Source organism: Pseudorca crassidens, chromosome 1, assembly GCF_039906515.1.
Source record: "Pseudorca crassidens isolate mPseCra1 chromosome 1, mPseCra1.hap1, whole genome shotgun sequence".
Classification (NCBI taxonomy): Eukaryota; Metazoa; Chordata; class Mammalia; order Artiodactyla; family Delphinidae; genus Pseudorca; species Pseudorca crassidens.
Window position 1 is genome coordinate 30,084,342 of NC_090296.1, and position 1,037,492 is coordinate 31,121,833.

The following is a 1,037,492-nucleotide window of genomic DNA, read 5'->3' on the forward strand; positions in this document are numbered from 1 at the left end:
AAGAAGCTGCTCGCGCGGTACTGCCCCTTTAAGACCTGCTTGCTCTCGGGCTCTACAAAAGGGAGTGACCTCTGGGCTTTGACAGCTCCCCTAATAACTACCACCGTGCAGGCCCCGCCCACCTGGCGACCAGCCGCGCCGATTGGCCGGCGGGCCGGTATCCCGTGCTCTGATTGGCTCTCCGCTTCCCCTGAGCAAACCTTTAGAACTCCGAGACAGACAATATTCTGTTACATTGTAGCAAAATGGCGACTGTCATTCACAACCCCCTGAAAGCGTAAGTAAGACTAAAAAATGTACATATTCCGCGTGGTTTCAATTTGAAAAAAAAAAAGGCGCCTTCTGCGGGCCGAGCGCTGCCTATGCACTGCGCTTGCAGGCGCCTACAGCCGCGGCGGGGCTTCTCTCTTTTCTTTCAGCTCTTACTTCTTCATCTTTTTTTTTTTTTTTCCCCCCAACGCGCAGAAATGTCAGGAGATGCAATTAACAAGAAGAAAATTGTCACATCTGTGTTCTTCTAAATTGGCGGACAGAGAGAGAGGGGTTATCGGCAGGGAAGCCAGGCGCTCGAGCGCTCTACAGCTAGGGGATCGTGGGCAGCTCGGGGACAGCACGGTCCCCTGAGTCCCCGGCTTCGCGGGGAGGTGAGCGCGGCGCGGGGGGCGGCCCTGCTGGGGGCGAGCGCCGGGCTGGGGTGGCCTGGGTGCACTTGGCTGAGCCCCGCGCCTCCGGAGCCCGCGGCCCCCGCCCCGCAGCTAGGTCCGCCGGGGTGAGCGGACCGCTGCAGCTCCGGAGTTTGCAAGACGCTCTCCGCCTTCCGATCGCTTGCGGGGAGTTTGTGCAAACCTTCCAGAGTTGGGAGGATCGCAGGGGGAGCAGCGGGTCCCGGGAGCCCTGGGGCCCAGGTGGTTGCCCGGGGCTTTCCTGCCGGGGCAGCCCCCGGAGCGTGACGGCGCTTCGGGCGGTCGCCGGTGTGTCTCCGGGTGTGTTTGTGGGGGAGCTGGCTGTAGTAAATTAACGACTCGGGTTAACTTGGGGTTGATTTGGAGACCGGGAAGCTGCAGGTCTTATGAATGGTGTTCTCGCCTCCCCCGGGTGAAAAGCCGAGGCAGGCGAGAGGCAGCTTGGGGCTCCCTGCCTGAGCGGGCTGCGTCTGCTCCCGGCCAGACGAGGGGCAGGTGCCTCTGGCCGCCGCCGGGAGACTTTGAGCGGACGCCCAGATCCGGGACGGAGGGGGCGGGCTGGGAGAGGACACGCGGGGGCCAGTCCCCGGGTCCGACAGCCAATTCCTGCTCGTCTTCCTTCCCCCTCCTTTTTATCCTGGCTTCCTTCCTTCCTTCCTTCCAGTCGGTGGAACTGTTAAGCCGCCAAGTCCGCTCGCGATCGCGGAGCCGGGGGTGGCTTCGGAAAACTAGCGTCTCTCTAAAAGGGGTGCTATTGGCAGTAATGTTGGCAGAGGGGCGCTCCCTCTCTCGGCGCGGCGTGGGTGGGTGGGTCTGCGCGCCTGGGATTAGGACTTCCCAGCTGGAAGTCGCGGGAGAGGGGAGGGAGAGGTGCGCGTGGGGGCCGTTTCGTGCCGAATTCTCGCGGGTGCGTGGCGGATGCCCACCCAGGTTCTTTCAACTTAGCGCATCCGCGTCAGCACCCGGGGCTCCCCTAGGAGTTGAAAGCCAGGTTCGCACGCGGGGAGGCGGGAGGGCGGCAGGGGGTTCTTAACGCGAAGGAACGCGCGGGGAGAACGGGAGGTGTTTGCACCAGCTTATCTCCTATCGGTAATAAGGGAAAGGGGTAGGAATGTCCCAGATCTCGGAGTTTTAAATGTCTGTATATGTATTAACGCTGCTAAGAGGACATTGGAAGCTGAGGCTGATTACAGAGCAGCCCTCGGCTTCAGTTCTCGCTCGGAAGCTCGGATAGGATACGCTGCACTTGAACGCCACAGCGTTTCACCCAAGAAAGAAGATGTTTTGTGGCAGAATAAACGGGCGTAACTTCGCCGCATCCCCTCTCCTCGTCGCTAGCGCTGCCACGCAGCTGATGCTGTGAGTTTTTACCGAACCCACAGCCGATTTGGAGTTTTCACATTTCCAGACGAAAACGCGTAGCGGGGCTGATGCCTCCTGGTAAACTCAAGTTAGAGAAATCTATTTTCACATGTGCGCCGGGTTTGTTGCCTACTGGGAAAGCGGTACCCTGATTATTACCCGGGAGCCCGCTTACGCGCGGGCGGGCGCAAGGTCTCTACACTGATTCCTGCCGCTCCAGTTTTTTATTTTTGCTTTTTGGACCGCAGAAGGGTGCGTATTTGGGGAGAGTGGCTGTGTGGGGTGGGGTTAGAAGTGGGGAAAGGGACAGAGAAGCGGGCTGATTATTGGAATTAGTTCTGAATTATTACACTTGTACTTTGTATAATTAGAAACAGGTGCAATGTGATGTATTTGTAATTCTGTGTCGCCATACACACAACACCCCAGCCTGCTTTTTCTAGGTGGCAGTTGAATGGTCATTTATAATTAGCCGCTCATTTTTTTGCATCCCGACCCCTTTCCCTGGTGGTAAGGGTGTGTAAACAATACCCCCGACCAGCCGAGCCTCCTGCGCCCTAGGTTTTTAAACTGCTAACGTAGGAGCACGCATGTTGTTACAGCGAGACCTACAACATCTGCCTTTATTTTTAAAAACAACTTGTTTAATAGATCACCTTTATATGTTTCATTTGTTTTTAAAAGTTGCTGATCAGGAAACAATACACACGTGAATAAATTATGCATGGGCTAAATTAGAACAAAGCGCAGAGACACATCCAGCGGAAGGGATGGATGGGGGTGCTGGGAAGAGGGGAGCAGGGAGAAAGGTTTGGAGAGCTATGTTTTTATCTTCCTGTGTCCCTCTTGACAATGAAACGGAGCTGAACAACATCAGCATTTTCTCTGTGTGCGTTCTGAGTCTTTCTCTCCCTTCCCTTAAAAAAAAAAAAAAAAGGCCAACACCAAGGACGCCCCCTATAGAAACTGGTCACACAAAGGTTTCCTCTAGGATTGGGGATAAAGTGGTGGTAGGTAATGTTCTGGGAAGAAACAAGCCCAGGTTTCATGCAACATCTCTGTAGGGCTCTGCCTATGCTGAGTGTAGACCATTTTTCATCATACTAGCTTTTTCCACGTGGGACATTCAATAATTCAATAGCTTGAGTAACTGGATGGCACAATTTGAATCTCATTGCTTTGGGGTCTTCTGTAGGGCCCCAAGCTCCTGGAGCCACATCTCCTCTCTCAGCAGTTTAGCTTTCTTCCTGCCTGTCTTTGATCTCCCCTCAACTCCCTTTCTTATTCCTCCTCCTTGTACCCTTCACCCCCGTCCTCTCTGAAGCTGACAGCCTGGCTTTTCTGTCTGTTGTCGCCTTTAACATCTTATTACTGCCCAATAGGGTGTTAGAGGCAGAAACAGGAGCCGCCTGGACTGATCAGATCACAAAGGGGACACGGCAGGTGGCTCCACAACCAAGCAGTCACATCTGGGCTGATAGAATTTAAAAGCATCGATAGACATGTATGATGTGTAAATAGGTATTGCACATTATTTAATTTAGCAGCTACATTGTCTGAGCCTAGATGTGTGAGTCACCCTTATTTCTTACATGTACATGCAAGATAAGGGCCATGTAGTGAAGTAAAAGGCCATGTTATATAGGTAACATAAATATGGATTTGATAAAGGTCTATGTGTAAGTCCGCCACATTACCTATCGTATTCTGGTTGATTTCTACATACCTAGGAAACATAAAGCTTTTTTTTTTTTTTGCCCTGCTATATTCTTTTTTTGTTTTTGCTTTTAATATAGATTCTAATCTTATTTGATATTCTACTTCAGGTTAGCCAGCCTCCCCCAAATCTGCTATCAACAGTTTAAACAACTTACTCTTTTATTAAATTATCAAAACCCTGGTTTGTATGCACTTAACTGGGAATGTCTGCCACCTTCTGCCAGACTGGATTATGCACGTATATATCTATTATACTAATTGCCTGCTTAGAAAAGAGTAACAGTTATTATTATTTAATTATTCCATATAAACCAATAGGGATTTACCCCAAGAAACTATTTGTTTATAAATAATGAGAGCAGAAAACTATTTGGTCATGCTTGTAACATGTGAACATACATACACGTAATTGTATTGAAACTTTTTTGTAAGGAGTTTCCCTTGCTTGTAGGCATGGTTTTACATCTCTGTTTTGTTATTAAGGACACAGCTCTGGGAGAAGCAAATATGCTTACTCAGCCAAGGTCAAGCAGCTGGTCATGGGCATAGATGGACCTCAGATCTTCATCTTTTTATACAGTCTATGATCTGGAGACAGCATATTCTAATCTAAAGTGGTTTTGTGCCTGTGAAAGTTGTGTAATTGTTGCCACTTAGAAGACAGACCTCACCCTTGCTGTGGCACTCAGTTTAGATATCAGAGAGGATGGTGTTCGGGGGACACATTCCTGGTTCTAATCTCCTTCTGGCTCTTTCTGTTGGGGTGGGGGGGCGTGGGTAGGTACTAAATGGGGAACATTGCAGTTAGGAATTTGTGAACTTGCAGCTTTTTTTTTTTTTTTTTTTTTGTGGTACGTGGGCCTCTCACTGTTGCGGCCTCTCCCCTTGCGGAGCACAGGCTCCGGACGCGCAGGCTCAGCGGCCATGGCCCACGGGCGCAGCCGCTCCGCGGCATGTGGAATCTTCCCAGACCGGGGCACGAACCCATGTCCCCTGCATCGGCAGGTGGACTCCCAACCACTGAGCCACCAGGGAAGCCCAAACTTGCAGCTTTTTATGGGCATTATTTTAGCCCCTTATGAAAAAGGACCCTCAGACATTTTAAGCCGACAGATGCCTAAGAACCACCTTCTGCATCTGCTTATGGTTGCCACCGGAAAAAAAAAAATCCTTAAAATTTCCAAACTTTGTTAGCACACATTATTTTTCAGTGGGAAGAATGTCTGGTTTGGATGAGATACCCATAAAGGATATTAATTTCTGCCAGAACCCAAATGAAGGCATTGTCACAGGTTAAACCTCTGAAAATTGCCGGACCTGCAGACCACCTGGGAGACATCCAGAGGTCCCCAGTTGAATGGGAGCTGCTCAGTTCCGTAAAGTGGGCAGGAATTCATAGGCAACTTAATTGGAGACTCCTTATCCTCCTTTGTCTTTTTGGAATCATGCAGGTAGCTGAAATTTAGGTACATCTGAGAAACACCGTAATGTCTAAAGCTGTTCCAGAGCCATCTGCTCAGATCAAGGCAAAAAATAAAATGCCACCGTCAACAGGCTTTGTTTTGAGCCTGTGCCGGGAAAAGAAAGGAAACTGAGGCTGATGTTTCAGTTTTGAAAGTGCAGCCATGCTGATTGTAGTGGTGCTGGGGGTGGGTCATAAAAAGGCACCAGAATCCAGTCCTGTTTATTATCCCAACCTCTTCAAAGTAACTTTTGTGGTTTCTGAGTGTTCTGAAAGTCACTAGAAGACAAATGTAGCCCAATGTGGCAAGCTCCTGGCCAAAGAAGTGCCACAACCACTGAAATAGTTTTTGCCCAGCCAGGGTTTTCCAGCAGGGGCCTATGTAAGCATGACCCTAGCTTTAAATAATCTTTAAACATGTAGGTATTTAACAAGAAAAGATAAAAGAGTGGCCTGGGGTGGGGGTGGGGAGAGGATAGGTAAGTGGATAAAACCACTGTGTGGTCTGGAACTTTGAAAAGATGATTGTTTAATAGCAACAGAGACTGATATTATGATCTACTGCAAGTTCCAAAGTTTTCTTTTTTTTTAAAAATTTATTTATTTATATTTATTTTTGGCTGTGCTGGGTCTTCGTTTCTGTGCGAGGGCTTTCTCTAGTTGTGGCGAGCGGGGGCCGCTCTTCATCACCGTGCACAGGCCTCTCACTGTCGCAGCCTCTCTTGTTGCGGAGCACAGGCTCCAGATGCGCAGGCTCTGTAGTTGTGGCTCACGGGCCCAGTCGCTCCGCGGCATGTGGAATCTTCCCAGACCAGGGCTCGAACCCATGTCCCCTGCATTAGCAGGCAGATTCTCAACCACTGCACCACCAGGGAAGCCCCCAAAGTTTTCTTTAGTTGTGTGAGCAACTGTGGAGAGATGAGGTGTTGTGGTGTTTTTTTTTTTTTTTTGCAGTACGCGAGCCTCTCACTATTGTGGCCTCTCCCGTTGTGGAGCACAGGCTCTGGACGCGCAGGCTCAGCGGCCATGGCTCATGGGCCCAGCTGCTCCGCGGCATGTGGGATCTTCCCGGACCGGGGCACGAACCTGTGTCCCCTGCATCGGCAGGCGGACTCTCAACCACTGCGCCGCCAGGGAAGCCCCTGAAAGAAGGTTTTTGAAGCCTGTGATTTGCATCAGATTTTTTTTTTTTTTTTTTTTTTTGCGGTACGCGGGCCTCTCACTGTTGTGGCCTCTCCTGCTGCGGAGCACAGGCTCTGGATGTGCAGGCTCAGCGACCATGGCTCACGTGCCCAGCTGCTCCGCGGCATGTGGAATCCTCCTGGACCGGGGCACGAACCCGTGTCCCCTGCATCGGCAGGCGGACTCTCAACCGCTGCGCCACCAGGGAAGCCCTCAGAGTTTTAAAAGTAGTGGTTAGGAGGTGTTTTGGCGGGGGGTGGGAAAAGAGGAGCAGCCTGTGCTGGGAATTTCTAGGTTGTGTGTTTGTGAATAGTAGTAGTGGGTGGGAGTGGCAAGGGAAGAGAGAAGCCTTGAGGAGACTAAGATTTAGGGGGTTGTGTTTGGAAGCAAGGAGGGGCAAGGGGATTAAGCTCAGAGCTCTTAATAATGGGGTTCGAATAGCCCACATTGAGTCCTGCACTATCCAGGCCTTAGTTAAGAGCCCAAGGAACAATGATGGCACATGTCTAATCTGCCTTGTGGTCATCTCATGTTGCTATGAAATGAGTGAGTTTTTTTCATTGTTATTCACTTTGAAAATCTGCTGTTTGTATTAACTTCAGTTGGAAGCTCCACCAGAGAAGGTTTTTCAGTCCCCAGACTTTCACCTGCCATCAGCGTGGCCCTGTCTCAAACTCTGTCCCTCTTCCACATTGGTTTCTCACCAGTGGCTTTTCTTTTGTAGCTTCAGAGTAATGGAAGAGAAAAAGCTCTGGGAGAGAATCCCAGAGATCTGAGCTCTGTTTTCAGCCCTACCACCCACTAACTATTCGATCTTAGACACAGAACTTCTCTGAGCTGCACATGCCTTGTCTTTAAGATGAGGGTGATGCACCTTGATTGCCAAAATTCCTTTCAAGTCAAAAACTTGTGGCTCTTACTATGGTTAATTAAGATGAGAAGGATAGTTAGGGTCCAGTGTTCAAATTCTTCCTTGTTTTTATTTTATTTATTTAAAAAATAAATTTATTTATGGCTGCGTTGGGTCTTCCTTGCTGCACGCAGGCTTTCTCTAGTTGCGGCAAGCAGGGGCTACTCTTCGTTACGGTGCACGGGCTTCTCATTGCAGTGGCTTCTCTTTGTTGTGGAACACGGGCTCTAGGTGAGCGGGCTTCAGTAGTTGTGGTACATGGGCTCAGTATTTGTGGCTCATGGGCTCTAGAGCACAGGCTTAGTGGTTGTGGTGCACAGGCTCAGTTGCTCCCCGGCATGTGGGATTTCCCTGAGCAGGGCTCGAACCCATGTCCCCTGCATTAGCAGGCAGATTCTTAACCACTGCGCCACCAGGGAAGTTCCCTTCCTTGTTTTTAAAGTGTGGCTCTAAAGGGGAGTTAAGACTGGTAGACTCTTCCGTAGTTTCATCTTCTCTGATCCAGTCTTGCCACATTATGCTACCATTTGGGGTTCTAATCTCTCCCTTCTCAGGGCCCAAGCCTGAGGACCAGGTGGTGGCCCGTTTAAAATGTGGACTTTTCTTCTGATTATCCCTTTTGAACACTTTTCTTCTCATTAGCACTCCAACTTGAGGATGGAAAGAGAAGTGGGAAAACTAATTAGCCTATTTTGTTGTTTACAAGCACTCAGATAAAGTTTTTGGTTGTGCAAAAGACTGGAATTATTGAGAACATCTATCTTTTTCTTCCTCTTTTCTTTAAATGTATGGAGGGAGACAGGGAACCAAGCAAAAGATTTTTCTTCTCTGGATTTCATTTATCTACAGTCTCCTTGGAACAGCTCTCCCCTCTACCACGGCACCCATCCCAATTAACATGTAAATAAAGTGCTTATTTCACTTCCATCTGGGCAGCTGCAGTTACCTGACTGTTCAGTGAGCCGAAGCATGTGGGCCTGTACTGATGTCTCAGTGAGCTTCCTCTGTTGTATCCCGTGATAACTGCTGAGGAAATGGAGGTGTCTAGCAGACACACAGAGTCTGGCCATACCCAAGTGGGTATTTAGCAGTGTCTAAACTGGAATTCACTGCCTCTCATTCAGTGACATGCCTCCAGAACATCCCAGATTCTTCTGGGGGTGTTATTATCAGGCTTTCCTTTGTTTGGAAGCTCCCTTGGCAATTTGCTACAAGTCTAAAGGAGGAAGAGGGGTTGTAAAACCTACCAGAATTCATAAAAGCCTAAATTGTGAGAGATAAAATGAAAGAAAAACAAAACAAAATGGTCACCCTGACCTCCAGCATACAGAGGCAGCCCCTTAAATTTTTTTACTACTAGTGGTAAAATGCACATAACATGTATATTTAGCATATATGACATGTAGATGTGCCATTTTAACCATTTTAAGTGTCAGTTCACTGGCATTAAGTACATTTATAATGTCTTGCAACCATCCATACTATCCGTTTCCAGAATTTAAAAAATCGTCCTAAACAAACTCTGTACCCATTAAACAATAACCCCTCATCCTCCTCCCGCCCCCATTCCAGTCCCTGCTAACCACCGTTCTACTTTATGTCTCTATAAATTTGCCTCTTCTAAGCACCTCATATAAATGGAATTATACAATATTTGTCCTTTTGTGACTGGCTTATTTAGCTTAGCATAATGTTCTTAAGGTTCAGCTTTGTTATAGCATGTGTCAGAATTTCCTTCCTTTTTACGGCTGAATAATATTCTATTGTATGTATATGCCTTATTTTGTTTATCTGTTCATCCAATGATGGGCACTTGGGTTGTTTCCACCTTTTGACTATTGTGAATAATACTGCTATGAACATGGGTGTGTAAGTAGCTATTTGAGTCCCTGCTTTCAGTTCTTTTGGGTATGTGCTTACGTCCCCCTTCATTTTTAGACTTACTAAAACCCAGGGAGTACATTTCTAGATAGTACAGGCAACTCCCTCCTTGTAAACTTAAAAAAAAAAATACTGATAGTATCATAGAATTCAACCTTTTTACCCCCCTCCTCCGTGGAACAACCACTGTTTTGGGGAGGAGGGGTAAATGCCCTGGGAACCCAGAGACTCACTTCTCTCATCCCCAGCCACAAGGATTGCCTTCACTTTGTCCCCCTAACCCCAACCCTTTGAGGGCAGTGGCTCCCTGTGGGGGCCAGGGTTTGGGTTTGGGGGGGCTCCAGAAGCTGCAGCAGTAGTAGTTACCTGGTGAGACTTGGAGTGAAGGTTTCCTAGGCAGAGTGGAGGTTTCATCTGGCAACAGGGGTTCAGGTGGAAGGAGCACCTGGGATGACAGGACAGCTTGAAAGTCAAGAGGTAGCAAATCTGGCCTATTTTTTCATAAGGTGAGAAGGGCTTGTATCTCCTTTCGCTTCCTTTCCCTGTACCCAGCCCTGCTTACCCCCTGCAAGGGGCCCAGATGAAATAATGGTTGTGAAAACATTTCAGAAGGTGTAAAGTACAAATGTGAGGTGTTACTAGAACTGCAGAGTTTCTCGTAGCTAACTGAGGCCTTCTCAGAGAGTCAGCAATGTCTCATAAACATTACTATATTAAAACTAAAATAAACGAAAAGATCCTGGCATTACATATCATATCTAATCATTGTTTCTCAGTAAATGCAAAGCCTCACTCGTCCAGCTGTGTGTAAATAGCCCTGGGATCTCAGTGGGCTTTTTTACATTGTCTGGGTTTGAAATAGGTGAGAATATGAGCTCAAGGGAAGTCCTCATTTCATTTCCCACTGTCAGCCCTGTACTGAGTCCACCCGTGATCAGAGGAATCAGACGCTGGCGGGCAGAGGGAGTGCTCTCCTGGAACTTGGGCTCCTGTCATCAGCCAGTCTCTGGCTCCTCCTTCTATCAAGAAGACTCCAGGGAGGGAGAGGGGGTGACAGGGGGGCTGGGGTTTAAATCTGCTTGTGAGCAAGGAGGGTGTGCTGTTGACATAGGGGGTCAGCGGCAAGAATTGATTCTTTATACAAGAGTAGACTATGGACAGCATCGTGGCGAGGGTCAAATATCAGAATGACAGAGTTATTTGCCAGCCTTGGAAATGCTTCAGATCCAAGCTTGCTGCAAACCCACAGCATTCCTGTACTTTATAAAAGCAAATTAAATGAGAAATGTCATCCCTACTCCCATTATCCTCAACCAAGGACTCTTTACATATCTCTGTTTGCTGCTAGTTGAGCTCAGGGAGAACTGTCTCACCCTCTTTGGAGCTTTTTTCATCCTGTCCTGGCCAATTCTGATTGCGAGCCTGCCCCTCGCAGCTAAGCGGCATAGAGCCTCCCTCCCTGTATCTAGGGGCTTCCACTCCAATGAAGGCCTCCAGTCCGTTTCTCCTTCCAGACCCTTGTTCTTTGGCAGGGCAAAGTAAGTGCTTGTAAACCAGGAGGCGGACTGCTCCCTTAGGCTTCTAGTGAAACCACTGTCAGTTGTGGGGTTGGGGGGAGGGCGGAGGCAATGTGGTGCTGGAGGTGGGGGAGGGCAGGGTGGTTGGGGTAGTTGAAGTGGAGAGAATATATTCTCTCCTGCTAATTATTTTCCCTGAGGACTTAGCCAATGCAGAACCATCTATTATCGTGGGAGTGCTCTATGGTGGTTTTGCCTGTGATGAATGCTAAGTGGAAACAAGCAAGAAAAATTAACAGGCGGCTGCTTCTGTCCACCTAATTAAAATGCATATCCAAATGCATAATTCCTTATGTTTCCCCATGCACACACCCCCTTCCAATCCCAATTCTGTGGAGGAAAAAAACCCCACTTTCTCCTAATCATTTCTCTTGATTGTATTTCCATCAAGGAAGAACTGGAGGGTTCCCTTAGAATAGAGAAGGGCCATTTTTGTAATACATAAAATTGCTGTTTTTTTTTTTTTTAACTTAGATTGGCCCCCAAAGTTCTGAGCTCTTTTTTGTTTAAAATGAAGAACAGAAACTTTATCTGACTGCAGAGAAAAGGGGGAAGGAAGGAGGTAGAGAAAGAAAGGAGGAAAAAGAAAGAGAAAGCAAGAAAGAAAAAAAAAAGAAAGTTCCCACAATTTCCACTGACCTTTTAGTTTTGCGCTAAAAGTCTGGCTTGGATCAACAATGAGAATTTTGAAGGTCTTTTTTATCTCCTCTTCCTCTTCATTTCTTTCCCTGACTTTGCACTGCTTCCCCCAACCCCCAAAACAAACATAGCCCAGGGTTTTGCAGAGAGAATTTAGAAGAGGCATCTACCTGTGCAGATCAGGTAGAGAGAAGAAACAAAAGCCTCTGCATCTGAGGCAAGATCAGAGATGCTGACATCATGGTCCCAAGTATGTCTTGAAGCAAACAAAAAATATCTCTTCACCCTTATCTTCCTCACTTTTTGTTCACCCGAATGATCATTTTCTCCCCGCTTGGAAGAACAGCTTTATTCAGTGGTCATAAAATATTTAATAAGACACGAAACTTAAGTCACTGTGTTCAACTGGACGTCACTGCCATCTCTGCAGCAGCCCCCCTCCCCCGGCCGGCAGCCCCCCCCCCCGCACCCCACTCCTGAAGCCCCCTGACTGCCCTCCACAGAAGCCCCAGCTGTTGATTTATCAGGGCCGGCTGGCTCAGCAGTGCATGGAGATTGCTTTTAATTAACTCTCTTCATTTTTCCCAATCTTCAGGGAGCAGCAGCCCTTTAATGATTTTAATATTTTATCTGGATTTATATCCGCCTTATTTGTTGTTGTTTGACTTCCGCATTTGTTCTTCCTGAGTCGCTTCCTGACTGATATATATTTGTTTGCCCCTTCCCCCTGGCCCCCAAGACCTTCCAGGAGAACGGGTTCTGAAGGAGGCCCAAGCTTTCTTCCCAAGCTTTCTACCATTGCGCAGGGAGAGGTGCCTAGTGTTGGCCTATGCCATGATTTGGATTAGAACTTTTGTCTTAGGAATCCCAGTCTCACCTGCCTCAGCAGAAGGAGTTTCTGAGCTTTTCATTAAAGAAAAAACAAAAAAATCGGAATTTTAGAAAGTGAGGTCTCTTTGCCTCTTTGGTGCTTGCTGCCTCTGTAAGGGAGCGAGCTGCCCTGGAGAGCTGGATAAAAACTGCTTCCTGGGTCTGGAGGTCTGTCATCTTGCTCACCCCAAACTGACGTAGTTCAGTGGAACTGCTAGAGGATGATGACTTCAGGGCAGGGCTGGATGTAGGTGCAGTCAAGTCTTCTGCCACTTTCTGCATCTTTAGATATGGCTGGGATTTGCTCAGCAACTGCTCAGAAGAGTAATTGTAGGTACGGTCTGAAAGAGGACCTGCAGAGGCACCAATTGCCTTCTCTATTTGAGGCTGCCTGGTCCCTCAGCCCTCGGTTCCCTGTTTCTGTGCCCGCTTGTTACACACCACCATCTGAACACCTTCCACCCCCTCTTCCAGCTTCCTTTTGGCTGCAAAGTCTGCTTCTTCCCCCAACAGTCCCAGAGAGGCCTGGAAGACAAACTTGCGCGGGGGCTAGTTTTCAGAACCAGCTTGTCCACAGAATGCCCTTTTGGCATCTCTATTTGGTGATGTGTCTTCAGGGTTATTCGTTGCTAGGCAACTGCCAACTAAAGTTTGAGCCTGATCTGGGATTGCAGTGATTTGCCCTGGGTGACTTGTATCCACATTTAGGGACTTGGCTTTGCAATCCTGTGAACAGGAAATTGAGAAGATATTTTTCCATGTGCCTTTATGTTGAGAGGTATTGGTTTGTAAAATCTAGCCCACTGACTGGCACACGAATGTCTGTGCACACAATGTTTGTTTTGATGATGAAAATGGCGATTTCTTCCCATCTCCTTGTATTCATCCCTTGAGCTCTGCTAATTCTGAAAACCTATGATATGTCAGGTACTAAGCTATCTTCAGGGTACAGAGACAGAAAACCATGGCTTCTAACATCACAGTTTGGTGTTCAGGCAACTCAATGTCCTATTGAGTGTTTCTTTTTCACTTTTCCTTGGCAATTACAGGCCCTTTTGAGAATCCTATGGAAGTTCTGGATCATCTCCCCAGAAAAAATGCAGATAGGTGTGAACATATGCCTATGGTTTTATGGGCTTCACAGACTTGGAGGAGCCCATCAGCAGATGGGCTAGAGGTACATGGGCTCCAGGTTAAGAACCTTAGAATGAGCGATGTGGGTGAACTTGTTACCGTGAAAGGATGCTTCTGTATCCCTGCTCAGACAGGTGGCACCATTCCCACTTCCCCTACAGTCTTACCAAACTGCTTGTGGCTCCTCAGCCCTATCCTGCCCCAGAGGCACATGACGAACATCTACTTGCTCATCTTCCAGACACTTCAAAGTCCCCTCTTCCCTGGCAAAGCCCTTGCTGGCCCTCAGGTAGAATTGGCCACCCCTGTCCTTGGCCCCATAGTCCCAAGCATACTCTTCTCTCCCCGCCACTGAAATACTTAACGCTGGTTGGTTAGACTGTAAGGCCTTGGAAGACTGGGAGGGTGGCTGCCTGTGCTTTTCTATCCCTATAGGATCTAGCATAGCAGGCACTTAATAAATGTGTGTGGAGTAACTGAGCAAATGAAGCCAGCAGGCTCTTCCTACCTAATTTGCTTCTAGCTCTTTAGAGTCCACTTGTTTCTCATTCTCTCCCTGGCAGGAGTTTGGAAAAGGCAGCAGAATTCCTTTCCCCCAATTCTACAGTTTCTGTAGTCGGAAAATAGGCACAAGCTTGCCCTGCTTGCATGTAGCGTGTGAGGCTGTGATGATTGTCATCGTCATTTATTCTAGCCCGTTGTCTCTTTACCACTTCATCCTTGTGGATCTGAAAAACTTGGCTTTCCTTCCCTTTGGTCTTGGGAATTAAAGGCAAGTCTTTTTGCTCTGTCCTCTTTCGGGGACTAAGTAACCCAGGGCTTGTGACTAGCCACTGATAAATCAACCACACTTTTACTAAGTGCCTACTATATGCTCAGCTGTGTATGGGATTTCCTTTAGCCTTCGGTATACCTGAGGACTTTTATGGGTTTTTAAGGTAGAAGAGACCAGAAGGTACAGGTACTATAATGGTTTAACCCAAAGTTGGGATCTGGTGAGAGTCTGTTGCCTGTCCTACTGAGCTTTGGAGGTAACTGTGGCCCAGTCACTGTTTTCAGATAGATATTCTTTGAGAGAATTTCCTATACTTTCATAATGCCTACATAGATATAACTTTCCCTATGACTCTCTCCCAACCATGTTCAGTGCAGGTAAATTCATGTGACAATGAAACAAAAAATGATGTCCTGGGGATCATGTGAGGGCCTTTATTCTTCATATTGAGAGAGAGAGAAATCTCTATCCTCATAACTTTTGCATGTCCTCTTGCTGCTTTTCGACCCTCCAGAACATTCAGTGTTGGGACCATGTGGAGGAAGGTGCCACACTGGAGAGGCCTTTCTGTGTCAGAAGGAAGGTGGAGACAGGCTATTCAAGTCAAGTTTTAACTCAGATTCTCGTCCACTAGACATCCTTCAACGTGGAGAGCTAGAAAAAGTGCTGATGGTGCACGAAGTATAGGCTGGAGGAGCAGGGTTGTACCAAAGTGTTTGTGAATTCAGAGAGGTTCATACTGCACCAGCACCTACTCTGGAAGTTAACTCTCCTTCAGTCCCGGGTATAGCCCTTCAGTACAGAGGGTGCACATGGGGCCATCCGGTTCCTGGTGCTCATTTCCTTTCTGGGCAGCCATCCCAGTATAACGGATACTTATACATATTCTGTCCTCATTTTATCTAATTACACACATCTCTGGGGGATGGGAAACAGGTTTGGATCATTCGATTTTAGGTCAGTTATGCACAGGGTAGCTGAGATGAACACTGATCTACGGAGTTCTATGAAATTCAGAAATTTCCCATAGTTCCCTGGTCCATAGCACACCAGGGGGCATTGTTTGCTATCTCAGGGGCTGGAGATCCCAGTCAGCATGGGGGAGGGATAGAGCCTGACTGGTTCGTGGGTCTGAATGTAGGAACCTTTCTGAGACGGAGCTAGCTCTTGCTATCCTTGGAGCAATAGGATTCTTTTATTATTTGGTGATCTGCCTAACTGAGAGACCCAATTATATAGGTCCCTCTTCTGGTGATCATTTATGTTCACCCATTATCTGCCTACAGTGTGTTCAGCTTCCTGAGAAATACAGGACAAAAGAAGCTCTGATGGATGCAACCATCTCTATCATTGCCCAGTGTTGCCAGGAGTTCCTGTCTCCTTTGTGACGCAGATGAACTGGTCTGGACAATATAAAAGCTCTGAAATGTCCCCACCTTTCTCCAAGACCCAGAGCTGGCAGCCTTGGGCAGTCCAACCTCCTGGCATCTCTGCTTCAGGCTCTATTGTAGCTTTTCAAATCCCCAGGAAGGAAAAGCCCACTGGTTACTCTTTTCTTTTACTTTCTGCTTCTTATTTCATTCCTTGACTCAGATCTAAACCTCCCCAATGCTCTGTGAGCCCTAGATAGAGGAATAATCCACTTAATGCTTCATATCAAGGTTTGCACCTCCAGCCTTGGTTTCGTTCTGACCTTGTCCCCTTCATCTGTGCCCTGTTGACATCTTTCTCCTTTCCTCATGCATCGCACCTTGATCAAAAAGCATTGAAGAGGGCTTCCCTGGTGGCGCAGTGGTTGAGAGTCTGCCTGATGATGCAGGGGACATGGGTTCGTGCCCCGGTCCAGGAAGATCCCACGTGCCGCGGAGCGGCTGGGCCCGTGAGCCATGGCCGCTGAGCCTGCGCGTCCAGAGCCTGTGCTCCGCAACGGGAGAGGCCACAACAGTGAGAGGTCCGCGTACTGCAAAAAAAAAAAAAAAAAAAAAAAAGCATTGAAGAGGCACAAAAGGAAGGGAAGAGTATTCTGCCTAGTCCCCAGGAGGGCACACTCTATCTTATCAATGTGGGAGCAGGGAGAGAGAAGGAGGAAAAGGCAAAGCTTGCACACAGCAAACAGGTGAGAAGAAGCCATGGAGAAGAAACAGAGTGCGTGAGGTTACATGGTGGGATTAACTGCGCTCTGTGAGCGGTCCAGCCCCCGAGGGGTCTGTGAAATTGGAAGAGAGAAAGCGGTCCCACGGTGGGTATGTCAGAGATTTCAGGGAGGAGGCGGCTTGGAGCTGAGTTTGGAAGGAAAGTGGGATCTGGTCAGGCTCAGGAGTGGTGGAGGCTGAGGATGGAGAAGTTCAGGCATGAAAGGGATGTGAACAAGGATTTGGGAAGCATTTGAGTAATTCCTTAGAGAACCCTCTTCCTTTCGGGTGGTGGTGGGAGGGCCAGGTAGGAAGGGATGTGTGGGTGATAGCAAATGGATCCATGTGGCTGGACGGGAGTGGGAGGGGTCTATGAACAGAAGGTAAAAAATGAAATAGCCTGGGGCCAGGTAGCTCTGAGTGGAGCCCCAGTTTGGCAGCCAATTCTCAGGAAGAACTTGAACACCTCAGAGGCCAAAAGAGAGACTCCAGGGGGAGGTAGGGGTTGTCATCCTGTGTCCCTCAGCAGGGAAGATGTCCACCTCCAGAGACTCCCTCTCACTGATTCTTGGTTTCCTTGGTTATGTGTTCTGGGTCTTTCCCAGGGCACCTCCCAGAGGGGGTGAGGGTGAGGGGAACCCTTGGGGGCTTGCCCTGGATGAGCCATCCATCCATCCCATCGGGTACAGGACAGCCCTGGCCAGCTGCTTGGGCACATTTGCCAAGTGGTGCAGGACTGTAGGATAAAGCCTGTCCTAGTGCTGGATCTAAAGGTCTTTCCCCCTTTCTATACTTTAATCACCACCCCCTTTCTTCAACAAAAGCAACAATGATAACGACCCATACATGGTTATAAATAAAATACACAAATCCAGTCCAGGGAAGAAAACATAAATGCTGACCCTCGTAGTGCAGTCAAAGGCTGGTGCCCCGAGGATTGGTTTCATGGTTCACATGGGAGTGGGGTTTGCGGGGAGTGAGGTGGGAGTGTGGGACGGGGCGCAGGCAGTGAGGCTACAGGTCTCTAAGACTGTGTTTCTTCCTGGGAGGATGGAAGTGGTTTACTCTGAAGGTAATGCCTCTCCACTCCCACCCAGGCACCCAGGCACCCCGTTACCCATCCAAGCTGCTCACCTAATGTTTATTTCCTCCTGCCGGAAGGCCTGGGCTCCAGGGAGCTAGCTTTCAGGGGGAGGCTGGTGTTACCTGAGTCCTCAGGTTCTTTGGAGCCTCAAACTCTTTGAGAGCTCAGATGCCCATCCTAGGGAGTGAGAGGGTGGCGAGCAGTGCCATGTGGCTTACAGCTTGGCTATGGGCTCTAGAGCTGGAGAGAGTGGGTTCACATCCAAGCCCCATGACCATGGGCAGGATTCCTAACCCCTCTGTGCCTCAAATTTCTCCTCTGCGAAGTGCGAGAGATGGTTTCTGCCTTTAGAGGGTTGTTGGAAGAATTAAACAAGTTAATATACGTACAGTGCTTAGAAGAGTTGGTGCTTCTTATCCTCGTAATAGACGTTGGCAGTGACCCCGTTTTTCTATCTGTAAAATGCAGTCACACTAGCTGATTTTTCCCACAGTGGCCTCTTAAGGAGTATAAGATAATAAGTAGAGAAGCTCTGATTTTCTTAGAGGAAAGACACTCTAGAACTCAATGGCATTATTATTAGTAACTCTTAGAACAAATGTGCTAGAAAATGTGAGAGAGATTTAGCTACGGGATGCTTTGTCCGGGAGTCAGGTTGCTGCATGCCGCTGAATCGGTGCTGACATTGGGTCCTTCTGAGAAAGAACGAGAATGTCACAGCTGCAGAAACACAACACATTGAGGTGAACCGCCATGTGATTGAACGCCTGGCTCCTGCTTCCATTCACCGACGCTTCTTCCAAGGGGGAGGCAAGTGTTTTCTGCCCGAATGAGCTCTGCCCTTTCCACAGCTAGAAAAGGGCTTGAACATCCTTCAGGCCAGAGTGTGTAGGGGTGAGAGCTGGTCTGTGCACTTTTCTCCCACGTGGCCCGCCAACCCGTTGTTGGACACCTTGCTGATCGCAGCCCTCCTGTCCCGGTGGGTGTGTGTATACATGTTCCCAGCACACGCTTTTTGTAGGCAGCGATCTGTGCTTGACAAGCTGGCATTCCAAACTCCAGATCTTCCAAACACCAGACCCCTATGTTATTTTTAACTGTCCAAAGTTTTTTCCACGTCGTGTAATTGATGGGACTCCATAGCCTCGTCAGAGAATCTAAACTTCAGCTTGTTTTGCCTCCCTTGAATGGGCATATGTCTGATGACCAAGCAGAAAAACACCCTGTTTTCAGAGCTGACTGGTCTAAATCTTCATGTCCACCCCACACCCTGCGCATCTCTGGGGAACAGAAGTGAACACAAAGATAACCTGAGCTCGCCTGTTTCTGTGGCTCCAGATAGGAGGGGGGCAGATCCCTTCTGTCTGTGACCTTCTTGTCCCCGCTCTCTCTCGGCGTCCTGATAGTGAGGGACAAAGCTATGTTTTCAGAGAGATAACAGGCAGGGCATTGAGGAGTTGGGCGTGCAATCTCTCCTGGCCCTCTTTTTCAGCCCCCACATTCCCCGAGGGGCAAGTCACATTCTCATCATCCTCTGGGGACAGTCCTGGACAGACACTTTTATTTCAGAGAACCCGAGATCTTGTGGCGTCAGTGACCACCATCCTTGTGACACTGGAGAAGATTCTCAGCCCTCCAAGTCCAGGAGAAAGTGCGCCATCTCACACTGGCCTGTCATTTGCATTGTGAATTTCTCCAGCTTTGTGTGCCATTTCTCTTTTTCCTTCACACATCTCTCTAGACCATGGTGCACTTAGCACCTATGTTAGTCGAGCATGTACGGGTTACCAGCTACTGTGGCAATGAGTATACAGTGGTAAGCAAAACCGATGTGGACTTTTATCTTTGTGGAGCTTGTGGTCCAGTTGGGGAGATAGACATTAATCACATAAATACATAAATAAAAGTTGAATCTGTGTTATGTTGGAAGGTCCAGGAAGATAGAAGAGAGTAGGCTGAGGGAATTGCTCTAGTCTAGTATGTTGAGGAAAAGTTTCCTTGAAGAGGCAATGTTTCATCCCAGGCAGAGGGAACAGCACGTGCAAAGGTCCTGTGGCATGTTGGAAGAACCAAGGGAGGCTGCTGTGGCTGGAGTGCAAGAAAGAAAGGGAAAGTGTGGCTCATGATAGGGTAAGAGAGGTCAGGAGGGACCAGAACATGCAGGGCCCTGACGGATATTTTAAGGGTGTGCACTTTCTCCTAAGAGCAGTGAGCAGTCCAGGGTTTAAGTCGGGAAGTGACTTAATCCCATTTATGTTCTAAAAATTTCCCCCTGGCTGAAGGGAGATTTAGCAATAGAGCCTGGAAAGGATGGGCTGAATGAGTTCTGAGGAGGCTTTTCTGGGTAAAATTTAGAAAATAAAAATGAGACATGTGCGTGTCATGAAGGACAGGCATTAGCTGGACAAGGTTGTGACGATAGAGTTTTCCCTTGAACTGCTTCCCTCCTTCCGCTCATTCTCAGTTCCATTTGGTAGTTTTTATTTTTTATTTTTCCATTTGGTAGTTTAAAGAAGCTGATAGGCCGCCCCCATCCTCGGAAGTTCTTGATACTGTGGAGAGATCTGTTTTCCTCCTAAGCAGAGTCTGGAGCAGTCCTCCTGCTGTCCCTGCTGCTCCCTCCAGCTACCCTTTGAGCATCTCAAGGTGTGGCCCGAGGATTACGTCCACAAGGAGCATGGGTGTGACTGGTGAAAGGTGGATTCTGGGCCGCCTCCTGGACCCACTGAATCAGGGCTGCGACCATGCACTCTGGTTCTTAGTTCTTCTAAAGCTTGGGAACCGCTGTTCTTTCAGCCCTGCACATGCATCAGTAAGTGTAATGACGCTTTAAATGGGAGGTGGGGGGTAGATGGGTACCAAGTGCTTTCGAGGCAAAGAAGGAAAGAAGGTCTTCTTTAGGCCTCACAATAATTTGCTTGAGGAGACAAGGCTCTGGTAACTTCATTTACCAGATGGAGTTGGTGGGAGGAGGGAGCTCCAATTGATGTCTGACTCCAAGCACTTTCCTTTGCTTTTCTTTCTTCCCACTCTATTCTCCAGTGGGCAAAGGTTAAAAAGTACTGACTTATAATTTCCAGATGTAGTTCCTTTTTAGAAAAAGATCCAGTACCTTTTTGGGGGCTCATGAGATCCATCTAGAAAGTGAGTATCCAATTAGTACATGAAAGGATGGAATTAGGTGAGTTAATCGTAATTATTATTATAACATTCTAATATGGAAGATATCAAACCTGTACAAAAATACACAGAATAACACAAAGAACCTCCATGTATCCAGCACCCAACCCAGCTTTAACAGTCACAAGGGGGGTGGGCATCTTTTCAGTTGTTCAGACTTTGCTCTGTGATGCTCTCATTTCTATGTCCATTGGATGAAATACCTGATAGGTGAGTGGGCAGCAGGAACAGAGAAGCTTTCAAAGTACCCCACCAACTAATGACCAAAGAGGGACAAAGCTCTTTTGATTCAATTTGTCTGTCAATTGTACAGCTCATAGGCAGAGCTAGTGCTTGGAACTGTAGATCTAAGAAATACCTTAGAGACCATTGATGGTCTCCCTCACTGTAGGACATGGCAGCAGAGGCCAGAGCAAGGTCTGGGGACAGTCCTCAGGCTCTGCACAGCTAATAAGAGGCAGGTCCTCCAGCCCTGCCTTCCTTACACAGCACAGAGGGTCTCTTGGCATTTTTGTTCTAGTATTTTCTAGCATGAAATTGTGGGACAGAAACCCCACCAGAGCCCTCATGGTTGAAATTCCAGTATTCGACCACCTCAGCTTTTGCTTCCCCTTTGTGAAAAAGATCCTTGGTGTAGCCCAGCGGTCTCCTGGTCTGGCTAGGATAGATACATCTATGAGTACTGGTGAAAGCAAAGTGGGCCACATGCTCGATTCTCCCTTAGCTCTGCCTGCCCTAAAATTTTAGAAGCCCTGAAGCAAAATATGACAAGTTAGTGAGTGCCATAGACTTTCAAGAAAGGAAGAAACCAGTTTCACTGACCAGTTTCCTGGAGGAGGTGGGGGTGGGTGGTAGATATTGATGGGTGGGTAGAAGTTAGGGAGTTGAGGATAGAGAAGGCTTCCCTTTAAGAGGGGAACCAATCTCTCAGCACCGCACATCGATCAGGAATTATTTAGCCCCTCCTGAAGCGGAAGGTTCTGTACTTCACAGTGAGGGCGATACCGAGAAGCAGAGGATACAATTTCTATTCTCCAGGAACTTTCTGTCTAGTTGAGGGACAAGACATATGTTGAATATTAATATAAGTGGCAGACTCTAAGACGGTAAGATGCAAGTTGACTTTTAAGATCAGCCTGAAGAAGAGTGCAGTGGAAACTAGGAGGTGAATCACAAAGCAGCACGTAGTAGCAATATTAATGGCATGGACCCAATGTCTTCTGCATGTGTGGCTGTGTGCTGGATGCGGCGATAACTGCATCGTTACACGGCAGCTTTTAAAGTAAGAGTCACGCTCGTTCCAGCTACCATCTCTTGAACACCTATGTCTGCTCGGCAGCCCTGTGCTGTGTGCTTACACACATGAACTCATTTAATCCTCCTAGGAAGCAGGCAGTATTAACTATTTTATAGATGAGAACACTCCAAAGAGTTTAAGCAACTTGCCCAAGACCTGAAGCATGGACCTGGGTCTGTCCATCCAAATGAACTTGGGTTCAAAAAGGAAGTGTGAATACCAGCCAGGCTGAGTAGTTGGGAGAGAGAAGGCTGAACAGGTAACAAAGGACCTATTATAGACACCTGTGTTAAAAGTTTGGCACTGATCCTGTAGATGTTGGGGCGTTATTTAAGGTATGTCAGGATGGACGTTGAGGGTGATTAATTTGCAGGATGGTTTGAGTGGGAAAGCTGTGGCAGGAAGCGACTGGGGTCTACGAGGGGGTGGTGGTGGAAATGCGCCTGGTCAGACCAAGTAATGAAAACCCTCACAGCCCATCAAACTTAATTAAAATCAAATAAACACTCTGGCAAACCCGTCTCATACCAAGTAGAGGTAGAGATTCCGGATCTTACTAGGGCATTATTTCTGGTTTCAGTATAGCTGCAGGGACATAGAGCTTCATCATTATATAATATTTTTAAAATATGAATATGCTTTGCATTGATAGGCGTCCTTACACATTCACAGTGTCAGCCCTCAGCTTGGTCCTTGGTGCCCCACCATAATCTCTTTTCTCACCCCTTTTTATTTCTCCCCGACAGCAGTTGTTTCAGTATTTTGCCATTTGCATGAAATTCCTCTCCATCCTCTTACTCTTAGCAGATGATTTCACCCCAGACTTGTTCAAGAAAATCAAAGTCGTGAAGCAAGGAACTTCCTTGTCATTCTTGCCCTCTGCCTCATCATGGCAAAAGCCACTTCTTCAGAGGGGCCTCCCCTGCCCAACCCATGTAATACTGTCCCTGCATAACCCTCCCATTACCCTGGTGTATTTTTTTTCACAGTGTGTACAACCATCAGAAATTATCTTTATGCATTTGTTCACCTGTCTTATGTTTGCCTTTCCTCTTGGAATTTACGTGACTGTGCCTGTCTTGGGTACTGTGGCATCCGAAGTCTTAGCACATAGTAAGTGCCTGGAGCAATGGAAGGTGCTCAGACGTGGAAATGAATGAGTGGATTCCCGTGACTTCAGCCAGCGCTCATGATTTGATCTTCCTCTCTCCTCCTGACTGTCCCACTGCCTACTCGACTCTGTCGGGTTGTCCCTTCTCAAACTTATATTCTAAATAAAACTTTCTTCTTCCCCTAAAGCTGCTTATTCCTCTTGGAGTTCACTATCATTTAAGCAAAAATCTCAGGGTCATCTTTGGCTCTTCTCTCTCCTCACTCCTACATATACTTAGTCCCCAAGTCCTGTTGACTTAACCTTGGCAATGTCTCTGGACTCTGTCCCTTCCTCCATTCACCTCTCATTCAGGCAACATAAGTCCTCACAGGGACACTGGCAGGAGCTTCCTAATTGACTTCCTAACTTGTAATGTCTCCTCATGTCAGGCTATCCCTACCCACAGGGAGAGCTTTGCACTGTTCAGTTTCTTTATACTTTCAGTGGTGCCTACTGATTGTAGAATCCATCCATCTGCCCAGCTACCCATCCATCCATCCATCCATCCATCCATCCATCCATCCATCCATCCATCCATCCAACCATCCACCCATCCACCCACCCATCCACCCATCTACCCATCAATCCATCCACCCACCCACCCAACCATCTAGCCTTTCCATCCATCCATCCATCCACCCACCCATCAACTATTTACTGAGAACTGATCATGTGCGCTATGGGAGGTGCTGGGTAGAGAACTGAGAGCACAGTCTTTGCTTTCATATCAATTTTCAACCTTGTAGGGGGGGACAGATATAAACAACCCTGATCTTCAAGTGTTACAGGTGCTTTTTATTCATTCATCAACTATTTATTGAGTTTCCGCTACGTGCCAGGCACTGCAGGTGCTGGGGATACAGCCAGTCAATAAAACAAAGTCCCTGCCTTCACGGAACATACATGCTAGTGAAGGAGACCGACAGTGGACAAAGGCACAGGTATAAATGCTATGGGGAAATACAGTGAGGGTAAGGGGCACGTGTTTGTGTGTTGCCCCCTGGAGAGGGAATTCAGAGATGGCTTCACAGAGAGGGTGATGTCTGAGCAGATACCTGGAGGGCGGGAGGGAGCGGCACTTGCAGACAGCTTGGGAGGAAAGCATTCCAAGCAGAAGGAACAGCCAATGAATGGCCTGTGCCAAGGCCCTGCTGGGCTGGGAATGTGCTTTGGGGAGTGTGTACAGGGCATGGTGGGATACAAAGGAGGGGAGGAATCTACTCTACCTGGAGGGACCAGGGGGCACTCCTCAGAGGAGGATGCCAAACTCCCTAGCATGACGATTCAGCCTCCCATTCCACCGCCTGTCCATGGACTCTGAGCTTGAATCATGCCAGATTGTGGACTTTCCACCTCCAGGCCTTTGCTTCTCTGACCATCTCTGCCAGGTCTTCTTCCTCTGACCCCCACGCCTCTCCCTGATGATCTCTTCCAGCTTCCACTCACCCTTCAATAACTGAGCCACCTCCAGGCAGAACCAGTTGCCCCTCTGTGGGTCCCATAGCACTTTGTTCATGCCAGGGGAGCACTTAGCACAGTGACATCCGGTGAGCTGTGTCTGCGCCGGTCACCTCTGCCTGCCAGAGCTCCCTGTAAGAAGGAACCATATCTTAGACCTTCCTGGGTCTCCAGCACCTTGCACTGTGTTGGGCACACTGTAGGTGGTTCGGTGCATGTCGTGTTGGAAAACATCTTGTTTTGTTATCAGACCTCTCTATATAGACATATGGGCAGACATGCATGCCCCTTTTCTTCACATCAGTTGCTTAAAAAAAGTTCTGCAGTTCTTAGTGAAAGCAAGAAGGTCATGAAATTAATTTGTCACCCTGATGCCAGCTTCACTCAGCCGACTCATGGGCTGGGAAGGGGTTTTTAAACATGTGTTTCTAATCGCTGCGCTAATTTTTCTTCCCTTTCTCAGTCATCTTCTCTTCCCCTCAAACTTGTGGGTGGTAACGCCTTCAGGTCTGGTGGCACCTGCACCTCCTCCTCCATCCCTTGAGCAGATGTTTTCCAGCTTTGGGCCTGATAGAAGGGGAGGCGGTCTCTGATTTAGGAAGGGTGAGAGGGAGTAAAAATGAAATGAGATTTCCTCCCCTCTCGAGATTCATTAGAACTTGCTTGTTTGCTTGAGAAAGGCCTGAAATATGTATGTTTTGCTATGAACTGGATCATATGTCTTTAAGGGGATTCTGTGATTTATTTTTTCCTCCATGATGGGGAGTTAAGACTATTTCTAGGTGTCCTGGGATTAATTTATTAATTCAGCAAATATTTACTGAGTACCTAGCATTATTCTGGGTGCTGGATACCAGCGGTGAAAAAAATGGGCAAAATCCTGGCCTTCTTTAAGCTTTCATTCTAGCGGAGGCAGACAGATGGTAATCTAAGTAAGTGAATAACTGGGATGGTGCTAAATCTATCAGGGAGTTGTGGTAGGGGGTGTTGGGGGAGGACAGTTAAGGTGGCCAGGGGAGACCTCACTGAAGAGTGACATTTGAGGGTCATCTGGGGGAATAAGATTCAAGGCAGACAGAGGAGCAAGTGCAAAGGTTCTGAGGTGAAGCTATGCCTGATGTTTTGCAGAACAGCAAGAAGGCCAGTGTGATTGGAGCAGAATTGGGGGAGAGTAATAGGAAAACTTTGGCTTATCTTTGGAGTTGGGAACCTACTGGAGGATTTTTACAGCATCACCCTGGCTGCTCAGTTGGGAGTAAACAGAAAGACCAGTAACGAGGCAGTGGCTGGGGCCAGGGTGGTGATTGCAAAGGTTGTAAGAAGCGGCTGGATTTGGAATACAAATTGTAGATAGGGAAGACAGCTTTTGCAAAAAAATTGGAAGTGGGCTGTGACAACAAGAGAGGCATCGTGGATGACTCCAAGGCTTTTGACCTGAGCAAGTAGAAAAATGGGATTGCTGAGCTGGTGAGGATCGCGGGGGAGCAGGCGTGTGTGGGCCCAGCTTTGCCCTTGTTAGGCTTGAGATGCTGATTCAACATTTGGATGGAAATGTCCAATAGGCAGGGGCGTTGTTGCATCTGCCCTTGTTGGACCTCCACCCGGGGAGGAGATTAGGATGTGGTCCAGTGAGTCTTGTTGGGACCTGGATTCAGATTGGTTGTGCTGGGCATGTGCCATTGCACTTTTTTTTTTTTAATATGTATTTCTTTTCTTATTTTATTTTATTTATTTTTGGCTGCATTGGGTCTTCGTTGCTGTGAGCGGGCTTTCTCTAGTTGCCGCGAGCGGGGGCTACTCTTCATTGCGGTGCACGGGCTTCTCATTGCAGTGGCTTCTCTTGTTGCGGAGCATGGGCTCTAGGCACGTGGGCTCAGTAACTGTGGCTCACGGGCTCTAGAGCGCAGGCTCAGTAGTTGTGGTGCACGGGCTTAGTTGCTCCACATGTGGGATCTTCCTGGACCAGGGCTCGAACCCGTGTCCCCTGCATTGGCAGGTGGGTTCTTAACCACTGCACCACCAGGGAAGTCCTGTGCCATTGCACTTTAATTAAAAAAATATTTTTAAAGCATATTTGGATTCAATTCAAGAAATATCTACCAGTACCAACTATATGCCAGGCATTGTGTTAGGTGCTGAGGGTAAACACAAAAGTAGGGCTGAAAGGTTTTTTTCCTCTTTGAGTTTGTAGTCAATGGGGGAAAATGTGCAAAACATGCATTTTTAGTAGAACAATGGTGAATCCACAATTAATACGAGATTAGACCCTATATCTTTTTTTTTTTTCTTTTTTTTTACGGTACGCGGGCCTCTCACTGCTGTGGCCTCTCCCGTTGCGGAGCACAGGCTCCGGACACGCAGGCTCAGTGGCCATGGCTCACGGGCCCAGACACTCCGCGGCATGTGGGATCCTCCCGGACCGGGGCACGAACCCGTGTCCCCTGCATCGGCAGGCGGCCTCTCAACCACTGTGCCACCAGGGAAGCCCAGACCCTATATCTTGATGAATAAATTAAAACCTTCACTCATAACACTCTATTGCCATTATTGTGATAGAGCAAGAAAATTGGAAAATGTTTGTGGTTTTTCCAAATTGAATTTTTTTTTGGCCAAGAAATTTGATTTGGAAGTCCTTGTGCCCTGATTGCAGGCATAAGTGATTCACTGAATAATGCTAAACATTTTCCCATGACCACACATTCACAGAGGAGGCCCCTGGTTGTATTATTGAGGTCGTATAAGTCATTCCTGTAAGGGAAGTTTTGTTTTTAAAAACTGCTACAGTCATGCATCCTAGTAAAACTTTACCTAGTTCACCGTCAAATGTGGATGCAAATCCTTTGTCAAAGTGGCAGCAAAGGTTATAAACACTCTGATACGAATGTGGCAAGTGGTGGGCCCGGCGTGGTGAGGCCTGGCTGCCCTTTCCTCTGCCATCATTTACTTACCCAGTGGTTGCCTTGGTTTGGTCTTTGTGTCCCATGAAATGGGGAACCGGGTTGGGGTGGGTTGTTGGGTGTAATTCGATCTCTTGGCATCAGATAATGTTTGTCTTTATTTTGGACAAGATCCCACGTGATTCAGGGATGTCTTAGAGAATACACCCCCGACCCTAAATCTTGGAGCTACATCTACAGTAGCCCCTCCTCCAGTGTGAAAACTCTGCGAAGGTGGCACTTTTGTCTTGTTCACCATCCCTGGCTCAGTTTCTGGCACAAAGTAGGTGATCGGTAAGTATTTGTTGAATGGGTCAGTGAAACGTGCCCCCCACCATCTACAGTCAAGCTGTTCTGCTTCTAAATAAACAGAGCCTGATAGTAGCTGACTTTGAACAGGGGTGTGTGGGAGTATTGCTCAGGCCCATACCTTCTGTCCCCTGGGCAAGGGTAAGGTCAGACAGAGTGGCCTGGGCACAGAATGTACCAACAGACCTGATGGATGATTCTAGAAAGTTTGGGGGAATGGTGTGGGAGTGGAAGAAAGCCACAGAAAAAAATGAAGTTAAACTGTAACAGTGAAAGAGAAGAGTTAGCCTAGGATGATGAAGAGCTCAGGTAGAAAGATTGCTGGCTGGGGACTTAGCTTAGCTTTTGGGAAATATTGCTTCCCTGTTGGCCTTCAAAGAGGCGTCTCTTTTGCTGTATATTATGAAAAATTTCAAACATACATAGTATAATGAATATCATATACCCATCACGCAGCTTCAACAATTAGCAACTCATAGCCAGTCTCACCAAAAGCCTACCCCGACCCTCCCATACTAGGGATATTTTGAAATAAATTCCAGACATCATTTTATCTATAAATATTTCAGTATGTCTCTACAAAACAAAAGGATTCTGTTTAAAACCAAAGTCACAATCTCACTGGAGTTAACAGTAATTTCTTAATAATATAAAATATCCAGTTAGTGTTGAAATATATATATCTGTGTATATATGTATGTGTGTGCATATAAACATGCATATATATATTGTTTTAGTGGTGTTTCAAAATGAATTTATTATTTTTGTAAAAATGATGTATATTTGTTACTAAAAATTCAAGCAACACAAAAATGTAAAAAGATGAGAGCAAAAATATTACCCCAAATCCATTAGATGAACGTCATTTTAGACACTTCTCCATGCCTATGTTTACAAAGAAGAATAAATAGAAGATGGGTATAAATGCTGTCAGAAATACTTTTTTATATTAAAAAGGAATCGCTGAGTAGTATTTTAGAGCTGAAAGGGCACCCAAGGCTCTTTAGCTTTCTCATAAGGCAGGGCTAGTCTGCAGAGCCCTTGAGAGCAGGGCCGTGCCTCAGTTATGTTTATACACCCATTCCCCCATCAGTCAGGTGGCACTCAGGTGGTCAGTGACTGTAGTTTGAATTGAGGGGGCCCTTAAGAAATCACTCAGCCATCTTATGAGATAGAATGGCCCATGAGCTGAAATCACTTGCCGAGATCCCACAGCTACTTAGGGCATGTGTGGGGCTGGAGCCTGTGCTCCCAAGTCCCCTTTCAATGCTCTCTCTCCGGACCATGGGATTGAGCTGTAGCAAAGCAGTTCAGTGCACAAGCTTGGAGTCAGACACACCTGGGCTTAATTCTGCGCTGAATCTTTCTCCTGACTTAGTGGCTGTGAGACATCTCTTACCCATACAGTTTGCCTACCTGAAAGGGCTGTTGCAGAGAGTAAAGGAGATAATGCCTAAAAAGCTTGTAGCATGGTTCCTAGCTCATACCAGGTGCCAAATAAATGTTAACTGTAATTATTATTATTTGTAGTAAGAGCAACAGCCGTAGTAATAGTATCATTATTTTCTCATTCTACTAGAATTGTCAACTGGAACTCAAAGAGAGCTCAGCCCTCTCCCAGCCTCCACTCCCCTCAGGTTCCTGGTTGCAGATGGAACACAGTCTATGACTTTGACTTTTACTTTCTTCCTGCCATTGGGAAGAAAAGCTTCTCTCATGTGGGAATCCTTTTCCTGTATTGCATCAGCTTCTTGTTGGCAGTTTGGTGGTCAAGGTTCGTGTGTCTTCTCACTGTATGTAGTTTAGTGGTGCTGCCTTAACAAGAGCTTCGCAAATAAGTATTCTAAGCTCTTCAAATAGAAACAGCGGGCAAAGGGCTGGGTGCAAGACATTTGGCCTTCCCCGTCGCCCCTCCAGTCTGCTGACTCAGCAGCTCTTCCAAGGCCCTCCTCCAGGTCCTGGGTCTGTCAGGTCACTAATGGAATCTGCTGGAAGCAAATTAACTCATGAAAACAGGGCTAACAAATTGCTCCAGCTGTTGGTGTCCGCCCCAGGGTGGCTGGCATTTCCCCAGTCACTCAGAAGAGCTCACCTCACATTTCATACCTCTCTGGGGGAGCCCCGCTTTCTTTTGCATGGTAACTGAGGAGCATAGGGGTTGTGCTGGGATCTCAGCCCTCACAGAAGACCTATGGCCTGTACACGTGAGGCTGCCATCTGTGCAGCCTGACACGCCTTCCTGTGCGGGAGGCCTGAGAGCTGGCTGCATGCATTATTCACACTTCTGGGTTTGGGTTGGTTAACCATTTGCTTCAAGTTGAGGCTGGGAAGGGTTGGGGGTGTGGGGGGCAGGTCTTAAGCATGGTCCTTCCTTCTTCCCTCATCAAATGTGTGCTCTTTTCAAAATATCATCTCCTGTGGGGTGGAATCCATGCTCCACCTGGGTCTGTTCAGTCCCCTGCAACTCCTGGAATGCAGTGTCCCTCCCTAGACCAGTGCAGGGTTTGGGGGGCCTTCATGAAGCAGGCTGGGGAATGCTTGCATTCTTCCAGAAGTGGAAGGCTGCCACTGTGACATTCTTCCTCTTCTCTCTCCTCACCCCTCTCGCCTCTCCCAAAGTTGCCTCATGGATTCCTGAGTAACTTGAGGGCGTTCTGGTGGGGGTCCTGCTGGCTACAATAGGGGTGATAAGAGAAGAGGGAAAGGTGTTCTCCTTCTGCCTCGGAGAGAGTGTTCGGGGGGAGGATTTTTGGGGTCAGAGAAGCCCTAGCAGCATCCCGTGGTGTCTGTGGAAGAGAATTTGAGTAATGAAGTGGGGATGGGACAGTAACTGATAATATGTCTGGGCTGGAAGGAACCAGAGACATCCTCTTTCTCATTCTGTCAGTGGAGAAAGTCCATGTCATGCCTTGCCTGAAGCCATTGCATGAGACGAACTCTGTGAGGGCCCCAAAAATAGGCCAGGCCTTAGAGAAGATGCTCATTATACACTTGTTTCTGTCTTTCCTTCCAATTCACCCAGGTCTTTGATAGCAGTGGTTGATCCTAGATTCTAGAACATAAGTTTCCTGACGTTTCATAAGAATAGAAACTACACCTGAGTGCAGGAATCATTATCTGGGGCTACTGCTGATTACTCATGCCTTGAGCTGTTAAACCCCCCTGAGACAGGGGTTCCCAGCTAACAGCACCCAGGTGTTCACTCCTGACCTCTCCATCTTCTCTCCTGGCCTCATGACCCAGGGATGTCCATGTCTGCTTTGTATCAAACTGACACATGGGATAAAGAGTCAGTAGAAGCCTTTGCTTTCCCTACTACCCCCTTGGCCAGTGGGACTCTGAGACTGTCTTAGTTAAAAGACTCTCTGTGCAGAAGCAGGGTGAGTTCAAGGAGAGAGCTCTAGGCTGGTACAGAGGAAGCCTGAGTTCTGTATCTCCAGGTGGCTGAGTCTTCCAGACTCAAACCAAGACCAATATCACTGGAATGCATATCAATGTTCTGAACTGACCAGTGCTGCTTCTACAAACCACACTGCCCAGGTCAGTTCACCACTCTGTGCCTCAGTTGCTTTTTCTGTAAAATGGGGCTAATAATAATGGTCTACTATCTCACCAGGGATAATGATGAGATAGTATATATGAAATCTCTTTGAAAAGAAGGCAAAGGGTGGGCTCAATTCCTAGTTCCCTTATTTGTATTGTACTGTGTATTTTTTTTCCCCTGTCATGACAAATAAGCCATTTGAGAGGTAATTGCATTCATCTCACAGATAAAAAGGTAGCGAGGTAAGTGTACATCATCCTTGCTTAATAAATCAGAGCGATCATCATTGGTGAGTCAGTACTGGAGCTAGCAGAAGCTGGGCCCTGGGCCTCCCAGTTTGGTCTCCCCACCCCTCCTGCCTGTTACTTTTTCATATTCCATATCAAAGTCTCAATCGTTCTTTCAAGTCCCGTATAGTCTGGGCTCTGATCATCCGGGGACTGCACAATTCTTATTAATATTAAAGGTGAGATTTTTCTTAGCCTACTTCCCTTCGTTTCTAAATCAGTCTCTGGAAGGAGAGGGCAAAAGTAGAATTGGAAGGACATCTATGGCCCTCAAGGAATGCATTCTGGACTGTTGCAAATTCGGACTCCCTCTGGTGACTTTAAGGCTTGTGATGAGTGAAGTGTGAACACTACCTGATTAGCTGCAGAACTTCTGTGACTATTAGAGTTTTGATTTCAGTCTTAGGCTGAAATCGACAATTTGATCCTGCTGCCCAGCTCTGCCAAATACTAGGAGTTGAGAGACCCAGAGTGTACATTTTCCTTCATTTCAGACTCCTAGTCACTGATTTGCTGATAATAACTGTATCTAGCTGTATTCGTGAGGAAAACAGATGTAAGTGAAAATTTTGTAAATGAATTGGATTTTCCTGTTGGCCTCATCACTTAAACCCTGCTGGTTTTTTTTTTTTTTTTTTAAACCTCATTTCTAATTCCTTTGCAAATGGTTAAGAGCCCTTTGAGATTAGATCTGCATATCTCAAGCTTCCAACAGACGTATTCTCTAAATAAACACTTAAATGATGGAAGAGGTTGGTGTCACTTGAAAAGTCCATTCTTTAAGAGAAGAAAAAGATGATTTTTTTTTTTTTTTTCCCCCGGTGAGCGGGCCTCTCACGGCTGTGGCCTCTCCCGTTGCGGAGCACAGGTTCCAGACGCGCAGGCTCAGCAGCCATGGCTCACGGGCCCAGCCGCTCCGCGGCATGTGGGATTTTCCCGGACCGAGGCACGAACCTGTGTCCCCTGTATCAGCAGGCAGACTCTCAACCACTGCGCCACCAGGGAAGCCCGAAAAAGATGATTTTAATAATTGGAGGGATTCCAGCCTATCGGCTGTTTTTGTGAATTTGTGTGTTCTGGCCATTCATAGGGACCAAGAATTGGGAGTGGGAGTCGTGTCTGATTTGTGTAGAACGATGGCTTTTCAGTTGTGTTTCTCAGATAATCCCTAAGGAAGTCGAGTCCAGAAGCCTCAGTTGTTTCCTAGGTGTTAGAGGTACATTTCTGCCTCTGACTGATGCAGCTTCACCCTCCTTTGTGAAGTAGGTTTCAAGATATTGTCCTTTCTTAGCTTGGTGCATTTTAGGTGAAGCAGCCCGAGTGTTGGCAATATTGTGATGAAAGTTTATAATATTTTTTGTGTACAAGACAGCAAGCTATTTCCAAAACCTACTTGCTTACTTTGCACTGGCATGGGGACAAAATGCAACACTTGGGGAAAAAATGATCTTAGAGTGACTTTTCATTTTATAATTTTAAGCATTTAAGATGTGATGCACTGATTGTAAAAAAAAAAAAAAAAAGCAGAGTACAGAAGGGCATAAAAAGAGAAAAAAAAGAACAGGAAAAAAAAAAAGACTTCTTCCCCTCTTGCCCATTCTGCCCCCCGCAGTTAAGGAGAGTTTTTTTGTATATCCTTCCAGATGTTTTCTACGCCTCTGAAAGCATACACATGTATACAGAAGGCTATGTCAGAATGGCTGTTGGTAGTTGAATGAAAAAAAAAAGTCCATTTTAGGATGATTTCTTTTATTTCTTTGACTAAATGGTAAATTGAGAGCAAACTCATTCAGACCCTTTAGGAAAATCCTTTCTATAAAAACTTAAGTATCTCCAATAAGCCTATAATTTGCCCATGGCATGGGCTCTGTTTAGGGGTGCAAACAGCACATAGTGTGCGACAAAGAAAGTTTTTTGAAATTTTTGACAAAACACAGACTAAAAACATACAGTGTAGAAATCAGTGTGTAAGGTTACTGCCTGTGTGTGGAGGAGAGATTGTGGGGTGTTTTATAACATTTTTAACAGTGGCATACAACTTTTCCAGGTGTCTCAGAGCAAAATATTAAAGGTCAAATAAACGTTTAATGTGAGAATGTGTGACATTTATTGCCAAACACAGTGACAGACTGTGATCCTTGTGAGCTGTGGGAAGCTCTGGATTGGTTCTCCTGAGATGGAAAGACCAGCCTGGCAGGGGATGGCCTCTGTGTACACACACATATCCTCCCCCTCCCCCTTTCAAGAAACGGGCTGGGAGTACCGAAACAGACTCAGTGTGGCAAATTGGGTCCAGATTTCCGTCTTTCCTCCCATGTTCAGTGGCGAGTAGGCTCTAAAGAAGGGGTTTTGAGCCCAAATCCAGTCATTTGAACTCTTTCTCTGGTTCCGGGCTTGGTGCGCACAGAGCCGTGCTCAGGGCTCTCACCCTGTTTCACTTTGCAGCCTCCTCTGGGATGGGGCAGTAGGAGCCTTGAGGGGCACCCTCAAAAGCAGTGGCTTCTCAGACGCCTCCTCCTTTGCCCCAATTCTGTTGGTTCATTCTTCTCCCGCAACTTGACTCTCTCCGGAGAACAGATCTGGGGCCCAGGGCCCAGTGCTCTGTTTTCTCTTCTGCCCTCCCTTCAACTACCTGCGGTACCTCTTAGCTTCCACATCCTCAAAAGGGATAATGTTCTCCCTGAAAGCATCTTTTGAGAATTAATTGATGTTTGCTCTATGCTTTGAAGAGAGAATCCTATCAAGTCGCTCTGCTGTCCTCAAAGCTGGCCCTGGTTCCAGCTGGTGCCAGGCCTGGCCAATAGGGACGCTGGGCAAACGTGCCTCTCTCATTGGCTGCCTTTCTGGGCATATCGTTTGCCTGCTCAGTACCCACAGTAGAAGGGCGATTACCCAAATAGGAGGCACAGATCCTCAAGTGGACATTTTGTACATTGTATGTTTTTCACTTGGAGAAAGAGTATTTGCATCAAAATGATCATCCCACGGGAAGCCTGTTTGTGGCAATCTGTGACATTTTCTCGTTTGGAGATTGTTCTTTTCTCTCTCTTTTTTAAAAAAAGCCTTAGAAGTGAAGGAGCCAGAGTAGTTATAATCTGCCACCTCCCCAAGAAGTCCCTTTGCCTGCCATTTCTATGTTTATTGCGTGTGGTCGGGGAGGAAAAAAGGGCGTTACCTGGTTCATGATAAGCACTTTCATCTCAATGAACTCTTTGTTAGAGTTGCTTAATCAAAGGAATGGAAGCTGCAACCTACTTATTGGACAGATCCACATAATGCAGTGTGAGTTAAGAACTTGAGGGTTCTAAGGAGAAGATGAATAAGAAAAATAAGGTTTGTTTCAAGGACAGCCCAAACAGGGAGTTAGAAAAAAAAGGAAACGAGTCAAAGACACCTTAGCTGTCTTGTCATCATGGAGGACAAAGCTGGAGGGCCAAGCCAGCCAAGCAGGCTAGGGTCCTCTTCCAAGTCCTAGGATGGGTGTCAGGACACCCGGGATGAGGGATTGAGCACCTGCTGCTGACTGTTCCAATGGGGCATTTCAAGGGGAGCCTGCATTGCCTGCATTACCTATCAGCCCTCCAGCACCTGTTCCTTGTAGAGTCTCTCAAGCACCGGGGCTAGGGGTGAGTGTGCCGGTGGTTTGTTTCTCAGCACAGGTTTTATTAATAGCAATCATTGTTTCCCTTTTCTAAGTTATATTCCTGGATTCTTGAAAAATCAGAGACGTGGCAACCCTGAACCTTCATTCCACCAAGGGACCACCATCAGCTGCTGCCCCTTTTATGGGGCAGGGGGACAGATACTGGTTCACCACTTGGGGCAAATGTTGACTTCTCACCTGTGTGGGAAGTTCATGAGGAGATAGTGTTAATCCAGAAGCACATGTGTGAGCACACTTGTGTACACACACACACACACACACACACACACACACACACACATCATCCAGGATTTCGGCCCCGAGGGGATTACCTTATAGAAAGGTCACATCTCAGCAGGTTCAGAGTGTATAATCTGAATGAGAGGTTTGAGAAAAGTTAATCTGGGGTGAGATGAGGAGAATCAGATTATCATGGTACACGATAAAAGAGGTGTTTGTGATCTGAGTGTTGAAAAATGCAGTGCCGGGAACTTCCCTGGTGGTGCAGTGGTTAAGAATCCGCCTGCCAATTCAGGGGACATGAGTTCAAGCCCTGGTCCGGGAAGATCCCACATGCCTCAGAGCAGCTAAGCCTGTGTGCCACAACTACTGAGCCTGTGCTCTAGAGCCCGTGAGCCGGAGCTACTGAAGCCCACGTGCCTAGATCCCGTGCTCCGCAACGAGAAGCCACCGGAATGAGAAGCCTGCGCACCACAACGAAGAGTAGCCCCCGCTCGCTGCAACTAGAGAAAAACCCGCGTGCAGCAATGAAGACCCAACACAGCCATAAATAAATAAATAGACCAAAAAAAAAAAGGAAGACATTCACATAATCAATGAACAAGTGAAAAAAAAAAAAAGAAAAATACAGTGCCTTTCTTTGGCCTGTCCTTGCGTTTGGAGCAGCAGTGTGGAGGCGGGTAGTGACTAGAGAGAGGCAGGGGCAAGGCACCTGTATTTAAACCTCTGTGATGCTCTGGACAGTGCCTGGGACACCCAGGAGCTTGATAAATAGTATCTAACGATAGGCAGCCTTGGCTTTGCTGATGAATTCAAATTTGAGACTTGGAAGAATAAGCGGTCTCCCTGCTTTCTCAGTTTGCTCATCAGCAAAACAGAGACACCACAGCAGGTACTGCAAACATAAATGCCCGTAGGGGCCAGGCAGGCCGTGTAAATGAGTGAAGAGATGTCTGGATGGGAAAAGTAGAACAGGGAATAGAGAGGACTGTGGTAAAATGGAAGTTCCTGTCCACCCATCGGGATGTCCAAATTCAACTCCAGCCATTTGCCACATGGGAAGGAGGGCCCACTGTTGCCAGGACTCCTGATTTTTCAAGAGAGGCTTGAAATCTGAATGTGTATATAAGCTCTAACAACTTTTTTTTTCACATCTGTATAATTGCTTTATAATGTTGTGTTCGTTTCTGCTGTACAACAAAGTGAATCAGCTATATGTGTACATACATCCCCATATCACCTCCCTCTTGCGTCTCCCTCCCACCCTCCCTATCACAGCCCTCTAGGTCATCACAGAGCATCAAGCTGATCTCGAAGTGCTATGCAGCAGCTTCCCACTAGCCATCCATTTTACATTTGGTAGTGTATATATATCAATGCTACTCTCTCACTTTGTCCCAGCTTCCCTTTCCCCCTACTGTGTCCTCAAGTCCATGCTCTACATCTGCGTCTTTATTCCTGCCCTGCCCCTAGGTTCATCAGTACCGTTTTTTTAGATTCCATATATATATATATGTTAGCATACGGCATTTGTTTTTCTCTTTCTGACTTACTTTGCTCTGTATGACAGACTCTAGGTCCATCTACCTCACTACAAATAACTCAATTTCATTCCTTTTCATGGCTGAGTAATATTCCATTGTATATATGTGCCACATCTTCTTTATCCATTCATCTGTTGATGGACATTTAGGTTGCTTCCATGACCTGGCTATTGTAAATAGTGCTTCAATGAACATTGGGGTGCATGTGTCTTTTTGAATTATGGTTTTCTCAGGGTATATGTCCAGTAGTGGGATTGCTGGGTCATATGGTAGTTCTGTTTTTAGTTTTTTAATGAACCTCCATAATGTTCTCCATAGTGGCTGTATCATTTTACATTCCCACCAACAGTGCAGGAGGGTTCCCTTTTCTCCACACCTTCTCCAGCATTTATGGTAAGCTCTAACAACTTTTGATATAACTAATTCAATTTTCAAAAAGCATAGTACAACCAAACAAAACATACTTGGGGGCCATAGACTCTAGGTTTACAGCCTCTTTCGATAAAGCCTGCTTGGTGCCTCCCTCCCTGGCTGCTGACTCTACTTTGCTGAGTGTAGGGCATGAGGAGGAAGGAGCTGGTGGAGGTGAAGAATGGCTGTGAGGACAAAGTTGGGGTGAAGGTGGGATGTGAAACTTGGACCACACCATTACCAAGCTAGATGGGCAGATCTGGACTGTGCGGCTTCAAGGAGGAGAGTTTCAGGGCCTGGCAAGAATTGTGCATGGAGGCAGGCCAGAGAGCAAATCCAGGGGAGGCAGCTGAGGGGAAAGGATGCAGTCTGTGGGTGGCAGTGGTGTGGGCAGCAGGGTGCAGAGGTCCGGAGACAGCAAGGGCAGCCCAGGGAGCAGGAGAAAGCAAGAGGGAGCTAGGTGGGTCCTGGGGCCTCGGCTGTTTGCCCTCTGCCCTGCTGAAGCCTGGTGGGTGTGTGTAGCCTCTCACCAACTATGCACAGAGGAAAAGTGTCATGTCCACACTGTAAGCTCGGTGCATTAGGCATCTTTTCAGATAAGCATAAAACTTGGCCCAACCCTCCCAATATAGTAGGGAACAGAAGCCTGCCATACATGGAGAGAGGCAGAGTAGCATAGTGGGTAAGAAGAGTAAGTATAGGGCTCAAGCAACTTGGGTTTGACTCTGACCTTTGCCACTTACTAGCCATGTGGCCGGGGCACGTTACTTAACTTCTTTCTGAGCCTGGTGTGCTCATTTGGGGATAATAAATGTTCCTACCTTTTAGGGTTGTTGTGAGGATTAAATGAAAACGAATGCCATAATGTGTGTGAAGTGCTTAGTACAGTACCTGGGCTGCCGTAAGTGCTCAAACTGAACTCATCATTATTGTGAGACAAGCGGTAACCTCAGCTAACTTGTGGTTAAGCGCAAAATCCATCGTCTCAGCAGAGAGCTGACACAGATACAGTACAAATTTACTCCTCCCCTGTTACAAATGCTTCCCTAAACATAGGCTCTCTGGCCAGAGCTCCTGTTTGCCAGGAAAGCGGGAGACATTGTACCCACCTGGATAAGGGTCATCTACTGAGCTTGGGTAAGTCTGTTTGGCCCCAGTATCACCTGGTTTACATAATGTCCCCAGTATCATCTGGTTTACATAATGGTGTTTTCATTTATCTTAACAAATATTTGATGAGCAACCTACTATGTTCCAAGCGCTAAGAGAGGGTTTTGGGGATGCTGAGTAGAATAAGACAAGGTTTGGGACTTCAGATGCTGAATCTAGCATATAAGGGTAAGCTGCTATAAATTTCCCCAAACAGAATGGCTAAAGAAGACAGGTCCTTATTTAATATAAGTCCTAGGGGGATCATACCAGGCTGGCAAGGTAACTCTATGAAGTCATTCTTGGGCCCAGGTATTTTATTTTGTTTTTTTTTTACCATTTTTCATCTCTTAGTCTTTCAAAATGTGGGAAGCAGGAGGTGAGGAAATCCAAGGCAAGCAGTTTGTCATTAAGGGGCTTCCACTCACATCTCATTGGCTTGAACTTAGTCACATGGCCACATCTAGCTGCAAGGGATGCTGGGAAATGTAGTCTGGAGCTGATGACCATGTGTCAATACTTAGGTAAAGCTTGGGGGTGGAGATTATTATAAAAAGGGAGAAGGAATGAATACTGAGGGGCAGTTAGCAGTTTATGAGTCAGGGAGATAGAGAAGTAAATGAACTCTCACAACACATTTAGGTAAATGCTCCTCATCAGAGTACCAGCTGTAATCCTTGAGTAGAGAAATATGTTGTGGTCTTCATGGGAGCCTGGGCTTGGGAATCAGACTTCTGGGTTCAAATCCCAGCCCTCTCTTTCACCTCTGACACCTGCCCCATAGGGTTGGTGTGAGGATTAAATGAGTTAACCCACACGAAACTCTTAGAAGATGGTCTGAACCAGTGTCAGGGCTCAGGAAGTATAAACCATTCCCGCTGGGGAGTGAGGGTGGGCGTGTTTGAGAAAGTCAGTTGACTCAAGGGTATCTGGGGCATTGCTCATGGATTCACCACCTCTCTCAGGCTTATTTCTTCCCGTGGGCCTTGTCTCTCTGGATGCAACATTGGGTATTGAACCCTTGGTCACTGAGAAATGGTAATGAAGATGAACAAAGCCATCTGAAGGGGCTGGTGTTTTGAGAAAATAGAATCAATTAGTGATTGCCTGGACTGGACATAGTGGAGGAATTTAGAGAGGATGTTTCAAGGTCACACTTAGCCTTCTATAGCTTGAGTAGGAGCCAGTGCCTTTAGTTCATGGTCCACGGGCCTCTTCTTGGGTGTGTCTCCAAGTAAAGAGCTCCAGGAATTATTTTAAGACTCTACTACTCAGCTAAATAAAAGGGATAGTAAGCAGTGAGGCCTCACTGGGGGCCAGGGAGAACTTTGCCCTTGGGGAAGGCCCTGGTGGCCTTTCTAGGGCCCCTTCAGCAAGAGGAGAAAAATGAAAAAGCTGCCGCCACTGGGTGCTGCACTGGCAGGAATTGGGGTGTCCGCTTACCGGGAGCTGGTGTCCTGTGATATGCAGAGGGTATCACATTTTCCATCTTCTACAGGTGTTGTGTGGAAAAAGAACCTTCCTCGTTTTAGAACAAGAGCCTTAACTTTCCTTGGCAACTCACACAGTGGATAGATTTTAGCAGAAAAATAAATAGACATTGGAAAATTGTTTTCAACCAGCTTTCTGCACTCTCATCTTTGGGTCTGAGGAGCTTTCATACCTTTTTACCCCAGGTCTTAGAATTGGACCTCGCACTATTCTGGAAAGGAGCATAAGATGCCATGTCACAGTGGGCACCGTTTTTGACTCTCTAAAAATATCTAATTGACTCCCAGGAAATGGGATGGACTTGGGAGAAGGGAGCACATATTGGAAGATTCATATGCATTTAGGACCCTCTGTGCCTGTAGAGAGGCCAGCAAAGGTGGGCCAGTGGCGTGGGTGTAGCATCTGGAGGCCTGGGTCAGAGCTAGTTCATGGGCAAGTAGGCAGTGGTTGCGTTCCTGCCTGCCTCTTGTAACCTTAGTTGACCTCCTGGATTTGACTTCTAGGTATCATGAAGAGCCTACATCTGGCTGGCCTGGGTCTTTAGTGGCCATGTCCTCAAGTTTTCAACCACATTTTCTCCAGCTCTGTGAACCTCATTTCTTCTCTGTCACTGCTTCCCAGCTAGGCTTTCATTGTTCCTTACCACTGGGATGAATCACTTTATTCTTCTTCCCTTAAGAAAGGCTTATTAAGAGGGTGGGGGCGGTAGTGGGAGCTGATTAAACTTGGGTCTCCCATTCATTGAGGACTCAAACGAAACTTTGTTACCTCTGCATGAGATTATATTGTGTAGTTACCAAGATGTTCATCACAAGACATCCAATGTATAGTCTGTGGCTAGACCACACTGTCCATGGGGTACTCTCTGAATTAATATTTTAAAAAAAGATCCTGTTATTCTCTTGAGATCATAATTATTTTACATTGTATTTAAGTTTGTGTGTGTGTATATGTAAAAGGTGTGAATTTGTTAAGTGGAGCATTTAAAATGTGCCATAAGTGTAGAAATCCTGCTTTGCATTTCTTCCATTTTTTAATAACCTGGGCACCTTTTGAGAGGCCCTGTATTGGAGCCTGCTAGATCAGTGGTGAGCAATCCATTTTACACAAGAGGGCAATTCAGGAAAAGTAAACAAACATATTTACAAGTTTTTTTCCCCCCCATCAAAATGAAGAGAGCTTTATTGAGTCTCATGAGCCAGGAGTGGGTGGGGCGTCAAGGAATATTTATCCATATAATTTACTGAGAAGAATAGTATCAAGGAATTTTTTTTTTTAAGTATTAAGGAATTTTATTCTTTTAATTTACTGAGAAAGTGGGCAGTGCTTTTTAGTCATTGAAAACTTACATGCAGGCGTTTGGAGAGAGTTTTCTAACTTTTCATTCTGGAATTAGACCTCTGGATGCCTGTGTGAACTTCATCACTGCATGGACTAACCCTGTAACCCACGGATCGGTGTTTTCTGTATATCAGTACCTCTCTTGCCCAGTATAGTGCCCAGCATGTAATAAGGGCTTAGTAAACGCTTATTAGAAAGCAATATGATATAATGGTTAAGAAGGCAGATTCTAGCCAGACTGCCTAGTTCTGTCACTTACTAGCTGTGTGACTTTGGGCAAGTTTCTTAACCTCTCTGAGCCTCAGTCTCAGTCTGCAAAGTGGGGGTTATACAATCTTTACCTCACAGATGGAGATTGAATAAGTTAATGTATCTGAGCACTCAGAGCCATGCCTAGCATATGTAAACCCTGCATATGTGTTAGCTGTTACTGTAAATATTGTTATTGAAGTGAATGGAAACCAAGTTTGTCTGTGGTATTAGAGCGTTATAGAGAATTTCTTTTCTTCTCTGGCTTCAACTTTGATATCGTTGATCAGTTTTTCTTTCCAGTCTCTATCTGTAAAAATGGATTTGATTTCCATATAAAATAATGATGCCTTTTCCCCTCATTCCAAACATTTTTTTAAGAGAAGAAAAGCAAAAACGAAAATCCCAAATGTTTTTGAAGGAAACCTGGGTCCATCTGTAATGGATAGTGCATTGGATTAACTACCCGGCTGGAGGCTGCACATCTAGATTTTGTGAAACCGCTCTTTTCCAAAGAAAGTGCCAGTTTCTGTTCCCACTTTCATCTCTTCTCACAGAAGCCTCTTCTGCCACATTCAGCTAAGCAGTCTTTGCATGGACAGGAGAGTCCTCGGGAATGACACATGCCAGATAAAACCTGGCTCCAAGAGCCCTGTCCACCTGATTATTTTCCTCTTAATCACTTTTATTTTTGTTCAATGTCTTATTTTTTTAAAAAATATTTATTTATTTATTTAGGCTGCGCCAGGTCTTAGTTGCAGTGCGCGGGATCTTCGTTGCAGCATGCAGGACCTTTTAGTTGCGGTGTGTGAACTCTTAGCTGAGGCATGTGGGGTCTAGTTCCCTGTCCAGGGATCAAACCTGGGCCCCCTGCGTTGGGAGTGTGAAGACTTACCCACTGGACCACCGGGGAAGTCCCTCAATGTCTTATTTGTTAAAGTTTTAAAACTTGAAGTATAGCATATATACAGAAAAGTACACACTTACTCAGCTCAAGAAATTCTGACTAGTTAAATTTACTTGTGTCATCAATGTCCAGATTAAGAAACAAGAGGACAGAAGCCCACCTGTGCCCCTTTCAGTTACCACCACACCTCCTACCCCTGCCCCCCACCACCAAGGGTGACCATTCTGATTGCAGCCCCCCATGGAGTGGAATCCTCTAGTATGTCCACTTTAGTGTCTGGATTTCCCCCATCAACATTGAGAGATTCATCCATAGTGTCGGCTGTAGTTACAGGTCTTGTAGGTTGTGCATTCTGGGTGCTGTGTAGTATTCCGTCATGTGAGTCTACTATGGTTTCTTTGCCTGTTTCTATTCTTGACGGGCTCGTGGCAATTGCCGGTTTGGGACTTCTCTGAGTTGTGCTGTGAGGAACATGCTGGCACATTTGGAGATCTGAAGTGTGCATACCTGCCAGTGGGGCGGCTAGGTCCCAGGGTAAGCTATGTTCAATAGATGCTGCCAAGAGCTCGTCTGGAGGTGGGGTGTCCATCATCTGCTCGAATTTGATGAAGACAATTGTTACGTGTTCAGATTTGATTTGAGTTTTAAAGCAGAATAACATTACACTAATTCTGTTGATTTTTATCATTCCTATTGCTCCGCTCTCATGTGCTATGAGCCATATGGTAACCAGGCAAATTCACTTGAGTTGCCGTAACAGCTTCTTTACAGGGAGGTTCTTGAAAGACTTAAAACTGCTACCTGAAATGGAAGGTTTAGGAGTCCACCCCTCCCCAGAGTGTCTCCTTTTTTTCAAGAACAGAAAATGCTATTACCACACCCCCTGCAAAAGAAGTACACCCCCTCCCCCCAACCTTATACCTTTTATTGAATGAAATTTGGAGCTTAGAGAACGTTTGAGTGAAAATCAGACGTCACTGAGATCACTGATTTTCCAAAATCTGGTCACTGGATCATTCCTCTCATAACTTCAATTACAGCTGCTCCTCTTTGGAATGTGACAAAGCCCGGCAGGTGGAGAGTCAAAAGTCCCTCTGTCTAGTCCTGACTTTGGGTTGTAAACAATCTCAGTGCAAAACGTGCTTCAGGAAGGCGGAGAGACAGAGGCCTTCCTCTCCAGCCCCAGCAACTTTCTAAAGCGGGACCTCTGAGTCTTTTATAAATTTATTTATTTTTGGCTGCATTGGGTCTTCTTTGCTGTGCGCAGGCTTTCTCTAGTTGCCGCGAGCAAGGGCTACTCTTCGTTGCGGTGCTTGAGCTTCTCACTGCGGTGGCTTCTCTTGTTGTGGAGCATGGGCTCTAGGCACACAGGCTTCAGTAGTTGCAGCACGCGGGTTCAGTAGTTGTGGCATGAGGGCTCTAGAGCGCAGGCTCAGTAGTTGTGGCACACGGGCTTAGTTGCTCCGTGGCATGTGGGATCTTCCCGGACCAGGGCTCGAACCCTTGTCCCCTGCATTGGCAGGCAGATTCTTAACCAATGCACCACCAGGGAAGCCCAAGACCTCTGAGTCTTAAAGGGAGTTTAATTGAAACTCTTAGTTTTGGCTTACCCTCCCTTTCTTGACCCCCCAAACAACAAGCTAGAAGCAACATCCTATGGAATAACAGCAAAAATAGCACTTCACACACTGCTTCCTCATAAACTCCCCTCACAAGAGCACTCTTGAATCCTACCCCGATGAGCAGTTATTATTTTACTTTACAGATGGGAAAATTAAGACCTATAGAGTTGACACAGTAAGACCCTGGAAGAACTAGGGGTTGGAGGTCAGACCAATGCTTGGGATTTCTACTTCTAAGACCAGAGGAGTCCTTTTCTAAGGGGACTTTTTTTTTTGGGGGGGGGGTACGCGGGCCTCTCACTGTTGTGGCCTCTCCCGTTGTGGAGCACAGGCTCCGGACGCACAGGCTCAGCGGCCATGGCTCACGGACACAGCCGCTTCGCGGCATGTGGGATCCTCCCGGACTGGGGCACAAGCCCGCGTCCCCTGCATCGGCAGGCAGACTCTCAACCACTGCGCCACCAGGGAAGCCCTCTAAGGGGACTTTTAAGGATGATGTGACCATATTGGGAGCTCATCATCATGTCCTTTTGATGGATGACTTACACATCCAGACTTGGGCATTTTGTCTGGTAAGGAAATGGTCTTTGGTAAGAACATATACACAGGATTTTATAGCTGTTTTGTTTGTTAGTGGCCAAGAATTAAAACTCAGTGAATACCCATCAGTAGGAAAATGGTCTGATAGAAATGGTAACTTCATACCATGGGTCATTACAGAACCATTAAAGGGATTTTAGCAATGTATGGCAGAATAAACAAGAGGGAGAAGAGTGTATACCTCTCCCCAGACCCCTATTTATGTATGTTTGTGTGCGTGTAAAATTACATGGGTATGGGGACAAATGTGGAAGGACACAGACTAAAATGTTAACATGGGCCACCTGGGGAAAGCAGGGTCAGGGGTGGGATGCTAATGTGGGAAAATAGAGTATAGGAAAATAGCATAAGTGATAAAATGCATTTGAATAAATTATATATATACATATATGCATAAAGAAACTCATAAAAAGAATATGCCTAAATAAAAAATTCAAATAAACAAACAAATGGTCCCAATAAGAACAAGGCTGTGAACCGTATATGGGTCAGTTAGCTTGGCAAGGATGAGAGCTTAGTCTTGTGAGCGAAGGCTTTACCCTCCAGGTCAGTTATGTTGCAAGTGAAGGACACGGGCAGAAGGGGATCAGGGAAAATGTGTGAGTGGCTGAGCACAGACACACTGCTGCATCTGGCAAACCGATAATCATAGGTACCATCTTTGAAGAGTTGGCATTTTCATAATTTCTCAAAGTTACTTATTTTTTTTATAATTAAAATTTTTTTAAAAAAATTTATTTATCTTTGGCTGCATTGGGTCTTTGTTGCTGCTTGCGGGCTTTCTCTAGTTGTGGCGAGCGGGGGCTTCTCTTGCTGCAGAGCACGGGCTTTAGGTGCACGGGCTTCAGTAGCTGTGGCTCGCGGGCTCTAGAGCGCAGGTTCAGTAGTTGTGGCACATGGGCTAAGTTGCTCCGCGTCATGTGGGATCTTCCCGGACCAGGGCTCGAACCCGTGTCCCCTGCATTGGCAGGTGGATTCTTAACCACTGAGCCACCAGGGAAGCCCTCAAAGTTAGCTATTTTTGTTTTTGTTTTTGTTTTTGTGGTACGCGGGCCTCTCACTGCTGTGGCCTCTCCCGTTGCGGAGCACAGGCTCCGGACGCGCAGGCTCAGTGGCCATGGCTCACGGGCCCAGCCGCTCCACGGCATGTGGGATCTTCCTGGACCAGGGCACGAACCGGTGCCCCCTGCATCGGCAGGCAGACACTCAACCACTGCGCCACCAGGGAAGCCCAAAGTTAGTTATTTTTATCCCCATTTTATGGATGAGGAAAACTGAGAGCAAACACTCAAGGCCACATAGTGAGTGAGTGGTGCTGAGATTCAAGCCCAGGTCTGTCAGATTCCAGAACTCCTGCTTTTTAGGCCTCATCATGCTCGGAGTTCACATCCTGCCACTCTTGGTGGGGTGAACAGGGCCAGCTTGCTTTGATCCAAATGGAGATTTCTGCAGGGCTCTCTCTCACAGGTATGGGTCCTAAAGGACAGGTTTTGCTATTGAAACCAGCCAAGCCATCATCTGGTGAATGTTCCTGTGTGTACTCACTGGCCTGGTTTTGGATGGTAAAGCTTCTTACCTGTGTGGGGGCAAAGCAGTCTGTTTGGGCCTCTGGTCCCAGGGGAGCAGGGCTACATGGAAAAGTAGGGCATCTGGACACCTACCTCAGGACAGGTGAAAGGCAGTCTGGCTTGTTAAAAAGGAGGACAGTGTTACCAAGTCTGACATCTGGCCCCCGAACCATATCAGCAGCCTCTTTGGGAGTAAATGGCTGGGCTTTCATGGGGCTCTGTCTCCCACCTCTTCTCACCACTCGCCCCCTAGCCCCACTAAACACAAAAGAACTAACAGTAGTGGCTTGTTTGGTGGCTGGTAATGGGGCTTTCATCCAAATCACTGAGTGCCTGTGCTGTCACCAAGGGTCCCCCAAAGTGAGTACATAAGATAAAAATCTCCGTTCTTCATATCAGTGTCACCTGGGATGACCTTTCTCTTTTCTTTGCCCTGGTTTCCTCATTCATAAAATGGGGATTGGATTTTTTTCCTGCTTAAGAATAAAAGAATATATTTATGATGTATGATTTTTTTTTAACACAAGAGACATGTTATAGATTTAGCAAGGTAAAGCCAGTTCTGTGTGTTAGGTTTTGGCTGAAAACAACAGTGCTGCTGACACCAGTAGCAATCGCCATTTTTATTTCGTAAGTCTGGACGCTGCCAGTGCTGCAGGACCACTGTTTTCTAGCTGGTACTGTGTCCTAACAATGGCATCGATGACTTCCAGGAGCAGTCCCGCTGCATGAAGTTTAGCTTGACCGCAGAGGGCGAGCTGGCTGCAGGGATGACCTTCCCTGGGCCCTCCTGCCTTTCTGCATGGCCGATGGTCGCCGTTTCCCTGCTGGGGCTGCAGCAGCTGGAGCTGGAGCCTCCGCCTGCTGCCTTCCGTCATTGCCCGGGAGAAGGATCCTCTGCAGATCCCAGAGCAGAGGACAGAAGGAGGAGAAAGCGTGCAGCAGGCTGTCGTCTTCACTTGAGGCTTTGGGGAGAGGCCTGCCCATGCCTGAGCTTTTGCTCCCTGCCCACAGGTTGTAGACGGAGGCTCCTGGCCATGGGCAAACTGCCTGGTCTTTCAGAGCCTCAGTTTCTCTATCTTTTTAGTGGAGCAAAATCTTTTTGGACAAACCTGTGTAGCTGTCATGATTGTGAACAGTCATCTTGTTATTAGTTCCTTGAAGACTGGGACTCCAGTACCTGGTGCAGTGCCTGGCACACAGTAGGGACCCAAAGAAATGCTTTTCATTGACATGGAACCCCTAGAACTTCATGGCTAGACAGCGTGGAAAGTAATCATTTAGGAAATATTTTTCTTTCTTCTTTTGCATTCTTCTGTGCATGATAATGATAAGTATGGGGTTTGTAAACCTTTCCCTCTAGCCTTATTTTTCTTTGCCTTTATTTTACTTAAAAAGTGATTTCTTTCTGCCCAGTTAAGTAAAGCTGACAGGACCTTATCACACATCCCTGTCCTGTTTGCATTTCTGAGAGCTGGTGAAATCTGTACTCTGCTTAAATGCAGGGAGAGATTGACCAGATGGGAGGAGAGCTTCTCTGTGTCCTGAGAGCTGCTCCTAACTCTTCTCTGCTTCCATTAGGGCTGTAGAGTCTTCTCAGGTCCCCAGACAGTGTAGTTTACCTGGGTCTAGATTAAGACAAGGGCTAGAGCTCCCACTGGGCTCCCAGGTATTGGATAGGAGGATGTCCTTTAGAGAAAAGGAAAAAAAATCCACCCAGATGGAATGATAAGAGGAATGACATCACAGTAGGCATGGCAACCACAGGGTAATCATAATCTCCCCACGAGGTGGTCAGAACCCCAAGGGAAGACCTGGTTTCATTGTGCTCCGTTTCCCTTTGGGGCGGGCAGGAGCAGGGAGGCATGGAGGAGGGGTTGCTTACCCAATGGCTAGAACAGGCCAGAGGTTTTGCTTTTCACTCCAGATCTGCCTCCCTGCTCTGATGGTCTCTCCGGGGTGGTGGGGTGCCACCTCGAAGCATTTTCATTCTGTCACTTTACTATCCAGGGTTACCCTGGGAGTTTGGCGGGAGAGGGGGAGCAAAAAGAGAGGGAAGCACGTCATTGGAGAGGGAAGTAGAGATGAAATCATCATCAGGAAGTTCTGCGGAACCCCAGAGCTCCGTCCTCAGGTTCTGCTCCCCAGAGACTCTGAGCTCCTCTGATAAACTCACGGTCCGTCTCCTGTCCCACACTCGGCTTCTTGGGGCCTTGACTTTTGCAGCTGACGGTGTTGAGCTGGGTGTCAACCACGTAAGTTGTGCTAATTTCAAAGTCACTTGTGTCCAAAGCCCAATGAGATTCGGAGCAACTGCCTGAGGCACCGTGTGGACAGAGAGCTGCTATATATATGTGGTGAATGCTGATGCTCTGGACAGCTTGGAATGCTGTCTCACGAGGTTGTCTTGAACATAGTGCAGGGGTTTTAGGTGTTGAATAAGGGGCAGGAACTGGGAGGTTGCCATTCTGGGGCTTCTGGGGCTTACCCTGGACCTGGAAATTTTTTCTCTTTTCTGTCTTTGTGGAGTTACTATGGCCAGGTCATGCCTGGTTGCTGTCTCTCTGTAGGTCCAATCAGAGGCTGCTTGTTTGGCATTTTGGGGTCGTAGAAGTGAGGCAGCCTGGCCAAGGCATGAGTAGCTATCATGAGGCTCCTGCTGCATCTCTACTCATCAGCAGGGTCCCTCACCCCCACCCTATGGACATTTGAAGACATTTAAGTGTCTTTTGAGAAGCATGCTCTTTGGCTTCTTTAATTAGAATATCTGGAGTTTGGGCTTCTTTAGTCAGAATATCTGGGCAAGCTGGAGAAATTGCTTACCCAGCTCCTCTTGCCTATGGGTAACTTTGTAAAGTGAGTTTATTGTCTAAAATGTGTTTTTATTGAGATAAAATTCCCGTAACATAAAGTTCACCATTTTAACCGTGTACAATTAATTGGGTTTTTTTTTCAGTATTTTATTTTAAAAGTTATTTATTTATTTAAATGGAAAGGATTAAAAAAGAATAAAAACAGAACCATGCCATTCTTCCGCCTGAAAACAGCATAAAATAATTCCTTACGACATTTATATCCAGTCAACGTTCAAATATTGATTTTTAGTATTTTAAAGTATACAATTGAGTGGTTTTAGTATATTCACAATGTTGTACAAACATCACCACTCTCTAATTCCAAAGCATTTCATCACCCCAGAAAGAAATCTTTTACCCAATAAGCAGTCATTCTCATTCTCCCCTCTCCCAGGCCCTGGCAACTACAAATCTGCTTTCTGTATCTATGGATTGCCCTGTTTTGAATATGTCATACAAATGGAATCAGACAATACATGGGGTCTTTTGTGTCTGGGGTCTTTAACTTACCATGTTTTCAGTGTCTGACCATATTGTACCGTATATCAGTCCTTTGTTCCTTTTTATGGTAGAATAATATTCCGTTGTGTGGATATTTTATTTATCCATTCATCAGGTGATGGACATTTTGTCTGTTTCTACTTTTTGGCTATTATGAGTAATGCTAATATGAGCATTCAAGTACAAGTCTTCGTGTGGACACATGTTTTCAGTTCTCTTGGGTATATGCCTAGGAGTGGAATTGCTGGGTCGTATGATAACTCTATACTGAATTTTTTGAGGAACTGCCAAACTGTTTTTAGAGTGGCGCCACCATTTTACATTCCTACCAGTGGTGTATGAGGGTCCAACTTCTCCACATCCTTACTGACACATGCAATGATCTTTGTGACTATAGCCATCCTAGTGGATATGAAGTGACATCTCTTTGTGGTTTTGATTTGCATTTCTCTAATGATTAATGGTGCTGGGTATCTTTTCATGTGCTTATTGACTATTTGTATATTTTCTTTGGAGTAATGTCCATTCAAATTCTTTGCCCATGTTGTAATTGGGTTGTTTCTCTTCTTGCTGTTAAGAAGTGAGTTTATTTTAGTACATTATTGTTCCTTCCTCTACTCCAGCATGGTGTGACCAGCTTGGGGAGATGGAGGAGTTTAGTGGGCCACTTAAAATCAGGCTGAGGTCTCTGCTTCTTAGACCAGTCCTCAGTGTTCTTGGGGGGTGGGGGGTCTCCTCTTCCTTGCCTACCCTTAAAACACTTCTGTTCCCCAGAGTTTCTGTCCTTGATTCAATTCTTGTTTTGCTCTCAGTTTCTCTCCAGTTGACCACCTCCACACCCATGACATCCATGACCATATGTATGCTGATTACTCTCAAATGTGTATATCTGACCCGCACTTCTCTCTGGGGCTCCATATTTACATATGCAGGTGAAACCTCAGCATGTTCAAAACTTACTACAGTCCTCTGCCAAACCTTCTCCTGGATTCCCCATCTGAATGACCAGCAGCATCATTTACCAAGTCAGCCGAGCTGGAAGTCACCTTGGACTCCTTCTCTCTCTCAGGCACATCTGCCCTCTTCCTGTCAAGGACTATCCATTTGCTGTCTTTAATAGCCCTCTCTAATTTGTCCTCACTCCCACTCTGTTCAGATTTTTGTCATTCCAATTAGACTCCCTAGTTTTGAGTTACTGCCATCCATCCATCCTCTGCCAGAATGATCCAATTATATCCATCCCATCTTAAAACCCAGTGCTTCCTTGTTGCCCTCAAAATAAACTTCTTATTCCTTTGTCCAGCATACAGGCCCTCCTGGATCTGACCTCTACCTATCTTTCCAACCTCATATCCTTCTGCCCATTCTCCTTTCAACCCTTACTTTGGCCATAAGGAATTCCTTCGAGTTTCTTGAATGGGTTGTATTCTCTCAAACTTCCATGCCTTGAATGCTATGTTATTGGCATGAGTTTTATATATATGGTCAAGGGTAGATTTTCAGGGCTGGATTATGGATTCCATCTGACCCAAATTAAATACTACTATGAATAGAGAACATGGTGACTGTGGGTCAGGTGTGAATTTTGATTCAATAATTCATTTATGTGAAAGAATTTCCATGCTGAATAGGAATTAAACTGCATTCTGTTGTATTTATGAACCACCTGTATTGAAAAGGTGATGAACTGTTTTGGGAAAATTCTGACTTTGCCCCATCCATAACCTGTTGTGACTTTATTTTCTGAACCAAAACCACCATGATACATGATGTGACAAGCATATGTGTATTTGGGGAGCTAATGGGACAAAATATTTGAACTCAGATATGGATCCCAAGGTTACCGTAGCTGCTGCCTACTATGAGCACATACTTGTCTGGAGCCCTACGCCTCTTAACCTCTGGGATGTCTTGCAACTCTTTCTGAGGATGTTAGTCCTTAGATAGAGAAGCTGTGAGAAACTGAAGGAGTGAGTCCTGATTCCTTCCAAATAAATAAAACAAGTTAATTTAGATTATGATCTAGTGCTTTCTCTCCCTGAAATTTTTACATAGAAAAATTTCACACCTTCTGAAAAGTTGCAAGAGTGGTACAATGAACTCTTTGCTTAGATTCACCATTTACTAATATTTGGCCACAGTAGTTTCCTCTCTCTCCTCCCATCTTATGCACATGTGTGCCCTGCACCCCCAACACCCCCCATCCCCCAAACGGTCTTTACAGTTCTCTTTGTATTTTGGTTATAGTATTTTGTATTTTGGTTATAGTATCAAATGGTCTGGAGAAGACAGATGACACATGATGGGGCAGAGAAAGGAGTTTCTGGATTCTTGTGTGGAAGGTGACTTCTTCTCTTAACAGTTTCTGAATGGAAGGAGAAGCCATAGGACTAGATCGGTGGCCCCTTCCGAGAACTTGTTAAGCCTCTCCTCTTCTGAGGCTGCAAATGTGAGCAACTGTATTTTCAGGAAGGGTGAGGTTCAGTTCATAACACGCCTCGCTCTTCTCTGGGTATGTCTTGGAGCCCCCAGCAAAGCTGTGTGCCAAAACTGTAGCCTTGAGCTCTCAGCTCAGTGCTGCCGCTACCTGGAGCACACTGAGATGATCCTGAGCAAGTTCCTTTCTCTCTCCGAGCCTCAGTTTCCCCGTCTGTAAAACGACAGCTTGGGTCACCTGCTCTTTAAGTCTCCTCCCTGTGATTATGTCCTATGACCCTGTGATGGCGAGAAAATCTCCGTCCTTTGGGAAATTGTCAGAAGATGCTTAATGTACGTGTGAGGTGAACCCCAGAAATGTATGCTGGCTGGACTTCGGCTAGCACCATGTCTGGTTTATAATGAGGAGTGTTTTTTCCCCTTGTACGAGCTACCAGTGCTCTGTCTGCTGGGGCAGGAGGTGGGCTTGGTGGGGACAGAGGGAGCTGCGGGAACTCTGACCCCTTTGTTGGAGCCTCCCCCCCTCCCCTTCCCTTGAGGTTGCCTGCTTGTTTCATTTGTTGTTCGCCTTGTTTCCCATGCCCTTTTATAGATACTTTTGCTCAAGGATATTGCCACCTCCTTTTTCTGTCCCTGGCCTACCTCCAGTTTAAATATCTAAGGAGGATGAGAGCAACCTGACGATGTTGATGGAATGGGTGACTTAAATGGTGGACCTGAGCAAGGCTGCACTCTCATATGTGGGGTGAGAGTTACTCAAAGTCCAGGTAGTGGGTGGGTAGTGTGTTGATACAGATTGTTAGAGGGTTCCCCAGAGTTCTCACCCACAGAGCAGGGGTCCTGGAGTGGCCAGACTTCTTTTATGGGTTTAATTCCCATGAGTAGGTTTTGAGAAAGTTCTGGTAACAGAGGAATGAACTTAGATGTGCTGGGATTGAGGAAAGAACTGGTGAGAGCAGGGTGATTGGGGGTTCATTTATTCGTTCAATAAATGTTTATTAGATGCCTACATTATGGGCAAGGTCCCTTTACCCAGAACATCCTAAATCTGGATAGCCATCATTATGTGCCAGACACTGTGCTATGTGGTATAGAAGAGGTAGAAATAATATTAGTAATTGTCATACCCCCTCTGCCAACAATCACGTGCCAGGCATGTTGCTAAGTGGGTTACATCGATTCCATTTAATCCTCCCAACTCCGATGGAAGGTGCTGTCCTCATCCTTCAGGAGAGGAAAGGGAGGCTTAGAGCAGGCACTCATTCAAAGTCAGGCAATGAGTAAGAGGCAGATTTGGGACTTGAGGTCAAGTCTGATTTCAAATCCCATCTTCTTAACCTCTGTGCCTCTCCTTCCTCAAAGCTGTTTTATGGACTGATGCCAGTTCGTGATGAAGTTTTCATTGCTCTAAAATATAAGGATGATATAACTAGATTTTTCATAAGGCTTACTTTATTTAATTCAGTCGTTCTCAACTGAGATGATCTTGGCCCCAGGGGCTGTTTGGCAATGCCTGGAGACATTTTTTGGTTGTTACCAAAAAACTTGAGAGTGCTCCTGGCATATACTGAGTAGTTACCAGGAATGCTGCAGAACATCGTACAGTGCACAGGATCGCTCCCCATTCCCTTCCCCCATCCCCACAGCAAAGCCTTATCTGGCCTAAAGTGTCTGTCAATCGTGCTAAGATTGAGGAACTCTGATTTTATTTGAAGGATTATCCCTAATCTTAAAACTATATTATTCTGACTTGTGGGACATGTATTGTGTCCTTTCTTTTAAGAAACAGTGAAGTAGATGGCAGTTGGGTTTTAGAATGTCCTTATTGGGCAAAATAAACAAGTTGGCAAGACTGTGGTGATCTCTCTAATTTTTTTTTTTTTTTTCTGTTGTTGTGAAAAGTTCCCTGAACTTTGAAATCCAAACATCAAAGAATTACTCCATCTAGGTATTATTTTAAAAACCCTGTTTGTTAAGGATTAAAGAAGGAAACAGTCTCACATTGCAGTTAAGGCAGGCAATGCCTAAGGTGCCCTTGGGGCTCCTGGATTTGATTTAATAACTAACGTTCATTGACCACTTAGTGCCTAGTACTGTGCCAGGCCCTATGGGAGGTCAAAGGAATTTTGCCTTGATGGGCTCGTGATCTCTGTAGGATAAAAAGTGAACATGCGTAAAACAAGTAGGGAACAAGGAAATAACCTGGCAGATGATGGCTAAGTCACTGGTTGATGCTAACGTGGCAAACCAAGGGGTTTCTACCGGAAAGAATTTTAGATTCCTGGTTTGGGTCTGCCATCAGGTAGTTTATGTGACCTTAGGCAAAGCACTTCATTTCTCTGCCTCTTGCTTTCTTATTGGTTTCCTGTCTTGGACGAGGGCCCCTCAAGCCCCCGCGATAAAGCCGTCTCTGACACCTCCTTTCCCTCCTACCGCCAAGGGGACACCCAGTCCTGTTGATTCTATTTTGGAAAGGTCTCCAGGGCCTGCTCAGTCTCTTCCTATTCCAGTACATTCTCCACCCAGCGGCCAGAATAAACTTGCTAAAACATAAATCTGATCACGTCACCTGCCTCTGCTTAAAACCCTTGGTGGTTTCCTCGTTACCCACGGGACAAAGTCCAAGCTCCTTGGCAAGACTTTCCTGGCTCCCCAGCCCACCCCTCCAGTCTCGTTTCTCACGCTGTGCCCTTCACCACCGCTCACCCCGTGATCTGGACGCAGCATCACTCTTCTCTGAGCACAGATGGCAGGCCCACCTCCTCGGAATTTCCTTTCCTCTCGGCAAAATCATACATATCTTTTAAGGTCTGTCTCAGTCATCTCCTCTGGAAGCTGCCGCAGATCCTGGAGACTGAGTGCGTGTCCTGTCTCTCTCCCCCACCGGACTGTGAAGCTGTTGAAGGTGGGGCCCGCATTTGTCTTGCTCTGTCTTGTAAACGTCATACCCTGTGTGGTACACAGTAGGTGCTCAACCGTTGCTGAGTAGAAAGCAAATGGAGAAAGGAGGAAAAATTTAGAGTGGAGATAACAGTGTTTATTCTTTGTTACCATCCAAGGTTACTCGTGGCATGAATGTGAGATAATATTTTTTGAAGAACTGAAGAATGAGAGGCTATACAAATGCAAAACAAGGTATTCATCATTGTTTTCAAAAGGAGACATTGTTAACTTTGGAACCATGGATGAAAAACCTTAGAATTGCCTCCATCACATCATCATTCATGTGTGTGCACATGTGTTTATGCCTAAACACACACACACACACACACACACACACACACACACACAGAGCAGGTCTAAGAGTAAAGGTTGTCGGGTGCTGGGAGTGAGTGTATCAATTAGAAAAATTCAGATAGCCAGAGCTTTGCACAGTTCAGCGAAAATATGCCTCGTTGGTGCAGGAACAAACGTGGCATGAATTGTGACTCGGTGGCCTGGACCTGCTCAGGGCCTCTAGTGACAATAGGTCCTCTTCTTTCCCAGAACTGGGGCTGAGTGTAGAGAGGACAGTGGCAGGAGGGGGAGGGGCTTGGCTTCCTTTTTCTTTTGTGTCCCCTTTCTTTCCCCTCTTTCTGATTCCTCTGTTTCCTGAATATTATCTGCCCTAGTCACCCACACTGAACATGGTACATCAAAGAAAGGAGAAGCAAAGAAATGGAAATAGAGGTCTGGACATGGGTAGCACTTTGCAAATACTATTGTACTCACCTTTATTATTAATACCTGCATAGGTACCTTATTCCCAGCACCAGCCCCCAGACTGTAATTCCATCCCAAGCAGGTATGTTCTTTGTATACTTTGGCACCCTCTGCAGGTGCCTCACACCGTAGTAGGTGTACACGAGTGTTTGCTGAATGAATGAGTGAACTCATAGAGTAGAGACAAAGTTTACCCCCTGTGCCAGTTCCCTGGTGTGTCGCGTCTCTCTCTTGTTTTTGGTATTTTCTGAAAGGAGGGATTCTTCTTCCTTTTACCCAGATGGAGGACAAGGCAATTGTCTTTGACACTCCCTGTGGGCACCCCTGCTGCTGCCCCACAGGTTTGATATTTCTCTGGACACCACCAGAGGACTCAGAGGCACTGAGCCTTGGGCCTGGATCCCTCCTCTTCTCAGACTCCTGAAGGTTGCCCTGTCCCAGAGCTGGGGGGAGCGGGGCCCTACAGGGTGCAGGGAGGGAGCCTAAAGAATGAATTGGTTAAACTTTATTACAAAGGCTGGTCCTAATGTTTACAGGCCATTAAAAACCATTATTGTCTTCCCAGGCTGGGCAGACAGCAGCTAGCTGCTTTGATGCATGTCTTAGAGCGATAAGGAAAATTTATCCCTTGTTTTGACTTCAGAATTTCTTCTTGGTTTATTATTTGACGCACTAGTCAACTTTCTCTCCCAAAGTCCCTGGTCTCAGACAAGTTTTTCGAGTTGTTGGCAGGGGAGGTTCAGATTAGGATCCCATAACTTTGGAACTGGAAGAGACCTGAGATAAATGACTCTCCCTAACCTACCCCCTCCCTCTCCCACCTCTACCCCTATTTTTCCCCCAGAGCAGAGCAGTTCCTGGACATACCAGCTTCTCAAGGAATTTGCACCTATTGAGCTCTGAGCAGGGTGACTTTTCCCATGACCTTCAGCGAATCCTCCCGCCTCCATGATCATGTCTACTCTGCTGAGGCTTCCTAGAGCCCTCCCCACACTCCACATTGCCAGCCCCTTACCTAGCATTCCCAGAGTACCGTGCCCTTAGATGGGGGGGTTGTCTTTACTCTGCCCTCTTCTGTGATAGGCTTATCTAGGCTTCCCCTGAGTGGGCTGGGCAGAGCCCTTGAGGGCCCTCACCCACCTCCCAGACAATCGATCTCCCCCAGGGATCCCTCTTGAGGGGTGTGACTTTCCATCTGGACAGATATGGGCATCAGGATGTAGGCTGCACCCACCTTGCAGTGGTCAGGTTTTTGTCCTGTGATTCTGTGGAATGTTCTATGTCCTGGAGCTGAGAAGAAGCCCTCATACTGAAGCCTGGATACTGAAACTCACTTTTCAGCTGATTGATTGAAGAGTTCCAGTGTGCTCTGTTAGAGATGAGCCAGCTTGCCAGATCTTGGGCACTCACATGCTTTTTGAACAAATGGATGGATATAGGAATAAGGAATGTCAGCCAGTACCAGGTCAATCCTTATGGGTCTGTGTAGTCAACTCATTAAGTATTTACTGAGAGTATGCCGCGGAAGAGTTGGTGCTGGGGGTCAAAAGATGTGTGAGACCTTGTTCTTGACATTCAAGCATTTATATCTAGAGGGAAGTGAGACTCTTATAAGACAAGGCAGGTAAGCACACATGGAACTAGAGATACAGCGACTTGTTGAAGGAGTATAAAGGGTGGTAGGTTAATTCTGAATGAAGGGATCGGGAGAGCTTGGGGAAGGATATGGTTTGTAAGGATTTCAGTGAACAAGAGAAGAGAAAGGAAAGCAGACGCAGACTGGTAAACAGCAAGGGCAAAAGTTTTGATACGTGACAGTACCCTCAGCTTGCCGCAGACCAGGCCTGGCAGCGCCACCCAAAGCCACTTCTGTCTTCAGCCAGCGTGGCTCCAAATCCATCTCAGACAGCACCAGTAATCCCCGGAATTCTTCCAGGCGCCTGGCCCTGGGCAAGGCCTGGGGCGGACACTTCTCTCCTCCGGACCACGAGGGCCCCACGTGGCTGGATTTGCTCTTTGCAGGGTGCATAGGACAAACTCAGGGGTGCCCTGGAGTTGGTGAAGGGTGTGGATAAGCTTCCAGCACTAGATCGCTCGGTCTCCATAAGTTTCTTGCCCCTCCCCGCAGCCGTTCTCGTTGCCAGGACTGGCGTCACCCTCTTCCCTGGCTTTTCTCATGCTGTTCCCTCTCTAGGAAGGCCTTCCTCTCATTTCTGTTTGTCCAGCTTCATCCACCCTTCCCCAAAGGCCCAGGCTCCTTTTGATAGGAAATGCACTTTTTTTTTTTAACATCTTTATTGGAGTATAATTGCTTTACGACGGTGTGTTAGTTTCTACCTTGTAACAAAGTGAATCAGCCATACATATATGTATATCCCCATATCCCCTCCCTCTTGCTTCTCCCTCCCACCCTCCTTATCCCACTTCTCTAAGTGGTCACAAAGCACCGAGCTGATCTCCCTGTGCTATGCGGCTGCTTCCCACTAGCTATCTATTTTACATTTGGTAGTGTATATATGTCCATGCCACTCTCTCACTTTGTCCCAGCTTACCTTTCCCCCTCCCCGTGTCCTCAAGTCTAGCCTCTACGTCTGTGTCTTTACTCCTGTCCTGGCCCTAGGTTCTTCAGAACCTTTTTTTTTTCTTTTTTAAGATTCCATATATATGTGTTAGCATACGGTATTTATTTTTCTCTTTCTGACTTACTTCACTCTGTATGACAGAATCTAGGTCCATTTACCTCACTACAAATAACTCAATTTAGTTCCTTTTTATGGCTGAGTAATATTCCATTGTATATATGTGCCACATCTTCTTTATCCATTCATCTGTCGATGGACACTTAGGTTGCTTCCATGTCCCGGCTATTGTAAATAGAGCTGCAGCGAACATTGGGGTGCATGTGTCTTTTTGAATTATGTTTTTCTCAGGGCATATGCCCAGTACTGGGATTGCTGGGTCTTTTGGTAGTTGTATTTTTAGTTTTTTAAGGAACCTCCATACTGTGCTCCATAGTGGCTGTATCAATTTACATTCCCAAGGAAATGCACCTTTTTTTTTTCTGAGCTCCCAAAGCAGATCTCCTGCGGAGGGCGAGGTTGGAGATTGGGCCCTCCCTGTCTGTTGGGGCATGCCACAGGGTGGCCATCCCAGAGACGGAAGGAAAGAATGGAGCTTCCTACTGTCCCAGTTTTATTAAAAACAAGTATCCAGGGTCAACATGTTTTTAACACATTAAAAAAAACGTTGCAAACCCTCCTGATTTTTCATGTTCTCAAGGTAACTGCTTAGTTACCGTCCAGAGAGTGGGAGGAAACCGAGAAAGAGAATTCTTAATCTTGAGGAGCAGGATTGAGCGCAGAAATGTCTTGGAAATGGAAGATTCCCTTGGCTCCTTTTTCCAGCAGCACTGCAGCCGTATATAACTATGGGCGAGCGCTCCCTCTCTGAGTTGCTTATCTCTGCCTCACATTCACAGACTTACCAGCCTGGAGTCTCCCTGGATTTTGGCCAAGCCGGTTGGGAATGCATAATAGCTGAGATATGGGATGGGGCGAGCCCACCACGTCCTTGCACGCTGCCGTGAAGTTCTCCCTTCTCCCCTTTCCCCACCTCCAGCCTTTCTCTGGCATTGGGAACTCGTCTTTGTGGTCCCACCTCTCTAATCTTTGAAAGAAGGGAGATTCAGAGTCTATGTTTGCAGGTGGCTGTGCTAGTAATTATGGACACCCCTTGGAGCCTGGGAGGGAGGTCTGGGTGAGCAGATTTAGGCCAAATGGCATTTAGCTAGTTGCCATTTTGAAATCTCAGTTAAAGGGCCTTGTGAGCTTAAACCTTCTCTATCAAACCCCACCCAGCTCACTTGCTTTTTATGACCAGTATTTTGGTTTTGCTTTAGTGTCTTTCTGTTTTGCTTTTTGACCTGGCAGAAATAGGGACGAGAAAAGGAAAGGCCACTGGAAAGAAGAACCTATCTAGCCTGATGGGAGCAAGGGCTGCTGGGAAATTTGGGGAGGTCTGGTTGGGGGTCTGGAGCCTGCACTGGAGGTGTGGGAGAGGCACACGGTGGGGGAACCTGCTGAGCGTGCTCTTGCTGTGGCAGCAGCTCTGTTTTGGGTGTATACTGGGCACAGTGGCTGATAGAGCTACAGTACAGTTGTGGAAGCTAAAGCTTCCTTGTTGAAGATGTCTTGGGCGCTGTTAGAAAGGGTAGTTTCCATTTCACAGACAAAAGCTGAGTCACTAGCTAGAGTTACCAGGGGTCTCCTGGTGTGTCCTTTTCTTCCAGTGCCTTTACTGCAACACCATGGGATTCTGGACAATGGCTCAGTTCTCTTTAGGTGAGTGGGACAGTACTGACACACGCACAGGATTGTAATAAAGTCAAATGGCTTTGTTTGTTGTTTTACGTTTTTAAATTAAGTGTTTGTGTGTGTGTGTGTGTGTGTGTGTGTGTGTGTGTGTGTGTGAGTGAGGGGTTGGGGGAGGGAGGGAGAGAGAATGTGAAGAATTTACCCCATAGCTACAGGCATGGGGGTGGAGTAAGCTGATGGGTTGATTGGTTATGGGACAAGGTGCTGGGGATGTTTGTTTCTAGGATAGCTGGTTTGATCTTTGTGAACCTTATCATTTTTTTTGTCTGTTTGATTTCATGTTAATATTCCTCCCTGTATTAGTCTGCTTGGGCTGTTGTAATAAAGTACCACAAACTGAGACACTTAAACAACAGAAATGTATTGCTTCACGGTTCTGGAGGCCAGAAGTCCAAGATCAAATTGTCAGCGGGGTGGAATCCTGAGAGCTGTGAGGGAGAGCTGTTCAGGACTCTTGTAGCTTCTGGAGGTTTGCTCGCAGTCTTCCGTGCTCCTTGTCTTGTAGAAGCATCACCACGATCTCTCCCTTCATCTTCACATAGTGTTCTCCCTGTGTGCATGTCTCTGTGTGCAAATTTCCCCCTTTTATAAGGACAACAGTCATATTGGATTAGGGCCCACTCTAATTACCTCGTTTTAACTCATTAGGTCTGCAATGACCCTGTTTCCAAATAAGATCATATTCTGAGATAGTGGGGGTTAGGACTTTAACATATGCATTTTGAGAGGACACACACAATTCAATAACACTCCCCTTTCTTCTTCTGAAAAAGGTGTTGTTTTTTTGTTTTTTTAGGGGTTTTTACTTTTTGAAAAAGAAAGACCTCTATGTGGTAAAAAATTAAAACACTACAGAGCGTAAACGGGAGAGGAAAGTAAGTCTCCCTCCCATCCTCAGTCCCTAGTTCTTCAGTTTACTTTTTTTTTTGGCGGTGCTGCACAGCTTGCAGGATCTTGGTTCCCCGACCAGGGATTGAACCCCGGCCAGGGCAGTGAAGATGCCGAGTCCTAACCACTGAACCACCAGAGAACTCCCCCTAGTTCTTCAATACAGAGCCAAACACTGTCACCCATCCTGTTTCTTCCCTATGTCTTTCTGGAGATGTTCTATGAGCATAAATGTCTATCTATCCTTTTTTTTCCCCCTTAAAATAGTTGCATTCTACGTGCCTTGTTTTTCTGCACCTTGCTTTTTCAATTTAACAATATATTTCAGAGATCCATGTCAATAGGTTTACGTCTGTCCTATTTTTAACAGATGCACAGTATTTCATTGTGTGGATATACCACGATTTATTTAACTTCACCTCTCTGAACAGACATTTAGGTGATTTCCAATCTTTGCTGTAATGAAAAAATTTATATATACATTTCTGTGCCCACTAGTGGAAGTCATCGATATATTTCCTTCTTAAAATTCTTATGTAGTATATAAAGAAGTACATTTAAGCGATATTTGTTAAGTTCCTACTATGAACAAATATTTGTTATTTCATCATATTGATATTCGTATTTACTTAGCCCAGTGGCTTGTCCTAAGTCAGTAATGAAAATTCTTGCATATTGATCTCTAGTTTTGATTATTCTTTAGCATAGGTTCCTAGAAGTAGGTCAAATAATCTGGAAATTGTTAATTGGATCCTTATTGCCAAATTATATTCCAGAAATGTACCAATTTATGTTTTGCCAGCAGAGTGCTTATCTTACCCTACAAGACTAGCCTTATTATTAAAACAAACAAAAAAACTTTGCAAATTTGGTATGTGAAATACGGCATTTCATTGTTTTAACTTTTTCTTGTTTATTAGCTATTATTTTTTAAATAAATTTATTTATTAATTATTTTTGGCTGTGTTGGGTCTTCGTTGCTGCACATGGGCTTTCTCTAGTTGTAGTGAGTGGGGGCTCTTTGTGGCGGTGCATGGGCTTCTCATTGCGGTGGCTTCTCTTGTTGCGGAGCACAAGCTCTAGGCATGTGGGCTTCAGTAGTTGTGGCTCGTGGGCTCAGTAGTTGTGCCTCGCGGGCTCTAGAGTGCAGGTTCGGTAGTTGTAGCTCACGGGCGTAGTTGCTCTGCGACATGTGGGATCTTCCTGGACCAGGGCTTGCACCCGTGTCCCCTGCATTGGCAGGTGGATTCTTAACCACTGTGCCACCAGGGAAGCCCTCATTAGCTATTCTTATTTCCTCTTTTGTGGCTTGTCTGTGTCCTTTGGCCTTTTATCTGTTAAGGTCTTAATGCTTCTTATATCAATTTGTATGGGTACTTATTGATATTGATTTGTCATATCTGTCATATATGTGGCAAATGTTTTTCTTAGTTTGTGGTTTGACTTTTAAAAAATTATTTTAAACCAACTTTATTATGGTATAATTTACGTACAATAAAATGTACTAATTTAAGTATGGAGTTCTATGAGTTTTGGCAAATGTATATATCCATGTAACCACAACAGAATATTTCTATCATCCCCCAAAATTCCCTTGTGTCTCTTTGCAGTCCACCCCATCTCTTGCCCCAGGTGACCATTGATCTGCTTTCTGTCACTATAGATTAATTTGGCGGTTCTACAATTTCACATAAATAGAATCACAGAGTATGTATTCTTTTAGATCTAGCTTATTTTACTCAGCCTTTTTTTTTAAGATTTATCCATGTTATTGGGTATGTTTGTTTGTTTCTTTTTATTCCACTCTATGAATATACCACAATTTTTTGTCCATTCACCACTTGATGGACATTTGGGTTGTTTCCGATTTTTGGCTACTATGACAGAAGCTGCTATGAGCATCTGTGTATAAGTCTTTTTGTAGACAAATTTTTTCCTGCCTTTTTGGGTAAATGCTTAGAAATGAATCTGCTCAGTCATATAGCAAGCATGGTTCTATATAGGCAACTGCCATACTCTTCCAAAGTGGCTGAGCCATTTTATATTCCCATCAGCAATGTATGAGCATTTTGGTTGCTGCACCTCTTCACCGGCACTTAATATTATCAATTTTAAAAATTTTAGCCATTTTAGGATAAAAAAGATGTGGTACATATATACAATGGAATATTACTCAGCCATTAAAGAGAATGAAATAGTGCCATTTGCAGCAACATGGATGGACCTAGAGATTGTCATACTGAGTGAAGTAAGTCAGACAGAGATAGAGAAATACCTATCACTTATATGTGGAATCTAAAAAGAAATGATACAAATCAACTTATTCACAAAACAGAAACAGACTCACAGACTTAGAGAATGAACTTACAGTCACCGGGGGGAAGGGTGGAGAGGGGAGGGATAGGTAGGGAGTTTGGGATTGACATGTACACACTGCTATATTTAAAATGGATAACCAACAAGGACCTACTGTATAGCACAAGGACCTACTGTATAGAACTCTGCTCAATATTGTGTAACAACCTAAATGGGAAAAGAATTTGAAAAAGAATTGATACATGTAAATGTATAACTGAATCACTTTGCTGTACACCTAAAACTATCACAACATTGTTAATCAACTATACTCCAATATAAAATAAAAAGTTAAAAAGAATTTTTTAGCCATTTTAGTGGGTGTAATATAGTTTAAGTTTGCATTTCCCTGATGACTAACGATACTAAGCATATTTTCACGTGCTTATTGGCTGTCTGTGTTTTTTTGTGAAGAGTCTGTTCAAATCTTTGCGCATTTAAAAAAATTGGATTCTTTGACTTCTTAATACTGAGATGCTAGCGTTCTTTATATGTACTGGATATAGGTCCTTTGTCACATATATGTATGACGAACACTTTCAGTCTGTGTTTTGCCTATTCATCTTCTTAACAGTGTCAATAAAATTATATATAACACACAAGATGCCATCTTAACCATGTTAAGTGTACAATTCAGTGAAATCAATTACACTTACATAGTTGGGCAACCGTTATTCCTGTTTTTAAGAGTCTTTTGAAGAATAGAAAATTTTGACAAAGTTCAAATTATTCTTTTCCTTTTGTGGTTCTTGCTTTTTGTGTCCTAAGAAATTTTTGTCTACACTAAGGTCATGAAGATTTCCCCCTATGTTTTCTTTTGGAAGTTTTATAATTTTAGTGCTTACTTTAATTTTATGATCCATTTGGAGTTATTCTTTTGTGTATTACATGAGGTCAAGTTTGATTTTATTTATTTTTAATACTGATATCCACTTAAATTAAGTAGAACTTAGTAGATGTTAACTCTTATTCCTTTTTGTTAGCTACTGATTTATTTCATTGCTGTTTAGCTTAGAAATTCCTCACCCCCATTCAGCCATCAGATAGATGATAATTACCTATATAATTGTTTCTGTTTTTTTTTTTAAACCTCAGTTCTTTGATTCACTTGGAATGTGTTGAGCTTTATGTTAAGAGTTGAGGGACTGATTTGATTCCCCCTCAACAGTTAATTGAATAGTGGGAGAGGGAGTTCTAATGGGGACATAAGGTGGGCAGAGGGTAGAGCTTTTATGAAATGCGGGCCGCTTGGGCTCGCCTGGGAAGACGTAGTTGTCGGAGACAAGCCAGAGAGGCTGGCTGGGGTAGCGGCAGCCCATGGAGGACCCCTGGACTCTGTCGCCTCGGGGGTCATGAGCCACTGAGAGATACGATGGGAGTGTTGCTTTAACAATGTGTAGGTTGGCTCTGACCAGGGAGAGACCAGAGGGATGAGAACAGAAGGTGGGAGCTGGCAACTTCTAGCATTAAAGGGGGACTGACTGAGACAGAGAGGATGGGATGGGGGTGGGGGTGAGGAATTGCCCCCAGAAAGGGTGAAACTGGAACGAGGAATTAAACATTGACTTTGAGATTCAAGTTGAGCTGTTGGGTAGAACTTCTCTGCTCTGACCAGAAATAAAGAAAGCAGGAGGAGAAACTGGCTTTCCGAAGGAATAAAAGAAACTTTATATTTAAAAAAATTTAAGTCTTTAATCCATTTGGAGTTAATTTTTGTGTATGGTGTGATATAGGGGTCCAGTTTCATTCTTTTGCATGTGGCTGTCCAGTTTTCCCAGCACTATTTATTTATTTGTTCTTTGGCCACGCTGCGAGGCATGTGGGATCTTAGTTCCCTGATCAGGGATCAAACCCGCGCCCCCTGCAGTGGAAGCGCAGAGTCTCAACCATTGGACCACCAGGGAAGTCCCCAAAGAAACTTTAAAAAGATACTTCTGGAGAGAATTTATGACATTCCTTCAGAGTATAATCAGAACAGTGCCTTACCTTTTGTACATTTTAAAGTTTTCAAAATGCTTTTATACATACTTTCTTCCACCTTTTGAAATTCTTTCACTTATGCATTGTTTGATAGGCAGGGCAGCTATTACCCCATTATCCGTCCTACAGAGGAGGAATGTGAGGCTCAGCGAGGTTAGCAGGCTTGGCCCAGTTCTGTTCTCTGAGTTACAGGCACTGCGGCGTGGGGAGCAGGAAGCCTGCAGTAAATTCTGATTTGGCTTCTGTCTACTTGCTGGGAGAGTGTGGCCAGCCTCCCACCCTCAGTACCTCAGCTTTCTGATCTATTAAGTGGGGTTGATAATATCTGCACCCTTAGCCTCACACAATGGGGAAGTCCAAGCAAAATAACCTGTGTGAAAGAGTGCTGACAAATATACAGCAGGATGCAAACATCAATCTTATTAAGGTTGTAATTTCATCAAACTGGGGCTGGGAATCGGTTGGTCCCAGGGCAGGGAGAGCCGGAGACCCAGGGTCATGCTGACTCCACAGGCTGAGTTGCTGCTGAGGTGTCCAGAGGCAGGTACCATCTCTCATGGAGCAGGGAGGGGATGCAGGGCTCTGAGACGTGGTGAAGATGCCCATTCAGCCTCCAAGGTTAACATGCGGACATCTGAGAGCTCACATGTACTGGGAAAAACTCTGGATTTGGATTCTGAGGCCTTGGGCTTGCACAGGATTCTCACCATGCCCTAGACCTGGGGTGGGATACTTGATCTCTCCGACTCTCAGTTTCCTTATCTCTGAAACGTCTCATTATAATACTCTGGAAATACGGAACTGCTTATAAGTTCCCCAAACTTGCTATGCCTTTGTGCCTTTGGTCAAAGTCCTGCTCCTTCAAAGCAGAGGTGAGAGAGAGAGAGAAAGAGAGAAAGAGAGAGGGAGAGGAAGAGAGAGAGAGGTGCCGTACTGCTGGCCCCGAGGGAGGGACATGAGCCCAGGAATGCAGGTGGTCTCTAGAAGCTGAAAAAGGTAAGGAAACAGGTTTTCTCCTCAGAGCCTCCAGAAGGATCTAGTCCTGTTGACACCTTGATATCACCCCAGTGAAACTGAATTTGGACTTATGATCTCTAGAACGATAGGATAGTAAATGTGTAGTTTTTTTTTTTTTTTTGCGGTACGCGGGCCTCTCACTGTTGTGGCCTCTCCCGTTGCGGAGCACAGGCTCCGGACGGGCAGGCTCAGCGGCCATGGCTCACGGGCCCAGCCGCTCCGCGGCATGTGGGATCCTCCCAGACCGGGGCACGAATCCGCGTCCCCTGCATCGGCAGGCGGACTCTCAACCACTGCGCCACCAGGGAAGCCCTAAATGTGTAGTGTTTTAAGCCACTAAGCTTGTGATAATTCATTATAGTAGGAATATGAAACTAGTACAGTGCACTTAAGATTCATCCAAGTTATTGCATGTATGGATGCGTTCCATTGTATGGACGTATCAGCACTTGCATATTCATTTATCAATTGACAAACACTTGGGTTGTTTCCATTATGAATAAAGCTGCTATGAACATTCATATATGTAGGTCTTTGTGTGGACATATGTTTTCATTTCTCTTGAGCAAATGCCTAGGAGTGGGATTGCTGGGTCATAAGTGTATATTTAATTTTATAAGAACTGCTAAAGTGCTTTCCAAAGTGGTGCATTCCCACCAGCAGTACATGAGAGTTCCAGTTATTCTATATCCTTGCCAGTGCGTGGCATTGTCAGTCTTTTTAGTTTTAGCCATTATAATAGATGTTTAGTGATAGCTCATTGTGATTTTAATTGCATTTTCCTGATGACTAATGATGTTGAACATTTTTTCACAGGCTTTTTGGCTATCTATATTACTTCTTTTGTGAAATGTCTATTCAGTTCTTTCGGCCATTAAAAAAAATTGGGTCATTTGTCTTCTTATTATTAAGCTTTAAGAGTTCTTTATATATTCTGACTACATAACCTTTATCAGATTTATGTTTTGCAAATATCTGCTCCAAGTCTGTGTTTTTATTTTCATATTAGTGCCTTTTTAAAGAGCAGGCATTTAAAATTTTGATCAAGTCCAGTATATCAATTTTTTTTCTTTAATGGCTTATGCTCTCTGTGTCCTAAGAAATCTTTGCTTAACCCAAAGTCACAAAGATTTTCTTCCACATTTTCTTCTAGAAGTTTGATAGTTTTAGCTCTTATATTTAGCTGTATGATTCATATTGAGTTGATCTTTATACATGGTGTGAGGTAAGGGTTATGGTTTTTAAAATTAAAAAAAAATTGATAATGCCTTTGACTAGTTAGGGTACCAGGTTAATGCTGGCCTCACAAAATGAATTAGTATTATACTAGGTGCTGCGGGGAATGTAAAGGTCAGATCCAACTCTTGCTGGAGTCACACACGTAAACACACCCCAAGAATTATAAAGGCAGAGTTTAACGAGCTCCATAAGGGAAGTACAGATGCACTGCTTTTGGCATTGCAAGAAGGAAGAGGCTGTGGGAAGCCTTAGGAAAGGCTTCCTGAAGGTGGTGACACTAAGAAAGCACTTTAGTAGGGCTGCAACTTTGCCCGCCCTTGGGGTCACTGTTCAAACGCTAGTCTATTGAATGGTGCTCCCTTCAGGGCTCATAGAATAGACCATGGATGGCACCCCCCTAGAGTTGTAAGCAGTGGCCCTGCTAAAATACATCTACCAGCTGAGACACTATGGGGAAGGTGGGTGGGGTGGGCAGGGGTACCGTTTTAGAGGGGATTCTATTAAACTCATGACTGGTTGTTTTATATAAGAATGCTTTTGTCTCCCCAACTTTTTAATTAAACTCCCACTGATCTGCATCCTCCCCCGCATTGAATATGGTGCTGGAGGCTCTGCAGAGGAAGGGGCCCAGCCCTTATGGAGCACCCTGGCTCTGTGCTTGATCTCAGTTCTCCCACCCACTCTACAATCGCAGTTTCTTTATCTCCACTTTTGCAGATTAAAAAATGAGACGTGTAAAGGCTAAATGCCTCGCCCAGGGTCAGCGGCTAGTGAGTAGCAGAGCTGAGATTGCAGTCTGCCCCCCTAGCTCCCCTCGGCCTCTGCAGCACTCTCCCCCTGGGCTCTGAGACAACTTCACTTCCGAGGAAGGCAGGCACATAGACAGGAAAGGAATGGGTGCCAGGGGGAGGTCAGGACGAGATATTTATGAGTGGGTTTGTTCTGATTTAGCAAAAACACTCAGCGCTCTGGGCCAGGCTGCGGCTGACTGGCTGTGTGGTCAGGGTTTGCAAAGCTTCCAAAGATCCTTTTGCTAGCAGGGCTTTAAAAGCTGCAAGCTCTCAGCAGTTTCTATCAGTCCGGATTTTTTCCCCCCAGATTGAATCCTGTCAGGGTTTTACTGGCTTCTGTGTTCCCAGATTGACTCATGTCTCCCTCACCTGAGCAGCCCTGCTTTGTCCTCATACTGCTTCCTGTCACCAATGCCTCCTCAAGAAAGAATTCTTTACCATTCTTTACCAGGTCCCCAACACCTGCCTCTTCACTCTGTCAGAACCCTCTGGTTTCTCCAAGAAATGTGGACTCAAGCACATCAGGGACAAAGGAACGCCAGGACCTAGTTTTGATCCAGCTTTGGGGGTTTACTCCTTTTCCTGGTCTCATGTTTTTAAAAGAGCACTCAAAAACAAGGGCACCATGAGAAGCAAATGCTTGAGGGGCTCAGATGCGCCTGGGAAATCAGAGGGCCCCACGTATGAAAGTTCCTGTTGCCCCCGACTCTGTTTCAATGCCCTGACCACGCGGAATGCCCTTATCCTCAGACCCCTCTCAGGGAGTCTTGCCGGCTTGCCCTGGGCATTGGCTTCTTGTCCTTTGTTTGGTCACCATGGGCCCTGCCCCTGCCAACTCAGAGGCAAACAGAGATAGGGCCAGGCCCAGGCTGCCCGGCATTGCGGACAGCATCACACACTGCTCTGTGTCAGCAGAAAAAGCATCCACCGTCACCTGCATCCTAGAGCCCTCCCCCCACCGCCTTGTGAGGGCTCTGCGCCCGGCTGGCCCTGCCCACCAGGCCAAGCAACCTCTCTGCCCGCCAGCAGCGCTCCAGGAATTCTGAAGTGCAGCCCCGGTGGCCCTCGGTGACTTCATGGGAAGTGTTCCGGGTTGGTTCTCCTTGCCTCCACCTCCTTCCAGGACTTGCCGAGGATGATGCCTCCAAGCCCCTCCCAGCTCCCAAAATACCAGCCCTGCCTCCTGGCCCTGCCAGAAAATGCTTAGCACATTAGCGGGTTTAGCTGCCACAGTTGCAGCCATTTAGGAAGCTGCAGAGGCACATAGATTTCATTCTGGAATTCTTTCCAGCTGCTCGCTATTTTGACAACACTGGGTGGCACCGTTACCAGGAACCTGCGGGGCCTGTGAGCTGGAAGTGGCTGGGGGCCTGGGGGTGGGTGGTGGGCGCAGCAGCCTCTTCTCCCTGGCTGGCCTCCCTCTTGCCTTCTGGAGCTAGCTTGGAACAGATCTTGGATACCAGTTGCCACTGTGCTGTGGCTTCTGCTTGTGGGAGAGACAAGAGGCAGAAAGACAGAGTAAAATGAAACAGCCCCACCAAACATCTTCTTGGACTCGCTGCAGTTGCTTTCCTGCCACTTAGTAGCTGAGTGCTAGTAAGAGAGTCACCAACTCTCCAGAACTCAGCTGTTGCCATCTGTGGAAGGGCTCACGTGACCCTCCCCTCCATCTCAGTATAATGTCTGGGGTCTACAAGAGATGATGTATGTGAAAGTGTTTTGTAAACTGTAAAGTGGCAAACATTTGTATTTCTGTGAGCTGCTGGAGGGCAGGGACTCTGTTTTGTTCATCTTTTTTTTTTCTTTTCTTTTTTTTTTTTTGCGGTATGCGGGCCTCTCACTGCTGTGGCCTCTCCCGCCGCGGAGCACAGGCTCAGTGCGCGGATGCGCAGGCTCAGTGGCCATGGTCCATGGGCCCAGCCGCTCCGCGGCATGTGGGATCCTCCCGGACCGCGGCACAAACCCGTGTCGCCTGCATCGGCAGGCGGGCTCCCAACCACTGCGCCACCAGGGAAGCCCCTGTTTTGTTCATCTTTGAATTTCTTCTACCATGTTGGTTTGTTGGATAGAAAAGTAAATATAGTGACTTTCTGGAAGTATCTCATTTGCCCATTGATGGTCACTGTGGTGAAGAAAAGTAAGGCTATGGGGGTATTAGTTTGGTAGGACTTTTGTAGCAAAATACCACGGACTAGGTGGCTTAAACAACAGAAATTTATTGCTTCATAGTTCCGGAGGCCAGAAGTCTGAGATCAAGGTGTCCGCAAGGTTGGTTCCTTCTGAGGGCCGTGAGGGATAATCTGTTCTAGGCCTCTCGTAGCTTCTGGTGCTTTGCTGGCAACCTTCAGTGTTCCTTGGTTTGTTGAAGCGTCACCCTGATCTCTGCCTTCATCTTCACACAGTGTCCTCCCTGTACGCATGTCTCTGTACCCAACTCTCCCCTTTTTAAAAGGACACCAGACATGTTGGATTAGGGTCCACCCTCATGACCTCATTCTAACTAATTACTTCTCAGCCCTATGTCCTGACATGTTGGACAGGGGTCTTCTGAGCCCAGGGGCCAGTGGAGGATAGGGAAGACCAAGGCAGTGTGCCAGGCCTGACTAGGAAAAGAGTTCTGATGCAGATGCAGGTGGTTGTGGGTGAGGGACCCCATTTTCTACTACCATTCTTGGATTTGGGGTGTGGGGGTTTGTTCCTAGACTGAGTTTTGGGTTTTTTTCCTTCTGAGCAGTTCCTGTTAACTAAAATCTCTCCATTTGTGTTTAGACCCAAATGCAGTACCTGTTCTTGCTCTTCATCCCCCTTTCTTTTTCGTGCCCCTCTTTCCCTTCAAGACACCAACCCCATACACGCAGGATTCACCTTTCTTCCAACTCTGAAAAGTGGGTACTCAGTTGCCAATGCAGGACATTGCGGGGTGAATATGGGTCCCATTCTCTGCCCTTCCCCTCCTCCTTTTGAAACTGCACAACTCAGGTGGGACTCGAACCTAGCCAAGACTTTCAGATTGGGTCTTGAACTTGAAACAGGAGGGAAGGAGGCGGGGCACAACCTTTGAAAGAATGCCATAGCTCGAGGACATGACATAAACCGATTAAAACCAAATGGGTCCAAGATGGTGGACAAGTCGACTTCCACTAGACCTTGAGCCTCAGTACTTGCTCATTGTAACACATCAGCAAGCTAAATGACACACCCGCAGGCGCCATGACAGTCCTAAGGCGACCATAAGGATCAAAAAATGGGCAGTGGCCCAATTCCTGGAAATCCCCGCCCCTTCCTGAAATAGATGGAATACTCCACCCACTCATTAGCCTATGAAATTACCCACCACTATAAAAACTGACAACCCCATATCCTGGTGCCTTTCTCACCTTCTGAGATGGCCCACACTCTGTGGAGTGTGTTTCTCTCTAAGTAAATCCACTTCTCACCTATCACTTTGTCTCTCACTGAATTCCTTCTACGATGAGACATCAAGAACCTGAGTTTCATTAAGTCCTGAAACCAGGGGTGTGAGCTCAGTTGGAAGATTGTGGGGTTTGGCCAGGTTCGAGTCCTGGCCACGTGGATTCAAGTCCTAATCTGAGGTACACGGTTTCAAACCCACTGGCTGGGACTCGAACCCACTGTCTTTTAATTGAGTCTCAGGACTTAATGAAGCTCAGGTTCTTTATGTGTCAGAGCAGAAGGAATTCAGCAAGAGGCAAAGCGATAGGTAGGAAGTGGATTTATTTAGAGAGAGATACATTCCACAGACAGAATGCGGTCTGTGTCAAAAGGCAAGAGCAGCTGAAATATGGGGCGGTTAGTTTTTATGGGCTGAGTACTATCATAGGCTAACGAGTGGGAGGATTATTCCAACTCTTTTGGGGAAGGGGTGGGGATTTTCAGGAATTGGGCCTCTGCCTACTTTTTGACCTTTTATGATCAGCCTCAGAACTGTCATGGCACCTGTGGGTGTGTCATTTAGCATATGCTAATATACGGAGGCTGAAAGTCCACTGGAAGTCAAATCTTTGGCCAATTTGGGCCTAGCTGGTTCTAAGCAGTTTATGTCGTACTCACAATTCATTCGTTAAGGGTTGTGCCTTGCCCCCTTCCCTACTGTTTCCCTTGTCACCCTTTTTGTCCCCCACCACAGTCTCTTTTCAGGGCATATCTCTGATGGGATCCCCCTCATTCCATGAGCACCCCCCTCTGCTCTGGGTGCTTGCACATCAAAGCATGTTCTGGGTGGTGTTCCTGGACCATGGTGTTCGTGCTAGTTGTGAGGGTACAGGGACGCCTTGGTGCCCTGCCTTTTGTGTTTGAGGCTTCACTGCGGGCCATCTCCATCTTTCCCAAGACATGCTCCAATTTAGGAAGGGGCTGGCAAGGAAGAAGGCGTTTATAAAAACCACCCCCTGGGGCTTCCCTGGTGGCGCAGTGGTTGAGAGTCCGCCTGCCGATGCAGGGGACACGGGTTCGTGCCCCGGTTCGGGAAGATCCCACATGCCGCGGAGCGGCTGGGCCCATGAGCCATGGCCGCTGAGCCTGCGTGTCCGGCGCCTGTGCTCCGCAACGGGAGAGGCCACAACGGTGAGAGGCCCGCATACCGCAAAAAAAAAAAAAAACAAAAAAACAAAAAACACCCCCTGAATAATAAGAGGGAATCTACTGAATTCTTACCACGTACGAGGCACAGTGCTAGGTGCTTTCCATCCTTTTTCTTATTTATTCCTCTCAGTAATCCCAAGAAGCAGGTACTTTCCTTATCCTCATTTTGCAGGTGGGCAGTTGAAGTTTGGAAAGAAAATAAAGGAAATATGAACTTCCCAAACTGTCAGCTAAAGAGGGATGCATACAGTTCTCAAGTGGAACCTCAGGTTCTACTCTTCTTATCCACAGGGGGCCTCGAAGGGCGGGCAATGGCCCACTTGCATCAGAATTAGCTGGGGAGCAGAGTGAAAAGTCAGGCTCCTGGTCTCCACCCTAATCTACTAAATCAGGAGAGAGTGGGGCGGGGCGCCGGGAATCTACATTGCATAGTTGTTCCTCAGGGACTCTGGTACACCCCATGGGCTGTGAACCCTTCCCAGGGGTCTGCTTCTTCCCCAGCGCCTTCTTCCCTTCCTGTTCCACCGTGGCTGCCCAGAACCTGCCCTTCCCCACAGATCGCGTCTGAAATGTAGGGCACGTGTGCTCTGCAGCCCCACGTCCTCCTTCCCTGGTGTTGAGCTGTCCGGAAGTTCTGGTGGAGGGAGGGCAATCGGGTATAGGGGAGCAGAATATGCCACCCCCAAATATGTCTCTTTGGCATATTAATTATTTTAAGCTGGTTATTTTCTAAGAAACAGACGACAGGGAAAAAACTCTGAACACCAGGTAGGAGTTACAGCTTTGTAAGCAACATTTACATTGGTAAGGGAAATCTCCATTTGTAAGGGCATCTCCCTCACTGTACCAAAGAGTTGACCAAATCTCTGGAAACACTATCCATGGAGAAGGCAATGACTTTAAGCTGCCTAACGACCTTACCCTTTTTGGCTCTGCTTTTGCTGGTCACCCCCCAGAGCTGACCCCCCCTCCCCCAGTCCCAGCAGCCTCTCTGGTCTTCAGCTGAGAATGGTAATTAGGATGAGGACTTGGGCCGTTTGGGGGGAATTACTCAGTTTTCCTGGATTTCTCCCATGCATACATGTTATTAAATTTTTGTTTGCTTTTTTTCCTATTAATCTGTCTCAAGTCCAGGTAATTCTTAGACCAGCCAGAAGAACCTAGAAGGGTAGAGGAAAAATTTTTCCTCCCTGACACGGGCTTGCACACAGGTTGGGAGAAAGGGTGGCTTGTGTGACCTGTGCTGACCTGCGGGCTTCTTACCCTTTCTCCATGTCCCCGTGTCCTTCCCCGGCTCCACTCTGCCCCAAGGCCCTGGTGGAGGGACCAGGTCTTGGGTCATCAGGCAGTAGCCGGGCAGGGCTGGGCAGGCCTGAACCGTGTTTGGTGATGATATTAAAGTTTCCTGTGACTGAAAAGGAAGTGGATATTCTGGAGTGAAGTCTTTGACCCTGGCAGAAGCGTGGGGTTCTGCTGGGGCCTCCATTAGAGTCACACATCTGTTCTCTGCTCTGTCTTCCTCTGCACACATTCTGCCTTCCTCAAGGCTCTTCCTGTACCCACAGTCCCATTTTGCAGCCCCTCATCAGAAAAAACACACCACTACCAAAAAATAATGCCCCCCCCCCAAAAAAAACCGCCACAAAAACCCAGTATATTTCAGCAACTTAAAACTTTTTTGAAGGAAGAAGTTACCGTTGTCCTACTTACTAACTGGGTGACAGTTACTTAATCACCCATAAACTTTACGTTCTATCCTATGGAGCCTCTGCCCCATCTCTTTTTCTGAGATGTACAAGCACACCATACAGGGTGTATTCTTCATAGGCTCTTAGGAGTTCATAGGACGTTGGAGCTAGAATGTAAGCCCCATAAGGGCAGGAACCTGCTGTATCCCCAGAGTCTAGAAAGTGTCCGACATGTAGTAGGTGCTCAGTGAACACTTTCTTTTTTGACCGAATGAGTATTAGAGCTGAAAGGCACTGCCAATAAGCTTGTCCAGAAGGGCCAGATGAGCAAACAGAGGCTCAGAGAGGTGAAATCACTTGCCTGAGTTTGCACAGCAAGTAGGTGGTCTGGCTGAGGCTGGAACTCAGATCAACAGGACTGTTCCTGAACTCCCAAGAATATCAAAATCCAAGCCATGGCTTCTGAATTACATTCTATGAGGGCTGGCCAAAAAAGTTCGTTCGGGTTTTCCTGTAACATCTTACAGAAAAACCCGAATGAACCTTTTTGGCCTACCCATTATGAGCCCAGAGACATCTGGCTGGTTCCCTGGTGGAAGAAGCTGTTGAGACCCCTCTCTCTTTCTGGGTCCAAGATCTCAGAGGTCTGGATAGAAGCAACAAGCTTTTGGGAGGGTTTTTTTTCCCCCTCCCAGAATAGACAGCATCTCTGAAAATGCTAGCTTGGATTTCTAGGCTGGTATTCTAAACACTACCTCATCCTAAAAGTAAATGGTGAACTATTTTCACACACTAGTAAAATTTTAATTTGGAAAACTCTTGTCCTCGGAATGCAAAATTCACCAGTCATTTTATATCCTGTGGGCGGACCTAGTTACTAGAACCTTCTTGCCAATCCCACTTGTGAGCCCCACTTGTGGAGAAGGACCAGTGGGATTGGACCAGCTTAGTGGCTTTTACTGTTTGAGTTCAAAATGTCTTGTTTGTTTAAAAATGTTCATTCAGTTCAGGGTTCTCCCCTCTGCCCCCCCAGCACATGCACTCCTCTTTACAAAGCAGGACATTTTGATTCTATAATGGGGGGTGATGGTGGTGGAAAGTTAAAATTGTTAATGTGAGCATCCGTCAGATATTCCTAATTTCACCTACTTTCTGCCACCCTCCAAAGCTGACCCTTACTCCATTTCTGATCTCCCCTCTTCCAGACCTTCCATCCATCCTTGACCCTCTTCTTTTCCTTCTTCTTTTCCTAATTATCACTCGATCCCAGATCTTTACCCCAGTTCTAACCCTCACCACATCCCTCACCCCATCTCTGAGCTTATCTTTTCCAATCCCTGAGGTCAGGGTAGGGTGACCTTAGGAAGGGAGGGAGGTTATCTGTTTCTCACACTACCTGGTATTTTCTAAAAGCTGAAAGTTTAGTGGTTTGTTTTTTAGGCATTGTCAAAAGGCCCTTCTGTCAAAACTAGCCAAGTCAAAGGGCAGTATGAAAGTTATGCTGGAGTCACTATCATGCCCCCTTTCTAACCTGTTAATAATAATAATAATAAAGTATTTTTTGAGCCTTTATTACGTATTAAGCATATAGCACTAGGCACTTTCTCTAGTACTTGTTTGCCAAATCCTCACAGCAAACCCTAGGAGTCAGGTGTGTTAATCCTTATTTGATTGATGGGAAACAGGAACAAACCTCTTAAGGAGTTTGGTCAAAGGCATACAGTAAATAAGAAAGGCAATTACAGAATTACAGAGCCTTGTGTCCTGAAAGGCAATTACAGAATTACGGAAACACCTTGTGAGGTGTTTCTTTCAAGGTCCTCCTTGTGGATGTCCAACTGGTGGGCCTGCTTGGATATCTTGGTGCAGTGTGATGGTGGCCTCTGAAATGCCCAAGATCAGAGAAAGCTCTCCTTCTTAAACCCTGTAGGTAGGTAGGCAAGCACTCCCTTAGGCCATGCTAGAAATAAACCTGGGAATAGTTTTCCAAAGGGACGAATCGTATAGAGATGAGATTTGGTATTGAACTTCTCCCTGATCTTGCTGCATTGTGACTAATATTTAAGCACTGGGCAGTATGGGGACTAAAAAGAGACCAGCCTGCCCTCCAGGATCTCATGGTGCAGGGGAGACTGACACAGTTAATCTGTGGTAAGGCACACGGCACCGTGCTAAGGGAGAGCGGCTCAGTGAGCGGAGGATTTGGGGAGAGCGTGTCACATTTCAGGAGTCATTTGGTTGCACTTCCACTACAGGTTTTCCGTGCTTCCAAAACAGTGTTCCTTGCAAGAGTAGCCTCTCTCTAAGTGAAAGAGATTATTGCAAATGTAAAATGATTTCCCAGAGTTTGCAGGACTGAACTTTGTTATTGTAAGAGGCGATGAATAGGGGCTGGTCAGAGTGCAGTGGTGTTTACACTTAATTGATCATAGCCAGTTACAGATTTCTGGGACTTCCCTGGTGGTCCAGTGGTTAAGACTTCGCCTCCCAATGTGAGGGGTGCAGATTCGATCCCTGGTGGGGGAGCTAAGATCCCATATGCCTGGCGGCCAAAAAACCCAAACATAAAAACAGAAGAAATATTGTAACAAATTCAATAGAGACTTAAAAAAAATAAAAGAGGTGATGAGTATGGAGGTGCTTTTCGTTCTTTACAGCCCTTGGCTGATGTGAGGTGAGAGTTGGAGCCAAGGTAGTAGATATGGAGAGATGGGTAGAGGGGTGAGGACTGGGTCCTACGATTGCCCTATAGCCCCACCACCTGGCCCCGGATGCAGGGAACTTTCATTGAGGGAACTAAATGAAAGATGAGAATCAAGGTTCTGTGGGTTTCAAGGAGTACATGGCTAATACTGTCAAATGTTGGTAAAGCAGCATTATGACTAGGAAGTGGTAAAAAAAAAAAAAGGAGGAAATTAATGACTATGAAAAAGTAGTTCTGAGGAAGGATGGTGAAGAGCTCAGCAGAATGGACAGATGAGAATATTGTATATTTGAGGAGCTTCTCAGTAAATGTAGGAATGAGGTTGGATCATTGCTAGAAGGGCCTTTGACGATTTAAAAGAATGATTGTGCAGCCCCTGTGTTAGTGTGTGGCGCAGGTGAGAGGAAAGGAGGCTGAGAAGTGTGGAGGCCTGAGCGGGAGGGTGCCCGGCCTGGAGTCCAGGAGAGGCAGAACACAGAGGCCACCCTTCAGGAGGATGGGCCCCTTTGGAGAGAAGAGACACCTTTTCCTTAGAAACTAGAGACAGCCCTCTTTCCCACATGCTTGCTGTTATCAGGACACACCAAGATGACCCTGCGTGTCCATGGCATGCTGTTCCTACTCCTTTGCTCAGAGTTCAGGCTTCATCTCAGCTTTAGAAGCAGCAGACTTTCTCCTTCCTCCGTGACGGCCTATGGAGGCCGGTCCCATGCGGGGCTGGGGCTGCACCAGGAACTTAAAAGCATGCATGTGTGTGTGTGTGTGGCCAGGGCTGGTAGGGACTCTCATTTGGCAATAGTAGGAAACTAAGGCTCAAGAGAGGAGAGTGATTACTTCTTTGTTGTTTCCCTCAGTTGCTAGCTCGATGCCTTGCATGGGGCAGAAATGGAACACCTGTTTCTTGAATAAACCAAGGAAAGAACTAGTTATTGCAGAGAGGTGAGAATTCAGTATTCTGATTTTGTTTTGGTCGCTGTCTTTTCCATGACACCATCCAGGGTTCTGTGTATTTTATACCAAACTCCCTGGAAACTAGTTTCATTGGAGTAGTGAAATGGCATCTCTTTATTAAAGTGGAATGGGTTCACTGAGTAGAGGCAGGTTCAACTACCTTTGTGTCATCCCCTGTCCCACATTCCTGTGTGTCATCCCCTATCCTTGGTGTTTTCTCATGCCCCACCCACTGACTGCTTCCTCTACATTCTGCCTCCTTATTGAAAAAAAAAAAAAAAAAAAACCAACCTCCCCACTCCTTCCCCCAATACTCTTTATCAATTCCAATGAAAGAAGTCCTTGTACTTAGATAATTACGTGGAAAAAAAAATCCTGCCCTCAGATAAATGTGAAAGGGTACCGGCGTGGGCAGTTTTCAGTCTTTATTTAAATTAGGGATTTTGTGGATTGTTGTTGTTTTGTTGTTGTTCTTGTGGGATGGTCTCCAGTATCCCAGTGTTCACGCAATGTCTTGACTTTACTATCGCTTCTCCTAGGATAATTATAGGTTGGCATAATGTAGCTATTGTTCTGTTTCACAAAGAAGCAGTGTCATAGAGTGATAGGATGGGGCTGGGGGGGCATGCAGTGTGGATCTAGAAGGAGGATCTTTGTGCTTGTGTGAGTGTGTATGTCCTGGACAGCCATGCTGCATCTTGAATTATTTTTCTTATGCCATTCTTTGGATCCCTAGCCACCTGTGCCCTATTCCCCCAGTTGTTCATCCCTTATTTTCTTCACCAAGTTCCCATTTTTGGCTTCTTTATACTCTTCCCTCCTGGGGTTATCACTGGGCCTAGTTTGAGGACTTCAGCTAGAGACGCTGAGCTGGGGTGTTGAAGGAAGTGTTTAAAATTGTTTCAGTGCCATCTCCAAATACAGTTGTATTCTGAGGCACTAGGGGTTAGGACATCAGCATATGAATTTGGACCTAATTCAGCTCATAGCACCCTTAGAATCAAGTATTGAAATAAACTGAATTTAGAACTGATCTTTGAATTGTTTCAAGGAAAAAAACATCATGTTTAATCACATTGCTTTTACTTAAAATATTTGTAATTAATCATATTTTAGTTAGGGTGAAATGGTTATTTTACCTTCCTCTTACATATTTAATTTTTGAGAAAAGTAATAAAATGATTTTTGAAATAAAAAAAAATTGTTTCAGTGAAGTTATTTGCCTGAGTCTGATGGCTCAAGGGCTCGTGGTATTGCAGATGACCTCAGGCATCATCCAGGCCAACCCCTTTCACTGGACATCTGAGTTGTTCAGAGCCCTTGCGCTACAAAGCTCATGTTACTTTCTGGGACATATTGGATAACTGGGCATTCATCCACTCATTCAACATAAGCTTACCGAGTGTTTGCCATGAGGCTAGGTCCTGGACTAGACGGTGGGTATATAGTGATGAGAAGAAAAGGGCACCAATCCTGCCCTCATGGAGCTTCCACTCCAGGTGCTCATGTAGGCAGGTGAAAGATTTGCAGGTGTTGTTAGGCCCACTCAACCCTTATGGAATCCAGGGTTGGGGGACATGCTGGCCTTGTCTCTTGAAGCTAGAAATTAGGACCAGATCTTCATGGTCCATGTGTCAGCTATTGCCAGGCAACACCTTTCTTTCCTTCTTTTTTTATTAAGGGTAGTGAGATCTCTTAGACTGAGATCTCCCTTGGAGATTTTTAGGGTAATACCTGTCTCACATTTCTCCTTCTCTCCCACCTCCCCCTCTCACCAGACTCTTCTGCACTGAGGCTGGTAGTTATGTGTAGAAATGTTTTGGATTCTAGCCATAAGCAGTTTTTTTTTTTGACCAACCACCACTGGCATCTGAATGGGATGACTACCTATGTTACCGTGAACCTCAGAGGCCATGGCCTTCACAGTTCACCCTTAAAGAAGCAAAGGCAGGCTTCACTGAAGCCAGGCGACGTGAGGGTCACTGGGCTGAGATTCTGTAAACACGCTTAGAAGGAGAGAAGATCTTTTCTATCCTCGGAAGGAACCTGCCTCAGTCTTGCCACCTGGAAAGGCAAATGTTATACTAAAAATTTATGTTCTTTATCTAACACTCAAATTTAACTGGGAATCCTTATTTTATCTGGTGGCCTTACAGGGCAGCGTAGGTCGAAAGGTGGGCAGTGGGCAGGTACCCTGCTTCCCCACAAGGCAGATGGTGGCAGGATGTAGTTATTGGAGTGCCGAGGTCCCGAAGGATGATGTGACAGTTCCCCATGAGCAGGGTAGCGAACGAGACAGATCAGAAGACAGGAGACTGAAAATCTCTGCCATTTGGAGAAATCGCCATGGAGGAATTGTACTCTCGTGAGCCAAGAGAAAAGAGTGGTCTTTAGCCTTGCTTCTCACCCGGTTGTATCTGAAAATACATTCCATAAAATAAACAAATGTATTCCCTTTGTGTATATTTTAAAAAGAATCCAAATTCTTTCCTCCTGATGAATTAAAACAAACACCCAGGGCTGAAAGTCCATGTGCTCAGCGACAATCAAAAGTGTGTCTCAGGCCTGGGGCTGCTTGGGGGCCTGTGCCTTGAGGTGTGTGCTGATGCGAGGGGTTGGGGGCTCAGCACCTTTGCGCCCAATCCCGGAAGTTAACTCTGAACTTTGATTTCTACATGACTCTCAAAAGCATAATGTATGAACACTGGGCAAGTCCTTGGAGATCAGCCAATCTGAGAACCAGAAACACTCAGAACTGACCAGCTGTGAGGGGTCTCGCTTTACAGATGAGGAAACTGAAGCCCAGAAAACTTAGTGACAAACTTCAAACACCCAAAGCAACAGAGCGGGGTGAGATCCAGGTCTCCTGACTCCCAGGTTGTATGTGTTTTACTGTGACTGTATACTCACTGGTCTTGTAGCCTCTCTCAAATACAAGCATATTGAGGGCAGAGACCGTGGGCCTCGTCTGTTTCATAGTGTCCCAGGGGGCCAATGACAGTCCTGCACACCAGCTGTTCCTGTTAGCCACAGGCAATGGCACATTTGCTGACTGGTACCCACATGCTGCCATTTGTTGGTGCCATTCCCTTTGCTCCTCTGTGGCAATTTATTTTACATGGCTCATTCGATGCTTGTGATTCCTGGGCTCTGGGACTGAGTCATCCTGAAGGTGGATGCCTGACAGGGATGGTATACACCATTGAGGGTTATTCCCAAGGAAACTAGTACTTCTTACCCCCCAGCAGCTACCCTTCTTTTATGTCCTTGGACCAGTTATGTGTGTAGCTCTATTTTCTCCCACTCTTGTAAGCAGTCATTTCCTGGCTGTAAGGAGAGATGAAATGCAGAGCCTCACACTTTGTGTTTGTGTCTCACCTTTGTGGTGGCTTACCCAGCACGACTGTGCCTTGTCCAGGTGCGTTGAGTATGGGTGCTGCTTTCCTGGTCTGTCCATATCCCAAGCAAAGAGACAGCTGAACCTACCTGGTTATGGGATCAGCCCGCAGTAATCCCCGGAAAGATTCTTTTGCTCAGAACTTTGTGATGACTTCACAAAGACAATGAAAGGGGGACTGTGGTTCATAGTGGAGTGAATGGTATATGGTTTCCTAAGTGATTGCCTGTGAGCATACACAACCACAATGAATGGTTCACAGTGTGGTTCTGTGTGAATCACCAGTTACCTCCCTGAGGTCATGGTGACGCCTTCAGCCAGGGGGCAGAGGAACAGGCCTTGTCCTTGCTCTGAGCTTTATCTCTCTAGCTGCTATCTCTCTGTTTTTTTGTTTTTTTTTTCTCAGTTCTTTGAGCCACTTAGTGTCCCTCCATAGCCACCCTGGACTCCTCATATCTTTGCTTCAAGGCCCGAGCCTCACAGATACATTTGTGGACATCTGCCTGCGATGACTCCAAGTCCAGCCACCAAAGCACAGGGCCCGCATCCTTAGTAATTCTTTCTGTTTGTGCGGCTGCTGCCCATATCTGAGTAGATGCTGAGGATTGACGCGAGGCCACTGCCTTGGGCCAGTTTTTCATGTGATGTAGCTGCCTGTGAATGCCAGGAATGGTTCCTTCTTGTGCTGCAGTATTGGTGGGATTATGTTAACCACCCTGGCTTGGGAGGGAGGAGAATGACTGTGGGGTGAACGCTACCCAGAGAGTCTTGTCCCCTAGTGTTCCAAAGACGAAAGCCACATGGAATTAAGCATGTGGTTATTTCCTGTCCCATATTATCAAGTGATCCCTGAATGCAGTGGCCTGAAGTTATTATTCTTTGTTTCATGCCTATTTGTAGGTAGGCTCAGTTTGCAAATACACAACCACTTGCTTGTCTGCCCATCTGCCATCCATCCATCAATTCATCCATTGGTTGATTAACTGATCTATACATTCATCCATCCATCCATCCATCCATTTAAGGAGACAAGGCAGGTAAAGTAAATGAGGAAAATGGGCTTGTTAAATACAATAGGGAGTGGTGGGGACTGTGGTGAGCTGGAGAGTGCAGTTTACTGAGCTGCCGTATATAACATTCTCTGGCTCTGACCCCTCAGGTTTGATGTGTGGCACCTGATGGCCATAGTGAACCATCTTTATCTCAAAAGCATTTGGGTTGGAGTGGCCTAGAGCTGTTTGGATGGGGCCCCTGGCCTCTTCTTCAGCCTTGTCTAGAGTGTCTTAGTAAAACCAGGCTCTGGAATGTGCATCCGTCACGGCTTTTAAAGGTTGCAAATGGCAAGAAACTCAACTCCAACTGCTTAAGCACGAAGAGAAATGTAGGGGCTCATGCAACTAAAAGTTCGGTAGCACATCTGCTTCATTTGGGCCTGGATCTAGGGGCTCACCTAGGTCACCTGGATTCCCTCCACCTCCCCTCTCGGTTCTTCTTTTCTCTACATCTCCTCTGCAGAGAGGTCTGCTTCATGGGGGTCTCCCAGCAGCTTCGGATATACAGTGTGTTAGCCTTTCCATACCAAGAGAAAGTAAGTGCCTCTTTCTCACAGCGATTCCAAGTCTGGCCCAAATTTGCCTGCCCTGGACCACGTGTTCATTCATCTTTGAAGCAAGCACTAAGGCCTGGGGAGGTGGTTTTCTCACTGGCCAGGGCTGGGTCACAAGCCTCTCTCTAAAGTTGCGGGATGAAGTGGGGTTGATTTTACTCACCTGATGGTGGGGAAAGCTGGTTCCCTAGAGGAAATCGGAAGTGTTGTTACTGGAAGGAGGTGGAATGGCAGCTTGGCAGACAGATAACCCATGCCCAGCACAGGGGGGATGGGTTGATGCACGGTCTCTGTGAGCGAGACCCAGGACACTGAGCAGGACCAGAGCTGCCTACTCTTTCAGCCCTACCCGCCTGGTTTGAGTAGCGACCACTCCTGACCTCTGTCCAGCCCTCATCAGGCACAGGATGAGTGTAGCACAGGGCTTAGTGGGCACAGACTATCTGTCCTCTATGCTCCGAGATGCTTGGGTCTAAGGAAACCTGATGCTCACCCCAGAACTATGACTTTCAAAGGTTTTGCAGTTTGGGAGAGGGCAGTAAACCAAGAGGGTCACAAAGTGCTCAGAGAACTCTGTGAACTTCCAACCTGGTCCTGCCATTGTAGGAGGAGTCGCCAAGACTCGTTTCAACAGTGCCTGACTTGGGCTTGGAACTCGGCTACACTGATCCCATGACTGGGCCCAAGGCAGAAACTGAGGCTGTTGGAAGAGCCCTACTTGGAATTTGGAGACTTTGACTTTCCACCCTGGGCAGAAGCTGCTGGAAGAGGAGTGGGACCAGGCTGTATCCTCAGCAGCTGGCAGCCCCTGGTGTGGCCTAGTGGGGACCCAGAGTTCTCTATTGGGACTTTGGTCCCGGAGAGTAAATCAGGCAGGTGTCAGGTTTGACCTTAGTCACATGGAATCCTCAGTGCCAGAAATACCACCTCTCGGATTGAGCAACAGTTTTCCCCTCACCATCAAGGATAATTTTAACTGTTTCCTACCTTGTTTTTGTTGTTGTTGAAAAGATGGCTACCAGAGAGCAAAATGTGGGAAGAAAGATAGAGAAAGGGTGAATGGAGCTTATAAGGATATATTTATAAAAGCACTTGAAACTGTCAATAAGTAAAACTCTGCTTAGTAAGAAGTAGAATTATTGATGGCGAAAAGCACCCAAGAGCCTTCACACTCCATCTCATTTGCTACAACAACTCAGTGAGGGGATGACAGGGGAGGGTCATTTTCCTTTTAATATCTATTTTACAGAGGTAGAAATGGTAATTAAGAGAATTAGTAAAGTCTTGCAGTTATTGGAAAAGTTGAGTCTAGAACTCAAATCTCTAAACAACTAGTCTGGTTTTTTAATCACCGTACCCTACATTATAACTTCAGGTGAAACTTTCTTTTTCACTTGACTAAACTTGGTGAAAAAGAATGTTGACTGAGAAGAAGAAAGGAAGTGGGTCTTCTTATTAGGTATCTCATAACCCAATTTGAGAACATTCCTTAAACCAAGGTATCTCAATAGAATTATGCGATCTGACATAGTTTCAGCTTTCCAGCATGTCATTCATTAGTTCACAGTTTTATTCAATACTTTATTCATGAAGCAGTTACTGTGTAACTGTTATATGCCAGGCCTTGTATTGGCTATTGAGGACATAAAGATGAAAGAGACACTGGTTCCTATTAGTTTTGCTTCTTACCAAAACGCCCCAAGGCTTAGTGTCTTCGAAGAGCAACCATTTATTTTGCTTACTATTCTGTGGGTCCACAGCTTGATCTGGGCTCAGCTGGGTGGTTCTTCTGATCTTGGCTGGACTCACTTATGTGTGTGTTTCTGGTCAGCTGCTGAGTAGGTTATGGGCTGGCTGGACTAGAAGAGCCTCAGCCAGGATGGCTTCTCTCTGCTCCACATCTATATTCACCCTCCCACAGGCTAGCCCACTCTTCCTCACATGCCAAGCAACTAGGCAGGCTTCCAGGAGAGCAGGGTGGAAGCTTGCAAGGCCTCCTGAGGCCCGGGCTTGGAACTGGCACAGCCTAGCTTCCATTGTATTCTACTGGCCAAGGCAAGTCAATGAGTGTATCCTAGCAGACGCTGCAGCTGCAGGAAGGCAGTTTTACTTAGTGTCCGATCCAGGTGCTGTGCTTAGTCCTATCCCCTACATGCCTTGCTTCTCACCCTGTTGGGAAGACCTACCCTCTCTCCTTTTTGCTTTTCTCTAATTCTACCTACCTTTCAGATTCTACCTTCACAAAACCTTCTGGGGATGATTCTAGACTCAACTGACCTCTCAGTTCTTTTTTATCAGCAACAGTATTTATAGATTACATTTAGCACTCACAGCGTATTTGAATTAGGGGCTGAAGATGTAAAGAATATCCTTGCCCCAAAGAGGTCTACTTTCTAGGAAAACAGAAATAATAATAATAATAAGCAAAACCTACCTCATAGAGTTGTTGTAAGGATTAAATGAATTAATATGCACAATGCCTCTCAAGGTGTCTAAAACATGGTAAGGACTCTATAGATCCGACATGCTGAGGGTTTTTTGTGATATTTAACCATTCAACCATGTAAAAGGCAAATTTTCCTATCTCCTTTACAGATGAAGAAAGGGATGCTCAGATAAGTTATACAGTTTTCCTGAAGTCACACAGCTCATTTAGCAGGAGAGCTGAGATTCAAATTCTAAAACTCTTTTTAACCTCACTTGAGATACTTCAGTGAAGGAATCAAGTGACTCACGGTGATGTTGTAAGATAAAGTTCTTTTTCTTTGGGTCCCGGCCTCAGTTTGCCCATCTACAAAATGGGAAGGTAGAAAGATTCATAATGGGAACTGTTGACTGTAACCTGCAGCCCAAATTGATCACAATACAAACTAAAATAATACGCCATTATCTGTAAGAGAAAAAGACACATAGGGGAATGGAGTATGAGTTTGTGGAAGAGAAGAGTACTTGGGCCTCACACTCATCTTCTTTCTGCAGAAAGTAAACTGAGATCCCTGTTTCTGGACTATGTCCCGACTAGGAAATTCTGAGCATGAATTTAGGTCTTTGGGTGTCTCTGCTGAGGCCCCTCTGGCCTCATAGGGTCAGTCTGCATTGGGCTGAGTGGCCCTTCTGCTTCCTAGGGCCTGACAGGGCCTGCTGGTATTTGCTGACAGTCAAGTAGTTCATGTCAAACTGGTTTATTTAGTGACTGGGCTGATAAGAGCAGAGTAACTGACCAATGGGACCAGTGGGTAGCTCATTGATTGCCATTCACTAAACATTTATTGTGAACGCAGCATAGAGAGAAGGGTGTGTTTCATTCTTTATTCCTTATGATATAAGTGGTAAGTTAGTACATACTTCTAGTTGGAGAAATAGAAGCTGACACAGACACTAAGTAATGGAGCCAGGGCTGGGTGTCCAAAGCCTGTGCCCTTAGGCACCATGTGCCTTCCACTTTAATTAGATTTTTTCCTCAAAGTAGGACATCTTCAATATTCTTTTAATTTTTATTATTTATTAATTTATTTAAAAATTAAACTATAGTTGATGTACAATAGTGTATAAGCTTCAGGTGTACACCTTCAGTATTCTTGAGTTTAGGGAGGAACCTTACTCGTCACAGTCTCACTGTTGCTGTAACAGTTCTCCAGTGCCCTTTGCAGCAGAACCCACCTTTGGCAGACAGACTAGGGGCCCCTCAAAGATGTTCACACCCTAACCCCTGGGACCTGTGAATATGGGGAAAGGGACTTTGTGGATGTGATTAAATTAAGGACTTCGAGATGGGGAGGTTATCCTGGATTATGTGGGTGGCCCCGACGCAGTCACAGGGGTCCTTGTAGAGGGAAGCAGGAGGATCAGAGTCAGAGATGGTGATGTGACAGGGGAAGCAGAAATCGAAGTGGTGCAGTGGAGGGAGGGGCCGCAGACCAAGGAATGCGGGCGGCCTCTAGAAGGGGCAAAGGGCAAGGAAACAGATTCTCCCCCAGAGCCTCCAGAGGGAGCACAGCCCTGACGACACCTCGATTTTAACCCTCTAGGACTTATTTCAGACTTCTGACCTCCAGAACTGTCAGATATAAATTTCTGTTTTCTTATGGCACTAAGTTGTCATCATTTGTTACATCCAGCAGCAATAGGAAACCACTGTACCACCTTTTCACATGTCCTGTTGAATATTCCAAAGTTCCAACCTGCGAAGGCCTTTTCCTCTTTTGTGACCAAGTGCCCTTTAAGCAAAGGGGATAGAAGCCCTTGACCCACCACTGGGAAGATCTGTGCTATGAGTTAGGTTCCTGCTGGTGCGGATGGTTTGTACTGAATCAACCACACACTCACGGTTGAGCTTCTGAGCACTGATCCTATTGGCTAGACAGCTGACTGGTGGTGGAGGTGCTATCTGAGCCAGTGGCATTGAGCTGTTTTAGTTTTTAATACATTCTGCTGCTCTTCATCCTGGTGGACAGAGAGCCTAGTGGAACAGACAGTCCTGCCTGAGAGTGACGCCAGCTGTCTTTTCTACCACTGGTGGTAGCAGCGAGTGGAGGTGAGACCCCAACTCATAGTAACAACAGCTAATATTTACTCATTGCTCGCAGTGAGGTTATGTCATCTGTTCTCAGTGATCTACGAAGACGGTCCTATTATCCCCATTTTACAGATGACGAAAGTGAAGCTCAGGTCAACAAGTCAAACAACAGATACATGAGGAACCAGGAATCAAACCTGGCCTCCTAAGGCCAGCGCCCAGCCCTTCACTGAAATGCTTTGCTGCCTCTCAGTGGTGTGGCATGCATGGAGTCGGCACTCCTGACACTCTTACTGGCTCGATGAATGAATGGCTGTCACTCAGATAGGCCAGGAGCAGCTTTGTGAACCCCCATCCAGGCGTGGCAGGGTAGACTGAGGGGCTGCTAGGAAACCCAGCTGGACAGAGAGGAATTTACTCCTGCTGGTGCAAAAATAACATGGAGCTGGCTATCTCACTTAGCATCTTGTGCCTGGACTTGTGGGCGGGCCCAACTAAATTCTTGTTGAGTTTGCTGGTGTCTTCTCTCCAACAGAGCTCCAGGCACCAAGCAGGAGGTGGGGATGGTGATCTCTCAAGGTCTCCCTTTTCCTGGGGCTTCTCTCACCCCATCTTTGGATGCTCCAAAGGGCCCAACTAGGGTGGGAGTTGGGTGTGGGCTTATTAATTTCCTTTCTTCCTCCCGGAATATGGAAGAGAGAAGGGAGGAGAGCGTTGATGGATTTAAACTTAGTGTGAAGCTGTCAGGGGAGCCCACATGGCCTTTGCCTGCTTAGAAATTACCACGTCCCTAATAGATTGCCAGCTTGTGTGGATACGTCTTCCCTTTTGCTTTCTTTTATGTCTTGCTTTTGTGAGAGAGAGTTTACCACTGATGAACCTCATGGCAGATAATGAATAGAAGGCAAGTGACCCCAGCTGCCTCTGCCCCTCCTACCATCCCCAGGAATGCCTTGTCAGCCATAGTGGTCTTCTTTGCCCAGCCAGTTCATATGGGACGATGCTCCTTCATTAAATTGCCTCATGACTGCTGTCTGACAGTTTTGGTTTCCTTCCTCTCCAAATCTCCCTCAACTTATGACTTCATTTGCAGCACTGGTCAGAGCAAGGCAATTCTATTGATTTTCCTTCTTTTGTTCTCAGTTTCTCTGTATATTAATTGGGTCTAATCATGTTTGCCATTCTCCTATCTTTAGGGGAGATTAAATTGTTGGTGTTTAAAGGGAAGGGCAAGGAGTGTTTCTGATTAGAGTGAGAGTATTCAAATTACAGTAGTACACAGATTTAGAACGAGTTTTGTGTGTTTCAATACATATATATATTTTTAAAGGACATTTTCTGTCTGGCTGTTTTCCAAACAGTCTATAAAATGCTGTGGGAGCCATTCACCTAGAGATGTCACGTCAGTGATTTCAGATTTGGAGGGACTGGGGGAGAGGAGATGGGAGCCATTCACCTAGAGATGTCACGTCAGTGGTTTCAGATTTGGAGGGACTGGGGGAGACGAGATTCAGGACGGCTCTGGAGGTTTGGGCCCCATCTCACGCTGGGTCACTGGAAATGGCTTCTGCTAATTGGACCTTGTCCTGTCAGGACACATCAGACAGGGCCATGGCGACACCCGAGCTTGTGGGGGTGGAATGGTCTGCAGGAGCAGGTGTCACTGCTGCCGGGCCCTGGGAGTGCTTTGTTACTCTGGGGAACGAGCAGGCCAGTAGTCATGTGGACCGAGGTCAGGAGGCTGTGCCGAGCTGGGTTCTCCAGGAGCCCAGGAGCCAGGACCAAAGCGTGGACTATTTTGGGCTGTGTGGTGACAGAGCTGGTGTGTGTGTGTGTGTGTGCATCCTCATGAGTGCGTGTCCTCCAAAAAATCACTCCCAAGACCAAAAATGTGTTTTTTTGCCATTGCCTTCCAAAAAAGAAACAAGGTCTTTAGTCCCTGAATTGGGGGAATGGAGAATATTAGGTCCCACAGCAGGGAGACTTCCTCCCTTTTTGTTTCCACCTGGTCCCTCCACCTTCCCCTTCACGGTTGCTTCATGACTGTCCAGGGCAGGGGTGTGGAAGGTCCGAGCCTGCGGCGGGTTTTGTTGAAATGCTGGTGTGTGCCCCAGGACGAGCACACAGCTTCCTGCTTGCTCTGCAGGTTCCCTACCCCCGGCTGGTCAGTGCTCGCTGTGGCCAAGCGATGCTGTGCCCCTTGGACAAAGTGATTCCAGGCAGCACGGGGCCCTCCACACCCTTCCCTAGCCCATACCCCACTCCACCCGACTCCCGTCTGGCCGTGGGCGGCCAGTGACTCTGAGCTGCCTGCCTGGACTGGGTTCGCGTCTGTGGCGCTCCTGCAGAGTGAAGCGCTGGGCTGTGAGAACGCGTGGACTGGTGGGAAGTTAAAGCCTGTGGCCTTGGACTGGCCTGTATTCTAATCCCAGCTCTACCACTTAGTAGCTTTGGTTAAATGCTCTGTCCTCTTTGAGCTGCAGTTTCCTCATCTGTTGATTTTAGGGCGAACGTCTGCACATGGCAGTTGAGTTCTGTACCTGCCGCACTGTGGTGGTCCGACAAGTGGTACTGTGATCACTGAAGTTGGGAGGTTGGCTTTGTTTGAGTCACTGGTGCCTATCTGCAGGATCCCCAGCAGCCTGCCCAGGAGAAGCCTGAGCCCAGCAAAGGAGACCCCTACCCTGGACCCGATAACCTCTGCTTTCGTTCTTGTCCCAGGCAACAGCTTGTTGTGGCCCTTGCAGGGCTGCCCTGGAGCGGCCCTTTCCCCCCAGTATTGCCTCAGTGGTTGGCAAAGAGCAGAGGCTGACAGGAAAACCTTCCAGCCAGCAAGTCAACGTTTATTTATAGGTCTTGGAGGGAGACAGCCCCCAGGCCATGAGGAAGGGCCTGGCGGAGGCCGCCGCAGTGAACAGGGGCAGTAGAGGGGGCAGTGACCATGGTGGGGGGACCGGAGGAGGAGGCGTTTCTGTGTTTCAGGGTTCCAGCAGAAAGCCGCGGAGGAAACGAGGAGTGTTTAATAAGATGACTATTTATGAAAAGGCGGACAGGGAAACATACAAGGGGATGGCAGCACCCCAGGACGAGGTCAAGGGGAGAGGGGAAGGTCACTGGGATGGCAAGGGGTAGCTGTGTGGAGAGGGCTGCCCGACAGGAGCTGGGACCTTCAGTAGATGTTGCAGCCACCCCACAGTGACCCAGTGAGGAGGCGACTGGGGGAATTAAGTACCCCATCTCACTCTTTTTCTTCTCTCTGATCTGCCGCTGGCCCAGGCCACCAGAAGCAGAGGGGAGGGAGCAAGTGGCTGATCATACAGGACTCCTGGGGGCACTCAGCCCGAAGAAGTATGGCAGAGAGAACCTAGAAGGGCCAGCGCAAGACACTCAGGAGGCAGACAGAATGGGGACTGAACTCACCCTGCTTCTGTGTGGTCTTGGGTGAATGTGTGACCTTGCTAAGCCTCAGTTTCCTCATCTGTAAGATGGGATGGTAAAGACATTCTCTCTCTCATAGTGGGGTACAATGAAATACTAAGTACTCAGCAAGATTCCTGGTACGCTGTAAAGGCTCAATAAATGAAAATTGAACAGATCAGAGGGTTTACGTGAAAGTGTCCAGCTGAGCAGCCGCCATGTGTTCCATAAGGCCCAGCGGTATGTCATTTATACAGTGCCCACGGGATATTTATTGAGTGCCTCCTCTATGCCAGGTACCCAGTCTTAGGCACTGGGAATGCTGGGGTGAGCAAACCAGACCAGTCTTTCTCCCAGGGAGCTGACGTATCTAGTGGGGGGAAGACAGGTAGTAAGTAAATATAAGTAAAATAAGTTTTGATAGTTGGCAAGGTGCTGAAAAGGCCCTAAACCAGAGAGATGGGTTAAGAATGGGCGCTGTGGGTCAGGAATTCGGGGAGGGCCTTTCTGAGGGGGCGGGCTGAGCGGAGCGGAAGCAGCAGAAACAGCCTGCCCTGTGACGATGAAGAGAGGGCGCCTGTAGAGGGAGCTGCAGGTGCAAAGGCCCTGAGCCAGGAGGAAGTTGGTGTCTCTGGGGCAGACAGGAGGCTGGAGCCGAGCATGGGGCCAATAATGGCGTCTCCCTGCAGGGTGGACGGGAGGACTGGCACCTACACATGTGCAACTACACACACGCAATGACTGTTAGCTGATGGCTGTTCTTATTATCACTTTAATAAAAATTATTATTTTAGAAAAGAGTACTGTAAATAAGTGGGTAGGTACAATATAAAATGTTCCGATGGATCAGCAAACTTTTACTGTCAAGGCAGCGTGAGTGGAATGCTGAAGAGTGGAGATTCTGAGACAGATGGCCTGCTCACATCCTGACTCGGCCACTCCCTAGGTTATCTTGGGCTCATGACTTAAGCTGTCTGAGCCCCAGTGTCCTCACCTGTGATGGGGGATAGGAGGAGCATCTCTCTCACGGGGCCATTGTGCAGATGAAATGCATCTCTATTTCTTTCTTTTTTCTTTTTTTTGTGGTATGCGGGCCTCTTACTGCTGTGGCTTCTCCCGTTGCGGAGCACAGGCTCCGGACGTGCAGGCTCAGCGGCCATGGCTCACAGGCGCAGCCGCTCCGCGGCATGTGGGATCCTCCCGGACCGGGGCACGAACCCGTGTCCCCTGCATCGGCAGGCGGACTCTCAACCACTGCGCCACAAGGGAAGCCCTCTTTTTTTTTTTTAATATTTTTTATTAAATTTGATTTCATCTGTGTTTTTCACTTATTATTATTTTAAAATTAATTAATTACTTAATTTTAATTTTTGGCTGCGTTGGGTCTTCGTTGCTGCGCGCAGGCTTTCTCTAGTTGCGGCGAGCGGGGGCTACTCTTCTTTGCGGTGCGCGGGCTTCTCATTGCCGTGGCTTCTCTTGTTGCAGACCATGGGCTCTAGGTGCGCGGGCTTCAGGAGTTGTGGCGCACGGGCTTAGTTGCTCCGCGGCATGTGGGATCTTCCCGGACCAGGGCTCGAACCTGTGTCCCCTGCCTTGGGTGGATTTTTAACCACTGCGTCACCAGGGAAGTCCGTATCGCTATTTCTAAAGCGCTTAGAAGAGTGCCTGGCCCGGTCCGTGGTACTGCTGAGACTCAGGAGCAGATGCTGGCACAAGGGGACTTGAACCAAGACCTGCTCTCAGGACCTCCCAGTTGGGGCTGGGACATGTGTTTATAGAGACCCCGGCCCCCCAAGGCAGCATATGATGGTTACTGCATAAATGGCCAGACCATTACTGGAGGGAGCCATCATTGGAGCGCTGCGGGTGGGGACAGAAGGCTTTGAGGAGGGATGTGAAGACAAAAAAAATTAACGCTAACCAGATCTGCTGGCATCAGTCAGCTGAAGACAAAAATAGTTAGATCAGTCTGCCCCAAAACATTGCTTCTGCTTTGCCTGTGTAGCCTTTTGCTGCAACCCCTTGCCCGGCCTCAACTTATCTCTCATGTCTATCAACACGGGACAGCCCCCCAACCTCCTCGGTCAGCTCCAGTGAGCCTTTAAATCTGCTGGAAGTTATTGAGACTCTTCTACCCTCAACTTCCCTCAGGCCAGAGAGGCGAGGAAAGGTTAGAGGTCAGAGGACTGGAGCTGGGGAGCTGGGAGGGCTGGGTAGAGGTGGAGGGCAGGGTGGGTGGAATTAACCAGAACCCTGTGTTGTCTGGCAACTGGCAGATTCTTCTGGTAAGATAAGTGTAACCCTCTGCAAGGTAATTATTAGAGAGCATAAATTCCCCAGATAACCTGTCCTCAGAAGAGATATTGATGACTGTGGGGCAGGCAGGTGCTCCAGGCTGCTCCCTCTCTGCTATATTGACTCCTGTCCCCGGCCTCCTCCTCCCCTTCCTCTTCCTCCTCTGTTACCTTTTCTCTAATCAGCTGCCCTGCCCATCCCTCTTCCCCCACAGACGTCAGCCTCTGGCTCAAGTTGGCTCTTCTGTTCCTTTCTTTCTTTTTGCTTGCCTCTCAGCTCGCTTAATGACGGAGTTCCCACAACACAACCACGGCCCTGTGGTTGAGCAGAATTGGTAGATGAGGTGCAGCCCCCGTGGGAAGGAGTTTCTAAGAAGAAAAGGAGGCTCTGAGCTTCACTTGGGTCCAGGTCCCCAGAACGAGTCAGAATTGGGCTCAGTGAAGGGCCTGGACTGGACCTGGTCCTGGGGATTGTAGATCAGGTACTTAGCAGTGCAGGCAGGTGGTAAGTACCTGTTGGTACATCGCTGGTCTTACAGTACTTTCTGAAGCCCCCTCTTCTCTCCAGGGCTGATATTCTCTAAATATTTATTTAACAAATATAAGAAGAGGCAAAGGGCTGGCTGAGGGGCCACCAGAGAAGCCGGGTCACTGGAGGCAACCTCTCCTTTCTCGTCCCAAACAATTCAGTTCTGGCCCGTGACCTGCACCCCAATTCTTGACCGAACTGGACATGTCTTCCTTAGAAGCCCATTTACTGCCATCACTGACCATGTTCTGGGTGGGGGGAATCTCACTGTTCTCTGACTCTAAACAGCTTATCAGTAGGGTGACCTGATCATTTATCAGCCAAGCAGAGGCACTTCTGAGAGGGAAAGCAGGAGTTATTAGCAGTTATGCCAGGACCTCGATGTGAACCGAGACTGTTCCACAAAGACTGGGTCCTACTTCTTGAAGTTCTCTGCCTGAGATAGTGCTGGTAAATATAAGCCTCTGCAACTTTCCACATTCCTGGTGGGGTTTTACTATGACTTAGAGATTGGACCCAGGGTGCTGCCTGGCTGACCTGCCTTGTCCCTTAATTGGGCTCTGTCCATATTCCATCATTTGGAATATGTGAGGATGATTCTCTCCATTTGAGAGGTGGGAGCCCAGGGCCCAGAGAGGCTGAGAGACTTGCCTACCCCCAGTGATTAAGTTCCAACTCTGACCTAGAACGGAGGTCCAGCCTCGATTCCCACCTCAGCCCAGCAGGGGCCAAGCACCATCCCTCTGTTCCATGGGCTGGACCATCCTCATCAAAACAGCCAAGGGCTGGGATGCTTCTCTCAGCCTTATGCTGATTCTGATCACTTTCTGGGGAAGAGAGAGATGGATGAGAGAGGCAGGGAAGCACCAGGGGCAGAGGAAGCATAAATGAGAGTCTCTGCTGTGCCTGGTTGTTCCTGACGGTTTTATTCAGAGTAAGGGGGACAAGTGGGTTTTAACACCTCCTCTTTGACAGAGGGCACTTCAGGGAGGGGCACTGCTCTCAATTCCCCCACTGCCTCAGCAACAGTCTTTAACTCATCAGGAGGAAATGAGGTCTGTGCAATTGTATGAAGTATCATTTTGCCCATTGGCCGAGAGTATTTCCTAAGTGCAAAAGGGCTTTCAAGGGAGGCTAGAAAAAGATTTTCAGTGATGAGTTTTACTTGCTGTGGTTAATGATAATTATTAAATAGGTAGGGTGAGCTAGTGCTTGTTTTCCTTATTATTAACTGTATTTATGGGTTTTTATTAAGTTGTACCCAGCTGGGATAATTGTAAAACTATCTGCTTAAGACTCTTTGGCCTCCCATTCTATTTTCTTTCATTCCAAAGGTGGAGTCTTTTCATTATTCAAGGCTTATACTGTAAACCAGGAGTTGGCAAACTTTGTCTGTAAAGATTCAGAAGGTAAATATTTCAGGCTTTGCAGGCCGTGCGATCTCCACTGGAACCACTCAGTTCTACCACAATAGCATGAAAGTGACCACAGTCAGTACATAAATGAATGGGTGTGACTGTCTTCCAATTACACTTTATTTATAGAAATTCACGGTGGGCTAGATTTGGCCCGGGGACTGCAGTTTGTGGACCCCTACTGTAAACAGTGGAGAAGTCCCTGAACTGGCAGCCTGGAGGCTGAGGACTGACTCTCAGCCCTGCCCCTGTGTGACTGGAGGAAGTCACCTCATCTTTCTGGTTGTTGGTTTTCCTTGCAGTACAACAAAGGCATCAGACCAGACGGTCTCTAACGCTCTGGGGTTCTTAACTCTGACCCTAGTTTATGATAACCTGGCATCTTTCTTTTCCTCCCTTCAGTAGATGTTCAGACCCACAGGGCCTCTCAGAGTCCATCACCACTTGTCCACCTTCCAGATGGCTGTGGTTTCTAAACTACACCATGACATTTTGTATTTCTCTGATGGTATCTTCTCAGGCAGCCCCATAACCAACCTACTTGAGTTACTGAGGGACTCTGTGATTGGAAAGTTTACCTCTGGACTGTTTGGCAGTTTGGGAAACTGAGGCCCAAAAAGAGAAGTAGCTAAGATTACCCAGCAAATTGGTGATGCTCTTAGAGAAACCAGGTGCCTCCAAAAAAAGACGTATTGTCCAAGTCATTCCAGTTCTGGAGGCTCAACTCACGGTGAAAGGGCGGTGGTGTCCCTGTGGGAGGTTGATAGTGTAGCAGCCGAGAGCAAGACTGAAATTGCCTGGGCTTCTGTCTTCACAATGCCACTTAAAACCCTAGGCACATCGCTTAAAACTCTGAGTCTCAGTTTCCTAATCTGTGAAATAGGGGGAAATAGAAGGATGGGGTTGTTGTGAGGATGAAATGAGATTATACATATAAAGTGCTGAGAACAGTGCCTGGCACACATAGTAAGTGCCCAACAAATGGAAACCTTGCCACTGTTATTTTTATGATCATTATCATCTTGTCATCCTTCTATAAATATGTTGAGGGTGTCTCGTCCTCATTTTTATGCCAGACTCATCTTCACCTTTTGGGTTGGAGATGTGGGCTGAATGCTTTTCTCCTGTTCTGTATGTTAACTGACTCTTGATGAGGTGGAAAGACTGGGGGAAGAAGATGAGGAAAGGCATGGGAGGGGAGGAAGGAAGGAAGGAAGGAAGGAAGGGAGGTAGGAAGGAAGGAAGGAAGGGAGGGAGGGAGGGAGGTAGGAAGGAAAGATGGAAGGAAGGAAGGGGACTTGGGAAAATAGGTCCATGAGGAAAGGAGAATCAGGTTCTAAATCCAGTCATGTTTCCTAATAGTTGTTGGGATGGGAAGAAAAATAGACTTCCTTTAAGCAGTGTGGAGGTTTTGGTATCCTTTGTCATTGTCCTGGGATGCAGAGGTTATGAGGGCAGATTTAGGTATTTCTAGAGTGCACTCACCTTTCAGTTTTGGTCTTGAGTTTTCAAGACAGTTCTACCTTTTCCACCAGAGAATTTAAATTTGGAGACATGACCAGCCTCTCGGTTAGCCTGGCTTTGTTCTGTCTTTATTAAAAGGTTTACAAGTATGTGCCTCTAAAAGCAGCAGGCCTGGGACAGTTTTCCCAGGGGGCTGCCAAGAGAAATTGGGGTGACTTTCAACCTTGTGGCAGGTTAAATGAGACTCAGTGCTTCTTTGTTTGGCTTGATGTCCCTTCGAAGGACGGCCCAGAGATCATTTGGTCTGCAGGGTGTTTGCTTCGGCAGGCTGATTTTAACCAACTCTGACAGGAGGGCAGAGGTCTCCAAGCGAGGTCAGGACCACAAATCCCATCCCAGCAGGTGCATGATGGGGAGACAGCACCCTCCAGATGACCTTCAAGTTCCCATTGATTTCCCATCAAGCAGTGCTTCCCCACCCGCACGCTGCTCCTGCCTCTGCCACTACCGGTGGGCTTGGGGCTCTGGAAGAGGACATGTGGGTCAGCTCTCTGAGAACGTACACACAGAGGAGGTTAATTCAGAGAGAGGCCCTTTCAGGGAACTGGAGTAAGTTACTCTGGGGACCACTTCTGGCCACCACTAGTTTATGGTGCCAATATCAGTCCTGGAAAGTCCTTTTTGGGCATAGAAAGGAGTGGCTGATACCATGAATGGCAGCATTTATCCACTTGGTCCCACTTCTCTCCAGGCTTTGGGTTGTATAGGTGGCGTTGTGGGGTCATGAGCAGGATTTGGGTATGGACAGTAGACTTGGTCCCTCACCCACTGTCACGGGTGTGTGAGAGGATCGGAAGTGAGAAGGTGGCGGTGTGATTCTCACTGCCTGTGCTGGGGGCACAGTCCGCTGACCTTCTTGCCCTCTGGAAGGCTGGGCTTCCATACCCTCCAAACTCTGTGCTGCAGGTTGGCCTGGATCTTTCATTTATTTTTTCAGCGTTATCTGACAAGCATTTCCTATGTGCCAAATCCTGTGTTAGGTGTAGGGGATGCAGTTATCAGGGAGATAAAGGTCCTTCTCGCCCAGAGTTCACAATTTTGTTATGTAGAGGTGATCAGCAGGCCAAGAGAAAGCAGAGACTTTTTTATATTTTTATTTTTTTTAAAGTTATTTATTTTGGCCGCACTGGGTCTTCCCTGCTGCGTGCATGCCCTCTCTAGTTGCGGCGAGCAGGGGCCACCCCTCGCCGCAGCACATGGGCCTCTCATCATGGTGGCCTCTCTTGTGTGGAGCACAGGCTCCAGGCACGCGGGCTTCAGTAGTTGTGGCTTGCGGGCTCCAGAGCGCAGGCTCAGCAGTTGTGGAGCACGGGCTTCATTGCTCTGCGGCATGTGGGATCCTCCCGGACCAGGGCTCGAACCTGCATCCGCCGCATCGGCAGGAGGATTCCCAACCACTGAGCCACCAGGGAAGCCCCAGAGACTTTTTTAGAGCGGTAAATAGTATGGAAAAAACAAAATAGGGTATGAGATAGTAAAGGCTAGAGCAGGAGTGGAATAGGTTGGGCTACCCTAGATTCAGTGAGTGAAAAAAGACTTCTTTGAATAGAAGCCAGCCATGAGAAGATCTGGGAGAAATGTATACCAGGAACAGGGAATAGCATGTGTAAAAGCCTGAGATGAGATGATTTTAGTTTATTAGAGAGACAGAAAGAAGTGCAGTGAGGATGGAGTCCAGTAGGGAAGGGGGGTAGGAGACAAGATGCAGCAGGAAAAGTGGGCACAGCCAGATAGTCTGGGGGCCTGTAGCCACGGGAAGGAGTTCAAATTATATTCTAAGTGCAGTGAAAGCCATTGGAGGGATTTAAGGAGGAGAATGTCATGATCTGATTTCCATTTTAAAAAGATCCCTTGGACTGCTGCATCGAGAATTGACTACAGAGGATGTGTTCTTTGTGGCTGTGTTTTAAATGCCAGACCAATATTCCCTTTACTGGGGAGGGCAGCACTGAGGCTCTTATTTTCCAGCAGCAAAGATGGGGTCTAAGGATGTGTTTGTCCGAGAATTGTCTCTAATCCATGGGCTGCTTCTCCTGGCCATCACCCTCAGGGGACAGCATACTGGTGTCCAGCACATAGCTGGGATTTCAGAAAGGACTTAGTCTATGAACCAGGGAAACTAAAACTACTTAATCAATGAAGTTTCTGTGGTGGGTGTGTGTTTTCTTTCTAGGTCTGCTTCACCCTAGATAAAGCACCCCCCCCCCCACTTTTGAAAGTTGGTTGCGTTCTACACATTCTTTAGCTTCTGGAGGAGAGATTTATTTTGTCAAGTCTGGATGCATTTGAAAGGCAAACCTTGGATACAAGAAAAGCTACAGTCTTCCTCCCCGCCCAGAGCATCCCCCTTTTCTCACTCCCCTTGCCCCAGTCTCCCATTATTTACTGGAAGGAATCACACTGCTTTTCTCCTACCTCTAGTCTCCTGTCCTTGGCTGCCCCTTGACTTCAACCCCAAGTTGCGTATGTCATCAGAACACCCAGTGGCAGCTCAGAAATCATGGCCAGGTTCTCAATATAAATTCTGTCTTGCTTAGGCAGCTTTGCATAATAAGTCCCTGAAAAATCTTCACCAGAGCAGATGCCGGAAAAGGGATTTATTGGGTCTAGCGGGCCTGAACGTCAGACTGAGCGGCATTTCAAGTCACGATGGGAGTTTTAGGGTTCAAATTCTTCGTTTGACTTGGCTTTTGCAAGGCGATACCCTCGTTCCCCAGGTGCCTTTCCTGTGATGTTAGGAAGGTCAGAGTCGCCTCCAGAGTGACCGCCCTAAGGAAGTCAGGATCTCCGTACGGTTGTCTTGACCAGGCCTTGTGGATGTTTTGTGAGAGATGCGGACTTCTGTGGGACGCGTCTGCTGCAGGTGAGTGCTGCCAGGTTAATCCATGTCTGCTGCCTGAAAAACATTTCCCACAGAAACAAAACAAGCTGAGTTAAAGTCAGTTAACCAGGCTTTCCTGCTCTGCTGTTACAACATGGCTGAAGAGCATCACAGGGTTCTCTTGTTCTTGCCCTTGCTTTGGAGTTTGGGGGAACTGTCCTTCAATTAGTGAGTCTCATATTTCTCAGAATCACTGGGGGAATCTGTCAAAAATCCAGATGTCTGGATCACAGGCACACCTCCAGCATCAGAATTGCACAATGCCACCCCACCCTCCTGCCCGCATTGATGCTGATACAAACCAAAGTTTGAGAACCTCTGCCCTAGATCCTTCTTCTGGAAGGTGGAGTGACGGCATTCTTGATAAGCACAGAAGGGGTGTTTCCTGCATCAGCAGAAGAGGAGCAAGTTTTCCTGGGGTGATCTGATGACAGCACAGCACAATATTCAGTGAGCTTCTTATAGAGTTCACAGAAGAGGAATGTTTTGCATCTTGGCGTGAGTACTGTAGATGGAGAAATACAATCTCAAGAGCTGAAGTGACCCTTTTTAAGATGATGAAGAGAATTCAGTAGAATTTGAACTTACAGGAAATCTGTTTTCAGATGCCTAATCCTGTGCTCTGGAGAAGTCACGTAACTTCAGGCTCACTTCATTATCATCTGGAGAAAGAAGGTCCTCAGCATCCCCCAACTGTGAAGCTCCCATGAGTTTGCTAAGGATGGCGTGACATTTCAAACAAGCAATCTGTATTTATCACATGCTTCTCCATTCTCAGCACTGTGCTTGGTGGGGTAGCACAGAAGTATATAACTCTTAGTCCCTGTCTTCAAGATGTTTATAATCCAGTTGGGTGGGGAGAGAGAAGGACGGTGGTAGAGACTGGCCAAACATGAGTGAGACAATTAGGGAGCTCAGAGAGGCAGAGAGCAAGAACCATTGGCAGGAATAACTGGGGAAGCTTCCTGGAAGAGGTGGGACTTCAGCCAGCCCTTGAACAGGGTAAGGTCAACCAGGCCAAGGACAGGAGGCAAGAATTCCAGACTCGGGGTGGGGGGTTCTGAGTAAAGTATTTTGTTGGGGTCCAGGGAAGGCCTGTCTGCTTCATATACGCAGGAAGGTCAGATAAGGATTCATTCATTCATCCACTCAGTCCTTCATCATCAACCCAACACAGCAAGCTCTGCTGGGCTTGGAGATAGAGCAGCAAACAAGCCAGATGTGGTTTCTGCACCTGGGGCAGGCTTTAGACTCCTGAGGTCATCGTGCAGCATCTACTCTGCTCTCCTTGATGCTCTCCTTGGTGCCTCACCACCCTGCTGCCTAATGTCTTGGGTTGGAGGTTTGTGTGGGTACCTGACAACCTCAAAGATACTGTTGTGTGTATGTGTGTCACATGGAGGGCATTAGCCTGCTCAGGCAGAGGGTCAAGTCATAAAGTGGCAGAAAACACTGCTCTTTGAAGGAAGGAGAGAGGAATCAGCACTGATGACAGGCATTTACCTCTGTGAGTCAGAGGTTCTCATTTAATTATCTTGGAGCTGAAGTAGGAGCTATGTACCCATATTGTGGGAAGGAGAATTTAGGCTCAAGGAGAGTAAGTAACTTGCCCCAGGTTCGTGTAGCCAGGAAGCAGTGGAGCTGGACTCATCTGCCTGATTCCAAGTCTCTTTTCTACCTCAATACCAAGACTCTCCAAGGGCCTTAACAGCTCAGTAGAAGAATTTGGCACTCTTGGGAGCCATCTTGGCTTCTGTACTGAGGAATGCAAGATTGAAAACTGGGTTCGAGGGAGACTTCTTTTTGTCAGCTGGGTAGGAGAAGAGCTGTAGCGATTGCAGTCAGGAGACTGCTGCAGGAACAGGGGCCGGGTGCTGAGGACTAAGTGGAAGTGCCTGCAAACATTCTTTTAATATTTTTTTTAAAGTTGCAAGTAGACAGTCATGTAATCTAAATCCCCAACCTGTATGTGCAAAAAACTCAGAAGACCATGCATGCACCATATGCTTTACTGCTCTGACTGAAACTCCTGCCATAAGTTAGTGGTATATGAGTTGTTGAAAGCAATTCAACAAAGAATTATTGGACACTTACTGTGTGCTGGGCTCTGTGCTAGATGCTGGAGGTGAACCACTAAAAAAGCCAGGTATGCAGGGCTGCTGGGTTACACTGCTCCAGTACGATTCACACTGGAGTTTGTATGAAAGGTGCGCCTGGCGTGGTTTAGTGTAAAATCTGAATGGCTGTATGCAGTGGCCCTGCAGATGTGGTCCCTGCCCTCGTGGAGTTTGTAGTCTAGTAGGGAAGACAAATATTAAATATTGAGTTGAGTTAAAATTGCCATTGTTAATAGTATTATTATTGTTGTTTTTGTTGGAAGAGAACAGAATGAGGAGGAAGGGGATTGAATCTCTCTCTTAAAATCCTCTATATCCCTTCCTATTTTATATAAGAAACCCTGTCTTAGCTGGGGCTGCTATAACAAAATAACCATAGACTGGGTGGCTTAAACAACGGACATTTATTTCTCACAATTCTGGTGGCTGGGGTGTCTGAGATCAGTGTGGCAGCATGGTCTAGGTGAGGTCTGGTAAGGGCCCTCTTCTTGGGTCACAGGTAATTGCCTTCTTGCTATGTCCTCACATGGCAGAGAGAGAGAGAGAGAGAGAAAGAGAGAGACAGAGACAGAGAGGGAGGGAGAGGGAGAGAGAAAGCCATAATCCCATCTTGGGTGCTCTACTCTCATGACCTAATTACCTCCCAAAGGTCCCATCTCCAAATACCATCCATTGTGGGGTCAGGGCTTCAACACGTGAATTTCACGGGTGTGGGGGGGATGCAATTCAGTCCATAACAAACACTAAACTTGGTTTTCTTTCAAGGGCAGCTTGAGGAACAGTGTAACCGTGAGGAAAATGAAAAGGTTCCCCCACCTTGGCAAATATTGCCCCCTGCTTGCTAATTATTACAAAACACGACACAAATGGGAGATGGCTTTCCCTGCCACAGTTAGAGTTAAACGTGTTTAAATGCAAACAGGAGGAAGTTAGCAAATTGGTGTAGATGAGTTTTAATGTGTGTGTGTGGGCCGTTGTGGAAGTTGGGCAGCTGAGTGAGACAGCAGGAAAGCCAGGTGCCCACAAAGAAGAGGGGCCGATGGGGGAAGGCAGGGCCAGCAATCTGCCACAGGCCTGAGCTCCTCTTTATCTCTGCTTATCTCTGTTTATGAGCACAAATAGCTGTGATGGGCCAAGGTCCTGTTTTTACAGCTGGAAGGGACCTGTGGCCACGGGGTGGGAAAGGAGAGAATGGGAGAGCTCCCCGAGACATGAAAGAATTCAGTGCCAGCTGGGCTGAAGGATAGGGGAGGGTCAAGGACACGGTGCTGGGGAGAGACAGAGCAGGGTTCCCCCAGGTCCCCGCTCCCACCCCTGTGGAGACTGGGGAGGGAGCAGTCTTTGGCAGGGCATGAAGAATTCACTCTTGGACACATGTTTGAGGCAGGGCAGGACACTTGTCCTTGGGTCAGAACATGGGACCACAGGGACAATGAAGAGGGAGGGGCCCTAGGTGTCTGGGTTGGGGGTCGGAGTTGGGAGTCTGTTCGGCACAGTGGACATGGAATCTAAGAGAACAGGCAAGGTCTCGAGAGAGGGAGGTGGAAGTGTGAGGAAGGGGAGCAGGGCGTCTTGGAGAGGGTATGACAGGCTCTGAAGATCACATGTGGAGCCTAGCTGGCAGTCATTTTGGAGAAGTCTTATTTTTCTCCACTCTGAATCCTCTTTGGAGCCTAGAATCCATTTCTCCACAGATACGCTCAAGGAGGGCCACTGGAAAGCTCTCAGAGCTAGGATGGCTCTCTCACTCCAGAAGGGATGGCTAAGGATCCCACAAAACCCCTCACAAAAGCTCCGGCGCGGGGCAGCCAGCACTGCTCCAAGCAGCAGGCCGTGAGGGGCTCCTGCTCTGGCGGAGAGCCCAGCACTTTGTTCCCCCTGCCTTTCCTGCTTCTGATTTCAGCCTTGAGTAGCCTGAAGTCAGTTGTTGATGAGACCATCATTCAGCTCTGCCTCGTGCCAGCTTCTTTGAGCCCAAGACATCTATCACCCTGTGGAAAATCTAGCCCCCTTGGTTTGATGCAGACAGGTGATGGCTGAGGCTGGGCCGTGCCTGTCCCAGCCTGGGGCACACTGGTCACCACTGCACGAAATGATTCATTTGCTGCCAGCCTTTCCCAGCTTCCTCTGCCCCTTCCTCTGCCCCTTGCAACTTTCTTTTCTTTTTTTTTTTTAAATATTTATTTATTTTTTATTTTGGCTGTGCTGGGTCTTAGCTGTGGCATGCAGACTCTTAGTTGTGGCATGCATGCGGGATCTAGTTCCCTGATTCGGGCCCCCTGCACTGGGAGCGAGGAGTCTTAACCGCTGGACCACTAGGGAAGTCCCTGCCCTTTGCAACTTTAATGCAAATGTCACCCCTGGGATCCTATCAATGTGGGATTTTTTTTTTTTTTTATGTGGTACGCGGGCCTCTCACTGTTGTGGCCTCTCCCATTGCGGAGCACAGGCTCCGGACACGCAGGCTCAGCGGCCATGGCTCATGGGCCCAGCCGCTCTGCGGCACGTGGGATCCTCCCGGACCGGGCACGAACCCGTGTCCCCTGCATCGGCAGGCAGACTTGCAACCACTGCGCCACCAAGGAAGCCCCCAATGTGGGATTTTTTAAAAAGAAATACCACATGGGGAGAGGAGAGATAAATTAGGGGTTTGGGGTTAACATATACATACTACTATGTATAAAATAGGTAAACAACAAGGACCTACTGTATAGCACAGGAACTATACTCAATATCTTATAATAACCTATAATGGAAAAGAATCTGAAAAAGTATATGTATATATGTATGTATAACTGAATCACTTTGCTGTACGCTTGAAATTAACACAACATTGTAAATCAAGTATACTTCAATTTTAAAAAAAAAGAAATACCACATTGAAAAGGACATTTGTCCCCTCTCCTGTTTAAATTGCTTTCCATGGGTTAGGGAGACCTGGCCATTGATTTTCTTCTAGAGAACAGAGCAAGCCCTGTGAAGCTTTTGGCTAATTAACTTTTGGAGAAGTGCAGCTTGAATTTATCAGAGGATGAAGTCTCTTTTCTCCTCACATATCTTAAAAAAGGCTTTAAACTTTTGTTTCCAAATCGCTGCCAATGCCTGGCCTGTTTAAAAGTGACTTCCCTGGAGGCGATGGCAGAGGGTGACGGCTGTCACGTTTTTGTAGCTTCAGTCTTTAATACGGTTGTTCCAGTCCTCAGAAAATCTCTCCTGTTTACATGAGGGAGGTATCATTCACACAAAGATTACATTTAAAAATACACATTTCCCCGCAGCATGCCTGTTACTAATAACATTGCATGTTATGAAAGTGGAAAGTATTTAAGATGAAATTAATTTTCACCCAGTGAGCCACTTTGTTTGACTTTTTCGTTCCATTCAGTATGGGGCATGGACTTGGCCAAATGCACTTCTCATTTTCAGCAAGTTCACTTTCTTGTTTCTCTTTTTGGGATTGAAGCTGTTGGAAGCGAGTTCCAGGCATATCGAGAAAAGTCTGATTTGAGATCCTATTGTAGATTTCTTTTGTACTGGCTTCCAGAAGTTTGTTTTGAAAATGGAAACCCTCTTCTCTCCAGTTGATGAGTTTTTTTTTCTTTATTTTTTATTCTTTTGAAGGCATCTTTATTTTATTTATTTTTTTAACATCTTTATTGGAGTATAATTGCTTTACAATGGTGTGTTAGTTTCTGCTTTATAACGAAGTGAATCAGTTATACATATACATATGTCCCCATATCTCTTCCTTCTTGCGTCTCCCTGCCTCCCACCCTCCCTATCCCACCCCTCTAGGTGGTCACAAAGCACCGAGCTGATCTCCCTGTGCTATGCGGCTGCTTCCCACTAGCTATCCAGTTGATGAGTTTTAGTGTACAATTTTCTTCCTTCCTTCCCCTCCCTCCCTCCTTCCCTCCCTCCCTCCCTCCCTCTCTTCCTTCCTTCCCCTCCCTCCGTCCCTCCCTCCTTTCCTTCCATGGTTTCTCTTTAAGCAGAAGTTTTGGAGTTGGAATAGTTAACATCTTTCTTGGCAGTCTGTCAAAATATCCTGGGAGACCAGATAACGGCTTCTCACATCAGAGGCTTCTCTGTCGTGTGTTCTTGTCAGTTCTCGTCCATGTGATGTGACTGGTCTCTGTTATGTGGAGGGAAGCTGGAGCCCCCAGGACACCCTGGACAGGCTGTGTGTCACCTTGCCTGGGCTGAGCTGCCCTCGACAGTTCTGTTACACTGAGCTGCATCGCCTTAGCAGAAGGAGGTATTTAAACTGGTGGGACACAGATGCGAACGCTTTGCAGGAAATGGTTCTTTATTTTTGATCAATCTCATGATCCTTGTTACTAACTTTGATTACATCAGCTTATGTGCAGTTCCATTTTATAGCATTTTGATGGGCTTTCATTCCCCCTCCCCAATTCATTTCCAGCTGTGTGACTATTATAATTTGATTACAGCTAGGTTTTGCAACTGCTAGACACTTTCTGAGCTGTTATGCCATCCTTGCGAGAGGGAAGATGCCCAGAGGTAAAAAAGGAGCAAAGGGCTTTTTTTTAGGAGGCACGTCCACAAGTAGTTTCCAAAAGATGCCTCAGAAGCTTCAATGATTGTATCCTCCCAGAGTAAGGAATTTGCTTTAAAATTTTTGGTACAGTCTGACCCATTGACTTTTAAAAAAGGGTAAGAAGACAAATACTGTATGATAACACTTATATGTGTAATCTAAAAAATACAACAAACTAGTGAATATAACAAAAAAGAAGCAGACTCACAGATAAAGAGAACAAACTAGTGGTTAACAGTGGGGAGAGGGAAGGGGGAGGGACAAGATAGGGGTAGGGTATTAAGAGGTACAAACTATTACATATAAAATAAGCTACAAGGGTATACTGTACAATACAGGGAATATAGCCAATATTTTATGATAACTATAAATGGAATATAACCTTTAAAAATTGTGACTCACTATATATTGTACACCTGTAGCTTACAAAATATTGTACATCAACTACACTTCAATAAAAAAGTGAAAAAGAGTACAGAAGAATCCATTTAAATTTTTCTTTCTTTACTGCTCTAAATATTTTGGTTAAGAAATATATTATTTTAAACTTAGACCCCTCCCCCCCACCCCCCCCATTTTGGCATTCTTGGATCTACATAGACCAAAAAATAGCGACATTCATAATGTCCCTTCAAAATGAGCTGCTTGAGTCTCCCTTTTGGCTCTGTAATCCCTGAGGCTCCTCCTCTTCCTGCCTTTTCCTCACTCTCCTCACTAAGAATCTCTGCTTTACCTGGTAGACATCATGTGATTACATCTGTAATTCCTTGGGCCATTATTTTTTTTCAATTTATTTTATTTATTTTTGGCTGCATTGAGTCTTTGTTGCCTCGCGGGCTTTCTCTAGTTGCAGCGAGCGGGGTCTACTCTTCGTTGCAGTGCACGGGCTTCTCACTGCAGTGGCTTCTCTTGTTGCCGAGCGCAGGCTTCAGTAGTTGCGGCATGTGGGCTCAGTAGTTGTGGCTCGCGGACTCTAGAGCGCAGGCTCAGTAGTTGTGGCACACGGGCTTAGTTGCTCTGCGGCATGTGGGATCTTCCCGGACCAGGGCTCAAACCCGTGTCCCCTGCATTGGCAGGCGGATTCTTAACCACTGCGCCACCAGGGAAGGCCCCTTGGGTCATTATTAACCTCTGCCATATGCCTATCTTTTACTTGTTAGGTATTTGATCTCATTGATTATGTTTTAAGATTGATCAATTATAGAATGTTGTATTTTTGGTTTTTGAAAAGGACATTGTCTTAAAATTAGTAGCATCACCACATGTCCAAGGATACCAAAGATTCAGACACTAAAATTTACTGTGCTTAATCAGACCACCACTCCAGCAAACCAGAAAGGTCTTTCTATTTGTGTATTAAACTCTGGGAATTGAATTATTTTGAGGTCAAAAATCAACTATTATTATTTCAAATGTTTCTTTTGTTTGTTTTCCATCAGAAAGTTATTTTTCTTTAAGTGTGTGGTTTTAAAAGATTGGTGCATGCCCTTCTTCACCTCCTTCCTCCATAATAGCTCTACTTTTACAGGATGTTTCCTCTGACCTTCTAGTCTTTTCTATGGCGTGTTTCTCTTCTATTGTAATGGAAATCTTTGTATCTGTGCTGGTGGTTTGGGTTCAATCTAGAGTGCCTTTGTTGGTTACCACTGAGAAAAAAGTGTGGCTCATGGGGGATTTTAAGGGGCAGGGGGCTCTAGAAGCCTGGTGTCCTAGTAGATCCCATGCAGGAGGTTGTTCTAGAGCTACCTCCATTCTGGAGTGGGACCTCATGCTTCCTAGAACAGGGACGTGTCACTTTTACTGGTGGTTTATTCCTGGGGTCCTCATTTCTTTGTTAAAGGGGTTTCTAAGTTTCCTGGTGGATGTAGTACAGGAAATAGAACCTATTGGAGACCTGACACTGAGTTGGATTCCGCTGCTTGGCAAAGCTCTTGGTACACATTGCCTTGGTCTTCATAACAGCAAAATCTTCCCTGGGAGGTGGGTGGGTGACTTCAGTTTCCTTCTGCGTGTGTTCTGGTTTTCCCTGCCTCATTCCTCTTCTCTCTGTCTCCCGGCAGGCTCGGGGACCAGTTCTACAAGGAGGCCATTGAGCACTGCCGGAGTTATAACTCGCGCCTTTGCGCAGAGCGCAGCGTGCGTCTCCCATTCCTGGACTCGCAGACCGGGGTGGCCCAGAACAACTGCTACATCTGGATGGAGAAGAGGCACCGAGGCCCAGGTGAGCCATGCCACCCCTGGGACTTGCACATGTTCAGGATCCCAGCCTGGATGCAGGCCGACTAGAGATTGTCTGGCAATCCCCGCAGCTTGGGTGTGCATGGGGGTGGCACAAGCTGTACAGGGAGCCTAGGATGCTTTCAAGAAACTCAACTGCTTCTATAACTCCAAGGTGCTCCAAGGGTGCTCCAATGATGGTGTGGGATATTGAAGCCACATTGGCAGGGAGGGGCAGAGTGAAAGAAGTCAGGATGCTTAACCCAAAAAAGGGAAGACTGAGGCCATGACAGCCCTCTTCACCTTTATAGCTTAGTGGTTATAAGCTGGAAATCCGCAGTCAGATTTTGGTTTGAGGCTGAGCTTTGTCATCAAACCTATTGCCCTCAGGTTCCTCATCTGTAAAATGGGATAATAATTGTACCTACTTCAGGACTTTGTCAGGATTATGAAAATCTTCATAAAAAGCTCATAACCTGAATTTAGCACTTAGTAAGTATGTGCTCCAAAAATGTTGGCTGTTATTGTTGATATTATTATTATTACTATTACTGTGATACTAGTCTTCTAGGCTCCAGAGAACAGAAGAAAGACCAATAGGTGGAGATCAGGGAGGTAATTATAAGAATTCAGTTTTCTGGCTCTATAAGGGTATATTACAAAAATTTGTTTTTAATTTTTTAATTTTTGGCTGTGTTTTGGGTCTTTGTTGCTGTGCGCGGGCTCTCTCTATTTGCGGCAAGTCAGGGCTACTCTTAGCTGCGGTGCGCGGGCTTCTCATTGCAGTGGCCTCTCCTGCTGTGGATCAGGGGCTCCAGGTGCATGGGCTTTAGTAGTTGTGACCCATACGCTCAGTAGTTGTGGTTCGTGGGCTCTAGAGTGCAGGCGCAGTTGTTGTGGCACACAGGTTTAGTTGCTCTGAGGCATGTGGGATCTTCCCAGACCAGGACTCAAACCCATGTCCCCTGCATTGGCAGGTGGATTCTTAACCACTGTGCCACCAGGGAAGCCCTAAAATTTTTATTCTGAAAAGTTTCAAAGCCATACAAAAGTGGAGAGAATAGTAAAATGAATTTCTATGTACTTATCACACAGCCTTAACACCCAGTGATCAACTCATAGTCAATCATTTCATTTATGCTCACCTCCCACTTTCCTCCTTGAACCCTGGTTATTTTGAAGCAAATCAAGACAGCATATTATTTCATCTGTAAATTTTTCAGTGTGTATCTCTAAATGCTAAGAACATAAATAAACATACCAACCATAGCTATCAAAGCTCAAAGTTAAAAACAAGACATTAATAGCATCAAATATTTGTTCAACATTTATTTCCCCCTATAGTTGAAATCAGGATCCAAATAGGACTCCTGCATTACAATTGGCTGATGTGTCTCTTAAGTCTCTTTAAATCTGTAGGTTTCTTTCTCTCTCTCTCTTTTTCTCTCGTTATTTGTGGAAGAAACTGGGTTGTTTGCACTGTAGGGTTTCCCAGAGTCTGGGTTTTCTCACTGCATCCCCATGGTGTTATTCCTGTGAATTGGTAAGAGCAGATTCACGTTCAATTTTTGGGGCTGGAACAGTTCCTAAGTGGTGATGTGTACGTTCATCAGGAGGTTCATGGGGTCTAGATATCACTCTTTTACTGATGTTAGCAGCCCTTGATGAAAATTGCCTAGATCCTTTATTCTATACAGGGTTGCAGAATGGTGCATTCAATTTGAGGATATCATTATTTCTTCATTTATTAGCTCTACGGCATTTATAAAGAGAAATATCTCCTCAGTAAAGTTTTAGTTATTGTGTGGTATAGTTCACATATGAAAGGATGGATAAATGATTTTTTCCCCTTTATTTATCAGTTTTCAAAATAATGAGTTGGTTCCCTAGTATTCTCCAAAGGTGATCAATAAAGTTATTTTTATTATCTTGAGTACCATCATGAATTCACAGATTTATACATTTTGGCTACATTTTAATCCATTGCAAGTATTATTCTTGATGCTTAAATTGTCCCATCTTTGGACAGTAGGGGTTTTGTCCGGTGCTAGTGTTTTGAAACTGCCTAGTAGTTTCTCTAGCATCCTTGATATCCTAATATTGGGACAAATGTTTCAGGCTCATCTTGTACATGTCCTGGCCCAGACCTAGAATCAGCTATTTCTTTAAGAAACCCTGTTTCCTCTTTTTTTTTTTTTTTTTTGTGATAAGCGGGCCTCTCACTGTTGTGGCCTCTCCCGTTGCGGAGCACAGGCTCTGGATGCGCAGGCTCAGCGGCCATGGCTCACGGGCCCAGCCGCTCCGCGGCATGTGGGATCCTCCCAGACCAGGGCACGAACCCGTGTCCCCTGCATCGGCAGGCGGACTCTCAACCACTGCGCCACCAGGGAAAACCCCTATTTCCTCTTTGTAGGAATATTATTTAGAGAGCACAATCTGGTGGTGCTCATTGCTTCTGGGTTGGTTGTTGATTCTAGGACTTTGCAGTGAGCAGAACTAAGAAATATGATTTCTTGTTTCATTATTTCTCTTTTTAAGGGAAAATACATTATGAAATTTACTGGTATTTCCCATTCAATTCAGTTTTCGACAGTTTTAACTATCTTAATTCTCTATCTCCTTTCTCCCACACCAAAAAAGGATACTGGCTCTTAATGAGGCCAGCATAATTACTTATCTGTTTTATTCTGTGATAAACACACAGCAATATCAGAATAAAATGAGACTACCATCAGTAAGGTTACTTAAATGGTTTAAGTTTTTATTTCTTTCTTTGCAATTGTTTTTTTGTCCTTAGCGTATTTCCTATTAAGGATGTAGAGTCAAATTGCTGTGTTTAAGGTCACTTAAAATAATTCCTCTGTGTGGTTGTACTACTAACTCAATACACAGTTGGATTTATTTGTTTCATTTTTGCTTTCACTTATTAGGTATTGCTGGGTTTTTTTTTTGTATTTTATGTAATTACATTTTTAAATTAACTTTTTATTTTGAAATAATTATAGATCCACAGGAAGTTGTAACTATAGTACAGAGAGATCGCCTGTACCCTTCATGCAATTTCCCCCAATGGATATATCTTGTGTAACTATAGTGTAATATCAAAACCAGAAAATTGACATGGATGAAATGTGTGTGCATAGCTCTATGCCATGTTATCACACGTATAGATTTGTGGAACCACCACCACAATCAAGATACAAAACTATTCCATCACCACAAAGATCTCCCTCATCCTACCCCTTTATAGTCACACCCACCTCTTCCTCTCTTCATTTAAATCCTTTATCCTCTCGCATTTATAACAACAGTATCTTAAATATTTCCTCTACATACATTGGAAACCACATCAGACAGATGTCTAATTCTTGCTTCAATTGTCAAATATAATTTAGAAAACTTAAGTGTCTGTTGTATTTACTCATATTTTTACTCTTTTGCTGTTGTTTCTTCCTTTCTGATGTTCCAAGATGCCTGCTTTTATAATTCCTTTCTGATTAAGTACTTTCTTTAGCCATTCTTTTTAAGTAGGTCTGATAGTAACAATTCTTAGTTTTCCTTCTTCTGAGAATGTCTTGATTTTTCCCCTCATTCCTTTTTTTTTTGGCCACACTGCACAGTATGCAGGATCTTATTTCCCTGACCAGGAATTGAACCTGTGCCCCCTGCAGTGGAAGCGCAGAGTCCTAACCTGGGCCTAACCTGGACCACCAGGGAATTCCGCCCCTCATTCCTGAAAGATATTCTTATTTTATTTTATTTTATTTTATTAATTTATTTTTTTATTGGGGTATAGTTGTTTTACAATGTTGTGTTAGTTTCTACTGTACAGAGAAGTGAAGCAGGGTTCTCTGTGCTATACAGCAGGTTCTCATTTCAAGAGTTGATCTATTTTATATATATTAGTTTATATATGTTAATTCCAATCTCCCAATTCATCCCACCCCACCATTCCCCCCTTGGTGCCCATACATTTTTTCTCTACATCTATGTCTGTATTTCTGCCTTGCAAACTGGTTCATCTGTACCATTTTTCTAGATTCCACAAATATGCGTTAATATACGATATTTGTTTCTCTCTTTCTGACTGACTTCACTCTATATGTCAGTCTCTAGGTCCATCCACATCTCTACAAATGACCCAATTTAGTTCCTTTTTATGGCTGAGTAATATTCCATTGTATATAGGTGCCCCATCTGAAGGATATTTTTTTTGTTGGATATAAAATTCTGGGATGACCGTCCTTTTATTTTAACACTTGAAAAATGTCTTGCCACTGCCTTTTGGCCTCAGTAGTTTGTGATGAGAAATCTCCTGTCATTCAGATTGTTTTCTCTTATAAGTGAGGTATCATTTTTCTCTCACTGCTTTTGAGATTTTTTTGTTATTAGTTTTCAGAAATTTGATTTTGATGCCTTGGTATAGATTTCTTTGAGTTTATCCTTGTCAGAATTCACTCAGCTTCTTGAATCTTATGTTTTTTGCCAAATTTGGAAAATTTTCAGCCGTTATTTCTTTGAATATATTTTCAGCCTCACTTTCTTTCCCTTCTCCTTCTGGGACTCCACTGGGAAAGAAAATTCTGGAACTCCAAAATGTTAGATCTTTTGTTATAGTCCCATAAGTCCCCCAGGCTCCCTTCTTTTCTCCTCCTCCTCCTCCTCCTTCTTCTTTTTTCCAATCTATTTTCTCTCAGTTGCTCAGATTGGAGGATTTCTATTATACACTCTCCAGATTCATTACTTCTTTCATCTATCCTCTACATTCTGCTGTTGAGCCCATTCATTGTGGGTTAGTTTGGTTTTTGTCATTAGTTCTTCTTTATATCTTCTATTTCTTTGTGGGACTTTATATTTTTTCATTTGTTTCAAGTGTTGATGATTGTTTGTTTGAAATATTTTTATGATGGCTACTTTAAAATCCTTGTCAGATAATTCTAACATTTGTGTCATTTCAGTGTTGGTACCTGTTGTATTTTCTCATTCAAGTTGAGATTTTCCTGGTTCTTCATATGACTGATTTTGATTGAATCCTGGACATTTTGGCTATAATGTTATGAGACTCTAGATGTTATCTAAATCTTCTATTTTCACAGACCTCCTCTGACACTGTGCTGACAGGGGAAGAGAGGTGCCCCTTGTTACTGTCGGATGAATGTGGAAGTCCATGTTCCCCTCTCGGTCTCTGTTGCCACCCTGGTGGGGGAGGAGTACCTTATTATTGCTGGGTGGGGGTGGGAATTCAGATTCCCCACTAAGCCTTCACCAATACCACCCTAGTTGGGAGGAGGAAGAGTGCCTCATTACTCTTCCTTGTGCGGGCTCCACTGACACGACGGGGGGTCAGTTTGTCACTTGACCTTCTCTGAAACTAACCCAGCAAGGGTATGCCCTGCTAGGCTGCCCCTTTCCTGGTCCTTTAGCTAGAGAGAGCAGGATTTCCTTTCTTTCTTTTTTTTTTTCAATTTATTTATTTATTTTTGGGTGTGTTGGGTCTTTGTTGCTGCACATGGGCTTTCTCTAGTTGCAGTGAGCAGGGGCTACTCTTTGTTGTGGTGCACAGGCTTCTCATTGCAGTGGCTTCTCTTGTTGCAGAGCATAGGCTCTAGGGCTCTTGGGCTTCAGTAGTTGTGGCACACAGGGTTAGTTGCTCCATGGCATGTGGGATCTTCCTGGACTAGGGCTCAAACCCGTGTCTCCTGCATTGGCAGATGGATTCTTAACCACTGCACCACCAGGGAAGCCCTGAGAGCAGGATTTTCTTGGGGCTTTTTTTGTCTACATTTGTAGGTGTTTCTGGATTATCAGCTTTTCCAGAACTCAGTCTGGGATATATAAAGCAAAAGGAATGCCCAGGGAACTCACCACCCTGTTGTTTCTTGGGTCTGAAAGTCTCTAGCTGGTCAGCCTCTTTACCTTTCAGTATCTTATTTTTGTTGTGTAAACAAAGTCTAAGAGTTTTAGTTGTACTTAGTGGGAGGAATATGGAAGAGTATATCTACTCTATCTTTCCAGAAGCAGAAGTCCCTGGGTTGCTTTTTCATTAAAATGTTAACAGCTTGGGCTTCCCTGGTGGCGCAGTGGTTGAGAGTCCGCCTGCCGATGCAGGGGACACGGGTTCATGCCCTGGTCCGGGAAGATCCCACATGCCGTGGAGCGGCTAGGCCTGTGAGCCATGGCCTCTGAGCCTGTGTGTCTGGAACCTGTGCTCTGCAACGGGAGAGACCACAGCAGTGAGAGGCCTGCGTACAGCAAAAAAAAAAAAAAAAAAAAAAAAAAGTTAACATCTTTATTGAAGTATAACTGACATACAGTACTCTGCACATATTTAACATGTACAATTTGATAAGTTTTGACATCTGTATACCTGTGAAACTATCATCACAATCAATATAATGAATATATCCATGACTCCCAAAAGTTTCCTTGTGTCTCTTGTAATTCCTCCTTCCTGTTCTTCCTCCTACCTCTACCTTATATGTCTCCCAATCCCCAGGCATGCTTTCTATACTGGAATCATATAATATCTACTTCGTTTTTTGGTGGCTGGTGGCTGGGGTCTTGACTTCTTTCACTCAGAGTAATTATTTTGAGATCATCCATGTTCTAGCATGTATCAATGATTCATTTTTTTTTATGCTGAGTAGTATTCCATTGTACGGCTATATCACAGTTTATTCATTCATCTGTTGATGGACATTTGGATTTGTTTCCAGTTTTTGGCTATTTTAAATAAAGCTGCTATGAACATTTGTGTATAAGTCTTCATATGGACTTATAATTTCATTTCTCCTTGGTAAAGTACCTAGGAGTATAACGGCTATATCATAAGGAAGGTATATATTTAACATTTTAAGAAACTGTCAGGCTGTTTTTCAAAGTGGTTGTACCATTTTATATCCATTCCAGCAAAGTATGAGAGTTCCAGTTCCTCTATATTCTCACTAACATTTGGTATGGTCAACTTTTTAAAGTTTTAGCCATTCCTATTGTTATATAGTGGTATCTCATTGTGGTTTTACTTTGCATTTCCCTAATTAATGATGTTGGGCATATTTACATGTGCTTATTTACTATCCATGTATATCCTTTGGTAAAATATTCAAATCTTTGGACCATTTTAAAATTGGGTTGTTTGCTGGTTTTCTTGTTAATGAAAATAGATACAAGACCTCTCCAAATTTGTCCTTCTTTTTTGAAGTTATTTCAGCTATTCTAGGTTCTTCGAACTTCCATAAGAATTTTATAATCAATTTGTAAATTTCTACAAAAAGTCTGCTGGGATTTTGGTTGACATTGTGTGGAGGGTTTTTTTTGATTTTTTTAAAAAATATTTATTTATTTTTGGCTGCACTGGGTCTTCGTTGTTGCGCACAGGCTTTCTCTAGTTGTGGGAATGGGGGCTACTCTTCACTGTGGTGCGCAGGCCTCCCATCACAGTGGCTTCTCTTGTTGCGGAGCACGGGCTCTAGGCACGCTGGCCTGAGTAGCTGTGGCACTCAGGCTCGGTATTTGTGGCTCACAGGCTGTAGAGTGCAGGCTCAGCAGCTGTGGCGCACGGGTCCAGCTTCTCCACGGCATGTGGGATCCTCCCGGACCAGGGCTCAAACCCATGTCCCCTGCATTGGCAGGCGGACTCCCAACCACTGCACCACCAGGGAAGCCCTTGTGTGGAGTTTATAGATCAACTTGGGGAAAACTGACAGTTCTCAATATTGAGTCATCCAACCCATGGATATTATATATCTTCCCATTTATTATTATCCCTTTTAATTTTTCTCATCAATAATTTTTAGTTTTCAATGTACAGTTCTTTCACATTTTTGTCAAATTTATCTCTAAGTGCTTAATATTTTTGATAATATTGTAAATGGATTAAAAAAATTAAATTTCTGAGTTTTCTTTGCTAGTATACAGAAATACGATTATTTTTTGTGTATTCACTTGAATCCTACAATCTTGCTGTACTCATTTATTAGTTCTAGAAGCTTTCTATAGATTCCACAGCATTTTCTACATAGTTGATTATTTTAGTGAATAAAGAAAACTTTTCAATATCTATGTGTTTTATTTATTTTACTTCTCTATTGCACTGGCTGGAATGTCCAGTACAATATTAAGTAAACATGGAAAGAGTGGACATCCTTATGTTGTTCCTGATCTTAAGGTGAAAGCATTCATTCTTTCATTATTAAGTATGATGTTAGGTGTAGGTTTTTTTTGTTTTTTATTTGTTGCCATACTGCATGGCATGCAGGATCTTAGTTCCCCAACCAGGGATCAAACCCCTGCCCCCTGCAGTGGAAGTGCGGAGTCTTAACCAGTGGACTGCCAGGGAAGTCCCAGCTGTAGGTTTTTTGTAGTTGCTCTTTATCAGATTGAGGATGCTCCTGTTTCTAGTTTGACAGTTTTAAATCAGGATTGGATGTTGGTTTTTGTCAACTGATTTTGCTGAGTCTATTGAGATGATTATGTGGTTTTGCTTTTGTAGTTTGTTAATATGATGAGTTACATTGATTGTTTTTTTTTAAAATTTATTTATTTTATTTATTTTTATTTTTGGCTGTGTTGGGTCATCATTGCTGCATGCGGGCTTTCTCTAGTTGTGGCAAGTGGGGACTACTCTTTGTTGTGGTGCGCAGGCTTCTCATTGAGGTGGCTTCTTGTTGCGGAGCACGGGCTCTAGGTGGGCGGGCTTCAGTAGTTGACGGCATGCAAGCTCAGTTGTTGTGGCTCACGGGCTCTAGAGTGCAGGCTCAGTAGTTGTTGCGCATGGGCTTAGTTGCTCCGTGGCATGTGGGATCTTCCCGGACCAGGGCTCAAACCCATGTCTCCGGCATTGGCAGGTGGATTCTTAACCACTGCACCAACAGGGAAGCCCATATTGCTATGTTTTTAAGTGTTCTAATATTTTCTTCTCCAGTGTCTAATCTGACATTAATTCCATCCAGTATGTTTTTAATCTCACACGTTGTAGTTTTCATTTTTAGAAGTCAAATTGGAGTCTTTTAAAACAAACTGTTTTTAACTTTTAAACATATGGAATACAAATAATAACTTTTAGTATTCTTGCTGCTAATTCTAACATCAGTGTCAATTCTGGCTTGGTTTCAATTGATTTTTTTCCCCCTCTCATTGTAGGTCATATTTTCTAGCTTCTTTACATGCCTTGTAATTTTTGATTGGATGTCCAACTTTGTGAATTTTACCTTGCTGGGTACGGTATATATTTTTTATTCCTGTAAATATTCTGGAACTTTGTTTTGGTTCACTGTCAAGTGACTTGGAAACAATTTGATCTTTTCTTATCTTGCTTTTAAGATTTGTTAGGTGGAACTGGAGCAGTGCTTAGCCTAGGGCTAATTATTCCTCATTAGTGAGGCAAGACCATTCTGTGTACCCTACCCAGTACTCCATGAATCATGAGACTTTCCCAGCATGCTTGTGGGAACAGACTATTCTCAGCCCCTTGTGCAAACCAGGCACACCTCTGTTCTTACAGGTGGTCCTTTCCTCTGCATTGAGTAGATTCCTTACAAGCATGCTCTCATCAGTACTGAGCTGAATACTTGAAGGGGACCCTTTGTGTATCTCCACAGTTCCTTCTCTGTGCCGCTTTCTTCTTTTTACTATTCTTTTCCTTGAATTCTAGTTACCTTGGTCTTCCCAGACTCTCAGCTCTTTCTCTTCAGTTCAGACTCAGGAAGTTGGCTGGGTTCTACCCATGTTCCTCCTCCTTGTGCTGCACTCTGGAAACTCTCTCAAGGAAGTAAGCCCAGGCAGTCATAGGACTCATCTTGTTCATTTCCAGTATCTCAGGGATCATGGTCCTTCATTGCCTGATGGCCAGTGTCTTGAAAACTCTTGTTTCATTTTTTTCTCTGTCTTGGCTTCAGGTGGGAAGGTAAATCTGGTCCTTGGTAAACCATTTTAGCTAGAAGCAGATGTTTGTTTTTATATTTTAATTTAATTTAATAATATAAAATATTTACATGGTTCTAAAGTCAAATCTACAAAGCATGGTATATTCAGAGAGAGTCTAGCTCTATTCTATCTCTGTTCTTTTACCCTGTTCCTTTCTTCTTTCTAAAGGCAACTTTCTCTTCTTCTTGTTACTATTATTCTGTTTTTATTTTCCCTGTAACTTCTTTAAAAAATTAATTTTTGGTTTATCTTTCCATTAAAAAACTCTATGCAAGCACACAACATATATGTATGTATATATATATGTGTATATCCCCATTTGTTAAAGAAATGATAGCTAGGCTACGCTTATGAGCTGTATGACCCTGCACCAGTTACTTAATCACTGCTTTCCTCACTATCCTCATCCTTTAAATGTCTCGTAGGCTTTTTGTCACAATGAGATAGCATTGAGTATAAGGTGCTAGCCTAGAGCAGAGTAAGAGCTCAGTAAATGTTAGCTACTGTTACTCTGTCAGCTTTTGAGTGTGATGGGACCAGTGAGGGTCTTGGGAACCTCTGGACCAGAAGAAGCAGGCAGCATTATGGATTTGAGGTCTACCTTGCCTGGGCAGTCCTGGCACAGGGGACACTGAAATTGAATCTTAGAGAGAAGCTTACAGGGAAGAATGGGAGGGGAGGCAGGAAAGGGATGGTCGGGGAGCCAGACAGAGAGCCACGCCGAGTGCTGTCACGTGGTGCCAAGTGCCCAGGACTCCAGACTTTCAGGGAAGAGAAGAGGCACTGTGGCCTGGGGTGGTTCAGGAATGCTCCACTGAAGAGGCGGTCCATGAGATCAGGGCAGCTCTTATATAAGCCAGGAGAAGAGAGGATGACAGAGCACTAGGAAATGACATGGCTATAAGTGCTTGGGAAATACATCTTCCCCACTCCTGAAGCCCTACCCGGGGCTTATCACTCATCTCTCCAACTCTGAAGTTGGTCCAAATTGGCATCCTCAGCCACAAACATTAATGGAGCACCTATTATGTGCTGGGCCCTGGGGAAATAAATATGAGTAAGATTTGATCTTGTTCGAAGTTCCTTATGTGGGAGTTTTTCAAACTACAGTTGTCTTGGTGAATCTCTATTATTCTGGTTCGGTAGGATTGGACTGGAACCAAGCTGCCATCTGCCCTTTTCGATAACTACTTCTGTAATTCTGATGCCCAGTCTTGGTGAAGAATCCCAGGCTCACGAGCAGGTGTAGTCACTGCCTCTTTCTTCCAACTCCCATTGCCCTCCATTTCTCCGTCCTCTCCGTAGGCTCTCCTTCAAACCCAAGCAGGTGGATGGGGTGGGTGGCTGGGATGCAGATGACACCTATTCACTCTTGGGACCGAGGGTGGACAAATTGGCATAAGTATATAACAGGAAGGTAGATTTTGATTCAAAATAAGGGCAAGGTGAGGCTCTTTATCACAGTAAGAGTTGGCCAACAGTCTGTCCTGTGAAGTAATGAGCTTTCTGTTGTGGGGAGCCTCGGGCCACCTCCCTGGGCTGCTGCAGGCAAAGCCCTTCTCTGGGTGGGCTTGAATGCCACCACTCAGCTCTGGTCCGGGGAAGAGGAAGCCATTCTGTTTCTTCTTTTCACATCTGTTCCCATCCCATTTCATCTTCTGAATTCTTAATGGCTCATGCTGTGTCTGTCAGAGATGCTCATACACTCAGGACCCACCTGCTGAACGTAGGCCACGCATATAACAAGTGATTTGCCTGGAGTCTGCCGACTGCACAGGCACCGAGCTCATCCTGCTGAATTTTCCTCTGAAGCCAGTTCTCCCACCATCCAGTGTATGAGTTCCCATGTGGATGTGCGTGTGTGCATGTGCGTCCGTCATGCTTGTGCTTGCACCTAAGTGTACCTGGAGTTGCAGATCAAAGTAATAGCAAAGCAGTTTGCTCAGTGGGGTGTGTGAATGGAGAAGTTGCTGTGGCCTTGGTTAAGGGGAGGATTGGTCCCCCCTCTTGTCTACCGCCTCCCCCTTCCCCTCTTCCATATCCCCCCTAGCCCCAGGCTCCCTCCTCCAGGTTAATTTCCCGGGCCCAGCTGTGCCTCTATCCTCCCCCTCCCCCCTCCTCTTCCTCCCTCCTCATCCACCACACACATGGGCTTGAGTTATGTGCCTCCTGTTCTAATGAGATAAACAATATAACTCTCACGGGGCTCTGCTCATCCCTCTATAAGTGGAACTCCAGGGCTGAACGTGTTGGCCCTGTAAAGGCACCCTGGTGCCTGCCAGCCCAGGGAGGAGGGCAAGGAAGGGGGCGGGAGCCCTGAGAGAGTTCTTGGGGCCATTTGCTTGTTGATATGAGTTGAAGCAGACATCAAAGGGAGGCCTGTTTCCACCCTTGTGGCTAAAGGAGCAAAGAGCAGCCTTGTCATGTCACGTGGGCAGAGAGTCCAGGCTCGTCTAAGTCAGCTAATTCATGATAATTAATAACTGACATTTGTACAATGCTTCATGGTTATAAAGAGCTTCTTCTTGAATATGAGCTAATCCCCACGACAGTCCTTGTAAGGTAGGTATTATTACCGCCCTTATCTTACAGGCAAAGAGACAGGCTCAGATAGGTGTGGTGAGATTTCCAAGGTAGCAGGGAATGGGGGTATGAGGACTCGCCCTTGTCCTCTGCACTGTGGAGCTTCTCCAATCTACTAGAGAAAGTTAAAGAATGAAATAAAGACAATCCCTTCTTCTGGACATTCAAACTACTTACTAAAATGGACTCTCCTGGGAGAGTGGACCTGCAGCTACAAGCTGAGTGGCCCCAGGCAGCTGACCAACAAGTGTGGTGACCGCAGTCTCAGGGAGGGTGGAGGACTTGGACGAGCACTGACAGTTTTGACCTCTTGTCACTTAGACCTTTTGCGTATGCTGGTCTGGACCAGTTCCTTCTCACTAACCTGCTTTTGGTCAGGCTGGAAATACCATGAAGCAGCGTGTGGGGCAAGAAAGAGCCTAAGGCACAGAGGCTCCCGTCTTGGCGTGGGTGGGGTGGGTTCTGTGCTCCGTTCAAGGGGTCCTTCCTGGACGGTTTGGATGTGGATGGAGGAGTCTCCTGGAGCCAGGAACAGCAGGGGCTAAGGGTCATTCACTTCCCGCGTTTCTGAGGCTGGTTCAGTTCTGGTTGAATTTATTTGATAAGTATTTCTTGATCTGCCCGCCAGGCGCTGTGCTAAGCACTGGGGATACTTGAGGTGGACATGGTTCCTGCCACCCTGGATCCTATAAAACCAGTGGAGAGGATAGTCTAGGAAGCAGGCAGTTAATGACAGTGGCTTGGGAAAAATACAGGGAACCTTGGGAATCTACTGGAAAAACCATTAGACTAGTCTTGTTACATCAGAGAGGACATCCAGGCAGTAACTAGATGATGCTTAGACATCCAGAGGTTCTTTGTCAGCTATTGTAACAAGCTATAGAGTTCTTAAAAAGAAAAGAGTTGCTCAATTCCCCCACCCACCTACGTTTGGATTGGGTAGCTCTGGCATGGATTTGGGGCATTGGTGTTAATAAGAAGTTCTCCAGGTGATTTTGGCTTCAGCCTGGATTAAGAATTGCTAATCCAAGATAAGTGGGATTATGGGACCCGTTCTGGGATATGGAGCAGCAGGCCAGCCCTTGTACTTGGCCTTCTCTGGGATCTTGGGGAACACCAGCCCCAGAAGTGGCCAAAACATCTGGAAGGGACTCTGACTCAATGTACCCATTCAGGAATTATGGGGTGAGAGGTGACATGGCCCTGGAGTGAAACACACCAGAAACATCAAACTATTCCCAGTGATGCCTTCCCTCAAACAGAGGTCAAAAGTGGACCTCATATGGGAGCGAGACCAAGCTTATTTTTTGGATTCATTGTGTCTTCTATGAATCGGTCACAAGTCTGGTCCTCAGAGCTCAAGGCACTCAGAGCTTCAGGATCCTCCTACTGTGCAGAAGACCTTACAGTTATCAACAAAGTCAAGTGTTAGAAGGACTCTAGGACATGATGAGCCCTTAGCTCCTAACATCAGAAGTATCTCTGGAGCCTGTAGGCTCTATCACCCTTGATGGTTTCTAAGAATCACAGGGGGAAGGGTCAGAACCTCCAGCTTCTTCACAGCCTAGCAACCTGTGGGAGCAGCTGTGTGATTAAAAACGAAACTTAGCACATAGAAAGAATTGGAAAATTTTGTTTCCTTTAACGCTGGTCCTCTGCTTTGGACCCAAATCTATGCATGGGTAGAGATGAGAAGTACAAATGAAAAATGAATGAATGGATGTGTAGCAATGAAACTTTTGTAGGTTTTTCTCTGAAAAATGCAAAAATGAAGCCGTTTTTTTCTCTTAACTTTTAAACCCCCCAAAATGGAAGACAGCAGATGGGAATAGGGTCCTGATGTTTTCTACTCATGGTCCTAGGTCTAGGAAGTGCCCCTCTCATAGGAGGCTGCCTGTCTCTAACAGCCGTCACATGCCATGTTTACTACAGAAGACCGAGTTGTGACTTCCATGAAAGTGAACTGGAACATATTCTTCCATTCACTCACTCACTCACTCACTCACTCACTCATTCATTCATTCATTCTGCAAATGTTTAGTCTGATTCTTCTCTGTGTCAGCCACAGTTCTGGTTCTGGGGATTGTGACCTGAACAAGACAAAGTTCCTGTCCTCACCAGGCTTTCACTCTAGCAGGGGTGGGTCAGTGGGCTTGCTGGTTCATTTTGGGGTGCATTGAGCAGTCTTTTTAATCTGCTAACCGCCTAACCAGTCTTCAGCCCTCTTCCTCTCCCCTCAGCCTCCACCCGCTGCCCTTTTCTCTGGGAACAAACCAGGGTCTAGAGCAGGGAGTCCACATTCCTCCAAGGCCTCTGGCTGCCCACGAGAGTGTTGTCTGTTGAGCAGGAAGGCTCCTCATGGGGCGCTCGGCATGACAGATGCTGCTGCTGTGGAGCTTTCGTGTCAAAAGCCAAATCTCAATGGTGATTCTTGTTGGGAGACCATGTGACACATGAGGCCAGCCGCTGAACTCCTGCCCATTTTTTTTTTGTAACGCCCAGGCTGGTGGGCAGGGCTGTACAGGGCTGCTGGCTATGCAGGCTTACATTCTGATGGAGGTGGCACAGGGATCCCTTTGGCTTCAGCGAGCTGCCAGCAGCTATCAGTGGGTGGAAGAAGCCCACTTCTTCAGTGGGTAGGAGATCTAGCGCCTTGATCCTGTTTCCTTGAAATGTTTCCCAATCCAGGCTGTCCGTAGGTAGACAGAATGACTTCTGCTGCTCCCCCTTGAAGGGAACCTGCTTGGCCTGGACAGAGGGGCAGTTGATGCGCAGTAGCTGGATATGCACTGCCTTGGAAACACTGTGATGAGGGTAAATCTGGAAAAGTCCTTCTTGTGGTTTGGAGGTCCCTCTGATTTTCTTCCTAGGCCAAGAGAGCAGAACTGATTTTGGTCACAGTGATGGCTCATTTTGGCCTGTGTCTACTGAGGCAGCATGGTAGAGCAGACAGAGCAAGGGTCCTGGGGTCAGATGACCTAGATTCTGCCTGGGCCCTACCATCTACCAGCTGTGTGACCTTGACAAGTCACTTCACGTCTCTGGGCTTTACTTTCCTCACTGTGAATGAGAAGGTTAGATCCAGCCTGGAGCCTTTAATCTTTACACTGTCTCTGTCCACAGGCCTCGCCCCGGGCCAGCTATACACGTACCCTGCCCGCTGCTGGCGTAAGAAGAGACGATTGCACCCACCTGAGGATCCGAAGCTGCGGCTGCTGGAAATAAAACCTGGTCAGTGCCCTGTGGAGCTTGGCTGGGCCAGCGATGGGAGAGGTCGGGGGTGCTGGGCTGGCTGAGGACAAGGTTGCTCTGCCGCTTTGTCCATAGAGCTGAGTTTTCCAGGAGAGTGAACGTGCCTACATGGCGCTCTCAGGAATAAACACATCCACGTGCCCCCAGCCTCACCAAGCTTCTCTCCCTCTAGGTGTTTCGGGCCTTCCCCTTCCTCTTGTCTTTCTCTTGCCACCCCAGGAGAGGAGAGCAAGCAGGCACAGTGTGGGAACAGGCCCAGGATGAATGACTTTCCCAACAGAGCTGAAGGAGCTGCAGCTCTTTTGGGCCAGGTGATACCTTCCCATGGCTTCAAGTAAGGAAAACTTGTCCGAGGCTGTTTCAAAGGAGGACAGTGCACCATGTACCCTCTCCCACCCTTACTGGAAATGAGCTAATGGAGCATCTTACACGAGTGGGGCCAGTCACTAAAAATAGAACCCATCTTGGACATGGAAATGAGAGAGTTTGAGTTCAAAATTTGCCTCTAGGTGATGTTGATTGCTTTGTGGCCGTGCAGAAGGAATTGGTTAGTTTTCTTGACTACTGATCTGTTATTACACTTCTGAGCGGGTGGCAGTCTTCAGACCTTGCTGCAGCAAGGCCAAGTGATTGCCCTGGGTCCTTAGCTTTAAGGGAATGTCTGGTTTGGGGGATGCCAGAGCTGCGACATGACTCAGAGTGGTGGCAACAGTGCTGTTAAGTGGGGCAAAGGCAGAGCTGACATGCCCCCTCCCACTGTCACCAAACAACACAGGCCTGTCAAGGCCAGCTGCCTGGCAATGTTACCTCACTCCTGCCTTTTCACACTGGCTCCTTAGGCTGTGTTTTTTCTGCAAAATCTCTACTTAACGGTTCTTCGGGATGCTTTCTCACAGGTCCCTTGTTAAGCACTCTTCAAGTTTTCACCCTAACTCACATTTCACTTGTGCAAAAGTTTTATTTATTAGGGGCGGATGCTCCACCCAAGTTCTCAAATGGCCTTGGACAATTTACAGACCCTTGCAGACACTCCAGGGTGATGACTGGGGCTGTCCCAAACTCCCTGAGATGCAGGCTGTAGGAGAGCCAAGTCTCCTGGATCACGATTGTGAGCCACATGTGTCATTTTACATTTTCTAGTAGCCACATTTAAAAAAGGAAAAAGAAACAGGTGAAATTAATCTTAACGATAGATTCTATTTAACTTAACATATGACTAATATCATTTCAGCGTGTAATCAGTATAAAAATTATGAACGAGGTATTGTACTTTTTTTGGTATTGTTTTTTAATTCCATTGTGTATCTTTTAACACATTTCATTGCAAACTAGCCACATTTTAAGTGCTTGATTGCCACACATGGCTAGTGGTCCCCATATTAGCCAGAGTGGTTCTAGAATTACACTCAAAGTATAATCCAGGGCTTCCCTGGTGGCGCAGTGGTTGACAGTCCACCTGCTGATGCAGGGGACACAGGTTTGTGCCCCGGTCCAGGAAGATCCCACGTGCCGTGGAGCGGCTGGGCCCGTGAGCCATGGCTGCTGAGCCTGCGTGTCCAGAGCCTGTGCTCCACAATGGGAGAGGCCACAACAGTGAGAGGCCCGTGTACCGCAAAGAAAAAAAAAAAGGATAATCCAGTTAAGGATTACCTCATCACTCATCCGTGCCACTTCCAAGAGACCAGGACTCAGACCACTTCCAGATCTGGGACAACAAAGGAGGAAGCCCATACCTGCAAAATAATACCTACGAAGCTCCTAGGTGATAATACCAAAATACTGCCAAGCTCCCAGGTGATGCCTGTGCTGCTGAGCTCCCCTTGACAGGCTCTAGGAATGCAGTTATGTCTATGATTCTTGGAGCCTCCCTTGGGCTCTACCATCAGTAGAGTTCTCAGAGGAGAGAGTTCCCCTGACTTGTGAGAGACTGGACACCGGCCTGGAGAGGAATTGTCTCAAGGCATGAGTTTCCTTCCACGTCAGACCTTTCTATGCATAATAAGGAGATGCCACAAGCAATTTGTCATGCCAGCACCCGGTTTGTCCCTCCTGTCTTCCTTTGCGTCCCTGCCTGAGCCCAGCCAGTGGCGGGCAGCTTTCAGCAACAAAGGCCAGGGTTAAACATGGCTTAGACTTGTCCTTGACCCCAGGTCTTCAGAGCTGAGAGCTTTGTCAGGAAACCAGGTCAGGGCAAGGGGAGGGGGTGTCCACTCAGGAATCTGAGGGACCTCGGAGCAGGTCTGAGGGCAGGGCTGCAGAGCCCCCGCCCAGCACAGAGCTCATCTATGGCATCACAGGGTGGCGAGTGGGGAGCCCATCATGGCTGCTGTGAAGTCGTTTGTTCCTGGGCTAAACTTACACTGATGGAGTCCTCCCTAGGCCTGCAGTCCTCATCCCATCTCCCTCACTGTGAATATGCCATCCTGCCTATGTTTCTTTACTACTTGCTGAAAATAAAAATGTGTCTGTGTGTGGGTGGGATGAGGATGACAGCTGGGGCGAGCTCTTTGGAATTTGAAAGCATTCTCAACGTCCCTGGACCTATGTGTTTCTCACGCCTGACATCACCCCTCCGATCAGTCCTGAATAAACATCTTGCAAACCTCCCACTTGCCTGGGCATCTGAAGGACAACACACGCAACATCATTTCTCTCCGCTGACTGACAGCGGAGTTCAGTGTTCTCTGCAGCTTGCACCTGGCTGCAGAGGTGCACGCAGGGTGTTTCAGGGCACAGCCATCACAACTCAGGCAACGCGAAGAGGGGCAGGAGCCTGGTGCCAGAGAGGGGCCTCCCCTGGACCGTTCCCCCAGGAATGGAGCTCTGCCCTTGCAAAGGGGAAGCTGAGCTGGCAGGAGACAAAGGTGGGTAGTGAATATCCACCAGAAGGCCCTGAAGCTGGGCAGATGTTGGGCAAAAGCCAGCTGATTAAAAAAGAGCCTTTAACTTCACTTTTTTTTTATGAATGAGGAAAAAGGGCTGGGAACAAACTTTTAACTTGTGTCTTTCTGGGTTAAATCCTCAGATAGTCTGCTTCGATCAGTTTAGCATCTTCTGACCCCAGACCTTTTGGTCCCTGTGGTCTGGAGCAGATTTTATCTTTGTTTTAGAGGTTGGGAAACTGTGGCACTGAATTAGGAAGTTAATTTCCCAAGGGGCTATCAGTGGTGAAGCCAAGGAAAAGAACCCTATGGGGGAACCTGTTGGAACTGGCGCCATGTTGCTCCAGGACTCAACACGCACATTCATCCTGGTGTCTCAGACCTGTAGGGCTCCCGGAATGTACCTGAGGCCTTGTAATGCCCTTCCGCTCCGGGACACTTAGGGAGCAGCCTGGCTCTTTGCCACCCTTGCCAAATTCCAAGGGTGATGGGAAGGAAGGCAGCCAGGAACAGGGTTCTGGTTCTTTCTCTTCGTTTTTTTTTGGCAGCCACCCAGTGACTGGGCATGAATGACCGGGACAATCACCACCCTACCACATGTTGGGGGAACGTGAACAGTCAGGCAGGGCCCCTCAGGGGATGGTAGGCTAGGGTACGGCCCCAAAGCAGAGGGTGCCATAGCTGGCCAACAAGCAAGTCTCAGGGGCCCTCGGAGGGGTGCCCCCCAAGGGGGCGGTCCAGGCAGAGGCCTGAGTCCCACCTGTGAGGGCAGCGGTGGAGAGGCCTGCTTTGCCTGCCTAGGGTGCTGTCCCTGCCGCACTGAACTGCCAGGACTCTACAGATGGGAGCAGGCTGTGGCCAACTTCCCCAGCTTTTGAAAATCCTGCATCTTAATTAGTTCCCTACTGCTTTTGTACATGGCCCACATTTTAATAATCTCCGGGCTTCTTCCACCGTTTTCTCTCTGATGTTCGGCGCGATTTCTCTTCTCCTCGAGGCAGTCCCCCCGACTCCTCCAGCACCCTCCCAGCCCGGGAACAACTTACGGAACGCTGCCGATGTGCCAAGCATGTGGCCTGAGATCGATGAGCCTGTCAGCTGGCTCCCTCTGCCCCGCCTCCCCGTCTCCCGTGTGCGCCTCACAGGGATGAGCCAGGTGGGGTGGGCAAGACTGGGGGAGGCGGGGGCAGGGACCCGTGGAGCCCCCAGCCAGGTGTGAGCCAACGGACAGCGTGACCTTCCCCTGGCCCACAGAGGAGTCTGGCTGTGTCCTTCCAAGGGGGAAGGACGCTGAGCTCCCACCCCACATGTCAGTGCTTATCTGTCTCTGCGAGGGGGTTCCTTGAGCGTGGTATGGCGGGGAGAATGGATGCCTTCAAGTGCATCAGGGGGAAATGACCAGTCATTTATCTCTTTCCTGCAGTGTCAGAGCTGCAGCCATCCATCCTGGAGGCCGGCAACAGCAGCTTTTTCACAGCTCTTGTTGGCCTCGTGAGCTGGAGAGAGGTGGGCAGGCCACTCCGGCCCCTGCTTTGTGCCCTCCTGGCAGTCTGGGGGAAGGCGCTGGGTCCGGGGGACTGGGCCTGGGCCTATGACACTGCTCGAGTCTCGCAGGGCTCTGGGAGCCTGGGCTGGCCCAGGAAATGGGCGGCAGCTGGGAGTCGGCTGGGTGGCGGCGTGCACAGCTGCTGCAGAGTTTCCATGGCTGGGTTTTTCAGTTGGACCTGGGGGAACCATGTTTAGAGTGTAGGTTGTAAGGCTGTCGCCCTGTTACGCCAGGGCCTTTTCACTTGTATCTCTCCCTGCTGGAAGGCGCACCCAATCCTTCATCTGTGTCCCCAACACCCAGCACCGGACTTGGCACATGATAGGTGGACAGCAAAGATTTATTAAAGGGATGAAGGAAAGAAAAGTGCCTGGTGTCTGTTCCCAAGCTTGAAGAACATGGCTTAGCTCTCATCATGCCCATTGCACGGATGAGGGAGATTGAGTGGGAGAGGCGGAGCCTTCGGCCGCTGACCTGGCCTCCCCAACTAGCACCCAGCCTGGCCCGTGGGGCCTGTCCCAGCTTTGCCATCTTGCCTCTCTTTGGTTTTAGCCCATAGGGGCCTTCATTATGTCGAACAGCTGTGCTCTGCAGGAGACAAGCCCTCAAATAGGAATCACAAGGCCTGGGTTCAAGTCCAGACCTCTCCACCCACTGGCTGTGTGATTTTGGGCAGTCACCTAACCACTCTGGCCTTGATTCTTCATCTGAAATGCAGATCATGGCAGCTGCTCTGCTTGTTTCCCGGGGTTGTTCTGAGGGTCCAGTGGGAGGGTGGAGCTGGAGGACTTGGCACTATGATGCCACCTCCACGCAGTGCTGCTAGGTGGGCCAAGGGGGCCTCAGCCGACCCTGTTCTGTCCCCAGCATGTGCTCATTGCAGGCAGCTCACTGCCCAGCTGGAAGAGTGTGTGCTGTCTGGCCAGAATGGGAACACAGTCTGCGTTAGAGTCTTTTTTTTTTTTCTTTTTTTTTTTGCAGTACGCGGGCCTCTCACTGTTGTGGCCTCTCCCGTTGAGGAGCACAGGCTCTGGACACGCAGGCTCAGCGGCCATGGCTCACGGGCCCAGCCGCTCCGCAGCATGTGGGATCTTCCCGGACCGGGGCACGAACCCGTGTCCCCTGCATCGGCAGGCGGACTCTCAAACACTGTGCCACCAGGGAAGCCCTGCCTTAGAGTCTCTTAAAAGCCCGAGTCTAGTATCTTCTATCCTGAGGAGAAAAGACCTGGCGTCTGGCTGTGGGATCTACCTTTCCCAGAACCACAGCTTGCCCAAGCTCACCCCTTGTGTCCCAGAACTGAGTCCTCTCGCATACATTGTCCAGAGCACAGAGGTAAACTTGGAAGGCTTCCTCTCTGTTTTACTAACGCCTGTTATCCCGTGGCGCTGGGCCAGGCCTGTCTGGCTGGGTCTTTTCTCCTGCCCTTGGCCTAGGCTGATCTGCCTTCTTCTCTGAGAACCGTTCCTCTGTGGACTTGCTCCGGTATGGCTCTGTACCTGTGCCCCTTGGCACTGGCCACCCAGCCTCCTTCACTGTGTGGGGATGCCCCCTGCTCAGGGGCTAGGGGCCTGCCCTCTGGCTGTATCTAGCAACCAGGACATAGGCACCATGAGGACAGGGCCCTCTCCTAAGCGCCGGCTCGTTGGCGGGGCTCCACACCTACTGCAGTCACTCCTAACTAGTCTCCTCACTCTGCCCTCACCTTCCTTCAGTTGACTTCACAGTGATCCTGTTAAAATATAGCCATCATCAACCTAAATGCCCACCAACAGACGGATGGCTAGAGAAGATGTGGTGCATATATATAATGGAATATTACTCAGCCATAAAAAGGAACAAAACTGGGTCATTTGTAGAGACGTGGATGGACCTAGAGACTGTCATACAGAGTGAAGGAAGTCAGAAAGAGAAAAACAAATATTGTATATTAACGCACATATGTGGAACCTAGGAAAATGTTACAGATGAACCAGTTTGCAAGGCAGAAATAGAGACACAGACATAGAGAGCAAACATACGGACACCAAGTGGGGAAAGCGGGCGGGGGGAGTAGTGGTGGTGGTGGGATGAATTGGGAGATTGGCTTGACATATATACACTAATATGTATAAAATAGATAACTAAGAAGAACCTGATGTATAAAAAAATAATAAAATAAAATTAAAAAAATATACATAGGCATCATAATGTCACCCTTTGCTTGAAACTACCAATGGCTTCAGAATTAGAAGTCAGCATTCTCGCAATGGCCTACACAGCTGTTCAGGCCCCAGAACTCTCTGAACTGGGCTCCTACCCTTTCCCTGGCTCACTGTGCTCTGGGCAGACAGGCCTCAGTTTCAGGGCCTTTGCGCGATGGCGCCTTTGCTTAGGACGTCCTTTCCTATTAGCCGCGTGGCCTCCTTCCTGCTCCTTCAGGCTCGTGCCTTCCTGGCCACATCTAAAAGTGGAACCGCCCTCCCATAACCCCCGATGCTCCAGCTTCCCCTCCTCTGCTCTGTCTCCAGAACATTGATTACCATCTGCCATACTGTGGGTCTTGCTTGTTTATGTCTTGTTTCTCCCCCACTAGAATGTAACTTCTATGAGGGCAAGAATTTCTGTCTCTTGTTCACAGCTGTGTCCTTAGCACCTAGAACAGAGCCTGGTACATAGTAAGTGCTCAATAATTATTTGTAAAATGAATGAGTAGAGCAAGGCCTCTTCCACATGGTGCTGCTGTGATTTCCAAATCTGCAGCATGGGCCCCCCTGGGATCGGAGCAGCATCTCGGCCTGTGAGCTGAGTCCCGTCCTCAGCCTCCTCTGTCCTCTTAACTGCTCCAGACTTGGCTTCCTCGCTTCCATTCCCCCTGGGCCCATGCCCAGTTGCAGGGAGCTGCGTCTCACCATGTCTGATGGTCTGAGAGCGTCAGAAGGTGAGGAGTTTTGCTGAGAAGTGCAAGGAGAAGGAGACTTTAGAAGGGGAAAAGGGGGGCTCACATGAATTGAGCATCGTCCCTGTGCAGACGCTGTATATCCGTTATCTCATCTGGCCCTGTAAAAACACCGGGAAGTGGGCTTTGTTGTACCGGTGAGGAGATCAAGGCCAAGTGTGCAGTGTAGGGTACAAGAGCTGAGATTTCACCCCAGACAGCTTCTTGCACTTTCCAGCAATCTGTATTCCCTTGAATCATTTCACCACTCAGTCCATTCCCACCGTCCTTCCGCTCCCTCACCTTCCTGCTAAGTTGTATTGACGTGGTCTGCTGACCAGCCCAGTGGTGAGCTTCCTTTGATAGTGTGGGTGTTTTTCTGTGTCTCGGGGTGAGGGAATGCTTATCTATGCTGCCAACCTCTGGGTGCTGCTTCCAGGGGCCCATCATTGCGTGTTGGCTTAGGGGTGAGTGGGTAGGCACAGCAGAGAGTGGGGACCACAGGGCTCTTGGGGCCATGATCAGTCCTCCTGTTGTGTGCATATCTTGGGCTTCTAAAAGAAGCAGTAACGAGGGCCTGCAGGGTGCAGCCTGGGCGATGGGTCCTCATTGTGAACCTCATCTATTTTGAGCTTTATGAATCACAAAGCAGGGAGTCAAACGTAGCCAAGAAAATGGCACCCCTGAGGAATGCACAGATGGATTCCTGGGCCTGCCACCATCTCAGGAAATCAGGGCTTTGGTCCCCTCCAATCTCTTCCTCCGTAGGGTGAGAGATAACAATACCCCTCTCCTTCCCCGTGAGCCCGAGAGTCTGTTGGGCATAAATGAAAAAATGATTCCTAAGCTTCTTGCTCCTTGGTGTAAGTTGATGTATAAACCCACGGAAATGTGATGAGATTAACTCCTCAAAATAATAAGTGGCCAGAAGAGAAAACTGCACATTTGTATTTTTAAAGAAAAACTAGCGTCAGGTGGAAAAAAAAATCTGAGCACTCATGATGTAGCAGGAGGATTGTCTGCCATTGTCTGTGGGGTTTCTACCTCCTTTGCACCATAACTCTATCTCCAGGCTCCTGCGTCAGAGAGCGCCCATGATGGATGGACGGATGGATGTGCCTTGTCAGGGTGTTTCACCACGATTTCCCCGGGGGCAGTCTGTCTGTTGGCAGAGCACAGCCTCCCCAAAGATGGTATCTCTTGCAAACTCGACAGTTAACAGACAGCTCCTCTCTTTGTATATGTCCCCAAAGAAGAACTGTCTTAATTTGTTTTTTATATGGCATATTTTATTGTAATCCATATATGACTTGCAGGTTCCCAGTCCTCCATCCTGAGGCAAAAAATGCACGAGGAGTCAGAGGCTCCGTGAGCCTGTGACATCCAAGCGTTTGCATTTTTAAATGACCTGGGATTTAATTACTCACCGTGCTCCCATGTTGCACTTTCAGCCTCGTCTTGCCTGCATCCTGTTAATGAGCTCAGTGGTTCCAACAACCCAGTGGAAGCCTTGCATTTGGTGCATTGGGTGGCAGACTTGGAGCACCTGTGTCAAAAGCCTGTGGCTTTGATCTCCACCCGAGAGGATGGCTGCCCTGTCCACAGCCCTGGGGAGAAGCCATTGCTCTTCACTGGTGACTTTTTCTTTTTTTGTTTTGCTTTTATTTGTGCTTTCCTTTCCTCCCTCCCTCCCTCCCTCCCTCCCTCCCTTCCTTCCTTCCTTCCTTCCTTCCTTCCTCCCTCCCTCCCTTCCTCCCTCCCTCCCTTCCTTCCTTCCTCCCTTCCTCCCTTCCTCCCTTCCTTCCTCCCTCCCTTCCTTCCTTCCTCCCTCCCTCCCTTCCTTCCTTCCTCCCTTCCTCCCTTCCTTCCTCCCTCCCTCCCTTCCTCCCTTCCTCCCTTCCTCCCTCCCTCCCTTCCTTCCTTCCTCCCTCCCTCCCTTCCTTCCTTCCTCCCTTCCTTCCTCCCTCCCTTCCTCCCTTCCTCCCTTCCTCCCTCCCTCCCTTCCTTCCTTCCTCCCTCCCTCCCTTCCTTCCTTCCTCCCTTCCTCCCTTCCTCCCTTCCTTCCTTCCTTCCTCCCTCCCTCCCTCCCTCCCTCCCTTCCTCCCTTCCTCCCTTCCTCCCTTCCTCCCTTCCTTCCTCCCTCCCTCCCTCCCTCCCCCCCTCCCTTCCTTCCTTCCTTCCTTCCTTCCAAGACTTTCTATGCTTCAATCCTTGTTTGTCTGAGAGGTTTTTTCTTATTTGGAAACTGATTTGCTTCAGCTTGCACAGAAGCTGTCTCTGGTGTGATGGATCGTGCTGGAAGTCACCCAAGGAGTATCTCTGTTCCCAATTAGAAGTGCAGGCAGTGCTGCATACGGGGGCCTGGGGAGGTGGCTGGCTTGGGTGACAGCTGCTGCCGCTCCGGAGAGAGTACCGATCCGTGGGTTTGTATCCATGTGTATAAAATCAGGCTAATTTAAAGATGAATTAGGTGTTTGTGTTTTAGACCATTTTCTTTTAATATTAAGTGTTTGATGGCTCCTGTCAGGTTATGCAGTCCCCAAATTTGTGCAAGGGTCAAAATGAATACGCTTTTAAAGAATTATTAAATCTTATATCCAGATGAGCTGTATTAGAATAAAAACGAATCAATGAAATCCCTAAGGGCTCCATAGGGAGCGTGTCTAGGACATGCATTGTGCAAGAGCTTGGACCTGTTACCTTATTTTTCCTTCCCTCTGGGACCTCCTGTGGTCTGGAGCCAGAGAATGTACCCTCTGCTGCTTTGTTGGGAGGGCACTGGTTAGCCTGTCACTCTGACCTTGCAGGCTTTACCCATAGTGCTTTGAAACCAGGGTTTGCCAGGGGTCGGCTAGAATGTTGTTCTGGAATGGTGCTCAGCCGGGTATCAAGTAGACAAAACTAAGAGCATATTTAACGTCCTTCCATTTTTTAGAAGCAAAATCATAGCAAATGTTCCTTTTAATTCTGTAAACCTGTGGTGTTTAATATGGTAGCCACCAGCCACATGTGGCCATGGAATACTTGAAATGCAGCTCATCTGAATTGAGATGCACTGTAAGCATAAAATACTCACTAGATTTCAAAGACTTGATGTGAATAAAATAATGTAAAATATCGCAATCATTTAAAAAGATTGATTACACATTGAAGTGATCATGTTTTGGGTATGTTGGGTTAGATAAAACATATATTAAGATTAATTGTGCCTGTTGCTCTTTCCTTTTATTAATGTGGCTACTAAAAAGTTTAAAATTACATGAATGGCTTGCATTATATTTCTATTGGACAGCATTGCTGTGCCATTAAATCAGAATCATTCAAACTTCGATAATAATAGCATGTAACATTTTTAGGACACTTAGAACATCCCGGGCTCTTTACTATATGATCTAATTTTGAATCTTGTTTTGAATTGAAAAAAAGCAAAGCCAAAATTGGTAAGCCTCCTTTTCCACTCTGTTTCTCACGCTAGTTTTTGTGGGAATCTTTTCAGAGTTTCTTTATGCAGTGTAGTACCATGTTTAATTCTCACACCAACACTATGAAATAGATACGACGATCATCCCCATTTAACATATAAGGAAACAGACTTAGAGGTTTAGGTAACCAGCCCGTGGTCCCTTGGCTAATACGTAGCAAGGCCAGGGTTTGACTCCAGGAGTTTCTGAAAGCAGAACTTCTATGAGCCAATTAAATATTTTGGTAATTAGGCAAGGATAATGCCACTAAATTTCTCTGTGACCCTGGGAAAGTCTCTGTGTCTTTCTGTGCTCTACTTTCCTCGTTAAGTGATTGGACTCCAGATGCTGTTGGGGGTCCCTTCTAGCTCTTCGAGTGTAGGAGAGCCCATTTCACTCTTCCCATTTTGCTTCTCTTCCCCCTCGTGCTTCTGACCCTGTGCCCATCTCAGAGGATCAGAGGACCAGAGGACCAACAGGGTAGACTGAATGATGGGAAAGCAGGATGGAGGAATGGTTAGCAGGGGAGGAAGAAGAAGCAGTAGGGCGAACAGCATGAGGGAGTTTACCAGCGATGGACAGCTCAGTACCGTTGTGCGGAGTGAACACCCCATGGGGATGCTGGCATAGAACAGAGCCCAGGACCTTGACACAGACCTGCCCTCAGCCTCAGCAAAGGTCTGCCTTTTATCTCGAAATATGAAAACTGTGGAGGTGGTCTAGGAGGGCAGTGAACATGCACAAAGGTTTGGGAAACGACTTTTCAGGGAAGGACCAGATCGAGGCAAGGTGAAGTCCGTATAGCGTAGAGATTAGGTGAATGGGTTCTGAGGCAGGTTGGGATCAAGGCTGGACTTTGCCCCTTACCAGGTGTCTGATACTGAGCAAGTTTAAGCCTCCCTAAGCTGCAGCATCCTCATCTGTGAAATGGGATGATAACTGTGCTCAGCACTTGGGCGGCGGTGGGGATTAAGTGATACGTAGCAATAACAGCTGACACATTTTGAATGTTTCCTATGTGCCAGGCACTCCGCGTGTACACAAACGTATCAGTGCTTGTTGGGACTCAGCCTGAGCCTGCAAACTTCTAATAAGAATACAATGAGTGGGGCTCTTGTCACGATCTTAACCGTGTCTAGGAAAGAAGATCCTTTGGCTGCATTCTTGTCCTGCTGTGTGGCTTTCAGTGAAGTTACTTAACTTTTCTGAGCCTCAGGTGACTCATTTATAAAATGAGATGATAGGACTTCCCTGGTGGTCCAGTGGTTAAGACTCCATGTTCCCAATGCAGGGGGCAAGGGTTCGATCCCTGGTTGGGGAACTAAGATTCCACATGCTGCAGGGTGAGGCCAAAATAAAAAAATAAAAAAATAAGAAAAAGAAAGTGAGATGATTAAAGCAGATGATTTGTAAGGCCTTTTCAGCTCTAAAATACTGTGCAATTCTGGAAATAGGATTTATTTAGTGTTGAGAAGGCTAAGGGGGATACTAAAATATGAACTTCATAAATAAAAATATATATATGATGATTATAAATCTGAGGGATGGTGAACAGCTGTTCTCTTTTGGCTGAGGACAGGACATGAGGCAACATATTTTAATTGTTTTAGATTAATCATTTGGAAGCCTTTTGTGACTTGGGAGAAAGACTAATATGTCATTGGAGCAGGCTCTGGAGCTGCACACTCTGAACTCACCAAAGCAGACAGTTGGCTATTTTTCTGTGTGATGTAACTTCACCACACAGCCCTTCCTTGACCCCCGATCTAAAGTAGACACCCCCCCCCCACACACACTGTATTCTTTCTTCACATTTCACCCTGTTGCTTTTCTCTGTAGCACTTATGACATTTTGTAAGTGCATATTTATTTTTACTTAGCATTTAATGTCTATTGTTTTAAAATTTTATTTAATTTATTTTTTATACAGCAGGTTCTTATTAGCTATCCATTTTATACATATTAGTGTATATATGTCCATCCCAATCTCCCAATTCTGTCTCTTTAGATTGTCAACCATCTAAAGCCGGGTTGGTCGCTATTTGGTTCACCTACTATGTACCTAGTTCTAACATGGTGGTCATCACATAGCAGGTGCTCAGTAAATATTTGTTGAATGAATAAGTGGGTGAATGAGTTTCAGAGGTGGTTGATTTGGGGGTAGTACTTCTTGATGGAGGTGGATCCTCTGCTTGCCTTTTTTGGTAAGAAAATCCCAAAGACCTTGTCTTTCAAGGGACTTTAGATACTGTTTCTCCTTCCCACCATCATCTCCTGGGGGCTGGTCATGCATGGGTGTGAGTTTCTTCAGTTTTAATGGGCTGCCTGAGCACCCTTTCTTATGGGCTGGCCAGCCTGCATCTGGCTCTGGTGGAGGAGATAGAAGGGGAATGTGGAGCTCCATTTGAATAAAGGCCAGTGGAACGTGGGTTGGTTGTGCTTGTTATTTCTGTCTGTTCCCCCAGAACAGCCTTTTGCCCTTCTTTATGCTGCCCTGTGCCCCAGGAAGCTGACCTCAATGGCTGTATCAGTGAGGCTCCCTTACCCTCTGGCTTCTGGTTGAGCTTGGCCAGTGGAAGGGCAAAGCAGGAAGACAGGGCAAGGAGAGAGAGGTTGGGTGTGTTGTACCTGGGTTCTCTGGCCCGAGAGCTCTCCATGGCTCTCTCCAGGTCTTGCAAACACACTCTTTCTATCCCCCAGGGATAGCAGGGCTCATGACCCCCCACTGTTAACTGCCCTGGTGCTTCCCCATTCCTTGTCCCCTAATTCCTGTCCACACCTCTGTAAACTCCATGCAGATGGGCCATTCGTTCCCCTGACCGTTTGCTCCGGCACCACCCCCTCATGGTCTTGCACCCATCTTACCTGATACACGGTAGGGACTACGCATCTAATCGCAGGGGGTATGAAGTGCAGGGTCCGGGGAGAGGTTGGAGGAATATTTTGTAGTAAATCTGAGTATGATCGCCTGTACGTGAGGTTTCTGTTTTTAATGAAAAAAACAGAAAAAAAAAATACCCCAAAACAAACCAAGAAACCCTCAGCCACCCTCCTTTGGGTTAGGAGTTGAAGAATTCTTGAGAAAGGGGTTCAGTTTCTCTCTCCGATTTCTCTCATGGGCAGGGCCGGCACTGGCTGCCACTGCTCAGGTGGCCCCATGATCTCAAGCCCCACGAAGCCAATCAGACTCTGATGTCTTCAGAACAGACGCCCCAGTGTGCGGGCACTGCAGCTCCCAGCTGCTGATCAGGGGCCTGTTAGGCATCTGCTCTCGTTCTTTTTCTTCACTGGGCTTCAGAGGCCTTTACTTCCCTGGTGAGTTGATAAGAACAGCCTCTCTGAGGTTGAAATAGCTTTTCATGGAGCAGACTGGAGCTGGGCAGCCAGCATGGCCGGGGGGAGGTCACGGAGTTGGCAGACAAGAGTTGGCATAGAGGGAGAAGATAATAAAACTTGAGGCCGACATTGGTGCACCGCTTTAGAGTTTTCAAAGCGCTTGAATGCAAAGGGACACATTTATGCTCCACAAAATGGCCTGGTGGGGTGCTGGGCATTGTCGCCCTCACTTTGTAGACGTGCAAAAGGGCTCGGGGATCCTTGAGCGCCTCGCCCAAAGTCACGGAGCCGGAGGGTGGCAGAAGCAGGACAGAGACGCAGGCCGTCTGACCCCGTGTGCTTCTGGCGCCCCTTCTGCCCTGTCTCCGCCGTCTCTGAGGGAGCAGGCAGGGCTGGGCTCTGGCTCTGGGACTGTGAACTGGAGATGGAAACGCTGAACTCCAGTGTTCCTGTTCGTCCCGGAGGAGAGATCGCAGGCATCTTGAATCCTTGCCGGGGGCTGCGGTTCCCGCATGCCCCCAAGGGCCACCCTTCCTTTCCCTCCTGTCTCTCCTGTTTCCAGTGGCCTGACACTGCTTTTCTGTCCTTGTTTTTCAGAAGTGGAGCTGCCTCTGAAGAAAGATGGGTTCACCTCAGAAAGCACCACCCTGGAAGCCTTGCTCCGTGGCGAGGGGATCGAGAAGAAGGTGGACACCAGGGAGGAGGAAAACATCCAGGAAATACAGGTATTTCTGTGCTTGCGGGACGGGTTGGGGGTGGCCCCCAAGCATCACCGTCGTGCTTCCGGAACTCCAGCCCCAGCTCTGGTCATTCTCTCAAGGGCCAGGGCTGCGTCTCAACTTCCCACCACAACTGGGAAGCTGGCCTTGGTCTCCCTGTTAGTCCACTCAAAACGTAGTTTTGGAGCCTACTGTGCGCCAGGCACCGTGCGAGGTCCTGGGGACACAGTGGTGAGTGAAACTGACCACATCCTCTTTCCCGCCCCCCGGGAGCCAGCAGCCACAGCCCAGGCTTGGAAAGCTCGGTTGTCTGGGGCCGCCAGCCCCGCAGGGATCCCCACCGCACCCCTGCCTCACACACACCCTCATCAGCTCTAGTTCACCGGCTGTCTTGTCCTTCCCCAGCACCACCCACCTGTCCTTCAAGGCCAGTTTAGAAGTCATCCCCCAGGCAGGTTGGTGGCTTCCATCCCCATGTGTTCACCACCCTCTGTGCACAGCATGGCTAAGGCTGCCACCACGCAGGGTCACCACGCAGGATTACAATGGTGTGCTCTGATGGTGTCTTATTTATGTGTCTTGAGCCCCCATTGTTGAATCCAATGGTTGGCACAGAAGCTCGTAATATTAATGAATACAAATATGAAATCATAGTTTTTAATAATTAAACATAATGAAATTATTAAAATTAAATTACATTAATACTTTATATTAAAATTATATATTTTATGTTATACATATGTTATACGATTACATATTTATTAATTTTATATCCAATCTAATATTTGCATATTAATTTATTAACATTGTAATTAAATGACTACCAGTAAAATGTTTGGTTTGCTTCGTCAGTACCACAGTGTGTGGGTTCCGTCGAGTCAGAGACCGTGCCTTCGTGTTCACTGTTGTACCCTCAGGGCCTTGCACGTGCTCAGCAGAGTCTGGTCTCAATAAAGGTGTTGAATGAGTCAGTGAACGTGGCCTCCTTCTCTGCCATTCCTGCGTTCAGATGAATGGTCCAGTCTTTTCCGTTTGGTTGTCACAACATGGCTTATATTTGTTCCCTCCTCTACTTGTCAGACCTACAGCCCTAGTAAAGATCCTTATTGACTGAAACCTTTATATGTCTGACACACCTTGGAGTTGTCTTCGACCCCTGTCTTTCTCTCACACCCAATATCCATTCATCAGGAATCCTGTCCACTGTGCCTCAACACAAATCCAGAGCGTGGCCCCTTCTCACCACATCCACCGCTGCTGCCCTGGTCCGAGGCACTCACATCTCCTGTCTGAATGGTTGCAGTTGCTTTCTAAGTAGTCCCCTGCTCATGGCTGAGAGGGAGCTCAGACCCTGCACTGGCCCCTGTTCTCCCGAGAAGAAGCCGCGGCCCTCTCCCCTCTCTCTGACTCGCTGCTTCCTCTCTTCCTGGCTGACTCAGCTCCAGGCGCACCGACCCTCGGCTACTCACGTACACACCAGGTGCGCTCCACCTCCGGCTGTGCTCTGGCTGCTTCCTCTGCCTCACGGCCCTCTCCCCATATGCTGGGCTCTCACCCTCACCTTCTTCCAAGTTTTGGTTCCTGTCTCTTCTTCTCTGTGAAGTTTACCCTGACCACTGAATGTAATACCACATCCTGTGCCCTCTCTGCCCCGCAGCACTCCCGATTCTCTTACTCTGCTTTCCTTTTCTTTTTCTTTTTCCCCATAGGTTTTACCAGCATCTAACATACTTTATAATTTACTGATTTATGATGCTATTGTTTATTTTCTGTTTTCTTCTAGTAGGATGTAAACTCCTCAAGGGCAGGAATCTTTGTCTCTCTTGCTTGCACCCCTTTGTATCTCAAGACCTAAACAGTGCCTGCACATAGTAGGTGCACAGTAAACATTTATTGCGTGGATGCACGAGTGAACAGATTCCTGTGAGTTGCCCGTCTCCAGTCTGTCCCCTCTCCATCATGTCCGACTTTGATAGCTGACCTTTCATCCCAAAACACAATGCTGCTTGTGCCATGCCCTTGTTTAAAAAACTTGGCTAAAACACTTTTGTTTCTCGCTAAATGAATCTAAAGTGATGAGTGTGATCTTCTTGGGCCTCCTCTCTCCGCTCCTAACCTAGTTTTCAGGCTTATTTCCCACGATTCCTTTACTCCCTCTGTTCTCCAGCCTCCTTCCCTCCGTGCCTCTGGTCATGCTGTGCCCTTTATCTGGCATGCCTTTTCTTCCATCACCACGTGTACAAATTCCACCCACCTATTAGGCTCAGCCCTGATACCACCTTCCCCATGAAGCCTTTCTTGATCACCCCCCACCCCCTAGTTCTCTTTTTACCGCTGGCATTTAGGGCACCTAGTACTTTCTTTTTCTTCTTCTTCTTTTTTTTTTTTTTTTTTGCTATTCATGTATTATCCCCCATTTTTGGACTTTTAGATCTTTGAAGTCACCGTCTGTCCCATCTGTATTGCCTGTTAAGAGTATTTTTGCTCAGTTGGGGTAATTTGACCGAGTCAATGAGTGGGACAGAACCATTGCCCAGAAGCCTTGATGCTCTAGAGAGAGGCAGCCCTTTCCTTTTCGAGCGGGCAGTGGGTTCGAGTCCTTCTCAGGCAGCATTGGGCCAGTATACGGGTCGTCATTGTCGAATCATCATCATCACCATCCTCCCCGATGTAACCAGAATGTCTACTATATGCAAAGCATGGGCCTACGACCTGCTGTGCTAAGAACTGAAACCAGGACCAAAAGCCAGAAGAGTTTACATGTTTTTATTGGCTTTGATTATTAAAATAAAGTGCACATGTAACAAATGGACTGTTTTGTTCATTTTTCCATTCATTCCATCAAAGTTTATTGAGTGCCTCCTCTGAGCAGGCATTGTGCTGGGCTCTGGGGTAACAGGGAAACCAAGAGAGACCTGTCCCCTCTGCTCATACTTATTTTGTAGCATGACATACAGACAGAAAGCAAGTAAACAAACAAGTAAAGTAACTGCATTTCAGGATAAATGCCATGAAAAGAACAGAGTGTGAAGGCTCAGCATAAGAGGAGGGACGGATTCTAGGTAGCATCCTAGGGGAGACAAGGGCTATACCCCGGTCCTGTGAGATGAGAAGGAGCCAGTAAAGTGAGGAACCTGGGAAGGGCTTTCTGGGCAGAGGAGCAGTGCTCTTGAAGGCATCGCGATAGTTCTGAGCTCGTTGTGTGCAAAGAACAGAGGCTGGTGTGGCTGGAGCAGGGTGCCAGGGAGAGAAGGGCCGGGGAGGCACTTGGAGAGGTGGGCAGGGCCAGACCTGCAGGAGGCTCTTGGATTCATGGGACGTGAAAAAGGAAGCCATCTGGAGGATTTTAACCAGGGCAGTGAATTTGTGTTTCCTTAAGACCCCTGTGGATGCTGCATGGAAAGGAGACTGGATGCAGGGCCAGCAGTGCAAGGAGGGAAATAGCAGAATTTTGCACTCTTCCAGCTGGAGATAATGGTATCTTTAAAGAGGAATTCCTCTGATACACACACAATTAAAAAAAAAAAAAAAAAAGAGGAATTCCTTCTTTTTTAAAAAAGCACAACCACAAATGATCATTATCATCACCGTAAAGACTGGTTAGAGTAACAGGGAGCAAAGTTGTTTTAAAATGTGTTTATTTTCCAGATAATGTCCTTGGACAGGGAATGCAAGTGTGTCACGGGGGATGAGCTGCATCTCTAGTTGGACACCCCTGCCCTTCATTCCTAATACAGGATGCTCCCTCTGCTTCCTGAGCCCTGAATACGGGCTTTGTTTGTTAGGAACTCCTGGCTTCTCCCAAGTTGTGTAGAGAGGCTTCTGGTGTCAGGGCCACGTCGCAGGAAATGCAGAAACACAGGAAATGCAGAAACACAGGAAATGCTGCTGTCACATGTGAGGCCTGGGGCTCGGACCAGAGGTTCTAGAGACACAGGGAAGCCAGTGAGAAGAGGGAGGGAGAAGTCAGTTTTCTCCAGGATGTTGAAGCTGTGCGGCACATCTAGGGACTAGTGCCTGCACAGTTTTCACCTTTACCAGCTTTCACCTTCCAACCCAGCTTTCACCTTCCAACCCAGAGTCCATACTGTGGGTACTAAATACCTTCATAATAAAAAATGAGAGTGGCATCAGAACTGCACTGAGATGCCAGAGGCAATGATCTTTAAATTCGAGGCACTTGGAACTTACCATGATTAAATGACTTCAACACCCAGAGAGTTTGCAAGATGGCTACACAAACAGCAACAGTTGTTGTAAGAACGACACCTTGTATTTATGCTACATCTTTTCACCAAAGGCTGCAGAGCATCTGACTTGTCATTGTCTCACTAGTGTTCCCCCCTACGGTTCAGGAAGCCAAGGCGCAGGAAGGCTAGGACACTTGCTGTGGACCCGGGCCAGCGTTTCCTAGCTGTGGGCCAGAGGTTGTGTCTGGCAGATGCCGTTGCTTCTCTGTTAGGTGGCGAAGGTTGACCCAGAGAGCCTAAGCGCTATCAGCTGATGGCTTCCCATATAAACCTGGTAGAGAAGCCAGAGAAGAATTTACTAGACCTATTTTGAGTTCTTTGGGAGGATTTGGCGATTAGCAATATCCTGATCCCTGCGATGGGAATGGAACTCTCTGACAAGAAGGCAATGGGAGAAGGTCACTGGAAACTCACCCCTGGGCTTCCTGCTTTGAGGACAGGCCCAGGGCATTGTCCAGGAGGCCACTGGAACCGTGATGGTGATACCAGAAGTCACTACCATGCATGCTGCTTTCTAAGTCTTTTTAAAAAAAATTATTTAGCAGCATGAATGGTTTTTCTTTTTCAATTTTATTAATTTTTATTTTTTGTCTGTGTTGGGTCTTCATTGTTGTGCATGGGCTTTCTCTAGTTGCTGTGAGCAGGGGCTACTCTTTGTTGCAGGGTGCGGGCTTATCATTGCAGTGGCTTTTCTTTTTGCAGAGCACAGGCTGTAGGCGCATGGGCTTCAGTAGCTGTGGCACGTGGGCTCAGTAGTTGTGGCTCGTGGGCTCTAGAGCGCAGGCTTAGTAGTTGTGGCGCACAGGCTTAGTTGCTCTGTGGCATGTGGGATCTTCCCGGACCAGGGCTCATGTTCCCTGCATTGGCAGGCGGATTCTTAACTACTGCGCCACGAGGGAAGTCCCACTTTCTAAGTCTTTTCATAGCTCGTGTGATTGTCACACTATTACCGCAAGGATAGGTGGATGCTGTTGTCCTGTATAACTTGGTGCCCACCCACCTTTCTAGCTTCATCTTAGGCCAGTCTCTTCCTGAGCCACTGAGCTCTGGTCACATTGGCCTCTTCATGCTCTCTAGACAAGCCATATTCCCCTCCCTGCTTCAGGGAGTTTGCTCATGCTGTTGCCTTTGAGTAGAATACTTTCCCTCCTCTCGTCCCTTGCGTCCCTGTTCCCAAGGTTAGTCTCTGTCCATCCTTTACATCTAAACTTCCTTAGTTCACTTCCACAGGTAAGCCTTACCTGACCTCAGATTAGGAAAGTTCCCTTCTAACAACCTCTCATAGCACCTTGAACTTGACTGTCACTGTTTTCATAGCAGTTGTAATTATATGGTTATGTATGTTGATTGAATCTGTCCTTCCTTCATTAGACTGTAGAGTCCACTTGGGGCCAGGACTGTAGCCATTTTTTGGCTTATCTAGCACAGTACCTGCCATGTAGTCAGCCTTAGACAAATGTTTGTTGATTGAATGAATGAGTTCCTATTTTATAATTGGGGAAACTGAGGCACAAAGCGATGATGACTCACCCAAGGTCACACAGTGAGCTTATAAAGAAGCCCCCAGGGCTCCTGACATGGAATCCATGGGCTCCCCTTCCCCTTATCCCACTTCTACTCTGGGGGGCTGGGTCCTCTGCCACAGTCTCTCATCCCTCCCTTAAACCTAGAGATACGCACCTTACCTCCCCTTTCCTCCCCTACGCCAAAGCAAGTGAGGTGCTCAGGTCCTATAGGAAATACTGCAATATGCCGTGGAATTCTCAGACACAAGGGCTGAGAGAGAAATGGGAAACTCTGAGCTGATGAACCTGACCTTGCTTTGGTCATGGATTCTGCTATCTGATCTTGAGCAGTCAAAACTATTTTCAGCCTCAGTTTATTTACCTGTAAAATGGAAATTGGATTCTCTGCTGCAGTGTGACTCACGGGGCTGTTGGAGAGAGAGAATTAAAGTTATGATCTTTAAGCTCCATTACAAGTAATGTGCTGTAACGAAAATCCATTACTCTTAAAAAAATAACAATGGAAGATTATGAATAACACATTCATGTCAAATTCTGTTCAGATGGACAGGAAGTTACTTGCTTTCATCAAACAGGGCAAGATTCCAGAATGCCAGGGAAAGGAGAAACATATTTTCATATATTTGAGGTGGCCCTTTAGGAACAAAAGGAAAATTACATGAAAGTAAGTTTTGACCAGACATCTTGGGCCCACATAGAAGGGTACCCCTACCAGAGTATTCTCTTTTTAGAAAACATTTCTTGGGCAAAAAGAGTTGAAAAAGTCGGTGTTCTAGGAGGAGTTGGCTGGACGGGTCCCAGGAGAGAGAGTTGGTACCGCCAAGAGCTCCAGTTCCTGGCCAGCATTTTGGAGGCCTAGCTTCCCAAGCCATGGAAGCATCTTCACTGTGTTAAAAAAAAACACACCAAAACAGAACACCCTCCGAATTACCCTCTGATGGTTTTCTCCTTTGCATTTTATTTCTCAACGCTTCTATTTTCTTGTCATTTCAGAGGGTTTTGGAAAATGATGAAAATGTAGAAGAAGGAAATGAAGAAGAGGATTTAGAAGAAGATATTCCCAAGCGGAAGAATCGGACCAGAGGACGGGTAAGCCGTGAAGGGAGGAAAGAGATCAGGGAGGCCGGGGCCTGGCAAACAACTGGTCCCTAGATTCAAAATCCCACTGCAGCTAGATAGAGGGTGTATCCATGGTCTTCCTTGCAGGACACCCAGAGAGGAAACCTCCAGAAGAATTCTGGTTCTCAGGTGATAGCCTGCAAGAGTTTAGAGCTGGCAAGAGGGAGAGAAGAGGCAGACGGTGCCCCGAGGGGATGGTGAGGGTCTGGGGAAGGTGGAGGTTGAGGTGTGGGTGAAGGTGGAGGATGAGGGGAATGTGACCGCTGTCCCCATTCCTCAGTCATAGAATAAGGCGGAAAGTGTCCTGTCCCTGGGGCTGCCCCAGAATGACAGGGTCAGGACACCTGCTTTGGGGTACGTTTCACTAGGCAGAGAGTGGGAGCAAACTGGGAAAGCATGGGGGCCGCAGCTGATGGTTCCCAAGCCAGTGTGGCGGGGGCTTTGGAGGCGTGTGGGCCTGGAATGTGACAAGAAAAGGCCAGAAGCCTGGGGAATGGCAGAGGGGAAATCCGTGGTGGAAGGAATAAAAGTATGAGGGTGACTCTTAAGGGGAGGGAGCGAAACCTGAGCGGTGCTCTCTGGCATTCGGGGTGGTCCTCCAGAGTCCTCATGTTCAAGCCCAGAGGGGTTTTCTGGGATTACCTTCAGGGCTCTGCAGGAGTATCTGACAATAGCCAGATGCAGCGGGACCTGCGGGGATGAACTGCTGCTTCCCATCTGGAGAATTAACTCTCTGAGGCCTGTCTGGCTCCTTCAGGCTCTAGGCGGGATGCTTACCCCTCCTGTGGATTAGGGGCTAGTCCTGGATGCCCTCTGAGCTTGGGTCCAGTGAGAATTATGGCAAGCCTCTCTTCCCGTGGTTCTTGCGTCTGAGTACACATCAGAAACACCACAAGAGCCTATCGAAATGCAAATTTGCAGGACCCACTCCCGGGAGTTCTGATTTAGGAAGTCTGGGGTAGGGCCTGGAGAGCTGTATTATAAGCAAGTTCCTAGGTGACTGGTGCAAGGGGCCTAGCAGTGCCCATGCTGAGCTGAGATGCTCCGACTTGGACAGGAGCTGGAATTTCTCAGTCCGGACAGGGTGGTCCTCTGATGCTGCACACCTTATAGAGTCACAACTCAGCTTCAGCCACGATCAATGTTTTGACACTCTTGTTTAATCTTTTCTTTACTCTCACTTTTGGTTGGTTTGTATGTTTGTGGGGTTTGTGTGTGTGTGTGGAATATTTGAATGCAAGCCCCTAGACATTTTTTCATTTAACCCGTACATACCTCAATGTATATCTCTAACAGGTATCATTATCATACCCAATAAAAATAATGATTCTAACATCTACTATCCAGTCCCTGATCCTTTCCCCCTGATTTTCTCAAAAATGCCTTTTTATAGTTGGTTTGTTTGAAACTTAGGTCTCTTGTATTCTATAACATTCTTCTTCCTTGCTACTCCCTACCACATACATATTTTTTTTTTCTCCATGCCATTTATTTGTTGAAGAACTTGGCTGGTTGGTCTTGTGGAATTTCTCATATTCTAGATGTGGCAGACTGGTGGTGTTTAACGTGTCCCTCAGTCCTCTTTATCTCCTGAAAACTGGTGGTCTGATGAGAGACTGATTAGATTTGGGATAGTTGTGCGTGTGTGTAAGTATTTTTTGGTCAGGCTAGACTCTCTCTTAGGTGTGAGGTGTGCTTCTTATTGCTTCACATCTGGAGGTGTATGCTGTCCACTCGTTCTGCTTTCAGTGGTGGTAAAAATGATCAGTGGATTTGGGTGTTGTCAGCCAGATCTCTCCTTAGAAAGTGCCCCATCACCTTTTCACCTAATCATCTTAGTGGCCCCTGATGAACTTGCCTGGACCCATGCCTTCTTGGGAGGTTACAAAATAATGGATATCTTACTCCATTCTAAAGGAGGCTTTAGAATGTGGAGTTCCTGGGCCTTTTGTGAACTCCAGTTGCTGTGTACCTCCAGGCCTGCTTCCAACCCTTGTCTCAGCCCAAACCAAACTTACTCGAGTAGGTGATGGAGAATGGTCGTCTTTACATCTTCTCCACTCCCAACTGAAATCTAGGCGTTGAACTTGTAGTTGGCAAATACGAATTGGGTGTCTTCTCTGTAAGAACACCGGCAGAAGCAGCAGCAACAGCCATTTGTACTTACTGTATACTTCCTATACATCAGGCAGTGTGATGAGCTCTTCACAATAGGAGCTACGTTACTGGACTACACCACAGTGCATCATAAACACAACAGGTCGATAGCGATATCATAAACACGACATCGATAGTGACGATAGGTCCTTTATACTGCATTCTCTATTTCTGCACTGTTCTTTACAGCAGCCACTGGCCACATGTGGGTGGCTGCCAAGCACTTGACATGTTGCTAATTCAAATTGAAATGTGGTGTAGGTGTAAAATATTCACCGTATTTCAAAGATGTAGTAGGAAAAGAACGGTGAGCACTTCATTAATATTTTTATACTGACGACATATTGAAATGGTAATACTTTGGGTAGATTGGATTAAATAAAATGTATTCCTAAAATTAATTGCATCTGTTTCTGTTTTTACTCTTTTTTAAAAACGTGGCTACTGGAAAATTTAAAATGACACGTGACCCCCATTATATTTCTCTTGGACAGCACTGCTTCTTTCATTCCCATACGTGGGTATTATTACTCCTAGAGAGGTTAAGGAACTTGTTCAAGGACATCCAACCTAGTAAGGAAGAAGCTAGGACTTGAACACAGGTCTGTGCTTTTTCTACTGGGTCACATGTGGCCCAGTGCCCAGCATGTGACCACTGACTATTTTGTTGAATGAATGATTGAATGATGGAAAAAGAACAGAAAGTCATATTTCAGATTTATGGGAGTTGAGCAAAGGCCTGAACACAGCGAGGGGGCTGGATGGGGCCTAGACTAGCTCTGGGCCCGCCCGAGGCTGGCTAAGGGGCAGTCAAACGGCTCTCCATTGTGCAGTGACATTGTAGACATCCATGGTGGGAGCCGTGGGAGGACCTGGAAAGTGCAGGTGAGCCTACCTGTGCTGGAATAAGGTATGGAGCTGCTTAACCCACAGGCTCAAGGAAGCTACCCTTTAAGGTGTATTCAAGCTGCCACTGGCTCCTGGAGGACAGTCACTCCGTTTCTGTTGTCGGGACTGAGGTCTGAGGCTGAGACTATACATCTCAGTATGCGGCCCTTAGGCCGCAGCATCAGTGTCACCTGGGAGCTTGTTAGAAATGCAGATCCCCCCCAGACTCCACCCTAGGTGGGCTGAATTAGAGTCTGCAGTTTAACAGGACTCCCAGGTGCTCTGTGTGCTCATTGAGGAAGTCAGGGCTAAGGTAGTGATGACAAGAACAGTCTCTGCTTTGTTTGAACCGTGAGTTCAAATCCCAGCTCTACCACTTACTAGACTTTGGGTGGTTCAGGTAACCTCTGTGACCCTGACCAAATTGAATAAGTAGGCTGGGTCTCAGTTTCCTCATCATTAAAATTGGGGTAATAGTACACAGCCAATTTTGAGTGCTTAATAAAGGCTAGATATTATTAGGAGGGTGCAAGCAAAGGGAACAAATCTCAGAACCTTGACAGTGGAGATTCCCTGAGGGGTGAGAGAAACTGAGGCCCAACAATGAATAATTGTATCTGTGGTCACTTTAGCCCAACAAATCAAAGCTCTTTAAAGTTCATGGAATTCCTGTGAATCATCCATGTGAGTATTACCCATCAGTAAGTGTTTATGATGCACTGTGGTGTAGTCCAGTACTTTCAAACTTTAATGTGCATACAAAGCACCTGGTGATCTTGTTCAACTGCAAATTCTGATGCAGTAGGTTTGGTGGGTGGGGACTGAGATCTTGCTTGGTTAACAAGATCCCAGGAGATGGCAGTGCTGCTGGTCTGAGCACCTCACTTTAGATGGCAAGAGTGTAGAGCAGTGGTTCTCAATTTTTTTTGGTCTCAGGGATTCTTTACTTACAAATTACTGAGAGCCCCAAAAGGTATTGTTCTGGTGGGTTATAACTAGTGATACTTCCCATATTAGAAATCAAAACAGGAAAAATGTTAAATTTAAGAATACACGTGCACACAGAGTGATGACATCATTGTGTCGTGTAGCCGCTAGAAAACTCCACTGTGCACTTGTGAGAGTGAAAACTTTCAAATGACATTTTAGTACTATTACAAAAATAGTTTTGACACTGGAGACTCCCTGAAAGGGTCTCAGGGACCTCCAAGGATCCCTTGACCACTATTTGAGAACAACAGATATAGAGCGACTAGCTCTCTGCTCGGGACTGAGCCTGTCCGAGTTGAGAGTCTTCTAGTTGTAGGAAACTCAACTTAAGCTTAAGCAAAAGTGGGAAGTATTTGAAAAGCTGCTGAGCCATTGTCCCATATTTGAGCAATTTTTGAAGATTCAGGAAGCACAAGAAGGTGGCGGGGATTTAGGATTGGGAAAGAGTAAGGAACCCAGGCAGCTCTGGCCTCTACTTCTCCTTCCTTTATTCTTCTCTTGCAGGATTGCCTCTCCTGCTTCTCTGTGCACGTGGCCCCATAGTTCCTGAATTTATGGGTCCCCCAAGTGACCTGTACTAACTAGAGTCACTGTTTCCCAATTCTGAGTACCTTGGGGGTAGAATCTGGTTGGCCCAGCTTGGGTCACATGTCTATTCCTGAGCCAGCCAATCAACGGCGGCCAGTAGGGCAGGGCTGTGTGGTGCAGTCATGGCAGCCATGGCCCACCAGTGTGTGAATGGGGAGGTGGAATGGGGAGGAGTGGAGTCGGGTGAGTAGTTCTCAGAGAGGGAGGATGGTTTCTTTTGGACATCAGCTTCAAAGTTTTCTGTAACAGATTCTGGAAACCTGGGCCTCTGCCTTCTAGTGGCTCTGTGACTATGGGCAAATCATGAACCCTCTCAGAACCTGTTTCATCAAGTGCCAAATGGGAATAATATTACTTGGTTAAACTCAGATGGTGTTGTAGGAATTAACTGAGCTAATATATGTGAAAGAGCTTTGGATGCCGTGTGCCCAGCGTAGTGCTAAATGTCACGGGTTCATAATAAAGTACGAAGTGCCATCTTTGCCCTCGAGGACCTTGGAATTAAATTGAGGAGAAAATGCTAATAGTCATGATACAATCAGAAAGCAGCAGGCTTCTGACCGTGCACTTATCAAATGCAATAACAGTTCAGAGGAAAGAGCAATCAACTGGGCAAGGAGGGGAAATAATTTATTGAGTACTTCCTGTAGACCTAGTTCTGTCCCCTGTGGTTTCACACCCCCTTATTAGCACTACAACTCTGCAATAAAGATGTTGCTATGCCCATTTTACAGCTGAGAAAACTAATGCTTAGAGAAGTAACTTGTCTGAAAACACATGCTAGTGTTTAAACCTATGTCTGTCTGACTTTAAAGCTGATGCTTTACTCCTCAGTGTGGCAAGAGGAAGATTCTTGGAGGTGTGGCATGTTAGCAAGGCTAAAGCATGGAGCAGATGTGGATGGGCAGAGTAGAGGCTGATCCGTGACTGGGATCAATCAAAACAAAGACTTGGACGTAGCATCAGCATGAGGTGATCCTAGTAGGACTGGCACTAGGTCGTCAGTGGATATGTCAGTGGGCTTTGGATGGCAGTGAACGAATGGATGACCATGGGCTCCCGTCCTTCACTCCTTTTGTCTAATTGGTCTGAGACTCATGCAGGATGGATCGGGTAGGGCAACGCAGAGGTAGAACCCCAGCTGGCGGGTTCTTTGAGCAGTTCAGGGGTTAATTGATGAGCTCCTGGATTAAGATGTGGAATAGAAGGGAAATGCAAAGCCTAAGATGGCTTTTGAAGGAAGACACAATAGCACTTGGATACAGAGAATGAAGAAGAAGAACCAAAGATGATTAACTCACTGACCAGCCGACTGGTGGATTGATTCATTTATGCAGCAAACATTTATTAAGTGCTGCTTGGGTGACTGGCCCTGTGCCAGGTTCCAAGTATAATGGTCACCCAAATAGACGTTTTCCACCCTTATGTGGGGGAGATGGAAAACCAACAAGTACACCAACACACATATAATGTCAGACGATGCTATGTGCTATGACATGAAGCAGGGTAGGGGTAAGAGACCGATGGAGGGGATGAGTGAACATGCATTGGTCAGGAGGGCTTCTCTGAGGAGGTGACATTTGAGCAAGACAAGTAGGATTCCGAGTTTCCAAGCTTGAAACATTCCAGGAGACTAGAAGTGTGCTCCAACCACAGGAGGCGTCCCTTGCCTGTCCCCTCAATGCCCTATAGCCACAATCCCCATTTTGCAGTTGGGGAAACTGAGGTGCAGGGAGAAAGCGGGAGCAGCAGCCACCCTGCCAGCAGCCCTGCAGAGCGCAATTAAACCCTGGCTCTCAGCAGGGCCCCCGCTTCCTGCTGGCTGCTCCCAGCTCCAGCTCTCCTCCTCTTCTCCTGGGTGGTATTTTTAGTCTCCCAGAACCTCCTCCCTGAGTCTGCTGTTGCCTCTGTCATTCTGCTTGACTTGCTTTCACCTGCTCCCAGGCGCCTGTGACAGGGCTGTGGGCGGCACACGTCAAGCTGTCCCCGGCTTCTCCAAGGGGGGCTGGGGGGGGGGGCGCGGGCAGCTGAGGGTGACCACCCTCAACGTGGGCAGGCGGGGAGGCCTGTCAGTGCCTCGGGGTGACTGCCAGTGCCGCCCAGCTCCCTCTTGGGGTCAACTCTGAGTAATGAGGGCGAGGGGAGGGGACTGCGGGCTGGTGCGTGTGCAGGGGTGGGGGGCGGGGAGGCTAGGAGGGGAAGTGCCCTGGAGGGGAGGGAAGGAGGGAGGTGGAACTTTGTAATTTGTTTTGGAAAGAGACAGCCGAGGAGGTGGTGGCCTTGGTAGCTTGGCAGGTGGTGTTGATTGTGAAGGGTGTGTGTTTGGGGAGAGTGTGAGCCCCGTAGGGCTGGGGTACAGGCCTTTCCACTGTGACATCCCCAGGGAAACTGTGTGTGTGTGTGTGTGTGTGTGTGTGTGTGTGTGTGTGTGTGAGCAACTCAAGGCCTTTTGACCATGAAGTCCCCTCGGGGGTCACTTTTCCAGACCAGGCCCCTGGGACTGCCCCATTTTCCCTGCACACCAGGTGTTGCCATGTTTTATTTCTCATCTGCTGCACCTTCTTCTCTGTCCCCAAAGACCCCAGCAGGCCCTTTCCTTGGTTGGGAGTTTACTGCTACTCATTACCAGAGAATGACCTGGAGGAGGCTAGGGTGCTACCCATGTGACCGGTGTGGGACTTACAAAGGTCTAAAAATAAACCTTGCCATGTTCTTGTAGCCACTGTCCTGGGGCTGCCCAGCCGCCAGCTCCCTCTCTGGCTGCTCTTGTCTATCCTTGGAGGTAGAGCCCATCCCACCCTCACCCCGGATGATGCTGGTGGAGATGCACACAGGGTGGGGGTCTCAAGAGTCCAGCCCCAGGAGAGTGTGAGGTGTCAAGGGCTCTTGCCACTGGCTGGAGCCCCGAGGCAGACCACACAGGGGGGCCTCAGCAGAAGCTTGCCCTATGGAGTAGGCTGAGCAGGGGGGAGGGGAGCTCACGCCCCGATGCTAGGCCTGGCTGCCTCTTTTTTTTTTTTTAAAGCATTTTCTGGTCTATCTCATCTTTTTAAAAAATTTATTTTATTTTTGGCTGTGTTGGGTCTTTGTTGCTGCACGCAGGCTTTCTCTAGTTGCGGCGAGTGGGGGCTACTCTTCGTTGCGGTGCCTGGACTTCTCACTGCGGTGGCTTCTCTTGTTGCGGAGCATGGGCTCTAGGCATGCGGGCTCAGTAGTTGTGGCTCACGGGCTTAGCTGCTCCGAGGCACGTGGGATCTTCCCGGACCAGTGCTCGAACCGTGTCCCCCGCGTTGGCAGGTGGAATCTTAACCACTGCGCCACCAGGGAAGCCCTGGCTGCCTCTTGAGAGACTTGAGCTGGAGGGGAGTGTGAACACAGGAGTCTGGGGTGATAGCTGCATGTACGCTACTTGCTCTAATTCGCCCATTATCTGGGCAGCTGAGGGGAGCTGGGTTGGCACCCACATGTGGTTTCAGCGAAGCTGGCTAAGGAGTTGGAGGAAGAGATCCTAGGGGCAACAGTAGAGGATGGGAATTCTGACTGCTCAAGGCTTTGCAGTCAGACTGTCCTGAGTTTGCCTCCTGGCTCTGCACTTAGTGAGCAAGTGACCTTGGGGAAGCTACTAATCCCTCTGTTGCCTCAGTCTCCTAAATCTGCAAAATGGAGATAATAGTAGCACCTGCTTCTTGGAGTTGTGAGGATTCAATGAAGTGATACGGCTGAGTAGCTGAGTGATTTGGGTAGGTTACCTAGCGTCTCTGGGCCTCAGTTTCCTGGCCTGTAAAGTGGGGTTGGTATATGAGAGACTACAAATGTAGTATAAAGTTGAATGAGGAGATATGGGTGAAGCGCTCAGGGCCTCACAGAAAACGTGCTCAGGAACCGTAGTGATTGTCAGCATAACAAGCATCCCAATATTCCCATGTCTCCCCAGGCCCGCGGCTCTACAGGTGGCAGAAGGAGGCACGACGCCGCCTCTCAGGAAGACCACGACAAACCTTACGTCTGTGATAGTGAGTATGGCAGACGCCGCCTTCCTGCCCCAGCCCCATGCTTCCTGTGCCGCCCCAGCCTCAGGCTCGCTGGCTTCTGCTCTCGGGCCTGCCTGCTGCTGCCTCACCGCAGTCACGCCCTGACCTCCCCTCGTTGCTGCACCAGGCCCTGGTGTTGCTTGCAGGAAGGAGAAGCAAGCCCGGAGGCCTCCCCGCCCTGTGCTCCTCTCCCTGTAGCGCCCTCCTTCGTGGCTTTCCTCCGGCTCTCTCTCTTTCACTCTCTGCCTCCTTAAGGTTCATCCTCTATTTCTTTCTCTGTTTCAGAGAATTCAAACAAAAGCATAACTCAAAATCCTCCAACAAAGGTACTTGGCTCCTGTGGCTTTTCATTTGTTTCCCTTTAACTTCTTTTCTCTTTCTCGCTCTCCTGTCCTAGGTGGGGCAGGTTATGAATCTTTCTCTGACCACGACTTAGTTTAATAAATGGCCCTCGATCCATCTCCAGCTTCTCTTGCTTGCTTCTGAAACATCTTTGGACAAGCGACTGCCTGGCTCCTGGGTTTAGGGTCTGCAGACAGAGATGGGGAGGGGCCAAGGGGCAGAGCAGCGGGGGCGGTGGCAGCGGGTGGACCTCCAGGGACCTGCAGCTTTCCGAGGGATTGCTGTCAGCTTGAGAGAGCTTTTGGCTTTCTCACCTATCAGAGCACTGGGGGATGGATTTTTTTTTTTTTTTTTTTTGCGGTACGTGGGCCTCTCACTGTTGTGGCCTCTCCCGTTGCGGAGCACAGGCTCCGGACGCGCAGACTCAGCATCCATGGCTCACGGGCCCAGCCGCTCCGCGGCATGTGGGATCTTCCCGGACCGCGGCACGAGCCCGTGTCCCCTGCCTCGGCAGGCGGACTTTCAACCACTGCGCCACCAGGGAAGACCCGGGGGCGGGGGGTGGATTTAAAAGCCTTGCCTTAGGGACTTCCCTGGTGGTCCAGTGGTTAAGACTCCACGCTTCCACGGCAGGGGTCCTGGGTTCAATCCCTGGTCGGGGAACTAAGATCCCGCATGCCGTGTGGTGCAGCCAAAAAAAAAAAAAAAAATCCTTTCCCTAGTTATCTTCTCACCATATCGGGTGCCATCTGCTCGCTCCATGGCAAGGGCAGCCCTCGAAACCCCTCTCCCTGACCATCTTCCCTTCCCACCTTCTTCTCTCTGAGGAAGCAGAGCTCCACCGTGGGCGAGAAGGGGCTGCAGTGAGGATGGCAGCGGGACCGCTGAGGCAGGGCCCCGGGTACAGTGGTTCCTCGGGCGTCCTGCCCGTCTTGCCAGTGTCTGCAGTCTCTGTGAAAGTGGGAGAGACCCAGGGGAAGATGGGGCACAGGGAGTACATCGGGGGTGGTGCCCTTTTCCTCCCTCTTCACTGGCCTCTTTTGATTTCAAAAAGTTGTTCTGTGCCCGGTGGGGTGACAGCTGGTTGGAGAACCTTTTGCTAGAAGAACTCAAACTCCATGACCCCCACTTGGCTGCTTAATACACCGTGCAGATGACATTCCTGAGACGACTCCTGCAGGTAACATCTCCATCCCAAGCCGAGGCCGGTTCAGCATGAGGAGGGAGCAGGGCATGGGTCTGATGTCTCTCAGCAATACCAGGAGGTGCCTGCTTCCGCCTGGGTCTTGCTTCCTGGATGGGGTTCAGTTTTGTTCTGATGTATAAAAGCCCAAGCATGCTAGCCCTCGGAAGACTGATTCTGGGCTGGGAAGGGTCCTTCAGACCCCCAGGGGGCAGGCTTTCCAGCTGTGTCTGGCCAGAGCAGTCCAGCTATCAAGAAGGCCAAGAGCTGCTTTGGAACTGGGGCATTGCCACTGCATTCCTCTTTCAAAAAGCTGTATTTTCTTAGGTGATTTTCTGCTACCGCAGATAGTGGGATTACCTTTCACGCTCTCTCTCCAGCTTTCATTGGGTTCTCAGCCGGAAATAATCCCAGACACACCCATGCGCCCTTCTCCACCCTCCCCTCAGTTCCTGTCTTCCCTGCCTTTGCCTCCTTAGTATTAAATCCACGCAGCGCCCTTGTGGGTGTCCCTGTCTGGCCTGGCTCACCCCCTCGCCCCCGGGCTCCTGCGGCTTTGTTTAGGGCTCTCAGTGCCATGTGCTGTTTCCTGTTCCCCTCCCCACGGGCTCTGTGTCTCCTCCTGTTTACCCTGTGGAGCTTGGGAGGCCTGATTGCAGGCCTGGTGGCAGCTTTCTGGAAGTCTCAGGGGCTGATGTTTTGGCTCTGCCTGCACAGGCGCTGCCTGCTTTTTCCTCCCTCGGAGGGACAAGGTCCACCGTGGAACGCCCGTCTCTATCCTGGCTCTCTTAGGAAATTGTGTGGCAGCTCAGTGATTAATAGACTTTATTTTTATCTGGTGCCCTTCAGACATGTGATCCTTTGGGATACGAATGACCTTTGGAGAGGTCACAAGGCCCACCTCCCACCCCCACCCCCCAGCTGAGCAAGGAATGCTTTTAATAATCTCTAATGCATCCTAAGTAGAGAGGTGTCTCGTCAACTCCTTGAATGTCCCCAGGGATGGTGTTACCATAAGCTGCCCTTTCTTCCATGATTCCAACTGTGCTTTGAATGATTGTTTTTTCCTTAATGGGAGCTGAAATTTTTCTCTCCTACAGGCCTGCTTAGCTTTTGTGCATCTTTTCCCAACAAATAGGCACCTTCAGGATTTCGTCTATGCTGGAGGCCCTCATAACATCCCCTTGTATTCTTGGTTTACCTAGGGACGCATCCCATAATTTCTGCAATGGCCAGCTCAGAATTCTCTTCCAGGTTTAATTTAAGCTCAGCACTTTCATTGGAAGTAGCACCCAGGCCAAGTGGTTCAAAGAGTAACAGACACATTTCCTTGTTTATTTTACACGTCGGCTTTTAACACCACCCACGTCTGTAGAGAATAGAAGTAATTGGCCACGCCACTGCACTGTGTACCATCTCAAACACTTCCCACCCGGTGCCTGTCCTGACCCCCGGGCCAATGCCTCTCCAGGTGTGTGCTCTTTTCTACTTCTACATTTGATTATTCCTGCTTCCATAAATCACTCTGTATTTGGCCCTATTGAGTCTCCATAAAGAGATACAATAATATGTGACTTCAATATGCAAGATTCAATAAAGGCAAATTTAAAGACATTGCCCAGTAGTTAAATTTCATTCACCACAGATTCACAATCCCTGCCATTTTTGTATTGTCTATGGATTGATTTGCATAATCTCCACTCCATCTTTCGAGTTATTTATGAAAATATGAGGCCACCTTGGACCCCACCACCTCTTTCCAGGTTTCTGTGGAGTAGGTGTAGCTATTTTTCAGATGTGATTGTATTTAACCATTCCTGGTATATATTCCTATATAGTTGTCCTGCTCTGTTCTCGGTCCAAGCTTCCCTTTCAAGGTGGGTGGTTGAAATATTATCTTAGCTGCTAACTTCAGGTGATAGATAGTTTGCTTGTTACCTTTCACTCAGCCCTTGAATTTATTCCATCTCAGAGAAATATTAAAATCATCTGAACATAATTTATTTTTTACCCAATCCATGGTGTGTGTGTAGATGAATACTTCATTTTCCAGCAAGTAACCAATCTCTATTAATTATCCTGAAAGTTTACCCAGCTTCAGGATTAAAGTTCTGTTTCTTCCCTTTCAATCTCTTGCCAAAGGGAAAGTGTTCATTCCCTACAGCAAAGCACCTACATGTGACTTTGTAGGAAAGGCTGTTGGTGCTGGTCAAAGTGTGGACCTGGACCACCTGTGCAGAGACAACCGAGATGTTTATTAAAATGTGGATTCTTGGGCCTCACACCAGAGCTCCTACGTCAGAATCACTGGGAGTAGGCCTAGGAGTCTGCATTTTTGAGAGCTTCTCAGGCGATAATTATGAATACTGATTTTTGAGAATGACTGGTCTACCGCATTCAAATTCGAAAACTTCTGGCCTCTGACTGATCAGCCCTTTTATTATTCCCTGTTTTTTGCATCTGGAAGTTCTGGAATCTCCAGGAATTCTCCAGGCAGAGTGCCACCAGCTTGCATTGCTGTTTTAGTTGGTCTCTTTAGAATCTTTCCTTTCCTGTTCTTTCAACATTGATATAAAACTCAGTAGTCCGAAATAAAATTCAGCAACCCAGTACTTGACTTTAGTTTACTTAATGGCTTTAAATCCCAATAATGTAATTAACTCCCTTTTATAGGTGAGATGATAACTGGGGATAGACATATGAAAGAAATCCTTGGGTTTGGGCTACTGAGATATTTTGAAAATAATTTCAAGAGTTTGCCATTTCTCTTCCTAACTGTTCCCAGCTCTGGATTTTCTGTTAGCATCACTGGGGAAGACTCTTGATGAGAGACTCACTTTTCTATTTTCTTTGTTCAAGGAGCATCATAGGAAAGAAGATGGTGGTGATGGGGTGATGTTCAGGGAGAAGGAGAACATTTTGTCTCTAAGCTTCAGCCATTTAGGGAGGAACAAAGCACCCATTTGCCCTTCTGCGGGGCACAATGGAAGTGATTTGTGAAGTTTTTTTTTTCCTTTCCCAATTTTTTCTTTAAAAAAAATTAAATTTAATTACATTGTAGAAAGAACACTTAACCTGAGACCTACCCTCTTAAATTTTTAAGTGCACAATATATGTTGTTCAGTAGGGGTACATTGTTGTACAGAAGATATCTAGAGGTTGCTCATCTTGCTTGATGGAAACTTTATGCTTGTTGGTTAGCGATTTCCTATCACCCCCTCCCCACCAGCCCCTGACAACCACCATTCCAGTCTTCGATGCTTTGAATTTGTCTACTTTAGAGACCATATAGGTGGACTCACGCAGTATTTGTCTTTCTAGGACTGGCTTCTTTCACTTAGCATAATATTCTTGAGGTTCATCCGTGTGATTGCGTATTGAATAATGCAGTATTCCTTTTAAAGGATGACTAATATTCCGTTGTATGTGTATACCACATTTTCTTTATCCATTCATTCATTGATGGGCATTTAGATTGTTTCCACGTCTTGGCTAGTGGGAATACCGCTGCAATGAATATAGGAGTGTTAATATCTCTTTGAGATCTTGATTTCAACTCTTTTGGATAAATACCCAGATGTGGGATTGCTGGATCAGATGGTAGCTCTATTCTTAATTCTTTGAGGCGCCTCCATACTGCTCTCCATAGCGGCTGCATCATTTAGCATTCCCACCAGCAGCGCACGAGGGCTCCAACTTCCCCACATCCTTGCCAACACTTGTCTTTTGCTCCCAGCTTTTTCTGATTACGGTGATAACCCCTGCTAATGGGTACTTACGTGTGCAGAGCACTGTGCTAAGTATTTTATGTGCATTATTTCTGTAAATCCCCACACTAACCTTGAGAGGCAGGGACAATTGACCTCACTTTAGGCAGAAGAAACAGGCTCAGAGGGGTGAGGGGACTTGTCCAAGATCACACAGCCGGTTAATGCTAAAGCAGGGATATGAATCCTCATTTCTCCAACTCCAGAGCTGATACACCCCAGCACATCTCTGCACAAACATCTGGCTACATGTGCCCTCCTCCAAACCAGTATGGAGTTTGGCTGTCCTAAGAGCTGAGGAAAAACATGCTTTAACTGTGAATGAATGAGCGCTTGCTCATTATTTTTATTTTTTATTTATGAGGTGAAGCCCTGGCTACTGTTGACAGACGGCTTCCAGGTGTCAGGTTGGTAAGCTGGAGTCAGGCAGTAATTATAGCTGAAGTGGAATGGAATAGTTTACATAATTTTGAGCCTTTTAAATTTAAATCTATTAAAATCACTCTGCCTCCCACCCCTAACTGGGTCATTAGGGTAGCTTAGTGACAAAAGGCAAACAGACGTGATTGAAGCCCTCCTGGGAACTTGACTCACCTCTGAGTCATGTCAGGTATTCACACATCAGGAGTGATCCCTTTCAACTCAGCCTCCACATCAGCAAGAATTTTGTCCTCTACCACCCTCATCCCACAGACGTGTATTTTCGATCGTGTGGCCTGTGACTTCACAGTGTTTCCTCCCTTCTAGAAATCTGGTGGGGTGTAACTCTGTCCAGTTGGGGCAGTGTCAGGACAGGGTCTGGGTTCCTCCCTGCTCTTCTGGGTGGTGTATACCCCAGGGAGAATGTATGGGGCAAGAAGCAGGGTCTGGGGGTGTCGTCTTGGTTCCACCCCTCAGTGGCTATGGCACTTCTCAATGATGGGGAGCTCCTTCCTTGAGTCTCTAGAGCTCCTCAGTCAGCCGTCTCCCCCACGCCATGGGCTCCGTTCTTCTCAGCTTAACAATGAGGCTCTTTTCCTGAGAGATAGGATGCTGGGCCGTGGGATATCAGGAGACCACCCCGCGGGGCCGAGAGCAGCCTGGATTGGCGCATGGGGCAGGCACAGTTGCTCCCAAGGCATTCTAGAAACTCCGCTTGACCTCAGCCTCCTTAAAATCACTCCGGTTTCCCCCATACCTGAGTGCCCAGGAAGAATCAGATGACTACTGCAGTCTTATTTAAAAAAAATTTTGAGGGCATTAAGGTCCCCCATTCTCTAAGGCTCACGTGCTTTTCGCTTCAAGCTGCAGTGGTAAAAGCCAATAACGCGGCCTTCAGGCTGGCCGCCCTTGCCGCTGAAGGGAAGCCGGCCTCATCCCTCAGTTGTTGCCGCTATTATCTTGCAGGTTCTTGCGTGGGGTGCGGTGGGGGAGGGGTGGGAAAGGCTCCGTGCCCCAGAAACTTGATTTGTGGAGCAGGGCCTGTGGCATGGGATTGATCCCTGGAGACTGAGTGCATTTGTTCCTGCAAAGCTGGGTCTGTTTAAATATTTAAATGTCCTCGCTTCATGGACACAGGTTGCAGGTTGCCGCAGCAGGGCTGGTAGGAGACAGGGCTGGGGAGAGGCTGAAATTTCTCATTCATGCCCTCATACCCTCTAGCTCTCTCAAGAACCTTGCCCATTGACCACCAAACCTAGGTTTGCCTTTTCTGGGCTGTAACTCACACCCTCTTTTATTTATTTATTGAATTGAAGTATAGTTAATTTACAGTATTGTGTTAGTTTCAGAGGTACAGCAAAGTGACTCAGTTATATATATATTGTTCTTTTTTTCAACTGTTTTCCATTATACGTTATTACAACATACTGAATATAGTTCCCTGTGCCATACAGTAAATCCTTGTTGTTTATCTATTTTATATATGCTAGTATGTATCTGTTAATCCCATACTCCTAATTTATCCCTCCCCCCTTCCCCTTTGGTAATCGTAAGTTTGTTTTATACCTATGTGTACACCCTCTTGAATTACTTTCTTATCCAGTCAGAAACAGTATACATTCATTGCAGAAAAATCAGAAATTACAGATAAGCATAAAGGGAAAAATAAAAATCACCCATAATCTTACTCTTCAGAGGTAATTTCCACTTTGTTTTGTTGTATCCTAGTTTAGGGTTCTCGCTGTCTCTGTCTACTATACCTCCCCCCAATAAATGATACATACCACTTTAACCCCCCCCCCCCCCACTCAACAACACATGAGGACCATCCTTCCATGTCAATAAGGACATTTTTATGACAACATTTTAAGGCTATATGGTGTTCCATGATATGGCCATGCCCCAGTTTGCTCAACCATTGTTCCACTTGTTGGATGTTTAGACAGTTTAAAATTTGTTCACTATTAAAAACAATATTGCAGCTATATGTTTGCATAATGCTTTTATTTCCTAGAAGCAGAACTGTGAGGTCAAAGTGCCTGGTGCACAGCCTTTGATTTCTCTTATTTCAAGTCCTGGTGGGGGGTCAGGGAAGTGGGTTAGCAAGAGCTGCACAAAGAAGGTGCACTGACTTTGGAGTGAGAAGCCTGAGGTCAGATTGTGGCCCTGCCACTTGTTAGCTTGTTATCCAGAATTTTTCGAGAAAATTGTCTTGCTGCTGGGAGTGTCCATTGTCCCGAGGTGTGGAGTGGGGATGTACATGGTTAGGAAAGCTACATGTGATAATATATATTAAAATGTTTGCACATGGTATGTGCTTAATGACTGTTTCTTCAACCTTTGCTTTTTCCTTATTTCCTCTGTCACCAATGTAGTTGGCAAGATAAGGCTGATATCCCAGGAGGAGATAACAGAAGCAGTTTTCATTGAGTAGGCAGTGAGCACTGCAGGAATCCAGGGGAGGGAGTGGTCTGGGGCTGGGGACCGGTATGTCAGAGGGTGCTTCCCTAGGATGCCAAGCAGGTCCTCAGTGAGGGTGTATTGAATTGACGGACGTCTCCAGGGAAGGAGGGGTATGTGGGAATCAGCCGGAGGTAATAATAGTAATGGCAAAAGTTTGTTGATTTATAATATGGGCCTGGAATGTTAGGTTTCGTCTATATTAATTCTTTTATCCTTGAAAAATACCAGGAGATAGATGGCATGATCATCTCCATCCTACAGATAAGGATTCTGTGGAGAAAAGGGGTTAATTAACTTTCCTGAGGTCACCCAGTGAATAAGTGGCAGATCCAGGACTTGATCCCAGTTAGCAATCTCTCTCTGTCTCCCCTGCAATCTCCCTATCCCCCCACCCGTCACTCATCTCTTCCTGGAATCTACCTTACCTTGTACATAACTCTGCATAGGCTACCTCTCACACAGTATGATGACAGTTTGTCTATTTGTCCATTCTTCAAGCTAGACTGTGAGCCTTCTGAGGGCAAAGACTGTGTCATATTCAACTTGCATCCCAGACCCAGCACAGTGGCTGCTCCCAAAATGTTGAATGTGGGATGCACATACCAGGACAGAAGATAGACCAGCGTGGCTGAAGCAGAGTGTTTGGGTAGGGAGATTGAGGGGCACAGAGCTGGACATTAGACTGAGCTGCTTAGAGTTTGGCCCGTATAGTCAATGGTGAATCATGGATGATCCTGGAGACGTCTCTGGAATGGTTAATCTCGAGGATTAGGTGTTCAGGGGAGAGAGCCTGAAGCCTGTGGCTAAGAGGAGCCTTTTCCAGTCAGGAAGGAGAAGACATGAAGTCTGGACAGTTGTGAGAGCAGGAACACAATGGAGGGGGCAAACAAGCAAGACTTTATGAAAGAAAAATCCACAGAAGCTGGCAGAGGACAGACAGGATGTGGGGTACAAGAGAGAGGGAGGTGGCAACAGTGACTCTTCAAGTCTTGAGCTTGAGTAATGGAGACATGAGGGAGGCTTAACTGGAATATTCTAGAGGAGGAGGAGGTAATTTGGGGAAGTGATGAAACTTTGACATATGGGTTTGTGGACATGGCAGGACATCCAGGCAGAAATGTCTAAAATATGCTAGTATACGTTTGTTTCCCCAAAGTTCGTGAGGATCTTATACCGATGTCGCAGGTGGATGGGGGCCTGCTTCAGGTAAGGGTCATTGAGACGCACTTGGTAGGTCAGGACTCACAAATCAAGGATCTGAAGGAGCGCTTATGTCAGATATTCACCCCGAGATCCCCAAAGAGAGCACGCTGGCCAGATTCCCAAATGTTTGGAGGCTACTATACTTTATGATATTGCATCTGATTTTTTTGCCTTTCTCTGTTTACCTTCTCCAGAAATGTTGACAGTAATATTTATTATTTAAATTATTTTCCATGAAGATTAAAAAAAGAATGATATTTGACTCTTTAAGTGAATTAAGGACATGCTAATGTATGATTTCACTAGAATAAGGAATCAAAGACACCATGTCTATAAGGGATGGTGGCCCGAAGAAGATGGCTCTCGAATCAGAAGCCCAGGATTTGAGTCTTTGCTACAACACTCCCTAGCCACAACCTAGGACAAATCACAAAAACCTCTCTGAGCCTCAGTTTCTTTTTCTGTCAAGTGAGGGCAATAAGATTGACCTTAGAGGGTTTTCAAGAGGGTGAAATGAGACCGTGTGTAAAAATAATTAGTTCACTGCCTGGTTCATAAATATGCTGAATAAATATTTTTTTTTCCTACTAATTCAAGAAAGGGTATTTATTTCACATGTGAGTCCCCAGTGGTGTTTTGTGCCCTGGCTGCTGGCATTGTCAGAGATCAGGGAAGCATTCTGAGAGTGAACTGAACGATCAGAAAGAGCTACTGTTTGTTGAACATTTGTTGCGTGCCAGGCAATGTGCTAAGTACTTTACAAGGATGGACTCATTCAGTTCTCACAATACCCACATGAGGTATAAAACTATTATTATCCCCATTTTACAGACAAGGAAACTGAGGTTTGGAGTAACTTGCCCAAGGTCACACAACCAATTAGCTGACGTAGGACAACTGACCCCAGAGTTCACCAGAATCATGTTACCCTGCTTCTCAACAGAGCAGGAAAGAGTTCTGCTAACACATTTAATGCTTTGGTTTTGGAAGTTTCTGCATTTCTCTGCGGGGGATCCAGAATCAGGTTATAGAGTATTTTGAAATGAAACCTTGTTGCCTATCTCCGTTCTTCCTGTTTTTTTTTTTTAAAAAAACATGTAGCCACGTTCACATACAGTAAATTCCTACAATATGCAGAATGCCCTCCCTTGATGAAGACACAGGACTTGTGGATCACAGGCATTTGATAGATCCTGGCTCTGGGTTCACTCCTAGTATATGGGTCAGTGCCAGACCCTGAGGAATGTGGCTTTGAAAAATCAGGATATTACACCCCACCCCTACTCCAGCCCCTGTGTTTCTGTCCAGAAGAACTCAGCTTAAAATAAGCATCAAGGGTGGCCTGGAAGAAGGCATGAAGCCACAGAAGGGCATCTGCCTACCTGGCTTGGCGGGGTGGGGAGAAGGGTGTAGGCAGCCCCTGGGTGGATTCTGTGGCTGGGAATCTACAGCATTTTTCTGTCACAGTTGAGGGAATAATTGCTTCAGGAGACACACAGTCCTCAGAGGACCCAGAGAAACAAAGCGTTGTGCAGTGTTAGAATGGAAAGACTTAGAGATGGTCTGATGCAACTGCCATATGTTACAAATAGGGAAACCAAGTCCAGAAAGCTGTGGGATTTGTCTAAGGATGCACGGTGGGTTAGTATCAGAGCCAGGGCCAGACGCCAGGTCTGCAGAAGGCCACCCGCGCTGCTGGCCTCTGGCTCGGGAAGGGGTGGGGAGGGAAGCCCACCTGTGCTTGTCCAAGAGGAGCTTTTGGTGCCTAAATGTTGCAGGACCTGGGCCATCTGTGAAGCCACCACTTTTATCGCTTGAGCTTTGTGGAGCCATCACTGGCTCTTCTAGGCATTTAACATAGTCGTAGGGATAACACCCTACCCTGAGTACACAGGTCTGAGCTAGTGGCCTTTTGCAGTGTTCCCTGGGTTTTGTCCCAAGCTCATTCACAGCAGGACTTTTCTCACTTGGGGCTTCCTCCCACCCGGGGAATTGGTGTAGACGGTCCTCCACCCACCTTGATGGTTCTGCAGAGAGAAGACCGAGGGTTTTCAGGAAGGTGTGGAGGTCCCCAAACATCTGAACCGGTCTGGTAGGATATGATTCTCTTGTCAAAATGGCCCTTGTTTGTATTTGTCTTGGCTCCAGCAGGACATAAGTTTCAACCTTAGATGGGCTGAATGGCAGAGAATTTGATGTCAGAGTGATTGTGGAGGTGTGGGCAGGATAAAGGTAGCAACAAGGGAGAGGGGGAGCCCTCCCCATCCTGAGTTCCAAGGAGCAGGGAGGACATTGGCTCCCAGGGGTAGCTGGATCTGGGAGGGAGGGTAGCCCGAGTGGGGTGGGCAGGGCACAGATCCCCACCTCCTCTCTTCTCACCCTCCGTCCTCCTTCCAGTGCCTCCCGATGGCCAAACTCCACCGGAAGCAGAGGGCAAGAGGCCATCGAGGTCAGCTCCAGGCACTGGGAGGGGTTGTGAATGGAGAATGACTAGCACGTCTTTGATTCTGTGTGTTTCAAAGTCAGACAGACCTGAGTTCAAATTCCGACTCTGCCATTTAGTGAATTGTTTCAATGCCCCCCAGACTCAGTTTCCTTCTCTGTAAAATGGGATGATAATCCCTACCTCCTGAGCTGTTGTGAGATTCAGTGTGAGAATGTGTGCCTGCCTGATAGTCTGTAAGTATGATGCCTTGGAGGCATCAGCAGGTGACAGGCACTGCTGGGTCGATTTTACAGAAGAGGAAGTCAAGCTGCAGAGAAAGGGAAGTGGTGTCCTCAGGGCTGTGTGTAAGTGCCACAGGGCAGAGCTGGGAAAGAGATGTGGCCCGGTGACTCCCAAGGTCCAGGCTTTGTCTCTTGGACGCTCATCCTGTAATTGCTTTCAGTCGCTGCTTTCAGGCTCTCGGAAACCACTGGCTCAGATACCCACTGCGTGCTCCAAGTTGGGCTGATGAAAATGTGCCAGAGTCATTAAGTTATCAGTGGGGAAGGCAGCCGCTTCTCCCTGGCAGGAAGGATTCTGCTGTCTGCTGCAGCCGGCTTTGTTCACACAAACTGCCCCTGATTGTTCCTCCCTCCTCCCCCTTCTCCGCTTCCTCCCCCATCCTCATAAGGGGTGAGTGGTGTAGGGTTGGAGTGGGGTGGCAGAGGTGTGTTGTAAATATTCTGGGGTGGCACTGAAGGTATTCATAACTCCAGACAGGAGGTCCTGCCTGGCGAATGCAGCTCTGGATTGGGAAGTGGGCAAGCACTAATTCTGCAGCTTGACAGATGGATCTGCCCCAGGGGGAAGGAGAGAGGGGAAGGCAAGCTGGACCTTCCTCATTGTCACAGCCGTTCCTCTCCACGTGCGTGGCGCCTGGAACACACAATCCAGGTGCGTGCTGCCAAGGTGAAAAGAAGGACCTGAGGCTGTGCACAGGCTTGTGCCTGGTCCCAGGGGTGATGGCTTCAGGGGCGCATGACGCCAAGGAGCTTGCCCTGGGGAGGGAGCCTGGAGTGGGAGGATGGGGGAGCAGCCCTCTCTGAATGCTTCAGCTGTCTTGGAGCTCAGTCTGATTCTGCACAAGAGTGGGGAGTGAGATTGCTGACGTGATAAAGGGATAGCAGATGGTTCTAATACTTTATTTCCAGAATGTATCTTTCCCAACATTCTTTTCCTTGCAACTCCATCACCCCAGACTTCAGAGGACAAACTACTAGTCCTCCCCACCCCCTTCCCTTTAGGGTTTATTCCCTTTGCGGATCCGCAGTGTTGACAATAGCAGCTGACGATGGCTGACGCTTACTGTGAGCCCTGTACTATTTTCAATGTATTCTCTCTCTTCTTTTTTTTTTTTAACATCTTTATTGGGGTATAATTGCTTTACAATGGTGTGTTAGTTTCTGCTTTATAACAAAGTGAATCAGCTATACATATACATATGTTCCCATATCTCTTCCCTCTTGCGTCTCCCTCCCTCCCACCCTCCCTATCCCACCCCTCCAGGTGGTCACAAAGCACCGAGCTGATCTCCCTGTGCTATGCGGCTGCTTCCCACTAGCTGTCTACCTTACGTTTGGTAGTGTATATATGTCCATGCCCCTCTCTCACTTTGTCACAGCTTACTCTTCCCCCTCCCCATGTCCTCAAGTCCATGCTCTAGTAGGTCTGTGTCTTTATTCCCATCTTACCCCTAGGTTCTTCATGACCTTTTTTTTTTTTTTTAGATTCCATATATATGTGTTAGCATATGGTATTTGTCTTTTTCTTTCTGACTTACTTCACTCTGTATGACCGACTCTAGGTCCATCCACCTCACTACATATAACTCAATTTTGTTTCTTTTTATGCCTGAGTAATATTCCATTGTATATATGTGCCACATCTTCTTTATCCATTCATCTGTTGAGGGACACTTAGGTTGCTTCCATGTCCTGGCTATTGTAAATAGAGCTGCAATGAACATATTGGTACATGACTCTTTTTGAATTATGGTTTGCTCAGGGTATATGCCCAGTAGTGGGATTGCGGGGTCATATGGTAGTTCTATTTGTAGTTTCTTAAGGAGCCTCCATACTGTTCTCCATAGTGGCTGTATCAATTTACATTCCCACCAACAGTGCAAGAGGGTTCCCTTTTCTCCACACCCTCTCCAGCATTTATTGTTTCTAGATTTTTGATGATGGCCATTCTGACTGGTGTGAGGTGATATCGCATTGTAGTTTTGATTTGCATTTCTCTAATGATTAGTGATGTTGAGCATTCTTTCATGTGTTTGTTGGCAATCTGTATATCTTCTTTGGAGAAATGTCATTTTAGGTCTTCTGCCCATTTGTGGATTGGGTTGTTTGTTTTTTTGTTATTAAGTTGCATGAGCTGCTTGTAAAATTTGGAGATTAATCCTTTGTCAGTTGCTTTATTTGCAAATATTTTCTCCCATTCTGAGGGTTGTCTTTTGGTCTTGTTTATGGTTTCCTTTGCTGTGCAGAAGCTTTTAAGTTTCATTAGGTCCCACTTGTTTATTTTTATTTCCATTTCTCTAGGAGGTGGGTCGAAAAGGACCTTGCTGTGATTTATGTCGTAGCGTGTTCTGCCTATGTTTTCCTCTAAGAGTTTGATAGTGTCTGGCCTCACATTTAGGTCTTTAATCCATTTGAGCTAGGGAGTGTTCTAATCTCATACTTCTGCACGTACCTGTCCAGTTTTCCCAGCACCACTTATGTGCATTCTCTCACACAGCCTCACAGCTGTGCAGTAGGTGTGCTGCCATGGTCAGCCCCGTTCTCCAGAGAGGATGCTGAGGCACAGAGAGATTTAGCTACTCACCCAAGGCCACAGTCAGTCGGCAACGGAGCTGGGATTTGAACCCAGGCTGTTCGGATCTAGCCTACCCACGCATCAATACAGAGCCTGCCTCTCTGAAGGGAGGGTCGACCCAGACGAAGGGCCAGAGCTGTTGGTGGCACTAAAATGACCACTGCTGAGTGGCTAACCCCTCTGGCCAGGCTTCCTAGTTACCTCAGAGGGAAATTTTGCCCTCGACTAGAGCTGGCTGGGTCCTGCATTCACTGTGGCAGCTCTTACACGATCAATGTGGCTGTTTGGAATAACTTAGTCCCAGATCTCCACCCCCTGCCCCAAATGGTTTCCAAGGCCAGATGCATAATGCACAGGGCCCAGTGCAAAATGCAAATGAGGGCCCCTTTGTTTAATAGTATTAAAAATTTCAAGATGGCAAGAGCAAGGCGTTAAACTAAGTGTGGGACCCTTCCGAACCCAGGACCCTGTCTGAATGTACAGGTCACACGTCTACGAAGCTGGCTCACAAGTGTTCAGAGTGGCAGCGAGATGTGATGAAATACATATAGAAGGTGAGACAGTGCTAGATTTTCCTTCTCTTCCAAACCAGTCAAAGCAGGATTTCCAAGGCGTTTGTCTTCATCACAATGTAGCAGTCTGACCCAGATGCTCTTCAACCAAAATAAATCTTAGCAATCTCTCGTCCCTAGGATGAAGTCATCTGAGGGACTGGGACTTGGGTCAGCAGCTTTGTTTTGGGGTCAGGCATCTTGCTCCATGAACTCCAATCTCTCCTAACCCTGCCTCTCAAACTCCCCTCCCTCCTGCCTCCTTCCCTTTAGCCTACGGGCCTGATCAAGACCTGTTCTGTTAAAGGACAATCCCCACTCAGCCTCCCTGGACTCTTCAGTCCCATCTGCCCACCAGCTGACTCCTTCCCCTTCCACAGTCATGCTGGAAGGAATGGTCCTTCGGCCCCATCACCACTTCCTCATTCCCCAAAGCATCCTAGCTTCCTGTAGCCTTGCGTCATCCTACTTGAGGCTGTGGATTCCCTGCTCACTCAGGTGACCTGCTAATTGCCAAGCCCAGTGCTGTCTTCTGAGTCCCCAGCCTTCTCGGCCCTTCTGGGGCATCTGACGTTATCCTGCCTCTGCCTCTGTAAAATGGGGATGCGCGTGGCTGTGAGCTGATTTACTTGAAGCACCAGAACAGGCCTGGCACATGGTACATGCTCAGTAGCTGTTAACAGGGGCCGTGACTGGTGGTGTCATCGTTTCTGTCACCTGGAAGCCCTGCTCCTCTGGCCTATGTTGCTCAGTCCTTTGTGAGTGTTTCTTAAAAATTTTAAATCGGTTTCTCTTTCTTCACCAGACTCTTTAAGATACCGGTGTTTTCTGAGTTGTCCTGTGTCCACCTTTCTTCTTTCTCTCCTCCTTCTCTCCTGGCACTTTTCTCTCCATATCCATCACTTCCACTGCCACCTGGCAACTCCAACATCCACATCTCTTTCCCAAGCACCAGGTGTATAAGCCAACCCCAGACTGAGCTCATTCCCTTCCTTCTTTAAATCTGATTTTCCTCCTACGTGCTTCCACCCAGTTGCCCAAGTCAGAAACCTAGGTATTTTTATTGCTTCCCTTAGCTGACATTGAGTGCAGGCCCCGAGCTCACCACTGGGGCTGCAGCAGTGTGCAGACACACAGGGCCTGCCATGCTTGCTGCTGGTGGGAGAGACACATACTGATACACGACTAGTCCTGGGAAGGTAACACACCAGTGTCCTAATTGTGATTGGAAAGACTGGAGAACTGAAGGATTGTGAAGCGTTCATCAGGCAAAGTGGGGCTGCGGGACATTCTGGGCAGAGGGAAGAGCTTGTGCAAAGGCTCTGTTGTGGAAGGAAAAATGTTTAAGAAACGAAAGGGCCAGTGGGCAGGAGGGCTGGGAAGGAGGCTTCGGGTGAGGCTGGGGGGCTGGATGGGGGCTGGATGGCGCGTGGCCAGGAAGGCCCAGTTCGTGGAAGTCATTTTGCGCTCCTCCTTTCTGCTGACTCCCACCCGCTCCCCCTTCTACGAGATTCTCTCTAACCTCTCTCCTACCCCAAAGTCCTCATTGTTCACACACGGAAAATTAAAGGAGCCTATTGCCACCTCCGAATCCATCTTCGCACTATAACCTTAAGCAGTATTTCTAAAATGTAAATCTGATTAAGTTGGTCCTCAGGATGCATACAGTCCTCCTCCCACTTCCCACTGTCAGGATAAAGTCCTGCCCACCTTCCTCTCCTTAGTCCCCCTCACACCCACCCCGATGCCCCCTTCCCAGTGGCTTTACTGAATATCCTGCAGTTCCCCAAAGGTGCTGGCGGGACGTGCTTTGGTGCCCGCATGCCCTCCTCCTTTGTCTGCCTGGTGATGTCCTGCTCTCTCACAAGCTGCAGCTCATCCACCTGCTCTGGGAAGCCATCCTCGCACCCCACTTAAGCCCGTGAGCTGGCCCCTCCTCTTTGCGGGGCACAGGCTCGCATTGGTGCATTTATCCCACCTCCCTCCTTGCTAGTTGACGTGTATATCTCCTCTGCTAGACTTCGGACTCCTGGAGGGAGGGGACTGGGGCTCATTTGTCTTTGTCCTCTGGTGCTTCAAGGCTGGGTACACATTAGGTGTTTAATAAATGTTTCCTTGAAGACCTGGTGGTGAAGGAATGACATGATATAAGCAGGTGGAGAAAAATGAAGCTCCACCTGGAAAGCTCTGCATACAGGGATTGTGGTTAAGGGGTCTGGCTTCCAGGGCCACTGTGGGCTGTCCGCTTCTGTTTCCTCTAATAACTGAACACAGGTCTCAGGGCTGCCTCCTGCTGCCCCCTCCTGCCACCTCCATCCATCCAGAAGGGCAGGCGCATGCAGGGCGGGCAGAGTTAAGCCTCAATATATTCAATCTTCTAGCAGAGTGGTTCTCAAACTGTAGTGTGTATTGGAATCACCTGCAGGCCCTGTTAAAACACAGATTGCCTGGCCCTACCCTGAGACTTTCCGCTTCGGTAGGTCCGGGGTGGAGCCCAAGAAACTGCATCTCTACCAACTTCCCAGGTGATGCAGATGGGGCTGGTCTGGTGACTACTCTTTGAGAATCTCTCTTTTAGCAAAAGGATCTGCTCTAAAACTTTCTATGGTATTGGGGAAGGAGATATGGGAAGCTTTTTGCTTGGGTTTGGTTTTGTAGGTTTTAAGAACTATTAGTGTGAGATTAATGTGGATAGATGGAGCCAATTCTACACACTTACCTCCTCTCCCATCTCCTCGCTTTCCTACAAAACGTTTCTGTGCTCACTCATCACCTGTTCAATGGGTATGTTTTGAAGGTGTAAAATGTGCATGGCAGCACGGCAGGTGGAGTTGTTGACATCAAGATGAAATCGATATGACACTGTCCTTAAGAGAGGTCCTCCAGTGCAGTCATAACTATGATTCAAGGAGGTCAAAGAAGAAATGCCTACTCGGGTGGGTAGTGAGTTCCCCATCAGTGGAGTTGTTCCAGGAAGGCATCTAGAGTGTTCGTGGGAATAAAACAATTTGATAGTCAGTTAGACCAGGATCTTAAAATCCTGGAATTCTGTGATTAAGGAAGACGGTGGTAATTGACACAAGAAAATGAAACAAATAAACAAATAAAATACTGTGGAGTGTGCAGTAGGGAGATCTGCAGAGGCAGCTGAGGCTTCCCCATATAAATACTGACATTATTGGCCTTATTTTTAATAAACATTTATTCCTCACCAGCAATATTCCTTGTAATGAAATGAATTTATATCCAGTGACCCCATAATTTGCTGTTTATTGACCTTAGATCATTTAAAAGTTAAATAGAAAAAGTCACAAGCAGGCCCACGGTGTGCCTCAGGGGTCTCCTTAGGTCCCACTTCCTGAGCCAAATGGAATTGAGTTGTGTAGTGACATGTTATTATTACTATTTTTTGCAATATTTATGAGAGAGAGAGAGAGAGAGAGAGGGAGAGAGAGGGAGAGAGGAGCCAATTGTAGGACTTGAATTTATAGTCACTAGGTCACCAGCTTGGTCACCAACTTGATCACCAACTTGAATTTCAGACTCTCACCTTCTTAAGAAAGTCCAGCCAATTCCCAGATTCCATAGGAGAGGTAAGGGTCAAAGTCCCTCTTTCAAGGGGGGTATAGCACTTAAGATGTGGAAGACCACACTGAAGCCCCTTGCCCCTCACTACTGTTTATTGAGCATCTATTAGGTGTTGGGTACTGAGTGAGATACTTTACAAATATTATTTATAATCCCTCAAGGTAAGTAATACCATCATCATTTTCAGATTTAAAAAAAGGTACAGGGCTTCCCTGGTGGCACAGTGGTTGAGAATCTGCCTGCCAATGCAGGGGACACGGGTTCGAGCCCTGGTCTGGGAAGATCCCACATGCCGCGGAGCAACTAGACCTGTGAGCCACAACTACTGAGCCTGCATGTCTGGAGACTGCTCCGCAGCAAGAGAGGCCGCGACAGTGAGAGGCCCGCGTACTGCGATGAAGAGTGGCCCCCGCTTGCCGCAACTAGAGAAAGCCCTTGCACAGAAACGAAGACTCAACACAGCCAAAATTAAATAAATAAATATATTTTTTAAAAAAAAGGCACAAAGAGATTATGTATCTTGTCCAATTTCACACAGAACTCCTTAATTTATTTTTGGAAGTCAGCACAATTATGCAATTGAAAATCATGGTAAAAGGCCCAAAATTATTTATCTATCTCAAGTCTGAGTATAGACGCAAAATGCAAAATTAGAAAGTAGAATGCAGCAGTATATCAAATAGATAATACACCCTGACCAAATGGAGTACATTCTAGGAATGCAAGAATGGCTCAATAGTAGGAAGCATTAGGAAATCAACATAATTCACCGTATCAGCAAACTAAAAGAGAGTCATATATTAGTAGATGCTGAAAGGACAGCTGGTAAAATTCTCCTGTAATAAAACTCTAACTCAGGAATAAGAAGAACTACTTAAACTTGATAAAGACTAAAAACTAGCTACATATATCTTTCTAAACAGTGAACCACTAAATCCAATTTCACTACAATTGGAAAAGCTTGCTTTTGCTATTTTAAAATATTGTCTTGGTGATTCTTACAAATGAATTAAGCTAAGAAGATACAATAGTTTACATATATATGAGAAAGAAGAGATGACAATATCCATTTTTGCCAATGGTTATAATACCTGAAAAACCTAAGAGAATCTAGTAAGAAAGGAAACCCCACCAGAAATAATAAGGGTAGGGGGTAAGAGGGGTGGGTAACAGCTCTTCTCTATACTGTGGAGGTCATGCAGCTGGTCAACTTTGGCACCTGGAAGTGGGATTTGAACCTGTGTCTGATGAGGAACTCTGTACTCTTTCCACCTTGTGAAGTGTTTACACTCACTGCTAAAACCCAGTCATGTGAAGCGAGAGTCTCTTAAAGCTGGCAACCTCCGCTACTCCAGCAGATCCGGTGGGGTTTGCTCTGCTGGGGAGAGGTGGGGACAAGATGAGAGGGTTGGCATGAGATTTTTACTGGAAGACCCTTGTGGCTTCTGCTACCAGCAGTGCCATCCCTCCACGGGCTGAGATATTGGGCTTTGTGACAGGGAGGGTGGTGGCAGTGGTCTAGTCTCAGCCATTTAGGTACTGAGCAGCCGACCAAGGGAGCTGCCCCTTTCTTCTTCTTGGGTCCAAGAAATCATATTTGTGTTACTTGTTGCCTTTGTCTCCTACTGTCCACCTGAGAGGTGGTGCCTGCTAGGACACGTGTTTAGAGATTCGGGATATCAGAGGCTTCCCGGGCCATCAAGGGCACAAGCTCTTGGTTGCGACGTCTACCAAGGATGCCTCAGATTCATAGTTTTAATGGTGGAGGTGGAATGTGTTTTTCTGGCACAGAATCACTGGGTGATAGATCAAAAATATGATCCGTATAAAGCTTTTGTACTTCGTACAGTGTCAACCACAGGGTGGTGGAAGGAGTACTGCACAGGAATCCAGGAGACCTGGGTTCCAGTGGCTCTGCCACAGCCAGCTGTGTGTTCCCAGGCAAATCACTTAAGCTTGCTGGGCCTCACTTGCTTCATCTGTGCCATGGGGTGTTGGCCTAAATAGACTCCCAGTGCCTTTTAACTTCAAAGTTATAATAAGTGTCACCCTTACCAAAGTTATAATACTTATCACCCTTACCACTGTTCTCAGTGCTTTGCATAGAGATTAACTCATCATAACAACCGAAGAGCTAAGTACTACTGTTATGCTTATTTTCCCTCTGAAGAAACTGAGGCACATAGAGTGCAAGTGACTTTCCCAGGGTCTCACAGCTAGGAAATGATGGTACACAGTTCAACTTCCGTCTTCTCTGGTTTTTCTTTACCTGGGTTCTTTTCTTTACTTGTCGCAGCGGTGCTGGTGCTGGGGTGAGGGTCGGGGGCTGTTGGGAGTGGGAGACACTTTTTCGGGGAAACCCAGCTCTGGGGTGGATGGATGGGAGTCACTGCCTGGGAGAATGATGGCCGTAGCTGCAGAGATTGCTAACATTTGCGTTTTCCCTTCCTTTCCTCTTTTCCTCTCTAGTCTGCGGCAAACGCTATAAAAACCGGCCGGGACTCAGCTACCACTACGCTCACACCCACCTGGCCAGCGAGGAGGGGGATGAGGCCCAAGACCAGGAGACCCGGTCCCCACCCAACCACAGAAACGAGAACCACAGACGTGAGTTCCCAGTTGTTGGGTTGGGGGAGTCATGAGGTAGCTGGGCAGGGCGATGGAGCATTCCTTTTTGTTCACCTCGGGCATCTTCTGGTGGCACCTGTTGATTGGTCTCAAGGACCTGTGGTGAGTTGGCTATTTCAGCGCAGCCACAGTTGCCCCTGTGGGTCAGCTGAGCCTGAAGCTTAGAGTGAGCTGGGCAGGGGTGGCACACCCAGCTCTGTTCCTAGAGGATGGGAGGTAAGTGTTAAGGCGGAAGAGAAACATCCTTACCTGGCCATTGTCAAATGCCAGACCTGCTACTCCTTTCCCTCAGCTCCAGAAGATCCATTCACAGCTGCTAACCTGAGGTGGGCAAAGCTGTGGGGTGCGTCAGTTCAGGCAGCCATTCCAAATGTCTCCTTGGCCACCAAGGGACATAGAATATTCTTGCTTCATTGTCTCAGCTCTTAGAGGGTCACACTTTTGGTAAGGGCTCTCCTGCCTTAGAAATATGGCCCTGGAGCCTCCATGCTCTTCACTTGAGCACTCAGTCAGCAAACATGACCTGGGTATACTGGTCACTTGGGATGTTGGGCTCTGAAGACCCAAAATAATCCTGAAGATTTGTGTTTCCATTTCTATTCTTTCTTTCCTTCCTCAACTTCTAGTTATGACTTAGGGAGTCACAAAGGGCTTAGCATTCACCATGTGACTTCCCTCTACAACATTCCGTATGGCTTCTGGTCCACCCCCAAATCAGGATGGGATGGGATAATGGGACCTTTAGGGCTTGCTTCAAGATGTGGGTCATTCTAGGATCATGGGGTGAAGAAGAACTGTGGACATGGCACGTGTTTGTTGTTTTTTTTTAACATCTTTATTGGAGTATAATTGCTTTACAATGGTGTGTTAGTTTCTGCTGTATAACAAAGTGAATCAGCTACACGTATACATATATTCCCATATACCCTCCCTCTTGCATCTGCCTCTCACCCTCCCTATCCCACGCCTCTAGGTGGTCACAAAGCACTAAGCTGATCTCCCTGTGCTATATGGCTGCTTCCCACTAGCTATCTATTTTACGTTTGGTAGTGTATATATGTCCATGCCACTCTCACTTCAACCCAGCTTACCCTGCCCCCTCCCCATGTCCTCAAGTCCATACTCTATATCTGTGTCTTTATTTCTGTCCTGCCCCTAGGTTCTTCAGAACCTTTTTTTTTTTTAGATTCCATATATATGTGTTAGCATATGGTATTTGTTTTTCCCTTTCTGACTTACTTCACTCTGTACGACTGACTCTAGGTCTATCCACCACACTACAAATAACTCAATTTAGTTCCTTTTTATGGCAGAGTAATATTCCACTGTATATATGTGCCACATCTTCTTTATCCATTCATCTGTTGAGGGACACTTAGGTTGCTTCCATGTCCTGGCTATTGTAAATAGTGCTGCAATGAACATATTGGTACATGACTCTTTTTGAATTATGGTTTGCTCAGGGTATATGCCCAGTAGTGGGATTGCGGGGTCATATGGTAGTTCTAGTTTTAGTTTTTTGAGGAACCTCCATACTGTTCTCCATAGTGGCTGTATCAATTTACATTCCCACCAACAGTGTAAGAGGGTTCCCTTTTCTCCACACCCTTTCCAGCATTTATTGTTTGTAGATTTTTTGATGATGGCCATTCTGACAGGTGTGAGGTGATACCTCATTGTAGTTTTGATTTGCATTTCTCTAATGATTAGTGATGTTGAGCATCCTTTCATGTGTTTGTTGGCAATCTGTATATCTTTGCAGAAATGTCTGTTTAGGTCTTCTGCCCATTTTTGGATTGGGTTATTTGTTTTTTGGATATTGAGCTGCATGAGCTGCTTGTATATTTTGGACATTAATCCTTTGTCAGTTGCTTTGTTTGCAAATATTTTCTTCCATTCTGAGGGTTGTCTTTTCGTCTTGTTTATGGTTTCATTTGCTGTGCAAGAGCTTTTAAGTTTCATTAGATCCCATTTGTTTATTTTCATTTTTATTTCCATTTCTCTAGGAGGTGGGTCCAAAATGATCTTGCTGTGGTTTATGTCATAGAGTGTTCTGCCTATGTTTTCCTCTAAGAGTTCTATAGTGTCTGGCCTTACATTTAGGTCTTTAATCCATTTGTTTTTGTGTGTGGTGTTAGGGAGTGTTCTAATTTCATTCTTGTACATGTAGCTGTCCAGTTTTCCCAGCACTGCTTATTGAAGAGGCTGTCTTTTCTCCATTGTATATTCTTGCCTCCTTTATCAAAGATAAGGTGACCATATGTGGGTTTATCTCTGGGCTTTCTATCCTGTTCCATTGATTTATAATTCTGTTTTTGTGCCAGTACCATACTGTCTTGATTACTGTAGCTTTGTAGTATAGTCTGAAGTCAGGGAGCCTGCTTCCTCCAGCTCCGTTTTTCTTTCTCAAGATTGCTTTGGCTATTTGGGATCTTTTGTGTTTCCATACAAATTGTGAAATTTTTTGTTCTATTTCTGTGAAAAATGCCATTGGTAGTTTGATAGGGATTGCATTGAATCTGTAGATTGCTTTGGGTAGTATAGTCATTTTCACAATGTTGGTTCTTCCCATCCAAGAACATGGTATATCTCTCCATCTGTTTGTATCATCTTTAATTTCTTTCATCAGTGTCTTATAGTTTTCTGCATACAGGTCTTTTGTCTCCTTACTAGGTTTATTCCTAGGTATTTTATTCTTTTTTTTGCAATGGTAAGTGGGAGTGTTTCCTTAATTTCTCTTTCACATTTTTCATCATTAGTGTATAGGAATGCAAGAGAATTTCTGTGCATTAATTTTGTATCCTGCTACTTTACCAAATGAATTGATTAGCTCTAGTAGTTTTCTGGTAGCCTCTTTAGGATTCTCTATGTATAGTATCATGTCATCTGCAAACAGTGACAGCTTTACTTCTTCTTTTCCGATTTGGATTCCTTTTATTTCTTTTCCTTCTCTGATTGCTATGGCTAAAACTTCCAAAACTATGTTGAATAATAGTGGTGAGAGTGGGCAGCCTTGTCTTGTTCCTGATCTTAGAGGAAATGGTTTCAGTTTTTCACCATTGAGAACAATGTTGGCTGTGGGTTTGTCATATATAACCTTTATTATGTTGAGGTAAATTCCCTCTATGCCTACTTTCTGCAGGGTTTTTATCATAAATAGGTGTTGAATTTTGTCAAAAGCTTTTTCTGCATCTGTTGAGATGATCACATGGTTTTTATTCTTCAATTTGTTAATATGGTTTATCACATTGATTGATTTGCATATATTGCATTCCTGGGATAAACCCCACTTGATCATGGTGTATGATCCTTTTAATGTGCTGTTGGATTCTGTTTGCTAGTATTTTGTTGAGGATTTTTGCATCTATGTTCATCAGAGATATTGGCCTGTAGTTTTCTTTCTTTGTGACATCTTTGTCTGTTTTGGTATCAGGGTGATGGTGGCCTCATAGAATGAGTTTGGGAGTGTCCCTCCCTCTGCTATATTTTGGAAGAGTTTGAGAAGGATAGGTGTTAGCTCTTCTCTAAATGTTTGATAGAATTTGCCCGTGAAGCCATCTGGTCCTGGGCTTTTGTTTGTTGGAAGATTTTTAATCACAGTCTCAATTTCAGTGCTTGTGATTGGTCTGTTCATATATGCTATTTCTTCCTTGTTCAGCCTTGGAAGGTTGTGCTTTTCTAAGAATTTGTCTATTTCTTCCAGGTTGTCCATTTTATTGGCATATAGTTGCTTGTAATAATCCCTCATGATCCTTTGTATTTCTGCAGTGTCAGTTGTTACTTCTCCTTTTTCATTTCTAATTATTTTGATTTGAGTCTTCTCCCTTTTTTTCTGATGAGACTGGCTAATGGTTTATCAATTTTGCTTATCTTCTCAAAGAACTAGCTTTTTGTTTTATTGATCTTTGCTATCGTTTCCTTCATTTCTTTTTCACTTATTTCTGATCTGATCTTTATGATTTTTTTCCTTCTGCTAACTTTTGGGTTTTTTTGTTCTTCTTTCTCTAATTGCTTTAGGTGTAAGATTAGGTTGTTTAGTTGAGATGTTTCTTGAGGTAGGATTGTATTGCTATAAACTTCCCTTTTAGAACTGCTTTTGCTGCATCCCATAGGTATTGGGTCATCGTGTTTTCATTGTCATTTGTTTCTAGGTATTTTTGATTTCCTCTTTGATTTCTTCAGTGATCTCTTGGTTATTAGTAGTGTATTATTTAGCCTCCATGTGTTTGTATTTTTTACAAGTTTTTTCCTGTAATTGATATCTAGGCTTATAGTGTTGTGGTTGGAAAAGATACTTGACATGATTTCAATTTTCTTAAATTTACCAAGCCTTGATTTGTGGCCCAAGGTGTGATTTATCCTGGAGAATGTTCCTTCAGCACTTGAGAAGAAAGTGTATTCTATTGTTTTTGGATGGAATGTCCTATAAATATCAGTTAAGTCCATCTTGTTTAATGTGTCATTTAAAGCTTGTGTTTCCTTATTTATTTTCATTTTGGATGATCTGTCCATTGGTGAAAGTGGGGTGTTAAAGTCCCCTACTATGATTGTGTTACTGTTGATTTCCCCTTTTATGGCTGTTAGTATTTGCCTTATGTATTGAGTTGCTCCTGTGTTGGGTGCATAAATATTTACAAGTGTTATATCTTCTTCTTGGATTGATCCCTTGATCATTATGTAGTGTCCTTCTTTGTCTCTTGTAATAGTCTTTATTTTAAAGTCTATTCTCTCTGATATGAAAATTGCTACTCCAGGTTTCTTTTGATTTTCATTTGCATGGAATATCTTTTTCCATCCCCTCACTTTCAGTTTGTATGTGTCCCTAGGTCTGAAGTGGGTCTCTTGTAGGCAGCATATATATGAGTCTTGTTTTTGTATCCATTCAGCCAGTCTGTGTCTTTTGGTTGGAGCATTTAATCCATTTACATTTAAGGTAATTATCGATATGTATGTTCCTATTACCATTTTCTTAATTGTTTTGGATTTGTCATTGTAGGTCTTTTCCTTCTCTTGTATTTCCTGCCTAGAGAAGTTCCTGTAGCATTTGTGGTAAAGCTGGTTTGGTGGTGCTGAATTCTCTTAGCTTTTGCTTGTCTGTAAAGTTTTTAATTTCTCCATCAAATCTGAATGAGATCCTTGCTGGGTAGAGTAATCTTGTTTGTAGTTTTTCCCCTTTCATCACTTTAAGTATGTCCTGCCACACCCTTCTGGCTTGCAGAGTTTCTGCTGAAAGATCAGCTGTTAAGCTCATGGGATTCCCTTGTATATTATTTGTTGCTTTTCCCTTGCTGCTTTTAATATTTTTTCTTTGTATTTAATTTTTGATAGTTTGATTAATATGTGTCTTGGCGTGTTTCTCCTTGTATTTATCCTGTATGGGACTCTCTGCGCTTCCTGGGCTTGATTGACTATTTCCTTTCCCATATTAGGGAAGTTTTCAACGATAATCTCTGCAATATTTTCTCAGTGCCCTTTTTCTTTCTCTTCTTCTTCTTCTGGGATCCCAATAATTCGAATGTTGGTGCATTTAATGTTGTCCCAGAGGTCTCTGCGACTGTCCTCAATTATTTTCATCCTTTTATCTTTATTCTGCTCTGCGGTAGTTATTTCCACTATTTCATCTTCCAGGTCACTTATCCGTTCTTCTGGCTCAGTTATTCTGCTATTGATTCCTTCTAGAGAATTTTTAATTTCATTTTTTGTGTTGTTCATCATTGTTTGTTTGCTCTTTAGTTCTTTTAGGTCCTTGTTAAACGTTTCTTGTGTTTTCTCCATTGTATTTCCAAGATTTTGGATCATCTTTACTATCATTACTCTGAATTCTTTTTCAGGTAGACTGCCTATTTCCTCTTCATTTGTTTGGTCTGGTGGGTTTTTACCTTGCTCCTTCATCTGCTGTGTATTTCTCTGTCCTCTCATTTTCCTTAACTTACTGTGTTTGAGGTCTCCTTTTCACAGGCTGCAGGTTCGTAGTTCCCATTGTTTTTGGTGTCTGCCCCCAGTGGGTAATGTTGGTTCAGTGGGTTGTGTAGGCTTCCTGGTGGAGGGGACTGGTGCCTGTGTTCTGATGGATGAGGCTGGATCTTGCCTTTCTACCGCATCCAGTAGTGTGTTTTGGGGTGTCTGTGAACCTATTATGATTTTAGGCAGCCTCTCTGCTAATGGGTGGGGTTGTGTTCCTGTCTTGCTAGTTGCTTGGCATGGGGTGTCCAGCAGTGGATCTTGCTGGTCATTGAGTGGAGGTGGGTCTTAGCATTGAGCTGGAGTTCTCCGAGAGTGCTCTCGCTGACTGATATTACGAGGGGCTGGGAGGTCTCTGGTGGACCAATGTCCTAAACTCGACTCTGCCACCTCAGAGGCTCAGGCCTGACACCTGGCTGGAGTACCAAGACCCTGTCAGCCACATGCTGGGTCATCCTGGAGAAGATGGACTGAAGCCAGGAGAAAGCTAGAGGATGGGAGACCTGTCAGAAGGCTTGTTTGATGAAATCAGGCCCAGGGTGGTGACATTCTTTACCCAGGCTCTACTCGTGAAGGGGAAAGCCGAAGCCGAGCACATGCTTTCACAGCCGAGGCATGTGTGAGTGCGGATTCATGCCATGTGTTTTTAATTTTGCTCAAAGGATTTTGTGGTAGATGCTCTTAAATTGAACAATTCAGTGTAATTAAAGGGATCAGACTTTTAATAATGTTTAGACTCTAGGGTTTGAGGGTGATTCCTGTGCATTTCAGTCAATCAGCTCAATTAGCTGATGTCAATTGGCTGCCTTCACCAAATATTTGAAACAATGAACACACCTTGGCCAAAACCTTTCTTTGGATTAGTGTGGGTTTTCCCCTAATCCCCACCCCCATTGCCTCCTGTCTTAGTTTCCTTGGCTGCTATAACAAAATACCAAAGACTGGCTGGCTTAAAGAATAGAAATTTGGGGGCTTCCCTGGTGGCGCAGTGGTTGAGAGTCTGCGTGCCGATGCAGGGGACATGGGTTCGTGCCCCGATACAGGAAGATCTCACATGCCGCGGAGCGGCTGGGCCTGTGAGCCATGGCCGCTGAGCCTGCGCGTCTGGAGCCTGTGCGTCCGGAGCCTATGCTCCGCAATGGGAGAGGCCACAATGGTGAGAGGCCCATGTACGGCAAAAAAAAAAAAAAAAAAAAAGAATAGTAATTTGTTTTCTCACAGTTCGGGAGGCTGGAAGTCCCAGATCAATGTGCCATCAGGGTTAGTTCCTCAGGGGCCTCTCTCCTTGGCTTGCAGGCGGCTGCCCTCTTGCTGCCTCTTCACATGGTCATCCCTCTGTGCACGTGTACTTCCAAAGTCTCTTTGTGTCCAAATTTCCTCTTCCTTTTTTTTAAAAAATAAATTTATTTATTTTATTTTTGGCTGCATTGGGTCTTCATTGCTGCATGCGGGCTTTCTCTAGTTGTGGCGAGCGGGGGCTACTCTTCATTGCAGTGCACTGGCTTCTCAATGCGGTGGCTTCTCTTGTTGCAGAGCACAGACTCTAGGCACGTGGGCTTCAGTAGTGTGGCATGCAGTCTCAGTAGTTGTGGCACACGGGCTTAGTTGCTCTGAGGCATGTGGGATCTTCCCGGACCAGGGCTTGAACCCATGTCCCCTGCATTAGCAGGTGGAGTCTTAACCACTGCACCACCAGGGAAGTCCCCAGATTTCCTCTTTTTATAAGGACACCAGTCAGAGTGGATTAAGGCCCATTCTAACAGTCTCATTTTAACTTTTGCTCTTTCATCACCTCTTTAAAGGCCGTAGATCCAAATATAGTCATGTCCTGAAGTACTGGGCGTTAGGGCTTCAACATATGAATTTGGGGGGGCACAGTTCAGGCCATAACACCTTCTTTAATTCTTGCTCTCTTTCAGGGTTCAAGCCTCTCATGTGACAGACCCTTTGTTTTCTTACCAACTACTGTCATCTGGACAGAACCTGAAAAGCAGGCAGGAGGTGCCCACCTCCCTGTGCCAGCTTCTGAATAGCTATGATGCTGAGGTCTCTACCTGCCCCCTGGGGAGAGGTTCCCTTGGTCCAGTCACCCTTGTCTTCCAGAAGGGAAAATGTATTGACCTGTACTGGTCAGCTGGTTTTTGCATTTCCCTGTCTCTCCTCTTATCCCTTCTCTGATTTAAGTGGCGAAGGCATAGCTATTGTCTCATGCTGTGAGGAGTCCGAGAATGATCTCCTTTGATTTGGGTTGCTGTCTGGAAAGTGTTTACTAGTGGTGGTTGCTCTCTCTAAAGTATTTATTAGCTTGGTATTATTTCTCACTTCCCCCAGTGCTGGCTTATCTCCTTTACATCTCTTCTCAAATGTCAGTCCGTTTTGTCCCTGTGTATAGGTGCTTTCCTTGAGCCGTGGGGTTTGGAGTGCTTCTCTTTGGTCTGGGTCTCTTTCATGTGTGTGCACGGTGATAGCAGCCACAGAGGAAGGTTCCTTGTGACCCCCAAGTACACCGCGGACCCCCAGTGGGTCCAGGGGGTCTCCTCCTTAGCCATTCCTGTGGGCCCCTCCTGCCTGTCTGTTGACTTCCAAGATGGGCACTGGCCCCTATTTTTCTTTCTCCACCAGGATCTCCTCACGCAGCTTGTGGGTCCGTGTCTTCTGTCTCTTCATGTCTTCACCGTGAGGCCAGGCAGCCTTGCTTAGGGAGGAAGCTGCATCTCTTCTCCTGGTTGGAGACGCATCCCTAAGTATCCGGCCGTGTGTTCTCCTCTCTCTGTGGGTTTGCCAGTGAGCACTCCCACCCCAGCCCCCCTCGACTCCCCTTCCCCTCTCCCTGATGATGAGAAATTGGGTTCTTCATAAAGGATCATCCAACTACCCAAGGGATTTAAACTGCATAGAGGACTTCCCTGGTGGTTCAGTGGTTAAGACTCCCCACTTGTACTGCAGGGGACACGGGTTCGATCCCTGGTTGGGGAAGTAAGATCCCGCATGCTGCGCGGTGAGGCCACACACACACAGACGCACACAGACACACACACATACAAAAAACTGCATAGAAAAGAATAGCTGTACCTGATCTCATCTGGGGTCTTCTCACACGAGGAAGGTTCCAGAACCCTCACAAACACCTTTTTTTTTTTTTTTTTTGCGGTACGCGGGCCTCTCACTGCTGTGGCCTCTCCCGTTGCGGAGCATAGGCTCCAGACGCACAGGCTCAGCAGCCATGGCTCATGGGCCCAGCTGCTCCGCGGCATGTGGGATCTTCCCAGACCGGGGCACGAACCCGTGTCCCCTGCATCGGCAGACGGACTCTCAACCACTGCGCCACCAGGGAAGCCCTACAAACACCATTTTAATGACATCTCCTCACGAGGCCTCTGAGAAGTCTGTGATTAGCTCTAATTTTACTAGCGGGGAGGGTACGGCAGAAAGGCCCTCAATGTCCATAGAAGCCCTCCCTTTCCTCTTCCCCAATTTCTCTGGATAAATCCAAGAGACAGCGGCTTTTCCCAGGTTCCCTGCACCACAAACACCAGCAATCTGTTTGCTTCTCTGAATGTGTGCTCTGTTCCCTCCCACATTCCCCTGGTGAGCGGCCCCCCAACCATTTTCTCGCGAGTGCTAATTGCCAGCATCATTAATAGCAGTCATTAGCTGCTCCCACTGTTTGGGGAGGGGGTGGGCCCCCACCCGTCCTGCCCTAAATGCCACTGGCGCTCTGTGGTGAATTGAATGCGACAGCTCTGCAGCACCCTAAGGTCTCCGCTTTGTGATCCTCCCTTGGCAAGGTTTCTGGAGTGGGGGAGGGAGGCAAGAGAGCTTGACCCAAGAGGCTAATCTGCAGGTCCCCCAGGAAAAGTTCTGGATGCCAGTGAGGTGGGAATGCTGACTTTTCCCTCTTGAGCAGAGCTGCAGCGGGAACCCCGCTGCTGGTGAGCACAGGCCTATGGGAAAAATAGCCCTACAGACTCAGGAGTTGTCAATGTCACGGGCATCTGCATTTGCACCACCTGCAGCAGTAGAGACCTTTTGACTTTGGTCCTCCTGCTGTCCCTTGCTGCATCCCCCCGGCTGTGTCTCCAGCAAAGCCCATTGCTCATCCTTGCTCCCGCTGCTGCTGAAAGGGCAGAGCGGAGTGCTGGAGCCAGCACTGACTGCCCCCCGCCCTCCACCCCCCGCCATGCTGCCCTGTGCTACCAGCTCAGCACTCGACTGCCATTCCTCCCACCCTCCGCCCCCTCCCAGCTGACGTTCTCCCGCCTTTGTTCCTCTCCTAGTCTCTCATTTTCTCCTGAATATACACTGTTTGTCTCCTTGGTAGGTTTGTCCCCTTTCCTTTGTGTCCTGACCTCTCTGTCTCAACTCCAGGCAGCCCGGGGATGCTTGGAGCTCAGACACTCCCGCTTGGGAGATAGGATTTTCTGATGGGGTCTTCCCTGCCTGAGCTGCTGCCCTTCTCCTCCCTGTGGGAGGCTAGATTCTTCTTCCTTCTTCTGTTTCTCTGACCACCTTCATCTGCTTTCTACAAATGAAATCACTGTGTGTGTGCACATGCGTGTATACGTGCATACATATAGATACACACACACATAGGCTACATATATATGAATAAAAGGAGGGAGGGTTTGGGCAGGTTAGGACTCTGAGAGGTGCCACTCAGAGGCATCCTGTGTGACTCCTTAAATGTCACCTTGGTAAACAGGGTAGCAGAAAGAGCACTGGGTTAGAATTCAAAACTCCTTTGACACGGGCTCACAATGTCAAAGCTCTTCTTGAATTTCTTTTTACCTTCTCTGCACAGTGGGAATCTATTATAGACGATGTTTTTAAGGTACCTTTTTTGGGGGGTGGGTATGGGGATGTCTGAGGTCATGGACCTGTATGAAAAAGCTGTGTGAATAAATTCAGTCTGATACATTCATCTGTCCATCCATCGATGTATCCATCTATCCACCACCGTCTATTGGTTTAGTAACCTTGTATCGAATACTGCCTTGGTCCCTTTCCTTGAGGAGCTCTCAGTTGTGAGCAGGAATGTGTAATAGGGTGTGTATAGAATATGGTGTAGGAAGCCAAGGGCTCAAAGGCACAGCACACTTTCTACTCCTTAGGGCAGTAGTGTTGTAAGTGTGACATCAGCATCACCTGGGAACTTCCTGGAAATGCAGATTCTTGGCTCCATGTGGTAACAGGTGCTCTGAGGGTGCGGGCCAGCAATCTGTGTTTTAAAAAGCCCTGCAGGGCATTGAAAGCTTCAGAACGTTAGAAACATTAGAACATTTAAAAAGCATTAGGGAGTTTGTAAAGGCTTCCCTGAGGAGGTGACCTTCAAGTTAGCCCTTGAAGAATGAGGAGACATTTACTGGGTGGGAGAGGGCTTCCCAGATAGAGGGAACTGCGTGTACAAAGGCAGGGAGGTGTGAAATAGCATGGTGCGTTCAGACAATTGGTAGTAGTTGTGTCTGACAGTGGTACTGGAGAAATGATGGAATGTGGGCAGGGGCCACAGCTGGAAGCGTCTTCTCTGCCAGGCTGTGTAGTTGTCATCTTGTAGGAAAAGGAGAACCATGATAGCAATTACTAGAAGTAAGAACAAATGATTTATAAAGAAATATGTGTGGCATATTATAAATTATCATATGGGGCTTCCCTGGTGGCGCAGTGGTTGAGAGTCCGCCCGCCGGTGCAGGGGACGCGGGTTCGGGCCCTGGTCCGGGAGGATCCCACATGCCGCGGACTGGCTGGGCCCGTGAGCCATGGCCGCTGAGCCTGCGCATCCGGAGCCTGTGCTCCGCAACGGGAGAGGCCACAACAGTGCGAGGCCCGCGTACCGCAAAAAAAAAAAACGAAAACCAAACCAAAACAAAACAAAAAAATTATCGTATGGTGTATCTCTTATTTAATAGCATAAATGAATGTAAACTGCTCTCTGCAGCATACTTGGAGCTCTTATGAGGGAAATGTGTTTTAAAGTTTAGATCTATAAAATTCATTCCAAGGCTATTTCTCCGGTCCCTGGAATGGAAGTTGGGTTGTCCTCAGTCCCGGGAGGTCTCAGTCTTCTGTCTAGTAGCGGTGGCCTGGCATGTAGCTAGGCTTTCAATATCTGTCAAGAGAAGAAAAGTCCCCACACCAGTGTGCCTTTGGAGGGCACGTTGTACTCTACAGAACTGAAAGAGGAGAGCCGAGTTGATTAAGGGTAATGTTGGCTGATTAGATAATCTGAAAATTAGTCTGATAATGTGCAAATTATCTAAAAGAAGCACATGATGTCATTGCCACACTGATGGGAAAGATCTAACAGATGTTAGTCTTCTGACATCTCTGTCCTCTAACATACAGCCCAGGGGCGATGGATACAGCTTTAAGAGAGAGAGTGAAAATCACGTTTGACACAAGCTTAAGAATTTTGGATCAGTCTGAAAGGTGCCTGAAAACCTATAAAACCCACACAACTCACTACTTACCCAAGCTTGACGCAGGAAGTTCAGGCTTTGTTACTGGGGAGAGAGAGGGCAATTCAGATCCAGGGCTCTGTCTGGAAAAGTGAGCTGCTTCTCGCTCCCCAAAGAGCAAATCTGGAAACTAACAACCGGTGTTCCTTAGGTGAATTATGATTTCACTAAACAGTTTACAGATTACAAAGCAAAGAAGAATCTGAGGTTGCTCTGTCCTTGAAGGTATACTTGGAGTTAACTCTCCAGACCTGTGGGTCATCCACACTCTTGACCCAGAGACTGAGAAAATGCCACTGGAATTGGCTGGGCCAGTGTGTGAATCACAACTCGGCCACCCTGCCATCTTCTGTCTGTGTAGATGTGGGTCAGTACTTACATTTCTCTGCTCCTTTGTTGCCTCATCCGTAAAACAGAGAGAACCATCGTTCTGCCCTCACGGGGTTGCCGTGAGCCTTCCTGAGGTGACGTGGGTGTCTGGCACCAGGCCCACACTCTGAGGGTGCCGACATCCCATCTCCGTGCCATTCAGGCCAGCAGAGCATGTCCAGGACCACAAATGGCTAACCTGCGTCGGGGCCCGTGTGTGGCCATGTTGATGCTGAGAAGCTAACTGCCTATGGGAGTCTCACTGGCATCAGGAGGAACTATCAGAGCCTGGCACATCCTTTGCTAAATCTTAGATAAGGGACCCCAATCCTTCCACATAAGCTAAACATGAGTGTTTACTGAGTACTTACTGTGCATGCACCCACTCGTGGGGCCAAGTGTAACTGGGGCTCCAAAAAGATATAACATGTGGTCTCGGTCCCAGGACAACTTCTGGTCTAATTGGGGAAATAAGATGGATATGTGAAACCCGGTGGAAGGAAACTGTGGAGCAGAATCTAGCCGGGTGTGCATCCCTGTATTTACCATCCCGTTTCCCCAGGATCTGGCATCTACCTGCCACTTGCCTTTCTGTGAGCCTCTTTTTTTTTTTTTTTTTTTTTGCGATACGCGGGCCTCTCACTGTTGTGGCCTCTCCCATTGCGGAGCACAGGCTCCGGACGCGCAAGCTCAGCGGCCATGGCTCACGGGCCCAGCCGCTCCGCGGCATGTGGGATCCTCCCGGACCGGGGCACGAACCCGTGTCCCCCACATCGGCAGGCAGACTCTCAACCACTGTGCCACCAGGGAAGCCCTGTGAGCCTCTTTTATTTCTCTCACCTTTTTGGCCTATTACCTAGAAAGTTCGGGATTGAAGAGTTTCGTGTCCTGATCAATGACAAGGGCAATAATACTTGCTGACATTCCTTGAATGTGTCAGACACTGTGCTAGGCACGCCACATTTATCTCATTCATTCCTCACAGTAACCTTATAAGGTAGGTGCCATGTCCCCTAGAGAACACCAAGGCACACAGAGACTGAGGGATGTGCCCTTGGACACAGAGCATGAATGTGAATTCTCCAGTCATGTGTCACTTCTTGGGAAAGCCTACTTATTTACACCTTTGATCCTTTTTCCTGCCTTTTCAGAAATAAAATTATTTTACAGAGGAAAAGAAAGAGGGAAAGACATGGTGGAATAGCTACTTGTGCCAGGCACTTTGCACATGTCATCTCGTGTAATGTTTGCAAGTCTGTGAGGCATGTGCCATTACTCTCATTTTACAGATGAGGAAACAGAGGCTCAGAAAGGTTGAGGAACTCTCCCCAGGTCACACAGTTAGCAAGATGAGAAGCTGAGATGTGAATGTGCTTGAGTTGGACACCATTCAGTTATGTCAGGACATTGGAACCCCAAGTGATGGATCCCAATCTCAACCTGGGATGTTTATCATAGTCCTACTGATGTCCCTTAATTTCCCCCTGTAGGCCAATTGTCAAGTGCATCATATTGCATAGTGGCTTTTCAAAAGAAATGAATGTATTAATGGGCAGTATCGAGGTCAGCCTGGGCTGTGTAACAAAATACCATAGGCTGGGTGGCTTAAACAATAGGAATTTATTTCTCACAGTTCTAGAGGCTGAAAGTCCAAGGTAAAAGTGATGGCAGGGATGGTGTCTGGTGGGGACTCTCTCCTTGGGTTGGAGATGACCATCTTTTTGCTGTATCCTCACATGGTCTTTGCTTGGTACATGTCGGTAGAGAGAAGCAAGCTCTCTGGTGTCTTTTCTTATAAGGGCACTAATCCCACCATAAGTGTCTCATCTCTCAATACCATCACATTGAGGGTTAGGGCTTTAACATATGCATTTTAGGGGAGAAACAATTCAGTCCATAGCAGGCAAATTTAATCTTCAGAATGAACTTTAGCTGTTTATGATGTTATATGGAACCCCCCTTTACAAATTCTGCTTGAGACTTTAATTCATAAATGAGTTTTGCTCTAGAAAAAAATCACACATCACTCAGTTCAATAATTTTCCTGCATCTTTCTCTCTCATTCTATGTCTCAGTCTTTCCAAGCTCTTATATCTCTTTCTGACCTTGTTCTTAAAAAAAAAAAAAATAATGCTGTACCTGAAGTGAAAATCCTAGGATTAATCCTTGGCTCTGTTTTCCTTCACCACCCTTTTGGCTACCCCTCCAAAATATACCCCGAATCAGTTTCCGTTTCTCCATCCCTATCACCACTGGCTCTTGTCTGGATCATTGCAACTTCTTTATTAGTCTCTCTGCCTTCGTTCTTACCTCTTATAGTCTTTTCTCCAAGGAGTAGCCAAAGTGGTCTTTCAAAAGTATAAAATAGATTATGCCATGCCATGCTGTCAAAACTTTCATCACACTTGAATACAATCCAAAGTCCTCACCTTGCGGGCCTGCATTTTTGCTTCTCAGAGCGAGGTCAGCAGTATCCACATCACCCAGGGCTCAGGTGATCAACCTGTCCAGGTTGGCCCAGGGTATTCCCAGTTTTAGACTGAAAGTTCTGTGCCCTGGAAACACCTCAGTGCTAGGCAAACCTGGATGTTTGGCTACCCCACGGGGAAGCGTGTAAGAAATGTGGGCTCTCAGGCCCTACCTGGACCTATGAATCCTAATCTGAATTTTAATGAGATCCCTAAGTGATTTATCTGCACAACACTCAAATTTGAGAAGCCCTTGCCTCTAGGGCCTGCTGACCACTCTGACTTGAGTTTCCTCGGGTGTGTTGTTGTATGTACCCGTGGCAGGATAGTATCAGGTGGGCCAGCTAAGAGCCACACTGCCTGGGTTCAGGACCAGCGTAGCGTGACTTTAGACAAGCTTCCTCGTGCCTTAAGTATCATCTGTGTAAAATCAGAACACTAATGCCTCTGTATCATAGGGTTATGCAACGCTGAAATAAATCAATTCATATACAGCACAGCACTAACAGATGTGTATGACACAATGTGATATGACCGTCATGTGTCTCAGAGCCGTGGTCCTCCAGCTTGAGCACATCAGAATCACCTGTTCCTTAAAACGCAGACTTCCGGATCTCCCACCCCAGAATTTTGGATTCAGTAGATCGGTGGTGGAGGCCTAGAGTTTGCATTTTTAAGAAGTCATGTGAACTATGTGGACCACTGCCTTAGAGAAATCCAGCTTTCAAAGACCAATGGCCAAGCTGTGTTTCCCTTTAATTCTTTTTACTTTTGGATGCACCGAGTCAGGTAACCAGGAAACAGGTTGCATTGCTCAATCTGGGGGGAGAAACTTGGTTTTCATTCTTTTCCTAAGGCCCTGTCCTACCACGGGCGAATGTCTCTGTGGCTCCCAGCACCCTCTTCCCAGTTTGCTTTCTGGGTGTGTTCCTGGTCTGGGCCCTCATCTCTAGGCTGGGCTGCCTGTCAGCTCTGTGGTCCCTTGACTCTCTCCTCACCCTCAGGTCTGATGCTTGAGACTCATCCTTTTCTTTTCCCTGAGTACTGCTTTTTAGTCTGAAGGACACAGAAAATGCTGGTCCCTTGTGGACTGTTGGGGTTGACATACCCGAGTCCTGTGGAGGTGGTGGTGACGAGGGGTGGAGAGGGGCAAGGCTGAGCAAGAGAGGAAGGGAGCTTGCTGAATTCTGCCATCACAATAATAATATCCTGACAACTGAAGCAGACGAGGCTTATCCTGCCCTACAGCACTGGGATGTCCTGCATTTCTCTCAGGGGAATGACACCACTTCATTCACAGCCCTTTTGACATAGTTCCTCTCAAGTGAAACGTTTTCCCCCTCAACTGACTCATTTGGTGGCAATAACAAGTTGCTACACCAGGGCATGAACTGACCCACATGACCTGCCACTGGAAAATGGAAACATCTTGTGCTTTCCTTAATCAGCACTGAGAAAAGTAATCAACTTTGCTTAAGTCTTCTTCTCACTCTTCAGAAGCGTCAGTAACAGACCTGGGGTTGCTGGCCTAAGGCTGGAGCACAAAGGACATTACCAAAGGGTCATGTGACCATCTAGTCCCAGAAGTAGTGACATGGTGTCCAAACTCCTGGCAAGTGGCAACTCTAACCAGATACATCCATTAAGATGGAGACATCAGTGTGAGCAGACACGTGATTTCTGATTTTACAGCACAGTGTCTGGGAGTAAATATTTACAAGGTGTGTGTCTAACAGTATGAGTTTTGTGTTCCATAAAGACAGAGGAAAAGGAGATAGGTACAAGGAAGGGTGGGATGACTGACACACATTTAAAATTTTTAGAAAGATTCTACAGCTACCAAAGCACATAGTAAGACAGGGCCTATATTCTCACTGGACGGTTCAGGGCTCCTGGCAAGAGACCAAACAGGAGGTTCAAGGGGCCCTGGGGGCCAAATGAGCCTGGGAGTTCTTAACTCCTTCCATCCTGGTTTTCCAAGAAATGCCTAAGGGAGAGGATTCCCGTGGGAGGGCAGACCCACTGGCTTTCTCCACCACCACTTTATTCTCTCCAGTGGGCTCTCCCACTCTTTATGTTGCTTCTGCCCCTCACTCTTTTTTTTTTTTTTAAATAAATTATTTATTTATTTTTGGCTGCATTGGGTCTTTGTTGCTGCACGCGGGCTTTCTCTAGTTGCGGCGAGCGGGGGCTACTCTTTGTTGCTGTGCGCGGGCTTCTCATTGCATTGGCTTCTCTTGTTGCGGAGCACGGGCTCTAGGCGCGCGGGCTCAGCAGTTGTGCCTCGTGGGCTCTAGAGCGCAGGCTCAGTAGTTGTGGCACACGGGCTTAGTTGCTCCGTGGCATGTGGGATCTTCCCGGACCAGGGCTCGAACCCATGTCCCCGGCATTGACAGGCGGATTCTTAACCACTGCGCCACCAGGGAAGCCTTGCCCCTCACTCTTTATGTCCCCTGTTATGGGCAGGACTGATGCTGGCAGTGCCTTAGGATGGTCACTGAGTACTCGGGACACTTTACATCCACTGAATTCCTGGTCTTTCACTTCCCTTTGCCTGGCAGTTGTGTTTTTTTCCCCCTCCCAAAAGCCTCTGTGAAGATCTGCCATCCTTTCATTAAGTATTTATTGTCAGCTCTGTGTCAATCACTGTGCCAGGTGTTGGGGATTCAGAGATTAAAGACACCGCTCCTGCCCTCAGGGAGCTCACGGCTAATAGGGAGAGAGATGTGTACACAAATATGAAGCAAGGATGAAAGGCTGAGTTCCTCTGGGTTTGAAAAACTTCGCTCTTCTTTCGCCCTATTATAATCCTCAAATAATAGGCCTAAAAGGGGCCTTAAGACATCTAGCATATTCTCTTGCCTCTAGATGGGCCTGCACTCAAAGAAACCTGGGCCAGGGACACCTTCCCAGGTGCAGACCCTCTCCAGAGAAGCCTGCTTCCGCGACCGTGCCTTTAACTGCTGAATCGCGCTCGTGTCCAGCTTTCTGGTAGCGTGCACTGCCATTTCAGCTCCTTCTGTCTCCTGTTGTCTTTGACAATACGGTGACTTAGGCCCATCCATAAACCCAAGGGCTTATTAAATCAGCCCTCGGCCTTTTCGTCTCCAGGGGGACTAATCTCGGGGCCTGGAATCATTCTGCATTAGCAGTACCCCCTCCTAAATCCCTATCATACACTCACCCTGTGCGCAATGCCAGGTGGCAAAATGGTGCGTGAGGTCTGACGGTCATGTGCTGAGTGGACCCCGGTGTTCGTTTCCCCCACCGGGCTCCCCAGCTGCCCCGCCTTCCACATTCAGGGAGGAAGGCATCATTTGTCTTCCCTCTGGAGCCCCAGGGTGGGACCAGAGTTGCTATTAGGTGGCCAAGAAGAACCAGCCTGAATGGAAGCCCAACATTTTTATTCCTTGGATCCGTGGGATTTATTTTTTCATCAGTTCTAGGGAAGCAATGAAAAAAGGTGTCAGGCCTTGGGGATAATTTATATGAGTAAACACGTAAGGGGTGGGGTGAGCGAGAGCATGAGAATTAAGGCCATTTATCCAGGCTTGGAGGCTCTGTGTGCCCTCTGGTCCAGCCTTCCCCACAGTCTTTATCTTGCCACTTTAACCCTCTCCTGACTCTACTCCACTTGGGCCCAGCACGGATCTCTTCACAGCCTCAGCCTTCCGCTGCCTCCCCCGCCCCTCCCGGGTCCCTCATTAAAGGCTGGGTGGAAGGGAGCAGGCTGCGGCGGTGGCCTCCAGCTGAGGCCTGCTCGCTGATTCTGAAGGGAAGGCACGTCGGCTCACCCCCTCCCTCCCCTCCCGCCCCGTCTCCGCAGCTTCCTCCTCCAGCCTGGCCTGTCCAGTGTGCCCTGTGTGGCCAGCCTGAGGCTGCCTTCCGCTCTCCGTCTTTTCCTTTCCCCTTCTCTTTACTCCGTCCTCCGAAGATGCGCTCTGCACCGCCAAATGGCACCAGGCTAGGATGCTTTACACTTGAGAGATGAAGTAATAACAGGTGGCAAGACCAGAGGCTGCCGGAGCCCAGGATTCTGGTTGCCATGGCAACATGTCAGACCCGTGGAGGGACGGAACTGTCAGCCGTGGAGGGTGGTGGGGGAATGAGTGAGGGGAGCGAGGAGAGGCACAGCGCCTCCTGGAGGGCTCTTCTCTGTGCCCCTGGGGTCCCAGAGCGCTGCACACCCCTGCTAGCGGCCCCTGGGGAGACAGCTGCTGGCCTGGGGCGGGGGTCAGGCTGGGTGGAGGGCACGGGACATGGCCCCGCGTCTGTGCACACCAGGCCCTGGCAGGCAGTCGGAGCGTCTGCCCAGGATGTGAAGTCACGCTTTCGTGGATGTGCCATGGAGGAGCCTAAACTTCTGGCTTGCTTCCTCTTTCCCTAGGACACTAGGGCTGCAGCTCTGGTCTCGGCAGAAGCAGGTGAGGGGCTGCTGCTTGTGGCCAGCCTGTGCCCATCGCTCATGTTCCTCTTGAGCGGCAGGCAGGCGTATTGCGGCAGAAATCAGGCTGAAAGGGGAAAAGACAGCCCTGTCTAGGGGCCTTGTTTGCCCTCGACACGTGGCCTGAATGAAGTAGAGAACCCTGTAGTATGGTCATGCGCCACACTGCCGTTCCAGAATGACTGCTCAGCCTTTCCCGAGTGCGCTGGTGGGACTCTGGGGCTTGGCTTTTCCTTTCTCTTGGGTTGATTTATTTGAATGTTCCCTCCCACCTTCTGTTATTATTATTATTTGGGGGGATTTCCTCATGAACTTTGTTCTGATTTCCGTTTGTTTTCCTTTGAGCTTTTTAAACTTATTCCCCTCCCGCCCCCCAGGTAAACCCCTGAACTCTCAAGGTTCACTTTCTTTTCCCAGCAGCTTCCTTGCATTGCTTATATGATCTCAGCCCATGAACATTCATCAACAGAAAACCAAAGCCATCGTCGCGGACGCTGCCATCGAGATACCACTTGGGTCTTTGGCCTCCCCGTCCTCTTGCTCTATAAAGTGGGACTCAATTTCCCATAAGCGGAAGCAGAATCTCTAGTTAAATGCACTTGCAAGGTCTGGGCGAGCTTCCTATTTATAGCAAAATCCTTTTAATAATGACCTCATAGACGGTGCCAGGAAATTGCTCACGGATGGGTCAGGCCAAAGGCCAATAAAGCCACGGTGTGAGCTTTACTTAAAAAAATTCCTTCATGAGCCTCTGGAATTCTTTGGAGAAGTGTTTTCACGGGTTATATGACAATAACTGGGGCCACCGGGATGGATTACAGTGGTAGAGACATTAAACTTAAGTTCAAAGGGAATTTCCGCTTCATCAGGCCAATCTCAATACTTTTTATCACTTTGGGCTTCCCAAAGAAAGTACTGGGTGAATCACGTTTATGAAATATTATATATGCAACGTTGGCTCTGGACTTCCCAGAGGCAGAGAAGTGTGATTAGAGACAAGAGTCTCTGAGGACACAGGCAACCCGGGGGTGAATCCCGCTTCCTCCACTTCTTAACTGGGGCTTGAAGCCAGCCCCTTAATCTCTTTGGGCTTCCGTTACCTCATCTGTCAAATGCTCCCTACTTCACAAAATGCTTGTGAGAATCAATGAAATAGTGTGTGTAAAGCATCAGCGTAAGATCTGTCACCATTTTGTAGTGTCATATGTGTCTGCTTCATCTTCTCAACAAACAGTTGAATGGGGGGCGCTGGGTGGGTAGGCACAAACTGGTGTCGCCTTCTCAAGAGACAGCGAGTCCTAGTCTTATACTTTTCCTGTATGTCTGTGTACAGGACGATGTCTCACCTACCAGAGTAGGGAATAGTACAGTGTTATTCTTCCAGCAACCCAGGGCTCTCGGCCACCCACTTTGTGTACTCGGGGAGCTAGACATGACCCAGGCCAGATGACCGACCGTTCATTTGGACGTGGACCAGCTCTTCGTTTTGGAGACTGGGGAAATAAACCAGGCAGTGAGTGATATTCAGAGTGACAGATAACTCTGCCTCAGTCCCCCTAGGAGGAGCTCCCGAGGCATCACTGGGCTGCCTACCTACCTCTCTGTCATCCTTTTCTAAGCCATTCATCTCACACATCATTGTTAACCATTTCCTGTGTGCAGGACACATAGGTTTTCCAACAATGTGTTGGATGTGGTCCCTGATCTGAAGGAGTAAACCACTGAATATGGGGTGATGAGGCAGGTGTATACATGTATAGACAAGCGAAGGGTCATAGAAGCAATGTCAACAGCGTGCTCTCCCTAAGGCCTGACTGGTCATTTCTGGCTGGGGACTTGGGAGAGCTCCATGGGAGAACCCTCACTAATCCTAAATACCCCAAAATGTACGAGAACCAGAGGTGAAAGCTATTGATTAGTCCATCCCATGCCATTTTACCAAGATGGAAGGAAGCTTGAGCTCACTGTTGTGAGGGGAGAGTAGGAACTGAAGTGGAAAGGATTTCACTGGAAAATGAGGTCTAACTGCTCACTATCACTTTCTACACTGGGCCCTCGCTGGACTAAAATGGTACCCGCTCACCTGGCATGTCACAACTGTACACACCAGGGCCTGCAGCTGGAAGTTTATCACCATTTTCATCCCTTTGGCCAGGAGCTTTGTATACCAACAAATGTATGCGGGGACCCTGCTCTGCTTCAGTCTCCTCGGAAGCTTCTCTTCATCAGGTGAATTAAATCCTCTTCCATTGGTCTTTCTCCATAGGATTGATTTCTCCATCACTGTCTGCTTTGCTCTACTAGATTGTTTCTGAATTTTTTATTTCTTGCCATATTAGAGTCCCTGATTCGGTAGGGTGTTCTGCCAATGGTCTGTTGGTGGTGAAAACTGTAGAATTATCTGGGCATTCTTATACTCTATATTCTACTTCTCCATCCTCATAAATCACAGGAATAGTGTGTTGGAGAAAAACCAGATTCTTTGTTGCTTAAAGATTTTGTGAAAGGGGAGAAAATCTGGCCTAAAAAAGAGAACAGGAGGCAGGTGATGAGCCTGGGCTTCGTGAGAGGTTTAGTGTGATGATATACATGGGATTCTTTGATCACTCTTCATGCAGGAAGCTACCTAAGTTGTGACTGGCATCTCCACATTTTATATCTAGTTCATAGCAATCATGAAACTTAGCTCTGTTTTACACTCAGCCCGTACATTTAATATAACCCACTTCTTCTTACTGTTCATCTTTTGATTGATTTCCATGATAGTCGCTTAATCAGGAAACCCCGAGTTTATTTGCTTCATAGACATACTTGGATTTTCTTGAGAGAGTTCTTTTTTTTTTTCTGATGCGGACCATTTAAAAAGTCTTTATTGAATTTGTTACAATATTACTTCTGTTTTATGGTTTGGTTTTTTGGCTGCGAGGCATGTGGGATCTTAGCTCCCAGACCAGGGATTGAACCTGCACTCCCTGCATTGGAAGGCAAAGTCCCAACCACTGGACCACCAGGGAAGTCCTGAGAGAGTTCTAAAAGTGGTTAAGATGGCAACTGAGAAAGAAAGAAGAAAGGGACTTCTTTCTGGATTTGGGCAATGAAAATTTTATAGGCAGAATAAAATTTTTGCGGACGTCCTGCTTTTTGGAGATTATTTGCAAAACCATTCCGTATGACACACATCTGTCTTTGAGATGCAGTGACTGATGAAGAAAAACCCACACTCCGCAGGCCACAGGGTGTGGCCCCCTCCTCTGTCTGCCACAAACAGCCCACATTTTTCTTGCAGAGAATTGTCTGCCTCCCTGAAGATGAAAATCAATGACTTAGAAACTGATTAAACAATCCAAATAGCAACTGATAAATGGATTAACCCTCTATAATGCAATTCTGTGAGCTTTTGTCTTCCGCCTTCCCCAGGTAAGTTCTTCTATTCCTAGAGGCAAAGCAGAAGCATGGAGGAAGCGGAGGCCAGGGGGAATCATATTAAAGTCGGTGAATCCGTTTATCACTTACTGTCTGGATGGTATTGCTGCTCACATATCTGCTTCCTTTTACAGATTTGTACCCTGATGAATGTTAGGCAGTGAATAATGAACGATAGGGGCAGACATTGGGGATAGGCGAGAGGAAGATACCCCGGTGGTTTAGGCTGATCCCATAAACAGAGAGACTTTTCTTCTTAGTCACAAACAGGGAGCGTTAACATGACAAAGAAATGTCCACAATAGGGATCAAAGAACAAGTAAAATGGAAGGATTTCTTCTCATGCAAAGAACCTGTCCAAGGCTTTTTAACCAGCCCCTAGACACTGAGATTTCAGTGCTTGAGGACATGTGCTGTTTTCACGAGGCTTTGTTTTTAAAATCATGTCCCAAGATATTCCTTTGTCTTTGTGTAGGGCCTTTCCGTAAGGGTGGCTTAGGAAAGTCTAAGCCTCCGATATGCTCACTAACTCACCGTTCAACCCATCTCCGGTATGAGGCTGAGCTAAGTGTTCAGTTCTGATTCTAGGCACTTGGGGTCTGCTGATTAACTAGTCCTGGGTGCTTTCCATGACCAACAAGTCTGGACTTCAGGGAGATGGGGCTGAACAAGAGTGGACACCTGTGTACCTGCCCACAGGTGCATCAGAGTCCCCCAGAGCATCTTCAGGGTCCTTCCTGCAAATGATCCCCCATCAGTGCTTCTTTGTTTTCCTTTTCAGAGACAGAAGGAATATCTCCTAAACGAGAGCATCTTTCCCAAGGGCAAGGCCTAGGTAGTGACCTTTCTCTCTTCCTCTAGTCGCACCACCGTTGATGGTTACCATCTGATGTTTGGGTCCCAAGGGCTCATTGTTCAGGGATGAGAGAAGTTCATTTGGTTGGTAAGGCCTTCTGGATGCTTCACTGATCCAGGGATCCAATCAGAAGAGCAGAGTAGTTTCTATAAAAACACAGAGCTGACAAACATTACAATCAAACTCAGCTCTGGATGGCTTGCAAGACATTGGTATGGTTGAACCGAGGAGAATCATAAAGAAAACTTTGCCCAAGTTAACAACTTGGTTGTAACAAAACCTCAGATTCTAAACTTCATATTCTTTCTGGAGCAGATTCTGCCATACCATGGGAGAAGAGGGGCCGGTGGAGACTCACCAGAGCCTAATATTGGATTTTTAAAAAAATGTTTCCACAGCCCAGAAAGGACCGGATGGGACAGTCATTCCCAATAACTACTGTGACTTCTGCTTGGGGGGTTCTAACATGAACAAGAAGAGTGGGAGGCCGGAAGAGCTGGTGTCCTGTGCAGACTGTGGACGCTCTGGTGAGTGTGGCCCCTTCTCGCATCATGTGCCCGTAGACCAGGAACTCTTCCACTCGCACTTCTCTGCCATCTTGTGGGGGTCAGGGGCTGAAGGGTGGGTGCAGAAGTGACGGTGATGATACTTCGAGTGGAGATGGGTTTTCAGGTTATTTTGATTTGTTCCTTCTTGAGGCTTACGAACTAGAAGTTATGCCCTGGGATCTGGGGAAAAGGGAAAGAAGAAGGTTTGGGCTTTTGTCTGTCCGGCCTTTCTGTGAGGTGTATATTTCTTTGTGTGTGTTGTTGTGGACGACAGTGAGACAGTGTGGAAACAGCCGGAGACACAGGCAACGTGCTTCCTTGTATCGGGTGACATGCCCGTAACAAAGAGGTGCGTTGGTTCTGCAGAAGTGCCCGGGGCAAACCGGAAGAATGTGGAAACGTGAATACTGGGAGAGCAGCCACATCTGGAGCTGTGGGGGGCACAGACCCCTGCGCTTCTGGGTAGCTGCATAGATGCCACCCCATTGGCCACTTATCCCATTTTCTCATGTGGAAAGCAAAAGAGAGCCCGGTCGATCAAGGAGGCAAAGGGCAGGTGTTCTTAGGACTCCTCTGCAGTTGACTTGGCATGTTTTGAATTTTCATCTTCAGTCTATTCAGAGACTAAAATTGGTCTTGTTCTTCCATTCTTAGAATGAGCACAGGTCTTCAAGTTTTGTGCAAGCTGTTTTGCTTTCAAATTCCATTATTTTGCGCTGGATCGTGGTTGGCTTTTCATATTGTTTTATGTTATAACGAGGCCAAAGTGCAAGGCAGGGAGGAGAGAAGGTTTCAGACTCATCTTTAGTCTCATCAACTGCTGACTGGTAGGTGAAATACAGTTTGGTTGGGTGGTTCGTTCCACCAGCCAGGAGTCATGGCTCCTTCCCACCTCTCTACCCAGCATCTGTTCTACTCCTAGTCCTGAGAGAAGGCCTGAGATGACCACACCCGGCTTTACTATAGCAGCTCAGTTCTTCCCTCGCTCCGTCCGCAGACATTAGCTTTAGTCCTTTTGTATTTGGTCTTGGGTTGTTTAAGCTTTAAGACTGACTTGAACAGCAAATCAGTAATTGGAAAAGCACTGTGGTTTTTACTGCATACAACCCTCCGCATTTAACCCTTAAGGACCCTGACAGGGTGGCCCATCTGTGCAATTCTGTCAATCCCTTCACTTGCCAAACGTGATACCTAACGTTGAACTCTTTATCCTACTGGTGCCAGCTTAGAAGAGAGGGCCCATGGGACAGTGGAGGGGTTTAGATACTCAGAAAGAAAATGAAACAAATGAAATTCACTTCAGCATTTTTAAAAAGCAAGCGATCAGACAAAATCTTTACCACCAGAAACCAAGTTACTTGGTGGCATGATACTCTAGGCAGAATTTTATGGACTGCTATGGGTTTGGGAGGAGTTAGAGAAGGCAGCTTCAGAATTCTCAGTGAAAACTTCTGAAATTTCTCCTCTCCCTTTCCTACAAAAGACGGCTACTTGGATCTGATCCACGGGGGACCAGAAGTGGGCAGTTGTTTTTTTCTGTACAAAGCTTCTCTCTTCACAGCCTTTACTCAGCTTCTTCTTCCAAGGATCTGTCTGCTGTGTGACTCAGGGGGCCATTTTATACCAGCCTAGGTGTTCTCGTTGCATTCGCCAGGGATTAATTTTGGTGGATAATTTAGTCAAGGTCTGACTCTGATGTTCCTGAAATAGTCAACATCTTGGGAATAAGCAGGTGGCATTAGCCCATGGGATATGCTCGTTAAGGCAGGTGGGCCAATACTTCTTCTCTAGGACCTCCCTGGAGTCCTTCCAAGGAAGAATGTGGAGCTCAGAAGAGCTGTCTTTTCCTTCCCATCTACCCCACTACCTACTTTTCCTGGGAGAAAAAGTGAGATTCCAGAAATTGGCACCCTAAATGGTACCTTATGACCTCATCGGGGGCAGTCCTGGGGCCCATTTGGAACGTGAAAAAGTCTCTACCGGAGTTTTATAGACTTCAGGATACAGTCTTTTATTCGGCTTTTCCACCCCTACTTCCCACTTTCTCAGTGCTCTGAGTTAGATTTGACAACCCTGGACTTTCTGGAGTAACTCAGACCTGGGTGTGTTTAGGGCCTGGCGTGTGTGCGTGCATGCCTGTGTGCACACACACGTGTATGTGTATGTGCACGTGTGTGGGTGCAGATCACAGAAATGTCCTCCAGTGGTTAAAGAAAACGGGAGACTCTTTTATTACCTACCACTTATCAGACTTTCCAACTTCTTTTTGCTTTCAGTGCAAATGAACTACATGATGTAAGGGCAGAATTGAAAGGGTATGGAAAGAATGGGATTAGAAACGGGTAAAAATAAAAATAAAACGGATGGAGGCTTAACCACCTTGACTGGGTTATCTGACAGTAATACCTTTGTAAAGCTGACTGTCAAAGTGAAGGACAAACATTGTGCAAAGAAACGCCAACTGAAAACACCAAAGAAATACCAACCAGGCTTAAAAACCACCAAGGAAACGCATTGTCTGGGGTGGGTTGAGCGAGCGTGCATGCGAATGTGTGCCTTCGGAAGAGAAGAAAGAAAGATTGTGGTTGAATCTTGCACTGTCAGAGCTGTGGACAAATATATTATGGTAGAGATGATGCCTTTTCAGGGAGGGGAGAATCCTTTTCCCTGGAAATGTTGGCTTTGTCCCGTTACCCCAAACCCCTGTCACCAGGTGACACACCCAGTTAATCCCTTTTGGTGTGAAATGGTTTATGATTTTGCTATTAAGAATAACACTGTAATAATGTAATAAGAATATTAATAATGCTGTCTGTTGCTTAACCCATGTGCTGATATATTCATCATACATGTCAGCTCATTTGGGAGGAGAAGGCAGGAAGGAGAAGGAGGCAGCGGCCGCAGCACGCACCACGGAGGACTTATTCGGTTCCACGTCAGAAAGTGACACCTCAACTTTCCACGGCTTTGATGAGGACGATTTGGAAGAGCCTCGCTCCTGCCGAGGACGCCGCAGTGGCCGGGGTTCGCCCACAGCAGATAAAAAGGGCAGTTGCTAAACGCACGGAATGGACTTTCTGGGCAATTAGCCATCACCCTGTGACTTTGGTCATTGCTCTGGTTCTGATATATATATTTTTTTAATGAAAGACAATTTAGGTTTTCCCTTCATCCTTGCTTTTTCCTCTCACTTTCCACTTGTCCCTCCCCCTTCCTTCCCTTTATTTAGGGTACATACAGCAGAAGCACAGACTACTGAAACAAAACAGAACAAAAGAAAGAATAACAGTCCTTCAGAGAGATGGCATCGTGATGTACTATTTATTTTCCATAGAAATGGGAAGTTAGGCGGATTATCTCGTTTTTTGGGGGGAGGGGATCTTTTTGACATGAGCAGAGTTGATTTCCTCAGTTTTCCCATTTATTGGCAAAACGAAGAGAGGAGGAACATTGGGTTTGGAAACAAAGAACCAATAACGTTAAAAAATGATATTTTATATCTTCTAGCTATGATTAGAAGCAGGCCTTTTTTTTTTTTTTTGAGACAGAGAGAGAGAGAAGGGAAATCAAAGAAACTGAAGTAATATCCTGTTTGAAGAAAGCCTGTATGGGGGAGGATTTCCTTGACGGGAGAGGATGGTACTTGGTACCCCACGGAGCTGGTGGCTCCCCACGGCAGACCCCCTCCCCATTTCTCCTCCCCCGACCTTTCCATCTTCCTCTCTGCTTGCGAGAACATGCCAGCAGTTCCTGAGAAGCCGGGCAGCCTGTGTGTGGCCCCCGTCCAGCCCCTGGGCCCTGACCTGCAGCGCCTGTGGGATCCTCCTTCTCCGTCAGCAGAGCTGCTGTTTTCTTGTTGCTGGTTTTTTCCTCACTTTCCTCCTGGTGGAGAGCAATTTCCAAACACAGGAATGGAGTATAAGCAGAAAGTCGTGGACTCAACAGTGACCAAACCACCCGAGGCCGCGCTCATGGAAGAAAGGACGTTACTTCACAGTAGATTTCCCTCTCCCCTCACCCCTGTTTAAAAACGTATAAATACCCATTGGATGATCAAGTCTCCCATATTTCTTCTATTTTTTATAGTGCCCTCCAGGCACTTTGTTTTATGTTTCCAGTAGCACCTCCTGAAATAAACCAAAGCAACACTTGCTCAAGGCCCCTGGGGTGATGAAGACCATCTACCTTGTTGGTCAGCCAGTCCCAAGGATGAACAGCTGTGCGGTCCTAGTCAAAAGGTATGTCCTGGCTGACGTGTCTTACAATAAGGGAAAACCATCATAGTTGTTTTAAGTTTATTCCTTCTTTCTTTTTTTCCTTTCCCCCGCTCCTAACTTGTCTTTTGTTTTTCTGGGTTCGGACCCCCTTATTCGTGTGGGAGTGGCCACTGGAACATCTTCTACCCAGCCATCTGCTGTCTGTGTGTGCATGCATACCTATGTGGGCCCAGGCCTAGGTGTGGGATCTGAGGCTTGCTTGGGCTCTGGGAGGCTCTGTGTGGAGAATGGTGGACTTCTGGCTTCAACTGCAAGAGAAAACGGCTGGGGAGTGCTTGGCTAACTCTGCCTTCCTTGGCCATACCTGGAAGCAGAGTCCAGGGAACTGAGGTTCGAGTTGGCTGCTGTCCTTGGGTAGGAATTGAGGGGGCTGCATGTCTAGGGTGGAGCTCCTTGCTCCAGTTACCAATTCAACAGCCAGGGGGATGCATCCAAGTTAAAGAAGATCTCTGATTAGGCACAACATTCAACCTAGTTGATTTGAAGATTCTAAGCTCCCACTAAGTGTGGTCAGGGTCTCCGGCCTTCATGAGAGCGTAGGTCCAGAGATGTAGGCACTGCCCTTTGGCTTGGGTTGGGAGATCCAAGAGGCTGCCCAGGCAACAGGCTTAAGTGTCTGGGAAGATCTGCTTTGACAATCCAGCCTTTGCAGAACTCACGAATTAGACCTCTCATTAAAATAACAAACCAACCCAACAGAAGAAAGGTCCAAGCAAAGAAACCAACAAAAGGACTCCTTGTGCTTCCCTGGTAGCCTGAGACAGACAGGGCTTCCACTTTCCTCCTGCTTGAAATGTGTAAGTGCTCTCCTGGGCGTTTGTGCTCAGTTGTGAGAGAATGAAAGGAACCACGTCACCCACTTTGGGGATGTTCTACCTAATCTGTATGTGGCCCTGTTCCTAGGAAATATGGCATAAACCTCCAACATTGTAATATTCCTACATGCTCACGTGTGTGAAAAAGCCAGCGTAGTTGGTTCCAGTTGGTTTCTGCTTAGGGGATACAATCTGCTCTTGCTGTCATCCTCCACCTCTTTACTTCATCTGTTCTGTTACTTTGACTCAGACATTGGATTCACAGCATTACGACTTGCTCTCACTGGTAAAATGTGAGCTTCTACATTAATAAAAATATGTCCAACCAATCTATACTGTCATTTGTAATCTTGTATTGGGTTCGCCAAAAAGTTCGTTCGGGTTTTTCTGTAAGAGCGTATGGAAAAACCTGAACGAACTTTTTGGCCAACCCAACAGTTGTTTGTAGTCCTGAAATTCTCAATGACAGCTTGACTTTGAACTTGAAATTTTTAAAAACCCACATAATCAAAACAAATTATAAAAAGTCACCTAATTTCAGAGTCTAGCTTGGGGTTCTGAGGGAGAACCAATAATGAACTGTCTAAACACACTCCCATGGAAAGATTTATCTGAGGATGACTACTGCTTATCTATTTTAGTTTTACTAGTATAGCTTGATCTTCAGTGTCTCTTGCTAGAGGTGGCAGATATCCTCATCTTTCTCAGTTGGTGTAGCCAAGATGAGCATAGTCACGCATCTTAGCATTGCCTGAGTACCTTGTCTCACCTTGCGAACAGTATCTTTCAACAGACTCAAAATTTACATCCTTTAAAAAAACAGGAGAAGAACTGGAAGGGACTTTGAAGATAATCAAGTTCAAATCTTTCACTTTTCATTGAGAAAGGTCAACCCGGAGAGACTGAGTTACATTTGAAAGGGTAAAATGGACATTGCTTTGGAGGAAAATGTCTTAAGGGGAAGGAAGAAAACTCTGAAAGGAGGCATAGGAGGAGGAAGCTGGCTTTCCTGGATTTCCAAATGCCTTGATGGTCATTGTTATATCTTTATCTTCCTTTCTTTATATGGCCAAACATTTATATGCCAGGTCTTGTTCTGTTTCCCCTGGAATAGTTCATTTAATCCTCTTGACTACCCGTGAGGTAGGTGCTTGTATTATCCACAATTTACAGATGAGGAAACTGAGGCTTAGTAATTGAATGTACCTGAAGCCCTGCAGCTAATAAGGAGCCAGATTTTGGTCCTTGGCAACCTGACCCCAGGACTCATACTATTTACTTTTGTTATTGTTCTGTGCTGCCCCTTGCATATACATGGAAAAAAAATATATACATATATATCTCCCTTCCCTTTTCTCAGGCCTTTAAAAGGTGACTTTATTAAAAGCGATTTCAAAACTGAAGAGTAAGCAATTAGATCCCCAAAAGATAATTCCAATTAAAATTCTGTGCAGAATTTTATAGAGAGCTCATCTTCTAAATCATCATTTCCATACGTTCCCTCCTGATGCCTATTAGGGACAAAGATCTACTTTTTTGCGACCTCAGAAATTGCAAGAGTTGTGTGAGCAGTCAGCGCATCTATCGTTTTGTTGTTGCTTTTGTTAAGAAAAGTATTGATACTCAAATATTAATATAAAATAAATTAGAATCATCAGGATGAAAATGGTCTGACTAGTTTCTTTTATCATCATGTCAGTAAAGCACCACCCCAAATCCTTCAGAAATGTCACCTAATTTTCTGAGACCTAGCCCAAAGATAGGAGAATCAAAGATAATAGAACTTTCTAAATTTGTTGCAACATTCAAATCCCCTGGGGGGAACTGCTGATGTAAAGGTGATTATTGTTGTTGTTTACCTGTTGTTTTTTCCTACCTAGGACAATCTAATCCTTTACATCTGTTACTGAGACTATGTAGAGAGTAGAACCTCTAATCACCATTAACACTGGGAGTGAGTGTTAATTTAATTTTTTATAGGTACTTTAAAGTCACCAATGCAATTTGCTGCTGGTATTTTAGAGAGAAGGATTTAATAAAAAAATATGATGTTCACATCAATAGTGTCCCTTTAAGTCTTCCTGCTTACTTTGCATCTCTCTTTGCACCTAATGGGTATTGCCCCACTGCCTTTATATAGCACTTGAAGGAACACAAGATCATTACTTGGGGAGAGAACTAAAGACTGTTCGGAGGTTCTCACTTCATGGTGGAATAAAGTTAATTAATATTATCCCAATATGCCTCCTGTTACATATGATGAACATGATCTTGAACTTAAAGTTTGAGCAGACTCATGTATTAGGAATTTTTCTGTGGGGGATCTTGTTCAGCCATTGGAAGTGACGTTACTTGTGTTGTGTATTTTCTGAGTGAGGCATTTTTGATCCAGGGAGTAGAAGACTAGAGTAGAAAAGTTCTGGGTTCTGGACTCAATTCCTGTGTGAGTTTGTTTCTGTGTATCTCTGCCATGGTTTCTCTATCCCTAGGATATGGATGTTCCTTACCCTATCATAATATATAACCAACATTACCTCACCATGATTCTTAAAACAACCGCGTGAGGTAGAGTGGAGGTTATTTATTTCCATTTTGCTTATGAGGAAACTGAGGTTCGTTCAGGTTAAATGACTGGTCTGAGGTTCCAGGGTCAGTAGGTGTTATCTGGGTCTTCTAATACTCTTTCCTCAGGCTGTAGTGATGTCTCCACAGATCTCACTTTGAAGATTTCTTGAGTAAAATTAGTCAAGGGCTTTGAGGTCTTTCATTCAAGACCTTACTGGATTGAGAAGAGGCATCTGATGCTGTAAAACCAAAAAACCCCCAAGCTATTATCATCTTAGAATCCTGTTGAGAGGTTAGGTCTAAGTCTTCATGAACCTTCCCAAAGAACTGAGGTTGAGCTTTCTAAATGGTCAATGTGCTGATGGTGACATCAGGGTGGGGGTGAGGGTGGGAGGAGTGAGGTGGCAGGGAGTGAACACTTCAGGCTGTGTTTTGTTCACATACCCAAGTACTTCTAACACTGAAACATTGAATTATATGATACTGTTGCACTTAATAAAAGTGATTTCTGACCATTTACTCAAAATAACAGTTTAGGAAAAAACGTTCAGCTTGATTGATTTACAAAACAGCTGAGAGTGATGGAAGATCCCTGTCAGAACTAAACTTTACCAACTTTTTATTGGCTAAAAAGCATTGGCAATTAGGTTTCCAGAGTATTTCAACACTGGTCCTTAACCAATGACTAAGACTTAAATTTTTTTTAAGTTTTGAAATAAGTTCATACTTACAAAAAACTTGCACAAATAATAAAGAGAATTCCCACATACTCTTTACCCAGATTCTTCAAATAACCACAGTACAATGATCACAACCAAGAAATTCACGTTGAGGCAATACTACAATCTACAGACTCTATTCAAATTTTGCCAACTGTCTCACTCATGTCCTTTTTCTAGTTCAGGGTCCAATCCAGGATCACATGTTATGTTTAGTTGTCATGTTTTCTTAAAGTTCTTTAATCTGGGGTAGTTAGTTCCACAGTCTTTCTCTGACCTTCATAACCTTGACACCTTTGAAGAATACTGGCTATCATTTCATAGGAAGTCCTTCACTTTAGGATTGTGTGCTGTTTCCTAATGATTGAAAGCAGGTTATGCATTTTCGGTAAGAATACCACAGAAATGAGGTTGTATCCTTCTTAGTGCATAGTGTCAGGGGGTTCATGATTGATTTACTGCATTACGAGTGACTTAGAAATTTGGCCCTTAAGCTGAGGTTCAGGCTAGTATGTTTGTAGACCTTGGAGGAAAATATTTTCACTCATTTTGTGGCTAGGGACTGAGTAATAGCAGCTCAGCCCTGTGAAGGATAGGATGAAATTAAACATGGGGCCAGTGGATTTATTTGCAATCTAGTTGGGCAGACTAGATATTCATAAGTAGTTAAAAATGTGTAAGAGTGTCATGGGGTGGTATGTGATTATTTTTGCTGGGAATCACAGTAGTCAGGGAGATTTTCTTAGGGGAAGCCATCCAGATCAACAAAGAGCTCTAGCTTGACGGTTTAATCTGTAGGCAAAAGTGTCTATTGTCAGAGAGAATGGAGATAGAGCTCAACAAAAAGCAAAGCTGGGAATCACAACCTGAAACATGTAAAATGGCAAAAATCACATTATTTTTTTTAAAGTGCTTAAGTATTGTTCTGTAGCATTTTGTTCATGTCACTAGGATTAGTGCTTATTACAACATACTAGGATTTTTTTGTAGTCTTTCTCATCAAACAGATGATAAGTTCCTCGAGGGCAAAGATGATGTCATTCGTGTCCCTTGGACAGTACCCGACACCATTGTGCCATAATTATTTGTTGAAACAAACAGAACTGAGCAATGTTTCTGAGCTAATTAGTGGAAGGATTTAGTGTCTCATTCTATGCATAGTGGATGTTCAAGAAATTTTGTTGGCAGAAAGGTTGAAGTTGTAGCTGGACACAGCAGCCATTGGTCAAGTGAGGAGGTAGATGAGAGCCAGGAGGCAGTGATGTGGGGTGGGGGGAAGTGAATGAGGACATGAGGATGGGGTGAGGGGGAAGTTGAAGATGTGTGGAGGGATGGAAAGTAAGCCTCCTGAAGGGGACTGAGAGGAGGAGACCAAGACATAGCAGGACATTCCCAGTGGCCTGCAGTTGGCCCAGAAAGAGAAAATGGATTTAGGAGCAGAAAGTTGGGAACCAACCAGCTATTTTCGAGATGGCTTAAGTAGGGCAGAAGAAGACTCGTGTGTGTGTGTGTGTGTGTGTGTGTGTGTGTGTGTGTGTGTGTGTTGGGGGGTCAAAGGTAGAAATTTGAGGAAATGGAAAGGGCATGGGGTATGGTTATGAGACAGACTCACCAAATGAGCGGCAGAGGGGCCAGGGCGTCTGGGCCATTGGAATAGGGACAGGAAGACTCCTCGCAGGGGGTGAAAGTCTGACTGAAAGCCCAACTTGGCAGGTGCTCTCTGGGAGGTCTGGAGAAAGGCCAGCTGTTCTGTCACTGGAGTGAAGGGGCTGGAGGAGGTGGAACAGTGAAGAGATGAGCATGAGGGAAGAGGAGGGGAACCTGGGAAGGGGCAGCAGAGAAGCATATCTGAGAGGGAGACAGAGGGATGGGATGGGATGGAGAGGAAAGAAACAGGAACAGGTGTGGAGGGAGGGCTCGGTGGTGGGTGGAAATGAGGCCTTTCTCAGTCTCCCTTTGAAAGCATAGGTGGATGGGTAGAGTCTTAGCTTTGGAAATCCATCTAATCCAGTCCTATACACCTGACCAGTGAGTCATACCTTGGGTACTAGGAGAGATAGGGGATGGGAAGGGGAGTTTCAACTTGGAAGAGGCTGATTGGCTCATTTGATTTTGAACTTTGTTCCCTGCTGGCTTGGCCGCTTTCCAGTTGGACCCCACTCCACCCCGGCCCCTGCTTTCCTCCTTCCCTCGCCACTCAGAGTGAGCTGGACACTCTAGGGGGCACCCACCTCTGCCCTCAAGAACTGCTTCTGGGGTGAAATGTGATAGTACTTGGTTTTCTTGCTTACTCCTTTGTGCCGACTACTCCATTCCAAAGACCAAGATAACGTGGCAGATTTCGTTTCGGCTAGAAGCAAAATCCATGCCTGGTTGGTAACCATCCAGGCTAAAGGACCCACCGGGTTTGAACTGCCACCACGTTCCAAGGCTGACACTTGGGATCACGGGGCTAGTTGAGGACTGGAACAGATATCTTGGCTTGATTCTCTGTCTGAGTAATTCTGACACCCTTGGAATCACTTGGGGCAGGATTAGGGGTGAGAGTGTAGGCATCAAAGCAGTGTCCTTTTGTCCTTTAGACCAAATGGGGCGTCCGTTGGGGTTTTCTATGACTGCACCTGGTCCTGTACCATAGAAACTACTCATTTCCACTTAGGTGACAGGCGACAGATTATATCGTAATGGTCTTTCTGGAGTATTTTAACAGGGAGAAGATTGTTTGTTTCATTTCCAAGTAGAGGAGAAAAAAAAGATTTTGCCAACACCCAGTTTTGCCTACTACGCCACCTAGGAATTGAAAAATCCAGCTGCATCCTGTTTCTTGTGTCATTCTGTTGCCCAGGAGCAACTGACCTGCCCCATTCCTGATTGATTTCGAGCTGCTGTTGTTAAAGGCACAAGAAACACTAGTTTGGTTCTCGTTGTACACAGCCGTGGCCTCATTCATGTGGCAATTAGTTAGTTGTTTCCGTTCTTTCTTTCTTTTTTTTTTCCAATTCATTTCATTTCCACCACTTCCTTAATTTAAATCTTTCTTTTTTAGGCAGTTGTCCTGTGCCGTTGTTTTTTGTTTTATCTTTCATTGCCTTTCCCTCTGCAGTCCACACTATGGCCCGGGGACTCTGGCGTCCTTCAAGCAAGCCATTTCCGAAGAAGGTGGAAAGAAGCCACGAGGATTTGCGCCTCTTCCTCCTCCTCTTCCTCCTCCTTCTCTTCCTCTTCCCTTGCCTGGCCCCCTCCTGCGCATGTGTTTCCGCCAACACAGGAGCCTGGATTGTGGAAAAGCCTCCAGCACAACTCAGCTCAGCTCAGAGAAGTCTCTGGAATGGCCTCACTTTGTGCAATAAGAAGATTTTTTTTTTTTTAAATCCTCCATTACATTTTCTGTAAGTGTCTGTGAGAAAGTATCCAGGTCAGACTGGAATTGCTCTACAATAGAAATAACTGAACACAAACAGACTGACAAAAGAAAAAAGAGTTAACTATTTTATTTATTTCAATATTTAAAAGAAAAGGTGCTGTTGTGGCACGGTATTTTTGTTTAAAGTACCTTCAACTTCAAAAGTTAAAAGCAATTTTGTGAAGACATGAAAATCAAAAGAGGACTTAATGTAAAATAAAGACTGCATATTAACTCTAAGGAAAAGTAGCCCACATTTTTAATAAGAGAATAAAGATCAACTCTGCTCTCTCAGGCTTTTGAAAAAGCCATTCATGTATGTTCTTTAGGTATTTTTATTTCTGCAAGTTGGATGTGGTAAGTGAGGAGTGATCAGTTTTTTTTTTCCTTCTTCTTCAAAAGTCTATTGAAAGTGTTTGATTATGTGTTAAGACTTGACTGAAATAAATTAGCCACAAGGGCTATCAGCAGTCTCTCTGCTCCCCCCAAAACAAACAGACAAACAAACAAACTCTCCCCTCACCCAAGGCAAGCCCCATTTATGTGAGGTCAAGAAGCAGCCTGCCTCCTGGTTATCATGTTTGACAAGGCCTAGCTCTGAAAGGAATTCCATCTAGCGATTAAATGTATCTCTACGAGTTCAATAGATTTGAACAAAGACAGCTTTGTTTAAAATAGTACAGTGAAGGCAGAGAGAAAGAGAGAGGGGAAAAAGAACAAAAAATAAACATCAGCTGGGATGATATTAATTCTGTTCCCTAACAGCTCCTAGAGGAGACTTGCAAAGGGAGCCGGCTTTGGGGGCCTGAGATGCTGGGTGTCCCCAAGGCAAGGAAGGCCAGCCTGAAAGACTGGAAGCCTCAAATTCAGTTGCTGGTGGGGGTAAAAAGGAGAAAGGCGAGTGGTCTGACCTGTCCTTCTATGGCCATGTTGGTGGAAGTGAAGGTGGATTATGAAATGCATTCAGCATTGTGTCTGAGGCCTAGTGAAGGAGCTGGGGTGACCGGCCGGGCCACCGGGTTCTACTCCCAGTCTTACACGTTCATGCTCTTGAGTTTCCCTCACTGGCGAGCAGAGTCATAATGATCAACGCACAGTCTAACGCTGGATATTTCTCTCCGCAAAAGTCTTGAGCGGCAGTGTTAGTGAAAGGGTTCTGAGCCCGAGAGTCTCTCTTTCGCCTTTGCAAGGGCAGATTAGATGGGCACGGACTTCTTGCCAGCCCTTTCAAGGCCAGTCCCTGGAGGAGATCACCAGGAAGGTCTCTGTATCATTTTGTAGTCCTTCCTTTGACATTTTCTGAGAGAAAATGTCCTTTTTCAAGATGCTAATAATTATAATAATAATCCACTCTCCAACCAACTCCCACAAGTTATAACATGTGTAGAATCATGGTAAAGCTTTGCATAATGTAGGGTTTGTATCAAGTTTGTGTACGTTTCTGTTAAATAAAAGTCTGTTTCCAATGCTCCTATAGCATCTCTGTAAATTTTGCTTTTCCAACCTCATCCTGCATGAGTTCAACTTTCATACCGTCCTGTAGAAGGGACTCCTGAGAGGATTCTGCCCCTCTGCATGCCCGGGATTTGTTGAACCCTGTTGTTTTATTTAGAAGCGCAGTCTAGAACAGAGGTTGCCACTGGCTCAGCTGACAGGCGGTGGCTTGGAAAGTGAACAATGTCCAGGGTTGGTACCAGCGTCTGAGCTTTGAGTCCAGAGTTGCTGTCACCTACCCACCATCACCACGGCCACTGTCAACCTCTCCATGGCCTAAATGGATTTATGGAGAGCCTAGTTATGGATACTGACTTAATATACCCGTCCAATGTTGCCGTCGCACCTGTGCTAAGGTAGTCTTGCACGAGAATGCAAGATTTAGCGTGTGCTTGGAAAAAGCTGAGAGGTTACTGTTCCACTGCCTGAAAGGTAGTGATGTAGCCTCCCCAGCTGCCAGTTGGTGCAGCTGTAAACCGACCACCCCCCTGCCTGAGAGAGGTTTCTCCCATCTTCTCTGTGGGGCCCTCTAGGTCAGAGAGAATAGGACCAGCCTCTCGGGCCAGGTCTTGCCCTCTGAGCATTGCCAGCTCACGCTGAGGCCAGGTGGAGAGGGAACATGACATCATGTTGCTCCTGCTAGCATGTTCTATCTTACTTTAAAATGAACGTCACCTCGTGACATTCATTATGGACTTTATACATTTCTCTAGCAGTAAAAAGGATTCTTTCCCCCCAATCTACCCTCCTTAGGCTTTTTTCTTTTTTTTACTGTGGCAAAATATACATGACATACAATTTAAAATTGTAACTGTTTTTAAGTGTATGGTCAGCGGCATTATTTACATTCACATTGTTGTGCAGCCATCGCCACCATCCAACTCCAGAACTTTTTCATCTTCTTCAATTGAAACTCTATACCCATTAAACGCCAACTCTCCATTTCTCCCTCACCCCAGCCCCTGGCAATCACCATTCTACTTTCTGACTCTGTGAATTTGACTATTCTAGGTACATCATGTAAGTAGAATCATGCAATATTTGTCCTTTTGTGACAGACTTGTTTCTCTTAGCGTAGTATCTTCAAGGTTCATTCATGTTGTAACATGTCGGAATTCCATTCCTTTTTAAGGTTGAACAATATTCCATTGCGTGTATATGTCACCTGTTCTTTTCCCATTCATCTGCCTGTAGATACTTGGCGTAGAAAGGAAGTTTTGCACATTTATGACACACCCACTTCCTACAGCGACTCATTTGAGACATTAGATCCAATTCAGAGGTTACCTAGAGGATTCAGTATCTTCTGAGGAGGGAAGTGATTACACCCGAAATCTTCCTTCTACTTCATACCTTGGAAAAGGGTACTTTGATGGGCGAACACTTTCTACCCAAAGTGTGTTTTACCTCACGACTAAGTCTTTCTTTGTAGAGACTGTCTTTGGGCTGCTTGTAGGGATGAGATGTCTAGCATGGAGCTATAGTATCAGCGTAAATAAGGATAGAGGAGACCCAGGAGAATCTAATGTCTCTAATGGCAGGTCCTGAGGGCAGGGACTGCCTTTTCCAAATAACTGATGGTGAGTTGTTGGCAAAGCCTGTGTGTGCTTTCTGTCTGTAGGTGATCACTGACCAAGTGGGAGGGGGAAAGTATACATGTGAGCCAGAGAATGAGAAAGATGAAAAGAAGTCATTTTTCCTCATCCATTTGGAAATATATTAGTTTGTATAAAGCGTTAGCTCTGGGTTTGACATTCAGATGCCTACAGAGCAGGTATCTTTAGTGAGTAAAGCAGGCCAGGGATGAGAAAATGAACAGTGCCAGGGAGACAGGGAGTAGCCGTTATGCTGAGCTTCAGGGCACAGGGGAGCAACAGAGAGTTAGGGGGTGTGTAGAGCCAGAGAGCACCTGTGCTCTGAATGGGGCAGCTGCCACCAGCTCAAGGGATGCTGCCTGAAAGAACACGGGCCCAGGCTTCCCAGGTCTTCTGGGTTTTTAAGAGGGGCCAAAAATTCAAAAATTTTGGTGAGATCTCCCTATTTTAAAATGTTGGTTGTAAATTAAAAACACTGAAGATCCACTTTGTGTGGGTGAAACCAAAGGTGAGCATGTGGCAGACACCCTCTGAAGGCTGTGGGGCAGCTCCCCAAGGCTGGAAGTCTGGTTAAAGTTGAAGTCGAGGTTAGGATGCCTTGACCAAACTCTTTCATGACAGCAGAACCTTGACTTAACCTATGGAGGTGTCTAGTGTATCCTGCCTTAGAACTGTTATGTGCTGGGAATGGGTCCCTGGGTTGCTCTCTGGATGGAGCTAGATCATTATTCACCATGTGCTAGGGATTCAGGATGGGGTTCCAGTAAAAACATTCCCCCCATCCAGTCCTTTTCCCTCTGAAAGAGCTCCCCTTTAAAACTCTGGGCACAGCTGTATAGTTTAGAGATATGTTTTTTATTTCACTTTATTATTGATGATGAGTTATCTCTTATATCACATTTCTTTTACCCTTCTTTTCTAAGACCTTCAAATTATTCCATGAGACTAGAACGGAATTCAAGTTTTATTGTATCCCCAAACCAGCAAATTCACAACTGCTTTTGATTTAAAGAAAAACATATATGATATCTCACGAAGTGTCTTCTGAAATAAGATACATATAAGATGTAAAATACTTATAAATTTAAATAAAAATTCTGGAGGGATATATATATTTATATTATTTATAATATATATTTATATATACCATAATATATTATATATAACATATGTTTATCTATTATTATTATTACTCTAGAATTTTAATTTGGATTTGTCTTGTGATTTACATCTTCTATGCATCTTATTTCAGAGGACACTTTGTAAGAGAGCCAGGCCAGATTTCATGCAAAGTAGTATGCAAAAACTACTCACTTGGCTCAGGGTTTTTTTTTGTTTTGTTTTCTTTTGTCAGGGTGGAGAGAAGGTTATTCTGAATAAGCAATTTGTTTTCCTTGTGATTTATAATGAGGGGTTTGCAAACTTTTCCTATAATGACCCAGATAATAAATATTTCAGGCTTTGCAGGCCAGAAGTCTGTTGCAACTACTCAGCTCTGGAGTTGTAGCATGAAAACAGCCCAAGACAGTGTGTAAATGAATGGACATGGCTGTGTTCCTATAAAACTTTATTTACAAAAATAGGCAGCTGGCCAGATTGGCCCAAGGGCCACAGTTTGCTGATCCTTGATTTAGAAAGCAACTATTATACTGTTAAATTGGATGGTGATAATATTTAGGGCATTTTCTAGGTCTCAGGACTAAGGAAAGAGAATTTCACATCATGAGGTGAAAGGCTAGGGGTGCATTTCAGGGTCAGCAATGTCAACTGTATTGAGGCCTATTTGCAAAAATGTTTCAGAGCCAAAATATTCCATCAAAAGATTTTAGAAAGCTGTCTACTAGATTTTCCAGTTTGAGTGCCGAGTCCAAACTACAATAGTGCAATGCTTATCTAAAGAGTCTGTCAATAATCTAGCTAGTCTATGTGCTGGCCATACAGAATAGTGACTCTGGGGATGCAATGACTAATGTTCATCTCTGGCAACTTAAGTATGAAAAAAGGCCAACTTTAAAATGGACGGATTTGTGCAAATGCATGTCATCTTATGAGATAAATGATAATGGAAATTTAGTGGAACCTGACACAGGAGGCATGGAATTGCTGTAGTTAGAGAAATGGTCTCTTTCTGGTGACTACCGATTCTTCGATGACTGTGGCTCTGTGAAATTGTTAATCACGGGGTGTTTAACAATTGCTGTGATGCCTTTGAGGATGTTGCTGTGATGCCTTTCTTTCTAAGAACTCAGATTCTTTGGTCATATTCAGAATTAGGAGACTTCCCCCACCTCCTCAACCTCACATCCCAAAAGAACTGTTAAGAAATAATTTTCCTCCCTGAATGGTGGGGAAGATTCCTGATACCAGACATCCTATTGAATTAAAACCTTCTTACAGGGACTTCCCTGGTGCGCAGTGGTTAAGAATCCGCCTGCCAATGCAGGAGACATGGGTTCAATCCCTGGTCCGGGAAGATCCCACATGCTGCGGAGCAGCTAAGCCTGTGTGCCACAACTACTGAGCCTGCACTCTAGAGCCCACGAGCCACAGCTACTGAGCCCGTGTGCCACAACTACTGAAGCCCATGCGCCTAGAGCTTGTACTCTGCAACAAGAGAAGCCACCGCAATGAGAAGCCCGCGCACCGCAACGAAGAGTAGCCCCCACTCGCCACAACTAGAGAAAGTCTGCACGCAGCAACGAAGACCCAACACAGCCAAAAATAAATAAATAATTAAAATAAATAAATTAAAAAAAAAAACCTTCTTTCAAATTGAATAGGAGGTGATCCTGAAGGGTGGCCTCTGAGCTAGTCATGCCAGGTGGCAGCAGCTATGCCAAATGGACCCAAGATCCCTCTTTAGCCCTTATTAGAGGATGCTCAGTTGTTTGGAAGGATCTGTAACTTTTCAGATCTCAGGATACCTTTTAGTGGTGCTTTTTGCTAGGTTCCCCTGGTTATTTCCAAGTTTCCTTAAAAGGGGCAGGAGTTGGGATGGACATGTTATATGTCAGCTCCATTTGCTGCAAGCTCTATCCTGTGATCACATCTGAGGTCACCCAGATGTCAGCTTTTAGGCATAGACTAAAAAAAGGAGAAAGATTCTTCAGACCAAAAGTTAGAAACTCCTGTTATGTATTTTACATAAACATGGTATAAGCGGCACAATCCCTTGGTTACCTGATCTTTCCTTACACCAGAATAGGAAATACTTTGTTGAGAGGTGGTAACAGTGGCCATCAATGGTTTAGCACCAATCTGACTGATACAATTACATTGACTGTGCTGTTAGTGATCGCCCGGCAAGGCAAAATCATAGCTGAGATGGATCTGGAAGTCCTAGTGGAGCACTAGTTGAAGGAGTGTTGTGTTGTTTATTTTTAAGTGAGCATGTTACCAGGCCGTGTTATATTGGAATAACGTGCAAGGGTTGGAAAGTACTTCGCCACCCTATTTAATATTTGACACCGCCATGTTCGAATTAGCTGAAAATAACTGTGGAAAAACCAAAAGGTACAAAAAAGATTAACAACATGTTTAAAGGGATGGACAGTAAGCCCCTTGAGAAAAGGTGAAAGGATTTGGGCTTGTTTAACTTGGGGAAGAGAATTAGGGGTCACTTAGTAACCATCATTATTTGTATCATTGAGAAAAATAAACTGACCAGTTGCCTTTGGTCTCTAGAGAGGACAGGAGGAGCACCTTGGGGCTTAGAACAAGTTGACAAACTTCTTTTGATATCAAAGATTTTTGACTATTGAGGTTCAAATGGAACTTGCTGATAGTCAAGGATTTCTCCTGTGTGGAGCTAGGGACGTGGGCTAGATGACCTTTTGGGGACCTGTCTACCTCTTCAATGCTTTGAATTGCAGCTGGGCAACCTGAAAGAGTGAGTGCCTGACTCACCACCAGGGTGTGGGAGGCATGGGGAAAATTAGTCTCACGAATGCTTATTACGATCGTTAACTAAAATTACATTTCTAGGCTTGCTCCTATTCACCCTGGAGCAATGTCCCAAGCCCGTATGGGGACTCTTCTTGTTTTGATAGTGTGAGACACCAGCTGGAGAGTGAATGAGGTGGCAAGAGACATTTTCCTCCAGAGAAACACCAAACATGTGAAAAAGGAACAGTGAGAAGCAGCAGAAAAAACCACTAAGGCCAAGAGGCCACGAAGTGAAAATTGTTCTGTTGAAACTCCACCTGAATTCCCCTCCAGTTCTCAGGTCATCGGACCCCACCATGTCCAGTGTCATCCTTGGTGCGTGGACCTCGTAGTTGCTCATATGGCCTGGATATTATTCCCAGCTGGATTTTGGTTGAAGACCTCACTAATATACATGGTTGTCTACTCTCTTCTCCTCTACTTGGTGGGGAAGAAAGGTCTTATTACAAAACAAAGTTAATTTTGTATTTGTGTATATTAGACAAAAATTCTGTTTGGGAAAGGCAGTGATCAGGATGCTTTCTAAATAACTTAGAAAAGAACTCCTATAGAATGGTTTTGCTTGGTATTTGATTTAAAGAAGTAGCAAGGATTGTGCTGTATGTAGGGTGTGAAGTCAACTTTCTGGGGGCCAGAAATATGTAAAAGAGGTTGGGAATGGAGGTAACTTGTGTAAGGGGGGTGGAGGAGGGGCGTGATGAATTGCTAGCATGAACACTTACGCTGAAACTGCTACTTGGCTGAGTTATGGGTTCAGAGAGATTGGCAGTTGGTAATTTTGAAAACGTCTTTAGTTAAAATAGATTGTTTTCCCTCCGTAGACATCAACCTTTTGTCCACAACTGAAGAATAGATGAATACATTTTGACCATATACTGTTACCTTGCATAATGACCCCCTAGTTATTGGTTTGCTTTATGATACTGATCAATTAATCAAACATTTATTGAAGGCCTTCTATGTTGCAATACTGTGCTAGGTTTTGCAGGACATAAAAGAGGAGCAAAGGAGAACTGAAACAAACTTTTGGGGGTACTTTCTATGTGCTAGTCACCGATAGGCTTCTTATAGGTGTTAGCGTGTGAAAGCCATATTTAGTCCTTTCAGGTTAAGATTATTATTCCTGTTTCACAGAAGTGGAAATTGAAGCTCAGGGAGATGGAATTGACAAAGATAGTAGTCACAGCTGGTAAAGTCTGATATTTCTAATCAAGGGTTTTCTGGCCCTAAGACTCTCTCCACTGTATAAGAAAGCTTTTCTGTTCATGAGGAGGAGAGACAGGCAATTAGTATATTATTTAAGACAAGACCATCTAATTAAGTGTCAAGTTGGTGCAAAATGGGCCCAGCAAAGGGAGCTCAGCAAAGTGTCAGATGGGCTCAGCAAAGGGAGTTAGGATTAGGAGTGCAGGCTGAAGTATGTCTTCATGGAAAGATGAGCAGGGCTTCCCTGGTGGCGCAGTGGTTGAGAGTCCGCCTGCCGATGCAGGGGTCACGGGTTCGTGCCCCGGTCCGGGAAGACCCCACATGCCACGGAGTGGCTGGGCCCGTGAGCCATGGCCGCTGAGCCTGCGCATCCGGAGCCTGTGCTCCGCAACGGGAGAGGCCACAACAGTGAGAGGCCCGCGTACCGCAAAAAAAAAAAAAAAAGATGAGTAGAGCTGGGTGGGTAAAGAGAAGACAGGCCACTGACAGCAGCAGGGGGGAATGTCTGAACAAAAGCTCAGAGGTGCGAGTGACATTGTAGGTTTGAAGCCGTCACAGAGATGAGCCTGAAGGGAGTTGGGGGAGATCCTGGGCTGTAGTGAGGAGTCATAGGAATGTAAGTAGCATCCTCATTGTGGTGGGGCCTGATCCATAGCAAAGGAAACAGGAATGGTAGGAAGTCAGGGGCGTCATGAGTTCTCGAGCAGGAGAATGTGATGTTTAGGATGGTTACGCGAGGACAGCCCCAACACACATGTCAAGAAGTTTGGGTTTCGTACGTGCTTCCCACCAGGCTGCCTCTGACCCTGTTGTGGTTATAGGATCCTAGCCCTTGTGGGGAAAAGAAGTGATCAGATTCCTTCTAAATGCCTTTTAACAGAACCCCACTGTATCCTGTCTTCTCTGTGACACTTGTCCAGCTGATGAAAGGTTCATCTTTCTCGGTATCAAACGATTCCGTGGGCATCGTCCATGAAGTATACTCTGAAACCAGAGAATCTTCTATTATACTACCGATTGGTTTGCAGTGCATTTGGGGAGGAGTATGGGATATCCCAAGAGGCTGGTTGGCCCCAGAGAGCTTTATATCTGACAGACCAGTTGAAATTTGGGGTCAAAATCTATGATTGTCCTCCTAGTCAAGTTGGAGAAAGGGTTGATTTGGAAAAGCACCCTTTGGACTGAAAGGTCAGTGAATGTCACTGAGGAAAATCAAGGCAACCAGGCTTAGATTCTGGCCATGGCCTTTGTTTGGGGGTAGCAGCTCCTTTTGGTACCACTGTCTGGACACCCGTAGCTGATTTACCTGTTGGAGGATGAAGAAGCTGTGAGATTGCAACCCCCTGTCCTCATTTCCATTTCTATCTCATACTCCCCACTTCATCTTGTTGATGGATTCCTCACTGGCCCCTGAGGCTGGAAGAGGTGTAGCCGTGTGTGCAGACTACGGACAGTGAGTCCAAAGTTCATGGGCCATCTTCTCCATGGCAGCCAAGCATGGTTGGCTCTTCCTGACGTGCTACATCATAGCCACCACACTCTCCATGGAATCTTCCTGGCGGCCTTGACAGGGGTTACTGTCCCACTTAGCAGACGAGAGACCAAAACTCAGAAGGGTTAAGTGACTTGGCCAAAGATACACAGAAGTGGTAGGGCCCAGACTAGGCTCCAGATCTTCTTTCTGATATTAACACGAGTGCATTTGCATTGCTTGTTACTCGCCTGTAATGTTCAGTGACAATTGCCTTGACTTAGGCCTGGCTAAAAGTGAGAGCCCTGGACGGAAAAGGTCATCTGACAGCACAGAATTGAAACGGTAGAATAATAACCACCTTCCCTGGAAAAATGATTGGATCCACCCCTTCCCCTTCCACCCACCCGCCCAACATTTATGCAGCACCTGGGCCTCATACAGCACTATCTCACCAAACTCTTTCAAAATCGCTCTCTCCTTCATCTGCCTTTAGACTTTAACATTGCCATAGATCTGGAACAGCCAACGTTCTGGGGCTGAGTTTTAACTGCCTCTAGCGCAGTGTTCTGTGTGTTTCATGCATCTACATACTGGCTTGAAATTTCCCTGCGTGTCCCATAGAGAACACCTCAGGCCTGCCTCAAATGGTGCATGAAGTCTATCATAGGCAACCCTCAGAGTGGGTTTTGCCCTGCTGAGGCTGAGAAAGTTGGCTTTAAACGAAGTCTCTGCCTGGTGATTGGCGCAGGGAGACAGAGCTTCAGAGACAGCAGCTTGCCCTCCCTGCTCCCTCTCCATTAATTCCAGGAAACTCTGCAGCTGCTGTCCCTGCTCTCCTGTCCTCCTGGTCTCTCCCCTGCGCTAATCACAGCTCATTTCCGCTGCATGCCTCATTTGGGAGAAGAGCGCTCCAGGGCTCCCAAAATGTGAAGAGGGAAATTAAGGATGGTTGGCCAAATGGGTCAGTCCATCGTCACTGGGACCGCCATCCTCCTCCCTGGAAGGCCCCTGTGCTTTGTCCAGGGCTCACTGGGTGAGAGTTTCCCCGTGGGTTTTTCCCAGGACCAGGTGGGGCTGGCTTTGGATGCTAAGGAGAGAAGGGGGACCAGGCTCTCTGAGCGCCAACTACACGTCATCATAGGTTCTCTAATCTCCTCACTTCCTTTAATGACCTGTGATGTTGGGCCTATATTACAGCTGAGGGAACTGAGGTGGAGAAAGGTTAAATAGTAATTTGCCCGAAACCTGGTAAATGCATATGTCTATTTCACTTCAAAGGCTGGGTTCTTTCTTTCCTTTTTTTTTTCCTTTCTCTTCCTTTTAACCATTGCCCAAGGAGGTGGACCCTCCTGCGTCCTCCCCCTCCTTCCTTAAACCATGGGCTCTGGGCTTCTGTTCATTCTTGTTTCCTGTCCTCCAGCCTCCTCTGGGAACCTGGCTTTTTCCTATAGTAACAAGAATCCTACTGGCTACTGGGCAAATCCATCTTCGCTGGGAGTCCTGTTACCCATTGGCTGGCCAGCATTGTGGGTTTAGCCATATGCTAATGAATCCATGTTTCCCAACAAAGGACAGACTGGGCAGTTGCAAAGAGCCAGCTGCCCTGGCCAGGCCTGTCTGTGCCGGGCAGCTCCGTAGGACCATTTTAGGTAGCTGCGCGCTTGTCAGGTGGGGAGCGAAGGGCTCTCTCTGACTCCCAGGTAGGGCACAAAGGGACTTCTTTCCCTTTCATTACTTCTTTTTAAGTCCCCTGGGCATCATTTGGTTGACCTGCTTCAAAAGAAACTCAGTCTCCATCTTTGTAACTAAGGAGTCCAACCTGGTATTGGTCAGATGATCTTGAAAGTTCCAGGGCGCCATTTTAGCGAGAATGTGACGTTATAAAAAATTAACCTTTTTCTTCCATCCCCCCCATCTTCCTGCCTTACCCCCATTGTCCAAGCGAAGGAATGTTTCTAAGGAGAGTCCTGCTTCTGTGAGAGCCTTTAGATCTATCCCTTCTGGAAATTTCTCCCTCCCAGTAGGCTGTGGAAAAGGGAGCTGGGCGCCAAGCGGACGGTACCCAGGAATAGCTTAGCCTCAGGGTTTGATGTGCATTCACCCTTCCGGAAGGCAGGGTCAGGAGGGGTCAGCTGGCAAGGCCCCAGGGGCTCGTTTGCTGTCGTGGCTGAACAGGAGCAGAGGCAGCCCTGGGAGCAGGATGCCAAGATGCCAGACCCCCCAGGGGACGCTCCCAGGGGACAGTCCGCGCTGTGGAAAGATTTAGGAGGCCTGGGTGAGAGTCCCAGCCCTGCTGCCACCATGCCCTGTTACCCTGGGCATGTCACTTTACCATTTGGGGGCTCTGTTTCCTTGGTTTTTGGGGGGGTTTTTTTGGTTTTTTTTTTTGCGGTACGCGGGCCTCTCACTGTTGTGTCCTCTCCTGTTGTGGAGCACAGGCTCCGGACGCGCAGGCTCAGCGGCCGTGGCTCACGGGCCCAGCCGCTCTGCGGCATGTGGGATCCTCCCGGACAAGGGCACGAACCCGTGTCCCCTGCATCGGCAGGTGGACTCTCAACCACTGCGCCACCAGGGAAGCCCCTCCTTGTATTTTTTAAAGGAGGGTTTGGACCAGGTTGTCCAAGGTTCACCCTGGTGCTGACAGTCAGAGGCTCGGGTGGATCACGTCAGGAATGTGACACTGCGCTATCCTGTCAGAGAAACTGGTTTGCATTTTTCAAGCCCCTGGGGTCGCTCTGGTGGTGGAAGGTTTAGGCACTGTTGCGGGGGTCGTGGAGGGGAGGTGGTGGTTTATATGTTTATATTCTCCCTGCAACCCCCTGCAGCATGACCACTGATCATGTCTGGGAGGTAGCTGCCCTCTCCGCCTGCTCTCTCTGTCCACCCACACGTGTGACCCCCCTGGCCCCCCAGCTCCATCCACTTCTTCTCCTGATTGAAAAGGCAGATGGAGACCCGGCTGGGTTAGGGTTGGGCAGGGCATCTTCCCTGTGGGTCCGGGGTGCCTGCGGAGGGCACACCTGCCGAGAATCACTGCTGTCTCCCAGCTCTGACTTCCAGAGTCAGGCCCCACTGTCCCGCCCGCTGGGCCCGTTTCAGATGAGGCTGCGTTGGCCCCATATGCTGCCCTGTCCTAGGCTGTCGGGTGCAGAGAAGGGGCCTCAGACCTGGTCCGATAGAGGAGGAAACAGAGACACAGGAGAGGCATGGCCCAGACCTCAGAGCTCCCTGGAGGCCCTGAGGGTGTGAGGCTTTGGACTCCCAGCTGAGCGCCCTCTCCCTCGCCTCCAGCTACCCCTTTATCCAGGCTCTGTTCCTCCCCTTTTGGTTTCAGGGAGCTAATTAACTTCTTTGCCTTTTAAGCCCGTCCGGTTCCTCACCTTTACCTCTGTGAGGGCTGGGTTTGGAGGTGAGCTTGACCTGGTTTTGCCCTAGGATAATTTGGGAGTGCTTTTCATCCCGCATCCTACATTAGCTGCCAGGGCTGGGACAAGCCGTTCGCCCAAATCCTCACGCCACCCTGCCGATCGTCAGGTTCCCCTCCAGGCAGCGGGCAGCGTGGACAGGGGACAGCGGGTTGTGGAGAGGAAAGCAGCGCCTCGGCGCAGGTGGGCAGCCCTCTGACTTGGGAAGCTGCCGGGTGGTCAGTGCTCTCCGCAGGGCTGCTCGTCGCACCCCGTCCCCCCGCCTCAGCCTCCGTGTGTCAGGAGAAGGTCTCTCTCCACTGCCTCTTTCCTGTGGCCCAGGGGTGTGGTGGTCACCTGTGGGGAGGTTGGGATAAGATGTAGGTTTTCATCTTGCCTCTGCCACCCCCTTACTAGGTGGTCTTGAGTAAATTACTTCACTGCTCTGAGTTTTAGCTTCCATCAGATGCGGACAGTGACACCCGAGTCACAGGCTGTTTTAAGAATTAAATGAGGAAGTGTGTTCAAAGCGCCTAGCACCTAGGAAACACAGTGACAAATGGTAGCCATTAATAGTACTAATACTACTGCCCCTCTGGGGAAGACTCAGAGAATTGAGTTTCTGCCTCTTGTTGAGAATTCAGCCAGTATGCTGGTTGTATCTCCTGAGTGAGCTTTCCTGGGTTCTTATTTTCATTCTCTTACCCATGCCTTCTCGCTTCCTTCTTCTTTGTCTCCCACCTTTTTCTTTGTCTCCTTTCTTCCTTCAGCAGTCCTTCCCCCAAGATTTACTAATTCTTCCGCTCCTCACTTTCTCTCTCCTCTCTGTTCTCATGATTCTGGAACCGTGATGACCTCTTTTCTTTACTTATTCATGGTCCGAAATGCATCCTGGCCGTTCCGAAAGCTGGTACCATCAGCTTTTCTGCTCACTGTGAGTTCCGCCTCCCAACCCCAGGAAGACCCTGCAGTCCCCCCCGACTGCAGCCTCCCTTCCTGGCTGCAGGGTCAGCACCACCTCTTGAGATGGGAATTTTCCCACAAGGATCCTTTGCCATCTCGGATCTTTCTTACTTTCTATTCTTCGGGTTCCCAACCACCGTGGCAGTGAATATACGAGTCTGAAACTCAGCAGAGAGGTCTGTGCTGCAGATGTCACTTTGGGAGTGACAAGTGTGTAGGTGATATTTAGGGGAAGTGAGTCTAACTAGATAAAGTTAAGAGACTGGAGTAAGGAAGAGTATCCAGTAAAGGAGGCTGAAAAAGGGCAGCGGAGAGGTGGGAGGAGGGCAGGTGAGTATGCTGAGGAGAGAGTGTGCAGAAAGGGGGATGGAGAGTACTGGCCCTTTCAAGGAGCTGTGCTAAAAAGAGGAGCAGGAATGTGTTTCTCGATGGAGGGGGGGGTTGCTCGGTCAGGGTCTCCTTGAGAGATGGGTGCTCTTCTGTCAAGAGCATATTTGTACGCTGGTCGACTAGAGAGAGAGAAACTGATGATGCAAGAGGGAATTATAGCAGGAACAAAGTTCTCAGGGAGGTGTGAGAGGTCAGGATCCAGGCACAAGCAGCAGCTGGAAGAGTTGTTCCTGGTAACAGGAGGGAGACAGGCGTAGGGGCACAGGTGCGGGGAGATGGGTGGAAGCCCGTGGAGAAGATGAGAACGTTTTATGCTTATTGCTTATGTATTTTTTCAGCTAAATGAGAAGAGTGCGAGAAAGGCATACGAGGTATGGGAGATTTGAGAAGATGGAGAGATGAGGGAGAATGATTTGTGGTCCCCATTCAGTGGAGACTGGTTAGCACAGGGGTGTGATTTGCTCTGCTTGGGTTCAGCATGGAACAGGTGGAGGGCTGGGCTGAAGTGGAGTTGAGGTGAGTAGGAAAGAGGGGTGAGTAGATAGAGGCAAGGGTGTGATTTTAGGGGTGGATAAGGAGGCTATGGCTATGGGCGTATGAGAGGTGATGACTGAGGGGGTGGTAAGTGGTAAGAAGCGGTGAGGTCAGTGTGTTGGAGCCCCTGACCCCACGAACTGATGGCATCGTCAGTAAGTTAGGACCACGCTGGCTGTTACTAGCTGTGCTCTTTTGATTTTTTGGCTCAGGTATGTCCTTCTTAAAATAGTTGAACAGACGCTAAAATAGAAAATGGTGAAAAGCAATGCTTGTTCTGGGGCTGTTGAATTCACTCATCATTCAGTGAGTGCAGTTTAATTAGGTTGCAAAGATTTTCAATGGTTCATGACGACACAATGGAAATGATATCTTACATCTCTCCTACCCCTGTCAGATCAGTCCCACAAACACTGGGGTGGGCTCCTGTGTTTGTTCTCAGTAGCACAAAGGAAATATTCTGAGTGCTTTGCTGTCTGAAAGGCCTTATCTTGGGGAGAGAGTGTGTGTTGCCGGTCTCAAGCTGCTGAGAGGAAGCAAAGGCCCCCTGCTTATGCACAAGACCCCCCAGGTCTCTGGCAAACAGAACTGCTATCGGGAAGATAGCTTATGTGTGTCTGGACACTGGCCAGTATGAATTGCTGTCCTTTGCATCCAACAATCCAGGACTGTCTGAAACACTTAAGAGTATGTTGACAGTAGGCTCTGAGGTTGAGAGAAATTCAGAATTTCTGGGAATGGGAATAGAGGGTTACTTGTTAGTGCCAAAACCAAGCAGAAGAGTGGTAAAACCTTGCCTTCAAAAAGAGCGTCTTCCATTTTAACAAAGCCATAGCGCACACCCTATTGCTGTGATCCTCACAATAAAAGGATGAGGCGGGCAGGAAAGATTTTGGAGCCCTCTTTTGACCACGGTGGACTCAGGGTAGCGGGTGGGCTTGCCTGTGGTCCTACACACCTGCGCCATGGCACAGTTTGTCGATATGCAGGAGCCTCGAGGAGAGTCTAGGAAGCAGAGTGTCACCAAGCGCAGCCCACGGACCCTGCATCAGGACCTGCATGTTTAAAACCTCTCCCCCGTACCCTAAAGCTGGAAAGCCACTGGGTCACCAGAATGACGTTGCTGTGGGCTGGGGACGTGGAAAGACCAGCAACTGATATTTCCTCCCTGAGGTCTTTGTTCTCCAAAGAAAAAGGAAAAATTCCCCCTTGAGGCCAGGAGGGTGAAAGAGGTGTGTTCTTTGGATGTGTGTTGAAGGAAGAGAGCATACAAGAGTCTTCAAGGGGATTGAGAGACTGGGTAGAGGGCGCCCCAGTGGTTAAGATCCTGAACAAGGAAACCTGGTTTTGATCAGCCCACACGGGGGCCTCGTCCACAAAGCAACTTGCGACTTGCCATACCCGTTTCAGCCATGGAGTTTTGCCCTTGACAGTGGCCACGAGGGGCTTCTGGGGAGGTCAAGGGAATCCTTCCTGATGTCATTCTTAAAGATGGCACACCGTGGGTGCACTGGGTGTGCTCGGGCAGTTTGTCCAGCCTCTCAGCACTTTGGTTTCCTTGTCTGCATTGGAGAGCAGAAATGTCTTCACAGAAGTGGGCTATTTGGACTGGACTTGAAGGCTGAATAGAAGTTCCTAGGGTGGGCACAAGTGGAAGTGATATTTCATGGATCCTTTTATTCATATATGAATTGACGGATTCACTCACTCAATGAGAGTCTTTTTGATGGAGAGGTGGGGAAGGAAGTCAGATTAGAGAGAAGGAAGACTGGGTGGGGTTTCCCAGAAAGAGAGGGAGCGAATTTAGGGCAGTGCATCTTGCTAAAATGCAGATTTAGGTTCATAGGTCTGGTGTGGGTGTTTCTAACAAGCCCCTAGGTGATACTCATGCCACTGGTTCATGGACCACACTTCATGTAACCAGAGCGTAGACTATCTGCTTGACAGGTTTGGCTGTGAATGGGAGTTGAGAGACGGCTCAGAGAGACCTTTGTGTGCAGAAGTGTGAAGTGCACAAAGAACAGGAGGTTTTTGGGGGTGGGGGTGGGGAGAGGGAGGATATCATGGCAAGTACTTTTCCTTGAGGCTGTTGCATAGGGTGTAGAAGTGGCTGGGTCAGTGGTCAGAAAGAAGATGAATCTAAGACAAGCAGCTGTGGCCAGGCAGCAAAGAGGCTTGCAACACGGAGGAGCTTACTTCCCGCCGTGGGCAATGAGAGACGTAGGAATCGCTTAAGGAGGGGTGGGTTAGTACCTCATAACTAATGAAGTAGAAAAAAACACTAACCACTATTAATTTTTTTCTTTTCAGAAAGGGTCTTTCAGATGATTTTCTGTGTACACAGAAGTATGTGACTCCAGGAATACTGTCTGTTAGTCCAACCACAAAACAAGGCCACCATCTGTTTTGTGGTCCTAGTTGTTTCGATAGGGTCTCTGACTCACAGAAAGGCAAACAGGAGTTAAATGTCTGTTTGGTGACCTCCTTAAGGTTCGAATCCTTAGTGCTCACATGAGACTTTTAACCTATTAAGCTTAACAGTTTCCAGCTCAGAGGTAGCAACTAGGTTTCTTCTTGTATGCAAACTCACGGAATGGTCATGGTGGATTGGAGTGCTGTGTGGACAAGGATCCAAGGTCTCAGCATGAGGAGCGAAGAGAACGTTGAATTGATTAATGATGTCTGCCGTGAGTATGGGATGGAACAGGGCACATATGCCACGTATTTAGCTCTCTCTGAAGGGGGGTCAGATTTCTGGTGATGAATATCCTCTCATACCTATTCCTCAGGTGAACCAGAGTCATTTCAGAGACACTCAGTGCCTTAATTTCCCTGGTTATGGAACGGTGTTGATGACCACCTATCAGAAGGGCTCTGTGAATCTTCATACAGTTGTGAGGCTCTTGTCTACAGTTACAAAGTACCAGGAAAGGCTTTCCTTTTGCATTACTCTACTATCGATGGGTATTTTCGTACTGAATAAACTATGTGTCTTAGGGCATCATTTCTATTAAATCTGAAGACAATGCTGGTAACTGGAAATAGCCATTGATTTGCTTTCTCTTGTTCTATCTCAACTCCCTAATTTATCCAGAGGAAAAAAAGTAAAGCCCATGTAAAATCAACTCCTCCAGCTTTCTAAATAAACAGCGAGATCAATTCTCATTCATGAATTTGTTGGATAAATATTTGATTGTAAGGAAAAGTCAGATTAATCTTAGATTAGAATTTGACTGCTGGAAAATGATCTGTGAGTTGGACTGAGTGCCCGAAGATGCAGGACGAGTGCAAAGCTGGTGCTGCCTTTGTGTTGGGGGTTGGAAGCAAATTCTGAGTTAATACAAGGCCAGACAGATGGTGCTGGGTTTGGAGCCCAAGGATGTTTCTCCTCTAAGTAGGGTTGGTTCAGCTTGATTTTAGTTTTCTTCTCATGGAGGGTGTTGAAGGATATCAAGGACCTCAGGCGCTCAAGGAGCCTGGGAGAGAGGCTTCAGGGGAAGCTGGTTGTCATCACCGTCATCCTCATTTTCCATTCTTCTGCCATCACAACTTGGAAAGTGGATTAGTGATGTGGGGGAATTGGGGGGTGAAGAGGGAGAGGATTAAAAGGAGTTGGTGAACCATTTTTGGGGCTTCAGGGTGGGTGGTAGGGTTGTAGGTGTCTTGATTGTGGTGCAGTCTGGTGAATGCAAAAGGGGGGCCCTGTCTGCTCTTTTCTTCTTCTCCTAAATAAGGTGAGTAAGAAACATTCCTATCCTTTCTTAACTGACAGTGTACTCGAGGTGTCTGGGGCTGATGCGAACTTGGCTTTGGATGCTATATGTCTTTGTGTGCTCCTCTCAGAGGCTCTACTGGGGGAGCTGGTGATGGGACGTCCATCCTGGTAGCTCCATGTGGGATAACTGGCCCAGCAAAGCTGCATGGGATAGTGAGGTGGGGAGAGGGGAAGGACACCTCCCCACCCCAGCCTCTGGCAGAGAAGCTGTGGCCAATGGGGGTCAGGGGACCTCTGTTGAGATTCTCAGGAGCTGAAGCCCAATAATGTCACCACAGGCCGCTACCCTACTTCCTGCAGCCTCTAGGGCCCCTTTGCGTGGGCTGGACTGTCTCACTGCGGGGTGAGTCTTCCCCCGGGTTTTCCAGGATTAGCCACTGCCAGATGGTGAGGGCTTGACGTCCTGCCTCGTGTGAGCAAGCCCGGCTTCCTGAAGGATTTCGCTAGAGGCATGGAACACTGAGGCCCAAAAAGGCTTTAGGGGACAACTAGTCACCTGTGTGTGGTACAAACTGAGGAACTGAGGAAATTGAGGCACAGAGAAACTCAGTGACCTACATTACTGTGTCTTAGCGAACCTCTTGTGAATAAAAGGGGAAAATGCTATTATATTTAACAGCTTCAAGTAAGGAGCTGAACTCAAGCTGGGCCACCACGTTTAGGTTGGCCATCTTGGGTCATGATGTAGTGAGAGACCATGATGCAGAAAGAGTCCAAATGATGAGGGTGTGAAGACATGGCTACTGGCTCTGGTTCCACGACTTGCTGTCCACCTAAGCCATTCTGAGCCTCAGTTTCCTCACCTGTAAATTAGGAATACTTATGTCTGTCCTGCCTACCTCAGAGGATTTTTGTGGGGAATCAAAGGAAAGCAGGGAATAGAAAGGTGTTTACTTAAAAATGTTATGAGAATTATCATTAAGATGGCCAAGCATTGCTTTCTTTAGCTAACATACTGGCTGTAGGTTGCTGCTCTGCTCATATCAGTCTGTGGAACTTCCAGGAAGTCCCTGACTTTCTAATATGGGGGGACTTGTTCCAGAAAACCTACATAGAAAGCTTGCTGGAGGCAAGAGAGGGGCTCAGGAAGGTGCAAGGAGGGTGGAGCAGGGTGAGGGTGAGATGGGAATAGAGGTCAAGACCAGAGGCCAAAGATGGCATCTTCTGTGGTGAAGAGGTTCCCTCTGGCCCACACCGTGCAGACAGGTTGGGACCAGGAAGCCACAGACGTGCTGTTGTTGCATGGTGAGGTTTCACACCTATTCACTTCTTTTTTTAGTCATCCCCATATTGTTGCATAAATTGTCTTAGTACCCACTATTGTTCTTTTTTTTTTTTTTTTTTTGCGGTACGCGGGCCTCTCACTGCTGTGGCCTCTCCCATTGCGGAGCACAGGCTCGGGATGCACAGGCTCGGGATGCGCAGGCTCAGCGGCCCGGGCCCAGCCGCTCCGTGGCATGTGGGATCTTCCTGGACAGGGGCACGAGCCAGTGTCCCCTGCATCGGCAGGCGGACTCTCAACCGCTGCGCAACCAGGGAAGCCCTCCACTATTTGTTCTTTTAAAAAATTAACAGCCCTGTATGGAGCAGAGGAAATGAGATAAAATCCCAAACCCCACTTCTGCCCTTCATTGTTCAGCCCAGTGCTGGTCCTTCTGTGTCTGGGACTCGCCTAAGCAGGAGTCCTGTCAAGTGCCTGGTTTTTCTAGAGCCTTCACACCAGACCCCTTACTTTTTCTCCTTTGCTACTGTTTCAGTTATCTGTGGCTACGTAATAAATTACCCCCAGATGCAGCAAACATTTATTATGTCATAGTTTCTGAGGACCAGGAATCTGGGAATGGCTCAGCTGGGTGGTTTTGGTGCGTGTTCTCTCAGGAGGTGGTAGTCAAGATGTTGGATGGGGCTGCGGTCATCTCCAGGCTTGACTGGGGTTGAAGGAGTCACTTCCAAGCTTGCTCATGTGGTGTTGGTAGGGCTGAGCTCATCTTGGGCTGTTGGACTGAGGGCCTCAGTTCCTTACTGGCTGATGACCAGAGGCCCCTCTCAGTTCCTTGCTATGTGGGCCTTTCCATAGGGCTGCTCATAACATAGCAGCTGACCTTTTTAGGAGGAGGGAGAAAGAGGGAGAGAGAGAGAGAGAGAGAGAGAGAGAGAGAGATCAAAATGGAAACCCGAGTGCCTTTTTACAATTTAGCCTCCATAGTTTCATACTGTCACTTCCTTTTTTACTGTATCTGTTAAAGCAAGTCATTAAGTTCAACCCACACTCAACAGTTGAGGAATAGCCTCTCCACCTCTTGAAAAGAGGAGAATCAAAGAATTCGATGGCATTTTAAAAAAACACCACAGCCACCAACATTACTAGCTGGTGATTATTTCCATCCTCTCCACTGTTCAGTCTGTCTTGCACTGCTGCTCTCCTGCCTGGGCACCAGCATCTCTCCTGGATCTGGCCATTCTTGGAGAATATGCAGGGCCACTTGACCAAACTCTGGAACTGTGGGAAAAGCCTCCACTAGGACCTGCCCCAGCCTTGCAGGCAGGGCTCTGACACCTGGGACTGAAGAGCTTCAATCCAAGGTCAGAAGGAACGAACTGGCTTCCAGAGACTTGATGCATCTCCTAGGGCAAGGATGGAAAGTGATGCTGGCAGGGCCTAGCTTTGGCCATGGAACCTACATCCAAAAAAATGACCCCTGCTATCAACGAATGGAATCAGATAAAGGCAATATTCTTAAGACTATTTTATATGGTATTTCCAAACCTGAGCCTGATGGACAAAGCCTGTGGAAGGAGAAGCATGTTGTGAGATAATCTACTGGTGAATTCTTCCCTCTACAATGCTGAAACCACCCAGTCATTCAGAGAGTGATGAGGGTCCGCTACTCTTGGGGATCACTTTACCCAGTTCTAATCAGCAATGGTTCACAGGGTAATACGTTCTCTTCAGTTCTTATCTTACTTCATCTCTCCCTTGATGGTGGTGGCCATGGACGCCAGGAAGGGCTCTCTCCAGGTTCTCCTCCTTTTGTGACCGTTGTCTCTTTCTCACTGAATTCTCTTCTTGATGCCCTTTCATGCCTTTAGTTCTGGTGGTTACCCTCCCCCCTCCTCCCAACGAGGTCCTTTTTATTTTTCAATCTGTGGTCTCTCACTGAGTATCTCACCAAGTGCCAAGGTTTCATCTACCACCCACACCTGATGATTTCTAAGTCTATATCTCCAGCCTGGTCCTCTCTCCTGAGTATAGACCTGTATTTTCTCAGCGACCCAAGGACAACTCCACTGAAAGTCTCATCACACTAAGTGCAATGTACCAACACGAATCTATTGTTACTCTCTGCAAGCCTGCTGTCTCCATCTCAGCTAACAGTGTTATCATCTACTCTGTGTCCCAACCTAAGAATCTTGGTGTTATTTTTAATTTTTTTCTCTTGCTCACACCAATGTCCAGGCAAGAATCATGTCCCATTGACTAATTCTACCTCTCAAATGTTTCCTACATTAATCACCACTGCTTCTAGGCTGGTCCTATGCTAGTGCCCCCACTAGAACATAAGCTGCATAGGAGTAGGAACTTTTATCTGTTTTGTTCACTGCTTAGCACCTCACACAGTGCCTGGCACATTGTAAGTGCTCAATAAAAATTTTCTGAATAAATGGATATTGTAACTGGTTATCCTGCCCTAGCCGTCTCCACCATACCGTCTGTCCTAACCACCAGAGTCATCTCTCTAAAGCATGGGTACAAGAAACTCAGCTCCCTGCTTAAAAAACTCTGAGGATTCCTCACTGCTTACAGAGTCAAATTCCAATGTGTATGCCTGTATAAGGGGCCCTTCACAATCTTTCCTCTTACCTCTTCAGCGTCATCGTTTGCCACTTCCCTTTTCTCCTGCTCTTCTTGAGCTACTCTACTTTGCCTGAATAAACCATGCACCTTAAATTTCTTGCAATTTCCTCTCCCTGTAATTCTCTTTACCCTTCTTTTCCCTTAGGAAATTCGTCCTTCAAGGCCCAGCTCAAATGCTACCTCCTCTCAGTGGCTTTCCCCAAGCTTCCCATCATTGATTGCTTCTCCATCTGTAAGCACTCTATTCATTCCCCTATTATAGCACTTATTACACTGTATTATAGTTTTTTCAAAAAATATAACCTATAATAGTTATCTGTTGCTGTATAACAGATTACTCCAAAACGTAACAGCTTAAAATATAAATATTATCTCATAGTTTGTATTGGTCAGGAATCTAGGTGTGGTTTTGCTGAGTGTCTTTGGATCAAGGTTTCCATGAAGTTGCAGTCAGATTGTCATCCAGAGCTATGGTCTCATCTGAAGGCTCGACTGAGAGAGGACCCTGTTCCAAGCTCACTCGCATGGTTTTTAGCAGGATTCATTTCCTCCCAGGAAGTTGGACTGAGACCTTTCCAAGGACATCTCACAACACAGCAACTGACCTCCCTTAGAGCAAATGAGTGAGAAAGCATAAGACAGAGTGCCAAAGATGAAAGCCAAAGTCTTTTTAAAACTTAATATTAGGAGTGACATCCTATCACTTCTGTCATATTCTACTTGCTAGAGGTGAGTCAGTTAAGTCCAGCCCACCCTCAAGGGGAGAGAATTACACAAGCTTATGAATACCAAGAGACGGGGATCGTTGGTGGTCATCTCAGAAGCTGCCTATCACACCTCCTAAACCTGAGCTCCTCAAGGCAGGATCCACGCCTCATTCATCTTCGAAACTTCAGCACCTAGTATAGTTCCTGGCAGTTGTAGGTGCTCATTGAATTTGGTCAAATTCAATAGAATTATTTTTCTGTAAGAACCTGATCACGATAAAGTAAATTGCAAAGTCAGAAGAACCCTCAAATTAGAATTAAAAATGATTTAAAAGATAAAATGAAAGACAAAGTGTTTAAGTGTCATGGACACACTGTCAGTCCTCTATTTCTAGGCACTTCTATGATTGCTTCCCAGCAGCACATAGAAAAGGCCAGCAAAGCAAGAAAGCATCATTTTCCTTTTGACTTGGCACAACTCTGAAATATTTTTGAAAGAAAAAATTGGAATACCATTGCAAAGCTCCTCAGACAACTCGAGAACTTATACCACCCGTGAGTCCATCTTCCAGTTCATGGAAGATCAGCAGTTGGAGGATCACAGGCAATCAAGTGTTGACCAATCACTGCTCTTTTCTACCAGCTCTCCATCAATTATACCATAAAATCCTCCCAGACAGAAGATCGCAGGCTCTCCAATCTGAGCAACAATTTCTTCTTCGGGCTCACTTTTCCAAAGAAAACCCAAAGCCTTTAGCCAGCGCCCATGGCTAGATGCTCATGATGTCCAGAGAGGCCTAACATGCACAGCCAATGTCAGGGATTCACGTACAATATTGATGTTGGGCTCTGGACAACGATTCAGTCTGGGCTCCATGCACTGCTGTGGGACAAGCATCACTTTGGCAGATGGCTGCCTCCAATCTACAGTTCCAAGTGAAGATTTAGAAGGAGACTTAACCTGAGTTGCTCATGTAGGGGACCCTCTTCTTCCATTCCTGCCTGGTAATATCTGCCCACTGTCACACAAACAGCTCAATATCGCTCATGATGAAACCTTACCCAAGGCCTCTGCTGCCTGCAGACTCATTGACCCCCCATCTGTACAGACCCAACGTTTTGCATGGGGGTGGGTGGTGTGGTTGATGAAAAGTGCTTTTAGTTTCTAGATTTCTTGTGCTTTCTGTCGTGGTATTGGACTAGGAATGGGCTAGTTCAGTGGAACATTTGCCTGAAATTCTAGCAGAACTAACTTACTTTAATTTCCTTCTTAGTTTCTTTCACATTGAGTGTCAGCTGGCAAACTTTAGAAGGCTTGTTTATTTCACCAACCAGATGGGCAATTTGGGATCACAAATACCTCTAAAAATAGTGTTTATAGGTGGCATAGACAGAGCCACAGCTTTATGGATAACAGATTCCTATCATTTCATTTAATATATTGGAAAACTAAGGCCTGTGAGGCAAAGTGACTTTTCTCAGGGACTCAGATGTTGCATCATATATCAAATTGTGGTACTTGCTCCATGAGGGCAGATTTTGGTTTTCCCCACTACTGTATCCCCAGTGCCTAGAACACTGCCGGCCACATTTATTTATTCAAAAAATACTGTTGAGGGAATGAGTAAATGAATAAATGATCCTTGGTACTCAGCTGCAGTGACTAATTAGGGGCACTGGGATCATTACCGTGGTTCTTGACATCTTTCTCGTACCTTGGCCCCAACCTGGGACAGTCAGGTAAGTTATATAAAAGCAGGTCAAGGCTGTCCCATGCCCTTATTTCACTTTAAGAGGACTAGCTGAAGTGCCCTCAGGCTTATATGTGAGACCACACTTGACCATGAAAACTTGGGGAATTTCTAGGGCCATTTGAGAATGGAGCCATGAGCCCTTAGTGATTGAGCCCATTAAAAGTGCTCCTAATGTCCTTGCTTGAATGGCTTTCTATGATTATTAATGATAATGATTGAAGCAACAATCCCTGTGGCTTGTCTCCTGTGTGACATCTGGGTGCCCTAGAGTTTGACAGCTTTGAGGGAGGATAAACAGACCCCTAAGATGGGTCAGACTTGCTGATGGTAAAGTGTTTTAGCCAAGCAAAAGGCAGCCATGGCATCCACCATCATTTATTTTGAATGCGTTTTTGTTTGTATGGTCTTTATCCTTTCTACTCTTTCTCTTCTTTGTCCTCTTTGAAGTACATTAAAATGGTGAGAAAAAAGGGAGGCATGCAGGTGCCTCTGGAGTGCCATTGTGGTCCTTGATTTGTAGATGTCTTAGTATTAGAAGAACATCTGGGGCAGATGGGAGGTAAGCCTGTAGACCATTGTAGAAGGTTTGTAAAGCAGGGCTGGAGAAGCAATCTATGTGGGGAAGCAGTGCCCGGATAACACGCTTGTCACAATGTATGTGCACAGAGTTCAAATTCTTGATGGCTCAGAATTGGTTCCTCCCTTTACAGATTAAGTATAATAACTCAGAGCTTCATTCCTTCGATAAGGAGAGAAAGAGAGAAAGGGAGGGAGGGAGAGACAGAGACAGAGAGAGACAGAGAAGGAGAGAGAGAGAGAGAGGATAAGTGAAAATGAATGGATCTGATGGAGTGAGATGGCTTCCCAAAGTGAGCTAGTAATATTTTTTTCTCCGCAAATTACTCTTTAACGTGGGTGATTCAGATTTGACTGCACTGTGCATAAATTCTTTAGCTAAAGCTTCTTATATATTTTTGCAATATGTAAATATTAGAAATTGTATGTGTGTATGAATATAGAGAACTGCTAGAAATTTGAGCCAAATTAGTTTCTAATGAATGCCTATGGAGACTTGTTTTTGGTGCTTTTTCAGATTGGAATCGATCCTACATATTTTATATGATATGATTTCTATAAACCAGGCATCAGACCAAGGAGTGCAATTTGAATTTTGCAGTTACTTGCCTGAGAACTGTGGTATTTAGGTTTTCCTTTCCTGAGAAATTAGTTTTTAAGAGATCAACATTGATGAATAAGGTAATAAAATATAATTGGGTGTTTATCATTTCACAATGAATAAATAATAGACCATGCTAGTTCCACAGTTATTTGTATCTATTTTATTTATGTTTTCAGCACATACCTAGCAAGATAATTTTTTTTCTGGAGCTCTAATTTAATCAGTGATGTGGCTTAGCCTAGTCCAAATTAAATATTGGCAATAATGTAATGAAAAACTCTTTTAATAAGGATCATAATGTAAGAGACACATGTCATAGCCATTTGTAGATTTCTTTTTGCCCAGGGTTTGTTGAAAATGAACTGTGTTTCTCTCACTGTGCTATCTATAGCCTGACACTGACTGGTTAATGGCTCTGTTAGCTTCTAAGTCACAGTTGTAATGTGAACTCAATCAACAAGGTATATTTAGATATTTTTGTCCCTAAAAGGTTGGAAATATCCATGTGTGTGGGCAGTTGTGTATGAGCATGTGTGGAAGTAGGCAGCTGTAAATATAAAACTAACGCTGGTTTTGCCTGGATATTCATCTGTGTGCCTTCTCACTCAAATACCGCGAACTCCTGTTCGCTGTCCCTGAACATTGTCAGTGTCTATGCACATGGGTTCTGGAAAGCCATGACGTGTATCCTTCAGGTGGCAAGGGGGCAATCCCTGCTTTCAGACGCCTGCCTTCTCTTTTTCACTGAGTTCAGTAGAGTGCAATTTCATACATACCAACCTCATGAACAATCTTCTTTCTGAGAAGCGTCTCACATCCTGCTGGTTTCCCTTTTCTACCCAGCTGCTGAAATAGCACCCCAAAGCCAAATCTCCGTTGTCTGAAAGCCCTGTCCAGAAGTTAGGTCTCCGCACATGGTGGTCATGGGTTACATTTCCTGTTTCAACTTGTAGGGAAGATTGAGGTCCGTTTTGGAAGGGATTAGGGCTGGATTAAGAATGTCTCTTTACACCAAGTTCACCACTGGACCAACTGAACAAACGGGCAGAAGATTTATTGAACCCTCCTAATAGAACAAGTTTGGAGGAACACTCAGGAAGGACTTGGTTTTTAATGATCTAGCTGGGATGAATCATGCACACCACGCCACTTTCTAAATCCATTTTGGTAATTGAAATCTTATAAATGTCCTGTTGAATCATCTCACCCAGGGGACCCGGGAAGTGTTGTTTCCCCTTCACTCCATTGGGCTATTTAAATAGCAATGCAGGTATTCCTCGCTTTAAGAAAACTGGATATATGGAAAATCTAGATTTCCAAGCAAGCACTTTAGAGAATGATGGTTAATTTTACAAAACAGATTAAGACAGGAATCTTTAAGTAGTGGGTGGCCATAAGTAAATTGCTTTACTGCCAAGGTGCCTCTTTATTTTCTACCACCCTTGAGTTGGAAAGACTATTATCCACTTACTTCCAAGGATTTTAGAAATTAGTTCTGGGCAAAAATAAGGACTTCTAGCAGTAAAACTTAGATATGGGCTTCTAGCACTTTCCTTAGCAACTTTTCCTTTTGTCCAACAGTATGCTTTATTCAGTCATTTCCATGGTAGATAAGAAGTCTTATCCCTATAGTTTTATCTGGGAAATGACTTTTCCAGTTTGTAGAGAAAGGCAGCAGACAGGCAACCTGTTCTGGTGGCACAGAAATGAGGACTTAGTTCTGGGCATAGTTTTTGCACCTGCTAATGGCAGCTTGGGTGACTTAACTCTTCGTGTCTCACCCTCCGCAGCTGAGAAGTTGCATCACCTCCTTTCCTCTCCCACTTGAGTCTGAATTCTGAACTGAAGGAGCTCTGTAGCCAGAGCTGAGGCTAATCTTAGTCCTACATTTTACCTGGGGTGGAGGCTGTGTGAGCTTCGTTCCCTTCCTTTGGGTGTGAAGGTCTTTGGGGGGAGGCTGGTGACTTTCTCAAAACCGGAACACAGAGAAAGTCCATGGGATTTTTTGAGACACTTCCAACAGGATTTTCTCAAGCCCACTTGCTACTGTTCACTGGTCCAAAGCTATCCCAGAAAATGTCTTCAGTGGTCGAGAGGTCTTGAAAAGAGAGTTGGCTCTCAGTAAATATTTGGGGAGTGTTGTTGGCTTCATGAAGCATGCACCCCCACCACCCTCACCCCCGGAGGCATCCAGAGGCCAGCTGTGGAGCTACATGTCACGCTCTGGAATGTGCTGACCTTCCTTCCCGGGGAAGGTGACACTGCTGAGGGTATTATTATTAGTAGGGCAACTTCTGCTCAGCTCTGTCAGCAGGCCCTCATTCAGGGTCCTTATCGAGCAATGACAAACTCATGAACCTTTGGCAGTCAACACCGCTGACCACCCTCTCCTTCTTGAAAGCTCTTCTCTGGGCCGCTGAGACCCATACTTGAACGGTTTGCATCTTACCTCTCTCCAGCCATCCTTCCAGTTTCCTCTGTTGGTCCTTTCTTTTGATCTTCAAATGGTTGAGTTACTCAAAGCTCAGTCCTAGACTTTTTTCTTTCTTCTTTCCTCTTCCTTTCTCTTTTTTCCCTTTTCCTAGATAATTTCATTAACTCTCATGGTTTCTATGACCACCTATTTAGCAAAACCTCCTAAATTTATGTCTAGTTCATATTTCTTTTGAGCGCTAAACCCCTATATTCGACCATCCGCTTGACATTTCCACCCAAAGTCTCACAGACTTCCCAAATTCAACATGCTCAAAACAGAGTTCTCCTCCCCCTCCCCCATTTGGTCCCTATATGCTTTCTGTAGTTCCTCATTTGAGTAAGTTTCACTGCAACCCACCTTGTTTCTTAGGTCGGAATCTTGAGACTATTTCTCATCATCTCTTTCCCACACTCCCAATGCTCAAATAATGGTCACGTCCTGTCAATGATTTCTTTAATATTTCTCCAAGCTCCACCTCCACCATCCTTGTCTCTCTCCTAACAGCAACATCCACCTCCAAACTAGTTTCCTGGCAACAATTCTTACATCTCTACATTCCCTCTGCCCCCCGCCCCCAGTTCTTTCCTTAGACAGCAGCTCCTTCCTTCCTCCTTTCCTTTCCTTTCCTTTCCTTTCCCTTCTTCCCTCCCTCCCTTCCTCCCTTTCCTTCCCTCCTTTTTGATGACTTAAATTTTTCTTTGTGTTTTCCTTATTTAAAAAGACCTTTTCAACTTTTTATATTGAAATAATTAGAGCTTCATAGAAAGTTACAAAATATATTACTGAGAGGTGCCATGCACTCTTCACCCAGTTTCCCCCAATGTAACATCTTCCGTAACCATAGTACACTATCAGAACCAGGCACCTGACACGATGCAATCACAGACCTTATCCATACGTTATTGGTTTTACATTCACACACATGTGTGTTTATGCATGTATGTGTACACTTCTATGCAATCTTATCAATACGTAACTCACTGCAATCAAGGTTCAGAACTGCTTCACCACCCAAAGATCCCTCGTGCTGAAGGAATGCTCCTTTAAAAACACAAGGCAATTCAGTCACTGCCTTGCTTAAAATGCTTTAATGATTTTAGAGCCCCAGATCCTTAAATGAGGGCCACAAGTGCCCATGTAACTTGGCTGTAGCTACCTCTCTGGGCACTTCTTGCCCTCCTCCTTTTGCTCGGCAAGCCTCTGCCTACTGGCCTTTCCCTTCCGTTGAATTTGCCAAGCTCCTCCACTGCTCAGAGCCTCTCCACGTGCTGTTCTCCTCACGTGGAATCCTCTCCCTCGCCCACTCAGCTAACTCCCCCTCATCTGCCAGGTATCAGCTTAAAGATCTTTCTCAGGGAAGGTTTCCTTGACATCTCAGACTAGATTTGATTCTCCTGTGATTTTTTTCATTGCCAATTGTGTTTTTTCTTTACAGTACTTACACAATTATAGGTAAATAGGTATGTGTGTAGTTTATTAATTTGAGTTCTCTCTGACCAGACTAGAAGGGTTTGGGGGTGGGGGTCTTGCCCACCACTGTATCTTTTCTGTCTAGTGCCATGGCTGGCCTAGCAGATGTTCAATAAACCCTAGTTCATGAACAATTACTGTAAGCTGGCTGGTTGTGGCTGGGTGTGCCCTAAGGCCGCAGAACAGGGCAACATCAACCTGCTGTTCTAGGTATATACTCCATGAATTCATCTTCAACCTTACCAGATGCCCTATCTGAGAACCTGGGCATCTATGGCCCAGACCACCCAGAATCTCAAACTGGTATTTTCTCTCCTATTCCCATCCCAGTGTTCTGTGTGAGAGATCAGAATAGGGAACAACCCTGGCTAGTGTTCTTCTTAGACAGATCTTTGAGATGCTGTCAGGAATATCAGCTGGATGTTCATCCAGGCTTTTAATGTAAGCCTTTGCTCTCCCCAGAGTCGCTGGCATGGTGTCACTTTGAGAGGGTTATTCAGAGCTGTGAGGGTCTAAGTTGCATGGCTCCTGAGAAGTCCTAGAAATGCTTTTAGATCAGTCCTCTCCTCAATGCTCCCACCTGCTATTTGCTAGGTGTCCCCAACTCCCCTCACCATGAGTCATTCTGTCCCCACTCTCACTCTCAGAGATAACTCAGTGTGGTTTGCATTGGTGGCGGCCCTGATCTGAAGGGTCCTTATAGTGACTGAATAGACAGTATTTCCCCCAAAGGACCATGATAGAACTCTGTGAGGGTTTGGAAAAGAAGAAATGGGGGCCTCCTGCTGAGATGTGGCTTTGCCAAGGAGTGGTGGTACCGCGTGGGATCTTGACTGTGGGGGACACTGGGTTGGACACTGTGTTGGTTGCCCCTAATTGGTGCCCCATCTATACTATCCTTCTTTAGAAGCTCACAATCCCTCATGTGAAAGAGGCGACACATGCACTATATGGTGGATTTGGCAGAATTGGGAGAAGGGTGAACCCCTAGCAATAGGCAAAACTATCAATTCTTTTGTGACAGAGTCAGTAAAGGGCTTTGCCCGGGGTGTCTGGGCAGATCCCTGTCTGATTACAGCCCTGGGAAACCGGGGGTCATCATCCAAGTTTCCCTTCCCTGCCAAATAGGAGGTCAAGGTCTTCACGTTCTGTGGCTCACAGCTGTCCTCCTGCTGCTGGTGTCTCTCTTTTGAGTGGGCGGTGGCTGAGAGCAGAGCCCAGCTCCAGTGTAGGTCTGCTGGGGCTGGGTCCTCTTAGGTCACATTAATGTCCCTCCCTGCTCTTATTATTGGCTTGGCTAACGTGATACATAGGATGGAGAGAAGAGTTAGAGCCAGTGACGAGTCCTTTCAGGATAGACCTGGCTGTCGTGCTCCCTTGCAGTGGTGCTCCACTTCTTCACCCTCCCTGCCAGGCTGCTTCCCTCCATAGGGCCTGTTACTGTGCAGGGCGTGGACTTCTGCTTGTCCCCTGGGCGTGGGCATGGACACCTTAGGTGGCAGTGTAGTGCCTCCCAGTGCCCCCTGAGCTCTGTTCCCGGGAGCCTCACATGTTCCCTCTGATCTCCTCCCCGGTACCCTAAGGCAGTGTGCACAGCTTTGCAGGTCAGAAGGCTCAGCTGCAAATAGCCCATATGTGTTACCTCCCACCACAATCGATGCCGGGGAGGTAATGCTGCTGACTCTCACGGTGTCGCCTTGTGCTGTGCGATTTCCTTTCTCTTTCTCTCTGATCACCACTTTCTGTCCTCATCAACTGGTTACGTCTCTGGGGGAACATGGCTCTTAGGGCAAGAGGACTTGGATGACATCTCTCCTCAGCAAAAGGCTTAATACCTATTTCTCTCTCTGAGCGTTGATCTGATATAACTGTGGGTGGTGGTGAGGATGGTGGGTAGGGCTCCAGCCAGGCTCCCACTTTACTCCAAAACCCGTGCTACCCCACCCTCCCTCCAAGTTGGCCATGATGTTGTGGCATTGAGGGGTGACAGGTCAGACCCTCTGGCCCTAATGCTGCCATTTCTGCTTCCTCCAGGTCACCCCACCTGCCTGCAGTTCACCCTGAACATGACCGAGGCTGTCAAGACCTACAAGTGGCAGTGCATAGAGTGCAAATCCTGTATCCTCTGTGGGACCTCGGAGAATGATGTGAGTGTGGGGCTTCCCGCATGGGAGGGAGAAATACAAGGAGCTGGGAGTCCTTCGAGGATTGGAGAGGAAGGCAGGATTCTCATCACTGGACTCCTGGGGAAAATATCCATCAGGACCTCCTTCTTGACTTTTGCCCCGAGGACCCTTGGGACCCTTGTGCTCCAGGGACCTTGGGTACTCTTCGTGCCTGTGGAGAGAGGTGCAGGAAGTGATGGCCAGAGGCTGCCTTGCGGGCCGTTAGCCCTCAAGGGTTCATTGATAGACAATGGTGCCCACTGCTTACGGTCGGGATGTGCTTGGCTCTTTACACCACGTTCTGGAGTGTGTCATCTCACTTGGTCTAAATGTTAAGTATAGTAGATGCAGAATTTAAAAAACCCACATTTTGTTATGGACAATTTCAAATATATACAAAGATAGAGAAAATAGTGAAACTGAGGTACCCCCATGACTAGCTTCAACAATGATCAATACATGTCCAATCCTGTTTTTGTAAATATTGCCACCTCTTTCTCCACGATATTATAGTCCTAGTCATAATATCATTTCACCTGTAAATACCATATGTGTCTAAAAATATAAGGATTTATGTTTTACAGCTTGTGAATATATTTATTTTCAAGTTAAAAAAAGAGATAAGGACTTACTTATTAACAAATATAACTAAAATATTAACAATAATATTTTAAAAAATCAATGATTCCTTAATATAATGAAACATCCAGTCAACATTCCTATTGCCTCAATTGTCTTAAACATTGTGTTAATAATCATAAATTGTTTTAAAACGTTTTTATTTACAATTTATTTGAATTGGGATTCAAATAAGACTCATACATTGCAATTAGTTGATATGTCTTTAAAGTTTCTTAATATATAGGGTTTCCTTCTATTTTGATCTTTTTTCCCTTGATTTTTTTTTGTGTTACGCGGGCCTCTCACTGTTGTGGTCTCTCCCATTGTGGAGCACAGCCTCTGGACGCGCAGGCTTAGCGGCCATGGCTCACGGGCCCAGCCGCTCCGCGGCATGTGGGATCTTCCCGGACCGGGGCACGAACCCGTGTCCCCTGCATCGGCAGGCGGACTCTCAACCACTGCGCCACCAGGGAAGCCCTCCCTTGATGTTTTTGGTTGAAGAAATCAATTTATTTGTTCAATAGAGTTTCCCATGACTGTATTTTACTAACTGCATCCCTGTGGTGGTGTTTGACATCTTCCTCTGTCTCTTGTATTTCTTGTACATTGGTGCTTAGAGCTAGAGGCTTGATCACATCCAGGTTCTCTTTCTTTTTCTCTGTCTCTTTCTTTCTCTGTCTCTAAAATATATAAATAGCAAGACTACTTCATAAATAGTGAGGTATACTTTCATCAGGAGGTATGTAATACCTGGTGTCTCTCTTTTCATGATGGCAGCATCTTTGACTACACTATTTCATTAGGGGTCGCAAATAGTGATATTCTTATTCCATAATTTCTTCTTTGTTTATTAGCTGGAATAATTCTATAAAGAGAAACTTTTCCAACCTCATATTTGGTTACCTTCATGTATAGATTATATAGAAGAGGCAGGATAAATACTAGATTCTTTCCCTTTATTTATCAGTTTTCAAAATAAGGGGTGGATTCAACACGTATTCATGATCAAACCCTCAAGAAAATAGAAATTGTGGGATATTTTCTTAACATGATAAACTTTTTATACCTTAGAACTAAAGCCATTGTCTTATTTAATGGAGAAATAGTAGAGGCATTTCTGCTAAGATCAGGAACCAGGTAAGGATGCCCACTATCTCTATTACTATTCATAATTTTTCTAGAGATATTAGCTAATGCAATTAGACAAGAGAAAACAATAAGTATAAGAATGGCAACAAAGTAGAAAGTTTTTCTCTATTTCATAACTTTAATAGTATATCTGGGCAAGTCTAGAGAATGAATAGTAAAGCTAACTCAAACATTAAAGGTAGCAGGATATAAAATTACCATACAAAAATTAATAGCTTTCATATGCACAAATAATAACCAGTTAGAAGACATTATGATAGAGAAACTCCACTTACAGTAGCAACAAATAAGAAATATTTAGAAATAAACTTAACAGTAAGTATGTAAAACCTAAATAAAGAAAAATTTTAAATGCTTTTGAAAGGCATAGAAATAGATTTGAACAAATGAAAAGACATTGTGTGACCTTGGATAGAATGACTCAACATTGTAAAGATCTCAGTTCTTCCTAAGTTAATTTACAAATTTGATTCAAACCCAATAAAAGCACCAACATGCTTTTTAATGGAACAAGACAAGTGATACTAAAGTTCATATGGAAAAACAAACATGCAAGAATAGCCAAGGAAACACTGAAAGACAACAAATTATGGAGGGAGTCTAGCCCTGCTAGATATTAAAACATACTGTAATGCCTCTGAAACTAAAACAGTATGGACAAAAAGACCAGTGGAATGGAATAGAAAACCCACAAATTGACCCAACTACATATGGACATTTAGTATAAAATAAAGGTTGTATCCAAAATTACTGGATCAAAGATGGACATTTTCATGAACAGTGCTGGGACAACAGGGTAACCATTTGGGAAAAGATAAAATTAGGTCCATATCTCATGTAATATGTAAGAACAGCCTTCAAGTGGACTGGGAATATAAATATAAAAAATAAAACCATACTAGTAATAGAAGAAAACATGGATGAATTTCTCTTTAAATATAAGGAAAGATTTTCTGTGACTCAAAATTCGGAAGGAATAAAAGAAAATGTTGACAAATCTGACCACATAAACATTTGCATAGTAAAAAACACAATAAAGTAAAAAGACAACTGATAAAATGGGAGAAAATATTTGCATCATATACCACAGATAAAGGTGGCAATATATAAAGAACTCTTAAAATTTGAGGAACAAGGGACCATAAACCTGATAGAAAATGTGAAAAAGGTATCAAAAACAGTTCACAAAAGATATAAAAATGACCCTTACATATTTGCAAAAAAAAAGTTTGAATGCACTCATAATTAAAGAAATTAAAATGTAAACAAAACTGAGATATCATTTCTTACCCATAAGAATGGGAAAGAAAAGTATGGCAGTACATTCTGTTAATGAAGCTGTGGGAAAGGTGGCACCGTTATATATTGTCAGTGGGAATACAAAGTGGTACAACCCTTCTGGAGGGAAATTTAGCAATACCTAACACAGCTACTGTGCACTTGACTTTTGACTCAGCTATCTCACCTATAGGAATCTACCCTAAAGATATACCCACAACTCTATGAAAATACATATGCGTAAGGTTATTCATAGTCACACTGTTTATAATTGGAAAATATTGGAAATGACCTAAATGCTTATACACAAAATGGTTGAATAAAGGATGGCACAATGAAGTACTAGGCAGTTGTAAAACAACAACAACACGATGTAGATCTTTATGAATTAATATGGAGCGATTTCCAGAATTTGTTAAATAAAAAAGCACAGTAAAAATGATATCTACAGTAAGCTGCCATTCTTGCAAGAAAGGCATAAGAAAATATACATATATCTATTTACTTGTGTGAAAGAAATACAGGAAGGATAAGCAAAAAACTAAAGAGATTGGTCATCTACAGGGTAGGTGGGAATGGGGTAGAAAGAATGGGGAAATGGGGGTGGGATAGTAGGGATGGGGGGTAACACTTCTCTGAAAATACCTTTTGTATAGCTCTGACTCTTTGAACCAAGGTATTGTTTCACATACCCTCAAGATAAATACTGAAATTCAGCCAGGAGTTGGGGGAAGCGAAAATGGAATATGAACAGTAACAAATGAACTTAACTATAATATAAATAGTAACATGGCCATACTGAAGGGTAGGGAAGGAAAAAATTAACCTAGATAACTTTGGAAAGTAGTATTTGACTGTGTATTTTAAGGCTAAAGACAGAAATGACTATACACATATTATATGCTAGTTAGTAAATTTGTTTCTCACAGGCATGTGAGTTAGTCATTCTGAAACTACTTGATGTGTCTGCAGGTCTGAACTGATACATATATATTGTGAATAATGAGAGCCAGGTTTCCCAATGTCCGAGAAAGAAAAATCAAATAAAGGGGGAAGGCTAGACTGAACCCTGTGGTCCTGGGTTGGAATAGGGGGGTATCAGTATGAATTTATGCTTTTAAATATAATATATTTTGTTTATATATCTATAACTATTTATATGTACACACACATGTGGATAAATACAGAAATAAATATAGATGTGCACCTACACGTACATTTATTTCCTAACTCTGTCGTAAGGGCCTAGAAGCAATGACAACCCAGAAGCAATGAGGACCTATAGCACCCAGATATTGGTTTCTAAATACCATTCTCCAGTAAAAGGAGCCAGGGATTCTTGGAGAAATAGCTGGAGCTGGGAAAATGTAAGAGGAGGCCGGAGCCTCCTGTGGTACTAGAAAGTAAGGAGGTGCTAAAAAATTGGTAAAGGACACAGGAACCAACTTGAAGGAATTCCTAATGGCCCAATCTGGAACAATTTGAGCAACAAAGTAAATAATGATAGTATTGGATTATAACCCAAAGACAAAATAAATATTCATATTAACATTTTAAAAATTGAATAAGTGAATGAATTAATGAATGAATGGGGAAGAGGTAAACTCTTCCTTAGAGCAGGATTACAATTAATAAATGTAGAGGGCAGAGGGAAATCACCAGTAGACAAACATCATGGTATGGTTGTTGTAAGCAAGAGTCATCAATTGATGCTAAAATTAGCAGGCAAAAGTATGATGAGAAGCAGAATATTTGCTTGATCTCAAAGTATCTCCCCTACCCGATTACTTATTAATATGTTACAAAGGGAAAAACCATAACTTTACCGTGGAAAAACTACACTACAGATACTATACTACCTTAACTATAGGATCAGAGTAACATTACTAGTAATAAGATACATTGGTGTCCGTGCCCCCGATAAGGTGCACTGAGAAGATCTCCTCTTATGGAAGAAAGATCAGACAAACTCAGACTGAGTAACATTCTACAAAATCACTGGCCTGGACTCTTCGAAAGTGTCAAAGTCATGAAAGACAAAGAAATCAAGGAACTGTCACAGATTCAGGGCACTAAGAATACCTAACAACTAAATGGAATGTAGGATCCTGAATTGAATCCTGGAGAAAAGGACTTAAGTGGGAAAAAAAGCTGGTGAAATTCAAATGAGGTGAGGTCTGCAGATTAGTCAATAGTGTCATGCTAATGGCAATGGTGATTCCCTGCTTTTCATGATTGTGCTGTGGTAATGTAAGATGTTAACTTTAGGGGAAGCTCAGTAAAGTGTGCGCAGAAACTCTGTATCATTTTTGCAACTTTTCTCTAAGACTAAAATTATTTCAATATAATAAATTAAAAAATGATGGGATGTTTCCCTAGCATCTAACAAAAGTGACAAAGTTTTTAGAAAATAGTATCTATGGACTCGAGGATTTATACATACTTGATTTATTTCAATCCATTACAGTTAAAATTGTCCCATATTTGGGACAGTGTTCCCACTTTTGTTCCAGTGGGAACACAGTTTGGATCCTGAGTCCTTCTGACATGACCTCAGTAGTATTTGTTTTTTTAATATTTATTTATTTTTTGGCTGCGTCAGGTCTGCACACGGGATCTTTTGTTGCAGCGCGCAGGCTCTTTGTTGAGGTACAGGGGCTCCAGAGAGAGCGGGCTCAGTAATTGTGGCATGCAGGCTCAGTTGCCCCGCGGCACGTGGGATCTTAATTCCCCGACCAGGGATCGAACAGGCGTCCTCAGCATTGCAAGATGGATTCTTAACCGCTGGACCACCAGGGAAGTCCCTATCTCAGTAGTATTTGTTTCCTTGCTTTCCAATATGTAACGATACTTACACATTTCATGCTCCAGACCTGGAATCAGCCATTTATCCAATGACTCCTGGTTCCTTTTAGTGGGCAATGGTTTTTAGAAGATATAATATGGGTGATGGGGTGCTAATTTTTACTGCATTAGTCATTGTTTGGGAGCATTTTCAATGGACAGAGCTAGAAAATAGGTTTTGCTTGTTTTAAAGATAAAATACACTGTGAATTTACACTGATACTTCCAATTCATTGCCAGAACTAATTATAGGGTTTTCACTTAACCTTATCACTCTTACATCTGTATTTTCTTTTAACCATGTCAAAATTTTTGCTACTCATTACCAACATAACCACTCATTTGATACACACATAGAATATCAATTCCACTGTTAGCAACACTAATGTGATTGCTGAAAAGAAATATATATATGTATGTATATGTATATGCATATTTGCACTTGTTTTTGTCCTTAAGATATATTTGACTGAGGAGGTACAGTCCAACTACTTGTTTCCAAGTCACTTGGAATAGTTTCTTTCTGTGTGGTTATGCCACCAACTAGTACGTGATTAGATTCATTTGTTTCATTTTTTTTTTTTTTTTTTTAGTGACAGTTACCCTGTGAATTTTGCTTTATGACCATGTAAAATATTTACTGGCTCCAGAGTCAAATTTTTAAAATAAACAGTATGTTCAAAGAAATCTAACTTCTATCCCTACCTCTTTTACACTCTGCTTATAGGACCATTTTAAAAAATTATGGTTTATCTTTCTATTGTGTTAAATGGAAACGTGCGTATGTGCACATGAATCCATAAGAAAGTGGATGCGTTTTCTTAGAAAATGGTAGAAAGATATACCTGTTTTCTTTACTTTGCGTTTTCACTGAATATCCCGGAGGTTACTCCACAGCAATGTATAGACATGATCTTAACTCCTTCCTACAGCTGCATAGCTCTTCATCAGTTTATTCAACCAGTCCTTTATTGATGGACATTTGGGTTGATCCTGGTCTCTGGCTTTACAAATAGTGTTAATGTAGAGGTTTTTTGTTGACTTGGCAGAACCTTAGGGGAGGAATCAAGGAGTGAGGCTGCTCGGGCAATGGGGGGTGCCTCTCACATAGCCAGGGATTTACCCTGCACGTCCCAGAAAGGGATTCCCAGTCTCCTGGAACTGTAGCCATAGGTGAATTCTGGTTCTTGACTACTTGGGAGTAAGATGTCCTGAAATTGTGTTTCTCATGGGGGTCCGCATGGGCTGGGGTTTTTTTGGTGGGTTTGGCTGGCAATTATCTGAGAAGCAAATGGAAAAGAAGAGAATATGGTGCTAGACAATGGTCAACCCATGAAAGAGACATTTAAACCCACAGATGCCTTGGTTTCCCTTTGGGAAAGTCCAATCCAGTATATTCTACCTCCTTGTATTTCTCGTGTCAGCACTAGAGTAGGAGTTATCAGTGTATTTCAGATATTAATAATACTGTTTCTCACAAGTCTCTCCCTGTTTTCTGTCCCTATCCTAACTGGTTTCTCCTTGTATTATCCCTAAATCATATTGTCATTTAGCTTATTTCAGCTCCAACAATAATGGTGTAACTCTTTTGGAATAAACCACACTGTTCTGGTTTTCATCCTCCCTTTCTGACTGCTGTTTCTTAGTCTCTTTCTTCTCTGCCTGGGCCTTAGCTTTGGTGTTCCCCAAGGATCTATTCTTGGCCTTCTCCTCAGTAACTTTTTTGAGTCCTTGATTTTTCAGAAAATTCAACGAAAGCTATGGATTTACCCTTTGCTCAGAAAAATGTACCTCTGTACCTATACACAGAGTTGTGCATATAATTTCTAGGAGTTCACGAACACCCCTCCATGAGCACAAGTTCAAAGACATCTGCTCTCACGTACTCTGGACTTCCCTTCCCAGGACCTCCAGTGCCATCTCATCACCAGTGACTCCCCAGTCCATATCTTACGCCCAGGCCTCTCTCCCGACCTCTAGCTGCCTCCAGGCACCCTCACCAGGTGATCTGTAGACCTACAGATCATGTTCATAGCTGAGGTTGCCTTCTGCCTCCCACAGGTCTGCTCCTCTCCCCACGCCTTAGTGGATGGCTACATCGTTTGGCTTGCCGACCAAGCCACCACCTAGAAGACATCCTTGATTTCTTCCTTATCACTCTCTACATCTAATCAATGACACTCAGATGGAAGCAAGCCCCTTTTCTCTCCCCCAAGCCACAACCCTAGTTCAGGCCACCATCATAAGTTATCTCTTACCTGGACGACTGTAGTAGCCTCCTAAGTGGCCTTCCAGCCTCAAGAACCAATCTCTCTCCACCTGGATATCTTTTCTTATACAGCAGCTAGTGAGATCTTTCTATACTGCAAGGCTGACCATGTTATTCCTCTATTGCTAACTCTTCGGAAGCTTCCCATTGTCCTATTGAAAGGTCTTAGCATGATATAAAAAAAAGATCATTCATGATCTCTCCTGCCCCATTGGCTTGCTCACAGGGGTTTTCAACTTCTATATCTACTTTTTCTAGGATCTCTACACTGGTGAGAGCCAAGGTGAGATTTGATACAGAACTTAACTTTGCAGACATCTTATGAGCCATCAAAGCAGGCCCAAAGGTCACTGAATAGAACAGGGCTGAACCTGGAGAATGGGGACCAGATCACAAACGCTTACTGAGTAGCTACTATGTGCAAGGAAGTTCTGAAGGAGATGCGGAGATGAGTAAGACAAGGTTCTGCCCCAAGGGCCTTGCAGTCTATAAAGGAGTGGACAAAAGAGGCATGTTCCAAATGGACTGGGTGTACATGTCTACCACATGCCAGGCTTTGTAGCATAAAGAAAAGTACAATTAAGTGTCCTAAGGAAGAGAAAGTACTATGAGGATGCAAGAGGGGTCAGAGAAATTCCATTTGACGAAGATTAGTGAAGCTTTGTGGAAGAGAAGTGTTTGAAGACTTGAAGGGTGGGTAGGGAATGGTCCAAAACAGAAGGGGTCAGGCACTGGGAGAGTCTCCAGGCAGAGGGAACTGCAGGAGCCAAGGTGCCTACTGTGTCCTTGGAAGTTAACCACAGCACTGGAGGGGACAGTTCTCACCTGGCTCCAGCCTCCAGCCCCCGAAGAGGCTTTTGAGAGCTGAAAGGTGGCATTGCATTTCTCTAAACTTGCATAATGAAACCCTGAAAAAGTTCTGACGTGTTATGGATGTTACCAGCAAGTATGGTTGCTGCCCGTTGCACAAATGGGAAGAGTGAGGTTGAGAGGAATTCAATTAAAATTTGCAAACATTGAAAGTACTTTCTAGGCACTAGGCAATCATCCTGGAGAACACAGAAATGCATGAAATTAGTTTTCCGCCCTTATGGAGGCAGAATTATTGGCTATGTGAGTTCAGAAGGATAAAGAATCCCTTTCAGCTTGGGTGTGAGGTGGTGGTCTAGGAGGGCTTCTTGGAGGAGCTATGATTTGAGCGGAACTCTTAAGTGGGAGTAGGATGCGCATAGTTTGGGAGACAGAGGGGGAAATTCCAGGTGTGGGCAAAGCACAAGGCATGTTCAAGGGACAGTGAGGACACTAAATGGGGCCTGGAAAGGGGCGTCCAGGGAAGTTGATCAATGGAAATAAGGCAGGCGGAGTAGGTGGGGGCCAGATGTTGGTTCTAAATAATTCAAACTTTCCTCCTCTCCTCCTACTCTGCATTCCACCAGGACCAGCTCCTCTTCTGTGATGACTGTGACCGCGGCTACCACATGTACTGTTTAAATCCCCCAGTGGCTGAGCCCCCAGAAGGTAATGGTGATGAAGTCAACAATAACAACAACAGCTACTTCTACCACTTACTGAGCCCTCACTAATGTGCAGGCCTTGTGCTAAGGGCTTTACGTGTCTTGTCTCATTTAGTTGTCACAACCCTACGGAGCAGGTATGACCACTCCCATTTTACAGATGATGAAACTGAGGCACAGCTCAACCAGCTGACATTTCAACTTGAGGGCCAAGGAGGTGTTTCCCAGACATATGGCTGAGAGGGCGGGGGAGGTGTGAGCTTCTAGAGGAAGTGGTCCAGACCCGGTGATGCTGGTTAAGAGGCACAGCCAAGGAGGGAGGGTCTTCACTGCAGTTCAACCAATCATCTCTGAGCACTTTCTGTTTCCCGAGCAGCTGAGCGACAGACTCAGAACTGGGACTCGGTCTCTGAATCGGGAAAGTCAAACTAAAACAGGGCTTACGAAAAGGTTAGGGTCGAGGGGTGGGGCTTGAGGGTCGGGGGCGGGGCTGCTAGTAATGCCATCTCATTTCTTGTAGGGAGCTGGAGCTGCCACTTATGCTGGGAACTGCTCAAAGAAAAAGCCTCAGCCTTCGGCTGCCAGGCCTAGGGCCCCAGGTCACAGAATGGGGCTTGCCGCCGGAGAGGCTGAAGCAGAGCCCAGTTCAGATCAGATCGAGCCCCTACTCCTGTACTTCCAGACAGACCAACTGTAAGGAACATCAGTAACCACAGAGGGCGTGGACACGTGGAACCGAGGGGGCGAGACATCTGCTTAACTCCTACACACAGGTTTCCGTTCTTCAGCCAGCCCCTCCTGTTTCTGCCAGAAAGATGGTAAACTTTTGAAGAAGGACCCCAGCCACAGCCCTGTGGACCCCCCTCACATTTACCCTAGCACTGCGGCCCTCTCACTGGTTCCCATGTAAGGAGCCACTGGTCCCATTTTGTGACCACCCATCAGTCACTCATGCGTGGTTTGGTGTTTCCTATCTATTGTGTTCCAAGAAATCTTCGCACAGCCTCCCTGCCCCCAGCTTAGCCTCTTCATCCTGAACCCAGCAGAGGAGCAAAGAGCTGTGGAGAAGTTTTTATTTATTACAAGTCCCGCTGGAAACTTCTAGACTCGGAACCTAGAGGCTGTCTAGACGATGGAGCCCTGAAATCCCTCCTTGTTCCTTGGTCCCCGTGAAGAGGAAGAGCTGCTTCCCCAGCAGATATCCAGTGGCATCCACAGCCAGGGCGATCTCTTGATGGGGCTGGGGGTGGGGGGAGGCCCTGAGGGGTGGATGGAAATGTTGTGAAGATAATTCTGAGGCCCCGCCATAGCCAGTCAGTATTTGCTGTCCATCAGGAATGGCCTGGCAAGGCACCGGACCTTCAGAGCCGGGGCATCCTTGAGGAGAGACAGGCCACAGCCTGTGGCAGAGGAAGAGACCTAGACGCTGCCTTCCACTCAGCCTGGGTCTGGAGCTTTCCCTGGTGGGACTCAAGAACCAGGAAGGTGAGTGAAGGCTGCCAGGTCAAGAATCTGAAGGTTGGTCCCAAGGACTGCAGCTCTGAGAAACCCTTCAGTATTGATGTGACACTACGAATTCCTTTTCCCAAGTAATTCCTTCCTTCCACATAGTGTATGTTTGCCATTGTCTACTGAGACCTGACTCTTGAAATTTCAGGATGGGGGAGAAATGATTGTTCCCTAAACAAATAATTGGGGTGATGTGATTATTTATGACCAGGGCGACAATCACACAGAAGCTTCAGCTCGAGGGCTGCTCCTGTCTCCTAAGCTCCCCAGTACATGCTGGACTCTCCTTTTGAGAAGCCAGAGTTGGGGAGGCTCAGTTCCCAGAAGTCTGTGTTGGAAGTCAGCCCTGTGGGCTGGAGCGGACCGGGCTGCCTTTGACTCTCCGCAGCAGTGGCAACAGCAGCAACACACAAAAACTGACACATTTCTGGAAAAATCATTTGCCTAAAGGACAGGTCTCGGTGAGCAGGACCCTGGCGCACGCTCAGCTTCCTTGACATCAGCTCCATCTCTGTGGTCTGGCTGCTTACAACAAAGGCCCAAGTTATTTTTAGTCCTTCAGCTCCTGAAGAAGCCCCTGGAGCCCCAGAGGCTCTGGCCGCTTGGGCTACCTCTGCCGGGCTGCGGCCTTCTCGCCGAGACTTGGCAAGAGCCCTTCTTCCTGGCTAATTGCTCTTGGCCGGCAGACTCGGGGCAGCCTGGCACACAGCCGAACTGTGCTGGTCTCCCCCAGGTCCTCTACGGGGTGACCTGTGGCCAATGACGGGAGTCAGTCTCCTGCAGGAGCCTGTGGCCTTGGAAGGGGTTCCATGCATACATAAGGACCTCGTTTAAAGGGCCTGACCAGATGAGATTTTCATCTTCCTCATGAGATATTTCCTTCCCCCTGCTGGTTGGTGAACCCGTTTTGGATTCCGGAGGCCCAGGGAGGGTCTGGGAAGTTGCTATGTGGTCGCATCGTCCATTTACCCCGGGTGGGTCATATCAGAGGGCCAGATTTCCTCTCCTGACCACTCCGGCTCTCTGTCCTCCCACAAAACCCAAAGTAAGCGTCCTCAAAGCCTGGTTATTGGTTTTGAAAAATCACCTTGATTTAATTTTAGGAAAAAAGTCATCAAAATGTTCTCAAAAGCCACAAATGGCTTAAAAGTTAAAAAAAAAAAAGCAAATCTGAAACCAAAATAGTGACCCTACAAGTGACAGACCCTCTTTGGAGTGTGTGCAAATCTGTTCCCCACCTCAACGCAGATGATGGGGTGGCTCTGTTCTCTCTCCAGCCACACTTGCTGCCACAGAAGCTGAGAGGGTAGGATTGGGTCTCGCAGACCAAGGACGGTGCTGTAACCTTCCACAGGGATGAGGGTGGCCAGGAGTCTGGACCAGACATCAGGAAGGCCCATAGTTCCCTTCCCAGTTTCACTCCCTGAAGGATGGGCCCAACCCCTTCTTCTTTGGAGACCTCAGTTTCCCCGTCTGGAAAATGGGGACAGCAAAGCCAGCTTGTGAGGTGGCACTTGCAGGACACTGCAAGCAAACAGAAGTCATGGTCACATTTATCACCTTCTGTGTTGAGAAAAGGAAAGTGTTGGTCAACAATTGCTCTTTCTTTGAGCCCCAGAGAATGAACTAGAATCACAGGGTGCACATGGATGGTCAGGGTTTTTGTTTTGCCCCTGCCATTGAGTAGCTGTGTGACCTTGGGCAAATCACTTAACATCTCTGAACCTCAGTTTGCCCAGCTGTGAAATGGAGAAAATACTTGTCCTGCCTGTCCCACAGTGACATCAGGAGTCTTAAAAAGCATAATGTTATATAAATCATAAGAGCTGGGCTTGTCAAGTAGGGACCCCAAATGATTTCTACACCCCCTTTCTTGTGTGAGTTAGCCAAGGTTAGACGCCTTCTTGGAATCTCCATTTTGACCAAAGGGGGTTTATGTTTTAAGGAAGAGGCTGCCTGTGGTCAGGGCCACTAGGTCAAGCTGTGACAAGAAAACTGTGACTGAGCATGGATCTGTGGTGGAAGGTGAGAGATCTATCCTGGGGCTGGGGATTTCAGAATGAAGATGCTCCCTTCTATAAGGGCAACACAGCCTAGAATGGGGTGCTAACTTCTGGAGACGGCTATAATTCAGCTCAGTGTAACAGTCACTTAAAAACTTTGGTTTAAAGCCCAGCTCTGTTAGTTTCTAGCTGGTTGACCTCAGGCAAATGACTTAACCTCTCTGAGCCTCATTTCCCACATCTGTGAGGCAGGGAGATATGGCTTCTCTGGCAGGGTTTTTGCGGGGACGAGAGGTAATGCTGCTGAAGGTCCGGGCATGGGCTCTGGCATGGGGAGGGACCCACACCTTGGTAGTTCTGGTCACTGGGTCCAGAGGCCACCACGTGGAGATAATGGTGCTGTTGCCTCACAGCTCAAACCCTGGGAACAGCCAGGGTGCCTTTCTTCTGCTTCACCCCGATGTTGTGGCTCCCGCCGACCAGAGAGGAGGTGAGGCTGCGGGATCCCAACCGGAAGTTGAAACCCTCTGTTTCCTGTGGGTATTTTTGAAACTGCTTTTCGGGCCTGTAGCAAATCCAGTTGGAGGCACTGGCGTGAGGAATTAGAGACAAGGCCCCTGCCAGGAGATTTACCTTCCGGTGGCTTTCCTTCTAAACCCCCCACTGGCTCAGAGCCCCTAAGGCAGGAGCCAGCAGGTCCCAATGAGCCCCTGCTCCTGTCATTGCCCCAGGGTCAGGTAGGGAGCCAGGCAGGCCTAGGAGAGCAGCTGCTTCCCCAGGCTCAGCGCAGGCCGTCTGGGACCACGTAGCCAGCCCGCGGGGGTGGGGAGGGAGGGAGGCCAGAGTCCTTCAGAGCTGGGGAAGATAACAGGTTTTAAGGTTGGGGGAGGGTTTGGGTTTCACGGTGATGGTTGCATGCTACCTGGAGAGTTACACTCATGGTGCATCTTATTTAGTCTTTGTGCTTTGAACACAGCATGATTCCTTTTGGCCCTTCCCTTTAAAAGTTCAGATATTTTAAGGAAGAAAAATTAGAGGATTATTATTACTTTTCCTATGGGGGCAAGTTTAGGAGAGAGATCTATGCTCTCGAAGAAAGATTATGGGCACACTTAGGCTTCCAGACTCAGAGAAGAGGGGCCCCTAGTATCCTCTTTTGAGTCGTGTGTAGGGGGTTGGTGGGGAGCGCTGAGGACCACCCACCTTCCCTGCCCCTCAGGTGGTTCTCAGACTGAATGCAGGTGCTGGGACGGCAGCCTCCCTTCCTCTCTCGCTCCCCGACCCCCCAGCCTCTCCCCTGCTGCCCACCGTGGGCCCCTCCTTAGGGTGTGCCCGTGCCCAACCCAAGGGAGATGTGGCTCCCGGGGGACCAGAGCCGCGCTCACACTCCCAGTGAGGATGCCCTGACCACCACGCCTGCCTCCTTTTCAGAGCTGGGCACCGCTGTCACCTGTGGTACGTTCCCATCCCTGGAGATGGGGGAGGAAGGGGCGGCCCTGAGGGAGGAGTGGGGAAGGTCAAAGATCTTTCAAGTAAGGTAAAGAGAAGTGAAGAGAAGTAAAAGGAGGGGGACCTGAGGAGGGGGCCAGAGACCCGGTTTCCACTCACAAAGAAGTCCTGCACCTAAATAACTAGAGGGCATGGAAAGGAAGAGTTATTATAACCCCACCCCTCTCCCCGCCCTTTTCTTTCCTCAGGCCTGAGATCCTGGCAACGTGCTTTTCTTTTTTTCCCCCAAAGGCCCAGCCTTTGTCAGTTCTGGACACCAGGACAGCTCTTCCTTTTTCAAGGCCCCCTGGCCTCTGGCTCCCCGTTGGTTGGGGGGCTTCAGAGGGCAAAGCAGGCAGGAGTGGTGCCCCTCACCCAGCTGGAGGTGGGAGGTACAGAGGGTCTTCCGGTCGATGTGGATTTTCCCAACCCCACAGAAAAAGTGTCCTTCGAACTTAGTGAGATAAGCTGTTGAGGTCCTCCTGGTCTGCATGGAAGGACGGGGCTTGGTGGGCAAAGAGGTGGCAGCAAAGGACGGGCTAGATCACGGCCTGCAACCCTGGGAACAGAGGATTTCTAGGCGCTGCTTCCAGAGGGGTCGGGCCTGGGAGGCCCTCCCCATCCAGTCCCCGAGTCCAGGATGCCAGCATCTGGGACACCAAGAGAGGGGGCACCTGGCCGGTCCTCCCCACCGCCCGGCAAAGTGGATGGGGTTCCTCCTACCCCTGCTGTGTGCTCCCCTTTTTGCGATCTTACCCCACCCCCACCCCCAAAGGATGCGGTTGGATTCCTCTGGATGTCAGGTGAGGAATGGGGAAGTGGTGGGAAGCACAGATACTTTCATTTGCCTCAGGCCTACAAGCCTCCCCACCTGGGCCCACAGCCCTGCTGGCTTCCTTGGGTCTCACTGGTCAGTGGTCAGAGGTGGGCTCTGCAGCTGTCAGGGGGTTGAGTTCCTGAACATTCCAGGGCTTGGGGGTCTGGTTATGATTCTCTGCAGCCACCAGCCCTGGGCGGGGCAGTGGGGGGGAGAAACAGCAGAACAGATGGGTTAGTTCAGGGCCTTTGAGGCAGCTAGAGCGGGGCTTTGACCCTGGGGAGCTGGGTCCCTTTCTAAGGAGGTGGGACAGCTGAGGTAATTGTTCTGAGAGGGAGGCCAGAGGGAGAGGAAGATGTCCCTGGGTGCTGCCTGCCCGGGTGCCCTGGCTGTGAGAGCAGGGACGCCCCCTGAGCCTCTCAGCAGCGGCTCCTGGGAAGCGTTGGCTGCATGGCGCCTTCCCCAGGCTGCTGGGAAGAGAGGCCCAGGGAGCGCCTGCAGGGGACTGGGACTGGAAGGGTCTGGGCCTGCCCAGAAGGAACAGGGGCTCCCTGTGTGAGCGGAAAGCTTCGGAAGGGGCCGGGCTCCCGGAGGAGGCGCTCTGGGCTCTGAGTGAGCCCTGGTCGTGTCCCCTCAGATGGCTGAGGGGGCAGGACAGGGGTCAGAGGGCGCAGGGACGCCCCTGCTCACGGCCTGTGTTCCCAGCCCCCTCCCTGTCTTCGCTCCAGTGTTTTGAAAGAGGGTCATTGCAGGCTTTCCCCCTCTTTGGCCCCGCCAAGAGAAGGAAGTATTTGTGCTGATGGTGACATTTCCCAGGCAGGCCAGAGGAAGGCAGGGACCGGGACTGGCGGGCAGCCAGAACCCTCTTTGACAGGAGATACAATGACTAATCCTGACCTCTAGCCCAGGCAGCGAGCAGAGTGGCCATTCAGGATGGTACCAACCCAGTCTGGCAAAAAAGGCTGCTGTGGTGGGGAAATGAAGGGGTAAGTGGTCGCTGTAGGAAATGGGGGGGGAGGTGGGCCCCCAGGACCTCTCTTCTCCCTCAGCAACACGACCCCTCAAGTCTCCAGGTTATCTTCACACTCACTGCATCCCGTTTGCTTGCCTCTCTGCACCCCTGTCATTCCTATCAATGTTATTAATATGGATGATGAGAACAGAGACGTGCACACACACACACACACACACACACACACACACACACACACGCACCCCTCGCATAACGAACTAAAGCGAAACTTATGTGTTGCTCCAGGACAAGAGGGACAACTGCCAGTAACCAGGAGCTGCCAGACAAGATGCTTTCTTTCCCCCGGGTTCTCCCAGGCTGGCTCCCCCAGCTTCTAGCCCCTGCACAACCACAGGGAGTTGAAAAGGGAGCCTCGTGCTTGGAAAACCACTGGCTGCAAGGACTCTCTCATCTCTCCCCTTCACTCTCCCCTGCTTCTTTGGGGAAGATGTTTGGCAGCAGTTGGGAACCTGGAAAAAAAGTCTCGATTCTGCTTTGTCTAAGGGATTGCAAAGATTTTATAGGTAGAACTGGGGCTGTGGGTTTTACTGACGTTGCCCTTTCATGATCATTCCCCACCGAGACCTTGGTTCTCCTCTTTCTTATCCAGCTTTCTCCCTTCCTGCACCTTCCCCCCCCCACCACCACCCCCGTCCCTCCTGCCATGCCGGATGTTGCAGGACTGGGTGGTGGTGGAAAGAAACAGTAGCACAAAAGAAAAAGAAAATAACCCCCCTGCACATTTTCACCACGTAGTTGAAGAGGCCCAAATTAGGTACTAGTAAAAAAGGAAAGGAACACAAATATGTGAGTGAGAGCATGAAAACAGAACAATCCCAGAGCAGAGGAGGTGGGGGCAGGTGGCTGGAGAGAGGCGGGGTAGGGAGGCAGAGTCCTGGCTCACCGATGCATCTGGTCCATGTGGCATTTGGGAAAGCAGAGTCACGCTTTGGCAAGAAATGCTCAGATGCTTAGGGAGCCTTTGTGCCTTGGACCAGGAAAGGGAGTGTGTCCATCCTCGTTGTCCACCCCTCATGTGCCATGCTGGCCCACCCTGGGCATCTTTCCTCCAGAGGAAAATGAACACACTTCTTGCCTGCCATGATTGGTTGCTGGGCAGGCTGGTGCTGGCTAAAACACTTGGCCGGGTATTTCCCCAGATGTGCTGGGGAAATAAAGCACACCTCGGCCCAAAGTTGCTGCTTTTCAGCCCCCAAAATTACACTCCCCCAAGGGACCCTGGTCACCCTGGTGTGCCGTCAGGGGAGGTGTATGTGTATCTGGGTCTCTCTGTTTGGGACCCATGTTCATCAGTAGAGGATGAGGCTTAGGTGTCCAGTTATTCTCACCCTCTGGGGGTTGGGGAGAAGAGAGCAGTTGACCTCAGCCTGGTTGCTTTTAAGTTTCCCAAGCACTGGCTGCCCTTGGAAGACGAGCATCCTTAACATGAACGCGAGTGAGATGATGAAGCCACCTGGGCTGGAGTATGTCACCAGCCAGAGGGACTCTGAGCCTGTGCCTCCAGATGCTGCCTTTCCACTCCTGGGACGGCGGGCAGGCAGGTGCGACTGGCAGGGCCTGATCAGAGGTGGAAAGTGACCCACGCAATGGTCTAGTCCAGTCCCCACTGGAGGAAGCAGAGATGAATAGTGGTGGGACGGGGGCCTCATGCATGGGTTGGGTGGACTCCCATGGAGACCCCAGCCAGGCTGTCTCAGCTGTGCAGCGTTTCTGGCTTGGTGCAGGTGGGTGACACGAAGGCATTTTCAGTAAATCTCCTATGCCCTCCTTTGGCCAGGTGTCCGTCAGATCCGAGTTTCACGCTCCGTTAGACTCCCGTTGTCTGTATTGACAGCACCAGAAATTGGCCATTTGCTCCAGCTCCCGCTTCCTCTGCACATGTCACAGCCAGATTCCAGCTGAAGAAGCCGCACCAAGTTGGCTCTCAGGCTGAGCGCCTGGGCTGGGGGAAGGCACATGTCTGCCCCTGGGTAGGTGTCAGCTCAGAGATGGCCTAAAGCAGCCTGCGCTTTCTCTTGGGGGCAGGCTCTTCCCTGGACGGCACGTGGCTCCTGGCAGGCGGTTTTGGTGATTTCTGTGGAGAGTCCAGGGACACGAGGCTTTCATGATGCTTGGCCGGGAGTCAGAGAACCCGCAATGCATTCTGGAGCTTGATCCATCCATCCATTTGAGAGCCTGTGGGCGAGGCTCTTCCGACTGACCCAGCTCCACCAGTCTCTTTTGCTGGCGGGAGGAGGGAGGGGAAGCCCATCTGACTTGGATCCCAACCAGGCCAGACTGGCAGCACGGCCCCCAGGCAGCTGGCCTTGGACCCTGAGCTCACAGCGCCCGCCCCCCCGCCCCCCCCACCGGCCAAGGCTCCATGAAGGGTGGACATCGCTGGCCCAGTGGGCTGAGCCCTAAGTCGGTCTCCCCTCCACCTCCACTCAAGGTTACTCTCAGGCTGCGAATCCAGTCTGCTCAGACCCCTTCCCAGCCTGATGCTGACCCACTGGACCAATTAGGAAATGGAGGCCTGGGGGAGAGGCTGTCCCATCCACGTCACACAGTCCACCAGCGCGAGAGCCAGAACAAGTCCTCAGACAGGTCTGTGCCTCCCTTCCCAAATGTGTTTAGACTGAGGGCAATTTTAAAACCCGGTTTCGATAACATTCCCCTCTGAGAGCCAAAAAGTGGAACATCTCTGCCAGGAAGCCTAGAGAAATTGATTTTCTTCTCGTAGTTGCCTAAAGCCCCACTGCGTTTCTCCTCAGAGAGAGGCTGGTTCTGGTGGCTTTGGTGGGCTTCCTGGGGTTCCTCTGGGTGGGCTGTGGCCCCTGGGGTAGGAAGGCTGAAGGGGTCCCTCAGGAGGGGATGGCAGGAAGCTGAAGCCTCTGCAGGCTCCGGTTGAGTCAGAGCGTGAGGAACCTGGGAATGGGTCCGTTTAGCTTCCACACTGCCTGTCCCAGCCGGTGAATAGACCGTGGGTGCCTCGCAGACTCAGGAATTTACTGTCCCCAGATTGCTTTGGGCTGTGGTTGGAAAGGGGACCCCTGGAGGAGATGTTCCAATGATCTCCAGTTGCCGAGGATGCATTTATATCTCTAGACCTGCAGATAAGATGCAAATTCGGGGTCATTTCTTGCAGGTGTGGGCACAAGAGAGGAGGCCATTTTCACAGTGTATCCCCGTCATTCCGAAATGCTTTCTTGTCTCTTTCACCGTGCCCATCCCCGCCCCCCCGCCGCCTCAACCCTTTCTAAAACTCTTAGTCATAAAAGAATGGCCAAGAGAGTTGACCTCCAGCAATAGAAATGCCTGCTAACAAGGGTCTTCCTTGTTTGCTCCCTCGAACTCCCTCCCCACTGGACCTTGGGATCCAATACCCCATTTCCTCCCACTGATGAGACAGCTTAGAGTCGTCCAGCCCTGAGCTGCTCGGGTGCTCTGACAGTGTCCAGGGCTGAGGCAGACACAGCTTTCACAAGGTTAGAGAGACGGGCTCCAGACTTAGGGAGCTGTGTGTAATGGTCTGAAGGAGAGATCTCCGTTGGCTCCTGTAAAAAGCCACCACAGTGGGGCTTCCCTGTTGGCGCAGTGGTTGGGAGTCCGCCTGCCGATGTAGGGGGCGCGGGTTCGTGCCCTGGTCCGGGAGGATCCCACATGCTGCGGAGCGGCTGGGCCCGTGAGCCGTGGCCGCTGGGCCTGCGCGTCCGGAGCCTGTGCTCCGTGGCGGGAGAGGCCGCAGCGGTGAGAGGCCCGCGTACCGCCAAAAAAAAAAAAAAAAAAAAGCCACCACAGCAACAGACAAACAAAAGCCCCCATCCCCTGACGATTTCAGGTGATTGTCACCCCCGTAGGTGCGTGTGCTCCACTCTTCTCCTCTGCCTTCCGGGGCTGCTCCTTTCTCCTGTGTGTTAAGTTTCCACTCTTTTGTGGCTCCTGGTGTGAAAAGTGCTGTGACATTTCTGCCCTGTCTGAGGGATGTTTTGAGTCTCTCAGTGTTTCAGTATCGGAGATGAGGCTGTGCCCCGTCTCCCAGTGTCCTGAGAGGACGCGACGGTCCTGTGACTGCCCAGAGAGCGGGTGTACTGTGAGTCTCCGGGAGGATCTGCAGGTTGGAAACAGCCCACATCTGGATTTGGATCCATTGAGGAGGACTTGCCCAGAAGTGGAGTCCACTGCTTCCTTCAGAAGAGGGCTGGCTGGGAGGACTGCCCGTGAACCAGGACCCCTCCCTCTGCCCCCGCCTTCCTCCTGTCCTGACCGGCTTCTGGGAGGGGCGCCTGGGAGATGTCAAGTCCTGTAGCCAAGTTGAAGTGGGCATCGAGCAGCCTTTATCTTGGGGACCCCTGGACCTCCCAGCCCCTCCGTGGAGCCCTTGCACGTCCGCAAAGACTGAGTCGCAGGCCCTGCCCCTTCCTTGCTGTGGTCGTATCCTCGTTCTGTGGTTGGTTAGCCGTGTTGATGACCTACGTAGCGAATCTTTTTGTCTGCAATTTAGAGAATGTGGAAACAAATAAAAGCCTTCAAAACTCCTGGCAACTTTTGGTTATTCTCTCCCCCCCACCCCCCGCCACCCCCATCTTTAAAAATCCATTGCAAATGTACAGAGCCTGTGTGAGTAGAGCCCTTTCATTCTGTGGTGTCCAGTGGGACTACACGTGTGAGCGCATGTGTGCATGTGCGTGTGTGTGAGCACACGTGCGCCTGTGTGTCAGGCTCCAGAGAAACACTGGAGCTTACATGTTTGCAAGGAGACCCGGAAAGCAACACATTCCAGGTCCCAGTGGCTCCTGCGGATGCAATTCTGACCCCGTCAGACACAGGCTCCAGGGAGGCCACGCTCACGGCGGCTTTCGCGGTCACAGCAGGCAGCAGCGCCACGAGCTTCATCTGAGGAGCCCTCTGAGACCAGGGCAGGGCATCCTGAAGAGAAGCCCCCGGAGCTTCTGGGGGAGGTGAGGCCGATGACTCAGAGATGACTCACAGCTGAGGTGGGGACGCGGTGGGGGAAGGAGGGACCTCAGGACCCATCTAGAAGCCCGCTGAGTCATTGCCCCTCCTTCCATTAAAGGCAGTGAGGTGGCTGCCCAGGGTAAGGAGCAAGAGGCTTTGCAGGAGGCATATCCGCCCTGAGAGTCCCCAAGCCTGCTTAGCGACCTCCACAAAGGAACAGCCTCTGGGGGCAGGACTTCTGAACCATGTGGAAGTGGTTTCCGGAGGATGCAAGTTGGGAGTCAGTTTCCCCCACACACATTTAAGGTAAATAAGTAAATAAAGCCTCTACCATGTGCTGGGCACTCAGGATACAGCAGAGAAGCAAGACCCCACTCCCATGGGGCTTACGAACCACACAGGTAATAATAATACGACATCTGATGGACACAGCCCAGGGGGACATCCGGGGAGCCAGGCCACGATCAGGGACTTCTGGTCTCAGTCAGTGCGCTGTTAGTCAGAGTCTGCTCGTGCCTTTTTGAAGACACAGGTGGACATGGCAGCAGGGAAAGACGAGGTCTCTTTCAGTCGCTTTGCTGATTAAATGCTCCATTGTCCTTGAATAAGTCATCGTGTGCCTCCAGGCTTTCCCTTCGAAGCAGAGTGTAGGGCGGTTCTTTCTAGCAGAGGAGCTGTTGATTGTGGCTGCAGACATGGGCTGTCGAGCGGGTCGGTGGGCCTTCTCTGCGGAGGGAGTGATGTGCCCGCCCAGGGGCCAGAGCAGAAAGGCCAGGCCTTCATGCGGTGTGGTGTCAGGTGGGAGCTGGGCTGGCAATGCTGAGTTGCTCATTCCAGCAGCGGGGGGACTCAGGCTTGTGACCAAGTTCAGGCAGGAAAAGGTGGTACAAACACCCACGCACAGGCCTTTCATCCGCATGGGGGGCTGTGATGTTTCTGCTTTGACCCCAGGGAACCAGCTTCGCATCCCAGTCTCAATCCACAGTTGCTGAGAGAGGGCTTCAGGGGAGGCAATGGGTCTTGGGGCCTGGGAAAGTGATCTCACACAGACCAGACACTGATGTGGCTCTAGGGGGTCGCAGGGATGGAGGAGTGAGGGGGAAACCGGAGGGACCCAGATTGTGTTCAAGCAAATTCAGAGCAGAATGGATTTCCTTTGTTCTTTCCTTGGGGAGAGGAAAAAGCATGGGGCGGGGGGACTAAGGACTGACCAGTGGGATAACCCCTCATGTTAGAGAGTCTGAGGGGGTGGCATTGTGACAGAGGTAGTGTGAGCTCCCCCCCTGGGGGAGCAGAAAGGAGTCGGAAGGTCTCAGTCTTGCGTTGTCTCCCTGGGTGACCTTTTGTAGTTACAGGCGCGAGTGCCTATAAAGCCATTCCCAGACTCAGGCAGGCTTGGGTAAGGAGCCAACAGATCAGGTAGGTACCCGTGCAAGCATCCGTGCGTTCTCCTGGCCTGGGTCAGAGGCCCCGGGACGCCCAACAATGCCTGACTCCAAGCAGCCCCTGGGAAGGACATGATTTCATGCCAGACACAATGAAGCTGGAAGTCTAGGTCATTGTACAACACTCTTTCTCCAAGTGCAGAGGCCTAGGCTTCTGGAAGGGGCCTTAGAGATGTCCAGGGGCCTCAGGGGGCAGGGGTGGATAAAAGGGTCCTAAGCCCCAGACCTGAACTCAGACGTTGACCAGCTCTGATTTCATCCATTTCATATACTTCTGTTCAGCTGCTTTGAACACACACACACACAACAATGGGAAAACGCCTTTGGGCTTCATGGCAGGAGGGGCACGAGGGGTGTCCCCTGAGGCTGCGGGAGGCTGTGGTGGGCCCACCACCCTCTGCCTGGACACAAATGGACACAGTCTCTGCTCCCAGCTTTCCCCAAAGTGGGCCTGACAGGCAGGGGCGCTTCTCCCTTGGGTTTCTCTTAAGCAGCGCGGAGGAACATCCTTCACGACCAGGAGGTTTCACTTCCTCCTCTGCTGGGGGTCCCTGCAGCCTGCAGCTCACACTACCCTCCCTTCCCCCGGCGCCCCGCGCCTCCCTCCCACCCTGGCCCTCACTGGCACTCTGTTGTCAGCTCCTCCGTCACATGCCTCAGCCCATCCATGCTCCAGCAGGGCCGGAACAACAGTGTGTTCCCAAGACGGGTGGGTTGAGAACGTTCCCGGGCTAAACTTTAGGTAATTAGCATTGTTAATGCTCGTTCTGTGATATTACAGCTTTGAGCCTCATTAAAGTGTTCTCCAGGGGGAGGCAAGCGGAGATCCAGGTGTCAGCTCTGCCGCTCACGCCATCGCCCGCCCATCTCCGAGCCTCTGCTCAGAAGCCCGGTTCAGCCCCGTCCCTCCCGCAGCGCCCCATCCCTGTCTGCTGGCATCTGGGCCGGGCCTGCCGCTCTCAGCTGGGACTCGCGCCTCCAGCCCCCTCTCCAGCGCAGCAAGTGCCGTGCCTGCTCTCTCTCCCTTCCACCAGAAGAGAAACGTGCCCCCAGGAGGGAGCAGAATGGCTGCTCTTGGTCCCTGTGGTCCCAACCCTGCTCTGAAAGAACGGGGTCTGGCAGGAGCAGGCAACCGGAGCCTGCCCTCAGCGCCCCGGGGCTTTTTATTCAGAGCTGTTCCTTCCTTCACTTCCCACCCCCGCAGAGAAAACCCAAGGCGCTGTGCCCCCCACCTGCACCACCACCTCCTGGCTCGACTGGCATCTGCTGTGGCAGCCCCTCCTCAGAAAGAAACCCGAATCCCTCTGGCTTTAATTTCTGAGATTCCTGATTCCTGGGAGGGGAGGCAGGGGATGAACTATTTGCCAAACAGAGAAACATGAAACGCTTCTCAACCCCCTTGAAACCTTGAGGAGAATAATGCCGGGCCCTCCAGGGACTAAACACAGGCTCAACCCCAAACAGAGGGAAAACACAATTCCACAGAGCCTCCCTGGGGGCTGGGGGGGCTGAGGAGGGCCTGACACAGGGCCAGTCTCTCAGTCACCTCCCCTTTCTGATCCCCTCACACCTCTGCGTGCTCTGTGTCCATGGAGATGCTCAGAGGGGTCATCTAAGCCAGTTTGATTAATGCAACTTGAACGTCTACTGTGGGCTGCAGCCTTGAGGGTCACGTAGAGCTCTGTATCAACAATAGAACCTTCCCATGGGAACAGCATGCCAGCAGAGGGGGCTGGCATGTGCACAGGCGGCTGTAATTCAGGATGGAATGAAGGATGTATAGTCCTGAGTGTACGCAGTGGGGGAGAACAGATGCAGAAAGCCTGGGTGCATTGGAGGAGAACAGAGAGGGATGTGCAGGACTTCGACAGCAGTGATCTGGAATTTGGGAGTGGGCCTTCCAAATGGAGAGGACGATGGGGGCAAAGACCCCCTGCCACTTTATTCTAGGGACACTGGGCTGGTCCAGGACCTGTGTCTTAGGCCCTGGGACCCAGGCTGCCTCCCAGATCTAGGGCAAACTCTTCCATGGAGCCCTAGTTGCCATCAAGACTGCACAGGGGGCCTTCTTCTGCAGATGAGAGCTGATGTTGGAGGCTCTGAGTCCTTAACCTGCGAGAGATGAGTCTGAGGTCTTCCAGCAGCTCTCCTGTCATTATGTTTGGAATGTGGGCTTGGATCCTTGCAACCTTTACGCCTTCTCCCCACCCTCCATGCACCCTCCTGAAGGACAGCTCCTTATCCTACTCTCAGCTCTTTACATCTTAGTCTCTATCCTCTCTAGGTGGTTTCTTACAATCTTCCTTTCCCACAGCTACTCAGAGCTTCTCCATCCTTCCATTCTGTCTTTGGTCAGCGTATCTGAATTGTGTTCTATCTAGAATGTCACTGTCCTCCACTCCCCACCCTCTTGCACTCATACTCTCTCCACCTGCAAACACTTTTAAGGCTCAACTCAGCCCTCTCCTTGTGGAACCTTTTCTGACTTGCCCGGGGAGCAGCCATCCTCAGAGGCTCCACCATGTTAGGTACACACCCCTCTATAGCGCCTGGCACTCCTTGCCTCATTGGCGAGCTTTCTCATTAGCACAGACTGTGTCTTATTCACGGTGGAATCCCAACTGCCCTGGTCTATATTCAATGAATGACTGGATAGATGGGTGGATATGTGAGTGAGTGAATGAATGAGCAAATCAGAGGAAATAAAATAGAGTGGGGTATGGAGCACAGTCTGCCTCTCAGACATAGGTCTTTTTCCTTCTGGGGAAAGGCCCTGGCAAAATTAGCAGCAGATCTGCCCTGGGCCTTGGGCCCTGTCGGGAGAAGGCGGCTCTGTTGGATGGGAAGGATTGGGTGGCTGGGCCTTTACTCATCTCTCTCGGCTGGGTGACTACAGCCCACTTAAAACCTGAATCCTTCAAGTCCCACTGCATTATTCACAGGATCTGTATTAAGTGGGCCACGCTGTGCTCCTCTTAAGGGAAATCCACTCTGCACTTAAAGAAATAATAAATTATGAAAATGATCTCTATGCTTCTCTGGGGTAAAAAGACCAGGTTTTTCCTTAAAGAGCTCATGAAGGACCGTGAAAAAATACGTTATTACATTAGTCCCTAAACAGACAACCACACGCTAAAGCCATTGATAAAGAGCACCGAAAAGTACAAGGTTTAAAACTGGTGATTTGTAACTACTCTTTGATTTTAAAGGACTAGATAAGAATTAAGGCCCATCTTCCTCCAACTAGAACTGACTTTGGAGAGGAGTGGATGCAGCTTCTGGGGAGATCTTCCAGTTGTGCCTTTGTTGTTCAGTGGGTTGTGTAGGCTTCCTGGTGGAGGGGACTAGTGCCTGTGTTCTGGTGGATGAGGCTGGATCTTGTCTCTCTAGTGGGCAGGTCCACGTCTGGTGGTGTGTTTTTGGGTGTCTGTGGATTTATTATGATTTTAGGCAGCCTCTCTGCTAATGGGTGGGGTTGTGTTCCTGTTTTGCTAGTTGTTTGGCATAGGATGTCCTGCACTGTAGCTTGCTGGTCGTTGAGTGAAGCTGGGTGCTTGTGTTGGGTTGGAGATCTCTGGGAGATTTTTGTCGTTTGATATTATGTGGAGCTGGGAGGTCTCTTGTGGACCAGTGTCCTGAAGTTGGCTCTCCCATCTCAGAGGCACAGCACTGACTCCTGGCTGCAGCACCAAGAGCCTTTCTTCCACACGGAAAAAGAGGAAAAGGGGAAAAAATCATAAATCTTGCTCTCGAAGTCCACCTCCTCAATTTGGGATGATTCGTTGTCTATTCAGTTATTCCACAGATGCAGGTACATCAAGTTGATTGTGGAACTTTAATCCGCTGCTTCTGAGGCTGCTGGGAGAGATTTCCCTTTCTCTTCCTTGTGTGCCTTTGTTGTGCCATAAAATCATCAGCTTTCCTCTAGTTATGCCATTTAAAAATATACACTGTCCTGTATGCTTTCAGTTATGTCTTGAGGCCAAAATTATTATCCCTGGGAATACAGTTCCAATTACCTAATGGAAGTCAGGAAGAAAATACATTTCAATTACAAAAGTCACTGGACTCGGGACTTCGGGGTGGCACAGTGGTTAAGAATCTGCCTGCCGATGCAGGGGACACAGGTTCAAGCCCTGGTCCGGGAAGATCCCACATGCTGCAGAGCCACTATGCCCATGCACCACAACTACTGAGCCTGCGCGCTAGAGCCCACGTGCCACAATTACTGAAGCCTACGTGCTCTAGGGCCTACGTGCTGCAACTACTGAGACTGTGTGCTGCAACTACTGAGCCCATGCTCCACAACAGGAGAAGCCACCACAGTGAGAAGCCTATGCATTGCAACAAAGAGTAGCCCCTCGCTTGCCACAACTAGGGAAAGCCTGCGTGCAGCAATGAAGACCCAACACAGCCAAAAGAAAAAAAAGTCATTGGACGCTAACACTTGGGGGCCCATTTGTGGACTGGAGGGAGGCACCAGGAAAGCTCATTGCTGCCTCAGTGAACACTGTGAAACTTGAAATATTTGGTGGAGGGGTTTTGGAGCCTGAGAATGCTTGGAGGGAAGACTAGCACTGTCACTCACAGTCACTGTTGGCAAGCATGTTACATTACCTCTGGGAGCCTCAGTTCTCTCATCTGTAAAATGGGTATAATGACACCCACTTTGTAGAGTTGCTGTGAAGATTGAAGACAGTGGCATGTGTGTAGTGCCTGACACATAGGGTCCTTCTCCTTTCTCCTCCTACCACCCTCTCTCCCACCATTTAATGACAGCTGTGACAAAAGCTTCCATCTAGGAGAAAAGGTGAATAAGATCTTGTCCCTTAAGAAACTTAGTCGGCACAATAGGGCCAAGGAAAGTACATGGCTGGGGAGTCAGAGAGATGTGGCTTTGCCTCTTTGTCTCTTAATGGAGATAATTACCTCTACGTTTTATCTTCCATTTGTAGGAAGGTGAAATGAAATGACTCAGGTAAAGCACTTGGCCTGTACCTGGCACTCAATAGATGCCCACTAAATAGTTGTATGGTCGCATACGGTCAAGGTTACTCACAGAAATGAGGGGAATGTGGCAGAGGCCACAGAGGCATCAGACAATGTGCCACGAGAGTTCAGGGGGAGAGGACTTCCAACTGGAGAGAAAGCTAGGAAGGCTTCAGAGAGGAGGTGGCATTTCAACTAATTGGGACATTAGGTGATGGGAGAGAGATTATTCCAGGCATGTGTGGAGACAAGAAAATGTGGCTGGCCGTCCATGCTGACCAGTGTGGACAGGAGTTTTAGGAGCTGAGGCAGGAAAGCCTGGGGCTGCAGTCTGTCCTAGAAAGCCTTCAGTGAGAGAACGGAGCTGGGAGCTTCGATGGAGAGCTTCTAAAGGGTCATGAGCAGGGGGTGCTGTGAACTGCGCTGAGCGGGCTGGATTTGAGGAGGGGCGAGGGAGGTCCCTGGCTCTCCAACCAGGGCCCTGTCAGTTAGAGCCTGCCGTTGACTTCAAGAGGACAGACCTCCTGGGCCAAGGCCAGATGCCAAGGGTGTGTGAGCGGGTGTGCCCAAGCCAGGGGGTTGGGGTTGAAAAGGAGGAGCGGGAGGCTGCAGCCCTTTGCCCCCCGCCCTGTCTACTGAGGGGCCCCCTCCCCCTTCCTCTTTCGTGGGGATTTTGCAGGCTGCGGGAGGGCTACAGATGAGTGCTTGGGAAACTGTGCCGGGAGCACAGCAGCAGACCTCCTGCCACGGGTGGGGATAGGAGAGGCTAGGGAGCTGGAACAGCCAGCGTGGGTGCAGTTGGCCTGGCCCCGTCCTCCTGTGAATCCTTCGGGGTCTGCAGCCCAGGGCAGGAGAGGTGTAGCTAGCGTGGTATCAGGCAGCTGGGCCCAGCCTCCGAGACTCAGAACTTGAGTGTGGTCAGGACCCTTGGATAACCTTTCTCTAGTCCGTGGATGGGCTTCCGACTTGGCTATAAAATTGCGTGTGTGCGTCTGTCTGCCTCAGGTTCTCAAAGGGATGGGTAGCATCCCCAGAGCTTAAACACCTCTTGTCCATGCAGCGCCTTCATTTCCCAGATGAGGAAACTGAGGCCTGGCGAGCGACAGTGACTCATTGGGTCCCACAGCCGGTTAACTCATCCAGGGCTAATTGCCTTTTCTTCTGAAAAGGATGTCTGTCAGGAGAACAGTGATGCTGGGAGCTGGCCCAGAAGTGGAAATAGAGAGGAGAGAGGGAGGGGGAAGGAAAGAAAGGAAAGCCCAGAATTGCCCAGGGATTAACCATCTGTGTGTTTTGTAGGGGCCAGTCCCCCCAGGATACCTGATCCCCTTCTCCAGGTATTGTTCAAGCTTTTTCCCAGGGAGGGACTGGGCTGGGCTGGGCGAGTGGGGAGGGAGAGAGATTGAAGGCAGCAGTGAGTGAGAGTGTCTGTGTGTGTGTGGGCGGCAGCCAGGGAAAGAGAAGAGGACCCTGAGAGCACAGGAGGCGGACAGGCCCTCCTCTGCCGCCATCTCGGGCTCAGAAGTCCTCCCAGGGCCTTGGGGCCTGGCTGATGTGGATGGAGGCTGAGGGCCTCCACCAGGATTTTCCTGAGGGCAGTTCCACAAACACGAACTTGAGGGCTGGCTGGCTGGTCTTGGGTGTTGCCGTTAGTTCAAATCCTCTTCGCCCCCTCAGTCCCACTGTCTCTTCTTCCCCACACTTGCTGGGCAGCCTTTACTGGCTTTGAAATCACAGACTTGGGCAGCAGGGAGGGACCTTAGGGACCAGCCAGCCCAGTGGTTTTCTTTCTTTTTTTTTTTTTTTGGCTGCGTTGGGTCTTTGTTGCTGCACGCGGGCTTTCTCTAGTTGCGGCGAGCAGGGGCTACTCTTCGTTGCGGTGTGCGGGCTTCTCTTGTTGCGGAGCACGGGCTCTAGGCGTGCGGGTTTCAGTAGTTGCTGCATGCAGGCTCGGTAGTTGTGGCTTGCGGGCTCTAGAGCGCAGGCTCAGTAGTTGTGGCACACGGGCTTAGTTGCTCTGTAGCATGTGGGATCTTCCCGGACCAGGGCTTGAACCCGCGTCCCCTGCACTGGCAGGTGGATTCTCAACCACTGCGCCACCAGGGAAGCCCCCAGTGGTTTTCAAAATGTGCTCTGACAGACCTGGGGGCTCTGTGAGATGAACAGGTCGGGGAGAGGCTGACGGACCCCCCATCTCCCCCAATGCTGTGGCAGTCGTAGCAGCACAGCTGTGACTGATTGGCAGTCCATCTACATTTTTGTTGGGGAAGGAGCTCCTTGGCTAGGAACACAGATTCTAAGCTCCTTGCCCCCCTCCCCCACCTTATAGAAGGGGAAACCGAAGCTGAACTTTGCTCCAGGTGACAGGGAGTCCAATGGCCAAGCTGGGGCTCAGGTCAGGCCTCCCAACCTCAGGCCAATTGTCTGGTCTCTTCCTTCTCCCTGCGTTCCCAAGGGAAGGGAAGGCCTTGCAGAGGAGAAGCGATGAGCCTCGGTGGTTTTAGAGGCCAGAGAAAGGGCGATGTCTGAGCCCCAGAAGGAGTGCGGCTCTCCCGCCAGCAAAGACTGGGCCCTGCGGCTCCTGCCCAACAGAGAAATGGGGGTGGGGGGATGAGGGCCAGGGCCCGAAGGGAGGCCCCAGTTTCACACTGTGGAGGTTTAGACGCTATGCTCCTCCAGCCCAGGGGTGTTGGGATGATTCTGTGTCCTCGTCAGCTTGGTGGGAAGCTCTGACAAGCTTGTCTCTCTACCTTCCAAGTCTGAGTAGACAGATGAAAGCAGCCCCAGCCGCTGAGCTGGGTGCTCCAAGCAGAGGTGGCTTCTGGGCAGCTGTGGAAGGCCTCATTTGCATATATGCAAACGATGCCCGGCTCCTCTGTTTTCCAGCATCATCCAGGCAGACCCAGGTGCTGTTGGAAGAGGCTCAGATCCTGCATCAAAATTAGCTTCTTGAATAGGTTTTTTGGTCTCCCAATGTGAAATTTCCTTTGACCTCCTTCTGAAACCCTGGGACCCTTCCCAGTCTCTAGGTTTACGCTGCTTCCAGTCATGTTAGCTTCTCAAACCCTAGGCATTAGAGCTGAAGAAAAAAAAAGGATTTGGAGGCAGCCAGATGTGGAAGGCAGAGTTCAACCCGGGGCAGCCAGGAGGTTCTAGGTGCTGATCCTGGCTCTGCCTCTGGTTCGGTGTTACCTGGGGTCAGCCTCCTACCCTCTCTGCACCGCGATGCCTGGATGCGTAAACAAAGAAAGGGGCTGAAGGTCCCTTTCAGCTCCAACAGTCTGCAAATGTTTGTGAACATCTGTGTGTTAAGGCTCTTTGGTTGTAAATAACACACATACCAACTCAAGGTCACTACATTGAAATAGAGCAACATGTTAGGAAGACACATGGGTATCTCAGGAACACAGCAGTGGCAAGGGGGCAGGTTCAGAAGGGGAGGGGAAGAGAGGTGTGGGGAGCTGTCTGGTCCCTCCATCTCTTAGCTCCTTTCCGGGCAACGGCTTTAATCCTGTTTCTTGAGACCGATTATTCTCTCTTCCTCAGTGAGAATGAATGTCCCACAACACCAAGTCCAGGGAGAGTAACTCACAGAGACTGAGTCAAATATCTGTCAGGCATCAGATTCCAGATTGCTGCGAGAGAGCATCTTTTGGTCGGGCTTGAGTCAGGTGATCCCTGCTGGTCCGATCAGCCATGACAACGAGGCCCGGGACATGGAGGAGAAACATGGCTGCCTGAGGCCCATAGTCTGACTCTGGGGGAAGGTTTCCAGGTGCTGGGCAGACACCCAAGGAGTCCACCACATCCTACTAAGTGTAAGGTGCTGAATTATAGTGAGAACTACTGAGCCTTTACAATGAGACAGGCACTGGGCTAAACATATTTGCTACAAGATTTAACAAACCAATGAATTAGATGCTATTATTATCACATTTAATCCTCATGACTATCCCTCCAAGTGGGTTCCATTATTCTACCCATTTTACAGATGGGGAGTCTGACGATCGGTGAGGTTAAGTAACTTGCCTAAGGTCATGTAGTTAACACCAGGCAGAGCTGGGTGTCTCATCTGAGTCTCTCTGAGCATAAATTTATCTTCTCTAAAACAGTAACTTCTATACAGTAGGACTATTGTGAAGACTGGTGATGTAAGGTATGACAAGTGCTTAGCGCAGGTGCTTGGCAGGTAGTAACCACTCATTTAGGATGAAGTGGCTCATTGACCAATGCTTGAAGCCCTGTAGGGACTGGGGATTCAGTATCTTCAATAACAGGCAATTCTGCCTCTAGGCAGTCCTGACTATTAAAAAGTTCTTTATTTCCTGAACTTTTGGACTGGCCTGAAATTGCACTCTCAGTAACTTCTACCTGCTGGCCCTAACCCTACCAGTTAGGGGCTGCAGTAGGCAGAATCATGGCAACTCAAAGATGTCCATGTCCTGGTTCTCAGAATCTGTTATGTTACATGACAAAGAGAAATTGCAGAGGGAATTAAGGTTGCTAATCAGCTGACCTTAAAATAGAGATGGGCTTAATATAATCGCAAAGGTCCTTAAAAGATAGAAAAAGGAGGTAGAAGAGTCAGTTTCAAAGTGATGTGATATGAGAAAGACTCAACCAGCCATTCTTGGCTTTGAGGATAGAGGAAGGGGCCAAGAGTCATGGAAGGTGGGCGTCTCTAGAAACTGGAAAAGGCAAGGGAGTGGATTCTCTCATACAGCCTCCAGAAAGGAATGCAGCCCTGCTGACACCTTGATGTTAGGACTTCTGACCCTCAGAACCCAAAGATAATCATCCTGTGTGGTTGTAAGTTACTATGTTTGTCACAGCTATAGAAAAACGAATGGAAATAGAATAGAAAATAGAACTATTGAACAGAAAAACGAATACAGGGGCATTCCAAGGAACTCAGATCCTTGAAGCCAGCATTCTGTTCACTTGAGTGTCTTCTCCTCTAGGTTATATAATCCTGGTTCCTTCAAGTTCTCCCCACATGAATGTTTTAGAGTTCAAGCCATATCAAAACCAAGGAGAGATCATTAAGTTTAGCAATTATTGCTTCAGTGGTTTCCACAGAGGCAAACAAACTAAGCAGCACAGGATGGATGGATGGAGTCTCGACTGCAAGGGTTTGGGACTGTATGATGGCAGTGATGATGGAGGAGAGTAAATGCAGGTATAATTGATCACTTCTCAGCCACTCCCAACACCCTGCTAAATACCAGGGTAACCTTTAAAGAAGGCAAGAGGCCATCAATTAAATAAACAGATGCCTTGGTGGAGAATGAAAGTGTAAACACAGGCACCATCTCATAATTTACTGATGGTAAATCAGCCTATTCTTCAGTGGGCTGCTCTCCGTCTGCACTAAAGACAAAGGAAGAAATCCATCACAATGGTGTGAGGACCTTCATGAGACCTGCTAAGCAACAAAACAGATTACAGGAAAAGGTTGGACATCTTCCTGGGGTTAAAAATTATTTTAAACAAGTGGTTGCATATGGCTTTGTCTGGAATGACTTAGGCAATGCCTTTGGAGACGCAGGGGGATGCATTAGATGACCTTTGGACAGTGTATGTCATCTTTTAATTCTAGGATCAAAGGTTGTGATTTCGGCCTGCACATTTACACTCATGATTAAACTATATACACAGGTTGTTTGATACAGATGGAAAAACACACTGAACCATAGTTCCAGTGACCTGAGGATATGTATGACATATTCAGCAAAATCGGGCCAGGGATTAATATTGCTAAGGTCAGTGTGGTCATTTTGGGCATGCAGGGGGTAATCTTTCATAAGGGTTCACTACTCTTCCGTAGAGTTCACCTATAATGGACTGGCAGAGAGAGGTGGTTATTAGAAAATAAAATGCACTTAGAGTTGCTCCATGAATCATTTATGAAAGACACCAGGCTTAGCAAAGACTACGAAAATATGGCTAGTAAGGGCAACTCAGTCACTATTTCTGGATGGCTTTCAAGCATGACTACTGACCACAGAAATGTGCCTGGATGCACTGGAAGGATTTAGGGTGGAAGGGAAAATGTGTGGGTGGAGAATAAGCCCAAGGGGCCGGCCTTCAGGAGTCACCCTGTGGTGGTACCCACACTGTGAGTGTCCCTCACGTGAGAAGGTGTCCCTCGCCTTACAGTCCTTCATATTCCCACTCTAGGCCAGAGGAGGAGAGGCCAGCTGGAGAGGCAATTAATTCAACAAAACTGAGGTTTGGACAATTAACTCCTACATATGCAAGCAGCTCAGCAGAGGGAGGAAAGTGGTTTCTCCTTAACGCAGCCAGCGAAAGACGGTGTGATGTTATCAAGGCTTTTGGGTAACCAGCAAAAAGTTTTTCAGTCCCCACTCTGCCCACACTCAGAGTATCAGAGCCATGATACTCTTAACAATATGGGCCTCAGGAGCCCAAAGAAGGAGAGAATCAGCTCTCTGGGTCAACTATAAATAGAACTTGTTAAGATCTTTCTAGAAGGCTGGGGGAAGCAATCAGCTAACTGAAGAACTGTCAGGAGTGTGCCCAGGGGCACAGTTGGACCTAGGTTTTTTGTTTCCTTAACAGTCCATAACTAAGGGGAATTGCATTTGCTTCTTGCAGGTGTGTCTGAATCGCAGCGGGCCTCCTGCTGGGGAGGGGGTGTGGAGGGAGAAGAAGAGGACGGCTACACCTGGGGGCAGGAGGACCCTGCTTTGAATCTTTGCTCCACTGTACTGGAGTCGTTCACCTTACTTGCTCTGGGCGCCTCTATAAATTAAGGCGCAGATGCTGTCCTCACAAAAATCCTACCCTGTTTTGAGAATTGATAGATGGTTAATAAACACACACTATTTGGGGGACTTGTAGGGAGACAAACTACTGTCTCGGGAAAGTTAGATCTTGGTCCCATCTCCAGTATTAACATGTTCCTTGATTATAGATCAAGTCCCTGGGTGACTCAGCTTCCCAGGGCCCTCTCCTGGAAGTTCTCCTTCAGAAGAGGTAGGGTGGGCTGGGGAATTTGTTTCTTATCACCAGACGTATTTGGGAAACACTGGATTAACTGACTGTCTCCTGAATGTATCAGATCATAACAGTTATAGGGTGGATGTAAAAATACAGACTTCTAGCACCTCTAGCAATGAAGCTTAGAAAGTTGCTTTTTTTTTTTTTTTTTTTTTTTTGCGGTACGCGGGCCTGTCACTGTTGTGGCCTCTCCCGTTGTGGAGCACAAGCTCCGGAGGCGCAGGCTCAGCGGCCATGGCTCATGGGCCCAGCCGCTCCGCGGCATGTGGGATCTTCCCGGACCAGGGCACAAACCCGTGTCCCCTGCATCGGCAGGTGGACTCTCAACCACTGCGCCACCAGGGAAGCCCGAAACTTGCATTTTTAACCAGCACATGAGGTGATTCATATGATCAGGAATGTTTGGCAAATACTAATTAAATTGATCTCTAGGGTCAAAATCTAGGACTATTTCCACTCCAAGCTGACGTTCAGCTAAGGTGTACAGGTCAGGCCATATTGTGGGTCAAAATTGTAAACGCTTCCAACCGGGTGGTAATGGCTGCTGCCCCCGCCCCTGCCTAGTGTCCCAACCCAGTGTCCTTTCTTCCTCTCTCAGGGCCCTTGCCCACCTCTGCACAACCCAGTCACTAAAGGGTAACATCCGACACACAGGGGGTCTCCAGGAGCCTGTCTCATTGCCATGGCCCAGCATCTCTTCTGACTGATGGGTGCGTAACTGCTGTAAAATATTTTTACATCCCTGCTTACCCTCCTTAAAGCAATAGTAAGTCCTAGACTGTTAAATTTTGTGAGGAGAAGCAGAAACCAAGAACAGCTCATGAGTTGCTTAATTTTTCCCTGCTTCGATCAGGTCTTGGTGGCTAGCTCTTTCTCTGCTGGTCGTGGTGCTGGCGGGGCATCTCATACCTTCCCAGATGTCTGTGTTACACTCTTGAGTGTGAGTAGTGGCCCCTTGGCTAATCTCGACACAGTAGAAGATCATTCCTACTGGTGACCACAGCCTCTGAGGTGTCCCCATGACTATCCACTACACTCTGCACAGGTCTGTCCAGATCACGGGGACCAGTGTCAGCAAGTCACTCACCGCAGTCACAGCTGAGCCTGGCTCTGCCCATCAGCCTACACTGGACGCCACTGCACTGGGTAAAAATGTAAAAAAAGAAATCCTTTCAGAACCATCTTTTTTAAAAAATGTTTCTGGCATAAAAATGCTTGTCTTCTAAGAAGGAACTCACTGTGAAGATACATGGAATAGACAGTGGCAGGATGGCAGTGTAGCTTCAGTGGTTAAAAGAACAGACTCCAGAATCAGGTTGTCGGGTTCGAATTCTCCATCACTACGTCTGACCTGGAGCAAACTGTTACTTAACCTTTGGAAGCCTTTGTTTCCTCATCTGTAAAATTCCGTTAGTGGGTGGACTGGATTAATCTCTCAGGGGCTTTGTGGGAGCTAAGTGAGATTTTTCAAGTAAAGCACTGAGAAGAGCATCTGGCATATAGGAAGAGCTCAATGATGTGTCACCTGAAGGCAAACTTTTTATGGAAAGCACCAGGGGGTAAATATTTCAGGCTTTATGGGTTATATGATCTCTGTCGCAACCACTCAGATTTGTCGTTGTGGTGTGAAAGCAGCCATAGAAAATATTGTAATCGAATGGGTGTGGCTGTGTTGCAATAAAACTTTATTTACTGCTACAGGTGGTAGGCTGGATTTGACCCACGGACCATAATTTGCTGATGCTTCCTCTGAAGGAAGACAGGTATCTCATAGGAAGGCAAGAACAGCTAAGTCGCTAGGCTTCCTGGGTATTGGAATATAGCTCAGGAACAGGCAGGCTCTGCTGGGCCTTTAGAACTGGATAGCGTAGGCTCTCCTCAGCAGCAAGAATTCTTGTCCTTTTGCCATTTTGGGGATCCAACTTCTGTTTCCACTTCCTGCAGCCGCCCCTGCCACTGCTAATCAACCAACTCACCCCCTGTTCACAGCCCTTTTCTCCTGTTATAACTTCTCCTTTCTCTGGTTTCTGCTTACTCTGCACCTGCATGGAAGCTTTTCTGGGTGTACCTTTTGGCTTCTACTCCCACACCTCGGTCTTGACTCTTGCCCTGTATTGGAGAGAATCCAGTTGAGCTGGTTAATCCCCATTGTCCCTGTTTGGATAGAAATTTTGTTTCAGACGTATGATGGTTGATTTTCTGTGTCAACTTGACTGAGCCAAGGGTGTCCAGACTTTGGTAGAACGTTCTGAGTGGGCCTGTGTTGGTGTCTTTGGATGAGATTAACATTTGAATGGGTAGACGGAGTAAAGCAGATTGCCCTCCCTAATGTGGGTGGGCCTCATCTAATCAGTTGAAGACCTGAATAGAACAAAAAGGCTGACTCAGTAAGAAACTTTGCCTGCCGGACTCCTTAAGCTGGGACACTGGTCTTTTCCTGCCCTTGGACTGGAACTTATACCACTGGATCTCCTGGGTCTCAAGCCTTTGGACTCAGACTGGAACTATACCACCAACCCTCCTGGGTGTCCAGCTTGCTGACTGCAGATCTTGGGCCTTCTCAGCCTCCATAATTGCAATTTATTTGCAATTTCTTATAATAAATCTCTCTAAATAAATATATCTATATCTATGTCTAATCTCATATTTGTTCTGTCTCTCTGGAGAACCCTAACTAATACAAGATCCCTTCATAGGCCTCTGACCCTTGGGTCAATCAACATAGTGGTTGGGGATGAGGGTCAGGGAGTCCAGGATCTGCTTCTCTCAGCAAAGGGCTGTGGGAAGGAGTGCTTTAGCAGGGACCCGGATTCTGGGGCTTGGCCTACCTTGTCGTGGTAGAAAATTGGTTTTCTGGCATCACTCATAGAGCCATCAGCCAAGCATCCCATAGCCCCTTGCATTACATTGCCCATTAGAGTCACTGTCTAAGTATTTAACAATATGAGAGGCAGCCTGTTATGGTGGAAGGTAGATGGGCTCCACAGACAGACAATGACCAAGAGCAAGTCACTTAACTTCTGGATTCCCAGTGTCTCCTCTGCAGAATGGAGATGATGGTATTACTTTGCATGACAGTGGCAAAAATTAAATGAGAGGATGTGTGTAAAAGTTACTGGTGTGTGTAAAGTGCTCACCAAAATACTAGTTTCATTCTTATCTTCTTCCCCCTTACCCCCAAATTGTAATTCTATCCATGGTTCTTTCCTTTTGGTGCTGCTGGTAGAGCTGGTAGAACTTTCTGGACCTCCTGTCTTAGTACTACAGAATATCCAGGTCCTCAGAACAGTAATGGCTGCTCCAACGGCCTTACACCCTCCTTTGCAGGGTTCCCCACATTCACAATCCTCCTTACTTTCTCTGGGATCTCCTCTTCTCTCCCTTTGAATATTTCCATTAGCCAGCCCTTGCTCTATATAAAGGACCAGAACTGAGTTTAGCTATAAGGAGGGGCGATCTTTGGTTTTGGAGAAGCCATGGATTTCATGGCAGAGAGAGTGATAGGCTTTGAACAATCGAGATCCCTGAGATGTAAGTATAAAACAACGTTATTTTCATTTTCATTGTCCTTTTCAAATGTACTCATGGAGGAAAGTTCTTCCCTTACCCCGGAGGAGAACTCATGCCAGTTCCATGACTTTCCTGCTCCCTCTTAGATAATAAAAAGTCCTGCAGTCATGCTAAGTCACCAGACACTGTCTCAACTCAGAAATTAGAATGCCCAGGCCCATGTAATAACCCAAACTCCACACAACCCAATAGCTAGGGCTACTACAGGTGGGAAGCCTGTGGGTGGTGAAGGGGTGGGGACAGAGGGTCTCTTCTTTCTTTCTCAGTTCCTCCTCTTCTAACTCCCCAGTTGGACTTAAGGTCCTGAATTAGAGCAGGCAGGGGAAAAGAGAGGAGGGGGGCTTGGGCGCTCTTGCTTGACTAGCAGTAGGGAAGGTTGACATTCTTTCTTGGGTGTGGTTGGTACATAGGAAGCTCTCCATCACTGGGACTGTTCCCTGCAGCTCTCTTGTCCAGGGTGGTCACTCTCCTCCAGCTCATCACAAAACTCTTCTCACAGGTCATAGGACCTGGAGATCATTTCAACTTCTCCCTGCTGAGGACTGTTCACCCCCGAGGAAGCCCCTCTTGGACAGGGTCCAAGGTGACCACACCTACTCTCTCTTGCACCACTGGCTCACATCTGGTCCAATGGAAGCATTCAGGTGCCCCTGCCCAGACACACTCTGGGAGTTCGTAGGTGAGTCCCAAAGCTGCAGCAGTATCTCCTTCCATCCACGGTGGGAGCAGCCAGCCAGCCCATGTCTCTCTGCCTTTTAGATTTCTGGGCAGGAATCCAACATGGGTCCACTCTGTCCCCCCCAATCACAGGGCACACTTACCAAGCTTTCTCAACGGTCTCCCTGAAGCCCCTTTCACTAGATTTGAGATGAGGAACAGGCCCCTCTCACCCTCCCTCTTGGAAGGGGTGAGGTTCACAGCACATCAATAATTTTTTTTCTAAATTAGTCTTCTCTACAAATCCTCTCCCTTGATCTCTAAAAGCCAGAGCATTTTATGCCTTCAGTGTGAGTGTAGGTGAGAAATTTGAGTTCCATAACAAATTTTTGGACCTTCCCTTAAAAATGTGCGTCTTATTTTGGCACCAAATTGGAATGTCATGTCCATTGTGTCATGGTGCCTTCAGCAAAACTTGCCGTTTAACATCTTTTTATATTTACTTTGGTCTTAATGCAATTGCAGGTGGAGACAGAGACAGCCAAGGAACTTCTGAGGCTTGGAATACAGATACTAGGTATCCCTGTCCAGGCCATGCATTTCTTTTTGTTGACAGTCACTTGGGAGCCAATAACTGTGACTTACATCATCAGAAAGTCTTGTGGACACACTTGGCCAGAGAACACTGTTAACCTCTCAGCCTGCCCTTGGAGAGCATTTTCAGAGAGAGCTCTGGGTCCTCTTGATTTTCCTTCTTTCTGGCTTCTTGGTTTCTCCATGGGAAGACTGAGTAAGCCTAGCTCGCCTGGAGTCAAGTGTGGTTGGATGGTGAAGAATTCCAGGTGTTTGTTGCTATTCATCCTTATCTTGGATATTTGCAGGATGCTCACCTCCTGGGGCTGGGGAGGAGGGGGGACCTGGCTTCTGCAGAGTCTCTGTTGGAGGAGGGGAGAGGAAACCTGCCATCTAGGATTCCACCAAGGATACCCATCCCTCAGGCTAGATTGCTGTTTGTTGTAGCTCTAGGCACATTTTCCATCTGTTTTCACCTGTGGGTGTTTATTCTTTTCTGCAAACTGGTCTGCCACACAAGATCAGGCACCCCCTCCATTTGCAATACCCACTCAGCCCCTCCTGCAGGTCACAGGACACAGTAAGCACTGGATGAATGCTGGGTGGGTGACTGAAGCCAGTCGGCTCAATTAGAAGCAGTCACCAGAGAAACTCATTTGCATTTAGTTCTGTTAATGCCACAAGTATGAGGGCCTTCAAAGTGTCAGCACCACCCCAGAGGCATTACATAGTTATTTTGGTCTGAAGCCAATGGAAGAGATCAAATTTACTTCTCCAGCCAAACCTGGATTAATATGCTTATTATGAAAAAAATATGTTGGGAAAAAAAGGAAAGATAAGACGAAAAAAAATCACCCGTATTCTACCATTAAGATAATTACTTTAATATTTTCCTAAATCTTTCCACTTTCATGCATATTGTTTTAAATAATCAAATTCATTTTTATGTGCAAATTTGTTTCTTTCACTTCATTTCCAATATCATTGAAAAGTTGTCCCTAAATGTCATTTTGATTCTTTATATAACATTTTTTTCTATTTATAAAAATAATGGATGCCTGTTATAGAAAAATTGGAAATGGAAAAGTATAAAGACTAGGCTAAATAACATCATAAAACTTCCACCCAGATTTAGCTACTATATTTCCTTCAAGTCTTTTTTTCTATGAATTTATTTGTATATATTTTACAATATTGGCAACCATATGCTGTGTATAGTTTAGTTAAATGTTTCTTTTTTTAATTTTGGTGAAGTAATATGTGAACATAGTTAAATAAAAATGGCAAGTGTAGAAGAGCTCAGGAGGAAAATCTGTCCCCAGTCCTGATCCACAGAGGCAGCTGCTTTTAGCCCTTCTGGTATTTTCTTCTGGTGGTTATGTCAGCCTGTATCTCCAGTTGACATGGGTCTACCGCTATTTCCTGCTTATCAGTGTTAGAAATTATCTGCTAGACTTCCTGCTCTTATGGTGTGGCCTCTCTGGCCTCGTCTCCTGCATGGTGGGAATTCCTCTGTGGGTTACTTTTTACTGTAAGCAACAAACATATCTTTTTATTCTTGTTCTATCAACTATATACAGTTATTTTGACCCTTCACTTTCTACAGGGAGGATATTAACCCCACACCCCGCCCCCTACCAAACACACAATACACACACACACACACACACACACACACACACACACCCCTTTTTCAGCTCTCCTCCACATATTCCATAGATCAACTTCTGTCTACAGTACTTTGGCTTTTCCCATGTCAACATGTACATGGTGGTCCACAACCATTAAGTTTTCCATCTTTCCTATAAATTCATCTGGAAAAGTAAGAATCAGTAAACAGTGGGTAAGGCATGGAGGCTATGTCACTGCGGTTCTCTGCAGAGCCAAGCAGTGCTCCAAGGGTACATTTGCTGCTTGGACAGCTCTCTGTTTTGCATACGTTTTTGTTGTCAATTTCTTTACCAAGTTCTCTATCTCACCCCCACTTTTCCATCCAATCAGGTAATCTAAAGTTTGCTGTTTTGGAAGCTCTCTCTCATCCAGGGGCCTCTATCCTGCTCCAGTCTAGACTGACTGCCCCTGAGCCTGCTCCACGGCCCCAGCTGAGGCTTCCTGACACTCATTTCCTGGCGTGGTTCCTCTTTTTCATGGATCGCATTCTTTCCTTTATTTAGGCTTCTGTTTGGGTACCATACATCAAGTAACTTCCAAAAACTTGGTGTGAAGGTGGTACATTTTTTGAGTCCTTGACTACTCTACCGTAACGCCAGATTGATTATTGTGTCAGGTATAGAATTCTAGGTTCAGGTAGTTTACTCTCAGAACATTGAAATCATTACCTACAGTGCTGGTGAGAAGTCAGAGGCCAGCCTGATTCTGATTCCTTTGCAGATGACTTTTTTTTTTTTACTCCCTGGAAGCTTTTAGCATTTTCTCTTCAAGCATAGTATTCTGAAAATTTACAATAATGTTCCAAGTAAAGGTCATTTTTCAGTCATTGTGCTAGGCATTTTGGGTCCTTTTATTCTATAGGTTCATGTCCTTCAGTTCTGGAAATTTTTCTTGTATTATTTCTTTGATCATTTCTTCTCTTTATTTTCTCCATTCTCTCTGGAACTCCTAATATTTGGATATGGAGTTTCTCAACTGAACCTTGATTTCCTTATCTTTTCTGTTTTTTAAAATTTTGATTTACTTTCTTAGAGGGTTCCTATAATTTTTTTGGGGTTTTTTATATCGATCTCTCTCTCTCTCTCTCTTTCTCTCTCTCTCTCTCTCTGTGTGTGTGTGTGTGTGTGTGTGTGTGTGTGTGTGTGTGTGTGTTTAAGAGTCGAACATACTGATGTTTTATTGGGGGTGGCATAGGGGGCACTTGATTGCTTTCTGTGCCACAGCATGGTGGGGTATGAGAACAGACTGTTCCACCTACAGATATTCAGTTACTTCTTCTGCAGTCACCCCCTTGCTTCATTCTTGCCCTTATTCACACCTGGAGTTTCTGAGTCCCCATCCTTCTTCCTTTGGCCAAATCAACCAGTGAATGTGCTGTAGGTTGAGGGACACATCACCCTGCTGGGTCAGTTACCACTCCTCCATCAGATTTCCAACTTGACCACATCTTTTCAAAATTGGGTCCCCTACTTGCTCTTTTTTCTTTACTGTCATTTAGTGGGGACTTGGAAAGAATGCATGTAGTTAATGTGCCATTTTTTTTTTTTTACTGGAAGTCTCTACTTACATTTTTTTAAACAAAAAAACTTCATTGAGATACAGTTAAATGAAATAAAATGCACGTCTTTTAAGCATATAGTTCATTGAGTTTTAACAAATGCTTCACAGTCAAGATATAGAACATTTCCATCTCCAAAAAATTCCTTTGTGTCCCTTCTCAGTCAATCCTTACATCCTCTTCCTTACCCAGCCCCAAGTAATTATGATTTTTGCTTGTCCTACAGTTTTATATAAAAGGAACGTACAGTAGTACACTTTTGTGTCTGGCTTCTTTTTCTTGGTGTAATGTTTGTGAGATTTTTGCAGGTTGTTGTACATATCAATACTGTATTCTTTTTATTTTATTTTATTATTTTTTCTTTTTTCATTACACAGGCCTCTCACTGTTGTGGCCTCTCCCATTGCAGAGCACAGGCTCCGGACGTGCAGGCTCAGCGGCCATGGCTCACGGGCCCAGCTGCTCCGCGGCATGTGGGATCTTCCTGGACCAGGGCACGAACCCGTGTCCCCTGCATTGGCAGGCGGACTCTCAACCACTGCGCCACCAGGGAAGCCCTGTATTCTTTTTATTGCTGAGTAATATTCCTTTATATGTAAATGCCACAACTTGGTTATCCATTCACCTATTGGTGAACATTTGGGTTTTTGTCAGTTCTGATGAAGTGATGATGAGTGTTCCTGTTCAAGTGTTTTTTGTGGACATATACTTTAATTCTCTTGGTTAAATACCTAGTAGTGGGATTGCTAGGTTATGTGGTAAGAGTATGTTTAACTTTATGAGAATCTGACAAACTGCTCTCCAAAGCTGGACTATTTTTAACTCCTACCAGTAATAAATGAGATTTCCAGTTGCTCCACATCTTTACAGTGTACTTAGTATTATGCATATTTTTAATGTTAGACATCCTAGTGGGTGTGTAGTAGTAACTCACTGGTTTAATTTGCATTTCTCTGATGATTACTGATGTTGAGCATCTTTTCATATGCTTATTGGCCATTTGCATAACTTCCTTTGTGAAGTATCTTCAAACCTTTTGCCCACTTTTTAATTGGATTATCGTCTTATTTAGTTCTAAGATTTTATTTTTGGAGACAAGTCTTTTGTGAGATAGTCCCATGTGGTTTTGAACCCTGTGTTTTCCCAACTTAATATTGTAAGCAATTTTTCATGCAGCTACTTTGTTGGAAAACATACTTATTATTTGTTAATATTCTGCCATACAAATGTATCATTATTTATTAAATGGTTCTCTTTTTATTGGACATTTCTGTTTCAGCTTTTCTTTTGTGATTACTCTAATACATATCCTTTTACAGAAATCTGGTTTCTCCTTAGGATAGATTCCTAGAAGCAGAGTAACAAGGTCAAAAGTTAAAGCACATTAACGGCTTTTGATATCAAGTGCCAAACTGCTTCCCAAAAGTTTGCACCAATTTAAAGCGCCACCAGTGGCAGGTGGAAACCACGCTTTATACCGCTGTTGCCAGCTCTCGATATCCTTATTTGATTTTTTTTTTTTTTTTGCTAATTTAATGAGTGGTAATGGTGGCTAGTTTTAAGCTGCATTTCTTAAATTTTTCGTGTAGTTGGATATCTTTCCAAGTGTTTAGTAGTCATTTGGTTTTCCTCCAGTGTGAATTGTTTATTCATCTCTTTTGTTCTCAGATGTGTTTCTGAGTCACGTTTCCCAGCTCTGCAAAGAACTTGCAGGGGATGAGCGCTCGGCATTGGAGTCAGGGGAGGAGAGAATTGCCCTGGCAGCTGACCAGAGAGCAGGGCGCTGGCTCCATGGGGCACCCGGGACGCCCAGGGACCCTGCACACTCCTTCTTTCACACAGGGCAACTAGTTTGTGAAAGCTTGCATTTATTTCTGTAAATAGTAAGAGGGCAACATAGTCCCCAAAAAATGCAGCACAAAAGCTTGCCTTCTGAGAGTTAAATTGTAACTTTTTGCCTAATGGAGCACAACAGTGATATGCAAGGTCACCAGACAGGGTCAAAATGGCTCCCAGGCCAGCAAGTTTTGATAGCAACCTCAACAAAAGAATTGTCAGACCTAAATAATAAGTTTGTCCCCCAGGAAGAGAGGGAAGGGGTTCTGTTCTCAGTAATCAAAATGAATGTCAAAATGCTCCCAGGCCTGTGGGTAAAAAGGTCACATGGGTCAAAATTCTCAAATTTCCCTGAATCCTGCCTCAAACTGACCATGCAGAGTGTCTAACCCCTGGGAAGGGCCCCCTGAACTTTTGGAGCCCAGGAGTGCCTCACATATTCTTACACTAGTTCCCCCACGTAGAGGTGGGAGTCCCCAGGGATGTGTCCCATGAGCTCATGAATGAAAGGCCCTCCCAGGTCTTTCTGGGAATCCCTAGGGCACGTCCCACATGTGCTTACAGTTGAGAGACCACTTGATGACATTTATGAGAGCCCCTGGGAAACCCCCATACATCAGTTCACAAACAAGTCTTCCCCAAGTATCTCTCGGAACTCCCAGGGGGGATCTCACAGGGTCTCACAGATAAGAGTTCCCCCAATATTATGGGGGTCCCCAGGTAGTGTCTCACCTCTGCACCCCAGCATGTTCCCCTGCCCAAATACCCCTGGGAGTCCCCAGGGAGCATTGCATCTGAGCTCACAAATGAACCTCCTACTGCCAGCGCGGCCACTGCTCCAGCTCTGTGCCCCGTGAGCTCTAGAGCGTCCCACTGGCCATCGGATGGGGCACTGCCATCTCTTGGTGGGGGATGACACTCCCCTCTAGTGGAAGCCTTTGGAGCCTTTGGGATGGCAGAGCTGCAGAATAATTTGAAGCCAAGTGGGGTAGCATCCATCTTTCTTCTCTGCTGGAGGGTAGTCAAGCTGGGCTGACTATGCCTCAGTGGTTTACATGGTTTTAGTCGACAGTTCTTTCTATTTTTACCGACAGTTTTGTTCTTAATGGGATTCAGATAGGAGTCTTGGTTTTGATGACAGAGGTTTTCTTGCTGGGTTAAGCTTATCACATGGCTGCTTCTCCCCCCAGGATGAACGCTTGCCAAGGAAAATCCACAGGCTTCCTTGTAACTGAGTGTATTGTTCAGTTGCTAGTTTAAGGATAAAGGGATGTATTACAAGGTGTGGCGTCAGTTTTACCAAAGAGTCAGGAAACCACCCAGGAGAAACACCCAATGACCGTTGGAGCAGAAACTCACTGCTGGGCCTACTTGGACACACTTTTTTTTTTTAATCACCGAGGCAGGGACCAGGGAGTAGGACTTCCACCACGGCTTTTCCAAAAATCCCAGCACCTCTGTCACCTAGTTCTGACCTCCCAGCACATGGCTGCCACCTCACATGCTCACTTCCATTTTCCGAATGTCTGGTGGAAAGTAGGTCACATGAGATCTAGAAATGGATGTGGTTTTCAGTTCTCAGTCTCTGCAGTGCAGGAAGGCATGGGAGAAGGGGTTTGGCATGAGTGTTAGGTGAGCCACAGTGGGTCTCTCATGAACACAGCCCACCAGCTTACCAGAAACACAGACACTGCTGACCCTCAGTTTATGTTAAACCCATGCTCAGGGATAACGGGCCATCATGGTTGCACACAGTCCCAACACTCTCTGGGAGCTGTTGCCCTGGAACGAGGATTCAATCTGTCCATTCCTTGTGGCTATCATATCCCTGTTGGGTGGATAAACCCCTTAAAGCATCTTGTTTTGGTGTAAAATAGACAACATTACTAACTTATTCTCTTAGTCTCATTGGTTGACCACTTGATTCATTCATCAGATATTTACTGAGTGCCTATTATGTGCCACATACTGTGGCAGTAGTGGGGGACAGTATAAAGAATATGATACAGTCTTTATTCTTAAGGGTCTCAGTTTGTCACAGGGAAGGGGAGCAAGGCATCAGGTCATTATGAGAGATCTGTGAATGCTGGGGTAAAGGGAAGACCAAGATGACCTGGGGGTGGGGTGGGGGACTGTGGATGGATGGCGATGGGCCTATTATTTCAGGACAGAGTGAGCCCTGCAATGAGTTGTAAAGGTCAAAGAGGTAGAGATTGGAAAGGCTTTCCTGACCAAAGAGTCAGGTGTCCAAAGGGACACTTAGGAACCCTAAGTCATGAAGAAAGGCTGAAGATAATGTCCAGGTGTCGGGGGTGGGGAAAGAGGAGGACAGAGGCGTCAACAGGGGCCAGGTCCTGAAGGCTCTTGTGTTCTATGATCTGAAATTCAAATTTCATCCTGTAGAGAACTCAGATTGTATTCTGAAGATAGCTGCTGAAGGGTTTTAAACTGTAGAGTAACAGGCTCAGATCTGTCTCAGAAACATAGGACAGTCATGTGGCAGCCATGTGGAGAGGACCAGGGAAAGCAGATTGAAGACCTAGTCCAGGTGAGAAATTTTGAGACTTGGATTAGTGGCAAGGTGGAAGGAGAGAAGAGGATGGGTGGGAGAGATGTAGAGAAGGTAGACCCCCAGGACACGTCTCACCTTTAATGGGATGGTGGGATGAGGCAAAAGAGAGAAGAAGTAGATGCTTTGATGTATCACCCTGACCCCTTCAGGACTGAAGGACTTATTCCTCCAGCTGTTGGGAGAACTGCCCTCGGCTGAAGACAGTTTGCCTTGTCCAAGTTCACTTTGCTTTCCTAGATAGCCTGCATCCAATGACAGGTCAACGTTAGGGTACAGAAGCGGCAACTCAGACCCACCTTGAGACAACTCTAAGGGCCTTCCCAGCGTCAGAGCTCCCTGAGGGGTTGGCTGAAACCTTGGTTGAGACTTCACTGCAGCTCAACGTCTTCTTTTACCTAATCCTGCTTTTCTCCTTTCCCTTACACAGGTGGAGATCACAAGAGCTCTTTCTAGTACATCTCCTTATGCTAACCTTCATCTAAGAGTCTGCTTCATGGAAAATGCAAAACCTGCAGTGGATGATGTCCAGGCTCCCCGGTTGTGAGCAGTGTAGATGCGGACGTCATTCACTGGGATGTGGGCTTCAAAAAGAGGAGGTGATTTGAAGGGGATAGGAGGGACCTCATGAGTTTAACTTTGGAAAAGTTGAGCTTGAACTTCCTGAGACTTTCAGGAAGTTGGGACTACATTTCAAAAGAAATGTGTACATTGCCAAGTATAGATTTGAGAGTCAGTAGTGTTCTGGGGTTAGTTAAGTCTTGGATTGATGCCTCCCAACAGGAGGCTTATACCAAATTTCCTGGAAGTGGAAGTGTCACGATCTTTGGATTTCTGCCTATTTGGCTTCACATCTGACTCATGACTGCACGCTGAATTCCTGATCCATTGAATTATTCTGCCTTTCAGCCCTGCTTCCCTAGATTCTGACCCTGGGCTTGGTTCAACCCCGTCCTTCAGACATACCTCAGCTCTAGTCTCTCCTGTACTTGCCTACTTCCTTTGTAGCCTCGACCCAATGCCCCAAGACCTGGCTTTTCTCCCTGTCTCCACGATCCAATGCCAAGCCTACTCCCGATGTGAATCCCTCTAGAATTCTGAGTATCTCAATGGTGAATATTGTTGAGCTAGTCACTGTCAACCCCTGCCTTCTCCAGACTCTCTTGGCTGCACATGGTGATGTTTTCGACACAGGCCTATATCGGTTTCTGGACCCTTCCACTGTCAGCCAGAGGTTTACTTTCTGTAGGATCACCCATTGTCAGGATACTGTTATTCCAGCTGTCTTTGGGCATCAACCTGTCTCACCTTGAGCCTTCGCACTAGCTATTTCCTTGATGCCAATGCGGTTAGTTGGTTCCTCCTTCTCATTCAGACTATAGTTTCAAATGTCAGCTTTTCAGAGAGGACTCCCTTAGTCATCCAACCTAAAGTAGCCACCACTTACCCTCTATCACATCGCCCTTATTACTTATCTAACATTTTCTCATTTGTTTGTCTTTCTGTCTTCCCCTGACTGGAATGTAAGTCTCTAAAAAGCATAGCCCTTCTAGAAACAATAAATGGTGGAGAGGGTGTGGAGAAAAGGGAACCCTCTTGCATTGCTGGTGGGAATGTGAATTGGTACAGCCACTATGGAGAACAGTATGGAAGTTCCTTAAAAAACTACAAATTGAACTACCATATGACCCAGCAATCCCACTACTGGGCATATATAAGAGAAAACCATAATTCAAAAAGAGTCATGTACCAAAATGTTCATTGAAGCTCTATTTACAATAGCCCAGAGATGGAAACAACCTAAGTGTCCATCATCGGATGAATGGATAAAGAAGATGTGGCACACATATACAATGGAATATTACTCAGCCATAAAAAGAAACGAAATTGAGCTATTTGTAATGACGTGGATAGACCTAGAGTCTGTCATACAGAGTGAAGTAAGTCAGAAAGAGAAAGACAAATACCGTAACACATATATATGGAATCTAAGGGAAAAAAATGTCATGAAGAACCTAGGGGTAGACAGGAATAAAGACACAGACCTACTGGAGAACGGACTTGAGGATATGGGGAGGGGGAAGGGTAAGCTGTGACAAAGCAAGAGAGAGGCATGGACATATATACACTACCAAACGTAAGGTAGACAGCTAGTGGGAAGCAGCCGCATAGCACAGGGAGATCAGCTCGGTGCTTTGTGACCGCCTGGAGGGGTGGGATAGGGAGGGTGGGAGGGAGGGAGACGCAAGAGGGAAGAGATATGGGAACATATGTGTATGTGTAACTGATTCACTTTGTTATGAAGCAGAAACTAACACACCATTGTAAAGCAATTATACTCCAATAAAGATGTAAAAAAATAAATAAAAAATAAAAAGTATGGCCCTTATGGTAATTATTTACCATACTGTCCCCAGACTCAGAATAGTGCCTGGCCCGTGGTAGGCGTTCAGTAAATGTCTGGCACGTATTGGATAGTCAATAAACATTGAATGATTGGCTGATTGAGTCTGCTTTTGGCAGTTGTGGACGCTGATTAGCTTGAACGTCATACACTGAACACCCCTAGATACTGCCTCAACTGGAATTAAATCTAAAGATCCCCACACTGTGTCTCCAAGTTTCTGGCCTGCTCTGAAGCAAAGCCTGCCTGACATATGACCATTTATGTTATGGGAATCCAGACTCATCCCCTGCCTCCTTGGCTACCAGTTCATTTCACCTCTTGGATGATGATTCTGTCTCATTTTGTTTTCTCCTGCACCACTGGCTTGATTGGTGGTGATTAGCAGAGGGTAGTCCATTTATGTGAAGCACCTGTTTCCCACCTGTGTCCCCATGAGCAGTCAGCTTTGGACCCAGTGCAGGAAGCTGGTGGGTGTCCTTCATAGCTGAGTGGGCTTCCAGAATTTTCTCCAGGAGTCAGATCCAAACTGGCACCATATGGGTGACCATCTGTAAGTCATTTTGCCAGCATTGTGTTGAAAACATCTGCCAGCTTGTGAAAGAGACCTGGGGAGGCCTGGGGGCACCAAGGAGGATTGACAGAAAAACTGGCTCAAGAAAAAGCCTGAGCTAGACAGAGTAGCTTCTACTTTGTGAGTCAGGGTTTAACTCATTTGCCTTCACTTGTTCGTGAAACCAGCGAATACCAGCTCAGAAGACTGTATTCTTGCATCCCTCCCATCAGCCCAATTGGATTAGAGTGGACAACTACGTCAAAGATTATTTTACCCAACCCAGGGTTGAAAAGCACATGGCGGCACATCAGAGTCCCCATGGAAAGGGGACTATGTTGGGTGGAGGCTATGGTTATGCTCCTAGTCTTGGCATCACGGCTGAGTCATTCATGCCACACTAGTCAGCCTACACTACGTGCTAATTACCAAGTGTTATTCCTTGGTCAATGATAAGGCTCACAGAACCAAGAGTCAACACATTTGATTGGATGGGTCTAGGGGGAATGCACCCATCAAAAGGGAGGGGAGACTTTGAGCTGAAGCTGAAGGTACCTCCTGTGAAAACATTTCTTAGTTCTGCACGTGTGATTTGCATGTGTGATTCTCCCATCTTAATCTCCAACTACACTCACCCCAAGCTATTGGCCCTTGGGATCACTGAATGATTTTCAACCTCTTCCATTATTTTATTTTACGAATGTCACCATTTGATGCTTTTGAAATGCTTTTTAAGTGTTACATGCTGTAATAGGCATAAGGGGTACAAAATTGACTACAACAGCATCCTTGCCCGGAAGGAGCCCATAGACAGGCAGGGGAGGGAGATGTGCATATCATATACTGTAACAAGTCCATATAAGAGGGACCTCTATCCCAAACTTGGGGGAAAAAGGGATCAGAGAAGACTCCTGGAGAGGGGGGAAACCTGAGCCTTCCCCTGAGCCAAGCTCTGAAGGAAGAATAGGATTTAGCCGAGTAGGGAGGAGAAGAGAAAGCACTCGAGGCAGAGGCGGCAGCATGTGCAAAGGCTGCTAGTGAGAGAAAGCAGACCTATTAGGTGAGCACTTTCAATACGGCTGCAGCATAGGCCGCGGAGGTAGAAAGAGTCAGATAAGGCGTTTGGACAACATCCTAAGGACGAGAGCTATGGAACATTGATCAGAGGTGCTGGAGGGTCAGACCTGAAATTTCTGGGAGATGATTCTGGCTGCAGTGTGGACAATGGCTTGGAGAGAGACAGAACTGCACGCAGAGGACCCGGGTAGGCTGCTGTGGTGGGAACCAGAAGCAACTGGAGTGGAAGTGGGGAGGAGGAGAGTGGTTGGGCTGAGAGATGTAAGGATAGAGTTGGTAACTGATTGTCTGTGGAGGAGGACGGTGGAGGGAATGAGCCTCAGACTTTAGGCTTGGAGAAATGGATGGCTGAGGGCACTGTGAACGAAGAGAAGGACTCACGGAGGAGCAGGTGGGGACACGCTGTCCTCTTTCTTCAGCCTGAGAAGTAGTGGGCCTGGGCAGGAGGCTTCATCTACAGGGGACGCTGAGGACCCCTCTCTCATCAGGAGACCGTCCCTCGAAATGAGGCCGCTGTTGAGTCCCGTCGGGAAGCCTGAAGGGGCTGGGCTGGCCATCCTGGGCACAGGACGTTGCCCACAGAATGAGACCACCTGCCTGTGAACTGAAAAGAAGTACTTGTGAGCCCACAGGGTCTCTGGGCCCGGACTGGGCATGTGAGAAGGGCCGCGTGGCTTGGACTTACTCTCACAGAGCGGTGGAAGATGTAGAGGGCAGGGCTCTGGCTGGCAGGCCCTGATCCCTTTTGAAGGTCAGAGAAGTGTGAAGTTCTGACTGTGGTTAGCAGGGGACCCGAGTCCTAGCTTCTTGGACGTGTAAGAAGCTGAAGAGCTACTTGAAAGAGATCGTATGCATAGATTATACCAACACAGGCTCTGCTTTCTCTAGAAAGCCATATCAAAACGGCTTCATTCTCCACCTGCATTTGGCCAACAGCCTGATTATAGCCACACTAATAACCTTCAAACACTCTCGGGAGGGCCTTTCGCTCTGAAAGGTGCTGCCCCCCCCGCCCCCTCCTTGCTCCCTCCCTACTTCATGCTTCTCTGGGACTGCAGGGACAACAGCTGTTTATTTCTCCCAGGGCCCGAGTTACTTGGAGGAGAGGCAGATGGCTGTGGGCTCATTCCTGAAGTGCACTTCTGGGGATCGTTAGCCCCAGCTCCCCGGCTGACAGCCCACACAGGGCTACAGGTCAGAGCATGAACAATTCCCATGAATATGGAAGCTGAGGATGGAGGCCGATCGCTTCCGTCCTGCAGGGCAAAGCTTTCGCCCTGGGTGGGGATGGTATTTTTGCTGAGATACAGGGTCGGGGGGAAGGGTTGTCCCCTAAGCCCCAAAGCAAGACATTTTAAGGCTTAGGATTATGGCTCCTTGGAGAAAGATGTCGCTATCAGGAGAGGCAGCACAGAGAGAGATCTGGGTCTGCTGCAGAGTCTCTCCATTCGGTGCCTTTCTGTCGTGCCCTGACAGCACCCGCTTAGGAGCCTAGGTGGTCGTGGTACTGCAGGAGGGTTTTGTGATGGCTGAGAATTTGGATGGGCGAGCATCAGGATGTCTTCCCGTTCTGAGGGGCTACGTGTCCAGGCTCATGCATTAGCCGATGGCGTTCCCCCAGGTTTGCTCTTTGTCTTTCTTTCTTACTGTCCCACTCCCACCCAACCTCCGTGGTTCAGCCCGTATCCCGCTCATCTACTCCTTGAACCCACCCCGATGACTCCAGCCCACACCGGTGACTTGACCGTCTGAAGAGCTCATTCCGCTATGACCCGCAGTTGTCATATACTCACTTCGTTACGCTGCCATCTCACTTGGTTCTCTGCATGGGTCTCATCTATGCATTGAGATTGTGAGGACTTTGTGCTCAGGGACAATGTCCTATGACGTCTGTCTCTGGTCTCCTGTGGCACTTGGTTAGTGCTGAGCAGACAGCATTCTAAGGGATGGGTCTCCAGAGCTTCAGTGGTCATTGTCACTGGATAGCATTATCCTAGGGTTGTGGGAATGCCTCATCCCAAGAGAGATGCCACTGAAGACTGGCCCATGGGCTTCCTTTTAGTGTCTCTGGGCATCAGGGCTGGACATTTCCTCCTCTTCCTGCCCTTCCATAGCAGGAAGCTCTGTAGGAAGCGGGATGCGTCCTGAACTGGGTTTGTTATTTGGATGACGGGCTTCCCACCTGGTGGGACGTGCCGCACTCTGCCCTAATCTTGATGGTCTTCTGCTAAAGATGGTACATGTGGCACGTGACAGTGATGGCCAGGGACAATGATTGACCATTTGGAGGCCTTGAATCATTCAGGGGCTTCCATATTTTTTTTGTGTGTGTGTGGTACGCGGGCCTCTCACTGTTGTGGCCTCTCCCATTGTGGAGCACAGGCTCCGGACGCGCAGGCTCAGCGGCCATGGCTCACGGGCCCAGCCGCTCCGCGGCACGTGGGATCTTCCCGGACCGGGGCACGAACCCGCATCCCCTGTATCGGCAGGCGGACTCTAAACCCCTGCACCACCAGGGAAGCCCTGGCTTCCATAATTTGATGCCTTTGCCCGTCATTTCTTTTTCCTGAACGATCCCTCAGTGTCCCTTTCAGCAGTGTCCACTTGACAAATGCCTATTTACCCTCTACGCCTCAGCTCAAATGTCACCAGTCTTCTGTAGTTTCTTCTAACCCCTGGCTCCCAGAATTCCAAAATGTTTTATAATTGCTTTCACTTGAGTGCTTTTCCCATGAAGCCACATTCATTTCAGTGCCCATCCCACTGGCAGACCCTGCAAATCCTTCCAGGCACAGACTCCACCTAGTTCACCTTTACATCCTCAGCACTAGGTTGACACACCGTGAGTGCAAGGTACACATGTGCAGAATTGAACTGAGTGAATTCTGACGCCCATAGGGAGCCATCGAGGTGTTTGAGGCAGGAAGTGAATATACTGGGATGGCGCTGGAGGCCTTCGGTCGCAGACAGGGATGTGACTGCAAACAGCCACGTGCTGGACCTCAGCCCAGGCAGAGGCAGGGAGAGCACAGCGAAGCAGAAGTTACAGGATTCAATGTCAGGTGGGGCGTGGAGGCTGGAGGAGGGAGGGGGCATCAGAGGCTGACGGCCAGACGTTAGGAGGTGGGGTCCTTGGGTGTCGTCAAGAGAGGCATTTCACAGGGGAGGAAGAGGATGCGGGTGTGTCGCAGAAGATAGCGGAGGTCCTCCCAAGCCAAAGAAACATTCGAAAAGCTCTTCGCTTTCCAAATCAGTAAAATGTCTTTCAAATGAGGGAAGTTAAGTTCTAATGGTCAGAATGGTAGGTTGGCCGTTTGTGTTCTGGGCTGGAGAGAGGTGTGGACAAGCTCTGAGTCAGAACCCCGGTGTGAGGGGAGGGTAGCTAATTTCAGCCGCTTGCTGTAAGGGTCCGGTGGTTGAAAGTCAAGAGTTCTGAGCCCTAGAGGGAGAGGAGAGGGCTTTACCCCGTGCCAATTCCCAGGCCACTCATCCCGCCTCTGTGCTTCATTTGACGATGACACACTTCAGCTTCTTCGATTTCAAGCAAGATATGATTGGGGGTTTGAAAGTAACGTTTCTCTGTTACCAGGGCTGATGGCCTGCCTTAGATCGCCACTAATCTGAGCTGTTTCTGTGTCCCTCAGACCTGGCAATAGCAGGTCGGTGACATGAGGAAGTGGCTTTCTCCTCTGGGGGCTGCCCTGGACTCCTTCCAAGGACACGGGGACACGTAAGTCACCTTTCAGCCTTGGGTGGTAGGTGGTGCTTCGGATGGCAAGGGTGCCTGCAGCTCCAGGGTCACAGTCTAGACAGGTGTGTGGTGCGAAATCACTTCTCCCACGGTGTGTTTTTATTATACACATGGGCAACCTAACCCAGCTTTCTTCAAATTATGCTGGCCTAGATGTTTCCTGGTGACATTTCAGCTACTGCCCTCTCACCGTAGGAACTGGAGCTGCACTAAATGTATGTGCTCCTCGGAGGTGGGGCTAAAAGGGGCCAGCTGTCGAGGGAGGCTGGGAGGGAGGGACAGAGGTAAGAGGTAGGTGCTAAGAGCTGGCGAATGCTACAGGAAGGTATAACCCTGGCCGTGTTTACATGCAGAGAACTTGGTTATCTCTTTAGGAGATTTTGTTCAGATGTCTGGAATTTAGTCACTGTAGACCACCCTTTCAAACTTGCCATGTATTTGCTCAGGAAATTTTCATATAGATATGAATTTCATATGCATATGAATATAGGATTCTGGGCAAGAGAAAATTACTGTTAGCCTTGGCATCGCTCTTGAGTTAGAGGCAGTTTAGGGCTCTGCTGTGAGTGTCAAATAATACCTCTGCCTGTTACAGCCCCATGTTGGGAACTTCAGTGCAGATATGCATGAAGGTGACCTTCACAGACAAAACAGGGGTCAGCCTCGTGACCCTGGAGGCCCTCTACCAGCAGCCTCACTCTTCAGATCACACCAATGGTTCCAGAAATAAAGGGAGGCGCTCTCTAAACCGAGGTCAGCGCTGTCACAAAGCCCATGTATTTATCTCACCTGAAAGGTATAAGGCATTTCAGAGCCTTAGGCTCTCAGATTAATATCACTAAGACATTTGCTTGATTTCAGATCTCCTCTGAAAATCATTCATTCTTCCCAAGGCATAGAGGACAGCAGGTTGGGGGCTGTTGGATCCACACTGCTGAGAAGCCCCGATTGACAGGAAGAGGAGAGGCGGGTTCCCGGTCTCCCAGCCTGCCTGCATAATGGGACTGCAGGATGCTCTAAGGACAGCCCTGCAGCACAAAGCTGTATGGTTACGGATACTCATTCTGATGACATTTCTGCAAATGAAACGAAATTTCTGGTCCAGATGGTTGAAACAAACAGACAAAAGCGTTTATGCTTCAAGGTGCCGAAAGCATCCTATGAAATGAAAGGCGTGTCCTAATCTGCTGCTTTGGGGCGCATTAAAGGAATGGCATTATTGTGCTGGAGACCCGGGTCCTTTTGCTATAAATTATCATCACTTTAGAAAAATGTTTATTGGAGTCTAGTTGATTTACAATGTTGTGTTAGTTTCAGGTGCACAGCAAAGTGAATCAGTTATACATATACATATATCCACTCTTTTTTGGATTCTCTTCCCATATAGGTCATCACAGAGTATTGAGTGAAGTTCCCTGTGCTATACAGTAGGTCCTTATTACTTATCTATTTTATATATAGAAGGGTGTAGATGCCAATCTCCCAATTTATCCCCCCGCCGCCCACCCCCCCCATCATCACTTCTTTTCTTTCTGTTACAGATTACAGGGTGATGTTATTCAGTGAAAACTCTGTATGCACTCTTTGGGGAGGAGAACATTACGATCTTTTAGCTGTTGTTGTTGCCGGGAACCCCACATGTGGTGGGCCGTGTGCATAGATACCCACCTTTACGTGGCCAGAGGCCTGGAACAGAAAAACTGGAAGAATAAAATGTGTGCTGCCTGCGTGGAAGAGAAAGCAAAAGGTGACAGGAGAGCCTCAAACCAAGGGGACTCTTTCCTCAACTGTGTTCACAAGACTGAAACTGGGTATGAGGCAGTTCACCTTGAACCCTATGGAGGGGTCTAATGACTGAAAAGTCAAACGGGTATCGTCACCAGACCGTCCCCCTGAGAGGCCGTCCCACCAGATGGCCCTTAAAGACCCAGATGGAGAGCCTTGAGCTGTCCGAGGACGCCTTCTCAGGGAGGAGCCGGGCAGATGGGAACGAAGTCCAGAGCAGAAGTCAGCCAGCCCAAGGACTGCTGTGTGCAGAGCATCACACGCGGCACTGGCTTCCCAAGGGGACCGGCTTTTATTTCCAGAAGTGATGGAGGTTGGGGAGGAAGGCTCAGCCCAGATGCACTTCTGAGGGCAATCCGGATGAAGCTGGAGGCTGGCATGCCCTTGCCCCCTTCACCGCTGCCTCCCAGCCACCCACCTGTGAACTCCGTCCCGGACCCTTCTCCTGCTGAAGGGACAGCAGGTGGCTATTCCATCATCGCCCCTCCTTAGTGCCCTCATCTGTGGACCTGCGGGTCACGTCTCCAGATTCCCTGAGGATGAGGACTCCAGTTCTCGACGCCCAGGCTCGTCCTCTACTGCACCTCCTGCGGTCATTCCAAGTGACCTCAACATCCCCTGGGATGACCCTTACCTCCACCCTGCTGTCCTTCCTGCTTCTCTCCAGTTCAGCTGCCTGACACCCCACGGCCACACCCTGGCTGCCTCAAAACTGCTCCACCTCTGATAGAATAAACTCGGAAAGGCCCTTTCTAAACACCACCTATTATCATTTCACCTCCCTCACGGCTTTTATTCCCAGGAAACCTGCTCCTAGCCTGGCCGCTCTGTCCTCATGCCCTTTTGGATCATTCTTAGGTCTACTGACCCCACGCCATTCTTCCATGCTGACTCGAGCCCTCTGAAATACTCAATACTCCCTCTTGCTTTCCGACCCCCATATTCACTGAGTCACCAAGGGCTCTACATTCTACCACAGCATCGTGTGAATCCGTCCCCTCCCTCCATCCTCACTGCCAGGCCCTACCCTGGTTTGAGGCATCATGATGTCTTTCTTTGGTGTCTAGCTCTGACCTTTCCTTTTCCTTCACACCCGCTCCAGTCCTCCATACTCTGTATGCTCCAGTCATGGGGTCCACTCACTGCTCCCTGAACAGGTCAGCAATTTTCCAGCTACCCGCTTCCTCATTTCCGCTCAGGTAGAATTAGTTGCTCCTTACAATGTGCATTTTATTTGTACCTGTGCCCCTCTGCCTTGTGTCACACTTGGTTAGTTACAAGTCTGTCTCTTCTACTAGAAGGTGTGGTCTTGGAGGACAGAACCCCCGTTTTTGTTTGTTTTTTTTTTTTTTGCTGTACGCGGGCCTCTCACTGCCGTGGCCTCTCCCGTTGCGGAGCACAGGCTCCGGACGCGCAGGCTCAGCGGCCATGGTTCACGGGCCCAGCCGCTCCGTGGCATGTGGGATCCTCCCGGACCGGGGCACGAACCCGCGTCCCCTGCATCAGCAGGCAGACTCTCAACCACTGCGCCACCAGGGAAGCCCCAGAACCCCTTTTACTCAACTCTGTAAGCGTGGCAGCCAGCACCACACCTGTCACATGGCCAATCTCAGTAAATATTTATAGATGTAAATTTCCCAGGACATGCCTTCCATCAGAACTGGCTCCCTGGGTCCTTTATCAGGTCAGCCACCAAATCCTGTCTTAGGGCCACCTAACTTCTTTGGGGGAGACGCACTCCTGCCTTCCTTCTGCCAGATCCCCCCTTCCTCTGTGGTCATTCTGACTCTGCCAAACAAGAGGCTGGGCTGTGGAGGGGGCAGCAGGGACTGGGGATGGCACAGAACCCTGTGTGAGTGAACTGGCAGAAGTTCTGTGGGCTCGCCAGCTGGTACCATGGGGGAGAGCCAAAAGGAAAGTTCGTTTTTTCCTGCCCAAAGCTCAGAATCCTGAGTGCAGTCGCGAGTCTTAGTGCTAAAGGCTTAGGAGTGAGAAGTGTCAAGGTCACCTCTGCTTCGTGCCTGACCGGGGAGGGGGCTTGTGGATGCTCTGTGTGTGTTGGTGTGTGTGTGGGTGTTGCCAGCCACTGGGCATGTCCAGAGAGCTAATAACATGCCTCCACAGCGCCGCGAGAATGAAAGCCACTGATCCAATTTGTAATTTATCTTTTGGTTTGATCCCAGTGTTTTCCCTTTGTTTCTGACTCGATGCATTCATCTTCAGGCTCAGTGAGTTCCCTCTGGCAAAGTCTTGCATGAATAGAAGCATTTAACTACTCAGTAGATTAGTTCGTGGTCACGTGCATGGATACGTGTGCGTGTGCATGTCTGTGTGTGTGTGTACATACATGGAGCATCCTTAATCCCTAAATGAGGGACTTTCCTTCCAGAAGGGGAACCCAGGATTGGTTGCTTCTGTGAGGTTGGCAAGCAGAGAGCCAGTAGAGGGGGGTTGGAGTCGGTTTAGGAAAATTCTAGGCGCAGCCAGACTGCAGTGTATAGACCTTCAACCTGGGGAAGATGGAGGTAAGCATCTTTGGTTAGAGAAGAGGTGGAGAGGAGTTAGACGTCTTTTCTGGACTTCAGTCAGCTCTTCTTCCCTTACAGTTCTCAGGCTGAAAGAAAACATAGGAAGCATCTAGTCCGGTGGTTCCCATCTGAATATGTATCAGGATCACCTGGGATTACTTTTGTCCCTATTTTTATTGAGATTTAATTGACATATACCATTGTATTAGTTTAAGGTGTGCAGCAGAATGATTTTATATATGTATATCTTGTGAAACAATCACCACAGTAAGTTTAGTTAACATCCATCACCTCAAATAGTTACAAATTTTTTCTTATGAGAACTTGTAAGATCTACTCTCCTAGAACTTTCAAATATGTAATACAGTGCTGTTAACGACAGTCTCCATGCTGTACATTAGATCCTCAGAACTTATTTATCTTATAATGGGAAGTTTGTACCTTTTGACCCCCTTCACCCCATTCCCCCCACTCCCTACCCCCACCTCTGGCAACCACCAATCTCTTCTCTGTATCTATGAGCTTGGGGGGTTTTTTTGTTTGTTTTTTTTTAGATTCCACATATAAGTGAGATTATACAGTATCTGTCGTTGCCTGACTTATTTCACTTAGCATAATGTTCTCAAGGTCCATCCATGTTGTCTAAAATAGTAGGATTTCTTTTTTTATGGCTGAATAATATTCCATTATGTATATATACCACATTTTCTTTATTCATTCATTTATTGATGGACACTTAGGTTGTTCCCATGTCTTGGCTATTGTAAGTAATTTTGCGATGAACACGGGGGTGCATATACCTCTTTGAGATAGTGATTTCATTTCCTTTTGTTATATACCCTGAAGTGGAATTGCTGGATCATATGGTAGTTCTTTTAATTTTTCAAGGAAATGTCATACTGTTTTCTGTAGTGGCTGGACCAATTTACATTCCCACCAACAGTGCACAAGTGTTCCCTTTTCTCCACATCCTCACTAGCACTTGTTGTCTCTTATCTTCTTGATATTAGCCATTCTAACAGGTGTGAGGTGACATCTCACTGTGGTCTTGATTTGCATTTCCCTGATGATTAGTGATGTTGAGCGTCTTTTCATGTACCTGTTAGTCATTTGTGTGTCTTCTTTGGAAAAATGACCACTCCTCTGACTACTTTTTAATTGGATTATTTGTTTTCTGTTATTGAGCTGTATGAGCTCTTTACATATTTTGGATATTAATCCATTATCAGATATATGATGTGCAAATGGGTCCTTCCATTCCATAGTTTGCCTTTTCATTTTGTTGATAGTTTCCTTTGCTGTGCAGATAGGATTACCTATGAAAAATGGAGATTCCTGGGGTTCTCAAAACTCCCCATTTGGAACCTCTGGAGGTGTGGCGTGGCAGTCTTTAACATTTGCCCTAAGGGGTGCTGGGCTACCATGAGCTGCCTAGGGCCACACAGCTAATGGTGGCAAATCCAAGGCTAGAACCCAAGTCTTCTGACTCCATCCAGGACGTTGCCTCTTACAGCCCGAATGTGTCAGGGGCTTAAAGCTTTGGGAAACAAGGCTCATATGGGATGCAGGGGAGTGTGTTGAGTGGATCGCTTATCCTGCAGACTGCTAATCTGCCTAATTTAATTAGTTCCCTACAAGGGGGCTTGAATTCTCAGAGCAGGCAGAGATGGCTGAAATGGACCACTCGCTCTGGGATAACCAGGCATCTGCTGACCTTGTCTTTGATACTAGGCAGGATTTCAAAGTCCTCTGTGGCTCCCTTCACATGCTCTCTCTAGGGACCAGCTCTGTTCTCTTGGCTACTTAGAAAAACAGGCTTCGATTTCTTCGTGGTCTACAGCTATTGCACCTCCCTCCCTTCCTCCTTCCCTTCCTCTCCTCCCCACCAACTCCCCATCCCCCCACGTAGCTTTACTGGAATAGGACTCATATACCAAACAATTCACTCATTTAAAGTATACAGGTCAATCATTTTTAGTATAGTCACAGAGTTGTGCAAACATGACCACAATCAATTTTAGAACATTTCATTACCCCTAATAGAAGCCCATACCCATTAGCAGTGACCGGCCGTCTAACCCTAAGCAAACACGAATCTACTTCCTGTCTCTATAGATCGGCCTGTTCTGTGCATTCCATCTAAGTGAAATTATACAATATACGGTCTTTGGCGACTGGCTTCTTTCACTCAGCATGTTTTCAAGGCTCATGCACGTTATATTAGGTATCAGTACTTCATTCCCTTTTAGAGCCAAATAATATTCCATTGTATGGATATATCATATTTTGTTTATGCATTTATCAGCTGACAGACATTTGTACTATTTCCATTTTTTGGTCATTACAAATAATGCTGCTGTGAACATGAGTCTCCAAATTTTTGTACAGCCATATGTTTTCACGTGGGTACATGCCTGGGCGTAGAATTGCTGGGTCATATGGTAACTCTGCGTTTATCTCTTTGAGGAACTGCCAACGCCAGACTTTTCTAAAGCGGCGGCAGCATTTTACGTCCCACCAGCAGTGCGCGAGGGCTTCAATTCCTGCGCATCCTCACCAACACTTGTTGTTATCTGTCTCTTTAATTATAACCATCTTAGTGTGTGCAAAGTGGCTTCTCATTGTTTTTGATCTGCATTTCTCTGATGGCTAATGAGGTTGAGTTTTTCTTTTCATGTATCTGTCGACCGTTTGTCTATCGTCTTCGGAGCAACGTCTATATAGATCCTTTGCCTATTGGTGGGGGGTCTATAAAGCACTACTTGATAACTGAATAAATGATGCCTTGCTCCAATATGTACTATTGCTTCCCTTTGTTTCCAAGTAAGTTGCTTCTGTTAGATAAGGAATCATGCATGGTCTTCAGTGTGCAGGTTCTGTGATCATGTGCTTCCTCAAATAGGGGCTCATGGACTTTGGGGGATTCAAATGATAACTTTTTACTGAAGAGGTTGTGGCCAAGGGGCCTGAGGAGTGGGTGGCAGTGAGGACCTGGCCTCCAGGCCTTGATATTCCACCTCCCCTCGGCCTTCCCCCTCTGGGCCTTAGTTTCTTTATGTATAAAAACAAAACACTGAGGAATGTACCACTGATCTAGGCAACAATGTGCACTGGGCTGAGAAGCCAGACTCTAGAGACCAATACTGTATGATCCCCTTTATGTGCCCTTCGGAAAAAGGCAGAACTACAGGATCAGACAACAGACCAATAACTGCCAGGAATGTGGATGGGGGGAGGGGATTCACCATGAAAGGGCACGAGGGAAATTTGGGGGGTGATAAAATTACTCTCTTGAGTTTTGGTTGGTGGTTACATCATTGTATAAGTTGGTCAAAATTCATATCTATATCGAAAAAGGGTGAATTTTACTGTATGTAAATTATACCTCAAAAAACAAAATGTAAAACACACACACACACACACACACACTCACAATTGGACTAGAAAATCTCTAAGGTCCTCCAGGGCTGATACTCACTGATTCTGTACTGCGGGTATGGGCATGGGCAGGGCGGCAGCAAGAGATACCCAGGGCCTCCTCTAGTTCCTAATTTTTCCTTCCCTGATCCCTCCTCCTCTCCAACTCAACAGTCTTGGTGATGTAATGGGAGAAAGAGGGAAAACAGGCTTCCTTGGCTTGCTTGGTCATTTTAGGAATGAGGCCCTCCCTCCAAGAGGTAGCTGTGTCCATGTGGCTGACAGATGTTCTCTGAGGACGGTGGCCTTGCCCAGCTGCTCATCCTGGGCCCAAGGTCTGAGCAACTGGCCCCAAGTGGAATATTTCTGAACAAGAGCTCTGAATCCAGATCCTATGGAAGCAGCCACAGAGGCCTGTCAGACAAATGGGAATGTGGACGGAGAGCTCACACTTCCTCCAGTTTCCGTCCAGGGTCCGCAGGAGGAACGCCACACGCACCGCCCCCGACTCTGCCCAGTTATTTACTGAGGCCTAACGTGGGATTATTGATCGAGTCCATCCAGGTTACACACAGTGAGGGAACCAGGCCCTTGCTGGGAAGATGAGAGCAAAGGCTTGTCACAGGCAAGAGAGAGACTGCTACCTGCGCAGGCAAACAAAACCCACACCTCCCGGCTGGCAGGAAGGGCTGGGAAAGCTGCCCAGCAGCGATCTGCAAACGTGCTGCACCTTCACCATCTGAGGGCCCCTCTCAGATGCAGCAACTGCTAACATCGGCACTTGTTTCGTGAGCGCTTACTAGGTACCAGGCACAGGCTAAGGCCCCTCTATATGAATTCACAACCACCATACGATTCTGAAATTCCCACCCTTATTTTACAACGAAGGAAACGAGCACTCAGACCGAGGTGTGCGGCCGAGCCACCGCCATCAGGGGCTGTCACTGGATTTGTCTGCTGAGAAAAGCCAGATCCGGCTGGGCCAGTGCCCAGGCTCTGAGAGGAATGAGCCCGTGCCTTAAGGGCAGTAGCATCACAGAGAGCTCCGCGCCAGACGGAGCTCATGCCGGTGTACATGCCCTACCCCAAGGCCTCTTTAAAACAAACCAGAGCCTGCAGCCTCTCAATGGCCAGGGAGGCGGGCCCCTCGATGTGCAGGGTCTGGGACAGATCCTGTAACCACCACTGTGGGTGCTGACGGGCTGGGGGCAGGGAGGGGGCCCAGGCCCAGGCGTCAGAAACCCCAGTAAGGGGAGCCAGGAGTTCATGGGCAGAAGCACCCTTGGGAAAGCAGGCTGGGGGCAGGCACGCTCTGTGGCCCAGGAGGGGACACGCCCTTCAGAGGGCCTCCAGGATGTTTCTCCAAGCCGCAGAGTCTGGAAGCTGTCACATCCTAGGAAGAGTCCGAGACATCCATCTGAGGCCCTGAGCGATTGGGCGCTGCCACCAAGGTAAGGGCCAGGCTCGTGCCCTTTCGGCCACAAGTCCCCAAGAGGACGTGGGGAGAGAGGAAGCACTCGGGGGGTTGTCAGACAATCGTGGGTGGGCAGAGCTCTTACTGTTTTAATGGGCAGCCCCAAATCTCCACCTCGGACCTGAAGCAGATCTCTGTCCTTGGTGGTCAGTGGGACCTTGTGCACAGTGACAACTTGCTAAACACAGATCTGGAAATAAGCCAGAGAAGGAGCTCCAGACTCTCTGGAGGAGGTGGCCATGATCAAGGAGGACAAGGAAGTGCAGCTCTTTTGTGGTGGGGCCACAACCTGACAGTGGGCTATGCTACAGACCGGACACTTCAGCCGCTACTGCAGGTGTGATCTTGGTCTTGACCTTGTGAGGCAGGAGTTCTCGCTCTGCGAGATGGTCCAGGGGTTCGGAGGCAAGTTGGGTCCCATGCAAATGTGGCCGAAGACCCATTCCCACACTTCGGAGCTCACTCTTGCTTCCAGGAGCAGAATTTCTGCACTGAAGCAAACTGCTAGGGGCCGGCCTCATCGTTAACATGATTGCGGTACCGTGGTGCCTTTTTACCTTGTTCTCTTTCTCCTCTTGTCAGCCTGACTTCCAGGCTCTCAGAGTCCCGCTGCTTTGGCGTGATTGGAAGATGAGATTGTCTGTCGCTCAGGAAACCAAGGCTCCCCATAAAGATCCCCGTCTGTGTGTAGCAGACTTCCATCTTGGGACTTTATTTAAGTGTCAGAGTGGTGTCTGGCCACTGCTGATACCAGGCCACTGTGCTTTGTGGTGCAGCACAGAAAATGGGGCACAGACACCACCCGGCCAAGGACACCCTGGTAGTCAGGGGCAGCAGCCTTCTGCTGCCACTGTTGTCCCAACCAACCAGGATGTATACCCCACCCCAGAGCTTTCCCAAGCTGCTCAGCATCCTGCTTAGGAGCGAGGGGGAAACAGGCTGTGTGTGTGTGTGTGTGTGTGTGTGTGTGTGTGTGTAATGGTGTGTGTGTGTGGTGTGTGTGTGTATATGCAATGGGGCAGGGTAGGGAGTGGGGAGCGGGGATGGGTGATAGATTTTTTTTCTAGTGGTAAATCCTACCCAACAAACCCCCAAACCAAGGAGCCACACAGAGTGAGCTGGATTATAGTGGGTTCAAGTCATTTATTTTTAGATGGTACCAGCATGTTTGGTTCTGGAGTCCAATCCCCAAATTCCAGAAAAATAAACTAACGAGAACCACATGCACTATGTGAAGGCCATTCCGACGTGTCTGTGATCATGCGTCGAGTGGGCACAGAATACAGACCCGGAGCCCTTGGCGCGGCGCAGGGCCTCCCTCCTCGGACAGCTGACAGCCTCTGGCTCTGAGCCCTCATCTGGGACGGGGGAGAGGGCTGAGGCCCGGCCATGAGGACCCTGTCCCTTTACGGCCCTGGGCCCCTTATTGCTACATTTGCTACTTTGCTACTTTATGGCCCCTGGGCGCAGCCCAGGGGATGCCTTATCAGCGGGTGGTGCTAAGGAGTAGGCTGCTGGCATCTGCCATTGCCATGGTTACACGAACACAGACCTCTCTTCAGAGGGTCCTGAGGTGAGTTTTCAGGATCCATTTGGCCACTTTTTGACTGTGCCACACACGGTCCTTGCCACGTACTCAGCTCAGACGGCCCTTTTGGAGGCTGGTGGCATGTCATCTTCCCCCTCAGGACCTTCCAGCTCCTGGACTTTGCTGGAACACCTCCCTTCACTATGTTCTGCAAGGCCCAAAGACCAACAGCCCTCAACTCTTTCCAGCTGCTGGGAAAGCTTGCTAGTGGCGGTTTTTGAAGCCCATGCACTTGGAGCATAATGCGAGGGGTGCATTTTTAGAAAAACATCAACTTCTACAACTAGCCAAGGAGCTGGATGGGTGGCAGGCTGCTGCTTCATGCCCTGCTGGTGAGGTAGTTTGAACACAACAGGGACCCTACTACAGGGAAAGCCCCTGGAGCACGTCTCCATGTGTTCACTGGTCTAAGAAGCGACTCAGGGTGGTGAGAGGTCCCTCCTGGGTGCTGGCCTGTACCTGACCCCTGGGCAGGGGCTGGTCTGGAGCACGACGCAGCTGACTGCACCGGTGGGCTAGACCCTGCTGCATTCCTGGGGCACAGCAACCCAGAGTGTTCCTTCCTGGAGGGGCAGGAGCCCTCTCTCCAGCCCAGAGAGCCCCTGCTGCTCTGGCCAGGCTCTCTGGCTGCTGCTGGGCACTCACACGTGCCAACCTACAAGCCTCACTCTCCCAGGTAGGCGAAGTCTATGGCGGTCAGATGCCCAATGCCTGGTGCCTGTGTCTGCCCTGACGGGTGGGTGGTCGCTTCTGCCCTGATGCTTTGGCTGGGGGGCTGCCAACATGGTATTTGCCCTGTGCATCCTTATTGGGAAGAATCCCAGACCCAGAGACCATGCCCAGTCAGGGGAGCTAAGGCAGGACAGGGCAAAAAAGCAGTTTATTTCGCTACAGAATTGCCTTCGAAAGTCTAATCTGGTCTGAATTTTTGGCTGTGTCCACCAGGCCAATGGGGAACTGGCCGAGACCAGATTTTCCAAATGTACTTGCATTCTAAGGTCTGCATGGTAGACTGACCTTGGACTAGCCCGCTTGGGTGGAGCAATCCTGTTCTACCCCCCATTTCTGGGTGTGATCTGCTGGGGGGTACGTGGTGGCAGTCACAAGACCGAACACGCCTTAGTTGGGAGGCGGGACAAGGCGGGTTATTGCTCTGGGTTTGAATCCATTTGAAGCGCCCTTATGTCTGTCGAGCCGGCTGGATGTCCCCAGAGGTGTCTGGAAGCCTTCATCCTGCTCCATCTCAGGGCTGCAGTCCATCTGGCTCTGAGTGGGCCTTCTGGGGACCTCCAAGGTGGGTCAAGCCTCAGGAGCTGCAGCCAGGGGGACACAGAAGTCCTGGCCAGGGAGACTACCCCTGCCCCGGCTGCAGTCACAAGGAAGGACAGGAGGCAGCCAGCCCCTTGCTCTCGATAACTGAGGGCACAGAGGCACCTGCTGTTCTAGAACTGCCTTTGCCCACCTACCCTGTGTGTCAGTGTCAGCATAGCCTGGGCACCTCGGCAGGGAATAGCTTCCTCTGGGCAATGCTGGGTGCAGAGGAACACGATCGGGAATTTTGTTCTGAAACAAGATGTCTGTGTGAAAAGCAAGGGGACAAAAAAAGGATGGGACGAGAAGAGGAGGGGTCAGAAGACCCCACACTATGGGAGCGGGCTTCACCAAACTCATTTACTCATCAAGCAGTGGCCGTCTGCCAGGTGCCAGGTTCTGAGCCCAGGTTGTGTGGCATGAGGGGGAGGGAGTGTCTGCCCAGAATCTGGGTCTACAGCCCCCCCTTTGGAGGCACTCCGAGGACTCAGCATAATGTCTCTAATTTCCACTGTACCGAGAAGGGAGAGCAAACACTGCCATGGGGGAAACTGAGGCGCAGGGGTCAGGAACCCACCACGGTGCAACTGTAATCACGACTCCTCATGCCCTCGGTGGCCCCGCTGGGAGGGATGGAAGCTGGTGCCCCGGGGACAGGGCACGAAGGTGGGCTTGGAAAGATGGTCCTGGGGGAGCGCCCAGGAATCAGCGTCTGCAAACAAGCTTGTGAGCCTCACCAGCGGGTGAAGTTGCCCACACAAGTAAAGAAATACTGATTGCTGCTTTGCTTCTGTGTTTGCTGTTTATACACTCCCAGGGGAGACTTTTCACCTCCGGCCAGAATAGATCAAAGGAGGATGGTCATAGCAGGTGTGGAGGCGGGGGTGAGAGTCTGAATTCAAAAGCACGTTGCTTATACCGCCTCTCGGAGGGCTCGTGGGAGTCACAACGATGACAGCGATAACAATGAGCCTAACAGCTACCATTTGCAAAACACCTACTACGCGCCAGGCACCCGACTCGGTGTCCCGTATCACTCCCTCACAGCCAGGTGGGGGGATGGTCATTTGCAGGTTGAGCTCTGTGCTGGCGTTGCCCTGTGATGATTGGCATTGTGGAGGGCAAAGCCTTTGCTGGGCCGTCAGAGGACCACTGGGCCCTGGCCTCGCTCTGGGCACAGATTCCGCCCCAGCTTCAGACACAACTGAGACCTGGCCGCAGGGGCCCAGCCACGCCTGGGACTGCCAGCCTGGGGCCCAGCCCCTCCATCTGGGACCCTCCCAGCTCCCACCTGGAGCTGCCGGAGGGGAGGATCCCAATGGCCCCCGAGTTCACCGCTGCGTTTATTTTGAGTAAGACACGCGGGGACACACCAAGGAGCAAGGGGCCACAGCAGAATAAATTACGAAATAATAAAAAATGTAAAAGATGGTCAGAACCTTCACGGTGTTAAACCACAAGCTCTTTCATCAACACCGGTGCCTCCTCTGGTGTTGGACCCTCGAGACGTGTGGAAGGATTAGAGGGCAGCCGCCAACGCCTGTGGAGACCTCCTTGAAAGGTGGCCTCCGAGGGGGTTGGAAGAACTTGAGGTGCTGCAGTGCAGGAGATGGCTCAGTGCTGATGATGTGATTGGGGCGCGTGGCGTGAGGGCAGCCTGGCCCCGGGTCCTTGCACGCAGCGGCCGCAGAGACGGGGGAGGCGGGAGGCGGGAGGTGGTCGGGACACAGTGGTGTAACAAGGGGGGTGCCGTGGGTGCACCAGAGAGGCGGTGGGGTGTAATACTGGATGTGCTCAGGGCCAGGGGTCCTCTTGAGTTTGCTGGAAGGCGTGATCCCCGGACGGCGGGAGGAGTGATGACAGCCAGAGTCTAACCTCAGCTGACAGTCACAACGGGAGTCCCACCGGGTGCTCTGCCCTGAACGTGTTAGGGGCCAGGACCCCCTAGAGAGCGGGGTGTCGGCACACGACTATACAAGGAAGAGAGGGTTGTAAACAGGGGCCTCTACCTGGCTGACCCCAGGCTCCGTGGACTCGCCTTCTGGCCTCCCTCTGGATCACCCACCGCGTCTCCCCACCGTCGCCCATCACGGCCCTCACTCTTTCTCTTTCACAGTGACCAAATCTCCCCGCAGGGAAGCTCTGTCTGCAGATGTGGAGCGCGGCCGGCTGCCCGCGTGGTCCTCGGGCCCGGGCCCTGCGGGGGGCACTGTCAGGAGGACTGCATCAGGCCGGTGAGGCGCTTGCCCGCCAGCGACTTTCCCTGCAGAGACAGCGACACAGGGGCACCACAGGCGCACACACACAGAGGACAGACACAGAGAGCCAGACAGGTGGATTAATTGTTGGCATGAGCCACGAGGCCAAACGACTTAGCTCACCAACCCCTTTCATCTCTCGGTTTGGGCGCCTTAACCACAGACAACTGAACAACCGGGTCTTTGGGGCAGGTTAGGGGTGAGGGTGTGTCGCTGGTACACTTTTGGGGGCGTGGGGATTTCACTTACTCCAAACCAGGCATTTTAACCTTTAGGTAGAGTGTCTCTTAATGCCTGTGGGCTGCCCCTGAACTTGATTTTATCCAAGTGAGGAAGGAAAGGTGGCCTGGGGACTAGTAAGATCACGGGGGGTGGGTTGACCCAAATAGATGATGGCTAAGAATCTGGGTGACTGGGAACTAAGGAATTAACTAGTCTGAAGAAGGCAGAAGACCTAGGAATCCTGTTTAAAATGCAGGATTGAGCTCTCCTTGGGTCTTCCCGACAACCTGTTCTGGGACTGGGAAGGTCTGGGGGCGCTGCCGAGGCTCGGAGCCTGGGCTGCAGGACACAGGGCAACGCACTCCTGTGTTCTTGGTCCCCATCTCTGGTACCCGGATGATTCCACATCAGGAAGTCTTACAAGCCCTTCGCTTACAAACTATGAAGCCGTTCTTGTCCTTTCAAAAACAAAAAGGATGAACTCTATCATGAGGCCTGGTACATGGGGCATAGAGGTCCTGAGAGAGGCCAGTTGCCCACATGCCCAGGAGGAGCCTCTGATGTGGGACTGGGCACCAACAGGAGGATGGGGAAGGCTCAGTCCTTTGCTTATTTCCCTATAGCCAGAGTCTGCGCCCATTCCCTGCTCACCCTCTTCAGAAATCCATAGCATTGGACAGGCGTCTAGAGGAGAGTATGGCTGGACCCAAGCAGATTGATCACTGTGCCTGAGAAAACACTCAGAACCCATCTTAATATTGACAGTGGGTCAGCGCCATCTGCCTAGGGTAGCACGCGGTCGCTCATCAGCACGGGCTGCAGCGTTTGGTAGCGTGAGGTTTCAAGGGCCAGCAATTCCTCATGTTCATTTCCAAGTGGGGTGTGAGGGCTCATCCTGTTTACTGGGCTTGGCTGCGTGTACGCTGGATGTAATTAAAGAAAATTGATCAGGTTTGTGACGCCTGGTAGCGTACTCAATAAACCTGCTGATTGATGAATTGATGGATAATGGGCATTTCCAACAAACGAACAACATGGGCTGTGAGTTTGCTGGATGCAGGACAATATGTCATCTGGCTTAGCTCTCCACGGAGGGACGTGCCAGCTTGACTTTGAGAATTCCGATGGCAGGGATGGGAGCTTGTCCAGAAATGCAAATGCTCTCGGGGCAGTTGGGAAGTCTGCATCTACCTCCCCTTTGCTCTGTTTTTCCCCTTTCATGCCTCATGCTAGTGAGATGAAACTTTTCATTTCTTTCTTCCCTACAGACACACACACACACACACACACAATCTCCCCATCAGCAACCTTATCTGAATCTTCAGATACACTAAACTTCGCCTGCAGCCGGATACATTTATACTGGGCTACGAATTTTTTAATCAGATTTTTTTTTTAATCCTAGAGGGTTTCAAGTGCCAGTCTTTGCAAGTCACTAAAAGCAGGATGGCTACTCCTCTGTGTGGAGTGAGTTAGGTACAACAGTAGCTCACAGATGGCAGAGGCTGACGGCCGAGGACTCCCTCCAGCCCTGGTTTTAAGCACACATGGAGCCGGGACTTTTCCTTGACTGCCCTTTCTTACACGGAGCTGTAGGCATTTGTCATCCAGGGGGTGGACCTGGGAACGGGCCTTCTCCATGCAGTCTTGAAGGCAGGAAGCATGGGGAAATGTGGAGCTGATGAGTCTAGGGGCCTCCTGGTATGCGGGCTCTACCAAACCTCCCCCAGCTCCTTTCACCCTTTTCCATCCCTGCTCATGTGAAAGGCACCAAGGCAGGCTGCTTTCCTCCTGGGTACCGCTGTGGAAACCACGCACCAAGTACCAGCTCCTCCCCCCTCCTTCCATCGCTCCTCCACCAGGGCCACAAATTACACATGGTTTGCCCTACAATGGCATTTGGGGCTCTGATTTAGCTGGCGGGTGTGAAAGAAAAGGAATCACTAACGCTTCTAAATAACAGTCCGTTGCCAGCGCAGATGTTAAAAGCCCGGAGACAAAGAGGGTGAGGTTTACCAGGCATCCAAACCCTCATTACAGCTTCATTCTCATTAGTGAGGTCATTTTGGCTGGAGAAGGGGCTGTGGTTGAGGGAGGTTAGAGGTTCTGTTTCTGAGTGATTGTGTGTCTGTCTGTTTTAGGTGGATTTGGCCCTGAGGATCCCTGCCCTCCACACCTCCCAGTTCTGTAGAGCGGGCTGGGCTGGGAGGCGTTAATTAATCTCTTCCTGCCTAAGTCCCGGAGCTCAGCCTCACAGCTCTGACTGCAAAGACCTGTGGCCAGCCCATCAATCCTTCCCCTCCCCTCCCCCAGCTGCTTGCCGCGCTTCACAGTTGGGGGCGGGGCTGCAGCTGACAGCCCTGGGGGAGAACACACCCTGAGACTGTTCCCAACCTCGAAGCCATCCAGGTGGTACTCCTTGGCATTTCTGTCTCCCTCTCCCGCTCCTGCCCTCACACATTTACCAAATGCCAGTTCTGCTGCTAAAGGAGGTCATGATGGCTCAGGTCGGCTCAGGGGGCAGCTCAGCCCAGCTGCAATCTGTTCACTAGGCAGTGACTTCGTGGGTGAGGCTGGAAGGTGGTTACTCATGCAGGGTGCAGGCAAGGCTAGATGCTGGCCTCGGGCTTTGGGGAAGAAATCCTGCAAACACACTGGCTCAGCAGCTGCCTCTCTTCTGAAGAGCTGAGGCTCTTATAATTTTCAGGGATCAAAGTGAAACCTGACAGCAGAGGCTACCGGTGTTCAGAGATGAGCTGCCCCAAGGTGTGTGCTGCTAGGGGCTTGCTGGGAGCTCCTAGCTACTGCTCTGCGCACAGAGAGGGGAGCTCCCACCCTGCACCTTCTAGGGCTCTTTCCTTCCTCCTCTTCACCCCCATCCTCGCCTCCAGTTGGGACGGTTCTGCAGGAGACACTTAGGAAGGGGAGTGGTAATTCTGCCTTTGCCTGGCATCTTGCTTAGTTACAGGGAAAGGAATTTTTTCAGGGTGTGAATGTGTGCTGTTCCTCAATGCTGGTCAGTTGGGAACAGATCATGGTGCCAGGAAACTGTAGCCAGCTCAGCCTGAGGCCTTGGCGTAGCTGAGCGAAGCAGCTGAAGGTGGTTGAAAATGCTATTAGCAGGCAGCCTTTGTCCAAGTGAAAAAATATACAGTGATTAAGAACTGAGCTGCAGAAGGTACATTCCAGAGACAGCAAAGCTTTGCATTCAGACAAAGTACTTTTCACCTTCAAGACATTTGGCCAAGTTTAATCCAATAGAATTTGTGATCCTTCAATTTCATGGACCGCAGGCTCAGTGCTGGGTTCACAAACACCCACACGTTCAATTCCCACCCTCCACCCTGACTAATCATTTCAGCTCTGCAGCCATCCTGATGGCTAGAAGCCTGGAAGAAGGTGGTCACGGAATCCTTTGTTTCTAAAAGGAATGGCTCCCTTTTGTGAGGTGCTTCAGGAAAAATCGACATGCTGCTTGACATGCTGTGGCTCTGTGCATCGCACTTCCAGATATTAATCAACAAAGCATGCACCATCCGGGTTACCAAGAGCTTTCGCCACTCACTTACCTGAGAGACTGACGCTAACCTCTTTGGCTGAGAGAAGGGCTGTGGCTCAGAGAGTAGCCCTCGGGGTCACATGGCATACTGGGGGCAGCGAAGCCAAGCACTAGTGGCTCAGGCAGGACCTTTTTCAACTCTAAGAAAGTAGAGACATCTGAGCTGCTGATGAGATTTTCTTGCTAATTTGCTCAGATGACCTAAGACCAAAGTTACAGATCTCAAGTCCACTAAGTCTAAACACATGCTATGAGGGGGATGGAAATCAACCGTGGTTGTCTCTAGGGGAGAGAGATGGAATTGACTGGGAAGGGGCATAAGGGAACTTTATAGGGTGATGGGTGTAGGTTACACTGGTGCATACATTCGTCGAACCATACATTTCAGATCTATTCATTTTTCCATGGGTAATTATGTTTCAGAAGAAAAAAAAAGATTAGAAAAAAATCCAGCTATCACATCTCTGCTTTGAAATGTCCCACCCCTTGCTCTTTTTCAGTTGCTGTCCCAGCAACTTTGCCTTTTGGCTAACTTCAAAGCTTCCCCCTCCAGTATAGGAGAAACCCAGATTCCTCTGCTAGGGGAACTAGAACTTGCAACAGAACTAATTTGGAACATGATTTCTAGTCTCCATATATCCAAACGGATCACCTTGTGGTGACACACAGGCATTTTTCATCCCTGCTAATGAAAATCGGTGTCTTGCTGAATAGGGCTCACCAGGTGACCGCAGCAGGCAAGAAGTGGGAGGTCCCAGAGAGAAGCTGTCCTTTCAAGGAGGCTGAAAGTTACCTATGAGTAGACGATGCTCAGGTTCATAGATGATGAGTGTGTGTGAACTCACAGGCCTGTAGGAGACTTGCTGGAGAGAGCCGTCAGCCCTAAGAGCCAGGGAGAAAGGAAAGGTCCCAGCTTGGGTTTGTTGGGAGGGGGAGGAGCCAGGGATTCCAGCCAAGTCAGGACTGCCTGACATCATCGCGTGACTTCCCTGGAGGTTGGTCCCCCTGGTGCCGCCTTCTCCACTGAGCAAAGCGAAAGGGATGATTTCAAAAGGAAGTGTAAGGTATTCTGTGGCATCTCCTTTCTCAACGATGTTTAAAATTGGAGAGAGAGTGCCATTTGCTTGGGATAGTTTAGAGGGCTAGAAGCTCTGACAGGGGATGGTAGGAAAACCCATACTTGATAGAGAATAATTTGAAAACACTGCAACTCTCCTCTTTCATCATCAGCAAGATGGGTGGATGAGATGGGAACTAGGCAATGGTTACACATGGCTGATCCATGGCAGAGCTAGGCTGGAGTAGCAGCCAGGAAGCAGAGGCTGCTTCCGGCTTTGTCACGCTTCAGGGAAGGGGGAGGGGGTGGGGGGTGCCCTGTGACAAGATCCATTCCTGAGGTCTGTATTACTCCTGGGTCCTTGCCAAGCTTTCTGATCTCTCTCAGGAGCTGAAGGGCATTTTATTTGGTATTGAAATATTCTCTTTATTTGACTTTTTAAAAATAGGATACCCCAGACATCCGAGACGCAGCCGGGCCGGTGACTCGGCTGTGGGTGGCGCCCCAGAATCCGGGTAGGCAGCAAGGGATGCAGGACGCTCTCCGAGGTCACCCCCGGGGAGAGCTGAGAGGCTGACATGGTCTTGGTGCTCCAGCCGGGTGTCAGGCCTGAGCCTCTGAGGTGGGAGAGCCGAGTTCAGGACATTGGTCCACCAGACACCTCCCGGTCCCACATAATATCAATCGGCAAGAGCTCTCCCAGAGATCTCTGTCTCAAAGCTAAGACCCAGCTCCACTCAATGACCAGCAAGCTACAGTGCTGGACACCCCATGCCAAACAACTAGCAAGACAGGAAAACAACCCCACCCATTAGCAGAGAGGCTGCCTAAAATCACACTAAGTTCACAGACACCCCAAAAACACACCACCGGACACAGTCCTGCCCACCAGAGAGACAAGATCCAGCCTCATCCATCAGAACACAGGTACCAGTCCCCTCCACCAGGAAGCCTACACAACCCACTGAACCAACCTTATCCACTGGGGGCAGGCACCAAAAACAACGGGAAGTATGAACCTGCAGCCTGTGAAAAGGAGACCCCAAACACAGTAAGTTAAGGAAAATGAGAAGACAGAGAAATACACAGCAGATGAAGGAGCAAGGTAAAAACCCTCTAGACCAAACAAATGAAGAGGAAATAGGCAGTCTACCTGAAAAAGAATTCAGAATAACGATAGTAAAGATGATCCAAAATCTTGGAAGTAGAATGGAAAAAATACAAGAAACGTTTAGCAAGGACCTAGAAGAACTAAAGAGCAAACAAATAACGATGAGCAACACAATAAATGAAATTAAAAATTCTCTAGAAGGAATCAAGAGCAGAATAACTGAGCCAGAAGAACAGATAAGTGACCTGGAAGATAAAATAGTGGAAATAAATACCGCAGAGCAGAATAAAGATAAAAGAATGAAAAGAATTTAGGACAGTCTCAGAGACCTCTGGGACAACATTAAACACACCAACATTCAAATTATAGGGGTCCCAGAAGAAGAAGAGAAAAAGAAAGGGACTGAGAAAATATTTGAAGAGATTATAGTTGAAAACTTCCTTAATATGGGAAAGGAAATAATCAAGTCCAGGAAGCGCAGAGAGTCCCATACAGGATAAATCCAAGCAGAAACACGCCAAGACACATATTAATCAAACTATCAAAATTAAATACAAGGAAAAAATATTAAAAGCAGCAAGGGAAAAGCAACAAATAACACAAAAGGGAATCCCCATAAGGTTAACAGCTGATCTTTCAGCAGAAACTCTGCAAGCCAGAAAGGAGTGGCAAGACATATTTGAAGTGATGAAAGGGAAAAAACGACACCAAGATTACTCTACCCAGGGCTTCCCTGGTGACGCAGTGGTTAAGAATCTGCCTGCCAGTGCAGGGGTTTTGGGTCTGAGCCCTGGTCCAGGAAGATCCCACATGACACAGAGCAGCTACGTCCATGTGCCACAACTACTGAGCCTGTGAACCACAACTACTAAAACCCGCATGCCTAGAGCCCATGCTCCACAACAAGAGAAGTCACTGCAACGAGAAGCCCGTGCACTGCAACGCAGAGTAGCCCCCGCTTGCTACAACTAAAGAAAACCCGCTCACAGCAACGAAGACACAACACAGCCAAAAATAAATAAATAAATAATTAATTAAAAAAAAAAAGATTACTCTACCCAGCAGGGATCTTATTCAGATTCGATGGAGAAATTAAAACCTTTACAGATAAGCAAAAGCACGACCAACCAGCTTTACAACAAATGCTAAAGGAACTTCTCTAGGCCAGAAACACAAGAGAAGGAAAAGACCTACAATAACAAACCCAAAACAATTAAGAAAATGGTAATAGGAACATACATATCAATAACTACCTTAAATGTAAATGGATCAAATCCTCCAACCAAAGACATAGACTGGCTGAATGGATAAAAACACAAGACCCGTATATATGCTGTCTACAAGAGACCTACCTCAGACCTAGGGGCACATACAGACTGAAAGTGAGGGGATGGAAAAAGATATTCCATGCAAATGGAGATCAAAAGAAAGCTGGAGTAGCAATTCTCATATCAGACAAAATGGACTTTAAAATAAAGACTATTACAGGAGACAAAGAAGGACACTGCATAATGATCAAGGGATCAATCCAAGAAGAAGATATAACAATTGTAAATATTTATGCACCCAACATAGGAGCATCTCAATACATAAGGCAAATGCTAACAGCCATAAAAGGGGAAATCGACGGTAACACAATCATAGTAGGGGACTTTAACACCTCATTTTCACCAATGGATGGATCATGCAAAATGAAAATAAATAAGGAAACACAAGCTTTAAATGACACATTAAACAAGATGGACTTAATTGATATTTATAGGACATTCCATCCAAAAACAACAGAATACAGTTTTTTCTCAAGTGCTCATGGAACATTCTCCAAGATAGATCATATCTTGGGTCACAAATCAAGCCTTGGTAAATTTAAGAAAATTGAAATCACATCAAGTATCTTTTCCAACCACAACACTAAGAGACTACATGTCTATTACAGGAAAAAATCTGTAAAAAATACAAACACATGGAGGCTAAACAATACATTACTAAATAACCAAGAGATCACTGAAGAAATCAAAGAGGAAATCAAAAAATACCTAGAAACAAATGACAATGAAAACACGATGACCCAAAACCTATGGGATGCAGCAAAAGCAGTTCTAAGAGGGAAGTTTATAGCAATACAATCCTACCTCAAGAAACATCTCAACTAAACAACCTAACTTTACACCTAAAGCAGTTAGAGAAAGAAGAACAAAAAAACCCAAAGTTAGCAGAAGGAAAGAACTCATAAAGATCAGATCAGAAATAAATGAAAAAGAAATGAAGGAAACGATAGCAAAGATCAATAAAACTAAAAGCTGGTTCTTTGAGAAGATAAACAAAATTGATAAACCACCAGCCAGACTCATCAAGAAAGAAAGGGAGAAGACTCAGATCAATAGAATTAGAAACGAAAAAGAAGTCACAACCGACACTGCAGAAATACAAACATCATGAGCGATTACTACAAGAAATGATATGCCAATAAAATGGAAACCTGGAAGAAATGGACTAATTCTTAGAAAAGCACAACCTTCCGAGACTGAACCAGGAAGAAATAGAAAATACAAACAGACCAATCACAAGCACTGAAATTGAGACTGTGATTTAAAATCTTCCAACGAACAAAAGCCCAGGACCAGATGGCTTCACAGGCGAATTCTATCAAACATTTAGAGAAGAGCTAACACCTATCCTTCTCAAATCCTTCCAAAATATAGCAGAGGGAGGGACACTCCCAAACTCATTCTATGAGGCCACCATCACCCTGATACCAAAACCAGACAAGGATGTCACAAAGGAAGAAAACTACAGGCCAATACCACTGATGAACATAGATGCAAAAATCCTCAACAAAATGCTAGCAAACAGAATCCAACAGCACATTAAAAGGATCATACACCATGATCAAGTGGGGTTTATCCCAGGAATGCAAGGATTCTTCAATATATGCAAATCAATGTGATACACCATAGTAACAAATTGAAGGATAAAAGCCATATGATAATCTCAATAGATGCAGAAGAAACTTCTGACAAAATTCAACACCCATTTATGATAAAAACCCTCCAGAAAGTAGGCATAGAGGGAACTTACCTCAACATAGTAAAGGCCATCATTCTCAATGGTGAGAAACTGAAACCATTTCCACTAAGATCAGGAACAGGACAAGGTTGCCTACTCCCACCATTATTATTCAACATAGTTTTGGACGTTTTAGCCACAGCAATCAGAGAAGAAAATGAAATAAGAGGAAGCCAAATCGGAAAAGAGGAAGTAAAACTGTCACTGTTTGCAGATGACATGATACTATACATAGAGAATCCTAAAGATGCTACCAGAAAACTATTACAGCTAATCAATGAATTTGGTAAAGTAGCAGGATACAAAATTAATGCACAGAAATCTCTTGCATTCCTATACACTAATGAAAAAATCTGAAAGAGAAATTAAGGAAACACTCCCATTTACCATTGCAACAAAAAGAATAAATTACCTAGGAATAAACCTACCTAAGGAGACAAAAACCTGTATGCAGAAAACTATAAGACACTGATGAAAGAAATTAAAGATGATACAAAGAGATGGAGAGATATACCATGTTCTTGGATTGGAAGAATCAACATGGTGAAAATGACTATACTACCCAAAGCAATCTACAGATTCAATGCAATCCCTATCAAACTACCAATGGCATTTTTCACAGAACTAGACCAAAAACTTCGCAATTTGTATGGAAACACAAAAGACCCCAAATAGCAAAAGCAATCTTGAGAAAGAAAAACGGAGCTGGAAGAATCAGGCTCCCTGACTTCAGACTATACTACAAAGCTACAGTAATCAAGACAATATGGTATATAGCTGATTCACTTTGTTATAAAACAGAAAGTAACACAGTATTGTAAAGCAATTATACTCCAATAAAGATGTTAAAAAAAAAAAGACAGTATGGCACTGGCACAAAGACAGAAATATAGATCAGTGGAACAGGATAGAAAGCCCAGAGATAGAAACCCATGCACATATGGTCACTTTGTCTTTGATAAAGGAGGCAAGAATATACAATGGAGTAAAGACAGCCTCTTCAATAAGTGGTGCTGGGAAAACTGGACAGCTACATGTAAAAGAATGAAATTAGAACACTCCCTAACACCATACACAAAAATTAACTCAAAATGGATTAAAGATCTAAGTGTAAGGCCAGACACTATCAAACTCTTAGAGGAAAACATAGGCAGAACACTCTATGACATAAATCACAGCAAGATCTTTTTGGACCCACCTCCTAGAGAAATGGAAATAAAAACAAAAATAAACAATGAACCCTAATAAACAATGGGACCTATTGAAACTTAAAAGCTTTTGCACAGCAAAGGAAACCATAAACAAGACGAAAAGACAACCCTCAGAATGGGAGAAAATATTTGCAAGTGAAGCAACTGACAAAGGATGAATCTCCAAAATATATAAGGAGCTCATGCAGCTCAATATCAAAAAAACAAACAACCCAATCCAAAAATGGGCAGAAGACCTAAATAGACATTTCTCCAAAGAAGATATACAGATTGCCAACAAACACATGAAAGGATGCTCAACATCACTAATCATTAGAGAAATGCAAATCAAAACTACAATGAGATATCATCTCACACTGGTCAGGATGGCCAGCATCAAAAAAATCTAGAAACAATAAATGCTGGAGAGGGTGTGGAGTAAAGGGAACCCTCTTGCACTTTTGGTGGGAATATAAATTTATACAGCCGCTATGGAGAAGAGTATGGAGGTTCCTTAAAAAACTAAAAATAGAACTACCATATGACCCAGTAATCCCAATACTGGGCAAATACCCTGAGAAAACCATAATTCAAAAAGAGTCATGTACCACAATGTTCATTGTAGCACTATTTACAATAGCCAGGACATGGAAGCAACCTAAGTGTCCATCAACAGATGAATGGATAAAGAAGATGTGGTACATATATACAATGGAATATTACTCAGCCATAAAAAGAAATGAAATTGAGTTATCTGTAGTGAGTTGGATGGACCTAAAGACTGTCATACACAGTGAAGTAAGTCAGAAAGAGAAAAACAAATACCGTATGCTAACACATATATATGGAATCTAAAAAAAAAAAAAAAAAAAAAGGTCATGAAGAACCTAGGGGCAGGACAGGAATAAAGACACAGACGTAGAGAATGGACTTGAGGACACAGTAGGGGGAAAGGTAAGCTGGGACGAAGTGAGAGAGTGGCATGGACATATATACACTACAAAATGTAAAATAGATAGCTAGTGGGAAGCAGCCGCATAGCACAGGGAGGTCAGCTCGGTGCTTTGTGACCACCTAGAGGGGTGGGATAGGGAGGGTGGGAGGGAGGGAGATGCAAGAGGGAAGAGATATGGGGATATATGTATATGTATAGCTGATTCACTTCATTATACAGCAGAAACTAACACACCATTCTAAAGCAATTATACTCCAATAAAGATGTTAAAAAAAAATAGAGTACCACAAATATAAAACAAAGCTTCCCCCCCCTCCAAATCAAGAGATAGGTGAAAATTGAATTATATTTTAAAAAAGCTCTCTGGATGACGACTTAACATACATTAAACCTATGTAAAAAGTAAGGAATATGGTCAAAATATAAACAGTGGATTCTTTTGCAATAGCCCACAATCTTATGTACAGTAATAGAAACAATCAGGTTTTTCCACGTCAATCGTGGGTCTATGGAATCTGCCTGCAGTCGTGTCTGCTGAGAGCAATTCCCACAAAATGTTACTGGGATCATTAGCAGGTCCAGACACCTTACTCTAGCCTGGCAACTAGCAGTGCTTTTTTTTTTTTTTTTTTAATTTTTAATTTTTTTTTTTTAAATTTATAAACGTTGAGTTTATCTGAACTAAATGTGAGAGGACCAACCTATATCCCCTATCTCCAGGGAATTTTCTCTTTGAATTTCTTGTTCCTGCCCAACGGGGTGGCATCGTTATCTCATGCACCCTCCCTTCTCAAGTGCCCTCCTCTTCGACTCAACCAGACCTTGATGGTGGCAGTGTGGGAACGGTCCCCTTACCAGGGACACAGGCTAGCTGCCGAGGAAAGTTACTAACGGCCACCCATTGATTGAACATAGAACAGCTGTTGTGTGTCAAGCGCACTAGACATTTGAGAGACACCTGTGCTAATGTCCACAGCATCCTTGCCAGTTAGGTATTCCTTTAACCCTCACTGGACACATGAGGTTGAACCACTAGCCTGAGTGCACACAGCTGGTCAGTGGCCTTCATGGCCCATCCACCTTCTCCCTTGTACATGACTGTCACTCTCAAGGAAGGAGGCAGGTGGAAAAGCTCGGGACTAAGGATTCCTCCACATCTACCCACACCAGACTATCTCTCTGGGCGGTGCAGGGTGATTTTCTCAACCTCACTGAGAAAGATGCTTCAGCTCTTGGGCACACTTGAGACCATCCCAGGCATTTCTGTTCTGCCTAAGCTGCTTCCCTTCCTCACACTGGGGACTCCTGAGAGGAAAAGCTGCTACCTTCTGGCTGGCAAGCCTGGCAAAGTGGGACTTTGGCTGTTGTGCTGAGCTAAGGTGCATGTCACCGCTGCTTGGCACTCATGGGTTTAAAACAGTGGCTACTGGACCGGCCAGTGAAGCTGCCACTTCTGTTTGTGGCCCTGTGTTATTGGTGTCGATGCCTCTGGGATCTCCATAGCAACAGTCCCAGGGAGGAGAGAAGCAGGTGTGATGTTTACCTTCCTGAGGAAGGGCGGGCGGATGCTTTACTCCAATTAGAACCAACCCCAATTAGAACCACGTGCCCAAATCGAGCTGGCTGGGGAAGCCCTCCCCGGCTGCCCTTCCTCAAACTTCTGACTCCCGCCCCCTCATCGTGCTCGTCACTTATGGGGCTCTGTGCAAAGTCCGACCTCTACCTGTTAGTTTTGGTGGGTGATGGGAGACCTTCCTCCATGGTCCCCAGCTGTGCAGGGACAAATCTGGAACCGGGAAGGCATGCCGGATGCCGGGAGTGACAAGCGCTCAGCAGCTGTGCCCGACACTGGTGGCACAATGCCCAGTCCCCGACTCCCCAGCCTCCTGTCCAAGTTGTGCATTTCCATTTTCCCTGCTGCTTTTTTCACCTCATGCAGGAGAAATGCCCCCCTTTTATTACCGGATCTCTTATCTCCTTCCTCTCGTTCTGACTGAAAAACCCTGGTGCTCTTTCTGCACTCAGCCTGCAGCAAGTTCTTGGTGGACACAGGGGTGGAGCGGAGGTGGGCATCCTGTTCACAAGGCCCCCCGATGGCACGCCTTCCTTAGCCCACGCTGTGCTTGCCTCCTCTTCCTTAAATGTACTCTGGCATCTCTGCGCTGGTTCACCCCAAACTAGGCAAGGGACCAAAGACTCAAGGAAACAGGGACGTGGCTGAGTTGCTATCGGCAACAACTCGATGCTGCTTTTTTTCCAACTAGGAAGTTCGAGTGACCCTTGACTAGGGCGACAGGGGAGAGCGCTGCTGAAGTCTAGTGGATGAGACAGCAGGAGGGATCACTTGCTCGGCAGTGTGAGATCCTTCTCAGGACCCAGGAGGACTCTAACCCCACCCTCCCAAGGGCACTTCTCATCTCCCGCGAACACGTTCACCCAGAACACATCCATGGCTTGGGGTCCTTGGTTAAGCCGGCTGCCAAGGCAGAGTTTCGAGGGCACAGGCTGCCAATATGCTGACTGTCCCCACCGCCCCAAAGCATAATCTTTCCGTGAATGTCCAAGTCCATTCGGATACACATTCAAAGGGGGCTGTGGCTCATTTCTCTCTCCTCCCTACTCTCAGGAATGCAGTTTGGCGGGCATTTATCAGACATGTATTTCTAACCTGAAAAAGTGCAGCAGGGGACAGGTCAAGCAGCAATTTTCAAGACATCGCTGGACAGAAACGTGGGCTGATGGAATTCTTAGCCACAGAGAACCTTCTCACTTCCCTACAAACCCTTTTCACATGTCGCTGCAATGCTCTCCATCCCTGTGACACAGGGGATGGGCGGTTCCCTAGCCCTCTTCTCCCCTGGTGGTCTAGCAGGTAGAAAGGTGAGATTTCCAAGTTTCCCACAGGACTTGGCCCTGGACCACAGAGGAAGAGCAATGGAAGCTGTAAGTGGGAGACTAAGCCTCAGGATGCTGCTGTTGGGTCTAAAAGCATCTTCAAAGATAGAGGGCATTTCTGCTAGGGGTCCAGGAGAAGCGAGTTACAGGATCAATACCTGAAGACATTATCTGTACATTGCCTCTGGGACAAGGCACTCATCTCCGTGTCATTTCTAGACCCCTCAGCTTCTTGTTTCTTAGGAAGAAAAAACTATGGGTGTAAAAAAAGAGGCAGGAGAAATGGGCACACTAAAAAATGGGTGCCACTGTCCATGGAACTAGGGTGTGAGAACAGGAGGGGTGGGCAGAGATGAGGCCACGGACAAACAGATCATCTCTTCCGGATTTGGAGCACCTTCTGGGCAGAAGGATCCCAAAGAAGGTTAGAGAGTTCGGACGCCGGGATCACTCACCCACTGCTGGAAGGAAGCCACCTCGGGGGTGAAATGCAGCGGCCATTCTGACTCTGCGCCAACAGCACTAGGCAATTGTGTTTTTAGGAAGGGAAGTGAAGAATAACTTATCCAGCTGAAACCGTGAAGACCTGTGGCTTTAGGGGAGCCCCTGCCCAGACACGCACACAGCAGCAGCGGGCAGGCGGTCCATGCGCAGAGGCACATGCAGGTCTGCAGCGTATGTTACACACGTACCATACACTGAACACGGAGGCGTGTTATCAGGCAGGTAGCACATGCACCTGTGTATGCAGCTGTGCACACGCTCATGTGAGTGTTTACACCACAGGCACTTGCAGAAGCATCTCATGCAAGGTTCACGAGCAACCACACGATTGGCTGTAGAGCTTCACGTCAGGCTCCTAAGATGCCAGTCTTTGACAGACACTGCAAACTTCAAGCATTTACCTTAAGATACATATATAAACCTGACTTTCCCCAGGAAAAAGCCATTCGTGTCAGTGGAAATGGCCTCTCTGCTTCTGTTTCTGTCAATACTGCAAGCAGTGGGAGCGTGCCGCCCAGGGGGCTGGCTTCCAAGGGATTTCAAAGCATCCCCTGCCACTTGGTTCTGACTCCTCCAACCACCCCACTTTGTAGCACGCAGTTAAAAACTAGGAGCCTCTGTTTATCTGGCAGATGGAGCAACCAGACTTGGTGAGGTTGTACTGCTCAGGGTGGCTCCAGGCAGGCAGACAGCTGACAGGTGAGGGTTTCTGGGAACGAGGCTTCTGCGGTGCAGAGCGCTACGTCTGCAGGACTGGATTTCATGCTCTTATAGGGGAGAACCATCTCCGATCTGTGTCTGGAAGCAGGAGGCATCTTAGGGTCCCGTACCTCAGGAGTCGGGGCAAATGTCAGATCCTGACAACGTAGGCAGTGTTTCCTTGGTGGCCCTCCCCACATCCTGGCACCACACTGCTACAAGCCCCTAGCTCCTACAGCTTCCTGGGAAGTGCACAGGGGCCCTGAGAAATAGACCACAGGGCAGAAGCTGGTGTGCTGGGTACCACAGTCCCTCCATTCCTAGGGAAAGCAGAGAAACTGGCTCTCTGAGTTGACTTTCAAAATAAGACAGTAATAATAGCTACCATTTACCGAGTAGAGTCATGAGCCGGTTGCTGTAATAAACGAATGTGCTTTGCGCACAATTGTCGTATTTGAGATACGCGTGTCACCATCCTCAACTGCAAAATAAATACAATAATACCTACCTTGCAGGGCGTGGCTGGAAATCAGATAAGGTAATAAGAGCTAATGGGCTGCAGGTAACGTCATAATAATGAAAATAATAATACAAAGAGTTATACTTAAGCATATATACTGCAAACACTACGCTAAGCACTTTATGTATTCTTTCCCTCTTAAGCATTTACTCTTATCTTTTTTACAGATGAGGAAACTGAGGCTTGGAGTCTGAAACGCACAGTTAAGTGGTGGAGCTGGGGGAGAACCGAAGTCCCTCTCAGGCCAAGTTCTGCATGACACGGATGCCCACAGTGCGACAACGTGAGCGCCCAAGACATGGCAGCTGTTCTTGTTATGCCCTCATTTAGTGCCAACATCCACCCAGGGCAGCAGGCATCATTGTACCCATCGGGCAAGTGAGCGGCTTGCCCAGGGTCTTATACCAACTTCAGGTGGAGAAATAGGATTCAACGGGGGGCTGCCCATCCCTGACCCTGAGCCCATTCTCTACATTCTGGTGGCCCCTAAAGGGATGTTGTTCTCAGGGGGCGGAGCCAGCAGGTCATCTTCAGTAGGGGATGAGGATGCAGTTGGGGGAAATATCACTGCCAGGTTTTTGACATTTAACCTCTCATAGGTAGTGCTGTTCAGTCACACCCAGATAGCTGGCTGAGGAGCAGTGAGGACAGCTCAGGGCAGGACGAGGGGCCAGCTGGAGCCTCTCAAAACAAACTCCTGCCAGGGCAAGATGCACGTCGCTGTGCAGTCCTCCGTGCAGTCCTGGGGAGAATGGAAAGAAAGGGGACCCTGACATCAAACCTACACAAAGCTGCTGAAGGGCAAGCTGGGGGCCCTAGTGGCCACCACCCCAGCCGCACGCCTTCCTGGTGGTCCTCATAACGTCCTACACATCTAGAAAAAATTCAGCAACGCTCTGACTGAGGGCTAGCAAATGAGGGGCTCTGAAGCTGTGTCGTTACCAAGGAAACCGCCCTTGAGGACATGACCACAGGGCGGTGACCGCTCACAAATACTCATGGTTGAATCCTTCACATAGTTAGAATGATGGAAGCCCTGGAACCTGCCAGGATCATTCAGGACAGAGGATCCATCAGAACTTCCCCTCTACTTTTGCCACAGCTCACAAGGTTGGCTGAGTTTTGTACTGGCGGCTCCATCTCCATTTCCCAACTTAGTGTGCTATGAGGGAAAGGGCAGGCCCTCTACCCTTACTTGATGGTCTGTCCTCTCCCATCAGCTGTGGGGATTTGGACGCATGTGCTCTTGGTACAAATGAGAAAGGCCAGGGGCATGGCGTAAATCAGTTCTCCAACCCTGGGAAAGAGCATGGGCACCCCCCGGATCCCCATATCTCTCTCCCCTACCTCTTGTATCCAGGCATCAGTCACGCCCAGCAGAGTTTTAAAGGCCTGTATGAGGGAACACAGTAACAATCAACTCTGACTGGGCTTTCTTTAGCTTCAAAAAATGTCCTATTAAAACTTTGCTGACTTTATCGGGATCACCATGTTTAATGAGAGGCCTCAAAGAATTTGAAAGCAAAAGATGAGGAGAGGAAAAAAGCCATAAGCTGTAATCACCATAATTATACAATCCCATGATGAGTTGAAGGCAGCCCTGGCAATGCCCGAGAGAGGAGGGAGTGTCATTTGCAATCAGGTTGGTCCTCGGGACAGCTGGCAAGAATGTGACACGAGAGCCCTTCCCTTCCCCTGAGTTGGGCTGAAGATGAGTCCTCACGGAAGGGCCCAGGAGGAGGGAGCCCACGAGCGCAGTTTCCCCGTGGTCTAAGGTATCAGGGGGCGTGTTCTGTTCCTGGCCAGGCTGAGACAGTTTGGGGGCCAGCTTGTCTGCCTGGAACCTGCACTGGCATCAGGTAACAGGCAACCGGCTTGATCATCTTTTCTTTCAACAAAACACCCTTTCTGGATGGAAATGATGTCAGGCCAAGCCTTCTCCAGCATATGGCCAGGGCACCCCGCACACGCCAACCCTGGCTGTGCTCAGCCTCCCTAAGCCAACGGGCACCGGTGTCCTCCGTGCACTGATTTCCTCCTGGGCATTCAGGCGAGAGAGGCCTGTTGCCCAGGGCTCAGCTGCAGCAGCAGCAGCGATTGGCTTAAAAAACCGAAAACAAAAGGCCAGGATGACGAGTGCAGGGCAGCAATTCCACTTCTTGACAGTGGCCTGGCCTTGCCTTCATCGTCATCTGGCTTTTCTCCCTCAAGGTAAAATCTAATCTTCTCCGGATCCCTCTCCTCCAGTCTCAGAAAACTCCCTCCATGTGATCTGTCCTCCTCTTCCGTACCTTATTTATAAGCCATATGATAAAATGCAGTAGTTCACAAGTATTTAATGCAGCCGAGGATTCCATTTGGAAGAGGTGATGGAATGTAGAGCAGAAAGCTGCTCTACCATATCCTTGGCCACTCAGCTTCTGAACGTTTCCAGGGAGCTCCTTTTTTCCTTGGGGTGACATATTCCATCGTTGGGAAGCTGCTACTGTTAGAATATTCTTAGAATGAGTGACCGTCCCCATGTCTTCTACGCATGTGTTCTAGCTTTGTCTGGAACAATCCAGAAATGTCCACTCACTCTGGGAGACGAACACACATATAGCTCTAGATGGTTATTGAATCTCTTTAGGGGCAGGACGCCTTTATCTCCTTCAGTCTCATCTGACATGGCTTCCAGAGTCCCCAGCTATTCTCTTCTGAATTTTCTCTAGTTTGTTGAAGTTCCCGATAAAGCGCAGGGGCTTAGAACCAAGATCAACACAGTCTAGAGCAACACAGAGAGCAGTGGAGCACTTCTTTTCTGACTGTTCCACTTTTGTTATTACAACCTAAAGTTGCTTAAAAAAAAAAAGTGATCGCATCCTGCTTTTGCTTCTATCAGGCTTGTAATCAATTGCAACCCTAGAATTTTTTAAACTTGAATTACAGTGAAGGCTAGGAATGCCACCCTGTAGTTGTGAGACTGAATTTTTTTTAACATAAATTTTATCTGGTTAAATTATACCTGGTTGTTTGGACCCATCATTCTACCTGAAGGAGATGGTTTTATGGTAATTCCATTACCTATCCAATGAGCAGTACCTTCCAGGTTTGCAACTTTGAGTGTGACTGACATGTTTGTCTCTCCATCTGAGTCATCAAAAAGGATGTGGATAGGACAGGGCTATGGCTGGACCCTTGTGGCCACAACTAGAAACTGCATTTCCCATGGACATAGATCTGTTAATTCACCATCTTATCAGCCATTAAGATGCGATGAATATACTTGCTTTCCCTAATGATGGGCAAACATAGAGGCAGCGGAGGTGGAGGGGGTACAGGGGACAGGAACCGATAGTATTTTCAACCTTATTGCACTGGTATCTGGTCACAAATAAGTATTTTCTGGAGCAAGGGATGTAGTTATGACGGTCATCCATCTACAGTAAGCCAGGCTTGCAAGGAGGGTGTGGAAAGTTCCTGCACATATTACACCAATGAGGCCCATTCTTGTCTGGGGCTGTGGTACCATTGCTCAGGCCAAAATGAATCGACCGTGACCGGCGGGTGTGGCAGAACTCTTGCCATTTGGACGCTGCCACTGCCCGGGCAGCTATACACTCCCAACCCCGTCCCACCTTCCCGTCTGTCAGGGAGCCAGCAAACAAACACTCAAGGGTCTTTCTCTCATTGGCCTTCAGGTAACATCACTAAACTGAAGATCCCACTGCTCCAAGCTCTTTTCAGCTCCTCTGCGGTGTCCCAGTTAGCATTCTGCTTCATAGCAACATTTTAGAGCTTGTTCCTTCCTACAGATTTGTATCCTGCCCTCCTTCCAGAATACCATGGTTCCCAAACTCGATTTGAACCAAAGATACTCATTTGCTGCTCAGAAACAGGGGAGACTCCCGCGTTGCTTTCACCAGGAGCTCATTCTGGGGGAATGCCGCGGCTGGCTTACTTCTCAGCCTTTGACCTTGAGCTCTCTGACTTCTAACCGTCCTTTGACCTTGAGCTCTCTGACTTCTAACCGTCCAGTCTGGACACAGGCAGAGTTGGTCTCTTCTCCCTGACCTTGACATTGGCAGCTTTGTCTCCTTCCTAGGTTCCTGCTATTCCAAAGCCTGCCTAATGCCTGGAGGTTTGTCTCCTGCCCCTTGCGTGGTACCGCTGCTCCCCTGGCAGGTCCGAGGCGGATTCTGTCCTCTGGAGAAGCGGGCGTCCTGTCCCCTGCGTGGCCTGCACTCCCCGCCGTTCATCCCGCTGAGGGCCCTGTGGTCGGTCACCTTCACCCTCTGCCTTCTCCCTGGACAGATGGGAGCCCATGGCCGTTCTCACGTGGCTGCCTGGGGACATGAGCCAGAAATCTGACGGTACAAGCAACAGGGAACGGGCTGAAATCCCACAGCCCCATCAGCCACTTCTAAAGAGAGAGATCCTTCTAGAAGGACGTCTTTCCTGAGTGGGGGGTAGGAGGAAGGCTCTGTTACGGCAAAGGGCTGCAGGTCAGCTCCCGAAATAGCTTCCCACCTGGCACATCCATCCACAGTGTGCCCCCAGCCTGCCTCGCGGGAGACTGGCAGGGATGCGATCTGGATCGGAATCACTGGCTGTAAACACACAGCTGTGCCTTTCTGCCTCATGGGAGTTTTTCACTTGACTGCTCGGCACACTGGGGTCTGGGGAAGGCAGGAGAAGCCCGGGGCGGGGGAGAGGGAGGGCCGGCCAGAGGAGGAGGGAGTAGTTTTGCAGAGCCTAGCTGTCCCCTGGGTCAGGAGGCTGAGTCACTGCCGCATTTCTTCTCGAGTGGGCACTCCGTGGGGAGGGCGTTTTGGGCTGCTTTTGGTTGACAGGTTGAACCATCAGCTGGGGGTTCCTCCTTCCAAGAGGACTGGCAGTGTCAAAAATGACAACCTCTGACCCTTTTTGATAAATAAAAATCTCACCCTTTCCCAGAGTTTCAGAAAGAACCCCTCCCAACACCCCCTTGGAGAGCCGCTTTATCTCTTTGTCTTCTCTGTATCCTGCCAGCTAAGCTGATTCAGCTGTCTTACATTTGATCGTTGGTTTATAAAAAAAATAAACTTTTACATTTTCATTTTCCAGCTACAAAACTATAATATTAAACATGCTTTTTCAAACTTCACTTGGACCCTAGATGGAGAGAGAAGGATCGAGACCAGAGGAGACTTAACCTACCACTGACTATAACCAGGTTAACACGCCCTCTGTGCCCTCTTTTTGGGCATTAAGAGAGGACAGTGGAAAGCCGGCCCGGAGTTCTCCAGGGAACTAGAAAGTGTGGTAGCAGGAGAACAGCAGAGTGATGCTGAGGTCACCAGATACTCAGAGTCTATTTTTCCCACCCTCCCACAATGCACGGGGTGATGTGGCAGCAGCCACGCAGAGCCCATCCCTCTGCCCGACTGACCTCACCCCCACCTCCCGACACACACCCAGCTGGGCATCCGTCCTGGAATGGGGGGGACTGCGGCACTGGCAAGACTGACAGGGTGCGTGGTGCCTACCCTGCTCTTTGCGACCTCTCCCTCCCTGCCCTCCAGGGGTCACAGTGTACAGTGAGGGATGGGCTGTGTGTCAGGTGCCAGTCGCACTCAGTTCTGACAGTGCTTTATTGTCAAATCCCTGTCAAAGGATTTTAAATACATACCCAACTCAATTCCAAATATGGTTTCCTTCCCAGTGTCAAGGGTGGGCAGCCACTTCCCAGGCAGGAAGGCAGCTCCTCTCTCACTCTGAGGGACGATTAGCACAACTCGCAAATCTCAGGATAGAGAGAAGCACAGACCTATAGAACATTCCAGCTGAAAAGGTCCACAGAGATGATCTAGTCCACACCATTGCTCACAGGAGAAAACCAGGGCTCAGAGAAGCACAGACCTATAGAACATTCCAGCTGAAGAGGTCCACAGAGATGATCTAGTCCACACCACTGCTCACAGGAGAAAACCAGGGCTCAGAGAGGGCTAGTGATGGGCCTGAGGCCACACTGTTAGCAAGCTGAGCCTGGAAGCAGGAGCCACCCTGCATGGAGCTGCTGAGGAGTTTCCCAGAGTCCCAGGGGAAGTCCTTGCTGCTCAAGACGGGCAGGTTTTCATGTTTTCCCTCCCCAGCACTGCTATGGAATCCGCCCCCATCTCTAGGCAGGCCCGGGTCTCACTGCTGCTGGATCTCAGGGTTCTGAGATGGGAGAGGCTGGCACTACAGTCTGCGACCCAGACGTCCCCATGGGGCCCAAGGACTGTTTGCAATCAGAATCAACTCTAAAGAATTTTTAGCCAATCGTTCCTTGCTGGAGGCCCCGAAAGGATTTTTTCAACTGAGGTCAAGGCCCTCTGGGGGTTCTGCTGAGTCTAGGTGTTTGAGAACTCATTGCAGCAGAGTGCATGGCTCTGCCCCTGACACGCTGAGGGGGAGGAGGAGACAGCCTCCCTGGGGAAGGAGCTGCTGTGGGGGGGGGAGGGGGGTGGGCGGAGCACCCTGGCTGCCGGCCCTCTGCCTCGCCTGCCAAGGGTCTCAGCCTTCCACTTCTGGTTCAGCACCTGGGCCTGGGGCCGGAGCTGCCTGGAAGGTGGTGGGAGGTGAGTTGCAGACTTTTTAGCCCTCATTAGCTTTTCCTTGGCTTTTGGTTGGGGCGGGAGGAAAGGGAGAGGGCGGGAGGGTGACAGCTGGCTCCCAGAACTTCCTGGTCTCCATCTGACTTTCCCGCTGCATTCCTTGGCAGGCAGGACAGAAACGCTTGGAGATGCTGCTTGGCGCACGCCAAGGCTCCCTCAGCTCCCGGCCCTTGCTGCTTCAGTTCCAAGGAGCACCTCGACAAAGCCCAACTGTGATGCTCTCTTACGAGAGTGATGAACACCTGGCTCTCATCTCTGCTCTCCTCCGAGGCCTCCAGCGTAGCTCAGGCACCAGCGACCCCATTGCCCATCTCGGGAGCCTGAGGCTACAGCTGATGAGGCTCTCAAGAGGACACCTGGGGCTTCGGCTGAGCGCCCAGGCAAAGGTGTCCAGGGAGGCTGATGCCACCGTCACCCAGGGCTGCCACTTCTGCTAACTCAAGGGCTATCCCTCGCAGATACCATGCAGAGGACTTCTTCTAGCGTTTCCTCCCGGAGCTCCTCCTGTGGAGTTCTCACCAGATGGCTTTGGCCACCATGTGAAAAGGGCAATCAAATTGCTGCTGTTGAGCCTTGGCTAATGGCCCTCCTCCCATGCATCCTTGCTGTCCTCTATGTCAGAGTCGCCCCTTGTGGGGCCCTCCCTGCTTTGCGGTAGACCCTGAAGGAATGAGCACGCCTAAGAGAGAGCAGGGGGATGGACAGCCTTTCCGCTCTGGCCACCCTCATTGTCATCTGTCAGCCACAAAACCAGGAAGATGGTGGAGAATGGCAGACTGGTGGGCACTGAGCAGTAGCAAGCAGTCTCTAGTTAGAGAAGACCCTCCTCCCCGCCGTCAGCAGTGCCTGGGACCTCCCACCAGAGAGTCTGCAGAGGAGACGGAGGGTGATGCAAAGGCAACCCGCAGAAGTTTCCTACTGTGGCTTTCATATTCTGCAGCCACTGTGAAAGGAAGCTTCCCAGTGGACAGGACTAGGGAGAGAGAGGCTCCATTCATTTGACCCGAGGCCACGTCTTCGGCCCCCTTTGAGAAGCCGCTATGGGTTACAGCTCTTCCTGGGCCTGGAGCTCTTGGGACCGGGGCCACCACGTTCAGTGATGTGAGTCATCCACTGCACAAGGGCAGCTGAGGGTCAAGGAGGGGCTGAAATCCAGCTGCACGTTGCGTGGCCAGCTGGGCATCCGTGGGGCTGGGCTCATCAGAGAGAGTCCTGTTTTCTGCTCTGAATAAAAATGCGATGTGGGCTGGCTGTGCCACGCCATGGACTTTGAGTGACGTCTGCTTCTGAACCTGGGCCTGCCCTGTCAAAAGCAGGCCATTATGCAAGCTCCGTGGCTCTAGGTGGCCCAGCTACACAATGCCTCGGCACAGCGTACCCCGCACTGGCTCTGATGTTCAAGCTCTGCGTGACTCAGAATGACGCTTCCATTGGAAGGAGCAGCTCACCCAGCAATGCCTCTGATGGGGATCGCAAGGCTCCTTCTGCACCCAGACCAGGGTGGCCCCAGCAGCTTCCGTGAACCACAGTGAACTACTCCCTAGGATCGCACGTCAAAGGGGGCATCTGGGGCCTTCAACAGATAATCCCTCCATATCATGATACACCTGAGTCTGGGAAAGCACGACCTGGTTTCTCCACATGTTCCTCCTTTACCAAGAAAAGAAAGGACACTGGCGTGGGAGAAATTCTGGACCCAGATTCAGTTTTGATAAGAAGTGAGCTGACTGAGATAACTAACCACCTGGGTCAACACTTCTTGCCACTAGTTAGTCCTAAATGGCAGCGGCCTCACATCCTTGGCGCACGGACTGCCCAGCTTCACCCCCTCATTTTCCCATTATTGGTTCCACGACATGGATGGTCTTTTTACACATATTTCCCAGCACCATGAGAATGCTATTGAACAAGTCTTTCATTGAGTTTTATAGTTTGCAGTATGTAGCAGATGAAATATTCACGTAGACCTTCTTTTAAAGAAATCAAGCACTTTGTGTATATTATATCCAGAAGATGGCCATTAAAGTGCAAGGCATTTTCGTTGGCCGGTTAATTCCGTTTGATTAGAACACTGGGCTGTGGAGACCACGTTCTCGGGTTCCAGCCTCAAGTACTCTGAGAGTTGCTACGGCCATGGGCAGTTTCCTCAAACTCAGCCTCATCTTGTTACCCCAAGTGGTGTTACCCCAAGAGCACAAGGAACAAGGATGGATCAATACAAATCCATCTCCACCTCCACCACTGGAAACAAAAACTCAGAACGCCCCACGCCTTAGAGTCTTCATAGAAAACATAGCGTGGAATTCAGGAAGTTTTTGGTTTTGAAGTTCGGGCCTTCTCTCATAGAGATGCTAAAAATCTCAGGAACGTGGCAGAGTTTTCTCTTTCAGCCGGCCCTGAAACATCTCTGTAAGTTCTCCCATGTGCACACTTCAGACGCTTGGAAGGTGGTGTCTGATGCTTTCTCGTTCCAAACGCTTTGTTAACAGACCTTGGAGAACCACTGAACCAACACCACTTCTGGGATGAAGGAACATCAATAAATGCTCTTCACAGAGCTTCACTGAGATCATGCTTGCTTTCCCAATACCCACTTCTCATGAAGAGCAGCCTGGAGATGTTTGGATGCCTCATCCAAGTACCAGGCTTCCTCTCACACCCTCAGCCCACGCAGTCAACCTGAAGGGCCTCCGTGGGGCTGCAGGAGTTCTGCTTTCTCCACAGTATGCTCTGGGTTTGTCAACAAAACCCCTAAACATCTTCCACCTACAGCCTCCAGGCCTCAAAAGAGAGGGAGGGGTGGGTTCCCACCACTCTCTATCAGCCATCGGGGGTGAAGGAATTCCTGTTGGCCTTGCCTCTGACAGCCCGTGGCAGCTTCTTGGTGTATGATGTTACGTGTCCATGGCAAACCAGCCATGAAGACAGACAGGGGAACCACAGGTCTTACACTGTGCAAGTTCTGATTTCTCATGAGGAAAGGCCATGGGGAGAAAAGACCAAAGAAGAGATGGGATGAGCACGCCTATTTTAATTGCCACCTCCTAGAGTTCCTGTGATGTTTACATCTAGCAAATTCAAAATGATGTTTAAATTCAGTTAAGATGCACCTAGCTATGACAGGCAAATGACCAGGTTGTTTTCAACCCAGAATTCTTAGACTTTTCATTAAAGGGATAAAATAACGATACTAATCACACAGTAGTCAGGTTTACAAGGACTCTCCTCTTCAATAGAGGGAGGAAAAAGGCAAGTTAGCATCAGCGGGTTTCCACCCTTGGGGAAGGGAAATTTGGCCAGTTCCACACGTGGGATCCCTGCTCCCTGGCTGCCATGTTGGTTCTCTCTGGTTTGACGTGAAGAGTGCAGGCTGGGCCCCATGAACTCAGCAGCTTGTTTTTACGAGTGAGCGAATGAGCGGGACTGACTGCTTCCTGTGCATCAAGCCCTATGCCCCTGCCTTACAGAGAACATCATGGAAAGGGGAGATGGGTCTGTGCCGTTCTACAGATCATAGCCCAGAATCTCCACCAGGCACCGTGGGGAAGACCCTCCCACGGCCGCTCCACCCCATGGCTACTGCCCTCCTCTCCCTGTCACGCTGTGCAAAGAAGGCTGACAAGGGGCTGTCAGGGATGTGGGAACTCATGCAGAGGCCACTAACACACACACACACACGCGCCAGCTGTAGACCGCATCGCCACAACCCATGCAGCACGGCCGCCTTAGGCACACGCAAAAGCCGCCGACACAGCAGCAGCGGCAGCCGGCCTCGGGCACCCGCACGGTTGTCAGAGTCCACAGGGGGAAATTCGGATGTTGTTTTAGATGAGCTATGGTTCTGAGCCAATTTATTTTATGGTCCGGTTGGACGGCCTTCTCCCTGGGCTGCTGCAGAGGGTGCACCAACCGCGCAGCCCCGAGGGCAGCGGGGAGCTCCTCCCTCCTCAAGGCCACAGACAGAAGATCAAACGCCAGGCCGGAGGCTGGGCGGTTGCCCCGTGCACCGTCTGCAGAGGGAGCCGCCGGGCCTTTTGTCTTTTGCAGATCCATCCCTAGGAGAGAAGCCTCCGACCCTCGACCCTTGCAAGAGAAAACGGGTGGGTGTGTTGAGGGGAAAGCACTGGGCTCCCTCCCATCCCAAAGGAAACGACAATAATCACCACCGTACACACAGAAAACAAAACAGAGAAAAACAACCACCAAAGAAAACCAGCTGAACTTACCACACTGCGAGTGAACTTTTCTAAGGAAGTTCTACGACCTTGCTCACTTTCTGGCTTTAGGGGGGGAAAAAAAAAAAAGGGAGAAAAATACAGAAAAAAAAAAAAAATCTTCAGCTTACACATTGTTCCCCAAGAGCAGCAGTGGCAGCTAACGAACCAAAACAAAAGCAAGACAGGGCGGGGGGGAAAAAAAAAAACGGGACAAGAGAAGCAGCCAGAGCTGTGTGCAACAGTCAGTGGGAGAGACGGAAAGCAGAGCCTCCCTGGAGCTGTGAGGAGAGAGGGGTGTTTGCTTCTAGAAGAGCCATTAATCGTGCTTCGGGGCTGAAGTAGGAGCCACCGGGCTGGGAGTCGAGCCCTCGGTCAGCAGTTTGCAACTGCCTGCTCACTGCTTTTGAGTGGCCGAGCCCACGCGCAGGAGCCAACTGGGGGCCCCAACGGGGGCCCCAAACCAGACGAGCTTCCAGGGCCAGCGGGGCCTGTGGGGGAATCCTGCTGAGACGGCCAAAGCGGCCGTGGGCGAGGTGAAGTCATCGAGTCCTCCATGAGTCTGGGTTAGGACTTTTTCTGAGATTTTTCTGCTCAGATGCAGCCAGGAAGTTTGTTCACTTCCTCAACATCCTCATGGCCCCAAGTGACTCTCGTTCTGTGTCCTTAGACCAAGGAGGCTCTACCCGGGTCTTTTGCAACCACAAAGATCTTGGGCCTCAGAAGGAGCGTTCTGGACAGAAAATGCTCTCTCGGTACTCGGGCAGGTGACCCCTTCCAAGGTTTACTCACGGCAGGTGACAGCAGGCGCAGGAACCTCCCAGGGACTCCAGGCTGAGCGTCTCCCCACACAGGGGGAAGAGGAGGCAAAGCCCCTGGACGCTCCCCCCAGGCCTGGCCGTTCTCCTCTAGCGGAGGAGGAGGGGGTGTGGTGTGACCTGACCCTCTCCTCAACTTTCCTGCTTTTCCAAGGGGGGAGAATTACATCCCAAATACCTGCTAGTTTATCCCAGAGCCCAGTTCCAAGGTCCTGAATCCATGCCTGGGAAATCTGGAGAGCACACACACTCACGTGGACACACACACAGCAAATAATGGAAATTAGAGAGCTGAAGAAGCAGCCAGGTGTCTGTGGGTCTGCAGGATGTGCTGGAAGCAGAGGGGGCCAAAGGTAGCCACTGTGGGTGTGGACAAGGTCAGAGGGCTTCCTCGGCTGTCATGCCCCATCCCCTCAGCTGGCTGCTGGGAGACAGAGAGGACGCTGCAGAAGGAAGACACAGCACAGAGGACACACCGCCGCAGAGCCAGGCTGGTCTTTCTCCTTCAGGCACAGGGAACTGAAGGATCCGTGCTTGGCCTGGCACCATACTGAGTCTCCCCACTGGGGACGGCAGGACTCAGCTTCAACCCAGTGGGCAACCCGGGGGCTGTCTGTGCAGCTCAAGTCAGGCCAGTCCTAGGCCCCGCAGCTGGCATTCTGCGCCTGGCATTCTTTTCCCTTGGCTCCTGAGCTGTTGCCCACAGAGAGTGGCCACTGGCCTGACTTATTCAGGTTCCTCTGCCTTGCACAGGTCCTCCAAGCTGCCCTGGAAAACTGTACTTAAGTACTGGTACTTAAGTGTTCTGGAGGGGCCCCTCAAAACCCAGCACACCTGTCCTTGAGACCCGGCTCATCAGAGCAACTAACCTGATCTCTGAAAGTACTAGGATAGACGAGGAATTAGGGAGGAAGGACTGGAAGGCTATGCCTCCAGACTCCATCAGGAGCCTTCCTGAGCAGAAAAGTGAGGCCGATTTACATCCCTCCTCTTAGCTGGACCTCGTGGCTCACCTCCCTTCATGACCTGGACATGTAGATCGTATGGTAAGCCCATCCCTGACATCAGAAGACACTCTAGGCCTACCTGGAAGTGCCGAGTTACAAATCCAGTCCATGCCTGGAGACTCAGGGAGAAATGGAAGAAGAGGTAGGCTTGTCGCTGACTTTGGAAACAATTAACCCCTGGATATTGAAAGGGCTTTGGCATCTGCAAGAGCTTTCTGCCCCAAGGACACTCCTTGGTGTAGGGGCTGGAAGGATAATTCTAATGAACTTCATCTGGGACATTTTACGGGCAGGTCGTCCGTTCCTTCCTCGTTCAAGTGACCTCCTCCGAGAAGCTTTCCTCGTATGGGAGGATCTGTGGAATCTCAGCCCCACTCCCTGTGCTGGGGTGCGTTTTCCCTTTGTGCTCAGACCCACAGGGAGACTGAATGGCCTCTGGCTTCTTCTGGGTGTGTGGACAGGCCCAGCTGGGTCAGACTGCTAGAGGCTCACAATTTCCCCACACCGGAATCAGTTCAGGGTCTTGAGCCGCAAGAAATAAGGAACAATTACTTTGCCTTCTCCCCTGAGATCTGGGCTGGAGGCACCAAAGGTCTCCACAACTTTTCTTGAGAAACTGGGTATCAGAGCCATTACTGGTGGGGATGTCCGCCAGCTGCATCAGGGCCTCTCCACCTCCACCCTCTGGCAAGGGAGCGGGCTGGAGGTCAGGCTTCACATTTCCCATCGTAGTAGTGACACCTGATGGAAGGGATGCAGGCCAACAAGAAAGCTGGGTTCCTCACACTCTGGGAGTCCCCAAAGTCTCCTTCTCTTTCTCAGGCTCTTGGGGATGTCCTCAGGGCTACCTAAGGGCAGGCAAGCAGGACATAAATGCTCTTCTAGACTCGGGAGTGCTGTGGGACCAGCCAGATATGGAGACAAGGATGCTGGCACGTGAGGTCACAGTACACAGAAAGAGGGGCTGTGTGGCTGAGAGAGGAAGCCCGACAGACAGCGTGTTGCTGGACAACCACAGGCTCAGGGACTGCTGCCGGGAGGCTGAGAGGGAGAAGAAAGGGATGCGCACAGTCCTAAGCGGCATGGCACGGGAGTCCCGGGACTTGGTGCAAGGAGAGCCCCATTAACCACACGTGGGCCTCAGATGAGAACCAAGACGAGCAGAGCGTTTGCAGGCATACTGGAACCTTGAGCCGTCCCTCCTGCCTCCCCTTTTCCAGACCCCATGTCCCTCCTGGCTCTTCCTTCCCTCCTCCCATAAATCCAGCTGAGTTCATCCCTGCCTCAGTCACTCCCCACCACCCTGCATGCTGAGGGTCCCTGCACCCCCAAGTCCAGACACTGAGGGCCACAGGGAACGAGGACTTCATTCAGAGTGGAGGAGGAGGAAGGAGCTAGGATGCCGTTACTTCTTGGTTAAAAGAAAAAGCAAATGCTGTGGGGCAGGTGAGGGAGAGGGAGGGGCAACCACCCCAGGAAGGACTTCAGGTGCCAGATCGCCCCCTGGAAACCTATAAGCGTTTCTATCCAGAGGGGGGCGCCCCGATCCTTGCCTCATACTCATCTCTGAGCCGGTTGGGGACAGAAAATCTGTGGGGAGGGGGCTGGACTCTTCAGTGGTTTCCTAAGGGATTGGCTGATGTCACTGCCAGCCCTGTACACCTGGGCTGAGCCACTGCGGCCTCAGAATTTGGTCACACTCTCCGCTGTGGGCAGGACACGCAGATGGAGATGATGGGTCCAGGGAGACAGGATGCCACACCCTGGACCTTGTGGGGGGGCTGATGTGGTGACAATCCTAATTATATTCTATTGGAGTGGGACCAGGTACAGAAGGGAAAGAAGAAAAGAGAAAAGAAATAAAACCCAAGGGATGACATTCTCATTTCACACCGGCAGAAAGCAGCAGGCAGAGGTCAACAGTGCTAAGAAAGGCAAGGCTGCCCCTCGCAGGTACCTTCTTCCTGGCGAGCAGCAAGTCCTGGTAAGCATTTGACCGGAGGAAGCGGGCGTAGCTGTCGCTCTTCATCAGCTTGTAGATGTGCTCCTGGAAAGGCGGGAGGTGGGAAGACACAAGAAAGAACTGTCAACCAGTGCTAAAGGGAACTGCGACCCAACTGGCCACTGTGTTAGGAAAGAAACAAACAAACCGAAATATGCTTGTCTGTACCTGGAAAAACATGTAACATGTTGGCTTTGTTTCGTTTTTTTTCCCACTCAGAAAACACCAACCAAAACCTATTTTCTCTCACAGAGTGAAAGATTCCTGAGGATCATGTCGCAGAGGCTATGTAATTGGGCCTTGGGGCCACGTTGGGATGCAGTACTGCTTAATGATTAAAACCACGGGCACAGCAATAAGAAGGAAGAAGTTACTGATGCACCCAACCACTTGGATGAATCTCAAAGGAATTATGATGAATGAAAAAAAGCCCCAGAAGGTTACATACTGTATGATTCCACTGGTATGACATTCTTGAAATGACAAATTATAGGAACAGACAACAGGTTAGTGGTTACCAGAGGTTAGGGACAGGAGAGGGGCAGGGAGGGGAGGGAGGTGTGGTTATAAAAGACAACAGGAAGGGTTCTTGTGGGGGTGGACTAGCTCTGTATCTCGACACATCTTCCACATGTGATAGAGTTGTATAGAACTAAACACATACACACACATACGAGTGCAAGTAAAATTGGGAAATCTGATAAACTCGGGGGATGTAGCAATGTCAACGTCATGGCCGTGATATTGTAGTATAGCTTTTGCAGATGTTACTGTTAGGAGAAACTGGTACATGGGATGTCTCTATATTATTTATTATAACTGCTTGTGAAGCTAAAAGTATCTCAAAATAAAAAGTTTAATTAAAAAAAAAGTCTACAGGCAACGATGCAATTGGGTCAGTTTGTGCATGTCAGGGCCACCATCCCATCCTGGAAGGGGACCCTTAGAACCAGATCGTGGGGGCATCTGGGTAAATATGCCAGGCCCGAGTCTTCCATCCAGGAGGGGCAGATGCTGGGGCATAGTGCCTTCCTGGGCTCCTAGAGGCATTACATTCTGGCCACGGCAACGGATTCTGCCCTTCACTTCCGGCTAATTCCTATAGCCTTGTGATCCCTTCCTAATAGATCTGTCCTCATTAAGGGCAGGGAAAGCCTGTTTCATTAAAAGACGGAGCTTGTCCGTTGAAAAAGGTTATTTATTAGTTGAAATGGATGGTAGCTCAGCTGCACAGGAAAGCCTGGCTGTCCCAAGAGAGGGCCTGTTAGGAGGAGGGCGGGCTTTCCCTAGGGAGGGTGGAATCATCAGGCAGGCAAGCATCTTGCCTGATGCACACTCATTGTTCAACCCACGACGCTGGACAAGGGCCCCAGTGCTCAGGGGAATGGAGAGCTGGTCAGTGAAGAGGATGGTCAGCAAAGAGGCTGGACTGGTCATTAAGGACCTCTTCCTCGGGTACTCTTCCCAGGGGAGGAGGAAGGGGAGGCAGAGACTTCTCCTCAGCTGGGGGCACATTTAAGAAATACCTGGCCAGACTGCTGGTGCATCCCAGAGGAAGCTGGGTGATGACGGTGGCTTGCCAAGACCCTCTTCCTACCCACCTCAAAAGAAAGTGAAGACAGAAAGCAAGAATCACCTTGCTGACATGTGGACCCCTCTCAGGCCATCTTCAGATGGACCATATGCAGACCTATTTGGGCACCAGCTTCATTCTTGCCCAGATGCCCCCATATTTATAAAAGCGGGTGCAGCCCTACTCGTGGGAATGGGGCCACTGAAAGGAACCCAGTGAAACAAAACACTGGCTTCAATCTGAATCTACTTTGATGATCCAGATGTGTTCTGAGTTAATAAACTTAGTGGGAACACATGTCACTGAGTGTTTTTCTGCAAATTTCAGACAAAAACCCAGCCCACTCTAGTTTAAGCTCCTTGAGGGAACAATGTGCTTTTAATCTCTTATATGTGCATAGCGTCCAGCACAGGGTTAAATGTTAGCGGAATTTATGTTGCTTTTTGGTTCACTGAAATGCTGGTCTGAGTTTGCAAGTACTGAGCAAGTTTGCAGGCTCCATACTTGTTTTAGTTTATGATCAGATCCTGCTCTCTGTATGGAAGGAGAGTGGGGATCACACTCAACTCAAAGGAAGTCCCGATGTGGGCCTCGCGGCTCAGCCCTAATGGCCTCAGGGCCTAGACCGAGGGACATCATGGTCTTTGCATTTGCTGTCCCTTTAAAGTTGTCTAACATTTACATCTTACGTACAAATGTTAACCCAGAGAGAAACTATCTCGCTGTCTCCTTCTTCTTGTCTCAGGCATGGCTTCTGTCTGGCCCACGGAGCCAGGTTGCTCCTGAGTCATCTGGAAAGGCCTGGCCCTCAGGCCTGGCCCCTCTCCAAACCCCTCTCCAAGGCAACAGGCCCATGCTTCTTGTTCTGACTTCTCAGAGGAATCTAAATCCCCAAGTATATCTCACAAAATACCCCCTGCTCCCCCAAGAAGAGGAAGGAAACCTTGCCCAGCCCAGCCCTTCTGGCCTTGGCAACAAATTTCACCCCTGATCTAGCTAATTCCTCCAGCTCATCGTGGGCAGGAAAAGCCACTGAAAGAAAGAACTTGTCAATTGAGAAAGAATATAGGATAAAGCAGATGCCTCAACATTTGATCCCCAGAGTATTTGTTGAGCATCTCCTAGGTGCCAGGCACTGTGTCAGGCACTGAGATTCCAGCATCGCCAAGACAGAAGAGGTCCCCGCTGTCATAAAGCTTAGAGTTCACTGCATAAGGGCGTGAGGGATACAAGGAAGAAGAGCAGGTTCAGGGTGCTGTGAACGGGTATAACTGAGGATGACCTACCCTGTCCGAGATGGGGAATGGCTGTCCCTCAACCAGAAAGAGCCTCATCAAGGTAGGAAGAGCTGAGTAGGCAGGAATGTGTCTCCCAGTTCCTAGTCTGGTCAACCAGAGCAAGAAGGACAACCCAGGGCTGAGGATTAGCAGGCAGTGGTGGTCCCCTCTCGGGGGTGGGGAGGGGCAGTTGATGTGGGTCAGGGGGCAGTTTGGGCACTGCTCTTGTCCTCTCTATGTCACATGCCAACTTGGCAATTTGTTGCCAAGGCCAGAGCCAAGGTGAGGACCTTGTGGGGAGAGAGTATGGCCTGTTGGATGTGGGCTGCATAAGGCAGTCTCACTCTGCCAACCTCGTTGCTAGCCCTTGGCCATCATTATGACCGTCTCAGATTACCCTGTAAGGAAACAACCACCAAAACAACACTAGCATGTGCAAGGCATGGTCTGAGCAAAACAGAATCCAAGAACCTCTGCAGATCGCTCATGCCCCCCACAGGGCCCGAGGCTCCAGGCCCCTCTGGGGCCTCCTCTCCCACAGCCTATGGATCCAGGACTCTCCTCTACCCTCCTCTCCTCCCCCAAGCAGAGAAGTGCAGCCTCTGATGTACCCAGTTATGGAACTCTGTGCCTTCTTCCTTGCCAGCTTTGTCTAAGAAACACAAAGACAGTAAACAGTGGGTGGGGGAATGGAGTGCTGAGGTTTTTCTGGGAATGAGAATTAAGATAGGACTCAGGGTCTTTGGCCAGTTCCCAAATGCAATGAGTTTATCACTGCCAGGGACAGCAAGTGTACAAAGCTCTTGGCAGTGACCCCTACTGATTTATGAGGGGTTCTGGTTTGTTTCCACTGCTTTGCAGACAATCAGTCTTAAGGAAAATGTATATCCAGAATCTGCAAGAAGCAGGAGAGCCACTGGCAAAGCCAGCGAGCGCTCACCGACAGAATGAGGGAAAGGGCCAGAGAGAAAGAAGTTTGCATTTCTCTTCTTTGCTTTTTCTTGTCTTTTCTTGTTTTATTTCCTTCCCTCCCTCCCTCCCTCGTTCCCTCTCTCGTTCCCTCCCTCCCTTCCTTCCTCCCTCCCTCCCTTCCTTCCTTCCTTCACTTCCTTCCTCCCTTCCTTCCTTCCTTCCCCAGACCCCTCCCTCCCCTACTCCCTCTCTCTCTTTCTAAAAAACGGATAATTGACTGTGAACAAGCAGAACTACCAGAGTCCACATCTGCCTTCCTGACACGTAGGGAGGCACCTGCTCCAGGGAGGGTGAGGATGGTTCTCCATAGGTAGAGAAACTGATGCCCTAAGGCCCTAAGTCATACTGGACATCTTAGCTACATTCTCAGTGGGAGGAGGGAATCACACCCCATGGCGGTTGACAGTTACAGTACATGGATCTCACCCTGATGAGACACTCCACCCTCATCCAGGGCCAAGCCCAAGGTGGGAGCTTTGCTTACCTGGGACGCTAAGGCAGAAGCAAAACCAACTGGAACCATGGGCAAGATTTTGTAATAACTTTAAATGGAATGTAATCTATAAAAATATCGAATGATATGTTGTACACCTGAAACTCATATAATATTGTAAATCAACCATACTTCAATAAAAAAGATTCAGAAAAAAAAAAAAAAAAGCAATGGAGTGAAAGAAAAAAAACCCTAAACCCAAAATGACTGGAATCAGTGGAGTCCGAGACATGCGGGAGGAGGAGGGAGCGAGCAGCGCAAGCTGTCTCAAAACCACACCTGCTACAAAACAATGTTTTGCAGTGAGGGTCCTCATTTGGAAATCTCCTTTGTTTTTAGATAAGACACGGTGGGCCTCACAGCGCTGGGGAAGGTAATCAGACAAATGCCTGGGCCTTGGGCCCCAAGCATGCTGGGGCAGTTAGACTGCTTCAGAACACCCTTACGTCCTCCTCTTTGCTGTGGGTTCCTGAAACAGCTACAATCTCATCCCCCGGCTTTAGAGCATCCTCCTGGAGTGGGAGGCCGCTCAGCTGGAGCATTGCACAGCTGCCAGGAGCTTTTCTTGGGATTTTCAAGTGTCCTGTTTTTCTTTTGCAGATGTATGTGTCTCTGTCCTCTGTCCTCTTGGGAACACCCAAGCTTCCTGGAACAACATCCAGCCTTTGGGAACTGTTGGGTCCCTTGTGGTCCCTTGAAGGAAGATGACGCTGTGGGGCAGGATGTGACATTGCCGTGTGAGACGCTGGAAGGGGGGCTGGGCTGGGGGCCAAAGGTTTGGATTCAGGTCCTGAGTCTGCCTTTTCCAGCCCCGCCGAGCACACAATTAACCGAGGAAATACAAGGGAACACATGACGAAAACTATACACATGTAAAGTAATGATGATAACTGGCCTTCATGTTGGGACTGTCCTTGCCAGGGATGACATGGGAAGGAGACCAAAGACCAGAAGGTTTCCGGGGAGGAGGAAAGGTGAGTGGAGTCCAGCTGTATTATTTCCATTGCTGTTGTTGTTTGCTCTGAATCAGTGCTTAGGTTTAAACAACCCCATTTTACAGACGAGGACACTAAAGCTCTACAAAGTTGAGTGACTTGCCCAAGCACAGAGCAAGGATTTGAGCCCAGGGTTCTGTGACCCCAAAGCTCACACTCTTCCCTTGGTACACGGTGCTGTTCATGGTCCTTGAGTTGGGGTTTTGAGGGAGTCAGGTTCTGTGGCTGAGACAAAGTCCTCAGCGTGTGGTTAGCAGAAGCGTCAGGGGCCTCCTTTCAATCTTTAATCTGAGTCATCACAGGGGTAGATGCAACTGCCATTCACCATTCCCTTTCGGGAACTGTTCACCACCACGTTGTCAGTGACAGCAACGGCCAAGTCTCCCAGGGTGACACAGGCTCTCACCTCACAGGTCATGTACGACTTGCCTTCCGCACCAGAAGGAAGGGCCGAACTGGCAAAGCTCTGAGGGCTGACCGGGCCTCTGGGAAGTCACAGGCAGCGAGTCTGTGTCACAGAAAGTCACCCAGAAGATGTATGAGTCTCACCTTTCAAGAGACTCTTGAATATCTTAAACCAAAGGTCTTCAGACCTTAGGCATGGTTAGCTGAAGCCTAAAGAAAATGAACACTTTTCTCATCATGGGTCCTTCAGGAGGACAGAGGGTGGGACTGCCCAGTGGTAGGGAATTGATGGGGATCCTAAGTCAGTATCTGCTTAATAAACGTAGAAAAGACTCACTTGAGTGCGTACAGACGCTCCTCGGAGTGAAGGACAGTAGCTTGTCCTCGTGGATGCGGCTTCGGGTGACCATCCTGGGAGCCTGTGGATCTTTTCTTCCAGGTTTTTTCCTTCTTTTTTAAAATTGAAATATAGCTGATTTACAATGTTGTGTTAATTTATGCTGTATAGCGAAGCGATTTAGTTTTATATATATATACATTTTAAAAAATATTCTAGGATCCCGTGGACCTTAAATGAGAAGCTCCCATTTGGATTTCTTTGTCCTTCTAAGTGGGACGTGGCAGACACTGTTTCCATGGAATGCAACATTCAAGTCATAAGAGAGTGTAAGAGTGAATTATCTTTTGCCTTTACATTGCAAAGCATCTGTATAAACATGTTCAATTTAACTGGCCAAAGGGCACAGTATTTTGATGCTGTTCAATCCCTATTCTTAGATAAGAGTAGCTTCAAAGACAGCTTTGCGTATTTCCTTTCACCTACCCGAATACCATGGGTATTAACTTAGACAAATGTTTCCTTCTCCTCTTCAAGGTCATGGGGCTTGGTGCAAGAAATCTCTGCTCTGAAGCATCAACAAAGAAAGTTTGGAATTTAGTTCTCTGACGCCTTCTCTTCAAGAGCTACTCGTCTGTGTGGTAACAAACAGAAACCGCTCACAAACAACTGATTTGTTCTTTTCAAAATGCATCCCTCCCTCTGCCGTTCATTTCCCTAAAATAAAACCACCCACAGGATAAAATGAGTAATTCCTGGAGTAAGCAGTGCCACGGCATTTTTTATTACGATATGTCTGGCATGGGAAGCCTACTAGGAAATGCCTCCAAATGAGGATTAATATCAGGAAACTTGGTGTAGTCTTGTGATACTGGCCCACAACGCCACCACCTCCACCACTGGGGCAAAGATTAACAGCCTTCACCAAGCTAGGAAGACATCTGCTTCTGAGTAATCTGGGGCAAATGTAAACGTGGGCTCCACTGGACTCTGGCTTTTGAACAAAGCAAATGTTAGAGGCCTTGCATTCCTTAATCAAGTTGCTTTTAAACATCTAAGTTTAGGTAAGAATAGAGACTGTTGACTAGAGGCTTCTTGTCTGCTCACTGTGGGTGTAACTCGATGGTGTATTTCTCAGCTCTTGTATCACCCTGGCCTCATTTTGACCTCGAGGTTGCTCTTTGATCACTCCATGCATAGATGATGGCCAAGCGGAGGTTTGGTAACTTAGACTGGGGTCTGCTTAAGAGGAGAGCTTATGTATCTGTATATTCCCAGAGCCTAGAACATCTGGCCCTTAGTGGATATTCCAAGTTTTGCTGAATTGGCATGTTATAGAAATTGGATTTAACCAGTATTTATTGAGCACCTACTATATGTGCTCCTCAAGGTTGTGTGGCAAGATTTTTCAAAGTGGAAAACCAAGGGACAAATGGCCTTTTATTTATTTATTTTAAATGACAGGTACAGCTGAGAGTATTATCATTCTGGACTGAGTTGTCAAGGAAATTTTTTTATTTAAAACAAAACTCTGTGCAGAGCATTATTTTAATATTGTAGGGATTTACAGAAGGTAAGGAAGGCCAGATGTCTGCTCCCAGCAAAGAACTTAAAATCCAGAGGCACTGGAGGCCAGACACTGCAGGTACAGGTCTGGATGGGGCATCTCAGCAGCTACTGCAGGTCAGGAAAGCAGGGTGGCTTGGACATGTAGGAAACCTACATGGGAACCTGCAGGGACCAAAGTCAACAGGCTGGATTGGTCCATCAGATTCAACTGTCAATCCCTTTGATGGACAGATTTCCAATCCAGTCCAATCTCAGTGAAGTGGTTTCTTAGGTCTGTTTTGTTTTATTTGTAAAGAATGATGTGCTCGGGCTTCCCTGGTGGCACAGTGGTTGAGAGTCCGCCTGCCGATGCAGGGCACTCGGGTTCGTGCCCCGGTCTGGGAAGATCCCACATGCCGTGGAGCAGCTGGGCCCGTGAGCCATGGCTGCTGAGCCTGCGCGTCCGGAGTCTGCTCCGCAACAGGAGAGGCCACAACAGTGAGAGGCCTGTGTACCGCAAAAAAAAAAAAAAAAAAAAAAAAAAAAGAATGATGTGCTCTTGGATAAGCTGTGCCCAATGGCAAAAAGCCATCTGGGTCCCTAATATCCTTTGCAATTTCCCTCAGTGTAGAACTTCACAGCCCACAGGTCAAGGTCTCCCAACTCGAATGGGAGAATGAATGTTCATGAAATGGATGGATGGGGAGATGGACGAATGACTGAATGGATCCAGTGACACAGTCCTCGGAACATCCTAGGATACTCTGAGACTTTAAAAATTGAAGCCAGGCAGCCACTGCACCAGCCTGCTGACTCCAGTCTCCCTCCTGCAGCCTGTGGAGGCTCTGGAAAGAGATGAACGCCCTGAGAGGAGGTCTTAGGCTCGCGATACTTCCTGTGGTTTCATTCTCTCCTCCAAAAACCACCGGCAGAGCTTCGGACTCCATGCCCCGAGATTCAGATCTCCCTCAGCTTCAGCTTGCTCTGCTCATCACCATTTCACTCCTCTTTCAGCTCTAAGCCTTCAATGTTTTCCTACTGTCTTCAGACTGAGAAAGTTCAAATTCCTTAGGAAGACACTCAAGGCCCCCCAGATTTGGCTCCTACATACTTTTTATTTTTGAATTTCCACCCCCCCCCAAGAACCCCTTCTAAGAGCAGACCCTTCTTGGGAGAACTCGTTTTAGATCTAGCTTGGAATTTTGAGATCTCAGGGAATACTAAAGCCATTAATTTTTGTGAGTTCACACATATAAGTATATAGCACTTTACTTATTCAAAGAATTTTCAGTGCTATTAGCTCATCTGATTTCTAAAAAACCCTTAGACGACTGTAGAGAAGACATCATCCCCATTTTACAGAGGAGAAAACTAGGGCACAAAAGGTCAAGGTCCTTGCCTAAGACCACATAGCAAGTAGGTGGCAATGCAGCTCCTGCAGATGCCCCAAGATGGAGAACAGAGAATTCAGTCTCTAGCATAAAGAACTGAGTCCTTAAAAAAAAAAATCATGCCTCATTTTTCTTTTTTTTTCTCCCCTCACGAGGCTAAATCTGTGAAACTGGAACAACACAGCAAACAGCTGAGGGCTATGGTCACAGCCCACAGATCTTTATGGAAGATTTGGTCTTGGCCCAAATTTTCAAAAAAGCCAAATGGATCGGCAAAACACAAGTGCAAATGCTGGGCCCATGCTGACGGGGCATCTTGTGAGACATTTCCACAGGAAGCAAACACAGGCAATTAACTTTGCTGTAACAATGCATGTGGTCAGATAAAAGACAAAACCGTCAGAGGGAGCCTGCACCCCACCCCCAGGCCCCATTTCAAATGAATGCATAAAGCTGGCTGAGCCTTCACTCCGGCTGCTGACCCCTAATAGCAGGACATATACTCAACATGTCTATTGGCATTTTGACCACTGTTGGTTGGCTTCTGAGAACCATGTGACCAGCTGAGGAAGCCACCCCAGAGCTCCTGATCCCAATAGGGGGATGGAGGGGGGCATTCCAAAGGGCTTGGGTGTTACCATTCCCACTTCTCAGATGGGCAGACTGAGGAGAGCAAGCTTAAAGGACTTACAATCTTACAATCCTAGACAAAGCATATGGCTGAAACAGGATCAGAGCCTGCTCCCCAGCTTGGGGACCTTCTCTAGGGACCTGGAGTTTCTCCAGGTCTCTGCATGACAACCAAGCCCTCAGCTCTAATAACCTAGGGGCAGTGTGATCTGAGCTGCAGACTTGACCAGCAAGTTGGGAGATCGGAGAGCAAGTCCTGGCTGGGTCTTAGCCTCCTCTCCTTACCTGGAAACTTCTAAGTCACACCCGTGCAGCGGGTGCGGGCAGCATTGCTGGCCAGGAAGGGTAAGGCAGTGTGAAGATCATGGTACTGGCTGACTTCCCCTTGGTCGGTTGGCTCCGTAACACTCAACCTTGATGCAGAAACATTCGTGGAGGTTGGTGGGCTGCTGTTACTGCACCAACATGGTCTACTCTAACCTACTCTCCCATATAAATGAAAGATTAACCACTCCCAAGTCTCTCTATCTTCTATCTTTCTGATTTGTTGAAGTGTTTCAATGATTTTCATGATATATTGTTCAGCACAGTGGTCTCAAACTCTGTCTATTTCTTTGTTATGTGAACTAAGAATGGTTTTTCTATTTTTAAGTGGCTGAAAAAAAATCAAAAGAAGAATAATATTTCATGAACAATGATAAGAAATTGAGCTTTCAGGGTCCATAAATAAAGTTTTCAACACAACCATGCCCACTTATTTATGTATTTTACATTGTTACACTGTTACGGTGTAGCTGTTTTTTTTTTTTTTTTGTGGTACGCGGGCCTCTCACTGTTGCGGCCTCTCCCGTCGCGGAGCACAGGCTCCGGACGCGCAGGCTCAGCGGCCACGGCTCACGGGCCCAGCCGCCTCACGGCATGTGGGATCTTCCCGGACCGGGGCACGAACCTGTGTCCCCTGCATCGGCAGGCGGACTCTCAACCACTGCGCCACCAGGGAAGCCCGGTGTAGCTGTTTTTATATGGCAGAATTGAGTAGTAGTGACGTAGATCACATGACCCACAAACGTCAAAATTTAAACTATCTGGCCCTTTACAGAAGAAATTTAGCCTTTTAAATTAACTCTTAGTTTAGGGTAAAAGGCAGGCTACAGAATCACCCTATTTGCATAAACACTCTTTACACATAAGTTGAGAGAAACAAAACACTAGAATAGGCGTTATCTCTGGGTACTAAGGTTATATGCAATTATTTGAATTCTTTCACCAAACTTCCTAAACATAAAAGTATAAGAAAAGAGTATTGATGACATTAAGGAAATAATATCATAAATATCTTATCTTACTGTGAGCCAGACACTGTTAGTTGTTGACATGCTTCATTTCACTTAATTCCCTTTCTACAGTATAGGTACCATTGTATCTGTGTTCTACAGATGAGGAAAAGAAGACTCAGGGAGTTGAAGTAACTTGCCCAAGGTCAGAGGGCTAGTGAGAAGCACTCTGTATATTTATGATGAAAACACACTTAAGAAACAAAAGGGGACAAGCTGAAAAGAAACTGGTTTAGGAAGAGTACTTTATTAGAATTCAGAGAATCCCAGTCCTAACAGACACTGAGGAGGTTAGAAATGCTTTGGGTATCCTCAGTAAGGTGATACAATATATTTGGAAGTATGTACCTGAAAAATGGCAGAGAACTGTGCTAATGAAGGCTGTGTATCCAGAAACATGTCACGGCACAATGTGCTGACTTCCCAAGTTTTCCCATCAAATATTCCTTGACTTAGTAATAACATAAATGTCAGGAAGAGAGGACTGGTTGACTAAACCATAGTACTTCCACAAAATGGAGTACTATGCAGCTATTAAAGAACCAGGCAATAACCACATCACTGCTGTTAGGTGGCACTGCGATTTTGAGACTGCTCTGTGGTGATGCAGGATAAAGCAAATAACGTGAAGTACTAATGCTATCATCTACGGCGTCCTTGAGAACCAGGATTCTCAGCATAGAGAAAGGTGACACAGACATAAGAAAGAAGTTAAATAGAATCCCCTGTAGTTTTGAGTTTGAATGGAAAGTATCAGTATGTACTCGTGATGTATTTTTATCAGAAATAACAACTACCTATTTCCTAGCTCTGGCCACTGGAAAGGCCTAAAAACGACGACCAACCCAGGAACAATGAGTGCCTCTAAGTGCCCAAATTATGGTCTCTAAAAACCATTTCCCCCTAAGAGGAACCAGCGATTCTTAGAGAACTAGCTGATGCCAGGTCTGGGGACTGGCCTGGATCATCTTAGTTTCCTTGGTGTTTGAATGACATAAAAGACTAGTAGGGTCATGTCAGAAGGAGCCAACAGGGCAGAGATGGCACGATCCAAACACTGATAAAAATAATAAACAAAATGGATAAAACACATCAAATATGTTTAAACCCACAGGTTTACAAGGATACTAAAAGACAGACACACAAAAAACCCCTCATTGGTCACCACTGGATGATGACAGTAAACCATTCATTATTTTTTAAATTGGCAAATAAAGGGACTGCATCCAACACATATTCCATCTTTCCTATGTGAACTGTATGACTAGATAATCAAATGGTAGATGCATTTGATTATTTGTATTTCAGTTAATAAATGAAGAAAGAATGATAGAATTAGAACAGCATTTTGTAACCCCTAATTAACTAATGGATTTAAGCAATAAGCATCAATAGCTGCTAAAACCACAAAGAGAGACAATTAGACATCATGTGCCTTCTGACAAGACAGCACAGCACAGTCTAGGAAGTAATTTTGCCCACAAAAATCAAACTTAAATCTGATTAAACACCTAAGTCAAATGACCAGTTTATAGGAAATGCAGATGGTAGAAGGACACGTTAAATAGTACCACAGCGTTGCAGTCAGAAAAATCCAGACAATGGAATCTCTCCAGCACAAAGGATCCAATTTCTTCATTAAGTAAATGGCAAGGGGTTGGGGTGGGTGGGTGGGGAGGATGTAAAAGGAAACCGTAGATTACGAGGCGCTTAAAAGACAAGGTGATCTACTGTGATGTGTGGGCCCTGTTTGGATTCTGATTTTGAATAACGATTTTAAAAAGGCATTTATGGAACTACCATAAATTTGAACACTTGCACGACATTTGATGATATTAAGAGATAACTGCTAATTTGTTAAGGCATTGTGGTAATGTTAAGACCAAAGGGTCAGTTTCTCTTAGAGAGATACACACCTAACTATTTACAGTGAAATGATACAGTCTTGGATTTGCTTTAAAACAAACGGTGAAAGAATAGGTGGGGACACAGATAAAAATGAGATCAGTCTTGTATAGACGATTGCTGAGTCTGGATGAGGGTCCACAAAGGTTTGTTGTTCCATTCCTTCTACTTTTCCACATGTTTACAAGTTTCCATAATAAAACATGAAAATAAATCCTTCCTGATATCATGATCAGAGCAATAATACTGGGCGGGGAGCATCATCGTTCTGACCAGTCTCCCTTTTCTCATGTTTCATGAATAATGGAGAGTTGAGCTTTGTGCTTCAGATTGTTCATCTGGGGAGCTTCTCCATCACCCATGGGGGTTCTCCATCACCCATGGAGCTTCTCCATCATCCATGGAGCTTCTCTATCACCCATGGAGCTTCTCCACTACCCATGGAGCTTCTCCATCACCCATGGGGGTTCTCCATCACCCATGGAGCTTCTCTGTCACCCATGGAGCTTCTCCATCACCCATGGAGCTTCTCCACTACCCATGGAGCTTCTCCATCACCCATGGAGATTATCTACTACCCATGGAGCTTCTCCATCACCCATGGAGCTTCTCCACTACCCATGGAGCTTCTCTATCACCCATGGAGATTATCTACGACCCATGGAGCTTCTCCATCATCCATGGAGCTTCTCTATCACCCATGGAGATTATCTACGACCCATGGAGCTTCTCCATCACCCATGGAGATTATCTACGACCCATGGAGCTTCTCCATCACCCATGGAGCTTCTCCACTACCCATGGAGCTTCTCTACACCCATGGGGATTCTCCATCACCCATGGAGCTTCTCTATCACCCATGGAGATCTCTCCACCACCCACTGAGATTCTCTATCACCTGTGGAGATTCTCTACTACCCATGGAGCCTCTCCATTACCCACGGAGTTTTGCCATCACTCTCCTCACCACGATATGTCGCTATGTGCTTGGGACACATACACACACGTACAAAAATCTATTGGGAAAAAAAAAAAGATTTCTCATGACTTAAATATTTTGCTTTGAAGGTGCAAAGGGTGCGAGGGACCTCATAAAGCAAAGTCACTGAACTCTACAGAACCAAATCTACCTGGCACAGGTGTTCAGTGGAGCTCATGACCAGGGGGAGAGAAATGATAGTCGTGGTATTGAGGTTGGTAGGTATTTCCATTCTGAAGTTCTGAGCAAATCTGGATGATGAGACACTGGCTGTGTTCTCATGCCATTACCTGCATCGGTGACTGTTTCCTAAATTAGGTAATGTCCGTGGGAGGGCAATCTCGCTAAATTCTCACCTGGGGACCTTACAAGTGAGAGAAATGAAGAGGGTCGAGGGGACAAGAGCAAAACCTTAAGCCCTGTCATGGAGTGTAGGATGGCGGAAGAAAATAAACGTTAGGACCCAGGAAGTGAGAAATGGGTCTGATGCTCATCTCTAGAAATGGCCCCTCCCAGCCCTCAAGTTAAGCTTGCTGCTTAGGAGGCTTCTGGTTCTTCCGTCAGCCTCACCAGCAGCTGTGTGGTAACGGTGCTTAGCAGGGGTGTGAGTTTCCCTCCCCCAACCACCAACCATGGGTCCCTTAAACCCTAGAGCTCATCCTGTTGAAGCACTTCATTTACTGGTGACACTGCCCATTTCCTTGTCTGTCTCTCCCACTAGGCTTTAACTCCCTTGAGGGCAGGGGCTTTGGCCCCTGGTATCTGGTATCTCATCACATGGCACAAAGCTCCCCAGTCACCACAGGGTTGGGAGTCACTGTGGAAGCAGGGCAGGGTGGTAGTTATGAGAGTGGGCTTGACCCCCGGCCCCGCCAGCTACTGTTCCCAGTTTGCCAATGTTGTGCTATGGTGTCCAGATTCTACTATGACTTATTACAGGACTTCAGGTTTTGTAAAACACTCCGAGGTTTTCCTGGAAAAGATACCACGTGTAATGGTAAATTTCTATTTCTATTGAACAACGTAACTCATCTAGGAAAACAATCCTCCTGGAAATTTTTTGTGCACCTACCTGGAATGGTCTCCACTGATGGCCTTATAAATAACAAAACCTGAAATTGTGACTACATACAACGCCTTGGATGTGTGTTAAAGGGTGGGGTGGTGGAGTGGAAAAGTGAACATCTTGGGACAGAACTATTCGACTAGATAAGCAAACCTGGGCATCTTCGAATGTGTATCTCCCTCCATCTTTGACGTTTTGACTGGTTATCTCGTAGCTGTGAGAATCCAGATTGATTGCACTTGGGGCTCCGGGGGCCAGAAACTCTTGCCAGATTTCTTCCACCCTCTTGGCCACATCTTGTAGGGGTTGTTTCTTGAGATCTTGGACAGCCAACCAGAACCTGAAATGGAAGCACAAAGACAGTCTGTTCCATGGGCTTAGTCAATAGCTGCTCTGCTGGACATGGTCCCAGAACTGACCTCCCATGGCATTCACTCTGCTGCATCCCCAAGCCTTCCCAGTGGCCACTCCACACATCACGAAGGCCGCAGGGCCTGCTGAGAATACAAAGGCGTTCCATTATTGCACTAAATGCATGTTAGAAGGTCACTGTGCTCTTGATTACCAAAAAGAGATTTCTCTCCCTCTACATCAAGGTTTCTCAGCCTCGGCACTATTGCCATTTCGGGCTGGATAATTCTTTGTTGTGAGCGTTGCCTTGTTCATTGAAAGAGATTTAACAGCAATCTTGGCTTCGACCCATAAGATGCCAGTGGCATCCCCTCCCCAGTTGTGACAACCAGAAAATTCCTGGACATTACCAAATGTCTTCTGGGAGATAAAATCACCCCGGCTGAGAACTACCGCTTGACATAGAGGCCACGCCACAGACAATGTGAGTCCCTTTGCCATATCTGGTTGGGATGTGGCGGCATCCAAATGAGGGAGAGGCCAAAGAAGCAGATAGAATCTGGGCGTCATTAAGAATATTCGAGCTGGAAGGACCCAGTCATTCATATTATAGATGGAGAAACCGAGCCTGTTTGCAACACCAGTATCAGGCATGGTGCTTGGCATATAGTAGGTGCTCAATAAATGTCTGTTGGAATGCAGATGGGCTCATCTGGAACAAAGCTGAAGGGACATACGTGGGGAACCTCTCTACTAAAAGAGTCTCCAGGGATCACTGGAGAGAAAAACCTCGTGCTCACATCCATATTTGCCTCCCACAAATCCCTCAGCAGCAGCATGGTGTTAGAGAGGTGGGCGCGAGCTGTGAGCTCTTTTCTGCTGAGAGCAACAGTAGCCAGGGCCAAAGCTTGGACAACAGCTCCCTAGGTCATGAGGATGGTTCCCGAGGCATCCCTGGAGAGGGCTTTCAGCAGGACTCAGGTCTGGGTGGCACATTTCATGCCCTGTGAACAACAGAGTCCAGTTTCCCCATCAATGAGACATGAGGACAGGCTCCTGGCTATGTGGTTCCCACAGCCACGGGTATCACACCTACTCAAGCCAACAAAAGGGCAGGGACAAGAGAGGCTGAACCACGACATGGAAGAAGGTGCATTCAATCTGTCATCGAATTTCACCCACAGTAAGATGTACTCTGTTTTTTAAAGGGTAAGCATATTTTTCTGTTGCTCTTCAGAGAAACGTCTGTGTAGTCAAGTGCATGGCCTAAAGGTGCCACCCAGTGGCCAACTCAGGTAATGCAGCTCCATTTACACAAGGACAGAAGACTGGAGAGAGTGTGTGTGTATCCGTGTGTGACACAAGCTCTGTGAGCTCCAACTCTCCCCCTGATTTGCCATTAGTGATTCTAACGATCTCCCTGAAGAAAACTCTCATGGTTCCCTCGCTGGTCCTGAAGAGCGAGAGGCGGGGAAGGAGACAATCACTTCACTCGACCAGAAGATAAGGAAGTTCTCATCCGCGCTGTGCTGCTGTCTCGGAACTGCTGTATCTTTCTGGGCATCTCTCTCCTCATGGCACAGTGGGTACAAAGCAGGTGGAGGGGTACGTGAGACAGGTCTGGTCTGAGCACTTCCTATCTGGTGTAACTCTGAAATGCTTTCAGGCCCTGTGGGTGGGAGCCGTGGAGGGAACTGCAGGGCGGCCACAGGCTCAATCCTGGGCCACTCTGATCCCTCAGAGCTCACCTCTTCCTCGGGTGGCCTGGGTGGGAGGTGCCTGGGGTTCCTGCCACTGCCATCTGCCATCACCTGCCCTTCAACACCAGCCCTCTATCTTTCTGCCCCAGGTCTTTGGTGCTCACGTCCTCTGGCTATGCAGGGAGAGGGAAACTAGTGGCTCTTTAACCGGAGTCTGGTGGGCAGGGGGTAGAGTTTGAAGGGGGCTGTTAACTGTCCAATTGTTCAGATGGGTCTTTGAAACTCAGCTGGGAGTGGGTCTCCTCCATCCCCCTGGACGTTCCCTAGGCTCCTCGGGTCTCTCTGTCCCCCCACTAGGTCTGCCATGAAATGAAGGAGGTGGCCAAGTATTTAAAGGTGAAAATGGTCATCTGGCGATGACAGTACCTGTAAGGTTTTCTTCTCCTGGAGGACCGTGTTTGATGGGCAGGTGAAATTTAGGAAACCAGTCCTAAAGAAAGGAACTGGCGTTGGTTTTTCAGAGGACTGGAAGGAGGGCTAACGGCAGCTCGCTGAGTCCTCTGCAGCCCCAGGGAGCCACCTCGGGCTGAGGGCCGGGCTGGGAGCAACTTCTCCGGGCCAGTGTCCTTCCCAAGACCACCAGACCCGGCAATTTCTCACACAGATGACACCTGAGCGATTTCCTGCCCCCCTCGGTCACTGTCATGTGGGCGTCCCCTTCTGTCCCCTTCTGTCCCTTGTTCCAGTCTGCTCTGAGGAGCAGCTCTGGGGAGGCCCTGAGGCCCCGGCAGCTTCTGAGCGCTGCAGGCTCCCCGTGGCCCCTGAGGCCTCAGCGTCCCTTTGGCAGAATGACTTGGGAGCCACATTAATGCACATCGCTCAGCTTGGTATACAGAGGGTCTGGAAATTTCAGAATCAAATTTAATAAACTTTTACATAAAAAATTAAAAGGTTCCCTTTACCAGATAAAACCAAGAATAAAAAAAGCATAAAAAGAAACAACAGGCATGCTGGAGGACAGGAAAGAACAGGAAGGGGAGGGGCGGGGATGACATTCCCCAGACAGCAGCTTCCTCTCCCTGCGCGCACGGGGAACCCGCTCAGCCCTCTGTCTGCCTTGGAGATGACCTGTCTCATCCCTCTCAGGCGACAGCAAAAATGCTATCACAGGGGCTTCCCTGGTGGTGCAGTGGTTGGGAGTCCGCCTGCCGATGCAGGGGACACGGGTTCGTGCCCCGGTCCGGGAGGATCCCACGTGCTGCGGAGCAGCTGGGCCCGTGAGCCATGGCTGCTGAGCCTGCGTGTCCGGAGCCTGTGCTCCGCAATGGGAGAGGCCACGACAGTGAGAGGCCCGCATACCGCAAAAAAAAAAAAAAAAAAAAAAAAATGCTATCACAACAGCATCCTGACATCCCATATGTGTTTACCATCACTGGCTTCAAGGAACCTTTGTGTCAATTAGAAATTCAGAACAGGCTTGCTTTGTATTTGTCATCTCTGAGCCCACGGGCCTGAGCTGGGGGCTCTGATCCCCGGATGCCCGGTCCCCCACCCCTTGAAAGAGGCCCTGAAGCTCCCCTCCCCCATCTACTGAGGATGGGAGGCCCACCGAGGCCTGCGCAGCTTCTGCTCTTATCAAAAGCCTGCAGGTACCGCTGCTCCTCCAGGACACCAGCAGGGAGGAGGGTGCCAGTGGCGGCGGATTAGTGCCCACCCTGCACTAAGCCTCCGTGGCTTCTTGCGGCAGAAGGGCTGTCATGACTGGTAGGCCACGAGGACACGTGGGTATCAGGGAGACCACCTGTCCTGCTTTGCGGGAGTCGGCAAGGTGGGGAAGCCAGCCCTATGCCAGCATGTGATCCGTGTCATTGGCTTAGGAATGCAGGTGGCAACTGGCCTTCGCGGGGAGGCAGCCTGGGCTCAGACACCCCCGGCGCCAAGCAGCAGGGGATGGGACTTGAGGGCGGTCAGGGGCTGCCTCAGGGGGCCTCCTATCTCCTGCAGGGCTGGGGTGCTGACAGGGAATGGGGTTTCCTCGCCAAGGCTGGCTGCAACAAGGGGAACCACGCAGCAGCTGGACACTCTCCATCCTATCAGGAGGCCTGGGCAGCCCTTAGTTCCTCGTTTAGCTATCTTCTCATCAACTAAGATTTTCATGGATTAGAAAAATTCAGCTTTTAGTTCGTTCCCAGGGAAAAGCCAACTCCATGCAGAAGGAAGGGTTTCTGTGCCCTCTGCTGGTCAACAGACTCGGACACAACGGACGCCACTTGACTTGGTCTCTGGTTGGGCTGGAACCCCACCACCAGCAGCACCACGGAAGCCGAGTGATATTCGCCAGGCAGTGGCTGAAATGCCACAGATTGTCCCAGTGTTGTGTGAGCACCTCTGTTCCCATTAACCATGTGTTTGCTTCGTGGGGAACGCTGCCAGGCCTGGCCAACCTTCCGAGGTCTTCCTATGACTCGGGGCAACTGTGGGAGATGGCAGCGCTCCAGGCCAACCTGGCGACTCTCCTGCGCGCTCTTTAATTGCTTCTCCCTTCAGCTGACACTGTGTGGAACAGGGGTAATCAATCTGCAGGTTAGAAGAACAACCACATTCTCTCAGGAGAGCTACAGCTCGTAAAAAATGTACGGGGGACGGATGCTCTTTGCGGCAGGTTTTGATTTTTAACTCGTGCCCTGCTGAGCGGCAGTGGGTGTCAAGCCAGGTAGGACAGAGATCTGTGCAGGGGAGATGGAGGGGGGCAAAGGTGGCAAGGGGCTCCTGTCACCCTTCTAGGAAAACACACAGAGAAAAGAGAGGGACCAGGTCACTCTCTGGGACTCCCTGCTTCAGCACTGGGAGGCCCCACCTCGGAGGCATTCTAGAGGCCCTGAGCAAACAGTTGTCTCCAGGGGGGCCCACCGAACGGAGCCCCCAGCTCGGCCCAGGGTGCTGCAGAGAGCATACAATCACATGCTGTGCTGTCTGCAGCAAAATTCCCTGGTCGTGCCCCCTCAAGTGCCTGGAGATGCCGCCCCTCCCTCATCTCACAGGCTCACCCCAAAGAAAAATGATGAAAAGGGACGTCAACTTACACTGTATGATCACATATGTAAGGCATCTTTCCTTAAAGGATCCAGGGTGACCTTTCACTGTGGTGAGAGCAATACCTATGTCTCTTTGGAGCTCCTCTGCTCTGTATTCTGAAGCTCTGGTATAGTTTGAACCACTTGGTTATTTAACTGACAAAATTTTTCTAGGTGTCCTGCAGAAATGTCTTGCTCTAAATACCCCTTTCACTGGAGAGATGCAAGGGAGTGCGGGAGGACAGATGTGGAGAGGTCTTTGCAGTGTATCCAGTTGAGTTCTGGTCAGTCTCTCTCTTTTCCTCCCCTGCTCCAGTGCCAGATGCCTGGGCTTGGCCAGTCCTGGGGAGAAAGGACAACCCCGGGGTGGCCAACACCACAGATGAGCAGGGTCCTCATGTTGTGCCGCATGGCACGGCTCTAGGGACCGCCCTTCACAGGGACCAACAGCAGAGATGCACCTGCAGGGCTGCTCGTGGCCGCCCTGGACAAGGGGTGAAACGCATTCAGCTCTGTGCCCTCAGGACCTGAGTCACGGTGGGCGCCAGGCCAATATCTGTGGCCACAGGAACGACTGCAAAGGGAAGGGAGGGAGGTCCTGGTTCTGATGACCGAAGAGTCCTAACGTTGTGTGATTTCAAACCAAGCTTCCCCCCATATATCCAATTACGCTGAATCTCATAAAAGTAGAGTCTGGGCTTGCAGAGAGGATTTTAGAAGCTCTTGGGCTATACTTTTTATCTCCAGCTGTTCTATTTCCTTTATCCGCTCTCCTGTCACGGATCAGAGGGGACCCTCTTTAAGTCTGGATTTATGCATCCACGCTGGGGGTGGAGATTAGTCCCTGGCACGCTCACGTGCGCTCACACGCATTCTCTCAGCCAGGACTGAACAGAGCCCTCCTGGCGCAGGAGCAAAAGGCGCTGGTGCAGGAGGTAAAGCAGGATGAGGTGCTGCACACCTGCCAGGGACACGCTCCTCCGTGCACTCCCGGCCTGAAATGCACAGCGGATTTCGTGGCCCTGGATATGCTCGGACTGGGCGAGGCAGTGCTGAGTCAGCAGGTGCTCCCACCCTGGGGCCCCTCACGAGGACCAGCACACCCTGTGGCCATCCCTCAAAGTCTCTGCAGTGGTGCAGGTGGCTGAGAAATAGTCAGGTAAAGGGGGCCTCTATACCGCTCCATCTTGGGGACCTGGGGGACAGGGATGAGAAGGCGACGTGGAAAGGGCTCCCAGGGGTTGCTCATGGGACCAAGCTGGGGGTAGGACCTGGGGCTGAACTGGCCTTACAGAGTCTGCCTGGGTGCATGATGGTGGCCACAGGGGGCGTGGCTTCCCACGCAGGACCCACCCGCAGGCACAGCCTGGGAGGCTGGTCTGAGCACCGTCCCGATAAAGAGTTTTAGAGTCAAGTCCACTGTCATGAATACTCAATAAGGAACTGAAGCGCAACTCTGAGATGTGTTTAGTACAATGCCTCAGCACAAAGAGAGAACTCTTTCGTGTCATAACCTGAAATCAGATATTCAACCTTATCTGGTTTACAGCAGGCACATGGCTGCCTGGAAAGTCATCGCTATTAGTTAATCGGCATCTACACGTCCTCCCAGGACTTCGTGGTGTGGGAGGGTCCCCCTGCCACATCTTTGGTCTCAGGGTCTTCCAGCGTAGAACACTCCCCCTCCCTCTTTCTCGTCTATGTCAATATCTTGTACACTCTTCAAAGTCCAGCTTATGATTTGCCTACCCTGGTTTACACTCATCTGTCCCTTTTTAAAACACTTCCAGAATGGTTCTTAGAGGGCTTCCCTGGTGGCGCAGTGGTTGAGAATCTGCCTGCCAATGCAGGGGACACGGGTTCGAGCCCTGGTCTGGGAAGATCCCACATGCTGCGGAGCAACTAGGCCCGTGTGCCACAACTACTGAGCCTGCGCGTCTGGAGCCTGTGCTCTGCAACGAGAGGCTGCGACAGTGAGAGGCCCGCGCACCGCGATGACGAGTGGCCCCCGCTTGCCACAACTAGAGAAAACCCTTGCACAGAAACGAAGACCCAACACAGCCAAAAATAAAAAAAAGAATACATTAAAAGAAGGCTCAACATTTAAAAAAAAAAAGGTTCTTAGAGTTTACACTCATTTATATTCATTTAATGACTTAAGAGTTTCTTGTGTCTTTTCCTCAAGGACCTACAAAGTCGTTGCAGGCAAAGATCATGCATCTTGACTTTCTCGCATCCCTTAGCAGACTCTTGGGGGCTGGGTACAGGATAGGTGTGTAATAAACATCATTTGGTGGACGTATGGGACCGACATGGTCTCTAACTCTAAATAAATAACATGGAGTTTGCACATTGACACTGGAGCAGACAGTCCTTTGCCCACAGCATATGCTCTTTTTAAAGTAAAAAAATAAAAAATTTATAAAGCCACTCTTTGGAAAAATGCCATTGGAAGATGGGAATTAAACTTGTATATAAAAGGGAGCTTGGGGCCAAGAAAACACTGAGATTTCCATCTAATCCACTGAGAAGCCCCCACTTGGCTAAGATCAGTAAGGGTCTTAGATAAGTCACATTTTCTATGTGTCTCTGTTTCGACATCTAATACAGTGAAAGCCTGTAAACCACATTACCAGATTTTTCATGACCATGATATCTGCCCCTTTTAATGTGCTCCCTTTCCTTTCACTTACAATGGGCCCCATGTTTTGAAAGTTTTCATTTTTTCTACTAAACAGTAACTGTAAGCACATTAGACGTTTCCCCTCATCTTGATTAGTCGTAGCCCAATAGAAACAATCAGATGTTCTCAAGGGCATCAAGTGACAAAAGTAACCACTACACGAAGTTGCTAGAATTCCTCCCAAAAGGAAAAGCATGTTTTAATTAGCTTTTACAGTTGTGTCTCCAGGTCTTGAATGATATTTACTTTGGCTTTCTGAAATGAGCCCGCTGACCATTCTTTCTTCTGGTTAGCCTGTCCAGTATTCAGGACCCTGGACTGGGAAGTTTTGAAGGGGATGGTCTCTGAACTGCCTTTCCACTGTGGATTTCCATGGTTTTATGGTTTTAGTTAATGGACAGCGTCATTAAATCCATTTGACCATTGACTTATCATTGGAGACATGTTTCCAATAACTTGAAAACATGACATCTGGACTTAAAGCACAACAAATGCTGGTATTGGTCACTGCTAATCTGCACATAAAGTTTGTTCTCTGTGTCAACCTCAGCCAGATTAACTGGAATTGGAATCTGAACCATAACATCTGATTGACAAAGGGAGGTGGAAAGAGGGATGCAAATTTCTTCATACACACTCTGCACACAACTCAAACCTTGGAGAGATTTACCTGAGGTTTTCGGAACTGAATTCCGACTCCAGAAATCGTAGAAACTGGTCCCGCCCCACCTGGTCCTTCAATATCTCGTCGAAAGAGAAGCCCCATCTCTTTACTCGGTGCTGGCTGGGCTCTTTGCTTTGGGAGGGGGAACAAAGGTTTAAAAGGTGATCAATACCAGGCAAAAACCTGTGTCATATTCTCTTCAGCAACTCAAATTTATTTTGCTGCCACGGGCCAAAGGGAAATGTCTCATATTTAAGGGACAGATTCCATAAAACCTGCACAAATCCCAAATGCAGACTTTTGTGCACCAGCACTAGCCAACAGTAAGAAGTCTCTTTAAAGAAGGTATTTGAAGGGGGCCACATTTAACTGACGGTCACCAGGACGCCCGCCAAGTGGCTGCTCTACAGCAACTACAACAACCCCACTGACTCGGCTTCCCTGGGCCACTCCTGTCAGTTCTAAGTCCAACTCTTAAGGCCATCATTTTTTTCACTTAAAAAAAAAATAAAGAGGATGCCTTGTGAATCTGACCTTTCATCAAAGGTGTAGCCGCCCCGTCCTGCCCCTTCCTCAACCCACAGGGGAAAAACAGAGTCCAGTTTAGATCCAGTCGGTCAGAAATGCATCCACTCATCCAGGATAAACCTTATTCAGTTGTTTAGAAGCAGATGCTAATGACGGCCTAGGTGTTGTTCCCAGCACTTCACATCTGTTAGTTCACTGAGTCCTTGAAACTACTCTGAAAAATGTACTAGTATTGGCCCCATTTTGCAGATAGGGAAACTGAGGCCTAGTGACAATTTGCCCAAAGACACACTAGGAAGGGATGGAGTGGAGACTCTAGGTCAGACGGTGTGGCTCCGGAGTGCAGCTCTTAGCTCTGCTGTGCTGCCTCACATCCACGGGACCCTCTCCAAACCAAAGCATGGGGGAGAGGGGGATGGGGAATTGGTCTTATTCATTTTGTGTTGGAAGATGAGAATATTTCCTTCAGCTTCTGTCCTTTCCGTTTACAGTTCACTTGCTGTATTTATTCCTCTGACTCCTTCTAGCAGCAATAGGGTGCTAGTTCACAAGCTACACACTGCCATCTCCCTCTCACACGGTGGTCTGTGGACCAGCAGTGGAATCTCAGGCCCCACCTCAGACACGTGGAATTGGAATCCACAGCTTAACAAGATCCCTGGGTGATTTAAGTGCACATTAAACTCTGAGAAGCACTGGCCTAGCAATATTTATTTCCCCTCTTTTTTTGATATTCATTGATAAATTGATGTTTAATTTATGTCCAAAAAGAAGAGGAGGTTTGCAAGAATACAATTACTAAAACAAAACAATAACAAAAACCCAAAACTCTTAAATATAATAATAAGAACAAGTGATGACAAGTCATGGTAGGGGATGATTATTATACCAGAAAATCTAGGCTAGGGAAACTGCTGCAAGTGAACAAAAAAGTTTTGAGAGCTTCCTTGGAGCCAGGACAAAAAAGAGATTTGAATGGATTACATAACTCTCAACATTTGAAAGAGCTAGCTTATGTTCGCCAGTAAAGACAACTTTTGCTCTGGTATTGAATTATAAGAGGAATTATCTCACAAGTCTTTAACATAAGAGGCACTGAAACACAATAAATGATGTTTCTGATACTTTTCTTACAACAAAAAGTGCAGGAAACTTTTACATACAGCTACTTTCAACAAAAGCCAGAAGCATAATTTTAAATTCTAGGGTGTGGTGAAGTTATTTTTATGGAGAGCCAAATAATGAAGTACATAGTTTCATTGTCATCCGGCTTGATACAAGAAAATTATAGAAACTGGAGGAGAAAATAGCATAATATTCCATTCATTTTCAATGGTCGCACTCAGGCTTTTTGCAGGAGCTCAACAGTAGCTGTCTCTCCGCTCTCCACAACCAAATTTGGGTTATTCTCCCAATGCAGCTCTGTTGCCAAGGACAGAAGGTGGAGATAGAAAGTGTGTAGGTGTGGAATGAAAGCTAGCCACATTGGTTCGCAAAGGCTCCTGCCCACAGGGCTCAGAATCACTGCACAGTAGCGTCAACAAATGATGCAAGGAAGGTACATTTCATCTGCAAACACTAGTGCTGTGAGCGCTGCTCTGTAGTGTAGGGTACAGTGATCACATCCAAGTATTCCCCCTCTTTTTAAAAATGGACACAAACTTTTTATTATCTCTAACAGACATTAAGTGAATAAAATGATGTTTCTTTTTGTTATGGAGGTGACATATTCTCAATATTTATCTCAGGAAACTACACTTAGTAAAAAAGGGGAAGAGAGCACATGTGTGGAAAGGTTTGGAAAACAAATAGCTCTAGACCAGTGCTACCTGATAGAACTTTCTGCGATGATGGAAGGATTCCGTATCTGTGCTCCAATATGGTAGCCACCAGCCACATGTGGCTACTGAGTCCTTGAAATGTGGCTAGTGTGACTGAGGAACTGAATTTTAAATTTTACTTAATTTTAAATAATTACAGCTTAAATTTCAGGGGCTACCTGTGGCTAGTGGCTACTGTATTGGAAATCATAGTTCTGGAATGAAGTGATTCAAACCCATCTCTTCTATTGCTGCACCGCTAGGTGTAATCATTACCTGCAGGATCTTCTAATTCTGGGGCTTGTCCTCAGGGCTTGGGGAGGCTCTTGCGAATCTCTAGGGATAGCTCAATAGGGTGACAGTGGAACACTAAGCCTACCAGGTCAAACAATGGGGAATTCCATGAAAGATCTCTTCCAAAGGGCCAGGCTGGGCCTTCTGCAACGAGCCAAGAAGACAGATCCTGAATTCTCTCAAACTCAAGCCACAGAACCAATCAAATTCAATAGCTTTCCAGGGCACAAAAAAATGCTGTTAATAGAGAAATCCCCCCTGGGGTTGAGGCTAGCAGCAAATATAGGACCCAGAGAGTTGCAGGAAAGCATCTCTTTCTGCCAGTGTCATGCTGTGACCTGGAATGGGCTCAGCTATCTGCTCTTTGCCACCAAAGTTGCAGGGCTCTGCAGGGATGGTGCTGGTGGCAGCTGCACCCCAATCGAAGGCTGTGCCCAGAGAGCCAGGTGTGGAAAGTTGCTTGGTCACTGCAGTGACTGCCTTATGGACACACACCTACCACTAGCGTCACCACTTTCTGGTACCCAAGCAGCGAGACCGCATTCATCCTGCCAGGTTCCTTGGTGGTGGCAGGAGTGGGATAAGGGCCATTTTGAGGGTAAGCCAGAAAGCTTGGGGTGTCACAGTAGAGGCAGAATCGGAGGCCTAGGACAGAGGTCGAGACATCCAGAAAGCTGCAAGCTCAGCCTTCAGCAGAAACAAGGAGGTCTGGAGAAATAGGATACCCTGGTGTGGTAGTTTCCTAGGGTGGCCACAACAAAGTACCAACAAACTGGGTGGCTTAAAATAGAAATTTATTCTCTCACAGTTCTGGAGGCTAGAAATCTGAAATCAAGGTGTTAACTGGGCCGCTCTCTCTCTGAAGGCTCTAGGGGAGAATATGTTCCATGCCTTCCTCTTAGCTTCTGATGTTGCCAGCAATCCTTGGCATTCCTTGGCTTGCTCATACATTACTCCAGTCTCTGCCTCCATTATCACATGGTGTTCTCCCTCTGTATCTGGTTTTTCATTAGACATTTACTCTGTGTGTGCCTGTGTCTCTGTTTTCTCTTTTTATAAAGACACCAGTCATATGGATTAAGAGCTTACTCTACCCGAGGATGACCTTGTCATCTTAACTAATTGCATCTTTAATGGTCCTGTTTCAAATAAAGTCACATTCTGGGATTCTGAATTTTTAGGTGACATTATTCAAACTAGTACATCTGGGTTCTTTCAATTATCCGTTATTCACAATCCTATTTCTGTATCTGGACACTTCACATCTGCTCCTTTTCTTCTAGAACATCTGGTCATTGGGATCTATTCTATTAAAAGCTTCGTGGATACAACTTTTCTATATTTGTCTTTCTTGTATCGGTTATTTCCAAGCAACATCCCTTTAAGGTTTAAGATCAGATTTGAACATATTGCTACCACGGAATGGTCTCTGCGGTTATAAAATAATTCTGAAAAGTAAAATATCTCTGAACATCCATCCCCAGGTGACCAGGTCAATAATTTTCCCTTGGCCCAACTCAAACAAATAATCCATGGAACTCACAGCTCCTTTATTTCTATCCATTGTGTAGGAAGGCTTCCTTATGACATACTTCTAATTATGGTTTTATACCATCATTTAGCTTCCTAAGGGTTTATGTCCTTGTCTCTCCAGGCTATCTTGTGAGCTCTCTGAGGGAAGAGATCACATATCACGTGTCTTTGTATTCATCATAGTGCTTTTCACACAGCAAGTATTTAACGCTAAGAGGAAATCAATAGGATGTGTATAGTGATGTGGATGATGTGACCTTATACTGACAGTATTTTCTAATCGCTAGCTGGATGCTTTTTTCTAACTCTAATTTCTCTTCTGTGTCCACTGATCCTCATCAAATTCTGCCTCCCAGTGAGCGGCCCAAACCAACATATAGCAAAGACAGGTGGCTCTCCAAGGGAGTCTGTCATTCCAGTTGATCTCCCAACTAAAGAGCATGGAGGAAATCTCCCAAACTGAGAACAAGAAAGCCAGATTCACAAGAAGCAGCTATCTATAAAAACACTCAGCTATCTTCAAAAGATATTTGAGTTATCAGAAAAACTATGATACAAGGGATTGTTCCTTGACCCCATCTCAGGACGAGGGTGGTTGAAGGAACAATCGCAATTTTATTTAATGCCCCAAGAAAACCTGAGGGTCCTAAATACTTCAATGGGGAGTGGTCCTATTATTTGTTGCTGTGCAACAAACCATCTTCAAACTCAGTGGCTTAAAACAACAATTTATTCTTCTCTCTCAGTATCCCATGGGTTGACTGGGCTCAGCTGGGTGGTTCTCACTTGGGGTCTCTCAAGAGGTTGTAGTTGGATAGCAGCTGGGTTGGTGTCATCTGAAGGCTGGACTGGGTTGGACATCCACAATGGCTCATCACATGGCAGATGATGCTGGGTGTTGGCCAGGAGCTCAGCTGAGGCTATCAACCTCACGGTCTCCCTAATGGTTTGGGTTTCTCACGGCTTGGCCAACAGGTTCTAAGAAGGAGTGTCTTAAATGACCAAGGGCTGCTTTATGACCATTTTCTCAGAATGTTTCTTCTGTCATACTCTGTTGGTTAAATAAGGCACCAAGGCCAGCCCAGATAAAAAGAGCAGGAGGTGTCCCATCCTGATGTAAGCAGCAGCCCAGGCATACCAAGAGAGAAGGCACCGACGGGGCCATATTCGGAGACTGACTGCCACAGTGAAGGAACTTGACTAATATCCTGGATGAACAGTTCTATTAAACTTGCTGGGCACGGGCAGCTCAGGGACGGTCTCTGCCTCTCAGCAGGTCAGGCTAGTTGGGAGTGGATGCCATTGGCCAAGCAGGATGAGCCGGCTTCCTTGTAGCTCTTTGCTCATGCACCTTTGCCCAGCATAGAGAGAAAGCCAAACGTATATCATGTGGTGAGAGCAAATCATGAACCACAATCCTGCAGGCAATGCCAGGTTCTTGTTAGATCCACTATCTGGCTGATGGCATATTCAGGAATACTTCCCAGAGATACTCTCCTGGTGGTGTTTAGACTACAGAGCTCTCTCCAACTGAGATCTGGCAATCTGGGGCTTTTTTTCCCTCAATGACGAGCCCTGGCAATCACTACTTTCTTTATCAAACCTTGATTTCTCAGAATTTCCATGAGATAGACTTGAGGCGCATCCTTTAAAAGGGCAGCCTTGTATTGCCCTCTGAACATGCCCTTTCTCATTCTTGGATTTCTAGATCTAAACGTTTGTCTGAGAAGGAGACAGGATTAAAGCACAATTTTCTATTATTTATGGTACAAGGTGCATATTCCTGCCAATTATTCTGTTAAACCCTGTCACCATCTTCCACTGGGTTGTCTGAAACCTCCACAAGGCAGAGACAGCATGTTCATCTCTGTGGAATCCAGACGTTCTCTGCGATGCCCTCCGCCCTGGACATCGTAAAGAGTCTGTACCCATTTGCTCATGCCCAGTAGAAATCACAGCCCACCTCAGATGAACACGAAGTCCCAAGGGACTCCTGCTCTCTCCCATGCTGCCTTGACTCTTCCACACACCTTCACCCATCTTCACCAAAAACCTCCTTCACACAGTGTTTGGGAGGGTAGAGCCTTTACTGAAATTGGAGGGTCTTGAGAAGGGGGTACACATTGCCCCATCCAGCCGAAGGCAATTTAAAAAAATCACTGAGTCTATGCCCCAAGCGACATTAATGTCCTTTGCCAAATGAGGAGGAATCCTGAGGCCGGGAGGTAAGATACCACGTTTATTCACCTCGCTACATGAGTATCTTGAGAGACCTTCTTGCTCAGAAGGCAGCACATAGTAGGTTCACAATACTATTTGTTGAATTAAACTGAAACTGAGAAAAAATAACCTTTGATTATTTTACTGGTCATGTTCAGCCTTTCTTTCACGGACAAAGGCTGTTTCATCTTTAGACTGAACCAGGATGTTGGCACTGATCCCCGACTCCGTGTCACCAAAGGCAGGTACCCAACCACTGCCAGCATCTGACTGGGTGGGAATGTCCTACTGGGAGAAGAAATTGGGCCTCACAGCTTCTCTTCATTTTCACTTGTGTCTAAATAACTTGACTCTGCTTGAAGGTAGACAGAACACTGCAGGTGTTAGGTCAGGTGTTATGATTAGAGTAGAAGCCTGAGCAGTAAGAACAGAGCCAGAGCCTAGTTGTGGGGGCAGCTCATCCCTTGGGGACCAAGCTGACAGGTTGGGATAAACCAACAGGCCAGATGACTGCCATTTTCCCAAGCTATCACATGTTTTATTGCTGACTTTCAAGAAAGAAGGAAGAAATCCTGGTGTCATCATGGTGAATTCAATTCATGCACTTACCTCTCCTCCTTTCCCAAATACCAACGAAATGTCCAACAGAATGGTCACTTCTCCACCTATCCTCCATCCAACCTATACCTTTTGAGTACCTACTATGTGCCAGACAGGGGTCAAGGCACTAAAATAATTTTAAGTCTTATCTAGAAAGAGAACCAGGGGGAGGATGGGATATAGAGTGACTGGATGGATGGGGTGACCACTACAGATTGAGTGGTCATAGAAGACCTTTCTTCTTTTTTTACATATACATGCATCTATTCTTCTTCAAATTCTTTTTCCATTTAGGAGAAGACCTTTCTGAGGAAGGGACACCAATGCTGAGTGAGACTTGAATGAGAAGGGAAGTCAGCTGTGTGAGGGTCTGCGGAAGTGGTCCAGGAAGAGGGAACAGGCAAGAGCCTGGAGTTCCATGAAATACTAAAAAACAAGACAAAACATAGTGTGTAGAGGCAAAGAAATTTCCTACCAGCAGATGACAAACGCTGAGGAATTTCGTGAAGGTATGAAGCAGTTGGACTCACGGAACTGGTGACAAAGCTGATTGAGGGCCGCCTATGCTTCTAGTGGGGCCATCTGGAAATAAAGTAACTTAGTGTCCCCAGCATAAGTCTGGGAAAACCCCAAGCCTTGGGCAGCAGGACTGGACGTAGAGGCAGTTGGTGGGCACTGAACAGGGGACACAGGGAATAAACTCAGAAATATGGGACACAGGCTCCCTGGGGCAGAGAGGGTCTCCTAAGTAAAGGGGGGTGTTTTCTGGCCAGCTTCTCATGTGGGCAGTAAAGCCAGAGGGTGATGCCTCTGTAACCTAGGGGTGGTACCTCTGTAACCTAGGGGTGGTACCTCTGTAACCTAGGGGTGGTACAGCAAATATGGATGGGAAAAACATCTCAGCAAGGCAGGGAGACTTCGAAAGATGCTGAGGTTTTCCCCTACTTCTCATAGGTTTCTGCAGATCTATCTGGGTGTCCCTAAGATCCCTCAGCAGAAGGGAGAAAGGGTGGCCTTCTTGGGAAGCACCACGGAGAGGAAACTGAAGAACTTCAGAAAACCAATCAGGGCCTGAAACACAGTAGCACGCTTGGCTGCAGGGACGTTGGGCTAAGGAAAGTTGGGGCTCAACCACCCACGGACCCCCGCAGCCACCCATCCCACTTCCAGGGAGGACCCAGTCTTTCAGTCTGTTCTTGGACCATATGTCCAGAACCCAGAGGAGAACCCCGCTGATTTACCTGTGCCCTCCTCCCATTAATACACTCAGGTGAGGCCGTACAGCCACGTGACCAGAGGAGAGCCTGCCCCAGGTCAGGGGAACTCAGGAGCCACACCAGGATTTCTCAACCTGTGCTGTGCCTCAGAATCACTCAGAAGGCTTGCTAAAAATATAGGCACCCAGAACCACCCTGGGGCATCTGTATTTGAATGAACACCTGCAGGTGATTCTGATGTACCCCGTGGTTTGAGAACCAGCCTCCCAAACAATTATTGAGGGAACCTCATCAGCTACTGGTATAGTCCATCTGGACCAGGGCTGTACATTAGCATAAAAGTAAGAAAAAAACGCCCCACTGCCAGAAATTCTGACTTAATTGACCTCGGGACGGGACTGGACATTGGTATTTTTTAAAATAAGCTCTCCAGGTGGTTCTAATGTATGGCAAAAGTTGAAAGTCAAGACCTTCATTTATGAAAACCAGCAGTACCCCAAATTTCTGGGTCTCTGAAAGGACTGATCTGCTCTGAACAGTGATTGGAGTAATGAGACAATGAACAGAAACAATGATTCTCTGATCGATGATACCCTGTGAAATAGACTAAGTGGTAGAAATAGAGGGAAGATATGAAAAAACATCTGTATCCCATCCTCAGGGCGATTCAAGAGGATAAACATCACTAGAACAGAGCAGGCTACTAAGAACAAGTAGTCCAAGAAATATTACAGATCCTTGGAAATAAAAAGCACGGTTGTCAACCACTCTTCTCAACACTTCGTAGGAAAAGAAAAACTCATTAAAGTATAAAATCACAGAATGGACACCATTGAAACTGGTGACTCTGAAGAGTAATTCAAGGAATTCTATCCTTGAATATAGAATAAAAAGACGAAGAGATGGAAAAATAGTAGAGAAAAGAGATAGGGCTGCTACACCCCACATGACCAGAATTCCTACAAAAGGATTTCCTGAAAAGAGAGGGGAGAATGGAGAAAAGTGTAGCAATAATTGAAAGAAAGGAAGGAAGGAAGAAGGAAGAAGGAAGAAGGAAGGAAGCAAGGAAGGAAGCAAGGAAGGGAGGAAGGAAGGAAGGAAGCAAGGAAGGAAGCAAGGAAGGGAGGAAGAAAGGAAGGAAGGAAGGAAGGGGACCCAAGTTAAAGAAAGATTTAAGTTCTTGGATCCGATCAAAGGGACTACCGAGGGCATGTCAGAAATATTAGAAAGAAGATACCCATCTACATACTATATTCTTTTAATGTTGATTGAGAAATATGTCTCAAAGTGTTAGTTTCAAATATATCAGGTTGGGACTTCCCTGGTGGCGTAGTGGTTAAGAATCCGCCTGCCAATGCAGGCGACATGGGTTTGATTCCTGGTCCGGGAAGATCCCACATGCTGCAGAGCAACTAAGCCCATGCGCCACAACTACTGAGCCTGTGCTCTAGAGTCCGTGTGCCACAACTACTGAAGCCTGTGTACCTAGAGCCCGTGCTCTGTCACAAGAGAAGCCACCGCAACGAGAAGCCCATGCACCGCAGTGAAGAGTAGCCCCCGCTTGCCACAACTAGAGAAAACCCACACGCAGCAACGAACACCCAACGCAGACAAAAATAATGATTTTAAAAAAGAAGTATCTATATCTATATCTATATCTATATATATCTATATATCTATATATCAGGTTAACAAAGCTCTGGGGAAGAACGGGATTTGGAGGAGGTAAAGAAAAACTTCTAGTTTTCATTTTTTATACTTCATTATTATTTGCTTGAAGCAATGACATTTTAAAATAAACCCCTTAAAAGTATGACTAGACTAGAAACTAGAGTAACAAAAACTAATACAAAACTTGATTAATAAAGCAAAAGTCAAGGAAGAGAAACAGAAACAAGAAGAAAAATTAGATTCAGAAAACATAAACTATCAGGAAAAAGATTAACTATATGATCCGAGTAAATGTGACTGTTTTCTATCCCAAAGTCTAAGGCAAAACATACTAGAAAAATGGGCAAAAAACACAAAAACAGGCAAGCCACGAAAGAAAAGTGAGTATCTAGTAATCACGAGAAAAGATTCTCAAGTATGTTAACAAAGAAATAAAAGTAAAATATTTTTATTTTCATCTGTCAGATTTGCAGAGATAAAAAAACTTGATAATGCTTGGGTTGGTAAGGATGTGGGGAAATGGGCACTTTTAAGCTGAGGGCATGAAAAAAGTTGTTATTGTTTTGCTCCAGGGGAATCTAGCCATATGAACTAAAATTAAAATATGCATACCATTCTTAGCAATTCCAACACTGGACATTTATCCTGAAGAAATAATTGGACTTGTGCATAGGATGTTCCTTGTATCACTGTTTATGTTAACAACAACAACAAAAGGTTATAACCTAAATACTTTTTTTCCCAAACAGTGACAAACTTTATCGTGGGGGGTTCCCACATGGGATCCCACCCTCTTAAATAAAAAGGTGCATAGAAAAGAAGGGATTTAGAAACCTTTGTACGATACCTACATCCTGGGCCCCAGGGCGAGAAGGGGGCAATTGCTGGGTGGGCTGCGGGGGCGGAGGCAGGGCCCTTGCCACCTGCATGCCCACATCCGCCCTGAGCATGAGGGTGAGGGAGAGATGCTCTGGGAGGGACGAGGGCGCTCCCAAGTTTGGGGCAAGATGGCTGCGGGCGAAGTGTTATGACCTGGGCATTAGTTAAATAAATTACACTACAATTATGTAAGTGGACATGATGTAACTATTAAAAAGCATAGGCGGATCTATACGTGTTTACCTGGAAAGATTGCCATGATATATTGTTAATTAAAAAATTATGGGACAATGTATATGTAAAGGACCTATTTATCCAAAAGAATATGATATTGTATATACAAACAGATCTAAAGGGATAGACAGTAAGTCAAAGGTTTTCACTCTTCCTTAGTTCATGGTGCTCTTAATGTCTCACTAAGTTTTTCATGGAGCCCCTGGGCCAAAACAACAACAAAAACCTTAACAGTTTTTTTTTCCTTAAAAAGTCAAAGAGCGTAATATGTACCTATGTCCTAACAATAGCTATTTGAAATACATATAAATTGAAAGAAAAAATAATATGTTTACTTCATTCCTAATGACCGTGTGTGTGCTGTGGAGTACTGCACATCTTCTCAAACTTTGGAATCAGACTGGACCTGCCCCCTCATTTCCTAGTCCATGTTGATTTTTGTCCAGTACTTGCTTTTTATCACAACAACTGCCCCGAAAACCCAGATTTGCAAAGATATGACATCACTGGAAGGAATGTAATGTGATCTAATGTTGAGAATGGTGAACGACCATAAGCTAATCGTCTACACAGTATCTGACATGGGTTGAACATCACTGTGTTTCCCTCAAAGATTTAGAATGTCCCGTGGGAACCCTGTGAGTTCCCTGCAGCAGCCTAGAGTGCCCTGGTGCAGTTTGGGAATCATGGCATTAGACTATTAACAAAGGCTCCTTCTGGAAAATGAGATTGGGCTGGAGGGAGAAAGAGTTTGCTTTGTTATGCCCATCTGGACAGTTTGAACTTTTTATAAGAAGCGTCTATGACTTCTATTACTCCTTATAAGGTTTTCCATTTTAAGAAAAGAAGCCAGAAAAAGAGCAAGAATGAAAGTGAATGAGAGAGAGAGATAAAGAAATGAAGAACAAATAAAGAGTTGTCTCACCGAGGGGCAGAGGGTACAAAGGCACACCACACTGGGTTTCCTTTTGTAATCGTGAACGTGGTCTAAGTCTCCCTGGGCTTCGGTTCCTCAGCTACTAAGCAAACACACTAGCTTCTCTCATCGATAAGGAGCTATGGGATGGAACCATTGCTGCCCGCTATTCCAGAAGAGCAGAGTGATGAAAACCACAGCTCTGGAGCCCTCTGCCGGGGTTCTAATCCTAACTCTGCCACCTACTTGCTGTGTGACCTTGAGCAAGTTCACTAACTCCTCTGTGCTTCAGTTCCCCATCTGTTCAATTGTGAGAATAATAATGTTTACCTCTTGTGGGGATTCAGGGGAAGACACTTACTGTGTGGCCAGCACAGAGTAAGGGCTAGCTATTATTGTTGCTGCTGCTAATGTATAAAAGCTAAACTGACCCACAGATTCTTGCCCTCTAGCAATCAGAACTAGGAAATGTGAAGGACTGTCCCAGTTATCATGACATCTACAGGGTCATAGAGAGGTCAGAGGGAAGCCACAAAGGATCCATGTACAAAGCTATTAGGAGGCAGAAACCATGGGTAAGGAATCCAGTTGGGTGGTTACTTGAGGGGTTTCTGTTCTATTGATAAAAAGAGTCAAATTAAGATAGGGTGTAACATAATTTCATGATCTCATGCATTGCCCCCCGCACTCCCAAACATTAAAACATTTTTTTTTTTTACCTCATCTCTATGTCCCATAAAGCAATATCGTCACTGATCCAGGGATTGGACGGCTCAGCTGGCGTGACCAAAGGGTCATATTCCACATACTGTTCTGTGTAAGCAATTAAGCTGCAGGAGGGAAGCAGAGCCAAGAATGCCACTGATTTCCTATAAAAGCGTGTATTCTGCTTTACACAAACATTGTATCAGTCTTCATATAATTTCAAGTTAAAGGGAAAAAATTTACCTTCACTGCCACTTCCAACAAATCCAACTGTTTTCATTTGTCCCTGCTCCCTTCTCATGATGAACATACTGTTTTCGCATTATTGCAGTCACAGTACACACGTGCATTTTATATCTTTTTCCCACTTAACTCTTTCGCTGAACCTTGGTGCATCCTCCCCCGGTTATGCTAGCTTTACTGATACACTGGTCCAAGCCTGCCTATGTCTCGTCCTCCCACATGGACTACAGATCTCAAGGCATCTGGGGCACACAAAGGATGCTACAGTTTTTCTAGGCTGCCAGTGCATCATTCTCAACTGGAGGACTTCTTTATTGTAAAGACTTTAAAATCCTGGCAGACCGAAAGGAGTTAACATATTATAAACATTTTTCCAAAAAGTAACTTAGTTTTTCTAGTTAAACAGCCACAGAATTTAAATAGCCACATAATCTTTTTAAACAAAGTTTCAATTTTATCAAAATGCATGTCGATAGTTAAAACAATAAAATAGTACTAAATGATTTCTTTTACAAAAAAGCAATAGCAATGTTTTCTCCTATCCCTTCTCACAGAGGCACTTACTTTCAGTCCTTATTTCTTTTAGCATTTACCTGTATATTTCTAAATTATACGTTTTTATAGCTGCTCTTGATTATCAATTTTAGACAAGGATTAACTTTCTACTTACCAGTCCCCCCGACTCACTCCACATTTCCTCCCATGATCCTCCAAATATAACACTTTTTGTTAAATCAACAGTCAGTGTCCACATTATTAAACCGGGTAAAGACTGTCTGCTGCTGAGCTAAGTAGCATATTACCTTTTCCAAGTGTTCTAACAAATCTGTAAAACATCTAGCAATAATGTTTCACATCTTAAACACATCAGATAATCAAGCAGGGTTGTCTCCCTGTCTCCTGGAGGCCCTCTCCCCAAAGTCTGGAGTCCTCTTGCTCGAATCTGGACTGTTTGCTCTATAGGCTTGATGCAGAACCATCATCCTGGGCCTTCCTTCACATCTATGTTACAGCCCCAGTTTCCTGGATTCCACGTCTGTCTATTGGCTTTACCTCCTGGTTGTGTTGAAGCACATCCTTTAGTAGTTCCTAAGAAAGGATGCATAAGAGCTAAATATTTTGAGTCCTTGCAGGTCTAAAAATGTTTTCTTTTTATCTTTACACTTGACTGACAGTGCTGGACATAGAACCCTAGGTTAAAAATCATTTTCTTTCACAATTTTGAAGGCATTGCTTTACTTTTTTTGATATCCAGTGCTATGCTGCTGTTGAGAAGTCTGAATCCATTTTAATTTTTGTTCTTTTGTTTAGTTTCTCTTCCCTCTGGAAGCTTAAAGTCTTCTCTTTATTGCTGTAATGCTCTCAAATTTCACCATGACCCTTGCCGGTAGTTTTTATTCACCGTGCCAGGCACAACGGACAATCCATAGGTAAAAAGACAAAATTCCCAGAAATCTTATGGTAGTTCTTTGCTAATTTCATAACCTTCATTTCCTCTGTTTTCTCTTTTCATAATTCTTTTAAATTAAATATTGGAATTGATAATCCAATATTCCTAAATTTTCCCTCCTAAATTTTCATCCTCTTGTCTTTTTGTCTCATGGTTCTTCTGAACTTTGTCTTTATTTTTTTCAGTTTGGACTATCACTTTCTTACGTTTCCAGAGTTCACTCTTTTTTTTTTTTAAAGGGCTTCAAATGCTTGGCTTTTATTTATTTATTTATTTATTTATTTATTTATTTATTTTTGGGTGTGTTGGATCTTTGTTTCTGTGCGAGGGCTTTCTCTAGTTTTGGCAAGCAGGGGTCACTCTTCATCGCGATGCGCGAGCCTCTCACTGTCGCAGCCTCTCTTGTTGCGGAGCACAGGCTCAAGACGCGCAGGCTCAGTAGTTGTGGCTCACAGGTCCAGCTGCTTCGCAGCACATGGGATCTTCCCAGACCAGGGCTCGAACCTGTGTCCCCTGCATTAGCAGGCAGATTCTCAACCACTGCGCCACCAGGGAAACCCCAGAGTTCACTCTTGTTTATCATAGTATCTAGTTCTTGTTTTATGGATGAAATACCTTCTCATATCTCTGAGGATGTTAAATCTATATTTTTATTGTCAGTTTCTTTTGTTTCTTGAATAGTTTTTGGTTCCTCCAAGTCCCTTTTCCTGTTTGTTTGTTCTGATCACACTCCTTTGTGTTGGGGCTCCCTCCGAGAGTCTGGAACATCACTGGACATCCATTTGTGCTTAAAAGTGAGGGACTAAAACCTGCTTGGAGGCTTAGTGTGTGTGTGGACAGGATCTGCCAACTGATGGGCTTCGTTGTCGGGTCAGGGCAGCTTGCCTGTCATTTCACTAAAGCTCCACGTGAGAGATCTGGAGTCCTTCCTCGGGGGATATCTACTTTGCTCTAGAGCAGTGGTAGGCAAATATTTTTCTGCAAGACCCAGATAGTAAATATTTTAGGCTTGGCAGACCAGATGGTGTCTGTTGCAACTGTTCTGCTCTTCTGTTGTAGAACAAGAATAGCCATAGACAATCCATGAATAAATGCATGTGACTGTGTTTCAGTAAAACTTTATTTGCAAACATAGGGAGTGGATGTGGCCCATTGGTTGTAGTTTGCCAGTCTCTTACCCATGGGCATCTACATCTGGCTCCTGGAGGGCTGAGAGCAGGACAGGGGAGTGGTAGAGGGTCCCACAGCTCAGTACACAGCTCGCTCAGGAATTCTCTTGCTTTCAGCTGGCCCTTCATAATATGATGTGCCTGAGTTCTGAGCTGATGTGACTCAGTTTCTCTGGAGAATAAAGTGCCCATCTCCCATGGTGGTGGTAAGAGGGGAGAGAGGGTCTCCTCATGCGGCACGGATCGAGGGATTCCAAAAGCTCCGGAGACAGACTACCCATTCCCCTGGGGTTATCCCCATGCCTCCTTCTTGCCTTCCATTGTCCCTGGTGCCTTCAAGAGCCAAAGCCAGATTTTGTTGGGCAAATTGGTTTTGTTATAATTCTCCCACCCCTAACATGGAGGTCATAATGTTTTTCACATGTCCCCATTCACTTTCTTTTTTATTAAATTTTGAAATATTTCTTGCATTCAGAAAGGCATAAAAACTGTAAGAGTATCACCCTTGTACTCACCACCCAATAAAAAGAAACAACATTACAAACAGAGACAGAGGTCTGCAGTCATGCTCCCCAATTCTTTATACTTTTGACCTTGGAAAAATGTGTGGAAACTGTTAATCCATTCATTTGTTGACCTTGTGAGTTCATACCATTTTCATTCCTTTAGTGACATGTTACTTTTGGGAAGGGAGAGAAGACTAACGTACATCCACAATATTACCTTGAATGAATTTATTATAATTTATATAATAATTTGCTTTATATTGGACATAGACTTCTAATTTCTTTTTTTTAGTATATGTAGTGCTGGCTAGAGTAGAACACGATTGTTCAGAAAGGTTTTTCCATCTTTTGGGTTATTTATTTAGAATTAACATCCATAAGTGGAATTATTGGGCCCAAAGATATGAATATTTTTACGGTTATCGATCTACAATAAAACTTTTCCCTAAGCATCACCAGCTTGAGTGTCACCAGTTTCCTCTGCAATGGCAGATTCAGAGCCACAATGCCTGCTACTGAATGGCAAAGGGCAAGCATGGCCAAGTAGCTTACTTCTGAGAATGTGAAGAAATTCACTGGCAGCTCCATCTCATTGCTACTCAAAATGTGGTCCACAAACCAGCAGCAGGGGCATCACCTGGGAGCTTGTAAGAAATGCAGAAGCTCAGGCCCCATCCAGACCTACAAGTCAGAATCTGCATTGGTAGTAAAATTGGCCAGGTAATTCATATGCACATTAATGTCTGCAAAGCACCGCATCCCGTTCTTCAATTTTCTGAGAGGCTCAGGACACAGGATATTTAATTCATCAAATGAAGATGAAGGAGCCTGTGATACTCTTGGTTTTAAATTCGGTCGCAGGCTTCCTAACATCTCACAACGTTCTCACTGTCCCAGGCGTGGACCGTCGCCCTGCGGGGTGGGAGGAGCATTGGTCTAAGTTGAAAAACCTTGCTTCTAGCTGTGGGCTGAGCCATTGAACTGAACTTTGTCAAGTTCACCATATGTTACATAATGGCCTTGATGAGTACTCAGGACCATTTGACAAAAAATAATAGGAAAGCATTTCAAGAGTCTTCCAAGTACCCAAGAACTGGGAGATAGATGACTGCAACCACCACATGCAGCGCAGGCCCACCGTCCTGTAAACCTCCTGCTGGATGTGCATCTAGTGTGAGCGAGGCTTCATCCGTATGAGCCATGCAGCATCTCAGGTAAGAAGGAAAGGGAAGGGAGCTCTAAGTGAGCACCGTGGCAGGAGGGATCAGGCAATAATTTGGTGCTGTGACAGCTCCAAGGGGAGTTACCCCTTTGCCACTTGGGCTAATTTCATTCTTCCTGAAAGAAATGGGTTTGCACATTCAGGAATATATCAGTTTCTTAGCGTTACTAGGAAACAAATTACCACAAAATTGGTGGTTTAAAACAACAGAAGTGTATTCTCTCACTTCTGGAGGCTAGAATTTTGAAATTGAGGCCATGTTTCCCTCTGAAGTCTCTAGGGGAGTATCTTCCTCGCCTCTTCCAGCTTCTGGCGGCTTTAGGTGACTGACCACTGGCTTGTGGCTGGATCACTCCAATCTCTGCCTCTGTCTCCACACGGCCTTCTGTGAAGACATGTCTGTGTCTTCTCCCCTTCTCTCTCTTATCAGCACACTTGTCATTAGATTTAGGATCTACCTGGATAATCCAGAATGATCTCATCTCAAGATCTTCTGCAAAGACTCTTTTCCTAAATAAGGTCACATTCATTCCCGGGTTCCGTGGGTTAGGGTTGCACATATCTTTTCTCTATTCAACCCACTGCAAGGAATGTGAAAGCACCTGGATGTGAGGATGGGGAAGGCACAGTTGACACCTGACTCCTCTGTTCAGATGGACACAGTAACAAACCAGCAGCAGGTAACCTAAATCCTATTCAAGGGATGACAGGCTACACTGAGATGCTCCAGAGTGTCTGAGGCATGATGGGGTGTTGGGGGCTTTCCTGATTATGAAGCATTCGGGCACCCACAGTGTTCTCAAAATCTGAGAGGGAGTGTGTAGTCCATGGGGCTCTGCTCAGCTGTGACCCCTTTGTCCTCCCGGATGTCTGCCTCTGGCTGTTCCAGCGACCTCAGCCTCGGGTGACACTGTGTCTCTAATAAAGGACTTCTACTTGAGCAGCCCAAGGCAAAGGCTGGGCCTTCATCTAACTAGTTAGTTACAAGTTATGAGGAAAAAACATTTCTTAACCAGAAGTGGATTTCCCAGAAGTAAAACGTAGGGATGGGAAAAAATTTTCCTCCCCATCTTCCCCCGCCCTGCCTCAGATTTCTGTGAGACAGGCTGGAGGTTTTCCCAGTAGACACCCCTGCACCCGCCAGCCTATGTATTATTAGACCTTGCACGTGGCCACGCCTCCTACCTGGGAAGCCAGGTCCAACCAGCCAGGTCAGGTCCCGGACCCAGGAATGAGCGCCTGGGGCAAGGGGACAGCGGGGAGGCTCAGGAGGGGCTGGGTGAGTACAGTTGACCCCTGAACGACATGGGTTTGCACCACACTGGTCCACCTGTAGGCGGATTTTTTCAATAGTAGATACCACAGTACTACACGATTGGTTGAATTCACAGATGCAGAAATGGATGGCAAGAACAATGGATGTGGAGGGCCAATTATACTTTATATAATTTTCAAGTGCATGATGGTCATATCCCTAACTCCCGAGTTACTCAGGAGTCAGCTGTACTCGGGCACTCGAGGAGACTGCACGCGGCTGCCTTCTGCTGCAGGAAAGGCAATGAAGGCAGCGGTCCACTGCCCAGCCCACGGCAGCAGAGGCTGAAATGGCCAGAGAGCAGCTGTGCATCACAAGCCAGGTCTCTTTTAGAGAAATTTGGGGCTATTCAGAGGAGCGGCTGGAGGAGAGGTGGTGAGATTTAATGGAGATGTTAGTTCAAGAGAAGTGGTCGAGAGCCCGAGGTGGGATTTTGTAAGCACACAGGGGCACAAGATATGACTAGGTAATAGGCATTAAGCGTGAATGAAGATGTTCCTATGACCTAGCCCTACGTCCTGCCTTCTCAGAGCAGGGTCCAGGCAGGTATCCAGGATATAAGTGGAGGACCACATGAAGAAAGAGCTAAGAACTTCCTGCAGAAACGCCCGACAGTCTGCACCAAGGCAGCAGCTCGTCAGTAGGATCACCAATCAGTCAGCCAGTGCCAGTGGTAGCCAGCATTGGTCAGCAGGGAAATTTACTGTAGGAAGAGGAAAAGCTATTTTGTTAAGGTACAGTTACATAAATAAAGTTGGTTAGAGGCTTGGTAAAGGAAACAGTAAAATTATATGGGCATATGTATTTTCAATGTTCTGTCTTATTGGTAGAATTAGGATGTATTGAATCATCAGAATTACTTATATACCTCTCAGGGGTATAACAGGAATTTTTGATCAGCAAGGGACTCGGAAATGCACACGCTTTAGAAAGGAGGATGTGCAGTTCGATCTTCTTGAGATTCTAAGACAAAGGGAGAGATTCGGTACTGTATTAGTTTCTAATGGCTGCTGTAACAAATTGGCACATACTTAGTGGCTTAAAATGACACAAATGTATTACCTTCCAGTTCGAAGGGTCAGAAGCCTGAAGTGGGTTTTGCTGGGCTGAAATCAAGGTGTCAGCAGGACTGTGTTCCTTCTGGAGGCTTTAGGGGAGAATCCATTTCTTTGCCTTTTCTACCTTTTAGAAGCAGGCTGCATTCCTTGGCTCATGGCCCCCTCCCATCTCTAAACCCTGCAAACCCCGTTCAATGTTTGGGTTTTGACCCCGGTCCCTGACACAGAGCTCCTGAAACCCTTGTAATCTCCTGAGTGATAGAGGAGTCTTTTGTTCTAATAAGGTGACTCTGGGTGGGCTTATGGATGGCTCCTGGATGGGGCTGGTCACCAGAAAGATCAAGCCATGATTAGAAGCTTGGAGCTTTTAGGCCCACGCCCCATTCTCTTGAGAAGGGAGAAAGTCTGGACATGGAATTAATAATTGATCATGCCTACATGAGGAAGCCTCCAAACAATCCCCATAGTACGGGATCCAGAGAGCTTCCAGTTGGTGAACATATCTACACGGGGAGGGTGACGCACCCCAACTCCACAGGGACAGAAGCTCCTGTGCTTGGGACCCTCCCAGACCTCACCCTGTGTATCTCTTTGTCTGGCTGTTCGTCTGTATCCTTTATCATATCCTTTAATAAACTGGTAAGTGTAAGTAAGTGTTTCCCTGAGTTCTGTGAGACACTCTACAGATTAATCAAACCCAAGGAACGGGTTGTGGGAACCTCTGATTTGTAGCCAAGTTGGACAGAAGTTGTGGGTAACCCAGGAACCTACTATGACTGGCATCTGAACTGAGTTGGGAGCTGTCTTACGGGATTGAGATCTTAACTTGTGGGATCTTACACTATTTCCAGGTAGAGTGTCAGAATTGAGTTAAATTGTAGGACACCCAGCTGGTGTCAGAGAATTGCCTGGCGTGAGGAGAAAAATCCCCACACATCTGGTGTCAGAAGTACTGTGACACACTGCTATATATAAGATAGATAACTAATAAGGACCTACTGTAGAGCACAGGGAACTCTACTCAATACTTCGTAATGGCCTATATGGGAAAAGAATCTAAAAAAGAGTGGATATATACACATGCTTAACTGATTCACTTTGCTGTACACCTGAAACTAACACAACACTGTAAATCAACTAGACTCCAATAAAAATTTTTCAAAAGTACTGTGAGTGTGGCAGTTTCAGAGTAAAGGAAAAACACAGGAAAAGGAAGACTGGAGTTTTCCCTACACAGCATCCCAAGAGTGAAGTATGTACGTGGGATCTGGTTTACAAGGCAGGTGAGGGGAAGATGGAAAGATACAGTTAGGCTCCAGGGAAAATGGGCAGTGAGGGACGGCTTGCAGCTGTGGGAAATGATTAGTCAAGGAAAACAAAGGCATGGGATACAAAACCTTATGGGATAGCGACCATCATTCTTACTTTAGAAATACAGCACAAATGTGCTACTGGATTCCTTAGGAAACTGGGGGCCTCTCAGCGGGAAGCAAACCTTGAGACTGAATGTGAGAAGGGGTGAAAAGGAGAGTGTATTTGCACACCCTTTGATATATGCACTTTCTAAATGATGATGCACAAAAGGGAACCAGGTAGGAAGAGCATCTGATTAGGAAGGAATGAAAAGCAGAGCAGCACTTCAGACACAGAAGAAGAAAGTTTGGTTCTCATTAATTCATTCATCTATTTTTTTTCACGTTGGAGAAGATGGGGAGGAGAGACAATATGAAGAAATAATTCCTTAATTATGGGTCACCCAGAGAAAAGATATACAATAGAGAAACTCAGGATGAGGGAAGGGACACGGAGGTGAATTTAGCCCCTCAGAAAGAAGAGCATATACCAGGCCAGGTATTGCGACCCTTCTAGATCTTGGTCTGGATACAGTCACCCTGGCTACAGTGTTACCTCTGATGGTTTCTCTTCTATCACCTAACGTGAGAAGCAAGGACCCTGCGGTGTCTGGAATCACATAAAAGCAATGTCATAATGACCTCTTGGGTCCCTTTTATTCCTCCCTGAAACTATCATTAGACATTAAGTTCACGGACCTCTATCACCCTAGCATGTTTTTAATAGACCCTTAGGGTATGCAGTCCCTTGCTGTCTTATCTCATTTCATTAATTACATTTCATGATCACAGAGGGTCAGGAAGCAGAGGAGGAACCAGCTCCAATTTCAGGGTGCAGCAGTGATCTCAGACATGCTCAAGCAAGGTGATGGTAAAATTCAATTCAGCAGTCAGCTGTGATGCACAAATGGCTCCCAGGGATGGGGTAAGGATGAGCCGAGTACAGGAGCAGCTATAAAATGACACAAAGCCATCTTTCCATGTGGGGCAGCACGATGTGATCCAGGCAGTGACCGGCTGGAGCTCAGTGCCACTAAGGGTGGGGAAACATAGCAAAATATAGAGACTTTTCGGACAATTTTGAACTAAAACATATAGATTTTTGCATTCTCAAAGTTGGTTTGTCCAGTGCTGTAAGGCTGGGGTGAATAAAAAGTGGACCCCTTGAGGACTCTTGCAAAGAAGACTAAGACCTCATCTATTTGGCAACTTCAACTACTGAGGAAACACAGGTAAGATAAGTGACCAAAAGGGGCTCTGAGCAGAGTCTACAATGAAATAAACTCTATGCCCCAAGGCTCACTGTCTGTTATTTGGAAGAGCACACCTCACGAAGACTCTTTCCTCTTGCTTTAGGATGGAGAGTAAAGAACTTGATTATTTGATTTCCTGGTGTGCGTAGATCAGTTTTAAAAATGAAGTCTATTTCCCCAGCTCTTGAATCTGATCTGAGATTGTGACTTGCTTTAGTCAATAAAATGCAGCACAAGTGTCAGAGTGCCACTTCCAAGCCTCAAGAAGCTTTGCATGCTTCTGCTCTCTCTCTTGGATTCCTACTATCCCCAGGTGAACAAGGTCAAACTAGCCTGCTGGAGGATGGGAGACCATGAGAAGGACTGCCCAATGGTCCCAGCTGAGGTCATCCTAAACCAGCTGAACCAAGCATGTGAGAGACCCCAGGCAAGATCAGTAGAGCAGCCAACCCAATCCATGGAGGCACGCAGACAAGAGGGTGGCCCAGTGGACACAGACATGTGCACATAGACGTGTGAGCACACAGACTGGGACATAAACATGTGACCAGTAGTAAATGCATATTGTTTGAAGACACTCAGTTTTCAGGCTTTTTTTTAGGCGGTTTGTTACTCAGCAATAGCTAACTGATACACCTGGCCTGGTACAGGTTGGAAACGGGAGTTGTTTAGCGAGGAAGAAGGGCTACTGGAGATAAGCCATGTTGACGGGAACAAGAAGACAAAGCAGCAACTAAAAAGCATAAACAGAGACTCAAAGAACATAATGGTCTGGGGCCGTTTAGGGGAAGGGAAGCATTTTGTGGCACTTGATTCTGATCACTGACTGAGTTTTAAAGCACAAAATAAGAACACTGACCCTGAGTTATCCAGAAAACTTAACTGAAATGCAGTGTCCTTTCTTTAAGAAGGCAAGGGCATGTTTAAGAAATATTTTCATTCAACACAGTTAAAATGAAAAGCTTAAGGTGTTAAGCATTATTCATCTGGAAAATTCATCTGTGTGTGCAGGGACCATACTTTCTGAAGCAAAAATTGGGTGACATTTCAGACAGACTTTTGTGCTGCTTCCAGGAAATGTAGTTTGGTTGCCATGATGTTGCAATTTTGGGGACATTTGACCACTCATAGGGACAATGAGACAAAATAGGTGAAATCAGGATGACCCAAGCAAGTCTGTGCAGAAGAGCCAACCTCTTCACATACGGCCCCTCCTTCCTCAAAGGTGCCGGGTTAATGGTGCCATAGGAGGCACCCAGGGGAGACACACAGATTGCAGGCTGCAGGGCCAGCCTTCGGCAGCCTGCGGGGCTCTCTGTGCTGGAGACTGCAAAGAGAGAGGGTGGGAAGAATTGCACTAACACAGAGCTGCCATCTGCGGGGCCAGCCTCATTCCTTGGCCTGCCCTCTGCTCCTCTGGACACCACACACCTAGTTCATGCAATTCCGCTCCTTGCCAAAGCACCACACTGGAAAATAATAACAATCGTTCACATTCATTGAATGCGCTGTGTCAAGCACTGGATCAAGCTCTTGCCGTGGATTCCCCCGTGAACCCTATTAGTTAAGTACTACTGCTCTCTCCCCTTTCAAGAGGTGGAACAGAGGCAGAGAGAGGTGAAGCAAATTGCCCAAGGTCGCACAGTTAGAAAATGGCAGAGGCAGAATCCACACCCAGATGACTGGCTCCGCACCCACCCCCTAAATTGTTCTGTTCTGCTCCTTCCGTTTGCAAAGTTTCCTTTTTCTCTTCCCAGCTGGGTCTGGCTGCACCCTTTGGCCCAGCCTTGACTCTTGCCTTTTTTAGAACTGGACCTTTATGATCACCAGCCCTCCTGCCCTCTCCCCAATTTCAGTTCTCAGGGAACTAAGTGAAAAACGATGTGCACCTGTTCTCAAGGGGTTGCGGTCCTTTGCCTGATGGCCTCTGGCTAATTACCACCATCACCTGGAGCGGGCCCAGGGAACCCAGATCCGTCAAGGGGAAGTGGCGCCCACCTGAGATAGCTCAGTTGTCACCTCTGGCGAGCAGAGCAGTCGCACCCAAGGCCAGCTGCCAGTGCCACCTCCCTGTCTCCACCCCTGCAGAGCTGCTGACAGAGAGCAAGGCTCCAGGCTGCTTTATCTCCTGCTAACACCCGTCTCCTCTCCCTCCTCCTCTATCTGGGGGTTTCCTTGTGGCTCTAATGAAAAACCCTTGTGTCACATTGAAAAGTTGCCAGTTATTGCTGCTGGGAATAAAGTGCAGTCTCTGCTGGGTGGGGACTCGTGAAAGCTTCAAGCTGCGGAGAGAGGAGCGCAGGGCTGGCATGAATAATCTCTTCAGTGTGAGCAGCCCCTCAAGCATAATTAGATGGTACCCCGTGGTAAACAAACCAACAATAGGCGCGTCCAGCTCCCCTCCCCCACCGTGGCTGTCTCCTTTCCCGCCTTGCACACCTGCACAGCTGGCCTCCCTCGTGCTGACTGGTTTGGGATCTTTCCTTATACCCCAAAGATAAGACCAAGCTGGGTGTCCCCTGTGAGGTGAGCTCTCAGGTCACTGTGGGTGGTGGGCAGTGGCTTCCCCAAATCCTCGGAGACCTGGTCAGTCCACCGCAGAGAATTCAAACTGCAGGTTCCTCGAGCTACTCGGAATCACTGAATCCAATTCCCTAGCACTACGGCTTGGGAATCTCCATTCTTAACCCCCTCGTTCACCTGGATGATCACGCTCAAAACCACTGGCCCCAGCAGCCAGACCCAGGGAAAGACGCTCCCGCGTGCATGCTCTCCTAGGACTGCAAACTTTAAAGTGCCCTGGCAAGGCTAGTAGCTCTGACCCTCACAGTACCCCAGGACAGCCATTTCTGGCTATCCCTTTTTCACAGAGAAAGAAGCTTGTAGTTCCTCACAGGCTATGACACCAATGGAATCAAGGTCCTCCCAGCTACCTCACTAACAAGCACTCTTCTGGGACAAAGGCAACCACAGTGAGATCTAAAAAGCAACCTGAGAGCCTGTACTCAGGAAGCCCCACATTACGATAATGGGGTGCGGTGGCTCCCCAGCCGCCAGGCTAAAACTTGTGACCCCAGAACACTCGCCTAGTTGTGAGCTGCAGCCATGGCAACGTTCTCAAGCACGTGCATTGGGGAAAATGGGAATATCAGTGATTCTCAACGGGGTCGATTGTGTCCCCTCCTGGGGACATTTGGCAACGTCTGGAGACATTTTTGGTTGTCATAAACTGTGAGGTGGGGTTCTGGCACCTAGTGGGTAGAAGTCAGGGATGCTGCAAAACATCTTATCATGTACAGGGCAGCCTTCTGCAACAAACAAGTATTCGGCCCAGAAGGTCCTGGAAGAGATACAAGATGCCATTAAAGAGATGAGCCCATATCCAGGGATGTCCTTGGCCACCTGAGGGCAAAGTGTGAATTCCGGTTTGGCGTTGGGTGTGGAGTTTTCTTTGCCTCAATCTGCTGTTATTTATCTAGAAAGAAGATGTGATGAACCTAGGGGCCAGCAGAGAAAGGCTTACAGGTTGAACACACAGCCAGCCCTCTGTGTGAGGTGGGCTTAAAGGACCCACTTTACTGTTATAGCCAATAAATACTAAGACCCGGCTCAAGCCCTTGAGCTTTCAGATGTTGGTCATTGCTTTACCGGTAGCATCTGGATGAATAAACCTTCAGCTTGGGGCCGCCTGCTCAGATCTATTCCATACAGACTCCCCAGGTGGTCCCCCCTCTTCACGGAGAGTCCAAACACAGACCGTTTCATTGACAAAATTGAGTTTCCCACGAGTGAAAAAGGTGGAACGAGCTCCTGGTGCAGATTGTAGCACAAATGCCCTGGCGGAAGCCAGGCTGGAGGTCCCAAATATTTTCTTTACAGTTGATTCCATGCAGTTGGCTGGTTGATGGTGTGTGGAGGTGGAACGCCTCCTGATGGACCGGTCCCCTCCTGTTTGCGCCGCCAGCACCTCAAAGGGCATACGTAATTTCTTTCCCCTTATAAAGTGAATCTGGGCATTTTATAGCCGAAAAGGGAGCAATTCCATTTGAATTAACCAAGAGGCTGAAGGCAAAAGTGCATTAGGTAGCTTTTAAGGACGTTCTTCCTTGATTGACGAGGTCCCTCGGCCACCCCCCTCAAAAGCTTCAGCAACAGAACATTTCTTGACAGGGGAGGTCTGCTATCTTAGCTGTACTCACACAGGGTCTGTGGTTTTTTCACCCATTAGTTTAAGAAATGACTGTGGTCTGCCTCTTGGTACACACTTGTTAGCCATAACACTGTAACATTTCTCCTTTGTTAAATTAGAAGAAAGTAGTAATATTATTAAGGGGAAACATACCTTTCAGCCACTTTGGACATTTTTAAACGATGTCTGTCAATCTGTGCATTCAAAAATGATATCTGGGGAAAGGCAGAACAGAAGTGTTAAGACCAAACTGGAATTTTTTCCCCCCTTCACCCCAGGAACCCAAAACCCGTATTTCTACCAAGATCCAAACACCTCCTCTGGACTTCTCCAGCCCTCCAACTTGACACTCCAGCAACCATTTTGCCCTTTTGGAAATTCCTACCCCACTAAGAAACACACTCTACAATTTAGCCTACATCACATATTCTCCTGTGTTGTGTTACAGCTTAAGTTTTTTGTTTTTCTTCAATAGATCTTTATTGGAGTATAATTACTTCACAATACTGTGTTTCTGTTCTACGATAAAGTGAATCAGCCATATGCATACATAGATCCCCGTATCTCTTCCCTCTTGTGTCTCCCTCCCTCCCACCCTCCCTATCCCACCCCTCTAGGTGGTCACAAAGCACCGAGTTGATCTCCCTGTGCTATGCTGCTGCTTCCCACTAGCTATCTATTTTACATTTGGTAGTGTATATATGTCCATGCCACTCTCTCACTTTGCCCCAGCTTCCCCCTCCCCCCACCCCGTGTCCTCAAGTCCATTCTCTATGTCTACGACTTTATTCCTGCCCTGCCACTAGGTTCATCAGTACCATTTTTTTTTTTAGATTCCATATCTATGTGTTAGCATACAGCATTTGTTTCTTTCTTTCTGACTTACTTCACTCTGTATGACAGACTCTAGGTCCATCCACCTCATTACAAATAACTCAATTTCGTTTCTTTTTATGGCTGAGTAATATTCCATTGCATATATGTGCCACATCTTCTTTACCCAGAAGTGAATGAAAACTTAAATATAGTATATATTCTACAAAGCTTAGCAACAGCATGGAGGTAACACATACACCATAAGGATCTGGTTTGGCTAATCTCCAGTGATCTCCTACCCAGCTTTCACACCTACCTCATGCCCATGTGCTTGGTGTACTTAACTGGCACTGAGTAGCTATTTTCCATACATCTGTTTCCTTTTCCCCACTCAATAATAAAGTTGTCAAGGGAAGGCACCTCACAGTTTATGCCTTTGGGTACCCCCTAGAAGTCAGTAAAGCATAATGTAAAGTCAAGTCACTTCATTACCAGTGAACCCCTGGAAAGCAGTAATGTAATTAGGCATTGTCTGTGACCTGGGTTGACCAGTTAACTCCTCATCATGAAGGAAGATAACATGGAACCAAATAATGCTGAAATGGCATTGTGGGTAGGGTTTGCTTTATCTGTCAACCTTTGTTTTGAATCAGAGCAATAAAGCTGGTGGTCCTGAGCTGGCTCACTCTGGAAGTGCAATACAATTTTAAGGACGCTGTGACACGAGTCCCTCCTGCCTCCAGCTCCCACAGCATCTTGGGGGAAACCCGACTACGGCAGTCAGCCCATGGTGTTGGGGTAACTCATTTATGTCCTTTTCTAGTAACTGCTGGAGTAACTTCGTGGAGAATTTGTCTTCTCGAGGCTCCGTGAATTATTCACACACAGTGCCCAAAGGTTCAAGTCACCCACAGCTGGGTTCCACTGTGCTCTCCAGGAACTCAAAGCTCACTCAGCCTCCAGAGGTGGACATTCAAAAGGTTTTCAAGCTGGCCACATCTCCTCCTTAGAGTGCAGTAGCACATTCATTCACCTGTTTCCGGATGTCCTCTTTTGTAGTTTTCCTGATTGGCTGACTGGGGACGTGCACTGGGCTTTGCGACTGGGATTCTTCAGTCACGCCGTACACTGACTAGAGAAGAAACAAGAATATTGAATCATGCACCCTCAGAGTTGAAGGGGGTCCGAAGGGTCAGCTAGCTCAAGCGCTCATCTGATGCTTCCAATCCCCTCCATGACATCCTGACAATAAGTGAGTGGCCTCTGCTTGAAATTCTCCAATAATGGGAACTCTGCCTCTTGAGGCAGCTGGTCCATCTTTGAGTTACCACTATTAGAAAATCCTTCCTTTCATTGAGCTTAAATGGTCTCCTTGTGTATCAGTGTTTCTCCAGATACAGTCCATAGACCATCTGCAAAGAGTTATCTTGGGTACTCGGTAAACAGGTACATTGCCGAGTTCTACCCAAGACCTCCTGAATCGGAATCTTCATGGGTGGGGTTCGGGAACCTGCGCTTTCATCAAATGCCCCAGGTGATTCTGAGACACAGGAAAGTTCAGGAACAATTCCTGAAGATTATGCAGGAAGATAAAGATCCCCTCTAGATTTTCTGTTTGTCAGCAGATGACATGCCTGTCTGGTACAAACTTGAGATGGCAGGGTTTCCAATTTTTTCCTTTTAAACTGACCAGTTTTCTGGACACAGATTTTCCACTTGCCCACAGCTATAGCTACTTTTTAATCTGTTCCTTTTGTTAGAGACAGATTAAAGACAATCTTTGTTCTGGGAAAGAAATAAAACACTGAAGGGTGTGCAATTTATAGCTGAAATCTATAAAATCAAGAAAGGCTCAGGGTGCATGTGGGCTCCATGAAATTCTGGAATATTAGAATTAGGGGGCCTTTAAAGACTAAATGGGGACATTTTAAGACTAACATTAAAGTATAATACAGTGGGAATCAATATCTCAATGAAGAACAAAATATATAAGTAAATTCAAGAAGTTGATATATATGTCATGTCACATATATATTGATAGAGGAGAGAGAGCCACTGCCCCTTCCAGTATAGTGAAACACAAATGATCACTGGCTCATTCACAGTTGGGTGAGATGGTGATTTGACTTTGGGAGATCTAGCTATACTAAAAGACTTGCACTTGTGTCAAAGTACCAAGCTGGCCTTCGCCTGTGGTGTTGCCCTACTTTTTGTTCCTTATGTTTCCCTTCCTCTCTGCTGTCTCCCCAGAGCCAACTGCTACTTACCCTTTAGACCTCTGCACCCTCGAGCCTGCTATGGAAACCCTTGGGAAGCCCCCGGTCTGGGGCACCCTCCTGGTCTTCCTGAACCATCCTGTACTTCCCACCGTTGCCTGCTGGCTTGCTTCATGCCTACCAGGCTGTGGGCTTTGTTAAGACTTGCCACTATATTTCCACAGCCAGAACGGTGCCAAGCACACGGCAGCCACTCCATAGATATTTGTAGAATGAATGATATGGTTTCAAAGGATGAAACGGGGAAGAACTACAAATAGTAAATTATTATTTGAACAGTACCGGAAATGGAAGGGTGATCCCAAGAATTTTTAATTCAGCTAAACTAGCGAACCTTTTTAACCTTTTGCGGGTTCTTCAAACGTCGACATTTTCTGATATCCATTTCTGTTGTGTTCACACAGCCTGGCTGAGAGAAAAAAATCATCATATAAATTACTAAGTGAACATCATACTTTCCAAGTTGGCTCAAGTGACACTATCAGAACCAATCTTTATCTTTTCCATTACAGATAATACATGACTACCCCCATTTTGCCATTTACAGTCTTTTTTTTTTACAAAGGTGCTTCACCTTCAGTATGTGTTCCTCCACAGAGTTCTCATATGAATTAAAACAGCTTACCTCATATTACCTAAGGATGATAAGTAGAGAGTACAGTGTACAGTTTATAAGCGTAAACTTATTATTTAAATTGGTGGATGGCTTCAGTCAGAGCCTTTGTTCTTTCATATACCTAACCATCTAAAACCACTCCACTATCAGGATAGGGAATTTTTTTTTTTTTTTTTTTTTTTGGTTTTGCTTTTAATCAGACTTGAGGAAGGCTGACATAGCTTATTCGTTTTAGTTCCATTTCATGAGGAAAATGTAAGACCTATTTTAGTAATACGAGATTAGAAATGCGTGAAACCTCATTATTCGTGGATTTTGTATTTGTGATTTTGCCTACGTGCTAAAATTTATTTATGACCCCCAAGTCAGGGCTTGTGGTGGCTTCATGGTCACTTGGGACGTGCACAGAGCAGGAAACATGTTGAGTTGCCAGACCCGCGTGTTCCCGGTGAGGTGCCTTATTTCATCTCATGCTGCAAACAAGTGTCCTTTGCAGTCTATTCAGCACCAGTTTTACACATTTTTGTGTTTTTGTTGGTGATTTTGCCCAAGCCCAGTGCTGATGTGCTGTCGAGCATTCCTAAGTGCAGGAAGGCTGGGACGTGCTTTATGGAGAAAATAGGTATGTTAGATAAGCTCCATCTAGGCGTGAGCTATAGCGCTCCTGGCTGCGAGTTCAATGCCAGTGGTCAACAATACACATTAAATAAGGTGTCTTTAAACCGAAACACACTTCAAACAAGGTTATGTATTGATCAGTTGATGAAAATGTGACTGGAGGCTTGCAAGAACCTAACCCTGTATCTCTCCCAGGATAATGGTTCAGCATCCGCTAATTCAGTGCTCTCGGCGACTTCATAGAACATAACCACCGTAACAACAACGGTTGCATTTGAAAGAGAATATTCTAGAAGTTGGAACTGAATGACAGTAGAAATGGAAATTGCTTAACTTAGGACTGGAAACTTCAGGGCCCAAAGTTCCCCAGATGGAATTCCCACAGCTCCCCATTTCCAATTCCATATTTTCATGGATGTATAATTTTTAAAAGGTGGAACTGACATCTATTCCAGAAAATCTACTGAGATGATATGAATGAATGGCAAAACCAATTTCACAAAGCTTAACAATTTTCTTAAAAGTGAGACGCCTGGTGGCTAAAGACAGTCTTTTCTTTTAAGCGAAGGAAGAGGGAAAACATAAAACTTAGAGAACTAAGCAGAGCTTCCTCACCACTGGCCTGTGGACGTCCCAAAAGGCTCGTTCTTGACTATCCAAAATTTTCCTCTCCGTCTTGTCCTTTTTCCGATCAATCCTGAAAGAGTGAAAAAGGGGAAATCAGAGGCTTTTAATTCTGTTTTTCCTCCATGACCCACGTGTCAGCTCTGTTCTCCCTTTTTTAGGAGCTTCGTGTGCACAGGGCTCTTGGCACCTGTGTGGCCCCTGCTTTCTGCAGAGCTGTACAATATGGGTGTATGGTTCCCTCAAGGAAGCCTCAAGAAGTCCACACAGGGTAAGAGAGCTTGTTTTCAGCTAGGTTGCAAATGACCAATTATGTGTAATGAACAGGGTGAGCCTAATGAGGGTTCAGGAATGCAGCTGTCCGTTTGAATTACTAAGATGTGGATTACTAAGAGCTGCCTAAGTTGTTGACATGCCCCGCATCACAGTGGCTACTATTGCATATTCAGATTATGGGAAGGAATATAACCATAGGCTTGTAGTGTTTCATCCTCAAACTTGAAACTTTGCTTTAGATTCAGAATCAGTAGAAATGTCTTCAAAATGCTGCAATTATGTGTTTTAAAAGTCACTTAAACCATCTGGCTTCCTAAAAGCAAAGTAATAACCCTGGTGTGTGACAAGATCCAGAAGGCAAACACCTCTGGCCTCAGCTGGGGGACGGACAAATTGCAAGACAGACAGACAGACAGATTCTTTATGTTGTGATCGCATAGATAAGAGTGTTTTAAAAAAAAAGCCTGTATTACTTCATATTATCTCTCTAAGTAAAAAGTAACTCGGATTAATTGCTTTGTAACTGCTGGTTCTTGGCTCTCTTGGGAGTACTTTCGTTTATTGGACTGACTGAAAGTCATACTGTGATTTTTGTGAGAGTTACTGTGTACTTAAATGGCCCACAATTATAATGTAATCACAGAGTTCATCAAAAAAGTGAATCGAGAAATACCGTATAGGTACAAAGTGGCACTTTTCCCTCCTTTTATAACATTGGATGCTGCATGATCCCCAAAGTGTAGATCAGCCCTCCTCTTCACTTCCTGGAGGCGTCTGAGCGCACTGGCTCAATCCTGCCTCCTTCTCACCTAGTCACCCACCCTCCTGCTTTCTCCTTCCTCAGGGGCCAAGGCTCTTCCTGACGCAGCTCAGCATCCAGTGTCTGGTGTCCACCTCCCTCGGGGGTTTCTGGGAGAACCGGGGTGGTGGGCAGGCCTGTGGATTCATGGGTGGGGGGTAGAGACTGCAGAGGGAGAGGGAGAGCGATGACACCATGAGGCCCACTGGACCCAGTGGCTGTACCTGTGATCAATTTCACCCACACTGCCCAGAGAGGGCACAGGGGGTCCTCTGAAGACCCACGGGGGCTGCTCAGGTGCAAGTGGTGCCCAGAGAAAAGGTATTCACCTCCTCCCAGCTCAGCATCCCTTTCCCACCCCTCCTCTGTCCCATTTCTTCCATTATCACTTGAAGCTAAATAAGAGCCCATTGCTAGAAAGGACAAGAGAGAACTGCACCTGAGCAAGTCCATTTCCCAGAATCCAAAGGATCTGGTTGATGACCATGTTTGTGGGGTGGGGGACATTTACAACCCACTTCTCCTGTTTCCTTAGAGAGGAAGAAATTTCCACTACACTCGCTGGGAAGGAAGAATATGGGAAAAACACTCCAACTTTCTCCTCCTTTCATCTCTTGTAGACTTTAACTTATTGGCAGATTTGAAAGAAGAAATTTAGAAAGCTGGGGCTTCCCTGGTAGCGCAGTGGTTAAGAATCCACCTGCCAACGCAGGGGACGAGGGTTCGAGCCCTAGACCAGGAAGATCCCACATGCCGCGAAGCAAGGAAGCCCATGCGCCACAACTACTGAGCCTGCGCTCTACAGCCCATGCTCCGCAACAAGAGAAGCCACCGCAATGAGAAGCCCGCACACCGCAATGAAGAGTAGCCCCCGCTCGCCGCAACTACAGAAAGCCTGCGTGCAGCAGCGAAGACCCGACGCAGCCAAAATTAAATAAATTAAAAAAAAAAAGAAATTTAGAAAAAGCTGAGGTCGGTCCTTCTGGGCCCTGTGTGGGTCAGCCTGTTCTCAGGACACCTGTTCTCTGCGTGCAGTAAACTCACAGGGCTGGACTCTTCCCTGAGGTGGGGACAGCCCTGCAGATGCCCAGCTCTGCCCAGGATGTTTCATTCCAGGGTAAAGATCTGTGGTCACAGATCCAAAATCATGTCCTATAAGTAGTTCATCAGTAACGATCTGACATTTCAGACTCCAGATGTCTGACTTCTCTGCCTTAGTTTTGATTAGTTCTGAACCCCTCCCCCCGGGAGATACGGTGGAGGGGCCACTTGTTGGCCTGCCTAGGAACTCCAGTATGTTTTCCTATGAAGACGAAATCTCCAGACCAACAAGTAAAGTGGGTCTGATGGTTTCTAGTCTCTGAGCACAGAAGAAGGTTTGGAAATCTCCTTGGGAATTAGGTACATCTTCTTAGGACCAGAGTTCTACGTTTGGGAGGAACCCCATTGCCTGCTGAAACACACGCTTTGGGAATTGCTTTAGAGTGCCATGGGTGACAGAGATGCAACTTATCCATCCTGAACTTGATTTCTACTCAGTTGCTGTCATGAGAGAGACAGTGACTAACCATAGCTGGCTGGCCATGGAAGGAACCCCCACTCTCACACCACCTCTGATTTCCAGAGAGTGTTTCTCTCTTTGCAAAGGGTCTCTATTAAGTTCACCTACTTTACTTGTGCTTCTGCTTGCATAAAGATGAATTCCCACTTCCTTGCAAAGGCCCTCTGGAGTCTTGCTAAGTTTTCCTAATGAGAAATGAAAATCAACAAGAAGGCATTAATCATCGTAAGTTTGCGCATCGACAGCTATGCTTATTACAAGGCAGCCATCTATTTCGGTTACTCCCAACAAAACAGTAGGGCCCCACTTTAAATCCACTGGATGTGAACCCCATCTGACTTTGCACCAGACCCTGCTGTACGGAGCAGAACTATTAATATTCATTTACACACCCATTAAGTCTGACGTCTCTGTGGTTCCCGATTCCTCTTTTCTTGTGTGTTTTACAAGAACACGACTCACACAGCACTTATAAAGGCCACTGAAGATAGGGAGAATTGGTTGTGGTTGTTCACTCAGGATTTAGGGAAGGCATGAGGGGTGTTTTTGCAACTGATTGCAAAACCAAGAATGGATGTCTCAAGACTTGTCTTCCAGCAAGCAGAGGGCTAGGAAGGTGGCAGGAAAGGAGAACCCAGAGGACCTGGCATTAACAACTTGGGAAGTCCAGACTCAAAAGTGGGAAAGAAGGGAGTGTCTAGGTTTGTGATGGTCATGAAAGGAAAACCCCAAAACAAAAAGAAAGAAAAGGCATCCAGGGTCACATTTAGAGGAAGAGGGAAGAAGTCTTTTCTCAAAGCCTGTAGAGTAGCCTAGCAGCACAACAGGACGGTGGGGAGGGGCGTTTGACAGGTTCCCTAATGACCCGCCTAATCCTGATGGAATGCGAGGCGAGAGCCCACATTATGCTGTGTATTTTCATAGAGCTCAGGCCAACACTAACTGATTACCTTCATTAGCAGATTATTAACATGAAAGGAGCTTCGGGTGAAGACCAACACACGTGAACTCAGTTATTACCAAGGCTTGCTGTACGAGTACCTCAAAAAAACTGTCCCTTAGATTTTCCCACTGTTCACAGGAAGCAAAGCTGGTAAAGCCTGAATGTCAGTCAACTGGGGAGCAGTCACATAAATGATGACACAGTCATACCATGGAATACTAGGCAGCCATGAAAAGTGAGAATGTAGATGATTATTCCCGATACGGAAAGATTCTCAACATCCTTACAGTATATGACTGGAAAAAGAAGCAGCTTACACTATAATGTTTGTGGTGTGATTCAAGTTTTCTTGTTAGAAAAAAAAATGTATGTACAGAAAAAAGCTTAGGAGAGAAGGATTGCAGGCTATTTTCTCTCCTTTCTTTGCTGTTTGAATTGTTTTTACAAAGGGACGATGTCATCAGAAAAAATTAATAAAATTACTGAATTTTGAAAACAAAATGTCTTTTTAGTTTCTAACCACTTTTAGACAGAACTTCAACCTGAAAGAACATCTTAACACCATATTCTCTACAGATACCAAAGCAGAATATTGTCGGGTAAGAGAAAAGAAAACAGAATAAAATATGTCAGGAGCTGGTGCTGTCTTGTTTCCGTTTAGGCGCTTTTTTAAACAAGGGAACTACAGGGAAGGGAGACACGGGATGGAGGGGCCACATGCTTCTGCCGTCTGGGTTCTTTCTGTAGGTCATATTCAGGAAGTGATGTAGTCATGCCAAAGTTAAAGCACTTTGCACTGTGTGCACAAAGAGTCCGACAGCAGTCTTCTAGAAGAGGGGTGACTGCTGGTGCACGAGGGCAGATAGGGCAGGGACTGGGTGCCTAAGATGCTCAGAGCCACAGAACCGCCATGCTAGGGATGCTGGGGAAAATTATAACGTTCCAACAGATTTATGTTTCACGGCTCCCTTGGATAAGCAAACTTTAGCCAGGTCCTAACACTCCCAGTAAACTCTTGCACTGCAACCTGCACTGCCCATTCACAGGTCCTGTGATGCCAGTAGGATCAAAGAGGGTGGAGCGCCATGCACCGGTCCTGCTCTCTGATAGCATGCACATTCCCCTTGGGCTGCAGAGAGGGGAACGGTGGCTCAGTGCATTGGTGGGCTTGGGTGTAGGTAACCAAGGGTGACAAGGTTTGGTAGAGTGGGGCCTCACGCTTGGTTTGGAAGACTGAGACAGCAAAAGTGGGAGGGACATTGGGGAGGTGGGTGGATCTGAGGTGCTGTTCATGCTGGATTATCCAGGGGAGGATTCTTCACTGCCCCTAACGTTGCCCCTCCTCCTAGCTGCCAGCTCTTCAGTCATTCCATGGCTCAGCAACACCTCCTCTGGAGGGTATAAGAAAAGTTGGCCAGTATCCTAGGTTTTCTGTGACCCATACAAAGTGTGGTTTCGGGGGAAGAGTCTGCAACCCCAAATTTTAAATATTTAAAACATTATCTGTGAATCTTCAAGTTCTCTGTGCCTTGGCTCTGTGAAATGGGAATGGATATGAGTGTGGCTGGGTCTCCAATTTCTGTAAGAAATCACACCTTGTAGAGAAGGTGGAGGTGGAGGAAAGCTGGGAGGGTACATTGCCATCCGGCATACATCTTATCTTCTGGATTGGATTTGGTCCTTAGATTTTGCATTTACTGCCAAGCACAGGTGAATCGGGTATGAAGATGCAATTAAAAAAACGATCGTATATTAAACTAAAAAATTATCATACAATAAATGTGTTCTTTCCTTTTCGTGTATAGTACTAAACATTTTAACACATGTATATATTCACGTAACCACCACCACAATCGGAATACAGAATGGTTCCACCCCCCCCAAAACTCCCTCCTGGAATCTCTTTATAGCTGCATCCTGGAAGCCACTGATCTGTTTTCCCTCGTGATAGTTTTGTATTTACAAAAGTGTCACATAAATGGAATCACACAGTTTGAAATCTTTTGAGATTGGCTTCTTTCCCTCAACATAATGTCTCTGATACTCATCCAAGTGGTTAGATTAATAGTTTATTCCTTTTCACTGAAGAGCAGTATTCCATTACATGCCTGTAGCATCGTCCATTTAGTCATTCACCTGTTAAAGTGCATTTGAGCTGTTTTCAGCTTCGGGTTATCACACATAAATCTGCTATGGACATTAGTGTACAGGTTTTTGTGTGAATGTAAGTTCTGATTTCTCTAGGGTGTGTATGTAGGTATGTAAAAGTGGGATTACTTGGCTGTACAGTGTGTGTGTGTTGAACTTTATGAGGAACTGCCAAACCATTTTCCCGAGTGGCTGCACCATTTTGCACTCCCGCCAGCAATATAGGAGCGCTCCCGTTGTTCACCGCATCCTCACCAGCACTTGGCATTACCAGTACTTTTAACTTCAGCCATTTTAATAGGTGTGTAACAGTATCTCACCATGGACTTAATCTGCATTTCTCTAATTGGCTAATGATGTTGAACACCTTTGTCACCCTTATGTCCTCTTTGGTGAAGTGCCTGTTCTAGTCCTTTGTCAACTTTTAATTGAGTTGTGTTTTTTATTGCTGAGTTTTGAGATTCCTTTATTTAAAGAAGCAATTTATTGTGATGGTAAGAGGAGCTGAGAACAAAAGAGGGAAAATAGAAGAGACTGTCTTTCCACTGTCTGAAGGGGTTAGGGAGGGAAAAAGGGAAAAATACAAGCTGAGAAAGAACTGAAGGTATTTTATACTCTCCTCCCATACCTTTCCTGGAAAATAATCGTACTTACTGCTTCATAATCCGCCAGTTCCAGCCTTGCTTTATTCTGCATTGTCCTCTTACAGAGGTAGATGGCTGAAGGAAGAAGAGAAATTACAACATATACAAAACCAGCAGGGTGGTGGAATCGTAAATTCATCCACCCAGTTGTTCATCCACTCATCCATCCATCCATCCACTCATCCATCCATCCAGCCAGCCAGCCAGCCAGCCAGCCAGCCATTCCCCTCTATGTGCCCAACCCTGTGCAGTCAAGAATACGTTTCTGGGCTTCCCTGGTGGCGCAGTGGTTGAGAGTCCGCCTGCCGATGCAGGGGACGCGGGTTCGTGCCCCGGTCCGGGAAGATCCCACATGCCGCGGAGCGGCTGGGCCCGTGAGCCATGGCCGCTGAGCCTGCGCATCCGGAGCCTGTGCTCCGTGACGGGAGAGGCCACAACAAGTGAGAGGCCCGCGTACCGCAAAAAAAAAAAAAAAAAAAAAGAATACGTTTCTATGTGGAAGCCATGACACCTGACCTCTGGGAATCTGTCAGATGAGGGCCCCCATCTTCCAATCCTGACAACCCCCTTCATCCTCCTCCCTCTGTTTCACCCCAAGCAGGGCAGAGGCTGTGTCCTGCTCAGCACGAACCCCTGCACCTAGCACCAGGGCCTGGCCTGCCAGGTGGAATGAGTGGACAGTGGAAAGGGAGGACAATTTAGGTGTCTCTTCCCAGGCTCAGGAAGGGCTCTTAGCCCTCAGTTGCCAGGATATTCTTCCTCAAACATGGCCTTCATCACTTCCTCTCCTACCGCTGCTTCTTCGGTATCTCCTTCCTTCTCTAGTGCCAAGTAGAACGAGCCAGGGGAGATAACAGGTGAATGGTATGAATGAACAATAGAATGACCAGGAGGCAAGGTCGGAGAGGACCAGGGCTGACCTGCTGTTTGACAACTTAATTATACCAGGAACTCTAATCAACTCCTTGCTGGGTGAACCGACCTCCTCCATGTGGTCTGAAAAATTTCCTGATGCAGCCTACGATATGCTGGAGCCTTCTGGTAGCAGCCTACTCTGTATGCCCACACCTCTGCTCACACAGTCGAGTCTGTGGGTGAGAGTCAATTGTGTTTATTCTCAAACCTGCTTACGTTAGGCATACTTGTTATTTTAATAATGTACATTCACTTAGTATTACACGCACTGGTGAAATTAATGTGAAAAGAGAGAGCGTTGTTGTTTCTATGACGATCCAGTTGAATGACTTTTGAATAACCTGAGAAAGGAGAGTCAGCTAAGACAATTGCTGATGAATTTGGTATAAGTGAGAGAACTGAAAAAAACGTGAAAAAATAGTAGAAATCTGAGCGGGGCCAACATACAGTTGCTTTAAAAATATTTTCAAAATTCTTGATGCACTTTAAAGATGTCAAAACTGGGTGGTTTAAGTGTGGCTTATTTAAGAAAGAAACTCAAATTATGGGCAACAATAATCAAAGAGAATCTTTCATCCTACCTCAAAAGGCTGTTGAATGAATGTTTCTTTGTACATTTGACATTAATTTGAGGTCATTAAAGTATGTATGTATCACTTTTTCATACCAACTCACCAACTTTTCCAATGAACCAAACAGCTACAGCTCTGCACTGTGTCAGATAAAGGGGTATCTTCTCTATTACGAGGTACCTCCTTTGTCACCAACTAGGCAGCCTGTGGAATCGGGGCAACCTGCAGCAGAAAGCCTGGCATGTCACCAGCCCCAGCAGACCTGGTCCCAATGACCCAGGAGAGGTGGAGGTCAGCGTGGGTCGCAGCTGCTTTGACGACACTGCCTCAGACAGTATTTTGTATTGGCCAAATGTGAAACTCAGGAAAGTGTAACCCAGATTTGGTTTTTATTTAAGCAGAATCATCCCAAGAAATTTCCAACCCATCTGGGTCAAAATGGGCCAGCTAAGTTGAGAAGTAGAGTACCATGCGTGGAAGGCAAAGCCGGTACCTCTACTGATGACCACGAGCTACGTGATCAAATGCTGGTGGCCCCCTTCTTGTACAGCTAATGTCACACGTTGGGCAGTTGGTTCACCATAACCGGGAAGGCAGCAAGTAGCTATTGAGGGAAGCTTTCTCTTGGCACAGACCTTCCCTGGGGCTTGTCTGTCTGCACTTCCTTAGTGCCTCAACAGCGCTCCCTCTGACACCCAACTAATCACGTGACCACTGGCAAAAAAGCCAAGTCCTCGAACAGGGCATCCAGGGGACTTGCTTTAAGCTCAGATGTTGGTTTTTCCTGGATGTGTAATTTCTCACTGAAAAATCTTTGTCTTCTTGCCCTCATGCTGGCATCTCATTGCCATCTCAATCTCACCAGCATCCTACCACGACAGAAACGGAACACAATTAAAAACTCTACAAAGTCAATAGATTCATGGGCTACATGTGCAATTAAACATTTACAAAGTATTGAACCTATCCTATGTCAATGACCTTAAAAAACTCACTCCCTTTCCAAGCTTTCTGTCTTTACTAGTGACATCGTAATTAACCTCAATCTCCTAAACTAGGGAACATATAAATCACTTATTTCTCCGTTGTCCTCATACCCTCTAACTCCTCCTTAGAACAATGGATTCTTAGCATTGGAAGTAACCTCGGCGACCATCAAGTACAGACACCTCATTAACAGATGGAAAAATTAAAGGCTCAGAGAAGGGAAGTGATTTACCCATGGACTAGTTAGTGGTAGAGGTGGAACTAGAATTGAGGTCTAGTTCAGAGGAATGTCTCCACTATGACATTCACTGCCCCATTTACTCATTCATTGATTCATTCATTCACCCATTTAAAAATCTGAGTGCCTCTTATGTGCCAAGTAGTATTTTAGGTCTGGGGAAGTCACCACAATAGCAGAGCAGCTACCACATGTAGAGACGTCAGGCAGTGTTCTAGGGACTTTCCAAACGTCCACTTATTTATCCTCGTAATAACCTATGAAGTGAGTTCTGTTATTAGCCTCATTTCATAGATGAGGGAATTTTGCAGGTTATTCCCCATTGCTGGGGACCCACAATGGCTCTCTAAAGTGCTGAATCTACTGTAAACGTCTCTCCTTGACTACGAAGACCTTTTAATAAACTTGCCCATTCCAAATTATCCAACCTTCGTAATCACTCTTCATCAACATAAAATCTCTGAGTACTCAGATCAGACTCCTCACCATCCTCTTCTTGCCCCCATCACGCTGCCTCTCCCAGCCCGGGATGCTTGGAGGGTAAGCCTATAACTCACTCAAATCTGTGACAGAGCAACTGACACAGAGTGGGTGACCAGTACATGTTTGCTGAATGAGTGAAAGTTTCCTGGTTCTTCATCAATCCAAGCCATACCTATTCTGAACTCTTAGCTCTGGTGTCACATCCTTTCTGGCAGGAAGGCCACCACAGAACAAGTAAGATAGAACATCACGCTGGAGGTAATAATACCAACCACCACCATGGTTTTTATTGACTCCTTACTACATGCCATACACCTAAACTTATACCCATTTCTAATTAACAAAACAACACTGAGAGACACGTACCATTATTATTCTGGTTTTAATATGAAATTTCCAAGGCACAGAGAGGTTAAGTAACTTGCCAAGATCACACAGCTAGTGGAGCCAGTCAACAATGGGCCCATTGTGCTGACATCTCTCTTGGTAAATTCTGATTTGCTGGCTAAACTGGAAATGGCGATGAGTAATTTGCATCCTGCACTCTAAGTTCTCCATCCGATTTGCCAAAATGGAGGTACAGGAATTCAAAATAATTTTGCTTTAGGGAGAGCCTGACGTTAATTGTTATTTTCATCCCTGTTCCTGCTGCACGACTAAAATTACAAAAATCTGTAGAGAAAGGGAAATTGTGCCCTGCTGTATGCAGGGTAAGACGGCTGATGGTTGTGGGTTTATATTCAAGTAAATATTTGAATCTTACTTGGCCTCAGTTTTCTGGTCCCACTATCCTCCCACGCTCTCCATTGCCTGAAAAAATACTGGTTTTCACATTCACAAGGGCACACGGCTGCTGCATGGAACTGAGCTACAATTATTCAAATTCCAAGTTGGGCTTTTGTGAGCAGTATTTCAGCCCCAGAAGCACTTATTTTATGAGCAGCCAAGTGCTGCTCCCGTTCTGAGCCAGAAACCTGGCTGGACCCATTTATCACATCATTTAGGGCACAGCACAGTTCCAGAGGGACCCGCACTGGTGCCTGCACACAGCTGATGAGACAGTCACAGGGACCTGTCCTCTGCATCAGGGCTGTGCTCCAGACTTGAAAACAGAACAACTGTAGCCTTGTAGGGCAATGACTTGCCAGGATTCTATCCTCAGGACTGTTCCCAATTGCCGGTTTCCCATCCCTCAGAAGTATAACCCGGAGGGTATAGCTTATCACAGGGTCTCAGGGACAGGCTCCCCAGAATACCACCCAGCTGCAGCTGGCTCTGCCTTCCTGTGAAAAGCATCCTGCAAAGAACCCACGGAGAAGGTGCAGGTCTCATCACACGCACCAGTCCCAAGGAGAGCTGCTGTGGGCTGCCCCCAGCAGCTGAGTCGGTGATGAGGGCACTGTGCAGAGGGACAGAAGGAAACGAGCATCTGAGTTCAAATTCTGCTGTGTCTACTGAGTGTCTGTTAATCACCTTTAATAAAGAACCAGAACGCTCAGCAAATATTTACCGAGTGCCAACTATGCCTCAGGCATGCACTGGGCACTGGATGATAAGAGAAGGAATGAGGTGGACCAGCCTGCCCTCATGCAGCTTACAATTGACCAGGCATCCAGACGAGTAGCATACAGTGTGAGAGGTATGAGGACGGGGCCTCTCTGGACCTCAGCTTTATCTGAAGTATCGGGATAATGTAACTTCAGAAGACTGACACGTAGATGTGTTAAACAGTCTTCACGGAGAGAATATGGCAAGAGACTAATAGATCCCTGCCTGGACAGAGGTAATTCCCTGCTTACACAGCTCCCAGCTTCACCCACTCTGTTTTCTTAGTAGGGTAACTTTTGTATACCCCTTCCACGGTCTGTTACACTTTCCCTCTAACGTCCGACTATCAAAAACACCAATGAATTATTAAAAAGTCTTAACAAGTCTGTGAGAAAGGAAATGGACAGGGGGAGGTGGCACCTTGATCCAGCCCTCCCTGAAACCCTGTCCCAGGAAGGAGTGGTCAATAGCCACCAGCACAGTTCTCCATGGCCCCACAGAATGAGCATTAGCCACACTTGATAGAACTTTTCTTCCCTTCCCCTATTCCCTTCCAATGCCTGCACCTTTCAGCGTGCACCGTCTTTCATCATTATGTGGAACAGGAACCTTAGTACATGTCAACAATATGAGAAAGGGTTAAGCAGGGCAGAGACCCTCCTCCTCACGCACCATGGTTGCCCAGACAGCAAGGATTTGCCTTCTGCATTCCCAGGAGTAACACTAAGTGTGGGCCGTGGCTCCACTGCTTACCGTAGTCAGTGTTTTCAGGCTCCCAGCAGTTCGAAGGCCAGAAGTATGGGGCCTGCAAAAGAGCACAGGTGTCAGGACTCAGAACGCTAGCACTTGCCCTCCCCTGCCTGGGGCCCAGGGGCAGCCCTCCCCTGCACCCAGTGAGGACCCCTCCCTATGACAGGCTCTGTCCACGTGCTGACACCGCACCCTAACTCTCTCCTGTTCTTAAGGCAGCGGAGGCCAGTCAACATGTTAATCTAGGTGTTGAGAAATGAAACCTGAGGTAAGCCAAATAAATGCAAAAACGAGAAACAGTTTATCGGGCAAAAACTTCTTATCCTGAGGTAATAGAAGTCTAATACAGAAGTCAGACAAGCACTGTTCGCTGAGGCACAAGCCCCAAGTTCCTTTGTCCCTTTGCCAAGGACTGAATGGTGTCCTCCTAAATTTCTATGATGAAGCCTTAACCCCCAGTGTGACTGTATGTGAAGTAAGGAAGTAATTAAGGTTAAATGAGATCATAAGGGTGGGGCCCTGATCAGATAGGATTAGTGTCCCTATAAGAGGAAACACCAGAGAGCTAACAACCTCTCTCTCTCTCTCTCCACCCTGTGAGGACACAGTAAGAATCAACCATCTGAAAGCCAGGATGAAAGCTCTCCTCACAAACTGAACCCTACTTGGAAATCTTAGACTTCCAGCCGCCAGAACCGTGAGAAATACATTTCTGCTGTTTAAGCCACCCAGTCTGTGGTATTTTGTTATGGCAGCTGAGCAGACTTAGACATCCTTTGACCCTGTCTGAAGAACTCCACTCCTAAACCCTTAGGTTAGATCTTGACACAACCCCTTATCCTCTGCTCCAATTCACTGTGGGACAGGATCTGAGGAGTGGGAATGGCTGGGAAGTGTTAATAGGTAGTGAATGGAAACTTCACACCATGAAGGCAGCATGATATAGTAGAAACATCAAGGACTCTGCTACCAGGCTGACCTAGGTTCAAATCAAGGCTGTCCCCTGGATTTACTCAATGCCCTGTTAATTCTCCAAGTACCTCACTTTTACCAACTGTAAAATGGGAGACACTAATCCCCCCAAAGTTTGTTCTTCAGAATAAATGAGATAATGTGTAAAGCACACAGTGAATAGTAGGTTCTCCATGAGGGATTTTTACTACTATGCGGGTAGGGCAACAAATGGCCCAGACAAAAGTTCGCTTGGTTGTCCCAGTGCTGGTGGGAGGTAAGGGTTGCTCCCTTAAATACTGTCAGTTTTTTAGGTAGTTCTAATCTGAGATCAGATGATGATGAGGAGAAAAGTTTCTTCAGGAGGACAAGCTGCATCCCTACCTGGAAACGATAAAAGGTGCCATCGTCCTTCATGGTGAGAACGTGGTCCGAGATTGGGAAGACGTAGCCCTGGGCAGCCACGAGGCTTCCCAAGTGTATTGCTTCAACTTCAGGGACAGGGCAGAAGACAGAGACGTAATTAGGAAGCTGTCAGAATGCAGGGCTACTTAGCTGAAATGTAAGTGGGGCGGGGTGGGGGGAGCAGAAAGGCAACCGGAAGTCAACTATCATCACCCCCAGATCACTGCATGATTGGCTGATTGATAGCTTCCGATAGGGCTGCACTGGGCCGGGGGGGAGATGTCAATGGTTGGGGAGGGCCACATGCGTCTGGATCCCCTGGGTCCTAGCTCTGACATTGTTAATGCCCCTAAAGCTTCCAGAAGAAAGTCCACCTTCCCAGCTAAGACCATGGGCTTTGGTGTGGATAAGCCTGTATTTAATTAAATGAGATGCTTCACATAAAGTGCTTAGCAGTCTGGTGCAGGGTAAGTGCTCAGTAAGTGCTGGCAGCCCTGATTCATATTTTTAGTTTCATCCTTTCTTTTTTTTTAAAGTCACCACCAGCAATGAGCACGCAGCCCATAGAGTCTTCGGACTCACACTGCATTTCCGGACATGACAGTCCCGCCAGCGATGAGGAGTGTGTTACCCTTCTTTTACGGACGTAGAGGGAAAGCTCAGTATCTTAGAGAATTGGAGGATGGGCAGGCAGTGCGGTGGGCAGTAGCCCAGGGAGGCCAACCTAATAGAAATACTTATATTTTTGCCACAATCAACCTGTTGTTTTGTTACTTTAGCACCAGCCATAAATAGATTCACATAAATGGTTACAAATTTCTATTTACTCTGAGCAGAGCTAAGAAAAAAGAAATCTAAATGGTTCTATCATACATGATAATCTTGCACAAATATAAAAGTACTCTAACTGATAAAAACTAATTTTTGGCTGTAGAAATTATTTGACACACTCAGGGAGTCTCTAGGAATTATTAATTTCATAAGCTCTGAATTTTTCAAAGTGACTTGTATTGGTTTTATTTGCAAACTCTTCAAGAGTCTTAGCAAATAATTAAACCTCAGTTGTGGATCAGGCAATGTAATTTTAAGAGCTGGCTCCAGAAGGCTGTTCCGTGACAATGCTACAACTTTCAAGAGGTTGTATATAATCCAGCCATTTTGCATAGTTAGAACCTGTTCTTCTCCTCTGGAAGGAGTGTACACTTGTAACTGGGAGAATCAGAATGAATGGAATTGTATTTTACTTGCTTAGTGGTGACCAGCTGGCTTTTGAAGTCTATATGCTTCAAGAACCATGGGTCCAGCAGAAAAGGGAAGTTTCATCACCTGCAACTGCTCCTTCTCCAGGGAAGGAAGAGTACAATCCAGTAAGAAGGGGACTTTCATGTCACCAATCTAGGAGCTAGAAGTCTCACTTCATTCTTCAAAAGGCTTTCGCTTGGAGATGTGGCAGATGGGAAGGAAGAAGAGATGTTGGATACCCACCTTCCCAGGGCTTTTGTTTGCCTCATTTCTGCTGGTGAATTGTTCTTAACTTCTCCTGCTCATCTACTTCTCAGAAGCCCAGACAGGTCCCAACACCTTCATGTCCTCCCAAGGGCATCAAAGTATAATAGACCGTCATAGATAAGACTCTTATCATTCGGGACCTTTCACAGAAGCTTCTCGTACCAGCACCAGTGGATTCCTGAAGCCTGTTCTACCACTAGGGGGTTCAGGGTTCTCTGAATGTACCATTACTGCTGCTACTATCACCACTGATGATAACGATAAAATACTTGTCAGAAATAGGATGACTGTTTTAGAAGGGCAAAGAAAACAGTGCTCTTGGAAGAGAAGAGACCACCACGAAGAAGGGTGACTCTACATACATGTAAATGAACTGGTAGAGACTTATTCAGTCCAGTTTTCACAAGTGGACCATCAGAAGTCCAGGCTGTGTAAGGCAAACACGTAGGGTAGTTGATTTGTGTTTTTTTTCCTTAAAAGGATTAGCATTCATAGTTTCCCCCTGAGGATTAAGAACTTGACTAGAGTTAAGAATTTCCACTACTCACGAAAGTGGCCATTAATCATGATGGGGAAAAAGGCTAGTGTTCCGTTCATGACCTGCTTTTCTGGCACTCAGATTTCTGGCGCCTATGTTTAATTGAACTCTATGTAAGTTGTATTGTTTCATAGTCAATAGTCTATTAGGAGCATCAGATTAAAATATAGGAATGACCGAGCTGACATACTGACCCCGGCAAGGAATCACAGCTGAAGGTCAGACACCTAGAATGGGCACTTGAAAAAAATCTTTAAAAAGCATAGCAATTGAAGGGCATTCAATTTGAGGCAAATAGGTCTAATCCCCAAGAACATCGGAATACATTAGTGGATGTCTGTAAATATGACCTTCAGGCAGCAAGAATACTTAGTTAAGATGGGGAGTATATAATAAATTCAGAAAAGTTTTCTCATCTAGAATTTTCATTTTACTCTGGAACCCTGCATTTTCTAATTCTGCTATGAAAATAAATTTTACTGCTTATTTGCTGGTGGGAGGACAGATTTGGAAACCGTTTTACTGGCCAGGGTTTGCTGTTGCTTTCCTGGTGAGGTAACTGCATCGCACAATTAAAGCTGAAAAAAAAATCATTCCTTCACTTCTTGCAGAAGCAGAGAAGAGAAGGAGTCTTAGCGAATAATTAAACCTCTTAATTGTGGATCAGGCAATCTAATTTTAAGAGCTGGCTCTAGAAGGCTGTTCCGTGACGACTGTGCTACAACTTATCTTTAATTGCTGTGGCTAACCAGAGTCCATCTCATTTCCCATGTTATTGTATTGGGCTCTCTGGCATTCTAAATAGTTGCTCATTTCCTCCAAGGGTGATTTAAATTTAAAGATAGGAATTCAGTGGAGAAAATAAATTAATTCTATTTGTAAATAGAGGGATTCTACATCTTGGAATTCACATGTATAAGCCCAGTTCTCAGGAGGGCAGGAGAATCTGGTTTGGAATTTGGTTGTGGGTTGGTCACTAATATCATGGGGGTAAAGTCAGGGTCAAGGGTCAGGTACCTGGGTCCTCAATGGAGAGGTTCTTCATAAGCCACTGCACAATGTCAGTACCTGCAAGGATAAAGCAATGTCAACTGAAGACCTCATGGATGTTTAACTCTGTGCCAGAAGAAACATGGTTACCCAAGAGACTCCTAATTCCAATTAGCACACACCTGGAGAGCTAGGTAATAGTGACACTTTTCCATCCTAACCAACCCATTCCATCCATTAGTATGCTTCTGTAGTCACAGTCCCATTATTTCCCCCCCAAAGTCCACTTCTGATGACTCAGGATGGTCTTGTATCCACATTTCCCTAGGGCGCTTCTGGAGGGGCCTTCCTGAGAATACATATTTTGATGACAGGCTAGAGGAAGTCTTATCACGCCTGGCCCCAGACCATTTCCTGAGGGAGGAGACTCCTTTTATCTCACTATCCTCAACTGACGAGGCCTGCCCAACACAGATGACCTCACAGGTTCCTGAAAAAAATCTCTAATTTCCTCTGGCCTGGGCTCATCCGGAATGAATAAGCCCCTGTGTCTGTGGGAGAAACTTCTATGTGTTCGCCAAAACCTCTCTCCTCTATCCCCTGGGCCACAGCTAGATTACATTTCTAGACTCTCCTGCAGCTGGGTATGCACTGAGTTCTGACAATGGAATGTGGGTGGAAATGCCATAAGCAATTTCCAGACTCAGACCATAAAACTCCTGTGTGACCCTCCACACTCCACACCATTCATCTCCATCTGCTGGCTGAATGGAGAGAACTCCAGGGGCCATGGGGAGGGCAGAGCCATGTGTGGAAGGAGCCTGGGATCCTGAACAGACATGAAGATTGAGGCCCATTTGGGTGACCTGATTGAAAAATAAACTTGGTCATGTTGAGCCCCGGATATTTGAGGGTTATCTGTTTTGGCATCTAGTAATGCCATAACTAACATAAAATCTTAAGAATCAGAAGGGACTTTTAAAGCTTATTTACTCCAACCCTAGCCAATACACAAGCCCCATCCACAACACCCTGGACAAGAGGTGCTGTAATTTCCATTTGGAAAAACCCTAGTGCCTGGAAACTCACAAATTTCCTGTTGGCCAACCTGTCCCAGTTAAATCATCTTCGATTTCTCTCCACAGAAATTTGCCCTTCTCTGAATTCCTCTCTTTGGTCTTAGTTTTGCCCTCTGATGACAGAAAAACGAACTCAGACCTCTCACTCTGAGACAATCCTTCAACTATTTGGACAGTCAGTCCAATGTATTATCAATGTTCTCCTTGAGTTTCCTCCCCTCCAGGTGAAACATGCCTGGATTCCTCAGCTGTTTCTTCTGATGACATGATCTGGGGTCCCTCCTCATTTTGTTCACAATTCTCAGAATATATTTGCTTTTGTTTGCCTCCCTTTAAATGTGGCACCTAGAACCAGTGTTCTTAGGCCAGTGCAGTTCATGTGTGGGTAGAGGAGTCCAATTTTCTGGGAGGTTCTGAACTTCTGTGCAATCTACCTTTGTCACCCCAAAATCTCACTTTAAACCAGTTCAGATCTTCAAAGGTGGCTTTGTCACCTCAGGATGAAACGTTTGATGGAAAACAGCCTGAAAAGGGCAGCATTTCTAGATATCCGAGTCTTGTCATGGGTCTGAGGCATGGCGTGAGGGAGAGGGAGTGCCAGAAGCTCTCCTGGGATGGACTCCCAGCGAAAACACTGGAAACCCCAGCAGAGGGGTTGAACGAGTATTGCCCTTTTTCCAGGATTAAAATTGCTCAGAAATTTGACTGGGGTTCAGAAGTGAGACCAGTACAGGCCTGAGTACCTAGATATTTTGTTTCTCTCTGGCTCTCTGGAAGGTGAATGAACCCTGCACAGTAGACTGTCCTGCCCTTTCTGTGCTGTCCCCCAATCCCAGGACTAGCCTCCACTGACATGGCCCTGCAAGTTCCCTGCATTTCAACCTCAAAAGCAAGACTTCTAAGCATTTCCCCACTCCTTCTCCCAGATGGCATCTATGAACTAAACTTTGGATCAAAAACACTCCTTTTCATTCACATTCTTAGAGAGAAAAGGAGAGTATGTTTCCGTGTGTGTGTGTGTGTGTGTGTGTGTGTGTGTGTGTGTCCACTTCCTCCAAATTATACAAGTTCAACATTTGTCCTAGGAAATGAAGAACAAAGCAGAAATCAAATACAAACTGTAATCCCGAGTTGGGGGTTGGGGGGAGAGACTCTAACCTGTTTTTCCCTCAAAAGAAAAACAGTCCTTTTTTTTGTGGGTTGCCTAGAAACGGAGAGGTTTCCAGCATCAGCAACAGCTCTCCCCCGGGCAAGAGGATTATCTTTCTGCTGAGCTTGCTGCACCATTATTTATCACCTGCCAAGATTGATTAGTCACCCTGGGACAATGACAGCCCTTCCTTTCCCCTGTTAATTACTGTCATCATTAATATCCATGTCACTAATTAGTATTCATTCACATTGAAACTCCTTCCTTGCTATCATATCCGCTCCCCCCTCCACCTCACCCCAGCCTTCGGTACCATTGTCTGGGTTTCTACCCCCTTTGGCTTTCTGCACTCATGTCCGGCCTAATTGTTCTTCCCAGTCCCCCAGGCTCCAGTTTGCATTCACAGAGCCGAAGGATCACATGTAAGCATTTTTTTTGGTAAAGAAGTGAAAGTCACAAAAGCTCCGGGCCTTCTCGCCTAGCACTGCGGGAACCACAGACCTGGGTTTCCTGTCGCTGGTGTAGCCACCATGACAGTCACTGTCTCATCTGGGGACGCGTGTAACCATCCTCAGGCCCTAGTGGGGCTGGGCTGCTGCCCTTGGCTGTCCAGGCCACTGTCTTCAGTCTGTAGCAGCACCCACGCCACCGCCATCCCTGACAGGCATGGGCACTGCTTGGGGGACCTGAGCACACACAACGATGTCTGGGGCTGTGGACAGTCTCATTCTCGTGGGCGTGGGGTATTTTAGGCTTCATTGGACTAATCCAGGAAGGGCCAGCCTCAGCCTTGTGAGCAGGCAGTAAACCGTTGCAGGTTCAGCCTCAGGAACAAGTAAGGAAGGGAAATCTGTCATAATATTATGTCCTTTATAAGACCTACAATTATTACACTGTAGAACCAGGCAAGAATAGTCCAAATAACCATCAGGAGAAAACTTTTTTTTTTTTTTTTTTTTGTGGCACACGGGCCTCTCACTGTTGTGGCCTCTCCCGCTGTGGAGCACAGGCTCTGGACGCGCAGGCTCGGCGGCCATGGCTCATGGGCCCAGTCGCTCCGCGGCATCTGGGATCTTCCCGGACCTGAGCACGAACCCGTGTCCCCTGCATCGGCAGGCGGACTCTCAACCACTGCACCACCAGGGAAGCCCAGGAGAAAACATTTTTATTCTTCTCTTTTCTCTTTCGTTTCTTCCTTCTTTCCTCCTTCTCCCAATCATTCTTTCCTTCTTATTCTAATGAGAATTTGCAGCAGACTTTTTTATTCTGTTCTATCTAAAACTGATTGTTGCCTTTTGTTACTACTATTGGATTCTGGTTCTTACCTTTGCCAAGCTGTCCTGCCTGCCAAGGACTTAAAGCCAGTATAAAAACATTAAGAACAAGTGCATGATAGCTGCTCTTTATTCCCAAAGATCCCACAACATTTGGCTGAAAGTTTTCTTTTTGAGGCTAATTTATCAACATTTATACTAGGAATATCCATGAAATACACCAGAGGGCACCTGAAACACTTCTTCACAACCTGCATGGATGGTTAATATAGTTCAGTACACATTTATTATATGCAGGCATGCTTTATGTTTCTGTATGTGTTGTAAGCCCGTATTTCAATGATGTCTTATATGTGTTTATAATTATGTTTATTGGCAGGGCCTTTGGACACAACTTGGGGATTCAATACATAAATTATGGCTCATCCATACAACAAATATTTATTGAACACCTACTGCATTAAATGAAAAAGCATACTGAGAACAGTGTATATCGTAAAATGACATTTTTACAATAGAAAATATATATATTTGTATTCTATTACTTACATATGTATAGATATATACAAATGTGGAGGAGAAAAGTTCTGGAAGTATATTTATTTATTTGTTTTATTTATTTATTTCTGGCTGCATTGGGTCTTTGTTGCTGTGTGTGGGCTTTCTCTAGTTGTGGTGAACGGGGGCTACTCTTCGTTGCAGTCTGCGGGCTTCTCGTTACGGTAGCTTCTCTTGTTGTGGAGCACAGGCTCTAGGTGCGCGGGCTTCAGTAATTGTGGCTCATGGGTCCTAGAGCCCAGGATCAGTAATTGTGGCGCATGGGCTTAGTTGCTCCGCGCCGTGTGGGATCTTCCCGGACCAGGGCTCGAACCCATGTCCCTTGCATGGGCAGGTGGATTCTTAACCACTGTGCCACGAGGGAAGCCCTGGAAGTATATTTAAACTGTTAAATTTAGGTTATCTTGGGGAGAGGCGAGGGTCAAATTATGGGAAATTTCTGTTCTTTACATTTCCTTATTATTTGGAGTTCATAGAACATTCATATATTACTTTTGCACTGAGAAAAATCCTTTTGTGTTAAGGAGAAGAGAGGGAAGAATTGGCCTCTGAGCCTGAAGTGGTGCGAACGTGGAGAGCCAGGGCTACAGACCCAAGTAGAGAGGGTATATGGAGCACAGCCTTCTGCTGCCCCAGGCCCTGTGCTCTCGCTCCACTCTGGGGAAAGGGCAGAGGGATGAAGGCAGGACTCGCAAAGCTGTCTTCCCTCCTGAGGAGTACAGAGCAGGCGGCTTGGTCATGGGCCTCAAACTGGTCGCCATCTGGCCATCTGGCTGGCTCTGAGCCTCGGAGTGGCCTTCTGTAGACTCTAATAGGGCTGTTCACCACAGTCCTGGACAAAGGGTGACCCCCAGCACCGCTCCCTGGGGTTTGCTTACTTGTTTACTTGGGTAGCGTGAGACTCAGTGACCTCTTCCCAAGTTGTATTAACTCTAGATCAATATAAACTGGATTTGAGTAAGCTGGTAAGATCTTCCGAGATTTCAGAAAGTTCTTTCTGGCTTGGGGGAGACCCTTACTATAAAAGTGTTCTATTCTGGGCTTGGCTTCTGGCGTTTTAAGCTCCCCTAAAGAATGAGGGATACCTGGATCTTCTTTTGAAATAAGTCAAAACCCAAGCAGATCCTACTATGAAACCCTTCCTTCATTTTCCCCAAAGTTTTGTATCAATCTGAGCCCAAATTAGATTATGCAAACTTGACAAAAGACGGCTTCCAGTCACCTGCAAATTTCAAGTTACCTGCAACTTCGTAGCTTATATATCATGGTTCTGGTAACTGAAGCAATTGATAACTTACTCATCAGTCCTCCCCACTGGAGAAAGCCACTTCCACTTGAGTAAACTATTTTTCTGGAGCTCAACCAAGGATAAGACAGTTCCTGGGCTTCCCTGGTGGCGCAGTGGTTGGGAGTCCGCCTGCCGATGCGGGGGACACGGGTTCGTGCCCCGGTCTGGGAGGGTCCTGTGTGCCGTGGAGCGGCTGGGCCCGTGAGCCGTGGCTGCTGGGCCTGTGCGTCCGGAGCCTGTGCTCCGCGGCGGGGGAGGCCACGGCAGTGAGAGGCCTGCGTACCTCAAAAAAAAAAAAAAAGACAGTTCCTGCCGTGAGCGAGCTCACAGTACTCCTTAGGCAAGGTTATGACTCTGTCTTCCATTGGATGTTCACGTATCTGCCAAGGTCTCTGCTGCACCTGTGAGTAGAGCGGGTAGCTTTGTGCCACCTCACCACGCATGCAGGTGCCACGTGCAGGCCAAAGCCCGCCAAGAAGGATGACATTCCCCAGTGCCCACTGTGCACCAGGCCACAGCTGGACACTTAACCCTGTTGTCACACAGCATCTTGACAATAACTATGTAAAATATAATAACTCTTATACCTGTTTTAAAGATTAGGCCCAGAGAGGCCCCAGGTCACATGCTAGTACCTAATAGAGCCAATCTTGGAATACGGGCAATCTCATGTGAAATATTATTTCCACTACACCATTCTGCCCCCCGTATCTCTGAATAACTTTCCTAGTACATAGAAGAATAATTGGAAAAGTTATCTTCTGTACTCTATTTCTTCCTTGAAGTACAGACACTAATTCAGTGATAATAATAATTATTACTGTCAGCTATTGAGCTAATAATTTATTGAGCACTTTCTATATTCCAGCCTTGGAATGATTCTACTACAATAATTATATGGTGTAAATAGATTATTATCTCCATTTTGCAGATGAATTGAAGGACACCCTAAGTAGGGAAGTTTTTAACAACTTTAGACCATTCTTTTATGACTTTGTTAAAAAACAATAAAAGATGCACAATTAGCTAGCAGAGAAAGCTTGTGAGCAAATGTTCAACTGGGTTTTGGAGGGGGCGGACACAACGAATAGCGGGCAGTAGATAGAAGGAAATACAGGTGGCAGAACTAGCGTGATAAAAAGTCTAGTGGCATTTTTTGAGAGGTATTGTTTGGCAATGGGCTTGAGTTTTTCCAAGGAAAATGGTGACAAATTTAACAGATATACACTTGCTTCCCAAGCATATGAAGCAATAAAGCACATTGTTTATAAAGTCAGGCGGATAGGAGCTCAACTCATGGTATGCCATTTCCAAGTTGTGTGATCCTGGGCAGGTCCTTTAATTACCACCCACCCCAATCTCCATTTTCATGGGTCACCTGGGGGAAATCCCACCTACTTCCAGGATAAAACAAGGTCACGTATACAAAACTCTCTCCAAAAGCCTGGCCCATGGTTTTGCTGAAATGGCCTGTTTATTAGTAGATAACCTACCTGCTCTGTGCCCTCATTTCCTCATATGAAAATGAGGACAGTAATAAAAGGACCTGCTGCTTAGGCTCTGGGGTTAAAGGAGATGCTATATGTGCAATGCCAGCACAGCTCCTGGAACATAGTAAGCAAAACACACATGAGCTACGGAGAGAGTCTGTGTTTTACATTCGTATTGGAGCCAAGTGTCTCACCAAGTCATCGGCGTGGCTCAGAGAAGCAGCAGCAACTTGAACTTCTTGTCATTTGCCTGCTTCTTCATTTTAGGCCTTAGAGAATCTCAAATGTCTTCTGATGCTTTCAGGAAGGGATCTGCTGATGGACAGCTTGTTGGACAGAAGGAGAAACAAAGGAGGGAGTTGCAGCAGGCAAACTTCAGGAGGCTGACAGGGCCTCGTGGAGGGGGTGGGACCCCCGCCTGGCAGCTTTTGCGGCTTTGCTCCTCTGGAGGACATTTTCCAGGAAGTGAGCACCTTCTCTTGGAGCACTTATCTGGGTTTGGAACTAGACATCTACAGCGTGATGATTTGGTCAGTGTCTGCTTCCCTCTCTGTATCAGCTTCCTGGGACTGCCTGACAAAGTACCACAAACTGAGCAGCTTAAACCACAGAAATGTATTGTCTCACAGTTCTGGAGACAGGAAGACCAAGATCCAGGTGTGGGCAGAGCTGGTTCCCCTGAGGGCTGTGAGGGAGTTGTCTCAGCCTCTCCCCTCACTTCTGATGCTTTGCTGACAGTCTTTGGTGTGCCTTGTCTTGTAGAAGCATTACCCCCATCTCTGCCTTCACCTTCACGTGGCGTTATCCCTGTATGTATGCCTCTGTGTCTAATTTCCCCTTTTTATAAGGGCATAGTGGATCATGGCCCACCCTAAACTAGTTTATCGTAACTAATTACACATGCAACAACCTTGTATCCAAATAAGGTCACATTCTGAGGTTATCAGAGGTTAGGACCACAACATATAAATTTTGGGGATGACACAATTCAACCCATAACTATAGTTCTGAGAGAGCAGGACCCTGTTATACTGTTTATCTCTGGCACCAAGCAAAGAGCTGGCATGAAGCTGGGGTTTATAAACGCTCATTGATCAATAGTTATATTCAAATGGGCATCACATAATACATATCCATTCATATGCACATATTCATTACATTTAAAATTTTTTTCTCCGTTTTTATGGCCCATGGAGACTTCATCACAGACCAGCACCAACCTTGGTTGGGCCTTTTGCAACTACTGCTTTAGAGGAGAGGTTCAGGGTTTTCCACCCATTGACACTTTCTTTCAAAAGCCACACCTCTCCTTGTTAAATCTTAAGTCTCAACAAATGAATGCCTTAAAAAATATAAGGCAGGGCTTCCCTGGTGGCGCCGTGGTTGAGAGTCCGCCTGCCGATGCAGGGGACGCGGGTTCGTGCCCCGGTCCGGGAGGATCCCACATGCCGTGGAGCGGCTGGGCCCGTGAGCCGTGGCCGCTGAGCCTGCGCGTCCGGAGCCTGTGCTCCGCAACGGGAGAGGCCACAACAGTGAGAGGCCCGCGTACCGCAAAAATATATATATATATATATGTATATATATATAAGGCAAATATATAAACAACAAGGATTCACTGCATAGTACAGGGAATTATATTCAATATCTTGTAATAAACTTTAATGGAAAAGAATTTTAAAAGAATATATATATATATCTGAATCACTTTGCTGTATACCTGAAATTAACACAATATTGTAAATCAACTATACCTCCAAAAAAAAAAAAAAAACAAAACCCATTAGGCAGCAATCTGAACTGCCTCCTCCTCGTTCAACCCTGGCCGGCACCTAGAGAGGACAACGAGTAGAAGGAGAGGTGAAGTCTTCAACTCTCTTCTCGAGGCAGAAAGACCTGGTGCCCCTTCCTCCTCTCACCTGTCCTTGCTGTTGGCCTCACTGGCTCCCAGGCTGCAGAGTTCAAACTGCCTGCGACTGGCTTTGATCCAGCCTGCGATTCTCCCTTCTAAACCGGAGGCTTTTGTGTCAGTCTGACTCAAACAGTTTGGAACAATTAAATCCAGACACACAAGACTGTCATTTTGAACCCAGTGATACCCAAGCATCACTGCCTTATCCCGTCCTAAAGCAGGGCAGGCCGGGCCCACCTCCCTGGGGTCTTCTTCCAGGCCAGGCACATCGGCTTGCCGGCCTCCGCGGGCACGTGGCAACTGCGCCCCTCAGAGACTCACAGCGTACACAGCAGGAAAGACAGCCAGCCCGGCCGACGGGAACCCCCTGGTGGACTTTCTCCCGCCAGCACCCACCCCAACACCCCCCCCCCCCCCCCCCCCCGGCTCAGACGGCACTTTCCCGCTTCCCCGCACATTATAAAAAATAATAGGGGGCAGGAGACTGGGCGAGGTTATTACCAACTCATAAATCAACTGGGAGGCTCTGAGTGTTGCGGCAAGGTGTCTGGGACGGGCTCCCCCGGTTTGTTATCTCACTCGGGCTCCCACGATTGATTCATAACCTCATAACCCTCCCGCGTCCGAATCCCAAGTCTTCTATCTAATTGTCAGCAGCCAAGTACATGATTTGCAAGAGGATGCAGGCAGCGGCAGACGTGAGGGTGGAGGAGAGATTAGTTTTGTCAATCAAAAGCGTCCAGCGCCGGGAGGAGCACACCCGGGATTTAGCTTATTAAAGGGGAGGTCGGATACGGCTACGCAGATGGGCCTCACGCAGGGAGATGGCGAGTCTCGGCCACTGTGGGTGTAGCCTCTGCTCCCGGCGGGTGGCTGCTCCCATGACCGCCTCGCGCTCAATCCAAAGGCAGAAATGAAAACCAAATAAGCAGATTTGCAGCTTCTGGGGAGAAGTGAGCGAATGCCAGGTGTCCTGAGCCTTTCCAGGAGGGCTGGAAGGTGTCAGGGGCTTTACTGCCTTCCAGTGTTGTCTAATGGCCATCTCATTTGTGCACATTTGAACCTGAAATGTGGTTTGTGAACATTTGTATTTAAATTCATCTGAGGGGTTAAGGCTTTCTTGAGGGGAGTAGGAGAGGGAGCCTTTGTGACGCCCAGGTCTGCAGGCTGCAGTCACTTTACCTGGAATCTGACCCATCTAACCGCACTGTTAGGGAATAATGCTGACACACTTCCCCAGCGTGCTTTAAGGCTTAAGTCTGCAGAGCGTGCTGGACACCTGCCACCACCTTGGGACGGGCAAGGTGTGCATAGCAGGCAGTGCGAGCAGGCCAGGTTTCAAGCGGAGTCTGGGACACACAGGTGCTTGGACAAAGACTTGATTGGTGTTGCACTAATGCCAGCTCCGGTACCCTGGAGCTCTGGCTTCATGGAACACACTCGGCTTTTGTAAACAGACCTGGGTTCAAATCCCGCCCGGCTCTGCAATTTGCTAGTTCATCACCTTGGACGAGTTACTCAACCACCCTGAGCCCCAGTTTACCCACTTGCAAAATGGGTCGATCACAGAATCTACCTCAGACTGTGTTATGAGTATTTATAAATAAGGAAATGGAGGTGGGCACTTAGCGTAGTCCTGGGTACCGACTGGGCACACTGCTCAATGGCCATTTTGGTTCCTTTCCACTTATAGGTGATACACACCTCTATCAGCCCAGAGTGGAATGTGGCCTGGGACTGATCTCCTGATCAGAGAGCCTCAAGTAGGAATCAAGCCTTTCTCCCGGCTCTTCCCTGGGCCTGTGCTGCAGGCCTAGACTAGACAGTTCAGAGCTGGCTCTAGTTTCCATCTCTCAAGCTTCTCTGTTTCATTGAGATGAATGAACCCATCCTTTTAAAAATTGGTCTGGGACCTTCTCTATCAGTAGGGGATCTACTCGCAGTTCAATTTCCAGTTCCTGAGGCAAAACGTCAGAAGAACCCCAAGGAACCCCAACATCTCTCCTTCTCCATCCCAGCTACAGCCAAGCCCTTAGCCTGGCATCTCCCACAGGAGTGGCCACGAGGCAAGCAGCCTGTGTCTGAATCCAGGTTTCCCCTCCCGCCAGCTCTGTGACCTTGGGGATGTGCCTTACTCTTGCTAAGCTTCAGTTTCTCTAAGATATGATAAAAGCACAGTCTGAGAGTGTGGGCATGGGATGATTCCTGTAAAAAGTTCAGCCCTATGTCCTTCAGTGCAGAGCACATGACCAGCATGTGCTGGCTTTATCATCATCATTATTATTACTGCCATTACTACTGACTGGACCACTTTCATTCATTTATCTGCAGTGATGATTAAGACGGCTCTGTCCTTAAACAAAAAAGGGCACTGGCAGGCTGCAAGGGCTAGACTGGAGTGTTTGTGGGATGCTTTGGGCCACAGAAAGAGCATGTAATTCCAGCCCACCCAGTGTCGGGAGAAGGTTCACAGAGAAGGAGGTGCTTAGGATCAGTGAGAAACAGAAGATTGAGGAGGAAAGCACTGGATGTATGGCCAAGAACAAAGCCATCCAAAGCAACCACACCAATGGCATCACGTGACAGCTAACATTTATATGCAGACTGGAACAGCAAGTCGCTGTGAAAGGGAAAAGAGTCCTAGAAGGGCAAAAGTCACAGCACACAGTGACGCTCTGGCGTCACTTAGGTGCAAAGCACTGAGCCAGTCACCAGGGGCTGAGAGTCAAGCATGAATCAGAAAAAGAATCAGGCTTAAAAGCTACAGGGAGATGATGTCAGAGCTGCCAGGGAATGAGCTCATGCCTTCCTGGCGTCAGGATGCTGGCCTTTCCCCCCATCCCTCCCTCAACCCGGGCCTCATGGCCACTGCCAGCAGTGCTGTGGTCCCTTCCTGCAGTTGGCCTTGGGAGGTGATGTAACTGTTTGGTCAGCCTGCATCCCCTACACCTCTGCTGCTGGCTACCGTCCCAGATCCCTGCTCAGCTGCCTTCAGCGAGGCGCCCCAAACCCAGAGGGGCTCATGCACAGGACACCACCACTGTTTCCCCTCCCTGTCGTCCTTCAGGGGAGGGTGCGGCCTTGGGCTTCTCTGGGGCCTGCTGCCATCTTGCCTCCAAGGACACCTCCCCCTTGACCCCACTCCCAGCAACGGCCTTGAGTCCTTGGGACTTGGCTGTCTGAAGGGGTGGGCGTTGAGGACCACAAAACAGAAGCAGTGGCAGGAGTGACAGGAGCCGGTCAGAGGCCTGTGTGTCCTGACCTTGCTGAGGGCGGGGGCGGGATCCGGATAACACTTCATCAGTAGGAAACGGGGGCACAGCCCACGGGGGAGCAGGTGGCAGCCAAGCCACACCGCCCGCCTTCCCTGCCGCACTCTTTCCTCCTGAAATCCCTAACTCCTTTTCTGTCTCCGGCATTTAGGTAAGAAAAAACAGTGCAATAGTGAAGACAAAATGGGGTGACGGGGAGAGGGGACTGGGGGCTGTGAAGACAGGGAGGTGAGTGAGGTGACATTTACACGGAGGCCTGAGCAGCAGGAAGGATGCAGTGGTGCATCTGGAGGAACAGCAGTGACGTGGGAACCTGCAGAAGGAAGGCACGGGCGCCTGGAGGGGAGATGGGAGAGGGAGGGGTCGCACCCTCTGGAAGCCTCTGGAGGGCTGGAGTAGGGGAGGGTTTTGTGTGTTTTTAAATGATCTCTTTGGCTGCTGGGTGGAAAAGGGATTGCAGAGGGCCAAGAGAAGCAGGAGACCAGCCAGCACCTGTTTTCAGTGGGTGAGAAATCTAATGCTGGCTGGGCTCTGTGGTGGCAGCGAGATGGAGAGGAGCAAATGGGTCCCGGGTCTGTCTCAGAGGCAGGGCTCCTGGTCCCCTCTAATGCACGGGATACGGAGCGTGAGAACAAGAGGAGTCTGGCTTGACTTCTGGCTTCTAGCTTGACTAATTGGATGCAGGGGGAGCTTAGCCTACCTGAGATGGGGAAGCAGGTTGGGGAGAAAACCTGTGTTCATTATTGGCCGTGTTCTGAGACAGACATATACTGTAGCCATCCAAGTGGAGATGTCAAGTCTGCCAGTGGACATAGGAGGCTGGGTTTTCAGGGAGAGAGCAGGCTGGAGATAGTATTTGGGTGTCACTGGTGTGTAGGAACATCCCTTAAGCAGCGAGGCTGGGTGAGGTCACCCAAGGAGAACATGTTGACTGAGAAAAGAGAGCAGCATTGGAGCCAAGCCCTGGGCCTGGCAATGGCACAGCTGGCAGGGGACCCAAGCCTGCCCTCCCTCACTCTGGAATGCCTTCCATTACCCTGAACGCCTGGGCTTCTCTCTTCTGTGACTTATCCTGCGATCCATTCCCCTTCCTTGGGATACAGCAAGAAAAATGAGCTCAAACTCTGGACCTTCCGCCAGGCCCTCTCGGAACCTGCCCTTCGAGCAACCTCCCTTTCTTGCTCACGTCAGGGAAAAATTGACACTTACCACCATGTACAGCACCTGACAGCTCTGCCCAGCGCCCAAGCCAAAGAGACAGCTAAGGGTTTCTGTGCTCTCTTCTGATTTATAACAAGTTTAAACTCGTTTTCTGGCTTTTCTGTCACTAAGTTCCCTGAAAGCACCTTGTGGGACTGTGGAGCTGGCCCGTGGCCGAGCACTGCTGGGTGAACACAGCCTGGGAGTGACTTCAAGCTCCAGATCCCACCCGGGTTAGAGGCTCTGGGGTGGAATGTCGTCTTTCTAACGTGCAAGCCTCATTTCATTCGCATCAACTCCAGACCAAGAGAATCTGGCTTTTGTTCAGAGAACGTGTTGAGAACGTTTCAAATGGAGAAACCCTGTAACTAGGAAAAGGACAGACTAAATATAAAACCCATCATGAGTTTATGCTTTCTAGACCCATTTCTTCATCATCGCCCCCGCCCCAAGTGCTGGCTTCTTCCAAAATGGATTAGACTTGAGGCAGTGAATACTTAATGATATTGCTAGAATTAATAAAGAGAATACAAGATTCACACAATGAATGGGAGAGAGCCATATGAAGAATGCCAGGGAAGGACGGCTGCTCTAAGTGATCAGAGAATTTAGTTTATGGTTCCTGGAAATAATAAAACAGTAAAGGATAGTGCTCTCATTTCTTGGCCTGTCTCTCCATTAGCACATACAGGGTCCTTAAAGAGAGAGACCCCGTCCCCTCAGCTGTGCCTCCCTGACTCACTGCAGATTTTCAAGGAAGACCTGATGACTAGAGTTAAGAATGGGGGCCAAAATCAGTGATTTTCATTTTGGTGTCGTCACTGTGCTGCTTTTTCTTCCAGACGTTGGTTTGGCTGGAGCTGGTTACTCCTCAGGGTGGCTTCTGAATCTTGAGAGTAAAACAGGCCAGATCTTTGGGATGGAAAGTTAGCTTGCTGCTTGCTATTGCAGATCATTTACACGTATGTTGAAGAAGAGGGGGTCAACACATGCCCCATTTTAAGTTATTCAGGACTAGAACTTGGTATGTCAGTAGCCCATTCCTGCCCACCCTGATTCTCCAGGTGGTATGACAGTCAAATACGGTCAAACGTTTGAAAGAATGTTAAAAGCCCAGATCAATGTTGAGGTTTGCACGGCTCAGCATGCAGGCAGAACTAAAGGCTGGTGTCTGATCAGATAACACGATAAACACACTGTCCGTTTTACTAAAATATTTTCTCAGCAAAGGTCATATTCATGCCATTGGGAGGGTAGTAGATTGAGAGACTCAGACGTGGAGTTTATTTATTTATTTATTTTTTGACTTGGAGTTTATTAAGGAGAGAGTTGGGGATAGTTTTGAGGGATTGGGATTAGGTTCAGATGCACATTTCAGTAAAAAAAATAACAGCAGGGGCTTCCCTGGTGGCGCAGTGGTTGAGAGTCCGCCTGCCGATGCAGGGGACACGGGTTCGTGCCCTGGTCCGGGAGGATCCCACATGCCGCGGAGCGGCTGGGCCCGTGAGCCATGGCCGCTGAGCCTGTGCGTCCGGAGCCTGTGCTCCGCAATGGGAGAGGCCACAACAGTGAGAGGCCCACGTACCGCAAAAAAAAAAAAAAATAACAGTGGCTTAAACAAGATAGAAGTATATTTGGTAAAAGAAGTCTGGAGGTGGCTCCATGGGGTCCTCAGGAATCCATACTTTAATGTTTCTCTTCCATTTTCCAAGTGCTTGACTTTCACCCCGAAGGTCACCTTATGGTTCAAAATGTCTGCTGAAGCACCAGCCATCATGTCCCAGCTTCAGGCAGGAGGAAGAAGGAGAAGCAGAAGAGCTAAAGAATGCCTTTCCCAGGTGAGAAGCATATGAAGCGTATTTTCCGGAAGTTCCATATTCTATTCACATACTGTGACACACACAGTAACGGCTCCCCAAAGATGTCCATGTCCTCATACCCGGAACTGTGAGTATCTACGTTACATGGCACAAAGGACTTTGCAGGTAAGATTAAATTAAGGTCCTCAAGATGGAGAGATTAGCCTGGATTATCCAGGTGGGACCAATGTAATCACAAGGCTGTTTATGAGAGAGAGATAGGAGTGTCAGGGAGAGAAGGAGTAGTGAGGACAGAAGCAGAGGTGTGTGTGGGCTCCCACACGTGTGTGTATTCGAAGGAGCTCATGGGGAGGGGTGGAGGAAGAGAGAGGGGATGGGGTGGGGAGAGCGCTAGTTAGCTGCTGGCTTTGAAAACAGAGGAAAGGACCACATGTCAAGGAATGCAGGCAACCTCTAGAAGCCAGAAAGGACAAGGAAACGGATTCTTCCCTAGAGGCTCAGAAGGAACATAGTTCTTCCAGGACCTTTACTCCTCTAAGGCCCGTTTCAGACTTTGGACCTCCAGCTCTGCAAGATAATACATTTGTATTGTACTGTTTTAAGCTGCTAAATTTGGAATTTGTTGTAGCTGCAACAGGACACGTATACTCACATGACTCAGACACCAGAATTCAGTCACTTGACCACACCTGGCTACAAGGAACTCTGGGAAATAATCTTATTGTGAGTCACAGGGTGCTTAGCCAAAAGTGGGGCAGTGTTACTGATGCGGAAAGGAAAAGTAGATGCTGGGGTCGGCACGGCAGACTGCCAGGCGGGGCTGTTACGCAAACGCAAGGCTCTCCAGTTAGCATAGCAGAAAAGTATTCTCCTCAAAACAGAACTGAACCCATAGTGAGGAAACATACCTAAGACGGTAGCATAAACAGCTTTAAAAGTATCGTGGCAACTGATTTAAAAGAGGATTCAAGTAATTCTTTAGGTAGAACATTCTCTCTAACGCCTATTTCAGCTGCAAGTTCCTAATCAGATATGCCTGAGTCCCGCTGTGAAGTCTGTAGTCTAAAACAGGGGTTTGAATTTGAGAGAAGCAACTCAGTTATCAGTAAGACTCTTGGTCTCCAAAATTTCTCTTGATAAAGTCAGACTGTAAGCAATTATAGCTTGAAATCTACCTTCTCTCTTTGTCCTAGCTAAATGCAAGGGCTGACACAGAAATTATAGATAGAACAACAAAAAAGTACTTATAAAACATACCTGGTACGTCACAGATGTTCAGCGGATTTTAATGACCAAAGGAGTAAATGAGCAAGTGAATAAACCTAGGAATTCGACGGATTTCAGTACGGTTTCGTCCATTCATTCTATGTCCTAGGATTAAGTTAACTGCTGGGTGCAAAGCCCAGTAAGATCTTCCTATGATCAAGGAGCTCACAGCATCAGGGGAAGATGGACCAGTAAACCAACAACCGTACTTCAGTGCACTGAGTGCTATGACAGATACATTTGCAGGAACTGGGAACGTGGATGAGGGAAACTACATCAGACCTGGCTGCCAGGAGCATTTTGCTGGAGGAGATGTTGCTTGAGCTGAATCTTGGAGGACAAGTTGGAATTAGCTAGTAAGTGGGGGGACTGCATTCCAGGATGAGAGAACAACATAATCAAAGCCACAGAATCATGGCGAACAATATCAGCAAACATTTATATAGTGTTTACTCTGTGCCAGGCATGGTTCCAAGCACTGTATATATGTTAACTCATTTATATGCACAGCAGCCTGATGAAGCAGGTACTGTCATTATCCCATTTTACAGATGAAGAAAGTGAGGCAGAGAGAGGGTAGGTACTTGCCTGAGGTCACGTGGTCTGTAAAGTTAGGATTTGAACCCAGGCACTTTGGCTCCAGAGACATTGCTTAGAGTCAATCATTTGGCGTGGTTCCGGCTTTTCAAGCCAGAACTTAAAAGTTATAGGAGACCATTTAAGGATGAGCTTCCTCTAAATCCTACTTAAGATTCTCTCTTGCCGAAAAGACATTTATAGTTAGGCTTTTCTCGGTTCCCTGCACTACCCTTACCAAACTATAAGAAATATAGTGGCTAGTCCCCAAGCTGCCTAGGAGAGGGAAGTAATTTCTAGTTTCAACCTATGATCTGTTCACAGGCAAGGCAATTAGGACAGGTCACACAGAAAACAGGCAGAATGTGGCAAATTATTGGCATTACAGGAAACCTCTTTATCATATCTGACTTAATCTCAACCTTATAAACACCTCTTGCCAGTCTAGCTATGTGTGGTGAATTGGCAGGTACAAAGTTAAAGAAAAGAACGAGACAATCACTTATTATTATTACTGGCTGCACCGCATAGCTTACGGGATCTTAGTTCACCGACTGGAGATCGAACGTGGCCCCCGGCAGTGAAAGCACTGCCCTAACCACTGGACCGCCAGGGGATTCTGAAGACAATCACTTGTATTTCTAAGACTTCCATTCCCCAGATGCAGATGAGCTGGAGTGGAATGATGATCATTCTGACTGGGATGGGGAATGACACTACCTTTCCAGAGTAACCCACTGGCTGCCATTAGTTGCAATTGTAGAATATGGCTAAATATTTCTTCCTTTTCAAGTGGTTACGCCTGGAAGCATGGTTCTGAGGTCACAGAAATTTTGTTAAAATAAACAACAACCCAAAACCCAGCAAAGGGAGCACATAGCTTATTTACCAGGATTACAGCTCTCACTCACCCACCCTCTCTGGAAGCAGAGATGCTTTAACCAGAGTGAGATGGATACCTTTCTCCTGTTTTGCCCACCTGGAGAAGCTGGGAGGGACAGGAACAAAGACAATGTGGGATCCTCAGGGATGTATTATGAGTTACTATACAAAGGAAAGAATAGTGTTTTCTGACGTGGACTAAAAATTATAAATAGATCTGGTTAAGGCAAATGATGCCAGGCCTTCCTTACCCTTGGATGTCTTATTTTCTCCACTATTTTTTCTCTTATGTACCATGGCCATGATCCCAGATCATAGCTGCCTATTCCTTGAGATACGTCTTCCCTCAGAAAGGTGAGAGGTCAGGGACGAGGCTGTCTCCCTCTCATTAAATGACAACTCTCATGTCCTTGGACCATGTAGAGTTCTACAGAGCCTGCCACGGATGAAGACTGGAAAACAAGACCTGAGACAAGGCAACTGGAAAAGGTCCATCAACATGGCCCAGAAGAGGCTCTGGGGAGGAAATTCCTCTGTCCCTTATATCCCTGGCTCCTGAGTCAAAGTCTGCCAGGGGCACATCTGGTTGGCAGAGCCTGGAACACATCATATGTCCTGGCTGTACCGAGAGCTGGGCAAGAGAATGTCTAATATTTCCCGCTTCTGTAGTTGGGAGTGGTCTTTGCCCCCAATGACACTCATTATTTGGGAATTTCCTAATCAAAGCAAGACATTAAGATGTTGGATAGACAAAACGAATGACAAACATCCTTTATTCTTCCTCCTCTTAAACACAGAATGGGAAAATCCCAAGGCCAAGACCAGGGTGAGGTCTTAAGGGGAGGAAAGCAGAGATTTCCTGGACCACCACCAGCATAAAAGGAGAAAAGGTGGCCCAACTGGGATCACCACTGGAGAACAAGGCAGGCATTTGACTAGAGAGCCCCGCCCTGCCCACTGCCTCACCGTGCGAATCACTCAGGGACCTAGAAGTGGTGGCAGGAAGCTTGGAAAGCAGTTGGATGGATTCAAAGAGCTAACATCTGGTAGGGAGAAAGATAAATACAAAGATCTTTACAATACCATGAGAAATGTCATAGTAGGAGCACTAGACTGCAGAGAGATTAATCTGGATCAAAGAGAAGTAAACTTTCGGACCCCAAAATAATTTGGGGCAAGAGATTCTTAATAAGTAGGGTCAAATATTTTTTTTTCTTTTGCAGTACGCGGGCCTCTCACTGTTGTGGCCTCTCCTGTTGCGGAGCACAGGCTCTGGACACGCAGGCTCAGCGGCCATGGCTCATGGGCCCAGCCGCTCCGCGGCATGTGGCATCTTCCCAGACCGGGGCGCGAACCTGCGTCCCCTGCATCGGCAGGCAGACTCTCAACCACTGTGCCACCAGGGAAGCCCAGGGTCAAATATTTTAATCCAAGTAGCTTGACCCTCTTAAGAGCCAAATGAATTACAAAGGCTACGGGTGCCAATAGCTGGGCCAGTCCTCCACAACATGACCTCAGCTACCTCTGTAGCTTTGTCTACTTCAGCCCATGACTAGACAAGCTGCTCAACACATCTGGGGTTTCCCGCCTCCAGGCCTTTGTTCCCGTGGCTCTCTCCACTTGGAATGCCCAGTGCCCACCTCCGAGAGAGGACATCAAGGGAGATTTATCCAATGACCATCATTTCCACGAAAGACCCTACCCCACAGAACCTTCTCCAGATTTGGGGTTGTCCCGCAGGACATACGAACACTGTCACATGTGAGTCTCTCTTGTAATGATTACATCTGAAAGGTTTGGTCATGGCTCAACGCAGAACAGGACGTTCACCTAGGATGCAAAGTCAGAAGAGAGCCCCAGGATTGCTAAGGCCAATTTCAAGAACAAACCAGGCCCCAGGGAGAGCTGAGAATGTTCAGTGGGGGGGCCCCCCTTGATCATCCACTGCTTACAACATGCTATGAGGGCCTGGGAGAGACAAAACCCTGCCAGAGTTCTCATAGAAACACCATCGTTCCAGGGTGAGGTGGAGCCTTCCAGAGATAAGTTCCCCCAGCTGTCCATCCATCCATCCATCCATCCATCCTTCCATACAACAAACCCACAAATATGTACTAGATTACCTCTAGCTTGCGCTGTCAGAAATGTTGATACCAGCTAATTCCCCCTCATCCTTAGTCAGTGGGTAAAACCCAAGCGCCACTGGAGCCCCATTATTTCTCAGTTCATCTCCATGTTGCTTTGAGCTACCTCTTCCCTTAATTTGTCCCTGACCCATTCCCCATGCCCACATCTGGAACCTCTGTTCTCTGGCTCCATTGGTGAAAAAAGTTCCCGCGGGGCCTTCACCAATGCGCAGAAGGATCCGTCTACCTCCTGGTCTACACTGACCCTCCCCCTGCTGTTGTTTCCAGTGCCCTTTGTTCTTGTGCCACACACCATCCCCCTGCACCACCACCGAATTTGGGCCTAGGAGGGAAAGTAGGCATCATCTTGCCCTTCATGATATTTCTTTTTCCATGTAAAAATTCCTGATTATTTGAGGTTTATATATTCTACCAGTTTCCTCTCTACTCCTCCAGCCTATCATCTCTTTATTTTTGTTAACTTCTCATTCATGGAAGGCTTTGGCACCTGGATCACAATCTTGTTTTCCACCCTAAATCCTGCCACTCTCCTTGGTGACATCATTATCTATGTGTGGGACCCACTGACTATATGTCAGCTTCTCACTTCCCCGTCCTCTACTCCAGTGATCTTCAAGTTCAAATCATCTTACTCTTCCCGTTTGTAAGTTGCACAGAGATTCCATGTGGAGCCACAACTGAGTATGGTGACCAGGATTCTGTTCCAGAGCCCTAGAATTTAGAAAGTACTTTATCATGATTTTTAAAGGTTGTGCAAATACTTAAACATCTTTTTTCTCTTAGGAAATAGCATCTTCCTCAAACACATTCCAACCTCCAGCCAAGTGGGAGAAGTCCTATTTTTAACAGGTAATGTTCAGGACTCTTAGCAGGACCTACAGAAGGCCAAGCCTACACCCCCAACCTCTCCCTGCCCACCCCTGGGCCTTTGCCCATGCTGGTCCATTGCTTATGGCACTTGGCCTCTGTATCTCCAACACTGCCTTCCGGGCCCAGCTCAGATGTTACTGCCCATCCCTGACTCCATGTGGTCCCACAGCCCATACACGTGCATCCCTATCAAACTGCTTGTCACACAGCATTGCTGTTGCCTGTCCAGCTATCTGTTCCTCTCACTATACATAAGCCATCTTCAGAAATGCACTGTTTTATCCATTTCTAAATCATCAGTGCCAAGCTCAGTGCCCACCACACGGTAGCCACTCGATAAACATTTGTGGAACAAATGAGCCTTTAAAACCCATAAAGTCCAAATGCTGGCGAACACAGATCTGACGCCCCTCCTCAGCGTCTTCCCCTGGTACTAACACAGTAGAACGGACTCGCGACCTTCCCCACCTCTCACTCCTACAGTCCTCGCATGTCTCAGCTGAGGGCTGCTCCATCCTTAGAGCTGCTTAGGCCCCAAATTTCAGAGTGATCCTTGAATTCTCTCTTCCTCTCACATTCCACATCCGATCAGTCAGGAAATCCATTCAGGCCGACCTTCCAAACTTAGAATATGGCCTGAAATCTAGCGTTTCTCAGCACCTCCACTGTTGCCACCTAGGACTGAGCCTCTGTTTCCTGCCTGATTCCTAACTGGTCTCCCCGCTTCCATCCTTGATTTCCCATGGTGGCTCTCCACATGGCGAAAAAGTGAAGCTTTAAAAATGTCAGTCGGGGGCTTCCCTGGTGGCGCAGTGGTTGAGAGTCCGCCTGCCGATGCAGGGGACACGCGTTCGTGCCCCGGTCCGGGAAGATCCCACATGCCGCGGAGCGGCTGGGCCCGTGAGCCATGGCTGCTGAGCCTGTGCGTCCGGAGCCTGTGCTCCGCAACGGGAGGGGCCGCAACAGTAAGAGGCCCGCGTGCCGCAAAAAAAAAAAAAAAAGTCAGTCAGGACAGATCTGCTCAAAACCCTAAAATGGCCAAAGTCCTCACAATGGCCGACAAGACAACATGATCTGACACCCCTACTCAGCGTCCTCCCCCAGGTACCAACAGGGCAGACTTACATCTTTGCTCAGATGGCACCTTCTCCTTGAGGCTTCTCTGACCACGCTGGTAATACAGCAAACTGCCCTAACCCTGCTCTCCTGATTCCCTTTCCCTGTTTTACCTTTTAAACTTTCAGAAGCATGTGTCCCCTTTTGCATACTAGATGCTACTTATTCATTATGCTTATTATCTAGTCTGCTCCCACCGTGAAATACGAACTCCACAGGGGCAAGGAGCCTCGTGGATTTTGTTTGCTGATACTCCCGAGCACCTGGGAAAAAATATCTGGCACATCGTAGGTGCTTAATAAATATGAATATATTTTTCACACAAAATTAATTTTAAAAGTGTGATTCAGTTCTTTGATGTATCAGTCTTTTATTGCTGTCTAACAAAATGCCCCCAAAATGGATGGCTCAAAATAATCATTTATTTTGCTCAGGGATCTGAAATTTGGGCAGAGCTTGGTGGGTTCAACTCACTTTGCACATTGCAGCATCAGCTGAGGTGGCTTGACTAGGGGCAGCTTTCAAGCTGAAAGTGAACTATGGCTGCAAGTTAGCTCTTGCTGATGGCTGGGAGTTCAGCCAAGGGTGTGAGTTGGGGGAATTCAGTTCCTTTCCAGGTGGGCCTCTCCATGGGCTCCTTGGGCTTCCTTACAGCATGGTGGCTGCATTCCAAGAGCAAACATCCCATGACAACAGGGCAGAAAGGCATGCAATTTTTATGACTTCGCCTTGGCTAACATGAAGTACCATGTTCTGAAACGTTACCTCAGCCATACTCTATTGGCTCCACCTTTTGGGATGGAGAGGTGACAAAGTTCTAGAAGAGCATGTGGGATAGGACATATTATTCCAGACATCTTTGGAAATACAATCTGGCACACAGGGTTAGTCCCGAAGCCTTGTTAATTTGTGACAACTATATTGAAAGGGCACTTAAGAGGGACTTAAGCCAATCACAAGCCTTCAGGAACACAATAGGACAGACTGAGAGATGTTAAGGAAATTAGAGCTTATTATGCCAAACTCAAGTGGACAGAGCAAGGGACTTGGACTAAAAGCATGTTTAAATCCCAACTTCCCCATTACTGTGTACAACCTTGGGAAAATCATGGAACATCTCTGAGCCTCAGCTTCCCCATCTGTAAAATGGGAATATTAAATTTATCTTGCCTGCTTGACACTAATAATTGAATAGGCTCATGCTTGGGTAAGTGTTCCCAAAACTACAAAACAGTTTGCTCTATACCTTCATGTAGACCAACAATGGTCTAATGGTCATTTGGATTTTTGTTCTGAAGCAACAGACCACAGAGGAGGGAGCACTTACTGAGCTGTGGGTGTGGCACCCTGGACTTCACTCATCAACTGTGCGATATTAAACAGCCATTTACCTATTCTGAGTCTCAGTTTTGTCATGTGGAGGGATAAGGCCACCTGCCCTGCTTAACCCTGAGAATTATGGTAAGGACTTGATAGAGGTTAACTCAGGGGCTTACGGTAAGGTCTCAATAACATGGGTTATATCACTTGGTAGTAATCATATTATTATCTAAGCAGCCATAATTTTTTATTTTAGAAAAAAATACATTTTTGTGAATACAAAAGTAAAAGATTTTAATTCAATAAAAACTTTAGAAAAAACAACTAAGCATAAAGAAGAAAATAAAAATCACACAGAATCTCCCTCTTAGATTCTATCATCTCTTTCTCCTCTTTTTAAAAATAAATTTTTATAGTTTTATATTATATCTAGTTCCCTTCAAAGAAGTAGTTTCCCACTTTTGGGGGGGGGCAATGATAAGCAATAAAGCAATAAACAGTTGCGACTTTTCATACCTCCTCTGACTGCCTTAAGACAAATCTCTACAATTGAAATTTCTGCTGGGATGAAATGAGATAGTGACATGGACATATATGCACTACCAAATGTAAAATAGCTAGCTAGTGGGAAGCAGCCGCATAGCACAGGGAGGTCAGCTCGGTGCTCTGTGACCACCTAGAGGGGTGGGATAGGGAGGGTGGGAGGGAGACGCAAGAGGGAGGGATATGGGGATATATGTATATGTATAGCTGATTCACTTTGTTATAAAGCAGAAACTAACACACCATTGTAAAGCAATTACACACCAATAAAGATGTTAAAAAAAAAAGAAAAAGAAATTTCTGGATCACTTTCAAGGCTTCAGAATCTATGGCATAATTGGCCTTCAGAATATGCTGAACCAAATTCTCCTCCCTCTGTAAGAGCACACTTATTCCTCTTTCCCTATAACCTAACCAGCATTCTTGTTTATCATTGCCAATCTGATTGGGAGAAATGATAGCCCATTTAAGAAAATCACTTTTTTTAAGTTTAAATGTTTCTAATACATTTATTCACCATACATATTTCTTCTGTTGGGGTACCCAACTTTTTATATTGATTAATAAGAACTCATTAAGTATTAAGGATATAACATTGTATCTGAAATTTGTGCTGCACAATTTTCCCTCCTCCAATTTGTCATTTACATTTAAGGTGCCCCTAGAGGTAGTGTTTTAAAATATTTTATGTTCACATCTATCAACTCTTTTCTTTATGGTTTCTGCCTTTGCTGTCATGCTTGCAATATTGTCTAGATTTTAAAGAGATGAGTTTTTATAAGTTTTTGTTGAATTCGTTTACTCATTCCTTCAACATATACTTACTGGATGCTTCCTACATGCCAGGCACTGTTTTAAGCACTGAAGCATCATCTAAAGCATAGATCTGAACTCAAAATGAAAACATTTATCACGGAAGGGTTTATAAACTGAAATAAGCAAAACCCCAAACACATTCCACTCTATTCAAAGACCAATTGCACAGAAGGCTTTGGCCCTGAGCAGAGATTATAGCGATGCCACCCGGAACTCCAATTCCTGGCTCTCAGAGCGTTTTACAGTGAGTAGTGTCTATATAAGCATGATAATTGCTAAGGAGACAGCTATAAGAACATCTGTGAATGAGAAGGCTTGAAATGACACTAAAGAAAGGATTAATAGCATTTGTTCCACATCAAGGAATAATCATCAATGATATAATTTTTCATTTCCTTAGTGGGTTAAAGGCAGATATTATCTCTGCCCTAAGACCCTTTTTCGAATCTCTCTGAATCACAGAATCTTAGCGGGGGGAAGAACTACCCTTCTTTCAAGGGTTTTCACTGCAAGAGGCTTATAATAGCATTTCAGGTTTACTGCCCTTGGCTGGACCTCATCAACTCCAGAAAAGTCACCGTGTCCTTATTTGCCACCCCTAAACTGAACAAGCCTTGGATTATTTATTTGTTACAGTTCACTTCTTTCTATTCCATATTTTTCTTTTGAAGTGAAACTTCATAAATCCGTAGAAAACTCACCCCAAAATTAGTGCCCTGCAAGAAGTGTGAAGGACTTGAGCCCACAGTACTTGGGACATTCTAGCAAAGACAGTCCAGGACAGGGAGACACAGGCTTGTCTAGGTACAGACAAAGCACTGGGAAAAGCCCCAAGCAGCCGGCCACCCAAGGAGACCTCAAGCAGCCGGCCACCCAAGGAGACGAGGAAAAGCCCCAAGGAGAAAGCCCCAAGCAGCCGGCCACCAGGAAAAGCCCCAAGCAGCCGGCCACCCAAGGAGACCTCACACCTTTGTTTACTGAAACCAACTCATGCCTGAAATGCCACCTGTGTGGCTTCACTGCCTGAGTAAATGTCGCCAGGAGACTGGAAACCACCTGCGGAGAGGGACAGGCTCCACTTTTGTTCACCATAACCCCAGTCCAGCGTGGAGTGAATGAATGGACGGGAATGAAGCTTTCAGCTAGTCTGAATTCCTGGGGGGAGGGAGGCAGGGACCTTCACTCCTGACTTGTATGTGATAACGGATCTTGCAATGACTAAATTGATGTTATTTCTATTTCATATTATATCTTAGAATTAGGGGCCAGACGTTTACTTTCGAGAGGAGAAAGCCAGCCTGAGGCCGTTCAGCATATTCATGAGAGACAGGCAAATCTTACATGGAGGAAACATGGGTGGAAGAGAAAAGGCCCTATAAATGGGACAGATTTCTGCCTATTTCACAATCTGGTCTATAGCCAGCCCCGACAATGGTTCCTGAAAGAATCCTTCCGAAGTTGTCTTTCTCACTCAAAACATTGCTGAAGGATTGCCTTCTGGAAGCCAGAAGCTTGAAACCAACCTTTTGGCAGAGTTGGTTCTTTCTGGAGGCGGGGAGGGAAAGTCCGTTCCATGCCTCTCTCCTAGCTTCTGGTGGTTTCTGGCAATCCTCGGCATTCCTTGGCGTGTAGATGCATCTCTCCAACACTTATCCTCACGTGGCCTTTCTCTCAAGCCTCTTCATATTCTTAATAAGTGACTCCACTTGTATTTGACCTCCCACACCGATTGAATGGCAAATTCCTCCATGTATGACCCCAGTTTACCTGTCCCTTTGATACTCCTCAGTGTGACAATCCCACACCCTTATACGGGTACCCACTCCTGAGTACACAGGGCATTCCCATCCTCCTGGACTGGCCTACTGACCTGGAACTGAGTTCTCCTGAGAAAAATGAGATTTCTTTCTCTTACCCAACTCTAACCCGAGGGCCATCTTTCCACAGCAAACGGTGACTCCTCATTTCTCTAGATTTGGTTTTTCCAAGGAGGTAGACACTAACAAGAAATTACTAAGTTATTTCACTCCTTTATTATAATAAATAACAAAGATATGTATCTTTTATCTTTTATATTTATTTATATAGTATATCAGATATGAAGTTGCATATTACAATAACAATGATATAAGAATTTCATTCTCACACCCATTTAACTCTTGAAACGATTCTGTAAGGTCAACAGGGAGCGTTTTTCTCACTTTTCAGATGAGGAAACTGGAGCCCCGTGGCACGTGACGAGTAGTACTGTGTGCTCCAAGGGAGGAAACAGTGGGAGCTGTAGGCGTGGGCAGGCAGTTGGGGCGCATTGTCCACAGAGAATTTAAGAACAATAAAGACTATCAGTGATAAATATCGTCTCCCCTCTGATGCTGGGAATAGAACCCAGCCCTGGGGTTTCAGGTCCAGTGCTTCTCCTTTTCCACCACAGCCCCTCAGAGGTCAGGGCAAGGTGATTTCAGATGCAGCAAGAGGGGCGGCATCCACACACTGAGCTCACAGTCAGGAGAAACTAAATCCTTTCTCAAGTGGGTGTGGAGAGTCAGCTTGGGGTGGCGAGGCAGCCGCCAAAGGCATCAAACTATAGCAGGCAATTCTGGATTCTGGCGACAGCACTTCTCCATTCTGGGTTGCAAGATATTTCTGTGCAGCCTTTGATTTAGTTTAAAATACAAACGATTGCATGTTCCATAATTCTTACTACCAGGTAAACCTCACTCCATCCTCCCTGTACTCCCCGTCTCCCAGCCCATCCTGCCACTCCTCATCTCTGCACTGATCTTCCCTCCCACCTACCAGCTCACCTCTCTTTCCAATCGCATCCCTTCCACTCGCCCCACACTTTCAAATCATGGAAATGATTCCAACCCATCCATGTGGCTCTGTTTTTGTTCCTGGTTTCACAGGAATAAAAAAAGAAATCCTCTTCAAATTTTAAGACAGAATATCAGCTCAATAAAATCTAACTGAACTCATCTTTTTTGGGTACAAACACCCTGTTGATTTAAAGCAGAAGTTATTTGCTGGTGAATTGGGGTCCTCGCTTGAGGCCAGCATTTCTTCCCGCCTTGAGTTTTTCGATTGCTCTGGGTTGCAATACACAGATTGGCCACACTGGGGCGCTGTTGCTCTTGAAAGCCACAATGCTTCCCAGGCTGCATCTCCGATTAGAAAAAAACGCCAGGATCCGGGATTATGAAATTGATTTTTAATTTCTTTTAAATTAATAACCATCGGTGTCCTGAATAACTGCTTAATTTCTTGCTTCCAGAGGTAAAGATCTGAAATCTGTTTGATGTCATTTATAGCACCTTCCAGAGGCAAATAATGAAGGCCAAGGGAAGGAAACCGATGGTTATAGCGAAAAGACACTTGTAAAGGCTTTTCACGAGTTTAAAAGTGTTCCTGGAGCTTCTGGTTATACGGATTACATCAACATGCTAATTGTGGCGGTCCAAAAGATAAAAGGGAAAAAATGAGGAGGCAGGAAAGAAAAGTTGTAGATTTACTAAAGGACAGTGGGAGGGGGCAGCAGAGTGAGCTGAGGCTCGCAGGAAGCCTTTTGCACCAGGCCTCGTAAATTATGCAGCAATGATGACCGGTTATTAAAGAAGTGTAACTGAGCCAGCGGTCTCAGTGGATCGGAGGCCCAGCTCCTTCAAAGTGTCTGCAGCAAACCCTGAGTCCTCAAATACTCAGCTTCTCCCAATATATGTGGGTGCTGATCCTCGTCTGCAATACTGGGTAGTATTTGGCTAAGACTAACTCCAAACACAGGCCATGTACTTGGAGACCCTCACAGAGAACGTGTAATTAAAAAGTGAAGCTTTTCTGGCCTTGTGAGATCCTTGTTACCCACATGTTTGCACTGGGTGGAGAGTACAAAGAAAATCTGGGGCAAGCCCTAGATTTGAGACTTAATTCTGCCACTAACTAATCCCTGCATTGTTCCAGGCACTTGGCCAAGTCTTGGGTCCATCACCTGTAAATTGAGGGGTCTGGCTAAGCTGACTTCTGAGTCCATTCTGATTCCGACCAATACCCCTCCTCCTTCCACCTGGCCCACTGCTGACAGCCTTCCTGGTCATCCGGTCCATCTCTCTGTCTCACAGCCACAGGCAGCCAAATTGGATCATTTACTGCACCCTGAACCAACCTCTTTGGCTCAACTTGCCCTGCCTGGAGGCTCCTTCCTTCCCTCCACTCCATTTCCAAGTTTTACTCCTATTTCAAGTCCTACCACAAAGGCCATCTCCTCCGAGAAGCCTTCCCTGATACCATGGGTGCAAAGAGTCTCCCCGCCCTTACTGAATTTGCAGCACTTTATCTATACTTCTCTTTAAGTATCTACCATTTTCTCTCTTGTGTTATAATGATTTGTGGAGACTGTTTGTACCAACTGGGTCTTTAGGGCCATACTTTGCATCTGATTCTTCCACCTCACAGAGTCCAGCCAAGTGCAGCACACAGCAGGAACCCAGGAGACAGGTGATTGAATTAACAGTCACATGTGCCCATACACACTGTATTTTGTGTAAAGGATCTGGACTTGACTTAAACACTCTGATGTCCAGCTGACAGGACTTGGTCTCTGGTGTCCTCATGCTGTCTCTCGCCTACAGCACAAGTGGGCTTACAGCATGGTTAGTGCCCAGTCTCTGGAGCCAGACTGCCCAAGTTCATAGCCTGGCTCTGCTACTAACAAGCTGTGTAAACTTGGGCAAGTTACAGGACTTCTCTGTGCACCTCCATTGCCTCACTCAGGTATTGAAGATAATGATAGCAGAGACTTTCTATGGATGCTGTGTGGATAAAACCAGCTAGTACTTGTAATGTACTTGAAAAAGTATGCCATGGAAAGCAAGCTGCTAATAAATGCTAGCTTTGAATAGTATTTGTATTATCACTAATTACAATACAAACACCCTATGACTTCTTGCCAATTAGCAGTGTCTTTCTTTCATGGTAAGAAAAAGAGCCCTTGTGTTTATTCCTATGCCTGCTCATCTGTCCAGCTAGCTTCACTGGTGTCCACTGCAGCGGGCTGGGAAATGCCATCTGAGCAGCCTGCTCCCTGGGTTGGCTCCAGCTTTGCGTCTTCAGAGAGAACCTCTGTTTGGCAAAAGCCTTGAGTGCATGGAAAACAGATTAACTCACTATCATTCCAGCCTGCCACCGGACATCTGCTAAATCGCACAATTTGATAATGGCAAGTGTTCCCCCCACCCCCTCCCAGGCCAGCCTAGGCGCCAGCCTGGGTCTTATCTATATGGAGTTGTGGCTGTCATTCATCTGACCACTTGTGACATGCATCTTCTCAGCAGATTTGTGCTTTTATCTGTTGGGATTCATGGACAGAAGAAGACAGTGAAAGGGATGAAGAGAGGTGAGAAAGAATGGCAACCTGGCAGGATAAATAAGCTTCCAGTTGCCTTCTGAGAAGGGAGGTCTGGGACATTCTCTCTCAGCTGTGGGTGTGCCTCCTATCCTTGGGCCCGCTCAGTCTGCATCCTGGCTGCACTATTATTACAGAAAAACAAACAAACAATTTCCCTATCTTTCTGACCCTGCTCTAGTTTCCTTCTACCCCCCTTCCCAATTCTATTTCCTGGCAAAGAAGTTTCAGTTTAGACACTGGCATTAAAAGAGGAGGTTATATGTGCCCCATGGACGACTCCCACACTGCCTGGATCTATAAAAGGGCTTCTGCAGGGAGGTCCGGGCTGGGGGTGGGGGACAGAGGGAAGGAGGGATAACAGTGAAGCCCGGGCAGCCTCCAAGCTCCTGTACCTCCTCCTGGCTACCCTATAACCACCACCACGTTAAACTGAAAGCACAGCCTTAGATCTGCTGATCAGAAACCTGAGTACGAAAGGATGTGAAAGTATGCGGTCCATTTGCTTCTCATTACAGATGTGGAGACTGAGGCCCAAACAGGTGAAGGATAACAGTTAGCACCAACACAGCTCTGTGATGTGCCAGGCACCATGTGTGCTTTACACAGGTAACTCCCTAAGCCTCATAACAGCCGTTAGGTACTATCGTATGTGTATTTCATGTATATTTCGGTGGCGAGGAAACTGCAGTACAGATTTGCTAAGTCATTTGTCCAAGATCACCCAGCAAATGAGTGGCGGAACTGGAATCTGAACCCAGAACCAGCTCCATAGTCCATACTTCCCACGGAGTTATCCTGCCACCCCAGGGGTGATTTCTTTGTAGGAGCAGTGTTAATAGAGTGCCAGAGGGTCTAGAAATCTCCAAATCCAGGCTCCCTACGGTCTGGAAAAAATAAATAAACCCAAAATCTTCAGCCTGATTTTCTGCCCCTTCCCAGCCTAATGCCAAATCGCCTTCCCAGGCTCAGCTGCTGCCTTCACCCAAATGCACTGAACCCTGGTCAGCTGTTGGCTGAGTGAGGGACTGGATATGAATGAATACATGGAGGAGTTGAAGGGCTGAACCTTTCCAGGCTTACCGGCCTGCAGGTCTTTCCGTGGACCAGGAAAAATGTGTGACAATGTCATAATCCATATCTCAATAAATCTTTCCAGAGTCTGGTGCCTGTCATACAGTTCAGCTGGCAGGGAGCATTCCTGAACACTGGCTGTTGCAATCATTTCTTCCCTTGATGCAGATGTCAAAATCAGGATGCAGTGCTGATCCGTGCCTGAAGGGTTAAGTGCCTTTGTCCGTGCAGGCAGCAGCAGCAGCAGTAGTAATAGTGAAAGAAATTACCATGCTAGCAGCTAACATTTACTGAATGCTTATGTGCCAGGCACTGTTCTAAGCATTTTACACGTACCCATTAACCTGTCTAATCCTTACACTGTTATGGGGATATTCACATTATCATCGGACCCACTTTGTGGTTGAGGCACTGAGGAATTAAGAGGGTCACATAGCTAATGTCAGAGGCAGGATTCGAACCCAGGAAGCCTGTTGTCAAAGCCCTTACTCTTACCCACACCCTCTAGTTGCCTTGGAGTGTTCAAAGAGAGAGGTGCTTACATCTTCCCGAGCCTGGATCTGGGGATGAGTTCCCTATTTGCAGTGGGCAGCTCCTGACTCATGTGGTATTAGCACCAGAGCCTGAGGTCAGGGTCTACTACTATTTCCTTACAGCATCGTGGAGTCCACTAACAGGTCTAAGACTCTAAACAGAATGATTTAGGTTTAATCTTGGGCGGGGGGGGGGGGGGGGTCCCTTTATACTTTGGGGTTAACTTTATGAACTGAAAACACTTTGAGGAATTAAAATTAAGAGAATCAAATTCACTTACAAATCTGATGCCTTATGAGTTTGAGGCTTAATACGCAGTGCTGGCATATTTGCAAAACCCCCATTCAGAGCTGAGAACAGGTGACAAGAAGAAAAGGACACCAGCCTTAAAGCCTGTTGCTTGGGGTCTGCAGAGGATAGAAATATTCAGCTCAAGGTTTCTCAAAATTGAGTCATGTATCTAGAGCTCTCCTGGCGCTCCAGCACTGATTTACATGATTTTCATTTCAATGTTACAAACACTGAACTAGGCTTAAACTTTTTATGCTTTTAGTTCTTATACAAGTATACAACAAGTGAATGCACAACTAAGTACAGAGATACAGATGGGTAAAATTCAAATTAAGAATTTATTCTTGTGATGGAGGCTGTTGTGCTCTGAAGCCCAACCACACACAGCTGCCATTTCTGTAGGGCATAAATAACAGTGGCAAAGGATGAATTCATGTGTCTTATTTTTGCTGACTTCAGTCCTTGGACTCTGAACAACACAGACCCCCCTCACTGGAGTCTGTATTATTATTCCTGCTATTATTTTAAAATAATGTACTAGTTTTTACAGAACCAATCCAAGTGTACCCTGAAATACATGTTTAAAAACTTTGTTTCACAATCTCGTGGTTACCAAGGGGGATTAACAGATACACATTACTATATATAAAAAAATGAACATCGAGGACCTCCTGTAGAGCACAGGGAACTATACTATATTTGATATCTAATGGAAAAGAATCTGAAAAAGCATATTTATATATGTTATATATATGTATGTATCTGGGTCACTTTGCTGTACACCTGTAACTAACAATACATTGTAACTTAACTATACTTCAATTGAAAAAAACCCAACTTTGTTTCATCAAAGTAAGAGTCTTTCTGTATTTGCTGCTAAAATGGCTATGTATCCAGATGGAACCCAGAAAAGATACCTGCTAGCAAGGTAAACCAGGGACGATGCCACAGGGCCGACTCCCTGTGATGACTCAATTCCCCCATCATTTTATCCTTCCAAATTACTGTGAAACTTCTGTTTGTTCAGCCTGCCATGACTTCATTTAGCAGAAATGTACCAATTACCTAATATGCCCTTTTCTGTCCCTTATCATTAGACTGTGACACTTCAAGTCGCATGTGACTGTGAGGGACTATGTCATTTCCATGATGCCAAATCGATCTATTAACTGCCCTAAGAAACTAAACTCCCGGTCTATAAAAATGTCATTTAACTGTACCTATCATGGCAAAAGGGAAGTTTCACCCGGTGATAGATTCCAACACGGTACAAAATGAGTACAAGACAGATGCTGTTAACCAAATGACAGCCAGATATGCCTTGCAAATATTTAAAGTTAAATGATGTTATTTTAGATGAAGTCTAGGTTACCTGCAGGACTGAGAACAGAGACATGGAAAACTCTCGGTAGTACTTAGTTGTTTAGGTGGTATTAGGTTATGTGTATATATATATATATATATATATAACATTAGGTTAGGGAATCATTTAGGTTATATATATATATATATACACACATATATAGTTATAAAATTGAAAAGATCAGAAAAACTGAAAACAATTATCATAAAAAATAAAACCACAAAAATTTAAAAAACTTAATAGAATCTGCAAATCCTCAAGTCACCTGAGAGCCACTGGGGGTGGGGGCGGGTCTGTAGATCTTAGTATATAAATAGCCTGGATCCAGTCTAAAAATGCTTAGTGCAAGTCTGTCTTCATGATGGAATGACAAAAAAGGACTCTCAACATTTCCTTTAAAAAGGTTATTAGTGGCTTAACCAGCATGAATTGGTTTATTAAAACTTGATTTAAATACAACACTTTCGGAAGCATATCTTTTGCATAAAGCTTCTTCTCTCCGGTGGTGTAGAGGGGAAGACTGGCTGCTATCAGTAAGCAGAGCAATTCCTGTGGTTTAATTAGTTGGCTGTAACATTTCAAGTCTAGGGTCCCTGTTCCTACACTGGTCACCTCCTGGTGAACATAGACTGCAACAAATATTATGGTAACAGTGGAGCATAAGTTAAGAAAATGCCAATGGTAATGGTGTTTTTGATCTCTTGAGAGGCTGTGAGATGGTCCCTTCTCTTGAGCCTCAACTGCTGGGGGAACTTTAATGTCATCGTATTAGAAAGGTCACAGCATCTGTGTTTCCATACAAAGTCAGCTTCTAAAAGGAAGTAGTGTTTCTTGACACAGGGGGCTTTAAAAGGAGGCTATTCTAGATCACTGCCTGGAAGAGCACTGACTGTGCTGGGGTGAAAGTGGCAGCTAAGGAATACAGCAGTCAGTGGAGGGACAGGGAATAGCAATACCGGATGTCCTGGAGGCTTTCCACAGACAGTAACCAGTACAGACTCACTGCTGCAAGATGGTACCCTGCACAACTGCATAAGCAAAGACTAAGAGGGTCACACACACACACACACACACACACACACACACACACACACACAGGCACCCTAGCACAGGTGGCATGGGGTAATGCTGCATGGGACATATAGGAGAGGACCAAGATCATTCCAGAACTATCAGTGCTACGCCATATAAGTTAAAGGTGGTCACCAGTCTTTAAGAGAGCAAGACCTTGGGACTTGGTATTAGAATCTACAACACAATATGACACGATACAATACAAATCAATATAATTGATTATGAATAGTATATAACAACGTCAATGTAACAAAAGAAAATTGCATATAGTTTACATTACCAAATGTGACCTTAGTCATCTTCATGAGTTATTTTCGTAAGTCTGAGTTCATGTTACCTGTAGATATCTGAACAGCATGGACCAGCCTATCTATGAAATCAAGACTGGATGCCTGTGCTGGGCAAATCCCAGGCGGCAGCTGCTGCCAGCCCGCCACCCTCCTTACCGAGGCTGATTTTCCTGAGGCTATTACCTGTAACCAACAGACACCTTCTTGTGTCGTTGGTTTGTGAGTCTTGGCCCTGAAATACTCAGGTAAAAATACCTCTATAGCTGCATCTCAACTACAAGGAAAGAACAGACATGTCAAACACAAAGAAAACACAAAATTGGAACTTGTCACTATAGGTGGGGCTCTTTACATCTTTGGGATAAATCTGACAGCTGGTGATAGAAAAGAGCCCCAGCCTATACTCCACTCACAAACAATCACCAGCCTCTGTGCCGTTCCAGTCCCCGGTCACCTACACCCACATACAACTTCCTCTGTGTCAGTTTTCACAGCAAGAAAAACTCAGATGGCCACGATAAAGTGCCTGGCTGATGTTTTGCTGAGTAGCATTTTCTTTTGCAGTCAAAAGTCTTTTCCCCAGGCCTCTGCATACCTTTAAACCCTAACCCGTTCCCCCCTCCCATTTACTGGCTATAGTAACATTAAGACCTGGCATACATCCTCAGCAATCCAAGGACACCTGGAAAAGAGAGGGCCCTGCTGTACCAAGAAGACAGTAGCCCTGAGAAACTGAACAACATTCTGATTTTGGAAAGAAGCTACAAGGCAGAGACCACAACTGGAAGTGAAAGCTGATGACATGTCAGTAAGTAGAAAATTAAACCCCATCACCAAAGGACATCCCTGGCAGTGAATTCCTTCAGCTGGGGTTGAGGGGACGCAAGGAGATCCAGTGTCAATGGTGAGGTCGTGCCTCCCCAAAACTCTGGTCACTGGGAGCTTCAGTGAGTTTACATGTGGTGACATGAGGCTGCAGGGGTTAGAGGCGGCCACCATTTCTACATATTCACGTCTGAATATATACATATACAAATATTGTCTATGTCATCGTGTGTAAGCTCTCAACAACCAACCTAAGTGGATGGCATAACTTTACCAAGAGGGAAGTTAAGACTTGGGTGACTGCCCAAGGTGACACAGTTAGTCATTGGTGGAGCCAGACACTGAACCCAGTTCTCCTGAAAGCGAGTTCTTTTGTCTTTGCTTTGTTAAAGTCCTTTCAGAAGTTTAAATAGCTAAACAAATGTAAATGATGATGATGATTGTTATTTAGTAGTCATTTTGGGTCAGTTTGCCACCCATCCTTCTAAGAGTAGACTGACTAGTCACTTTTTCAGAAAAAAGGAAAGGTGAAAATAACATGAGAAGGTCCTCTTCCCTCTCTTTTCCATGTTACCTTCCTACCGCCCCTCACTATTCAGAGGCTCATGAACAAGTGGATTGAAGGCAGTCAAGACCTTGCAGGGATAAATTCCAGCCTCTCTGACAGGTGTCATCCAGCTCTCTTCCCATATTCTCACTGTAGTGACCCCATCCCAAAGAGCTGCTGATTCCATTTTGAAACATGTCACATTGTCAAGGATTTTTTTCCTTACACTGATCTTAAAATCGGTTTCCCTGCAACCTCATCTCACTGAAGTTCAACTTCTTGTGAACCCCTTTCAGTTTTTCTCTTCTCTGGGGTCCCCATTTCCTTTCACTGGTCTTCATGTTGACAGATTTTTCTAGCCTCATCACTGCTGGTCACTCTCCCAGTGAGACGCCGAGATGCGTCATTGTTTTCTGAAAATGGATGCCTCGCCATATAGACAGCACTTCGGGTGTGCTTGCCCTGTCAGAATACAAGGAGACTGTCACTTCTCTTAACTTAGGCACTGTATTTCCACCTGTGGCAGCAATAGCAGGGGCAGCCCTGCCACTCTTTCAGCCTTCATTCTGGCTCATCTTCAGCATATGATAGACAAACTAGCTCTATAAACCATAAAATTCCATTCCATAACATTTCATTTAATTTGGTCCATCAGTTGAGATCTCTAAAAATTTTTTCATTTGGCCTATTTGTCATGCTTGCCCTATGGGACCACAAAGACAGAGTCCTGAGGCATGCAAGGCTGCTAGCAGCATCTCTGCATTCATGGGGACAGCTCTCACAGCATCCTGATTGGAGGCAGAGCGATGGGCGACAGGGGTTTCCCTGAGGGATGAAGAGCCATTCTTAGGAGCCGGAATCTGGAGCTCAGAAGCAGTGCTCGTCCAACAGAGAAGGAACATTCTGGCTGTGATTCCATCCAATGCATATCAGACAAACTTCATCAAACACCTTCCCTCAAGCTTCAGGCAGTATTTTCCCATCTATCCAGAACTCCCACCCCTCCCATACCCTGAGGCATCTTAACTGAGTCGCTCAGAATTGCTTTTCATTTCTTGCTTTGAATCAGTCATAACTCTGATATGAGTATACATCTTCTACAAAAATGTGTGGGCCAGAGAGAGGATCCTGTGCCCTCTCTCCTCTATGCTATGTACACTTCACTGCTAGTTAACATTCACTGTGTGTTACTGTTCACCCAGGGTAGGCCCATCTTTACTGTACGCCACCACTTCCCCAGCAATATTCCCGGCCAGACTGTGCAAGGTGCCATTGAATATTCTCTGGAAGTCAGATACTTGAGATCTTAAACATTCCTTCTAACTTCAGTAATATTATCATAAATGCAACAATACACTATTTTGACCCTCTCTGGAAACTGAACGTAAGTTTTTTCAGCACTCCTAGATAAAAATTCATATAGGCCCACAGACTGAGCAGGTTTGAAACAGGTAGGTGTTGGTTGACCGTCTTGATCATTTTGGCTTCATTTTGCCTTCAATCCTGTTCTTTTCTTACCAGTGAGATCATTGTCTCTGATAGAAAAGATAAACATGAAGTAGACACTGAATTCATCTGCTTTCTTATTGTCAAGTACTGTAACAACTCAACCTCTTTAGGTAGTAAGTAATTCTGTCCCCTCTTTGTCGTTTTTGCTGGATGTCTTCAACTTGTCTCTCAGAATCACCACCTTTCTCCACCCTGCTCTGAGCCTGGAGAGGTTCCTGGATGGAGAGGATTCATGGGTCCTCTTGCCCTCTGGTTTCTGGTTTGGTTCAGCCAAAGGGAGGTAGCACCAGAGGGAGGTAGGGGAATGGAAAGGCAGTGGGATTAGCTCACTCCCTGCCTGATTCCATAGGTTGGCTGGGGTCCACCACTGACAGCCACTGCTTCTGTCTTGAGTCCTCTCCCAAACAATTACTCTCAACAGGTTCCAACTTGCTCCATCCCTTGTTACTTTCTCTATACTCTTCCCATACCTTTAAAAAAACCCTTTCATTAAAATAGTCAGCCACTATGGAGAACAGTATCGAGATTCCTTAAAAAACTAAAAATAGAACTACCATATGACCCAGCAGTCTCACTACTGGGCATATACCCTGAGAAAACCATAATTCAAAAAGAGTCATGTGCCACAATGTTCATTGCAGCTCTATTTACAATAGCCAGGGCATGGAACCAACCTAAGTGTCCATCGACAGATGAACGGATAAAGAAGATGTGGCACATATATACAATGGAATATTACTCAGCCATGAAAAGAAACGAAATTGAGTAATTTGTAGTGAGGTGGATGGACCTAGAGTCTGTCATACAGAGTGAAGTAAGTCAGAAAGAGAAAAACAAATACCGTATGCTACCACATATATATGGAATCTTAAAAAAAATTGTACTAATGAACCTAGTGGCAAGGCAGGAATAAAGGGGTAGACATAGGGAATGGACTTGAAGACACGGGGGGCGGAGTGGGAAGCTGGGGCGAGGAGAGAGTAGCGTCGACATATATACACTACCAAATGTAAAATAGATAGCTAGTGGGAAGCAGCCGCAGAGCACAGGGAGATCAGCTTGGTGCTTTGTGATGACCTAGAGGGGTGGGATGGGGAGGGTGGGAGCGAGGCTTAAGAGGGAGGGGATACGGGATTTATGTATACATATAGCTGATTCACTTTGTATACAGCAGAAACTAACACAACATTGTAAAGCAATTATACTCCAATAAAGATGTTAAGAAAAGAAAAGAAAATAGCCTCAAATATCATCAGTGAGCCATCAGCTTCCTCTGAGACCCTCATTCACCCTTCTTGTCACTCCAAATATGTCTCTTTTTGTTCTTGTTTTTGACCTCAGTATAGGTCACAAGACTCTAACCCTTCTCAGCATTAACCTAATGTCATTCTTTCAGCTTTGGATACTCTACGTTTATTTCTCCTTACCTTCCTTGCTTTGTTACATTCATCCTTCTAATATTTGGGCCCTTCAGAAGGTTTCCTATGTAGCTTTCTGATTTATTTAGATATTTTTCCTTTTCTTTCTCATTCGAATCATTTGGAAATCCCAAACTGCCACGGAATCTCCAGGTTGGAAGTGTCCTGGGAGGTGACCTAGTCAATCTCTTCTCATCATCCTCTCATGTGGCAACATCTCACATATATAAAATCATTTGTGAAATTGGCTCTTCATTTCTAGTAACAACATAGTTGTGATACCCTCACAAATGAAGGAGTGGGTTGCAATAATGAGTCTTGTGAACCTTGCCAATTATCAAAGATTCTCCCATCTGCTCTGGAGCTCTTCAGAAGAACAAACCAGGGCTGGAAAAGCTTACAAGAGACGGAGTAGAAATGATTCTTCAGGAGTTGATCCAACATGACGCGGACAAGGAAAATTTAGTTAACATATCTTTCTATCCCTACTCCAGGAAACACATTATGGTTTGATTTTATATCAGGGGTTTGTGTTCATAATGGTATTTTAAAGAGTTAGACTGTTGGTAAAAATAAGATAGCAAAGACTCATCATAATGTTTCTCTAATTTAATGATACTTAATAAGCTGAACAATAATAACATCAAAATAGTGGAAACCAATCAAAATTTTTATCACCAGCAACCAAAAAGGGAAAGGGACATAATGCAATGTCACATGCTTCCAAGCTGGCAGCCAAGGCAGTTCTGCAGAGAAGCAGGAGAGGAAGCCTCAGCCTACAGCTGCTGCCCCAGCCCCGCCTTCTGCCTTAAAATCAAACCTGGGAGTTAGCATGATAGGGAAACTTTCCCTATGAATCTGGAAAGGAGAGAACTTTCCCTTCTCACGAGGCAGAATTGGAGAGGTATGTGGTGAGAGATGAATGTAAGAAGGTATGTAAAGGATGGGGCTGACTTTCCATGACGAAAGTTAATTTATAGTATCACCTCATTTTCATAAACGTGTTTTTGGCTATCTGTCTAGTATGCCAGACTTCTACCTATACATAAGCATCAAATGAGTTTGAATATAGAAACGATACTGAGCAATTATGAGACTTACGGCTAGTGAACAGAATCCGCACAATATCAAAACTGTAATTTAGGGCTTCCCTGGTGGTGCAGTGGTTGAGAGTCCGCCTGCCGATGCAAGGGACACGGGTTCGGGCCCCGGTCCGGGAGGATCCCACATGCCACGGAGTGGCTGGGCCCGTGAGCCATGGCCGCTGAGCCTGCGCGTCCGGAGCCTGTGCTCCGCAACGGGAGAGGCCACAACAGTAAGAGGCCCGTGTACCGCAAAAAAAAAAAAAAAAAAAAAAAAATTGTAATTTACTTTTTCCTCTCTATTAAAATGCAAGGATGATGATGGGTGAGAATTTTGTCTGTTTTGTCTACTGCTTATAGCTATTGGCCCAGCACCTTGAGAGCACCTTGCACAAAGGAGACCCTCAGTGAACATATATTAAATGAAGAAATGAGAATAAACTACAAAAATTGGGAGGAGGGAGCTAGAGAAATGGGAAGAAGTTAATATCCTTCCATAGCAGGGGGTCGATTGATACTATATAAAACTGAACCATGTAGTTAATAAAAATTTTATGACTACAATGACTTTTATAATCATTTTTGTTAAGGCATCTTTAGGGAAACCATATGTTGGGTAGTAAAGAAACATATGAGTTTCAGAATTCTTCCAGAGTTAGTTCAGTTTCCTTTACTTCTGTACATAAGTAAAATCAATCTGAATATATATATATATTTAAATTTAAAAAGGGCCTGAGAGTATGATCCCAATTTTATACTTCGTCTATGTAACCAGCCAGCCAGCTTCTCTCTTTCTCTGTGTATCTGTGTATGTGTACACACACACACACACACATGCACATACACACACACACTCTTTGAAAGAGTGTAAACTGATGTCTACCTAATGTTCAATGTTGCTATGTTTGGATGGTGAGATTTGGAAGAGTCTTTCTTTTCTTTGTACTTTTCTGCAACTGTTGAATTCTTTAGAAGGAGCACGTATGGTTTTTATAGAAACAAGACTGCAATTTTTCTTTAAGCTAAAAAAATGAGATAGTAAAAGTAGATACTGGTATAACATGTTATTGCCATAGATTGAAAATGTCCAATAATTTGATTTTGTGTGTTTTAAAAGAAATAATGATACTTATGAGGACAGAGTGTAGGTTGAATGTTGCTTTGTTAATTTACAAAAGTTTTCTAAATCTGATTCACCATTCCTACAGTCCTTCTTTTTGAAGCAGGCTGTCACAGAGGCTCTGGGCTCCATTTTTAGGAGACCTAATTATTGGCTATTAAGGCTCTCCTGTAATTTATAGAATCATTGCAGAATGCATTCCACTGAACAATATATTCCTAGACTTGTCTCTTTTTCTTTTCTCTTCTCGTGCTATGGACATGGTAAATGAATCCGCTGGGTCTGCCAGCATTAGGATCACAGGGCCGTATGTGTTTGTCTATGTGCTTTAGGAGTTTGAATGAATGACTGAGCACTAATCTCACCACCTGTCTTCATAAATAACATATTTTCAAAATCATCACATTCTTAGGTCACAGGAGAGAACGTAGTTTTACTTTATGTTTGACCTCTAGAATATGGAAGGATACCCAATGGAAAGTGATGAGTTTCAGAGTTAGGAGACTTGGGTTCTATTCCTTGTGGCCCTGTTGGTCAACACACCTAACTTCTCTACAACTCAGCTTCATTATCTGGAAACAAGAGGACTGGAACCCTGGTTCTTGACCCTGATTGCATGTTAGAATCACCTGAGGAGATTTGCCAACTTGTGATGCCTTGCCCCACCCCAAGCTCTGGGGAGCTTGGACATTGGAAAGGCTGTAAAGCTATACAGGTGATTCTAAGATACAGTCAGATTCAAGGACCACTGAGCTACTGATAACCAAAAATACCCATCTTACATCACAGAATATCCTGCTGCAGGCTCCGTCCTGGCTCCCTAACACTCTGAGAAAAGAGGTGGCCAAACTGTGTCAGATCCTCTCGTGGTGTGTAGCTTGGAGAGCCTCAGGCAGGAGAAGGTACAAAAACACCCTAGCTATCTGAGCAGACAAACCAAAGGTGGAATGATGTCAGACTCTTTGTTCCCAGGACACGTCACGTAGGGTTCGGTATTATCTTCAGAAGCCAGCCACTCTTTACTTGATTTGGCCATTAAGAGAGTCTCCCCGCTCCACTTGCTCTAGTTGTGATGGTGGGAGCTTGCACTGCTGCCAAACGGACTTGTAATGTTATTAGCTGCTGCTTCCCTATCTCTGCCTGTTGGCAGCTCACCTGGGAATTCCAAATTTTCCCCCCTACAACTGGCATGCAGAGTGGAGAGGTTACGAACCCTGAAAGTGCATACCTGACCCAGGAGACTAGGGTAGGAGCTGCCAGAGAGGAATGTGGAAGGCTTTGCGCACTCTCTCCACACTGTAGCCAGGCTGCCTGAGTAGCTTTGTAAAGCATCATCTTGGCAAGGTTGAACCACCTTCCCCAGGCTGCCTTTCCCCAGAGTTTCCAGTTAGGGTGGGGCCACAAGGGACATTCCTGTGCCGAGAGCAGCCGTGAAGCAGCAGATAAGGACACGCATGTTGTCCATTATATGGGGGCTCATCTCATTGGGGGGTGGGCAGCATCCAGGCTTGCAACTGTCCCACATTCCCCTGGATTTTCCTTTGGATCTTCTGACTCCTGGACTGGGTGTGTGTTTATCTCTATGATGACGGGAGCATCGTCCAGCAGGACCACTGGATCATCAGGGAGGCAACAAGAACTGACATGGTTTCAGTCTTATAGGGTCCAGTGTGTGCATGTGGGTCCCAGCTATTCCTCACTCTCCCTACTTTACATCCATCTTCCCTTGCTGACTGCCCATCCTGTGGAGTACGAGCTCCATCAGGTGATCAGATGTGAAGGCAATACTCTTACAGAGACCGCTTATCCAGCAATCACAGTTGGGTAATGTCAACTCCCTGTAACAAACACATATATTCATATTTATACTTACAATGATATTCATAAACGTACACACAGTGCTATATCCTAGTGCTTCTGCTTCTCTGACTGAACCCTGAGCAACCTTTTCAAAATTCATATCTGATCACGTCATCCCTATATAAAACCTCCAGTGCTTTCCCACTGCTCTCAAGACCAAAGTCCCTATGCGCCCCTCCAGCCTCCCACCAGGCCACGCTCCTCTGCCTTCTTCTGTTCCCACCACGATCATCCTTTAGTCCCATGAGCTCGCTGTGCTCTCGCCCACAATAGGCATTTTGCACATGCGGTCCCCTCTGCCTGGCTCTCTATAGCCATCTTTACCTGGCTAACGCCAACTTATCTTTCATATCTCAGCTCGAATGTCAGCCTAGTGGAATTCTCCTGTGGTCATCTCTTACATCACTGTGTCCCCCTCCTCTGAGCATCATCACATGCCCAATAGTTCATTTATTTGTGGGATTTCTTGCCTCATGTTCCTGCCACCTGGATTATAAGCTCTGGGAGGGCAGGGTGGACTATTTTGCTTTCCATTGTGTGTTCCTTACACCTAATACCTTGCCTGGCACGCAATTAACTTTTCTTCCTGGCACAAGAAGTATCAGTGGAATAAATGAATAAATAAAAGATGCTAGACAGATGAAGAAGGTGGCAGAGGGGGCTTCCCTGGTGGCGCAATGGTTGAGACTGCGCCTGCTGATGCAGGGGACACGGGTTCGTGCCCCGGTCCGGGAAGATCCCACATGCCGCGCAGCGGCTGGGCGCGTGAGCCATGGCCGCTGAGCCTGCGCGTCCGGAGCCTGTGCTCCGCAGCGGGAGGGGCCACAACAGTGAGGGGCCCGCGTACCGCAAAAAAAAAAAGAAGGTGTCAGAGGAGCAGGAGGAAATGACTAAGGGAACAAGAGGTAAAGGAAGGCAAGGAGTCCGGCCAGCCCTGGGGGTTCTTCAGGGTCAGCCACTGTGGCGAAGCCAGTCCTGATGGCACACGGTTAGGTGCTGTGCTTTTCTCCAACGCGAGGTAAGGAATTATTAACTCGTGTCAGATGGATGGTTGTTGGGAACTAAACGGATTTCCCTTTTTCACGGCCAATTTTTGCTAATGATTTTTCAAAGTCATGAGCACTGATATCCTTAACTACTGAAGCAATCACAATACCAATACAGTGCTGAACTTTTTTTTCTCTTGAAGTCTGAATTTCTTTAAAGTAAAAGCAGAATATGGAAATGAAACGTATCATTCCCTTCAGAATAAATTAGTGAGTTTCCGTGGAAGAAAAAAACAATTATCACATTCATGAATTATGGTTAAGTGTTCACCTTTCTTTCCAATGGCAATTTAAATAAGAAAAGCTTTCTGCCCTGATTTCAGCTGATTTTTCCATGTGCTTGCATTTGCCAAAATGTTTGAATTTCACAGTCTCTCCCTTCAGCAAGGACAGCACCCTCCTCAGCTCTGGATACAACCCTGGCATATGAAGCCTGATAGGAAGGTTCTAGAAGATCGGTGCTTATCTGTGGCCCCAGAAAGAAGTCGCTACCAATCTGTGAGGGTCGGGGCTACATCTCAGCCCTGGACTGAGAGCCAGACGCCTGGTTTTAGTCCTTGATTACACCACTAACTCGTCACGAGACCTTGGAGAGTCCAGTTAGCCAACTTCTCTGCGTCCCGAGTTCCTTGCCTGTAAAATGAATCAATTGGGCCAGAAGATCACAAAGCACCTTTAAACTCTAGTATATTATGATTCTACACTTACACTTTCTGGCAGCTATCATGGTAAATGGCTTTTATTAGACAAATACGATGACTTTTGGGAAGACTGGTGTAATAGCTAAATTTATGAAATTAGTACTTATCTCTACCTTTCCCGTGACAATGAGGCTTATAATTGAAACGTTTCACAACCGTCCCAACGTTCTCTTTCTTTTCCCCATTAAACCTCTTCCTCACATCCATACTTGGGACTTTTCCAGGCACTGATATAGCTGATGTGAAAGGCTTCACCCTCCACTGAGAACCACGGCTCCTTAAAATCTTCTGCTTTATTTGGCAATAGAGGTTTGGCATTCATCTCTTTTGAGGACCCATTTATTTTTTAAGAAAAACCTTTTGCAGTTTTCCTGCACTTTGCTGTTCCTACCATCTGTTATTGAGTCTTTAACTACGCAAGTATGTTTATTCAGCGTGTGCTCTCCTTGGACCCAAACTTTAAATTCTAGTTTGACTTTTACTGTTAATTTGAGGATGCGCGAGTGACTCAGAAGAATTTATGAAAATTAATTCATTAGGCTCATTTCATTAACGTGACTCCAAGATTTTAATTCACATGAGATAGGCTTCAACTTCATTAATTTACACAGAGCATTCAAACTTGACTGTAAGCTATCCAAACAGTTCTGTTGTGGGATTTTTTTGCCCCCTGAGTCTCAAAAAACAGTTTGTGTCTAAATGACTAAAAAAACCAAATTAACCAGCCATAATTATTGGTGGACCTTGGGAAGTAAACAATTATACCACCGAGGAGGTTACAGCTCTCACAATCAGTTTCCAAATATTCCCTGGACCGTGTGTCAGGCTCTGGGGATCTGGTGGTGGGACACAGGTAACAGAGTCTCACGTTCGGATGTTGCAGGGACCTTTACAAAGTTTCCCTGGTGTTGTCTGGGAATATTTTGGTGCGTCAATTTAAAGGATTTTTGCCCCACCACACTTTCGTCACCCAGCGTGTGTCCTGCCCTTTGCCCCAGGGAGCAGTCAGAGAAATCTCACTTATTGCCTTGGGAGGGAGTGACTCAGCAAAACCAGTCGACCAAGAGTCATATCTCTGAGTCTGAGTCTCAACAGCCCATTCATTCTTTGAGGACCTCCCAGGAAAAGCAGTCTGTGTGTGGACTGCTGGCAAAGGAGAGAAGGGAAGGAAGCAGAGGGGCCGGGGTACCTAGCCGCACAGTTGCTACAACAAAGATTTGGGCATCTGGGACATAAATAATTTGCATCCCTCCACCTCCCAAGGGAAATACAGAGAGTCTGGGAAGTCCCACATCCCTCTGCACCCTAGTCTGCACAAGCTGTGTTCCCAGCATGATGTAGGGGCAGAAATAATGTGTCTGGCAGATGGGCCCAAGACTCCCAGTAGAGTTTTCACAGCTAACGGGTAAATCCAGTATTTTGTGTGCTTCCAAATAAAGGACCAATGAAGCACATGAAAGGTAACAAGAACAATACTACTGCTGATACTAATAATTGGAAACATTTTACAGAATATAGCTCTTACCATGGGGCAGACACTATTTTAAACACTGCTACACATTAACTCATTTAATTCTCCCCACAATCTTACAAAGTAGGTACTTTTATTATAAATACGTCTAATTTATACATGAGAAACTGAGGCACAGAGAGATATAGTAAAGTGGCCAGGACACACAGCCAGTAATAAGTAGAGCTGGGATTCAAATCCAGGGAGTCTAGCTCCAGAGTCAAAACCAAAGAGGTCTTAGAGTTGGGACAAAGAGGATGCAGCAGTGACACGTGTGGACAGGAGGACAAGTAGGCAGGAGGCTATGTACAGGATACCGTCCTGGAGGAATGACCACAGACTGGCAAAGGTCCAGAAGAGTTGCCCACCTTCCCTGCCGGAAACCACACCCCACGCCTGCCCCCACAAACTCACATGCAACTGAGAAAAGGAGTGTCACAGAGAAATCAAGTTCAGTCACAGAAGAATAAAGTTATAATTTTTGCACAGCCATGTGCAAGGACTGTACGAGTTATGGCATCCGTGTGGAGCATAACGGATACAGTTTACAAGTTACAAATCATGGAGACCAATAAGGAGCACAGTCTACTGAGCTCGTCGGCACATATTTGGGTCTATAGATTACCTCTGCTGTATTTGAAAAAAAAATATGTATGTTTCTCCAACATATATTCTTTTTTTTTTTTTTTTTTTTTTTTTTTTGCGGCACGCGGGCCTCTCACTGCTGTGGCCTCTCCCGTTGCGGAGCACAGGCTCCGGACGCGCAGGCCCAGCGGCCATGGCTCACGGACCCAGCCGCTCCACGGCATGTGGGATCCTCCCAGATCGGGGCATGAACCCGTGTCCCCTGCATCGGCAGGCGGACTCTCAACCACTGTGCCACCAAGGAAGCCCCAACATATATTCTTTAAGTTATAAATACATGCTCCTGGTAAAGAAATTCAAATATCACCAAGGTAAATTAGTAAATAAAGGACCTCAGACACCGTTCCTCATCTATCGTGGGGCTGAACTGTGTCCTCTTCCTGCCAAATTCATATGTTGACGTCCTACCCCCAGAACCTTAGAATGTGACTGTATTTGGAGATAGGATCTTTAAAAAGGTAATTAACTTAAAATGAGGTAATTAGGGTGGGCTGTAATCCAATATGACTGATGTCCTTATAAGAAGAGATTGGAACACAGACACATACAGAAGGAGATGATGTGAAGACACAGGGAGAGGATGACCATCTACAAGGCAAGGAGAGAAGCCTCCTGAGCTGGGACTTCCAGCCTCCAAACTGTGAGAAAATACATTTCTGTTGTTTAAACACCCAGTGTGTGGTACTCAGTTACGGCAGCCCGAGCAAACGAATATGCCATATCTAACTGTTCTTACGCCCTATAGGTTTCCATGGACTAGACTTCTTTCTTCATTTCTGTATTTGGGGGGAGGGTAGAAAGAGATGTTGTGTATATTATATATATTTCTATTTAAAAAAATTATTTTAAAATTTATAAAATTTTTTATGCATAAAAATTATATGTGCAGTTGTATTGTAAATTCACTCCTGTAAGCGTACTATTTGATGAACATTGGTAACTGTATACAACTGTATAACCACCATCACACTCAAGATAAAACAGTTCTCAAAACTAAAAGAGTTTCCCGGTGCCCCTTCATCGTGGATTCTCTTCCCAACCCCACCTGCAGCTCCAGGCAACCATTGATCTGCTTTCTGTCACGATAGTTTTGCTTTTTAGAGAATTTCAGATAAATGGAATGTTTGCTGTATCTCTGCGATTATCTTAAGTAAAAAGGCAATGCCACACCTTAGATTATTCAATTATACTTCTTATTTATAGGGAGCTAAAGATAAAATGTAAAAGGAAGCATGAGTTAGGGATCCGACAAACCTGTGCTCGAATCCCGGTGTTGCCCTTGTGACCTGCTGGGCAAAGACCTCTCGTCCATAAGATGCTGCTGCCACGGCCTCCTCTTCGGGAGGATTGTGAGAGGACGGTCTTGATGTATATCCACAGTCTTCTCCATAAACGGTCGGTCTGTTCTCTTTATAATCATGGTGTGCCGAGGACTTAAAACCAGTTCCCTTCCTCTGAGTTTATCGGTGATCAGAAATAGGGCAAGTTCCCTGGTATTTGCTGTTCACAAAGACATTGCCTCAAGAGGGCCACCCACGAGAACTCTTTGGAATTCAAAACCCGTGTCAAAAATGAAGACTCGGGCTTCCCTCGTGGCACAGTGGTTGGGAGTCTGCCTGCCGATGCAGGGGACGCGGGTTCGTGCCCTGGTCTGGGAGGATCCCACATGCCGCGGAGCGGCGCCTGCGCGTCCGGAGCCTGTGCTCCGCAACGGGAGAGGCCACAACAGTGAGAGGCCCGCGTACCGCAAAAAAAAAAAAAAAAAAAAAAAAAAAAAAAGACTCACCCTATAGTTTAGGCTATGTAGTTTAGGATTATATGTATATTTATAGTTTTAGGCCAATTTTGAGACAACAATCAAGTTCCTTTCTTTTCTCATTATACAGGTGTGGGGGGAGGAGGACAGACCATAGGGGTGGGCGAAATGTTTTACTTGGGTCAGGAGTGACCCAGATGTTGCATTCCGGAGTGGTAAGAGAGGCTTCCAATGATTCTGCGTTAGAGGTGGGCCCCAGTGGCAGTCATTTCATTTCCTGTAAAGAGAGATAGATGGCTCGGCTCCTTTCATAATGTCGGTGGAGATGGTGATAATGACCCCGGAGGCAGCTGTTGGTAAACACACTGTGCCAGGCTTGAAGGACACTTTCACAGTTACTCTTCATGACAACTCTATGCATAGGTTCCATCGGCCTCCCCTTCCAAAAGTGGAAACAGGGCCACAGTCAGATACCCAATGAGAGGCAGTGGTGAGGATCAGAGCCCCATCAGTATCACTGAATCCGGGCTCCTGCCCTCGTTGATATTATGTTGGCCCTTTGTTCATTGCCTTAGCTCATGTACAAGAGCTTCCCGATGCTCTGGGAAAATCCTCCCAATACTACTCACTACAAAAGTTGGCTGCCATCAGATATGCCTCTGCAAAGACTTTCAGATGGGAGGAAGTGAGACAAAAAGATGAGGGATGCCATCAGTGCCGGGACTGGAAATAGAAGGCAGGCAACCCCTGCTGCCCAAGATGCCAGTCAGCTTCCTTCGATCGCTTCCTGCTCGTGTGTGACCTAGTAAGAAAACCCCATGACTACTCTCGTAGGAGGGGAAACGCTTATCTGACAGCACCAAGTTCCGCAGCTTTGCCAAGCCCCTGGCACAAACGAGTTCTCTTTCAGCACATCCACGAGGAGCGTCTCTGTGGCAAAATGAAAGGTCAGCTTGTGACAGAAGCTTTCTCCACCCTCATTCGTGACTGAAAGAGTACAGGTTGAGAAGAGATTTTGGCCGTGTTTACAAATTAAAAGGCAGCTCAGGAAATGTGTCGCCTTCCCTACTTGTCCCGTTGGAATCCTTTGTCCAGCATCACGCTGAAGGTCAAAGCCAGCTCTAAATGCAGGACAGAGGAGGTGGCGGGGATGCCCGTGGCCGACTGCGTGAAGATCTCAGCCCACTGCCAGCCAGCCTGGGGTCCCCCGGCAGAGCGAGTCAGCCCCGACCCCCAGCCTCACCTTCATCAAAAAGGGCTCCACACAGCGATGCATCACTTCATTGTTTGAAGTATTAAATAAGAAGACATATATCAAGGGCTGGTTCACCAGGAGCAAAGTCCCAACAGCAAGACTCTCCACTATGCGATCTAAGGAATACATCCCAATTGCCTGAAATTTCTTTCTCAACAGTTCTTTGGTAAGAAACACTGAGGAGACTTGGCTACTGGCTGTTGAAATCCCTCCAAATGTGCACACTGTCTGCTAACATCATCTTACAGCAGCAGTCTTCAGAAACTTTTCTTCCTCAAGTCATCATTTTGCAAAGCGAGCACCCCCTTACATATTTTTAGCATCTAAACATTTAGAAGGATGCTGAAATGGCTGTAAGGATGTAACTGCAGGTGCAATGCATATGCCACCCAAGCTTGACATACATTGTTCACAAGGCCTTGGAGATCTGAATTAGTTTACAGAAAAGGACTACCGTATAAGCAAAACGGCGAGCAAGGTGTGTTCTCAGGTGGGCCACGTTTAGGAAAAGATGTGCAAGTTGAATATTCCCTTAAAAACACCAACCAAGTCCCCTCCAGTTAAAGCACCCCTCTTCCTCCTGCCCGAAACACTAGATTTCCCACTGACCTCCTGGGGAGCTGAAAGGAAAAGAGGATTCCAGAGTATACCTGTGTATCTGATACCCAGGACAGATCATTTTTAACACCCTCTCCTTACTGACAATGACCAATAAGTGAACGTTAAGAAAATGGAAACATTCACAAAAGGCACAATTGTGGCCAAATCGCCCCACTCAGTCACATAATGTGTCACTTCTTGATTTGTGTGTGTGTGTTTTACTTTTAAAACCAAAAAATGACCCAAAAGAGAATAAATTTAATCATGAAAGCTATTTCTGAAGTTCAGTGACTGTTTCATGCATGAACTGAAACTTACATTTACCAAAGAAAAATATTACACTTTGCAGTTTTCACGGTTCTCACTGTTTTCAATTCCAGATACAAAATTTAAACTCCAAGTGGCCACATGGAATGGCATAACTGACACAACTTAAGTTCTGTTTCTTCATCTTTACAATTACTTTGCTATCAGTGTTTATTTTCACCTGTTGTTTAAATAGTGCCATAGAGTTTTGAGACACAGACTGCACCTAATACCAAATGGTCATGCATTAACTCTCCCAGTGAATGCTTGCCACTAAGTATGCTGGGAGGCCCCTGAAACTCTTGGTCCTCTGAGTTGATGTCCGTGTAGAATATGAAGTGTTTTTTGTTTGTTTGTTTTTTATTTTGTTTTTGTTTGTTTTTTTGGCTATGCCACACGGCTTGTGGGATCTTAGTTCCCCGACCAGGGATGGAACCCAGGCCACAGCAGTGAAAGCGTCGAGTTCTAACTACTGGACTGCCAGGGAACTTGAATATGAGGTTTTTGAGGATAGGTAATGAAAATGTGCTAATTTGAAGCTTACATAGATATTAATATGTATATTTATATATATATATATAATTTTATTCATTAGTAACTGTAGCAATTAAGAACTCAGACCAAAAGAATAATTTTGGGGGGAGGCATATGATAACACCAACATTATTTAGAATTGCGGATGATAACACAAAGAAGAATGATTTTTATTCAGTTTTATTATTATTTTAAAATTCTCTACAGACCGTGTCCCCCCCTTCCCCACACCCCCATCCTCAAGGCCTGCCTTTGGAGTGGATGGCTCCCACAGCCCTGCCCTTGGTTCTCCACTGGAGGATACATGACCTTCCTTGGGAAGCAATGAAACAGAAGGAATACGTTGAATTAATCTCATAGAATGAGGTGAGGAGTGATCTGTCTTTTTTCTATTGTTTCTAAGAGTTTATATAAGATTGAAGTTACTTGTTTCTTGAATGTTTGCCAGCCTATATGCAAAAACCTGGGACTGGTATTTTATTTGTGGGGATATCTTTCAACAGTCATTAAAAGTTAAAGGAATATTCATAAAAGTTTTTTCTTCAGTCCTTTTTGGTAATTTAGGATAGTTTTCTAGAAATTTGACCATTTCACATAAATTCTCAGTTTTTGGCATTAAGTTGTGTGAATCTCGTTTACACCTCTGGTTACATCTCTTTTTCATTCTGATATTTATGTGGTCTGATAGACAATCCCTTTTTTCTATCTCTCTTGACTGATCTTGCCTGAGGTTTGTCAATTTGGTCAGTCTTTCCAAAGGTGATTTGGGCCCTTTTGATCTATTTTTTCTGTCTTATTAATTTATCCTATCTTTAATTTCTGTCTCCTTTCTATGGGTTTATTGTTATTGCTTTTTATATTTCTCAAATTAGAATCATAGCCCATTTGTTTTCAGCTATTAGTTTCCAAGTACCATTTTATCCAGATCCAATAAGTTTCGATACCTAGTGTTTTCATTATTGTTTAGTTTTAAGTATTTACTAATTTCTATTATAATTTTCTCTGGTCTGAGGTATTTAGAAGTATGCTTTAAATTTCTAATCTTATTTGTTACTTATCTTTTTATTATTAGTATTACCAGATTAATTACATTCCTGTAACAGAATATGGACCGTATAATATCAAATTTTTGAAATTTATTGAGACTTGTTTTATGGTCTGTTATTTGCTTAGTTTTTAATAAGTGTTCTGTGTGAATTCTGAGTTACTGGCTGTTTTTAATATATATCCATTTAATTGAGCCTGTAATTTTGCTGTTCAAATCTTCTGTATAGTACTTTTTCATTTACTCTTTGCTTATCTGTCAATTACAGAAACATGTATATTAAAATTTTCCATCATAATTAGGGATATGTTAATTTCTCTGTAGGTCTATCATTTTTGGTGTTTTATACATTGAGGCTATGTTATTAGGTATACACAAATTTAGAATTTTTATATCTTTTTGGTAAGTAAAACTTTATATTTACTCACCTTTGTTTTCTCTGGTCATTTTTTTTTGTCCTAAATCCTATTTTTTTCTGATATTAATATACCCATGCCAGCTTTCTTTTATTAGTGTTTGGTCTATTTTTCTGTATTTTAGGAAAATCTCTTATAAATAGCGTATAGTTTGATTTATAAAAAATGCAGTCTCACAATTTTGCTCTTTTAAATGCAGAGTTTACTATTTATATATATTGTAATTATCCATGTATTTAGACCAATTCTCACTAGCATATATTTTTCTTTGAGTTGCTTTTTCTGTTTGTTTATATATATGTACTTTCCTTTTTCGTGCTTGTTGGATTGAGGTTTTTCTTCTCTCTCTGAGGAAAAAATGTTTACATTTTATTCCTGTTCTTCTAGAAGTTCCCTAGAAAATTTAAGACACAATGTGGTAGCTAGTATAATAATGGTTCCCTCCCCTCCGAAAAAAAGATGTCAACATACTTTTCTCGGAATCTGTGAATATATTACCTTATATGACAAAAGAGACTTGGCATATGTAATTGGGGATCTTGAGATGGGGGAGATTTTCCTGAATTATCTGGGGGGCCCAATGTAGTTACAAGGGTTCTTTAATGTGGAAAAGGGAGGCAGAAGACTCAGTGGCTGAGTCATGCAGCCTAAGAAGGGCTCAGCTAGGTGTTGCTGGATTGGAAGATGGAGGGGGGGGATCATAAGTCAAGGAACATCGGCACCCTCTAGGAGGTGGAAAAGGCGAGAAACACATTCTTCCATAGAGCTTCCAGAAGGAACACAGCCCTGCCAATACCTTAATTTTAGCCTCATAAGACCCATTTTGAACTTCTGACCCTAGAACTGTAAGATAGTAAGTATGTGTTGATTTGGCAACTCTGCAGTAATTTGTTACAGCAGCAATAGGAAACTAATACATATATAAAGCTCAAAGTCCAGAGCAGTGCTATCCAAGAAACATTTCTGCAGTTATGGGAATGTTATATTTCTGTCCTGACCACAAATGGCTATTGAGTCCTTAGAATGAAACTAGTACAACTAGAGAACTGAATTGCTATATTTTATTTAACTTTAATTCTGATTTAAAAAGCTATATGCGGCTAGTAGCTACCATATTGGACAGTATCAGTCTAGAAATACTAAATGTCTTCATCCTGTTTCTAAACAATTACAGAAACTTTATACATGATAACTCATCAACCCCCTCTCAATTTGCATGCTTTTATTTTCCGGTATTTAAAAGTGATTTTGCCTTTCTATCAATTCCTTCACACGAGAGATTACTGGTTTTGGAGAGATTACTGGTTTTGCTTTATATAGCCCATGTTTGTTTAGATTAATCACCGTGTTCCTTACTTACAGTTCCCTTTTGCACCTTAGACTTTCCCTGGGATAATTTTCCTTCTTCCTGAAATATATTCATAGAAATTCCTTTGGTAAATGTATGTTAATAATACATTCCCTTCATTCTTTGTGTAATTCTGCTCTCATTGAAAGATAGTTTCATTACATGTAGAACTTTAAGTGATTGTTACTTTCTCTAAACACTTGGAAGATTTTCTTACATTGCCCTGTAGCTTCCATTTTTACATATGAGAGGTCACCTGTCAGTCATTTTTTGGATAAGCAATCTGTCTTTTCTCTCGTTGTTTTGAAAATCTTCTTTTGGTGCTTCTCCAATTTGATGTCAATGTAGCTAGATATAAATTTGTTTTCATTTATCCTGTTTGGAATTTGTTTGAGTTTTGGAAGCTGAGGACTGATGTTTTTAATCAACTCTGGAAGTGTCAACTATTATATCTTTAAATCAAGAAGGAAGTAATAGAGCAAATGGGGATGAACTGCCCTTCCCATTTTTCTATTATTTCCTTCTCAACATTTGATTAGGTGTTACAATTTCTCACTTTTTTCTACAACCTTTCTTTCATATTATTTCTGTTTTTGCCCTTCCATACTATATTCTGTGAACTTTCATCTGCTCTATCTTCTAGTTATTTCTCTTTTTAGCTAAACCAAATCTTCTGTTGAACATTTCTGTTAAGTTTTTAATTTCAGTTATTATATTTTTCATTTCTAGAATTTTTGTTTGACTCCTTATCAAAGCTCTTAGTCCTTTTTGAGAGTATACAATGCTTACTCCTTCAAGATACTTCCAATACCCGCTCATTTCTTTAAAAATATTAGGTAAAATATATGAAATTGCAGATATTGACCAGTTTTGACTTGCAAAAATGACAATTTCATATACTCTGACCTAACAATTCATCTATATCTGTATGTGATAATTCCAACATCTGCAATCTTTATGGGTTGGATTCTTCCAGTTGTGCTTTCTGCTGACTTTCACTCATGCTGGTTTGTTCTCTTATATTTCTAGTGATTTGGGGGGTTTTTTTCTGGGAATTTTTGAGGTCCATATTTAAAATGTGTTCCTCCAGAGAGGCGATGTGTTTGCTTCTGCCAGGTACCTAGGGGTAGTACTGAAATGCAGAAACTTTATATTTTTTTGCTTGGCTTTTTTGGGCCACATGGAGTTTGGTGAGACACATTAGCTAGAGGAGATTTAGGATTTGAAATTAGAAATTATCTAGGGAGATATTTTTTCTCCTTTCTTTCACTCTAATAATAACCAAGGCTGAAATGATTATTCCTATCATCTCCTTTTCAGAGGCTCTTTATCCCTAGTTCACCCAATAATGGCATTGCCCCTCAGGGGTCTCTGAAGTGACTGTCTCCCTACTCAGTTTTGTTTCTTGACACCCACATGCATAGGCTCTTAAAATCCAGGTCCTGGACTACGTGGGATTGATAGATGTCCTCTGAGAAAAGGCTAATCCTATAATAGTTGACTTTTCTGGATTCTCACTTTCTACCTTATAGCCTCAAAAGATTTCTCTTACTTTCTTATCAGTTCAGTGTTCTGACCAAAGCGTGTTCTTCTGAAATCTAGTTGGCTATGTAACCAGAAATAGAAGGCCTGATTCTTTTTGTCACTAAGTATTATATCCAGTTTATGGCACAATCTGAACTTAATGAGGTACAAACATGAAATGATTTTACTTTTCTCTAATCACTGCCCTCAAACATGAAAAGTCAGATCTCCTTTGCCACTGTTTAATGGCATCTTGGGTAGACCCTTTAGCTTTCTGGTTACTTGCATTTACAATTTAATCCCAATTTAACTCATTTCTTTTCCTTCTTATTACTTTTATTATCTCTTATCACTTTTCAGGGGGACGTGTGGAATAGGGTGAGCTCTGATCCTTTATTTCTCCTCTTTCTACCTCTTTTTCAGTCTTCACAGAGATACTTCCTTGAGCCTCCAAGGGTCACAGGTATCCTGGGGGCCAGGTTCCTTATCTTTCTCCTTGCATATCATACCACACTATGGTCCCTATTTGCCTGTTGGTGTGGGCTGCCCCATCCAGCCTCTTAGCTTCAAGAAGCAGACATCACTCTTGGTTCACATACATCCACAAACTCAAAGAGATACCTGCCAAGCTTCCCATGAATTTTTCCACGTTTTCCTTCCTGCTGGCAGAAATAAGAAAGAACTATGGCTTAAAGAGCTCAGTAAGAATCTAGTTAGGGAGAGGATCCACTGTGCCCCTTCTGTGGCACTCCTAACCATCACTAGTGATTTTCCTGGAGCCCTCCTCACCTGGTTTAGAGGGAGAAATGCTCGGATTTAGGAAGTGTTGTTTAGAAAAACCTACAACAGTGACTCTGAAGAGGGGCCTCGTTGGACTCCCCAACCCACTCTCCATCTCAGCAGTTTGCCTACATACCTCAGGATAAAGGTGGGAGTGTTTCAGCCAATATAGATAGTCCACAAGTGCTAGCTATGATGAGCTCAACCAATATTGGGTGTCATCATTAGTGTTCAGGAAAATAATACTCTATGGGCATCATATCTGAAGAATCTATAGGGTAGAACCCTGTAGAAGATTCTGAGCCAATGATATGGTTCTTGGATCTAGAAAATGATGTCTTAGAGCCCAAAACTATTAGGTTAAGTGTCATAATCCAAGTTGGGCCTCTCACTGTTGTGGCCTCTCCCGATGCGGAGCACAGGCTCCGGACGTGCAAGCTCAGAGGCCATGGCTCACGGGCCCAGCCGCTCCGCGGCATGTGGGATCTTCCCGGACCGGGGCACGAACCCGTGTCCCCTGCATCGGCAGGCAGACTCTCAACCACTGCGCCACCAGGGAAGCCCTATAATCCAAGTTTTATATAAAAATAACTCCAAATTTCCTCTGGCCGCAACTGAAGGTAGAAGTAGGCTTTATCTGTGTAGAGAATGCCTTATTAATGTCAATGTGCTAAGGAAAAAAAAAACCCTTTATGGATGATACAATGACAACTTCTAAATTCGGCTTAGATTTTTCTGAATACATAATACATGCCATAATTATTTTAATATGCCAGTACAAATGTTTTGTGTTTCCATAAATTAAAGTTTTATCTGGTACAACTGTCCTCAGTAGAACAGAATGACAAAATCAACTGCGAAAGCAGCTAAGCTGAAAGTTAATGGTCTACATGTTCACAATCTTTACATAGACTTCCTGCCAGCAATATGATTTGCTAGAGTCTTCCTACCAGCAACACATCCAGCCAATTTAGAGTATAGAATTCTGTGCTACAACAGTTGATTCCATGAATTCAATAGTCATTGTTGCTAACATACCACCCCTTGTTACAGGCACTGTGCCCATGATAGTTTCTGATTCTTTCTTTTAAAAAGACTCAGTGAGGGCTTCCCTGGTGGCGCAGTGGTTGAGAGTCCGCCTGCCAATGCAGGGGACACGGGTTCGTGCCCCGGTCCAGGAAGATCCCACATGCCGTGGAGCAACCAGGACTGTGAGCCACAACTACTGAGCCTGCGCGTCTGGAGCCTGTGCTCCGCAACGAGAGGCCGCAATAGTGAGAGGCCCGCGCACCGCGATGAAGAGTGGCCCCCACTTGCCACAACTAGAGAAAGCTCTCGCACAGAAATGAAGACCCAACACAGCCAAAAATAAATAAATATTTAAAAAAAGACTCAGTGACCTCGGGTCATTTACAATAAATTTGGACTTCATTCTCTCAAATTTTATCTCACTCTGAAACAGACTTTTTAATAGAAGTGTTTAAAAAGAAATGTTAGAGTCCAAATTAGAGGACTGTGTGGTGTATTTTCACTTTTAATAAATGAGCTGTCTTTTCCTTTTTCACACCATTTCTTCTCGAAGGAAAAAAAAATCAAACAAGGAAAAATGTGAAAAGATGAATTAATATGACATTTAGAGGAAGATTTTAATGGCACGAAGGCCAAGAATATTATGCCTTTTGCTTTCACAATTACAACTTGACAGAATTTCAGGATGTTGTTGCTGAAGTGAACTTCAGAAGAAGAAAGTGAAAATGCATACATCGAAGCAAAATGTGTTACAGAAGAGTTATATTTGTTAAGACAAACACAGCATAGTCAATATTTAATTAAGCATTGTCTTTTTCAGAGCTGGCCCCTCAGAGCTTATACCCTCATTTCAAGCAGTACTGGCTATGCTACAAATATTTTTGGAAATCCTCTTTGGAAATAAACTTATGCACCAGTTTCTAAGGACAGCAAGAAAACCCACTTCGTTCATTCAGTCATACCTTATTTAAACCAAAATAGGCACTCTGCCCTGGCAACTGGTCTTACCCAGACCTTATTCACCAAACTGACTTCAAACTACTTTTTAATAAAAAAGGAAAACCTTTTTTTTAATCATGAAATATTACATACAATATGTACTGTTTAAATTCTTTAAAGAGAACATTCATGTTACCATAACAGAGATTAAGAAATTTCCCTAACATTCCAGGAGTTCCTTGAATGTCTTGCTCCAATCAATACCTGCCTGTAAGTAAAGAGTAGTCACTTCCATCCTTTTCCTATCACTTTTATTATTTATTATATATTCCTCAATGCTATCATTCCATAGTTTGGTTTTTGAATGTTATATAAATGAAATCATACAGTATATATCCTTCTGCATCTGCCTTCTTTTGCTCCATATCTGGTTTATTAGATGCATCTAAAGCAAAAGTAGGCAAACTATGGCCTGTGATCTATTTTTGTAAACAGTTTCATAGGAATACAGCCATGCCCACTCGTTGACATGTTATCTATGGCTGCTTTTGCATTACAATGGCAGAGGTGAATAATTGCAACAGAGACTGTGGCTCACAAAGTCTATAATATTTGCCACATGGCCTTTACAGAAAAAGTTTGCCGATTTAGATATAATACTTGATTCAATTTGCTAATAGTTTGTTTCAAAATTTTGCATTTATTTTTGTGAGAGACATTGTACTGTACTTTTCTTTTTTGTCATGTCTTGGTCTATTTTTGGTATCAGGATAATCTCAGCTTCATCAAATGAGCTGGGAAGTACTCTCACCTCAATGTAGAATGGGTATACTTCTTCCTTTGAATCTTTATGTAGGAAAGCAACTGGGACTATAGTTTTGTTTGTGGGGAAAATTGTACCTATAAATTCAATTCCTTTAAACAGGTATACTTCTACTAAGTTTTAAAATTCTTCATGAGTCAGTTTTGGTAATTTGTGTTTCAAGGAAGTGTTACATTTCATCTAGGCTGTTAAATTTGTTGATATAAGGATATTTTTGCTTTGTAAAGAATTTTAGATCAACAATTACTTGCTTTCAGCTTATTATCTTTCAGCTTCTACTGTTTCTCAAGAAAAGTAGCTGTCAGTCTAATTATTGCCTTTTTGAAGTTAGATCTGTCCTTTCTTCTCTTGCTGTCTTTACAGTTTTATCTTTGCCTTTGGTTTTCTGTAATTCTTCTACGATGTGTCTAAGTGTAGATTAATTTTTTCTGCTTGAGGATTGTTCGGCTTCCTGATTTTGTGGGCTGGTGTCTTCCATTAGTTTTGAAAAGATTCTCAATTTCTCCTCAAATATTGGTTCTGCCTTACTCCCTCTCTCTTCTACATATGACTCCATTAACCATTTGTTTAACTTTCTCATATTTCTATGTCTTTTACCCTCTCTTCTCAACTGCTCATCCTATTCATTTTCTGTCTTTATTCTGAATTATTTTCTGAGTTATCTTCCATTATAACAATTCTCTTTTCAGCCACATTTAATATGCCATTAAACCCATGCACCGAGTTCTTAACCTTGGTTATTAAAATTTTCTGATTCTAGAATTTCTATTAGAAATGTTATATGAGTATTTTTTTATGGTCTGTAGTTCTCTGCTGAAAGTTTCCTTTCTGCTTTCTATCTATGTCATGAACATAGTCATGACAGCTATTTTAAAGTTAGTGTCTTAATAAGTTCACTATCTGGAGTTCCTTTGAGTTTGTTTCAATCATCTATTGTTTCTACTAGTTCTCATTCCTGTTACTTTTCTCCTTATGTGCCTGGTATCTTTGATTGTTTACTGTCTTTATATTTGGAAAGTCATTGGTGGAAATGATTTGAGAACTAGAATAAAGTTATCTTCCTCTAGAAAATGTTTTTATCTGCTTCTCCAAAGTGCCCGGGGTACTAATGATCTGGAATCACTTTTCACCAATGTCAAGAATTTAGAATTTTCTGACCTATCCTGATTACTGAAAGTTGGTCTTCAGTCTGTATGAAGATTGAATATTTTCATTTCACTTTTCAGTCTTCCACAGTCTTGATCTAAAGTATGGTGAATTTCTCAGGGTCCTCATCTTCAGTGGTCTTCAGACTTCAGTTTTAGTTACCCTCATCCCATGATGTTATCAAAAGCACTGCTCAGCTCTGCAATTGCCTGTTTGGACTGTCAAATGTCCCCAGGGTAAAAACTGTCCCTAAATCGAAGATTATATCTATGGATTTTCATACTATTGTGAATCTTGGCCCAATAATTCTTTACTCTCTTATTAGGTCTCCAGTGATATCAAGTCAAAATTCCCGCCAGCATTTATAGTTGCTCTCAGCCAGATGGTTGGTTTGAGTAGGCTAGTCCCCTAGTTCCCAAAGCAGAAGTCTCAAAATCAATTATGACTATATATGTATATGTAGGTGTGTGTATATATACATATATGGATTTATGGCTGTGCTTCTGCTGAGGACATTTTAACAAACTCTAGAAGCTTTAAAAGTTCTTATCAAAGAGAAATTCTGGAAATAATCAAATCAACTACAGTACTCTTGAGATAAATATGCAACTTTCCAAGGTGACTATTTGAAGGGAATAACACCTACATATGTATATATTCTGGCATGCTAATTAAAAATATTATATTTATATATTATTAACTGGTTGAATTTAATTCACCATGAATATAGGAATAGTAGGATTACTGAGGATATCTGAAAGGTATGTTGCGCTACATTAGGACGTCGATAAATAAAATTTGTGTTATAGCATCATTAAACAATTTAGGCTTACTACTTGTGGAGTAATTATACCACATAGGTACGTCAATACAATTTGTTTTCAAGATTACTATTATAACATATTTTTCCACTAAAACTTTGAAAGAAACCATTTTAAACTTGTGCTTGTTTCTTTTTCAATTAATAACACCTTAATTTTCTACGATGTCATTTTCTTCACACTACAATATGTGTAGTGCGATTTTGGCATTATACTAGCTCTCTGTGGCTGCTGTACAAATCACTACAAACTTTGTGACTTAAAACAACAGAAATTTATTCTATCACAGTTCTGAGCCAAAACCAAGGCGTTGGCAGGGCCACACTCCCTCTGGAGGCTCTAGGGGAGCTTCTGATGGCTTCTGGCACTCATTGGCTTGTGGCCACATTGCTCCAATCTCTTGTTTCTGTGGTCACATGGCCTTCTCCTCTTCTGTGTCAAATCTTTCTCTGACCCTCTTTTATAAGGATACATCTGAGGGCTTCCCTGGTGGCGCAGTGGTTAAGAATCCACCTGCCAATGCAGGGTACGCGGGTTCGAGCCCTGGTCTGGGAAGATCCCACATGCCACGGAGCAACTAAGCCTGTGCGCCACAGCTACTGAGGCTGCACTCTAGAGCCCATGAGCCACAACTACTGAGCCCACGCACTTAGAGTCTGTGCTCCGCAACAAGACAAGCCACCGCAATGAGAAGCCCGCACACGGCAACAAAGAGTAGCCCCCGCTCGCTGCAACTAGAGAAAGCCCTCGTAGAGAAGACCCAACACAGCCAAAAATAAGTAAATTAAAAAAAAAAAGGATACATCTGGTTGCATTTAGGGCCCACCTGAGTAATCTAGGATAATCTCCCTATCTCAAGATCCATAACTTAATCACACTTGCAAAGACCCTTTATCAATATAAGATAATATTTATAGGTTACAAGAATTGGGACCTGATATCCTTGGGGGCCACTCTTCGGTCTGCTACAGGCAACCAACAAATTATCTCTAAATTGAGTCATTTTTGTCAGTTCCTTTCACTTTCAATGATACAGAAGCAGAACGAGAATAACAAAGGTCAAGGATGTTGACCAATTTGGGGTAATGCTCCAGTTGCCTAACCCAGTTCTCTTGTTTTCTGATCTGACAGAATCACAGTTTAAGAGAAAACTGATGACTCGGATTAACCCAGGGATATATTCAATTAGACCATCTAGAGGAGTGAGTGAAAAGAACTAACTTCAGACAGGCCTTCCTACACATTCTTCATACACTGAAGAATCGCAAAAGGTCAGAGCCAGAATGAACCACAGGTACTGTTTAATCCAAACCTATTAATTAACAGATGAGGAAACTGAGGCCCAAAAGGCTGATGACCAGGTCAATGGTCACACAAGCAGTTTATAGCCCTAGACTCTTCACCCAGACTGTACTGCCAAGAATCCATAAGGAAAATACTTTTAAATGCTTATGTCACCATAAAGCCATTAAAAAGAAATTTGTGGACTATGAAGAGATAGAAATATACACATGAAAAAATGTGTTGAGATAAACAGAATAAAAATCCATGTATACACCTAGCATTACAATCTGAAAATTACTGTATCATAAACATTTACAAGGAGAGCTATGTGGGGATATTTTTTTTATAATTCTTTTTAAAAATTGTTTTTGGCCACACCTTGCAGCATGTGGGATCTTAGTTCCCCAACCAGGGATCGAACCCGTGCCCCCAGCAGTGGAAGCATGAAGTCCTAAGCACTGGACCGCCAGGAAGTCCCTATGTGGGTATACTTTTAATCACGTTCATTCCTCTGTTTCTTGATTGTGAGAGACAAGTAGAATTGGGACTAATGGGTTGAAGCAACAGGGCTGGCTGTGGATAAGTTTCAGTTCACTATAAGAAGAAGTTTCTAAAGGTCAAAGTTGTCCAAAGTGGGAATGAGAGATGATGACATTCATCCCTGGAGGTTATTAAAGCTGAGGCTGCAGAGCACTTGGCAGGAATGTGGAAGTTGTACTGATTCCCAAATTCAAACAGGCTGTATTAGATAATCTGGGCAGATGCTAAAACCAGAGGTTCCTGAGACCAGGCACATAGGGATGTCCTTGGATGTGTACTCTTAATAAGCTACCCAAGTGATTCTCGTGTTTGGGGGGAATGCATCAGACACCTAAAAGGAACTGTTCCAATTCAAGAGTCTATAATTTTCCTCATAAGGTAATGGAAACAACACTGTAATTGTAGCAAGGAATCCAGATTCTTTCTTGGTTTGGTCCCTAGGAAGCTGTGTGATTTTTGAGCATATGACATCATGTCTGTGGGACTCGATTTTCCTGTCTGCAAAAATAAGTGAGACTAGATATATCTTATGGCTCTTAGATGGTAGGAAATTGTGTTTCTGAGGGTGGCCTGGAAGAAATTAATCTTCCAACTCCCTGGAAAATTCCTCATGACATTCAGATGACAGAGAGCTGTCCTGGAATGACTGCCTAAGACAGCTGGGCAAGGCCATGCGAGCTGGCTGTTTTCCTGGAGTTGGCAGGCATTAGGCCCAGGACATGTCTGTCACATGCAGGGCAGGTGGGGAGTGGAGAAGGCTGGCAGGCTGGAAGTTTGAAACTCAGAAACCTCCCCATTTTGGCTCCAACCACCATCTTTGTAATCTATTTACTGTTCAAAAAGGAGGGTCCAAGGAGGCTGATCTGCTGTCCTGAAAGGGAGTGATAAGGTGATCAGGAAGTGCCCTTTCTGTGGGCACCCTGCCCAGAAATACTAAGACTCTGGAAGGTGAGAGGGGTTGGCAACTATTTTTTCTTATGAATGAGCCTTCCCTCCCAAAAGGCAATGAGCCTTGGCTTTTGCTCTAATACTAGGTTCTCTTTCTTCCCTACTTTTCTTTCTCTAATTCTCCATCTGTGTTCCCTGAAGGTCATTTATTTGCTAAGCCTCACCCCTTATACCTCTTACTTTTTCACTATTGAGGGAGGAATTGTGTTCTAATGGCTATCTCTTGTGTTTGATCTTCCCCTAAATATACCCATTCCTTATCTCAGTACATTTACTCCCTGGGATGGCCTTCCTAACCCTGAGACATCTGACCCACAGATGAACCAATGGGCATTCCTCTACTCTCTTCATTCTACCAAGGTCTGTGAATTAACCTATGAGTTCCTATCTGAGAGATGAAGATGACTTCCTGATGTTGGCAGGGAAATTTCAAATCAAAATCATAGAAGATGGGAGTGGGTTAACAGATTATCTCAGGCTAAGTAAGGGACAGACTGGTACACAGCTTGCAGATGAAGATGTACAAAATTTTAGTACCGAGTCATGTTCCTGGAAACCCCTGCCACTAAGGCTCTGATGACTCCCAAATCCATATCTCTTACAGAAAATGTTCTCTAGAACTTCGAAGTCCCTCACTTCCAGCTGTCTCCTGGACAGCACCACCTAAATGCCCATTTAAAACCTCCTACTCAGCATGACCAAGTCTGTTCCTGTGTCTTCTCTCCCACACCTAGAGCTTCCTCAAATTTTTATATTAGGTTAGATCAATAAAGGTTATCATTACTTTTGCTAAATTTATTTATTTAAATGTATTATGTTTATTTTTATAAAATATTTATTATTAATAAAGATCTGCCAGGATGTGGAAGCAACCTAAATGCCCATCAACAGATGAATGGATAAAGAAGATGTGGCACATATATACAATGGAATATTACTCAGCCATAAAAAGGAATGAAATTGAGTTATTAGTAGTGAGGTGGATGGACCTAGAGTCTCTCATACAGAGTGAAGTAAGTCAGAAAGAGAAAAACAAATACCGTATGCTAACACATAGATATGGAATCTAAAAAAAAAAAAAAATGGTTCTGAAGAACCTAGGGGCAGGACAGGAATAAAGATGCAGATGTAGATAATGGACTTGAGGACATGGGGAGGGGGAAGGGTAAACTGGGACGAAGTGAGAGAGTAGCATTGATATATATACACTACCAAATGTAAAACAGATAGCTAGTGGGAAGCAGCCACATAGCATAGGGAGATCAGCTCGGTGCTTTGTGACCACCTAGAGGGGTGGGATAGGGAGGGTGGGAGGGAGGTGCAAGAGGGAGGGGATATGGGGATATATGTATACGTACAGCTGATTCACTTTGTTATAAACCAGAAACTAACACAACAATGTAAAGCAATTATACTCCAATAAAGATGTTAAAAAAATTTTTAAAAAAAGATCTGCCCACTAAAGTTAGATCAGATATTAAAGTCCAGCAGACAGAGAAGAAAATAACACGATGGGAAAAGGTTTTATTTTTAAGCATCAACAATCCAAACAGGTGTTTTCTATCCAGGCTCTGTATAGGTCCTGCAGGAATTCACCAGAGAAATCTAATTTGTAAGGTAGAAGGTCAAGAAATGCCTACCATCTCTCATGTCACTGATTCCAACTGATATATACCAACACATTAGGAAGGTTATAAACAAATGTACCACAAAGCCTGCTTCAAAAGGGACTCATCTGAAAAAAACAACATGCGCTCAACTCTGATCTTTTTGTGTCAGTGGGGTCCATGGGTCCCTTTGATGGCCACCTGTGAATTCTAGAAAACTTGCAGTGTTCTGCTCTTCTTACAGCTACATCTTTCCCCCACCTCTATGCTCATTTCTCAATAATTCTTCTTCTCAAAGTCCATATCGCCCAGTTTTTTTTTTTTTCCCAAATACATTCTTGTTCTGGGACCTTCTTCTTTACTCTAAAGCCTTCAGTTTGGAGTTTCTCACCCAGACTCACTCGTTTCATCCATTACAAATGTATACATCTGCATATTTCTGTGTATTATGTTTATTTGGTGTATGTAGATCATTAACAGATGCTTCTTCACTTTTTTAACCTTTGAGATGATTTGGATAAGTTGGTGAGATGTTCAACTCAGCACAGTAGCTGGACAGCACAGAGGTGGGCCTCCCAGCAGGGCTACTTCCTGCAGATGAGTATGATTCTGATCTTTGATTTTTACCAGGCTGCTGAGAAAGTGGTGATCAGTAGCTTTGCAGGGTTTGTGTTAGTGAGGGCATCTTGAATGCACTGGGACACATGCTCCTCATCAATATAGTCTTTGGGAGGAATCTTGCACTTCTCAGCTTTCACCAGAGGCCCCTCACTGTTGTGTTATTTGTCTCCTCTTTCTCACTGAAATCACTTTCGGTTTACTCAGGTGGTTGGCCACATGTAGGTATGGACAGTTTGTTGTCCAGCAGTGGAAGAGAGAAACACTGTGTTGGTTAAACCAGCCTCATTATGTCCATCATTCTTAACCTTTACGTCTCAATCTTTACTAAGGAAATGGAGTCCCAATACAGAAGAGATAAAGCTACTCCCAACTGTTGGTCACAGAGGGGAAACTCTGATGTTGGTGATAAAACTGCTGACATGTTTGAAAGGGTGTTTGCTGGTTTGTGATGGGAGACTGGCTACTTCACAAATGGTTAGAAAGATCGGTGGAGGCTGCTGAGGACGAGCAAAGGCTGCGACGTAGGCCAATGACTGTTCTGTAGACACAGCTTCCACTGGCGCAGTAACAGAGCGGCCGCATATTCATGGATTTCTACTTGGGTTTGGTATGATGTCAGCGATCGAGATTTTCTCTGTATGTGGCTCTCTACTCTAGTGCCAGCAACTTTAGGAGGATGAAGAGGAATAATGATTTCCTGAAACACCGTCCCAGGGCTTTTCTCTAGGGGAGGTTGGTGGGGGTTAAGAGCTAAGGGCTGCTGTGTTGGTGCTAGCACTCCGGCTCTGGGTCTGAACATAATGCTCATGGGATTAGTTGCAACTGTGACTCCATCCAACAGCATTACAATGGAATTCTTCATTGGTGTAGACTGAAGTTCTTGGGTATTGGCTGGAGTTGCGAATGACTTTCCTGTGTTCTAATGGTTATTTTTTCCTGTGCCACAGCAGGTGCTGGCTGCATGACATGTTTGATACTTTGAGCAGGTTGAGCATGAGATTTCTCTTCTGTCATGGGCTTGACGAGCTACCTCAGCCCCCAGCCTGTGCTGTGCTGGTTGTACGGGACCGGATATTGCTGGACAGTAGACACTGAGTTAGTGTCTGGTTAAGCGGTGGTGGTTAATCAGAAGGTGAGTATGTTGGCAAAATGCATTCTAACTCAATAGAATGGTCTGCTGATGCTACTAGCATCTGAGTCTTTTGAGAACTCCATCATTTAAACAGAGTGGTTTCTTAGCTTTCCCCAATGACTGGTGATGGTTAAGCATGTCTCAGGGCTGTTGTTAGTTACCATTCATCCATATGCTTTTCAGATCCCTGAATTCTGTGGTTATTGTCTCTTGTGTTTGGAAACAATTCTCCATGGATCTCTCACACAGTGGTACATCTTGAGAGTGAGGCATTGCTTGCCCTTTATATTGGACTATGTTTTCAAGGACATTTAGTCCAAGGATGATGTTTACTTTCCATGTTCGATGATTATAATAACGGCCTCAACTTTGGGATTACATCTTTTAAAAAATCCTTTATTATGATTTTGTGGCATTTCAGAAGAGAAAAGATGTATGTATTCAATCCATCATGTTAACTGGGATCCAATTTTGAATGAGTTACCTTATGCCTCACATTAGTCACCAAGTCCTATCAATCTTATATTCTTCCTTTTCCTCAGATATCTGGTATCTTACTATTCTTTCACAGTGGGCCCTGGAGGCACAGGTCCTGCCACTGACAAGGTGTGTGACCAAGGAAAAGTAATGACTGCTCTTGAATTTGCAGTTTCCCCGATTATAAGATGGAAAAGGTACCAGTTCTTCTCTTCAAGGATTTCTGTGAAGATTAAATTTGGTGTGGCTCTAAAGCTGTGGTTTCAGCTGATGCTGTGGTGGTTACTCCTTATTTTCTACTTAGACTCCCTCATCTAAAGCCTCCCTAAGTAGTCTCAGATTCCCTATCTCTTCCTGCTCGATCTTTCATCCACTTCTAACACATAGATATGATTTCTCCTCCTATTTAAAAACCTCTAATGGCAGCCCATTACCTTTGGGATACAATCCACAAGTCAAAGTTCATTTTTAATCTGTAATTATGGTGAAAACTCATATCCTTTTTATAAAAAAATATCTTTATTGGAGTATAACTGCTTTGCAATGTTATGTTAGTTTCTGCTGTCTAATAAAGTGAATCAGCTATACATTTACATATATCCCCATATCTCCTCCCTTTTGCATCTCCCTCCCACCCTTCCTATCCCACCCCTCTAGGTGGTCACAAAACACCGAGCTGATCTCTCTGTGCTCTGCAGCTGCTTCCCACTAGCTATCTATTTTACATTTGGTAGTGTATACATGTCCATGCCACTCTCTTTGTCCCAGATTACCCTTCTCCCTCCCCGTGTTCTCACCTCCATTCTCTACGTCTACGTCTTTATTCCTGTCCTGTCCTGAGGTTCGTCAGAACCTTTTCTTTTTTTTTAAGATTCCATATATATGTGTTAGCATACAGCATTTGTTTTTCTCTTTCTGACTTACTTCACTCTGTATGAGAGACTCTAGGTCCATCCAACTCACTACAAATAACTCAATTTTATTTCTTTTTATGGCTGAGTAATATTCCATTGTATATATGTACCACATCTTCTTTATCCATTCATCTGTCAATGGATACTTATGTTACTTCCATATCCTGGCTATTGTAAATAGTGCTGCAATGAACACTGTGTTACATGTCTCTTTTTGAATAATGGTTTTCTCAGGGTATATGCCCAGTAGTGGGATTGCTGGGTCATATGGTAGTTCTATTTTTAGTTTTTTAAGGAAACTCCATAATGTTCTCCATAGTGGCTATATCAATTTACATTCCCACCAACAGTGCAAGAGGGTTCCCTTTTCCCCACACCCTCTCCAGGATTTATTACTTGTAGATTTTTTGATGATGGCCATTCTGACTGGTGTGAGGTGATACCTCATTGTAGTTTTGATTTGCATTTCTCTAATGATTAGTGATGTTGAGCATCCTTTCATTTGTTTGTTGGCAATCTGTATATCTTCTTTGGAGAAATGTCTATTTAGGTCTTCTGCCCATTTTTGGATTGGGTTGTTTGTTTTTTTGATATTGAGCTGCATGAGCTACTTGTATATTTTGGAGATTAAATCTTTGTCAGTTGCTTTGATTGCAAATATTTTCTCCCATTCTGAGGGTTGTCTTTTCGTCTTGTTTACGGTTTCCTTTGCTGTGCAAAAGCTTTTAAGTTTCATTAGGTCCCACTTGTTTATTTTTATTTCCATTTCTCTAGGACATGGGTCAAAAAGGATCTTGCTGTGATTTATGTCATAGAGTGTTCTGCCTATGTTTTCCTCTAAGAGTTTCATAGTTTCTATCCTTACGTTTTGGTCTTTAATCCATTTTGAGTTTATTTTTGTGTATGGTGTTACGGAGTGTTCTAATGTCATTCTTTTACATGTAGCAGTCCAGTTTTCCTAGCACCACTTATTGAAGAGGCTGTCTTTTCTCCATTGTATATTCTTGCCTCCTTTATCAAAGATAAGGTAACTGTATGTGCGTGGGTTTATCTCTGTGTTTTCTATCCTGTTCCAGTGATCTATATTTCTGTTTTTGTGCCAGTACCATACTGTCTTGATTACTGTAGATTTGTAGTATAGTCTGAAGTCCGGGAGCCTGATTCCTTCAGCTCCATTTTTCTTTCTCAAGATTGCTTTGGCTATTCGGGGTCTTTTGTGATTCCATACAAATTGTGAAAATTTTTGTTCTAGTTCTGTGAAAAATACCATTGGTAGTTTGATAGGGATTGCACTGAATCTGTAGATTGCTTTGGGTAGTATAGTCATTTTCACAATGTTAATTCTTCCAATCCAAGAACATGGCATATCTCTCCATCTGTTTGTATCATCTTTAATTACTTTCATCAGTGTCTTATAGTTTTCTGCACATGGGTCTTTTGTCTCCTTAGGTACATTGATTCCTACATATTTTATGCTTTTTGTTGCAATGGTAAATGGGAGTGTTTCTTTAATTTCGCTTTCAGATTTTTCATCATTAGTGTATAGGCATGCAAGAGATTTCTGTGCATTAATTTTGTATCCTGCTACTTTACCAAATTCATGGATTAGCTCTAGTAGTTTTCTGGTAGCATCTTTAGGATTCTCTATGTATAGTATCATGTCATCTGCAAACAGTGACTGTTTTACTTCTTATTTTCCAATTTGGATTCCTTTAATTGCTTTTTTTTCTCTGATTGCTGTGGCTAAAACTTCCAAAACTATGTTGAATAACAGTGGTGAGAGTGGGCAACCTTGTCTTGTTCCTGATCTTAGTGGAAATGGTCTCAGTTTTTCACCACTGAGAATGCTGTTGGCTGTGGGTTTGTCATATATAGCCTTTATTTTGTGGAGGTAAGTTCCCTCTATGCCTACTTTCTGGAGGGTTTTTATCATAAATTCTTGTTGAATTTTGTCAAAAGCTTTTTCTGCCTCTATTGAGATGATCATATGGTTTTTCTCCTTCAATTTGTTAATGTGGTTTATTACATTGATTTGTGTATATTGAAGTATCCTTGCATTCCAGGGATAAACCCCACTTGATCATGCTGTATGATCCTTTTAATGTGCTCTTGGATTCTGTTTGCTAGTATTTTGTTGAGGATTTTTGCATCTATGTTCATCAGTGATATTAGCCTGTAGTTTTCTTTTTTTGTGACATATTTGTCTGCTTTTGGTATCAGGGTGATGGTGGCCTCGTAGAATGAGTTTGGGAGTGTTCCTGCCTCTGCTATATTTTGGAAGAATTTGAGAACGATAGGTGTTAGCTCTTCTCTAAATGTTTGATAGAATTCACCTGTGGAGCCATCTGGTCCTGGGCTTTTGTTTGTTGGAAGATTTTTAATCACAGTCTGAATTTCAGTGCTTGTGATTGGTCTATTTGTATTTTTCCTGGTTCAGTTACCTTGCTACTTCATCTGCTGTGTATTTCTCTGTCTTCTCATTTAGCTTAACTTACTGTGTTTGGGATCTCCTTTTCGCAGGCTGCAGGTTTGTAGTTCCTGTTGTTTTTGGTGTCTGCCCCCAGTGGGTAAGGTTGGCTCAGTGGGTTGTGTAGGCTTCCTGGTGGAGGGAACTGGTGCCTGTGTTCTGGTGGATGAGGCTGGATCTTGTCTTTCTGGCGGGCAGGACCACCTCTGGTGGTGTGTTTTGAGGTGTCTGTGAACTTAGTATGATTTTAGGCAGCCTCTCTGCTAATGGGTGGGGTTGTGTTCCTGTCTTGCTAGTTGTTTGGCATGGGGTGTCCAGCACTGGAGCTTGCTGGTGATTGAGTGGAGCTGGGTCTTAGCGTTGAAACGTAGATCTCTGGGAGAGCCCTCACCAAATGATATTACGTGGGGCTGGGAGGTCTCTGTTGGTCCAATGTCCTGAACTCAGCTCCCACATCAGAGGCTCAGGCCTGACACCCAGCTGGAGCACCAAGACCCTGTCAGCCACACGGTCTTCCCTCTTGCTGCTGGACTCTGTGTGGACCACCACCCTGTCCTCATCACAGAGGGATGCTTTCACGTAGGTAGTTGTGGAAGGAATGCGTCACACACTGGTGGAGAGGCGGGGTGCTGGACAGCCCGACGGGCTCCAACAATGGGTGAAACTCTGTTAATCACTTTTTGTGTGGAATCCACAGCTGTAAGGATGAGAGGGACAGAACTTGAAGGGTATACAGCAGGTGCCTCGCTTGTGTCTTGCTGTCCCATAGGCTGTTAGCCGTCAGCTTTGGATTTCATTCCTTGTTGCCAAAAACACTTGTGGGTCCACATCCGGCGGTGGTTGGGGATCAGGGTCTCTCACGGAAGCCGTAGTCCCCTGAAAGCACAGCTACCACACGGAAAGGAGTGCCACCTCAGCTCCTCGCCACTGGCCTCTCCACAGGGCTCCAGGGATTCTTAAAGTGGCATACTGCTTTTCACATGAGAAATAAGCATGTTTTTGAAGATCTGCTAGTATTGTAGGATCCTCTGTGGAGGTGGGGGGTGGCTGTGGCTCACTTCAGGGACAGACACTGGCAGCAGTAGTTCTGGGAAGTCTAAACTTCATATCCTTTTAATTCTTGTGGCTGCTCTGCCAGTGTGTTCCTCTCCTCAAACACATATATTGCCGTATCTTAAACTCCAGCCACATAAACAAGCTCGTCCCTGCTGAAACCTGGCATAGGTTTCCTGTATTTGAGCCTCTGGAAATTCTATTTTCTCCACTTGAAATGACCTTCCTCCATTTCCTCCTCATGAGTAAGGCCTAGTTCTAAAATTATTTCCTGTGGTAGATCATTAGAATATTGGCCTCCAATGAATCATGTCTCCCTATTGTCAATGTGACACTGCTACTCCTACACCAGGAGATGGAGTTGGTTTCTCCATCCTCTTCAATCTAGGCTGGTCTTGTGACTTTCTTTGAAGAATAGATTGTGGTGGACTTGACATTGTATGAGTTCTAGAGGCTGGGCCTTAAGAAGCCTTTCTGTTTTCATCCTCTGTCTCTTGGAACTCTGAAACCAACAGGCTGTGAAGCAGTCCAGTCTAGCCTACTGGGGGATACAAGGAGATGTGGAGGAGAACTGAAGCCTCAGCGAAGAGTAGGCACCACAGCCAAGCAAGTGAGTGAGGCCATCATAGACCCTCTAGCCTCAGATGAACCATCGGATGACTAGGGCCATATGGGTGAGACCAGCAGAACAACTGCCCCAATTGCTAATTCATGGAGTCATGATCGTGAAAAATGAAAACAATCATTATGGTTTGTGGTAGTTGGTTATATAGCAGTAGATAACTGATACACATCCTCAGAGAAATATTCTAGATATACTCAAGAAAAACTCATGATTCTCTCCTCTGGGCTTTGTTTATTCTTCTAGTATAGTGCATAGCTCATATAACTATTGGTCTACCTGTATCTGTTTCTCTCACTACATTAGTAGCTTTTGAAAAGCAGAGATCAGGTTTCTACTCAGCATCATGTCTCCTGTGCCTACCCTAGCGCGTGGTACAGAGAAATCATGTGGGTTTATCACCCAGGTCATATACTCACCATTTCCTGCAATGCTTTTACCTGCTCTCTGGAACACATGGTCAATCATAAGTAAGACTTTTTTTTAATATCCTCAACGTTTTCAGTTAATATTCCCTTTATCTTCTTCTTTTTTTTTTTTTTTTTGCGGTACACAGGCCTCTCACTGTTGTGGCCTCTCCCATTGCGGAGCACAGGCTCCGGACGCGCAGGCTCAGCGGCCATGGCCCACGGGCCCAGCCGCTCCGCGGCATGTGGGATCTTCCCGGACCGGGGCACGAACCTGTGTCCCCTGCATCGGCAGGCGGACTCTCAACCACTGTGCCACCAGGGAAGCCCTCCCTTTATCTTCTCGTTCTTACCAAATAGGACTGCTTCCCTGTAGCCCTCTTAGGTGGTGCCTATCCTCCCTGCCCCATGCCTTATACCCCTCAGGGTTTGAGGGCAGGTAAGCAACCTCTTTGTTTCTCATGGCTTCATTCAGACTGTCTCCAATCCCTCTCTCTTCTCTAAAGAACACTCAGCTTCGACTCCCATGACATCGGGTTAGACCACCTGTACCCCTTGCTGTGAAAGTCACGTAGTGATACCTGGGTCCCAGCCTCTCATTCCATAAGGACTCACAAGCACCCTCTCTAACACTCCCCAGTAGTGATTTCAATATCCAGAGAGCTCAATCTTCCAAAATCATGACCTCTTAGAGTTCCTTGACCTCCATTCTATCTCAGTCACTTATTCCCATAGTCATACCTTCCATCTTGACACCACCAATATATTGCAACTCCTCTACAATCTCAATTTCAAACATCCACTATCTAATCACCACCTCATATATTTCCAGCCCTCTTTCTCTCACCTCCAGTTCCGAAATTCCTTTGTCACTGGAACCTACAAATTTATTGTAATCATTACTCTTCACTGTTCTTTACCATCTCATGTTCTCGCTTCCCTCCTTAGTCAGTTAAAATTTAATGGTCAGGAGGGAGGGAGACGCAAGAGGGAAGAGATATGGGAACATATGTATATGTATAACTGATTCACTTTGTTATAAAGCAGAAACTAACACACCATTGTAAAGCAATTATACCCCAATAAAGATGTTAAAAAAAAATTTAATGGTCAGGACTTCCCTGGTGGTGCAGTGGTTAAGAATCTGCCTGCCAATGCAGGGGACATGGGTTCGAGCCCGGGTTCGGGAAGATCCCACATACCTCGGAGCAACTAAGCCCGTGCGCCACAGCTACTGAGCCTGTGAGCCACAGCTACTGAAGCCTGCACACCTAGAGCCCATGCTTAGCAACAAGAGAAGCCACCTCAATGAGAAGCTCACGCACCACAACGAAGAGTAGCCCCCACTCGCCGCAACTAGAGAAAGCCTGCATGCAGCAATGAAGACCCAATGCAGCCCAAAATTAATTAATTAATTAAAAAAATACAGTGAGTTAATGTTTAATAAAAAACTTAATGGTCAATCATTTTAGTTATTCTCTTGCCTCTCTTTTGATTTATAACACTCTTATACTTGCTTTAGCCTTTTAAGGACTTTTAATGAAGTCTAATTTTCTACCTGATACATGCCTGAAATCAAGGAAGCTAAATGCGGCTGGAGAAAGATTTGCCTCTCTTTAAATTCATAAATATTAATAATAACCAAGAGGGTCTTTAAGCTACCTAGAAGTCAAAACTCTGTTTCCCTAGTCCAATCTCTTTACTCTCCTAAATGACTAATTCATAGCTTCTAATCTCTTCCCAGTCCTTTAACATCTCTACTGTCTTTGCTGCCCATATTACTAAGAAAATTTAAACAATTAGAAGAAAACTTCTACAAGCTCCCACCACCCCTTTATGCTTATTTGTACCTCTGTGCATTTACTGTGCTTCCCTCCTCTTCCTATGAATACACTGTACATGTTTCAAGCTAAACCTACCCATGTACCTGTGCATCAGATTCAATCCCTTACCTCCTTGTCGAAATCAGTCCTTGAATTTTCCCTCTTTCTCCTGCACCATTTTTTCCTCTTTACTGAATCAGTCTCATCATCATACAAACATACTGTGACTTTCATATTAATTAAAAAACCTACATATTCTAATCTCATTTACCCATTTAGATACTACTGCACTTCTTTCTTTTAAGGAAAACTCCTACGAAGGCTAATAATATTCACTACCTCAACTCACTCTCCTCCCATTCTGACTTGAACCCACTCCAGTAAGGCTTTTTGCTCTCAGTGCTTCACAGAACACGAACTTATCAAGGTCAGCAGTGAAGTCAATGTTGCTAAATTCAGTGGTCGATTCTCAGTCCTTATCTTACCTGACTATCAGTTACATTTGATATAGTAGATCAACTCTACTCTTCCTAGAAATACTTTCTAGAAAATGTGGCTTCCAAGAAACCATATATCCTCCTGATATTCCTTGTCTCCAGCTACTCTTTCTCACTTTGTTTTGCTGACTTCTTCTTTTCTCCATGTCCTCTATATACTAGAGTATCCCAAGTTTTAGGACTTGGACCTGGACTATGTTTTCTACCTACACTCACTCCCTTGGTGAGCTCATTAATTCCATGGCTTTAAATACCATCCATACGCTGATGACTTATGTCCCAGCTCAGACTCTCCCTGAAAAATCTAGATCCACAAACCCAAGTGCCTACTTGTTATTTCCAGTTGAATGTATAATAGGTCCCTAAAATTTGACATGTCTAAAAATTAAGTTTTTGCAAAAACAGATATATAGATGGAGCAGGTTAGAAAGCCCAGAAATAAGCCCATGCACTTATGGTCAATTAATCTACAACAAAGCAGGCAAGGATATACAATGAAGAAAAGACAGTTTCTTCAATAAGTGGTGCTGGGAAAACTGAACAGCTACATGTAAAAGAGTGAAATTAGGACGTTCTCTAACACCATATACAAAAATAAACTCAAAATGGATTAAAGACCTAAATGTAAGACCAGATATTGTAAAACTACTAGAAGAAAACAAAGGCAGAACACTCTCTGATGTAAACTGCAGCAATATCTTTTTGGATCCATCTCCTAGAATGATGGAAATAAAAACAAAAATAAACAAATGGTACCTAATTAAACTTAAATGCTTTTGCACAGCAAAGGAAACCATAAAACAAAACGAAAAGACAACCTACTGAATGGAGAAAATATTTGCAAATGATGCAACTGACAAGGGATTAATTTCCAAAATACACAAACAGCTCATACCACTCAATATCAAAAAAAGAAACAACCCAATCAAAAAATGTGCAGAAAATCTGAATAGGCGTTTCTCCAAAGAAGACATACATATGGCCACGAGGCACATGAAAAGATGCTCAACATCACTAATTATTAGAAAAATGAAATTCAAAACTACAATGAGGAATCACCTCACACTGGGCAGAATGGCCATCATCAAAAAGTCTACAAATAATAAATGCTAGATAGGGTGTGGAGTAAAAGGAACCCTCCTATACTGCTGGTGGGAATGTAAATTGGTGCAGCCACTATGGAGAACAGTATGGAGGTTCCTTAAAAAACTAAAAATAGAGTTACCATATGATCCTGCAATCCTACTCCTGGGCATATATCTGGATAAAACTATAACTCAAAAAGATACATACACCCCAATACTCACTGCAGCACTATTTACAACTGTCAAGACATGGAAGCAACCTAAGTGTCCACTGACAGATGAATGGATAAAGAAGATATGGTATATATATATATATATATATATATATATATATATATATATATATATATATACACACACACACACACACACACATATACAATGGAATATTACTCAGCCATAAAAAAGAATGAAATAGTCATTTGCAGCATCATGGATGGACCCAGTGATTATCATACAAAGTGAAGTAAGCCAGACAAAGACAAATATCATATAATATTGCTTACATGTGGAATCTAAAAAAAAAATGATACAAATGAACTTATTTACAAAACAGAAATAGACCCACAGACATAGAAAACAAACTTATGGTTACTAAAGGGGAAAGGGCAGGGAGAGATAAATTAGGAGTTTGAGATTAACATATACACACTACTGTATATAAAATAAATAACCAACAAGGACCTACTGTATAGCATAGGGAACTCAATATTTTGTAATAACTCAATATTTTGTAATAATAATAAAATAATATACATATATATGTATAACTGAATCACTTTGCTGTACACCTGAAGCTAACACAACATTGTAAATCAACTGTACTTCAATTAAAAAATAAAAATGAAAATAAATTTTTTCATTTCTTATACTTCAGCTAAACAAACAACCCCCCTGCCCCATTCACAGTCTTTGTCATTGAACTTAATGGCAACTCTGTTCTTTTTTTTTTTTTTTTTTGCAGTTCACGGGCCTCTCACTGTTGTGGAGCACAGGCTCCGGACGTGCAGGCTCAGCGGCCATGGCTCACGGGCCCGGCCGCTCCGCGGCATGTGGGATCTTCCCGGACCGGGGCACGAACCCGGATCCCCTGCATTGGCAGGCAGACTCTCAAACACTGCGCCACCAGGGAAGCCCGCAACTCTTTTCTTCTAGTCACTCAAGCCTGAAAGTGTGGAGTCATCATCAATTCCTTTCTTTCTCTCATATTCTACATCAGATCTATCCGCAAATACTATTCTGCCTTTAAGCTTGAATTGGAATCTGACCACTTCACATATCTCTAATGCTGACAGCCTAGTCTGAGTCACCATTTTTACAATAGCCTCCTATCTGGTGCTTAACCTCCCAACTCCCCAGAGTACATACAAGGCAATAGAGTGATCCTGTTGAAATATAAGTCAGAGCATGTCACCCCATGCTCAAAGTCCTCCGGGGGCCTTATAATGACCAAGACGCTACACGATCTAGCTCACCATTATCACTCTGACTTCATCTCTATTATCCTTTCTTTTCTTCACTCTATTCTAGTTCCCTCTTCTTAGTTCCTCAAAACACCAGGAACATGCCTGCCTTGGAGTTTTGCACTGGCTTTCGGGAATGTTTGTTCCCTCAATATCCACATAATGTAACCCCTCATCTCCGTCCATCTTTACTCAAATGTTACCTTCTCAGGAAGTTCTTGCTTGGCCACTAGTTCCAAAATTTTAACACTCCTATCCCCTTTTCATACTTATTTTCTTCATTGGTCTTTATCACTGTGGAAATTCTGCAAATTTTCCTTATTTATTTTATCTCCGCTACTAGAATCTAAATTCCATGAGAGCAGAAATTCTGACCTGTTTCATTTACTTCTGAATCCCCAGTGCCCAACAATGCTTAGAAAATGGTAAATACCCAGTAAATATTTGTTGAGTGAATGACCAGGTATACTGAAAGAAGAACCAGATGGAACTTTAATAAATAAAAATAGGATAATTGAAATAAACACCTGAAAGCTAGACTAAAGGTAAAATTATTTTTCAGAGAACACCACAATGTCAATGAAAGAGATATATGCCATTGTTCATCTTATGAAACTAGCATAAATTTGGTACTGAAACTAGCATAAATTTGGTACCAAAACCAGCAAGCAGGGTAAATAAGAAAACCAACAGACCAATCTTGCCCATGAAAATAGATACAAAATCCTGAACAACATTTTATCAAGCAAAATCCAGAAATGAGTGAAAAAGTATAATATATACTAGCCAATATTAGGGTATAATTCCATTTATATAAATTTCAGAATGAGAGAATACTAAGAATGCAAGCATCTTTCATTATCCAAATCTACTTGGTACTTGAGTTCAGACAGTGACAGTCTGAATAATAAGTTGGGATACTTATGGGTATCTCAACTGAGTACATTTATTTTTTAAAGTAACATATAGTATACTGACTCTTTTTTTTTTTTTTTTGGTGTGCTGTTCTATGAATCTTGACCTATGTATAGATTCATGTCACCACCACTAACCCAATCAGAATACAGAACTGTTATGTCACTACAAAACTCCCCCAACTCCCAATCCCTGGCAACTATTGATCCATTCTCTATCACTATAGTTATTTTGTTTTGGTTTATTTATTTTTTAGAATGTCCTACAAATGGATTCATATAGTATCTAACCTTCTGAGATGGATTTTTTTTCATTCAGACAAATGACTTCGAGATTAATCCAAGTTGGTACATACATCAATAGTTCTCTCCTTTTTATTGCTGGATATGGATGTACCACAGTCTGTTTATTCATTCACCCACTGAAGGACATCTGGGTTGTTTCCAGTCTTTAGAGATGATGAATAAAGTTTCTACGAATATTGACAAGTTTTTGTCTGAAGGTAAGTTTTCATTTCTCTTGGATAAGTACCTAGGAGTGGGATTGCTGGGTCACATGGTAAGGATATGTTTAACTTTGTAAGAAACTTCCAGAGTAGCTGCATCATTTTACCTTCCCACCAACAGCATATGAAAGTTCCAGTTGCTCCATAACCTCACTGACACTTGGTATTGTCAGCATTTTTATTTTAGCCATTCTATTGGTGTGCAGTAGAAACTTAGTCCTTTTGTTTCCCCCAAATGGGAAAGCAAATAGCTAGATTTTGATAGTTAGGGAATCATCTAAAATTTTATCTTAATTTATTTGGTTATTGGTTTGGATAGTAAAGGATACACATCTATGTGGAAAGATTGTGAGGAAAAGCAACAATTTGCTTAATATAAAAGTAGATAGTGGTTCCTCTGGTAGAAGAGGAGGTAGATGCCATCCACTACGTTCCCTAGAGGATCTAAGGTACTGAGGATGTGTTCTTTATGAAGCGGCATGGTGGTACATGTGACCTGTTCTATTCTTCTTGAAACTATACCAATGTGTTTGATAGATTTCACAATTAACAATTTTTAAAGAGATATTTGAGCACAGAAAACACACAAAAACCCCAAAGTAATGCAGAAAAACATTTTAAAACCACTTCTTTCAAGAGTTCAAGTACAATGAGTTAAAACACTTTAAAGCATTTTGTAGAATTTGAATATAAGACTTTTTTTTTTTTTTTGGCGGTACATGGGCCTCTCACTGTTGTGGCCTCTTGCGTTGCGGAGCACAGGCTCCAGACGCGCAGGCTCAGTGGCCATGGTTGACGGGCCCAGCCGCTCCGCGGCATGTGGGATTTTCCCAGACCGGGGCACGAACCCGTGTCCCCTGCATCAGCAGGCGGACTCTCAACCACTGCGCCACCAGTGAAGCCCCATAAGACTTTTTTTAAAGCTTGTTTAAAACTAAAATAATTTCTTTAATATTTCTGCACTTGTGTACACCCCATAGGCCAAATGGCTGATGGGCTAGCCAGTTTATTATTGAGTTTATTTCTTTCCAGAAGCCTCAACCATAGGCTGGTCATGGTTAGACCATTCTTAATGACTGGCAAACAGTAGCTTCTTCCTAGAAACCAGGATCAGAGCTTGACTTTATATAAGAAGCACAGTGAACATATCATCTTTGCTATTCACGAACTATTAGACACCTCCCAGGTCACAGTCAAACCTACACAACACTTCAGCAACACTTCCTTGTTGCCATCAACATCTTGTAAGGAGAATATTTACCTGTGACAACACTGGGGATCTTGGAGAGAAAGCTCTTGACTGTTCTGATAGGCACACCACCTGTCTTGTCATCTTGCATCTTTGTAATGATGTCTTCAATCTGAAAGAGAGGAAAGCAAAGAAGTGTTATTGTATCTCACAAAGTAATAGTAAACAGTACCTTTATAAACAGCCAAAATGTGGGCACATGGATGCCAATAAGAGATATTAGGAAAAGCCTCTGCCTCAGCCAGTAAACTTAGTAGCAGGATCTGCTATGGGCCAAGTGCTGGGGAGAGGGAGGCCAGGGGGTTATATATAACAGCATAAAGCACGGTCTGTAAGAACAACCACTTGCTCCCAGTTCAGCAAGTAAGGAGAAAGAAATTCTTGATAGGATTGGATCCAACATGCAATTCAATATGTATGTGACAAAATTCCTCCTCTTTCCTAAATTGGGTTTATATATAGGTTGAACCATATGAAGTTGCCACATTCAATCTAAAAATGGCAATTTCCTATAGTTTAACCTAACATATTAACATACTGCTGTTAGAAGTATAGGCGGGGCTGCCTCTGGGACCAGAGAAGGATTCAGCCAGAGTCACACAGGGGAAAAAATAAAAGAGTATAAATCAAGATATGGAAAGTGCTGATCTGGAGAAGTTGGAGGACAAGTGTCACGTGGTGGCATGAGGGGGGTCATCTTTAGCCAGGACTTTAGCCAGGACTAAGATGGAACAGGAACAGGATCCTCGGGCTTCCCTGGTGGTGCAGTGGTTGAGAGTCCACCTGCTGATGCAGGGGACACGGGTTCGTGCCCCGGTCTGGGAAGATCCCACATGCCGCAGAGCGGCTGGGCCCGTGAGCCATGGCCGCTGAGCCTGCGCGTCCGGAGCCTGTGATCCGCAATGGGAGAGGCCACAACAGTGAGAGGCCCGCGTACCGAAGAAAAAAAAGAACAGGATCCTCTCCTTTTGGACTAGAGAAGACCACACTATCATGAGAAAGACCATGGTGGGCTACGGCTTGGAGCCGGGTGAAATTGTATTGACGAGACAAGATACTGTGTACATAGACTGAAAACAGAACAGAGAGAGGAGATGGACTACCAAGGAGGTAGGTGCCTAAACTGGGAAACCAATCTGTAGCTGAGAATTTACAAGCCAGATGCAATTTCCTGGGCAGAAATCTTCGGAATGGGATACAGAACAAACTGTAAAAAGGACATAGATCTTTTTGTTTGTTGAGTGGTAGGGAAGGGCAACTGGAAAAGGGAAGAAGATAATGCTTAGTTTTATCACATATTTTGTTCCCCTAAGCAACAGAATGTATTTGAAACACCAGGATGGATTCTCTGAGTGCTTCCAGAGTAGAGTCATATAATTTTAAGTCTAGACATTTAAAGCTGGAGTTCACCTAGTCTAATGTACTAGTATAGCAATTTGTGAGTAAGTTTCTCAAATCACATGACTAACAACTTATTTGAAAGAAATAGGTAACTTGTTAGAGACAAAGTTAGCATAAGATATAACATAATAATAATGATAATATATAATAGCCAAAATATATTAAGAATGTATTATGTAGGTACGATTCTAAGTACTATAGATATATTATCCTATTTAATTCCCATGATTACTTCATAGCCTAGATTCCACTATTATCCCCATTTTCAGATAAAGAAGCTGAGATTTAGTGAGGTGTATCAATCAGGGTAGACTAAGTTAAGCTGTGGTAACAAATAACCCTCGAAATCACAATGGTTTAATGTAACCAAGTTTATTTTTCTCTCATGCTACAAGTCTATCGGAGATCACCAGGAGGACTCTGTTCATTGTAGTTACCCTGGGACCGAGGCTGACGGAGTAGCCACCATCTTGAATGTTGTTGCTCATTGTGTTAGAGAGACAAGAGAGAATTCTGGAGACTCTTGCATGAGTTGTTGCATGTTATAGCCCAGACGTTACTATAATAATATCACATTTCTTTGGACAGGACGAGTCACCACCCAACCACAAAGGAACCAGGGGGTCCAGTCTTCTGGGTGCCAGGAAGAGAGGGGAGAGGACCATCTGTGAGCAGCATCAGTGACAGCACAGAGATTAAACCACCTTCCCAAGGTCACACAGCTACCCAGTGGTGGATCTGAACTTGAACCCAGCCACATATCCCAGAGATCAGGCTTCTAAACCCTGGGGTGCTCTGTCACCCAGTAAGAGTCTCAGAGGAGCAGCCAAGCAGGAAGACCATTCTCCCCTGGATATTTCTTGGTTTCCCAGAGAAGAACTGATAGTGAGAAGCAATCTTAAGCTCCCTGCCCTTAGGCAGTGGTTGAATATATCACACCAGGAAAAAGGGTCATTCTCTGAAGACCTGTATTCTGTTAGATGACAGGATAAGGAGGAATTTCATCCACATTCTTGTTAATAGTCTCAGCTAGAGCCCCACCTTTTGTCCTCTAAACTCAACTCAACGATTCACAGTAGTTTGAGTATTTATTACTTACTGATAGTTAAGGAGAGTTATTCCTAGAAAAATGATCAGATTTTCAAAGTAATCTATGCTTTTGATCTAGTGTGCTATGTGAAACCAGAAGTATCAGTTACATTGCTGCTTTTTAAGAAATGGCCAGAAAATCACTGGGAATTGGAGGAAAGCCAATATTTCAATTCAGTTAGACCCCTGACTTGACATTAGTTGGTAAAGGTTCCAGTCTGTTCTGATGTGGACTGGATTTAAAAACTGACAGAGGACATCTCCATGATTGTTTTTTCCTCTGCTCTGTTTAGTTGCTTTATCACACCATTGAATCTTAAAAGGACCTGTCTACTAAAGAAGAAGACCTATCCTCTTATGTTGGCCCACAACGTACCAAGAGGTAGATCACTCGTCAGAGGTTACAGCTAGATCCAAAGGACAATCTCCTTAAATGACCAGAAAGGGGATAACGTTCTAGCAATAGTTTACAGCATCAGAGGTGTAGAAAAATGTTTCATTGATCCCCAATTCTTGACTCCTCCCCAGAATTAATAGACACCCAGATCCTTGTTCTGGCCTCATGGTGGGTGGAAAGTCTGCTTCTTGACTTTGGGGCTTAGCCATGTGACTTGCCTGGCTAATGGGATGTTATTGAATGTGATGTGAGCAGAGGCTTTCAATGCACCTGGATGGTGATGCTTACCCCCTTCCCTGGCCCTCCTGCATCAGATAGTTGTTGTTCCAAGGAAGGTGAGAGACATCTAGAGCAGAAGGGACCCAACCCATAGCTAGACAGTCAAAACTCAGCTGACCTACAGACTCATGAGCGAGAAACGCATGTTTATTGTTGTATGCCACTGAGTTTGGAGTGATTTGCTATGCAGAAAAATTGTGGCTCTAGCTGACTGATACACAGGGCTCTGAAAAAAAATGCATTTGTCAAAACTGATGAAGCCACAAATAATAAGAATCAATAAACCTTAGAGGTAGGGCATCCTAGAATCCAACCCTTTTAAAGAATGCAGAAATTCCATCTACACCATTCACCATGTGCTTAAAAATTCTTAGGGTATATTCTACCAATATTATGTCAGGCAAATTTGTGATACCTGAGTTTGATTCCATAGCATGGTCCACTGTGACATCAGCTAATAATTCTGTCTCTGAAATTTTTTTCATGGTTTCCGGAGAAATGCTAAGAGTACAGACCTACCAAAAGATCAAAAGTGGGCTCCCAGGAGCTTATATAAATTATAATGACAAACATTTTCAGAACATCTATGTTATGATCAATACTGTCCTAGGTATTTTAAATCAATTATCTGATACTTTTCTCAGTCTTAAAATTTATTTAACAAAGATATTGAAATTAAGGCTCAGAAAGGTTAAGTCATTTATCCAAGGACACACAGCTATTAAGTGGCAAAGCCAGGATTCTTACCCAAGTCTTCCTGTCTCCAATGCCCAAGCTCTGTCTATCAAATCTAAGGTTCATCTCTTATCCTCAACCAGTGCCTACCAACATGCTTTTTAGATACAAGGCACTTAATACTGTTTGCATTAAAGGGAACGTTTAGTTCAGTCCTAAGAGGATAAAGGAGAAAAAAGAGAAATTGATCCAGATAATCAGATTCTCAGCCATCTCAAGGTTTATTTTGGCCCAATGACTGTTGATGTCTGGTTGCTCAGCATTTTCTCTCTTTGTCCCAGGGGCTTGGTTGGACTTATCCTCTATTGGCAGATCACAGCTCCTGGGTTGGGAATGGGGAGATGGGAGGTATATACTTTTGTTTTCTTGACTGTTCAGTTCCATCTAACTTCTGGTACCTTTTGTTCCTGAGGAAGAGCAACATCAATTCCCTGAAGTTCTGTGTCATCAGGGAGCATGTTGGACCCAAGTTACACTGTGCCAATCAATAAGCAGGTGGCCCTTATCTGACAGCCAAGTGATGCGGAGAAACCACGTGGCCAGCTCGGCCAGTTCTGCCTGGATGGCTCACAACAACCAAATGCCCTTCTCTAAGGAGCTCAGAGCTCAGCACTGACAGGCAGGTAAAACATCCTTCCAAACAGCAGGAAAAGTGGAAAGCACTATACCATAGAGTGGGTTTTCTTTGAAATGAGGAATATTATGAGGACAGTAGACATAATTCACTGCAAGAGCCATGGGGTATGAGAGGAGTGGGGAGAAGCAATCCTCCCTTTACAAACTGAAGCCACAGAAGGACAGTAGGAAGAACACTGGTCTGAGGTCCAAGAGAAATGCCAGCCTCAGCTTCACTGTTTTGCTGTGTTGACCTTGGATAAGCTACTTAACCTCTCTGGACTTCACTTCCCTCATCTCTACAGCGATAGCTCTGGTTGCTAAACTAAGATTTCTATTTCTAAAACATGAGAGACTCCTCTGACTTGACAAATGCAAAGCTGTGTCTGCAAGGAAGGAATAGGACCAGCAATCAGGCCCCTGGGTCACCATTCTGCCCATCTGTCAGGTGGATCCAGAACGCTTCCCAGTGCTGAGCAGTGCAAGGTGGGGGAAAGGTGCTGGGCAGGACCAGGGAGTTTTGATGTTTTTAGAAATCATTTCAGACAGATGGCATCAGAAGTCAGACGGAGACATGATCCAAAGAGGCCTTGACACTGGCCTTTCTTGCCCAGCTCCATCTCTGTTTGGATAGATGGCATGCCTAACAGAAATGACTAAGGGCCAATATTAGTTTTGTTTGTGTAAATTAATTATCTGATAACTAATTTATTTAGCTCCTCCAATCTTTCCTCAGTGGAAGATTAGAAAACATGAAGAATAGGCAAACTATGTTGCCATTATTTAAAAAAAAGTCCACCACGACTTCAGCAAAGAAGGCAGAGTATGCCTCAGGCATGAAGGTCTTTTTTATTGAAGCATTTCATCTTGACTTAGCAATCAGTTGCCTATTTCTAGCTACTAATGACTGTTACTTCAGCTCCTGCATTCTTTAAAAACCCCTTCTGCTTTGGTGTCTGCGAATGAGTGAAAATGAATCTTTGGACACATCTTATCAGCCCAGAAGCAGGAATCAGAGCTGGCAAATGATAATCATATTTCTTAATCCAAAATGGGCATGCTTCACTGAGTATGGTCTGTCCCATATGTGTTCCATAAGATCAGGCCATTTCTCACTTTTATTTTTAAAAACACCACACACTGCTATTCTCAACATTTAAATGTCCTCAGCTTCACCTACTGGTTTAGTGGACATTTAATGAGCATCTACAAAGTGCCAGGCACCGATTTAGTTTCTATGGTTACAAAAAGTAGGTAAAAGAGAGAATCTGTTCCTCTTCATCATGGACTAATAAATTTCAGAAAGACTCAGGGATGTAGGCTGTGTTGGAGACAGCAGAGCCAAGTATGAGTTCCAAAGAAGCTAGAAACACTAAGGAATACCACTTTCAGAGACCCTCAGAGGGGGAACCATCAAGACTTCCGCCCTTTTCCTCCATCCCATTCAAAAGACTGATTTCAATGTCAGGAGCAGACTTTTGAGATTCTTTGTGCTATGACAATGATTGCAATGCCTGCTAATTTGTATTCAGTTAAACTTACTTTTGAATCACTGTATCAGCCTAGAATGCTTTTGACGGAAAGTTTTAAAAAATCCAAACTTAGAGCAGTATGGAGGTTCCTTAAAAAACTAAAAATAGAGCTACCATATGATCTTGCAATCCTACCCCTGGGCATATATCTGGATAAAACTATAATTTAAAAAGATACATGGTGCGGAAGGGGAGAGGCAGAACGTGAAAAGGAGGGCCTCTGGAGTGTGGAGTTCCGGAGTTTGCAGGTAAACTTATAAAGTAATATAAAAATATTGTCATATGAGATAGCCTCATCCACCAGAGGGGAGACAGCAGAAGCAAGAAGAACTATAATCCTACAGCCTGTGGAAAAAAATCCACATTCACAGAGAGATAGACAAGATGAAAAGGCAGAGGGCTATGTACCAGATGAAGGAACAAGATAAAACCCCAGAAAAACAACGAAATGAAGTGGAGATAGGCAACCTTCCAGAAAAATAATTCAGAATAATGATAGTGAAGATGATCCAGGACCTCAGAAAAAGAATGGCAGCAAAGATCAAGAAGATGCAAGAAATATTTAACAAAGACCTAGAAGAATTAAAGAACAAACAGAGATGAACAATACAATGACTGAAATGAAAACTGCACTAGAAGGAATCAATAGCAGAATAACTGAGGCAGAAGAACAGATAAGTGACCTGGAAGACAGAATGGTGGAATTCACTGCCATGGAACAGAATAAAGAAAAAAGAATGTAAAGAAATGAAGACAGCCTAAGAGACCTCTGGGACAACATTAAACGCAACAACATTCGCATTATAGGGCTCCCAGAAGGAGAAGAGAGAGAGAAAGGGCCTGAGAAAATATTTGAAGAGATTATAGTCGAAAACTTCCCTAACATGGGAAAGGAAATAGCCACTCAAGTCCAGGAAGCGCAGAGAGTCCCATAAAGGATAAACCCAAGGAGAAACACGCCAAGTCACATAGTAATCAAACTGACAAAAATTAAAGACAAAGAAAAATTATTGAAAGCAACAAGGGAAAAATGACAAATAACATACAAGGGAACTCCCATAAGGTTAACAGCTGATTTCTCAGCAGAAACTCTACAAGCCAGAAGGGAGTGGCATGACATATTTAAAGTGACGAAAGGGAAGAGCCTACAACCAAGATTACTCTACCTGGCAAGGATCTCATTCAGATTCAACAGAGAAATCAAAAGCTTTACAGACAAGCAAAAGCTAAGAGATTTCAGCACCACCAAACCAGCTCTACAACAAATGCTAAAGGAACTTCTCTAAATGGGAAACACAAGAGAAGAAAAGGACCTACAAAAACAAACCCATAACAATTAAGAAAATGGTAATAGGAACATACATATCAATAATTACCTTAAAGGTGAATGTATTAAATGCTCCAACCAAAAGACAGGGTTCCTGAATGGATACAAAAACAAGACCCATATATATGCTGTCTACAAGAGACCCACTTCAGACCTAGGGACACATACAGACTGAAAGTGAGGGGATGGAAAAAGATATTCCATTCAAATGGAAATTAAAAGAAAGCTGGAGTAGCAATACTCATATCAGAGAAGATAGACTTTAAAATAAAGAATGTTACAAGAGACAAGGAAGGACATTACATAATGATCAAGGAACCAATCCAAGAAGAAGATATAACAACATAGGAGAACCTCAATACATAAGGCAACTGCTAACAGCTATAAAAGAGGAAATCAACAGTAACAGAATAATAGTGGGGGACTTTAACACCTCACTTACACCAGTGGACAGATCAACCAAACAGAAAATTAATAAAGAAACACAAGTTTTAAATGACACAATAGATCAGATAGATTTAATTCATATTTAGAGGACATTCCATCCCAAAATAGCAGATTACACTTTCTTCTCAAGTGTACATGGAACATTCTCCAGGATAGATCACATCTTGGGTCACAAATCAAGCCTCAGTAAATTTAAGAAAATTGAAATCCTATCAAGCATCTTTTCTGACCACAATGCTATGAGATCAGAAATCAATTACCGGGAAAAAAAATGTAAAAAACACAAACACATGGGGGCTAAACAAAACGTTACTAAATAACCAAGAGATCACTGAAGAAATCGAAGAGGAAATCAAAAAATACCTAGAAACAAATGACAATGAAAACACAATGACCCCAAACCTATGGGATGCAACAAAAGCAGTTCTAAGAGGGAAGTTTATAGCAATACAATCCTACCTCAAGAAACAAGAAACATCTCAACTAAACAACCTAATCTTACACCTAAAGCAATTAGAGAAAGAAGAACAAAAAAACCCAAAAGTTAGCAAAAGGAAAGAAATCATAAAGATCAGATCAGAAATAAATGAAAAAGAAATGAAGGAAACAATAACAAAGATCAATAAAACTAAAAGCTGGTTCTTTGAGAAGATAAACAAAATTGATAAACCACTAGCCAGACTCATCAAGAAAAACAGGGAGAAGACTCAAATCAATAGAATTAAAAATGAAACAGGAGAAGTACCAACTGCCACTGAAGAAATACAAAGGATCATGAGATTACTACAAGCAACTATATGCCAATAAAATGGACAACCTGGAAGAAATGGACAAATTCTTAGAAAAGCTCAACCTTCCAAGACTGAACCAGGAAGAAATAGAAAATATAAACAGACCAATCACAAGCACTGAAATTGAAACTGTGATTAAACATCTTCCAACAAACAAAAGCCCAGGACCAGATGTCTTCACAGGCGAACTCTATCAAACCTTGAGAGGAGAGCTAACACCTATCCTTCTCAAATTCTTCCAAAATATAGCAGAGGCAGGAACACTCCCAGACTTATTCTACAAGGCTACCATCACCCTGATACCAAAAGCAGGCAAAGATGTCACAAAAAAAGAGAAAACTGCTGGCCAATATCACTAATGAACATAGATGCAAATATCCTCAACAAAATACTAGCAAACAGAATCCAACAGCACATTAAAAGGATCATATACCATGATCAAGTGGGGTTTTTCCCAGGAATGCAAGGATACTTCAATATACACAAATCAATGTGATGCACCATATTAACAAATTGAAGGAGAAAAACCATATGATCATCTCAATAGATGCAGAGAAAGCTTTTGACAAAATTCAACACCCATTATGATAAACACCCTGCAGAAATTAGGCATAGAGGGAACTTTCCTCAACATAATAAAGGCCATATAGGACAAACCCATAGCCAACACCATCTTCAATGGTGATCAACTGAAACTATTTCCACTAAGAACAGGAACAAGACAAGGTTGCCCACTCTCACCACTATTATTCAACATAGTTTTGGAAGTTTTAGCCACAGCATTCAGAGAAGAAAAAGAAATAAAAGGAATCCAAATCAGAAAAGAAGAAGTAAAGCTGTCACTGTTTGCCGATGACATGATACTGTACATAGAGAATCCTAAAGATGCTACCAGAAAACTACTAGAGCTAATCAATGAATTTGGTAAAGTAGCAGGATACAAAATTAATGCACAGAAATCTCTTGCATACCTATACACTAATGATGAAAAATCTGAAAGTGAAATTCAGGAAACACTCCCATTTACCACTGCAACAAAAAGAATAAAATATCTAGGAATAAACCTACCTATGGAGACAAAAGACCTGTATGCAGAAAATCATAAGACACTGATGAAAGAAATTAAAGATGATACAAATAGATGGAAAGATATACCATATTCTTGGATTGGAAGAATCAACATTGTGAAAATGACTCTATTACCCAAAGCAATCTACAGGTTCAATGCAATCCCTGTCAAACTACCACTGGCATTTTTCACAGAACTAGGACAAAAAAATTTCACAATTTGTATGGAAACACAAAAGACTCCAAATAGCCAAAGCAATCTTGAGAAAGAAAAAGAGATCTGGAGGAATCAGGCTCCCTGACTTCAGACTATACTACAAATCTACAGTAATCAAGACAGTATGGTACTGGCATAGAAACAGAAATATCGATCCATGGAACAGGATAGAAAGCCCAGAGATAAACCCATGCACATATGGTCACCTTATCTTTGATAAAGGAGGCAAGAATATACAATGGAAAAAAGACAGCCTCTTCAATAAATGGTGCTGGGAAAAACTGGACAGCTACATGTACAAGAATGAAATTAGAACACTCCGTAACACCATACACAAAAATAAACTCAAAATGGATTAAAGACCTAAATGTAAGGCCAGACACTATAAAACTCTTAGAGGAAAACAGAGGCAGAACACTCTATGACATAAATCACAGCAAGATCCATTTGGACCCACCTCCTAGAGAAATGGAAATAAAAACAAAAATAAACAAATGGCACCTAATGAAACTTAAAAGCTTTTGCACAGCAAAGGAAACCATAAACAGGACGAAAAGACAACCCTCAGAATGGGAGAAAATATTTGCAAATGAAGCAACTGCAAAGGATTAATCTCCAATATATACAAGCAGCTCATGCAGCTCAACATCAAAAAAACAAACAACCCAATCCAAAAATGGGCAGAAGACCTAAATAGACATTTCTCCAAAGAAGATATACAGATTGCCAACAAACACATGGAAGGATGCTCAACATCATCAATCATTAGAGAAATGCAAATCAGAACTACAGTGAGGTATCACCTCATACTAGTCAGAATGGCCATCCTCAAAAAATCTACAAACCATAAATGCTGGAGCAGGTATGGAGAAAAGGGAACCCTCTTGCACTGTTGGTGGGAATGTAAATTGATACAGCCACTATGGGGAACAGTATGGAGGTTCCTTAAAAAACTATTCTGATCTGCCACTGGCAAGCTCTAGAAGCACTTCTTGAGCCAAGGCCCTGGTTCCTTGGATTCACTTTCAGTTCTTAAAATGCAACTAAGTCAGCTTGGAATGGAAACCTAGTAACCTATTACCTGTGGCCTCCCAGAAAGTGTTAGTCCATCAGATGAGCTAACTCTCACCAGAAAAAAACCCATAGAGCAGGGTCACCCTAAATGGCTGGGGACAGGGGGAGCTGGGGGTGTGGGAGGAGGGGTGGAGTCTGAGGCTTGAATTCTAAGGTGGGTAGGCCCGGGTGAGGGGCTGCGGGTGGAAGGGGTTGGGTGGGAGTGGGATGCAAGGGCCCCTCTAGAGCCAGGGGAAGCCTGAGATTGCCAGGCCGCAGGGGGAGAGTGTCCGGGAGGGTGGGGAGATGCTTAATTGGGTGGGTGGGGCGGGCAGGGAGGTGAAGTTCTTACCTCAAAAAGCCTTCAGAGTGGCTTTTTTGCATGTGGTTCTTACCCTTGCTTTGTCACAAGGAAATCACGCCCCCTCTGAGGCTCTCAGTCTCCTTATAAATGAGCTAGGTGAGCTCCATCATGGAACACACTTTTGCAGAGAATGTTTAAGACAGACATCCCTCATTTTCCTGAAATCCAAGTGCCTCTGTGGGTTCTATTTGGATTTCTGGGTGTTTCCAGGCCAATCCAGACCAGGCGTCTTCCCTTCTGCCTTCAAGGTGAATGATGATTCCAAGGCGAGGGGTGGAGGAGTAGGGAAGGAGAAACACTCCCCGACTTGCCTACTGTGAGGCCTTCACCTCCGTGCCCTGCCTGCGGCTCCAGGTTAGTGCAGGGTTCAAATGAGCCATACGTGGACGCTCTTTCAAGAGCTGGGAGGAGGCGTTCTTGGCCCAGCTCCTAGGCCCCATTGCCCTGGAGAGAAGAGGGGTTCAGCCTGAGCCTCAGGGCAGGTGGGCTCTGGCATGGCTGGAGGGCTTTCCCACACTGGGCCTTATGGGGAAGGACAGCACCATTAAAAATATGGGTGAGTGGCCATAAAAAAATTGAAATCATGTCTTGTGCAACAACATGGATGGACCTAGAGATTATCGTACTAAGTGAAGTAAGCCAGAGAAAGACAAATATCATATGATATCACTTATATGTGGAATCTAAAAAACTGATACAAATGAACTTATTTACAAAACAGAAATAGACTCAGACACAGAAAAGAAACTTATGGTTACCAAAGGGGAAACATGGGTGGGGAGGGATAAATTAGGAGTTTGGGATTAACATATACACACTACTATATATAAAACAGATAATCAATAAGGACCTACTGTGTAGTACAGGGAACTCTACTCAGTGTTCTGTAATATGGGAAAAGAATCTGAAAAAGAATCTGAATCACTTTGCTGTATACCTGCTAATACAACATGGTAAATCAACTGTACTTCAATTAAATATTAAAAAAATATATGGGTGAGTGCCCTAGAAAATGTCCTTTTTGTCCCCCAGGGGCCTCCTTTTGGACACCAATTACATGCTGATCTCAGACATTCTCCTGGGGCATTCAAGAGCCTGGGGTGTGGGGGATGGGGGAGGGTTTAGGGGAGGGGACTGGCAAGGAGAGAAAATGGTACCTGCATTTGTGATAATGTGTGTGCAGCGGAGAGAGAGAGAGAAAACTTCCATCTGACAATGAGTTCTGACAGATAAAAAGCCTTTGCCCACATGTAGGTCATTCTGGGGTGCCAAGATTTGATGGGAGTAGAAATCTGGTGTGTGTGTGTGTGTGTGTGTGTGTGTGTGTGTGTGTGTGAGAACTTATTACCTTGCAGGGCTAGAAATAAAACTCAGCCAGTAGGTGTTTAGCTTTCAGTGCCTTCTCTGGCGGGGAGAGCACGAGAGCCCTCAGGGAGTATGAGGGCAAAGGTGTCGCCTCCCCATGGTCACAAGGCACGTTGGGAAGGACCCTTTCCTGGGTCTCTAGCACAGGGCGTGGCTGCTCGATGGGAGCCCAAGCCAAAGCAGTCTGCGGTTTGAGCCCCTGACACCAGCAAAAGACAGTGCACAGATCAAGCAACACAGTGAGTGGCTGCGAGAAATATGATTTTGACAGCGGGAATTATCAATGAGGTAAATAGAGCAGCGGGGACTGTGTCCGGAGGACAGAAAGAAGCCACAGAGCTGCCTAGAAGTCTGAGCATCTGCAGAAGCAGGCGTGACAATGATCCCCATCCAACTGGGAGGCAACAGCATCCTCCCAATGACATACCGATTAGGTCCCCTCCCTTCCTTTGCCTCCCCCGGAGCTGCCCTATGGCTCAGGCAAGAGCTGGTTATATTCCCAACTGTCTGTTCAGAGTTGAAAAAGCTCAAGGACAAAGCATCAGCAAAGACCTTTATTTGACTCAATTTCATGATAATAAAGTAAATTATAATTTGCTACGAATAGAAGATGACTGTGCATCCTCTACGCCTATCCCATTCTGGGGGGGGGGTAGATGTGATGGGGGTGGGACTGGGGTCTGAGACCCACAATGGGTGGAACCCCCATGGACCAAGAGGCAGTATGGGCCTCCATGGTGAGGTTCTGGGGTGAAGAGCCCTCTGCTGTGCCATCCATCAGCTGTTCTGCACTGATGGCCCCCCCACAGGAGGGGGCCATGCGGAACTTAGCCTTGCTCCTAGCGAGCTGTATAACCATGGGTGAGCCTGTGCCTCAGTTTCCTTCTGCAAATAAAAGCATTTCATGGCTTCCAAGATCCTCTCCAGCTCTATATAATCTCCTTCCTCCAAATCTTCAGCTTGACCCGTCCCCTTAGGACATGCAAGGAATGCTGCGTTCCCAGGCGAAGGCTCCCCTCCAGATGCCTCTGTCTTTTGCCACAGCCTCTACCCTCTCTCTTCTCCTGGGAGAGGGAGAAACTTACCTGAAAGATGGGTACAATAATCCCTCAGTATTTACACGGCACTGGCTCCAGGACCCCCACGGATAGCAAAATCTGAGGAGGCTGAAGTCCTTTACGTAAAAAAGCTGTATACGGTCAGCTCTCCATATCCGTGGGTTCAACCAACCTAGAACAGAAGTCCACTGACACGGAGGGCCGACTGTATGGGCCACAAAATTGGTCCCTGGCTGCTGCTTCTTGGGAGCCTGGTACTTACAGAAAATATGGCTCATCTCTGCTCCCTGCCCCAGGGTAAAAGGCGCCAGGATCCTGCCCCACGGGGTGAGGCTTATGGCTTCCTGCACCGGGTGAGGAAGTGTGCGTCCATCCTGGGGTTCATAGGATGTCCAGTGCCATTGTCCCCCATGTTCTCTGACAGGTCATTCAGTAATACAGGTGCTATTTTGAACTTCACCTGCCTCTACTCCTCTCTCTTTCTCTCTCGCATTGGTTCCAAATCCAGATGGGGACTGGTGGTGTTATTAAATGGACTCTCTGAAACCCCAACAATAATCCTTGAGTCCACAGTGTCAGGGCGAACCTACCATCCGGACTGAAACATCGCCAACTTCCTTTTTTGGAGAAGCTTTCGGGACTCTGCAAAGCTCCTCTGTAGTTTGCAAGCCATCTGGACCTTGTAGGAGCTAAGTTCAAGTTGTTCTCAAGGAGAGCTGGTGCTGGCAGCAGCCCGCAGTGTCTGTCAGACGGTTTCCGCAGCCAAGTGGAAGCTGGGGCCACAAACGGCACCTCCAAAGTAACTCGGGTTGAACCGTGTCTAGCCGGATGCAGAGCCAAGAGCCCCTTTCCTTAAATAATTCACAGGCCGCCTCTGGGTATGTAAACACAGCCCCATCTAATGGGGGCTGACAGGTGATTTCATGCATCATTTAACTCTGCATTGCCGAGGAATGCAACAGCGATTAGGCAATCAGAATAATTTCACATCTGCAAACGGCATTTTTCTCTAAGGAAGAAAATGTTGCAAACACCAATTGTAAAAGAAGCATTCATCTGGAGAGCCCATGGAGAAAAACAAAATTGGGTATTTGTTACAGTGATAAATTGGACACACTGCCCTTTTCTCTCCTCTGCCAGGGTTAGGGATGGGTGAGTAGCCCTAAGAGAGGTTCTCAAGGCCAGTGGGTGTACAGCTTGTGCTCTGCTCCAAAGAGAGTGCCAGAAGCCATCGAAGAAAAGGAAGGAGAAAGAGTGAGTAGAAAGGAGACAGAGAAAGAATGAGAACAAAAGAAAAGGGCAGACCACCCTTGACCTTGGAGCCTTGGTCTGAAAGGACGCTTGAAGCCCCAGGTCAGGCAGCCCCCGGAGGACACCAAGTGGAAATGCAGCTTCTGTAGTCTGTCCTCCCAGACAATTGTCCCCAGGGATGACTTCATCCTATCCAGCCCTCTCCAGTAACGACTTTGCTAGGCAGGCCTATCTCACCAAGCAGAGGACATTAACAGACCCCTCAATACAGCCTGTTGGCCTCGTGTATATTCCTCGATTGCAAATCAAATCGGATGCCTGGTCACTTCTCTGACACACTGCTACACTCAGCTAGGAAAGTCTTCGAAGTCCATGGGCAAACAGCTCAATTTTCTTGAACAACAGGGTGGCTTTCAGCCTCTGGCGGTTTCCCACAGCAAGCCAGTGCAGGTGCACGTAACAGGTGGATCTATACCCCACCACCCCCACCCCCTCCTTGAGTCTTCCTGATCTTTGCTTTTGGCCAGGCAGCCTTCTCTCTGTGTCTAGCAGATTCCTGGGCCTGTTGGCTGCCTTCTCCAGTCACCCTCCAGATGGTCTCAGCTGAAAGCCCTTGCTGGCCTGGGCCAGCAGCCTGTCTGCATTGTCTATGAGAAATTGATTAATCGAGGGCAGGGGAAGCCCCGCTCCATGACAGACCATGGGCCTTGGAAAGCATGCGGACTGATGGAAACTCGAATGTCATCTGGGAAGACGGGACACACCAAAAACTTTTACATGTCATCTCAGAAGAAAAAATTCTTGCAGGTGTTCAGTTGAAAGCTGAGATGGAACCCATCACCCCCATCTGGTCAGGGGTCTCTAGGTCCCATGCAAGGCTGCTGCGAGAGGGTCTGGAATTCCTTCCGACAAGCAAGCATATTAAGTTTAGATGTGGGCCCTGTGGATGAGAAATTAGATATCCTGTCACTAACACGGGTTTTAAAATCCCACTCAGCTGAGGCATATGAAAAGTTAATGCCCTCGCAGATGAATCAAACTCAGAGAAAAATATGGCAGAAGCCTTGATTTTTCAACCTGCCAACAAACTCCCTGGCATGAGAGGGGAAAATATGCTAAGAGGGTATTCACCCCCCTTGGGTGCCCCATCTCCCCAGTTCATGATGCTGAGAGTGCTGCTGGCCTGAGGGATTCCCAAAGGCTCCCAAACATTCCTCCTTATTTACGTCGACCCCTTACAGAGGAGAACACGGAAAGGTGCACTGAAATTACAGACGTGCCAAGCAAGGACAGAAGTGCAGTTCCTTCTGCGGGGCCACCCGAACACCCACTGGCTGTGTGTTCCACGCACATGGTAGGCATTTAATACATGCATTTAATGGATTGTCCAGGGCTGGTAATGCATTAATACCAGTCCTGAACAAAGACTGGTAACTGGGGGGAAGCGGACTGGAAGGTTTAAAACCATCATCTGGGATAGGGAGCCTGACGGCAGATCCTGGAAAGGCTCCTGATGCTGGAGAAACATTTGCACCTACAGTATTGGTCCTGCACTAATGTTTACAGCACACCTGCTATGTCTGCTGCTGTGGAGAACACAAATTGTGTGATACCATCAAGAAGTTTATACTTCGCCACGCAGGAAGGAGTCTTTCCTCCACTTACAAGTTTGATGTATTGGCCTCTGATGCTGGTTTTACTCTTCCTTGGTATTCTGGCTACAGTTAGTCCACGTGGCCACCGGTTCACTGGTGATAACTCTTTATCAGTCATGCTTACCCTCTTCAATTCATTTTCTACCACTAAATGGCTTGGGCCTGCAGTCATTTGAGTCATGGTTTCCTCCTCCATATTCATGTGTAAGGATTCTGAAGGTAGGAACCATTTCTTGGTCCTTGCACATAGTAGCTGTTTAATACTCTTCCAAAAATATTTGTTGAGTGCCTGGTATGTATCGGGTGCTTTTCTAGACAGACTGACTTTAATCCAGACAGCACATCTGCGCGGTGGTTGTTCCCATTTTAAAGTGATGCTATGGAAGGGCAGAGAAGTAACAAAACATCTCCAGCGATAAACGGCCCCCAAGTGGCAGTCAGGAGTGATGGAGGCAGGGTTTGAACCCAGGTATCTGAAACCCAAGGCCAGTGCATAATTGTGTTTGGCAGCTTTAGTCCTTCAACCTTATTCTAGTGGTGCCAAGGACTGGTTAACACCTAGACTTGGCTCTTAAATAAACAGTGTTACTTTTACAGTGGGAAAGAATGCCTGACTGGTGATGTATACTGCTCTCCCTCTTACTTAATTTGTGCCTAAGGAAGCCGTATGTTTAAGCCATTTGTGTATTACAGAGAAAATTTAAAACACAGCAAAGCCCAATAATAGTGAAATTACTGCAACTTACTTTAATTCTCAGGGGAAAGAGGTGGAGGGCATTTACTAAACAATTACATGTAATTGGCAGGCTCTGTGCAGTCTGCGTTCCCATGATTATCTCACGTAGCTCTGATCGCAACCTGGGAGGGAGTACTGTGATCATGCCTGCTCCACAGAGAGGGAAAGCAGGGTATGATTTGCTCAAGGTGAAGATAGGAGACCGTAGGATTTGCATTGGGATTTAAATTAAGTTGATTAACCTTTTGAACAGGTAACACATATACAGGATACGAAATTTAACAGATAGAAAAGGGGCACATTAGAAAGTAAGTCTGCTTCTCAACACAGACCCCAGGTCACTCAAGTCCCCTCTCCAAGGCATTCACTGTTATCAGGTTCATGGGTATGCTTTCAGGGATGTTTTTTATCCATATGTAAGCATACACTTTATATATAATAATCATTATTACTATTATCATTATTTTACAGCAGTGGTGCCTTACCCTGTAGTACTGTCATCACTTTGTTTTTCTCAGAAAACATACTCATAAAGAATACAGGATTCCTTTGTATAGGTTGACCGGATCTTTGTGGTAATGAGTCTATATTGATCACCATTCAATTTATAATCTTTTGCTCTTAACAACGTGGCGATGACTATTCTTATACATACCTCATTTCATACAAGTGCATGTACACACAACTGCACACAGGTGCAATGTAAGGTAAACCCCTAGAGGTGGAATTTCTTAGTCAGAAGATACATGCAAATTATATTTTGGTAAATATTTGGCAATTTGTTCTGAATAAACATTGTAACAATTCATGGTCCCACCAAAAATCTATGAGGGCACTTTATTTCCCTAGTGTCACCAACAATATGTAACTAAGCTTTTTGATCCGCGTCAATCTGAAATCTGGTAGGTTTTTGGGAAACTGGCAGTTTCTGTAGTCTTAATGTACAGTTCTCTTCTTTTGAATGGGATTGGGCATTTTTCAACTGTTTCCATCATGAGTATTTCTTTTTGGGAAGTACCAACTTCATTCATTGTCCTTTTAATTCTATTAAAAAAACCCCATCTTTTTTGAGGTATAATTGATATACAAAAAACTAGCCATATTTAATGTATATAATTTGATGAGTTTGGAGCTATGCCTCTGAACTGTGAAACTATCATCACCATGAAATTAATAAATCATCACCTCCAAAAGTTTCCTCCTGCTTCCTTTTATTCTTCTATTCTTTTCTATTCTTTTCATGTGTGTATGCATGTGTGTGTGTGTGTGTGTGTTAAGAACACCTAACATGAGATATACCCTCTTGACAAATCTTTAAGTGTACAATACAGAATTGTAAACTAGCATTTTTAATATGTTAAGAAAAGAAGTCCTTTGCAAACTATTTTTCTCAGTAAGTCACTTTTTTATTTTGTTTATGGTGTTTTCTTCAATGCAGCAATTTTTTATAGTAGATAGAATTTATTAATATTTTAACTTATGGTTTTTGCATTTTGTGTCTAAAATAGAAAGGTCTTCCCCAAAACAGGCTAATAAAAATTTTCCATTTTTTTATAGTGCCTTCATGATTTTCTTTTTTATATTTAAATATCTGAGTCATCTGACATTGCTTTTGGTGTAGGTTTTGAGGATGGAATCCAGCTTTATTTTTTTCCAAAAAGGTATCCAATTGTTTCAGTAGCATTTTTTAATAATTATCTTTTTTTTTCCATTGATAGGTAACATGTTATCTATCACATGTAGTCTGGTTTATTTCTAAACATTCTTCCATTGGGCTTCCTGGTTATGCAGGTATGGTACTGTGTCTATATATCTATCTTTATCTATCTGTCAATCAATTTTTTTTAACTTCTGTAGCTTTACAATGTATTTTGTAAAATATGTGAAAAGCTAATCCCCACTCTTAGTTTTCTTTGTCAATTTCTCAGGCTGTGCTTATTTGTATTTGAGATTTAGAATCATCCTGTCTTCTCAGAACACCTATTAGTGTTTGATTCCACTAGTTCAGTTTAGCTAAGACATCTTTAGGTTAAATAGGGTATCTCTTTGCATTTGCTTAAATCATCTTTTATTCTCCTCAGTAGCATTAAAATGTTTTATTTGGCACATTTCTTGTTAAATTTTTCTCAATTGTAAATGGGATCTTTTCAGTTATATTTTCTAACCAATTTCTGTTTGTATTGGAAGGTTTTTAGTAGTAGTATTTTTATACTCCATCACCTTAATGAGTTTCCTTATTGTTTATAACATTTTTTCCATGATTCTTTGTGTTTAACAGTATATAATATATCATCTGCATATAATCATAACCTTAACTCCTGATTCCAATTTCTATGATTATTTCTTTCTCTCTTCTACTTGGGCTGGCTAATGTCTACTTGGGCTGGAGTAATGTTAACTAATGCTGTTGATTAAGGTATCTTTTCTTGTAGCTGACATTAATGGCACTGTTTCTACTTTTTCTCCAGTAGGTATGTTAGTAGCTTTGGGGACATATGTTGCTAAGTATGTGTGAGGGTGTATATGTGTGTCTGTGTGTGTAATGAAGTATTTTATTATGGGTTTTTCATCAAGAATGGAGACAAATTTTATCAAATGCCTCTTCAGTTATCTATTGAGATAATAAAAATGATTCTTAATTTTGACAATATTATACAAATTAAATTAATATGGTTCTAGATTTTGAAACATTCTTACATTTTTAAAAGAAAAAAATCCCACTTGGGAATATAAATTGGTATATTATATTGTTGAAAATAGTATGGAGTTTCCTCAAAAAACTAAAAATAGAACTACTCATACGATCCAGCAATTCTACTCCTGGGTATATATCCCCAAAACCAAGAACACTAATTCAAAGAGATACATACTCCCCAATGTTCATAGCAGCATTATTTATAATAGCCAGGATATGGAAGCAACCTAAGTATCTATCAACAGAAGAATGGATAAAGATGTGGTATATGTGTGTGTGTGTGTGCATGTGTGTGTGTGTGTATATATATATATACACACACATATAATGGAATATTATATATATATTTATTTATAATGGAATATTACCCAGCCATGAAAAAGAATGCAAATTTGCCATTTGCAACATCATGGATGGACCTGGAGGATATTATGCTTAGTGAAGTAGTCAGACAGATAAAGACGAATACTGGATGTTTTCATTATATGTGGAATCTAAAAAATAAAACAAACAAGTATAACAAACAGAAACAGACTCACAGATACAGAGAACAAACTAGTGGTTACTAGTGGGGAGAGGGGTCAGGATCGGGGCAAGATGGGGAAGGGGATTAAGAGGTACAAACTATTAGGTATAAAACAAATAAGATAAAAGAATGTAATGTGCAGCACAGGGAATATAACCATTATTTTATGATAAGTTTAAATGGAGTATAATCTATAAAAATTTTGATCACTATGTTATATACCTGAAACTAATATAATATTGTAACAACTATCCTTCAATTAAAAAAGAAACCCACTTGGTCATAGTCAATTCTTGTCTTTGTAAGCTCTTGGATTTGTTTGCTAATATTTTAATTAGGATTTTTTTTCACCAATATTCATAAGTAATATTGGTCTTAACTTTCTTTTTTTGTTCTCTCTTTTTCAGGATACAATTGATGTATGCTAGCTTCTATTCTGCAAGAGTGTAAATAATATTGGACCTGTCTTTTCCTTAGAGGTTTGGTGGAAGTTATCTGTGAGATATTCTGGGCCTGGTGCTTTCTTTGGATAGGTTTGCTTTTTGTCCATGTTCTATATTTCTTGTTGCTAATTTAGATTCTTTTCCTTTCTATCAGGGGTCATGCTTGGGAATTTACATTTTCCGGGAAAATGATTTATCCATCCATCTTGGTTAGTTTACTAATGATTTATTGCTTTTTTCCTAAAGTTTATTTGTTCTTTTTTCCCCTAATTTATTGTTTCCTCCTTTAATCATTCATCTCTTCCTTATATTTTTCTTGGGTTAATTTTATTTTTCTTGTTTTTAGCTTCATGAGTAGAAGACAGTGGTTTGATTTCCTATCTTTCTTGTTTATTAAATTAAGTACTTATGTCCATGAATTTTCCTTTGAGCAATGGCTTTAGCTGATCCCTTATAACCACATAGGTAATGTGGTTATAATCACTATCAATTTTAAATATTATGTAATTTCAGATCAATTTTTTTTAGACTCAGAGTGATTAGAGGATAATATTTGGGAAATTTATTTGGGTTTTCTGTGGGGGCTAAAGAACAGTCAGTCTGGGGGAATCTTCTGTGGACATGGAAAAAAGGATGAAGTACTCTCAGTTTTTAGGGACTGTTTGATATATATAACTTTGTTATGTTATTTAGGCCATTTATATCATTACTTTCTTTTGGTCCATTTTATTTGTTAAACCTCCTATAACTAAAGTATTTCTATATTTTTCCTGTATTTTGTGTAGCTTTGCTTAATAACTTTCCATGCTACTTTAGTTGGTACAGAAATACTTATGACTGCTAGGTCTTCCTTGTGGAATATATACATTATCATACAAAGTATCTTTATTTTTCTTGCTTAATGCTTTTTGATCTAAATTCAACCTTGTTTTATACTAAGATCATGGTCTTTTGTTTCCTTTTTGTTGGCATTTGATAATATTCCTTTCATCCTTCTACTTTCAAGTTTCTGAGTCACTTTGCTTTAGATATATGTCTGGTATATAGCATATGGTTAAGTTTTATTTAATTACTCAATTGTGAGCTTAGCCTACATATTTATTGGTGTTACAGATGTGTCTGCTCTTAATTCACAACATTTTGTGTCATGTTTTATGTTTCTATTGCTTTATTTTTTAAAAATCTTATACTTCTCAGTCTATATTTTCTTTGTTTTGTTTTTGCGACTGTTCCTTGTACTATCTGGGCAGGTTTGTGTTATGATTAATTATTCCAGTGAGCACCATTATAAGTAAACTATTTAATTATTTAAATTCTCTATTTCTTGAAACACTAATTTTTAACTTCCCACTCTGAACAATAAAAACTGTTGTATACCTGTAACTTATATAATATTGTATATCAACTATACCTCAATTTAAAAAAAAACTGTTCTCAATTTTCTCTTCCTTCCATCACATGAATTTCATTTAAAATATATACAGATATAGATATAGATAGATATATAATGCATATGTAATTACATATATGTCTATATATGTATGTATATATATAACTAAGCACATATATATAGTCTTACACTTTTTACCTTTGTATATTTAATATCCTTAAAGAGCAATTACTTGATTTATCATGTTTAAATGAGATTTTCATCTATAAATGATGAAAAAAACAACATATACATCCTTCTGACTTCTCTATTCTTAATATTATATTAATTATAATATATATATTCAGGGCCAATAACATACTTTTTCTTCTGCAACCAAAATTTCCATATTTATTTTATTTACTTTTTAAAGTTTTTAAAAAATTAATTGTTTATTTTATTTTTGTCTGCGTTGGGTCTTCGTTGCTGTGCGTGGGCTTCTCTCTAGTTGTCGTGAGTGGGGGCTACTCTTTGTTGCGGTGCGCGGGCTTCTCATTGTGGTGGCTTCTCTTGTTGCAGAGCACGGGCTCTAGGCTCACGGGCTTCAGTAGTTGTGGGGCGTGGGCTCAGTAGTTGTGGCTTGTGGGCTGTAGAGCACTGGCTCATTAGTTGTGGTACATGGTCTTAGTTGCTCCGCGGCATGTGGGATTTTCCCGGACCAGGGATCGAACCCGTGTTCCCTGCATTGACAGGCAGATTCTTAACCACTGCACCACCAGGGAAGTTCCCCATATTTATTTTAGATTTAATCCAAAAGCTAAATGGATTCAGTGTTTACTTGGAAGTTCTTTCGCCAGATTTTCTCCATTCATCTCTTAGTCAGCTACAGTCTTTCCTTTAATAGTTTTTTAAAAGAATGACTCATGAGAACTAACTTCTATGGGTTCTCAAATGTTGGACACGTTTTATATACTGTCTTTATTTTGATTGACAGTTTGGCTGTGTATAAAATTCTTAGGCCACACACTTTTTTTTCTTTCATTGAGGGCTTCATAGGCATTTTCTCTGCTATCTTTGAATGCTTCTGCAAGGAAACCTTAGGTTAGCCTGACTCTTAAAAAACTTTTGATCTTATAGAGGTTACTTGGTATTCCGGCCGGCTTGACCAAATGATTATTTATCTCTGAAGCTTATTAATACCCCTAAAATACAGCATAGTGTTGACAGCTCTTTAACAAATTTTCCTGGAACATGGTTGATCCTTTCAATCTATAAATTCTCATCATCTTTTATTTTTTCAAAGTTGTGTGGAATTATATCTTTGACTATTTCTTTGTGTTTCATTTTTTTAGTTCTTTTCTTCAGCGATATTTTATTAGGTATCTGTGGTGTCTTCTTTGTCAGCCAAATCTACCATTTTATCTCTAGTCCTTTAAAAATATTAGTTCCTTTTTACTTTATTTGCTTTGATAATCCTGCCCTTCAAATTCCCTTTTCTATTTTCAGCAGTGTGTATTTTGCTTTGTTTCTTCAAAGTCATCTTCATATCTGTGCTGCTTTTCCCACTTCACTTCTTTGGCCAGCTGTATCATTTGTTTCTTTTCTCCTCTCATTTCACCGTATCATCCCTGACCTCTTCATCTGTTTTGAACTTGTCAGCGGTTTCTTTAATTTGTTTGAGTTCTCGATCACATTTTATTTTTCAGTTGTCTGTTAGAATCACTAATAGTCAGTGTTCTCCATTCACCATTTGTTTTTCAGTTCTTTTTCTCGTTTTCTATTGCAATAGCTTTGTGGTAGCAAGTAGTACGTTATAGCATCCTGGGCTGGTTCCTTTTTTATTGTGACTGTTCATCAAATGTGGAGAATTCTTTTCAATCCAGATACTTGAAAGACGTTTGTATGGGTAGGAGGCAGGCTGTTGCTGTGATGGTATAAATTTGCCGTGATTCACCATTAAATCTCATGATAAAGGTTTGTGTATTTATGAGTTATTTTAGCTGTGCTTCCTCTCAGCCAGCAGGCTACAGCAATGCCTTACCAATCTACCTGCTCATTTCCTTTTTGGCTTCATCTGCTACTATGTGGTCTCAGGTAGGGTCTAGGAAGCTTTTGCTTCCAGCTTTGTAATACTCTTGCCACTTTTCAAAGGGTTATTGGTTTCATCCTTTAGGGTATGCTTACTCTGTAGTGCCAACTTTGGAGCTATATTTTCCATTCGCTTCGTCAAAATCTATAGCCTGGTCACAGTCACTTTGTCTTAGCTCTTCCTGAAATCCTGCTCCATTGCATTTGACCAGCCCTATGTCACAGACTGTGGTTCATGGATACAGAATCTCCTAGCTTTACTAAAAATGGAATTTATACTTTTTACTCTTGTTTTTCTGTTTTATGATTTTCAAGAGTAAAATGGGAAGAGCTTTCTTTCTGATAAAATCTTAAAATTTAAAGGACACCATGCTGTTTTTACTATTCCAAAGTGGAGTGGGCAGGGAGACAGAACACCAATCAATGGCCTCCTGAATACAAAAAGGGATTATTATTTTTCTTGTGTAACAAGGATTCTAACATCAGGCAGGCTAGGGCTAGTGCAATTGGTCAAGAATGCCATGTGTGGGCTTCCCTGGTGGCGCAGTGGTTGAGAGTCCGCCTGCCGATGCAGGGGACACGGGTTCGTGCCCCGGTCCGGGAAGATCCCACATGCCACGGAGCGGCTGGGCCCGTGAGCCATGGCCGCTGGGCCTGCGCGTCCGGAGCCTGTTGCTCCGCAACGGGAGAGGCCACAACAGTGAGAGGCCCGGGTACCGCAAAAAAAAAAAAAAAAAAAGAATGCCATGTGGTCAAGAAGAGTCACGTGGCTCTTCTTTCTGGTTTAGCGTTTAGAATCACTGTTCTACAAATCAACACAACATAGGGGACTAGAGTCAAAAGAAACCAAATCAAGTATTAAACTTTGAGGCCATAAGTGTGTCAGGAAGCAGCTGGCTAGAATATTTAGGTAAAGTAGCTAAGACCTTTGACAATGAAAATAAAGAGAAGGGACAAACAGATATTTTCACCATTCAGAGGCCCAAAGAACCTTCTCTAGGATGAGAAAATACCGACCTTTAAGAAAGATTGATTTAATTCTGGAAGGATACTAATGTTAGATTAAGTTTAAAAAGTACCATAACAGATGAATCCAGAGAGAGAAAATTAGAACACTTTTACCTTGGTTGTTATGTATTTCATAACTGTTCCCTCAAACTGTTATGTCTTGAATAATTCTACTATTATTATCAGCAACAATAATACTACCAACTGTGTGCATATTATGTGCCTGAGCCAGTGCTAAGTGCCCTGAAAATCCCTGCGAGGTGGGGCTATTATTATTCCCAATCATACATGAGAAACTGAGACTTAGCAAGTTTAGCTGACTAGCTCAAGGTCACATAACCAATAAGTGCTATAGCCAGCACTAGAACCCAGGTTTACCTGACTACTACATCCTTTACTTTAATCACTATTAGTCATCAGTTATCTAATTTATATTATCATTTTAATGGAATTGCATTCTAATTCTAAGAGCAACATTGACTATACATATATGCAATCACCTTTCTCAGTTACCTCTGCCTCAGGAACAACTTATACACTAGGAGCTACACTTTGAGAAATGCAGGTGTATTAATTTGGCTGTAGGGGGCTGGAGAGGTGGGCAGGCAGACAGAACACCAATCCGTGGCCTCCTGGATACAATAAGAGATTATTATTTTCCTTGTGTAAGAAGGATTCTAACATCAAGCAGTCTAGGGTTAGTACAAGTGGTCAAGAATGCCATCAAGGACCTGGACTTCCTGTTATACCAACCTTAACTGCGCAACTTTCCTTCTCATGGTAAAGAGTAGCCACTGAATGCCTAGAGAGTGAATCTTCTTTTCCTGAGCAAAGGGCAAAAGGCAAAGAGGATTTACCTGTTGCGGGGGAGGGAAGCTTTCCCATGGAATTCCACCTACACATCATAGGACAGACTGTTTCTACTGGCTACCAAGCCAAGCCACAAGGAAGGCTGAGAATTGGAGGTTTCTGGTCTCTGTGGAGGGATTAGACAAGATAGAAGGGGCTCTAACAAGGGTCAAGTGAGCCAATCCGTTGGGTCCCCCACACTGCCTGGGAAGTACTTTTATGAAGGAGTGGTGGAAAAAACTTTATTCCTTCCCAGCCGTGGTCTTGGACTACTTACACAGCCTCTCAGGGTCCTGGTTATTCATCGAGAGAGACAGAGCTAACAACTGTATAGTGTTGGGAGAGAATTTAATGATCCAATGCTTACACAATTGCCTAACCCAGTACCTAGCACATATATGGCAGTTCTTAAACATTGCCGCTAGGTTCAATAACATTCCAATCTGTCAAAATTCTTAATTAACTTAGGAGTATCAAACACCCTTGCTAAAAATAAAAGATTCCCCAGAAAAATGCAAGGGGGGTTATTTTGTCAACACTGAATTATGATTCTCTCCAGGGCAGCTATTATTCAGTTCACCTACAGATTTCATGAGTTATTCAATGTTTCACCTACTAACTAAATATTTAACAGGTGCTATACTTCCAATTTACTGCCAGGAGCATTTAAGAAAACACAACAAAAATTCCTCATACAACATTCCCCAGCTAAAAAAAAAAAAAAGCTGGCAATAATGTAATTTCAAGTATCTCCAACAGAAACATATTTACATTTCCAGATTCTGTTCTTTCTCTACCTTGGACTGAATTACTCAGTTAAGCTTCCCTGTTGTGGTAACTGCATGTGGTGATTACAGTGGAGAAATTCCATCGTGGCCTTTGTTTCTAATCTTCCAAACTGATATTTATGTATGTTTTTTACTCTGGTCTTGCTTTAGGAAAGTGAGTTTAATAAATCACTAAGGGCACCCAAATATGATCTTCATATGTAAATAGTTCCTACCAAAAAACAAGATGGTTGTGATTTGAAGCAGGGTGGGAAGAGGGGCAGCTTAAGGCTGGAAGGGCACAGAGCCTGAAGCCATATCTCACACAATTTCTGTTATCTGTTTCCAAATATACATCAGCTAGTTCTATGAAACTTCAAACGCACAGGATTTCTCATGGGAGGAATAAATTCTCTGTATGCCACCTATCTCTCAGTTTTATATAACTTGGAGGAGTTTCACTCTGAGGAGACTTAAGGCAAGGCATAGTAAATGTATTCCCTGTTTTTAAATTTCCATAATGTGGAGTGACTTCTGTCTGCTCATTTCAGCAGGAAGTGGCCAAGTCGGTGGTGCTGAACACATTTTTAAAAGAAGTCCAATATGGCACAGTGGTAAAATCACTAAACTCAGGCTTGGAGGTCTTGGGTTCAGTCTCTGGCCTTGCCACTCTGTGTCACAGAGCCTACGCTGTTGTGTGCTTCATCCAAGAGGTGTCTTAGCACCCTTCTCTCTCACCTCCAGTGTAAAGGCTGGAAAAGTAAACACCCTCTTTCTCAGCCTTTTATGTAGCTAAGAACTTCCAAGAGACATAGTTCTAAGCCACTGAGAAATAAGCAGAGGATTCTTGAGAAAGTTTAACTTTCATGAGAAAAGGAAACAAGGTGGCTGATACTACTCCTTCCCACATTTCTTCTTCTCTTGACCATGGTTGTGATGCCTGGAGTGAAAGCAGCCATCTTGTGACCTTGAAGCAAAGACCATGAGAACTGCAGAAAGGAACCATGATGTCTGTGAGCTGCCCAGCCCCTCAGGCAGTGGTCTGCTTCCAAGACTCTTATTAAGAGGACCATCTCCCCACCAAATACAGACACAGTAATTCAGATTTTCTGCTATGTGGAGTCAAAATATTCCCAACTGACCCAGTAACTATGGAAGGTTACTTTATCTCCTCCTCTACAAAATGAAGAGGTAAGTAACATACCCAAACACACAGATATTGTGAATTCTGAATAAAACAATGCATAACAAAATACTTTTTTAATTATGAAGTTCACAGACAAGGAAATCAAACCCTCAGAAAATGTGTGGTTGCTTTATTTCACGGAAATGGCTGAAAGTTGGGGAAACAAGTATAAGAAGTGATTTTACAACTAATCTGTGTCAATTGTGCTTAGACAGAGGGTAGCAAAATGATATCCTTTGTGAAGTGCAGGCTTTTATTTTTTTCTAATACCATCATTTTCCTTTGTTCGTTTTCTTCACCTCAGTTTACCTTCTCCATCATTTCCTCCCCCTCCACCCATATATATATATATATATATATACACACACACACGCACACACACACACACATACATATATATACATATACACATATATATATGTATATAGAATATATATATTCTAGCCTCTTCTTATGTATCATGATGCTGTTATTTCTTTATTTTCTTGGGCTGCCTTTGAAAGTGCTTGGGAAATACAGACACAAGATAGGAAGGTTGTATAGATAAGCTATCCTTTCTTAATCCTACCACCTGGCTCCCTAATTTCAGGGGCAGAAAGGAAGAAGCAGTTTAATCATCAGAGGGAACCATTCTAAGTGGGCTTGTCAGAGAAGTTGCAGTAGGAGGTTTAGGAGTGAAACCAACTCTTCCTAGGGATACACAGCTATAAAGGAAAGAAGAGAGAAAAGGAGAGAGGAAAAGAAAGAAAGCAGTAGTCTTTACTGAATGCCTATTACGTGGCAGGCTGCCACTGTACCAGGAACTATGGCCAGAGCCAGGTTCACAGATGTGCCCTGCACAGTTGCACAGAACCCTGGGCTCAGAAGGACCCCATGCTTGGTTTAATGCTCTGTTGTCCCCATCTTGAAATTCTTAATAGTGTTTGAACAAGGGACCTTGCATTTTCATTTTGCACTGGGCCCTGCCAATTAGGTAGCCTCTGTGACCGTGGCATTTGTGTCATCTCCTACGAGGGAGGTGGTATAATACCATCCCTGGTTGAAGAAACTGAGGCCCAAGGTATTGAGGAAGGTTGCCTGAGGTCATACCCAGTAAGTAAAAAGCTAGATTTCAAACTTAGCACCGAGGTCATTCCAGCTCCAAGGTCGTTCTTTGCTGACAGCTGATTCCCTTTGATAGGAGAGCTAAACTCCGGCAAATGCCTGGAAGGCAGAAATGTGAGGATCCAAAAAAAGCCAAATCTCTGAAGTCAAAGAATATTAGCATTATAGTGACGAATACTAGCATTGAAGTGAGGCCAGTCAGGTTCCTTGGCTTCGCATGGGTGGAAGTTATAGAAGGGATCGTGGGGTAACACCTCCACCACTTGGTCTTCCAGCTGCCGTCTATAGGGTGCGATTCATGTGTCAGGGTCTCTTCTAAGCCCTTGGACATTCAATCCTCATAATCGCCTTGTTGCAGTGGCATTGTAACTCATTACCCTCCTGACACATGAGGAAATGCTATCTAAACATTTTAGAATTTTGCAAACACTTTCACATTTGTGATTTTACTTTATCCATACTACCATGCTATAGGTCAACTGGGGCAGGTATCATTGGGTCATCTGACAAATAGAGAAATTAATTCCCGGGAAGATTCAGACCTTTGCATAAAGGAACACATTAAGTTAGAGGGCAGAGCTAAATCCAGAACCTGGCTTTTTCTTCTGAGACAGATCCTTCCCCCACTAAAACACAAAAAGATGAAAAGGCAAAACAAACACGAAAACACAAAAAACTTAATCGGCCACTTTACAGCTTTCTTCACTAACGTTTCTTGGCAAAATGATGAGTGACAACAGAACCACATGAGGATTTATCCCAGAGTTTTCAATGGGTGCATTTATCTCAAAGCTATGGAACAATATCTGCCAGAGAAAATTAGGGCTGAGGACCAAGAAAATATTTACCAGCCAAATAAAGCAACTCTATAAGCTTGTTGGAAGCTTCATAAGGAGCACCGGAATGCTCCACCCCCCCCAACAGAAACTCTGCAGGGGCCATTCTGTGCACGCGCAAACTGAACCCAGCGACTCCAGGCTGCCCCCAGAAGCCGGTGCCCTTTCATGAACATCACATAAGGTCCCCAACAACACTTGCTTCTTTTTTCAATTACTAGAGATTCTAGGGCTGGAGTTTTCTGCTGGGGCCTCTTCAGAATGCTGCCTAAAGAAAATGAAGAAATCGGGCTTCGCTGGTGGCGCAGTGGTTGAGAGTCCGCTTGCCGATGCAGGGGACGCGGGTTCATGCCCCGGTCCGGGAAGATCCCACATGCCGCGGAGCGGCTGGGCCCGTGAGCCATGGCCGCTGAGCCAGCGCGTCTGGAGCCTGTGCTCCGCAACGGGAGAGGCCGCAGCGGTGAGAGGCCCGCGTACCGCAAAAAAAAAAAAAAGAAAAGAAAATGAAGAAATCGATCTTGACCCTTGTAACCTTTTGATTCAGCAGGAGAACCAGGAGCAGAACTCTTTGCAGTTTCCTCCTGCGTGGCTGAAGGTCATTCTTCCTTTTCTCACTGCTGAGTGATGACTTCCATCACTAGAGTTCTAAAACCAAGCCACAACTTTGTATGCAAATGAACTGTATATATCAATGATGGTAATAAAACCCAACAGTGATCCTTTGGAGTGACAATGAGAGAAGTACTTGGAAGGCATGGCATATTCCAGGGATGCTTTTCATCATCATCGTTAGAAACAAAGAGGAAGAAGAAAGAGACAAACCACGTGAACAATACGTGGGAAATTGCCAGATTGCCAGGAAAGGTCTCTCCTGGGCTTGGCTGTAATACATTTATACTAGATTTATTTGAGTGAGAAAAACAGAACGGCTACAATCATGTTTTCTCTTCTATTTTTTGTTTAAAGCTCTCTTGACCTTCGGCAGCAGGATTATCCCACTTTGATGTGAGTGCATTAAACATTAACAATCTTCCCATGGTAGTCTCTCAGACCAAATCTTATTAGCATTTAGTTCTGGCATTGGTTCTTGCTGGTGAATTATTTTAAAAATATAAGAGTCTGAGGTTGTGTGATAAACATCACATAGCCACATAACAGAGATTATTAAAGGCCTTTGAAGATGTGAAATAAGCAAGACCAGTATCACATGAGGCTCTTATCCCTTGTTTTACTTTCATTAAAATATTTTGTGGAGCAAAGAACTGTTCGTTTTGTGATACAATCCTGAGCAAGGTTGGAAAAGCTTTAAGTACACGGTCCCTTGTAGGAGATTAGGACTAAAAGGATGGTCTTCCCTTCTCTCCCCACTCCTTGGCTAGAGTGAGCACACAAATCACTCCCCTGTTTTCTAGAATAATTCTAAGTCAAGTTTGCTGGATGCCTGGGACACAGCAGGGTCCTGTTTTCGTTATTCTGTCATGAATAACACCTGTTTTACCTTCTGGGAACTGGGAAGTAGACGTCTGGTTGTCTTTTCCTAAAATTACCCTGGGCCCTATGAATTCTGAATTCTCAGATATGAAATCTGATCATGATGGGATAAGCCAGTGAGATGAGTCCCTGGGAGGGTCTGGTTCTAACATTCTCTAAAGCAGCAGCCTGTGTCTTGTGAAGCTTCAGGGGAGGCTGGCTGTGGACATGCAGACGGAGCTCGGTGTGTGTAGATCACGCATACAGATGTGAAGGTGAACAGGTCCAGTGGGGCTCCAGCCTTCTCTGAGGAATCCTCAAGCAGAGAATCTGCTGCAGAAAGGTCACTCCATGGACATTATTCACCCAATCATCTTGTTAACATTTGTTTGAATAAGAAGGGGGGAAACAGAATCAGTTTCTTTTCTGCCGGTGCTTTTCTGCCAGTGTTTGCCCCCAGTAACTAAGCTAACAGCACACATTAGCCTCCTTTGTCCTGACCAAATAGAGAGGAAAGAAACCCACTCTAAGGGATAGGCAAATGATGTGTTGAAGTCGAGGTCAAGAGCCTAGGAATTGGTCCACTCCAGAAAGACAAAGCTCAGGACTTTATACCCAGGAGGTCTCTGAAAATGAACAGTTTAACCTTCTGCTTCCTAGAGAACAGACAAGAGAAACAAACCCTCCTGGGCACTGGCCACCACCGCCACCGCTGTTATATCTCTGGTGTCAGGCGTCCTCTCCGGCAGCAGGAAGAGAAAGGCGTCCTGGCATGCTTGGAGCAGCAGTCCTGGCCCCCCACCAGACCCTGCACCTGTCTCTGCTCAGCAGTGCACAAGGGCTTCGGGAACCCTGGGGTGGACAAGATGCCGAAGGGTCATCACTAATAGATGACCGACAGGGCGTGCGTGACGAGCCGGTGGAGGGGGAGGGAGGGGGAGGCAAGGAGAGGAGGAGCTGTCCTCTCACAAAACTCAATTTACACCAGTGCTGAGGGGAAGGAAGAGAGGAAGGAATGATCTGCCAGAAAATAAAGGCTGGGACAAACTAACGGTTGCAATACCCAGAATACATCTCCAATCTTTGAGTTAAATACTGATCATACAATTTTGGTCAATCACAGATATGACGATACAGGTGACCTGTCATCGTGGGCTCTCTCCTCCACAGGCTGTGAGCAGAGATTCGAGGCACCAGTCTGCTGCCATCACCACCAGTGATTTTTTTTCCTGAGCATGAAAGAAACAAGCTCTTCACCAGAGCATAGAGCTTAAAAGGATTTGCTGTTGCGTTCAGTGTGTGTGTTCTTTCAAATGCATGAATTAATAATAGAACCATATTGCACGAGGACCAGGTTAATAGAACTTTTCTAAACCAAGTGTAAACATACAAGCTGCCAACTTCAATCATATTGAAAAATTCGAAGAGCCTATAGTGAACGTCGGGTTGTGATCCATCTCCTGTTGAGATGCAAGTGTGTTCACTCATTCACCATCCATTTAGCTGTTCATTCATTGAGCACCCATTTATTAAGAGTCAAATGTGTGCCAGCCAGTGTGCTAGGTTCTAGCCACCAAATCATGGTTCCTGGCCTCGAGACACTTTCCTCCTATTACGACTTATAACCTGAGGAGTCAGGAAATCCAAGCTCCTACATCCACGCCCCTGCGCCCATCCTCACTCAGGCCCTGAGGATGTGTGGGTGTCAGCAGGCTGATGACAGGTCCCTCAAAAGAACTCTAGCTCTGCATGAAACCTTTTTATAGAGACTTACAAAAGGGTGTGTGGATAGATCTCTGGTGCGAGGGGGTGGAGAGTAAGAGTGACCACATAACACAAAATATGGAGAAGCTAAAAATAGGAATTTAAAATCAAAAAGACATTCCACACCAGATAAAACCAATTGCACTTCACAAAGACAGCAAACACTGATACTGAGGTCATTCACTCTATTATCCCCAGTGAGAGAGGCTTTTTAGAGAAAAAGATTCTGAGGTGAAACCAAAAAGGCATGAAATGACTGGATGATTTATATTATTCGTCTAGATTTGGAGAACTGATCAAAGTTCAAAACTTCCCAGCTCTCCGGGTACAAGTGGCTTTTTCCTTTCTATTTTATTCCCTCCGTAACAACTGAAAGGGACACCCTGCACCCTTTGTGGATGTGCTAAACATGAATATGTGTATTGTGTATTTTGTCAGCTGGATTTACGTTTACTACTCATGGCTAAGTGCTCTGTATGAGAATCTGCCATTTTATTTGAGCAGATGTTTAGAGTTTATTTGAGCAGATCTTCATATTAATTAATTAATTAAGCAGCAGAGGGTTGAGCATTTGCTATGTGCAAGGCCCAATTCTGAGCACAGCTGGGTGGTTAGTCAAAGACCCTGCCTTCTCTAGCTTATAGAATTTTAGGGGACTATAAAAGACAAGGGCACAAATAACTCTAAAACAGGATAAACAGTAGGAAAGGACACAGGGGAGGAAAACAGGAAGTTTGGAGGGGACAAAGACAGCTTTTTCTTGAGATGATCAAAATGGGGCTTTGGAAGAAGGTGGGTTTGGGTTAAGTCTTCAATGACAGCTGGATTTGCTCTATCCTGGTGCCTGGAACATAGTGGCTACCCTGCTGATATTTGGTGTCGGGAAACCATAGAAGCTGAGGTCAAGAATAAGATAAAGGTATCCTTTCTCCTTTACTCAGTGTTTTTCTGAAGGCCAACCCAAAATAGACAAGGGAAATAAATAATGACTGTGAAAACTAAGAGCGAGGAAGTAAAATCATCATTATTTGGAGAGGATATGACTGTATACCTGGGAAACTATTATAAGTAATAAAAAATTTAATTAGATATCTAGGGGAAGTTCATATCTGGAAATCAGCAGACTTCATATTTGTAAATTACAACTAGTTAAAAAACCCCCAAGGAAGAAAAGACTATAGATATCTAGGAGTAAATGTAATGAGAAATGTGTAAAATCTGCATAAACTAAACTTTAAAACACTGTTCAGGAGCATAAAGACCTTTAAAGAAATAAAATGCCTATCACATCTTTTGAGGGGGAAACTCCACATCTTAAAGATTTAATTGTTCTTAATGTATGTTTCAAATAATCTCAACAAAAATAGAAATAGAATTTTTCCATGGAGTTTGTAGACAGGATGATTTTAGAGTTCATATGGGAAACAAAGTAAGTACGAATAAGAAAAAGCAGACAAATGCAGATAGTAACAGACATTAATTGTATTAATATACATATACTCATTAGATGAAGAGACAGATAGATCCATGGAACAGAACACAGACCAGTCTCTTAGAATTTGATAAAGGGGACATTGCATATTAGTCAAGAAAAGATGAATTACACCCAAATAGGTATTCAACTGAAAGAAGAAAAGTTGTGGATCTTTACCTTATACCTCACATCTGTACAGATGAATCAAAGATTTAAATGTAATCACTAAACCATTACAATCCACACAAAAACATCAGGAGAATTTCGTTATACAACAACAGAGTGGAGAAGACCTCACTGCGTGTGATCCAAAAAACAGAATCCATACAAGAAAATAAATTTAACAACATAAAGTAAAATAAAGGTCTGGACAACAAAATCTACAAAGTCAAATGATAAATGACAAGTTTTCAACTCCGTATTATAGAAAAAAGGGCTAATTTACTTTATATAGAAAAAGCTTACTCAGTCAGTAAGAAAAAGACCAGAAATATAAAAGAGCCTTAAGTATATGAAAAGATGCTTACACTCACTTCTAATAAGAATATAAACTAAAAGCACAGCAACTTGACATATTTCACTTATCATCTTGGCCAAGATTAGACAGTTTGATGACATCCTGGTTGACAAGGATGTGGGGAACAGGTTCTCAGAAGTGGCCTATGACAGTCTAAATTGCTATGTATGTTTTATGAAGAGCAAGCTGGCTATGTGTCTCCAAATTTTAAATGTGCATAGTCTTTGACCCATACGTCAGCTTCTAAGAATTCACTCCTTCAGATGTGAGGCGACATTTGCTTAAGAAAATTTACTAAAGTGTCTGGCCTTACATTAGGTCTTTAATCCATTTTGAGTTTGTTTTTGTGTATGGTATTAGGAAGTGTTCTAATTTCATTCTTTTACCTGTAGCTGTCCAGTTTTCCCAGCACCACTTATTGAAGAGGCTGTCTTTTCTCCATTGCATATGCTTGCCTCCTTTATCAAAGATAAGGTGACCATATGTGCGTGGGTTTATCTCTGGGCTTTCTATCCTGTTCCAGTGATCTATATTTCTGTTTTTGTGCCAGTAACATATTGTCTTGATTACTTTACCTTTGTAGTATAGTCTGAAGTCAGGGAACCTGATTCCTCTAGCTCTGTTTTCCTTTCTCAAGATTGCTTTGGCCATTCGGGGTCTTTTTTGTTCCCATACAAACTGTGAAATTTTTTGCTCTAGTTCTGTGAAAAATGCCATTGGTAGTTTGAAAGGGATTGCATTGAATTTGTAGATTGCTTTGGGTAGTATAGTCATTTTCATAATGTTGATTCTTTCAACCCAAGAACATGGTACATCTCCCCATCTGTTTGTATCATCTTTAATTTCTTTCATCAGTGTCTTATAGTTCCCTGCATACAGGTCTTTTGTCTCCTTAGGTAGGTTTACCCCTAGGTACTTTGTTCTTTTGGCTGCAATGGTAAATGGGACTGTTTCCTTAATTTCTCTTTCAGATTTTTCGTTGTTAGTGTATAGGAATGCAAGAGATTTCTGTGCATTAATTTTGTATCCTGCTACTTTACCAAATTCATTTATTAGCTCTAGTAGTTTTCTGGTAACTCTTAGAGGAAAACATAGGCAGAACACTCTATGACATAAATCACAGCAAGATCCATTTGGACCCACCTCTTAGAGAAATGGAAATAAAAACAAAAATAAACAAATGGGACCTAATGAAACTTAAAGTTTTTGCACAGCAAAAGAAAACATAAACAAGACAAAAAGACAACCCTCAGAATGGGAGAAAATATTTGCAAATGAAGCAACTGGCAAAGGATTAATGCCCAAAATATACAAGTAGCTCATGCAGCTCAATATCAAAAAAAACAAACAACCCAATCCAAAAATGGACAGAGCTCTAAATAGACATTTCTCCAAAGAAGATATACAGATTGCCAACAAACACATGAAAGGATGCTCAACATCGTTAATCATTAGAGAAATGCAAATCAAAACTACAATGAGGTATCACCTCACACCAGTCAGAATGGTCATCATCAAAAAATCTACAAACAATAAATGCTGGAGCGGGTGTGGAGAAACGGGAACCCTCTTGCACTGTTGGTGGGACTGTAAATTGATACAGCCACTATGGAGAAACAGTATGGGGGTTCCTTAAAAAACTAAAAATAGAACTACCATATGACCCAGCAAACCCACTACTGGGCATATACCCTGAGAAAACCATAATTCAAAGAGAGTCACGTGGGGCTTCCCTGGTGGCGCAGTCGTTGAGAGTCTGCCTGCCAATGCAGGGGACACGGGTTTGAGCCCTGGTCTGGGAAGATCCCACATGCCGCGGAGCAAATGGGCCCATGAGCCACAACTACTGAGCCTGCATGTCTGGAGCCTGTGCTCCACAACAAGAGAGGCCGTGATAGTGAGAGGCTCACGCACCGCGGTGAAGAAGAGTGGCCCCTGCTCACCGCAACTGGAGAAAGCCCTCGCACAGAAATGAAGACCCAACACAGCCAAAAATAAATAAATAAATGAATAAATAAATTTATTAAAAAAAAAAGGGCTTCCCTGGTGGCACAGTGGTTGAGAGTCCACCTGCCAATGCAGGGGACACGGGTTCGTGCCCCGGTCCGGGAAGATCCCACATGCCACGGAGCGGCTAGGCCCGTGAGCCATGACCGCTGAGCCTGTGCGTCCGGAGTCTGCTCCGCAACGGGAGAGGCCACAACAGTGAGAGGTCTGCGTACCACACACAGAAAAAAAGAGTCGTGTACCACAGTGTTCATTGCAGCTCTATTTACAATAGCCAGGATATGGAAGCAACCTAAGTGTCCATCGACAGATGAATGGATAAAGAAGATGTGGCACATATATACAATGGAATATTACTCAGCCATAAAAAGAAATGAAATTGGGTTATTTGTAGTGAGGTGGATGGACCTAGAGTCTGTCACACAGAGTGAAGTAAATCAGGAAAAGAAAAACAAATGCCGTATGCTAACACATATATATGGAATCTAAAGAAAAAAAAAGGGTTCTGATGAACCTAGGGGCAAGACAGGAATAAAGACGCAGACCTACTAGAGAATGGACTTGAGGATATGGGGAGGGGGAAGGGTAAGCTGTGACAAGTGAGAGAGTGGCATGGACATATATACACTACACCAAATGTAAAACAGATAGCTAGTGGGAAGCAGCTGCAGAGCACAGGGAGATCAGCTCGGTGCTTTGTGACCACCTAGTGGGGTGGGATAGGGAGGGTGGGAGGGAGATGCAAGAGGGAGGGGATATGGGGACATATGTATACATATAGCTGATCCCCTTTGTTATACAGCAGAAACTAACACAACAATGTAAGGCAATTTTACTCCTATAAAGATGTTAAAAAAGAAAATTCACTAAAGCATTGCCCAAAGAATGAAACTAAATATCTGCCAATAGTGAACAAGATAAATAAGTTTGTATTTGTACTGTAGAACTTTTTGCAGCTGTTAAAAAGAATAAGATATTGCTCTATGTATAATATGGAATTGTTCTAATCGTCTCCTATTCACTCAGCTGGTGAGAGAGGGATCCCCTGCCCTCAATAGTAGGATGTGGCAGAACACACAATGCCCTTCACCCGACAGACGGGCTAGATGGCAGTGTATTAGACATATGTACTCAAAGCCTGGGGGAGGGGGCCACAGCACATCATGCAGGGCCCCATAGGGGATGCACTCCAGAGTAGAATGAACCAGTAGAGTGAAGACATTTCACAAATGATAGATGAATGGCCAATAAGTATTTGAAAAGGCAATCAACATCATTAGTTACAGAGAAGTACAAATTAAAACTTCAATGAGATACTGTAATATGCCCACTAGAAATTAAAAGGCTGATAGTATCAAGCACTGGCAAAAATGTTGCTAGTGAGTGTGCAAAATGGGGAATCATTTCAGAAAATTCTTTGACAATTTTTGAAAAAGGTAAACATACATCTCCCCTATGATGCAACAGTTCTACTCCTAGGTGTTTATCCAAGAGAAGTGAAGACATATGTCCACAAAAAGCCTTGGACAAGAATTTTCAGAGCAGCTTTTTCAAAGCCAGACACTAGAAACATTCCAGGATTCATCAACAAGAGAATGAATAAACCACACTTTATTCATTCACACAGTGGAACACTCCTTAGACATAAAAAGGAACTAGGTATTGATGTATGCTGAACATGGATGAATCTCAAAAATATTGTTAAGCGAAAGAAGCCAGACACAAAAGAATATTTGTTGCTGCAAATGGCAAAATCTCTTTCTTTTTTATGGCTAAGTAGTATTCCTTTGTGTATATACACCACATCTTCTTTATCCATCCATTTATTGATGGACACTTAGGTTGCTTCCATATCTTGGCTATTGTAAATAATGCTGCTATGAACATTGGGGTGCATGTTATCTATTCGAATTAGTGTTTTTGTTTTTGTTTTTGTTTGGATATATACCCAGGAGTGGAATTGCTGGATCATATGATAGTTCTATCTTTAGTTGTTTTGAGAAACCACCATTCTTTTCCACAGTGGCTGCACCAATTTACATTCCCACCAAAAGTGTACAAGAGTTCCCTTCTCTCCACATCCTGGCCAACAAAAGTGTGTATTTAGATAATGTGGTGGATTACACAAGTTTATGCATTTGTTAACAGAAGATCAAACTGTGCTCTTAAAAGCTATGCATTTCATTTTATGTAAATATACCTCCATTAAACAAATAACTGAAAAAACTTCTTTCGAGATGTTTATATGCCCAGCTGATGTGCTATTTCATTCACATGTAAACAGACACTAATAGCAGTTTCCTTCGTGCACTTATTTATTTATTTTGTGGTACGCGGGCCTCTCACTGTTGTGGCCTCTTCCGTTGCGGAGCAACAGGCTCCGGACGCGCAGGCTCAGCGGCCACGGCTCACGGGGCGCAGCCGCTCGCCGGCATGTGGGATCTTCCCGGACCGGGGCATGAACTTGTGTCCCCTGCATCGGCAGGCGGACTCTTAACCACTGCGCCACCAGGGAAGCCCCGTGCACTTATTTTTATATACTCTCTTCCCCCGGCTGCTTAGATCCAATAGAATGTCCAATACCAACATTATATTCAGCCTTCCAATTCTACATTAATCTCTATAAAATATTCTAAATACATATACAACAAAAAATGTTTAGAGTGGGGGAATTTGGAAGGAAACGGTGTTTTCTATCCACAAAAGCTGGTAGAAGATATTATTACCCCAAATTATTTCACTTCACAGTGATAGCAGTGGCTTTCAAGTTGGCTCCCTGGAGGAGTTTCAGTGGCCACCTCTGGGCCAGGCAGGAGGCCAAGGAGGGTAATGAACAATGAGGACCACTCTTCATCTTCCCTTTCCAGTTGTCCCAGACACCTCCCCCTTTCTCAGTTACATACACTGGAGTTTCATATAAGATCTTATTTGAGAAAAGGATTCTGATGTTAAAATTTGAAAAAGCATGCTTTGTTTCCTCCTACTTTTAATATTCTACCATTCTAAGATAGAACTTGGTGGCCTAAATCACAATTTTTGGACAAGGAGAAACTTTTGGAAGGGATTCTGGTTTTGGCAATAACCAGTAACAAGATCCCTGTCTTAGCCTGTTTGGGCTGCTATAACAGAATACCATAAACTGGGTAGCTAATAAACAACAGAAATTTACTTCTCACCGTCCTGGAGGCTGGGAAGTCCAAGATCATGGTGCCGGCAGATTTGCTATCTGGTGAGAGCCCACTTCCTTGTTCACTGATGGCTATCTTTTTGCTGTGGCCTCACATGGCAGAAGGGACAAGGGAGCTTTCTCAAGCTTTTTAAGTCTCATTCACAAGGGTTCCACCCTCATGACGGCATCATCTCCCAAAGGCCTCTAATACCACCTCCTGATACCATGACCCTGAGGGGTAGGTTTCAACATATGAATTTTGGAAGGACATGAATATTCAGACCACAGGAATCCCTAACCAAATGAACTCAGTTTCTTCAGTGTTCCCCTTACCTGGGGTACCTGCCCAGTCTACATCTCCTCTGAAATTGCTCCCACCACCTACTCCCAGTCCCTAGGTGTGGGTCAAGGAAGCTATGTTTGAATCATGCGACCTTATCCTGAAATTTCAGTAACAGTTAATTAGATCAAGGGTGACCTAAGCTTAATCCAGGAAAATCAGGTCCCTCTCCCTTCAATCTAGCATTGGGACAACAAGCAATAGGTCAGTTGGCTGGTTGGAGGTAAGAGTGCAAACGCCTGAAATGAAAGGACCCATTGAGCCAGGGCTGGGGTAGACCCTGTGTAAGGAGAAGTGGGTGAGAGAATGAAAAAATAAAGAGAGGCAAGGATGGGAGGACCACTTGTAGTTCTGTGAGAGGAAACAGTTCCCACCTCCTATGCCACGTAACCTGCTGTGCTATACTGTCTGTCCCCTCCATTCTTTTTGGACCCTCCATTGACTTGGGGGATTGAATGGGTTTCCAATCCTTTCAGTCCAATGGTCCTAATGATGGCAGCCTCTTGTCTGCTGTTTGGACAATAATTGTGTCTATAAAGAGTGATGTGGATACTAAAACAGAGGTAGTGAGATCCCACTTTTGAAAATAAAGCCCAGCAAACAAAGCAAGGTACTCAGCACTCCTGTTCCCCATCTGGCACCTTTTTGCAAATTAGGTGTGGTGGTTAATTTGATGTGTCAATTGAAGTGAGCCATGAAGTGTCCACATATTTGGTCAAACATTATTCTGGGAGTGTCTCTGAGGGTATTTCTGGATGAGGTTAACGTCTGAGTCCGTACACTGAGTAAAGCAGATTGCCCTCCCTGATGTGGATGGACCTCATCCAATAAGTTGAAGGCCTGAATAGAACAAAAGGGCCGACTCTCCCATGAATAGGGGGAATTTTTCCTGCCTCCAGACTCAAAGCAAAACATTGGCTCCTCCTAGGTCTTGAGCCTGGTGGCCTTCAGACTAGAAATGAAACATAAGCTCTCCTGGTTCTCGGGCCTCTGGACTTGGATGGGAGCGACCCATCAACTCTTCTGGGTCTCCTGCTTGCTGACTCACCCTGCAGCTCTTGGGACTAGCCAGCTTCTATCATTGTGTGAGCCAATTCCTTATGATAAATCCTTTCTGTTTATTTACATCATATTGGTTCTGTTTTTCTGGAGAACCCTGACTAATACATTAGGAAGGATGTTCCTTCTGGTTGGACGCAGCCTGTGAGCAGATGGCACCTTTGTGCAAATTAGAACAAGAGCCCCTTGCTGTCAGAGGTGGGGAGAAGCAGAGCATGGGTTGGATGTTGGGTCCCACTTGCCCCCTTGGTTGGGCTCCATCAGACAAAGCTCAGCCTCTGGGTCTGTCAGTAGCGGCCCTCCCATAGCTTGAGCCCAGGGGTCGGCAAACAAGAGCTCGCGGGCCAAATCCAGGCTGCCACCTAATTCCGTAAGTTTATTGGAACACAATCTTGTCCATTTGTGGCTGCTTCTGCACTACAATAGCAAAGTTGAGTAGCTGCAACAAAGAGATCATATGGCCTACAAGCTGAAAATATTTATTATCTGGCCCTTTACAGAAAACGTTCACCAACCCTTGGCATAGCCCATGTCTGATAATCATTTCCTTTAGATCCACGCTCCTAAATAATGAAATGAATCTACTACCGGGAACAGAATATACAACTCAAGTGCTGGAATTGAATGAGTACTTGGGTCACTTGGTCAACATTTGCTTAAAAACACAACGTAATGCTGAGATCCGATAGGAGTTCATTTTCCCCCATGAAAGGCTGAGCAGTGTATTCTCTGGCAGGATAAATCAGGCCTACTGATTATAAAAATACATACGATTCTGTTTCTATTTAAGGTTTGGGGAGAGAGAGAGAAGAGAAGCAAAACTCTAACCTATCAGAAGAAACTTTCAAAGTCTCACCCCAATCACAATTTGAGGAATGCTGTGTACCAGTTCCACAGTTTTTTGAAAACGGGCCTCATCTGTTGCTTTTCTACTTTTCTGCACTGCCTCAGTGATCTTCAACAGGCAGAGGGATCGTGAATAATAATTCGGGATGAAAACACAATTTTCTTGAACTTGTTACATGATACTGGCTTAAAATGAACTAAAATAGATGGATGGGGGGGGTATTCTGATGGGAATATCTAGTAAGAAAACACCTCTTTGCTGTAACTGTATGTAGGGTTTTGTTTAGAGTTTCTTTAAGAGGGAGTAAAAGAAACTAACAAGCCCAGAGTGATTTTCTTTTTTTTTTTTTTGCAAAGGATGAGTTAAAAAGGGATGAAATTCTGACAGATGCAAAATAACCACACACACACACACACAAAACCCAGAGAAAAACCAGTATGCTTCAAAGATGAGAAAGAGCATTTCACAGGAGACTAAGAGCTGTCAGCAAAGTGACGTGTTCAGAAAATGCGACCATGCTCTCAATCCATCAACCTGTGTCAAGGTTCCTGTGTCACATCTTCAGAACCGCTCTGGGCCTCTCTCTCCTATTCAGGAGGAGGTGAGATTTTGAAATCCTGGTGGACCTTTACAAAGAAATCTGTTACAAGGATGAGAGTCCCTCCTTCCTTCCAGCCAGATGGGATGGCTCACTTTCATGCTCTTAAGAAGCTGAAGTTAGTAATATATTTCTTATATCAAGAAAGCTTTGGGTTCAGCCCATCCCGCAGAAGGAATTTCTAAACAAGTGGAGGGAGGCAAGTAAAGCCTGCAGAGCACTGTAGTTTTGGAAACAGCCTGTAGAGGGCACTGTTAAAACAGTGTGATGGGGAAATATCAGTAAACGGAACATAGGACCGGGAATGAAAGGTTTATTTTATTACCAGGACCAATTCCTTCCCCTCCAGTGTGCTGATAGGGATATAATTCTAAGAGTAGGGGCCCCCCTCGGCCATTTTAATTCCACTGTCCTCCTCGTCATGGCTCAGCCTTCATCCTGTTGGCCTGAGTCTCAACTTCTCTGCTTTCCCTGGCAGTGGGAGATGTGGCTGTCACTCCTCCTCTGTGCCTGTGGTCAGGGAAAGTTAAGTGTGGTGACATCGAGACACAGGTTCCAGCCACTGTGCCGGAAGAGACAAGAGCAGGGCAGATGGCAGTCAGAGCTGACCACGCTGAGGTGTCAAATCTGTGCTGGTGACTCGAATACAAATTTACTAAATATAAGGCTTGAAGCCCTGGCAGGGATTAACTTGATTCCATGCTGTTAGGGAAAACCAATAAACTGGAGAAAGCAGTTTCCACATCTCCTGGGGTGAGGATCTCCACCCACAGCCTCTTTTGCTCAGGATGGTCTGAATCATCCTGCTCTGCAGAAATGGGTCCAATTGAGTTTCTGTGCTTGAGTCTCTCAGCCTTGGGTTCCTCTGGAATGTGCTACCTAACACTGGCTTTTTAAAAACAGATTGGAAAATATATATATATACACACACACACATTCACACAGACACACATGCACATCTCCACATACATATATATACACATGTATACACACATACATATGTATACACATAATACATATATGCACAACATACACACATGCATGTATACACATACACACACATAAATATATACATATATATACAAATATACACAGCTATATGTAGATACACATATATATGCATATACACACATCAATACACGTAACACATACATACATGCATACACATACACATGTGCACACAAATATGCATGCACATAATATAATATACATATATGCATATATACACATATATGCACACATACACATATACAGATACATATACACCATGTATGTGTACATACACACATGTACCCATACATACACAATACACATGTGTACATATAACACATGTATATACATACACACAAATATACATATACATACATATACACATACACATATATACACACATGTATATATACACACATATATATGCATGCATATACACACACCTGTGTGTGTGTGTGTGTTCGACTGGACATTCATGTACAACTATTTCAGGGTTAGCAACAGAATGTACTTTGGGGCCTGCGATGAAAATCATTGGAAAATGATGAGCTCCTAAGGTACAAAAAGCATCTTCTCCTTTTTGCAACTTCCTATTGTAGTCAACGTTTGGCCCTGTATACACGTGCACTCAATAGGCAGTACTGATGTACTCAGCCCTGACTTTCTTTTCAAACCTGCTATGGTGAAGTGATGAGGGTCCTAAAAGAAAATCTTTCTGAGAACAAGCTTTTCATCAGCCTTGCCCTTCACAACTTTAGAAAAGCTAATCTGCTCTTTCTGGCTCATCAGAAAGGTTGGCCTGCTGGTCTCAATCCAACAAACACTTTTCCACACTTGGTTTGTACAAAGAGCTCTATTAGGTACTATGAGGTTACAGAGATGAATAAGATGAGGACCCAAACGCTTGAAAACTTTAAATTCAGTGGGAAGAAAAGTCACACAAATGCCTGTAATATAGACAGGACAAATGCGTGCTACAGTGCTGGTATAAGAGGAGTGCTTTAGGAGCATGACAAAAAGAACAATGAGCTCTTAGCAGGGACAGAAGGAAGTGGATGTGGACACAGACATGGAGAATTAACAGAATTTCCTAAGGGGAGGAAGAGAGAAAGGGCAGTTTGGTTGGAACGATGGCCTGGGAAGAGGGTACGGAAGAGACAAGCACTGCCGACTGCGGCTGGCCTCCTAAGCTCGTGGAACGACGTGGGGGAGGAGATGGACACGGGAGGTCTCGGAGGAATGCCATGCTAAGGGCTTGAATATAACAATGTAGGGAAGGAGTTGAAAAACTGGTGCCTGGGAGATCACAGAGAAAGAGCTGGCCACAGCCTGGCCAGGTCAGACGGGGAAGGGGAGAGCACAGCACAGGCAGAGGAGGAGACAGGGAGAGCGGAGAGGCACGGTCATCTGGGGAGAGCAGACACAGAGGAAAATTCACCCCCACTGCTTCTCCCTATCTTCTACCCTGAGATGCCGGCTCCCTGGAACCCGCAGATTGAAAGAACCTTCCGCCTTGGAAAGAACCCAGATTCAAACCATTCTCCCCTTTGTACATGTTTGGCAGCTGCAGAGAATTCAGCCCAGCCTTGAAGGTTTCACTGGTGGGAGTAGTGGCTTTTAATTAACTCATGTGAGGATCCGCTAAGATAGGTGCAAACTGAATGTCTTCCTTATGACCCTCGATGAGGACCAATTTCTAATTAACACAGATTCTCTCACTGCAAGCCTAGCCTTCCACCTGCTTCTCTGGTGACAGAAGCAACACTGATGTATCAGCAAGTCAACCCTCAAAGACGGGGTCCTGTGAGTTCCAAGAACTTGTAAAAGTCTGAGACTCACAAAGGAGTTTTACTCAGCAAGGATCAGTTCAAAGGGACTTGCAAATACCTTCTGCTGAAGTTGGAGAAAGGGATGGAGCTGAGGGTCAGAGGGCCTGCCGACGGTCTGAAGTAAAACTTGCCACCTCCTAGGAGCGAAGCTAATGAAGGCATTAGGGAGTCACTTAGGAATGGGGAGGGCAAAACAAGAATGGCCTGCATTGCTGATGGCCTGTTGGTGGCCTGCATTGCTGGTGGACCAGGCGGGGGACATGGGGATGACGTCACCTTCTTGAGAATGAACCCAAACGGTGCACAGATTGGGTGTCACTCTCATACTTGGAGATCAGTCCAATCTTAGCCTTTAGGCACCTGCAGAATTCTTTGCAAGAAGACTTCTACTATTTCCTCGTTTTGTTTTAAGAGAGATTGAACCTCCTCGGATTTCTCTATCCCCTCTTTCTCATGTGTGATTTTCCATAGTACAATGAACTCTTCGTTCCTTTTTGAATGAAAAGTTCTATTTGGCTTGATGGTGAAGAATAAACACATTTGAAATGCCAATTTTCTTCATGCTTAATTTTTCTCTTTATATCCAATCTGAGGAATGACAGGAAAAACCAGAGTTCTGACAAGGAGCAACCAATAACTTTCAGCAAATCCATCAATTAGGGTCATGTTTACACTTCCTGGAGTCAACGAAACATCTGCCTAAATAGGTTTTCTTAGTGTATAAAGTCATAACCATCTGTCCACATGAGACAATATGCTGCTTAGGTTTTATAAGGATGTGAGAACTGCAGGCTTACATTTTCTGTCGGAAGAGGGCTTTGGCTGCATAAAGAGTGTTGGACGTGGAATCAGATAACCTGGGCTGAGTCTCTCCTTTGACACTTGGTAGCGGAGAGGTCCTGGGCAAGTGACCTTTTGATCTAGCATTTGTGGTAACTATTTCCCAGGATGCAAAGATCCTGGGATGAATGTCTAACTTCTATGAGATTGGGCACTGAGTGATTAAACAATAATGTCCTAAGGAACTTTTGCTAAGAGTAGGGGTGGAGACTGAAACTTTAGCTATATTGCCAGGAAGTAGCATGGCATCCGTGCTTCCGTGAAATGGGCAATTCATCAAAAGATTGGATTCTAAGTGATAGAGGGCTCATCCTGACAACAAGCTTTCAACCCTACAGCAGAAAAAGAGAAAATCCCGCAGGGAGAACACGGGAGCCAAAGGACATAGAGAGGGAGAGCACGTTAAGGATCCTGGAACCAGCCATCACTTTCCAGATCAAGTGGGTAGAAAGCAATCACCAGATGGTAGACGAGATACAGAAATGAAGGTCCACACTGGACTAGACAGATTCCCAGAGCAGCTGATTAAGGACTAACACAAATTCCCTGGTATGGAGAATTTAAAGACATATCAGAAAATGCTGTATAATCCCTTCTAGTTTACTGTATATACATTGGTTATAATCCTCATTTCAAAATGTGGGTTTAGTGGCTCCACAGAGCCCTTCACCATCTTCACAGCATTACCATTTTTCAAGGACTCCCCTAGATGCTGGCATTTAATAAATATGTAGGCCAAGTGGACCTCGTCTAAGTCTCAGAATCAAGGTTCAGGTACCCAGAGAGAGCAAAGCCAGGGAAACTAACTCCCTTTAAAAACTGTCTTAGCAAGACATTTCTGGCAGGGTGAGCCATCCATGACAAAAGCAAGCTGATGTGTCACCTTCAAGGTGCTGTCCTTCTGCCAGGCACTCTTGCTCATGCTTCTAGAACACTCTCAGCCTTCTGAAGTACCTGACCTTCTTTCCCCCAAGCCTCCCTCCTAACTTCATTTCTCTGTATCTCCTCGGCCAGCAACCCTCACTACAGCCACCACTGCATACAAGACTTATCCCCTCTGCTCAACACGCATCCTCTCTCCCCAGATCATGACTCTGACCTCCCTCCAGCCTGCGGTTTCGTCTTTCCACTTGGACTTTGCGACTCTGGAAGAACACTGCGGTTGTTCCTTTCCCACCCCAACCAGACCAATATGACCTTCTTTTCTGCTTATTACCCCTGGGGGCAGCCCCCCCGGCTAACCTATCCTAGTATTTAACCTACCCGGTCAACTATCAAGTCGATTTCCAGCAGGGGATCCCTTTCACTCAATAGTATCATGGAATGAATTTCAGTATTACGGTGTTACCTGAGAAGCCAAGACACCAGAATAATGGAAGAGTCCTATAAGTAACAATTGAGTTTTCTAGTACCTTTTGAAGAACAATTCTTGACTTATAAAATTGTACATATATAATATTTATGTTATCCTACCAGCTAAAGAGAAATTTTGGCTCATGTCTTAAACCAGGGGAAGCACAGGCACGGGCAGAGCAGGTGGCCATCACTGCCTCTGTGTTCTATCGTGTCTTCCAACCCCTCTCCTAGTGGCAAGTTGTAGACTTGGAAATCCCAACTCTGTTACAGTCACATATTAAGGCTTCCTGGCAATTTGGGCATTTCAAATGGTTTAATGAACCCTGTTACCTGAAGAGGGTAACACATCGACTATCTGTCACAGTGAATGAAAACCAATCGATGCTAATCTTCTGGTACCCAGTCACCAATCAGTGGACAGGGTCATATGAAGGTCAGCTATGTTTGATGGAAAGAAGTGACCAACGGGACCTTACTGCCATCACGTCCATGTCTTGTGGATGCCACAACTCAAAGGTCTGCACCCCAGCCAGGGTCCTAGCAGTCCTTACTGACGTCCTACAAGTTTCTCATTTTTGTCCTCATCTTTTCCATTTCAAGTCTAGAATACATGATTGATCCAGAACACAATAATCTTTAAAAAGAGCTAAACGTCTAGAAGTGCCCTATAACTGACGATACCTTTATATCAGCTACAGTGATTCTTTTAAAACACAAATGGGATCATTTCAGTTCTGCATAAAATCTTTCAATAGCTTCCCTTGTACTGTGTATAACATTCAAACCCCTCAGTGTGGGCTACACCACCCTGCAGGATCTGGCTCTTCTGTACCTTTCCAGATGCATGGGTTACCAGGTTGCTCAGCAACCTCCAGCCACTCTTCACTCTGTACCTCAAGCACATATACTCATTCTGCCTCAGGGTCTTTGCACCTGCAATCCCTCTCCTACAACGGGCTTCCTCCAGATTTTCACATATTTGCCTCCTCAGGCCTGTCTCAAAAAGTCACCTGCTCACAGAGGTCTTGCCTGACCAACCTGTATAAAGAGGGCCCCTCCCCTAGTCACATGATCCCATCACCTCCTTTTATTTTCTTTACTGCCTTTATCACTCTAGTAGTAGAAACTCAGTATCATTTAAATTCATGAAATAAATGCATCTAGTTCCCAGTGGTCACTCCTGCCCCAAGAATCTGGCTTTACTTCTCACTTTTTAGCTTGCTACATATGCCTTACTCTCTGCGTTAATACACCAATAACTATGTCTGTATTAACAGCAACCAATAACTTTCAGCAAATCCAGTAAATCAGGATCAGTGTCATGCCTGCACTTCTTGTTATCGTCTAAACATCTGCCTAAGTAGGTTTTCTTAGTGTATAAAGTTATAACCATCTGTCCACATGAGATAAGGTACTCCACTTAAGTTTTGTAAGGTTGTGAGAACAGCTGGCTTACATTTTCTGTTGGAAGAGCCTTTGTGTAGAGTACTGCACATGAAGTCTGAAGACCTTGGCTGACATTTGGTAGCCGAGATCTCGGGCAAGTAACCTCCGTTTCAACATTTAGAAAAGGGAAATCATAAACACTTCCCAGGATGCAAGTGAATGTACAGCTTCTATTACGTTGGGCATTGAGCGATTAGGTAATAACTTACTGATTGATTTGCTTTGATCTGTCTCTTCTCACTACACCGTAAGCTCCATGAGAGCAAGGACGTGGTCTCTGTCTTCGTAACTGTGTCCGCAGTGTGGGGAACAGCTCCTGGTATAGAGTTGCTGCTCACTACGTTTGCTGAGTAACTACATTAGCAGTTGGTCATTGCAATTGTTCTGGGAGACAAATACATCACCCCCACTTCACATGTGAAGAGCCTGAGGTTACAAAAGGCTGGTCAGGATGGCAAACCTGAGACTACTCCACCACGCCCATTCTTTGTACCGTGATGTGACGGTTAATTTTATGGGTCAACTTGACTGGGCTACAAGGTACTCAGATGGCTTGTCAAACACTATGCTGGGTGTTTCTGTGAGGGTGCTCTTAGATGAGTTTAGCATTTAAATTGATAGACTGAATAAAGCAGATTGCCTTCTCTAATGTGGGTGGACCTCATCCAATCAGTTGAAGGACTGAATAGAGCCAAAGGCCAACCATCCCTCGATTAGGAGGGAACTCCTCCTGCCTGACTGCCCTTTGAGATAGGACATTTTTTTTCCTGCCTTCAGACTTGAATGGAAACACTGGCTCATCCTGGCTCTTGAGCCTGCCGGTCACCGGACTGGAACTACACATTGGCTCTCCTGCGCCTCCTGCTGGCTGACTCACCCTGCAGATCCTGGAACCTGTCAGCCTCCACAACTGCCTGAGTCAATTCCTTCTAATGAATATCTTTGGCCCTTTATAGGTCTGTTTCTGGGCCATCGATTGTTCATCTCAGTCTGCTAATGGCTCCCATCTCCCTTGACCCAAGACACAATTTCTCTTTAGAGACTCTGGTGGCCTTGTAATGTGTCAACTTGGGTAGGCTCAACTACAGTTACCAGAATTTCCTACTTTATGTGCTTCTGACTAGAATGGGCCGTAAGAGGCCTTCATGTGTGAAATTTAGAGGGCAGAAGTGAAAGAGCAGCTTTACTAATATACCCTATATATCCAACGATGCCAGGAAAAATCCTCCTCATGCCTCAAGGCTGATTTTTTAAAAAATATTCATTCATTTATTTATTTGGCTGCATCGGGTCTTAGTCGCAGCACGCGGGATCTTTTGTTGCGGCATGCGAACTCTTTGTTGTGGCATATGGGATCTAGTTCCCTGATCAGGGATCGAACCTGGGCCCCCTGCATAGGGAGCACTGAGTCAGCCACTGGGCCACCAGAGAGGTCACCTCAAGGCTGATTTTCTTTTTTGCTACTAGCCAGAGAAAACTCTCTTCTTTTAAAGGGTTCACGTGATTAGGTCAAGCCCAGCCAAATAATCCCCCTGCCATAAAGTCTGTGTCACATAACATATCTGACCACAGAAGTAAAATTTATTATACTCAGAGATCCAGAGATTATGCAAAGGTGGTACAGCCTCGGAGGCTCTCTGAGAACTCTGCTTACTACAGTGCCCTTATTAAACTCATGACGATGTAGAAATCTACAGGCAAGACTCACTCTTATGCACTGTTCTTGGTAGATAGAGGAACTGCTTTCACTCATAGGGCTGCTCTTCTTCTACCTTCTCTTTGGGCAAACAACACTCATGTTCTCATTAATGATTAGGTAACACAGATTAGGGCACTACAGAAATGACAAATTTCTCCTTTCCCTTAAAATTTTTATTTATTATATCATTTAACTGCAAAATTAATACATGCTCATTAAAGACATGTTTAGAAAATCAGAACAGTAGAAGTAGTAATCCCATTATATCTAACTATAATCATCACACGAGACAAACAAACGTTTTGTTAATTGCTGACCTGCCCACAGTTGAGGCTACAGTGCTTTTGGCATTTGCTGGAACCAGGGTAGCAAACTTTCACTCTGGTGGGTGAGAATAAATTTTCATTAAAGGAAACAGTTGTGCTCTTGTTAATTAACCCAGAAAGTGGTTAATCATGATGGCAGGGAACCAGGTAAGCTGCATTTGTTTCCTACTGTTGCTTTAATGAATCATTACAAACTTAAGGGCTTAAAGTAACACAAATTAATTCTCTTACAGTTCTGGATGTCAGAGGTCTAAAATGGGTGGCAGGGCTGTGTCCGTCCTGGAGGTTCTAGACTAAAATTCATTTCCTTGCTTTTTTTTTTTTAGCTCTTAGAGGCTGCCTGCATTCTTTGGCTTGTGGCCCCTTCCTTCTTCAAAGCCAGCAGTAGCATCACTCTGACCTCTGCTTTCATCACTATAACACCTTCTCTGACTCAACCTCCTGTCATCCTCTTATTGACTACATTTGGCCTATGTGGATAATCTGGGGTAATCTCCCTACCTAAAGATCCTGAACTTACTTACATGTGCAAAGTCCCTTTTGCCATATAAGGTAATATATACAGAGGCTCTGGGCATTCGGACGTGGACATCAATGAGGGCCATTATTCTGTCTGCTGTGTGAGCCTTGGGTCTAATGAGAACAAATTCCTACGGCCTTTGGTTTCACTCCTGGAGGCAATGGAAGGTCTAGGGTGGTGCCAGTGGTGAGGATTGAGCTGCCTTAATTGCACGGTCACTTGATGGCAGGGAGCAGAACCCCCAAGCCCCAGATGCAACACTGATGGGGCCTTGGTTTGAGAGCTCATGAACATGCACCTGAGTTACAATCACACTGGTGGGAGATGAGAGACCAAGACGAATCTGACAGACTCAATCAAGTAGAGCATGATTCTACTTCTTAGGTCAGAGGAGAAAGACGTTTCTGCACCCAACGTGGCTTGATGCTAGAAACGCTCCTAATCCACTGTCTTTGCCACTAAAGGTTTGCCTGGAGGTAAATGCCTCTCTGGGACACTCCTAACTGCGTGTAACGTGGGAAGGAATGACCCCCTCCCTAAGATCTCTAGGAATAATTTGGACATTGCCCCCAGTTGAGTGAACTGTCCTAGTCCAATATTAGCACAGTTTCATAGGGAGGAAACATTGCTTTCAGTAGCAATAAATGGTTCCAAATTGTTACATACTTGAGCGGAAAGTACTTGGCCTTTTGCAACTAGGCATGTTTCCATATACACTCCTGATGAAATTCCACTTCTATTTGCACATACCAGGGTCAAAGATGTCTTTTTTACACTTCTTCTTAAGCTGAATTGATGATTCTGTAAATGGATGCAACTCCATGTACCTGCCATACTTAATGTATTCACGTCTCCCCGCAGCCACCCAAAGTTATTCTTCGAGCAACTACAAAGGTGACATTTCCTAGGTGTCCTTTAGGCCCGCTCTGGGGGATAAAGGTCACCACGAGAGATTATACTTGAGGCATCAGAAGCCAGTAAGTGAAACTAACACCTTCGTAAGGCAGGGATGCTTATCAGCAGCTAGTAACCATATTTCCTCTCATCTTTTATTACTTTAAAGCTTAATGGGGCCCCTGCACTATTCCACAGCTTATCCACACTGGCTGCTCAGTGCCACTTACTTCCTGTGTATATACCACTTGCTTCCTTGCCACCTATACTCCTGCTGCGTTAGCTGTTGACCCAATTTAATGCCTAGCTGGAAACTTCCCTTTCAGTTGTGATTAAAGGGAAAAAAGGAGAGAAGAGGTGATTCAGTTACTTGCATATGTATAGTTCTTTGATTAAAGGAAAAAAGGTAATGAAGGAGGAAGTTGTCTAATGACCCACATACGTACGCAGTGTTTCTTCTTAGGCTTGGGTTTCTTGCCCATAATGCAAGTTTCGAAAAGCAGAACCAACCTTCTCAAGTCACTCTAGAATCCTCACTTTCAATTACGTGTGACCTCATGCATCTCCAAGTCGATTTCCTTAAAGCCGTGTTTCAACTGTAGAGCCAGTTTTATCGCTAATTCACCTCATTCACTGGCATGACTCTTTTGGCATAATTTCCAGTTTAGGAAAAAAAGACTGGGGGCGGACACTGTGCATTACAGTCGTCAGGGGCAAGATGATGGGGCCGGCCCAGGACGGGGTAAAAGGGGTACAGAGTCTGAGTTGTAGGTAGACAACATTTTGTACACTATCCTAGCATTCTGATGCTGTAGCGATGGCAGGACATTTTCAACAGGCCAGCCCTTCTCCGTTTTTGTACATTTGTCAGTAAAGAGCCATGGAGAGCTAGAAACTGAAAGGGATTTGAGAACATCTAATTCACCACCTTCGTTTTATAGAGGACGAAGTGGAAATCCAGAGAGGTCTGATGACTTGCCCACAGTCAGTTGGCAGTTTGTCTACAGAAGAGAAACCAAAATCTAAGTCTTTTGATTACCAGGCAAGTGCTATTCCCATATAACATGGTGCCCCTTCCTTTCCCTTTGGACCCATAGCCCCAGTTGCACTGGGTAAGGTGAGATGAGGTCACTCTTGGCAAAACCCTCCTCTCACCTGGGCCCAAAGTGCATATCCTTAGCCCTTACCCTACTGTTCGCCATCTGTGGTTTGGAGGACGGATGAGAGTCTGTGATAGGCAGAATAATGCTCACCCCCCACTCATCAAATATGTCCATATCCTAAGCCCTAGAACCTGTGAATACGTTAGGTCATATGGCAAAAGGGAATTAAGGCTGTAGATGGAATTAAGGTTGCCTGTCAGCTGTCCTTGAGGTAGGAAGATTATCCTGCACTATCCAGGTGAGCCCAAGGTAATCACAAGAATCCTTAAAAGTAGAAGGAGGCAAAAAAAGATGAGTGACGCTGTGTGAGAAGGACTCGACTCACTGTTGCTGGGTTTGAAGAGGGAAGAGGACCACAAGCCAAGAAATGTGGGCAGCCTCTCGAAGCGGAAAAGGCAAAACTCCCCCTAGAGCCTCCAGAAGGAACATACCCTGTGAACACCTTGATCTTAACTCAGTGAGACCCATGTCAGACTTCTGACCTCCAGAACTGTAAGATCATAATTTGTGTTGTTTTAAGCCACTACTTTTGTGATAGTTTGTTATAGTAGCCATAGGAAACCAATACAAAGTTGGAATGACTCCACACAGATTGTTACACATTAAAATGTTCCATTCTCCAACCAGCTCCTTTTGACTCTTGACCAGGTGTGAACCTGGTCAGATCGACAATGGAAACAAGGGGGATGGATTCAACAGTTTCTCACTCTCTCAGAGACACAACCTCTCCTTCCCCTGACCTCCCAACACGTTGTTGGTGCTACTTCTCTTGCACCGTTAACAACCTGATTGATAGGCCTGGGCTTTCCAACAACAACTTTTTCATCCATCAACCAGCAGAACGCTTGGAAACACTAGGTGGCCTGTGATTGCTTGTAGAACTGAAATGCAGTCCTAAAGAGAATGGCTGAATTTTTTTCGCAGTTCTCAAAGAAGTAGGCACATAGCACATAAATAAAGGAAAGCGATTCTACCTAACTTTTGGTGTACTGAAGAGTTTATTTTGGCAGAATGAGGGCTGGGGTAAGGTGTGACTGCATGAAAGGGAGAATTCATGGCCTTTGATGTATTATAGAGTTCTTTAATGACTCATCCTCCCCAACTGCCCAAAAACAAATGAAGATGTATTTTGAGGCCTGGTTGACAGGCAGCATTGCAAGTCCAAACTATTGTTGCTGCAATGGGACAGCTTGTCACAGCAGCCTAATTTATTCTCTTTCTCTGAAAGCCTGGCACCAGCTCTGCAACTGAAACTGCTTTTGTCTGAGTCTCAACTATTACCACCAACCAAGCCAAAATGTGTACTCATTGTGCGCTGTCTGGTTGCATGCTAATTGTGGCCGTGTCCTCGGGTGACATCTGAAAGGCTGGGCAGTTGACAATGAACAACACATCATAGTCTTTGCCCGCTCTCCTCTCTCCCACCCTTTCCCCGTGGCAGCTCCTGGGATCAGGCCATTTCATTTCCTTTCTCTTTACATGTCTCCCTGCCTTGGAGAAGTCCATTTGTTCTGGCCGTCACCCAGTCATTCTTTTGCACGGACCAACACTGTGAGCATGAACCTCGTTTTAGATGACGGCCGAGTCCCAGAAAAGTTGCACAGGAGCTGACATCTTGCAAACTAGAGCATTTTGAAGGCAAAGAGGAGAATGTGGCAGAGGGAAACCTGATCTAAATTGTCCCCAGTCGCCTCGGTCTCCTCTTCCAGCCCCTCGTCCAGGAAGTCTCTCCAGATTTCTGCCGAGTGGTTTCCCCTGCATAGCATTTCACTTGCAACATTTTTGGGCACGTGCAGCGAATTCTGGCTTTTTGTTTTCTTCTCCCTCCAAAGTGTAAACTTCCTGAGGGCAAGACATATACACCCTTTTACCTTTCCTATCCTCTAATAACACTACAGCATAGTTTACACAGTAGGGACTCAGCCCATATGTGGTGCATTAAATTAAAGGTGCACGGCACTTCATCGAGATAAAATGTGTATGTGTGGAGTCGGGGAGGGAAGAAAAGAGGGAGCGAGAGAGAGAAAGAGTGCTCGAGCATAAGCTCTTTTTAATATGTATTTTCTCTTTAAAGTTAAGGAAGTGCTGCTCTGGAGGGAGAAAATATTCTGTCCTATTCTATATCACCCATAAAATCATATATTAAAACATACATTATTCAAAATCTCACACTAAAAGGGAAGTCAACCAATTCTTACTAAAATGTGGTGATTGTGACATTAAAACACATCTGTACTGAGTTTCTTATTAAAAATCTTGGGACTTCCCTGGTGGCACAGTGGTTAAGAATCCACCTGCCAATGCAGGGGACACTGGCTCAAGCCCTGGTCCGGGCAGATCCCACATGCCGCGAAGCAACTAAGCCCGTGGGCCACAACTACTGAACCTGTGCTCTACAGCCTGTGAGCTACAACTGCTGAGCCCATGTGCCACAACTACTGAAGCCCGCACACCTAGAGCCCCTGCTCCACAACAAGAGAAGCCACTGCAATGAGAAGCACATGCATAGCCCCCGCTTGCAGCAACCAGAGAAAGCCCGCGTGCAGTAATGAAGACTCAACACAGCCAAAAATAAATAAATAAATTTATAAAAAAAAAATCTTAAGGACAGGATCACACTCATTAGAAGTCCATCTAGATTTAAAACGTTTTTCAATATCTCGAATACCTTTACGTCTTCGAGGTTGTGGATTTAGGACACAGAAGGGTATTTCCTTTCCCATATACACTTAGCTCCAATCTTATGCAATAAGCAATAGCTTGTTAATGTTGATCAAGCCAAGTTGGTATCTTAACATTTATCCCTTCTTTCAAGATAGAGTTTGAACTTGGAAGCTCACAGGAATCCACAGAATCCTAAGATTTCCAGCATGAAGATCTCCAATGTAGTTCTAATATTTCTCGGTAGCCTGTCTTAATTGATCTCTGTGTGAAGTTAACTTTACCAAACAGAAGTGTCCATTGGTTAGGGTGATTGTGGATGCAGCTGTATGTGCACAGAAGTGTAGTGGCCTCTGATGTTGGCAATAGCAGCTGTTCTCTTAGAACTAATTTATCTAACAACGAACTTCAAACTAAGGGAGAGCTCAGCACTCAGTGTGATTTTGTCTTTAGTTGTGTCAACAAAGCATACTGACATGCAACTGAGTATAGAACATCACATCTTGGACTGTGAGGAAATAAACCAAGTAAAGGAAAAGTTAGGTCTGGTTTTCAGAGAGCTTGAGTCTTTGATACACATTCAGAAGAAGGGAACACAAACTAAGCAGTAGGTTCTTGTATTTAAGAAGAGGTATTTAACCTCAGTGGGACAAATGATATAACATTTTTGATGTGGAAAGAAGGGTAATGATTGTCTACTAACTTGCATAATTTATAGACAGGAAAGTTGATGACCAGAGAGATGACATCCACAGCCCAAGGACACCCCATATCTGCAAAACCCGTATCTGTGTCTCTGGGACACAGAAACAATTTTGCATCATGAGATCAGCCTTTGTAGTCACAGAATATCAAAGTCCAAATGGATGTCAGAAATCAGGGGCCAATTTCCTCCCCTGTAAATGCATTCTTCAGCTATTTCCTGAAATGAGCTGTTTTCTATCAAAATGATCATATAAAAATTAACCAGCAGAATAGTGAGCATCTGGAAAGAGCAGAGATGCTTGGATTTAAAGTCCTAAGATTGAATAATCCATTCATTTACCATTCAAGTTTATTGAGCATGTACTATGTGCCAGGAATTGTGAGAGGTACTAGGAACCCAGCACTGAATAAGACAGATAGAAGTCATGTCCTCATGGAGCTTACATTCTAGCAGGAGACAGACAATAAACAAATACATGAGTAAAATACGCAGTGTGCCAGATTATGAATAATACCATGGGGAAAAATAAAGTGCTGTGGAGGAAAGAGGAATTCTGGGTGTGGGGGGAGGGAGTGGGAAAGGTTTTTACACAGGATCATCATTAAAAAGGCATCGTTCCAGCAAAGACACAAAGAAGGTTAGACAGTAAATCATGCAGTTCCCTGGAACAAGAGTGTACCAGGCAGAGGGAAGAGCAAGTGCAAAGGCCCTGATTATTCAAGAGACAGCACGGAAACCAGTGTGACTGAAGTAGAGTGAGCAAGCGTGGGCAATGATAGGCAGAGGGATAATGCGGGTAGGAGGCAGGTTGTAGCCCCCGTACAGACTTTTGCTTTTATTTGGAATGAAATGGGATTTCCAGTCAAGAGTCTGATCTGACTTATCTGCCTGTGTGCTGGAAATTGACTTTAGGGGAACAAGGGCAGAAGCAGTGAGACCAGGGACAAGGCTATCACAATGGTCCAGCAGAGAGATGATGCTGGCTGGGAACAGGGTGGGAGTGAAAGAGGTGATAGATTGTGGGTGTATTTTAACAGAGCAGTGGTTACCAGAGGGGAAAGGGGTGGGGGAAGGGCAAAATGGGGGAGGGGGTCAACAATACGGCAGTGGATGGAAAGTAGACTTTTGGTGGTGAGTATGATGTAGTGTATACAGAAGTCAAAATATAGTATTGTACACATCAAACTTACATGATGTTATAAACCAGTAAAAAAGAAAACAAAAAGAAAAGTGAAGCCAGCAGGAATTCACTGCTAGACTAAAAGAAGGATGCAAGAGAAATACAGGAGAGGTAGAATCACACCAAGGTGTTTAATATGAGCATTGCAGGACCATCTACTGAAGTGGAGAAGCCTGAAGGAGTATGTTTCGGCAGGAAGATCAGGTCTAATTACCAGCTGTATATCACTGGGCGAGTCGCTTAACCTCCCTGAACCTCCATGTCTCCCTCTGTATTCGGTAATGCCTGTTTACTCTACAGAATTGTTGTAAGATTCAGCCAGGATGATATGTAAGGTGGCATCTTTCCTGGTATAAAGTGTAACACTGAAGGATGTTATCACCTTGCGGGGAAGGATTTTCCTACAGCTGCCCTGCCTACCCATCTCCCCTCTCCCAACCATCCTTCCTCACCTGAAATCTTTCTCTCTCTGAGCCAAGGGTGAATGAATCACCCCTGCAAAGTCTATTAGAAATCACGAGTAACTTACAGTAACCGGCGGATGAAATCCTATTTTGGAGAAGAGTGACTGAGAAGTCACATGCCACAGAGCCGGTGTTCAGCGCCGGGATGCAGCCTCTTTCTCGCTGATTTGTGATGCAGAGTAGGAGGCAGTCAGAGAAATATCATGGGTGTGCTATGCCATTTCCCTCAGGTGGAAACCGCCCAGGAGAGAAAGTTCATTGCCTATCAAACAGTGAGGGGAGACTTTTAAAAAAACTGCTATGGAATTTAAAAGAAAAAAAAAATAGCATAGAAGAGGCAAAGAGGAGAACAGGAAGTTCCCAGTATGGTATCTTAGGGAAAAACTCACCTTTGGGTACCAGCTTGTCATTCTTATGTTAACAAGAGAGGGCCACCCAAGGCGGGCCGTATTCCAAAAGGTGAGCTCGCCAGGAGCTGGAGCGGCTATTCTGAATGAGTGTCTGCTACAACGTCCTGGACGCTAGACTAGCGTCGCTAGACTAACTACCTGACAATCCTAAATGTCAGCAAATTTCAATACATAAAACATAAATACTTTATCTAAAAACCATGTGTAGAGTAATCAGGGGGAAATGAGCACTCCTGAAAGCTAAGTCAGATTCTTCCGATCAATGTTCAGATGTAGTGTGCGTGAGTGTGTGAATATGTATGTCACTGAACCATCAGTGGCTCCAGAAACTAAGATAATGACAGAAATAAACATATTCTATGCTTCAGGGTAGAAACTAATTGGCTATGGGGATGAAATAATTTTTATTCTTTTTCTTTTTGCTTGTCTTAAGAATCAGTAATACACAGTGGGCTGAAAGAAGAGATTCAAGTGTTAGGGATATTCTAGCAATAGCAGTCTTTCCTTCTTCTCCCAGTTCAATTAATGAGTGTCTTCTCTGACTTTTAATAAGTCATTGGCTCCATGGAGTTGGAATGACCCAAAATATACTTGTTGCCGATGCTCATGATGGTTTGCGTCTTTCTCCCTTGTCACATCAGAACCCAACCAACTCATGGGCTGTATAAAAACAGGAGGTAGAATGGATTTGGCCTGCAGGCCACAGTTGCTGGCCCCTGGTCTAAGATACTATGACGTGGTGGGTAAAAGAGACTTCACTGAACCTGGCTCAGGCTTGATACGGTTGAACCCTGGGGAGAAAGAAAAGGGCCTCATATCCCCCAGCCTGTCATACCTGGGAAGAAATCTAGAAATGCCTATCAGCTCAGTTCTGAGCCCCCAAGCTGTGAGATTAGAAGAAGTATCCCTAAATCGTTCCCAAAAGCTCTGACACCTCTTCGAGAAAGTGGTTAGAGAGGGAAACTCTCTTTCCTTCGACTCTTTTCATTTCAACTAGTATTTCTTGAATCCTGTCCTAAGTACCAAAGATTTACGAGACAATCTAATTTGGCGAAAGCAGCACAATATAGAAGAAGGTCGGATAACAAAGAAGGCAAGTGTGAAGATTAAAGATGGTGGCCAACTCTGCTATACCACCCGTTAGGAGGTGGGGTCCAGGTTCTCTTCCCTTAAAGCTGGGAGGACTTTCTAACTGTGTGGCCATCAGAATATGGCAGAAGTGACTCTGGGCCCAGGCTTAGGACACCTGGAGCTTCCACTTCCTTTCTCTTGAAATGCTCCCTCTGGGGGAAGCCAGCTGCCACGCTATCAGTCTGAGACAACCAAGTGTAGGTGTAGGTGGTCCAGGGAACATCCAGCTGAGCACACCTTCTAGCCGCCCCACCAAGGCGCCAGGCACGTGAGTGAAGCCGTTTAGCATCCTCCAGGTCACCCATCTGCCAACTGAAACCACCAAGTGACCTCAATTGAGGTCCACAAGGAGCAAAGGAATTTGCTGAGCTCTGCCAGAATTCCTGATCCACAAACCCAGGAGACGTGATAAAATGTTCACTGTTTTTTTTTTTTTTTTTTTTTTTTTTTTGCGGTACGCGGGCCTCTCACTGCTGTGGCCTCTCCCGTTGCGGAGCACAGGCTCCGGACGCGCAGGCTCAGTGGCCATGGCTCACGGGCCCAGCCACTCCGCGGCATGTGGGATCTTCCCGGACCGGGGCACGAACCCGTGTCCCCTACATCGGCAGGCGGACTCTCAACCACTGTGCCACCAGGGAAGCCCCAAAATGTTTACTGTTTTAAGCCACTAAACTTTGGTGTAGTTACATAGCATAGATAAGGAGAACAGCAAATATGAAGAGATGCGCTCCCTCTCCCTTACTGCCCCCAAAAGTGGCATGACTGAAATTCAGAGAAGGAAAAGATCAATATGGGATGGAGTAGGTAGGGAAAGCTATAGGAAGGAAAGAAACTGGAGACTGGGTTGAATCTGAAAGGGAGGCTCTGTATGGGCAGGTGGCTCCCAAGAGGTCTTCTCTGCCCTCCAGTGCATGGATCAGCACCTGGCAGGAAATTCTCCATTTGAACCACCAGGCCTGTGGCTGAACCAGCTGGCAGATTCTCCATGAAGTGGAGAGAAACATGGGGTCAAGCGGCTTGGACCTGAAGTGCCGTCTTGCTGCCAAAGATCCTTGGCGTTCCAATTTTCTGATACCTCATTTTCGCAAAGATGCTGAGTCCTGTGTCACCATCTTAACCAACCACATTTTCAAAAACAGCACTAAATTTATCAATCCCAAAGTGTTTCCCAGATCAGGGCATTGCCTATGCACATAGCCAACCCTAAACTCCTCATACGGAGTATTTGAAAAGTCAATTCCCACAATTCTAATAAGACAGCTGCCCCTAATTCCATTCTCCCATCTCCATGGCAGCACATATGTGATCATCTGGATTTACCAGAAGATGCTCTAAATCCTTCCTCCAGCTCCCTCCCGGCAGGCAGCAGAAAGAGGTGCAGCAAATTCACCCATAACAGTTGCCAGGCACCAGTGTGTAGCATTGAGAAGTTCTCGAAAACATGACATGCTGAAATACAGCAAAGACTCTTCGCTCTGACAGATGGGATAACAGAGACATCGTGATGGTAAATGGTTGACACAAGCTGCAGGAACATTAGCAAAACTCCAATCAATTTTGCCCTCTGCCTCTCCCTGGGAGAGACCAAGCATTGCAAACTTAAAAACTCTCTTGAACTTCACGGTTGCAAGTGGTAAACTAATTTATTTTTGGATGCTTGAATTGCTTTCACTCCTGGTAAGGGTGTTCTCTAATTTCTGTGCTCAAAGACAAAAAAGATGTGGAAAGTCCTTTGGTGAAAGCCCCACAAGGGGTTTGAAATAGAAAGTTACGAATGAGTTTCACGTTGACCTCATTTCACGTGGTAATAACCATTTTTGGTGAGAATGCTTTCCTCTCCGTGGATGGTAAGTAGTACTTTAAAAAAAAGAGTAAAAAAACCTTTTAATTTCAGGTATTGTGGCTTTCTAACTCTTTGCCCACCAGGAACCTCTCGAAGTGAAGATATCAGCACAAAATTGGTTTTTCTTTATAGTTATCTACCCCCCACAGATACACTCATATACTTGAAACACTGGAAGGTACTGCTTTAAGTTCTTTAAGTTAAAATGTTTCATAAGTTTTAAATTTCATGGAGACCAGTCAGAGCTACTGAGATTCCAACAGAGGTATTCACAAGTACCTACTATGTACAAGCAAATATAGGTCCAGAATCCTTGTTTACAAAGGATAAGAGGCCAGACAAGAAATTCAGGCAAGGCTTTATTGGGGTCCCTGCTGCAGCAGAGGGGAGCGAAAACAGGTAACAGCTTCCCTTGCTCACTCCCTGAGAGGGGGGTCCGAGCCGGTTCCTTATATGGGGTGAGGGTGGGGGTGTGTCCAGGGGTCAGGCCAAGGGGTGGCTTAGGTGGTCTGCCCACCCCTTTAGTGGTGTTGAGTTCAGGGGGCATGTGTAGTACTCTGCTTTTGCTCCCGACACCCTGTTTTTGCTCCCAGCTCTTCAGAAGTGGCAGTTGGGTTTTTGGTCTTTTTGTATCTTGTTGTCCATAATTTGCCCCAACTGCCCATGCACGCAGTTATATTTAGTCCCTCATAGTTTCTTTGTATTTTGTTGCTGGAGGAGAAGTTTGGCCAGGTGCAAGCACTGCAGCAAAGGGTCCCAGGTCCCAGGTCCCAGCCTGTCTCACGGCTACTGTAGACTTTCTCTATCCCCACTTAGTGTCACCATTGACATGTTTCCCTGCAGAAATGTTAATGAGCTAGAATCTGGGTGCTGCCCCAGATCCTGCTAAGAGTGTCTATATAAAGAGCTATATCTGACTCCAAGCAGTTCAGATGGGGGATCAGGCACCTGCATCCACATGAGAGGGGCCACACAAGGTACGCAGGAAAGAGCAGAGAAGAGTGGGGATGAGGGAGGAGGACAGAGATACAGGCCATCCCTGTAGACAGCCTGCAGGTGGCAGGAAGTGGGAGCCACCCTCTGCTGATGGTGACAAGGCTGTGTAATCTGAAGGATCTGCAGAGAGACACCTGCAAAGGTCAACATGATGCCAACTGGCTTTCCAAAAGATTCTAACAACCTTAAAATAGAATCTCTTCAAATATGATTAAGACGAACTAATTTGAACCTTCCCTGAACTATCAATTACAAAATTATAAAAGTTAAAAAAGGACAAATAAATCATCTCATCTCAGAAACTTAGAAGGGCAAGACCGTGGCATGTCTTACAGTTTAAACTGCCCAGAATCCTCTCTGTTTGAGAGCTGGGCCTCTCCCACCTGCAGGGGTCCAGGCCATCAGCAAGTATCCCTACCCCATGTCGGGGCAATCAGAGCTGATCCTTGGGAGAGAGCGTCCCTCCTTTCAAAGTCGCAAACGTTAAGAACTGGGTCAGCCTGAAGCTGCCCCAGGTCACCGATGCCACCACAGGGAGAGGACCTACCTGAGGAGGAAGCCAACGCAGTGGAAAATAGGGCTGGGGCAGAAGACAGACACATGATCACGTGAACCCTGGATGCAGCTGACATATTTGACCCTCAGCCATATGCTATGTGAGCCAAAAAATGTCCAGTTTTTCTTTGGCTAGTTTGAGCCGGGTTTCAGTCATGTGTAAAAGAAAATTCCACAGGCAGTTGGCTCTAGAAGTCTCCTAAATTTGAAATTTAAAAAAATGTTGTTTTAAGAAGTGTTAGTTTTAAGAAGAAAACACTTTAAAAGAATCTCTTCCTCCCTCTCTGTTACGGACTGAAGTACATCCTCCCCAAATTCATATATTGAAGCCCTAAGCCCCAGTGTGACTGTATTTAGAGTTAGGGTCTTTAGGGAGGTAATTAAGGTTAAATGAGGTCATAGGGTGGAACCCTAATCCAACAGGACTGGTGTTTCGGTAAGAAGAGGAAGAGAGACCAGAGCTTGTGGCTTGTGCCCTCTCTCTCTCCCCCTCTCCCTCTCCCTCTCTGCTTGCACAGAGAAGAGGCCATGTGAGGACACAGCAATAAAGTGGCCATGTACAAGCCAGGAAGTGATGTCTCATCAGAACCCAACCCCGATGACACCTTGATCTTGGACTTCTAATCTCCGGAATTATGAGAAAATAAATTTTTGTTATTTAAGCCACTTGGCCTGTGGTATTTTGTTATGGCAACCTGAGCCAGCTAATACACTCCCTATGAAGTTTCTGAGGGGGTCAACTCAACAGTTTGGCACTTTGCAAGGGTCACCCTCAGCCCTGCACTCTCTCCCACCAACACCTCCAAAAGGAAAAGCCACATGGAGGATAAACGGGAAACCAGAGTCTGCCTGGAAATGCTGGAAGGCACTGGTGAATAACACAATGATGGAAGCAGTCCAAGATGTTTTAGGTTAATTTCTTCACAGTTTCTACAAAACGTGAAGTTACAGTGATTTAATAATCTCATTTGAAATTACCATGACTGAAGATCAAAATCAAAATACCGTTTTTAACTATTACATATCATGACTCAAAAATTATCTCTAGAATAGATTCACCTTTGACACTAATTAAGCAAGACAACCAATTCAACTGTAAGAGAAAATATTTTCAAGAAAAGCCTAGAAGACTGTGATTCTGACTTTTTGGTCACAAGAATTCAACTTTGAGCAAGAAACACTGCCACGAAAACCGGTTATAAAGCTGGTAAGAGAAGAGGCCTCCTTATGTGGAAAGATTCATATCAGAGTCTTGTCAAATAACATGAGTTCCATGGTGTTGGTTACTGGTTTATGGAATGGTGCGAATTTAAAGATATGGTTTCCCTTTTCTCTCACCACTATCTTCACATCTTCTGTTGCATGTTCTGTTGGAGCTGCCTTCCCTGAGGCTGGACAGCATCTCAGGAAGATCCCATTGTTTTTCAATCACTTTCACTCATAAGAACAGTCTTATCTGTGGAAACGAAGACTCACTCATTTATTGAAGGTCTAGTGATCTCATATCCAAACTTCACACTCAACCAATTCGAAGCTTCTCTCCTCCTTCCCCGTCTCCAAGACCTGGAGTGGGGAGGGGGCTCATGGCCTTCCCTTTTACTCTCCCACACCTCTTTCACTGCCCCCCACCACCCTGCTGCTTGTAGCTCCTCTAGGGTCAACACAAGGGGAAGTGACATCAGGGCAGAGGGGGGCTGCACATCTTCTTACATTAGTTTGTGCTGTTGGCAATTCTCTCTTGGCTATCAAAGTTGCTTGTGTGAGGCGACAGTCACATATTGATACATTCAAGGGGTGCATTTGTAGGTTCTTCAGAGGACCCACATGGAACTCCCCCTGCCCAGTTCCCAAGGTGGTTGAAGAACCACTTGACCTCTGACCTCAGCATACACTTCACAGTCTGTGTCCACTGCCTGGGTCACCTCACCCCAAAAGGCCAGGACCTAGCAATAACTGCTCAGACTCTCTGCCTTTCCCAGTGTTGCTTGACTCAAGGAGAACATACACGTCTTTCTCTGCCAAACGGTGGAAGGTGAGTTTGCCACTGCTGACACCCTCGCCTGACCTCTTTCATGGGCTGCTTTAGCAACTTCCCAGCTACCAAACTCTCTATATGGGAAACAGGCCTCTGTCTCTGTATTCACACACCCGCAAAGTCTTCACCGTGCTCCACTCTGATGGGACAGCGGCAGCTCAGCACGCATCTGCCTGGGGAGGGAAATGTCACCCTCTTATTGCTGCCATGACCCCAACCATGACCCCAAGGGAAAGGAGATCCTTTCCCTTGGCTTGGGGTGAGGCAAGAGCCCTCCTCTCCTTTCTCCATGGCAGTGGGAGGGGGAATGAAGCCCAGGACTCTTTACTGAGATGACTGTCTTCCTTCTCTTTCTGAATTGCTAGTCGTCTCTAATATCAGCTAGAACTTGGGAGCCGGTAGTCACGAGACCAATTTTGACATCTTTTATTAAACACTCCAGAGCCATGTCTAACACTGTGTTTCAGAATATTAGATAATTAAAACTCATTTTCAACTTTGGAGTATTAATTCTTTCTGATAATTGGAAAAGTCCCCTCAACATCCTCACTTCAAATTATGTTTCTGGAAAATTAGCAACTCAGTGCTGAGAGCACCACTAAATTTAATGAGTCTAGAAGCCACAAGTGAACCTTGACTTAAAATACCAACCTTACCGGGATTCCACTCTAATCGTAATGACTATTATAATCATATAATAGAGCCTAACAATCATACTTTATACATGTAAAACATGGCTTTGCTATAATACTGTTTTCTGATTAAAATATACAGCTATGTTTATGTAAAATTTTTTTAATTTTATTTTTAATTTAAAAAGTTTTAAAATTATAGTTGATTTACAATGTTGTGTTAGTTTCTGCTGTACAGCAAAGTGAATCAGTTATACATATACATATATCCACTCTTTTTTAGATACTTTTCCCATATAGGTCATGTAAAAATTCTTTAAAAAAATTTTATTTGATTAAAAAGCAAATAGAACAAATACTCTGGGTAAGCTACTTTCTAGCAGCGGTGTACTTTGGGAGGCACATGACTCTGTTGAAGTTCCATTAATTAGCTATTTCTCACTCTTGTTCATTTAAGCCCTTTAACCCTCAGTGATGCGATTTCAATAACAATATTCTATACTTCCCTCGTAGTACAGTTTGTACAGTGTGCCAGCATTTTCCCATACATTTTCTCAGTCAGTCCTCTCAAAATAAAACATATTACTGAGCCTACAAAAAGGATTTTATAGAATAAGAGTCAGTAAATCAGATGCTCATGTTACCAAGCAGGTTATATAGGAACTGAGGCAGTAGGGAGTGGTAAGGACGGTGGCGATCCTGAAATCACAAACCACGTTAAAAAAAAAAATAAGCAGCTGCTACTCAGTGCCATCGACCTCTGACATGCAGCTCTGATGTTATCTGATCATCTGATTTTTTAAAAAAGAAAATCTAAAACTTCATCTATTGTGAAATCAACTGATTTTTTAAAATATGGGATCAAGTTTTTTGGACATCAAGCCAAATCAAAACAAATCAAAACCCCTACAAATGCTGGCATCTGTGGGCTGCCCGTTTGCAACCTCTCTCTGTAGCAGATATTGTTGGTTGCCTTACGCAGTGTCCCCTCTGTGCAGACCCTTGAGAGCAGTCTCCTTCAGTTAAGGTATCTGGAAGAGGAATATTTTTCCTAAATTTCTAGCATGTTGTTGATCTTGTGGACACGATGATGAAAGAGAATGATCAAACTTCCATTTTCTCCTTGGCTGCCAGGAAGCCCAGAAGCAAATTTGTGGCCTACTCCTAGCAAGCACGCAGATCTAGACAGAAGGAACAACCCTTGGCCCTGTTTTATACTCCCCCGCTTCACCTTTTTCTTTCTCAGCTACTTCTAGTTTATGTCATCTTGCTGTATTTTATACAAACATATAGGTCCACTCTAAATCCTCTTTGGAAAGCAGGGTATAAATGATTTTCACAACAACCCCTGTGAAATAGACACTATTGGTCCCATTGATAAGTGAATAAACTGAGGCTCCACAACGTTAACTGACTTGATCATTAATCAACGCCTGAATCAGGAAATGAGAAGACCCAGCCTATGTCTTCTGGCTCCAAGTCAAGTGCTCTACTGACTAGGAGAAACAAGGCAGTCACATAGCAAGGATCTCAAACTCAGATGCAACCCAGAGTTGGATACTGCTGGAGAGGGCATCGCTCAAAGCCACTATAGGGGCACAGTTCCCTAGAACACAATGTGATCACAATACAAATGGTGCCCCCTGGAGTTGTGTAGTGTATACTGCACACACTTTCTGAAGGCATTAAAACTCCCTGTGCTAATAACAACAAATTCATGGGCTGAAATGGAACCCCAGTTTGAGAACTGGGTTGCAGAATCTGACCAAATATAACAAGGGCACACAATAGATAAAGAACGCAATTCAAATACGTCTTGTGAAGATAAAGTGGTGTATCCCACGGTATGTCCTAGAGAGGACCTCGCTGCAATGTTCTCTCTCAAATCCAGGCCATGGGGCAGATTTACGGGTGAGAGAACACAAAGAAGGCCTTTGGATTTTTCTGTAACCAAATTCCTGGAGAGTACTCCAAAATGAATCTGCCGTGTACAAAACTCTGTTCTTTGCCTAGAATTGAATTACAGCATGGTTCCAATGTATTTGTATTAAATTATGACTATAAGAGCACAGGATGTCCCTAGGTCTTAAGGAATTAGTTGTTCAAATTCAGTATTGTTCTTATTCTTAGTTTCTTTTCTCATAAGGAACGCTAGAACAGTGTTTTTAAACCTTTTAAGCAGTAGAACTGTTTCCTCCAAGCACTTCATGCGATGCCAGTGCTCTGTGACTGGGTGATTATTGGGAGGGGGGCTTGTGGGCTGGGCCTGGGTGGGCTGCCCTTCTTGGACCAGAGCTGTTTTCAACACAGCCTGACCCTTCCCTCTCTCCTCTAGGGTAGCCAACCCTCAGGGCTCCTCAGCTATTATCTTATTATTGAGCCTGCTTTAATGTGGTATAAATGTTCAGAGGAATGTCTAAAGCAATTTAAAAGAATCTTAGGGTTCCATAAAACATGGTTCCTGCTGGGTGATAATCTACGAGGGACATTACAACATCACTAAAACAAACAAAAACTATAGGACCAGCTAATTCTGGGTTCCACAGCAACTTCTACCATCACTGGCAAAACTCCCACTGAAGTAGAAAGCACCTTCATATGAATTTTTTACAAAAGCACTCCTCTTGCTGGTGTCAACCCACCTGTATAGCATGTTTTGGGGGTGCACATGTATGTTACAGAGTAGTATTACTGCAGGCCTTGCCCCCAACCCCAAGATCAGTAAGTTGACAGCTATTTGTAGTTGTTAGTTACATTCAGATGAAATTCTAAAACTGAATAAAGCATAGTATAACACTGGGGGGGGCAACAAGTGGTTTATTTCACTGTTTAAATTTTAAAACACTTAACATGTGTCAAAAGCTGTTGTATATTTCTGAAATCACAAAAGAAATTGCAAAGGAAAGCTACAAAAAAGGGGAACCATTTTACTGACATATGAGCCGGGTAAAAATATACATATTTGAATAAGACTTTCCTTGTAAGTTATTACTTAGTTCTATCCCTACTGAATGTGAACAACTCATTCTAGTTTGTAAGGAGTGGTAGCAAAATGTGGAATGGAAATAAAAGTTTTCCAACTAAGTAAATGCTGTCTAGTGTACATGTTAAATGCTTATTATGAACATAAAGAAGTATGAAATATTTAGTAATAGAAAATCGGTTTCTTTGAAGCCTTCACTAAAAAGCATCAACTGAATAAAGAATGTTAGCGCCCCATTCACAGCTTGCCTGGCAGCTACACGGCTTTGTCCATCTCTGGGAACCAATGAGGAAATAAATTCAGAATCTTCGTCTAAACAAACACAGATTTCAGTCTAATACCCCACTAATCTCACTCTTACTAGACATAGTAAGACTTCAGTTGATGGAATAATTGTGGCAGGCACAAGGCCCCCAGCATTTTGGTATCTGTCCGAGGGGTACTATAGTTTTTTGGTGCTGTCCTCGCCCAGTTCTGAGGCTTTGGCCGAAGGCTGGTCAGTTCCCCTTCATTAGCAGTCAATTAAGTCCGCAATCCCAACCACCTCCCTTACTGTCACTCACACTCCGGGCCACTGTGCACCCACCCTAACCGCCCTGGGGCCAGGTCCCAGACAACCAGGGTCAGCCCCTTTGCCCCAGAGTCTGCTGAAATTTTCCAAATCAGCCACTCCTAAACCTGCAGCTCTGCCTCACCCCTTCTTTCCTGTGGAAACCACAATAAATGGACTTGACCACTGCCTCTCCCACCCCTCCTGCCTGGTGACCGACCCCAGTGCTTCCCCAGAGTGGCCCTATGTGATGTGCTGTGTTCTCACAGGGAACTGTAAGTGACAAAACTGTAAAGCTCTTTCTGGTTTCTCTTTCTTGAGTACATCTGGCCTCACCATACCTCATCCAAGGTAATAGGATCAAAATGCTAGTCTATTACCTTTCACTCTAAACAAAAACTCTAAGACTAGGAGAGTTTGTAGGAGATGCTATAGGGAATGTCCAGAAAGCGTAAGCCACTGTCATGGCACCAATGAGCCCAACCCACCAGGACTGAATGTTCTCTGAGCAACAAAGCGATTCTGCCTTTTGTTTTGTGGCTCCATCTGGGAGGTATAGTTTGAGACACAAAGGGATTGATGCTTCTCTCTGATTTGTTCCCCCTTGGGCATAAAGAAGGGAAGCAAAGGCCCCTTGTGAATTGGGAATTTTCCAGAAATAACAATGGAGATCACAGAGCAGGTGCAGAGGGTTTCTGGCAAGTTTAAGCTGGACAACACGTTACACAGAGAAGCAATTAACCAGACCTCAGAGAGGAACAGGAACTGTGGAAAGGGCAGCTCTCACACACGCACTGCCGAGAAGCAGATAGGGCTCAACATGGAAAGGGGATAAGACAAAGGAGGCCACAGGTCCAAGCAGACGGTCACACAGTAGGCCTGGACCCGAGAGTGAGGAAGAAAGGCTGCTTCCGGTCATGTAAGGTGATGACTTCAATGAACTCACGTTTTTAATGCCAAGCATGAGTTTGATAATTAACCATTACACACCAGGGAAATACAGGTATTGTGGGAGTCTCTGATTTGTGGTTTTTCGAAGGCCAGCCTTGTGAACCAAACTGCTAACAGATTTCATCCACCACAAATTTAACTTAAAAATTATTCCAGGTGAGTTCATACTTTTAAAAATATTCAAGAGCTCATTAAGTTAATTGATCTATTTATAAAAGATTTGAGGTTGTATTGGTTCAGTAGAACAATCCTTGCCACACACTGCTACCACAATCAAAACATCATCTAAGTAAATTCTACCATTATGACCAACAACCCAAACATCGTAAAGAAGCAAGTAACTTAGAATGCCACATGGGGTCCAACTGGGATGGTAATGAGAAGAGAAGGGGTTCTCTAAAATCTCATGCCAGATAGACCTATAGCAGGAAAGATAAATAGTTATGCTACGGTAACAAACACCCCACAAATCTTAGTGATTTACAACAGTGAGGTTTATTTCTTAGTTATGCTACATATCCATCAGGGGCTGGCCATGCTCAGTTTTCTAATATTCTCTCCCAGGACTCAGGCTGACAGCGTAGCCACCACATGCACCAGATCTTAAAATGACTTGCATTCCACTAGCCAAAGCAAGTGTACACCCAACGTCAATGGTCACATCCAACTTTAAGGAGATAAGAAAATACAATCCTACAGCAGGGTTTGCAAACTATAGCTCACAGCCCAGCCAACTATATTTATAAATAAAGTTTTGTTAGAACATAGCCATACCCATTTGTTTACATATGGTCTATAGCTGTGCTCTCCATAGCATTGAGTAGCTGTGACACAGACTACATGTGGTCCACAAGCCTAAAGTATTTACCATCTGGTCCTTTAAGAAAAAGTTTGCAGATCTGTGACCTACTGTATTAGTTAGCTTTCACTAGGTTATGCCACAATAACAAACAGCCTCCCAATCACAGGGGCTTACAAAAACAAAGGTTTCTTTCTCATTCTCATTACATGTCAGTTGTGGGCAGGCTGTGGCTGTGATTTGGGTCTTCTGCACAGGCTGATCAAGTATTCCTTATTATAATATACCATTCTTGTGGCAGAGAGAAAAGAGCATGGCTGAATCTCACAATGACTCTTAAAGCTTAAGCATGGATGTACATAGTTACATTACTTTTGCTCACATTTTATTGGCCAGTGAAAGTCACGTGGCCCAGCCTTACATCACTGGATAGAGAAGTGAATGCCCTAACATAAGGAGGCACTGTGAGTTACCTGATTATATGCAGGGATGTGTAGTACTCTTACAGAGAAGGAACAATAACTAACACAATTGACCGTCCCTACCAGGTGAGCAGTTTGGTGGGGACAGCACCAATGGTTGGCCGGGACCTTAAGAAATCCTAGTGTGCAGGCTTCCCTGGTGGCGCAGTGGTTAAGAATCCGCCTGCCAATGCAGGGAACACAGGTTCAAGCCCTGGTCCGGGAAGATCCCACATGCCGCGGAGCAGCTAAGCCTGTGCGCCACAACTACTAATCCCACGTGCCACAACTACTGAAGCCCACGTGCCACAACTACTGAAGCCCACACGCCTACAGCCCATGCTCCGCAGCAAGAAAAGCCACTGCAATGAGAAGCCCGTGCACTGCAACAAAGAGTAGCCCCTCCTCACCACAACTAGAGAAAAGCCTGCGCGCAACAATGAAGACCCAATGCAGCCGAAAATAAAAATAAATAAAATAAAATTTTTTAATTATTAAAAAAAAAAGAAATCCTGGTGTGCAAAAGTCAGCTCAGCACTATGAAAAAACCCTTTAAAAGACCATGGATCAGGGGCTTCCCTGGTGGCACAGTAGTTGAGAGTCCACCTGCCGATGCAGGGGACACGGGTTCGCACCCCAGTCCAGGAAGATCCCACATGCCGCGGAGCGGCTGGGCCCGTGAGCCATGGCCCCTGAGCCTGAGCGTCCAGAGCCTGTGCTCCACAACGGGAGAGGCCACAACAGTGAGAGGCCTGCGTACCGCAAAAAAAAAACCAAAAAACAAAACATGGCTCTAGAATAAGTCTCTCTCTGAACCTCAGAGTCGTCCTCTTATAAAATGAGGTAATCGAACTGCATCACTGTTTTCAACCTTTTCATGTCAACACATTTTGAGCATCAACCCCTCCCCCCACCATGACTATTGCTCCACTTTGAGTAACTACAGACTGAGAAAATGCATTTGGCTAAAACCACAACATTCATCAACTGCAAGCCACTGTTTACTATATCTAAAGGTTATCTTGAGATAATTATGAATGACAGTACTTCTCCCCTGTGATTGCTAATTAACACTTGAGCAGATTTATACAGGCTAACAGGGAGATGGGAGCAGACATGTTGGCTTTAAAGGCAGTTCTTCTAGAATTACAGACATTTATGCCATTACATAAATTTATACCACAGATAGCTATAAAGGGATTGGCACTAAATTCACTAGATGGCAATCATCCGTTAATCTGTGTGTCTCTGTGGCTTGGGGCTGTCTTCTTCAATACTGTATTCTAGGGACTTAGTACATAGTTGATGCTCATTAAATATTTCTGAACAATTTTAATATCAATTTCAATATCAATTCCTTAACTGATAAAAGGAATCATGTGTTCCATAACGTTTTTAAATCATTTTTTATCTTTTCTGTCAATCAAGTCCATGCATACATTTGAAAAAGAAGGGCTGACATATGTATAGGTGAATCATATTACGTATTTAGTTTATAGATAATGCTTGATGCTTGGATGGATTTCCATTACTTGCAACTCTTAGCCCTCAGGGGTCTCTGGCCCATGAGTTGGGATCACTGCACCAAAGAAACACAGGTAAATCAGTCCTACGCTAGTGCAAAAACTAGACTAACACATTCCTTCTAATTTAGTTCGGAGCCTTTATTCCATTGGTGTTGCTCATCCAGGGAGTAAACTATAATTGAGTGACTAAAAAAAATTCTCCCCACCTTCAACAAGTTTCTCACTAAGGTTAACAATCAGCCTCTAAGGTCATAAAATACTTATGTGTTAAACAAGACTTGAGTCCAAATCTCCAGGTGGGCCTCTGCCCTGGATAAAGGCTAAATGAATAAATGATTGACTCTATCCACTTACAAACTATGTGTTTTGTTTGGTATCTGATCACATACTTGACAGTGTCATCTGTTCCTAATCCTCACTATGCATCAAAATCACCTCACCTGGGCTTCCCTGGTGGCACAGTGGTTGAGAGTCCGCCTGCCGATGCAGGGGACATGGGTTCGTGGCCCGGTCCGGGAAGATCCCACATACCGCGGAGCGGCTGGGCCCGTGAGCCATGGCCGCTGAGCCTGCGCGTCTGGAGCCTGTGCTCCGCAACGGGAGAGGCCACAGCAGTGAGAGGCCAGCGTACCGCAAAAAAAAAAAAAAAAAAAAAAAAAATCAATCACCTCGCCAAAACTTTAAAAATATAGGAGAGGTACCTGGCCCCTACCAGATTCTGTATCAATTGCTCAGATTGTGAGAGGGGAATGAAAAAGGCAAATGATGTCCAGGTAATGTTATGAGAATCATTTGACCTCATGGAACCCCTGAAAAGGTCTCTGAGACTCCTGGGGAGGGTCCCTGGATCATACTTTGAGAACTGCTGGCCTAAGATAGGGGATGCAAATAAAGATGGTTTTCACTGACATAGCTTAGCGTCTGCTAACATCTCTTCAATGAGTACCTCTTCAGTGTTGTGCAAGGACCTGTCTTGGGGGTAAAGCCAGAAATTAACTGCTGCTATTGATTTTCCTTCTGTCCCCTCATGTGTCTTTAGAATGCACAGCTGAAGCAAGCTCTGTTTCCTTGAAGATAAGTGGTTGCATTTGGTCACCCAGATCAAGGTTTCATTTTCTGATAAAAAATAATCATATAAAATCATGAGAGTACAATGAAGTTTTTAAGGGTGGAGGAGTTGCTTTGGAAGGATTTGAGTTGGTGCTACAGAGCAGATATCTTGATCAATCAGATATTTCCACTAGGTGTGTTGAGTGGGACACAAGAGAGGAAATAGGAGGCATAACCCAGGCTTTCAGGGCATTTACAACCTATTTCAGAAAAAAAAAATCTTAGAAACAAATCTAAGTTGGCAAACAACTGCATGCTACATCTTGTGGGAAACCATAGCATGGTAGAAGAATTCAGAGAAGAAAGAAAGGAGGTGGAATAATCGGCCAAGTCTTCACGGAAGAAGTAAAGTTTTTCCAGGTATTTACAGAGACATGAGGATGGGGAAGGGAGGGGCAGGAAGAGCCCGGGGTGGTGGGCAGAGGGGCACAGTTGTCCCCAGAGTGGGTCTTAAGACCTCCCTCCTTGATACAACACAATTACCTTCAGAAATGATCCTAAAACGAGTAATAAATAAGGCTAGAAAACATAAAGAATTGTCTTCTATTAAGTTCTATACATATAATTAAGCCAGTAATTAATTATTACAACACAAAAAAGGAGGAAAAGTAATGGATTAATCATTTCAATTACATTAAAGTATTTGTTTGAAAGGCACAGAAAAGAAGCACTTCGAAAGGGGTAAACTCTACAAGGTTCAGAGACAGATTTGCACATAGAACTGCAGTAAGGCCAGCCTTGTTTCTGTGCCCTTACAGTTCTTGTGTTATCCTTGTTCATTTTGAATCTACTCTCGAAATACAGAAATATGTGGTGTTACAGGGTTTAGAGACACAAACTGCTGGAAGCAAACTCAAATTATTCCAAATCTTATGAACTTAACACTTTGTATTAGTCAGGATTCTCCAGAGAAACAGAACCCATAGGAGATTATAGATTGATTGTAATTATGGAGGCTGGGAAGTCCCATGCTGGAAACCCAGGCAAGCTAGTGAAAGCTAGTGGTATAATTCAGACTAAGTCCAAAGGCCTGAGAACCAGGGGAGCTGATGACATAGATCCTAGTCCAAGGGCAGAAGTAGATGAGATGAGATGTCCCAGCTCAGGCAATGATGCCTGCCTACATTGAGGAGGGTGATCTACTTTACTGAGCCCACTGATTCAAATACTAATCTCATCCAGAAACACCCTCACACAGACACACCCAGAAATAATGTTTAATCTGGGCACCTCATGGCCAGTCAAGTTGACACATACAATTAACCAACACACACTTGATTGTATGTAGCTGAGTCCACATGTGTAGGGAGTCAAAGGACAAAACTGCGAGTTCCCCAAATTAACTTCCAAGTAGAATATAATATTTCTGAAAGAATAAGTCATAAATGTGCTACGTTATTATTATTAAGACTCAACAATCATTGCAGCAATTGTTTAGAACTTAGCTAACAGAAGAATTTTCTACCGATTATATTCCATTTAAAGTTATTATAAAGTATAATCAATAAAAATATCAAATCACTATGTTGTACTCTTGAAACTAATAAAATATTGTGAATCAACCATACTTCAATAAAAAGATTTTCATTAAAAAATAATTTTCTAGGGAGGAGTATTATTCATCATTTAGAATTGTTGGAACATGGTGATAATAAAAAGCAAATCAGGGCTTCCCTGATGGCGCAGTGGTTGAGAGTCCGCCTGCCGATGCAGGGGACACGGGTTCGTGCCCCAGTCCGGGAAGATCCCACATGTCGCAGAGCGGCTGGGCCCGTGAGCCATGGTCGCTGAGCCTGCGCGTCCGGAGCCTGTGCCCCGTGACGGGAGAGGCCGCGACAGTGAGAGGCCCGCGTACCGCAAAAAAAAAAAAAAAGCAAATCAACTTTTAGTCAGCTTCATTAATGTTTTTAAAATCTCCATGGACAATGCACTCCGTATTGCCTGCACCTGAGGCCAGGGGCACCCATGGCCTCACCCTGGTTCACCACCAAAAGCCTGAACATGGGAGGGAGGAGTAGGAATGTGGGGTGCTGGGATGCGGGAAGCTTGCTCTAGGTCCTGCACTAGCTCTCCCTCCATCTTTTTTCCCTTCAGTTACTTCATGACTCTAATTGGCTTCCTGGTGGGAGGGAAGGAGCCAGTGGCTGCCATGTGGGGACCGACTGTTCTTGGAGCAGCTTCCCAGTGGAGGCTCAACAGATGACAGCTATTCAGTATGGGACAAAGGTCATCAATAAGCCCTCCAGGAGAATTCCCAGCTTCCACCCTATGCTTTTGTTTATTATCTATCTAGCTTTTCTTGGGGGGGTGGAGATGGGGGCAGGGTCAGGGGCTAGCGCCCTGTGCTCAACCCACCCACCCCTTTTGTAATTTTGGAGATTTTCTGTATCAGACTTTCATTACTTTCCTCAGTGTCAACACTACCTACCCACACTTCCTGAGCAAACTGCTTCCAGGGGGATAATAGCTCCCACTGCTTTATGATCCTATCTATTCCTTATCCTGTGCTTCCCACTTTTCCCTCAGGGAGAAGGGGATTGGCTGTGAAACTGAGCAGGAGCCTGTGGGGCCCTCCCGGATACAAAAGCCCCTCCATGTCCCCCATTTATTGTTGGCAGAAAAAGGCTTTAGTTTCCCAGGTCTTCCCTGAGTTCCAAAGAGCAGACTCAAGCGGATACTAGTTAGGGAAGTGAGGGAATACAGAAACAAACAAAAAAACAGTCAAGCAAGAAAAGTAATCATAGCTTAAACTATAGTTCAGTGATAAAACACAGTCCTAGTTCCTTCTCAAGGGATATACATAACAATCTGACGCACATCTTTGAGTTGTTCTGCAAAACCTTAAGACCCCTCATTCAGACGGATGATGGTGACTATAGGCCAACCACAAGCATATAGACCCCAGACTAGTTGTGAGGCAGGAGATAGATGGGCTCCAGGTTAGACATTTATAGACAGCCTCCTGTTTACTCTTCCAGATAGAAACAACAACAGGGACAGGGTTAATAGCTGGACTTTGCCTTCGGTGGACACTAAGATATCACTTATCTGGGCAGAGAGGAGCTGAGCCCTGCCCAGATAAGTGATAAAGAGACTGCATATTTCTCATTCTTGAGGTCAAGAAGACCTTCCCAACTACACATGCACAGAAAGGCTCCTTGGGGGTCAAAAAGGGAGGGGGCGCCACCCCACAGTAAGTGATGTCAACCTACCCATAGGTCTCTTCACTAGAATCCATCTTGGCTAAGAGATGTGGGTGCACACAGGGAAGGATCCTGAGATAAACCAAACACAGACTCAGAACCAGGCAAAGCAAGATGATTGGCCAGAGGAAACCCAGAAGAAATGGTCCATATAAGTGATTCAAGCTACCATGAGGGTGCAACCTCTCTCTGAGTCTGCCTGTGTGTGTCTATTCACAGCACTCTTTTTCCTCCAAAGAAACACTTTGTTTCACTACTTTCCATCTCTATGTGAAAATTCATTTCTACAAAGCCAACAGGGCAGGGCCTTGTCACTGGCCACTGTTCCTGGTGGTCTAGTGGCTAGGATTTAGCGCTCTCACTGCCATGGCCTGACTACAATCTCTGGCCACGGAACCGAAATCCTGCTTCAAGCCACTGCAGGCCGAGGCCACCACCTGAGATCAGTTGGAACCAGAAGGCTGATGATTAAGATACCAGAAACATCACCATGTTACTTCACCACCATCCAATCAGAAGAAAGTCCACGAGCTATGACCCTCACCCCAAATGTTGCCTTTAAAAACCCTTCCCTGAAAGCCATCAGGGAGTTCAGGTCTTTTGAACATGTGCTGCCCACTCTCTTAGCTTGGTGTCCTGCAAATAAACACCATACTTTCATTCACCACATTACGGTGTCTGTAGATTAGATTGGCTTTGCTCTGCTGCACACAAACCGACCCAAGTTTGGTTTGGTAACAGCTATACATGATCTCTTAGTGTCACCCCTTGATGAGCTTTCTTGCCTGGAGTTCCAGTTCTATTGTGTTCCCGGGGCTATTAAGTCATCAATATCTCTCAGGGTCTTCAGAGTCTCAGGTTTGCTCCCTATGTTTAGCTGTTCCTAGGGTAGACTGTGGGGATTTTTCCAACTTGCTAAATATGCTGTTTCTATCTTCTATATATAATTAGAGTCACTGGTTCAGACCAACGAAAATATGGAGGAATAAAATTTAAAGTAAAGCTCTAACAAACCTTTGGAGAGCAACATTTCTGGTCCCTGAGCTCCCAGGCTGTTATTTCTCTAACGGAGTGAATGGCATTCCCTTTACAGCCTCCTTATTGCTCTGGAAACTTGAAAGTCACTTTGTCCCAGACTGAATAGCTGAATTAGTGACACCAGATACCAGGGTTATGAAGGTAAGAGAAAAAAAGGTGTTTTTCCTAGAGGAAACGTTTAAATACCCGTTGAAATGGGAAGGCGATGAATCTATGTGGCAAGTATGCAGTGAAGAGCCCAAAATGAATCACATGTATAATGTATAATGTTGAAGGGGAGCGGACTTTGTCACCCCAAACTATGCCACTTTGGCATGAGGATTATTTTGAGCTAAAGGCAATCAAACCGTAGCAGATTCAGGGAAGCTCTTTAACTCCCCTCAACTGCCTAAATTTACATTGGAAGGGGGGCCTATACCTAGAGAGAGCTATAATCAAAGATACCTTTTTACCTAAGAAACTTCTGCATAACAGGGCAACCTGTGTTTTCCAAACATCTCCTCTGCCTTCCTGTGAATGACCCTCCTCCCTTTGTAGCCCCAGACGCCTACGCATCTCCTTAGCTCAGGATGCTATATAAGCCTCACTTACGTGGCTGCCCTGCAGGTCTCATATTTTTATGGGGCTCTCATACATACAAAATTTGTTTTTCTCTGGTTAATCTGTCTGATATCAGTTTAATTATTAGACCAGCCAAAGAACCTTGAAGGGAGGAAGGGAAAATTTTTACACCCCTTCAATGTCATGAATAACGAGCCTTTGTTTTGAGGTATGAACCCATTTTCTTACTTGTCAAGCCTTCCGATTATGTCTCTCACACTGCATTATCCACAAAGCTACCACGGGATGGATGTTCAAATCAAGGCTTACTGCAGAAGTCAAGATTCAAGGAACTGAGATTTGCTTGAATAACATCTGTAGAACAAACTGTTTCCTAGATGAACATCAAAACGAGGAGAAACTAATTTAAATGTCCATCTCTGATATTTATGACTATTTATTCCAAACAGTGTCACTCAGAAGTTTTAAACACATCCCACGACTGAAAATTGAAATAAATGAACTCCAGGTAATACTGTATCAAGGGGTAGGTTAAAAATTCTTTGAAACCCACAACTACTATCCCTCCCCACCCCCATACACTAGAGTCAATTTTTGCCTAATTTTCTTCTGAAAGTAGTTGTCAGTTCCAAGCAAATATATTCATATTTGTGATAAAAATTATCCTTGCAACCTTTCTTTCTTTTCCCCTTTTATCCTCCAATATCATCCCTCACAGGTAATTTTTATCTGTTTAAAATGCCATAAAACACCATTAATACTAAATCTCAGCATAACTCATGCTAGAAAATGTATCATTTAGCACATTTATTTGTGATATTAAAAAAATAAAAAGTGTGGGGACCCACTCAGACCCCCCAGTGTTAGTATAAAGATGATTTTAAAACGAAAACATTTGAGTTACAGAAGATATAGAAAGAAATCTTATCTAAACTTCCTTTATCTGACTAAAACAGAGCTTCCCAAAAATACAGCTGCTATTAACCTCCCTCTGAGGAAGTTTCAGCAAATTCAGCTGCCATGGAGACAGACTGCCCCCTGCCATTAGCAACAAAAAAGCCCAAAAGAATATTCCATATTTTCCCACTGAAGCCCTAACACTCCTCCACCCCAACTTCCATGCCCTTTGTTAAGTTGGTATATAAACACTTATTTCTGGCTATTTAGTAAGTTACTCATTACCAAGCGGCTCTCTAGTGCATATGTAAGTAACGTTCATCTTTTCTCCTGTTAAACTGTCTATTGTCAGTTCATTTGCAGGACCCCAACCACTGAACCCAAGTTGGAAGAGGAAAATTTTTCTACCAACAAGAGCAAAGTAAAGCTTTGAAAAGAAATAGATCAGTATTTGATATCCCATTTTATTGAATTCATCAAGTTTCTGAATTCAAAAACTATTAAGTTAATAAGTGAAAACTGAAACCATGAAAGACCCACAGGGCCTTCCTGGTGACAGACCCATCCGTGTCCTCCATTTCTTGTTTGTAGAAAAAGGCTTTGTCTCTTAGGCCTCCCCCGAATTCCAAAGAGCAGACTCAAGCAGTTACTAATTAGGGAAGTGAGGGAATGCAGAAACAAACAAACAAAAGCAGTCAGGCAAGAAAAGTAATGATAGTTTAAACAGTAGTTCAATGATAAAACAGTCCTAGCTCCTCCTCTAGGGATATACGTAACAATCTGATGCATATCTTTGAGTTGTTCTGAAGAAACTAAGACCCCCACCCAAGTGGAGGGTGGTGACTACATGCTGACCAAAAGGACATGGACCACAGACTGGCTGGAACCAGAAGGCTAATGATATACATTACTAAAACATCACTCTGTTATCTCACCACTGACCAGTCAGAAGAAAATCCATGAGCTGATTACACATCCTACAACCCTCACCCCTAACACTGCCTTAAAAACTCTTCCCTGAAAGCAACTGGGGAGCTCATGTCTTTTGAGCATTAGCTGCCCATTCTCTTTGCTTGACACCCTGTACTAAATGCTGTACTTTCCTTCACCACAAGCCCATGTCAGTAGGTTGGCTTTGCTATGCTTGGGCAAGCAAACTCAAGTTTAGTTGGGTAACAATATAGTTATTAGCTTGTTAGATATATTAAGTGGTGTGGCTGCAGTGAACCAGGCATGCTGAAATGCTTCTAGTGGACAGGAAATTCAGACAATTTCCTGGATACAATTTCCTGTATCAATTGCTCTTGATACAATTCTTCAACTTGTATCAAGAGCCTTAACAATGTTAATATCCCTAGACATGAAAATTTCTAGACATCTAGGAGATAATAAGAGATGCTCTCAAATATTTATTTAAAGAGCTACTCAGCACAATATATATTTATTTTTCAAGGACAAAAATTACAAACAACTTAAATGTCCAATAATAAAGAATAGCTAAATAAAATGTTAAGGGGTAAAATAAAGTTAAAAAAAATGGGTGTGATCTAAATTAAGTTTGGTATATATGCTTGGGAAGGCGTTTAGAAGGAAATACATAAAAATTCCAATAGTTGCTTTCTCTAATCTGGAGAATTATGGGTGATTTGTTGCTTCTTCTTAATAGAAGATAAAAAAATAAAACACTAAGCTTTGGTAAAAGAACCAACCAAAAGGTACCATGATTACTTATGGACCCAATTAGCAAACATTGTCTGGAGAGTTGAATCAAGGAACAGGGAGGGATTTAAACCTTTCTCAAAAATAAAAACAAAATAAAGGACACAGTACTGTTAACTAAAGGGGCTGTTTTTGTTGAAGGGGGTTCAGAATGCGCTTCCCCCAAATGTAACACTTTGGCATGTGGGTTATTTTGAGCTAAAGATAATTGGGACCCTGCAGGCTCAACAGAAACTTCTGCCTCTCCCTTTACTATGTAGAAGAGTTTAAATTGGCAATATTTCTCAGAATGCGAATTACTACCAGGGATAAATTTTATCTGAGTGACCTATCTGCATGGCAAGGCAAACATCTAATTACTAAACATCTGCTCTTATTGACCTATGAATTGCCCTTCTCCCCTTTGAAGTCCCAGGCCCCTTTCCCATTCCTTAGCTCAGGATGGTAATATGTACTTCTTTTTACCCTTCTGTCTTTGAACCTCTCATTATTTGGGTTCCCCATATGTATGAAATTAACTTTGTTTTTCTCCTGTTAATCTGTCTCATGTCGATTTGATTATTAGACCAGCTGAAAGAATCTTTGAAGGGTAGAGGAAAATTCGTTCTCCCCAATAGTATCAATATACAAACAGGCTTGCTTACATTCATATTTGTTCAGCACAGTTTGAGTTCCCACTGTACGCAAAATCCCACGCCAGTCTTTCTCCTTTCCTTCTCTTGTAAAGGCATAATTCTAATTCTTGAAATGAACTACAAGTTATCACAGAATGGGTTAAACATTAGAATGCTAAACCACACAGGTAAGTATTATAGAAATTTCTGCTGCAAACCCAAAAATAACATTTTAGTAAGGAAGGGAAATGCAATTAAAAACTCAATTCTCAAACCATTGCACCATCTTTCCAATGTAGAAAGTGCTGGAAATAAAATCACCAGACTCTTAGTATATTGATAAGGAAACTTAAATATTTATTATTTCTAATTTTAGTATGCAACTTAAAAAAATTCCCGGAGGAATTGCCTACCACCATAAATTTTTACCAACATAATTAATAGCAATAGCAGAGCCAAGAACTAATAATGAGGCTGTAAACTTAATTAACAGCAGCAGTTACAAAGCAAGTGGCACTTTAATAGCCTGCAGAGTCACTGGAAAGTGTTACGCTGCTGCTCAGATTCTGTTTTCCCTGAGTAAAAAAGCTTTCTGTCCAAATGAAGTCACTTCTGATAGCTAAGAACCATAATCAGAGCTGCATTTAAACATTAGACTTGCATTAAAAAATCCCCCAGGAATGAATTTCGGTAAATCCTTCCACTGGTTAACTCACAGTTGATTTGCCTGCTCACTGGTTTGCTGTCAATGAGGGTAGGAGGTGATAAGGGAAATTAGCATCAGGGCTGGAGCTGTAATAGCATTAAGTGTACAGGTAGAAAATCATACTAATGTAAAAGATTCCCTCAATCTGAAAACTAAAGATTCTTGTGGAGATGCCAGTTTTACAGGGACACTTTGGGGAGGGGGGCTATAGACCCTGGTAGGCTACATATTCCAGGGGTTTCCAAAGAAGGCAAAAAACATATGCCTACAAAAAGACTTATATAAGAATGTTCATAGCAGCTTTATTCATAATAACCCAAAACTAGAAATAGCCCAGGCAACCATCAACAGGTGAATGGATAAGCAAATTGTGGTCTCTCCACACAAAGCCATACTACTCAGTACTAAAAAGGGCGCCGATTACTGATATATGCAAAAAAAGATGATGAATCTCAAAAACATGCAGTGAAAGACTTATGCAAAATAGTGTATACTCTATGTACTTATCCCAAATAGTATATACTCTATAATTCTAGAAGTGTATGAAGTTCTAGAAGAGGCTAAACTAATGCCTATTGAGAAAAATCAGATCATTGGGTACCCCTGTGTGATTGGCATTACATAGGTGTATGCATTTGTCAAAACTCACTGAATAGAAAATTTTAAACTTGTGTCACTGCATGTAAACTTTTACCTCAATAAAAACCATAAACACATATTAAACTCCAGATGATCATAGAAATGCTGAAGTCTTTAGGGATGAAGTATATTGATTTCTGCAACTTACTTTAAAATGTATCAAAAATAAGATGAAGAGAGAAATGGACAGATGGATGGACAGTGACAAATATAGCAAAATGTTAACTGCAAAATATAGGTGGTGGGTACATGAGTACCAACTGTACAATTCCTTCAGATTTTCTGTTTGTTTGAAAAGTATCCTAATAAAATGTTGGGAGGGTCCCTGACCACCCACCCTCCCCCCTTTTCATTCTGCCAAGCAATTGTAAGACATTAAGAAAATGAAAGTGTGTGATACACGGTTTCTATAAGAACACATTTTTCTATGCGTCATGAAAATTGCATTGTCTATAAATCTTGCTTGCTTTCTTTAATTATTGAAGAAGGTACAAAACGCTGGTAGTAAGTTAGCTCCATTTGATTTGGAACAAGATACTTTAATATCTTTTAAAAATATTTAGAGAAAATAACCCCACTTTCTAAAATAATAAATACAGGCTAATTTATGTATCTGTATCAAAGGTGCATGGGGTTTGCAATACTGGACATGAGGTAAAATTCTGTGGGTTTTTCACAGAATAAAATATGCAGAGTACATACATATGTCCATCAACCAGCCATTAACAACTAGGAAATTAGCAGACTATATAATCACATATAATATTAATAAGCCATATAATCACATCCTGGATTTGGGGTTACAAAAAGGCAACGCTGAGCCAATTTATTTTCTCTTAGATATTAATGTCTGAAATGCAGGGGACTGCTACCAGGTAAAGGGTGTCACCTTTGGATGTGACACTATAGATGGAAATAGTTGAAATAAAAGTGATAAAGGAAGTAGAAATTGTAAATGATACATTGTTCCAGATATCATCTAAAAGATACTAAAAGCAGGACAAATTGTTTTCTTCTTTAGCATCAAAGTTTATTTCAATCACGCCCAAGAAAGGCCTTCAACATTCTTGTGTCACTGTGCGTCACCAGCTCCAGTCCCACCAGGCCAGCCTGGTTCTTTAAGAAGAGGTAGGAACACAAGTCACCCCAGAACACGCCCTGTCTTCACTTGATTTTCATTTGGCTCAGATACTCTTAGGTTTCCCTCCCTTCCATTGCCTCACCAAACTGAGATTAGGGTGTGACACCACGTCTTTAGAGCCCAACAGAACTGGAATTTACAGTCTGATCATTCATCCATCCAACGTACATTTATTCTGCCTGCACCTATGTTGTATCCCACACTGTTTCAGGTGCTGGGAACACGGTAGTGAATAAAACAATCCCACTCTTGTGAAGCTTACATTCTAATGGGAGAAACTGACAATAAACAAGCAACTAAATGACTCTACATAGGATGGCAATGGGAGCTCAGCATGACCTAGTTTACTCAGCTCTAAGATGGGGAAAATAATACCTTCTTTCGGGTGGGAGGTGAGGTTGATGGTACGGTGCCTCCCTGCTTTTCTTACCCTTCCCCATAAATCTGGAAACAAAACATCTTACAGCCATAAAACAAAAATAATGGACCAAAACAGTGATATGTAAAGACATCACAAAGAGAAAACATACTCTCAAAGATGACAACTTGACTGAAGGGCCAGTATTAAAATATCTAAAGAAAGCCTATATCAGCCCAATTGGATGTCAGCCAGCATTGGAGACCCTGAAAGCAGAGATTGACAGAGGCTGGGCCTGGTGTCCCCTCACTGTGAAAGTAGCTGCGACATCCAGGCTCAGACCCTCACAGGTCTGTTACCCAGCCAGTAAGATCCCCTACCTCATCCAGCCTGTGCTGCTTCACACTCTGAAGTAACCTTAAGATCTTAAATTGTGTTATCATATAAACCTGCCTTTGGAGAGAATGCACCACTCAGAGAATACGTGTCTCTCGTTCCCTGGATTATTTTCTTTCTCACTGCAAGATAAGTGGCTGGCAGTCCTGTTTTTATACATCAGTCCCTTATGAGTCAGGATAGTGTGTGTCAGTCTCCTAAACACCCATTCACCTCCGGTTACAAAACAGAATTTTGAACCTACCCAGCAGAGATCCAGACCTCAGAAAATGGTTAACCCCTTAGAGGTACAGTTATTGTGTGCGGTTCTGTCAGGGTGCCAGCCTGTCTTAACTGTTTGCCTTCCTCAAAGTGAAAATGGAATGATTGGAAAAATTAAGGCAAGTGTACGCTAAGTGCTTATCAAAACATGGAGCACAACAGGTGTTCAATAACATATACAAGCCACGCAACACTATCAGGATTCAGCTCACACCCCTTCTGGACAGTGAACTTTGCTAAGCAAACCACAACTGTGCCTCTCCATCCCCTTAACCAACCCTAATCACAGCCACCACCCCTGAATGCTGTGGTTGAAATTCCCCTACACCACAGACACTCAGGAAAAACAACTAGCTGCTGAGTGCCTCACACCATCCCCACAAAAACCCACGGCCCTGGAGACGGACTTGTCTTCCACAGAGCCCAGTCTAGCTGATGCTCTTGTCACAGGCGGCAAAGCTCACCGTACTGCCCCTGCCTGTAGCCTTCGGTTTGTCTCACATAAGCCTGCAGCCCTGTCCCTTCCAGCTAACTGTGCAACCAGAGTAGGCACCACACTGTCCTTCCACTCACTCTGGAGGTTCATACAGAACCAGCCCCGCCAAAGATGCACTAAGAAATAGTTACTGAAAATGGTATTATAAGAACTGTACTAATTTCAAGGACACAAAGAATCAACCCAGATCCTTTGATGTGAATTTAAATTTAAGTGACATTTCATATGCAGACATTGTGGAAGCCACTGATCGCCATTCATTTTCTTTACTTAAATTTTTAACATCTTTATTGGAGTATAATTGCTTTACAGTGTTGTTAGTTTCTGCTGTATAATAAAGTGAATCAGCTATATGTATACATATATCCCCACATCCCCTCCCTCTTGTGTCTACCTCCCACCCTCCCTATCCCACCCCTCTACATGGTCACAAAGCACCGCACTGAGCTGATCTCCCCGTGTGATGCAGCTGTTTCCCACTAGCTATCTATTTTACATTTGGTAGTGTATATATGTCAAAGCTACTCTCTCATTTTGTCCTGGCTTAACCTTCCCCCTTCCCATGTCCTCAAGTCCATTCTCTACATTTATGTCTTTATTCCTGTCCTGTCCCTAGGTTCATCAGAACCTTTTTCTTTTTTTTAGATTGCATATATATGTGTTAGCATATGGTATTTGTTTTTCTCCTTCTGACTTACTTCACTCTGTATGACAGACTCTAGGTCCATCCACCTCACTACAAATAACTCAATTTCATTTCTTTTTATGGCTGAGTGATACCCCATTGTATATATGTACCACATCTTCTTTATCCATTCATCTGTCGATGGATACTTAGGTTGCTTCCATGACCTGGCTATTGTAAATACAGCTGCAATGAACATTGTGGTACATGACTCATTTTGAATTATGGTTTCTCAAGGTATATGCCCAGTAGTGGGATTGCTGGGTCATATGGTAGTTCTATTTTTAGTTTTTTCAGGAACCTCCATACTGTTCTCCATAGTGGCTGTATCAATTTACATTCCCACCAACAGTGCAAGAGGGTTCCCTTTTCCCCACACCCTCTCCAGCATTTACTGTTTGTAGATTTTTTGATGATGGTCAGTCTGACCGGTGTGAGGTGATACCTCATTGTAGTTTTGATTTGCATTTCTCTAATGATTAATGATGTTGAGCATTATTTCATGTGTTTGTTGGCAATCTGTATATCTTCTCTGGAGAAATGTCTGTTTAGGTCTTCTGCCCATTTTTGGATTGGGTTGTTTGTTTTTTTGATATTGAGCTGCATGAGCTGCTTATAAATTTTGTAGATTAATCCTTTGTCAGTTGCTTCATTTGCAAATATTTTCTCCCATTCTGAGGGCTGTCTTTTGGTCTTGTTTATGTTTTCTTTTGCTGTGCAAAAGCTTTTAAGTTTCATTAGGTCCCATTTATTTATTTTTGTTTTTATTTCCATTTCTTTAGGAGGTGGGTCAAAAAGGATCTTGCTGTGATTTATGTCATACAGTGTTCTGCCTATGTTTTCCTCTAAGAGTTTTATAGTCTCTGGCCTTACATTTTGGTCTTTAATCCATTTTGAGTTTATTTTTGTGTATGGTGTTAGGGAGTGTTCTAATTTCATTCTTTTACATGTAGCTGTCCAGTTTTCCCAGCACCACTCTCATTGAAGAGGCTGTCTTTTCTCCACTGTATATTCTTGCCTCCTTTATCAAAGATAAGGTGACCATATGTGCGTGGGTTTATCTCTGGGCTTTCTATCCTGTTCCATTGATCTATATTTCTGTTTTTGTGCCAGTCCCATACTGTCTTGATTACTATAGCTTTGTAGTACAGTCTTCCATCTCATTTTAACGGCACCAACAGCAATCAAGGTAGCCCAGCTGGAAACTTGGAAGTCTTTGTCTTTTTACTCTCCTTATCCTATCTCTTTGCTCTGTCCCTAATCCTTTCGCTTCTGCTTCTAGCATCCCTCTAAACTCAGTCCTACCACTGTTATTCCCACGTTCACTGTCTCATTACACAACTTTCTTGTTGATTTCCCTCCCTCTGACCTTACCTTGCTCTATTTCTGCAAATACCAGAATTATCTTTCTCAAATACAAATCTCATTGTGTCACTTCTCTGATTAAAATCCTCCAGTGGCTCCCTACTAACAGCAGGAGGAAGAACAGATTTATTAACATAGCAACCTATCTTTGTATGTTTATATTCATCCTCTCAGTTACTGTATGTGTTCTGTCCTCCTGGCTCCCCTAGGGACTCCTCCTTATCTAACAAGATTCAGTTCAAACATCCCTTCCACCGTTTGGCTTTCCTGGTACCCTCATACAAAATTAGGTGCCCTCTCTAATCCCAGGACACCTCTGTCTCTGTGATTATTGGAGCATGTATTGGTTTTCCCTCCTCCCCAATGAAGCACCTGGCATGCTCTAGGTGCTTATGAATAGTCTGGTGAATGGCTGGTGTTGGGAAGGGGCTCAAAGCTTTTAAGATCACTGTCACACAAAATGCCAGGGGTTTGGTGAGCACCTTAATTCGCTCTTTTCTTCATTCTAATATTATATACTAGGGTATTTTTTCAATCTGGAAACACCTAATTTTACTATGAAAATAGAGTGAGAAATAAGGTTCACTCAATGGAAGTTTTTCTCTATATCAATTCGCTTGAACACATGCATTCCAACATTAAGGCACAAACAACACCTTCATAGTTTAAGTCACTTTACAAACGACTGCAAGAATCAATCGCTTTGAAAGAAATGCTACATATCTAGTGGACAGCAGTGCATGGAGGTTGTGTGTGTATTTGCTTGTTCTGATTTACTGGGTGTCCTCTTCGGCAGTGCTTCTCAAACTTTAAAGCATATGGGAGTCACCTGAGGCTCTTGCTAAAATGAAGATTCTGATTCAGGAGGGGTAGGGTGGGACCCACGGTTCTATTCATCTAAGAAGCTCCTAGGTGGTGTTGATGCATGGTCCATGGACCACATTTTAAGAGGCTCTACAGTGCTTACATGATAAAAGTGGTGGCTCTGGAGCCCCCAAACATGACATCAAGCCAAAGCTAATAGAAAGGTTTCCCTTTCCTCCCATAGATCCATATTGACACATCCACTTATGTGCCATGGTTTAGCTAGTTAGAAGACAGAAAAAATCATATTCTTTGTCTGGTACCCTTAGATAAGACATCTAAAGTCTAAAACTTTACCATCTGACACGAAATGCTAAACGCGAACATACCAATTAAAATGCTCCTTTCTTAAAAAATACCACTCTTGAAGGCCAATTCATAACTGGCTTTAGAAACTGCTAAATGCCTAATTAAAAATGATTCCAGTGGCATTTTCAGGGTTTTTTTTTCCCTTTGAAATTTCAGAGACAGAGGCTGATTACTTTCACGAGAGGGGTGGGCATTAGTTATAGATTTGGATTTTTATTTATTCTTAGTTTTCCAGAATAAAGTGAAAATTACATCTAGACAACACTTGACTCTGAGGAATTCTTTTTTTAAGCAAGGAAATTGGATTCTACAAAGCACTTGTTTCTTCAGAGACTTCGAGATGAGCCACAACAGCAGCAAGACTCCTAAACGTTAATGGGTGTAAAGCACAGAAAGATGTTAGAAAATCCAATTTACAGAATGAGCCTATGCATTCACTAATGGGCACTTGGTCAAATAAAGTATTTGCATAAATATTACAGAATACCAGCAGCCGGTAAACATAATAAAAGAGATGTATCTACCGATATAGATATTTAAGATATATTAAGGGAAGAAATCAGATTTGATTACACTAAATATAGTATGATCCTATATTTGAAAAAAAAGATATACAATGTATGCTAGAGTAACACACTCCAAAATAATATTAAGTGGTTTTGGCAGTGGTATTATAGGAGATTTGATTTTTGTTTTTTCCAAAGTGTATAGTTTTTTAAAAATCTTATTTATAATGGGCCCAGACTAAGCTATGGGCCATTTCCACATAGCCCTAGACTAAACCCTGAGATTGCAAAACCCAAACGCTAGAAAACACCATCTCCATTTATGGTAGCAAAATATAAATACAGAGGCCAAAACTGACAAGGAGCCCACAGTCCTCAGTGGGGAGGGAAAAAATGCATTAAACCTGCCTTTAATTATGGTTCCCACCAGGCCCCGATGAGCAAACATGGGGAAATGTGGAACTTGCCACCCAAGATAGGTTAAGCCTCATATATTCCTGTGGAGGAGCAAATATTTTTTGTGGCAATTCTGACAGATCTGAAGGTCTGGGTCAAGGCCTTGAGGGACACTGAATTCCTCAGGTGGTTGTTATCTATTTCCTCCACATAAACCAGGCCCTTTTCCTTCTTGCCATGGCTGTGATGCGGGGAGCCAGCTGAGGGGATAGAGCAACTGACGGGTGATTTCGGCTCAGGTCTGAGGTTCCTTATCTGGGCTCCGTGGATCAGTAGGGGGAGGTCTAAAAATCCGCCCCCACCCCAGAAATTAAATGTAAAACTTTATACATTTATGTACGTGCATTTGTGGAAATCAGAAGGCATGTCTTTTATCAGATTCTCAAAATGTCAAGTACCCTAGGAAAAGAAATGAATTACTGACACACAACTTTTCAGAAGTAGGAGAAAAAACTTCAGCACATCCATGTTTCTTGCATGTATAATAAAAAATAACAAAAACCCCACTATTTTATGCAGGTAACTCAAATACACACAACTAAACAAGACCACATAAAGCAGGAAAAGGAAAACCAAAAGCTCTAAAGGACAAAAAAATCCCCCAAAACAAAAAACTATTCTCATTACCTGCTGCAAATTTGACCCCTGCTCCCCTTCATAGCTTATCTCAGTTATTTAGGGCAAAAACCCCAATAATAAATACAAGTTGAATGATTCCTCAATACTTTCTTACAAAATGTTCTGATGTCTTTGTTGCATGTGAATTGCTTCTCTGTCTCTTCTTGCAGGCATCTTCTGTGGTGGCTCTCAATCTTTAGTGAGCCCCCAAATAATCTGAGGTGTTTATTAACCACACAGGTTCCTGGGTCCTACCCCAGAGGTCTGGAGTGTGGCCCAAGGGCTGATCTTTTTAATAAACATTCCAAATGATTCTGATGCAAGTGGTCTTCCCACCATATCTAGAGTAAAGCTGGCCTAATGTAAACCTTTGTTCCACTGCAAAACCCCCTCTGGATGGGACGAAGCAATTACCCTCTCCCTCTGGTGAGAACACCTTCTTTCCTGACTCCGGAAGATACGGCCTTCCAAACTGTCCTCTTCTATTACTACTAGATTGGATAGTGTCGCCTTTTCTCAGCTGTTCCAGTTAAACCTCCCAGACTATACCTGCATGAACAGCTTTTAAATGGGTCACACCACCCTGAACCACAACCAATATGTGTTCTAAGCAGAGACACCACTTAACACACTCATTAGAAGTTGAACACAAACAGATTTCTTCTTATCACTGACAGGGACTAATGACCGTAATGAATGAACACTTTAATTCAATCTATTAGGGGTGACAAGCAGGAGTACGATCAACACCCAATCAATGAAGCTGCTAATTGAGCTTCACAGCTACATTACAGTTAGGTTTTAAATCATTATAAGAATCTCTTTAAGAGAGTGAGTTATCTGCAAGACGTTAAAACCAGAAGGCTAGGTTTCTATGCTGGTCTGTTACTGCCTTCCATAGTAAAAACTGGGAAGAATATCCCAGAGTTTTTCTTTTTAGGGTTGATAGACTGATCATTTGTTTCCCAAGCTCATCATGAAGACAAATGAGAAAATTTCATCAACAAATCTGAACTCTTGAAGGGAAAGTCTGTATAGCATTCTAAGGAGTTTTAATTAGCATGTAGCCAGACCTCACTAATTTGGATTCCACACATACAAAATTTGTTATAGTTTGTTAAAAAAACACACACAGTGAAATTGAATCTTTGTGGAAAGCCGTTTTAAGAAAATTAATGAGATAAATAAAACAGCTCAGGAAATATGTAACCTTAATGAGTACTCAGTTTTGGAACTGAAAGGAAACTTGAAGATCATTTTATTGAGGTGACTTATTCACAGTTGCACCCATACTAAACAAATTAGCACTTAGGGCTCCTCTCTTCCAGTCCAGAACTCTCTTCATCCTATTGATTATTATTGATAGGATCTCTATTAGTCACATGTATATCTCTGTATACTCAGTAAATATTAGCCAGTTACCTAGAGCCCAGATTTCTTTTGCCAGGTCCTGATTCCAGAACCGATCTTTTTTTGTTTTTTCAAACTCACTCTACATTTCTGCGATTGGTATAATCCTGGTTATATCTGTCAAGAACCCTTAAACTGAATTATAGCTGATCAAAGTGATACCATTTTTTAGTGGTGAAGGTGCCGGATCCATCTTGACTCTATGAAGATAGAAACTGGATCCGTCCCACCCTGCACTGTATATTGGGTTCTCTTGGAGATGGAATAAATGTTACTGCTGAGATCTTTCATAAAGAAAATGTAACGCTCATGGCACTCCTGACAGTTTTCAGGGTTCAAGTAGATGCTAAGGAGTATAGCAGAGGGACATCCCCAGAAGGCAAGCAAGCTGGATGCTAGGATGGCTCAGAAAGTGCCATTTACCTGGAGAATTCCCTGGTCTGGGATCTGGCCCTCATCCTCCCAGACTCAAGACCTGGTTTATTACAGGCAGACCAGATCCATATCTTAGAGGCTGGGATGGAGGACTCAGATGAACTAAGCTCAGAGATGCTGATTCATGAAATCTTTTATTTAAATGTATTAACCAGGAATCAGACCACAAGGCTCACATCAGTAGTGCCTATCACTCTGTTATAAATTACACAAGGGTCAAATCTAACCAGCAGATTGCTTGGCAGTCATGAAAGTAGATTAAGGATAATGAGTAATAAATTTTAATGGCATATTCACAGTAGGGATAGAGTGGACATGTTCCCTGCCTACTTCACATCCAAACTTCCCTTTCTTTTTCCTATCAGCACTTATCCCCCCATGGAGCTGCAAACAAGTAGGTTTAAAGGGATTGAGCCCCCCTTCAAAGGGGGGGCCCTTAACTGGACTAAATCAATTAGCACACAACACTTCTCTTGCCAAAGTAATTGGATACAGGGTTGGTATGGGATCGAAGTTGACCCAATCAGTGAAGCTCAGGGATTTTTTTTTTTTTACTTTTTTAAGGGGGAAATAGATGGTTTCCAGCTGGCACACTAGCTACTCATGATTGTGTTTGGCTCAATGTAAAAGTAAATTCAATCAAACGATTTAGATAAATCAGGTTTCATTTTCCATCTCATTAAGTAATCAAGAAGAAAAGTTGAAAGTAACCACTGTCATTTGTTCAGGGGCTCAAAAAGGTCAGTTCTAAAGTCTTAGCAATTCTCCAGGCCTTTCCCTCATGAGCATAACATGACTTCTACAGCTTCAGACATTACAACCACGTCCAGACAATAAAAAGGAGAAAGGTACAAGAAGGAAGGGCAGCACTTTGGAAAGCAAAACTTTTAAAGAAATGATCAGCAGACTTACACTTGTGTCTCATTGGCTATGTCACTTGGCCATTCCTAGATGCTGAGACGTTTGGGAAATACAGTATTTCAGCTGAGTCATTTAAAAAACAGATGTTCCTGTAGTTACAAAGAAAATTAAGGTGTGTAATGGATAACACTATAAAGATTTTTGCAGATATGAACTAAAAAATCTTGTAATATTTTGGCATGTAAAAATTACAAGAGTAGCAATAACAGAAGAAATGTTTTTCTTCCAAGTTATGAGTTTATGATAAGCTCTCTGCGACATATTTGTATCTCATTTCAGAGAGATGAATGGAAGCAAATGAGGGGGATCATAGGAGTGGGTAATGAGGAATCGATATCCTCTTATAGGGAATTCCCTTTAAGAATTCCAGTGGTTAAGACTTGGCACCTTCACTGCCGTGGGCTTGGGTATGATCCCTGGTCAGGGAACTAAGATCCCACAAGCCACATGGCATGGCCAAAAAAAGAAAAGATCCTCTTACAGGGTTTTCAGGTGTGAGTGAGCTATGAGTCATCTGAATCCTCCCAGATGTCTCCATTTCAATTCTCAGGGTCCCATTCTTCTCATCCCAATGCCCTAACTTTCACGTAAGGAACCAGCAAGTCTGTGAATTCAGCCTATATTGTAATACAACAAACCACAGGATCAGAGCATATATTTGATACTCAGCTTCATCAACCTGGTGGCTCTAAGAGATGATATTCTTTTAGGTCAAACATAGACATTCCCTTGTTTTCTAAGCCTACATTGAGGTAAGAATTGAAAACCTGTTTCCTTTTTCTTTCTTTAAGCTCTCTAGCACACATATGTAACTAGTACAACCACATTTCTTTAGCATAGTATATGACGGCAGCCACTTGAGCCCACAGCAGCCTAGTATCCTAGAGGCACTTCACTCCAATTAACCACAGCCAGTGTTTAAGAAAATGTTTCACTCTACACGCCTTCAAACCCAACTAAATTAAATAACTAATCCTAGATTCCCATTTCCTTAATAGTCTGTTATGAGAAAACACTTTCAGCACCACTTACTATTCTTTGCTGCAAAACTTAATGGCCAAAACCAGAATCTACTTCAACCAGGCTAAGGAGAAAGAGATGAATAAAGGTAGCTCATAGAATCTCTAGGAGGGCCAAGGAACCAGACTTGGCTGCTGCAGATCCAGAAACAACCCAGAGAGAAAAAACACTCCACCACATCACACACTCACATTGATCCTCATTCTGGGACACCAGTGCTGCTTGGTTCTAGATGCTAGGAAGTTTGTCTCAACCACCCCAGAAGAACCATATCAATGGAGAAATATGTCCACCACAGTCACTGTGCCTGAACGAGAAAGAATGTAGCCCCTCATTCTTGCTGTTGGTAAACACCGTATGAACACGAGGAAAGCCAACCCTAGGTTAAGGTGACATTGAGGAAGGCTGAGCACAAATGGAAAGAAACTGGGTCTTTGAAATATCATTGGGCTACTAGATCAAAGATCAAAAGCCTGTTCTACCTTGAATTATTCAGTGAGGTGAGTGATTGAATTTGTTATTAGTTATGCCATTTGAATTTGGCTTTCTAATGTTTACAGCATGGGGTAGATTTAAGAGATACACCTAGCATGCAGACATTCAGATCATGTCTTTGAGCTAGGGTGTTATTTTTCCTGCACAGTGCTTGAATCAGTACTTCCAACTTGTGGCTTATCAGGTTTCTATTTTCTGTCCCATGGGCTGGTTGATCTTAATGAGGTTATGCTAATTCAAAATTTAAATGTAAATTATATCATAAAAATATTAGAACAAAAATTTGAAGTCTAGGTAATCTTGGAGGTATAAGAAGACAGGAGACCTTAAATCACAAAAGGAAAACAGACATACTTGATTATTAAAAAATATGGCAAAGATACTCAAACCAAAAATAAGACAAGTAATGGAGTGGAAAAATATCTGCATAACATAGAACAAAGGGTTGATATCTCTAATAGACAAAGTTTCTATAAATTGATGAGAAAAAATAAGCCACTTAATAGGAAAAGTAGCAAAGTATATAAACATGTTAAGTGGTCAAAGACTGCATGAAAATGTATAAGAAACACAAGAAAATACACTCAACCTCACTAGTAGTTAGCAACAAGGAAATATTTTTCACAAAAATTTCACAAGTATTTTAAAAATATAATTAATTAATTTGCTTGCTCCAGGTCTTAGTTCTTAGTTGTGGCAGGTGGGCTCCTTAGTTACAGCTCACCAGCTCATTAGTTATGGCATGCAAATTCTTAGTTGTGGCATGCATGTGGGGTCTATTTCCCTGACCAGGGATCAAACCCGGGCCCCCTGCATTGGGAGCGCAGAGTCTTAACCACTGCGCCACTAGGGACTTCCCTCACAAGTATTTTAAAAACAATAACATTCAGTGAAGATGAAGGATAGTGAGCATGACAAACACATTGCTGGTGGGAATATAGCCACCAGCGATATTATCATTTGTGGATTCCATATTTACAAATTCACTTACTTGCTAAAATTTATTTGTAACTCCAAAATCAATATTTGAAGTGCTTTTGCAGTTACATGCAGTCATTTGTGGACATGTGCAGAATAGTAAAATTATAGAGTCATTCAATAGGTACATTTCCAACTGAGGTCAAGCAAGGCGATTTTCTGTTTTCTTCTTCAGCTCACATACTATCAACAAGTGTCCTTTTTACCATCTATTTAGTGAATGCTTCCTGCATTTCTTTTGCTTTCTGTAAAGTGACTTTGCTGTTTAAATAGCCTCCAAGCATAATGCTGAAGTGTCGTCTAACATTTCTAAAGACAAGAAGGCTGTGTTGTGCTTTCAGAGAAAATATGTGTGTTAGATAAACTTGGTGCAGGCGTAAGTTATAGTGCTGTTGGCTGTGAGTTCAATGTAATGAATCAATGATATATAATAAATAAGCCATCTTAAATAGAAACACATAAAACAAGGTTACATATTGATTGTTTGACAAAAAATGTTGGGACCAAAGCTTGCAGGAACCTAGCCTTGTATTTCCTCTAATGATTTAGTATTCACTACTTTAGGGTTCACAATGTTTTTCATAGGACGTCATTAAGTGGAATGATAATCAACTGCAATTTGCCTCAATCTTTTAGGAAAGTAATATCCCAATAATAATAAAATTAAGAATGAATTAAAAGGATCATACACCATGATTAAGTGGGATTTATCCCAGGGATGCAAGGATTCTTCAGTATACGTAAATCAATCAATGTGATACACCACATTAACAAACTGAAGAATAAAAACCATACGATCATCTCAATAGATGCAGACAAAGCTTTTGACAAAATTCAACACCCATTTATGATAAAAACTCTGTAATAGCAGCACTATTTACAGTAGCCAGGACATGGAAGCAACCTAAATGTCCATCAACAGAGGAATGGATAAAGAAGATGTGGTACATATATACAATGGAATATTACTCAGCCATAAAAAAGAACAAAATAATGCCATTTGCAGCAATGTGGATGGACCTAGAGATTGTCATACTGAGTGAAGTAAGTCAGACACAGAAGGACAAATATCACAGGGTATCACTTATATGTGGAATCTAAAAAAAATGGTACAAAAAACTTATTTACAAAACAGAAGTAGAGTCATGGTTATAGAAAACAAATTTATGGTTACCAGGGGATGGGGGGCGATAAACTGGGAGATTGGGATTGACATATACACACTACACTACTGTATATAAAATGCATAACTAATAAGAACCTGCTGTATAGCACAGGGAATTCTACTCAATACACTGTAATGGCCTATATGGGAAAAGAATCTTAAAAAAAAAAGTGATTATATGTATATGTATAACTGATTCACTTTGCTGTACATCTGAAATTAACACAACATTGTAAATCAATTATACTCCAATAAAAATTAAAAAAAGAATGAATGTAGCTTTTGACCCAGAAATACCATTTCTGCAAATCTATCCTCCCAAAATAGAAGCATTAGTTGTAATGGCAACAAAATGAAATATAACAACATTAGAAAGTTACCTGAATGTTCACTGATGGGGAAATGCTTGAATATCTTAATATATCCATACCATGGAAAACAACACAATAATTTTAAAGAATTTATGTATACAGTTCTTCCAAAGTTTTTTTCAACTTTTTCTTATGGTACTTGGTAACTGTTGTGCCAGTATTTAACCTTAGATGGAGTTTACCAAGTTAGATGGAGTTGATCTGCATTTCCAATCAAACTGACGTGTGCGTGTGTACATACCTATATACCTACGTACATGTTTTTCAACCTGAAGGGTTTTCTATTAAGACTTGAGAAATACAAATTTCAAAATAATATGTGTAACATGACCCAGTTTATAAAAATAAACAACAAAAGCAAAACAACAACAACTACCGCCACCACTTATAAAACTGTATATATGTTTGAATGGGTATCGTGGAGAATGGGGTAGAAGGATGCTTACCAGCTACTAATATTGTTACCCCAGGGTAGAAAAAACAGAGGGGTCAGGTAAGATTTACTTTTCTTTTATCATGTTTTCAACCTTAGTTACAATAAACATATTTTTTTAATTAAAGAGAAAATATCAAAAAGAAAATTCAATTGAATATATTAGATAAACAAAATGCCAATTATTTTATCCCACTCCAAATTTTCAGTGCTTGTGCAATGAAGCCCCAGAATCTGCATTTTCACAGGCACCTCAGGAGATTCTTAGGCTGGTAGTCTTCTCGCCATGCTGTGAGAACCCAGCTCTGGGCTAACATCACCCTTTTATGCACACAGTCTTCCTATGGGAATACAACCGATGAGGTTGTCACAGCTAAATGCAACCACCATCCAGTTCTACTTCCAAGAGATCGCTCCTGTATCACCTTGACTGGAGTTCTGGGTGTTTTCAAACTCTTCAACCATGCATTGATTGAAACTCTGTTACTTTCCCACCACAGATGGCTAATGGCATCCATTGTGTGTGGGTTTACCGCATTTAACCCTCAGGAGGCACCTTGATTTTCCTTCTCTTCAAGCTGTTAGGGGAAGGGGTCTGCTGCCAGCCCCACGAACCAATAAATTTGTCATTTTCCTTATGAGATCTGTATTGGGAGACGCCATCACCGTAAAACGAGAAACACCCCCTCCCTGTTCCCTATACAGACAAGGTACAGCCTTTCTCCATTGCTGAAGGAAGGACTTACCTATCTTCACCACAAAGTCAAAGTTCATTCTTTCTTTTCTACATTTACAAAGAAAATGTTTCTTCCCTCCAAAAGCAAATATATTCTCAGTCTATGGAACTATTAAAGAGAATTGTGACCTTGTTGCCCAATGTAAAAACTATGTATCTCATGAAAGATATAGAAAGAGGGAAGTAGAGAGTAAAAGCAAGAGAAAAGCAACAGCCAGAGAGAAAGGGGGAGAAGGAGGGGGAGGGGGATTAAGCCTGATTAACTATTCCATATTATTTGTACAGTTTCTTTACTTCAATTGATCTGTTCCCAGTCAGCAAGTATTATTTTGAACTTACTTTAATTACTGTTTCCTTAGTACCAAAATTGTGAGACCTGCAATTTAATGTGCATGTGTTCCTATTTTCCTTTACACGTTAGTGAAATGATGTTTAAATATCTTATTACATTTCACTTTTAAAGGGCCCAGAAAGAAATTTAGTCTATCTGAAAGGAGTCAGCTCTCCCCTCAATAACAAGACTGATAACTCCTTGTGTCAGGGCTGTGTCTTACACTTGTTTTGCTGCCCCCACAGTAGCTATTAGGAGAAGATAAAATAAATGGCAAAGCCTGCATGCTCTAAATCCATCTGCGGTCCCTTCAGAATATACATGACATCTTTGCATTTAGAGACAGCGTGATCCGACAGCTAAAATATTGGGCAGCATCCAGGGAAGCTGGCTAGACTAAAGGCGGTGCCTTGCTCCGGTGAGGCATTGCACCTTACCAAGTGAGGCTTTGAGGATACCACTCAATCTCTTTGAAATGAAAATGCTATTTCCACGGAACAAACTAGATTTGTAGTCCATGTAATTCTGCAAATGGCTCCACCACCTAAGGTAGAATGTATGCTCATGTGTACTGTTTGTCATGAGATCCTATGACGATAGAACGGATATTGAGTGCAATACAGTACTATTTCAGTATCTAGGATACTCTCTGTCTTGTAGGACCTTCAGAAGTTCTGGGAAGTTGAGAGAGGAACACAGCATTCCCTCTCTTTCTAGCCCCACTTCTGTCAGCAAAGAGCAGCCCCCCACCAAGTACTCAGAGATAGCTACAGCCCCAAAGAGATAATGGACAGAATGGATCTCCTGCCTCTGATTGGCTGCAAGTCAATCAATGAGCTCCTACATGCTTCAATAAGAATGTTGACTGGGAAAGGAGGAGTGGATAGCAGGCCCCGGTGTTGAAGGCACAATTGAGGCAACAAGTTGCAGAGTCTGACAGTGAAATGAATAACAAAGTGCAAATATGGACTCTTCTCTGGACTTCAATACCAGAAACTCACAAGAGGGAGGGCTTCATGGCATGCTGGTGAGAGCCCTAGACTAGAAAACAGAATAACCTAGTTCAATCCTGGCTCCGCCTCTTACAAATCAGGTGATTTCATGCAAATCACAATTCTCAAATTTCATTTTTTCTCATACGTAATATGGGAATCATTTCATTGCTCTTAAAGCCTCATGGCAAGACAGTTTTCTTCTGCTTTTACCTGCTTCTTTCCTTACCCCCTTTCTGATAAAGGACTATACCTACATGTTCTTCCAGATATTATAGGTATAATTTTAAAATTATACTATTAATTGCTACTTAAAATTTTTTTTTTTGCTAACATTTCATGGGTCAGGGGTAAAAATAAGATGGCAGCCAGATGCCTGTATTATATCACAATAGCCTTTCAGAAAGTTAGCTCACATCATCTGATTCTCGTAGCTAATTTCTAAACATAAGAGTTGGTAATATATATATACATATACATACACATACACATATATGTACCTACATAAAATACAAACTTATATTTAGAAATTAGCCACAAGAGTTTTATATACGTATATGTCTATACAGGTATATGTATGTACATATATATGTGTGTGTGTGTATGTGTACATATATATATGTGTTAGATAGAAATTGTGAACTCTGGTAGACAGTGTTTTAGTTTTGGGGTTTTTTTTCCTGGCCAAGTAAGAGGTCCCCATTATACCTGACCCAAATGAGCTCAATGTAACTCAAAAGCACATGAAAGAAAAGTAGCTACTCTATCCCAGAAACACATCAGCTCCACTGTTACTGCCAGATAAGCCAACATCCCAGCATCAGCTTTACCACCAACAACTACCTCTTGGGCACATCACCGTGATTCACAGTCTCAAGGAGCAAGCCAGGTCACTAAGAAAAGGTCATGTTCAATAGACTCAGTGTTAAAAAATATAACAGTGTCAAAGAAAAACAATTCCAGACTTAGATAAGGAGAGAGTTTATTTTAAAAGACTGTTTCAAAAGGGGAGGGGAATTAGTGCAATGGGGACAAGCCTCAGACCCTAAGATCTAGAAGCCTCTTTCTGATCACAGGAGAGGCAGAAAGGGCCCTTGCAACAGAGAGGAATAAACAAGGCTGGGAGGAGCGGGGTGGGGTTGGGGGGTGAGCAGGGGGCATCATCTGCAGCCAGAAGATTCTCAGGAAGGGCCATTAAGGAGGGATTGCTCTGTGTTCCAAAGCCTGCTCAACCTCAAGGGTGAGTGGAGGCCTCTGGCCTTGACTGAAGTTTAGTCATGTCAAATTAGCAGGCATTTTGTCCAGAGGTCAGTGGGGCACATTCGCTTAATCACGTATGAGATCGAGAATAGGCTTCTGGAGGGTCTGTGTCTGGCCCTGTCATAGGTAAAAGAGGGCGTCACCATGAATCTCATGTGAGTCATATGCGGGAGGCGACTGCAGCAAACTGTGTCCCAGAACTGTTTTCCAGAATCACAGGCGAAGTTCAACACCATCAGTAGTTCAGAAACATGTTCATTTAAACCAAAAACCACTCTTGTTTGTGAATAAACCGTCACCTACCTGGAACTGTTTGCCATCTAGACTTTAGGCAACGGCAGCTGCCAGTGTATCATGGTTTGGGTGCTCAGCTAAAGGCCCGCCCTTACCCACTGTCTCTCGGGCCATTGTTCATGAGGATGTGATGATGATGCAAAGGTCTTTGGGAAGAAGGGCCTACTTTCCCACTAGATGGTGCTGGTACCCGGGGTGCTTCGTAGGACCCTCTGGCCAGCACGGGTGGATGACACGACAGAGTGCAGCCTGAGATGGGCAGGAGGACAGTATGTGACTCACCCTCCCATCCAGTCTGGATTTAGGGCCTCTCTCCTGACCCATTTCAGAACATCAAAGAGGCACTGACAGAAAGCCTGGAGCAGTCATCCTGCCCATTTCATAGCTTCTGAGCGGGAATACAAAGGAGTAGTGGTAGGAATTGGGAAAGCAACCCAAAGATGCTGGTAAGACTGCTTTCCCCCAAGAAGAAACCTAGTTAACCACAGGCCTAACTGCTACGGGTTAAGTTCCTAGGGTTAACAAATCAACTATAAAATAACCCAGGGGAATGCTGGTCTCAGCAGCTTTGGTCTCTCTCTACCCTGTCCCACTTTACTCCTTTACCTAGGCGAGGTAATACAATTAGTTTACAGGCCTGATAGGAGGGGCTTTCAAAAGGGATAGATGGTCAAGGACCTGTGTATGGTCCTGCCTTTGGACATTCTCTCTGTTCAGAAAATAATGTAAATTGGCAGGGAAGATGCTCTTGACCCTCTCGTGATATACAAGGTACCAACTGACATCCACTGGAACTAGACCTATCCCCCATCAGGGAAGTTGAATTCTTTTACTCTTGCATGAGCCTACAAAAGGGGTTATTTTGTGGATTGGTGTCCAACAGAAAAAAACTAAAGAATCACTCCTAGATGAGTGATTTGGGGTTTTCTTTTATCTTCCCAAATTAAGAACAGTGGCAAATGTATACTGGGAAACAAACATTGATTAAGCATAAAGGAGAGAAATGTCACAGAATGCAAGAATAGAGAACTGTAAAAAATTATTAAATCTCTGTTTCACTGGAAAATTTCCAAAAGTAACATGCCTGCCAATTTTTGAAAAATCTCAGCCGTATCCAGCTACCCACAGCATCTATTCACAGCTCTTGCTGACACAAACACTACTTTCATGGTGCCACATAAGTCATAACACAATCTACCTCCAGTTTCCCTATTACCCTTCTCTCTGATAAATTGTTGGTGGCCAATACAGGCAATCAGCAAGGTCAGCTTGGCTGAAGTGAGTCTTTGATTAGGTTAAGCTACCAATATAACTATAAGATCAGACAGCTAATCACGGGTATTTAGCATAATTAGCATTGCCACATCCCCAAAGCACTGCCCGGTGATTCAAGCTTAGAAGTCTTGATGGCGAGCCCTCAAAATGGGCAGAAAGTGAGTGATGTACCATGGAGGTGTCAGGAGGACTCTTTGGTCACAGCTAATTTTATTTATTTTTTATTCCCGGTCTTTCCCAGGCAATAGATCTATGGCTCTAGGCATTCTTCCCCAGCTAATATGTTGATTCTACACTGGTTTCTTTGATGACGGTTTTCACTAAGTGCAAGTCCAACTTGAGATAAAACCTAGCTGCTTGGAGCTTCAAGATGGCAAAAGAGTAAGATGCGGAGATCACCTTCCTCTCCACAAATACATCAGAAATACATCTACATGTGGAACAACTCCTACAGAACACTGAACGCTGGCAGAAGACCTCAGACTTCCCAAAAGGCAAGGAACTACTCACGTACCTGGGTAGGGCAAAAGAAAAAAGAAAAAACAGAGACAAAAGGATAGGGACAGGACCTGCACCAGTGGGAGGGAGCTGTGAAGGAGGAAATGTTTCCACACACTAGAAGCCCCTTCGCGGGCGGAGACGGCGGGTGGCGGAGAGGGGGGGAGCTTCGAAGCCACGGAGGAGAGCACAGCAACAGGGGTGCGGAGGGGAAAGCGGAGAGATTCCCGCACAGAGGAACGGTGCCGACCAGCACTTACCAGCCCCCGAGAGGCTTGTCTGCTCACCCGCCGGAGCGGGCGGGGCTGGGAGCTGAGGCTCGGGCTTCGGTCGGGGCGCAGGGAGAGGACTGGGGTTGGCGGCGTGAACACAGCCTGCAGGGGGTTAGTGCGCCACGGCTGGACGGGAGGGAGTGCGGGAAAAAGTCTGGAGCTGTCTGAGGCAAGAGGCTTTTTCTTGCCTCTTTGTTTCCTGGTGCGCGAGGAGAGGGGATTAAGAGTGCTGCTTAAAGGAGCTCCAGAGACCGGCGCGAGCAAGCGCGGACCCCAGAGACGGGCGTGAGACGCTAAGGTTGCTGCTGCCGCCACCAAGAAGCCTGTGTGCAAGCACAGGTCACTCTCCACACCTCCCCTCCCGGGAGCCTGTGCGGCCCACCACTGCCAGGGTCCCGTGATCCAGGGACAACTTACCCGGGAAAACACATGGCGCGCTTCAGGCTGGTGCAACGTCACGCTGGCCTCTGCCACCACAGGCTCGCCCCACACTCCGTGCCCCTGCCTCCCCCCCGCCTGAGTGAGCCAGAGCCCCCGAATCAGCTGCTCCTTTAACCCCGTCCTGTCTGAGAGAAGAACAGACGCCCTCAGGCGACCTACACGCAGAGGCGGGGCCAAATCCAAAGCTGAACGCTGGGAGCTGTGCGAACAAAGAAGAGAAAGGGAAATCTCTCCCAGCAGCCTCAGGAGCAGCGGATTAAAGCTCCACAATCAACTTGATGTACCCTGCATCTGTGGAATACCTGAATAGACAACGAATCATCCCAAATTGAGGAGGTGGACTTTGGGAGCAATGATATGTATATATTTTTCCCTTTTTGTCTTTTTGTGAGTGTGTATGTGATTTTGTCTGTATAGCTTTGCTTTTACCATTTATCCTAGGGTTCTGTTGGTCCGTTTTTTTTTGTTTGTTTGTTTTTTAGTATAGTTTTTACCACTTGTTATCATTGGTGGATTTGTTTTTTGGTTTGGTTGCTCTCTTCTTTCTTCCTTTCCTTTTTTTTCTTAATTACTTAAAAATTTTTTTAAATAATTTTTTATTTTAATGACTTTATTTTATTTTATCTTCTTTCTTTCTTTTTTTTCTCCCTTTTATTCTGAGCCATGAGGATGACAGGCTCTTGGTGCTCCAGCGAGGCATCAGGGCTGAGCCTCTGAGGTGGGAGAGCCAACTTCAGGACACTGGTCCACAAAAGACCTCCCAGCTCCACGTAATATGAAACGGCAAAAATCTCCCAGAGATCGCCATCTCAATACCAAGACCCAGCTTCACTCAACGACCAGCAAGCTACAGTGCTGGACACCCTATGCCAAACAACTAGCAAAACAGGAACACAACCCCACCCATTAGCAGAGAGGCTGCCTAAAATCATAATAAGGCAACAGACACGCCAAAACACACCACCAGATGTGGACCTGCCCAAGAGAAAGACATGATTCAGCCTCATCCACCAGGCACTAGTCCCCTCCACCAGGAAGCCTACACAACCCACTGAACCAACATTAGCCACTGGGGACAGACACCAAAAACAGCGAGAACTACGAACCAGCAGCCTGCGAAAAGGAGACCCCCAAACACAGTAAGTTAAGCAAAATGAGAAGACAGAGAAACACACAGCAGATGAAAGAGCAAGGCAAAAACCCACCTGACCAAACAAATGAAAAAGAAATAGGCAGTCTACCTGAAAAAGAATTCAGAATAATGATAGTAAAGATGATCCAAAATCTTGGAAATAGATTGGAGAAAATACAAGAAATGTTTAACAAGGACCTATAAGAACTAAAGAGCAAACAAACAGTGATGAACAACACAATAAGTGAAATTAAAAATGTTCTAGAAGGGATCAATATCAGAATAACTGAGGCAGAAGAACGGATAAGTGCCTGGAAGATAAAACAGTGGAAATAACTACTGAAGAGCAGAATAAAGAAAACGAATGAAAGAATTGAGGACAGTCTCAGAGACCTCTGGGACAACATTAAATGCATGAACATTCAAATAATAGGGGTCCAGGAAGAAGAAGAGAAAAAGAAAGGGTCTGAGAAAATATTTGAAGAGATTATAGTTTAAAACTTCCCTAATATGGGAAAGGAAATAGTTAATCAAGTCCAAGAAGCACAGAGAGTCCCATACAGGACAAATCCAAGAAGAAACACGCCAAGACACATATTAATCAACATATCAAAAATTAAATACAAAGAAAAAATATTAAAAGCAGCAAGGGACAAATAACACACAAGGGAATCCCCATAAGGTTAATAGCTGATCTTTCAGCAGAAACTCAGCAAGCCAGAAGGGAGTGGCAGGACAAATTTAAAGTGAGGAAGGAGAAAAACCTACAACGAACATTACTCTACCCAGCAAGAATCTCATTCAGATTTGACAGAGAAATTAAAACTTTTACAGACAAGCAAAAGCTAAGAGAATTCAGCACCACCAAACCAGCTTTACAACAAATGCTAAAGGAACTTCTCTAGGCAGGAAACACAAGAGAAGGAAAAGACCTACAATAACAAACCCAAAACAATTAAGAAAATGGTAATAGGAACATACATATCGATAATTACCTTAAATATACATGGATTAAATGCTCCAACCAAAAGACATAGACTGGCTGAATGGATACAAAAACAACACCCGTATATACACTGTCTACAAGAGACGTACTTCAGACCTAGGGACACATACAAACTGAAAGTGAAGGGATGGAATAAGATATTCCATGCAAATGGAAATCAAAAGAAAGCTGGAGTAGCAATTCTCATATCAGATGAAACAGACTTTAAAATAAAGACAATTACAAGAGACAAAGAAGGACATTACATAATGATCAAGGGATCAATCCGAGAAGAAGACATAACAATTGTAAATATTTATGCACCCAACATAGAAGCACCTCAATACATAAGGCAAATACTAACAGTATTAAAAGGGGAAATCAACAGTAACACAATCATAGTAGGGGACTTTAACACCCCACTTTCACCAATGGACAGATCATGCAAAATGAAAATAAATAAGGAAACACAAGCTTTAAATGATACATTAAACAAGATGGACTTAATTGATATTTATAGGACATTCCATCCAAAAACAACAGAATACACTTTCTTCTCAAGTGCTCATGGAATATTCTCCAGGATAGATCATATCTTGGGTCACAAATCAAGCCTTGGTAAACTTAAGAAAATTGAAATCATATCAGGTATCTTTTCCAACCACACGCTATAAGACTAGATATCAATTACAGGAAAAAATCTGGAAAAAATACAAACACATGGAGGCTAAACAATACACTATTTAATAACCAAGAGATCACTGAAGAAATCAAAGAGGAAATCAAAAAATACCTAGAAACAAATGACAATGAAAACACGATGACCCAAAACTTATGGGATGCAGCAAAAGCAGTTCTAAGAGGGAAGTTTATAGCAATACAATCCCACCTTAAGAAACAAGAAACATCTCAAATAAACAACCTAACCTTACACTGAAAACATGTAGAGAAAGAAGAACAAAAAACCCCAAACTTAGCAGATGGAATGAAATCATAAAGATCAGATCAGAAATAAATGAGAAAGAAACGAAGCAAACTATAGCAAAGATCAATAAAACTAAAAACTGGTTCTTTGAGAAGATAAACAAAACTGATAAACCATTAGCCAGACTCATCAAGAAAAACAGGGAGAAGACTCAAATCAATAGAATTAGAAATGAAAAAGAAGAAGTAACAACTGCCACTGCAGAAATACAAAGGATCATGAGAGATTACTACAAGCAAGTCTATGCCAATAAAATGGACAACCTGGAAGAAATGGACAAATTCTTAGAAATGCACAACCTTCAGAGACTGAAAAAGGAAGAAATAGAAAATATAAACAGGCCAATCACAAGCACTGAAATTCAAACTGTGATTAAAAATCTTCCAACAAACAAAAGCCCAGGACCAGATTGCTTCACAGGCGAATTCTATCAAACATTTAGAGAAGAGCTAACACCTATCCTTTTCAAACTCTTCCAAAATACAGCAGAGGGAGGAACATGCCCAAACTCATTCTACGAGGCCACCATCACCCTGATACCAAAACCAGACAATGATGTCACAAAGAAAGAAAACTACAGGCCAATATCACTGATGAACATAGATGCAAAAATCCTCAATAAAATACTAGCAAACAGAATCCAACAGCACATTAAAAGGATCATACACCATGATCAAGTGGGGTTTATTCCAGGAATGCAAGGATTCTTCAATATACGCAAATCAATCAATGTGATGCACCATATTAACAAATTGAAGGAGAAAAACCATATGATCATCTCAATAGATGCAGAGAAAGCTTCTGACAAAATTTAACACCCATTTATGATAAAAACCCTCCAGAAAGTAGGCATAGAGGGAACTCACCTCAACATAATAAAGGCCATATATGACAAACCCACAGCCAACACCATCCTCAATGGTGATCAACTGAAACTATTTCCACTGAGAACAGGAACAAGACAAGGTTGCCCACTCTCACCAATATTATTCAACATAGTTTTGGAAGTTTTAGCCACAGCATTCAGAGAAGAAAAAGAAATAAAAGGAATCCAAATCAGAAAAGAAGAAGTAAAGCTGTCACTGTTTGCCGATGACATGATACTGTACATAGAGAATCCTAAAGATGCTACCAGAAAACTACTAGAGCTAATCCATGAATTTGGTAAAGTAGCAGGATACAAAATTAATGCACAGAAATCTCTTGCATACCTATACACTAATGATGAAAAATCTGAAAGTGAAATTCAGGAAACACTCCCATTTACCACTGCAACAAAAAGAATAAAATATCTAGGAATAAACCTACCTATGGAGACAAAAGACCTGTATGCAGAAAATCATAAGACACTGATGAAAGAAATTAAAGATGATCCAAACAGATGGAGAGATATACCATGTTCTTGGATTGGAAGAATCAACATTGTGAAAATGACTCTACTACCCAAAGCAATCTACAGGTTCAATGCAATCCCTGTCAAACTACCACTGGCATTTTTCACAGAACTAGGACAAAAAATTTCACAATTTGTATGGAAACACAAAATACCCCGAATAGCCAAAGCAATCGAGAAAGAAAAACAGAGCTGGAGGAATCAGGCTCCCCAACTTCAGACTATACTACAAAGCTACAATAATCAAGACAGTATGGTACTGGCACAAAAACAGAAATATAGATCAATGGAACAGGATAGAAAGCCCAGGGATATACCGATGCACATATGGTCACCTTATCTTTGATAAAGAAGGCAAGAATATACAGTGGAGAAAAGACAGCCTTTTCAATAAATGGTGCTGGGAAAACTGGACAGCTACATGTAAGAGAATGAAATTAGAACACTGCCTAATACCATACACAAAAATAAACTCAAAATGGATTAAAGACCTAAATGTAAGGCCAGACACTATCAAACTCTTAGAGGAAAACATAGGCAAAACACTGTATGACATAAATCACAGCAAGATCCTTTTTGACCCACCTCTTAGAGAAATGGAAATAAAAACAAAAATAAATAAATGGGACCTAATGAAATGTCAAAGCTTTTACACAGCAAAAGAAACCATAAACAAGTTGAAAAGACAACCCTCAGAATGGGAAAAAATATTTGCAAATGAAGCAGCTGACAAAGGATTAATCTCCAAAATATACAAGCAGCTCAGGCAGCTCAATATGAAGGAAACAAAAAACCCAATCCAAAAATGGGCAGAAGACCTAAATAGACATTTCTCCAAAGAACATATACAGATTGCCAACAAACACATGAAATAATGCTCAACATCATTAATCATTAGAGAAATGCAAATCAAAACTACAATGAGATATCAACTCACATCGGTCAGAATGGCCATCATCAAAAAATCTACAAACAATATATGCTGGAGAGGGTGTGGAGAAAAGGGAACCCTATTGCACTGTTGGTGGGAATGTAAATTGATACAGCCACTATGGAGAAGAGTATGGAGGTTCCTTAAAAAACTACAAATAGAACTACCATACGACCCAGCAATCCCACTACTGGGCATATACCCTGAGAAACCATAATTCAAAAAGATTCATGTACCACAATGTTCATTGCAGCTCTGTTTACAATGGTCAGGACATGGAATCAACCTGAGTGTCCATCGACAGATGAATGGATAAAGAAGATGTGGTACATATATACAATGGAATATTACTCAGCCATAAAAGGAAATGAAATTGAGTTATTTGTAGTGAGGTGGATGGACCTAGAGTCTGTCATACAGAGTGAAGTAAGTCAGAAAGAGAAAAATAAATACCGTATGCTAACACATATACATGGAATCTAAGAAGAAAAAAAAGGTCATGAAGAACCTAGGGGCCAGGTGGGAATAAAGACACAGACCTACTAGAGAATGGACTTGAGGATACGGGGAGGAGGAAGGGTAAGCTGGGACAAAGTGAGAGAGTGGCATGGACATATATACACTACCAAACATAAAATAGATAGCTAGTGGGAAGCAGCTAGTGGATAGCGCAGGGAGATTAGCTCAGTGCTTTGTGACCACCTAGAGGTGGGATAGGGAGGGTGGGAGGGAGGGAGACGCAAGAGGGAAGAGATAAGGGAACATATGTATATGTATAGCTGATTCACTTTGTTATAAAGCAGACACTAACATACCATTGTAAAGCAATTATACTCCAATAAGGATGTTAAAAAATATATAAATAAAAAAATAAATAAAACCTAGCTGCTTGACCACCCCCCTCTCTCAGGTTATGGTAAAGCTACATTGACCTGTAATGAATTTATTGTCCATGTCTAGTTTTTTACTTTAACCTTACGCATCCTCACTACCTGTTCCTCTCCTTAGTTTCCAAAGCTTGATTAATATTGAACATTAAATTTGTTCCTTAGAGTCAGAGTAGGAGCAAATGGTACATCAGTCCTCTTCTTCCTCTCAAACTTCAGGGCAGGCTGGTGAACATCAGTCCTAAATTCAAAGGCCATCTGGAAATAGAGTCTTTCCCAGATGAACCTTGGACCTCAGGTCTATTTTAAGACAATTCTTGGGTTTGGGGTCATTGTGGATCTCAGGAACTTATTATCTATTGTATTATATCGTCTCTCTTGGCCTTTTAATTCAACCTCTCCCTTCCAGCTGAATCCTTCCCATCAGCTTTTAAACCTGTTCAAGTATTTCCCATCTAAACTAAAGTATTTCCTAGCGCTCAAGTCCCTGTATTCCTCCAGCTACCATCCTATTACTCTCTTCACAGCTAATTTGAAGGAAGCACCCATATCTACGCATCAGTTTCCTTATCTTCCGCTCACCCCTTCGCCTACCAATTTGACTTCAACCCCACAACTGCCCAGAAACAATGCTGCAAAAGTCACTAATTACTCCAAGCCTCTAAATCCAAACTATATTTTTCAGTTCTCTTTATACTTGATATTTTGGCACTTTGACCACTTCCTCCTCCTTGAAACCCTACCCTTGGCTTCTGTGACACCTCAATACCCAAGTTTTCCTTATCTTTCTCACCTTTGGAAATCCCCAAAATCTGTCTCTTGATGTCCTTTCTGAATAAGTCCAGGCTGGGGCCAAGGTCAGTATCAGTGTCCTCCTCTGTTCACATATATTTGTCTCCATTTCTTTGATATGTTTAGCATTTTCTTAGGAAATTAGGCTCTCCCATATTTGAAAGCAAAGGGTAAAAGGGACGGTTTTGATTTTAACAAAGGATGAAAAATGTGACACTGTTCATTTTCTATTGATATTTTGTTATTAAGTATGTTGATTGAAAACATGCATACATACAAATAAAGGTTTATTATCCTTTATTGCTCACTTAAAGAACACTCGTTTGGGAGCTATCACTTTATAAGATGGTGAAAATTAAAAAATAAACTAGGAAAGGACAGAAGAGAAGTACAGTCAATAGTGTAAGGAGAGTTCTGAGAGGAAGTACCTGGGGATTTAAGACAAAACAAGATGGAGAAAGGAAAAAGCAGAAGACCAAGTAGATCAATCCTAAAAGGGCATTCTACTGCTAAGGGTCATCTCGTTTTCCAGATTATAGGGTACAATGACTTGAAAGTGCTTCCCACCCCACCTAAGAATATTCTCACTGAGACAGAGTTTAAATAAGATTGAACCTGTTATCACGACAAAGACCTGAAATGACAAAGTCACTTCAATTTGCCAGAACTGAAGTGACTCAAAACAAAACTCTTCTTTCTTTCAAATGACATAAAAATTATTTCCCTCAAAGATTTTCCACCTAAAATACTAATATGGTATCATGTCCTTCCCTGATTAGATACAAATAGGTGTTAAACTTATGGCAAATTTGAGGATAAAATGAAGGTTTGTGGAGCCCAAAACTATGTGAGAAATGTACAAGCAATCTGATCTAGACTCTGGAAACTCACCTTTCTGACAGAGAGAAAAAACAAAACAAAACAAAACAAAGCCAGGCACTAGAGGGAGTTGCCATTTCCCATCTTTCTCTGAATAACTTGCTTCTTTGGGGCTAAGAACTGTGTGCTCAGGCTGTCTATGGCTCTCACTAAATATTAATCCTTAACCTACATGCAGATAAACCACATTCTTCAACACTTTTCCGGATAAATTCCTCCATCCATCAAAATTCCCACTATAAAGGAAAAAGGTAATTCAAGAACAATTCAACTTGATTATCACTCCTTGCAGACAAGAGATCTACTGCATCCTAGGTATCTTTGTATTCCACAAAGTTTGGTCCATAGAGGGATGCTCTTTAAATATTTACTGAACAAATATAGCAATAATCAGTTTCAATAATTCTTAAGTACCCTTAGGCAGATAACTCAATGATTAATAACTGTATTTACTTGGTCAATATATTTCTACAGACTGCTTTATAAAGAGTAATTACACAAGAAAGAGCTGGGTTGTACTATAATCTGCATTCTTATTCTCTAAAGAACTAACCTGAAAAAATATAAACTGACCACATATAAAGGACAAGCATTATAATTTAGGTGTTCTTACTACTGTATGCTCTCTGAGCAAGAGAAGTCAGGGACAAAGTCAGTACAGAAAATCTTCTGGATTGAAGGTTGTTCAGTGTTTCTGTCCTGGACAATTGTCCCCAAACTGAATGTCACCAAGTGGGGGACAATAAACTGGAAGCCTGGCGAGGGCAGAGGGTTTCCTGTGACCGTCCAATTGGCCTATATATAGCCAACCACATCACTTCCCTTAGCTAATTAAAGGACTAGATACAAGCACTTCACTTTCTGTTTCTTAGGGGATTTTGAATTGAAATGCTTCGCAATTGAAATGGCACACGTTAATGAAATCATTTATTTCAAAAACAGTAGTAATAGCTTATAAGACCTAGCGTCTTGAACTCCAAAGACTCAAATGATTGCTTCCTTTTAAAGAATAGAACTTGTGTGCTTTTTATCTGCTTTTTGTTTTTATCAGATGCCTGAAGATAGCTCATACTTTGTTCTTGTTTCATTAATAGAAAAAAATCACTCACTTGCAAAGTGATTACTTCATTATTTCATATTATTTCATTGATAGATAAAATCACTCCCCTACCATGGGAGAGCAGATAGGGAGAAAGAGCAATAAGCCTTTTTGATTAAATGACACAATGTAATGTAAAGTATTGTATGTATTACCCAGCTCCTAATAGGCATTCAGTAGTGTTAATTCTCTTCCCCTATACTATATGTCAATCAGCAGAATTTTAAGCCTGGATAAACCAGCAGCATTGAACAGGTTCTGTTGAAACACTCAAGGTAGCCTCTGGGGTTATTTTATTCATTCAACAAATGCTTAGCCTCTAATATTCTCAAGCGCTGCATTGGGGGCTGGAGATGCAAAGCTGAATAGGACTCAGGCCCTTTCCTCACAGGGCTTAAAATCTAACAAGGAGGAAAGACCGGTACGCAGAGTATTACACTGAGATATGACGTTGGTTAGACATGGGATACAAGTCTTGGAACTCTGGGTCACAAGGGACAGAAAATCCAGCCCTAAGTGGTTTAAGCAAAAAGGGAATATTTAGGCTCAAATGACTGAAAAGTTGAGGAAAGAGCTGCTCAGGGGTGGTTTCATGAAAGGACCTCCACACGGCGTCACCAGGACACTAGTGCTTTCTCTACGCTGCTCTGCTTGCTTCTGTGCTGGCTCCGTGCAGCAGCAATAAGCCTGGCATACACTATGCTCAAGCCCAGAGAAGAAAAGAGAGGTTCTCTCCTTCAAAATCTAAAATTTCCATGATGACTCCTAATGGCTCCAACAGGGTTGTGTGTCCTCTTCTGAACCAATTACACAATCTAGGAGGAGGAGATTAACTGATCACCTTAGCTAATCAGGAATCTACCTCTAGAGCAGAAGGCCGAACCAATCTCCACCAAACCAGACCAGCTGAGTACAGAAGTGGTGACCAGCAACTGCAGCCACATACAGAGCCCTCACCATGTTTCTGGCACTTCCAAGCCCTGAGATATATTCATCTGCTTCCTCTAATTAATGACCTTACGAAGTAGAGACTATTTTTATCCTATCAATAGATGATGAGCTTGAAGCACAAACTGATTTACAACCTTGCTCCAGGTCTCCACACATGCTGAGCTGTTCTGTCAGGAAAAGGGAGCAAAAGCTCCCTTTTGCTGTTGGGTAGCAAAAGCAAGAGATGCCCAGGACCAAGGGTAAGCCCAAGGATGCTGTGGGAATCACAGAAGTGGTTGAATCAGAAATGGAGGAGTGGGCTTCCCTGGTGGCACAGTGGTTAGGAATCAGCCTGTCAATGCAGGAGACACGGGTTCAAGCCCTGGTCCGGGAAGATCCCACATGCCACAGAGCAACTAAGCCCATGCACCACAACTACTGAGCCTGCGCTCTAGAGCCCGCGAGCCACAACTACCAAGCCCGTGAGCCATAACTACTGAAGCACCTAGAGCCTGTGCTCCGCAACAAGAGAAGCCACTGCAATGAGAAGCCCCCACACCTCAATGAAGAGTAGCCCCTGCTTGCTGCAACTAGAGAAAGCCCACGCCCAGCAATGAAGACCCAACACAGCCAAAAATAAATAAAATTAATTTATAAAAAAAAAGAAAAAAGAAATGGAGGAGTAAGTAAGCCAGTGAGGTGGGAGGCTGACAGGAGTTGGAGGTAAAGGTGTTGACCAAATGCTGGAGAATAAACATAAGCCAGAAAATGAGAGACCTTGTAGTCCATACAGGGACGGTAGACTTGTATCTTGAAGGCAATGGGAGGCCGTGGAAGATTTTACTCCAGACACTGACAGAGCTTAGGTATAGACTATGGGCAGTATGGACGTAGGGATGGACAAGCCTGAATGCAGGGAACCAGGTAACAAGCTCTTGCATTAAAAGTTTGCCTTGCCCCACTTTTAATTCCTACTTTCTAGCAAACTCATGTACCTAAAAACCATAATATTATAACCATTAGACATATTATAATTTAATATCTACTGATACATAAATGTGTTGATTATGTAACACTTTGGGGAATAATCATGTTTATCGCATATTCTGAATTCAAATAAGATTACAAAAATGTCTATGTGGAAAAATTACATTTTTAAAAAATAGTACACGTGTAGAAAAAGGTATAGAAGATTCATGGTAATTGTATTTGGGTGGAGGGATTATAGACTTTTTTAATGTTACTCTGTAATACGTTTGAACGGTAATTTTTAAATTGTTTTATGAAAGTTATACAAGCAATTTATGCTAATTGTAAAAAATACAAACAATATGCAAGTATATACAGTAAAGTGGGAAACAACCTTCCCATCCTCTAGAAAATTCTATTCCTTTCCCAAGAGGAAGAGTAACTACGATCAACAGTTTGCTGTGTATCCTTCCAAACAAATCTATGTAGGTATTCATGTGTGTGTGTGTGTGTGTGTGTGAATGATATATCATATGTATGATTTCATATATCACATTCATATATACATAAAATCTCCTACAAAAGGGATCATACTGAGACACTGCTCTACTACTTAACTTCATCCAGACAACAAAATATTATGTCCATCTTTCCGTGTAGAGGCACATAAATCTGCTTCATTATTTTAACTGCTGCATGGTACTCCACAACAGAGGTACGGTGTAATTGATCTACCTGGTCTATTATTGATGAACATTTGAGCTGTTTCTAATTTTTTCCTATTGCAAACAGTACTGCAGTGAAACTCCTTGTATATGTGCCCTTTTGTATATGTGCAAGGATGATTTAAGATTAATTTCCAAAAATATAACTTCTGGGTCAAAGGGCACATACATTCTAAATTCTGATAGAAGCTGCCAATTTACCTCCATAGAGACGAGCCCAATTTATACTCCCAGCAGCAAACCGTCTATGACTGTGTCACCATATTCTCATCAACCCTAGAGATTAGCAATTTAATTTTGGTCAGTGGGCAAACAAATAGCATTTCATTCCACAGTCCACACTTCGGAAAACACTGCTCAATACTTATTTTTGGTTTTTGAGCATTAGCCAGTAAACTATTTTAATTTCAAATGTTTTTATTAGTCTTTGCAAAATACTTATCACTGGAAAACTTGGTACAGAATATTAATTTACTTCTTTGGCTTAAAAGTACAATTATCTGAATGGATTTGCAGCTGATTAGTTATGGATCTAAACTGATAGTCTCCTGTAGGACTACAGAAGGAGAAGTACAAAGACACGCTGAATGTACGGTGAACCCAGAACTCACCTGTAAACTGGTGTTTGGAAGGAACCCCTGACCTGTTTAGGATTGACCTGTGAGAGGGGACAAGAACGGAAATATATATTGCCATTTTGGAAATTTTTAAAGTATAGTTTTAAAAGCAGCCTGCTCGCTCATTGCATAATCCCATGTACAGAGCTGCAGAGGAACTGACTGCTTCTTATTCACTGCACAGGACAGCTCACCAGGAAAGACAGGAGATGCATTTGGGGAATTTGCATGGAAGGAAGAGAGTAAACCATAAATGGAAACAAGGAGAGCATCTTGGTGGTGAACATGAGTGACTGAGGGAGAGGGTGGACCAATTCCCAGAGGTGATACAATGGGAACATATGAGCTAACATTGTCCAGCGCAGGCTTCTTTAGAGGAAGCTCTGCTTCTCATAAAGGTTATACTATGAATATTTAGGGATCGTAGTCTGGATCTCCATGGCTCCTCTCATGCTGTCAGGGGTCTAAAGATGTGACAGTTACTGAATCATCATAGAGAACCCAAGAGGCTGTGCAGGAAGACACAGTCCAAGGTGGTCAAACTTCACGGCTCAAGGACATGCATTTTAGCTCACGTTGATATGCAGAAAGTTTGGTGGTTTTCCCCTCGGATACAAGCACAGTTCTACAATGTAGATATCACGCTTGATTTACAAAGGATGGAACCGAGGCTTAGTAAGGTTAAGCCTAAGATCACATAGTTTCTATAGTAGTCAGTCTCTAAGATGCCCAAGGACACTCACCCTCCTGCTGTTCTCACCCTGTGTAATCCTCTTCCCATGAGTGTGGGCTGGATTTAGTGACTTGTTTCCAAGGAGTAGATTAGAAGTGATGGTATGCCACTTTTGAGATTAGGTTGTAAAAACATTAGAGCTTTGAGTTTTTGTTTGGGGTGATGAAAAATTTTGGAAATGGATAGTGGTGGTGGTTGTGAATGTACTTAATGCCACTGAACTGTACACTTAAAATGATACATATACACATATATATGTATATGTATATAGCCACAATTTTTAAAAGTTCAAAAAACAAAACAGAAACACTGTGGCTTCATCTTGGGACTCTCTCTGAGATTCCTCTCTCTAGAGAAAGTCAGCTGCCATGTTGTTAGCAGCCCTTTGGAGAGGCCCAGGCGGCAAGGAACTGATGTTGCTGGCCAGCAGCCATTGAGGATCTGAGGCCTGCCAACAGCCACATGGGTAAGGTTGGGAACGGGTCCTCCTCCAGTCAAGTCTTGAGATGACTGTGGCCTTGGGAAAGACCTTGAACCAGAGGTACCCAGAGGAGTCATGCCCAGATTACTTATGAACAGAAACTGTGAGAGAAAAACTTAAGTTGCTAAATTTGGGTGTAATTTGTTATGTAGCAATAGATAAATGACAGCTACTAACTGGCAAAGCTGGGATTTACATCCAATTTTGCCTGACCTCAGAGTCTGAGTTCTTCATTCATTCATTAATTTATTCATTTACTCAAGTATGTATTTGTGCTGTGTACCTGGTATATACAATACGTAATGTATTAACAGTCTACTTTTTCTAAACAAACAGGATCCCTTCTGCATAATCTCTGACTTCATATCAGGGTACTGACTTGCCATTTAAGCAGAAGTGGGCAGTCACAGCTGTACACGCTTCCATCTACTACCCCTGTTAACACATTCCTGCTCTCCCCCTTTCCTTCCTTCCAGGGGCTGCATCTCTAGTCCGTGTGGAGAAATGCATTTCCAGCTTGCAGCAAAGCTAGAGGCAAAGACACCATGCAGGGACATGTGGGCACTCACCTTATTTCTTCTCCCCAGAGAGGAAGTGGCCTTGCTGATTCTGAGTTTGGCTACAAAACTAGGAGAATCAGTTGTTTAAAAATGTTCTGTGAAACACAGGGCACAGACTATTGTATAAGTTCTCCCCTAAGTCCCCAAAAGAAAGGCCTGTGGAATGGGTGAGAACTGAGCTTCTCAGATCCAGAGAGAGGCCCTCTTACAGGACAAACTCTTTGCAGGCCCACTGTGGAATCTGGAACACAGGGGAGACTTCATGAAATACACTACATGTGCTCCTACTCTTAACACCTCTCTTCCAAAGATATTTTGTGCCTTCAGCTGACTATTTTAGCCCTCCCTTTAACTGTGCAATGGGGGTAACACCCGGTCTCTTTTCTTCTCACCTCAGCATCAGTGATTTGGGTACTATTACTCTCTCATTGGTAAAGATGACTTGCTTTATAAATGTATTTAGCAGTCCCTAATTTGAATAAATAGACACATCAAAACAAGAGAGATTTAAAGTACATGAGTGCTAAACATTTCCTATGTTAATACTTGTCATAGAAAAGGTGGATATTTGATGTGAGTTTAAACCCAAATCTGTCTAGATTTCCAATCAATGTTAAAATGTACCAATGTACCAGTTCTTAAGTTGTTTCACCAGTCAGAGGTGCTGAATAATTTTACTCTTTACATTATATGGGTATCTAGAATAGTCTAGACCAAGGGTTGCCAAATTTTTTTCTGTGAAGGGTAAGATAGCAATTATTTTAGGTGTTACTGGCCACAGACTGTCTCTGTTCAAACTATTCAACTCAGCCATTGTAGCTCGAAAGCAGCTATAGACAACAGATGCTATGTAAATGAATGGACCTGTCTGTGTTTCAGTAGAACTTCATCAAAATAGGCAGCAGGAGGAACTTGGCCTCCTGTAGTTTGCCAACCTGTGATCTCGACTCTTTTATTCTAGCTCACCAAGTTTATTTGGCATGTGGGAATGGTGAGGATACATAGCAGAGAAGTTGTTATTCAATGAGCCACAATTTGAACATATCCAAATTCACTTCTTTAATTAAAATTCTTGTAGATTCACTTGGAGTAGTGTTATCTAGCAAGCTAAACAGCTCAGCCTTCAGATGATCACTGCTGAATTTAAAAAGTCAAATTCAAAAAGATACATGCACCCCAATGTTCATTGCAGCACTATTTACAATAGTCAAGACATGGAAGCAACCGAAATGGCCATCAACAGGTGAATGGATAAAGATGCAGTATATATATATAATGGAATATTGCTCAGCCCTGGAAAAGAATGAAATACTGCCATTTGCAGCAACATGAATAGACCTAGAGATTATCATACTAAGTGGAGTAAGTCAGACAGACAAAGACAAATATATGATATTGCTTATATGTGGAATCTAAAAAAAAAAGAATGATATAAATGAATTTATATAGAAAACAGAAATAGAGCCACAGACATAGAAAACAAACTTGTGGTCACCAAGGGGGAAAGGGAGAGGGAAGGATAAATTGGGAGTTTGGGATTAACATATACACACTGCTATGTATAAAATAGATAACCAGCAAGGACCTACTGTATAGCACAGGGAACTATACTTAATATTTTGTAATAACCTATAAGGGAAAAGAATCTGAGAAACAATGTATATATATTGTTTCTCAGACTCTTTATAAACAATATATATATACTATATATATATAATACAAACTAGATATATAATATACTATATATATTTGTATATAGTATATATATTTACTATATATAGTATATATACATACAATATATATACTATATACAATATATATACAATATAAACAATATATATGTATGTATAACTGAATCACTTTGCTGTACAGCTGAAACTAACACAACATTGTAAATCAACCATACTCCAAAAAATAAAAAATAAACCTACAATGAATGGAAGGCAAAAAAAAAAAAGTGTCAAATTCAGTGTAAAGGGAATGAGAGCAACACAGTATTAAGGGGAATTTTCCTAATTTCTCCAGCCTAGACTGCAATTATTCACAGATCCTCATTGGATCATGAGCTCCTCAAAGACAGGAAAACTTTACCACTGTGCCGAGTCTTTCGGTATACAGTAGGTGCTCAATAAATGTTAGCTGAAGAAACTCTTAGGGACATATGTGCCAAATTACTAGTTGCCAGAATAAGCAATTAATTGGCAGCAATCCTGACATTTGGAGGTATTGCCATGGTAAGAACACAAAGCAGATGTAAAGAGATGACAGGATTCTTATCATTACATATTAAAAAACCAGGACCAAATGAGCACCTCAGTGGCCACCTGCCTTTGCTTTTCAGTTGCTGGCTGAAAGAAGGAAAGAATAAAGTGAATGCCACTGAAGCACCATTTCTCTGCAAAAGCTCACTGTGGCTGACCTAATCCTCAGAGGGTGGGCAATGCTTGCGCGATCAGGAATGACCTGAGTTCGCTAAGAAAGCTCCAGTGTCTTCCATTATTTTGGTTACTCACAACAACAATTTCTTTCTTCTAATTTCTCTAGCAAAGTATTTTCAGCAGTAGATAGCTTCTTTTAGGAACTGTCCTTAAATCCTACAATACTCCATTAGACCTTTGATGATTTCCCTAGGCATGACTACGTAGGAAGTCATCTTCAGTCAAATGTCCCAAATAGCATTTGAATCTTCTGCTTTTTTTGTCAGTCTCAGGTGGTTCCATAAATAAGGAACTAAGAAACGAACAAACTAAATGAATTTAAATGGAGATAAAAGTGAGGTGCCTGGGCCTTCCTTAATATGGCTGAGAGGCAAGAAAGAATCAAAGGGCACTGCGTCTCAAAGATGGTGAGAGAAAGACAGGGTGAAGGTGGGAGACGCAGCAAGGGAGGGCTGACAGATGGAAACACAAGCATTTAATTCACAGCTCAGCCTCAGGCCAGCTCCACCAGGTAGGTGTCCATGATTAAAGCAGCATCTCGCCAGCTTCCAATGTCCTATTTAAAGAAAGTGTTGGGTTGGCCAAAAAGTTTGTTAGGGTTTTTCTGTAACATCTTATGGAAAAACCTGAACAAATTTTTGGCCAACCCAATAGCAACTGATGTTGAGAATAGAGTAGATTCCCTCATTAGAGAAATCAAGGAATCTTACACAAAGCAACAACCATCTAGAATTTCCTAATTGCCCAAACAGGACAGGTTAGTTAAGTCACTTTAGAGAATCAAACAAGTGAAATGTACATAAGCTGAAAGCGCAGTGCAGAAATGATGGTATTTAGAAGGCGCACCCCAGGGGTCTGTCAGATAGTAAGATTTTAGGCTTTGCAGGCCATAGGGTCTCTATTTCACAACTCTGCCACTACAGTGCGAAAGCAGCCACAAGCAATCTGTAAACAAATGGATGTGGCTAAAGTTCAATAAGATCTTATTTACAAAAACAGTCTGCGGGCCAAATGTGGTCCTTGGGCTATAGCTTGCAGACCTCTAGCTTCCATCATGTGAAAGAGAAGATACACCTTTTCCCCTCTCAGACCTTGTACATCATAACATCTTACAAAGGATTAGGTTCTAAAGTTAGCAAATCAATAGTCAGAATTACCTCTTAGATTCTAGAATCGCCTGTAGGAACAGCCACTTACTGAGGGAAGAGCATATCACATGTCCCACACCAAGTTCCTTATAAGTAATTCACTCTGACAGCCAAAGAGCTCATGCCACAGAAATTCTCTCTCATGCCAATAGATTCTCAACTTAAATATAAATATGGGGGCTTCCCTGGTGGCGCAGTGGTTGAGAGTCCGCCTGCCGATGCAGGGGACACGGGTTCGTGCCCCGGTCCGGGAAGATCCCACATGCTGCGGAGCGGCTGGGCCCGTGAGCCATGGCCGCTGAGCCTGCGCGTCCGGAGCCTGTGCTCTGCAACGGGAGAGGCCACGACAGTGAGAGGCCCGCGTACAGCAAAAAAAAAAAAAAAAAAAAAAAATATATATATATATAGATATATATATATAGATATAGGTATATAAATATGGAAGGAAGTCAGTGTACAACACCTTTGGATAAGGCATAGGTGCCTTTTAAAGGAAAGATAAAATCTCCTGGACCTTCAGCATCATTTTAGATTACTTTTATTGCAGTGTTGCTTAAATATGCATAAAACTAACAAAATTCAATACCAAGTGCTTTTGCTTACAGCTCTTATGCAATCCTGAAACTAAAATAAACGTAAAAATTAAATACAAAGCCAGTAATGGTCCACTGCATTAAAATAATGCAATGGATCATGGTGTCCTGCTGCAGTGAAATCATGCCCTGCAATTTAAAAATGTCACTAACCACCACAGCCCCGGACTATGGCAAAACATCATCGCGCCCTCCCTGGGCCTTTGCTTAGTGTGTACACATCATTTACAAATCAATGCCCCTTCCTTCGCCGCCTTGTTGGCCGGGATAGTCTCATACCTGCTCATAGAAACCAGTGAAAACTCTGAAATTCAGCAGCAGATGATCAGAATGTATGCATAGTCACTGTTTCCAGAGAGGACTCAGGGTCCCCTGAGGATGGGCCTGAGCACCCCAGTTTGAGAACTATTGCCATGGAGACTGGATTCCATAAACCTAGTCATGTTTCTGCAATCTTTCTAGCATGTATTATTTTCACCATTCAGGTGACACCAGGCATTCACTTTATTCTTTCCTTCTACATTGATCAGTGGCTCCTGCAGACTAGAGAACAAGGCAGGTGGACTATTCTCTAGATGCTCTGGTTCTAAGTTGAGTTATAACTGTATGCCTTCAGGAAAGTCACTTCTCTTCTCTGAGCCTCCATTTCTCCACCTGCAAATTAGGGGGTTGAACTCCAAGGGCCCTTCCATCTCTTATAGTCTCTATTGCTATGAGCTATATAAAAGAGGGAACAAGACCAAAGCACAGTATTGGTAATCAGGTGTTCATAGATGCAAGCAAAATATGTCACAGTAGGAACGCCATGGATACCTGTTCATTTGAAGAGAAACATCAGAGCAATAGGACATTACAACTAAATGGCCCTAGAGATCATTTAGCCTACAGTGCCTATTTTATAAATTAATTTATTTGAATGCCTGCTCTGGGCTGGGCCTTATGTTGGAAGTGTAATAGCAAACGGGACAAAGTACTTGCTCTTATGGAGCCGAAATTACAGTGAGGGGGACTGAGATAAATCAGCAAGCAATTATAATAGTAAAAAGTTATATATATACTAAAAAATAATAAAAATTTTATATATATGTAAAAACTGTAAATTTTTAAAATATAAATTTTATATATGTAATTTTTACTACACATAGTATAGTTTTACTATAGATAATAGATGTATATAATATTATATATACAAATAGACATTGCTCTGGCTACTTCAGGAGCATTGGTGGGCACCTGACCCTGACCTGGAGGATCAAGGAAGGATTCTGGAAGAACATCACTCATCAGCGAATCCTATGTCTCCTTGGCGCTATGGAGATAGCAAGGTGTGGTGGCGAGTGTGACCCTTGGGAAACACAAACGCCCTGGGTTTTGAAGGACACCAACTCATCTCTAGCTGACATCTGCCAAGTGGAAATTGGGGCCCCAATGTGCCGTGTCTTCTGATTATTTGGATTAAAAAAAATTTTTAATTGAAGTATAGTTAATTTACAATATTGTGTTTGTTTCAAGTGTCAGCAAAGTGATTCGGTTATACACATATATATATATATATATATATATATATAAATTCTTTTTCTTTGCCATTCTTTTCCATTACAGTTTATTATAAGATATTGAATACAGTTCCCTGTGCTATACAGTAAAACCTTATTGTTATCTATTTTATATATGGTAGTGTGCATCTGTTAATCCCATACTCCCAATTGATCGGGATTTGGGGGATTTATTGGATTTTTAAAATAAAAACCACTGATTTTTAAATTTTGGCACTTCATTTTAATGTTTCAAAGTACTATTAAATAAAGGCTTCATCCAGCCCATCTGTTGCCCCCTTGGAACTCTCTGCTCTTTACGCCCTGGTCCCCTGGGCCTTTTCTTCTTGCATCTGCAAAGTGTTCTGCCGGAGCGTCCATCACAGGATGGGAAGGTGGTAGACACAGGACTCCTGCCTGAGACAGATATTTTTAATTTAAGTCTGAGACAGCACTCTGACATAGGTATTTGAACGAAATAATCAGAGAATGTTTGGAATTTAGTTCTCACACTGCTCCGACAGGAGGTCAGAATGTGCTTCATGAATGAAAGCGACTTGGGTTTCTAGGGAATTTATAGATTTTTAAAAGCATTCACCAAATTCTGTTTTGGGTTACTCCCCAACACTCAGCGTTAAGCTGCTCCATCAGCCTTGGGAAACTTCCATTTTGTATCAGAACAGGCACTTGTCAGGAGGACAGAAGCCCAGGATGGGAGAAGCAGAACCCAAGTCGTAGTTCCAAAGTAGAAAATTAAACTCTGATGTGCACTTGACAGATGCATGGAAATCAAACTCCAAGTAGTTGAAGAGGAAGGTTGCCATGGCGTTTTTGCAAAACACCACTACTGAGAATGAGAATTCTGTGGTACACATTTTTTTTCCTTTCCCTGCTTTCTCTCCATCAGGCAGAAAACATCTGAAGAGTTGTGGGAAGAGAAAATCTGGTGTCAAGGAAAGCCCTTCACAGCTGGGTTTCTGGGAGGGTGGTGGTGACGTCCTATAATGACAGGGACTCTAGGTCCCCCTTCTTTCATGCACCACAGTGCTTGGGGGTCAGGGGCTCAGCACCTCTCCTCCCACCCCACAGGGGGCAGGCAATAGCATTAATCAGCCACTGCCTAATTACCAGCTAACTAATTAGTGAGGGGGATTGCTCCCAGGGCCCTGCAGGTGTCTTAATAATTAATCCATAAACTGGTTAATCTGTCAACCCCTTCCCTTGATCTCCCAGCAAAAATCCACGGTGAGCTCTACTCCCAGCCCCCGTCCCAAGTCACACAAGAGAAAAACCCTAGAGTTGTCTTCCATCTTCCCTCTCTCCATATCCTCTTCCGATCGCTTCCCAAACACCACCAGATCTACCTACTCGGTGTCTCTCTGACGTGTCCTCCCCTTTGCCTTCTCTCCGTTTCTCCTTTGGTTCAGTCCCCCCAACCCCCCCGCCCCCCATCTCATGCCTCAACTACTGAAACACTCTTCCTACCAGATCTCCCTACCAGGTCTTCCTATCACTCTTCCCACTTCAACCCATCTTTCCTTCTGCTCCACAAAGTATCTACATGAAATAGGCTTCCATATGTCACTCCCCAGCTTAAAAATCTTACCTTAATCCCCCCGCCTATACAATTAAGTCCATAGACTTCTGTGTGGCAGTCAGAGCCTCCATGATCTGTAACCAGCTGCACTGCCTTGCAGAATAAGCATTTATTCTTAAGTCAACCACATCAACACTGGCCAGCACGGAGGGCTCTCAGCCCTGGTGTTTCTGTGGACACACAGCGAGACGATACTTTCCATGACTCTAGGCACTGCAGTTAAATGGCAATAACATGGTGACTTAATTACTTGCAGCTCAAGAAGTAACCTGTAAAAAAGATCTCCACGTTCACTTCCCTGACCCATTCGCCACCTTACTTGACGCTTTGCAAATCGTTGATTGCTCTCTCCCTCTTCTTTCACTTATTTTTTCACACTCCTCATTTTTCTCCTGCCTTCCCAACTGCTACTTCAGGTCCTCCTTTGCTAACTCCTCCTTTCTTTCCTCCCCTTGGAGGACCCACTGGCCCTTGGCTCTCTTTTTAATCCCTACACCCATGCCCTTGGAGATGTCCTCTGGTCCCATGGCTTTAAAAACCTTCCAGACTCTGATGACTCTGAAATTTACATCTGTAGCTCTGACCTCTCCCTCAGGCCCAGATATGAATATCCACCTACTTGATATCTTCACTAAGAGTCAACTCAATCTCAATACGTAAAGACAACAAATACAGTTGACCCTTGAACAATGCAGGGGTTAGGGGCACCTACCCTCCATGCAGCCAAAAATCCCCATATGACTTTACAGTCCAACCTCAGTACCCATGGTTCCATATCTATGGATGCAACCAACCATGGACCATGTAGTACTATAGTATGTAGTAGTTACTAAAAAAATCTGTGTGTAAGTGGACCCATGCAATTCAAACCTCTGTTATTCAAGGGTCAACTGTACTTGTTGACATCACTCTAACCTCCAACCTCCTCCCTCCTCTAGTTTTATTTGTTTATTCTTTTTAGACATCTCATTAAATAGCATCATCATCCGTCTAGCTACTCAGGCCAAAAACCTCAGTGACTTCTTAAGCAGACCTGCTCTAACTGCCCTAGTTAAAATTGCAACAGTTCCCCTCCCCAAGTGTCCCTCCTCTATTTTCCCTTTTTCCATAACATACATCATCTTCTGAACATGCAGTATAAGTTACTGTTTTTTACATTTATTTTCTGTTTCTTTCTTTCCCATGCTAGAAGGTAAGCTCTGCAAGGGCAGGAATCTCTGACCATTTTGTTCACTGGTATATCCAACCACATAGGACAATGGTTGGTCCCTGATGGGTGATCAATAAATATTTGTAAATGAACTAATAAGCCAGGCTTGGCTTGTCTCCTTCCTTCATAGCCCACATCTGGCCCAGCAGCAACTGTGAGTGAGCACTACCCTCAACACACACAAGGATCTGACCTCTTCTCATCACCTCCACTGCTAACACCCTGTTCCAAGCCACTTTCATCTTTTACTTGGATTATTCTAGTAGCCCCTCAACTGATCTCCCGACCCCACTCCTGTCTTGCTCCACTCATCCACTTTTCATTGCACACAGTAGCCAGAATGGCCTCTTTAAAGCATAAGTAAGACCATGACCCTCCCCTGCTCAAATCTCTCCAGTGATTTGAGAGACCTTCCATAACGGACCATGGTCTGCACAACAGCCCTCCTGCTTTGTCCCCTGCTCACATCTCTGGTCTCTCTTCCTTCTACTCTTCCCACGCTTCCCAGCCACAGTGGCCTCTTCCTGATTGTTGGATAATCACCCTTACTCTGGACTCAGAGCTTTACATGAGCTCTATACCTTGCCTGGTAAACTTTTCCCCAGACCTTTGTATGGCTCCCTCCTCCCATCACTCACGCCTCTGTTCAAATGTCACCTCTTCGGGAGGCCTTCCTTGACCACCCCATTTGCCACTTACTGCCAGCATCAAACATCATCCCTATTTGCCCTAATTCATTCTTCTCCATAGCACTTATTACTGAAAATAAAACTTACTTGATTACTTGTTCATTGACTGTTTCCCTCGCGAGAGTATAAACTCCAGGAGGACAGGGATCTTTGAGCTGTTCACTGCGCATCCCCAGGGTCCAAAAACTGCCAAGCACACAGCGGATGCTCAGTGTGTATTTGTTTAATGCATGAATAAATGAATGAAGGAATAGAAACCCATTGAGGTCACACCCAATCCTCTCCAAGGCCTGCACTCTCTGTGGGGGAAAGGATGTAGCCTTGCATTAGAGGGAGTGATAGCTACTAATGGAAGATTTCTCAGGCCTGACCTTGAACCACAGCAGGGTTCAGGCAGGAGTACAAACAGCAGCTGAGGTCTTCCACCAACGCCTCATGGAGACATTTGGACCCTGTGTTGGGTCCTTACTCTGATGAATACTTCAGTCTATGCTTAACTTCTGCAAAGGTCTGCCAAGCAAACAAGTCTAATAAGAGACAGTCCCTCTGTGGAAGCCGATTTAACTGGAAGGCTAATAAGAGAGCCAGTTCCAATTAAGCCTTTCATGGTAAAGAGGATAAAGTAAGCCTGAGAGAGGAACAAGAGAAAGAAAATTATATTCTACCAGGGGATACTTTTTATTGCCTTTTATTTATTATTTTATTGCCTTTTATTCACCGTGGAACTTATACCAAACCCTCAGCCTCTAAGAGCAGAGATATACAAATTGGATGTTTTAAGGGATTAGTGGGAAAAGGAGGTCTAGAAATTGGCAAGGCATTAATGCTAAGAAAAGGTTCCTAATCTCCTTTGTCCTTTTGCTGGAAAGTGAAAGGGGAATCTTCTCCAGTACTTTCCCCTGACAGATGGAGCCTAGGGAAGTAGAATGAGGACAAAACTCAGAGTCATACATCCAGGTAGGAGTTCTTGCTGTGCTACAGACTCCTGGACAAGTCAGCTCACCGCTCTGAGACTCATTTTCCTCATCTGTAGAGGGATGGCTTCATCTTTTTTTTTTTTTTTTAACCACCTTACGCCCTCCTCAAAAGCATTTGTTTGGCACAGCTATCAACAGAGATCATGACACAACCTAATCTACCTGGCAGAGTTACTGTGAGGAGGTGAAAGAGCTCTGCAATGGTGAACAAGGTGAAGGTGTCACACCTACCACCAGGAAAACAACTATTTGAAGTTTCTGATCCAATATCATGGGGTTACACCAGAAGCACATGAGATAAACACCCATTAATTGTTCATTAATCATCAATGTGTGAGCCACTGTGCTATGAGAGTTACAAACGAACTCAGTCCTGCTCTCATGGAACTTACAACCAACTGGAGAAGTTAGATGTCAATAAACAAAATGTCTACTGGGCAAATGCTCTCAAGGAAGGGGACTCACTTCCATGAAAGCATACAGCAGAGGAGCCTGACCCTGAGAAGGGACACTTGAGTGAGCTCTGAAGGGTGAGCAGGAAGGCCAGCCCTGGGAGGTATCTGAAAGGGAACAACCTGTGCAAGGGCCTGGGGAGCGGGGGAGGAGGAGGGAGCATGGTGAGTTCCAGAAAGGTAAGTGTGAATGGAGAGAGGTAGAGCTGTGCGGTGAAGTCTGTGGTGGTGGCCTCTCAGAGACATCAAGAGTGTGGCTCAACAGAAACTATCAAACTCTTAGAGGAAAATATAGGCAGGACACTCTATGACATAAATCACAGCAAGATCCTTTTGGACCCACCTCCTAGAGAAATGGAAGTAAAAACAAAAATAAACAAATGGGACCTAATGAAACTTCAAAGCTTTTGCACAGCAAAGGAAACCATAAACAAGACCAAAAGACAACCCTCAGAATGGGAGAAAATATTTGCAAATGAAGCAACTGACAAAGGATTAATCTCCAAAATTTATAAGCAGCTCATGCAGCTTAATAACAAAAAAACAAACAACCCAATCCAAAAATGGGCAGAAGACCTAAACAGACATTTCTCCAAAGAAGATATACAGACTGCCAACAAACACATGAAATAATGCTCAACATCATTAATCATTAGAGAAATGCAAATCAAAACTACAATGAGGTATCACCTCACACCGGTCAGACTGACCATCATCAAAAAATCTACAAACAATAAATGCTGGAAAGGGTGTGGAGAAAAGGGAACCCTCTTGCACTGTTGGTGGGAATGTAAATTGATACAGCCACTGTGGAGAACAGTATGGACGGTCCTTAAAAAACTAAACATAGAACTACCATATGACCCAGCAATCCCACTACTGGGCATATACCCTGAGAAAACCATAATTCAAAATGAGTCATGTACCAAGATGTTCATTGCAGCTCTATTTACAATAGCCCGGAGATGGAAACAACCTATGTGTACATCGTCGGATGAATGGATAAAGAAGATGTGGTACATATATACAATGGAATATTACTCAGCCATAAAAAGAAACGAAATTGAGCTATTTGTAATGAGGTGAATAGACCTAGAGTCTGTCATACAGAGTAAAGTAAGTCAGAAAGAGAGAGACAAATACCGTATGCTAACACATATATATGGAATTTAAGAAAAAAAATGTCATGAAGAACCTAGGGGTAAGACAGGAATAAAGACACATACCTACTAGAGAATGGACTTGAGGATATGGGGAGGGGGAAGGGTAAGCTGTGACAAAGCGAGAGAGAGGCATGGATATATATACACTACCAAACGTAAGGCAGATAGCTAGTGGGAAGCAGCCGCATAGCACAGGGAGATCAGCTCGGTGCTTTGTGACCGCCTGGAGGGGTGGGATAGGGAGGGTGGGAGGGAGGGAGACGCAAGAGGGAAGAGATATGGGAACATATGTATATATATATAACTGATTCATTTTGTTGTAAAGCAGAAACTAACACACCATTGTAAAGCAATTATACTCCAATAAAGATGTTAAAAAAATTGTAAATGCCAAAAAAACAAACAAACAAAAAAAATAGTGTGGCTCAAGACCTCATTTACAAACACAGATGTGAGCCATAGTTGCCTATTACATTTTTAGAAAACAATGCATTAAATATTTTTTATCTCAATTGCTGACTCTTTGGACACTCCCTTACATTGCACCCTGGCCCTGGCTCCACCACTGGGGAAATCACAAGGGGTTTAAAGAAAGGGAATCACATGATTGTTGTCCCCCTTTAAAAGATACTGCAGGGCTTCCCTGGTGGCGCAGTGGTTGGGAGTCCGCCTGCCGATACAGGGGACGCTGGTTCGTGCCCCGGTCCGGGAGAATCCCACATGCCACAGGGCGGCTGGGCCCATGGGCCATGGTCACTGGGCCTGCGCGTCTGGAGCCTGTGCTCCGCGGCGGGAGAGGCCACGGCGGTGAGAGGCCCGCGTACAGAAAAAAAAAAAAAAGAAAAGAAAAGATACTGCAAAATTCACTTGGAATAATATTGATGAGATAACTTTTAAAATATGGTAGTGAGGAAGCCTTTTCATGGAAAACGAGCAAAGGGTAAAAAAACCCACCAAGAAAAGAAAATAAGCATATTGCTATTGAGGAGAGAGAGATCTATTTCTACCGGATGCGCAGCAGTGCTTTGACAAGTTCACTATTTGGGAAAATTTACATTTCTAATCTCAAGGATTTACGGAGATTTCAAAAGCACTAATGTAAGGATTGAACAGCTCGAAAAGAGGCACAATCAGGAATTTCTGCATGTTAATAGTGTAATCCATGTTTTGATGGGCTGCACAGGCTGTTGGAAAGTTGAGATCACATTAACGGTAATAAACTATACATCTCAAATTCTCAGTCCCTGCACTGCACCCCCTAGATTCTCCTCCACATACTTCTAGAAGTCTCTGGGCTTCTCCCACGTATCTGCATAAACACATCTCATCCCAGGAAGCCCATGCGGGTGCCCAGGCCCTGCCCCGGTGCAGCCTGTGGAAAGTTAGGGGGGGCCATTACCCCACTGACTCTCCATTGCCCTTGAAGTATCAGAGCTGCTGAGCAGTTGCTGTTGCCCTGAATCTTGCACATGTTTCAACCACACGCATTTCTCCCTAGAAAGACCAATAATACAAAAAAATAAAATACTAAGGGAGCAGTTGATGCAAATAAGTCCAGCCCCAAGTCAGCAAACGAGGAGCTGGCAAGTTAAACCGTAAGAAAAAAGGGTGTTACATAAAAGGACCAAAAATCTGAATCCAGACGGCATGGTGGTTATATCTATGCATGAGAGTTAAGGGGTCATTTGTGGGATTACTAGTTCAAGGAAGACAGGTCCTTTTTTTTGGCCCTGGTTCAAGAACCAACTGACTGTTGAAAATCTATTAAGAGCTAGCATCTACTTACTGCTAGGCATGTACATCATTAAGTTCTTGTTGATAAAAATCACTTACTTCACAAAGAACAAGGCCCTACAATTTCAGTGAGCTTCTGACGGCAGCCTCAAGGTGCAGCTCCTTCCCTAAACTTAGTTCCTGAATCTCTGTATACAGTTTTATTGCCCATTCATTTCTTCCTTCATGGCACTTATCAACACAATTCATTGCACATTAATTTACACAGTTAAGATCTCTCTCTTCTCCTCCAGACTGTAAACTTCATAAGACATGGAAAATCTTGTTTTGCTACCCTTCCTGATGTTACTCCCAACCAGTATAAGACCTGACATATACTACAAGTTTTGTGGAGGGAATAGAGTCAATGAAGCAACTGCCCACTTTGGTGTTCAGACATTCTGTTTGGAATTGAACCTCAACTGTAAATAAGGTTTTATTGGAACACGGTCACACCCATGTGTTTAAGTATTATCTGTGCCTACTTTCTAGCCACAGTGTAGACTTGAGCCGTTGTGACAGAGACCATATGGCCCACAGCGTCTAACATAGTTACTATCTGGCCGTTTACAGAAAACCTTTACCATCCCTGAATTAGGCCAGCACTTTTACTAAGATTAGAATTACTCTTCCTTTGTACATCCTCAGCACCTTGTTCCACTGAATAATGTTCCAGACCCTCTGGCTTAAAACAGGTAGTTTTCCACTGGAGGTAAAAAAGATTGCATAATAAATTTTCCTGCTCAGTAAGAGTCTTCTCTCTATTACTAAGTTCTTTTTTTTTTTTTTTAACCATTAATCACAGAATTTTAAAGCTTCTCAGGGTCGTGAGAGATTAATCAGCCTCATACTGGAAAGGGACTACTCTTAAGTCATCCCAGGAAGAAAATGTTCAACACTTTCAGTCAACAAGACCAGGGAAATTAAGGCTGTGTCATAACACAGAATGGAGCGCATGACAGAACGGCAGGTGAAAAACAATTATTTGAGATTGTATTCATCTTAATGCACTTTTATCAAAATGTGAATAAGGAAGAACAAAAGCTGAAAGAAAGATGCAAAATGAAGCCAGGTGTTCAGATAAAACAGTGGAATTATTCTTTCTTTTCCCAGGTTTTAACTTATAACTATGGTGATAACAAGTGACAGCTGTACATGTGGTGACTGAGCACTGTACCATTCGAACATGCATTTCATAGGCGTCATCTCACGTGATCCTTACACCAATCCTAAGAGGGAGGTATGGTCAGTTCTCATACTTGTGGTAAATATGGGCTATAAAGTTGCTGTGAACAACAGTGAATGTGAACAGTCAGTGAACACCACACCACTGCTCCTATGAGAAATACAGGGTTAGGTTCCTGCCAGCCTCTGGTCACATTTTCATTAACCAATCAACACATAAACCTTGTTTTATGTGTGTTTCTGTTTAGAGACACCCTATTTAATGTATATTGTTAATTCACTAACACTGAACTCACAGCCAACAGCACTTGTAACTTGTGCCTGGACAAAGCTTATCTAACACACGTTTTCTCCGTAAGGCATATCCCAGCCATCTTGTGCTTAGGAACACTAGATAGCACTTCAGCACTAAGCTCGGGGGCCATTTTGAACAGTGAAATCAACCAAAAGCACAAAAATGTGAAAAATGTGGCACCAAAGAGAGTGTGGAAAGGACAGTTGTTCACAATATGAGATAAAACAAGGTGACTAAGGGTCACCTTGTGACTCAAATTTTTCTCCACTCTGCGTGTGTCTGCAAATGAGCACAAAAGGGCTGCAAGTATTATTTATTTATTTGTTTTTTGGCCACAGCACGCAGCATGTGGGACCCCTGCCTTGGAGCTGCAGAGTCTTAACCACTGGACTGCCAGGGAAGTACCGCGCTACAAGTATTGACTTTGGGGTTACACGTAAGTTTTAGTGAGTAGTGGATTCATGAGTGTGGAATCTGTGAATAAGGAGGATCGAATGTATTATTATTTTCCCCATTTTACAGATGGGGAGTCTCTGAAGAAAGAAAAGGAAAAGGTAACAGGAGAGGAGGGGCGGGAAGGGTGGAAAGGCTTGTAAGACCATTTTTTAAGGGATTTTTAAAATCAGGAAGATTTTTAAGGGATTTTTAAAATCAGGAAGACTTCCTAATGTTGAACTTGTTTGACTAAAATTTCGAGCCCTTTCCTTGCTTCTTTGCCTACTGCCAAGACCAAAAAAGACTGCTAATCTCTGGGCACTCAAGTCCACTGCCGACTTGGAAAGAATCCAACCTAAGGAACCAAGCCATACCTTTATGGCAGGACTAGTAACCGACTAGCACTAACTGACCACCCGTGTGCCCTGAGCATTTTAGGGTTGTAGAGCTCACACGATACACTGGTAGCCACATGATAGAGGCATCTTCAAAAAAATGTCATCTTTGCGTCAACCAAGTTCTGCCTTTGTAATTGTTCACAGCAGTGTGGTTTCCCAATGTATTCAAGACATGTGTGGCAGTATTCTGTAAGGCAATGTTCATTTATTTAGGTTCAAGTTTCTTAATGTCAATTGCGTATTTTTTAAAAAATCAATCCATGTGTCTGAATAAGCCAGGACATTTGCTTAGCCAAATAAAGACCATAAACCAACAATAATGGCTTTACATTGTCCAGGTCCATTAGAGCATCTGAGGCCTTTCCTCGCTCATTCTCTTTTTCTTGAGGCATTTGCTATGATTACAAAGCAGAATATCCAAACGACCATTTCCTGACATTTTCCATTTCGGGAGGAACAGACCCTTCCACCTGAACGTGTAAGATCATTACACCAGCCTTTCTGCGTCTGCACACATCATCTCAAGGGCTCGAAAGGAGTTTCTGTTGCCCCAGAGACAAACACTATTCCCATGCATTTATGCAATCAGATCCCACGACTGCTTCCACTGCCTCACTGAAGGTGGGACACATGTATTCAGCAACTATTTAAATAGCACATTGCCATAGTAGCTAGGCACTTGGACAAGTTGGCTATTTTTTGCAAGAAAACAGAAAAAACAATGCAGATGAAAAATAAAGAGGTCGGTGCTAAGGCCTGTCAGTGATCATCCTCCCTGGCAAGCAGAGCAGGAGGGTTAGAATCAGGTCAAACTGTCCCCAGTAAAAGGCGTCAGTCATCTGGAACGTTTTTGTTATCCCAGACAGAAATAGGTTGCCTCGGCATACTCCAAGTTGGCCAGTTAAAGTTCTTATGAAGGAAGAAATAAAGGGAGTAGATGTCAAGCAGAAGACCTCTCACCTCCCATAGGAGGTGGGCCAAAATTCCTGGGGGGAAAAACATATCAAAGCCTTTTACAGGAAATTTACCTCCTCCAACCAAGGGCAGCTTGCAGGCTCACGCTGGGCCCTGGGTGATGTGCTATGTGGTTCTTATGCAAACTCTGGCTGCATATGATCTCCGCTAGCGCCCAGCAAAATACGCTTAGAAAGAACGCAGGGCAGGAGAGCAGACAGATTTTATCTACACTGAGAAGGATTCTTGTGCTCCACCTGGTTCAGAGAGAAAGAAATGGGATCAGGTGGTGACATCTGCTTTGGTACCTGAAAAAGCAGGGTGGTGGGCTTGACAGACATCTCCGGACATAGGCTTTGGAGTCAAAAGCATTGAACTAAAATTGCCAACACCCTCCTTACCAGCTGTCTAAAGGCTAATCACCCCTTCGAGACTCATTTCTTCCATTTATAGAGGAGATAACAACCATACTCACAAGGGCTGTTTTGAGGATCAATGACATAATGCTTGGAAAGTGGTTGATACATCAGAAAATCATGTACAAATGCTAATTTTTATGATTTATAATGACTGCAATTTCTTTCCTGTAGAGTGTTTACATCTACTCCACAATCCAGTCCAAGTAATTCACACTCCACGCTATAAACACATCCTATCCTTCATTTATAGTACTGCCATTTTGAGGTAGTAAATACTGACGAAAATACATTTGTTATTGAGAGGACTTGGATATAATTATTATGGTTATCAGGAGTTTTCTGCGAGGGCATTTTAATAGGATTGGACCTGTCTCAAAACGAAGCATGTCCTTTACAGAAACACTCAGATAGGAATATACATATAATATGCTCAACAGAATTCTACACTTGTATAAACAATATTTTGTGTCAATAGGAGAAAAGTATGTATCTTCTTGGGCTTAGGAAAATAATAAACCTTGCCAAATGACAGAAAAGCAAACTTGGCATTTTCCCATCTACCCCATAAGAAACCCAAGGCTAACTATATAAAGCAATATATCCAAGTCCTCTTCTCCAGCCTATTGGCTCAAACAAAGCACTTCTAGGCTGGAGTACCTGTGATACGCATAGAAATGGTCACCCTTTATTTGTAGCTCTTACATAATGAGTACAATATATATTCAGAGGAAAGTATAAATCAACTATAAACTCAATAACTAGCAACAATAATATCATTTTTTTGGTTTCCCTTAAGTGGTTTGTTAGATTGGGTGGTTTTGTGTGAGTGTAAAATACTTTTGTAACATGAACAGGTAATCGCTAAATGCTACTATTTTTATTGCTTTATTAACTCTCTTCAAGAAGTGTTTGTAAGCCTCAGAGACTCTTTGTAAATTGCATCATTCATTTATTCAATAAATAGTTGTGGCGAGCCTTGTGTAAGACAAAAAGATGAATGAGGTCCAGTTCCTGCCTATAAGAAGCTCCTTGAAAGAGAAATAACATTTGACCAGTGCCTCAAAGGGTGTGTAAGACTGGGTTATGTAGAGACAAGGCATAGGGACAATAAATTTGTTTTTAATTAGAAAACTATCAAAAGCAAATTTCTGACACTAATGGTACAGAAACTACAGAGGCTGCAAACTGGCAGGAAATACTTAAAACGTGTAGACTGCTAATAAACAGTCTCTAAAAAATGGCATATTATCAGGTTTTGGTCCACTGATCATCTAGAATACTTACCCATAGTTGAGCCAACACAAGCAAATACACCTTCCAGGAACGAAAAATCTTCTTTCTCATCACTTACCAAACCCCTCAATCCCCGGGGCACACACAGTCACGGAGAGGCAGCTCAGATTCACAGGAGAAGGAAAAAGAATTCTTCACATCTACTTTGAGATGCGAGCACATTTGCTGTGATATTTCTTCTCCTCTTTGTTTTTAAACTTCTCTGCAATCTCTTTCCGCACTTGCTGCATGCCCTCTCCCTATCCCCAGGTTTATATATCACTTATTCCCTTTAAACTACACTGTTCCCCCACCCCTATCCTACTGTAAATTGATGTACTATTTATGGGCCAAATTGGAACTGGGTGTCCTGCCTTGGGGTTGAAGATTAATAACTGTTCTCAGTGAATGAATGATAAAACCACTGCAGGACCAGATAGATATAAAAATGTACCTGCCATTATGCCTATATTATTATGATAATTTATAGACCTACAATGCAAGGAATAGGCCAGACCCAGAGTTCATTAATCACACAAATTATACAAGAGCCTACACTGGGTCTTAGATCTACATTCAGGAGAAATGTAAGTCTGTGAATGTAAAAGATAGAAGAGTGGTTTGCAGGTACAGAGGCAATTCAGCCAGGTTTGAGCATTACAATGCAATTACCTAAGCCGGGCTTTCTTTGTCCCCTGCAGAAATGGAGGACTGCCACTGAATACTTGATATCTTACAGCACTTAGCTTGACCTCATATTAAGGAGACATAAAGTAAGGTTATCCTATCAGATTAAATTGAAGAGGATTTCTGAACTGTAATTAATAGCATATCTGAAGGCCGGGAAAAATATATTTCCAAAATCACAGCCCCAGAAGCATCTACCTTTGACCTGCATGGTCTCCATCAAATGTTACGGGGAATTTACCATGAAGGTGAAAAAGGTACTAGTTTAGGGTGGGCCATGCAGCATGAACTGACACGTTATTCTTTCTTTCACTCACATATCTCCTGAACAAGACACAGTATGAAAAAAAAAAAAATCATCAATGACCGCAACACCAGATGTTTTTCTAAACTGTTTCAAAATACATTTTTTTTGGTAAAGTTCTGCTAAATCTTGCCCCTTCCAAACTTTGACCAAAAACAGTCATTGGGAGAGTTCCCCAGAATGGATTTTTCCCTCTTACACACTAGAAAATTGCTGTGGATCTTATCTAAAATAGTGGGTGTGCTCCCCTGATTTATTACTCGCTTCTTTGAAAACATCATCCATATTTTAATTTGCCCTCACCTGGACCATGTTTCCACTTGACTTTCGATGAGGATGAATGTTCCTTTTGGCAGTTTCCCAGAAGAGCCCATCCACCATCTCTGTCTCAGGGAATTAAAAAGCCACAGTCAGCTGGGCTGTACCCCCAGCATTGACCTAGCATTTTAAAATTCGTGGGGTTTTTGGAGTTAATAGAAAATAGAGGCTGTGCATTTTCTAAAGGAAAACGAAAATTTGAAAAAAACTCAAACTGATATCATTATGTAAAAACAATTTTCATTTCTGAATTGTTGTGAAAATCCCAACTGAACCATAATGCAAAACAAGGAGCAGAAAGCAACAAATCTCAGTAATTTTCCTTCTTTTTTTTTGTAGTAAATTGGTCACTTAGTAATCTGTGAGTATACACACATTCAGCACTGACAACACTCTTATCGTTGCCACTGTATATGTGGATAATAAAGACAAACTGTTTGTAACTCAAATTAAGTGTAATGTGAGCTGCTCTTATAACCCGTATTAGACACATAAAAGGCACACTAATGTTGGTCAGAAAAAAAAAGAACTTCGTATTGTTAGTAGGACTATTAAAGAAACAGTTAGCTAGGTTTCAGGGTTAGAGAGAACCTGATTATTTTATCATATCATCAAGATATTTTTAAGAAAATTTCAAATCTGGTTGAAGAAAGGCCTTCACTCCACACAATGCAGATGGGTTTAATAATACAGTACATTATGCTGAAGGAATCAGCTTAGTCCTGCTAAGCCACATCCTATGGCACATACAGATTTCCCAAATCGCTGCACCTGGAGGCTCAGATCCCAGCAGTGTCAATTCAGCTTTTTATTCTTCAAAGGCAAACACATTTCAGTAACAAGCAATTTACTCTCTTGCAGAGCTCTGAATGATGGCAAAAAACGAGTGTCCTGTCAGCACCTCATGGTCAGGATGGATCTGGCTTTGAACACTGTCTGCACAGCAATTACAAGGGCCCAGATCAAAACATCAGGTAACTGAGCCTTACTTATCTCGTTGGCATGATGACCACCCGGCTTCTGCCCCTGCTACTCAGCTAGTCATGAAGGCCAAGGATGGGAAATCCCATTTCCCACACTGAACTAACCAAAAAGTCCCAACAGTGGCTTCCTAAGATGTGAGTCATTAAATGGGGACAAATAAAGCAGAGTGTTTTTAATTAAATCAACACTGTAGCGACACCAAAGGGCTGCATTACAATGTCAAGTTTCCATCTTCTGACCAGACCTTCCAGAATTGAGACCACCTGAATACAAACAGAGGTAGAGAATTATGAGACAAGAGGTTTCTTACTTTCTGGTTACCCTGCCACTCAAGATACAGGGGGTGAATTTTCCATTCTTTTAAAACTGATGATGAACCAAAATATGCCTCAGGACAAGCGACTTTGGAGCATTTCTGAGACTGAATCTCCCATGACAGCCTGAGTCCATAATGACCTGAGTTCAAGATTTTCTCAAGAGAATTAAGAAAGGTTATGGATCATGAAGGCTAAGATCAAAACTGCCATCATCTGTCTTTCATAAAGTTTGGAGTGAGCCACTCAAGCACTCATGCATTCTATTCAATTAAACGAATATCGATTGAACACCTCCAAAAACGGCGGCTACGTGGAGAAGTGCTTTTGTCTAGTCCAACTCAAGATTTCTGGTACTAAGATTTCATTTCCTGGGGGAGTCTGTTGCTTAAGTGCTAACACTCAACACGGTGACTAACAGGTAAGCAGAAGTGTAACACACCCAAGGGTCAACAGATCGCCTCAGTCCTTGACAGTTTTCATCACCACATAAGTAATGGAGAAGAAAAGAACCTGGCTTATGATTCTCCCCCCAGTAAAAGGCCAAACTTCCTTCTTAACCACCCATCCACGTCCCATCTCTAATTCTGAAAACCCAAGTAATTCTCAGTAGAGATGATCTGCCCGAGAACCAGGACGGAGAGCCCTTGATCCATTGGAACAAATGGGTTCAAAGTCATGTTCTTCTGACGGTGATGCGGGATTACTGGTAGCAATGCTTATATGGCCGTGGTTCAGGAACTTGAATGTGCATTAGAATCATCTGGTGGGCTTGTTAAAACACTGATTGCTGGCTCCAGCCCCAGAATGGGGCTTGAGTACCTGCATTTCTAACAATTTCCCAGGTGATCTCGATCCTACTGGTTCAGGGACCAAACTTTGGGAATCACTGTTATATGAGAGGACTCAATTCAGGAATAACCTAAAAGTACAGCCCCTTCAAATACGGTGTAAACAGCACACTGGCAGGGCTGGGGGGCGGGGGTTGTACGGATCCAGGTCCTGCAAAACTGGTGCTGCCAGGTGTCAGGGAAGATATTTGGCCGAGTATGCCTTGCTTCCTTGGTGACCAGAGACACGCTCTGTGTGTAGCAGGGGCTCAGAGAAGGCTTGCTTTTCCCGTCCTTGCTGTGGGGCTATGTTACTGCTAATTGCCAGTGCTGCTGCCTGTACCACTTGGAAATATCTACTAGTTCATTCAACACCGGACCCACCATGTGCCAGGCACTGTTAGCCGAGCAGTGCCTGTCAGCCCGAGGTGGTTAGGCAGAGATTATTTAAACAATGAAAACATGAAACCCAGCCTGATAGCCTTCCTGAACCATGCCAGCTGGACTGAGGGATCCCAGCAGGCCCACCAACTTGGGACTGGCACTCATATGTAGATTAAGCATACATTTTCGCCCTAGAAAAGGAACTAAGGAGATAAACTTGCATAACAGGGAAAAAGATCTTTGTTTGCAGTTTTGGGAATAATCTGTTCCAGTGCTAGGGCTCATTTTTCATTTCTCAAAGCAGCATCTTATTTTCCCAAGAAACAGTCTTGGGCCAGATTTCTATTTTATAATTTTCTGATTATTTTTATGACTGAGCTTCTCTTACCTTTCACCAGATCAGACCTATGTGCTGGATTCCACATGACAAAATGTGGTATAAAAATGTTTCGAGACTATATTTACTGATAGTAACAAACTTAAGGGAGGGACTTTCCCCAAGATCAGAGTATATCAATTTTTTCTTGATCTATGAGAGCACTGGCACAAGTGCTCTTTTATTAAATCTGAAATGTTGAATTATTTATAGAAATTATAAAGACCTTTTCCCTTTTAAAAATCCTGTTATTACCTGAGATGTTCACTATGAATATCCTGCTGGTTGCATATTCCTGCAATTTAGGTAACTTGTCACCAGGTGGCAATAATACATCAGCACCTCAGCCTTGCGTAAGGCTCTTGGCAAAACTACTTTCCACTTTCTCTTTATTCAGTATGAAGGGTGGTATATACTAGATACCAAACTAGAAACCAAGACTAGAAAGATGGACCAATACAGCCCTTACATTATCACAAATATATTTATTATAAATGGCTAAACTTCAACAAACAATAAACACAAGTTGTAAAGATATTTTAATGCAGCTCTTGAAAGAAAGAACAAACTAGAACTCAGTGAGGTCTAGAACTTCTCAGGTAGGAGGGGTCAGGAACAAGTGGCCTCTGGGGATACACCTATTCCCAGGACCAGGGTAGCCTGAGGAGAAAGGGAGTTTCCCTGCTTCAGGAGGTTGGTCTGTTGGAGTAGAGGAAGCATCCTGAGGTATCACAAGCATGGGCTCTACCCAGTAGGCTGTGAATTAGCAACTAAGAGCCCCATATTATTTCTCCAGAGTCCCCTCCCATCTTGGCAGGAGGGTCATTTCACAGCCCCCGATGGGCATCGGAAAAGCTGAGGTTGACCTGTTTTCTCCAGTCCCTGAGCTGAAATGTGGAGGGAGAAGCTTTAAGATACAGGCGTGTCCTCCGGGGGATGCTGATTTTTTTGGTGATTTGACCCAAGTCAAGGCAGGAAAGCGAGGTCTGTGTCATGTCTAGGAGCGGGCAGGGACTGGGTATCAGAGATAGTTCAGTGTGTAAGGTGCTGGCTGCAGTGGCCATAACTGGAGTTACTTTGTGAATGGATGAATGAGTGAAAGAAAATGGTCCACTTCCTTACATCCATCCTGAGATGTGGTTTTCAGTGAGTGTGACAGAACAGCCAGTGAACCAGCCAGAAGCAGTGGCTGAATCAGTGAGAGAGGGGGAGGAAATGGACTAGCATCTGTGGTGGACAGCTGTCAGGGTCCAGTGTTCCCTGACAGGATACAAAAAGTGGGGGAAGAGGAGAGAGGTTTAGCTACTTCCCATGAAGGACCAATGGCATATAGCTGGCCTGGACAAACAAGGAAAGTCCTAAGGATATATTTTCATATTCTTTTAATATCCAGGAATGGATGTTAAGACAACAGAAGAAAATAACTGGCCTTCTCTTAGTAATGTCCATGTGATTTTCTCTTACACTAGAATTGATCACTGACAACTAAGCTACTATTCATACACATATGAGCTGATGAGAGCTCACAGGTCATTTAGGGATCACCCTGAACAGCCTTTTTATTTACAAAAGAGAAAATAGGATCTGAGAGATCCTGTGATATGCCCAAGGTCAATTATTTTGCGTTGTGCTGGTGGACAAAGCTAGAACGCAGACTAAAAATCTTCCAGTTTTTAAAATCTATCCTCTGTCATTTGACTCAGCTTTCCCTGAGCCTAGACATATTAAAAGCTGATTCCCAATGAGTCGTCCTCAGTCTCTGGTTAGATTGGCATCAGGCCTCCTCTGGGGGCTCTTTCCAGCACCTTCTCTTCTGGCCCTGCACTGCACAAGCCATTCACTTACCCTGCTCACAACAGCCTTTTCAATCTCCCTGCTTTCAGACACCCTGTTTACTATCTTTGACCTCAGCAGAAGAATAGAACAGACCAGGTAGAAAGCTATACCTAGGCCTACCTTACAATGCATAATCCCAGTCTTATAGATATTTCCAAGAGAAATGAGTGCCTTTGTCCACTGAAAGACATGCACAGGGATATTCATAGCAGTTCCATTCAAAAGCACCAAAAATTGGAAACAATTCAAATTTCCATCAACAGGTGAATAAATAAGCAAATTGTGGTTTATTCATATGATGGGTTATACACAGAATTTAAAAAGAGAAGAAAATACTGATACATACAGCAACATTGAAAAATCTCATAAATATTCTGTTGAGGGTAAGAAGCCAGACACAAAAGAGTCCATATTACATGTGTTCATTTAGTGAAGTTCAAGAATAAGAACAGGCCAAATTAATCAACGGTGATAGAAGTCAGAATAATGGTTACATTAGGGAGATACTGACTGAAAAAGAGCACAAGGCACTCCATCCAGGGAGGTGGGAAATTCTATATCTTGACCCGAGTGAAGGTTATATAGGGGTGTGTGAGTGTGTGTGTGTGTGGGCGTGTATGTACGTGTGTAAAATTTCACTGTGACAGATAAGATTAGTGCACTTTATATTTTCAGCCTCTTCTCTCTTAAAATGCTCTTGGTAAATTTTCAGGCAGATTCAAACTATTTCATTAACTTATCACTGTTCACAGCCCTAAACTGGCTCTTTCCCAGCCTCCTCCCCCCACTTCCTAGAGTCTGAATTCCCAGCAGATTTCAGGCTTACTCTTGGCACTTTCTTGGCTGCAAAGACAGAGAAAAGTCTGGTATGTGGGTAAAGGCATGTTAGTGGAAACAGGACACAGAACAGTTGCTTCACGGCCATGTCCTCAACTGGCTCCGTGTGCTGACTGGAATCCTTACCCCTTTGGTGGCATCTGTTTCTGTGGTCTTTTCTCCTTGCCCCAAAGGTACAAGAGCAGGTCTGCAGGCCCATTTTCAGCAAACCTAAGTTAGGGAGCAGAACGCCATTCTCCCCTTCTTGCAGAGACTGCCGACGTGATCTCCCTCGCGGTGATCTCCCGCACTTCATCACCCTCGGCACTACTACAGCAGTTCATTTAGTAGTGCTAACCACCAGGCCACCCAGCAACACCTCAGTGCAGTCCCCACCCCTGAGGAGCCTCTGACCCAGTCTCGCTGACTGGAGCACCCATTTGACATTTGTGTGATGCCTTGTTTTATCCTAAACTACTGTCTCCCAGAAGAGTTTACAGTTTGCTAAGCCAATATCTAGTCTTTTCCATTCCATGCAGACTTGAGAGGAGTGTGTCTTATTTCATCTTCGTATTTCCCACAGGGCCAGCCCAGCCCCATGCCTAGACCATAATATACACTCAGTACAATTGTGTCGAATAAGTGAATGCATGCGTGCATAAACAAATGTAGCAAGTCATATAGATATGATAGGTTACAACCATCCTACTTTGCCTCTAATGTTTTTAAAAAGTTGTTGATTATTGGCACAGAGACCGTGAAATATAACTATGACTAACTGAAATTTCTAAAAATCACAGTGTGTTCAGACATACGCTCTCTTGCCTTCTTTTGCTTCCTTTTTCTTGTGTTGGGATATTTAACCAGAGGCCAGGAGTTCCAGATGCATGGTATGAAAATGGCAAACAGAATGAGAGAATTATCCAGGGTTTTGAGAGGACAGAGAGGATGATTTGCTGGGGGCGGGGGGCGTGGCGGAGGAAGACTCTTGGTCAAAGCAGAGAAATTGCCAGGAAAACATTTAGTAATGTCAGTACCAAACAAAAAAAGCTCTGCTTCATGGATGGCCATTCCATGACATACAGTTAAGTCCCTCCACCATATCTGGAACAGCTCCAGGCAGGGTAAACCAATCCCTTACTGTATTACCCAGAGACAAGACCTGCCTGGGAGCCCTCCTGCCTGCTTTCCTTCCTCTGCAGCAATGGAACGTCCTGTATCCCTTTCCATTTCCTATCCAGTGAGTAAAGGCGATAGGGTCCATCTTGCACAAGGGCCTCTGTGAGCGCTACCAACGAAACTGCCATCTCCTGATGTCACTGTGACCCTCCGACTCACAGCTATGCCACCATCTGGTCAACCCTCTCTAATGGGTCACCTGAAGCTGTCTCCAGGTGACAAGTCACTCCAGATCTTCAGGTAGTGAGGAGGTCCTGGACTGCAGGAGGGCTGAGGACCAGGACAGAAGCCTTAGCAAACAAACGGTCCCTGCACCCTACCAGGTCCACTTCATGCGAAATACTGAGACAGAAAGGAGGATTTCCCCAAGAACTGGATTCTGTGGAACATTTCGGGGAGTTTTTTCTGAGACCCTCTTTTCAAGTTTATTCCTGAAAACATCCTTGAGCTTCCTTGCCTTACGGCTGGGAGGCTCAGAGACTGTTCCCAAGAACGGCGGGAGACCAGGGCATCTGGTTCTGCCCCAGGCTGCTTAACAGTCCTGCAGGGTCTTCTGTCCGTCGGGAGCACTTGGGATGGCGGCACATCTCCAGGGAGAAGCCACCACGCTGGCCATCCCCCCACCCCCATCCCCCGCACACTCGGGGCAGGTAAGGGGCCTGCCCTTGTATGCTATGCACAGCATAAGAGGCTGGGGCCCTAGCAATCTAAAAGAGTATTTTTTCTTACAAGTGGCCTGAGCATCTTTTCAAATCACTCTGTGGATGGGAAATTCTAGCAGCTGAGGATCCAAAAGGGAGAAGTATGAAGTGCTGTTGAGAAAGAGGTGAACTTTTCCCTTACTTTTAGAGCAATAACCGTAACAAAGGTACTTCTATTTAACTATTATATTGAGGAGAGGGGGCGGGAGGTTGCCCATAGGTTTTGATTTCAAGAATCTCGGGCTCATGGAATATTTTTAAATAAAATCCATGTCAGATCCAAAGCCCAGATGACCAGCTCCTGTTGAAATGTCCGTCACCCGTTCAAGGAGCGAGGTTGATGGAGAAGAATGGGAAGACGTGCCGTGTCATGATGGCTCTCTCCCTGAACACGCATTTTATTCTAGAGGCTCCTTGGCAAGTCTAAGCATGAAGGTGGCGTGGCATCCTGGTGCCAAAACACTGAGGCTCGACAGAAAACAATGCTGTCACCGAGACAGGCTATGGCATAGGTTTTCCTGGGCCAGAAAAAGGGATCCCAGGCGGAAAGGAGTTTTATCTTTCCATGCTCACTTTGGAAGGTCTCCTGCACCCCTGAGCGTGGCTCTAGAATACCTGGACACTACTGATATCCTGAGCTCAAAAATTCTTTGTTGTAGGGGGCTGTCCTGTACATTGTAGCATGTTAGCCGTATGCCCGGTCCCTACCCACCAGACACCAGCAGCATCCCCTCCCCCAGCTGTGACAATAAATACTGCCAAATGTCCCCTAGGATGCCAGGATCACCCCTGGTTGAAAACTGCTGCTTGAGAGCAAGAAAAGCCTCAGATAAGGTGAGAGCGGGGAAGAGCTGGGAGGCAGCCCTATGCCGAAATGTCACTGTAGCCCAGCCTACTTTGTTTTTCTTCAGAAGCACGCACCATCACCTGGCACCATCACCTGACAGTTGATGTATTTGTTTTCTCTTTGGCTCTGACCACTAGACAGTCAATTTCTCCAGTGCAGTGACTCTGTGAGTCACTGATGTAATGTCAGTGTCTGGCACACAGGCGGCACTCAGTAAATATCCACCAAGCACGTGAAAGGGATTCTAGGACACACTGCGAGAGTTAATGCCACGCTGCTAACTTTCCATGTACCTAAAAAGCTGATGTTTTAAAGTCACGACGGGTGGTAGTTGCAAAGTATCAGAAGGATGCCAGCAGGGCACCACCTGAGTTATGTCCATAAATGCTGGGGAGTCCCCTCAATGCCATGGTTTTCAAACTGTAGGTTGTATCTCATTTGTAGGTCATGAAGTCAGCTTTGTGGGTCATAAGCAGCATTCTTCTCAGTGGAATAGAATGGAACAGAATGCAATACACCAAGGTATATCACATATACTAAGAGTGTTTCACGAAATGTTTGCATATATGTATGTGTGTATACATATGTAACACATGATCTAGAATAATAATATAGAATATTATATAGACAGTATATGCATATAAGTATGTGAGTTCTCCACGGTACAAAAATAAACTTTAAAAACCACGAACTAATTTTTATAGTCCCCCAGATGGTAACTAAATACCACTCACTAAGCCTCAAGGGTGTTGTAAGGATAAGACAACATTTGTAAAATACGTTGGCTTCCTCCCCTGGAAGCATTACTAGCTTACACAGAAGACTATGACGTTATCTCAAAAGGACTGCTGAGTGAGGTTCTATGAAAATCTAAAATAGTTCAAATGCATCTTAAATCATCACAGTTCTTGATTTTTGCAAACTCGCACAGCCCGTTAGGAAGGGAATGAAATTGATTTTCTTGGAAGCCCCACCCTGCCAATGAGTCATTTTCATATCCCTGAGCAGTCTGAATCTTTGCAAAACTTCCACATTTAAGTGAGTTAGGCAGACCCAGAATCACAAAGCGCAAAGCCTCAGAGAGTGACCATGAGGCACGGGCAAGCTCCCATCTCCACAGTAGAGGAAGTCGATTAAGACCCCAGCTCCTACTTGCAGCAACATGGAGGGACCTAGAGATTATCATACTAAGTGAAGTAAGTCAGACAGAGAAAGACAAATACCATATGATATCACTAATATGTGGAATCTGAAATATGGCACAAATGAACCTATCTACGAAATAGAAACAGACTACAGACAGAGAGAATAGACTTGTGGTTGCCAAGTGGGTGGGAGGGTTTGGGGAGGGTTGGATTGAGAGTTTGGGGTTAGTAGATGCAAACTATTACATATAGAATGGATGAACAACAAGGTCCTACTGTACAGCACAGGGAACTATATCCAATATCCTGGGATAAACCATAATGGAAATGAATATAAAAGAGAATGTAAATATGTTTATAACCGAATCATTTTGCTGTACAGCAGAAATTAACACAACATGTAAATGAACTATACTTCAAAAAAAAAAAAAATGAAAAAAGACCCTGGCTCCGGGAGACAGATGACCTGAGTTAGAATCCTAAGAGTCATTGGGTGGGTTACTTAACTTCTCTGTGCTTCAGTTTCCTCCTCTGTAAAATGATATAATGATGGTCTCCATTCTTAGGCTTGTTGTAAGAATTAAATGAGAAATGCACATACAGCACTTGTTAATAATTCAGAGTTCAACATAAAGGTCAGGCTACTTGAACTCACATTTTGTGGGTACTGTTACTGTTTCCCCTCCTCTGTCACTACACATAATAATGATGAAGCCAAGATGCGCTATCAGGCTATAAAGCCTTACCAAAAACCACAGGACATGTGTTTCCTTTTCCTCTTGTTTCCGAAAGAGACATTTCACCCTTAAAAACAAAATCTCAGCACATATCACCCACAAGATATTTTAGTTGAGAAGTGAAGGAAAGCTAAAATTTGGTAAAACCTCTATCACAGTGGTACCTAAGCTCTCCAACACCTTGACGGCCCCCTGCGCTGGGAAACACTGATCTATTGCTGGTGTAGACCAACTACAGAAAGCCTCAAAGAATCTTCTCTTCTCCACCGCTAGGCTTGTGGTTCTTGTATATTACATTTTTCTGCTTCAATTTTGACAACAGATGTCACTCCTCTCTACAACATTTGGCTGAAAAGAAAGAAGCTGAAGGAATTTGTGTGTTCATGCATGTGTGCATATGCATGCCTATGCGTGTGTGTGCATGCACGTGTGCACAAATTCTTTCAGCTTTTTTTTTGTTAGCATGTGTGTACGTGTAGGCATGAGAATGTGTATACATGCCTGCATGTAGATGTATGTACATGCATGCCTGTGTGTGTGCACATATATGTGTTTAAGGAAATAATGAGGCTTAAACCTGCTGGTGTTTTAATAATTTAGTTCTAGGTATAATGTAAGCCAATAAGCAAAAATTACCTAGATTTCTTAATTTAAAATGTATAAATATAGGGAGTTCTGATGAAGCTTTAAAATACTGACTCTGCCCAGTCCAACACAGACAGCTATTCATATGCACATCCAATGAACTCATCCATCTTGTGAATATCTTGCATCTCCAGCTCTATAGCAAAAAAATCAGTAAAACTCTTATTAACACTTTAGAGACTGATCTTTGGGGCTTTTTTCTACCTGTCATAGGTACAAGAGATTATTCTTTTTTTTTTTTTTTTTTTTTTGCGGTACGCGGGCCTCTCACTGCTGTGGCCTCCCCCGTTGCGGTCCGGACGCGCAGGCTCAGCGGCCATGGCTCACGGACCCAGCCGCTCCGCGGCATGTGGGATCTTCCCGGACCAGGGCACGAACCCGCATCCCTTGCATTCGCAGGCAGACTCCCAACCACTGCGCCACCAGGGAAGCCCGCAAGAGATTATTCTTGATTGGACTATTCTCTGTACTAGGAATGAATGAATAAATAGATGAACATATAAATAATTGTACCTTCATGGTAACAGAAAGATACCTTTTATCATTTTAACTTGTATAATTAAGCTATAGAAAGCAATGTTGGCCTAAAGAAATTAAAGACAGTCAAATGAAAATAAGATAATTGAACTAAGAGAAATGAAAATTTATATTCTTGAACCTGCATCTTCTTATCATTCGGCTTCCATGGGGATTTTGCAAAAGAGTGGCCTCCTCACCCATTCATGGAAGCAAGGGCAATTTTCACCCTTTAACTTTGGTGCTACTAGGAAGTGAAGGAGGCAGTTGATAAAAAAGGGTCGAAAGATGGGGAAGAGAGGAAAATTTACAAAATATATATAGGGCAAATGCAAATTTGCCGGTGTCTTGTAACTTTGGTGATTTCTAAAAATTATCCACAAGGGTTTCACTCGTGTCACTTCTTAAGGTCTACCTTGGTCTTTTATATTAAATAATTTGGATAATGGAGGTATAATGAGATCATTTTGGTGGGCAGAGCCTATTAGTAAGAAGGGGATACATTACAGGTGCACAAAGTTCTGCAAATACTCTGTGAGTATATTAGCCAGGGAAGGCTAACTGCTCTAACAAACAACCCCTGAATCTCAGTGGCTTAATACTAATAAAAGGTGATTTCTAGTACATGTACCAATCTAAGATGGCTGTTCCTAGGGGCCACTCTCCTGGGTGGCTCACCTCTAAGCACAAGGCAAGGACCCAAGCTTCTTCCATCAAGTGGCTCTGTCACCTCCTAGGACAGTATTTCTCAAATGTTAATATGCATAGGTATCACCTGGGGACCTTGCTAAAATGCATATTCTGAATCTCTCCCCTGGATATCCTGCATCCGCCGACAGAGGAAGATAAGGAGAAAGAGTAAATAACAGTATGGGCAGGAATCCATCCCTTTCACCAACACCCCACTGGCCAGTCTCAGTCACATGGTCACACCTAACTGCAAGGGAGGCTGGGTAATGTGAACCAGCTATGTGTTCGGGAGGAAAAACAGTGTTATTAACAGTTAGCCACTCTCTGTCACAATAAGAAAAGAAGCAATAAACATCTAAATCATTCATCCTTCCTACTTGCAAGCTCAAATCAAATTTGTTCAGAAGCAAGAGGCACAATCCCCTTAAATAAGCCATTGTTTCTCTTGAAACTCTGAAACCTTAAGTCTAAATCATTTATTGTAAATTCTTAGAGCTGTCATACAGCAATATACCAGACACGTGAATTCCTTAAGCAAGTCATAAGGGACTGTCTACAGTTTCCTTCTCTAGAGATTGGATAAGTAGATTTTCTTCTTAGAAAATATGTGTATTGTAATCCAACAGAATTGATGTTAAAACATACAGCAGAATATTCACCCCTTGAATCCAAAAAAGCTATTCTGATCCTTATGTCATCACTCTACTAGAAGAATCAATTTGGAAAGATTAATGTGTTCTTCAAAGTAAAGGGAGAGGGAGGGAAGAGGCACAGAGCCTGCAAAAAATTGCTTAGTGATTGGATTCTGTCTTATCCAAACAATAACAGCTTCTCAAAAGATAATGGTTAATACATAACAATTTTACTTCCTGTGCTGGTGTATATATTGATTCAAAAGTAACTGTGATGTGGCAGTCGGGGATGGGAAGCCTATCTTGTTGCCTCAGGTAAAACCACCTGTGAGCAAAGGGAAGCGAGATTTGGAGGACATGTAGCCCTGAGAGGGTAGAGGACCAAATTAACGATGAACGTCACCTTAAAGATAAGCCACCTTTGGGGAAAAGGGGGCCCTCCCTGCCTGGGACCCCAGGCTTTGGAGGGCTCTGCTCTGGTTCTTCCTCTTCTCAGCACAAGGAGCCCAAGGCACCACGGGCACGTGCCCTCGTAGGCCCGTTTCCTCCTTCTAGACCAGCACTGCCCAAGAGAAATGTCAGGGGAGCCACAAATGTGAGTTACATACCTAAGTTTAAAGTTGTTAGTAGCCACGTTAGAAAGTAAAAAAGAAACAGGCAAAATTATTAAATTTAATACTATTTGATACAATTATTAATTTATAATTATTAATTTTATTAATATATTTTATTTAACCGAATATATGCAAAATATTATCATTTCAACATGTAATCAATGTGATGATATTAATGAGATATTTTACATTCTTCACTTTTCATGTTAAGTCCAGTGTGTGCTTTACACGTACAGCACGTGTCAGCCAGAGCTCCATGGCCGCCTGTAGGGACTGTGTCTGGCAGCACAGTCCTAGACCAGGCTCTGGGTCACGGGCCCCGGATTCTTGACAGGATTCTGTGTCCACTCGCAGGGCCTGGGGGAGCCTGTCCTGAGCTCATGCTCTGAGGTCTGAGGGGGACCACAGAGCAGCTGTTTGCAGGGGGTGTGGGTGGAGCTTCGACATGTAGCCTGGCTCCCATGCATGTGTGCCAGGCACCACACAATGAGGGCTGGGGCAGGGGGGCCAAAAGAAGGGGAGCAAGAGTCAAGCTGGAGCGGGCTCTCTCCCAGCTCCGCCGTGTGCTGAAGGAAGAAACTGTCCTATTTACTGTTGGCTCTTTATTTAAAAAGAACTATAAATCACATCACCACTAGCCCTCTAATAGGGCTTAGACACTGGCACAGGCAATATTGGCTGCATTCCCTTTCTGTACATTACCAATATTATATATTGAGAAAGGGCTCAATAAGGGTTAGCTATTAATAAGAGAGTGATATTCAAGCTATATGTACTGGTACAGCTATACTGATTATTAAGTTATTAAAATATGTCTTTAATGGTGAGTAAACAGAAATTGCCCTGAGCTCTCCCACAGTCCTCTATCACTGCCCCTCACACCCCTTCCCCAGAATCCCCACCAAAAATCTCCCACTATTCAGCAGCTGATGGGCTAACACCAGGCACAGGCAGGATCTTCCAGGCAAGTGCTTCAATAGGGCCAGTGGGGATCAAAATCCCCACTGGATAGGCTATTCATTATTCTAACCATCACCCCTAGCTATTCAATATTAGCTACTGTATTTTGCATATTCTGACCCACTCCTCCTTGTGATGATGTTTTAGTTTACCCACAATAAACAAATGGTCCTTATTTCTATTGACTATTAATTAAATTTCTGGAATAAGGATTCTGTTTTACCATTGATAGGCCCTGAAGTTTTGTTAGTTGTAATTATGGATGGGATAAGGAAAGATAAATGAAGGAGATCAGAGGTATCGTCTGGCATACAGCAAATTCTCTGCAGAGTACTGTTATATAGAAGTACAGATATAATTAATATGAACTGTTCAGTGTTCATACAGCATAGTACAGAGTCTAGGATGGCCCTCAATAGTCCCCACCTCTTGGTATTCATACGCTCATGTAATGCTCATGTACACTCCCTTGAGTGTAGACAGGACCTGTGACTTGCTTCTAACCAACCAAATATGACAAAGGTGATGGGCTGTCACTTCTCTGACTACATCACATAGAATTGTAACTCCTGTCTTGCTAGCAGACTCCCTTCCTTGCTGGCTTTGAAGAGCCAAGTTGTCATGATAGGGAGGACCATTTGGTGAAGAACTAAGGGTGGTCTCTGGCCCACAGCCAGCTAGGACCTGAGGGACTTCAGTCCAACAGCCCAAAAGGAACTAAATCCTGCTAACAACTATATAAATGAGTTTAACGTGGCTCATCCCCAGGTAAGCTTTTAGATAGGACCCCAGTCCTGGACAATACCTTGATGGTAGCCTCATGAGAACCCCCTGAAGCAGAGGATTCAGTTAAGCCATGCTCAGATTCCTGACCCACAGATACTGTCAGATTATAAGTGTATGTAGTTTTAAGCATCTGTGTTTGTGGTACTTTGTTATACAGCAATATATAGCTAATGCAGTTAGCAAATACGGTGGAAATGTATAAAAATACATGTATACTCATATAAATGTGTGTATGTATAGAAAATTTTTAGAATAAGAAACTCTTAACAGGTATTACCGTGAGGGAAAGAGACTCAGATTCAGGAGGAGAAAAGGAAGATTTTACTGTGCTTGAATAATCTTTTGTATTACTTTAGTTTTGCTGCTGTGTTCATGTTTTATTTTTATAAATAAAAAACAGTACTAGCTTAAATGTACAATAGATTTGAGACCATTTTGTTCCAAGCATTATAGTGTATCCAAGAAAACACTATAATTTTTAGAACTTTAATCCTGTATTTCTAACCAGGATCAGATTGTTAAGCCAATAAAACATGAGTCCACTAGTTCTGATCCACTAGCTTTGCAAGAAAGGGACCCTGAAGGCACCAGCCTTGTTATCTCAGAACTCTGGCCGGTGGGGGCTGGTTGTGCCTAATTAAGGAACTCAAACTGAGTTGGGGAGGAGGTGCTAGGGTTCACCTCTTGCTTTTTCAGATGACGCTTTTAACCCCAACTTGACCCCTCTGAACGTCCCCTCCAAGAACAAGAAGCAGAAACTACAAACAAACACTCTCCCTTTAAAAACAATTCTCCCTTCAAAAATTACTCATTCATCTGAAATGTGCAAGTGGGCTGGTAAGGAATTGAAAGAAGTTAAATTATTAAATCTAAACCTGTGCCCAACATTTGAAATAGCACCTGGCAAAAACCCACACAAAATGATCTGATAAACGAATGAGAATAAATGAGTCCAGCTACCAGTCCTCAAAAGTTGCCACCAAAAATTAGGCAGGAAAAACATTCACAATAAATTGAGAACACGTGACAAGGAAGAAAATATGGAACGGTGGGTGTCTGGGGGATGATCACTGTGCCCCACCATCTGTGTGATATCTGCTGAAATCAGTAGGTCTAGAGAAAGGTGCATTTTTTTCCTTACAGCATTTTCAAATTGTGAGATGAACCCATTGCTGCTACCAATCATTTTTGACCTCAAACCTTAAGGATGGCTTCTATGCTTCCTTAGATTCCTCAAAACTCCCTCTATCTTTGGTCTATTTCTGAAGTCTGTCACAGACGGGCTTCCTTAATGCACTTAGCTGGCTAGGGTCGCCATATAGTCAAGTCTTCCCCATCCAGACAATTCCTGAATTGGGAAGCTCCTGAGTGGGTGAAACAACGTAATTCCCTGCTCTCTCTTCCATATACGTTTACTAGTCTGCATTCAGGACTAACATTGAGAAAATATAGACACAGAGAAAGGAGCTTACAAATACAAAAAGATCGGAAGCCCTTGAATTCCACTCACCTACATGTTTTTGAAAGTTAAGAAATATAGTAAGAGAAAGAGAAAACTAAAATGGAAGTGGAGATTTTGAAGTCAGGAGTAACAGAGAGGAGGGAGTTATCTGACCATCAGTTAAAAACCAGTAAGGTATGGTGGGGTCTGTCTATCTGTCTGTCTGTCTTTCTCTTAAAAATGGGGCCAGAAGGAGTGGTTTGAAGGGACTTGCACAGGAAACACAAATTTTGAAACATTCAGATTAGTCACTGTTGATTAACTCTAAAATTTGTGCAAATATGTACTCTAAGGAGTTGGGATAAATTCACTAATACAGGGAGTTTATACAAAGGGGTTTTCTAGAACATGTGACAAATTTATATCAGAGCATCATTACACTAAGCATAGCAGGAATTGCCAGAAAGGGTTTTAGCTTCCCAATGACGGCATGTCAACAGAGGACAGGCCCTTTTTTGGAGTTTATAGTGCCGAAGAAGCAGACGACATGAGCAGGCCCGTCACCAGGACGAGCCGATGCCGGTGGCTGGTTGCCTGGCCTCAAACACACGGCTCAGCCCAGCACAGTTGCTCTTTTCAGCGGTATTTTCAGAAAACGAAGGGCTGGTATTCGTAAACATGCTGCTTGGTGGAAAGATGCCCATGCACTAAGCAAGCTGTAAAAACCCATGCGGGACATTGTGCCAGAACAAACGACGAGACCACGACAAATGAAAGCAGGGCCCCAAGGGAAACCCAGCAACACTCTTAAATCATGAGCTCAGGGACGGCTATTGGTTGTAAAGCAGAGCTACTGGCAGCAGAGGTCCTGGGAGACCTGCTCATTATGGGTGAGGCCAGATTGCTAAAAAACTCCTTCACATCGTGTTTCCTCGTGGTGATACAACCCGTGAACTGCTTATGCCTCCTCACACTCTGTTCCCCACAAGTGACTCTACCTATCAGGTCTATGTCCTTCGAAAGCTGTCCTTGCATCTCCAGGCCGGAGCACATACGTGTGATGTGATTCTTCCTTGCCTGAGTCTGACTCACCTTCTTGGCTTGGTGGGCAATGCAAGGCGAGTGCCCTGACTTCTTTGCTTTTCTATCCCAAGCACGGTTCCTGGCTCCTTGTCGGAACTCACAAAGTATGAGTTGAGCTACCACTGAAGTAGGTGCCCCTAAGACAGACCAGGTGGACCTATAAGGAGATCTCACTCTCCTGGTCCCACCCCAGCTCTATCTGGCTGCTCACGCCCTGTCCTCTTGAGACATTTGCAAATTAACCCTGACTTTACCAATAGAAAATAAATGACAGCAGTCACGGTCATACACCACCTCATCAGGCCTGTTGGAAAATAACTTTCAAACATGTTACGTTTGTTAAAATTCTAGAACAAAAGATGGTTACAAATTGAAGTCATTATTTATTCAAAATGTACCTCTAGTGCTTAAGAGTTATCACCATTCACCTCAAGAGAGACAACGAAAAGGAAAGAAGGGAGGGAGGAAGGAAAGAAAAGGAATGAGGAAGGAATGAAGGGAGGGAGGGTTAAGTCATGAAATGCCCCACCCACTTCCAGCCGAAGAGCCCTGGTTTTGAGTCCCACAACTGCACCATGCCACTTCATAACTATGAGCTAGTAGCTCAGTCAGATTGAACTGAGGTTCAGTCTCCTCACCTATAAAATGGAACATCATCCCTCTATCCAAGGGTCGTGTTGAGGATTTGAAGGGCTGATCACTCCAGGTGTCTGACACAGGGAAGATTTCCAACACTGAAATCCTGGTCCCGTTTTCTCCTTCCTCTCTCCTCCCCCTTCCTTTCTGTGCCCTCCCCCAGGGCTGCTCAGGCATGGAGCTGCAGGGAACATCCAGAGAGCAGCCGGATGAAATATTCCATCTGAGTTTTACTTGATACAGCGAGCAAAACAAACCACCTGCAAATCAAAGACTTAGTTTTCTTTTTATGACTCCAGAGTAGTACGGTTCTGAAACCCTGTGCCTGGAGACAGGTAATGCCTTCCCTCTCCTGGGCTGTCTTCTACTCTCATGAGAAATCTCTTTGCATAAAAAAATACAAAATGCCCTGGTGGCGCAGTGGTTAAGAATCTGCCTACCGGTGCAGGGGACACGGGTTCGAGCCCTGGTCTGGGAAGATCCCACATGCCAAGGAGCAACTAAGCCCATGCGCCACAACTACTGAGCCTGCGCTCCAGAGCCCACGAGCCACAACTACTGAGTCCGTGTGCCACAACTACTGAGCCCGCTAGCCTAGAGCCCATGCTCCACAACAAGAGAAGCCACCGCAATGAGGAGCCCACGCTCTGCAACAAACAGTAGCCCCCGCTCGCCACAACTAGAGAAAGCCCGCGCGTAGCAACGAAGACACAAGGAAGACCCAACGCAGCCAAAAAACAAAATACAAAATGCTACAAATGAAAAGGCAGGCTATAGGCAAGGTGGGGTAGGGGAGGGCAGGTTTGATCAATCAGCTTGCTGGCTAGAACAGGTCATTTTTTTTCTTTCCTAAAACCTTCTTAGGTGACCAACTACCAACACATGGAATGTTTTCATCTTATTTACCTCCTGCTTTGCACCCCTTCCTCCTGCCACTCCCCCCGGAAAAGAGGAACAGCCCATGTACTTGAGCAGAAACATTCCCTTCCCCTAGCTTCACAGGAGGGATTTCAAAGCTTCTACAACTGCAGTTTTGCTTAAACCCAAGTGTTTCTCACCTGGGTTTCTCCCAAGATCTCCAGCTTTCTGGGCATTCCTATTCACCCATTCATTTATTACACATTTATTTTTAATGGCTCAAACAAAACCCTCACCAATCTCACTTTCTTGTGGGAGTCCAGTGCCTTCTTCGAAAGTTCTGTGGATTCCTCGTGGATTTACAGTCTCTGTCATCTGTTGACTTGCATTTGTGGGCCGCACTGAATCTCATTTGCATTTCATCTCCTGTCAGTCTCTTTTACCACTTCAAACTAACTCAACGTAGAAACCGTTTGAGTTTTACTTTCCAAGAAACAAGTCCTTGGTATGTACAGTAGGCCTCTGTGAAGGTTTTGGGGAGTGCAGTGAACAGAGGTTACAGAATAGCAAAGCTCAGTAATATTAGGCATTACTGTTCCCTGCTGCTCCGTCCCCCACCTTAGGGACCATCTCCTGGCTGAGCTCCTCTGTCCCCTGCTCCAGACGTCATGTTGCCCAGTCCCACATTCTCATCGTATCCACCCCTCTTCTCTCCACTTCCCGGAACTCATAAAATTCTTCAACTTCATTTTGCGGAGTAATTCGGCCTTATGTCTGTTCTGCAGCGTCCTTCCAGACAGCACTGCAGGGAATGGAGGCAGGCTAGGGTCCACCACTTTCACACTCCAGAGAGTCCATCAACAGTATTTACCTAGATAACAACTTGAAATAAATCCAACCGTTCCCTCCAATGAGTAACAGAAGAGCAATCATTGCTTCTTCCCCATATAGCATTTTTTTTCCCTTTTTGCTGCACTCATTAGGCATTTTATGCTCGTTAATGTAAATGAACAATGTCAAGTGCATACAAGTTCCAATTATGGGCTAGATTGTAATCAAAGTTTTGATTCTTGAAATCTTGATAAAGAATTCACGTTGCTCAAATTTCATAGTGGAATTCTCTCTGCTATTAATCCTGCTCTTGAGTATATTATAAAAACACAGTGGAATAGATGAGAGAAAGAACAAAAGAGATGAAATGATTTGAAGTCAAATACCATGGATAGAATCTCTTACTTCCCATGGGTTTCCCACAGAACTTAAGAACGAGAGGAAAACAAAGAAAACAGAAGGCCCGTTGTACAGTGGAAGAAAGAACTCACATTTCGTTTTCCTCATTCGTTATCCAGCACTCCAGTTGGTAGATATGGCCAAATAGTTTAATTCAAGTAAGGCTGGCCACAAACACAATTCTATGTGGAAGACATCACTGCTCAGCACTCCTGTAGTTTTGCTAATTGCAAAGGTTGGAGGGGGAGGGCCCATAATAACATGCAGAAACCTCATGGAAACAGAATATTTCAACAATGACTTCACAGTGTCTTTCTTGAGCCCCCAGTCCATGGCATCTGTGTGGAAGATCCCACTTGGCCCCTTTCAAGACTGGCTTTGGTGTGAGAATGGAAACAAACAAGCAAAATTCACAGACCCTTTCATAGTCCAGTGTGATACTTACAAAACTTCCATTAAACAAGAAAGGGTCTACATCACCTCCCCTTTTATTTTTTACATGCTCTCCTCCTTGGATCCTACAAAGGCTGCAGAGTAGGTGGTTTGCATTAGTTCGCTAGGGACGCCATAATAGAATACCACAGACAGAGTGGCTTCAACACGGAAATGGATTTTTCATACTTCCGAAGGCTGCAAGTCTGAGATCAAGGTGTCGGTAGGTTTGGTTTCTTTGAAGGCATCTCCTCTCTCCTTGGCTTGCAGATGGCTGCCTTCTCACTGAGTCCTAACGTGACCTTGCCTTTATACACACACCCCTGGTGTCACTCTATGTAGCCAAATTTCCTCTTCTTATAAGGACACCAGTCAGATTGGATTAGGGCTCATCCTAATTTACACCTCTTTCACGGCCCTATCTCCAAATACATGCTGAGGTACTGGGGGTTAGGGCTTTCAACACATGAATTTGGAGAGGACAATTCAGCCCATAACAGTGACCAAGGTAAATAATTTACCAACAGAACTGAGTCTGTCTTGACCCGACACCACCTCCATCCATCCTTGCCACATGCAATGAAACAACAGGAATCATTTGTAAAGCAAACAGTAGTCCTCTCCTATAGCATTTGATGACTCTTTCGTATATTTATTCATTTATAGGTTGCTTTGATGTTCAAGGGAAAAAGAAATAGCTATAATTCTGCCTTTATTAAAGCACACTGGTTTTGTTAAAATTACTTCTACTCTTGTACCTGAATTCAAAGTGCTTTGAGGCGTAATATAGGCATTCCCAGTGGCCCAGGGAGGTGGTACAGATTATATCTAAGCTTTTGATTTGACTGAACATTTGTCATTTACTAACACCTACTATTTATTAGGCATTATTGAGTTCTGGCACAAAGTTAAGTAGGTCTTAGTGCTTATCCATGAGCTGGCTCATAATCTAATGGGTAAAAGACACATGCATAGAGAACTATACATACTTCATAAGATAAAAATAATTTTATAAAGCATTTTAAACTGAATTTAAAACTTTGAAATTAGCAAGATTGGACAACTTTACCGACATGTGCAAAGTTCCAAGTTGGCCATACATGGTCACATTAATGATGGCATCCTTCAGCCTTGCCTCATCACTAGGAGAATGCTGATTTCTCCCCGTTTATTTTCATTGTCCACGCTTGAGGATGCAATAAGAGGACCACACTTAGGAGAACAGGGAGAAAACTTTCCTGCTCCAGTGCATGGAGTGTACCATCGGGAGTCCTAGAAAAAATATCACAGGCTGTACGTTGAGCACTGGAAACATCATAAAACCCACACATGGAGGTCACCTGGCAGAGCCGGCATACGACGGGGAAATCTGAGGCACCTGGATTCCACTAATCTAATACCAGAAACCATCACATTCAAAGATTGTCTTTACCATCAAACAGCCAAGAAGGGTTCAAAGTGCAGCTACCTGGACAGCATTACAACCCATGATGCACTGACCAAGAGGCACAGTTCTTTGAAATCCTTCTCCCCCAAAGATTGCCTCTTTGATCACTTCACAGGAGCTTACATCCTTGTTCTGTCCCAAGGCCATCCTATAGTAGCTCACACTTTGGCCTCACCTTCCTGGGGAAAGCCCTGTCATTTTGGTGTTCTATTTCTCTTCTAATAGGCATCCTCAATAGTGAAATAAAATTTAGGAACACTGCCATACGCCCTGGGACGGTTCACTTAATGTCTTAGAGCCTCAGTCACTTCATCTGTAAAGTAGGACTAATTACTCTTACTCCACAGGGTTGTTTTAATGACAAAGAAGAAAACAGGGATGTGCTTTGCAATTCATAAAACATTATAATAACAACAACAACAGTAATAGCTGCTGCATTCTTTGAAAGCTGACTATAGACAAGGCACTTTATGTGTATTAGCTCTCTTATCTTCTAATCAACCACATCATACACGTGCTACTATTATGCCCATTATTCAGATGAAGAAAAAAATCAGAGAGAGTAAATAATTTGCCTAAGGTCACACAGAGACAAAACGGCAGAGCTGGAATTCAACCCCAGGCAGACTGGCTCCAGAGCCCTTGTCGATGTTACATGGGATATTCTAAATGTTCTGTACTGTGTCACATGTCTTAGGTTCCTGAACTAGCTATCATACATTAGTACTTGTTTATCATTTGGTAAACAAATTCGTCCAGTAGTTCATTGGCTGCTATTTTCACTCCTCTTACGTAAAAGGAGTGCATATTTACAGAAATTATCTTAAAACACTGCTTTATTCAACCAAGTAATTCTGGTGATGGGATAACAGGAACCAAGAGATAATGAACATAATTTTGGGCATATGGTGGGTGGAGAAGGGGGTTGTTGGGTCTTGAAATACCTCTTAAGATAGCCTGTAATTACTAAGTGGACGGCCCTAGAAGAGAAGGTCTCCAAAAAGACTGGGTGTTATGGGATGAATTATGTCCCTCCCCCAAATTCATATGTTGACATTCTAAACCCCCAGTGCCTCAGAATGTGACCATATTGAGAGATAAGGTCCTTATAGGGATAATTAAATTAAAATAAGGTCATTAGGTTAGGCCCTATTCCAATAAGACTGGTATCCTTACAAGAAGGAGAAATTTGGACAGAGACACACACACAGAGGGAAGGCAATGAGAAGATGGCCATCAACAAGCCAAGTGGAGAGGCCCAGAACAGATCCTCCCTCACGGCCCTTAGAAGGAACCAACTATGCCAACACCTTGATCTCAGACTACCAGCCTCCAGAAGTGTGAGAAAATCAACTTCTGTTGTTTAAGCCACCCAGTCTGTGGTACTTTGCTATGGCTGCCCTAGCAACCTAATATACTGGTCAAGAGAATATTGTGTCCTGCTACATGTAAAGGAATGAAATTAGAACACTCCCTAACACCACACACAAAAATAAACTCAAAATAGATTAAAGACCTAAATGTAAGGCCAGGCACTATCAAACTCTTAGAGGAAAACATAGGCAGAACACTCTATGACATAAATCACAGCAAGATCCTTTTTGACCCACCTCCTAGAGAAATGGAAATAAAAACAAAAATAAACAAATGGGACCTAATGAAACTTCAAAGCTTTTGCACAGCAAAAGAAACCATAAACAAGACAAACAGACAACCCTCAGAATGGGAGAAAATATTTGCAAATGAAGCAAATGACAAAGGATTAATCTCCAAAATTTATAAGCAGCTCACACAGCTCAACATCAAAAAAACAAACAACCCAATCCAAAAATGGGCAGAATACATAAATAGACATTTCCCCAAAGAAGATATACAGATTGCCAACAAACACATGAAAGGATACTCAACATCACTAATCATTAGAGAAATGCAAATCAAAACTACAATGAGGTTATCACCTCACACCAGTCAGAATAGCCATCATCAAAAAATCTACAAACAATAAATGCTGGAGAGGGTATGGAGAAAAGGGAACACTCTTGCACTGTTGGTGGGAATGTAAATGGATACAGCCACTATGGAGAACAGTATGGAGGTTCCTTAAGAAACTAAAAATAGAACTACCATATGACCCAGCAATCCCACTACTGGGCATATACCCTGAGAAAACCATAATTCAAAGAGTCATGTACCACAATGTTCATTGCAGCTCTATTTACAATAGCCAGGTCATGGAAGCAACCTAAGTGTCCATCGACAGATGAATGGATAAAGAAGATGTGGCACATATATACAATGGAATATTACTCAGCCATAAAAAGAAACGAAATTGAGTTATTTGTAGTGAGGTGGATGGACCTAAAGACTGTCATACAGAGTGAAGTAAGTCAGAAGGAGAAAAACAAATACTGTATGCTAACACATATATATGGAATCTAAAGAAAAAAAATGATTCTGAAGAACCTAGGAGCAGGACAGGAATAAAGACACAGACCTACTAGAGAATGGACTTGAGGATATGGGGAGGGGGAAGGGTAAGCTGGAACGCAGTGAGAGAGTGGCGTGGACATATATACACTACCAAATTAAAATAGATAGCTAGTGGGGAGCAGCCACATAGCACAGGGAGATCAGCTCAGTGCTCTGTGACCACCTAGAGGGGTGGGATAAGGAGGGTGGGAGGGAGACGCAAGAGGGAGGAGATACGGGGATATATGTAAATGTATAGCTGATTCACTTTGTTATAAAGCAGAAACCAACACACCATTGTAAAGCAATCATACTCTAATAAAGGTGTTTAAAAAAAAGAGAGAGAATATTGTGTCCTTGCGGGGCACCAGACCTCAGAGAAAGCAATAAGAATGGATAAAGGAATAGTAGTCCTGCATCTTCACATTCACTTATATCATTTCATCTACTCTTCACAACAAGCCAGCATTTAAGTATTATTACCCCCCACCTACACAAGGCTTCCAAGTGCATATTCCTAAAATATTTCTTTCAACATGTTGCTCACCTGGCCAAACACCTCCAGTAGCTCCCCACTGTCTCGAGGAAAAAGTTCAAATTCTTCCCGAGGCGTTCTGAAAAATCCCTTGTCATTTATAAGCCATAGAACAGGCAACATCCTCCCACAGTGGCACACATCCACAACATGGTAGTCAAGGAAACCTGGGTGCTCATCTCCCAGAACAAGGAGGAAGTTCTACACCCCCACTGACCACCTGCGCTGCCAAGGGACAAGAAGCAAGATTTTCTATACGAGAGACCTTCCCTAGTTTCAAGTGGGTTACAAACATACACACCTGGGAATCAAAAGATTCTCCAACTTCTAGTGCTTCAAATCCTGAGCTACATCCCTGTTTCCATTCGGCCAAATATCCAGCCTTCTCACATCAAATCCTGGGCTTCTAGTTGCTAGGAGTCCACGTGGAGGTGAAGACTGAATGCTATGGTGCAGTGCTTAGGCAAATTGCATTTTCTTTCCTGTTTAGGCATAGTGTTCAAATGATCTTTCTTCTAAGGACTCCAGAGAGAGCTTTAAAGACATTACCTAATTCAACACTTCCGATATGAGAGGGGAAGGGTGTCATATCGGCCTGGTTTGGGAGAGGAAATTACTTTCACAAGAAGACACAACCAAGAACATCACCTTTCCAGGCAGTCCTAATGACTGCCCTGATCATTACAACAGACTGAGAGCAATCTTTTTATCCCGAACTCCTCTGGTTCCAAGCCCATTTTTCTCTGACTGTCTCAGTCTTGGATGACATGAGAACTCTAGTTTTTGTTTTCCTGCAGGCTCAGCCTTGAGCCTGGAGATAAATGAAGAGCCCCATCATCCAGCCAGAAGGCAGGCTCTGGAGTCAGCCTCACCGTCTATGAGAGCGGCAAGCCCGATGTGAGCACGACAAACAGGCTTCAGCCTTGTCCTCTGACCGCGGCTCGTGGACACAGCCCACACCACCTCCTTGTGTCCAAGGTCCTTATCTGAGCTTTTCCTGCTGGAACTGCAGATCCCATCTTATTTGCTAGAGAACTGTCAATCTGCCCCATCCTTGCATCACTCTAACCCTTAGCAGCCACATCCTGTTCCTGTGCACTGTATAGTCATCAGCCTAATGAGTAAACGTTCCTCCTGCAAACCCTGCTACCGCCTAATTAGACCTCTGGGGTGAAAACGCTCTTACATATCACAGGTCCATTTTAACCCCCCTCGGCCACCACCATTTGTATTGCTCTCCTAGATGGCCAGTCCCTTCAGTCACAGGTTCACAAGCCTGCCCGCACACTGGAATTATCCATGGAGATGACAGAACTCCTGAGACCCAGGCTGCACCCCAGATAATTACATCAGAATTTCCAGGAGCGGGACCCATGCATCAGCATTTCTGTAAAGGTCCCCACGTGATTCTACTGCACAGTCAAGTCTGAGAACAAGGGCTCTAGGCCATTTCCCCAGTGGAACCGCATTACCTCACCGGCACAGAGCTGAGGTCCCAGCATGGCACAGGGCTGTACCCAGGTAGGTAAGGACAACATCAGAAAATAACACCAAAGCCAGAGAACGAAGATAAAGTGGTTCCCCAGCCATCGCAGTAGATGCAATGATCCAAACAGCTGACATTAGAAGGGAAATTGCCAATTGTTGGGTGTTTGGCCGCTGTGCTGGTGAAAGTGGTTCAGAGCTTCATGTTATATTCAAAAAATGGCATGTAGTACATCATAATCGGTAATCAGAAAACCCATCATAAACTTAAAGAATCCAAACCACTAATAATTAAGGTCGGAAACCTGAGTAAACCTCCATCACAGCCCAGCTCATTACACTGGGTTTTACGACACCCTGGGGACAAGCCATTTCTCCTGAAATGACACAATTGCATTGAGCAACCACATACACTATTACTAATGTGCCACGAGGGTGGTTAGTTCCGGAAGAACATATCCTGGGTGGGAGGTTGAATAAGCTGACCTTTAAGATTCTCTTTAGTGCTGGCAAGTCTTTGATTCCAGGTGACAAGCCCCGAGGGTTCTAAAGAATGCTAGGAAGGAAAGGAATGACCTGTGGTCTGCCTGGGGACGCTGCTCTGCTCCAGAGCTAAGCCAGGAGGCACAGAACGCCCTGCTGCTCAGACAATGTCACAGGTTGGATCTGGCACGGCTGCAAGACCTGAGCTGACTAGAGACAATCATTCCGGTTCCAGAAAGCCGGGGGCGTGACTCAAAGTGACAGCCAGGAGGACTGTGGGGCGGGGCCTGCACTCCAAAGGGAACAATTCGTCTCTCCACCTTGTTTACTGGCTTCCCAGAAAGCCAGTAATGAAGGCTGGTGAGCAAACTGTGCCACAGTGGAGATGCCTGCTTCGCTCTGATCACCTTCAGGTAGAGGGCCAAATTCCCTCAGGGCTTTTGTTCCTGCCCACTACCGAGGGCTGGGTCACCTCTCCTAGGCTTGCGGAGCACCTCTGAGAAGCGTTTCTCTTAGTGTGCAGCTTGGTAACCTGGTCATGTCCCTGTAACTCATCAGGGTTCCCTCGTGACCACCAGCCTCACCAGGGAGCGCCAACAGAGAAGGGATGCGGGGTCTTCCCACTGACTGGGAAAACAGCCATCAGAGCAAACAATGAAACAGCTGGAGAAATGCATTTGCATAAGTAATTAATTAATTAAGGTAGGCAGAAGGAACATCTATGTAGAAAGGAAAGATTTGGAAACTTGAGTTAGCCAGGATGAAATTAATTACAAATTGCTTTCATGTCAGTTGGCTGGAGCCTGATGCCGAGGCCAAGGTCAGACATCGGACTTCCCACACAGCCTGCTTAGCGCTTTGCAGGGACATCGAACACCATGAACACAAACTACTTCCCTCGTCCCCATCAAATGGTCCCCCAACATCTCGTTGATAACAAGAGGGATAGACTGGGAAAACGGCTAAGTCTCCTTCTGAAAAGTGTGTCAGCATTCAGGCAAACATGGTCCCCAGTGAAAAGGAGGTAAACTGCCTTCATGTCCCACCACTGTCTTTACGCTCTGCTTTAGGCCAGGCCCAGCCCACCTTCTTTTTGACACTAGGCTTTAAACTTGTGGTCCCAAGGAGTGCCAGGATGCAAGGCCCTGTAACCCAGCCCATCCTACACCAGAGGCTTCCAAATTATGCACCAAAAAGAACCCTCAGGGCCTGGTTCAGGGGTACCACCTGGGTTTCAACAAGGGGCCAGTTTTTCATAGAGCCCGCCCGCCCTGTTGGCCCTTGGAGTGGGATAATTTCTTACTGTCTGGAACTCTCCTACTCTTTTCAGCACATTTTACAGCTCTAGTCCCCACCCCCAAAATGCCAGTAGAGCTCCCAGTCATCAGAGAAACCTAAATACGCCCCCATTCGTTTCTGAAAGGCCTGGGGTAAGGGTGACAATAATGCCCCTGGTAGGAAATGCTCCACGGGCCATCCCTACTTGTGTATGTCTTATCTGGGCATGTTTTCTGCTAAAACTTCCTTCAAACCAGTGTTTATAGTTCACAAAGCAATGGAATGCTGGCCACTGCTCCCCAGGAAGCCAGAAGCCCCACTGCAGAGCTGACCCAGGTGGTCACCTCGCAGCGGCTCCGACACGGCAGCTGCTACAACTGCTCCAGTGATTAGGAAGGTACTGCCCTCTGAAGTAAGCCCAGGTCATCCCTGGACCATTCGCTAGAAAGTTCCACTGTGTATTGCACTGAAATTTCTCTCTAAGACTTCCGCCTGCTGGGCCTGCGTCTGACCTCTACAGGCCACAAGAAATAAGTTTATTACCTCTTCCACCCAGCTGTCCTCTAAATATTTGAAGAAAGCTGCCTTAAACTCTCCCAATTTAGCAAGGAGACTGACTCAATTCTTCTTACACAGTTTTATCATTTTGAGATCACTTACTATGTCTCAGTCACGTCACTGGTGTGATCTTTGATTATCACAAAACGCCGTCAGGTAAGTTTACTATCCCCATTCCACGGAGGCAGAGCCATTAGCTTGAATCTCCACGAGAAGTAAAGGGCACAGCCTATACTGTTTCCGAGTCCACACTCCTTTCATTACAAACCTGTGGTCCCCACACCTGACTCCCAGAATCCCGTGGGAAGGTCTATTTTACAAATAGAAACACACAGGTTCGCAAGCAGATTTAGTGAACCGGAACCAGATGATTCTGATAGAACTGATTCAGAGATTGGCATTTAAAAACTGCTGCCTCGGGTTCCCCTGGTGGCGCAGTGGTTGAGAGTCCGCCTGCAGAGGCAGGGGACACGGGTTCGCGCCCCGGTCCGGGAAGATGCCACATGCCGCGGAGCGGCTGGGCCCGTGAGCCATGGCCGCTGAGCCTGCGCGTCCGGAGCCTGTGCTCTGCAACGGGAGAGGCCACAACAGTGAGAGACCCGCGTACCGCAAAAAAACCCTGCTGCCTCATGTGAGAGTTAACCTCCTCAGCTTCCAGTTTCCCTTTTTGGGGGAACAAACTTTATATTTTAAAAATCAACGTTCTGCCTACAATGTGTAATCCAAATGGGGCCTGACGAGTACGCTCCAGAATAGACCCACGACTTCCCTTACTCTGAGCTGATGTGCCAACAGTGAAATCTGAGTTTGTATTCCATCACCTGGAAGAGTAGGGAAAACTCCACTCAAAGGCACGGCCACCACTACCTGCCGATGCTGGAGATGCAACAGGGCCACTCACCTCTGAGTCTGTCCCTGTGGCTGCCTTCTCTCCATGCTCACCTCCGTGAAGCACATCTCTTGAAGACAATTAAAATTACACAGTACCCTGATTTCAATCCTCCGGTAACCATGCTGAATATTTTCCACTTAAAAAAAATTAAGTTTTAATTAAGTTTTCTCATCAAAACACCTGTCCTGCTGATAATGTCAGGAAGGTCTGAGAAAGTAATTACGTGCGCAATCTGTTTTTGACATACTTCTTCTCCACTGGGACATTTCTTCTGTCTCCTTTACTTCATTAGCAATCTCCCATTGCCATAGGAAGGCCCGCTTTCTTCTCTATTTACCATAATAGAGACAAAGAACCGGGCTCCTTCCTTTGTAGACAGCTGCAACTCCTGCACTGAATGAACTGTTAGGCATCAGGTTCTACCTGTGAGTCTTCCTTGGCCCATTTCCCTTCATGGTGACCATCTACCAGGGCAGATAAAAGGGCCACAGCCAGAGTTACATGAGGACACTTTGGTGGAGCCCATCACTACGTTTCATATCCCCTCTCCCAGGCCAACATATCTAGCTGTTACACTTAGAAATATGCTAGACTTCCTGATTTCCTGGAGGTAGAAGTGATAAAAATGATACCCAATTATGAACACATTCAAAATTGTTTGTTTGGCATTTGGCAAACTAACACCAACACTCTCCATGCCCGGCTCTAACTCCTGATGCTAGTTTCCTTGAGTTGCTGCTACAAATCATCACACGCTGGGTGACTTTAAAAACCCAGAAATTTATTCTCTCAGTTCTGGAGGCCAGAAGTCTGAAATCAAGGTGTTGACAGGGTCACATTACCTCTAAAGGCTCTAGCGGAGTAACCTTCCTTGCCTCTTCCAGCTTCTGGTGGCTCCTGGCAATCTTTGGTTTATAGATGTGTAACTCCAATCCCTGCCTCTGTATTTTCACATGGACTTCTTCCCTCTGTCCCCGTGTCATTTCTCCTTTTCATAGAGGGACGTCAGTCACTGGACTTAGGCTCACCCTAAACTCAGGATGATTTCATCTTGAGATCCTTAACTAGTTCCATCTACAAAGATCCTATTTCCAAATAAGGTGACATTCTCAGGTTCCACGTGGACATGAACTTGTGGGGACATTATTCAACCCACTACACTTGCCCCGAGGCAGTCCTATTGAGGTAGTCCAAGAGTGAGATGGGAGGAATTTGAAGCCATAACCAGGAACAGAAAGACCAAGATTCCTGCAGTTAACCCACTGAGGGATAAAGGAGATCCACTCCCTGTTGGAACCACTCATGCATGTTTTGTGGGGTTTTTTGACTCATCTTTCCAACTGGCATAAGGCAAACAACAAACCCAAATGAAGAGAGATTTGAGCATGTCTTCAGTTTAAATTTGGAGACATATGATCCAAAATTTGTAGACTAGAACCAGAAAAAAAATTGGCATGAATCATTTCATCATCAAATAGAGTTCTTCCTAACCCGTGCCAGTCACTGAACTGTTATCTCTACTTTTGATCTTTATTTAATAAATCTGAACCTGTAGTCTTCTCTGACAGCTTGTTTCAGGGTTCAAAACAACAGATTTCAGGGAATTTGGGCTCCACCATAATTTGGTCCCAAACTTTCTTTTAACCTATATTTCCCCCCTACTCATGACCCCTCATGCATTCTCTAATTGGGTCAACAGCACTTCCATTGAATACAGTTTCTACTTTCCAGCTTCCAACTGTTCCCTCCAGCTGGAATGCTCTTTGCTTTCTTCTCTTCACCTCTCACCCCAAGTGGTGCTTTTAGAACATGTTGGCAAATTCTTCAAGGCTCCTCCCATCAAAAGGTGGACTCTAATTCCTCTTCCTTTGACCTGTGTCCCTACAGCCTGGCCTAGTGACTCACTTCTAACGAACAGAATGCAGTGGAAAGCAGAAGTGATGCTGATGACTTCCAAGGTGAGGGCACGGAAGGAGGTAGGACCCCTGCCTGGCTCTCTACTCTTGTGACACTCAGTGGAGCCCAGCCAACCAAGCTCTGAGAAGCCCAGCAGCCACAGGAAAAGGCCAGGGGTAGGTGTTCTGGCCACAGCCCCAGCTAAGGTGCCAGCCAACAGCCAGTACCAACTGCCATAGAGTGAGGAAGCTTTCTGGTGATTCCAGCCCCCAGCCTTCAGGCTACCCCAGCCGACACCAAGCAGAGACGAGCTATCTGCAATTCTAAAATTCCTACCAAAATTCCAGACTCATGAGCAAAATCAATGTTGCTGTAAACCACAACTATTGGGTGTTTGTTACGCAACATTAAGTAACTGGAGCACTCTACCTCTGGCCATCTCGACCTTTCTAAAATCCTTTTGTTTCTTAGATTACATAACAAGAGCCTACTTTACGACACCATATAACAGGTCAAACTCAACATGTCCAAAGTAAAACTCAGCTTTCCCCCCCAAATCTTATTTTATCCCAGTTTTCTAGCTCAGTGACTGGAACCACCATTCACCCTATGAGCAAGCTAGAAACCTAAGGGTCATGCTAACACCCCTCCTCCAAACCACAGTCAATCAATACCAAGTTCTATTGCTTCTGCCTCTTCCACATCTCCAGAATCCATTCACAGCTCCCTTCTCCATAATGTGCATTTGAGATACTGTCATCTTTCACCTGGATGCACTAGTGCCCTAACTGCTCTTGCTACCACTCCACTCCAATGGCACTAGAGTGGTCTCTGCAAACCACAAATGGGTTCCCTTCACCTTCCCTGCTTAAAACCCTTCACTGATTTCCCACTGCTCTTAGGATCAAACCCCAAATCCTTAAAGTGGTTATAAGGTCTTACATGGTCTGGCCTCCACCTCCCACTCCAGATTCATCTCACCCTGAGATCCCCCTAGTTCTCTGGGCTCCAGCACCATAGCCGGTACCCTCTCTCAATTATGCTGTGCTATCCCTCACCACAGAGCATGGGCACCAGCTGCTGCCTCTACCTGCAGTACAATTCTGCACCCCACTCCTTCCTGAGTGAATCTCTCCTCAGTCTTCCCTTAAATATCCCTTCTTCAGGGAAGCCCTTTGCCCCAGACATGAGATTCCTCTATTTCACATCTCATGTCGCACACTACACTAGTATTTGTGCGTGTGGTTTTTTGATTCAAGGGTGTCTCCTCTACTAGACTCAACTCCAAGAGGGCAGGAATGGTGTCTTCTTTTGCTCTCCACTCTATTCCTAGTTCTTAACCACGTAGTGTGTGCACAACAAATATACACTAAGTGAGTGAACCATTTCCCCTCTCTTTAAATCTACCACAATATCTTGCTCCAAATAGATTTTCAATACATTATGAATGAGTGGAGAGGTTATTTCAAATCACTCCAAAGGGTTCTTGCAGCATAAAAAGCTTAGAAGAGAAAAAGTCGAACCTCAACGCTCAAAAATACAACCATCTTCCAGCTGTTGATCCATGAGTTCTCGAAAGAAAAGGTTCTCCTAGGGGTGTGGCAAGGGGGAAGCAGGTTAAAAACAGAAGATGTATCTTGCACACTTTTCCTTAAGGCCTAATAGCTTTAGTATTTTGTCCCTTACAGACTCCCAAATTTTGTTAAGTGGGCAGTAGTTGTAAACAACACTACATGGAAAGAAATGGAAAGAGACTGGTGTCATGAATCCATGAAAATGAGACCAATTTATTATGGTTGTAATTTTTCTCTAATTTTTTAGGATAAAGGTTTTTTAGATTAAATATGCCAAGAAACATGATGGCTCTCTAAACGCATAATAGCCACATGGTCTGATCATGGGACATCATTGGCTCAAGATTCAGCAATAATTTTCCCAATTTTGCCAATGTCTCATCGATGGTTTTGAAACTCCCCAAAGATAAATCCAGTTGTTTCTTCAACTTCTTTGGTCTTCGTTACTTCACATCCCTAAAAGGTCTGTGACTGAAATGCTATTTACTAATCTGATGTTACCTTGGTCCTAATCTGGTGGCAATAAATATTACTGACATTAAACAAAGATTTTATTAAGCACTATCTTCCCTGCATTACTTTTTGTTACATACATTGTTTAAAAAAGAATGATTTAATAATCTAAACAAACCACCAAAAGAACTCTAAGTAAGTTAAAAATTTGGATTAAAAAGGCAAAAATATTAGACATTGGACCTTAAAGACATGTTCTGGCAGGAGAAAGGTCTATGGAAGGCTAAGTGAATATTCCCTTGGCTCATTCCCAGTTGCTAAAGGGTTCACTGCTTTCACCTTGACATTAATTACTCCCCAAAAGCTGTTAATAACGTTGGCAAAATGGGCCATATTAGAACCAATGACCTGCAATCCTCATCACTTTCATTTCCAACTTGAACAGTATAAGAGGCCAGTAGTTTCTTACTTACAATTCCGCAACAGAAATAAACGTTATTTAATCAACAACTGATCAAATAAAAGGCAAATGGAGGGCAGGGAGGAATAAACAGAGCCAGAAAATTTTCCCTCTTCACCCAGGCTTCCCCCTCTCCTTTCTCTCAGGTACTTCCTGTGGTCTTTGAGGGCTATTTCTCTGCTACCAACTTCTAACACAATGACCACTGATTGTGTAAGAGCTTTGCTATAAGTCTGAGAGATGGGAAATAAGACTTCCTATAAATGACATTATTAATATTGACTTGTGTCCATCTGATACTGTATTCGGCTCTTATTTCAGAGTGATAGACTTCAAATTCCTCAGTGTATGAGCCCCTCCAGCAGTGTAAAGGACTCCTGAACCAACTGCCCCAGCACCTGCTCTTAACTGCCTCTACTAAATGAAGCCTCACCTGTGGATGAAAAAAGAGAAATGGAACCATCCTTGAACGTTAAATGCTGTAAATTGATTCTTGAAGGAACAAAACACAGGTTATATTAGGGGACCACAACTACTAAAACCAGTCTCATGAAGAGCTGGACCCTGGGGCCCTATCTGACCATCAGCAATTGGCTGATGACTCTTCGGGGAAGAAAGAGTCCCTCTCTTCAAACCAATTGAAATGCCACTGCCCTTGATTCTCTCTGCTTTACATCAGAAAAACTCATGAAACAGAAGGAAGTGATCTCAGAGACCCACGGGACTTCCCTGAGCGATTTTCATGCAGGCCTCGTGAAGCCATGATGCAGAGAAGGGGACTGCATCAGTATATTTATTTTAATCACTGAAAAGTTTTCATTTATAATTCATAGGTACTTAGACTGCTTGGGATGCCTTATTAAAAAGGAACTCTTTTTTTTTTTTTTTTTACCTCTTTGTGACCACAGGAAAGAGAAACCTCTTCAGTGTCAATGTGTAAGAATCAATTGTTACCAAAATAGAAGCTGGTGCCCACTAATTACAGTGCTATCCAACCGGCATTTATAAAATCATCATCATCGCTGTTTGAAGACAGGAACATGTAATTTAGCCTTAAGTGAGTACAAGTAACAGGTTTTTAAAAACTCAGCAGTAACTATCTGATGACTGCTAAATATACCCATTCTTCTCTCTTAGAAAGTCTTATCTGAGTAGTTCCCCAAAGTAGGGAAGTTAATAGTAGGCATCAAGAGAGAGACATCAGAGGATAAAAAATGACTTGGATATATAGTTAATGGATTTCCCACTGTTAACAAGCATTTATTAAGGATCCAATGTGCTCCTGGATACTTTGGGGAATTTTTTGTTTAATGTAAAATCCATCATCTAGGAATATAATTTGAGTCCATAGGGAACCCTATGGAACATGGGTACCTGAAGTTATTCATTTCTGGCACTAAAGTTTACAGTGAGTCCCAGGTCCTACGCAGGAATATACAAAGATTTGTTCAGTATTGACATGTTGGAGAAATCCAAGTGGGGACACAGACAATGAGAAGTGATGGGCTCTTGAAGGTACATCAGGGAGGGACCTCTTTGGAGAGTATGAGAAGTCGCCTGGAGACAAGGACTTTGGCCTGTGCCCTTCCTCGCTGTCCAGTGGAGAACCACCTCCAGGAGAACCACCATGATGACAACTACGAGACTTACAAGAGATTTCCGTCCCTTTGCACCTCTAGAGAGCTTAAGACATTTCCTAGAAAATCACCTCCTACAAAGAGGGGTAGAGAGTCAGAGCTGTCCCTACTGGGCCCACTGGGGCACTATGACTGGCCACTGACCAGAGAGAGGTCTGAGAAACATCAGCACTGGGAGAGGTGGATAGATGCAGAGGTTCCAGGGCTGTGGGCACAGAAGAAAGGGAGCCCTGGCGGAGCTGACGAGCAATATTCCCCAAATCAATCCTTAGGGCGATGGAATTTGCATGATGACCGGAGCTCCTGTGTCACAGCTCAGTCAGCAAAATGAGGAATGGGGCACTAAAGACCTGTGTTAATGCTCTTGAGCTAAGTGTTGTCCCCTCCCTGTGTCAATGTCCCCAACTACTGAGTGAGAAAATGGCTCCAGAAACTCCAGGTGAAGGCTTTGATCAATTGTACAGACTCAGAATATGCCCACGTCTCTGGATGCTGCCTTACAATGTAAATAGAGAAGGACAGAGTGTTTGCTCTCATAAAACTTCCCAGATGCACGCAACAGTAAACGGTAAAGCACGTCCTGATACATGAAGTTTGTTATGTCTTGACAAGGTCCACTGCACATGTTACACGGAAGGAGTTAAAAAGGTCCAATAACCTCTCTCAAGTCAAAGTAAAGGCAGCAGGGGTCAAGTCCATACTTATGAATGAAGGATGGAGACAGGCTTGCCAGACGCCCACCGCAAGAAGTCTCATGCCTATCCCCAGGACCAAGGTCCAGCCCGCTGAAAAGCCCTGCTGCAACTCTCAGGCCAAGATAAGAAGCCAGTACAGATAGCCATTCTGGAAAGGGGTGGATCCAAATGTGACCTTCTTGGACGCTGGCCAGATGCTGGCTGTTATCACAGGTGCTTTTCCGCAGGTGCCTGTTTTGAGAAACCCTACTTTAATTTTGTAATGGACTTCTGTCAACATTTGTAACGATGTTTTTGTAAATCATTTCTCCCCTTCTAAATTGTAATAATAATAGTCACCAGCTCCTTCCTTCCACCCCACCCAGGCCTCTAAAAATGGAGAAAACAGCATGGTTCACCAGGCTGTGGAATAAGTCCTCTGCCATCAAACTGATGCTATCACCAGCTCTCCACCAATTAGCACCCTGTGTCACCACCAGCTATCATCCTGTGTCAATTACATCGCACTAAACACAGTTTTCTTAGACAAAGGTGCGCATCATGTCACATCCAGGGCTTTGGAGAGAAACCACTAATGAAAATGATTATAGAGCCTTCTTCAACTCTAAAGATGTGATGTCTAACAGCTGAAACAGTAATAGGGCTCTAGTTCCTTTTTCGCCTACAAAAGATCTTACCCAGCCCTCAAGCTAAATGTGAATCTGATTTACTTTTCAAGAAGCTGGTTATGGCCACTGGTGCCCACAAAGCTTCTCTCCACCTTGTTATAAAGACCATGCCCATTGCAGGGGGAGCAGCCTAGCACAGAGTGATATGGTTACTGGTAAACGATTACCTAAGGCCAATTCCATCAAGAAATGTCAGGACCTTTTTAACTTGGAATTGGTGAGAGAATTTCTCATCTTTCCTTTGGAATGAATTAGTGGCATTTACAAATCTAAATGGTTTGAGATAACAGAGTCAAATGGGAGGAAAAGTCTGACCAATTTTTGTTGTGATTTTTGCATTATTATTTAAATATGCAGGTGTAGGCACAGAACACCCAGTGGTGGAAAAAACTCTGCCTGAGAAATGTGAAGTGCTCTCATAACGGATGTGAACGGTTTAAGCCTTTTGGGTTCCAATACTTGATTCAATATTTTTATCCTCTTGGTTGATTTCTTTTCTCTTCTTCCTGGATTTCCCTAGTTCCTACTGTTGAATGGATAGGCAGAAACCATAAGCAAATAAACCTCTGGAGCTTAGCTGAGACTCTACCTATCAACAGATTTATTGCTTTGTATTTTAATGCTCAGTGCCAACAGTATTTCTTTGTCTTTGTTTTCTGCTTATTAAACGCAAACCAAAATAATCCTGCTTCCCCACAAAGCACAAGTTTTCAACAAAAAAGTTAAATTAATAGTGATGCATATGGACCACAGATATCGCTAAAGTGCCTGAGCAGAAAGTAGTTTATGCCAGGTGACTACGCAAAGCCACATAATATCAAGTGACTGAATTACACAGGGTCACTGGTTGTGAGCAATAGAAATTCTGTCCAGCTACCTTCAACAGAAAAGGGATATATGGGAAAAACACTGAAGAATAGAGAATTGACGGAAGTGTTAGAAAACCAGGCAGAAACTACGGGTGGCTGCCGCAGGATCTAGCTGCCTATGGCAGGGCAGCCAGCACCAGCACACCGGCCTGCAGCCTGCTTCCCACTGCCCAGCAACACTGCTGCCTTAAAACCTCTCTCAGGTGTCTCCTGGCCTCTACAATACCTTCCCCAGATCCAGTGTCCAGAATAAGAACACTGACTGGCCAAGCCTAAGTAACGTACCCCTGCTCTAGCCACCGGGAGGCAGGGAGATGGAGTATGCAGCCATCTCAGCTTCTGAGATAGAAGGGATCTCCCTCCAAGAAAGAAAATCCAGGTAAAGACCCGCTGCAGTGAAGTGTGTTTCCATCAGGGAGGATGCAAGTGTAATTTGACCACAGGGAGAGTGACGAAGACACCATCCCTTCCTTTTAGGGTACTCGTATGTCCATTTGTGTGACGCTGCTGGAAAGGTATCAAACTTCTCCATCTCGGCAGAGGTCTTGGTCAGTTTTACACTTGCATTCTGGTTTTTAGTAACAGGTGACATAACTTACCTTCTCATTCAGAGTATCTAGCAGGCCCTTGGCACCTGAGGATTCCATATCTGTGTCTCCTGTTCTTAGTGTGTAAACTTTACATGTAGAAATGCTTTACAATAGTATTCATACCTACCATATACATACAAAATAACCTATGCAAGGCCCCCAGCACAAATGTGAATGAAACTGGTGAGGAAATCCTGCTTGACACCTAGTGGTTGCACCTCAGTTTGTAGTGTTTGAGAATCTGGGGATCCTATAAAGTTTCAGCATGCCCCTCACCATGGCTTTCCTTCGTTGAAAAGTATGCAGGGTGGGGTTAGAAAGACAAAGGACCTAGAACATAAAAATGAGAGAAGTCATAGTCTAAGGTAACCTCTTTCCATTTCACGTAGAAACTACATGAGATAACATCTTAACATTTTTCAGGGGAATAGGTTCTTAAGTTAGCACGTAAGAAAATGTTACAAAAAAGGAAGGAAGGAAAGAAAGGAAGGTGGGAGGGAGGGAGGAGGGAGGGAGGGAGGGAAGGAAGGAAAGAAAATAGGTCAGCGTAACTGAATGTTTATATGATAACCCACTGAAGTGACAATTTGATGGGCAGCATATTCCAATGAACAAAGCAAAAAAAAAGGTCAAAGACAGCTTTCCTAAAGTAAGCTTGATAAGTTTCACTTCCTCATACCTCAGTTCTCTCACAGTTACAAAATATTGAACACCTAACATAAACCATGTATTTGCTCTGCATTGGAGATACAAGGTCAGTTCCTTCTCTGTAGCTATCAATACAGAGAGTGTCTCCTTGCGGGGACAGTGGGAGCATGAATTGGATCCATCCAGATATGACATAATTCCTCAGGAGAAAGGCTGCATCAATCCACTGCATCTGTGACATGGGCAGACAAAGTCACTCGGGCAAGTGGGGGAGGCAGCTCCAGCAAAGCAGGATTCAGAAGAGGGAAATGTGATCATTGCCAGAAAAATGGTGCAATGAATTTCCTTGCATTCAAAATCAGATACACATCACTGTCCAAATTAGATGCTCAGAAACAATAAAAAAACTGAGATCATGCGAAAATGTTCTAGCTAGGTGTTTCCTCCTCCTTTTTCTATTTCCACAGTAGGTTTAACCCTAAATACTTAAGACATCCTACTATTCAGGAAAATAGATGTTATTTTAATAACCCTCCTAAAATGACACCATGTAACCATCTGTTATGAACCCTTGCAATCCTGCGTTCTCCACTCATCTCCGAATTATCAGTATCGCTACAGCCACCCACCCGTCCAACCACACCCCCCAAAAAAAATGTCGGGGGAAGAGAAGGAAAGAGAAGTTTGGCAGGAAAAAAAGGAATTAGGCTCCTCAGAATACATTTTTGTTTACTATTCCTCACCTCTTTCTCATCCTATAAACAGCTTTTAAGGTGGGGACAAATTCATAATATTAGATATGAAATACATGCCAGAAAGTGGAAGATACGGAGCAGGGGAAAGGAGGACTCGGGGAGGTTTAGAGCTGGAAGGGAGCTTGCTGATGATTCCACCCTCACATTTCCCAGCTGAGAAAACTGAGGCCTGTGTCTTTGGGTGAACCCCACAGTAGCAGCCACTCAGCACCGTGCCAGGTCTAGAACCAAGTGAATCTCTTGCTCCACAGGTAAGGAAGCTCAAAACACCAAAATACTGTGAAGTTTATAATATAAAAATGCTTAAGGCCAAGGTGACATCGTGTTAAATGTCACACAGAGCAAGACACTGATCCTACCCTAGTGGTTGGCAAACTCAAGGCATAAGATAGCAACTCAACCACTGCACGCATACAAAATTAAACTATTTTAAAAACATGTGGGAAGCATATTAAATGGCACATTCCCACTTTAATTTCTGTGCCCAGAGATCTAATTAAGGATTATGTTGTGTCCATAGAACCATGGAAAATGGAAATGTCTCTGTAGGATTAACTCTGAAGCCTCAACATTTTTGAAGTATTAGATATCATGCCAGGCAACTCTAAAACAACTAGGTGTGGTCTTCAGGGAAAGGAGATGTTAATACCATTTCTAACAGATGGGGCATTGGTCACCGCATATGAGAAGACAGTAGCGACCAATTAAAGACAAAAGCCTTAGTGAATGTGGGGTGTGTGCATAGACCTATGTGACACCTATCCTTCTAGAGATGGCCAACACACTCAAACGTAACTGGGTGCAGCAGGAAATCACCAGAGAGCTTCAATATATAGGTACTCAAGTCAAAGCTGACAATGGAAGAAAAACCATGGCAGCAATATAAATGTTAAACTCGAGGGGGCTGATACAAGTGATTAGGAAGCCAGCACACAGAATAATCTAGGCAAAGAAGACTAGCTGCTAGGGATGTCAAATGGGCTTCATTTTTTAATGACAACTCCAATCAATTGAAAGCGGTTGCCTAGAGATTTGTGTTGAGAAAGTCTATCTTGGGAAAGAGCATTATGATCTGCCATGGAGAAACCCACTTCTATGAAGAGTAGTTGATAAGATTACTGTAAGTATAGAAACACAGATTGAATATGAATGACACTCTCTAGAAGCAGCACTATGATGTCACCACCAATCACATAAGTGTGCATCCCATGATTCAAGAGATAAGTGGACTGCTTACTACGTGCAAGCTTGGCTCATGGCAGAAGGTAGCCTTAGAAAGTAGAGGAGCCACACAATTAGGAACTTACCTAATGGTGGAGGAATGGACAACATCAGTTATGCCCATCCAATCAGACCCTGTGGTACCCTACAATACAGTATCTTCCCATCCTCTGAATGGAGGAAGCACTTGGAAAAGGCACATGTGGAAGGCACGGGCTTTTAAGGAGAAGGGGGTTATTGCAAACCTGGGAGAGGGGAAGTCTAGTAAATGCCCTGAAGGACAGAAGTTGGAACTATTAACAGACACCATTGTTCAGCATGGTCAGCATTTACTGATTTTCCTGCAGAAGCCTCAATATACTTATTTTAGGGGTTTCTCATATATAGCAAAGGATACCTAGTGGGAAACTCTGGACTCCTCAGTCTCTCAGTTCTAAGATTGGAGCCGGGTAACTAGATAGAGTACATCTTGAAATCTATAAAACATTAAACAAACAGCAGATTAGAGGGATAAAAAACTGAAAGTGTTGGAAAAACTGAAGAGCAAAGTAAGGTAGGTAAAGGGTATGAAGGAGAAATGCCACCAGAGATCTTGAAACTCTGATGAGAGATGACAGAAACACAGCCAGTGCAAGAGCTGAAAAGGAAACTTCAAGGTGATTCAGGAACAGATAAATGGATGCTATCACTACTCAATAAGATAAACATGTCATTTCTGCTTCTGCCACATCTCTGGTCTTCTGGGTTCCTTCTTTTTTTTTTTTTTTTTTGGTGGTACGCAGGTCTCTCACTGTTGTGGCCTCTCCCGTTGTGGAGCACAGGCTCAGGGGCCATGGCTCACGGGCCCAGCCGCTCCGCAGCATGTGGGATCTTCCCGGACCCGGGCACAAACCCGTGTCCCCTGCATCGGCAGGCGGACTCTCAAACACTGCGTCGCCGGGGAAGTCCCTGGGTTCCTTCTTTTAAGAGGAAGCCATCCCAGTGCATTTAAAGTCAGTCACATTTTAAATAAACACCACAAAAATACATCTTTGAAAATAAACCACTGGGATATAAATGCCAATGGAGCACGTTTCCTTTAGTCCAATGCCAAACACCTTTTGACCGAATGTGCTCCATGAGCAAAACATTGCCAAAGATACTGAGATCAATGAGACCAAGTCTCTGGCCTCATCAGAAGCTGTTGGTGCAGGTTGTTTCTGACAGAGACAAGTCTACAAACAAAGCAGGTCTAACTTCCAAACCTTTGACTGGAGATGTGTTAACAAAGCTTCGAGAATATTTACCCACATTTGTAGTGAAGTCATTCTTCGAAACACCTGGATTTCTTAATTGCCAATAAGACAAAGAGTGCGTCAGGTGGATACTTCAGCTGCCAACTGCTTGACACATGCAACAAACACAGAGAATCAAAATGGGGACTTCCTTCATTTTTTGAAACACGGACCATATTCAGTCCTGATACGTATCAGATGCTTAATTAAGGTGACTGGATAAAAGAATGATGTCAACGGTCTCCACCGCCGAGTTAATCAGGTCTGATAGGTATGACAGGTTGGTAAACAAATAATTGCCAATAATTATTATACAAGACAATGTCTGAAGAGTTGTAGTCTAGCTGTGTAAAAAGTTATAAGGGGGTCGGCAGCCTCTCGCTCAGCCGGCAGCCCACCCCTGGACAGGAGGAAGGAGCCCTCGTGGGCAAAGCTGGTGTGGCTGGCATCAAAGGCAGCCGTGACCCCACATTCCTTCTCCTGCTGCTGTTTCCGCTCCAGGCAGGCCACAAAAGCACAGCCCACAGCATGGCTCAGCCTCTCGCCCAGTGGGAAGAGGTTGGGGCGGGCTTAGCGACATTGTGCGGTGCAGACCAGATGCCAGGAGCCCTGGGTTCCAGCAGCTGGATGCTGGGTGACCCCAGATGAGTCCCTTCACCTCTCTGGGCCTCAGTGCACATCTGCACAATGAGGGACAAATGCCAGAGACAAGAGTGTAATACTGTATGGCTCCATTTATTTTTTTTTAAAGGTTTTTTTGATATGGATCATTTTTTTTAAAGTCTTTATGGAGAGGGCGGAGTCAAGATGGCGGTGTGCAAAGAAACCGAGCTAGTGTCTCCCCACAACTAGGGCACCTGCCGGCTGCTGGTGGGGGACCCTGACACCCAAGGAGACGGGAGGAACCCCCGAGTGAGCCAGTAGGATGTTGGGGGACAGAGGGGGGAAGAGAAGTGGAGGCCAGACAGGATAGGTGCCCCTGAGGCCGGGGAAATCAGGAGAGGTAGATGGGAGGGGCCCCCCTGCAGGAGCAGGAAAGGAGCAGAGGGCGATCCCCCGGCCCACTCAGCCCAGAGAGACTGCTGAGCTCCCAGGAAGGTCCCCTTCCCTCCAAGATCATCCCCTTACCCCTGGTCCTGGGGGCATGAGAAGAAAGCTGAGAGGAGAACAGGAGAGGCCATTGGGAGGGGCCCTCTGGGACAGGAGGAGCAGGAGAGGAGAAGAACGCATTTGCCCCATCCATTCGAGCCCACGAAGCCTGCTGGGTTCCCAGGTGAGGTCCCCCTCTCTCTGAGACCAGGGGTGGGGGACACACCTGGGCCCCTTCTGTTCCTTGAGCCTAAGCCCCAGCCCCACAGCTCCCAGGGCCTTTACCAGCCCTGTGGGTCCTAAGTATAGGCCCCATCCACCACCCAAACTTCGCCCTTACTTAGGCCCCACCCTCCACAGCCAAGGTCTTTTCCCCTTTTTTCTCTTCCTCTTTCCCCTCCTCCTCTTTTTTACTATTGTGGTACTGTTGTACCTTCCAGTTGTTGATTCATCTATATTTTTATTTTTATATTCTTTCTAACATATCTGTTAGTTTCCCAGTCTAATTTTATTTTTTACTTTACTATTGTTCTTTTTTGGGTTTTTTTGGCAACAACACGTGGCTTGCGGGATCTTGGTTCATGAGCCAGGGGTCAGGCCAAAGCTCCTGTGGTGGGAGCTCTGTGTCAAAACCACTGGACTAACAGAGAACCTCAGACCCCAGGGAATATTCATAGGAGTGAGGTCTCACGGAGGTCCTCATCTCAGCACCAGGACCCAGCTCTACCCAACAGCCTACAAACTCCAGTGTTTGAAGCCTCAGGCCAAAAACCAGTAAGACTGGAACAGAATCCCACTCATAAAAAAAAAAAAAAAAAAAATGACAGAGCAAAAAAATATGTCACAGATGAAGGAGTAAGGTAAAAATCTGCAAGACCAAATAAATGAAGAGGAAATAGGCAATCTACCTGAAACAGAATTCAGAGTAATGATAGTAAAGATGATCCAGAATCTCAGAAACAGAATGGAGGCATGGATTGAGAAAATATAAGAAATGTTTAACAAAGATCTAGAAGAACTAAAGGACAAACAAACAGAGATGAACAACACAATAACTGAAATGAAAAATACACTAGAGGGAATCAATAACAGAATAATTGAGGCAGAAGAACAGATAAGTGAGCTGGAAGACAAAATGGTGGAAGTAACTGTCAAGGAGGAGAATAAAGAAAAAAGAATGAAAAGAATTGAGCACAGTCTCAGAGACCCCTGGGATAACACTAAACACACCAACATTTGAATTATAGGGGTCCCAGAAGAAGAAGAGAAAAGAAAGGGTCTGAGAAAATATTTGAAGAGATTATAGTCAAAAACATCCCTCACATGGGAAAGGAAATAGTCACCCAAGTCCAGGAAGCACAGAGTCCCATATAGGATAAACCCTAGGAAAAACACACCAAGACACACACACATATATATATATATTTTGTAATTAATTAATTTATTTTGGGCTGTGTTTGGTCTTCGTTTCTGTGCAAGGGCTTTCTCTAGTTGTGGCGAGCGGGGGCCACTCTTCATCGCGGTGCACGGGCCTCTCACTGTCGTGGCCTCTCTTGTTGTGGAGCACAAGATCCAGATGCACAGGCTCAGTACTTGTGGCTCACGGGCCTGGTTGCTCCACGGCATGTGGGATCTTCCTAGACCAGGGCTCAAACCCGTGTCCCCTGCGTTAGCAGGCAGATTCTCAACCACTACGCCACCAGAGAAGCCCCAAGACACATATTAATCAAACTAACAAAAATTAAATTCAAAGAAAAAATATTAAAAGCAGTAAGGGAAAAACAAAAATAACATACCAAGAAATCCCCATAAGGTTATCAGCTGATTTTTCAGCAGAAACTCTGCAGGCCTGAAGGGAGTGGCAGGATATACTTAAAGTGATAAAAGAGAAAAACCTACAACCAAGATGACTCTACCCAGTAAAGATCTTAGTCAGATTCCATGGAGAAAACAAAAGCTTTTCAGACAAGCAAAAGATAAGAAAATTCAGCACCACCAAACCAGCTTTACAACAAATGCTAAAGAAACTTCTCTAGGTGGGAAACACAAGAGAAGAAAAAGACCCACAAAAACAAACCCAAAATAATTAAGAAAATGGTAACAGGAACATACATATCAATAACAACCTTGAATGTAAATGGATTAAATGCCTCAACCAAAAGACACAGACTGGCTGAATGGATACAAAAACAAGACCCATATATATGCTGTCTACAAGAGACCCACTTCAGACCTAGGGACACATACAGACTAAAGGTGAAGGGATGGAAAAAGATATTCCATGCAAATGGAAATCAAAAGAAAGCTGGAGTAGCAATACTTGTATCCAATAAAATAGACTTTAAAATAAAGACTATTACAAGAGACAAAGAAGGACACTACATAATGATCGAAGAATCAATACAAGAAGAAGATATAACAATTATAAATGTTTATGCATCCAACATAGGAGCACCTCAATACATAAGGCAAATGCTAACAACCATGAAAGGACAAACTGACAGTAACACAATAATAGCAGGGGACTTTAACACGCCACTTAAACCAATGGACAGATCATCCAAACAGAAAATAAATAAGGAAACACAAGCTTTAAATCGCACAATAGACCAGATAGATTTAATTGATATTTATAGAACATTCCACCCAAAAAAAACAGAATACACTTTCTTCTCAAGTGCACATGGAACATTCTCTAGGACAGATCACATCTTGGGTCAAAAATCAAGCCTCAGAAAATTTAAGAAAATTGAAATCATATCAAGCATCTTTTCTGACCACAGTGCTATGAGACTGGAAATCAATTACTGGAAAAAAACTATAAAACACACAAATACATGGAGGCTAAACAGTGCACTACTAAATAACCAAGAGATCACTAAAGAAATCAAAGAAGAAATTGAAAAATACATAGAGGGTTTCCCTGGTGGCACAGTGGTTGAGAGTCCACATGCCGATGCAGGGGACATGGGTTCGTGCCCCAGTCTGGGAAGATCCCACATGCCACTGAGCAGCTGGGCCCATGAGCCATGGCTGCTGAGCCTGCGCATCCGGAGCCTGTGCTCCGCAGTGGGAGAGGCCACAACAGTGAGAGGCCCACGTATGTACCGCAAAAATAAAAAAAAATTTAAAAAAACATAGAAACAAATGACAATGGAAACACGATAACCCAAAACCTATGGGATGCAGCAAAAGCAGATCTAAGAGGGAAGTTTATAGCAATTCAATCTCACCTCAAGAAACAAGAAAAATCTCAAATAAACAATCTAACCCTACACTTAAAACAACTAGAGAAAGAAGAACAAAGAAAATCCAAAGTCAGTGGAAGGGAAGAAATCATAAAAATCAGAGAAGAAATAAATGAAATAGAAATGAAGAAAACAATAGCAAAGATCAATAAAACTAAAAGCTGGTTCTTTTAGAAGATAAACAAAATTGATAAACTCTTAGCCAGATTCATCAAGAAAGAAAGGGACAGGACGCAAATCAATATAATTAGAAATGAAAAAGGAGAAATCACAACTGACACCACAGAAATATTAAGGATTATAAGAGACCACTAGAAACAACTATATGCCAATAAAATGGACAACCACGAAGAAATGAACAATTAGAAAGGTACAATTTTCCAAGACTGAATCAGGAAGAATTCGAAAATATAAACAGACCTGTCACAAGTAATGAAATTGAAACCGTGATTAAAAATCTTCCAACAAACAGAAGTCCAGGACTACATGGCTTCCCAGGTGAATTCTATCAAACATTTAGAGAAGAGCTAACACCTATCCTTCTCAAACTCTTCCAAAATATAGCAGAGGGAGGAACACTCCCAAACTCATTCTATGAAGCCACCATCACCCTGATACCAAAACCAGAAAAAGATATCACACAAAAAAAGAAAACTATAGACCAATATCACTGATGAACATAGATGCAAAAATCCTCAACGAAATACTAGCAAACAGAATCCAACAACACAGTAAAAGGATCATACACCATGATCAAGTGGGGTTTATCCCAGGAATGCAAGGATTCTTCAATATATGCAAATCAATCAATGTGATACACCACATTAACAAATTAAGGAAAACTATATTATCCTTTCAATAGATGCAAAAAAGCTTTTGACAAAATTCAACACCCATTTATGATAAACACTCTCCAGAAAATGGGCATAGAGGGAACCTACCTCAACATAATAAAGGCCATATACGACAAACCCACAGCAAGCATCATACTCAATGGTGAAAAACTGAAAGCATTTCCACTAAGATCAGGAATAAGACATGGATGTCCACTCTCACCCCTCTTATTCAACATAGTTTTGGAGGTCCTAGCCATGGCAATCAGAGAAGAAAAAGAAATAAAAGGAATACAAATTGGAAAAGAAGTAAAACTGTCACTGTTTGCGGATAACATGATACTATATATAGAAAATCCTAAATATGCCACCAGAAAACTACTACAACTAATCAGTGAATTTGGTAAGGTTGCAGAATACAAAATTAATGCACAGAAATCTCTGGCATTCCTATCCACCACCAACGAAAAATCAGAAAGAGAAATTAAAGAAACACTCCCATTTACCACTGCAACAAAAAGAATAAAATACCTAGGAATAAACCTGCTTAAGGAAGCAAAAGACTTGTACTCAGAAAACTATAAAACATAGATGAAAGAAATCAAAGATGCCATAAACAGATGGAGAAATATACTATGGTCTTGGATTGGAAGAATCACTATTGTGAAAATGACTATACTACCCAAAGCAATCTACAGATTTGATGCAAGCCCTATCAAACTACCAATGGCATTCTTCACAGAATTAGAACAACAAATTTTACAATTCGTATGGAAACATAAAAGACCCCGAATAGCCAAAGTAATCTTGAGAAAGAAAAACGGAGGTGGAGGAATCAGTCGCCCCGACTTCAAACTATACCACAAAGCTACAGTAATCAAGGCAGTATGGTACTAGCACAAAAACAGAAATATAGATCAATGGTACAGGATAGAATGCCCAGAGATAAACCCATATACATATGGTCACCTAATTTACGACAAGGGAGGGAAGAACGTACAATGAAAAAGGACAGACTCTTCAATAAGTGGTGTTGGGAAAAATGGACAGCTACGTGTAAAAGAATGAAATTAGAACACTTCCTAACACCATACACAAAAATAAACTCCAAATGGATTAAAGACCTAAATGTAAGACGAGACAGTATAAAACACAGGAAAAACACTCTTTGACATAAACCTCAGCAAGATCTTTTTTGACCCACCTCCTAGAGGTGGGTCAAAATGGGACTTAATTAAACTTAAAAGCTTTTGCACAGCAAAGGAAACCATAAACAAGACAAAAAAACAACCCTCAGAATGGGAGAAAATATTTGCAAATGAAACAACAGACAAAGGATCTATCTCCAAAATATACAAACAGCTCATGGAGCTCAATATCAAAAAAACAAACAATCCAATTTTAAAAAAATGGGTGGAAGACCTAAATAGACATTTCACAAAGGAAGACATACAGATGACCAAAGAGGCACATGAAAGATGCTCAACATCACTAATTATTAGAGAAAAATGCAAATGGCTCAGAATGGCTATTATCAAAATATCTAGAAACAATAAATGCTGGATACGGTGTGGTGAAAAGGGAACCCTTCTGCAGTGTTGGTGGGAAGGTAAATTGATACGGCCACCATGGAGAACAGTATGGAGGTTCCTTAAAAAACTAAAAATAGAACTACCATATGACCCAGCGATCCCACTACTGGGCATATACCCTGAGAAAACCGTAATTCAAAAAGAGTCATGCCTCTTTTTGTTCCAGGCACTGGCCCTCATCCTGTCCTTCACTCAGATTGCTTCTGAGGAACATTCTGCCCACAGATTAAATCTTGTTACCTTCTCATTTGCCCCATGATGGCATTTTGGATAAATATCAAAGAATATGTTTTTCAGATCAGTGTTCCCAGCCTTTCTGAGTATGATTCCTTTTAACATCAGTCCTTTTTGTGCACTGCTTGTCTGCTAATTAGGAAAATGCATAGTGGTCAATAGCCACGTGAGCTTTTAAATGGATTTATAATGTAGGTATCCACCCTAAGCACTCCTATCTAGAAATACAAAGGCTGCACACATACAGAAGACAGTACTCATTCCATCTACGCCTCACACTTGATGTTCAAACAGATTTGCAGGCTTCTTGTGCCCTGAGGAGTCCTGGGCACAGAGACTGGAGATCCCCACTTTGATTTGCTTATTTTAGAATCACCATGTTCTTACTAGGTGACTGCTTATGGTGGTTTCTGTTTGTTTTACTGCTCTCTCCACTGTTCCTTTTTTTTTTTTAATTATCACAAACTAATAAATCTCATGAGCACTCGTGAGTAAAAAAAAAAAAAATAGAGTCATGTACCACAATGTTCATTGCAGCACTATTTACAATAGCCAGGACATGGAAGAACCTAAGTGCCCACTGACAGATGAATGGATAAAGAAGATGTGGCACATATATACAATGGAATATTACTCGGCCATAAAAAGAAACAAAATTGAGTTATTTGTAGTGAGGTGGATGGACATAGAGTCTGTCATACAGAGTGAAGTAAGTCAGAAAGAAAAAAACAAATATCATATTCTAACACATATATGTGGAATCTAAAAAAAAAAAAATGGTACTGATGAACCTAGTTGCAGGGCAGGAATAAAGAGGTAGACATAGAGAATGGACTTGAGGACACGGGGTGGGATGGGGAAGCTGGGGCAAAGTGATAGTAGCATCGACATATACACACTACTGAATGGAAATAGTTAGCTAGTGGGAAACAGCAGCATAGCCCAGGGAGATCAGTTCGGTGCTTTGCAATGACCTAGACGGGTGGGATAGGGAGGGTGGGAGGGAGGCTCAAGAGGGAGCGGATATGGGTACAAATGTATACATATGGCTGATTCACTTTGTTGTACAACAGAAACTAACACAGTATTGTGAAGAAATTATACTCCAATAAAGATCTATTTTTAAAAAATGTCATAAGGGGTAAGGATGAGAGAATGACCAATTCTGGAGAAGAATACCAGTCAGACTTTTAGGAGGTGGTGGCTTCTAGGATGGGTCTTAAAGACTGCCTAGGATTTTACCATACATTTTTTTTAAAACTTACTTTATAACCATAACTCAAACTTCCATGGAGCCCAGACCAACAGTGAGCCCACAGTTAGCACCCAAATTAATTAATAGTATCAAATCTATAAAAGAGTTACTTTTCTTTAATGTTTATTAAGAATGTAGAGGTAAGAGCTGAAATGATGGAGGAGGGGGATGCTTTAACCCTTGACATTGAAATTCTCTTCTCCATTTGATTCACCAAAATTGCCCCTTATTCAGTCTATCCTAATTAACTCCCCAGAGAATTATTTTCAAGGCACTGTTAGTTGGTTGTTGCCTGAGGCCAAACTCCAAGCTAGCTCTGGGATGTGGGAGAGATACAAATGTCTCTTGAGAATTTCAGTTACAAGGTGAGAGAGAAGGGGATAAAATTTTCTCATAAAGATTACTATTAAACTCAAAGGGTAGATGGAATTCATGTTATAGGTTACCACTGGCAGATTATCAGAAAATGTCCCTTAAAAAATAAAACTCTAGATGCAGAGCATTAAGGATTTTTAAATATCTGAATGGAGACAATAAGGTTCTTCCCAAGACAAAGTGATGATATATAAACATATAAATATATATATATATATATACACACACACACACACACACATAAATAAATAAATAAAATATACATACATATATATATAGCTTTGCTAATGTGGACAGGGAAATCCTCAAAAGACAAGACTCCAGCAAGAGACACCAGAGGAACCTCCAAGCTAGACCCAGTAAGACAATGATGTCCCAAAGCTGCAGTCAAACCCTAAAATAGCTTTTTAGCAAGATCAAACTTAAAATAAAAAAAAAAAAAAAAAGAAACATTTGAGAAGCTGGAATTAGATGACTGAGTTGAAGGCCTAGGAATCCGGCCCAAGAGAATAATCTGTGAGCAAAAGAAAACAGAGAGACCAAAACTAGGAGGTCTGACTCAGGCCTGGGTGAACAGAAGACAAGGGTGAGGAAGGAAATGATGGACACAGTCAAGTTCAGGGAAACGAGAATCATTCGTTCTCTCCTCCAGGCAGAGCCTAGCAGACACGAGAGCTGCGGAGCTCAGGGAAGTTGTTGCCAAGGAACCACGACTGGGAATCAGAGTCCAACACCGAGATCTGTCACAGGGATTTCCCGTCGCCGTCCTCTCCCCACAGGCATATCAATTCAACAAGCTGCTTCTGAAAAATCCCTGTATGTGTCTGGCGTGTGTGCACGCGAGGCACAGCATCAGCTCTCTGGGAGCCTCTGCTCTAGTGACAATGAAGATATACAGTAGGGCCGTTGTCCAGGTGAATGATAGGAAAAGAGTCACTTTCAAAATTCCATCCATTTTGCATCAGGTAACAGGCCAATTCGAGTTTGTGGAGGGCCATGTGGTGGATTAAGAGTGGCCATGAATTCTGTCATCACCCCTGTGGTATAATAAAATACATATTTTGTTTTTGTCCCAGTTCTGGTTCTTGGCACAGAGCGTCAAGAATTTCCTAAGTGATAGGAATGTCTTTAATCATGAACCCCTTTGGATTATACCTGAGTTTATGCTACCAAGGTGACTCAAGTTGGGCCCTTTGACAGTTTCAAGGCAGAGGCTGGCCACACCTGTGATTACACAGTGAGAACTTTCAGCTCTATCCCCTACTTATGGGGAGAAGGGAGGGGCCGGAGACTGAGTTCAGCCACCAATGGCTGATACTATATAATCGATCATGTCTTGGCAATGAATCCTTGACAAACACTCTTGAATAATAAGTTTTGGGGAGCTTCCTCTGTTGGTGAACATGATGTCCCCGGAGAGCAATGCACCCCTACTCCAAGGGTACACAGGCTCCTGCACTCAGCATCCTCTGGCCCTCACCCCATGTCTCTCTTCACCTGCCTGCTCATTTCTATCCTTTATAATCAACCATAATCCTAAATCTAGCACTTTCCTGAGTTCTATGAATTGTTCTAGTGAATTATGAAACCTGAGGTGGGGTTGTGGGAACCCCCAAATTCGCAGTGGCATGGGCAGAACAGTGCATAACTTGGGAATACCTCGCTTGTGGCTGAAGAAGGGGGGGACTGAGCCCTTAACCTGTGGGATCTGTGCTAACTCCAGGTAGAATCAGAATTGAATTGAACTGTAGGACACCCAGATGGTGTTAGAGATTGTTGGGGAATCACAGTGGAGCGCCATGAAGAGGTGGAGTTTACTTCCCTCCCTTTAAATCTGGGCTGGCCCCCATGACCGCTTAACTAAAAGAAGGTGGAAGAAGGGGCACACTGATAGCTCCAGGCCTAAGCCTTTGAAAGGCCTGGCAGCTTCCACTTTTGTACTCAGGAGACCTGAGCCACCCCTTTAGAAGTTCAGCTCCTCTGCTGGAAAGTCCATATAAGGAGGAGAGGCCCTGAGACCCACCTGGAGAGAGAGAGAGGCCTGACATCCTGTAGCCAAGTGGAGCCTCCAGAAACTCCGGTCCCATTGCAAGAGGGACACCCAGGAAAACTGGGAGCTGAAACCAGCGAACCTCCAGAGCTGCTGTTGTCATAAGCCACTCTGTTTTGCAGTAGTTTGTTATGCAGCCATAGATACTCAACACAAACAACACAGTCAGGGCAAGGTGTACCGAACAGTCTGAGAAAGGCATGTTTAATAACAACATCAAAAATTACTTCAGTCCGTTTGTTCATCCCTTTGTTTATTTGTGCATTACACATTTACTGAACCCTTCCTTGGGGCTAGGGTTTAAGTAGGTACTGAGGGCACAGATGAAAGACAATTCTTGCCTTCAGGGAGTTTCCAACCCAATCATCTCATTCACTTTTTTCCTTCTTCAATAAAGCTGTCAATTTTTATCCTCCGGAACTATTTTCTTCTTTAGATTCCCCACTTTCTAGGGCAAGCAAGACTCAACTCGTTTCCTTTTGTTCGTGAAGTTCTCCCAGACCCACCTGGTCTCTGCCTTTCAATTTCTCCAACTTTAAGTAAGGTGCAAAGGGAGCTAACAATATTTCCAAAAGATTGTTATGAGGTAAAAGCAAAAATATTTTTTAAAAACTTTATACCTTGTAGGAAAACTTTCCTAAGCAGACAACATTTTACTGGCAGTTCAAAGATGTGTTTGCCTAGAAATCCTGTGAATTACATTAAAAGCAACATCAACAAATGACCATTAGGAGGAGCATCTGCTGGGCAGACAAGACGTCAGTCATCTGCTTCTCTGTCCCTGCCAGAGCTAACATGGAGCATACGCAGATGCACACAGATACTTTGTGGGGTGCAAGGGGGAGCAGACAGGCTCCTTCTACTTCCTAGCAATGTAACCACATGTTTCTGAGCATACCTCAACGGATTACCTAGCATCCATCAATAAACTGTACACTTCATGGACTGAGCCTAGGCTGGCACTTCCGTTCATAATGGAATGTTTATTTAATTAAGCCTCATCATGAGAGACTCCAAGTGCATAAGGGTATGTAATGTTTTTAAAACATCCATCAACTGGGCTTGGCAGCAAAAATCAACACAATCACGTGCTTTCACATTGCCAGGTTGAACAAAAACAATGCAATGTGTGAGTAACGTTTAATAAAAGCAAATATTTCCAGTGTATGTTGAGCAATCATTTAGGTTGAGAGCAGAAATGAAAACATAGGCACAAATTGTATTGACTGACATTGGCCAATAATAAACTTAAGTGTGATTAAACACCGTAAACTACATTTATAGAATCAAGCTATTTTGAGCTAGATTGTCATAGTTTATAACACATGTTTTAGTCCTAAATGACTGTAAGCCTTTAATCTTACTCTCCTCAGCCCAATAAATACTCTGTAATAAGACATAGTCATAAGCATCTCTATAACTGTGTTTTTCAAAAGTCCTGATTATTTTTCTATAGAAGGCAAAAACTGCAAACAGCCCAGGTGTCCTTCAATGGTTGAATAGTTAAACTGTGGTATATCCACACCATGGAATAATACTCAGCAAGAAAAAGGAATGAACTGCTTACACATGTAATAACTTGGATAAATCATGAGGTAATTGTGTTGAGGAAAATAAAACTACCCTGAAATGTTTCATACTGTATGATTCCATTCTTGGAATGACAAATTATAGAAACAAAGAACAGATTTCCAGAGGTCAGATATTGGAAGGAGGGGGTATGATTATAAAAAGAAAACTTAGGGCTTCCCTGGTGGCGCAGTGGTTGAGAGTCTGCCTGCTGATGCAGGGGACATGGGTTCATGCCCCGATCCAGGAAGGTCCCACATGCCGCAGAGCGGCTGGGCCCGTGAGCCATGGCCGCTGAGCCTGCGCGTCTGGAGCCTGTGCTCTGCAACGGGAGAGGCCACAGCAGTGAGAGGCCCGCGTACCACACACACACACACAAAAAAAGAAAACTTAAAGGAGTCTTGTGTTAATGGAGCTGTTCTGTGCCCTTGCAGGACATCTGGTCCTGTTGAAAATGTCCAAGACATGTGGTCCACCAAAAAAGGCCCTTGATATCTGGTCACATTTGGTCCTGTTCAAAATGTCCATGGAAACATTTGTCCATACCAAAAGGTTCTTGATATTTGGTCCTGTCCAAAGCCATCTGGCATGGACATTTTGGATAGGACCAAATTTCAAGGACCTTTCGGTGTGGACCAAATGTTTTATGAATATTTGGGACAGGACCAAATGTCTGCTAACCATTCTGTACTTCATTGTATCAGTGTCAATCATCTGATTATCACACCTGGTTGTGATATTGTACTACAGTCTTGTAAGATGTTACCATGGTGGTGGGGGGGGAGGCAGGGTAAAGGGAAATACGGGATCTCTTTGTATTATTTCTTACAACTGTATGTGAATCTACAATTACCTCAAAATTAAAAGTTTAATTTTTTAAAAAGTCCTAGTTAATTGTGTCCTGTGCTAGAATTCTGCTGCATCTTTAAGTGAATACAATTTTTTCATTATCCTACATTTTAAAACCATTAATGTGTTCTATGAGAAAACAGTGTTCCCAAAGTAATGAAACCCATCTTAAGAATTAACGCTTGTTTTTAAATCACAGTTTAAGAAAAAATTAAACAATTAAATATTGAAATATATTCAGGCTGTACTCAGATCATATAAACCTCACAATTTAAAAATTAAAGATGAAAAATGGTATAGTAAACCAAATGCTCCTTTACATACCCTATTTTTACTTAACAGAAATTTTCACTTTAAAGAAACCTGTTGCATTTCTATACACCACCAACAAACTATCAGAAAGAGAAATTAAGAAAACAATCCCATTTACAATTTCATCAAAAAGAATAAAATACCTGGGAATAAATCTAAGGAGGTAAAAGACATAGACTCAGAAAGCTATAAGACACTGATGAAAGAAATTGAAGACAACACAAATGAATTGAAAGATACACCGTGCTCACAGATTAGAAGAATTAATGTTGTGAAAATGACCATACCATCCAAGGCAATATACAGAATCAATGTAATCCCCATCAGAATACCATTGGCATTTTTCACAGAACTAGAAAAAATAATCCTAAAACTTGTATGAAACCCCAAATAGCCAAATAGCCAAAGCAATCTTGAGAAAAAAGAACAAAGCTGGAGGTATCACACTCTGATTTCAAACTATACTATAAAACTACAGTAATCAAAACAGTATGGTACTGGTACAAAAAACAGACACATAGATCATAACAGAACAGACAGCCAGAAATGAACCCACACTTATATAGCCAATTAATCTATGACAAAAGAGGCAAGACTATATGATGGGGAAAAGACAGCTTCTTTAATAAATGGGGTTGGGGAAACTGGACAGCTACATGCAAAAGAATGAAACTAGATCACTTTTTTATCCCATATACAAAAATAAACTCAAAGTGGATTAAAGACTTAAATGTAAGACCTGAAACCATAAAACTCCTAGAAGAAACCAAAAAACTCCTAGAAGAAAACATAGGCAGTAAGCTCTTTGTCATCAGTCTTAGCAATATTTTCTTGGATCTGTCTCCTCAGGCAAGGGAAACAAAAGCAAAAATAAACACATATATAAACATATATAAATATATATATATATATAATGGAATATTATTCAGCCATAGAAAAGAAATGCCATTTGCAGCAACATGGATGGAGCTAGAGATTATCATACTAAGCTAAGTAAGTTGGACAGAGAAAGACAAATATCACATGATATCACTTTTATGTGGAATCTAAAAAAATGATACAAATGAACTTATTTACAAAACAGAAACAGACTCACAGACATAGAAAACAAAATTATGATTATCAAAGGGAAAGGGGTGGCAGGAGGGATAAATTAGCAGTTTGGGATTAACAGATACACACTACTGTACATAAAATAGATAAACAACAGGATTTACTATATAGCACAGGGTACTATATTCAGTGTCTTGTAATAACCTATAATGGAAAAGAATCCAAATATATATATATATATTTGAATCACTTTGCTATATACCAGGCACTGATACAACACTGTAAAACCACGGTACTTCAATTTAAAACAAAAAAACCCAGCCTCATGGAATTGGCTACATACAGTCAGCCACATCCAACGCCCTGATTTAAAGACTGCCACACACGAAACAGAGAGCTCAAGCCTTTCTATTTTCTTACTAAGAATTGCCTAACTAGCACCCACCCAAAAAGGCCAAAGTAATTAAAAGGTATCAGCTGACCAAATATACGATGAAACAAAAAATCTCACAATGCCCGAAGACTACCCATCATGGGTCTCCTTTTTGGAAAATGAGCACCACCCCTTTGCCAAAGGCCCTGTGTGAGCAGGGAAGCCCTGGAAAAGGCTTGAGACAACCATGACTGCACACAGCACATCTAAGGGGATGCCTTCCTGTGCTCTGCAGCCGGTGGCCAGAGACAGGAGGTTCCTGTGGGCTGCAGTCCACACGACTACACAGGACCTTTGTCCCTCACCTGAGAGCTGCTGGGGGGTATGGCCACGTCACTGCACATTGGTCCCTGCTAGGAGATCAGCCAACCCCGGCAGGCAGCGCTTCCCTGGCACACCTGCCGCGAGTCTCTACTGACTGCAGACAAATGAACACGTAAGAAAAACGAGGACTTCCGTCTGTGAGACAGAAACGAAGAGGAAGAAAGAGTCTCACCCCAAACGTCTCAGAAAAGGATGTAAAAAGTAGCTGGATCCTACTTGTTCACTCTATGTGTCAGGCAGATCACCTCTGATATGTGAAAGTGGGATGGAGGTGGTGGGGAGGGCCTGGGGAGCACTGGGAAAGGTAAGGAGACAGCCCCCCTGCACGTGCTCAGCACACACCTTGCAATTCTGCAAACCCAAACCTAATACATAAAATTGATGATTTAGCATTTCTACAGCACAGCTGAGGAAGCATACAGTGCACCCTCAGTCATCCAGCCAGGTTAGCGCAGTCTGGGAAAGCTCTGTCCAGCACCTGATAAGGGTAAGTCCCCTTGGACGCCTCCCTTGAAACCAGGCAACGCTCGCTCTCCCAGGAGTTACTATGGCTCAGCCTGCAGTGCCCACAAGGACCTCCCTCGCAGGAAACAAAGGTTGGAGCACTAATTCTATTACAAACATCTGGAGTCTGGAGGGGGTTGACAAAGTTTATATTTGTTGACTAGTGAAAGAGAACCTTTGAAGATGATTCCATTAAAAATCTTTGGAGGGCTTCCCTGGTGGCGCAGTGGTTGAGAATCTGCCTGCCAATGCAGGGGACACGTGTTCGAGCCCTGGTCTGGGAGGATCCCACATGCCGCGGAGCAACTAGGTCCCGTGAGCCACAACTACTGAGCCTGTGATCCGCAACAAGAGAGGCCACAATAGTAAGAGGCCCGCGCACTGTGATGAAGAGTGGGCCCCGCTTGCCACAACTAGAGAAAGCCCTCGCACAGAAACGAAGACCCAACACAGCAAAAATAAATAAATTAATTAATAAACTCCTACCCCCAACATCTTCTTTAAAAAAAAAAAAATCTTTGGAAAATGTCAACTGGTTTCTCTCCATTAGCTCAGAGAGCCTCATTCTTGCCCCTGGTGCAGTCACCTTCTCTTTTCACATCATTTCATCTGGCTTTTGGCCTTTACACTACTTAGTATTGGATAAGGGCCTGGGAGGTGGGGAGGGGAAAAAAAGCTTCAGTCTGAAGTTAGTCCTTAATACCTAGCATCTGTGTCACTGAACTGTTCCAGACACTTTTATGTAAACTGAGCAAGAAAAAGAGCCCTTTCTACAGTGAAAGTTATTATAGAAAGATAAACAATTTATAATTCAAAAATTATACAAAAGAAAATTACCTTTGTATATCTGTATCTATAACAATGGCCAGTTACTGCAAATGCTTTTCTATTTCTATTTTAAGGAATCCAGATTTTTTTTTCACCAGCAATGAATTGCTTAAAGCCTAGGGTAAACTGTTTATAGATTAAATTCTATTTCAAATGCCTAGCACACACTTGCTATTTGGAGGTGATTTTGGTGAAATCCTATGGTGATTTTTCTCATACAGGATTTAAGAATCCTATTGCAAAGCCCTTAATTTAAATATAGATTTTCATAGAGTAAGTCTTTACCTAGAATCCCAGGCTCATTTGTTGCTATGCTTTCTGGAGAAATGTGTTCATTATGAAGAAAAAAGTTTCATTAAGCCTATCTTGCCGGCAGTGGTTTGCTGCAAACTGTACAAAGCAGGTTAAATTGATGAGTTCCCTGGGAGTTTATAGGATGAAAAATGCAGTTGCAGACACAGTGACATTTTTATAACTCATATTGAAGGCTCTCATGGAATAAACAACATAGGAAAGCAAAAGAGACTGGATCAGCAAAGAGATTAAATGCCTGTTATTATTACTAGACAGTGAGTGAAAAAACTCAGTCCCAGGCTCTGGCTGCAGGAGACCATATAGCACATGTCACCCAGCTTCCATTGCAGGTCTTAATTAGTGCTTTGGCTAGCAGTTTAAGGGGAAGTTTTAAGTGGCTGCTATCTACGGTGATTCTGTATATTCTGTTACTTATTGATACTGTGGGGTCATTGCTGTCATTACTCAGAGGTATCAAACCCTGGCCAGCCTGGGATCAAGTTGGTCCTTGAGCAGATCAAGGACAGGGGACATCTATTATGGAGTCAAGAAGAGGTCATTTCCACTTCCATGTTTTTCATCTGAATGTTTTTCAAGGTTATCTATTTCCTTGAAGAATATTTATTTCCCAGTAAAGACACAGCACCCTTGCTTTATATAAGGTTCTCGTGAAAGGTTTGGTGCAGGTCAAATTTTTGAAAATCGCATTGCTTAAAATTCAAACTTGGGTCTGTCATTTTAAAGAAGCCTCTTACTAATTCTTCAGCATGACAAACACTTTTTCATCACAAGAACAAAAGGTGACTCCTAATTTATCTGATTCTAGGTGATTTTTGCCACACCAGATTTCCAAAGTGCCAGTCGTGTTCATTTTGAGCACACATTACACTTGATTGTACTCTATGTTTGGTCCTCTCATTAAAACATGCAGAAACTGAAGCAGACTATCTGAGAAGGGAAGTATTCTTAAGAGAAATAAGAAATATCTTCCCAAACCACACTCCAAGTTTAAAACTGTATTTCATGATTTCTACCATTTGCATGAAATCTTACCTTTTCTGCTTTAGCACAGTTTTTCTTAATTCCTACACCTTAATCTGTTGAATACTGGAGAGTTAAACAAAGAAAAATGGATATGTTACAATAAAAAAACTAGCCCTATCATCATAAATTTTAAGATCTAGAAGGAAAACTTATTTACCATTTTAGAAATGAGAGATTTGTAAATGTCTTGCCCTTAGCCACATACAATGAGTAACCTAACTAAAAATGTTTGGTTTTCTATTTCTTTCCATTTTTTCCCCACATTTTAATTTTTACCTTAAATAAAAGAAAGATTCTTATGACGTGTACAGACTGAACAAAAAGATAAACTAGAACACTGAGTGCTGGCCTGATTGGGAACTGAACAGGTGCAACTATAGCTTCTAACAAACATGGTGGTATCTCTGTACTTATTTAAGAGACTAAGCCCTAGACCAAGATTCCTAGAGCATCTGTGCCAAGGGGAAACCAATTTTACTAGGGAGAGGTGGGAATTTTAATGAAATCCAAGAAAGTAAAAAGGAAACATGCATACTGACAAATGATGACTCTGGAAGCCAAAACACACTAGCTGTGTGGCCCTGGGCAAGTAAATTTAATCTGAGTTCATTCTTTCACCCACAGACCCCTTCTAAGCAGAGCAGGCAGATCTCCATGATGTGTATAAAAGCCTCTGTTACCTGGCTACAGATTAAGGGATGAGAAACCCAAAACTGAGTCAAGGCAATATTGAGAGATATTGAGAGTTATTCCAGTTTAGCAAGTAGCTACCAGACTCAGTCATACACACCCCCATCTCAAAGAGTTTGACCATGATGCCTAGAGAATCAAGAATGGTAACAGAAGCTGAGAGATTCATCATAATGGAAAGCACTGACCCAGCTCTGAGTAAATGATGATTCCATGATATTGTTGATTTGTCATCTTCCATACAATAAAGTGTATTCTCAATCAGGGTTTCTCAACCTTGGCACTATTGACATTTTGAGCTGGGTAATTTTTTTGTTGTGGAGAGCTACCCTGTATACTGTAAGATTATTAGCAGCATTCCTAGCCTCTACCCAGTATATGTCAATAAAACCCTGCCCCCAGTTTTTGACAACCAAAAACATCTCCAGACATTGCAAAATATCCCCTGGGGTGATGGGGACAAAATAGCTCTTACTTAAGATCCACCTTTCCAGACTAAAGTGCTGTTGTTGGTTTCTGGAACACAAAGATGATAAAGATAGATAAAAGTTCTCAGTAGAGTGAGAGAGTCTGACATGAATGTGTGTGATACTGCGGATGGGAAACGCAGCCCGGCACACTCCAGGCAGAGACCATGAACAAAGGCTCAGGAGGGCAAAAAAGCTACATCCTCCTAAAGAGCAGTGAGCAACCCACTGGGGATCGCCAATGTTTCCATGAGCCAGAAGGCAGTAATGAGTTCTCACCTCCTCCCGCCTTCTCCTCGAACGATGCTCTTCACACACACACCAATTAGCACAGCAGTGTGTGCCGCCTGGTTAGTGATCACTCATGGAGTTGAACTGCACATCTGTGCAGGTGAGCCTCTGGATATGCAAAAACAAGGTGTGACTTGAGAGGTGGCCGTCCACCAATGTAGACAGGTCTTCAATGGAAGCCATCAGTGTCTTCTCCCCTGCCCCATTGCCATCTAGCAAAACATGGCTACGTCATACAAGCCCCCCCATAGCTGTGGAATAGAGCACTGTTTGTCAGTGGGTTGGCAATACAAGTGAAGCACGGTTTAAGAAAAGTGTGGCTGTGTTTGCCAGTTCTGGTCTCACTGCAGGAAAATGTTAAAAGCTGAGTCAGAAATTCTATAGTATGGTCAAGTTAATCCTTCTCAGCAGCAGTGAAGTTTGTGAGCTGGGGGAAGGGTGGTTGGGGGTGGCACTGAGTCAGTGTTGATACTGTGTTGGTGAAGAGGATGCAGGAGTCTGAGGGAGGGGGATACGGTGAGAAGAACTGGACCAGGAATCCAGGAAACCTAAGCTCCAGCCACTAGTCTTTCTATGAGAACCGGGCAACTTTCCCTCTAAGGACCTTTGATAACTCAACTTTTACTAATTAAGGTACGACGAACATACAGTAAAATGCACACATCTTTGGCATTTTGTTTGATGAGCTTTGACGACTGAATACACAAATGTAACCACCATGCAAAGCAATATACAGAACACTTCCAAAACTCCAGAAAGTCCCTTTATGCCCCTTTTGAGTCCATCCTCCTCCCTGTCACACAGGCAACCACTTTCTTTCTTTCTTTCTTTTTTTAAAATAATGTGTATTCTATTTTTTTTATTTAATTTAATTTTATTTTATTTTTGGCTGCATTGGGTCTTCGTTGCTGCGTGCGGGCTTTTCTCTGGTTGCGGCGAGCGGGGGCTACTCTTCGTTGTGGTGTCCAAGCTTCTCATTGTGGTGGCTTCTCTTGTGGGAGCATGGGCTCTAGGCGCATGGGCTTCAGTAGTTGTGGCACACGGGCTTAGTTGCTCTGCGGCATGTGGGATCTTCCCGGATCAGGGCTTGAACCCATGTCTCCTGCATTGGCCAGGGAATTCTTAACCACTGCGCCACCAGGGAAGACCCAGGCAACCACTTTCTAATTTCTTACCCCACTGGTTACTTTTACAAGTTCTTGGATGTCATATATATGGAATTCAGAGAGTGCACACTCTTTTGTGTCATGCGTCTTTCACTTAATGTTTCTGAGATTCATCCATGCTGTTATGTGTATCAGGAGGGCACTCCTTTGACTCCTGAGTACTACACCATGTATGAGATAGACACCACAATTTGTCTATCTACTCTCCTGTTGATAGACATTTGGGTTGGGACCAGTTTTTCAGCTGTTATAAATAAGGTAACACTATTGAACATGTCTTTTTGTAAACATTTGTTTCCATTTCCTTTGAGTTACTTCATCTTTAAAACATCAGGTTGTGCCATGATTTTGAGCTTCCTCTGCAGGTAACTTGGGGATTGCTATATGGGTGAAGGGAGGAGAAAACAGCACATGCAAAACTCTTCCCATCATGTTTCCACCAGGACTGCCCTTCTAGCTGTTTTATAGACGAGGCATTTGTGTAAGATGTCATTTGTAGGAAGGGTTCCACACAATATTTGAAAACCACCTCAACAGATAATCGCTAATGTCCCTTTCAGTGCTAAGAATCTAGAATTCTTTAATAGTTTCAAGGAAAATATTTCATAGCTTATATCTAAATGATGCTGTCTAGATTTTCCACAACAATCTCCTCTTCACACTCCTCTAATGGATGCTGCATTGCATAGAAAATACAGAATGACTCCATTGGCAAGACCTTTACAACTACTCTCCAAGTCGGTTTGGATATTTATCAAGGACCACCTGCAATACTTCCACTTCTACCACTGCTCTAATCATAGGAATCTACTGTCTTCACAAAACAAAACAGGCAACACCTAGCTCTGCATATTTTCCCAAGCTCTTTCTGCTACAAGAATATTCTTGTCAATCTCTTCTGCCAAGGTCCCATCCTTTGCTCTTCAACCAGACTGAAATTTACACCCTCCTTGAGATCTTCCTAAACTCACTGTGATAGTTTGCATGTCCATTAGAACACATATGGAAGGGGAGACCTTCAAGACGGCAGAGGAGTAAGATGTGGAGATCACCTTCCTCCCCACAAATACATCAAAAATACATCTACATGTGGAACAACTCCTACAGAACACCTGCTGAATGCTGACAGAAGACCTCAGACTTCCCAAAAGGCAAGAAAATCCCCACATACCTGGGTAGGGCAAAAGAAAAAAGACAAAACAGAGACAAAAGAATAGGGATGGGACTTGCACCTCTGGGAGGGAGCTGTGAAGGAGGAAAAGTTTCCATACACTAGGAAGCCCCTTCACTGGTGGAGATGGGGGTGGCAGGGGGAACCTTTGGAGCCATGGAGGAGAGCGCAGCAACAGGGGTGCAGAGGGCAAAGCGGAGAGATTCCCGCACAGAGGATCGGTGCCGATCAGCATTCACCAGCCTGAGATGCTTGTCTGCTCACCCACCAGGGCTGGTGCGGGCTGGGAGCTGAGGCTCGGGCTTCAGAGGTCAGACCCCAGGGAGACGACTGGGGTTGGCTGTGTGAAGAAAGCCTAAAGGGGGCTAGTGGGGAGGGAGTCCGGGAAAAAGTCTGGACCTGCCGGAGAGGCAAGAGACCATTGTTTCGGGGTGCACGAGGAGAGGGGCTTCCTGCTCCGTGTGCCCACAGATGGCAGAGCACCACCTAAGTGACCTCCAGAGACAGGCATGAGCCTCGGCTATCATCTTGGATCCCAGAGACAGGCATGAAATGCTAACGCTGCTGCCTCTGCCGCCAAGAAGCCTGTGTGCAAGCGTAGGGCACTACCCATACCCCCACCCGCGGAGCCTGTTCCGCCCGCCACTGCCAGGGTCCCATGATCCAGTGACAACTTCCCCGGAAGAACACACAGCACGCCTCAGACTGTTGCAGTGCATGCTGGCCTCTGCCAACACAGGCTTGCCCTGCATTCCAATTATGACTACTGTACCCCTCCCTCTCCCAGGCCTGAGTGAGCAAGAGAGCCCTAATCAGCTGCTTTAACCCCCTCTTGTCTGGGCACGGTACAGACACCTGAGGGTGGCCTACACACAGAGGTGGAGCCAAAACCAAAGCTGAACCCCAGGAGCTGTGCAAACAAAGAAGAGAAAGGGAATTTTCTCCACGCAGCCTTAGGAGCAGCAGATTAAATCCCCGCAGTCAACTCGATAAACCCTGCATCTGTGGCACAACTGAATAGACAACGAATGTTCCCAACACTGAGGTGGTGGACTTCGGGAGCAACTGTAGACTTGGGGTTTGCCTTCTGCGTCTGATTTGTTTTGATTTTATGTTTATCTTAGTTGAGTTTTTAGCGCTTGTTATCATCAGTGGATTTGTTTATTCGTTTGGTTGCTCTCGTCCCTTTTTTTTGTTTTTTTCCTTTTTTCTCTTTTTGTGAGTGTGTGTGTATGTTTCTTTGTGTGATTTTGTCTGTTTAGTTTTGCTTTGACCATTTGTTTTGGGGTTCTCTCTGTTCATTATTTGCTTTTTTTTTTCCTTCCTTTCCTTCCAAGCCATGCAGCGGGCAGGGTCTTGGTGTTCTGGCCGGGTGTTGGACCTGAGCCTCCAAGGTGGGAGAGACAAGTCCAGGACACTGGACCACCACAGACCTCCCAGCCTCATGTAATATTAATTGGCGAGAGCTCTCCCAGAGATCTCCATCTCAACACTAAGACCCAGCTCCACCCAAAGGCCAGCAAGCTCCAGTGCTGGACGCCACAGGCCAAACAACTAGCAAGACAGGAACACAACCCCACCCATTAGCAGAGAGGTTGCCTAAAGTCACCCTAAGTTCACAGACACCCCAAAACACACCACTGGACACGGCACTGCCCACCAGAAGAATGAGATCCAGCCCCACCCACCAGAACACAGGCACCAGTCCCACCAACCAGGAAGCCTACACAAGCCACTGAACCAACCTCACCCACTGGGGACAGACACCAAAAATAACAGGACCTATGAACCTGCAGCCTGAGAAAAGGAGGCCCCAAATACAGTACGTTAAACAAAATGAGAAGGCAGAGAAATATGCACCAGATGACGGAGCAAGGTAAAAACCCACCAGACCAAACAAATGAAGAGGAAGTAGGCAGTCTACCTGAAAAAGAATGCAGAGTAATGACAGTAAAGATGAATCTCAGAAATAGAATGGAGAAAATATGAGAAACATTTAACAGGGACCTCGAAGAACTAAAGAAAAAACAAACAATGATGAACGACACAATAAATGAAATTAAAAATACGCTATAGAGGAATCAGTAGCAGAATAGCAGAGGCAGGAGAACGAATAAGTGACCTGGAAGATAGAAGAGTAGAAATAACTGCCACAGAGCAGAATAAAGAAAAAAGAATGAAAAGAATTGAGGACAGTCCAGAGACCTCTGGGACAACATTAAACACACCAACATTCAAACTGGTGGTCCCAGAAGAAGAAGAGAAAAACAAAGGGTCTGAGAAAGTATTTGAAGAGATTGTAGTTGAAAACTTCCCTAACATGGGAAAGGAAATAGTCAATCAAGTCCAGGAAGCATAGACAGTCTCATACAGGATAATTCAAAGGAGAAACATGCCAAGACACATATTAATCAAACTATCAAAAATTAAATACAAAGAAAAAAATATTAAAAGCAGCAAGGGAAAAGCAACAAATAACATACAAGGGAATCCCCATAAGGTTAACAGCTGATCTTTCAGCAGAAACTCTGCAAGCCAGAAGAGAGTGGCAGGGCATATTGAAAGTGATGAAAGAGAAAAACCTACAACCAAGATTACCCTACCCAGCAAGGATCTCATTCAGATTCAACAAAGAGATTAAAACCTTTACAGACAAACAAAACCTAAGAGAATTCAGCACCACCAAACCAGCTTTACAACAAATGCTAAAGGAACTTCTCTAGGCAGGAAATATAAGAGAAGAAAAAGACCTACAAAAACAAACCCAAAACAATTAAGAAAATGGTAATTGGAACATGCATATTGATAATTACCTTAAATGTAGATGGATTAAATGCCACAACCAAAAGACATAGATTGGCTGAATGGATACAACTACAAGACCCGTATATATGCTGTCTATAAGAGACCCACTTCAGACCTAGGGACACAGACAGACTGAAAGTGGGGGGATGGAAAAAGATATTCCATGCAAATGGAAATCACCAGAAAACTGGAGTAGCAATACTCATATCAGACAAAATAGACTTTAAATAAAGACCATTGCAAGAGACAAGGACACTACATAATGATCAAGGGATCAATCCAAGAATAAGACATGACAATAGTAAATATTTATGCATCCAACATAGGAGCACCTTAACACATAAGGCAAATGCTAACAGCTGTAAAAGTAACACAATCATAGTAGGGGACTTCAACACCCCACTTTCACCAATGGACAGATCATCCAAAATGAAAATAAATAAGGAAACACAAGCTTTACATGACACATTAAACAAGATAGACTTAATTGATATTTATAGGACATACCATCCAAAAACAACAGAATACACTTTCTTCTCAAGTGCTCGTAGAACATTCTCCAGGAGAGATCATATCTTGGGTCACAAATCAAGCCTTGGTAAATTTAAGAAAATTGAAATCGAATCAAGAATCTTTTCCGACCACAACGCTATGAGGCTAGATATCGATTACAGTAAAAAAAAAAAAAGGTGTAAAAAAATACAAACACATGTAAACAATATGCTACTAAATAACCAAGAGATCACTGAAGAAATCAAAGAGGAAATCAAAAATATCTAGAAACAAATGACAATGAAAACACAATGACCCAAAACCTATGGGATGCAACAAAAGCACTTCTAAGAGCAAAGTTTATAGCAATACAATCCTACATCAAGGAACAAGAAACACCTCAGATAAACAAGGTAACCTTACACCTAAAGCAATTAGTGAAAGAAGAACAAAAAAAAACCCAATATTAGTAGAAGGAAAGAAATCATAAATATCAGATCAGAAATAAATAAAAAGAAATGAAGGAAACAATAGCAAAGATCAATAAAACTAAAAGCTGGTTCTTTGAGAAGATAAAATTGATAAACCATTAGCTAGACTCATCAAGAAAAGAAGGGAGAAGACTCAAATCAATAGAATTAGAAATGAAAAAGGAGAAGTAACAACTGACATTGCAGAAATACAAAGGATCATGAGAGATACCTACAAGCAAGTTACGCCAATAAAATGGACAACCACGAAGAAATGGAGAAATTCTTAGAAAAGCACAACCTTCCGAGACTGAACCAGGAAGAAACAGAAAATATAAACAGACCAATCACAAGCACTAAAATTGAAACTGTGATTAAAAATCTTCCAACAAACAAAAGCCCAGGACCAGATGGCTTCACAGGCGAATTCTATCAAACATTTAGAGAAGAGCTAACACTTATCTTTCTCAAACTCTTGCAAAATACAGCAGAGTGAGGAACACTCCCAAACTCATTTTATGAGGCCAACATCACCCAAATAGCAAAACCAGACAAAGAGGCCACAAAAAAAGAAACCTACAGGCCAATATCAGTGATGAACATAGATGCAAAAATCCTCAACAAATACTAGCCAACAGAATTCAAGAGCACATTAAAAGGATCATACACCATGATCAAGTGGAGTTTATCCCAGGAATGCAAGGTTTCTTCAATATACGCAAATCAATCAATTTGATACACCATATTACAAACTGAAGGATAAAAACCATATGATAATCTCCACAGATGCAGAAAAAGCTTCTAACAAAATTCAACATCGATTTATGATAAAAAGTCTCCAGAAAGTGGGCATAGAGGGAACCTACCTCAGCATAATAAAGGCCATGTATTACAAACCGACAGCCAACATTGTTCTCAGCGGTGAAAAACTGAAACCATTTCCTCTAAGATCAGAAACAAGACAAGGTTGCCCACTCTCACCACTATTATTCAACATAGTTTTGGAAGTTTTAGCCATGGCAATCACAGAAGAAAAACAAATAAAAGGAATCCAAATCAGAAAAGAAAAAAGTAAAACTGTCACTGTTTTCAGATGACATGATACAATACATATAGAATCCTAAAGATGCTACCAGAAAACTACTAGAGCTAATCAGTGAATCCGGTAAAGTAGCAGGATACAAAATTAATGCACAGAAATCTCTGGCATTCCTATATACTAACAACGAAAAATTTGAAAGAGAAATTAAGGAAACACTCCCATTTACCATTTCAACAAAAATAATAAAATACCTAGGAGTAAACCTACCTAAGGAGAAGAAAGACCTGTATGCAGAAAACTGTAAGACACTGATAAAAGAAATTAAAGATGATCCAAACAGATGGTGAGATATACCATGTTCTTAGATTGGAAGAATCAACATTGTGAAAATGACTATACTACCCAAAGCAATCTACAGATTCAGTGCAATCCCTATCAAACTACCAATGGCATTTTTCACAGAACTAGATCAAAAAATCTTACAATTTGTATGGAAACACAGAAGACCCTGAATAGCCAAAGCAATCTTGAGACAGAAAAATGGAGCTGGAGGAATCAGGCTTCCTGACTTCAGACTATACTACAAAGCTACAGTAATCAAGAAAGTATGGTACTGGCACAAAAACAGAAATATAGGTCAATGGAACAGGATAGAAAGCCCAGAGATAAACCCATGCACATATGGTCACCTTATCTTTGATAAAGGAGGCAAGGATATACAATGGAGAAAAGACAGCCTCTTCAATAAGTGGTGCTGGGAAAACTGGACAGCTACATGTAAAAGAATGAAATTAGAACACTTCCTAACATCATACACAAAAATAAACTCAAAATGGATTAAAGACCTAAATGTAAGGCCAGAAACTATCAAACTCTTAGAGGAAAACATAGGCAGAACACTCTATTACATAAATCACAGCAAGAACCTTTTGGACCCACCTCCTAAAGAAATGGGAATAAAAACAAAAATAAACGAATAGGACCTAATGAAACTTAAAAGCTTTTGCATAGCAAAAGAAACCACAGACAAGACGAAAAGGCAACCCTCAGAATGGGAGAAAATATTTGCAAATGAAGCAACTGACAAAGGATTAATCTCCAAAATTTATAAGCAGCTCATGTAGCTCAATATCAAAAAAACAAACAACCCAATCCAAAAATGGGCAGAAGACCTAAACAGACATTTCTCCAAAGAAGATATACAGATTGCCAACAAACATATGAAAGGATGCTCAACATCACTAATCATTAGAGAAATGCAAATCAAAACTACTATGGGGCTTCCCTGGTGGCTCAGTGGTTGAGAGTCCGCCCTCTGATGCGGGGGACGCAGGTTTGTACCCCTGTCCGGGAAGATCCCACATGCTGCAGAGCAGCTGGGCCCCTGAGCCGTGGCCGCTGAGCCTGTGCGTCCGGAGCCTGTGCTCCGCAACGGGAGAGGCCACAACAGTGAGAGGCCCGCGTACCACCAAAAAACAACAACAACAACAAAAAAACTACTATGAGGTATCACCTCACACCGGTCAGGATGGCCAGCATCAAAAAATCTAGAAACAATAAATGCTGCAGAGGGTGTGGAGAAAAGGGAACCCTCTTGCACTGTTGGTGGAAATGTAAATTGATACAGCCGCTATGGAGAACAGTATTGAGGTTCCTTAAAAAACTAAAAATGGAACTACCATATAACCCAGCAATCCCACTACTGGGCATATACCCTGATAAAACCATTATTCAAAAAGAGTCATGCACCCCAATGTTCATTGCAGCTCTATTTACAATAGCCAGGACATGGAAGCAACCTAAGTGTCCATATACAGATGAATGGATAAAGAAGATATGGTACATATATACAATGGAATATTATTCAGTCGTAAAAAGAAATGAAACTGAGTTATTTGTTGTGAGGTGGATGGACCTAGAGTCTGTCATACAGAGTGAAGTTAACTCAGAAAGAGAAAAAAAAAATGCCGTATGGTAACACATATATATGGAATCTAAAAAAAAAAAAAAAAGGTTTGAAGAACCTAGGGGCAGGACAGGAATAAAGATGCAGACGTAGAGAACGGACTTGAGGACACGGGGAGGGGGAAGGGAGGCTGTGACAAAGTGAGAGAGTGGCATGGACATATATACACTACCAAACGTAAAATAGCTAGCTAGTGGGAGCAGCCACATAGCACAGGGAGATCAGCTCGATGCTTTGTGACCACCTAGAGGAGTGGGATAGGGAAGGTGAGAGGGAGACGCAAGAGGGAAGAGATATGGGAACATATGTATATGTATAACTGATTCACTTTGTTATAAAGCAGAAACCAACACTACATTGTAAAGCAATTATACTTCAATAAAGATGTTAAAAATATTTTTTTAATTAAAAAAAAAGAACACACATGCTCTCCATGTGTGTAGTATTGTAGCAACTTGTACACATACCTGCATCTTCACTTCCAAACCTCAAGAGCCAGAGACAGTCTCCCCTTCTCCCTTGCTCGCTCTCCTTTGATTCATGTATAGCACCAAAAATAGTCCTTGCTCGTACAAGGCTAAAATCAATACTGGCTGAATTTGATTTGTGAGTATGTATAGCTATTATTTTCCTAAATCTTTAAACCAAGTAAAACTTCAGGCTGTTCACAGAAGGAGCAAAAAACTTAAAGGACACCCATGGAACATTCACTCACAAGGCTATCTCCCTCAATGACCTGTCAAACACATGGTCATTTTGCAAATCCTGCCTCCCACAAAACTACCACTGGCACAAATGGCCCATGGAAAAACAGTGCTGATTTTCTTTTAGGACAACCAGGGTCTGATTTCCTGTCCAAGCCCAATAATATCTAATAAAAAATGCTTCCTAAGTGCCTGCAGTGCTAGCTTTTGCCATTGGTCTAAGTCAACTGCTATTTGGAACTGGGTTAAAAAGCTCATTCTGCTCCTATGTAGTCTTCAGCTCATATAATTCCTTCCTTAGCTTCAGATGCTGTTCCTTCCCTTTCTTTTTACATCTCCTCAGGAAAAGTGAAAGAAAGGCATCTGTATTCCTTAAACTACCTCCCCAAATCAATCTCATTACTCTACAGAATTATTCTGCATCAACCATATATCCTCCAACTTTTACGTGTCCTGGAAATCTTACAACATAACAGAAAATAGATAATATCCATCAAGAAAACATACATTGAAGCAAGAGAACGGATTAATGCCTTTTGGAAGATTCCACTGAAAGCTAGGCCAAATAATAAAATTTGGAGAAGTAACCTTTAGAGAAGCACTCCGGATGATCTATTTTTTCCTCAAGTAACTCTTTAAGCACCCAAACCACTCCTATTTCTTATCGCTTTAAATTAAAATGTAACTAAAAAGTGTAACATTTTCCTGCACTGCTAGATAGACTATGCTGAGAAGACATCAATTTTATCTTGATGTCTCATGATCTTCATTGGGAAATCCATTGCCACGCTGGCCTGTCACACAAAGAAGCCCTCAGGATGACTTAGTTATGGTGGTGTCAGGGCTAGTGACCCTGTACTGACCTCAGGAAGACGTTTCTGAATCCTGGGTCTGCTGTCCTGCTCACAGGCTGTCAGATGCTACATGTCACCCCTGCCTGGAGCAGGGCTCTTCTTGGCATTTACTTTTCTGCTTCTACTCAGACAACCGGGTGTTTTCAAACAGGGTCCAAAATGAAAGTAAATCATTTTTCCAGGAAAGACAGAGTGACTCTTCTATGAGTAAAGAGCATGAATGCTCATGCTATGTAATTCAAATATAAACGGGCATAAAACCAGTAAAATCCTATGTAGGTATGGGGGTTGGGGAGGAGGGGGGAAGAGAGATAGATGGAGAGAAATAACCTAGAGTAAAGGTATTTGGGTCAGAAAGAAAAGAATATTACAGGCAGTAGTCAGGTAGGAGATTTTCAGATTTTACCCAAATGCAAAATCTATGTGGGTCCTTCCCACTACCGCCTTAGGGAAAAGCTGATGTTTACCAAAGGCTGCAGAAGGCCTGTTTTTAAAAGTGGGGTAGGGGTGGGGCTTAGCACTTGAGCAAGGATGCTGATGTGTACACGCAAGGGCCAGAAACTCAAGTAGCCAGCATTTAAGAAATGTCAGTGATGAAAGTGCTAGATTTCCAGGTCCAATTTTGATCACCGCCAGACACTGAGACTCAAAACTACCATTTGCTTATTAGGCGGAACAGCCAGCTGCAGGGTTATCATGGATAACAGGGGGTTATGCTGCAGGGGGTTATCGTGGATCCCTGTAGGTCACTGGATGTAGGAAGTAGAGTACATGACGCTGCAGGACAATGAGGCATTTGTCTACCCCACACACAGTGGCCGCATGGCTCTTTTAAATAAATTAGATGACCTCATTCTCCTGATCAAATCTCTCCCATGACTTCCCTGAGTAGCCAGGGTTAAATGCAGGCTCCGTACCATGACCCCTGCAACAAAGCCCCCATGTCAAGCCCCCAACCCCATCCCATGCACTCCTCTCTCCCCTTCACATGTGCTCCAAGTCCCCTGACATTTCTGCCCTCCAACACCCCAAGCTCGTTCCCCCCCAGGGTCTGAGCACTGGCTCCTCCTTCTGCTTGAAGTACTTTGCCCCCAGATCTCTGAAGGACCACCTGCATCTCAAATCAAATGCCAATCCTCCACAAGGCCTTTCTCAACCCCCCAGAACATGGTCATGGAACCACGCAGTCCTAGTTTATACTCTCAATGTCACCTTGTAGTGTCCGAAAGTATCTCAGTGGTAACTATTATCTGTCCTTTCTCCTGAAACGGCAGTTCGCAACTAGGGGTGATTTCCCCCCCAGGGACATTTGACAGTGTCTAAAGACATTTTTGGTTGCCTCCACTTGGAGAGGAGTGAGTGGACTACTGGCCTCTGGTAGGCAGAGGTCAGCGACACTGTCTGACATTCTGCAATGAACAGACCAATGGCCACAACGAAGAATTACCCAGCCAACAATGTCAGTAGCGCCTTGGCTGTGATGACCTGGAATAGAACCTAAGCACCTTAGGGCCGACGCTGTTCTATTAACTGCTATATCCCCTGTGCCTTTAGCACTACCTGACACAGAGCAGGTGCTCAATCAACATTTGTTAACGACTAAGCTACTCTTGTTCCTGGATTTCACTGATGAGGCGTCATTGCTACCCCATGTTATATCAATGGCGGTATATTATTTATAGCATATATGTGTTATAGTATTCATACCCATTGATGTTTATGTACCTCCGCATCGGATATGACTGTCAGTGCAGTGTGCTACACTGCATTACTGGTTTTTCTCAAAGAATCCTTATGATGTCATTGCAAATTCAAGGGTTAAACATTCCCATCATGGGGAGAGGGATAAATTAGGAGTTTGGGATTAACAGATACACACTACTATATATAAAATAGATAAACAACAAGGACCTACTGTATAGCACAGGGAACTATATTCAACATCTTGTAATAACCTATAATAGAAAAGAATCGGAAAAAAATGTATATATGTATATGAAACTGAATCACTGTGCTGTATACCTGAAACTAACACATTGTAAATCAACTATACTTCAATTAAAAAAATTTAAAAAACAGATTCCCATCAGGTAAGCAGATCCTTAACAGGCAATACAGAACTGATGGTTGCATCTAACACTCTAGAGCCCTAATTAGGCAAACTAGGTAAACAGTGGCCCTTACAAAATGGTGAACCAACAGGGATTATTCCAATTTGGGCAGGCCATGTGTGATCAATGGGCTTGTGAGACTAAGTGTAGTAGATTTGTATCGTGTTAACCTAGCTAAAGTGGAACTGTGTTTCCTAAACCTCCCTCTTCTATGGAGTTCCGGGTTGGCATGGACCACAAGAGGCATTCATTCTGTGTGTAGCTGAAAGAAGGAAGTACGGCGGCAGCTGTGGCACTTTTGCATTTGAAAGGTTGGTGCAGGGTGCCAGGGGCCACTGCAGCTCTTACGTTTATCATTTGTCTGTGGGCCACCTAGCTGTCAAGAGGCAGCCAATGAGCCTGTCCAGCCATTTGGGAACTCCTCCTTTACCTTCCCTGACTCCTGGCCAAGTGCTTGCTTGTCCCATGATGAAGGTCAGTCAGCTTCTGCTAGAGGTCAGCCCCATCCTGGAAGTTGCTTGAAGGCAGCAAGAGACCAATGTGCTTTCCAGCCCATCCTCCTGGAGTCCGGCTTATCCCCAAGGGTCCCAGTTCATCTTTGCTTCCTCCACTTCATGTCCATCTTTCCTTCCCACTGCCTGCCCTGCCAACCTCAGGCCCCAGGGTCAAATACAGAAGTAACAACCTTCTATTGACTGTTTAACCAGATCCCCCAACTGCCTAAGTGAAATCCAGATCATAAATGCTAGTGGCTCTGCTTCTCTGATCACACCCTGGCTGAGACACTGGGGTTGGCAATTTGGTGGCCTTCCCACATCCTTCTGTATTCAGAGACGTTCCACATTGATAAGATTGCCACATTATTGAGATCCAGGTAGATGGGATCCTACTAGAAGGAAATGAATTTTAGCATGTAGATACACTTAGTGTGGGCTCCAGATAATTAGAAAATGACTTGCCAAATCAGATAAAGTGGTCATACTTGCACAGTGCCTATGGTTATGATTCTTCCCATCTTTTTAAAAGTCATTGAAATTGATTTTGACTAAACAGAATGGATGCCTATCTTTTTGCATCACCTGATGATTTACTTGTTTTCCTTTATCATAATCACTTGTCCCACAAGGTAGTCACCCTCCCACTCAGATGTCTGGTGAAGAGCCTTTGGATCACTTGGCACACATGACGTGCGATGTTTAATGACTGTCACCCGAGTAATTAAACATACTGGGAAAAACAGCAGTAAGGAAGATGGGGAGATTTTGTCTGTCCCAAACCTCAGGAAGTAATTTTTATTTTGTGACTGTAATATTTTGCATCTGTCCTTATACACTCCTCATTGAGTCCATCTTCATAAATATCGTACTTGGTAACTCCTGCACCATGTTTACAATGATGAATTAGAATGCAGCTGGCATGTTGTGTTCAGGGCAGATTTCTCTCTGTTTGGCCTCTTAGCCATTTTTCTCAAACCACATTACAAAGAAGACAGAATTGAATGACCTTTGCAGAATCTGACAGTTTATGAAGGCAAATTAGCCAGTCTAGGTTCAGAAGGTACAAACCACCCAGGAATGGCTTTCAGCAGGTAAAGCTTACAGTACAGATGTGCAGCTGACACCAACCAAGGACACAGTGGCAGAGGAGGAACTGGATCTACAGACCAACTTACTGTGAATGTTGGGGGAGAGCAGGGGTGGGAGGGAAGGCGAAGCATAGAATAAAGCTTTCAGGTCAAACAAGGATGGAAACGGACAAGGTTGGTAGGCGAGGCACGTCTGTACCGTGCATCTCTCTCTCCGTCCTTACACTAACACATATACACATTTAAACATCACCCTACCTGAGCAAGTTATGAAAAATGAGGACCACAACCAAAACTGGCAGCCACTCACAAGCAACATTCCTCAAGCCTGATGATCTCTGGGTACAAATCTCCTGTCCTTTACTACAAAGCCACCTCCAGCGGATCCTATAGGTACAGATGGCTTGAAGAACTTTCATTACTTTCCAATGTTGGCAGTGCAGTGATGATACTACAATTTGTGAATGTACCTGTGGTCGACTGCATTACTGGCCCCAACTCTTCAAGCCTCTCTGCATCCATGCCCTGGCCACGGCCTCACAGTGAGCCGTGAACTGCCCCACCCCTTGACTTTGGGCTTGGCCATGTGACTTGCTTCAGAAGAGACAGTAGGCCGGCCCCAAGCCTAAGTCTGGAAGATGTGTAAAACGTGCCCTGGCTGACCCACTGGTCCAGGAGAGATGAGAGGCCTGTGGAACAGAGCCATCCTGCTGGCTGACCCACACGCCTGCAACGAGAAGCAGAGCTGCCCCACTGCTGCAGCCTGCAGCACGGCAGCCTTGCACAGCCCAGCCAAACCCCCGCCAACCCACACGTGCATGCACAATAATAATAACTACATTTTGGTAGTGCTTTGTTACATCAAACTGAAAATGCAAGAACCCTTTTATAAATCGAAACCTCATACAGAGTCCTGTAAATCAACCAGATGAAGGTGGATCTGTAGGCAGGATGTAGGTCCTTGCGCCCCCCTGTCCCCACTCATCACCATAGCTTCTGAGGCACCTCCACATGCCACAGTTTGAAAGCAATGACTCCAACAGAAAGTGCACTCGATCAGAAAATAGAAGTCCCGAGTTCAAATCCAACTCGAGATTACTTAACCACCCTTGAGATCCGGTTTCTTCCTAGGTGAGGAAAAAGAGAATAATGCAGAATGCTTGGTCAACCAACCTCTGAGGTAGACCAAAATCAGAATACGTGTAAAAATACAGGGCACACTGATGAAAGGCATCATTGCTGCCACCTCCACCACCCCTCCATAATCACCCACATGATGGGGTGGACCTGACAGAGGTACTCCCTTCACCATAATCTAAGTGAGAACTAAGGCGTGTTTGGGGGCTCAAGAGAACGGTAGCTGGGAGTTTTCAATGGTCCTTCTCAAGCTCCCCACTGACTTCAAGTGAGAAATGGGACAACACGTAAGAAAATTATTTTCTTACAATTATTTTAATTGGACACAGATGGGTTTTTTAAAATTTTATATTGGAGTATAGTTTAGGGAACTCTGCTCAGTATTATGTAATAACCTAAATGGGAAAAGAATTTGAAAAAGAATAGATACATGTATACGTATAACTGAATCACTATGCTGTACACCTGGAACTAACACGTTATTTTCTACAATTTGATTCAGGTATATGACAAGTTGTATCTAGCTATCTAGCTATCTAGCTATCCATCTATCTATAAACATGTGCTTATTATCACTTCATGTGTTTTCTTATGCTCAAGGTAACAACAAATGATCTATAGAGTTTGGGCTTTGGTGAAACAAGAGAGACACACACAGATGAGGAGCTCTCAGACTGTAGTTTTTCTCAGATATTCAAGGTCCGTTTGTGCCAACAGGCAGTAAAGTATAGCAGACAACCAAAGGCTTTTTGGAATCAGATCAACTGGGGTTAAAGTCGGAGCTACTTACGAGTTGTGTGACCTGGTTGGCAAGTCTTTTAACTTCTGTGAACCTGTTTCCTCATCTGAAAATGGTGTTTGTATTTTCTAGGCATAGGACTGTTGGAAGGATTAACTGAAATAATATCTATAAAATGATTAGTGCAGTTTCTAAGAGTCCAATAAACAATTACTATTATAATTATTATTGGACAATGGACTATTTCATGTCCATTATTCTGCCCTCAGAGGACCATTATTATTTCGATGACACGACAGGCTTTCTAATTAAGAGCCTGGGCTTTGGAGGTTGATGAATGAGGCTTAGACCCTGCCTCACTGCTGCTCAGCCGTTTGGTGACCTTGAGCATAGTGCAGAACCTCTTAACCCCTGAAGCAGAAGCCAGGTCCCTGCCCTTAAAGACTTGACAGCCTCGTAGGAGTATGCATCAGGACAGATTATCATCACCACCAGCAACGGGTAACATGAAAGAAACACAAGCAGAAGTGCTAATGAAACAGAAAGATGGAGCAGCTAACTACCTGCCGTGGTGTGTTGGAGGGGGTGGATGTGATGCTACCAGGAGGCCCTCCCGGCCCATCTGTGGCTGGGAGTGCAAACACTCCTCACCAATCAACATGGTAAATGCCACCATCTGCCCAGTGTCACAAGTACCATCAGAATAAACCTCACGCATTTTACAGCCATATTTCTCTAAGACCCAGAGCCTCGCCACTAGAGTCTGACCTCTCAGAGGGATTATACCAAAGACACAAGCAGCACAGTAGCTAAGGAGGAGAGCAAAACTGAGAATTGGCAGTAGAAGCCGACCCATCTAGCTCCTTTAACGTTTTTGGTTAAAAAACATCCTAGACATGGATTAACTATCAGGTCACTAGTTGAAGCTGCCATCTGCCACTTTTTGTGGGCATACAATGATTTACGCAATTGGTCTGAATGCTCCTCCAAGGCTCCCTTTTTGAGTCCACGTTGAATGGCTATTTGAAGCTCCCTCAAGCCACATACCCCCCCCTCACTCCACTCCATGGATGCTGCTGGCCACACACATGCAGATGTGGTCCTCCCCAGGTCTCTTGATATGTGTTAGCAGTACACTCTGTCAGGGAAACGTATTTTATCAAAACCCTGTTGGGGGTGCCGTGAATAACACATAATGGTAACTGGAGGGGTTTTTTAAAATAAATTTATTTATCTTTTGGTTGCGTTGGGTCTTCGTTGCTACATGTGGGCTTTCTCTAGTTGCGGCGAGCAGGGGCTACTCTTCGTTGTGGTGCGTGGGCTTCTCATTGCGGTGGCTTCTCTTATTGCAGAGCACAGGCTCTAGGCCCGCGGGCTTCAGTAGTTGTGGCACACGGGCTCAAGTAGTTGTGGCTTGCGGGCTAGAGCGCAGGCTCAGTAGTTGTGGCGCACGGGCTTAGTCGCTTCGCGGCATGTGGGATCTTCCCGGACCAGGGCTCGAACCCATGTCCCCTGCATTGGCAGGCAGATTCTTAACCACTGTGCCACCAGGGAAGTCCCTGGAATTTTTGAAGTCCTACTATGTTCTAGAAATTTTAACACTCCTTTTAACATATTTTTGTGGCTCTGTTATTCAAAGTGCATTTTAAAGAGATAAATGTAGACAGCATATATGACCCATCCTGTCTTCCCATTTGAGATTTCATTACCCTTGTAAGTGGCAAATCATATAGAAATGCTGTGCATTCTACTGGGAGGTATACTAATTTAGCCTGAGTTACTACTTGCCTTCCATACGAAATGGCCATTCACCAGTTAAATTTGTTTCTGATTATCCTGGAAGGAAAACAGCAAGAACATCCACCCACTCTTGAGATGGTATCTGTCAGCACTTTAGTACATTTTTTTCCATGTAAGGAGAGTTGGACATAATTTACTTTAGCTAAAAAGAATCGATTTCTTTTTACAGTAACTGTGGAAAAGAAAATGTTACTCAGTAAAAGCAAAAGGGGGCAGAGAAAGGCAGCCTGGAAGGAAGAGAAGGATTACACACCATTATAACTCTAGCCCTCCTAGCAAAGAGCTCAGTGAAGCACACTGAGAGAAATTTGAAAGTCAAGCAGGAGTTTTAATTTGATTTCGGGAACAATGAGAAAGCATCAGTGGGTGCTGGGTAGGAAAGTGGCCTAGGGAAAGAAGCGTTCTGGGGCCTCGGTTGGTTACAGTGTTTGATGGATTTGAGAAGGATAAAGGTCAAGACAAGAAGACAAGTGCGGAAGCTACTGGATGTGACGAGTCCTGGAAGAGATGGAGGCCTGGCAACGTGTGGGCCATGCCTCCCACTCCCCAGCCTCTCGTGGTCCTTGTGAGGCCTGGGCCAATGGATATAAAGGATTGGACACGAAGTTTTTTTCTTTAAACATTTCCGTTTTTAGTTATTGCTTATTCTATAGCCCTAGGCACCAAAGCAACAGGTTGTAAAGAGTTCAAGTAGAAATCTTACATAGAAAATGGCCCAAAAGTTGATATGTTGGCACGAGTAAGGAGCACGCACTGGATCTACACTCTGATGCTCAGTGAACTAACTGGCTGAGTAGGGAGGGAAACAGAAAGGAAAAGGGCAAGAAAACAAAAGCGGCCGCCTCCCTCCTACAAGACCTATTCAACAGGACAGACTCCCTCCCAAGATAATCATTCAGGGTAGTACTTCTCTCCTCTCCTGCATGTGCACGCACAGATGTGCACATATGTAGGGAGGGGGAGAGGTGGGGGGAATGAGGCACACAGACCGTGGTGTCCACAGTGATGATAAGAGAGGCTAGGAGGCTATTATCTGCTGCCCAGAACACTTTAAAAATAAAATAAGAAAGAGTTTATGTCCATAGACTCACAGTTTATTAGCAGGGTACTTCTGGGCGACATACTCCTCGTGTGTAAACCAGGCATGAGGATAATACTTTGCCAGGCGGTGCGGATTAGATAAAAACATGTATGCAAAGCAGCCGAGTCACTCAGTGAACCGTGATCGCCGTGTCGGCCTGAACAAAATAACTCTACAGTGAGAGCTGCCATGCTGATGGTTAAGAAAGGAGAATTCACAACATTCTTCAAAAAACAGCATACATTGCACATCAGGAAGTTTTAGTTTTGGCTAATAAACCCATCTTCTTGATACTTAGTGATGAGCTAGAAGGTGGAGGTGGAAGGGATCCTGGATTGGGGGGTTAAGGAAAGGCAGGCTTGAGGTCTAAATCTCAAAGCAGCTGTGTGACACTGGCCAAGTCAGTTCCCACTCATTTTACTTCCCCACAACATCTCAGTGTGTGATTTTGGTATATGATGGGCCAGGTAGGCAAGGGTCCACATATTGTTAAAGCACTTAACATAGTAGCTGTTCATTGTAAGAAACTACAGAAATTTCTTAAGGTTATGAAGAAATAAATAAAGTATATGTCCTGAGAAGGAGACTAAACTGTGTTGATTAACCTACTTCTGCCCCAGATCTCACATACTTCTTTTTGTATTGTCATCATCATCCCTATTTGCTCCGTAATTGCGCAAGGCAAAGGTACTGAGTTCACCCATCTCTGCGTAATAATCCATTACATTTTACAAGCCAATTCTTTCCATTACTTCTCATAATTACATTTAGAAATTTTTTGTCCCAGCTCCAAAACTGATATCTCTCTCAAGTCCAAAGTTCCATAATCATCATTTTAAAAACTGGGGAGTTCTAAGATGGCAGTGGTAGTAGTAACATAGTTCTTTGGATCTCTTGGAATCCCCACATATAAACATTCAGAGCAATTAAATAGAAAAATTCATTTAATTCATATAAAATGGACGGACACCATTTACAACAAAACTAGGTGACAAGGTATCCCCACAAACACCAAAATACAAGCAGGTATGGATAAACCCCCAACAGCTACATGACTAGCCAACTCCTGCCCCCAGAACAGGGCCTCACATTGGAGAAAAAATACTGGGAGAAAAATCAAAATTAAGCAAAACAGAAATAACAAAGGTGAAAAACCAGAAGAGCCAGTTAACAGTGGGGAAGGGGAAGAAAAGACAGGAAACTTCAGACAGCAAGGTAAAAAAACAAAAATCAATACTACGTGAATTGAAGAGGGAGCTCTGTGAAGTTAGAAAAAGCTATATAGAATCAAGCCTCTTTCTTAAACTTCAAGAAAATGAGCAACAGAAAAGCACTGAGATCAAATTCCACACAATATTACTGTAAGAAATAAAGAGGGAAAAAGGAATAACAACTCTACAATGAAAGCACCCTAAGGAAAACAGCCTCAAATATCAGATCACAGCTATAATATGCAATTTCTAAACTTGCCAACAGATACCAAAAGAATATACTAGACACAAAGGAACAACAATTTCTTCTTAGGAGTTAGAACTAGAAAAAATTCAAAAATGAGGTGACAATAACAAAAAAACAAACAACCCAATCCAAAAATGGGCAGAAGACCTAAATAGACATTTCTCCAAAGAAGATATACAGATTGCCAACAAACACATGAAAGGATGCTCAACATCATTAATCATTAGAGAAATGCCAATCAAAACTACAATGAGATATCATCTCACACCAGTCAGAATGGCCATCATCAAAAAATCTAGAAACAACAAATGCTGGAGAAGGTGTGGAGAAAAGGGAACACTCTTGCACTGCTGGTGGGAATGTGAATTGGTACAGCCACTATGGAGAACAGTACGGAGGTTCCTTAAAAAACTACAAATAGAACTACCATATGACCCAGCAATCTCACTACTGGGCATATACCCTGAGAAAACCATAATTCAAAAAGAGTCATGTACCAAAATGTTCATTGCAGCTCTATTTACAATAGCCAGGAGATGGAAACAACCTAAGTGTCCATCGTCGGATGAATGGATAAAGAAGATGTGGCACATATATACAATGGAATATTACTCAGCCATAAAAAGAAACGAAATTGAGCTATTAGTAATGAGGTGGATGGACCTAGAGTCTGTCATACAGAGCGAAGTAAGTCAGAAAGAGAAAGACAAATACCGTATGCTAACACATATATATGGAATTTAAGGAAAAAAATGTCATGAAGAACCTAGGAGTAAGACAGGAATAAAGACACAGACCTACTAGAGAATGGACTTGATATGGGGAGGGGGAAGGGTAAGCTGTGACAAAGCAAGAGAGTGGCATGGACATATATACACTACCAAACGTAAAATAGCTAGCTAGTGGGAAGCAGCCGCATAGCACAGGGAGATCAGCTCGGTGCTTTGTGACCACCTAGAGGGGTGGGATAGGGAGGGTGGGAGGGAGGGAGACACAAGAGGGAAGAGATATGGGAACATATGTATATGTATAACTGATTCACTTTGTTAAGCAGAAACTAACACACCATTGTAAAGCAATTATACTCCAATAAAGATGTAAAAAAAAAATGAGGTGAAAAACTCGAAAGAATTATAAATTTTAGAAATAAAACCTTAACTAGAAAAAACTTAAGGGTGAATTTAAAAAATAACACCTTCAGATAAATAGAAAAATTTTTAAATCAAAAGAAATGAAGAAAGATGAAAATGTTTCAAGGAAAAGTGACAAATTTTGAAGACAGGCAAATAAGATGCAACATAAGGATAACAGAAGTCTCTGAAGAAAAAAACTAAAACAAGAGGACGTAACAAATTTTTTAAAACTTAGAGAAAATTTTCCTGAAATATAAAAACTTTAGAAACTACATGTTAATGTATAGTTAAAAAATAAACTACATACATGAGAATAATGACCCAGAACTACCAACACCAAGACACATGCTACTAAAAATTATAAGACATTAAAGAAAAATTTAAAAATTCTTTGGGATTCTAGGCAAAAAGGAGAACATGTCTTATAAGAGAAGGAAAACTGGATTATCATCATAATTTTACAGCAATGTTTTATGCCAGAAGAAAACTGAGTAACATATTTAGGGTACTCAAGAAAAGAAAATGTAAGCCAAGGATTTTATATCTAGCAAAACTGAACCATAACCTCTTCCTAAGGAATCTACCAAAGGATAAGATTCAGGAAACCAAATGACTAGAGAATTATTGATATAAAGATAGTGGTATTAAATATATAAAATTAAGAACATTAAATGAGGGTTGAATGGGAGAGAGTATAGCATATAATAACTATTATCTGATAATACAGATTAGGCATTACAATAAAATATTAGGGGGAAATGGAACTAGCATATGCACAAAAAATTTTAAACTCTTTTTAGTAATGATAACTGGTGCTGGTAGTAATAATATTGTGTGTATAATGTGGAATAGAGCAAATGAGTAATTATGAGATATTTTAATCTAGCATTCTCTATGTCCTTGAGAACCAAGATTCTTGAGGTGGAAGAAGGGAGATACAAAAGAGGTTAGGTAAAAACCCATAGTTCTAAAGTGTAAATCTCAGAAAAAACGTAGGAGGTATTTTAACTTTATATACATTTAAATATATATTTAATTATAAAAGTATATAGATATACTATACCTATATATAGGTATAGAAAAAGATATGCATATAGTTATAAATATTTCCTAGCTCCATCATGGAAAAAATGCAGGAAAAAGGACCAAGGCAATAGCCAGGAGTGCCTAGTTTGTGGTTTTGACATACCATTTTCTTATTAAGAGACAGAGGTTTCTTGAAGAAATGGTCTGAGGCAAGAAATGTACAACATGAGCCCGGAACGAGAAAGGAATCAGAGTACTAGAGTCATATCCAAAGGAATCAGGAAGCAGGTTGAAGGGGCTCCCACTGGCCAACGAATGGAACAATTTGAGATTTAATAAAGATAAGGTTTGCTATTGTTTGATACCCTTCCAACATGTTTAAACCTAGTAGTTCATAATGATATTTTTTAAAAAATTGATCATCTTCTGGACATGACAAGGAAAACAATTCACCATCTTGAAACTAGGTCGATAAAAGGAAAGATGAACATTTGATCTGCTTTCATGTACGAACCCTATCACTGAGAAGCCATCTAGTGATATAAATTTACTCCACAGAAATTATTCTAGCTAGTAAGTGAAAATGAAATGGAAGAATATGCCAATATACACCTCCCCAAAGATCTAGGTATTGAGCATCTATGGTTGTTAATATCAAACAACAATAAAACTAGACATCATGTGCCTCCTGTTGAAAGAACTCAATACCACCTAGAGTCTGGGCAAAAGGATCAAGCTTGGGTTAGATAAAGCCTCTATATCCAGCTGCCAATATGCACGAAATGCAGAAGAACACACTGAACTGAACCGTGAGTATGCTATCAGCAAAATCCACACTCTGGGAAGGTCCAACAGGTCAAACAATCTAGGTTCTTCAACAGAAACACTGAATAATAAAGAAAGTGACAATGAAGGGAACCTGCAGATTAAAAGAAAAAAAGTTAACATCAGTGGAAAAAACTAAACTATAGCATCTGGGGATACGCAATTCAGTGATATAACTATAAAGAGACAAGTAAAAAATTACTGTAAAACTCAAGAGAGTGGTTTTCTCGGAAGGAGGAAGGAGCTATGGTTAGGAAGGGGCACATGAAAGGGCTTCTGAAGTGACTGGAAAAGTTCTAGCTCTTGACCTAGGTGGTAGTTTCCAAAAAAGTCTACCTTATAATAGTTCACCAAGCCAATGGTTCTCAAACTCAAGCATGAGTGGGAAACCTCTGTTTCAAGAGACCCCACCTCCATAGTTTGTGATTTAATGTCTCCACAGAAGCTCAAACATGTGTATTTCTAGCAAGTTCTAATATAATGCTGATGCTGATATGGAGTCCACACTCAAGAATCTTTGCATTAAGCTATATTTGTTTTATGTGGTTCTTTTCAGTCTGTATTTTATTTTTCAGTGAAAAGGTTAAGTGAATGATTGAATGGAAGGATAGGATGGATGGACAGACGGATGGATGGATGGGTGGATAAAAGGATGGATGGATGAGATGTACGGGATGTATGCATGGGATGAGTGGATTGAGTTGGTTGGGTGGGTTGGGTGTGTGGATGGATTTGGTGGGTGGAAAGACAGGCAGACAGACAGACAGATCAACAGAACTAGGGAAAAATCATGTGAACTTCCTCCTGACTCTTAAATGTTTGTATGTTTTGTTGAAATAATAATCTAAAAAATATTGATAGAGGCATAATCAGAGCTTGAGAAGATTGCCTTACCATTCATATATTATACACCTGGTCTCTCCCTGTTCAGTGATGTGTTACACAACTTATCTCACTAGGATAAGTTGGGGTACCCACTAGGTATCCCACTGTGACCTCTGGACTGTTTTCTCCCAATCATTATCTGAAAGTTTCTCAATGCAAAAGAAGAGTTGGAATGTACTTGGTGCCCACGTTGAAGACATCTAATAATGGTTTATTGATAAAGTCGGACACTGTTTTCTTTTTCCTCACAGGAAAGATATTATATGTACAAAGCCTACATCTGGATATTTCTCTATAATTTTTTACTTTATTATTAAAGAAAAATTCATTCCATTGCATCTTCTGACAGGACTTCTCTTCAGAAGACTGCTATGGCACTATTTAGAAAAGATAAATCCTGGTCTCATAAATTATCAAGTGTACATCTATAAGCATTTCTTATCCTCTCAACATTCATCAGATGAAAATAAAAGGCAAAGTGTACCTGAGAGCCGAGAATAAAAATGCGGTGTAAGTTCAAATATCAGAAACTAAGCTTTAGTCATTTAAGTTTTAGGAATATTTCCTAGAAAGAAAAGAAAAAAAAAAGCAGAGTAGTAAATAAAATAACAAATGTCCTGAAATATAAAAGAGACAGCAAAATTCCTAGAATTTTAAGAAAATCAAGCCTTGGTTATGCAATATCAAAGGGCATTCACAAGATTTATCTAGCTCATAAATTCAATTCTACAACTGTTTATATGCCTGCTGTGTGAAAGTACAAAAATGAATAGAACATAATCCTTGCCCTCAGGACATTAAAACTGAAAAAGCTCCACCACATTTTAACCTCTAAGACCAGGCAAAATGTGAGTGGTCATATAAGAGAGGTACAACAACAAAAAAAGAGAGATTTGATTTATTAGAGGCAAAAACACAGTTGGCCTGTCCCTCTGGTAGAGGAGTCATCTATGAGTTATGGACGGAATATCCAGAGAAGGCTTCGTTCAAGCCTCATTTCCTCCTACATTACTGGCTGATGCCTGATATTCAATACACGCAGCTTCATACTTATGTTAGGATTTGATTCCTACAGGGACTGTAATAATAGTCTAATAACCTCACTGCATTCGTGTTTCAGCACAGTTATTCTTAGGTTGGGGACCATGGACAAATCCATAGACATGTGAACTTCCTCCTGACTCTTAAATGATTGTATGTTTTGTTGAAATAGTAATCTAAAAAATATTGATAGAGGCATAATCAGAGCTTTGTACTCAAAGTGCTGTCCCTGGACCACAGCATAAGAATCGCCTGAGAGTTTATTGGAAATGCAGAATTCTGGGCCCTATCCCAGTCATTCCGGACCAGTCTGCATTGTACCAAGATCCTCTCGTGATTTATCTGCCCATTAAAATTGGAAAGGCACTAAATCAGATAGCCATCTGATAACCAAGCACTGCCAGGTGACTTCACTGTTCGTGTTTGTGTTTACACACAGTCAAGTCGATATCAAGTAGTGCTATTTTAATCACTGCAGGCTACAGAGAAGGGACAGAGATGGACTTGATATCTAAATGATGCTCTCGTGCCAAACAAAGGTCTAATAATGTCACAGTACACTGTGTAATGGAGGGGTTTGCAGTCGTCTGAACAGAGAAAACTAAGGGAGAACCAAGGCATCAAAGGCCATGGCGGTTTGAAGTCAGGAATCGTTTTAGTAAAAACAACTTTGTCCGTCATGTTATGTTAGTGCCGTTACTTTGAAATTCTGAAGTTTTTCTTGCCTTTAACTTTTTAAAAAATTTCTATTGAAATATAGTAAATATATTCTATTTACAATGTTATGTTAGTTTCAGGTGTACAGTAGTGATTCAGTTATACAGATATATATAAATACATATATATATTCTTTTTTTACATTCTCTTCCATTATAGGTTATTACAAGATATTGAGTGTAGTTCCCTGTGCTATACAGTAGGTCCTTCTTTATCTATTTTATATATAGTAGTGTGTATATTTTAATCTCAAACTCCTGATTTATCCCTCCCCCGCCTTGCTTTTAACTTTTAAATCTTTTCATTTTCAAAGTTATTTTTTATTTTATGGATGCATGAAAGCTATACACAAGCATAATTAGCTTATATATAGCTTTATGTTTGTACATAGTTAAGTAACATTATAATAAAAATATAAATCCACACCTAACTTCACAAGACTGCTGGAAATATCACTCACATTTGGTAAACACTACAATGGTGAGAACAAAGGATTGGAATTGATTTTGACAGAGAAGAAAGGAAAAAGCAGGAAGAAACAGGATACCTGGACGTCGGAGAACAGCACCACCTAGAAACATCTCTCCCCCCACACCTTTGCTTCCGGTGAGAGTATATCAGCCCTTAAATAACATTTTCCGGGTGAAGAGTCACTGCTGTTCCTCCCACACCATTTAAAAAAAAAAAAAAGTAAAATTAAAGGATACTCAATAAGCTCTGGGTGAAATGTCTAGAGATAATAGTAGTAATATTAATAATAAGTAGCAAAATAGCAATTACTGGGTGCCAGGCATTCTTCTAAGCCCTTTACTTACATTAACTCACTTAACTCTATTAATAACCTCTGACAAAGCCATTCCTTAGGAGGGAGGGCATATGGGGACATATGTATACATATGGCTGATTCACTCTGGTGTATAACAGAAACTAACACAGTACTGTGAAGCAATTGTACTCCAGCAAATATCTATTTAAAAAAATGGCCACACTCCTTCATTCATAGGTGGACTCTTGTTTCTCTACCCTTTGAATCTGGCTGGTCTTAATGAGTTGCTTTGACCAGTGGAACTCAGTGGAAGTAGAATGCGCCATTTCTGAGTCCAGGCTTCCAGTGGCCTTGCCTGCTTCTAGCAGACTCTCAGGAATCCTATCTCTACCATGGGAGCAAGCCCAGGCATATTCATTTCAACCTAGTAAAAACCTTTTCACAATTTGATTTTCTTTCCTCACTGGGCACAATATAAAAATGATTTTCTGTAAATGTTTTAGGGGCAAAGTTTTCTTCTATTCTTGTTTTTCCCTAAGTTGTTGGGAAACAACTAAGGGAAAACAAGTTCCAGGGAACAGGAAGAGGATAGACGTTAGCTTGCTGATTCATGCTATTGGGGAAAAAGGAAACACAATGAGAAGTGGTTTTCCTCCTGTATTTTCAAGAACTTGAATAAAATTACATAAAAGGTGTTTAGTTGCCACAGGTAAGACAGGAATTTTCCACCAAAATATTAAATTAGAAATCATTTCAAAGTGCTGAGTTTTTTGCTTTTCTTCCTAAGTGGTACTTAAATACAGTTCATGCCGCACTTGACACTCAGCCACATATTTGCAATTTGGAGACTTTTTAAAGACGATTCCTGATGGGAAAGGATGGCACTGGGCTGGCTGTAATGCATTTGTGAAGGGGCCTTGCTCACGGAGAGACAGGTAAAGATTGCACAAGGGCTGAGAAATGGCTATTTCCTATGTCTTAAATACTAGAGCTCTCAAATTCCTCCTGAGATATTTTGTACACAGTGTTCAGCTCTGAACAGCGAGCCAAGCCTTTGGTTCTTCTTCTGAACCTTACGACAATCTTGTCATCTGGATTTTCTGGAACATTTCCTATTTTAAATATTCTCTTTCACTGTCAAATCATGGGCCCTGAGTTCTGGGTTCAGAAAATAATACAGGATTTCCCAGGCCTTGTGATTTTAGGAACAAGTGGACTTTTAGGGGAAAAAAATAATGATTGAGAGACGGACATTAGGTTGCCAACTTTTAGCCAATAAAAGTATTTAAAAAATAATGAACACATTTCTAAAAGTTAATTGCATTTCTACCACTGACTCAATGTATAATCCTAGTAAATTACTTAAGCTCTCTGAGCCTCCATGCATTCCTCTATAAAATGGGGAGTTTGGGGGCTTCCCTGGTGGCGCAGTGGTTGAGAGTCCGCCTGCCAATGCAGGGGACACGGGTTCATGCCCCGGTCTGGGAAGATCCCACATGCCGCAGAGCGGCTGGGCCCGTGAGCCACGGCCGCTAAGCCTGCGCATCCGGAGCCTGTGCTCCACAACGGGAGAGGCCACAACAGTGAGAGGCCCACGTACCACAAAAAAAAAAAAAAAAAAAAAAAAAATGGGGAGTTTGAGAGTGTTTCCTACAACATCTGACACTGTATGTGCTCACAAAGTTAGCCATGACTGCTGTCGTGATTACCGCTATTATCACTTTCATAAAAAGGAACGCGTCCAAAGACAAATAATGCTAGCCAAAGCTATAGGGAAGAGAGAAGGCAAGTTCCTTACAAGACCAATGGCAGAGTCATCAATAGGTCTGGCTCAATCTTCTTCTAGGGCATCAGTAGCTCCTAAAGAGAGCAACCCCAGAACTACTGAACCAATCAAGTGGAAAAAGGGTCTCCAAAGAAGGCAGAGAAAAATCAGTATTTCCCTGGGCAAACCAGCTGTGGCAGGATGGGGTTCTGATGTTTGGGACACAAATACCATATTAAAGCTGACGCTCTCAAATCAGTATTACCACCATCGTCTGACCTCTGCCCGCCTCTGCAGTCCTACTGTGTCTGTCTCCTAGACCCTTGGTTTAAGCCATACTTTTCACCTGACTCAACTATAGCTATGTCCCAGGGAAAGCATCCAATGACACTGCTCACAAATCATAGTAAGGCACCTACATCTACTTCTATCATACACTTACCACAGTGCTATTGTTCAATGTTTAAACGTATGTCATTTTCATAGTGAAAGTAATCACAAATTCATCATACTATTAGGCGTAATATAACAATCATTTTACATCCATAATTCCGCATTAACACAATAATTACATTTAGCTGTATTTCTTGCCTATTGTTTTTTTTCCCCCCAAGAACATTTACACAGTTTTGGTCACAGTGTACAATTGTTATCCTACTTTTAAATTATTTGAGCATTTTTCAAATTACTTCACAGTCTTTAAGATCATCATTTAATTGCTGCATAACATTCCATGAAGAAAATGTTTTTAACTTACATAAGCATATCTCTACTGAGGGACACATAGAGCATTTTTGGTTATTATATAAATAGAACCAAAATGAATAATTTCCATGCATATGGATTTTTCCATATTTTGAAATAGTTCCTAAAATTAGATTCCCAGAAGTTGTGAGGAATGAGGGCTCAGTGAGGAATGAGCGCTGATGGCGTTGGATATATTGTTAGATTATTTTAATGAGAATATAGATGTTTCTTGTGCATGAATATCCCTTTTCATCTCAGTCATTTTCCAATGTCATTTTGGACATTGGAAAATCATCCAATGATTTTCCAAGTCATTCTATCTACTCTCAGCATTCACTCTATTTGGCCACTGTGGTTTCCTTGCTGTCTACATACCGCCTGTAGAAGATCTACTGTATAGAGACATAAATTGTCCAGAGACACCCAGAATATCTTACCTTGGTCCAGAATGCCCTGTAAAAGTTGTGACTTAGGTGTACCTTGGGGTCCCCTCTTCTCTTCAGGGAGCTTTCTCATGGATGGGCTATTAAAATATGCCTATAACTCAGTGGACTAATGTATTTTAAAATGTGTTTTAGAAAGCATATTTGAAGCTCCTGAAAGTCTGATTGATAATACTCTGGATAATATAAAAATTACATACTTTTCAAATTCTCAAATATGTCCTAATACTGGTAATGTACAAGAGGACTCATTTTATTTTAGTTTTGCCAACGTTAGGAATCATTGATTTCTCTTTGTATTCTTGAGCATAGAACTGATGAAAAATGGTGCACTACAATGTGAAGTTTCAAAAGAGTGATTTTTTGTTTATATGTCTGCCTGCCTCCACAAAACTAAGTCTTCTGAGAGCAGAAACCATCATATTTTTCCCTGACACATTAGCACTCAATAAAGATTTTGGCAGAGATGAAAAAGAGAGGCAAAAGAGAATAGGAAAAGCAGCAAATGAAGCAGGAGATGCTACATGAGAGGGAAGGGAAAACAAGAACCAGAGTCCTAAGCATGTAGGGCGTTTGCACTACAAGTAGGTAGCTTCAGAGAAAATATTCAAAGACGTGATTAGGATTAAAGAGAGAACTAAAGCCCTCATTCTACTAGTATCTCACTACTAATTTCTCTTTTATATTCATGCCAAAAAAAGTTCATGGCTTCTGAGGGTCAATTCTATTGAATAGTTTAAACATTAGGAAACCCTCCCCCTGCCCAAGTGGAACTTTCTTCAGAGCAGACTACTTAACAACAACAAAAAACAGATCTGACTTTGTTGCTGAAAGTGGGGTCCGGCTGCTCCCCACTCTTAAACCAATACTAGAGAGGCAAGCTTGGTGGAAAGGAAGGTTTGCTTTATTTCTGAGGCCGGCAAGCAGTGGGGAGAGGACAGACTCGTGTCCAAATGCCGACTCCCCCCTTCCCACCCCCAAAAATCAGTGGGCAAAAAGCTTTTAAAGGGGCGTTTCAGGGGTGTATAGGTAGAGGGAGGGGGCTACGCTTAGAAACAGCACAGTCAGCTCTGGCAGTCATCTTGAAATTGGTCACGCAGTGGTCTGATCAGCGTCACCTTGATCGTTTTGGGGTACTATTAATAGTTAGTTCTAGGGTCGGTTTGCTCCCATTTCTTTGAGGCCAGGTCTCAGAACTGTGGCGGCTTATGTCACGGCTACAGTCTGGTCATCACGTGGTTAAGTTCTTCCACGTGATGGGGGTTTCAGCATCTACAGGACAGCTCACAGGATATGGCTCAGAATATTATCTACAGCCCTTGGGGAAGAACTAAAGGTCCTTGACTACGCTTAATGACTAAACTATTATTATTTGGTCTCGTTTGACTATTTTCCTTTGTTTCTGCATTTTTTCACTTCTCCGATTAAACTTATTCTTTGGCTAAAGTTTTTCTACAGACAAAAGGCAGGAGGAGGACATGGGTGGTGTGGGGAGGGCAGTAGGGAAGGACCAGAGGGTCCTGCTCCATTTCATGAGCACATTTAAATGCCCACAAAACAGCCATTTAAAGAAATTTATACTGTCCTGGAAATAAACCTTAAAGACGTGTAACTCTCGCCACCTGTGCCTGAGTCCAAAGCCAGGCTAGGCTACTTCCTGGCTGCGCGACCTGGTGTTTAAGCTATCAGTTTCTCATCTCGAAAATGGGGGTAATCAAAGCTCCTAGCTCAGAGGGGTGTTGGGAGATTAATGAGTTAATATGTGCTTAGAACAGTAACTAGTACACAGTAAGCGCTCAATAAAAAGGATGCTATTATGATCACTGTTAAATAAGCCAATTGATGAAAACACTCCAATTCTGAGGGATGCACAGAAGTCTTGATATGTCTTAAAATGTGTACAATATATAAGAAAGAAGTCCGTATGTAAGCTGTTCATATATCTTTTGTCAGCCTTGTGTATGTTAGGGCTTTTCGCACTTAGCCTCACAACAGCACATATAATTGGCATTTTCTAGAATAATTTATCCAAGAACCAGGCAGGTAACACAAATGGGAAAAGAGAGTGTGGGGTATAATTTTGTAGGAGGAGAAGGGAGGCTCATCTTCTGTCTGAAGAGGACAATGGCCACTTGGTTAGAAGCAATTACTGCTGATTGGGAATCAAGGTCCAGTTTTGCCAAGTCTCCCAAATTTTCAAGAGAAAACTAGAACTCTGGATTCTTACATGCAGTCTCCTGATGGTTAAATGCTGGCGACTCTTTCAACTGTTTCTAAATACGCTGTGCAGGTCAATCAAAATGTATCTGTGAGACAAATCTGCTGAACCTGCTGATAGTTCGTACTCTTTAGCTTGAAGAAAAACTATGTCCCCAAACCGATGTCCCCCAGGCCACACCTTCCAAAGAACCAATTCCCACTAAGGGGAGGTGTGAAGGTGTGAAGTGTTAGTGCTCAGCTGATATCCACGCACTGCTGGGCTCCCAGGCAGTCAGGCGCAACTCCAGTGAGTGACTGCCACATATACACCCTACCTAGCCTTCGGGGGACAGAAAAAGAAGTGAGGATGGGCACTCACCTCTTGGCCAAGAGGTCAGACACATGCAAGGGAAATGACAGCAAAAGTTAGGTTACCTGTAACTGCTCAATTGTGTGGTCCCCATTCAAGACTCCATCGGGATTTAGGGGAAGGGAGACTCCAAGGTTCTGGGGGCTCCAAGGGGACCACAAGGAGGCTGGCCTCCTGAACCAGACCACAAGGAAGGGGAGCCTTTGGAGGAGAGAGACGGGTATATGCTCTAGTAAAGAGACTAAATGAGCACCAGCATAACTGTCTCGGGTTATTATAACATCTCTTCCATCTTTGACATTGAAAAAGTGTGTATGGTCCAGTTTGCTGTTTTTCGCATTTGTTTGTTTTGCTTTGGTCGGGGCAGGGTATAAGCCACCTAACACAATGGCTGCCGATCATCATAAAAATGACCTATATATCGGCGTAGCTGACTCTGTATTCTGCTTTCAAACTTTTCCCGAGCCCCTGAACACTATGCTTTCTTGACTGATGGCATTAGGCTAAGAGGGGGTTCCTGCCCGTTAGAAGCCACAATCCAGGGAGGGAGATGCCTATACAGAGATAAGGCAACAGACATAGGGTTGCAGCTGTGGAGCAGCCTGTCCAGGGAGCTGAGGTGGCTTCATGCAGAAGGCACCAGCTGGGCTGCATCTGAGGGCGAGCAGAAGGCTGCCAGGCAAAGAATGGGGAGCAAGGGTGCTCCAGATGGCAGCAGCAACACAGGCAAGGCACAGAATGGTGGAAGCTAGTAGTTTATAGCAGCAAAGGTACCCGCCCTCTTTTCCACCTCTTCATTCTTGGTCTGTTTGTTAATTATGGACTTCCTGTGTCTCAGCAAGACAGGAATCTCTGAGGATCCCTACAGATTCTTCAAACTTGCTCTGCTTGTGCCATTCATTCACATGAAAAGGCAGCAAAGATGAAGAAAAATCACTAAAGGTCAAAATAAAGAGAATGATTTAAAGTGCCTATGTTACATGCAGATGTATTTAACTGTGTCCCTATAGTCTTGGCACAAAGAAAGATGATACTCTTCATAAAATCAATTTTGATCTCATTTATTTTGGACTAGAATGTTCTCTGCTAGGCCTCCAATACAAGAGGAAATATTCACACATAAAAAATAGAAATTGTACATCAAAACACAGTTCAGGGTTGGTTTTGATTTGAGCTTGGGGTTGTCATAAGTTTTATGTTTCATTTGCAACTGTTAGTATTAAAAGAAAAAAATTTAAAGGTTAATGTTTGCTTCTTTTTCCTCTGAAAGGGAAAATTTTTTAAGGTATCAATATAAAGCTAAAGATTTCAACTCTACTCATAATTACCATTGTCATGTTCCAAGATGGCATGAAAAGGATACCCTCGGGTACCAGGATGGCAAATCTTAGCATCCTGGCTCCATTGCCTGCTACATGCAGCTGTATCCTCACCCTTTCCTTCTCTTTCTGGCTTCTGATGGTCCTTTCCATCCACAAGAGGAAAGGAAGGAGACTATGGTAGCTTGTCTCCAAAGATGGTCTCCAACTGACCATGCCTCATGCCCCGCCTTTGTCTGGACTGTCCTTCATAACTAATGGAAGGTAGATGCTGCATGACTTTCCAGGTTGTAAGTCTTGCAGCATCTGCCTTGAATTCTTAGAACCTTTAAGTTCAGAATCCAGCCACCAGCCTGTGAGAAGCCCATGCCACATGAAGAGGCCACATGATGAGCCATCTTGGACGTCTAGCTCAGCCCAAGTTTTCCAATAACTCCAGCCCCAGCTGCCACTGGAGAGCCGGAGCATGAGCAGCTCCAGCTGAGCCCATCAACCCATGAAACTGTGGCTTATTACACAGCATGACATGACCAGAAGACAAATGTCAGGGAAGGAAAGGAAGGCCTGAAATTTGAAAACTTTTTTTACCCTGTGGCAACGTGGTGAATGAGATTGAACTTTGTGGCCCAATTTATTTTTTAATTGAATGTAGTTATTAATTATCTCTTGCTCCCCTTCCCTAGTGATCACCTGAAGATAATCAAGGCATAAAAGTATGCATTTTCCAAGAATATATGAAGAAGTAACCAGCTCCATTTCATGTCTGTGTATCTTTCTTAATTATCTTCAAGGTCAGCAACAAAAAGGAAAAATAAAAGCAAAATCTTCTGAAACAAAGCAAGATCAGCTTGTCTCCACAAGCATCCTTTAGGCAGTAGAGTCAACAAGCAGATACATTGATGTGGGCAGTGTGCCAGATTTGCTATCTTTCAATTTTAACTATGGAACAGACATGACATAAATATGTAGTGGTTTTCCATTTTCATGATGATGGCATTCATTTTTATATTAAATGCTTAACTGCAAAACTCTCATGTGCGATGTATGATAGGTTGATGATTGGCAGTTAGTTGCCTTGTCAGTATCCATTCCCTGTGTGTTCCTTGTCAATGTCTTCCACTTTGTTTGAAGCTTTAATGTCTCAGCTAAATATTCAACTTTCTGAGCTTTCCTTGAAAGCAGAGCACCCACGTGACTCGGTTATGGCCATTTAGAATTAAGAGCAAGTCTGCTGGGGAGTTATGATGAAACTCTGCTATCCTGATAGAAGGGGAGAGCCATGGACAGCATCACCACTTCACATCTCCCTCCTAGAATATGGACGTGACACCTGCAGCAGCCATTTTGCAATCATGAGGCAATAAACGTAAGGATGAATGCTAACACATTAGGAAGAGCAGAACAGAAAGCACCAAAAAACCCAGATCTCTTATGGAATTTCCAAGCAGCTGAAGGAAGCCTAGAAATTGCCTATCATTTCTAGATTTGTCATGTGAGAAAAATAAACCCTACTTGTTATTCCAGTTTTCCATTACCTGCAGTCACATGCATTTCTTCTTGATAGTGCTAAGTCATTCATTAAAACCTAGTAAGCCCTTGTAAGATTGAGTTCAATTATAGCTCCTCAAATATAATTTTTCTTCAGACTATACTATGCTCCACGTGGTTGATGATGAGGTACATTTTTGCCCACTTCAACCACTCATTTACATAAGTGACATATTCACACTGAGAACTTGTTCTTTAAATAGCATTCTGCCATCAAGAGCCAACTACTCAGACTGACAATCAAAAAAAACATCAGATAAAAGAGCAATAGACTTTCAAAAGCACAGCGGTTTAGAAAAGTAGCAGAGTGATTTGTGGGAGGCTTTTTTTTTCTTGCTTATTGTGTAATAGCCATAATATTCCTGTTTTGGAATATGCTTGCAGAAACAACTGTTGTGGTTATCAAACAGCTCAGCTTTGCTTTAGCATTTTATCACCCACAAAACCACATTTATTGTCTCTCTACTCCTCCATGGTTATCAGAATCCCATAATTAAGGCATAATGAAAGTAAACAGTGTCACAGAAAACTAGATGTCTTTACAAGGAGAGTAGTTAAGACAAGACAAATATTCCTAAAGATAGCAGTAGAGCCAAGTGGAATTGCTAAGTTCTGTTTGTGTGTGTGTTGGTGGTGATTAAAAAGAAGAATCATCATGTAAGTGAAGTATTTAGGGAACAAATTGCCTCTTGATGGATAATAAATTAATTTGGAAAATTCACATTGAAATCAAGCAAGCATGCCAGTACTGTAAGACCCCTACACAAACACCCCAAACCCCCAGAAAAGGAAGGCTATTCCATCCACGAAAAGCTAAAAATGGGGAGGACCAAAATCTTATCTTCCCTCTAAGATCTATACCTTAGTTACTTCCAAAATGATGTGGTATGTAAAACAAGGCAAATAAAAATAAAAGAAAACGCTTTAGTTAAAAAGCCAAAATGTAAATGTACTGAAGGTAACTGGGATGTGCCAGGCACCGCAGCTGGGCACTGTATTTAGATGTGAGATTCCTGGTAGTTAAGGCAAAAGGAGAAACCCTTTACTTTATATTGCTTCCAGGGCTTCCCTAGTGGCGCAGCGGTTAATAATCCACCTGCCGATGGAGGGGACACGGGTTCAAGCCCTGGTCCGTGAAGATCCCACATGCCACGGAGCAACTAAGTCCGTGCACCGCAGCTGCTGAGGCTGCGCTCTAGAGCCCGCGAGCCACAACTACTGAGCCAGCTCACCTAGAGCCTGTGCTCCACGGCAGGAGGAGAAGCAACTGCACCGCAATGAAGAGTAGCCCCCACTCGCACAACGGGGACCCAACACAGCCTATACACACACACACACACACACACACACACACACACACACACACACACACACATATATATTGCTTCCATTGTTAGATAAAAGGAAGTACATAAATTCAATAAGAGAGTAGATTTTTCCTTGTAGGGAATTTTTATGGAAATTACAATATCAAGATAAAAATTACGGTTCACCATCTCTCAATAGCTCTAATCTTTTTTTCTGGCACACAACACTAATTATTGGTCTATATTTTTATAATACACCTATATAATTCATGTTTACCTTTAATTAAATCTTTAATGTGTTTCTCTTGCCAAATAATAACTGTAAACCCCATGAGGATGGAGGGATTATTTCTGTTCTGTTTACCTCCAGAGCCTAGTCCAGTTTCTGACCCATTTAGGTACTCAATCCATATTTATTGAATGAACGAATGAACTGTTTTGTCAAAGATAAAATCTGACACCCAGAAATCCTCCTGCCCCAAACCCCAAGGTAGAATGTATATGCATGAGCAGAAGGTGGGTCATTATGCACGTCCGCTCAGCACCGTCTGCAATGACCATGGCAACAACAAAAAGGAAAAAACCGAAACGTCCACCAACAAGAGAATGGATTCGTACAACAGCATGATTGAGAAATTAAATAAACTGGAGCAACATAGATCAAAATATTTTATGTAAAAAAATCAAATTATAGAACAAGGCTTACAGGATAACATTTCTATCACTTTAAAATATGCAAAATAACACTATATATAGTTGTTTCAAAGCATGTATGGGACAGAAACACCACATTTAAGATATTGGATGTCTTTTTTTTTTTTATAAATTTATTTATTTACTTTTGGCTGCGTTGGGTCTTCGTTGCTGTATGCAGGCTTTCTCTAGTTGTGGTGAGCAGGGGCTACTCTTCGTTGCAGTGCACAGGCTTCTCATTGGGTGGCTTCTCTTGTTGTGGAGCACAGGCTCTAGGTACACGCGCTTCAGTAGCTGTGGCGCACGGGATTAGCTGCTCCATGGCATGTGGCATCTTCCTGGACCAGGGCTCAAACCTGCGTCCCCTGCGTTGGCAGGTGGATTCTTAACCACTGCACCACCAGGGAAGTACTAAGATATTGGATGTCTTTAGAGAGGAAAGGGGAATGGGGTGGAGTGGGGAACACCCAGAGCTTCAGTCATATCTAGTGTTTTCCTTCTGAGGCTGAACAGTCGTTATATTGGTGATATAAATGTATATATAAATACACACACATTTTTTGAATGCCTGGAATATTTCTTGATAAAATATAAGGAAAGCCTGAGAAACTGTCATAGAAAAGTCTAAGGAGACATGGAGAGATGACAGCTAAGTGTACTATGGTCATCTGGATGAGATCCTAGAATAGAAAAAAGACATCAGGTAAACACTAAGGAACTATGGAAAAAGGAAGGACTGTAGTTGATAATGATATACCAATATTGGTGTGTTAACTGTAACAAACATTCTATTCTAATATAAGATGTTAACAATAGGCCAAATTGGATATAGGGTTTATGGGAACTCTCTGAACTATCTTCACAATTTTTCTGTAAGTCGAAAACCATTCTAAAATAATGTCTTTTAAAAGAAGTAAACAGCACAAAAACATTCTGCAAGTGGACCTTTCTTACAGCAATCCTTCAAAAAAGGTATAAGATGTAGTGAACTTACTAAGTTTAGTAAGAATCTTCCTACAGGAAGCTAAGAAAATATGGTCCAAGTGTGTTGGGTTTTGATAAGCCAACTTAGAGAAAAGAATTTAGAGAGCAGTCAAGTTAATACATCCCCTAGACTGCTGTATTTCTCTCAGATATCAGACGGCTCCAGTTCGCCTTTTGCAAGAGCTGGACAGTAGTCAAACATGATGCCCTTCCCCTGGCATGAGTACCTCTGAGAACACGGGCTCAGGGCAAGTTGATCATTAACTGGCCTGGCTTCTCTCCTCTCCCCAGCTTCCCCTGTCCTTGTAGGTTCTCTACCCTGCTTCCTTAGGCCACTGTCATTGTCAAGTGCAGCCAAACTACATCCTCTTTAAAGTAAAATAGAGTTTAAAAAAAAAAAAGATTCCCTGGCAGATACTGACGTACCACATGGATTTCAATATATTTAAAAGGGATTGCATTCTTGAAGCCAACCTCAGAAGAGACAAAAAGTCACAGAAATGTAGAGCCAGAAAGAAGCATGGCACCCTGCTCCTGTGTCCTCCTTCTTTAAGGATGAATTAAGCAGGCTTTGAGGCAGTGAGGTAATCTGGTAAAGGTCCCCTCCTCCGCAATGCCCCATCAAAAACTACGAGCACATAACGCCCTCCTCATGTGAGCAAGGGAAACATGACCTCAATAGTGACCGGGCATCCTCTGAGGGAGGCAATCACCTAAGTGAGCTAGGGGGACACTCAATACAACAGGGGGAAAGGCCCAAGGGCTCCACATGAGAGCAGGCAGGTGAGAGAAGGCCAGGAGAGCCCAAGAGATGGTAAGGGCTGAGTGGGAAGTGACCAGTAGAAAGTCCCCTCCTTGTTGCAGGGTGGCTGGGGGTCCTATTAAACCTGGTATTGACATTCCTGCCCTACTGCATTATAAACACTTGCGCCACCCCCATCTCCTCTGTTTTTAGTGAAGTCCACCACACTCACAGCTGCTCAGAGGAGGGGTCTATTTAGTGGAAGTCACTGGGGCAGAATTCTGTGCCCAGGTGACCAAGAGAATGCCCCTGGGCATGAGAGACTGGGGAGGAAGGAGACTTTCACGGACTGTGGCAATGGACACATGAGCCCCACCCTACACAGATTTCAAGGGCACCAATAAAAGACAGCAGCAAGGCCAAGTTGAGTCCGGCTAACACTCTGTTCCACCAAGTACACTGGCCTGAAGGTCTCCAAAGAGAGAACTTTGTGGGGACTGCCCTACCTTCCCTTTAACCTTCTCTAAGAAGGACCTACTTTTCACTGGTCCATGCATGAGTTTGATCGCTTAAAGGAGAGCTGCCTGTAAAAAACAATTAACAAGGACCCAGAGCCAACAAGGACCCACGATATAAAAGAACTCTGAAGGCACTGTAAGAAATCTAAAGGGATTCAGGTTTAATGTCTAGCCACCATTAAAGCCTTTCAAAAACATCTGGGGGGGAGGCGGTGGAGTGAGAGAAAAGAGGGCTCAAGACGGACAGAACCCAGAAGCAGCTCCAGGAAGAAGAATCTGTGATGAAGACTGAGAGAAAACAGTAGATCTTCAGGAGGAGAATCAAGCAACATCGGTATCAGCTTCACTGAGGAAGGGAGGCTGGTGCTCCGAGGGAATTCTCAACAACATCAAATGTAAAAAGAACTGCAGTAAGATGAAGTCTGAAAAGTGTCTATTGGATTTTGTCGGTAGGAGATCATTGATGACCTTGCCAAAGCAGTGTTTGTTGGCCAAAGATAGTTGTACAAGTTGTTGACTGAAAAAGGACACCAGCCTGCACTGTGCTCATGAACTCATTCCCTTCAAGGAAGGGATACATTTTCCCTAATTGGGGCAAAGGTACCAAATGTGCTTGTGAAAAAATTGGTCGTTTCATTAGAGTGCAGGAGGCAAAATCCTACTGCAGTGAGTTGAAGACTAACCAAGAGGAGAGAAAGAGGGAGCATTCTAGGGTCTAAGCTCAGCCCTCCTATTGGGCAACTTCAAACTGACAGAGAGGATTTTTATTGTAGAGGGAAGAGATGAATCGGAGAGGGGTTAGAAGAACAAACGTTAGAGGAAAGGGAGAAGGAACTGTGGGAGAATACGGACCTGACTTCTATTGCTAATGAAACCTAGTGGTCATTCTGTTCATCCCTGTGTTTGCAGAGCTGCATGTGGGTTTCAAAGCTATTTCACGTTCCATGTGATTCTCAGAACAGCTTGGGAGGTAGACAATGCAGCACTGTTATCCCCTTCTGCAAGTGAGGAAACTAACATGCAAAAAGTTCAATTAAGTGATAGAGCCAGAGAATGAAATCTCTGGGAATGGACCCAGGATGGACCTTGCCTGCAAATTCATGTGCTTCTGCTAGCACTGTCACTTAGGAGTGCGTTGCATCAAACCACTGGGCCTCTGTTTGCATGACTGTTAAATGGAACACATAATATCTGCATTATGGAGACATGAGGAGGAACTGGGACGAGATGTACACACAGCCAGGACAGAGCCAAGCACAGACAGTCAACACATATGAACTTTCTTTTCCTTACTTTTCTACCTAGAACTCATATTCTGGTTCTGACTCCAGGTTGATAGTTATCAACTAGATGGCTACTATGTTCATGTACTCATTCATTCATTTTCAGATTTACGTAAGTTTTGGCTTAAAGAGAATCTAAGAGAGTTACTCCCTAGAAACAAAGTTCCTTAAAGAATTTTTATTGTTAATAAAATTTGGTGTGCTGTATTTACCTAAAATCTGTGAAAGGAAAATCAAAATGGAGTTGCTATTGCTCAGAGAGCTCTCTAAAATCGAGCCAAGGGTAATTCCCTAGTGGTCCAGTGGTTAGGACTCCACGCTTCCACTGCAGGGGTTAAGTGTTCGATCTCTGGTTGGGCACCTAAGACTCTCATATGGCACAGCCAAATAAATAAATAAGAAATAAAATGGAGCCGGGAGGCCACTGAGGACGTGTGACTTATGCACATCTCGGCCCAGGGGGAATCTGACCTTCTGACCAGTTATTGTCTTAATGCAGGCTTCCAGAACATCTGCCCAATGTTCCAGAAACTCAAGACTTATTGGACCCTTTCACCCTAAAACAATTCGTAACAGCCTATCCCTTAAGGACTAATCTTTCCTTTCTTATGTCAAGGTCTATCATGATTCTTGGACAACCTTGTGGCTTTTGCCTTTGGGGGCTTTCGCCCTGACTCTTCCTCTTCCCCAGAACACTCTTTTGGTTTTACCAGAATCTGTGTCTCCCAAATTGCAATTCTTAAGACCCCCGCAAATAAAGCTCTTTGTTCTTTCCTTCCTCGATACCGATTATTGTTCAACACATCTTGCAATGTGCCTCATAAAAGTACCAGTTAACTATAAAGCTGTTTCCAAACTCCCTTCCCCTGAGTCCACTCGACTGGAGCCCTGGTGTGTAAATGGCAGTTGGTAAAGGGCGGTGGGCGGGGGTGGGGGGAAGAACTGTCCCATATGGAAGCCTGAGGAGCTGAACCATGAGCTGGTGACAGACAGGAAGTTCCAGACCTGGCCTGGGGAGAAGGCTGGGAGAAAGGATCAGAAAAAGGGAGTTACCCCTCAGAGGAATGTAGAAGCATTAGCATATGAAAAATGCGTTAAATGATTTAATTATCTGGTTCTAGTAAATTTTTTTTTTCCCACTAAACCATTTCCATCAAAAGATCAGGAAACAGGGCCAGGCAAGTCGCTTTTTAAATTCAATGATGATTTCTCAGCTGAGAAAACACAAATTGGATAGAGCAGATATCTTCATATCCCTAACAGAAAAGACACAGCGTAGACTAAATAACTCAGTTTTGATCATCAGAAAACAAATACATAATGTGTGGGAATGTAAACTCAGATCATCTGACATCGGCCTAATTCTTTTGGCAATATTTATTTAAATGTACACTAGCAGGTCACAGCATCAATAAGTGTTGTTCAGCTGTGTGCACTTATTTTCTATTCTTCGTAATATTACTCTGGAAAAATGGAAAGGTTTCCCCCATGCTTGTTGGAAGTGATCTATGTCATAGACACACATAACAGTGACGTCTTCGGTTCTGCTTTCATGTCCTGAACACTTTCTATCTGCCAGACAGTGTTCTGGGCACCAGGAATGCAGTGGGGAATCACTCAAGATTCCTCTTCCCCTCGTGGAAATTAATTCTAACTGGGCAACCATTAACACACCAGAATAACTTCAGAGATCAGTAAGGGCGATGAAGATAATATAAAGGTGCAATGAGACAGTGTCCCTGAATGGGGTGAGGGTGAGGGGCGGACTCCTTTAGACACGGTGGCTCCCTTCTGAGAATGATGAGACTATGACAGTTTTGCAAAGGTCTGGAGCAGGAACATTCTAGGGAGGGGACAGCATGTGCAAAGGCCTTGAGGAGGGAATGAGCTCAGGGTGACTGAGAAAGAGAAGAAAGACCAGGGTAACAAGAACATAGGTGAACCATGCACAAAATGGCACAAGACAAGGCAGGGAACACAGGCAGGGGCCAGGTGGTGGCGAGCCCCACTAGCACGTAATAAAGTCACGGATGTTATTCTAAGGGCAATGGGAAACCACTGGAGACTTTTTAAGCGAGAGAATTATCTGGTCTAATTTAAGCCTTCTAAAGGTCATGGCGGCTAAGGACAGAAACGGGCTGGGAAGCAAGGCAGTGGGGGCATGAAGGGAGCAGGGAAGCCTCACAGCTGTTCAGACAAAAGATGATGGTGACTTGATGTCAGTAACTGTTAAATGGGATGGTTCCCTTCCCCTCTGTGTAGCATTTCAATGAATCATTTCAAATGAAGTCTCACTTCTGTTTTGCCAAAGAGAGCAGAAGCCTTCATAGAAAGGTAGTGATATGTGGTGAGTGTTGAGGTGAGATACCCCCTCTCTCAGCCAGCACCTGTAAAGGGAAAGCACCTGCAGAATCAAGGAGCTGGTCACTCAGAAACACACTGTTGTGATCATGGGAAATAGGAGCTCATCACAGCTGGTAGCTTCTCCCTTGATTCAAATGAACGGCACCCACATTTATTTCTTAGGAACGAAATGTGCCCCACAGGTCAGTGATGAGCAAAACCATGCCATTTAATCAAAACTTTGCCACCAAAGGTAGCTCAGCTGCTGGCAACACAGAGGGCTGGTGCCTTTATTTTTAAGAACGAAGTTTCACCTTAAATGCAGAGAAAGAGATGATTCAAAAAGACAAGGTCTTTTCTCCGCTCAGCCCAGAGCACCAACTCCTCCTCACAGGTCCCTATCTATTGGCTTGCCCATTCTCACCTGGCCCCGTGGTCCCAAGATTTCTCTGACCTGTATTTCTGCCTTTAGTAGCTACAGGCCTGTTTGCTCTAACAAAGACTCCCTCCTTCCCTTTACATTACTCTAGATGGTGGATCCAAAAAGATCTTGCTGTGATTTATGTCAGAGAGTGTTCTCCTATGTTTTCCTCTAAGAGTTTTATAGTGTCCAGTCTTACATTTAGGTCTTTAATCCATTTTGAGTTTATTTTTGTGTATGGTGTTAGAGAATGTTCTAATTTTCATTCTTTTACATGTAGCTGTCAGTTTTCCCAGTATTCTGTAATAACCTACATGGGAAAAGAATCTGAAAAAGAATGGATATATGTACATATATAACTGAATCACTTTGCTGTACACCTGAAACTGACACAGCATTGTAAATCAAATATATCCCAATATAAAATAAAAATTAAAACAAACAAACAAGCAAAAAAAACAAACTCACTCCTTAACCAAACTTGAATCAGGCTCCTCGGACTCCTCTGAAGTCTTTCTGACTGGGCCTTGCCCTTGGGCTCTGTCCTTGGCCTGCTTATTCCAGTTCTAGCAAGAATCCCGCTAAGTCAGTTTAGTGAAAATCCCCTGCCCTTGGTATCTGATCACCCTCAATATCTGATCAAATTCCTCATCTCCCACCCACAGTATCTTATCACCGTGGCCTGCCTTCAGCAAGAATCCTGTCGAGAGTTGGTCTAGGAAGAATCCTCCTAACCCCTGATGTATCCCCTTAATAATTTCCCATCCACTGACCCCCTCACTCTGCTCCTTGGCTATAAATCCCCACTTGCCCTTGCTGTATGCAGCAGAGGTGAGCCTGATCTCTCTACCCAACTATAAAACTCCATTGTAGTAGCCCCAGCCCCACCCCCAAAATAAAGCCCTGCTTACTATCTTTAACAAGTATCTGAATAATTTTTTCCTTTAAACATTCTCTGAGGATAATAATTATAAATACAAAAAAATAGAGAACAGCAGAAACTTTAAAAATCTAAAATTTGGAATGGATGAGCTCATCCATGGGACCTATTTCAAAAGATCTTGGATGATCAGAACTGATCGCTCATAATCAGAAGAAACTATCATCATTGAGCCATATGTGGGTCTTTAAAAAAATGTAAAAAACACAAACACATGGAGGCTAAACAATACGTTACTAAATAACCAAGAGATCACTGAAGAAATCAAAGAGGAAATCAAAAAATACCTAGAGACAAATTACAACAAAAACACGATGATCCAAAACCTACGGGATGCAGCAAAAGCAGTTCTAAGAGGGAAATTTATAGCAATACAAGCCTACCTCAAGAAACAAGAAAAATCTCAAATAAACAATCTAACCTTACACCTAAAGGAACTAGAGAAAGAAGAACAAACAAAACCCAAAGTTAGCAGAAGGAAAGAAATCATAAAGATCAGAGCAGAAATAAATGAAATAAAAGAGCAAAGATCAATAAAACTAAAAGCTGGTTCTTCAAGAAGATAAACAAAACTGATAAACTATTAGCCAGACTCATCAAGAAAAAGAGGGAGAGGACTCAAATCAATAAAATTAGAAATGAAAAAGGAGAAGTTACAAAGGACACCGCAGAAATACAAAGCATCATAAGACTCTACTACAAGCAACTCTATGCCAATAAAATGAACAACCTGGAAGAAATGGACAAATTCTTAGAAAGGTATAACCTTCCAAGATTGAACCAGGAAGAAACAGAAAATATGAACAGACCAATCACAAGTAATGAAATTGAAACTGTGATTAAGAATCTTCCAACAAACAAAAGCCCAGGACCAGATGGCTTCACAGGTGAATTCTACCAAATGTTTAGAGAAGAGCTAACACCCATCCTTCCAAAAATTGCAGAGGAAGGAACACTCCCAAACTCATTCTATGAGGCCACCATCACCCTGATACCAAAACCAGACAAAGATACTACAAAGAAAGAAAATTACAGACCAATAACACTGATGAATACAGATGCAAAAATCCTCAACAAAATACTAGCAAACAGAATCCAACAACACATTAAAAGGATCATACACCATGATCAAGTGGGATTTATCCCAGGGATGCAAGGATTCTTCAATATATGCAAATCAATCAATGTGATACACCATATTAAAAAATTGAAGAAAACCCATATGATATCATCTCAATAGATGCAGAAAAAGCTTTTGACAAATTTCAACACCCATTTATGATAAAAACTCTCCAGAAAGTGGGCATAGTGGGAACCTACCTCAACATAATGAAGGCCATATACAACAAACCCACAGCAAACATCATTCTCAATGGTGAAAAACTGAAAGCATTTCCTCTAAGATCTGGAACAAGACAAGGATGTCCACTCTCACCACTATTATTCAACATAGTTTTGGAGGTCCTAGCCACAGCAATCAGAGAAGAAAAAGAAATAAAAGGAATACAAATTGGAAAGGAAGAAGAAAAACTGTCACTGTTTGCAGATGACATGATACTATACATAGAGAATCCTAAAGCTGCTACCAGAAAACTACTAGAGCTAATCAATGAATCTGGTAAAGTCGCAGGATTCAAAATTAATGCACATAAATCTGTTGCATTCCTATACAATAACAACGAAAAATCAGAAAGAGAAATTAAGGAAACAATCCCATTCACCATTGCAACAAAAAGAATAAAATACCTAGGAATAAACCTACCTAAGGAGGTAAAAGACCTGGACTCAGAAAACTGTAACACACTGATGAAAGAAATCAAAGATGACACAAACAGATGGAGAGATATACCATGTTCTTGGATTGGAAGAATCAATATTGTGAAAATGACTATACTACCCAAAGCAATCTACAGATTCAGTGCAATCCCTATCAAATTACCAGTGCTATTTTTTACAGAACTAGAACAAAAAATGTTAAAATTTGTATGGAGACACAAAAGACCCTGAATAGCCAAAGCAGTCTTGAAGGAAAAAAGCAGAGCTGGAGAAATCAGACTTCCTGACTTCAGACTGTACTACAAAGCTACAGTAATCAAGACAACATGGTACCGGCACAAAAACAGAAATATAGATCAGTGGAACAGGATAGAAAGCCCAGAGATAAACCCACGCACCTATGGTCAAGTAATCTATGACAAAGGAGGCAAGGATATAGAATGGAGAAAAGACAGTCTCTTCAATAAGTGGTGCTGGGAAAACTGGACAGCTACATGTAAAAGAATGAAATTAGAACACTCCCTAACACCATACACAAAAATAAACTCAAAATAGATTAGAGACCTAAATGTAAGACCAGACACTATAAAACTCTTAGAAGAAAACATAGGAAGAACACTCTTTGCCATAAATCACAACAAGATCTTTTTTGATCCACCTCCTAGAGTAATGGAAATAAGAACAAAAATAAACAAATGGGACCCTGAAACTTGAAAGCTTTTGCATAGCAAAGGAAACTACCAACAAGACGAAAAGATAGCCCTGAGAATGGGAGAAAATACTTGCAAACGAATCAATGGACAAAGGATTAATCAGAAATGCTTTCCACCTGATCAGATATCTTAAAGGTTTTACAGCTTAGTTTATTACCTGAGAGCAACTCCAGCTTTGGGGAGACAAGTAGCCACAATCCTAAACACTGAGCTGCTGAAAATTAACTTTGGTCTTTTCGTTTTTTATGTATGCGCAAGCTTCAGCAGAAAAATCAATAAATGAGTTTTGACCAGATATATGCAGGCCTGACAGATTTCATCTGAGGAATTTCCCACTGATTGCTAAAAACAATAAAAGCAACAAGCAAATACTCGCAGTAGCTGCTATCACAATCATGCCTTCTCTTGAACTGAGGAAGGGATTTATTTTTCACCTGAGATGAGGGGAATTACAGGACCTGTTCAATCTTATAATTCAATTTCTTTATTTTATAGATGAGGTACCCAAAGCTGAAAACAGTCAAGTCAACCTGGGACTTGCAGAGGTCCCTTAACTGCTTGATCCGGAAGGTTCTAGTCTATTACTCATCCCCAAACCACCATGGTTTTAGCAGGAAAGAAAAGCAAAGACCTATGCATCATGGAATTTCGACACATGACCATTGCCATTGCCGACAATTCTCAACCCTGATGCTTTGAGGTGCAGATGCTAGTGAACTTCTCTGTGAAGCCTGAATAACCTCTCTGCCTGTTTTCCAGACAGTCCCCAAGTACAAGACAGATACGCAAGCTTGTCTAATTCAGGCCATTTCCCCCACGTGTCACTTCTTCTGGCTCCTGGTCAAGTAAATCACAGGCTCTTAGATGTTTTTTTTTAAAATAAGGACCTACTTACATTCATTAGAAAAATCTTTAGCAGAAAGCTTGGCAAACCACAAGACTGGGAATGAATTAGAGAATAGCATGAAATTCAATGCAGCCTGTTAATTTTTATTAATAGTCTGAAACCCACAGCTTTGAGCCATCCTTTCTGAACAGCTCAGGAGACCAGCCTCATCAGAGGGAACATCAGGGGTTTCAGTGGGCTCTCCTGGTGGTCTCTATGACAACCACCCATCCCCTCTTTAGCCCCGTGCTTCAGTGGAAAATAGCCCTCTCCTCAGCTTCGAGGGGTAAAATTCTGATTAGTCTGTCAGGGTTTCTCAACCTCAACACCATTAACAGTTTGGGTTGGATAATTCTTCGTTGTGGGCCTGTCCTGTGCCCTGTAGGATGTTTAGCAGCATCCCTGGCCTCCACCCACTAGATGCCAATAGCCCTCCTCGGCTGTGACAAGCAGAGTGATCTCCAGACATGGCCAAGTGCCCCCGGGGGTAAAATCAGCTCTGCTTGGGAACAACTGGTCTATGCCAGTCATGGGAATTCTATTTCTCTTACCATTGGTTTAAACATGCGAGTGAATTCTGAGTACTGAGACCCTGCAGGTGAATTTTCTAGGCGGACACATGAGGGCCTGGCCTGAGGTGAAGCCGAGTAGCCCTTGTTATTGGAATGGAACCATTTCTTTATTCTTTAAGCCAATTTGAGCCGGGGATTTTTGTAACTTTTAGCCAAAAGCATCCTAATACAATATCCTACTGTAATGTTCATTACAAATACTTATAAAACAATACTGACATTCAAGATTCAAGTTCCATGACACTGTAAAACATGCTTATTTTCTCCCTAAGACTTCTTTCTGATGCTTCCAGCATTCCTTGCCATCATCCTCTAAATCACAACTATCTAAGTACCATGAGAAAAAAACTGAATGGCTATAACTCCTGTCTTCTAGACAATATTTTTAAATATATTATATTTTTTAAAAAGGTTTGAAAAAAATATGACAAGAGGTTTATACTTAACTCTTGCTTGGACTAAATGAGAACTTACTGCATTCTTTTCTTTTTTTTTTTTTAAGGTCAACAAATATAAGAAGAAAAAGTAGGTGTGGTAATAATTTTTTAAAGGAGACAAAGCTTCACTGACTTTACAACTTCAGTTCTCAGATTGAAAAGCTTTACTGAGTTGAAGACAGACTTCATTTTTAGAATAAGAAGGCTCAGAAATCCTACTCAGGCTTAATAAAAAAGTCACCTGGACATACTCTGGAGAAATTTCTTCAAGGACAAAAGGGGAAATTCTGCACTCTTCCACAGAGACAGAGCAAGTAACTTATAAAGGAAAAATAATTCCTGTAACATTGTACTTCTCATCTGCAATCCTGGATGACAGACAACAATGAAACAGGGTTTTACACACCATGTGAAGGAAAAGAACTACAATCCAAAACCACAAGCTAAAGTACATATTTAAGGGAAAAAAATATTTTTGGAAACAAACTCAAAAAAGTATACAAACACTGGGCTCTAAGACAGCATCCTGATCAAATAAAAATTAAGCAAAAGCAAAGATCTCAAGGGGAAGATGAAGAGTATGAGAATTAGTGTTGAGCAGTACTTTTTTAGGGAAATAGGTTGAATATATGATAATGTAGTGAAGTAAAAGTAGATAATATAAACGTGTCTAGTGATATGTTTTAAAAGCTGTGATCCTTTAAACAATAGAAGCACACTGCAAAAAAATTACTGGGTTGGCCAAAAAGTTTGTTTGGGTTTTTCCCATAAGATCTGACAGCCAAATCCGAGAAAACTTTTTGCAACGCAATAAAAATTAATAGTATCTTTTTTTTTAACATCTTTATTAGAGTATAATTGCTTTACAATGGTGTGTTGGTTTCTGCTTTATAACAAAGTGAATCAGCTGTACACATACATATATCCCCATATCTCCTCCCTCTTGCATCTCCCTCCCACCCTCCCTATCCCACCCCTCTAGGTGGTCACAAAGCACCGAGCTGATCTCTCTGTGCTCTGCAGCTGCTTCCCACTAGCTATCTATTTTACATTTGGTAGTGTATATATGTCCATGCCACTCTCTCACTTCGTCCCACCTTACCTTTCCCTCTCCCCATGTCCTCAAGTCTATTCTGTATGTTTGCGTCTTTATTCCTGTCCTGCCCCTAGGTTCTTCAGAACCTTTTTTTTTCTTAGATTCCATATATATGTGTTAGAAAAGTTAATAGTATCTTAAAACTAAAATTCTAAATTAATTCAACTAGCCCCAGAATTTTCAAGGAAGAAATAGACGAAAAAATAATGACACAAAAGCCTTTTACAGGCCCTCAATTCAGGGAGAGTATGTGGGTTTAGAACATGGTAATAAACACTCCAGTTGGCAGAGGACATCTAAGATGTTCTTTAATTTTGGTGTATCTGTGGATACACCAAATATCCAAATATGGTCTGATATATGACTGTTAGACACAGGAAGATGAGAATTGGCAAAATAGATGTATTTAATTGAATGAACAAATCAGAGTTAAAGGAGATTTACAAATTCTGATAAATCCAGTAAAAGTAGAAAAGGAGAAAGTAGAATATTTAAATAATAAACATAATAGAAGATGGAGGAAATAATTAAAGACATAAGCTACAACCACGATGGATGAATGAAGTTGGAGATACGGATGCAGAAGCATAAGGAAGGGTAAACTAACTGTAGCGCCAGGCTGACACTGTGGGAATGGGGGGTCGTCACAGGGTTCTAGGGGAGAGGAGTCCTGGTGCAGGGGGATTTGAGAATTTTGACACCCTCACTGAGAACTTGAAAAAAAAAAAACTTAAGGGGATAAAGACAGGCAATGCCTACAGGCTAGCTTAGATTGAAAGACTTAAAACTACAAAGATGCTGATTCTCCCATGAACTAGCTAACAATTTAATGTAATCTAAATACAACTAGCAAAGTTCTTGAAACTTTACTAAATGTTTAACAGTCATTTAAAAGAATAAACATTCAAGAGTAGGCTGAAAAAAAATTTTTACGAAGAGTAACAGGTGTATTTGCTGAACCCATATGGCTTTATATGTAGATACAAATGGGTATCCTGCTGTAGTCACAATGGTAAGGAACAGGCATAGGAAAAGACAGGTTAAAGGAAGAATTAGAGGACTTCAGCATAGAGCAAATTTTTCAAGAGCATTTAATAAATATGAAAAGTGGCATTTAACAGCATTTTCCAATAGCTTTATAACCTTGCGGTAGGAAGGGGCTTTCTACGCATGCCATCAAAGCTAGAAACAATGAAGAAAAAGACTGAAAGACAGGATTACATAAAAGTTAGCATTCTAGAAGGAAGAATAAAACTAAACTTAGGAAAACTGGGGCGAATATTTGTACTATGTAAAATAGGCAAAGACTAATTTTTTTAATGTTTTTATTATATACGGAGCCATTACAAACCAATAAGGAGAACAATTCAGTGAAAAAGTGAGCAAAATTATGATGAGGAAATTAATATACAAAAGTCTAAGAAGCTATGGGAGGATCCTCAACTCTACCATTAAAAAATTATAAGTCAATACAGTTTTATTTATCTTAATTACAAAGCTTGAAAGGACTGTAAATAAGCAGTGTTGGCAAGGCTCTGGGAAAAGGAAATTGTAATGCCCTCTTGCAGGAATATAAATTGTCACAAGTCTTGTGGGATAATCTGGATATATATACATATATACAAACATATATGTTACATGTACACATTTTTTAATCCAGCAATCCTCCATCTAGAAACAAGTCCCAAGTAAAAGAATACTGATCATACAGTTAATTAGAATATTGAAAAACTAAAAATAATTAAAATGTTATACAAGCAGTTGATTATATAAGGGGACGTCCGTACAAGAGAATATTATATAACTATTAAAAACTAGTTTTCCCCTTTCATTACTTTAAATATATTGTGCCACCCCCTTCTGGCCTGCAGAGTTTCTGCTGAAAAATCAGCTGATAGTCCTACGGCGATTCCCTTGTATGTTATTTGTTGCTTTTCCCTTGTTGCTTTTAATATTTTCTCTTTATCTTTAATTTTTGTCAATTTGAAGCCAGAAAGAGAAAGGCAAATATCATATGATACCGCTTATATGTGGAATCTAAGAAAACAAACAAACAAATGAACTTATATACGAAACAGAAATAGACCCACAGACATAGAAAACAAACTTGTGGTTACCAAACGGGAAAAGGGAGAGAGGGATAAATTAGGAGTTTGAGATTAACGTATACACACTACAATATATAAAACAGATAATCAACAAGGACCTACTGTATAGCACAGGGAACTGTATTCAATATTTTGTAATAACCTATAAGGGAAATTATCTGAAAAAAATACATATATATGTATGTATAACTGAATCACTCTGCCATACACCTAAAACTATCACAACATTGTAAATCAACTATACTTCAATAAAAACATTTTTTAATAAAAAATAAAAATTAATTATATATATAAAAAAACTAGTAAGATTATCAATAAAGTTAGAGTGAGGAAGACAAAACAAGAACAGAAGAGGGTATGGCTCCAGCATACTTTATCCTCTTTTTACCCGCGTGAAGTGAAGCAGAAACCAGAATTTAACCATGCGGTGTCAAGGTGTCTATGGAGGTTGCACAGTTAAGCATCACCTCCCAGCTGCTCTGGCAGTGCTCTGCTCTCCTTCTAGTAAGGGCTTTATAAAAAGCAGCAGCAAAATGCAAATGCTGTAAAGACAGAGGTAAATTCACACGTGCCCTAGCCAGGACCTCTTGGAGACAAGGTCTATAGGAGTTTGGGAGCATGTTGTCCTCCAAAGAAACCAAAGGTCTTCAAATGTTAAGAAGGAATTTGAGGACTGCATCAAAGTTACCTTGAGCCCTGTCTTGGGAAGAACTCCTGGGTATCACCGACTTCTTGTTCTTCCCACTGATTTTGGTCAGATGTGTATAAAGACAATCAATTAGGTTTTCACATATTCCCATCAGCCTGCCAGTTCCAACACTTGCACTGATGTCTGGAGGACACCCAAGGTACCCAGGACTGAACATGCTGCTACCTGCATAGGCTATGTGGGACTGGAACAACTATGGCAGCCTATGAATACACTGAGAAAAAGTCTGTAAAAGAAGGTGTCAGCCTGTGAATACACAGAAAAATTGATAAGAGTAAATAATAAAAACATTAACAATAGTTCTTACTTCTAGGTGGTGGGATCATAGGTAATTTTCTCTTTCTTTTATATACCTTTCTTAATTATCTCTCTTTTACAGTGAACATGCATTATGTTTATAATAAAAAGTAATCCATTCTACTTCGTGAGAAACAAAAGATAGGCTAGTTTATGGGAAAGACAAAATATAAAAGCCTGATTAGGATTTTATCTTCATTTTGTGTCTGTTCATATATTCAGACATGGTGTGTGTAGTGTGTGTGTGTGTGTGTGTGTGTGTGTGTGTGTGTGTGTATTCTTTTTTCCTAGACTATAAAATCCTTAAGTTATCTTGTTGGGTATACAAATAATGAATAAATACATGAATTTACAAATTACCAAAACTGACTCTTTACAATGAGAACAAAGAAATTAAATAATATTTTATAAATGCTCTGATTAGCATGATGTCACAAGTCCTGGTTTACTTTTAAATACTATGGGGAAAATAGATAATTTTCTTAATGATAATGATATCTAATTGGAGATATCAGACTGTTAGGCTGGTACTATACAAAACTTGATTTAATTTCTTACTGCCCTCCAAATACTTTTGACAGAAAATATCCAACAACAGTAATAATTTTTTAATCAGTAGTATATTTAAAATAACAACAAATGTTTCCTTTGTGCCAGCCACTACTCTAAGCATTTTACAAACATTTACTCATTTTATCCTCATGGCAACACTTTAAGATGGAGATACTGTCATCATCATCACCCCCATTTTCCACACTGACATTGTGAAACTTGCCAAGGTCACACATCTAGTGAGTGGCAGAGCCAGGATTTATTTGAACCTAGTTAGTCTGAATGCGGCACCCATATAATTAACTACTGTCAAGTAATCCTCAAATTTAAACACACATTAGAAGCACTGGGGGAGCTTTTAAAACTGCTGATGCCCCAGGCCACATCCAGACCAGATACATCAGGGTTTCTGGGAGTGACTCCTAAGGTGCAGTATTTTTAAAGCTCCCCATGGAGGTCCAACATACAGCCAAATTTGAGAACCACAGTGCAATGCCATATTGCTCTAATGATTACAAGACTCACCTTCACTCTAATGGGATGCTGCTTAATATATTTTGACATGAAAATTAACATCCATTTGAAACTAACTTAATCTGCAAATCACATATTAAGTTGCTAATTGAGTGGATGACGGGTGATTACCTGAAAGGACTGTGAACCACTGCTTTCTCAGAACAGAGCTTCTACCCCCTAATTTACAACACATCAAGCTTTCCAGACCTACATTTACTCTCTTCCCCCAAAAGCGCTGGGGGTGGGCATTAGATTAAAGGAGCAGATGCATGAATCCAGGCTGATAGGTTACAGTGGCATTAGAAGAACTAGTTATACTGCCCATCACTCTGACACCATTCTCTCTTTAAAATACTTCAGGTATCTACTAGCTACACATATTTATATATATGTACATATATTTACATATATACCTATATCTCCACAGAGTCTCCTACATGTACCTATCTCTACATAGAGTTTCATATATACATATATATATGCCTATATACACATAGCATCTCATACCTATATACACAGAGTCTCATATATATATCTACATGCATCCACATGCATGATTCCCGTGAAATAAGCTAAGCACTGAAGCTGGCTTTTGCTTGAGGTCACTTGTCTAATTCCAGGATCCCTGAGCTTTGGTTTAAGGCCCAACAGCAGGGCCACAGCAAACAGGGAAGTGCTGAAATCCAGCCTGTGCTCCCTTTTCCAGCTGCGTGCCTACACGTAGAGGAGATCCTCCCAGCACCAGCACCAACATCACCACCACCACAAACAACACATAGATGAGTGCCAGGAGCCCTGCCTGTCTCACATCTTGGCCATGGATGCAAGAAGAAGAAAATAAAATCAACCCAAAAATTTCATTACGACAAACCAAAACCCATGCAAGTTTACAGCACAAATTCATACAACAATCAGGGTCCCAGAAAACTCTGAAGTAGAATGTTTAATGTTCAGGGTCATACTTGGTAATACGTCAGGCACATAGCGCTTGAAAACACAGTTTTGGTTACTTGGTTGGTTGATTTTTAAGTTTGATACCAAGACTCTATAGGAGGCAAAACCTTACCTGAACTGGTATGAGGTTATTGTCATTTTTATCCCACTTTACGTGAGTATTCGTGTTTCACTGCAGAAATCCTAGTGTGTTTGATTAAAAAGTGCCACATCAGACCTTGCTAAAATCCAAAAACATCCTGAATTCCAAAATACATCTGCCCCGGAAGTTTTTGTGGTCTTTTTAAAAAACATTTGTCTCTAAAGTCTAAGAACACTGGGAACAGAGAAGAAAATGTAATTATTCAGTAGCATAATAATTATTCAGTCTCAAAAACTGTTTTTTTCAAGAAATTAAGTACTTAAGTAAAATCCCAAGTCACTACTCACTGGGGGTTTAAAATAACACTGACCTATTTCAGTTTTTAAGGGGATAGCCATCCTCCAGACAGAGCGATCTCCTTGGATATGCTTCTCTTTGAAAAGAGATGGATGCCAAATTAGCTTAAGACCAGTTTAAAACAAAAAACAAACCCTCTTGATGAGATTAAATAAAATATATACATATAATGTAGTTTGTATGAAAGTGCTATTATCTTGCATATTTAAAGAAAACACAATCTCAGTGAAAACAAAATTTCCAGTTGCTGAGCTTGAAGTAGTAACATAACAGAGCTAAATACAGGCCTAAAAATCTGTAGAAAAAGATTGGCCCCTTATAGCGTTTTGCCAAACTGTTATCTACATTTGATTCTCAAGGCACTGAACCCGGAGAGACAAGACAGCAAAAGTAAAATCTCCAGTGACGTGTTCCCCCCACAGTTAAACCACACACCTTCGCAGATGCAAAGTACATACTTCCAAGGCAGCAATAAAGTGGTCGCATCAGGCTTAGCTACATTTGTTCCTTTTGAGATCCCTGTGCATTTTATGGAGGACTTACAAACTTCACCTGCGAGGAGAGAAGACTTTCTCCCAAATGTTCAGAGCAGACACTCTGACCTCAGTCCATAACGTAAACAGTTAACATCCAATCAACAGGCAGAGACATGAGTTAATAATGAGGGCTACTTTCAAAAGCCACACGATGCACAAGTGCCTTCCACTCCCTGCTCCTTTTCAAATGGTGAGTTTGAAAACATTCACTGTCAGGAGAGGCTGGGTCAAAGGTTTGAAAATAAAGGAACACCCGGATGAGCCCAGTGACTTTTGAGGGTTTGTTATTGTTGTTCTAAGGACAATAAGAGTATGGCAATATAAGATAATTCTAAACGGGAGAAATTCTACTGGGAAGTCAAAGATGGGTTAATTAAGCAATGCATAGCCTCGTCCTAACTCTACCAAATTAAACCAATGGTCATATTAAGACTAAAGGTATTGTGCACCATTCACTTACCCCAAAACATGTATTAATGCAGGAATCAATCTAAAACTATATCAATAGTTGTTGTCAGTATTTCTGGGATAAAGTCCCTGACACATCTAGGAATCTTGACCTGTAAACCATTTGATAACAACCAGTAATGCAGGGAAAACACAAAATTTGTAACCCTAACTCCCCTACCCCAACAGGATAAAATAAACAGGGAGGTTGAAAGCTAAAATAAAACCAATGCTAGATGCTGAGATAACGTTTTCTTTTTTTTTTTTTTTTTGAGATAACATTTCCCAAGTGTGCCAGCTGGATATTTAATAAAAGTGAATTATCATATTTTGCTGTCAATTCAGAAGGCTCAACTTCTAGACAACATATGTTAATCATCAGGAGAATTTCTCCTAAAAACACAATGTATGTGAAAATGCTTACAGGAGCTTTTCAATAAATTGGAAATGAATCTGACTATTGTAATAGTTCTATGCCCAAGATACGGTAAAAAATAATGGCAAAATTCATCTGTGACATTAAATATATTTACATATATATAACAAACTTTACAATTGCCCTATCTTTGATGAGAACATCTTTATAATTCCAAAGAAAGTTTTTTTTATTCACTGATGCTTCACAAGATAAATACACATGACAACTCTTCAGGAGGGATATTTCTTTATGTGCTATTATTTAACAATCAAATAGATGACATCTATCCAATGATCTCTCATATGTGACACACCGAAGCTTCTATTGTTGTGTCAACCAAGACCTTATATTCCAATTTTATCTTCTATGTGAGGCTCAATGGCTTAACTGAAATGACATCCCTGCAATTCTAGCCTGTCAGTTAAACTGCAACAAAGCAGTGAAATTCAGTAGAATCCAACAATCACTAAGTATTCAGTTCTGCTTTCTCACTCATCTTCTTTTATGAGTGAAGACACAGAAATAGTTGCCTAATTTTCATAACTTGCCCAAGAATATCAGGGTGAATATCCTGATACAAAATGAGTTGAAGTCATATTTGAAAAATACATTTTTCCCCAGCCATGCAGCAAAAGTAAGTAATTTCTTAAATGTCTTCTTTTGGAGATTCAGCTTGAGGAAAGCTGCCAACTTTTTATTTCAGTGCATTTCCAGCTCATTCCCTCTAATGCCCCAACTTCAACACTTCAATGTCAGTGGCCCCGGAACCCACTGACTTGACCACCTCTTCACCGTCAATCACAGCCTCATGGCTTCACCTTCCTTGTCATCTCACCTGACCCATCACGCTACACAATAATCATGCCCCTGCGTTTGTCCCCAGTCCATCTCGGCCTCTTTCTGCTTCCACATTCTTCAGCTGGCAAAACTACAACCCTGATTAAATACAATTATCCTTGGATTCTCTCCCTATCCCAGAGAAACTGACACAATCCAGAGAAAATAAACAACTATACTGGCTGGTTTTGCTTTAAAGATCGGACACTAGGGCTTCCCTGGTGGTGCAGTGGTTGAGAGTCCGCCTGCAGATGCAGGGGATGCGGGTTCGTGCCCCGGTCCGGGAGGATCCCACATGCCGCGGAGCGGCTGGGCCCGTGAGCCATGGCCGCTGAGCCTGCGCATCCGGAGCCTATGCTCCGCAACGGGAGAGGCCACAACAGTGAGAGGCCCGCGTACCACAAAAAAAAAAAAAAAAGAAAAAAAGAAAAAAGATCGGACACTACTCTCAAAAGGCTTTCAGCCTTACCTAATGACCTTACCACACTTCCCTGACCATCTTACACTATTACTGCTAGAAAACTATTTTATATTTTCTACCTCTTCCTCACACTCATCTGATGACCTGATTCTTATTTTTCTTAGAAAACAGGAGCATGCAAAAGATAACACTGCATCTTCCCACAACTATGTATACTCATCTATGTGAATCTGTACAAATCTAGAATATGCAATGCCTTAGCTTCATCCCCTCTTGCCTATTAAAGGAGACCTTCTGTCAATTCTTTCCTCTAAAACTCCCATCAGTTTTCAAATATATTACAGTAATTCCCATCTTTTAAAAAAATAAGCTAAATATTTCTGACCTCATATCCTATATAGCTATTTTCCCCCACTCCCCCCATAGAAAAAAAAATCTCTCAAGAACTATGTATCCTGTCCCTATTTCCTCATCTCTCATTTCTCACCTGAACCAATTCCAATCAGGCTTTTTCCCCCAATTAACTGCTGACAATGATACTGTTAATATCACCATGATCTCATGCTGCTACCTCCAATGCTCAAGTCATGGTCAAGGTCTTCAACCACTCAGTAACATTCCCATGGTTCTTCACTCCTCTCTCATTTTTTACACTCTCTTCTTGTAGCTTTGTGACACTTCACTTGCCTGACTGTCCTCCTGTCCTCAGGGGCTGTTCCTTCCCAGTCCTCTTTACTGGTTCCTCTTCAGCTCTTCAACCTCTAAATACTGGACCCCAGGACTCGGTCTTCTGGCATCTTCTCTTGGCCCACTACAACTTACTCCTTTAGGGATCTCATCCAATCTTGTGGACGTAAATCCACCTACCAACTGAACACCCAACCTTATTCCCCCAGCCCTAACCTCTCCCCTGAACTCCAGGTTCATAGATGCAGTGGTCACCTTCTCTTGAATAGGTAACGGCATCTCAAACATTTTCCTCATCTAAGAAAATGGCATCATCATTCAGCCAGATGCTCAGGCCAAAGTCCACATCCAGTCAGCAAATCCTAACAGCAGAAACTTTCAAAATATATACTGAGTCCAACCAGTTGGTTGTAAGACATACAACCAACACTTGCTAGTTGCATCCAAGTCCCATCATCTCCCACCTGGACTCATGCATAAGCCTCCTAACCCATCTTTATTCCCCAACTTCTTCACTAAAATGTAAGATTTATGAAGCTAGAGGCTCTGTTTTGTTCCTCACTGTACCCACAGCATCTAGAGCTGGGCTTGGTTTATACCAGATGCCCAATAAATGTTTACTGAATGAATTACCAATTTAACCAATTAATGAATTACCAATTTAACCAATATTAGCTATGAGTATGTGTAGTCAGGCAGGCTGTCCCCACATAACAAAAAGATAAAGTACAATTTTGATTAATAGATGCGATCAAAGCAAATGTGTATTGTTTTAAAGATTTTATTTCTATTTCCTAGGTAGATAATATCAAGATAGAAAGAACAACAGAGATATAACTCATAATTGGTTTTCTTACCCCCAGTTTCAGATTAAAGATATCATGCATCCACTAGCTAATTAACAGCAAATCTTAATCCCCTGCATAGGTGTTTTGATCAATTATGATCTGAAAGCATCATTAAAAAAAAGTTACTTTTCCTAGTTGAAATTAGGGTCTCAGGAATATGCTGAAAACTCAATCCTATGCTACAATCAACTTCTCTCTTGTTCAGTAATAAATGTGGTTAAATAAAAGGTATAGTGAAGTACCTAGTTCTTTCTTGATTATGCAAATGCATCTTCTCTGCCCAATTAGATCACAAGCTCCCTAAATATAAGGTTACTTCTTTGACCCCCTGTAATAGTCAGAATAGGTTAGGCTACACTGGGTATGCCAAATCTCAGTCCCTTATCCCAACAAAATGCCAACAAAATAACATTGCTTGAAACACATGTCTAATACAGGCCAGCTACAATTCAATTTATCATGGTCAATGAAGTACCCAGAAAGATACAACTTCCCTCCTAACACTTGCTTTCAAAATCACTTGGCAATGAATGTGGTAGATCATGTACCAGTTCCTTTTTTTTCTTCTCTCTGTTTTGAAGTACAGTTGATTTACAATGTTATGTTAGTTTCTGGTATACAGCGAAGTGATTTAGTTTTATATATGTGTACTGTATATGTGCTATAAAGTAGGAACTTATTGCTTATCTATTTTATATAAAATAGTTTGTATCTGCTAATGCCAAACTTCTAATTTATCCCTCCCCCACCCCCTTTCCCCTTTGGTAACCATAAGTTTGTTTCCTATGTCTGTGAGTCTGTTTCATAAATAAGTTCATTTGTGTCATATTTTAGATTCCACATATAAATGATATTATATGGTATCTGTCTGTCTCTGACTTACTTCACTTAGTATGGTGATCTCTAGGTCCATTCATGTTGTTGCAAATGGCATTACTTCATTCTTCTTTATGGCCATGTAATTCCATTGTACATATGTACCACATCTTCTTTATCCATTCATCTGTTGATGGACATTTAGGTTGTTTCCATGTTGTGGCTATTGTAAATAGTGCTGCTATGAACATTGGGGTGTACATATCTTTTCGAATTAGAGTTCTCTCTGGACATACGCCCAGGAGTAGGATTCCTGGGTCATATGGCAACTCTATTTTTAGTTTTTTGAGGAACCTCCATGCTGTTTTCCATAGTGGCTGCACCAACTTACATTCCCACCAACAGTGCAGAAGGTTTCCCTTTTCTCCACACCTGCTCCAGCATTTGTTGTTTGTTGACTTTTTAATGATGGCCATTCTGACAGGTGTGAGGTGATACCTCATTGCAGTTTTGGTTCGCATTTCTCTAATCATTAGTGATATCGAGCATCTTTTCGTGTGCCTGCTGGCCATCTGTAAGTCTTCTTTGGAGAAATGTCTACTTAGGCCTTCTGTCCATTTTTTGATTGGGTTGTTTGTTTTTTGTTATTGACTTGTATGAGCTGTTTGTATATTTTGGAGACTAAGCCCTTGTTGGTTGCATTGTTTGCAAATATTTTCTCTCAGTCCATAGGTTGTATTTTCATATTGTTTACCATTTCCTTGGCTGTGTAAAAGCTTATGAGTTTGATTAGGTCCCATTTGTTTATTTTTGCTTTTATTTCTATTGCCTTGGGAGATTGATCTAACAAAACATTGCTATGATTTATGTCAGAGGATGTTTTGCCTATGTTCTCTTCTAGGAGTTTTATGGTGTCATGACTTATATTTAAGTTTTTAAGACATTTTGAGTTTATTTTTGTGTGTGATGTGAGGGAGTGTTCTAACTTCACTGACTTACATGTGGCTGTCCAGCTTTCCCAACACCACTTGCTGAAGAGACTGTCTTTTCTCCATTGTATATTCTTGCCTTTCTTGTTGAAGATTAATTGACCATAGGTGTGTAGGTTTATTTCTGGGCTCTCTATTCTATTCCATTGATCCGTATGTCTGTTTTTGTGCCAATACCATGCTATTTTGATTACTGTAGCTTTGTAGTATTTTCCGGAGTCTGGAAGGATTATGCCTCCAGCTTTGTTCTTTTTCCTCAGGATTGCTTTGGCAATTCTGCGTCTTTTATGTTCCCTATAAATTATAGGATTATTTCCTCTAGTTCTGTGAAAAATGTCATGGGTAATTTGATAGAGATTGCATTAAATCTGTAGATTGCTTTGGATAGTATGGCCATTTTAACAATAATAATTCTTCCAATCCAAGAGCATTTCTTTCCATTTCTTTTACTCATCTTCAATTTCCTTTATCAGTGTTTTATAGTTCTCAGCACATAAGTCTTTCACCTCCTTGGTCAGGTTTATTTTTAATGTGATTTTAAAAGGGATGCTTTTCACTTTCCCTTTCTTATATTTCATTGTTATGTAAAGAAATGCAACCAATTTCCGTAGGTCAATCCTGCTACCTTGCTGAATTTGTTTATCAGTTCTAGTAGTTTCTGTGTGGAGTGTTTAGGGTTTTCTATATATAGTATCATGTCATCTGCATATAATGACAATTTGACCTCTTCTCCAAGTTGGATACCTTTTATTTCCTCTTCTTGACTGATTTCTGTGACTAGGACTTCTAATACTATGTTAAAGAGAAGTGGTGAGAGTGGGAATCCTTGTCTTGTTCCAGATTTTAGTGGGAAGGCTTTCAGCTTTTCACTGTTGAGCATTATGTTGACTGTTTTATTAAGCTGAAACATGTTCCCTCCATACCCACTTTGGTAAAAATTTTTATCATAAATGGATGTTGAATTTTACCAAAGGCTTTTTCTGCATCTATTGAGATGATCATGTAGTTCTTGTCTTTTCTTTTGTTGATGTGGTATATCACATTGATTAATTTGCGTATATTGAACTATCCTTGTGACCCTGGGAAGAATCCAACTCGATTGTGGTGTATGATTTTTTATATGTATTGATGGGTTTGGTTTGCTAATATTTTGTTGAGAATTTTTGCATCTATATTCATCAAAGATATTGGCTGGTAATTTTCTTTTTTGATATTGTCATTGTCTGGTTTTGGTATCAGGGTGATGGTGGCTTCAAAGAATGTCTTTGGGAGTGTTCCCTCCTCTTCAAACTTTTGGAAGAGTTTGAGATGGATCAGTATAAGTTCTTCTTTGTATGTCTGGTAGAATTCTCCAGTGAAGTCATCTAGTCCTGGACCTTTGTTTGCAGGGAGTTTTTATATTACAGATTCTATTTCACTTCTAGTGATAAGTCTGTTCAAATTATGTATTTCTTCTTGATTCAGTTTTGGTGGACTGTATGTTTCTAGCAACTTGTCCATTTCTTCTAGGTTGTCCAATTTGTTGGCATATAATTGTTCATAGTATTCTCTTATGGTTTTTTTGAATTTCTGTGGTATCGGTTGTTACATCTTCTCTTTCATTTCTCATTTTGTTTATTTGCGTCCTCTCTCTTTTCTTCTTGGTGAGCCTGGCCAGAGGTTTGTTGATTTTGTTTACCCTTCTGAAGAACCAGCTCTTGGTTTTATTGATTTTTCCTGTTATTTTTTTAATCTCTATTTTATTTCCTCTCTGATCTTTATTATTTCCTTCCTTCTGCTAACGTTAGGTTTTGTTTGTTCTTCTTTCTCTAATTCTTTTAGGGATAGGTTAGGTTGTTTATTTGAGATTTTTCACATTTTTTGAGGAAGGCCTGTATCGCTATGAACTTCCCTCTAAGAACTGCTTTTGCTGCATCCCATAGATTTTGTATGGTTGTGTTTTCATTGTCAGTTGCCTCAAGGTATTTTTTAATTCCCTCCTTGATTTCATCATTCACCCATTGTTATTTTAGTATCATGTTGTTTGGTCTCCATGTAATCGTTTTTTCTCATTTCTCTTTCTGTAGTTGATTTCTTGTTTCATGCCATTGTGGCCAGAAAAGATACTTAAAATAATTTCTATCTTCTTAAATTTTTTGAGGCTTGTTTTGTATCCTAGTATGTGGTCAATCCTAGAAAATGTTCCATGTGCACTTGAAAAGAATGTATATTCCTATTTTTGGATGTAATGTCCTGAAAATATCAATTAAGTCTAAATGTTCTACTGTATCATTTAGGATTTCTGTGGCCTTATTGAGTTTGTCTGGAAAACCTATCCACTGATGTGAGTGGGGTGTTAATGTCTCCTACTATAGTCTCCTACTAGAGTGGGAATCCTTGTCTTGTTCCAGATTTTAGTGGGAAGGCTTTCAGCTTTTCACTGTTGAGCATTATGTTGACTGTTTTATTAAGCTGAAACATGTTCCCTCCATACCCACTTTGGTAAAGTATTATTGTATTGTATTATTGTATTGTATTGTATTATTGTATTATTGTATTCTCATCAAACTTTCCCTTCTTGTCTGTTAGTATTTGTTTTATGTATTTGGGTGCTCCTATATGGGGTGCATATATGTTAATGGGTGTAATATCCTCTTATTCTATTGATCCTTTTATCATTATATAGTGTCTCTCTTTATCTTTCTTTATGGCCTTCGTTTTAAAGTCTATTTTGTCTCATATGAGTATTGCTACCCCTGCTTTCTTGTCATTTCTGTTTGCATGAAATATTTTCTTCCATCCCCTCACTTTCAGTCTATGTGTGTCCTTTGCCCTAAAATGGGTCTCTTGTAGGCAGCATACTGTAGGCTCTTGGTTTTTTAATCCAATCTCCCACTCCATGTCTTTTGATTGGAGCATTTATTCCATTGATTTTTAAGGTAATTATTGATAGATATGTATTTGTTGCCATTTTAAACCTTGTTTTCCAGTTGATTTTGTATTTCTTCTTTGTTCCTTTATTTGTTTCTCCTATTGTGGTTTGATGGTTTCCCTTCACATTATGCTTATGTTTTCTGCTTTTTGGTTTTTGTGAATCTACTGCATGTTTATCATTTGTGGTTTTTCAAGTATGATCTACTTGCCATGCACCAGTTCTTAAAGGCTCCAACATTCTGTTCACATTTCATTGGCCAAAGAAATTCACATGGCTCCTTCCTATCTTCAAAGGAGGAGGGAAGATGAAATTCTACAATCCTGCCAGAATATTTGCAGCCTTTATGACTGCCACATTCCCCTCACAGAGCCTTGAATAATAACTTTTACAAAATAGCAGGTAAAGACCTTCCTGTTTATCTCATACATTCTACCCATTCACATATGTGAACACACAAATGACCTCCAATGGATAGCCCCAACCCCTGGTGGCAAAATCCCTGGAAAGAAGGAAGGAAGAATTCATATTTCAAAAATTAAAAGCAAAATTAAACAATGCTACACTTCCTAGCAGTTTCACAATAGCAACCCAAAGCTTCTATCACAAATGCATAAAATTTATTTGAGAATAAGACACAAGTGAACGAAACTCTGCTGAAGATTCCTTGGTAATGCTTCTAATTTTGTAGACACTTGACTTAAGATCTTTCTTGGCTATGATCCAGGTTTGCTGCACCCTATCTATTTGGAGAAAAACAAGCACTGACCTCAGATGATTTCAAATTCAGCTAAAGATGATCCAGAAGCCAAAGGAACAAGATAAGACTAATGAATAGGCAAAAAGTGTTGGCGTCTATGCAGAGATTTATATATGACAGACTAAGGACTCTTCATAAGAAAATGACAGATATTACAGGTGAAACGAAAAAGGAATATCTGCAGTATTCCAGTCTTTATAGCTCAGGTTACATAGAAGCATATGGATCATGGTTTTTAAAAAAAGTGTGTGTGTGGGGGGGATGTGTACAAGAATACTAAGTATAAAGAAAAGATTATAAGCAATTATGGAAATGAAGAGTAAATACTTGCTGGAAACTATTTATATATAAAATAATTTTATTACAAAGCTTTCATGTTTTATACATCAACTGTGAACATTAACACTTGCCCAACCTCTTGATTCATCTAAGAGGAGATTTTAAATCACCAAAGACCTAATGGAAAGGTATGTGATGACTGATGCTCCTTTGAGTGCCTAGCCCAGTGTCCTCTCACAGCATAGGATGTTGGAGGATAAAGAGAAAATTCTCAATGCATCTGAACAGTCATGCTTTTTCCATCATGCAGACCTATTCAAAATGTGTGGGCAAACAGGGAAGTAGATGGCTGAACAACACACACTCCTGCAGAAGTGTCTTAATCTGCTCTGGCTGCCCTAATGAAATCCTACAGATTGGATGCTTTAAACAATGGAAATTTCTTTTTTCACAGTTCTGGAGGCTGGAAAGTCCAGATCAAGTTCTAGCAGGTTTCAGTTTCTGGTGAGAGTCCTCTTCCTGGCTTGCAGATGGCCTTCTTCTCACTGAGTCTTCACACGGTCTTTCCTCTGTGCTCAAATGGAGATCTCAATCTCCCTCTCCCTCTCTCTTGTCTCTCGCCGCCACCCCAGTCACCCCCTCATAAAGCCACTAATCCCATCATGAAGGCCCCACCCTATTGACCTAATCCAACCCATATCACCCCCCCAAAGGCCCCATCTCCAAAACCATCACAATGGGGGTTAAAGCTTCAACATTCCAATTGGTGACTGGAGTGGGGGCAGAGGGAGTTTGGGGTGGGGATGATACATTTAGTTCCTGAGAAGAGATAACACAAGCCATGACTGAGTGATAATGAAACATGGACTCTTCTCTGAAACAGTCTCTGAAGGTTTCTAAACACACTGCCAGGTTTAAAACAGTATGGTACCTTGTTTTAAGGGCCAGGGTACTTCACAGTTAAATGAGAGTACACAAGTAAGAAGAAACTCATTCAGCTTTTCAGTGAACCAACACATAACAAGTTGTCATCAAACTCTCCCAAACAATGTCCCTGCTCTTCTTTCAGACTGAATCCTTCCAAACTGCATTAGGAGAATTTTAAATGATGGAACAGACACATAGATACAATGCTTCCAAAGACAATGTAAAAGCTGAAAAATTGTCATCCTGCTCTGGCTCCCAAAGTCCCTGAGGAAGAATATTGAAAATATAAATCCAGTTGTGAACTGCTAACATAAATTAACTACTTACTTGATGCTAGGCACTGGGTTGATTGCTATTTTAGATTCAGCTTAATATAATATTCACAATATTCCATTTTACAGATGAAAAAAACAGGGATCCAGAAATGTTAGATAACTTGTAAAAACATCACCCAGTCAAAAATATGAGAATCAGGTTTCAATCAATGTGCTTTTATCCACAAAACCATCTTTGGGCTGGGAAACAATTTGTTGGGCCACTAACTAGCTATGGAGCCACAAGCAAGTGACTTCATGTCTTTGGAATTCAGTTTCTTCATTTGTAAAGTGAGAGAATTAGACTGGGTGATTGCTAATTAGGTTTTCCTTTCTCAAGTTTTACGATTATTTTTAAATAACACTTGGCAACAAAAACAAAAAAGACTTTTTATACCTACCTCACAGAGCCTGTTATAAAAGATAAATGAGTTAATGGATGCAAAAAAACATGCTTTTGATGATGAATAGCCATGTGATTTTAGAATTTGTCATCATCATTTCATGACCAAAGAAGGACCTCTCTGCCAACTCTAACCAGCTCTCAAAATATTTAATGCCAGGAACACTGGAAAGAAAGTGAGGATGAGCATACACTCCCGCTAAAGGAAAATCACCTTGAAACACAGGCTCAAATGGCAGCTGTTTCACTGAATCAATTTCAGAAAAACTTTTCTGAAGATGGGTATTCTAACACAACTTTTTTTTTTTTTTGCGTTACGCGGGCCTCTCACTGTTGTGGCCTCTCCCATTACGGAGCACAGGCTCCGGATGCGCAGGCTCAGCGGCCATGGCTCACGGGCCTAGCCGCTCCGTGGCATGTGGGATCTTCCCGGACCGGGGCACAAACCCGTGTCCCCTGCATCGGCAGGCGGACTCTCAACCACTGCGCCACCAGGGAAGCCCTAACACAACTTTTTAAGACCCTTGCTGAAGCTTCAGCATGTCTCAGAAGACTGGATTGACTATAGCCACGCCTTCTGCATGTCAGTGCCTGTGCTCTGGAAATACTCACATGAAAGATGACAAGCAAAAAACAGTCATGAACTGACAATATGATATGATAACTAGCATCATCTACCAGGATAAGAAAACATTTTCATCACAGCAGATTTAGTGGCAGCTACTCACAGATACCATTGTGATCCTGGAGTAGAACCCAATGAAAATGTTAGCACATCCTTCAAGAGACTTGGAGAGAGTGTGCAGAACTAATCCAGCATTAATTTCCAAGCCAGGTGTAAATTCTACAAAGAATGAAATTCTAACTTTCTGAACATACTGAGAACTTGGAGAGATCATGGGTGACAGGAGTGTTTCTTGACCAGCTGACTCTGTACTACCAATGAGCACTAAGTAGAAGTACAAAATGACCCTCAGAAGAGCCTTGGAATAAGCCTTTAGGAAGTCATTTGAAAAGATGTCCTGGATAAATAAATGGATAAATAAACTGTGGTACATCCAGACAACAGAATATTATTCAGCACTAAAAATAAATGACCTGTCAAGCATGAAAAGACATGGAGGAACCTTAAATGCATATTACTAAGTGAAAGAAGCCAATCTGAAAAGGCTATATGTTGTATGAGTCCAACTATGACATTCTGAAAAAGATAAAAGAATGGAGACAATAAAAATATGAGTGATTGCCAGGGATTTGGGGGAAGACGGGATGAATAAGTGGAACACAGAGGATTTTTAGTATAATGAAACTATTTTGTATGAAACTATAATGGTGGACACATGTTGTTATACAGTTGTCAAAACCCATAGCGTGGGGGCTTCCCTAGTGGCGCAGTGGTTGAGAATCTGCCTGCCAAGGCAGGGGACACGGGTTCGAGCCCTGGTCTGGGAGGATCCCACGTGCCGCGGAGCAACTAGGCCCGTGAGCCACAATTACTGAGCCTGCGCGTTTGGAGCCTGTGCTCCGCAACAAGAGAGGCCGCGATAGTGAGAGGCCCGTGCACCGCGATGAAGAGTGGCCCCCACTTGCCGTAACTAGAGAAAGCCCTCGCACAGAAACGAAGACCCAACACAAACAAAAATAAATAAATTTAAAAAAAAACCCATAGCGTGTACAACACCAAGGCTGAACACAAATGTAAACTGTGGACTTTGGATGATAATGACATGTCAGTGTAGGTGTATTGAATGTACTACTGTGGCACAGGATGTTGATGGTGAGGAAGACTGTGTCTGTGGCGGGGGGGTGGGGGGCAGGTGTCAAGGAGTATGCAGGTACTCTGTAAACATTCTGCTTGATTTTGCCATAAACCTAGGACTTCCAAAAAATAAACTCTATTTAAAAAAAAGAAAAGAAAAGAAAAGAATTCACTGCCCATGCAACTCAATAGCAAAACCAAAAAACAATGCAATTTAAAAATGGGCAAAAGATATGAATAAACATTTTTCCTAAGAAGATGTACAGATGGCCAACAGGTACCTGAAAAGAGGCTCAACATCACTACTCATCAAGGAAATGCAAATCAAAACCACAATGAGATATCACCTCACACCTGCTAGCATGGCTATTATCAAAAAGACAACAAATAACACGTATTGGTGAGGATGTGGAGAAAAGGGAACCCTTGTGCACTGTTGGTGGGAACGTAAACCTGTACAGCCACTATGGAAACCAGTATGGAGGTTCCTCAATAAATTAAAAACAAAAACTCCCATATGATCCAGCAATTCCACCTGTGAGAATTTATCTAAAGAAAACAAAAACAGTAACTCGAGAAGATACATGCACCCCCCATGTTCATTGCAGCAGTAGTCACAAGAGCCAAGATATGGAAACAACCTAAGTGTCCATCAACAGAAGAACAGATAAAGAAGATATGGGGTATGTATACAGAAGAATATAATTCAGCCATAAAAACGAAGGAAATGGTGCCATTTGAGACAACATGGATGTACCTTAAGGGCATTATGCTAAGTGAAATAAGCTGGACAGAGAAAGATAAATACTGTATCTCACTTATATATAGAATCTAAAGAACAAAAACAAAAGAAAAAACAGGCTCATAGATACAGAAAACAGTTTGGTGGTTGCCAGAGGCTGGGGCTCATGCAGGAGCATAACCACAGACCCTACGACACTGTTCTTGAAGAAGCACCAGATACAAACTAGAATACTCCCTCAATATATCACACAGTCCGGACACAGATATGCCCACAGTAGCAAACATTCTTTGCATACAAAGGATATATATCACAATGCCAACATATACGATGGCACTGCATTTATTACAGGTTAACACGAGAAGGAGATGTAATTATTGAGAGTGATTATGAGGTTAGCATGGCAAAATATGGACACAAACATCCTAATGATGTTTTCTTGACAAGCTACCATGTGCTCACAAATGGAATGGAAACTTAAATGCACACTGTGTTTCAGGTAGATATACACAGCTGTATTACAGCTGTCGCACGTGTAGTACAATATGAACGTAAATTAAAATACATAGGTCAAAGGCCCAGATTTCATGGTAAAGCCCTAATTTGGGGAGGAGAGCATGCACGGAATACAAGGTTTGAAAACGTGCACAGAAATATTTCCATCCACTTGTATGTGAGTTTAGAAAGAATTCTTAAAGTTGCAGGGAAGTCGGTGCCAACTAAAGCCACTATCAAGGGCCTAGTAAGAACAAAAATACAACACACCGATTTTTGCTTTTTCAACCTGTTTTTAATAAAGTCTTTATGTACAGTTTCCTCAGAAAACATAACCCACCTCAAAATCAAAATCAAGCGTCCTGAGCCAATGGCAGACAAGTAAACATTTTCAGCCTTATTGTTGGTTACCTGTGGGGACAGGCGCACCAGAGAGAGTCATTTATACATACGTCATGCTCAACGCTTTCCCTAAACAAAAAGCCAAATGCCATAAAGCCATGAAGTCACTCTGCCCCTCCAAAATCAGACACAGGCACCTGAATCAGACATCAGTCACTTTGACTGCCTGGCAGCCCCCAGCCTCTTTATTGGGACACATTCCCCCCTTTTCACAGGAAAACTGCTCCTTTCTCCCTTTGCACCATAAGGCTGACGATCGTAGTGCCCCACCTTCTGTGCAGCTAACTGATCCTGGGTCAGGCATGGAGCCAAAACCAAGCCAGAGCCTTCCCAGGGTGTACGCTCCGGAGCTGGGAAAGCGATGTACTCCTGTGCTGTGCAGGACAATGCAGCACTCCGGTCCAAAGGCACACCTGTCACTAAGCGGGAGAAGCCAGTCACAGAAGGACACCATGGTGCAGAAAGGAATAGAGGCTTGGGGTCCTGAGTGCTGACAGGTCCCTGAGCCCCAGCTGCACCCCACCCTGCTCTTTGTTAAACCCTTAAGCTCCCTTCTGCTTGCTCGCCTTGGTATCCTCTCCCTTGCAACCCAACGTGTCCCAAATAATCAAAACCCAGAGGTAACTGAAACTTAGACATGCAAGTCTCCAATGAAACATCTGCTCTTGGTTACAAACCTACAGAATGAGGCACACAGGGCAGCCCAGGGCCATGCCCAGAGTGTGGTCCACACGATGGTCCACAGGAATGAGGTGAATTTTGCTAGGACATTAAAGGTTATTTTTTGGGGGGTGGGAGGGAGAAGTGGGCCCAGACGAAAAAAAGAACATTTAAGTGTAGAGAAGATAACACACGTTCCAAACTCTGGCAGATTTCCCCACGTGCTGGGAGTCTTGTTGGAGGCGCGCTGGAAGTAGGGCTAAGGACAAACAGAGCAAAGGCTTGACCCCTCAGCAGCTGTGTGACCTGGTCCAGGTTTCTCAGCTCCTCTGAGCTTCCCGTTTGTTCCCTCATTTGTAAATGAAAATCCGATCTAAACTGCAGGATTAGAAGGAGGGAGTTTTTCTCTAAGGGTGCTCCTGGACCAACCTGTGTCACCTTCACCTGACATTCTTGCCAGAATGTAGATTCCTGGGCTCAAACCCAGACCTTTGGAATCAAAGTCTGCATTGTAAAAAACAACCAAAAAAAAACAACGTCCCAGGAGAATCTTATGTGCACTAAACTTTGAGATCCACAGTTGGAAGCATAAAATAAGCAATAAGCACAATTGATAGCCCATAACTTTCACTGAATGTGTCTACTGTTTACTTCTACTGGGAACAGACACACACACATGCGCGCACACACACACACACACACCCCTCTCAAAATTGGCTAAACTTAAATTTAGAAGCAGAATGCTCCAAAGCAACACAAAATTTATACTTTAGAAAACTGAAAAAGTAATGGTATCAGACTGCCCTGAGCTTATACTTATTTTTCAAGATTTCTTTAATTGAAAGCAGTGATTCTCAACCTTGCTGGCACATTCAAACCTGCTGGGAGGCTTTTAAAACTCCTATGTTCAAGGCTGCACCCCAAATAAATCAGCCTCTGGAGGTGGGGTCTAGGCATTAGTACTTTTTAAAATTTCCCAAATGATTACATGTGCAGGCAAGGTTTTAATATTTTTAGCAAGTATGGGGGAAAAATGTCAACTACATATCGATATAACTGGGAGAAAAATGTGATGCCATTAAACTAAGCCAGCACTATCAGGTTTTTGCTCACTAGCCAATATATATGAAGGGAACCAAATCGTATTCCCTGACTTTTTTCTAAGTGATGGACAAATTACTTTAAAAGTGTATCAGTAGATTCATACCCCAAAAATTAGCTAAATTAAATAAGTCTGAAGATGCAAAGGGTTGGTGAAGATCTGGATTAATAGAATCATTTCTGCACTGCTGCTGGGAGCATAAATTGATGCAATAACGTTGGAAAGCACTTTCATGTTATCTCGTAAAGTTGAACAATCTCACATCCTGCCACGCAGCAGTGGCTGCTGTTCTACCTTTAGAAGAGAAACCTCAGCACAAGCATACCAGAGAGCAGCCCTGGTCATAGAAGCAAAAACTGGAAACACCCTAAATGCCCAATGACAGAAGTATGGATAAGTCATAGTATAAATTACACTATAATTTATGGATGAACTGAAGTATAATGACAAAATACTACACAGCAGGGGCTGCATGGATGAATCTCAGGAACATGATGTACAGTGAAAAAGCAAGTCTCACTAGACTGTATAAGCCAGGGATGACACCTCTTCATAAAGTTCAAAGCCAGGCAAAATGAAACAATGTATCACTTAAGCATACATGTAGATAAAGAGGGGGTAAAGCAAGACAGCAACAATGTTCAGAATAGGGGTTACCTCTGGTGGCAGAAGGATGGAGAGGCAAAGGAATAAGAAAAGGAGAATTGTCAGGCTTCCCTGGTGGCGCAGTGGTTGAGAGTCTGCCTGCCAATGCAGGGGACGTGGGTTCGTGTCCCGGTCTGGGAAGATCCCACATGCCGCGGAGCGGCTGGGCCCGTGAGCCATGGCCGCTGAGCCTGCGTGTCTGGAGCCGGTGCTCCTCAACGGGAGAGGCCACAGCAGTGACAGGCCTGCGTACCGCAAAAAAAAAAAAAGGAGAATTGCAGAGATGGATGTAACAAATTAACAATGTTCTGATTCTTAGATGAGGCAATGTGTTCACATTTAAAATGTCTTCATTTTTAAAATAAGTAAAATAATGAAAGAAGGCATGGACAGTTGGTGGTATGTCATGAACTAAGAATTAAGGTGGTTCTAATTCTGTGCACTAGAGTTCTAAAGAATGGAAGGAAAAGAAAATTCTATCAGTAAAGACAATAGAACCCAATCTAATAAGAAGGAAATTCAAAGGACTTTCAATGATTCTAAGTCAAATACTCATAAACTAGAATCACTCCATCTTGCAGGCTCCATCTCACTTTAGAAGCAAGAATCTCAAAGTTGTCAGGCCATGGTACCGAACTGTCATCTTGGAGCACAGGGGCACCTTCACCTTGCCAGCCAAAGGTGCCTCTGGTGTAGCTAATTGAGAATACCTAGGAAGGAAAAAAGTCTCACAGACCATACCAAAAAAAAAAAAAAAAAAAAATTATTAATGTAACAATTCCCAGTTTTTTAAGGGTTATATTCTTCATAATTCTATAAGAAATTAATGTAAGTTATCTATGACACAGCAGGAATCCTAAGGTAGGACGGCTATATCTAATATTTATTGTGGCTTGGGGAGACAGGAGCTACTTATTTCACGATACCCTCACTCAAAAGGTAATTGATAGCAGTTATAGGAATTTTTATTCTTTTCTTCCCTCTGCTCTTGAGATGTAAAATTTATCTGAACCCTTTTGTCTTATCTCAGTTTCTTCCTTTTAAAACCAAGTGACAGGCTCAGTTCTTTCCCATTAGAAACTTTGGAAAATATATTTTGACTTTCAGGAAGCATTTGAATACATAAGCCTAAGGTCAGCAATTCTGACAGGCAGCAGTCGGAAAGAGGACAGATTTGTCTAGCATTTGAGTCAGCAGGTCTTTTTAAGATCAATTTCATAGAGGAATTTTGAAGAGATGATTTCTCCTACACAACAAGGCTCTTATTAATTTAAAGACAGTGTTCCAGTTTTACCAAAAATAAATTTTAAAACTCCTACTTACGTATGACATAAAGTGAAAACAGAAAAATAGTTTTCCCTGCGGAAACATAATGGCCCTTAGCAGTTATTCTCAAATTTGGGATGCCTACAAACTTCCCGAGACCATGCTAAAATGCAAATTCCTAAGTATCACCTAACCTACTAAATCAGAAACTGTGGCATAGGACCAAGAGGCTAGACCGCAGACCACACCTTGTAGGAAACATTGTGTCACAACTTACAATGCAAATCTGAACACACAGTTTGTCCTGGACATCAGACACACTGAAAGAACCCTTGAGGGTCTGACACGTATCCACTCAATTTTATAAATACACTTAAAAAGATACTTTTGCAGCCTTTTAGAGTTAATGTCCTTGCAAAAATGTCTCAGCTTTCTTACCTATACAACCTGATAGCAATGCTTAAGGAACTAAACAAGAGCAAAAATACAGTGTTGGGCCAGTTTTAATCACTTGAAAAGGCTACTTTTCTTAGCTCTCCTGATGTTTGAATTCAAATAAATCATTGCCAAATAAGGGTATTTAAAAATCCAGTAAGAAAAATTCCTCCTGCTGGGGAATCTAGTTCCTTGAGATCCTTATGGACTAAGACACCAAAACAGGTACAGTTCTGCTCACTGATCAGCCCTATTTTCAGTCCATGTGTTGAAATACGCCTTGTATACCAGCTGGTATCAAGTCCAACCACAGTGAGCCTTCTTATCATTGCAGCCAGACACCACGGAGCAGGCACTCAACTAAGTTATTTCCTCTGTATTGATTTTACAAATGTTTCAAATCAGTAAATTATGAATAGTGTGTGTGGGGTGAGGGTAAGGAACTTCTACCACGCACGATCATTCTAGTTGTCCATTAATAAAGTCTTTTAAAGGTTTTTGATAAAACGATAGATTAACACGTTCTATGTTTAGTGCCAAATGTACTAAAAATATTTTTTGTCCAAAGATTGTAATAAGGTCACAGTGCTATTTGATTAAAAGGTATAAACCAAGAGGCTTTAAAAATTTTTTTTAAAAAAAGTGCTCTTCTGGCTTGGATAGAGATTTCTCTTCCAAGTCTTTAGTGCTAGAAGAGCTTTCCCTGATGCTCAAAGCACATCTTTCTCAGTCTCCTGCCTGCTCCCCTTCCTCTTCCTGCTGACATTTGCACAGATACCAAGCCAACCTTCTTTTGCTCTCGATCTTCACTTGCATTAGAGGAAACAAGCCATGCCACTAAAATTGCTATATTGGCTAGAATCTATAGAAGCAGGAAGGGCATTAGGGTTGCATGGAGAAGAATGAAGGTCAACAGAATCATTTCTTGGTTGGGTCAGTCTTGCTTCTCAGTGACCTGGTGATAAGAAGAGAATTTATAGCTTGCATACTAAAAATCATGACAGTATCTTCTGATAATACCTTTATCTCAAAGTTTTCAACTTCATGGAATTTTACCATGAGAAAATGTCACGGAAATAAAACTTTTCATTCCTTCTTCTAGAAAGTGCCTGAAACCTCTGAGTAGGATAAACTGCCTGTACACTTCTACACCTCCCACTCCCAAGAGCCTTGCCTTTCAAGATTCCTTTGTAGATGCAGACTTCTTTTTTTAAGTATATTCTGGGTTTGTATATGAAATTAAGCCACTTAACTGTTATTCTGATTTTCTATGTGCTTTCTCTTACCTTACAAATTCTTTTATCTGCAAACAATATTTGCTTCAGTGCTGTTTTTCCATATGTAAAGATCCATGACTGTACCAATTTCTTGGTGTAGTAACTTTTACCATTAAAAAAATAATCCCCTCTTGTCCATTCATGCTTTTTGCCTTGAAATTGTCCCTGCTTTGTTTTTGCTTCCACTTGCCTAGATTCTGTGCCTGTCAATTTATTGTCAAACTTGGTGCCCTTTTGTTCAGGTGCTTCTGTAAACAACACGGAGGCAGACTGTGCTTTTTTTTAATTGTATCTGAGACTCTGTGTCTTCTAACAGGGAAATTTAGTGACGTTTTTGCTAGTGTTATTTCCTATCACAGTTTCTTACAGATCATGTGTTTACCTTGTTTTTCTAATTTTGAATGATGTATATGGGTATTTCTTTTTAATGTGAACAAGGGCATGGAGTGAAAAGTATGAGCTTGCCTTGTCCCATATGCCTCTATAAACTTTAAGCAATTTATGCTGATTCCGTGCTATGAGAGAAAAAAGGCTTCAGGATACACTGCCTTTCCTTTTTGTCTCCTTCATGTACATATAATCTTTTATTGGCTACCTTAATCACATAATCATACACCTAAATCTCTACTTCTCTCCTTAGCAAGATTAGAGTACCATTCAACTACACATCATGAGGTAGGAGAAAATGTATGCCTTTACGCTTCACTCTACCTGGTAGCCCCTTCTATTTCTTACATTTTAACACCTATATCATTATTTCACAATGTCAAGCTTTACAACATTTCCATTTTATTCAGTAAATATAATTTATCTTTCATGTTCTACAAATAGGTTAATTCTGAAAATTGAAAATAAAATGTTTCTAATATTACAATTAGGTAAGTATTTTTATTCAGTACAGATCCAGATATTGAGACTAGATCAGCTGAAGAAGATATAATCCTTTGTCACAATACTAGTTCCAAGAATCAAGTTCAAATGTACTCTTTTCTCTTTATACATCATCAATTACTCAGAATTCTGTCACATTTTAGTTTACTTCATAGTTGAATTGGGATTTCCTTTGCAAATTTTTGTTTTTCCAAGAATTTCTACTTGCCTTCCTTTTCTCTTGTTGACAGAATAAACATGTCTTTACTCCATCACCAAGATCACCTTAGCTGGTCAGTTTTAGACAGGACTACTGTTCAGCTATAGTTTTGGCTTTTTTAGTGTCATTTTTTGGTTTATTTGCTATATTTTCCACTTTGTTAAACTGATTTTTGATACAGAAAGTCATCAAAGAAATTTTCAGAGACAATGCATAGTACGTAAAATTGCAAGTCCTTTCCTGTCTGAAAAGTAGGGATGGGTCAACGGAAGATTTCCCTTTCAGAGTTTCAAGAAGAGAAATCCATCAGCAACTGAGGCAGATGACTGCCAGAGGACAAGGCTCAGAGACAAAGCTCCGACTATATGTAACTGCGATCACCAAGGGCATTTTAAGGGTAAATGTTGTAGCCAGCCACGCTGTGTTACCTGTTGGAGTGCCATGTTCAAACCATTTGTTTGCTTCTGGCTGACTGCTCCTGACTCACCCACTCCTCCACTTTCTACTGGTGGGAACTTAGGGGGTTTGCAAAAGACTAGATCTGTTTTTACCATAGGAAAGTTGTAAGTATAAAGGTAGATACCATAAGGGACTTAACACCATTTTGCTGAACTTTCCCAATATCCTGACCTGTGGTTTGAAGCCCCTCCTTCATTTTGAACCTAATGCCCTTGAGGAAAACAAGTAAAACCTGAGTCCAATGCCATGGCCAGCTCTCTGTGTTCCAAACGATAGCAATTTCCAAATTAACATCTGTCAAATTTGCCATTTTCCACTTATATATTTCTCCTGCTGTCACAGTGGCTCTCTCCTTAGGGGTTTTCCAAGGTTTTGCTGGGAAACAATTCTACTTATTTGTAAGAATGAATCAGGAAATCAGGAGTTAAAAACCTTTCTCTGTCTTGAAATTGGAACCACCCAGTACAAATATAGAAAAAAATTTTTCATGGTTACATTTTTTTTGATCAACTTTCCAACTGAGAAAATAAAATCCTGACTTTCTATTGTGGCCATAATTTCAAATCTCTGTGAATTAGCTCTGGGCGATTATTTACAAATCATCATCATAATAAAAATAATATTAGTCTCTCAATATTTAATGAGTAGGCAACACGGAATACAATAGTTGCATAGGACTTGTGAGATGAATGAGGTCAGACCTCATCCCTGGGTATTGGAATTATAGAGGTTTTTATTTATTTTTTAGCTCTTCTCTATTAAAAACAAATGTCTACAACTGCCATGTATTGTTGGTGAAATTAAAAAGTTTAACAAATAAAATAGGAATGATGATGGTTTGGTCTGTTATTTTAGAGATTGAGGAAACTATTTTATATCTCTATTTCCTCTGCTTAAGAAAAAAAAAGTATCCCTTTAACAAGGGACAATCTAAAAATAAATAAATTTGTTTTTTAAAAAAAGCAAGGGACAATCTATATGGAGAGCAGGCTAACCTCATTACTTGTGAGAACCACTGATAAGAGCACTGGTTGCCTGAAAACCTGTGAATATTTAATGACCACAAATCTCCATTCTGATTTAAAAGGAAAATTAGCCCAGAAGAGTCCCCCACCTCGTACTGCTGCATGATTCCCTTCCCTTTCTGTGGCCCTGCAGGGGAGAGAGAAGGCAGCAGGGTATCCAGGAAAATAGGTGCTTTGCACTAAAAAGTGTGTGAGAGAAGAAGGTAGCATGGACGCACCCATGGCAAAGACAGGACTACAGGGGTTGTGATACCTGAAGAAATGGGTTGAGGGCCTCACTAATCCTAGAACAGACTAGGAAAAAAAGGTATCGTTCTGAAGCTTGACAGAAAATCAGAGTTAAAGTGCCACTGGGTAACTCCATTAAAGTGAAAACATTTAAAGCTGGGTGATAATTTAGCTATTATTTACCCTAGGATACACTGTGATGACCTGTTCTGAAATATGACTACATGGAAAAATCTGAATCAACATTCTCCTAGGTTCCCACTTTGCCCAGAGAATTCCTGGTTCACTTGAGATCCTCGTCCAGGTACCATGTCATGTGTCAGCTTAACTCAACAGTGGCTTCATACACATGAGACGATACCCCCCCAGTCTGAAGTTTGCAAATTCAGACCATGATGGAAAGGCAAAGGCCAGATATCACAGTTGGAATAAGCCTATTAAGCACTGTTGCTGCCACATCTGTTAGGCATCATCTCCAGTAACTCCAGACTCGCACTCCTATACGAATGAATCTTTCTCTGCTCTGTGTCCTCAGTCATCACTTACCTCTCCTTTGCCCCAGTCCCACGGCAGTCATGGGACTGGCTAAACAACCTAAAAAGGTATGTCTATAGGATGGAGTTAATAAATGTTAGTGGCTAGAACAGGACTTACTACCAGCTCTGCTTATTAGCTGTTTGACCTTTGGGTCTTCAAGTTCAAAGGGGGAATAATACCTCCCAAGTTTTTTGTGAGGATGAAACAAAATAAGGCACATGAAGCCCTTATTGCAGGACCTGGCACATGGTAAGTACTCACTGAGTAACAGCCATTTCTGTTGATTCCATCACTCTTTCCAGAAACAACACAGTTCAGTCATGGACTTCTATGGCTTAACAATCCAAGGCAGCTAGGCAGAAATTTGAGACACCGGAGTTTGCCAAAGTAGAATACTATCTGGGCAGCCACAGCTCTTGTTATACATTATATTATAAGGTCATGGGAACAGCTGCCTACCCAAATTACTATTAGAGCTGGTATTTGGGGTAGAAAGCGTCTACTGTAAAGAAAACAGGGATTTACTATTTGTCTGAACATCAATCCTCAGGCATTTTTCAGCGACTGGATCATCTAACAAAATCAGAGGACCATGAGACTAGGTGAATAAAGGTGTTATTATGTAGAATCAATTTTATTATTTGTTAATATCAGGAGGCCATGAATTGTTCACTGTGGCTGAAAATGAGTATGATTTCAATAAAGGGAGATATATTTCTTCTACGTCTGAACTCAGAGTCTGATTCTATGTGACATTTCTCCTAGAATCCCCCTGTAATCAGCTACCAAATTCTGAAATAATAATAATACCTGAAAAGTACAGTCATTAAGGGATATTTCTAATGCCAGCATAACTCCTTGGAGTGGGGGATAAGGAAAAGAAGGAGTAGGAAGAGGAGGAGAAGGATGAAGGGAGAGGGGAGCAACTGTTCACACACACACACGTGCACACGCTACACAGCACATTGGAGCTTGTCAATCTCCTCTTCCCACATCAACCAAAATAGGTTACTTACTCTTAAAACATAACACTAGGAGTTGGATCCTAGACTCTTCCTAACTGATGTCTTCATCCAAGCCATGTAAATGCTATACAATTAGAGAATTAAATTTAGAAATGAAATGCTTCAGGTTACCAAATATAAGATTAAAAATAGATACTGGACACGGGAACTTAAAAGCAATTAAAATAAAACGAGAGGTGTGTGTATGCGCAACACCTAAAAGTTCAACATTACAGTCATAATCAGGTAAGAAAAACAAAATTTATGGAGTGAATCTGTGCCTAACACTAGCCTGGCAATTTGAAAAGAAGAAAAAAAAAAGATACTCCCCTGGAGAAACACCTACTAACATTTTCACCTGCATAACCAAGAACAGATGATGTCATTGAGATTCTGGGGCACAAAAGGAGAGACCTAAGACCTCCAAGAACTTCATTGCCACCAGGCTCTTTGGAGAACAGTTTGAATTTCCCAATACCCGTCCACCAACACACACAGACACACACCCTCAAAGGTACACACACCACACACTCCAGGATATGCCCTAGAACCATGATGACCATAGATTAAAACAGCAGCACTTGCTTTCATTCTTTAGAGCAGCAAGACCTCTGAGAACATATCAAGATACTACGTGGATGAGCAGAAGCCAAGACAGAAGCAAGCTGGCAGCTCACACCAGAGCTGAGCACTAATCTCACAGACTTAAGCAGATAGAGTGGTCTGGTTTAAATTTAGGTATTATCCTTACAGGAGCTGCTGGGCAGGGCTGACTTTCCAGCTTCCACTGCTACTTTCTGGTCTCCCGTTTCGTCTCTAGACTTGCTTCTGGGTTGTCTGTGTCTCACCTGCCTGCCTTCTGTTACCTGCTATCCACCTGCCTGCCTGAGTCTCACCCAGGGTCTGCCTGACTCTGGGCTCCTACAACCACATGTGCTGTTTGTGATTCTCCGTGTACCCACCAAGCAGTTCATGGGTTCAGAAACTTCACTGAAGGCTGGGGGTGGGGCCCACACAGACGGTCATATTCCCTCCTACTGGGCACCCCCTCGGTCCCCTTGTCTCTCCTCTCCCCACTGCTTCAGAAGCCAATCAGCTCCTCTTCATCTTTCTGAGTCAGCCCTTTGGAGGTCCCATCTGCTACTTCAAACTGACTTACCAGCACATTTCTTCCAAACAAATAGATTAAATCTCCCTAAGAAGAAATCCTGTAATTAACATTTCTCTCCATATTTTTTTCTGAATTTTCTTCCATGTTTCTTGAGTGACTGCTCAAACATCATCTCCTAAGAGATGCTTTTTCTGACCACCCTATCCCAAAGCTTCCTTCCTCCCCATTAACTACTCCCTCCCCTGCCCCTATCACTTTCAATCTCCTAACCAGGTATTCATGGTGTTTATTACTCTGTGATGCTATTTTATGTGTGTGCTTACTGCCCCATGAGACAAGAACATTGTCTGATTCACACTCTCCCCAGAGGCTAAAACAGCGCCAGAACACTGTAGGTCTCAATAAGTAAATTGTCAAATGCCAATTATTTGATAGCCCATTGTACTATCAAATAATCCGTGTAACACAGAGATGAACTAGACCAACAGACAGTTCATGATTTAGTATAGAAAAAGAGACAGACACACATGTGCAGTAGATGGTGGGAATGTGTACCACAGAACCCAAAGAATGGCATATTAGTTTGGTATGGGTGAAGGAAATAAATAAGAATGGTCTTTCCATAGGAGAAGACTTTTTTTTTTTTTTTTTGGCTGCACGGCTTGTGGAATCTTAGTTCCCTGACCAGGGACTGAACCCGTGCCCTTGGCAGTGAGAGCATGAAGTCCTAACCATTGGACCACCAGGGAATTCCCAGGAGAAGACTTATGGACTGAATTGAAAGAGGCCCAGGATCTCAGTGGAGGAAATGAATTCTGGGTAGAGAATGCTGCCTGCACAAAGATATGGAAACGTGGCACCACCTGCACAATGGGAAGCTTCAAGTGGTGGGCACAGGGTGTGTGCAGGCAGGATGGCCAAAGAGAAAACTTTTCAGGATGGAACTTGGTGCACATGGCCAAGCCGGTATATCCCAGGCTCTGACTAAAAAATTTGGTCTCACCAGGTCTTACCTGCCTGGACTTCTGTAACTTAGCCCTTAGACTTTCTCTTAAATATATTGAGATTCTGTTCTTCTTTCACTCGTATGGATTCCAATCAAGGCTGCCATGTTGCACGTCTCCAAGGGGCACAATTCGTGTGGTGGCTCTGATTCACTTCTCTTCCTCACTTCTTATCCCAAATACAGAGCTCTTGTCTTGGATCCTCGTTTTCTCTCATTTTATATTTATGTTGTGTTTATTCTTGGTGCCTTTGCCTTCCTCTTCTACTATTTTATGGTTCCTTTTGCTCCGCCTCTACTGTCTCTGGTTGTCTTTTGATAACTTTGTACTATCAAAGAGCTGAGGGCTATCATATGTCCAGTTTCTTGGCATCACCCACTTTTATATTTTAGCAGGGTCGCATAAGCTGGAGTCATGAGAGACTATTATATAACCCTGAGTTACTCTTAATTAGTTATGATTTAACTGTTCAGTTTGTACCAGAAACTTCTTCTCATGGTGTACAATTAAACTTTGACTACAAATAATAAGCCACACCCATTGTGTACCTCCAAAGCACTTTACATATATCACCTCTAATCCACAAAAGACTCCTGCAAGATTCTAAGAAAAATGGGGTTCTGAGAAGTTAAGTAAATACCCCAAGATCCTACAAAATTCAAACTTAGAACTTTCTGAATCCAAAGCCATGTTCTTTCTTCAACACCGAGCCACTTCCCAAAGCAAGTTTCTGGTCCAGGACTGAGGTAGCAGACAAGGGCCAAAATGCCCCCAAGTAACCTGAAAGTAGGGACAATTAGGATTAGGGGGAAAGGGGCAAAGTCTGGAGGGAAAGTTAAGGTGGTCAAAACCCCAGGTATGGTATCCCATGATTTATTGCTCTGCCTACTTTCCACCACCACCACCCTAGCCCTGTCTATGTCTTTGCCTTCCTCTCCCTCCATCCTCCTGTTCAATTACTATCCTCCGCTGGTCCTTCATGGGTGTTTTTCTGTTCCTCCAACACATCAAATTCTTTCCTTTGCCTTCACTGTTCCTTTAGTTGGGAACGATCTTTCGTGATCTTGGGATGCCTCCCTTGCATTATTCAAGTGGCTCAGGGTGGCCCCTTTAGGTGACCTTCCCCCAGTGACTACTGCTTCAGGAGCACCAATTCTAAGTCATTCTCTACTTCATTCCTTTTTTCTTTATCTTCTGCTTATCTTTCACCAAAATCATCTATTTGTTTATTTCTCCCACCCACCCATGCCCCCATCCCCGTCCAAGCCCCCCTCACCAGACACAAACCGGAATATGTGGTTCCAGAAACCACTAAAAGGTCTCACTTCCCCCTCTCTCCCCAGCAGTTGGCATAATGTCTGGCACAGTGTAAATACTCAGCAACTACTGGACTTTTATGCCTCCTGAGAAGTTGGATAAATATGCTGAATTTTCAATAAACTCATTTGGCAAAGAAAACTTCAAGTTTCTCTTAAATTTATATTTTAAAACTTGGTAATAGAACACCCAGCACCCAGATCTTAGTTTCTAAGACCATTCTCCAATAAAAGGAGCCAAAATTCCTTAAAGAAATGGTAGATTGCAGGGCTGGGCAGATAACATACAAGACGAGCATGAGCATCTAACGCAGGAAAGTAAGGAAGTGCTCAACACACACACACACACACACACACACACACACACACACAATGATAGTGGTTTGTCAAAGGGACATAGAAGCCAACTGAAAGAACTCCCAGCTAGAACAACTGGAGCAACAAAAGAAAGTGGCATTGGAATTACAGCCCAAAGTAAAAAATAAATATTCATTTGTCCATACTGATATAAATAAATTGTTAAATAAATAAATGGTTGATAAATGGGGGAGGAGAGGCAAAGCTCCCATGCAGAAGATTTCCAATTAATTTATGTAGCTACTCTTCCCTTAAGCAGAGGGAACATAAATCTCCATTCCTTAAATGTGGGCAGCACATAATGATTTCCTTCCAAAGAGGACAGTATGAAGGGGGGGATAGAAGTGTAACTTTACAGTGGAGAAACCACTATCTCACTATATTTCTGCAAAGATGTTCATAGACCCATATTTATAATAAGCTCCCAAAACAGAAATATGAGATATGGTTATATGGTCAAATAAGGTATTAGAACAATATGTAGCTACTGAAAAAAAATCACTAAATGCTTATCAAGAAAAAAAAGTTCACTACATAAAGTCTGGTGATCAGAGAGTAAACAAAACTGTATACAAAAACATTTAAAGTTATATAATTTTGAACCCATCATACAGATACATACAAAATGTAAAAGAAATACTCCAAAATGTTAATAGTTATTACTCAGGTTGAATGGGTTACAGATGATTTTTAGAGAGTAATTTTCTAATTATGAACTTAATGAATGCTTATAGTAATATATTATATGTAATACATACTTTTATAATAAATGTATATAAAGCTGTAAGCATTCATTAGATTCATAATTAGCAAAATACTAAAATTATTAAAGGAATTTTTCTTACTATTAAAACTCTGAGAATACACAAAAAATAAGCAATAAAGTCCTTCAGATTTTATAGTCTCAACAATATGATATTCTATTCTAGCATCATTTAAAATTTTTATAAGATAGCAGTAGTTCTACCATTAGTTACAGAAACAAACATGGAACCATATCTCCTGGCTTTCAATATAAACAACCTTTCCACTGCCCTACACTGATAGGTTTAAAATTTGATCTTCCTGGGAGGTGATGTCAGCAAGATGGCAGAAAAGGAAGCCCAAGATATTATTTCCCCATAGAGATACTGACTTATCAATGGTCCAAAAGCCTTTATGAGCTCTCCAGAAACAGTTAAGAAGTCACAGTACTCCAGGCAAACACAAAGCCAAGAATAGTCTCACCAAAATGGGTAAGAAAAAGCCATTGCATTTCACCCTCAATAGGCTTTCCCTGGCACAGATTAGTGTGGCCAGGAGAAAATACCCAAGTTGTGGTTCAGGAGGGAAAGAGAAGAGTAAAATGTAGATCCAACATTCTGACTTTCCAGGGGGCTACTACTGAGCACTAATGGGGAACTAGCATAATTAGGATGCATGGGGGCTACCAAGAACAAAGGAGAGCTTGGTGGCTTCTTGCTGCACCAAAGAACTTGCATGATTGCAGAGAAACACCAAAGGGAGCAAGAGATAATGAGCTCTAGGAAAAGAAATTACAAACCTCTCTAATTGGGAAAGTATACACACAAGCCCAGAGAAGATGCATCCCAGAAAAGGTTGGAGGAGTCTCCAAATTCTCTAGCCAGACTGACTGGGGAAGATCTTCTCCTATATGAAGCCAGTCTGCAAAGACTAGGTGAGGTGGCTTTTTTTTTTAATGGCAAGTCCCAGCAAAACTAAAAAGGCATAGGAAGAAGCAGGGAAACACAGCCCAATCAAAGGAACAAAATAAATCTCCAGAACTGATCTTAAAGAAATAGAGATATACTGACTACCTAAAAAAGAATTCAAAATTACCATAGCAAAAAAGTTCAATAAGCTAAAAGAGAACACAGACAGACAACCAAATGAGATAGAAAAATGATGAATGAACAAAATGAGAATACCAACAAAGAGGAAGAAACTATAAAAGAAGAACCAAACAGAAATTCTGAAGCTGAAAAATACAGTAACTGAATTGAAAAATTCACTAGAGGAGTTCAACAGCAGATTCAATCAAGTACAAGAATGAAACAGCGAACTTGAAAATAGGTCATTTGTAAGTATCCAATCAGAGGAGCAGAATAATAAAATTTTTTTAAAAAGAAGAAGAAAAGTGAAGAGAACTTGAGGGGCTTATAGGACAACATCAGATGTACCGATAAACATATTATGGGAGTCCCAGAAGGAGCAGATGGAAAGGGGCAGAGAGACTATTTGAAGAAATAATGGCCAAAAACTTCCCAAATTAGGAAGGAAATAATAACAATCCAAATTCAAGAAGCTTAATGGACTCGGATAAACCTAAAGAGCCCACTGAGACACATTATAATCAGCTATCAAAAATAAAAGACAGAGAATCTTGAAGACAGCGAGTCAGAAGTGACTCACCACGTACCAGGAAGCTCCTAAAAGATTATCAGTGAATTTTTAAGCAGAAACATAATAGGCCAGAAGAGAGTGGGATGATATATTCAAAGTGCTGAAAGACATAAATTGCCAACCAAGAATACTGTATCTGGCCAAACAGTTGTTTAAAAATAAAGAAGAAATGAATATTTTCCCAGGTAAACAAAGCTGAGGAGAAGTTCATCACCACTAGACCTGCCTTACAAAAAATGCTAAAGGGAGTCCTTCAAGTTGAAATGAAAGGATGCTAGACAGCAACATGAAAGTATATAAAAATATAAAGTTCTCTAAATATATTAACAAATATAGAATACTGTAATACTGTAATATATTAGAAGAAATAAATTAAGCAAAGTTGCAGGATACAAAAAGTAACATACAAAAATCAGCATGCAAAAATCAGTTGAGTGTCTGTATACTAACAATGAACAATCTAAAAAAGGAAACTAAGAAAGCAATCCCAATTACAAGAGCATCAAAAGCAATAAAATACTTAGGAATAAACTTAACCAAGGAGGCAAAAAATGTATATACTGAAAGCTATAAAAGATTGCTGAAAGAAAGTAAAGACAATACAAATAATGTGAATACACTCCATGTTCATGAATTGGAAGACTTAATATTGTTAAAATGTCTGTATGACCTAAAGTGATCTATAGATTCAAAGCAATCTCTATCAAAATCCCAATGCCTATTTTTGCAGATGTAGAAAAAACAATCCTAAAAATTCATATGGACTCTCAAAGGAACTGAAATAGCCAAGATACTCTTAAGAAAGAAAAACAAAGCTGGAGGCTTCATACATCCCTATTTCAAAATCATTTTACATAGCTACAGTAATCAAAGCAATATGGTACTTGCATAAATACAGACATATAGACTAAAGTAACAGAACAGACAGGCCAGAAATAAACCCTATGGTACATGCTCAGGTGATTTTCAACATGGGTTCCATGACTACATAAAGGGTAAAGAATAGTCTCTTCAACAAATGGTGCTGGGAAAACTGGATATTCACATGAAAAAGAATAAAGTTGAACCATTACCTTATACCATGTACAACAATTAACTCAAAGTGGATTAAAGACCTAAATGTAAGAACTGAAACTATAAAATTTCTAGAAGAAGACACAAGGTAAAGCTTTATGACATTGGATATGACAATGATTTCTTGGATATGACACCAAAATCACAGACCTCCAAAGCTAAAATAGACAAATAGGACTACATCAAACTTTAAAACTCTGTGCAGGAAAGGAAGTGATCAACAGAGTCAAAAGGCAACCTACCAAAATGGAAGAAAATATTTGCAAACCATGTATCTGATAAGAGGTTATCCAGAATATCCAGAATATATAAATAACTCCTAAAACTCAACAACAAACAAATAACCTGATTTAAAAATGGGCAAAAGGGCTTCCCTGGTGGCGCAGTGGTTGAGAGTCCGCCTGCCGATGCAGGGGACACGGGTTCGTGCCCTGGTCCGGGAAGATCCCACATGCCGTGGAGCGGCTGGGCCCGTGAGCCATGGCCGCTAAGCCTGTGCGTCCGGAGCCTGTGCTCCGCAACGGGAGAGGCCACAACAGTGAGAGGCCCACGTATCACAAAAAAATAAATAAATTAAAAAATAAATAAAAAATAAAAATGGGCAAAGACTTGAATAGACATGTCTTCAAAGAAGACATGAAAATGGCCAACAAACATGAAAAGATGCTCAGCGTTACTAACCATCAGGGAAATGCAAATCAAAACCACAATAAGGGGCTTCCCTGGTGGCGCAGTGGTTGAGAGTCCGCCTGCCGATGCAGGGGACACGGGTTCGTGCCCCGGTCTGGGAGGATCCGGCATGTCGCGGAGCGGCTGGGCCCGTAAGCCATGGCCGCTGGGCCTACGCGTCCGGAGCCTGTGATCCTCAACGGGAGAGGCCGCAACAGTGAGAGGCCCGCGTACCACAAAAAAAAAAAAAAAAAAACCACAATGAGAAGTCAGCACCCTTCAACCCATTAGGATGACCACTATCAAAAAAAAAAAAATTACCAGTGTTGGCAAGGAGGTAGAGAAATTGGAACTCTTATTCGCTGTTAGTGGGAACATAAAACAGTACAGCTGCTATGGAGGTTCCTCAAAAAATTAAAAATAGAATTACCATATGATTCAGCGATCACACCTCTATATATTTTGCACATATATCCAAATGATTTGAAAATAGAATCTTAAAGAGATATCTGCACACTTGTATTCATTTCAGGATTATTCACAATAGCCTAGAGGTTAAAGCAAAATAAATGTCTATCAATGGATGAATTGATAAGGAAAAAATATATATATATATGCAATAGAATATTATTCAGCCTTAAGAAAGAAGAAAATACTATCATATGCTACAATATGGATGAAACTTGAGGACATTATGCTAAGTGAAATAAGTCAGCCACAAAAAGACAATTACTGAATGATTATACTTATACGGGGTATCTAAAATAGTCAAACGCTTAGAAACAGAAAGCAGAATGGTGGCTGTCCAGCCACCCCGCTTGGCGGGGTGGGGGGAAAGGGTTCAATAGATACAGAGTTTTCATTTTGCAAGATGAAAAAGTTCTAGGAATCTGTTGCACAACAGTGTACATATAGTTAACACTTTTGTAGTGTATACTTTAAAATCATTAAGATGGTAAATTTTATGTTATGTGATTTTTACCACAAGAAAAGAAATGTATGAAAAATAGTCGTATTGGTAATCAAAGATATGCCAATTAAAATGCTGAAAAAATGCTGAAATATTATTTATTTTGCCTTTCCATTTAGCAAAGAAAAATTACCAATGATAGCAATAGGCAGTGAGTTGGCTAACCCTGACAGACTGACACGTTCATTGCTTTAATCTTTTTGGAAAGCAATTTAACAATACACAGAAAAAGCTTTAATAATAGCTTTATCATTTTATCCTCTGATAAAACTCTTCCCTCTCTCCCAATTTATTCATTCCTTCAACAATGAATATTTAGCATTTATTATGTTCCAATTATGAAACTTACAGTGTGGAGGCAGAAATTAAGTGCTACAAAGTAGGTGTACAACAGGCCATTAAACTATATAACAGGGAAATTAATCTAGTCTGTAAGCTGTAAGAATTTAAGTACCCCAAAAGGGGGTAGGATGGAGGTATGATAACATACCAAAATGTTCATTTCAGCATTATTAATAAAATATTGGAATTGGAAACATAAATAGAAGGGCTAACTCTGTAAACTAGGTGTTCATAGGAATATTATCCCAATCATTTTTAAAAAGTGCTTTCAATGGCCATTTGGGGTAGTCATTAGAGCTTTTCCCAAATATTTTAGTTCTCTTCCTTCTGGACACATAGTAGGATTGCACTTGTTCACCTTCTTTGAAGTTAGCATGGCCATGTGACTTGCTTTGACCAATGAAATGTAAGCAAGTGGTGTTTCCTTTCTAGGAAGAAGATTTTAAAGCTAGTGAAGAGTGACCACACTCTCTTATTTTGCTTTGATGACTGCTAATGCTTGTGTCCAAATGGAGCCCCCATCAGAGTCATCATGGATCCCTGAATTCATCATGGATCCCTGAATTTGAATGAACAAAGTTTCCCTGTTGAACCACACTAGATACGTAACAAGAGCAAAAACTAAATCTTTGTTGTGTTAAGTCACTAAGATTTGAGGAGCTGTGTCACAACAGTATCTAGACTGATGTAGTAACCCTACTCCATAAGAAAAATGCTAATTACATTAAATTGTTAGTATAAAAGAACACAATAAAAACTATATATGCTATGAGTATACCTCTTCTTTATAAACACCTTATTCCTAGAAAAAAAGACTAAAAGTACACACACCCAAATATTTATAATGATTATCTTTTGATGGATATGTAGGAAATTCTTCCTACCTCTTTTTTTTTTTTAACATCTTTATTGGAGTATAATTGCTTTACAATGGTGTGTTAGTTTCTGGTTTATAACAAAGTGAATCAGCTATACGTATACATATCCCCATATCCCCTCCCTCTTGCATCTCCCTCCCACCCTCCCTATCCCATCCCTCTAAGTGGTCACAAAGCACCAAGCTGATCTCCCTGTGCTACGCAGCTGCTTCCCACAGCTATCTATTTTACATTTGGTAGTGTATGTATGTCAATGCTACGCTCTCACTTTGTCCCAGCTTACCCTTCCCCCTCCCTGTGTCTTGAGGTCCATTCTCTACGTCTGCACCTTTATTCCTGTCCTGCCCCTAGGTTCATCAAACCATTTTTTTTGTTGTTAGTTTTTTAATAGCATGCATTCATATATGATCTCTAATGGGTAAAACAACATTCCTTAAAGAGCATGGAAGTCACAAAAAATGTTCAGAAGGAAACTTTATCATGTAAAATTTCCAAACTGAAAGTTTTCCAGTAAGAAGAGATTATCCCTTCATATGAACGTGCTGCCTTTAAAAATGGGAGCTATCTGGCCAATGCTTTAATCTATGGAGTATATATTTATGCTTATCCACAAATTTACAACCTAACACTGTGTGTCCTGTATCCTGTGTTAACTAATCTCAAACCCTAGAAGTTTTTTGTTGCCAAAGGTCTTATTTCTTATCCTTTCTAGATTCCCAGCTCAATACCCAAATCCTATTCAGGCCCCAGAATTCATATCAGCTACAAATGAGCCCAATTAAATCTTGCTTTATTTAGAGACCACCACTGACCTAAAAAATAAGATAAGTCACTGGTCAGGAAAGAAACAACTCTACTTTGGGCTGTAGAGCCTATTCCCCAGGGAATCTGATTTCTACTTCCTTCTCCCTGCCCCTTCAGCATTAAGACAATGATATTGTTAACACAAGATGTTTCCAATTAAATTACAATGGCTTAAACAAATATTATGTTCCACTTATCTTACATAATGGTACATAGTTTACATAATGGTTGAAAGACTCCTTCTGATGCAGTAAAAAACCTACATCTTTATCAAAAAGAAAAAGAAATTAGCTACAATTATAAAATATTTTCTATGAATCATAAAATTTGATCATTTTTTCTACCTACAAGAAACTCTGATTATGAAAACATAAAGCACAAATCCATACCATAATCAACCATGTCCATGACATGATGAACACTGATACCAAGCTACATCTACTTTCCTTGGGTTAGTATTTGCATATTATATTTTTCCATCTTTTTATTTTTCAAAATTTTATTTCTTTATCTTTTAAATATATCTCCTGAAAGTTTTTAAACTCTGAAAGTCTTTGTCTTTTAATTGCAAATTCAGTCTACTTATATGTAATATAATTACTGAAATATTTGGGTTTGTATCTACCATTGTGTGCAGTGCTTTTGTCCCAATGTTCAAATTCTCTTTCTCCTTCATTCCCATTGGCTTATTTTTAATTATTTTGTTTTCAACCTGTTAGCATGGAAATTATACACTCTTACTATTCTTTAGGGGTTATTCTAACAATTACAATATATGTCATTAACTTATCAAAGACTAATACTGACTTATATTTATACTTCTTCCCAGACAATGCAAAGACCTTAGAACTCCTTATCTTTTAACCCTCTAGAATGACTGAGGGAGCAATAAACAAGATGAAGAATTAAAGGAAGAGAAAAGGCTAGATATTTTTGCCTGTAGCTGTATCTTTTTTTTTTTTTTTTTTTTTTTTTTGTAGCTCTATCATTTGCGAGCAGACTGCTGGCCTCCTCAAGCAGGAAAAAAGAAAAATTCCATCACTACTTAGACTTCAACACAAGCGCCTAGTTTAAATTTGATACACGGCATTCACTTTCAGTTCTGTAATAAGTTAGTTCTCATCGCAGAAAGAATAAAACACTTGATCACCTTCTCCCCATCTTGAGGCCCAAGAACATCATTCTTTTCGTATCCAAAGCCCCTCTCTCTATCCAAAGAAAGAGAGAGAAATGCTTTTCATCACATGAAGCTGGAGGACCCTTCCATGAGGCACTGCATTGGAGCTTACTTATCACATCATACCACTAGTTAGCAGGAACCAGGAAACACATTTCCCACCGCATCTGCGGTTTGGTTCCGTTCCTGAGCCTGCAGCAAAAGAGAGCACTTATGGGTGCTGGATGCAGACTGTGCAAGAGGAAGGGCCTCTCTGTAAGGATGAAACTTTAGAAACCCAGCAGAATAAACCTCAGGAACTTTCACAGTAGTTCACATTAGTGAGCATCAGGTGATCTTGATACCTCCGTAACCAAGAAACCCAGGAGTTGAATTATATTCAGAAGACACAGAGTCTGATATATATCAAAATACAATGATGGCTTCAGTTTTCTCACATGGCCAAGTGACAAGGTGAATGTATATCAGTAATCAGCAAGGTCACTATTATACAATTTCTGGCAAGACCTACAGTCTTTGGGTGACAAGGATTATGCAGCTGCTGCTTCATTTGAAACTATACTGTAGGTCTCCATGATAGAGACCCAGCTAGTAATAACTGCAAGAGGGATCATGAAAAACTGGTTCCCGCTACAGATGACACTTAATAATGTTTACAGGCACACTGTGACTTGCAAGCAATGTCCATATCCAACACGTTATCCATCCACTGTTGATTATTCCCAATGACAGGAGATTCTTAACAAATTATAATCCTGACTAACTTATCAATGTTACCCCAACATCAAGAGCCAGTACGATGCTAGAAACTGGCTCATATGTCATAGGGATTCCACTTTTTTTTTTTAAACATGGCTTGTGGACTAAATTCAGCCTGTTTTTTTTTTTAATTTATTAACTTATTTATTTTTATCTTTTGGCTGCATTGGGTCTCCGTTGCTGCACGCGGGCTTTCTCTAGTTGCGGTGCGTGGGGCTACTCTTCATTGCGGTGGGTGGGCTCCTCTTGTTGAGGAGCACGGGCTCTAGGCGCATGGGCTTCAGTAGTTGTGGCACGTGGGCTCAGTAGTTGTGGCTCGTGGGTTCTAGAATGCAGGCTCGGTAGTTGTGGCGCACGGGCTTAGTTGCTCCACGGCATGTGGCATCCTCCCGGACCAGGGCACGAACCCATGTCCCCTGCACTGGGAGGCAGATTCATAATTCCTGCACCACCAGGGAAGTCCGGGGATTCTACTTTTTATGACTCCAACCATTTAGGCTGTATTTCAACTACGACAGGACCTATAAATGAGGAACTGGCAGAAAGACTTCAAGAAGAGTACCTGTTTTTTGATTCACTAGAAGACCAAAAGCAACAATGAGAAGAGAGCGAGTCAACCCATGTTTACTTTTCAACTATACCGTCCGTCTGAGAATTTCACCAGAGCCACAAAGCCAAACAAATAAGTCCTCTTTCGCTAGTTCAGCTACCCACACTGAATCACACATAAGACTTCCATATCCATTACAGACATATTACAATGGAGCACAAACACAGCCTTAGCATAGGATCTCTCTGTGCTAATTTAAACAACACTACTTTAGCAATGTGTTCCAGAAGGATGCATGTCCTTTGAAACCATATTACGAGGATATTTCTCCAAAGGTTTATTCACTGCACCTTGAAGTGTAGCATTAGCAGTGCTATTATGATAACAAACGTAAGTCACTATCCGCAGTATTTAGTATGTTTAAATAAATTCTCCTTTCAGAGATAACTATAAGATGTATTAGCTAAGAAGGAAGAATGATAAAGGGCTATGCTCTGGGCTCTACTAGTTCCTTGCTTGTCTTTTCATTTCCTGCTACTCAGTGTAACTGGTACTCAGGAATTCTGCAAACAACTGCCAATCTAGTGAGGGAGTATCCACAAACCAGACTGCAATTCAAACGTGAATAAGCAAAACACATCCCCACGTGTCCAAGCAGTCTGGAGGTATGGCTGAAGGAAGGGGTTCAGAAGTTGGGGCTGATGAAAAGGAGAATGATTTCCATCTGAACTGGAGTTAATGCTTTTGGAAGAGCAAAGCAGCCAGGAATGAAAGAGCAGCCTACCCAGCCCCACAAAACTGCCAGGCTGGCCTTGTCATCACACAGCAGTGTAAATCCAATGGCTTTGTCAGCAAAAGCCAGCAGCACCCGCACGCAGTCCCCCAGGGCAGGGGCAGTTCTCAAACAAAAACAATGAGCACGTGTGACATTCATCTCCTACAGCAATTGAAATCAGGCTTCACGAATTAACAAAAACACTCCCAGCAGAAGACGGTCAGGTGATCTCACTGAAGCAACAACTGTGTTAAGAGGAATAAAAACAGAGCATATGTCAGTCTTTTATGGGCATCTAGCCCCTCTGTAAGAATGGTGATCAAGATAAATCCTATTTGAGAAACAGACATCGAGCTTCACATGTAAGGACTAAGAAAAACAATTGGCTAATGTATTTAGGAGTAGACCAGCCCCTACTTGGACTTGGGCAGTTTTCACAGTAGTTTGGGGCCTTACTCTGGCCCCAGCCTCCCCAGACTCTGTACCTGACACAATAGAGCAGCTTTATAATGAAGTGAATCATCTCTTAGACCTGTACTTTTTATATCACTGATTGCCTGTCACTGGGCCCCATCAGTGGTAGAGAAACCACCCCACTTCTGGGACTCACAATGGGAAAGTGTGGGCAGGGGCAGCAGCACACAGTGGAGGGCATCCTGATTCACATGCTCAAGGTCATAAACACTGTGATAGACCTAAAGGACCTTCGAACCTAATTTCAGAACATGAGTGTGTACACACATGTGCAAACATGTGCACATCCTTTTTAAAGCAGAGGACGTGGTCCATTCCTGGGTAGTTTCCTGCTTTTCCATTACATTTGGAGCAAAATCCAAACTCCCAAAGCCCTGGAGAATCAGCCTCCTCTTCTCCTCCTTCCCAAAACACAGGGCGACCTCTCTTCCTCAGGGCCCCTTAAAAGCTCTAGGTCTAGATCTGCGCATGCCTGGACCCCTCTCAAATCATTCCAGTCTCTCCACCAACCTTCCCACAACAAACAGGTTCTCCTGAGCTTTCCATCCTGTCATGCTCCTCTTACCTGTGCTATTTTCTCTGTAGCCAGACACTCCCTGACATGTGTATTTGCCTGTTTTGTCAAAGGACAATGAGAACACTACTCAGGATCTGAAATCAAACTACAAGGCTGAATTTATTGCTCAGATAATATGGAAGAGCTGTGCTGGCCAAAAGGTCTCTACAAGCAGAACAGGTGACGGATCTCATAGAGGGCTTTGGAAAGCGTGGAGCTCTGTGATTCACGGATGTTCAGAGTCATTCCTGGGCTGACAACAGGTGGGTGCTCAGGTAAGGCCGATGTTGATTGGCAGGTTTTCTGGAGCGCATCCATCCCTGATTGGCTGACTTTCAGAACTGGGGGGCCAACACTGGTTGGTTTCAAAACCAGCTTTCACTAAGACAAGTTGGTGTGGACCAAGTGAACAGATTTAAAATTGGTTCTGCTGGCTATTTGTTACCATAGCTATGGAACTTTCAAGCTTTTCCTAAGTTTGAGAGAACTTTTATCCTATTATTCTCTAAAGGTAAACTCCATTCAATTTGGTTTGCCTGTTTCATTCATCCTGTATCCCCCGTATCTACTACACCTGGCACATTCATGTTGACTAAATCAATCAATGGTTTGGGGCGGGGGGTTGCTAGATTACTGATAATGGGTGCTTTTATTTTAAGATTTGCCACTTTATTCTCACAGCACAAGATAGCTGTTAAGTGCATGGCTTTATAATCACAGTCCTGGCTTTGAATTTTGGCTCTAACATTACCTAGCTTATGGCCTTCCTGAATCTCCATTTCATTAGTTGAAAGAAGGGTGGGAGGAAAGAATAACAGTATCTCCCAAGTCTCCTCTGAGGATTATGGAAACAATGCCCAGTTTCTAGCATGTTAAGTGTTTAAAAGCATAAATCATGTATATTACTACGTGGAAAATTTCTGAAAGGCTCAAAGAAGACATTCAAGACCATAAAGCCCAGGGTGATCAGGCGCAGCCCTATGAAAAGGCATAGAGTGGGCTTCCCTGGTGGCGCAGTGGTTGAGAGTCCGCCTGCCAATGCAGGGGATGTGGGTTCGTGCCCCGGTCCGGGAAGATCCCAAATGCCGCGGAGCAGCTGGGCCCGTGAGCCATGGCCGCTGAGCCTGCGCATCCGGAGCCTGTGCTCCACAACGGGAGAGGCCACAACAGTGAGAGGCCCGCGTACCGCAAAAAAAAAAAAGGCACAGAGTAAGGTCTGAGATAAGAGACTTCAAGAGGTGCTCCTGACTCCAAATCCTCCCATTCCCCCTTTCCTCCAGCCCGCCCTTCACCTCGGCCCCCACTGTGATCTGGATTTCCACTCCCTTCTTCCCAACCCTCCACCCCGACCCCACAGGCCAATCACTCCTGATATTCCCAACATTAACATCCCCCATGCCTGGTGATGGTTAACTGAGTTAAATCATCTTCTCCCAAAAGAAACACTATTTAGCAAGTGCATTATATTGATCTATTTATTTGATTAACTTTGTACAGTTAACTGCAACTTATATAGCAGAAACCAGACAGTGAGACACAGGACAGGTAAGTTTCGGAGGGGGCACTCAGACATAAAGTCCATGTATTCTGTTGCTTTGCCCAAGTCCAGTCCTGGCAAAAACGATCGTTTTCTAGGTCTTCATAGGATTTAACATGCTCGCTCTCTCTCGCTCTCTCTCTCTCTCTCTCTCTCTCTCTCACACACACACACACACACACACACACACATACACACACACACACACACACACACACACACGAGGACACATACAATCTCACTCAGCACCTCCATCCCCAGCTCTTGCCAATCAAAATCTCTAGTACCTTTAATTAGGTTTATGGGCACAAAGGAGGCTGAGTATTTTTTCCTTTGGCACTGTCTAAAACCTGACCAGAGCTGAGTACGTCTGCTCATACTGATGGTGAACTATACTCCTATAAGACTTGGCTTCACAGGATTTTGCTTTATCGTTATTAAAACAATAATCGTTATTATTATTGTTATTGTCCCTGGACCTCAGACATACAGATACATGAAACTGCACTCACTCTATGTGAAATGCAATAAGAATCCCAGCAAGGACTGAGTGAAATGATGAGGATGATTTTAATTTTTGTGACTTTGTTTGAATTAAAAAAAAAAATCCCACAAGGACTCAGAGGCAAAAAATATACAAATCAATTTTCACTGCAAAGTAAAGGAGCTGTTACAGTGGAGGATTCCTGGACTGAATGTCAATATTATGACATAGTGTGAGTGTGTTTCGTGTTTGGTAATTGCTATCACTGTTGCTTTTGTTGTGGCCACCCATTTACAATGCTTTGTGTCAGTTTATTTATCTCTTATAAAAATAAAATACAGTGTGTATGTGTGTGGAAAAAAAAAAAAGAAGAATCCCAGTGAGGCCTGTGGGCAGCTGGCCCTGGGCTTGAGTCCTCTCTCCCATGGACTGGCTGTGTCACTCTGGGAAGGCTGCCTAAGCCTGCTGAGCTGCTATTCTGCTTTCTGCCCATCTTGTGGAACTGTTCTGAGAATGTGAACATATAAACCACAGGCACAGCGTAGGGACTCATCAGGCAGCAGCTTAAAGTAGGCAGGGGTGCCGCGCACTTCAGCCCACAGGCTGCCAGTGCTGGGTGTGAAGCCATAAATGACTTTGGGGGAGAATTTCAGAGAAAATACAGGATCCATGGGAGTGGACGTTCTCCTGAAGAATAGGGGGTAATTGGGAACAACGGGAACCCACGTGACAGAGCACAGGCCTGGGGCGGAACTGGTCTCACATCCCAAAGTTTAGCCGTAAATGAAACCTTCTGAAAGGTTTTTGTGGGCCTCCTGTGAAACTGACTCCAAGTAAAGAAACTTGGTTCTAGCCACTTGTCTGAACTCTGCAGGCACATTCAACAGAGGAATAAGAAAGTGTGATGAATTGCTGGAGGGCACGCGCTCGGGTGAGGGTTCCGGGTGAGACCTAAGGCTTCTCTGAAGCCTTCCACCCAAGATTCAAGATCTCATTTGCTCCTGCTCTTAGGAAGGCACCACCTGGTGGCCGCTACCAGAAATGACAGCGCAGAATTAGCCTTAACCTCTTCCAGCAACAAAGTATTTTGTATTTATTCACTCAGCAAATATGTATTGAGTCCTTACTAGGGGCCAGACAAGTGCTAAGTGCTGGATGTACATCGTGTATAGAATAAAATCCAGTGGCAGCTCTCAGCGAGCTCATTGTCGACACAACTGCTGAGTAGAGGAGTTGCACGTAACCAGAAGAGTGAAGAAGAACAAGGTCTTGATCCAGCTTGGACCAAGCCTTCTACTCCCCAGCCTCCCCCTCTATGCCATCCCCTCCCTTGCCTCTGGAGAATTATTTGCAAATAAATGGCATTCCTTTGCTCTAGGGTCCCTAGGTTTTTCTACCTCATTCCTCCTACCTCTATACCCATCTTTCCAATTGCACCAGACCAGCTCTCATTCCATTTTCAGAATGAAATTTCCTGCTCCATCCTCCCCTAAGGAAGGCTTGGATTCAGGAGAAATTTTTGTTCCTTTTTTGTGAGTTTTAACTGTTTCCTGTGATTCCAACTGCCTCTGATTAGCTCCCCTTTTCCTTCCCATGCTTCCTTTTCTGCCTTTTCTTCCACTAAGAAGCAGGTAAGTGAGAGACAATGAATTAGGAAATAAGAGGAACATTCCAGTCCTGCTTTTCTCCTAGTTTCAGCCCCTGACATTTTAAACCAACATTTTCAGAACTCTTATTTCAGAATTTCCCAGGGCACATTCTAGTGAATATCTACTTTTAATCTCTTGAGGATGGATTTGGTTTAGGAAAATTGTCTAATTTTAAATGGAGTCCCTACTGATGATTCAGATGGGTGAGTGAACTGGACTCGTGTCATCATGGGTCCAAAAATGAGTCACAGTTATTAAAGAAGGAAATTGGCTTTCTTGGGTAGCTGTAAGGCAGTTTAGCAAAGGGGGCTCCTCCAAATGTGTTTTGAGCTCTGAGAAGGTTTAGTGAAACAAGTATGTATCTTCCAAGACTCTTACTTAGAAAGTTATACTCATTTTGGACATATAAGTTTTCTCAATATTTTAGGATCACATGTGGGAAAGTACTAAGGAAATCAACGGGAATGGCCAGTTGGGGATCAGAACTAAGAGAGCTACAGGTGCTCAAAGGATGGCCCAGTGCATCCTATGACATCAGGATCGGCTTAAGACAGGCAGGACACTCCTAACTAGGTGGAGGCTGGAGGTAAAGATGGACACAAATGAAGGTAAGAGAGGATGCAGTCTGAGCTGGGGCGTGGAGAGTAGTTAACACAGAGGGAGTGAAAAAGCACCCACCTGTGAGCACAGGGGTAGCCGTGTTTGCCAACAGGACACATCTGTGTGTGCCCGGAAGAGGTTGTCACAGGAGAGAACTCAGATATAAAACGGGAAGACAGGTGAAGCGTGGTCCAATTATGAAAGGCTTTGAAAACTATTTCAAAATGGTTGGACTTTCCCCCACAGATGATGGTAAGCATGAAAGATTTCTGAGCAAAGGAGCAATCAAAGCAGGGTCTTGATACACACAAGGGCAGGGTAGAGGCAGCTTGGGCTCCTGGCTAGAAGAGGCCTGTGGATTCAGTGGGACCTGAGTTCAAATTCTGACTTAACCACTTATTGGATCAGTGAGTGACCTTGAGGGAGTCTGTTTCCTCACCTGTAAAATGGGGATGATAATAATAATAATAAAGCTCCTATGGGGATCCAGTGCCCCGCCTGGAATAAGCACTCAAACGATGGCGTGTATGTGCCAGCACTCGGGCGGTGACAGATGGGTGAGAAGAGAGGCTAGCAGCCCAGAGAGAACACTTAGGAGGCCTTTACAGTCATTCTAAAACAGACCAGCAAAGCGCTCAGCTGGCAGGGGTTTCCTTTTCACAAAGGCAGTGGAAGGGATGCCACACAGATTTCCAAAGAAAGTCAATGAGGCCTGGCGATTGGTTGAGGAAAGAGGAGGGAAGGGTGGGGACTCAGGCCTAGAGGCTGCGGTCTGGGAGAAAGTGGTGCCATGAGCAGAGAGCAGAGAAGGGAGGGAGGGGCTCCGCATGCCACTGGCTCTGTCTGAGTCAGCAAGACCTGGGGAGGAGAAGATCTGAGGCCCAGTGGGCTTATTCCTTCATTTCCTTGGAGACTCTGTTCTCCCCCCGTCAGAGAGGCTTTCCCTGGCCAGCTCCTACACGCTTCTCCTTCAGAGCACGTGTGTAACTATCTGACATAGTATATGTTTGTTTACTGATGGGTTGTACTGTCTGGCTGTCTGCCTAATAAAACATGTGCTCCAGGAGGGACGACCTTTGTTTTGCTTGCTCCACATCCTCGGTGCCTAGGGCAGCGCCTGGCATACAGTAGACGGTCAGTAATATTAGTGTTGTTATTCAAGTGCTTTTAAAAGTGTCTCGCATATAAAACATGTTCAGGTAATATTAGCATTTATTGGTGAATATCTCAAAAAATTGTAAAGAGGAAGGCAGATGGGAAGTGCTGAACCTGGAACACTCCCACGTACTCACCAGGAAAAGGAAGAATTAACAGACTCTCCAAGATTAGAAATCTGGGCCTCCTTTTAAGGCAGGGAAGAGAGGTGAGATGTGCCCCTGGGGAGGGCCACACCTTGCACCATGTGGCCAGAGGCTTTTTCAAGCGCTAATCCTGCAAACAAAAAGAGGGAGGCAAAACCACTTCACCCACGGACGGGTCGGCAGCTATGAAAGGGGAAGAATGGGTATTTTGTGGCAACAGAAGAGGCAGGCGCCAGGGCTGAGTAAACTTCTGAAATATGAAATTAACTTGTAATGGCCTCTTTGGCCCAATCTTCCCCTTTCCTCTCGTCAGATCATTTGCAAATCCAGATTCTGGCAGAGTTCACAAGAGCTCACTTAGCTGGGAGACCAAACATCAAGCTAATTAGCAGATTCATAACTGACTGCTCCAGATATACAGGGACTGCAAGATCAGCTCCTCCAGCAAATATGCCTACCGTGCACTGGGAAAATTCTTGGCAAAGCCATTAACACAACTTCATAGTGAGACAGGTCTATGTTGCTGGTAGAATAGAACTTCTGCCACTTCTCAACCTCCCCCATGTAGGTGAGGGCTCAGAGAAGCCATGACTGTCCAAGCACCTCCTCTCAGGTAGCATCAGGTAACATACAGCATTCCAGAATGCTCGTGCAAGCACCAAGCAAAAATCCCTAAGGCTACTTTTCAACTCAAATAAAGATTGTGCTGCTAAATTAGATTGTGAACAAGGTGAAGTGCCCTGGGGTCCATCCTCAGCCATTAACTGAGACTAAAACGTCAGCCACCTGCAACTCCTAATCACAAACTATAACGACCACTGACTCCTTCTTTGCAGAGGTCTTGATTTCAGAGGATGAGCAAATGAACCAAGAGGAGATATAAAAATTCACTTGTCTGTGGCCTTCCAGAAACTACATGCATGACAATACATCCTTAAAACATGTTTCAGCAGACTGGGAGTAAGGTACATTTCTCGAAAGTCAACATGGAAAACACTGGGTCGCTATTAATTCCCTGGAGCTCTACTGTGCTCAGAAGGAAGTGCACTCATGCTCCTTTTTGCAACTATTAATAGCCCCTAGGCAACTGCTTTTCAGATTTTTCTTTAATTTAAACTCACCCCAAACTGCAAATTCTCATAGACAAACACAATCACGATTTTATTCTGGATTACCAGGTGAGACAACTGTGTAACTATATTAGGAATATATTATATGAGATGGAAAATAGCATTGACCTTCACATTAGTCACCTTGAGAACGGGCACACTTCATACTTAGTGTTACTGATGTTCAGACCACTTAAGAGGAGGGAATGTCAGATAAAGCTAAGTTCCTTGCCTGGCTCTGCCCCTGACAAACTGCTAGGCCAGTTATTCAAGTTCTCCATTGGCAAAGAGTTATGGGGTCTTCCTAAGAATTACATGAGTTAATATCAGAGGACTCTGCATGCTGCCTAGTTCATGATTAGTTCGTTTAGGGATCCGATTTGGGGTTTTTCTTTTTGTTTTACTGGGTTTTGTTTTGATTTTGGGTGTTGAATCCTGAAATTGCATTTAAATGGCGATCTCTCATTTCAGCAAGATGTTGAGCTAAGATGACATACACATTCAAACATTCCTGCTATAAGCACCTAGATATATCAGATACAATAATTTTTTCTGAGTAACTATTATTGTCATCATTAATGCCGTTTATTTTTTTTAACATCTTTATTGGAGTATAATTGCTTTACAATGGTGTGTTAGTTTCTGCTTTATAACAAAGTTAATTAGTTATACATATTCATACGTTTCCATATCTCTTCCCTCTTGCGTCTCCCTCCCTCCCACCCTCCCTATCCCACCCTTCTAGGTGGTCACAAACCACCTAGCTGATCTCCCTGTGCTATGCGGCTGCTTCCCATTAGCTATCTATTTTACATTTGGTAGTGTATATATGTCCATGCCACTCTCTCACTTTGTTACAGCTTACCCTTCTCCCTCCCCATATCCTCAAGTCCATCCTCTAGTAGGTCTGTGTCTTTATTCCTGTCTTACCCCTAGGTTCTTCATGACATTTTTTTTTCTTAGATTCCATATATATGTGTTAGCATACAGTATTTGTTTTTCTCTTTCTGACTTACTTCACTCTGTATGACAGACTCTAGGTCCCTCCACCTCACTACAAATATCTCAATTTCATTTCTTTTTATGGCTGAGTAATATTCCATTGTATATATGTGCCACATCTTCTTTATCCATTCATCCGACAATGGACACTTAGGTTGCTTCCATGTCCTGGCTATTGTAAATAGAGCTGCAGTGAACATTTTGGTACATGACTCTTTTTGAATTATGGTTTTCTCAGGGTATATGCCCAGTAGTGATGAAAGAAATTTAAAGATGATAAAAATAGATGGAGAGATATACCATGTTCTTGGATTGGAAGAATCAACATTGTGAAAATGACTATACTACCCAAAGCAATCTACAGATTCAATGCAATCCCTATCAAACTACCAATGGCATTTTTCACAGAACTAGAACAAAAAATTTCACAATTTGTATGGAAACACAAAAGACCCTGAATAGCCAAAGCAATCTTGAGGATGAAAAATGGAGCTGGAGGAATCAGGCTCCCTGACTTCAGACTATATTACAAAGCTACAGTAATCAAGACAGTATGGTACTGGCACAAAAACAGAAAGATGGGTCAATGGAACAGGACAGAAAGCCCAGAGATAAACCCACGCACATATGGTCACCTTATCTTTGATAAAGGAGGCAAGAATATACAGTGGAGAAAAGACAGCCTCTTCAATAAGTGGTGCTGGGAAAACTGGACAGCTACATGTAAAAGAATGAAATTAGAACACTCCCTAACACCATACACAAAAATAAACTCAAAATGGATTAAAGACCTAAATGTAAGGCCAGACACTATCAAACTCTTAGAGGAAAACATAGGCAGAACACTCTATGACATAAATCACAGTAAGATCCTTTTTGACCCACCTCTTAGAGAAGTGGAAATAAAAACAAAAATAAACAAATGGGACCTAATGAAACTTCAAAGCTTTTGCACAGCAAAGGAAACCATAAATAAGACCAAAAGACAACCCTCAGAATGGGAGAAAATATTTGCAAATGAAGCAACTGACAAAGGATTAATCTCCAAGATTTACAAGCAGCTCATGCAGCTCAATAACAAAAAAACAAACAACTCAATCCAAAAATGGGCAGAAGACCTAAATACACATTTCTCCAAAGAAGATATACAGATTGCCAGCAAACACATGAAGGAATGCTCAACATCATTAATCATTAGAGAAATGCAAATCAAAACTGCAATGAGATAACATCTCACACCAGTCAGAATGGCCATTATCAAAAAATCCAGATACAATAATTTTTTAAATGCATACTTGAACCTGCAATAAAGAATAGGAAATTACCAGGTGCCAGAAACAAAGCCTCAACTGAAAACCAGAAGTAAGCAGAGGAATCAACTGGGCAGCCACTCCTGGGGCTGAGGGGGACCACAGGGCAGAGGAAGGAATAGAATAAGCATTGATCCAGGGGAAGTAAGGGTGTAGATGTCAACTAGCACATGGGAACAGGAGGCTAAGCCCTTGAGTCCTGCCCAAGAGAGGAGGGTGCTGCCCAAAGCGAGGCCCTGCAAAGAGCTGCGACCCCAGGAAAAATGGGCTGAAAAGTATTTCCCTACCAGCTCAGCTAGCTTGTCTATCTCTGGCTTCAGGAGAGGAGAACTAAAAGCTTCCTGCAAAATTTGAACCTCATAACCTCTACCTCTGGAGCATTTGGGGTACAAATTTAGGCTACAGTCTGGAAATGCCCAACCTAAGAAATTAGCATAAAAATTGGTCCTGGGCCAACGATGGGCATGGGAAAAATGAGAGCAAAACTCCCACAACCCATGCTACAGACAATTAGAAAAGTCAGACCCAGGAAGCTCACAAGTGATAAAAGCACAGTGAACCAGAGGATTCCAGCCCCTAAGAACCGGAAATAATAGAAAACTCTGAAAGAGAATATAATTAGGTATGTTTAAAAGGAGAGAAAAACCAATCACAGATGCGAAAAACACATCTGATAAAACTCAACATTAATTTATGATTTCTTAAAAACAACAAAATTCGGCAAACAAGAAAACCTTTCTTACAAATCTAAGACTAGAAAGACATTTTCTTAACTCAATAAAGGGCACACGCTAACCAGCCCATGGATAGCATCATTCTTAATGGCACAGCACTATAAGCTCTCCTTTTAAAGTCAGTAATGAGACAAGAAAGGTTACTATCACTTCCTGTGTTCAACACTGTTGAGGGGGTTCACAAACTTTCTGTAAAGGGCCTGATAGCAAGTACTTTAGGCTTTGCAAACTAGAAAGTCTCTGTTCCAAGTAGTCAACTCTGCTGTTGTAATGCAAAAGGAACCAGAGACAATAAGAGTGTGGCTGTGTTTCAATAAAACTTTATTTACAAAAACAGGTATTAGAGTGGAATTCCAAGCCAATACATTAATTCAAGAAAAATAAGTGAAAGTTACTGTGATATAATAAAATACATGTATCTGGTCTTCATCCCGGGTTCCTAGCACAGAGCTCCTAAAACCCCTGGAATTTCCTGAGTGATAGGGGTGAGACGAGTGTCTTTTGCTATTCATAATAAGTCCCTTTTAACCACAGGTGAATTTATGCTAATGAGGTGACTCCTGGCAGATGAAGCTGGTTACCAGAGGAGAGGGTAGAGGGGCTGGAGATTGAGTTCAATCACCAATGGCCAAGAATTTAATCAATCATGCCTATGTAATGAAACCTCCATAAAAACCATAAAGGACAGGGTTTGGAGAGCTTCTGGGTAGGTGACCACATGGAGGTGCTGCGAGGGTGGCGTGCCTGGAGAGGGCATGGAAGCCCCGTGTCCCCCTCCCCCCATATCTTGCCCTATACATCTCTTCCATTTGGCTGTTCCTAAGTTGTATCCCTATAATAAACCAGTGATAAGTAAGTACAGTGCTTTCCTGAGATCTGCGCACCATTCTAGCAAATTATTGAACTCAGGAGGGGGTCATGGGAACCTACTAGTCAAAAGCACGGGAAGCCCAGACTTGTGATTGGCATCTGAAGAGGGGGCAGTCTTGAGGGGTCTATGCTAACTCCAGGTTGATAATGCCAGAATTGAATTAAATTGTAGGCCATCCAGTTGGTCCACAGAAAATTGAAATGTGTGGAAAATCCACGCATGTGTTGTCAGTAGAAGAATGGTTTTCCTTTAGTCACACAAACTTAAAAAAAAAAAAATCTGTCATTATCAAAAAGTTATATATCCATATGCATAGGAAATGCAAGACTATCTAGAGATAAACCATGAAAATAAATGAGAGTTCAGCAAGATATACAAAAACAAGTAATGTTCCTATGCACTAGCAACAACAGGAAAACATAATAAAAAGATGCCATTAACAGTACAAACACAGGGGGTGTGACCAGGCCAGGGCCGGCCCGGGGGCTTGGCACGCTGCAGCTGGTCCCGGGTGCCCCCTCCGCCGCCCTCTCCGCGGAGCCAGGCTGAGCCGAGCTTACGGGCTAAGCCGAGCCAGCAGCCTGTGGCCAGCCGGCGGCCCTCCTGGAGGTGGCAGCGCAGGAAGGGGACCGACGCACACACATGGCCCCAGCGGCAGCCAGGGCTGACAGTGGCCCCGACGGGGGCGCGGCGTTGGCTGTTCCGGCCCCTGGACCGGGCAGTGGCGGCCCAGGGCCCAGCGTCTACTTTCGGAGACCCCGTGGGGCCGCAGGCGAGGGCCCGGGCACCACAGACGATGAGGGCCCAATGAGGCGCCAAGGGAAGGTCACGGTCAAGTAGGAACGCAAGGAGCTACGGAAGCGCCTCAACCTGGAGGAGTGGATCCTGGAGCAGCGGATCCTGGAGCAGCTCATTCGCCTGCCAGCAAGAGGAGATCCTGGAGCTGGAGACTGATGTGGATAACTCCTGGACGTGGAGGGCGATGACTCCCGAGCTGCCAGGGTCAAGGAGCCGCTGGTGGACTGTTACAAACCCACCGAGGTCTTCATCTCTGGCCTGCTGGACAAGATTCAGGGCATGCAGAAGCTGAGCGCACCCCAGAAGAAGTAAGGGTCCTCGACCCAGGTGAACGATGGCTCCCACAAGACAATCGCTGACCCCCAACCTCGTAACAACAGCAATACCGGGGGGCCCTGCAGCCAGGCCTGCTGCCATGAGCACAGCTCCCCATGCCCCTGGCCCAGGGGCCTCTTCCCTGCCCTCTCAGTTTTCCATTTTGGGGGTTTTTTATTATTATTAAACTGATGGGAGTTTTTGTGTTTTTATACTGACTGCGGCACGGACTCTTTAATAAAGCTAGGATATGCCTTTGGTGCAGTTAAAAAAGAAAAAAAGCAACAGAAATACAGGGTATGGGATACTTAAGAATTCCCTCAATAAAGATAGGTAAGAAAAGTATACCAAAAATTGGGAAATTCTATTGAAGGACATTAAAAAAGAACTAAATAAACACAGTATAACATGTTTGTGGGTGAGAAGACCCATTATCATAAGAAGACAAATTTTTATAATGTATCTGTAAAACGTCTGAGTAATTCCAACAAAGCAAAACAGGGCTGCACATTCCTGAAACATATTTTAAAGTGTAAAGAGCCTGGTATGGCCAAAACAATTCTGAAGGTGAAATACATAGAGCAGTTAAACAAATCGACATGGATAAATCTCCAAAACAAGGTCGGAGGGAAACATACAGTATAATACAATTCATGTCCATTTTAAAACACTCCCTCCAAAAGGCCTAGACACACCTGGGATTGGCAGAGGTGTGACTACAGAGGGAGGGTGGGTGCAGATGGGCATGGGGCAGGGTAGGGTTTTAGGAATACCTAAAATGTATTTTTTTGGAGAAAGAAGAAAGAACACATGCCAACAAATAGCAAATAGCATCCGATCACAAATATGAATATCTAAAATTTTCTATATAATTTGGAAATTAGGTAAAAATTGAGTTTTTTGCCCGTATTTTAATGAAGAATTAAATTTATGCCCAGCTTGTTTGGGAGGCATACAAGTCTTAAAAAAAAAACTCCCTGCTGAGCCAGAGAATGCAAACTCAGTCACCTGGATTCCTTTCTTCCAGTGCAACACTGACCCAGGCACAGCTGGGATCATCTTCACATCTGGTTTGTGGTCTGAGCTGGTTAATGTTTAACCTGCATCGTTTAAGCCTAAGCTCACACCATAGTCTTCATTACACAAACTAATTCGCATCCATTTAAACATCAGTGCTGGAAATACACCTGTCTGTCATACAGAGTCCCATAGTGTTCTACAGGCTTGATATGTTTATAATTTGAAACATTATTTTTAAAAGAAACACTGTTCAGAACAAAAAACATACCAGTCTTATAACATAATGAAAAGACGTCTAAAATCCTACGTTGCCTTGGACAGGACCAGTGCTCCCTGGTCCCATCACCCACCTCAGCTGCTGGACTCAATGCCAGTGATTCTTTCCCTTTTCCAAAAACCAAAGCCTCCTACAAAGAATGAATATTTGTCAGACTTGAAAATATTCCCAAGAATATGCCATAGGCTCAGAAGACAACTTAAAAAAAGGATTCCAGAAATGTTTGGGGCCATAGCAACATCGATGGAAGCATCGAAGGATTACATCTATCCCAAGGTCACTAGTTTGAAGAGAGCAAAATCCATTTATACTGTAAATCTGATTTTTCTTTAATTCAGCAGCGGCAACTAAAGTCACTCCTCTCCTGACTGTCAATGTCATCTAGTATGGGAGTCAACACACCGCACAGCTAGGAGCGATGTTGGAACCAGCATTAAAAATGACACCACACCCTTACAAAGAGTGTGCCATTCAACACAGGGCTCATGCAGTGGTTGTAAATTACCGCAGATCCTCGCAGCATCCGGGTGGATTTGGCTCAGAACTTGGAAACTTGTTAATCAAACGCTGAACCCCATGGGTCAGTAGAAAGGAAACACTATTTTCACAGTGAGATCAGATCCAGCAGCTGCGATAAGGGCAGGGCACCACGAGGGAATGGCAGAGGAATCAGAGAACCTGATCGGCTTAGAGGGAGGCATGTCCAAGTAGCAAACATTGCCTGCATGGTTTCTGAAGCTGCTCACCCTCAAGTCCAATAAAAATCAGAAGAAAAGCCTGCAAGACCCATCCCACTCTGTGGACAAGAGTTCCCTTGTCCATCATCAGTTCATCACACAAAGCCTGCATTATGTGTACAACTTACAATCAACAAAGCATAGACATGTTTGTTCACAAATGTGTATTTAGTTCACGAGTATTTACTGAGTGCCTTCCATGGCCGAGTGCAGGACTGGTATACAAACGGTGACCTGAAACAGCCGCGTCCCTGCCCTCATCAAGTGTGGGTAAATTAAGTATGCTGTTCACAAAACCAATGACAAAGTTCTTCTAAGAAGGCTTTAATTCTCCCCTCATTTGTCGCCGTAGGAATCTGCCTACAAAAGGGCTCCGACTCACCTTTTAAATGTGCAAGATTACACACTATCCCTATAAACTCCCACATGTTGAGATTGCCGTGTTCTTGGCTCCTGGCCATTTAAACTGGTAAAACAGAGTCTTTAATACATGATTCATCTTACTGAAGAACGTATCCACGCTTCATTTTACAGGAGCTATTTGATGATTAACCTCGCTTACTCGACAAGGGACTCGGCTGGCAATAAAGGCTAAAGTTTCTTGTTTGCTAACCCTATGCCAGGCACTGTTAAGTATTTCCCACGTACTAACTCATTTAGTCTTCACAACGATACAGCCATGTGGGTATTACTTTTATCCTCAATTTACAGATGAGGGTAAATGAGACATTCCCAGGTTCACAAACCTGCCCAAAGTCACACAGCTGGTAAGTGGTTGAGTCACAATTCAAATTGTGGTCCAAGCTCTTTACCACTCACAAAACTGCCTCCGAGACAAAAAAGGTGGAGGTAAAACCTGATGGCCACACACTAATTCTTACACACATGGACCTCATCCAAAAAGGAAGACGGCAGAAGCTGACAACTGTAAAATAAAAAAAATACTTTAGAAAGGTCAACCATCTGCGTGGGGTGGGGGGGTGGAGGGTTAACAGACTTGGTCACTAAAATACCTTGGAGGGCGTTTCAGAGTGGAAAGGGCATCTCAGAGTGGAAAGTGTTTTAAGTGGGAAGCAGGGGATGGGTGATGAGGAAGTTGAAGGCTGCCAGCACAAGGGACTGATCGTAAGCATGGCAGGAGAGTAAAGGAAACGCACAGAAGTCCAGCTCCGAGTGAAAGCAAGTCTAAGGAAAAGGATGGCTGTTCTATTTAGTGTTGGAGAAACCTGAGCATCCTTATAGAAACTGGTAGAAAGAGGAAGAAATGCAGGCATGAAAAGCAGAAAAACAGATGACGTGTTCAAGAAGAGGGAGGACGGGCTGGAGAGGGGACCTTTTGAAAGAAGGATAGACGAGTTTTTGATAAAAGAGGAGGAAAGTTTTCTAATTAGGTGGAAAGGAGATCACATGAGAGAGGTCCTACTAGATCACCTTGAAATTATCAGGAAAACAGGAATCAAGGTCATCTGCTAAGACTGAAGGAGATTTGAAGAGAGCGAAACGTTCTGATAATGACCACAGGAATCAATACGGTTGTGTGTGTGTGTGCGTGTGTGTGTGTGTGCACGCACACATACCCACACACGAGAACAGACACACCCTTTGATTAAAATACTTCTCTAAGAAACTGTAAATAACTCCTCAAGGAAGTCTACTTCTAGTATATATTTTAGGTTTTTCTCCCACATCAAAGCTATGGTTTCTATCTTCGTATATAAGTCTATTTTGAGATACTGTGCAGAGGAGGGGACAATATGAAACAAGAAAAGTTCATTTGTCTCAACTTCTATGGAGGCAATAATATGATAAACAGGCAAGGCTCAGTAGAGAAATGTTAGTATCTTATAAGGCCCTGAAACATTTGTTAATTAATTTTTCAGAAGGAAGGTTTTATTTCAATGGTAAGAATAGTTATCATCACCAAGGCATAGGAGAGAGAAAAAAAATCAGGGGAACTAAGAAGTGAGGAACAGAGACGAAGCATGGTCTGACGGCCACACACTACTTCTCATACATGTGGACGTCATCCAGAAAGGAAGATGGCAGAAGTGACAACTGTAAGGCAGGCGGCTGCCTCTGGGACTGGTTCTTCCAGACAAAGGAACAGGAAGGGAAGCCTGCTTCCTTATACCGACCCAGGATCGCGGTTTCCCGCAAAGCAGCCAGATGGGCTATAAAATTCTTCAAAGGTAGAAATATCAATTCACTCAACAAATATTTCTCTAACACCTATGTTCCAGGCACTAAGCTAAATGCTGGGGAGAGAGAAATGACTGGCTTCCGGTATTAGTTTATCTACGGCTGTGAGGATTAAAACCACTCTAAAACTCAGTGGCTTAAAATAACAAAACAATTGTTATCTCACAGTTTCAGAGGAGGTGGCTCTGGCTCAGGGTCTCTGTGTTGGGGGTCCCCCAGGGTCAGTGACCGCTGGAATGAGGCACAGGACTCACATGTGGTATTATTTATAGCTCTGATTCATTACAGCAAAATCAGCAACGGGTGCCTGGAGTGAAGTCCGCAGGAAACCAGGCACGAGCTGCTCAGAGTCCTCTCCCTACCAAGTCACACAGGACAGGTTTAACTCCCCAGCATCGTATTGTGACTACAATTTGTGAAATGTTCTCTACCAGGGAAGCTCATCAGAGACTCAGTGCCCGAGGTTTTTATTGGTGGCTGTTCACATACCCACCCTCTGTCTAGCACATACCAAAATTCCAGACTTCCAGATAGAAGCAGGTGTTCAGGATAAAAATACTGCTTGCACAGTTTAGGGACAGTCAACCACTCTCACCATCAGTTAGAGAGTGGTGAGAACCCTCCCTAAATCCAAGCTCCCAGATGCCAGCCAAGAGCCAATCTTGCAAGCAGGACTTTCTACGGATGGCAGTTTCAGGCCTGCTATGTGAATTCTTTTCTATGCAATGTCCCATGAGGCTGTAGTCAAGGTGTCAGCTGGGGCTCCTTCATCTGAAGCCTTGACTAGAGCTAGAGGTACGCTCCTAAGAAAGCTCTCGCATGCAGCTACAGGCTGGAAGTTCTTCCCTGTGCAGGGCTCTCCACGTGGCTGCCTGCACATCCTCAACATATGGCAGCTGGCGTTCCCCCACGGCAAGTCATCCAAGAGAGTAAGAGATCAAGAACATGCCCCAGATGGAAGCCTCAGTCTCTAATACACTAATCTCCAAGTGACATACCATCACTTCCACTGCTGGTCACAAAGACCAACTCTAGTACAATGTGGGAAGAGGAGGGGATGCCAAGAGTCAGGGGTCATGGTGGGCTGTCTTGGAGGGTGCCTACCACAGCCTACCCTCTGGCTCCCAATGATTCAAATCCCTCCTACACGCAACATACACTAACCCCTCCCACGGCCCCTAAAAGTCTCATCCCATCACAGCATCCGTTCCACGTCTAGACGCTTGTCATCTAGATCATGTCTAAGTACAGATGAGACTTCTTCAGTATAGTCTCTGATGTATGGCTCCTCTCAATCTGTAGACACCTGTCACTCAAGCGACACACACTCAACACGCAATGGTGGGACAAGCAGAGGATAACTGCTATAAACACTCCTGCTCGCAAAGGGGGTGATGAGGAGCACGTAGGGGCAGCAATTCCAAAATCCTGCCGAGCAGATGTTCCTTGATTTGGTCTAGAGGTGAGGTCTGAGAATAGTTCTCTGTGACCCTAATGCCACCCTGCGGGCTCCTGGTTTTGGCCTCTCCATCATCTTTCCGTTTTCATGAAGGGTAAAACACGTTTGCAGAGGCGTAGTTTCCACAGCTTGCCTCCTACTTGTTGATGCCTGGGGGTCCAAAGACCTCTCTTCATTTTGTTCTATGTTCCTTTCATTTCAAGCTGATGGCGCCACTCCAAGTACGACTCTTAGGAACTCTGAAGGTCTTCTGTGACTCCTTTTAGGATTCATTCCATTAGACCAAAGCCCCACCCACCAACCCCTGTGCATTTGGTCCTTCCTCACCCTGGGCTTTTGCTGGGGTACCATGTCCTTGAGCCTCCAAGAAGCGCTCTTGTTTGATCAAGTGGATCTGTGAAGACAAACCCTTAATCTCTTTAGAGGGCTTTTTGGCTGGCTGCTTGGTACTCTGAGACACCATCTTTGATTTTGTGAGATCTTAAGATTTTACAGTCACACCTGTGGCTTCACGTTTGGAGCTTGTTTTCCTAAAAGGGGCCCCGATTTGATCTTTGCTTAGAAGCCATTTCTTGCTGCAAATCTTCCAAGACAGCTAGTCCTGGCTCTTTTGTGCTGACTGCTTCTGCCCTCAGCTTCTCTCCTCCTGCAATTTTACTATAAGCAACAGGAAAAAAACAGAAGGCACTTTCAACACCTCGGTTAGAAATCTCCTTAACTGTATCACCTAGTTCATTAGGTACATTTTTTATTTTCCACATTACTGCAGGCACCAGTATGGCTAAATATTTTGCCACCACATAACAGACTCTCCCTTTCCCAGTTCCCAGTATTATTTTCCTGTAAGCCTTCACTGGCAGCCTCCTGAAAGTCCAAACTTCTATAGACAGTGTATTCAAGGTGCGTGTTTACTACCACATTTTAGTGTTTCGTTACATCAGCACCCCACTTCTACTACCAAAATCTTATTAGTTACCTATTGCTGTGTCATAAGCCATCCTGATGAAAACAATAAGCGTCTATTGTCTCACATGCTTTCTGAGGGTCAGAAATTGGGAGCCTAAATTTAGACGGATTGGTTTCAGCTCAGGGTCTCCCGTGAGTTGCAATCAAGCTGATGGGCAGAGCCTGTGACAGCTGAAGGCCCAACAAGGGGAAGATCTGCTTCTAAACTCACTCACATGGTTGTTGCCAGCCGCCCGTTTTTTATTAGCTGCTGCCACGTGACTGAGTCTCTCTCCATGCGTTGCCTATTTTCCCAGCCCAGCAGCTGGCTTTCCACAGAATGAGTGGTCCAAGAGAAAGAGCCCAACATGGAAACCTCAGTCACTTATAACCTAATCTTGGACATGAAAAACCATCACTTCTGTAGTAATCTATTTTCAAAGGCGTGAATACCAGGAGGTGAGGATCACTGGGGCCCATCTTGGTGGATGGCTACCACGTTTCCTACCTGGAAGTCTAATGGAATGATAGCCATCAACAACTACTTACAATAAAATTTAATAAGGGCCATAAAAAACACATGGGAGAAGTTATCACCAGCTTACCCTGAGGAGTCAAGTTGGTGTGACAGAGGAGGTGATGTGTATGTAATTTAGGGCCCTAAAGGGATGAATGAGATTTGTCAGACACATGGAAGAGCCTCGGCCTGCCGGAAGCTTCCCACGTATTTCTCTTTTTGCATATCCTACCTGCCTGGTAAATTCAATAACCCCAAAGCTCTTCCTAAGAGCAACTATGGAATGACTTAATTTAATATCAGTGTTTCTGGAGGACACATTACCATTTAATAGCTGAATCAAAAGCACAATGGTAGATGACAAACGCTATGCTTGGAAATGTCTCATGTAAAGGTCAAACTTAAGGGGCAAAAATGACAGATGAATAAAGCAAAAATACACTGTTTGATAACAAATGTCAAAGTCAGAATAAATGCCTCTAATTTGATAAAGCACACAACTCTTCAACACATAATAGTGATTATTTAAATAAGGCAAGAAGAAAGATGGAGATGGAGAAAGAAATGCTAACCAAAGGACCTCCACGTGAAACAGATGCAAAGCACAGTTTAAAGAGTAGGTGGAAAACTAGGTTAGGCAAGCACACTGGAGTATGAAAGCTAATTTTTCATTTCTTATTATAAGTGATAAAATCTTTTTATAAAAATCTGTAAATAAGCATAAGAAAGAAAGTAAAATTCACCCATAACCTTAAATTCTAGGGATAACCACTAACTGGATTATAGACTATACCCTTGTAGACTGCTGGATAGATAGGTAGAGAGATACACATATACCACACACACATATATGTATGTATATATATGCATATATGTATATGTGTGTGTAATTTTGGAAATATGTCATTTTTGGAAACGGCTCCATGTTTTTCATGAATATAAAATTAACACACAAATATTAAATTCACTTATGGGTAATGCATTCTAAAGTCTAAATATTATGGAGAGGTATGAGGGAGAGTAAAATTCACCTGTACTTCTTTTACTCAGAGGGAAAAACACTTTACTGTTAACATCTAGTATTCTTCTTACAGGCATATTCAATGCAAATATGATTTTAATGCAAAAATAGGCTCATGCTGTTTTAAGTGCTTCTCACACTTAAAAGTACATGGTAGCTACCTTCCTCCGTGAACACGTGTACACCTACAGTATTTTTAATGACTATATAGTTCCAGAATAGGTATGTACCATAACTTATTTAACCAGTCCCTACTGATGAGCATTTATGCTGCTCCCAATTTTCCATCATTGTCAACAAGCCTCAGCATTGATACCTTTGTGCACACGTCTTTGCACACTTACTGGTTACTTCGTCAGGATAAACTTCCAGAGTTAGGTTGGTTATGTCAAAAGACAGTTTTTTTTTTTAATTTTTATTTATTTATTTTCGGCTGTGTTGGGTCTTCGTTGCTGAGCGAGGGCTTTCTCTAGTTGCGGCGAGCGGGGGCTACTCTTCGTTGCGGTGCACGGGCTTCTCATTGAGGTGGCTTCTCTTGTTGCAAAGCACAGGCTCTAGGCGCGCAGGCTTCAGTAGTTGTGGCATGTGGGCTCAGTAGTTGTGGCTCGCGGGCTCTAGAGCGCAGGCTCAGTAGTTGTGGCGCACGGGCTTAGTTGCTCCACAGCATGTGGGATCTTCCCAGACCAGGGCTCAAACCCATGTCCTCTGCACTGACAGGCAGATTCTTAACCAGTGTGCCACCAGGGAAGCCCAAGACACTCAGTTTTAAAGAACTTCTATGCATATTGCTGCATGTCCCACCATAAATGTTATACCAATGTATACCCACACCAAGAGTACAGAAATGTCTCCGGCCACCACCTTCACCATTACTGAGTACTATAAGCACATACAGTCTTAATTTTCATTTCTTCAGACATGAACAATAATATATTAAGACAATACACTTTAAAATGTTTAAAGATCATTTAAACTTCTTCTCTGTGAATTACACATCCTTGTTTTTTACCAAATTTTCACAGAAGTGTTCACTCCCACCCAAATGCACACCCATTCACACGTTTAACACCCTGGCAGCAAAGTGTTATCAGCAGAACACAAATAAGAACTCACAGGGTTAGGAAAATGTTGAGCCACGTTCAAATTTTCCTGACTCCAAAGCTCAGCCATTTCCCACAGCGGTGCAGACTATGCTTACGCCTCTTCAGGCCTAAGAGCCGGCATTCCCAAACCGCTGTTCATTTCAAACTCCCGACACCCGCTTCTCACCCCACACCGGTTTAAGCAGGCATAGCATTTCTGAGGATGCCCAGGTGATTCAGTGGGCAGCAACGTTTGGAACCACTGACCAAAGATTCCATCCCCCAGCTGCTGGGAATGCTGCTGGCTCACAGCCCTCGGTTGTCAGCCCTCTCTCAAATTGCCCTTGGTTGATAAGAGTTAACTAATTTAAGCTCACGTCCCTTCTTGGACCTGCTGCCTCCCACGACTGGAGGATATGAAGATACAATGACCCATCCTTGCGACTTCCCTGGCGGTCCAGTGCTTAAGACTCTGTGCTTCCACTGCAGGGGGCACGGGTTTTATCCCTGGTCGGGGAACTAAGATCCCACATGCTGCGCTGAGCAGCCAAAAAAAAAAAAAAGACCCATCCTTGTTGCCCTACCTCAGAAAATCCCAGTTCCAGAATTCCCACTGGGTAGGAGGCCTCATGACTGCAGTGAAGCCCATCTTCTCCTTCTGCCCAATTCTGCCTCCTCCCCCTCCCCCCAAGTGCTGACCCTGAGAGATTCCCTAACAATGTCCTACACACTCATCACAGAGGCTGCTTCCTGAGGGGAACCAGCCTGTGTCATGACTACATGGACCTTCCCCTAAAAGAATAAACTTCCTCTAAAAGAAGAAACTAAACAAAATCTTCCTCAAAAGCCTTATATACAGCTGAAGGTAGTTAGTTACCAAAGCATAGTCAGAAATCCTTTCAGGTGGAGTTATTGTTTAATGAGAGTTTCTGTTTGGGGTGATGAAAAACTTTTGAAAATAGTGGTGAAGGTTGCACGAAATTATGAAGGTAATGGATTAATGCCACCGAATTGTACATTAAAAAGTTAAAAAGGCAAATTTTATGTTATATACATTTTACCACAATTTTCAAAGAGTAATAACGTAATATACCCCAAATCATTAAATTGTATACTTTAAATGGGTAAATTGTTCAGTAAAGTTGCAGGATACAAAATTAATATACAGAAATCTGTAGCATTTCTACACATTCATAATGAACTATCAGAAAGAGAAATTTTAAAAACCACCTCATTTACAATTGCATCAAAAGGAAATGCCTAGAATAAATTTAATGGCTGAGTTTTGGAGTCAGGAAAATTTGAACATGGCTCAACATTTTCCTAACCCTGTGAGTTCTTATTTATGTTCTGCTGATAACACTTTGCTGCCAGGGTGTTAAACATGTGAATGGGTGTGCATTTGGGTGGGAGGGCACTTAACAAATGAATACGAAAAGAGTGAACACTTCCGTGAAAATTTGGTAAAAAACAAGGATGTGTAGTTCACAAAACCCATGTTACAACTGCATCAAAAGGAAATGCCTAGGAATAAAATGCCTAGGAATAAATTTAACCAGGAAGGTGAAACACCTGTACTCTGAAAACTGTAAGACATAGAGGAAAGAAATTAAAGATGACACGTATAAATGAAAAGCTACACCATGCTCATGAATTGGAAGAATTAATATTGTTAAAATGTCCATACTACCCAAAGCAATCTACAGATTCAATGCAATTCTTATCAAAATATCCATGGTATTTTTCACAGAACTAGAAAAAATAATCCTAAAATTTGTATGGAACCACAACAGACCCTGCATAGCAAAAGCAAACTTGAGAAAGAAGAGCAAAGATGGAGGTATCATGCTCCCTGGCTTCAAACTATACTACAAAGCTACAGTAATCAAAACAGTATGGTACTGGCATAAAAAGAGACACACAGATCAGTGGAACAGAACAGAAATCCAAGAAATAAACCCACACTTACATGGTCAATTAATCTATGACAAAGGAGGCAAGACTACACAATGGAAAAGACAGCCCCTTAAATAAATGGTGGTGGGAAAACTGGACAGCTACATGCAAAAGAATGAAATTAGATCACTTTCCTACCCCATATACAAAAATAAACTCAAAATGGATTAAAGACTTATATGTAAGATCTGAAACCATAAAACTCCTAGAAGAAAACATAGGCAGTATGCTCTTTGACATTGGTCTTAGCAATATTTTTTGGATCTGAATCCTCAGACAAGGGAAACAAATGCAAAAATAAACAAATGGGACTACATAAAACTAAAAAAGCTTTTGCACAGTGAAGGAAACCATCAACAAAACGAAAAGACAACCTACCGAATGGGAGAAGATATATGCAAATGATATGTCCAACTGTTACCTAACGCAAGTCCATGTGCCCGACACACAGTGAGGTCAAACAATACCAAAACGTCAGAGTTTGAAGCAGAGAAAGGTTGATTGCAGGGTTATGCAAGGATGTGGGTGGCTCATGCCTTAAAACCCCCCGAACTCCCCGAAAGCTATCAGCAAAGCCCTTTTATAGGGAAGGTGAGGGAGGGGCGTGGTTAGTTGTTGCAAACTTCTTGGTGTCAGATCCTTTGTTCTTGAGGTCAGGTCACGTGTTGGTCACAATGTTCCTGTAACCCTCCACCAAAACACATGTTATTCTTTGTTCTGACAAAAAAAGGGCAAGGTCCCAAGGCTCAACTTTCACCCTCTGAGGTTTAGGCCCTGGCTAAGAGGAGGGGATCCCTGAGCAGCTGGATACCCTGGCCTGGGAGTGTTCGTCCAGTACCCAGTCTGGGCCCTCCCACCAGTGCCCAGGCCTGGCTGAGGAGGCAGATCTCAGCTAGCGGCGCCCTCAGGGCCAGATCCCCAGACCCTCGCCAGCCATCATTACTGAGGGAGCCAGGCACTCAGGACCCAGCCGACCCTCAGGCTTTTCATTTAAACTGGAGAGAACCATTTGTATAGGATCAATAGGAATAAACGTTGTAGCAAATACCCATCAGGTGAATTCCCAGCTCACAACAGCTGCCCTTCTTTGAGAATAGCCCCAGCCACAGAGGTGGACCTGAAGTAATGATGTGCAGTGTCCTTACACCTTAACCCCGACCTCTGGCCACCTCCTAGGGGGAGACAACTAACCTAAGCTGGACTAATTTTTGAAACTTGAAAGGAGAGACTGAAGCTGGTTGAAGATGTTACCTTAATGGCAGTGTCCATATACTCCAGTTGCTGAGACCTCCACGGACTGCGACCCACACAGACTGCTGCAGGCATTAGGTCACAGAGGAAGGGATGTGGGAGAGGTTCGCTGCTTCTTCAAGGCCTGGGCCTGGCCAATGGGAGGCCTTGGTAAGAGCTCTGGGGCCCTGCAGGACACAGCCCACAGCCTGTCCCGGGGCTCCGCAGCTCACCCGCCTGCCCCGAGGCTGGAGGGACTGGAGGCCCCCGGGGAGAAGGCCCTGATCTGCCTCTCACTGAACTTTCTGCCGTGAGGACCACTGCAAGGCTGACCATTGGTGCTATGGGTCTCGTGCTAATGGCTGCACGCCCTCCCCATGCCTATTACAAAACAAGGGGTTAATATCCAAACTACATAAAGAACTCATACAACTCAATATTAAAAAAAAAAAAATCCGATTAAGAAATAGAGGAACTGAACAGAAATTTTTCCAAAGAAGACATACAGATGGCCAAGAGGCACATGAAAAGATGCTCGACCTCACTAATCATCAAGGAAATGCAAATCAAACCCCCAATGAGATACAACTCACACCTGTCAGATGGCTACTATCAAAAAGACAACAAATAACAAATGTTAGCAAGGATGTGGAGAAAAGGGAAACCTTGTACACTGTTTCTGGGAATGTAAACTGGCACAGCCACTGTGGAAAACAGCATGAAGTTTCCTAAAAATAAAACTACCGTATGATCCAGCAATTCTACTTCTGGGTATTTATCCAAAGAAAATGAAAACACTAATTCAGAAAGATATGTGCACCCCAACATTCATTATAGCATTATTTACAACAGCCAAAGTATGGAAGCAACCTAAGTGCCCATCAATATATATATATATGTGTGTGTGTGGGTATATATATATATATATATATATATATATATATATATATACAAAATATAATGGAATATTACTCAGCCATAAAAAAGAGAAAGAAATATTGCCATTTGTGAGAACTTGGCTGGACCTAGAGGGCATTATGCTAAGTGAAATAAATCAAACAAAAATATCATATGATTTCACTTATATGTGGAATCTAAACAAACAAAACAAATGAACAAACAAAACAAGACAGCAACAGACTCATAGATAAAGAGAAAAAACTGGTGTTTGCCAGAGGGAAGCGGGGTGGGGAAGACTAGGGTGAAATAGGTGAAGGGGATTAAGAAGTATAAAACTTCCAGTTAGGGCTTCCCTGGTGGCGCAGTGGTTGAGAGTCCGCCTGACGATGCAGGGGACACGGGTTCGTGCCCTGGTCCGGGAAGATCCCACATGCCGCAGAGCGGCTGGGCCCGTGAGCCATGGCCGCCGCCGGGCCTGTGCATCCGGAGCCTGTGCTCCGCAACGGGAGAGGCCGCAACAGTGAGAGGCCCACGTGCCACAGAAAATAATAATAATAATAATAATAATATTGAAATAATCTTATATGGTTTAAGATAGTAACGGCATACAGTGGTGAGCATTTCATAATGTACAAAAATATAGAATCACTATGTTGTACACTTGAAACTAATATTGCAAGCCAATTTTACTTCAATTAAAAAAAATAAGGTAAACCACTTGATCTCCACAAAAGAATATAATTAAAAAATAAATGGGTGAATCACCGATATGTGAATTATACCTCAATAAAACTGTTAAAAAAAACCCTTTCAGTGCAGTGTAAAGACATGGTGGTCAACAAATGAATAAAATAGCAGCCTCAGCTCCATTAATCCATAGAACACTGACAATATTTTTAAGCCCTCATCCAGCGGTTTTCTTTCACTCACTATCTCATTCCCTAACATACAGAAACAAAACGCTCATTGATTTGTACTTTACCTGTCTTTGGTCAGCAGTAATTCAGGATTTATATGCTGAGTGGTACAGGAAAAAGAATAAGCTATTGCTTGGACCAGCTCCCAGGGTTAAGAATATTTAAAGACTATTGAGAGCTAAGATATTGGCAACATTACTAAATTCAGTTTTGCGGTAGCACGTGTTTAATTTAACTAAAGCACAAGTTCACACGTACAGAAAACCATCATGAAGCTAGACAACAGACCATTTCTAAAAGAGAAGCAAAACAGGCTTATTTATAAAACCAGAGTGCGCCAAAAGCAGCAGTGCCCAAAGAATATCAGATGCAAAAATCTCTCCCCAGTACACAGTCCACTGCCACTACTCCAGGATTTATAAAGTACTTCACATTTGCCAACTCCTCCATAATCATTATCATTAACCATCCCCAAGGAGCCCAGAAGTTTCCATTTTTTAAAAGACTGGCAAACCTCTCGTATCAATGTATACCTTCCCTTAACAAAAGACCTCCATTCAATAAAGGCCAAACCTCCAATAAGAGTAACTGTCATTTAAAGTCTGTGGTTTCTTGCTCCTGGCCCTCCACAAGCAATGTACTACCAGAAACCATGATGTTTTACAAAGCTTATATGCTGAAGTGCTTAAGAATGAAAGAAAATGCTAATGTCAAAAATGCCACCCAAAGCATAATGGAAAAAATAATGAAGGACTTTCCTGGCGGTGCAGTGGTTAAGAATCCGCCTGCCAATGCAGGGGACACAGGTTCTAGCCCTGATCCGGGAAGATCCCACATGCCGTGGAGCAACTAAGCCCACACGTCACAACTACTGAACCTGCACTCTAGAGCCTGCAAGCCACAACTACTGAGCCCGCGCGCCTAGAGCTCGTGCTCCGCAACAAAGAGAAGCCACCGCAGTGAGAAGCCCACGCACCACAACAAAGAGTAGCCCTGGCTAGCCGCAACTAGAGAAAGCCCGCACGCAGCAATGAAGACCCAACACAGCCAAAAATTAATTAATTAATTTAAAAAAAAAAAAGAAAAAGTAATGAATTTGGAGCTGGGAAACGACCTTCAGTCTTGAATCTGCTGCTCACAACCTGTGTGACCATGGGCTAGTTAATTAACCACTGGGAATCTCAGTTCCTTTATCTTCAATAATGGGCTTAATGATCATACTTGCACTGCCTATCACACAGACTGCTGTGAGGTCAAATGAGATTAATGGCTATCTAAACATTTCAACAACTAAAGTTCTATAAAAACATGAAAGAGTACTATAACACTTCTAAATCTCTAAAGAGCTCTGGAGAAACAGAGCTCAGGGCCATTTAAGTATAACACAGCTGTTTAAATATGAGAGTGAGGAAGTGAATTCCACTGAGGGAAAAATATTAATCCAAGTTACCTCTTCTTACATCCATTTCATAACTCATTTGAGACCAAGCTGATTATGTTGTAGAAGCCACAGATGGAGGTGTGAAAGGAAATAAGAGTTAGAATATGCCCTTGATTTAGACTGATGAGATCATTTCCATCTGAAACTCTAGAGTTGTCTGGCTTGTTGTTTGTTGTTGTATGTGTTGTTTTTGTTTATTATCACAGAAAGTACTGATGTAAAATATTCCGTTCTTTGGGGTTTGGGCATACTTACGTTTTTCTAGAAAAAACCCTGGAGAGACTAAATTTTCACAACCTGGTGTACCCATTCTCTAGTAGAGTTTAAAGGAATCCTGTGAGGTGAGACAGAAATCATCGATACGCTGATTTCATATTCTGCAAATGTATAACCTCTGAAATTTCAAAGTCAGGGACTGATTTCTTCCCGCCGAGTGGAGACTGAGATGGGAACTAGTACGTGTTCCAAACGTAGGGGAGCCACACGGCTTTGAGCAGTCACTCAACTGCTCACATTTGTGTCCCACCTCACAGGCTGCCAGGAGAGGCCACCGGCAGAGCCAAAGGCATCGTCAAGTCAGACACAAGCAACGGACCAAAGAATGAATCCTGAAATCCAGATCTAGATGATGTTCCTCTTTCCACCCACTGTGGTGGGGAGGGGGGAAATCAGGAGACATCCTGACACGCAAAGTCACGTGGTATTTAGGCACTGAAGAATTAGTCAACTTCAAAACAAAAATTTCAAGCTACTGTCTTCTCTTCTCTTTCCTTTCTGTATCAAATTCTTCATGAGAATGGTCCCCAGCCTTCTGCCTCCACTGACTCACCCCACTCTACACAGCCCTCTCAGGGGCCACGCAGTGCGATGGTGGGATCACCACGTCCAGTGGCCCCTGGTGAATTCTTCTCCACCTCCTGTGGCATGCTACACCGCTGGCCAGTCCTTCCACTGCGAACAGCTCTTCCTCTTGACTCCTCTGATGCAACACCCATCCTGGCATTCCACCTACTCCTCCCACTCCATTTGCTTATCCCTGTCCCTCTCCTGGTTCTTGAGGACCTAAGTCCTCTGGATTCTGCTTTGGGCATCGTCCACTATCCACACTCCCTCAGAGATCTGAGCTCTTCTGTGGCTCTCTATCCAGCTGTACGTGACAATTCCCAACCACCTCTCTTGTCAAGATCAAGGCCGTATTTCCAATCACTGCTCCATGTTTCCATTTATCCCCTCAGCACTTTATATCCAACATGGAACCCACCACCTTTCCTACAAAAACAAGCTGATTTTGCCCTGACTTCTGACTCTGACTTCCCCGGGGCGGGGGAAGAGGGGTGATGGGAGTGATGAGAATAGGCAGGACCAAGAACACACTCTCTGCATTAAGGGGCAGCCCCTCAGTCTGGCCAATTATCGCCATGCAGTAATGAGGGTCTGATGTTCCCAGATCTATTTTCAAAAAAAGGCAGATACCCAGATTTTTAAAAATTGGGGATGAGGAAAGGGAAGGATCACAGAACGCTTTTACCAGAGGGACTGAAAGGAATACAATAACAGTAACTGAGATGAGATTAAGAGGGAGGAAGAGGTTTGGAAGGGAAACCCTGTGTATCCAGTTTTGACCTGCTGAGTTGCCAGTGCTAAAGCTGCTAAAAGGGATGTCAGAGCTCTGAGGCTGGAGCTGTGGACGAGAGGTGCAGATGACCGAGAAGACTCTGGCTACTTTGTTATCTGGCCACCCCACCTCAGCCCTCAGTTCCACCTAGAACAGGAGGAAAAACACTGTTAAACACCCCATCTTGTTTGTCCTGAGGATGGTGAAAACACCAGGCTGGTGTCAGTTTCCTGAGGCTGCCGTAACAGTACCACAAACTGAGCGACAGAAATGTACTGTCTCACAGCTCTGGAGGCTAGAAGTCTGAGATCAAGGTGTCAGCAGGCTCCTGTTTCTTCTGAATGCTCTAGGGAAGCAGCAGCTCGAGGCTATTCTCCTAACTTCTCGTAGCTCCTTGGTCTGTGGCAGCATAACTCCAGTCTTTACATGGTGTTCTCTCTATGTGTGTCTGTGTCCAAATATTCCTTTTTGTAAGGACACCAGTTGTACTGGATTAGGGGCCCCACTTTACTCCACTATGACCTCATCTTAACTAATTATATCTACAATGACTCTATTTCCAAATAAGGTCACAATGTGAGGCAAAGAGGGTTGGGACTTCAAGGTATGGTTATGGGGGGAGACACAATTCAACCTGTAACAAAGCTCTAAACCGCAGTTTCCTTTCTTCCAGAGTTGGGATCTCTAAGAACAGGATTAAGGCATGCCATCGTTTATTTATAGAAAATTACTATGTTTAAGAAACCATGTAAGTCCTACAGGGAATATAAAAATGAATTTGATCCCATTTCTCAAGGACCTTCCAATGGAGCTGGAGGGAGAGGACATCCACAAAAACTATACTACAAATAAGTAGGTTATAATTGACTTGAAAATAATATAAATACTGTAAGAATCAAATAGGGGGAAAGAAGTCACTTTTGTCTGTAAAAATCAGGAATTGATCCTTAGATAGAGTTTTATTACAGGATTGAAGGAGGCCCATAATTCTGACAGATGGAGACTTGTGGTTGGGACAGAGAAACTGAAGACATTCCAAGTAGATAGAACAGGTTGAGCAAAGAAAAGAGAAAATACAAGCTGTGTTTGGGTCAGGTCTGTTTGCCCAGAGAATTGGGTATATATTGTGGAGTCATGTGATAGAAGACTAAAATTATAGTTTGGGAAACCTTAATTGGCAGGAAAAGGAGTTTTGTATCTAAATTAGTAGGCATCTGGTAGTAATTTAGGTGGCCAAGAAAAGTAGTTCCTCTAATACTGGCTGAACACTTCTCCATCTGGGGAGATATAAGGACATCCACGTATATGATGTCCTAGGTCCCCAATCAGATTCAACTCAAAAATGACTTCATGGAAACACACTATAACCACCAAAAACCAGAGACAAAGAGAGAATTTTGAAAGCAGCAAGTGAAAAGGATTCATCACATAAAAGGGAACTCTCATAAGGCTATCAGTGGATTTCTCAGTAGAAACCTTGCAGACCAGGAGAGAGTGGGATAAGATAGTCAAGGTGCAGAAAGAAAAAAACTACCAAACAAGTATACTTTATCCAGCAAAGCTGTCCTTTTGAATGAAGGATAAAGATTTCTCAGACAAACAAAAGCTGAAGGAGTTTATCACCACTAGGAATACCTTAAGAGAAATGCTAAAGAGAGTTCTCAAGCAGAAATGAAAAGATGTTAATTAACAGCATAAAAACATACGAAAGTATATAACTCCTTGGTAAAAGAAGTTATATAGTCAAATTCAAAATACTCTAATACTACAAAGGTGATGTGTAAATCACTTAATTCCAGTATAAAAATTAAAAGAAAAAAGGGATTTAAAATAACTACAGGTACAATAATTTGGATATGGATACACAATGTAAAAAGATGTAAATTGTAACATCAAAAACATAAAATGTGTGGGGTGGGTAGTAAAAGGTAGAGAGTAAAAGGGTATGTGATTGAAGTTACCACCATAAAACAGATTGTTATAACTGTAAGATGTTTTATGTAAGTCTTATGGTAACCTCAAGGCAAAAAACTATTACAGACACACAAAAGAGAAAGAGAAAGAAATCTAAATATAAAACTAAAGAAAAATCATTAAATCACAAGGGAAGAAAGCAAGAGATGAACAAAGGAACTACTAAACAGCCAGAAAACAATTACAAGATGGCAACAGTAAGTCCTTACCTATCAATAATTGCTTTAAATGTAAATGGATTAAATTCTCCAATCAAAAGACACAGAGTAGCTAAATGGATTAAAAAAAAAAAAAAAGAAGACCCAACGAAATACTGCCTACCAGAGACTCATGTCAGCTTTAAGAATGCACATAGGCTGAAAGTGAAGGGATGGAAAAAGATATTCCATGAAAATGGAAACCAGAAGGGAGCAGGTGTAGCTGCACTTAGACAAAATAGACTTTAAGTCAAAGATCATAATGAGAGACAAAGAAGGTCATTATATAATAACAAAGGGATCAATTCATCAAGTGTATATAATAATTGTAAATGCATGTGCACCCAACATCAAGCACGTGAATATATTAAGCAAACACTAAGAGATCTGAAGGGAGTAATAGACAACAATACAGTAATAGTAGGGGACTTCAGTACTCCACTTTCAACAATGGACAGATCATACAGACAGAAAACCAATAACAAAACACTGAACTTAAACTACACATTGGATAAAACAGACCTAAAGTACATATACATTCTAGCCAGCAGCAGCAGAATACACATCCTTCTCAAGTGCTTAGAGAATATTCTCAAATGTAAATCATATCTTAGGCTACAAACAGGTCTTAAGAAATTTAAGAAGATTACTATCATATCAAGTATCTATTCCAACAATAAAGGTATGAAACTAGAAATCAATAACAGGTGGAAAGGTGGAAAATTCACAGATATGTGGAAATTAAAACACTTCTGAATGGCCAATGGGCCACAGAAGAAATCAAAAGGGATTTTTAAAAAATCTTTGAAATAAACAAAAATGGAAATACAACATATCAAAACCTATGGGATGTAGCAAAAGGAGTTCTAAGAGGGAAGTTTATAGAAACAAACATCTATATTAAGAAACTAGAGGGCTCAGCCATAAAAAGAAATGAAATTGAGTCGTTTGTAGTGAGGTGGATGGACCTAGAGTCTGTCATACAGAGCGAAGTAAGTCAGAAAGAGAAAAACAAATACCATATGCTAACACATATATATGGAATCTTAAAAAAGAAAAAATGGTCATGAAGAACCTAGGGGCAAGACAGAGATAAAGACACAGACCTACTAGAGAATGGACTTGAGGATACGGGGAGGGGGAAGGGTAAGCTGGGACAAAGTGAGACAGTGGCATGGCCATATATACCCTACCAAATGTAAAATAGATAGCTAGTGGGAAGCAGCCGCATAGCACAGGGAGATCAGCTCGGTGCTTTGTGACCATCTAGAGGGGTGAGATAGGGAGGGTGGGAGGGAGGGAGATGCAAGAGGGAAGAGATATGGGGATATATGTATATGTATAACTGATTCACTTTGTTATAAAGCAGAAACTCACACATCATTGTAAAGCAATTATACTCCAATAAAGATGTTAAAAAAAAAAAAGAAAAGAAACTAGAGGGACTTCCCTGGGTGGCACAGTGGTTAAGAATCTACCTGCCAATGCAGGGGACACAGGTTCGAGCCTTGGTCCAGGAAGATCCTACATGCCTGGAGCAACAAAGCCCGTGCACCACAACTACTGAGCCTGCACTCCAGAGCCCGTGAGCCACAACTATTGAGCCCATGTGCCCCAACTACTGAAGCCTGCGTGCCTAGAGCCCGTGTTCTGCAACAAGAGAAGCCCACGCACCACAATGAAGAGTAACCCCCACTCGCCACAACTAGAGAAAGCCTGCACACAGCAAAAAGGCCCAATGCAGCCAAAAAAATTTTTTTAAAAAAACCAGAAAGATTTAAAACAAACAACTTAACTTTACACCTCAAGGAAACAGAAAAAGAATAACTAAGCCCAAAGTTAGGAGAAAGGGAATAACAAAGATCAGAATGGATGTAAATGAAATAGAGACTATATAAATAATAGAAAAGATAAACAAACTTAAAAGCTGGGGGGCTTCCCTGGTGGCGCAGTGGATGAGAGTATGCCTGCCGATGCAGGGGACACGGGTTCATGCCCCAGTCCGGGAAGATCCCACATGCCGCAGAGCGGCTGGGCCTGTGAACCATGGCCGCTGAGCTTGCGCATCCGGAGCCTGTGCTCCGCAACGGGAGAGGCCACAACAGTGAGAGGCCCGAGTACCGCAAAAAAAAAAAAAAAAAAAAAAAGCTGGTTCTTTGAAAAGATAAACAAAGCAGACAAACCTTTAGCAAGACTAAAAAAAAAAGGGAGAGGAGACAAAGAAGTAAAATCAGAAATGAAAGCAGAAACATTATAACTGATACTACAGAAACAAAAGGATCATAAGAGACTACTATGAACAGTTATATACCAAAAAGGTGAATAACCAAGAAGTATTGGATAAATTCATACAAATATACAACATTCCAAGACTGAGTCATGAAAACACAGAAAATCTAAGGAGACCAATAATGAGTCAGGATATTGAATCAGTAATCAAAAACCTGCCAACAAAGAAAAGCCCATGATCAGATTATTTCACTGGTGAATTCTACCAAACATTTAAAGAATTAATATCAATCTTTCTTAAACTCTTCCAGAAAACTGAAGAGGAGGGGACACTCCCAAACTTAATTTACAAGGGCTGCATTACCCTGATATCAAAGGCAGACAGACAAGGACACTGCAAGAAAAGAAAATTGCAAGCCAAAATGCCTGAAGAACATAGATGCAAAAGTCCTCAACAAAATACTAGCAAACTGAATTCAAAAGCACATTAAAAGAATCATATGCCATAATCAAGTGTGATTTATCCTTGGGATGCAAGGATGGTTTAACATATGCAAATAAATAAATGTGATACAACACATTAACAGAATGAAGGATAAAAATCATAGGATCATTTTCAACATCACTAATTATTACAGAAATGCAAATAAAAACTACAATGAGGTATCACCTCACACCAGGTAGGATGGCCATCATCAAAAAGTCTACAAACGATAAATGCTGAGAGGGTTTGGAGAAAAGGGAACCCTCCTACACTGTTGGTGGGAATGTAAATTGGTACAGCAACTATGGAGAACAGTACGGAGGTTCCTTAAAAAACTAAAGATAGAGCTACATATGATCCAGCAATCCCACTCTTGGGCATATATCCAGAGAAAACCATAATTTGAGAAGATACATGCACCCCAGTGTTTATTGCAGCACTGTTTACAAGAGCCAGGACATGGAAGCAACCTAAATGTCCATCAACAGAGGAATGAATAAAGAAGATGTGGTACATATATACAGTGGAATACTACTCAGCCATTAAAAAGAAAGAAATAGGGCTTCCCTGGTGGTGCAGTGGTTGGGGGTCTGCCTGCCGATGCAGGGGACACGGGTTTGTGCCCTGGTCCGGGAGGATCCTGCGTGCTGCGGAGCGGCTGGGCCCGTGGGCCGTGGCCGCTGGGCCTGCGCATCAGAGCCTGTGCTCCACAATGGGAGAGGCCACGGCAGTGAGAGGCCCGCATACCACAAAAAAAAAAAAAGAAAAAGAAAAAAAGAAAAGAAAAAAATAAAGAAAGAATGCCATTTGCAGCAACATAGATGGACCTAGAGATTTTCATACTGAGTGAAGTAAGTCAGAAAGAGAAAAACAAGTATCATATGATACCACTTGTATGTGGAACCTTTAAAAAAAGTTACAAATGAAATTACCTACAAAACAGAAATAGAGTTAGAGATGTAGAAAACAAACTTATGGTTACCAGGGGGTAAGGAGGGGGGTGGGATAAATTAGGAGACTGGGATTGACATATACACACTACTATATATAAAATAGATAATTAATAAGGACCTACTGTATAGCACAGGAAACTCTACTCATTACTCTGTAATGACCTAAATAGGAAAAATAATCTAAAAACGAATGAATATATATATATATATATATATATGTATGTATAACTGATTCACTCTGCTGTACACCTGAAACTAACACAACATTATAAATCAACTAAACTCTAATAAAAAAAATTTTTTAAATCATAGGATCATTTTAATAGATGCAGAAGAAGCATTTGACAAAATTCAACATTCATTTCTGATTAAAAAAAAAACTCTCAACAAACTAGGTGTAAAAGAAACATATTTCAACATAATAAAGGTCCTATGTGACAAGCCCATAGCTAACATCATACTCACCAATGAAAAGCTGAAAGCACTCCTTCTAAGGTCAGGAAAAAGACAAGAATCTATTCAACATGGTACTGGAGGTCCTAACCAGAACAATTAGGCAAGAAAAAGAAATAAAAGGCAGCCACATTAGAAAGGAAAAAGTAAATATCTTTATTTTCAGATGACACAATCTTGTACATAGAGAACTCTAAAGACTCCACCAAAAAAACTGTTAGAATTAATAAAAACATTCAGAGAAGTTGCAGAATATAAAATCAACATACAAAAATCAGTTGCATTTCTATACACTAAAACTGAACTATTTGAAAGAGAAATTAAGAAAACAAACCCATTTATGGTAGCATCAAAAACAATAAAATACTTAGTAATAAATTTAACCAAGTAAGTAAAAGATCTGTACCCTGAAGACTATAAGACATTTATGAAAGAAAATGAAGAAGACACGAATAAATGGAAAGATATCCTATGTTCATAGATTAGAAAAATTTACACTGTTAAAATATACATACTACCCAAAACGATTTACAGATTCAATGCAATCTCTATCAAAATTCCAGTGGTATTTTCCACAGCATTGGTAAAAAACAATCCTAAAATTCATATGGAAGCACAAAAGACCCAGAATAGTCAAAGTAATCTTGAGAAGGAAGAAAAAACTGGAGGCACCACAATTCCTGGTTTCAAACTATATTACAAAGCTATAGTAATCAGAACAGTATGGTACTGGCATTAAAAACAGACACACAGACTAACGGAACAAAACAGAGAGCCCAGAAATAAACCCACAAATATATGGTCACCTAATCATTGACAAGGGCACCAAGAACATACAGTGGGTAAATAATAATCTCTTCAATAAACAGTGTTGGGGAAACTGGAATCTATATCCAAAGAATGAAACTGGACCCCTCTCTTACACCACTCACAAAAATTAAATGGAAATGGATTAAAGATTTAAATATAAGACCTGAAACTGTAAAACTCCCAGAAGAAAACGTAGGGAAAAAGCTCTTTGACATTGGTCTAGGCAACAATTTTTTTGGATATGACACCAAAAGCACAGTCAACAACAGCAAAAATAAATGAGTGGGACTACAACCAACTAAAAACCTTCTGTACACCAAGGGAAACAGTCAACAAAGTGAAAAGGTAACCTACAGAATAGGAGAAATTATTTACAAACTATATCTCATAAGGGGTTAATATCTAAAATATATAAGGAACCCATATAACTCAATAATAATAATAATCCAATTTAAAAATGGACAAAGAACCTAAATAGACATTTGCCAAAGAAAATAATCAAATGGCCAGTGGGTACATGAAAAGATGCTCAACATCACTAATCATCAGGGAAATGCAAATCGAAACCACAGTGAGGTATTACCTAACACCTGTCAGAATGGCTATCATCAAAAAGTGTTGAAGAGGATGTGGAGAAAATGAAACCCTTGTACATTGTTAGTGGGAATGCAAATTGGTACAGCCATTATGGAAAACGGTATGAAGGTTCTTCAAAAAATTAAAAACAGAACTACCATATGGTCCAGCAAGGTCACTTCTGGATACATATCCAAAAGAAATAAAATCAGTATCTTGAAGACATATCTGTACCCCTGTTCATTACAACATTATTCACAATAGCCAAGACATGGAAACAACCCAAGTGTCCACAGATGGATTAATGGATAAAGAAGCTGATATATATACAAAACAGAATATTATTCAGCCATAAAAAAGAAGGAAATCCTGCCATTTGTGACAACATAAATGAACTGGAGGACATTACACTTAGTGAAATAAGCTAGACACAGATAGACAAATATTGTACGATATCACTTATATATGGAATCTGAAAAAAAAAAAAAAGTTGAACTCATGGAACTAGAAAATAGAATGGTGGTTGCCAGGGGCTGGGGAATGGGGAAAGTGAAGAGATACTGGTCAAAGGGTACAAACTTTGTTATAAAATGACTAAGTTCTGGAGATCTAATGTATAGCATAGTGACTATAGTTAATCATACTGTATTGTACACCTGAAATTTGCTCACAGAGCACATCTCAAGCATTCTCATCACACAAAAAAAGTAACTACATGAGGTGACAGATGTCTTAATTAAATTTACTGTGGCAAATATTTCATAATGTAAACCTATATCAAATGATCATGTTGTGATTTTTATACACAATTTTGTCAATTATACTTCAATAAAACTAGAACAAAAGCAGTGGTTCTTCTGTCCTAGTGCCTAGGATGCCTTACTATTACACCTTTTCCCCGTCAGAGACCCTCTTCTAATTTGATGGTCCTCAAGAGAAGCCCAAGATAGAATACATTGAAGCAGCTACCCTTTGGGCTCTTTAAACCTAATGAAGCATCAAAACTCTGATCTTTGTAAGAGCACAGGTTCTGAAATCCTGGCAGTTACTGTGGCCATTGATCCTAGTGCTGTCTTAGTCTCACAGTGCTAACCCCAGCTTTTACAATCAAGATATTTGCCATGCATGCTCACACTGTTTAAGTAAACATATACCCCCCGCCCCCAGCATGCTTTTAGAATAAGCCTGTAAGACTCAGAACAGTACAGCATCGGGGTTGAAGTGAAACTCCAGTATTTACCATCTGTATAGCCACAGCAAGCCACTTAACTTTTTGGTGTCTCAATTTCTTCATGTATAAACGAGGGGTAATAACAATAGCCACAACCTAGGATTACTGTGTAGATCAGATTAAATAATACAAAGCATTTAGCATTGTGGCTGGAATACAGTAAGTGATCTGTAGATAGTAACTGTTAATTTTACTATTTTTATTACTGTTATTATTATACAATTATGGGTCTACACCCATTAATTCATCTAGACTCTCCACAATACACTGGTTAATGAAAACCACTCTCTAAAAAAATATATTGTCAAGGTGTGTGCTGTTCATGGCAGCTAAGATGTGTTGCCATGGCCACAGCAAAGTAGTAGTTCCAATTAAAGAACACAAACCCTAGTGACTTAAGAGATGGAAACTAAAGGAACAAGTTCCCCAGAAGAAATAAGTTCTCTCTTAACTTACAGATTTTTTTGGTTTTTTTCTGTTTTTTAAATTCCAGAAGTCTGACGGGTGCTATTATGTTAAAAACAGAATACTTTTCTCTTTAATTCTTTTCAAATGTAAAGACAATATCGCTTTAAAGTAAACAGGCTATTTTCATAACAAGCAAGGTAACATTAACACCAAAGGAGTCCCTTATTTGAAAGGCTCCAACAAATCAATAGAAGAGACAAATGATCTTAAAGAATAATGAGGAAAAGACATGAATGAAAAATTCACTTAAGAAGACATATAGGGGAGGGATAAATTAGGAGTTGAGATTAACATATACAAATTACTATATATAAAGTAGATAACCAACAAGGACCTAGTGTATAGCACAGGGAACTATACTCAATATTTTATAATAACTTATAAGGGAAAAGATTCTGATAAAAAGATATATATGTATGTATAACTGAATCACTTCGCTGTATACCTAAAACTCACACATTGTAAATCAACTATACTTCAATTTTAAAAAATATAGATGAGAGATATGCATAAGATTAGTGTTTATCTGTATTTATAATTTTTAATGTGATTTAAAACAATGAGGTTTGATTTACCTATTACCACAAAGGTTTAAGAGTCCCCACTATAGGCAAGGGTGTGAAGAACAAAAAGCCCTGTTATATACAACCTGAGAAACGGACATCAAATCAACCTGGCAACATAGATCAAAAGCCTTAAAATGCACTTGTTATTTTAATTCTAGGAATTTATCCTAAGGAAATAACCACCAATATGCATAAAAACATAATGAGTGGTTAAGAGCTTGGCCTCTCAAAATCAAACAAATTTAAATTCTGTCTTTTCAACTTGCCATCTAAAGTGAGGCCAATTACCTACCTGTTCTTTATCTGAGTTTCTTCATCTGTTAAATAAAAAGAATGATACCTACACTTCACAGGGTTATAGGCAGGAAAAGAAAGTACATAGAGCAAACCCAGAAAAGTGCCAAGGTCAGCATAAGGCCTCAAACAACAGTAGCTATTATTCTGATTGGTTAAGTAAATCATGATATATGGATAAAGTAGAATACTGTTTAGCCATTAAAAATGATATTCCAGAGCAAACATAGGCAAACTAGAGTCAAACCTATGAGCCAAACTTGGCCCACTGTCTGTTCTTGTAAATAGCTTTATTGGAACACGGTCATGATCATTCATTTACATATTATCTACCCTTTTGCACTATAACAGCAGTATGTCCCACAAAGCCTAAAATGTTCACTATCTGGCTCTTTACAGAAAAAGTTTGCCAACCCCTGATCTAGATGAATATTTAAATCATGGGAGAATGTTCTCAATCTATTTAGTGAAAAGAAGTTTCCTAACAGCAAGAATAGAAAGTCTCCATTTTTATTAAAATATGCAAATAGGAAAAAAGGTATGGAAGTAGGTACTTCAAAAGTTATCTCTGGGGCTTCCCTGGTGGCGCAGTGGTTGAGAGTGCGCCTGCCGATGCAGGAGACACGGGTTCGTGCCCCCGTACGGGAAGATCTCACGTGCCACAGAGCAGCTGGGCCCGTGAGCCATGGCTGCTGAGCCTGCGCGTCCGGAGCCTGTGCTCTGCAACGGGAGAGGCCACAACAGTGAGAGGCCCGTGTACCGGTAAAAGTTATCTCTGAGTAAGAGGTGGAGCTTTACACATTTTATTTTCTTCTTTGTGTTTTTATCTATAATTTCTGGGTTTTCTTTTTACAATAAATGGGAACTATTTCTGCAATAATAAAAAAAAACTAAAAGAAAGAAACTAAGCTGTTTTAATTATGACACAGAGAGAAGACAACACACGTAATGGTAAAACATATTTTTAACTGGTGAGAGAAATACGGATTTGTATTCTCATCTTCATTTCTTCTTATTCTCTCTCACAGACAGGAATGTGAAAGATGGGGGAGAGGGAAGAAAGAAAGCAAGGAGGGAAATGTGACGGCAGAATTGTTACATGACGTGGAGAGCAGCCAAGCCCTGTCATTCCTAAGATAAATAAGTTTGCAAAGCTTGGAGAGTTGCTACCAATCTTTGAACCAAAGACTGAGTTACACGATCCATCCTGTAAAAGAAGTCATGTGGCCCCAAATCTCATCTGGGAAAGATAATGGGATATGTTTCAGGAATGCTTAATCAACAGGTCTGTTCAGCAAACATTTATTTAGTGCCTACTTGGTGCCAAGCGTTTACAGTATCATAGGGAGACAGACACAGAATGTGACACATACAAAAATTAAAATATTTACTTGGCACAGAGGGGTGAGTGAGGTTCTTGTCAAGGAGAATCAGATTCAGGTTTTTTACTCAGATGCTAGCTGGGGAATGATGCTCCCACTGAACTGCAGAGGGAGAAGTTTCAGGAGGGCAAACAAATATTTATGTTCTACCAGTTGAGTCTGCAGTAAGTGAGGAGAATTCAAACAGAGATGCCCTTTTGGTAGCTGGATGCAGGTGTTTGGAATTTGGAGGGGGGATAGCAATTTCAGGATCGACAGATCAGTATATGAGTACAGGAGTTTGCCCCCAGACCACATGCATAAGAGAAGGAGGCCAAGGATTCCTGGGGCGGGCGGAGGAAGTTACTCCAGTGACAAACACTGAGAGGGAATGTGCAAGATTGGGGCGAAACCAGGACAGAGTGTTTGTCATACATGCTTAAGTTGGATCTTCTCCAGTATTTAAAATTTGCCTAAGATGAAATTTGTTCAGCAGTAAGCGGCAGTTCTGATTAATGATATATTCCTGTGTCTTCAAGAATGCAAACCTTCTTTGAAGCTGCATTTCCCTATGATTTTTCAGCCTTTTTCTGAGCAGAACACATGCATTATGCCATGTGGTAAGGACCACGTAAATGGGAATCCATTTCTGGTTTTGTTCTGTTTTGTTTGGCCTAAACCACAAGCAACAGATGTGGTAAATGAGGAAGAGAAAGGGATTCAGACATACACTGTATTCAACAGAGCCACAATTTTAAAGTAATGTCCAAAGACAGCTAGGATGTGAAATTTGTCTTTGGAGGCCGGTTGGTGACCACCAATGAGGATGAAGATGAGCCACCACTGACGGTGAGCCTAGACAGTAGCATGGTCCTTGGCTAAGATCAGTTTGAGTGACACGGTCAGGCCAGCCCTGCCTCATAGAGAAACAATGGGAAGTAATGTACAGGGCACCAGACCCCAGGTCAGAAGGTCTGGCTCTGCCACTAAAAGCTAGTTGACCCTAGACAAGTCTCTTAACCTCTCTGAGCCTCAGTTTCCTGATCCACAAAGTAGAAATAAATAATACCTCAGGACTGTCATGAACATAATGTAAAGGATATGGAAGGAACTATAAAGGGGAAGTTAGTTTTCTTCCTGATTCACTGAGGTATAATTGACAAATTTGTATATATTTAAAGTGTACAACATGATAATTTGACATAACATATAAGTTGTGAAATATTTGCCACAAAAAAGTTAATGAACACACCCATCACCTCACATAGTTACGTGTGTGTGTGTGTGTGTGGTGAGAATGCTTAAGATCTACTCTCTTAGCAAATTTCATACACAATACAGTCTGATTAACTATAGTCATCATGCTCTACATTAGATCCTCAGAACTTACTCATCTTATAGCTGAACGTTTGTTCCCTTTGACCAACATCTCCCCATTTCCTGCCGGCCATCCTACCACCCAGCCCCTGGCAGTTCTGACTCTACTCCACCATTCTACTCTTTGGTTCTATGAGTTCAACTTCTTTTTTAGATTCCACATATAAGTGAGATCATACAGAATCTGTCTTTCTCTTCCTGGCTTATTTATCTTAGCATAACATCCTCCAGGTTCATGCATATTGTGTCGCAAATGGCAGGATTTCCCTTGTGGTTCATGGCTGAATAATATTCCATTGTACACACATACCATATTTGTTTATCCATTCATCCACTGACAAACACGTAGGTTGTTTCCGTATTTGGCTATCGTGAATACAAATCAAAACCACAATGAGAGTAATAACCTAAATGGGAGAAGAATTTGAAAAAGAATGGACACCTGTATGGGTATAACTGAATTACACTGCTGTACACCTGTAACTAACACATCATTATTAATCAACTGTACTCCAATATAAAATAGAAATTTTTTTAAAACCACAATGAGATATCACCTCACACCTGTTAGGATGGCCATCATCAAAAAGACAAGAGACAAGTATTGACAAGGATGTGAAGAAAAGGGAACACTTGCTCATTGCTGGTGAATGTAAGTGGGTACAGCTAATATTAAAAAAACAGTATGGAGGTTCCTCAAAAAATTAAAAAGTAGAACTACCATATGATCCAGCAAGCCCACTTTGGGGTATATATACAAAGAAAACAAAATTAGGATCTCAGAGAGACACCTGCACTCGCATGTCTGTTGCAGCATTCTTCACAACAGCCAAGACACAGAAACAACCTAAGTGTCTGTTGATGGTACTTAATATTATTCCTGAATACTATATCTCAGTGATTGGGACATTTTGCTTATGAGCTTGTGATAGCCCTGCTATCCTAGATTAAAGACCAGAATTAAGCAGCTTCCCAGGTGGTTGGACTGTTCCTTCCAGGTCTTATGAAAAGAGCCTGGTCTGTGAAGAAATGGCTTCACACCTTGAGTGGAACCCCAGGCATGAGCTTACCCACCAGAAGCCCCCCTCCTCGCAGGCAGAGTGGGAATAACAGCAGTGAACTTGCAGAGGTGCTATCAGTGTGAGCAATCACGTGCCAAGCCCTGGCCAGATACCCAGACAAAGTGGGTCCTGGAGGCAGGAGAGCCATTTGGATGCTGCATCTGAAACGTAGGTAGCTAGTGCTTTTCCTACCAGGAGGACATTTCAGAACACACAGCCCAACACTTCCAACGGCTCAATATGGTCTTTTTCATTAAAAAAAACAAACAACCAGACAAACAAAATCTCTTCTGTAAAGCACTGGTACAAACTCTGTGACCCCTCAGTAAAGGGGAACATACCCTTCCAGGGTGGAATGACAGGACCTGTGTGTTATTTATAGCACATGAATGCACCCTGGTCCCCGAGTTATCTCGTATGCCCATCCTGCAGTTAAGTTCTCTCCTTTGCCCATCCTGCAGTTAGACTCTCCGTGGGTTCCTGGAAATGAGCCAACACTATGCAGAATCACTGGGTCTTGGTTCCTATGGAAATATTGTCCCAACAAGGACGTTGGCAGATGCTTCTTCAGTCTCTTCCAAATCCCCTAAACAGAGACTGCAAACGGCTCTGTAAAGGGCCAGTTTGTAAATATTTTAGGTTCTGCCAGTCATATGGTCAGTCTCTTGTCATAAGCACTCAACTCCTCCACGGTGGCACAACAAAGGCCACAGACAACTGGTGAAGCAATGGCGTGGCTTTGTTTCCATAAAACGTGATTTACAAACACTGACATTTGAATTTCACATAATTTTCACACATCATGGAATGTTGCTCCTCTTTTGATTCCTCCCAACCATTTCAAAATGGAAAAACCATCCTTAGCTGGAGTGCCATACAAAAACTGGGCCGGTGATGGATTTGGTCCCAGGACAAGTAGTTTGCCGACCACTGTCCTAAAGTTGTAATGTGTCATCAGCTGCAGTAGCTTGTTTGTTTTCACCTACTGACCTCTCCTTCCCAGGAAGGCAGTGAACTTAATGATATTAATAACTTCTTGGAGAAAAAGCTCACTCCAATCCCTTGTTGGCAGTTAGGCTCTACCATATGCTTCCTTGACTAGCTCCCTGGAGGGGCTCATCTACCTTGAATCCTTCTAGCAGCAAGGGTCATGCTCTTCCTGGGCAGTTTTACTGCCAATACTAGCACTTGTGTGCCTTTTGTTGGCCATTACATGTCACAACTCCTCGCCAGCGCATGAAAAAGGGTGGAAAGAGGGGGCTCAGGAAAGGCAACAAGCAGACTGCCATTCCTCTCAGGCTAAGGCGAGTGCCTTTTTTTTTTTTTTAGCATCTTTATTGGAGTATAATTGCTTTACAATGGTGTGTTAGTTTCTGCTTTATAACAAAGTGAATCAGGTATACATATACATATATGTTCCCATATCTCTTCTCTCTTGTGTCTCCCTCCCTCCCACCCTCCCTATCCCACCCCTCTAGGTGGTCACAAAGAACGGAGCTGATCTCCCTGTGCGATGCGGCTGCTTCCCACTAGCTATCTATTTTACATTTGGTAGTGCCTTTTGACAGCACTCTCTCTTATCACTTAAAAAAAAAAGTAAGGTCATGGTCTTCTACTGTACTGGCTGGCCAGCCATGGGGAAAGTGTTTATTAATTATATTGCTCAGTACCATAATTTGTATAGATTCTAAAATATAAAATAACTGGAGACAAACAGTCCTAAAAGGAAGCCACACGATATGGGGCTACAGTAAAGGAGGTTTTCCTTCATTTATTCTGAATGCACCTGCTCGGTCATTTCCCTTCAACGGCAAGCGCTTGCTTGTGTCCTGAGCAGGACCTAATAAGGGCACCCAGTGAAGAGGAAGGAAGGTCTTTAACTGAAACACCCTCCCATCCTCACTGCTGGTTGCTGAAAGGCTTCTCTTTTCTGCCCTCAGATGGACTTGGCCCAATACAAATGGATATCCCAGACTTAATTTAGGTTGTATCTACCAAACACTGAAAGGAATACCAATCCTTCAGCACACACCCTCCCCAGCTATGAAAAAAAGATAAAATTCCAAAATTATTTTTCCTTCCCTTTCCAAAGATAGACAGTGTGACCGGCAGAATAAATGCCCCTTCCAAAGATGTCCACAACCTAGTCCCTGAAACCTGTGAATATGCTACTTCCACGGCACAAGGGACGTTGCGAGTGTGATTAAGGGTTCTGAGATGAGGAGGTTATTCTGGGGTATCTGGGTGGGCTTCATGTAATCACAGTTTCCTGTGAGAGACAGGCAGGAGGGTCAGTCAGAGAAAGTGACACAGTGACTGAAGCAGAGGTCAGAGTGATAAGGGGTCCTGGGTTGAGGAATGTGGGCAGCCTCCAGAGAAAGGAAGGAAGTGGATTCTCCCCCAGAGCCTCCAGAAGGAATGCAGCCTGGCCAAATCATTTTCAACTTCTGACCTCCAGAACTCTAAGAGAATAAATCTGTTTCGTTTCAAATTGTGGTAATCTGTTACAGCAGCAGTAGAAAACTAATACAGGCATCTGCTAAAAATGTGCCAGATAAAGTATCGTTTCTAACAAGTCGGCCGCTTCGTCTCATGACACCTAACCCTGGAGGATGAAAGGAAAGTTCTAGCCCTCTCTCAGGCAGGGTCCCTAAACTCCAGAACCACTAAACATTTAAATAAAATGAGATATAAGATGGCAGGTTGAAAGGGGCGAGTGGGCAGTTCGAGAACACTGTAGTCATGTATGAAAAGCGTTATCCAAGAGGACTGCAAAGGATGAGATAGAAATGGAATGTGACTTATTTATAGCAAAGCCTGCCTCCCCTCCCCAGTGGGTGACAGAAGGGCTGTTTTAAAGTTTTATTCTTCAAACTTGGCTGCAGGACTTGGCTGCTTCTCAGGACTGTGCTTTTGTATTGAGCTTTAAAATATAAGAAGCAACCCCACGGTTAAACTATAGGCAGGGGTGGTGAGGCAGGAAAAATGCTGTGGGGAGTGAGAAGAGGCTGAGCTGTTATTCTTATTTAGTTAGTTGCTTAAGATAAACAAATAGAGGACACAATAGCAAATGGCTTGGAAAGGTTCCAGGTTGAAAGTGTCTGAATCCCCCAGCATTGAGGCTCCCGAGACAAGGCTGGTGCTGCAAAGCTAGTCAGGCAGCAGCACATGAAGCAGCTGGTGTAGAGGTTGAGAGTGAAGCAGACACTGGCCCTGATTATTAGAAATCCCCTCACTCTCTTTCTCTGCAGTCTGCTGACACAGAACTTTACCCAAGGAAACGTAGTCTATCCATGCAAAAACCAAGATTGACCCTCTAGAAAAAAAAAGTGTGTGTGGGTGTGGATGTGTGTATCAGGAGTTACAATACAGTTTATGCCTTTTGACCTAGGAATTCTAAATTCTGCTATTAATTAGGAGAGACTACAAAATTAAATTATGGGACATAATCCACTTAGGATATCAAGCAACCTTCAAAACTATGATAATGATAATGTATTGTGGCACAGATTAATGCTTAGGATATGATAGGGAAACATCAAATTGTACATACACTATGATTACCCATTAGGTTAATGTATTATATATACACTGCTGATACAAATTTAAAAACTGGGAGGAAACAGACCAAAATGTTACTGTAGTCATATCTGCATGGTAGGAATATGTGAGATTTTTTTTTCTATAGTTCATGCTTCGATTCTTTCAAAATGCAATTATAACTTTTAAAATGGAAAACAAATTGTTTTTTAAGAGGAAAGGGAGAAAGAAAATCAGTTGGTGGAAAGCTCAGCTGTACCAATATCTTGCCATGTGAGTTTCAGAACTAAAAATATTTTATGATTTCATGCTTCAGGGTCTCCATACAAAGAATGAGGCTATTATTACATCAGGCACAGCTCCTAGATTTAGTATTATAAAATATACTATCTCCTAAATACATCTTATGTTTGATTTATTTATGTATGTATGTATATATGTATGTATGGCTGTGTTGGGTCTTCGTTGCTGCGCACGGACTTTCTCTAGTTGCGGCGAGAGGGGGCTACTCTTCGTTGCGGTGCGCGGGCTTCTCATTGCGGTGGTTTCTCTAGTTGCAGACCATGGGCTCTAAGCGCACAGGCTTCAGTAGCTGTGGCAGGCAGGCTCAGTAGTTGTGGCTTGCCGGCTCTAGAGTGCAGGCTCATTAGTTGTGGCGCACAGGCTTAGTTGCTCTGTGGCATGTGGGATCTTCCAGGACCAGGGCTTGAACCCATGTCCCCTGCATTGGCAGGTGGATTCTTAACCACTGTGCCTCCAGGGAAGTCCTATCATCTTATGTTTTCTTAACATCTCATATTTTTCTCAGATAGCACCCATCACCTAGAATCATTTCTTGGCTCTCTTTCTACCAGACTGAATCCTACCCTTTCTTAAAGATGCAATTCACGTCATTTCTCTTCAAATTTCTTTTCCTCTGGATGCCTATCCTGCGCACACCAACTCTCCTGTAATTAATTATAAACAGCCTTGAAATTTCCTTTTTTTTTCTTTTTTTATGTAATTCAACTTATTTTTAAAAACCACATGCTTTAAAATAAAGCAAGCCCAGATTCAAATACCCATACCAGTTGTTTAACCCTTCTGAAACTCAGTTTCCTTATCTGAATTATAGGGTGACCACCACCTACCTAACAAGCTATTCTAATGATTAAATGATTCAGTGTATGTTCAGCACCCAGGACAGCGTCTGGTATACACTGGGTAGCTAATAAATGCTTATTTTCTTCCTTAGTCTTGCACCACCCCTGGTCTCCCCAACTGGGGAGATTGTCTAGGACAATCTAAAATTGTCTAGGACAGGGACCATGTGGTACCCTACTTTTTATTCCCCCACACAAAAGTGGGGGGGGGAATAAATTACAGTGCCTTACCAGAAGCAGATGTTCAATAAATATACTACTTGTTGGGGCTTTCCTGGTGGTGTGGTGGTTAAGAATCCGTCTGCCAGCGCAGGGGACACGGGTTCAAGCCCTGGTCCGGGAAGATCCTACATGCCACGGAGCAACTAAGCCCGTGTGCCACAACTACTGAGCCTGTGCTCTAGAGCCTGTGAGCCACAACTACTGAAGCCTGTGCACCTAGAGCCGGTGTTCCACAACAAGAGAAGTCACCGCAATGAGAGGCCCGCGCACCACAACGAAGAGTAGCCCCCACTCGCCGCAACCAGAGAAAAACCGGCACACAGCAACGAAGACCCAACGCAGCCAAAAACAATAAATAAATAAAATAAATAAATTTATTAAAATATATACCATTTGTTGATTTGTTTTTTGCAAGGAGCGCTAAGCTTCAGGCAGAGAAAAATTAGAAACTATTACAGGTTGAATTGTGTCCCCCCAAAAGACATGTTGAGATCCTGACCCCTGACACCTGTGTATGTGACCTTATTTGGAAATGGGACCTTTGCAGATATAATTAGTTAAGTGAATATCAGATCTGAATTGGACTGGATTAGGGTGGGTCCTAAATCCAATGACCTTATAAGAAGGCCATGTGAAGACACAGAAGCAGAAGGCCATCTGAAGGTGGAAGTAAAATTGGATTTATGCAGCCATAATCCAAGGAACACCAAGGATTACTGGCAGCCACAAGAAGCTAGGAAGAGGCAAGGAAGGATTCTTCCTTAGAGCATTCAGAGGGAGCACAGCCCTGCTGACACCTTGATTTCATACGTCTAGCCTCCTGAACTGTGACAGAATAAATTTCTATTATTTTAAGCCGCACAGTTTGTGGCAATTTGTAATCGCAGCCCTAGGAAACAAATACAAAAATGTTCAGAAGTGTCATACTGACAGGTATAAACTACATCCTGTTTTCTAGACCAAAAAGCTCTTTAGAGCCAGGTAAGATTTCCTTTAGATAAAGCTTCTTTTCAGGCCCATTTCCTATTAGAGTTATTTGCCTGACATAGTCCCCCTTTCTAGAGTTCTGTAGAACTAGGTTGGGGTGAATAAATGTCATTTGGGTACTGTGGTGATATTACACTTTAGAGTCATCTTCCTCCTCCTACCTACCCCAGTGACTGGTGCCACCAGTCACCCAACTACCCAGGCCCAAATCCTAGTCATCAGCCCCAAATCCTTCTCTCTCACCCTCCAAGTCAATTCTACTTTCTAAATATACTGAAAGTCTCTCATGTTCTTCATCTCTACCACTGCCACCCTAAACCAATAAACCACTCAGGAAATGTCTTTTCTAAAACATTTTAAGAGCAAACTGAGGCTATCAGGGACAGATCTATCTTCCTTCAAAGCCAATGTTCTAAGGTTCTACTTCTGGCACTGGCTAAGTAAATGTTTCAGGAAAACCCTCCTGCTGAGAGTAACCAGAGAGACTGAAAAATGTTTTGTTAAATTTGTCTGAAGGCATTGGAGCACTACAAAGGCAGTAAGAACTTTAGACCAAGATCTGAAAAAGAAGAGAGCTAAGAAGATGAGCCTGGCAACTGGAGTTTCTTTTTCCTCTCAGGACACTGCCAATTTCTTAAGCAAAAGGCATGAGAGAGAAGATGATCTGTGCTTTCAGAAGTCTCATGGAGCTCAAGGGACAACAACTGAAGGTCAGAGTCACCAAGGATGAGGAAACTGAGCAAACATCCAGGGGTTTTGTTGGGACCAGAAGAGCTTGCACCCAAGAGTAAAGGTGATCTAGAAATATACTAGCCCTAACAAGAACTAAAATCCTGCTACATATACTCTCTGTATCTGATTAGATTAAGGTAGTCTGTCCCTTGCCTAACTGATAGAAAAAAGAAACAGTTAGAACTAAGTACCCTCTAGAGTAAGATAACATTCCCCCAGAGCCTTAAAAATTATCTCTCAATGTTAGTTGTATAAACAATGTGCAGAACTTAAGAAAAAAATAACTAGAAAAAAAATTGAAGACAATATAAACAATCAAGCAAGTGATATCGATTTTGAAGTATCCGGTACTAACTTAATAACTATGATTAATATGTTTAAGGAATTAAATGACAAAATAGAGAATTTTAGCAGGAAACTGGAAACTATCAAAAGGAATTCAATGGAAATTTTAGAACTTAAATAGTAATAACTAATGTTATAAATTCAATTGGATGGATTTAACCACAGATTAGATACAGTTAAGGAAAAAATTTGTAAACTGGAGGTTAGGTCAGTAGAAAACATCCATATTGAAACACTGAGGAATAAAAAATACAGAAAAGAGCACAAAGAACATGAAACACAGAGAAAAAGTCATACTATATGAACTAAATCCCAAGAAGAGTAAAAAGAGAAAACTAGACATAAACAGTACTTGAGAAGATGATGGCTGAGAATTTTCCAAACACCAATCAAATAAAAAGAACTGCTATTAACTTTAAGAACAATAAGTAAAAAGAAAATAACAGCTCATAGTAAAATTGCTAAAACCAAAGTGAAAGAAATCCTAAAAGCAGTCAAAGATTAAAAAAAGAGATGACATTCAACAAAGTAACAAAACTGACAGGTAACTTCACAACAAAAACCACAGAAGCCAAGAGACAAAGAAAGTTATCATTAAAGTGTGGAAAGAAAATAACTGACAATCTAGAATTCCATATGTAGGAAAAGCACCCTCCAAAAAATGAAGATGAAATAAAGACATTTTTAGAAAAAGAGAAACTGAGAGAATTTATGTCCAGCAGACCTGCACTACAGAAGATACTAAAGGTAGTTCTTCAGACAAAAGAAAAATGACTCCAGATGTAAGAACAGAGGTGCAGAAAATAATTAAGAATAATGGAAACAATAATTTTTAATACATCTACATAACCATTATATTTAGCAAGTAAAAGAAAATGGATAAAGTCTTATAGGGTTTTAAAAATAAAGAACAATCAATCTGACCATATCCCCGGATGTCAGTAACCATCTCCCTTTCAAAGCAATTATTAGGTCTACCAGAACAGAAGTTCAGTAACCTAACTGTGGGATCATCCCAAATATGAATAATTAATTAATTAATTCCCTTTCAAGAGACATTTGATTTATTTCCATCTTTGGATATTATTCACCAAAGAGTATGGATATTCTTTTGGAATGGGTGTATGTCTATATCTGTATTTATATCTTTGTATATTTTTTCCATTCCCTCATCGCCTTTTTTCAATTTTGATTTGTATTTGCAAACTAACAGATTTTTTAAAAATAACCCTCCTACCCCCCCAATGATTTAACACATTTATTTTCCTTTCACAGACATTTATTAACTTTTAGTTTTTCTTGTTCAAAAATCCTGAGAATGGGGAATCCCCTCAGTGGCCACTCAGGTTCTCCATAGTACAAGGATACAGGAGTATCAATAGCTAGAGTAATAAACTGTCTGCCAAAGTGTAAAATCTTAGACTCTTTGAAACGAAATGAGGGGAAAAAATTGAAAAACTGAAATGAAGTCTTAAATACACCAAAGGCTTTCAAACTAGAAAGTTATATTCAGGCAAACACATCATATTAAACCACACTGAGCTATTCTCCACACTAAAAATACCATCCCTTTCATCTGTGGACACTGATAGCACTGGTCTGGAACTTGCCTGCACTCCTGTCTCCTGCCAACCAAGATAATGGGATGGGAAGCATTTCCCCTCACAAGTTTAATCCTAGGGGAAATGGAAAACAGAAGAGTTTTTTCCTAAGGCAATTAAGAACCTTCAAAATATTTAATGAAAGGAATCTTAAAAAGCAGATTGAACGATTAAATTAGTTACCCAGAACACTCTCTGTAGTTTGTCCTTGGGAATTTTATTTAATGTTAAAAAAAAAAAGACAAGAAAATGAAAGACAGCCAAGACCAGAAAGTATTTGTTTTAAACATACTGACATCCCTGTGTTTTAAAATTTTACTTGGGTTAACTTTTTAAAGAAAATTAAAAAGAAAGCAAAGGAGGCTATGAAAGAATAAGCATAATAAAATGTGGATTTCTTTATTACGGATCATTAAAGCCCTGGGATGTTAGAATTCAAAGTGCTTTTGAGATCACTCAGCCTAGTTAACACTTCATTGCACAAATGACAAAACTGGACTTCATAAAACATAGAAACAACTTGTGCAGGGCCAAAAGTGAACTAGCGGGGCAGTGACAATAAGTAGCCAGATATCCTGGTCCAGTTACAGCCTCTTTCCATGACCCTCTTGATTTATCTATACAAGAAGAGGGGAAGGCAATCCAGTTCCATTGTTATTTGGTTCAAAATTTTGTTGCCCCAGAGACCTTCAGGCAACTCCCAGGTATAACCTAGTTAGAGGAACCCTCTCATTCCCTCTCGTTACCATCAGATCTGCCCTGCATCGTATCAGTCACCAAATCCTGTAGATTCTACCTCCTAAACAGCTCTCAAGCACTTCTCTTCATCTACATTATCACTGCCACTGAGTTGGACATCATTTTTTCCTCCCGTGAATTCCTGTAAAGTCACCAAACGATTCTTCTGCTTACTAATCCTACCATTTCTCTTACAGCCTCCCTCCGCAATCCCATCCTGAACACTGAACATATAACTTCCCTGATTTAAATCCTTTTGTGGAGAATTTCATTGCGAAGAGAAACGGGATCTCAGTGGATTCTCTTTGCTTCGGGGATTAGACCTGTATGAGTTAGAGGCTTATTGGCAAACAGATGGCAAATAAAATATAGGACAATTCAAGGAAGGTTTATTTCAGAAAGGATCAAGTATAAAGAAGTAGCAGGGCATAGGGGAACCATGAGGGAACATTCAGGAACCTCTGACTTGTGGAAGTAGAACCCTATGGTAAATGGCTTCTGAAGTGGCCCATAATGATCTCCACCTCTGGGTATTTGTGCCCTTGTATAAACCCCTCACCTTGACTGAGGGCTAGACCTGGAGACTTGCCCCTAATGATAGGGATGGAGTGTTACAGCCAAGATTAGGTTATAAAATAGTATGACTCCCATTGCCAACCCCCCCACCCTCCACCTCTTCCTTGCTTACTCTGATAAAACAGGCTTCTATGTTGTGACCTACCCTATAGAGAGACACATACGGAAAGGAACTGAGAGTAACAGACAACAGACAGTGAGGAACCGAGGCGATCATTCAATAACCCTCAAGGAATTGAATCCCACCAAGAACCACATGAGTGAGCCTGGATGTGGGCCTTTCCCCAGTTGAACTTTCAGATGAACCTGCAATTCCAGCCAACATCTTGACTGTAGCTTGTGAGAGATCCTGAGCCAGAGGACCCAACTAATCTGCACTTGGATTATGGACCCACAGAAACTGTGGCAATAAATGTTGTGTTTAAGCCATTGAGTTGGGGGGTGATGTGTTATACTGCAATAGATTACTAATACAAACTGGAACCACCACCCCAAGGCCCAAAAGGATGAGTCGAAGAAAAGGGTATCTGGACCCAGAGGAGGAGAGCAGCCTGCCTAGAGAGGAGCAATGACCTTCAGTCAAGGGACACAGCCAGTGCGAGACCTTGCCAAGAGGGGGCCAGGGGAAGAAATACCCTGACCTTGCTCTTCTTCCTCCCCCCCCACCTCTCCTCAGGCTCCCATGGACCAAATTCAATTGAAAGCCAGAGGTCACGGGAGCCCTGTAGATGCAGTCCACATGGTACAGTGCGCAGCATATAGAGCAGGGGAGTGTGGGCACAGAGACAGAAAGAGAAGATACCTGCACAGCATCCAAACTCCTTGCCTGATGTATAAGATCTTTTATGATCTGGCCCTAATCTACCTAACCAGCTTTATTTCTCAACCTTCATCACAGAAACCGAGCTCCAGGAAAACAGCCACTGGAAGTTTCCAGAACTCAGTATACATTACAACTCTGTCCCTTTGCATGTGCTAGTCCTTCTGCCTCCACAGTTTTTCTCCCATTCTCTGCAAGGTTAATTCTTATTTGTCTTTCAAGAATTAAGGCAGGCCAAACCCTCTGGATGTCTTCTATGACATCATCATCCTCTCTCCTGATATGGACCTCCCAACCCTTCTATCTCCTCCCAGACCCCTCAATGTACCTCTATGTGCATTGCAATTGCCTAGTTATCCCATCTCTGCCCCACTGGCCAATGGGTTCTTTCAGGGAATAGTATCCATCTTGCCTTCCTACCATCTAACAGTGTCTGGCACACAAATGACACTTGATACATATTTGCTAATTAAAGAGTTTCTAATCCTCATTGCACCTTGGTCACCAGGGTCTGCAGGTTCCCTGACTCTCAACTGCACTGGCCTCTACAACTGCCGTCAATGAATTCCAAAACAATGTCCTGCTGCTAGCTTTCTCAAAATCACTGCAGAGAAGTTCTGTGCACATTATTTAGTCCAATCCCCATCACTTTACATAAGAGGAAATGAAGCCAAAACAGTATTTTATTTATTGAGTTTGTTTATTGTTTACCCTGTGAGTAAACAGGGTTAATTGTATCATGCTTCTTTCTATTTTATGTAGACACTAAATACATACATATTTTTTGTAAGAAGTGTTCCTTAGTTGGGAAGGAGGAAGGCAAAATAAGAAACAGAGCCAGGAAGATGAAGTTCCCCATCGAGAGAACCAAAGCAGTAAGCGATCCAGGGCTCTTGGCTCCCTGTTTGGCATCTTCCATCACATCGTACCACCTCCTGACCCTAGCCCGGGTCACGGTAAGCTACAATTTTCTCTGTCCACCTACCATTTAATTTCCCAGAGTTCTACCAAATAACATTGCCAGTCCAGGTGGAAATTTGTCAGGAGACATTACCAACACCTCTCAGAGAACCAGATAAAATCAGAAAGCAACCTACTCTTACTCAAAAGAATTCCTAGCTATAAAAGAAAGTAAACATTTCAGAACATCTTCACCCAGGAAACAAGAGCACTAGCAAGAAGAATGAAACTTGAGCATTACAAATGTTCAAAGGTAACCCAAGTCACACCTCTGAGAATAACCTCGAAAACCAAAGATCTGCCACGTGGTATTTTCATTTATTTAATTTAACCAATGGCTTTCAGCCCCAACAATGTAGTAGTAATGTTAGTTTGTGATTGATAACATAACAGGAGAGAGGACACCAATTGGGCTGTCGAGTTACCTGGACGCAATCAGCGGTTCACTGGGAAATTGCCAAGTAACTTTCAGCAAGTTATGCATCTTCCCCGTACTTTAATTTTCCCATCTATAAGATGAGGGTATTGACTAGAAAATCTCTAAGATGAAGCTACTAAAATTCCTCAATTCTAACTCTTTAAGAGCCTGGTTTTTCTACATCTTGAAAGATCTGCAAATAATTACAAAATCAAAAACCCAATTCAAGACACCAACTTCCCCATGACTTTACACTGCATACTCCACCTGGATATTTTAAAAGACACTAAATAAATGTGTTTCAAACTTAGCTGGGCATCAGATTCTCTTGAGAACACTTAAAACTCAGATTCCTAGGACCCAGCTCAGACATATTAAACACAAACAACTTGGGGGTTCTTTGAGGACCAGCATTTTTATAAAGTACCCCTAAATGATCTGATGTATAGCCAGGTTCAAATATCATCACTACATTGGGCAATTCAATGACCCCAGGATCTTTTGGATCCAGGATTAAAAAAAAAGAAAAAGAAAAAGAAAAAAAGGTTAACAGGTCTAGACAACAATGAATAATTAAGGCTTTCTTTTAAGTAGACTTTTAATGTGATCAATACATTTTTCATGCACACCTCCAATCCAAAATGTGAATATGAAGGATAAAAAAAACTAAATTAGAAAGTCTGCTCAAGTCAATAAATAAATCATGCCTTGGGAAAGGATAACTTCTCATAGTTAATGACATAGAACACATGAAAAGAAAATAAAGAGTATTCTGAAAAGTATAGGCTTAAGAAACCCACCCATCATTACTCATATGTCAGAAGGTTACCATCCTAAATGGCATTTAAAAGTCACAACAACATTATGGACACTTATTAGTCGGAGGTTTACTCAAAAGTTTCATTTCTCTAGATTTAGCTTTTTAAATGTCAGCATCTGAATCAACACAACATAGTCCAAGCAAAAATTTCACACTGAAAACATCTGACAAGAGAAAGAAATAACAAGCAAGAGAAAGAAAATTAAAATGAAAGCACTATTTCCACATTTTTAATGTAAATTTTTGCTGTAGAACTCTGAGAAAAGGTTTGATTTTATAGCTATGACCTTGAATAAATCATTATACAAGAGGACTTCCATAGAAAACATTTTGAATCAACCTTGGTTTCAAGATTCAATCTTTACCTATACTTTGAGGATAGTGTCCTGCAGTAGGTAAGTCTTGGTCATAGGCAGTGGTCAGTCTACAGCAGAAAACTAGGTGAATATCCCATGTTTCAAACACAACCAGGGCCTAAGTTAGTCAAACTAACTAGGTTTAAATGATTCCGGTCCTGGACCCATACGGGGCAATAAGTGTGCCTGCTTTCTTTCTAATAGATGGCACAGATCCAATGTCCCTTTTATACCAATTAACTAACATAGCAAATAACATGAACACATACATACCCCCCACAGATTTATCATGAGGAAGCAAGACAGATTTCCAATATAGAAACCAAATAACTAATAGTCATTTCTCTAAACAATTACAGCATTTTACAACTTTGTAGCTAAATTAAAATCTAAAAATGAAGAGCCCCCTGATACCACCTAAAAAGTAAAAATCAAGTTCCCACAAACCTGTAGGAAGTTTTCCCTTTCAACATAATACCAAACATCCTTGTGGGAAGATGTTTGTATTACATGACCTTTACATTTCTTATTAACCTTTAATAATCCATTAATTTGCAATCTCCTGAATAAAATAAAAATATCTGCCTTGTTTTCCTGTGTCATAAAAAGCAACTCACTGTATAAATGCACTTTAATCACCTTATTAACAGCACCAACATTTATATATTTTATAATTTATTTCCTCTCCAAGTGTTACTATCGCTACAAGACCGAAAGATAAAAAAAAAAAAAGAAGCATTAATCATGGACCACTTCTATACCAAGCAGGATGTAAGATGCTTTAATTACTTTATCCAAATGAATCTTCACAGTAACTCCTGGAGGTACTATCCTTCCTCCCACCCTTTCCCCCTTTTCTGGATGAAGAAACAGAGACTCACAGAAGTTAAATAACCGACTCCAGGTCACACCACTAGGAAGTGGCGGAGTTGCAATTTTAACCCAGATCTGACCCCAAACCCCATGTTCCTATGTGCTTGGCAGAGGGCCTCCTAGTTTGAGGTGGGTTAAGAAGGTAACGAATAAACGTGTCTATATTATTCTATATGCCTCACAACTTGGTTAGCCCCACTAATCTTTTTTTTCTTTACTACAACTTAATAAACATCTCTCTTAGGGATGGGTTATCTAAGCATTCTTTTTCAAAGCAAAGGATTAAGGAATTTGGTACTAAAAGCAAGATTAGTTTGAGAGCTCTGTTTTTACAAGGAAAAAAGAAAAATTCACCATATTGTTCATCCAGGAATATCTAGTTCAACATTGCACATATGATTAACATAGACAGAACACAGACTCTTGCAGAATACACAGAACTCAGCAGACAACTCAAATATTTAGCGAAATGAATGAGATGAACTCATTTTCCTTATTAATATATGATACAGTTAGGCTACATTTTTACAAACATGTAGACATCGAAAAGGTGTATGAGAAGCAGCAACTGTTTCCTCAAATTCAGCAATGCACAAATAAAACTTATGTACCATATTTCCTTCCTTTAAAACATATGCTTCCCAATATTCCTATTTGAATTAATAGCACCAATGCCTTTCTATCACCCAAGGTCAAAAACCCAGTTATCTCTGACTCTTTATTCACCTTCTAATTTCATATTCATTCCGTTTCCAAGTCATTGCTAATTCAGACTCTTTAATCTCTCTGCTCAGTCCTGCTCCTTTCTGAGGGGCATTTTCCCTGCTAGATTAGGGTCCTCCTTACCTTTCTCACAGATACGGAAGCGCCCCACCAAAGCCTCCAACCCACCCTCGATAACAGTCCACTTGGCACACTGGCGCAAGGCTCATAATCCCAAAGAAATGTTGATCTTACAACTCCTGGCACTAACGTTTTTGATGATTAAATTGCCTATGATTCAACATTCTAAAATCTGGCTCCATCCCAGACTCTCTTCCCCAAATCTCTCCTCCATTTACTCCATTTACTTGTAATTCATCCTCGGCCCAAGCTAACTGGTTCTGGTTGCCCTTCACTTCCTCTAGCTCTTTGCCTTTGCTGAATGCATCTCACTGCCATGAATGTTGCTCTTCACTTCTATTCTCCACAGAAGGGAATCCTACAGATCCTTTAAAAGTGAGTTCAAAGGCCTCTCCTCCACAGCCCATCCCAGATCTCAGAGGCTGGAAGTAATCGTCCCCTCCTCTGAGATTATGTAACACTCTACTTGCACTTCTGTTTTGGAAATTAACACTTGGACGCTATAACAGTTATCTGTGTACATCTTATGTCTCCTACCAGCTGCAAACTGTCTAATACATACACACCTCTGTGTCCCTCCCACAGTATCTAGACCAGATCTTATCTGTACTACGGGTTTGAACACATTCAATTAATTAATGTTACAATTAGGCCTTTACGCAAAAGGACAACACGTGTCTATCTGCATTGTTCAGGCAATCTTTGGTTTAAAGAAACCTAAGCCATAGAGTGTTTTTCAAGTGTTCAATACCAAGGATGACAAGATCTAACTTCCTTGAATTTTAAAATTCGGGAATCAGAGGATATGAGAAGAAAATTATTCATTCAACAGTCAAGGCCGTTTAGGCAGAAAACATTTGTGGAGCCATCAACCGTCAGTCAACCCTACACAGAACACAGACACGTACACGGCAGCACCCCCCGCGTTTAACCAGATGCCTTACTTTGCGGTAGACTATCATATTTGGAGAACTCTCCTCTGGGTCTGCAGTCCCCACTGTTCTTTGATCCCCGGATCCCTGAGCCATCCTGGGTGTCTTCACTCACACTGTGAAAATAAATAAATAGACCATTAAGACAGGAAAGAATTACATAAAGAAATGCCATGCAACTAAGTATCTTTTGTCAGGTGACATGGAAACAAAACGTGATGTAATTTCTTTTTTTCCTCATTACTTTAAGCAGTATTTTTTTAGGTTGGGGATAACTGTAGTCTTATTATCCACATACATTCTTCTAATTTCAAAGCAACGTGTGTTTTATTTTCAGCCCAGAATCATTCACTCTAGGGGAGATCATACACCAATCTTAAATAATCTCCTGGAGACAGACGAAGCCACTCATTTTCATGTTGATTTTGTCTTATAAAAGCTCATTTTATGATTAATTCCATGCATTAAAATATGAATATTTTATCAAGGAATTGCAAATCAAAACCACAAGGAGATACCACTTTATACCCACTAGGATGGTTATAATAATTTTTTTAACTCAAATAAGCATTGACAAGGATGTTGGGAAATCAGAACCCTTGTACATTGTTGGTAGGAATATAAAATGGTTCAGTCACCATGGAAAACAGTTTGCTGGCTCCTCAAAAAGTTAGAATTTACCACAGAATCGAATTTACCATATAACCTTGCAATTCTACTCTTAATAACTAAAAACAGGTATTCAAACCAATATTTGAACACTAACGTCTGTCAGAGCAGCACTATTCACCGAAAAATGGAAATAACTCAATGTCCATCAACTGATGAATGGCTAAAAAAAATATGGTCTCTCTCTACCATGGAATGTAATTCAGCCATCCAAGGTAACAAAGTACTGGGGGGGAGCTTCAAGATGGCGGAAGAGTAAGATGTGGAGATCACCTTCCTCCCACAAATACACCAGAAACACATCTACATGTGGAACAACTCCTACAGAACACCTACTGAATGCTGGCAGAAGACCTCAGACCTCCCAAAAGGCAAGAAACTCCCCACATACCTGGGTAGGGCAAAAGAAAAAAGGAAAAACAGAGACAAGAATACGGAGGACGGGACCTGCTCCAGTGGGCGGGAGCCGTGAAGGAGGAAAGATTTCCACACACTAGGAAGTCCCCTCGCGGGCGGAGACTGCGGGTGGCGGGGGGGGGGTGGGGGGGTGGGCAGCTTCGGAGCTGCGGAGGAGAGCACAGCAACGGGTGAGGAGGGCAAAGCGCAGAGATTCCCGTACAGAGGATCGGTGCCGACCGGCACTCACCAGCTCGAGAGGCTTGTCTGCTCACCCGCCAGGGCGGGCGGGGCTGGGAGCTGAGGCTCCGGCTTCGGTCGGATCCCAGGGAGAGGACTGGGGTTGGCAGCGTGAACACAGCCTGAAAGGACTAGTGCGCCACAGCTAGACAGGAGGGAGTCGGGGAAAAAAGTCTGGAGCCGCCGAAGAGGCAAGAGACTTTTTCTTCCCTCTTTGTTTCCTGGTGCACGAGGAGAGGGAATTAAGAGCTCCGCTTAAAGGAGCTCCAGAGACGGGCGCGAGCCAAGGCTAAAAGCGCAGACCCCAGAGCCGGGCTTGAGACGATAAGGCCGCTGCTGCCGCCACCAAGAAACCTGTGTGCAAGCACAGGTCACTATTCACAGCCCCCTTCCAGGGAGCCTGTGCAGCCCGCCACTGCCAGGATCCCGGGATCCAGGGACAACTTCCCCGGGAAAACGCACGGCACGCCTCAGGCTGGTGCAACGTCACGCCGGCCTCTGCCGCCACAGGCCCGCCCCGCACTCCGTGCCCCTCCCTCCCCCGCGGCCTGACTGAGCCAGAGCCCCCGAGTCAGCGGCTCCTTTAACCCCGTCCTGCCTGAGCGGAAAAACAGACGCCCTCCAGTGACCTACATGCAGAGGCGGGGCCAAATCCAAAGCTGAGCCCCTGGGAGCTGTGAGAACAAAGAAGACAAAGGGAAACCTCTCCCAGCAGCCTCAGGAGCAGCGGATTAAATCTCCACAATCAACTTGATGTACCCTGAACCTGTGGGATACCTGAATAGACAACAAATCATCCCAAACTGAGGCGGTGGACTATTGGGAGCAATGATATAGATGTATATTTCTCCCTTTTTCTCTTTTTGTGAGTGTGTATGTGTATGCTTTTGTATGTGATTTTGTCTGTATACCTTTGCTTCCACCATTTGTCCTAGGGTTCTGTCTGTCCATTTTATTTATTTATTTTTTTTAAGTATAGTTTTTAGCACTTGTTATCATTGGTGGATTTGTTTTTTGGTTTGCTTCCTCTGTTCTTTCTTTATTTTTATTACATTTTAAAAAAAAATTTTAATAATTATTTTTTATCTTAGTAACTTTATTTTATTTTATTTTACCTTCTTTCTTTCTTTCCTTTTTTTCTCCCTTTTATTCTGAGCTGTGTGGCTGACAGGATCTTGGTGCTCCAGCCGGTTGTCAGGACTGTGCCTCTGAGGTGGGAGAGCCAAGTTCAGGACACTGGTCCACAAGAGACCTCCCAGCTCCACATAATATCAAACGGTGAACATCTCCCAGAGATCTCCATCTCACCACCAAGACCCAGCTCAACTCAACGACCAGCAACCTACAGTGCTGGACACCCTATGCCAAACAACTAGCAAGACAGGAATACAACACCATCCATTAGCACAGAGGCTGCCTAAACCCATAATAAGCCTACAGACACCCCAAAACACACCACCACACGTGCACCTGCCCACCAGAAAGACAAGATCCAGCCTTATCCACCAGAGCACAGGCACTCCTCCACCAAAAGCCTACACAACCCACTGAACCAACCTTAGCCACTGGGTACAGACAGCAAAAACAATGGGAACTACGAACCTGCAGCCTGTGAAAAGCAGACCCCAAACACAGTAAGTTAAGCAAAATAAGAATACAGAGAAACACACAGCAGATGAAGGAGCAAGGTAAAAACCCACCAGATCTAACAAACGAAGAGGAAATAGGCAGTCTACCTGAAAAAGAATTCAGAATAATGATAATAAAGATGTCCAAACTCTGAAATAGAATGGAGAAAATACAAAAAACGCTTAACAATGACCTAGAAGAACTAAGGAGCCAACAATGATGCACAACACAATAAATGAAATTAAAAATTCTCTAGAAGGGATCAATAGCAGAATAACTGAGGCATAAGAACGGATAAGTGACCTGGAAGATAAAATAGTGGAAATCATTACTGCAGAGCAGAATAAAGAAAAAAGAACGAAAAGAATTGAGGACAGTCTCAGAGACCTCTGGGACAACATTAAACACACCAACATTCGAATTATAGGGGTCCCAGAAGAAGAAGAGAAAAAGAAAGGGACTGACAAAACATTTGAAGAGATTATAGTTAAAAACTGCCCCAATATGGGAAAGGAAATAGTTATTCAAGTCCAGGAAGCACAGAGAGTCCAAAACAGGATAAATCCAAGGAGAAACACGCCAAGACACATATTAATCAAACTATCAAAAATTAAATACAAAGAACAAATATTAAAAGCAGCAAGGGAAAAACAACAAATAACACACAAGGGAATCCCCATAAGGTTAACAGCTGATCTTTCAGCAGAAATTCTGCAAGCCAGAAGGGAGTGGCAGGACATATTTAAAGTATTGAAGGAGAAAAACCTATTACACAGATGACTCTACCCAGCAAGGATCTCATTCAGATTTGACGGAGAAATTAAAACCTTTACAGACAAACAAAACCTAAGAGAATTCAGCACCACCAAACCAGCTTTACAACAAACAGTAAAGGAACTTCTCTAGGGAGGAAACACAAAAGAAGGAAAAGACCTACAATAATAAACCCAAAACAATTAAGAAAATGGTAATAGGAACATACATATCGATAATTACCTTAAATGTAAATGGATTAAATGCCGCAACCAAAAGACATAGACTGGCTAAATGGATACAAAAACAAGACCCATATATATGCTGTCTACAAGAGACCCACCTCAGACCTAGGGACACATACAGACTAAAAGTGAGGGGATGGAAAAAGATATTCCATGCAAATGGAAATCAAAAGAAAGCTGGAGTAGCAATTCTCATATCAGACAAAATAGACTTTAAAACAAAGACAATTACAAGAGACAAGGGCACTGCATAATGATCAAGGGATCAATGCAAGAGGAAGATATAACAATTGTAAATATTTATGAACCCAACACAGGAGCACCTCAATACATAAGGCAAGCACTAACAGCCATAAAAGGGGAAATCGACAGTAACACAATCATAGTAGGGGACTTTAACACCCCACTTTCACCAATGGACAGAGCATCCAAAACGAAAATAAATAAGGAAACACAAGCTTTAAATGATACATTAAACAAGATGGACTTAATTGATATTTATAGGACATTCCATCCAAAAACAACAGAATACACATTCTTCTCAAGTGCTCATGGAACATTCTCCAGGATAGATCGTATCTTGGGTCACAAATCAAGCCTCCGTAAATTTAAGAAAATTGAAATCGTATCAAGTATCTTTTCCGACCACAACATATGAGACTAGATATCAATTACAGGAAAAAATCTGTAAAAAATACAAACACATGGAAGCTAAACAATACACTACTTAATAACCAAGAGATCACTGAAGAAATCAAAGAAGAAATCCAAAAATACCTAGAAACAAATGATAATGAAAACATGATGATCCAAAACCTATGGGATGCAGCAAAAGCAGTTCTAAGAGGGAAGTTTATAGCAATACAATCCCACCTTAAGAAACAAGATACATCTCAAATAAATAACCTAACCTTACACCTAAAGCAATTAGAGAAAGAAGAACAACAAAACCCCAAAGTTAGCAGAAGGAAAGAAATCATAAAGATCAGAACAGAAATAAATGAAAAAGAAATTAAGGAAACTATAGCAAAGATCAATAAAACTAAAAGCTGGTTCTTTGAGAGATAAACAAAATTGATAAACCATAAGCCAGACTCATCAAGAAAAACTGGGAGAAGACTCAAATCAATAGAATTAGAAATGAAAAAGGAGAAGTAACAACTGACATTGCAGAAATACAAAGGATCATGAGAGACTACTATAAGCAACTATATGCCAATAAAATGGACAACCGGGAAGAAATGGATAAATTCTTAGAAATGCACAACCTTCAGAGACTGAACAAGGAAGAAATAGAAAATATGAACAGACCAATCACAAGCAATGAAATTGAAACAGTGATTAAAAATATTCCAACAAACAAAAGCCCAGGACCAGATGGCTTCACAGGCGAATTCTATCAAACATTTACAGAACAGCTAACACCTATCCTTCTCAAACTCTTCTAGAATATAGCAGAGGGAGGGACACTCCCAAACTCATTGTACGAGGCCACCATCACCCTGATACCAAAACCAGACAAAGATGTCACAAAGAGGAAAACTACAGGCCAATATCAGTGATGAACATAGATGCAAAAATCCTCAACAAAATACTAGCAAACAGAATCCAACAGCACATTGAAAGGATCATATATCATGATCAAGTGGGGTTTATCCCAGAAATGCAAGGATTCTTCAATATATGCAAATCAATCAATGTGATACACCATATTAACAAAGTGAAGGAGAAAAACCATATGATTATCTCAATAGATGCAGAGAAAGCTTTTGACAAAATTTAACACCCATTTATGATAAAAACCCTCCAGAAAGTAGGCAGAGAGGGAACTTTCCTCAACATAATAAAGGCCATATATGACAACCCCACAGCCAACATTGTCCTCAATGGTGAAAAACTGAAAGCAGTTCCACTAAGATCAGGAACAAGACAAGGTTGTCCACTCTCACCACTATTATTCAACATAGTTTTAGAAGTTTTAGCCACAGCAATCAGAGAAGAAAAACAAATAAAAGGAATCCAAATCGGAAAAGAAGAAGTAAAGCTGTCACCATTTGCAAATGACATGATACTATACATAGAGAATCCTAAAGTTGCTACCAGAAAACTACTAGAGCTAATAAATAAATTTGGTAAAGTAGCAGGATACAAAATTAATGCACAGAAATCTCTTGCATTCCTATATACTAATGATGAAAAATCTGAAAGTGAAATTAAGAAAACACTTCCACCTAACCATTGCAACAAAAAGAATAAAATATCAAGGAATAAACCTACTGAAGTAGACAAAAGAACTGTATGCGGAAAATTGTAAGACACTGATGAAAAAAATTAAAAATGATACAAATAGATTGGATTGGAAGAATCAACATTGTGAAAATGACTCTATTACCCAAAGCAATCTATAGATTCAATGCAAAATGACTCTATTACCCAAAGCAATCTATAGATTCAATGCAATCCCTATCAAACTACCACTGGCATTTTTCACAGAACTAGAACAAAAAATTTCACAATTTGTATGGAAACACAAAAGACCCCGAATAGCCAAAGCAATCTTGAGAACGAAAAACAGAGCTGGAGGAATCAGGCTCCCTGACTTCAGACTATATTACAAAGCGACAGTAATAAAGACAGTATGGTACTGGCACAAAAACAGAAATATAGATCAATGGAACAGATAGAAAGCCTGGAGATAAACACACACACATATGGTCACCTTATCTTTGATAAAGGAGGCAAGAATATACAGTGGAAAAAAGACAGCCTCTTCAATAACTGGTGCTGGGAAAACTGGACAGCTACATGTAAAAGAATGAAATTAGAACACTCCCTAACACCATACACAAAAATAAACTCAAAATGGATTAAAGACCTAAATGTAAGGCCAGACACTATCAAACTCTTAGAGGAAAACATAGGCAGAACACTCTATGACATAAATCACAGCAAGATCCTTTTTGATCCACCTTCTAGGGAAAGGGAAATAAAAACAAAAATAAACAAATGGGACCTAATGAAACTTAAAAGGTTTTGCACAGCAAAGGAAACCATAAATAAGGTGAAAAGACAACCCTCAGAATTGGAGAAAATATTTGCAAATGAGGCAACTGACAAAGGATTAATCTCCAAAATTTACAAGCAGCTCATGCAGCTCAATATGAGAAAAACAAACAACCCAATCCAAAAATGGGCAGAAGACCTAAACAGACATTTCTCCAAAGAAGATATACAGATGGCCAACAAACACATGAAAGGATGATCAACATCACTAATCATTAGAGAAATGCAAATCAAAACTACAATGAGATATCATCTCACACCAGTCAGAATGGCCATGATTAAAAACTCTACAAACAATTGCTGGAGAGGGTGTGGAGAAAAGGGATCCCTCTTGCACTGTTGGTGGGAATGTAAATTGATACAGCCACTATGGAGAACAGTATGGAGGTTCCTTAAAAAACTACAAATAGAACTACCATACAAGCCAGCAATCCCACTACTGGACATATGCCCTGAGAAAACCATAATTCAAAAAGAGTCACGTACCAAAATGTTCATTGCAGCTCTATTTACAATAGCCAGGACATGGGAGCAACCTAAGTGTCCATCAACAGATGAATGGATAAAGAAGATGTGGCACATATATACAATGGAATATTACTCAGCCATAAAAAGAAATGAAATTGAGTTATTTGTAGTGAGGTGGATGGACCTAGAGTCTGTCATACAGAGTGAAGTAAGTCAGAGAGAGAAAAACAAATACCGTATGCTAACACATATATATGGAATCTAAGAAAAAAAAATGTCATGAAGAACCTAGGGATAAGGTGGGAATAAAGACACAGACCTAGGCTTCGCTGGTGGCGCAGTGGTTGAGAGTCCGCCTGCCAATGCAGGGGACTTGGGTTTGTGCCCCGGTCCGGGAAGATCCCACATGCCACAGAGCAGCTGGGCCCGTGAGCCATGGCCACTGAGCCTGCGCGTCCGGAGCCTGTGCTCCGCAACGGGAGAGGCCACAACAGTGAGAGGCCCGCGTACCGCAAAAAAGAAAAAAAAAAAAGAACCCAGTGGCAAGACGGGAATAAAGACATAGACCTACTAGAGAATGGACTTGAGCATACGGGGAGGGGGAAGGGTAACCTGGGACAAAGTGAGAGAGTGGCATGGACATATATACACTACCAAACGTAAAATAGATAGCTAGTGGAAAACAGCCACAGAGCACAGGGAGATCAGCTCGGTGCTTTGTGACCACCTAGAGGGGTGGGATAGGGAGGGTGGGAGGGAGGGAGATGCAACAGGAAAGAGATACGGGGACATATATATGTGTGTAACTGATTCACTTTGTTATAAAGCAGAAAGTAACACACCATTGTAAAGCAATTATACTCCAATAAAGATTTTTAAAAAACAAACAAACAAAGTACTGATACACACTACAACATAGATCAACCTTGAAAACATTATACTAAGTAAAAGAAACCAGACGTAAAAGGTCACTGCTAAGGACTGAATATTTATGTCCCCTTAAAATTTATATGTTGAAGTCCTAACCCCAAATCTGATGGTATTAGGAGGTAGAGCCTTTGGGATTTGATTAGATCATGAGGGCAGAGCCCTCATGACTGGGATTTGTGTCCTTATACAAGAGATCCCAGAGAGCTCCCTTCTACCATGTGAGGACACAGTGAGAAGAAAGCCATCTATGAACGAGGAGGTGGGTTCTCACCACACACCAAATCTGCTTAAGCCTTGACCTTGGACTTCCCAGTCTCTAGAATGGTGACAAATAAATTTCTGTTGTTTATAAGCCGCTCAGTCTATGGTATTCTATTATAGCAGCCTGAGTGGACTAAGACAGTCCTATATTGTACAATTCCATTTACATGAAATATCTAGAATAGAGAAATCTATAGAGACAGAGAGCAGATTCGTAGTTAACAGCAGCTGGGGGTGGGGAGGAAGGAATGGAATGGCTGCTTAATGGATATGGGGTCTCCTTTAGGGATTATGAAAACATTTTTGAACTAGATAGAGGTGATGTCTTCAGAACATTGTGAATGTACTAAATGCCACTGAAATGTATGCTTTAAAATTAATTTTAAGTTATGTGAATTTCATCTCAATTAATAAGAATGAATTTTTCTAATTTGACCTTTTTTTTAAACAGCCTGAAAAGACAGCAGTGAGACAATGACAGCATATGGAATTTTTGAGTTAAAGAAGCAAGTTCAGTTCTTGGTATGATGCACTATTTGCTGGGTGACCTCGAACAAGCTAAATAACCTGTTGGGTTCCCTTTGTTACCATCCTTTTAAAGTGAACATGTTGAATGCCTGCTATGTGCCCAGAACCATGCCAAGTCACCTTCCCCTACATTGCTCTCATCAGTAAAATGTGAACTCCACTGAGTACTCACAGGTAAGGGTCAAATAAATCGAGTGTAAAGTATTATATAAAGCCATTAAAGTCCTATACAAATGTTATCACTAATCTAAGAGCCTGCCTGGGTTATTTGCACAAAATTCAGAGGCTTTTCATCAAAGAAACCTCTATAAATACCATACTTGACAGAAAAGGCCATTTCAATTTAAAATAAAAACTCAGGAAACATTTTATTATAAAATAAGTTGGGACCAAAGGTCATCCTGTAAAAACAGATTTCAGCGGAAGATGGGGAAGAAACAGGAATTTATAATTTAAGCTAAGAATTTAATTGCCCCAAGTATCCCATTTGAATAATGTTGCTTGTTTTCTTCATCATTTATGAATCAGGGTGCATTTTATTTTAAAAGTTAGATTACAAGTAGAAATAAAGAGCGTCATTCTATTATCTCTACCCACTGTAATATCAGTATTTCTATGAATATTGTACTACATGGAAACACTCATTATTATTCTAGTCAGTAGCTTTTCAAGTTAAATGAACAACACACTGTTTCATTTTTAAACAACTACTTATTTACCTACTCTTTTGCCTGAACACAGAATATGACACAGCATGAAAAAAAAAACTGAGTCCATTTATGTATCTCATTTATCTGTGTAACAGAGTCATCTTGTGTTTCTATTGCTTTATTTTAAAACGAACACTTTCACTTTAATGAGCATATTATCTTCCACCCAGAAAACTGTGCAATGATAGCAAGTTTGGAAATGAAACAATCGTGAAACAATCATGTCAGCCCTCCTTTCGCCTTTCCCTGGCCCCCCCCCACCCCCAAGAGCAACATTCCTGTGTGTTAAAACAGGCTGGTGTCCCAGGCTCTGGACTTTAGACTGCTCAGTGAATGTACATAGCCTCTATGTTTGGAACTTTAGTGAGTCTAATATGTAGTAGAAAAGCTTCTATTTTTGGTTCCTCTATCAACTCATTTTGAAATTCAGACAAGTCATTTAACTTTTCTGTGTCTAGAAAGAAGCATTTCTAAAATAGTGATGCAACCACTTTCTAGTCTACATGTCAACAGATGTTAGAGAGTACTAGATGTGAAACCTACACAGGTAAGGATGTTCTAACTAAATCATTGACTATAGAGTTGGGTTCCTAAAATTAAAGAACTAGATTTTCATTCACTACAACATAGTATAAATATTTATTTTTAAATGAAGTACAATAAAAATGAAGCAGGAGTATTTTTAATTTAGTGGTAGAGAAAAACAAAACCTTCTTTCGGTTACTTAGATATACATGTATATACATACAGTAAATAATATAGGGACTTTTAATATTTGTGAATGTTTTTCTGAAAACACACAACTACATTTCAATAGAAAGAAAACACGTTAGTAATAATCTTTTTCTCTAGTCGCTTTCAACTAACAGAAGAGGAAAACTGCAAATGTGTTACAACCACGCATTTCGCGATCTCCGAGACATGACAGCTAGTGGCGACAAGCTGGCCTCTCTCATCAGACAGATCTATGTCTCTTATGTCTCAATCCAGGCTCCACTCACTAGCTGTGTGGTCTGGGGCAAGTTGCTTCACGTCTCTGTGCATTTGTTTCCTTATCTGTCACAAACCGCAGTCCCAGCATAGTTGAAAACCCTCTGAACTGAGACGCCTGGATCCCCCACCTGATCTGCAACTAACTAGCTGTTGGAACCAGGTCAAGCCACAGCCCCAGGGGACGTTAGCTATACATCCTTAGTATTCCAGCTCTGTCCTAGAACCTCAGAATTTCAAATTTCTAACTTTTCTTCAGAGACTCACCAGAATGTTCCATGCCACCTCTCTTCCATCATCACTCCTTATACGCTAGCTCTTCTCCTCTAATCATGACGATGTTCATGCCGAACTTCTCAAAGAATCACCAAACTGCTAAGCTAGAGCATCCCCTCCCAGACTCAGCATCCCTCCCCATGGAGCAATTCCTGTAATACTACCACCCACCACTAGGTGCCGCGGGACTCAACGTTTAATCTTGGAGCAAACACTGAGAATCCCATGCTTTGTGCTGGAGACATAAAGATAAATCAGACACAGATCGTCTCTCCTTAAAATGTTCAGAGTCCAGGAGGGGTGACACATGTCCAAAAATGCAGGACTCTGTAATATGTGGGTGCTCAGTTATGATAGCACAGAGCAGGAAGAGGCGGCAACTACCATCAAAGCAGAAGGATGAACAGGAGGGGGAGGCAGAAGAGGCCCTTCCAGCCTGCGTCCCAACACAGGTATGAACATCTGAAGCCGCAGAAGTGGTAGACACCCGGGAGGAAAAACACATGACGATGATCTGATCTCAAGGAGATTAAGTGGAAGACAGTCAAATGAGGAGAGTGAAATAACAGGGATTTGCACCTAGCTGAATTCATATGACTTTGCTCACTTGTTTATCAGGGACCTCCGCTGCTAGAGAGCCAGTTCTGTCTGGGCAGAGTCTTTGTCAGTTGGGTTCACCCCTCTATTCCTGGCACCTAGAAGGTACTCAAACTTTTTTTTTAATTTATTTATTTATTTATTTATTTTTGGCTGCGTTGGGTCTTTGTTGCTGCGTGCAGGCTTTCTCTAGTTGCGGCGAGCGGGGGCTGCTCTTCACTGTGGTGTGCAAGTTTCTCATTGCGGTAGCTTCTCTTGTTGCACAGCATGGGCTGTAGGCGCATAGGCTTCAATAGTTGTGGCGCACGGGCTCAGTAGCTGTGGCTCGTGGGCTTAGCTGCACCACAGCATGTGGGATCTTTCCGGACCAGGGCTTGAACCAGTGTCTCCTGCACTGGTAGGCAGATTCTTAATATTTTTAATGAATGACAGAACTGATAAGATTTCACTAAGATACAGTGTACTCCGTCTAGAACACTCATCTGGTTAACGAGCCATTAAAACTGCTCAGCAAAGAAGGCTCTTTATCAACAAAGACCTAGGGATCGAATCACACATGAAGATTTCCCCCAGGGTTTATTGACACGGACCAGCCCTGAACTCAGGAATCCACTTTTGGAATCCACGAGCAATTTAGATCAGAAGGAATATGTGGGAGGGTAGAAAGTATAGTGAGGAGGGACCCTGTGAATAACAGAACAATTGAGCATCTATGACTCTGATTAGTCAATCTTTTGAAAGTCAGGACTGCAATTCACTCCAAACTTACATTGCATTTGTAGCTTCGGTTACAACAAATGCCAGCTGTTTTCATTTGTAATGCCAGCCCCTCAGCAAGCAAAGCCTAGGGTCCAGCAGATAATGATGCTGAGCAGGGCAGGTGGGAAGGACCTCGATGATGTGGAAAAGGGAGGGGCTTTGAAGTCAGACCAGGAATCACATCTCAGCTCTGGCCGCACCAAGGCTGCTGTGTGGCCTTTGGTAATTGATTCCTCCACCCTAAGCTTCCAGCTCTTCACCTGGAAGCAGAGAACCCTCTACTTTGCAAGGTTGCTTTTGAAGAGGGAATAAAACAAGTCACACGAATTTCCTTGGCACTGAATGAATTGTTGCAACTGACCAGCAGTCTTATTTTTGGCCAGTGTTTGGCCAAGTGAAATTTCCAGGCCACTGACATCAGAATCACTGGAGAAAGACTTCCTCCTCCTCAGGTATTCTGACTCCGTGCATCTGAGATGGAGCCATTAGCAGTTTCACAAGCTTCTCGGGTGACCCTGATACACAACTAAGCAGCAGACCACTACAGTTACACTACAACGCCACTAAAACCAGCATCACACACAGCAAGAAGCCCTACACATCATGCTCGCCACTTCTAGCATCCAGCCCTTGAAACCCGATTCAGGGAAATACCTTTCAGGAGAGGCAACCAAACCCTGCTTGTAATATAGTCTGAATATTTATGCTGCCACATAAGAATTTCTGTTGGTGCTATTTCCTCCCCTCCGTGTTATATCCAATTCACATAGTTTGCCTCAGCCCATTAAAACCCAGTGGATTTTTTTTTCTGACATCAGCAATGTTAAGTACTTCAGAAAAAAAAGAAAATTTACAGATTGTGTGCTAGCTCAGTAGTACAAGCTTGTTTATACAGCTCTAATCTGACTGAGTGGGCAGGAACCTCAAGAGGGAGGAAAGAAGAGCAATAGCTCTAAAGAACAAATAACTCTTTCTATTACTGCAGAGTCTGCCAACTTGACGTCTCCTATATACTCAAAGTTCAGATGCTCCATGACAGCTCAAGTGTGTTTCAAGTAATGCACCAAAGACCTGAAAACAAGGCACTGGAGCTCAGCCCCTAGGGGCAATGCTGCTGGCAATGCCAGGCACCCAGTATTTTACTAGACTGCAATCTCTTGATCAGTTTTGGACTTCAGTTAGAACTCAGGGGTTCCCAAAAGCTGGTCCAAGGACCTGAACCAGACTAGGAGACTCAGAATCACTGGAGAGGGGGGCAGATTATAAAGATACATGTTCTTGGTTCCCACGCTCCAGAAATCCTGATCCAGTAGGCCCAGGATGGTCCGTGGAGATTTCTAAATGAAACGTTCCCCAGGCGATTTGGAAGAACAGTCAGGTTTGGGAACTAGTGACCTAGATTCCATGGAGCCTGCCTTCTCTTCGCCTGATCCCTTCATCCCACCCCGTGCTGCTGACAGTCTGGGCAGCCACACTGAAGGGGGGGGCTCCTTTAGCTTCCCTTGAATTTGGCCAGAAAGTCACTGTGATGGATAAAGCCTGGGTCCTGAGGTCCTGAGAACCGGCTGTCAGTCCCGGCCATGCCACTTAAGAGCTGTGTGACCATGAACAGCGCATTGCTAAGCTTATTTAGCCTCTCCGAGCCTTGGTTTCCTCATCCATAAAATGGAACAAATACTCATCCCCTGTACCAGTGGTTCTCCGCCTTGCCTGCTCATTAGAATCACCCAGACGATGACAGAAACTCTAACAGGTGGAGGTTATCACTCCCACGCTACAGATGAGAAAACTGAAGCTTGAGAGCATAGGTCACTTGCCCAAAGTATCAATAGAACAGCTTGTCAGCCAAGAATCTAGAATTCAAATCCAGGACTGACGGCAATACCCACAGAGTTTCCAGTAGGGCAGCTTGGTCTCCAGTGGAATCACTGATACACAGTAGTTAAAACAAAATTTTGTAAATATACAAATTTCAGTATATACTTAAATATACAGTATTTTGCACCTAGAGACTAATTATAGCATACTCAGTAGCAGGTACTTCTGGTACATAGTACAACTGGTACATAGTAGGTTCTCAACTAATTAATGGGTCTTTCCTTCTTCTTGCTAGTGTATCGGTGAAGCTGACATCCCCATACCAATCCTACCTGAAGACATATGAATAAATACGAGCTTCCCTAAGTTGCTTGGCTGCCTGACAGCCTAAACAAACTAATCTACCAAAGCTACTTGTAAAGAAAATTATTTTTGCAATCCTTCTATTAAACAAAAGTCCTAAAAATAATTCAGCTGGGAGGGAGAAGTGGAAAGTTCTTCACATACCAGGATGTGCTTGGCTGTGTGATGTGCCTCACTGTTCTATTAGTGCAGTTGCTGCTTGAAGTTCAGGTCCACTAGGAATCCTCTCTTACCAGGGGCTTTGAACTCCACACAGCTCTGGACACGTAGAGCCCGCCAGCTCCTCACTGACTCCTTCTGCCTTCTGAATTCTTCTTCTGTAAACAGCATGCCCACTACGTCCTTCCACCTCCTCTCTGAACTCCGAACTTCTGTGACCTTCCTGGAACCCTGGCTTGCCCCAAAGACATCCCCTCCCTGAAACCTACCTGTCTTCACCCCACCTATCTCAAGAGCAAGAAGTAAAGCAAGCATGCCCCTGGTTCTCCACTGCTTTCCCTCCCGTCTTCCTACACAAACCCCTGCCCTCATGACATTCAGACCATCTGGCCATGCCACTGTCTACCCATTCTCACTGCTATTTCCTACCTCTCTCCTGTTAAGCCTTTTCATTTCCTAAAGATTCCAGGTTCGAAGTCTCAGAGGTTTTCTCCATCCCTTGGTCAACCTCAGTGACTTTAACATTAGAGCCAAAGCTGGTTTCTCCACCCTTTTCTTTCCTCATCTGAACCCTTTTCCTCCATCCCTCCTCCTCAGCTACCACCTTGCATAGCCACATGCTGAACCTTGCCATCGCTGGGGACTGTACCACCTCAAATCCCAACACAAGCTGAGAAGGTGCACTCTGTCCACTGCCCCTCTTTCCAGATCACTTACTGAACATTCTCTACAAATATTCAATCCATTTCAACCACACCTTTGGTACTATTCATTACTGCGCCTCACTCTGCCTTCACTTTCCTCTCCCCCTGGCTCCATCGTTATAATCACGCCTCATCAGTCCTTCGCAAATATCCTCAACTTCCTCACCTCCCCATTTCTGTGTCATATTTCCTGACAAATCTCCAACACCGAGGGAACCCGACTCTCTGCCATACGATATCCAAGCTCACATCCGAGCAGGTGAATGCTTTGGGGTGGGGAGGAAATCACTCACACCAGGCTGACAAGCTGCATTTTAAATTCATGAGTGCCAACTTTAAATGAGTTAGCCATAAATAAATGAATAAATAAATAAGTAAATTAGTTAGTTCGTCAACACTCCCCACGGAACCTAAAAGGTTTTCCTGTCAAGCTTGCTCTCTCCCCTTCCGAGTTGGCTCTCTCATAACTTCTTGTTTAAGCTTCACACACGGTCTCAGTTGATGGGCTCACTTCAAAATCTGTGGAAGAAATGGAAGGCAGCAGAAGGCAAGTCTCTCATCTTGAGACACCCTCACCTAAACCACCATGTTCTTGGTCTTCCTTCCACTGCAGTAGGGGAAGTGCTGCTGCATTTGCAGAAGGGAAGTCGCTCCACTTTTGCCCTTAATTGGAAGGTGATAGAACATTGTTCCTCATCTACACCCTCCCACCACACCGACAGGCTCTGGTATAATAACAGTGGATTACAGCTCAAAGACCTCCAAGACACTGTCTCTGAAGAGCACATAGGGAAAGCTTAATTTAAGAGAGAAGGCATAAACAAGAACACCAGGGGAATCTGAAGCTTCTCGCACTTACAACTACAACAAACATTGAGCACAGCCCAACTCCTGGCCAAATTAAATAAAACCTCACGTGAAAGGCCTGGTTACTTCAGTTCCTATTACCAGATACATTGTGTTTGGCTTTCAGCAAAAAATCATGAGCCATGCTAACAGGCAAGGAAAAAACACAATCTGAAGAGACAAGCAGTCATGAAAACAAGATACGACACAGATTTTGAAATTATCAGATAGGAAATTTAAAATAACTGTGATTAAATATGTTGAAGGTTCTAATGGAAAAAATAGATGGTAATGAAAGCAGAGATAGAAACTCTTTTTTAAAAAAAAAATCCTTAAAAAGGAAATGCTAAAAGTCAAAAACACTGTAACAAATGAAGAATGCCTCAGTGGACTCATTGGTGGACTCCAAATGGCCACGGAAAAATTCAGTGAGCTTGAGGTCAATAGAAACTTCCCAAACTGAAAAAAAGGGAGAAAAAAATTTTTAATGGAACAGAACATCCAAAGACTATGGTACATATCAAAAGGCATTAAGTGTAATTGGAGTACCAGAAGGAAAAGAAAGAGAAAGGAGAAGAAGAAATATTTGTAGGAATAATGACTGAGAATTTTCCAAAGTTAATGACATACACCAAAACACGGATCCAGAAAGATCAGACACCACCAATCAGTATACATTAAAACAGAACAAAACAGATCACTACACCTAGACATATTGTATTCAAAGTGCAGAAAATCAAAGAGAAAATCTTGAAAGAAACCAGAAGAAAAACCTTAACTATGTAAAAACAAGGATAAGAACTACAGGGGGCTTCTCACCAGAAATCATACAAATGAGAGTACAGTCAAATACTTAAAATGTTGGGTTTTTTTAAACATCTCTATTGGAGTATAATTGCTTTACAATGGTGTGTTAGTTTCTAAATACTTAAAATGTTGAAAGAAAAAAAACACCAACCTGGAATTCTACATCTAGTGAAATGATCCTTCGAAAGTGAAGGAAAACTAAATTTTCTCAGATCAATACTGAGTGAGTTCATCACTAACTGACTTGCCTGCAAGAAATGCTAGGAGTTCTTCAGGCAGAGGAAAATCATATAGGTCAGAAACTTAGATGTACCAAATGAAACAGCAAATGTCAGGGAAGAAATAAAGGGAAATAAAACCTTTTATTTTCTTATTCTAAATTGATCTAAGAGAAAGGAATAAGATTCTTCTGAACAGTGTTCGTGGGACAGAAAAAAAATATTTTTAAAAAGATTAGCACATCAATGCCTAACACAGAGCTCTAAAATAACCCTTGACAATCAGCTAGTTCAAGGGTTGGCAAAGTAGGGCCCTTGGGACAAACCTAGCCTGCTGCCTGTTTTTCTTTTAAATGTTTTTTTATTGTGGTAAAAGTCACATAATATAAAACATACTACTTTAACCATATTTAACTGTACAGTTCAGTGGCACTAAGTACATCCACATTGTTGTGCAACTCTCACCACCATCCATCTCCCGAGTTTTTCACCTTCCTAAAGTGAAACTCTGTCACCATTAAACACTAAACTCCCCATTCCCCCTCTCCACCCCGACCCGTGCCTGTTTTTGTGTGGTCTGTTAGCTAAGAATGATTTTTACCTTTTCAGATGGTTGAAAAAAGTTAAAAGAGGGTTTCCCGGGTTTCCCTGGTGGCGCAGTGGTTGAGAGTCCGCCTGCCGATGCAGGGGACACGGGTTCGTGCCCTGGTCTGGGAGGATCCCACATGCCGCGGAGCGGCTGGGCCCGTGAGCCATGGCCGCTGAGCCTGCGCGTCCGGAGCCTGTGCTCCGCAACGGGAGAGGCCACAACAGTGAGAGGCCCGCGTACCGCAAAAAAAAAAAAAAAAAAGTTAAAAGAAGAATAATATTTTATGACACATGAAAACTGTATAGAAATCGAAGTTCTCGGCCCATAAACAAAGTTCTATAAACGCCCATCTGTTTCCTTATTGCCTTGGCTGCTTTTGTACTACAAGGGCAGAGCTGAGTAGCTGCAGCAGAGACCATGCGGCCCACAAAGCTCAAAGCACTTACTCTTTGATCCTTTACACAAAATTTTTTCTGTTCCCTGAACACGCCCAATCACTTAATTTTTCAGAGGCTGAAACCACGGCCTGGGAGATAGAGTTACCCTAGCATGTCATCTTCCTGGTCAGTAACGAAGCAGCATGAAAATGCAGGTCTTCGTATCCCAAGTGCCTGTCCTCTCACATTAGAGGACTTACATAAGTATGGATTCTAAGATCACAGTGTCTAATACTACTGACTAATAGTGACTAATATTACTGACTCTGGGGACTGCAGAATTAACATTTTATTATTCTCTTATTTCACATGAAAGGTGGCATGACTGCTACAGGAGAAATAGGAGTGATAGGGAAGCTTTGCCAGTTTCTATGCACAAGAATATGGGATGACTAAGAGATGAAGAGGACGGCATGTTCCCAGGGGACCAAGATGAAAAGTACTTGGATTGGCTTTTTTTTTAAGAATGTCAGTTTTATTCCTTGGGATTTTGTTTTTTTCTTTCTTCTTCTTTTAATTGTAAGCACAGGTAAAAATCAGTATCTTTAAAACTGGGCACTTAAATACGGGGTCCAGCTCTTTTATGACTCTACAGTGCATACGTGTGAAGTTGCAGTAGTAGGTTTTTCCCCTTCTGGAGATAGCAACACTTGACAAAAGAAAGATCTATTCATAAAGCTCACCAGGCAGGAGCAATATAGGTAAAGAAATAACAACTGAATAGGTTCCTGAGGGTATGATTTTACTCATATTATGTAGATAGAAGACAAAAATAGTTCAACTTAGAATGTACCATATCCAACCCCTGAGAACAACTAGAAAAGTTGGATAAAATTTTAAAAGAAGTGCTCCCAAGGCAATGAGGACACATGGAGAAAAGGGAAGTGCAGAGGAGAACAGACATTCCATGAAACATTGCTTTAAGGTATCTTCTCAAATCCAACATCCACTCATGAAAATACTCTGAGCAAATTTTGAATGTAAGGGAACTTGCTTAATTTGATAAGGGGTATTTTAAAAACACATACAGTGACTCTGGAAGCTTTCCCACTGACATTAGGAATGAGACAATGATGCCCACTATGACCACTTCTATTCACCATTATATTAGAGGTCTCAGCCAATGCAACAGGCAAGAAAAAGAAATAAAAGGCACAATGACTGCAAAGGAAAAAGTAAAAACTTTTCTTTGCAGGTAATTGGATTGTGTACATGGAAAAGCCATAATAATCTACCTATCAGACCTGTTAGGATTAACAGGTGAATTTAGCAAAGTCACTGGATACAAGGTCAATATATATAAACCAATTGCATTTCTATATACCCACAACAAGCAATCAGAAAATGATGTTTTTAAAAGATACCATTTATAATAGCATCAAATACCTTCAAAAACTGGGAATACATCTAAAGAAAAATGTGTGATACATTTACAACATAGAGAGATACAAAATACTAACAGAAATGAAAGCTCTAAATAAATGAAGGGATTACCATATTAATACATTGAAACAGTCAACATTCTAAAGACATTAATTTTCTCCCAGTTTGGGTTAGGGATTTAATGCAATCAAAATCCCATCAAAAGGGCTTCCGTGGTGGCGCAGTGGTTGAGAGTCCGCCTGCCCGTGCACGGGACATGGGTTCGTGCCCTGGTCCGGGAAGATCCCACATGTCGCAGAGCAGCTGGGCCCGTGAGCCATGGCCACTGAACCTGCGCGTCCGGAGCCTGTGCTCCGCAACGGGAGAGGCCACATCAGTGAGAGGCCCACGTACCGCAAAAAAAAAAAAAAAGAAAAAAAATCCCATCAAAAGATGATTTTAAAATTTAAATAATTTAAAATAATGCAAATGGCTAAGAATAACCAAACTATTCTTAAAATAACAACAAAGCTGGAGGAGACATACTAATGGATATCAAGATTTATTATTAAGCCATATTAGTTAAGAGTGTGATATAAGAATAGACAAATAGAACAATGGAAGGGGCTAGAAAGCAGAGAGAGATCCACGATCCATGTATAAATGATCACCTGACTTATAACAAAGATGGCATTTCAGAGCGGTGGAAAAGAAGAGACTTTTCAATATGTAGTGCTGGGTTAACTGGATATACTTACGGAAAGCAAAGTAGATCTTTTTCTTACGCCATAGATTTTTTGCCTAAAGATAAAAGGCAAAACAACAGGGCTTCGATAAATTAAAGTGGGAAAATAGCTTCATGACCCTTAGGGTAGGCAAAACTTTCTTAAGCAGGCACAGAAAACAATAACCATAAAGGAAGAAACTGATAAATTGGATTATTAAAAGTAAGATCTCCTATTCATCAAAAGAGAGTCAAGTGGAAAGCCACAAAATAGGAAAAGACACTTCAAATACAAATAACCGGTAAAAATATTTGTATTCAGAATTTGTTTTAAAAAAAAACCTCCAAATCAATAAGATAGATAATCCAACAGAAAAATAGGCAATAAACTTGAAGAGGGAACACAAAAGATTAAGTAAAAGCAACAAAAAATTACTAGCAAGGCACAATAATCATTAGTCACCAGAGCAAACTGAAACCACAATGAGGCACCACCACCCACCCACCATAATGGCTAAAATTCAAACATTTGACAATCCCAAGTGTTGACAAGTATGTGGAGAAACTGAAACACTCATAAACTGATGATAGGAGTATAAACTGGTACAACCACTTAGGAAATCTCTTTGTAAGGCCCTCCTAAAGTTGAACATTATGTCCCCATGTCCCAGCAATCCAGTCGTAGGTGCATACTAAACAGAAACACATTCATACGTGCACCAAAAAACACACTAGAAAAAATTACAGCCGTATTATTCACAGTAGCCCTAAACTGGCAATGTCCCAAATGCCCATCAACAGTAGATGAATAAACCGTTTGTGAAATGTTACAGAGTGGGCTGCTATACAGCAGTAAAAATAAACTATGGCTACATACCACATCATGAATAAATCTCTCAAACAGTACTGTGCATAAGAAGCCACAAAAAAGAGAGTATATACATTAAGTGTAATTCCATATATATTTCACATATTTCAAAAATGAGAGTGCTATGGTGTTAGAAATCTGGTTAGTGGTCACCACTGGGGAAAGGGGGGTATGTAGTCCCACTGGGAGGGTGCATGCAGTAGTTTCTGGGGGAATGGTAATAAATATTCTCTTACTTAACCTAGGAGTGACAATATAGATGTATTTACTCTTTGAAAATTCAGTGAGCAATGAGTTGTGCACTTTTCTGGAAAGAGTGCCAATATTCTGGGAAAAGGATATAGGACAGAGTATCTCTGATTCTCATGGTGGCACTTGAGCCATCTCAGGTACAGCCATGAAAAAGTGATGTAGGGCTTCCCTGGTGGCGCAATGGTTGAGGGTCCACCTGCTGATGCAGGGGACACGGGTTTGTACCCCGGTCCGGGGAGATCCCACATGCCGCGGAGCGGCTGGGTCCGTGAGCCATGGCCGCTGAGCCTGCACGTCTGGAGCCTGTGCTCCACAATGGGAGAGGCCACAACAGTGAGAGGCCCGCGCAGGGAGATCAGCTCCCTGCTTTGTGACCGCCTGGAGGGGTGGGATAGGGAGGGTGGGAGGGAGGGAGACGCAAGAGATATGGGAACATATGTATATGTATAACTGGTTCACTTTTTTATAAAGCAGAAACTAACATACCATTGTAAAGCAATTATACTCCAATAAAGATGTAAAAAAAGAAAAAGTGATGTAATTGCAGAGATACAGTTGCAGGGATGGTGGAGGAGCCAGAGGTTGTATCTGTCACCACTATATACATACACACTTACCCCAATGTTTGTGTGTAGGCGTAGACCAGGAGCAATAATCACTGAACGAGAGAGCTGGTATAGAAGTGAAACAAGATTAGAAACACACAACTGAAGGAATGCTTCACATTATCCAAAAGCTTTATTTTGGGTATTGAAAGTCTTCCAACTCACAAAATATCTCAGAACTTCCAAAGAGTAGTTGAAATACTCTGCACTTGCTCTTAATAACTTTCTACTCCCCAGCAAATAAAATCCAAAGTCTTCCAGCCAGGTTAGAAGATTGAGGCAGTTACTGTATCTTCTTGCCCAGTGTATGTGTATGTGTGTGTGTGTGTGTGTGTGTGTGTATGTATACATATATATGTGTGTGTATTTACATATATATACACACATATATATGTGTGTATAGATATACACATATATATGTGTGTATATATATGTATATATATTTGGTGTTAAATTTACTTCTTCTGATACAGAAAGATGGGCTTGTAAACTGTCCTCAGCAGAATATGCCAAATCACTGGGCACACTGATTGGACCAAGATAGATATGTGATTCTAACCAGGACCAATCAGGGTCCTTCCTTGAGACTGAGATAAGAATACTGGAAGAAAGAAGGCCCATTCCCTGTGAGGGATTAGGCTGAAAGGATATGAGGGGAGGGAGATTAATGACCATCTTCTTTCTTTCTAGTGTCACAGAAGAAGGATATCAAGACGATGAGGTGTAAGAAGTGCTGATGATATCATTTAAGTCCCTGGATCCAGCCATGCCTGAATTCCCAGATATATTAGTCAGATAAATTCCTTTTTTGCTTGAGTTGGTTTGAATTTTGTTTTAGTGCAGTCGTTTTGTTTTTTGTCTACATCCAAGAGAGCTCTGAATCACCATTAACATCATCACCTTCATCATATATATGTGGCATTTAATCCCTTCAACAGACTGGCCCCAATTTGCATTTCTAGTCTTATCAATCACTATTCATCTTCATATAACCAACAACATGACCAATCTCAACCACAGGAAACATTCCGCAACTAAGAATTACCAATAAGTAAAGTTCAACTTAAAACAACCTACTTCCAAACACACTTTTGATAGCCAACTGGTCATTCCTGTTAAGGACAATTAGAAAATATAAGAAACTGGGGATTCGAAATGGATTTTTTTTAAGTGGGGGAGTATGGCAGATGGCAGGCTGAAGAAGTGGTTTTTGCAGAGAAGCTTTTGAAAGCTAAAGGAAGCCAAAGAAACGAAAACCTAGAATTAACAGCATATGCTTTGGCATGAAGTGAAATACCCTATGCGTTGGGGTGAGACATCGGAGAACTTCCTAATCGGCCATGCCAAGCAAGTTAAATAAAGTTTAGCCCAAGATGTATCCACTTTAACCTTAAGCCATAGGAAGATCTGGGAGTCAGTGGTCAACCTCTCAGTCTGAAAGTCTAAAAGGCGTTGAACATTTGGACAGAGATCCTGACATCGTGGGGAAAAATGCCCATTCGCATGGGAACTGTTCATTGACTATAATAAAGCAAAACCAGCTACAAGCATTTCACTGCAAGGGAGCAAGCTCCTGAATAACAGTAAGAAGTAACTAGAAATTCATTGTGACATACCCTCTATTATCAACATAAGGTGAGGAAAATGTCACTCAGTCTACTTTGTTTTCTCATTTTACTTTCAGTAAACATAAATTTAGATTGCCCCATCCCTGTTTCCCCTTAAATTCTAAGTTCTTCAAAATGAACTTCCCTGCCTGAAAGGTCTTTGAGGACCTGACTCTCGGTAGAGAGGTATTAAAAATCCTTTGCACACTTTGTCACTTCTATCCTTTTACTTACACTGAAATGCCTCAAGCACACTTTGACCACCTCTGTCCCCTGCCCCATCTCTGCAGATCCCCAACTCTGCAGGTCCTCCAACATCCAATTCATCCATTCAACCTCTTCAGTGAAATCTCCCAGTGGGAAGTAATCCCTCCCTCATTCCATGTATACATGCCTGTCTTACCACATTCTGTTTCTCCATCTTTTTCCCCTCAACAGAATTTTAAACTTCTTGAAAACAGAAGCCATATCTGATTAATCATCATCTAGAAAAGGGCCTTCAGTAGTGGGACCACTGTCATCACGAACAAGGAGCAGAGACCTTAGACTAACTGTCGCCTGGGGTAGGAACACCCCCTCCCCTTCCCCCATCCTCTCCCACCCCCAAACTAAGAGTGACTAAGGGCTTCCCTGGTGGCGCAGTGGTTGAGAGTCCGCCTGCCGATGCAGGGGACACGGGTTCGTGCCCCGGTCCGGGAAGATCCCACATGCCGCAGAGCAGCTGGGCCCATGAGCCATGGTCGCTGAGCCTGTGCATCCGGAGCCTGTGCTCCGCAACGGGAGAGGCCACAACAGTGAGAGGCCCGCATACAGCAAAAAAAAAAAAGAGTGACTAAACCTCAGATTTCCAGGAATACTCTCTCTTACAGGAATGCCTGCGAAGCAATCACAGTTTCTCAGCCCTATTCTGCACCTGGGGAGAGCACAGATCAACAGCATTAAGCTGCTTTGTCTAACGTCACAAACCCCTGGCTACAGGCAGGAACCAGCAGCCAAGTCCCTAAACCACCTGCCATTCTGAAAGTTAAAAGTGCCTACCCCTTAAAAACAAACTCCAGTATAATCAATAAATGTATCTTTTGTGAATGCATCCTTTCTATTCTGACCAGCTGCTGAATCAGTCTTTGTTTTAGGATGTATGGTCAGCAAAATAATATAACGGTAGCTTCCTGCTAGGTTTGGAATCTAAATGCTCTAGCACTTACATAGTGGCTCCAGGGAAATATACACAGTATACTGTTTTTAAAGTTGTTGTCTTTCTTCTACAGAGGTCACAAGAAGAAAAAACACTGCCAGCTCAAACCAGCGTTTTGTTTGGATTGGGCATTGTAGATCCTGTAATATTTTTCTAATTGGAATTAGTTGCTAATGACTAAAATGGATTAAAAATGGATGACAACAGCTTTCTGAGCAGAACATACCCTTTGCTTTAACACAGTCCTTACCTGCCCCTAATGCTTCCCAACCCTGAGGTCCAGCACCAGATGCCATTCATCGTCACACATGGGTGGCTGTTTGGCTTTTAGAAAAAAAGAAAGTGTTATTTGGTACCCATGTCTCTTTCAAAAATGGGGCAGAGGGCCCCACGTTTCAAGAAACTGGGGATAAACACATTTCTTTCTGAGAGTAAAAACTTTCTACATGTTTTACACACAAACAGAGCATGGTTTTGATGGAAAAATACAACTTAAGTTACCACTGTGAAAGAAACCTGACTCCAATAAAGATGTTAAAAAAAAAAAAAGAAACCTCACTTGTTTCACTCATCTGCTTTACCTAACTGGCTCTGTGTTTGAGTGTGCAACCCATTTTCTAAGGCTTTTCCCTTCCTTCATTCATTTCACAAACAGCTCTCAAGCAATTACTATGAATCAGAAACTGACAGATGTTGAAGCTACAGGAGGGAATAAAACAGAGTCCCTGCTCTCAGGGAGTGTACATGTTAGCGGACAGAGACAGACAAAATACAAATAAAAACATATAGTGCAATGTCATGGTGATAAAGCTCTGAAGAAAACTGGAGCAGATAAGGCAATACAGAGCACTGTTGAGGCAGGAGTTAATTATTTTAGCTACGCTGGTCTGGGATGACTCTGATGATGAAGTTTTTACATTAGTTTTTACTCTGAAAGCAAACAATAATTGGTTTTATTATTATTATTATTAACACCTCTTATCTGAAAAGATTGCTATTATCCCCTCTCTTCACCTATGAAATTTCTGCCTATTTCCCAAAGCCTCTCTTCCAGGTCTGATTATACAATGTTCTCTCTCTGAACTGGACTGTACTTACTGTCTTCATCATCTATTTGCTACCCAATCTGACTTATAAAATTCCGTGCATTATTTTCCTAAACTGTCACTGAACATCCTTTGTTCATTTTCTGTTTATTTCTATTTCTCTCCAAAACAACTGAAATGAACTCAAGGGAAGGGTTTCTGTTCATCCCTGACCTTGTGATATATCAGAGAGACTTGGGATCTTAGGGTCGGATAAGATCTGGATTTAAATCTTGGTTTTAATAACTCAAAAACTACCTGACCTAGGGCAAGTAGCTGAACCTCTTCTTCAGCTTCAGTTTCTTCATCTGTAAAATGGGAGTGACACCACCTAATTCTTGTTAAAGTCTTTGAGCTACAAAAGGCTTTACATGTGCTAATTCTTCTAAGGTCAGTCCACTGCTGTATGACAGATGCATAGCTCTGTAGGCTGGGCAACTTCTGGCTAAGGAAACCAATTTCTCTCAAGCATTTACTATGAGTGTTGCCTCATGGTGGGGGCAGGATAAAATTATGGTTTAAATAAAAAAAGCCACAGCCTAGTGGGAGAGACAAACATGGACGTATAATTACAAACTGGGACGAGGACCTCACTATACCATGGATCTCAGGTGGATCTAGCCAAGCAGAATCAAGCAAACAATAAGAATGGGGGTTAGAACCATTTGCACCTTGCATATTCACCTGTAACTGCCCATGCGCCTGTACCCAGACCAGTCCATGCACCCACATCTGGTCCAGTCTGCACATCTGCACCAGTATTTGTCCATCCTTCCTTCCATTTTCACCCACCCATAGATGTCACTCTGCAAGTCAGTAACTCAGCAAATATTTACCAAACTCCTACCATGTGCCAAGCACTATAAGAGATACCAAGAAAAGAGAGGAAAATAGCACAGGGCCTTGTCTGGGTGTGGGTCACGGTCTGGCCCAAGAGATATCAATGTAGCTGCAGCCCCTATTTTTCACTTCTCTTCCTGCTGGTGACTAATGGCCTTTAGGCTCATGGAAACAGATCTCCGGCTGCCACAAAAGAAGATCATCCTCACTCCACCCTTTCCACTTCCAGTGTTTGGGCCACTTGCTTTCTTACATCAAGTGTCAGAACTATGGAGTAAGATTCTCCAAGGAACTTAGGAGTTCCTCAGCTGCTAGGCTGCTAGAGCAAGTCCTCAGGAATAGAAAAAAGTTGGAAACGATTGCCCTGAAATACTTAGTATTTCCCAACAGACTCAGGCTGGAGGAGGTCACGGAGAGGATGTGGCTTCCAGTTGACCTGCAAGTTGAATCCCGGCACTCAGGAGGCTCCTCACTCCTCCCCCGTGCTTGGAATGTGCATTCTGCCCACCATCCCCCTGGGGAGCATGTGCAAGGATGCAGCCTTGAGAGAGAGAGAGAGAGAGAGTAAGGTGTTGTTGAGACCATCTGGACTGAGGACTTGACTGAGCCCAGTTAAAGCCTCAGAGTAGAAACACAGGCCTGAAAAACATAAATTTTTAAGGTTCTGGCCGGTGGGTACAGAGATCTACCCCTCTGGCCCTGTGGAAGACAAGCCTCTTATGTAAGTTTCCTTGCTTATTACAACTTTCACCTACCAACCTGGAGGTCTCCCTCTTTCTTCCTTCTCCTTGCCTTCCATGTGTGGGGACCAGTTTCAGATTTCATTCAGGGAACAACCAGGGTTGTAACTCATTATCAAAATTCTTAGAAAACAGGAAGTATGGTGTAACAGGGCCCATCTTCTCCAGCTACTGGGCCTCCTCTGCCCTTCTCCTCACAGCCACACATACTCAAGGGGTATACATTTTATTTTTATTTTACAGACGAGGACATTGAGGTTCAGACACACAATGAACAGAGTTTAAAATGCCTGTTGTGCTACTTAAAGAGCTATGGATGGTAGCTCTGTGGGAGCTCGGGGCTGGCCTGGATTGAACGCAATACAGGCGCCTGGGGACCTCTGAGGGCTGCCACCACCCATCCACGTTCATACAGGACACTCTCATCTCAGGAGCCTCTGATGAACGTGTGCTTTCCCCTGTGCAAGAAAATAGCCTCTAAGGGTAGGGCAGACAGCAGTGGGCAAGGGAGCTCTACCATGCCAAAACTTGAAGGTGGCTTTTTCCTTTGATGGTTTTACCAAAGTATTTCAAAAAGCCCAGACAGCTGTCTCCACCGCAACTCATTTGAATAGCCTCACTCACAGGAGCATCTACTCTGTTCATATTCAAATATTTACACATTTTTCAGTTTCCATCTGCCTACTTATGAGCAGTTTTGCTGTCTCTACAGTTGGAAGAACTGGGTTTCATGACTGATTATTATTCTTATTACAGATTTAATGGTTCCAAATTATGGACGATGATCTCTTTTATCCTGACCACTTCGGAAAGTTTTTTTCCCCATGGAGAAAACTGATAAGAGTTTGAACAAAGTTAACCGGGCACTTACTGGCAGTTACATTCCTAGGCATGGGGCAGAGGGATGCAAAGAAAAGTGCAACAGTGTTTCTGCCCCCAAGGAACTTACCATCTAGTTCTCAGGGTGGTCCCCAGACCAGCAGAATCAGCGGGACCATCATGCTAGAAATATAAATGCTCAGGCCCCATTCCAGACCAACTGAGTCCAAAACTCTGGGGGTAACCCCCAGCCATCTGTGTTTGAAAAAACCTGCTTCAAACAAAGATCATCCTCATCAAAGGTCAAAACGACAAGTATGTGGTTAGCTTATTGAGCTAAATCTAAAAGTGTCATTTGTCCTTTGAGGAAACAGGCCCAGAGCCCAAAAGCCACATGAGGAGTTGGTGGAGAAACTGAAACCAGAACTCAGGTCTCCCACCACCACCTCCAGCCCTGCATGGCCAAGGTTCTTTCTGTTTCTTTTCTGGTGCTTTAAATCCTAGATCTTATGGGGAGCCAAGTTTTGCCAATCCAAAGTGCAAACACTGGTTTTCAAAGACAACAGAGAAACTGGTCACTTTGAAAATAAAGAACACTAACAAAAATTAAAACCTGATATATCAAAGCCGTCCAGCAAACTAGCAGTAATTTCCCAAACCTTTAACACACATCCAAGTTTCATTCACAATTTGAAAATTGCGGGGGTGGGGGGCGGGATAGGGAGAAGGGTAAAAATACAAGAAATAATGTGATCAGAATATAGTCTAGAAAAATATATAGTATGCGGAAATGTCAAGTGGTTCACCTTCTATGGGAGAATTACAAACGATCTTCCATTTTTTCCTTTGTATTTTCCTGAATTTTTCCCAATGGTTATTTATTACTTTGGTATCAAGAAAAAAGTAAAACCACTTTTTTGAAATGTTACATCCATAATCACGCAACATAAAGGTTTATTTTGTAATTCTATTTCTTTCCATACAGCAGGATAGTGTGTGTGTAGTAATTATTTATATCATGCCATATGTTACAACGAAGATGAAATTCGGTAAATATATTCCATCCAGCTGGCACTGAAAATGAAGAGGTTAAATGCTTTCCTAGGTTCAAAGCACTATGAATTAAGACGAGCTAACTGTGAAGCTAAAGGAGAAATTAATCCCAGTATTGAGATCTCTGAGAGCATCTCTTTTGAAAAACATTGATGTGACACATAGCTCCTTACTCATATCTCCCTGATGTTGAACCCCTGGCACCATACAGAAGGTTTGGCAATTCCTGGCAAAGTCTTAGGAGTTCAGGGGATAAAATGCATGGGAGAATATCAGAGAAATAAGAAAGAGAATGATCCTATTTTTATATAAAAGTCTGTTCCTGTGGACAGTAAGACATCCAAAATTACTGACAAATTTCATTGTCCTAAATATCCTTTAAAATTTTTTTCTTTCTCAAGAAATGTTTGCTCATTTAAAAAAAATATCTATATTTGCCATCTCATTCCACAAATCATAAATAAATAAATAAATAAGGACTGTCTCATTTAAAGAGAACTTTCTGCCACAAAAGCATTGTTGCAATGCTTCACTTGATAAGATAAATTTGTGCTGGAAGAAAACCTAGCATTGTTTTACTGAAACTCTCAGCAATATAAATTCAGTGCATGTTAATTAAAGTTTCTTAAAGGAGACAGGGAAGTAAAGTTAAGAACAAATGTAATTACTTACTATGGAAAAGAAAACGCCAGTGGCTACCTACTTCAGAAAAATACCTCACAGAAGCTGACATTTCTAGAATTTCCAGACACTTTCAGAAAAGGACAAATTATTTGGGGTAAAAAAATATATATAGTAATACATCAACATTTATAGTACATAAGCTCACCAGATCTACACCACAGTTCAGCTTAGTAATATCAGAGAACGCAGGAAGAATTTACCAATTTACCATCTTGGTTTTCGCTGTTCAGCATGTGAGCGTTTCCTTACAAAGGTAAATCTCTGAAGAGTCTCCAATTTCCTTCAGTCCTCTACTTGCTTTCTCTCACAGGGCAGTCCCACCCATTACAAAAATAACAAATTAATAAAAAAGAAGAAAGAATATAATGACTATACCACTCACAGAAAGTTTCTCACCAACCCCCCAGTGCCCACTCCATATAACTACCTATCTACCTGGGAAAATTGGTCCATAAAAGCCTTACTTATTAAGCCAAATCTGACAGTTTCCTTTCAGTTTTACACTTTTTGACAACACACACAAACCTGTGGCTCAGACTCTAACTCCATCCGGACACTTATAAGCCCATTTCTTATTCTTCCATCTCTCATGAGCCCCCTCTGCTAAGAAAAAGGGTCCAACCCTTTTGGGACCCTAGGAAAGTAGGTCCCGGTTTACCTACTACTGCTTATTTTTGCAGTTTTACTTTCGGACTGCTAAAAGGTATTGATCAGAAACTATCTGCAGATCCAGCTGCTAAGCACTGATAAATACTGAGGGAACAATTCCAAGCCAAGAACAATACCCAAAATATCTTAAGTTTGTAGCGTGGAAATGCCACTCGTCTCAACAAGAGAGAAGGAAACAACGCTCCTACTCCATCAAAATAAAAAATAGTAAGTAGAAGATTCATCATCTTCCATTCTGAACAAAATTAAATTTTCTGGGTCACTTTCCTTTCCTGTCTCACTGGGCCACTTCTTACGCAGCCTGACAGTGACGGTAAACACGGTCCTTCACACAACCCTTTCAGTTGTCATCCTCACGGAGCAAATACCCATCCGTCCCTTTCCTGCCGCGGTCCCCAACAACAGACCTCACCACCCACCCCTGCACTCCACAGCTCGCCTGTCGCTTGCTTTTCTTCCAAACCACAAATGGGTGAGCTTATTCAGAGAAAAAGTTAATGAACATCTGCTTTTGAGGTAAAACTGTCCTACCTGTGATCACGGAATCTGAAGATTGGAAGTACCTAAAAGCACGTACCCTCTGCCAGCTCGCCCCGGCCGGCCGGTGAGCGCCTCACACCCAGAAACCCAGGAACATGATTTATATGCAGACCTGCACCCGTCCCACACAACTCCACACGCCAGCTTGCCTAACCACTTATGTAAGCTCGTGCCTCTATAGTCCCAAACTGCACACACACACACACACACACACACACACACACACACACCCCGACACCTGTCACGTATCTGCAATGGACAAGCATCTACACCCAGGAAATTAAATGAAATCAACACACATGAACTGGAAGGGTGAAGGGCATACCGTTTTAAAACATCTTTTCCCCCATTTGTTTCTTGCTCATTTCTGTGACAACTACAATTACCTTAGCAACCAAAGAATTGCGTTGACTCCCCCTCCGGTTTCTGAATTTCTCCTAAAGACAAGCTTGCGCCAGGTTCAGGGTAAAGCTAGAGGAGTCCAGGGATCAAGGGGCCGGCAGCTTCTTGGGGGCGGAGAGGACGCCTGGGTTAGTCTCCGCGCGGCTCTCCAACGTCTCGCCTGGTCTTCCCGAGTTTCCGCGGTGGAGAGCGCGGGGTCTCAGCGAGCGGACCGCGAAGCCCGAGGCCGGCGCGGAGGCGCGGTGGGTCGCATGGTGTCAAGGGCGCAGGTTGGTCGGGTGTCTCCAGCGCGCTGGGGGATGGCCCCGCTCTCCGCGCTCCTGGGCGCTCCCCGCTCGCCCGCCTCTGTCGCCCCAGGCCGGCGGGGTCCGTAGAGCTCGGTCCGCCCCCTCGGCGCCCGCCCGCCTGCTCCCGCAGCTTCGGGAATCCGGCGCCCGGGAGAAGCTCTCGCCGCCGAGCAAGGCCGAGCGCAGGAGCTGCCCCAAGTCGCGAAGGTGCTCAGCTCCGCCACTCGGGAGCTGCCGCAGCGGCGCCCGCTGTCGGGTGTCGAGCGAAGCTGCAGCCGGCACCGTGCGCACCTGGGCTCCCGCACCTGGGCCCCGACAGGCGCGGGGCGGGGCGGGGCGGCGGCCCGGGAGGGGCCGAGGCACCTGAGCGCAGCCTAAGGGCGCCGCTGCCCGGCTCACCTGTTCCCAGCGTCGCGGAAGGTGCAGATGGAGATTTGCCCGAGAAAGGGGGAAAAAAACCTAGAAATTCCTGACACTTGAGCTCCGGCGAGAAAACTGGCAGAGCGGCTCAGCGGGGCGGAGGCTCCTTCCGTCAATTCCGAGAGCTGGCTGCGACTGGAAACTTTGGTGGCGTCAGGGTTGTCTTGGGGATTCCTGGTCCGGAGTGGATTGCCCGGTAGTTCTTGAATCCCTCGCTGACGTGTAGCTGGCGCCCTCTAAATTAAAACGGGCCACCGCGATCCTCAGGGATAGTGTTACTCACGTCGTCATTTTTATTGTTTCAACATTTACACCACATGCTGTATTTGGAGTCTTTTATAAGCCTTCTTATCGAGTACACCACAAAAGAACTTTCAAGAAAATTTAACTCTGCAAATAATCTTGGAGAAGAAGAAAAAAAGTAGGAGACAGAAAATGAGAAAGGGTAACTTGAATTGACGGCCTTCTTTAATGTGGGAGCTTTGAAATTTGATACTTAGTTAAGGATTCAGGAAGCTGCAGGTGGAAATAGAACAAGATTGTTGGTGCTGGACGGTAACCATGGGACTGATGTGCAATACCGATGTTATCAACATCAAGGATAAATTCAAGATTTATTCTTATATTGTATTGTGTCACCAGGAAAAAAAAAAAAAAACTTGCAAATAAATATCTAGGTTCCATTAAGGATGGATAACCTGGACTCCCTTCATCCATATGGGTCCAGAGGTGGAAATCTAAGGTCTCCTTCCCAACATACATCTCCTTTCCCGCCATTCTACATTGATTACTGGATGTATTCATTCTTTCATCCAATAAACAATAATTAGCATATACCTTGTGTTAGACCCTCTGCTAAGCACTAGAAATGGATGGCAGAACAGTCTCTGCCATCCAGGCCCCCAACCTAACAGTGCACAAGATATGTGTATTACCGTGGGCTAAGTCCTTGAGAACTAGAGAGAAACATTCAACCGAAAGAAACCACACCCAACCTGGTGAGTAAAATATAATTTCAATAAATTCCCCAGTTATTTCACTTATTAAGTTGAAATGTAAAGTCTTTCCTTCCCCAGGTTTAGCATCTGGCTTAAGCGTGGCTGAGAAGCTGGCTGTGGCTCCACCCTTAGAGCATAGCCTGCTTACTGAGAAATAGGGGGTGACAGGGGGCTCTTCCTCTGTGGGGAGCTCTGGATATCTGAGACCAGCAGCTTCTTGAGGGTCAGGCATGAGGGAACAACCACATGGAAGTATGAGCAAAGGGATCCAGATGTATCTGAAGAAAGGCCTTTCTGTGGACTTCCCTTAATCCAGTAGCATCAAAAATAATAAAAATAATTAGGAATAAATTTAACCAAGGAGGTGAAAGATCTGTATACTGACAATTACAAGATATTGAAGAAAGAAATTGAAGATGACATAAATAAATGGAAAGGTATCCCGAGTTCATGGATTGGATAAATTGATATTGTTAAAATATTTGTACTACCCAAAGTCATTTATAGATTTCATGCAATCCCCTTCAAAATTCCAATGGCATTTTTCACAGAAATAGAAACAAAACCCTAAAATTTATATTGACTCACAAAAGACCCTGAATAGCCAAAGCAGTCTGGAGCAAGAAGCACAAAGCTGGAGATGTCACAATACCTGATTTCAAATTATATTACAAAGCTATAGTAATCAAGACAGTATAATACCAGTGTAAAAACTGAAAAAGAGACCAATGGAACAGAATAGAGAGCCCAGAAATAAACCCATGCATATACAGTCAACTAATATTTAACAAGGGAGCCAAGAACACTCAGTAAGGAAAGGATATCCCTTCAATAAATGGTGTTTATTGAAAACTGGATATTCATAAGCAAAAGAATGAAATTGGACCCCTATCTTACATCACTCACAAAAATTAACTCCAGATGGATTGAAGACTTAAATGTAAGACCCCAAACTGTAAAACTACTAGAAGAAAACATAAGGAAAATCTCTTTGACATTCGTCTTGGCAACAATTTTTTAATCTGATGCCAAAAGCACAAGAAACAAAGCAAAAATAAATAGGTGAGACTACATCAAACTAAAAAGCTTCTACATAGCAAAAGAAACCATCAGCAAAATGAAAAAGCAACCTACAGAATGACAGAAAATATTTTCAAACCAGCTATCTGATAAAAAGTTAATATTCAAAATATATAAGCACTCATACAACTCAATAGCAAAAAACATCTGATTAAAAAATAGACAAAGGACTTGAATATAATTTCTTATATATGTATGGAAAATATCTGATTTTTCATAAAATGTTTGATTACACATATGTACATATGTATCACACAATACACATATATACATACTACACATATTTTAATAATGATATATAATTTTTATTTATATAATTTATACATTTATATTATAAATATAATTTATATATAATGATAAAAATAACTAACTTAATAGGGACAGACCACACTTTTTCCTGGCATGGCCAAGAGATTGGTTTACATACTGGGAAACTGAGCAAACAAGTAAATATATCAAGGATATTGAGAAGCAGGTTTCTCACTGTTGGAGGAGGGAATTACAGATATAAAAAGGGGAAAGATTAGAATAAACTCAGTGAAGTGGCTTGAAAATAGAGGTGATAGTATGAAATGATTTTTAATTTAGGTAGATAGAAAGACATATATACTTATGTATGTGTATATATACATTGATCTATTTCCTAGCTCTGTCCACCAAGAAATCCTGAAAGCAATAGCACCCAGTACAGTGAACACACTTAGTTAGAACTCAGATTTGTTTCTACATACCATTCTCCACCAAGAGGAACTATGGTTCCATGTGTAGTGGGTGAAACTGGACTTTGTTGAGCAAAAAAATAAGAAGGTACTTAAAGAGTTATGGAGATATGGCAAAAGAATATAGGAGCCAGTTTGAAGGGGTTCCCACAGGCCAAATCTAGGACCATTTAAGCATCAGAATAAATAATGACAGCAGCAGGTTGCAACCTTTGCGTAAAATAGGAATCAACGAGTCCATGCTGATAGAAAAAGAGAAAAAAAAAAAAGAGAGAAAGGAAGTTCTACTGGTAGAATGCAAAAAATAGATGAAGAAAGAAAGGTAGAATTAGAAAATCACCATTTTGCAACCATTATCGTAATAATTGATTCAGGTCAGAATCATCAATGGATACTAAAATTAGTGGGTAAAAGTTTGATGAGGGACAGGATATTTATAGTCTCAAAGCATGTGCCTAAAAAATTCATTAATTCTCATTAATATATTATTATTTATTAATAAACACAACATACTTATTAATTAACAATCACAGCTATAATACTTGGGAGATACCATCTTAATCAACCGGCAAAAGATTACATAAATAAAGAACAGTAAAGGGAAAAATCACCCTTGTGTTGTGTCCTGATACAACATATAATCTTTAAAGTAAAGATTGTTCCAGATTGGAGGATGCTAAAGGGACAGCTAAATGCAGGAGATGATCTTGAATGGAATCCAAGATCTATAAATGACATTAATGGCATAATCAGCGAAACTTCAATGCATTCTGTTGAATTAAATTGGATCAATGTTATTTTCCTGATGTTGAGATTGTACTTTATTTAGGAGAGTTTCCTCATTTTTAGAAAGTACACACTGAAGTATGAGGGGGCAAACGGGGCATCACATCTGCAACTTAATCTCAGATGGTTCAGAAATGTTAACAACTCGAAGGGTATACGGGAGCTCTTTGAACTATTTTTGCAACTTTTTTGTAATTTAAAATGATTTCAAAATAGAAGATTTTTTTAAGAAGATACATTACCCAAAAAACCATCTTCTCTTTTCAGAAAATGTTCACCATGGGTTTTCTTTAAGAATGAACTCCCTGTGAGCTGTATTGAAAATATGATTTGGTCTACTGCTTCGGGAATGTATACAATGTGATTCAGCCCAACATTTCATTCATTCACTCAGCAGTTATTTCTTAAGGGCGTGCTGCATATAAGGGTCTTTCCCAAAACTCATCTAAAGTATAAAATAAAATAAGTTTATAGTTAAAATCTTGAATCCTTTTATTACTTCATTATCAATTCCTGATTCATAATCAGGAGTTGCAGAAAAGTATGTAATAGAATTGGTTGTGGTATAGCTCTCAAACTGTGTGACAAATCGAACAGAAGAATGAAAATGAGTGGACAATTTAGTTTCAATAATTGTATTGGCAGGAGAAGGTAGGAAAATACGGTTAGTGTCAATGCATTTGGTGCATGAGTTTATGGCAGTGGATCTGGGGAGGATAAGGAGTCTGGTATCGTGTGGCCTATTTTCCAGGACTGTGAAATTGTGACACTTGACGGCCGATGCTGCTTTTCCTCAAGCCCCCACCTTTCCTTTTTCTCACTCTTTAATGTTGTCTTTTTTTCTGAGAATAGAGAGCTGTTTTCTTTGCACTTTGGCAATAAAAGGAAAAAAAGATTCTGAGTTAGGTTTTTCCCCCTGTTAAAGCCTGAAAGAAAATTAATTTCCTGTTTAGATATTTTAGAGAGAGGTCTTTCTCAAAAGGGTCTTTCTTGAAGGCCACAGCATCTGTATCACCTGCGGTACTTATTAAAACTTAGCAGTAAAGATTCTCAAGTACCTCCTCAGACCTGCTGACTTGAAATTTCTAGTGATGGGACCTGGGAATCTGCCTTTGAACAAATATTTGTGTTGGTTTGAAAACTGGCACCATACACGGAGGGCAGGGAGAGACTGAAGAAAGAGACAGACCCCTCCAGATTGGCAGGTGGCAGTTTTAACAAGCAAGGAAACTTACATAAGAGGCTTGCCTTGGGCAGCTGTAAGGCAAGTAGATTTCCACTCCCCGCCAGAATCTTAAAAGTTTACACAGAGGCCTTACCTGGGTTTAGTCATGTATACCCTCCAGATGGTCTCAACAACACCTTGCCTCAGTAAAGCGAAGGTCTTGGAACACTGTGAGAATGTGGTCAGAATGTACATTCCAAGGACGGGGAGGCAGTGAGGGGCCTCTGATTGCCCAGGTTCAGCTCAGAAGTCAACCGGAGGTCACATCTTCTCCATGACATCCTCCAACAACTTGTGACCAACCCGTAGCCTGCCCAGCATTTCTGTTACTACTAATTGCATAACCTCCTTCTCAGGAGGGGTCTATGACAGGCAAGCGAAGTACAATATAAAGGGGATTTTTTTCTCTTTCCAGCACAGTTAATACCGTTTAGTACTTGATTTGCAGCTTTGAAAATCACGTGTCTGGGAATGGATGTGTTTATATCTTGGGGCTGTAATGGTAATGTTTTGAAACTCAGGAGTAATGTTACTCAGATTGGAATGCATATTTACAAAGTCCCAGTGCTTAAAAATCAAGATGCAGGAATAGGTATGTGTACAACCAGTGCACATGGGAGAAAATTTACATCAACAATAACAAGTTTTTAAAAACCTACACCAGCCCCAAAGGAACTGTGGGATTCTCTTCACACCCATTTTTCAGACCAAGCTTCTTCATCAGATCACCTCCTAGGCATTATTTCAGGCACTGCCATCCAGGATCTTGTGGTTAGAATCATCACAGAATAGGCAGCTGTTTGTGTGATGTGCCTTGAAATATTGGACACGTCACCTCAGCCAAAGATATCTGTTCCTCACCTCTACCCTGTCCCCCTGAATTCCTAGGTTCTGGGATTCCCTCGGTTTTTGATAACCAGTTACAGACATGTTTGATTAGGACCATGGTAGATAGTCAGGGATGTACTTCTACTAGAAAATTCCTTTATTGAGGCAAAATCTGTCAGTTACAAACAGGTAGCCCCCCCAAATTGAACACATAACACCCTCTGTAAAATGTGGCAAAGCTTTCGTCCTAATAGAACTGTATTTTAATTAATTTATGAGCTTTTGCAAATATTTAAGAACCAGAGCTCAGCTCATAGGGTATTCTCAGCCCTCCGCACAGTCTTGTGTTTGCCAACTCCTAACTGATGTTCCAAAGAACATGGAAATGAAATTTGCACCATTTGCCCAAACCAAATCCTAGGTCGATGAGTCCTTCTCAAGACAACAGAACTGTACCCTATGCTTGAAAAGAACTTTCCCACAATGTCATGTCCTTTTGTCCCTTTTCATGCCATCACCCAAGACCCAATAATTGTTTTCTCTTTAATCTGTAGAACATTTTCATCAGCCCCAAAATTTCCCTCATACCCCTTTGCATCCAATCACCTCCCTCCACCCTCACTGGGCAGCCACTTACCTGTCTTCTGTCCCTATGATTGTGCCTTTTCTAGAATGTCATATAATTGAAAACATACAGTACACTGTTGTTTGTCAGGCTTCTTTTGGTTGGCATAATGCCTTTGAGATTCATCTATGATGTTGCATGTACCAGCAGTCCATTCATTTTGAGTGCCCGTAGTGTTTCATTGTATAGATATACCAGTTTGTTTATCCACACCAGCCATCTTTTGATAAGTATCGCACTTCTGATATGTTATTCTCCTAGGAGGCCATGACCCATTCAAACATTACTGGTACACAGAATATAAAAATAGACTCTGTAACAGACATTGTTTGTTGTCTACCAAACCCATTCCCTGCCCGGTCCCCATCCCTGATGCCCCTCAGTTTCCTCCTTCATCTTTGTTGGCTTCTCCCCCTTCTAGTAGCATGAGTCAGGGAAGAGGACCCAGTCCCACTTTCACCAGAGTGAATCTTCATTGGATTAAGCTAATCATAGTGATTCCATTTCTATGGCCATGTTATATAACCAATGGAACTTGATGGAAAATCTGCTGGGAGCTTCTGGTAAAAAGCTTCTTGGGTCTTAATCCCTGCTCTCCTGATCCCCTCAGCCTCCACAATCTCCTACTTAATGTGACTAAGTTCCTGCTCTCATAGGAGCCCGCGGAAGGTAAGCTATAGCAAAATTTTCAATGGGTGCTGGGGTTCGCTTTTGTTGGTTTCCTATCACATTGGTTTTTGTGGCAAACAAATAAAAAGAGCATGGTAGTGCATTCCCCAAAATGCCTGACCAGTGCTGCTCAAAACCGTCAAGGTCAACAAAGAGAAAATGAGATAGATTGGAGGAGCCTAAAGAGAAAATGGCATAGATCGGAGGAGACTAAAGACACTTGGTGACTAAACGCAATGTAGTATCCTGCACTGGATCTGCAATACAGCAGAGACATTAGTGGAAAAACGGGTGATACCTAAATGAAGTCTGTAGTTCAGTTAACCGTATTGCAGCTGTGCTACTTCCTCAGCTTTGATAAATGTACCATGGTTATGTAAGATGTTAACATTAGGGAAATCTGGGTGAAGGATATGTAAACACTCTGTACTATCATTGTAACTTCTCTGTAAGTCTAAAAATTATTCCAAAAAAATTTTTTAAGTTTTAAGGCCATAGAATATTTTGAAAGGTATAAGGCTTTTGTGATTTATTGCTTAAAGTGTAGCACCTCAACTGCTTAGGATGGTTTTGAGAGTTTCTTACTTCATTTAACAAATATTTACTGAGTTCTTACTAAATGTCAGGCCCAGTTTAGGTGCTAGGAATATACCGTGTACAAAACAGATGAAAAGCCTGTCCTCGTAGAGCTTACGTTGTAGTATGGAAGGTTAAAAGAGAAAGAAAGAAGAGAATAAATGTATTGTCGGATAATAATAATGTCATAAGGAAAATAAAGCTGGATAACGTTATTTTAGAGCAGGAGGTTACAGAAGGCTTTTATGATAAGCAATATTTGAGCATAGACTGAAGGTGAGGGAGGCGAGCCATGCAGATATCTAGATTAAATCCTTCTGAGACAGAAGCAACAGCTTCTGCAAAGGCTCTGAGGTGAGAATGAGCTTGGCATGTTAAAGAACAGCAGAATATACAAGGAAGAAAGAGTAGAAGGACGCACTACTATATATAAAATAGATAACTAATAAGTAGCACAGGGAATGCTACTCAATACTCTGTAATGGCCTATATGGGAAAAGAATTTTAAAAAGAGTGGATGTATGGATATGTAAAACAGATTCACTTTACTGAAGACCTGAAATTAACACAACATTGTAAATCAACTATACTGCAATAAAAATTTTTTTTAAAAAGAGGAGGAGATATGTTCAGAATAATGCCTGGGGTTCAGATCACAGCAGACCTTGAGGCCCTGATACTTTGGATGTTATTTTAAGTGCAATGGAAAGCTGTTGGGGGTCTTTGAGTAGGAGAATAACACAATCATGTTTATTATTTAAATTCTAGCTGCTGTGTTTAGAATAGACTATGAAGGAGGAAGCACAGGGACTGTGGCTATTGTAGTAAACCAGCATGGCAAGGGAGGATGGTGTTTTGTCTTGGATGAGAGCGATAGAGGTGAGAGTAATAAGCAGTGGTTGAGTTCAGGATATGATTTAGCTGATAAGACTTGCTGATAGGTTGGATAAAGATTGTGAGAAAAAGAGAGGAGTCAAGAATGATTCTAATCTTGAAAACGAGGAAAAAGGATAGTACCATTTACCAAGGTGAAAAACAATGAGATGCAACAGGTGTGCTGGAGACCAGCACTCAGTCCGGGGCCGTGTTGTTTTGACATGTCTGTTGGGAAGCTGTATGTTCATCTCGGTCCTTTGAGGGAGAAATGAGGGCTGCAGATATAAAACAGGTGGGATTTAAAGTCATGGAACTTAGATGATTTCCTATAGCAATGACAGTGTCTGCAGAAAGTAAAACAGGGTCAAAAAGCTTGAAAGAATCCTCGAAGCAAATAATTTGTGTTAATTACACATACTCTCACACACACAGATATCCTGATACATGCCCATGGGCCTTCCTCTCCCACTGAAAATCACTGTTCTAGTCTCTCTTATGAGGCATCCAACTGGGACATCAGACTCTAATGCATTTTAACCTGCATTTCAGCAAGATATAAGTACGTCTATTAGGATTAATATACACATGAGCAGGCAATTAGCATTTAAAATACCCTAATCAGAAATGCTGTTCTAAGGGTGATTGCCCCATGTTGATCTTTTCACAATTTGCAAGAAAGAATTATAAAAAAAGGTTTTGAGTTCATTTTAATGAACTCAAAACACTTTCTTATTCCTATTTTTTTCCCATTCTGGCCTCTTTTTCAGATTAAGTCTTTATTTCCTACCTCTTTCTCTTCGGTAGACTTCAGCTCCATCATGTACACTCAACCCTCAGCTGTCCTCAGCAGCCCCCACCCTCAGTGGTTCAGTTTTGGGGTTTTCCTTCCATCTTGACCCTCCCCACACTGTTGACATTACAGCTCTCCTCGTTTATAAGGAACATGATTATTCCACAGCAAACTGTGAACCCAGCAGCAACCAAAAGTAAATCCTCGATATTGGGGTCTGGATGATAAGGTTGCTGAGCTGTCTTGAGTACGGGTACCTTAGACTCATCTTCTTCTCATTCCTATGGGCAACAGATCTCGAAGACCTGGGTCTGCATTAACAGGTGTTATGGATTTGCCTGAACCTATGACAATTCGTATACCCTGTTCATGCAAGGGAAGGCTGTCTGTAGTATTTCTAAGCCTACCTACATATCTTGAACCCCTTTCATTTCACAATGAAAAAATATTTCTAATGTGCATTGTGCTAATTAACAAATCCTCCGTGATAGGAGATAAAGATAATTGAAGCTGCGTTTAGTAAGCACCCAACCCCCTCCCCCAACACACACGGGCTTTAGATGAGAGTCACTATGAACTCCCTAACTCCTCCTGGAATAGGCATTCCTCTAGGATATTTCAGATATTAACTAACGGACTGCTTATCTGTCCACCTATACATCTAACTAACATATACATCTTGTTGACGTGCGGGTTAAAATGCAGGTCCGTCATCCCCAAAGTTCTGCTGAATCAGAATCTCCAGCAATGGGAGCTGAAAATCAGCAATGTACCAAGCTCTGTGATTAATTCAGGTAGTTCTGACACCCTAGAGTTTGAGGATTCCTGCTGTAGAGAGAAAGAGAAGAGGCTCCCTGCGCTGGCCCCAACATGCATTTACTCTGGAAAACTCTGAGCAAGCCAAGGGAGGAACCAACCTTCATTCTTCTTCCCTTCAGAGGCTGAAACTATGCAAGAAGCCGTGGAGAAGTTGGGAGCAACTCTGGAGGATTTATGAGCTGCAGATGACAGAACCCACTCTTTATCCGGAATTTCCCAAGATTCTCCAGGCACATGACCATAAAGGAAATGGGCCCTTGTCTCTTTTCTATGTACCCCAGCACGAGAGTGGATCATATATAATTTGATAAGGAATATCTCTTTCTGAGAAAAAGAAAACGTATTCTTTAATATTCAAGAAGAGGAGAAGAATTAAATACTTTAAATGCAACTACCTAGAAACCACAGCTGTTCTGTACCTCAGGTGGGTTTCAAACAAACCTTTATTGTAGTAATTAGTAACTCCCTGGCTGTTTGCCATGTATTATATTTGATTTTCATTTAAATGTATATCTTATAGTAAAATTATACTATTCCTAAAAAATAGAACAACTGACTAAGATGAAGATTAAAAACTAATCCCCAAGGAGTATCCAACAACAGATGAATGGATAAAGAAGATGTGGTATATATATATACATATATATGTGGGTATATATATGCATATGTATATATACAATAAAATACTGCTCAGCCATAAAAAAGAATGAAATTTTGCCATTTGCAACAACATGGATAGGCTTAGAAGGTATGAGTCAGACAGAGAAAGACAAATACTGCATGATATCACTTATATGTGGAATCTAAAAAATAAAACAAACTAGTGAATATAACAAGGAAGAAACAGACTCACAGATATAGAGAACAAACTAGTGATTACCAATGGGGAGAGGGTAGAGGGAAGGGCAAGATAGGGGTAAGAGATTGAGAGGTACAAACTACTATGTATAAAATAAATAAGCTACATGGATATATTGTACAGCATACGGAGTATAGCCAATATTTTATAATAACTATAAATGGAATATAACCTTTAAAAATTGTGAATCACTATGTTGTACACCTGAAACTTACATCAACTATACCTCAATAAAAATTTTTTTCGAGTACGATTATATACCAGTAGTAATGATACTGTAGGTTTAACATGACCAAATGGAATTCATTCCCACAGGAATTCGACACTAACTTCACAAATCAGCTTACTGCAGAGGCAGTTTCTTTAGGCACTGATTGATACCCAAAATAATACAGTTGTTGTCAAGAAAGTAAATTTGGGGGGACTCAGAATCGATAAATATTTTACAGACTTAATCCCCAAGGAAATTATCAGAGTGCTTGGTTTTGAGGACGATAGATAGGTTGTTTAACAGAATTGCAGACCAAGAATGAAAACGACTTCACGTCATGGAAAAAGATCGAGGTTTAGGAAACTATGCACACATAAATATTTACACCAAGGGAATATTTTTAAGTTGGAGACTGTTTTTTAACTACTGAAGCAACTCACATGGGAACACAAAATTATTTGGGGGAAAACTAGATCTTTGGTTGTATCTCTTTCCTCTGAATTAATGAAGAATTTCAGCCATAAAATCCCAATCCCAATAAACTATGCATTTTCATTCCCTTGGGAGGTCTCTAAAATTAGGCAACCTTAAGAGAAGGAATCTATTAGCTAATCCTTTCGTGGGATCAAGCGTTTAGCAACTGATTTAATGTAGCAAGTGGAAACAAGCCTGTGAATGGTAAGTGCAGCCTCCTTCTTTAATTTCACTGTGTGAATAAATATAAGAAGTATTGTCCAAATGAGATAAACTCAAGCTGAAAAATCTAAGAACCACCAATATAAAATGGACACTTAGAGCATTCTTCCAGGTCGGCCTTGTATTAGAGAGGCTTAAATTGACAAGGAAACACCTAACACTAGAAGCCCTAGATGTTAATTTTGCCATGAATTCCTGCTACTTATTTTACCGATGAACAAAGGGCCCAGAAAGAACCATGGGACACCAAAGGATTACAGTTGGAACAGAGCTCCATCCTCCTGGTTCCAGCCCTGCGTTCTTCCTAATGGTGCTTGTTAACGTTTTCCCTGTTTTTCGTATTTGCGTTGTTGTTTTAGCTGAAGAACACTCAGAACTCAAATAATGATAGGGGGAGCAGCTGGCCCACATGGGGTTCTGCTGCCTAGGCCATGACCTCTACTAACATTGACGGCTCACAGGGTCACGGGTAGAAACCACTCTGGTTCCCACCTCCCCAGACTCCCTGTTGCTTGACCTTCTGGAAATCTAATAATTCCACGCTTCTGCCTTGCTTTGTAAATAGTGGGGGTAAAAATCTTTTCCCTGCCAAACTGCTGTATGTATACTTTTTAAAGCAGGAGCAGGAAAAGAGGTTGCATGACCTCAACCCTGGAGCCAGTCTGTGATGAGGTCTGTCACGAGGACCATGTGACCCTGATACAGGCCAGGGAGCTCTGGCGGTATCGGAGCCAGTATGCCCGTCGCCCTGCCTCTCCACACCTCAAAGCTGGCAGGGCGATCCAATGAGGGACAAGTGTCGAAGGTCATTAGTGACACTAAAGGTGGTCCTCATAGCAGAAGCATTGGTAATTAACTCAAAAGGATTTTAAGATCTTAAGCCAGCCTGACCCAGAGTGGTAACCTGTGGCATCCTATTTCTGCATCTGCTAGAACCCTGACCCTGGACTTTCTGCCACCTGTTTTCAACCATTCTCCTGTGACAACCGGACTAAGATTCCTCAGCTTAACCCTCTGCACGCTCTAAGGTGTGGGTTCTCAAATGGTACTCACCTAAACTTTGGCTGGGATGCTTTTTGAAATGCCTGTTTCCAGGCTGTGCACCCAGGGGTTCTGATTCAGTGACTTTGGTATCTGTCCTGGGAATCTGCATTTTAACAGTGTGACTGTGGATCACTGGTTCTCCACCCTTGGCCCAGCACTGCTGACCAGGACACAGACAAGCCTCCTGATTGGGCCAGCAGGATCCTCCATGGCCACTCTGCCAGGCTCACCCCAGCCTTTGATGCCCTAATTGCCTGGTCCTTTCAGGCGCCTGCTAGGCTGGTCCCCTCAGAGACCCCATGCCTTGGCTGCATCTGACTGGGTGTGGCCTCAGCCTCTGAAGGATTCCTAAAACCATTTTTATCTCCCAGGCCTGCGGCTCTAAGCTTGAAATCAGGCTAATTTTCTTTTCAACCCTCAAAACACAAAGGATCCATTTTCCTCCCTTTCTTGGGCGATAAACTTATTTGCCTTGAGGAACCTAGGCTTATGAAACACATAGGACTATTTACTAAAATTTCTTGAGAGCAGCTTCTCCCTCAGCCTATGGCATCCGTCTGTGCGGCCCTTTGAGTGGCTGCTAATGGAAAATTCAATCAACAATAAAGAGATCTCTTGGCCTAGGTCACTGGAAGGTCCAGAGCCAGGTCAGGCCTCAAGCCTGTCTTGATTCAGTTTCTTTTTTTTTTTTTTTAAATTTATTATTTATCTTTGGCTGCATTGGGTCTTTTTTGCTGGGCACAGGCTTTCTCTAGTTGTGGTGAGTGGGGGCTACTCTTCGTTGCGGAGCACGGGCTCTAGGCACATGGGCTTCAGTAGTTGCAGCATGCAGGCTCAGTAGTGTGGCTCGTGGGCTCCAGAGCGCAGGCTCAGTAGTTGTGGTGCATGGGCTTAGTTGTTCCGCAGCATGTGGGATCTTCCCGGACCAGGGATCGAACCTGTGTCCCCTGAATTGGCAGGCGGATTCTTAACCACTGCACCACCAGGGAAGCCCTCAGTTTCTTTCCATCTGCTTTTTTTGTTCTGTTTTCAATCTCTCTTTTGCCTTCCAGAGTGTAGGCAGCACCCAACTCCATAGCCACGTACCACAGAGGGAGAGAGACCGTGTCTGCCACAACAGTCCAGGCAAAGTAATCCTGCGATTCCTCCCGACTAGGCATGTCTGTCCCATGCTTGCCCTAAGCCAGTGACCACAGACTGCTGGTTGACTTACTCCCGCGTGCCCAGTAACATAGGCTGGACGGCCGGGGTGGACACTGGGCCCTTGAGGGTGGGGGAAGGGAGGGACAGGATGCGAGGTAGTCATGAGAACAGCCGAATCAGCTACCGCTGGCCCAGAGTTCACCCAGGGGATTCTCGGACTAAAAGCAGCAGGAACCAGGCACAAAGTAAGCCTTTAGTGGTTAATCTGCTACATGTGAATACAGGAGAGGGAGCCATGAGGGGTAATGGAAAGGGTAGGGTTCCCATCAAATGAGGAAAGGGTTGACCTGACACACAAGTTTCTCTCCTTTACTAACCCTTTCCTCCAGGTTGAATCTTGAAGTTTTCCCCAGATAAAAGTCGCTTCACATTTCATGGCTCTTATTCCTTAAGTAACTTTGTATCACTTAAAAATCTGACATATCTCCTCCTAAAGGCATGGTGCCTATTTTCTTTGTAAGCTTAAAAATATGCTTAAGCAGAGGAACAAATTGAGCTAAAACGTTTTTAACCATGAAAACAGTAGTTTGTACATCTAGATTTTTTTCCTTTGAAGAAATTGGTATCCCATTGTTTTTTTGTTTGTTTGTTTTTTGTTTTTAAACTACACCTGTTTTATAATTGGCAGGGGTGGATTAAGGACCCAGAAACAAAAAAGATCCAGTTCTTTTAAGAGAAGCCAACTGATAACATTAAAGAATCGCTTGTCAGCTAGGAGGGATCTGAGTGAGTTAAGGCTCAAAACCAAGTTAGAAGGGGGAAAAAAAGATCAGTTAGGGCTCTCATCTAGGTAGAAAACGAGCTCACCAGGGTCTATGAAAGATCTCCAAGAAGAGGGAAAATAAAAGTGACACTTGGTACTTGGTGTGGGTTCCCCAAATCTATTCCACCCAAATGTAGCCCATGAAGATCTTATGTTCCCATTGGCAGAGAATGACTTAGGAAAGGATGGAAAATGAATTTTCACTAGCAAAGAAGCTTTCCTCACTTCTCTGAAGGGACACAGGGATGGACAAATCCACTTCTTCCACTGGGGACGTGGTCTTGTTGGGACGTGGTGCCTAGAACTTGGCAGTCAGCTGGCCTGAGGACCAAAGTCACCAGGGAGAGCAGAATAGGAGAGTCTCAGAGAAGCAGAGCCAGGGCATGCCTGCCACCTAAAGCCTGTCCTGACTGTGCTTCCTGCCACATGAGGTGATAAACTTCCCTATATTAAGCCAGTTGGAGTAAGGACTTTGAATTACTTGCAGCAGAAAGTTTTCTTATGCAAAGATTTTTCGTAACTATGGGTTCTAACACTTAAATTCTAGCAGGTAAACTCGATAATACTGATAATTTTAACTATTGGTATAGGATGCTTTGGGCTGCAAAGTAGGGAATACATGACAATCAGGCTATAAACAATAAGGATACTTCTCTATCTCGCTTAACGAGAAATAGAGAGGTAGAAACTTCCAGGCTATCCTTTTGTTCTTGCATGTCCCTGCTTTTTTCAGCAAAGAAAATTGTTCCTAGAAGCCCCTTAGCATGTTTTCCCTTGGCCATAACTGGGTAGGTTACATGGCCATCCTCCCTTCAAGCAAGCACCTAGCCTTTCCAGCATCTCATGGAGCTGGCTCTGCCAGGCAGGAGGATGTAGGAGGGGAATGACTGGTGGGTAGGAGACCCTATCCCCTTAGCCAAATCCCCCCAGTCCAACAAAAGTGAGAGGCCCGCGTACCGCAAAAAAAAAAACAAAAAACAAAACAAAAAACAAAAAACAGATAATCAACAAGGACCTACTGTATAGCACAGAGAACTCTACTCAATATTCCACAATAACCTATATGGGAAAAGAATCTGAAAAAGAATGGATGTATGTATATGTATAACTAAATCTCTTTGCTGTACACCTGAAACTAATACAACATTGTAAATCAACTATACTCCAATATAAAATAAAATTTTTTTAAAAAAGTGTCACTACCTTAAATAGAAAACTATCATGAGTTGCCAATGATAATCAAAATAAACATAGAACTATTAAAATAGAAGAACATTCTTATGTTTAACTACAAGAATCATCTCACAGGCCACCAGTGGTCCATGTATCCCACTCTAGAAATACTGCTCTAGGAGGGGGGCTTTTCTCTCCTCCCAGGAGTTGAGTTAGCATTTAAAATGCTCTGATCAAAAATGTTTATTCTAAGGGCAATTGCGCTAAGTTGATAGTTTCACAATTTGCAAGAAGTAAAAGAAAGATTTTCAATGCACTCAGAATGCTTTCTTATTCCTATTTTTCTCCATTCTGGCCTCTTTTTCAGATTAAGTCTTTATTTCCTACCTCTTTCTCTTCGGTAGACTTCAGCTCCATCATGTACACTCAACCCTCAGCTGTCCTCAGCAGCCCCCACCCTCAGTGGTTCAGTTTTGGGGTTTTCCTTCCATCTTGACCCTCCCCACACTGTTGACATTACAGCTCTCCTCGTTTATAAGGAACATGATTATTCCACAGCAAACTGTGAACCCAGCAGCAACCAAAAGTAAATCCTCGATATTGGGGTCTGGATGATAAGACTGCTGTGCTGTCTTGGGTATGTCTTGGGTATCGGTACCTTAGGCTCATCTTCTTCTCATCCCTATGGGCAACAGATCTCGAAGACCTGGGTCTGCATTAACAGGTGTTACAGGTTTGCCTGAACCTATGACAATTTGTATACCCTGTTCATGCAAGGGGGTAGAGCTCCCTATGTAATACTTCTTAGCCTACCTACGAGCCCCACTCATTTCACCAATGAAAAACAGGATTTTTCTGTGATCCAATGGGACTCTCAATTCTGATTGAAAATGGATGTTTAGGCCACCCTGGCAAATGAGAACGGAGGAGCAATTTAATAAGGTTTAGAAAAATAAAGGTGTGTGATGTTTCTTGGATTGGACTGTTGCAGGGCAAAGTAATACATTTTAGTCTCATAGGAATTAATCCATCTTGGTCAGGAGGACAGGCAGTGATACTGGCAATTTCACAGAGAAATCTGCTGGATCACAATGGAAAGCAGCTGTGCACGCTGCCCACTTATAAGCTAAATGTAATGGTGACTCTGCTTTTCACACTTTACGGTTCCCTGGAGACATAAATATTTACATTTGTGAAGACATTTACAAAGTATTTTCACGTATGTCTTTTCTTTGAGACCTCAGATCAAGCCAGGACAGGCAGTACATCTTATGGACAAAGAGACCTTGGGAGATCAAACGAGGTCATAGCAACAGAGCTGGGGAAAAAACTCAGGCATAATTTCCTCAAACCCTGTCACTTGGTCATGCAGGCCCCAGGGAATACAGTTCCAAAGAAATTCATGTTTCCCCAAATTGCATCTTTCCTCTTGGGTTTGAGTGGCGCCACGACCCAGTCATCCAAGCTGGAAAGTTTGGCATCTTCCTCTACATCACCCACTCTCTCATCATCGCATCCTTCTTAATACGTCTCAGATCTGTCCCTTCCCTCTTTACCCACTGCTGCTGCCCTCATCCTCTCTCACCTGGACCCTTGTAATTGAGTTTTAACTGGTCTCTTTGCCTGTACTTTGGAAACGCCTTCCAACCCAATTATCCACTACCCAGCTGCCTGAGTGAATTCTCAGTATGTAACTCTGAACGATCACCCCCTTGATTAAAAGACTTCGATAGCTCCTTCTTGAATAGAGACTGTAGTCTAATATTTCTCTCTCTCTGTCTTTCTCGCTCTCTCTCTCTCTCTCTCTCTCTCTCTCACACACACACACACACACACACACACACACACACACAGAGGTAACTGTATGTTCCACCCCTACTAAATTGCATTCACTTTTCAGCTTTATTAAGTATGCCAGATAATCTTCTAACTGTGTTTATTCTCCCTGGCAGGGCATTTTGTCCTGCACTGCCCATTCAGCTAACCAGCACTGGCTTATAGTCAAGACCCAACTTATAAATCATGTTACTTCCCCTAGGAAGTTTTGCCTCCATAGAGCTGACACTCGCTCTCCTGTGGCCACATTGTACACTAGAGACACTTCTGCTTTGAGGCCTGAACATGCCTTATCATGTTCACCTATTTGTTTTCTGTCTCCTCCTAAACTTGAGCTCCTAGAGGGTAGAGAAGTGTCTTGATTATGTTCACATATCCAATGACTAGCATGGAATAAAGCATCATGCATTGTAAATAAGTGAACTAATTAATTTCTATAGCAAATAATGATTACTCACAATAATAGTCAAACCAGATTTTCTCTTCTCTATTAGATGAAGCTGAAGACCATCCCGGGGGGGGGGGGGCACTCAGAAATTTGTCTAGTAGATTTGCCCAGTAAATGGGTAACCCTTTTTTTAAAGGGAAAAAAATAACCCACGAATGGCCAGTCCCTCAACTCTTTACACTTGACCTTCATCAAACAAACAAGTGCCAACCCAAAGGCTTTTCTTGGCCAACTTGTCAAGGGTAGCTTGTCCAGCCAATCGGTGCTTTCTTCTTAGGTCAGAGTTCCTCTCTCCTTAGTAACTTATTGATTCTAGATGAAGGGAATAGCATGCATACACTGTCTACAAGGAGCAACAAGAACTCTGATGTGGCCAAACTTGAGGTTTTCTTTTAGGAAGCCATGGGAAATAAGGCTGGGTAGGTAAGGCCAGATGTGAACAATAATATGTTAGCACTGCAAGAGAGCTTAGAAATCAGCTTGTCCAGAGTCTCCCAGAGTGGGGTCTACATATCATCATAGTGGAATGTAATTTGAGATAGATAGATAGATAAATATTTTTAATTCTGTGCTTATTTAGGTATGTTAAGGAAGAAAGTCATTATCACATCAGTCCCAAAATTTCATATACATTATAGCCAAGACTTTTTTTTTTTAAAAAAAAAGGGACTTATATAAACGAATGTGTCAATTTAAAGGGAAAAAATATTAAGAAAGTCAAAATGTAAGTGAAAAGTCATCATGGCAAGTATGCTAAGAGTGATGCCTGAATGACTGAAGGCGGAGAAATGCCAAGCTGGTACGTGTAACACCTCTTCATGTCTTGGGCAATGGAATCAAGACCCAGAGAGGCTAAATAACACGTCCCAGGTTAAGCCCTTGGAGGGCCTGGAATGCCACAGCAATAGTTCAGGCACTGACTGTTCTATATAACTTCAACGTATCTAATTTTAAAACGCTTTTACTGTTGTTAAATAAAAATATTAAAAATAACTTTAAATCCAGGAACTGCTTGAGGGCAGAGAGGAAAGGTAGAAAAGGATGAGGGGTAAACCCTACCTACGTCACCATGGCCTGACCCCAAAGCCACCATTGCCTCCTGTTCCTGCTTCAAAGACAAGGGCAAACGCCAACATTGGAAACTCTCGCTAGAAGACATCCCGAGATGATCAGTCATTCTGTGCTGTCCCCCCCCTTCCGCTTCATCACACTTGAAGTTTTGCCGGCTGGGATTTTTGCTGCCTTGGCAAACATGGTGATGGTGTCAAACCTAATGTTTCCTGAATTTTTGCAGAAATGCCGAGAAGACTTGCATGGGGCCCTACTGTCAATTATCTGGGGAAAAGAGAAGTTTGCAGACATTAGCAACAAGAACTGTGTGAGGTGAGGCTCTGGATTTTAATGAGGATTCAAATTAGAATGTCGGCTATTTCCTAGAGCTTACTAAAAATAACCTGGGAGCCTGCTTCCTCCCCTAGCACTTCATTTGCAGTGCCTGCTCATGCCAAAGATGCACGAGGGCTGGAAAATCCTCTTTGAGATCAGCACCGGAGCTGTTTGTTCAGATAAATGTAATTTAGCTGTGACCTGCTCTCTCATGCACCAATGGGCATGCTACCTTCAGGCTCCTGTCAGATTTACACTTGAGGAAGCTTGAAGTTGATAAGGGGAACACACACACCAAGCCCTGTTGATTTTTCCTCTAAAATCTCTCTTCCTGTCACTGCCGCTAACTTAGCCCAAGCTACCATCATTTCTTGCCTGGGCTACTACTAGACCCCCCCGGCCTCTTCTTTCTACCTTGAATCTACCACCCCCAGCAACCCATCACATTGTAGCCAAAACAATCTTTTCCAACAAGAATCTGAACACACCCCCCGCCACGACTGTGCCCACCACCACCAATTAAAATGGTTCAATGGCTTTTCATTGCTTGTATGATAAAGACGAGAATCCTCAACATGGTCTACAAGCAAGGTGCTCCCTGATCAGTGCCAGAGAACCTCTCCAGCCTCAGCCCCTCCCCAATTTGCTCTCCCAACTCCAATCCACTGTCCTTACTCTAGGGCCTTCTGCTCAGCAGGCCCCCATGGGGCCCCAGCTCCAGCCCCATCCTTCCTCCTTTAGCTGCCTAGTTCTTAGTCATCATTCAGCTCTCAACCCAGTCATCACTTTCTTAGGAAAGCTTTTCCTGACCCCTCAGAGTAGGTCAAATCCTCTCTCAAATTGCCTCTCCTAGCCTGACAAACCTCTCCTTAGCAGCTCTTACCACTGCTTCATGTGCACATTTATTTAGTGATCAATTGATTACTAGCATTACTCCTCCCAACACACACTCTAGCTCCGTGGAGGCATGTCTCTTTATTCATCCTTGTATCCTCCACATCCAATACTGTGCCTGGTACACTCAATACTTGTTGAAGGATGTAAACATTCATCCCCTGGAGGGTCCAAGCCTCCCTCTCTTGCAGAGGTCCTTCCCAAGAGAAAGGGAAGGGTCACCCCATCTAACTACAGTGCTTCCTCTACCTCAGTCCACCCCACAAACTCCCTGGTTTCCTATCCCTTACTGTCCTCACCTTAGTCCTTTTGACGGGAAATATTCCGTATAAGATAGATTTGTGGGGAGGTCCCTGAATTTCCCCAAAAGTGCTGACTTCTGCCTGGATCTTCTGGAAGAATGGTCCCTAAATATACCACATTGCCTTTCTCAGTTTCTCGATTAAAATGGAAGAGCTCATATATCATTTTCCTCCTTAGGTTAAAAATACATTTTTTAACATCTCATTGCAAAGTCTTAGGCACTCACTTGTACTGTGGAGGAGATTTAGGGAAGGAAGGGCAGAGCGGGAGAATTAATGGTGTAAGCAGAGGTGACCCAGAGTTTTCTACATGAAGTTTTAAGGAATCTGTCTCCATTGAGGGCAGGGCGGGGGTGGGGGGGAAGGTGAGGGGTGGGAAGACAGGGATGGTGAGATAAGCAGCAGGACCTGGAAAGCAAAGAAAGGTTAAGAAAAACTGATGTAAAAGGTGAGATTTCCTTCCTCGCCCACTCTGCCCACACCCACATCTCCCTGACCTGAAGTGGACCAGGTCTGTGGTTTGGAGTGAGATGGACCTGGGGGCCAGGGCGAGGTCAGTGCCTTCAACAGGGCATCTCCTGGTACCCTGCTCAATGTCTTTCCTGGAGGAGCAGCATTCAGCATCTGGAGCTCTGCAAATCCAGTCCAGCCTGTGATGACAGAGTTATTATTGGCACGTTCTTGAATTTTATTGGGTGTTTTTAAACAGCGATTACTGCGAGGATATGCACAAGTCCAGGAGAAGTCTGTAAACACTGGGAAATTTATCTGCTTGCTCTGTGACAGCTGGGCCAGCTTCCACATGACAAATGTTTGGGGCAGGGTCAGATCAGGACTACAGATGGTCGCCGGCAGGGAGCTACTATTCTGGGGGCACAGGTCATGGGAAAGGCTTACAGTTCAAAGTTGGCTTCTGTGACTGTCCCATAACTTTTCCTGCAGCCTCATGTATCACAATCAACAGTACCATCAAGTTTGAGGTAATCATTGGATATTTTTGTTTAAAGACCCTGATATGGTGCTGCCGTACAAGCCCCTAATATAAGTGGGCTCATTTTACAGAAGAAGGGGCAGGCAGCCTCAGACCTCCCTTGCCTCTTCATAGAAGGGGGAAGAAAAAGGAAAACATTTAAATATCTTGTTATGTTCTATTTACGTACATGTTTTCCAATTTCTGATGCAGGCTGAGTTTTAGGAATTCTGTGCCCCTTGCAAAAAGTACAGCTGCAAAAAGTACAGAAGACTAGACATCAGTGCACTTTGTTAGGAAACATAAATTCAGATTTCCAAAGGGCAAAGAGCTGAGTTTTGAGATAGTTCATGTGGGAAAACTTTCCCAGCTACGTGAATGAGAGAGAAAGATGAGGGTCACACTGGCCAATGGGAAGTCCAGGTAGCTCTTCTGTTTCTCATTCACTTTCTATCCATGGATGGGAAAAGAAACTGATCAAAGGCAGAGAGTGACCTAAGGGTTTTGGGGGAAGAGCAGAAAGCAATTACAGATGACGGTCTAGGGCTAGGACTCTGGTTTTCAAATGCTAGTGCATGACAGAACCACTTGGGAGCATTTTAAAAATGCAGATTGTCCAACATTCACAGTATCTGCAGTTTCAATGGGCATCTCATGATTTCAAAACAGTCTGAGGAAAAACTGTGCTAGGATACCAAAAATCACAATGGAGGGTGCAGGGAAGGATAATGATATCCAGAAGCCACTATCATTGTTAAAAGCTCAGAGATAAAAGACAAATATTATGGGCTTCCCTGGTGGCGCAGTGGTTGAGAGTCCGCCTGCCGATGCAGGGGACACGGGTTCGTACCCCGGTCCGGGAAGATCCCACATGCCACAGAGCGGCTGGGCCCGTGAACCATGGCCGCTGAGCCTGCGCGTCTGGAGCCTGTGCTCCGCAACGGGAGAGACCACAACAGTGAGAAGCCCGTGTACCACAAAGGAAAAAAAAAAAAAGACAAATACTAGGTAAAGTATAAATCCAAGAAAAATTTAGGATGTTAAAGAGGTGAGCTCCTTTCAAACTTCAAACAAGACTAAGGTTAGCTTAGCAGTCATTGAAAGTATCTGCAAATTAGTGAATTTGTTACAAAAGTTTGGTTGTTAAGAGAAAGCCCAACTCAAAACGGCTTAAGCAAAAAATAAAGAATCTATTGGTCCATGTAAATGGAAGGTATAGAGGTATATCTGGACTCCAGGGATTCAGGGCTCAAACATCACCAAAACCCAGTCTCTCTGCCTTTGCCTCTTGAATGTTACATTTCTTCTGTCTTGGTTTTCTTTTCATAGGCCCTCCTCTTGTGGAGAGGATATCTGCCTGAATTTCCAAACTTTCATACTTGATTCCAAGTCTGTAAAAAAGAGAGCTCCTCTTTCCAAGTTATTCCAGGAAAAAAAGAAACAATCCCAGGATTTTTTCTGCTTGGACTAGCTTGGGTCACATGACTACTTCTGAAACAATCTCTCTGGTCAGGGATTAAAATATACTGCTTACACCTGGATAATTTCTCCATGCCTAGATCTGGGGAGGGGGGCGTGGGCGAAAAGTCCAGGGGGAAGAGGAGATGTTATCCTGAGAAAAAACTCAGGATGTTCTTCCCAGAAAAAGTGGAAATAGAGTTTGGGTAGCAGAAGCCACAATTGTCTGCTACAGCAGCTGAGAAATATTGTCATCTGTTTAGCTACACAAAAATGTTACTATCAGTTAATATTCACTTATTTTAATATTAAGTATGGAGGTATATATTTGAATATGGGTGTTACATTATTATAAAGGCTTGTTTTGTTATTAATATTGCCCAGTGGATTATAACCCCTATGAGGGCAGAGAAACTGTGCTTATCTTGTTTATCCATGTGGACAAGCAGTCTCCAAAGTGAGATGTGTAAAAAAGTTTGGTGCACAAAGATAATAGTAGAATTTCTACTTATTTTTCTTACTAACTTTTTTAGGATAAAAGGAAGCTTTATTAACATTTTGTATATTGATATATGGATTGGCAACGACACCCTCACTATGTTCACATCTCCATGGTAATGGTAATAAGGGGCTCCAAGAGAACAGTGTGAACTCCACTTGCTAATTTGCTCCTCTGGCTCCTGGCCTCCCACTCTCCACTCCATCTCTTCCTCTCACTCAGCACCTTTTAGATTCACTACCTGATGCAAGACCTCTCACTCAGGAGCTGCCCTCATCCAAGTGGGAGCCCCACCTTCTTTCCCACCCCAGGATGTCAGACACTAGCAGTACAACCTGTTAATCCCTATCAATCTTTATCTAGAGCCTCAGTAGTAATGAACACAACCTTTCAAAATGTGGACTGGAGATCAGGTTGACCTCAATTGTCAACCAACTAGGATTTATCGAACATCTACTATGTCCAGAGCACCATGATAGGAAGAGGGAGATAAGGAGATTCATGAGGGAAGGGCCTTGCCCTCAAGGAGCTCAACCATGTAACTATAGAGATTGCTGACATGTAGAGAGAGGAGGATGGTGATAATACGGTCTTTCTTCAAAAGGCATCATTCCCCTTCTGCTGTTTTAAAGGGAACACTGCTGTTAATATGGCCACGTCTTACTGCATCCCAGCTCTTTTCAACATAGTGTTGGACTCCACCCTGCCATGCCTAGACAAATGTCATTAACTCTTCCCTAGGTCGAAACAAAGGAAGCTGGAAATGTACCTGATTTATCCAGTGAGAAAGGAAATTAGCCTGTATACAGAAACTAAGGAGTAAAGATTTAATTCTCAGATTAGGAATCAGATACATGGCTTCCTCAGGGCTCCTTCCAACAAGGTAAACAGACTGGCTGCATTATTTATCAATCTACAATGGCTGCAGGCAATATGACCAATGCCTAATTTTCTGTTTCATTAAGATTTCAATTAATCTCTTCCTCATTTAGTCTGGGAGAGGGATTGATCTGCCTTTAGGTAAATGCCACACAATCTTTTCCTTTCAAAAGGCAAATAAGTTTATATGTTTGACGTATTTCCTTTGTCATAATATGGTTCAGAAGCAGCATCTATTCTATTTCTTTAACTGTATTGACTTTGCCGGAAGTTGTAGTTTCAAGAATAGTTCTTTCTGCCCCTAAGAAGAGAATTTTTCTCTCTCTGAATCTTGTATTTCCAAACAATTTCTCTCCTCTCTGAGGAACATACCTCAGAAGAAAACTACTGTTTGTGAGCATTCAGACTTTTTGAAACTGTATTGATGAAGTAAAATGTCCCAAGAGATCCCCAAAGTTCTCTCTGAGGTCCCCAAGCCTCCACAACTAACAGGAAACAAAGGTTTTACTTTTTCTTTAGGCCTGACAAGATTTGGTTATCACTCAAAAATAGGAAATATATGAAAATGATTGCCAAAAGAACCTTTTGGTAATTATTTTTTCTACAAAATGAGTGGAGCTATTCATGTTCTTCCACAGCCTGCTTCTCTCTGAACAAAAAGAAAAACATCTAAGAGGGGAAAATAGGTTATTCATATCTCATAGGTGAATCACTGATGTAAGCAACAGAACACTCTAAATGGCTTGAACGCTAAAGGGCTTTAATCTACTATACAGCAAGCTGTCCTGAAGCAGGTTGGTTTCCAGTTGTTCAACAATGTCATCAAGAACGAGGTTCTTGGGCTTCCCTGGTGGCGCAGTGGTTGAGAGTCCACCTGCCGATGCAGGGGACACGGGTTCGTGCCCCGGTCTGGGAAGATCCCACGTGCCGCGGAGCGGCTGGGCCCGTGAGCCATGGCCGCTGAGCCTGCGTGTCCGGAGCCTGTGCTCCGCAGCGGGAGAGGCCACAGCAGTGAGAGGCCCGCTGACTCTCATCTCGGGCTTGACACATTATGATAAAATGATGACTGTAGCCACCTCAAGTATCAGGTGTTCATATATCAACACCCCAATGCTGGAGGACAAAATGTCCCATCCCTACTTGCCTATTTGACTTTTAAGAGGAGAACAGTTTTCTTTTCCAGAAGCCCTGCAAAAACAAACAAACAAACAAAAAGGCTTTCCTCACATTGCATTGGCTAGAATTGTATTACACACTCACATTCTCCAACCAGGAGAGAAAATTTTATATTGCAGAATTCCCAGCAAAAGGCTCAAGCTACAAGTTGATTGGATCACCTCTGAGTCAATCTTTGTGGCTAAGGGAATAGCACAGATCATTCCAGGCCTACATTGCTTGAACCAATCAGTTGAGCAAGAGGAAATGGGATTACCTGGATTCGTTTATGCCACATAGCGCCCATCTCTAAAACTGAGGGGTTGGGTCAATCCCACCCAAACAATATAGTTTTTACTTATTGTGAAAGAGGTAAAATCAATGCTGGGGAAGCAATGACGGTTTCTTTTTTTTTTTTTTTAATTTATTTTTATTTTTGGCTGCGTTGGGTCTTAGTTGCTGCGTGCGGGTTTCCTCTAGTTGCGGCTCTTCCTTGTGGTACGTGGGTTTCTCCTTGCAGTGGCCTCTCCTCCTGTGGAGCACGGGCTCTAGGCGCACTGGCTTCAGTAGTTGTGGCACGTGGGCTCTAGAGCGCAGGCTCAGTAGTTGTGACGCAGGGGCTTAGTTGCTCCGTGGCATGTGGGATCTTCCCGGCCCAGGGCTCGAACCCATGTCCCCTGCATTGGCAGGAGGATTCTTAACCACTGCGTCACCAGGGAAGTCCCAATGACAGGTTCTTGGAGTGTTTTCTTAGAGTCGGAAAGTGGGGGAAATTTGCAAAAGGGATTCTGTTTACAAAAATACTCACTGAAACATAAAACCCTGCTATCATTCCAGGGAGGAGAAAGTATGACCAATGAAGGTTTTTCCTGGTAAAGTCTATAAAGGAAAGGGTAAGTACAAATTCAGTCTTGAGCAGTTGGATTCTGGGTGGAGTTTACATTCTTAAATTATTTTTGCTATCTGTATTTCTTATTTTTTTCTACAGTCAACTTGAGATATTTTCAAATTTTTTTAAAGCCCACTTTGAAAGAGGGAATGAGGGGGTGCTTTACTGACAAGTACTTGGAAAGCCAGCCCAGAGGACATCACCAGCATATGGGTTTTCCCACATTAGCATTAGTAAAGGAAATCAGATTTTAAAAAATAATGTTGGAGATATTCTTAGAAGTAGAAGAGAATTCATCACAGGGTGAATGTTCCTAATGTATTTAAAATATAACATAATTGATAAATATGTGTCTTCATATTTTTAGGAACATTTCTATTGCTTTTACCCCATGACAATTCCATAGGACACCCTGGCTCACAGATGCTAAGGGACTCAGCTGAAAGTATATCCACTAGATTGTACTAAACCCCAGTGACCAGTGATCATCTAAAAAAGAAATTTCTATAACCCTCAAAAAGATAAAGCCTTTACATTATATGCTAAGCCCCTGGTTTTTCCTTCAAGAAAAAAATTGTTTTAACGTGCACTCCTCACTTGAAAGGAGTCCTCTCTTGCTGTAAACATTCTTTAACAAAACCTAACAATAGGTAGATGAGACCAGCAGCAGGTATCACTCTATTTCCTTCATGTTCCCAGTCCTTATAGGCACTTAACAGTGTATCTGATTCAAACTTTAACAACCAGGTGAGTAAATTTTATAATCACCACATGATAGAGGAGGAAATTGCAGCTTTGAGAGATTAAGCAATTTGCTAAGACCTCTCAACTCCTAAGTAGATCAAGATTCAAACCCAATTCTTCCTTATTCCAGAACCCACATTCTCTTTACTTCACTAATGCTGTCTTGCTGGCAGATAAGCAGAGTATTCATTCACTCCTTCATTCAATAAATAATTATTGAGCACCTACTACGTGCCTGGCTCCATGATAGACAGTATAGAGAGACATATTCTTTGGTCTTCATGAACTATGGACACTGAGCGGGATGGCAGAGAGACAATAAACAAATGAACAAACTAATAAATATATAATCTGAATGGCAACAAATACGATGAGGGAAAAGAAGAGGATGTATAGAGATGTAGTGAGCTTACCTAATGCAGTCCAGCCCTTCACAGGTGCGCGGTATCAAGAAGACAATCTCTGCCTAATAGCCGCACCTGCTTATAGGTAGCTGAAGCAGTAATAAAAGCCAGGTCAGACCAATTTTTGCTACACATACTGAGAAAGAAAAATTGTCCCTGAGTGGAGGCAGAACTCTGTGGTCTGATGTGAGTTAGCTGCTCCTTTGGAGAGGTAATTTCCATTTCTGATAAATCGCATAAGCTATTTTCTGATAGACTTCAATGAGCTCAAGAGGTCTTTCCAGAAAATTTCCTGCGCTGGGTCTTCTGTTTTCCACCCGCCACCAGCTCCACTCTGCACCTTTCATCACGCTCATGAGCCCTGGAAGCTAGCTTGTATGGACTGCCTTCCTGGGCTCCCTGGCCTTCCAGCTTGGGATGGGTTTGGCCAGTGAGAAGCACCAGCAGGAGACTGGAGGGTAAAGGGCAGGAGGAGAGTGAGGTTGGGTATACACGCCCTGGCTCTCTCCCTGCAAAGACACCGTGGGTTGGCTAGACCCCTCTCCTGAAGGCCTCTGTTCCTGGGAGATGGTGCTTTCTCTGTAGCTCTCTTCTTCCGGTCTAGTGCCGGCTCCCTTCCCTTGGCCCTTCAGGTAAGAGTAGCAATGGCTCCCACTGCTGCCAGCTCTGAGGTGCACACCCCTTGTTAGTATCCCCAAACCCCACACGCACACCACAACAAACAACCTCTCTCCAACCGTCTTCACATTACCCATTTTGAGTGAACCATTTGCTTTCTACCAAGACCTAGACTAACACATCCACTATCAACCTCACGAGTTGTCTAGCAACCTATGACCCGTCTCCTAGAGTGTCTAATGATCTTTAGACATTCTTTTTTATTTTATTTTTTAAATTAATTTTTATTGGAGTATAGGTGATTTACAGTGTTGTGTTAGTTTCTGCTGTACAGCAAAGTGAATCAGTTATACATATACATATATCCACTCTTTTTTAGATTCTTTTCCCATATACATCATTACAGAGTATTGAGTAGAGTTTCCTGTGCTATATGGTAGGTCCTTATTAGTTATCTATTTTATATATAGCAGTGTGTATATGTCAATCCCAATCTCCCAATTAATCCCTCCCCTCCTTGCCCTCTTGGTAACCATAAGTTTGTTTTCTACATCTGTGACTGTATTTCTGTTTTGTATCAATAGATAAGTTCATTTGTACCATTTTTTGAGATTCCACATATAAGCGGTATCATATGATATTTGTCTTTCTGTCCGACTTACTTCACTTGGTATGACAATCTCTAGGTCCATCCATGTCGCTGCAATGACATTATTTCATTTTTTTTATGGCTGAATAATATTCCATTGTATGTATGTACCACATCTTCTTTATCCATTCCTCCATCGATGGACATTTAGGTTGCTTCCATGTCCCGGCTATTGTAAATAGTGCTGCATTGGGGTACATGTATAAACATTCTTTTTTAAAAAATACAGCCTAGTAGTGATTATCTAAACAATTTTTCCCCTACAAAATATGTGTCAATTAAGAAATATTGAAGTTAGTGTGCTCATAAACCTCTTCCCTGGCAGTGGGTTTGAAAAATACCTTTGAGATATACTTGCAATTAATTTGCCTGAGTAGTTACTTTAACACATAAACAGAAAAAGAGTCATACATTCTATTCCATAAACAACGCAGTCCCAGCTTTCTGTCCTTTTGGGTGCTGGGAAAGAATCTTTCATGAAAAGTTTACTTAAGGCAAATGTGGTAATACTCTAGCAGCAGATTCAGTTGCCAAGTCAAAGCAGGGTCACAAAAATTCTCTAATCAGCATTTGAGTCCAAGGCAAATTTGTAATCAAATCCTAGAGAGACGTATGGGCCTTGCTAAATCCTCAGACCCTGTTTATATAAAGGTAAGAGCGCCCAAACAATATTTCTAGCAAGTCCACACATTTGAAGACCACTCACTTCATCGGTGGCAGAATTCTAACATCCACTATATGCATCCGAGTCTCTAGTGTGGATCACAGTTAAGGAATGCTGAGGTCCCTCTACTGTCAACTGTCTCTGGAGTATAGACTTTATTCAGAACTTTCAAATGCTAGCTAATTATCCCTTTGGTGTATAATTTCTGATTAGAATACTTCAAATATTAACTAACTGCCTCTGAAGTGTAGATAAACGCCAACTAATACAGATTTCACTGTGTTTACACAGAAGTGTTTTGAATTACAAACAGTATAACAGATAAATGCCCTTGGACAGAACACTGCCATCCCATGAGGCTGGCTCAGGTCACTTATTCATCTGTATGTAGAGCACATTATTATTGCCTTGTCACACAATTTCTATAAGAAAAAACTGCATACTCAACATTGATAAAAAATCATCATGAAAAGCCATAAAATGCCATTGGATTACAGAAACCATATTGTGTTTTAAAATCCCTAACAATCCCCTGTCTTATATAAACTACATTTAATTTCTAAGGAGGCATTCATAGTTTATTGAATAGCCCTATTGCCATCTCAGTGACGTGCTATCCTTCTAAATTTACCACTTCCTTTTGCTCTGGATAACAGTTTACATAGTTTGCAAATCCGAGGCCACACACTGGACGTGCTCAGTGTGACATGCTCAGGTTATACTGTGACACTCCCTCTTCACTGGCACCATCCATCTTCAGAATTTCCCCCTACAGGAGAAAAAGCCATTCCTCCATCCTTACTCCAGTAATAGAAGTGGGTGGCCTCCATCATCCTGTCAATCTTAGTTCATTCATTATTAAGAAGCTAATGTGAGCATAATTCTCAGCTGACCCAGGAAGACTGAAAAGGAAAATTTAAAGTGATTGTAGGAAGGCTGTATCCATCTGGCTGAAGATTACTGGCAATTATTCCGTTTTTAAGGCAGGGAAGAATCTATTTTTATGAGGCTTATTGGTGGCTAATTGCTTGAAAATATTCAACAGAATACAATTTCTCAGGCGTCCAAACAGCTCCCAGTAGCTTTATTTTTCTAACATGGGTCCAATCCACTGCAACTGTTTCCAAAGGGCTGCCCATAGTATTTTATCATGAAGGAATCTCATTGTGCTGAGATAGAAGGCCAATTAGACACTAAGATGGAAAGACTCCTCACTGAAATGGTGCGTATTGTAATAAGATTCACGTGCAATGTAGTCATGTGAAAGATGGTTCAAAAAATGAGCTATTGTATTAAAATCTCCGCTTTGTTACTAATATAAAAATGCATTGTATGACAGGCATTCTGCGCACAAGTTAGGAGTCCATCAACCGATTAGAACCAATTCAGTTAGAAAGCCCTTAAAATCGAAGCTGAGACACCTAAGGTGATTTGTCCAAGTAGAGAGAAAGAAAACGAAGAAAAGTGTGACAAGGAGGTCCTGGGGAAAAGCTGGAGAAGACAGTCTACTAATTGGATATCCTGATGCCAGCAGAATTTGACATGAACTTGTTAAGAATCTCTAGAAACGTCCTCAGAGACATCTTAAGGCTGGCTGTAAAGGATTATAACAGTTTGGGTTTTTTTTAATGGTGGCAAATTATCTGGTATTCCTCTCATCAAGAGTGGGTCTCTGCCTTCTCCCTTGAGTGTGGGCAGACCTCTGACTGTATCACCCAGTACAGTCACCATGTGACTTTTGAGACTGGGTTGGAAATGGCCATATAGCTTCCACCTGGTTTTGTTGGAATGTTTGCTCCATGTTGGAAGCCAGCTGCTGACTACTCACAGACTGCCCTGCTGAAGAGGGCACGTGTGGACACTCTTGTCAGCCCACAGGGAGCATCAGCTGCCCCCCATGTGATGAGCCATCTTGCACGTCCAGCCCAGTCAAACCTTTGGATGATTGCAGCCCCAGTACACATCTGACTGCGATTACATGCTAAGAACTAAGTGAGAACTTCCCAGCTGAGTCCTTCAGAATTTCTGGCCCTGGGACAGTTGGACTTATAGCAACGGTAACCAAAATGAGGACTGATTTGTTGACCTACAGGAGATTTGTGTGTGTATTTTACAGACAGAATATTCTGGGACTGCATTAGGCAAACTTAAAAAAAAAAAAAGTCAATGTGTTGGCTGATTCTGGCAAACTGTCCTAATAACTGTGGTACCTTCTTTTCTTTCCAGATCAAGAAAAGTGCCCCTTGTCTACAGACACTAAATAAAACTCAAACAAGGGGCTTCCCTGGTGGCGCAGTGGTTGAGAGTCCGCCTGCCGACGCAGGGGACACGGGTTCGTGCCCCGGTTCAGGAAGATCCCACATGCCGTGGAGCGGCTGGGCCCGTGAGCCATGGCCGCTGAGCCTGCGCGTCCGGAGCCTGTGCTCTGCAATGGGAGAGGCCATAACAGTGAGAGGCCCGCGTACCGCAAAAAAAAAAAAAAAAAAAAAACTCAAACAAATTACCTTTCACTCCAGAATCCATTTTCTCATATTTTATTTTACTAGAAATCCCACTGAGTACTGAAATATTTTCTCAAATCATATAGATTTGAGATATAAAGACAAAATTCTTTTTTTTAAAGTGTCTTGTTTTTAAGCCCAAACTGAATCAAATCCTTCTGAACTAAGCCTTTTTCACTAATAACAGCTTTATTCTTAAAGGTTTCACTAGCTCTGAATCAAGGTCTGTTGTGACTCATGTGGTGTGTGGGTAGCAGCTAAAGACTTTCTGGAAGGGTAAGTTACTCCAGGGAAAACATCCCGAGTGAATTTTAAAAATACGTTGTAACAGTTATAAAACATCTATGGCAGGATCTGCAGGCAGCCCTAGAATTAACTGCCTGGAGGATTAGCAGCAGGTGCATGGTTAGAAATGGAATAATCTGGAAAATAACCTTTTAAAGAACGGGTTAGAATAAAGGTCTACGCTCACCAAAATAACATCTGACAATTGGCTTAACGGGAAGACGGATGCCCCAGAATTATGAGGCGTTAGAAGGAAACATGAAATGCAGTCAGAGACTAGTTCAGCCTCTAGACAAGATCTCCTTCTCATTCACATGCACACACACACCCCCTGGAAAATTGTCTTACAACCATACAAATCAGACCGCTACTTACTGTAGTTCTTCATGGCAGACCCTCCTGCACTGATTTTGCCTCTCACATAGCATCGAAAGGACCCAACATGAAGCACGCTGACCAGATCTCTTGGTCTGCTCACAGCCAAAACCTGGCAAAACGACAAAACAGAAAAATTATGTTCATTGCCCTCTTGCTTTTCCTTTCTGTACTTTACACCCCCTAAGTGCACTGCCCCGTAGACCTACCCCCACTTCACTATCCCCTCTCTGACCAAGTAGGTGTGGCCTATTTGGTTGAGGGTCCTTGATAAAGTCCACAATGGGGCTTTTCCAACTCCCCTTCCCCCGCCCACCAAAAGTTGCCCCTCCAGTTTCCCATTCTCGGAATGCTAACGTCCCTCTGTGGCATCTCCAAGGCCTTTGGGGGGAAAAAATCAAACTCCCTATCTTAGTGTTTAAGAATATCCACAATTTAAGATCCAACCTCTCTTGACAGCTATATTTCTCACCCTTCCCTTCTCCAGACAAAGGCAGTTATTCATTGCTTCTCCTTCTTCTTCTGGTTGCTGTTCACCATGTACTTTCCCACAAAGACCATACCTTTGCTCCTTGCCTCCAACCCAGAATGCCCTCCTCCCACTCCAAGCATACTGAAGTCCCCCTTTCTTTTAAGACCCAGATCAAATCTGACCATCTTCATGAAGCCTTCTCCTCTACCCAAGCCCTGGTGATAATGTCCTCCTCTGATTTCTTTATCACTCACTTCGCCCTTAGCATGGGTGGTGTCGAAATGCTGTTCATTTGTTTATGTTTCTCTTTCTCAATGTGGAGCAGTGACAGTGGCGTGTCTCTTTGGTCCCTCTGAGGCACCGTGCTCCACACTCAACTTATATTAGATGACACGCACGCTGCTGTGAAGAGAAAATCTACATCACGTGCTCCTGGCTTGGTACTCTTCCCAGGGAGGTAATATAGCTCAGTATTGCCGTTGTGATTGCTTTCAACGATGCAGTAACTTTCAGGAATAAATGTAAAGGTATATATTTTTAGCTCCTTAGGAGCCAAATGGAGACGATATATTGAGGCAGTTCAGCTGACCCTTTAGACCAAAGTAGATCTTCCTGCACACTTACCATCCCATCCCAGCCTGCGTGTCCTGGTAATTAAGTCAGACACCTGCGCACTCTCTCAAATTCCCTTGCCCACCTCCTTCCTTTTCTGTCCCGATGGGTGTCTTCCCTGTGCCAAGTCACCCCTCCACTTGGGGACTTAAACATCCAATTGCAGAGCATGGGATCTGGCCAGTCTGAGCAGCTGTTGAGGGACCAGCTGGTGATGCTGGAAGGAAGGGAGCATTTGCTTTCTATGGGGTGAACCTTGACCAATGAGAAATAGGAAATGGGAGGACCAAGGCTGATCAATTCTTCCTCACCTTTATCACCTGTTAGCTACTTCAGGCGGGGTTCCTTCCTTGCAACCTGTCTGGGCAAAGTGCTGCGTATGCTGAGTGAACACACGTGCTGAGCAGCCTGTTATGTCCCTTGTCTCTTTGTGGCTCATTGTGAAGTGGTGACTAGTGTGTAACGTAATGCAATCGCATCGCTTCCTGTCATCCGTGGCCATTTCTCTTTTTCCTTTTACTCTCCCTGCTTTGGGCTTGTACCTCCCTAAAAAAGGGTTAGCACCTTAATCCTTGCCTCAGTCTCTGGAGTACCCAGGCTAAGACAGTTCCCTTTATAATCATCCCATTTTATTATTGTGACCTGGAGTTCCACTTCACAGAATGGAGTACAAATAACAGCTTTCCAGGAGTATCTCTAAGTTCAAGACTTGAGCTCCCATCTCCCCACTTTATAGAAAGTCTGCCATTCTTTCTGGAATCTTCCTCCTCTTATACTCCAAAACTTACTAATTTACAGAAAGCCAGACCTGCGTATTCTTGAATCACTAATGGAATCAGAATAGCCCCTCGAGGCTGGAAGACTTCCAGGTCCTGCTTTTAAAAGAACTAGTACATGCATCTCTGGCCCTTTTCTCCTTCATTCTGGCTAAGAGCTGAAGACAACTGGGGTAGCTTCCTTGTCTTGAGATGGAAACCACAAGTTGGGAATGAAAGAGTAGTTCAAATAGCCCTGGACAGCTTATCGCTGGAATGCTACATATGAGGGGAAAGTTTTCCATTTTGCTCAAGCCACTGTGTTTGAGGTCTCTTTTATTATAGCAGCCGAACATGTTCCCTGTTTTCTCTGATTGCTCTGGGACCCTGCTGTCATCACACTGAGAGATGTCTCTGATGGACCATGTCACTGCTTTTGCTGCTGGTGCTGGAATCTGTTGTCACCGTCTGCTGAAGCCCCAGCATTCTGAAGATGTATTCTCCTGTGTGACTCACAAAGTTCTTGTTTCCAGTCACTAACCCACAGTCAGGCCAGCTCAGTCTATCTGAACAAGTTCAGGAGGAAAGAAGTCATCTGTGGAAGACTGTTCATTGCTATTAGTTTCCTGATATTTGTTCTTCCCCTTCTCCTTACTAATGGAAACCTGCTTTTGTAATGGAGTAGCATTTGCCATCCTTCCACCCCAATACAGCTTTTGCCCAAGGTAATGAAAAGCTATAGTTCCCCAACTCCTCGTGTCTGAGGCTGCCCACAAGACACAGTTTTGGAAGAAGTGACTTCAAGGAAGATTTAAATTTCCTGTTGCACCTTGTCCCTTCCTTTCCTTCTTAGTGAATGGAGAGCGAGTATCAGACCCAGGTGGAACGGCCGTTTTGCAGCCTTGCGGAGGAGAGTCTGATGCTTGGGATGGCAGAGCAGGGGGATAGAAAGATCTTGAAACACTGACCACATTATGGAACCACCTGTTTGCTATATGAGGAAAAATAAACCCCAATTTGGTTAAGCTCCCGCAGTCGGGACTCTATCATATGCAGGCAAAAGCAATCTCTAACGGATATGCCCCACCAGAAAGCCCTGGGTTTCTTCCAAGCATTTGTCAAAGTGTATCCAGCAGCCTTCAAGTTATACCTCAATTGTTTTCCTCCAAAACAAACAAACAAACAAAATTAAAGTACTACCTTACAAAAAGTGCAATACACTGAAATTACTTGTATATTTCTTGTGTTTTCTGCTAGACTCTAAGCTCCATGAAGGCAGGAGCCAGGGAGTTCTTGTTCATTGCCTTAGCCTCAGTGCCCAGCACACTGCCTGGCATATGTCTCCAAATAGATACTGGATAGAATGATTACTAAATGAGAGAATGCAAACACATTATTATCTACTAACTTAGATGACTCATTATTGGAATGCAACTCATTCATACATTTATTCATTCATTCATTTAACCAATTTTAATCACCTACTCCAAGATGTGCACAGTGATTTTTTTTTTTTTTTTTTTTTGCGGTACGCAGGCCTCTCACTGTTATGGCCTCTCCCGCTGCGGAGCACAGGCCCCGGATGCGCAGGCTCAGCGGCCATGGCTCACGGGCCCAGCCGCTCCGCGGCATGTGGGATCTTCCCGGACCGGGGCACGAACCTGTGTCCCCCGCATCGGCAGGCGGACTCTCAACCGCTGCGCCACCAGAGAAGCCCCAACAGTGATTTTTTTTAACATCTTTATTGGAGTATAATTGCTTTACAATGGTGTGTTAGTTTCTGCTTTATAACAAGTGAATCAGCTATACGTATACATATATCCCCATATCTCCTCCCTCTCGTGCACAGTGATTTTAACTGAGGATCTTTTTGCCGTGCATAATGCAAAGTCACTGCCCTCAATGAGCTTAACTTCTAGTAGGAGGGACAATCAACTCTTAAACAGAAATATAAGAGATTCAGATAGTGATAAGTATGGTAGGCAAAAAAGCTACTTTACCTGGCTTATTCCTGGAAGACCATATGTAAGCATAATTTATTGTCAGTATATCAGCATGGCTTAAACCTTAATCACATTGATCTAAACAGTCCAAGCCCTGGGACTTCCCTGGTGGCACAGTGGTTAAGAATCCGCCTGCCAATGCAGGGGACTCAGGTTCGAGCCCTGGTCTGGGAAGATCCCACATACCACAGAGCAACTAAGCCCATGCACCACAACTACTGAGCCTGCACTCTAGAGCCCATGAGCCACAACTACTGAGCCCATGTGCCACAACTACTGAAGCCTGCGCACCTAGAGCCTGCGCTCTGCAACAAGAGAAGCCAGTGCAATGAGAAGTCCGCGCACCGCAATGAAAACCCAACGCATCCGATAAATAGGTAAATAAATAAATAAATTTATTTTTTTAAAAAAGGAAAGAAAATCATTAAACAGTTCAAGTCCTGAGAACTAATTGTTTTCTAATGACTAGCAAGGGATGAGATGGTCTATTTCCTTCTTTGAATTTAGTATCACATGCATTTCTGAAGAAAATAAAGACAGAGAAAGGAAGGGAGGGAGGAGAGAGAGGGAGGGAGGAGGGAAGGAGGGAGGGAGGGAGATGGAGGAAAGGGAAAGGGTGGGAGAGGAGGGAGGGAGGGAGAGAGGAAGGGAAGCAGGAATTTTATCCCCTTATTAAATAGCCTTCCTCTTCTCTGGCCAAAGACTACATGGGAGAGAAACAAGGCCAAAGGGGAGGTCATCTCTGAAAGTAGCAGCGCTGGAAAGAATTGCCAGTATCCCACAGGAACAGCCTTTGAACTCTCCTATGCGCAAAAGAATGTACTGTGTTATTAATTTTGCAGCTCTTGTTTGTGTTTCAAACCCTCTGACAGCCTCAATCATTGTTACCCCTTAAATCCCCGCTGGTTCTCTGATGTGATTACTGACTCCCCAAGTGAACGCTCTTGAAATCCGAGGAGGACCACTAAGACTTTCCCCATGTGCTCTGCCCTCCTTCCACCATGTGAGCTCCAAAAGCAGAGAGAGCTGCCTCTTTAAGAATTTGCTCTTGTAAGAACTGGAGTGAAGAATAATTTTAATGTCTAAAATCTAGAGATGGCTATAATATCACCTAGCTCAGGCATCCTAGGAATTAATGTCACATGTCTTTATTACTGAGTTAGTTTGGCAACTTTATGAAGGAAAAAAAATTAACGTGGTTATGTTAGTTAGAATTGTTTGTTTGTTTTAGTGCTGGTTAAATGATTTGTTTACAATTTAAATACAATTGTCTGTTTCAATAGGCAAGTTAGAAGAATGGCTGGCGGGGGGAGAAAGCTATCTGCACCCAGCTGAAGGTCATATTGAGGGAGGGAGATTGTACTGGAGAGGAAGTTTCTAGATTAGCAGTGCTGTCGCTTCCTAGGATGGGAATAGATAGGGTGAGGCTAGTGAGGCATCTTGGGTGCTGACCCTGCACTCGGACAACACTGAGAGGGAGACCTCCTTATTTTTTAAAGTCTTTATTGAATTTGTCACAATATTGCTTCTGTTTTATATTTTGGTTATTTGGCTGCGAGGCATATGGGATTTTAGTTCCCCGACCAGGGATTGAACCTTCACCCCCTGCATTGGAAGGCGAAGTCTTAACCACTGGACGGCCCGGGAAGTCCCAGAGGCTTCCTTACATTTTGTAAGGAACCCACTCACTGCATCTGGTTCCTAGTTCTGGCCCTGGGGAATTGAGCTCTGTGGGACTACAAGACATTGAGGGGATCCAGACATAAATTCTCCTGGTAGTGACAAATGGGCATGCAAAGGTGGAAAACAGGATCTGTGAAAAGTTGACAGATTTAACTACTAGAAAATAGAGACCTCATTCTCTGTCCGAGAAGAACAAAAGTGTGTCTTGGCTTAGAAGAGAGAGTCACTTTCCTAAGGTAAGAAGAGGTGCTGGTTACAAATATCCAACCTGTCACTTTGACCCCCTCCTGCCCCTTCATGTTCTTCTTTCATTTCCACACCCTGCCTATCACTGAACTAAAATAATAAACAGGCACAAGTCATGAAATGAACTAGAGTAGGGAAATATACATCACAACTGTTCAAAGAGAGAGCAGGATTCTCCATAAGAAATGAAGACTCCAATCAAGGATAAGAGTTCTTGACCAAAGAAGTGGTGTGAGAGTTGGAAAAAAAAACCAACTTCCAAATATCCTGTTCCAGGGAGACATCTGAAGGGTTGAACAAGTCCAGAAAACAAACACTGTTGGAGACTCTTTGGGAAGCAGAGCAAGATAGACCAAGAAGCCGAAACCATCCTTATTAAAAGTATACAGATTTTCCAGTTCTTTCACAACCTCTGTTAAACCTGCTACAATATGCCACAAGGCATGAACCGTAATCTTGGCATTCACTTTGTTTCCTCCTGGGCAGAAACCATTTGCATTGCAATTGAACAACAATCATTTGTAATTCTGATGATTTTCAATATACTAAAATACATAGAGTTGTAAAATAACTGAATCAATCATAAATAGGAAATAAAAAACAGGTAAACATCCCTAGAAAATCATCTCCACGCAGGGTAGACTGTTAAACAGCACCCAGCACTGCACTGAAAGGACATCCAGTCATCCTTTTTGCCTGTGTCCAAGTTTGGAATCATTTTTCATAGCAAACCACACCTTTTTAATGTGCTATCCAGAAAACAGGGACTCGGATATCTGCACATCGATGTTCATAGCGGTATTACTCACAATAGCCAAAAGGTGGACCCAAATGTCCATTGATAGATGAATGACTAAACAAGAAGTGGTATAGCCATACAATGGAATATTACTCAGCCATTGAAAGGAATGAAATGTTGACACATGCTACAACACGAGGAAACTTGAGGATGTTATGCTAACTGAAATAAGCCAGACACAAAAGGACAAATAGTGTATGATTCCACTTATATGAGGTACTTAGAATAGTCAAATTCATAGAGACAGAAATTGGAAGAGTGGTTACCAGAGGCTAGGGGGGAGGAGGGAATGCGGAGTTAGTATAATAGGTACAGACTTTGAGATGATGAAAAGTTCTGGAAATGGATAGTGGTGATGTTTGCACAACAATGTGAATGTACTTAATGCCACTGAGTTGTACACTTAAAAATGGTTAAATGGTAAATTTTATGGTGTGCATTATTTTACCACAATCAAAAGGAAGGAAGACAGGAAGGAAAGAAGGGAGGGAGGAGGGAAGAAGGGAAGGGGGAGGAAGGAAAGAAAAAAGTGCTGTCCAGTTGTTGGACTCACCTTTAGTTTTGGGGGTTTGTGATTTTGTCTGCTACTGTGTGTCAGGCTCTGTGCTAAGCAACTCATTTAATCTTCAGAGCACTGTGAGGAGTTATCCGCTTATCTGATAGCTGAGCTACAGAGATTCAGAGAGGGTAATTCAGTTCCCCTAAGTCACACAGCAGAGCCAGTTCTGTCTCCATTCAAAGCCTGTGCTCTTAACCACTCCTCTCTACTGCCTCTTCTTTCCAGGCAAATCTTTCACTTGTGAATAAAGCAAATTTTAGAATTACCTGTTACATCTCCAAGCTCTTTCGTCTTTTGCTTTCGAAGAAGGGGAATGAAAATATCTTTCTCCCATAAATCCACAGTGAGTTTTTGCCCTGTGAGCTCCTACAACTTTGAAGCCCAGTTTTTTCTCCCTTTTCATGAGCCTGGGGCTCAGAATTAGGAACCCAGACAACGGGTGTGTGTAGGGCAGAAAGCGAATAAACTGTGAAGTGGACGACATCCAGAAAAACTATGCCCAAAATGTCTGGCTAAATGTCACAAAACCAGACACAGAAGCAAAGGTTTGGTGGGACTCTAAGAACTAGAATTCTACATCAGCATCCCTCAATGAAGGGAGCTGTGGCTAGGATAAAACAAACTGAATTAAAAACAAAAACAAACAAACAAAAAACTCATTTCTACTAGGTTTTGGAGTATATTCTCTACATTCACACATACTATCTCTTCAATTATTGCTAGGTTCTACCCAATTACAGCATGAGATTCAAAACTCCCTTTAAGACCATGAAAACCCTGGGGCTTTCACACAAAAGGAATGATTAGAGACCCCAGGGTCCACAGCAGCCCGTGAGCACCCCTTAAGCCAGATTAGGGTCCAGGAGCAGAAAATAAAGCATTTTAGTGAGCTGGAGAGAAAAGAAATCATTCCCCTCTCCGTCCAATCGGAGAATCCAGCCGTGCCACTCAGATCACGGAAACCTAATCCTGGGAAATTGTGCGCACCACGGGCGAGAGGGTGGGATTGTCAGTGGGAGAAGGAAGCCCTGAGTCACCAAATGGATTCTTCTTTTATCCAATCCTGTGGGCGGAAGTGTGGCAAACTGCTCGTTTTTAAGGAGTGGGGGTGGTATTGTGTTCACTTGTAATTAGAACCGAATAAACCTCAGTCAAAGACAGAGCCAGAGCCCTGCTGGGCGGCTGCCCACGGGCTGCTCCCAGCAAAGCTCTCAAGGAGGGATGCCTGCCTTCCTGCTCCCTCACCACCCGGCTCATCTGCCCACCCCGTCCACCCCCGCCCAGGTCAAGCTCAAATCTGCTGCCCCAGGAAATCGTTGTTGGAGGTCTGGATGTAAGTGGGTGATAGGACACAGTGAAAGATGCTCCAGGGAGATTTGCCCGACAGCAAGGTGAGGAAATGAGCTGGAGAGGAAAGAATGCTGTTGGCTAAGTCCCCTGACAGTATCTCAGGTGTGAGGTGATGGAGACCTGGGTCAGGGCGATGGGAACAGCAAACAGGAAAGGGAAGAAGGAAATCACCTGACCTCGATGGCCATGCGAATGTGGTGGGTGAAGGAGATGGTGTTCAGAGAGCAGCACATCCAGGTTTTGAGCTTGTTGGTGACGCCCGGGGCTCAGGAGAAGCCACACGAGACGGTCTCTAGGTGGTCAGGAGGAGAGACGGGTTTAGAGGAGTCCACAGAGGTGATGTCTGAGGAGTGGGCTTCTTGGGAATTAGCTCTCAGAGGGAAAAAATCACAGCAAAAAGCTAAAGACCAAACCTTGGGAACACACAGCATACGGTGTGAAGGAGGGCAAAGAGTCACCGAGTGCAGACAGGAGGAAAGAACACAGAAGTTACTCAGAGTCTAGCAAGAAAAGGATATGGGAGTCTTAGGCAGGCAGTCTGGCTTCCATCAACCAGTTCCACAGCCTGTGCTGGTCTCCATTTTTAGGAGTGGAAGGTTCTGGGGGAAATACTCTGGCTTGGGACTTTCCCTCCATTCCCTTTTCCCTGACGTCACCATTAAAGTTACCCTGTGCTCACTCACCAACTACCTCCTCACCCCTGAGGACGCACCTTCCTCAGGAACAGGGTCTCAGCGCAGGAAGCTTTCTCTGTGCTGTTGCATTCTGATCCGGAGGTCAGCAGGCACCCTGGGGGCTGGGAAAGCCTCAGCAGGATTGCTGGGGCAGCTGTTTGACTTCTCCCCTGCCCCCACCTCACTACTGTCATTATCCCTCTTCCCAGGAGGACTTGTATACAGCCTGTACCACCTCACAGAGGTACAAGCATCAAACTATGTCCACCTTGCACAGTGACCCACGTGGGAGGCCCGAGGCCACTTAATAAGGCTGACTTCTCCCTTAACGCAGCGCTTAGCTGGGCCATCTCTGTGGACAGTCCTGACACCCTGGGAACATACGGGAGAGGGCAGGACCCTGGCTGCTGCTTCCCCTGGGCTGCGGGTCGGCCTTGCTGCCTGCATGTGGCCTCCCTCCAGATGTTCTGGAGGGGCTACAGGAACTGGGCGGTGACAGCAGCCAGGCCCCCTAGTCTTGGAATTCTTTGGGGGACTCTCGGCAGCCTTGGTGTCCTTCCTGGACACCAAGCCGGTATCACACACAGCGATGCCTGACTCAGTGAGGAAGGTACAAACCCCCCAAAGCTACCCTCACTCTGGGTGAATTCTCAGACGCCCCAGATGTCTTTAGCATCAACCCCTTAAACTACTTCTTTGGATACCCTGATAGTGCTCAGGGGTCATCTGCAAACTTCGCCCCCTACCCTTGCTCCTGAACAGCCTCGAGCATCTCCTAGGGAGGATGTGCGTTTGCCTTTCACTAACACTGAAGCTCTCCATTCTATTTTCTTTCCGCACTGGAGGTGAATCAGACTGGTGTCATTGTTATCCTGGCTCTACTCAACTTTCTTTAGCTTAGTTGCAAAGGGACGAATAGTTGAATGAGGAAAAAAAAAAAAAAGCTAAAAATCAGTAGGGATGGTTTTGCCTTTTGTCATACAGGATCGGTCACGGTGTGCTTCCAAAAGGAATTGACTGGGTGATGCTCCGAAGACCTTGGCCTGGAGTTGAGCAGCTCATTCTTCTGGTAAACCACACTGTGTCAAGTTTTGATATGCTGATCCAGTGGTTTGCGGCTTTTAGCCACAGGTTTGTCTCATTTCCTTAGGAGGCATTCTATAGCTGGAACACTGTGCTTCCTTTCAAAATGGACATTTTAATTTAGCATACTGGAAGATAAGTCATTTTCCTTTGTTGGGAAAGCTTGTCAGTTTCAGTTTTAGTCTCTGTAGGGACCATAGCAACAATGTCTGGAGAGCACTTTTGTTTCCCCAATGCCTGTCATTTCCACCTAACTCCATTTGCAAAGTGAAGGACAGTCTCCCTGCCTTCGCTTGGGAAAGTTCCCCTGGAATCGCAGTCCAGCCCTGGTAGGCACAGTGGGGTTGGAGTCTGACAGCCTGTCTGACTCTGCTTTCTCCTGGCAGACAGTGGGCACTTGGTATATTGCACGCCTCTAGCTAACGGCATCTTCAGCGCTAACACTCACACTATTCGAGTCGATTCTCAAGGCAAATCTGGCACAGAAACCAGAGAAGGAGTATTTTGAAAATCAAGGCAGGTTTGCACACCTGTCCCTGTCTGAGTTCCCCAGAAGCAGAGCCTGAGGCAAAGACTAATATACTACTCCTTATTAAAGAGTAGGATCCCAGGGAAGTGGGTGTGAGGGGGAAGAGAGCTGAGGCAGGGAAGGAGGGGATGTTGGTGTCGGGTGCAACTGGCTACTCAGTCTCAAATGCTCCCCTTCCAAGGGGTGCTGTAAACTGCAGTTCAGGGCAGCCTGTCCCTGGAGGAAAGGAGGATGTATCCATTTCTCATTGGGTGACCACTCTTGGATCATTCCTTGGGACCCCAGCAGACCTCAGGGCAGAGTCGTGGCTCCCCACCAACAGGGATGCCCCAGGGCAGGAGTTAGGAGTCTAGTAGAGCAAAAGGCCAAGAGGCTATGGAATTGGGCCCTCCTGAAGGTGACTGGGGTCCTTGAGAAAATGTTTCCTGGAGCAGTCAAATGATCAAGGGTACCCGGGACGGGTGAGATCAAAAGGATCAGAAATGGTTCCTGAAGTGTACCACACATTGGCTTTCTAGAACTTTCTTCCATACCTGTGCTATGTGACCACCTCATTGCAAGATCCTGTCCAGCCGTAGGGATGGCATATCATTTGGCTTGAAACAGTATAGTCAATTGGACAATTTTTTTGAAAAGGAATATATATAATTGGTTTTAAAAGGGGGACTCCCACACTGGAGTGGAAACACAAAATGGGCCTAGTTTTCCAGTGCCAGCTCTCCACTGGGCTCTGTGGAACACCCTTTCCCACAGGAGGAGTGAGCTTCCTTAATGACATTTCTGTTGAATCCCATAGCTCCTCAATTACCTTCAGTTATCAAAGTCATCTCATTTTAGGGGCTTCCCTGGTGGCACAGTGGTTAAGAATCCACCTGCCAATGCAGGGGACATCGGTTCGAATCCTGGTCCGGGAAGATCCCACATGCCGTGGAGCAACTAAGCCCGTGCACCACAACTGCTGAGCCTGTGCTCTAGAGCCCGCAAGCCACAATTACTGAGCCTGTGTGCCACAACTACTGAAGCCCGCGCACCTAGAGCCCGTGCTCCACAACAAGAGAAGCCACCACGATGAGAAGCCCGCGCAGCAATGAAAACTCAACGCAGCCAAAAATTAATAAATTAATTTTTTCTTAAAAGTCATCTCATTTTAGTCCTTGAAGTTCAGTCTTGTTTGTTTGAAACTTTCCATTTCAAATTCATTTCAAAGCTCCCCATCCTCCCCGCCTCCCACCAAGCCCAGGCTAGTTTTCTATGGTCTGGATATGGATGGGTGATTAGGTGCTGGTCTCAACAAGCTTCAGTGATGTGAGACAGTTTCCCAAGGAGTCTAGGATCCCTAAAGACAAGTGATCTCATCCTCAGGATGACCCCCACAGGCAATCTAAGCTATATTCGTGCAAGGCCTAGGCTCTTTGCTATTTGCTATGACGTTCCCTAGTTAGCCCTATCCCAACCTCATCAGTTCAAGGAGGCTCATAATTGTGGAATCGGCCGACACAAGAGGAATCTACTTTCTGTATTTCTAGGAGTGAAACATATAGAGCAATGGTCCTTGTTCCCACCTGATCTGGACATCTCTTATCATCTCTCCCAGGGCTCTTTCTTTAGTCTTAACCAGAAGATGAGATGTCAGCCTGCCCTTCTTGAAGACACTCCCAAGTTGTACAAATGTGAATCTCCCCAGGTCCTGCCCCTTTCACTTGTCCCGGAGCTTATTCCCTCTCCCCATGAGGGGCACAAGAAAAAGGAGACATCGCTGTTCTTCATAATATTTTCCTGCTTAAAAAACCATTTCCCTCCCCCAAAGTCCTATACTGGGAGATGGTGTGGGCGTTTAGGATGGGGTCAGAGGGATACTGGGAGGGTGGAGTTTGTGGTGGTGTGGGACCTGCTGAAAGTATTGCCTCTCAGCAAGTCATTTTGGAAAGCTGCCATCCCTATGGCTGGCCATTCTCTGCGCTTACAGTGTGGGGAAACTTGAGGTTTTGTTTGCAGCAGTTAAGTTAGTTATCAGTTCCAACCAAGATGAGAAAACACTCCCACTTGGCACCTAGCTTCATCCTGTTACAAAAATATCTCCAGTTGCTGACTTTTTAAGTATTAACAATTCTAGTGCCTTTGGGGGTGATTCTGCAGCCTCTACAAATCTTTGTCTGTTTCTCTAAATATTTTCATGTTTTGGTGAGGGAGGTTTGCTGTTTTTTCCTAAATTGTTTAGTTCATTTTCAGTCAGTTATCCCTGGCCTTAACACTTGGAGTGTCGGCCATCGTATCCAAGTTCAGGCAGAGGACAGAAGATGAGAAGGGCAAGGGCCCACTCCATCCCTTTTAAGGAAATGTTCTGGAAGGATCACATAGCCCCTCTGCTAAGGTCAGATCCCAGTCCCAAGGCCCATGCAGCTACAGGGGAGGCTGGGAGAGGCAGCCCTCTGGCTGAGTGCACTGCTGCCTCAAGTAACATGATGATGGTGCAGGCAGCTGCAAGTCTCCATCACATCCCCAAAGCATGAAAATTCCAGATCATTCTCTTATAGTTTACTTTATTAAGAAAGTTTCTAAAATTATTTTTCTTACTAAAAAGGCAATGGATGTTCATTAAAAGGAAAAAAATAGAACATAGGCAGCTATAAAGAATTCCCATATCAATCCACCTATTAAAAAAATCACCAAAGTGTACATCTTCCAGATTTTTTCTGTGCGTGTCCATATGTCTTTTCTACAAGAATGGGTTACACGTTTATATCCCTTAGGTCTGAGTCTTGATACATAGCTAATTTGGGGGATAGCTGGGGATTTTCATACTTCTTTGAAACATGCTATAACATGTTTAAGCAATCTACCTATTGTTGGACATGGAGTTTATTTCAACTAGTTTTCTTTCGCTCAGCATTTAAAATGTTTCTAACTTTTCATTATCATATACAGTGCAGAGCTGGAATACATCTTTGAAAATTAATTCCAAACGTAAAATATCCAAAGAATAAGGAAAAAACTCACTGCACTTAAAAAAGGCAGGGAGAGGAGACAAAAAATGCCCAAACAATACGTTAAGGGTTGCAAAACCTCCCTCCTAGTCTGCCAAAATGATTAATACATGAAAAATCAATGATCAAGAAGCATTCATTTTTGACCCAAATTATCTTATTGTCCAAATTATATTCGACCAAATTGCTTTTGCTCAAACTGCTTTCAACCAAATCACCTGCACCTGAGTTAAATAAATGAACTCTCTTGGAAGGCACAAGGGCGCCCCACTTAACCTGCACTCTTTTCTTTAGGGAAGTGTTGGAGTGAAGCTGGCAGAATGCACTAGTGCCCTTTCAAACAGAAAAGAGAAGGTAGACTTTTCTTTTTATATCCTAATCCCTTGGGTTTTTAATTTTATTTATTTATTTTTTATACAGCAGGTTCTTATTAGTTATCCATTTTATACATATTAGTGTATATATGTCAATCCCAATTCATCCCACCCCCCACCCCCACCCCCAACCCCCTTGCCGCTTTCCCCCCTTGGTGTCCACATGTTTGTTCTCTATATCTGTGTCTCTATTTCTGCCCTGCAAACCGGTTCATCTGTACCATTTTTCTGGATTCCACATATATGCGTTAATATACGATATTTGTTTTTCTCTTTCTGACTTACTTCACTCTGTATGACAGTCTCTAGATCCATCCACGTCTCTACAAATGACCCAGTTTTGATCCGTTTTATGGCTGAGTAATACTCCACTGTATATATGTGCCACATCTTCTTTATCTATTCATCTGTCAATAGGCATTTAGGTTGCTTCCATGACCTGGCTATTGTAAATAGTGCTGCAATGAACATTGGGGGGTGTGTGTCTTTTTGAGTTATGGTTTTCTCTGGGTATATGCCCAGTAGTGGGATTGCTGGATCATATGGTAATTCTATTTTTAGTTTTTTAAGGAACCTCCATACTGTTCTCCATAGTGGCTGTATCAGTTTACATTCCCACCAACAGTGCAAGAGGGTTCCCTTTTCTCTGCACCCTCTCCAGCATTTGTTGTCTGTAGATTTTCTGATGATGCCCATTCTGACTGGTGTGAGGTGATACCTCATTGTAGTTTTGATTTGCATTTCTCTAATAATTAGTGATGTTGAGCAGCTTTTCATGTGCTTCTTGGCCATCTGTATGTCTTCTTTGGATAAATGTCTGCTTAGGTCTTCTGCCCATTTTTGGATTGGGTTGTTTGTTTTTTTTAATATTGAGCTGCATGAGCTCATCCCTTGGGTTTTGCTCAAACAAGAGTCCCCCAAAATTAGAGCACCTCCAGAATATTTAATTAGAGATTTCCTGACATTCTTCAGATATAAAGAGGACGCCCAGCAGACCCATCTGGCCCTGATTTATGAGAAATGAGGAGGCTTTCACGTGCATCCTTTTGATTCCTGGGCCAACAAGAGAACATACCACTGCTTTCCTACAGTTTTTCTCAGGATTTCTCTGAAACAAAATTAAATGTAACTGCTCGTGCTTACATGCGTGGATTCATTCTGCCAAGGGCCTCTTTCCTTGCAAGGCACTAAAATAACATCTTATGGCAATATAGCCTGGGTCCTTTGTCCTTTTCTGCCTTTACCTCGTTCACTCCAGCGATAGGGCCCTCTCCAAAAGGAACCAGAAGCCAGTATGTGATAAAAGGACCAACCTGGGTCATATCCATCAGGTAGATACAGGGAGTTCACGTGAAAAGAATGGGTGATTCTGAGCTGAGCACAGCCTGTGTACCCAGGATCCCCTTGGGACTGGGTTCTGTGGAAAGCTCAGTGCCCTGAAGATCTGAGAGGGCACCTTTGTAAATATCAACATTTTTGTTTCTCTTTTAGTCATTTGAGATGGTAATCTTTTTCAAAATACAGTTTACACTTTCCAGCTCTCTAAACAGAATTTTAAAAATATAATTAAGCCCTTTCTTGATGGGGGTCACCTTATGGAACATCATTTTAAACATTTATTGAGAGCCAGTTTTTGTTCCAGGCACTGTGACCAGGGCATACAAACATAAATAAGACAAAAACCCCACTGTCAAGAACTCACAGTCTAGTGGGAGAGACAGAGAACTACACAACTACTTACAAAACTTCCTGATAATTAATTGGATTGTGAAAAGGATGGTTTGGAAACACGGAAAGTAACACTTAATTCTTACTGACTTTCAGAAAGGGAAATGTTTAGAGGTAAGTTGATGTCAAGGATTAAGTCAGAAATGCTTCATTTGGTTCAAAAATGGTGACAATGATGGAAGAACATTCCAGGCAGAAAGGAGCACATGCAAAAACCCAGGGTTTGAGGACGTGTTTGGGGGAAACTTCCAATGGTTTGGGATAGCCAGGAGGTAGTGTGCATAGGTGAATGGTAGGAATGTGGACCGAGTCTTAGAGAGGCTAATGTATCATGATAAAAGATCCAGTTATGACCCTTGAATGTCTCTCACAGAGATAAAATAGATAAGCTTGTGATACTCTTGGAGGATTTTAAAAATCTCATGTCATTTATATATGGTATAAGATAAAGAAATATTTTTGAGTTAAAAAATATTTTTAGGTTAGTAGATTACAGATTATATTACAAGATTCAGTTTTTAATAACTGTTTAATAGTATTTATTTAAACAGACAAATTTCTTCTTTGTTCCATTAATAGGCAACACATGCTCCTTAATTTACCTCGTTAATTACATAAGGAAAAGCATTGTTTCTTGTCCAGTACATTTACCATTAACATCTTGTATTGTGGGTGTATTTTGAGATTGAGCACACCTAATATAGAATGATTTTGACTACACTTTACAGTAGCAAAAATAGATTAAAACTGCTTTTATGACCTAATATTGGAATGCTTGCCTTTGCTATGAAAAAAAATACCAACTGGTTTACTTTTGAAACATTAGTGTTTGTTTCTAAGTGATGAAATTAGGAAAGGGCTTCGGACTGCTCTTTCCCAGCTCTTCTAGCCGAGAACACTTTGTAGGTATTAACAGTCTTTATACCCTATAAACCGGACACCAGATTACATGTAACAGTCACAAGTATCAGAGATCCCTTGATATACTGTATAACAAGTGTTGTTATATAGGTGCAATTTCTAGATCTGATGAAATTATCTTGAAGAGATTTAGAGAATGTTCTTTCTTATGTTTTTTCATTCTTTTGTTGCATTTTGATGTGAGTACCTAAATGTGTCCCGTCTTTAGCCATTAATTCCTTACGGGTATAAATTTTAAAAGACATAACCCAAAACGCAAACGACTTAAAATAGTGTACCGGCTAAAACCCCACTGTGCTTATCAGTGGTCCCCTGATAACCCAGCTGAGTAATTGCTTCAAGAGGGTTTTCCTTCTTCCTGTCTGATTAACCACCGTGCAGGCCCACTCAAGAGGGGAGCAAATGCTTCGGCTTTCACAGGAGGGAATAATTAAGTAATTCTAACATTCGTATTTCAAGTTCAGAAAAATAGAATCTGAAACAGGAAATCAAAAAAAAAAAAAAAATTTTAAGGGCATACACCCCCCAGGACATCTGGGACATTCCCTGGCTGAGAAATACTGCTACTGAAGGATTTTAAGCATAATTTGGTTTGCATGTTAAAATGATCTCTCTGGCAACAGCAGTGGGGACGAATTAAGGAGAGGTGAGCATGATGCTAAAGAGGCCTGATAAGTGGCTGCTAATAGTCCAAGCAACAAATAAGAAGAGTCTATACCTGGGCAACAACGGTGCGCAGTGGATTACCACAACGGTTCAAGAGCAGGGATCTAGAAGTTAGAACAGTTCATCTACAATTCTAGAAACACTGACCCATTGGGACCCTCTGAAGTGTGTAGTGCTATTTGTCCTAAACTAAATGGTCTCCATCTGCTGTGGGTACCAATTACCATGTCTGCTTATTTTTGTTCTTCCAGTTTTATTGAGATATAATGGACACACAGCACTGCATAAGTTTAAGGTGTGCAGCAGAATGGTCTGACTTAACATACCTCAGGAAATGATTATCACAATAAGTTTAGCAAGCAACCATCATCTCGTATAGATATAAAATTTTTTCAAAAGAAAATTTTTTTCCTTGTGATGAGAACTCTTAGGATTTACTCTTAACAACTTTCACAGATAACGTTCATCAGTGTTCATTATATTTATCATGTTGTCCATTATATCCCTAGTACTTATAACTGGGAGTTTATACCGATTGACCACCTTCATCCAGTTCCCCCTCCCCCATGCCACCCCGTCTCTGGTTACCACAAGTCTGATCTCTTTTTCTGTGAGTTTGTTTTTGAAGTATAATTGACCTACACCACTATGTTAGTTCCTGCTACACAACATAGTGATTCGATATTTCTATACATTATAAAATGGTCACCACCGTAAAGCTAGTTACCATCTGCCGCCCTAGAAAGATATGACATAATTATGGACTATTTTCCCTACACTGTACATTTCATTGCCATGACTCATTTATTTTGTAACTGGAAGTTTGTACCTCAATCTCCCTCACCTGTTTCTCTCATCCGCCCAGCCCCCTTCCATCTGGCAGCCACCTGTTTGTTCTCTGTATCTATGACTGCTTATTTTTTCAATCATGTTTTTACCCTTCCCTTGTATTCAGTTTTTAGTTCCTGCTCTGCCTTCCTGTAGCATAAAACTACTCCCTTCTAATTTTTTACTTCTAATCTGTTCTGGATTTAGAAAACAGATATCTAAGTGTGTTAGAATTGACACGAAGCAATAATACCTTAGCCGTTAGTGTGAGACTCAGTAGCGTCTCAAAAAAAAAAAAAAAAGCATTAAATAGTGATGTCTTCTTTGTCTGCTTATACGTGCTGTTCCTCATAGTACTGTCATTTGGGACCTGTCTTAGTTTGGGTTCCCTCAGAAGCAGATCCTAAGACAAGGACTGTAGGATAACTAGTCTTTTGGGGAGGTGAAGGGAACACCAGTGGGGGCAAGCATGTGTTCTTGAGGCAGCCGCCATTGTGGATGCCTGGAGCTTATCCCCCAGGGGAGACTCTGGCAGCCAGCATACAGGGTATGCCTCGGATTTACTCCACACAAGGGGCCAGTTATACACCAGTTCGCATAAGTCGTTGGTTGAGGGCTGCTCCTAGGGAGCATTAATTCCCTGGTACTTCTGCCTGGCGGCGTGAGCAGCTAAGTGGGCTCCAGCAGCAAGAGAAGGTCCGCACACAAAGAAACGCAGGTGCTGACAATGAGAAACCTGTTGGGTACACGCTCAAGTGGTAAGAGCCAGAAACCTGTTGGGTACACGCTCAAGTGGTAAGAGCGAGGGGCTTGGGCCAGAAATCCAGTGACTGCAGAGGGATTTAGGTCGTCACGTTTACAGAGGGCTGAAAGTCTGTATGTTTCTTTATTCTTATTTGTGTTGTTGTTGTTGTTGTTATTATTATTGCCACTGTATGTTATCACTTTAGAGACCCCCAAATGCTCTCAGAGCTCTCTGGCTTCTCAGCACCTCCCATTGCCGTGGTCAAAAGCTAAATAAATGCAGGTCGTGACGGTTAATTTTATACGTCACGTCGACTAGTCTAAGAGATGCCCAGATCGCTGGGAAATCATTATTTCTGGGTGCATCTGTGAGGGTGTTTCTGAAAGAGATTAGCATTTGAAGTGGCGGATTGGTAGCCTCATCAGCGCAGCTGGGCATCATCAGCTCCCTTGAGGGCGTGAAAAGGACCAAAAGGTGGAGGAGGGGTGAGTTTGCGCTCTGCCTGAGCCGGGACGTTTACTTCCTCTCGCTTTGGGAGCTCAGTACTCCTGGTTCTCAGGCCTTCAGACTCGGACTGGCCTACACCACCGGCTTCCCTTGTTCCCCAGCTTCCAGATGGCAAATCATGGGACTTCTTCATCTCTATAATCACGTGAGTCAACTTCTATTTTTTATATATGTAAATTTATTTGTTTACATTGATTTATTGTATTTATTTGTTTACAAATATCCGAATGGTTTTGTTTCTCCGGAGAACCCTGACTGATACACATATATATTTCCATATTTTACTTATCACCACATATGGGCCATCACAGCAATACAGTGGGAGGGTAAAGATTAGAGCTAAAAACACAGCTGAAAAGGAGAGGCCTAGTTGGGGAAGAGAAGAGAGCAAAACCCTGAGACAGTTGTTCCGGGTAACAGCATTAACAGACCCTTGAGGAGGGAGTTCAGGAAGATAGCAACAAAGGACAGTGCTGAAAACGCCTGTGTCCCTCCCAAAGGCTGGGGCATCTCTACAGTGGAGAGGAAATGGTGGAGACATTCCAAGTGCCACAGAAGTGGGTCGGTGGAAGAGCTACCGGAAGCCTTTGCTCCCCCCAGTGTGTGCAAATCCTGAGTGATGACCCAGCCTTTAGCCCCAACTGCTGGGCAGTCCTACGTCATCTGCAAGCCTGGAGGCTCCCATATGGGTCCTCAGCTCAATCAAGACCTAGTCAACATGGAGCTACGACTTGTAATTCTTCCTGGAAGCTTCCAGGAACGGAAGACACTTTTTATTCTCAAATCCTGACAGACTGGAGAGGATCTTTTCTTAGTCAGACTGAGAGTCCTCCTGGTAAAGCGATTCTTACTGAGGCGGAGTTGTTCTCCACAGCTTATTCAACCAGATAATCCCCCTGAAAGACAAATGCTTCTCTGGGCTATTGCAAACTGCCTTTCTGCCCACCCTTCCTCATGAAATCAAATTAACCCTCTCTCCCATGGGAGAATCTATTGCAGAAACTACTAGCTGAGTACCCAACATCCATTTCCCCTCCTTCATTAGTAACAGAATTCTGATCTTATCCTGGACTGCATTGGGCCCAGCTAAAAAACTACATTTCCCAACCTCCCTTGCAGATAGAGATAGCCATGTAACCAAGGTCTGGCCAGTGAGAGGAAGCATACATGCACGGCCAAACAAAACTCCTTAAACGGACTTAACTCAGTTGGAAGTTTTTTGCATATCCTCCCCTTCATCTTTCTTGTTCCCCTGGAAGGTAAACAGAACAGTTGGAGATCCATCAGCTATGGCCCATGAGGTGACCCAGAGGATGTAGGCTATATGCTAAGGATGGAGGAGCAGAAAAATGGAAGGTTGGGTCCCTATTGTGTTTAAGTTGCTGTGGTAAAAACAGCTCCTGACTGAAATGCAAATGAGTTCTAATAAGGTTAGAATGACGACTTACTCTTTTTCCACATGTTTCTTGTTTCACATGTTAAAGAAAATGACTGTTTCAATGATAAATTAAACACCTATGCTTTCCCCTCTATTATCCTATTATCTTTAAAGTATTTGAGATTGTTTTACCCAAATTTGTAGTATTAGAAGCAATTAAATTAAATACAGATGAATCTGTCTTTAGTGTTTTCCGAAGGAACTGCTCAATAAGACTAAGAGCTATAAGAATCTTGAGAAGTCATTTAGTCCAATATCTAATTCTTAGGGTTTTCAGAAATTATTTCAGAAAAGTAAATGTCTATTATTATTAAAGATTCAAATGTTATTTTTTAAGTTAACATATGATGTACATACAGCTCTATGGATTTTAACACATGTATTGATTTCTGTAACTACCACCACAGTCTGAATGCAAAATAGTTCTGTCACCCCAAAAAAGTGTCTCCTGTTATCTTCATAATCTCACCTTCACACCACCCCTAATCTGTTCTCTGGCACTATGCATCAGTCCTTTCAAAAATGTTGTATAATGGAATAATACAGTGTATAACCTTTTGAGAATGGCTTTTTTATCATTTAGCATAATGCCTTGAAGAAAATCCAGGTTGTTACATGTATCAATAGTTCAGTCCTTTCTATTGCTGAGTAAAATTCCATTGTATGGACATATCACCGTTTGTATTTATTCATCTTTTGATGGACATTTGGGTTATTTCCACTTTTGGTTGATTTTCAATAGAGCTGCATGAACAAAAGTTTTTATTTCCCTAGGGAAAATACCTAACAGTGTGATTGCTGGATCAATCCTTCTCCTCCCATTAAATATTGAGAGCTTTTTATATACTGTGCATACAAGACCTTTGATATGTGATTTATACATATTTTATCCAAGAGTGTAGTATGTATTTCATTCTGTTAACAATATCTTTAACAGAGCAAAGGTTTTTAACTTTGTTGAAGTCTAATTTACCAATATTTTCTATTGTGAATCATACTTTTAGTGTCTTATCTAAGAATTCTTTGCCTAATCAAGATCAAGAAGATTTTCTCCTATGTTTTTCTGTAAAAGTTCTATACTTTTATCTTTTACAATTAGATCTATGATCTATGTGAATTAAGTTTTGTGTAGATGTGAAGATTAGGTTGTTTTGGGTTTTTTTTACATATGGATATACAGTTGTTCCAACACTATTTGTTGAAAAGATAATCCTTTCTCCATTGAATTGCCTTTGAACCTCTGTTGAACATCAATTGGTCATATCTGTGTAGGTCTATTTCTGGTCTCTCTATGCTGTCTCATTGGTCTATGGTTTGTTCCTTCACCAATTCGAATGCTGGTGTGTTTAATGTTGTCCCAAAGGTCTCTGAGACTGTCCTCAATTCTTTTCATTCTTTTTTCTTTATTCTGCTCTGTGGTAGCTAAATTTCCACTATTTTATCTTCCAGGTCACTTATCTGGTCTTCTGCCTCAGTTATTCTGCTTTTGATTCCTTCTAGAGAATTTTTAATTTCATTTATTGTGTTGTTCATCATTGTTTGTTTGCTCTTTAGTTCTTCTAGGGCCTTGTTAAATGTTTCTTGTGTTTTCTCAATTCTGTTTCCAAGATTGTGGATCATCTTTACTATCATTACTCTGAATTCTTTTTCAGATAGACTGCCTATTTCCTCTTCATTTGTTTGGTCTGGTGGGGTTTTACCTTGCTTCTTCATCTGCTGTGTGTTTCTCTGTCTTCTCATTTTGCTTAAATTACTGGGTTTGGGATCTCCTTTTTGAAGGCTGCATGTTTGTAATTCCCATTGTTTCTGATGTCTGCCCCCAGTAGGTAAGGTTGGTTCAGTGGGTTGTGTAGACTTCCTGGTGGAGGGGACTGGTACCTGTGTTCTGTTGAATGAGGCAGGATCTTGTCTTTCTGATAGGCAGGACCACCTCCAGTGGTGTGTTTTGGGGTGTCTGTGGCCTTATTATGATTTTAGGCAGCCTCTCTGCTAATAGGTGAGGTTGTGTTCCTGTCTTTTTAGTTTGGCATAGGGTGTCCAGCACTGTAGCTTGCTGGTCGTTGAGTGAAGCTGGGTCTTGGCGTTGAGACAGAGATCTCTAGGAGAGCTCTCACCGATTGATATTACATGGGGCTGGGAGGTCTCTGGTGGTCCAATGTCCTGAACTCAGCTCTCCCATGTCAGAGGCTCAGGCCTGACACCTGGCCGGAGCACTAAGACTGTGTCAGCCACACGGCCAGGTACGTGGGGAGTTTCTTGCCTTTTGCAAAGTCTGAAGTCTTCTGCCAGTGTTCAGTAGGTGTTCTGTAGGAGTTCTTCCACATGTAGATGTATTTGTGATGTATTTGTGGAAAGGAAGGTGATCTCCACTTCTTTCTCCTCCTCCATCTTGAAGGTCCTCCTGTATTAATTTCTGTAGCTGTATAGTACGTCTTAAAGTTTGAGGAACCAAGCTATACAATTTTATTTATTTTTATTGAAGTATATTTGATTTACAATGTTGTGTTAGTTTCTGGTGTACAACAAAGTGATATATATCTTCCATGACACCTCATTTCTCAAGAGCTGCCTTCCCTCTGATGTAGGTGAAGAGAGGAAGTCTTTTTTTTTAATATCAGTTACTTTTTTATTGAAGTATAGTTAATTTGCAATGTTGTATTAGTTTCAAGTGTACAGCAAAGTGATTCAGTTTTACATATACATATTCTTTTTCTGATTGTTTTGTAGTTTATTACAAGATTTTAAACATAGTTTATTATAAGATATTAAATATAGTTCCTTGTGCTATATAGTAGGACCTTGTTTATCTATTTTATATGTAGCAGTGTGTATATGTTAATCCCAAACTCCTAATCTATCCCTCCCATACCCCTTTCCCTTTTGTGACCATAAGATTTTTTTCTATGTCTGTGAGTCTGTTTCTCTTTTGTAAATAAGTTCATTTGTATCATTTTTTAGATTCCACATATAAGTGATATCATATGATATTTATCTTTCTCTGTCTGACTTACTTCACTTAGTATGATAATCTCTAGGTCCATCCATGTTGTTGCAAATGGTCATTTCATTCTTTTTTATGGCTAAGTGATATTCCATTGTGTATATATATATATATATATATGTATATATATATATATATATATATATATATATATATATATACACACACACCACATATTCTGTATTCATTCACCTGTTGATGGACATTTAGGTTGCTTCCATGTCTTGGCTATTGTAAATAGTGCTGCTAGTGCATGTATCTTTTCCAATTAGAGTTTTTTCTGAAGATATTCCCAGGAGTAGGATTGTTAGGTCATATGGTAATTCTGTTTTTAGTTTTTTAAGGAACCTCCATACTGTTTTCCATAGTGGCTGTACCAATTTACATTCCCACCAACAGTGTAGGAGAGTTCCCTTTTCTCCACACCCTCTCCAGCATTTATTATTTGTAGACTTTTTGATGATGGCCACTCTGACCAGTGTGAGGTGATACCTCATTTGTAGTTTTGATTTGCATCTCTCTAATAATTAGCGATGTTGAGCATCTGTTCATGTGCCTGTTGGACATCTGGATGTCTTCTTTGGAGAAATGGCTATTTAGATCTTCTGCCCATTTATTGATTGGGTTGTTTTGTTGTTGTTATTAAGTTGTATGAGCTGTTTGTATATTTTGGATATTAAGCCCTGTTGGTCACATCATTTGCAAATATTTTCTCCCGGTCCGTAGGCTGTCTTTTTGTTTTGTTTAGGTTTCCTTTGCTGTGCAAAAGCTTATAAGTTCGATTAGGTCCCATTTGTTTATTTTTGCTTTTATTTCTATTTCCTTGGGAGACTGACCTAAGAAAACATTACTGTCATTTATGTGAGAGAATGTTTTGCCTATGTTCTCTTCTAGGAGTTTTATGGTGTCATGTTTTAAACTTACGTCTTTAAGCCATTTTGAGTTTATTTTTGTATAGGTGTAAGGGAGTGTTCTAACTGCATTGATTTACATGTGGCTGTCCAGCTTTCCCAACACCACTTGCTGAAGAGACTGTCATTTTCCATTGTATATTCTTGACTCCTTTGTCGAAGATTAATTGACCATATGTGTGTAGATTTATTTCTGGGCTCTCTGTTCTGTTTCATTGATCCATGTGATGGTTTGGGGCCAATATCACACTCTTTTGGTTACTGTAGCTTTGTAGTATTATCTGAAGTCTGGGGAAGTATGCCTCAGCTTTATTCTTTTTCCTCAAGATTTCTTTGGCACTTCTGGGTCTTCTATGGTTCCATATAAATTTTAGGATTATTTGTTTTAGTTCTGTGAAAAATGCCATGGATGATTTGATAGGGATCGGGTTAAATCTGTAGGTTGCTTTGGGTAATGTGGCCATTTTAAAAATATTAATTCTTCCAATCCAAGAGCATGGAATATCTTTCCATTTCTTTGAATCATCTTCAGTTTCCTTTATCAATGTTTTATAGTTCTCATCATATAAGTCTTTAACCCCTTGGTCAGGCTTATTCCTAAGTATTTTATTTTTTGATGCAATTTTAAAAGGGACTTTTTAATTAACTTTCCCTCTCTGAATTTCATTCTTAGTGTAAATAAATGCAGCAGATTTCTGTATGTTAATCTTGTATCCTGCTATCTTACTGAATTTGTTTATCAATTCTAGTAGTTTTTGTGTGGAGTCTTTAGGGTCAAACTTTATTTTTTTTGAAAAATTTTTTTGGCTATTCTAGTTTCTTTGCCATTCCATATGAGTTTTAGAATAAGCTGTCCACATCAACAAAAAGTTCTTCTGGAATTTGTATTGGAATTGTATTAAATTTGTAGATTAACTTGTGGTGAACTAACATGTTTACTGTTTTGAGACTTCCAACTCACAAGGTTTACATCTGCACTTTTCAAGGTATTCTTTGCTTTCTTTCATGAGTTTTGTAGTTTTCAGCATATAGAACCTATACATGTTTTGTTAGATTTATATGTCAGTATTTCTTTCTCTGTTTTTGGGGGGTCTATTGTATTTGTATTAAATTTGAGGTTCTAATTGTTCATGCTAGTATATAACAAATACAGCTGATACTGTGAATTGACCTTGAATTCTGCTCTGTCAGTGAACTCATTTATTGTTCTAGGAGGGTTTTGTTTTTGTTTTTTGTAGATTACTTGTGATTTTCTTAAAATCATCCCTATTCACAGGTAATATGATTATTTCTTTCTTTCTAATATGTATGCCTTTTTTTCTTGCCTTATTGCACTAGCTAGACTTCAATACCACGTTGACTAGGAGTGAGGAGAGTAGACATCCCAGTCTTGTTTCTGACCTTAGAAGAAATACATTCATTTTTTCATCATTAAGTATGATGTTAGCTGTACATTTTTTGTAGATGCTTTTTATTGGGTTGAGAATGTTACCTTCTATTTCTAGTTCACCAAAAATTTGTATCATGATTAAATGCTGAATTGTGAAAAGCTTATTCTGTACCACTTGGTAAGATCATGTCATTTTTCTTCTTTAGATTGTTAATATAGTGGATAACATTGATTGTTATTTGAAAATTGAGCCAGTCTTCTTGCATCACCAGGATAAGATGCACTTGGTCATGGTGAGATAGCTAGGTAGGTAGATGGATGGGTGGGTGAGTGGATGGATGGATAGACAGGTAGGTAGGTAGAAAGGAAGGAATGTAGAAAGGAAGGAACGTAGAAAGGAAGGAAGGTACAAAGGAAGGAAGGAAGGAAGAAAGGAAGAGCTGGATTTAATTCGGTAATACCTCATTGAAAATTTTTGCACCTATGTTCATGAGGGTTACTGGGCTGTGGTTTTCTTCTAATCTCTTTTCTGGTTCTGGTATCAGAGTAATTAAGTAATCAAATAACAAGATGGGAAATATTCCTTCCTATTCTATTTTTTTTGCAAGAGATTATAAGGAATTTGTGCTATTTCTTCTTTAAATGATTAGTAGAATTTGCCAGTGAAACCATTTGGGCCTGGAGAGTTCTTTTACAGGAGGTTGTTAACTATGAATTCAATTTCTTTAGTACTTATCAAGTTATTCGGGTTGTCTATTTCATCTTGGGTGGGTTTTTATAATTTGTGGTTTTCAAAGAAACAGTCCATTTCATCAGGATTGGTTGACTTTCTGTGTGTAGAGTTGTTTTTAGTATTTCCTTTTTATCCTCTGCAGGTCTGTAGTGAAATCTTTTCCATCCCTGGGTAATTTGTTGTAGGGTGACCAACCATCCCAGATTGCTCAGGAATGGGGGATTTCCTGGGATGCGGGACTTTCAGTGCTAAAACTAAAAGAGAGTGGTTACTCTCCTCTTTCTTCTCCGTCTCCTTTGGCAGTCTTGCTACAAGTTTGTTGACTGAAAAAAATGTACAACCTAAAAGTTGAAAATTATGTCTTATACAGTGGACTTACTGAGGATTTAAACCAGAGAGACAGCCTCTCAGATAGCTCTGAGGGACTATTCCGAAGAGGTAAGGGAGGAGCCAGGTATATACAAGTTTTTGCAAAAAAAAAACCCCCAGGTAGTCAGAACATCAAAAGATTACTGCTAATTAAAGAAAACCAGACATCTCAAGTTAATGAACTTAATACCTTTCTATGTATGGGAAGATGCAAGAGTCTGGATTTATTGTAATTATTCCTTTGATATGCACCTTAACCGTCTAGGGCCAGTATCCTGTCTTCCTCCACCCTGAGTCCCCTCAGGGTGCACCACTGGGGATGGCTGCACTGGCCGATGGATTGATGGCCTCAACATCCTTTGTTTACTGATATGGCAGGTGACAGGCTTTGTCCACAAGTTTATCAATATTTATCAAAATCAGCTGTTTATTAATTTTTTTTTCCTGTTTTCAGTTCAGTTAACTTCTACTTTTATCTTTCTTTATGCTTGCTTGGGGCTTATTTTGCTCTTCTTTTTCTAGTTCCTTAAGATGGGAGTTGAGATTATTAATCTGAAACACTTATTTTCTCATATAAGCATTTAATGCCATAAATTTCCCTTTAAGCACTGCCTTAGTGGCATTCCACAAATCTTAATATGTTCTATTTTCATTTTCATACAGTTCAAAATACTTTCTTTGAGACTTATTTTTTGACACATGTATTATTTAGCAGTGTGTTTGATTTTTTTCAAACGTTTGGGAATTTTCCTGTTCTTTTGTTATTGATTTCTGTTTTAATTCCATTATGATTAGAGTACGTAATTGTATGACTTGAATTATTTTGGTTAGGGTTTCTTTTATGATCCAGGACATGATCTATCCTGGTAAATGTTCCAAGTGCACTTAAAAAGATGTCTAAGCTCCAGTGCCTGCCTACCACTGAGCTAGCAATGAGACATCTGGTAAATTGCCCCATCTCACATGGCCCTCTGTTTTCATGTCTGTAAAATGAGAAGAGAAATTAGATAATTCCTAAAAGTTCCCCTCTGTCTTTAATATGTACCCATCATGTCCATGAGTAAACAGGAATTAGACAACTTCCATTTGCCACGAGTAACAAAACAATTTTATTTTATCTGCTCCTGAATGAATGGACATAGAAAACACAACCTGCTTGTAAAGCCCTGTCTTTAATTACCCAGAAGCCATGGATAATTTGAGGAAGTGCATACAAAAAAAACTCCGTCCTAAAAGGCAATTTCCACAACCTTAATTATATTAAGGAGGGCGTATGGACCTGTCAGTTTTTCCTCAACTTGAAAAGATAGTGCAAGTTCCTCAATCTCTTGCCAGTCAACCTAGTGGTACAATTTCTATTCTATTCTGGGATCTCTTCTGTTCTGGGATCACAGAAATGATTCAACAACCTCCTTGTAAAGCAGCCAGCACCTAGCCCTTTATCTCTTCCTGACCCATCTTAAATAGTCATTTCACCGCTATCACATCCATGAAGCCTAAGATTAAATAAAAGCAGAAAGGATGGGATTTCAGAAATACATTCCAGAACATCTCCATGAGTAGAAAACTGAAGAAATCAGAGAAGTGAGAATGAAATGGAGGGCATCAGCTCCAGGGGGAAGCTTATGAATCCTCATCCCCATAACATGAACTTCAGAGGCAGGGTTTTATGTATCTTGTATCTCCCCATATGCCATTTTTGAGCATTCATGGTGCCTTGAAAAAAGCAGGCATTAAGAATTTTAGAATAGAAGGGACACTCACTTATCGAACATCATCTGAAATCAAGAAACAGATCTCTCCCTGAAAACGTTCAGTAGAGAGAGCTTACAACCAGGACCCTTTGACATGGTGGAACGCTTAACCTCAGGCACACACCATGGCAGGGGCCAGCAGAGGGCAGCATCACGGCAGGAATATGGAGGCAGGTCTGGAGTATATGGATGAGGCCAGTGAAAACTCTGCTAACAGAAAACCATTGTGCTCTGCTCTTGGAAGAGCTTAATCATGAGCTGGAGCTTCACAAAATAATCAAGGTGGGAAATTTCTTGAAGTTAAAATTTTAAAAAGCTTTTTATTATGAAAATTTTCACACACATGTGCACACACATACACACACACAGAAGTAGAGAGAAAAATATAGTGAATCCACGTATCCATTCTCCAGATTCATCATTTATCAGTATTCTGCCACACTTCCTTACCTATACCTATTTTCTTTCTTATGTTAGAGACAGTTGGAGTTTAAAATTCTAGGATGCATGTTCTTTATTTTTTTAAATAAATTTATTTTTGTCTGCACTGTGTCTTCGTTGCTGTGCACAGGCTTTCTCTAGTTGCGGTGAACGGGGGCTACTCTTAGTCGCGGTGCATGGGCTTCTCATTGCATTGGCTTCCCCTGTTGCAGAGCGCGGGCTCTAGGCGCACAGGCTTCCGTAGTTGTGGCGCATGGGCTTAGCTGCTCCGCGGCATGTGGGATCTTCCCGGACCAGGGCTGGAACCTGTGTCCCCTGAATTGGCAAGCGGATTCTTAACCACTGTGCCACCAGGGAAGCCCGGATGTATGTTCTTTAAAGGTGAAATTCTGTGGGTAGTCCAGTCTTGGTACTGTCCCACATTGCCACTGAGGACCAAGGTTTCTATCCTTCTGCCCTGACACCCTTAGGCTGTAGGCTAATCCTCAGGATGGCAAGATGGCTGCTCCACCTCTAGGAATCGTGTCAACATTCCAGGCAGGAAGAAGATCCAGGTTAAGAGATACATGCTAAAGGGCCACTTTTTGCATTAGAGATGAAGACAGGATAGCGGGGGAACAGTAAAATTTGAGGCCCAAAAGTAAGCTTTACAAACCACGTAAGAAATAAGGGAGAATACAAAGAAGTCCAACTCAGAAAAAATGCATTTATTGATTACTTCTTACAGCTCCAAATGAGACCAAGGCTTTATACAAATTATCTCATTAAATCTTCACAGCAATCCAATTGAGTAGGTGAAATAATTTTACAGATGATGAAATGAGACCTTGAGAAACTTAATAGCTTTCTCAAGGCTACAGAGCTGATAAATGGTGGCTCCAAAGCCATCTCCTTTTGCTGTTCTCATTTCCTTATTACTGATCTTCTCAGAGTTACAGTAAATGTCACTCACTGAAAAATCTGTAATCTTCACCATCAAAAGCCACTGTTGTATACGTATGATTCCAAACCCAGGATCACAGGAGTGCACATTCTTCATGTGTCCACTGCAGAATACTGCCCACCAGGCTGCAGGCCTGGCTGTGCCAGCACCACAGGGGCCTCTGGGTGAGGGTCTGTGCTACCTCTGGGCCGAGGCCCCTGTGCCCAGGCTCAGATGCATCTGCTTAAACAAATGGAGTCAAAACCTCCATAAAGCTATTGTTTTTCTGTTCTTTCCAATAAAAGAAAATGCATGTAGCTCCACCAGGTCTCAAAGTGACCTTCTGTCAAGGGCCTCTGAACTGTCTTCAAAGAAGGGAAGGTATTGCTTCGTGCATAGCTCTTGGGATGGTTTAATCATGAACTGCACATAAAAGCAAAGATAAGAGATTTGATGAAGTCCTAAATTCTTTTTTAACTTTTTATTATGAAAGTTGTCAAAAGTACACAAAAGAGGAGAGAATAATATAATGAACCCATGTGCTCATCCCCTGATTCGACCATTATTCACTTTCTGTGCCACTTGCTTCATCTGTTCCTTTTTATCTGTCTTCTTTTTTGGTGAATATTTTTTCAAGCCAATTCCCATGGTCAGGTCATTTTGCCCCTAAATCTTTCCATGTATATCTCTAATAAGTAGGCATTTTCTTATATAAACACAAAACCATTTTCACAATCAGTGGTATTAACACCCACTCTATGTTCAAATTTTCTAATTGTCTCAAAAATATCTTTTAAGAGTTGGTTTCTTTAAAACAGGATCTAGACAGAATCGAGTCACTGCTTTTGACTGTTATGTTGCTTAAATTTCTTCTAACCTAGAGTAGTGTTAACATCAGAACAACATCGACAAGGTCTTCAACTTCTTGGGTTCCTCAAACACCTCTCCCTCACCTCCGGGCCTTTGCACTTACTGTGCTTTCTGCCTGAAAGATGTCCCCAGGCCCCACACATCACCTGGAAATCTCCTACTTGTCCAGCTTTCAGATCAGATGTTTTTCCTTCTATGAAGTGGCCCCTACCAGAGCTTCTCTTACTAAATGTAGACTCTGATTTAACAGTTCTGGGGCGGGGTATGAGATTCTGCATTGCTAACAAGCTCCGTGGTTATAACAATGCTGCTGGTCTGAGGACCATACTTGGAGTAGCGAGGGACTAGATTATTCCCCACTTACTCTATCAGAGCACTTATCACACTGTATCGTAATGGCCCCTTTGAATATCTGTCTTCCCTCTAGACCAGGGGTTGGCAAACTACTGGAGCTGTAGGAACACAGCCATATCCTTTCATCTAGGTCTCATATGTGGCTGCTTTTAAGCTATAACACAAAATTGAGTAGTTGTGAGAGAGGCAGTATGTCCCACAAAGCCTAAAATACTTACCTTCCGGCCCTTCGTGGAAAAACTTTGCTGACCTTCCTCTAGACTGCAGTGCAGGGATGATGGCTTTTTCACTAGAGCATCACAGAACCTAGTCCAGGGCTTTGTATATAGTGGGTACTCCACAAGTAGTCATTAGATGACGCATAATGATAGTAGCTGACAGTAATTGAGAGCTTACCACATGCCAGGAACTGTACTAAATGCTTTACATGCACCATCTTGTTTAATTTCCACAATAACCCTATGTAGGGGGTAGAGTGTTCTCACATTTCAGATGAAGAAACAGAGGGTTAGAGGTCCCTGTCCTGCCAGGTTTAAAGTACTAACAAACTCATGTAATCTGACTAATACACTTTAAAGAAATGATTGAAAAAGGTGGCTACGGAAAGCCAGGCAAAGCTATTTATCCTGGGCCCATTTGGGGCAGCCTGGGTCATTGTCTCTGTAAAAGTGGCTACCAAAGGGACTGGCTAAAAATTCAAAACATTCTTAGTGTTTACATCCAAATATACTAGGTCAGTTGAATATATACACAAACACATAAAAGCGCCTTCTTCGTAATAAATACTATCCAATTATAAAGGGCCCTAGCAACTCTTCTAAGAGCTCAAAGCAAAATCTGCATTTAAGAGACTAGCACTATAAGATCAAAAACTACCTGGGGGCTCCTTTTCCTTGGTAGCTCTTTCCTCCCCACAACCCACCCCAAAACCTCCCCCAGTATAGCACATTCCCTAGCCCTAGGCCCCTGCAGGCAGTTAATGAGAGACAGCCTACAGGGAAGGATTAAACAGATAAAATCTGTTAACCTTGAGAAACTTTATCTACAACTGTATTACCTAGCACCAGGATTTCCATCATATAGAGAGGTGGCAACTAATTTAACCTTTATATTATTATTTTGTTTAAAGTCAGTGGGTTGAAGTGACTTAGCCAGTGTTTCATGGGCATAGTAATAATTCTAGGAATAGAGTGTACATGTCTTGTGTCCCAATGTAGTAAGAAAGAGAAATTGAAAGAGAGACAGAAAGAATGAGAGAGAAAGAGAGAGAATCACAGAGAATGGAGGGTGAAGGGGAGAAGAACATGTACGAGACAGATAATAGCCTGCCAGTGAAGCTGAGCCAGCCCGGAAGCAGTGGTGAGAACTAGGGGGGAAAACAACCTTTGCTTATGATCCTAATTTGTATATTTTTTTATTATTTTTTATTATTTATTTTTTTGCCGTACGCGGGCCTCTCACTGTTGTGGCCTCTCCTGTTGCGGAGCACAGGCTCCGGACGCATAGGCTCAGCGGCCATGGCTCACGGGCCCAGCCACTCCGTGGCATGTGGGGTCTTCCCGGACCGGGGCACGAACCCGTGACCCCTGCATCGGCAGGCGGACTCTCAACCACTGCACCACCAGGGAAGCCCCTAATTTGTATATTTTAAATTTTATTTTATTTTTCATAATTTGTATATTAATAGATATATGTGTTAAGACTTTTTGAATCTTATTAAAAAAACTGGAGTACACATTAAAGAAACTCAAGTCGTATTGATTATAATCATTGAAGAAACTTTAATGTAAAAAAATTAGTCCTATTCTTAATCCCAACTCATTCTACAAGGCCAGCATCACTCTGATACCAAAACCCAGAGAGATTTCAATTTTCAAAAACTAAGGATATTAAAACATCCTATATGTTCAAAGAGTTAGGTAGACACATGGAAGAAATAAAATGACCCAAATTGAACTTTTATACAAAAAAACCTATAATGTCTAAGGTGAAAAAAAAAACTGGATAGAATTAATGGCATATTAGACATTTCAGAAGAAAAGATTAGTGAACTTAAACACAACAGTAGAACCTACCAAATGAAATAGAGAAAAATGAATTTTAAAAATGAGCTGTGAGGGCTTCCCTGGTGGCACAGTGGTTGAGAGTCCGCCTGCCAATGCAAGGGGTGCGGGTTCGTGCCCCGGTCCGGGAGGATCCCGCATGCCGCGGAGCGGCTGGGCCCGTGGGCCGTGGCCGCCGGGCCTGCGCGTCCGGAGCCTGTGCTCCGCAACGGGAAAGGCCACGACAGTGAGAGGCCCGCGTACCGCAAAAAAAAAAAAGAAAGCTGAAGTGATTAGATTAATATCAGTAACATTCAGAGAAAAGCATATTACCAGTGGTAAAGAAGGTCATTTCATAATGATGAAGAGATCAATTCATCAAGAGGGCATAACCATAATAAGGGTTTATTTATCAAATTAGAACTTCAAGGAGAAACAGACAAATCGCAACTATAGTCAGAGATCGTAAAGCCCTTTTCTCAATACCTAGTAGAACAAATAGTGATAAAAATCAGTAAAAATAGAAAAGACTTGAACAACATAGTCAACCAACTTGACCTGACTGACACTCCACCCAACAATAGCAGTATTCACACCCTTTTCAAGTGCACAAGGACAATTTACCACACTAGACCAAATTCTGGGCCATAAGATACATCTCAGGAAATTTAAAAGGATTCAAGTCATATAAAGAGTGCTCTCTGACCACAGTAAAATTAAATTACCAATATCTCTGAAAAATCTCCAATTATTTGAACATTAAATAACATGAATACTTCTAAATAATCCATGAGTCAGAGAAGAAATCAAAAGGGAAGTTAGAAAGTATTTTGAACTGAACAAAAATGAAAGTACAGCGTATCCAAATTTGGGGAATGCTACAAAAGCATTACTTAGGGGGAAATTTATAGCTTTAAATGCCTAAAGTAGAAAAGAATAAAGGTATCTTACCAGTGGCCTGTTTTCAGCTTAAACTAGGAAAAAAAAAATAGAAGAAATGAAACAAAGGTTGAAATAAAAATCAGTGAAATAGGTAATAGAAGCACAATAGAGAAAATCTGTAAAACTAAAAGCTAATCCTATGATATGAACAATAAAACTGATAAACCCCTAGCCAGACTGATCAGGAAAGAAAACACAAATTACCAGTATCAAGAATGAGAATGGCTATTTCACTATACATTCTACAGATAGTAAACAAATAGTAAGGAAATATAATCCACAACTCTATGATAATGAACTCGATAGTTTAGATAAAATGGACCAACACCAAACCCACGCAAAAAGAAATAGACAAACTGAGTAGTTCTATATCCATTAAAAAGAAAAAAAGAAAAGAAAAACTTGACTTGTTAAATACCTTCCCAAAAAGAAAACTCCAGGCTCAGATGGCTTCCCTGAATATTTAAGTTCTACTGAATATTTAAGGAATATTCAAGGAAGTTCTACTTGATATTTAATGAAGAAGTAATATCAGTACTACACAAACTCTTCCACAAATGTGATGAGGAAGGAATACATCCCAACTCATTCTACAAGGTCAGCATTACCCTGATACCAAAACCCAGAGAGATTACCATTTTTAAAAACTACACAGATCAAAATCTCTCATGAACATACATGCAAACATTCTAAACAAAATTTTATCAAACTGAATCCAACAGTATATAAAAAGTGCAATACAGGATGACCAAATAGAATTCATTCCATGTACGTAAGATTGGCTTAACACTGGAAAATTAATTGATGTAATTCAGCCTATTAAACTTTTTAAAAGGTTGTTAAAAAGAAAAAACATGATCATTTTAATGGATGCAGAGAAAGCACTGACAAAGTCCAACATTCGTTTCTATTTTTTAAAAAAACCCTCAGCAAACTGGAAATAGAAGGGAACTTTCTCAGCCAGATACTAGTAACCTAGAAACACTTAATGTTAACATCATACTTAATGGTGAAAGACTGAATGTTTTTCTCCTAAGATCTAGAACAAAGATGTCTGCTCTCACCCAGTCTATTCAACATTGTACTGGGGGTTCTAGTCAGTACCTCAAGGGAGGAATAGGAAATAAAAGTCATCCAGATTGGAAAGAGAGAAGTAAAATTGTCTTTATAGACAACATTGGGTACAATTGTTTAGAAAATCTGTTGGAATCTATTTTTAAAAGCTACTAGAATTAATAAGTGAATTTAGCAAGGTTGTAGTATATAAGATCCACATTAGAAATCAGTAATATTTCTATTTACTAGCAAGGAACATTCAAAAATTGGAATTTTAAAAATTATGATAGTATCAAACATGAAATACCTAGGAGTAAATCTGACAGATATTAAAAAACATATACATTGAAATCTATAAAATTAGCTGTGGAAATGAATAAGTCAAATGAATAAGTCAGTAAATCAAATGAATAGAGATATATGCTTTGTTCATGGGTTGAAAGACTAAAAGTTGTTAAGATGTCAGTCCTCCCCAAATTGTTCTTTAGATTCAATGCAGTTCCTATTCACATCCCAGCAGGGTTTTTTTGTTGTTGAAATTCACAAGCTGATTTTAAACTTGATATAGTAGCAAGCAAATGTCCTAGACTAGCCAAAAATAACTTTGAAAAAGACAAGTTTGGAAGGCTAATACTACCTGATTTCAAGACTTATTATAAAGCTACAATAATCAAGACAATAAGCCATTAGTATAAATATTAGAAAAATAAATGAAAGGCAGAGAATAGAGCTCAGAAATAGGCCCACACATATATGGATAATTGTGTTTTGAAAAAGTTGCAAAGACAATTCAGTGGAGAATGGATAGTCTTTTCAACAAATGATACTGGAACAATTGGATATCCATAAACCAAAATATAGAACTCCTGTCCAATCCTCCACCATATACAAAAATTAAGTTAAAATGGATTACAGACCCGAATACAAAAACCAAAACTGTAAAAATTTCTAGAAGAAAACATAGGAGAAAATCTTTGTGCCTTTGGTTTAGACAAAGCTTTCATGGATATGATACCAAAAGCAAAAATTGGTAAATTGCACTTCATCTAAGTTAAAAACTTCTTTTCTTTGGAAGACATTGTTAAGAGAACAGAAAGACTGAGAAAAAAATATTTGCAAAGCATATATTTGATATCCTTATATCCAGGATATATAAAGAACTCTCAAAACTCAAAAATAAGAAAAAACCCAATTTTTTAATGGGAAAAGGAGTTGAATAGACACATCACCAAAGAAGATATACAGATGGCAAATAAGCACATGAAAAGACCTTCAACATCATCAGTCATTAGGGAAATACAAATTAAAACCTCAAGGAAACCCTACTACACATGATTAGAATGACTGAAATTAAACGGTATGACCATACCAAATGTTGGCAAGGATGCAGAGAAACTGGGATTCTCATACACTGCTGGTGGGAGTGTAAAATGATACAATCACTTTGGAAAATTGTTAGGCAGTTTCTTAAAAAGTTAAAATACTCCTACAATATGACTCAGTCGTTCTAGCCCTTGATACTTACCCAAAAGAACTCAAATCATATGTCCACACAGAGACTTATACAGAATTATCCATGAATGTTCATACCAGCTTTATTTGTAATAGCCAAAAATGGGAAACAATCCAAATATACATCAACAGATAAATGAATAAACAAAATGGGGCATATCCATACAATGAAATAAAAAAGTAATGAACTATTAATACATGCAACATGGATGAATCTCAAAATAATTATGCCAAATGAAAGGAATACATACAGTATAATTCTCTGTATAGAAAAATTCAAGAAAATGCAAACTAATGTAGAGTGATAGAAAGCAAATCAGCTAACAGAACATTGTAAATCAACTATACTTCAATAAAATTTTTTTTAAAAAGATAAACACCTCCCCCTAAAAAAGAAAGCCAATCAATAGTTGCCTAGAGGGAAAGGATGGGAAGGGGCAAGAGGAAGGATTTACAAAGAGGCAAGAAGAAAGTTTTTTTTGGGGGGTGGTTATATTAATTATCTTGACTGTGGTGATAATTTCGCAGGTGTATTCAAATTTTATTTTACTAAAATTTAAAGTGCCTATGTGCAGTTTATCATATGCCAATTATATTTCAGCAAAGCCGTCTTTTAAAAAAAATCTTTTATTTCAAATTAATAGAGTAGGACAGAGGTATGTGCAGCTCATTAAACAAAGCTGAACGAAGTAGATAAACTTGTCCCGGGAAACATTGTGAACAAGATGCAACTTCTATGAAGCTTTCCTTCCTGCCTACACAGGGCTCTCTTTCTCCTTCCCTGACATTCTGTGGCATTTCCTGCTTGCCTGGTACTCAGGATTCTCCATCCCATTCCCAAGAAGGAAACGTCTGGGAGTAACTCTTCCCTCTTGTCTTTTTTCTTTTCCTTCTTATGGAGCCTATTCTCAACTTATCTGTCAGTTTGGGAAGGAGATGCTTTACTAAGTCACACAAACTTTTGAAAAGAAAATGGAACAAAGGAACATTAGCAGCAGCTCATCATGCTGTCTCCTTAGCTCTGCCTCCTTCATCCCCTGATGATATTTGCATTTCAAAAGAGGCAATTGCTTTTATCCAAAATGTTACAAGTGGAATTTGAGGCAAATACTTTGGGGTACAGGGGATTTGCTGGCATCCGTTTCATACTTTAAAGCAATCTCTGTATAAATAATATTCCCTATGCCCTCTTCTCATTGGTTAAAACAAATTTATTTGGAACCTGCCAAAAGGATTATTTCATAGCTTTGGCCACTTTTTTTTTCTCATAAATATACATGACTTTGCATTTTAGGTTCCAGATGTTACTGGAATCTGTGAGGTCAAAACACCACAAGAAATGCTTTCCTAACTTCATAAAGCAAAAATCCCAGAAATCTCATCTCCTGAGGCCTGTTCTCAGGAGAATGCTAACCTAATTTTCAGATAGCGAATTAAATCTTGGATGTGAGCCCTATACAGTGTCTGAAGTGTTCATAAGATATTCCAAATTCTCAGAGACCATGTGCCTAGACAGAGAACTACATCTCTAAGATGCCAGTTTTTCTTCTGGGACTGAAATAGTTAAACATTTACTGAAGAACTGTTATGTGCCAAGCCCCAGTTGTGGAGCAATAAGGACCCAACTGTGAATAAGACAGTCAGTATTCCTGGCTTTATTGAGTTGAAAGTCCATAAGAAAAGACATATCGCCAACAAGCATGATAATTTCTAGTTCCAAGCATGATGAGTGTTAGAGAATCCTGTGAGCATGTAAGGCAGGAGAATCTCACCAAGGAGTATCAGAGAAGACTTCCTGGAGGAGGAAATGTTCGAGATTTAAAACATGATGAGGTAAAAATAGAGAGGAAGAGTGTTTCAGACCTAGGGTGAGTATGTGTCATGTTCTTAGAGAAGGAGAAACCATATTATATTTGAAAATCTTAGAGATGAGCAGTACGAATGAGGTAGACCAAGGGGCAAAGTAACTCAAAATGAGGCTCAGGCAATAAGCAGGATCTAAATCTTACAGGAACAGGTAAAGAGTTTTGGTCTTTAACCTAAGAACCATGACAAGCCATTTAAAAGGCTTGAGCTGTCAAGTGTCACGATCAGATTTGCATATCCAGTTCAGAATGTAACAGTTGACTTGAGATCACTACATCACATGTGGACACAGTGGTTCAGAGGTGGGCTCCTAAGCACCCTGCCTGGGTTCATGTTCTGCCTCTCTCCTCTGTTAGCTCTGCAAGTAATTTAACTTCTCTGAGCCTCAGTTTCCCATCTATGAAAGAGAATAACAATGTTATCCTCCTCATAGGGCTGCTACAAATATTAAATCTGTTAGTACATGTAAAGTAATTGGGATTGTGCTTGTCATATAGAAGATGTTCAAAAACTTATCTCCACTTGTATTTGTACAGCTCTTGGGAATCTCCAGCATAACATGTATACATCTGAGTTCCGGTTCATCTCCCCTCCCCCTGGATGCTATTCCTCTTTTAGCTTTCTTCATCTCAAAAAAAATGTGGCATCTACCATTTTTAGAGCCAGAACCCCAAATAACTACATTATTAGTATAAGATTGAGCCATCCTGCCCCAATCAGGAGACCATAAGGAAAATCAAGTGTCTTGAACCTTGGCACCAAGTGAAGGGGAGAAAAATCACAAGGACTATGACCAGGGACATTTTGTGAAGATAAAAGGATTAGTTCACCAGGAAGACATAATAATCCTAAATTATTATGTACCTCATAATAGAGTTTCAAAATGCAGGATGCAAATTTGACAAAACTAAAAGGAGAAATAGACAAATTTGCAATCATAGTTGGAAGCGTTAGCACTTCTCTTTCAATGACAGATAGGCCAAGTAGATTTTTAAAAATCAGTAAGAATACAGAAAATATGAACACTACCAACCAATGCAACCTAATTACCATTTATAGAACACAATGGCCCAAAATGGCAGAACATGCTCTGAAGTGCCCATGGAACATCCTCCAAAATAGACCGCCTCCTGGGCCATGAAATAATCAAAAATGTTCAAAATATTGTAATCATACAGAGTGTGTGTTCTGAACAGAGTGGAGTTCAATTAGAAATCAGTAAGGTATTACAAAAAGATCCACAATTTGAAATATTATACAGCATACTTCTTAATGACCCACGAGTCAAAGAAGAAATCTTAAAAGAAACAAGAAAATATTTTGAGTTGAATAGTATTGAAAATACAACAAAATTTGTAAGATGCCCCTAAAGCACTGCTTAAAGGAAACTGTATAACTATAAATGTAGATCTTTAAAAGAAAAGAAACGTTTAATATAATGATCTAAGATTAAGAGCTAAATGAAGAACAGCAAACTAAACCCAAAACAAGTAACAGGAGGGAAATGATAAAGAGTAGTAATTTAAAAATGGGGAATAGAAAAACAGCAATGAACAATTTTAAAGTCAGAAGTTGGTTCTTTGTAAGATTAGAGTTATTTTTTCCTTAAGTATTTGATACAATTCATCAGTAAATCCATCTAAGCCTAACATTTTCTTTATGGAAAGGTTTTAATTACAAAAACTCTCAAATAGGGCTTCCCTGGTGGCGCAGTGGTTGAGAGTCTGCCTGCCGATGCAGGGGACATAGGTTCGTGCCCCGGTCCGGGAAGATCCCACGTGCCGCGGAGCGGCTGGGCCCGTGAGCCATGGCCACTGAGCCTGCGCGTCCGGAGCCTGCGCTCCGCAACGGGAGAGGCCACAACAGTGAGAGGCCCGCGTACCGCAAAAAAAAAAAAAAAACCTCAATAATAGAAGAAATGTTTCCCAAATTGTTTTATGAGAACAACATAGCTATAGCAAAACTAACAAAGATGTAAAAAGGAAGAGAAATTACAGAGCAATACAACTCCTGAATATCAATATAGTAAAATGGTAATCCTCCATGAACAAGTGGGTTTTAACCAAAATAGTTTGATGGAACATTCTAAAACAAATCAGTATGGTTTATTAAATTAATAGAATAAATTAATTATGGTTTATTAAATTAATAGAATAAAAGAAAAACATACAATTATCTCACAGATGCAGAAAAAATAACAAAATAACATATCTCACAGATGCAGAAAAAATAACAAAATAAAATTCGACACATTTATGATAAAAACTCTCAGCAAACCCGGAAAAATGGACAGTTCCTCAGTCTTACAGAGGGCAGCTACAAAAAAATCTATAGCAATGGTGGTTACCCACGATATGGATGTGAATGCCATTGAACTGTACAGTGACAAATGGGTAAAATGGTAAAGTTTGCATCCGAATCCCTGTCTCTGCTCTGCTCTTAGAGAACCCAACTTCAGACAAACTATAATAATATCACATCAATGGACTTTAAGACACACATGCTTACTTGAGATAAAGAGGGTCACTTCATAATTTTTTAAAAGATTCAATTTACCAGGGAGCTCTAAAAATATTAAATTTGTATGCATCCAATAATACAGCCTCAAAATAATTAAGGAAAAAATTGACAGAACTGTAAGGAGAAATATACAAGTACACTATGTTAATAATTGATAAACTAAAGATACAGAAGATTTGAACAACACTTTTTAGTTGGTCAGTTGTTTAGCTTCTGTTCTTGCCTCATTCCAGGCACTCTGAGCACTGCTTTGTCTCAAAACAGGCTTGAACCCTACAAAGTACATTTTCCATACTCCTTTGTCAGTTGGCTTCAGTTGATACACTTCCAATGAGAGGCACTTGTCAGAGGTTATAAGGCAGAAGGAAAAGAGAAGCCTTTTTTCTTTTTTTTTTCTGTTTCTGATGGCACCTCCAGCAACAGCAGCAGCAATCCATGTGACTTCCGGTTGCTGGGCTCCTACATCATCTGTCACCATGCTTTGCTTGCACAAAGCAGCAGCGATGGTTCTAGTAACAGCAGTAGGTGCTTGAGCACCCTCAGATGTGCAATGATTCTGGGCTCTGGATAAAGTCATTCTAACTTTTTCTCCTGGGGGGAGGAGGTTGCTAATTGCTTTGTGCGTTTACTAAGCTCCCTTTGTTTTGCTCTTCTAGCCCTTCTAAGAAATTTGTAACCAATTTCCTGTATTAAATTTTTTCTGTTTGAAATACCTAGCATGGTTTCCATTTCCCTGAGAGGATACTAACGGGTAAAATAATAAAGTATAACATTGCACTCAACACTGAAGAATACATTTTATTTTCAAGCACACACTTTACTAGCATTGACCCTTTACTGGGTCATACAGTTGAAATCATACAGAAAGTGTTCTCTTTGTAATCACAATGCAATAAAACTAGAAATAAATTATGATGGATAAGTAGAAAAAAAGTTTGGAAAGCAAGGAATGATAACAAATGAGTCAAAGAAGAAGTAACAGCTAACTAATAGCAGCTTGCACATATGTTGCTCCAACTGTGTGCCAGATTCTATTTAATCTGCACAAAAATCCACCTGAGGATTCCACAAAAATTCCACACATAATCAAAATGCTATACTGTTTCTCATCATAAAAGAAATGAGAACTATTTAAAGTTGAAAAATCATAAAAATAACACTATATGTGAAAACTTGAGGTATAAGGCAAAACAGAACTTACAGGGATATGCTTTACATGCTTATAAATATGAAAAGATTAAAAGTTGGAAATTATTGAGCTATAGTTAGAAAATGAGATAAAGATTTAGAAAAAGGTTAGCATCTCAAAGGCAACGGAAGGAAGAAAATAACAAAAATAAAAACAGACATTAATGGAATAGCAGATAGGACCCAAACCAGAAGCTGATTTCTTGAAGACTTACAAAATTGAAAAAGAATCTCTTGAAAGATTCCTAAGAAAAGGCAAAATAAACAATATTAGGAATAAAAAGGGAGACATACTCCAGATGATGCAGTCATTTAAAAGATAATGAGGGACTTCCCTGGTGGTGCAGTGGTTAAGAATCCGCCTGCCGATGTTGGGGACACAGGTTTGATCCCTGATCTGGGAAGATCCCACATGCTGTGGAGCAACTAAGCCCTGTGCTCTAGAGCCCGCAAGCCACAACTACTGAGCCCACATGCCACAACTACTGAAGCCCGTGCACCCTAGAGCCCACGCACCGCAACTGCTGAGCCCATGTGCCGCAACTACTGAAGCCCACATGCTCTAGGGTCCGCATGCCAGAAGTACTGAGCCCACGTGCCTAGAGCCCATGTTCCGCAACAAGAGAAGCCACCGCAACGAGAAGCCTGTGCACTGCAGTGAAGAGTAGCCCCCGCTTGCCACAACTAGAGAAAGCCAATGCACAGCAACGAAGACCCAATGCAGCCAAAAATAAAAACATAAAAATAAAAAAGATAATGAGGATATTACAAACAACTTTGTGCCAATACATTTGGAAATTTAGATGAGTAAATATTTAGAAAAATATGACTTACCAAAATTGAATCAAGAAGAAATAGAAAATCTGAATGTTCTAAAACCATTTAAAAAATTAAACAGTTTTTTTAAATCCTACAAAGAACATTTGAGTCCCAGATGGCTTCCTAGCTAGTTCTAGTAAAGAAATTTAAATACAAATAAAATAACAATCTTATGCAAGCCATTACAAGGTATAGAAAAAGGAAGAATCTTGAAACCAAAACCCAACATGAAAAATACAAGAAAATTACAAGTCAATCTTTCTCATGAACAAAGATGGAACAAAATTAAAATATTAGCAAACCAAATCCAGCACAGCATAAAATTGAGACTATCTCATAAACAAGTTTGGTTTATCCCAGGAATGCAGTTCTGGGTTGACACTTATTTTCTTTCAGCACTTTGAAAATGCTGTTTCACTTCTTACTGGTGCCCATGATTTCTGTTAATTATGACCCATTTGGACATAGATTTCTTTGGTATTTTTTTTGAGATTCACTGAGCTTCTTGAATCTGTAGGTTTATGTCTTCTGAGAAATTTGGGAAATTTTCAGCCACTATTTCTTCACTTATTTTTTTCTGTACCACATGCTTTCTCCGCATGTTCCAGGACTCTGATGCCACAAATGTTAGACTTTTGGTATTGTCCCCTAGGCCTCTGATGCTCTGTTAATTTTCCCCCCAATCTTTTTCTCTCTCTGGTTTATGTTGGATAATTTCTATTGGTCTGTCTGCAAGTTCACTGACTTTTACCTTTGTCATCACCATTCTGCTATTGAATCCATCCAATGGAATTCTTATTTCACATTTTGTATTTTTTAGTTCTAAAATTTCTGTTTGTATTTTCCTTATATCTTCTGGGATTTTTGACTGAAACTTTCTATCTTTCCATTCTTTAAGAGAGTATTCACCCTTACTTCTTTTTTTGACCATTTTATTTATTTATTAAATTAATTTTTATTGGAATACAGTTGCTTTACACACCCTTACTTCTTGAAGCAATGTGTAATAGCTACTTTAAAGTCCTTGTCAGATAATCTCCACATCTATGTCATTTCGACAGTTGGTGTCTGTTGATTGTCTTTTTCTATACAAATTGAGATCTATCTGGTTGTTAATTTGCCAAACTATTTTGGATTGTATCTTGGACATTTTGGATATTCTGTCATGAGACTCCAAGTCTTGTTTAAATCCTGTAGAGAACGTTGACATTTTTGTTTTGCCAGGATATAGACCTGTTTGGGTTCAGGCAGCAAGTTCTGACCAGTCTTCCATAGAATGTAATTCCAGTGTCAATTATGTTTTCAAAGCATTTCCTGTGCTATTCATATCTGTCTGCCGTGTGTGCCACCTAGTGGCCAGTCTGGGACTTAGGCGTTAGCCTACCCAGTACTTCATTTTCAAGTTTGTAGTATTCTCTTGGGCCCACGTATGCACAATTTCCAGGAGAAACCAATAGATTTATGGGTTTTTTTTTCCCCAATAACCACCTCTATGTGATATTTCTGCTACTTTCTGACTCTCTGGGGCTCCCCTTTATGGTCCTTTGGCCGGAAAACTGGGACTTGTTAATTGAGCCCTGTTGTATATATTTCCTGCACCGTTTATAACAGAGGCCAAATGGTAGAAAGACAGAGAGACAAACCAAAATAGAGGTTTATTTTACCCTTTTGGGACCTCAGCACCTCTGATCAGAGAGAAAATTCCCATCCCTCAGTTTTAGGCACCTGCGGGTCCCACTACTGCCACTGTCATTGCTGTTGCCACCACCATCACAGGATTGTCGGGGCTAGGGCGTAAGAGAATGGAGAAAACAAAGAGAAGTGGAGGATTTCCCAACTCGTTAGGAGTCCCCTTTCCCACTTTTCAAGCCAGAACTAGAGGACTTCTCCTGCCTTGGTGCTTACTTCCTGGTTTCAGGCTGCCTTGAGTCCAGGCTGGGGGAAAGCAGAGGAAAAAAGTTGGGGAGGGAGTGGAATTCATCACTGATCTGGTGATTCTTCGAATTCTGGTCTTCTTCCCATCTTCCTGCTATAATTTACTTTTTAGAGTCCTCAAATATCAGTTCCAAGGATTCTCTCCAGGTTTTATAACTGCATTCAGTGGGAGAGACAAGATACAGTGTCTACTCCATCTTACCGGGAACTGGAACTTTGGCCCCTTCCACCTTGCTCTTCACCATCCTCAATGGTCCAAGGTGGTTGCCAACATTCCAGTTCTCACGTCTACATTCCAGCCAACATGAAGGAGGAAGAGACAAGAGTGCATCCCCTCTCTTTAAGGATACTTCCTAGAATCTCATGGGACCTTCCCTCTTATATCTTATTCATCAGAACTTCTATAAGACCTCAACAAACTACAGATGGGGTTTTATTTTAGGTGACCATTTGCTTACATAAGAAATGGTGTCTGTGTTAAAAAGGAAGAGAGAATTAATGTATTGGGGAATAAGTAGCAGCTTCTGTTGCAAGTGGCGAGTTTTAGCTCTTTCTAATTTCCTGTTCTAATCCTCAACTCTTAAAAATGTCTTAAGTGTAGATAGAACTGAAGTCAGTCTAACTCAATTATAGAAGACGGAGGATTATTGTAAAATAATCCAGGCTGCTCTGCATTGTCTGCTAGTCTCTCTGCAGTACCCCGTGAGGGGCGTCAGGGCAGCTGAGATTTGGGAGTCAGAGAACAGGACTATTTTTGGCACCCCTCCCACCTATCCCCATAGGCTTCACTCCATCTGCAGAGCTCTTTGGGTTTCATCTGAGTTTGATTCGAAGATGTTGGCGTATGCTGGCCCTTTAACCACACTTTTTAACTTTTATTTCCCTGAAACTTCTAGCTCTGGTTTCCTGTCTTGCTGAGAACCTCAACCTAAAATAATTGGCAAGCCTGTTGACATTCTGCTGGCCCTGAGGAGACCTGGGAAAAACATGGCAGTTACTCTGATTCTTTTCCGTGGTAATGAGTAGGATGTCATATAAAATCAAAGAAAGGAACTGATAGGGAAAAAATAGAGTGTAAAAGAAGAATTTAAAACCAAAGGCGGGGGGGCTTCCCTGGTGGCGCAGTGGTTGAGAGTCCGCCTACCAATGCAGGGGACGCGGTCGTGCCCCTGTCCGGGAAGATCCCACATGCCGCCGAGCGGCTGGGCCCGTGAGCCATGGTCGCTGAGCCTGCGCGTCCGGAGCCTGTGCTCCGCAACGGGAAAGGCCGCCGTGGTGGGAGGCCCGCGTACGGCAGACAATCTCTCTAAATAATCTATATTTCTGCCTCTGGCACTCATTTGTGATGTGTGTGTGTGTGTGTGTGTGTGTGTGTGTGTGTGTGTGTGTAGTTTACATGTTTTAATAATTGTCAGAAGTACAACCTCTTTAAGTTTGGCCCTAAGCTAGTCCTACTCTCCTGTAAGACCTTGTATGGTATGCTGTTGCCAACATGCACATAACTAGTTGCCTGTGACAAATGTATCCTCACACTTTCTTCCTCTTCCCATAATCTGGATCTTAATTTTGTAAGCCCTGTGTTTTTCATTGCATTTCATGTATACCAAGCTTCCCTTCCTGCCTTACCTGGAATCTTTTTGAGGACAGAGAGCTTGCATGTCATTGCTTGAAGATGGGCTGGTTGCGTCTCAGAAGGTAAAGTTTCCTTGTAGTCATCTGAGCCTGAGAAGGAGAGCCACGTCTCCTGTGAAGCCAGTCTTGGTCAAGTGACCCAACCTAGACTTTCTGGAATTCAGTTTTGCAAATCTCTGGAGCAGTTGCTGTCAGCTACTGCACATAAACATCACCTGAATCTGATGTAATTGTTATACCAGACACTGTTACATCAGAAACTGTAGGGACGGGATTCAAGTATTAGTGACTTTTTTCCAGCTTCAGTGAGATATGACTGACAAATGAAAAATTTTATATATTTAAGGTATACAATGTGATGTTTTGATATATATACATTGTGACATGATTGCCACAAAAACTAAATTACATATCTATCACCTCACAAAGTTACCTTTTTCTTCCTTCTAGTGAGAACAGTTGAAATTGAGTATATAATACATTATTAGCTGTAGCCACTATGCTGTACATCAGGTATCCAGAACTTATTTATGTTTTTTTAATTGAAGTGTAGTAGATTTACAATATTGTGTAAGTTTCAGGTGTACAACATAGTGATTCAGTTATACACACACACATATTCTTTTGCAGATTCTTTTCCCTTATAGCTTATTACATAATATTGATTATAGTTCCCTGTGCTGTACTGTAGGTCCTTGTTGTTATTATATACATAGTAGTGTGTATATGTTAATTGCAGCCTCCTAATTTATTCCTCCCTCACCCCACCTTTCCCCTTTGGTAACCATAAGTTTGTTTTCTGTGTCTGTGAGTCTCTTTCTGTTTTGGAAATAAGCTCATTTCAGTCTTTTTTTTTCCTTGTAGATTCCATATGTAAGCGGTATCATATGATATTTGTCTTTCTCTGTCTGGCTTACTTCACTTAGTATGATAATCTCTAGGTCCATGTCCCAGAACTTATTTACCTTATAGCTGAAAGTTTGTGCCCTTTAACAGACATTTCCCCTTTTTCCTATCCCCCAGTCCCTGGTAACACCATTCTATTTTTTGTTACTATAAATTTGACTTCCTTTTTAGATTTAACATATAAGTGAGATTATGTAGTACTTGTTTTTCTGTGTCTGGCTTCTTTCACTTAGCATAATGCCCTCCAGGTTCATCCACGTCACACATGGCAGAATTTCCTTCTTTTTCGGGGCTGAATAATATTCCGTTACATTTTTTTTCACATTTTCTTCAACCATTCATCTGTCAAAGAATACTTAGCTTGTTTCCATATCTTGGCTGCTATGAGGAATACTTCAGCAAACATGAGAGTACAGATATCTCTTCAAGACAGTGATTTCATTTCCTTTGGATATATATACCCAGAAGTGGGATTGCTGGATCATCCAGTAGTTCTATTTTTAATTTTTTTGAGGAACCTCCATGCTATTTTCCATAGTTGCTATACCAGTTTACATTTCCACCAACAGTGAATAAAGGTTCCCTTTTCTCCACATCCTAACACTTGTAATCTTTTGACTTTTTGATAATAGGCATCCTAACAAGTGTGAGGTGATATTTCATTGTGGTTTTGATTTGCATTTCCCTGGTAATTAGTGATATTAAGCATCTTTTCATATACCTGTTGGCTGTTTGTATCTGTTTCCATCTTCTTTGGAAAAATGTCTATTCAGGTCTTTTGCCCATTTTTTAATCAAGTTATTTAGGGTTTTTTGCTATTGAATTGTATGAGTTACTTATATATTTGGGATATTAATTCCTTATCAGATATATGGTTTGCAAATATTTTCTCCCATTCTATAAGTTGCCTTTTCATTTTGTTGGTTGTTTCCTTTCCTGGTACCCCCAAATTCCATGGGCTTTCTTCACTCTTTTTCATTCATTTTATTCCTCTAACTGGGTAATTTCAAATGACCTACCATTTAGTTTGCAGATTTTTTCTTTTGCTTCATCAAATCTGCTACTGATGCTCTCTATCACACTTTTATTTCATCATTGCATCCTTCAGCTCCAGGATTTCTGTTTGCTTCTTTTTTTGTGATTTCTATCTCTTTCTTGAACTTCTTTTGTTCATATATTGTTTTCCTGATTTCATTGAGTTGTCTGTGTTTTCTTGTAGTTCACTGAGCTTCCTTAAAACAATTATTTTCAATTATTTGTCCAGCAATTTGTAAATCTTCATTTCTTTGGAGTCATTTAGTGGAAAATTATTGTGTACTTTTGGTGGTGTCATATTACCTTGACTTTTCATATTTCTTGTAGCCTTGTTTTAATGTATACATCTGATGTAGCACTCATCTCTACCAGACTCTATGGACTGGTTTCAGTGGGGAAAGACTTCACCTATGAGTGTGTCCAAAGGCATTGGCTGGGTGGGGTGTGGCAGCTCCTGCTTCATGGAGGACACAGTGGTATAGTCTCTGTGCTTGTCCATCACCTGAGGTCAGCCTTTGCAAAGATTACAGGGGTCCTCAGCAGCCATTGTGATAAGTGACCACAGCAGCAGTGAGAGCTGTTGGGGTCTTTTATGGCAAAGGTTCTGGGCTTTTCCTGATATCTTTTTCTCCTACGGGGGAAGTTATGGCCAAGGGAATCCCTCTTGGCACCAGGTCTGGTTTTTGGATGTACTCTCAGTGGTGGTGGCACCAGTGCTGATGTACACGCACCCATGGGGCAGCCGTGGAACCAGTGTCTGGAGCACGGAATGTGCAGAGTTATAGCTGGTCTGGGTCCTGCTGTAGGTGATGCCAGTGCCCTTGGCGTGGGCACTCACAGAGCAGCTGCTGAGCCAGTGTTCTGAGCACAGATGTGTGCTATATTTACAGATGGCTCTGGGGTCCAGGACACAGATGTGCCCGTTGAGGTGGTGGCCTAGTGTCCTCGGCACAGGTACTCACAGAGTGGCTGTGGAGCCAGAATCCAGAGCACGGGTATGAGCAGAGTGACTGTGGCTCCATGGTCCCCAGTGCAGATACACGTGCTGCAGCTGTGCCTCTAATTTCCACCGTGCTCACAAGGGGCCACAGAGCTAGGGTGCAGAACTAGGCCAGGGCACAGGTTAGTCCACAGTGACAGTGGCTCTGGTCACTGAGGCACAGGTATACGCAGAGCAGCCATCGCTCTTGGGTCCAAGGCATGTATGGAGGAGGCGGGGGATGGGGTGTGTCAGCCCTGATCCCGGGATGGCACAACAGCGGCTCCTTCTTGGGACAAGAGCACAGCAGCATCTCCCTCTCCAGGGGCGTCCATGGCTGCGATGACTGTTGGTTACCTAGTAAGGTGGAGGTTACCAGGAGCAGGCTGCTGGGGCTGGTGCCAACACACACGGTGGGGTCCTTCCTCTGCTGTGAAAGCTTCAGGGAGTCTGTGGCCATCGCAGAGGCTGTTGAGGTCTTCAGAGGCAAAGGATGTGAAGGTCCGTCACAGGGCAGGCCGCTAGGAAACAGCGTGTCAGCGGGTATCACTGATAGTCCCCAGGCTTCTTCTTTGTTCTCAGCCATCTCCAGACACCTCAGCTATGCAGATCTCCCCAGCAATCCCTTCCATGCAGTTATTCTTCATTTGCTGTTGTTGTTGATGTTCTGGGTGTCCCATTGTGTTGCTGCAGGTTCTTAATTGGACTTGAGTCCTCCCAGAGCTATTTTTGTTCACGGATAGCTGTCTAACTGTTGTATTATGTGGGGGGACTGAAGGCTGGTATCTCCTACTCCACCATCTTGCTGATGACACCTTTCCAGGTATTAGTGATTTTTAAAGCTCCCAGGCAGAAGTGGTGTAGTGGTCGTGTTTAACAACCAGCTCTCCAAAAGAAAAAAGTCAGTATGCATATAACTACATAAGCTTATTAGAAATTTTAGTGACATAAAAGACGTGTAGCACATAATTTACATATAAAAATAAAACATAATGGTCTTTATTGTAAATTCCATTTAACCAATTGATTCTCACAAAATGCTTCAATTTATTTATCTTTTATTTTTTATTTTTTTGCGGTACGCGGGCTTCTCACTGCTGTGGCCTCTCCCGTTGCGGAGCACAGGCTCCGGACGCGCAGGCTCAGCGGCCATGGCTCACGGGCCCAGCCGCTCCGCGGCATGTGGGATCTTCCCGGACCGGGGCACGAACCCGTGTCCCCTGCATCGGCAGGCGGACTCTCAACCACTGCGCCACCAGGGAAGCCCCCATTTATTTTTACTGAACTCTTTTATTCATAGTTAACGTACAGTTGTAACTGACACATGAGTGTAGTTCAGACATGAATGTTGATTGATATTCTCATTTATGTTAATGAGGAAAATGAAAGTGAAACACGTAAAAGTAGGTCAGATTTTCCTCAGTTGTCCATAACATGAGTAACTTCTTTATTTAAACAGATAATAATGTTGAAGTCTAGAGGAATATTTCCTCAAATTTTTGTCTTATTCACAGTGTAACAGTTATAAACAGGACATACTTTTAAGTTTAATCTGAATTATTGACATTTTTTTCTATCATTTCATTAAGTCTTAGACAATCAACAAGACAATAGATCAAGCCCAGATTAAAACACTTACCAGTTTTCGTGGTGCAAATACTCCCATGATGGTCACTTTTAAACTTACAGTGAGACATCACTGAGCACAGGAGTTGGGAAGAGATGACTGGTTACATACCATCATGTAGGGCTTCCGCCCTACACATACAATAGATGTAAACAACCTCAAGAGCATAGAGAGGAGTAAAATAATTAGGGAGTGATGGGCTTTGTTTTCAATATCATGTAGCTAATTATATTTTCATATAATTAATTTTTAATAATGGGTCTTTCAACCAGTGGTTCACAAAATTTCTGAAATTTTCTGAATTGGTTTTCATGAGCTAGTATATACAAACTCCAAAGCATCACTTCTTCCAGATGGGTCCAACGGGCTGCCAGGATTGGAAGCACTAACACAGAGGAAAATGGGACAGGATTCTGTTGCTCTGAGGTCTGACGCCACAGGCTGATCCACATGGCTTTCTCAATGTCCAGGCTGGCTTAGCTTTACTTCCCTTTTCTGCTTGTGTTTGCTCTTTTCTTTTAATAACTTCTTTTTTAAAAAAAATATTTATTTATGTATTTATTTATTTGGTTGCGCCGGGTCTTAGTTGTGGCAGGCGGGCTCCTTAGTTGTGGCTCACCAGCTCCTTAGCTGCGGCACGTGGGCTTCTTAGTTGCAGCAGGCGGGCTCCTTAGTTGAGGCTCATAGGCTGCTTAATTGCGGCATGCGGACTCTTAGTTGTGGCATGCATGTGGGATCTAGTTCCCTGACCAGGGATCAAACCCAGGCCCCCTGTATTGGGAGTGTGGAGTCTTAACCACTGCACCACCAGGGAAGTCCCTCCTTGTGTTTGCTCGTAAGCTAGAAAAGCCTCTATGGATAACCAAAGGGTCAAGTTCCACATTAGAGGGTATCTGTCAAAAAAAACCCTGCCTTTATTTTGGACATTCAGACCAGTGGTGAGTGTTCAGAGCTGTTCATTCCCCTGGATGGGAAAGGGGGGCAGGTTTCACCTGGAGCTGGAGAAACCATTCCGTTAGCAGAGCCAAACGTGCTCTATTCCAAGGGGACCGTCCCCACATCAACCCAAAAAGAAACAGTAATGATGCTCACCACTGCCTTTCTGAGCTCCCATCAGGCCAGTTGAGAGAGAGTTTCTAGAACCAGTCTCTGTTTCTATAGCAGCCTCCACTGCCACCCAGAAACAAACCAGGCCGCTTCTGACTTGTCACCACCCGGAAGTCAGTGACCTTCCTCCCACTCCAGGGCTCCCTGGGAATTACTGACCACAGATAAACAGTTTCTAGCCAGTTCATCTTCCCACAGCCCGGAACCCACTGCTCCACAGTCCATTTCCTCATAATACGTTATTTGCAAAAGCACGATTCTGCATGGTAATTGCTGAGGCCCTTGCACTTGAAGATAATCTAGTTAATAACGGAGACTCAGTTCACTTCATCATTCTTGTTGTCTGTCCTGTGGCTCTAAATATATTAAAAATGTCAGGCTTCCCTTGGTCTTCAAGACCTTTGATGGTTTAATTATATCTGTTGTCTTGCTTCCTTTTTCCCTCTCAGAAATCTCCCATGGTTTTGTGTGTGGTTTTGTTTTTTGTTTGTCATTATTGTTGTTTCCTGCCTTTCCTCACTCTTAGAAAAACTGCTAGCTCCAAGTATTTAAAACACTTTGCATCTCCTTGGACCCTGGATTTTAGCTACTTCAGCATGTATCTCATTCACCCCCTGCAATTTCCACTACAAGATTAGCCCCTGGAGGGTTGACGGCCTCTGTCAGATCCATCCAGAGAGGCAGCCTCACCACTTTGCCGCCCTTCTGGCTTAAAACAATTTCCTTACGTTGAGTCAAAGTCTGCCTTTCTATAACTTCAGCCCATAAATCCTAGTTTTCACCACTGTAACAACACTGCCTCATATAAGATAGCATTTCCCAACATTTTCTGATATAAAGAACTTCCTGAGGTGCTTGTTAAAAAACAAACCAAAACAAACAACAGAAAAAACAGATTCTCTAGTCCTACTATGTACCCAATGTATCAAAGGTCAGGGAAGAGCCTGGGGTTCCATGTTTTTAACAAGCTCCTCAGGTGATTCGTATGATAAAAACACTTTTCTACAAGATTAAACTGCTTATATTTGAAGGCTATTAATTTCCATCTCCAAACTTTTCTCTTTTCCAAAATGAAATATCCCTTGTTCCTACAACCAAACCTTCCAAGAAACAGTCTCCAGACGTCCATCCAACCTATTTATTCTCCAGTGCAAACAACAGACCCTATTGATTTCCCTATTCAAATATGACACTCATGTGTGAAAACAGTCTTCACTGATTGATGTATTTATTCTCTTAACCAACGCTTATGAGCACATGTTAATGACAGGCACTGTGTTGAAGATAAAGAACAAGATTATCACAGTTCCTTTACTCCTAAAGCTTATAGTAAGAGAGAGGAGGAGAAAGGAAGGGAAGGAGGAAGAAATAAGGAAAAGAAAGAGGGAAGGAAGGAAGAAAGGAAGGAGAAAGAGAAGGGAAGAAGCTGTCGATAAAAATTAATCAATAGTCAATCTAAGAAAGAAATAGAAAATTTTATTCGAGTCAACCTGAGGATGATAACCTGGGGGACAGCCTTTCAGAAAGCTGAAGCACAGTTATATACGTTCTTGAGACAAAGGGTTAGACATCAGATGATGAACTGACAGTTTACATGATCCAGATCTGCACGTACAAAGAAGGTATCTCCTAAGGAGGTCCAGTTAATGCGGATGCGTAATATACACTAAAGGGGAGGAAGGAGGCCCAAACAAGCAGAGAAACATTTTATATTTAAAATTTTTATTGTCTTGCACTAAAATATGAATTTTATTTCATCAAAGGGAAAGAGACAAATAATTACAAAATGTATGATGTACTATGAAAGGAGCAAGTATAGGGAAGGAAAAATAAATTTCCCCCTACCTTCTGAGTTCTTAGCTGAGCCCCCTGTAGTAAAAGCCAGATTAAGAAAATAAAAACAAACGAAAGTTTATTATCATGTATACCTTTTGTATACACGAGAGATACCCAGGAAAACTGAGTAACTCTCCAAGGTGGCTCAGAATTCAGGGTTAAATAGCATCTTAGTAGGGAGAGGGAAGGAGGGATGTAGGCCTGTTAGGGGAGAGTAAATGGTTGTCAGGAAAGATGAAGGGGCCTTTAGCAGAATAGATGGGAGGTATGATTGTGACAAAGTCTGTATGTGTGGAGTCCACCTCTAGTCTCCCTCCACTTGGTAAGAGTCTCGATCTTCCCTGGTTGATGAAACCCCCCATCCCCAGGTAGGCAGTTTAAGACAGGTGAGTTCCTTTTGGAGAGTCTGTCTTTTTTTTTTTTTTTTTTTTTTTTGCTGTACGCGGGCTTCTCACTGTTGTGGCCTCTCCTGTTGCAGAGCACAGGCTCCGGACGCACAGGCACAGCGGCCATGGCTCACGGGCCCAGCCGCTCCGCGGCATGTGGGATCTTCCCGGACCGGGGCACGAACCCATGTCCCCTGCATCGGCAGGCGGACTCTCAACCACTGCGCCACCAGGGAGGCCCAGAGAATCTGTCTTTTGACAAATAAGGGGAGTTCAGAGAAAGCCTCTCCCTGCATTTGCTGTTTTTCAAGAGTCTAAAGCTCAAAATAATCAGTATAGCGAAGTGGCCTATTTTGGGGCGGCGTGTTTTGCTACCCTTCACAAGCAAGGGACTGGAATAGGATGGCCAGGGAAGATACCTCTGAAGATGTGTTATTTACACTCAGACCTATAAAATGAGAAGGAGCTGTTAAAGTAACAAATGCTGAAGCCGTAGGGGGCAGGGCAAAGGGAGTGTTTAGTGGACAGAGACCCTTAGTGAGCAACAACCTGGCATGTTCTAAGGAGTCCAAGAAAATCAATGTGGCTGGAACATGGTGTGTAGGAGAGAGATTTAAGGTGAGGTTGGAAAGCGGAACGGAGACTAGACCACAAACAAGACTTACTAGTACAAAGGAATGTGGATTTTATTCTATGTGAAGTGCAAAGCCACCAAAAAATTTCAAGCTGGGAAGATAGGATCTGGTTTTTATTTTAAGAAGGTCATTCCTTACACACTACTATATATGAAATAGATAAGCAACAAGGACCTATTGTATAAAACAGGGAACTACATTTAATATCTTATAAAAACCTATAATGGAAAAAAATCTGGAAAGTATATATATAATTGAATCACTTTGCTGTACGCCTGATACTAACTCAACATTGTAAATCAACTACACTTCCATTTCTAAAAAAAGAAAGTCATTCTTCAGAACATCTGATATAAACAAACTTATGCAAATCAGTATCTTTTCCCTTCTCCTGGAAAACATACAGAAGCAATAAAGAAAATAAAAACCCACAAATTCAGTTTCAGCTATACTAGGAGACAAATAAAATTTACAGGCCTTCAAAATATGCTAAAAGATGCCCCCAAACAGCTAAAATAGGGTAGAAAGTGAAGACAAGAAGTATAGAGAATTGCAGGAGGGTTCAGTGGTATCATATCTACGAAAGTGTCATAAAATACTCTTCCCGAAAGTGACAGATTCACCCAAGGTGCAAAACTGTCTCTTCCTTACAATACAAGTATGGAACCTGAGATGAGCAGGGCTGGTGACAGGTGACCTCCTTGGTCTGGCTTGCATCAGAGAAGCAGTGGGGATGGACCGTTCAAAGAATCACCAAGTAAGCCATATTTGCAGAAGGCTGTCTCTGAAGCAGCTGATAGCAGAGAGCCTTTGAATTCTGAAGCCTTGCAGGTTACTTGCTGCCCTAGCCCAAAGGAATCTCCTGCAAAGAGCTTCCCCCAAATACTTCTCACTCAAAGGCGAGTGATCATAAAGAAGCTGACACAATATTGATACAAAGATATCATAAGAAAAAAATGGTGGAAAAGAGCAGTAAAACCTACCAACAGATATAATTGCTACCAGAACAATGAAATGGATGGAAATCCTGAGCACATTTTTTTTAATTTTATTTTTTTATTGGAGTATAATTGCTTTACAATGTTGTGCTGGTGTCTGCTGTACAATGAAGCAAATCAGCTAGATGGATACATATCTCCCCTCCCCCCTGGACCCCCACTCCTGTCACAGAGTGCTGAGCGGAGCTCCCTGTGCTATACAGTAGGTTCCCACTAGCTCTCTGTTTTACACATGGTAGTGCATTTATGTCAAACCTAATCTCCCAGTTCGTCCCACCCTCCCCTTACCCCGTGCCGCGTCCACATGTCCGTTCTCTACATCTACGTCTCTATTCCTTCCCTGCAAATAGGTTCATCTGTATCGTTTTTCTAGATTCCAAAAATATGCGTTAATATATGATATTTGGTTTTCTCTTTCTGTCTTATTTGCTAAGAATTAAAATAACCTAATGAGGTAATTGCTTCTATAAAGGAAAAACCACAAAGCACAGATGTAAGAAATCAAGGAAGAGATGGCAAACTTCAGGAGGAGATAAAACTTGACCTAGAATACCTCAATTTTAAAAAATTGTACATCAACCATACCTCAATTCAAAAAAAAAAAAAGCCTTGAACTAGAAAAACTCAGGAAAATTAACACAACGTTGTAAATCAACTATACTTCAATTTAAAAAAAAATTCAGGAAACTATAAAAGGAAAAAAAAGTAAAATTTGGAAGGAGCACAGGGTACATAGGCATTTCAGAAAAACATAAGGTACACAAGGTAGAAATAAAAACAAAGACTAAAACGAAATGGCAACAAAGGAATAACTAAAAAGGACTAGAGAAAACAGTGATAAATATGGAGAATGGATGAAAAAAAACCCCAACATACCTTTAGCTGTAAGAAGGAAGAAAACCAAGACAATGTAAAAGAAGAACATTCAAAGGTAAAATTCAAGAGATTGTTCCTTCTTAAATTTGCATATTAAAATGATACACCTTATGTCAGGGAAGCTTATTCTTGACCATGTAAAAATTATACAATAAAAAATGGGAGAGAAAGGGAGAAAGTTGTTAGGCAATAGAATAAATTCAGAGGTGGTCTCATCTGTAAAAACAAGAGCCAAAGATATCATTTAAAACAAATTAACAAGTAATCAAAGTATAAGTTCATATAATGGTTCAAAAGAAATGCTAAAAAGTATTGACAAAAATCAGGTGAGGAAGGAAAAGGAGAGGGTGTTACCGAGTCCAAGCTCGCTCTGCTTGCTGCACAACAGGCCAATAAATCAGGGGCGAGGTGCTGAGGCAAGGAATACGACTTTATTCAGAAGGCTGGCAGACCGAGAATACGGCAGACTAAAGTCTCAAAATAACCATCTTATCGGGGTTTGGATGCCAGTTTCTTTTATAGCACAGAGGAGATGAGGACGTAAAGTAAAAAGGCCGTAAGTTTTGCAAATATCACCTGGAATGGCCAACCTCCAGGAGGGGATGTGTTTATTTCTTCTTTCTTGTGGCCATCCACAGGCGGAACACGGTCCAATGTTTCCCTGAACAAAGGCACTTTAACATTCAGGCAGAGAGGCAGAGTTTCCCAAGGCAGGCCATTATGTACAGCCAGTATCCTTTTAGTGAACAAAAGCCACGGAAAGCAAAGGTTAAAGTAAAGCAGATCCAACACGTAGTCCGATTTGGCTCTTCCCTGTTACAAGGTGAGTAAAAAGAAACATGTTAACTTTATCACTTCTCTTATTAAGGAATTAATGGTTATTTTCTAAAGAAACAAAGGACTAAGGGCATTAAATGAAATTACATTGTAAGTTGTTATTTATTAACAGAACAAAAATAGATACCTTTCTAAATATCAGAAGTACTGCCCCAAAGAACCACACACAAAGAAAACAGACTATAAGTTTTTAAAAAACTTTTCTAAATTCAGGAAACATACTATAAATTAAAATAATAGAACTGAAACCAAACATATTTGTTACATCAGTTAATATAAATGGCTTAACTTATCTATTAAATAAGAAGATTTTCAGGTTGGATCCCAAAGCAAAAACTACCTCTATGCAGCACACAAAATAGACACCTGAAAAAGAAAAGTTATGTAGCAATGTTGGAAACAGAAGTTTTTGTTGAGACGTACTAGGCAAATGCAAATAAACAATACAAACAAAACAGAGGTCATGGTCTCAAATATAAGGTAAGCTAAAATTTAAGCCAAAAAAACATTAAGTAGAGCAAAGAATAAACAAGATATAGAATACCTAAATAATGAATAAGGTGTATATCTAAACTGATATACATCAAACTGTGTATCCTAAAAATAATTTAAAATATGCCTTCTTGACATCCCCGGTGATCAGTGGTTAAGACCCCGTGCTTCCACTTCAGGGGGCACAGGTTCAATCCCTGTTAGGGGAAGTTCGACATGCCATGTGGGGTGGCCAAAAAATTAATTAATTAAATATGCCTTCTTTTTGAGTACCTAGAGAACTTTCTCAAAAATTGACCATACATTAAATTCACAAAGGGAACCTCAATAAATTTCAAATAGTAGAAACAGTACAAACAATATTTTCTGGTCAAAGTCAATAAAATTAGAAGTTAATAACAAGCAGAAAACATTTTCCATCTGCAAATTTTAAAAACTCTTAAACAACTTTAGGGTCTAAAAGGAAATATAAACAGAAATTGCAGACTTCCTAGAAAGGAAAAAAAAAATCATAAAGATGTATCAGAAGCTACAGAAAACTTCTAAAGTCATACACAGAGGAAAGTATTTAACCTTAAAAATACTTACAAAAATAAACATGAAAGAAAAAAACATCCGAATTAGGCATCTGGCTCAAAAAGTTAAGAAGTGAACAACAAAATAAGGTGAAAGAAGACAGAAGAAATTAATACGGGTAAAAGCAGAAATTAATGTTAAAAAAAAACAGCAGAGGCAATAAATAAGTCAAAAAGTAGAATCTTCAAGAAGTAAAAAGTTGATAAACCATGTGGGGGACACTGATTTCCCCAGTTCTTGAAAACTTGTTGCTTCAGCTGTCAGTGGCTTTGAGGATTGTGTCAGCCGCAGAGAGTCACCTCACTCAGGTCATACCCCGTCTGGAGCAAGTGGTCTATATCCACTATCTCTTCAAAGCAGGAAAAGAGGCCTGGCCGTGTGGCCCATTGGGGGACAACTCTGAAGGCCATTCTAGCTCCAGAGCTGCCCAAGAAGTCACCAGAGGTTAGCATTGGACCTGGATCTCTTCTCTCTCTGACCACTTCTGCTTCCTACCCCTGCCTTCCACAAATCTTGATTCCAGCAGCATTCCCTAACAAACATCTGATTCACTCACCTCTGCCTCATGGTCTACTCCCCTGAAAACCCAACTCACAGCAAAGCACTAGCTAGCCCAGTCAGGAGAGAAAGGGCAAAAGTACATAGATACAGAATGATGGATCGTTAAAGGACAATAATCATAGATACAGAGGAAATTAAGGGAATTACAGCATGTTAATATGAATGAAATGGACATTTCTCTAGGAAAATATAACTAAATAAAACTAACTCAGAAGAAAGAGAAAATCAAAACAGCCCTTTTCTATAGGCAAAAGAGAGAAAGTTCAAAGAGATGACCCCCAAGATGGCATCAGGGAGTTTCATGTGGGAATTCCACCAAAACCTCAAAGAATTGATAATTCTAATGCTCTCTTTTAGAGCATGGAAAAAAAAAGAAAATGTTCAAATTCCTTTTACGAAACCAGTATAATAATAATAACAAATCTGTCAAAGCTTGTACTAAACAAACCTACTATAGATCATTCTCACGTAAGGATATCAATTCTAAATTCAACAGTTTATTTAAAACTGAAACATCGTGGGGCTTCCCTGGTGGTGCAGTGGTTGAGAGTCCACCTGCTGATGCAGGGGACACGGGTTCGTGCCCCGGTCCGGGAAGATCCCACATGCCACGGAGCGGCTGCGCCCCGTGAGCCATGGCCGCTGAGCCTGCACGTCCGGAGCCTGTGCTCCGCAACAGGAGAGGCCACAACGGTGAGAGGTCCGCGTACAGAAAAAAAAAAAAACTGAAACATCATGACCAAGTGGAATTTATTCCAAGAATGTCCAAATGATTCAATATTAGCAAAACTATTAATATAATTTATCATGTCAATGGCTCTCAGGAGAATATCATGTTCACAGATGCCGAAATGCCATTTGACAAAATCAATAAACCAATCTTGATCATAACACACAATAAAGTAGGTGTATGTGATTACTTCTCAACATGATACATCTATTTCATGCCTGAGGTAAAGTTAATAGGGACTATGAGAGGCAGTCCCACTAAAGTCAGGAAGAAGCAAGTGAGCTGGTTATCACCACCATTGTTCAATATTAACCTCGAGGTACCAACCAACACAGTCAAAAGAGAGTGAGAAATTACAAGCATAAAAAATATAAAAGGAGAGGCTAAAATTATCATTGAAGATATTAGTCTGTATCTGTAAAACCCAAGAAAATCAACTGAAAATTCACTGCTAACAGTAAGAGTTCAGTACCATAGAGGGATACAGAATAAACAGTTAAATCAGTAGTTTTCACACCACACACACACACACACACACACACACACACACACACACACATACACACATAGACACACACACATATATATAAACAGCAACTAGTTAATAGATATAGTGGAAAAATCTTTTTAAGTAGCAATAAAAAGATAAAATAGCAATAAGCATAACAAAAAATATACAAGGATATATGAAGAAAATGTTTAAAAGTTACTAAAAGACTACATATAGAATGGATAAAAAATAAGGTCCTGCTGTATAGCACAGGGAACAACATTCAATATCCTGGGATAAACCATAATGGAAAAGAATATTAAAAAGAATGGAAAAAGAAATAAAAGGAATACAAATTGGAAAAGAAGTGAAACTGTCACTGTTTGCAGATGACATGATACTATACATAGAGAATCCTAAAGATGCTACCAGAAAACTACTAGAGCTAATCAATGAATTTGGTAAAGTGGCAGGATACAAAATTAATGCACAGAAATCTCTGGCATTCCTATATACTAATGATGAAAAATCTGAAAGTGAAATCAAGAAAACACTCCCATTTACCACTGCAACAAAACGAATAAAATATCTAGGAATAAACCTACCTACAGAGACAAAAGACCTGTATGCAGAAAATTATAAGACACTGATGAAAGAAATTAAAGATGATACAAATAGATGGAGAGATATACCATGTTCTTGGATTGGAAGAATCAACATTGTGAAAATGACTCTACTACCCGAAGCAATCTATAGATTCAATGCAATCCCTATCAAACTACCACTGGCATTTTTCACAGAACTAGAACAAAAAATTTTGCAATTTGTATGGAAACACAAAAGACCCCGAATAGCCAAAGCAATCTTGAGAACGAAAAAAGGAACTGGAGGAATCAGGCTCCCTGACTTCAGACTATACTACAAAGCTACAGTTATCAAGACGGTATGGTACTGGCACAAAAACAGAAAGATAGATCAATGGAACAGGATAGAAAGCCCAGAGATAAACCCACGCACATATGGACACCTTATCTTTGATAAAGGAGGCAGGAATGTAGTGGAGAAAGGACAGCCTCTTCAATAAGTGGTGCTGGGAAAACTGGACAGGTACATGTAAAAATATGAGATTAGATCACTCCCTAACACCATACACAAAAATAAGCTCAAAATGGATTAAAGACCTAAATGTAAGGCCAGAAACTATCAAACTCTTAGAGGAAAACATAGGCAGAACACTCTATGACATAAATCACAGCAAGATCCTTTCTGACCCACCTCCTAGAGTAATGGAAATAAAAACAAAAATAAACAAATGGGACCTAATGAAACTTCAAAGCTTTTGCACAGCAAAGGAAACCATAAATAAGGTGAAAAGACAACCCTCAGAATGGGAGAAAATATTTGCAAATGAAGCAACCGACAAAGGATTAATCTCCAAAATTTACAAGCAGCTCATGCAGCTCAATAACAAAAAAACAAACAACCCAATCCAAAAATGGGCAGAAGACCTAAATAGACATTTCTCCAAAGAAGATATACAGACTGCCAACAAACACATGAAAGAATGCTTAACATCATTAATCATTAGAGAAATGCAAATCAAAACTACAATGAGATATCATCTCACACCAGTCAGAATGGCCATCATCAAAAAATCTAGAAACAAATGCTGGAGAGGGTGTGGAGAAAAGGGAACACTCTTGCACTGCTGGTGGGAATATGAATTGGTTCAGCCACTATGGAGAACAGTATGGAGGTTCCTTACAAAACTACAAATAGAACTACCATATGACCCAGCAATCCCACTACTGGGCATATACCCTGAGAAAACCAAAATTCAAAAAGAGTCATGTACCAAAATGTTCATTGCAGCTCTATTTACAATAGCCCAGAGATGGAAACAACCTAAGTGCCCATCATCGGATGAATGGATAAAGAAGATGGGGCACATATATACAATGGAATATTACTCAGCCATAAAAAGAAACGAAATTGAGCTATTTGTAATGAGGTGGATAGACCTAGAGTCTGTCATACAGAGTGAAGTAAGTCAGAAAGAGAAAGACAAATACCGTATGCTAACACATATATATGGAATTTAAGAAAAAAAAATGTCATGAAGAACCTAGGGGTAAGGCAGGAATAAAGACGCAGACCTCCTAGAGAACGGACTTGAGGTTATGGGGAGGGGGAAGGGTGAGCTGTGACAGGGTGAGAGAGAGTCATGGACATATACACACTAACAAACGTAGTAAGGTAGATAGCTAGTGGGAAGCAGCCGCATGGCACAGGGATATTGGCTCGGTGCTTTGTGACAGCCTGGAGGGGTGGGATAGGGAGGGTGGGAGGGAGGGAGACGCAAGAGGGAAGAGATATAGGAACATATGTATATGTATAACTGATTCACTTTGTTATAAAGCAGAAACTAACACACCATTGTAAAGCAATTATACCCCAATAAAGATGTTAAAAAAATAAAATAAAATAAAATAAAATAAATTAAAAAAAAAAACTGAGGGCTGCCTGGGCAGGATAGGGGGCTGGGGTGCAGGAAGGTATATGTATTATGTTCACCATCAACACAGTTTCTCTTCTCTTTGTGTCATAATATTTATAAACACATAATATTTATAAACATAATATTTATGTAAATAAATCTACTTATTTACATAAATATAATGGCTACAACTTTATTTTTTTTTAACAACTCAAACAAACATCACAGTAATGGCTGAGGAGACATGCCAGAATTATACTAAGAGGTACATAGCGCAAGGTTTTCAGGCTACTGAAACTCAGCTGTTGCAAACTTAGCAAATATATCTTTGTTAAGAGGTCAGGTCGCTCATGTCACATTTTGTTTTGAAGGAGCCTCTATCAGGCTCAACAACCCCAGGAAATATTCATTAAGTGGCTTTTTCCGCGATAAAAGGTCACTGCCAATGTTGTTCTTTATTTTACCAATGGGGCTGTGATTTTGGATGCCAGGTAAACAGAGAGTCTTAAATGATTCACTGTCCTCACAATCAGCTGTCTTTATCCAACTCTCAAACTTCATTTTTATTTGTGATCAAGTCACGTGCAATTTAAAATATTTATTTTCACCTTTGTGTTGAATGAGCATACGCAGTCAGTCATGAAAAAGAATATCTGCTGCAAAAAGGCAACTTTGTGAGTCACTTTTCATCGTCAAGGTCAACAATAAAATCCTTTGCCCGTTCACGCTTTTACCTTTGCCTCAAGGTCTCATTTTCTCCAAAAAGACAAACAACCATTTAATTCTTTGCCTGAAAATTTTAATGAGCGCCTTCTCCCAGCTGAAATCGCATATAGATACGTGTTAGCACAAGCTTTCAGCTTCCTCTGGAAAGGTCAGTATTCAAACCACTGATCTTTACACAGTTTACATCCTATTTTTTTTACCAGTGAGTAAACTGAGAACGCTGATGCCACTGAAAAGATCAAGACTCAGACTCCGTGATGTTTAGTTTTCAGTGCCAACTTGACTGGGGTAAGGGATGCCTGGATGGCTGGTAAAACACTATTTCTGGGTGTATCTGTGAGGGTGTTTCCAGGAGAGATTAGCATTGGACTGAATCCAGTATTTATCAGCAGACTGAATAAGGAAGAGTTTCCTCACCCATGCAGGTGGGTGTTATCCAATCTGTTGAGGGTCTGAATAGAACAAAAAGGCAGAGGAAAGGCGACTTTGCTCTCTGCCTAGACCAGGACATCCATCTTCTCCTGCCCTTGGACATCAGCGCTCCTGATTCTGAGGCCTTTGGACTCAGATGGGGACTTACATCAGCTCCATTGGTTCTCAGAGCTTTAGGTTCAGACTAGAATTATACACCACTGGCTTTCCTAAGACTTCAGCTTGCAGGCAGCAGATGGTGGGATTTAGCCTACGTAATTGCCTGAGCCAATTCCTAATAATAACTCTCTTTCTACGTATCTGTATATTTACTATTGGTCCTGTTTCTCCGGAGAACCCTGATACAGACCCTTTGAGGAAAGGTGATCTAAACAATTGTGGTGTCACGGCTGGTGCATGGCTGTGGCTTCAGTGTGCACTACTTTTCCTGATGTTGCTCTCATGTGGACATAAGTATACGTATATGCTAGCTGAATGCATGCTCACTACCTCTTAGGTACAATCTTATAAAAAAGAAAATGGTACTTCCAAAACCATGACAAGTAAGCTGTGGACAATTTTTAAAGTGTAGGAGGTATTTAGATGCTTATGTTAAACCTGGGCTTTATAATTGTGGAGATGCAAATGAGCACAAACTTTCATATGATAAAACTCCTGTGTGATAAAACTGATCAATAAAGAACCGTTGTTGCAGTGACATTGAAAATTCAATTATGCAATTTTGAATGAGTCTCAGGAATTCTTGTGGCTAACAAGAAACCTGTCTGGGCTAGAAATAAGACGATGGAGACAAATAAAATTGCTTGAAGCTTCTTTCAATATTTCAGAATCATTTAATAGGAGAAAACTTGGTAGAGATCTGGGTTGTGGATCTGGGTTTAGGCTCAAGAAGAGACGGCCAAGCTGAAATGATGCATTTTTGCATGTTCAAAAGATGTCCCTGAACTCTGACTGAAAGACTAAAGTCAACCCCATTTTTACTTCTGATTGGACTAAAGCCATGAATGAATTTGACATTTTATTGTGCTTGTTTTGCTCCATTTTAAATGATGTGTGGGTGAAAATCTGTTGATTTGCAAACTCCTTTCGGTCAAGTTAAATTTTTAATGAGCTCCATGAACCACTTGCGTGGATGTGGTACTGCTATCTTTGCTAGTCTATGCTAGTCATTCACTGTGGAGCCTCAGACTGCATCAAATCTGCTGTAATTATCATTCACTTCAGTGTGTTCCGAATGTCCTTCATTGTCACATGGACATCAAAGCTTGCGTGCTCTTAAATGGTTTTTAGCCATCTATCTGTGCTCCCAGTTGAAAATCTGAAAATTAAATTTAAAAATTATTCCACTTAAAATAGAATGACATTAAGATCCCTCTCCCTCCCTGTCCCTCTGGCCCTCTCTCTCTCCCTCTCCCTCTCTCTCCCTCCCTCTCCCTCTCTCTCTCCCTCTCTCTTTCCCTCTCCCACTCTCTCTCTCTCTGTCTCTCTCTGTCTCTGTCTCTCTCTCTCTCTCTCACACACACACACACACACACACACACGGAATTTTCCATACTTTTGTCTGGAAACACACAAGGTGTGTTTCCTTGTAGGTTGATTTTGGAGGGAACTCAATCCGTCTTTGGCTGGCAGAGCATCTAACCTGAACTGGATTAGGAAACCACATCATGTCCCATAACCACATTTTCCTTCCATGTCCAGTTTGACCCTCTGCTGCCCCTCTGCTTCCACACACATCTAGAGTCAGCAAAGGCAAACCTCCACTAGGCTCCTGTTGAAGTCCAAGTGGTCTGAGTTTGCAGGACACGAGAGTATGGAGTCAGGACTTCTTTATTATGTAGGAAGGAACGAAGCTCTCTAGGAGGGTTGGAAATTGCCAGACAGGAAAGACTGGGGAATGGCTGTGTGTGTGTGTGTGTGTGTGTGTGTGTAAAGCCAAAGGAAGGACCTGAAATAGGGAGATAGAGGGCAATGAAGTTGGGAGGAGTTAAGCACACTGGAAGCCGAAGAGACAAGACCATCAGATAGAGCAAGGAAATGAGTTAACTGAAAAGAATGACAACCTCTAGACCTCTGAGTCTGTAGTTCTTTGGGATGTTTATTTGAGCCCTTCAGAGAGGGAAGGTTTAATGCTCGTTGCAGGACCCAGCAGCAAGGGCAGGTAAGAATCATGGGAATTGGAGGCGGATGACATAGGAGCCAATATTCAGCTCACGAATCACTTGGTTTATTTTACACAATTAACACATAACACAGGTTAAAGTAGGGAAAAGAGGGTAATGAACCACCTCAAGGAGAGTCTGGAAGGAGGCATCTCAGCGTGAGCAGCAGTTTCCAGTCTGGAAATTGGTCTTGTGACAAGCATGAGTCAGGACAAGCTCCGACAGGGCAGCAGTGTGGAGTCAGGTCCCCCAGCAAAGAGCCTTCAAGCCACTCAGCTTAGTGGTTTCTTTTTAAGAAGTAACGATTACCCTAGGGAAGGGATCTTGACTATCAGTCACTCTTTCTGTTCCAGGGACGTACATTGCCCATCATATTTCCTATCTAAAGTAACACTCTTAGTTTACACCCTAAGACACTCACAGTTCTACAGCAGACATTTCAAAATAACAATTATGAAAATTCCCATTGGCCACTGGGACTCCATTTAGAACTACTTAACATATCTTAACATAGCTTAAATCGTGTAAGTTTCACATAAGATGAGTAGGAACCATAACACAAATAAATCACATCATAACGCTTCATCATCCAAGTCTAACACGTGTTCTAGCCAGAAGGAAGGGTGAGCTGGCCCTCAGCAGGTGCACTGCAGTCATCCCCTGTGGTCCCTCGAGCATCTCAAGGTCCCCAAATAACTCCCCAGCCTGGGTCCCCAAGGCTCCTTTCCCTGCCCTCCCAGTGCAATTTCCCGCTGGGACCCTGCCTCACCGGTTACAAGTAGTTTGCCTCTATAGGAAGAGACACCTGTGGAAAAGAGGGGGTACAAATCCCTGAAACCCTCCTCATCCCCAATTACAGCCCCTGTTACAACAATCCCTGCTTAGTTTGAAATGCATTTCTCTTTCCAAGGAGCATGGCCTCTTCGTGACAATGGCCAACATGAGATGCTGCTGTTTTCCAAGCACTTTAACGGATCTCTTTTTGGCCTTCACAACAGTCACGTGAGCAAGTGTTAGGTGGAGTTCTGTGCTACAGGTAAGGAGGGTCAGGTTCTGACTTGGACTCCAAATCCAGTGTGCATCTCACTACACTGTATCTTTGAGAAACATCTAATTCTGGGCCTTCTGTGGCATAAACCAGATTGTTGGACCTATCCCTGACACTATTTCTCCTTTTTCCTCTCCCCCTCCTCTGTGCCCCAAAAAACGTTCTCTGAAATGTTTTTAACAGAAAAGATACTTCAGTGGGTTTCAGGAAGCCCAGGTACAACACAGATGAAAAATTCACTGAGCTTTTGCCAAACAAACCTCTTGCAACCTAATCACATTTGACCCCTTCCCCAACCTTTTGCATATTATTATTATTATTTTTTTGGCTGTGTTGGGTCTTCACTGCTGTGCACAGGCTTTCTCTAGTTGCAGTGAGCGGGGGCTACTCTTCACTGCGGTGCACGGGCTTCTCATTGCAGTGGCTTGTCTTGTTGCAGAGCACGGGCTCTAGGCGCACGGGCTCAGTAGTTGTGGCGAACGGGCTTAGTTACTCCACGACACGTGGGATCTTCCCGAACCAGGGCTCGAACCCGTGTCCCCTGCATTGGCAGGCGGATTCTTAACCACTGCGCCACCAGGGAAATCCCCAACTTTTTGCATATTGAAAAGAACTGGTTTGTGCTGTTTACCAGCTGAATCACAACAGAGCTCTTTGTTGTAATTTTTTACCGTTGCTTCCAGAATTAGACATCACCCTATGAAGAGAATGCAAATGGGCACAAATGGATTTGTTTTGCTTCTATTTCATTGTTAATTATCTTTTGTTCACTGAAAATACCCTGAATGAAACCATAATCAGGGCATGCCCTTGAGAACTGTGTTTCTGGTGCTGGGCTTCCTGAGTTCTTCCCTCCCTAACTGAAACAGTCATTTTAGCTTATTAAACATATATGGGAAGCATCGCATCTTTTTCAATTCCATCCCAGTTTTAAGTTTAAGGGAAATTTTAGTATTTGGATAAATACAGGGAAAAATAGTATGGGCAAGGGTGAGGAGAGAAAAAAAGGGAGGCGAGAAAAATACAGACTAGTACTCTATGTTTCTCTGGGGGTCATTTTATAATGGAAGATGGGCTAACACCAGCCGAGAAATCTAACACAGAAGGTTAGAGCTGGAAGGGTCTCTAGATATCATTTACTCCATCTATTCCAGCCTCATTTTTCTAGATAAGGAAGGTAAGGCTCAGAGAGGTTAAGGAGGTTTGCCCCAGGTCACACAATAAGTTATGGAGTAACCAGGGATGATATGACCATATCACAGCCCTGGGAAGCCTCAAAGGCAATATCTTCCCCACTGGATACCAGCTTTCTCAGGAGTTACTCCCGGGAAGTCAGTCTTCCAAGAACCAAAGGCCAAGCTCAGTTTATTTCAGAGCCAAGGCACAAGAACGTGGACCAGGATAATCCTATTTCAAATAAGCCGCTTTTTTGGTTTTGTGCCAGTAAGAATTTTCAAGCAGTCGTACTCCTGAAGTCACTGTGACTACCTGAGAGTTTTGCCCTTTGGTTGTTGTCTCCTTTCTGGATTATGAGCCACAGCTCAACGACTGCAAATATTTACTATCTCCATCTCTCCACTTCCCAGTCCCTCCCTCCATATTCCCTCCACATATAAACACACAGTCTGGCCTAAATTAACCAGATAATCTATATGAGATACATCTGTTTCCTCTGCTTAACTTATAATTGCAGCTGTGCAATTCGTCTAAGGGTATGCCTAAATTAAGCTAAAAGTAACCATTGTGAACATTAGAAATCTAACTTCCTGCTATGGCAGCCCTCAACCCCACAATGCTTCTTGCCCTGGGACTTTGCTCAATATCATAGAAATGTAAAATAAATGTAAATCTATTACGGACCTCAAAAAAGGGGAGTTTGTCGGTAAAGTGTCAAAGAAGCTTGTTATACCAGGATGTTAAAAGGGCGCTCAGTCTGAGTTTGGCTGAGCCCCAAGACTAGCTAGCAAGTAGTCACTCTAAAGGACCTGCTCAGGAGTTTGTTAAAAACCAGTTTTGTACTTATGCAATGCAGCTAAGTAGTGCTTAAAGGAAATCCATGGCTATAAACACCTACATAAAAAAGAAGAATAGGGCTTCCCTGGTGGCGCAGTGGTTGAGAGTCCGCCTGCCGATGCAGGGGACGCGGGTTCATGCCCCGGTCTGGGAAGATCCCACGTGCCGCGGAGCGCCTGTGCCCGTGAGCCATGGCCACTGAGCCTGCACGTCCGGAGCCTGTGCTCCGCAACGGGAGAGGCCACAACAGTGAGAGGCCTGCGTACCGCCAAAAAAAAAAAAAAAAGAAGAAATAAATATACATGAGTCCTACTGATACAAATAAGTTACTGAATAAACCAATAAATCACAGATATCCTATGTAGAAAAATTGCAAATAAATTATGTAGCTACTCCACTCTAAAAGAGGGGGAGCATGACTCCCTGTTCCTTAAGTGTGGGCTGCGCATAATGACTGCATTCCAAAGAGTACAGCATGGGGAGGAGATAAACAAGAGTCATTTTAGGGCTTCCCTGGTGGCGCAGTGGTTGAGAGTCTGCCTGCAGATGCAGGGGACATGGGTTCGTTCCCTGGTCCGGGAGGATCCCACATGCCACAGAGCGGCTGGGCCCGTGAGCCGTGGCCACTGAGCATGTGCGTCCGGAACCTGTGCTCCGCAACAGGAGAAACCACAGCGGTGAGAGGCCCACGTACCAAAAAAGAGTCATTTTACAGTAGAGAAATCTGCCAAACACTGCTTCAGTCAGGTAATCAAGTTCAACATCAACAGTTATAAATCAAGTTGGTAGTATATACCCTTAATATGCTGTGATAAAAATGACACTTTACCTCTCTTATTTTCCTCCTAAAAATTCATAGCCCCAGTGTAATCATGACCAATACCTAAGACAAGTTCCAATCAAGGGACATCCTACAATATACCTGATCAGTACTCCTCAAACTGTCAAGATCATCCAAAACAAGGAAAGTCTAAGAAACTGTCATAGCCAAGAGGAGCCTAAGGAGAATTGACAAGTATAATGTGGTATATACTAGATGGGATCCTAGAACGTGAAAAGGACATTAGGTCAAGAGAATGAGAAGACAAACTACAGAGTGGGAGAAAATATTTGCGAAAGACACATCTGATAAGGGACAATTATCCAAAACATACCAAAAACTCTTTGTTGGGTCTTCACTGCTTTCTCTAGTTGCGGCGAGTGGGGGCAACTTAAAAAGTGGGCCTTAAAAAGTGGGCCAAAGGCCATACTCAATAGACATCTCACCAAAGAAGATATACAGATGGCAAATAAGCATATAAAAAATGCTCCACGTCCTATGTCTTCGGGAAATGTAAATTAAATCACCAATGAGATACCACTACACATCTATTAGAATGGCCAAAATCCAGAACGTTGACAACACCAAATGTTGATGAAATGTTGGTAAAATGATACAGCCACTTCAAAAGACAGTTGGCCGTTTCTTACAAAACATACACTTACCATATGATCCAGCAATTGCATTCTTGGTATTTACCTAAAGGAGTTAAAAACTTACATCCATATAAATTAAGAGTTTGGGATTAACATATATACACTACTATATAAAAAATAGATAACCAACAAGGACCTACTCTATAGCACAGGGAACTATACTCAATATTCTGTAATAACCTAAATAGGAAAAGAATTTGAAAAAGAATGGATCTATGTATATGTATAACTGAATCACTTTGCTATATACCTGAAACTAACACAACATTGTAAATCAACTATACATCAAAAAAACCTGAAAATATTAAAAAAAACATGTCTGCACAAAAAACTTACAGATGTTTATAGCAATTTTATTCGTAATTGTCAAAACTTGGAAGAAACCAAGATATCCTTCAGGTGGGTGGATAAATAAATTCTCGTACATCCAGACAATGGAATATTATTCAGCACTAAAATAAATGCGCTATCAAGCTATGAAAAGTCATGGAGGAAACTTAAGTACATATTACTAAGTGAAAAAAGCCAATCTGAAAGGTTGCATACTATATAATTCCAACTATATGACATTCTGGAAAAGGCAAAACTATGAGACAAAAAATCAGTGGTTTCCAAGGGCTGAGAGTTGGAGGGAAGGGTGAATATGCAGGACACAGCGGATTTTTAGGGCAGTGAATTATTCTGTAAAATACTGTAATGATGGACACATGGCATTATACATTTGTCAAACCCATAGAATGGACAACACCAAGAATGAACACTAATGTGACCTATGGGCTTTGGATGATTATGATGTGTTAATGTAGGCTCATTAATTGCAATAAAGGCACCACTCCGATAGGGGATGTTGATAATGGGGGAGGTTATACATGTGTGAGGGCAGAGGTTATATGGGAAACTTCTATACCTTCCTCTCAATTTTGCTGTGAACCTAAAATTACTCTAAAAAGATAGTCTTTTCATAAATTTTTATTTTGTCTTAAATTAAAATTTTAAAAGGACATTAGGTTAAAATTAAGAAAATCTAAATAAACTAAGGACCTTAGTTACTAATAATGGTGGGTTCAAGGTACTTGTTTTTCAGGAAAGGTTGTGGGCACCTGACAGCCGCTCAGGTGGGGCTTAGACCCTGCCAAGAGCTGCAGATAAGGGTGGAAGTGTCCTGTGGGATGTTTAAAGGTGGAGGGAAGAATCATGAGTGTGTAGAGACAGGCTATATGCACCTGCAGTATGGGAACCATGCAGGTGACAGTCACGTTGAAACAACTGCCTAGCCCACCTTCAAACACAGCGTCAGCCCTGGCTGGGATTAGGGCAACGGGAGCAGGACACTCAGGGTGGGCACAAAATTTAAGGGGACACCAAAAAACTCAGTAATCAAGATAAATAATATTTTGATACAGTATTTTTTAAAATCAAAATTAATGGTAAAACATTCATGATGAACAAAGTATTAATATTTTAAATAAAGGCAGGATTGGTAACAGTGCCGCAGCAAGCCATACTGGAGCCTGAAGTGAAAGGAAAGACGTGTGCCCTCTACATACTTTTTTTTTTTTTTTTTTTTTTTTTTTTGCGGTACACGGGCCTCTCACTGCTGTGGCCTCTCCCGTTGCGGAGCACAGGCTCCGGACACACAGGCTCAGTGGCCACGGCTCACGGGCCCAGCCGCTCCGCGGCATGTGGGATCTTCCTGGACCGGGGCACGAACCCGTGTCCCCTGCATCGGCAGGCGTTCTCTCAACCACTGCGCCACCAGGGAAGCCCTAACATACATTTTTTAATGTATCTTTTTAATGGTTAATTTTTTCCCAGAACATTAACATAGTTGAAAAAATACTGAGAAATTGAAAAATATTTTGAAACCACATTACTTTAAATTTAAATATTTTATCTATAACCCTAACAGATTTGCTATTATTTTAATTTCCTGGCTTTAATGGACACAAACTCATCAATAACATTTTCAGAATCAACTTTTTTACTTATCTCATTTTCATTTGAGAGAATTGCTGTGTTTGACAATTTCTCTTGTGTAAGTGAGCATTGGAAATACTTTTTTTTTTTTTTTTTTGCGGTACGTGGGCCTCTCACTGTTGTGGCCTCTTCCGTTGCGGAGCACAGGCTCCGGACGCGCAGGCTTAGCGGCCATGGCTCACGGGCCCAGCCGCTCCGCGGCATGTGGGATCTTCCCGGCAGGTGGACTCTCAACCACTGCGCCACCAGGGAAGCCCCTGGAAATATTTTTTAAATTAATTTCAGCTTATCCTGTCTTTAAAAAACATTGACATTTTGTTCATTAGGGATTTTTGCATTAGTTTTTTTAAAATGTGGGATTAAAATACTATTTATCTTGATTGCTAATTTGGGAAGCCCCTTAAATTTTATGTCCTAATCCCAGCCCTGGTGACAGCCATGTCTGTACCTGTCAGGTAAGACCTCTCCTGACATCCTACTTCTCCTCCCTCTCCCCTGCTTCCTGGAAGGATTAGAAAGTCTGTGGTCAGCACACCGAGAAAGGAGGATGGGAGCGCTGGTGTAAGTGCTAGATTGGGAAATCTTGAAGAATCCAATCAGGCCTCCTTTTCCTGGGGCAGCCTGACTTAAAGGAGAAAAGAACTTGTAACTCTAAATGTACTTGGAGTTTTAACTATTTCGTGCAACCAAATATCCTAATTACTGAAATGAGACTGATTTTGTGACTTCAGGTGACCAGAAGATTTTTCCTTATCTGAGGGTTACCAAGACAGTCTGGGCTTGCCCTAGACCTCACCGGGGAGTCAGGAAAAGGAGCTGCACAGAGCAGATCTGAACCAGGACCTAGGGGTGGAGGCACCAGTAAGGTTGTTTGAGGCTGCACCTTAGAGGTCAATCATTTTTGTTCATTGCATTGGTTATGGAAGGTTATCACTCCCGAAGGAAGTCTCACATACGAAAGAGAGGAGGACGTGATCAGAGCGACTCCCTAGGACTTTTATGTTTTCATGCTTCTCCAGACCCTGAATTTAAGTAGGTCAGATTCGTTGTCAGAAAGACGTGCCTGTTTTCCAGCACTCTTTTGCGCCACTGCAAGAAAACCTTTACTCTTCTTTCCCCTTTGAAATGAGTGATCTGTAATGTTACTTCTGTCCATATGAAAGTCTGAAATATTCATTTCTTCTCCCAACCTTTTAATCAAAAGCTAAGAGTAGGGCCTATTCTAAACTGACTGTATCTTTTTAATAGAATGAATTTTAAAATCAAGAAATCCCTTCAACTACCCTCTTTACCCCTCTCCCCAGTTACAGTGTTTCCTTTTCAATCTTATTCAACATAGTCTTGATTTTAATATCTTCCCCTTTCAACTGTACTACACAATAATTTCCTAAGGGAGGGCTGAGTCTTCTTATTACATATCTCTATCAGCTTTTAAGTCTCTCATGGCCATGAACACTTATAGTGCAATAACCCAATTTCAAGGGAGATTGGAAAGGGAAAAAGTACCAGTGCAGACAATTATGTTTGTGTGAAGTGGAGTTAGTGGGACTGGCTTGAAAGTTTTGTGAGAAAGGAGGGCCTTAGGGAAGAAGCTAAAGAGAGAACTGCTAAAGTTTGTAAAGCTCACCCACCTCCCCTGCCATGAGCATTTCAGTGGGTTACAGCATGCTGACACTCATTGTCAGGGAGCCAAACATAAGGATCTATTCCCAAGCACAGTTGACCCAGGGGTTGCATATTCATAAGCCAGCAGGAACCCCAGAGGCCAAGTCAATGAATGGTGCTGTCTGGGTCTAAGAAAACTCTGCATGTTAAAAACTTAGGAACAGCCTTTATTTCTGCATAGAAATATGCCCTCTTTTATTTCTTGAAAACTGCAACTCCCTTGGTTTTTTGTTTTTCCATTTTTTGCTAGAATTATGATGCTGCTTCTTAATGCTATTATAAGAAAAATAACAAGGTGAGTGTGAGGATAAACAGCAACTGACACTCAAGTTCAGGTAGACATAGGGGATGATGGGGACTGTGTTTTGAAGAGTACAAGCCCCATCTAGTGGGGAAACCATTGTCACCATGTCATACTGGTTGTGTAGCCAGGCATTCCTTAAAGAAATCTAGATATTTACATGCTACCTTCCTACTCCTAAATGTTCGTTGCTCTTTTCTTAACACTACATGGGCCGATACTAATGGGCTAAACTAATCCCATCTACAGGCTGGATTTTACCAGAGTAGGACAGTTTTACAACATCTACAGTACATACTCAGAAGTTTTGTCAAGCCCAGCTAAATATTTTTGTAAACAAACAAAAACTAAAGGAACTTCTGTTTCTTTTCAATTGGAAAGATATATACATATACATGCGCACACGTATATACACATATCATATATACAGTAAATAAATTCTGGTTAACCCAGTATCATGCTGAAGAATCACTAAGCATCATTTATTCATCCATCTCTGGCTGCCCTGTACCCAGGTATATGCTCATGAGAAAAGCAGCTCAGTTGCAAATCAACACCTGTAATTCAAGGTGAGTTTTGATTTGAAACCATTGCTTGTTTTCTCTGTTTACAGCATCTTAATACATAGAGTAGATTACTTCTGACCAGAGGCCATTTGGGCTTCCAGTAATATCTGAGATTCTGCTTCTCTTAAGTGTGATTCCCAGGACCCTCCAAAGTAAAATTTGGGCATATCACATAACTTTTTTTTAAACCACCCAAGCACACCCACTAAATTTTATATTCACATGAAGTATTAAAAGACACTCCAAATCAGGAGTTTCCTGGCAGTCCATTGGTTAGGACTCTGAATTTCCACTGCAGGGGTCATAGGTTTGATTCCTGGTCGGGGAGTTAAGATCCTGCATGCTGCGTGGTGCATCCTAATTAAATAAATAAATAAACAAAACCAGTCCTTAAAAAAAAAAAAAAAAAAAGACCGAGACTGGAGGGCATCTTTTCCCTGTATTAAAAAAAAAGAAAGACACCCCAAAACTCATTATCTTAAAAAGCTTTATATTGGACTTCCCTGGCAGTCCAGTGGTTAAGCCTCCGCTCTTCCAATGCAGGGGGCGCAGGTTCGATTCCTGGTTGGGGAATTAAGATCCCACATGCTGCACGGTGCAGCCAATAAATAAATCTATTAAAAAAAAAAAAGCTTTGTATTGAAGTCTCTTCCACAGAAGAATACTGCCATCGTAAGGCTGGCTGTATCCAACCGGGGGACCAGCTCCCTGGGGAGAACTGCGCTCTGCCTCAGAGGTCTGTAAGGCAATCAGCATTTGGGGGGTGTTTTTCCTGGATGAGAGGGAGGAGAAGGCGGCAGCCACTCCCAGATCCTGCCCAGAGGCTGACCTCCATGTTATAGGAGAAGGCCATGTGATGGAAAGACCTCTGGGATTAAGTGACCACAGAACCGGACAGAGCTCTGAGATATCCATACAGAATCCAAACAGATGTCATTAAGTATCTATAAGAGTTATGGCCTGGGCAGGGAGAAACAGGAACAAAGGGAAAAGCTTCAGGACACAATAATGCAGTAAACAGATTAGCAGAATCCAATCCAGTTGCAAAGCAGGCTTGCAGAGTGGAAAGGAAATGAAGATACAAATGAAAAGAGAGAGGTATCATTTCAAACCAGAGAACCCGGACTGCAAGACCACACTATTGGTGCAACAGTTTTAAAGGGTTCAAAATGTAGTGCGTATCCAGGGATGACTCCTCTACCTACCTGCCACTCTAGGCTGCTCATTACAGCCAAATCCTTCATGGTCTTTTGTTCACTGAAATGATACCCTCAGTCTGGGGATGGAGTAATGGCTTCCTTTACCCCTGGGAAAGATTTAGACTTAAGGAGATGGTGAAGTACGTCAGTTCCATAGAGTTAATACTTTTCTATTCAGTTTAAGAAAAGATTTTGTGAACATTGGGACAATCTGTATATTTGATGCTTAAAGTGTCTAAAATGTTTAAGAGAATTTGGAATATTAGGGAATAAAACACTGTCTTGTGGTTCCAACTTAAAAAGTAAGATGGAGTAGTTAATTTTAGTTTGTGATTTTTAAGTTCGTAAGTGTTAAGAGAATTTTACAGGTTTACTGGAGCATTTAAGATTGATAATCACTGATGATTCTACTAGATTTATTAGATTTGTTAGTGGTGTTTAAGTATTTAGGAAAGTTACTTATTAATTCAGACATTTAAAAACTTTTTAAAATGAAAATGGAATATATTACCTTTATAATCGTGTTGAATAGATTTAAAAGAATTTTATTAACTGGATTAAATAGGGCTATTTGATAAATAAAAATATAAGACACGTTGAATGTAAAAGTTGAGAGAAAAATTACACTTTTGAATTTATAACATTAATAAATCAACTATTTATTTTAAGGACCACCCCCCACCCCAAATAGCCCTAAATAGTCCTCAAAGAGGCAGAAATGTTGCTCTGGATATGCAGAAGCTTCAGGAAACCTTCATTCTAATGCTCTTCCATCGTTGGCCGTGTGACCTTGACTAAGTCATTCTGTCTCTCTGGTCCTTAAGCTTTTCCTCATTTATAAAATAAGGGAGATTGTCTAGCTGGTCCCTAAAGCCCCTTCTAGATCTAATATTCTAGAATTCCAGGACCACTTGTTCCATTTGCAATCCATTTTGACACGCCAAGGATTTTACTGGTTGCTCAGGAAGGCTGCCACTCCTTGATAACAATCCCGTTTGGCTGTTCTCCAAGGACTCAGTTTAGTTTATGGCTTTTGATAGCATCCTACTTACTTATTTATTTTTAAACCTTAGGAAAATGTTTCCTTCCTCAACCCAGCTAGGACAATAGGACAAACCATAAACAGGGAAGGCCTCATGCTCTGCAAAACATTCTGACTCTTCTTAACCATATCTTGACGTAGGCTTTTTGGATCTTAGTGTTGATTGTTTATTCCCCTTTGTCCACACAATGCCAAAACATCTGGTCAAGAAGGTCAGTTACATTCCCAGATTGGTTGGATGAAAGAAGCCGAACAATTACAACAGTTTTACAAGACTCTATCTTATAGGTGAATCAACCAGTTGCTTGTCTTTTTGGCCAGTTATTAGCAGAGCCAACTCTTCCAATGTGTTGGATTGACCATGGGCAAAATTATGATATTGGAGAGGTTGTTCCCATGTGCGGGTAGCATCTCCCACTTCCCGGGGTAGGAGGGGTGGTTCTCTTGAATCCCTTCTGGAATTCTCTTTCCCCTCCACCAGTCCCTCTGCCTGTGTTTCCATCTGACTCTATTTGTTCTGGGTCAGCTCTCAGTGGCACCATGTATGAACTCTGTGAGCAACTGACTAGGTCATGCACCGCCTACTCCATGGTCTGCGATGTCAGTCCCCCCAGCGACCCCCAGTGATGTGCAGTGACCCTGTGTGTAATCTTGGACAGGTTATTGACCTCTCTGGTCTCCAGTTTCTTCATCTGTAAAAAGATGTAATAATACCTACATCGTGTGATAGCTTTGAGGATTTAATTAATATAAGTAAAATACTTAGTGTGAAGCCTAGCACAAAGTAAGCACCAAGAAGATAGTATCTCTTTTAATAATTATTATTAAGAATTCTTGAATGGGAAAGACCTTCAACACATACGTGGAATTCCCATCAGAAGACCCAGCCCACTTCCCATCCACCAAGTCCAGTCCCAAGACAGCATTGTGGGGGGAAGGAGTTGAGTCATCAGTGCCTAGGAAGACGCTAAGGTTGACAAATGGGGACCCACGGTGCCTCTCTGGATAGTGGAAGTAGGGTCACTAGATCTTAACTTGCCACAGCTTCTTAACCATGACACAGAAATAATTATAATACTGGTTTTTGAGTTGGCCTAAAGATTGAATAATTACATAAAATATCTCTCCCAGAGCCTGGTACATTGAAAGATCTTGATAAATGTTGACAGTGCTTAGAGTGTAAGCTCCTTCGATTCTCTCTTGTCTGCTCATGCAATCCTAGTGTCCAGCTCGGTGCTTGGTTCAATATAGGAGCTCAATAAACACTTGTTGAATGAATGAATACTATTAATAGTGTCATTGTTTCCTGTGGAAAATTAAACGAGAAAAATCAATTCCTAATGAATAAGATTGTATATCCACTTGGGCAAAGTGCTCCGGAATCCTTAGGTCAAAACAGGGGCTTGGTAAACTCTAACTGGGGAGTGAGAATGCAATCCCAGAAGATGTCCAGAAAGGTGGAACCTTCCTTGGCAAATACCACAGTGTAAATTAAGAAAGTGTTGCTAGCGGGGGCGTTGGTAGTTTTAATGAAACCTATGAAGTTGAGGCAGATGTGACTGTGTATCTGGACCAGAGGAGACTTCAACCCTTCCTGGCAGGTGTGTGGAATAGAAACAGATACATCAGGCTTTTACAGTTTGATGACACTAAACATTGAGCTCAACCAACTAACTCCCTTGTCCTGAAATTGGCTCTCAAAGCAGCCTTCTGGTTTTAATTTAATGAGCAGTTGCAAATGTGAAGTGTGTAGGCATGTTTGGCTTATACAGTGAGTTTTAAAACTTTTAAAAATTAATTGCTAATATTTATAAATCAGGAAATTTCTTATGCAACTCTATATCTCAACTTTTAAAAAATCAGAAATTCTGCACACACCACCCCCTGAACAGCAACAACTGGGTGGAGATCATATTGGCTGCATAGTTGAGAAAGGGAATAGGGTCCCCTGTTCAGCACAATTCCCATGTCTCCTTTTGACCTCACATCTGGTCGATTCATTTCTTTGCCTGCCTGGCCCCACAGGCATCGGAGTTTCCCACCCCTCCAGAGAGCCAACATGCTGACCAGCTGACACAGTACGTCAACTGTTATGTTTCTTGCTAAAAATTAATGAATCGTCAGTTGGGCTTTTGCATCTGCCTCTTATGCATTTGGTTAGTGTGAGTCAGCCCCTTGGGTCAGCTCACCTTGAAACACACACACACCAAAATCAAATGTGTAGGTTTGCTCAGGGTGAGGCTCAGATTCCCCAGAGGGGTCCTGCCTCAGCTGACACCAACTATTCTCTGAATATCATTCTTCAACTTACCAAATATCTTCAAGAATTCCTCAAAGCCCAGAGAGCAGACTGCCAGACCATCGTTCACCAGCTGAGTTGCAAAAAAGTCACTGACCAAGTTAATCTATGAGCCTACTACAGATGCTTGAAGAAGCTCTGTTTGGTTTTGACTGCCCTTGAAGAACTCAGCCTTAGATGTCACCTAATTGTCTTGTGCATAACAAAAGCAGATGGCAAATTGCTATTGACAGACTCATTCCTTCTTGGTTCCCTTGACATCTCTTGGTGGCTTCCTTCATTAGCTCTTCATTCCTCTCAGAGAAAGCCCATGACCTTGAAGGCTCTTGCCCTTCCCTTCTGAATCTGCATCACCCCTATAATGGAGTGAAGGTGTCTTTCTGCTACCCTAGGATCTAGAGTCAAACAGAGACCACACGTGCCCTCTCAGCTTGCAGCCTATCCTTCTCTGTTTCATCTCAGCAGGAAAAAGGTCTTTGCAATCCCACGCTTTTTTCTCTCTCTCTCTCATCACATCAGAGCAAAAGCAAACAATAATTTAAATAACATCTTTTTATAATAAGAAAAACCTTCGGCTTCCAACACAACTGGAAAAGAAGCCATTTGTCGCTGCCTGGAATGAGCTGTCAGCATGCACTTGGCATTACTTCCCCACTGAGGGTGATGGATACACACTGAGCCATCTGTACTTCTTAATCAGTTCTCATGACCAACATGAGGCATTTGCAAGTCACGTGAGGAGAATAATTTGTGGTCAGACATTGAAACTAACAGGCTGAAGTATGGACTAAACCCTTGACTTCATTCCTGTTGCTCCAGTCACTGCAGTAACCAGCCCAGACTTCCACGGATTCTCACAGGCAAAATACCTCAGTCACTTTTCTTTTTCTTTACAATAAGGAAATAGGTATTGAAAAATACATTCTCTCCTTTGAGAATGTATAGAAAATAGCCTTGTATTCTACACACAGGAAGCAGGATGTCTGCAGTGTCTAGTGCTATGTTAATGGATTCTTCTGGAAATATCAAGGTTGATGATCTACCCAGGGGGTATGGTCCATAAATACACTTGCCACCCAGAGAATCCTAAGAATAAAGGGAGCTTGAAGAAAGCAGTTCTTGACAGCCTCCAGGAACTAGTTACACTTTTGTCCCTAGATCACTTACATTTCTATGGCTTACTTACTGAATCTCCAACATTTGTGGAATCTTTATTCCTCAGATACACTGAGAAAATAAGCCATCACCTTATTTGCTCCAAAGTCTCAGGACCAAGAGAATAATAGTAAGTCAAGAGGCTGGAGTTTGAAGGAAGTCGGAATTTTCTCTGAGCTTGTGTGACCTTGAAATGCACAAAGAAGTTAAAGGTTTGCCCTCCTGAAAGGTAGGAGTTTAAATGTCTTCACTTCTGAAAATTAGATGCCCCTTCCTAGTTTTTCATAAGTGAAGTAACTCCACAGGTGCGGACAACTCTAAAGAGAACGAATATGTGTTTCCCTTCTCTTCAGTGTATCCACACAAAGTTCTTGCTCCATGGTTTAAGATTTCTAAAAACTTTGCCTTTCGGGCTCAAAGTCAGTCTGATCAGAGTATCCGAAACAATGAAGAGTCTGGGCAGGGCAATTCAGAACTGATCACCATTTTCCAGGGTAAGACAAGGGAACATTCCTTAGTGCTGGAAAGAGCTGGTTCAGTAGCTAATACAAGATTTAAACTCTAGAAATATAGTAGGTGCTGAAACCAATGAGAACAAGTGAATAATTGAAATAATAACCAGGCAAACTAACAAACCAATGAACAGATGAACTTGTGGAATTCCTGATCCCAGCAGAAGAGGTGGGCTGAAAACCATAAGTCTCAAAAGGGTTTTCATCTTTATTTTAAGTTTATTTATTTTTTATTTATTTTTGGCTGCGTTGGGTCTTTGTTGCTGCGCGCAGGCTTTCTCTAGTTGCAGCGAGCGGGGGCTACTCTTCATTGCGGTGTGAGGGATTCTCATTGCAGTGGCTTCTCGTTGCAGAGCATGGGCACTAGGTGCACAGGCTTCAGTAGTTGTGGCTCACGGGGTCAGTAGTTGTGGCTCACAGGCTCTGGAGCACAGACTCAGTAGTTGTGATGCATGGGCTTAGTTGCTCCCCAGCATGTGGGATCTTCCCGGACCAGGGCTCGAACCCATGTCCCCTGCATCGGCAGGCAGATTCTTAACCACTGCGCCACCAGAGAAGTCCTGGGTTTTCATCTTTTGTCCCCCACACTCAAGACTCCTGTATAGATGAACAACCTTAGGCATCTTATCATTCCCATTTCTATTGCTAATTCTGAGCCCATCCCTTTGTCTCCTGTGCAAGAAAACTCACTTCTGAGCTGCTCTAAGGGTTGTCAGAACTGGCCAGGATCCAGCCCTCCCTGCCCTGCCACATCCCAGCCTTACCTGCTTCCCCCCGCACATTTGTGAGGCCAGTAGAGCACCAGATGAATAGCAAGACATACATCCTCTCTCCTCCTAGATTCCTAACCATCAAGGGGTCTTTCCCCTGGACTCAGCCCCCAGAGAGAAGGGATGGGGCAAGAGCACAGGGCCACACGCCAGCACCTTGGCTATCGTCTTCCTCCCCAACTCTCACCCTTGCTCAGGCTTAGGACAAGAGGACTGACTGCTACAACATCGGTCTTCCTTCCCAGGCCTATTGCATATGGCACGAATGTTGGCTTTGGTACTCAAAAGCTGGGTGTGCTCCCAAATGGAAATGGAAATGTCCATTTGGAAATTCCAAACCCAAGAAATATGTAGGTTTTTACTTTGCCCTTTGCACTTCACTCTGACAGCTCTATCCTGAGAACAAAATCTGACCGATGCTAACAAGAGTGTAGGGACCAAGAGGAGTTACGGAAAAGAAAACCATCACCCCACTGCACTTACTCGTCCAAGAAGCTTCTGGAAATCCAAGAATACAACTACGCTGCCCTTTTATAAAAGGCTTCTCCACTCATTATTTTATTGCACCTAGGATGTTTCTCCCTGCTGCCAGCACTCGCGCTGCATCCCTCTCCAAGGCACCCAATAGAGCACATCTTCATTGTGCTGGCCCTACACACAGGATCTGTCCCCTCAGCTGCTGTTCCCAAGCCATGTGCCAGACCCCTCGCATGTTCTGCTTCTCTACCTCCAGGGGCAAGGAACCAAGGAGAGGTGGCCTCCAGACAGATGACAGGTTGTTGGCATAGCCCCCTTGCCCTGGTCACAGCCCCCTGAACCCCTTTGATTTCCTCCCCCGTCTTCCCCACTCACCCCAGAACCCCTCCCTGACAGTTCACTTTGGATGAATTTCACCCTCCAACTTCCTGTCAAGGGGAACATCTGACTTTCTTTTCCTTCCTGGGATAAGGAATAATCAAGAGGCTTAGGATGTGAACAGGAAGAAATTCAAAGATGTTTGATTTGGCTTCAAGGCTGCTACGTGGCCTCCAATCTTTCCTTTGGAAGAAAGAGAGCCCAAGTCTTTAGCAGGGCTTAGCCCTTTCAGCCCTGAAATTTGTTTTCAGCGCTTAGCTTAAAGATGTGATCCTGGGGGCTTCCCGGGTGGCGCAGTGGTTGAGAGTCTGCCTGCCGATGCAGGGGACATGGGTTCGTGCCCCAGTCCGGGAAGATCCCACATGCCGCGGAGCGGCTGGGCCTGTGAGCCATGGCCGCTGAGCCTGCGCGTCCAGAGCCTGTGGTCCGCAACGGGAGAGGCCACACCAGTGAGAGGCCCGCGTGCCGCAAAAAAAAATAATAAGATTTGAGCACACAAAGGTGAATGCAGATAAACATCAATGATTATATTACCAAACGTCCAACTCCAGAGGCTTAAGACATCACATAAATATTACTTGCCATGAAAGATATTATTTTCAGAGTCAACCATTTTTATTCATTTATCTCTTGTGTTATGACAATTTTTTTCATCCATATGAAATTTAAAGGCCGTTGGCCTATTCAGACAAAAATTTTCCTACTCTGGAGGCCGCCTTAAATAGGGGTTACTTAGTAAGATAATCATTACCTCTCAAAATTCTCTGTAAAGAGGTTTTAATTAGAGTTCTCCAGTGCCTCTGGTTATGAGTTGTTTTGGTTTGGTTTGGTTTGACTCTTGCATCTAAATGATTGATATCAACCTATTCCCTCCTGTCCCCCAGGAGAACCATTCCCAACAGGCAAAAGCAAAGTCAGCTCCAAGGGCAGATCTGGGTTTTTCAGTCTGCTGTGAAGAATAACCCTCTGGTTCTAGGGGTGTTATAAATGTATCTGTCTTCAGGGACCGGTAAGAACAAACCCATTTAAATAGGAAGGGGGTGTGTGTCTGTAAGGTGTGTTTGTGTTCTACAACTGCAAATTAGCAATAGGTGAGAGTTTACTAGTAGGAGGTTAAGCACTCCAGGAAAATACAAGTGTCATCCCTGTGGGCTGGAGCAGAAGCGATCCAAGGCAGACATCTGAGGACACAGTTGGACCAAGGCCAGATTCTTCCCCATGACTGCCAGGGATGACAAGGGTTAGTTATTAGGCAGAAGGTATTTGGAATTAATCCAAAAGTGGATCTGGCCTCAGATTAGGAGTGCAAAGAAATGACCATTTAAGAGAGTCCAGATTTGGAGAGAAGCAGCTGAGACAGAAACCAGTGCCAGCCGTGAGGAGTCTGGGGGAAAGGGCAATTTCCAAACTGAATTGCAAGAGGGAGGAAAGCCAGAAAGAACTTTGTTCTCATCTAGAATGGGGGTCATCAAGAAGTGTAGTGGGTCAAGCTTCAGCAGTTGAGGACTTCAGATGAAAAGCCAAACCTTTCTGTGAAGTTAGCACTACTTGTAAAACTGCCCATGAGTCACATTTGACACTCACAGTGAAGAATAAAGGACTTACCCTCTGACGAGAGGGGTTTCATGGATTGGGATGAGTTCATATGGAGGAGAGAAAAGGATCTTGGCAGTGTGGCCTAGAAGACAGAGCGATAAACTGACACAGGCCCATCCCAGCTCCACCCACCGTTAACTAGGAGAGGACCTCGGGCATGTCATTCAAAGGTCTGGGACTTCAGTTTTCTCATCTGGAGGAGAATCAGCCAGTCCGTTCATTAGGGAGGCAACACATGTAATTGAGCCGGGACCCGTGCTGGGTCCAGAAGAAGCGCGCAAGCATTTCACAGTCGAGGGTACAACTAAGTCATCTCTAAGTTCCCTTCCAGCTCTAAAATGTAACCTGCTATGGAGAAAAGAGCTTAGGTTTGGGATGCCTTGCTGCCCAATTTGATTCCCAGCCCTGACAATTACTAGTTGTGCATTAGGGAAAGTTACTTAACCTACCTAAGGCCCAGGAAGGTGTCTAAAATAGGCATAATAATAAGCATCCTGTCAGTCACTACAAGAAATAAATAAGGCAATTCCTCTCCCATAGCACAGTGCTGCTACTAAGAGGCCACAGTGTTCCCAGCCCCTCAGCATCCAGGTCTGACCAGGTGAATAGGTGACTAGTTCTTGCCAATTGAATGCAGCACCACGGATGTGAGTCATGTGCAAGCCAAGTCTTACCAAAACCTGTTTACTTTCTTCCATTTCCATCAGCAGATTAGGATGGAGTTAGTCTGACTCCATTACCCACTTATTTTTCCATATGAATTTTGTCACCAGTTTGTCCATTTCTCAATAATATCCAGTTAATATTTCTTTTTAAACCAGGATCGTGGCATAAATCATCTTAGATAAAATTGATGTCTTTAGTTTTCTTATATGGAAATATTTTGTCTTTTCCATTTGTTCAAGTCTTGTATATGTCCCCACAGAGGAATTTTTAAGTTTCTTAAGTTTATTCCTTTGTACTTCGCCTTAATCACCTGGACTATTACAGCAATTTAATCAGTTTATAAAAATGCGCTGAGGGGATGGAGAATTAAAATGCTTAAGAAAGTTATAGGGGACTTCCATGGTGACTCAGTGGTTAAGAATCCGCCTGCCAATGCAGGGGACATGGGTTCGAGCCCTGGTCCAGGAAGATCCCATGTGCCGCGGAGCAACTAAGCCCGTGTGCCACAACTACTGAACCCATGTGCCACAACTACTGAGCCTGCAGGCCTAGAGCCTGTGCTCTGCAACAAGAGAAGCCCCTGCTCTTGCAACTAGAGAAAGCCTGCGCGCAGCAACGAAAACCCAGTGCAACCAAAAATAAATAAATTCATTAATTAAAATTTTTTTAAAAAAGAAAACAGCTATAGGAATTCTTTTTTTTTTTTTAATTTGACTACACCAGGTCTTAGTTGCAACATGGGGGAATCTTCATTGCAGCATGCGGGATCTTTTTTTTAGTTGCACCATATGGGATCTTTAGTTGCAGTATGTAGGATCTTTAGTTGCGACACGCAGGATATTTTAGTTTCGGCATGTGGGATCTGGTTCCCTGACCAGGGATCGAACCCCGGCCCCCTGCATTGGAAGCATGGAGTCTCAACCACTGGACCACCAGGGAAGTTCCAAGAAAGTTACAAGAATTCTATACTAGGAGGATGGCAACTAGAAAGGAGCTGGAGGTGTGAAAAACAGAGACTGCAAGACGGTGGGGAGAAAGAGAAAAGAGGGGGAGAGAATGAATCTCCATACAGCGCCTTCCCCTATGTTGCCCTCTTCCCCCACTTTTCCCCCTTTTTCTTCCAAATATCAAGCACTCCCTACCAAAATAATCCATTTTAATCTCATCAGTCCCTTCTGCAAATGTTCGTGTCTCAGTCTCATCAGTCCCTTCTGCAAATGTTCGTGTCTCAGTCTCATCAGTCCCTTCTGCAAATGTTTGTGTCTCAGTCTCATCAGTCCCTTCTGCAAATGTTCGTATCTCAGTCTTATTTTTTTTTCCCCTCCACCAAATACTGGCAGGGCAGCAGCAGTTGGGATGGATTTGTGCCATGATGTCTGCTGGCAAGGGTTCTAGTCCCATGGATGAGGTTGACAATGACTGGTTCTTTCCTAGACAAAGTGTATCCATGAGTGTATTATGATCTGCATGAAACGGAAAGCCAACCAGTAGTGACTTAAACACCTAGGTTTCTTTTCTTACACAAGAGGTCCAGGTGCATGGTCACCAACATTAGTTGAGAGGCTTCAGGATTTTAGGACTAAGGTCTCCTCTATTCACTTGGCCTTTCCCTTTTGGTCTCAAGGTTGTGCTTCATCTTTAGCCATCAAGTCCATATTCTGATCAAGAAGAAGAAGGAAAGGAAACTCCAGAATCTCTATCTAAGAAGCAAAGGGTTTCCCGAAATACCAAGCTTATGCTTCAAAGGCCAGAAGTGGATCACGTGGCTCCACTTTATACAAGGGAAGTGAAGAAAACAGCCTTTTTTTCACAATCGCATCCCCCATATCCCCAAAATGGGGATTCTTCTGGAAAGGGAGACAATGAGGATGGGTATTGATTGAGTAAGCAACTAGAAGTTTCTACTACGAATGTAAAATCAAATGCATCGCCCACCTCCATGATGCATTTTCCTCTGAGCCCTCCCACGTGTCTGGAAGCGTGTGGCAGAGATTGCTATCTGCCTACCTCCTCATCCATTCTCCCCTTCTCCTGGGAATCAGAACCTGGATTCAGAGCCACCATGTATTTCCCAGCCTCCTTTGTGCCTAGAGTGGCCGTGGGACTACGTCCTGGACTATGAGAAGTGAGCAGGAAAGTTGGGTAGGACTTCCTGGAGGGTTCCTTTAAACAGAGAGAGCACCTTTTAGTCCTTTCCACCTTCCTTCTTCCTGCTGCCTGGATATATAGAGATATATGGATAGAATATAGTCTTACAATGTGTGGGTTGTAACTCCAATATGCAGCCTGGTTACTAGAATTAACATGTTACCCCATTTAATACTGATAACAACCTATGAGATAGGTACGAGTATAAACATCCGCTCGTTAAGGATGAGGTAGATGAGACTTAAAGAGCCTAAGTAACTTGCTGTGGACCAACTCTTAAGTAGCAGGTCCAGGATTTGAACTCAGGCCATCTGACTCCATAGTTTACTTTCACCCCATACCACTCTGCTCACTGCCCCAGCCTTTCTGATAACCAGCAGAGGTGAGGTATGGAAGGAAGCAGCACAGGTACGTAATCTGAAGTCTGCATGTCCTTCACGTGTCTGTCCATCCATGTGACCAGAGGCTCCTCACTAGCTGCATTGCCCTGGACTAATTACTAACTTCTCCGTGTCTCAGTTTCCTCATGTGTAATGTGGAGATGTTCAGAGATGATCACGGCGAGATTGTGAGGATTAATGAGTTAGCATGTGTAGTCCTTGGAACAGGGCCTCACACCTAGAGAGCACTCAGGCAAGGTTAGCTATTATTGTTGTCATTGACCAATGTAACAAAGCCCATCTGGGCATCACTCTTTCCCCAGCGTAAACCAGGACTTGTCTATCATGAAGATCACTCCAGCTACAACAGGCGTCCTGGGAATGAGGAGAGGAAAGGAGCAATACATGAGCTCAAGAAACCAGAAGCCCCTAGAGGACCCCGAGACCCAATGTTTTATGCCCCAGAAACCCTATAGCTGCAACGTGTCTGGGGCAGGATGTCTCTCCAGCCACCACCACCACCCCCTACAACTGTGCCCGTGGCTTCTGTCTTCTCTGTTCCTGTAGGCAGGGCCCAGGAGCAGCTAAGAGAGGCCTCAGGGCCAGAGGTCACTTGTTCCAGGGTCAGCCTGGAGACTTATATAGCCCCTTAGGAACCTCCTAGGCCCCTGACCCAGGGAGGAAGGGGGATCACAGAGCCCACAGCACCTCAGACCTCTGAAACCTGTCTGTCTCTATTTTTCACAGATTAAGATTGGGTGACCAGTCAGTCTGCTTCCTCGGTAACAACGCCTTTGGCCAACAACCATATTGTCTTATAAGAGTCTGGCCCTTGGGTCTTCCCCTCTTTTGGCTTACCCCCTTCTTCAACCCCTTTTCTTTCCATAACTGCCAGACATGGCCCTCATTTGGCCCCTTAACTCCATCTTTTCCCTTCAGACATGGTATATGGTATATATAAGCAGCTGAAATCTTTATCCCACCTCTCACAATACTTCCCCACCCCACCCCCATCCAGGCATGGAACAAGGTTAGGAATATCTTCTTCTTGGAAACCTCTGTCTCTGTTAACTCATCCGGCAGACCCTGAGTCCAGGACACATTGTTGAGAGTGCCTCACAATGCCCAGGTTTATCACATAATGACAACAAAATTGCAAAGTGTCTCAAATGGCTGTGGCTACCTCAGTAGGATTCCACATGCAAGGTCTCAGAGGAACCTCCTTTGTGCAGGTAAGAGGACATGATTCCCCTGGCAAAATTCAGGAATTAGACAGGTTCCAGGCAATTCATTTGGCAGCAGGGAAGCTTGCATTAACCACCTCTTGGTTTCCCTTAACTTCCCTTGTTCAACACCTTCATGTCCTGTAAATGAACACACTTCTCAGGACTCCCCTGACCGAGGGTGGTAATGAAGGAGGGAGCCTGACTCACACTTCTCCTGACAAAATGACCCTGGTTGCAACCCTGCATATTAATAGATTTCAGATCTAAGTGGTTACGATAACCCAGTCCCTCTGATGGTGGCCTAGGAGAGACCTCTTTTGTCTCTTCCTTCTTGTTCTTCAGAAGGATTTCCAGAAAAGCAAAGGAATAGAATTATGGTAGCCTTGTCTTCCATCGCCTCTCCTTTTATGTTTGAACCACTTCTTTGTGACTCCTGCAGTCCATGGGCATAAATCTCTGACCACAAGGTAACAGTCCCAGCTCAGCCAGGTGGCCTGCCATTGGCCCCAGGAACCATGTCTCCCACACCCAAAATGACCTAACTGATCCCTTTGACTATTTCAAAATGGCAGTAAGAAGCTGAATGTTCTCCATGTTGGGCCTCACCTGTGGAATGTGGATGAAGGAATATACTACATGTGACAGGGTGTAGATACAAAGCAGAATTTGGGAGTAAACTTACAAGCAGTCAGAGGAGACATGCGTCCCCCACCACCAAGCTCTCATTATCCGAAGGAAAGTTCAGGAGCCAAGGCACAGATGGATGTACCTTGCCCTGTGCTCCATCTGGAAACTTTCCCTCTGTTGCTTTGCATTTTTATAGGGTAGCCAGAGAACAGCCTCGCAAACAGGAGAAAAGAGTCTGAGCATAAGCTCCAACTGTCCAGGGAGTTTGCAGACCTATGCTGATAGCACCTGGGGACCTTGTGGGAAGTCCAGGCTGTGTGCAGCCCCTTATACTGATCCCAGGTGGCTTGTTGCCAGGCAACCTGCAGAGACTATCTGGGGTCATTCAGTGGACAATCTTGTTTGTCGAGCACTAACATCCCGATCTTGGGTTGCTAAGTGCTAGCAACGTGTTTTAGGGGATGCAGAGCTGTGGGCATTGTGATACAGATTTTTAAAATTTATCTCTTTTCTAATGGTAGTTGAATAAAGACAACTCAAATGCTTAGTATGAATTTACACATTTAGAGATGTGTGCAGTGTCTCAGTGTGCAATTTCTTTCTGAATAGCCTCACCATCAAATAGACTTTTCCCATCACAAAGTTATTTGGCTACAAAACTTTCCTAAAACACTACTGTTTTGTTTTGTGATTTACTTTGTATTATGAAATTTTTCAAACATATACAAAAATAGAAAGAATAGTGTAATGAAACCCGATTACCAATCACTGAGATTCAGCAATTTTCAACACACTGCCAATCTTGATATATCCATACCTCCTACCACTTGCTGGTTATTTTTTAAACAGTTTTATTGAAGTATAATTTCCATACCATTAAATTCAGTCATTATACTTATATAGGTCAATGCCTTTAACTAAATTTATAGATCTGTGTAACCGTCACAAAAATTCAATTTTAAAACATTTCCAACACTACAAAAGTTCACTCATTCCACTCGTAGTCAATACCTATTCCCACCTCCAGCCCCAGGCAAACACTCATCTATTTCCTGTCTCTACAGATTTGCTTACAAGTCTTTGTGTGGACATACTGCTTTCATTTCTTTTGAGTAAATACCTAGGAATGGAATAAATGAGCCATATGGAAAGTATATACTTAGCTTTTTAAGAAATCACCAAACTGCTTTCCAAAATAGTTGTAACATTTTACATTCCCACTAGCATTATATTAAGGTTCCAGCTTCTCCACATCCTTACTAATATTTGTTACTCAAATATTGTGGTTATTTGAGTGGCTATCTCACTGTGGTTTTGATTTGCATTGCTCAGATGGCCAGTGATGTTGAATATCTTTTCATATGCTTATTAGCCATTTATATATCTTCTTTGGATAAATGTCTATTTAGATCTTTTGCCCATTTTTAAATTGGGTTATTACTGAGCTGTAAGAGTCCTTTCTATATTCTGAATACAAAACTCCTTTCAGATACATGATTTCCTAAAGTTTTCTCTCATTCTATAGATTTTTTCACTTTCTTAATGATGTCCTTTGATGAATGCAAGTTTTCAATTTTGATAATGTCCAATATATGCATTTTTTCTTTTGTTATTTGTGCCTTTGGTGTCATATCTAAGAAGCCATTGCCTAATCGAAGGTCATGAAGATTTATGCCTATGTTTACTTCTAAGAATATTCTAAGAATATTATAGTTTTGGCTTTTCCTAAAATGGTCTTGTTCCATTTGGAATTAATTTTTCCATGTGGTGTGAGGTAGGTATCCAAACATGTGGATATCCAGTTTTCCCAGCACCATTTATTGAAAAGATCATTCTTTACTCATTGAATTGCCTCAGTACCCTTGTTGAAAATCTGTTGACTATAACTGTGACAAACTTTCTCTCATTTCCATTCTGTTGACCACTATGTCTATCTTTATCAGTACTTCACTGTCTCGATTACTATAGCTTTATAGTAAGTTTTGAAATCAGAAACTGTCAAACTTTGTTCTTTTTTGCTATTTTGGACCCTTTGAATTTCCATACATATTTTAAAATCAGCTCGTCAATTTTTGCAAAGAAGCTGGCTGGGATTTTGATAGGGATTGCATTGAATCTGTAGATCAATTTGAGGAGTACTGCCATCTGAGCACTATTAAATCTTCTGATCCATGAACATGGAATGTCTTTCCACTTGTTTGGGTCTCCTTTTAATTTCTTTCAATAATGTTTTGTAATTTTCAGAGCATAAGTTTTGCACTCTTTTTATGAAATTTATTCCTAAATATTTTAATATTTTTAAAGCCATTGTAAATGGAATTGCATTCTTAATTATATTTTTGGATTGTTCAATGCAAGTATATAGAAATATAATTGACTTTTTATATTGATCTTATATCCTGCAACATTGATGAACTAATTTATTAATTCACATAGTTTTTTAAGTGGATTCTTTAGGATTTTCTATATAGAAGATCATGTTGTCTGCAAATAGAGATGGTTTTACTCCTTTCTTTCCAATCTGGATGCCCTTAATTTATTTTTCTTGCCTAATTGCTCTTGCTAGAACCTCTGGTACAATGTTGAATAGCGGCAAGATAGAATATCCTTGTTTTGTTCCTCATCTTAGAGGAAAAGCATCCAGTCTTTCACCATTGAGTAAGATGTTAGTTGTTAGATTTGCCCAACTCCTCACTCCACCATGCTGAAAAGTCCCATGTCCAGCACAATTGGCTATTCTAGGTCCTTTGCATTACCATGTGAATTTTAGGATCAGCTTGTCTATTTATGCAGAAAAGGCAGCTGGGATTTTAATAGAGATTGTGTTGAATCTGTACATCAATTAGGTGAGTATTGTCATCTTAAAGACATTAAGTTTTTTGATCCATAAACTTGGTGTATGTTCTAAAGTAGGTATCTGTCCATCTCTTAGGTATGGACCTCTAGAGAGCCTTCAGTTCCTTAGCACCATAAATAATGCTCTAATAAACATTCTCATAAATAAGTATGTCTCCTTATGAACCTATGTGAGAATTATTTTGGAAAATGTAACCAGGAGTAGATCGCCTATACATATGGTGTGAATTTATATTTAAATTTACCAAATAGTGCTAGACTACTCAGAAAAATGGCTATGCCAGTCTACCATCCCACCAGCAATGCATGAGTATTTCTATATTCCCAAACTTTATGCTAATAATTGGCATTATCAGTCTTCCTAATTTTTGACACCCTGATATATGTAAAATAATATTCTGTTATTGTTTTAATTTGCATTTATCTTATAATTAATGACTCTTTTCATATGTTTGATGGCCTTTTGGGTTTTCTCTTTAAATCATATTCTCATGACCATTGTCCATTTTGTATTAGGGTTTCTGTCATTTTCTTGATGGTTTGGAAGTTTTTTATATACTCTAGATCCTTGTTATTCAGAAGCATTGGCATCAACTGGGAGCTTGTTAAAAGTACAGAATTCAGGGCCCCACCCCAGACCTACAGAATCAGAATCTGCAGTTTAACAAAATCCCACAAGGAATTAGAATCCCTATTAAAATTTGACAGCAATGTTCTAGATATTAATCCCTTTTCAGTTTTAAACACTGCAGATATCTTCTGTCATTCTATCAAAAGACATCCATGATTTATTTTGTTGAAAATAAATACTTAATTTTTATTTAGACAAATAAAATTTTTGTCTTATGGTTTATGCTCTTAGTTCAAACAATATTGTTGACATTTTTTCCTGTTAATTATATAACCTTTTATATTTAGTTATTTTTTTCCATCTTGAGTGTATCTTTTCATGTGGTGTTAGGTAGGCATCCAGTGTATTTTCACCGTATAGTTGTTATTTTTCTCAGTACCATTTGACAGACAAGCCAGTCAGTCCTCATTGATATGTGGTTCCATGTTTATCTCATATTAAGTTCTCCTATACCTTTGGGTCTTGCTGAGCTCTCTCTTCTGTTTCAATAGTCCATTTGACTATGCTTGTGTCAATATCACACTGTTTATGGGTTTTTTGTTGTTGTTGTTTTTGTTATAACTCTGTGATGTGTTCTGTATTTGGTACGGCAAGTATCCCTCTTTATGCTTCTTTTTTAAAACTATCTTACCTATTTGTAGACTTTGACTTTTTTCCATATAAATTTTATCATAAGTTTATCAATATTCTCAAAAAGTTCAAATTGAATCTTCATTTTGATAATAGCAAATTTTTAGATAACTGGGGAATGGATTGTTGTCCCATTCTAGAACATAGGATATCTCTCCATTTATTGGATCTTCCCCTATAGCCCTTATAGAAGACTTGGTATTCTTGGTTAATTTTTAGAAACTTTTTATTTTTGATACTATTGTAGATAGCATGCTTTGTTGTTGTTGTTCTTACATTTTCTAGTTAATTGTTGGTGGTATAAAAACTGGTATTGGTTTTTTCATTGATCTTTAATCCAGCAATATTTCTGTGGTGAGTTATAAATTTGTCCACATATTCCTTGATCTTCCTTTCAAGAAGTGGAACCTATCCTTCTCCCCTTGAGTGTAGATTCAGTGACCCATGTCTAACAAATAGAATGTGGTGATGGTGTGTGTGACTTCTGGGACTTTAAATCATAAAATTTAATTCAGTTTCCTCTATTTTCTTTCAGGGCATTTGCTGTTTGAGGAGCCACCTGCCATATCGTGAGGACACTCCAGCAGTCTTATGGAGAGGTCTGCGTGGTGAGGAACTGAGACCTTCTGCCAATGGTCATGTGAGTGAGCCAACTTTCAAGTGAATCCTCCAGGTACAGTCAAGTCTTCAGGCTGATAACTGTAGGCCTCAGCCAACATCTTTACTGCAATTTCATGAGAGACCCTTAACCAGACCACTTATCTAAGTCACCAGTGACCACATATTATATGATTCCATTCATATGAAATGTACAAAATAAGTAAGCCTATAAAGACAGAAAGTAGATTAGCAGTTGCTTGGGACTGGGGGAGAATGGGATGATAGCTAAGGAGTATGGGGTTTCTTTTTGAGATAAGAAAAATGTTCCAAAGTTGACTGTGGCGATTGTTGTGCATATCTGTGCGTATATGAAAATTCATTGAATTGTATACGTTACATGGGTGAATTGTATGGTGTTATGGGCTGAATGTTTGTGTCCCCCACCCAAATTCACATGTTGAAGCCCTAACCCCCAACGTAATAGTATTTGGAGGTGGGCCTTTGGGAGATAATTAGGTTTAAATTAGGTTATGAGCATGGGACCCTCATGATGGGACTAGTGCCCTTATAAGGAAGATGGAGAGATCCCCTCTCCACATGCATGCACTCAGGAAAGGCCATGTGAGCATACAGCAAGAAGGTGCTGTATACAAGCCAGGAAGAGGCCCTCAACAAGAATTAAATCTGCCAGCACCTTGATCTTGTTCTTCCTAACCTCCAGAACTGTGAAAAATAAATACCTGTTATTTAAGCTACCCATCTATCTTGTTATATCAGCCCAAGCAAACTAAGACATATGGCGTGTGAATTCTATCTCAATAAAGATTAAAAAAAAAAAGAAAGAAAGAAGGCAAACAGAAGGACTATTGCATCAGTTCATTTCCTCCTTGGAAATCAACTCTGCATAACATGGGATAAGGTAGCTTTTTCTAGGACCCTTGAAAAACTCAGGAATCTTGTTATCCCTAACTCTAGATTCATGAGGCCAACCTTCTTTATATTTACATAACTAAGAGGGACTCACAAGAGAATGATTTTTCTCAATTAAATAAAAACACACCAAGCTACACTTGTCAATAAATTGTCAATAAAAATCCAAAGAAAACTACAATAACATTTTTATATGAATCAAAAAAGGTTTTGATATAAATACAAAGGAGAAATAAAATCTTGTATGTTATTCCCTTACTTTTACTGCTTTGTATATAACACTGTTGATAGGAAGTGCCCACACACATCTTTCCCAAAACACATATAATCCAATGTGGGAATGGACTAAACATCTGTATATATTTGATGTTGGCCCAAACTACCTAAGTGATTCCAAAGCTGATACCTCATTTCCCTAGTAATTAGTAAGAAGAGTTATTAAAAATTGTGTTGCTGGGCTTTCCTGGTGGCGCAGTGGTTTAGAGTCTGCCTGCCGGTGCAGGGGACATGGGTTCGTGCCCCGGTCCGGGAGGATCCCGCGTGCCACGTAGCAGCTGGGCCCGTGAGCCATGGCCGCTGGGCCTGCGCGTCCGGAGCCTGTGCTCCGCAACGGGAGAGGCCACAGCAGTAAGAGACCCGCGCACCGCAAAAAAAAAAAAAAAAAAAAAAAAAATGTGTTGCTTTACAAAATAAGCCAAATTCCTTCTGTGTTAAATTTCTTGGAAGACTCTATTTTAATTCCTACTCCAGCTCAGTCTGGAAAGGCTGACTGCTCAGCTCATGGTGCTAAACTATATTGTTGTGCTGTATTTAAGATGTTTAAGGTAAATTAATTCAGAGTTGCTGCTAAGTGTGAGCTCATCAATAAAAGCACAACAAATCAGATTTTTCCCCTGTAAGTGGTTTCAACAGCTGTCTTTTCACCCTCCCTGGTCCCCCTCCCCCTCTTCCATGCTTGTTATCTCTTTAAGAAATCAGCCTCCTCCAGAGCCAGGAGTTTCACCTTCTCTTTTGCTTCTTGCTGTATCTCCCCACCCTCCCCAACACCTAACCCAAGCACAGGGGTGATAGATGCAGGAATCACCCAGCGGAGTAGATCACTGTGGCTGTCATGTCTATGCTCTAAACTCAGGCTCTGGATTCTTTAAAAGCGCTTCTCAATCAATCAGAATCTTTTTACTGTTTTTTTAACACATAGTTATGACAGTGATAGCTACCTGGTTTTCTTGCCCCCAAAATACAAGAGGTAGCAAACTGGTGGTTGGAGGTTAGCCCCAATCAGATACCATAAGCATCAGATAACAGAAAGGAAGAAGGTAGAAAACCCTGAACTTGAAAATCACAGCCATCACTTAATGCAGATGCAAGAAAACTTATATCTCAATAGCCACTTGGGAGTTTATTGTTCTGTAGAAACAGAATTCCTGAGACTTGGAAAGATTATGCCACGCTCAAGATAGTCTCTTGGGTTGGCCAAAAAGTTCGTTCGGGTTTTTCTGTAAGATCTGGAAAAATCCGAACTAAAATTTTGGCCAACCCAGTATTTCAAAAAGCAGAGAAATAATATAATAAAGTTATATATGTAGGTATGTATGGAAAAGTTTCATTCCAAAAGGTAAAGAATGTTTTAGGGCTTTCCTTGTGGTGCAGTGGTTGAGAGTCCGCCTGCCGATGCAGGGGACGTGGGTTCGTGCCCCGGTCCGGGAAGATCCCACATGCCGTGCAGCGGCTGGGCGCCTGAGCCACGGCCGCTGAGCCTGCGCGTCCGGAGCCTGTGCTCCGCAACGGGAGAGGCCACAGCAGTGAGCGGCCCGCGTGCCGCAAAAATAAATAAATAAATAAAAAGGTAAAGAAAGTTTTAAAACATTGGCACTTGGAGAAGAAAATTTTGTTATGTAAGAGTTAGCCTTTTTAAAACAGCCCATTCCTGGTTACTCTGAATTAATGAAGGTGAACCTGATATAGAAAACAGCTAAGAGCAAAGAGTTAGTTGCTAACATTAGCAATTCTCACATAGTAATATTTGGTGAAATTCCAGAGTCCCCTCCTTAAACAAATATTGAATACCTAGGATGTGCCAGATGCTGAGTTAGGTAACACGAGGAAATCAGATATGGTACCTGACTCAGAGAGCCTGGGCCCAGTGAGCAGGGCATCTAGATCAAGAAATAATTACCACACAGTGTGGTACTATTGAAAAGTGGTTCAGAGCCGTAAAGGCAGCAGTGTATTCTGCTTGGAAAGAATAAGAAAGGCTTGAAATAAGGTGTACATTTTGAGATGTGTTTTATTGGGGTTTTAAGGGTGATAGTAAACCTCATTCATCCCCTTGGAGTTTGAACCAACTGAGAAATAGAATAGGGAGTAAATGTCGCATATAAAACTGGATCCGAGAATGAGGCTTGGGGCCATGGGTGGAAAACATCTTCACATTTCTCTCATAGTCTAGACTTCAGTACCTGCACACAGGGAGTTCATGAGAAAACCAGGTAAGCAGGGCAGACTCTGAGCCAGCGGCAGGCTGGGTTGTGAAGTGTGGCACAAAAGTTGAACGCAGAGGAGAGAGAAAGGCCACGTGTAGGGGCGATTTTAGCCTGTTAGCCTCACTGAATAGAGAAATACAACTTTTCTCCAATGGTCCGGTCAAAGAAATCATGCCTCCTTCCATAAGGAGATACAGTCAAGAAGAAAAGAGAGGGGCCAGTGGTGTTTCTGCAGCACTGTTTTCTCCTGGTGAGTGTAGCAAGTGTACCCTCCTCTCAACCTCAAAATGATCAGCAGTGATAAGCATCACATGCCACAGGTCTTGAAGGACAAACAGAGACTCAACAGGTGGATGAGAGGGAGCATTCCAAGTAGAGAAAAAACAACGGCAAAGCAGGGCAGTTTCAGTGTCCAAAGTGCCTTGGGAAATGGGGAGTAGTCATAGGGAGTTTGTGAAATATGTCAGTTTTCTAACCAAAGGTGGTCAATGCCCAGAATAAATATTTCTATTTCTCTAAGTCTAAGCCCTTACTTCTTACTGTACTCAGTTCAGGATCTAAAAACAGCACAGAAGGGCACCACAAGTTTGTATTTATCTTGCTTGGGGTTTGCTGAGCTTCCTGAATCTGTGGGAGGGAATCTGTCTTTCATCAGTTTGGGAAATTTTTAAGCATAACCCCTTTAACTATTGTTTCTTTCCATTCCCTCTTTCTCTCCTTCTGAGACTCCAGTGACCCCACATGCCACACTGTTGATGTTTATGTTTTCATGTTTTTCTTCTGTATATTTATTTTAAATATTTTCTAGTAGGCTGTCTTCCAACTAGTTAGTAAATTATGTTCACAATCTGACATTAAGCCCATTCATTGAGTTCTCAAGTTGAAATATTCTATTTTCCAGTTCTGGAATGTCCATTTGATTCTTTTTTTATAGATTCTATTCCAAATGTCTGGTGAAATTCTCTATTCTGTCATCTCTTTTGTCCATCCTTTTCTCTACTTTCTTGAGTATATTAACATAGCTATTTAAAAGTTCTTATCTGTTACTATCTGGACCACCTATGGGTTTATTTCTATTGTCTCGGTTTTTAATTTAGTTATCTGTGGTACAATCTTGCTTTTCACGTGTTTGGTAATTTTTTATTAGATGCCAGACATTTTGATGAAAGACGTGTAAAGGCTCCAAATGATGTTATCTTCCCCTTTTCCTCTGTTAGGCATCAGGCAGGAGACTGTCCATCAGAGATTGAGCTGAATCAGGCCTTGGATGAGATTTTGGTAAGAGTTTTGGCAAGGCTCGGTCTACCTCCAGCTTACCCTGTGCCTAGGGTGTAACTCTGCAGAGTTTTCAGTTAGAGCCTGGCAGGTCTTTGGCTCCTTCACCTGAAGACCACAGGAGAGCTCTGCCCTTCACATGTTTTCAGCTTAGCTTTTTTAACATCTCACCTCATACAGATTCAAAATTTAGTACATGTCCTGAGAGGGAGCCCAGCCATCTGTCTGAGGTCCCCTAGTCTTCAGTTGTATCACCTCAGTTTCTCCTAAATATCATAAGCCCTCCACCTCTAGCTGCAGACTTAGAGGCAAGCCTCAACTCCCAGGCTCTAGCAGCTTCCAGAATTCATAAGTGACCCCAGGTAAAAAGGGCCTATGGAATCTCAGTGTCAGTGTACCCCTCTCCCTATAGCTTTCATCCGTTGCCTTTTTGTTTTCAGTTCATTTCCACCTGGCCATTTTAGTTTCTTCAGCACCCCTAGACCATAGGATATTTCACTCTGCCTTTTAAAACTTGTCACCTAACTCTTTTGTCACACTCACAGCCTCAGATTCAGAAAAGTTTCTTGGGGGGAGCTAGCCATGAGTTGGAGACTCCTAAAACCCCCGCTCTGAGCAGTGCAACCCCGCAGGGCCCCCGAGAGTTTTGCTACTCCCTCCTTTGCGTGGTGCTCAGCCCAGCAGAGAATCAGAAAATGACCCAGGGAAATAAAGGGCAGCCAACTGTCCACTCAGCTCCAGACAGTTCTCCCCTTTCTGAAATTTTAGTCCATTTATCCTTGTGGCTTCCTCAACTCTTTGATGCCATTAAAAATATGACTTTTGTAATTTATCCAGTTTTTTCTGCTCTTTGTCAGTAAGTGAGCTGGTATGCCATGACCTACTCTAGCCTACCCAGAAGCAGAACTCAGCTTCACAAGTTTGTCTATGCCCTCGGCTAAACCGCTACTCACCGTGCCCCACCCATCAAATGTGAACCCTCAATATGCCCTTCATTCTGCAGTCTTTCTCCTCATTGGACTCTTCACTTCTATAAATACTGGTGGCAAGCCCCGGTCACCAAGTTTTCACCCCCCCCTACAGCCCTGGTCTCCGTGGTCACCACAGCCGTGGTCTCCCCTGTCCACCACAGCCCTCCACTAAGGATCTGCACTCAGTGTGGGGAGAGGTGTTAGAGTGCTGAACCCCCGTGTCTGGTGAGGCATAGCTCACAGACTGAGCTGTGGGACTAAAAAGGCTCTGATGCTTCTCACACTCCTGGGTCATCATCCTGCCTGAAGGGGAGTGCATGCCTTTAGGAATGGAATAAGAAAAGAGTTTTTAAAAGCAAAGTCTGTGGGTTTCCCTGGTGGCGCAGTGGTTGAGAGTCCGCTTGCCGGTGCAGGGGACACGGGCTCGTGCCCCGGTCCGGGAAGATCCCACATGCTGCGGAGCGGCTGGGCCCATGAGCCATGGCCGCTGAGCCTACGCGCCCGGAGCCTGTGCTTTGCAACGGGAGAGGCCACAGCACTGAGAGGTCTGCAAACCGCAGAAAAAAAAAAAAAGCAAAGTCTGCTTAGAAAAGATTTAAGCAAAGGGTCATGATTCAAATTTTGGCCCTCATGTGTCCCAAGGGAAGGAAAAACATTTGCGTAAAAATATTTTTATTTTATTTTTGAAGAAAAATAAGCAAATTTAAAAAATGTATTTATTTTAAAATTCTCTATTAGAGTATATTTGAGTTACAATATTGTGTTAGTTTCAGGTGTATAAGAAAGTGATTTAGTTATATATACACATACATCTACTCTTTTTTTAATATTTATGTATGTATTTATTTATTTGGCTGCACCGGGTGTTGGATGGTGGCATACGGGATCTTCACTGTGGCATGAGGCATCTTTAGTCGTGACATGCAGGATCTACTTCCCTGACCAACGATTAAACCCAGGATCCCTGCGTTGGGAGCAGAGTCTTAACCACTGGACCACCAGGGAAGTCCCTACATATATCTATTCTTTTTCAGCTTATTTCCCCATATAGGTTATTACAGAGTATTGAGTAGAGTTCCCTGTGCTATATAGTAGGTCCTTGTTGATTATTTTATATATAGTAGAGTGTATATTAAAATTGGGAGATTTACACACACACACACACACCCCTAGATTCCTGTTGCTTCTTTAAAAACCAAGTGATCTGGTAACTGGGCTCATAGTCTCAGAAGCAAATGCTGTCCTGAGGCAGGACATGCCCCTCCAGCAGAGCCTGGAGTGGGGTCAGTGGGTTGCTTAGTGTAAGCAGGGGCTACGAGTGCAGAGCCAGCATTTGTATCATCACCCAGAGAGTGAATGCCTCCTTACATTTTCACCCCAATGTCTCACTCTCCTCACCTACCTCACTGCAGTCTGGTCCTGCCCTCCAGTGCCTCACCTGCCTCCTTCCTCGTTCAGGTAGCTCGCCTGGCCCCCGTGTGCATGGAGGAGGCTGCATGAGCAACTCCGGCTCCTGTAAGGACTAAACCAACCATCACCCTCACACACACACCTCTTCTCTTGTCACAACAGCAGACACAGCAACCCAGAGAAGCTCATTCTGACTACTCAGCCACAAAAAGAATGAAATAATGCCATGTGCAGCAACATGGGTGGACCCAGAGATTATCATACTAAGTCAGTCAGACAGAGAAAGACAAATATCACATAACGCTTATATGTGGAATCTAAAATATGACACAAAGGAACTTATTTACAAAAAACAGAAACAGACTAACAGACATAGAAAACAAACTTATGTTTACCAAAGGGGAAAGGGGGGGAGGGATAAATTAGGAGTAACATATATACACTACTGCATATAAAAGAGATATACAACAAGGACCTACTGTATAATACAGGAAACCATATCTTGTAATAAACCATAATGGAAGAGAATTTTTATAAAGAAAAGGAAAGCTTATTCCGAAAACTCTCCCTCTTTCCTTCACGACTCCTTAAATGGAATGTTTGTATTAATTACAAACAACTTCATTATCCGGTGGGAAAGCGAATCTGTGGCCCTTCACAGTGTTCCGAGTCCCTGCACAGCTCGAACGTGCCTCAGACGAGAAGCCAGTTGCTAGGAGACCAGCAGGCAAACTTCAAGAGTTGAGTGGTTTCTACTCTTTTTCTCTGAAGTTCTCTATCCAATCCCAGCCGAGCCCAGCCTATCAGTACATTAAGAAAAATAAAAATGGCAAGCACGCACACACACTCTCCCTTCCACAGCTTCAAAGAAGACTTTGTGTTATCAGAGAAATAACAAAACTTTTTATTTAGAGTTTATTAATATAGAGTAAAATATAGTCTCAGCTTTCTAAGTTTTAGCTGGAACTGTGCTGTCTGCTTCCTTTAGGATATCAGCATGCTGTGCTGCTATAGTCACCCCTATGAAGTTGCAAGGGCTTTTTTCTTTTTCTTTTTATGTTCCTTCTTCTAGAAATATGAAGGTGATGGGTTGGACCACAGAAAGAAACCTAAAAATATAAAAGAACTAGGAAACTCTTCTACATTGAATTTGCAATGTAAAGACAACTTTGTTGATCAAATAACTTGGATCCCTTAGAAGATAGGTGAATCCAGTTAAATGATAAAAGTCCTAAAATATTCACAACGAAAATATGCGGCACCGATAAGAGATTATTAAATATCATGTGCCACAGACATGTCTAATTTTGTCCTTCCAGTGGCAGATGGTGAACAGGATGTTGAGAAATTGAGGTCGGGGTCTCCGAGTCTGCAGGAGCCCTTAACGGGGCTCATTTGTAAACAGGAACTCTTTTAGGCATCCTGGGCTGGGGATCCTGTGATCTCTTTCAGCATTTCCTAAAGTTTTCCGTCTGGGACAGGCTGACCCCAATACTATGCTGGAACCTATCCTTTATGCCTGAAAGAGCTGGAAGGATTGCAAGCACAGTCTAACCTAGAGAGACTAAAATATTTACTAATATATACTATTATGTGTGCATCTCTGCTTTCAATGAATGCCTAAAATTTAAACTTTTTTTAGTTCTTCACTTAGAACAAGAATATTATCTTTTACAATATTTGTAAAACCAGTTAAAAACATTCATTAACTTCAACGTCCTTGTTTTCTTCTGGCAACTCAATGATATGTATAAAAATGTTAGTTATGCACCATGATTTTGTCCCTCCTTAGTACAATCTAGTTGAATTGGATATATGTATTTTTTTTGTTGTTTTTTTGGTTTTTTTTTTTACAGTACGCGGGCCTCTCACTGCTGTGGCCTCTCCCGTTGCGGAGCAACAGGCTCTGGACGCGCAGGCTCAGCAGCCATGGACCACGGGCCCAGCTGCTCCGCGGCATGTGGGATCCTCCCAGACCAGGGCACGAACCCGTGTCCCCTGCATCGGCAGGCGGAGTCTCAACTACTGCGCCACCAGGGAAGCCCCTGTATGTTTTTTTGACTTTATTACTCATAAATTAATGATCTCATTTTGAATTCTCCATCCTAGGGAGGGATTAATTCTTTAATTTTTATCCAAACTACATATTTCGGCCATTATAGCATCACAGTTCAAAATCATTTCTGTTAAACTTAAAAATTACCTATTGTTTTCTATAAATACTGCACTGTTAGTGCCATCAGAAGCATCATTGGGCTTCCCTGGTGGCGCAGTAGTTGAGAGTTCGCCTGCCGATGCAGGGGACACGGGTTCGTGCCCCGGCCTGGGAAGATCCCACATACCACGGAGCGGCTGGGCCCCTGAGCCATGGCCCCTGAGCCTGCGCGTCCGGAGCCTGTGCTCCGCAATGAGAGAGGCGACAACAGTGAGAGGCCCTCGTACCACCAAAAAAAAAAAAAAAAAAAAAAAAAAAAAAAGCATCATTATATTTGGCTAAATATTGGACGTATAATATTTCAAGTCTTAACACGTATTTCCTTGTCATTGTTGAATATCTTGACTGTTGGCTGCTTATCTAGTCTTCTGTCCATTTTCATAACGACATGAGTGCATTTTGACATGCAAACCTGCTCACTTTCAGCATTTCCTGTGTCTAAAAAATTTAAGCAGTCCATTTCTCTAAAGATTTTCTATTTCTTTTCTCTTTTCAGCCTTTTTTCTGATTTCCTCTGTCAGATTTTCTATTTTTTCATCATCCTGATTTGTTCTCCTATTTTCAAGAACCTGGAGAAATTAAAGGGAATTGTATCCCAAATGCACACAATTTTAATATCTATTTATCAAAAATGTAAATTACCATAAATGAAAACATTAAAATGATTTGGTATATTACTTCAAATATGTTACCCCTAGACCTTTACATACACAGGCTGAAGAGTAATATGAATTGTTTAATAGCACAAAATGGTCCTCAGCCTCCATATGCACCTGTTGTGAATGTCACAGAATTGGGACCATGAACTGGAACATGAAGAGAAGCTAGAAAATGGACACTTCGAACCATGGAGAAACAACACTTTGCTGTGCACAAAGCTATTCCTTTGATGCTACTTAAGAGGATGCATTTGACAAGCTAACGTGTTTTTTCTCCACCCTAGACACTCTCAGTGCTCAACTCCTCCCCCCATTTCACAGTGGTATCCAGCTCCTTTCAAGCATTCTGTCTCCACCACCTTTTAGTTTGAAGCCACAGAGCAAAAGACAAGGGCAAGCATTTCTCTGAGGCCTGATAGGTTTTAGTAAGGCGACTGTTTAGGGTTTACAGGTGAGTCTGTGCCAGCACTGGGGGTTGTGTCCTGAGTGAGTGTGTGTGTGTGCGTGTGCGTGTGTGTGTGTGTATAGTGTGCATACATGCATGATTTGTGGGCCCTGTATAGCGTGGCACCCCTCTTGCCCAGGTTTAAAGGTTGGTGCTGAGAGTGAGGGGCCATTTGGGGCTTACCGCTGCCTCAAGCTCTGCTGGGCACAGAGAAACAGGAAGACTGGAATGAGATTCTGGGAGCTTCCCCCATGCCCGGAAAGGGGACGGGAGTACTTAGGTTCTGAGCACAGCATCCCTGGGATGTGGCAGGACCTCGAGGAGAATATCTGCTGGAACACAGCTGGGGCTGTGACCTGGGGAGTGACCTCCATGCCCTGGCTCAGCAGATAAGAACAGCAGGATATGGTGACCAGAAGACCTGGGACCTCCCTGCTAGGACCCCTGGGACCTTTATATGACCGTGGGAGGGCAGGTGAGAGCTTCGGTCATTACCAAGATGGAATTCCCTTTCAATCTAGCCAGATTAGAGCAGATAGGATAGATTTGGATTGGGAAGAAAGGAAAGAAATATGACATTTCTTACATGCCGTTTTATTCAATAAAGTCGTAATCCACTCCATAAGTAAGTTGGGTGAATCCTGACACTCTTCTCCTCCTTTTATCTCTTGAAGTTGGGGGAGCTCATGGTCTGGGGAAGGGTGGACTCCAGGGCCTTCCCTGCTGGACAATCTTGACATTTCTGGAACTTGCTTTAGGGGAAAAATAAAATGTCTGGGTACTTAGCAATCACTTTGTGGAGAATTCCTGGTCAGAGAAATCAGGGCCCCCGCAGCTCACCCCACCCCACTCCCTAGTTCTTTCCAGTTGCTCTGGCTCCCCAGGACTTTGCAGGTGTTGGTGAGGGGAGGTTATAGGTGGTAGGAGGTTTTCCCATCAGTCTGAGGGGAGGAAAATGGAAACCGCGTGGAACCACCAACAGAAGTTCTCTGTCTTCTGAACACCTTCTGGGTTGAAGCAACGCCATTTTTTAAATTGAAGTATAGTTGATGTATGATATTATATAAGTTTCAGGTATACAACATAGTGATTCACAATTTTTAAAGGTTATACTCCCTTTACAGTTATTATGAAATATTGGCCACATTCCCTGTGTTTACAGCATATCCCTGTAGCTTATTTATTTTATGTATAGTAGTTGGTACCCCTTAATCCCCTACCCCTGTCTCACCTCTCCCCCTTCCTTCTACCCCCTGGTAACCACTACTTTGTTCTCTATATCTGTGAGTCTATTTCTTTTTTGTCACATTCACTATGTTTCTTAAAAAAAAATTTAGATATAAGTGATATAATGCAGTATTTGTCTTTCTTTGTCTGACTTATTTCACTTAGCTTAATACACTCTAAGTCTATCCATGTTGTTGCAAATGGAAAAATTTCATTTTTTTATGGCTGAATAATATTCCATTGTGTGTACACACCACATCTTCTTTATCCATTCATCTGTTGATGGACACTTAGGTTGCTTCCATATCTTGGCAATTGTAAATAATGCTGCTATAAACATTGGGGTGCGAGTATCATTTAAATTAGTGTTTTTGGTTATTTTGGATATATACCCAGGAATGAAATTTCTGGGTCATATGGTAGTTTTGTTTTTGTTTGTTTGTTTCTTTGTTTATTTTAGCTGTGTTTTGTCTTTGTTGCTGCTCTAGTTGCAGTGAGCAGGGACTACTCCTCAGTGCGGTGCACGGACCTCTCATTGTGGTAGCTTCTCTTGTTGTGGAGCACGGGCTCTAGGTGTGCAGGCTTCAGTAGTTGTGCCTCGTGGGCTCTAGAGTGCAGGCTCAGTAGTTGTGGCACACAGGCTTAGTTGCTCCGCGGCATGTGGGATCTTCCCGGACCAGGGCTCAAATCCGTGTCCCCTGCATTGGCAGGTGGATTCTCAGCTACTGCACCACCAGGGAAGTCCTTATGGTAGTTTTATTTTTAGTTTTTTGAGAAACCTCCATACTGTTTCCCATAGTGGCTGCACCAATTTACATTCCCACCAACAGTGTACAAGGGTTCCCTTTTCTCCACATCCTTGCCAACATTTGTTATTCTTAGACTTTTGATGATGGCCATTCTGACAGGTGTGAGGTGACATCTCATTGTGTTTTTTTATACATCTTTATTGGAGTATAGTTGCTTCTCAATGCTGTGTTAGTTTCTGTTGTACAACAAAGTGCATCAGCTATATGTATACACATGTCCCCATATCCCCTCCCTCTTGAGCCTCCCTCCCACCCTCCCTATCCCACCCCTCTAGGTGGTCACAAAGCACCGAGCTGATCTCTCTGTGCTATGCAGCTGCTTCCCACTAGCTATCTATTTTACATTTGGTAGTGTATATATGCCCATGCTACTCTCAGTTCACACCAGCTTCCCCTCCCCAAACCGTGTCCTCAAGTCCATTCTCAACGTCTGCGTCTTTATTCTGCCCTGCCCCTAGGTTCATCAGTACCATTTTTTTTAGATTCCATATATATGTATTAGCATACAGTATTTGTTTTTCTCTTTCTGACTTACTTCACTCTGTATGACAGACTCTAGGTCCATCTACCTCACCACAAATAGTTCAATTTCGTTTCTTTTTATGGCTGAGTAATATTCCATTGTATATATGTGCCACATCTTCTTTATCCATTCATCTGTCAATGGACACTTAGGTTGCTTCCATGTCCTGGCTATTGTAAATAGAGCTGCAATGAACATCGGGGTGCATGACTCTTTTTGAATTATGGTTTTCTCAGGGTATATGCCCAGTAGTGGGATTGCTGGGTCATATGGTAGTTCTATTTTTAGTTTTTTAAGGAACCTCCATACTGTTCTCCATAGTGGCTGTATCCATTTACATTCCCACCAACGGTGCAGGAGGGTTCCCTTTTCTCCACACCCTCTCCAGCATGTTTGTAGATTTTTTGATGATGGCCATTCTGACCAGTGATACCTCACTGTGGTTTTGATTTGCATTTCTCTAATGATTAGTGATGTTGAGCATCTTTTCATGTGCCTGTTGGCCATCTGTATGTCTTCTTTGGAGAAATGTCTGTTCAGGTTGAAGCAATGTCTTTATCATTTGCTCAGTGCTCTGTGGATCCCTTTGCCTTTGCAAACTGCCTCTTCACTGCCACCCCAGGTACCCAGAAAAGTCCTTGAAAGAAATTGTGCTCCAAAGCCACCGGTCAATGAGTGGGTCACTCCCAGCCCTGCCCATTAGCTCAGACAGTGACAGGGCTGTGGGTCCTGCTCAAATTCAGATCTGCGAGAGCCCGAGAGTCTGAGCCGAGTCTTCGTGCCTTCAGATTTTCTCCTGGCACAGCTCTTCTTCTCTTGAAGCAAGACTTAAAAGCATCCAGCAGAGGGAGCCAGCAGCCTGCCGTTGGCTTTCAGGCCAGGCTTCTGAAGCGTAGTAAGTATTCCAAGGGCGTGTTGGCTCTTCCCCCTGGAACTGGAGCGCCCCGGAAAACACACATTGACTTAAGTGAATGCCTCCCGAGGGCCCGCTGTGGTTTCCTTCCAAATTCATCACCTGTGTCGCTCTCCCATGTCAACCCGTCTTTTCACAGCCGCTGTGTTACTAGCAGGTGGAAGTACAGCTTGTCTAGTAAGGCTCATTTTTCTCAGATTTACAGAGGAAATTTACCTTCTTTTCTGATTCTTTTGCAGTAGACAGTCCCTTCCCTCTCCCTAGAACTTAACTGTGTGCCTTTCCCTCTGGTCCTCTTTGAATGGCTAACCTGTGGACACCTGGAAAAGCGTTGGGGGCGTTTTCTGTCTCTGAGGACCCCGAATCGTTTATAAGAAGCACCTTTTGGTAATGAAGCTAATCAACTCCTGAGCCAACTATCTGATACCTGATTTTAAACAGGTGTTGCTCAAGCAAGGACCCCCTGCACTTTGTTCTACAAAGAGGGGCTGAACCCAATCAGCAAAGCCCAGGTGAAGCGCCTCTTGAGGAAAATGGAAAGAAGAAAAGCCGCAGAGGCAGCGTCTCTCCACCTCCGTCTCCACCGGGAGTCCGTGGGCTCCGCCAGGCCAGAACCCCTCTTTTCCTTCCCTCCTTCCTTCCTTCCTTCTGCTGAGAATTCCTTGCGTCTCCCACACAGGGTCCCCACAGACCTGGAGGGGCAGGTGCTGTAAGTTTCTTGAGATCAGGGCTCACAGTTGGACTCTGGGTTTCAGAAACGCCTCCGCTTTCCCCTTCCAGGACAGCTGCCTTCCCTTCCTCAGCCTCGTCCACCACTGGGGCTACCTGGTTATTTTACTCTCTTTTTTTTTTTTTGCGGTGCGCGGGGCTCTTACCGTTGTGGTCTCTCCCACTGCGGAGCACAGGCTCCGGACGTGCAGGCTCAGCGGCCATGGCTCACGGACCCAGCCGCTCCGCGGCATGCGGGACCCTCCCGGACCGGGGCACGAACCCGTGTCCCCTGCATCTGCAGGCGGACTCTCAACCACGGCGCCACCAGGGAAGCCCTACCTGGTTATTTTAAAAGGTCCCGGTTGCCTGCACGCTGATCTTCTCCGGAGCATCACAGAGGTCTCTGCTCCACAACTTTCAACTGCTGTCGGGAGACTCCGCAGAAAAACATTGACAGCTTCATGACTCGGGGCAGACATTGATGATGTTTAACAAAGAAATGGAAGTCTGTCACTGTCTTGCTCAGACATTCCAAGAATCCTGGAGCCTAAAGGGCCAGGAGCCAGCAGTGGAGATCAGGAGGAAACCTGGAAGGAGACAGGTGAGTACGGGGGGTGGGATTGGGTGGTGGATTCATCTGGCTGACCGATGCTTCCCAAGGGGCCCTGTTTAAAATCAGTGGATCCCAGACTGGATGTGGTGTGTGGTGGCCACAGGCCATGTCCTCAGCCTCAGCCAGTCGGCACTGTCATCAGTGTCCTTTGTGAGGCCACATTTGCGCATGACACGCTTTGAGGGGTAGCGTGTGTGGTAAATGACAGAATCGGCATTGTTAAAAGTATTCAAGAGACTGAAACAGTCAATCAAATCTAACAAGACAAAATTTGATGGAGATAAATGTGAAATTCTGAATGCGGAAGGAATACCCTAAAATGCTGCGTGTGAACAAGTATCAGGTGTTGGAGCTTCCTCTGTGCTCACGTGGGATAGAGAGGCCAAAGAAAGGTAATCTTCGGCTGCATCACAGGGCATCTGGGATCCAGAAGTGGAGAGGTGGTTACTAATACTGCAGTGTTGTGTCCATTTCTACCTGTTGCCCTCTGAAGGGAGCCCAGGCAAACAAGTGACCAGGATGGTGAGGGGACTGAGGCCAAGGCTGCTAAGTGGCAATGAGAAGCCCAAGGATGCTTGGTCTAGGAGAAGAGACTGGTGTAGAGAGGCCTAGAGAAAGAGGGGTGATGCTTTTCCTTGGGGTTTCAGAGGATAGAACCAGGCCCAACAGGCTGGGAGAAACATTGGTCCAGGGCATCCCACAAACCTGTGTTCAAACCCGGCTAAGTGACTCAGCGATCTCCTCAGCCCACTGAACCTTGAACCTCAGGTGTAAAGCAGGGATGCTGGTATGTCTGGATGGGACAACGGCCACAAAGCGCTCAGCAGTGCTGGAAGCATTGTAAGGCCTGGATAAAGTGCACTTGTAGTTACTGTTAGGGTGTACTTAGAGGGGGATAATTTTGGGTTTAGTGCAAAAGAATCTTCTAGCACTTGGAGCTTCCCCTCCACAGAGTGCAGTTTGGGGAGGTTAGGAACATTCAGGTGGTTATAATACTGAGAATGTGTGTACTTTGCTGCCCCAGCTAGATTGATTACAAGTATCGCTCTTGGTGTCAAGGGAGAAGTTAGCCCTGCTTTTTAAAAAAAGAACTGTGTTTGGCCCATCCTGCCACTGTGCTGCAGAACAGCTAGTCAAAGGATAGGGCTGGAGATGTCCCCACATCTGGACATGGGGAAGCTGTCCCAAACCTAGGGCAGTGGTTCATCGCACCCCCATTAAGTGAGGCTTAGAGGCCGCGAAGACAGAGACTGGCTGGACGTGGCTGGAAAGTTGAAAGGCATTTAGGTGCCAGGGGGAGGTGGATATCCCTTGCTCCTCCGAGGGCATCTTTCATGAAGAGTCACGTGACATGGGATGGGTGGGGCTCACTGCGCCCCAGCTGAGGGTTTTCCTTGATTCCACTTCCTGCGTGGTCAGTTCTCTGGCGGGTTAAGCATTGGGGCCCATCAGGCAGGCCGTGCGACTTGCAGGAAGGAGCTGTTTAGGGGATTACGCTGACAGATCTCCCACAGGAAGCTCACCGGCTTGAGGTGCAGGAAACAGGGCTGCCAGGCCGCTTCCCATGCCTCTAGACAGCAGGCAGAGGGCGTCGCAGCCCTGCACACCGGCATTCTGGCGCATCGCTTCCCTGGCAGCAGGAGGGAGGCCCTCGCTGGAGCTGCAGAAGCAGCAAGGGGACTTTCCCTAGAGCTTCGGCCCCTGCTCCCTGCCTGCTGGCTGGGGCTCCCCACACTGTACCACTTCCTACCAGCCACCTCCAGACTGCTGTGCTTACCTTTGTCCCTCTGGTAGCCCTTAAATGGCCTTTGGGTCCTAAGGGCTGCCGCAAATATATAGTGAATCCTGAGTTCTCAGGAAGGTGGTGATGACCTAGGGAGCCAGCTCTTTCTTGCTCCTTCAGAGTTGGGGGCCTCTCAGGCCCCACAGCAATTGTCGACCTTGGGTGGACAGGGTTTTTGGATGAAGACTCTCAGGCTTAGTGGGAAGGAGCTGGGGTGAGGGTTGACCATCTCTTCTTCTGCCAGTCTCTTCTGATGGCATGCCATGGCACTCAGACCAAGCTGGGGTAGAAAATAAAAAGGTGTGTTTATCAACTGGTGAACCTCAGACCCGCTGATGGGAGTGGTGGTGAAAGAGGTGAGGGGCAGTGGGGCCTCTCTGTCCAGAAAAGACATTGAAAAGCACCTGCCCTTCCCCCGCATGACCACGTGAGGAATGAGGTAATTGTCCACAGGTGAAATCAGCATTCATGTTTCTTACGGCTCCTGATGAAACTTCTGGTATTCTAGTCTTTTTATGTTAATTGAAAAATAATTGACCATATAATACTATATTAGTTTCAGGTGTACAGTATAATGATTCAATATTTGTATATTGCAGAATGATCACCACAGTAAGTCTAGTTAACATGCATCACCACACAATTTTCTTCCTGTGACGAGAACTTTTAAGATCTACTTTTAGCAACTTTCAAATACTGAAGGCAGTGTTACTAACTGTTGTCACCAGGCTGTACACTACCTCCCCGTGACTTACTTATTATGTAACTGGAAGTACGGATCTCTTGACCCCCTTCACCCATTGCACCCACCCCCCAAGCCCCCACCTCTGGCAGCCACCAATCTGTTCTCTGTATCTCTAAATTCAGCCTTGGGGGAGGGCTTTTTTGTTGTTTTTTTTAAGATTCTATATATAAGTGAGATATTACAGTATTTGTCCTTCTCTTTCTGACTTATTTCACTCAGCATAATGCCTTCAAAGTCCCTCCATGTTGTCTCAAATGGCAAGATTTCCTTCCTTTTTATGGCTGGGTAATATTCCTCTGTGTGTGTGTGTGTGTGTGTGTGTATGTGTGTACACACACACACAACACTTTTTCTTTATCCATTCATCCATCCATGGATACTCGGGTTGTTTCTGCATCTTGGTTATTGTAAATAATGCTGCATTGAACATGGGGGTGCATATATCTTTTCAAGTGAGTGTTTTTTATTTCTTTGATTAAATACCAAGAAGTGGAATTGCTGGATCACAGGGTAATTCTATTTTTAATTTTTTGAGGAGCTTCCATACTGTTTTCCATAGTGGCTGTACAATTTACATTCCCACTAACAATGAACATTCTTGCCAACACTTCTTGTTTGTCTTTTTTTTTCTTTTTCTTTTTTTTGCGGTATGCGGGCCTGTCACTGTTGTGGCCTCTCCCACTGCGGAGCACAGGCTCCGGACGCGCAGGCTCAGCGGCCATGGCTCACGGGCCCAGTCGCTCCGCGTCATGTGGGATCTTCCTGGACCGGGGCACGAACCCGTGTCCCCTGCATCGGCAGGCGGACTCTCAACCACTGCGCCACCAGGGAAGCCCTTGTCGTCTTTTTGATAATAGCCATTCTGACAGGTGTGAGGTAACACCTCATTATAGCTTTGATTTGCATTTCTTCGATGATTGGTGATGTTGAGCACATTGTCATGTACCTCTTGGCCATTTGTATTTCTTCTTTGGAGAAATGTCTATTCATATCCTCTGCCCATATTTTTTAATTGAGATACCATTGGTATTTAACATTATATAAGTTTCATATGTACAACATCATAGTTCTACTTCTGTATACACTACAGTAGATCACCACCAAAAATTTAGTTTCCGTTCATCACCATACAGTTAACCCCCTTTACCAATTTCACCCTTAACTTCTGCTTACCACTGCTGTTTTCTGTATCTACATGCTTGTTTGGTTTGGCTTGTTTATTTATTTATTGTGTTTGTTTTTTATATTGCATATATGAGCAAAATCATACGAAATTTGTCTTTCTCCATCTGACTTAGTTTACTTAGCATAGTACCCTCAAGGTCCATCCATGTTGTTGCAAATGCCAAGATTTCATTTTTTATGGCTGAGTAATATTCCATCTTCCTTATCCATTCATCTATTGATGGGTGCTTAGGCTGTTTCTCTATCTTGGCTACAGTAAATAATGATTCAATAAACATGTGGCTGCAGATATCTTTTCAGGTTAGTGTTTTCATACTCTTTGGATAAATACCCAGAAGTGGGATAGCTGGATCATATGGTAGTCTATCCTATTCTTTTTCTGAGGAACCTCCATACTGTTTTCCACAGTGGCTGCACTAATTTACATTCTCACCAACAGTGCACGAGGGTTCCCTTTTCTCCACATCCTCACCAACACTTGTTATTTCTTGGCTTTTTGATAATAGCCAGTCTAGCAGAGATGAGGTGATATTGTGGTTTTGATTTGCATTTCCCTAATAATTAGTCATGTTGAACATTACATTCATGTGTGTGTTGGCCATCTGTATATCTTTGGGAAAATTGTCTATTCAGATTCTCTGCCCATTTTTTAATTGGGTTGTTTTTGTTGTTGTTGAATTGTATGAGTTCCTTATATACTTTGGATATTAATCTTTATCAGATATATGATTTGCAAATATTTTCTCCGCTTGGCTAGGCAGCATTTTCATTTTGTTGATGGTTTCCTTTGCTGTGCAGAGCTTTTTAGTTTGATGTGGTACCACTTGTTCAGTTTTGCTTTTGTTGCTTTTGGTGTCAGATCCAAAAAATCATCACCAAGACTGATGTCAAGTTGCTTACCGTGTATGTCTTCTTCTAGGAGTTTTATGATTTCAGGTCTTACATTCAAGTCTTTAATCCATTATGAGTTAACTTTTGTGTATGGTGTAAAATAGTGGTCCAGATTCATTCTTTTGCACGTGACTGTCCAGTTTTCCTAACACCACATACTAAGGAGACTGTCCTTCCCCATTATACGTTCTTGCCTCCTTTATCATAAATTAACCATATATGTGTGGGTTTATTTCTGGGCTCTCTATTCTGTTCCATTGATGTGTGTGTCTGTTTTTATGCCAATACCATACTGTTTTATTGTACCTCTGTAATAAAATTTGAAATCAGGAAGCATGATACCTCCAGTTTTTTGGTTCTTTATCAACATTGATTTTTGGCTATTCAAGGTCTCTTTTGGTTCCATACAAATGTTAGGATTCTTTATTCCTGTGAAAAATGCCATGAGAATTTAATAGGGATTGCTTTGAATATGTAGATTGCTTTGGGTGGTATGGAAATTTTAACAATATTCTTCTAATCCATGAGCATTGATTATCTTTTGTGTCTTCTTCAATTTCTTTCATTAATGTCTTGTACTTTTCAGTGTACACGTCTTTTACCTCCCTGGTTAAATTTATTCCTAGACATTTTATTCTGTTTGATTCAACTGTATACGGGATTGTTTTCTTAATATCTCCTTTTGATAGTTTGTTATTAGTGTTATTAGAAACAAGATTTTTGTGTATTGGTTTGTGTCTTCCAACTTTACTGAATTTATTGATTAGTTCTAATAGTTTTTTGGTGAAGTCTTTAGGGTTTTCTGTATATAATATCATGATGTTTGCAAATAGTGACAGTTTTACTCCTTCCTTTCCAATTTGGATGCCTTTTGTTTCTTTTTCTTGCCTAATGGATCTAGCTAGGACTTCCAATACTGTGTTAAATAAAAGTGGTGAGAGTGGATATCCTTGTTTTTTTCCTGACCTTAGAGGAAATCTTTCAGCTTTTCAAAGTTGAGTATGTGGGCTTGTCATATGTGGCCTTTATTATGTTGAGGTATGTCCTCTCCATACCCACATGCTGAAAGTTTTTATCATAAATGAATGTTGAAAACTTCAACGGCTTTTTCTGCATCTATTAAGGTGATCATATTATTTTCGTCTTGCATTTTGTTAATGTGGTGCATCACAGTTATTGGCAGATTGTGGTGTATCACATTTTTTTTTATTGGAGTATAGTTGCTTTACAATGTTGTCTTAGATTCTGCTGTACAACAAGGTGAATCAGCTATATGTATACATATACATATGTTGTATATGTATACATATACATGTATAATACATGTATACATGTATAATACGTGTATACATGTATACGTGTATTATACATGTATACATATATTGACCTCCCTCCCACTCCCCCCTCCCAATCCCATCTAGGTCATCACAGAGCACCGAGCTGAGCTTCCTGTGCTATACAGCAGGTTCCCACTAGTTATCTATTTTACACATGGTAGTGTATATATGTCAATCCTATGCTCCCAATTCGTCCCACCCTCCCCTTCCCCCACTGTGTCCACATGTCCATTCTCTACTTCTCTGTCTCTATTCCTGCCCTGCAAATAGGTTCATCTGTACCATTTTTCTAGATTCCACATATATGCGTTAATATACGATATTTGTTTTTCTCTTTCTGACTTACTTCACTCTGTATGATAGACTCTAGGTCCATTCACATCTCTACAAAAACACATCTCTGTTCCTTTTTATGGCTGAGTAATATTCCATTGTATATATGTACCACATCTTTATCCATTCATCTGTCAATGGGCATTTAGGTTATTTCCTTGTCCTGGCTACTGTAAATAGTGCTGCAGTGAACATTGGGGTATATGTGCCTTTTTGAATTATGGTTTTCTCAGGGTATATGCCCAGTAGTGGGATTGCTGGGCCATATGGTAATTCTATTTTTAGTTTTTTAAGGAACCTCCATACGGTTCTCCATAGTGGCTGTATCAATTTACATTCCCACCAACAGTGCAAGAGGGTTCCCTTTTCTCCACTCCCTCTCCAGAACTTAGTGTTCGTAGATTTTTTGATGATGGCCATTCTGACTGGTGTGAGGTTATACGTCATTATAGTTTTGATCTGTATTAAAATTAGTGATGTTGAGCATCTTTTCATGTGCCTCTTGGCCATCTGTAAATCTTCTTTGGAGAAATATCTGTTTAGGTCTTCTGCCCATTTTTTGATTGGGTTGTTTGTTTTTTGATATTGAGCTGCATGAGCTGTTTGTATATTTTGGAGATTAATCCTTTGTCAGTTGCTTCATTTGCAAATATTTTCTCCCATTCTGAGGGTTGTCTTTTGGTCTTGTTTATGGTTTCCTTTGCTGTGCAAAAGCTCTGAGGTTTCATTAGGTCCCATTTCTTTATTTTTGTTTTTATTTCCATTTCTCTAGGAGGTGGATCAAAAAGGATCTTGCTGTGATTTATGTCATAGAGTGGTCTGCCTACGTTTTCCTCTAAGAGTTTTATAGTGTCTGGCCTTACATTTAGGTCTTTAATCCATTTTGAGTTTATTTTTATGTATGGTGTTAGGCAGTGTTCTAATTTCATTCTTTTACATGTAACTGTCCAGTTTTCCCAGCACCTCTTATTGAAGAGACTGTCCTTTCTCCATTGTATATTCTTGCCTCCTTTGTCATAGATTAGGTGACCATAGGTGCATGGGTTTATCTCATAGGTGCGTGGGCTTTCTATCCTGTACCATTGATCTATATTTCTGTTTTTGTGCCAGTCCCATACTGTCTTGATTACTGTAGCTTTGTAGTATAATCTGAAGTCAGGGAGTCTGATTCCTCCAGCTCCATTTTTCTTTCTCAAGATTGCTTTGGCTATTCAGCGTCTTCTGTGTTTCCATACAAATTGTGAAATTTTTTGTGCTAATTCTGTGAAAAATGCCATTGGTAATTTGATAGGGATTGCACTGGATCTGTAGATTGCTTTGGGTAGTATAGTCATTTTCACAATATTGATTCTTCCAATCCAAAAACATGGGATAACTCTCCATCTGTTTGTGTCATCTTTGATTTCTTTCATCAGTGTTTTATAGTTTTCCAAGTACAGGTGTTTTACCTCCTTAAGTAGGTTTATTCCTAGGTATTTTTTTCTTTTTCTTGTGATGCTAAATGGGATTGTTTCCTTAACTTCTCTTTCTGATATTTCATTATTAGTGTATAGGAATGCAAGAGATTTCTATGCATTAATTTTGTATCCTGCAACTTTACCAAATTCATTGATTAGCTCTAGTAGTTTTCTGGTGGCATCTTTAGGATTTTCTATGTATAGTATCATGTCATCTGCAAATAGTGACAGTTTTACTTCTTCTTTTCCAATTTGGATTCCTTTAATTTCTTCTCTGATTGTTGTGGCTAGGAATTCCAAAACTACGTTGAATAATAGTGGCAAGAGTGGACATCCTTGTCTTGTTCCTGATCTTAGAGGAAATGCTTTCAGTTTTTCATCATTGAGAATTATGTTTGCTGTGGGTTAGTTGTATATGGCCTTTATTATGTTAAGGTTCCCTTTATACCCACTTTCTGGAGAGTTTTTATCATAAATGGGTGTTGGATTTTGTCAAAAGCTTTTTCTGCATCTGTTGAGATGATCATATGGTTTTTATTCTTTAATTTGCTAATATGTTGTATCACATTGATTGATTTGCGTATATTGAAGAATCCTTGCATCCCTGGGTTAAATCCCACTTGATCATGATGTATGACCCATTTAATGTGTTGTTGGATTCTATTTGCTAGTTGTTGAGGATTTTTGCATCTATGTTCATCAGTGATATTGGTGTCTAATTTGTGTGTGTGTGTGTGTGATATCTTTGTC

General features: G+C 43.8%; 2 protein-coding genes and 1 pseudogene across 5 annotated transcripts; 2 read left to right on the forward strand and 1 right to left on the reverse strand.

Moving 5' to 3' along the window:
• The first annotated feature begins 206 nt into the window (after nt 1–206).
• On the forward strand, nt 207–266,239 carry DPF3 (double PHD fingers 3). 2 transcript variants are annotated; one of them, XM_067731443.1, is made up of 11 exons: nt 207–277; nt 108,739–108,899; nt 124,526–124,633; nt 139,394–139,521; nt 146,285–146,380; nt 154,968–155,046; nt 176,353–176,490; nt 200,886–201,014; nt 245,072–245,184; nt 254,800–254,881; nt 255,398–266,239. In XM_067731443.1, exons 1-11 carry the CDS (start codon nt 246–248, stop codon nt 255,466–255,468), a joined length of 1,137 nt encoding a protein of 378 aa, XP_067587544.1. In that variant the 5' UTR covers nt 207–245; the 3' UTR covers nt 255,469–266,239. The 2 variants fall into 2 exon arrangements, 1 of the variants encoding a protein (XP_067587544.1); XR_010942065.1 differs by lacking the exons at nt 245,072–245,184; nt 254,800–254,881; nt 255,398–266,239 and adding exons at nt 203,892–205,273; nt 212,515–214,282.
• Nucleotides 266,240–310,668: 44,429 nt separating this feature from the next.
• Nucleotides 310,669–885,797, reverse strand: RGS6 (regulator of G protein signaling 6). 3 transcript variants are annotated; one of them, XM_067731459.1, is made up of 19 exons: nt 884,870–885,797; nt 852,998–853,101; nt 496,900–496,999; nt 416,124–416,174; nt 413,039–413,145; nt 411,707–411,758; nt 406,221–406,285; nt 402,584–402,660; nt 399,831–399,912; nt 398,316–398,390; nt 396,739–396,837; nt 395,043–395,104; nt 381,147–381,257; nt 368,522–368,647; nt 360,197–360,383; nt 345,094–345,183; nt 341,324–341,377; nt 329,213–329,279; nt 310,669–314,707 (listed from the first exon to the last, which is right to left on the reverse strand). In XM_067731459.1, exons 2-19 carry the CDS (start codon nt 853,079–853,081, stop codon nt 314,541–314,543), a joined length of 1,656 nt encoding a protein of 551 aa, XP_067587560.1. In that variant the 5' UTR covers nt 853,082–853,101; nt 884,870–885,797; the 3' UTR covers nt 310,669–314,540. The 3 variants fall into 3 exon arrangements, with proteins under 3 accessions (XP_067587560.1, XP_067587568.1, XP_067587577.1); XM_067731467.1 differs by lacking the exon at nt 329,213–329,279; XM_067731476.1 differs by lacking the exons at nt 329,213–329,279; nt 341,324–341,377.
• LOC137206821 (protein phosphatase 1 regulatory subunit 14B pseudogene) lies at nt 798,283–805,921 on the forward strand (annotated as a pseudogene).
• Nucleotides 885,798–1,037,492: the final 151,695 nt, after the last annotated feature.

Coding starts and splice junctions, on each gene's coding strand:
- DPF3 (XM_067731443.1), top strand. CDS start 246: ATGGCGACTGTCATTCACAACCCCCTGAAAGC. Junction 108,900..124,525: donor GAAGAGGCACCGAGGCCCAG/GTGAGCCATGCC, acceptor CTCTGTCCACAG/GCCTCGCCCCGGGCCAGCTA. Junction 146,381..154,967: donor AGAATCGGACCAGAGGACGG/GTAAGCCGTGAA, acceptor ATGTCTCCCCAG/GCCCGCGGCTCTACAGGTGG.
- RGS6 (XM_067731459.1), bottom strand. CDS start 853,081: ATGGCTCAGGGATCCGGGGATCAAAGAACAGTGGGGACTGCAGACCCA. Junction 395,105..396,738: donor AAGAGGACATCCGGAAACAG/GTGAATGAATGT, acceptor GCCTTTCCCCAG/ATATCATTTTTGAATGCACA. Junction 345,184..360,196: donor ACACATTCGAAGATGCCCAG/GTTTGCTTATCT, acceptor CCGCCTTTCCAG/GAGCACATCTACAAGCTGAT.